General features: G+C 36.2%; 35 protein-coding genes, 1 long non-coding RNA gene and 1 other non-coding gene across 91 annotated transcripts; 21 read left to right on the top strand and 16 right to left on the bottom strand.

Annotated features, from left to right (window-relative positions):
* Positions 1-382: 382 nt before the first annotated feature.
* Positions 383-37865, top strand: LOC105196036 (voltage-dependent calcium channel type A subunit alpha-1). Of its 9 annotated transcripts, none has more exons than XM_039455482.1 (31): positions 383-561; positions 7757-7917; positions 9641-9760; positions 10212-10609; positions 11701-11813; positions 13088-13243; positions 13488-13708; positions 15138-15241; positions 15425-15540; positions 15968-16027; positions 16701-16802; positions 17370-17582; positions 17811-18238; positions 18455-18741; positions 19298-19402; positions 19669-20226; positions 21116-21461; positions 21874-22038; positions 22257-22367; positions 23044-23127; positions 26501-26617; positions 26811-26876; positions 27452-27543; positions 28558-29036; positions 29379-29483; positions 29561-29667; positions 29931-30061; positions 30241-30422; positions 31001-31033; positions 32640-33387; positions 33723-37865. In XM_039455482.1, the coding sequence occupies exons 4-31, from the start codon at positions 10230-10232 to the stop codon at positions 33760-33762; spliced, it is 5649 nt and encodes a 1882-aa protein (XP_039311416.1). In that variant the 5' UTR covers positions 383-561; positions 7757-7917; positions 9641-9760; positions 10212-10229; the 3' UTR covers positions 33763-37865. The 9 variants fall into 9 exon arrangements, with proteins under 9 accessions (XP_039311416.1, XP_039311419.1, XP_039311414.1 ...); XM_039455480.1 differs by lacking the exon at positions 383-561 and adding an exon at positions 2991-3772; XM_039455479.1 differs by lacking the exon at positions 383-561 and adding an exon at positions 4337-6911.
* Positions 37866-38888: 1023 nt separating this feature from the next.
* Positions 38889-41467, top strand: LOC105195980 (thymidylate kinase). The gene is made up of 2 exons (XM_011161669.3): positions 38889-39135; positions 39566-41467. The coding sequence occupies exons 1-2, from the start codon at positions 39009-39011 to the stop codon at positions 40063-40065; spliced, it is 627 nt and encodes a 208-aa protein (XP_011159971.1). The 5' UTR covers positions 38889-39008; the 3' UTR covers positions 40066-41467.
* Positions 41468-44079: 2612 nt separating this feature from the next.
* On the bottom strand, positions 44080-47856 carry LOC120359110. The gene is made up of 2 exons (XM_039455486.1): positions 46212-47856; positions 44080-45671 (listed from the first exon to the last, which is right to left on the bottom strand). The coding sequence occupies exons 1-2, from the start codon at positions 46709-46711 to the stop codon at positions 44462-44464; spliced, it is 1710 nt and encodes a 569-aa protein (XP_039311420.1). The 5' UTR covers positions 46712-47856; the 3' UTR covers positions 44080-44461.
* A 4714-nt stretch (positions 47857-52570) lies between these two features.
* Positions 52571-59841, top strand: LOC105196034. Its single transcript, XM_039455488.1, has 8 exons — positions 52571-52667; positions 54660-55085; positions 55353-55751; positions 55879-56136; positions 56399-56461; positions 57372-57464; positions 59541-59609; positions 59821-59841. Exons 2-8 carry the CDS (start codon positions 54768-54770, stop codon positions 59821-59823), a joined length of 1203 nt encoding a protein of 400 aa, XP_039311422.1. The 5' UTR covers positions 52571-52667; positions 54660-54767; the 3' UTR covers positions 59824-59841.
* Positions 59842-70236: 10395 nt separating this feature from the next.
* LOC105195978 lies at positions 70237-78023 on the bottom strand. The gene is made up of 3 exons (XR_003268550.2): positions 77416-78023; positions 70932-72659; positions 70237-70605 (listed from the first exon to the last, which is right to left on the bottom strand). It is a non-coding gene; the product is annotated as an uncharacterized LOC105195978 (transcript).
* Positions 78024-109291: 31268 nt separating this feature from the next.
* Positions 109292-170177, top strand: LOC105195979 (FMRFamide receptor). Of its 4 annotated transcripts, none has more exons than XM_011161664.3 (6): positions 109292-111256; positions 151663-151930; positions 153754-154248; positions 157707-157975; positions 158261-158450; positions 168937-170177. In XM_011161664.3, exons 3-6 carry the CDS (start codon positions 153925-153927, stop codon positions 169540-169542), a joined length of 1389 nt encoding a protein of 462 aa, XP_011159966.1. In that variant the 5' UTR covers positions 109292-111256; positions 151663-151930; positions 153754-153924; the 3' UTR covers positions 169543-170177. The 4 variants fall into 4 exon arrangements, with proteins under 4 accessions (XP_011159966.1, XP_011159968.1, XP_011159970.1 ...); XM_011161666.3 differs by having other exon boundaries at positions 151663-151898; positions 168937-169542; XM_011161668.3 differs by having other exon boundaries at positions 109296-111256; positions 168955-170177.
* Positions 170178-175406: 5229 nt separating this feature from the next.
* On the bottom strand, positions 175407-190091 carry LOC105195977. Of its 2 annotated transcripts, none has more exons than XM_011161660.3 (10): positions 189882-190090; positions 184266-185579; positions 183120-183319; positions 182894-183032; positions 182536-182760; positions 182129-182230; positions 177488-179318; positions 177212-177407; positions 176698-176872; positions 175407-176530 (listed from the first exon to the last, which is right to left on the bottom strand). In XM_011161660.3, exons 2-10 carry the CDS (start codon positions 185568-185570, stop codon positions 176462-176464), a joined length of 4242 nt encoding a protein of 1413 aa, XP_011159962.2. In that variant the 5' UTR covers positions 185571-185579; positions 189882-190090; the 3' UTR covers positions 175407-176461. The 2 variants fall into 2 exon arrangements, with proteins under 2 accessions (XP_011159962.2, XP_039311424.1); XM_039455490.1 differs by having other exon boundaries at positions 176425-176530; positions 176638-176872; positions 189882-190091.
* A 5824-nt stretch (positions 190092-195915) lies between these two features.
* On the top strand, positions 195916-204871 carry LOC105195976 (1-acyl-sn-glycerol-3-phosphate acyltransferase alpha). Its single transcript, XM_011161659.3, has 4 exons — positions 195916-196615; positions 199596-199911; positions 199994-200159; positions 200456-204871. The coding sequence occupies exons 1-4, from the start codon at positions 196431-196433 to the stop codon at positions 200605-200607; spliced, it is 819 nt and encodes a 272-aa protein (XP_011159961.1). The 5' UTR covers positions 195916-196430; the 3' UTR covers positions 200608-204871.
* Positions 204868-206843, bottom strand: LOC105195975 (calcyclin-binding protein). Of its 2 annotated transcripts, none has more exons than XM_011161657.3 (2): positions 206473-206843; positions 204868-206146 (listed from the first exon to the last, which is right to left on the bottom strand). In XM_011161657.3, exons 1-2 carry the CDS (start codon positions 206491-206493, stop codon positions 205484-205486), a joined length of 684 nt encoding a protein of 227 aa, XP_011159959.2. In that variant the 5' UTR covers positions 206494-206843; the 3' UTR covers positions 204868-205483. The 2 variants fall into 2 exon arrangements, with proteins under 2 accessions (XP_011159959.2, XP_039311436.1); XM_039455502.1 differs by lacking the exon at positions 206473-206843 and adding an exon at positions 206369-206448.
* A 693-nt stretch (positions 206844-207536) lies between these two features.
* Positions 207537-211345, bottom strand: LOC105195969 (ATP-binding cassette sub-family F member 1). Its single transcript, XM_011161644.3, has 5 exons — positions 210814-211345; positions 209536-209761; positions 208715-209360; positions 208388-208566; positions 207537-208313 (listed from the first exon to the last, which is right to left on the bottom strand). Exons 1-5 carry the CDS (start codon positions 211209-211211, stop codon positions 207819-207821), a joined length of 1944 nt encoding a protein of 647 aa, XP_011159946.1. The 5' UTR covers positions 211212-211345; the 3' UTR covers positions 207537-207818.
* A 469-nt stretch (positions 211346-211814) lies between these two features.
* On the top strand, positions 211815-215106 carry LOC105195971 (dual specificity protein phosphatase MPK-4). Its single transcript, XM_039455499.1, has one exon. The coding sequence runs from the start codon at positions 213235-213237 to the stop codon at positions 214270-214272; it is 1038 nt and encodes a 345-aa protein (XP_039311433.1). The 5' UTR covers positions 211815-213234; the 3' UTR covers positions 214273-215106.
* A 203-nt stretch (positions 215107-215309) lies between these two features.
* LOC105195972 (paired mesoderm homeobox protein 1) lies at positions 215310-286571 on the bottom strand. Of its 6 annotated transcripts, XM_011161648.3 has the most exons (5): positions 285493-285606; positions 232225-232693; positions 222561-222883; positions 219416-219591; positions 215310-216595 (listed from the first exon to the last, which is right to left on the bottom strand). In XM_011161648.3, the coding sequence occupies exons 3-5, from the start codon at positions 222685-222687 to the stop codon at positions 216146-216148; spliced, it is 753 nt and encodes a 250-aa protein (XP_011159950.1). In that variant the 5' UTR covers positions 222688-222883; positions 232225-232693; positions 285493-285606; the 3' UTR covers positions 215310-216145. The 6 variants fall into 6 exon arrangements, with proteins under 6 accessions (XP_011159950.1, XP_011159949.1, XP_011159952.1 ...); XM_011161647.3 differs by lacking the exon at positions 232225-232693 and having other exon boundaries at positions 285493-285594; XM_011161650.3 differs by lacking the exons at positions 232225-232693; positions 285493-285606 and adding an exon at positions 226980-227912.
* Positions 216491-219206, top strand: LOC120359115. The gene is made up of 2 exons (XR_005575936.1): positions 216491-216628; positions 217740-219206. It is a non-coding gene; the product is annotated as an uncharacterized LOC120359115 (long non-coding RNA).
* On the top strand, positions 249013-279540 carry LOC105195973. 3 transcript variants are annotated; one of them, XM_026133436.2, is made up of 16 exons: positions 249013-249156; positions 261189-261434; positions 262099-262718; positions 263442-264202; positions 267566-267806; positions 270119-270173; positions 271215-271496; positions 271660-271977; positions 273873-274288; positions 275015-275227; positions 275650-276012; positions 276151-276265; positions 276446-276852; positions 277075-277296; positions 277615-277927; positions 279210-279540. In XM_026133436.2, the coding sequence occupies exons 2-16, from the start codon at positions 261198-261200 to the stop codon at positions 279483-279485; spliced, it is 4839 nt and encodes a 1612-aa protein (XP_025989221.1). In that variant the 5' UTR covers positions 249013-249156; positions 261189-261197; the 3' UTR covers positions 279486-279540. The 3 variants fall into 3 exon arrangements, with proteins under 3 accessions (XP_025989221.1, XP_011159956.1, XP_011159957.1); XM_011161654.3 differs by having other exon boundaries at positions 249015-249156; positions 277585-277927; XM_011161655.3 differs by having other exon boundaries at positions 249015-249156; positions 277585-277927; positions 279176-279404.
* LOC105195974 (39S ribosomal protein L30, mitochondrial) lies at positions 282055-283401 on the bottom strand. Its single transcript, XM_011161656.3, has 4 exons — positions 283261-283401; positions 282954-283100; positions 282477-282603; positions 282055-282402 (listed from the first exon to the last, which is right to left on the bottom strand). The coding sequence occupies exons 1-4, from the start codon at positions 283272-283274 to the stop codon at positions 282109-282111; spliced, it is 582 nt and encodes a 193-aa protein (XP_011159958.2). The 5' UTR covers positions 283275-283401; the 3' UTR covers positions 282055-282108.
* Positions 286572-287434: 863 nt separating the features above from the next.
* On the top strand, positions 287435-375616 carry LOC105195968 (low density lipoprotein receptor adapter protein 1). Of its 3 annotated transcripts, XM_011161641.3 has the most exons (7): positions 287435-287550; positions 288106-288246; positions 361064-361260; positions 366215-366327; positions 369415-369656; positions 371773-371927; positions 372717-375616. In XM_011161641.3, exons 1-7 carry the CDS (start codon positions 287523-287525, stop codon positions 372915-372917), a joined length of 1077 nt encoding a protein of 358 aa, XP_011159943.2. In that variant the 5' UTR covers positions 287435-287522; the 3' UTR covers positions 372918-375616. The 3 variants fall into 3 exon arrangements, with proteins under 3 accessions (XP_011159943.2, XP_011159945.1, XP_011159944.1); XM_011161643.3 differs by lacking the exons at positions 287435-287550; positions 288106-288246 and adding an exon at positions 303039-303289; XM_011161642.3 differs by lacking the exons at positions 287435-287550; positions 288106-288246 and adding an exon at positions 326462-326893.
* A 269-nt stretch (positions 375617-375885) lies between these two features.
* LOC105195967 (beta-1,4-N-acetylgalactosaminyltransferase bre-4) lies at positions 375886-519092 on the bottom strand. 4 transcript variants are annotated; one of them, XM_039455492.1, is made up of 9 exons: positions 490012-490355; positions 486675-486934; positions 469511-469562; positions 410730-411154; positions 395976-396244; positions 394945-395181; positions 381811-381994; positions 381336-381554; positions 375886-381246 (listed from the first exon to the last, which is right to left on the bottom strand). In XM_039455492.1, exons 4-9 carry the CDS (start codon positions 410885-410887, stop codon positions 381108-381110), a joined length of 1206 nt encoding a protein of 401 aa, XP_039311426.1. In that variant the 5' UTR covers positions 410888-411154; positions 469511-469562; positions 486675-486934; positions 490012-490355; the 3' UTR covers positions 375886-381107. The 4 variants fall into 4 exon arrangements, with proteins under 4 accessions (XP_039311426.1, XP_011159941.2, XP_011159942.2 ...); XM_011161639.3 differs by lacking the exons at positions 486675-486934; positions 490012-490355 and adding an exon at positions 518050-519092; XM_011161640.3 differs by lacking the exons at positions 486675-486934; positions 490012-490355 and adding an exon at positions 516170-516802.
* Positions 519093-519134: 42 nt separating this feature from the next.
* LOC105196033 (sperm flagellar protein 2) lies at positions 519135-531870 on the bottom strand. Its single transcript, XM_039455428.1, has 10 exons — positions 529610-531870; positions 528454-529329; positions 527080-528043; positions 526435-526805; positions 525530-526318; positions 524225-525003; positions 523087-523803; positions 522566-522833; positions 521825-522124; positions 519135-521276 (listed from the first exon to the last, which is right to left on the bottom strand). The coding sequence occupies exons 1-10, from the start codon at positions 529880-529882 to the stop codon at positions 521010-521012; spliced, it is 5604 nt and encodes a 1867-aa protein (XP_039311362.1). The 5' UTR covers positions 529883-531870; the 3' UTR covers positions 519135-521009.
* Positions 531871-535061: 3191 nt separating this feature from the next.
* Positions 535062-694499, bottom strand: LOC105195964 (stress-activated protein kinase JNK). Of its 3 annotated transcripts, XM_039455493.1 has the most exons (11): positions 694268-694499; positions 674875-674920; positions 610698-610738; positions 550377-550801; positions 544572-544701; positions 542762-542959; positions 542180-542314; positions 541960-542089; positions 541239-541397; positions 540969-541093; positions 535062-540634 (listed from the first exon to the last, which is right to left on the bottom strand). In XM_039455493.1, the coding sequence occupies exons 4-11, from the start codon at positions 550514-550516 to the stop codon at positions 540482-540484; spliced, it is 1170 nt and encodes a 389-aa protein (XP_039311427.1). In that variant the 5' UTR covers positions 550517-550801; positions 610698-610738; positions 674875-674920; positions 694268-694499; the 3' UTR covers positions 535062-540481. The 3 variants fall into 3 exon arrangements, with proteins under 3 accessions (XP_039311427.1, XP_011159935.1, XP_039311428.1); XM_011161633.3 differs by lacking the exons at positions 610698-610738; positions 674875-674920; positions 694268-694499 and adding an exon at positions 545325-545591 and having other exon boundaries at positions 550377-550515; XM_039455494.1 differs by lacking the exons at positions 550377-550801; positions 610698-610738; positions 674875-674920; positions 694268-694499 and adding an exon at positions 545325-546371.
* LOC105195966 lies at positions 629034-631073 on the top strand. The gene is made up of 2 exons (XM_039455503.1): positions 629034-629187; positions 629680-631073. The coding sequence occupies exons 1-2, from the start codon at positions 629074-629076 to the stop codon at positions 629968-629970; spliced, it is 405 nt and encodes a 134-aa protein (XP_039311437.1). The 5' UTR covers positions 629034-629073; the 3' UTR covers positions 629971-631073.
* A 225-nt stretch (positions 694500-694724) lies between the features above and the next one.
* LOC105195963 (peroxisome biogenesis factor 2) lies at positions 694725-697798 on the top strand. 9 transcript variants are annotated; one of them, XM_011161630.3, is made up of 3 exons: positions 695218-695415; positions 695504-695574; positions 696021-697798. In XM_011161630.3, exon 3 carries the CDS (start codon positions 696042-696044, stop codon positions 696945-696947), a length of 906 nt encoding a protein of 301 aa, XP_011159932.1. In that variant the 5' UTR covers positions 695218-695415; positions 695504-695574; positions 696021-696041; the 3' UTR covers positions 696948-697798. The 9 variants fall into 9 exon arrangements, with proteins under 9 accessions (XP_011159929.1, XP_039311432.1, XP_025989161.1 ...); XM_011161631.3 differs by having other exon boundaries at positions 695504-695530; XM_011161627.3 differs by lacking the exons at positions 695218-695415; positions 695504-695574 and adding an exon at positions 694725-694920.
* Positions 697427-740793, bottom strand: LOC105195962 (protein bicaudal C homolog 1-B). Of its 4 annotated transcripts, XM_011161622.3 has the most exons (16): positions 740452-740793; positions 738278-738445; positions 736363-736649; positions 734414-734448; positions 721432-721501; positions 714847-714926; positions 709948-710163; positions 707931-708170; positions 707411-707629; positions 706686-706986; positions 705931-706305; positions 705012-705113; positions 704671-704921; positions 704177-704408; positions 703906-704025; positions 703648-703769 (listed from the first exon to the last, which is right to left on the bottom strand). In XM_011161622.3, the coding sequence occupies exons 3-16, from the start codon at positions 736586-736588 to the stop codon at positions 703648-703650; spliced, it is 2589 nt and encodes an 862-aa protein (XP_011159924.1). In that variant the 5' UTR covers positions 736589-736649; positions 738278-738445; positions 740452-740793. The 4 variants fall into 4 exon arrangements, with proteins under 4 accessions (XP_011159927.1, XP_011159926.2, XP_011159924.1 ...); XM_011161625.3 differs by lacking the exons at positions 703906-704025; positions 740452-740793 and having other exon boundaries at positions 697427-703769; positions 738278-738468; XM_011161624.3 differs by lacking the exons at positions 738278-738445; positions 740452-740793 and having other exon boundaries at positions 697427-703769; positions 736363-736580.
* Positions 740794-743046: 2253 nt separating this feature from the next.
* On the top strand, positions 743047-746382 carry LOC105195961 (N6-adenosine-methyltransferase non-catalytic subunit). Its single transcript, XM_011161621.3, has 5 exons — positions 743047-743147; positions 743245-743421; positions 743496-743813; positions 744755-745137; positions 746046-746382. Exons 1-5 carry the CDS (start codon positions 743082-743084, stop codon positions 746281-746283), a joined length of 1182 nt encoding a protein of 393 aa, XP_011159923.1. The 5' UTR covers positions 743047-743081; the 3' UTR covers positions 746284-746382.
* Positions 746383-746767: 385 nt separating this feature from the next.
* On the bottom strand, positions 746768-767746 carry LOC105195960 (phosphatidylinositol 3,4,5-trisphosphate 3-phosphatase and dual-specificity protein phosphatase PTEN). 9 transcript variants are annotated; one of them, XM_026133444.2, is made up of 10 exons: positions 767336-767740; positions 765681-766222; positions 765344-765560; positions 765024-765153; positions 764663-764941; positions 764431-764576; positions 764044-764207; positions 763685-763966; positions 763208-763385; positions 746768-757197 (listed from the first exon to the last, which is right to left on the bottom strand). In XM_026133444.2, the coding sequence occupies exons 2-10, from the start codon at positions 765855-765857 to the stop codon at positions 757130-757132; spliced, it is 1641 nt and encodes a 546-aa protein (XP_025989229.1). In that variant the 5' UTR covers positions 765858-766222; positions 767336-767740; the 3' UTR covers positions 746768-757129. The 9 variants fall into 9 exon arrangements, with proteins under 9 accessions (XP_025989229.1, XP_025989230.1, XP_011159913.1 ...); XM_026133445.2 differs by having other exon boundaries at positions 746768-750036; positions 767336-767738; XM_011161611.3 differs by having other exon boundaries at positions 746768-763385; positions 767336-767746.
* Positions 767747-770685: 2939 nt separating this feature from the next.
* LOC105195959 (ATPase family AAA domain-containing protein 1-B) lies at positions 770686-773533 on the bottom strand. The gene is made up of 7 exons (XM_011161608.3): positions 773376-773533; positions 772909-773109; positions 772564-772806; positions 772298-772499; positions 771860-772056; positions 771608-771780; positions 770686-771463 (listed from the first exon to the last, which is right to left on the bottom strand). The coding sequence occupies exons 2-7, from the start codon at positions 773062-773064 to the stop codon at positions 771298-771300; spliced, it is 1137 nt and encodes a 378-aa protein (XP_011159910.1). The 5' UTR covers positions 773065-773109; positions 773376-773533; the 3' UTR covers positions 770686-771297.
* Positions 773534-776761: 3228 nt separating this feature from the next.
* Positions 776762-779663, top strand: LOC105196032 (speckle-type POZ protein B). The gene is made up of 2 exons (XM_026133391.2): positions 776762-777006; positions 778316-779663. The coding sequence occupies exons 1-2, from the start codon at positions 776992-776994 to the stop codon at positions 779423-779425; spliced, it is 1125 nt and encodes a 374-aa protein (XP_025989176.2). The 5' UTR covers positions 776762-776991; the 3' UTR covers positions 779426-779663.
* Positions 779664-785037: 5374 nt separating this feature from the next.
* LOC105195957 lies at positions 785038-788132 on the bottom strand. Its single transcript, XM_011161607.3, has 3 exons — positions 787976-788132; positions 787161-787346; positions 785038-786522 (listed from the first exon to the last, which is right to left on the bottom strand). Exons 1-3 carry the CDS (start codon positions 788031-788033, stop codon positions 786305-786307), a joined length of 462 nt encoding a protein of 153 aa, XP_011159909.1. The 5' UTR covers positions 788034-788132; the 3' UTR covers positions 785038-786304.
* A 5720-nt stretch (positions 788133-793852) lies between these two features.
* On the top strand, positions 793853-801098 carry LOC105196031 (luciferin 4-monooxygenase). The gene is made up of 9 exons (XM_026133373.2): positions 793853-794059; positions 797389-797568; positions 797697-797825; positions 797986-798193; positions 798286-798791; positions 798851-799034; positions 799142-799348; positions 799527-799759; positions 799832-801098. The coding sequence occupies exons 2-9, from the start codon at positions 797566-797568 to the stop codon at positions 800015-800017; spliced, it is 1656 nt and encodes a 551-aa protein (XP_025989158.2). The 5' UTR covers positions 793853-794059; positions 797389-797565; the 3' UTR covers positions 800018-801098.
* Positions 801099-802341: 1243 nt separating this feature from the next.
* On the top strand, positions 802342-805132 carry LOC120359181 (luciferin 4-monooxygenase-like). The gene is made up of 8 exons (XM_039455887.1): positions 802342-802502; positions 802594-802716; positions 802873-803080; positions 803179-803687; positions 803764-803938; positions 804023-804265; positions 804371-804609; positions 804684-805132. Exons 1-8 carry the CDS (start codon positions 802491-802493, stop codon positions 804843-804845), a joined length of 1671 nt encoding a protein of 556 aa, XP_039311821.1. The 5' UTR covers positions 802342-802490; the 3' UTR covers positions 804846-805132.
* A 45906-nt stretch (positions 805133-851038) lies between these two features.
* LOC105195956 lies at positions 851039-900207 on the top strand. 2 transcript variants are annotated; one of them, XM_026133407.2, is made up of 5 exons: positions 851054-851791; positions 858163-858778; positions 881140-881258; positions 886742-886835; positions 890158-900207. In XM_026133407.2, the coding sequence occupies exons 2-5, from the start codon at positions 858569-858571 to the stop codon at positions 890323-890325; spliced, it is 591 nt and encodes a 196-aa protein (XP_025989192.1). In that variant the 5' UTR covers positions 851054-851791; positions 858163-858568; the 3' UTR covers positions 890326-900207. The 2 variants fall into 2 exon arrangements, with proteins under 2 accessions (XP_039311676.1, XP_025989192.1); XM_039455742.1 differs by lacking the exons at positions 881140-881258; positions 886742-886835; positions 890158-900207 and adding an exon at positions 868176-868720 and having other exon boundaries at positions 851039-851791.
* Positions 900208-931766: 31559 nt separating this feature from the next.
* On the top strand, positions 931767-941265 carry LOC105195955. 3 transcript variants are annotated; one of them, XM_011161604.3, is made up of 13 exons: positions 931767-931816; positions 934295-934529; positions 935189-935236; positions 935572-935736; positions 936105-936267; positions 936568-936689; positions 937447-937685; positions 938587-938756; positions 938851-939028; positions 939254-939371; positions 939682-939841; positions 940138-940265; positions 941006-941265. In XM_011161604.3, the coding sequence occupies exons 2-13, from the start codon at positions 934478-934480 to the stop codon at positions 941089-941091; spliced, it is 1629 nt and encodes a 542-aa protein (XP_011159906.1). In that variant the 5' UTR covers positions 931767-931816; positions 934295-934477; the 3' UTR covers positions 941092-941265. The 3 variants fall into 3 exon arrangements, with proteins under 3 accessions (XP_011159906.1, XP_039311886.1, XP_039311887.1); XM_039455952.1 differs by lacking the exon at positions 931767-931816 and adding an exon at positions 934960-935079 and having other exon boundaries at positions 934169-934684; XM_039455953.1 differs by lacking the exon at positions 931767-931816 and having other exon boundaries at positions 934173-934684.
* Positions 941266-955017: 13752 nt separating this feature from the next.
* LOC105196030 (proto-oncogene tyrosine-protein kinase receptor Ret) lies at positions 955018-1016815 on the top strand. 2 transcript variants are annotated; one of them, XM_026133408.2, is made up of 20 exons: positions 955018-955236; positions 955916-956135; positions 992518-992727; positions 992841-992959; positions 993282-993417; positions 994621-994871; positions 996201-996381; positions 996512-996609; positions 1000768-1001036; positions 1001896-1002084; positions 1003826-1003992; positions 1004468-1004671; positions 1004971-1005073; positions 1006665-1006833; positions 1011145-1011452; positions 1012335-1012530; positions 1012863-1012992; positions 1013414-1013615; positions 1014518-1014696; positions 1014925-1016815. In XM_026133408.2, the coding sequence occupies exons 2-20, from the start codon at positions 956060-956062 to the stop codon at positions 1015329-1015331; spliced, it is 3594 nt and encodes a 1197-aa protein (XP_025989193.1). In that variant the 5' UTR covers positions 955018-955236; positions 955916-956059; the 3' UTR covers positions 1015332-1016815. The 2 variants fall into 2 exon arrangements, with proteins under 2 accessions (XP_025989193.1, XP_039312246.1); XM_039456312.1 differs by having other exon boundaries at positions 1004468-1004659.
* Positions 1016816-1017214: 399 nt separating this feature from the next.
* Positions 1017215-1021710, bottom strand: LOC105195954. The gene is made up of 9 exons (XM_011161602.3): positions 1021317-1021710; positions 1020284-1020344; positions 1019768-1019914; positions 1019431-1019661; positions 1018750-1019061; positions 1018542-1018646; positions 1018292-1018449; positions 1017734-1018136; positions 1017215-1017550 (listed from the first exon to the last, which is right to left on the bottom strand). The coding sequence occupies exons 1-9, from the start codon at positions 1021422-1021424 to the stop codon at positions 1017324-1017326; spliced, it is 1752 nt and encodes a 583-aa protein (XP_011159904.2). The 5' UTR covers positions 1021425-1021710; the 3' UTR covers positions 1017215-1017323.
* Positions 1021711-1022055: 345 nt separating this feature from the next.
* On the bottom strand, positions 1022056-1032573 carry LOC105195952 (homogentisate 1,2-dioxygenase). The gene is made up of 9 exons (XM_011161601.3): positions 1030779-1032573; positions 1029538-1029982; positions 1029077-1029212; positions 1028420-1028565; positions 1028029-1028215; positions 1027782-1027961; positions 1027277-1027500; positions 1027001-1027127; positions 1022056-1024184 (listed from the first exon to the last, which is right to left on the bottom strand). Exons 2-9 carry the CDS (start codon positions 1029553-1029555, stop codon positions 1023874-1023876), a joined length of 1329 nt encoding a protein of 442 aa, XP_011159903.2. The 5' UTR covers positions 1029556-1029982; positions 1030779-1032573; the 3' UTR covers positions 1022056-1023873.
* Positions 1032574-1033978: 1405 nt separating this feature from the next.
* Positions 1033979-1050427, top strand: LOC105195951 (espin). Of its 2 annotated transcripts, none has more exons than XM_011161599.3 (12): positions 1033979-1035446; positions 1039983-1040111; positions 1041046-1041322; positions 1043024-1043219; positions 1043949-1044127; positions 1044652-1044724; positions 1045677-1045825; positions 1047091-1047343; positions 1048344-1048726; positions 1049002-1049177; positions 1049334-1049524; positions 1050102-1050427. In XM_011161599.3, exons 1-12 carry the CDS (start codon positions 1035435-1035437, stop codon positions 1050340-1050342), a joined length of 2259 nt encoding a protein of 752 aa, XP_011159901.2. In that variant the 5' UTR covers positions 1033979-1035434; the 3' UTR covers positions 1050343-1050427. The 2 variants fall into 2 exon arrangements, with proteins under 2 accessions (XP_011159901.2, XP_039312247.1); XM_039456313.1 differs by having other exon boundaries at positions 1043970-1044127.
* Positions 1050428-1051119: 692 nt separating this feature from the next.
* LOC105195950 (sialin) lies at positions 1051120-1063507 on the top strand. Of its 3 annotated transcripts, none has more exons than XM_039456315.1 (8): positions 1051120-1051248; positions 1059605-1059930; positions 1060460-1060705; positions 1060959-1061043; positions 1061215-1061432; positions 1061838-1061987; positions 1062124-1062256; positions 1062488-1063507. In XM_039456315.1, the coding sequence occupies exons 1-8, from the start codon at positions 1051242-1051244 to the stop codon at positions 1062931-1062933; spliced, it is 1611 nt and encodes a 536-aa protein (XP_039312249.1). In that variant the 5' UTR covers positions 1051120-1051241; the 3' UTR covers positions 1062934-1063507. The 3 variants fall into 3 exon arrangements, with proteins under 3 accessions (XP_039312249.1, XP_025989174.1, XP_011159900.1); XM_026133389.2 differs by lacking the exon at positions 1051120-1051248 and adding an exon at positions 1051951-1052676 and having other exon boundaries at positions 1060460-1060501; XM_011161598.3 differs by lacking the exon at positions 1051120-1051248 and adding an exon at positions 1051953-1052676.
* A 50428-nt stretch (positions 1063508-1113935) lies between these two features.
* On the top strand, positions 1113936-1132892 carry LOC105195949 (activating signal cointegrator 1 complex subunit 2 homolog). 2 transcript variants are annotated; one of them, XM_011161596.3, is made up of 2 exons: positions 1113936-1114365; positions 1131256-1132892. In XM_011161596.3, the coding sequence occupies exons 1-2, from the start codon at positions 1114314-1114316 to the stop codon at positions 1132449-1132451; spliced, it is 1248 nt and encodes a 415-aa protein (XP_011159898.2). In that variant the 5' UTR covers positions 1113936-1114313; the 3' UTR covers positions 1132452-1132892. The 2 variants fall into 2 exon arrangements, with proteins under 2 accessions (XP_011159898.2, XP_011159899.2); XM_011161597.3 differs by having other exon boundaries at positions 1113936-1114335.
* Positions 1132893-1137098: the final 4206 nt, after the last annotated feature.

Below are 1137098 nucleotides of genomic sequence, written 5' to 3' on the forward strand. Positions count from 1 at the left end.
CATGTGCCAGCCGTTCATTGATACCTATCATCATGGGGTGTACACTGCTAAATTTGTAGAACAACTAGTACGTTTTAATTGATATTCTGATGTTGTGCAAACATTTTTTCTACGTGGAGCAATATAATACGCCAATTATAACGCACCGATTGATATAATGACACGCAATTCTTGATTTACGAGAGTTCGTCCCCTTCAACATATTATATGAATTAAAATCAATCATTACTCTAGGCATGAGATTCTTTATAGAAGAAAGGAGTATCTATTTCTGGTCTTTGATTCAGTAGAAAATCCCGGTTCGTGATTCACGAGATGTGCTCGAGATGTAGTTGAAACGGATAGCCGCATCTACTGCTTGCGGGTGCGGTCCAGTGGTAGCATCAGTGTCGAGTCAGACGTCGCGGATGTCGGATCTCTCGCTGCTATACCTTTGTTCACTCTTTTTATTCTTTCTTTTCAAGAAAACTGATATTTAGTGTTTAATTTATCATCATTTAAGGACATCTCTGACCATGCCGAACTACCGAAGGATTAAATTGTTTTTCGGCATATTTAAAGGTATTTATATATTATTTTTGGAACCCTGGCGGGCTGATATTTTTTGCAATCAGTTCTTTTGAGATACTTGTAGTATCAGTATCAGATCTAATAATTAAAATTAATTTAAAATAATACTTTTTAACTTCAGTTTATAGTTAAGTTTTAAGTCCAACGACCATATCGACAGTTATAAAACTGTCGATGTGGTTGTTGAACTTAGAACGCAGTTATAAAACTGAAAAGTATATTTCATAATTGGTATAAATATATTATTAAGCACCAAAATCTGCTTCGAGTAAAAAATAGCACTTTTTTATTTATTTATTGTATTCATATCATTTCAATCTCTCTGTTCGATACTCAATTTTATTATTTTATATATTTTCTCTTCTATCGTGATATTCTATCGAAATGATTGTAAATAAAATAATTTTATGTTTCTATTATTTCCTTCAGGGCTCCAAGGTTAAAATCATCAAGTGTTTCATAGAGACGCTCATGTAGGCGCCAGGCATTCGCATACATTTATGGCATGTTCCCCTCTCCGTTTATATCTCCTCCATCAGACATGCGCCTTCAACCCCTCAATGCCGGTGTTGCGACTCCCTCACACATACTCTCACTGTCACGCAACTTCTTCGTGTACTTTAAGGAAGGATCACGATTTGAGAACTTGCCAACGCGACACTGAGTTTATTCTTACGTGAGTCGCGCCGCCGTGTTTTCCTCGATTTCCACGTCGTTGTCTTTGACTAATTTTCGCAGGAATAAATCTCGTTCCAAATAAATTTTCTCCGGGTTTTCTCGTTCAATGTTCTTGTATATTAGCGCCATTTTTTATAGATGCTACTACATCCTGTTTTTCGATGTTTGAATCTTTTCTTTACAAAGAAAATAAAAATTCATAATTTTATCATAAATTGTTGACCCTTTTGCTAAATTTTTAAAATAATTATTTATATAACAATCATTTAGAAATTTCTATCAAAGTATTTTTGTTATAATATTCGTATTGTATTATACATAAATCGTATTTATATTTATTGTATAAATCAACGATATGCAACCTGCAGCTCTATGGATTTTTTACGGCCCATCGACAGTGTTAAAAATATAAAATCACAATATTTATTTTATGTAACCTACAAAAATAAAAGAAAAGTGTATTTTTTCAAACTTATTGAGAATTTTAAAAAATCATTTAAAAATCTTTGCACACATTTACTACTTACATATAATTCTGTAATTTCTAATTAATTTTTCATTAAAAAAATTAAGTAAAACTTTGGCAATGCTGAAACGCATTCCATAATTGTAAAAATGTTGCTCAATATCGCGATTTGATCATTGGCTTTGATGTGATTGTGGTGAATCTTCGAATCGTCCGTTTGTGACATGGCAACCGATTAATCAAAAAAACGATCTAAGCGCGACTGGCTGCGATTTTTCTGATCGTCGCAATTTACGATCAGAATTGACGCAAATATTTGCTCGGCCGTTGCTCACGAAAACATCGAAGCTCTTTCTTTTGCTGCCAAATTGCCCGTGAGTTTTTTCATATTCTCTTTCGTGCAGCTGCAAGAAGTGCATTACTTTGCGAAATGTTGAAGTCTCAATCGAAAAATACTTTTCCGAAGTTGTCAGAAAGTTCATTATTTGATGAGTGACAAAACGGCTTGTTCCATTTAAAAAGATTTGAAAAAATTTAAGATCAGAAAAATTTAAGTAAATAAATGAAGTGAAACTTATGCTTAACGTTATTATAAATTATATTTAAATTTAATCTTCTATTTTATTATGTTTGTTAATAAGTACCCACACAGCACGAATGACTGTTTGTCGACCAATAGTCGATTTTTTTCACTCAACTCTTAAAGTCGACTATTCTCGGGAGAGAAAAAAATGTCGGCTAATACTCGCCATAAAGTCGACTTAAAATCGACTGTTATAGGTTGACTTTTAGCCAACTATTGTCGGGTCATTTGTCGACTTTTAGTCGACAATAAGTTGGCATTTAGTCGACTTTGAAGTCGACTTTATACTCCTTCTGCCGGCCGACAGCCAACTAACAGTCGACTCGGTGTTGTTTGGGTAATTATGTTAGAATTAAAATTCAAATAAGTTAATTATTTATTTTATTAAATTTTTCCAAGTATTTACGTCGGATTTACCAATACGTAGTTTCGTTAAAATATACAATATATAATTTAATTAAAATATATCTATTCGTGTAAATTTCATTTGGTTATTAGCAAATAATTTGGACTACATTATGCAACTCATTAATCGTAATTTATTTTCATTAATTTGAAATATTTGAATGCACAAATTTACATACAAACTTATGCGTCAAAACTGAATTTATTAAAAAATCGATGGTTTCTCCAAAGATTTATTCTTTCTTTTTTTTTTAATCAACAACAAATTTTGATCGCAGATGCCCGAATTTTGACTCTGAAATTAGCTGCAAAGACAAAACTAAAAAATTGGATTTATAATGATTTTTGCAACAAAAATTACTATCTTTTGCTGCTATATTAAATAAATAACGAGTAGAAGGAAGCAAACGGTGTTTAGTGTCGCGCGAGACGTCGTAAAAGGTAAAGAGTTAATTTATCTACGTTTGCGGATGGCAACATTCAGTGGTGGACAGAATACTTGCAACAGTTTTTCTCAATTGGTTTTGGAACGCAGCCTTGCTCATCGAGCGGTGGACCTAATTCTCTGGATCCACAAGTAAGAACCAATTATGTTCAATCGCTCGGTGAACTGGCTACATTCCGAAACCCATCGAAAAAAAAGCGTTGCAACTATTCTGTCCAGCACTGTACCTCCTTGAAGCCACAATGCAAACGCCCACGACGTGGCGACACATCGGTCACACGTGCGCCATACAAGTACGAGGTGAGGAGAGCCAAAGATGGCTACGTAGACGGTAGTTATCATCGTCGTTGTCGTCGTCCTCGTGGTCGTCGTCGTCATCGGCGTCGTCATCGGCGTCGTCATCGTCGTCGTCGTCGTCGTCGTCGTCGTTGACGTCACTGGATAAAATGACGCTGACGTGACGTCACTGGGGACGCCTGCTTCCCGCTGTAACGTTCCCTTGACGCCGTTCCGCAACGTTCTGACGCCATCCTCCCCCGCGTGTCGGGGGATGCCCGGGTCTCGCTGCTGCGGGGTGGAGGCGCCGACGACGCCGGCTGGGCGCCGCGACGGCGGCCATCATGGGGTTGGTAGCTAGGATTTTAGTTGTTGTCGTCGCAGAGGAGCCGGTTCTCGCGTAACGATCACCCTCGTAACGTGTCATCTTCTGCAATTTTCTACGCGAGTAGATAAATAGCATCACAAATACCTCAATTAATAATTGCACGGCAGTAACATTGTGACCAATTTGGGAATAGACATTGCAGCGTTTATGTCATTAATTTATCGAATGTAAGCTTTGTACTTAAAGCTATATTTAATGCTTCCTCTTATTAGACTTTTGATTAGATCTTTTTTTTCTGCTACTATTGTGATCAGAGATGTATGGGTCACATCTCAAAACATAACCAAGAATATATCAATTTCGTAGAACATTCTAGTACTCCGTTTGAGTATGCGTAAAATTGGAGCACACTTCGCTTATTGATTTAAAAGTCATTTAATTATTTGTTTACTCTTGATTCTTATGTCCTATAAAATCGCGTTTTGTAGCTAGTACTTATACTAATGTTGTGTTTCATATATACCAATATATTAATAATATAATTATATGGTATATATATTCATGTGCTAATATAACAATAATTTATATATTTATATACTAACATTATATTATACTTATTTGTCAAATTTGATGAGGAAATAGCATTACTAATCAAATCGAAATTTTTACACATAATAAGTATAATAAATATTCGTGCAAAAATCATTACAAATCACATTTTTCATTGTTTTCTTCTTTGAAATTAGTTTGTGGACCAAAATTCGGGTATTTGCGACCAAAACATTCTTAAGGATCATATTTCTTATTCGATCTATCATTTCAGTTTAACACACTTGGTGCTATCTCTTATGCATAAATTCATATTACTGTACCGACGTCCGCTAAAGATATTCACCTCTCATTAGAAATGTGCATAATTAACGGAGCGGATTACTGACGAATAATATAACAAATCGATAAGCTCTCTTACTCTGCGCAATCCTCGACGAGTAGGGTCAAGATAAAATTAGTATTCTTTCATAAATCTTCTCTTAGAGAAACTCTTAAAGAATAAATTTATTTTGCTCCAGGTATATTCCACGGGAACAGATACTTTCTGTCATGCCACTTGCCTGAAATGCTCGACTAACTGCAGCTGCTTTCCTTTTAGTGAACACATTCGACACGAGCATCATACTATCCTTTTCTGGTATTCAATAAGTAACGAAGGTAGAACGACGTGTCGACTGTGTTCATTAAAAGGAAAGCAGCCTATGTTTTGTAGCTCGTGCTCGTTACTTCAATTAGAAAGCATCAGGATCACTCTCCTCTCCGCAAGCTCCATTGCGTCAAAGCAATCTTTATCATTAGACCTCTTCATAGATGTTCATTAGACGTTATGTGAATCATTGATAAAGGGTTCGTGGAGCCTTAGTGGATGACAAACCGACGTCACATGGATAGTTAATAGAGGATTTATGAAGCCTCTATTGATGGTGTTGGATTATTAATAGAGGGTTCAAATAACTTCCAGTGGACGTCCATTTGATCTTCAATGGATGTCTGCTAGTATGTCATTATAAAGCAAAAATTTTTTTGTTTCAGATTATTTTTTGTTATAGCACATTTTAATAAATTTACGACACATTTTTAATAATTAATCCTTATTTATTACATTTTTATTATATTGTTTACTTGCTTTGCCAGCTGTCTTACTACTTATAAGTTTTGAACCTGGAATTTCAGGATCATAAGTCTTGTGCCTTATTCGCTGCGCTTTGGTTTACTAGTATTATACTGGATAGACAAAAATTGACGTCCACTGGATGTCAATTTCTATGTGAAAGGAGTATGTGTAAATATATACATTTTACAATATCTTATTTTTTTCCATAGTTAAAAGTTCAAAAGTCTAGACGGTTTTTGTGTAAAAACTGTTCTTCTGGCAGTTTGTGATCTATCTTCTAATTGAAGTAAGTCAGCATTTACTTTTGCAGGTCTTTCCAACAATTTCTCTTAACAAAATGTAGTTTTGTAACAAAATACTATGTATATTTTAAACAAAATCAATTTTTTTTTATTTATTTTTGGTGGTGGCTCGTATTGACCTGTTTCTCTTTATTACGCAGTGTAGTCGCATTTTTTTTCTTTTTTTATAAATCACGTCCTAAGTAATAAATATTTCTCCCGATAGCAAAATGCGCGCAAAGTGGCAGCAAATTCAATCGGATGACAACAGATCCATAGCCGTGTCCGCATTAAGCTCAGGATTTGTCAGCAAAACCTGCTGACATGTTATGATTGGCGATAGAAACTGAGCAGGACCTGCCGACATAACTTCCCAAGGAGCACAGTCTAGTGGCACAGTTATAGAAATGTTTATACAACTTTCTTTAAAACTTTGTAACTTTTCTTATAATTGTACTGCAACTCAAAAGTGCAAATAGTAAGGTCGATAAAACGTTTATATAAAACGGCTAACACATAATAAGTGTCATACAGACGTTACAAAATCTTAAAATAAATATAATCACTTAATTTTTATGTATAATTTTTATAGCCGTGTAAGCATTATAAAAACTACAAATAGTTATATAATCGACATTAACATTTTAGTCATATAATTTTTCAATATGTAAAATGTACGAACGTTTTATGGAGTTGTAAAAACTTTCTTGTAATTTTGTGCTCCTTGGGTCGACAACAAATCGAGAGCAGAAATCGAGCAGACCCTGCGAACATTACCTGATGACAGATTTGCAGCAGAAATCGAACAGAGCTTGCAAACATAATTTGATGACACATTGGCAGCAGAAATCGCGCACTGCGTGCTATTACGTAGCCATTTGAATGCCCATTTAAATCGTGCACGGACCTCTATAGGTTTGTTCGCGTCTCATGCTCCAACACACTCCAATTCACTTTAATGCGCTCCAATACGTTCAAGGCAAATGTATTGTAATGTAAATATTTAATTAATATAAAATAAATATTGTTTTTACGAAAAATAAACATTCAGAAGAAACATTAAAAAGGTATTATCTTCTCAATGGGATTCAACATGAAAAATGCTGAATAAAGATATTTTCAAATTTCAACATAATTTGTATTGTAATAAAAATCTTACAGGTATTCCAGCTCAGCGAAATGAACTCCCTGGGAGATTATTTTACCGAATTTTGTAAGTTTCTCAAGAGTTCAGCAATATTTATGAACTCTCTGGGAGTCAAATTTTATAAGCTTCCTGAAAACTCTATCTGCACCTAAATAAATTATCATCTTATCATCTCTTGCTGCAGTTCCTTCAGTTTATTTTCATGCTCGTTTTGCTTTTCTTCCTCATAATTATCACGTGTAATCTTTTTCGGTTTCGGATCATTTTTCTCAAGTCTTCCTTCTTACGTTCTCGCACCATTTCTCTCTCTCTCTCTCTCTCTCTCTCTCTCTTCTCTTTCTTTCTTTTGTTCAGCAAGCAGGAACAATTTTAATTCTTTTTTGATACAATTAACTTGGTACAATTACCCCAACAATTGCAAAAGATAGGTTTCATGTAATCTCAAACGAAGCGCTGGTTCAAAATTTCTATAACCAATAACAAACAATATTTTTTATATAGAAAATATATTAACCCATTCTTTTCCACTTATTTATAAATATCTTTCTAATTTTTTGATCCATTTGTATCTAACATTTTTTCAAAATATTTCTTTAAAGTCTTTATAAAAATTTAAAGAAAAAAAGTGGAAAACTAATTATTAATAAATTACGCATACCCTTTTGAGAAAATCGCAATTTCGAAGCGGCTTCGCTTATACGTCCTTCAAATCTCACTCAGGGTTACATGATTCAATGTAAGTTCCGATAATTTACATCCCTGATAAATTGAGCACTATCTAGCGTAACGAGTTTAATAGTTTTTGCCATTGACGATGCGTCTTCATAGCACTAGTGTTGTTTAATAAAGTAGTAGGCGCCTGCGCATCAATTTCATTCCTCTCCAGCTTGATATTTAAATATATTTGACAGTGAAAGATCACTCCAGGGACCGAACGCTTCTTTGGTCAATAATGCCTTCTCCACGAATTCCAAATTAAAACCACCCGGAAAGTAGACGGACACCCCCAGTTCTTCGTTGAAAAATTCAAGGAATTCCGTTATCAAGGCGAAGTCCCCGAACTTTTCATTTGGTATGTTATATTTAATAATGATAGCTTCAGGAATGGGCTTGAGATCTTCGCACTCAAGATTTCACGATTTGTTCCATTATTTCATATTATGTAGCTAAAGCGACTAAATTCTTGTTTCTTCTCTTTCTTACGCTCGCTTTTTAGTGCCCTCTCCTCTTTACACTTTGCTTTCTCTTCTAAAGCTTTCGCTTTAAGTTCTTTTTTTGAATTTATTCTATTGATAAGATAGATTTCGGAGATATTAGTAAGATTATAATAGACATCTCGTCTTGACGAAGCCTTAACAAATTAACTTTTACCTTGCTTTCCGATATTTCTTCACCACGACGGTATCGTTCACTTTTTTCAGAAATTCCACTGCTTTATCTGGTAATTTCTATTTTTTTTCTTTTCTTTTTTTCATGTTTTCAGGAAAAAAATATAATAAAATCTGAAGAATTTCTCATAATTTCTCAAAATTATTTTAAGAAATTATGAGTTTTTTTTCATTCCTTGTTATTCCGGGAAAAATATGAGAAAGTATTAGAAAATCTGTAAAATTTTTTTCATATAATTTCTCATAGTGTCGTTCTGAGATATTATCAGATATGTTTTATGTTTCAGAGAAAAATATGAGAAAATATTAAAAAATCTAAAGAACTTTTCATAATTCATATTATTACTTACAAATTGTTAATATGAGAAATTATAAGAAATTTCATGACAAAAAATTTTACCAGGGCTATTTTAAATATAAATAATTATCTAACTTTCTCTTTTTGATCCCTATAACATATATATGACATATATGGGTCATACTCTACCCAACCAGCAGACAATGTTTTTAAATGTTTTTTTAAATGTTTAAAAAACATTGTCTGCTGATTAGATATTCAACGGATATTTAAGTGCATGTCAATTTAAATGATTACAATGATATACTGCTCAATTTCGGCTGCCAATTTGTTATCAAATTATGTTTATAAGCTTTGCTCGATTTCTGCCGCCACTCTGCCATCAGATTAAGTCAGCAGACAGTTTGATTTCTTCCGCCAATTTGCTGGCATAGCGTGTTAGCAGGCTTTGTCATATTTTTTATGTCAGTTTATCGGCAGCATCTGATAGTACAGACACTGTATGCAATTTGTTGCCATTCTATTATCAAAAGTTGATAGCACGCTCTGCGCGAAATCTGCTTCTGCAGGCTTGGCTATCTGAATTCATGATAAATCTAGAATCTATTAAATAACACTTTAACAAATATAGTAGTTAAAGTTTAAATATAAAATATTCATTACTAATAAAGTTACTGAATAAAATATAAATGTATGCCCATAATACCATCTTCTTCACTAATAATGTTTTAATCTTACCTTAAATAGAGCACTTTGCAATTATATTTTAGTGGACATGCCAGTTTATTAAAAATATGATTTTAAACGAATAATTAACATTTTTCCATTTATCCACTTTTTTAGATATAGACACTTTTAAATTATATTTAGCTTATCGATAAACCGTAGATCGCATACTTTCATCCCTCTATCTCAGATTAAAGCGTCATTAGATTATTCTCATCCGAGGTAGAATCAATCCGCAGGCAATTGTTTCGCTTGTAGAAAACCTGGTACGATTTACGGTTAATCATCGTTATTTGACCTGTGTCACGCGAGTAATCCCGATCAGGAGATTGCTGCGATGTGCAGCCAGCCACTGACCCCTTTCATCCCTCTGTCTGTTTCAGGTTGGCAGCGCAAGAGGCGGCACAAAAGGACCCTGGATACGCGAGCCGCATTACGGGAGAAGGTCGAGATTGGCCGGATTGAGGAGTGGCCTCGGTGACTAAACCAGTTTCGAAGAGGAGGTAAGTGACAATTGTCGATTTATTAATTCTCGTCTCTGTTAGCCTCGATACAAAATATCGTGATTTTCGTTATTGATTCTTACTTGGAAGAACAATTTATTTCGATGGCTTTGGTCGAGTTTAGAAGTTTTGTCGCCAATTAAAAAATTATATAAAATCTCGGAAATACATATTAAATAAACGTGAATTATTGAAAACTCGACTAAAGATAAAAACTATCAAATATAAAGCTAAATTGATTAAAAAGTGTGTTGTCAAGCGTTAATGTTTAGTAAATTGTATTATATATCACTTATTTAAATCTCAGTTTATTTTACGTTCTCACACGAATAATTTTCCAATCAAATTTTTCAGTACTTCAGTAAAATCGTTTTTTCTATGCATTAGCCAGCTATTCCGTTACGTTTTCAAGATGCAAACAGGTTTTTGAATAGAATATTGACGCTTTCAGGTACTTGGTTTGGTGGACATGGCGCCAGGCCGGGATAAGGGTAAAAAGGGAAAAAAGGGTGATAAGGGAGTCGACAAAGACACCAAAGCATTATTTATCCTCTCAGAGGATAATTGCATACGGAGGTACACGCGCTTCATCATCGAGTGGCCACCTTTCGAATATACCATTTTGCTCACTATCATCGCCAATTGCGTGGTCCTCGCCCTCGACGAGCACCTGCCGAAGCAGGACAAGACCGTACTCGCACTGAAGCTCGAGGATACCGAGTTCTACTTCCTCGGGATCTTCTGCGTCGAGGCGAGTCTCAAGATCCTCACCCTCGGCTTCATTCTTCACCGCGGTGCCTACCTGCGCAACATCTGGAACATCATGGACTTCTTCGTCGTAGTGATCGGGTGAGAATCGAACGTTCACTTGTGAGTAAAGTCTTCCCCTTTGTCTTCACTTCTCCTTGTCCTTTCTTCTCGTTTCTTCCCGAATTTTCTATCAGCGATCTTGATACATTTTATGTGTTCTCGAAAACACACACACACACAGACGTAATCGGCCCACAATGTAATGCCTATATTTAGCGATTAACTATCTTTAGTTACTTCTTGTTTTAATAGCGTTACCCGCGAGTTTAGATGTGATTATAATATAGCCATTATTACTATCGTTCCGACGTTTCACATTCTTCTAGATATACAGTATTTTTCATAGTCTAGAGAGTGTACGTACGTACATAGATACCTAGATTACACACCTATACGACGATCCTACTCCTTCGTGGCGCTCTTTTCACTAAAACATTACCTTATTCTGTCAGATCGTTTATTTTTGAGCATTAAGATCGATAAAGTAGAGAAAAGTACATTCCTTTAGATATAGTATATATCTTGAATATCTACTATTCACAATATTAATAATTTGTATAATTTAAAATTATTATTGCAAACCAATATTTATGGCATAAAATTGTTTTTGCATATCGATATTTTAATAACGTTTCTTTACAATTAATTATATTAAAATAAAGAAATGAGGAGTCGCAAATTTTATAATTTCTTTTTAAATTGAAATTTATATGTTGAAGAATCTACAAAATCTAAAAAAATAGGTATATTAATTTACTTAATTACAGTACAAAAAATAAAACTCTTCATTTTTCTTAATCTCTTGCCAATTTAAAAAAAATGTTTTTTTACACATTTTAAATTAAATATTAAACTTTCTTGTTAAATTATAAGATCCATTTGGAATTCATCATGAACAGAGATACTGTTACAGTCATTTATATCCATTTTGCGGTCTTTCGAGATTTAATTCTAGGGTTTTTTAATCTTCTACGTACAAAAATTCCATCTGATCGTCTCTATAGCATTATCTCCTTGAATTAGAAAGAACGATAATTAACCATCTAGTGGACGTAGTACTTAAGAGTAGCATGAGTCTAATAGAGTAGTAAGTAGTAAAGTGTGGCGGGGTATATGTATTTTTGGGACAGGGTCATCACGGCGCTCTCGGATTACATCCCGGATTACACCCCGAATATGGATCTGCGCACGTTGCGTGCGATACGCGTGTTGCGACCGCTCAAACTTGTCTCCGGCATACCGAGTGAGTAGCGCATCAGAGTACAAATTGGAAAGCGATTAGATTTCTGGGACTCGAGGCTATGCCCGGCTCGAGAAAATCCAAAAGAGTCTCGCGTTGCCAAAAGAGCCCCGATGTAAGCGAGGTCTCGCAAGACCGTCGTAAATAGCGCACGAAATATTGATGAGCGCGTGTTTTACACCTCGAATCTAACGTGGATAATTGTTTCTTATCTAAAATTATCTCTAAAAAGTTATTTAAAATTTAAATAAATCGTACATTTTTTGAATTGCACTCGATTGATTAAATTATTGTTGAGTATGTACATATTAAGCAGTACTAGGCAAAGACGTGAGTGCGAGCTAAGAGCACACTTAACATTGTTCCATTTTATCTTTTCTTTTATTCTTTTACTGTTACGTATGCGCACTGAATAATAGAAATATTAGTCAAAAAAATATTTTAAATATGAGATGTTTCTTTCAGATGATTATTTAGCGTTAAATGTGCGATAAAAACGCAATCTCGTTGCTCGAAAAAATTTACTCAATAATAAATAATGGATGCTTACAACTCAAAACTTTATTATGTCTGATCTGAAATTTGGGTGCCTCGAAGATCGAATACGATGTGCCGTCAAGAATATATCTTATTTTTCGAATAATAGTTATATAGATTTGACAAGGAGTAAATTGATAGATATATGAAGTCAAGTAGATCAGAATTAGTCGCAAATATATTTATTTGTCGCTTGTAGAACGCTTTCTTCGAATTAGATCAATCGTTTTTATCGTTAGCAGTATTGCCCAGATAGGTACTACTCAGAACTCAATGTTTTGTATTTAGATGCAAGGGTATCCTAAATCCTTAGGCGTAGAATCACTTCGAATTAAATGTACATGTTATTTAAATTAATTATTTTTTAAATAATTAAAAATTTTCAATTTAAGATTTTAAATTAATTTCGAGTTGATATGTTTATAAAATCTAAAATAACTTCTGTAAGAGTATTTATAAAATCAGATGGTGACCTGTTAGTACTTGTTGTAAAATACTAAATTGTTATTATAACTGCTATAACAAGAGACAGATTATGTTATTGTATTATTTTTTTTTTACGAGAAATTAGTCTCTTCACAAATATTGATTTTACACTTAATAAAAGAATCACGTGTAATTTTTCGGGCAATTTTTCGAGCAACAATAATAAGCACAAGATTGGAGCATAAAATTCCATGTCAATCCGTAGGAATGGTAGTTGGGCCTAATTACTTTTCGCTGATTTTTTTTGCGAACAGGTCTTCAGGTGGTACTCATGTCTATCATCAAGGCGATGGCACCGCTTCTGCAGATCGGCTTGCTGGTACTCTTTGCCATAGTAATATTCGCCATCATTGGCCTCGAGTTTTATTCAGGAGTCCTGCATAAAGCGTGTTACATGATAGAAGACACCAGTAAGTGTATTAGAAGGTTCAGACAATCTTCTAGAAATTATCGTCCAACAAATTGCTTACAATATTATTTGTCTTATTTTATTTACACTTTACTTATAAAGAAAAACCTGCAAAAACCTTAAAATGTACGACAATATAATTTACATTAATAATTACTTTAAAAATACATATTTCTAACTTTGGGCGCCTCAGGCACCCCTGACATTAACGTTTCTGAGATGTTTTACAATGTTGGACGTTGCAGGTGTGATCGAAAAGGAGGGCGAGCTGGCGAGACCTTGTACCTTCGGCATGAAAAATAATACCTTAGGCGAGGCTCATACGTGCACTCCGAACAAATCGATATGCATGGATCACTGGGAGGGACCAAACTCGGGCATCACCAGCTTCGATAATATCGGATTAGCCATGCTCACCGTTTTCCAATGTATCACTATGGAGGGCTGGACTGCCATATTGTACTGGGTAAAGCAAGAAATATGTTCTTCAGTGTTAAAAAGTTCTTTCCTCTCGTTCTCATCCTGTCTTTTATCGTATATCTTTTTCTATCTTTGCTTCTCTCTTTTTTTCACTCGTTCTCTTTCCTTTTTCTCTCTGTTAAAATATCGCTCTCTTGTTATCGCGCATGATTTGCCCTATACGCAATATCGTTTTACGAAAGGTACGATAGCGAACATTCTCAAATCTCTGGGTTCCGCAAATATTTCGTCAATCCCTTATCACCCACTTCATGATTTTAGTATTTCATTTTTGTACAAAACTATAATTCATTTTCTCGTCAAATCATCCCCTTCTGGAAGAGAAAGGATATCGTGTTACCAAACACAGCACGTGTATTTTCTTCCAGCCGCTTCTAAGTGTCTCTTGCTCTTTCGCAATTAATGTTGACTAATCTTTACTTCGATATACTTATTGTATGTTCGCATTTTTTCTGCGTTCAGCTTTAGCCGAATATGTCGGCTTTCGGATTAAAGAATGCCTTGCGGATACAGCTAACACTGACGTATATGTTTACCTTGCTCAGTATAACACTGTCAATACCGGCCCTCTTTTTTGATGTTTCAATATTTGATGTTAATTGCATTTTTTGTGCTTGACCCTTTCATGACAGAATTAAATTCTCAAAAATAGAACTGAGTAAATGTTTTTTTTTTGTCTTTTAGCGCTAAATGAAGCTAAATGCGTTTTGAAGAATTACTAATAAACTTATTTTTCTCGCTGATCACGAAAGAGTTAATATTCAGTCGATGGATCACGAAGGAGAGGTATTTTCAAATATTTTACTGTTATATTTCAATATATAAGCAATAGATGACCTCGAAATCCTTTGATATAACTCCATCGGCTGTAACATGATCACTAATTGTTATTTGTTTATTGAGATCTCAAAAAAATCTTCGATCTTTGCAACAGTGTGGAGTTAAGTATTTGAAAACCTGTAGGTTCTTCTCTGAAACAGTAAGTAGTAAATAGAAGGATGTAACGAGTAGTCTGAGATCAATTTAAACAAAAATGATATGTTTCTCTCATTTTATTCTCTTTCTTTCAGCAATACTAAAGTTCTGCAAAGTCAATGTTGCTTTGTAAATGTGATCGTCGAGTTTCCAATTTGTTATATTTTTTTAGATAAAATCTTTCCTTCATGTCAATAAACTTCTTTGCGAAGAAAAATGAATATTATCGAATAAATAAATAAAAACGATAAATAAATTCGACCCTTCGGCAGATCACATTTATTGCGTTGTGTTTGGCAAATCGAGATTTCCAGTGCCAGTGCCTCTGTGTCGCATATAACGTTCCTTTGCCATTAATTAATAAACACGCTGTATAACCGGTGCATATGTTCCACGCAACGTTGCTTCGCTCATATTGATTCTGATCTGAATATTTGCAGATGAATGACGCTCTTGGCAGTGCATTTAACTGGATGTACTTTATACCATTGATCATTATCGGGTCATTCTTCATGCTGAACTTAGTTCTCGGTGTCTTGAGCGGGTGAGTATATCGCTTCTGAGAGAATCGCGCGGCCTTTCCACCCAGAGATAATTTCTGGGGCGACAATTGTGTCTCCAATTCGGTCAAGATCGCGAGGTCTATTTCTTCAGAATAAAATTCTTCACTAAACTCAGCTTTTATGCTCCTGAGTGAGCTACTATTTCATTTGTATCACGCTTGTAGAGAGTTTGCGAGGGAGAAAGAGAAGGTGGAGAACCGGCAGACCTTCCTAAAGTTACGAAGGCAGCAACAGCTTGAACGCGAACTGAATTGTTACCTCAATTGGATATGCAAAGCAGGTTAGACCAATTATCATGGAAGAAACACGTAAATTAAAAAGGATTAAATAGAAATGCGGTTTACGAAAACTGAAAAAAAATCTCGTTTTCAAAAACAATATTATAAAAAAAAATAATAGAGCCATTGTGTGTGGAACAATGTCTCAAAAGTAAATTAAAAATTGGCAGAAAAGAAACTGTTTAATAACTATATTGTATATTCTATACAACTTCTATCTAATTTGGTGATGTCAGCAATTAAATATTAAATCTCTCAAACATATCTATATTCGATCTATTTTAATTCACTTATTTTGTGTAACACTGTGCAAAAGTGACGACTCACTGCGTAAGCTAAACTCTGCATGAACTGCTTCTTCTACGTGTATATTATATAAAAATATAACGTAATATCAATTATTGTTAGTACATAATGTTTACTTTTCAGAGGAGATGATTCTCACCGAAGAGAGAACTACAGAAGAGGAAAAAATGCACATATTAAAAGGTCCATATAACGTAACACATATCGATGTCATGAATATTCACTTTCATAAAGTTAAAAAGATTTTTGAAGCGAGCTGTATCTCCAAAACGTGCTCGTACATATTTATACAGAGTGCTTCGAATACTCAGAGTGCACTTTCACTCGCGTTTCTTTCAATGCAGTTAAATGGATTTTAATTTTTTTCTTCGTCAGAAATGCATTAGATGCCGTATTCTGAGACAAAGCATTCTCAAGTTTCGTAATTTTATTTAACTTTATGTAATAACGCGCTGGTTTCGTGGCATTGGCAATTATTAATTTAAATTTCGCTTTTGACACATGACAAGCTACCTCTTTCTCTGTGCAATACACGCATACAAATTTTAAGTATTAGTATTTTATGGAATTCTAAAAAGTTTCGTGATCTATAATCAATATTTACATGCAATTTTATTCAGATTAAAGAAATATAATTCATAATAATAATAATAATAATAATAATAGAATTCATGAGCAAATTAGTTCACAAAATAAAATACATCGCAATGTATAATCCATTTCGTAAATACGATTCTTTCATATTTCTATCTACTTTTCAGTCTGACGTGAAATTTACATGTTTAATAAATAATTAATTAGGTCGTTACTTATAAAGAAGGTTGGCTAATTTAATCTGTCTCTTTGTTGTACGTAGTAAGAAAAAAAGCAGCGGCAAAAAAGAAAAAACTAAAGGATCTCGGCAAGAGCAAGAGTACCGATACCGAAGAGGAAGAAGGCGAGGACAGCCAAGACGATGGTGAGTTGTATTTTGCCAATTCGATGTCCAGTTGTGCCAAGTATTCTCTTTTTCTTGTTCCCCTCTTTTATATTTCAAGTTGATAATTCTTCTTCAGAATATTCGAACGAACTTGTGAAATCGAGACCGAGTACAAGTAGTAAGGGTTTACACAATTTCTTAGTAGTCAGAACCTATGTTATATCAACCAACGATTTAATCTAAAGCGATAAAAAACAGTAAAAAGTAAATTCAGTGATATTTAAAAAATTATATTTACGAAAATTAAAGTTGTTAAATTAGTTAATATTACATTCTTGTTAGTCATGAAATATGAAATTTATATAATTTAGATCCTTGAAATCTTAATCGCAAAAGTAGCTTAGCAAATTTCATTTCTTAGCAAGTAGCACGACACGTACTGTAAACATAGTATAAAAAAAATTCTATAGTCAAACAAAAATTTATGTAATTTACGTTAAAATAAAATTACATACAATACTGTTCAATTAATAATCGACTAGCTTGTAATATGTTCTGAATAGCCCGATTGTATTTTATGCTAAAGAAGTATTTTATACTTTGCAGGGTCCTCAAGATTCTTTTCCTTCAAGTCAAGGTTGAAGAAGAAGGGCACGTGCCTACAGTTCTGGCGAGTCGAAAAAAGATTCAGGTTTTGGATACGTAGTGTCGTCAAGTCGCAGGCGTTTTATTGGTTTGTCATCATTCTTGTGTTCTTTAACACCGCCTTCGCGGCCGTTGAGCATCACGGCCAACCAATATGGCTCGACAATTTCCTCAGTGAGTTTCGTAGAATTTAAATATAAATTTAATTGCTACTCCATTTAAAAACTTACGTAACATGTAAAAATTTTGTTAATCAAACTAAAGAATTTACTAAAGGACACCTCAACAGTTAACCCGTTAAAATCTGAAAAATTTTGATTGATAACAAAAACTGATTGTTGATTGTCTGAGAAGATCAAATCTCTTTGAGTCCTATTTTAAATATTTTTTTTTTATTCACAGGCTACGGAGATTATGTGTTCCTAGCTCTCTTCATACTGGAGATGTTCATAAAAATCTACGCGATCAGTCCTCGCACGTACTTTGAATCAAGCTTTAATCGCTTTGATTGCATCGTCATCTCAGCCTCGATCTTCGAGGAGATCTGGTCCTACTTTTACGATGAATCTTTCGGCCTCTCCGTCCTACGTGCTCTTAGACTTTTAAGAATTTTTAAAGTCACCAAATACTGGAAGAGTCTGAGGAACCTCGTGATATCGCTGCTAAGCTCGATGCGCAGCATCATTTCCCTTCTCTTCTTGCTCTTCCTCTTCATCCTCATATTCGCGCTGCTCGGTATGCAGCTATTCGGCGGCCAGTTCAATTTCGAGGGGGGCACGCCAGCCACTAATTTCAACACCTTCCCCATCGCGCTAATCACTGTTTTCCAAGTGAGTACAGCCGATTATTATTACTATACGATTCTAATATATAAATATTCAATCTGGATCTTAAAACTGGAAATATCGTAAGAGAAGATGAATCTTTTGCTATATTATATAAATTGTGCTGGATTCTTTGACCAATTTTATATTGTATCGTATATACTTCCTTTGAGAATGAAGAATATTCGTTGATATAATAATTGATAATAATGATATTGACAGATCCTGACTGGAGAAGACTGGAACGAAGTCATGTACAAGGGTATCGAATCGCAGGGCATAATCTATTCGCTCTACTTCATTATACTCACGCTTTTCGGTAACTACACCCTGCTGAACGTCTTCTTGGCTATCGCCGTCGACAATCTCGCGAATGCGCAAGAGTTGAGCGCCGCCGAGGAGGAACAGCAGGAGGAGGACAGGGAGAAGCAGTTGCAGGAGCTCGAGAAGGAGATCGAGTCGCTGCAGGCGCCCGGTGGCGCGCCGAAGGATGAAACCAGTTCAAATCTGTAGGTTTTTCTTCCCTTTTATCATATTACCATAGGAAATTTTCATCTCTTCTTAACGTTTTGTACTTGTAGCAAATAATATGTAAATCACAGCGAATCATTATTTTTTTATGTTAAATATGCATTTGTATGCAGAAAAATGTCCTTTTTTTGTGGAAGATTTTCTATATTGTAATCGAAATAATATTTTCACGTATTCTGAGTAACAGAAAAAAATTTTCGACATTCTGCAGCTAAGAATAATTTAGGAGACGCGCTGATAAAATTTGCAAGAAGTCGGCTCTTTTAAATTTCTAGAGTTTCTGGTCGCGATCTGTGTAAGATAAAATCGGACCTTTCGCAGGAACTTTGATATAAATTTTGTGATTTTATACAAATCTTGAATTTTCACAGGATTAATCAAGCCAATGATCAAAACGGAATGATTATTGATTATTAGTAATTATTCGTAATTATTTAATGAAAGCTCAATAATACCCAGATGTAGATTAAAAAATATAAAAAGCATTGTCGACGGAGAGATGCAAAGTGGGGAACGACATCTCGTCTTTTTCAGAGATGAAACCCAGACATCCGAAGAGAAGAGGAAGGATGAAGACGATACGGGACCAAAACCAATGCTGCCATACTCCTCCATGTTTATACTGTCCTCTACAAATCCGTAAGTAATAATAATCTAATCGCTCTGCAATTCTCCAAGAATATTGAACACCTCAATGAATATTATCATATAATACTTGCACATGAATCAAAAAGCGCAGCAGACATCTGATTTATTTTTATATTAGCGATCGTATGGTCTATTTATTATCTCTTTACTTTGATATTTTCTGAATTGTATTTTAATATTCTATGACGTGTATTATGTTTTTTTATCTCAACAAGATTGTTTCTCATGAGAATAATAACGAGACTTTCTAATTGCAGCATAAGAAGAGCCGCCCATTGGGTCGTAAACCTTCGGTACTTCGACTTCTTCATAATGGTGGTGATAACGTTGTCGAGCATCGCGTTGGCCGCCGAGGATCCCGTTGACGAGAATGCGGATAGAAACAAGATCCTCGACAGCCTCGATCACGTGTTTACTGGTGTCTTCACCGTCGAGATGGTGCTGAAGATTATCGACCTTGGCATCATACTGCACCCGGGCTCGTATTTGCGCGAGTTTTGGAACGTTATGGACGCGGTCGTAGTGATATGCGCCCTAGTGTCATTTGCCATGTCCGGCACCGCAGCTGGCGACAATCTCTCGACTATGAAGTCACTGCGAGTGCTGCGAGTGCTCAGGCCTCTTAAAACAATAAAGCGTGTGCCGAAGCTTAAGGCGGTGTTCGATTGCGTGGTGAACAGTCTCAAAAATGTCATTAACATTTTGGTAGTGTACTTACTATTTCAATTCATATTCGCTGTGATCGGAGTGCAACTGTTCAGCGGCAAGTTCTGCTACTGCACCGACGAGAGCAAGTATACGGATAACGATTGCAAGTGAGTATATCATTTAATTTAGTCTTTTTGATTCTACATACTTCGAAAAAGAAAATATTTCAAAGAAAACATACATAAATATATTAAAGCAGGGATTTCCAAAGCATAGGATGCAACAAATTTTTCACGACAGTGGTAAAAATCAAAATTTCGAAATAAATTATAATCATCAAATTCTTTGCGCACGAAAATGATTTTGATGTTGTCAAAACTGTCACCAAAAAGAAATGAGAAATAAGAAATTATTGTGGAAAATGGAAAATGGAAAGAATCATTGAGCCAATTATTAAGTACTCATAAATTATCGGAATAATTACCAGAATAAATAATGAAGCAGTGATGTAGCACGCTAAGTGCTAAAAGTGAGACAAAAGAATTTTCAATTTAAATCTCAGTCAGTTTCGTTAATTTTTGTTTATTCCTACATTATGTATAAAAGAAATTGTATATTTTAAATTAAAAAGTAAGAAGATTAAAGTAATACAGATAAATAGTAACACAAACAATAAATTTACACAACATCTTATCATATTCACTAAAACTAAACGAATCGTGAATATTTTAATAAATGGGTCACGATTCATACAAATTTGGAAAACTTTATATTAGAGGGAAACGCTACATTTAATCAAAGTGAACAATGATCTCGATAATCCCAGACAGCATACGAGCCAAAGGTTCTTTTAGGAATCCTTAGAACATCCTTAGAATATTCTATAGTGTAGGATGTCTACAGGAGATCTTTATTATATAAGCGGAAACAAGCGATATAAATAAAAATTAAAAAAAGCAAACAAAGCAAAAGCTAAAAAAAAATTCTTTGTTGCATATCTATTCTCAAATTATACTTTTACAAATGGAATGGAGACCAAATTCATTTTTGCGACAGGGGTAATTACATGATTTTCGACAAGGATAAACTGTTACCAAAGTTCGAAAAACGGGAATGGAAACAGCAAGACTTTCATTACGACAACGTGTTGATGGCCATGCTGACGCTGTTCGCCGTCCAAACCGGCGAAGGCTGGCCGCTGATCCTGCAGAACTCAATGGCAGCCACGACCAGGAATCATGGCCCCATCCGGAACTTTCGTATCGAAACGTCCATTTTCTACATCGTCTACTTCATCGTATTCCCATTCTTCTTCGTCAATATCTTCGTGGCCTTGATCATCATCACGTTTCAGGACCAAGGAGAAGCTGAACTACAGGATGGTGGAATTGATAAGAATCAGGTAATGTCCCTTATTTTTCCACTCGAATTAATTTTATATTAGCTTCATATTTCACTGTAGTTGTTTTAAAATCCTTGCATAAGAAGAATATGAAGTAACTATATGTATTAAAATTTTAACCGTTTTAACAATGAAGATCATATTACTTAAATTTCTGAAATCAATGTGCATTAATAAAATAATTATTTCTAAGTGTAAACAAATTTTTTTAATCGTAAATTCCTCCAAGTGTGTATATAAATTTTTGTTGTGTCGAGAATGATAAAATCATTTTACTAATTAACTTTTTTCGATTGTCTTCTTAGTTTTAATTTTTTTCTTTCCCACATTTTGGAAAACGCATACAATTGTATAAAATTTTACTAACAATAAGTATCATTGACAGATATTAATAATCGTGTTAATCTTTCAGAAATCATGTATCGACTTTACGATACAAGCTCGTCCGCTTGAGAGGTATATACCGAAGAAACGAAATACCGTAAAATATAGAATTTGGAACATAGTCGTATCTCCGATATTCGAATATTTTATCATGCTACTCATCGTATTGAACACATTATTGCTTATGATGAAGGTAAGTGTCACGATCTTACTTTTACCTTACGATTTCTTTAGAGAGACTCGTTAATCAGATTATCAATTTTTCTCCTCGATCAGCTCCGATGTAGGAAACACGAATAATAAAAACTGACGAAATTAAATGTAGATTAGCACACAAAAACACGCAACTTAGACTTGTACGTATATATGTTTGTTTGTTCGACTGTATGTTTGTTAGTATATGCATTACAGTACCATGGACAAAGCGATCCGTACAAGAAAACACTGAACTACCTAAACATCGGCTTCACGGGGCTGTTCTCTGTCGAGTGCATACTGAAGATCGCAGCATTTGGCGTGAAGGTAGGCTCCACATACCGCTAAACATCCCTTTTCATCAAGCTCTCAATATATTCTGAATAAAATATTCTAAAATTTAATTCGAGACTCTCGCCAAATCGAATCGTGAAAAACATGACCCCTCACGTATTAATATCTACTAGTACACAGGTCAAGACGCGATGAGGGATAAGAAAATTACAAAATATCAAAAAGACGACAATAAGTAAAACAATAAATTTATATATGTTAATATATATGTTGATAAAAAATATCAGAAGAGTTTAAAAAAAAAATTATATTTGAACATATCTTTTATATAAATTTTCGTTTACATTCACGAAACAGAAATATGAAATCTAAGAGATGTTTATTAATAATTTTGTATAAGAGATTATGAGAACATTAAAAATTAATAAACATCTGTTTTATCCATCAAATATACATACTTTTTAAATTAATTATTTAAATTAAATTCTTTTTCGCAGCTTTTCTTACGCTTCATGGTATCTTGACCTCGATTCTGACACTGTTCATGTACAAAATCGTGTAACGATAATTAGAGATTTGATTTGTATCTGTTGCGACAGAAAATGTCTCGAAGCCATTTAGCGAGCTTCGACTAGTAGAAGTGCATACCAAATCGGGAATGATAAAATCATTTTACTAATCAACTTTTTTCGACTGTTCCCGCGAGTAGAACTACTACAAGGACGCTTGGAACACCTTCGATTTCATCACGGTGATCGGCAGCATCATAGACGCTCTCGCAAATGCATACGATGTACGTAAAGCACCGGAAAGTAATGAAAAAGATAATGTAAGCGTGTTAATTGCGTTTTAGCTACTAAAATTTGTAATAGAAATCTTCCAGATATATGCACATGCAATCGGGAACCTTCCAAGAAATCTGAGACTAGTCTGTGATTATGATAGTTGCTTGTTCTGATGAGAAATCATTCCAATAAAATCTCGCCAAATGTCAGAATTAATCTTGTATGTTGACGCAAATGAAGGTTCATAGTGTAAACGACCCTGATAAAATATTTTATATTTTGATGCATATGTATGAGAGATCTACCGATACTAACTAGAAAAATACTAACTGCAAACATTTTTACTGAAAAAATTTTATTTTAGTTATATTTATAATAGATCTTTAATTATTTCCAAAACAGAATTAATGTATTAATGTATTGAGAGGTGATGATACCGAAGATTAAGAGTTGAAGATTTATATACGCTAGAATTTATTATATCAAAATTTTTTTTTTATGTACTATTCATTGCAAGACAAGATTTTTTATTCTTGGCAATATAGGGCTGGAAATTCATCATATCACTGCAACTGTTTCAACATGCCAGATTAATTATCATTTGTCGATCGTTTGAAACGAATTTGTCGGAATGTGCTTTTCGTTAGAACATGCATCTTTAGTGATCCTTAATTGCCGTGGCAGTACTGCTTGATGCGTTTTTGTCTTTCGTTTAACTCTTTTGCTGCTTACTTGATTCGCCATGCAAAGCCCGTATAATGAGCTAGCAGATAAATTACGACAACCGAAGTACCTTGAACACCTCTGCATTTTCTACTATTATAGCTTCATACTGTGCATTCATACGCTACATATATCACACTGTACCTCGCTACATTTGCACAACATTTTACACAGATATAGAGTTAAAACAACTACATGTAGATAAACAACTACATGTACGTTTACATGAACACGTTCCTGACACCAATCCTATCCATTCTTTGTATTATCATAGAAATATTTCTTTCTGTATCGACATTCTTGTGACTTAGATTAACTAATGTCAGCTGTAGTTTGGAGATAGAAAAAAGAAGCAAATACCATATAGGGTATTGCTCAAAAGTTTCTTCCAAATCACATAGTGATATTGGTTATTTTTTTATTCCACTGATGTAGCGATTTAGCCGATAATATGTGTAGGATACGAATAGTGTTGATTTGTAAATCTCAGAGAAATATTCAGTAAAAGTTTGTGCCGGAATCTGAATATTTGTTGCCTGCGCTTACAAAATATTTTTCATAAAAATGTCTTAGAAGGTAAGAAAATAGCTAGAATTATCGTGAAGTGAGTATTGATCCTGACATTAAAAAGAGCTGCTTACGAAGTTACTCATCGCCAGTGTTGATTGCAAGTCATTAGTATTTCTTTTTTTTTTTAATTGTAATTGTCAAAAGTTGAACAATCAGAAGTTCAATATTGAGAATGGAATAATCTCGCAATCTCACATATTTCTGTAATAGGTGTTGTCGAGTGAGCCCAGTGGCCAGCTAAAAAAGGTATCCAATTACTATCTAGTTTTTACATTGACAACATAAGTCGAAAGAAGTTACGACGTTGCAAGTACAGAATTAAGCACCGTAAAAATACCGTAACTCTAAATTTTTTTTGTTTAAAATCCGCAATAAGTTATTCTTTGTAACTCCTTTCTGAAAAAACTGCAATTATTATTTCAGATATAGATATCTTTATATATTATTATCGTTTTCGGTATTTACTTTAGCAAATATGTATGTGTATACATTAGCAACAACTGTAAAATGATGATGACGATCAACATGATTTTATTTGCAATTATTTGCAAGAGAAAAAGAGAGAGAACTGGGCATCAGAAATAATATTTTACATTCTCGAGGCCCTTCCTAAGTCATGTTTAGATCAAGTCACTTTTATCTTATTTATTTATCCTATATGCATCCTATGTGTTTTTCAGAATACATAAACTATTCATACATTACACTAACAGTCTCGAATATTTTACAACACTCCAAACAGTTATTATACACTGTAGTAACATTATCAGACAATATTTTTATAACGCATATGGATGTGGTGTCTAATATATCTTGATGTCTCACGACTTTATTTATCATCTTTGTGACGTAATTCAAACATAATTTAAATGTTACAGCAAAAGGGTTAATGTAATTATGTTTCTATTATGTAATTGCACTGCAATTGAATAATTAAATTAGTTCAATCATTTATAGTAAAAGACAATTCTTTGTTAATGCAATGAAACTCTCGAGAGTCATCAATGAATTAATTTAAAACTAGTTTATTAAATTAAATAAAGTGTAAGATTGTCATAAGAGCCTCTCGCATAATTATTGCGGAACAAATTTATTATAAAATAATTATATTTTTTTAAAACGTTGTTGTTACATGTGTCACCCTCGCAGAACAATAATGTGACATAAACGGAAAAATGATGACGAACCGCGAACGTTTCGACCCTCGGTTTGGGTCCTCCTCAGTGCGAAAATATTCTTATTCTCCAACCTCTCCATTAGCTATAGGACTTCGTGTTCTGCAGCTCGTTCATTCGCTCCACAATCGTAAGTCATTTGGTGTGAAAAATGTTTTTGAGTCATCGCGTCTTTACCGTTAATAATTAAAAAGTTTTTGGTGTGTAGAAAAACAGCTGTAAACCCGAATGAATACTTAAGACAAAATGATAATTGACTAAATAAGTAAATAAAAATTTTCCTCGGTAACTGAAAAATTTGCACTTACGCAAAGTGTAGTAGTGAAGTACGTAGCTTATTAGACTTATATTGATATAAGAAATATTTAAATAAGTAAATCGCATCAACGCATCAATTTAGAAATAGTTCACTCAAATTTGTAATTTGTATTCATATACAAATTAAATCCGTGTAATGATAAAAAAGACTTTCAGTGAAGAAAAAAAAAACTAATCACTACTATTGCTTAATCCATTGAAATATGATACAACAGAAAGACAATTGGTCACTTGTTAAAAAATATATTGTCTATTTATTTCTATGATAATACTAATAATTAGTAGTTGTTATTAATATTAATGCAATTAGTTCCATCCTTTTTTCGGCGATAATTTTGCTTTCCTAGAGAAGATCTTAAATTTCATCGAAGTTTTAAGTGCTGCTCTCATTTTTATGTCCCCTAAGAAAATGTCAGTTCACTCCACAGCTTCGTTCGTGCATCGCCGAGAATAGGGAAGCGCGGCCGAAAGGATTGAAGTCCTTTGACGCGTGGCACGCAATACCGAAACGCTGCACGCACGAAGCTCCGTTCTGGCGTGTAATAAGGAGTCGGTATTTTGTAGGGTTAAGTGCAATTTTCTTTGTCTTCTGCAGTTGAAAAGCGTCAACGTCAGCTTTCTGAAGCTCTGTCGCGCCGCCAGGCTGATTAAACTACTCAGACAGGGAGACAGCATACGAATTTTACTTTGGACCTTCGTACAGTCCTTCAAAGTAAGCATATTTCACTAATTTTGAATTTCAATTGGTTTTTTTTTATTATTGATTCGCTTCAATTCACACGTGCCAGCAACATTTATTATTTCTCATCTTCCAATATTCTTATTGTTGCAAAGCTTTATTCACCATCAATTTCTACAGGCATAAATTATCGAGATAACAATAATAAAAATCTGTTTTCTTCCAGGCCCTGCCTTACGTTTGTCTTCTCATAGCAATGCTGTTTTTCATCTACGCTATCATCGGTATGCAGGTATGAATCCTTTTCCATTTCTTTGATTTCTCGGAAAACTCATCCATTAAATGCGCTTTTGGGGGTGCAATGCGTAAAAGGGTGCAGAATTATAGTACCATCATTTAAGAATCTAGCTGATTTACAAAATCTCTTAAAAGTTTAATAAAGTTTAACATATTTTAGGAGATGAAAAATTTATTATATAAAAATAAATATAAACCGAGTAATCTTACATTATTTTAATCTACGTAAAGGAGACAGATACAGAATTGTTTGGTCTTACGTAGAAAAGACTTTTGAATCCTCGTAGATAATTGATTTTACACGGAAAAAATGGTAGGTTCTTTAATTGAATAAAAATAGAATTAGCCAATGATCTTTAAGATCGATGCCTATCTACAAAATCAAAGAATCACTATCACTCGCCTACAATGTCATTAGTAATTATCTCAGCTTCTCAAATTGGTTGAAAAATGGCGAGGTGATCTCGAGATAGTTTTTGGCACACGCAACCTTGCAGATTAGGAATTTTAAGTGACAGATCTCAGATCCCCCGGTGGCCATTAAGTGACCCTGAAATTATCCGTTGTCAGGTCTTTGGCAATATAAAGAACGATCCGGAAACATCGATCGATGAGCACAACAACTTTCAGACCTTCATCAACAGTCTTATGTTGCTTTTTCGGTAAGAAAAATTGGGCTAAACGATACGGCATATTTAGAGCAAACAGAATAATACGCAACAGTATCATGTATAGAATTGAGTTTGCCATATTAAGTTTGCAGTACCCAGATCGCCTTTGACGTAAAATCAAGCCTTATGCATGTTTAGCTTGCAAAGGTGCTGGGGTCAGTTATTTGTTCTCCTCACTCATCCCGAAGCAAAACATGTGAAAATACTGTCTGTCAAAAAAACTATTGAATCAATAAAATTAATAATTCTAATAATAGATTTTTTATTCCTACAAAATTTTTCTATGGAAGTATGTGCATTTAAGATTTTATTAAAAAGGACTGAGGAGATTATAGAAATTGAACTTGATATATACGCTGCAAAAGAGGCAGAATATCGCATGAATTTTTGCAATTTTTCAGTTCAAATTTTTTTGTGACTGCAAAAGGATACTGCTTAAAAATACTAACTTGAGAATTATGCTTGTAGTACAGAGAAGAATTATACCTGAGAATAAATAATCACGACATAAATCCACTCGCAATAAAATTGATTTATTTTCTGACTTTTTAACTAGACGAAACAAGATAAACGTTTCTCGGTAATAGTAAGTTTTATTTAAAATTAAAATCTCGAAATATTTTGCGTATATATAAGATGACTTGTTTTAATAAAACTGTAATCAAGTCCCTGACGTATTAAATTAATTAAAATAAAGAATTTCGATTTTTTCGACGTAATCATATACAAAAAATAAATTTGTATATTTTTGTATCAGATCTCCGTATCTATTCTCAGGTACAAGTCGCTAATTTTTTGCAGTAATCTCATGACAACTTCGTGGAACGTTTAACATCGGTTAAGTTAGAATTGAAAGGTCTGCATGTGATTGGGAATATTAGCATAATAGTCGCGGTTTTTTTGGCACACGATCGCTGCACTAGGTCGCTGAAGTTCTTGCAATTCTCGTTTCAACCGATGCAACATGAAAAACTCGAGAAACCCTCAGGATACTGATTTTCTCAGGTGTGCTACGGGTGAGAGCTGGCCGAGCATCATGCTGGCCTGCGTAAACCGTACCTGTGACCCGAGAGCCGAGAAAGAAGAGGAAAAATGCGGCTCTGAAATCGCCTACGCCTATTTCGTGTCGTTCATCTTCTTGTGCTCGTTCCTCATGCTAAATCTCTTCGTCGCCGTCATTATGGACAACTTCGATTACCTCACGCGGGACTCGTCGATCCTGGGCGCGCACCATCTCGACGAGTTCGTGCGGATCTGGGCCGAGTACGATCCGAGTGCCATCGGAAAGATCCATTACACGGAGATGTTCGACATGCTGAAGAATATAAACCCACCGTTGGGGTTTGGTAAACAGTGTCCGAATTGGCTCGCGTACAAGAAGCTCATTAGGATGAATATGCCGATGGACGATGACGGAAGAGTAAACTTCACTACGACGCTGTTCGCCCTCATTCGCGAGAATCTCAGCATAAAAATGCGACGCGGTGAGTACAGGGGGTCGATCATGAAACTTTTTCCCTAGGGCGGAAACGTGAAAAGTGAAAATCTTTACCGTTGAAGTTAATGGAGAAATTTTTCACTTTTCACGTTTCCGCCTTAGGGAAAAAGTTTCATGATCGACCCCCTGAAGATGAAAATGGCCATTACCGCAGATAACAGTTGTCAACAAAATGGAAAAATCGATTTTTTTTTTTTAGAATTATATCATCACATAAATATTACAAGATATTAATATATTTTCTTAAAAATGTTATTATACATTTATTTCTTTTTTTTATAGCAACTGATTATGCGATATGTAAATAATTCCAATTCTTCGTTTCCAGCCGATGAAATGAATCAAGCCAATAACGAACTGCGGGACACAATCAGAAATATCTGGCCTTTACAAGCAGGAAAAATGGTGGATCTTTTGGTACCTAGGAACGAAGGTAAAATTCACTTTTTTCTATCTAATGAGATGCATTTTGCAACATCTGGTTATTGCGCGATGGTTTTTCCCTTCCAGATTTGGGCAAAGGCAAGCTCACCGTAGGTAAGTTATACGTCTGCCTTCTGCTACTTGAAAGTTGGAGGGCGACAAAGTTTGCTCAGCTAAAGTTACTCAATAAACAGGTGAGCCTATCTCTTTAATACTTCTAGTAAACTAAAGCTATATATTTTTCGCAAGATTGTTCTAAAGATACATTCCTAGTACCAAGTTTCATTTATGACCCTAAAATTACGATTTTTTTGTTTGACTTTTGGTAAAAAAAAGTTCTTTAAATAGTGCGATATTGCTAAAGACAAAAAACCGGCAACACTCCAACTTTGATTCCCGATCCGATTTTGAATTACGCAAGCAAGACCATTAAAGTCGCAAATTTGTTCTCGTTTAGGAGCTACAAGATGCCATACTGTCCGACTCACGTGCCGGTAGTCTTGAGAGTCTCGCACATCCTGCTGACGAAAGACTTCGTCCACATCATCTCTCGGTGCCTTCTAGACGTTCACGATCGCCAAGTATAAGGTATATAAAGTATTGGGCATATTATCTAAGCAAGAGAGAATCATCAGTGGTGACGTTGAAAGACATTAACATCTCCGACCTTTCAGTACTTGGTTGTTACAGACATGGCTAACGTATTAGCAGGATTATATAATTTTACACGACGCGTTGTGACTTTTTTCATTTCACATAATTTGCAGAAGACAGTCGCCAATAATGCCTAGATCTCCATCGCCAAGGCGGCACAGTCGATACGACCATTACCATCATGATCATTACCACGAAGGACCAGGGTTTAGCGACACCGTTATCAACGTCGTCGAGATGCAGAAGCACACTCATCCTCCCCACGCGTCACAATATCATCGACATAGGATACAAGGTACGACCGATAATTCAGCGAAAACGACGACGATGTAACGATGTGTTTATCATTTTCACGAAACCACGACAGCAAACTCTGTTTCGTATTAATCTTCCCTAACTGGTTTTTCTATTTCGTTGTCTTTTATCAGCTTGGATTAAATTACGAACACAGCATCCTTATTTACTTTATCACCGTATCACTTCATTCGCTTAATGTTATTTCTATCATATAATAATTACTAATTATCATTTTTGATTAAATATTATTGATCATTATCGATTGTGACTGTGATTATCTCCAACCGACTTGGTGATATATTTTACTCATCATTTCAAAAGTCACTAAGAAAATAGCGCCATTGTATATAACATTCTATTGCACTCTCTAAAAATTGTCAATCGTAAACAATTTTATAGATTTCAATCTGTTTAGCGATCAATAGAAGCAACGAAAGAGAGTTTGTGGTCACACAATTTTTATAAAAAAAAAAAAAAACATGAATGTTGCTATAATGTTGATTTTACTCGAGACAGAAAAGCTCTGTGTGATACTCGATGTAATACGTTTCTTCATTCTGTTATGCGCCTGCACAGACTATTACGACTACTACGATCATTACAACGATGGTAATTTCTTGTACAACTCTCCAATCAGATTTTTAGATCTAGAAGAATACACCAATAACAGCGAGCGTTTATTCAATTGTTGAGTTCGCCGAATGTAGCGAATGTTTGATACATTTACTTGACTTCTTTACATTTACTTCACTTCTTGTTGCTACTTTTTTTACATTAGAGATGTCGAGATTGTCGAGTACCTTTATCTATCAAGGATTCATTAATCGATCATTACAAATTATATTAGATATATAGATTATATAATCCATTGATGTTTTCATAGTTTTCATTTCACATGTTTCATTAATATTCATTAATATGGCATTAATATGTTTAGTCCATATGAGTTTTATTTTATAAATAATTGATGCAATATGTCATTTAAAAGATGTAACGTGCACGTTTCAATTGTATTTTTACACTAGCGTGTTTAATTAATGTGACATCCTAGTTTTAAAATAGTTATATTGTTACGTTTACGTCTCTTACAATTTACGTATATCAGGTAATTGACACAAAGCAAAAAAAATCGTCTCTAGAATTGATAAGTAAATGATAGACAAGAGAACGGAGAGTGGGTTTCATGCTCGTTGCAAACGTTTGCTCTCACAATTTAATGATTAATCTTTGCATTTAAATTATGTTTTGTTATATTAGATAAAATTCCACATGAAATTTTCTAAATTCCAAGTTTCCCTTATTCTTGCCAGTGTTTCGCGAGTGAATTGGTAAACAGCGTTCGGGCGTAATGATATAAATTACAGAATGCAATATTGAGCATAATTTAGTTTGTCTGCAAGAGAGAATTAGAGAGTATGAGGATTTGACAATGAACGTTGATATTATCACGATTATTGATGCACTCATAATTTAATAATTTAGTATCGTAGAACGTACACGCATGTTATAATACATTAGATGCTTCATAGAATTTCCACACAATTCAGGGCATCGGCACCGACACATATGTTTGCATTACTGATTCGAATGATCTCACAGCATTATGAATACAAAACCCTGCACGCATGTTACATTCCACCTTCGGACTTGACAATTTCAAGATAATTAGCCCATATTTGGTATCTTTTTCCATTAGTTCCCAAAAATCATATTACGAAACATAATAATTCATTTCATAAAACATAGAAATCAGGAAAATTGCATAAATAAATTCCATTATTAAGTTAAGTTTTTATTTTTACACATTTAATAAATATAGCCGGCATTCTTAAGAGAGAAAGAATAATTGGCACTAAATCACAATTAATAGAGCTACATATTGTACGTTATAATGGTAATTCAATCTTGAGCCCTTTCTAACAAATCGAGCTCTTCGACTTTCGCACAGAAACCGAGTGATTGAATCTAGATTAACTTTGTTCCATTGTAAGCCTTTTAATCAGATAATCGAGCGACTAGTAATATTAAAAAAATTGCTATTCAAAAATTGTCCAGTCCCCAACATTCATATCAAATTTCCTAACTACTTCTCAACATGCATATGATTTACTTGTCAAACAACTCTTACACCGTATGCCGAAACACTGCCACAACGATTGAGCCACATACGTATATACGTACAATGACGGAAGATTTTAACAAGCGTGTTCGTTAGGAGGTCCATGGAGCGCCTTAACAAGTCCGGTCAGATCACCGAGCTCGGTTCACGGGATCGAGCGCAGCGGTAGTTACGGCACGACAAATCTGGAGGAGCGTTCGAGGAGCCCGAGCCCAATAGGCGACGGTCGTTCACATCGTCACCATCGTCATCGTCCGCCTCAACACATTGAACGCAGTAGCCGTTACGGCACGACGAATTTAGAGCAGCGTTCAAAGAGCCCGAGCCCGATAGACGGTGATCATCTGCATCAATACCCTCGCTATCATCCGCCTCTACACATCGAGCGCAGTGGCCGTTACAGCACAACGAATTTGGAGCAGCGTTCGAGGAGTCCGAGCCCAACTGGCAGCGGTCGTCCGTATCATCACCGTCGCCGTCATCTGCATCAACACAGCTACCCGGTGCTGGTCACGAGGAGAGGCCAGGGTCGCCGGTTGCCGCCGACGCCGGACAAACCGTCGACCCTGCAACTGAAACTGGCCAATATCAATTTCCCCAAGCTGAACGCCTCGCCTACCCATGGATCGCACGGCATGACGCCGAGTGAACCAGCTTACATGGGATCTGGGCGTGTGCTGCAGCATCCGCATCTGCCGTTGCACATGCCTTTATCTAGCATGCAGCCGAATCATCCATTGAGTTTCGAGCAGGCTCTCGCGATAGGCCGCAGCGGTCGTATGATGTCCAACCCGGTGCTCAATGGTTACAAGCCACAACCGCAGTCCAAACAGAGAGCGCCCAGGTAAGAGGTGCTTGTCGCCACTATTTCATTTCCATTATATATTATATAATTTCATTTTCCATTATTAAAACTAGTTACCTTACAATTAGTCTTCCTTTGCTTTTTCCAACAATAATCCAAATAACAAATCGTGTCTCAGCAAAGTCGCTCAAATCTGTGATTGCTTATGATGTTGTCAACTTGCTAGATATTTTCTTAAACAAATTAAAATTCAATCAACAATGTACATTGCCAGCAGTTAATTGGCAAGATAGCAGCATCATAATTACCTCATGCTGTTGGCAATAGTACGAATTTTGATGATGACAATTTTAAATAAGTATGTTTTTGAGCAGTTCGTGGCACTCGGACAGTGACGAGGACGATTGGTGCTAGCCAAAGTGGGATCCTGGACGGTGGCGTGAACGCTCCCAGGCGTCTCAGGATTTACGCGTGATAATCATTCACGTGGGACGCGCGTTGATTTCAATGTGAAGATAACGGAAGTGCCCCGGTTGGCGAGCCTAATATTCTTGAAGGTTTCCTCCAACGCGAAGAACGATTTTATGAAGGAGTCGTTTCAATCACGACATTGCGATGACCGAAGAAGGTCTAAGAAAATCGAACCGGAAAAACGATTCCAGGTGGATAATATTTGGAGCGATCTCCGATGGCTGAACACGGCGACCGGAATAAGATCAGCGAATACACCAGAGAAGTCGATTTCTCGCAAACGCAAAAGAGAAATCGGCTGAGCTATCATTCGTATGTCGATGTCGCACGAATCCGCGAACGAGGAGGAACGCGACTCACGCGGTTCTACGAATCGATCCAAGTGCAATCAAACGAACGAGCTTGGCGAATCTCGGAGATTCAATCTTGAGACCTGAGTCAGATGAATGGAGAACGATCGCTCTCAGAGCGAGATTAAATAATTGTACGGACGTTCCGGGAAAGAGCTCGAGAACCCTCCGATTAATATCGGGAGTATAATTACGCGAGTTAATATTTCAATCTTACCTCGGTCCGATCGAGCGAAGATCGTCTCGAGGAAAAACTTACTTTTTATACGATTTTCCGGAGGAAAAACTCATCGAACAATCGAATTGCGCTGTGATCACCACGAAACGTCCTCTTATATGCGTGTATGCTTATGTATGTATGCATGATCGTATGACTTTGTGCGTGCGTGCGCTAGAAAATCCCCTTTCCCCACGATTCGTCGGAAATCGCGACTGATGTATCGAATCGTTCCACTGCCACTCGTGAAAGCATCGATTAGGTGATGTTAATTGTTCAACGATAATACGAGTATTATATTGAAGGATGATCGAGGAAGACTGAAGCTAGGAAGTAGAAAAATGAGGTAGCAGTTGGTTTCAGAGTTTAATAGGGCTTAGATATAGTTATTTTTAGTTTTGGAAGCTAAAGATTTCGAAATAAACAAAATTAACCCGAAACGACGATGCTTTATTTCGAAATCTAACAACGTTTCGTGTTCTTTCGCTGTTAGTATAGTCGGACAATTTGTCGGGAAATTAAGCTTCGCGAACAGAACAAACTGGCATGCGAATTTCCCGATGAATCAAATACGAAACCAATGAAGAAAGAATTAATAGAATTAGAAATTAGATTAAAGATCGAAATAGAGTTCTAGTAATTTTGCCGAAATTCAGATCAGCTCCATTTTGCTATTAGTAAAGTCGCGCGAAAGCGATGCCTTAATCAAATAACGAATAATCAGAAGTCGCTTCGCTGAAAGAGAGAGAGAGAGAGAGAGAGAGAGACACGCAAGAACCGTCGAGCAGAGAGGAGAAGCGAACGCGAACGTCGTCGTTAATTCGCGCGAATTTTGCCTCGCGATTCATGCCAACCAAGAGTGATTAAAAGAAAGTTCAGAAAATAAAAGAACCACAATCGAGGAATAAAGCATTCGAAAATACGAAGTAAGAAGATCGAACACTTTTCACGAGATATCCCGAGGGAGAAGGCGCGCAAAGAAAAAAGAAAGAAAGGGAATGGACGACATAACCAGTTCTTACTATACAATTTCCAAAAGTAAATTACTGCGTATAATTGAATTACAATACTTATCACTGCCAATACTATTAGTAAATTAACACCCGCAGAAAGAAATGAAAAACAGCTACTTCACTCAACTAATTACATTATTAACTATTAACTACTGCTATTACCATTACTACTATATTACATTTTACTACCGCTACTACCACTACTATTGTTACAATTACTATTGCTGCTACTACTATCACTACTACTATTACTCTATTATTACTATTACTGAATTATTCTACCGTCGTCGCTACTAACGCTATTTACAATCATTACTGTAATACTAACAATAAGCGTGCTAATTACCAAAGCACGCGCGATCCGTGAGAAATAAACGAGAAACATAACTTTACGTAATAAATTTGTTTTCAAACTGAATTTTGCTGTCTATCGTGCGTTTATACGACGGACGATAAAACAAAGAAGAGGAAAAATAATAGAGGGAGATCGAGAGAATTTTTCGTAAAATAATAGCATGCTAAATAAACGCAAGTATCCGAAACAAGATTATTGATAAAACAAAAAGAACAAGAATCATTATATTATACAAAAAAAACTTTTAACATACTGCCAATCGAACGGAGTGTTTTAAGTAAAAACGCGAGAATACGTAGGTGTACATAAACGTACGTTTCTTTTTTTCCTGCGATACGTATAAATATTATGATAAATCTATACGTAAGTGTACATAGCCAATGAGCGAAAAAAATAAAGAGAGAGAGAAAAAGCGAGAAAATGAAGAAACGAGTGAATGAAATAATTGAATCGATAAATTTGAGAAGCGAGGTAATTCGGTCAATACGATAAGTCGCTAGACAATCCTTCTTCGTGAAGTATTTCATTCACGTTTCGCTACTTTTATATTTATTTGTGTTTAACTGTCAAAAATGGCTATGTGGCGTTTTAAAAGAAAATTGGAAAAAAAAACAGGACTGACTTACTTCATTTCTTAAATGATTCGATCGATTTCCGTCGCGTACTACTTCGTGCTTGTTTGCGTAAATTTTCGTATCGGCTAAGTCTAAATGAACAAGAATACTGCCATTATGTAATGACATTAATTAACGTAAGTAGCTAATTCGAAAAAAAATGTGTGTACGTAAATGAGAAATTTACGTGGGAGAAAGAATGAGGAGAAGTGAAAAGAGAAGAAGAACATGACTGATTTTCCAGCGTGATCGGCATATAAAGATCCTTGGCGAATGGACGGGCGTTAATCATCGAACTTGTTTGTATTATTCAGCGATTAAAAATTCAACAATATATAATAATAAGATCAACTTTTCCGAAGAGAAGACTACAGACTTATCCAATCGCTTCATTATATTGTCTAATATACGTATACAGAGTGTCCCACAACCACCAAACAATAATAACGTATTCTGGAGGTAAAGTAGAGTAAAAAAATTCTGATACAAAAATGTCGAGACTAGAATAGTTTTTAAATTATAACAAATCAGAGATAACCAGTAATATCGCAAAGAACTCAGTAGCTCAGACCCGTAGCTGTACAGCACGCTGATCGATTTATCATTTGTTGATTTTACTACACTGCTGATTCCTAAGAACATAATAAATTTCTCTTCAGAGATCGCAGATTCTTTGATAAATTTAAAATTCACCTTTAAAAAATTTTATGATGTATCTAGTCGCAAAATAATTTAATGTGAAAAATTCATTTAATAATTAAAATGCGAGAGGATAAGTATACAACATTAAGTTACTTATACATTTTAAAGATCCTGAATTTGAACTCAACAAAATTTGTGTTCCGCACTGAATTAACTGAGCTGCTGAAAATTTTTATATCCAAAAATCGAAACGCACGCGTGCCACGATTGTATGTTTCATTTTTCTTCTTCAAAAAGTTAAATACACGTTGTACACGTGGGAACGTACATCTGCCAACGATAAATTATATGATGTGCTGAGAAAATAAGAGAAAAGGAGAAAACGAGAAGAGAGAGAGAGAGAGAGAGAGAGAGAGAGAGAAATATGTGTGTTAATGTATTATAGAAAGAAAAAAATATTTATCATAATTCTTTAAAGCTCTTGAAAATATCGTTATTTGGAAAAATGTGTGTAAATGAGAGAGAAAGAGAAAGAATAAGTGTACATGCAAAAATATGAAAACAAGAAAGAAAGAAAAGGAAAAATAGATAGCAACAGGGAGAATGTAAAAAACATAAATACGCATCATTATTGATGTACTATGCGCGAGAAGCGGAAAGCCTATCTTATATATAAATATTATACATATATACACACATATAGCCAGTTCGATTTGCAAACTTAATATATATCGGTGCTTCGAAAATGCTCATTACTCGCCAGAATCCAAGTGAAGAAACCTAACAACCGATATTTCAAGTTGTCTTTTTTTAAGGAAAAAACTAAATAAAATAATAAAATAATGTGTTAAAATATTTCGCACGAACGACTTTTCACTTATTGTTAATTGCAATCCCAATTTTCTACCAAAAATAATAACAATTAAAAAATCATTATAAAGAAAATGGTGAAAATAATAAGAGTAATCGCTATACATTACACAAACCTATAAATATATAAACTTTTTATAAGATAATCCTGTAAGACTCTAATAATCCTACAAAGATTAATAATTCTATGTATAATTAGTGGATTAAATCTAATTATAAATCAAATATAAATCGTGAATATTTTCAACGTAATAATATTGTTTTTGAAATTAGCGATGGAAAAATTTTTAATAGAATTGAGTAATATACTTTTTTAACTAAATTAAGTTAAAGTTAATATTTATAAAATTAATTACATTAAAAATTACAAAGAACAAAACACTAACTTAATTAAAAATCAGATTAAGATTAAATATGTTAAGATTAATTTAAAATATTAAAAGTTATTAAATGTAAAATTTTTTAAAGTTAAATTATTCAAAACAATTATAAGATAAATCATCGAACAAATTTTTAATATTTTATTTATGAATTAAGTTTATATAAAATAACAAAGAAATATTTTAATTGTATTATACGTATACAAAACAATTTTTTATGTAGCAATGTACTTTTTTTTATCATTCTTTCTTTTGTATAGATGCATTTTTAAGTTAAGAAAAGGGTTAATAAATTAAAGTTTATGTTTCAAGAATAACTAGTTAAAGTTAAAAATTAAATCATTTAAAATTGACTAAATTAAAGTTAAAAATTATTAGCTTTTTAACTAATTACTACTCTGATTTTTAGCTACATTAAAAAATAGAATTTTAGCTAATCACAAGAATAAGCTTTGCTATTTCTTCTCACATAGCAAGTTACATCTTCCACATGATTTCTTGAACTTTTGTGGGCCAATGAACTCTAGGATGTAAAGTAGTTATCATTCGACAAAAATTTTCGTTCTCGGCCGCTAGATGGACGTAGCGTGCAGTTATCCGAATCACTGAGGAAGACTCATTCAAAGTGGGGACGATCATTCTGTATTCTTTATAGCGTCATCCGTCAGCTCAGCTGACGCCATCCAATCCTACTATTGCCTACTGTTGCCTACTACGCAGTACTACGTTCGTAGTGTGATATTCGAACATGCTTAAACGTGGCGCGTTTATAGTTTTGGAGGGTTGCGATCGAGCCGGCAAGTCGACCCAAGTGAAGATGCTGATAAACGCATTAAACGACCTACAGATCCCAGCGAAGGCCCGAGGATTTCCAAGTAAGTCACGGTAAACCGAAGGCGTGTTGCGAAATGAGGTTATTTTGCGCGGGAAAAGATCTGTCTATCGTGAATTCGAGCATATTCACTGAAACGTGTCGAAAAATCATGATTGATGAAGTTTTAGTATGTATTCCGGAATGTTACTGTTTGTCATGTCACATTTATTACATTGTCGTTTTGTTGTTACATTTTCTGCGTATCTGAAGTGACGACTGGCGCATGCGTAAACTTGACGGATTGTATAGTGTCATTTGAAAAGATAATTGACAACAAAAGAACTAATTTTGAATAGAATTAACAACTAGTCAAAGAATAAATGATTTGTTTATAATTAAAAAGAAAAAATTGTTATCTGGCAAAAATTATATTAAGCTTGAATATTGTGTAATTACAATATTTTGTATAATTAGAAACATTTCTTTTGCAGACAGGAAGACTCCTGTTGGAACTATTCTAAATAGCTTCTTATCGAAAGAGATAAATGTGCCACCGGAAACAGCTCATTTGTTGTTCTCTGCCAATCGATGGGAGTGCAAGGAGGACATGGAAAAAACACTTCTGTCCGGTGTTTCGCTGGTGATGGACAGATACGCGGCTTCTGGTGCAGTGTACACAGCAGCTAACACCGGCAGAAGTCTAAACTGGTGTCAGCAGCCCGATCTTGGTCTTCTAAAGCCAGACTGCGTGATGTTTCTCAAAGTATCCAAGCGGCAGCAGGAGCTGCGCAGCGATTGGGGAAAGGAGAGGTTCGAGCATGACGAATTTCAGCAACGCGTTGACGCCAATTATGAGGAGTTAAAGGACGACTCTTGGTTCGTTATAAATGCCGATCAAGACGAATCGACAGTGCATGCCGAAATATTGCAGAAAACACTGTCTGTTATTCAGGAAGTTCAGTATCGTGATATAGAATTTCTTGGTGAATGATAATTTGTTGGCAATTCTTTTTCTACGTACCTCTACCTCGGCAAAGAATTACTACACTAATTCTACACTAGTAATTCTATGTGGTATTTGCTATTATCTTTGATAAAAAAAAAAGTGATGAAATATCAATCTTTCAAATAAGTATTTCTCTATTTTCATACCTTTTTATGTAAACTTTGCACTTATAAGATCAATGAAATTGTAAATCATTGTTAATTGTTATTTGATAGACATAATATTGATTAATACAAATAAATTATATTGTTGAAATTTAAAAAAAGTTGGATATAAATTGAATAAATTATTATTCTTTTTTTTTTTAATTGCTAAATGAGTTCATTTATGTTTGCTTGAAAGCTACTTTATAGACATGCACATATCAAATTTTTTAATAGTGAAAATCTCGCGTAATGTTATCTATAATTTATGCGAGCTTATATAAATTCTTATATAAAACATTTGACATAATAGTAGTTATTATTATTTACTTAAGTAAACGGAACTTCCTCTTTTTCCGTTTTACTTTGAATAATATAATCTGACTTTTATCGAGAAAACTGAGGGTTGCAGGTGTCTCTCAGATAAAGTCAAATGTTAGAGTAGGAAGACGTAGTTCTATCGTATGTTTCGACTCGATCTTGGCGAAATGCTCGCCGGATATTTCCGCCGGAATACGCGTGTGTGTATACACACGAATGTATTCGAGATACATGTGCGAGATATGTTACGTCCTCGAGGCATGATTGATGTTCCCGCACGTTAGTATTGTATCATAAATAAAACTATAGGAAATACAAAAGTACTTAGAATGTAAAAATATGAATATATACATGCGTACTATTTGTAACAATACCAATAGTAAAAATATTTGTACAATATGTAAACAAGTTTTGTAATTTCGAAATCTTTTTATATTACATATTATATCTTTGATATGATATAAGTTATGTTTATATGTCGTATTCTAAGAAAAAGAAAAATATATCGAGAGATAAAAAAGGGCTACAGCCCGTATCGCATTAGAAATTGAAGAGTAGCGCATTGGAGATTAGAATTCAATCACTCAAAACGAAACGGATTAATTAAAATTGAAATTATCTGACTGGTTGAATTCCAATCTTCAATTCGCAATCCTCAATCTCCAATGCGTAGTCGATATCTCAATGGACTTAATTTCTCTCAAGAGCGAAACCAATTATTGATTCCTGAAAATCAATAATTGATTTCTTTTTTCTTTAAGAACATAATGCACCTGCATCGTTACGCTTGTAACTATAACGATCATTTATAAAGATCTGAACTTAATTATAGCAATAATCAACTAATCCTACTTCTTTGTGCATCATAATTATAATAATAACGAAAAAAAAAGAAAATAAAATTGACGTTTTTAAAATCTCAATGTTTTTATGTTCTTTTCTGATTACATTTATCTGTTTTATTGATTTTTTGAAAAAATTAGATTGCGTATTTGTGAATCGTTAAATTAAAAATTTTGAAATTACTTGAAACCATAATTTTAAGTGTATGCGTGTATATGCATAGTCTAATTTTAAAATTGTTTATCGCGTTTTGTTATATCACACAAAATCATAAAAATTATATTTTGTTATAAATTATATAAATCGTCTAAAGTGCATCTTATTCTGAGACTACTCGAGATCTACGGTGCCCACATTTCCGAATGAGTACGGCAACGGAAATCGATTATGTTGAGTACAACGACGACGGTTGCTAAGTTGCACGATGATAAATTGCATCTCGCCCATGCACTGTGTGTAATGATGTCTTTCGTGTAGCTAAAAGCAAGCGCATTAAATGTCTTCATGCAGGCGTACTCTTGAAGAGGATATATACGCGTGGCGTACAAAGCACTGAAGTGTGTATATATACACACACACACACATACATACACAATCTGATAACAATGTTACAAAAAATCCGAGTAGCCAATGATGGATTTACATCGTTTTTTATGTCGGCTCAAAAGGTCAGTTTTAATTAACGCATTTTAGAGCGTCCTTTTCTGTAGAATCTTTTATCCTTTTAAATAAAAGTTGGGGAAACCTCGCTGTTTAAAAATTGTACAAAATATTTTATAAATTTAATAGATAATGGTTCTATTAATTTTGTGTTAATTTTTTATATTATTATTAAGTACAGGTAATCATTTAATAATAAATAATAACTACTTAATAATATTGCATCTATTAATAATTTAACTCGTCTAATAATTTGCATAATCTAGAGGGTAATAGTTTAATTATTTGGCAACTAATGTAATTAATAATTGAAATTAAATATCGATATGTTAAAAACAAGAGAATGAAAAATTTGTTGTTGCTGTACGCATGTGTTTTTCTTTTTAATTAAGTCAATTTTTTGTATCTAATAATATGAAAATGTTTTTTTTGCAGGATCAACTAATTGCTTTTTTAACTGCAAAATCGAAGAATTTTAAATTTAAAATCATCTTTTTCTCTCATCCGAAGTAATCCATCTATCAGTTTTATCATAATATCCCTCTGCCTCATTTCTGACTGTGAATTATTGCGGCGCTCCGTGACGACACACCATTAATCCTTCAGCATCGCTCACGTGCAGCGATGTACGCCGGATGTACAAGTCCGTATTATTCAAGGGTTGGGGGAAGGGGGTTGTCCCTGAGAATCGCTCGTCTTTCCCAAGCTTGTTACGAATCCTTGGACAGCAGCGCAACTTTGTTTCGCACGGAAACGCGACCGAGGGGGAAAATTGTACCCGGCGAAGAAATCCGGCGGAAGTGCACAATGGAGTCTCGAGTATGAATTGATGTTTCCGAGGCGATGTAATTTTCCACGTGGGCGGGAGACGCGATTTCGCGAATTACCGGGAAAACTATTAACTTTCGCTCGAACTGTAAGTTCTATATTGCTCGCTCGATTGCGTATCGCAAGAAAATGCGACTTTGTACTAAGAGAATTCTCTCTTCATCTATATAGCGCACTGTACTATGTTCTGCAATAATACTTTGTAAAACGTTTCTTTTGTTCAAGCATTTATTTTGTGATAATTGTGATTAACTGGTGTGTTATCGATCGTAATAAATTGTCTACGTGAGTGCGTTTATCGATGAAAATCATGTGGAAGATTTATATAGCGTTATTAACTTTTGCCATTTTCGAAACTTGTTTACTGTGTGTGTATATATATATATATTGAATATTTGATGGCACGCAATCCTACGTCGATCTTTAGATTTCCCCAAGATCCGCCATCTCTCTAAATTGAAGGAAATTAAATTACTTTTTGTATTTATTTCTTTTAAAACAGGAAAGATGAAAATATTGATCAATAAGCTATTATCTATCGTCTTTTCATTATATTTTTATCATATAAAACTTGAAAACACGTACGTAAGAAAGTTATAAGGTTCACGATTATTAAGGGAAAGTTGCTAAATGCGTATTAGTCTCTCAAAGCATATCTATTCAATATTGTACATTTTTACTTTATTTAATGGCAAAATTAAACAGTAAATAAATAATAAGTAATATATAGACAAAAATTTGACAAATTTTATTTTGTTTTATGCATGCTATCAATATTTTAGAAAATCAGACACATCTGATGTAAATTTTTTATCAACTTATACAACTGGTAATAATGTAATTATGCAATTTTATTTTGAATTGTTATATTTTCATAACAGAAGGCTTGTTGTAGAATATTTTATATTCATTGTATATACGTATTTAAATTTATTATATAAATTTATATATGTGTATACGATGAATATAAAAATTAAATCGATATTCTTATAAAATCTATCAAGTTTCCTAATTCATACCACCACACATTTAACTACAACGAAATGATACTTATGTAAAATTGATAAGTGATAATAGTAATTGTTATCAATAAAAATATATCAATACAAAAATAAATTTAAGCCAGTTTTATTTTGGAGTCCTCACCTTTTCATTATTTATTAAAATTATTAATTATTGAATATTTGATCGCTTTTTCGTTGAATTATTAATAAAATAAATATTAGTTAATGGTTCTTTATATTTTTAATTGTTTTAATTCATAAATACGACATTTTCGAAGACGATATGATTTAAGAAACTATACGTTTTAAGATATCCGGTTTTCTAAATGACACTTTTCGCGATATGTTACAGAAAGGCTTGTAATAAATTAATTCGCTATTACTGAAAGGTTTAACATGTAATAATAGATAACTAAAACATCAAACTATAATATTTCGAATTTTGATTTGCATCCAAAACAGTAGCAAATGCGAAATATAATAAAAAAATAGTTTAAGTGGTACGCATTTGACAACCCTCCCTATCTTGCTACGTTTTTAGAATAAATCTTTATAAATACTTCAATTCACTGTAAGCTGCTGTTAAAGTTGTCTCCAATTCCTCCTGGGACATATGGTGAAGATACTCCTATTCTTCTCGCATGAGCGCCTCGGTCTCGGTTGCGGTACGCCATTATCACTGAGTGCGTTGGCGGAAACAGTAGTTACAGTCCGCGCTAAGTCAAACGAGCCGAAGACGAATGTCGCCTCGTACTGCTTCGTCCAATCGGAATCGGATCTCAATCTCTTCCGTTCCGGTTCATCGTCATTGGAACTGTTCCAAGTTGCCTCGGCGTTGACGCAACGCCTTTTCAGCGACTTCCGCGAAAAACACTCGACCTTTCCATCGGCCAGATTGGCCGGCTCGATCTCGCCTCTCGGGCTGTCGCAGGAAACTACCTTCGTGCCCGGTTCCTTTGTGTTCGAATAGACGGCAGACGTATTGTCAAACACTTGTTGCAACGCGATATCGCCGCCGTTCGCGTCGTCGACATCCGGAGATCCAATCGATGGCTCGTTGCTCAATACTCGACTATTTTTACGGCTCTCCTCGTTGCGGGCCGTTTTATCAGTTTTACAATCGTATTCCGTATCTGTTCCCGATTCGTTCACGCTCGCTCGCGTCGTCGAGTGGACGCTATCGGATTTAGAGCTCCCAGCTATACTTTCGATCGTCTGGACGTCGATGACCTTCGGAGGCCTCGGCGACGCTGGAACAACGGCGATGACTTCATTTCTCTTCGACGTTGATTCATCGCCCGGCTCAGCCCCTTCATAAAGGTCTCTGTCTAATTGAGCCTTGTCATGCGATCTCTTCAGCGGGTTCTTTCTCTTCCAATCGACGTCCTTTTCCACACGGATCTCGTTTAAATTTCCATTCGCCCGCGCGGGAGCAACGATCGGGTCACTTTCTTCAGAAGTGGTCGTGGAATTGAACCAATCATTGAATCTGACTGTTTCTCTGGTTCTAGGATTATTGCTGTGACTTCTGCCGGTAGATTCGCGCTCTCTATGCGACACATCCGTCATGAAATGATCGTCAAACGTGACGAACTTCCTAAAAGATATTCCCGTCTCTAGATTCTCCCATGTATCACAGCGCATCTTCGAGAAGCAATCATCGATTCGAAAACCCGTTCGCTGAAAACTGGCAATAATGAGATCGCGCGTGACTTCCTGCCACGCTTCCACCAAGCTTCTCATTACGTTATCAACGTTCCATCGTCTCCTGCCTCTGATTCCTTCCACATACCTACGATGAATATTTCCGATAATTCCTCGCAAGCAGGCGAGATAATTAAGCCTTTGAAAGCGCGAGTTTCTATTTACAGAAGATATTTCTAATTTTCCAAAAATCGTCTCTATCGCTATGACAGAAATTCTGACAATTTTGGTGGCATTTTAGTTAATAGCTTAATTTTACATTCCATCAATTTTATAATTTGAAATCAAAGTTATTGTGGTCCCACGATTTTGATTGATTAGTAACCCTTTTACATCTTTCGCGTGAAATGCGTAAGAATCTTTACTATACTATTGTCAACTTTAAAGTCTCAAAAATACAAAACGCCTATATTTTAGACACACAGCAAAGGTAACGAAAAAGGAGCGATTGAAAAAATCCAAAATTGCCGATTAAAAAATATTCTGCAAAATTTCAACAATTTTTAGTATAATAATAATTACTCCTAAATTATAAATTAAATTATGACAAATTTTAGTGCATAATAAATTTATAATTTCTTGTAGATTAAATTAGAAACAATTCCTCTAGATCGTCTCGTGAACGTACTTGTTTCTGTAGGCCATTTTGACGAAATGGAAGACGTCTCTTTCCAGAGGCCTCAGCAACGGCGAGATAGAGAGATCGTCGGGGAAGAAGACGTGCCTAATGTTGCTTAGTTCGAGATCTCGAAAAGCGCCGATGCGGTTTCCGTGTAGCAGCAGTAGGATTCTGCGATCGTTACTCATCATACGGTGGTTCAATTGGGTCAACCACTCCCCGAAGAGACCATCGTTTATCGAAGCGTCCTCACTGTGACTATACATGTGATCCTTGCCCATAATCCCGGCGAGATAAGAGCCGCAGATCAATAATGGCAGCTTCTCGGTGCCGGAGACGTTGCAGCACAACAGTACTGTCATCTTCTTCAGACTCGTATCGGACTGCTCGTCCTGTCGTGCTGTCGACTCCGATATCCCGTAGGTAGGCGAAATGTCCGAGTACATCGTCAACTCGTCCACGTGAAAGACGTCTTTATGCGCGTACTGAGCGATAACGGATCGCGTCATGTCGATCCAGAGCCGGTAATTGTTGAAGATCGGTCCGGTAGATTCTTCCGGGTTTAGCGAGAAGCCATATTTCTTCAGGAAAGATGTCAGCCATTGCTTGGAACATTTGAAGTCTAATCACAAAAGGCGAGAACGGAAAACTTATAAAATGTGATATGGCACATTGACACAAGCTTTTTATTATATTCGAATGTTGCTCCATACGAGGTATTTGAAACATCCAAAATACCCACAACGGAGTTAATTCCGTAACAAATTAGAGGACAAATGTTATTTATCCAAGAGGGGAACAAAACGAGAGTATCCAAGGGAAAAAGATATCGTTCCTCCTCTAAGTGAGCTAAATGGAACATTCAATACTGCCACTGCGGGCAGCAGTCTGTTAGCCCTTCGATTATCGCGAAACAGAAATAGCCCTTGTAGACCAACAGATTAACTCCGTTAATCATGGCTCGAACCCCTCAAGCAACATGAGAATTCTAAGAAAACGTGCCGGCTAATCCATGTTCGCCGGCCAATTCGAGGGCCTTGCCACGTAGAAGATGCTTGTCGAGAGGGGAGCCGGTAGCGCGTCTCTCACGGGACCATCTCAACAGATCGTTCTTGATCACTCTCATGATGGCTGCGTCGCAATTAGTATGTGACTTCCAGGACATTTCGGCTGACACGAGCGATCTTTTACCGCCTCGAGCGCTGTCAGACTTGATGTTTCGGGGAATTTTTTGTCGGATTGCGGTTGGAACGGGACATGTTGGGTCTATTGAGAATAAAAGTTTTTGACGGACAGGCGCAACCGGCGATTCGCGCTTGTCCCGCGAGAGACCGCGTTGACAGATAAATTGCGCCTCGAGCGCGCTCGTTCCGTTTTGTTGAGATTCTCCAGAGATATGTGTGAGTTAAACGTGCTTCGTGTGTGAATTAAACATGCACGCATACGCATATACAGTGACGTACGTCAAGTATACAAATCATTTGTGTTAAGATAGACATTTCCTTGAAATAAAATACAAAGCTGATGTCTTGTTGCTTCTTCGCATCAAAGTTTGAATTTAAACTCAATATAATTTAATGTGATTTAAATGACAATTAATAATTATATAATTCTTGTTATTTTAAATTGTTGCATATTGTTTCATCATAATATTTTATAAAAATATATGATATTTTTTATTCGTGAAGTTATATAATACATATATTAATCTTTAGAGAACGTGTTGTAATTATTCAAAATGTTTCATACTTCGCAGTGTTATACATCAAACATATTATTTCTTAGAATAAAATTATTACAATTTCTCAAAAAGAAAAATCTATGGTACACTTTGAATCAAAATTACTTCATATGCATATTATAAAAAAAATGTATTTAACAAAAACAGTTTATATGTATCACTGTGAAATAGAGCAATACAAAGAAGTAAAATAGAATATTTTCACGGAGAAATTATTTTTACTTATATTTCCTTTTGAAAACGCGAATCAGTTAATTTCTGAAATAAAAGCGAAATTAATGATGTGCACTCTAAAAAGCAAAAATTTCTAAGCGAAAATCTCTGCAAAGATATTACTTTTTTAAAGCCATAATTATTTTTTGCGAAAATACCGTAAAAGTTACAAATAACGGCAAGAAAATAAAAGAGTCGGAAAACGATTTTAAGAAACGAGAAGGCATTTATTCTCCGAATAAGATTTCAGCCGAAAATCACACCATTTCATTATCTGGATTCGGCGGATGTAATCGCTCGTGCCAGTCGGAATAATTAATTAGCTCTCTCTCTCTCTCTCTCTCTCTCTCTCTCTCTCAAGAAAGAGAGAGAGGGTGACTTCGGCAGTACTAAAGCGTATATCTTGAGACGTTTAAATAATGTGGAACATGAACAGTTTTCCTCTTCGATTCACGGAGGCTCAGTTTAAGTCCCACTCAATTAAAATCGAGCTGATTAAATCAACATTAAATTGAAGTTACAAAAGAACGTGCGTCGTGAATTCTATTTAATTTATGTATTACGTCTAGATAGAATCCAACTTATTCGAGGACTTATATCTGAAATAAATTTTACGAGAGATAAAAACGCGAAACGACTCACTAGCTTTTTTTTCCTCTAGATTTATATTAAATTTTAGCTCAGGAGAAGTTATGACGTGGATGGCCCGTGACGTGAATACTTTTCTCGCATTTCATTCCGAGATCATCACTGACCCAGCGCTTTAATGTTCGTGACATATCGCTCTTAATACACATCCCTTTCATGACACATGTGTACTCTCTTAATATGCAGACTATTCCTGGCTGGCATTCAGTCGCCTCGTCGCCAAGCTTTTTCGTCGTTTCCATCTAATTGCACGGGAAACGAGAACACCGTCGCGACGGGTAGTATTTGTCGCCAGCATTCACGGCATTGTCTTTAAAAGCACTTTTTTCAAGCACTTCATTCGGCTACCGACAGTTAATTCTTTTCCTTTTCGTCTCCACGAAGCTTTCCTGTAGAAGGCAAACAGCGACAAAGTATCTACTCTGGCACAGTTCTATTTAAATTAAACTCAGCTTAATGTTCTCGTAATATCGTGTCCTACTAATTACATTGTGTAACACGAAATTTGCCTTGAAATTTAACAAGTTTCTTATGTATGTTCACTTCTTATGTACTTTTGGCTACTGTACATGAATCTCTATTCGTGTCTTCATCGTAATAGGATTTTAGGAAGACTGCTGTGAAAGTTGCCAAATTTAACATTTTCCGATAATTAATAATTTATACTACAAATATAGAAGTTTGATGATAGAAATATTTCACAATATTCAAATTTTTAATAGTCAAAAATCTACAGAAAATCTTTTATAAATTTTAATTAATATCACGCTCAATTAAACTAAAAATTAATTTGTAAAGATTAGCAAAGCCTTCAACGCAAGGTAAGAATTATATAAACATGCTCAAATCTTTTGCCTTTGTACAATAATGAATCTATCAGATGAGAAAAATAAACTTGTAAAAGTTAGCAAAGGTCCCAACACAAAGTGAAAACTTTACAAAATTATAAAGTAATTTTTCCGTAAAAATTATTAATCAAGCAACAAATAATTAAAAAATGTTAAATTTTACCTCTTTTTGTTATTTAAATGCTGATAATATGATCAAATCCAAAAATAATTTTTTTATTTTGTTTTTATTAGAATAATACTTCATCAATATTTATATACGTACAATTTTTTTATATACTAATAATATAAAACGTTAATTAAACCAGAGAAATCAAATTTAAAAATTTTGAAAACGTATTTCCATAGTTCCACATTTATTCCACATTATGAATTCAACTATATTTTAATATCGTGCAACTGTAAAAATTCACCGAAATTGGACATGGGTAACTTTTTGAATTTGTTTCTCTTGTCAAGAGGAATTATTTCTGTTAATTCTCGCACTGTGTATTTATCGCAAACATTTATCGCAATCGGTCGTTAGCTATTCGAACGTCAACAGCTAACGACAATTGATGAAGTAAATATAAATATTTCTGTTATTTGGTTATTTACTTAATCAATACCGTTATCATTTTTTCTAAACAGTTATAGAAAAAAAATTGCCACTAATGCTCCCAGTCGACGTATGAAATTTATCTATGTCGTTTGCATTACGTTTGGGGTTGGTATGTGGTCTCATTACTTTCTAACCGAGGAAATATATATGAAAATACGTTTCACCAGTTGTTTCAAGCACTCGTCCGCATATCGTCCGTCCGTGTTAAATTACATTTCTCGAGAACGTTACCCGAATGAAACGGTACAGTACCCTAGATTTCCTCTGTCTAATATCACACAATTCATATATATGTATACGTGTCTGCCTATATTTGACATTTCTTCACGTTCAGGTTAGAAATGTTTATACAAACACTCATATACACAAATACATATAATTTATTAAAATTGTTTTATATGAAAATATATAGTATAAAATAGTTTGTTGGATTATAAATATTTCTGAATAATAATATTATAAAGTTTTGTTTCTTTTAAAATATTTGTTATCATTTGTCTATTATTTTATATTCTGTTTCTAATTATTATCAATAAGTAGGCGTTTAAAAGAAAAGACAGCTAATAAGCGTTTTGCATTAATTAGATATTTATATTTTTAGACGTAGAGAAATAGTTTAATTTTAATTTTCAGAGTTAAAAGTTTATTTCGAAGCACTCATTAAGCTATTTTTTTCTGTTGGGCGCACGTATTGCTAAAGGAATAAACATGTTATTTTCAAAAAATGCAAATAACGTACTCTATATAACTCAAGCTTTACAATTTTTTCTAATATTTGCAAAGCTCAAAATTGAAAACTGGCCAGATTCAATATAGGAAACATTTCTAAATATTATGTTAAAGTATGGAACAATTTCATATATTTCCATGGATGCAGTCAAGATTTTTAGGAAAAGTACAATTTAAGTCATATTGGATACATATGTACTTAATATGGCCTAATTGCGTTTTCTTCTTGTTTACAAAAAGTGTTAGAGAAATAGATAATAAAATAAACCAACAGTTACCTCTCTAAATTTATAAGCTTATTGACTTATTTGTTGACATATTGACATAAGAGTACATAAAGAACTATTTTCATCAATTAATCAAACAATTGACTTTTTTAACTTTTTACCCCTAAGACCAATGGCTTGTGCTAAATCACAGTTTAATAAGTGAATTAGAATTTATGATCTGGAGTGTACCAAAAAAATATTGCAATCGATGTGTGTACTCATTATTGATCTAGGTTCGCCATATTAGTTTTGCTTTACAAGGAGTTTACTGTCTTTGGTTATAAACAAAGTAACGAAAATATAAATTTAAAACGTACGTGCGTTGTAAAGTATAAATATAGATCTGCAGTGACGTGAATTGAGAAAATTGATAGCCATCACTTGATAGTTATCGAAAATCGAAAGCAGTAACTTATCCATGAAACATTAGAAAACGTAATCATGAAAATTAAATTTGTGACCTCACTATGAACAACAAAATATAAATATTTAGAAACAGCAAATATCCATTTAACATTTTGTCAAAATATTATTGACAACTTGTAAAAAAATGCTACAAGCAAGTTGCCAGCAAGATAAATCTTCATTTGATACAATATTGCAAGCAAAAAAAAACACACAAACTGAGTACCGTCACTTTACAATAAATTTACGGCAAATAAAAAATGCATGATTATGCCAATATTTTGGTAAAATTGCTCAATATTAAAAGTAAAAAAGCATTTCGGCAACACATGCAAGCAAAAGTTTAAGTCATTAAATAACTCTGGCAGTATCGTGGCAACCTGACGACAATTGCTAGCAAGTCAAATAAATTACACTGCTTTCGCACGATATGTAATTTAGGTAGGCCATAATGAGTCGAAACTATATTGGGTTACCTTATTCGTCCTTCCGTTTTTGAAAGATTTTTTATTCTTGCATTTTTTTTTTTTATCATAAATGGTACTGCAAACTACATTTGTACCCGAAAGTACGGAATGTGCATATATTCATACCTCCTCCGTTTTACAAAAGTTCCACAGGAGAATCAGAGGAAAATGGGGTGTATCTCGTGCAATAAAACCGACGACGGCGGCGCGGCGTGGCCTTGAATACAAACAGGCCGGTCTCTCTTCGCGCAATACAATTGTAGCTATCTGCGGGCGCACCCGCTTCGACCGGTTGTCTCCACCTGTTATTCTCTTCTCCGCTGTTCAATTATTCATTCGGGGCCGACGTGGAATAATATTTAACGGTGGCGTTCGCGCGCGTGCATTGCGTCGCCTGTCTCACGGGTATGTTTACGCGGGAGGCTCTAATCCCCGCTTTATCGCGCTTGCGACGGAAGTGCCATGAAGCGCCGAGTCCTCGTAGTCTTCACGACGTCGAGCGCGGCACGATCGATGCGCCCTTCAGGAGTCGGCCTGTCATAATGTGAGTGCACGTGGGTCCGACGGAAAAACGGACTCGAAGTTCCCGAAAGTTTTTTTTTTTTTTCTCAATTTACGCAACACAGTGAATTATGACGGACACAGTAGTCGCGAAGGATAAATCCCGGTAAACATACGGGACTCGCTCGGCGCAATGGCCATCTATTTTGCGGAACGCTGAACTTGTGTGAATATTTACCATTTCCGAGATTTACATAAATCCTTTTATTTCTATTTACATGTCTACATCTCGCTCTTCCGAGTTATATATTTTTGGGGATTTACAACGTTTCCGTCGCGCCCGACGGAAAGTTGATGTCGAGCTCGCGGAAAAAAGTTTGAGCTTTACGACGGACTCCGGAATAGCCCTAGGGCCGCCTTAAAATTCGCTTAACTTTTGAAATAAAGAGCGGGGAGATACTCGACATTTTTGAATGTCATACGTAGTTGGTTTTATCGCCGTTTGATCGAACTGTGTTTTAAGAGAAACTGCAGTTAGAATAAAGTTGTCGTTTTCGTTCTCCCTCGCTAAGATTTATGCCGGTCCCTTCGTAATTCTTCTTTGTGATCCTGAAGTTCATGCGTACTTCTTACTTTCTTCCTACAGTTTTATTTATCGCAGCTCGACATTGCTCCTCGACGTGACGTTTTCTAGGACAATGCAATTGATCGATGAACGTGATGATTTCCGGGATACCAAGCAAAAGCGAGCAGACTTTTCAGGACTTCCTTGATTCAATATTTACTCGCGAAATTGAAGATGGACCTGATTGGAAGTTACATTATCGACCTCCCTGCGATTGTAAACCTTTACTTTCGCGCTGCGTTTGTCATACTAATTGACTTTAACAAATAATTAACTTCGACAAATTTATATTTGCGAAGAAACAACATTGCAGTAAAATCCTCAATGAGAAGAAAAGAGCGTCTGAGTATTTAACTTGTAGAAAATTTTAGATTTTACATTTCTAATGTGATCACACGTAAAAAATTTACAGTTAATATGTTAAATCATATTTCAACTGAGTATACAAATTTTCATCATATTTTTCTAACACATTTATCTTTTCAAAATAGTAGCTCGATGTTTCAGTTTATTATTGCGTGTTAAACCTTCAGTAATTATAAATTAATTTGTTATAAATTTTTCAGTAACATGTTGCGAAAGATGTGACTTAGAAAACCGGTCGCCTGAAGCGTGGTCTCTTTAATCATATTTTGTTTTCAAAAATATCGACTTTATAAATTAAAGTACATAATTAAAAATATAAAAGACCATTGACAAATATTTATTTTAATAATTTATCGAAAAAAACGATAATATTCAATGATTAATAATTAACAATAACGAAAAGATAAGAACACAAAAATATCAATGACTTAAATTTATTTTTTTATTAACATATTCTCCTTCATAGCAATTTCTTGTTTTATTATTATCACTTATCAATCTTACAATAGTATTATTTCTTTATAATAAAATTTGTGGTGGTACGAGTTAGGAAATTTAACAGAGTTTATAAAAATATCGATTTAATTTTCATAATAATTTGAAATATGTACATATAATGAATGTAAAATATTCCACAACAAATCTTCTTTTATGACAATATAACAAGTCCAAATAAAATTGCGTAATTGCGATATTATCAGCAGTACAAGTTGATGAAAAATTTACATCAAATGTACCCAATTTTAAAACATGCTGATAGCATGCACAAAACAAAATAAAACTAGTGCAATTTTTGTCTATATTACTTATTTCTTTTTTACTTTCTATTCTTGTTAATAATGTTGCTTGTACAAAGTAAAAATGTAAAATATTAAATAGATAAGCTTCAGGAGACTGGTTCAGTAACTTTTCCCTATATTATTGTGTTAATTTAACAATTAAGCTCGAAAATATTGTTATAAGATGCGTCCTTATTTTTTTATTATATCTAAATTTTTCAAAGATAAATAATTGTTGTAATTGATAATTATCTATTCCTCGTAGACAGGTGCTTTGTAAACAAGTTCCACCTCATTAGTGAAGATAGCATCGAGGAACTCATGCTTGTTAGATCGTATCAATTCAAAGCTGTTGATCGATTTTCTCTTGACTATGGAATTACAACCTGTTCCTTTTAATATGGAGGCCGTATTCGCCAAGAGAAAGAAGAAGAAGAGAAAGAAGCAAATAAAGAAGCTATACGGTCAAAATTCGCCTCTTTATAAAGCCACGTGGCCGATGATTTACGTCATTCAAGTATTTGGCTACGCTCCTTACAATCTCTCGCAGGATCGTCTGATGCCGTCGAACAACATGCTCTTCACGGTGATCGCCATTATTCTCTACACCTACATATTTTGCGTGGTGTTTGTCAGTTACCTAAATATTAAGAGAGAATCCAGGACTCTTGACGGAACCGAGACCACAAAGGTCAGTAACAAACTAGTTGAAATAGAGCAAAATATTATTTGCACGATAGAGATACATATTATCAAAAATAGATAAAGCAAGAATTTATTCATTTCATTTAAATTCTTTGAATAGAAAATCTGTTCTGAAGTCTCAATGCTATAAATTGTTATTTTCAACATTTATTTTCAATTTCATTGATTTTTTCAATAAATTTAATTAAGCATCTAAATCGTAAGTTGCCAAATCGACAAGAGTTCAAAACAGTGATAAAATCAAATTGGTCAGGTGGTCATGAACTACAGCATATTGTTGTACGAGCTTGGTTTGGCAGTGTTCACGAGACGCAGCTTCGTTAGAATCTGGAATGCGCTGCAAGATTACGACGAGGAGATCAGGCAATTGGGTTATCCTCGTAAAGAGACGCGGACTGCGATCGGCGCGTGGATCGTCGTAATTGTGTGCACGGTCACCTGGATCGCTATTAATCATACCGGAATGTACGCCTTTACAGAGAATTGGACTTATAACGTAGGGTACATGCTACTCTACATCAGTACGTCAATGGCTCTCTACAAGTTCGTGGCGGTGGCTATTTTTCTAGGCCAACGGTTTCAGCACCTTAACACGATTGCAAAAAAAAATCTACCGTCGGTGGAGGGCAGAGAATCAGCCATTAGCAAGAAGGTTCTATTTAATCTTCTTAAAAATTATATAATTATATGACACAATTTGCTTTTATTTAAATTAAATGCAGAGTTTTGTACCAAAGTTAAATTGGCGATAAACAGGCAGTTCTGTTTGTTTGCAAAAGACGATCCTAGATCTGCATAACGATTTGATGATCACCGCGGAGAACTTGGAGTCGCTGTACTCGTGGTCGTTGCTCTTCTGGCTCGGCAATTTGACGTTGCACACCATCAGCAACATATATTTTATAATTCAATGGATAATTATAAAGCAATGGAACGTGATATCATGGGGGCTTGTCAGCTGCTTAAGCCTCTGGTCACTAGCGTTTTTCATCCAGTTATTACTACTCCATGTCGCCTGTGACTTCGCCTCTTTTCAAGTAAAATTTTCAACTTTTCTGCTGATGCGAAGTAGAATAGTTACCTTACATAGCGATAAAGGGTGTCGAGATAACAACGCGAGAGCGCTGAGAATTTATAATCAGCACGTGCAGATTATGGATAATACTGCATGAAATAATGGTTGATATATTATAAGCATTAAAAAAAAATATTATTTAAATCTTAAAAAATATTGAAGTTTAAATATAAATAAAGCAGCATATTTTTAATACGGAGTGTAAGAAATGTGATTTATTTTAGGCTAATTGCTTCGGCGCGATTATGGTTGAATGGCAAGCAAGACAGATGAAGAAAACTGATCAAGTAAGATAAAGCCTGCATGACATGCTTTATTTTCTTCATTTCTATCAACAGAGATCAATCTTCAATCTTTTTTCCAGAAATCTAATACTCTTTGTTCTAATTGTGATGGATTATAATAAGCCGCAATAAACGAACGAGAAAAGTGTACAAATTAATAAACTGTGTATAATATTTGTACAATTGAAACACGCGAAACGTTTCGATTTTACAAAGTTCTCTTTAATCGCCAATACAATTAAATTAAACATGCGTTAACCGATCTTAATATCATATTTGTTAGAAGACCAGATTTTGCTAAAGTCAATTTGCAAATAAATGTGTGTGTGCGCGCGCGTGCGTGCGTGCGTGTGTGTGTGTCTGTCAATATATACAATTGCGTCCATAATTGCGCAAAAATTAATAACTTTATAGTAGAATCAAAGCATACATATTTACACTGATAAACAATAATTTGGCCATCACCAGACTTAATTAATTCTTGCAGAGAAAACAAAGAATCAATTATGGACGCAATCGCGCATATTAAAAGACACATAGATTTATTTGTAAATTACCTTTGATAAAATCCGAGTTTCAGGAAATGCGACATTAAGATATGATAAGACGGGTTAATGTATCGCTTAATAGAATTTTAACGGCGACTAAAGAGGACTTTGTAAAGTCAAAACGTTTCGTGTGCTTCAATTGTACAAACATACTCGTATAGATAGTTCATTAATATTAATATCCTTCTCGCTCGTTCATTTTATCCTACTGTAACCCGCGTGTATTGTTATTTTAGTACGAGTTAACATGCACATTTAATTCATCTGTTTCCTTAATGCCTCTTTTGAGGCTGTGTCTTAGTTACATTTATACACAGCATTTTAACACGACTGCAACCTGCATAAAGACTTCTTTCTGACCACAGGAGTCCGTCGAGTTGCTGTTGCAATTTCTAAACCGAAGACTCAAGTTCTCCGCTGGCGGATGCTTTTACGTGAACTTGTCCTTATTACGTTCAGTACGTAAGAAACTAAAGCAATGCAAAGTACATTTTAATTATGTAACAAATATGTTTTACGAGATATAATTAATTAAATAAGCCTTATTAATCAAACAATGTTTATACTTAAAATAACTCTTGTTGGAAATTAGGAATTAGGAATTTTAATTAAACCGCATTATATCGCGAATACTCTGTCTTCCCTGTACGTGCGAGAACAGTTGCAAGTGCATACGCAGCAATTAATCTTGTGAGCCTTAAATTTCAACTCAGCTAAAAGTTTGATGTCGGAGTGACGTTACGTGCGTACACAAAACACCTACGTCGAAAGATTAAAATGAAATGGTAATAACGAACGCTTCGCGGTATTAAGATTTTTTCGTTTTTCTCATCTAAGCATTACGAGTGAGCGTAAATCATCGCGTTTCAGATTTCAAAATTGTTGAATTATCCAGGTAATTTCGTGGAAAATTAAACACGTTTCTCATTGCGATGTTATCTCACGGCAATTGTACTACTTAAAGAAGAACGTGCATTCCCGTATTCTCCACGTCTCGCGGTCGCGTTGGAGGTTCAATCGAGATAATTAAAGCGTCACGTTTATCAGACGTAATATTTCCCTGCAAAAATAGATGCATAACGGCAAAGATAGCCGTTACAACCAAACGCGGAATGAAAATAAACGCGCGCGTATATAAGCGCACATCGAAATATAAATTAAATAAATGTAATGCGGTTTTAAATTGAAATACCGCGTCCATATATATAAAATAATAACCATATCTCACCGCTGATATAAACATTTTCATTAATCGCGGTGTACGGTGCTTGCAGAAATGATCGCGTGGAATATTTATCAACGTGCGTTTTAATAATAAATAGTAGTACTTTATATTCAGAATCAATAAACATATGCCAAAACAAACGTCACCGTCAGAGTGAGCGTGCTCGTTTCAAATATTGTGACAACGTGATGAAGGTAAAGCTTAATTAACTTCAGCCTAATATCCCAAAAGGGTTCCGGAGCGCTGCGCCGTAAACACTAAGCGCAAATGTGGTTGTAAACTGCGTAGCCGGAACACGCCCTTCGATTTCACGATTCCCGTAAACTAAACGAGGATCGTGTATACTCGAATCGGTACGATGCTGTTTGGAATTGGTACTCGTGTGAAATTTTACAGTTAGTAGAGCAATTGTACGAGCACATAACTTCGGAGGCAGCTGATCCACAAAGCTGCCACGATAGTGGTTTGTTTCTGCTCAGCACAAAGCTGCAATTTTTCTCGAAGAAAATTGTCTCTGAATTATCTCTAATACGCTCGGTATTTAGATCACAATAATTGTAGAGCGTATTCTTAGAGGTTCTACACGTATTTAAAGAATGTTTAATGAATGATAATTAACAACTAGTGTTTTATATTTTATTAAGTATTGTTATTTTTATTGCAAGATTTTAAAAGAAAATGAGAGAAAGAGATAGCACACGCGCACGGAAAAAAATTTTGTTTTGTTAAAGTACACTGTTAAAAATACCCAGTAAAATTAATATAATGCACGGAAGTAAATTTCAAGTAGATATACATTAAATATATATTTAATGTTGTCGAAAGTGCATTAAATTTCATGCACATATTTTTCAGCTGTAGACACATTTTTAATGAACTTAAAATAACTTGAAAATATTGAATTTCATAACGTTGTTTTAACGCTACCTAAAAATATAGCTGAATACAGATCTGAAAATAATATTGGATTATTAAAATAATTATGTAGGATGGTCAAATCGATGGCTAGAATGTCAAAACATTTTGCTGCATTGCACATTATGCTTGAGCGTTCTTCATAATTAATTCGATATCCAATAAAATAATTTTCAGATCTGTATCTAGCTAAATTTTTAGATAATGCAGCAAAACCGTTCTTTCCGCGTAGCTTTCAAATATTTGTAATCGCGAAATGACCTTGCATTAATTCATAAATAACATCATAGCAGTAATATAATTTATAAGATTCTGTTATTTGTTTAGGTACATCGAATATTCCGGAGTTTATTCGGATATTGGAAAATCATTATGTGATCGATACTGCTTTCAGATCGCCTCACTGACGACCACATATCTGGTTATACTGCTGCAATTCAATGAGAGAACGCCGACGATAAAAGTGAGAGAAATCGCAAGATCTCCGTATTTCAACCATAAATTTCTAACGCGTGTTCTATCGAGTCGATGCATGTGAAAAATAAGACGGCTTTGAATCAACAATCTTCAAATAATATCAAATTAGATAAATATATATATAAACATAAGTTGAATTTCATCCTTTGTATCAAATGATATTACCAATAACAATATTTATTTGTTTAATTTTACAGTGAAATGGATTCTGGATGCAAGAACGATCAGACGTGTTATACTTTTTTCCGTGCGATAGTTGGAAACTGGATATCTCTTTGTGCAATAATATAACATTTACCTCGTTTGATAAACTTTAAAAATTGACATTTGGTTAAGCCTCGTCAAATTTCTTCTTCGTTTCCGATAAAATCTCCGGAGCTCGCCTCTTCCGTTCGACTACATCCGCTTTAAACTACTTTCGCTTTACTCAGTGGTAGCATGAACGTGCGCTGCGACAGCGAGGCTGCGCGAAACAGCATTTGCATACGAATTGTTCCCATCACTGATTACGGCAGCTTCTTTCGGATTTAATGCTCAAAAGAAGCCGCGTTTTCCGAAACATGTGCAAAATAAATTTAAAACGAACGCATTAAGATTACACGAAATCGTAATTGAATAGTTGGATCTAGAAAAAGCTATCGATTGCATTACGATATGAAAAGATTTCCATTGATAATGTAAAAATATGCAATTTTATATGTGAGTAACATAAATGATTTGTAAATTAGTACAATTCAATAAATAATGTTATTTTTATAAATTGTTTTTTAATGCTGGCAATCTTCCTCTTTATATTAAACTTATAAAAATTTTCGATTGCATTGTATACAGTTGTTATATGTACAAAGCTTTATTATCGGTTACTTGCATGTTGCAGCACCATGTTCCAAGCTGACGCGAAGAAAATTAACAATTTCATAAATTGCAAAGTACTGTTGCGAGGAATCGACTTGCGAGGAATTTGCCTTGAGCAAATTGTTAATTTTGCGCGTGCAATTTACGGTCGTTTTAGCCATCGATCAGGAAAATTGTTTAATGTAACTACGTAATACAGTTATCCGAGGTATCAAAATACGAACATGTGTATAGAATTATCTATCTATCACCAAATTATCTCTTCTGAATTATAGACCTGAGAGGAACGAAAAGTGAAACAAAAGGTCAAAAATGTGGAATAAAAAATAGAATTAAAATAATAATTATACATTACATTTAAAATATAATTATATTATTTAATAGCTAATGCTATTCTATATTACTTTATACAGTTTCATGTAAAAAAAAAATAAATGTTTTCCATTTCATAAAAGTTTTTGTTAAACAGAAGCTATCGAACTTTGTACCATTCTGAAGTACAATTATCATAATCACAGTCGTTCACGCGATTAACAAAGTTTTTGCTAAATGGAAAGTTTAGCCATACTGTAAAAACACTGTATCTGTATTCCGTAAAACTTTTTTGCAGTAATCAAGGATCGTTCATAACGCTTGAAGAATTTCCAGAAGTAGCTCGAGCATGCTAGAGTTTCTGCATATCAGAATGCTACGAAGGAAGTCCTAGAAAAATATCATTGATACTTTCTTAGTTGTATATTGTTTATAAATATCTCAATAATAATTTTTTTATAAATTCGATTTTTTAATAAAAAAGGAATGTTAAAATAGTTTTCCGCGATTTCTTCAATTAAATAAATAATATTGAATCGATAAATAGAGAACATTTTTCTTACAAAAAAATGTTGCATGAAAAATTTATTTATACCTTTTGTTTTATATATTTCGCATATTTATACGTATATTTTATTTTATGAAATTAATCCAATTAAAATATCTGCTTAGTCATTTCGTCAAAAAAAACAGAATCGTTCACCTTTACTTTCTTGCTTACAGTATAATCGAAGAGGACTGACACACTACAACTTCGAGTATATCGCCATTAAGTATCGTATTATTCAGTTAATGAAAGCGTGTCACATCAATCGCTTTTATATCACTTTGTATGACGACGCGCAAAATTCATATCTGCGGGCAGCAAATGTGGATCACGGGAGAGAACTTTACGTTACGATGGACCGTTTATAAAACCGACAAACTGAATTTTACCGTCAAAGCATCTTGGTGTCGTTGATATCGACATATTTTATTAGTTTACGTCAAAACCAACGCGAAGCGAAACAACCTCGCTGCCGTCGTACATGAGGGGTTTAAACGACCGTCGATCGCTGTTGTTTACGAGTGGCAAAGGTTTGGACATTGACAAATAACGACCGGATAACTCGGTCATTAAAAAAGAGGACGGAGGAAACTGCAATATCACTCATTCCCCAGATTTCAACAACGTTTCGTCTCTCTCTTCGTCTCGATTTTGTCTCTCTCTCTCTCTCTCTCTCTCTCTCTCTCTCTCTCTCTCTCTCTCTTCCGTATTGTTGTATTCGCTAATAACGAATATCTCCTCTTCCTTTCCTTCTTCATTTTTCGAATAATTCTTGCTTGAACAAACACACTTCTATTCTGAAGAAACAGATGTTAGCTCGCGAAAGAGGCAGGTGAAGAAAATGAGAGATGTTGAAATATTAAAATCGAGGAAAAATATAAAGCCCGGCAATCTCACATTTCTGACATATTTTCCTTCATATATTTCATATTTCTCAGTGCCACGCTTTCGCAAAATTTGATAAGTTTGCATCAACGCGTGAGAAGTAGAGGGAATTCGATATACATCGATGAGATCTAAAGTTTTCATAGGAAGAAAAATTTAAAAGAAATTCAAAAAGGAGGTAAGCTCCCTTCCATCCCCCCGTCGTAAAGTCCACTTTTCTTTTACTCTGACGCAATTTCGGAATATGAATCTTAATGATTTATCGAAATATCACAGACAACGTTGAAAAAATTTAATTTAATTTAATCCACTCTGGTAGCGCAGTAGAATAATTTCGTACTGCATTAAATTAGAAATGACAGAATTGTCAAAGGACACAAAGCAAAAGTATATTACTTTCTTCTTGGAGAAAGGGGTTTTGTTGATGAGAGGTAATTCTAATCTAATTCTAAATCAAAAACACACCGAGGAGAAGGTTCCAAACAACTGTTTCAAACAATATTCTCATCATCTAAATTCTAGCTTTGATGTAAATTTTAGTAGATTACGTCAAAAGCTACGGAATAACGAAGAAGTGCGCTTACGTGGCTCTGCAAAGGAAAGTCAAACGATATCTTGAGTTAACTTGTATCAGAATATGTGTGTACGTGTGTGTGTGTGCAATCTTGTGTTGTCAAGATTCGATATGATCAAAGAGATCATCCTTCGCTAAATCAAAAGTGCTTGATTAGATTTTTTTAAGCAATACTAGAAGCTTTGAGTGTTTTCCTTTCGAAGTACACTACTCTTTCTTATTTTCCAATAAAATGCACCACAAAGTAAAGTGCTGCAACATTACACTCCTTCTTAGTAAAGTAATTTATTATTTTTTTAATAAATGTTTCTTAAACGATTAAGAGAATTTTATCATAAAGAAAACGTTGTTTAAAAAGATAAAAATATTACAAAAAATTTGAAGTATTTCAAGAACATTGCTGAGAAAAAGTATTCATAACAATATATATTTAATATCCTTGACAATATCCTTGGACGTTAAAAGATATTATCTCAGAGTGATATGATAGCTCGTGAAAGTTGCAAGATGCAAACGAAGTGTTTTGCTTACGGTTTAGATGCAGCCTCTAACCGGCGTTTCGTGTCAATTTGGCATCATTGAATTTGCATAGTATTACTTCATCTTGCTTGCGGCGCGGCGGAATAATCAGAGGCTCCAAAGTGAGCGATGCGGAAACTTTAAAAAAGATTGTCCACACGTGGCTGTAATAAAAAAGCGATCTGTCTTCTCTAACACAATTTCAAAGTTTTAAAAGATACTAAATTTTCAAATTTATATATTATTATATTATATAGAATTTTAATGTAGCGCGATCAAATCAAACCGAATATTAGATCAGATGCCTTCGTAAGTTCTTGAATTTTTAAGTTAAAACAGAATTTATTTATTCCCATTTTGCCTAACGATGAAAATATGTGGTAATTAGAAACGAGTAATTTTATCTCGGAGGTAAAAATAACCTCAAATGTAATAGCCGGTGCGCGTAATTTCCTTCACATCACATATAAAAAAAAATGCACACGGAAAAAATGTTTTTCTATTTTAATAAGAATTAATCACAAAATGATATTTTAACGTTTAATTAGCGCCTACTAAAAAGCGAACCGCTTCAATAGTCTCAGTGCTCTTCACTCTTTTTAAAAGATATATTTTTCTTTTTTTTTTACATTACACATTATACTGTAGGAACAACGCATTATATTTTGCATGCGCATGATTCTCATATAATCTGGATTATTATTGCTTCCGAGTAGGTCATTATTTTGACAACAGTCGGCAAAGTTTTTGACGTTATTGACAATGCCTCAATTTTCTCTTTTTGTGGCAACGTTCGGCATGAAAAGCGAGGTAAAAAAGGATACGAGGAGCAATGATAAAATGCAGGAACCGTAATATTAAAGAGTATGCATGCGTACGTTTTTTCTTTTAAAGAGAGAAAAGAGAAGTGTGTTTTCACCTCTTGTAACAGTGCATTTTCACAAGGAAGCGGGTACGTACAACCGCGCGAAAAATGAACCTTAATAATTCACGTCCTCGGAGGATTACATTTTTCACCGAACAACTGAAAATTCTTTAAGTATCTTTCCTATCATTCCTATTGTTCTCAGGACGTTTTTGAAGATGTAAAAAATAATTCTTTTTCTAACATTATAATATATCTCAACTACATATTTTTAACGAGCAGTAACTTTCCATTCCGGCGGCTTCTCGGAAGGACGTGACACGCTCGTCGTTCATGGACGACGACATTACAATGTGCGAGCAACGACCGTCTGTTGAGGAAAAATGGAAGAAAGTGGGAAAATCGCCGTCATCGGCAGTCGGCAATGTTACCGCGACGGCGATGCATCTATTTTCCACGTCATCGCTCCGGAAAATTGCTCTTTTCGCCTGCTTCAGCCGGCGTTATTCTCTCCCAAGCAGATGCACGCGATTTCCTTCCGCTGCACGCAATAGTTCAAACTGATAGCGCAATAGAATAAAAAGAATCGTTAAGCAATAGCGGAGTGGTTACCGCCGTCTTACGACATCTGTATCGAAAGAAATAAAAATTCTGACTTGTAAAAAGAAAAGCCATAAAGATTTCTATGCGAAAATCGAGTAAGATAAGTTATCTGTAAAGTTGTACTGCGTAAAGCTTCGAATGCCCTTTAAAAATCTGATTTTTATTATTATTTAAGAATATTTTTATCAAATTTATAATTTTCATTGACTTAAATATTTTATATTTTATCATAGATTATCTTAAACGTTTTAATAGAATGTAAACTTAAAATAATAAACTTTGCAAAGAGCAAATTTGAAGAAGCAGTTGATATACGTCGAGAGATTTCTGCAACAGCGCGATTATATTACATTCAATTAATTAAAATGCAGTACAGAGACATCCACGATTTCGTCAACATACCAGGGACTATATTACGTGCTGCCTCGCCGTATTAATTTGCAATAGTTTACGGTTACGGAGGTACAGAGTTTGATGTTAATTCGGTTAAACGAGTTTGTTAACTCGCCTCCTAGATAATGAGAATCGTCGCCGTCGGGATCCGAGTAGCATGAACGGTAGAATCCTAAATCCTGAGAAGATTTACGGCTCGGTGAACCGTAAATCTTGTTCAATCTTTTCTCTAAATGCTTTAAGTAATGGGATTTTTCCCGACGAAGTTTAAATACGGCTTATCGAAGATATTTCACATATAATACGAACTTTCTGTCAAACGCTTACCCGAATCTCGAATCAAGATATTTTCTTAACATTGATAAATCCCGCGGAACATAAAAATAATGCAGCCGATATTTTTCTCTTTTGAATTCGTTGAGTAAACTGATTCATTGAATTAATCTGTCTTAATAATCTTATTACTAAAATATATGCTAAAGTGTTGCGGGAAGTATTGCTCTCGAGAAAACGAAAATATTGTTTTCCTCTTTTTCTGTGCGATGAAAAGATTGGCTGGAGAGAGAAATTGGTCGTGGAATCTATAGAAGAGAATGTCCCCGGAGATCACCCTGTACACGCGTGGGCGAGAATTCAATGGATATACTTACGTCATTGCCCATTTTTAACCGTGGGCGGAAAACTGCAAACGCTACTATCTACGTCATTGAGCCACCGTATGTACGTGATATCTCGCCTCGACGTTCCAAGAGTGAATCTAGTAAACATTCAAGAGCACGAAGCACGAGTATAAAAATTTGCATTTCACAGGAGAAGGATAGTGTTACGATGTAAATGAATATCTTCTAACAATTAATATTGGCATTTTTTTTCACTTTATGTTCTTTGTAAAATAACGTTTTAGATTTCTACGTTTAGATTTCTACGAGACATATCGAAACATGTGCTGCGAGATTTTTAAAAATTTAATTAATTTCTTGTGAACAGCACGACCGTCGTGTCCATCATTTATTTTGTAATCCGTGATTGAATCCCGAATTAGAGTATGCAGATGCATGGAAATATAAAGAATAGGAATGTAAGAGCTTTCAAGCTAAATTCTGATTTCAGAGATCGAAAATGTAAAACAAACAAAATTCCTATCAATCCTTTTCAACTCATCAATTTTTTTACGGCCGATAGTTCTGCGATAGTTATGGTACGTATAGCGAAGGATTTAACGAATTCGACGCGCGGGAATCAAACTGGATGTAGAGGATGAAGAACGAAGTCGACAAATTTGGTGACGGTTTTGAGGATTAATTGAATTTCACGAAACGAAATAGATAGACAATAATGAAATTCCGGAGTTTGTCGCTCGTCATACTGATGTCACTCGACAGCAGCTGTCACTAACGACATGTTACAATTATCGAGCAATTATAAAGTCCCAGAATTCCTCGATAAAGCACATAAATGAAGAGATATCAAATTAATCTCAGATGTTAAATTTTTAACAAACACTGATTTCTAAAAAAAATTGTTCTCAAGATTTTATTTAATAATTATCATTATTAATAAGATTGATATTAAGACAATTAAAATGATTCGAGTAAAAAATTTTTCATATAGAAACAAATATGTTTTCGTTCTCTTGTATAATCTCTATTTGAACATACAGGAAGTATAATAAAAACAAATTTTTTTAAATAATAGCATTGCTTATTTTATAAAAATAAAATTAGAGAAAATCAGAAAAAATGCATGTATAAATCATATATAATTAAATATAATAATATATATAATGATTATACATTAGAAAACATTTCGGATTCTATTTAATTTTACTTTTTGTAAAAAGAATCAATATAAAAATTATTTTTCTAATTATTTTTTAATTGTTCTTATTATTTTTCCTTTATACAATATACTGACAGAGATTATGCACGAGAGAAAACATGAGCATGTGAAAACGGCTGCAGGAGCTTTAATAATTCCGCGGAACAAATGTATTGTCATCGTTGAAAGATTAAGAGAGCGGCAATATGTTTCGCACAAGTTTCTCTCCGTGATGGAGCTTAAATGGGCAATCACTCTTGGAAACGAATAGCTTCTGCCGGGAAAATTTCATGTGTTTCTGTATAGCAACAATAAGATCTCTCGGTACGTCGTTACGTGCAGTTTCCACTATATTATAGAGCACCTCCACAAAACAAACATGTCCCGACTTTGCCATCTCCGCGCCAAATAATTGTTGTCGAACGCTATAGCGCGCCCGAGTGCGAATTTCATGCAAATTGATCTGACATCAACCGTAAGGATCAAATAAATTTCATCACGTTGCTCGCCATTGCCTAAATTTCCATTTTACCGTTATTATTGTGTCGAAAATGTGTCCCTCATGCATATCATTAATCTTAAATTCGCAAACATCTTTGACAAACGTCTAACTGCGAAAGAAACCTGAGAATTTAAAGTTTTACAAGTCAACAACAATTTTCTCCGGATATTCCTCAAAAGTGTAGCGTAGGCAGTATTTTTAAATAAAATTCATATAATTTGTGTACATAATCTGTCAAAATGTTCACAATATACATTTAGACTCAGTTTTTCGTTATCTAATCTGCTTACAGTTAAATTTAACCTGATGTTTTACCCAATGAGCTTTATTTATGATAATGCCATAACTGAAGCTTATTGGCTAAAACATCAAGTTAACCAGATAATGAAAAATTGAAGCTTAGAAGAATATTTATACCTCGCACTAACTGAGTGTAACAATAATAACATGATCAAAGGATCAGATAAATAATTCTTTATATCAAAACATAAATATGCACCATGTGTACTTTTCATATAAAAATATATATGAAATATGTCCTTATTTATATTTTCGTACTCTTGTATAATTTCCGTTTGAGTATATAAGAAAAATAATAAGAAAATTAACAAATAATTTAAATGGTAATATTAGTATTGTTTATTTTATAAAAAGTGAAATTTAAGAAATTGAGCAACACTTGTGTTTATGTAATCATATATAAATATAATAATTAATCTTATAAAATATAAATATAAAATTATATATATAATTATATATAGAACATGGTAGAATCAATCGGGATTTTACTTTTTGTAAACAAAAACAATATAGAAAAGTTGTTTTTTAAATTATTTTAAAATTATTCTATCATTTTTCTTCTATATACAAGTACATGAAAAAAAATGTGATCATACACTGAGGGAAAAATTACTAAATTTTAATAAATATTTATTAAAATATTTATTTAGGAATTTCTTCTCAGTGTATTGTATACATAATTATATATATTTTTATATAAAAAAAACTGTTTTACTGAAAACTTACTTATTAAAGGATATTTAATTCTAAAGTTAAATGAGACTTCTTGTACATATTAATCTCTCGAGCATAATATGTGCAATCAATTGTGTACAATATCATATCAAAACGCCATTTATCTCTACTTATATAACTATAGTTAACTACAATATAAGTTTCTACATTAAGAGCTGCAAAATTGCTATTCTACGATAATCCGTTTACTGCTACTCGAGATCTTCAAACATTTTCGAAGGAAATACAGGAGACTCGAGAAGAGTACCTTTGTCAGGATAAAGATTACATGATATCGCTCCTCGTACGGCCTTATCTTCGTCGTATCATTTCATGAGAAATGAATAAGAATCTGCACGATATCACTTGTCGCAATGGAGCCTACCGATTTTGACGAAAAAAAAACAGTAAAGAGAACAGTTTGCAAATGCCAAATTTCTTTCACTTTTTACACAAAACGACAGACAAAAAAATTAATTAAATAAAATATTTAAAAGGTAGATCAAAAATGCGATGTCGTGTATAATGTTAATTTGCAAAATTTATGACAAACGCGCAAATTATTATATTACATTTTTCGATAGAAAATCTTTTTACGAAAAATTAAATTTAAAATGTTACATTTTTATTTGGTTTCTGTTTGGTGGAAATCTCTTCAAGTGCTCGTGCTAATGTTTTTTGAAAAAAAAAAGACAAACGAGACGCGTACTTGCAAGTGAAATTTTTAATTTTTCAAATCACATTTTTAATCGGTACGTTCTCTAAACCGCGTTTCAACCGTATAAGTGTAGAACTTAATATAAATTATAAAAGATAATTTAGAAATAAAAATTATAAACCTATAAAAGATTATTATAAGATTCAACTTTGCTAAGCATCGTCGTAGAAAAATGTATAACTAGATAACTAAATAGATAAATAAGTTAAATTATCAGTCAAAATTCTCATTGAATCGGAATCCTATTGAGTATCGTGATTATTAACAATAGTATCTGCAGTATCAATTAATATCAATATGTTAGAGCGACATGGCTAATTTGTCTGCCAATCTCGTCGACTCTTTTGGCGTAAACAGCGAATGCTGCAAGTTTCTCTCGTCCTGATGGAATTGAATTGATCCTAGATCTAACGAGGAACGTTTGGCACCTGCATATTGAAAAAAATTTTGAAACAGTGTACAAATAGAGATGTTCTTCCGTTACACAAAAAACTTTTTTGTTTGTGCCCGTTTTCAGGGGATAAAATCCTTTTGGGTTTTTTTCTTTCTAACCGAATGTTGTCAAAAATATAACAGAGATAGAAAAAATGTTCTGACTGAAAGTTGAATGGCTCGAGGAGTACTTTATAACAATAATTTTAAAAATTTTGTTTTCCAATTAATAATATTTAATAATAATTAATAATTAAAAAAAATTTTTTTCAATTATTGTTATAGAGTACTCTTCGAGTCACTCAACTTTCATTCAAAACATTTTTTTTCTATCTCTTATAGTTTCGACGATATTTTCTTGGAAAGAAAAAAAAATGATTTTTGTCAAAAGGATTCTTTTACCCCCTAAAACTGAAAACGGGCACAAACAAAAAAAATTTTTTTGTTACAGAAGAACACTATTTATACACAAAATTTCAGAATTGTTTAAATATGCGGATTGCCAAACGTTCCTCTTAAATGTACAATTTGAACCATAAAATAATTGTAAATTAATTTGCACAGACCAACATTCGATTGTGAGAGGCTTGATCGTGATTTATATTGGTATCCAGCATGATGTATTACAGCGAAGAAGTTTAATTAAATCACGCGATCTAGAAAATTCCTCTCAGCCGAAAGCTCTTTCCGAGCAAAAGAGTCGCTGGTGCCTTCTCGAGCGTCGAGACTCCTCCTTTCGATCGCTCGTGATTTCTTCCGCGACATGGAAATCGCAAGTTCTTCGGGTTCACAGTGGCGTAGCGCTGAGGCTTTCCCTGCATGTATGGGTTATTGTGCACAGTAGATAAGAAATCCGTGCTGAAGTTGCACGACATGGAAACATGGATCGGTGTTTGCTGAGGAACAAACCCATCGAGCGCCGATGTTGACTTGCACGGACGTGATCTAAATATGTACACATATTTGTATGGTATTTTACATCGATCGATTGTATTTCAACAAATCAAATATGTAAACTATTAGTTTTATCATCTTTATAAGAATGAAGAACGAAGAAAAAAAAGCAAAATGTGAAAGATTTTATCTTTCTCCGTTATCGTATAGATATTTATATGCGTTATTCTATATTAATATATATAATAAATTCTATATTAATAAACGTATATCATTAGTATTTTATATATGTAATATTATTCTATTATCATATTTTTATTTTTCTATATATGATTATATATGATTATATTATTACTAAAAAACGGTATTATAATTACTTCAACAGATCGCAGTTTCTGTTTGTAGTTGAAAACAACGATTTTTCCTCGGAATTGGAATACAAGAGATCTAATTCAACTTGAGACACAGGCAACGCATCCAAAGGCTTCAACTCAGATTCCTTCGCGTCGCATCTCATCTCTTCCTCCCCTATCGACTTCTCCTCCGCCTCTTGATCCAGCTTTGTCTTTGCGACGAAGGGGTGTTTGCGGATCCGGTTTCGGGTCAGATAAGGGTGCTTAGCAAGCGGCGGGTATCCACAGGAGGCTTCCAACTTTGAAGAACTCGGTAGCATCGTGCTCTTCGACGAAGATTCAACGCGACTCTCTTTGCGGAAGGTGGTTGAGCTAGGTACCCAGAGGGTCGAATCGGAAGGCTTAGAATCGCTCGTGAATTCTTCGCGAGGCACTTCAGTCAAAACCATGCGAGAACTCTTCGACCAGATCTTGTCGCTGACGCAAGCGTTCCCCGCGTGGCTGAAAGTTGTGGAAGTTGGCGGTACCGACGGTTTCTCATCGAGATCGGAGCGCCGAGAGAGCAGAAGCTGTTCGATAAATCCCGAGCCGGAGGTACGCTCCTTCGGCTGCTTCTCCGCCGATTTTTTCCAGACTTTCTTATAGTTCAATAGTTTAGTGTTGAATGCCGACTTCAATAACTCTTTCAGCGGTCTCTTTCGCGATAGCTTCTCGCCCAGAGCTGACATCCACGTCACGCAGGTATCGTTGTCGATCTTGATCGGTTGATCATTCAGCGAAGCGACGGTTGCTTGCGACGACTTCCGATCGAAATTAGATGACGGATTCGGTTTAGAATCTTGAAGATTCTTTCGGCTCTTCGGAGTATCTTTGGAAGATATAACGTTTACATTTTGGAAGGATGAGTTCAGACTACCATCATCACTGTTTATGTTATTGAGCGATAATCCCCAGGAGGACTTCAGCGATGAGGAGCATACGGATTGCCATTGTTTGTCTTCAAAGTCATATAGGTTGGCTTTTAAGTTTCTGTAGCTGTTATTGCTGCTCGAGTCGCAAGAACTCGTCAAGATATCATCAAGAAGATCATCACGGTCTAAATCGTTGTCTTCAGAATTCTCCAAAGGACTTGAGCAAATCATTAATTTGTTCTTCGTTTTATCATCCAATTGTTGGTTTCTCTTGTTAATCTTAGAAGGAGATTCCATCTCTGAAACTGTTTTTTCATCGCTCTCTGAATGATAGCGATTAAAAATCACGAAATCATCTTCGACGTTGTGCGCCTCGAACGGAGTCGAAAAGATCTCGGATTTTCCGTTTAAGTTTTTCCAACAGTGCGAGCTGGGCGCATTATATGTCGCGAGACTCAAGCCACTCTTCTCTGCGTTCTTTCGATTCTGGGCGAAATTAAGAGTATTAAAGAAATTGGAATTTTCTTTAGATTGCTGACTATTCTCGTTAGGCGCCCTTACGTTTGACTCGTAAGCTTCGACGATCTTCTTGACGAAGTTGCGGTTGCTCGAAGTTGACGCTTTCGTTGCGGTATCTCGACAGCAGTTGGTCGGCATTGAGGAGTCAGTCTCGAATTCCTGGATCAAAAGCCTATTCGGCATATTCTTTGGTATGTCCGGCAGCACACGAACTCCGTTAAAGGGCAGCATGTTGATTAAAGGTTCACTAGGGCACGTTTCCAAGACAGAACAGTCTACGTATCCAGTTCAATTTCCGACTTCTCGATTTATCAATGTGGTACTGTCAAGACAGGCATGAATACTTTATATAAATTTTAATTAATTTGAGTTATATAACTAACAAGAATATTTAATGCCAAATTTTACAAGCATCTAAAGCACATCTAGAAGTATATGCCTTGAACATTGTTTCTTCTCATTATTTTTTATTAAAATACATTAATAAATGCATTTTCCTACATTACATCTCTCTCAGAAACTGATGAAAATTATTATTTAATTATTTTATCATTTGCTTCTTCAAATTAAATTTTTCTTATATTGTTGTGGCACTAAATACGGTTATTTGTGTACTAACAACTAAAATTCACACACTTTGCTTTTTCGAGAAATAAGAATAAATATATACTGATAAAATTTGAATTTCCTACCATTCGAATAAACTTCAACAGAATTTTAAGAGATGATTAAGTTTTTGAACAATGATGCAATTGACAAGCTAATGATAAAATTAACTCTTATTTACATACTAATACTTCTTTTACGGAATGATATTCCAGTTGCATAAATGTGAAATTGATATTTTGAATTCATAATTCACAGGGATTTGCGATATTTAAATCCAATTTTTAATAGAGTAAAAAGCATAATATTTTTTTTTTAATGGCATAATGAGACAATATATTTACATTTAATTAAAATAATTACTTAAAAGATTAAATATTCCGTTTTATTATATCATTATATTCTTGCTTATACACTTATACAATAGGTATCTTTGATAAATATAAAATATTATCTATTTGTAATAGAGAGTCTTTTCCTATAAAGATTCCATTTTTTACGTTATCTGCAAATGTTAATCATGTGCATTGTATCTCTCTCTCCCCTCTCTCTCTCTCCCTCTCTCTCCTTCTCTCTCTTTCTGTTAAAATATAAAAATAGTATGCAATGATGACTCTACGTCGAAATCTATTATCTTTTGGATATTTGTCAATGTTAAATAACTAATTAGAACGATTATTCATGCTAATCAGAAGCATCTGTTTTTCTGTGAAGCGTATAACCCCGTTTTGCCCATCAATTCGCTCGATTCCAATCTGTCGCAGCGGTGATTACGCGATCCGGTGTACTTATTTTCAAAGCGGCTGAACTTTCGTAACGACAATCAGCTGCATGGTATTCTATTCTTCATGGATGTAATAGTATAAGACATAAGAGAGGCACAAGTTTGGAAATTTCCAAATATATAGATAATGGAAAATAATAGCAGCCAATCATATTGATATTAAAGATATTGAAGATATACAGTCATTTTTTTTATCTCATATTATACTCTATCACTCTATTTTATTTTCGTATTAATATATTAATGATAACAATATTTATAATACATAAATGTTGTAACTACAGCAATTTTCATTAATTAGGTTTTCAAATTTACTTTTTGTAACGATTTTATATTAAATCCTGCTTTCAAATTCTGTATTTTTATCTTTATATTCTCTGACCTTCTTTCTATGTCGGCCAGTGTGACAAAAATGCTTATTTCGACGTTATAGTGATAAAAGTTGAGCGATAAATCGACAAATGACTTCCGGCGCCCGTTGAAAAGGTGAAAAAGAATTAAAGAACAAAATGAGAATGTAAATCGTCGCTAAACGATCGATCTTACACGCATTTCTGCGTGAAATTAATTGTAATATTTCAGTATACAATATAATTGTCATCTAACTTTGATGTATGTATCTTTTCATAATAAATTTCAACAAAGAGCGTTTGCAACATAAAAACATTCTTTTCAGCGTTTTATACTAATTGTTAAATAATATTTATCTCTCGGAATTGATATTTCTTTCAAAATTGAGTCTAATAATAAATCACAAAATCAATTTAAAAGCATATAATAGATAGTACGATATACGAGACATTTCATCCTAAATATATTCGGATTGAATTCAAGTCTGACAGTGTAGATGCCACAAAGTAGATGTAGGATCTATTGCTTGCGGGAAACGTGATGTGAAATCGGAGAACAAAATCTTGTCGAAAGCCTCTCGCGGTTATGACGAACAAGAGCAAATAGAAGAATTCCTCAACAAATTCCATGCTGGAGGACAGGAGGTGGAAGTTCTTCCAAAAAGAAAATAGAAGAATAAAAAAGTTTAAAAAATATGAGAGAACGAGGGGTGTTAGGGAACTTTCTTGGAGTGTTGGGTTTGTGGAATGTGTTCCGATGAGAGCGTGAGAAAAAGATTGTTATGGGAAGAAATAGTGTGAAATCGAATAAGGGGACAAACCTGACAAAATTCGGAAGAAATCACAATCCATTAAACGGAGAAAGGGAAAACAGAGAAAGCGACGAAAGAACGCGATTTTCTTAAATTGTCTATTCCATCTAAAAAGCTAAACTTATTCCCCTTTGCGAACTAACTTGTGAATTATTTGGAGCATGGAAACTCTGATAGATTTAATTCAGATTGATTTTCTAGTAACATTGTTTAAAAATAATTTTATTGATTTATGATGCAATAAATGTAACAAGACTGATCTTGAAAATGTATTGATTGAAACATACACAGTGCACTTATCTAAACATGATATACATATTTCATGTAGCACTGTAAAATACCTTGCTTACTGAAAAAATATTGCGCAGTTTTAGAATAACAAATAAAATAATATGTAATTATTATTATTATTATTATAAAATATTTAACAAAATTGTGGGAATTATATGAGTCAAAGCTCACAAAATAATACTAGAATCTGAACAGGCAAAATTAAAAAGTAAACAAACAAAATGTAATAGAAACTTTATCAAGCAAATATAATAGTAAGCAAAGTAGATAGGTCCAAAAGAATAAATCGCATCAAATGACTATTGTATAAAAAAAGAAAGTAACCAAAGAAAATTGAAAAAAAAAATAAGAATCTTAAGAAACTACCTAATGACGATCAAATTGATGCTTTCGATAAACGGGTGAATGAGATTGCAAGTGGCCTACAACGGGGAGAACTCTTCGAGTAGAATTTTTATGTGGTAGTAACGGTTACAAAGAGTTATTAAATTCTTTCTGGCATTTTTTTGTCAGAAGAACCTACATTTATTGTCAGAGAAGGTTTAAAGCCAGAGTTAAAATTCCCGATTTTTAAAATAAGGTTCATGCCAGTGGAAAAAATTAGATTTTATCACAATACTTTAAAAAAAAATTGACGTTTGTCTTCGTTATTAATAAAAATAAAATATGTAGAAAATATAGAAACCTCTTTATATTGCCTTACACTATTTGAATATAGTTGACAAAAAATTTTCAAAATGAAAAACATCAGATCACTGATAGATGTAAAAGTGAAATCTTAGCATTTACGTGTTAATTTTGTTAATTTATATTTATTTGTAACGGCTGAAGAATACTTTAAAAGTCAAAACTGCTTTCCGTAATTGTTCACACAGTATATAGTTATAGAAATTAAAAGAAAGACCTTATTCGTTTGTTGATCGGAAGTTAAATCTTTTATATTATTAAAAACATCAGAGACTTAACAAATATTTGAATTCAGAAGTATACTAGAAATAAGAATATAAGTATGTAAATCATATTTATATATAACCAATGAGAAGAGTATGAAGAATAAAGCACAATAGGCATAATAAATACGATCTTCTAAGAAGATTTCTATACGGACAATATTAAACGAATTTATTCAGATTTCTTGACTCTGTACAAGTAATGCATCAATGCAGTAATAAATAATTAATTTATACACACAGTAAAAATAAATTATACCCAAGTCCGGCACAAGCCGGATAGATAATTAGGCGTGATGTAACTCTATTTAATGAGAAATTTTAATTGTTCTCGAAACGAACGTGACTAGAGCCTAGCAACGGATAAGCCGCGTGACCGTTTGCAACGAAAAGATAAGCAATTCGACTGACAAACAGACCGAAGCGACAGATTTTGTAATAAATTAAATCTGACAAATTTTCTCGCTTTCGTTATCACGTTTTTCAATAATCAAAGAATGATTTCCATAAAGCCGAAGACTGGAAACCAGAATTTAAAAAGAAACATGTAGAAAAAATTTTTTAAATATTTCCATTCATTTCCAATCGCAAAAAGATACATTAACTAATGTTCACTAATTACTTTTAGCTCAATTAATAAATGTAGAGAAAAAAACAAGAATATCCAACTATTATGAAAAATAAGATTAACGTACATGAAAATTGTACATGATTCTATGTAGTTGTATGATTCTATGTAGTAAATAGCTGATGAAGTAAATATGTCAAGTGACTACTGACCCGACGTTCTTCAGAGTAAAACGCTTCTCTCAAGAATTCCTTCATACAGGTCACTCCTTCACGTAATCGTCTCTCAAGTTACCGGTTCTTAGTTACTTTGAAATATTGCGCGAATTGTGGCAAAAACGCGAGCCACTAGAAATTTTCAAATTAGTCCTCAATAATAGTTATTCTTCTTTTTAGACATTTAAATGTTGAAAAAGTCAATAATGAGAAATGTAACAAAATTTACAAGCAACGTTACGATTTAAGTAGGCATATAACAGATAACTATTTACAGAGAAGAAAAATTTACACAAAGAAACAATACGCTCATTGCTAATTTATAGAATAATGGAAATAACTTTGAAATTCTGGATACTTTGTATATTTACGAAATTCGCTATCATGTTTCATTCAGAATCTAGTCAAGAAATAAAAATTTAATCGATTTCACTCTTTAAACATGTTTGTTTGCCAATAAAAAGTTAAGTATCAAATATTTTTACTCTCTCTACAAACTTACCAAGTTTCATTAAAATCGGAACACACTGGAAGTTTCTTTTCTTGTGAATCCACAATCTTAGAAAACGGATTTCTTGCGATCTCTCGCTGTGCCACGGAGAAAGAGACACTTCACACTGCTTTCTTGGAACCCAAATAAAGTATTTAATAGCAAATAGCAGATCCAAGTGTCAATCGGATAAAATTGACCAAATAGAAGAGAAAAAGATTATAGGTAAATCTCAAAAGAAGAAAGCCACGAATTAGAGACGAATCGACGTACGGGAAATTTGAACGGTACTAATATATCTTGTCAGGACAAACTCTAGATCAAGAGTGTGTGAAATGGACAGCTGCTCGAAATAAATAAGCTTCGCCTGTACACGTACGTTTGTTATTGTTTCCTTTCAGAATGTAACGAATATTCGAGAGCTCGTGTACACATACACATTTCTTGTGTAGCTACGGGAATTTGTAATCTCTCTAGGATATCGAATATTCCGGAACAGTACACGTTTACAAATATGGATATGTATTTCTTAGATTTTGTGTATCTAGATTTCTTACGTCGCATATCGTTCTCCAATATTGATATCCTCAATAGAAAACAAAGTTTAAATCTTGCAAAACGGTTATTCGAAAGTCAATTGTTAGATATAAACATATATATAAAAAAAACTGTATCAAATACTAATTAAATTATTTATAATCAATTATAAAAAAAAAACCTCTCTTCTCCTCTTTTAATAATAATACTGTTTAAAAATAACAATGGCTCGTAAAATTTCAGTAATTTATTAAAATTTTCCAACCGTTTGTCTTTTTTTTAGCAAAGAAACTATTCCTCAAGATCTCTCTCGCTAGACTTTTCAAAGGGCCCCGATTCTTTCTTTCTTTCCCAAGCGAGGATTTGCCTTGCTGTTTTCTCGCCACGTAATTTCCCTTGGCGCGTTTCTTTTACTGAAAAGGAACACTATCGGCTCGATAAGTACGTGATTTATTTTATACGATCCAATTGATTCATGTGTTATCACGTGATTTGGGTATTCTTTCTCTCTTTTTTTTATTTTCTTTAGTTATTGTTACTTAAAAAGTTATTTATTCAACGCTGTGAGATTAATCTCTGATGCAATATCATTAAGTGACCGATGACCCGAGGGTCGTCGTCGTCTTTCTTTTTTAGAGCGCAGCCGAAGGCATCCCTTTTCATCTAGGTCAGACAGCCCGGAGCCAAGCTACTACCGCAAAACTACTGCTTTTGTTACTAATCCCGAGTGAAATTCCCTTATGGCAGGATTTAGAATGTGAATAAATCTTCTTTTTGAAAAGGGGAAACAGTTAACTACGGAAACAGGACGCTGAAAGAGTGACAATTTGATATGGCGCAGCTTTCATCCATAAGTTATTATACCGCATAACGCAAAACATATACGTTTTTAAATTCTGCATGTAAATACAGCAATCTCTTTTCTTCCCCGAGAGAGCAAAAGGTACTTGCCGCATTTTAAACTATGACAGCGAGTTTCATTTCTTTTTAATTTGCGCGAAACAAAAAAGAGTGAAACCGATATGAAAACGGGGAAGATCGTTGTGTCATTTATTTCTGCAAAATAGATACTTCTCCTCGTGTCACAATCTCTCTTTTCTGTTTGCGAGAATTGCAATATGCCGAGAAATGTAAAAGAGCGTATGCAAAATTTTGAAAAAGTGCATTAGATAAAAGTAATATTTCCATCGCGTAACAGTCTTGTCCGAGTTTCCAAGATACACTACTAACATTAGACTGCAGTTTGCATAGACGATGGTGCCGTGGCATGAAAAGAACATGGCGCGAAATAATACAAAACTCCTGGTACAATGTCGCCGTCAAGTTTTCCGCAGCGACGGAATAAATCTCAGTGAAATATGCAAAACGGGAGCGTCTCCGCCCCCGACGTTGCGGCGTAAAAATAACGCACGATAATTACGCAAAGACACACTGCCCGCTCTCTTACAGTTAGTAAACCGCAAAGTTTCACGTCACACCAAATAGACAAACTTTCAACGATTAATCTTCATGAAAGTTTCAAAGCGTGGCTCGCGCTACAAGCAGATCTGTTATTTATAAAATCCCGTTTGCGCAAAGATATAACATAAAATTAATACGCTCAAATTTCATATTGAGTATAATTACATAAGCGTTTTGCGATTTCGTTCAAGCAATAATACGCATACGTACAGTGAGAGAAATGCTTGGTAAAATCAACTAACGTTTGGTTGAACAGTGATCAAATGAGTTTTATAGTTATAATTACTCGATATATATTATAGTTGCTTTGACCAAATAATTATTTTCATACAACAAATTGCAAAAAGTTTTGTTAAATGTAACTAAGTTTTTGGTACCAAACATTAGTTGATCTTACCAAACAATTTCTCTCATTGTCAGTGTATGTACACGCCTATCTTCAGGATTAGGAAGTTACGTGTTACCTCAAAAAAGTAGCGCGTTATCATTACCAATACTTAAAAAGTAACGATTAGTTTTGTGCAATGTTACTGTAAGTCATTAGATCTTTAAATTATTTAATAAACAAAATCGATTTTAAATGTAACAAAAAATATTAGAAATTGAAAATTTCTAAGCTACTCTGCATATGCAGCAAGCTTTCCTTTATATTAAATTTAACTAACAATTTTTCTAAATCTTTATTTTTTATTATATTCATTTTTACATAAATTTAAACTTTTAAAATAAATTAATGTCATTAGTAAGAATGCATTTCAATAACGCCCGTATTGAAAATCTATGCATATAAAATAAATTATTCGATAGCGTCTATGGAAATGCAGTCCAAGATATAAGTACTGTATCGGAATATTTCTATTTCCAATCACACGAATCAACACAAGATCTATTGAATAGGTATGAGAATAATGGAGAATTAAAATAACAATAAAAGTAATTTCGTGATCGTTATTGTACAAATGTAACGATGTTACTATTACCGTTACAGACAAAAAAAAAGTAACGATCCTTACCGAAAAATGTAAGGAAAACGGTAACAGTGTTTCAAGTAAGTAATTTGAAAGACGTGCAATAATTACATATCAATTTATTTTCCTCTAAATTCTATTCTAATAGACCTTTATTTTCACTATTGTTAGAAAAATTATTGCAAAATTCGTTTTAAATTGCTGAAATAACTTTACTTGGTAGGTATTTCTCGATCCATATTAAATAATTCATTATTTTTATAAAAACAAAACTCACTCGTGAAAAAAAAATATATTCTCGTATATCGAAAAAAAATTATAAATAGAGAAAATTTATATTAACATTAATTTGAATGAATATTAACTAGCAAGCTTGAAATCACATGTCATAAAGAACGTAGTGGGACTTGACACTGTTTACAACTACAGAGAGTGACATATACTAAAGAGGAGAATTATGTAGAACAGCTGGTTACCCCTGCTATTTAATATAAGCAAATATTTGAACTAGTTTGTGGATGAAAATTCACCCACGGTAACATTCTAAAGTTAATAAAATATACATCTATATATATCAATGTATGTTTAATGTTCATTTATAACACGTAGCTCTTCAAAGTTCGTCATATTATCACAATACAGAATTTTTATTTCCATTTAATAAAATATAATTAAATATATGATTAAATAACATTACTCATAGATATTGTGTTATAACGTATTTTTTAGTTTCATATTTAGTTGTCATCTATTTACGTCATTAACTATTTTTTATTAGACAGTATTCGTATTAGCGTTTTTAAAGAATTTGATAAATAGCGGTTATTGACAATCAGGGTATTGTTAAAAGCATAGTTGTCATATGATCATATTTAATGTGTTAAAGCTTTGTGAGACAAGATCGAGAGATGTTGGAAAATTATTCTATAAAAAATCGATGTATTATTTTTCTCTTAGCAATCGTCTAATTCAAGCAACGTAATTCTGCGCAAGGTTAAATCCATCGATTAGTAATCACTATTCGAGGTGCAAAAGACAATAAATTGCACACGACTGGTTTTCATTTATGATTTACTCAGCGGTAATGGAACACAGACGCGTGGTGAGAGCAATCTTTTGTAGTAATATATCGATCGTTCGAAACGGAGGTCGCGGAAAGCCGAAAGAATGAATCGCGGTATAACAATGTCTGTTCAGAGAATTCGTGCGGTCAGAATCGGGGGTTTCCCTTTCTTTCCTGTGTTTTTTCTCCGTTTATTTTGGTTTTGCATGAACGATGTCGATGCACACGGAAGATTAATTACTTTTCGGTGTAGCAGATGATCCATCTTTTGTTCGGTTTCCGCTTTCATGATAAAAGAGACTTCATTGTGACGCATCGTCGACTTATATACATTATTATAGCAAAATTATTAAAACAGCCTCGGAAAAATCCATTTAAAAGTTATTTAAAGAATTTGCAACTTTAAAAGACTTTTAATAACACATTACGTGCGAAGAATGGAACGTTCTTTGATATTTACAATTAATTACAATGCATTATTATTTGTAAATTTCAAAAGAAAATTGTTTTCCTCTAAAAGTGGAGATTATTTAATGTCAGTAAAATTTCTTTTTTAACATATTAATTGGAGAATAAACAAAGAACTTAAGATTTAACTAAAAATAAATAAAGTTGGAACAAGAAAAATCTTAAGTGAAAAAATCTTAAGAAAGTTTTGTTTCAGAAAAAAATTTTATTACATTATATTGTAACTATATATGTCCAATATATGTATACAATATATTTATTTTTCTATAAGGCTTTTGTAATCTATTTCATTTCTAGAATATACTAATAATATTAGAAACCCAATACCGTTTGATTTGCCAGTTATGGTATTACAGTTACGAAATTTAATATTGAAATAATGGAATATTGTAATCAGCTATATCAAAATAATTTCAATACTCATATATTGTTACAGGCATTAATGACGTAGCGTAGCCGATGTATCCGATTTTATTCCTTCACGTCTGTTTTACAAACTGAGCATTTGGACGTTCTCGCGGTCCTGTTAAAACAAAATAACCGTGGACGCATCTTTTTGTCATACCAGTATGAAAAAAAAACCGAAAAAATATTGATATTTTATTTCGGTAATTCGTTACCGGTATAGGTCCCTGAATAAAAAATTGTACGATAATTACAAAACACCTTGTATATATATAAAGTAATATATATTTACGTCTCGTGCCTGAAATTTGTACCACATCCGCATTTTTTATCGCCATTGAGAGAGGCATTTAGGAAACATCCCAATCGCATCTTCATCCAATTATTGGACGAGAGCTAATTGAGATCTCGCGGATAAAATTGCTTCGAACGATCTGTAGCGATCTCCCGAAGGTCAATAAGAAGAGAGAAAGGAACTCGTAGTAATGTGTTTCACGTTGCTCAAGCTTAATTCGAACGATAGCTGTAAATGAAAAAAAAATTGCAGTACTATAACTATAGAAGAGAATTGCTTGATCTAAAAAAATTTCAAAAATCACAAGTTTAACTATACTTTTGATCATTCGTCGTAAAAAAATTACATAACTGAAAAATTATTAATATATTATAAATCCGAATTAAAAAAATTAAATTATATTGCTCAATAACTTTTAAAATATTGGTAAAAAGTATCATTCGGAATTGTATAGAGTAAAATTCGAAATATTACTTCCAAACAACGCTTTTACCATTTTATTCAATATACGGTGAGCTTCAATACAGGAATTGTTACAGATACACGCAAACAAGTCTCTTCGATTTCTCGTGTCGCGCCGGCTGCATGCAAATGCAGTTTAAAGTGCTAATGGCTTAAAATCTCGACAGAAATTTATACGTAATACTTTTTAATCCTCGGATATTATAGAATATTTATTATAAAAAAATAATTAATATTAATAAATCTATCAATTACATTCTAACTATACTTTTTGTGTAATATTGCAAATATAATATTATTTCCTTCGTCCTATGTAATTTAATAACTTTTTTATATATTTTTTTTACTAGGGCTTTTGACACACATACACACAAACACACGGAATTTGTCCCCAAGGCATACTAGCTTAATAGTCGATTCACGGTGAGTTCGTTTACTGAAAAATCATTACAGATACACAGTCTTTCTTTTCTATTTCCCATGGCACACCAATTGCATACAAATGCAGTTTAAAGCGCTAACGGCACTAAAAAGTCAATAGTAGATACTGCGCTATCGTCTTTCTGCACCGAAATGACATCCGGGCACGTACGTTGAATATACAATAGACTAAAAACGCCCCAAAAGAAATTTATCGCAACGGCAAGGAACGGTCATCGCTACGCTAGTTATTTTGTTACTTCCAAGTCGAAAGTAACGGAAATGGGTAAGTAGAAAGTCTATAAATTCCATCCCGACCATCTTGCAAGCGCATAAACGTCCGAGCTGGTTATTTATGATCGTCACGCATCGCGAATTTTATATTTTCACGCGAGTTATAACGTCCGATTTATACATAGCGCGATGGTGGAAGAATATTGACGCACTTGCAATGATAAAATGTAACATCACTTAAGAAAGAGCCTCAGCTTATATATGTATATCAATAAAATTCCGTGAACTGAGATTCCATTCGGAAGATTTTTATATTCCGAAAATCAGAGTACTAATATTGTTAGATCGGGGAAAAATTATAAATTCCAAAATTATGAGAAATGATGAAGCTTCTCCGAATTTTGATTCAGAAAATGTTAACCAAAAATTCAACGTGCGGAACACCGTATGTTATCACTTGGCTTAAAAAATTATTCCACGTTAATTGAATCAACATTCTCCGAAGCTTTCAAACCTGTCGATGAAAAAAAATCGACGTTATGTGACGTCAATCTCAACCTCTTCCAAAAAGATGGAACAACATAATTTTGCGTAGCGACGTCGACGTAGAAATTCCCTTTCTGCGTCGCGGTTATTTTTTTCCGACGCTACAAATTGACGAACGCTGTGCATACCGGCGCCAGCATGTAAAATTAGCGAACGTCGTCGCGGGGATCGCACTCGCGATTTATTTTTTCGTCGCATCCAGCGGTCGACTCTCGCTGAATTTATGCTCGTTTATTGGCCGCCACCCAGATCTCAGTCCATTCTTCTGTTACCGTCGCGCTTTTTAACAAGCACAACGTGGATACAATGTAAATTGGCGTCATTTTGTGACTGCAGTATTCCACTAATGACGTCCGAGGGAGGACAAATTCGGATTCAAAGCGCGATAAATATAGCCCCGTATTAAAGCAAGCGACCGATGGTATTATATCTGTAGGCACTTCGATTGATTTTGATGCGCATTCATCAAAATTCCACTTGAATTTTTCATAAAATTTATCGTTCCATCTACTCTCAAGCGCGGCGTTTCTCAGAAATCAGTTTCTGAAGAGTCCTAGAATTGTTCGAAATCAATTCTCCCCTTGAAAATTTCTTCCAAATTTTATCGCATCATGTGATAACATCTTCAAGAGACGCGACGGCATTTTGTGATTTTGCCTCTGACATAATTTGTTCGTTACTAAAAAAATGATTATTCCTTTACTCATTTAATAGATATTAACAAGTAGATGTATCTAATATACTTGGTCTTTTTTCATCTCATTTCATTTATTTTTCATGTTATTATAAATTTTGCTCGTTTTTTAATTATTTTAACAAAATTCAATTATTTTTATAAAATATTATTTTCTTGAGTAGAGAAAAATTGAAATTTTTATAGGCAATCAATTCTATTCTATTTCATTTCAGGATAGTTATTGTAAAATATAAATTGCAAATAATTAAAATAATAAGCCTTTACGAAAAAATAGTTCAAATAAAATATTTAAAAAAAATATTTCAAATAAAAGTTTTGTGTAGAAAGTTTTATAATCAGAGTATTCTCTTTCATATCCTCTGGCGTTTTACGTTCAAGTATTTGTCTTTACTTTCGCGTGCAGTGCGCGCGCGTATAATAAGCCAATTTTATGGTAAATGCTAAAAACAGGAAATATAATATTTCCCAGAGGAAATCGCTCAAGACGCCCCTTTTTTATCCAAGAAAAGTTTTCCGCGAGACTCGTATAATAAACGCAATCGAGAAACTAATTTCTCGAAAATTGTGAAGTGCCTCGGCAAAACTTTGCACAACTGCACGTAAAGGCGGCAAGTTAGCGACATTGCTATGGACACGGGAGGAACTTGAAGTTAGCATCGGCAGGCGCTATTTGAGAAATAAACCATCTTGCAAATTATCTCTGTTGAATTTGCAAATTAATGAAAAAACGGCGCGGTATATGAAATGACGAATGATAATACCGTATTTTATATAAATACTAATAAATGCATTTAATGCGACATTAAAGTGGGTTTTATTATTGTTTGTATGAAACAATCATAATTATTGTAGCTCAAATTTTCATGTTTGCTTGAGGATTTTTGAGTATTTAGATGATTACGACAAATGACAAATGTTATAATGTAGCAGAATCTCTGCGGATCCTGTTACATTTACTATGTAAAATGCAATATTGATTCCATGCATACTAATTCGGGGATTGTATACACGGTGTACCGATTATGTAACGTGATTACCTGCACGAAGCTTTACCAAGATAACTAAATGTGATTACGACGGAAGTGTGATATTTGGTGAAATTCAATTGGAGAGATGAGAAATGCATTACGCGCCCAGTACTGCCTCGGAGATAATCCGTTGCATGAGCGACTTGTTATTGAACTTACTTGCTGACAGAAGCTAAAATCCAGACGGAAGGACATTTATATTCAATGACTGATTTGTGCCAGACGCGATTTGACGGCACATCATATATGTGGAAGAAGCTTTTATGTATTATTGTAGTAAACTGAGAACATAAAATATTTTAAAAATATAAACTTGACATAGTATAAAAAGATAATTTTTACCCTTTGTGTAAATTAAGAACGCATTACACATCCAAAAAACATGATAAAGTTAGATTAAAAATATAATCATGCTTAATCATTTTCAGATGGATTTCAATTAGAAAAAGGCTTCAATTATTTCAAAGATATGTACATTTTTAATTACGTATTCAGGATAATTTTCGTAAAATACGAATTGCAAAAAATTAAAGAAATAAGCCTTTACAAAAAAATAGTTAAAATAAAATATTTAAAAAAAATATTTCAAATAAAGTTGTATGTGGAAAGTTTTGTAGAGAAAGTAAGATAAGCGAAGCATGTTTGACATTAAGAGATCATGTCGATGTCAACTTTTTTTAACAGTAACTGCTATTTACAGATTCTTAAAACTAAGTTTATAGCGTTTTCAAAAATGGTTTTGAGTTAATGACATTATTATGCTGACATTATTATTTATTTAACTTTTCCATCTGCCGGTGATTATTAATCGTAAAGCTTTTCAAACAAGCAAATGACAAAATGTGCGGATAAAAGTTATTTACAACGATTAATCTATAAATAACTGATGTAAATCATATTTTATCGTTAAGTTGCTTGTTTCAAAAGACTTTCGGTTAATACTCACGAAAATATAAAAGCTAATAAATAAATAATAACATCATCAAAATCAACTCAAAACTCGAATCAACATCCTACGCTTATTTTATTTTCTTCATAAAATCACACAACTTTATTTAAAACATTTTTTTCGTAGAGGGTTTATTTTTTTAGTTATTTACGCAATTTTAAAGGAGCATGAATCAGTTTTTATAGATTATACACATAAAGCGTTAATAATTACGAATTTATTATAAATTATTTATAAATATTTACTTTAATCTATTCATTAAAAAAATTGTAGAGTACATCCACAGAACATTTTAATTGGCTGACATTTTATTTAAAAAAAAAATTCAATTAATTTAAAACAACGTAAATTAATGACAATTAAAATAATTATTGTTAATTTAAAAACATCTTGTATAAAAGCAGCTGGCATTTGTTAGGCGAAAGATTCATTACGGAATGTACCATTGTACAATAAGCTAATTAGACATTGTATTGTCGACTTCCAAACAGAGACTACTTGCCAAGCAACTAAACTTTGAAATCAACATGCGGAGAATTTACCCGAAATAAGCAGAATTTCATAAATGGTGCGCATATGAACCTCTCATCAGAGATAGAATTCCGTATCCATCAGTAAAATCGTATTAACAAATTAAACATCTTATTTCACACGTACACTGACTTTAAAAAAATGTAATTCCGAAAAATGTAATTGAAAAATATCATGTCATTATTCTGCAAAAGTTTTAAAACATTTTAAGAGAAAATTTGACTGTTAATAATTATAAAAGTTCGACCATTAATAATTATAAAAAAAACAAGATAAAATTTAATATAATTTTCCAATTCTATATTTTTAAATAGATATTTTTAAATTGACAAAACAATGTGTTCACATTGTTACAACTAACTTTGGACTTTTCTATTCCGAAATTAACTTGTACCAATTCATTATCTTGAGAACACGCGATGAATATTAACAGTCATTTTGTAAATGAATTAACGTTGGACTAGCGATTATCATATATCAGTTATTCGTCGCGTGACGTCGACTAATTCTCGTCGAACCACAAATTGAAAAACAAATTACATCGCGCGTGCAAACATGGTAAACTTTAATCTAATCAGAGTGAGCTCGACGTAATATTCAACTTGGCGAATTTAACTACAGTTTCGTGGTAATTATTTCAAATACGCTGTCCGTCTCGATGTTACTTACATGTGCTGAGAAAGTTAGTTTAATCTGACATTCGGCAGCAGTTCTGTTTCAATGTGAATTGAATGGTATTGCCTAATTTACTCTCTGTACTAAAATTCCACTTTATATTATCAGCTGCTTGATTTCTTTTTCGATAAAATTACATCGCAAAACTCAAAAAAAAAAAATGAACAAAGTAAATTAAAATAAAGTAAAATTTCACTTTGAAATAATAATTCTGTAAACAAACAATTACATCCACGCAATTTTTTAATTGATACAAGAAGTACAAAAATATATATACGATGAGAGAATTTTAACTAAAGTGAAATGTAAACATCAATAATCACATAATTACGTTGAATTTAATGCAAACAAACGTGAGTAGTTCTACTTTAAGCTTTAAATAATAAATAACAAGAATGACTCTATCAGTTAAAAGCAAGTCTTAGTGCAATGCTCAGTAACAATTTTCTAGGTGAATTTACAAACATTTACAAGATCTTCCCCTATTTACAAGATAGCAATTTAATTTTCGTAATATTACATTTCTGAGTTCTTCTTAAAAGTTGTATTTTAAGTTAGCCGTAAGTACGCGGCACGTAATTTGGAGGATCTTGTAAATGTTTGTTTTACCTGGAAAATTATTATTAATCTGCTAAGATCTGCTTTCGACCAATATAACAATTCTTGTTATTTAAATATGTTGATATAACTTCTCAATCAAATTAGGATTTTGTTTATATTTAAATAATGACTTTACACTACTTTTTCTGGCAATCAATTGTTGTGTAACAAAAATTAAAATTCTCCTACTTTCCAAATCTTTCAGTTCAAGCAAAGCTTTTTAATAAAAAAATTCTAACTATTTTATTAATAAGATTTGAAAAAGATATTTAATAGAAAAAGTATATACTTTTGCTTAAAGATTTCTTTTACATTTACGAGTTAATTTATAATGATTACAAATTAAAACAATTCTTCATTTAATTATAGGTAGATTAAAATATACTCAATTAAAAAAAATGTTAATAAAAATGCATTTTTAAATTGTTTAATTGGTTTTTTTTTTCTAAATATCATTATTCGATAAAGAATGTCTTTAATCAAAGGATGCTCGCTTTTGAATTACTCCACGTTACATTATTCGCGTTGCAATGCGACTAGCATCGTAGTAAACAAACATAAATTGATTGCGAAGTTTCACTGGTGGTCTCCCGGTTGTAATGCACCATCTATTTTGTACGGAAACGCGCTCACAGCAGGCACAGTGGTCTCACTTTAATTGTATCTATCAAGTCCGGCTTTAAACAGATCTACTCTACTGACAGTAGAAAATTACGCACACGAAGGACAAGGTAGACGAAATTTTTATTCGCACTTTCTATACGCACACGACACATTCCGATGCGCTAGTCACGACAAATGCCATAAAAGAAAAAGTTAATAAAATAGTCGCCGCCAAACACGTATTTCGGTGTTGCATATTTATGAGTTAAATAATTTCAATAATTTTTTCATTAATATGCCTTTGCACCTAAAACGCTCATGATTGTCGTATATAATTACGTGCATTATTTTGCACACATTATAACTTTTTATTCCACGTATAAATTTATATTTGCGCACCGGCAATTTTGCATCTGCGATATTAATTCATATATTTGATGTATTGTACTTGGGGATTCCACTAAAGGCTCTTGAAATTCTTAGTTAGAAAATACTTTAATTAGCGTTTACATTAGTGTGCTGACGACTTGTGCAAATTAACCTTTACGCCAAGATTTAATTAATGCATCCTCGTAGCAACGTACGACGCGATTATACAGTATGCATGCCCGTTTACAAAGTTCACAACGGATATAAGGGAATTAATTTAATCCCGGCTAATGAAATTAACAACTACAGTAATCAAATCGCATCGATTACAGAATTTAATTTACTAGCAATCAGATTTAATTAATGTAACGTCGAAACTGCGAGTATTAATTGTTACGATGAATTACGATTTAAGTTAATTAATGACCAGCCGATTATTCGCATTTATCTACGAATCCACAGGCAATTCAAGAAAGCTTTAATCAGATAATTTGCAGCCTCCCAATTCTGTTTACTGCCTCTCGGTTATCTAGGCCAAGTAATTGCGGGAATGCAATTTCTCCTTGCAATCGTATTCATATCATAGAATCTCTTTGAATCTCTTTCTGCAAAAATAGATTTATAGATAATCTCCAATGAAAATTAATTGCTTCGCCGATCAAAATGGCGCAAACAACTTGGATCGCAAATTTTACGAAATTCGCCATACGTTTACGCACAAAATAGAATTTCAAATGAGATTTAAATCCAATATATTATATCTCTGACATATATATGACAATTTACAATTTCTCGTTAACGGTGTTTTTGAGTGAAAATGAATTTATAAACAAGGCAATTAAGCGCCGCTTAATATTAGCCGGAGAAAACAAACATTTCTCGTAATTTATAGCATACTTATTCTGCGATAAGTGTTACGAGGTAAATAATGAGAGGGGATCAGAGAGATCGACCGAGTTAATACTACAAGGATCACGATTTCGTCGTGAAGGTATTTCGACTTCCCCTTCGCACACAATCGAATCCATTACATCCTACTACTAACTCTGGACTGATCGAGAGGCGAAAGAATTTGTGATAAAACTCGTGCGGGCATGCTAATCGATTGCATGCTTGCTTGCCGAATGCTTGCACTCGATTTAAACCTGATCGATTTCTGATAATACTTAATTTATTTGGAACATTCGTCACATATTCTGCTGAATCTGTTTCGTTTTTTGACCAAACGATAGCTTTTTCATCGTTGTTATCAAAAAATTTCTCCTTTAAATATGAACAAAACAAGTAAAAAACGTTAATAATCTCAATTCATAAACTTGTGATTAATACTATTAAGAAATTCCAAGAGAAATTCTCAAGATTTTTCCAATATTTCTTGATATTATTATGTTATTATATTTAATCGCAATATCTTAATTGATAATAACAAATACTGTTAGTATTATCAATATTTATTATAGGTAAATGTCAGTGTAAAACTGTAAATCGTTAATTTATTACCGTAATTACAACACCATTTCAAAAGCTATTTAGAAGGTAGATGATTTTTATTACTCTAAATTATTTTCTTCATAAACTTGCTGCTTTCATTAAAATTTGTTGAAAGGTTTTCGTGTCCAAGTAAACAGAACAGCAAGGCGAATATAATTTTCGTGCATAATTAATAGCCGTGAACTTGTGTAAAAGGAGTTAATTTTCTTCACCTTCCAGGACTTGACGAAATACAAGCGTTCCTCGATTCACTGGTTTCATTAGTATAAATTTTAAACGTTGTATCTTAAAGTGCTATGTCTTAAATAAAGTTTTACATCTTAAAGTATAAAACTTAAGATATAAAACTTAAAAATGTCAAAAGTTTTATATCTCAAAGTATAAAATCGATTTATCAAATAAATCGATTTTATTTGAGTATCAATAAAGCAATTAAAACATGCGTACTATTTGTCTATTTTTCTATTAATTAAAGAAAATGATCAATCCTACATTAGCAAGCATTATAGTGCCTGGAAAAAGAAAACAGAGTTGAGAGAAAATTTCAGGCTAAATGAGATTTCTTTTAAAACATAAAATCCGTTTATAAATGATCCACAATTTCCAATAAAATTCTATTAACAATTTTATGAGTTTCCTCTTTATATGCATATTTTAATGCATATTTAATATACATTTATACGCGTGTATGTTCTAATTCTCCGCATGTTTTATTGTACCAGAAAAAGATATATGTAGTATTTTGTTCGAAACTCGCGGATAGAATCGTTCAAAATGAGATTAAGCTAACAAAAAGCCTGTGGAAATTCCTGGACGAGAGCAATTAGAGAACTTGCGTCGAGACATAACTCAGTCGAGTCAAGTGTTCGTAACGAGTATTTCGCGATGCTCATATTTAGTTCGTTATTACCGGGAAAACCGATGGGACAAAAGGGGCCGAAGTAGTAAAAGCGTTATACCATACACTGATCAAGTATTTAACGATGGAACTAACGAACTCATGGCCAGCTAACTCGTCGTAGAAGCCATTGATATTAAAACCGAGCATCGGATCTCGATCGCGGCTTCAACGTTACAGAATTTACAGAAACTATTCGCGAGCGAGTTGGGAAATTGGGTATTGGTTTCACTTCGTTATACGTTTTGCGAGTCTATGGTTGTCTATCGTATCCAGTCGCGTTATCGCGTTACCTCATCGCCACATGAAGACCACGAGTGAGAAAGAACGAAGGACTCGCGGGAGCGGAGAAAGTCCTCGTTAGCACATCAGAGAAATTGGGATCGATATTCCGTGGCCGAGAATACATGGCACTTCGGAGACGCATCTGTCGCGATAGTCAGTTTTAATACGTTCTATTTCTCAGTTTATTCTCTTTATCTGTCTTATGAGGATACAGCTCATCAAATTTTTACGCGAGACCGCACAAATACTCTTCGAATTAAATCTTGAAAGAATATTCAACGGAAGATGAATGACAAGACATCGAATCTTATTCTTTTAATTATCTCTCTCTCTCTCTCTCTCTCTCTCTCTCTCTCTCTCTCTCTCTCTCTTCGTTACCAATGCGACATAATGTAAAATGGGATATCGATTTAATGCAAATGTGTTATTTATCATTTTTAATACCCCGAACACAAATTACGTTTAATAAATTTAAAAAATACAATAACAAATAGAAGAGCATGTATTTTACTAATGTATTATAATAAAAGTTCTCATCAATATGAGAACATAATTACGAGTATAACAATATTATATTTTTTATACAATATATTATTTAAATTGAAAAAAAAAAGTTCAAATCTAAAGGGATGGAATTAAGTAATAAGACTTCGCTTCTTACTATTTATACGAAGTGATCCAGAAAGACATTGGAACAATCACATAATTGTAATAATTTTAGAGCAACGATTAATTGATGTAGTGCATTTTGAAGTCCGTATTATATGCTCTTCTCCTTGACATCAAAAGCCTTGACACCAAAAAATAAGTTACATCCTCTGGTTACGCTATCGAAATGTAATTGATATCACTTTGCCGAGAACGCAATAGTGCTATTAAGCTAGCTTTTATCCCTCCTCTCTCCATTGTTCACTTTCTGGATATGGATAGAAGCCAGGGTTGGCTCTAAAGCTTTCTATCGACCCAAAGCAAACAAAATTTCTGATGTACCCTTTCACGTACGTATCATCCCTAACCTCTCTATAAATTTGGTTTTCTATGTATATTAATATTTATATTACATCAGTTTCTTTCAGCTTTCAGATGAAGCGATTGAAAAACGAAAATTCGTAAAATAAAAGGTAAAATAAAAATGCTTTTTAATGGCGTTTAAGCATTTAATTCCATTCTAAATAAACTAATTATTTTTTTTCTGAAAAGTATTTTATACTTCTTAGTAATATTAAAAAATATAATCTCGTTAAAGCGTTTTAAAGGATTATATTTTAGAGAAGAAAAGAAAAATATTCAAGAAAATTAATGTTTCTTGTTTGCAAGCCATTTTCACTTTACTAAAGCCAGCCCTGAACAAAAGCGATACGACGGCCGTTTCGATTTCACATGGATGCACATCCATATACGTTCGATCGTGCTGTTCTGTCTAACTGCAGATGGCACGGCATTGATGACCCTCATCTGAATAAAATATGACTTAATATCTCTCCATTCTCATCCCCGTCTCTCTACGAGCGGACGTGAAAGACATATGCAAAAAATTTCACTTCGATACCTAACATCCATCGTACCCATATTTTCCCCTCGAAGAAAATAAATCAAACAAGAAAAAAAAACATTAGCTTAGTCGTAAGATATTCTTAAGATTAATGTGAAAAAACAATTTTCCAATATGTATCCTCTATCTATAACAATTTGAGCTACGATCTGCTTGACGCTACAAATGCTTCGGAGCGTTTGATTGATCAATTGAAACAAAGAATTTCACGAATTGACCAATCAAAGAATGCTTCAAAGCGTTTGTAGCGACAAGTGGACCGTAATCTCAGTCGTCCGTATTGAATTAACTTGTGTTCTACATTTATGCAACATGGAAGTATTACGGAATATCTTGTGTGTATATATATATATATATATATAAAATATCCGTATGTAATTTTACACACACACACACGTATACGGATAATAATAACATATAATCTATCAATGTGCATATACGTGTAAAGATATAAAATTATTTGCATATGTGCCTTTTGTATGCCTGTTGATTTGCATGTTTTACATGAAAAATGTAAATTCGTAATTTAAATGTATACAAGCCACTGTAAAAGCTTTGCATTTTTATATTCTTCGAGGACAAAATGAGACATAACATTCTTCCTGTACAATAAACCGTTCCCTTTGACACACTCACGAACATTCATATTCGCTAAGCCTTTATGCGGTAATAAAGAGAAAAAGAAGAAAATTACTTGCGACTCTTTCTTAGATGAAGAAAACTTTATGGAGCAGAAGCATACGTGTGCTGGAAAAAGTGTTTAATAATTAATTTTATTATACTAAATATTTAATAAGTATAATCAAATTTGATAATACTTACTAAATATTTATAAAATTATTTTTGAAAATATCAACCAAATAATTGGCATTATTGCATTCAACAATTGATAGCTATGACCAAACTCTTTTTTCAGTGAATGAAACGCAGATATTAGAGGACTATATTATATCTAAAAAAAAAAAGATTTATCTGTTCAAAAAAAGAATATAATGTACACAAAAATACTTCAACAAAAAATACTTAAAAATGTCTTGTCTCGTATAAAATTTTCTTTGCCAGGTGTTCTTCTTTTGTTTAGAAAAAAGTCGGTTATTAAATTTTGTTTATTTAAAAAAAATTTTTTTAAATTTTATTTCGCCCTTTATCTGTCCCTCTATTTCGCGATTATTATTTTATAATAACATTATTAAAACGTTATTATAAAGTAATAATCGTAAATAGAAAGACAAACAAAAAGCGAAACAAAATAATACAGTTTTTAATGTCAAAATTTTCAACTTGATATTTTTTTCTATTAATAAAAATAATCTGAACAATATAATTCTCTTTGATCCTTATATCTTTACATGTCAATGCAATTTATGTATAGCAGTGTTCAAAAAGGACATACTTATAATACTTCCTTCGGAAGATGGAACAGCAGTAGACGAAAGACGTACGACACGTATGGAAATCGCGCGGATGAAGAATACCGTTCTCACCTCGGAGAAAAATGTGAATGAGCCGAGTGGAAAAATGCGGAGCTCCATCGAGAAGAAAACATTGAGATACGATCGGTATTCGAAGAGGCACACGTTGCGAATATATATGCCGCGAAAGAAACGCATAAAATCTCGAACGTAATTTTTTTTTTTTTATTAAACCTGGAAAGGGAATTTCTGTAAAAAATGATAGAGGAATTTGTTCTCTTTTAAGAACTCGTTATGAATTCGGGTCAAAGATCTCGGAAGACGATGACATTACCGCTATTTATACAGATATATAATTACACAATCTGTCTATAATTTCTCAAACACAAATTCTCAGCGTTATTAATATTTAGTAATATCAACTTCTTCAATCTACTTCTTCAATACTTTTTTTTTGTTAATTCAGAAACACCTTGCTAAACTTCAATTTTGTTTGAGATGATGAAATATTAAAATTAAACGTTAGACGCTTAAACGCTTGACATTTAAATACCTACTCACATAAAAATAGACTTGTTCAATAAATCTGCCACTGCTCGCGGGATTAAACGTTAGTTCGCTCTCCCGTTCCCACCCTTATCCCGCTTTATAGTTTTCCATGTGCCGGATTAAAATTCCCTGCGGCTGGAGAAAAAGGTCGGATACGCTGGTACTACTTATGGATTTTGCCGTTGGCACCCGAATGTCTGGCTTCTGGCTCCGCTTTGGCTGGTCGAGTCGATGATTCACGAAGAAGCAGCTTGCTGTGAGTACCATTCTACGTGTGCACAATCATGTACACAGGATGTTCCAGAAGCCACATGCATAAAGAACTTTTCATGAATTATTTTAACAATCATATATAAAAATATTAAAAAATAAGCGGCTCAGTTAATAAAGCTTATTTCTTGCCCGCAAAAAAGTTCATCATAATGAATTTAATCATAGTAAATAAATTTGTATATAATCTAAGAATCAAAGAGAATTATATTGTGCAGATTATTTTTATTAATACAGAAAAATATTAAATTAAAAATTTTGACATTAAAAGCTGCATTATTTTATTGCATCTTAGCTTCTTACTTAATTAAATTAAGCGAATAATTTAATCTTAACAAAATTTTCATTCAATCATAAAAATTTAACGTGGAAATTTAAAAAAATCGTAATTGATAATTTGCGCACGATATGACGACAACAATAAAGCACAATATTTTTATAAAATTGACTTCAATATCTAGTCTCAAAATTAATATCACTCAGATACAATATACATAGATATATGTAACGAACGGCAATCAAATACGTCAAAGTTCACGACTAGAAAAACATTTGCGATTTATTGCGCGAGAAAATTGCATGCAACTTCGGCCGCCAAGTATTTTCGAGTTCCCGTTGTCGTCGATAGACAAAGTTAAACTCTCGCGTAAATAATGCACTGCGGTGGCTGAAATATTGCGTCATGTTCTCAACCATGTACATATAAATTATCGCTGCCTTTGGAAAATTAAATTGCTTATCATCTAAAACTTTCGATTAGTCAACGCTTTTTTGAGCAAAATTCTCAACTATTTAAACTATCGTCGGTAACGCTTAGTAGTAACTGATAGTAATAGTAAACTGATTTAAAGTGTAGTAAATTTAAAAACTCTTATCTTTCGCGAATTAATTTTATACAAACTGAAATTTTAGATTTTAAATATCGGCGAGATATTTTATAATAAAAATAAAAAAATTGCAACAAATAGAAACTGTGTTATCAAACAACGAAAATAAAATTTGTTTGAATAAAGATATCCTGCGGTTCTATTGATTCCTCTCGTTCGACTTTACAGAGGACGCGAATTTATTTCCTTGGATTTCTGTACTATTTCCTACCTACGAAATTCTCAAAAAGCAAATAAGAAAAATCGAGATTCTTGTCAAACACTCGACGAAAAACTTTTACACTATACGATAGACAGTTTTTCAATTATTCGCTATCGATTCAAGTTTTTTCTTACGTGCACATTCAAAAGCTGCCTTAAATTACAAAGTTTGTCATTGGCGGAGCTTGAAAGCCTTGTCCCGCATGATGGACGAGTATCAGACTTTTACCTGTCACCGGTGCTCCAATATTATCCTATAAGGAATAAGTCGCCCTCTATGCAGGACACGTTCAAAGCTTCTTAATTTCCTTAATAACGTATACCTTGACTTATTACTTTTTATGACTTACGACGCAATTACTTTTCATGCGGAAGCAATGCCGCTAAACTGTGATAAGCAAAACTTTCTCTAAAAGTTCACTGGCTATCAGCAGATTCTCTAGCGGTTATTTTAAGCTATGAGAAAATCTCCGTTAAGTTCAGATAATTTAAATGATTAAAGGTCAGGTAATTTAAACGATTTAAAGCTATAATCGGATGAGTTTTCATACGGTAGTAATATATTATTTTATCACTCTATATAGTGTTAAAATATGAGCAGTATTAGAATATAAATAAATTGAAAAATGAAGAATATTATCGCAGTCAAGAAAATATAAAAAATATAGTTTTGTATCAGTTACATTTGTGTCGTGTAAAAAGTTAATAATTTAATGAGAAATCTCAGAAATCTTATTTAAAAAATTATAAAGGATAAATTAAAAATAATTTGGTTTAGATTTCTTTCACTAAGGAAGAAGTTACTAAATTTTAATAAATATTTATTCAAATAGTACTGATGAAATATTACTAAATGTAAATACATATTTATTTAATACAAGAACCATTAATTTAAGTATTATTTTTTCTTATAAATTAAATATTTATGTTTCTCTCTCTCTTCTGTAAGTAAATATTTCATTAGTACTATTCAAATAAATATTTATTAAAATTTAGGAATTTTTCTCTCAGTGCATGTTAGAAAATAAATTATAGCGGCATTTGCTTGTTTCGTAATTTTAAAGAAATAGATTTCACGCATATCATACAATTTCCTGCGCTGTACGTAATATAGTAAATCTTTATGTGGCAGTGTTTTTCGAAAGACATCACAAAGCGACCAATTTACCAATGTCATTCCACTTGTAGAATAATACAAAGTAAATTCTCTCCCATGTTACACAACTCATGAAATTTAATATCTTTATATTAGCGTCTCTTCTAACATGATATATATTCACATGTCATTTAAGAAAGGCAATTATTTATCCTACGCCCCGAATCTATCGCTGTCGCTGACAGCTCTGAACTGAAGAGATTGGAAGCTGAGAGAAATAACAGACAATACGAAAATCTTTTTAAAGATTTAGATATAAATTATTATATAAATAAAAGCTTCCTTGCGATAAGAAATAAAAATAAAATAAATTGTTATAAAATTAAGATTATAAAATTAATAAAATACTTAAAAATATTTGTTGGTATTTAAAAACACAAAGAAAAAAAGATAAAAAACGTTGATCATTTACGTATATCGATTGTTTCAGCACATTTCTCAATCCATGTATATACATATATTATACGTATACAAATATGAAATACATCAATATGGTTTTGATGGCTCAACGTAAAATTATTTTTTGATCTGTATCTAGCTAAATTTTTAGATGCTGCAATAAAATTGTCCATATTATGGACAGACAGAAAGAACAATTTTATCGCAGCATCTAAAAATTTAGCTAGATACAGATCAAAAAATAATTTTACGTAGAGCCATCAAAATAATTATGTAGGAAGTCCAAGCATTGACAATGTTGCTACAAACAACTTTGGCACTCTAGCAATCAAGTTAAATATCCGATTTTAAATGATACAACATAATAATTATTTTCAGATCTGTATTTCAGCACAATTGTTCTTTCCGTATATTCATCTCATGTACACATAGTAAAGACATTGAAAATCGTTGATCCTTCATATCAATTGCTTTAACAATGTGTCAATTTATTTTGGCTAACAATAAAAAACTAATTTTTTTTATTATGTACTAGATTTTGTAAAAAAATATTTCGACATTTTACTTTGTCATTTTAACTAAATCATTAATTTCAATGTATTAAAAGTTTCATGAGCTTTCGGATAATGTTCTATTTGAGAGCAATCAAATTCTTCTACGAGTTTTTATTTAATCGCTTGAAAACGTTGAAACGACCGAGTACATATTGCATTGAGATAACAGTCAAACAAACCAGAGGTCGAGATAAATATTGTCACTGGCGTTTCACAGACGAGCCGTATAAAAAAAAAAATTGCGTAAACACCAGCGATGTGATCGCATTGGAGGGCTTACGTTCAAAAACGATCCACAAAGGTAGCAACGTGGCTGAAATTTTAAAATTTTGCATTCAGCGAGTGATTGAAACGAGTGATCACTGATTCGCGCGCTCGCCACAAAACAAAATGTAATTAACGCGTTCACGGTGCTTTAACAAGCTTCACTTCACCGCAGATTGCCTTTGCTTCATTGAAAGGCTGATCACCACGCACGTGTGACGCAAATTATCCATAGAACTTCAGTGCTATTATCGACTGATTGATTTTTACGCTAATATCGAGAAATTCAATTTCTCGATATTCCTTCGGCTGAAGCTTTACAATCTCTCTCTATTTCTTTTTAAATACGTGGATTCAAAATTTAGAAATAAATTGAAATTTTAATAATAAACTTTTCAATCAAGCAATAGGAAGAGCTTATCGGAAAAAGGATTACATTTGCAAATAATCGATAACACATAATTTAGAATCTATTTAGCGAATCAGGAAATATTTCTTTCAAATCATTCTCTAAGTCACAGCGTGATTATTTCCTGTCTTCCTGTCGTCGATTTAAGGCACGATACTCAGACATCGTTAAAGTAATACTCTGCATCCGCCTCCGGTGGCGACATCGTTCTTCATCGTCTTGTTTAGCGTGCGAATGGGCGCGATCGCGATCGTCTGGCCGCATATTTATAGCCAATTCTCGAAGAAAAACTGCTGAATTTTAAAAAAACAAACGAGATTTACGGGTCCCGAGAAATCGCGAGCACCGACCAACAACCGGTGACTTGATCATTTAAGAAACGATGCGGGGAAAATTTGATTTTGACAAATCCGAGAGAGAGAGAAATTCCTGGAATTCTGGCTCGTGTAAAGGATCAGTCTTACGACTGTGAGAAATTATTCGGAGATCTTGCCGTTTTAACATGCACCTCGTAAAATCGATTAATGGCATGCCTAAGCGCGCACGATATCTATGCAAACACTTCGTCATGCTGCAATCGCGTCCACGCGTTGACACGTGTAGCATGCATGTACAGTGATGTGCAGAAGTTGAAACTAATTTATAGAGGATCGTACGTTCACATGTCAAAAAGATCCAACTGTTATTTCCGGTAAAGAACTTGTTATTTAATAATCTTTTTTTAACAATTATTTGAAATAATAGTGAGCTATACAGAGCATAAATTTATTTATTTTCTCTAGATGTACGTTATTTCTGTATGCGCAATAAATTTCATTTTTATTTCATGAATGTAACAAATTGAAGCTAAAGTTTCCAATGTAAACAGAGTGTAATTCAAAACTGGAATTTATTTATTTATCTATTTATTTTAGCGCGATTACTAAAATATAGAAATTTTAAATGTATATTAAAAATGACAAATATTAAAGATAAAAACAACTGAAATCAGATTTTGCCAGATATAAATAAATGTAAAAGTACCAAGTTCTTTCTGACACTATTCGTATGGTAATCATGAAAATGTACGAGTGAACGATGAATATCGTCTGTCTTCCCATATTGCGGCGTAACCCTTTCGGAATTACCCCACACGACGTAAATCTCCTAACTTGTATACGGTATTTTGTTCTGTGTGAGAGAAAATACAATTCTTCCGAGCTATTCCGAGGAATTCGATTCAATCGCGCAACGATGCGAATGGCATCACGCGATTTCGAGCTAGAAAGTCTCTTCTCCCAACACATTTGAGAACGAAAGGGGAACATGTCTCTTCAACGAAAAACACTCAGCTTCTTCCCTCTTTATGTATGCGTTATCCAGCACTTTCAATCGAACGTTTGGAAATAAATGTTCTGGCATCAATTACAATTCTCAAATCAGAATATAGGAATATAGATTGTAATGGATTTCAATTAAAACATATTCGATTGCGGAATAGATTCAATAAAAATTGAAATTAAAAATTTGATCATTCGAGAAATCGTGAAAAATTCAATCAAGATTAAATCGAACCTTTTCTCCTTCAATTTTATGCCCGCATTTCAATTTTCTATCCGCATTCCGTGTTTGACATTTCTATTCATTTCTTATTTATATTAAAATAAATATTATAGTGACACTATCTTTCATAGAGCAAATGATTTGTGCACTACGGTTGACAGAGTATTTTGATCATTCGGGAATCGGCTATCCACTGAACTCCCTGGCAATACATTACATCAAACGGCGAGTTTTCATCCGTATTGTGATTACACGAACTGGACCGGGACGGGCTGTGTGAATTATAGCCGTCGCTTATTCTTCCGTTGCGATGCGTGGTGCGCAAATACCGAGAGAAATCGCAATGATATTTCTTCTTTTCCTCGCGCTCGAGGACGAACTTCTTTGCGTTTTTGAATTCCGGCCAAATATTGACGGTCCATTGATTAGTTAAGACAATTTTTGAGACCTTTAAGAAGTAAATTTTCTCGAAATTTCCAAATGTCTCGGTAACTATTGATCAAACTGTTACAATGAGAAATGGAATGTAATCAAGCAAAGACTAATAGCTACAAATGTCCCTGCACTGTTACACAAGATATATTTTACTTTTAATATTAAATCCAAAAAATATACAAGGCAAAAAATGAAAATTATTTCTTATCTTCTTGTTTAATATAATTTGTTTCATATAATTCGTAAATTTTTATATTTCATACGTTTCTATATTTTTTATCTCAATTTTATCTTATTTTTTGCTATTGCAGCAAGTTATGAGAAAATAAAATATCGAAGTCACAGTATTACGTACTAAAAATTTTTCTCACGTTAGAGACCGAAAACCATAATTCTGTAACTAACAGATAATTTCAGACATTTTCTTTTTTTTTTATTCGAATTACCTCTAAAGATCTCTAAATACAGATCTTGCTATTATGTATGTAGAAAGGTTAATTTAATCTAGTATTAAGTAATCATCTGAATGGAAAAACTAATAATAACTAAAATTCCATAATTTGATTGCTTTGATTAAATTTAATGTTTTCTATTATTACCGAAAATAGCAACGTGTACAGTACGGTCTAATACAGTCTACAGCTCCCGCCGTTAACCCATTTACATCCACAATCATTCTCATAAATAACCGCACATCCGTATACCCTACAAGTGTGTCGCCTACTGGACGACAACGTAGATGATTACTAATAGCACTTCAAATATATTTACAAGGACATAAAATTATCTTGTTTTGCAATAGCTGTCCGGTAGTGTGAAACATTGTATTGTGAAACATCTGCACGTGTCTCTCAAACCATTAAAAAAAATATCAAGACACTTAAGGGCTCAATATAAAATTGTGATTTGCGTATATGATAAAACTATAAAAACAGCAAAACTGCTTGTAAAGATTCAAGGATGTGCTTTGCGAGGGAATCTTTTTTCGCTTTCGCAGCTTGACCCTCTCGAAGACGAGGGATACACACCCTAAGCGATACACGAGTCGCCCGAGACCTTTTCGTAAGTCGCCGAAAAATTTTCGAAGCTCTTGTTGCGTTCCTCGTAAATGGGAATTCGATGTCGATACAGCAATGAAAAAGGGTCACACTTAAGAAATTCGGCCTGTCCGTTGTCAACCAATGTCACGTTAATCTTTAGATGCTCTCACTATAAAAGTTACTTTTTTTTCGATGTCTAGTAATAAAATTTGGTAAAATAATTTTATTTCTTCCTTATTATAACTATGAAAATAGAAAAGAGTATTTCAGAAGCGCATGACACTGTGTATTGGTAAACAGAATTTAATAACGTAAAATTTTTTGCGCATTCCCAAAAGTTTGACATCCTCGTAAAATAATAAAATATAAATGAATATCTATGGCAATTTTAGAAGTTTGGCAATTTTAAAAATATCTAAAAAGTAAGGCGAGTTTTCAGGCCATCCTGCGACGATCGGATGATTCATACGAGTAGAAGAGAAAATCGTACTGTTGGCGACACGTTGCGCGCGCGTGCAACTTTCTTGCGATTTCCACTCGGCAGCCAACAAACGCGATAGTTGCAAGTACTTTTAATAACTTTTGGCGCACAAATCGCAGCCACAACTGCAATTACAGCTGTTGCATAAACATCGTTTGTATACACAAAAGCCCTACAGTGGCAGCGAGTAACTTGGAGGATGATTAATGCACTCTGATAGACAAATATATACGTGCAAACTTCATTAAAGCAATATAACCAATCGCAAAATGTTATTTCATGATAACAATTGAACAAATCGAAAAAAAAAATGACAACGAGCATTTGAGCCAATTAAAGTCAGTTATATCTCCACAGTGCAATAAATCGATTGCTAAAACTAATCGTAGGTGCAATTCCAGTACTGCATTGTGCAATATTCGCTATACAGTTTTAACACTATGCATACTAAAATTGCTCAATAAAACGTAGTAAGTGGTTAAAGTACAAAGTACAAGATATGTTCTAAGAAATTTATAAACAAAATTAGCTCTGTTGCAATGTTTACAAACCAAGAATAGCAATTTTTTAATTCTCCGCCCGTATCAAGAGAAATGAAATTAATCAAATTTATCACTTTTATTATTATTTTAAATATATTGTTTACTATTATTAAAGTACCGTACCTTCTAATTTGAAAATGTTAACTAATCTAACTGCGTTGTTTCTGTGACAATACATTTAATTAGCTTATCCATTAGACGTTTCAACTGGGATAATCACTAAGTACGAGCCGTGTAATTTCGTCGTATTGTGCGACATCTGAGTTCTGAGGACTAGAAAACCATAGCCCATCCGTTGACGCCGATCAAGGACGTAACGCAATTAATCTAGTTTCTTAATCTCGTTAGTAAACAATACAACATCATCTTCACGCGAGATTCATCGGTAATCGCTATCTAACCGACGTTTATTCATAACATAATTAATGTTACTGTGGTATGATAATTAATGATCATTCTCTTGAACTGAAAGAAAACTGCATGATGGATCGCGACAAAAACATTGCAATTGCAACATTTCATTTATTAAGCTTGATAAAACAAAAGGAATGTAAGAGCAATTAATTTACGTAAAGTATATTTAAATAAACAATTAAATAAACATAATGTAAAAAAATGTTTTGCCTTGTTAATTTTATATATTTAATTAAATTATATCTTGAAGTTTGAATTGTAAACACAAGATTCAATTTAAATTCTATTAGAAAAGTGCATTTCTACACTGTGAAAAAAATTTTCGTGTTTCAAGTAAATATGTTATTAGGATCATTCAAGCAAATTATTTACTTTACATAAATAAATATCACTTGTTTATAGAAAATATTATTTCTTTAAAGTATTATTTATTTCTTTGAAGTAAATAATTTGCTTGAATGGTTCTAATAACATATTTGCTTAAATCACGAAAATTTTTTTCACAGTGTAATAAAAAAAAACCAAAAAATTTTTTCCTCTAACATGTCAAATTCTGGTTTTACTACAACTTTGTATTTATTTATATAGATTACATATAGATAAATTTAGAAAATATCAGTTCAGGCAGAAAAACGATTTTAAGTGAAATCATCCCTTGTAAGTAAAGGTTTTTAGCTTTTTTGTTATATTTCAAAAACTATTCAAGATGCTTTACTTAAAAAATATTTAATTAAAAATTTTTTTTAATTAAATATTTTTCAAATTTTAAATAGTATTCTTTTAATTTATCTATTACCTACATGAATACAAAATTTCATTACAATCAAAATTTGACACTTTGCAAAGTTGCCTTCTAAATCACGTTTTTTGTTTTCTATGAAATTTATTTTCTCATTTCTAAATCTCAAGCGAATTCCAATAGTTTCAAAATTCTCTTATGCATTTATCGGTAACTTTACTTCGTTACCTATGCACGACTACGTACTTTCTCGTCCTTATTCAAACAGTGTCGGTTAAACTTTTACAGATATGGATCAACGATGCCAAGGAAACGCGTTCGCTATTGAATCGCATATCGATACTCCGCTAATCTATAACCATGAGTGACAGCGTTACATCGCTATCTGCCCTTCGCTGAAACGAACAGTTCTGGAATCGATATTACAAGCGTAATTTCGAGTACGAAAAGCCAGATAAAAGCGAAGGGTCGTATTAATCGACGGTTGTATATCATATCCACTTCCGAAATTTATGTAAATCTATGCTCGCGTATACTTCCCGCTCTTTATATTTTTCTCACTCTTACGGCGCCGGTACCGTAAAATAATACGCGATAAACACTGGAACGGGACCCGTAATCCAACCAAAGCCTTATCGTACGTACACGATTGTAAGGTTTATTGCGATCATTCAAAAGATACACCACGATAAATCACAGCCGGAATTAACTACATAGAGATCACGATGGCTTTTCCCAGCCCAAGGTTCAAACTTTATTTTGATTTACGCGCGGATAAATCTGCAGTTACTAACGTCGGGTAAAGGTATTGTCTCATACTCTCGTATAGATTGGCTATCATATTGATGAGCACAAAAAAGAGCAAGGGGAAGGAAGAGATTCCTATTTATTGTTTTGGGTCAAACTCCGTAAGAATAAGTATAAGCGAACGTGTTCAGCGAGTCTAAATCACTACTTTATCATTACTTTATCAGTTTGGATCAAACAGTATGTAGTAAAAAAACACGTATAGAGTTACCTTCTGCAAGAATTTCAGGAAAATTCTACGAGCAAACTATGTTTAAAGCAATTTTATTTCATCACTTTTAGCTCAACTATAATAATAAAAATAAATAATGCAAATAATAATAAAAATAAAATATTATAGAATACTATCTTATTTATTTTCGCGTAATTTTTTAAATAAGAAAAAAATTAGAGTTAATCGATAAAGATTTTCGTCTACGCAATCCTGAAATCTGAAAAGAAAGAAAATATCAAAATTAGATTGAGGAAAGAGATAATCGTTTCGATACGTCTTCATCTGACATATAAATAAAGAAAGAGTAGACAAGGACAACGAAATTGGCTTAATCATAAAAGGGATACGTTGAAACGAGATATATCTTGGAGCTATAATAAACTCCCGCAAGTGGAAATACGTGCGAGTCAAAATACGAGCGCATGACGCCGAAAAAAATGCCGAAGAGGAAAATACGAGAGCGCATGATACCATAAAAAAAAAGGAAGGGCGAGCGAACAAAAATTCAAGTAGGAAATAGTATCGCTTTAGTACAAAGAGCCGGAGCGAGTATAAACGATGATGGAAACTTTTTTTTTTTCAAAATATCGGATGTTTGCGAATAAACAATGTTACGATTTCCGTTCATAGAATTTATTGAACTTTTTATAATTTTTACTTCGCAAACTTATTGATATTATAAGATTTTACGCAAATGTATTTTTCTCATATTTTTACCTAAACACATGCCAATTTACATCATAAGTACTATCAATAACCTTTAATTGATTTAAATAAATAAATTACCATTATAGAATACCGACGCATAATTCGGTGAATACTAATAATAACTAATAATTATTGATATTACGCAATTGAAAGTAATTTAACTTATGGATTGTAAAATGTAAATTGTGCATTCGTTTACGTAATTAAAAATTGCGCGATTAAAATTTTTAAGTAAAATATATTAACTTTACGAGATACTCGAAGATTTATGGATTCATATTATAATATAAACGAACTCACTTTTCCGTAAAGCAGATTCGACATAAAATAGCGAGGGGATCAGCAAAAGAAGTATAATCCACGCAATACATGAATGGTAGAGATCAGGTTCACGTCAAATCGTTAATGTCAAATCAGATACATGATGGACATGACATCCGACAGACTTCTGAAGCGCGGTTTCACTGGGTTCAGCAATTTTCTTGTTCCGAATCGCTGTGAGATATTTCTCACATCTCTCTTCGTTTCAAGAACATTAAAATTGGAATGGAATAGTGAAGTTAAAGTTAAAAATTTACAGACAAAATTAAATTTCACCCTATATCTTTTCATTAAGCAACTCTTTCTCACATATACACATTTCGTAACACGCATATGCGAAATAGTGGGCCGGAATCTGAACAACATGTGTTTGATTTTTCAACCAATAACTATTAAAAAAAACGACACAGACAACATTAACTTCTACATATTTCTGCAACTTTTTTTATGGAATGTGTGCAACATTCCACTGTTTTATTTTTATCATATCTCTCGTTTAATTTTTGCTAGTATCAATCTAACGTATGCTAGAAGAGAGAGGGAGGGAATTTAAACGAGAAAAATGAGATAAAGATAAAAGAGTGAAATGCACATTGAGAAAAAAGTCGAAATACATGTTCAGATCAAGCAAATATTACTCGTGACGTTTTCTTCAATATTTATTAGTTAAAAATTTAACTGTAATGATAGACATTTCTATATCTCATTGTTCTTATTAGATGATTTATTTATGCTAAAAATAAAATTTTATTTCGTTATATTTAAATAAGTTTATTTCAGTGAAACAAACATTATATTGCGATCTTTTAAATCAGATACAACATACTGACAATGAGAGAAAAAATGTCTTACAACAACAAAATTTTATTTATTATAAAAAAATTATTTACTCTGTGGGTCCCAATAGCTTGCAGACAAATTATGAATTTCTTAATTGAAATATTTATGTAATTAAAATAAAGAAATAACTTTTATTCGGGTAATTTTTTCTTGCAGTTATAGAAAATATTTACTGTTAAACTATTTTTATACTTAAAATAATCATATTTTTTTAATCTAAGAAAACAATTTAATTAAGTTTAATAATATTATTAGTTTATTCGTAAAATCATTATTTAAATGTTAAAAATGTAGAAATACAAAATTATATACTTAAGATAATACGTTTATTACTTAAAAGTGAAAATTTTTGCTTAAACGAAACCAACCTCTCTAAATTTTTTAGAGTGGAATTTCATCTAAAAGAGTGGAATTCCACTCTAAGAGTATGAAAATCTTGCCACTCTTTATCAAGATTTTCACACTTTTAGAATAGGATTCCACTCCAAAGATTTTAGAGAGACGCTTGCATAAAAAAAAAGGTTTCAAGAAAATGTATTTTTTTTTATTTTTTATTTAAAACAATTTTTCTCCCAATGCAATCGTTACCACTTTAGAGATTTTCAAAAGTAGCAGCTCTCTTTTTGCAGATTGCGTCTAATTAAAATATTATCAAAATATAATATCCTATCTCAATCTAATTCGTATCATTTTTTACATCGACGTCTCACTTGATTCTCGCGCGAAAAGAATCGGAGAGATACGTATTGTACCTCGAATTTAGACGCACAAATACGATCAACAGAGAATATAGCCTCTGTTTACGTTCTTCAAGTTTAGACGTATATCGTACGTATATCGTCCAGTTTGAAAGCTCTCGGTGGCGCGTATGAATGGCGCAGGGAACGAGCGGGACGAACGGGCCGGCGGCGGACGCGCGGCCACACAGAAAGAAAGAAGTGTGCGCGCGTGATAGGAGAACGGAAATGGCTTACGAAAGCCAAGTCGGAGCTAAGTCGCGTGATTCTGAAAGGGTTGAAAGAGGCGTGGAGAAGCACTAAGCCGAAGATCAAGAGGGAAAGAACCGGTGAGGAGAAGAGGACAACGGTACGACGGGGGGCGAGAGTGCGCAGGCGGCACTCACTGCCAGGGTCACTCTCGTCGCACTCGCGACCATTCCGTAGCGGCGCGACGCGAGGCGACGCGACGCGCCGCGACGCTGCCGGTCCTCTTCTCCAAGCTAGACGCACTTCAGTGCGCCGCGAGAGCGCTCCGAAACCGCTTGTTGATCTTACGCCTCCCGGCTCGCAGCGAGCAAGGCCGCGTCGCCCGTGGTAAAAAGCTTTAAGGAAAAGTGCGAAATCAGCCTGCCGAGAGTTGCGAATAAACGTCAGAAAGTAAAACGTGCTATGGAATGAAAGAAATAATATTTAACGATCAGCGAAGAGTGGTGCATCGTTGAGACTCTTCGGCTTCAAATCACCAGTGTTCATCGTGTAAACTAAAAAACTGGTCACCGATAAACTTACTAATGAGTGCGCAGTCGATAAATAACGACGATAAATAATGAATAAATAGTACACTGAATAAGAAATAAATATAAATGGTTAAAAAAAAGACTGTTAACTTCTAGCAGAATTATTAAGAAACGGTTGCCAATAAAATTATTAATAAATGATTGGAGAGAGGGAAAGAGTACAGGATGCTCCTAAAAGAAGTGATCATGTTCAAGATTGTTGATGGATTTAATGTGACTTAATATTAACAGTCAGTATGGTAAACATTATCTGGATAGTTAATTACCCGTGTTTGCCAGCAAGATTAATGTCAGCAAGACTAATAGTGGTCCGAGACTGTTAATGATCGGTAACCATAACTCGAGCTTATACATGTGCGCTTATCGAATTAGCAGTAAATGAAAATCAATATTCCAATCAAATTCAATCTTATTAATATATCAATATTCGTTATTCGAATTATTAATAAAATAAGTAAAGTCTGATGTGCAGCTAACGTGAAAAGTAAGTGCTATTAATAAAATCTAGAAGAAATTTTATTAGATTTTATTAGAGACAATATGAAGTCGCGCGCAACTCCACTGGATGCGGATTTCAACAGTAATCCTAGTTGTTAACGAGTGAGAGTGAAGGAAAGCGTGAATCAGTGATTACGAGTAACGTGAATCGACACTTCGCATATTTGCTTGTTTCGCGGTAAAGCTATTTTCTCTTTTTTCTCGACGAAGAAGCGAAAAAGAGTTAATGGACAACGAGACTCCCGGGATCAAAAAAATCATTAATCTAAAACTTTTTCAAAAGAAAAACCAGAACTTATTCGAGCCGATCAAAGAAGCTGATTTCGCGAATATAATCCATCGGGGACGTAGAGGGACTTCTCTTCTTTTTTTTTGAGTGACAAAGTGATCCATTTACGAGGAAACAAGTGTATTAATGAACGGATATCGTAAAGATATACCAAGTCGCACAAAAGACGATCAACCGAGAACTTTTTCAGGAATTAAAACTAATCTTACTTAAGACTCCGAGAATCCTCGGTTTGTTAAGACTTTTCCTTTTTCTTCATTAAAATAGATTACGGTACACTGAACAATGAAGAAACAAATTGATGAAAAAGTTCTCTATGAAAAATAGAGGATTTCACTTAAAAAAACAGGCACTTCGGAGCTTGTTTCGTGAATCCATTAGCTCTTCGATTCAAAGTAGAATCGCAAATTTACAAATTGATTCGGCACAAATTCCAAAAATGTGTGACTCATTGTAATGCGATGAATAACCGAGGAGCGGAATTAAGTGATACAAATCCGTGATTTGCGTGTTTGTGAACAGTAAAGGAGCGCTGAGAAACCCTCTTCGAGGAAAGCAGAGTGACTCACCGATGAGCAAGGACCAGCAATATCTTCGAGCGCGGAATTTTCAACACGTTTCACGAATTTTCGAAGGAAGTGCATTAGCAGGAGCAAGGAGTTCGTCGATGCATCTTCCCTGCTCCCGATGGACAAAGTTATGATTAAGTTCGATATCGCGGAAGTGACATATAATTCCACATGCTCACGCAACTTACCGTGGTGAGAATGCCAGGTGACACAATGATAAAGTTCAAGTGTCGCATGATCGACGAGGAGACTAACGACAGGTGATTATATGCAGATGAAATCCTCCCTTCCTCCCCTCTTCCCCCCCCCTCCCAATCGAGATTTGCGAGATCTCATCGTGTTCGCCACGGACGTGACACTCTTCTATTAATAGTTTCGCGAACAAAATTTCACGATAATCTGTGCGAACAGCAATTTTACACACGAGTAGTAACGCGACGGCGTCAAAGAGAGTCGTAAATTAACATTTTTCACGAGCAAAATTTTGCGTACTAATTGACGTGCAGTGACATTCTTTATTGTATAAAATCTTTATAATTAGATATTCTCTGTTTCGTATCGAAAACTTAGATTTGCCACAGTGCAATCTTGTCGATATAAAAAATAGATCAAGAATCATTTATCAAAATTATTACAAAAATTTAAATTCTATGCATTCATACTATGTAATTAATCAATTAAATAGAATTGTTTACTATCAATTAGAGGAATTTAAATTTCATAGTACGGACAAATGCAAAAAAAGTGTTCAAACGGCAAAACTCGAATTTATTTATACGAAAAAAATATATAGGTGAGCAAATAGATGAAAAAAATGAAATAATACATTTATTCAAAGAAACTCAAATAAAATATTATGAACGTTTCAATTTTACTTGTAAGTCTTCTTCAGTACGAAAAAAGATTAATATAAACAATAAAAATTAAAAACTAAAAAATATTGTCCTACAAATTAATTGTAAACTCATTATAGATTAAACGTACATAAATTTTACATAATCGAAATGAGTTACTGTCATCTTTAATTACAAAATTCACAACAGTTAAATAATCGCTAAAATATTTTTTTTTACTCATTGCTAAATGTCCATTTATTTCACCTAATTATTTATTTGTTGCTGATCTTGGATTCAGAAAAGTCTACTTCTCTGGAAAGTGTGGAATCTGTTCTATCTTTCATAGTACAGTAAAAAAAGTAACTTCAATATACAAAGATCACATAAATATTCAATACACGAATATTATAAATATTAATCTTGAAATTCATAAGTCACACAATGAAAATTTAAGTCTGACCTTATTCCTTTTATATGTATATAATTCAGTTTGATAAATTCGTTTTTCATTGAAACAAAGTATACTTTTTGTGATGAAGTAATATCAATCACAGTGTTGTGACAATATATGTATATTACAACTAGCGAGAAATTTTAAAAGACAGAAACTTCAAAATACATTATACATCATCGCCGTAAGCCAGATATTCCCTTAATTGCGTAATGCATTAGCTCATTGAGACGGAAAATGGCTTCTTCTTATCCAGATGCTTCGCAACAATGCATTATGACTTTCGTACATTATTGCGCTTGGCATCACAATTCTTCTCATGCATTTTATATATTTATACATTTTACATTTTATAATTCGTTATCTAATGTAACTTACGAAGAAAATACCTACGAGTTTTATGAAAAATCAGAATTTACTAAAGCAAGCGGTTTATCTCGGATCTCCATTTCCTTCACGTCACTTTTCTCGACATAACGAGGCTGTTCGGCCATCAACTTAACCGTCGAATTAACCCTTAGAGCGCTTGTCTGGTTGTCAATCCAAAAAGACGCTCTTTTTCTTCTTCTTCAAGAGCATCTTGGCACATATCGAAAAAAAAACGTATCTTCGTAATATTATATGACGTCGTATTAAAATGCTATACTAAATAGAAATCAAAATTATATTGAACTCGTATTATCGATTACAAAAAAAAAAAAATTATCACATTGTGATACTAAAAAAAGTGATGTGATAGACAAACCATAAAGTTTTATTTGAAAAATTGTATAAGTGCAACTGTGCTCTTTTATTGCGATCTCCCACATTCGCGTAACATATCGAAACGAAATATAGAAACTAAATATAGCGAAAGTCATCACACGGTACATAACGAGAAAAGTGACACGGATAAAATGTAACGCTTTCTTCAAATAAATTTTTTTCCCATAAAAACACTGGATCGCAGGAATCTATGACCTTTGGCGAGATTTATTGCGATCTGAAATTGCGCAACGTAATGAGGAAGCATTCGAGAAATAAACGTCGCGAGCGAGATTAAATCATGATGCAGCGGGAAAAGCGACAAAAACAAACGGAGTGACAAATTATGAATACGATAAAGAGAATCGAGAATTCTCATATATGGGTTTTAAAACTCTCGATCGCATCTATGCGTAATAAAGCAACGAAAGACAATTAAGAGGCAAACGTTGAAAGAGGAAAAGAAATATACGACGGAGAATTACAAAAGTAACAAAACATTTGTACAAATGGTACAGCTGTGAATTCATTATCAAAGATTCAGCTGCAATCGCCAAAAGGAAACTGTATGTTCTATTCCAAATGTGTAATTAATTGTTAATAATATATGTATATTAATATCACAAATATTAACTGAATCTAATTTCTTTATCTAAACATTTGATATTTGATTTTAATTTATGAGTTTGATAATGATATTGTAAAATTTAAAATTTTATTTAAAAAAGACAGATTACTAAAATAATAGAGAAATAAAGAAACAAAGAAGTAAAAAATAAATTGATTTTGATAAAATTAATAAAAATTGTGATTATAAAAAGTACTCTGAATTATTATATTTTTTATCATCAGATCTTTAAATGTGTAATTAATGTCTTTCTTTAGCAAAGTTTTTAATTTTTAAGACATGAAAAGTATCACATTTTCTATTAAAATACAATCAATTTCATAATAGACAAATTTTTCTGAACAAATCATTTTTCATTGTTGATTTCATATTTTTATTTTGTCAGCGGTTGCTACAATCTTTATTAAACTACGGTTCGCCCGAAACTTTTTGCAGAAGTTATAAAAAAACGAGAGTTTAATGCATTACCGCCATGAATAATCGACAACGGTACAACCGACCTTTAAAGGCAGTAATAAAGCAAGATCTCTAAGGATTCATAGCTCATAATGTCTATATCTGCATACGCTCTTTTAGATTATTAACCGTCAGAGAAAGACTAGTTATCATATAAATAGCCAGCTATAATACAAATATAAGACCAGAAAATTTATGCATCCAATATTTACGAGCAGATCGATAGGTGCAAGTGCATCGAGAGATGCACTCAATTAATGATTTGAATTATGGTTCGATCCTGGTCAGATAAAATTACACGTGCAGAAGATTATTCCGTAATATCTACAACATCTAGATTATCGAATTTCCAAATCCTAAAATGTTATTAAGACAAATTTATTTAAAGCCATATAAAACTTTTGCATCATCTAATTATACATTTAAAGTTTATTAAAAATTTTTGAATTTTTAATATACCATTTTTTAAATTTCTTCAAAATAAAGAAGGATGTATGAAAATAGTCAAAATTGCCATCAAGTAAAAACTTAAAAAATTAATTCCACAGTGTTCCTTGATATATATAAAAGAGAAAAATAATATTTATCATGTAATGCCGGAAAATGCATTAAAATTGCTGATAACAATAAAATATACAAAATACGTAATGCAAACATGACATTAGGTTTCAATTTTCTTTATTTTTAAATAATCAGATTTGTACATATTTTAATGTATATTTACGCTCATTTTCAACATACAAAACAACAATTTCTAATAAAGTAAAAGAAAACATACTATTGTGTATAAGTCTGTATGCAACATGCATCTAAAAATGAATGTAAATGTATGTATTAAAATATAAACAAGACTAATCAAATAAAAATAAAGGAAAATTGAAACATAATCTCACGTACACTTTACGTATTTTTGCATTTTATTATTATCAATAATGTTTTCCCTGCACTTTTCGGTACTATAAATATTATTTTTCTCTTTCATATGCATCTCTCAAGAAACAATTACATAAACACAATTACATAAACACATCAAAAAATAATTGTGGAATTGGTTTAAATTTCTGCTCGGGACCAAGCAGACTTTTAGCTATTTTCTTATCACTTTAATTCCAATTTTAAGAAAAAATTTACAAAGTTCTATTCGGTGGAATAAATAAAACACATAATCTAAAAAATTATTACGCATCATAATAATCATACATTAATTATTTAATCCCTTACTGTCTCTGTAGGCTTTTTCATTCAACATATTTTTTAATAAAATTCTCGTTAAAAACAGCTTGAAATTCGTCAGAAGAAATATTCTCTTTCATTTCAATGCAGTAAAAATAATATAATTATTCTCTTGTATATAATTAATTATAATATAATTAATTTATAACAATACATGGTTTCTGTATATACTAATTACTAATGTAAAAAGAAATTAATTTATGAAATTAATTTACAAACTTTTGTGTTGTGCTATGAAAAAGGACGTTTTACACGAGAAACGGAGAGAAAAAGGAAACATTGTTTCATCACGCGTTAATCCACATTGTTACCGCCATGGTCATTCCGCGCGTCGCGTTTCTCCAAAATTTCATTAGCAACCTAAACGAAAACTGGATCCGTTTTAAACTCCGTAATGGCTAATTATAGAAGACATGATCGTCACGCTTTTGTTAAACTGTTGTAATTGCATCTGCGATGACGAAATAAAACTGTTTAAAACTGGAGCGAACAAGCTTTAATAAATTATCGAGCGAAAATTTAACAACTTTATCGATACAACTTCCGTTTCTGCCTGACAGGATTAACGCAATAACGAAGGCACGTAATGGCTAATGGCAACGGGGGCTCAACAAAAGTATCGTCATTATTTTATTTTCTTTTCATTATTTATTATTCCGATTACGCGAAATAAGACGAAAATTATGTAAATCATCGGATTGGCAGAATAATTATTTGACTGATTGCTGCGCCAATTATTTTGATCGTTTATCACCGAGTATTTTCTGATCGCATTAAATTTTAATGACGTGCTTTTTTCGCGAACTTTGAAATCAAATTTACATCTGCGCGAGAATCAGCTGTTGTGCCTAATTTCTCTTATAAAATATCTTCTAATCTTTTAAGATATAAAATTTTTATATCGTAATAAAATATTCAGTTAACTATGTTTCTTACATTATAATAAAAAAATTTTATGTTATATTAAAATAATGTTTAGTTAACTGTCTTTTATAAATATTAAATTATAAATAATAATCTCTATAATAAATTTAATACAATTTAGCAAAATTTAACGTACACGCCAGAGGAGTAACATTTTCCTCTCGAATTATATAAGAACAAAAGAATCAATTCACGGAGAAGTTGATTATTGCAACTGAACGACCACAGGTCGACCTTCGGCCTTCAGTCTGACCCGGAAAATTGATATGAAGCCGGATCGCATCCTGCGAAGAAATTCGATCGCGTTTTACTCTTCCAGGATTCAGTTTTTAAATCCGCTTTTTTCAGCTCGCGATGGCACGGGCTTCACAAAATTATTTTTGTGATATCCTTTTGTCGTGCGAGGGGCGCGCTATATAGCATAGATAAATTCACTCACAAGTGATCGGGGCATCCTTCGCCGTTGCATTCCCGCTGCCGTTGCAACCGCCATTGTACGCACGCCGTTGCATCTCCGCCGAATTGTTCCATTGTTCCGAAAACAACGCTCACTCGCGCTGACGCATCGATCGGCAAGGCGCCGTTAATTACAATCGTACGCTAATTAGCATTACAATCGCGGCGTTCTCGCCGTGATTCGGACAAGCGAGTAACAAGAGACGAAACCCATCGTCGTTCCGTTTGTTCAGACGCGGAAAAATTCGGCCGGCACAGCGATCCGCGCGGTAATGCGATCTCGTCGCTTCTCCGCGACGGCACTCCTAATTAAAGTCACGATCAAATTCGCGCTCAAGTCTTTGGCTTCATTCCATTCTTGTTTATGCCTGCAACGAACAATAAAGAATGACGCCAGTAGCGCTTTGAACGTGAATCGGACCGCGGCTTTGGTCAGGAGAACGGATATCTTAACCTCTAAACTTTAACGCGCTTTACGTTACATAATCGCAATAACCGTTTTGATCAGGTTGAAGACGTGTGTCCATAGTGAAACACAAAAGGCACTTTAACACTCAATACCTCGCTTCGCGAGGCAGACGGTCACGTTTTGATACGAGCGAGAAAAATACGACGACGATCGCGCGCGCGATACGCCTCGACGGAAGACGTCGCGCGACCAACTTCATGCCGTACGTAGCGCGGCTCCGCGAGAATCGCGAAATCGAGTGGAAAATCGAGAGATATTAATCGATCCGTCTCGCGTCACTCGATCCGCAGTATCCGCATATCTGCATATCGCGCGGTCCACGGACGGAATTCACCGGCGGGAACAGATGGGGGATAAAACGCGATCGGCGCCGCGATGCGTATGCATACGCGGGCGACAACGCACGTTTGGAACGCGACGCTCCGTGACGTCGTGACCGTGACCGTGTGAGTCAAAACAAGTGACGGGCCGGGGGCGGAGAGAGTGGCTTCGTAAATAACCTCATCCGGCGGCTCGCGCGTACGCGAGGAAGCACGAAAGGCTTCGACTAGTTTACGTGGTAATCTAATCTCGCTTTTGCTTCGCCCCGATGATCTCGCGGAGGATCAGCTCGCGATATATCTGAAGCTCGCCTCACTTCACGCCGGCCTCTTCCTTCTTTCGTTTGACTGTCTTCGATACTTCGCGTCGTTCGGAATCCCTCGCCCAGGTAGAGCACAAAATCATAGTAATAAGATCGACATCAAGTAGAAGTTATTTTAGAAAGGTTATTTTAGGAGTTATTTAGGAAAAGCGTTATGCTCTCAATCATCTTACTTTAGTTGCGTTCGGAAACATCACCCGAGTTATTTTATCCTTGTTATTTTATTCTTGCTCGAACGTTACACAAAGATAAAATGATACCTGATGACACTCGAGTGATGTTTCGGAACGTAGTTTTTGTATTTTTCAGATAGGTTTTGCAGCAGCAATATCACTGATCCTTTGCCTTCTGTGTATTTGTACACGGTTGGCAAATTTGTGTTAAATTTAACATGCCACATGTCCACTTGTGAAAAGAGAAGATAATTTTATAGCTATTTGTAATATCTCTGTTACTAGATGACAGAAAGGGAGTTTTTAAATTTATCAACTGTTCATCAGTCGCGTTACGTGCAAATACAGCTTCGCTTTGTAAAAGCTGCATTTGCATATAATGTGGTCAGTCAATGATCAATGGTGAATGGTCAATGAGGAAACCCATTTGAATTCTAGTACTTTATATAGAGTTATTTGCTAAATCCCAATACACAATAGCTGACATTTATTATAATGCGTTTTTACTTTTGTGCATTTTTAAACTTTTTCAAGAAATACATTTTAACACATATTACCTCATTCTCTTTTTAAACTTAAATGTATTATCACACGAATATTTGTGCACTTGGTTTGTTTTTCAACAATTTATTCGGCCGTACACATTTTGAGTTATCTGCAAAATTAAACAGTAGCACAGAATTTTGCTAACGTAGCCCTCAAATGTGCTGATGCCTCAACAGGCCTAACACAGACATTTTTTTGAAGTTTTCAAATTAAAGTAGTTAGTTTCATTACTAATCTATAGTTTACATGTATTATAGATTTTCTGTATGTGGAAAAGTTACGTGTACGTACATTTGATGTACGTTTATATTTTGACGTTGGCGTATGTATATTTTGCAATATTTTTTCTTTACTTTGAATTCTTATAATTTTATAACAAAACACTGTGTGTTTTTCAACTTCACTATTGAATAATATACAACATTTGGTATTGATATGTAAATTAAAAAAAAAAAAGTAAACCACTGTTAATTAATGTAACGCAAAATTTTTATACAGTTTTATACACTTGGTTCATTAATGAAAATAATTATAATCTGGACCTTTACAAACACAATTAACCTAATTAGCTTAAATATAGCAGGGTTAAACTTCCTGCTGATCAATGGCATGGCTAAGCATAGCTTAGCGTTCAGGAATGGCGCTTACAAGGATGAGTTAGGATAGATGAAAGGAATAAAATATGTATATGCGAAAATTATACATAAAATTTACGTACATTACTACATTGTAAGGCAAACAAATCCAGCTTTTTAATTCTATTTTTTTGTGGAAAACCTCATTTATCTCTGTTTTTCTTCGATTTATTATGCAGTATTGTCATATTTTTGTAAATAACAGTTTTATGCAGTACCGTCATATTTTTGTAAATAACATTCTAAATAATAAATAGTAACAAGAGAATGTAGACTAATATGTGAAAACAAAAATTAAATGGAGATGAGCCTTGTTTGGTCATTTAGTTTCTTGCTGATGTACTATTTTTCACAACAAATTCTGTATTTGAAGTGATAAAAAAATAACACACTTTTATTAGCATCATTATTATTAAATATCCATTTAATATTGTAATATTATTAATTATTATTATTGTTCAATATAAAACTGTTTTACACCGGAAATTTATTTGGTGCACAATTGAATGAATTTGAAAAGGTATATAAAATAAAATCATACAAGAAATATCAGCAAAAAGATTCAGCTGATCAAACAACACACAAAATAATAAATTTTTTGTAATTTTAAGTCTGCAATTCAACAACACATTGTCGAATGTAAACATTAAGTTTCCAATTTAAAATATTACTTATTAATCAAATTATTGTACAAAATGTACATAAGGAGCTATATAATGTCATGCTGTCTCTTCTATACAATAAAATCAAGTTAAATCTCAATTGATACATTTTGAACAATGATTTTGTAAAGAATTCTGATAGTGTAACAATAACATGAATTTTAAAATGACTTTTTAACTAGAAAAATTACACTTTACTAAAATCATTGCGATATTAAGAATTTATCACAAATTTATTCTCAGAAGAATATCAAATAAGATCATACATGTAGAAAAAAAAATTTGTGGAAGAACTAAAATATTCAGTCCAACGCGTTTAACTAAATATTGAGTTGATTCAATTAACTCTTGGTAAAAAATTTGAATAGTTGACATGAATGAAGTATATCTTTTTTCGTGCCACTAAAACGTCATTGTTAAACCGACTCAATGTTTAGTTGATCATATCGGGCTGAATATTTTAATTTTTTAACAAATTTTTTTACATTGCAATAATTTTTCTTAAAATATAGCTTCTATCTGATGTTATCTCGATCTTATTATGATTTTATGTTTTACCCGTTTTCTCTCACATTTTTCTCTCCGTCAAACGCGCAAAATTCACGCGTGATGAAGCGCCAGGTAGAGCGATCGTTCTCAATATCCATTAATTGGCGCGCGCAATCGTGTTTAGCGATGCTTTTATTTCGCTTTTTTTTCCTGGCGAACGTGAGTGGCAATGGAACAATGGTACAAGCGGCAGCATCAGGAAGCAACGAAGCGGTAGATAGCGATATCAGCGTACAACAGAGCAGAAGTACATCGTACAGTGAGTAATCTCAATCGCCACATTTACGGCAGTCTACGTCCTAATGATCATTTATGCAACTATTTATCTTGTTCGCAGTAATGCGAGCTTTCATCGTATTATAAACGCTCATGCGCGCGCTTGATATACGCTGATGCGAATTTATTTATTTGTCCGTCCTGCCACATACGATTGTTTTTATTTTTCCTCGCGCGGGTAGCTCCAGGATAAACGATCAAATAATCAAAAGCTGTGAGAGCATAACGTGTCGGAACATAAAAATGTTATTTATCACGAGTACGTTAGATGCATGAAATAGCGAAACAACACTAACGCGCGCGCACGTAACACAATAAAGCGATGTTTATTCGACCATTGATTTGCAGTGTTTCCACAAGTTCCGTTACATTTTGAACCGTGAAAAATGCAAATCCAAGAAAGACATCTCTCTCTCTAATCTCAGTCCGTTTGTATTACGTTTCAATATGTAAACGCTGCAATTTCGAAACGCAATAGATACGCTTTTGACGCGTCAATTTGAAAGTAAAACGCGCAGCGTGCATCGCATTTTTTTTTACCCCGGTTTATTCATGTAGATACGTGAGGCGGGATAATTTATGGGTAACAAATCGATCGCTCAATAAAAATTGTTTCACCATCGTCCCCCGGAGCAGCATCCATGATTATAAATTCTACCTGTTATAAGACACAAGGGAGATATCTTTTCGTCTTCCTCCTTTCTTCCCTCCGTCTTTTCCTTTCTCCTCCATTCTCCCCTCGTTCTCTCGTACGGCTGAAAACCACTCTGCTCCGTTCTTTGCAACATCTCAAAGTCAAAAGGGAAATGTAAACTGGAGCAAACCCCTTGATCTAACTTCAGCGGTTTGTAACCATCCGCGAGAACGCTGAAAAGATTGTTGAACTACACAAAAGATAGTTAGTCACGAACCCTTTTGAGAAACTTGAGTCCTTGCTCGAAATTACCCGTCTATCTGACCTTTATATCCCTTTTCTAATTAGTACGAACGTTATAAGGAAGAAAAGGAAGATTGGCGACAGTCACAGGCTTTCCGAATATATTGTACTGAATCGCAATGCCGAAGAGTTGTTTGAACGTAAAATTTAGTAGCACACGTTTAGTGGTGTAAGTCTCTTAGATTCTTTGTAGAACAGGATAAAGAGCAAGAATTAATTCAAAAATTTTTTTTCTACTTCCAATACGAAAATATTAAAATATAATTTTTGTCACATAAGGACGTTATTAAAGCTAAAAAAAAATATATATATATATTTATATATGCGTAATAGTACAGAAGACTAGTTTGTTCATTTTCTTATAAAAAAAAATACTCATAGAATTAGCTATTCCTTACGGCTACTTCATCAAACTTAGGTGATAAGGATGATAATGTTCGATCACGGCGGACGAGAATTGCTTTCGAAATGTTGTTCAATCAGGAAAACTTTCGACTGCACTATTCACCACTGTTGAAGAGCTTTCACCGCAATCGCGCTCAAGTTATTCATTGCGCGTTTACGTAATTTGGCCAAATTGCTCAGTGAATATCTTTAGCGCGCGTTTCAAATAGTTGGAAGGAACACTTCCTCGCGAGTCTAAAACCGCAATTTCCTGCCGGCAAATTGAAGCAACGTACATATACTTCAGCTAATTATAGCCAATTCAATTAAATGCAGGGATAATAAAATTAAGTTTAGAATTATCGTAGTTTCGTAAAAACGTTCGGTTTGAGCGAAAAAATTACAAAAAATGGTGTACTTTACAATAAGGATATTATTAATGAAACTTAAGAAAAATATAAAAAAATTCAAAAATATTTATATTAAAAAGTTTAATTAAATCATGTAGATTTTGTGTAAAATTTATAAAACATTTTATTTTTGTAATTTGGAGCTCCACTAATAAACTAACATTAAACAATTAAGAATTAAATAAGAATGGCTCCAAAAATAAATCAAAAATTAAATAATTGTCAATATGAGCCTGACGCTGTTACTCAAGTGACTGATATTAAAGAAAAATATAATATTCATTTAACTCATTATCCATATTCATATAATTACATAGATCGACTACGTTTAAATTATAATATTAAATATTTGTATTCAAATTTTATCAACATAATTTAATAGTCAATTAATTGAAGGCTAACATGAATATTTCAGAAATATAAAATTTGCTATTTATAAATGCGTTATGTCAAATATTTTGGGAGATATGTGAAAGACACATATCACTCAAAATTTTTGCATTATAATTACGTCATAATTTATATTAATTCTTCGCTATATTCTACATCGAATCTATCTACATACAAATTACAAATATAAAATGCTGCAATAGTTTTGAAATATTTTTTCACTCCTGAAATTAATTTATAATTTTTCTTTTTGAAGCAAGACACTTTGTTTATTAGCAGAGAAAATAAAATCGTAGTTCTAATATAGATGGTAGGATTTGCTTATTATTCGATTAAAATCGTATTTTGCCTGGAGACAAATTGTCAAACATTGCCGTGTAATGTCCCACTTATCACTAGTAATTTCTCATGCATGTTACATTTATTTTTATATACGTATATGATGAGCATATTCTGTCAACGCGAAATAATTGAATTTCATCGTATACATCTTGATAGTGTTTAATTTTTTATGTCGCCACTTGCATCCGACAATAAGTCTCTTAATCCCTATTTTATCCGTAATAAAAGACACAGTAGGTAATTATTTCGATTATATTATTTATAATAAAAAGAATGAATAAAAGAACAAAAGCCATTTTACCTTTCATCGCCATTTTATGTTTTGCTGACAATGCAATTAACGATTCCGTCAGGAATGCTTTTAAATACGTCATTATCAATTTTATCATTAATTTATACTCGTTCAATAATATTTCATTATTAACAAAACCTGTTACTATATCAAATATAAAAAAGATGCAGATATTTTCGAGAAAGATAAATAAATTTTTAATTTACAAAATAGTTTCTGCAAAAAAAATATTAATTCTACTGGTAAGAAAAACGATTACTTAATTTACTTTTTTTCTTTTCGAAAGTAACAATTATCTTAAACAAAGAATATTTTCTTGACTTATACTTCTCTTAAAATATACTCATTACAAACTTTAAAAAATTTTGTTATTTTATACAAAAAAAAAGAATTTATATTCTTTCAAAGAATAAAATTTTATTGAAAAAAGCCGAAATAATAAGTAAATTAAATTTTTGTTTTAACTTAATACTTATTCTTGATTGATGTAGTAAATCACTAGAATTCAGAATTTATTTTGAATAAAGATGCTTATGACGCATTTATGGTAGCTTTCCGGATATAATTATGTAAATTTATAAAATATTTGAAATAAAAGTAATATTTATTTAATTCAAATAATTTTTCAGCTTGCATTTTTCTGTATACATACAGATTTTTAAGTAAATATTTGTTTTAAGTAAATAATAAATATATTTTAAAACTCTGTTATCAAGAAAATACCGTTTGTAGAGATTATTGATAAAAAAAGAAAGCAAAAAGAAAGTAATCATTTTGCTTAGCACGAAAATAATATTTTTCTGCACAAGCGAACATTATGGAACAGTGTACATACAATGTTACTATCGCGAGATCGTGAGAAAGATCTTTGTTATTTAAATAAGCATTAGTTAGATGAATGGGCCCGTTAATAACTGCGTTCTGACCATTGTCGACCCTCTTTTATCTTTATTGAGATTTATCGAAGAGCCTCGTGTCATCCACTTTAATCTAATGTCGCTTCGTCGGTCAAAATAAGCAATAGCGTATATGGCATTCCGCGATGTGATTTCATTTCCGTGATGTCATTTCTGGGATTTGCGCATTAACTGATTCGAGATACCGTCGTTGCAGCGAAATATATTCGTTCTCTGGGTAATTGATAAAGTTGATCGAATCGCATGGAATTAATTGTGTGCTCCTGATTCAATCAATGTGATACCAGAGAGATCCAATATATATACTTGGTAATAATAATTCGTATTTGTCGACAGATAAGCGTGTTCGTTTCTAATACATATATCCCTACTCCGGAACGCTTGAATTAACATCTTTTAAACTAACGAAGTTACGCAGATGTCAATCATGAATAAATATGTAAATGCATCACGTACACGAAGGACAATATGCATTGTTGCAAACGCGTCACGTAGTTCGATTATCTTTAAACAATAGCTTATATTTCAAAACGGAATAACAATGTCGGATAAAATATTGTTTTTTTTCTGTCTTATTCTGACGGGTCTTATAAAATAGCATATTAAAAAATTTGATGAATTGGAAACGTCAAGTTACAAATAAGCAACAAGATTTAATCTCTAATTAATTGCTGGCGAATTCCAACAATACCATCCCCGAAACTTGATCGAAACGCTCAACTTGAAAAACAAACGCGATATGATTTATATTCAAAGGATGATATTTGCAACTGAAATATCGAGAACTGGAATTACGGAAATATTTATCAAAGTACGCGCGTGTTCTGCAGAAGTAACGTTCTCGCTCCTCGACATTATCCGAGAAACTAATATATATTACACACATATTTCTATAAATTCAATGTACAATTTTCATAATTCAACCGGCAGTCTCTTTGACTCGCGATAAACGAGCTTTTATGAGAAACTGTGATAATTACAATGAAATAATGCCGGCTAAGCGCCGCGGAGTGTAGTATCTGCGTACGTTAATGCAAACGCATTGTAATGCGTACTGCTAAATTCCGATTATCTCGATCGTCCACCGTATTACGGAATAACCAACATCGACTACGTAACTCGCTGTGCTGGATATATGCAAGATCTACGTTGGTATACGTTAGTATACATGTCAATAAGGCAGCATCTCTTGACGCGAAATAGGATAATCCTGTTGCAGCGGTCCTATTAAAAGTGTCGGCGTATATTATGTTTCATGATTATACTCATCGAGGTTCTCTCACGAGTGAGTTTCATGGAAATTTAAACTCCGTTTCTCTCGTAAAAATGGAAATACGCGGATTAAAGTAAATTCCTGTGAAAATAACAGCAAACTCTGCGTGACGACGTGCACCTTCTTCAAATTCGTTTCGTTGAGCATCGTACGGGAATTAAAAAATATTTTAACATTAAGTTTTTGCCGTTTTTAATTAGATATATTATGCTTATGTCGCTCACTAAACGTAATCCGCGTATTGTTTGTCAAAGGGAAAAAACATTTTCGTACAAATAGAAAAATATAAATGTACACGTACGCTCGATAAACGCGTGACGTCAACAATTGTGTCGCAATTCAAACGAATACTCGCGTTTCGTTTATTAACATTGTCAACTGAAGTTTATTAAATCTGACTTTTATCCGGAACATCATTGTGGAACAATTAATTCATAGAAGTAATCAAATATTCGTATGGATAAAATTTTTATGGTCACATTTTCACAATTTCTTTCCATTACTGTTTTTCTGCGGCATGATTTTTAAACAATATTTAATATGCAATCTGTAAACAGCATTTGTCGCAGATATACAACAAATTTGTAACGACATATATCCGAAATTCGTTATTGTTACAAAAAAATGAAAAGAAAATGTTACTTTTTTTTTCTTTTAGTGCTATTTTTGCCGCTCATGTAGCACGTGTCACGCTTTTACACTTTTCATTATTTTTACGTCGAGTTTTCATCTGCATCTAAATTAAAGGAAAACACGTGAACGCTTATGTCAAAGCTTCTAGGTACTCATTAATCACAGAGACGCGATATCGTTTTGTATTTCCTACTTCCTAAACAATACTAATTACAATTGACCACTATATATCATTGTTTTTTCCTACCGAACTATTGCGTAAGTAGTGCAGTGCGCCATCGGCTAAATGACCATTGTGCAAAAAGGGGCTGTTAATAGGGCACGAAAATGGATGTGTCTGAACACTGTATACGAATGTCCGAAATAGGTTTACTCCGAAAACAATGAACGTGGTCTTTCCTGCGATCCACTTAGCTATTTCCGACAATAGCTTTTTTAAAGAGATTTACGATATGTACACAGAATGTCCTAAGAAAATCGTGTTTCTTCCGTACAAGATAAGATTGCATCACGACTGTATTCTTTTTAACAGATTCGTGAAATCCGTTAGTAAAGATTGCTTTTGGTGTTATTAGGATTGAAAAATAATGTAAATTTGTAGTTTTGTTATAATTTATTATTTATTTAATAATACAATCGTCATTGTTTTCTATGATGGTCAGCTACCACTTAATAATTTTTTAATTAAATTTTTAATTTCTTTCTTGAAGAAGCTAAGACTTTAATTCTGTAACACGCTGCTCAACCGCATAACAAAACAAAAAAATTAGAGAATTAGAATGGTAAATACATTGAAAAAAGAATTTGGTAACAGCTACCAAATATTGAGTGAAATAATGCCAATTAAATATTTAGTTAATATAACCAAAAATAATTTTATTTTTCTAAATAATTGGTAAGTTTAATCGAGTTTAATAATATTTACAAAATATTTAAAAAATTATTTTTAGTTATATAAACCAAATATTTAATCGACATTATTTCACTCAACATTTAATAGCTATTATCAAACTCTTTTTTTCAGTGTACTCCCTCATCTATTCGTATTACTCCCGTTAGACTATCATCTTTCCTGAAATCAGAAGTATAATGCTCTTACTGGAGCACTTTTCATGAAGAAAAAACTTTATAAAAGGGATATTTAAAACGCTTTATTCTACTTTTGTCGAACAAAAGTCGAAAGTTAGCTTCTCCGAAAAAAGAATTAAAATTTAATTAAGTACACAACAATCATAGAAAATAATGGCGATTATATTATTGAATTAGTAATAAATTATATTAACAAAATTATATACATAATGTTTAATTAGTTATAAAATGTTTTTATAAAATATATATTTATTAAAATAACATCACTTTCCAATTCTCCTAGCATTACGCGATCTTATCAAATCTTTTAATTAAAAACTCAAAGAATCCTCTTTTCTTTAATAAGTTTGAGATAATGTTGCAGTATAGTTCAGAGAAATAAAAGACACGTATTTTTTTTTAAATACACGTTGGGGGTGTGAAACATCTTTAATAAAAACTTTCTATGCTTTCTACATCGTGGTAAAGCAATAAGAGATATGGGAAAAATGTTTTAAACAAAGGTTTTATGACGTCAAGAGCCTTTTTTAAAGCTGTAAACTGCGTGCAAAGAGGATATTAGAATTACAAAAAGCTGCTCGATATGCAAAATTTTATATTCTGCATCTGGAATTCCGATCTCATGGTCACCATGTGTACGTAAATCGAGAGAAAACTTTCGTAGTTGAATGCTCGTCGAGGTCGTTTTAAGCTTTCCAGCTACTATTCATAATGATATACGAGCGATTTAAAAAATTACCGCTTCGCGGAAAAATCCGCACGCAGAAGAGAGCGAAAATTGCTGTTGCAAAAAAAATATGGAGAGAGTAAAAAATACGTCACCGACACTGACAAATGATTTCCGTCAAACTTCTAAATTTATATGGAGAGAACATGAGTACGCGAATTTACGATTATAGTCGCGGACACGGCGATTTAAACGCAAAGCGAAAAATACCATTCAATCTGGTATTTTTTACACGGACCTTCTAGCGACTGACTTATTTTTTTTTCGTTCATTTCATGGGATCTATTGAGCATCCGTTTTCATTTTTAGAAAAGCGGCAGATAAAAGGATCAGATACCGACAAGGGTGTACATGAATTCAGAGCTACGATGTACATGCATGCTTTCCACAACTGATGAATTGTTATCTAGCGGTGAACTTTTTCGCAAAAATTTTATAACTTCAAGTTAATATAAAGTATATTTTATTTGAGAAGAATTTTTTTATTCATATTTTCAGTGTAATGAAAAACCATTCGGTACAAACGAAAAAATTTATAGTCAAGTAAACTATACAAACCATTTAATTTAACATTTAATTTAATTAATTGATGGAATGAAAGAGCACGAACAAATGTTCTAAATATAGTGCGTTTAAAAATATATTTACTGATGTTTATATTTATTCGGGATATTTTAAAAAAAGTAACACTTGTGAGAAATACACTGTGCACATTTGCAGTGCTTAATAAATTTTAGACTGTTAATTATTCATTTAAATTATTCTGAGGCAATAAAAGTTCTCAGTCAAAAAGATGACTAGGGTTAGGGTCAAGATGAAGTTAAAGATAACGATGGCTTTAGGGGTTATCGAAGGCAAATGCAAATGAACGCCGCGTACATAATTTAATGGAGCTTACACTGAACGCGGGGAAATCGTACGAGAAATCTTTCCCAAAAGAAACTTTTTTATGTTAGGAAGAATAAGAATCTGAGCGCGATATTTTTTTCTTAAAAAATATTTAATTCTTTATCGCGCTTATGGGATTTAAGGACACTTTTGAATTACAACTATTTTTGCAAAACTGAAAAAATGCTTGCAAAGTAATCAACTTGTGTGATAACATAATGATCTTTTCTATGCAGTCTTTAGATTATCGTTATTTAACAGATTCTTACATTGTTACAATTCAATCTTTAAATCACTTTGCATTTTGATTAATATTTTAATTAATATATAACAATTTTAAAACATATAATATATAAAAAAAAACCTATAAATGACTGTAATATGATAGGCAGACTGAAACCATATGATAGACTGTGATACAATTTGCGTAACACGTAATGCGATCGCTTATACCAGAAATTAAACTTTGAAAAAGTCGCGTGTCCATTTTTTTGTAAAATCTTCCTTTCATCAACATTATAGGAAAAAATTCAATAAAGGCTCAACATTTTCCATGTCAAGGCAATATGAAACAGTGTAGGAAATATAGTTTACAATCGATTACCTTCGTTTTCTGCAGAAAGCTCAATCCTCCCTCTATCACTTTCGTAAAATTCGCTATGTTGTAAGAATATAATCCTTTTCCATCAAATCGACTGATGTACAAAATGAATATCGATTGATATGCAAAATTATTTTATCGCTTTTTAATTAATTCCTAATGAAAATATTCTACCTCTCGTTATCCGAATATTGAAATTTTCGGGAACGCGCATGAACGTTCGGTCGTGGCCGCTTAATAATTTCGCGCTTTGTTATTTCGTACGATGCGTATTCGTGATTCGACGAGGCGAACGAAAGGCGAATCGCCGGAAAAATCATTGTACGTCAGAGATGCGATTTAAAAATAATGCAAACGCATTTTCCGCCCACGTATTTCTACGGCGAACTTTTACGGCGGAGGAAATGTCTGGTCCATAGGGGAAAATGGGGTGCAATCAGACGTCTTATCATTTATATTGTGAGAACAATTTTACACACTATTGCTCCGAGAACGGTACTTAAGAATTGCTATCTTTCGGATACGGGAAAATGTTCTCCGCTATAAAGTAAAAACATGGTGACAAAAAATCGTGAATAACAGAACGCTAACGCGTCTAATAAGTGCGCGCGACGGATAAAATGCAACTGGAACCGGATTGTTCCGTCTCTTGACACTATTCCTGCAAAAATATTTCGATAAAAAGAGTTAATCTCGAAATGCATTGCTTTTATCTCCGAATAAGATAGACGTGGAGTTTTACAGCTAAAACCACGTCAGATTATATTCCGCTTTTTTCACGGGAAAATAAACTTCCGGAAGAATAGATAAGTCTCCCTCACGCAAATTTGAGCAAAGAAATGAATTGTAGTTCTCAGGTGGCTGTATGCAGCTGAAACGAATGAAAAAAGTCATGTGGTCAACAGAAACACCTGATGACTGGGAACTGTGGAATTTGTAGTTCTGTCACATGTTTTAGTAGCATTTGCTCCATCCAGACTTTTTATTTTATGACGAAGCGATGTGAATCGTAAATGACTAATGAAATAAAAATTGTTTTACACTCGATAGCTTATACAATTATAAATTTTTTTCTATTATATAAAATTGTAAAATTATATATTATATAATATTGATTAAATTACAATATTATATGTAATTTAAATTAGATAGTAATGTCACAGTTTTGTTTACAAAATAAGATTACATTACGACTTGGATTGCGTTTAAATGATTAATGCGAGTTTTCAGTTCAATCAGGAAATTTTCAATGAAGCCCTGGAGCTTGTTAGATTACGCCAAATAAATCGGATTACTGAATCAGGCTAAATTTACGTTATTAAACCGGAGTTATTGCACTTTCTGGTCAATTTACGGTTTATGTACCAAATAGCAGTTTACTGATTCTCGCTTGCACCAGCAAGTAGCGCATGTATCCTAATTTCAATCAAAGTTTCGCTCTGAGTTTATGAGAAATACGCAAATTTACGCTAAAATTTCTTAATTTGATCTTACAGGCAAGTAAATATCATACGTGTTCGCAAATTGAAAAAGAAAAGAACATTTATATACACCGTGTGAAAAATTATAGAGAAAAAAGACCTACTAATTATAAATAAGAAAAATAATGACATATAAAGAAAAAAACAATTATATCTTCAAATTGAGATAAAATCATTTAAACTTTTGTAAAAACTTTTTTAAGGGTGTTTTAGCTGTACAACACCAACTAAAAGTTATCAAAGTTCAAAAACTGCAACTTCTTAGATTAGGTTTATTCTTTTTTCCTAATCAACGTTAAAAAAGTTTTGTCGTAAGCATTTGTACTTTGGTTCTAAAGCCAGTTGCAAAGAACAATACGACAAATAATTTGACTTATGTAGCAAAAATAATTATACTTTATTGCAGTTTTAAATAAATCACTTTTAAACGAATAAGTAGATTGAAATAAATTTTTGCATGAATATTTATTAAAGTTTTATTGTATGCAAAAATTTTGATTTAATTTGTTATGCTATTTTATATATATATATATATATATATATATATACTTAATTTACAAATAAGTGATTTCACATAAGAATCAATAAGAGTAAACAAAAAATATAGCTTTTAAACCATTAAGAGAATTTGGCTCAAATTTTACACAGATACTTAAACGTAATAATAAATTTATCAAATTTTTATAGATTTAGTTTTTTAATGTTTTGAAATGTAACACACGTGTACATCCTTAAAACAAAATTTATTCAATGAAATTCTCAAACATAAATTTACATATTTTAAATTCTGAAACGAAAAAATAAAATTAGCATAATTTTGCATTATTGTAGAGATAACTCGATGCAGCGATGCAATAAATGACGTTAATAAACGGCCACTACTTTAATACAATAGAAAGTTCTTTAAATCATAACAATAGCGTGCTTCAGATCTTTTAATTCCAGCAACTTTTTCTATTTCTGGAGATGTGAAAAATCGTGCTTCTTTAAATATGCTTAAGTAGAATTAAATGGAGATTAAGACGATTTGGAAGAACGTCGCAAGGGTATTCTGCGGAAAATCGGCGATTTAACTAGAAGAAGCGAATTTCTCAGAAAGTTATTTTGCATAAAAGAAGATTAAAAAGAATTAGAGAAGATTAAAAAGAATTTTTATTTGTTTTTTTACTTATAACTTAAAATATATTTCTAACGAATTTTGAAGACAAAGATATTGAGAATTAAAATAATACCGCTACAAAACTAGTGTCAAAATTATATCTTAAATATAAAAAAAAAGATATGATCCAATACTATAAACTTTGATGACATTATATATATATATATATATATTGTTTTTAACTTAGAAAAAAAATTTGTTTAATATATCGTCTTACGATAGACACATAGAGTCGTAAAAAAGAAGTATATAATTTTGAGTATAAAAGAACCCTCGTTCGAACGAACGATACGACTTTGAAAACTTGTAAAAGGTACCGTGTTTTCCACGCTTGAAATTTTCTCAGTTATAAACACGCATCGTTAAACTGTGACGAAAATTTTCCTCTGCTTGTGCGTCAACATGTTAACAATTCAGGAGAAAAGAATTGCTTCCCCCACCCTCAATATTAATGCACTGGAAAAAAACCTACGCAAGAATTATTCCAGACATTTAAACAACGGATGTTTTTTTTAGCTATTTTAAGAATTGGATAGAGTAAAAGAAGATTTAAGAGTCACTTGTTAAAAGAAAAAACTAAATTCATAGTGAAATTGTTGCAGATTATATGATTATATATGCATTTATTTATATATGCAGCATAAAGCGGTGTTTAAGAGAATTTTGCAGAAAAGAAAAGCATTGTTGCACACAAAGCAGTCTTTTCAAAATACATTTATTTTTATTATCTCGTAGAATAGAATAAAATATTATACAGAATAAAATAATTTTCAACTTTTTTCTCACACACTGAAAAACATAAAGCATTGTGCATAGCATTGTGTACTACGGTGAGAAAAAAGTTATTAATTTGACTAAATTTTTCAACTTGTTAAATAGACTTCAGTTTAAGAAAGTATTTATGTATTTAAATTAAATACATAAATATTTAACTTAAAGATAAAATATTTTATATATTTAAGTTAAATACATGAATACTTAAAAAAAAAATTTAATTAATTCGAAAAATTTAGTCAAGTTAACAACTTTTTTCTCAATGTGTGTATATATTTTAAATAATTTAATGGCTATATATAAATTAAAAAAGGAAAGGATAGTTGACATATTAACTACGACTACAACTTTTGTATTAACTATTCCAGAATTATTTTAGCATCTTCCAAGTTTACCGAATGAAAGGGCTAAAGTAATCGCGTAATTCCGTTCCGAGAATATCAGCATTTCATCGGATTTATGCAGTCCTGATTGCAGTGAACTGCCGTGGTCGGTGCTCGTAAATTTCGAGGTGAATATGCTACCGTTGTAAACCAGACTGCACTTGTGTACTATCTCGCGCTTACCGAACGCGCCCGACACACCTCCAGTCGTTCTCTATGAATGGCTCTCGCGATGTTAACGGTCTGATCCCCACGTACGTCATACCGAAGTGTGGTTTACGCTGTGGTTTCTCGTAACGTACCAGTTAAAGCCTCACCTACGATCTGTTCGCGAGATATTCTAACGAAATAACGATCGGATCGCATTTCTGCTGACTGAAAGGCACTTTTGTTCTCCCGTCGTCATAGACAGAAACGTTATTTTCTAGATTCGAGTTTTCATGCCAATTGTAGATCGAGATTCGCGAACGCAAGTTATCTGTATTATATTTATCAAAAGCTGGTACAGATATTAAAGTCGATTAAATTCGATTAAGTTTGAGGCACAATTTTAAAACATTTCAAAACAATTTTAAAACATTTATAATTATAAAAGCCGGTTTTTGTTCAAAGATACTTATTTATCCAAAATTTATGAATTTTAATAATAATAAGTCTCTGACTAATATTTTTTGTGATAAAAAATAAGAAGCAAATGAATGAGAAATGCTAATGTATGGTAATACTAACATTACTAACATTTTTATGTTTCATTACCAAAACGAACTTTTATGTTTCATTACTTTATAACGCGGGATAACTCTGGAAAGCTCTAGCGCATTTACTCCTTGTGTCCTATGCTGCTTTTATCGCGAAGAATAAGACGGTATTGTACGTGTAGAAGTCTGACGCGCGTCGTGTACATACCCATCACAGAAGGTAGAGATAAGTAGAACGGTGTCTTCTGTTGATTAAACGAAGCACAAAACGACCCGGCGTACAATGTTGGAGAAGCGTTGATAAAATGCGCTTTCTCATCTGATTAAATGCTGAAATTGGCCGCAGTCGAAAACACAAACGCGGATACGCGTCTCACCAAGTGAATTATTCATTGTCACATCAGGCAAAATTGCGGCCGTTAATTCGGTCGTTTCTATACTTTTACGGCATCATTGTGTTACAAGAATTTAGAACAGTAATTTGGATAGAAGGGAATAATTTGTATCTCAAGAAATCAGAAAAAAAGCTTACTGCACACATGATTGAACGCAATAAATATATTTATTATTTGCCTATTGCAAAATAATTATCAAAAAATGTCAACAGATTTTTATTATTTTTCTTAAAGTTACAAAAATGTATCTAGATTTTAAATAGTCAAATTAAAATAGAAAAAAGCTTTGTACATTGTTAAAATCTTTTATTTCTTTCTCTCTCTCTCTCTCTCTCTCTCTCTCTCTCTCTCTCTCTCTCTCTCTTTCTTAATATAACAATCGCTTAAAGTAACATTTCCTGAGTAAAAATAGTATAATAATATTAATAATACACTAATTAATGTATTAATATTACCTAATTATAAAATCTACTGTTCTAACTAAAATTTTATTTTATATAAATATGAAGTTATAGTTTTAAATTAAAATGTGAAAATAACGATATTATAAAAGAATTAAAAAGAATAAAAGAATATAAAGTAATAAAAAAAAATTTGAACAGATTTATGCAAAGTATTATTTGAGCGTTTCCATTAGTCTTCAATCCGATTTGCTTTATATCGTGTAAAATGCATAAGATAAAGAAATATTATCTATCGCGCATTTCTTTCGTTTGAGATTTCACTCGCCTTTACGGCAATGCAAACAAATTGTCACTATATAATGTTACGACTTTTCAAATGTGAATTCTACATTGCGAGTGCTCATCATCTGGAAAATGTGGTCATCAAATACAGACGCAGCAATCCTTCGCAGTAAATTCCATTCCTAAGTTAGATGAGACTATAAATATGAGAGTAGAAAGAATATAAATAGATAACAAGAGGGATTATCTTTTACATCGCTCCGAGTAAGCTTCATAAACGAACGTTCAGTTTGGGATTTAACAAGGAACAGTTGAGAATTGAGAAATTTTTATTTCGCTTGTATTAAAATTCTGCTAAACTGAATCTCCCCTTCTTAAATCCAAGATCAAATTATCTATAATTATTTAATTTTTTATTTATTTATTCGTGATTTTAAAACTCAAATTTGTAAACTCATACTTGTATCTCACAACTTGTAAACAAGATGTGTTTGCAAATTCTCCTTAGGTTAACCACATTTCTGTTTATAGATGAGAGGAAAACGGTGCGCGTGTGCGAAATACTGTACGAGAGATAACTGAGAAGATCCTGATTGATCCTGAATTTTTAATTTTTACTGTCAATGTTTGGACAACTCGCCTGTTTGCAAACATCGCAAATATCGAGGTCACGCATTATGCAAACCAGCTATTATAATGGTCGCACACTCGTTTCAGAATTTTTCTGATTAACGAGTAGCGGATTAACGAGTAACGCTGCTATTAGCGCAATGTCGCCGATCTGGAATTTATTCCGAATTCCTCGAAAATTTAATTATTCGAGCACGCGGCATTCTTCTGCAAAATGACACCTAAATTAATTATCAATTCTATTGATGTTAATGACATTGATCTTATTAATTATTCTGTTAAATAATATACATTTATATGTATTATTACGCTGACGTATTTATGAAGAGAAAATGCGTCAAAATTCAAATTGTTTAACGATTCGGACAGCGAGCTAATCATGGTGAAACCTAGAGATAGCGTACATTTCCAGATGATGCTTTGAATCTCGATTCAAAGTACTACCCACATCCGGACAAGCTCAATTCAGAGAGATTCCGTGATGACGATATGGACAACTTAATTTATATTCCATTCGCATCGGATTCAGAACTTGCATAGATAATAGAAGTGAAAATTATGTTGTTCTATCTGCTTTGGAGTCACGATTTTGAACTCGATGTTAAAACAAAAGTTCTTACGGTGTTGAATGAGAAAACATTCTCCATGATGGCAGAGGGAGGTTTTTGGTTAAAGTTGTGAGCCCAGAAGTCTAAGACTCTTGTGTACAATGTTTATCGAACGACATAAAGCTATAGAACAGTGTGCTGAAACGCATTTACAATTCATTTCAAGTGAGGAATTGTATACACAAACTTTTAAATTACATCAATGTCAGTTCAATTTTTTTCTTAATTAAGACGTTATAGAAAACTATAGAAAACAATGTAGAGGATAAAAATTAAAAGCTTTAGAAAAGTTATTTTACAAATGATGTGAAACAAAAATGTATCAATATTAAAAATATTATTATAAAACGTGTAATATTACAAATTTTAATGTACAATATTTTATTACTGCTTTCATTTATATTTAAATTAAATAAATTCTCTACGTAATAATACATGTCGACTACTTAGCTTCTAAAAAATCGGTTAAAAAAATTTTTTTTTTTTTTTTTGTAAATCGTACCTATACTTTAAAGTCATAATTCTGAGGTTTTAAATCATTATGTCGGTAAAATTACACAAAATTGCTTTGATAATTGAAAGAAATAAATTAGAGTCAAAGAAATGAATAATGGTAATTTCCAAAAATGTAATCGAAATGTCACGGTATGTTCTCTCGACGCGGAAAACTGCGGAGTCACATGCGGTAAAGTCGCGATCGTAACTTCAATTAAGTTCCAAAGTCGCAAAACGATAAATTATACGGACGCGTCGTCGAAAACTTAAATTACTCTACCTCCAATCTGCCGACGAAAATCTCGGGAAATCCTAACTATGAGGACGAACGATAGAAGTGGCACTTTCACTCCGACTCGGAACTTGGTTATATCGAGATCATTGTTATTTCATCTGTAACATCCGAGAAAAAGATCCGTTTGGATAATAATACTCGTTGCGAACCCACGTGCGGAAACAAGAAAGGACGCATACAAAAGGGCTCATGCAAATGCGGAAACCGAGACAAGTCAGATTTACAAAGCAGGGAAAAGTACATTTTCCGGATGAAAGAGGAATATCGGCATTCTGAGAAAGTGCATTTGTTTCGCAAGAAAAAATGCCTGGTGCAATCATAAATAATAGAAAAAATTAATATTATATTCTTATAGTTTTACGTTGACGGAGTTTATGTGTGTACCAACGATACTTTAAAATGTCATTATGAAATCATTCTATGGTCAATGAAAAGGAAAATTGTACTCGCATTTTCTTCGTTATTGACGCAATTTAAAACGGCTGGTGCGATCATCGAGAGGCCGGTCCTTGAGTTTTAATATACGCTTCGAAAGGTCCCCCAAGGTCAACACGAAAATCCCCTGGGAATTGATTTTCCCGGATGAATGCTGAAGAGCGTAAACGCGTAAAGGAAAGCTTCACCCTGCGGTACTCCTTACGCATCATCTACGGGAAACTCATCTTGGCGTGCTCTCGCCATCGAGATAGATAAACAAAATGAGGGAGAAATGTAAGTAGGCGTAGAAAGAGAAGACTTCAAAAACGAAAGAGATTAGCGGGATAAGTACGCCCCTCTTTATCGTCCGGATAATTCTTTGCCGTCATAAAATTATCTGGTTTGGTAATCCCAGTCATGAAAGCACTGAAGAAAAGATCGGAATAATCTGAATCTCTTAAAGATGATCCTTATATCGTTCCTTTTCAAAGATCTCGGGGATATACCAACCGTTCCGCTATTGTTATAATTATTAAAAGCATTTAAGAAGATCCGAAAAAAGAACGCCAATAATTTGTTTCAACGATGCGGTAATAATTTTCGGCTTAAAATTAGTTGTAAGAAATAAATGTTTTAAATATAAACAAACTTATTTTATCTTATTTGAACTTGTTTAATTTAAACTTACAAATTGAATGTTTCCTGCACTGATTGTGAGAAAAGAAGTTGTTAACTAGGTTAAATTTTTCAACTCAATTAAATTTTTTTTCAGTTTAAGTATTTATTTGACTCGAGTACATAAAATAATTGAGTTTCAGCATTTATATATTTAACTTAACTCGTATACATAAATACTCAACTGAAGAAATTTAATCAAGTTGAGAAAAGTCAACAACTTTGTTTTCTCAGTGTGCTTAATAGCAAAGACGCGTTCGGAGATATTTCGACATTAAAAGTTAGCAGCGTCGTTGAATTTTTAATATTGGTCCCGGATAAATATATAATTTGTCTTGCGACGTTCCACAAATCTTTTGCTCCAAAGGAGGGGGGGAGGAATCATTTATTTATTAAAAACGTATACGTTTCGCCTCCTTACAACAAAATCCGTTAATATTATCCTAAAGTCGCGTTTCTCCCGTGAAATTGCATTTGCGAACCGGCCTCGATGATCGCATTAAGGAGAGTACACAATTTTAATTCGTCGTAAAAATACCATTATCCAAATTACACGTCTGTAGCGTGCAAAGGTGGCACAGGCACGGGGCAATGAGAGGAAAAGCAACAGAATAATTTCGGAACAAACTACCATAATTTTTAGGACAGATGGCCTTAATAAAAAGTACGTTAAACCGATCGCTAAATGCACCGATGTTTTTATGAGAATGCAGCGACCAGCAATCAAGATCTAAATAAGAGTCGCAATTTCTGTGATGTTTTGGCAAAAAAAGGGGTGTGTTCGTGGAAACGACATGTCAGCCGTGACATCTCTTAAATAAAGAGACGAATTATTTTTCTGTCCGATATCGTTGATTGAGTTAGACAAACCAGATCTCTAGCGATAGCTTGCACCTGCGAGAACCATTAATCGTTAATTCAGTGAATATCGGAAGTACATTATAATTCAGATCCTTCGAATGGTATTCGCACTAATCGCCGATTGGTTTCACGGATCGATTTCCATTTCGTATTCCTTGTCACGAATTGTGCCGCAAGTCTATCGACGAGCTACAAGAGTTTTCTAAAGAGGTAAATACTCGTATGCTAAATTGTATATGTAAAACACAATCCTGCATAATGGGACTTTTGGAGTTTAAGATTTTGAACTTTGGAGTTAGGATCTAAATAAAAGAACAAAATTGGCTTCTAATGTGATTAACAGCTAAATTATACAAAGCGTTCTAAGAGTGAAAACGTCAAATTAATCGGCATTGAAGACATTGATTAGAATTTCTTAATCGCGTTCATTGTAACGCAAAATTGTGTTCAAATTATATTTAAAACGTTAAAGGTCAGAAATATTAAAAGAGTTATTGAAAAATCATGATTATTGAATTGCAAACAGCAATTTCAACTGAGATTGTTACAAAGATTCGTCGCATTCGTCTTGCTCCATAGAATTTTTATTACGTACTAAATGCAATAATCAACAGACTCCCCCCCCCCCACACACACACACAACGACGATTTAAAATTTGATAAAAACTTCAAAGCATTATCTATAAAATAAATAAATTTAACTTGGCTAATTAAATTTTGCATTTATCTCGATCGCTTTGCTTGCTTAGTTCTCCCCTTAATTACTCGGACTGATTAATTAAAATCTTGTCAAGCTATTTAAAAAGTAGATTAAATTATTGTCGTGCAGAACTCTTCCGTTGCCAGATCTATCACATGCGCGATACTGATCGTCTACGACGCAACGTTACGAAATAAACGGCGGTCGTTTCGCCGGCTGACGTCACGCGGGCCCGTTCTAGAGCTGTTTGTATGGCTGGTAATCTCTCGTGCTATAATCCCATTATCTGTCCCGAGTGGTACGGGGTGGCGATAGCTATCCAGCGGCGTGGCTCTTATTTAGAGAAGACGGGATGGGAGGAAAATCTGCGAGGAAAAATTGGTGCTTGTCGCCGAGATGCAATCACTTGGAACAAACACACCTACCCCATCCCGTCTGATGCATGCTCGCGATAATGGATTCCGCTTTACTAAACGAATAGAAAGAAAACCATTTTTCTTGCGAGAGCTTTCGATACTCGTGGCAAAAAAAAAAATTATAGATTTCACAGTGTTTGCCCATTCTTCATTTATTCTTAACGTAACGTTGTTGTAATCTATATAATTTTAAGAATACAACGTAAATTTGTTCACGCTTTATGTTTTTACATATTTTCTTTTTTCTGTCGGGGCGAAAGAACGTGACGTGAATAGTTTTTAAATTGCGCATTGGAACAGAAAATGGAATGTCTACTTTCATCTTTGTCGGGAGAATTGCAAGACATTCTCTGTGTTTACTCCGTACGACCTATATATCTCCTTCTTAAGATTTATTAAGAAATAACTTCCGCGGCGCCGAGACACTTGATTTTCCGTTCGGTAAACATTCGTACCTCGCGCAGACTTTATCTGCTTAAAAAGAATTTATATCGCGGGCAAACACTTGGCAAATACCTCGCGCAACTAATGGGATGGAGAGGCCGTGCTGAAGCCAGAAAAAAAGGACCCTTAATCTCTTCGCGCATTAATTTCGCGCCAGGAAACTTCGCACGAGCGAGGGGGCTGAAGGGGAGCGTAAGGGAGTAAATCGCGCTATTAACTACTATTTAATTTCTCTTCTCCATATTTAATATCCATATTCTAGTTTCGTCGTTCAATCAAACTGTGAAAATCGATATGGCGTTCGTTAAGTGAACCATCCCTTTCTCTTCTCTCGACAGGAGTTTACCACTGAAATTGGAATAAGTTAAGACTAGATCGACTTTATTTCTCCTATATTTCGCGTCGTCCATTCTTCCGTGCATGGCACGGCAAAATTGAGTATGTAGAGAAAATCTTGGTTAAATTCCAAATTACAATTTATTTTTTTAAATTAAGGTTTTTTTCCCGACAAGTAGAATTTCTTCGCGCCTATGCGCCTGCACCAGCGGTGTTTTCGCCATTGCGAGCGTTCTTGAAAATTCTTCAATTGAAATGTCAGTCAACGTATTGAACTAAACTTTCCTCGGTGTTTTACGTAAATACGAGAGCAAATAATAAACTGTTTTTTTTTTCTTTTGTGCGCCAAGCCCGGGTCGCTTAATTCAAACTTAATTTCGCTACGACCGAACTTGCGTTTTCTTCAAGGAAGAAACGGCGCGATGCGAATTACGAACTTTCGTGAGAGTGTCCATCCGCGTTTCGCGAAGGCTGCGCGCGGTCTCGCGGCAGATTCTCGGCGAACAGTGTACAGCGGACAGTGTGTTCGGCGGTTAAAATTAGCCGAGGAGTTCCTATAGTTGACTCAGAGCTCCGCGGCAGAGGAAGAGAGGCTACTTGTATTTTTAGAGGATTGGCAGTAACGAAAGCGACAGCTGACCATTTTACCGAGCCGACGATAGGCCCTTTCTGCTTGACGCTTAGAGCGAATCCTCATCAGTCTTTACGCTCGTATCTATAGAGTCTAAACGTCTAAACAAATATCATTAAGTTATTGGCTTCTTTAATTGGAATTTATAAACGAATATCATGAAGTTACTAGCTTCTTTATGTACACATATATATACACACACGCAGTAGAAAACATTTTGTATTTATGTTAAAATCGGTTCTCATCAAAATTTGTAACGTATCCAAGTATTAATTTAACATAACGATTATATGTTACTTGAACATTTTGTGTTGAATTGATATTTAATATTTCTTAGCGTTAAAATAACACAATTTATGAATGAATAAACAAACAACATAAAAATAATTGAGTTATAAAACTTAAAGTTTTAAATAGATGAATAAGATACACGTGTCTACATATTATAAATATTAATTTTACTGAAGAAAATTTAAATTCAACATGTATCTGAAACAGTCGACTCAAATTTTTAGACTAATTTAACACAAAATGAATATGTTAGAAAATAACATACATATTATGTGAAAAATGAATACAAAAAATATAGCACTTCGACATAGTTTGGAAACAAAATGTGGAAATATATTTCTTCAGTAAAATTAATACATGTATATACACAGCTGGAAAATTTGTATTATAATATAAATTTGAATTTTATATATGATATTAGAATTAATGCAAATCTCTAATCTTCTTTTCAGAGATTTATCTCGGAAATAGATTATTCAAAGCTTATTGCGTTGCATTTAGCATCAAATTGTAAATTTTGTTTTAATATCTACAATAATTATTCAAATTTTGTAAAAATGTTAATGTCATTTTTTATTAAAAAAAAATATAGCAATATTGAGATCACAAGTTTGATAAGACAATAAATCGTAATTTTCTCAAAAAATGATCGAATAAAAATGATCAAAAGATTGTGAAATGGTCATTGTTCGGAGCCGAGTACGAAATTTCAATCTAAAGTAATGAATAAATGAAATTTTTTCTGTACGTTCATTTTTCTATCCGACCAAAATGGGATAACAAGTTGGTGCGAGCCACGAAAGGTTGTCCTGAAATATTGCTGGCACCTCTGGCGAACATAATATTAAATTATCGAACCGCAGTTACGCTCGAGCGAATGCTTTCAATAGTTGCGCCAATATTCTAGTTCAATAGTTGAGAACATCGATCTCAAAGAGTGAACGCACGCGTCGCTGATACAAAATAGTCTTTCGGTATAAAAGGAATTTTCTATTGCAAAGCGATAATAATATTACGAGAGGAATTTCGTACCATTTTTTCGTGCACTGAATATTTTTCACTCGATAATTTTTCGCGAAAAACTTTGGAATTCGCAGACGTTTTATCTTATTAAATTTAATATCTTGATATTTTTTTAAACAAAGGTAATATTTTTTAAAAACTTTTTTGTATATTCTAAAGTACACAAAACTTTAACAACTTTCTCTGTAGTAAAAGAAAGTTATGTTATTTTTCACTAATATACTTTTTTTTATACAAAAATGTTTAAAAATTGATGTGCTAATAAAAGTTTACATTCTTTCCAAATTATTTATAATTATTTGTCCAAATTGTATATTATTATTAGATATTATAAATTTATTTTCTTTCTCGTATTTTCTATAAGTGTGTAGCTACAAATTATATATAATTTTGTATGATTTATAGTTTAGTTTTATTAGTTTGGCCGCGCGTACCCAAAATTTGAGAGAGCAGAACTACTAATGATTCTAAAAACAGATTTTATCAAACTGTACGTCTACGTGACAGTGTGCACAAGGCTTCTAATGAATCCTAATGAATTCATTTAATTGGCATCAGTATGAATAAAGTAATCAGGAAGTATTAATGAAAGCAACCCTCAGTAGAACTACCGCAATCTTCGATTGTGTTCCTCGTGTGAGCGACCTACTAATTTCGCGACAGATGATATCTTATAAAGACAGTGATGATCAATTTGGAACGTATAGTTCGCGATAATTTCTGTGCGAGATCACAAGGGTACGTTGACACATTTGTTTCGAGCATGAAAGCATTTAACACTTGTTAAAACGATCAAGACGCCAGACGATCGTCGCAATGAAACGTTTGGCGATTGGAAATTTGAATCTCGTCTGTGCTTTATCCAAGAAATAAATTCTGACATCACTGAAAGTTATTTCGCCCTTCAATTGAAGTTATTCGAGCTTCCTAGCTCGATAATGTAAAAATGATGTTTCACATGTAGCAACGGAATAATAATTTCAACAAGAAAGAATAGTTTACAGCAAGAGAAGTGAATCGTCCGAGAAATAAAGATATTCGAAAAAGTGCACCTGGAAAGGTAATGACGCGTGGACTCTTCTGAAAAATGATCATCCAGCTATCACGAAATAGGTCATTCGTAAGAATCCCGAAACGCGATAAGTATAGAATGCGAAAATAATTGCGCCGTTTATATGGTTGCGATCGAGACGTCTGGTTTGTATGTAGTTATAACAAACGGTAAAATGATTTCACGCGCCGGCAACTCGGTATCGCGGGCAATGGTTTTTATCGTAAGAACATTCATTCGTCATCCCTCTAGCCGATTAAAACAGCAGAAAATAATAAAAATAATAAAAGAATAAAAAATATATAGTTTTATCAATTTTGAAAATATTTTTGTTTATTTTCGGAAATGAAATTTTTTAAAAATATAAAAAAAATTGATGCATTGAAAATATATTAAATATATAGAAATTATTGCAGATCTGCGACGATTGGATTAAAGGATAAGCTTTCGTAAGACACGTAGAAATTATAGAGGATAAATAAAACTGTGAATGCAAAAAGAGGAGGGAATTTAAAACGGTCTCCAAAAAAGATTGTTCGGCCAGCAAATTATATCAAGTATAATTAGCGTCCGCCACGGTTACTTCTCGTGCAAACGGTTAGAGAATCTGCGCGTGGGGACGCAGGTATTAATCCTATATTATTCTCTCGGTAAATTTTTTTCACGTTATTTTCCAACGCGCGGAAAAAGATTTACCGCGCGCGAAGGAAGCGAGATAATAGGTTTGATTGGTTTATTGTACAAAAAATTACGAATGGTTCTCTCATTTTTCCTACGTTTTTACGTCATTCCTCAAAACTGCTGTTCTTGAGGGCATCCCTTCCCGTTCCTGCCGAATAACGAGGCGGAGAAACACGTTCCCATTTCAGAGACGATCGCAGCCCCGACAGCAAGATTGATACCGTTTCGGCTCGGGCACAGAGCGAACGGAGTCACGTAATTATGCAAATACGCAGCAGCCGAATAGGATTCCTAGCGGAGCTTGCCTGCGCTTTCTTCCGTAATGTCCGCGGTGGAAGCGATACCGCGGTACCAGCTGCTGCGTTCACGCTTCGGCGTTATTACCTACAACTGACACTAATCCCATCTCATTTCCTGACCGCTCCACTTCGCAGGGGCAAGGCACGAAACTAAGCGTAACACCGGCGCGACCCACTTGGTAAATAAAAGTTTCGGCGACGAATGTATGTACGTGCCAATCCTTAACGACGCGGCGACGGTCTCCGACGGTCGGTTTAGCACTTTGCCGGCGAGATAACGTGTAATATCATCGTTGGAGACAAATATATTAATTTGTTAAAGTGGTTGAGTCTTTTGAATTAAATTACAACTTTTCAATGTACATGTCATTTTCCGCAGCTTTTTAGAAATGCATTTTCCTCGGGGTTGGAAACACATTATTTTAGAAAAGTATTGTTGTCATTACTTTTTTTGTAAAAATGTATTTTATGAATATGAAATCTATAATGATTTTGATTAGAACATAACAGCGATTCTTTTATAAATTTAATAAATATTTATAATAATTAATCAATTATACAATCTTTATATTTTATATTTATAAATATAAAGCAATTATTATATTTATATTAATTAAACTATTATTAAATTAACAAATTTCAAATTATAATAGAAGCTTCAAATTAGATAACACGCCAATTTTTTTACTAGGATAAAGTCAAGGTAACAATAAAATTTGTTAGCATTAAAACGTAACGACGGTACAGATAAAAAAAGATTATAATAATCGTTACAAAAAAAAGTAACGGTAACAATGTAATTACAGGTAATGTATCACTTTCCAACTTTTTCTTCATTTTAAAACAAAGGTGCTTAATTTCAAAAATAACCAACCGGAGCTAACCCTCAAGAGACTTAAATATAACTCTTTTATTTTTTAACGATACGCCGCTGTTGTTGAAACATATTGGCAATAGTCCGAATTCCATTACAGCGGCGAAAAAAATTCTACTCACTCTCGGAGTGTTAACGTCTCGACGGTGAGACGAGCAGCCTTTTTTTTTAGCTTCTGGTAACTATCATTAATGCACGTGTTACCGCAGTGTGGTTTTTGAGTATTCTATATATATCTAGGCTATCGTTTCGCACATCGATATAAATACTGTTCTTCGGTCCTCCCTATATAGTCGAACTCAGATGACTATGCCATTTTCGTGCAACACCTACGGCGATGTCACGTACAAATACACAGCGCCCCGGAATAAACTCGCGAAAAAAGATTTATCGACGTCTGACGAAGGTAGAAGCGAAGCTCTTGTTCGCGAACAAATCCGCTTGGCCTTCGGTAATTTCGTTTTTTTTTTTTTTTTTGTTAACACAAGCGCGGCTGCAGATAGACGTACATATATAAAAAGTAAGTTGGAAACAATTAAAATGAGACGCGAGCCTTTCTTTAAAGCCGATTACATTTTTCTCTAATAAAGTGTGCTGTAATTAATGACTGCCTTTACATGCGATCTGTGGCGCTTCGTATAGCGTTTCGAGGAGATCTGTACTTTTAATTGAAATAAAAAAGGAAAGACGAAAAACGAGAATAGTCCATTACATTGTACGGTGAAATGAAAGAAATGCATCGTCGGTCATTGTTCACAGAGACATGTTTTCTCGTCCGAAAAATCGCGATTGCCAGCTGCAAGCGTAGAGATCGTGCTTAACGAGGCGAACCGAAAGAGAAGGATATGCCACTGCAATAATAAAGCCTCGAATTAATCTGCGGCGTACCCGAAACAAAAATGCATCTCTTGCGAGCCGCAAATTGCGGTCGGATGCATTTCGCTTTAAGCTGCGCTTCCCGTAAATCACCCCTGGAATCCATTCAAGATGCGCTGCCACGTTTCTTGGCATTTTTCCTCATAGTTTTATCCACTGTCCGTTTGGGAAAAATTTATTTAAAAACGTGCATTTTAATGCGCTCGTAATGCAATTGGCGACAATAATATTTTTGACACGGGCAATATTGGAAGGAAATTAATTAGCAAAATTGCTTCACGCTATACGCGACGATTATTTGCATAATAGAGTTAACAGTTTCTTTCTCCACGGTGTGTAAATTTTATTGTCCTTCCCAGTGATAAGTTTCGTCGCGGAAGAAAATTTTGTTATCGCGCGCGTCTGTGCAATTGACTTTCATTTTGCAATGCGACTTCACTCTTGGCTGGATAATTTTATTTTGGGGAAAAAAATCCTCCGAGGAAGCACTTTATAACATTCTAAAAATACCTGAAATACGAAAGTGTATAAAAATGCTTGAAGAAGAAAACTATATGAAATTCTGTGATTTAGAGAGAGAGAGAGAGGGAGAGAAATAAAGAGGGAGAGAGAGAAAAATGTAATATAAAAAGTTTTCTAATACAGAAATGTTATTTCGGTTCTTGCTGTGTATGTATAAATCATCGTTCCAATACTATCGCATGAAAAACATTTTCGTTCGAAAAAGAGTAGCTTCACGAAAAGACGAAATGCCATTTCCAACAACGCAATACAGCTCAAGGGAAACGGAATAAAAAAAAAATTCAGGGTAAAAATGTGACTCCGAGAAGTTGCTCGAGCGGGCACAATAGAAGAGTCCGCCTGAATACATCTATGCGGAAAGCGAGGAAATATTGTGTTTTTTCCTTCTGGCCTCTTGAAATACCGATCTTCCGAATTGAGCGAAAGGGATACGGTGCGGCATATTTTGTACGAGAAACAGGCACACACCACGGCATTAGTCTGAAGGGACAAATGTCGAAGATTAAGGTAATCCCGAATACCGAAGATTATCTCATCTCGTCGCGTAGGCACGTAAAATATGAGAAATGTATCCGACATGTATAATTAACATGTAATAAATCTTTTCTAGAAATAACATAAATATTTAATTTTCGCTAATGTAAGAAGAATATTATACAAACGTACAAAGTAACGATAAAATGATGGTACGGGTATATTTATTTCATAGCTGTGATACTTATAGAAAGCCACTTCTTTTTCTGTAAATTAGCATTAACACATACGTTACAATTCATGATGCGCTAATTGCGCGCGCGATGCACACTCGATTATCGCGAATTAATTTTGGCATACACGTATACGCCGCATGCTGTTTCGTGCGAAGTGCGAATTACGTGCATTTCTGTTCGGACGTGCGCAAATATCGCTGTTACGCAACATTATCAAAAAGGTGGCCAGCCATCTCGCCGTTCCTAGACGTCGACACGTGCCAAGACTGAAAAGCAGAGAGGCTGGTCGTCCGATTTCCTCCGATGTGAGAAACGCCGACTCGCAAAACTTTCTACGCGCGTTTAACAACGCGTATGTACGAAGGGGGTAGGGGTAAAAGAGTTTAAAAATAAATTGATCGACGAGTATTTCGTCGACCACCCGGCGTGAATAGATCAGCCGGAGCAAATTGGTTTTTGTCTTTAAGTGACGCGCGAATAGCGGAGTAATTTGCAGTTGGGTATTTGTTTGGACCCCCGTGGTGAATCCCGAAGTCGGCGTGATCCCCTGGACGCCGAAGAGGCGAGAAGCATCATTGTAATAGACAATATCTGCGACAAGATTAATCTCCGCACTTCCAATTTGCTCCAAACGTCAAAAAATATTTATGGGACTTTCCGAAGTAAGCGGATTGCGTAACGATTGCGAGGATTTCGTAAACGAATACATGAGAGATTTCATCTGTTTTTACGAGGGGGAAAAAAGCTCTTCACCAATACGTTACAGTCGTATGAGAGAAATCAAAGTTTCGCGTAAGATTTATTTACTTTAAGATTTAGGAGTTTATTAACTTGGGAACTACCAAAAATATAAGTCATCGATATTACAGAAAATAATGAAAAAAAAAGATTGTTTTAAACAAATATTAAATATATTGGAAGTAAGGAATAAATATTTTCTTAGATTGACTGCAGAATTACTAAAAATTTCTTATAATATATTATTTGAGACAATATAAACATGATTGTCTTAAACAAATAAATACATTGGAAGAAAACAAGAAATATGCTTTTAGACTACATGTTTTGTATCACTTACATGGTATAAATAACACATTTTTACGTTTATATATGTATAAGCATATATAATATTATGCAATATATATTATTATGTATATTGCATATATTAATTATTCCAATCCGCATACCAGCTGTAACCGTCCTTCATTTTTACTATTACTTACCGTTTTTTTCTACAGTTATGGCATTGCTCTCAATAAAACTATTATTTTATATAAAATACTAACTGGAGATGAAAATTAAATCAGAAGACAATAATCCGAAATTAATTTTACGTCCTGCTGTAGATATTTCGACATACTATGCAAAAAGAAATTAGTATCGAATTAACAGTTCATTGTTTCGTATATAGACAAGAATATAAAATCTTGAAAGAATTTGATAATTTTAAACAGACATAATTTGCTTACATGAAGAAACAAAATTTCTTCGTGTTAATAAATTATGTCTATATAAGATTATCAAATTGTTCATACACACAAGCAAGTATACAAAATCTTCTTGAATGTTATGTCTAGTTAAGATTAATAAATTATAAATTCTTTCAAGAAGATTTTTCTACTTTTGCTGTGAATTGATTTGATACTTGAATTTTTTCTATGTATTAAGACAAGAGGTTTTTTCGTTTACAGTTTTAGACGCTAGCAATAGAAAAGATAGTTTACAGCAATTTCTATCAGTCTGCGGGACAAACGGCTGGGTACTGTTGCAAATTGAAACGGAGATGATCGAAAACGCGGAAAACCGTAACCGTGCGCAACATCGGTGATGTGGAAATCGAGTAGGTATACTGCAATTGTCGATATGCAGCTGCGTTGCGCACACCATAGGATCGCTTAGAACGGACGTGAACGTCGCCGATGCGATCAACCGTGCTGACAATACAATCGGTATTGCACGGAAGATGCACCTTTATGCCCTTACGCGTGTATGCTCGCGATACGTACCCAAGTGTAAATGTACGCATCGCAAACCACGTAATCGCATCCTTATCGAGAATTCGTCACGGTCGTCGTAAACGAGATTCCCGTCCGGCGATTTTATCCCCGAGATTTTTAAACGTGACGTAATAAATTAATACAAAACAAGAAGCTGAAAAAAGTTACATTTAGTTACGTCGATAACCCGCACTATGTGACCGCGTTACGATCGTTAGGCTCAGAAAAAGCGATCAGTTTTTATTTACACGGCAATCCGTCCGATAAATAGTCGTACGTCAGCGGCTTTATCTATTTATTTCCGCGATCCGCCAGATAATTCAGAATATTTATGTGTAATCTCTGAATGTATCTACCAAAATGCAGTTCCAAAATTTTATAAGCGAGTATAGAGAAAAAAATTATTACTTTTATGCTTTTTGTATTGTACGTTAATTAACGCCAAAACGATTTATTCATTCTTGGGAAAAAAATTTATACATAATTATATTTAAATTATAAAGTATGTATTATTATATATTTTTTAATGTATATGATAATATATACAATTATATATATATATATATATATATATAATGATTGTACAAAATTTCATGTGATCATTATATGTAATTATTATATATAATTATATGTAATTAAAATATATATAAAAAAATTTTTCCGAATTAGTCTGTTCAATAATATATCCTCACGTTCGCCTTCTGATCAGGAAAACAATTAAAAGTTATTGGTTGAAACCTCGAAACGAAATATTACAAGCAAATCTGCAAAAGAATTATAATTTCAAACATAAATAATATAATATAACTCAGAAAAAGCTTCTGAGATATTAGTAAGAAAATGAAAACGGCTTTGAATGAAATATAAGTGCGAGCAGAACAGCAGAGTTAAACAAATATAATATTCCCATACCGATTTTACGTATCCAATATCCAATTAAGCACGGAGCCTGGGAAATCTCCCGTGCGAAAAATTACGAGAACCGCTCGATCAGAGTGAATCCAATTGCTATTACTCGCCAATATCCCGCCGTACAAAATGTACGTCTTCTCGGCTTTAAATTGACGAACTCACGCGACTTGCTCGGTCGAGATTTCCAATACACACTGAACGTGAGAAAGCTCTAACGACGTTCCGTGTCTACTTTCTATAACGTCCGCTATCTATACAGCTAGACAGACGCGACCGTGTCTGTTTGCAAAGACACGCCAGGTCCGGTACCCACGAAAGCTCGGATGTAAACGTTGCGGCGTACGATTAATAATCATGTAACTACGCGGTTTACCTGCCGTAATACTCGATAAACTAGTGGCCATGACTCCCGTGTTCGTTGAAGTGAAACTTTAAATTACAACCTTTAAATGAAACGCAACTTATTATACAACTCCTTTCATAAAATTATTGTAATAGTATAAAGAACATTAATAGGTTTTCAACATTATTATAAAATAATATAAAGTCGATAGAATAATAATGCAAGTGAAATTAATAAAATTAATATTGAAAATTTATTTATTTTAATAGTGTTATTAAAATCCTCGCTCATGATTCCACGATATTACGTGCACATATTTCTCCGTTTCAACGACGATTCGAATAATACTGGCTTCTTTTGCGTAGCTTCGTCAAAAAGTGCATATAAAAGCACAAATCTACTTTAAAAAATATATAACTGTATTTTCTTCCTTTTACAGTTCACGGACTATTGCCGTTCAAGTTACTGCGACACGGGATTCGAATGGCAAAGCGGCTCGCAGTTCGTAAAACAGCAATACATCGTAAAAGTATTTACGCAGAACTCTCTACGCGGAGACGATCTTATTCTTCCCGCGAAACACGATCGAGGCTAATATACAAAACAAGAGATAAATCGGACAGAGGATCGACGTAATGTTACCCGGACTCACTTTGAAATCTTCCGAAAGGCAACGTGAGTCGTCAAATCGACATTTGATAGCAAAGGTGAAAGCTAGTTTCTTTTTTTTTTTTGTGATGAAACATCTCAAGATTTTTCCTCACGGAGGAAAGTTTGGCGATTTCGAACTTTTAGACGAGAAAATCACTTAAGTGAGATCAGCCAACTTTTTACTCGACTTTTTTTCTAATAAAAATTAAACTAATTGGAAGGAACGTTAATTTAATGGATGTAGATAAATAAAGAATGTAACCACGGAAATATCCATCATACTTTATCAGGATGTTTACTACTGAGAAAAACTGGGGAAATTTGAAAGTTTCCAAGAATTTATTTTAGTATTCTCATACCGGTTAATTATCAATACCGCTGTATAAAATATTTTTGAAAAGTTATTTGAAATTTAAATTCTATTTCCCTTTTTCCGACAAAAAATTGTTTCATTTTTTCTCGATAATGCAAAATCGATTGGTAATAAATATACCACACACATCCACGTATATATTTCCTTGTGATTTGCGAGATTTTATAAAAAAAAAATATTGACAAGACAACACATCGTCCTAAGTTGGCTTTGCGCGTTTAATCACTTTTAAAATGTACTTCCAATGAAATATCTGTGATTTTTCTTTTAGTGTAAAGCGGCATTCCTTTACTTCTCATTAAACGTTACACTTTATTAATGCTGATAAAAACATGATCTGCTTAGATGTTAACAAAGTAAAATCTATAATTATCTGTGCTAAAATCTAATAAAAATGAATTTTTTTAATTTTTTAAATTTAAAAGCAAAATTTTTACACACTGAGAAAAAAATGCTGATAAATTAAAACGTAGTTTAATTTAATTAAACGTTGAATCATGGGCTATATGTCATTAATATATGTAATTGATTAAACTAAATTTTATTTATTCAACTGCATTTGTTATTACTTTTACTTTTAATCTTTTTCTTTTAATTAATATTGCTATTGGATCAACGAAATATTTCCAATTAGACTGATTCTGTTGATTCAACAACGTATTTTTACGTAATTTAAACGATAGTGAGTATATTATTAATAATATCACGTCATTTTATATATTTTTAACGTCCTAAAACTGTTTTATTTAAATTTTTCTCTTTCTTATTTTTCTCATAATGCGATTTTAAACATAAAATCGGGTGCAGCGTAAACTAGCACATTTGTCGATAAGAAAAAATATAGGACAGTAAAAACCGTATACGACAGAATAAACAGCACAGCATTATCTATTTATTAAGTTAGTTACTTGTTCTATATACATATTCCAGCGTATAACAATATTATAACGCTATACGTTGCACCTTGGGAAATAACATGAGATGTTTGTATAAATCTGCAAAAATGTTTTACATCAAAATGAAAGGCTTTTAAGAATCTTTTTATACTTTAATTTGTAAGTGTTTTGTAATTCATGTGAAAGGAAAACTGCTACGTTCGTTTTAAGGCTCATTGTTGCTTATTTTATAAAAAATTTAATGACTGCAAAATTAAAATTGATATAAAAACTGCTATAGCATTTGTTAGAAAACACTTCCTAATCTTTCTTTGTATTTAATTCCAATATTTTATATGAGATAAAGATTTATTTAAGATATGTAACTTAAAAACGAAGTTATATGTCAGCGGTCTTTTTCTATCTTATATTTTTTTGATCAAATAATTTTTTATTTATAAATTTATAACGTTTCTTTAATAATTGCATCCATTCTAATCTATTTATTAGTCTTTATTATCAACTAATAATACTAAAAATGACAAAAAGTTGACAAAGTTGAGAGAGCAAGTTGACTTGTAACTACGCACCAATAAAAAAACTTGTCAAACATTACATAAATGATTTGCAGTTGACAAACTTGAAAAGCACGAAGATTCGATCAGGGCTGAAGGCAAGCAAACGAAAAGGATTGGCAGAGAGAACAAGGAGCTCGCGGCAGTGAAGATGGTAACGTAAAGAGGCGAGATCGAAGGGCAATGCAAAATCGCGGGAAGTGATAGAAAATTTCTACCGAAACGAAATGGAAATAAGCTCGATGACGACGACGACGACGACGGTCGCTTCCAGTTATTACGACGTTGAGAGGTTCGCGCAAAACTTCAATAATAGTAACAACAGCAACCATTACTATTACGAAGGGCCGCTCGAATGTATGCAGGAAGTCAATATCGATAGCCTGGCTGATTTTATTATTTACGGCATATTTGTCAATCTGATCGGACTGTTCGGGATCCTTGGCAACACAATTTCGATGATCATCCTGTCGCGTCCGCAGATGAAATCGTCTATCAATTATCTGCTGATTGGACTGGCCAGATGCGACACAGTACTGATCATCATCGCGGTAAGTGCATCGTTCTTAGTATTTCACAATTTGCACTTTGTAAGAGAAAAAAATGTATTTAAACTTTAGAGGAAGAAACGAGTAGGACGAAATAAGAACCGCTGAAAAAGCGTAAAAGGCGCAAGTAAAATATAATCTTTAATGTGCGAATGATTAATCCACGCGAAAAATTGTAGTTCGCTCGTGTAGCGCTTTATTTCTAGGCACTTTGAAAAAAATTGGAAATTACGGCTGAAAGAAACATGCTGATATCTCGTTTAACTTCGTGAACATTTTTTATAAATTCGCATTAATGTAAAGTTAAATTTTATACGATAAAATTATTGTGCAAGATCGTAAAATGTTACAGAATATGCACGCTTAATGTAAAAGAAACGGTCAAAGTGAATAGCCACTTGAGCGAGGTGGTCGAGGTACTTTTCGTCCCTATTACGAAGGAAAAAAAAATATGAAAGAGTTTTTATTACACCAAAATTAACGTTCATTTTAAAAGCCTTTGAAGAGCACTTTATTATTAAACAGAATAGTAGATTTCATATCGAATTAATATTAATTCATGTCATTTATATATTGGATGTTAGAAAAACACATTTTACACATTAGTATAAACATTTTTAATTATTTGTCTGAAAAGCACCGCTCGTATTCTTCGAAGAGATAACAGATCAAATTTAAATATCTTTCACTTGTTATGTGATGCCAGAACAGATTTGCTTACATGACATTCAATAATAAATACAGTGATGAATATTTCATGTGTATCCGCACGATTTAGTTCTTGAATTCAACTAAGCACATAATACGTATGCAAACATTTCCATTAGCTGTGTATTTTACAAAGCTTGTTTATGAAAGTTAAAGACATGTTTCTCTCTCCTTAAATGTAGCTTCTCTCTCCGCGACCCCAATTGCGACACGTGATGAATCGCGACTCGCAGAACGAAAAATCAATGTTCAATTGGCACACATGACCAGAAAACGATTTTCAATAGGATCGTAGAACGCCTCGTAATTGCCATCGGATGACCCAGCGTTTACCACCGTCGCGTCTGGCCGCTGCCAATCAATCATGTGCACCAGATAAAATTTAAAAAAAAAAAATATCTCATCGTTCCTGAACCATTGAGTAGCATTTCGAAGGGCTTATCACGACGCCTTGTTACCTTTATCTTTTATTAACAATGGCTCTTGAAACAACCGAGCTCACTCATGTCGAAAGCGATACGAGTTAACGTTTTAGATACAACATGTTATTAATTCTCTTTGTCGAATATACGGGATGCTCAGAGAGCTATCGCGCGTTGATAAAATGTAGAACAAAACCGTTTATTAAATCTATTTCAATTGATGCATTAGTAGGTCGCCGAATCCAAACAAAGCCCAAAAAATTCAATATATCACGTAAGACTCTTTTATCTTTCTTTTAGTTTTAGACAGATCTTATTTAATGAAATTTTAATCCAAATATCACTTTTTGGATATATTAATTTTTTGGGTTTGTTAATATTAAATATTAATACTTTGTAAAGTTGAATAAAAATGAAATCCAGTAATTAACTTTGTCAAACTTAAAATAAATTGAAATTAAAAAATGAAAGTTAAAAAATATAAACAGAACGCGAATTAATATGATAGAGTTAATTAAAGAAGCGCAATTCTTAGTAGTTTTATACTGCGCATAGATTGATTTATTCATTATTAAAGCTTATTGCTAAGTTTAATCTCGTAACTTCAATTAATATCTTGCATATATACCTTTTCTTAATCAAGTTATTATTCCAACTGGTTTTGAGACATTCTTTGTACAAGTACCTTTCACTAATGAGTTAACGCAAGATTCTCGCGTATTTACCTTCATTATATGAACCTGACAATTAATTAATCTTTGCCGTGCTAAACGAAGTTAAGGGTGTGAAAAGATTAATGATAACGAGTGTTAAATATCGAAATATATTTTTCGTAAAACATACCCACCATAGTCCACAATACTTTATCGTAGAAATCAGCTGCAGACCTCTCGTTTAATTTTACCCTTAATCCTTTGTTTCACGCAGTCGTAAATTTCCTTCGTGGCTAAGCTTTTCATTAAAATAAATTCTCTTTAATATAGCTCAGTACGGTAGTTTTGGTTTAGCTCATATAATTTCAGTTATTTCTCTAAACAAGCAATTTATACCATTATTTCTGTTCTCGCATTTTTGCCTTGGATGTTGTACGTACGTTTATATGATTCTTCGAATTTCAGAGAAATTTAAAATGAGAGAAAAACAATATAAGAAAAGCTTGTTACGAAAAATATTGGAAAAATAGTCGCAGTTAATTTTGTAATTTGCATTATCAAATTTTTGAAAAATGTTAATTTTAAAATCCTCTTCTTGAAAAGTGTACATTTATTCAGCGGCAAGGCAATAAGACAAAAAAAATTATTTTATGTGTTCAATTATGGTTATATATTATACAATGTATAAATGTAAATTTTTAAAATATTATGTTATTTTTAAAAATTATTTGAAATATGTAACCAAATTTTGAAAAAAAATTCATAAAAAGATGAACCAAAAAAAATTTGTTTTTTTAATATTTTACGTTGAGATAGAAAATAATTTTTACTGAAAATTCTAGTTTCTCATAAGTAATAGGAGATGTAACAAGAAGCAGATGTCACATGGATCAAGTTTTATGTAGTGCAGTTGTACGTCATCCTCGTAGCCCAATCCTTGCCAATATAAATTTACGACGCGGAGGAAAAGAACTTTACCAAAAATATGTATGCCCTGTCAGAATATCGTAGAATAATATGGATCACATGTCAAGCTTATGTAAATAAGTCGTCACGTGTTACGCGGTTTTGCAGTTTCCTGGATAAAGTCAGGACTAACGAGACTGCCACAGCATGGTAAACAGGATCTTCCGGTTTAAAAGAGATGAGCCAAGATCCCGTGAACCCTCTCGAGGCCACACCAGCCTCTGGTTATTAATTAATTATTCGAAGCAAACTCTCCCTCGACTTCGCGCTCCCTCTTCCTAACGAACTATTTATGTACTTATCGATCGCACATTACGAACACAAATGCGCTACGCGTTTATAAATACTTTACAATAAATTCGCAGATATAATCTAAAAATACTACACAATTTAATTCTAATTTAAAAATAACACAGTTTAAACCACAATAATTAGAATAAAATAAATTTTGACAAAATATTTGACGAAAAGCAATTGTTTAAAATCGTAGGGATATTTATAATAATTTACAACTTGCAAATAAATGCAAGTGAACAAATTAATTTTATTTTTAATTATAGAAACAATTTTATTTTATTAATTTATATTTTAACTACTGCCTATTAAAAACTGCAAGCGCTGAATCTGAACGAAGCCCATGACAAAAAAAGTTCAATGTATTACATAAGAATCTCTTATCTTAATCATCTCCATAAATTATGATTATTTATAGGTATTAATCTATGGATTACCGGCAATCTACACGTATACGGGCGCGCTGTTCGACTATAAGTTCATCATCTACCCGAAGACCATCCGGTATTTGTATCCGCTGGCTTGCATAGCGCAATTTGTAACGGTGTATCTGACGTTAACGGTGACTTTAGAGAGATACATCGCGGTCTGCCATCCACTGAAAGCCAGATCCTTCTGCACTTACGGGCGAGCCCAAGTGGCAGTGCTAGTCATAGTGATAGTCGCCTTTATTTACAATCTACCTAAGTAAGTAATCAGGCTAACATTTATCGTGCTTCCTCTCAGTCTGTAATTATTGGATGACACTATAAACTTGTATACGCTAGAAAAAGGAAAAGTTTTAATTAAAATAATTGTGATTGCATTTTTAATCTTTTGTATTGTTTGAAACGATTTAATGTAAAATGTTCATAGTGAGAAAAGTATTAAAAAGAGAAGGGAATTTGTGTGGAAAAACTTGTTGCTCTCAAGACTGCAACGGGACCTGAAATTATTGTGCAAATTAATAAAATTAACTTTTATTTTACTTAGATTCTGGGAAATCGAAGTGTACAACGAGAGACATTGGAAGTACAATATCACGGCGTACTGCGTTAAACCAACTGAATTAAGGAACAACGAGTACTATATCACCCTGTACGTCCATTGGATGTATTTCTTCGTTTACTACATGTTCCCATTCATCGCACTGGTGATTTTTAACACGGCCATATACCTACGGGTGAGTAGCGTGAGCGAAGCTCAATGTTGTCATAAATCTGAATTATTTCGCTAAAATAATGTTGTATGATAGAATTTTATGAAAAAATAATGTACCTCGTAAAAAAAATATTTTATTCTGCACGCATACGAATATATTTTAATCTAAAATTTTTTCCGAATATAAAGTTACAAAATCAAGAAATACGATAAAAGTTAACGAAACAGTTTTATTGTATAACATTGGGTGAACGATAATCAAGTTTCGAACTGGAAAAACATGGCGAAAAACATTAACAACCCGAAATGGAAAAAAAAAGCGCGAGACAGATTAAACGTGAGATATCGAACAGCTTGTCAGCGGCAGCGCGAGCTTTCCCGATAGAACTAACATTTCCCAGAGAACTACCGCTCGATTTTATTAAAACTTCTTTTTAGAATTTGCAATAAGTCATGACAAAGGAAGGGGAAAGGTCCGGACCGATATCGCAATAAGTTCGAGTGACGGGTCGCATAAAAATACGAATGATAAGATGAGGCGACGAAACCAATAAAGTTACTCAAAGCGTATAAGTCTCTTTGATACACGTGCACACGCTTAAAATTCGCGAGCACGTATAAGGACAACGAAATTCACAGACGGCTGCTCTCTCATACGTGCTACTTGTGCAGACCGCACGAACTGCAGCTGCAAACACAAGGAATATTATCCTTTTCCTCCTTTTCCGCCTCCTCTCCTTTGTTTTTCAATGAAATACGTGAAATATTTGCAGCCGCAAGTTAACATGTATTTATTGCAAAAGTTATTTCTGCAATCTAATTTTATAGATAACAATACATAATATAATGCAATATTATAAAATTAAAAAAGGAACTAAATCTCAATACGAAAATTAAAGTAATTTCATATCTCAGTATACTTTTCTTTGCTATAATTAATCAGGTAGAAAAGTAAATATGAAGAGAGTTATAAATTAATGTAACTATTCAATGTAAATTAATGAAGACTTTTGTGACTGTTAATCCTACAAGATAAACGTAGTTTTTTTTTATGTGAGATGTCTTTTCTTTGTACGGTTTAATCAAAGAGAGATAAGCAAAATAGGGACGATAAAAGCTAAAATTTAAATAATTTCTAAGTAAGATAATTACATACGTTGATCTGTGACATATACGTGGTATGCATTTTCAAATAACACTAACGCACTTAATATCTTCACGATAAGACTTAGTCGCAGGGTCGAATTGGACTCCGTGTGACCTCGGGGATTTGAAATTACAAAGCGCCGGTTGTCGAAGGACAACTATTTTCCTCAGCTTTCTCTTATCGTAAAACTTTAGCGTCTGCAAACTTCATCCTTAATTCCGGGATCAGAATGAAATTTTCACTGACATACTCTGCGCGACAACTTTACGTGGGCGAAAGCGCGTTTTCGATGAGAAAGCTCATGCGGCAAATGAAGGAAGTCATTTAATCTCGTCTTGGAATTCTTACTTCCTCGCAGGAAGTTGCTGTCTCTTGACGTTTCTCTTCCCAGCGGGAAACCACGACGAGAGAACGCGATCGGAAAAAGCAGGGAATGTTTCCGCTTTTGTCAATCAAAGAAAAAGTCTCAACAATATAACGGTCTTCATAAATAAATAAAAATAACGCGTCCACTTGTTTAAATTTATATAATTATATATTCACATATAATTCGTATAATTATATATATTTATATATGGATACACTTGATAATTATATGTATATAAAAAATTTTTTTCCGGGTGCGAGATTTCAGACGGTAGTTCAAAAATTTCTGATAAATATAATTTGTCGTACCATTAAATTGTGCGTTCTCTATACTTCTTCGCAATGTTCCAAAATTCTCTGCGAGATCAAAATAACCCATAGGCATCCGTTTCATAAATGATGAGATGACAGGTGTAACTCAACGCCGTGGCAAGGAATAAACGCTTACATTCGCGCCAGCTAAGGGCGTTCGCCCCGCTTTAATTTTCACGACCACGCGTCTGCAAGGTGCTATATAACGCGGTTCATCTCCGGAATACATACGCCACTACACTCTCGTGGATAATAATTTCATTAATAATTTAACGCGGGCACACAAACGCACGGAGAACGAGAAGTGAACTGAATACGCGCGCGGTAATCCGAGGCAATTCGGCGACACGCGACACGCATAATAATCCGCCGGAGCGACGCAAAGTCTTAACGATAATTAGCAGCCCGCCACTTCGCCGTCGTAATTGTCTCAGCAGGCAAGCACGTAACTTGCTTTCGTTATCCAAAAGCGAAACCCGCAAAATCCAGGAGGACGCAAGAAACAGGCAAAAATTTATAACACGAAATTCAGGGGAAAAAAATTTTCATATTTAATTATATGTATTTTAATATATGTGAACATATTTGATATATTAATTATATTAATTTATAAAATAATTATATATAATTACAGGGATGCTAGCGAGTTCTTTTTTTCACTTTTTGTAATTGTAATTATAATTTGGAGGATTAAACTCAGATGAGCTGAAAGAATTTGCAAAAATACTTTGACGTGGCAAAATGTTTCTTGCTAAAATTATACATAAAAGTTTTTTCTTTTTTTTTAAGAAATATTATACAAAATATTTTGTATCATAGTCCGAGTGTTATATATTTATTTTAGACTCCAGAAAGGAATACTTTTTTACATATAATATTTGACAAATATTCTATTTTTAATATAAAATAGTATTGAATTTTATTCATCAAATTTAATTTGAGATTTAATTAAAAAATATTTACACCAAAAATTCTATTGTTTCCATCTTAATAACCAATTGAATTTATATAAATCAGACAAAAATAAAAAAATTCTTAAGACGCAAAACGAATTATGTTAATGTTAAAATCATTATCTTCAAAGACTTGTTGTCTTGGTACGCAGCTTGCCTGTAAGCAGACTTCCCTGTATTTTCCCCTATCGCCCTATATACCGGTTATTGTACCTGTACCGTATATTTTTGCATTCTTCTGATTTATTGTCACATTTGATATGTTACCTATTATTTGCGTTTTGTATTGGTTTAATTCATGCATGATGACCGATGATACGTACGGGTACGGGAACGATAATATGTCTATTATACCTACCCCTTAATCTATAGTCGACATCTTTCTGTTTGATTTGGTGTGACTGTTCAGAATATGGAAATTGTCTTGACAATATATATACTAAATTGGACAACCAATTCAAAATCATTTGCTTTTGGTAATTATCGTAAAAGAACCGTACATCTTGGTCTTTTTTACAATAGTCGTCATTATTGTTCGACACTGGTTTCTCCAGATTCGAAGGATTCATTCTTATAGAAGGTTCATTTGGAAGACTACGTGAATAAACTGGTCTATTATAAACCGGTGTTAAATCCTCGGGAATATATGTGTTTGTCAAATGCTCATTCATTGTGACGATTTTTCGATTATCCACATGTTTATCTACAATTGAACGTTCATATTCTAAGCGACTTTTATATTAATATTGATACATTGATTTACGTTCGCGCTTGAACTCATATACGCCCAAGTCGAAATTTTACTTTTACTTTCGACCTCAATTCGATCTCTTTTGAACCTCTTTGATTGATAATGGTCTTTGTGGAAAGTTTTAAAAGATTTTAAGAAGTCGAAAAAATTTCTCAAAGTGTAAAATTTCTCGATAATTATCATTCTTAAATACAAAGTAAAAACTCAAAAGGTCTAATTAAGATTGAAAAATAGAAGTAAAATTTCGACTCGGGCTGCTACGTGATTTTCAAAGTAAGTACATTAGATTGTACCAATGAGATGTCAAACATTATTTTTATTTTTTCTGACAGGGCCAGTATGAATTACACATTTCGATCAATCTTTAGCTAGCGATATTTCCTTTACTAACTCGCGCGCAGTCCAAATATCAATTGACATATAAAATACACGCGGAATAGTGAGGTAAGGGAAAAGCAAGCTAAAAATTAATCGAAATGTGCCCAACCTTTGTTATGATATTTACCGTTGGTATCGGTAGGCTCATGTTCTGGAAGTAAGTCGATGGTTGAAGGATGCTTGGTATCGAGCAAGGGCAACTTCGCACCATTAGCATGTGCAGATTTACTGGATTCCATGCTCTTAGAATCGGACCCAAGCGATCTTCTATCCCGGTGATATACCTAAGGACATAATGTTCTTAAGAAATTTTTGATAAGTTGAAGGATCAATTAGCGCGTAGGTCAATTGCAAGAACATGACAAATTTTAGCATTCGCGTTATCAAGTCGACCGCTTCGACAGATATATTTCAAAGAAAAACCCTTTACGTACGAATAACCTTTGTTGTTCGAGTGCATTGTTGTTTTCATCTTCTATTTTTCTTAATTCTTTGATAAATGGTATTGTGACATGTGGAGCGATGAAAACTGAAGAAGGAATGCTGGGTATAAACGGGTTTTTAATTTTCCTGTCTATACTCACGATTGGATAAATTCCTTTGCGAGGCTGTTCTTTCAAGTGGTTGGAGACATATTGATAAACTGGGTTTCTTAGAGAAAAACCTATATTACATATCTGTATTAATTTTATATTAATAATAGTCATTTTTTTTAATGAAAAACGGAATTTATTGCACAACCCTCTGTATTAAGTTCTTAAAGGTATTTCTGTATTTTTAGCGGATATTCTCATCTTTATCAGTACAGTCGCGAGAATTAATTATATTCATATGCGTAATGGATCATTTATCTGTTGGCGTTTTTTTCAACTGGTCAAAAATACATATGCATTCTACGTTTTACATTCTGTTTGTAATATTATGTGATTTATACAGTACTCATTCATTAAAAGAATATGTCATTTGATATAAGAATATTCTTGATTCTTGATCCCGTAAGTACACGCATAAATTTAAACAAAGTTTCTTTTGACGTAAATTATCTTGTTTAGAATATTTTGCTTTTATACATTAATGGACAAATGTTTGAATTTTTGACCGTTTAAAAAAACCTCTTTAAACAGATATATAAATTTCAAAGTGTTTCACTGTTTCATAACGGTGGACAATTAATTTGCCTTGCATATTTTTAGCAATAGAATTTTAAATAATTTATATTATTATATAAAAAAATATTTAATATAGTATACTGATTTAATATTTTATAGTACGATATATTTATGTGAAAAATACAACAAAATGCATTGTTGTTACCTGTTACCCCTTGATACACAATGGTGAATATCAATAATAATACGTGGTATTTCATGATTTCACTCGATGAACTTTTCATATTACAAAAACTAACTGATGATGGACCGACAAAGGCGGCGCGAGAAATTCGCTGGCGACGTCGAAATTACTCGAGGTTTGGAAAAAATGATGTAAGATAAAACTTGTATTGTGAATCTCGATTTATCCTGTTTCAAGGCTTAAAGCAGCTTAAAGACGACTGACTGTTTTACAGATAGCAGCGACTTAGGAAAAGTCGGGAGGGGGTACAAAAAGAGGAGGTACAATGCAAATTTTCAAACATTTTGTGGATACATGTTAAGATTTATGAGTCATAAACAAAAACAAAATGTATAGAAAAAGAGACAAAGGGAAGATTGGAACGAATTAGCCGAAAGCTGGTATTGGTAGATATTGAACATGTGTATGGAGAACATTCGAGATCGCACGGTTTGACTTGAAATTATATACAGAAAATATTCTAGATCCAACGAGAAATAACTACATTATTAATTACAGGGATGCTAACGAGTCCCTTTTTTCACTTTTTGTCCCTTTTTTTGTAAGTAGTTACTTTTAGTCCCTTTTTCAAACTTAATCACTTTTTCTCTTATTTTTACCATTTAGAAACTGAAAATGTGTCAAATAATTTACCTACAGGTACGAATTAAAAATCAAATATGCAACATATAAATGCGTTTGAAAAGGAGCTTTCTAAATTTGGCAAAAAAGTTGAAGATGTAGTTATAATTTATATTATTATTTTAATGATTATCCCAGTCGAAAAGATGATTACCGAAAAAGTCAAGAATGTTCCGACACATGCACTTATCAAGCATATGTCGTCTCGTTGGTTAACTTTGGGACCAACCGCAGAAAGAGTGGCCGAACTGTACCCAGCTTTATTGTATTATTTTGAAACAATAACAAAAAGTCCTCGAGGAATTTAAACAAAAACGACAGAGTTGTAAAAATCTTAAATCATTTGGAATATCCTTCTACTACAGCCATTGACAAAATTATTAGACACCCTTGCTTTTTTTAAATTTTTTTATAACTAAATTGCAAAAAAGCTAAAAAATAAGTTATAAAAAAACAATGGTGGACCAGACAAACATTAGTTTATGTGGTTATTTAAGAAATAAATGATAACATTTATAAAGATAGTGTTATGTATTTCTTTATAAATTGAAAAAATTGTTAAATAAATAGGGTGCCTAATCATTTTGTCAATGGCTGTAGGAGCAGAAGTTTTATTTATATTTGAAAGTAAAAATTAAGGATGGTCTGAAAAAATATAATAACAAGCCCCATCGAGTTCTCATCACAAAACAATTTATTACGATGGGACCTCTAGCACACAGTAAGTATATAAAGCCTATTTAGAAGAACAAAAAACTGAAAAAGAAAAAGAATAAAAGCAGAAAGAGAAAGAAAATAAAATGCCGGAACAGTTTATGAAAGACCAGATAAAAAGGAGAAATGACATTTCTGTACTTGAGGCTCAATTTAAAGAAGTGAAACAAAAAAATAATAACAACATAAAAGCTATAGAGAAAAACTACTCGAAAAGATGATTAATAGACTTAAAAGATCTAAAAGAGAAACATTTTCAAAAATTAAAAATTGTGCACGAATTACTTGAAGGGGCTCAAGTAATAAAATCAAATTTAGATAATTCTCAGTTTGAGCCACTACATAAAAGATTAGAGACGTGTAAAACTATTCTTATAACTATTTTTTTAAGAAAGCTCTAATTGAAAATTTTACCGTAACTAACAATGATATGGATGTACCTGATAATTCTGCCTAGTGAAAATAACGTAAATATGGTATTTATTTTTGTAATATATAACAAGAGTTATTTTATTTTGTTAAAATATAATTTCATTAAATTTTATTTTGTTTTTTGAGATGAAATATGACACCAAAGAACTGTATTCTAGAATGTGTATGAGATTTTCGTGTCTAGTACATAAAATGCATATTACATTGTATTTATTCTCAAGGTATTTTAGGTAAAAACTTCCTTTGTACTTTAGTACATTTATGTGATACCAAAAAAACAAGTTATGCATGAAGATTTTTCTTCTCGTAGAAATAAATTGTGAAAAAGATCCCCTTTTCTCTCTTTTTTTCTCTTGGACATCGCTAGCACTCCTGTAATTATATGCAATGATTATATACTTCATATAATTATTTAATTATATATAAAAAAATGTTTTTCCTAGTAATTTTTGAAATCTTTTGAAAATTGATTTATAATATTAAAATTGTTTCGTATTATAATTTTTATTTTTTTCTTTTCCTACATATTTATTTTAATTCTATCAACATGGTTAAATTAATTTATTTAATAAGAATCGGAACATGTTACGGTGAATATGTACGTATTTCAGATAAATTCAGTGGATTTTATGTCGTTTAAAATTTATTTCTATCTACTGCTATTACGTAAATCATTATTAAATTATTTCTGATGTCCGAGATAATGTTATTATTACGCCCTCATGCACAGCTTTCCGCTTAATTTAAACCGTGCTTGATGTATTGGAATACACATTGTGTGAAAATGATTAATATATTGAGATCGTTCAACAAGCTGTATATTCACTCTATAAATACGTCATATACAACATGCACTGGTTGATTTCGCATCAATTGCCGTACGAGCTGTGAGCTCCGTTGAAACACCCCGTAAATGTAGTTCTATTTTTTCTTAAGCTTGCAACCACCCTCGATTCGTTTCGTAATTATTTCAGATAAGCCACGTCGTTATGTGTCGTCCTTCCGGAAGCTACCGCAATCCCGAAGATCCGCGACCGAAATCCCGAGATTAATCATTCTCGCGCACGAGATCCCGGGCGTTCCTCTTTTACCGTTCCGCCCCGTTTGGTCGGTAGTAAAATATCGCGGCCCGTCTGGCATCTATTCAGCGCTTTCTTACACCGCGTTCCCGAACACGCGGCGTGGGCGAATTTGGAAGCCGCGGAACAAGCACTGGGTACGACGACTACGACGTGGTGGGATGCGAAACGTGAAATATACGCGAAGAGCGCGAAGCTCGGAATTTTGTGCGCGAATCGAACGTTTTCGTTCACGCCTCGCTCTCTTTCTCTTTCGCCTCTATCTTCCACAAAGATCAAATATTATCGCATGAGGATATCCCGTATAGAGGAACACTCCACAAGCGACAAGAGACGCACGGGCAATCACGAGTATATTGACAGTTCTTATGGCGAGAGATGTCGGATTCTCATCGTGTCAAAGCTGTAAAGCAAGTTCTAAGGTTTCTTTCTAAATAAAACGGTATAGCAATATTTTATGCCACAGCACGAGGATATCTTTCACACGTAATAATGTAGATTTGATCAAAGAATTAAAATTATCCAATATATTTAATATTTTGCAAATATTTTTTTAAATATTTTCATTAATTTTAATTATCAATAAATTAACTCTTTTCTCTCTATATATGTCGAAGTAGAAAGCGCACGTTCAGAAACGCGTTTTTAAAAATGTTAATACACTTTTTTGTCATTTTATTCTTGTTTCACATCTAATTTAAAAAAAGCGGGTTAAGCATGTTCTGAATATGGGCTTAAATATAAATAGACTACTGAATGTTAAATATTATCAGTTACTAATGTGTTTCGAAAGCAATCTTGATGCTGTTACAAAAAAATTGACGTTGGCTCGATATTAGAATCAATGATTAAAATTCTCAACACTCCGGATATAAGTATACGAATTAATTAATATCTAACTGTTTAACTGAAAGCCAGGCAATCATTCTCCGTGATGTTCTTTCAAAGTATCGCTTCTAACTTATTGACGTCTAATTTCGCAACTAAATGCCTTGAACTTGCTGCATTAAAATTAAGATATAACAAAAATCTTTAAAGTCTCACGGTATTTTTCACATTGAAACCTTCACGGTGATTTTTCGGAGGACAGAGTCGAAAACAAAAAAAAATCAATTTCTCACAAATTTCGTCGCCGGATATTTTTCTTTGTTGAAGAATGATCGTAAATTTCGAAAAAAGTGGGTCAGACGCAGTTAAAGATACGTCACGCCGGGGACCACTGAGAATACAACGTGTTTCACATAACTTGCCACCGAAATAATATGTGATGCGCTACAAAGTGAATAGCGACACATGTCGAGGGTACTATTATCGTTTTTTACATTGCGCCGCGAGGGAGTCGTTAGAACTATAATTTCAATATGCCAAACATTTCGCCAACTCTTTACTTTGTTTCCAAAAACTGTGAAAGATTAACTGATCTGAAAGATGATTTTGTATCGGTAGAATCTGATAAGAAACTTCAATCTAAAAGTTGCAATCGTATCTTACAAGAAGGCTTTCTTAAAGTTCAGAAAAATTCTTTTCGAAGTTTATAGTAAGTTTATAAATCAATTAATTTGCTAGGAATAAAATGAAATTTTTATTCAATTGACATATAATAAATATATTTACCACACGGTATCCAAATTTTTTTTATTGTTCTCCAATTTTGTCTTCAATATCGAGATATATTGATATATTTAATGCAAATTTAATTCTGCTATTTGGCGAATAACTATCGTTTTTGCTTATCTCAATTCTCTAAAGGTTCCTCGTTCGCGCAGGAAATTGCGTTGCTTGTTTCACCGTATCCCAACAAAACAAGAACCCGCTCATTAACTCTTTGTCGACCCTGTAATTAGTCGCGTTCCTTCAAAGGCGCCAATCGATCTTCTTTTTTTGCGCTATTTGCAAGTCAGTCTCTGCACTTATCACCATGTATTACACCATCGAACAACATTTCAGAAATTTAACGTCAGAAAACTGCGTGTCCCGAAAGTCTCGCCTCCTAATGCGGCAATTCCGTATTATTAATCTCCCAGAGACAAATAAATAACACTAATCTTCGTTAAAAGAAATGGCGTTCTTATTTAATACATATTTCTTTCTTAAAGCTTTTATCATATCCAAAACGAGAAAATATTTATCATTGAAACAAAATAAATGTTATAAAAAGATGATCTTTTTATAGCAGTAGTAAATAAATATTACGTCACCTGATAAGATATTAGATTTCCAGATAAAAATAAAATATAATTATTAACTAATTCAATTTAATTGTCTATTATATAAATAAAAAAAGAAATTATTCAAATCGGCCTATATGTCATAACTCATGAAATCTGAAGATAGAAAAGAGAAATAAAAAAAAATTTGTTTTTCCAACATAACAAGATTTATTTCTCATAATATATCTTTAGGCACGTGTCGTTTTCCAGGTCAGGAAGGCGAACAGAGACTTGCAGCAGCTGTCGCGTCACCAGCGCCGTGAAATCGGTCTAGCGACGATGTTGATGTGCGTGGTGGTCGTGTTCTTGATCTGCAACATTTTGCCCATGGTCTCGAACGCGCACGAGACGTTCATCGCGGATCCGCCGCAGTGGATGGTGCAGATCGGCAATCTGCTGGTGACCATCAACAGCAGCATCAACTTCATCATCTACGTGATCTTCGGCCGGAAGTTCAAGAGGATATTCCTCAAGCTCTTTTGCTCGTCCAGGTTATTCGTGCCCGGTCGAGACAGTCCAGAGTTCCAGACATACGACGAGTCGGTCGTCACCACCAACACGACGAATATCGAGCTGAGAAACTCTATCAGGCATGGCCATCTTCATCGCGCCAACACCATCAGCTGGAACAACAATATTCACGTGTCCAACGGCAGCACCAGGCAGAGCTTGAAAAGCGGCAGACCAGCTAGTCCCGGTTCTTGCCCGGTTTATTATCCGGGTAAAAATTCAACTACGAAAATGACGAACAGTCGCAACAGTTGGAACAGGAGGGAAAACGGCGATGCCACCCTGTAATGGACAATGGCAACAACTGTTCTTTGCGTTCATTATTAGAAGACTACTGAGTATTTTAAACGTCAAGAACTTCCACTGATTAGAAGTAGTAAAAAAAAAGTAGAATAGATCATTTTAGCGCCAATGGACAACAAACGTCAGTCTTTTTATATCTGTTATCTTGTCAGAAATCAACTGTATCTCAATTGCTTGCAGAGATCTTGGTTGGTCACAACCGATGGGACAAAAGAATTATAGCTCCACGTTGTAATCTATGATACATAATCACTCTCGCTGGTTTATTATTTGATGAATGGTCCAAGTAAGGGCGCTGTTAAAAAATATCAAAAAGGACCAAAGCGATGTAAAAGATAATCAATATTCTTATCTAATATTTTTCATGAATTATTTAGGATATTATCTAGACGAAATTGGAGCAAGAACACATTCGGAAGAAACAAAATGAATAATAAATAGACCGTTTCATGCTGCAATAGATGACAAATGCTAATATTTTTTTTATCTTTATTATTTAATCAAGAATAGAGAGAGAGAGAGAGAGAGAGAGAAACTATATTGAAAACCTAGAGTATTAAGACAATCTGTAGAAAAAATAGAATAAGAATGAAGATAAAAGTAAAATAATTAGCGAACGACGCGAATAACCGATATTAACGTTTTTCACGTGTACGTTCCCACAATTATTTTAACAGTTTCGGCATTCAGGATGTTAGAATGGATAGAGAGATATAAGGATAAGATGAGGCGATTCAGCGTTGCAGTGGACAATCGATATTATTGTACCCTTGGGAAGAGCTCGGTCCAATCCTCATGCTCGAACGCTGTAATCCTGCGAGATGGCACGGCTTCCGATATAAAGGAAAAGGATCGTTAAAGATAACAGTTCTCGCATTTCCTGCCGCGAAAGAGTTCGAAAAGACCAAGTCTGTTGCAACGATGACCTTTCAAGCAATTCTTCGAAAGTTCCATCTTGCTTCGAAACGATCTAGTCGATTAAAAAGAAAATTTATGCTAAGTTCTGATACCGCCGTTTTGAATGCTTTAAACAATTGCTTGACTTCGTTGATACGCTCGTGTGTAGTACTTTCGTCATCTCCGAACATGAGTTTTCTCATTGTCTGTCTAAGCGATATATAGCGACATTGACTTGATGGATTAATATAAATTATTAGATTAAGTATATGATAGATTGAGCAGTAAAAAATTTTCTTTTTTTCTATCAAAATTGAATTTTTGAAAACAAATTCGCAACAGAAATAATAATAATAATAATAATAATAATAATAATAATATAGATATACGTACCACAGTTTTTAATTTTAATAAAATAATGTGAGGGAAATTTGAAAAATATTTTTTTCAAAAAGTTCAGATTTTATCTTTCATCAAAAGTTCTTAATTTTTAGCACTAAATATCTTTATAATTAAAGCAGTGTATTAAATATCTAATAAATTGTAAAAAACCTCCGTATGTATAGACATATGTATATATGTATATTAGAATAAGGACAAAAGCAAAAATCTCTATCAAATTATACAGAATTATAATTCCATGGTAGTATACACACAAACACACACACACACAAATCTTATTTTGCTTTAATATTATTCTTGAAACAAAAGAAGCAAAGAGAAATAATATGAGAAATTTATGTAGCTATACATATATATTTCCAATCAAATCTAATACAAATAAACTATTTATACTTTTGATAAGAATTTAATCAGAAGCATCTGTAATGTATTTTCTTGAAGTTCATATATTTGTCCTCTTTGAGCCATATAAACAAAATTTATTTGAAAAAAAGATACAAAAATTTCATAAAAATGCAAAATTTTATTTTTTTCATGTAATTTTAATTTAGTAAAATCCTTTAATGTTTAGTCATGAAATATTCTTAAATTTTGACTCGCCACAGTTCCACTTCTATTTAATTTAATTCTTACGCCATCCAAGGCTTAAAAGCACGTCTCCTTTTCAAACATCCTTTGTATTTTATGCAAAAATTCAAAACTTAAATGAATGATAAAAAATTTTATAAGCGAAATAGGCTAACAAAAAGCTTTCAGGACCGGAAGTCCTAAACTCTTCACTGAAGAAATGTTACAGTCCTGCGGTGTAACCTTGAAAAAAAAATTTTAAAGTAATCCGCTAACTCAGATCTCAAGAAGGTTTCGCGAACTTCAGGCATGTCAGTCACGTACTAAGCTCTCCGGAGAAAATAAATTGAATTTCAAAGTCAGAAGTACATAAGCCAATAGCGTGACATTCCCATGGGGAGGACTTTCGTCCTGGCTGTAGAGAATCCTGTATCTTGCATTCTTGAAATACCACTTTTGGAAACAGGCAGTCTGATCAATCTTAAACGTCAACTGACAAAGAAAATTTCTTGTCCCTGTTATTAAGATCACAAGATAAAGAAAATTGCTGCTTTTAGTGCCACTTTAAAGAGAAAACCTAATTTGATTTTTAAAATATTTAAAAGATTTCATAATTTTTATGAATTAGATATTTCTCAAATAATTTGAAATTTCTTAAGCAAAGTTTGAAATTCAGAGTGATTTAGAGATGGCTATATACTCTATCAAAAATTAAAACAATTCAATAATAATGAAAGATTAAATCAATTCTCTATATTTTTCTCACAACTACAGTATTTTTTAAAAATTTATTTTCACAAATGAAATATTGAAGTACATACATACACTGTATATATTTCCTTTTATTCATGTGCATAAATTTAAAACAAAAAACGATATATTACGATATAAAATAAAAAATATATATTCACTAAAAAACGCCAGAACTGTAGAGTATAATCAAACCAAAAAAATATACTGTTAGTCAAATATAAGTGTTAACCTTTTTAATTGTGAATAGGGTGCAATATAATATTCGCACTAAAGAAATAACGTTCACGTTTCGCTTAAGCGTGAACAAACACATTATAGATATATTTTAGAAAAAAAAATCATTAAAAACTAGACACTATATAAGGATTGTAAATATATTTCTATCTACGAATTTATCAATACTTATATTTTGACTTTAAGTACCTCTCTCTTCTCCTGCTGCAAAAATTATTTATTTACAGCTTGTATATTCTTTATTTAATAAGAGTATACCAATAAATGTCAGCTAGTGACAGACTGTCCAATTTGTAATTTAGTTTTTCGGATAATTATGTAAAATAAGATACTGGTTAAGATACTGTAAGTTTAAATTAATCTTAAAGGAAGGGAAAGGGGAAGAAATTAGATTTTAAGTATAGAGGGAAACAAAACGCTCTCGTAACTATACGACAAAAGAGATTTGCCATTCTAGTCATGGAATTTCTATCAAACCCATTATAAATATATATTCTCATATACTTAATATACACAATGACGATCTGTACATATATTATCCATCTTGCTGTCTATCATGTCCTCATTCTTGTAAATATAATGTAGGATCACCGAATAATAATGAACAATGGCTGGAAAAAACTGCACTGATTTGTGTTGTCTATTTTTAATTAAATAAATTAAAAAACATCAATGTAAAATTTATTTCACAAAATTTAATTTAAAAACTTTTTTTAATTATTAAATACCTCTGTATTTTTCCCCCTTATACATTTAATAATACTTGATAAAAATTGAAATATTTAACACTTAAATGAAAACATATTTATGAATGCTAAATATAATTTTTTATCGCAAAAAAATGTAAATCTTGAATTACTTCTATTCCAGCCAATAATTCTATTCCATTGCTGCCAAAGCATATCGTACAAATGTTTTCACGTAGCTCTCTATAGTCTAACACGGCTAGAAATACATTTCGCCACTCGTGTAAACTACATATGTCCACTTTACCACTCAAATGTGCTTTAAATCAATTTTATTGTACATAAAATAAATTCGCACAATCAATGCATGAGTTACAATTATTCAATCCCTTGTAACAAGATGTTAATCCATGTAAGGACTGTTCTACAATAGCATAATCATAGTTTTAAGTGATTGTACCACAAAGTTGTCCATTTTTACCAAAGCTAATTAGTTTTAATCTCAGTTTAATTTCTTTTTATCTTCTTTTTAGTTCTATGAGTAAGTAAAACAGAGCTTAAAGTTAATTTACATTAATAGAAATGGACAAATGACTGCACCTTACAACACTTTACAACCACTTATATAACTACATTTACGCTATTCTACAATAGTAGAATGGCCTCAAGACAGATCTTAGTATGAACAAAGATTATTACAAAATTAAATAATCTTACAACCATACTATCAATTAACTATAATTACATCTAAAAACATTAAATGAGACATGATGTGGGAAATTAAAGGATTAGATTACAGTTTCTCTAAAATATTGACAAGAGCAGGGTGAATGTATTGTAAAATACAAGTATGCAATAGAAATTAAATATCTCTGTTTAATCATCTCTTCTTCAACAACTTGTTTTGATACTCTTTTTTTGTTACAATCTCAGCAAAATAAGCAACGAATATGAAACCATTTTCTTGATTAAATGTGACTGTTCGATGTCGCATGTTACATCTTTAGCAAATGGTTATCTGTTATTGTTAGACAGTTACAGACTAATTAGAACGAGTACCAAGAACGAGATAGATTTACAAAAAAAAAAGATCTTTCGACTACATTTATTTGAAGAATATTATGATACGGCATATGTATCGTTATTACATAACGCAACTGCGGTCCCGTCCAAGAGCTACGTCTTTTTGCTCTTCCTCAAGTAGAAGTACAAGACAATCAATCCTATACCAGCGTACGTAGCCTTCGTTACCTGAAAAATAAATCGGGCACTCGCATATCTATTCATGGATAAATAGACTCGTGGAGACAAACGTCGTACAAACGTCGATAATTTTGAAGGTTAAGTTCACTTACGTTAGCTCGACCGTACGCGGTTTGGCTGTTGAAGTGTTTCGCCAAACCCGTGAGCTTTTCTTCACCCTCGGCCATTTTTCCACGCGATGAAAAATTTGATTTCGAATCAAAAAGTTCTACAGAAAGACTGCAGAATGTTGTCGAGCTATGAACAGCTATGAATTCTCGATCACGACTAATCACGATTGTCTGCTAGACGCCATGTTAAAAATATCGAGAATCTCGGACTCGAGGACGTGATATATCGATATTTCAAATTTCTGTCTGATACAAAACTTTCACCAAGAATTTTTATCTAGAAATATTGCTCATAAAAAATCCAATTTTCAAATATCTTGGAATTTTATTCAACGATGTTCCGAGCTTCTTGAAATTTCTCATAAATTTATCTCCTCCACGAGGTGTAAATATGAAATAAAGATTTACTGCAGTCTAATAATAGCACAAAATTTCATCTTATTTATTTTATAATTTATTTTGTTATTTACAATAATTTATTTTTTAATATTTAATGTAAAATTTTATGTTTGCTTCCTTCATATTTCCTGATAGCTATCTTCAAACAAAGATATTCATCAATTAACTTGTTTTCTTCACTGAAACCTCTGATTATGCATGTAACAAATAGCTATTCTTCATATTATTAACTTTTGATACAAAATATACTATTTTTTTATTAAAAATTATTATTATTTTCTGGAAGATATCTCATGGATAAAATTATCTAAAAGTAAAGTGAAGCACTAATGTAAATTTAACGTAAAATTTAATTACTCATATAAAAAAGATAGAGATAATACTATTACATGCAACAGCATTCATTTTCTTAAGTTACAAGAAAACAGCTTAGATAATACAAATCTTGATTCAATTTTAACATTTCTTCCATTTCAAAAAAGATTTGATAAAAACCTTCTTGACACTGGGGATATAAGTGAGCACAATCACCATCGCAGATTTTTTAAACGAGATATATTTTAATAATTCTTTGTCAACATCAAATATATCGGTTATTCTTACATATATCGCGTCATCAGATAAAAATTACAAAAATCTCTTAATCGTTATTGCAGCTATACTTAATCAGATATTATTATAATAATAATGACTTATATATCTAAATAAAAAAAATGTAGGTATATACTTAACTACAAAAATAATAGAGTAAATGAGAATATTATTATCTAGGTATAATCGAAAACAATATCAATTCTGATATAGTAAAATTGAACTGCTTTGATGAACCAATTACTGAGAAGGGAGAAAGGGGACTAATTACGAAAAAAAAGGTATAGCAAAACTCAAAAAAAAATTCTCTTATTTCTTACAATCTAAATCAGTCTTCATCATTGGTACACATTTTATTTTTTCATATCTTATTAGAAGCAATGTCAAGCTTTGTATCCACGATTCTACAAATCGGTCCGATCTTGGACAGAGAAAAGAGAGAGAGAGAGGGGAAGGGGGAGAGAGAGAGAGAGGGGGGAAGAGAGAGAATTGGTCAATCATATTTGTACAATTCCGCCTGATTAATGATTAGTTCTCTCTCCATTCGAGATCGATTTTTAGTACATTGTAAACACAAAGCCTTATAAGTATAGCGCCCATGGTAACTTGGAGATGTAATGTAAATTTATGATTACATTTAAAAGTAAAAAAATAAAACTTATACACAATGTCCTATATTGTAATTACTATAATACATTAAGAGAAAAAATTTAATTAAATATGTTATTAGTAGTAACTACTCATTCAAATAACTATTTTATATCAAACTAATAACGTTTACTTCAAAGATATTTACTACAAATAAGTAATATTTACATTCGTAATGTAAATAAGTTATTTGAATAGTACTACTATCATTTACTTAAATTTCATAAGTTTATCTTCCGTTAATTTCTTATTAAAGAAAATACTAGCAGTTACATTACTTTAACATCAACACATTAAATGTCAGTCAGATTATAAATCACGCGATTCATTTGCTCATAACAGCATAAATTTGCCTCAAACATTCATATAATTTGAACAAAGTTCAATACGTCGTTTCAAATCGCGATAATTGACGATTAAAGTCTGGAATAAAAAGATTAATCAATTATTCCATATTTTGAGCAGAAAGTATTTTACAGAACATAAAATGTAAAATAAAAACAATATTCATGCAAATAATATGTATTCACCTTAATATCAAACATTCAGATGTTTTAAGACACACCACATTCATTTTAATAGTCACTCACCCACAAAGTAGGTAGAACGGAACCTTCCAGGAATTCATTCCTTTTAAAAGCCTTGTCTATTTCATCACGCGAAATAATCTTCAGCTTATGCAATAATGTCAAAGCATTTTGTAACGAAATTAAATTAATGGAAATTATGCGCTTTTCAGAATCACGAGGAACTTTCAGAGGATACCTAAAATAATAAAAGTATACTCTTTCATAAAAACTTTATTCCAAAGATTACGCATTAAATCATAATAATGTAAAATGTACTATCATATATTTAATACAATGTTTAATATACAGTGAAGATATGTATTTGTAACTATTATATGATTGCAAATACTATGCTACGATGCTACCCTAGAATTACTAGGGTAATTCTGATCATAATTCTCTTTTATACAGAGTTAAGTGTGTTGAAAATGAAGTGAGAAAGAATGAGAAATATAACCCGTTTCGAGAATTCATATCTTATAAAAATTAAAAATTTTACTTGTACACATTGCAAATTAAAATATTGCAAATTTACCTGTCTAACTGTGAAAATTGTATCGGATAGTCGGATCTCTGGATTTCTTTGAAAACAATTTTTATATTCAATGTTTCTATTGTTGCCAACAATTGAGAATGCAATTTAAGATTTGTAAAGGTTTCTACAAACTCATCTGTAAGTATCCAACCGTCCTGTTCGATGTTAAATAAAAACGTTATCCCCTTAACTGAGTCTACGAAAAAATTACTAATTAGTTCCATACACAACATCGAAAGAAAACAACTCAAGCTAATATTTAATGCTTAATCGTACCAATTTGTTGAAACAGGAAATTATTATTAGAAGCCACATTCTTGTGCTGAATGGATTCAGTGTTAGGCCAGGAACTCGTATAAGAGTCGGTCGCTTCTTTCTCTATGGAATTTCTTCTGTTGTAATAACTCCAATCTTGAGGTAAAGTAACTGATGATGCGTATGAAGTATTCTCGTTGCAATTCGATAACGGAACACTATTTTGGAACTTTGAATTGACCAAATATTCTGAATTCCAACTTTGCGTCGACGAAGGCAAATTATTCGCATTACCATATTGCTGATAATAAGGTTCGTGATTTGTTACTGACTGAGAGTTTTGCATATAATATGTTGATGGTTGAGTGACATAGCCGTTAACTTGCTCTCTCGTCATCTGGTCATTTATTGTTTTATGTTGAGTGTGCAAAGTATTCGCAGGTTGCGATGTCGATTTCATATTATATTGTCCTAATTCGAGAAACTGAGCGTTCTGAACGTTATCGTAATTACATGCACTTAGTCTTGCATCTACGCCTGCTCGCTTGCTCTGCGTATTGTACATTACTGGACCGGATTCATAGACGATTTTCGAAGTGTAATTTTCACTAGCATGCCCTGCAGGCATAAAGCAATTGTTCCTCGGGTGAATGTTCGCAGTTTCCGTTTTTGAAGGGTGGCTTTGCGAATTTGAAGCAGAGAGATACGATGCGAGTTTCGCATCGTAATTATGATCTCTTCGCTCATTTTGCGTCTCCGGTATATGTATTCCAGTCATCGAAACTTTAAAGGGATTCGTATCTTTGAGCATATTAGTGAACTGGACATTTACATTATCCAGAATTTCTGAGACATTAGTGGGAGCACCAACACTCGTTGGAGCCGCTGGAGGTACTGACGTCACCAAAGGAACGTTTTCTTGACTGACTTTTGGAGAAAAGATATTGGTCGGTGGTACATGATTGACGAACATTGAAGGTGTGGGACTTGGAGTTGTCGAAGGAGGCATTTGCATACATGGACTCACGTCGCCGGATTGGCTCCAATTGGTTTTAAAAGCAAAACCGTCTTTATCATAAGTAAAACATGTGGCGTTATTCTGCGGTCTATCATTGCCATTCATACCGAACGGATTCGACATCGAAAAAGTATTTGAATTCAACTCCTGACGCGCGAATGTGTCGCTGCTTAAATTATACGAGGTCTTCTGAGCCAAATTAGCAGAAACGTTTGACGTCGTTCCACTCGTAAAATTGGACGCTGACGAAGTTTTCACGACAGCTTTATTTTTTTGTCTTGATAAAGAATCCTCAATAATCTGTAACATCTTATTCAACTGAACATGATCATCGAATGAGAGCGACGAACGTTCTAGCAGATCGTGAAGGATTTCGTTCACCTTGAGCTGTAACTTTTTATTATTATCTATGACCGACATGTAGTGTTTGTACATGTCGCCAGGAACAAATTGTTGTTCAGCCAGGAACGGATTTTTCGTCGGTGTTGGCTCCGTGTTGCCAAAGATCGGAGTATTTGCATTCAACATATTTGTGAAAGAATAATCATTGTGGAAATCTCTCGGCGATGCGTTAGACAGAATACGTTGGTCACTAAGAGGGAGAAAACCTGGTGGCGGTCTCACCGGTTGTTGTGGATGATTGTCATGAAGTGGAAGCGTCGGTCCAGGCGAAACCGGAGGTACCACATGTTTCTCGGTCGGTGTTACCTTGCACTCAGACTGTCGGATCAGACTGTCGGACATCGGGTTCTCCTCCGCAAAGCAATACGTCGGCAATTGGTTCAAATTGTTTAGCACATACTTCATTAGACTCGCCATGTCGACGGCATCGGCCTGAGTGACGAAAGCAAAAGGGAAAAATAAAGATCAAATAAAGTGATACATTTCATAAAATTAGAAGAATATTTTTAAAACTATGAATGTTCGAATATCAATCAATATTCAAATGTCTGAAGAAATTTGGAATAATACAATTAGAGAATAGATCGTAAGAATTCGGGAAAAATTATCACTTTATGAGATCGTAGCGTGACTGTGTCAACTATAATATAATAATTTCACACGCATACTTTTGCACATCCAATTTCTTTATTATGTGGTAAATAACAACCACAATAACAAGCAGGTATGACACCAGACATAAGGATCAAATTTTTCCCAGAATTAATATCCTAATATATATTATATAATCAATCCTAATATATATTATATAATCGCAAAATGATTACATAGACATCTATCAGTTACAATTCCATTTCATAAAAAGAAATATACAATTATTAATAACTATAATTTTAATATTAAATAAAAAATTATACTAGAATTATATTAGAATATAATTCAATATCATAGAATAAAATTTATTAACAATTATATAATTATTAATAATTGTAAGACTTAAATGTTACAAAATGATTACATATATCATAATATATAATTATAATTAAGATATAAATTTATGTATAACGCATTTTTAGAAAATAGTAAATTTAAACTGTTACAAATTTGTAAATTTATAGTTCGGAATTTCAGTAATTTGCGTTACTTCATTAGTCACTAATGTCAGAAATTTGCGATTGTGCGATAGAAAAAGGAGAAAAGTCTTCTAAAACAGGAGATCCCATCCCATAATCCCAATCACTCTCATCAGATTGTATATCGCAATCGTTCAAAACTGGCGGAGCAAGTGTTTTCTCGGTCACATTCGCATCACCATTCATCAATTCGCATTGTTTGGATATGCTATCAAATTTAAGCAATTTACTGTCCCCCTTACTTTCGTCACTTTTGTCATTGATACTTTCTTGACTAGAAGTCAAATCGTCAGAATCTAATTCAGTGTTGTTACCCTCTATTTTTTGCACCATCTTCAGCGTCTGTTGTTTTATTGTTGACATATTCAATGTCTGATTTATCACAGTTTGATACGCTGAATCATCAACGCTATGAGATGAAGTGATAGAATCAATGGACTGATTCAATTCACAATGCTTTGCATCATCAAGATTAGAAGAAACAATAAAGTCTGTTTCTAAAGACAGATTTTTTGATCCCTTGGAACTACTATGCAATTCATCGGATATTGGGTTTTTAGATAATCTTTCAGGTGTTGATGTAGCTTTCCTAACTGAATCATTTGTTTTGATGAGAGTACTCGCATCCATTTGATTAGATTGCTCATCATTTGATGAAATAATAGTATCTTGGGAGGTATTGCAACTGTAAGACGACGATCGAATTTGCTCACTATCGGAAGATTCGTTTGTGACAAAACTGGAATTCGTTAAATTCGCCTGTTTGTGTATTTTCTCTAGTACTAGTTTGTATGCAGAATGATACGTTTTGTTACTAATATTGGATTCAAAAGAATTATTTTCACAGCGTTCAGACATTTCTCTATTTATGTTATTTTTATTATTAGATATATTAAAGATAGTTGACTCCGAATCTGTACTGGAATTTTTGTTCTCCAATTTCCGATTAGCTCTTGTTTGGCACACTTTATCATTTCTGTCTATTTCCTGATCCGTTCCATTTGAAGAAGTTACGTCATTGTGCTCAACATTTGTATTTAGATTCGATACATTTTCAGACTGAACGCTATTAAGCAATTCTTTAAGTTTGTTATTTGGTTTAAGCATTACCGTGACCAAGTTGTTGGCTACTGTTTTGTTTTTCAGTGTTTCTATGAAGTCAGACTTATTTTCAGCATCAGAATAACCGATATTATTCTCGGGCAAAAAAATTTCATCTTCCATACGGGTCATAGTTAGAAAAAATTGTTTGCCAGCTATACTATTTGCCATTTCATTTCTCTGCTCACAAGGTCCTGAATTATTTTTTATGTCCTGCTTACAATCTTTAATTGACTTGTCCAAATTATCAGGCAATTTAGCCTTTGTTTTGACATGATCATTTTCCATTATTGCTGACCAATCAACAGGCTCCATTAAACCACGACCACCATACAAACTCCTAAACGATCCAAAATCATTAGTTTCCTCTTGATCGGAATCTCTCGTATCGAAGTTCATATAACCGTAACAGTTATTGTCTCCGTTGTTCTGCGATTCTATTTTCATACTTGAATGTGTTTGTCTTGCATCATCTTCATTCTCTGTATTTATCTCAGGTATAGAGGTATTCAAATTGGATTTCTGATTAAAATTCAATGTTTTGAATTTTTCTAACAAAATTTTTTTAGGTCTTAATTTCCCATTTTGCGGATAATTTCTTGGCTGCGAATTAGTATCCGAAGACTCAGTATCCAGCTCTGATCTAGTATTCGCAGACTTGGTATCTAACGATATAGTATCCGAAGATTTAGCGTTTAACGATGTAGTAGAATTCGAAGAATTAGCATTTACAGACTTAGCAGATGGAGATTTCGCATCCGGTGATTTATTTAATTGATTATGCTCCTCTTGGTATCTTCGTTTGTAAGCCAAGAATTTATCCAAATTGGTTTTCCCTTTGTCTTCGCTTTTTACATTGAATAATCTAAACGTTTTCTTATCACACGATATCGATTTATCTATACAATGTCGCGATTCATCTACATCGTTTCTGAATTTACATGTCCTAATCGACGTAGAAGATTCTATTTCGGTTGACAAATACATAGATACATCAGATATACGCACCGTTTTACCAATTAGCGCTAGTTTCTCATACACTAACCAATTGGTTATATTTACATCCTCTTCTTCACTCGTATCATACAAATTAACCAACATGGAATTTTCCTGACAAAATAAAATCAAAATAAATAATTTTAGAATAATTTTACAATTCTATTGTATTCTATAATATCAAGCTATATAATTTAATAATTTAATAATGTTAAAAATTTAAAAATAAGATGCAATGCAATTAATTTTTAATTGTTCCTTTAATGTGAAACTTAAAAAAAATAAAACAATATAAACAAAAATGATTACAAAGACAATTATGAAGACAGCAATAATAAAAACGCAAATCTATCAAAAATATTTAATTAAGAATAAAAAATTGACATATTAACTTTTAGAAATACAGAAAGTAATCTCACCTTCTCATCAACAGACATTATGGTTGCAGCTAGAAGAGTTTCTTCAATTTTGTCGATGAATTGTGCGACCACGCTCTTCTTCCAGCGTTCACCAATAGTTGTTGGTTTTACATTATATAAACCACAAGGTATTGCTTGAGCAGATAGAGTAGAAAATTGTTTGTGTAAATAGTATATATCTTCTGCTACATATGTCTTCAGAGTACCATAGTCATAAAAAAATATCTGTTTTGGAAAATAATTATATCAAAATATAATTCTTATATTAAATTTAAAAAATTCTGTTTGAAATTCATTGTTTTATTATTGTTTTGTTTTGCCATTGTTGCAATTTATATTATACTATACTTGTACTAACCGTTACTCTGTAATCTGGTTTTACACTCTTAATGAGACCCCGATGCCACTTATTCATATAAATGCATGCGCAATTCAAATCCTTTTTTAATGCTACTTTTGGTATAGCATATGAATCTTTATTGTGCTCGTAGAATTTACTGAAAACAAAACAGATTTAAAATGTTATACTGCCAGCATTAACAAAAAAATTCTGAAAAGATTGGTTAACTGCTTTATATACTTACGATAGTTCATCCATCATTTTAAAAAAACGCTTTCGGTTTTCTCGAAGATGTATCCAGAAAAAGCTTGGATGAAATACTTCTATAACGTATACCTCTAAGTGCGTTTTAGTTTTTTTTAATTCCACCACCGATATTTTTTCTACATTATCGTTGTAGCTCATTGCGTCATCGGGAGCGAATCTCTTGACAACATCAGGAGACTGTAAAATTATATAAGATCATCTTAGTCAATAAATTATGTTGCATCAAAAACAGCAAGTATCCCTTTACCATTCATTATAATAAATATTAAGAAAAAAAAAAATTATTTAACTAAACTAACAACACATAAAGAAAAAAAAACAGAATAAATAAAATAAAATGTAGATGCATTTTTATAAATCATAATAAAAATTGTTGCTCGTGAATTTATTCTTGCTCTTCTAATTAGAATGAGAAACAAGATTTCTATTTGAAATCAAAATTGGATACTAAAAAGATCATTATTAGCTTGTATTTTTTTTCAGAGATGTTAATAGTAATATTCATGAACATTAACTGTTTCAGCATTATTAATTAACACAGTATGTAAACAATCAAAATGCCTAATCAATCATAACATCTTAGTGCTGATATTTACTGTGTGATTTTATATACCTTTTTCAAGTTCACAAAACTGCATGCCAAATAATTTTAATCAGGAAATTTCAGGTTTGATCCCTGACTGAGGTGTTACTTTTCGCAACAAATTCTTTTCAGTTTTTTAGGGAAAGAGTTTTCATTGGCATCACTGCCACATTAGATGCTCGTTAGCATTATTTATTATTAAATTAACTTTCAATTTAATATCATATTGTTATTTCTTGTTAGAACCATGTTTTAAGACTGAAAAGTTATTCGGCACACAGTGCTTTCATAAACTTGGAAAAGGTATACAAAATCACACAATAAATATCAACATGAAGATCTAGCTATAACCGGTTAGGCTTTTCAATTGTTTATACTGTGTTTTCACATCGATAGAAGTTTTCTATTAAATATGATGTAATACAGTATACTGTACAAGAAAATATACTTTGCCTACAAATTCTAGAGGAAATTCTAAATGAAAAATATCACTATAAGCAAAGATATTATACATGTTACTGAGAATAAATTATTACGTACGATATCTGATGGAATTGGCTCTTCATTATTATTATTGTATTCTTGCACTTTATTGTGCTTGTCATATCGTTTATTCGAAGATTGTGTCATATCAGTAGACTCCGTCTTTGGAACAACTGGTCTCTTATCTGCATTGAATAATAGGAAATCGTCAGTTTTATTAACTTGTGTCATGTAAAAGATTTTCGGCAGGTAAAAAGTGAATTCGCGCACACTGGCGAAGCCCAGCACAGTATAATTCAAGGGCACGTTATATTCGTTATAATATAAGTCAGGCAATTCGGCACACCAGATACCTTCCGGATGCTTTTGCAGTAATTTCTCCAATCGAGAAATTGTTCTGTTACTTATTATGTTATAAACGTCCTGAGTTTTCAGTGTTATGTTATTCTTGCTATCTGTACTAGCAAAGCACTCATCTTCACTGATTTCCGAATCATTCTGAACTTTGTAACTAAATTTATCAGTTTGTTCACTTTGCGCATAATAAGCAACATTCGTTGCAAGGTGTTCACTCGTTTTAGTACGTTTTTGGGTACGCGTTATCCTACAGCCAGCTGGTACAAAATCATTTTCTTCACTACAATACAAATCATCCTCCTGTCCGGCGGCACATTCGGTCTGCTTGGTCGGAGGCGATGCTGAATCGTTCCGTAGCTCTGATGGGTCCCACGATTGTGATAACGAAGGCTTTTCCATAAAAGATTGTGAATGAGACGATGTTGATGGCAAATCGTTGCTCAGGATCGGATAGATCATGTTCCCATCCAGGTTCAACAGATGCGTTAGCTCGCGTAGTTGTTCTCTCAAATCTTCTTTATTGACTTCAACGTATGGCACTAAACATTGTACATAGGTGCTAGCAACATTTAGACTCACACCCGTTGGACTCTTCTGGATATATGATATTAGATCAGACAACTTCTCATGTGAGATTCTGACTCGTTGAGACTTGTGCTGACGACGATTGTGCGATGGATAAAATTGACGCGAATGGGATGAAACGTATCTTTTATTGTCCGCCTTCTGACGATCCACCAGAGATTTTATGTGCTGAGTTTTTTCCGATGCGATTCCACGTACGCAGGTATTGCCACGGTACAATTCGATACTGAAATGATCCGGCATACTTTGGATAAACGATGCTAGATCACTGTAACCGAACTGACGGTACGGTATACGTTTCTTCTCTAGATCATAGAAGTCCCTCTCGAGAACAGGTAACGGTGTGAGACCTTTTCGCGCCAGTAGGCAGGATAGGAGAACCGTGCGAACATCGTCAAGTGCTGCCTGGTTTATCGGCATCGTTGTAATCTGTTTGTCATAAAAAAAACTTTATTGTTATCTCCATCGTAAAATTAAAGCATTTATAAAAAAATGTTATATTTAATCAAATTTAAAAAATTTGGAAAGTACATTGGTATTGTCAAAGTATTTATTAAAATTTTGTGAAAAATTTTTTGGATTTTTCAGGAATTTTATTCAAAATTCCAAGGGTGAGATTAAAGAATTTTTAAATGATTTAAAATATTTCTATTTTATATCTTTTTTTAAATATTCCTTAATTATGCAATCACAAAAAGCCACTTGAGTTTTGAATACTTGAAAAAATACTGAAAATAAATAATATGAACTAAATAACATATAATAATTTGCCCACAGTACACTGATCTCACTCACTGGGAAGATAGAATTCGAAATGTGATTAAACATACACAACGGCAATTTAGAATGATGCATTGTTGCTAATTTTTTTATAAAGACTCGCGAGTCACAAGAAAATATACGTGGATGTACCTATATGCTATATTTATTGCTATCAATTTGACATTGTTGAGAAAAAATTACTAAAGGAATAATTTTGACAAAAAAAGATAAAATTGGAATTTAAAAATAAAATTCTAAAAATTCATCTGAATATCAATAAACTTCATGAAAATCTATGATTTTTAAGAATAAAAAAAAAAAAATCCCTGAAAATTCCAGTTTTCGTAATTTTTCCAGATAATAACTTTAATTATCAATTACAAAAAATAAAAAACCGGGACTAATATACTTTTTTAGTTATATAAAATTATGTGTTTTTTTTTTAAAAGTAATTTTGTCCTGTACTATGTATAGACGGTCAGTCCCAAACCCGACTCGCAAACTAAAATGCTTCTACCTCCCCGTGTCCTCGATAAAGCGAAACAGAGAGTAAACAAAAAATTGATAATTATCAGCTCTGCCCGAGACGCGTTCACAGATTCTCTCCCGAGTATCCCCCAAGTATCATTTTATCCTTGTCTAATTGCATAAACGACAAGGATAAAATAATATTTGGAAGAATTTAAGAGAAAATCTGAACGCATCACTGGATTTGAATAGAGTCCGTTTTTATTTACTCTGTGGCCATTCTATCGACGGAGAAGTGCTTTAGTTTACGAGTAGAGTTTTAGATAGGCCCAAGGCTTGTTTGCGTTGCATGCTTCAATATATTCCTATTCACTCCAATACATTCAAATACATTTCAAGTAATCCAACTGTTTTTGGAGCATGCTATGTAAACAAATCTCCAGATAAGCTTATTAACACATGTATACGATAAGATTAAAATGAATACAATAAGAGTTAAAAAAAATAAGTTAAGAGTTAAAAATGTCTCCTTAGAAAAAAGAGACATTTTTAAATCTCATTCCTGGACGTTTATATGTATGTACTCATGTTAGTAATACAATTTAGCGTTTTTTATCAAACAAAAATCAAGTTGACGCTACAAATGCTACGAAGTATCCTTTGATTGATCAATTCTTTGTTCTGATTGCTTAATCAAATACTTCGAAGCATGTTTAATTGACCGTAACCAAAGAGAAACATAAAAAGTTCCAACGTTTAATTTGTTTATTTAGTTTTTATTTTTCCAACGTTTAATTTTTATTTTTCTTTTTTAAAGTACTCTTGTTTATGTCAATTTATGTAATGTATTATCATAAATAAAGTGAAATAAACAGTTTGCTATTATTCTTTTCTAATCTTTATATTTTATAACAACAACCACACTGTGGCAATACTTGATATCAGCACTACATTCATTATCTGATCCTATCTATTGGAAATAAATTTTATGTTCTTTCAAATGATATATTACAATATAGAGTTCTATTTGTGTTCCCTAGGTCACCCCTTGAGAGGGCAATCTCCACAATCCCCTTAAAAGAGAGCCTCTCAAAATGATCCGAGAAACGTTTCACTCTGCAAATCAACTCGCGAGTCAGTGCGAATCGGATAAGCATAATAAAAAAAGAAATAAACAGCGCATTGAGGAAGATGACTCAGGCATAAGTCAACTGATATGAATAACTCAAGCGTTATTCAAGCCGGTTTTATTTTAACGCTTGGAATCACTTAAAATTGATTGCTAATGTTTGTTTGACTTGAAAGTGACAAGCTCCTCAAAATTATCAAAATACGTATTTCGCGGTTTTTCATAATTTTGAACCGTTTCCAAAATACAGCGGATAAAGTTCTACAGACTTTAGATACACTTTGTACATGAGATTATTTTGTTAATTCTCACATTAAAACATTTTTCTCCGCCTCCCCTATTTACAAGTATTGAGAAAAATTGAAAATATAATTTTTCATTACAAGGAACTTATAAAATTAGTGGAAACATGATAACGGTCTGTCAGATCACTATTTATCAATTGTGTGATTTTTTAAAAATGTCACAGTTTAAAGATTAATTTTAACCTGTTTTATTCTGATTGAGATAATTATAATCTCCAGTTCATAATCATTAATCTTTACTACGTAATCTGATATAAATTTTAATACATACTCTCAGAACATAAATTTTAGATCTATAGCTCACGAAAAAGAAATCAAAATTTTATTCTATAAATTTCTATATATTTTTCTATAAATTTTATATATAAATCATGTAATCCAGAAAAAATTAAAGTAGCACATAAGTTATAAATTAAAATACACATGAAAGTTATACTACACAATATGTTCTACATGGAAAAACATCATAAGAAACTATAAATATAAATGTATTAAATTTTTATTATAAGGTCCAATACATGTTATCAATTTAACATTTTTTACAAATAAAATTTTGTGAGTTGACTCAATAATCTATTTTTATATAAAAAATATTTTATTAATAAATCTGTTATTTTAACTTTGCAATTTAATTTTTGTCCAGCCCATAAATCTTTTTAGTGTTCTAGGCTTTCAAAAAATCTGAAAAAAATTTAGTATTATTTTTCAACATCTTTATTACATTATCAAATAACTTTTTTACTCAATAATAACTCAAATAAAAAATCTAGAAAAAAATGACTGATAATACAAGCAATTCTAGATAATGACATTTTTAACAATAGTAATTTATTAATTTAAATGATATTAAACAAGAACATTTCAATTTTGCTTAAATTTAATTAAAATTCAGGTTAAATTGTCATATAATTTGATTTAATTCATTATTTAATGTATGGTAATAAATTAATACTAATTTTACTCTAGCCAATAAAGACTAAGTAAAATTAAAATGTTCTTATATGTATATAACATTTAGGAAAATTTAACTCAAATGTTAAAACTTCTAATTGAAATTTATACAATAATATTGATTCGCTTAAATTGAAAAAGACCCTGATTGCAAATAGAGGGTTAATATCATTTTAATATTTAATGCTATTATTAAAACACCTTTTGCATAAAAAAAATTGAGGTTAATTTACATAGTCTCTTTTACTAGTAAGTAGCATGTTAGACTTCTAGCGAACTAGAAAACTAGCAACTAAAAAACTATAATTTGATGGTAGAAATAAATCATCTGTAATTCTATGCATATGTAAAAATATATTTGTTAATTTTCTAGAAGACTAGCTACAAGATTGCTAGTTTACTAAAAGATTAGCATATCAATTAAAAAAAACCATTGTGTAATTAACCTTTAAAGTTTGAAATTCATATAGAACATTTTTCCAGTAAAGATACATTGGCACAATGAATCATTTCATTTTTGTTTAATATTGGCAAACAAGGATAAAACGATTTACTATGTCAGTCATCTCTGTTGGAAAACGTTCATAATTTCAGAATATAAACATTCATTTATTTTCAACTTAAAAATTTTTGCGAGAGACAGTATAATTAATTAAAATGAAGCAAAAAAATAATCTAACCTCAAAAAAGGAAGAGTAAGAATTGAAGTGCGAATAGATAATAGATCGAAGATATACATATTGAAAAAACTTTGTTAAGTTGAAAAAATGATCAATGCTTAAAAACGTCTTTTCAATGATACGAGAAAATTCCTCGCGACATAGAAAAAGATTCATTCGGCTTTTACACGCAAAGGCTCACCTACAAAAACGAAACGACATTCAAGAAATAAAAGTGCTGTTATCATAAATTCTGCAGGTTTCAGTAATTGCAAACATCGAGGCTCGTGGATCACATGCAAATCGCGTTCATCCCGTTCCGGAAAAAAAAAAACGTGACGAGGTTAGAAGAAAATAGAAAGCCCGATCAGACGCCAAGTACGCAAAAGATCTCAATTACGAGCAACGCGAAAAGATGTTTTCAGTCATCTGCGAAGTTCCATTTGTTCTGTCTTACCTGGCAACGTCCCTTTCCGTGAAAACGAATACGACGCGCCGAAATCCCAAAATCCTCGTCTCTTCCGACCTCACGTGTGCCTATGTATACTTCTGTATCCTCTTATCTCAATTGATCACGACTCGAGGCAAGTTAGAAATGGCGTTTCGCGCCAATACCACTAACCCATTTATCCTTTCTTTTAATAAAAAGAGACCAACCTTATCGAGACAGATACTAAATAAAATTCTTCATAAAAAACGCAAAACCACGTTTTAAGCTGACGCTAAAATAAGTCAGCATCAAAGTGCATACTTATTAATTCAAACAGAAATAAGAGCAGAAATAATTCAAAAATTTCTGAATTTCATATCTTTTTTTTAGTGCCAGCAATATCAGCACGCAATGAAACCATAGCATAAAGCCCATTCTACATGTAATGCATAACGCAAGATCGCAGGACCAATGAGCATCTAGCGTCAAGTTGCCATATTGATTTACATAGGATTCTGATTGGTTCAACGGTCTTATGCTATACTCATAGACATAAGATTAAAGAGAAAAAGCTGACCAATCGCATTTGAGCAATGTGGCTAACTGATTAATGCGATTGGTCAATTTTCTCTTTGTCCGAGATTTTGGACCGCGATTTCTAGCATCTCGTAGACACAAGGCTTTAAGCTAGATCCTCATGCAAACATTGGCACTTTAATACCGAGTGCTGATTGATGAAAAAAAAATGAGTGGTGGGAACAATGTGGCGCTTTTTTTATTTTTTACTCTCACCAGAGAGGTTCCTCACTAGTTCCTCAAGATTCCTCTCTGTTTCGATACATGAGGCTTGTTCTTTGTAGCTGGTTGCACTAGTTCAGAGTTTATCTTTCTTCTTTTAACGTAAAGGAAAAAAGATTTCATTCCATTGCTTTGGTTAAGGTACCGTTTATTTGAGAATGAAATGAAATAACGCCTTTCGAAAATTCTTTAGTTTTAGAAGGGCATTGTAGCAATTAATGCGATTCATCTACTAAATAATCGATGGCTAGGAACGATCTCACTGGGTAGGTGTAAAGAATTTATTTTTATACAAACTATATATTTTCCATTTCTACAGAACATGCAAGGTTTCATCAGAGACATTCTGAAGTTTATTGGGCTTCTTGTGTATTGATTTTTACAAACTTATAACGTCATAGATGTTTGTGTGTAGCTGAATGTATTTGCATTATAAAATATTTCTGAACTGTATCTTCGGATTTCCTACAGAGCGAATCAATATAATTGCCTAAATTATTAATAGAGAAGTTTGCTCTCTATCATACTGGATTTTCCACCAAATAAATGATCTTACTTTCCGTAATAAAAAATTTTTTTAAATAATCGACAAAAATAATCATTTTTTCCCATAATAGGTTAATTTCCTAATTGTTCAAATTTGTTTTTAAATATTGATTTCTAATAGCGAATGAATAGTCGTGATGACGATTTGAATGCGATCAGTTTTAGTTCATATAATTATCTATACATAAAATTATTTAGACTATATACTATATACATGAGTCAAATAAATATGCGATATAAAACGATGAGCTATTATTGTTGCTATTAATATGTTATTAAATCAATATCAAGTTTATACGACGCAAAGTTAACAACTTCGAAACGAATTAAAAGTAAGGCGCGATCATATACGAGATTTTAATATCCGACAAATCACTTAAATTCAAAATAGCAGCTAGCATTTTGGTTAGTGAATAAGCTTGTAGATTACTAGACTTCTAGGCAAATATTCTATTATTTTAATCAATATATACTGAACTTGAAAACAATTCATTGACTCTCTTCAAGATTGTGTTTTTATCTGATAAACTGATTCTATCTTCAATCTTTAAAACTCATTGTAAATTGAAAATGTCTAAGATATATGTACCTTAGACATTGTATTATATAATACAATCAGTCTAATTTTTCTAAAGCCCGTATCAGACTACGCATTGAAGATTGAGATTGAAGATTAAAGATTAAAATTTTACCAAACAAAACAAGGAAATTTTAACTCCTTTTATTTTGATTGGCCAAAGCTCAATCTTTAATCTTCAATCTTCAATTTTCAATGCGTAGTCTGATACGGGCTTTAAACATTAAAATCAGTATTAGACGTTGATTTGCAGTACTATACTTATGTATAACTGTTATCATCGATGATTCATCATCTTTCAGTGATTAAGAGGGAGATATTAATCGGAACTAGCTTATCACTAAAAAAAACAATGCACATATCGCTGGTTAATAGTTATAAATTATAAATCTATTAATGAGATCTCTTTCAGTGAATAATACACTGATTCTGGTTTAGGGAATAGAGAGCAAATTCAGACAATACAAAAATTATAAATATGTTTAAGAATGTCTAAATGATTTTTTTTAAGAATGTCTTTTAAATATCTTTATATTATATTACTTAAATATTTTTCAATTATGCTAGAAACAATTCTTCACTAGGATAACATTTATTAAATAACAAAATCTTACATAAAAATTATAATTTGTAATTATGTAGATATATTTTTAAAAATAGATATAGATCTTGATCTTTTATAAAATATTAATAACTGTTTGCGCAAATAGCTTCAAAAAAGTAGTTCAGCAAAATTATGGCAAATCATCTTAATGATATATTTGCAAAGTTAAATGTAGAAATTGATTAATAATTAAAAAAATATATTTTAGCTGCATTATGTATAAAACATTTAGAAATATTGCAGCATGAAATATTACATATTCAGCAATTTAAATAAAGAATCAAATGGTTGTTAAAATTATTGTAAAATATTTATACCTCAAACTTAAATTTGTTTAATTTTTGACAAATATCATTTGGAAATTTTATTGCGATAAAACTGACGTATCATCTTAACACAATTATTCATTTTTCGTTAATTTATGATGACATTATTATGCAATATTTGCATAATGTGCCTATCGGGTTATTAATATTTCTTAAATTACTGCTGTTGCGGAATGCGGAATAGCATTATATTTTTAACAATAATTTGCAAATTATAGCAATAGATAGTCCAATAAAGATTGACGTTTGTCGGGGGATCACAAATAACATAAATCGTTAGCTCGGATAATAAACGCTCAGCTACGAACGTTCGTATACTTGAAACTGAGTACAAAACTGAATACGGAATTTTACTATAAAATAACTCTTAAAAGATAAAGGTATAAAAATAAATAATTATTTTATCAAAATTATTGATATTGCCAAATAAAACAAAAGTACTTATGATTAAAGATGCGAAACCGAAAGAAAAATTTAAAAGTCACAAAATTAGATTTTGAGGCTTTAAAGTCTCTTTTCCACATCGTATTGTATATTTACTATTACAACGAAATCGTGAAGTATTTTTCTATGTGATATCTTACGTTATCGTATGTGAATTATTATATTTTCGAAATATCTGGATTAGTGACTTCATGGATAATCAGATAATGTCTATATCTACTTGTCTCTCAAATTAAACTATTTACTTAAGATAAAAAAAGAATATGGTCTATTTTCATGTCACCTTGTTTACGTCAGTCGTACGCGAGACAAAGACTCGCGACTAAGAGAGGGCTTCGTGATATTTTATGTGCACTTGTGACTGCGATTGATCATTCCGGATGCGTACACGTGCATGAAAAATATTTGTACAGTGAACAATCGATATTCCCTACGCTTCGTCTGATCATTAAGTACGAACGAAATGTTGCTTTTTTAATCGCGGATCACAATCAATATTTGACAGTTAATGTTCAATTAAAAATAATAATTACTCATATGGATAAATAAATTTAATTATTAAATATAATAACAGATTAACGTAAACTTTGCGTAAATAAGAAGAGAGAAAAATATTACAATTAAAAGAGATATCAATCAAAAGAGAATAGACTTTGATCACATACATCTCTTAGTAATAATGATTTGTACAGTTAACAAGTGATGTCATTATTTGCATTAACGTCACGTTATGTTTTCGTAGTAAATCCAATGAGACTAATAAGATTAAAAAATAATTATAAGGACAAAGAGTAGCTAAGAACGTTAAAATCATTTGCTTTATAAATATTGTTTTTGCAAAGATGTCTTTCATTAATCTGCTTAAGCTTATTTGTGTTAATATTATGTAAATATACGTTGAAATTATTATCTGTTTTATCAGAAAACAAAGATGTTACGTTATCTTCATTTTCTATTTTATTTAAAAATGGCACAATTATATTATTTATGCATGAATGCTAAAAGGATTAAAGAGAAAAGTCAGTTTGTGTCTGTGCTGCTACTTCTACAGATAATACTTAGTTTTCTCTTTCCGAGAAAATAGGCCGAGAATTGAAGCGCGAATAATATACATTTCGTTTTTAATGTATGGTAGGAAGCGCATTTGAAAGAACGTAGCGAACTCTATTTACGGCTCTGCTCCAGCAAAGCAAGGATAAACATTTTAATATCATTGATGTTATCACATAACTATACTGACTAACACAAGAACGTTAAAGCCTAAAACAATTTAATTTTTTTCACGTTTTGTTTGCTTCAATTTTTCATATTTTTTATTCTTATTTTTAATGTTTTAACCTAATTAGGTAAGATAATATATTTTTGTAAAACTAAATTAGACTAAAGTTAATGTCTAATAAAATTAATTTTGTTAAAAGTTAAATGAACAAAAAACTATTATAATTAAAAGTTATATTAAGTTTAAGTTAAACAAAAAGTTAATTTTAAAAAGAATTATCCATATTTAATTAGAAATTTGTGAATTTTTAAAGTTACATTACTTAAAACTATTATAATATGGATTATAAAACAAATTTAATATTTCATTTGTAAATTAAGTTTATGAAATAATGAAGAAATGTTCCCGGGAAAAAATTTTTTATATATTGTATAAAATTAAAAACTATAATACTTTCAGCTTTGAAGATTCAAAATCAAGTTTCAAGATAAACAGAACAAAACAACGCTGACAATGAGTTACAGTGCAATTTAATTTTTAATGTTTATCTTGAAATTTGATTTTTATATATAATTATATGTATATTGATTATACATAATTTTATGTAATCATTATATACAGGATGATTATTAATAACTGTTTTCACTTTTTATCATAGGAGCACGCATTTGTAATTTCTAATATAATAATATGTTAGAAATACGTATCCGTCGATAAATCATGCTCCTAGGGTAAAACATGAAAGCAGTCATTAATAATCAGCCTGTATAATTATAAATATAAAAATTTTTCCCTGGATTACTTATGTACAAATGTATTTTTCATTTCTTTGTTTCACATAAATTTTTAATTAAGAAAAAGTTAATAAATTAAAGTTTGTGTTTTAAAAATAACTAATTAAAATTAAAAATTAAAATTCATTAAAAATTAACTAATTTTACCAAGTTAACAATAACTTTAACTTAGTTAATTTTAAATGATATTAAATTAATATAATTTCTAATTAACTAAGTTAAGTTAAAAGTTATTAACTTTTTACCTTTATTATTTAATTTATATAACTTTTAACTTTTTTACTAATTACACCCAGAGAAAAATTATGTTTAAATTAATGAAATTGTTTCTTTAATCTGGTTTTTCTAAGTTGAAGTAAAAATATCTTTACAAAAAATAAAAATTTGATTTTAATAAATGATATTAGCCTTTATAAAAGTAAATAAATTATTTGTTTAGACTATTTGTTTAATTTAAATAAATAATTATTTAATTCAAAGAAAGTAACAGAAATGTAAGAAATAATTTAGTAGTGTCTAATTTTAAAAACATATCTTTTTCATTTAAAGTAAGATTTGCTTTGCACAATGTTTCTTTGATCGTATAGCAATGCACAAAATTTTTAACTCCAAAAAATCTTTCTCTGAGTATACTACCCAATCTTGAAAAAGTTAAATCGTTTTAGGTTTTAACATTCTTGTGTTAATGATGTTACAACTAAAACAATTTTAATATAACACATTTCTTTTCATCGCGTTCGTAATGTTCAAAGTAATATTAAATGTTTTTTTTTCGGACATATGAGACTTTAACACACATTTCGCGACAACCGTGCCCTCGAACAGCGAAAATTGGCGTCCTCGCTCCCATGTCCAGCCGTGCGGAGCCGAGGCCGGGGATCGCAGTCGGGACTAGTAGGGGGTAGAACGCGCGCCGAGGGTCTCTCTCTCCCCCTTGCAAACGGCGCGGCTGCGTTTAATATTCGTCGTCGCCAAACGACGGCAGTGTTCGCTTTGCGCAGCAGCGTGTCACGTCGCGGCAGCTCCAGTTGAGACCCCATCGTCGGTGGCATCGTGTCGTCGGAAGCCCCGCCGAGTCTCGGGCGAGGGAGCGGCGATCGAACAGCCCGTTCGTCGTCACAATAAAGTCGCGTGAGTGTAATTGTTCGCGGAAGAAGGAAAGAGGTGAAAGAAGAAACGGGAAAGAGTGTGCGAGGGGAAAAAGAAAAAAAGTTTGCGTGTCGAATTCGCGTGCCGCGTTGTCCGTCGTCTTCACACAGCCGCAGAAGATGGCTCCGTCGTGCTTCGAGGTGATCCTCGTCGGTTTCATCCTCGTACTGCCGTTCCTGTACGAGACCAGCCGCACCTTCCGCTACTACTTCAAGTTCCTCATCTACTATGGCGTCGTGATGGTGAACGCGGTCCTACTTATGCCCATCTTCTCGCTGCGACCCGGCAACGTCAGGAATTTCGTGTCAGTAGCTCCCTGTAATCGATCGATATTATTATGTTGCCACACACACTCACTCTGCGCCCCGCGTTCCCACCCCATTCGGCGGCACCACCTACGACGCTTTCTCTTCTCGCGCGCGCGTTTTGTTTTCCTTCGTACCTGGGTGGCTTTGACAGACGTCGCGGCGAAGATCGCCGCGACGGCTACGGGAATTTATTGACCAGCTCTCGCCGCTGTTCAGTGGGTGGCGGTGGTGGTGCCGGAAGGTATTTGTGGTTGTTGCTGCGAGCACTCTGTCACGATCAGCGATGACGATGCTCGCGATGCTAGTCAATGCTGCTGCCGGTTGAGGGAGGGGAGGATTTAAACTTGTTGTGCCCCTATGGGAGAAAATGAGCCGCTTCCCATAACGGCAGTTCTCTTTCGCTTTCTCTCTCTCTCTCTCTCTATCATAAATAAAATGATGAATGTCCAATGATACTTACGTTGCTTCGGCGTTCACGATAGAGACAGCCGTTGCGAGGAAAACCTCCCAAGTGCGTGGGAGTAATTATAGAGGGATGGCTGAGCGGAGATCAGCGATACTCTGAGCAGCAATGATGGCTATATTTAGCTTGTTGACATTGAACACTTTTGCCAGGTGTCGATATCCTCGGTTGTGCCCAGACATTTTGAGTTCTGTATTAATTATCAACCTAGTCGATAATTATGTTTTCACTATACAATAGCTATAAGTTTCAGTATCATTTCATATAGCGTGAAACTTCCTGCAACATGTAGTTATAATTTTTTAACCCTCCGCAAACATGGTGGGGTTTTCAGGACCCAGGCGATCTTGAATAACTATTCACTTTCATGATTTAGAATATACTAATTATTTATAATATGAAACGAAAATCGTACCGTAATAAATATAAGTTATTATTGGATAAAAGATAGCACTTTAAAATAATATAAATAATATTGAAAAAAGTAATTTATTTTGGTCACAAAAGAATGGTAAAACTGGTCAAAAACTTCTAGTAAGTAACGATTATATATCTCTAACAAAAAATATTTTCTTGGTAATTGTCTTAAAATATATATACTCGTCACATAAATTGTAGGAAAACTCACTATCATATATTAAAAAAAAGAAGCGATAATTTTGTATAATTATATATAACCATTTATACATAATTAAATATGTAACACTTTTCATCGCTCCTTTATTAGTATGGACATACTCAATATGTAATTATCGAGGTAATTATACATATTAGTATGGAAATTAAAAAAAATTCATGTTCTTCCAAACGATTACTTCTTTCTAGCGTTGTTTAATTTCTGACATCACCCTGCAAGGCGCGATCATCCAAGCCAGAGTAACACTTGGGATTGTTTAACTTCTGCGATTACAAAAACGGTCACCCATCCAATTCGTTATCAGTCGTCAACGTTGCTTAATTTCGAAGAACATATAGGAACTGAAACTTTGTAATGATCCATGGACATTTCTTAATCAGGAGACAATGTTTTGTAAATATTTTAAAAACGTTATATAATGAAAAATAAATATTTAAAAAGCATTGCTGAATAAGTTAATGTTTATGAATAAACATAGATTAGTTTAGTAGATGTTGTCAGAAAGATAAAATATGTATAATTAAAATACATTTTTTTAAGTACTTAAATATAAAGTTACAGTTTTTATTGATTTTCGCATGTGCGGAATACCATGTGAAATAACTTACGAAAGGTTTTTGCTATATTCAGAAAAAAGTAAAACAGATGTTACTTGCTATAGTTTTTGAGACGAGAAGATGCTAGTTAAAATTACGTCACATAATGACAACATGTAAAAAGAGAAAACGCGTGATGTCGCACTCAATACAGATCTTTGATAGAATTGTGTCGATCTATTTTAATTTAATGTTAATTTTGTCGAAATAATTTTTTTCTAAACTTTTCTTGCGTATACTACATTTTATCAAACTGTTTCGTATTCATGTCTAATTAAAATGACGAAAAGAAAGCAAGTAAATAGCAATCCATTGCAAAGATGAAGTTGAATAAGTCTTAAATAGTTTATTTTTTATCTCTTTCCTTAAATTAAATGTAACGATCAAAGACCTTGGTAAAGAACATGTACATAGTTACATATACATACATTCAATTCTTATATTTAAATATCTTAAGATGATATCGACCATTAAAAAAGCCATATTAGCAATTTAGATTCTTGAAATAAGAATCAACTATGAATACTAGTCATAGTACAAGATTCTACAGATTGTTTTAGTTTAAACGCTTGAAGATAATTCTAAAGAGCTCGACATATACTGTTCAAAGTTCTCGATAAGTATTGTTTTGCATTGTCTTTGAGATTAATTTAAAAAGGAAGAGAGAGAGAAACGGAGTATAGTATTGCAAATCCATTAAATTAAATAATTTTCCACGTGTGTTAACTTATTCATATATTAGCTTATCTTAAGTATTTGATTATGAAATATAGATGCTTAAGCGGCATTTTTTAGAAATGCTGATGTAATTTCGTTTAAAAACATGATAAAAATATGTTCTAAACAAGAAGCAGAAAAATTATATTATGCAAGAAAAAAAATTTTAATTTACATTCTAGATTATCTAATTTTAATTATTTATTAATGCTAATAGCATTTTTTCACCATATTGTGTTGGGTAACTTTATTTTTTAAAAGCAAATTACGTGCGAAAAATAAAATATTTTTCTTGTAGCACATACAAGATGAAATTATTTGAAAAATAAATCTATCAAGCACATGTTATCTTCAGACAGTTAATGTTAATAAAATTATACATAGGAGAGAGTTAATTGTAATATTTTTTAAATGGCATTTGTATTTCAACTTGATGAAAATTAAAAAGATTTTTTTGTTTATATTTTCTTATCTGCGTCACAAAGTTCATTTATAAAGAAAATGTCTGGTTATTTCCATTAAGACGCATTTGTACTATGATAAAGATGTTTATTTTCTTGCAGGCTGGCATCGTCAGTATGTCATCACATCAGTACTCTGCTGGGTCTACGATGGGAGCTGCGGGGCAGGGAGCACTTAGAAAAGAATAGAGCGTGTATAATTGTGGCAAATCATCAGAGCTCACTGGACATACTGGGAATGTTTGATCTTTGGCCGGTGATGGACAAATGCACCGTCGTCGCCAAGAAGGAAATCTTTTATGCGTGGCCGGTTGGTTTGGCCGCGTGGTTGTGCGGTCTGATTTTCATCGATAGAATGAACTCCGAGAAAGCGCGATCCGCTCTCAACACCGCTACAAAGGAGATCACGGATAAGAAGGTAAAGAAAAAGTCGCACGCGTGAATCGTGTTTATCGCCACCATTCGCTTTTTACTATATTTTGTGTCGCTACGCTTTGCAGATTAAGCTGTGGATATTCCCCGAGGGCACTAGGCATAACACCGGTGAGATACATCCGTTCAAGAAGGGTGCCTTCCACGTGGCGATTAGGTCGCAGTTACCCATACTACCAGTCGTATTTTCCTCTTATTATTTCTTATCCGCGGAAGAGAAGAGATTTGATTCCGGTAAGTAACTATAGGACTGCAAGAGATGCACAGAAAATATGAAAAATAAAAAGATTTCTTAGAAATTAAATCTTATATACAAATCAGCAACAACTTCCTTAATTTTATGAGTTTTCAATAAAGATTTTATTTGCCTGATTTTATTTAAGTAATATATTATGTAAAAAATTAGAATTTAGATGATTTATTGAATAATAGAAATTCTCTAGAAGGAACAACGTATGAAAATAATTTCTTTAATTACTCGGGAATTCCACGAGATTATCAAAAGAAGTTTAAAATGAACTTAATTAAAGGACGCATTCTCGTGACGACATTGCCACCAATCTCAACCGAAGGACTCGGCACGAACGACATAGAAGAGTTAATGGAAAAGACACGAACCGCCATGAGCGAGGTATTTCATGCAACGAATCACGAGATTCAGCTGTCCCTTCCTGTCCGGTAAGACGTACATCGAACGATCATTATTGGGCTGTAACGAACGAGCTCGTTTTACAGAAATGAGCGAGTAAACTTACTTCTTTACAAGAGTACTAGTGAATAAGTCTCCACGCGGGAACCAAAGACTAAGCGTCCAAATTAGCTAATGTTATTTTATTGCATTACTATGGTATGTTATTACGGTATACTATAATTTTATATTTTAATGTCTCTCCAACTCATAGAAAGTGGATAGCATCAGATTTTATATTCTACTCATCTACTACATACTTCGCATTTTTTTATTTTATCATTATTTTATAAATCGCGCGAGAATTTAGGCGGTTCTTCAATATTTATGACTAAGTTGTCGAATAATCTTTATTGATATATAAATATGTCTTCATAACGCAGAATATTGTAACAATTTACAGCAAAATTGCAAATGTTGCTGTAACATTGCTGGAACATTCTGTATTGTATAAGGTCATTTGTGATAAACGAGTTTATGGACGATTTGGTTACTGCACATAATGAACTTTTTCGTTTAGAGATATAAACATTTTGAAACGAAAGAAAAAAATGCGCCTGGTAAAATAAGTATATAGCTGGAAGAGAGTTATATATGTCGCTGAAAAATTATAAATATCGTTCTTAATCAATTAGACATAATTTGAAGAAACTGCATATATAAAGTATCTATGGTATACTCTTTACCGTAGACGTGCGAAAAGAGTGAAAGAGAAAAAAAGAATTTTCGATATATCATGATTTTTCGTAGAAGTTACGGGTTGTAAATATGATTCGTTAGAATACATTTTTGCATAAATTGTGGAAACATTGTTAACGTTTATACTTAACGGTTTGTACTAAATTCCATTAGATATATTTTGCTATGTATAAGATATGTTTGTATATTTCCACTTGTCTGTTTTATGCTTCCACTTGTTTCTATATTATTCTATAAAGAGATTAAGGTACATATAATTGTAGAAAAGATGCACTTTAACAATGAATTCAAAGTAAAGCTCGTTTAATTACTAAACAAAGAAATAAATAGTAACGTAGGGCCCAAACGAGCAAATTAAAAAGATATTAGATAAATAAATATAAATAAAAACTTTATTAATCTAAACTGGAACAGTTTCGACTCACCGAGTCTTTTTCAGCCAATGATAAATATAAATAAATATTAAATAAATATGTATTATATATAATAAAATTATACAAGTGTGTGTCATACGATACATGTATATAGTTACTGTATATAAAGACTTGACAGGAAGAATGAAGAATTACAAGCTTCATATTAAGATCATATGTACTACAGGATTTTCTTTTATTCTTTTATTATTGGACAATTTGTGTTTATTATGTATTTGTTATGAGCCTGACTTTTATGACTTATTTTTTTCTTATTTATATCTGTCTTAATCATTATATAATTTGTAAGTATGACTTGTATAATTTTATTATAATGAACTATTTATTTAGTAATTTTTTTAACATTTTTAGTATTATTTCTCATTGGCTGAAGAAGACCGAATCGAAACTGTTCCAGTTTAGATTAATAAACTTTTTATTTATATTCATCTATCCCCTTTTTAATTTGTTCGTCTGGACCCTACTATTCATTTCTATTTATTTCTATTGTTAGTTTAATTTTAAATATCTAAAAGAAAAAAGAAGTTTTCAGCAAGTTTTTCGGTCTTTTAAACAATTTTTCCAATATTTCGTATTTCTTTTGTGAAATATGAAATCGAATTTAACTTTAGTTATCGATTGATTCGTCACTGTAAATCAAGATAAGAGAAATAATATTTTAATCAAAAGATAATATATTAAATCTGAGGCACATTATAATCACATTGTGCTGCAATGTATATACGTTTCCACCTACGATTAGTCATGATTGCGATGTTGCGATAAAACGGTCGTGATTGTAATCTTTTCGACGTTAACTTTACTCCTTGGGCATTCCTCGGATGATCTATCGCACTTTTAATTGCATAATACCTCTCTATTCTCTATAATACTCGTAACAATTGACGAAATGCCACATTCTACATATATAAGGGAATATCTTTTTTTACATTAAATTTTTCAAATGGCGATTGTGTTCAGTTTAGCGCGGTTAACATAATGTTTTTCTACTGATGACTTATCTAATTTTAATGCAATTATAGCATCAGTGGTAGAGCTGATAAAAAATGTAGTTGTTGGTAAGAAAATATTATGCAAATTGCGCTGTAATTTTTTTCTTCCAAGAATCATTGTTAAAATTCAAAATGCAATGTTTATTCATTGGCATGCGACTCATTTGTTTCAACATTATAGAAAAATGCATTTGTTGCGGAATCATAAACGCTCGCTCGCAGTCACAAACTCTAGCTATAGTGCGTATGTAATGTATCAACACGATCATTCAATCGTTCGCGCGACTTCCGCACTGCGGTACCGTTTATATTCTGCATCAGATATCAATTTTCTTGTAAACTGTAACGATCATACGGTAGCAGTAAAGCACAATCCGAACAATGCTAAAGCCGTTTTCGTTCGACCGTTAGGGTGAGAGTAGTGCATCGCGACTTTGAACAGCTTCCCTTGTAATTCTTAAATGGATACATTTAAGTAGAAGATTTCTGCTTAAATGTATCGTACAAATATAGTATTTAGAGATTTCGATTACCTGATCGGTTGAATGTTCTACGCCGTTCAATTAACTACGCAAGTTATTACGTGATTTTAAAAACGTCACGCACGATTAACGATTTACATGTAAAAGTAGATCAAATTTCGCAATTCAGGTTAATTAATTTATTTATTTATGAAGTGCTACATTTCCACATTATATGTATATTAATCTATTCGAAAAACTGTAATCTTACTTTCGAAATTCTTTGAGTTTTCGCATTACGGTTCCTGTTAATGTGATCTCGGACAGCTCATTATTCTCAGCGTCGAATGCATACGAATTGAGTTTTAGAGTTTGTTTATTTAGAGTTTAATTTTATTACTTTAGGAATGGGAATGGCATATATGATAAAACATGTATTTTTTTAAGTTAAGACCTTTTAGACTGCGTAAGAGACTCTGCGTACACTCTTCTCGTTGCGGCTGTTATATGTTATTGTGTTATAATTGTTATGTAATAATTCGTCATGATAAGCTGCAGGAATATTTTTATATTATGACCAAAATCGAGATATGTAGTCAATATAAAATATGTATCTTGTTTACCGGATGTATTTCTTATTCGAAGAGTGTGTTTCGATAATAATGTATTAATACACGAAAAGCATTGCGTCATCAGATGAAGGAACGTAATTTACGAAGGATTTGGCATTTTGAAACCTCCGTGTTAATCGATTATATTATAGATACAATCAATTAAATATTCAGAACACTTTCGAACGAATCGGTCGCGTTAGTGTTATCTTCCTGATGAATATAAAGAAAACGCACAATTTTCAATCGTACGCTGTTAACGCTGCGTTTACTATACGATTTCTAGCGTAATCGAATAATATATTTCGTGCATAAATAAATAGACAGTTTGGAGTCAAGTTTTTGCCATTTAGAAATCCGAATAAAAAAAATTTTGTTTTTCGAATTTACAAGTATTGCCAACGTCTATCTTTCTTCTTGAGAATAGTATAAGTTTCATTATCGATTTATGCTGCTTAATTATGTAAACGATTGAACTATAGATATGTAAAGAATATCTGAAAATTATTTAAAAATATCTTAATGATGCTGCAGTTACCGAGAACATAAGTTCACCAAAGATTTATCATCATCAGTGCCAACTTGCAAAACAAAATAAAAAAACAGCTGTTACCACACAATAGTTGCAGACGACGCATCATTCCGTTCTTATCTTATTAGACGCGGAATTTATAAATTTGATTTTTTTTAACTACAAGCGTTGATTGATTGTTTTATGAGAGTACGTTACGTAAAGCTAGCGCGTAGCTTATTATTCCAAAGAGTTTTGTACTTGGGCTGTGCATTTGTCATGGTGTAATGTTAATATAAATCAATTGACTATCGTACTCGATTGAACACTTAACGAACGTTAAACGACGATCGCAAACGGGATTTAATGAACTGTTGTATCTATGTCATTACAAATCCTTTATTTGTCTGCGAAGCGAGATCCACAACTGATCGAGCTTGTCAAGAAAATGTTTTTGTATATTATATCGATTACAAATAATCAAGATGTAAATTAAAAAATGGTTTGCAGAGTGCAAGAGCAGATAATAAAGATATCTGATTTTAGTTAATTGGGGCATGTTGTTTTATTAACTCCTCCAATGATACAATGAATGTATAATAATCCGAAAATGCAAATGCGCTTATCATTTTTTTCCTAATAGTTCAATATCAATAATAACAGTGGTAATAATTATTTCTGAATATAAAAATAATGTTTATTCAAATTTAGTTTTTCACATAACTAAAAATATTCCAAAAAACTTTCAATATTTTCCAATTAAAATTAAAATGTTTTAATTGTTTATTTTATAATTGTTTCCAAAATAAAAATAGATTTTCTTAGCTAAATTTAATGCAAAGTTTATCTTTTCTCTTTCTGTCTTCTCAATGTAAAAAGAAAGTTATAAAGAACAGGCGTATAATCTAAATTTTTATATTATTTTCTGCAATCAGATTAGAAGGGGAAAACTTCCTTTTAATCTTAAAAGGCTTAAAACTTACATAATTATACCAACGCGATTTATTCACTCTCTTTACAGCAAAGAACGAATAAACATGTTATGGCTTTCTACACTCCTGCTTCCTAAGCATTACTCCATAAAATTTTATATTATATTTTTTAACATATAAAAAAAGAAATATGCAAAACACACCTAGATTAGACCTAGATCATCATGAAATTACATGTCCAAGGTCGTGCTGTTCCTCTGTTTCTCCTGGCTCTCAGTCCATGCCTTTGCTATCGTTTTCTTCATCTCGTCGTCGCCGTCCTGATACATCTTCTTCATTAGATTCATCAGGCTAGCATTAGGATCATTGTCCTCACCCAGCTCAGGCATGGATGGTGTTTTTGCATCCTTGATTCTCTTCTCCACCAATGTGACATGCGACCAGTCCTTGGCAACTTTTTTCGCGAGCGACACGACAATCATATCAGTCTTTACTTTGAAGTTACTCTTCTCAGTGTCGATCTCCGCACACAGATTATTAATTGGCAAGTGATAATTCTTATTGTTCAGTCCAAGTATGCGCAGATCTAGAGATTTCTCTGTAAAATTGCAAACGACGGCTTCCTTGGGTAGCTGATGAACGTCGTTCAACGTTATATAGATCTTCATCGTCGTGTTCGTCTGATCCCACCCATAATTGTTCAATTTCACTTCATAGCACCTTTGGGCAGTGTTGAGCGAGGAGGTTGTTGTAGTCTTAACGGATGTATCTTTTTGTTCCAATTTTGCCATCTCCGTCTGCAGCTTCCTGATTTCCAGCGTTAATACATCTTTGTTATGTTGTCTGTTAGCCTGCTTGAGTAAGCTGTTGAGTTCCTCGATATCTAACCTCATCTGTGAAAAAGTGTTGCATCAATTATTATTTCATAAAATATTAAATTTAAAGAAATTTAATTAATCAATTTAATTAATCTGCAAAAATCTCTTCAAAATTTTTAATTATAATAGCAAATTTTTGAAAAAATTTTTATATTATTGATATAAATTAATCTAAAAAAACTTTGTGTCAAAAAGCATATAATTCCACATTGTAACATTATTTTCTCTGATAATCACCCCTCTCATTTTTTCCCTCTAAAATAGTAGCATAAATCACATTTTATATATACGTAAAGTGCAGAAAAGTGTAGCTGAAAATTGACAATAACGATAATACTCACCTCTTCGGTTTTTGTTGCCATTATTGTCTTTGGAGTTTCAATGAATTTTATGCAACAACACGAATTTTACACAAAGCGAAATGCAATCGGTATTCCCCGACCGATACCTGGAGATCACACTTCTGACAAATGCAAGTCACTTGCTGTTCGAACCCTCCAAAATTTTCTGTGGTGGTTATCGTTGAGAAGAAGTATAATACTTGGAGTCAGAATCGCGTCTGTTCTCTGTAGCTGCACTATTCGACACTCTTTACGCTTGATATAAGATAGATATATAATTATACGTTCGAAAGAAAAGGAGAGGTGCAGAGAGAACAGTCTAGAAGCAGCCCTCTATCTTGAATATGGCACCGCTTTTGCGCGCTCCAAACATATTCTGGAATGTTCTCTGTACAAACATTTGTTACATACATATATATAGGCCTATAGTTGCAGCTTTACTGTTATCTTTTTTTTTGCCTTAAAAAATTCCATTTTTTGTACTAAAAATGGAATAGACATGTAATTAGACATTAAAGAGAAAAAGAGTCAAAAGTACAAAAAATTCAATTACAAAGAGCAAGTCTGTTGAGTCTGTATCAGACAAAGGTAATCTTTAATTTTCAATACATAGGCTACATTCCGATCGATATATATTGCCATTACTAAATATCAATAAATAAAATAAATTAAAAATTATTAAAAATCAATAGTTCATGTTAAGTATATTACAGATTTTCAATACTTAATGAATTTCTAAATGCAGCCTATGGAAGATTAAATATTATGAATTGAAAGATTGTTTGAAGAATAGAATTCAAAGAATCAGAATCAAATAATTTTAATTTTAATCAGTCTGCTTTTTTCTAATCGTTTAAATTCTAATCTCCAATTTGCAATACTCAATTTCGAAGACACAGTCTGATATTGGCTTTATGATTATTAATAATTTCAGGAAATCTTGTAAACATTGCAAAGCGGCTAGTTATCAGATAGTAATCTTACGTTTGATGAAGTTAAAAGAGAAATAATAAATAAATTGACAGAGAAAAGTAATTTTAATCTGTTTCAAAATTAAGCCAAACTCTATGTTGTTAACAATTTATTCTTTCTTTTTTACACTCAGTTGCACGATATTTATAATACAAAATTCGGTTCCGGCGCTTTTAGGACAAACAGATGTCCATACGAAGGCTTCAATTGCAATCTAGTATGATCGCTTTTACATTAGGTCTGTCCGTTTTAGCGGAACTTCTTGCACAATTCATTTCTTCTCTTTTTTTCTCCGACTTGCAAGTTCAGCTAAAAAGAACAAGCCTGTTATTACAGGCCACAAAAATGTGTCAATTACGCTAATTGGTCGACAATTATTGTAGAACGGCAGCGTTCGCGGCTATGCTAGGGTTGTTGATGACTTCTCCCAGACTCTCGAGCAATTCTTTTCTATAATCATCGAAATCGCCGTCGATAGCGTTGATCTGCTGATTCTCAATCACATAGAGACAGCACTCTGTGTCCCGAATCAGCCGTTCGTCGTGCGAGACGATGATAACACCGCCCTTATATTCATTGATGGCGTCTGCTAATGCGTCGATGGATTCTATGTCGAGATTGTTAGTTGGCTCGTCCAAGATTAGTACATCCGGCGCGTTTAAACAGAGTTCGGCCAACGCGACGCGCGCCTTTTGACCGCCCGATAAGTCCTTCATCTTGATAGTATGTGCGTGAGAGCTGAGGCCAAAAGTGCCTAGCTGCTTGCGCGCCTTTTCGTATGGTAGATCGAATAGTCGCATCAAGTATTCCGCCGGAGTCTCTTCGGCAGTCAAGTGCTCGCCAGAATGCTGATCAAACCTTCCTATCCTCTGTAAGATGTAAATTAACTTAGAATTATATGCGATATACTTTGCGAACCAAAGATATACAAATAAGAAAATACCAATCGGTGATTCTTTGTGATTTCTCCCTTCTGAGGTGTTATATCGCTCATCAGTAATTTCAGGAAAGTAGATTTACCGACACCGTTGGGGCCTAGTATTGCTACTCGGGAACTTAAGTCTATACCAAAGTCCGCGTCGATGAACAATGGCTTCTGTCCTTCGTACCCAAATGTTACATCTGCAAAAAATTAAATATACATAAATTGAACTTGTATTTCAGTAATTAAACTGAACTTGTTATTTTTGTTACATTGCTTCGTATTGATTTTTCTTTCTTAAGTTGTTACAAATGTAATTTAATAGATAATAAGACAAGAATTACATACTTTGAAGACCAAGAATTGGAGGTTGTAATGGCGGAGGATCTGGAAAAGTAAATTTCACCACATATTCCCTTGGTCTCTGCAATAGTTCCGTAGGTCCAGTATCTTCCTCTTGTTTCTGCATTTTTGTTCGATTCTTTTCTTGTTTCCTCGTGAGCGCCTCCTTTTGCTTCTTCTCGGCCTGTTTTTTACTTTGTCCAGCCGCTTTAAGATCCTTCAGGCGCTTTTCCTGCTTCTCGTATGCCTTTACCATTTCCTTTCTTTTCTGCACGTACATCTTTTTAAACATGCTGTAATTTCCCTTGTAATAATACAGTTTTTGCTGATCCAGATGTATCACGTCCGTGCACACATTGTCCAAGAAACTCTGGTCATGAGATACGACCAGCAGAGTCTTTTTCCAGCCTTGTAAGTAGTTGTCCAGCCAGATCACCGCATTCAAATCTAAATGATTAGTAGGTTCGTCCAATAGTAACAACGTGGGTTCTAAGAAAAGTGCTCTCGCAAGCGAAACACGCATTCGCCAACCACCAGAGAAATTCTTCGTTGCGCGATTCTGCATTGCACGATTGAATCCCAAACCGGCAAGAATCCGCCTGGCACGCGGCTCCGCCGAGTCTGCTCCAATGGCCTTTAATTCATCGTATACCTGAAAATAACATATATTAATCATATTATGTACAAGTTTTCAACAGTCGCAATCCTCTTCAAAAAAAGATGGAGTTCAAAGCGCAAAAAGGGAAGAATTAATGAACTACAAATTATATTGTCTTATAAATTTTTCAATTATTTTCTAACAATTTAAAGGTCATAAAAATCATTACCTCTTGCAATCTGTTCTGCACAGTCGTATCCCCCTGCTCTGTCAACTCCTCCAACTTCTTGCATTCTGCCTGAAGCTCTTTGCACTTGACATCAGCATTGAGCACCACTTCTACAGCCGGAGTGTCATCCGCTATAACTTCTTGTTCACAATACAGGACATCTATCGTGGGTGGAATATTGAAGGCTCTTTTGGCTATATGGCGGAGCAAAGTAGTTTTACCATGGCTGTGATAAAAAAGAATATCAAACAATTTATTATAAAATATTGATAATATAAAAATTAATTCAAAGACTATATACTATATTTGCAATCCATATATTGCGTTTTTCATATTTAATTCTGGAATGCTGCGGATATATGTATATCAATATTCATCAAAATGTTATTTCAAAATTCAAGTTTCATATAATTTTTGTTATTTCAATTTTCATAGATTAAAATAAGATTAGATTTGTTAACATTAAAATAGCGTTGAGTTATTCTAATCTTATAATTTATAGACCTGTACTCAAAACGCCCTTATAAAGATGTTAGCACGCTTGTTCATCATTTTATCTTTATCGTTCAACAAGGATAGAATAATAAAAACGTTTACTGACATCTGTATAAACTCATTTAATGTCTATAGACTGCATGATTAAATAATTAAACTAATACTAAAATAATTGACAAACCTTTTAATAATCATAGCTAAATTTTAGCTGAAATCATGTTTCTTATGTAATTTTTACATACAATTTCTAATTCTCTGTGTGCTATTACTTTCAGTTTAAAACACAATATTGTATTAACATTATTTTATGTTAAAAAATCTTACCCAATGTTATTTTAAATTTTAATATTAAAAACTATATTAGAATTAACATTTAGGTAAAAATTCATTTACAGTAACATTTGATGAACAAATCAGTACAGATGTTAGACACTAACAAAAAAGTGTAAAAAAATTCTTAATTTCATGGATGAATTTTTTAAGTAAAATGTGTTAATGTAAAAAAAAACATATGAGTAATATTCTAGGATTAATTAAATCTTCATTAATTAAATATTTGATATAACTTTGATAAATAAAAATACATATTTCAACAAATTTATATCTAGAACAATCAAGATGTCAAAATTGATTACAAAATCAAAATCCTCTTAATAAATTGCAAAATACAAATATTTGAATAAGAAAAGATTTTCAAGTTTCATAATATTATTCATGTGACGTGTTTTACAATAGCAGCTTGGATTTCCAAAGCCTGTTGGATAGAGAAAAGTGAAAGCATACCCGTTCGGTCCCACAAGGCCGTATCGCCTGCCCTGCGCTATGAGCAGACTGGCGTTGGTGAAGAGCTCCTTGCCCTTGGCCGCTATGCTAAAGTTCTCTACCTTGATGTCGACCGCGTTATCCAGCTGCTGATTGCCGCGCTGCTGTGTCTGGCTCTGCGAGATCGTGAAGTTGGTCTCGAGCTCGCTGTGACCCTGCCCACCCGCCTTCGTCAGCATCTCCATCGTTCGCTCATACTCCTGCTGCTTCTTCAGTTTTTTCTTCTCCTTGTGCGTGAGCTTCTTGCTTGGCACCTCCTCGTTGAGCTCCACGTCTGCGATCTTCGTCGCGACATCGTCAGCCGTCCCGTTCTCGATCGCATCGCTGCTCTTGCTCTTGCCCCTGGTCTTGCCCGACATCGCTCGCAATCGCTGGTGCGATCGTCCGTCAATGCCAGCTGGGTCGCACGCCTTAACCTAACCTAACCTCACTTTTTCCGCGTGCGCACAGCACGAAGAGCGCGGAGCGGCAGCAAAGAGGCAAGAGAGGCAAGGAAAATGGCTCTAGCGAGCCCCGGAGACCGCTCTATTCGGCACGTGACGTCATTTTCACATGGAAACGCAGCAGCAGCTTACCTCCCAATGCTGCCAACTTTCCGTGCCGGCGCGTATGGCCGGGCCTATTTTCGTGAACACGCCGCGTCGAGCGAATCAAGCGGTGCGACTGGGTGCGACCAGGTGCGACGTGCGACGAATCGCGACGTGACGTGGTGCGTGGGTGCACAGCTGATTCGGAAAATTGTTGTTTTCGCATTTTCGCTGACAATAACAATGTTGGGTAGTAGCGACGTACATTTTGCGATCGAGTGTCACCGACTCGCGCGGATCCAAAGTCCTCGAAGATGATTTGATCGAGACTCGTCCTCTACTCGACGTCCAAACAAGTCGTGCCGCAGCAGGTGGAATATCGCGTGTGTGTCATTTTGTCGTTCAGGACACTCGAGTTGAAATCGCGATCATCCAAGTGAGTCACTAAATCAAACGACGTTAATCCTTCCGTACGCAAAGGCATGCCTCCAAAGTAGATTGGCCGTTTATACCATATATTTTTATCGGCAAGGATAATCTTTTCTTTGCCCAGGCAAGTTCATTTTATTTATACTTTACACATATTGATTTTGCGACAGCCAATTATTGTGCACCCGTCCGTATCGTCCTTACACATTTAATGCTGCTCGCAATCTCACACGACGTATCCTAAATAGTAAAATCTGTTAGAAATAGATTTTGCAAAGTGTCTGTGTTAATCTCGCCAGCGAAATGCAAACAGAAATATTACAGAATCTGCAAGCGTGTTATGCCAACAGATTGATTGAAGAAATATTTCATTTAAGTGGTTATGAAATGACGTATTCTGCTTAGTTTCTATCTGGTAGAACAATGCATTCAAATCCTGGAATGCTACTGTGGATAAATTTTCACCCAAGTGTTAATTCAAGTTTAGTACAGTTATTACTATTAAAATTTTAATTTTAAAATTTAATAAGATTTTTTAAATTAAAAAATAATGCTGGTTTAATTATTCTAACATCTTACATCCTAGACATAAAAGAGAGTATAAAAAAATATTCTTAATTATAAGTAAATATTTTTATCCAAAGCAGTGTTAATACAAAAAAATATGAATAGTATTTCAGGATCAATGCAGACACAGTTGATACCTATCTACTGCAACCGTTCTGTTCACATCTGTTTACAAACTGCTGAAATTTCACTTACTAGATGAATATTTAGCTTGAACGATTTAAGTTACACCCTGCTAATGTTTTATTTAGCATTGTATAATTTATTTATCTTTTCAACAATTGTATTTATAAAACTTAAATAAACCCTTTACAACGGAAGTAGTGCAATGACGAAAAATCTCTCTAATTGGAAAAATGTTAGTAAAAAGTTTTTTTACTTTGATTTTTTACAACTCCTTTACAACTGATTTGATTCATATCTTGCCTCACTGGAGCTAAAGCAACAGCCTTACATATCTATTGGCGAAAATAAAGTTTGAAAAAGTTAAATTATTTCTGGGAAACTTTACAAGCAGACAGACAAATGATGGATGGCCAGACCAATACTGTAAAATTATAAAGTAGTAAAAAACTATAAAGTAGTTTGCTACATTGTGCTATTTAATAACTGTAATTAGAGCTAAACATATAATAAAAATTTATTTACTTCCTAGTTTCTCCTTAGTTCCTGTTACAAGTGTTGTAAATATTATTTGTCAATGTGGAATGCATTTAATATTGTAATTTAATCTACAATTTGTTTTGGATGTTTAATAACGGAAATAACGAACGACGGAGTAGATAGCAATCTTAATCGTAAGATTAGGTTCAGAAATACCCTCCTCCGCAGCTTCGCTCATGATTACAGAATTCTGAGCATGGCGCAAGAAGATACGAATAAGCTAACAAGAGAAGATTTTGACGCTGGCCCATGCAGCTTTGATGAGATCGAGCCGGGTTTGTTCCTGGGTAATCTCACGGCCGCCACAGATGTCGACTGGCTGAAGGAAGCTGGAATAACTCATATACTAACAATAGACTCTTGTCCGTTGCCAAGAAAGATCCAGGAACGTCTTCCCAATTTAATCATAAAGTACATTCAAATGACGGATATGCCACGAGAGGATCTGCTAACGCACTTTGAAGATTCTTACGAATTCATCGACCGTGCCCTCGACTCCGAAGGCAGGGTGCTGGTTCACTGTTACTTTGGCGTGTCACGATCCGCCACTGTTATCATTGCGTATACCATGAAGAAGCACGAACTGAGTTTTGCCGATGCGCTCGAAATGGTGAAGTCAAAGCGCCGCTTTGTCGCGCCGAACCCTGGCTTTATGGCGCAGTTGCGGCTCTACGAGGATATGGACTGTGGCGTTGACAGTACCCATGTACAGTTCAAGATGTATCGGTTGCAGATCGCCGCCGACAAGGTGCGCAAGGCTCGTATTCTTCCCCAGAGCTGTATCGACTTGGTGAAGCCAGATCCTGCGCTGACAACCGTGCGTCCTGAGCCGTCGGTCTATCGTTGTAAGAAGTGCCGTCGCATCGTGGCGAGTGCCAGCAACATCTTGCCTCATGCGCCGCGTGAGAAACAGATCTGGCGACATATCAGTGCCAAGAGCGTCTCGAAGGACGGCGAGAACTGTGATAAATTAATCCAGCGGAAAGACGAGTCGGCGCGAGTCGAGCTCTGCGACAAAATCTACTTCATAGAACCCTTGGCCTGGATGCCTGACATTACACACAATGTCGAAGGCAAATTGAATTGCCCTAAATGTAACACGAAACTCGGTTCGTACAGCTGGATTGCCGGCAGCCAGTGTCCCTGCGGGAGTAAGATTGCACCGGCTTTTTACCTGGTGCCGTCCAAGCTCGACTGGAGCAACGTTGTGCAGAACGTTCAAGTAACGGTATAGTATTAAGGCGTTTAATAAGAAATATATTAGAAATATAAAAAAAAAAGCAATCAACCTTGGATAAATTTAGAAGAAATTTTCCAAGGATTTTAAGGTTTTCGAGATATCAAGGCAATACAGATCAGGAAGTACATTGTGAAGATGTTGAAAAAGCGTTGAATACTTTTAGACGCTATAACGTTTTGGATGCCTCGCAGGTATCCTTTTGATGTTTTTTAAATGTTTGTCTTGTTAAATTATAATATCATTATGGTCCAAATGGTTGACGTAGATATTGATATTTAACCCTCGGCAGGTAATATACATACATCTTTTCACGCTGCTAAATTTTAGGTTTAAATCATTCCATGTAAAATATCGTCCAAATTAAAAAAATTTATTAAAAAAAGAATTTTAATCGTATTACTTTATGAATGTGAGACTTTGCATTATTTTCACTTCACCTGATTCCACCCAAATTTTGTAGCACGAAATTCGAAAAATGCGAACTACTTGCCGAGAGTTGAGAAAATGCATTTTAAGAGTGAGACAAATATGATCAATATGTACGTCAGCCGACTATATATTCTAATCCTGTGCCAATATATATTTCGATATGTGTACATATATACATGTATTTGTTACATATATCTGTATGTTGTGTACTTTTCTGATTATATATATATCAATGAGAAAACATATTCGAAGACATTCTCCGATCTCAATGTTTTTATTGCACACGACGTTGTCTTCGTCAATACCGTCTACATATATCTATGTAAGGCCGTAACTCCCTGTAGAATATCGTTTTCTGTATATCCTGTACTTAAAAATTAAAATATTGCGATGTTCCAATATACTTCCTCATATATATAACTTAATATGCTATTCTATCGACGCGAAAAAGAAGCGCTATGACTTATTTACCCTGTGTGTTCAGAACTTACTTAAACCTAATCTAGTCAGTTAATCATTATCATTGGTTATAAGGCACACGTTGGACATTTACAGCCTACAATAATCTGTATAAATATCCGAATTATCCCTTTTTGCACATAGCCCCAGGGATGCCAGATGCTGCGCGAGATCATCTTGAATCGACTGTGGTTTCAAATTTATACTTAACAGCCAACAGTTATCTTTGGTTTGGATGATTGAACAAGCGAATTCTAATCACTTTTATAAAGATTCCGCTAATTGATTCTTTATGTGTTTGCGTCACATATCGCATCTCCAGAATGTTGCAACACATTGAGAGAAATATTTGGTGAGATTAAACGTTTAATTAAATAAAGATCAAATAAATTTTGTAATTACTGGTACCAAGAATTTAGTAACATTTAACGAACCATTTGGTTATACATAGTTGTATAAAAATTGTTTGGTTAAGGCTATAGATTGTTTAGTCAAAAAAACTACATATTTAATAATTATAACTATGAAATTTATTTGATCGCTATTCAACTAAACGTTTGATTTATCTCAGCAAATATTTCTCTCAGCGCAACCCGAATGGCATGTTACGCGAGTAAAGAAAGTCATTAATAAAATCGTAATAAATATTCCAGTCTTCGATGTATGAATTTATAAACGGAGAGTCAGTTACCGAGAAAGAGACTCGTGGCGACTCACGCGGAGACTCGTAAAGAACCTAGAGATATAATTTCTAAGAAATAGTTTCGCCGCGCACGTGTCTCAAGTTCTACAATTTCTAAAGAAAAGATAATTTTTTTATGCGTATTTTTTCATTTCTTTCTTCGGATAAAAATATCACATTTTGTGATTTAAGTGCGATCTCGATCTCAGAAGCTTAAATTCTCTCGATCTAAATTACACTTTCAGAGGCCTAACGTTACGTTCTCGCGTACTGAAGATTCGATTTCCGGGGACAGTGTCACATGCTCGCGTGCATCGCCGGATACGTCGAGCCATAAGGATGCGCTCGCAGCCTCAGGGCGCTCAGACCGTTGACGGCGGTTCCATCGAGGGTGCCGTGGTGAATGTCGGCCTGATGATGATGGTACGGCGGTAAGCCCACGTTCGCCAGACCGCCGTTCGTGGCGAAGCCGTGGCAGCCGGCGGTCGCAGCAGTTTGCACCGCGTAATGCTGCGGCGTCGTTCGCCAATAGTCGCCGTAGGAGTACTGCGCCGTCACCTGGGTGGTAGCAACTGCGCCCTGTGACGATTCCGCATTGCTCTCTACCGAGTGCTGCGGAGGGTGCGACACCCTGATAGGACGCAGCGGTAGCGCGGCCTCCATCTCCCTGCCTGCGGAGACGCCCCGGCTCATCGCCGAGCTCCGCTCGTTCCGCCGGAACTTCGCCCGCCTGTTCTGAAACCACACCTGCACAGAAGAGATGACATGCTTTTGCTGACGGTACTTTTGTCTTTGTTGTTTTGCTGATTCTTTAAGGATGTTTTGGCTATACAATACGAACTAAAAATTATTGAAACTTAAAAACCGAAGGATTCTTCAGGTTTAATCTTTTTTTCCAAATCAACAACGAAAAGACTTAGTCGCGAATGCTGGAATTTATGCTGAAACTAGCTTAAATGAAAAATTTGATTTATAATGTCTTTTGCAGCAAAAATTATTATATTTTGCTGCAGTTAAATAAATAATTTTTAAAGTAACTAAAGTAACGAGTAAGTGGATCTAAATAAATTTTTGCATAAATATTTAAAATTTTATTATAGTATATGTAAAAATTTTGATTTAATTGCTATTGCTACTTCTCCATCAAATTTCCAAATGAGCATAATAAAATATTAGTGCATAAACATATAAATTATTATTGTCTTAGTGTATAAATGTATTATTAATGTATTAATATGTAAATAATATAATATTAGTATAAATGTATAAAACATGATTTTATAAGAGTAAACAAAAAATTAAATAATTTTTAAAGCAATAAGTGAATTGTGCTCAAATTTTACATAGATATTCAAACATAATACTAAAGTATTCTATGAAATATCTATATTTTTGGTAATGTTTTGAGATATATTTTTAAGGATAAAATTCTTTGAGATTTTGATAGGAACGGAAAATAATAAAATAAAGTCTTCAAATAAAAACAGAATGATCGCGTTTTAATGCGCAACTAAAATAATAAATAATAAAAGAAAAAATTAGAATGTCTGCTATTTGTAAGAATAAATCTTAGCAAAGATTAAAAATTTATAAATAAATAAAGATTAGAATATTGCGATTTTATTTCTACTAAAAATCAAGATATTTGTGCGACGATTACAAAAATAATTTTTGAAATCATAAGATTGGAGTAGTATTAGTAGTGATTACCGAAAATGTGTCCGATGCACGTTACTGCATTTAAGTAAATTTATAATAAATTTAACTGACACAAAGGATTAACTTTTTAAACTAAAAATCATGCGTGCACGTTTCGGCATCTCTTTGGAACGGTAGTTTACTCCTTTCTTAATTTTAGTCACTTAACGTGTACGTATATTTATTAATTTAGATTCACTGATTAGCGCTCCATTGAGTTCCTTCCGATCTCTCAAAAGAGAGTACGCCTGTCTCTCAAATGAATTCTACGAATTGAAGAGTAGAGTATAACTCAAATAAATCCGACTCAAAGGGGCACGCCGCCTTTTAGGAATATCTTCGACGAAAATCTAATGGATCCGACATGTCCGACTATCACAAATGCTCCTCGTCCGACATCAGTCGAGGAAGACCATAGCCGCAAGACAAATAAATTCGATTTGAAGCACATCACGCGTCTCTCCGTCAAAGAATCACTTCTTCCAAGGAAAAACCTTCGCTATTGACGCTCTTCGCCTCGCGTCACTCCGAAAATCTCGCGTCTCCGACCTCCGGGTCCCGGAGCGGCGAGGGAACGGAGGAACGGAAGGACGAAACGGCGCGGCGCGCCGACCGAAGACGGGACAGCGTGACGGCTCCTGGCAGGCGTACCGACGACGACGCAGACAGACGCGTGTACGCGGCATGGACCGCTGGCGACGGCGACGGCGACGCGAACACGTGCTCGACGCACGACGCCGGAGCGCGCAGATGCTGGAGCGCGCGTCGCCGTCCGGCTAATCATAGCTCTCTGTCTTTCTCTCTCTTCCCCCTTACTCTCTCTCTCTCTCTCTTTCTCTCTTTCTCTCTTTGCTCTGACAACCTGTCTCCTCCGATTTTCTGCCTAGCTGTCCGCGACCTCCACCTTCCGCCGCCTCTTCCTCCTCCTTCTCCTCCTTTTCCTTCATCTTTCTTTTCCTCGTGCTACCGACGACGCATTGCGTTCGGTATACAAGAGCCTAACACATGTGCACGTCGTGATACTTTCTCGGACAGCTAGTCTTCTCGGTTACCGAGTGGAAGACAGCTTCAAAGAGCGGTCCGCTCGTTCTGTAGGTCGGTCGGTTGCTCGGTTGGTTGGCTAGCCGGTTGGAGCATCTCGAGACGGCGGTTTATCGTTCCGCTACGTTCCATCATCCTCGTGCAGGGTAAAACGACATCGAACGTCATTAGGAATGTTGCCCCGTCGGTGTATCCGAATTCGACCTCCTCTCTTTCTTTTTATCTAATACTATTTGGATTTCAGTTCAATTGTACGTTCCTCAATAATTTAAGCTTGTTTCACTTTTTCGCTTTTATTATATATTTAGGTTTATAAGTCAGCAAATGAATGAGAATGGCATAAATGTAGATATTTATTAATCCTAACTGTGCACCAAGAGAAATTGTCAATGCACTAAATATTTGTCGGACGATTTGAAAGAAACGATTCTCTAATTGTTCCCTAATTATTATCTAGCAATCAACCAATAATGTTTTCATTATTTGTATGTACCATAAATATAATAGAAATGTAATTTAGTAGGATCAATCCACAAGCAATGCAAGTCATGCAAGATTATTTATTATACGATTCATTTTCTGCATTGTTAGAAATATAAAAATAAAATGGGACAAAAAAGTCATATTTTTTTATTAGATCTTAAATATATATTAAATAAACAAATAAATATAAAGACAAAAAAATAATTATTTTTTTACAAATTTCTGAGCAGTTTTTCGGTATACCTGATATATGTCGAAAATTTATAATTGAATTTATTGAAAGAAAAATTCATTTTTACACCTGTCCCGATCTACTGTATTGGGGCAACAGATCGATTGCATTACCTGCACTCTGGCTTCCGACAAAGACACCCTAGTTGCCAGTTCTTCACGAACATAGGCGTCTGGATAATGCGTCTTCTCAAAGACCCTCTCTAACGCGGCCAACTGTTGCGCCGAGAAGGTTGTCCTGCTTCTCCTGGGTCTCCTGTTTCCAGTAGCAGAAGAGGTCTCGCTGCAATCTGTGGATCGTGTAATCAGCAATTATCGGTGACACCTCGCTCTCCACACTCAGCTTCCAAAATAATCATAAATTTGTTTTCAATTTTTTTCTTAATTCAGCGGCGTATTTTTTTATTAGACATTTTTAAATATTTCTACTCTCTTTAATATGATATTTACTATATTAAATTTCTGTTGATATATGGAAAGAATGGTTTTGCTGAGGTACCTAAAAATTTATCTAGATGCGAATCTGAAAATAATTTTGTTAGGCCATCAAAATAATTATGTTGGATCATTCAAACTAGTTGGTGGAATGTCAACTTTTTGCAACATTGCTCATCATGCTTAAATATCCGTCATAGTTATTTTAATAATTATTTTGATCCAACAATATTATTTTCATTTTGTATCCAACTAAATTTTTACATACTTCACCGAAATTGTTCTTTCTACACACACACACACACACATACTGAGAAAAAATTTGACTAAATTTTGCAAATTAATTGAATTTATTCAGTTCAAGTATTTATTTAAGTTAAACCTTAAACACGTAAGTGGGTCTGAGACCCCATATGAAGTTTTGAACGCTTGCTATGTGAAGACGGAATGAGATAGGAAGTTCGGACCAAGACGTAAAAAAAGTTTGAAATCTCCTCTTTCGATTGATATGGTTGATCAACTTTTTTGGTCAACTAGAATTCGAACGGCACGGCAGCAAAGTTTTGTTAGGGTCAATGCGACCCATATAGGGTGTAAATGAAACTTTTTTTGTGAGTATTTTACATAAAAAAGCTGGACAAAATACGTTCGAACAGGTCGTTTTGCGAATGTTACTCGCATATACTTTGTTTAAAGTTGAAATACTATAAAATGCTGTAGAAAAGGGAGTTTTTCCGAAATATATCATGAAACATCAATTTTCAATTTTAGACACGATTTAATCAAAAATACCTCATATTTGCCTTGTTACATAAGTACATTTTTTAATAGAAATGACAATGATATAATTTTTTTTTGAAAGTATGAATCTTTAGCTTTAACACATCGTTCAATAAGTCCCGAGACTAACCCAGAGATAACGCTAGTAGTACCAAGCTGGCCACGTTTCCCTAGAATGCGAACCTTCACATGAAACGTGTACAAATTTCACGTCGATCGGACCACAAACAGCTGAGTTATTGAGGTTAGAGCAAAGTCACTTTGTAATTTGTAAACGGCTTCCAATGGCCTACCCGAACGTTCCGCATCGTTTGTGTCCGTACGACCACGTTTAAACTCAGCATACCAACGACAAATCGTTGATTTAGATGGAATTTACCCATTAAAAAACAATGCTTTATCAACACGCGAAATTAAATTTTTTTCCATTTTTCAAACAAATTACAAAGTGACTTTGCTCTAACCTCAATAACTCAGCTGTTTGTGGTCCGATCGACGTGAAATTTGTACACGTTTCATGTGAAGGTTCGCATTCTAGGGAAACGTGGCCAGCTTGGTACTACTAGCGTTATCTCTGGGTTAGTCTCGGGACTTATTGAACGATGTGTTAAAACGTCGTATTATAAAGTTCTTCAAAATTTTTTGTTGCAAAGATATGATTTTTTTTTTAAAAGTAGATTTTTAGATGCCCAAAAATACCTCATATTCTCCATGTTACATAATTATACTTTTTAAAAGGAATGACTTTGCCAAATTTTATTTTGAAAGTGTGACTCTTTAGCTTTAAAACGCCGTATTTGAAAGTCCTTAAATGTTTTTTTTTGCGAAGATATGATTTTTTGAAGGAAAAGTGGATTCTTGACCAATTCCTCATTTTTGCTTAATGGTTTTTCTTTTATAACTTCACAATAAATTATTTTTCGCCAATGCCGATTGTGCAGCCACACTCCTGAGATTTCGAACTTTTGTTTAAAAAAAAAAAAAAAAAATCGTAGAAAAATATTGATTGTAATCAAAGATATAGCTTCTCAAAGTTGAAAAAGTCTCCCAGACCCAAAAATGTGTTTCCGTATTTTACAGGATCGGTGTGTTTAAGGGTTAAATACATAAATACTTGAATTGAAAAAATGTAATCAAGTTTTTTTTCTCATTATATTGAATGATTGAATAACTGACCTTATTTTCCGAGACAGGTTTCTCACTTTTCGCTACAATTACATTCAATGAAAGGTATCGGAACCTGTCGTTTTTATTGGCATAATAGAAATATCGCGAAATGAATGTCAATTCTATTCAGAAATCACATGTGTATTTTCGCGCGCGTAAAAACATTGTTGCGTGAGAAGAATGCGAAATTATTTTTCTCGGTGGTCTCTATCGCACAGCGAAACGCGCGCGGTTTCGAAGATGCCGCTTGCGATACCGACGGACGGCCTGTACCAAAAAAAGAAAAAAGAGAAAAAAAAGGAACGTACGCGCGGGTCGAGTAACAGCCGCGGCCATTCTTTGAATGACTCCACTATACTTGGGCATTCATCAAAGCGGCATAATGCGAGCAGCATGACTGGAAATGCGCGATTTCGATGAAATCAAGTGCGTCGTGAGCCGCGGATTAAATGCAAAGGGACGCGATTAAATCATTCGCAATGGACGCTGCGTTCTCATGGCAGTGATGCGTTGCATTTTCCACATTTCATAAAATTCCATTCAAATTCATTGTAAGTGTAACATACGTGCAACTTCATAAAATTCTAATTATAATGAAATTGTCCAGTTACAAAGTGATGAAACGCAGTACCGTCTTCGAATAATTCGTGATGGAAAAATACAAGTGAGAGAGAAGAATAACTCGCGGTTTCTCGTTCGTAATTTTTCTTACTATCTTATATCTTTCTTATTAAGTATTTTTCTTATTAATATCAAAAAGGCTTCCATAAAAGTCATTCCAATCATTAATTATGGGGGCGTTTAATTTATAGTAATTAATCAGATAATATAACGTACCATTTTACTTGACATAAAATAATACTTTCATATTCCTTACCCAAGGAGTGCGTCGGCGTGGACAGCAGGCGTGAGACCGTGAAATCCTGCGGTGTGTGCGAATTCGTGAGTTGCGACACTATTACGCCGTTGTTCGCGCTTTGTTCCGCGTCCGTCGCGGATAACATTTTTTTTCTCCCGCGCTCTCTTCCGGCGCACTTTCCCTTACGTCGGCATGACGATCAATACGATTTCATTGCCAAGTTCTCCGCTTTTCTCGCGGGGTCTTCAATTTTTTAACACACCCTTCGCTTCCCGCGTATTTATATCGTCGGCCGCGTCGACGCGAGCATCGTCTCAATTTCGCGAGATAGTATCTCTCACCTGCGAGGAAAAATGAGTTCGTGAAATGCGTGGAGTACATTTGCATAATTATATATTGAAATGAACGATGTAAAGTACATATTTATTATTGTTATTTTATTATTAATAACAAATTGCACTGTGTGTGTGTGTGTGTTGCACCGTTGAAATGCGATGTAATCCGTCCCGAAACGTAGTCGCGACCGGACTCGCAGTTTAATTTCACGCGACATGATTATTCAGCCGAGATCTCAAAATATCAGCCAGAAACTTAATATTAGCGAGGCTCGGAATTGTAGTGGAAATTCAAAATGCGCGAGAGAAGATTATCTGGACGAGCCAATTCGCGAGTGCGTGCGAGATGTGTGCGAGATGAAATCGAGATGTGTGTCGAGACGCACGTTTGTATTGTTCTATTTTGAATGATATTCAAGTAAAACGCTAGGTTTACAGTGTAAATATTGTGAGAGGCGCGAAATTGTGTGTCCACGTGCCTGGCGTCTAGCACGATATCAAACGAATTTTCGACAGAGGTATAATAATAAAACTAAAGAGCGGATCTCTCGCGGCATTGCGAGGGACCTTTTTAAGTCTACGTGAGTCCGAAAAGGCTGTAATATTTTTCTATATGATGACTTTCAAATTTCTATTATCCCATTCTCTTATCCTATCAATTTTATTCATTAAGCATGTTTGCATTTATTTTATATAAAATAAGGAAAGAAAAAGAAGAAAAAGAAATATTACAATTGTGTTAATTAATTTCTTATAATTAATTTAACTTTTGTAATAAATTCTTTTTGTAGAAATGCTAATAATGTGAAGCTTGCTTCCTTCCAAATATATTTTTCTGCACGCATTAAATACAAATTAATAATATTAACTTATTAATGTATTAATAATAATAACGTATTAATTTATGTTAAGCTCCCGTGATATAAGTGTTTGATTGTATCTTAAAAAAATCAGTACGATATAATAATTTTTCCTCCTTTTTTTCTCTCCTTTATTTCTGACGAGCTAATATGCAGCATTTATCCTTTTCCAGCCGAGGGGTTATATAAAATGTAATATTGAAATTATAGCGATCGGCGTTATGAATTATAGTCGCATTTTATTGTAACATTATTCGCGGAATGGCTTGATTGTGCGGCACGTATTTTTGTCACACGTTAATGTTAAATCGAGTAATGCTATTTATCTCACGTTGACCCTGAACGCAATCTTCGTATCGGGCGATTAAAATTTGGAATTGGGTGTCCGCATTTAGCACTAAGTGTGGCGCTAAATAGAGATGTAACATTAGAATCTAGGTCTATTCATGATTTGAACGAGTTAGAAATTCAGCAGAAGAGAATTGATAATAATTTAATGCAGACCAATCCAATTCAATAAAATTAATTTAATTTATTGAAATCACTTTTTTTTAATAATTTAATAAAATGAATGTAAACCCTTCTCTAATGAAGTAAATTATAATTTCTCTTCAACTGTAATTAATTGCTTTAGATTAAAATTTTGACAAATGCATATACAAACGTTGAGTCAGTAATGAATTGAATTATTCTTTGGTGAAGGGTAAAAGATTTCATCAATTTATATAACATATACGCGATCGTTAAAGGATGAATATTTACGATAGTGTGGGATGTACGGGATGGGACCGGCACGTTTATGCGTAATTTGTCTCGGGAAATGTTAATTAAAGCATTTTCGAGCTCGAGCGTGACGGTGCAATTAGGGCCACGTGCCAGCAGTTGCAAAGTGTTCGCAGACCGTTCGAAGCTCGTTCATACTTCACAACCGTATATAAATAATTCACTCTTAGTATATTCGTCTTGCAAAATTTAACCGACTACAGACGCAAATACCGTAGGCGAAGTTCAATAATTTAATATCGTTCTCACGATGAAATATGTTCTTGGCAGTTTAAGCACACTTTCTATGTAAAAATAACTGAAAAACTGTGTGTAACGGATACCGGAAAGTTGCGAGTAAACAAACGTGAGTATATTTCAAGAGAACGAATTTTTATTTAATTATTATCTAAAATAAAACCAGAGTAAATATAATGAAGAAAAATTGACTTTTATCGACAGTTTTCTACTTTAAAAAATCTAACGAGAGAAGTGGTTAATAATTAATAATTTCCAGATTAAAAAAATTAATCGCAATTAGTTGCAGCAGCAAAAACCCGTGGTAACTAAATTCTGGCTATAAACAACTGAAATTTAATTATCTCGTACAGATTCTTGCTGCTGTAACTTATCTTTTTTTCCATGCTTCTTTCTAAAAGAAATATGCAATTTATATAAGAATTCAATGTGTAGTAAACAATAGAAAAAAATAAAAATGCTCCAACGTTACAGTTAATAAATTATACTTTTATGTACATATACATTTTTATTTTTTATTTGGTATTTATTATAAATTGTTGTTAATTAATTGTAACCGATGATTCTAAAACTATCTCTAAAATCTCAACCGCAAGAGTACGGCAATATAAATTGAATTATCTGCTTGTAAATTATCCTTGTCACATATGCATATTTTATTGCACTTATCGCGGTAATTCTGCAAAGTACACATGTTAATACACGTCCGTCGGTTAATTTCCGATTCGTCACGTGCATCCTACTGTATATCCAAGTGAAATTTGTCTGATTTTCTCGCTGTCGGAAAATATGCTAATTTTGATATATACGAGCGTAATCAGGCAGCTAAAATTCGCGCACGCGTTCCGATTCAATTACGATTCGTTGCGGGTTTCTGGTCGTCGTCGGGCACGCATCCCAGATCCCGAAATTTTTCGCCGCTTGAATAATAATTAGAGCGGTGATTTTTCTGGCTGAAAAAGTTTTTCTCGCTATTCCGATTATTATTAGAACATAGATCTTTAATCTTTGAACTTTTTCCAAATTGATAAATTTTATGATTGTCTTTTTATTTTTTTGCCATTTATATTGTTGATCAAATAATTAGAAATGTTGTTTATATTAATTAATACATATATACATATATAATAATAAGACGATCATAGAACTTTATCAATAACATATAAATATACGAGTATGTTAAATATATATACTAGTATATTATTATATTTAAATATTTTATTTCATTAAAAAATTAAAAATTAAATGTATGTATGTGTGCAACTTGATTTTTCTCGAGCAACAAACGACTTTTGAAAAATCTCGTGACATACTTGAATTTTGTGTTAGGCCACCAATGGCCTAGCTGAGGCGATTCTTATCGAGTGTCGATTAAACTTGTTAACCCTTAAACTGCGGTACCCGCCAATTGGCATTTTATCGCGCGACGACGATCACGATTTGACCTCAGCTTTGATCACCGGTTACGGATTCAGTTATTCTAGATGTTTTTTTTTTTTCTTTTCAGTCACCAATTTTCATGTCTGTAAAATATTGACGTAATTGAGCGAGTAAATTGATAAGAATTGAAACAACTTTTTTACCTAAAGATGAAAGCCGCACTCCTGCGCATTTTGTAAATACTGTTGTAATTAATATCAAATTGCAGTGTATTTACAGAAATTCGCAAGTTTAATAATTAGAAATTAATCCTCCTTTTTCGCTGTTGCGCAACATCACGAGGCTCCCGAATCCCGAAGCTCTATACGATACATCTGAAGTTTCAAAGATTGACGTTTTTCGATCAATGTAAATTTACTCTCGCAATTTCCGCCGGGGTTCGGCCCCGTTCGTTAATATCTTACGCCTCCCAACTTCGATCATAAAGTTTTCTGACATACCTAAAGTACACGCCGACTACCCCACTTTCGCTCACGCTCTCTCACCAACTTCCGTTGGACCAACTTTTATCTCATAAAGCGAACTTGCGCGAAAGTTCCCTATTCACTTCCGAGCATACACCGATCGATACACGTCCGTCAGAGATCCCAATTCGCGTTAGGCACGACGTGACTGCGGAGCCCGCAGCAATTTCCGCTAACGTCGAAGCTGCAGCGGCGCGGCGCGCGGCGGCGTTATTACAACGTGGGGTCGTCTGATCGCGAGATCGCGCTCGAAAACGAAGGCGTCATTTTGCTCTCGGGCAGCGAGATGCCAACTGACTTGGCCGAGTTAAGACGTACTTAAAGGTCCTCATCGGCTCTCCACCACCGTCTCTGTCTTCCTCTCTCGTTCTCTCGCGTTCTCCGCTCCGAGATCTTCTCCCGGCTCGCGCTGTGTCGCCCGTCGTCGACGAGCGGAGGGAAATAGAGCGTTTTAAAAGTAGGTGGAGATTTCCGTCGCAAGCTCCACCTTCATTAGAAGCTCATTGGTTTCTAAATGGCCACCGGCGGCTTTTAGAGGCGGAAGGACGTATGTGCACGCGCTTTTATTAAGATGCGCCGCAACGCACAGAGCGCGGTGAGGCAATCGATTTATTTTTGTCGATGTCACTCTAATGCAATATGTTCTCGGCAGGTTCGTATGACGATTGGATAGAGTGCAAAAGATCCTTAAAAAAAAAAAAAAAATTAGGAAACGTCATTCTTGCACATATGTACATTTAAGAATGTTTGGCTATATAATACGAACTAAAAGTTATCGAGATTGAAAAATTGAAGGCTTCTCTACGTTTATCCTTTTTTTCCTAATCGACAAAAAATTTTGATCGCGACCGTCCGAATTTTGGTACCGAAACTAAATGAATTTTTGCACGAATATTAGTGTTTTATTAAATATGTAAAAATTTTGATTTAATCGGTAGTGCTACTTTTCCATCAAGTTTCCAAATAAATGCTGCAAAATCCGATGTTACATGAGATTCAAGAGTTAACAAAAAATTAAATAACTTTTAAACCAATAAGTGAATTGAACTGAAATTTTACACAGATACTCAAACATAATACTAGAATATTCTATGAAATTTTTCTATTTTTGGTGATATTTTGAAATATAACCCATACCCACATACATCCTTAAATCTTTCAGAATTAAATCTAATAATATTTAGAATAATAATTACTTATGTAAGAGTTAATACTTTTATACGATTTCGATTAAACTCTAAGATCTAAAGTTTGTCATGCAAATTCGGTATTTCAAAAAGTCAATTATTGCTCAACGGAAATTTGGCAAAAGAAAATAATAAAAGAACGAATAAATCGTTTGTCGCATTGTGTTCTTGTTAACGTGTTAACGAAACATTGGCATGTCAGCGCTGACGTCTGGGCGCCGGCGTCCCTGTGGCTTCGGCTTTCAAGGATATGTTCCAGCAACAATTTTTATAAACCAGAACACAGATCTTCTTCATCAACTTCCTCCTCCTCATCCTTCTCCTCGCACCGGCGGCTGGTATCTCGTTACACAGGGGTGTCGTGTATCCTTCACAATGTTCGATATACAGGGTCGAGCCATTCAGAACGCTCCGGAAAGAATAAACGCTGAGTAGAGGATCTTGTTATCCATTTTTCTTACTAGTTTCTGTCCCCAACCTAACATTTTGACAAAGGATATTCCAATTAAAAATAATTAACGGCTTTCTATATTTTGACCAAAAATGTTATTTATCACTGTATGTCGCTTTGTATCTTTAAATAGATTTTTTTTAACACTAGAACGAGAAAAATTCTACATATTAGGCACTCTTTCTTAACTTAAAAATTTTTTTATTTAAAATTTTACTTTGATCCCCTCGCTGTCATAACATTTGCTTATTTGCACGCCTCCAAATAATTGTAATTTATTATTGAGATACTGATGTTAGATAGGAAGGGGAGTAGTTAATTTTTTTGAAAATCTCTTAGCCTCTTTCCATAGTGAAACTACATTAAAAACCCAGTTTTTTTACGACTTTGTTTAGCAGGTCAATAAAATATCTCGTGATTCTTTTGTGAAAAAAGACTGGATGGGAAAACGACTTATACAAGTATCAGAGTCGCGAGAGAAAATGTGTGCCCTTCGGGGGAAAAAAATGAAACCCACCCTTGGATTGCAAACTGGATAAAGGTCGTTTCTGATCCCTTATAATCCATCGTTACAGTTCAGATATTATTTACCCCATCGACTATCTTTTTCTTTCTCTCTTTTATCCGGTTTTCAATACGAGATCGATATCGAATATCAAATAGTACGAGCCCTGAGAAATTTTATTCCCTCTTCCAGATGATTAATACGACAACTCGGGAACTACTTTTCAAAAGTATAATGCCGTGGAGTTGCGGTGAGATTGCGCCAGCGGGAGCAGCTTTACGGCACAATAAAAATATTTTTAGGATCTTCTAATGCAGTGTTTCGAAATCCACTTTTCCCAGGAGCGAAACATTTTTAAATAGAAACAATATTAACCAATAAACGGATTTACATCTTTATATATTTTATTTAACTTTTAATCAATTTGTATTTCAATGTGATTTTCATACCTATTCTTTTTCTAGCAACCGATAGATCTCACATGGTTATTGCGTTTATCAACTTTGGCGACGTGAGGGAAAGATCGGAAAATAATTCAACGCAGCTTTTAATTACGTCAGATTGACGCCTTTGCTTATAAAATTAGAATTAGAACGCGCAAATGCGATCCCGTCGGATCGTAAGCAAATCGCGCGCAGCAAACTCGTTTCGCCGTTACCGTCGCTCGTTACGTTTCCATCGCGACGCGGCGTCGGGATGCAGAAGAAATAGGAAGAAGAAAAGAGACGGTAACTTTACGGCGCAAAACGGTCGAAAGTGCGTTAAAAGCCGGACGACTGAGTGCCGACAGCTGACCGCGCTATACGAAACGTCGCAAAGTTACGCGCTCTTCCTCTCGACGTTAACGTATAAAAGAAGAAGAGTAAATGCCAAACGTTAAGCACGTAATGCAGTGCGACGGCATTGGAATTATTCAGTATCAAGAATTAAATTAAAATCTTTTGTTGAAATTTTTATTAGATTTCGCACGGAAATGAACAAGTAACGAAATTTTGCAATTCAGATAAATTGTAGCGAAATTTAATTTAACTGCAATTTAAGGATGTATCGGGCATACAATCTCTGCAAATAACATTTGGAAATGTGTTAATATTAACACTTCAAATAAACTATATATATGTGAAAGTTGTGTAAATAAGATTTTTATTTAGTAACATATTTTTATATGTTACTATAGTTTATTTCCTCTATTGTTATTAAGAATTAAGTTATTTTTTATAACATTAGAAAATTCAATTTTTTATGTACTTTTAGTATATATTCAAGATGATTTATCCAAAACTACACTGTGACTATCTGTTCACTTATTTTGTAAATAAATAAATAAATAAACTTTGTTTATTTTACAAAACTGATCTCTGCATCGTAATGAAACTTTACATAAATCATCTTGAATGTTTAAAGTACTTACTTAAATAAAAAAGTTCAGATTTTTTTCATTATTTCTTATTTCATCATTTCATTATTAATTATATTCTTATTAGAGCATCTATCTATTTTTTATTGAAATATTTTTTTATTCAGATAGAAAATCATTACCAAATTTTGTCTACTACTTTCAAATGCAACATAATTATTATTTTAAAATAATTTATAATTTTTTCATAATTTTCTTAATATCTTGAGAAATATCCTGTACATCTTAATGTATATTTTATTTTATATGTATTATACAATAAAATATAATTTGAGGCATTAATTATGCAAACTTAATATTAATGCAAGAAGGTACAGACATTTTTTTTAAATGTCAACATTGTTAATTCACGTTCGAATTTATTTTCTTCGGAACACATATGGTTTCGAAATTCTGTGTACTTTAAGAGATAGGAATAATGTCACGCGTGGCTACACACGAAACAATTATATCATTCTACAATTTTATTCACACGAGGCTTTTACGAGCTCAGAGTCACTCTCGCTGCGCGGTCCAATAAAACGTCCGTCGGCCACTTTTGAGACTCGTTTAGAGCGGAATTATTTCGGTGATAATAAACCGCGACGTCGTACGAGTCGATTTCGCGACACTTAATGAACACTTAATGTCACCATCGGTCAGAACAATTGCGCTATTCGCACTTCCGCCGCGAAATTCGTCGGACTCGTAATTCTGCGGTAATTGGTAGCAGTTTAAGAGTTGCGATTATCTATTTTTCACGGAAAGCGCAAATAATCTTAGTAAGTTGAAGACAGCATTTTACGTTAATTTTCTCGGAACAGGTGTTCTGATAAATTCGAAGTTTGTATTCATAAATATCGCTATTGTATATCGGAGATTTTGCTGATTGAGATCTGATCGCTAAGCACGTAATATTATTTAATATTAAATATTCCTAAAATATTAATAAAAATGGTTACATGTAGATTCCTGATTATATGAATAGTAGATGAAGAAGTAAATAATATTATTTACTTCAATATTTTAAATTATTAGGAATATTATAACTTTTGGATGCAATAATTATAAAGTTTATGAATAAATATATATTTTATGCATAACAATTTATATTAATTTTTGACCAATAATATTCATAGAACATTTTCATAATATTCCACGGATATTGAAGTAATATATGTACTATAAACATTATGTAAAAACGGACATATAACATTAACAAAAAATATTATCATAATATTAAAAAATATTGAATAACAATCTTGGAATATTGATAGTAATATTATTTTAAGTTTAATAATATTCGTATATTATTCTAGGAATAATATTGTGTGTTTATAAAGGAGTAGAGGGAATTTAAATCTGTAATATCTAACACAAAACTTCTCTCTATAATAAAGATACATTAAATAATTGTTATAATTGATTATTTGTATCTAATCGTAATTAAAAGTAATCGATCTCTACGAGGCTGTTCTTTTTTTTAGAAATGTGCTCCAAAAATAAAGTAGCAAGTCAACAATCTGTCCACAACTTTCATCTTAGCATTCTTGTTTATTTCTACATTATTCCTTGTACTTTTGAACGTTTTGCATGTTTTCTACATGTCTTTACGTTAAAATAATCTCTCTGTGCGTTTTCACATCCGACCTAAAGATACTGAAAAGGCCTTTGAAAAAGCTTGAAAGAAAAACTCTAGTGAAAATTTTTCTCAGAATTTTATGCAAATTGGAACATTTTTCAGAAATAATGAGAAAATCTACATCTTTTCTTAGAATTTTTCGTGTAATTTTTCAGAATTTTCATATAAAGTTTTCAAAATTCTATAGAATTTTATAACTTTTTAGAAAATGTCTCAGCTTTTTTATACGAATCTCTTCAAATATTCAAAATTCATATGTATGAAAAATTCCAAGAGAAGATGCAGACTTTCACAGTGTTTCTGAAAAGTGTTCCGATTCATATAAAATTCTGAGAAAAATTGTCACCAGTGAAGCGTGCATCTTTACGATCGTGGCTCGTACCTCGTCGTATCTTCTTCGAGATTCCCGACATTCACAGTGCGAAACCTCTCGAGACTCCTCCCGGTCGTGCGGGATCTCTCCCAGTTTCGGCATTCGGGGTATCGTCTTGTTTTCTCGTGATGAAAAAAGGAGGAGGAGGTATAAACCCGCGGAGCTCTCGCCGTTCCAGTAGCAGCGAGACGGACGCGCGCGTCGCGACGCCGTGACACGTACACGTCGCGCGTCGCGTCCGCGGAGAATTATTAGGCGGGCCTGAAGCGCTTTCTCGCGGGCCGTGTCGTTTCCGCGCGATGACGCCCGTCGCCGTTGTCGCCGTCCGGTACTTTTGTTCTCCCCGCGGCTTCGCTTTTCTTGTTGGTCGCTCGCTCTTTCTTCCTTTCTCTTTCTCTCGCGTTCCTTGTTCGAACTTCTTATTCGATCGCCAAGGAACTCGAAATCCTCTCGAAATCTCAACGTTCAGTGGCGCACGCTGAGTCAGGACGCACATGCGAGAATAAATATATGGGGGCATGCATAAATCTGTCACAATGTTCGCGGACGGATTAGGAGGAGAATTGATAGAGGTCCATTCTGCAAATTTGTTATCTCCAATAAATCGCGATCAAAATTTATTTTAACTCGGCTTAAAGTTTGCGAGTTTTGTACGTACACAATTTTCACACCGGATTTATCAATGTTGTCTACGAAAAAATCCAATTTTAAATTCCTTTAGAAATGGATGTCCACTTCCTTCAAATTCTGAACGTAATTTCTCGTCTTTCAAGCAAAGTTAATCTTACTTTTCCAATAACAGAACGTACAATAACAGAAAAACAGATCAATGATACGCGTGCCGTCAAAGAAAAATTTTTTTTATTATATAAACTATTTTTATACTAACGTCCCTTTTCGCTCAGCAAGATTTAAGGATTTTGACTATACAATACGAGCTAAAAGTTATCGAAATTTAAAAACTTTACGTATTTAATAAATACGTGCAAATTGCATTACTTTAACTTATTTTTTAAATCATTTTTATAATTTTACATTTTGTAGCTGTTAAAATTTACAAAAAAAGAGTGTTGATGTTACACTATAACAGGAGTGGGATCAACTGTGTGTCATACCTTTTTACTATTCTTCTGTTAATTTTATCCAAAAAATTATGTTAATTGTACGCACAAGTAACTTCAAATTACGATCAAGATTACATTTCTTTTTTGTTAAAATATTAACGCGGTATTAATGTTATATATTATCATTTAACACATCCAGATTATGTTAAATTAACACAAAATTTTGAATGGACCGTTTGGGACATGTGATTTATGTTAAGTTTAACACAATTTTTCCAACTGTATAGATACTCAAACATAATACTAGACTATTCTATGAAATTTTTATATTTTTGATAACGTTTTGAGATATGTCCCCCAGACATCCTTGCAGAGCGTGCCTGCTGCGTTCATTTCTTCAATTACCGCAATTTCGGGAGAGTTTCGAGCAGGCCAAGGCGACGAGAACCCGTGAGGTCTCGGGGGCCGTGTTGCCCGCGGGGCCCTGGTGAATGTCCAACGTTCTGTAACGCGAGGAGGGGTCGCGTGAAACCGCATCTGCGGTTTTCTTCACCACCATGACGCGACGATCGTGGGCCTGATGCAGTCGCCTGCACATGTGCGAGAGCACGACGCGCACGTGGAAATGCCGTTTAGGTTATTTTCCATAACATTTCCATATCCTCCGGTTGGTTACTTCGATTTCATCGGCTACTTACGGTAACCACCTTGCGCCATCCGTCAGTAACGCGTAAAGTCTGTCGCGTTTTATTACGATACGGAGCGTCTGCTGTTACATAGCGATGCACCGGGTGCATATTACGATACAGGCCTTTGCTCGCGAGCTGCAAGTAATTCTGGAAGTTGCAAGCAAGTTCAATATCGACGATTTTTGTTCGATCTATACCAAGTTCAGCATAAATCCATTCTTTAACGAACCCTTAACGAATGGATTATTTTAATAAATCACACTGAATACCTCAATCAAAAGTTTTGAATGTTTTGTAAATTACTTTTTATAACTCGGCGTATTCTCCTGGCTGCGATCAAACATGACGTTGACGCTGGGAAAAATCGTTGCAAATCGATAGAGGCTCCAGACTGACTTATTGTCGCATGTCTTTTTTCGAATTTATCTTTCCTCGCGAGCCCGCGAGGGGAATGTCGACGCGTAAATGCACCGTGACGCCTTAAATTTCGACGAAGAACGACGAATTCAGCATGGAAAGCCACGGTGACCATTGCGCGACCACCGTGAAGCCATCACGTTAAGGACGATCAAAGGGACAAGGGGGCCTGAGAGCGTTGACGATAATTTCGGCAGATCACTAACGGTCAGTTCGTCGTTACAGTTGCAGTAAGACTCTCACTGCAAATAAGCGAAAACGCAAATCTGTTTGATGTAAAACTTAATTAATATAAAATTTAATTAACATAAAAATAGTTTTAATATCTATTTTTTTTATATGTAGATTGCTAAATAAAGTAAATGACATATTAAAAATTTTGATATGTCATTTACTTTATTTACTTCCCCAAAATTATCATCTTTATATTTGAAATAAAATATAGTTACAATATATAAAAAAAGGAAGAAAAATAAAAAAAGTGCAATTTTTCGATCAATTTTATATATCAAATGATGAGTGCTTTGCATTATTTATTAATTCATATAAAAATAAGAAAAAAGTGTCAAAATTTTTTCTCAAACAAGATTGCTTTCGTATTACGCCTGTATAAATGAAGCAATTTGAGTCGCTCTAAATCTGACGATGGGGAAGGGCGAGGATGGTAAGGATTCTATAAGGATTATTATAGACGATCACGGTCGAGGACGAGCACCGGTTCTTGAAGTAAACGAGAGGTCAACCGCAAATGCGGCCATGCACCACCGTGACGCCATCGAATTAAAACACCCAAAGGATCCCGTGTGGATCTCATTGCGATCGCAAGTTCTCGTTCAAAGAAATCGAAAATAATACTTGAACCATAAATTAAGAAAAAACCGGACGCGCGGCTGCTTCCCCCTTCCTCCCCCCAACACCTTGCGAAGAAGCATTAGGCATAAAAATTCAAATCGTGAATTTGTACGTGCGCTTGATAAAAAATATTAATAATTTTTTTAATTTTATTAAAAATAAGAAAATTAATGTAATAAAAATAATATTTCTAACATAACATATATTGAGATTTAATGATGAAAATTCTTCGAAATTAGCAGGAAATTGTAGGGTTTTTCATTAATGTGTAATAAAAAGTGAAGAAATCTTTTTTTTAAAAACTAATTTCTTAGTTTTAAAGTAAAGAAATTGGAGACTTTTGCAGAAGAACCACAACAAAATCGAGGATAAGGCTAATACACGGCTAACGTTCCAGTTACTGTTTTTCTTGAGAAGAAAAAGCGAGGAAAGCTGAAAAATCTCTTCAGTGCAGAATGAAAAATGAGGTTCTATCTTACGGTCCACCCCTCGTTCGGTCAATTAGAAAGCTCATACGTCATTCCCGCCAATTAGTGGTGAAGCAAGCGGCGTCTCGCCCGGAGAGGTGCGCAACTGCCGCTTCAAACTTTCTTCTCTTCAGCATTTCGTTTCTTTCGCATACATACGAGATGACAGAACGAGAGTAATTTTGTATCGTCCTATGCCTAATAAAAATTCTGTCGTCACGTGCTTTTTGCCAGCAAATTTACCCATAAAAATTGACAAATGTGTTGCCAATGTTAAAAATTAATATTATTGAGAGAAATCCTACAAATTGTTAGATAATGATATAATCATTATACACAATTTTTATATACTACTTTATGTACTATATACTAGTATTAAATAAAATATATAAGATCTGTACTCAACGACTATAGAAAAATACCAAATCTATTTCTATTGTTATCAGTTTCAGAATTTATTATAATTTTCACGAAAATTGTTAAATTTGGGAAATAATAGAAAAGTCTTTAATTTATGACAAAGCACATTTGAAAAAAAAAAGATAAGACGCAAAGAAAAAAGAGATTTATTTTTGCTCTTTATCCGTACTAATTTATCATCAATAAACGCATGCATCGCGATAAGAATTATCCAGTGTTTCTAAAGCGTCAAGCCAGATAGTATCAACAGCAAATTTTTGTACCGCGAAGTACAATGATAGTATCATTGAGAGAGGGTCTCTAGAAAAATTACAACACGTGGCGCAATTTCGTGGCCGTACATTCGGGTAAGTACACACGGGGGTACGTAGCACTTCCCTTTCGATTTAACAGAGCGTGAACTCCGTTATACCCGTCGACCACCACGCACCGACCCCCCCTTGATCGTAGGGGGCGGCGACGGTGGGTCCCACACGGTCAGCGGTTAAAAGTAAATTACGCATTCATGGTATTCCGCGTAGTGTTGCGTAGTCCACGTAATATATGTCAAAAGGGTTGTGACCACCTCGGCACAAAGGGAGGGGGCGTGCATACGCGTGCATAATGCGAGCGGAATAAACGCGCGGCGGCACATTCGGCGGTCCCGGACCCCTTCGAATCGTACGGGAGGAGGTGGACATTGGCCACGGTAATGTCGAGGAGCTAATTACGGGCCACCTTATCGTCCACGCTTCTCCCACCGGCGTCATTTTTTTAACGTGCACCGGCGGAATATTAACGGCGCGCGACGACATACGCGCGGCCGGCATGCGGCGTTTTTCGGCAAATGTGCAGTAAAAACAGTGGTCAGCGCATATAAATGTACCAGGAAAATCGACCCTTCCCCCCCACGTTAACTTTTTCCGTTAATCGAGATGACAAACCGCTAATTTGCTTCAATATGTTTTAAAATGTACATGTATAGAATTAACATTCATTAAGTGTCCGTTTGCAGAAAATTACATATATATTTCCTTTGGAAGAAATATAACAAAGAACCGTTATCCACAGGAATATTTACGACGTGTAAAAATATTAAGTTATTCAAATTAAAAGTAGGCTCGATGCAGCAAATTGACGACCCTTCATAATCTCTCTCGACATTTCTCTTGGAAAAATTTTATTTCAAATTGGTCGAAAGATACTCGTAGACAACTCCTGCATCACGTAATAGTATTGCTTGTTCAGGGAAAAGTTGATAGACTTGTCCCGAAAGCATTTTTTTTTTTTTTTTTTTTTTTGTAATAAAACATCAATATAGCTCGGCAATACCGGAACTGACAGTTGCTGGTGGTCTTTATTAAGTTTTGCCATATGGCGACTCGAAGAAATGTTGCTCGTTCATTGCCCTTAATATATCGATCACTCGTCGCGATTCACTTTACGGAGACCCGTAGGGTGCACCCCGATTCGCGATCGGCGCTCCACAATGGAGCCGCGCATTCTCGATCATCCAACGTAACAAATAACTGTCCGGTGACTAATGAACTTCTTTTCCGATCTACGCAAAAAATTTCTCGATCCCGCATGCTGGCAATATGGATCAGACCTTTACACGGAAACCCTTTTTCCCCTTAATAGGAAAACCCTAGATTACGCAGCAATATTTTTGTCATGTATCAAAATGTACGACATATGTATGTCAGACAATATCCCGCAAGAAAAAAAATATTATCTCTCTGTTAAAATGTTCAAGAATCTCAAAAATCTGTCTATAAAGATAATAATAATAAAAAATGTAAAAAAATGTATTATAGATTACATGATTTTTTTCCATTATTTCATTATTATCAGCTTCTTGTTATTATAAAATAAATTATTATTTTTCTTTAAGTATTATCACACAAATATGGTTAAAAGAATTGGTTTATATATATATATATATATATATAAAATGTGCGAATCGATTATAAGATTGTTTGCATACAGCACAAAAGCTCTGGTAATTTTAGTAAAGGCAACTACCGGCGCGTTAACTTTTAATGAGGCTGCATTCTCCAGGCGTTCTGCAAGATCACATAGAAACTTCAAGTGCATCCTTTTTAAAAGCAGCGCTTTTGTTTCAGCTATCTCAGTGGTTAGCTGTATATATACAACTTCTTTCAGCTATCGTTCCAATTACGACTCGGTCCTGTTTTCCCCCAGAGCACACTCTGTACCAAGTCCAGATGCTTTCATTTACTCGAGCGAAAGAGGCGCGGATGGCAAAAAAGAGAAGGGCAGGGGAGGAAGATATAGGCAGGAAGAAAGGATAAACGTAGGCAGGATCGTGCGGCGGATTCGCACAGCGGCATAATACGGCGGGAATAATGCGATACACTGGCGATGAATGCACGCCGATGTATCGTATTATGATACACGATGAATACGGGATGACAATGCGGGACTTGATTCGAGAATGCATGCTCGTTATCGGGCCCAATACGGCGGACCTCCCGTGGCGATACTGGACCGTTCTGGGACCTGCTCCCTTTCACACACTTCCTCCCGTCATCCTGTCGTCCTTCCGCCGAGGGCCACCCTTGGCTGCCGTTGCGAGGGAATGATGCGACGGGACGATGAGGGGGCGGTTTTATCAGTGTCTCCTTCAATTTCCTCTCCAATCTCGAGAGTACTATCATTTTAAATGGAATTTTCGCACACGTGCCGTCATCGATCTTCTTTCGCACCAGTTAGTTTTTTCTGCGTGTTTTGTGCTGCATGAATTTGCAAATTGTTATTCCTTAATTAAAATCTTGATTCTTAATTTAGACGCTACCGCGATGATCAGAGATATTTGGCATTTTAAATAGTTCGAGAGAACTATTCCATTCGTGCGCATTTCATTCATTTCGTTCGTAATCGACGAGAGTTAGCATTCTTCGCCAAGAAATAAAGACTTAATCGTGCAAGGCTGGTTAATTTTTTAGGTAAGGTTATCATTAAAAAATACTATATTTAATATTGTGCGTATTTATAAAATTCTTTAAATAAAAAGTGCATTTTAAATTCAAAGCTTTTAAATTCAAATTTAAAATATGTGTCAATATTTTAATGTTCAGAAAGCATTTGAATAAAGTCTTCATTCACTGTCAGTAGTTAATATCTTTGGCTGTTCCACTAAAAAGAAGTAGTGCGTACAAATTTTCAAATTTTCCCACTTATCAAAAACCCACTTGTCAAAAACAGTTTTTAGTTTTCGAACGATTAAGGACGTCATAGCTCAAGAGTGGGACCAACAATCGGGTTTCGCGAATAATATCCGTTGTATTCTTTCGAGCGAGATAATCCTGAAAAATAAATTCTTTCTGCGCAGAAAATGACAGTATCCTCGAATCTCACGTACAATTCTCACGATTTCCCAGATGGCAAATAGCATAAATATCGGGAGCCCAGGAAATAAACGTCACATTGAATTAAACCTAAATAGCGGGACGTGATATAGAACATATGAGACCACAGATAAGAGCGAAGCCAAAGTTTCCTCTCAGAATAGAATTCGTAAAACTTGCGTGTACCTCAAGGCAAAAATAAACATTTGAATTTTACATTTAAGATAAAAAATGATAAGCATATTATGTAAAAAAAAAGGGGGAACAAAAGTGGGACAGTCTGCAGATTACTATATGTTAAAGCATTAATCGTTTCATTTTTTACTTAAGAAATTATATAAATATTAAATGCAATATTTTTTTTTAATGATACCTCACCTAATAAACTATCTTGAAACTATCCTTGCACGATTTTATTAAGATTCTTCGTTTCGTGACAAAGTATACTAGCTTTCGTCGATTATAAAGAAAATGAATAGAATTTTATTGACGTTATTTTAACATCCGATGAAAATATTCCGTAAGTCAACGTGAATATTTAAGGATTAAATGGTAGATCCCGGCTGCTTTTATTAATAGCATAATCAAACGTTTCCTCTCTCTCTCTCTCTTTCTCTGGTCGTGCGGTCCCGTCAACTCGCACGCTCCGTCGCTCTCGTCCGACTCGTACTTTATTTTCGTAACGGAAGCTGGATCCTCATACGCGTAGCGTACAACCGTACTCCCATGAGAGGCAGCGTCGCTATCCGTCTCCTTCAATATTCATGCCGCCATGGAAGAGAGAACCGCGTTACGGAAAAAAAAGAAAGAAAAAGAAAGAGAGAGAGAGACAGATCGCAAAAGCAGACGGAACAGACGTGACATTATTCTTAATCGTAAAAACAAAATCTAGTCTCGAAAAAGAATCAATGTCACCGCGCATATATTAAATCATTTCATTTCTTACGATGAATAACTTTTTTAAATTACATCAAATATGCAGCGCTACATGAATTGAGGATAAAGAATAGTACGGATATATGATAAGATTGTCGACTTTTCGGCAAAAAATAGATTGGAATGCACTATTTATAATAGCGGTGTAAGCAAATGACAGGATATTATTTTTTAATTATCTGTGAAGACAGTAGATTTAAAAAGTAGAGTTTGCACGAGAGATTAAGCTCTCTGAAGCTTAAAAGTTCCAAGTAAAATATTTTTAATTAATTTCATATTCAATGTAAAGCTTTCTTTTATAAATCAAGTTGTACAATTTTGCGACGATATAAATGATTAAAATACGTTAGTATTAATAAGTAGTTACCGATATCAAACACACAAATCAAACTCGCACACCTTTATTATAGATTATCGCACGGACGGATCTCATTGCTATTCCCCAAGTGGTCAAACCGATTTCTCACACATGTTTCTATGTTACGCATCCTGTCGCTAATGTCACAAAGGTTTGCTACCTGCAAGTTTAAGAGGGAGGTTTCATTGGAGGTGAAGCTGAACGGCAAACTAACGTTCATTCTTGCCTAGTCATGCGTGGTGCGAAAATATATTTGTACATCAGAGGACGATCGCATCTCTGCGCGCGAATCGTTATAGAAAATTAGTCCTTCGAATCGACTTTGGGGGAAGGGAGATGACCCCTTTATGCCCTCGAGCTTGGTCCACGGGCCCTTCGGACTTCCGAGGAACGTGAAAAGCTCGTGCGAAGGGGTCGATGGTATCTCTAAGGCCAGGACAGTATTTGAAAACAAGCCCCATGCGAATGATGCTCTTTCCTCTTCAGATTCATTCTCGCTTTCTTTTTCTCTCCCTTGCGGCAGCGGCACAAAACCGTTTCGGGCCCTGTTTAGACGATGGCGGAACCCTTTTCCGAAATTAGGCTTTGCGGACAACGGAGGGGCCGCGGAGAGGAGACACGTCTTCTCTTCCCTGGTTCCCCACTCGAGTGTCTAGACGACGAAGAATGGAGATGAGAAGCGAGTTTCTCGACGTTGCGAGACGCTGTTACGGCTAATGACCGTGTAACATTACATTTACTGTTGGAAATCTATGACAGTGTATAATGAAACGTGGCATTCTTGTAAATTGCGTTATTCGTATACACATCCACGAAGAATCGTTTTGCTGAAATATCTCAAAAATTTAGCTAGCTACAAATCTCAAAATAATCTTATTGGATCCTCAAAATAATTGTGCTTAGACTGGATGTCAAAACTTTTTGCAATATTTGTCATCATTGTTGAGCGTCCTGCACAATTATTTTCATAGTCTGAGAAAATTATTTTCAGATCGTTCTCTCTCTGCACGTAAATAACAAGTAAATAATGTAATAATTCTTATTTCGCGACAAAAATGTACGACTGTATTGTTTTAATATTCATCTTTGAGTATCTATCTCGCTATTTTTTTTTTTTACGTATTTTCTTATTGCCAATTTCATGCAAATCGAAGAAAAATATTTGGACAAACTGTAGAAGGTTGAGAATTGAATATGAAATATATTTCAGTTGTCAGTAACATAATAAGGCGCAACCCCATTAAAAGAGATGACGAAACTATCGTCGATCATTATTCACCCATTTTATTATGGTCGGAAAGAGTATGCATGATTGATGCACAAATCTCGACGTGCCACAGAACCTGTTGACGAATAGATCCGTGTTTCTTATTAAGGGATCAATCTGCCACGGGCAGAAGGGTTACCGATGAGACTTTTTTCAGGAGGCTCTTAACCCAAATTAGAGTTCGCAATCACAGTCGTCGGATGATCCTCTATTCGTCGGGAGCGCGCAATGAAAAATCTCTTGAGGGGATAAAGAAGAGGGAAGGCTCTACGGTGTTTATATTTCGGGACGGGAATAAAAAGAAGGCTACTAGATACGTTAAAATACATCACTGTTTATGTTAAGTATTTTCCAAAAGTAAGCCGTTCCGCACGTCGCCCGACACGTTGCGGCAATTGAATGGGCACACAATGTGGTCACGCTAAGCATGATGGGGGTTCGATAAGGAAATTCAGACAGCGCTCGTATCTATTCTAATCTATCGATCGCACCCGATCCGTGATTCGCCCAAAGTTCCCTAATTTGTCAGTTATACTTTATTGCCGTTAAGTTGATGAAATTAACGCTCAAAGGAACAGTTTTTCGCAACACGTGTAAGATTATTGCGATAAATAAATAAACAGTCGAGTGTGAACTGTGATAAATATAAACAAACTTATAATCTAGTCACATGAATTTTTCAATTAATTATGTAATCTAAATAAATGAACACACAACTCCGTAATATGGTTTTATTTTTGAAGGTATGAAGTTAACTCTTCTTGATGCAATTTTTATATTAAATCAATTATTTGTAAAAAAATAAATAATAATAATAAATTTTTCCAAATTTACTATTTTAATTTATGGTCAAGCAGAAAACTTTAATTAACCTAATCTAATTTAACTTGAGTCAAGTGTCTTGAATCAAGAAAACTGAAGAAAGAAGTTGCCTCTTGATTTTTTTCGATAGTATAATTCTCTAATAATTAAAGCAGAGATTAAATCTTTATTCGAGTAGACCGCCGTGATCTTTAATTTGTAGTTGTCAGTGAATTTTAGGCGATAGTTCGTTTAGATTGCGACCGGCCGGTATTGGCCTGGGGCACCCTTGGCCAATTAATGCGGTTAATACAGTGGCAGCGGGGTATGAATCAGGACCAACACCTGTCAAGGATTTACGGAAATGCTCTCTCTCTCTCTCTCTCTCTCTCTCTCTCTCTCTCTCTCTCTCTGTCATTGTATTATTTCCGAAATAAAAGGAACAGGAATCGTATATACGCGCATGAATATGCAATTTCGGTCGACGGGTGGTCGCGTGTACAGTCACCCTGTGTGTCCCAGCCCTCTCTCCCGCTCCTCCCACCGTGTATCCGGTAAAAAAAAATTCATCTACTATAATAGGCGTTATAATGCAATTTCCGGAAGTTATATAGAATATTCTATTATCGGAGGAAATTGTATTGTACAAACCACATTCTACATGCTGATATTAATATATATCTAAATTGAAATGATTTATCTAATTATTAGATTAAATTTTATTATTATTTAATAAGATTCAATCGAATCTATCAAATGTTTGTGCGTTATGTGTACCTGTTAAATTGTGTACTATATATTATGTGCATCGTACGCATAAATGTTGAGTGTTTAATAGCAACACTTTTATTATACAACGACGCGGCATTAGAAATATTCACAATATCGCACCAACCACTAAATCCAACCACTAAATCATTACATCCATTATTTTGGAGCATCTTTCGAATACCTCTTGTGTTATTCGTTAAAATATGAGCTCTGATAGAAATGCGACACATGCACCAATGCGACTGTTATAGCTCTTACATCATTTTTTTAAACACACGCTTTTCTCCTCGCGTGGATGTGAGAGATGCCGGAGGGAGAAAAATCACACGGTCTATGCGTTTTGGCGAAAAAAGAATGAACGAATTTAACGACTTAGAAGTAAAGCGGCCATAAACGATTAAAGCCGCAACCGGATGAAGCATCTTGCGAGCTACATTGGGGTGCGAATAAATGCTGTCGTGCCCCACGATTATCGATGCCTCGTTGTCAAAGTGACATGTTCATCATCCGCTGCCAGCGATCGTCTTTATACCTTTTCACTACCTGATGACATGTTGTTTCCGCCCATTTTTTTAGAAGCCTTTTCTTTGTTAAGGACGTTACGCATTTAATAAATAAAATTTTTGATACAAGCTTTTTCATTCAAATTGTTCGTCAGATTTGAATTTTTTTCAAGTAAAATAAAAAATATTTAGAAATCTAGACTTTTAGAATTGCTAGAAGTTTAACTAAAATATTGAGATGTAAAAATATAGATGTTAATGTGTTCTCTCGTTAATTAAATAACGAAGCATGCATGCTTTCTCGGCAGCTGTAACAGAGTGCCTACTCGAGCGCGCGATCAGTTAAATTGATTTTCATACAATTAAAATTTTAAAATTCCGCAGCAAAAACACACCGTCACCTGCCGTCGTGGAAGACCTTCATCGTGCACCTGCCTTGATCGCAAAATATTATTCAGAAGGTGGGTCTTATTTACTCTGAGCGGATCGATGTCAATCGTTTGCAATGAAAACACAAGTGCAGCTGTCCTTGCCTCGAACGATGCAGGGTGCATTACTTACGCGAGATCGCGGCGTGCGTATTTAATGAATGATAATTCATGGCAACGTGCAGGTATTGTTTTAAAAAAACAACTTTTTAGGAGAATTTATTTTTGCTATAAATATAAATTCTAAGTATCTATCTATAAGGATACATTCCACGAATATTATAACTTGGTTGGAGGGACAACTTATGATTCATGAGTTAAATGAAAATTTGGAACGTTTTCAACTACGACTATTATATTTGGCAATTCGAATGAAAGTATCACCAGCATCGTTGCGTTTTAAATGTTACCTGTGATAATACGGGAAATTGTACGAAGGGCTCAAGATCGGCGAACTCAACCCGTCGACAAGAATAACAAAGGGTAGCAAACTAGCGAAGGAGAAGACGGAAAGAAACCATCGTGCAGATGTTACGCAGACTCTTCTCTATTCTTGAAATGATTTTTTTCCCTCGAATTACTTCCAGTCGCGCGATTTCCGAACAATCGTGCTATAATTTGCAGATCAGGTAGAAGAAGCGAAAAAAAACTGGGGATTCAACATTTTGTATCCCGAAAAAGAAGAATATTTTCGCGCAAATAAGATCCACCCTCCGCATTGTACAAAGAATAAAATTTTTTTGCGGAGAAGTCTGTAATCTTTTTATTACTACTAAATATTAAACAAAGCTGTCAATCAGTTAGGTACATCAATTTAATCACAAATAGAAATTCAGCAATATTGTCGTTTCAAAATAGAAATAATTTCAATCACAGAATGAAAACTTCGATAAACTTCGAAGAATAATCTTTTAATTATTTCTCTATGATCTCATTAATTTTGTTTTTAATTTTATATTAATAACATATACAATAAATTGTAATAGTGTGAATTTCATGTTAAGTTAAAAGTTGTATAAAGAGAAAAAGATGAGATTATTTTTTGCTCTTTAAAAAATATAAAATTAAAATTAAAAATTAGTTTTAGAAAAGATCATTTTTCACTGAGTTACTTTTAAAACAAATACATATTTTTGTTCAATTCAGCTGCAAATAATTAAGATTTAGACTACGTGCTTTTCTGCAGGAGACTTTTGTTACCACGTCGCGGTTTAGCTTCTGGTCAAAGACGAGCGTAACAGTCGATCGCGTGTTAGATGAACGGGTTCTTTGTGTTCATAAACGTTGATGCGGCAAACCGTTTCTAATTACGCGCCTCAACGACATGCGGGGCCTTGTGGTCGCATCGTAATGCAGCAGCGGCCCGTTCCTGAATAGCAGGATCGTATTAGCTACCATGATCCCTCATTGATTTACGTCTCGCACTGTATGCGTACAGCTTTGTACATGCACGCTACGTACGTAGCGCATTTATGGCTATTGCGTCTTCAAATTCAACGAGATGTAGTTATTATACTGGTAATCGAGGTATGCATATGTATATATTATTCATAAAAGAAAATTAATATTTAATTATTTATTTTTACAAAACTAACAAGATTCACAAATAGTTATATATATATAAACAATTGCAGACAACTATTATATTTATATTTAACTTTATATTTATCCTATTATATATTGTATATAATTAAAATTTGATATTTTTATAATTGTAAATCTGTCTTAGGCTCCGGAAAAATTTGACACGTGATACTTATAATAATTTAAATAATTAAACTAATCCAGAATGAAATAAATATTCATTTGCAACTCGATTACAAAAAAAAAAATAATAATAATACAACAAATATATGATATCCTGTGCGTGCAGGTATGTGGTTATTGGCGTCTTAGAATACAGCTGTCCCGCATCAATCGCCAAATGATCCGATGCGGTTTTCCTACGGTTCCGTGTCATTTTTCACGTCACGATACTTTTGCAAAGTTTCAAACGTTTCGAATCGATCGACTGGGTTGGAGGAAGAATAATATTTGCTCACCCTGCTTGTATAAACAGATCGGGTATCTGAGGAACATTCTGATGCAACTTCGATGTATGCAGCTTGCTACATACGAAGTTCCGTCAGCTCGAGGTGTATCTTTTTTTTATAGATAAGAGAATATCTCCGCCGCAGCTGCTCAGTTGCAGAAAATAACAAAAAGAAATAAATATTTATTATTATTAAAACTGAAGCGGCATATAGATCTTGAATGACTAAATATTTACTTGGAGTAACTTAAAATTAATTATATTCTATTATATTCCGGAATAAAATTGTATTCGACTTTTTAGAAAGATACAGCCATTGACGAAATTAGGCACCCTATTTATTTTACAATTTTTTCAAATAAAGGAAATAAATAACATTGTTTTTATAAATGTTATCAAAAAGCAAGGGTGCCTAATAATTTTGTCAATGGTTGTAGTTTCGGCAGAGTGAGCTTTAAATTATTTTTTATGGAATGACAAAAAACGATGGCGAAACGGATGTGCAAAAATATATGAATGTTATTGTATCTGACAGATTAAATCAACGATCACTTTTGTATCAATTTTTTTTGACGAAAGTTCAGACATGTTGCGGAAAAGGACGGAAAAGGAAGGACGAAAGAATTTACCGGCATGTCATCGATTTTCGGTCGGAATAAAACCACCAGCTGTCACATCGGACCTCAATGGATCGTGATGGATCTGTCAAGAGTCCTGGACAAAAGGACCCAGATCGCCATCGAGAATGAATCTGTCCGAGTAATTGGAGCTTCGGAATGGAAGATGAAGAAAGGAAGCGACGGGTGTCCTTGGCACGTGCCAAGCGCGGGAGTTCACAAAGGAGGAGTCCTCGTGTCGTCCCGGGATTCGTCTTACCGTATGATTTTCGTATCTTTTCGGAGCAACGGCCGTGATATTAGAGGTCCGATGACTTTCGGGCTTTTGCTTATTTGTAGTCATCTGAGTCAAATATTGTATTTTAGTGCGACAGAAACGAGTGGCTAATGGTTTTAATGAAATTTTATTCTGTTGATATATTCTCTCAGAAATTTTGAGGATATCTAATAAATAATATATTTTCTATTAATCGATAAGACAAATATGTTCTTTAAAAAATATTACCGCAATATTCTTTCCTAAAAATAAAATTCCCACGAAAATTTACAAAATATAAGAATTTTGAGATTCTTAAAAATTTTGTTCAAAATTACACTGTGTGACAAATCCAAACTTTTTTTAAGAATACAAAGTAGACAAAGTGATTCTCAAGAGATTTTTTGTTACTGAAAACAAATGTGCAAACGAAATTGCTGTATCAACATCACATATTTGAAAAAATTGGATGTACATAAAGTTGCCAAAAATGGTATTTTTGAGCTGAAATAGCTAACAAATGTGACATGAAAGAGCAATTTTATTTACAGATTCACTTTAAACAATCTAAAATCTATGAAATTCACATATTAACTGCTTTATGCAAATCAAAATTTATAATTATAGTTAGAAAAAAGGAAAAATAATCTGCTTACGCAATTTAAATACTCACTTGCACATAACAATTTCTGGAGCCGCCGATTATGGATGTATAGTAAAAATTGTCAAATATTTGTTTGAACAATGATTATTTAAACAATATATCAAAAATTTTATATATAAAAAGCTTGAATAAAATCTAGTACCATCATTGAATTTTACGAGAATAAATACTGCATTATTTTTCTGCCATTCTATTTGTAAAACAATGATTGTTTATATTTGACATTATTATATTACATTTAACAATTTAGACTATATAGATTTATATTATATAATTGACGAATTGTGCAGGTAATTAAGCAAGAGGATCATACAGTACATGAGTTGTATAAATTCTAGATCGCTGAAAACAAATCTGTAATTGAAACTATTCTATTGTGTCACATTTTTGAGCTATTTTGACTCAAAAGTATCCAAAAATGTCGTTTTTTGATATTTTTAAGTCCAAGTTTCTCTAAAATGTGACGCAGTAGAGCAATTTCATTAGCGGATTCATTTTCAGCGATAAAAAAATCTATAAGAATCATTTTGTCTGGATTGTGATCTAAAATTCGTATCACACAGTATTATTAGTTCAATAGTCACTCATCTCACAAGAAGCTAAAGGGCACGAAATACAATTAGATCGAGACACCCACCAACACGATTATTGGACCTACAGTGCTCACCTGGGGTGATTGGAGTGGTCGACGTGGTCAAGTCAGGTTTATGGAAGGGGAATCGAGTATGAGGAGAACAGAGAGGAACTTCAATCGGCAGGAGGAACAGAGACGGTAAGCTGGTCTCTCCTGTTCTGTGGGTTCACCTACGGACCCTTTCTACATAAGGCCCCGGTTTTCACCCCACCTCGTCAGTGTAGAGGCGGCCGTTGAAGTGCCACGTTGCGTTACCTCGAGGACACCTTAGTGCCTCACGATACCTCGAACGTGATTCGAACAGTGTGGACAATCGAAAAATCGTGTTATGTGGGACATCGTGCTCTCGAAAAAGTGATTCGTTCTTGGTTGCTGTGTTTGATGTTTAGCTGAACTTCCTAATGCCAAGGACGCAGTGAGTAGCCTGTCTCGTTCATTCTTTTTCTTTTTCGTCGTGTAGCGGGAGAGATCGTGGGTGCTGACCGGTTTCGTAGAGGTTGAAGTGTGATACTCAGAATTAGTGAGAGAAAGAAACGTATCCTCGATGGAATGCGAAGAGAACACGAATTTGAAAATTTCGCGCTTCTTTTTACTCCGCAAAATATTTTTTGAGTATCATTGAGTATCATTGAATATTTTAATTAATAATAATTTAGAGCTTAAAACAATTAATGGATAATGTCATTGCTTCATTATATTTTTATTAAATTTCAAGTATTAATAATATATCATGTTTGTAATAACATTTATTGATAAATTTATCAAATATTTTATAAGCAAAAGTTCAAACAACATTTTGAGATGTCTAAAATTCTGAATTAACAAATGTCAGAGAATTAAAACTTAAATATAAAAATTCTGTCGACAAATTAATTATGCATCTTTATTCTGATCGAGGATTTATTTTATAATTATTAAAGTACAACGTAATTTTAAAAATAGTTAAAAAAAATTTATTTTTAATTAAAATTTTCTAATTTTAACGTCAAGCAATATTGTAATGTGATAAATCGATAAACTCGTTATCAAAAAATGTTAAATAAATCAAGTTTAACATGTACGCTACTTTTCTAAATCTAACTTATATGTATGGTTTATCTCTTAATTTCTCAAATCGACACACATGTATACGATCGTTTAATTACATTTTAATTACTGTCAAAAAAATTTCGAATAGACTCAAAGGATGCATTTTGACGTTTAACGTGGCTTTGACGAAGTCCGAGCTGCTTCGTATAATGTCAGAAAATCGCACCTCGATTCCACGTTTACACCAGAAATCTCACGACCCTTCTGTTCGAGGGAGTAAACGATCACTTAATTGCTCGACGGTTGTGCCTTGCTCATGTCAGACCTGGAAGTTACCGGCGAAACAATGGCGCCTGCCTGCTTGCACATTGCTGCTATTATGCATGGTTGAGAGGGGTGCGCTCGTTTCTTTTTTTTTCTTTTTTCTTCGCACACTCCCTCTTTCCTTCGGGAGTCTCTCTAGTCCTTTCCGGACTATGCCTTCTTTTTATCTGTCACATTAATCCGTCTCGGTGCGCGATTGTTTCCCACTTTCCCAGGCGAAATACCGAGGGATTCCCTTTTATGTAAATCACTCTTCCTTTTCTTTTGGATTTTCACGGATCACTGATCGGACGTATATTTCTGTTATTGAGATTCGTTTCTCGAGAAGCAAAGCAATAAATTATTAATGAGCTAAAAGCGATATTGATTTTCCCATTGACATGACTATTATCAATTGGAATTCGCATGATTTATCCAAGGCGTGACTGATTTATTCTCGTCTTTATGTATATGTACATGACTACCATATGCGTATATAAAAAATAAGATATACAACCCCGTTATTAAATTCCGAGAAAGAAAAAAAGAAATTCTACCTCTATCTTATTTAAATAAGCGTTTTATTACATTGTTAGAGAGATTATATGATTTCTGAAAACATTTATTCAAAGAAAAATTATTCATAGAGAAAGAGCTTGATAAAATTTTTCGAATCAATTTGCAACTTTCGCAGAATTTTTGCGATAAAAATCATTGATTAGAAAAAAATTAGTAAAGCAATTACGATTAATTAACTCATGCAGATATTTAAAGAAGATACCTCCGCTTATTTAAGTTGATTAAACTGTTTACTTGGAATTGTTACTTTCGAGCAATATATTTGCATCTAAATTATTTATATTACAACGTTTCGGTATTAATAAAGAAATTAATTCGAGGTATCAAATTTACTCTTTATAATTTTTGCGCACAAATTACCTTCCCTCCTATTCATGCCGGTCAGTGCAAAATTTTGCGGACAGAATAATTTCATATTATATCCTTACGTATATTATCATATTATAATAAGCCCCCTTCAGCTGAGAGGGTTAATATGGAGATCCGCCGGACATGAGCTTACGGTCGTTCTTATTCACGGCAAAATCGTGGACACCATGCGAAAACGTGGTCGGCCTCGCGAACGAAATCGCGGTAACGGAGGGAAAGGGAGAGGGAGGGAGGGAGGGAGAGAGGAGGGTTCCTAGAGGGGTGAGATCGGTGAGTCGTTGAGGAGTGTCCGGAAAGTAAGAGCGGGCTTCCTCGCCGGTCGACCGGTCGAACAAAGGACAAGTGCGTCCTCGAGAGCGATGTTAGAACCTCGTCTAATTGTAAGACAGTCCTTTTTGATCCGAGCGACACGCGGGCCCACGGGATTCAAAGGGAGAAAAGGGCAAGCACGCGTGCGCCTCGCACGTACATCTGCCGGCGAGGTGGGGAGATTTCGCAAGACGACGAAGGCGAAGAAGGGAAGGGCAGAAGAAGGAGAGATGGTGGCGGCTGAGAAAAGGGGGCCCCAGTCTCGTGGGTCCTATACAAACTTTCCTGCGCCGAGGACCCCGGTAGGTCCACCTCGTGGAGCCCTTCTTTTCTCTCTCTCTCTCTCTCTCTCTCTTTCTTGGATTTGGCGTTTCGCCATTTAAATGCCCCTCGGATGCCGTTGCCAGGACTCGTTTCCCCCGTCATTGTTCCTACCTTATTTTCGAGTCTCGTCTTGAATATCTCGCCAAAGTCTTCTGAAGGTTACGGGTGTATGTGCATGAGCGACGTCACACACTCGCGATTCGCGAGTTTCCAGTTTATTCCCGATCGACCTCCGCATTTGTTCTCTTTTCGGCCATGGGTCATTCTTCTTGTTTGATGGGTCGGCCAGCCGCCTTCCTCATGCGCACTCTCGCATCCTCGAGTGGATCGTATCTTGAAAATTAAATTCCACTTTGGCTCCTCCCGGCCGGTATATCACGGCATATCCGAGATCGACGTTCATAATGGAATACAGTGAGCAGAATACATAATGGACCATGAATTCAAGTCTGAATAATTCAAGGTATATCAAAATGATTTATAATCTCGCGAGAGAAGACACTTTGGTGAGTTATGTACGCCTAAATGAGGATTCCGATATAACAAATTAATCATCGGAATATCATTGAATTTGTGTTTTAAAACAAATAAAGTATGAACTTCCATGTATTAATGTAAATAGATTAGAATGCGGTGGATTACTGTTTATATTTTACAAATAAAAAAAAAAACGGCAGGCTCGATGCTCGAAAAATCTAAAGAAAGATAATTTACATTTCACGTTGCTCTTCATCTTTTAACTTTTTAAATCGAATTTTAAGATTGATACTATCAATCACGTTCTGCGATGCTTCGGGGAAGGAATTATTTTCTTTAGAAACAGCATAGAAATTTGAAACCCCCAAAATTACGCATCCTCGTGGATCGGAAAAGCCTGCTAACACTCGTGGGGAAGTGGGGAAGTTCCACCTTCACGGGGAACGCGCGTAGATCAGACTCGGATAGTGGGGAGGCGCGCGACATGGGAACACGCGCGATCACCGGGGGGACAGGTGTGCTCTAAATAACGCGCGGGCCCAAGGCCCGTCTTCTCTCTCTCCTCTGTCGCACGACATGTTTTCTCTCTAGACGCGCGTCTCCGTCCTTTTCGCGTTGCCAAACTCCGCTCCCCTAATCTCTCACTGTCGCTGAGCGGTGCGAGCAGTAGCCTCTAGCGAGTGAATGCGGCTTTGATTGTCGTCGGTTGGGTCCCCAAAAACCACCCTCCCCCTTCACGGGGAACATTTCGAGAAAATGGCGCTAGCAAAAGGTGCGCCTGGGGTCAATCCAATATAAATCAGAACCGAGTCTTGAGGCTTAGTCAAGGAGAGAGGAAGAAAGCGAGAGAGAGAGAGAGAAAGAGAGTACACGTATGTGTGTGCGTGGAATCAAAGTGGGGAGGGGGAGGCCCAGAAGAAAGGGGGCGATGTGGTGAATAGAGTATTTTCGGAACCGCTCGCGGACCTACACATCGAGACGTTCGCGTACGTGCACGTACGTCCGTGTGTTCGTGATAACGTGAAAGAGAATCAGGTACGAGACCTCCACCTGCCTCCACCTCCCCGCTTCTCTTAGCGGGTCCCGAGAATCTTCTCCGGTAGGAATTTGGAGTTTCTCCCGCGTGTTTGAAACGCCGATGGCCGTTATTCTTCTTTCTTATACACTGAGGATGACGTTGAATTGATACCGGGTCCTTTTTCGGGAAGAGTTAAGGGAATTCCTTATCAGCTTCTCGATAAGTCTTAGACAGACAAACTCCTTTTAAAGGCTCGGGAACCTTCGTGTTCAATTTTCAAGGGTTTAAAAGTGACATCTGTGTTCTTTGCACTTTCAATCTTGATGTTTGAGGGCTACTTCACAAATGGCTATTGTGAGATATCGAAGCAGATGATACGGATAAGAGACATGTACTCGTATTTATATTCTTTATCACTAAAGGTGCACTGCATGCATTTATTTTCGCTTCTTATATGATATGCATTATGGTAAACATTTTTTTCTTGTTTTTTTTTTTTATCGGATGCAGTATTTGATGTTCGAAAATATATTTTACAAATAGTCCCTATCAGATATCTCTCGATACAGATGGCAGAACGACTTGGAGTGCTTTTTCATATCACATCATATATTGCGTGTACATACACAGAAAAAAATTATAAATTAAGTATCAAATCAACAATCGTATTGTCAATGAGCAAGATTATAAAATCTTCTTGAAAGAATTTGATTTAATCTTAAACAGACATAACTTGTTTACATGAAGGAATAAAATATTTCATGTAAAAAATTTTTTTGTGTAAGCGAATTATGTCTGTTTAAGATCAATTCTTTTTGATAAAATTTTATATTCTTGCTTGAGAGATGAGAATATGATGATTTAATAACGATTTTTTTCTATGTATAAATCGAATCATTTTTTATTATTGAGGAACAATGGTAAATTAAATTTCGTTCTGTTTTATACGTTAAATTACTCCAAAATCTCTAATTCAAAGATAAATATCAAAAGTGTAACATTATGCATTTTGCAATATTATGATACATTAATTTGCAAAAGATATTCGTAGAATCAAGATTGTATCAGCAATTTTATCTTGATAATGAAAATCAAGGCGATGAGAAAAATCTGTAGCTTTAGAAAGACACTTTTGAAGTAACCAAATAAATCGTCGAAAGAGGGAGAAAGGTAATATGTCTCCGAGGCACCTCAAATAGGTACTTCAAATCTCCGTGTGAGCCGACGGAGACACTATTTGTTAAGCGACATTCGGCGGGCGTGTTTGCATATGTAAGATCGCGCGTGATTGTTTGCGCGGTCCTGAAAAGAAATCGGGTAACGCACGAGTCTCTCTCAGCTGTCCTCCCCCTTTCCTGTCAGGATGTTCTGGAGAATGAGAGAGAAAGAGAGAGAGAGAGAGAGAGAGAGAGAGAGAGAGAGAGATTGAGACAGAAAGGGAGACTTCGGGGTTTTTTAAGAGTTAACATCTTCCTAAGACATCTTTTTTATAAATGTAATACGATATCTGTTTTAATAGAATATATCGATTTAGATAAAATATTTATTGAATAAATATCAACAATAAGGAAAGTCAAGTTTCAATAATAAATTAATTTATGCTCATAATTGGTACATATTTTATATAAAAAACTATGTAAGATATTATTGTGATTATTCGGAATTAATCTTTTAAATTCTACTTAAAAATTTATTTAGTATTATTCTATTTAGCATTTTTCAATCTGCTTAAAATGTTAGTAAATTACATTTATAAATATTAAAATGTATTTTAAAACATATTAAAATTACTTGGAGCACTTACAAGAAAAACATTTCTTTAAGAACGTTTTAGAACTCTACAATACTACCTAAAAGTTATCAAAATTTAAAAACTTTCCCGAAAGTTTAATCTTCTTTGTTCTAATTAATCTAATCTGAATAATCTGAAACAAACCTAATAATAGAACAATTTAAGAAATCTACAGATGAAGTCTGTATGCAATTTTCTAATGCACGTTGTGATTGTAATTTAACATGTTAAAAATTGATTTAATTTAAATTAAATGAAAATTAATCAAACTTTATTACTGGCAAATTATCTTCAAATTAATTAAAAAAATCTATAGATGAAATATTGCTTAGTTTTTTTTAGTACACGCTATGAAGTGTATCAAATATATCATACGACCCTAAATTGAAGAGCTATGTAGGGGTCTTTTCTCGATGTCGGCTACAGTCTTGACGACACGCGCTACTTTTTGGAGTATTTCTTACTTTCCCTGTACCGCACCCTAAGATGAAAGGCGCATCAAGACCGTTAATGGCAACCTCTTTCTTGTTTTGGGCCCGTGAATAATCCGCATTGTGATGGCGGTTTTCGCGTCGCAGCCGCCATTAGTCTCACGCGGCCTTGACAAGTGATTATTAACGCCACGAAGAAGAAACGACCGAAAACGTTTCTCATCCGTTCCCTCACATTTTTTATTTCCGCTCACTTAGGACTGACAGCGGTATCATGTACAGGATGTCCTAGATGTCTATCGATTTATTGATGACAGAGAGAAACGAGTTTTTCAAGAGAAAATTTGCAGAAAAGATACAATCGTTAAATATCGAAATTGTTTTAAATAAACTGAAATTTTATTTCAAAGTATGATAATTAGAGATTTGAAAACGTATATATATTTTATTTTAGCGCACTTCGGACTTGGCAGATGGAGAATTTGCAAATAAGTTTTTCCAAAGGCTGGGAAGGGCCCCCTAGAAAAACACAAGCAAGATCCGACCCTTAATCAATCTCGTTTACTTCTTTGAATCTGCCTACTTCTTTCTTATTAAAAACAGTTTTTATAGTATACATTATGGACGAGGGTCCTTGTCGACCATGCTTGCAAGCATGTCAAGGTTTCAACCGTCGTTCTATTTTATTCATTTTCCGTGGCATACAGGAACGAGGTCGATCCTGCCTTGCGTCTTGCGGGGATAGAGAAGCGGGGTCGGGACTTATATATACGGGACGACGGGTGTAAGGCCCCGATGTTGTTATTCCGGGCCGCTCGTCGTGGGGACCATTCTTGCATTTGCAACGTGACCTCAAACGACGCGACTCACCTCGTGCGAACACCTTATAGGCCCATAAAAGGGGCGCATATGGGGAATTGAGAAGCCGCGGAACAATTCAGTGTCTTTAGCGCATTGTACACTTGTCTCTGTTTCTCGACGTTGAAATATATGACATATACTCTAATTGATGAAAAAAGGAACGGAGCTCACCCTTCTTCGGTAATCCGAATCCAATTTTGTTGATGGAATTGTGCTAATTTAATGTTCGAGGTATAAGCCGGATAAGAGATTATCTTGTTCATTTTTTTGTAAGATAAGTATTTTTACTTTTTTAAGAAATGTCTTATTTGTTGAACAATACATTAGCAATATTGATACATACACTAAGAAAAAAAGTTGTTAACTTGACTAAATTTTTCAACTCGATTAAATTTTTTCATTTCAAGTATTTATGCATTTGACGTGAAATATTTGAATTTTAGTTATATATTTAATCTAAATGCAAAAATTCTTGAACTGAATAAATTCAATAAAGTAGAAAAATTTAGTCAAATTAATAACTTTCTTCTCAGTGTATAAAAAAAGAATTAATAATTTCTTAAAAACAATGGCAAAAATTTTATTTAAAAAATACTGCTTTACTACTCTTCTAAAATATTGTAAATTTATTTAAAATTATACACTTTTTTATATTCTTATTATAATATAATAAGCAAATACAAGTCAAAGAATATTAAACGTGTGTATACTTCTTCGACTTCTTTATAAAAAAAAACATTATTATAATTATTTGCTAAATTACTAAAATTGTCTTGGAATATTTCAACACATCTTTAAAATCACGTTTTTGCATCTTGCACTTGACTTCTCTCCGTTACCGAAGCAAAAATGCAAAAAATATTCGTCCTTTATAGTGATCATTTACTCGTGAGGCATATCAAAGATTAGATGAAGCGATAATATCCACAGGTGGACCACATACAGTGGTTCCCCTTTCTATATTTATATCGTATATACAACACACATCAGTGGGCCCTTAAGATTTATTACGCACTCGTAATTACGACGACGGACCCCTGGGCTTCGCTTAATAGAACTCCATGAGCATTCTAATCGATGGGCATTCTAATCTATCGCAGTCACGGCGTGAATCTCGAAGAGGATTTTGTATGCAGGTTGCGCGTGATTGAGTTAAGTAGATCCCAATCTCCTACGATCATTCTTCGGTAATTATCATGGTAAAATAATAATTTATGGATATTATAAATATCATTATCTTTTAATAAAAGTTTCATATTTTCGCAATATTTCTCATTATCTTTTAATGTAAAATATTATGGGATTTTATTTTTTAAATATACATTTGCATAAAATATTGTAAAAAAAATAGATATATAATAGTCTCGTTTTAGATAAATATAACTTTTAAAATAATTGCTTAATTTCTCTTTTCGTAATAATTCACGACGCCAACGGAAGCCCATTCCAATGAAAATTTCCGTTGTCAACTTTTATGAAAATTTACAGTTCTCTTCTCTAGTCAAGTTCGCAATTTGTATATTCACGTTACCGTCTTTGTATTCCGCTCGTGGAGTAAAACGGCACACATATATATATATATATATATATATATATATACGCGCGAAGTCTTCCATTCAAACGAACGCTAGGTATACAATTTGGTGTGTACTATAATATATCGTAGTTGCCGGAAACAGACGGAAACAATATCTTATCGCAGGTGCAGACTGACTGTATACCCCATTTATTTCGAATGACGAACTAGTGTCTAATTATGCAGACGAATGCCTTTTGTCGCTGCTACTTGTACTCACTCATCCGAGAGAAACTCGTCGTTGACAAACATTCTGAATGTTTCAGGTATTCCGCTTGTCATTTGCCTAGCATGACTCGACACTTATAGATATTCAAAGAGACTACGCTATTGCTTAGAATCTCCGAAAATTCGTTGGAAAATGATTTTGCTTCAGCAAAACAAAAATTTTAACGATTTAAATGTGTCAAAACAAAAGATCTTTTTGATGTAAGGAGAAATTGAATTTTTTTTATAATCAAAATAAATGACGTCATAAATCTAGCAAAACAATTGCTTACTAGATGTTTATGATGTTACACATTTTGATTATAAAAAATCCAATTTCTTTTTTAACACATTTAAATCGTTAAATCTTTTGTTTTGTTGAAGCAAAATTATTTTTTAACAAATTTTCGGCATGATGTAATGTGTTCAGTTTCATGTTATTGAAAAAATAAAAAAAAATATATATTTTTGATACTAAAAAAAAAGAAAACAAAAACGTCATCTTTTTCAAGAGAATACAAAATGCGTACTTGTTATTTGTATCCGACTTTGTATTCCAACCCAGTGAATAATAAAAATACACGCGCATGAAACTTTTATAACGCAACGAGTCAAATTTCTAAGCCATAACGGGTATTTCCATATTCTTCTGTACGAGGGATTCGCCCCGTCTCGACGGCACGTGCTCTTCGCGAGGCTTCGCGCGAGGAAAAAATACGTTGAGGAAATTCTTCTCATAGATGTCAGATAGCCATCATCTTCGCCATGTATCGACATCGGGGTTCCACCTAACGCTGAGTCGAACGATACCAGATGGGGCCCACACTGCGCGTTTCACCACCATATGGGCAGGTGCCAAGACCGTTTTTACATGCGCGTAGGCCGGTGGTAATGGTAGTGGTAATGTCGCGACAGACAGACAGACAGACATTCGAATACGAGAGATACACGAGAGACATGTGCACGCGAGCGCACGCGAAAAAGTACAGGACAGGAGAGCTCGCGCGCTCGCGCGCGCGCGTGCAGCATGGCAACAGCCTGTATGCAAATGAATGCATTTTTATACCTAGCTAGTACAATGCGCCGCACCCCCCCTCGGCGAACCGTTAAAAGTAAAAACCTGCTGCCGCTGCTACTGCTAGTGCTGCTGGTAAATCGCTTTTACACATTGCCCCAGACGCGATTTTGACCGCGGGACTTTTCAGGAAGTTTCGTTCAGGGTCAAGATCAAGATCGGGAGACATGCGTACATCTACGTTGCGCTTTCCCCCGAGATTTAAATAGAGCATCTATTTAAAATATATTTTATATTTAAATCCAGCCATAAATATTTACGTAACTAATAAAGGTTTTTGAAAGAAAATTTCTTTTTACGCAACGCGACGTAGCAATACGCGAATTATGAAAGATCAAGAATATGGATTTGTTTAATTAATGTTCTTTTATTTTATTTTCAATATTAAAGCTTTTATTAATTTTAATATTGACACTACTTTTTAATATTGAAATCTGATTTTAATACTCTGTTGTAACACGATATTGTACTAAAGTAATAATACTGAATCTGATATTTGTTGCAAACTCTATAAAAAATAAAAAATTGTATCATTTCTGGAATATCCTGTGCAAACAAGAGAAATTAATAACGTAAAGATATCCGAATCGGATTAAACAAAAATGTGAATAAAGTGTGTTCTCGTTATTTTTTATCTGCAAAACTAATAAAGGCTTCTGTTCGAAGGAAGAGAGATCGATTAGTGAGAAATATAGTTTTAATATTTTTACAAGAACCGACCTGGAGATCAAACGAATCTCAATGTTCGAAAGTATTGGCTACCGCCAATCCGGAATACCCAATTTATGGGAATAATATCATGTTCAAAAGAAGGACCTAGATTCGACCCGGCGGCAATCGTGCGATGAAGCTGCACTCATGCGAGCTAATCGAATCAGCAATTTCGCGAGTCAGCGGCTGCATGCGCAGCGACCAACAGCCACAGAGCTAAAACGAAACAATAATTCAGTCCGTACGCTCGACCACGTCCTTTTTTTTTCTCCTTAACCGTCGTGTTCACGCTCGATTCTTCTCGCCTACGAAATTACGCTCCGGGAAGCGAGTGAGAGAGGTACCTCGGTTTTAGGGGCCGTTTAAAGGATCGTTAAGCACGCGGTGCCTAGGCAAGTGCTAACTCGTGAAACCGTCTCTCAGGTGTACGGCGTCTTTCACCTGTTTCACTATTTCCCGTATGTCGCGACAGGTGCACACCTCGCTATCTCTCTTTCTTCCTCTCGATTTCGTCGCGAGGTTTTCTGTCGTGTATCGTGTCGTGTACGCGTTTCTCCTTACATAATTAGGCGCAAGCGATCACGCCGCTTTCGGCCGGAAGGCCGATAGGCGGACCCGAGATGTCGACCTTATCGAGACTTAGCGAGACCCAACGACTTTCCCATTCACGTGTATTCCTGTATACGTTTTACGTACTATATACCGTACGCGCGCGTCGTGGATTAATGACAGGCCGGTCCGGCCCTCTCACTTCCTCCGCACGAAGGAAATAGTTAAATTGGATGTGAAGGACTCTTTAATGAAATGTTATTACCGCAGAACACGCGGGGGGAAAGTGACGTGTTGAGGTGAAAATAATCGTTTCGTGGCTTTGCGGTTTCCGGGACACTTGACATGTATTAGAGTTAAAAAGGCTGGCAATTCACACATAAACAGAATAATCTAGGAAATTAATCGTGCTCAACGTTGGAAACACGCTGTTTTGCTCCAATGAAAAGTTCAACGAATATATAAGTCGCGCTTAAAAATATAAGTCACGCAATTTTACGAGACACACGAAGAGAATAATTTATCTAGATACGGATCAGAACATAATTTAACGTTGGACTACTAAAATAATTATGTTCAAGACGTTCAAGCATGATAACACTGCTACAAAGAGTCTCAACGTTCTAGCAGTCAGCTTAAACGTCCGGTATAAATTTTTGGTTGGTTCAACATAATTATTTTCAGATCTGTATTTCAGCAAAATTGTCCTTTCCACAGGATCTATACTTTATATCAACTTACGTTGATTTTGAAATTTCCTGAGGCACCAATTACAAAACTTTCCAATTGTTTTTAAAATCGTCCGTTATCATTTTCTTTCTCTCTTTTCTCGTTTAGCATCTAGAGATGCTGAAGTGGACGGTTTCGAGATCATTGTCGACAACCAGTTCGACACCCCACGGTCCGCCCACCTTGAACAAGCCTCCCCGCCGACCTTTCCGAGACTTGTCCAACACACCGCCGACTTCTGCTAGCTGCCGTACTAGGCAGGTATCTACTCAGAATGCATCGAACACGTCCAGAACGCCGGCTCGGAGGAGAAGGTGTAGGAGCAGCGGAACTGACTTGAGAACGTATTTTCAGGTAACATAAAGTTCAGCTCTTCTTTGTCTTATAATAAATCATTAAATCGTGTATAAAAGAAAGGACTATCTGCAGGACAAAAAGATATTCTCGTTTTAAGAATAGCTATGTTTTCGAAATGTTAAATATTCAAATGAGATTACATAGCATTTAACAGAAATATAAATTGTTTGGACGAAAAATTTTGTATAGCGTTTCACCAAGCAAAACACATTTTCATTATTCAATAACAATTTTTATAGATCGAGAGGAAAAAATATCGGATAGAAAAAAATAACATCTTCAAACATCAAAATTTTTTGATACTATTATTAAATATATTAGCTCTATCGCTATTATAATATTGAAATAAAACTATAATATGTATATAAAGAAAATATTTTAATACGTTGCTGTAATTTAAGAATTTAATAAATTTTTTGAAAAAGATTTAATTATGGATAAGTAAAATTATCAAAAGTTTTAATTTGATACTAATGTTTGAGATGCTGTTTTTTCTGGAATAGCAAAGATATATAACACTTAAAGAAATGCGATAGCTTTAATATTAAAATACAATAGTAACGTTAGAGCTTTAAAAAACGCTAAATTCCTCATTTTTCGTTAATTGATATAGCGTCGATGTTTTTTAATAAGAAAAGTGTTCTCTTAATACGTTTCGCAGGCAACGAAACCACATTTGAGGTCAAGTAAACGTCAGTCCGTGTCACAAGAAACGGAGAATTCTCCGGTATCCGAGAGCTTCTACCAAAGTACACCGAGAGTAGACACTGACATCGGACCGCTCACGTATTATCCACCCGGTAGCAAGTGCTCCACCGCCCTGACCCTACCGACGGACCCTACGCTCTTCATGAACAGTCGCACCAACTTCCAGAGCGACAACGAGCTACCGCAGAATGTTGTCAACGAGGCGCGAGCGAATCTGCAATCACATGTTTCCGACTTCTTTCAGCAGATTTCGATGGCGACCAGTCCCGAGGACGTGATGGAGGCGGGCTCGATGCCCCTAGGTACAAAGACCAAAGTATACTCCCAGAACGTCGAGCAGAAGGCGCGACTTGTGAGGACGCCGTATTTACCAAAGTTGGCGAAGATTACGAAGATTCATGCTCGATGTCGGACACCGTATCATACTAAACTCGTTCAAGCAATCAGTCCCTTCAAGTCGAAAGCAACTCAAGGACAGACGCCGCTCGTCGGAAAGCTGTCAAGTCTCACCATAGATCAAGACTTACCGAAATACGAGAATATGGACAACACCGTCACGGAGGTGCTTCACAGGTGAGATGATAATGTATATAGTTAAAGAAGTAATAATATTGATATACTCGTAATAGATAAAGTAAATATTGATTTAAATTTTTGATTTGCTATTTTTTTTTGTTATACAATTTTGATTAAACTGAATTTGGCATAAAAGGATGTCACAGTGTTAAAAGAGATACACACATACACTGTTAAAAATGCCATAAAATTCAATGCATTTTAAGTACATTTAATGCACATTAAATTAAATGCACCTATATAAAGCTGAAAAGCATGTGCATGAAATTTAATGCACTTTTGACAACATTAAATTTACATTAAATGTATATCAAACGTTTTTAATGTACCTGCGTGAAATTTCCTTCCGTTACATTACGTTCAATTCTGCTGCCGATTATTAACGGTGTTTTACACACACGGAAAAGAACGGTTTTACTGAAGTATCTAAAAGTTTATCTAGAAAGAAATTTTGTTGGACTCTAAAATTAATTATAAAAGACGTGATAAGAAATGCGCATGATAAGAAATCCTGCAAAAAGTTTTCACATTCTAGCAATCAACTTGAGCGTTGGACATAAAATTATTTTAATGGTCTAACAAAATTATTGTTAGATTCGCATCCAGCTAAATTTTTAGATACTTAGCAAAACGAGAACCGTTCTTTCCATGTATGAAAGTAATAAGAAAATATTATAACGTAATGCTTCAAATGAAAAAAAAATTGTCTATAATATGCAGAGAGCAAGAGGTCAACTTTGGAAGCAAGACCGTAGCTGAAATTCTCCTGGGCGACGCCGAGGAAAGGAACAAGATTCTAGAGGCGGCATGTGAAAAACGACCGGATTCGAAGATGACGGATCATACGTACGAAACTATCGCGGAGATAATAGAAGAAGAATCGCCGGCGCGCAATGACAGCTCTATATCGTCGGTTAGTCAACTCCTGGAGGACCCTTCACCGGTATCCTGGGCCTTCACGTCGCCTTTGAACGACCTCGATGGTGAGTTCACATTAAAGAGGCAACGTGGAATTCGCCGGAAACGTCCGCGAAAAGACGGTGACAAAGAGGTGGACGGCAAACGAGCCAAGAGAACGTGCAGTCCTTCGATAAAGGAGAATCAGGTCACGCTAGTCGAAGCCATCAATCCGAATGTGAAGAAGCTCGTGTTAGAGACGGATCTCGATTCGACCTTGGACGAGAAGCATGTGCCGGCCACGAAAACGTCCTTCTACAGCGTTGAAGACCGTAAGGAGGACGACATTAGCAGGAAGACCAGTTCCTGGGACCTTGACAGCCCGAAGTCGTCCATGATGGATGATCTGCATAGCTCGAAATCATTCGTCACTTCTGTGTCGACAACTCCGGAGGTCCCCTTGGTCGCGACTGTCAGAAGATGTTTGAAGTTCAGTCCCGAGGGCGAACTACCGACGAGATCCAATTGTTGCGGATCAATCGAAATTGAGTGCTCCCTCGTGGCGGAGCATATACATGTCCGAGGTGAGTTTGTATTTATTTTATAAATATATATATTAATTGCAGCTGATGGGGATGTAGAGGAGAATGCGAATATATTCACCAAATGAAGGGAGGGAAATTTTAAAAACACTGAGTTTAAATAAAATATTGTAAATTTATCTTTTAAACTAATGGACAATGATATAAATTATATTAATACTAAATTCATAAATATTAAAGTATTTTTAACATTGAAAAAAGTAATAATTTTACACAGTATTTGTCTAAAAACATTTACGATATAAAGCTCTTAATGTGGAAATGCAATCGAAGATTAACAATAACGATCCAATAACAAACTACTTTTTATATGAAAAAAAGAAAAAGAATTTATTAATTATCGATTAAATAATCACTTTACTAGCCGAATCGGATTTTATTAGTAATCTCAAAGTTACAAAACTCATTAAAATAATTATAGACGTTAATAAAGAAAATTGATCTTGAAAAGTACAGATTCAAATTCTAGACTGTCCTTTATTTTTTCAAGAGAAATATTCGTTATTCTCCAATCGTGTCTAACCAGGGGGTAGCTCGCCACCCTCGCACACCCCTGAAATTTCGCTGCCACGAGACATGCGCCAGTTGCGTGTCGCGAGAGGAGGTGCTTCGAGGGCGCTCGGCACTCCGCACTCGGCATAATACTGTGCCAGTAACCCACAGGCCCTCCCGGCGACTCAATTCCGGTTAGTAAGCCCATCGACATTGATCAACGTTGCGTTGTCCTTGCGTAAACAGTCACGAGCCCGTCCTGGTTTCTCGACTACGAGACTCGACCGCCGTTGATTCCGCACTCTTTGCCGAATCGTTCTTTCCCCCGTTTACAGTGAAACGCGTCGCATTCGGTCGATGCGCCGCTCTCGCTGACGCGTCTAGCGATTGTCTCACGTAGAATCGGTTAATCGAGTCTTCTTCGAGACTGGTCCGGCGGGATTTGCTTCTCGTGACGTCATAAACTTCCTTCGTCATCCTCGGAAATCCCCGTTTTATTTTTCGTGTACGAGGGTGAGTGGGCAAACGGGGTGAATCGGTGCACGAAAGTAACGTCGACACGATTCACTCTCCTGGAAATCTCGCTCGCATTACGTATGCCGCGGTGCTTTTCGGAGTAAACATTTCCCGTACGGATTTATCTGCTTCAGCAAAAGGGATTTATTAGCAGCGATGATTATGGTGATGTGTGCGCGTGTATGTGTGCGTACGTGCGCGTATTTTTCTTGCAAATTAATCCTACTCGTCGACTTAGCGCCGAGTTACGGCATTGCTCGAGGCATGATGCGACGGTGCGTGGTAATCGCCGAAAAGTGGATCGCGCAATGCGAATCCTCGGCACGGATGGAGCCAGTGGCGAATGCCGCATCGGTCAGACGTACTCGGACGCAAGTAGTGAGTGCCGCGGTACAGTCGGCCGTAAGAGAGAGCCCGGAGCGTCGATTCTCCGGGATCCTTCCTGTCCGCAGTGCCGTCGCACAATGCAAAGCTTGACAAATATATTTTACTCGATTGCAAATATTTTGCTTCCCTTCAAGACGGTTTAGTCCAATTAGATTGAAGTCTAACGTTCAGTTTTAAAAGGTTTTAAGGCAATTCATATGTATTCACATGGGAATTCTGCTGTATAAATTAGATCTAATTGGTGATTAAAGCAGAAAAAAAAGTAGTCTCAACCTTTCCAAGTTACTGAAATAATGACGGAATATAATTATCTCTGTATACTATTTGCATGCATTAAAATAAAAATCAACATTAAATAACGAAGTAAATGTTAAAGATCGGGATTATGTTGTCTATCCTTTTATCTAAAATGTACGATATATACGCGCGTTATTTAAAGTTTTCTTCTAAAGATTTAAAAATAATAGTTATTAAGTTAACGTCCAAAAATGCAAAGCTAGACATTGTATCCTATATTTTTACACTAAAGAAAAAATTACTAAATTTTGATAAATATTTATATTCGAATAATATTAATAAAATTTATTACTAAATGTAAATTATATATTTAATACAAAAATCACTATTTTAAGTTTCTCTTATAGAGAAAATATTTACGTACAGTACATAAATATTTCATTACTAGTACTGTTCGAATAAATATTTATAAATATTTAAAATTAGAGATTTTTTTCTCAGTGTAATTAAAGAAAATACCTTTTCTTTTACGAGTAATGTTACTTCAAATTAGGCAATTAAAACACTGTTGTAGCATTACTGCTAATTTCTGTAAAGTCGCGGAAACGACAATGATAAGATCTGTAAATGTTGAATAATTGCAAAGCAGAGTAATTGGGGTAAATTAAAATGAGCATACATCCAAATTAAATGTAGCGGAACTTGCGACAAGCAAAGGAAACTTGTAAAATATGCTTTACTGCAGAGAGTTTATTACTACACACATTTGAATGCTATATATATTACGAAGATCCTTGACATCTTCTTGATCTTTCTAAAAGTTTTTATATATAAAGAGAAACATAGTTATAGCTGTTGCGTAGTCGCTTTTACAGCCATAATTAAAAACCAGACGTTGTTATGTCGTAATGAGTTATAATGAGCTTTGACCTTAATTACTGATAACGAAAGTATCAGATGGAATTAAGAGAACTTTAATTATTCTCGATATTTTTATTCCTCACTTTCTCATTCATTATGCTTTCGCCTTTATTATTCTATTTTATCACCGATAAAACCTGAAGTGAGTAAATGGAATGCGAGGGGTGAGGTGAAAATGAAGTAGGGCAAAGGTCATAACAGCCTACCGATCTTTTTCATCACATTATCGGACAATCCTTCTTTTTATACCGTGCGAACATAAATCAAAAGAACCTCTAAAAGCTACCAAGGTGATTACATCTATATGAAGTCTTCAATCACACATTCAACATCTTACGTCGTTCGTTATTAAAAATGCTGTTCTATTGTCATATTATATATATGCATTCTACGTTAAAAATTGATCTAATGATTATTCTCTTCATTACATTTGTTACAAGCTTGGATTCGATTAAGAGTGAGAGTGAAAGTGAGAGTGAGAGAGAGAGAGAGAGAGAGAAGAAAAAAATGTTATTTCAAGTTCCTTATTTTTTGAAAACCACATAAATATAGTCTTATTAATTTTCATAATCATTACCGTTCTATTTTATTTGTATATCACTGACAGCAGTGGAGACTCTCTTAAACAAAAATGCACGTGTGCTTTTACACACCAGTCACTTATATTCTTGCTAATACTTGTAATCTACTTTAAAATAAAATAAAACTTCTGAAACTTTTGTATAATACAATACAACGAAGCATGTATGTTTTTCATTTTTTTTTATTCACAAAATTTGATCATTCTCGCAGTGATAAGGTGCAAGGACCTGAGGCGGGCGTACGAAGGGCCGGTGCATGCGTACGTTAAAGCAAGTCTGAAGAACACCAGCGGCGAGGGAGTTGTCAAGAGGACCGCAGTTCACCGCGCTACGCCGAATCCGGTGTTCCGTGAGACCCTCATTCTTCCGTGCCCGGCATATAATAGTCACTGTACCGGTCACAGGCCCACGTCCCTGGACATCGCCGTCTGGCACCGGGATCGTCGTGCGAGGTGAGCATGCTCCGCAGAAATGAGAGAGAGAAAAAGAGTGGAGGGGAAGGAGGTTTACGATGCCTAGGGTGCAAGAGGATACTGACGCAGATTAAGTCCGTAAATCTCGCGAGGCCGCGGCGAACGCGCTAAAGTTTCATGCGAATCTGACGTCTCGTTCCCTGGAAATTTATTTATTAACACAAGTATCTCGGCTTTGTTACGAGAAGATTAATTGTAATTTTCTCAGGAAATCCGTAGGTGAGAGATAGTTGGTGGCATGCTGATTAATTAAAAATTATCAAAGGAGTTGGGAAAATTAGATAACAATGAACTAATATTTTTTTAAATAAGGAAACAAATTTAGAGAAAATTTAACTATAAAATGAATTTTGTCCTCAATTTTCTTAAAAAAAAAAACCCCTAATTATTCAATGCGATAAGCAAGTGAGGAAGATTGATTTCAATGCAAGTAATTAATAGAATGATTAACTACCACGATTCTCTCTCTCTCTCTCTCTCTCTCTATTTCTCTTATCAGGCGAGACTCCATTAATTATTATGTTCATTAGTCCGATTAATTGACTTCGTTCTTATTTTATTATATTTCTGCGTTAAATAATTTATACGCAACTGAAAGACTACACGAAAAGCACAATTTTACTAAAATACAATTATAAAAGTAATTATGTTAAATCATTAAAAAAATTTTATGCTTGTTTTTTACCCATCTCATAGTTAGCGATTAATTTTTAAATAACGAACAGCATATTTAACTTGATTTGCAATATTCTTGTGTAATATTAATTTCTCTGGAAAAAATAAAGTACGAAGAACAACAGAATAAACTCAGCGCGAATTCTGGAAGAGTTTACAATTGGAAAACAGGTTGCCGCGATAAGGCTTGAGCTGTTTCACTCGTTCCGAATGGACAGAGCGAGGGAGATAGAAATTAACTTCGGTCAGCGAGTCGGCCACGATTTAAATGGTCCCGATAAAGTCTCGTAAACGATACGTCGTTAACTTATGTGGCTTAACAAGCACGTGATGCCTCGTACCGTGTACGAGATAGCGATCTCTCGAGGTATTGCCGCGGCGGTACGGCGTGGGAAATCCCGTGAAATTCGGTAAAGCGGGCACGAACCGCACGACAGCCACAACTAGTCCGTAGAATTTATGTCAGTGGAGCAACGAATTTATCTGTCTCGTATCCTCCTTCATCTTTTCTTCATATTATTTATGCGCCTGTATAAATCCGCTTATTTACTTATACCCATCGGCCGATCATTTACCTACGATTATAATATCTTTGCAGAAAAGGAAAATGGGTTTCTCCCTCTATGATATTCGATCGACGATTGATCCCTTTTCTTTTTACTGTCTCTCGACCTTGGCTTGTTTGTTCTTCGGATTGTCCAATCGAAGCAGTCAACCTAATTTTAAGCTGCTCCGAGAATTTTTCATATTGGAAAAATCCATCCCGACGAAGCATCGTTTTCGCTAAAACACGTTCCTCAAACATGAATATTTGAATCATTTTAGCTTGAATTAATCACAATTGTGTAAACATTTATTTTACAACAGTTTTTTTTGCAGTCAAGATTTTTCGTATATTTATTTGAAATGTTTTCGTACATGTGGAGACTCGTTTTTTTTTTCTTTAGGGAAGTGTTTGCGTTACATATAAATTAAATTAAATTCTTTCGTCACAACTTGACAGTTTTACATTTTATTAAGTTACTTTAATACAAAATTGCTCTGGCTACAAAATTAGAAATGTCTCATTTAGCATATTTTTAATATCTCTGAAATATTACAGATGTAAATTATTATCGTTAAGCAAACTGTCTTGTTTATAAAGTCTCCTTCGTAAAATGCGCCGCTGCACAATATTTGATTTGCTCGGCTTATAATTTCATATACTTGGTTTAGATTAAAGGCTTAGATAGATTTTCAGCAATGCAGGAAATTACGCAATTCCGAACCGCGTGTGTCTCCTCGGTCGATGGTCCGTCCGAATATCTAAACTATTGTAATTTCTGGGGGTATCGCGAGGGTTTCCCCTTTTGCGGTAGGAGGGGAATCGATTCCCTCGGATCATGCGCACCGCGTCCACCACGTGTATTTCTCACCCTCTTTCCTCCTTTCCTCGTTTTCGCATGCAGTACGTATATACGCGAGACATTACGGTCACGCTGCTATGTACACCGCTCGCGGACTGACAACACTTGTATACGGCATATGTATCTACATAAACGTATTTCCACGTATTTTGCGGCCTTACTTCGAACAGAAGAGAAATTTATACGTGCTTCCGTTTCCGCCTGTTTCAGACGTAGCGAGTTGCTAGGCTGCATGACTCTTCCTCTGCCTCTGTCCCAGGATAAGGTAAATATCACGAAACTTCGAGTATATATTCGAAATGTTCGATCGAGAGACATCCGCTCTCAATTCACTTCGAGTACACCATACATCGAGAAGTATATCTAGACGTCCACTAAAGTTTGCTGCTATATTAATTCTCCAAGTGTCTCCAAAAAGTTTCTTGCTATATATTATTAAAAAGTTCACGTTTTCTTCGAGGGGGAGAGTAAGTATATCGAAACATTAAGTATTCACTTGATTCTCGATTGGAAACGTCTCCTGCTGATTTATTTTAAGTGTATTGTATCGCCGAATGCGTCTAGACGTCTACTGAAGTTTTCTGCTATATTGATCTTTGAATATTGCAGTGACGTCTGGAAAGTTTTTTCTTCTTTTTTGTTATAAATTATTGAAATCTTACAAAGAGAATGTGAGTGCATAAGAAACTTGAAATGGTTATTTAAGATGTTCGGAATATTCTGTAGATGTTAAATACTAATATTAATTCTCAAAAGCATAATATTAATACATATATTATGCAATAGCATGATACAAAATTTTTAGATAATTAAACAGATTCTTTCATATTAAGTGGATTATTGGCTTTGAGTACAAGCATTATCTAATGATATCCTAAATACGTTCACTTTAAAACAAATACGTTTAATTACGTACAAGCATTTTAACTACAATATTACAGACTTTTCTATTTTGACATAACGATAAGAATCATTACCAAGTTATCATTACGCAAGTTCTGTGGCAATTACGTTTTAAAAAAAGCGACCGTCTCAATACATTAATTTAAATTAAATTGATTTTTCGCTAAACCTTGAATCTATTTCTTAATCTATCGATCTGTCAATTATTTCGTGAAATCAATTTTTGTAACGAAAATTTAACGGAGCACAATTTCCAATTACTAATTACTGCGATGCTTTAGTTTCTTTAATTTTTATATTTCTTTATTAAAATCTCTAAATTCAGAGATAGAATAAAAAATATATCTAACAAGCGTTCGCATTTTTTGACCGGGAGAATTAAGAGAAAAGGAACGATTTGCAGGAAGCGACATGGCACCCTCTCGAAGCCGGATCCGTCCGAAATACGAGCACCCCTTTCGCGGGTGTATCTCAAGACTGCGTCGTGTCGCCACCGTTATCCAAGGATGGCGAGTCAGATAATAACAACTCAGGCACGGATGATTTAATGTATCTGAGGCATCTGGAGCTAGAACCACTTGATCCTCTGACAGGTCTGCCTCTGCACCCGGGTTTCGCCGCGAAAGGTGGCAGAACGCCTTGTACTATCACGAGAAGGCTGATTAGGCAAACTTCAGTCAACCAGGTGCGTAGACAAAAAATTACACACTTTTCTTTTTTTTCTCATTCACGCGCAATTAGAAGAAAGATTAAAGATAATTTAATTAATATTTGCCCTACTAATATGTTTATCAGTAAGTTTGCTTAATTAACTTCCCTGACCAAATGTTTTATCATTCATCTGTCAGATTCCATGGGGATTTTCGCTATCGTGGGGCAGGCCACCGCGAGTGGAGCGCGTGGACCCTGGAAGTCCGGCGGAACGTTCCGGCTTACGGCCGGGTGATCACGTGGTGTTCGTTGAGACGATGAACGTCGTAACGAGACCACGAGACGAAATTCTGGGCCTAATCCAGGCCGCCACGAATCAACTGGTGCTGGAGGTGTATCGTAAAGGAGGTGTCTCGTCCGGTGCCCAGCACAGGCCCAGCTCGGTGAACGCTACTCTTGAGCCACCGGTCCCCGCCGCCGCTCCCAACGTCCAGCACGTCACGTTCACCGCCGAGGTCGGTACCGGCGTCCTCGTGTGAACGTACCCAAGTAGCGGTATTAATAGTATATTCATCGGTACCTTGATTACGAAGAAGCATCACGTCGAATAACGATGACGACATGAAAATTGACGTGTGACGCTATATCTACCTGTCAATTATTTGAGACAGAAAACGATTCATTCTCCTGTATTCAATGTATGTCTTGATTTTTCTTCCGACAAAGTATTTGCACCTTTGAAGTTTAATTTCTGAGAATATTGTTAATTTTAATTACTTATAATTTGAATACGTTTCGTAAGAAATAACTTCAGTTAAAATACCTATAAGCAAAAAGTGAACCGCTAGATTCAAAATACTCGTATAAAACTTTTCAATTGCTACGATTCTGTCTAACGATTCAAGATACCGACAAATATAGTTAGTACAATATGACGAGTACCGCTATTAACGTCACTGAAATTTACGTTCGTCATTAAAGCACAATTACGTGGATCGTAAATTAATCGAAGATTGAAAGTGTGGTAAAAAGAAAAGCTCCCATTCTAACCAAATCGGTCGAGCAGAAAAATGCGTCGAACGTTTAATTGCAACATGAAAAAGATGATATCGTAGGAGGAATACGTAACTTTTCAATTATTTTCAACGTAGAAAAATATAGATATATATATATTTTTGTAATTGCTATCAATATGCTGAATTGCGTCGTCTCTAAGTGTTAATGCTACTTTACAAAACTATGAACTTGCAGATGAGTTTGATAGTACATTTTTGTTCAGTATCGTTGCAGTTTTGTAAATCTTATTTCAAATAATCGGGAAGATGTGTGATAATTGACATAAGAGCTCGAATGATACAACACTGCAAGATCTAATTCTGCAAACTCGCTTCTATGATTGCTATTAATACTCTGGAGAACGCGGTAAATGTCTGGCACGAGTGTATAGTCGGCCGTTTTGTAAAATTTCGAATCGTCTATTATTACTTTCTTTTTTGGACACGCCTGTGAATCGAAAAGACGTTGCAAAATTTAACGTTAAATTAGAGTCATGTTTAGGATCGTCGAAAAATTTTATATTTTTATAAGAAACTATCATTATAGCGGGAATATACGAATTTATTAGATGCGTTATCAGCGTGCGTTAAGAGCTTATTTTTTCGTTTTCGTCACAAGAAGAGTGCGAAGAGCGTCACACACCTGTGAATATTGTTTTTTTTTCTTCTTTTAACTTTCTTTGTACTTTACTTGTAGCGGAGCGTGTAGTGTATAGCGCGCGCGTTTCTCACGTGAGAGATGCCGTTTAAGTTATGATACGGTTATGTTTTGTACCTTGATCAGGTTGCTCTTTTTTGTTGCCAACAAGTTTTGTTTCCAACCATGCATTATGTTTTTTTATTGTATCCCTATCGCCTCCTTATCCTGAAGATTTTGAATCATCACACGTTATCTTATAAGTTCGATCACCGAATTATTTTGACTTAATTATCAGTCATGTAAAAATTAATTTCTTTAATTGTCCATGCAAAATGTTTCTCGTCTCGTTATCGACAGATAGACATTCTTAAGGTCTGTCCATATTATTTCATGTCAAATTAAAAAACTAGATATTGTTCGAAATTATTTCAAGTACTTCAATATCTTCAAAAGTTATTTTTACTTTCATTTAATTATCATTGTCTGTATAATACAGACCATTGATCAAAGAATACTTTCACAACACAAATTATTAATGAAAGTTATAGTCTTCTATATATAAACAAAAATTACGGGTTTCGTCTCAGAATGTAAAATTCAGACAAAATGCGAAAATTGCTGAAATCTACTTAAAAAAAATATATAAAAAATAAGCATCTATTTTGATTCGTTGTAAAAAGTCGTCCAAAATTTTTTCGCGATTCGGTTCAAATAGGTCTTTCCGAGCCTAGCACCTGACGCGCCACCCGAAGAGGAATTAACCGTACGTGAGACCAGGTACTGGGGTGTTCTGAAGAGCGGTCACACGCGCTTTATGATCCCGCTGTGCGAGCGACGCGACGTCCTGTCGGCGACGGACTATCTGATCCTATTTCAAAATTTGGATGAGCTGCTCAAATTGTCCGAAGAAATCAGGGACGAGGGCGGCGGTGTCGACAGCTATCTCTGTAGAGTTCCTAAAATCACAGCTGCCTACCGAAGATACCTCAGTGGCCTACAACGTGCCTGCTGTCTGCTGGTTGCTCTCAGACGAAACTCGGCCTTCGCCAAGTTGGTCTGCGAGCCCGCGGTGCCGCAAAAACGACGCCCTGATCTCACCGGGGTGTTGCTTCTACCCTTAGAACACTACAGGTTGGCACGCTAATTTGTGTTCCCTTTATAAGGAGATGTTATCCGCTTGTTCGTCACTTTAATTTAATAAAAACCATATTCTGGTACGAAACGAGCTCGATTAAGTTAAAGCGCACTGAAAGTGCAATTTTGTTAAAAATATAGAATACAGATATAGAAATAATTATGTTGGATCGTTAAAATAATTACGTTGGACTGAACAAATTTGATAAATATTACTAATAATTGATAAATATTACTAATAATTGATAACTTTATCAAATCCTTTTTTTAGTGCGATGTAATTATTTTAATAATGATTATTTTAATGGTGTTTCGATTAAAAGACAAACGATTAATAGAATTTTATACATTGCGGTATAGATTTTTAATTTTGTTATTTTGTTAAAAACTTTTCATATTTTCAATAATTCTATTATAGATTTTTAAATATATCCTTGCAATAAAAATGTATTTATCAAGAAAAGTTTCAGTAATAAATATTACTAAAAGATTTATGAAAATAATTTATATTTTAATATTTTGTAAATATTTCATTTCAACAAAATCTTATTATATTGTGTACGATTTAATTTAGAAACTTAAATTAAAACTTGAATAATCATTACTAATGGTCAAAACTGTAGTTACAGTGAATTTCTAATATAAAGTGTAATCTCTATCGGCATTTTATAGTATCGAAAAAGAGAAAACCGTACCGTTTTCGTAGTAAATTCGTGCTTGCAGAGAGATGACGAGATTGTTGGGTCAGGCGTCCCCGCGAAATTGCCAGCAAGCAAGAGATTTGGCCCAGGGCTACAGAGAAGCTACGGCTAACGCGGGTGTTATGGAACCGCCACGGGACACCGGAAGGCCCCTGTTAAGTTTACAGGAAGTAGAATCTCGATTGGTATTTGCGAGATGCAAGCCGTTTACCTTAGCGATGCCGGGAAGACGATGGTGAGCTTTAGTGCTTTTTTTTTAACTTCTTGACACTTTCACGAATAACTTTATACATGACTTTACTTTACAAATAAAAAATAAAATTTTATAGTAAATACTTTGTTTATATTTCAGGAATCAAAATTCATGATAAATACACAGAAAAAAAATAGTATCAAATTAATAATTCATTGTTTCATATATAAGCAAAAATATAAAATTTTCCTGGTAGAATTTATAACCTTACACAGACATAACTTGCTTACACAAAGAAAAGAATTTTCTTTATTTAAGCAAAATTATGTCTGTTTAAGATTATAAATTCTTCCAAGAAGATTTTATATTCTTGCTTATATGTGAAACAATGAATTGTTGATTTAATAATAATTTTTTTCTGTGTAGTGACTTGTCAATTATTAATGAATCTATGCTTTATGTAGGCTTTTCGGCGGAGCTCTCGCTAAGGTTGAAGGTCGAGCGCGTCTACAACCGTCCTGGGCACTGCTCTTGACTGATCTTCTAGTGTTCGCGCGGGTATCGCGGGACCGCGTACTCTTTGTAACCGAAGAACCTCTACGATTGTCCAGCATCGCTGAGGCGTGCTTCACCGTGCGAAAGAGACCGACGGAGTTTCGGTTACAGGTCGCCATACATCCAAACGGCAACGTGGACAACGGTCACGCCGGAACGATAAACAGCGGGGGTTGCAGCCCACACAGTCGACCCCGAAGACGCGTTCTCATCCTTCGAGCGCCCACCGCGGAGCTCAAGGCCGTCTGGCACAACCTTCTTCAACGGCAAATGTGAGTGGTGGACTCGGCGCGAAAGCACGTCTCGTGTGTGTCTCGCGGAATATTTTGTCGGCAAGCGAGGTGTAAGCGGAGAGCTGCGTAGAATGGACCAAGTAGAATTCATGAGCACCAATTTTCGTTGCGTTTTAGCATCTATGTGAATACAAACTGTGGCTTGGGCTCGTTGGATCAAGATAGTCCCGAGGAGAGTCCGGTTGCCGGCAATAATTTCGCCGCGACCAGAGCACCCATGGAAAGTTCGCAGGTCAGTGAAAAATGGCGACAGTTATGACATTACTCGAATGTTTTTTGAAAAAGATTATTATCCATCTAATATTGCAAAGCAAAATGAAAAAATGAGAGATTAAGTTAAAAACTTAAATTATCTTCTGGATTCAAACGTCTACTTTTTTTTAATTCGAAAATCAATGTCTGAATGTAATAGATCGCAAGGGAACCTCGGCAACCTAACGAAGAGGAAAAGGAATTGCAGTCCGGCGAGAGCCTGGAAACGATTCTGAAAAACTCTCGGGAGAACAATCACCTGGCGCAATGGGTGCGCAATTCGCATCAGATCCCTCCTCCGGATCACGAGGGTTCTTTCGAGGAATGGACGGCCGAGGAATTGGCAGCCAGAACTCCCGCGAGAGAGAGCAATAGCCGATCGACCAGCCAGGACACTGCAACGGAGGAGATTACCACGGCGAATTCCGACGTGGAGCAACAGAGCACCGCATCGAGCGCGAGTCTGAGTACCGTGAAATCGAACAGTATGACGCGGAAGAACGGCAGTCACGTGTCCACGAAGGAGAACCTCACAAGCTCCATCAGCATTTGCCGAAGATGTCATAGGTATTAATTTTGACGCGCAATCAAGTAATCAAATATTATATTTAAATCTTCTTGATCTTCCGAAAAGTTTTTCGTTTTTAATTAATTCCACGACTATCCATATTTGTTGTTAACAATGCAAATGAGGCTGAAAATATTTTGCAAAATACAGAAAAATCTAAAAATTGCTGTTAATTTTCTTAAGCGATTGCAATAATAGGCTATTATAATCGCGCGTTACAGATCGGGTTGTCCTACGCCGCCGTTGCAAAGGGATCCGTTTTCCCCGTTGCCACCAAAGATTTCGGTTCTTCCACCGACCCCCGATTTCTGTACGAGGCACAGACTGCGAAATGGGCTGCACGATAGCCCAGGGCGTAACAGTCCTAGTTATACGCCTGCGGATGGTAATACCGAGGACGGCAGCGAGGATGACCTCGATTGTGATGGGGAACCCCCTTACAGGTATAATCATTTAGAATTAATTTGTTGTTATTTGTAATTATCAAATTAAATCGCATAAAATTATCAGACGCATCAATGTCAAGTTCTGCCTCATTAGTTGTTAAAAACAAAAAGAAAGAGAATAAAAAAATAAATTTGTTAAATTCGTTTAATCTCAAATATCCAGTCAACGTTTAAATTGGATGAAATCTGTCCGTTATAATGATCAATATTTTTTAATCGGTCCTTTAACAAGATTTAATTAAGCGATTTTTCGATCTCCCACGTTTAATGATCGTTCTCATGCAGAGCTTTGAGACGGTTTGGTACAATGAGCAGTCTAGATCAGGATGACGAATTAGATGAGCAAGGGGACGATGACAATCGAGACACGGAGTCGCCGCCATCCGGCTTGAGAGCGTGGACTGCCCGAGCGAGCAGCTACGTCGTCAGCAAGATGGTTCTGCTGGAGCAGCTCAGCGAAGGTGTCGGCGGCTACCTTCTTCAACCGCCGGTACCCCCGGAGCGAACCGAGTTCTCGTTAGACCCAAACGACGAGGAAGGTACCACGTCCGGGGCGACTTCCGGCGACGATATATGGGGCACGCCAACCTCCGGCGGACCAGATGACGAAAGTTTCACCGCAAATTCGGTAATAATGTTTGCGACTATATAATACACGATATTAATATCCAAAAGCACAGTAAACCAAGCCCCAATATTGAGAAAGAATTTCATTGCGTATCAAGTGATCACGATTGACAAACTTATTTCTAAACATTTTAAAATATTCATGACATGTTTCATGAAATGGAGATGTGCGAGTCTCTGCACACAGAGAAAAGTTTCTTCAAGTCAAAAAATTTGTTTGAATCAAAAAAATTTGTGTATTTCCAAATGATTAAAAAAAAGATTTTTTGATTTAAAGAAATTTTTGGTTGTTCCTTTTATTGGAATTAAAGAAATTGATCGTGAGACGCAAATCTTTTTTTTTTTTTAATGAAAACAATATATTTTTAAAACCAGAACAACAAAATCATTTCTCACATTTCTGTCGGTACTTTCTTTGAAGTAAAAACTCATTTGTTTAGATTAAATAAATAATTTAAACAAATAATTTATGCACTTTAAAAAAGGCTAAAATAACGTCATTTTTTTAAATCAAATAAATTTTATTGTCCTCAAAGGTATTAAAAAAAATCAAGTTAAAGAAATAATTTTATCAATTTAAACTTTTCTCTGCATGGGTGTGTAACAAGCCATCCGTTTAAAAATAAATTCTTTAATTCATAGAAAGAGAAGAGAGAAAATGATTTTAGTTTTAAAAATAATTTTGTGCAATATAATTTATAAAAATTTCTATAAACTATATTCTTCGTGGATTTATAATAAAAGCTATTCGTTACAGTATGCAGTAGAAATTATAAGTAGTGTATATTGTATTGCGAACAAATAATGATCGCTTAATACGTATAATTATTTTCATATAAGCTTGCTTGAAAAAATCTCTAGTTTTGGAGTATTGAGTTGCACTATGTATTAATTTGTAAGTAAAAATTGCAATCGCATTTATTTTGAAAATGATTTCTAACGGAATTTAATGTATAATACACGACAAAGTCTTTGCGGCAGTATTGTTCCGAGATCGTATACTTGTTGCCCAGATTTTTCGCTAAATGCGACTGTTTCACTTGAGGTAGATAAACCACAGAATTAAATAGACGCACCTAGCACTGAAATATGGGATATACGAATCACGGACGTCAATAGCTAATCAGGGGCTTCTTCCTTGGTATAGGAGTAATGTGACGTGGGAATGCAGCGATATAAAGAGGATAGAATAAGCTTCGCACGCTTGCCTGCATGACAACGCTTGCCTTCTGTTTTTCTTTTTGCAAAGAATCACTAGCCCGAGCTGTACCTGACTTCCCTAGCCGCCACCGAACGGCTGCAGCAGCAGCGGTGGCGCGATGGGCGCCGGTGCCATCGGTGAGGACAATTACGGCCTAAATCTGTCGGTGGACGACGACGCCGATCAGGATTCGGACAATGAGGATTGCTCGTTGCCGGAGCTGAATATGGATCAGCTGCTAGGTGGCAGCGCTAGTCTGGGTTCGCTACGCTGCTTCCTAGGCAGGAGGCGGTTGGAGCCGCTGCCGGAGGAGGAGGATTCGCCTGGCAGCGGAAAGCACCAGGTCGGATGGTGGTGACAGAGGTTTCAAACGACGTCCAAGTCGGGCTACGGTGCGAACATGGAGGAACGCGACCGTGTATTCGCCAAGCTGAATCAGGAGGACGAAGAGTTCCGCCGGAAGATCGTCGATTTGCACCGCAAGCTGTCGGACGTGGACGCTGCACCGGAGACGACCGGTTCGCCTAATTCCAGGAGTTCTAAGGCAGCTGAACGTTTGAGGGAGTTGGAAGCCGTCGCGAGAAGAGCGGAGGAGAATAATTCTCGCAACGCCGAGGAGATGAACGCCGAGAGGAGGCGAGAGGCGATGCGCCGAGAAGACTCCGTCGAGGGGAATGACAGAAGAAGATACAGAGGTAGAAGACAGGATCAGCTGAGAAGATCGAGGAGATTCGACGAGGATTGCGACGATCAGAACGGGAGAGCGGATCCGTCCAGCACCAGCGAGACGAACTTTCTGAACAGACTGAGGCTAAAGAGACGGAGCATGAAGCTATTGAGTTTCCTGAGCGGTAAAGCAGCGGATAGATCACAGGAAGAGAGGGCGGCGCGATTGCTGAGGATGTACATGCCGGAGAGGGGTGGCGCCAGGTCGACGCAGAACACGATCTCGATTCATCATACGTCGAGGGACAGGCGCTTCTGGAAACTGCGCAATCGGAGACGAACCAGTTCCGCGTAAAATCATAATAAGAATCACCGTGGGTGATGCTTTACTCGTGGGTCACACTCGTTGCCGGCGAGTGTACGACGGCGATTGTATCGCTGTACGCGAAATACACCGTATCGTATTTTGCAACAAGATCGTTACGCGAGAACTATTTATTGTCAAAATTGCAAATAAAACGTGACACTAACGGTCATCTTCATCGCTAAAATCGCGCGTTAGTTTGAAGAAAAAAAAAAAACATTAATAAATTAAAATGTATTAGTAATATTAATACCGAGAAAAACTATAAAATAATATAAAGATTACTGTGATAGCATAGAGGATGATTAGAACTGATTACAAATACATTTGTAAAAAATAAATGCGAGGAAGTAATAAGATTTGACGCACGAGTAAACCGTCGCTCAGAAAAAAAACCGTATATATTAAAAAGAGGAAGAATGGGAAACCGAAAAGAGAACGTCAATCACACTGTCTCTCCGTCACTAGGACTTCCAAATTACATTCGCGTTTACCGAGACTTTTCGAATTCCGCTCGAGCATGTACGAGACCGAAGTTGATTTCATAGAATGGTAGTAGTGAATACGAATAGCTGACATTAGGTTTAACTGCAGTTCCAATCTAGTTCACTTCTTAGTACCGCAAGGGAGTAAAAGTCGCAGTTGGCCCTTAATCGGTTGGCGACGGAACCGCAACCTTCAATAAGGTCGGTCGAGTACAGTTCCAGAACCGCGCTATTAGTATGCTTGCTAAGCCTCGGGAGGACACAAACGTCCTCTGGGCACGGCCTAGCGAATCGTTTCGAGATGATCAGCGGCGAGTTTCGCTCGCAAAGTGTAGACTTCTTCTGAATTTCGACTAATTTTTTTTGGAACACTGTATCTAAGTAGGTCCGCACGACTGACCCAAAGCGGCATTTATCTTCCAACTTATACTGGGTGTCCCGCAACAAGCTGCTGATATCTTATCTGATATCAGGAAGATTGAGGCCATTTTATGTCAAGGAGATAAATAAATACGAATCAGTCTGAGAGAGAGAGAGAGAGAGAGAGAGAGAGGCTGTGGTACAATAATAATATTGAATTTAATTAAATCAATTAAAGTAATATAAAATATCAAATTAAATTTAAGTTTATATGTTATTATTACACTACAGCCGTTATTACTACGCAATAAGCATCTAATGATGTGTAAGTCCTAAATTTAATCCTAATTTAATTCAATGTAAGATTATATATTACAAATCGGAACCTAACATTTATATTTGAACTTTTTGACTAAAAGCGAATCAGAAACCCCACTATTGATATAAAATCTTATTGCAGGGCATCTTATAGATCTTGCTCCCGTCTACGAAGGGTCCCAAATCCACTGGGTCTGCTAGAATCTACTATCATTGGTCACATGTACTTTAACTCGTGTTTAAAATCGCAAAGAGATATAATCTTAATTGGTCATTAATTTTCATTAAATATATATTTCATGAATTAAGCTTTAATAAATTTGATAAAAGAAACGTAAGTTTGGAATCAATTAAAAAAATTGTACGCAACCTGGGGATGTGGGACGCTTCAAACAGATTAAGAATTAAATGAAATACTAAAATTTTAACATTATTGTTAGTAGGTTGTAAACTGGTCAATTGACCAAATATACAAAATATAAATAAATCTATATTATTTGTTCAACCGTTTCCTTCGTGTCTCTTAAAACACAAAATGACTGTCTTTCATGAATATTATTTTTAAATAATATTTTTCATACACACGGACTGCCTCTAATTGCCCGTCAATTTCTCCTTACTATACTGTACAGGGTATCTTGAAAGTTTTTTCTCAGGAGAGGAATTTCATCCAAAAGGATAACTAAAGGATAACTAAATCCCACCAAGGATTATTTTAAAAGTTCCTCCATTGATAAATTTATATAAATGACTCATTAACAAGTATTTAATTTTACTATCAAATTCTATTACATAGAAAGTCCTTTTAACCACTTAAGTCTCAGTTTGTCTTGTATAACATCGCGATTCAGCTTCTTTGGATCATTTACAAACTGTTCTACGGCTTCTTCGCGAGCAGGATCTATTCTCGGTATAACATAAAACGTGCCATTCTCGTGTAAATATGTGCCATTTAGATCGTCCATGGTTGGCAGTTTATCGGGTAACTTTATGGGAACGATCTTTACCAGATGCTTTACCTTCCAGAGCATGGCACATACCTCTGGCGTGTTTTTTACAATCACTGGAGCATTTCCGTGTTTCTGTAAGACAATTAAGCGAATAAAGAATTTGTCAAACACTAGCCGTCGCTTTATGCCTACAACTTTTTGGCTACCTCATCTTTGAAACCTAAGTCTTCGAGCACCTCTTTTTCCCACCAAGGATTACCCGCAAACTCCTTTACCCGGGTTACTAATAGTAACTTGCTTGGCTCAAATGGTGGATCAACATGATCTGGTTGTCTACAATATGTTTATAATGTTTTTTAAATATCCAAGTAGCAACTGTGAGTTCACAAATTATGAATTGTCTTAATCCTTTCGGAATTCAAAATACGTTTTGTATTAAAATTTGACTATTGTCAAAATTTAAATTTCAAGGATTTTTTTCTATTTATCTCAGTTGTATAAAAAGTTGTTCAGAAATCATTTTAAATTTAAAAAAGTCAACTATAAAAACTTTTTCAAGCTTGACATGCAAACAAATTATTTCAAAGGCTTTATAATTTATTCATTAGAAATACAATTTTTTAACGTGAACGATTGATTCTTTCGAAGACAGCACATCGATGCGACGTAATATAACTTCATACCTTGGAAAATACGTAACGTTTGCATATTTTTTTCCCTCGAAATTACCCTCCGCGTCCTTCCATTTAGGTTTCCGTTTTCTAAACATATTATGACGTACGAAATTCAAGAGAATGGGGGCGCGAGTCAATTTAGTTGTCACGTTGAAACTAAAAATTGAAACACAAATTTTGAGTATTGAATGAGTATGCAATCCGTATAGGTTAGAACTTGTAACTCTTAAAGTAAAAGTCAATAACGTTGCATCATACAGCGTTTGTGTTATAGCTTAAATAATTGCATTAATCTTAGATTTATACGATTACTTACGTAAACATTGCCATTTTGCGCGCACGTTTATTTATTAGAAATAATTAGAAATCACATCACGCCACTTACAATCAATTACGATTACATTAGTGTTTGGTAGTTGGTAGTTCGCGCATGACTGCTGTGTGGCGCCAGCTATCGTGTACGCCAGCTACCAAGAAAGTTGGAGTAACATTATGTGATAAAGCAGCAGAAGCTCATACCAAGTGTATCAAGTTCAGCTTTGCCAACAAGAGAATTGCAGAAAATTCCGATAATTATGAATAATTTGAAGGGAAACAATAGATGTGTACGCAGAATTCAATGATTAATCTCAAAATGATGCCAAAGTCTTTTATTCCGTTTGTTTTAAATCATTTTTTCTTTTTATAGAAGCAAAGGTATTTAATTTTAAATTTTTCACTCTCTTTTTCTCTCTAATTTGTCAGAACATTCAAATGAAAAACTATATACGTTAAAAGACAATCAATTAAAAAATCAAACCGGGCAGAGAACGCCTTCTTTAACGATTCTATAATCAAATGAACGCAAGTCCACTTCAAGAAAGAACCATGACCTGAAATTCAATTTGACTCACAATTTATCGAGGACGAACGTTATCGGATATGATGCGAAAAGATCACGAGCTGAATTTTCGTCATGAATTATATTACTTTCCTACTATTGTGTGATGTGATACTTAATTCCGTCTTGTTAGGTTTAGATTCTTATTTGAAGATTATAAAGGAAAGAAATAAATGTACCATATTTTGTTTTAAGATTTTGTAGAACAAAATATGATAGGAGCATATGATAGGAGCATAGAGTAAAATGCTTAAAATATGATTAGATAATGCTAATATAATAAGAGAAATATAAATATATAATAAGAGAACAAATTTAACATTTAACTTCTTTTAAAAAGATAAAATTTCACATTTAATTTTTATTAAAATCCGTAATCACTTAAAATTATTGAACTCTCGTAATCATTGTAATTAGCATATTGTTATCACACTGTAAAATCCCCCCTGCTCTTCTTTCTCTGTGTTATATGTTTATATATTTATTAAATTTCCTTTCCAAATAAAAAGAAAAGTTTCCTTGTTTTAAATGGTTAGTTTTTCAGTTATTAGGAGGAAATTTGCAAAATAATAAATGTAATAAACACAGTTAATCTAATAACCAAAGTTGAATCGTATTCTCGCTCGATTAAACTATTTTCCAAATTTTACCTCATTTTCATCCCGTTCCGCCTCATTGTGCAATGTAATATGCACTCTATTAATAAATCGAATGAATCGTCGGTCATGCATTGATAACGACAAATAATGGAAGCAGCCGCGTGCAATTTTATTCCAACTAAATTTACTAACAGCGCACAAAGAGAGAGGAGGAACGATTTGTCGGCTAAAATTTATTAAAAACGTTGGAAAATTTGTCATGGCACAAGATCAATATTGACGCCGAATCAATGGTTTTAGTATTTATATTCCTGTCAAACAAGCACCCACATTGCCGCGCCGAACGATATTCAGCTGTGCTTTGTCGATTTTTAGGCAATTTATGAGTTTAAAGAATAATATTACAATGAAAAACCTGATCGTATTTACAGCAATTTAAATCGTCGTGAAAAACAACGGTTTATAAAATAACAGCAAAATGTACATACGTATACAATTGGAAAATTTGTGTTAAATTTAACTATATGTTGTATGTTTCAAACAGTCCAGTCAAATTCTTGTGTTACTTTAATATAGCATAAATGTGTTGGAAAATAACAAAATTATGATGTACAAATTTAATACAAAAAAGCAGGATGGAGCAAGTTATTTTTTTTTTAACTAAATTAAATTGAAGTTAGTGGCTTATAAAATTAATCAAGTTAAAAGTTACCAACTTTTTTTTTAATTTTTCAACCATGGCAGTCACTACCCAATTTTGTAAAAAAAAAAAAACATTGATACAATTTGGACATATTTCTCCAGTAAAATTAACATTTAATATGTTGTTACGTACATTTATTCATTTATTTTAAAATTATTTCAAAATATATATTATTTGTATGCTACTTGTTTATTTACTAAAAAATTATTTTGTGCCACTGAGAAATATTGAATATCAATTTAACACGAAATATCTCAGTGACATAAACACATTGCGTTAAATTAACACTCGGATGCGTTAAAAGTTCAACACAAAAATTTTAACAAGGACCGTTTTTAACGTAAATACAAAAATACGTGTGCTCACCCTCAAGTCGCGATGTAAGCGAGCCGTTGTTATCCCTGCGACTCGATCTCCTTGCATCCTGATCCTGCGTTCCTCTCTTCCTGCCGTCGCTTTTCACTCTGGATACTCGAAAAATCATTGTTTGCTCGTGCAAATTGCGGAGAGTCTCGCTGCTAACTACAACACTCGCGAGCGCGTCGTTCGTCACTTTGCACAGCGCTACCGTTTGACTATCAGAGCTGTACGAATTATTTGACGGCAACTTCACAACGGTACACGAGACACAACCGCGCCGCGCGCCGTGAGTTGGTTAAGTTCGCGAGAGGACGAAGCGGAGGATCACGACGACCGAGACGACAACCAATTAATCTCCGGCATCTCGACAAGCCGCAAGTATTCGTCGCGAAGGCGAACGAAGCGACGACGCTTCTTGTCGAAGTCGAAACGCCTCGATCGCCTCGACAAACGTCGCGTCAGCACGCGGCGTATCACAAGTATCACTGTCGATCGTTCGATCATTCGCGACGACGATTAACATTAGTTCGCGGCAACGATCGATCACTCTCGTTGCCGTACTCTTGGTGCTCGCACCAGGCTCGCGAGAAAAGAAAAACGCGACGCGGTAGCCGCGGTGCTTAACTCCGAGTCTCGCGGACAACGCGGAATTAGCTGACTACGCGAGTCAAGTGGAAGATAGACGGGCCCCCGGCACTGCGTGAAAAAAGCCGCCTGTCCACGATGTTAGAAATCGATTCCAACCTCGAAAGGAGAGAGAACGGACCGATCGCATTAGTCGGCTGACGAAATTGTACACATGCAATTAGCTAATTCTCTTCGTTCGAGGTCTCGGACCGATGTCCAGAATCGTGGACACAAGGGTTTAGGTCGGCCACGTACGTTTAAGCAAACTCGTCAAGTCAACCGGAACGTGTGTATTTACGATCACTGCGCAGTTTGGTCGTCCAGACGTTCAGACAGACGGATCGGAATCGACAACGATCACGCTTGTTTACCGCGTCGCGCTCGACTCGTCGCCCGCTTTCTGTTTACGTTTTGACTCCGGCGGTGTTAGCTAACGGTCGGCCGCGCCCCCTCTCCCCGCGGCGCACGTAGGGACAAGCTCGTCGCTCCCTCTCCCCTGCCCCCCTGCCGCAGGGTGACCAACGCACTTTTTCGCGAATGTCGCGCGCGAGCGGGAGAACGCGTCGCGACGTGCCGAGAAAATCGAGAGTCGCGGAGAATCGCGGATTCACGTTTCAATATAATTGGCCGGCCGCGATCGTATTTGCTCGCCGACGGATACTCGGGATCAGTCAGGCGAGTACGCGCGCGGCGGACGGGCGCGAGAAGTCGACGCTTCGAATTCCTCGTCCGGGCGGACGAACCGTTTCGCTGTTTGTCTCCGGTACCGACGGCGCGCGCGCTACGCGCGTATTTCGGGAGTGATCGACGCGTTTTGATCGACGCGAGATCTTCGATCGGCTCGCGTCCGCGTGTGCGTCCGTGTCACGTTTATTTACCGCCTCGCGCTCGACTCGTCGGCCATCCCGCTTTCTGTTTAGGTTTTGACTCCGTCGGTGTCGCCTAACGTCGGTCGCGCCCCCTCTTCCCGCGTCGCACGTACCGACGAGCTCGTCGCTCTCTCTCCCCTCCCCCTTCGCCCCTGCACCGTTGCGGGCGACGCATTTTTTGCACGAATGTCGCGCGCGAGCGGGAAAATGCGTCGCGACGTGCCGAGAAAATCGAGAGTCGCGGAGAATCGTGGATTCACGCTCCAATATAATTAGGCGACCGCGATTTGTGTGCTCGCACTGCTCGCCAACGGATCTTCGAGATCAACTAGGCGAGTTCGCGCGTGGTGGACCGGCGTGAAGTCGACGCCGCGCGCCGGCCGCTTCGAATTCCTTGTCGTTCGGGCGGAGCGTTTTCCGTTTCGTCGTTACTTCTTTCTCGTACGGACGGCGCGTGTATTTCGGGAGTGATCAACGTTGATCGACGCGAGATCTTAGATCCCGGCTCGTGTGTGTATGTGTGTGTGAGTGCCTCGAAGGATGGAACGACGAGGAACAGCGTCGTCTGGTAAATCCATTTGTGTATTAAAGGTTAGCGCGATTGTTCGGTCATTCGTTTTGTTTGCCAGCGACGACTCTCACTTGTACGGAAAAACATTGCTCTAATAAAAAATCTATTATTTCAATTATTTTTGCCTCTTGCGCTCCGTTCGTTCAAAAAATTGATTTGCTGATGTAGGCTGCGTTCAGATTCCTCACTCGGGTGCACCATGATATCGTTTTATCTTTGTTGTTTACCAAATGTTAAACAAGGATAGAATGATGTCTGGGTGCACCCTGGTGGGGAATCTGAACGCAGCCATAGATAGTAAAAACAAAAAAAAAATTTGCGGAAAAATTGAAAAAAAAAATCGATATTTTCCCTTTCAAAACTACAATTATATGTGATTGTCCTCTTTTTGTTGTTATATTAACATGACGTAAAAGTTACAACCACGTTGTTTACATTGCTATTATTCTACGTAAAAAAAATGTAACGATTATCGTTACAATTTTATTCACGAGGGTACTAAAAGTACTCGATGTTTTATCGTTCTTATCGTACATGATGGCGTATTTTCAGGCAGGCTTCGTGCAATTTCAATCGGATGGAAACTCGCGGAGGAGTGCTGCAGCGAGGATCGTCCTGTGCCTGCCCACCCCCTCGCGAAGGAAAAAACAACTTCGGTCGTTGGGGAACGGAGATGCGAAATATCCCGCGGCGGTAAGTCCGACTTGAGTTCGAAAGTTTCTCGTGAAAACTCATTTCCGCTGAGGCGATAGGACGCCTAGGGGGTTCGCGGCCCTTACGAAAAATAGGAGCAAAGAAGAAAGAGGAGAGTAGGAGTGCGGGGGAAAGAAACTCTTTTGCGTCCGTGAGAAACGAGCACATCTGCATTTCGCAACATCCTTTAACGGATTATGCGCGCGAGAGAGTCGCAAGTGCGAATTTCTCGTTTCACTCTCAATCCTCTTTGTGACATCTATTTAAAAAAATATTATTTTTGTTTGTAGAATAATTTAGACGCAATTGTTGTCGCATCTGGGCTCGAATAAGCGATTCGGGTAAAAAAAAATCCTGATGTATTTTACCGCTGCCGTGCGTACGCTGAAAGAAATTGATTGTCGATTTGATATTAATTTTTTTTGTGCAGTTAAATCTAGAGACTTTACAATCACAGTTTGACCATAAGACAAGTATGGGCAAGATCCTGCGAGAGAGAGAGAGAGAGAGAGAGAGGGGCGGAGGGGAATACACATACAATCACTAGCTCTTCATTTTCTTATATCTTTTTCTTCTCTCTCTCTCTCTCTCGGAAGCAAGAAAAACTGGACAAAACTCAGGGTTGCCACAGACTCAGAAAACCAAGAAAATCGGGGAAAGTAATGGAATTTTAAATTGGTCAGGGAAATCTTAGAGAAGTAAAGACTCAGAGGGAGTAACAAAGTTTGGAATTTGAGCTGGGCTCACAATTTTCTTAATGCTCTTATTTTAAAGGGTACTTATATTTTTTTTCAATGTTATATCAAATATTTCTTTATTGTCAAATGTGTTAAAACTTGCGCACTTTCAAAATTATTTTTTATATGTTAGAGCCGTGGAGTATGGAAAAAGCTTAAACAATGAGAAAAGTGACAAATCACAGATTGTTCCTCGATATAAGAAAATAGAAAATACGTGTTTATTTTATTGTAACGATTATACTTTTCTCTATTTGACATTTAAGTTTCATTAAAAAAATTATACGTAACAACATCAGTCAAATCATATTTTCAAAATGTGATATCTTTAAAACAGCTTGATAATCGATTTGCAATTTTACATACTTTTTTTTTTATGTTAAGTGCTTGATGTTGAATTTTTTTGTGATGTTTAGTTTTTTGTTGGAGTCAAACAATGAGTAAAATCTATAGTGAAAAACTGCTACTGTTGGCTTTGACTTTGACAGCTGCCATTTTATTTAAATGCAAAATATTATGAAATATAAAACGACTACGTTAACTACTAGATCTATGTTTCAGGTTTTTATAAAGCTTACGTCAGTTTCAGTGATCACTGTAAGTGCCGTTTTTAAAAACATGATTTACAAAAAATTGAATGGCATTTAATATTATTTTTTAATAAAATTGAAACGTCGAATAGAAAAAAGTATAATCTTTAGAATAAAGAAACGATTTCTCTATCTTTTTCCGCTCCTTTACAAACATTTCGAAGTTAGACCTTGTTTTAATCCATTTAGGTGTACATACTCTCTTAAGATTACATATTAATCATGAAAAATTCTCTACTCGTTTAGAAAACGTAAAAAAGTCAGGAAATTTTTAAATTTATTTTCTAGCTGAAACTAATTATTTTATGGATTTCTAATCAAATGTAGCAGCAAGCAGCCTATCCCGGCTATATTATTTATATACCGGAATCACTTTACTTTCACTTTTCACGAAAATTATAAATTAAAATTCTGTATATGGGATGAGAATTTGAGAACCAATTATAAATCTACCATATTCATATGGAGCGTGCCTTATTGTCTCGTCTTTGTACATCAATTAATTTTTAGAAGAAGCAATGTTTTTTGTCTTTTATTTAAAGTCGAGATAAAGAATCTTGAGAATGAAATAAAAATTCTAAAGCAAATAAAATGATATAATGATTCGAAGTCACATCACAGGAAATCTATATGAAGCTATTTTTCTCTTTTCGTTATACATCACAGAAAATATATTAACATATATGTATAAGTCTGGATGCTTTTATTATATATATCTTGTTTTATTTGTTTCAGAATATTTTTAACATAAGTATGACATACAAATAAAATAATAAACATAAGAGTCTCGACATCATAGGACTACGATAATACTACTTTAAAAATGTTCAGTTGTTTCTTAAAACTCTTTAGTTCATGTACAACAGTATAAAGAATTTCTCATCACATCTTTTTCTGTTTCTTTCTCTTTCTCTTCTGAAAAAGTAACCTTTTTTTATGTTCTCCTGCATATGCAAGGCAAATGAAAAGCTTTGTCATTACAAGTTATGAAAATTGCTGTAAAACTTCCTAATTTGTGACTGTTGAGCTATGTATTTTAACTCAAATATACGAGAGAATGTAAAATATTCCTCATTTCTGACAAAACGCGCAACTTATTTTTATTTATATTTTTCCTGTATTGGAAATGCGATATTACAGTCTCTTGTACAACTCCTCGAAGGATCACACCTTTCTCTGCCTATCTTTTCCTCTATCGATGGGGGAGTTTCAACATTATAAGTGTATGACACTGTCGTTATTACCGTTTTACTATCGTAATAACGTGGCCAACACGTTGATAATATTACAATGATCGTTCGGAAATAATTCGGCCTTTTTTCCGTTTCTACTTTTTAACAATTTGAACAATGGAACGATATAAATGCTTTGTAAAAACTGATTTTTGTTACGCACAGGTGAATTAATTTAATGTCAGTGCGTTAACAGGCAAAACAGCACTTTGTTTTTATTAAAAATTTGTTGGTTGCCTTCTGGCTGGACGTGTAATAAATGTTATATTAAATAATTGTACAAGCCAAAGTTATTTTAAAAATAAATTGAAATAATGTATATCTTCTCTGTTAAATATCAATACACTTTTAATTAAAAGTTATATTTATATCTCAAAAATATCACAGAATACATTGCAAGCTTTTCGAAACAATTTAAAAACATTTTCATAAAATGTCTAATATAAATGTTTAAAAATATCAATTAAAATAAATAGAGAATACAAAAATCTTTTACAAAGAAATATGCTCAGACTTTTTTTCCGATACTCGAGTTTTCGTTACTCATATATTTTGTTACTGAAAACTGCAAGAACTCGATATTTCAGTCAAATTCTAAAAACTCTCTCCGAACGTAGGTGTCTGCGTTTATTTTGATGTGAAGAATATCAGAGCCATGGAAGGTTTAGAGACGCGTTCACGCGTCGCATAAAAATATCGGCTTTGCAAAACTAAAGACGGATTAAAAATATTTCGTCGAGAAACGCTCAGCCCTTGTTCACGCGCTTGAATACATGGGATGCGCCGCTTCCACGAGTTTTAACGGGGGATATTTAGTCGGTGCATCGATTTTTGCCTTCGGTTCTAACGATGTGGTCGACAACATCGAGCATTTTAAAGCACCCATAAATCTCCCGTGGTGGCCGGTAGAAACCTGCAATCCATTTCGTGCCGTTTGCGACGGTATTCCGTGTAATACATCGCTTATTCATGGCGAATACAACAATTTCCATCTTAGTGCACTTATTGAAAATCGCAAATATCCCATTCATTTTGCTAGGTATTTATATTTAAAAAATTGAGTACACCGTCCAATTCGAAACTTTTACATATCTTAAAAATATTTTGTTGAGAAATATTCCGATATATTAAGGATATTGAAAAATTAATAATAATAAAAGCGTTTAAATAAAAAAGTTTGTATTAAATTATTTGTTAATCAAAGTGTGGAAATATCTTGGGTATTTGACAGTACAACATTTCTCACGTACATAATATTTCAGTTTCTTAATTACTACGTAAATTTTCTTACAATATCTGTACAAAATAAAACGTATTATTGTACATTGTGCTTGACAATTGTTTAGGCAATTCTGAATAAAAATGATGCTTGTTTTTATTCATAGTTTTTCAAGCGTTTAAAGTTTAAATGACTTAAATATAATTATTTCATTAAATTATCTCTTTTAAATTTATTTTGTAGAGTTTATTTATTCGCCAGTTGGCTTCTAAATTCAAACGTCAGAGCGCGATATTCGAATATTCGAAATACATTGGAGATTCGCTTCAGTAATCCCACTTTAGTAACAACAACGAAATTATTCACCGAAACGCCGCGCGTTATACATGGCTGCTGTACTCGTGGTTAAAACGTCGATCACATCGTGATTTATGGAAACGTGTGCATGTTCCCGTAATCACATGGACAGAGCAAGTTTTAATCAATGAGTCAAAGCCGGTCAAAGCTCAATGTAACATCATGATGTTTTAAGACTGTTGACACTTATCATTGTTTTTTTGTTTTTTTTTTGTTTTTTTGTTTTTAATTAAAACGAAGAGCTTTGCTCTGATCCTATAAACACTAATATTATTATAAAATATATATAATTTTTTTTGTAGAAAATACACACACATACCTATTAACAATATAAACATTAAAAAATCTTAAAGAATTCTGTCTGATATTAAGTCACAATTGCGTTTATTCGCGGTAAATTTGAATTGGACTCTTAGATTGCATAGGTACTTGCGAAAGGAGCAGACGTAAACGGAGGAAAGAAAACTTGTTAATGGAGTTTCATTAAAATCCTACTTTTATCGAAATCCCGTGGAAAGCCGTGGAACTCGGCGGGGGAGAATAAATACAGAACAAATCGTCGATCATAAAGATCGAGTCCCGAATGGCTCCCTCGATTACCATGAAGGACCCGAACTCGTTGAATCGGCAAAAGCAACGACTTTTCCTTTCCCTCGGTGGGAAATTACAGCGAGTGGCGAGCGCAAAACGCCCGGTCGACCTTTCGACCATCTTTCATCTCCGATTACAACCTCTCCTTCGCGCTGGCCCTCTCCGTGCACTTCTCGTTTCTCTTCCGGTCCATTCCGAAAAGTAATCCTGTCGAAGATTTATCGTCGCATTTCTTTCGGCATAATTTCGCGGCATTTCTTATTCTCAATGGCGACCCGGTTTGTTAACGGCTTACCAGGCGTAATTTAATCGCGACTGTTAATGCGGCTTGCATGCAGCGCAATAATCTCATCCCGATGTCTATTGTGGACAATATCACATAATATAGAGCATCCCCAAGTGGCACGATATTCGCATTCCCCCCGTTAATTAATACTGTAATATCATCATTGAAATTGCATCGGCATTACCGTTGCAATATTAAATCTACTTCATGTATGAATCATGGGTTATCTAAATCTATTACCGTCGGCAAATAATCATTAAACATTTGTAATTGTAATCTTTTACAGTTAACGGATTTTCATGTGATTATAAATTGCATAATTATACACGCACATAACCTATGTAAATTAATTTAGGAATTATATAATTACGCGCATTCCGTGCTCGTTTATTTATATGCTTTATGCATTTGCGCATTTAAATCGCATATTATGGCAGTCGTTTGCTCCGTGGAAAATTCCAAACCGATTGTCGTTGTTGTTGCACGGGAACATGAAATAAAAAAAAAAAAAAGAATTACGTGGGTATCTTTACGTGCCATTGTGCGAAATACTGTTACTTGGCCACCGTCTGCACGAAGCGAATGCACGTTTTTACAGCGCGTCGCGAATACGAGCGGGAGTTATTTATGATATTGCGCCGCCGACTGTAAAAGGACACGTTGATTAAACAGCCTGATTAAATACACTCATTACATCCACCTCCATTATATGTCATGTACGCGTGCGCGTGAGGACAATTTAATTAACGTCATGCGAAAACATGGTGTCAGGTTTTGTTGTTTGTATTCATTTCCTTGTCTGTTCGTTCGCTAAATTTAAGTAATTTCGTAGATTTATTTCGTAAGAGAGAAACCGCCATTTGAGATAAGAACATGCTATTATCCCCTTATCCCTTTTAATGTCATGTTACATTAATTGTTTTGAGTATGTTGTGGATTTTTCTTTTTAGTATGAAAATGAAAAAAATTAAGCGTAACATTCCATTTATTAATCAATAGAAACTGTATAATTTGTTATTTCTACATTAATATTTAAATATATGTGCATATTCTACTAAAAATACAGGTGTACACTTGTATTTTTTTACAATCGCATTTCTGCTGAGAAAATTAACTAAAGTCATGAGATATAATATATATGTATATAAAAAATTATATAAATAGACACACACACACACATGCATAATTTTTTATTTATACATATAACATATGTTTTTTTGGGTATTTAAGAAGAGAATGATTACTTACGTAAAAAAATTTTAATTTTAATGCAATAAATTTTTAAAATAATTAAAATTTTTTAATGAAAAAAATTAAAATTAAATATTCTTCTTCAAATCATTTAATCTAATTAAGGATTTAATAATTTTTCTAAAAATAAACTAATCTATTCAATTTGCTATTAACAACAAGACTTAAATTATTTGATTGTAATAATGAAAACTCTCTGTTAGTAGCATTATTAATTTGCTATTATGTAGTATCTATACATTACTAATGTCCACATTCACATTAATTGACTTGAAGTAAAATCTTTCATTGATTAGAATTCAAATAACATAGTTTCCATTCCAAACATCTCTCGTTTGAACGAAATTAATTATAGATTACGTCAGTCAATCAATTTAGAAAACAAAGCGCGCAATAACAGAAATGCAAAGAAGATAGCTTCATTTAATAAAACATTACGTAATACATATCGTGACGTACTTAGCAACATTTGAATTTGAATAAACTCCGTATCCTATAAACTTGCAGTTTAAATACAATTTGTCTCTTGTTTTACATTGAATTATGCTAAATAAAATACAATTCGGCAAATCGAATCGTTGGAAACACGAAAGAGAGAGGGAGAAAGACGAAGTTTCGAGGAACTGTATTTTGCATACATTTATTTCTTAGAATTTTTAAGAATTAAATATTTCGTCGAAACGAGACTGATTTGCATTTAGTTACGGTATTTGTTTGGTATTTGGATACGGTAATAGCGCTGAGACGCTGTCATTCACGCTGCGAGACAAGACGAGCGTACAACAACGGGCGTGTGTCGCTTCACGTAACATCACATTACCTATCGAAATATCAAACATGATCATACCAAGTACGCATTAGGAGATATCGAACGCGATTATTTCGAATAATTATCGGCGTGTGCAATTAACTCCCGCAATCAACGATTGTAAATGCATTAACTGTTCATTCGAAGCAAATGTCTCGCGTAATTTATTTCACGTAATCGAATTGATATTCCAATTATGTAAATCATTGTTTTCTTACTGACAATAATTTTTTTTATGATTAGATTCAAATGAATCTCGCGATGAGCTTTGAAAATTTCGCTGATCGAAATGTAATTTCCTTTCGGATTAAAAGCACGGAATTATCCATGAATCGTCGAATTTAATTAATTTTAACTAATACTAAAGATAAAAATAAGAAAGTTAATATTGGTCTGAAGCAGATCTCGATGCCTAATAATAATTTTTGAATTTTTCCAATCTCCATCCTGTGCAAGCTGCGCGCCACATATTCGTCGGATTTAAAACACAGTCATTGAGATCTCCCCTTCCCGAAAAAAAAACTGTAACGAATTAAAATTATAACGACCTTATATTTTTTTTATGTTTTTAAGTGGGAGGATTTAAACAGAAATTCAAATGTGAATTATCCTTTGTTCCAAGAATCTTTTAAATCTGTGTATAATGCCAGTAATCAATTTGAAATAATACAGTTAAAAAAAGTTTCAGATAAATGAAAAAGGCATAGGTGCCTTATAATTTCGACCAAGGTTGTAACAACTATAAATACGAACTATTAATTCTATAATTTACTCGTAGAAGGGAGAAAAGAATGTTGAGAGCGAGGGCGAAAATAGAATTTTATCGATTGCATCATTCTACCGAGATACGTAACGTGTAATTTCGCATGCATGTGTTCCTCGTGCCAAGGAATTGATCGAGCGTGTACCTATCAATTAGTTTAACTGCACTTTGCGATTTCTATTCTGATGCTGTCAACGCGTCATAAAGCACCTTTTTTTTATCATGAATGGAAAGAATCGCACTTGTCGCTTGTCCATAGAAAACAGATCGTCGACAATAGGCTCGATAGTATGTACGTCCTATCGAACATTGAATACGCTCTCGATCGTGATTATAGGATAAGTCGAGAATGATTGTGATTGTGCCGCGAAATTATATAATGTTAAAAGAATGACGTGTATTCTCGACTTTTTGGGGATTTCTAATACTATCTTTAACTATGCTATGATTATTTAATTATGCTAATACTGTCTTTAATTATGCTTGAGAATTATTAAAAATTATTAAAATTGAAATTCAGTTTTTAAACATAATCAAACAATAAATATTTTAAAAGCAATTTATAAAATATACACACTTTTGCAAATATTACAGAAATAAACGGTAGTTGCAAATCCTTCCATATGCAATTTTTTTAAAATAATATGTTTAAAAAATTAACTTGCGCGTTCCGAGATACTGACTAATCGATAGACAAATTCTTTCGTCACAAGATGTTTAAGAACAAAAAAAAAAAAATTCTTGCGGAGACGTGGTAAACGTTAGATAAAGTTTGGGATGCGAATAACTTCCGAACTGGAAAGTTTACGCGAGCAGTAGACTGTCGCAGACGCTTTCAAGAGTACTCTGTGGCTTCCGATCGACGACAGGAAATATTAGTATCGCGAGCTCGTATCGAATTTTCGCGCGGTAACTCCTCGTATTCGGATATTAAAGTTGGCGGCGCCGCGTGAATTGAGGTAAAAGTTCCGCTATTGAATATACCGCGTGAATAAAATGACGAAAGGGATTTTGACGCCTACTAAATCGATTTTACTATGTTACTTCACATATATTTCACATGATATTCACAGGGCAAACAAAAATTGGTATTTATATGGAAATATGATACAGAATTGCTGGTACAGAATTCATAGTCTGCCTATAAAGCTTTATAGAATTCGTGTAAATTAGATGTGATAACTTTAAGAAAAAAATTTTTAAGTATTAGGACGCATGAGAGAAAATCTACATTGAGAGAAAATTACTAAATTTTAATAAATATTTAATAAGTATTTAGAAATTTCAAGAAGAAAGGATTTAAAAATGCTAACTACAGGAATGCAAATTATACAAATTGTTAAGCCATTTAAAAAGTATTTCTTTTTTTAAGAATAGAATATAGCATATTTATATTTAAAAAATGACAATTCTCTTACAATACTCTTGAAAATTTGGAGAAAGATTTGGAAGAAACGGAGAATAAAAATAAAAATTTTATCACACGTGCAGTTAACTAATTGTGAATATTCTGTCAGTTTTATTTTTCTATTCTGGAAAATAATTGGCATGTTGTAAATGTTCCGATGAATAAACTTCAAAATAAATGATTCAGCTCTGAGCAGCTCTGATTGCTCTGAAGAAAATGGGCGATGGTGATCGTAAGATCGGGAATCCATGTTCTTTCAGTTAATAGTTAATTATGATTCTTGCTTAGCTCATGTAGAAAGAAAATTAATGCGAAGGTAGCGGCGTGTAACGAGCAAGTCGACGAAGCCGAACGCGCGCGAGTTAAAGCACTCCCGGATTCATAAAAGTCCGACCTCCGTATATCCTTCCTCCTCTCTTTTCTCTCGTTGAGAACGTGCCGAGCGTTTCTAGGCGAAGCTTTTTTTGCGAAAGCTCATTTTGCTTCGCAGTTTGAACTTTCCTCGTGTTGAAATTACGATAAATGTGTTTTCGCGTCGTATATTGGTACGTACGTACGATATTTCAGAATACATCAATAATGAATATAGGCTTTCAATAAAACAGACATTTATTTTCAACACGAATTTAGCACTAATGTACATATATGCCATTTAAATATAAAGATTCTATGAAAGCACTGTTTAATCTTATCTAATTTTTTATTAGTTAATATTGTTTTCTCTTTATTTATATTATTGAAAAAGGGACAAGTACAGTTGTCGTTATTAAAATAATTTCATAATTATTAAAATAATACCTTTTTTTTTCAATAAGTATGTATCCAGTATTAGAGTAAAATCGATTTCAATGTAGCGCCGATAGAATGGACTTTAACTAGAACCATAACTTGTTGAACAACAAGATATTTCAATTAAAATGTAACAATTTTAATTAATTCATTTATTAATTTTGAATTTAATTGTTTTGGATTTGATGATTATTTGAACTGATTTTACGTATTAATTTTGGAATATTCATCGCCATAAAATACAGTATCTATCGTTTTTACGTCTCTTCATCTGCGCTCGTTATCGGCAATTTTAATTCTTAGTAATTTTGTGAAAATCCGATTGCTAAATTAAATCGTGACAATTAACTAATTGTATAGAGTACCAAGTTACCGAGGACACCGAATACGAATATCGAAAAATATCCTATATATATATCTGTAGAAGCTTGTCAACTGCAAAAGTCTCTTTTGTATTCATTTTATTACAAAAATGATCGTTTGACATTAATAGTGTGTTTCTCTTCATATGCAGTCAAGTTTTTTTTTGTAAAAAATAAAAATTTTTTGTAAAAAATTTATTGCAGTCAAATTTTTTTTTTTTGTAAAAAATTGTGTCGAATATGATGCGTGTAAAATTGATTCGATATTGATTATACAAAAATATTTTTGTTTAGCGATTTTTGGATTAACGAATTAGCGTTTAAATAAAAAATAATGAGTTTGATTAATAATATTGGAAAACAATTCTTTTAAAATTTTGTCATATTATAAATAACAAAGTTAATTATTTATTAAAGATAACTTTAAAGAAACTTATTTTAAAGAATAAACTTCGTGAAATTGTAAGCAGCTGTTAATTATCTAATTTTCTAATTAATAATTGATACATAGAAAATACTTTTTTCTTTTCGTTTTTCAACCTTTTTATTAATGAAGGTTGATGAATATCACGGGTACGGAGAGCAAGATATATAATAACGACATGATGACGACACTTGATCGTGTTATATCATTCCGTTTTGCTAAATGAATAAGTGCGACGCGAGACTCGCTTTTCAGCCGGGCAATATTCAAATTTCCCTTGACGAGGGTTTTAATGAAATCCGCGAGAACCGTGCACATGATCCTTCCCCTCGGCTCGGTGGAATAATCGCCGGCTTAACGCGCGCACAGTCGACTCGCCTCCGGGTCTGGATGTTAGTTCTTGCCCATGCTGCCGCTCGCGAATTTTAATCGAGAATCGTAGCAGCTCGAACGCGTACCAGAAGTTACGAATAAAAGCGAAGAAGAGAGCTTTAACTTCTCTCCGAAACTGGATTTCCTCGAGAAACTCGGACTCATTTTCTACAAGCGATTTGTCGAAAAGTCGCTGCCGGAGTTGCTTATTTTAAAAGCGTCAGCAGAGCGCTTCGACGATTATAGGGAGAAATCTTGCTCTTATTACAGACGTTTGAAGAGAGCGCGCTTTGTCGTTGGATTTTATATAGGTAATATCGTGTTTCCAAAATAAATCAAAATACCGCGTCCTGTAAATAAATATTGAACGCTTGTAATTTTGAAACAAGATAAGATTATCATACTTTGAATACGAATTGTAATTATTATATATAACTACATCTAAAATAGTAATACACTTGTATTTACACGCATGAAAAATAATAGATTATATTTATTTTACGTATAATCTTGCCTTTTTTGCAATTGTAACTTAATTGTAACCTAATTAGTTCATGCAGAGGATTGTATCATATCAACTTGTTAAATTCATATTATAATTATACTGAGAGAATATTTTTTTAATGAGAAAAATTATAATTTTTTAAAACGTGTATTTTGATGCAAATATTTGCTTGTTTTATTTAAGTAAAGAGATTTTGTTTTAGGTAAATACATATGTTACCTTAAGTATATAATTTTTACATTTTTTACATTTAAATAATGATTTTATAAGCTCACAATATTATTACACTTGATTAAATTGTTTTTTTTATATTTAAAAAAATTTGATTATCTGAAATTTAAAAATTATTTAGCAGTAAATATTTTCTAGAACTGCAATAAAAAATTATTTAATTAAAAATTATTTCATTTTACTTACATAAATATTTCAATTAAGAACTTTTTAACTAGATTGCAAGTAAATAAGCAATCAGGACCTACCGAGTAAATAATTCTTTTGTGTTAAGTAAATTAAAAAAATTTTTCTCTTTCTCTCTGTGTATGCAAATAGTTATGATTATCATAAATCAAGTGTTATAATATTTCATTTTTTTATTACTAATATGTTCTTATTTTTAAGTATTTCGAAATTTTCTATTTTAATTAATAAAAGAAGTTCGACAAAAGGTAAAAGATGAACGAAGGTGATATTCAATAATAAATGAGATTAGATCGAAGTATGAATAATATAAATACAGAAGTACGCTCTAAATGGTCAGAGTTGGTAGGAGACATTTTTGTCCATTGAGCAATGCAAAATTATCTTAACGTTATTCAATATTAATCTAGAGCGACATGAAACTTTAATGAAAAGCGCATTACGCAGAAAGTCCCGCGTGGTAAGCTCGACAAGCTCAAACTCTGGCTCCTGTTTCCAACTACATAGATCGGCTTCGCTGAGGTGTGACATCTGCGCATCGCGTGTCCTCCCCCTTTACTAAGTTAATTATACTTCCAAATTGCACTTTATGCCTATTTACAAGCACTTTGCCAAGTTTCATACAATCCGCAACGATGCGCCATTACATACAAAATTGTGAGGAAGTTTGCTTATAAAATAAATATATTGTCCAGTCAATGCCGGGAGCCAGCCACAGGTTCATCGCATTATACATACGTCAGATATAACTTTCCGAATTAGATTAGAATTTTTATTAATTTAAAAAATGGTTTAAATATATGTTTATAAAAAAATATTAATAATAATTCTATCTTTATAATTGCAAGTTTTTATGGATTTCTTAAAAATCTAAGAAACATTATTAAAGTTTTAGTTGGAATTTCATTTGATACATATATACTTTTTATATGTTTATCTTTCGCATGCACATTTATTACATGTAATTTTTATATTTATCCGTTATTGTCGAATAGTATATTTGATAGATAACACTGTGATTTATTTTTTAAAGGCAGATTCCTCCTCTACTTTTTTATAAGAAATTAAATCGCGAATAATCTTAGAACCTCGTCATCACGCGCTTATGATAACGCGAGCTCAAACTCGGGAAAAGCTGCGCTTTTGCAGTTAAGCTGTGCTCGAACTGCTCAACCAGGGCCGCCTCTTTTCCGTTTCAATGCGACCTTTCCGAGCTTGAACTTTCCGACAATTAACAAAGTCTCGCTCGGCAAGCTAATTGAGTTTTCCCGCCAATTATCCGCGGCCCCACCCGACAATTACTTTTATTTCCGTCTCTTTCTCTCTCTCTCTCTCTCTCTCTCTCTTTCGCATACGAAATGTAGCTCCCTGTCGACTTCGTATTTTTCAATCGCCTCAAAGTCCGTCGTAAAGTAAACGGATCTGCGAATATCCGAAGGATGGTGGCCTAAGCTAACCTGGCCGAGGCTAACTTCTTCACCGAGGTCAGATAAGAGGAATTGGGGTAGAAGTCGCGACTGCCGTCAGGGCTGTTCAATTTCTGCTCTTTTCCTCCTTGCCTTTCTATTTGCGGTCGTAAAGACGATTGCGCGGTTCTTGCCGAATCCTTCAGCGAAGATAGCAGGACGACGCGGACGAGAACAATTCTCAAGACGTGAGAGCTCGATAGATCCTATCGGCGATAAGACATTTCCGATAGTCAGTGTACATATATACTACAAAGTCGGAGAATCGTCCTGAAAGAGAGACTAAAGGGTGGTAGAATCTCTGATAGAATTGTTAATATAAGTGAGCTGACTCAGACGGCTTTTGAATAATGATATAAAAGAAAGAAGTGGAAATGGCGAAATAAATTTATTTGAATAATTAATTATTAAAGTGAAATTTATTATATTTGGCACGCTTAAAATTCAAACGTATGACTGGTTATAATTTCTGACTATTTCAGAATTTACAAACTCCTTCTCTCCGTAGAATTTTACGGAATTTTTAATTTCAATTTAATTCTAAAGTTAACACTTTTAATTTGAATTTGATTGCGCAAAACTTGAGCACGTTACTAACGAATGGCGCCCGCCCGAATAATTTCTCGCTCGGCTTAACTGTAGCGAATATCGTTCAAGAATTCGCAGAGCATTAACATTTACATTAACTTTTCCAATATCAAAATTTTTACATTAACAAGAAACTTATTAATTTTATAATTAATTATTAAACCGTACGTTAAATAATAGCGGAATTGTTTTGAAATCGGAACGCGCCACAAAAGATACGCTATTACATATAATTATTGTAAAGAATAATTATTACTTGCCTCGATCATGATTACATGAATAATTAATTTCGAATATTGTGCATTCACGTGATCCTGTTATACTGTAAAAATATAATTAGAATATTGATAGAAAAAAAATCAAATAATGAGTTTCGCTCTTTTCGAAAACTTATTTCTCAAAATCACTTTATTCCCGTAAATAGGCCACGCAAATAATTACGTCGGGAAATGTTCGATTACAGCAGTGTCAGCATCAGTCCGGATCACGCACGTAGTGACCACGTAGATCGTGATCGCGGCGCGATGGAGGGAGCAGAAGAATTAAGTGGGAAAGTGACGTAACGCATGCTAGTCCCCGCCGCGGGGGAGAAGTAGTAAACTTCGTGAGAGTGTGCGACGTACATACGCGTGTGCTGTGCGCGCCGAGAATCACGAGGCAGAGTCACGAAACACTTTGAGTCGGCACGCTCGCGAGCGAGGACCGTCCTCCTTCATTCACTTCTCGCGATCGCGATCTCGGTCGGTGAACGTGGCTCGTGGATCGCGATCGATTGGGCACATTGGGTCAATATCTCGGCGACGCAGTGCTCCATCGCAGGGAAGAGCGAGGCAGCATGCCGTTCTTTAAGAAACTTCGCAGATTTTCCCGCCATAAAAGTGAGTCCTTTTTTTTGGGGATTTTTTTTTTCATTCAATTAATGCAGGATAAAAGTACGACGTTCGCTTTTCTCAATTTCTTATGTTAGTATGAATATAATCCTTAGTTATGCAAGAAACGTCCAACCCACAAAATTATAATCCGTACATTTGTCTACATCAAACAAAAAAAATCTGAACCTAATATGTGTCTAAAATTGATTTAAAAAAAAAAAAAAAACAGTTTTTACTTACATTTTTAAGTCACATCAAATATCATATAATGTAGGTCAATGAATGCATTAGTTTGAAAGCCCGATTGGCATTAATATTGCACAATAATGGCATCGCGAAACGATGAAAATTTTGCAATAATTGCTCTAAAGGCTAAAGTGATACATCATAACGCAAAAGTTTCAAAATAAAATTTCTACTAATATTTATCTCTATCTCTAATATTTATCAAAAGTTAGACAAATCTAAGTTTAAGGTGTAAATATTTTATAATTATTTAAGAAATCATTTAACTCTTTGTTTAAAATGTCATACTGAATGTGTAATATTTCATGCTGCAATATTTTTATAATTATGCATTTATATAAAAAACATGTACGTATATTAATTATATTTCTTAATGTTCCATAATACAGCTAAAATATTGTTTAATTATTAAACAATTTTTTTTAAATTTAATTTTGCAAATATACCATTAAGATGAATCGACATCATTATTTTGCTGAAATACTATTTCAAGATTATATGCGAATGATAAACAGTTATCAATATTTTATAAAAGATCAACACTTTTACATCTATTTTTATAAATATATTTACATAATTGAAAATTATTTATTTTTTATATAAGATTTTGTCGATATAATTTAATAAATGTTATATCGAGGAATTAATTATCTCACGCAAGTTACTCAATAGAATATACAATATAATAATTCTTAATAATTCTCTTTTGACATAAAGTTCATTCTTATCACTTATGTGACATTCTATGTGATAAGAGGAACTTAAGAATTGTTATCATCTCTTTGACATATAAATTCTTATTATTTTCTATTCACTTTTATATTTTGGATTTGCAGAGCAATTTTAAATTCGTTATTTTAATATATCACGCGAGCTTATTTTCATTGGATTAATAAAAATTTTTAACCCGAAGGCCGTTTATTCGCCGCTCGGTATTCTCGATACAACGCGCGACGTTATTTCCTCTCGGTTCCCATCTCGCTAAGTAGCACATCTCTTCGACTAAAGTCGTTCGTAATCGAATTCCGTCCCGGGGACGAGAGGAGAGATTCTCGAAGCGCATCTCGACGGTGCGCTCCCTTTAAGGACTCGCGCCACGATTCGAGGGCCATCGCCTTCGTCTTAATGCAGTTTCGAATTGATCGGGACATGCCGTTCCCTGGGGAGACTGCGAATCAGCATTCGCGGTGTAATTCGCGCGACAACGCGCTCAGCTGCCGCCAAATGAAACAGTTTGCGAGCGGCGCGATTTCCCCAGCTGATTGTCGCACACCGATCGTCGTAATCGATGTAACGGTGCTATCGAAAACCTGTGTTGATGCGGAACATGGTTGGAAATGTAATCAAACTACGGCAAATAAATACGATCGAGTAGCAGAATAATTATAATTATTGGGCAAATAGTAATTGATACGTACTGCAACTAATTAGAACTGAATTTGATCATCATGTGCAAATTTCAATTATTTGAGCGATTAATTTATGATAAACAAGATGATTTTTACATTTGACCGATCAACGTGATGTTAGATAATACTTTATTAAGTATGGGTCGTATTTCAAAACATTACCAGAAATTTAAAAATTATATATCGTAGAACATCCTAATATTATTATACGTTTGAGTATCTGCGTAAAAATTGAGCACAATTTACAACATATTAGTTTAAAAGTTACTCAAGTTTTTCTATTGATTCTTATGTAAAATCGGATTTTGCAACACGTATTTGGAAATTTGATGGAAAAGTAGCATTACCGATTGAATCAAAATTTTTATGTACACTAATCAAACTCTAATAAATATTTGTATAAATAACAAAAATTCACTTTAGATCCACTTATTTGTTTAAAATTTATTTATTTAAAACTGCGGCAAAATTATAGTAATTTTCACTGCAAGAAATTATTTTCCAAACCAAAATGAAATTTTTCATTGTTTTCTTCTTTGCTGCCAGTTTCAGGGTCAAAATTCGCAATCAAAATTTTTTATTGTTGATTAGGAAAAAAAGAAGCTTTTTGTTTTTAAATTAATTTGGCTCATATTGTATAACCAAAATATCTTCAAAGTGACGCCAATATTTTAAAAATAAAACGTTTGATTTGTTCAGAAATTATTCGTACACAATCGAACGTTCTTTGTTTGAAATGTCACTTCGTCATTCAGAAAAACAATGCAGAATAGGTTAAAATTTCAATGTGTCTTGAATTTTATTTTGTACGTTATACGTGTCAACGCGTTTGGAACAATGAAATTTCCAGATTTTTATTTGCAGATATTCAACTTTAGTTTCTAAAAACACAAATAAAGGATAAATTTTGTAAGCGTAATTTTCATGCGTAAGTTAAAAAATTGTCTCATACAATCGGTCGTTGCACTGATGTCTCAATACATTGCGGCCGTAATTTTTATTCAAATATAAAAGTCGCACACAAGTTTTATTTTGATTTCACTGCGAAATTGCGTACCGCCCTGCCTTACTGTGGAACAAGCGACGCGTATATCGAATACGATGAAATATTGAAGTCGCGTATACGCTCGTTTGTGAAGATACGAGTGCGACGTACATTGTGCGTTGTCGCGCATTCTATTTTACGGCGACAACGTCATGTTTACAGTTGTCAAGCGATTCGCGTATATCGATCCTGAACGCGTCGCGTTTTCGCGCTCGGAATAAATATCAGTCAATATTTATTGCGGGCCGTTTGAATTCATCAAAAACACGCGCTCCGCTGCGACTCTCGGAAAATAATAACGCGAACGCGAATTGCGCAATTATGAACGGCGAAATCAAAATAATGGCGGGAAATTATTGATTGTTCGAAGAAAAACTGTTGCCGATAGATTTTTTTTATCAAAATAACAGTATTGTTCTTCTTAATAAACCTCATCGTTTTAGTTCCATATTCGGATCTGTATTTTTACAACTTGGAGGAAATTGTGGAGGATGAAAGAAAAATTGCGATAGTAGATTGAGAATTCTAATTCATCACTGTACAGAGATAAATTCAACGAGAAAATATAATACAAACGTATCTCTCATTTTGAATGAAAGATAATTTGTTATATTGGAGAAATTCAATAACTCGCGCTATAAAGAGTTAATCGAGCGATACTCATACAAGATCAATAAGATCGGACCGCTGGAAACAACTGGTGTCAGCGTTTTCTCGACGGAATCGTTTCTCTTTTTCTTTATTTGCATCCATTACACATTGCAACGTCTTAATTATACGCCTTTATCGTGCGTGCGTCATTTCCTTTCACTCTTGATTTTTTAACGAATTTTTTAAATAGTGCTTCTTTTAATTTTTTTTTTTGCGTTGTGCTTTACGACGATAATTCGGTATTTTCTTGTACAGTTTCCTTGCAACGTATAATTTCCGTTTCTCCGCAGTGGCTTTACATAATAAAGCGGTGCAGTTTTCACTTTTCGCCAATCGTGAATTCTGTCAGAAATCGGTCGATGCCGTAATTCGTCGATTCGTAATCTCGCTCGCTCAAATTCGATAGCAAGAGTCGTTTACGAATTCGCAATAGCCACAAGTATTGCATCAGTTTTGGAAATTCTTTTAAAGAAACTGTCGTTGATTTCAACATTATTATAAGAATTTCTCGGAAAATTTAGAAAGACGAGATATTTTTTTTCCAGACAATATATGTTTTCTCTCTTGCAGAAATTAACATACAAAAAAAGGTTTACTTATCTATTATACACAGAGAAGAATTAGTATCAAATCAACAATTCATTGTTTCATCTATAAGCAAGAATATCAAATCTTTTTGAAAGAAGAATTTACAATTTTAAATATTTCATATTTATAATTTTAATTTGCAAGAATTTATAATCTTATAATTTGGTTACATAAAGAAACAAAATTTGTTCATGTAAGCAAATTATGTTTGTTTAAGATTATACATTCTTTGAAGAAAATTTGGTATTCTTACTTACTAGGAAACAATGAATTGTTGATTTGATAATAATTTTTTTTGTGTATGTTTTTTTCTTTGTGATATTTTGTGTATCTTTTGACCGGCAATTTATATAAAAATTTGTCAGATAATCAAATTGTTATCAATTTTTATTATTATTACGTAATATTAATACTGCTCGTTTATGATTATAGTTTAGTTATTAATGTATGAAATGTATATATGTGGTAGTACATTTTTCTCAGATAAGTAATGAGTTTTTAAAAATAGAGAAACGTAAAGAAAAGCATATAATAAGTATACGTAAATCTTTTGTAAAAGTTTTGCCAATTCAACTGCACTTTTCCTCGGGAAAAACCTACTTCGTCTCTCAGTCATTTATATTTGAAGGTCTTCTCTTCCTTCTTTCAGTTTTTAAATTACTCGAGTTTCGTTCTGCTTGTAGGATAGCTCGCTTCCATTTTTCCGGGGACACGATGCGCCATAGTGCATACTCTGTGCGCCAGTCGACAAATTTACAGTTTGCGCATATGCTTGTATATGCTCGCGAGTTTACATCATCTGGCGTCGTCGTTTATTCAAATACATGCGAGCGTGCGCGTCCATCATTTCGGTGACTGAATTTCTGTCCTTTTCGGCGAACCGCGACATTAGAGGGTCGCCTGTGTTGCGTGTCTATGTGCCTCGACGGAAAATTCATTTCCCATCTCAAAACGTCGCCGTTGACCTTTATGGTCTTGAAGCAGTAGCAAAGTAATAGCTCTCGCAAGAAGTAGATTAATCAATGTAGCGCGCGCCTTTGTGCAGCTGCACGAGAGTCGATGTTATAAAGCGCCCGAAAATGTTGCGAGTAAAGTGAGAGCGGAACAATTAATACTTTCAAAAATTGATTTTACGCCATGTTGATTATAAACGTCAATGTATATGTACGTGTTGATGGGATTGAAATTGAAATAAATAATAACGCGATCAGTATTCGTGCTTAATTAAACAATTAATTTTGATGGTTAAATAAAGGTACGATAAATAAAGGATATTTTGAAGTGTCAATTTTAATGGAAACTCTATTAATTGTGTTTCAGAGATTAATTAAATTTAATATTATATAATATTTTAATAATTTACAAAGAAATAGATAACTGTATATCAGCAACAGAAAGAAAGAAACAAACATGGACATATAAAAAAGTTTATATTGAAAATGACGTAAAATAAATTTTTAATGTGCTGAATTTGAGTGAAAATCTAATAAAAGTTTGGATAAGAATATATAAATTAGCGTTGCGTATCGAGTTTATATAAAAAAATTTTTCAATATTTTTTTTCTTTTGAATTATCAAGCATATATTTATTATTGAAAGTTCAAATTGTAATAGGTTGAACTTATTTTTAATATTTTGAGTTATGAATTTTAATTTTAGAAATCCCGGATTATCGATGACTTGAATTAAAAAAAAAAAGAGAGAGAGAGAGAGATTTAAGCAGAACCTAAGATTGTTGATTAGTTTACACAATCAATACATTTTCTTGTTCACTGAAATCTTAAATCCTGAGGCCTCTTTAACTTCTCCGTCCTGAAAATAGCATCGCGTATAGCAGTTGAAATCCGGCGATGAAATCCAGAGTCACGTTCGTGGAAAAGTTTTGCGCAGACAGCTTAGGGGTTGTAAATGTTTAGGGGTGCAGCCCCTTCGTGGCTGAAAATTTCAAATCCCTTATCGTACATTTTGCTCGATTTTTCGGGTAGCAGCCGAGAGCTTTCTTCGGTTTCTCGCCGCGAAGAAGGATTTGCCGGCGAGATTGTGATTTTATACACATCTCAGTGTCGTTAACCTTAATCCATTTATTTTTCGCCGTTAAAGTGTGCAGAAGTACATCATTATTTATTCTGCATTCTATGGTCCAAATATAATCTTATCAAAGTTAAAATGTTTTTGTGGCGAACGTCTCTCTTTTCTAGATAACTGTTTTTTTTTTTTTTAAGTCATTTTGTTAATTTTCTTATAAAACTCTCCCTCTCTCTCTGATATATATAAAGTCGAATCGATTGTCTTATTTCTTTATGAACTTTAGTACGAGATACAATTTTAACTCATTCATTGCATAAAATTGACATAAGTCTTCCTTTATTAATCGTTTAAATATTAATTTTTTATTAAAGTATTTTTTTCATGATCTAAAACGTTTACTACAATAAAGTTCGTAGCTCCTTTGGCTTGAAAAAATTTTTAATTTTAGCACGTATAAAAAGACTAATATATGCTGCTTAAAAAAGTCTAAATTAAGAACGTCGTCTAAAATAGATGTACTTTTGTCGGAAGACTAATTTTCTCACTAAATCTCGTTAATTTTTCCCGACACGTGGGCCGATCGATTTTTCACATTTTTCTAGAGAAGGCAATAGCGCAAATGCGTTCGCGACAGGCTTTTCTTCATCGAGGTGAGAAAGATTAATATCGCTCTTCTTGCGCTCTCCGGAGAAAGGCAGAAGCGAGTTTATTCGTTCGCGCGCATTTCGCGCGTTACAGACGACGAGACAATTTTATTTCGCTTTAACGATAAATAATGGCATACTTTATATTGCCGTCGCGAAATTGTGTAATTTACATCCGCCTTTTGCATGTCTATTGCAATATTTGCGCGCCGATTATACTGTACTCAGTGCAAAATATTATTGCGCTCCAGGCGACTTTTAAATCTGACAAGCGATATGCACCGTTGCATATTAGATAACACACGAGAATATGTGTTTCAGTTTTGTATTAACGCAATTAGGATGTCGTAATAGATAATGATAACGGGTGATTAACCCTTCATTTGTACTAGATTCTACAAGTTACGCAGATAATCATATTTTACTGATGCGTATATTATTAATTTGCTTTGCGTATAAATTAATTTTCAAGTTTTTCTTGCGATCAATGGATTATCTTGCGAAAAATATATATTATCACGAATTAAGGATTAAAAATGTTTTAGAATTGCATGGTATAAATTATATATACATTTGAGATTTTAATTTTTTGTGAAGTTCTGTGAAGGATTAAAAAAGTTCATCATTGAATTAAATTAATTAAACAGTTAACTAATGAAATATAAACGTAATTGACAGACATACGTTTAAATTATTTAAATTGTATAAAACTTAGTTTTGTATAAAGGATTCATGTGACTGTTTCGATCGTATATCTAACTGTAAATCACACAATTAGCTTGACATGATAACAATTGAATGATAACAATTTATCGCTATCGCGACATTATGCAATTTACATGCACATGCCAATAATGCATGCGCAATAAAGAATCACAATTGATCTTTGTTCGACTAGAAGTGAATTCTCAATCTCGGGATTCATCGACATAGCCGCATAAATCGCGCGTTGTCAAGTTCAATACGCGCAATTTCGTATTACAGAATCAATCTTGAAGTTTCGACAGATATGCGCCGTACAATATTTACGTTTTTATCATGCTGAATTGCGTAAAACTCTTGCACGATATACGCGTCTATACGAGCGGGTCGCGAGATTGACCTAGAGGAATTAGCGCAGGCGATTATGATCGCGAAATACGCAATATACTTTATCAATATCTAGTTCAATCCGTCGCTGCGAATTTCCGCTAGTCATCGTGCAGTCAGTTAAATCTTCATTTAATTTCGTTTTACCTCGTAAAGTATACTCCATTCTAACATATATCCAAAGCGTAAGAGAATGTTTAAAATATCGCTACGATGCGCACTTTTATTACGATAAAAAAAAGAATGAAATTTCGAATGACACTGCAATATTGGAGCAGGTTTCTCACAGATACTTTGGATATCTGCGCGAGAGGAAAAGTTATTAATACGATTAATCAAATTTATCTCCATTTTTATCTCATGTGTAATGTTAATTTAAATAATGACTGCTGAGGTCGAGATGATATTCGTTAGCCTACAGATATTCTGCTCGACATGTGTAACGACCGGCACTAATAAAACGCGAGTTCCCGGTAATTTTCGTTAACGCGCGAGATTGGCGATTATTCAGCACATGCGATCTACCCGTCTCATCTACCCGTCAGTTTTAACGGCGACACGAGGCAGCAAAGGGATAACGGAGGGGAAATTAGTATGTTTGAGAAACTCGTTGGCTGTAGATAATGTAGATACATTCGGACGTCGACAAGGATGCGAAATATCGTTGCTGGCAATCGTGCCGCGTCGTCGAATTTAATCTAACGTTAGCACGTCTGGCGGTGCACAAACGGCGGTCTTCGAACTGCAGAAAAGAAATTGGATCGGCATTTCTTCAAGGTGAGGTACGAGTTAGAAAATGAAGGAAGGACGTATAGAAAGAGAAAAGCGAGAGAAAGGAGATAGGACTGAATCAGCAGCGGGGACAAAAGCTCTAGAGAATTCGAAGATAATTCTTTCTTGGCAAATATTTAGATGGAAATCTAATTGTGAAGAGGTACGAAGTTAGAGGATTATACTGATTTAAAGTTCATGGTTGCCGAATGAAATCAAAATCAGTAAATGAATAAGTAAGAGCTAGCGGACGATTTTAGGACAATAGATTTTAATTAGTAAAAATAAAATATACATATATTAAAAATTATTAAAAGATTTATATATAATAAAAAAAAATATATATATATATGAAAATCTTAATATATCTTATTTTTATTAATTAAATCAAATTAATTCTACACCATATATATACGATATATAAAATTTCTATAGAATTCGTCGCTTACGTCTGCATCTCACACATTTCAGTATTTAATACGATTTAATTTCGCACTATTGTTCTATTTTTAACTGAATGTCGGGCGCGAAGGCCGAACTTGAAAAGGAGCTGCCTCCGAACTCGCATCGCACAAATTCATCCTTGGGCCATGACGTTTTGAAATTTTGTCATGTCTCTCGCACACATCCCCCGTGCGGTATTACTTTGCCTCTTTGTTCTAGCTTTTACGCGAATTGTCCGGCGTTACAGTTGACGACGTATTTCTGCTCGTTCGCTCCGACGAGTGAAAAAGGAAACGAGGATTACGAATCGATTGTGAATCGCGCGCTGCCGAGCTTTTGTACTTCTCGCGAGATTCTCTGCGAGAGAGATCAAGCACCGGATTACTACATTCGCCATGTTCTCGTTTTTTTTTCCTTTTACTCCCGCACCTGTCGTAATTCCATTATTCCAGAATTGCTACAATCCGCGACCGGGATGTATAATTTTTCATGCGCTCATACTATGGAAAATTCTCGAGCTTTTCCCGCGGTATATTATTCTCTCGCGAATACTCTGTCCGCGATATTCACGAATAACAACCGTTCGTGGTTCCATCCTCGTTCTCCGCGCGGCACGGTGGCGAACGAGCGATTGTACGCCGTAAATTATATTTATTGTATATTCGCGGCGTATACTTCCGCGGCATATTTATTTTCAAACTGCGCCCTTTGAATTTTTATCAAACAGCTTTTATCAAAAGTTAAACAGTGAAAAGCGAATAAATAATTTTAAATGGAAGTGAGAGTATTTTATATTGGCCCTATACGTTCACATCAAAAATAAAGTTGACTGCGCGAAAGGCTTGAAGAGAAAATAACGCTGCATGCTGCGCGCGACGCGCGCCGGACGCGCCATTTGTTTGTTAGCGTTGAAATATCGCGCTGAAAGTTTTTGCGAGCATAAATCCGCATTAGTTTTTACTTTCATCAGCTTTGTGTACATGAATGCATAACGATATCTGAGACTTAAATAGTCGACGAAGAATGACGAATGCGAATGCTTTTAATGCGGACTTTGATCGATGACTTCTTGTCGATTTTCACGGAGAACGGGTAAGCATGAGTTGACCTCGTTCCTGCTACATTTTCCGATAGGAAAATAAAGGAACTTTCTCGGTGCGATTTCGTGCCTGGAATTATAAAGAGCGCCTCTCGGACTGTCACTGAACTCGGTTATAAACGGCTTTTACGATAATGACGCTACGGCATCGTGAAAAATATTTTAATACGTTACACTTTTATATCGACAATATATAGTAATAAATAAATTTATGTACACTGAGAGAAGAAATTTCTAAATTTTAATCAATATTTATTCGAATAATACCAATGAATATTTACTTACGGTGCATAAACATTTATTCTATAATAAAAAATGATATTTAAATTAAATTATTGGTTCTGGTACTAAATAAATATATATTTACATTTAATAAAGGTTTCATAAATAATTTAAAATTTATTAATTTTTCCCTCCGTGTGTGTAGTAACGTATACAATATAAATGGCAATGTATTATGGTAACATACGTCAGTGGTCAATATTTGATCAAGCATTTTAATTTTAATTCTAAACTATCTGAAAAAAATGTAGAATTGAAAAGAGAGAGAAAAAAACTTCTCTCAGTGGAAAAATTTATTTTTCCTTGTATTTCTTCTTGTTTACACAAAATAAAATTACATGGATCGATGTTACATCTTGCTTCTATATTAGCTCGATCCTATATTAGCTTTTCTGACAATCCTATCGCAGCATCAAGCTCTTCCTTAGTCATAGGATAATCATATTTTTTCCGACCAACGGTGAACAGAACAGTGGCGAGAGAGAGTGAATCGTGGGTGTCCCCCGAGAAATTATTATACTTGATTTCTGCGAGAGAATTTGCACAAGAGTTCGCCCTTTTTCCAGCCATTTTTTCTTCCATCCGATTTTTGCTTGCCGTTTTTTTGTCTTCTCTCCTTTTCTTTCTCTCACCTTTCCCGGCAGAAAAAGTGTTCTCGAACCCTCCGCTACCGCGAGATTTACGGTTCTTGCGTGGCTCTTCTTCGAGAATACGGGCATCACCGCATCCACCTTGTGAAAACAAAGGCGGCAGGGACGCACGCAGGAATTTCGGATGACTATACATATCGGATAAAATTATATTACGTGCACAATCTTAAGAAATCCTTAAAGCAAAAAGTTAATTTAAAATCGCATTGTTTTGAAACGATATAATCTCGAAATGAAACAAATGAAATGATATCCTGAGGTCGAAAATAATTTCGACAGTTTCTACATGTTTTTTTAGATCTTATTATAAATATTATTTTTATTTCTAAATCGAAATATGTTTTCTTTTACTAAATTTTATGCAAAACGAACTTGTTAAAATTTGTAATATACATCAATTAAAGAGAGATAATATATAATTTATTAATCGCAACATAATAATTATTCTATAACGGTTTCACTTTATGTCTTTATCATATTCTATTTGAAAAATGTCAAGTTACATTTATCAAATAATAGGGACGGTCCAGATTTCTTTGTATGCGCCCCTGAAAAGCAGACCTGTTCGCTTCAGCGTCGTATCTTTTCTTCAGCGTGCTCGCTTCTACATCCTAACGAAGAAGAATGGGTGTACGCTTTTCTGTTTCCAATCGCGAATGGCGGAAACTTCGCGCTATATTAAATGATAAAAAGACAATAATACGTTCACAAAAAAGTCGGATATTAATTTTCCATATGGTAAAACTGTGAAATAAGAATTTCTTCCATTTAGCTATATTACACTTTTTTTGTTGATCTTCTTTAATGGCATGCATAAAATTCTTTATTATCAAAAATATAAAAAAAAATATGATACTTTACTACTTGCGGACGCTTGTGTGAGAAACTATCAAAGAAAATTTAAAAAGTTTTCTTTTATCACTTTACTATTACGATTTACTCATTTTAGAGGGAAAGCATTTTAGAAGTTGGAAGGAAAGCAGAAATTGGAGCTGTCACACACGAGCGAAGACTTTGCAATGCGTAAAGAGATACTTAGCAGCGTGACAAAATGGCTCCATTTAACCGCATGGACTAATTAGCGAAATGTGGGGAAAGTTTAATGGCCTTCAAGATCTCGAAATCAAGGAGGAAGAGACAGAGAGAGTGAGAAAGACGATCGTCTCAACCGTCTGCACTTCCTTCCGCAGTAAGGAAATGCTGACCAGAGGCCCGATTGTTGCATCAGCCGGCGTGCAACATGCACTGCCGTTGGGCCCAATTATCCCTTCTCCACCCGCGACCACTCTTTTCTTTTTTTCCTCCTCGTGACTGTAATCGGCCTTCCTCTCGAACTTGCGAGACGATGACGACGACGACGACGACGACGACGACGACGACGACTCGTTATACTTACACACTTTAAACCCTGAATTCTTTCGCATGTCTGGCCTTTCCATCGCGAGAGTCTGCGCCGGACTTGCATCAGCCGATCTCGAGCATGCATCCGACTCGTCTTTCTCATGTGCACGTAAGCGCACGCAGTTGCCTGCAGCTGGTTAACGGTCACGAAATTTTTCTTATTCTCTCGACGGATCTCTTGTCCTCTCTTCCTTTCTTCTTTTCTTGTTTGAGAAACATTTTTCTTTGCTGAACATCTCCAGTTTCATACGTACGTACCTGGACGACATGCGAATCCGCTTTGTCCATTTAATAGTGTTTGGTAACAACCTGATGTCAGTTCATAGAATTTATTCAGAAGAAAGAAAGAAGGGAATATTCAGAAATAATGAAATGGAAAGAAAACTCGCTGAAAATTTATTGTTTTATTTCTTTTGTAATTACGCCGTGTCTTATGAATTTGATATAATATTTAATAATGTAATATATAATATTTAAAATAATTGTTTAATTAATAACAATGAAAAAGAAGTAATTGTAGAGTCATAACACTAGCAATTTTTAATAAACGCTTCTCTTATAAGAAATGTTTATCACATGTATAATTCATGCAAGAACTGAATTTGTTTTATTCAGTTTATTTTGTAACTTCAGTTATTTTAGCAATTAGCCGAGGTAAAGAGAGAGAGAATAGCATTTTTGCCTGAAGATTGTCTTTAATTTACTGTTGCCGTTTGAATCTCCAAAAACAGACAAACCAGCTGAGTTAGGAAAAAGCATGTGTATTACAGTACATTGGTCCGCGAAATGCAAGTTTCTGACGTGTGCGAACGCGAAACCTGCGGCTGCGATCTCCTTGATTTCAGATGTGCTATTCGGGGCAAAACTTAACAGCAAGTGCTACCTCGACGGAGAGTGGAGACGTCACACATATCTCGCTCTTGTTCTCGTTTGCGAGCAGAATTCCCCTAATTGCGTCGTTGATGGGACACCGAGCAACCCGGTCGATGTTTTTCCAGGCATTAAATGGGATTATTACGGAAGCGACGACAATCTGCCGTTTGGCAAAAGCTGCGAGCGCAATCTTAAGAGGAACCGTTCAAGCCTGGGGTTTCCAATAATTCTAATGTTAAATTATTTATCGGCTTAACAGGAGAACAGTCAACACTTTATTAACCGTTTAAGTATTTGATAGTGGAATAATTAATATCACTGATGACGAAAAAAAATACGACGTGGCGAGATGAGAAAGAGGCGAAGTTAACAGCAGATAAAGTTCTATCGGAATTGATTAACCAAAAACTCTTGACATAGGTTTCTTGTGCATGTAGCACAATAAATAGTTGCTGTAGCGTCACTGTAAAATGTCGACGTTGCCGCGGATTAACTTCTATTGCAAGGCGATCGATGGCCGGGTTATCCTCCTTGATTGGAAGTTCTAAAAACCCAAAGAAAATGTCGAAGAGTCTTTTTCTCGAAGCTTGGAGGTATCTCGTAAAGTCGCCAACTGGCTTGACTAGATCAAGTCTAGTCGAAATTGGTCAGTTATGGAGAAGAGAGAAAAAGCTTGCGAAATATGGAGAGAAAAGACGGTCGTCAGGTGAAGACGAGAAAGACGGCGGGAAAGTGGCAGCAAAGAAAGAAGGTGCGCATGCATGAATTGAAAAATATAATCGTTGATCGGATTGGAAAGGGAGGGGCACCTGCAGCAGTGGTACTGCCAGACAGAGAAGCGGGAGAGAAAGAGAAAGAGGATAAAAGGAGATGATGAAAGTCGATGAGAGGATCCGTCACGATAGATCCTTCTCGATCTTTTTAGATCTTACAGTTAAAAACGTCTCACGCAAATGCGTCACTATATTTGCACATGTACGTATATGTTTCCTTGAATATTTATTACTTCGATATGCTTTTCTATATTCAGAGAAATAGACAGTAAGAAAGAAGAAAGAAAGAAAATTAATAATTTCTTTTCTATTTTTTTTGTGAAAGAAGATATGACAGGCTACGCAACAAGAGCTTGTTATCTCATTATTTTAACTTGAAATTAATTATCCTAAAGGCTGAGCTTTGTAATAGAAGGTGTTTGGTGTCTTTTAAGAAAATTCAGTTTTTTATTCTTTAACGCGTTATATCAAATTAAAATAAATTTAAGAGAATATACTTTTACAAATAGTAAATTTTATTAACATCTCTAATAATCTCTAAACACGCTACTTAAACGAAAGAAAAATACTTATACAATTTTTCACTATTATCTTGTCTCAGAAAAATCCTTCTTTAATTATTTTTTTATTGTTATTTTATCGTATTAATTGAGTATTTATGATTTGTAATTTCAAATGTGAAATAACGTACGAGTACATCTCTATCTATAATAGCTTGAACCGAGTAATCAGTCTCCTGTATCAGGCTGCTTGCCTTTGAAGATACACGAAGTTCATACACACAAAACGAGAACATGCTGGTCGTGGCGTGTGCGAGGCTGATGCAAGTCCTCTTGAGACTTTCGTCTTGCGTTCCTCGTCCTTCTGTTACGTGAAGTCTTCACTTAGCTGCCGACACCTTAGATTATGGTCCGTGTTACCAATGCATATACGGGTTAAAGTCCTTCGGCAATCTAGGATTTAGGACGCCTGACATATTCAGTAGTTTTGTACGTTATATTTTTTTTGTAAAGTAAAATTCGCACTTACAGATATTCGTCGTACGTAGATTTTCGTGCGCAGTCTATCATAAAAATGTAAATATATAGAAAAAATTGGTATAGGGAGATTGAAAGATTAAATATATCCTATCTTGGGTAGAAAATAAATGTAAACCGTTTTGACGAAGGGCGAAGGTATAGAAATTTTTATGAGCGGAGATACATGAAATCAATAAAGTCTACAGAAATTTTGATTAAAAGTTGGAATCATCGAGATAATATTATTTAAGAGATGAAAGATATTAAGTAGTACCATAGAAATATTTCGCATTTATTGTTTTACTATGATATAGTTTCTTAAATTAAAAAAAGAAATTACTTTGATTTAACAAATCATTGAATTTTTTCCATTATCACGCACATATACAAGTACATGTACTCATAATTTTCCGAATATTAAATGTTAATTTTAACAAACATGCGTAATTACTAGTGGCTACAGAAGCCACACCGCGAACACAGCGTATTTATATGTTCAACGAAATCGTACAGTTTGCGATAATTACGAAATAGCTTGAATATCCTACGTACACGCGATAACTGCGAAATTCTGAGGCACTCATGTAGCATAATAGCAAGCCATAGGCATGCTCGGCTTACATTGCCTTAACGAATGAAGCCGAATATCGTACAGCAATGAAGGAGTTTACTGCATTACGCATTTATTCAAAGAGAAGAGAATTAGAGGTGAAGTCGGTACGCGTGGGCGATTTCGATGTAAATATTGTAGTAGTCGGGATAAAATTTTCCGAACATTTGAAAATCCGCTCTCTTAAGATATTTAACGTCAAAAATCTTACGACAGTAAAGAAAGACGACAACCAATCGAATTTTTGACGAGGAAAAATCAGCTTCAAATTCCTTAAAGAATTCATGGGGGTGAAGTCGGAAACGAACGTCGTGGACAAATATCTTGCAGAAAATTTATTTTGCCCTAGGTAAAATTGGTCAATATCTATGCACTATACGAATATTTTTCGAGAAGAAGGGTGGGACAAAAGTAGCAGAGTCGATCGCAAAGATCGTGTCATGAAGCCGCACTGTGTCTCCGGTGGAGTTCAGAAATAGCTGGCATAGTTCGCATACACGGCGATACCCAAGAGTCCGAGTTATTCAGAGAGACGGTAGCGCGTCATCTTCCTCCACGTCGGATTTCCCTTTTCTGCTCCAATCTAGATTACTTCGACGAATAGAGAATTGGATTTCATCTCACCTGTAGGAATCGCGAAAGAGGATCCATTTCTTCGCTCGCGCGCGCTCGTCAAAGGCAAGTAATCGGATGGAATTCATTTGCGATGACCTGGAATCTGTTTCGCGGCCAATATCCATCGGATTTTACGGTCGTACGACTTTTGTCTTATCGTCGGTAAGAAAAACGAAAATCGTACGGATATTAAGAATGTGATTGCAAATGTGATGCCGTACTTTGATCGTTTCACAAATTCTTGAGAAATCTTTATTTTGCACTGAGAAAAAATAAAATTAAACTGATGCTGTTGCTTTAATAGCATTTTTTTCTCTGTGATAAATGTGCGTTCGCATAATATTTAGAGAGATAGCACTTAAGCAAATACATTTTTTATATCTTGCATTTTTATTATTTTTTATTAATGCTATTTATAAAAGATGCAGTATAATTTAATTCCTTTTAAATTGACTTTATAAATAACATACATGTGTTACATGTGAAATGCGAATATTTCTTTAATTGAATGCTTTTCAATTAAACACAACTCTCTGGAAGCACTAGGCTTTTTTTATATTAAAATTGTAAATATAAAATAACCACAGAAAGTGACTTTTTATAGCTACACTAACAATTATTTGAATAATATTATCGCATGGTTACTCTGCTACTGAGCCATAACTGCTCTTGATCTTTTGAATGAAAATTTATAGATTTATGCGTATATAACTATCCAAAGTAGAGTTAAGTGTGTATATATTTTTGTATATGCCACACAGATTATTATCACACGATTGCATTATTGTTGAGAATTAATCAAACAATGATATCGAATTTACATCATTGATCGCCGTCCTTCGACTTCGCGCTGTATCAGTTTATATTTGATAGAGAGTAATTTATTATGATTTCTTACGCAATGACGATGCTCGATTTACGCTAACGGAATCGCTCTCGTGAGATAATATCCAACATCGTGTTGATCATAATCGACAGTCTGTCGATATAGTTTCAAAAAGAAACGATTACGAGATGTGAATTTAATTATGTTAATTTTTTTTACAATAACTGCAATTTTAATAAAAACTCACGTATTGTCCAAGCCAATACGCTTACTGTGCGAAAACGAAGTTTATTAAAATACCGCGCTCTCCGATAAAGGCGAGTCACGCTTTCTCCTGATTATACTTTCTTTTTTCATTTTTTTTTAAATTGCATTTTTACTCGCAGCTGTTATTACTCGAGCGACTGCACGTAACATCTTGCATCCAAGTGCTACAACTTTCTTTCAGCACAAGGAGTTAAAATGAATCTGCAGATTTTTAGAGATTTAAAGACTCATTGTTAATACTACAATCTTTCACCGCACTTATTGGCTGAAATAATTAAACATTTCTTACATTAATAAAAAAAAAAGTTAAAACGTCTATTTAATATTGATTATTTTAAATAATTCTATAAACATATCTCTATGGTATATTGCGGATGCGATATCGAGAGTGTACAAGCATCATATTATATCATAGACACATCTTGGATTAATATCTTGGATCAAAGTGGCCAATGTTTTTGTGAGTAAAAGGTAGAGAATGATAAATGAAGCGTTCGAGATTAGAGTAGGTTGCATCCATAATTCGTGAAATCCTCTTTCGGCGCTGTCATTTTAGATACTACTTTATATTTTCATTTTAGATGTCGTTCCACATTTAAATTGAATTTTATAAATTTAACATAACTTAATGTATAACGAGACGATTTTAATTTACTACGTTTCTAAGTTAAATGCAGGTGGAAAACATTTTATGAGATGCGTGTCAAAGTTCAGAATCCCAATATCAGAAATGTATATCTGATGATTATAGCAGTTTCCTTTTATATATAGACACACCGTATATACAGAATATATGTCTATATATATCTCCAAATTAAACGTCAAAACTTTGGGATCACGTAGGGAATCAATAAAATAAGAAAAAAGTTCTTTAGAGATTTGCTCGTTTTTGTTTTGCTTTGAAAAAAATTGCAATTTTTTTCTTAAAAGTCTTTATTCGAATTCTTTTTGCATTTTTTACGCGAAAGTCGGATCGAGTGACCAAAGTGGCCAAGGTACTGCTCCTCTACGTTCAATCCATCGTCATGAATAATTTTTGTCTAACCAAACTCAAGACAATACTGCCTTGTCGAGGTATTGTTCAAAATGTTAGCCTGTTGCAGTATTGATTTGTCGATCCGACACTCCTTTGTTTGGAACATGTCTAGCTATGATACAAGCTATCAGTGTTAGATGCAGTGCTTACGAGAGGCTAACGTTTTGAACATTACCTTCATTAAGGAAATGGCATCATAAAAGAAAATAAGAAAATAAGTAATAAATATGTGATAAAATAAAAACTTTTTTGATTGTTTTTTACGACTTTTTTTCATAAAAAAATATGATCCCGACCAAAAATTTGGGTAAAAAAAGGTTTAAAAAAATGTTTTGCAATATTCTCTAAAACGAAGTAAAAACAAGTGAATCTCCAAAAATTTTTGTTTCTCTACGCTCCCGAAGTTTTGACATTTAATTCGGGAACTCTGTATTTACGTACCCAAAGTTTAATGAATATTTTGCCATATCATATGTATCCCATTTGAGCTGTATTAATGCATTTCTTGTCACTGCTGTCTGTGCATGGGATTGCATAACAATGCTTTGTTTGTATTTTGTGAGAAGAAATTTGAAATTATGGACAAATCGGAGTCGCGCATAATACCGCATAATCATGTGGATTAATGGAATTTGTACTGCGACCGATGACCGTACACGACGACCGTATCGAACCGCGTGCGCGCACATAATACGCACGCGTGTATCGCGCGTGTGCTTGACGAGCGTGCCAAACTTGGGATTGACTCGATGTCGACGATGTCAGTTGTGTGGTGGCAGAGCAATATAACGGCCAAAGGGAAAGACATTGCGATCAATAATTATCCTAAAATACATGGACGTGAAATTGTTTAACGAAATGCAATGAAATGCACTGTTTGACATTTTACAATTGGACAGTATTGTATGTTATATGAATTACTTGAAACAACAAGATAGAAAAGTGAAAATGGTAGAATAAAAAGGAAAATTAGAAATTGTAAAATTTTGTTTAAATTAAGAGATTTTTTTGACAAAATGTACAATATGACGAATGAATATAAATTATCTGTAGATAGAAAGAATTTACTTTAACAGTATATTAATAGAACAATATTAAGCTTACACACACACACAAACCAATTTTATAACTTTTAAACTTTAAATAATAATTCAGTATTATGTTATGATATTTTAGTTATTTAATTAGATGATTTTGTAGTTTTGAACGTATCGTTTTATTTTTAATATTACGGTTATATATTTAATTAATTCGTATTGAATAATTAAATGTATTAATTTAATCTATTACATCAAAGGGATAACATTATTTCAGAATTAACGGAACCAAAAGTATATTTATTTTAAGTCGCCGAGAAAATATATTGAAGTATTGAAAAATTTTCTAGAAAGGTTTCATATTTTCTGTGCCGTCTAGACAGAATAAAAATATTGAAAATTGTATGTATGAGAGGTTCGGTTAAGCAACCGTTCAATTATATATCGCCATACGAATTTACGACATGTCACGAGAAACGTCATTCGATTCCGCCAAACATACTCGACAAGCATTGTCAAACACAGAATTCCTGTCGATCCCAGCTGCATCGGGAAAAGAGCGAAAGGATGGAGTACCGATCGATGAACGGAATGACGAAGAAGAAATGTGGAAGGTGTGAAGACAGCAGCTGTGACGTTCGATGCTGGCTTTTTGCGGTGGTCTTTGTAAACCGTCCGCTATCCCGAAAATATCGTGCGCCGCGTTTTAATGAAAAATATTCTCTATCGCTCGATTTCAGGATCGTTCTCGCAATTTCTGCATTTCGATATTTTCTATATTGCCTGAAAAAACGTCGGTCGAATAAATCACGCATCCCGTTTGCATTTTAACCCGTTTCAACGGTATAATTTCAGCGAGATTTATTTTCTCTTTTATATACGGGTTATTCTAAATGGAGTAATAAAGTAATTACGCGTGAAACATTTTTGATCAGTTTGAAATCGATTATTTCTCAATGAAAAAAACGTACATAAAAAAACAATTTTGAAATAAAATAATTAAGCGGAAAAAATTGTATCGAATGAATTTAACTTGCTTGGTATAATTGTTAGTGTCAAAATTGTTTGTATAGCAACAATATTACGCTTGGGTCTCCTATATAATTATTTTGATGACCCAACATACAATTATTTTCTTATCTGTACCTAACTAAATTTTTAGATGTTGTAAAATTGTTCTTTTCGCGGTGGAAACGATCTGTCGCAAAGTTTTTCACTTGAAACCGGCTGCGGAGATCAGTAGTATCTGGATACGTCGAAAATTATACCGTTTTCAATTGCTGATTTATGCCACGATGACGGCGAAAAAGGACCGACTGAATCACAATGTGAAAGAGAAAAGGGACGTGAGCGAGGCCGAACATAGTTTTGCGACATGTCCGTTAAGCCGGAAGCACAAAAAACTCGCAACTCGACTAAGCCCGTCTCCCGAAGAACGATCGTGTCGGTTTCTCTCGTCAATCATCTTACGCGGGTCACCACAGCCAGCTTATATTCTCGCTCCGAAATTTCTTTCACGTCGCGAATTTTTATACCATTGGCTGCCACTTCAATTGATTTAATAGCCGATTACCGTCTGAGAGGAAGTCTAAAAAGACTTGGTGACTTTTTTAATATGTACATAACAGAGTCCTACATTAAGTGTACACACGTGTATTTTATTTATTTATGCATTTTTATTCCGGTGAAATTTTCTATTTCTAGATTTCTAAAATTAATGATATTTTTTTCTTATTCAATAACATTCTTTTTATTTTTACATTTATAACGTAATCCTTTATTTTTTAATGTTATCTTTGAAAAATATTAATTACTACATTAATTTACTGTTTTCTTCGCACATATATCTATTACATATCTTTATTATTCTTTCATTACTTAATCACGCTGATTTTGCAGCAATGAGTAAAACTTTTCGTTCGTTCTCTCTCTTCTTTTTCTTGGCTTTTAAATTGCCGTTTTATTCAGTGCACGCTTATCTCATGGCGATCTATTTTCGCTGGTGCGTTAGTTCAATTCGTAATCCGATGCGGCCGATAGATACGGGTAATTTACCAAGCCGGAGGACAGTTGTTTTCCCCGATTCTCCTCGATTGATTGGCAATTTCGTCGAGCGTACGTGAAATCGATTCGAGCCGCCGTCGTCTAAAGTCAATCGCGCGCTAACGAACGCATAACGACTCCCGATAATCGAATGGATCTCTCGCGTTCTCGTATTTTCCAACCATAGTGGTACGCGAACACCTGATAAATTTTGCCGGGTTGGCCGGGAATTTCGGACTCGACATTTCGATTCGAAACCGCCTATACTCGATAACTTTGGGTTAACTGAAGGTTTTCGATTACGGGTAAATTCGCGAAATCAGTTTCCCTGATTAATTTCGATTTCCCGACAATTCCAGCATTATTCAAGCTTAATCGCACTCGACGCGAAATCGACAAGAAACCCCGATCTCAGCTGACCTCGCATTTTGCACTTTATGAGTTGGAAAAAGAATCATTATTGACTTTTCATTATTGTTACCATTTTTAATTTTCTTAAACTCACCGTGCAGTATATTGTTACAATCTTACGAAATATCTTAGAACGTTTCAAAGTGTGCGTGCGCGCGCGCGTGTGTGTGTATGTGTGTGTGTGTATTATGACGTCAATTAGCTGTAGTTTTGCGCCAAAGTGCGTTTCTTTTCTTCCAAAAACGATGACTTTCCGTTGCTCGCTTTAATCCGCGGAAATGCAAAAACGGCAAGCGCATGCTAAATTGACTGGGCGGGGTCGTTACTTGCCGCTAGATTATCGGACGAAGTTCGGTTCCTGTAAGTTTAGGGCGGGCGTCTCCCATGAAATTAGGTGGCGAGACCCTCGTCCCGTGTTACTAGAGCGTGCCCGAGCAACGCATCAATTTCTTGGCAACTATGTCGTCGGCGGAGATGAATACCAAATTGCTCCGCAAGCTCGACGACAGTCACTTCAAGGATCTGATATTAAGTTTGCCCTTTACATTTGATATTGCCTGAAGTTTCATATTGTTTAAAAAATTGTTTAATACATCAGTTTTGTTTCAATTTCTATTCACTTCCGTGATGTTGGAGTATTTCTTTTTTATTTTTTATTTTAATAAAATAAAGCAAGAATAAAAACACATTGACGTGAGTGAGTGCGTTTATGTGTATTTTACAAATTGTAAAAATCTTACAGTGTGTGTTATTTGGGCGCGTACACACACATCAACACAAACAAACTTTATACTTTTCTCAATTGAAAAACAAATATTATTCTTCATGTTTTTTCCCCGTCAATTCAAAAAATTTATCTCAACGCGAAGTTTATCGAACTATCGAGGATTTTTTCGTTCTTATTTTCATCACGTGCGCAATTCAACATTTTTATCTCAGAGTAAAATTTACGTAAGTCTTGGAATTTTCTTATTTTCATCTTTATTCATAGGATACACTCATTTTATTCATTTTAAAAGTTTCCCGACTTTTCATAATTCCTCTCTTTATTGGATCAAAATTTCTTCCCTCACGCGAAATTCCCGAATCCATGATATTTCCGCTTTTACTTCTAAATTGATCCGAAATGCCGATATTGTCGTCACGGATTCGCGTCGCGGAACGCGTGAAATAATCTTTATACTTTTGGCGTTGGATCCGGTTCGGAAGCGGAACCGGAATCCGGGCTGCCGATGGGAGAGAGGGAGAGAGAAAGAGGCGGAGAGAGGACGACGGGACAAGGATCTGGGATGCGCATGTTCGCTCGCAAGGGCGAAGCGGCGCTATGAACCATTCCGGACGGTTCACATCGCGGCGCGCTGCCACCGCGGCAACACGTTTTCGCGAGTGTGCTCCCGGGGAGATCCCGTGCCGAACGAACAGCTGTTGTTCCTCCACCGTTTCTTCTCGATCTACATTTTATAACTTCCTGAGAGAAGTTACGGAGATATTACGGTGCCGATGAAAAGGCTGGTTGTCCGTAACTTGTAGAACGATCGAATCGCTCAATTTCGGATTCATATGCTCCGGACGTGGCGCAAAACACACTGGCATCGAGGTTTGTGAGTGAGAGACGAGCCGTGAAACGGAGGAAAGCTGGCGAGGCAGATTGTGACGAGGGGGAAGATTTCGGAGCTGCTGGAATTGTTGGTGCTGCGCTGGGCCAGGATGTCGTTCTTCAGGGGTTTGTGGAAGAGCAGCTCGAAGCACAAGAGTGAGTTGAGTTTAGTTTGAGTTTTGAGGTCGCAAGAGACAAGTTTTGAGAGTGAAGGGTTGTGTCAGGCAAATCTTGGAAGACTCGTATTCCAAATAGATAAACAGACGAGCTTTTTCAAGACGGTTAGTCTAATCAAACAAATAGGGTATAAAATGAAATTTTGAAAAAGGGAGGGATGGTCAAGCGCATCTTTCGAAAATTCTCAGCAATATTTTTATACTTTGTAATGCATGTCTACTATCAGCACTCTCACGTTATTTTCGCAGGACAAATTCAACATCCAAGTGATTTGTCGGAAAAAGCTTTCAGATTATTACTTTCCATTTCGTCATTTTTAGCGATCGGATAATTTTTAATCGGAGAATTTTAACGTTAAGGGGAATAATTAAAAAGTTTTAATTTTAAAGCTGATACTCTTAAAAGCAAAATTAAACGTAACGCTATTTGCGTCGCTTATTTGCGATTGAACATGATCGTTAATCGCGAAGCCTGAAGTTTGTCGTATATCTAACAATAAAAACGAAATGCGAAACGCAAGTTGATTGATTTAAGCGGAATATGGCTATCAATTGGAGCAATGCGTTTATAGTGCGATAAAATTTTTGCAATAATTTTTAACCACTTTTGAAATACACTTTTGATTCGATACGCTTTTAGCTAATACTTACAGCTAATCGTTTACCTTACGAAAGATTAGATTGTATATATGCGCGCCACTTATGTTCAATTGTTTATCTGTCTAAACTTTTTTTATGTCTATTTATAGAAGTGACATGTTTACTATGTTTATATTTTATTATTCCATTACTTGCAAATAAAAATTTAAAAATTTAAATGTTGATACTTTTCAGTATTTTTTTTCCTTTATATTGTAAACTTTAAAAAATTGCAAAAGAGAAATTTATCTGAAAATTGTGAACATTGAATTGTAGGATATAAAATAATTATTTCGCAACATCATAATTTATTGAGATATTGATCATATATTTTTGCACGTTGATGAATTGTTTCATATATTTTGTATTGATGAATTAAGCTCTGTGTAAACTCCTGAGAGTAAATTCTTGACAGTAAACTCTTGAGTATATTTATTCTCTTTTATAACGGATAAAAGTATCCATGGAGTTCTAAATAAATAGAAATAAGGTACGATAGAAGTAAAGCTTATCATACTGTAAATATATCGCGCAAATCTTTATTATATAAAAATATATTTCCTACAAATATTAAATATTGTATATTAAATCTCAAAATGATAGTAATAATAAAATAATTTCTTACATGATAAGCATATTAAATTTAAAAAGCAAGTAAAATTTTCCGCAGGCGAATCATACTGTCTACATACATTGGCTTATACTTAACCTTTGGATTCCATTGATTTTAGATGAAGAGAAATCATTTCATATTCATCGTTTGGATTTGCACACGTCGCGTCGTTGTCATACTCATAAACTTTTATGTTTTACATATCTTTTTTGTCAATTTAAAATTATGTATGTTGAAAAAACATTGTTTGAATTATTAAAATTATCTGTAAATAATACTTTTTTATAATTTGTAATTATGAAGTAATTAAAGTCTGATATTGTATTCTAATTTGCAAAATTATAATAATAAAATTATGATACAAATAATAATAGTAATATAATTATATTATAGCCATGCATAAGTATAGACAAAAAAATCACACAGAGAAAAATAATGAGAAGGAAATATACCAATTTAAGCGATAAGGCCATCAAAAGCCTATTGAAAGTGTTAATGACACTATTAAGCTTTTGTTTAGCCGTCACATCCGCGTTTGCGACCTGTGACCCATGTTTTTATGTAAAATCGCCTACTTCTTTAATTTTGATTGCGAGAAACGTAAGCAAGAGCTGTCAGAAAGTACAGTTAAAATGATAAATTTGGCAATAATGGAATATATGATCGTTGCGGCTTTGCTCATTTCGTTGGAGATTTAATTTATTAGCATTTCGCTAGTCTTTTAGAGTAGAGACCTCGCAATAAAGATTTCACGAATGCCATCCTTCTTCGCGGTGGATCCACGTAGTATTCCACTCTCCTGAAACAAAAATTAAACGAGATCGCGTTATACGCTGTCACGGCGATATTGGTAACGTGACTGGCTGGTCCCTCTGCAAGTGATGCTTTCAGCCGGGAAAACTTCCAAAATGACGGATGAAGTATGAATATTGTAGCGTATCGTGTGCCGCGCGCACAAAGAGAGCCGGCTTGATTAATTGAAGGGATCCCCGGGAAAATATTTTACGTGACGCAGATGTCGCGTTTTAATGAAAAAACACATAAAAGGTAGAAGCAGCGATTGATATTGAAATTTACAAAATGAATATTGAAGTATACGCGTGCATGTAATATGTCATATTTAGCGTAATAAAAATTTTACTTGAAACACAAATTGTGTCACACAAATAATTTTTCAGAGAGCTTGTATAAAATTTCTTTAACGCATTTATGTCTTTTTCTCATTGTAACAGAAATATACCTGTCATTTTTTTGCGAGATGCGTCGTTCGTTCAATTTGCCAAAAATTTACATTAATAAAAACGTGGAACGAGACGCTCGCATATGAATACTGCAACCCAATCGCGTTATTTGCGATTACGTATTAAATATACATAATTATGAATTAGAAATTTCCAACCTATATTTTGTTTTCATTATTTATTACAATGTGCCGCTTTTGATGAAAAGATATTAAATTCTGTCCAACAAATCCATAGGACTTAAAAAACGCGAATGAGATATCCGTACGAATATTATAGTATATCGTATTTCCAAGCATACACTTTGTTAATTATGAAATAGATATGTACGAATATTTACCGCTGATTATTTTTTGGTAAAGCGTATCGTATATATTGCTTTACAAAAGCTCGGCTTATTTATCGCTAACAACAAAATTTCACATTTTCCGTAACAAGAAACAAGATGCAAATAACAGTATTGTATTAAATTTGTATTGATATACATTAATAAATGTAAACAAGTTATAATGTTATAATGTTACAAAAGATAAAAAGACAACAGATAAAAGGATGCACAAATAACTCGTAGAATACAAGTCAGCAATTTTTGTTTTCTTATTAATTATTTTAAAAAAATATATAAAAGAGGCAAAATCTAGGTAGATTTACTTACGTACGCGCGCGAATGTATTTTTTGCTCATCTTTGCTTATATGATTTCTTTCTTAATCTAAAATAGCCGCTTCTTCTTATTTCGGTATTTTTGCTAACTTTATTATCGAGATGGACCCATATAGAATTCACGTTTATTAAGATAGCAATAACCGCGCGTTTATCGAGACGATCGAACGCACGGCAATTTTGCAATTTCCCGAGAGCTCGCTCGGCAAGATTAACGGCGACTGTGCGCGGCTGCGAAATGTCGGGAAGTGATAACAGAGAGCCCGCTGTAACAGCAGCAACAGAGCTCGCTGCAGCAACGCAGCGGCGTAGTTAACGCGATTATTCGCAATAAGCGCCGTAATAGAGCCACCTTCAAGATTATGGTAATGCATGCGCCGACTCGCGTTATATAGCCGTAATGTAACCGTCCCTTTACCCGCTGATTATTGATCACATATAATCTGCATAAATCCGACGGGGGTCGTGACTCAATACTGTTGGACCGAAAAGAATGCAGTGCAAATGTCAGATCCGGTTGAGTTTCGCTCAATGAGATTATACGATTATGTCACTGCGTCCAGTCGCTGCCATTTGAGATTACGTTCATGCAAAACACTTCAATTTCGAAAATGATTGGTGATTATTATCCATTATAATTTAGTTGCATTACATGCGAACTATATTCACGCTTTTTATAAGTAGAACGATTTGCTGATGGATGCATCGGACATACGGTACTTGCAAAGTAAAGAAAATTTGGAAAGAGTTAATATTAACATTTCAAATTATGTACATATGAACGTTGAATGAATCAGATTATATTTTTATTTAACAGCGCACATTTATTTACTCTATTAAAAATTAAATTACTTTTTATAACATTAAGAAAAATCTCAATTTTTGTGGAAGTACTTTAAGTATTCAAGATGATTCATACAAAGTTTTATTGTGATTGTTTGGTTATTTTGGGAATAAATAAATAAATTTTATTTATTTTACGGAAGTGGTTTCTGCATCGCAGTGAACCTTTATATAAATCATGTTAAATATTTAAAGTACTTAAATAAAAAATTTACATTTTTTTGTTATTTGTATTTTATTATTAATTTTATTTTTAGTAGAATACATGTTCAAATGCAATATAAAATAATCTGTAATTTTTTCATAATTTTCTTAATATTTTGAGAAATGTACATTCTTAAACTAAAATTGCTAATATATTTTTTGCTTAGCTGTCAGTTCTTACGACAATTATTTAGATAATTATGTGTATAAATTAATTTTTTAAACTACTTTTAATTTTCTTCTCTTAAAATTATGACCGTATATAGTATGTTGGTGCACTATTAAGTGAGTCTTGTTTTTAAATATTTTTGCAATTGCTACAAATGCAATTGTTTTATCAACTTTTACAACATAATGGATATAGTGATTTTAGTTTCTTGTTATAATATTACTGCGAGATTTCCTTAGGGATATGAGGGATCGCCCCGTCGCGCCCCATAAAGCAGTTGCGTCTTCGAAGCTGTTTCTATAGAATATCATGGTAGTAGTCGGTGTTAGTAAATTGCATTGTGTTAGTAAATATGCTCATTTGCAGTTGCTCCATTTAACCGTGAAACATTTTCATGCATTAAATTAGCGTCAGAAAAGAATTTTGACAAATTGTATTTTCTATTCTATTAATTAGAAATTTACACACACACACACACACACACACACACACACAGCCTCAACTAAAAATATTAGGCACCTATACTTCTTTTTCTTGCTCTGGAATTCTTCTAGTTGTATTATTTTTTATTGATTACCGCCATTATATATAAATTATGTATAAAAAAGGATTTTTGAAACAAAAGGTAATTTTCATTTTAATTTCTGTGTTTAAATTTCCCTCTAATTAAAAAAATATATAAAAATATAAATGCGTATAACACATTTGATGAAGGTTGTATATAGTTTTTGAGATGTGTTAGACGAATTATTTTACTTTTCTGTCACATTTTATAGTACTTTACCAAATTATACATGTATATGTACAAAAATACTGTAGGAATATATACATCGCAGATAAAAATTTATTTCGAAAAATCAACGACGCTTTTGGTGCAAATATATTAAATATGGCATTTTGAACATGCGAGAAAAATAGAAATACTCTACAATTTTCGTGTAATAATTTTTCTACACATAACATATACGCTTGTTTCAAATTGTATAAAATTGTATAACTTCCAGTTATAAATTCTAACGTAAAAAGAACATATCTCTTCTCCCCCTACTAAATGCATACAACGTAGTTTTCTCTTTGGTAACTTCTGAAGTTTACCGCTAGGCTTTGGTCCCATTCCGTACAATTTAATGTCAACGTCACCTGCATTCTGGATAATCAAATGTCAGCACGATGAACGATGCATGAATATTCCTTCCGCCGCATTCAATTGCCTCATCAGATTGGCAAGTGCTTTGTAAACGGACTGTTAATGTTCTCGTGAATATCGCTGTGTAATCAGATGCTCTCCGAGTCACGTATTAATGCATTGACAATGTAACGGTTCATTTTCAAAGAGAATACGCGATTATCGCGAAGAAACGTGATTCTGGTAGAGGAGATGCGTCGGAAACAATGTGTGGCGCAAATGAACGCAATTAAATGCAAGTTTTTTTTTATTGAACGCCTCTGAAGAACGATGGTGATCAAACTTTGTCGCGGCCTAGTTACTACAGTTCAAACTGTAACGTTGCTTTTAAAAATGGTAATATAATACATTTTATTGTTCGTTTCGATTACTTTTTGTTAAAATAAGTTACCATTCTGCATATCGCACATCTGTATCAATGTGTAACGCGATATATACAAGTGGAGAGCAGCGCGGACCAGCAATTATAATGAACTTGCTGCAGCAGCTCTATTCCGCGCCGTGTTATCTCAAGGATCGTTCACGGAACGAAAAACACGCGCCACCGCTCGTTCCGATCTAACGATGAATATCCCGGAGAAATGGCTAATAATACACCGAGTGCCCGTATTCGCGGCACGTACTTAATGCTAAACGCGCTCGTTTGATTCTCTCCTTATTCGTTCTCCAGGATCGCGACGTTATCGTGGATCTTTTATCTCCGTCGGGATAGTGAAAATATATTTCACGTTAAACGCGTAGTTTGGATATTTATAGGATCGGAAAGAGTTGGTAGTCACAAATGGGAAGTTTCCGCTTTTTGGCGCGTGTGCTGGATAGTAAAAGATTATTTGCAGAGTAATAAAAAAGGGAGGTACCTTTCTCTGCCCCTCGAAGGTGTATGATTTTTAAACGTTTTATCGCGCACATCGCTCTGCACGTATTTTACAAATGTGCGAAATAAATTGTTAAAAATTTGCGAAAAGTATCAATTAAAATTGTGATACAGTTCCAGACGTTAAACATGCATGTAAATGTATCGTAATTCTATGATAATAATGATTGCTGAGAGAAAGCGAAGAAGATACGGAATGTTGCGCCTTTATGCCATAATTCCACTGTGAAAGGAGAATAAAGCGCAGTTCACGTTTCACTACATTCACAATAAAACTGAGAGCGCCGCTTTTATTACTACCTCTTTATGACAATTGCATTCACACAATTCTTCTTTCAAGAATGTTTATTAATTCGAAAATAAGAGCGAGAGGAAGGGGGAGGGGAGCTATTGTTCAAACTGTAAAGTTGCTTTTAAAAATGGTAATATAATACATTTTATTGTTCGTTTCGATTACTTTTTGTTAAAATAACAGTATACATAATTACCAATATATAATTCGTATGTAATTAGCAATAATTATTGGAAAGAGGGTAAAATGTTTTGCGACATTAATCAATGTCATTTAATCGCGTGGATTTATAGAATGTCAAAAAATTGTGAACAAGATATGACAGAAAAGGAAAGAAAGAGAGAGAAATCGCGGAAATGAGGAAAATGGTTTATAGATACACATGTGTTACGCTCATATATCACATCTCAAATGATAAAACATGTTCCGGAGAAACATTACATGAGCGTGACGTTGTGTTTCGCATTAGCCTAAAAAAAAAAGTGATGCGACGGAGGACGCGTATTCTGTTTTAAATTTCACGCGTTGTTGTTGCTGACACGCAGATGGACAAAGTATACTTTTCAGATCTTGTTATACTGTTGTTTTATTGCATCTTGTATAAAGGTTAGTTGTTATCCGTGTAACCGTTCAAAATTGTATATTTTGTATTTAATATTGTCTCTCTTTGTATGTCAATTAATGCACTGACTCGTAGTGAATTTTGATGAAGTTTTTAACCGGAATTTTTGATGATCGATATAACGGTCGTTAAAAATTTTCAGGTTAGTCTTTCAACGTTGAAAACTCATTACTTTCTGAATTACGTATTACATCAAAATGTGAGAGTGAAAGAGGGCGAAAGAAAGAAGATTATTTAATATTAAACGTTTTGCTGGAGTTAAATTGAAATTTTTTACAGATATTTTAATTTTGTTCATTGGCAATATTAATGGAATTTTACGGCTTAGTTAGCGAAACATTAAAAAAAAATTTAGAATGATCGATATATTTTGAGAACGTCACATACCGACATTCAATGTATTTTGTAACGAATAACATTGCAAAATGCTTGCGTGCGTTTTGAGAGAGTTTTGCACATTTTCCTGCGGAAATTAACCGGCGCGTTTTTCGCGTCTCAGTAATCCATCGGGATTCCCGGTAATGCTGCAGCAGATGCTTTCCGATGTCGAATCTATATCGAGATTATCGAGTGCACGTCCGTTTCCATTTTGGTGATATATAATTTGTTTCATTGGACGTAACCGTATTTCGTGTTACGTCACAGCGTTAAAAGCCGATATTTAATGCGATCGGAAGAATGCGTGCGTGGTTAGTATGAAAGGAATAGGTACATGTGTGATGCGTATCACGGTATCGAAGGTATTAAAATTGCTAGCTAGGACAAAAAATTAATAAAGAATATCATCTGTGCCAAATCAAAGTTGTGCAATGTTTTAAATAAAATATATTATTATAAAACGAATGATTATTTTTATATTGAATCAGTTAATTTTTAATTTAATATTTGTCTTGGGAAACGAAAAGACAAGGGTAGGAATGACTCAGATTATTGAGTAATTCAGAAATAATTATTGAAATTTACGCAAATTATATTAAAAATTTGCAAACAAAAATGTAATCATAATCGGCGACAATTTCTGATTCGTTCCGTGCATTTCGCGAGGAATATAATAACAGCGTGGACCGTCGTGGAATAAACTCGTAGCCGGTTTCGACCGCCCCGTTACGTGTAAAGTATCACTCGATAACTATAAACGGAGAACTGACGTTAACAGTCTCACTCTTTTTCTCTCTCTTTCTCTCTCTCTCTCCCTTTTTCATTTGCGTCGCAGTAAAATTGCCGTGTACCAGTCGCGCGCTTTTTGCGACGATGTTTTACGACCGCGGTAGCCTGCCAATAGAGCATGGTAATAGAGACACGTTGTACAGTGCAGCAGGTGCTCTTCGATGTTGCGAGATGATATCGAGGGGAACCTGTCTGTCTCCCTTCACAATGGGACGCATTAATCTACCACACTGTCAGTTCTACATATTTTGCTAGCCTAACGCGCACGTAGAATATTGTTTTTCACAATCCGCGCACCACAAGCACAAAGATTTTATAATGAAAACGAAAATAATTAAAGTAATAGCATTTTTTAATAACGCATTAATTATCGCTTTTTTTATTATCGATATAAAGCTACTTTATACTTATATTTATTCTTTGTCTTGATATATCATTTATGAAGTTGGTTTTAACTGCAAAGTAAATTAAATTTTGAGTATGCACACTTACATGTTTGTATTAATAAATATCAAGTATTAATTTATAATAAATCGTGAAATTATTGATGAGGCACCTCTCGACATAGATTTATTAAAATGTACGAGACCGCCGATTTGTGAATATTGCTACATTGATCTGAGCAGAATAGCAGTCTCGTAATCTACTTGACAGGAATATCGGTAAGTGATATTAATCATTGTTATTAACGTATGATCTATTACAGAATTTACTATTAGTGATCGCCTGTCACTGTGAATATTGAATTAATTGTCAGCAATTAGCATTGCGACGAGAGCCCGGTGATAAATGAATTAAAAGTGATGTAAATAAAAACTTCAATAAAAATTGACTTAACATTAAATATCATTTTGTCGTTACGTTTCTTTAGGTGCTTAAAATATACAACGAGTATAACTTATTTTTCATACGTGTCCAGTGTGATGGATGAACGCTACTGATAAATTCGTGCTCACGTTGCAAAGCTTTCACACGCCATATTCCAAAGCTTTTAGATACTGTATTAATTATTAATATTAACGGTCAAGCAAGTGAAATTAATCATTTAGATAAAAAAATAATTTTTTTATAGACATACGTATGTGTACAAGAACATTTTATTTTTTTATCTTTTCATCCTACAGTATAACTTACTACAATTTTATTAATTAAATTTATATAAAAGAAATATGTAACCTTGTTATTCGTATATTATTTAAGGTTTTTCAGTATTATTAATATTACTAAATATAATAAGGAAATAGAAACAATGTAATATTACTTGTTAATAGTATTACACACACACACTATCAGATAAAATAATCTAATATTGTTTTATGTAGCATAGATTAATGCTATATACATGTACACATTGTAGATATTGTAATTATATGACATTATATGACATTATACTTACAATATGTTCTATGGACGGGGGAGAGGAAAATATTTATGTTGTTCGATAACGATGCGTCGCCAATGGAGTGTATTAAACGCAGCTGCGATGTATAGAACGCGATCATTTGTCGTGCAAACACGAGGCATATTATTTGGCAAATTCAGTAGCCCGCTAATCAAAGCGCCATGTTCAGCGCGAATAACGCGCAAATTCAATTGGACAACGACAAACAGTTCGGTCTATGTGCGGAGAATCATCAACTTCTGGTTACAGCGCGTCTGCTCCATGAATTAACATCTTTATTGACGTCGCGTTCCATTTTTATTGGCATTAATGCAATAGCACATAGGCGTATCGACGTGAGAGGACAATTGGCGATATTGTCAGATAATCTCAGATTATAATTACTGTCATTGTTTACCATTATACATTGACATTACAGATTTTTGGTTAGTGATGAAAATTCGGTAGAAAGCCACTTTGAGCCAATTAATTTATCAAACTACCTCGTGTAAAATTTAATAAGTCAACAATAAGTTTATAATTGTATAATATTTATTAATGTTTTATATTTTAATGTAAAAAAAAAATTGTTTGTACAAATTATTAATTATGTTTTATTCGCGAGTCTAAATAATTTTTCTCCTTTTTTAAATTTTACACGGGAGAAGAGATTGAGAAATTAACTCGCATTACATTTTTCAAAAAAAAAAAATTTTTTAGTGAATTATTTTATTCTATTCCATTTTATTTTATTCCAAGTCGTCGCACATGAGACGTGTGCGCTGTGAAACACGTGTAAATAAACGAGAATTACATTCCGCGAGGTGCGTTAAGCGTCGCTTAATTAACGCTCTCTCGAGATGAAATTTAATCGTGTCCTTGCGGCTGTTTTAGCTACTCGCGAACAATATCGACGTATGCGCGTGCCGGTTTACTGTTTTGCGGGAAACGGGCACGCATTGAGCGACGAAGGGATTCATGAGAGAGTCAAGCTTTTGGAGAGTCGAATCACCATCCCCTTTCGCTTTTAGTGCTCATACATCGCAAAATACGTTGCTGCTTGCGCGTTTGTTCCGCATCGTAAACGCCTTTAGCAACGTGTGTTAGTGTTTCGCCAATATTTGGCAACGGAGAAGTGATTAATTAACGCGGCAACCGTAAATCGTGACTGGTTTGATCGTCAAGTGAAGACGCAATGCAAATATGGCGATTGCTTTGCACGTTTGCGGATCGTCTACGCTCTGTCTCTGTCTTTCTGCTGTAACACATAGAGCAGGAGTTGTCAAATGCGTACTATTTAAGCTATTTTTTTATTGTATTTTGCACTTGGTGCTATTTTTAATGCAAATTTAAGTACAAAATTATAGCTCGATGTTTCACTCATCTATTAAACTTTTCAGTAATAACAAATTAATTGTTATATTTTCTGTAACATGCTTGCGAAAGATGTAATTTAAAACTGATCACCTGTGATCTCTTAAATCGTAATATTGTCTTCGAAAATATCGAATTTATAAATTAATTTAATTATAAATATAGGGAACAGTTAACTAATATTTATTTTATTAATAATTATATAATTTAATGAGAAAGCGATCAAATATTTAATAAACAACAATAATGAAAAGGTAAAAACACTGAAATAAAACTAGCTTGAATGTATTTTTGTAACTGACATATTCTTATTTATAGCAAATACTAGTTTTACTATTGTCACTTATCAATCTTACGTTAATATCATTTCTTTACAGTGAAATTTGTGATGATACGAATTAGGAAACTTGATAAAGTTTATAAAAATATCGATTTAGTTTTTATAATAATTTTAAAGATGTATATACAATACATGTAAAATATTCTGCAAGTCTTCTATTATGAAAATATAACAATTCAAAATAAAATTGCATAATTACGTTATTATAATTTATATAAGACGATGAAAAATTTATATTAGATGTACCTGATTTTTAAAAATACGCTGATAATACAGGTACACAAAACGAAATAAAACTTATTAAATTTTTGTCTATATTAAATATTTATTTCTTGGTTTTTATTTTTGTCATTAAACATTGCTTACAAGGAGTAAAAATGTAAAGTATTGAATAAGTACGCTCTTTAGGAGTACGCGTTCAGCAACTTTTCTGTATTATGCGTAATAGCTTCGTTATTCTCAGTGATCTTTTCCTAATACAATTTATGTTTAATTTTAATGTACGCTATCTAACTTTGTTCTTATTTTTTAATTTCTGACTTACCGAAGAAATGGTCACCGAAGCCAATTGTTGATCATAATTAATTAATGCAAAATTGCCAGTACTAATAAATTCTGTCCAAGAGCTTTCTCGTCGCGTTACAAATTTGCAACGACATCGCCACAACACCCAGCAGCAATTTATTACGTCGCTAGGTGCACCCCGGAAAGCTAAATTACAACCGACGACGGTTCATTAATTATCGACAGCGCGGTCGTTCTCAAGGTCGACATAATTGATCGCGACTGTCTCGGAGAGTTTATTAAATCGCTTCTGAGAAGTGGAGAAGCTGCGCCAGCATATCGAAAACGTCTTCTCCCATTATTCAGCTACACCGATCTCGACTCCCTTTTTTCCCTTCTCCACGCGGCGCGGCGGTCCCCGCCCCTTCTTTCCCCCAATCTCGTCCGATTAACGTCATCGTAATTGACTTAAGTCTGCAACGTCGAAACTCAGCGACGGCAAATAAAAACGAATCCTCTTACGCGCGAGTGTGACTTTATTCTGGTCGCGTCCGTTGGAGAACCACGAGAGAGGGAGGACGAGGGTGAGGGGGTGGCTCGGCACTCAATTTAAATACAAATTAAATGACAGCCCCGGCTGCCTCTCGGCTACCCGCTTTGTCGAGATTTCTAGCATGGAAATTCGATTTGCCTGAACTAATTGCCGCGCGGCGCGACGCGGTATGGCTCGGCGCTCGTCGCGTGGCTATTTTTTATGTCGCGCATCGCGGATATCGTTGCGCGGAAACGGCGCGGCGTGGAGATTTTGAAACCTTTTTTTTTCCGATACGAGAGACCGTCTTCTTTATATTCTGATGCACGGCGAACGTCTTGTGGAGACGTGAATAACATGCGGACTCGTTCAGTTTGTGAAAAGAATTATTTTTCAAAGAGAAAAGACGAAAAATTATGTGGATATTAAAATTATATATTAAAAATGTAGGTTAAAGTGATGTATTTAACGAAACGGGAATTTTTATAATGAGAATATTCAAAATGGAAGTAATTAAACAAAATTACGCTGTAGCGGTCAGAGTGTGAATATACAGGGTGTAATTAAAATAAGATAAGCAACTTTGAGGCCGAAGTTTTTGTTTTCCTCTATTAATAAACATTTTGAGCTGTAACAGTGAGTTTGCAAATATAAGTTCACATGAACTTTTTTTCACGTTTTAATGTGAGGAGCTGGGCTCCGAAGTTCGTTACTTTATTTTAATTATATCCTGCGTAGTAATGAACGTTATTTAAAATTTATCAAGTTATTGTATTTTCTTCTTCTTTTTCTTCTTCGGGCATCGAGTACCGCGCGAGATGCAGGATTTCATAACATGCTTTTTCTCATTATATGCTTTCTGAAATTCGATTAGCTGATCCATATGTATGCAGGAGGAGAGCATCGAACTCGACGAGGGTCAAAGTAGATCAGACTCGGCTACAGGGGTCGGGAAACTGCATTGCATTCATTAGTCGATACCGTTATTGTTGGGAAAGCGGACGCACGTTCGGGTACCGGGTGTCTGGCCATTCGCCAAACTGGTCGGCTCCGCCGTCAGCTCGTCGAATTTCCAATGCAAACGTGCAGCACCCGCGGCCCGTCGCAATCACACGCGCTTTCTTCCTCTTACAAACTCCTACCTCTTTCTCCCTTTTTGTCCTTCCCTCCTCGTTTTCTTGTTCTTCCGCTTCTCTCGCTCCTCCGTTCCTTTTCTTTCCGATACGCTCACCCTCGGGAAAGGAAGTCGAGACATTCCCAACATTTTCGCTTTCCTCGACTCGACCGCGGGCTCAATTTTGCCGGAAAATTCCTCTCCGTGATCTTTTGTGGCGAACATAGGCGAGATCGAGGAACGCGAATAAAACTACCGTGGGAGATCAGGCCAGTTTGGTATGTCCCGAAAGATTCTATCGATTTCGCCAACCTCACTGGGGATGTTTTTTTTTCTGTTAGCACGTTTTCTTTTCTTTCAAACGTACACGAGAAAAAGTAAGTTCCGCGTTCTTCAATTTTTGCTAAGCGAATTTTGTGCAGTTTTATAGCCTAACATTATTTTCTTAACGTCATAAAAATTAGGTAATATGTCCTCCAAAATGCTTTATCGTAACTATGTGTAATTGAAAATACACGTACACTGACAGAAAAATTTCCCAAGTTTTAATAAATATTTATTTCGAATAGTACTAACAAAATATTTACTCTACGAGAAAAAGTGATACTTGAATTAGTGGTTCTTGTAATAAATAAATATATATTTACATTTGGCAAATATTTTATTAGTACTGTTCAAATAAATATTTATTAAAATTTAGAAATTTTTTCATCAGTGTGGGATATCTCTTCAATAAGGTGAATAAGAGAAGATTGCTTTTAACTAGGGTTAATGGCTTTGATTCCGTTTTTTCGATCTCTTTATTAAATAATACAAAATAATTAAGAATTTAAAGAAGTAATAAACCCAATACGAAATGGCTGTGCAAAATTCATTTAAGATGTACGTGCTATCCTCATCGAAAATTTACACGAGCCACAATAGGCTCCATCAATCGCAGCAATATTCCATCGCGGGCTTTTCAGTCTCAAAGTCTCTTTACTTCAAAATCGTTACCTCTTCTTCCGTTGAAACGGGAGATTACCGGGCAAATTTACCGTATATTACGGGGGTTGCGCGTTAATCCCGCGGGAACGCAGAGACGGAGGGCCCGAGTTCTGGGGCTTTTACTCCGTCGCTTTGTAATCCCATTACAACACGGCGAGTTGCGGTAGTTCCGGCTGGAAATAACTGGAACAAATGTTAGCTCATAATGCCGCGAGTAACCGGAAATGGCGCGGTAGTACTACCGCCCGGATATATCGGGAAGATCTTTTGACAGCGCATGGAGAGGTACCTGTGTTTCACTCTCGGTGCAACACTCCGGTGTCTTATCCGTCTTCGGTATATGCTGGTATTACATCTGAGAACACACATTCATGGTTTCCCAGAAACTTGCGCTCTGTAACATTGAGAAACCCACAACAAACCTGAAGTACAATTTTCCATTTTAGCGACGTACATTTTAATGGACACGGATTCCGAAGTATCTAATGAATTTTTACTACCACTTTAATATTTTAATGTTATTGATTATTTTTTTCTTATCTCCTTTTAATATAAAATAATCTGGCGATTAAACGCGTCAGAATAAAATTTGACGGACGTAGAATTAACATCAAAAATAAGTTATCGAGAATTAAAATAAAATGATAACCAAGATTTCTCTATGTGATAAATTTGACTCATACAATTTTATTCTTAATTTGAAGGAGCTTTTTAATTTTATGTTCTCGAAACTTTTTTTTTTCCTCCAATGTTCGATTCTTTTTCTACTACCTGCGTCTCGTGCAAACTTGCAACTTAATCGGATTTTTGTCTGCGGACTAACCAATGACGGAAATTAGCCGAGAGACTTTGATGCATCGTTAGAACGCTCAGGATCAATACCTCGCAGAAGTAATCTTTTCCTCGTAATAGGATTTCGTCGCGAGTCCTTGCTACCCCGCGTTTTCCTCTAGGATTAATTCGCTGGAGTTGCATTCGACTTTCATGCGTTCTTTCCTGTATGTTTAATAAAAGAGCGCTGGGTCAAAACGAAAAAACAATATTTTGCGAAAGGTCTTGCGATAGCATCGGTCAAGAACGAAATTCCTTGTAGGTATGTCTTCGAGGCTAAAGGTACAATGAATCGAATACGGCAAATATATTTGGAAAGCAGATCGAATGTAAAAAGGCAAATTTTGATGTCTTTATATAAATTTCGATAAGGCAACGGAAAAATGAAAGCATTGGAAAGAACAGATATTCTTTCCTTTAAACATTTTTTTTTCATTTTTTTAAAATTATGCTTATAGGAAATCACTAGAAACATTTAAAAATTGTATTTCTTTATATCGAGGAATGAATTAACGCGATTTTGTGTTTAGAAAACATCTTTATTAATCGAATTGGCTTTGAGGTTGATTTTTTTGTTAGACCATTTTTGATATTACGACTAACTAATTGCCGAGCTTACGATGAAAGATAAAATGGTGCAATCAGGGCGAATGCGCTTTCGCGCTTACAGGAAGAGACGGGTGTAATTTAGGAGCGTTTATTAACCCGCGCAGCGAAGCCATAAACATAAAAGGGAGCGACGAGTTACCGTGAACGGTTGGAAGGGTTAAGGGCGAAAGGGTGGAAGGAAGGTCCGGGTTGCCCGAGCACATATTTCGCCCACAAAGCCCGGGTGTGCGTCATCCTCCGTGGCCTTTTCGTCGGAACACACTTGCGGATTTAACTCCGGCGCTTTAGAGAGCCTCTCTCCGCTTCCACATGTGTTATACGAATAATATCGCAGAGAGGGCGAGCACGTCTCTCTCTCTCTCTCTCTCTCTCTCTCTCTCTCTCTCTCTCTCTCTCTCTTTCTCGAGTGAGAGGAAGAATCTACCTCGACAAAGCGACGGAATTGTGCGCGCCGTTTTAGAAATCACGTTTCGAGGTGTTGGAGTGTCATGACGATTGGGACGAATAGATAGGTATTCGAGAAATGCTCAGTCGCTTGTGATAACAATAGCTAGATTATCGAACAATGACAGAAAAGTATCTTAAATATAATTTTTAATTGCTTTCCGTTTGATATTATATATTTTTTCAAAATTATGGAATTAAAGAAGAAAATACTAAAAAAATATTAAATAATTTGCAAATAAAACAATGAACAGAATATATACATACATATATAAATACATAAAATTAGATCTTAAATACCAATTAATGTACTTTATTATTTTTAAATATTATTTTTATATATATATATATATTTTTTTTTTAACAATTATAGTGATTATTCAGCGACTAATGCCGTAATCTCATGTCAGTATAGACATGTCATATTGATCTCAAAATTGTTGTAAAATTATACAGTTTTAATTGAATTAATTAAAAATTAAATATATTATAGAAAAAATTATAAACATTTGATATAAATTTTCATCAAAGCGTTTGGATAACATTCGTTTCGAGTTTATTGAAAATTGTCATGAATAATATATTTTCTATTAGCATCAATGCTAATGTACTTTCACACAAAGAGCTATGACTCTCGTTACGGTTCTTTTACGGCGAAGCGAAATAAAAAATAGTCGGGGCTCCGACCGGGAGATAGAGCGATTTAACGGATCTCGCGCAGCCTCGAGCTGAAAAGAGCGAGACAAAAGCGGGCTCAGTCGTTTAGAAAAGCCTGGCGGCAGCAGGTAGAGCGGGGTAAGAGGCACGAGGGAGAGGAGAGAGGGTTTAAAGTGCATCCGAGTTAAAGCGAGTTCGCGCAGGCACGGGGGTGGGTTTTTTGCCACTTAAGCCGCTCGACGGAACCGGGAGAACGACGAATACACGGCGAATAAACGGAAAATGTTTCGGAAAACTGACTCCGACTTTCCGTCGAGGCGAAGCCTCGCTTCGGAGACTTCTATTTTCGATCGGCGGCTTATCGATGAATATGCCGGCGCGAGGCGTTTTAATTGAGTTTCATCACGGCTCACGGAGCAAATTTTATCCCGCGAGCGATTAGATTGCGAGCGGACACATTCGGCAGATGGGCAGTTTCTCATTCGCGCGCACATCCCGACCTCGTTTCGCCAATATGGAATCGATCAGCATGATTTCGTGACAGTCTAGTTGACACATATATTTCTACAATAAATAGTCGCGCTGAAGAGATTTTGCTTGATGCTGTTAAAACGATGAATTTTGTTAATCGGTAGAACTTGGATGAAAAATATTTTTTGAATGAAAAATATCGGAACTCTTTTACTAAAACGGATAAAAAAAATATTTAACGCGGCATTGTATTTATTATTTCTTCCTTACGCGTGTAACATTTCTTTTTTCATTTTTTGATTATCCATCAAATAATAAATGCTTTCTTTTGAAAGTACACCGGAGATTTGATTATCTTTGTAATTGTTAAAAAATTATTCTTGATTTAATAGGGCCAATATTTCTGGAGATAATTTTTATTTTCAAAATACGCTTAATATACGAGCAAATTAATTTTTAGACAAAAGCTTGATTTAATCTTTATATTTATTTTGACAAAAAAACAAAACAATTCTTTTTTTTATTAATTAAGTAAACGTTATTAATTACATCTATCATTATGCATTTATCGCACTTTCAACAATATGTTTTATATATATATATATTCTGATTTAATGATCTTTATACCCAAATGTGTATTTCGTTGATTATTGATTGGATAAATTATTATATGCACTGCTCGAGGCTGCCAATTACGTAAATCGAGTACTAGATGCAGAAGTTCATTTGCTCATATATGCGCATGATCGATTACCCAAATGATCGTAATTTGTAATTTCGGTCCGCAATGACGATAATGCGCTACGAAAAACACAAAAGCACCGTCCGATCAGCTGAAAGGAGAGCTCAAAGAGGAAAATAGCTGCACAACGGAAGGAAAATCCTTTTCTTTGCACAAGAGGCGAAGTAGAAATTACTTCTCGCGACCCGACATTGTCGGGGATCTTTTATTGTCCCCGGGGGAGGACAGTCTTTTCTTTTTAGAATCCTTTATTACTATCGATAGATGAAGTAATTGACACTTCCTTTCGTGAGATTTTTCGTTCCGGGAGAACAACGTGATTTCACAAACGTGATCGGAGGACAAGTTTCCCGCTCGCGCGAATTCTACCCTCGGGTTTGCTTTTTCGGCTGTCTAGAAATATCTTATCTTCCTCTCGGACTTCAAACGTCGTTCTGATATCTTCCTGACCTCTTCGGTGGCTGCGGCAATTGACGTTTTCATCTAGGAGAGCTCTGTCGCGTAGCAACGGCTAAACTTCGCCGTACCATCAATGAGATTGCGTCGGCTTCGGCCACGAACTCGTGAAAAATTCTATTATCCTTTAAGCGAAAAAGAGTCACGTATCCGATACAGCAATGCCTGATAATCACGTTATCCGTAAGCGAAGATAAGTTATTAAATATATTTTTTATAACCACATGTTAAGAGAGAGAAAGTATTAAAAAACTTTAGAGAAGAGTGTAAATTCGCATTTTTTTATTTTACTTAGAAAAACTTGAAAGTCCACATAAATATTCAATAATTCTCCTAATTATAAACTTTATATTATTTTTATATATTTATATTTTAAAATAAAAATAAAAAAAAATATATATATATACATACATGTATAATTTTACGCGAAAACGTACATATAAAATATACACGACGAAATGCTGATTGTAAAAAAAAAACGATAAAAAGGATTGATTTTAATTCTTTCTTCGACCGTAGTCGCCACAATATTTCAAATTTTTCTGTCTCTCCACATTTTTGCATATTTCACATATTTCGATGAAAATTCCCGGGCATACAGCTCGATCATAAAAACCAAATGCGACATATCTCCCGCGCCGTTGTATATTTCAGGGACAATTTTCGCGAAAATAGGGTCGCTTCTTCAGAAAGGCCGATACACACTAGCAGATATTTCTACGTTTTCATGAAATAAGGTCGAGGCCCTCCTGTATATCTCTCGCATCTCACGTTCTGCATCTTTCATACCCTTAAATCGAGCACGGTCGAACGTGCTCCGGGGAACAGGATTAATTATCCAGTTGCGAGATGCTGCCTGGGGATACCGCCATTCACCCTCCCATCTGCTCTTTATTCGCGGATCGTTGAATCTACGGGAATAGATGTGCGGGAGAACCGAGTCCGTCTCGGTTCTCTCAGAATCGGCACGCGAACTTTCGTAAAATAGGTACGACAAAACTTGATTCTATTCAGCGTACGACGCAAGTTCAATCCAATTATCTGCCGTACTACTTATCTAGAGTATTCGTCATAATAACGTCGATTCCTTCTTCTTATCGTATGTTTTATACATAAAATAGTGGGAGAGTACATTGTGAATATTTCGTATTCCTATTTATATATCATTTGTACATCTCAAATTTATATATTAGTCAATAGAAATTTTAAATCGATAATTTTAATGTTTCATAAGAAGTATGGAGTGTTATTTATGAATTGCAATAAGTTTAATTAAGTTAAAATTTCGATTACTTCATTAAACTATTAACCCTATTACTAACTATAAACCCTATTAACAATCGGTCGCTTAAAACGTACTTGTGATCTCTTAAACCGTATGTACATACATGATGTGTATGCGCGCGCACGTATATGCAAATTATATTATTACATATTATATTGCATAATAGGGGGGAGTTGCTAAATGCATTATTTCGCATTTGGTGTTGTTTAGGATGCAAATCAAAAATCGAAATATTATAATTTGATGTTTTAGTTATTTATTATTATACATGTTAAATCTTTCAGCAATGACAAATTAATTTGTTATAAGCTTTTCTATAATATGCTGTATGATTTAAAAAAGCGGTCGCCTAAAGCGTACCTGTGATCTCTTAAACCGTATCATTTTTGAAAATATCGAATTTATGAATTAAAGTAATTGAAAATATAAGGAATCATTAACCAATATTTATTTTATTAATAATTTATCGAAAAAGCGGTCGAATATTTAATAATTAATAAATAACAATAATGAAAAGAACACTGTAAGATCACTGAAATAAAACCAGTTTAAATTTATTTTTGTAATTGACATATTTTTACTCATAACAATTACTAGTGTTATTATTATCATTTATCAATCAAAGAATTGATAAATGATTTATTTATCAGTCATAACAATTACTAGTGTTATTATTATCATTTATCAATCATACATTAGTACCATTACTTTACAGTAAACATTGTGATGGTACGAATGAAGAAACTTGATGCAGTTAATAAAAATGTCGATTTAATTTTTATAATGATTTTAAATGTGTATATACAATAAATGTAAAATATTCTACAAGTCTTCTCTCTATTTTAAAAATATAATAATTAAAAATAAAATTGCAAAATTACATTATTATTATTTATATAAACTGATGAAAAATTTATATCAGATGTACCTTATTTTTCAAAATGTTGACAGCATGAAGAAAACAAAATGAAACTTGTTATAATTTTGTCTTCATTACTTATTTCTTATTTACCTTTTATTTTTGTTGTTAAATATTGCTCATATGAAGTGCAAATATAAAATATGGAATAGTTACGCTTTAGGAGACCGGTGAGCATTAAGCAACCTTCCTTTATTTGTAATCACTATTTTATATTGGATAATTTATTATGGCACTTTTATTATATTATATATATTTTTTTATGAAATGGTGACTTTTTCTCAGTTCTTATTTTGCTTATTTCAAAAGAATCGCAAAAGATTCTTCCTGCTCGACACGGCTAAGCCATTTAGAAAAAGAAGAGTGCATATTTTTTTTATTATTTGCAAAAGAACGGCTCGCTTTCACTGTAAAAGTGCAATTAGATGGGCGGCTAACGCGCCTTTGAAAAGTTCATTGCGCTAACCCTGTACTGCCGACAACGTTCTTTTGTTTTTGCGCTACGCCAGGCGAGTAATAAAACTGGCAATCAGTTTATAGCCCTTGCGATCCATTTTCTAAGAGAGTAAAATATTTTTTGGAACTTGAAGAAAGCTTTGCGACGAGGAAAAAAACATTTAATTAGCGTGAACGTAGGATGGCTAATAATTATAATTCAATTTCCTTTGATCATTTTTTCCTTAGCGTAAATTCAATTAAGCCCTGTTTCCATTTATCTATCTCTAATATCAATGCGCCTCCTTTGAGATCGAATTTACTTGAGAAAATAAATATAGAGCGATTGATCTGATTATCTCTAACTTTATGAGATACGAATCGCCAAGAAGATTTTCCCAATTCCCAATAATTTGATCAAATAAAATGAAAATCATTAATTTAAATTAATCTTTTTTTTATGATATTGAGAAGTTATAATAGAATGTTTAGCTATATGCATGAGCAGTAAAAATGTGTTATTAAAAATTTATGGCTGTATTAAAAAAATATATTGCTAAAGTTTGACGGAAAGAAGGGAAAAAAGTCATTTACATGAAAAAATTCAGCTTTCTTTTTCTAATGAGAAGAAAAAACTCGGATACCAGTCGGATGGACCAAGAATTTCCGCACTGTCTTTGTTTTTCATTGCGTAAAAGCCCGTCAGTTTCTCGTTTTGCATTTTTTAATTAGTTAGAAAGAACGCAGCTCGTTTTCTCGCCAACGCGAATGTCGGAATTAGCCGATAACGCGACTTTAAAAAGTTTACGTTCGCGAGAGCAAGTGGGAACGGCGTGGCGGAAGCGTTTCTCTTTACAGCTCGCGCGGGTGGTGCGCGCTTGCTTTTGTTACGCTCGCATAATCAAGGGTAGTGCTGGGGCGCCGCTGCCGCCTCGGAGAGATGCTATTGCGGGAATGCCGAGTGCACCACATCGATGTTTCCTTATCTCGCTGCAGCACACTGTGAGAGTGAACAATGTCTCGGCGATCGATTTCGTACGGCACTCTGTTTACAAGTGGAACGTTTATATAACGGATAGATCGCCAGGACGTATTTCACACAGAATTGCAGCTTCTTTAATATTGCATAGTTAAAAGATTAGTGTTAAATTTAACACACGTCGCTACGCTCTCGACGATCTAATCAAATTTTCGTTTTAATTTATAATACGAGACAGATATGGTAGAAAGTAATTCAAATATTATATGAAAGATTAACACGAAAATATAATACTCGGGCACAATTTAAAAAGAAATGTGAAGCATATTTCTTCAGTAAAATTAACATTTGTAATATGTCGAACATGTACATTTATTCGTTTATCTCGGAATTTACGTTAGCTACATTATTTTTATGCTGTTGGTTCACTCACTCATAAATTATGTTATTTTAACATTTAAGAAATATTGAATTAATTATACATTACCAGTTAACACAAAATATTTAAATAACACAATCACCTTGTGTTAAATAGCATTGTTAAAAATTTTCAATTTTAACAAAGATCGATTTTGACATAAATTCACGATACTTTTTACTGTGTATACTATATACTAAATGGGAATACTTATAAATTATTTATCTTTTAAAATTAATTCTTTCTTGAAAGAAAAATCGTTTCACGCGCTCGCAGATATTTATTTTCCTTTATCCTAACGATCGGACAATATTTCAATGGCGAAATATGGTTACGGAAAATTCAAACTCGTCTTGAGTGAGTGAAGACTTGAAAGAGCTGACAAGATTAACTGTACTTTGCCCATCGTCACACCAGTTATCTCGTGAGTGACGTTTAATGGGACAAGGGATTTTCTCCGATAACTCTCGTGTCTTGTAAATGAAATTGAGGCGTAGGATGACTCATTGGAATTCATCATGTCTGAGGATCGATCCATATTTGCATATACACGAACGACAGAACCCTCTCTCTCTCTCTCTCTCTCTCTCTCTCTCTCTCTCTTTCTCTCGTTTGATTTAGTACGCGCCGAGTGGGCCAACGTGCTTTGCTGTGTGCTCACAGCAAAGTCAGTGCCTCATAGCGAAGTGTGCAGCCCCTTACGCGCGACCAAGGCGTCTATTATTCTTCCTTGTATAATAACCTCGTAAAGCGAAACTGCGAGAAGCCGCTAAAAGTGAGGCGAATAATGATGGCGGCACTCTGTGCGGCAAATCAAGAGGTGCAGCTTCCGTCGTGTCAAATTTATCTCTCGCAAAGTAGAAAGAGAAAGAGAGAAAGCGAGCTGATTTCGCTACTAGTAGTTGCCACTAGTAGTTTACTTTGCATTCCGCTTTGTCGCATCGCCCCGGTGAAATTGCACCACTTAAAACATTAAGCCGCTCGCTGTCACACGAAAACACTATCTTTTTTCTTTTCCACGTAGGATGAAAAATAAAAAGAAGAAAAACAGCTATTGGAGAGAAGAAATATTTATCGATCAATAGTTAGTTTCATCAGCAGAGCACTTATGTTGCTTTTACGCTGTTACATAAAACTCTGCATTTTCTCAGTTACTCATGTATTTCACCGTTTTCAAACAGTGGCAGGAAATAAGCAATTCACTTGGCTTCTATTCGGCCGTATAATTTAACAATGACCTCCTTGCTTATTTTTCAAATTAATGAAAACACGAGCAGTGGCCGGCAGGACGTAAACGCAAAGTTTCACAATTAAAAGTTTCTCGGGCGCAAAGCGTGTACCATATTACGCCCGAATAATTTATGCGCAGAAATCCGGTTCGATCCCCGCGGATATGCGCGAACCGCAAGGTTTACGAGGCGGAAAAAGCTATGAATATTTTATGCCGGTCCGGCAAAATGGCGCTACCGGTGCGCAAATGAATCGGCCGGCTGTTGCTTTGAGATTACTCGCGGACGATTGGCTTTGCCGCTTTAGTTTTGTATTTCCATTCATCGCGACATTTTACGCTTACTGTAAAAAATTCTCAGCCGAGATTATTTCCATTTCAGCTAAATATGTTTCCATTATTTTGTTACTTATAATTAACTACAGCTTTACCGTTACGTGGCACGGTATTTCTCGGTTGCAGAAATTAACGACTGTAAATTACGAAGTTTCTGGACCTCCGTCCGGAAACGCAATAGTTTTCAAGCGGAGTGATATATCGATAACCTATAAGAAAGATTTGGAATAAAAGTTGGGTTCGTTCCTTTCCGCAAATGTAATTCGCCGCGTTACCCAATCCGAGCCCACGAGGATTCATCTTGTTGCTCCTTTTTTCTTGGATATCGATGGATTCGTATGAGTAAAGGTACATTGATGTACCTTTACGCGATGCTCGGCTGCGCGTGCAATCGATGAAAAAAAATTGCGTATTTTGCCATGCAACCGTAACGTGTAAATATGCAAACGCGATTACAGCCTCCGTGCGCGCGCGATTGTTTTATAAAGTGCAAAAAACCTACGAATGTCTTATAATGGAAAATGCTATTGTTATTCGAACAAATCCGAACGAGCGTGAAGATGGAAAGTAATTTTATTAAAAAAGAAAATAGATCAAATTATACATCTCTCTCTTATTCTATTTTAATTCCATTTTATATTGAATACTTGATCCAATTATTTAGTAAAGCACATTGTTATCTTTACAAATAATTTTCTCGTTACCTATGTTGATAATTACATTTACATACATTTAGTTAAATTTTTTTATTTATAAGAATATGTTGCTGTATTCTTTATTAATTTTATATTGTCGTAATTAAGTTAATTTAATCATTTTTATATTTTTAAGTTTTGATACGCTGCGCATTTTAATTTGCAATTTATCTGGATTTTTATATTTCTTCTTACACTTGTGCTAACATAATTTATAATTACGAGAGAGAAACATTTTATTGCTTGGCAATTTGGGAAAAGGCACATCTCGCGCGAAGCGCGAGTCACTTTTGCTAGTAGATAAATAAAATGCGACATCTACCAGCATCACCTCTTTCAAGGAAAGTGCGGTTTACTGCTATGCGCCAGTTAAATGTATCTCACGGGTTCATCCCCCTGTTTCGCCGGAAATAAAGATCCCGAGTTCACTGAGCTCCGTGCTAGAAGCGACGTGGTTGTAGCTTCCGTAGCTTTATGTCGATCCTGAGAATTTCTGTTCGCGTTTCGATTAGGGCAAAACATTGCGATTTGCTGTGCGCGCAAATGTGAAAAATCACGAAGGAAAATTCTAGAATTCTGCCTGACAATGAGATATTTTCCAAAAGAAGAAAGTGGGCTCTGAAGACTCTACTGATTCATGGATTGCCTTTCTAGCAACAAAAAGAAAAAAATATTAAAGTATTTTGTAGTATACATTGTATATAAACGTAATATTTGGAATAGGGTAGATCAGAAAATAATAATAATTAAAAATGAATGAATATTCGCAATTTCGAGCAAAAGATAAGCGATTATATTCTTGTACAATTTCCTCTTGAATAACGCTTCTCTTGTCTATTTGTCTATCTCTCTTTGTAAAGGAAAATGCCTTCGGGGTGTATATCGGACTGGGCTATATTTTGCCCATGAAGTAAAGATTTTCCTCCTTTCTTCTCTCTTTTGACAGACAGTTATACTCCATTTAATTTATTAATTAGCGTAAAGTTCGTAAATCAAATCAATTTGAAAATCTGAACTTTCTCTGTGCCAATTCTTGCCACTTGATAGAATGAAATCGCTGTCCGACATGATTGTTTAGGAATATGAAATCACGAAATATATATTTTGAGAATAATTTTCAAATAATTCATAAATAAACATATCCCGCAATAAATCTAAATATCCAAATATATAAAAAAATCATTGATTTTGAATTCGAAGAATCTACACGGAGAAAAAAAAACTTTACTGAAATACTGATCTGAAAATAATTATATTGAACCATTTCAAAAATCGTATGTAATACTTAACTAGAATGTCAAAATTATTTACAGCAACGTTCTCATGTTAGGACGTCCTATATAATTATTTTTATGGCCCAACATAAGTTATTTTCTGATTTATATCTAAATAAATTTTTAGATGCTGCAGTAAAATTGTTCTTTCCATGTACGCGCAAGATAAAATATAAGACTTCTCAGATGTTCCGATTAGCACTTCTGTCTGCTCATAAAAATCTGTTTAACAAGGTGGATCTCTTTTTCGCACGAATTAATTACTATAAATAATCCTGTTAAGAAACGAAATATTTGGCACGTAGGCAAGAGACAATTTTCGTCGATCCAATTTCGTCGATTGCACCATGCGATCGTATTGTTTACGCTTGGACATTTGTATGCGATTACCGTGCGGCTCGTTACTGTCGTCAGTTAGCACCTTGAAATACACTTGGTCGCCTGCGAAATGCTTCCGCTTTTATTTATCGAGACAGATGATATGAATGCTAACGCTGTTAATAAGTTTTATTTTAAACGTAGCGATTGCTTACGTCTAAAATAAAGCATTTACCTCGACAAGTAAGAGCCGATATTGAAAACAGGTGAAAATCGTAAGCAAGATGTTTGATGATGTTTCTTATTGGAAAGGCTAAGACAGTTTTTTTTAAATATATCACGTATAATTAAATGAGATAAAATATTGAATAATTTATTTATTTATTGTATTTTTTCGCAAGTTTTTTTTAGAACTGCTGCTTTAAAATATTTTGACATGTCACGATTGAAAATTTGGCTCAGGGGTCGAACCTTAATGATATCGTTACAGTATTGTTGCGCAGGTTTCTTGTATCATGTAGCTGTGCAATGATACCGTAACGACATCGTTAAGGTTACAGAATCGACCTCTAAAGTAGGAATATCTGAAATTATTCTTAAGAAGCATTGCGTCGTTATCTGTGTTTGCTGTGGCAGTTATATATAGCATTTTATTATCTATTCTTACGTCTACAGTGATTAAAATAATTGAAATTAATCGAGAAATTGACTAAAGAACAGTGTTTTTACTTTTAAATAATTTTTTTTATAATTTTTTCAATTGAATTTTTGTGCAAGATGTACCACGCATTTTCCTTTCTTTTTTTTTTTTTTATTTGAGTCTTCACGTAACGGAAAATGTACGCCAGAGAAATGAACGGCCTGCTCGCGTTACTCATCAATAATTTTACATTCGTCGAGCTTTACGGTGGCAGCAACGGAATTTAGTTGCGATTTTACACGGAGGAACGTTCGGCGTGCACGTATACGAGGATGGAAAGAAATATCCCGGTAACAGTGACGTGTCGCGGATCGGAGGAACGAATGAAAGCGTGTAGCTCGGGTGGAAAGCCGTATTCAATAGAAATCCTATGGCGGATCGTTGTAGCGAGACGCGAGCGCGACGGAAAACCGCTCGCTCGTTCGTCGCAGCGACTGCGGCGTCCGCCACGTTAGCTTTCCTTTTCGTTTTTCCGCCTTGTGCCGCAGCGCACACGGTACCCGATCGATCTACGCGCCGCGCCGCTCGATATTACGAGCGCAGTAAAATCGCCGGACACTTCACTCTCTCTTTTTTTTTTAGCGAGCGTGCAACGACGGAAGGCATTTAATCCCGATAATCCTCGCGCGGGATGCGCTCGTATCAAAAAAGAAACACACGCGCAGCTCTCTCCGGAGGTGCAGTTTTTAAAATATTTTAAAGCAAATATCGCGTTCTTTTTCTCGCCAAGTCTTTGAAACGTGGGAAAAATTATATTTTCAATTTATTTAACAAAATTGTTCCCTCCTGCGTTTCGAGAACAATTTTTGAAAGCGAAATTAATTTTTAAAATTTTTACAGTCAAAGTTAATTTTTAAGGATTCTATTTCGTTCCGGCGAGAAATCGAATTAGATCAACGTTTCAGAGAATCGAGGATATATCGAGCATACAAAACAGTCATATCTTGTACCTAATATCATCGGACGTCATAGATCATTTTCCACTTTAAATTTAACTTTCTTGGGAAGAGAACACCCATATATAGCACCCACATGTGCGCACGTCGAGAAACGCAACGGTCTTCCTCGCCGGTAAAATTGCGTTCACGAACGGATCCGCAAGAGAACTCGATGAGACAGCGGGAGGGAAGGAAGGGAAGCATCAATTCCATTCCTATCATTCTGCAGCGCGGTATCTATTGAACGTGGAGGAGGAAAATCTCGTTGGCGCACAAGAAGCCTGAAGAACGAGACTCTCTCTCCTTTCGGTTAACCTTCGCGTACATACCGAACGAATCAGACCGGAAGTGAAAAAGAAATAAAGTCAAAACGGGCGGTTGCGATCCGCGCTGAAAAGCCACCGCTGAAAAACCGACCAGGGACTTTGTTCGCAGCCACTCCGCGGCCGAATCGAGACCTTCCATCGGTCTCTTTGAACCATTTCAAAAGATTTACTCTACACTGGAAAAAAGTTTGGTAATAGCTACCAAATATTGAGTGAAATAATGCCAATTGAATATTTGGTTGATATAACCAGAAATAATTTCACTTTTTCTGAATGTTTAGCAAGCACCATCAAATTTAGTAACATTGATGTAGTGTTTAGAAAAATGGAATTGTGTTTGGTTGTGTTTTAAAAATATTTAAAAATATTCAATATTTAATTGGCGTTATTTCACTCAATGTTTACCAAATTCTTTATGCGTTTCACCGACATTATACAGGGGAGAGTTGCCAAAAATTATATTTCACATTTGGTGTTATTTTGGATATAAATCAAAGTCCGAAATTATAACTCGACGTTTCAGTCATCTATTATCACGTATTAAACCTTTCAGCAATGACAAATTAATTTGTTATAAACTTCTCTGTAACATGCTGCGAAAGGTGTGGTTTAGAAAATTGTTTATTAATTGTTAAGCATTTGATCGCTTTTTCGATAAATTCTTAATAAAATAAATATTAATCAATGGTATACCCAATGGTTATCCTATTTTCAATTATTTTAATTCATAAATTCGACATTCGAAAATGATACGATTTAAGAGACCACATTAAGTATGCTTTAGACCGGCATCCAGCAGCTTTTCATTAATGAGATTAACAACGCGAGTAAGCTTGCCGTGTTAAAAAATTGAAATTCCCAAATAAACCCGGCGTTCGCGAGCACACGATTCTCCCGATTTTTCAAATGGTTAATTTCTTTCGGCGGTTTACATCCCGTGGTCGTTACACTAATCACTGAAAAACTCTTGTAATTGGCCCAATTTCGCGCAGTCCGCGTTCGAAATGGGAAAAGCACCCCGCAAATTGCTTTCGCCTGCCAGAGAAAGAAAGAGCGACGACTTTCTGCCGCGAGCTACGATAGAAAATTTCCTTGGCCGGAGGAAGCCGAGATAAAACGGATCGTGAGAGCCTTCCTATCGTCAGCCGCGGAAGTTGTACACATCTCTCAGCGGATATTCTTTGCGATATTAAGGAACGCGAAGGAACGTAAGGTTCGTTCGATCGACCGGACGCTTTTCCGTCGAGACACTCGTGAAATTCACGTTACAACCGTAACTTTGTCAATGTTACGGCCCGCAAATAGGAGCTTGTGCGGGATATCAAAGAGAAGAGGGAAAGTTCGAACGCGCTGAGTCAAATTTAATTGCCACAAATTTCCACCAGAAAGTCGATCGATAGTTCGCGCCGCTCTACGATTTAGGAATTTCGGGGAGGAGGCAGATGGAGTTTCCCTTAGCGTTTGAGGGAGTTTTCACGGCATTGCCGGCGCCCGTCGCGTTCGCCCCTCGCGGCCGCCTTTTCCTTCAATGGAATTTTAGGGGCGCGCGCTACGCTATATCGGTTTTCCACATCGCCTCGCGCCGGATGGAGGTGGTTCGCATAAATTTTCAACCGGATGGCACTGCGTTTCCGTTAGCGTCGCACGCGGAATGGCTTTCACGTAGCGCCCTGTCAACGCGGCCGTTGAAATATTAAAATACTCGTCGATCGGGCGCCGCAGTCAATTCTTCTTATTCCGTCGAAGGGAACATCCGAGGAATATATATTCACATCACGGTTAAATTCATCGCGTCGTCATTTGAATTCTACCATGTCAACGTCGAAGATAACGGCCGTACCTTTCCGAGAACGGGATATAAGAATAATAGACACTGTGATATGAAAGCACAAGTATACGTTTTTTGTTATTAAAATGTGCACGCGACGTTAACACATAGTCCGCAATAATCGGGAGTGGTATAGCTTTTTTTTTTTTTTAAAGAGATTTATGTTATAGAAAAAATTTATTTTTTTATATTTTTTATTATATCGAATGTAATACGCATATTAAAAGCGTAGCAAATTTATTATATAATTTGCAATTAATTAATATAAGATTACAAAGTGCATTGTATAAAATTCGATCCCTTTTTTTTATCGCCGTCTCCTTGACGAATCCGGAGATAATTCTTTCATAGCGAAAAATTTGTAGAGGAAAGACCGTTCTATCATAATGTTTAATATAAAATCTTTTGACACTTGTATCTTCGTACAACACGTTCGTAATCATGATGTCACGTCGAGATGCATTTACAGGATATTTATCGCAGAAATGCATCGCTCGCAGCCGTCACCTTTATTGCGAAATCGAGTCAGGATCTCTCTTTGGACGTTAGAAGGTCGTCAGAGATTGATGGTCGGCAATACGAAAGGGAAAAAATTGCGCAGGAAGTGCTCATTGACAAATTGATACAAATGGAACCGGCGGCGATCGCGTTTCCTGCACTTTCGTGTCTTCCCACGTGCTTCGATTTACGAAAACTCCTGCCTTCTATATTTTTATCCGACGATGATCGCGAGTGTATCCTGCGCCAAGTATTTCAAAAGCATTATTATTTTATTATTTCGACCTAGTTTTTTGAAAGTAATTTCAGAATTTACATTTTACTGAATTTATTTCGAATAAATTTTGTTGTAACACAAGAAACTGTAGCTACAAAGACTTTGAGGCATTTAAAATTAAATGAAAAATTTTATTATAAAATTGTGCAAAATTTATTAATAAATTTCCGTAATTAAAAAAAACAGACGACTTTAACGCGGAAGTATAATTGGATAATGGGATTATTTTTTGTATAAACGATTACCTATGATTTTTACATTTTAATTAAAAGTTATTATTATTAACTACATATTATACATGTATTATTGATTGCTATAGAATTTAATAATCTTACAGATTTAATCAATATTTTCTATAAAAAGTAAGAAGCAAGAAAATAACAAATGGAAGAACCTTATTAAGCAACTTATTATGTATATTTTATTTGTTCTTGCAGAATTTTTAAACAATGTTTTATTTTTATTATATTAATTTATTATGTATTTTAAGAATATAAATATAATAAAGTATAAATAACAATATGAATATATAAACATTTTATAAAATATTTTACAATAAAAAACAAAGTACACATTTATAAAAGCATGATATAAATTTTCTGTATTGTATAAACATAAAAATATCAATAGTTTATAGTTCCTTTTAATTTCATTCACATTCATATTGTTATTTTGAATTTATAATATAAACTTTTACCACATTTTTGCAATTGATTTTATAACGAAAGAACCGTTTCGTTCAAAAAATTTAGCTAGATGTACACAGAGTTGAAAATAATTTCATTAAATTATCAAAATAATTTAATGAAAGACGATGAAAAATGCTGCAAAATGTTTTGATATTTTAATCGGTTTGAGCGCATCTTGCATAATTATTTTCATATCTACGCCTAGTTAAATTTGTAAACGTTTCAGCTAGACCGTTCAGCTAGACCGTGGACGATTTGTGTCAGAACGTGAACGGTAGTAGGACGCGTATTGCGCTGTGCCGTGGGAACACGAAAACTTTGATGTGTCGTAGCGAGACCGCTAACATCCCTAAAAGAACACGTTCGTCGGGGCTGTGCTCGTGGGACCTCTCGCGAGTTCTCTTCTTTTCTCGATCGGAGACGTCACAACGTGCCGCGTCGCGTCACGAGTGGTAACGAGTTTTCGCCGCTTTTACAAAATTGTTCTGCGCGAGCAAAGTTTCGCGCTCGACAATAACGGCACACGAAGAGACCCGCCGCGCGAACTTTCAGACTTTCCGCAAAGCGAGCAATAGCGGACAACTATTGATATCGTTTCGTGAAACTTGCAACGTGGACGAATTGCGGTGGATAAAGCGGTTTCGCAAATTTTTTTGATTAAACTTGCGCACTGTGAAAAATCAAGCGCAGTTATGTTGAACAGAGAAACGAGAGAGCTGTGATATTTGAAGTATTATTTATTTGATGTACATTGAAATTATATCTGATATAAATACACACATAGAATGTGTGTATTTGTATTACACGGAAAAAAAGCAATTTTGTTGAAATACAGACCTGAAAGTTATGTTGAACCATTGAAAATTTTATATCGGACGTTTAAGCTGGTTACTAGAATGTTGAAATTTTTGGCAGCGGTATCGTCATGCTTGAACATTTTACCTAATTATTTTGATAGTCTAATATAAAATTATCGTCTGATCAGTATCTATAATAGCTAAATTTTTATATTACGATAAAATTGTTCTTTCCGTGTATCTTGTACGAGCTGTAATATTTTTTAAGAACGAAACGATTAACGTTCATCGACTTGCTCTGACAGAAATAATTTCCTGTACATTCTAAAACTTGTTTTATCACACGACGAGTCAGGAACAAATCATTTTTTGCTTCTTTTTTTTACTTTATAACGCTTACAATTTCTTGTCGCACGATACGATCGATCTCCATCAACTTTCTTCAAGGCGAATAATTATCTGCAATTTTTTAAAACTTTTCACTTTTCATCGAAGATTCATACAAGCAGCGCGCACACCCTTTATTTTACTTTATAATTATAACTTACATCGAGAATGATATAACTGATTTCCATGAACTTTCCTCCTAGTTTACCGGTAACTTTTAAACATCTCTTGCCTGATTATCGAGTCGAATTTTATTAAATAATGCACCGATGCGCTTGCATCGTAATTTTCGACTTACGGAGTGGTATGAACTCGACAAATTTTGAAATGAGAATCGCAGCAGTGTATATGTATATGTAATATATACAGTGTACATATATATATACGATATATATAAACCCGGATATCCATTATTGCGATACACGTGCGGCCATTCCTGTCACGAAGTGGACAGACAACGAGGCCGGCTTATGTGGTTTCACGAAACTGGACTAATGTTACATTGGTCATTCCGTCTACCGTAGCATTTATCACCGTCAGGTTTGTATCTGCAAACAGCAAAGCCAGGATCCCCCAAACTTTAGCCCCTTCTCACCATTAACCCGAAAACTCTTGCGTTATTTCTACCTCTAAATTATACGCAACAGATTTAACATTTAGATTTTGCGACATATCGAAACTGATCTTCGAAGCCAATTCTTTTTTCGTAAAATTTGTACAGCGAAATATTTCACGAGAAGTTTTGTGCTAACTTGAACTGAAGTGTGCATTTCTTTTTTACTCCGATGCGATGCAATCGATCTTCGCGAAATAGGATTTCGTTCACCCATCGATTTCGTCTCAATATCCCGCTTGGCATTAACTTTCAGAGCTATGCGAGGAATGGGCGCTGGCGAATAGCCGCGAGTGCGTTGAGGGTGGCGGTTCGACGAGCACGACGCACGGGGAGGAATCTGAGGATGCATCTGAGGCGAGGTTCACCCTCAAATATTTGGGCAGCACTCTCGTCGAAACGCCTTCGAGCGAGGAAGCTACGGCGGAAGCCATCAAGACCGTTATCACCATGGTGCGTACTATTTCAAACATTTTTCATAACTTAATCCCCAAAACTTATACTTTGAAAGAGCATTAACTAAATTTCTAAAATTTGAATTATATTTTTTTGTACAACTCTACCGATTATTGTTATTATTTTTTATGATTTATTTATAAAAATTGAAAAGAAAGGGTTGAATTATATCATATTTGTGAATTCGACACTGGTATATTTAAATATAATACAATATAATTCTTGTAATTTATATCTCTAATTTTAGTCTTTTGAAAAGTAAAGTGTCAGAGAGCACGCAATCAATCACGTTTACTCAAGAGAAAACGTAAAATAAGTATACTTTTTTTTATGGAAAACATAGAAAACCTTGTTTAGAAATATTTTTAATTTTTTATATGCAACTTATGAAACATATGCACATGTTTACGTTGCATTTATAACGAGTGCATATAATAGAATATTTTGCGCAGAATTTTTAATTATTTCAAATCTAGCATTTACCGAGGGAGAGAGAGAGAGGGGGGGGGGAGAAGGGCGGAAGGGAGCAGGTTTACCGCTTGCGTTGGAGATTGCCACTGTATTATTTATCGTTGGAATTGTATCGCAGCGTGTAATTTACTTTCCACCATTTTCCGACGCGGCCGCCGTGAAGAGAATTTAATTGAAATTGCAAGGTACTAATTTCTCGCGCATAGCCGCGGGTCCGTTAATAGAGCTAATGAAAATGAAGCGTGATTACTTTGCGCCACGTTTATTCGCTACTTTGTCTTTGTCGCGGCTGACGACGTCCTAATTATTTCTTCTTCCCTTCTTTTTTTTTTCGCTCACTGTTTTAACGCCGTCCAGATTTTGCAGATTTGACTCTCGATAAATATTTCGTCGAAAGTTGAATCGCATGTTTTGCAATCGCGTCTGCCAATGTTCGGGAATACAAGGAACGAAAAATAAAATGCACAAAAAGCAGCGAGTACGGACAAGCACAAAAAGCAGCGCTTTTAATGAGAAATGGCTTATTTGAGCCAACTCCCGTTCATTCGTTAATTACTTTTGACTTTGTATGTAATATTGCATGCAAACGTGATATTTTGCAGCCGATGAAACTAGTATTGCTTTTTTCGTTACACAAAAATACCACAGAGTTCGCAATTTTTTGGCATTTTATTTTGGTTATCTGCTAAGAAAAAATTACTCTGACAAATTTTCAATTTATTTTAATGGAATTTTGTAAACTTTGAATACAGTACGTAGTCTGGTATCTCAATAATTAATAAAAGATCGATATTATTGAATATCGTTTATTTATCAAAAAAATCACACGCGGATTAGATTGGTAATAATTAAAGTATTATGACAAAAACTATTTTATAAATGATTTTGTTGCGACGACGAGTGAGAGAAGTGATCGTTACGTTCAGAAATTATTAAGTTCTACCAGTTTCTAAATTTAGTTTAGCAACGATATCCTTGTTGAATAGCGTAATCGAGGAAAACAAATTTATGCGATTTAGCAGCGATCCGTGGAGCATGATTGATTAATAACGAAACTTCGTCCGAGTCTCATATAATTCCAATTTCGAAGCGATTACAACTCGTACCGCGAAATTGCACGGACAGAATTGCAGAAAGCGGTAATGTATGTATTTCGGCAATTTCCTTCTGATGCAGATATTAATGAGGGGGAATTCAATGAACACATGAAAGGTATACGACGGAGAACTTCACTCATTCCACAATAAATATAATTTACAATATTTGTAAACATTTGTGCACATATACCCGATAAAAATAAAACTTGCAACGTCAATCATGTATTTATGTTAAAAATGGAATATCCACTGTACGTATTTATAATACATACGTATGCATATACAGTGAGAAAAAAATTAGTTGAAAAATTAAAATGTTTAATCCGGTACGTTCAAATAAACATTGGATTGATTCAATTATTTATTTCTACAAAAAGTATATTTTATTCATAATAACTATTAATATTTTTTAATGAAGAATTAACTGAACCAACTCAATATTTATTGAATGTATCGAATTAAATGTTTCAGTTTCTCAAAAAATTTTTTTTCTCAGTGTATGTATACATATGTAGTTTCTGAAATTAATAACAAATTTACATATAATTTTTCAAATTTTTTTAAATATCTATGATAAATCTTATTTATACAAGAATGTCTCGTGATTTGTAATTATCTCTTCTTTCGCGGGGACCATATATAAGAATTTTAAAAATGCAATCTGTAAATATGAAACTGCAGGGCATGACAATGAAAAATACGAGTGTACCTTGCGGTGTGTGCGTTGCGTCGCTCAGTTTGGTATTCCACTAAGCTGCTTTTGTTCAGCCATTTTTTTTTATTGCAACTCGAACAGATCAAACGGCCTATGAATTTTTGTGAACTACCACGATTCGAATCGAATCAAAAGTTTCTCGACGCGCGCAATCGTATTCCGCGTCAGTAACGTTCCCGATCGAAGTCTGCATTCCGTCTTTACGCTAATTGCCCCGCCGGATTCGTCTGCTTCGATTGATCCTCTCTCGCTATTTTTTGTATCTGCGTAATTGCGTCTATTATTGTTAGTTCCTGTTTGCAGCGTTGCATTCATCTGCCGGATTGGAGAGGCATCCTCCTTTCCGTCTCTATGGCAGCCTCTGTCTCACGTTGAAACAATAAATCTTGTTTATTTACGTCTCTTCCGCTACAGAAACGAATTCGCGCAATAATCTGCCGTGAAATTTGTATAATTTTTATTTCTCAACATTCCCAGATGTATTGCAAACGTTAACGGACTCTTGAAAGCTTTTCGAGCATTTACACGCCGTGGTTTCACCCGAGTGTTAAACAGAGAAGCGGTTCCATTTTTGAGATAATGTCGAGATAATTTGCTCTAAGTCACTGATTAAGATGTTTCTGTTGCGAGGCAAGGGTTGTTCGCGCGCTTAACAGCATTTTGCCATGTCACGACCGTAAAGGTAATTCCGCATTTCCTACCTGCAAGTTCTCGCTGATAATGCTATTCAGTGTTTGCGAGCAAGAAGCTACTGCTACAAGACGCCTCAAATTACTACGTGTATGTAATCCGGATTATTAATAGATATACGTTACTGCTAATAAACGGAAGTCGCTGCTTTCATCGAGATGCGCGGTAAAATAAAAAGGTCTTCATTATTTATTAAAAAATAAGCGAAGAAGGGGCTTGAGTGAAATTCGAGTCTCGTTATCGTTGTGAGGTTACTCTTTCCTCGCGAAAGGTTTCGTTAATCCGCTGCGCAACTTGCGAAACTTTTTTTGCGTGCCATTATTTCTACAGATTTTACTCGAAATAACGCGAATATCAATCCTCGTTTCGCTTAATTCCGTTAATTTATTTAAGTCAAAGCGAGCAAAGAATTTAATTAAAAGCTCGAATGCCCGACGAAATAATTTTACAAATATTGACATTGTTAATGTATCGTTGTTATTATAAATATGAAATCATAAATATGAAATTTAAAACCAAGTTTGCTTTCATGTAATTAGCTTCTTGCGTTTGATTATTTTGACATCAATTGCGTGAATTTTAATGAAAAGAAGGATGCAATTTTTGGAAATATTTTCAGATACATATTGTCAGGCAATGCTAATTCGAAATAAGTAGGCTGATACATTTGTTAAATTTGTTTTCTTCGCGTAAATACAAGAGCCCATTTTGCCCACGTCTTGTATATTTCTCTTGCATCATTAATTCTTTCTACGAGAGATCAAAATTTAATTTGCAATTTAAATCAAATTGAGTTTCTAAAATTTAACTTATGCTACATGTTCTGCGCTTATTTCGTTAATAGTGATACTTGTAAACGCAATGGATGCGTGGTATTCTGAAATCCGTCTAATCAGATTGCAGAGACATTGAGCGAACCTGTATGCTTCCACAATGACGCGTTCGCGACAGAGAAACCCGAATCCGCTTGAGAATCACTGGATTAGAGAACGTTCCGGAATCTCCTCCGTGCAACATTCGCGATTAAGGTGGCGGAATCTCCATGCGCGAGTTAAATCGTTAAATGGACCGCTTAATCCGCGCGAAGACCCGTAATTGCGTTGCAATGGAGCGACGTGAGAGATCTCACGGTTTAGCGACGAGATATTTGATTTCCGAAAAAGGTAATCGAACTGTTGCTTCACTTCACTCGGGCTTACACCGCGGATTTACTCCCCGGCGCGGCGCACATCTCGAACTATTCCAGGTACCTTCGGTAAACACTACTTTCTGCTTGAGCAAACGGCGAAATTGTTGTCGACGCAATGCTGCAATGGAACGAAATCAATAGAAATTCGCTGTTCAATCGGATGATCTATCGGATAATCCTCTTGAGACTCGAGTTTTCACAAGGCTGGGAAAAAGAACGTTCTGTCAGCCGCAGATATCAGAAAACGAATTGAAGAAAATATTGTTGCTTTAATACAGAGTTAATTAAAGTGTTTGTACTGGTCCCTTTTCTTCTCTTTTCCATTTTATAAGTATACACATCAATAATATAAAGATTGTTATGTAACTCTGAAGTAGGTTAAATTTATTAGAATTAGAAATTAAAGTAATTACAAGTTCTAATTAAAGTACAAAATGATTAAAATTAGTACACATCATATTTCATTATTACAAATATTTTTCTTTATTAAATTTTATATAGACATTTAATGCTAAAGTGTTTCCTAGTACAGAGAAATCTGCAAATCGAAGATTTGATTTTTTGAAATTTATTTATGATATTCTATTTTTATATATATATATATAAAACACATACACACACATATATTATAAATTCTCTTTTTTTTATATTTTTATATTATATTATAGAGCTTTATAAAAAAATGATACAGAGAAAATAAATACATTTTTATAATATCCTCTCGTTAAATGTTATAAATATGTTGGCACATTATTGTATTTTTCATCTTGTTTGTTTTAAATATTACAGGCAAAAGCAAGCGGGAAAAAATTGCAAAGGGTCTCTTTGGCTGTGAGCTTGAGAGGAATTAGAATGACGGACCTGGCCACTGAAGAGGATCAACTTCAGGTGTCGATATACAGGTAGAAGCATTTTATTAACCTTTAAGTAAGTAGGTGGAATGGCCACAGCATCTCAGGCAACAAAAAAATGCAGAATTAGAAACCTTGTTCTAGAAAAGATAAAAGATAAAAAAGTATTGTTCACAAGTGTTAAAGTTCATTTTTTTTAAATATTTCTCTATCTTCTGAGGGTTTAACTAATGTAAATTTAAATATAACATAATATACTAATCAAAAATATAAAAATTATAATAATATTTCTTTAAGGTGTCGTCAGCACCCCACTTGCCCATTTTTCAATTCAATTATAGTAAATGTTAAATATAATTAGCATTTTATTTTCTCTCATTAATTTAAAAAGTCTGATAACATGCAGCACTAAATTACAGCACAATTAAACCTTTATTTAACATTTACGTAAAGAAAATAGTGTTAGAAACTAATAGCATAATATTTTTGCGTAATTAAAAATTAGAATATATAACTCTAGAAACAAGAGAATACTATATACTATATATGTTTTATAAGGGAAACATTTTTTTTACGAACGAGACGCGATAATAAATAATTGTTTTCTGCGAAACACGCGTCAGCCGGCTCGACTAAAATTTTAATTGCACCGAGTGAAACTCGCTGATTTACTGCATGTTTTATCAAACTGGCGGCGAATTATATTCGTTGTACATACGCCTGAGAGTGCATCAACAATCCCACGTAATGACGACGTGATGATGGTGTAACGAGCGATGCGATATATGCGACAAACTTGATTTCAATTATTTGCTACGGGAAATTACAAGCGCGAAATTTATTTCCGATCCATGAAGCCTCTTTCCATCTCTCGTCATCGTCCCTCGATTTACAGATTGTACGATATTTGCAGTCTTTTTAATAGCCGAGAAGATTATAAAGTATATACGTTCGATAAAGATGATTTCGTTAGTCTCGATTTGCAGCATTTTACACAATGAAAACGGTGAAACAAAAATTTCCAATTATCATAAAGAATATTGTTTTAATTACTAAAATTGACTAAAATTTAAGTAAACATGTTTAATTTAATATGAATTTAATTATGTGTATTGTTATAAATTCATATATGTATATTTATTTTGTTATATGAAATTTTTCGGGTAGCCGAACTTTACAAACTTTCGGGTTCCGACCCGATCCCGAAGAAAACATCCCGACCCGATCCGAAGCTCGGGTACTCGCACACCCCTAGATTTTGCATTAGTGCATTAGTCTTATACAGAATTAGTTTTAATTTTTTATAAGAAGTAAAAGAATTCAAGCTGGATTTCGCACTTAAGGCCTTACGAATTATGTAGTTATTAGTTTTGCTACTCTTTACATAAAAAATTATTGACGCGCAATTTTAATTCTCCATGATATCTATGCTCTTCTTTGTTTTTTTAAAAAGATTCACGTTTAATAAATCGCTAAATTAATGCATATTATACGATTAACGAGGTGAATTTGCGAGTGAAATAAATATAAAGAATTAAGCATCAGTCGCCTGGATCGATCTTACACGAGAACATTAAGAATCGTGTAACGAAGTGAAAGTCAATGATCGCAGCAATGAAAAGGAGTGCAGCGATATAAAAGAGGTCAAGAGACGCGTTCTGAAAGAGTCTCGCCGAATTTCCGCGCGGCGCGAACGTACAAATGAAACGGACGAACAAAACGAACTTTTCTCGCGATAATGATCCCGCGGGCTCGTTAGACTGGCCAGCGAAATACCAGGCGGTGATTTCCATTGTTACGGTGAAAGCCCCGCTGGTGGGCTTTGTTCCTCTGGCGCATAATGCGTCCGGAGGTGCACTAAAGTGGCGAACGAGAAATTTCATAGGACGCGTAAAAAAAAAAAGAATCACGACGGCGAGAGAGAAAGAGAAAGAGAAAAAGAGAGAGAGAGAACGCGACGAGGGTTGACGTGCCGGTTATAAATTCCCTTAATCTCGCTGCTCGGCACCGTTAATGGCGAGTTAATTAACCGGCGTGCAAAGACGCGCGGCTGAATAAAATTAAGCCGCGGGATTAAGAGCGTTAAAGAACATTATTTCGGGGCTGATGGCGTTATCGGCTCTCGTCCGCAATAGCATAACTTAAAAACTCCGCGATACTAAAAAAAAAGGAGGGAAAGGGAAGGGAGATTAGAAAAGAGATGAGGAACAGGAGGAAGGAAAAAAAAAACAAGGGAGAAGAGAAAAATTGAGAGAAAGTGAGAAGAGGAAGAGAAAAATAGAAATGAAGAGAGGAGAAGCCGGTATATATTTACGAAAAAGAAACTTCGTGCGAAGAAACAGAGAGAGAGAAATCATTTTGTTAATTTTACATAAGGGATCACTTCATATGCATTAAGAGTCGTTATATTTGTATTATTACTCATCACTTTGTGTAGTACAACATGCACCTATCTTTCGTCGTACGTAACATTAAACATTTGTAAATTTATCGATTTAATTTCATTTATTGTATTACACATTTCGCGCGCACTGCACACTTATTATTAATAAGTTATAACTCGATTCGATTATAAAATAATTATTAGTAGTTATTAAAGTAGCTGAAGCTCGTTAGCTAAGAGATGGAAGTTCTACCTTTACAAGGAGCGCCCATAAAACGCCAGCCTCATTGTATCCGTTCTTTTGTAACCGCCGACAGTGCATTTCGCTCACGCCCGCCCTTTGCATATTACTCTCGTTTCCCTAAGGGAATTTAGGATTCGCTTAAGTGCCCTCCAGCAAATTTTCGACTACTATACACGGCGAGCGAATACCGTTATGCGACATAAACGGAAGTGGCTGCCGCGTTGCGAGCGATGGGCGTGGATTTGCATATCGCAGTTGCGTCGCGCTGGATGTGCGTGCAGAGATGCGCTAAAATTATCGGCGTTGCTAAGAATAACATTATTAGAGCAGCTAAAGACGATTAATATACATAACAAAGTGCTATTTTTTTTTCTAATGGAAGATAAACGATTAATTTCTTATAGAAAAGATCATTTTTCTTTTTTAACACAGAAAAAATAAATTACTATTAAAAAAAAAAACGTGTATTTCTAATAATACTGATTTTTGTTCTATTATTCTTTTGCTTCAGGATTTCGTATTGCTCGGCGGACGCGACGCACGATCACGTGTTCGCGTTCATTGCGACGAATCTCAACGAGACGATGGAGTGCCACGCATTTCTCTGCCCGAAGAGAAAAATGGCGCAGACAGTGACGCTGACTGTGGCGCAGGCCTTCAACACGGCTTATCAGGCGTGGCAGTTGTCGCAGTCCGATCCTAGGATCCATCACGCACAGGATAAGAGCCCTCCCTTGACGGGTGACAGGATCGGTGAGGAAGTTTTTCTTATTGGCGTACCTTCCTGATGGTTCCGTCGCGCGTCGTAACGTCTCGAAATGACAAAGAGGATCCTTCCATAAAACATGCGAGACCAAGAAGTTGAAGAAAATCAATGGAATGTAGCGAAGATTCAACGATCTTGTTGCGCTTTATAAATCGAGTTATATATAAATAGTCTAGATCGATCTTTACAATATAGAATTACAGTCAGTTTTGTACTCCTTGATAAAAAGTTAACAGTTGACGGAGCATCTTTCACCATAATAAAGTTGGAAATTCTAAATTAGAAATTCGGAAAAAATAAAATCTTTCAAGACGTGTAAATTTTTCATGTAACGACACAATTTAATTAACACGCCTTCAAAGATTATATTTTTATCTGAATTTCTGATTTAGAATTTCTAATTTTATGCTATAAACTGCTAATAACAATTATGATGTAAATTAGAAGTTCAGATGAAGTTTAACATGATTATTAATGTTAATTGAGCGGAATTGAAATTTTTGAAGAGTCGCGCGAATTACGCGATCACAGCTCATGGAAAAATGAAATGCCCTCGTATCGTTACATAAAATTAGAAATGTAGCTGTGGTTCTCGTTTTTGTACTTTGGAAAGCTTGCCACTTGCTTTAATCTCGAGCGAGTTCGTGCAAGTGCTGTATAAAGAGGTGGCTGCCGCGTTGATCGTAAAGTGCAGTGCCTATATGGACGTTGCACTTAACTCGCCGAGAGTACGGATATTGCGGAATGCCTCCTGGCACCGGTGGCGAGAGAATCAGGAAATTGTACGTTAATATCAGGATAACATACACATCGCACTGTGTCACAGATGCGCACACGTGTTATTTTGATAAATATTAGCGGAGAATATTATAGCCCCTCTCTCTCTCTCTCTCTCTCTCTCTCTCTCTCTCTCTCTCTTTTTGACATTTTGATTATAATAGTCACTTATTTATCACCTGCATTATTATTTTATATCCAAATAAAAAGTAACACAGTGTTGTTCAGAACTCATTCCAGATGATCTATAATTGATGTTGAAATTCAGAACAGATTTCGGTTTATAATTCATCTATAATTTTATGCGATGTAATATAAAAGCGTTTAAAAACAGAGAGTTGGAATATATAATACATATATAAAAAATATATTAAAATACATGCAAATATGGAAATATGCAGCGCTAAAATTATAAATAGCATTTTAAATTTCTGAAATTATTTAACATGATATTTTTCTTTTTATGATTAAACGAAAGGCTTTTGCGATATGAAAACCGCATAAATAATTCTCTTTAGAAAAGTTAGAATCTCTTACTTTCATTCAATACTCTTCGTGGTGTTGCCGATTTCTTATCACTTGCAAAATATTACAATTCGCACGAAAATAGATCCGTTAGATTGAACGGATATTTTTATAATTGATTGATTCGTTTCTCGTACATTGCGAAACTGGTTTATAGAATTTTAAGTAACTTTTTTTAAGAATTTTATTTTATGGATATTACATGGAAATGTTTCTCTTTTGAATATTGCATCGAATATTTGGATGCAGCGCTTTAGGAAAATTCACGTGCATTTCGTTTTGGAAATAAATATTTTTTTTATATCACCCAGTAAAATTAAATTCATATTTTCAATCGTTTTTATCGCAATATTTCATGAAAACAAGATTTTAATATCTTTATAACCTATATAAAGTGCGTCAAAATTGCCATATGAATTTAAATTTCTTAGCCTCTTTATCTTTTCCATTTAAAAAAACTTTTTTCGTAATATAAACTTTAAGAGATTTTATACAATTTTGATTAGAATTTTAAATTAATGCAAAATAATTCAAATGTATTGGATTTTTATAAATTACAATTTACGAGAGAGAGAGAGAGAGAGAGAGAGAGAGAGAGAGAGAGAGATGCAGATAGATAATAACCATAATTTATTTAATATAGTTCAATTCTCTACGTGACTTCGTGATAAAGTTTGTATTTTTACGTTTATTGGCAATTTATTTTCCTGTTCATATTACCACATTTATATGGAAGGTATATATATTTCATTTCACGTTTCCGGTTAATATTATCTAATTATTCTGTACCTCTAATTGCAGATAACAATGAGAAGAAAAGTGCCAGCGAAACAAAGACTACTACTGGCAAGATCAATGAGCAAAACAAGCAGAACGGTCAACAGCGGCGTAACGACAGTCAGAAAAATCTTTTAATTGATTTGTCAAACGATCCCAAACCAGCGGGAAATTCATGGGTGAGTGATGAAACGCCGAGAATTTCTCTTTGACGCATCGTCATCGTTGTCGATCAGCAAAAACCGACCGATAAGTAAAGCTGTACCATAATCCTACGGCGTTTGATCTCTCGCCGGTTTGCTACGTCGATAGATACTCCAAGCCGCGTTGCTATGTACGCCATTGATCTGCGTAGGAGGCTGCTCCTTCATAGAAGGAGAACATTCGATGTGATACAAAAATATCTGAAATAGCAGAATAATTTTTGTCTATTCTTTGAGAAGAATATTTTCAATCCTGCATATGTTTTATTTTCTTTGTTTCAAAAATTGAAACGCTTCAAAAAATTTTTGTTTGCTATTTCTCAAATGGTACAGTTGGCACAAAGGATTTTATTCAACATAATTAAAATATTTAGAATATGTATTTATTATGTTTACTTTCCTATTTTTATTTCTTCATAAATTAATCAGATCCTCATAAATTAATTTCTGTTCGTTTTTCTTATTCCTAAAGAGATTAAAAAAATTTTTTGAAATAATTTTATATTTAAAAAATGAAAATATAAAGAAATAATAATCAAATTTACTTTTAATTTCTTATAATCGAATATATACAGAAAAAGATAAAAATTTGTGGGGATGCCGACGCAACGGTGTCTATTTTTGTAATCTTAATGACACTACATTAAGTCCGATAAGGTTTTTTCGTTCGAGGGGAGTACGAAAGATTGCGGGTGATTCCTATCAACATACGATGACGCACGATGGTAATTTCTTTCGTTGGGTAACGTAAGCCGTTCTTTTCAGGTATGCTTTGAGGAGGATTCAGACGTGAAGAAGAACCAGAAGAAAAGCGCGGCAAGTAACAACAGTATTCCTATGACAACGCTTAGGCATCACACGGCGTCGTCTACCCCGGCTCATCACGTGGTGCCCCGACCAAGCGCCGGTTTCAAGGTACAAAACGCCTGGGGCGAGTCCAGGTCGGTCGATCTGATGTGCTCGTAGCAGGCAGGATAGCCGGCGGCCGATAGCTTCAGGGACGTGCCGTTGATCACAGGTCTTTGGAAACACCTCTCGGACAACGGCCAATCCAAAAAGACCAACGGCAACCATTAGAATCCTCGCCCAACTGTCCCGGTAGCTTCCGATTGCGAGTTTAAAATTCGGAGAGGCGACGATCTTCGCCGATTATTCGTATTTTTATCAAACGCTGAGGAGAGACAGCGGGGATGCCGACGCAGCGGTGTCTATTTTTGTGTGATCTTAATGAGACTACATTAGGTCCGATGGAATTTCTTGTATTTGTTGGAAAGGCATACGAAAGATTGTGGATGATTCCAACATATGATGACATACGATGGTGATTTCTTTTTAAAGAGGGCCAACCTACAGAGAAGATCGCGGTAATCCAGGTGGGATCAATTTCTAATGGATTTTGTATAATGCGTATAATATACACATATACCTGTGCCAATTACTTTACATACATATCGCATAAAAATTACTAAACGTGAGTTCGAGACACTCACTTTCTATCGTTTTTAATGGTATTAACTCTGGAAATTAGATTAAAATTAGTGTCGTACAATTCGCGTTTTTTAGAGAGTATGAATAAAGATTAAGATCAATTTTCGCTTCAAGATTTATTGGAGAATCGAAAGTCTCGATGCGATGACAGGTGACTCTACTAAACCAAATCAAATTTTTTTTAAATTAACTTGATTAACATGTATAGTATAATAAACATGTGTATTAAAAGTCTCGTTTAGGCTCGTTTAACTAATACTTTTTTGTTTATTATTTAAAATGGATATTCGATAATTATTGATAAAATGTTTAGTCAATAATTATCAGACATCCTGCATTCTGTATGTTACAAACTTTTTATAATTTTTTCCTAGATAGTCATATGAGTATCAAATTGGTTTTCGCATCAACATTTTCAATAGTAAACTTAAGGATTACAATAATTCGAAATTGTACAATTTCGGTGAGTAAAAAATACGCGAGCATACAACGAACCTTGTACTAAATACGTATCCCGTCCAAATTGGAAACTATTGCTGCCATTTTAATCTCATATACGATTCAAATGTTTTATACGCGTGTATCTACACGATACAATGCGCGACTAAATCGTTTTAAAGCAATTTTCGAGTGAATTCTGGTCACGTAAAAATGCGTATTCCAGAGTTAATACACATGTGTTAGTTTTGTTGAAAACGTACAATACGTTATGATAAAGGAGAAACGCGAACAAAAAAAAAAGAGATTTGAGAAAAACGCCAGGTTTCGTAGATCGATTCCCTACTATGGTGCTGGATAGAGAGACGGACTTTTACGTAATTGTTAATAGTCAAGCCCTTGATTAAATAGCTGGACTATTACTTAGTTGAAATTAATTGAGAAATTTTTCGTAAAAATAACGTTCAACGTAAATAAATATCGTGGAGGCCGCGTTATATACGTGCGTTATTAGATGTGATTTGCAATTAGCTCATATATACGTTATATAGAAATTTTATATTCCCGAGGGGAATTTTTATATTCCGAAGGGATCAAATTTTCCAGATGGGCTTCGTTGCGCCGATTTCATTGATAATATCGGCGTTTAACGTCGAAATATCGCAATATTGCGTATTACATATTAAATATTAATGTGTTGATGTACACGAATAAATACATGCGCGTAATAGCTGATAGAGCGTAATTATTGCCACTAATAATCGAAGAGCGTTAACATGATTTAGCGTTAACTATATTGACATTTAATTTATCGATTGTTAAACCATAAATATATTGTATTCTGGTTTTAGATATCGTATCTGCGCGCGAAATTATCGCGATAGCATCATATCTTGGATAGCATTAAGGTTTTTATTTCCGCGTGACGACGATTGTCTCGATTCAATCATTCTTTTATGAATAAAAAAACTAAGTTGCGGAGGGCTGCGTTCGATACGAAGAAGATATAGCAGGTGTAATACATTATATGATAACTGTCCGTTAGTCAATGTTATATTGTCGAGGAACAGCGTTTTTAGCGTTTTATCGAATGAAATTATATCGATTCTAAGGTAGCTATTCTGGTGGCGAGTTTTCGTAGGTTTGCAGAATTTATCGCGAGACGATCTATGAAGCAGTCAAAACGCTCTCATTCTTTCGTACATTAATACCTTTTTGACCAGGATCGTCAAATGAGAAGTTTTCTTTATTATTTTCGTAACATAAGGAAAACTGAATTTGTAGATAAAATAATTGTGCTCATTTTCACATGGAAACTTTTATAAATTATTACTAATTAAGATACATTATGCAAACGTGCAAGTAGTTTTTATAATAAAATATTGAAATGCGATCTTTTATTAACATTAAAATCTCACGATTCTTTCTATTCATCCATAATTCATTTATAATTAAAATCAGATGCTTCAGTTTATAAATGACATATTTATGGTCAATAAGGAGATTAAAGAGACGTTTTTGACTGCAATATTTTATCACGTATGAACCGGAGGCGACGTAAATCTTAAACCGGATGTCTCCAAATACGTGTGCTGAAAAATAATCATCTCGAAATGACGATAATTTTATATAGCTGCGTATTAATCGCAACGTATTACCACGGGAATGTTGTGTAAATTTTTTGCGCTAAATGTTCGTAGTTCATAAGCAGCACGAAAAATATACATATGTACATCTGACATGTGTGTGCGTGTCTTCTGACGATTTATTATCTCTTTGCGAAAAAAATCCCTCTTCGTGTTCTTTAAAACGAATCTGGATGTAGATTTATTGCATTTGTTTTACGATTAATCAATCCCAATATTTATTTTATTTTACATTCAGAATCATAAAGAAGTATATTGATAAGTTTCATTTTATTGTCACAAGGTAAACAGGTCATCGAAACTGTTTGTTAAAAAAGAATAAGATGAAATGGTATGAAAGGTAGACAGAAAGAAAACTTTGCTTTAACAGAAATTTATTGTTTCAGTACATCACGAATGTAACTTGTGAAAAGGAATAGTTTCCTAGACGTTCTGGTAAATCGAGAAGAAGCAAATATTACGTACACGAGGATAGTCCCTAATTTGTGTATTAGCTTTAGATTAATTTACCCTTGGCCGATTTACGTAGATATCGTTCATCGATCTTCGTAACTTTTTCCTTCTAATGGACTTTTATAAAAATCAGATACAGTTGCTTTCAAATGACAGATTCTGTGATGATTACTTTAGTTGTCCCTTTTGGGAAGTGTCAATCAAACCAGTGACGCGAGATGAGCACACAGTCGAGAAGATATTGTATTTTCTTTCGAGACGAAAAGTATCCTGAAAATCTTTTCAGAATATTTTGACAATTTTTATGCAGTAATATTGTAAGAATTCAAAAGAGATATCTGAGAATATTATGTGAATTCTCGAAACGCACATTTCGATGGTACAATCTTAAAAGCTCGGAAAATATTCCGAGAAGTTTCGGTATATTATATTGGATTTAAGGTACATGTATAAGTTTAAATTCGACTTATCTCTCGCTAGTTACAGAAATGCTCTTAGAAAATTCGTAATTGTGTACGTCTTACGCTCCTTTCTCGGAATATTTGTAGAATATTTTCTCCTCTCGCGTTCGACACAGTTCGATATTAACAACGTGAAAAGTCCTCGTGTCCGCGCTTTGAAAATTCCCTGACGCTTTCTAATTAGCGACGGAATATATGGCGTATATATTTAATATACATATTACACATCGTAATTATTTTACGCCTGGGTACCTTGTCGTTTCTCTCTTTCTCTGTCGCCTATCTTCTCATATAAATACTTAGCGATTATTGGTTTTTTTTTCATTTACGGGGTGCTTACGTTTAATCACTATTTCGTTTTTTCTGTAATCGGCGTTTAACAATCGCGCACGCCGCACGAGAACCGCATTTCGCGATGGATGTATTAAAAAATAACTGCACTCCACGCTGCAAACGATTTCTTATAAATCTATCGTAACAATACCTACAGCAATCATAAATTGACCGTAAAACTACATAACTCCTGCGGTCGTGATGATACCGCGAAATACCCTCTTTCTTCTTTCTCGATATATAAATAAATTTCTTAAATTACATTCCGTGTGCGCAAAAATCCGTGTGCATGATATACAGTGGTACGTATAAAAGTCGCGTTTCCTCGACGGAAGCTCTCTTAGTCACAGAAATACAAGAAATAGGTTGACTACATCCTGCGAAGTTCTCGTACGGCATTTCGAGCACACCAAATTTGTCATATCGGTATATCCATGTTACACAAAATGTCCCGCGTAAATAAACTCAACCATATTTTCAAAATACAAGAAAAAAGAAAGAATTCGATTATACGCAATATTCCGGGAAAAACAAAATATTTTTTATGTTACATTTGAACATCGCGACTGGATCACTTTACGCGACGCACTTTGCATACAGCGTGCTCCAGAAAAATATGAGTTAGAAATTTAATAATGAATGTCCGGTTCTTATACATCTATCTGACAGCTATGTCAAATTAGTTATTTTTGTTATAATTTCATCGAGCATGTTCGATACAATGGATATAAAAATAGAATATTCTGAATTGTAGATAAAAGAATTTAGATGAAATGAAAAATTGACATATATCGTTAACGATAGTTTACAGTTTTGATTACGGTTAACATTGATGCAATTTAATAATCCTTGGAAATTGTGACTTATACTTCTTCTGCAGCGCACGTTGAATATTTTCTTTCACCCCTATCCTAGCTTATAGATTATTTCGATAACGATAGTAATATGATACAACGGTTTCTCTTAAGCTATATTGAAATATTACTCCTGTTTTTTTTTCCTCGCACGTTCGTATCGCTTTCCGTTCAATGGCTGCAAATTAATTAATAATCCGCGTAACAAAAAATATTCGAAGCAATTCTTACACATCTCAATAAAATTACATTTTAATTACGAATTTTGTAATCTTCTGGTGAATTATCTTCCTCAGATCTTCAGTTCTGCGTTATATAAACTAATAAGTTAATTTTTGTAATTTTAATTAAATTATGTTACTCTGAATTATCAATTTTTTTCTCTAAATAGAAAAAAATTTTTAATTTGTTTTAACATTTCTGTCCTACGTTTGTAGAATTTTCATACGAGAAGGCAAAAATTCTTATATGTGATTTTTGTTCGACATATTTATGTTGCAATTAAAGTCTCGGATCTGAGGAGATCAAGTTTTAGATTATACAAAAATGATAACGGAACGTACGAATTGATAATCTATATTCAGATAACAATATCGGAATGTTGAATCACAGGAACGGCAATAAGAACGCACCAAACGCACACCCAATACATTTTTTCACATACCTCATACATTTTTCAGTCAGAATCTTCGTATATGCCACCTTGTATAACGCGAATCAATTGATGTCTACTTTCACTAAATAATTATGGCGTTTATCACTTCGCATTTGTGATTCCTCTACTCACAAATAAAAAAAAACAAGTAAATTAAAAATTAGATTAATCAAATAACACAACTTGTCGATATTTTTTAATTGGATTTTAGTTCATAAATAAATAAATAAATAAATAAATAAATGATGACAATAATGTAGAATTCCTTTAGTTATTATTAAATTGATGATATTAAGCATTTACTGGAAGATTTCAAGAAAAGCTTTATAAAAACGCAAAGTGATAAGCCAAAAAAACTTCGAAAAGTCGCTGAATGGGTTCAGAGAGCCTGAAATAAAAAAGAGACAAAGTATCGATCGGCTGCTAATTACGCGATACGGAAGGAAAAGGATGTTAATTATGTCACTCGTCGCCGCAACGAGCCTGATTACTGTCCTACTCTTTCTTATGATTCGTACGACTGCAAAAAGATGCATTATTCACAGCCCGTGCTCTTGCTTGCGCCTAACGCTTAAGTATGCTCGTCCAACACAGCACAGTAAAGTTTCACTCATGTGTCTATGACAAGACGTGATATGTTAATGTATCCTAAGTCTTGACTGCGCTTGCTATCGTTCTGCATATAAATTTTCACGCTCGCGTATATTGAAATAGACTTTTTGATCCATACATTAAGTAGGTGTATTGTGCAAATAATCATATAATTAAGAACCGGTTCTGGTAACAAATCGAACAATTCATTTATTATTACATAATATGTTAATTAAAAGTTTCTCCTTTCGTTTGTGATTTTTCATTAAGATTTTCCAAGCTTCTTGCTTTTCTTAAATTGAATTTTATTTTAAGTAATTCTTTGTAATTTTAGTTCTCTGAAGAAAAATACGACAATAGCTAAACTAAAGTTAAACTTCAGCCGACATCAGTTAGAAACTGTCTGTTCTTGGAAAAGAAACTTTTCCAATTTTCATTGATAGTGGTGCAACTAAACTTGGAAATATTAAGCCTATGGTAGGAGCTTGCAGTTCTTATTTCGCAAATATATGAAACGAACGATATGGAAGCGTCTTTCATGTTGAAACGAACAGTCTCTCTCGTACCTAAATATACACGGGCGAACGTAAGCGCGTACGTACACTCGAAGCTCGTTCACCAAATGACAAACAACAATTAAGTACCGTTTCTCCATTTCACACAGCCGCTCGCGCTGATATCGATCCGAGAAATCAATCCCCTCGCAACGAAGTCAACCGATAATTTAGCAACCTTGTAAAAAAATAAGCTTCAATCCCGCCACAAGTACTCGAGTTACAAACTTACAGTACACACGGGATCAAGGCTCGAGATAACGAGCGATATGCGACCTTGAAAAGCGATTCCAAACGTCTCGCATTACATTTTGAGTGTATATAATTAATCCTATAAGAAACTTTACCCGCGACATTATTCGCCCTTCTCTCTGTCCCTTCATTACGCACTCTAATCCAGTCTCTATCTTTAGCACCGTTTAGAATGGTTCCTCGTTAGCGGAAAGGTTGGAAGGTTAGAAGGTCGGAAGTTAATTCCGCTAACTGTCGAGTCGTGCTAAAACCTAAGAGGATTACCGACTGACTTATTTATTATTAACAGATCATCATACGATCTCTCAGATCTTCATTGTCCGATTATTTTGTTCGCTAATGAGGCTTTATCGTGCACGGTGATCGCTTTTTGATGGATACGATATTTCAAGTCATAACAGCGGAAGCTCTCTAAAGTCCCCTCGAGCGACGACAGCTTGCTTTGCGTTCATAATATCGTGGCTCAGCTCTAAGAAGGATATTGAAGCTTCTTCCTTTTCGTTCTCTTGGCTCTTCTTGTTCTCTCTCCTCCCTCTTTCTTCCGCACAGTAACACGCACGCATGTACACACATACACTCACGTACACTCTCCTTTGGCACGTCAGCTCGTATGCTACTCTCTACTTGTTCTTTAACCTATCATCGCGATAAAAAAATATGAGGAATAAAAATATATCACGTAACAACGTCCTCTCCATTAGAGGAGCGGAAAACTGAAGACGAGACCCTCACGCAGCGGCGAGATACTCGACAAACTTCCTCGACATGACAGCATCTTTCTACTCCCTATCACTGACGCTGCATCCAATCTCTCGTTGATCCTGTGCGCCAAACTTTCAGTAATTTTTCATCTTGGAATTTCTTCCGAATAATACAGTATGCAAATGTCATTTAAATTTAGTCCTTCGGCTTTATTAATTTTTTGATTGGAAGAAAAAAGAACATTGAGAGCAATCTTTGGCGAAACGATGGAAGAACGACAGGATCAATCGACAATCCTGAATACAGGCCGTGTCAGTAGAGATAACTTTTAAGGATAATAAAATCTTACAAAGCGTTTTTTTTTATTATTATTCTCATCTTCCTCATTATTCACCACTCTGACTCGAGCTTTTTAATTCCCTCCAATGGGCCATATTATACATATTTATTGGATGGCCAGAGGTGTCCGTAATTAGATTAATGAAGGATAAAAAGTGGCCGGTGCATTCAGGATCTCGTCTATTTGTCGATGAATCGGAATTCCAGCATTTCCAGGAGTGTCTTTAGAGAACGTCCACGCGTTTCTTTTCGCAGAAATGTCTTTCGTCTTTAGTTTTGCTTCTTTGACGAACGGCGAGCCCCAGGGTCACGTTTTCGCGACACAATCGCATTGACCTCGCTAGAAATAAGCTTGGCGTGCTGGAGCCTTTAGCCGAGCCATGGTAGCCATCAGCTAGGCTGCGGCGGCGTCAGTCTCACTAAGAGCCACGTGTACAGCTTCGGCTTCCGCTTGTCGCTCAGCTCGTATTGCAGATTAGCTAACCCGTCAGTGGAGAATCTTTTCTTGCCTGTCTTCAGGAACTCGTACCTGTCGTCAAAAATTAAGCATTCAAGTACTCAATCCAAAAAAAACCAGAGACTAGTTATTCTGAATAAAAAACAACTATCTCGATTTACCTCTTCGGATTAGCTTTCTCCTTTTTGTGCGTGAGCATCTTGTAACGCGCGACGTTTGCCGGATATCGCGAGATATGCAGACCGTGGGCCTTGATGCGATTCGCCATATCATCGTCCTCGCCGCCCCAACCCCAGAAGACGTTGCTGAAGCCGTTAACAAGTTGGAAGTGTTCGCGTGACATCGCAGACACGCCGCCGAAGAGATCGGCGTAAGGTAGCCTGAAGATATAGAAACAAATAAATAAATTTTCTCTAGATAAAAATAAGCTAGATTTATCTCACGCAAAATGTTGAGAATGACATGGAGTTATGAATTATTTATAAAGATTGAATTAATTCCTCTTTCATTTATAATTCAAACCACGACTTGGTTATACACGTTTAAATTTAATATGATTATAATTACATTTTATATTTGCACGTATATATTTAGAATCTATTCTTGTGCAAACATGCGAGAAAATTGCGTTTTTACCTGTACTTGAATTTGTCCACAGCGACTGACATATGCCTGGGTTGTTCGGGACAAGTGTACAGATTTCTATCGTCCTCCGGAAGTAGGTCAACATCGTGAAAAATGAAGCAGTCGAAGGTTCTTTCCTTTAGAGCCTCTACGTAGCCGACGTTCATGAGCATTGCTCGATTAAAGGCCCCGGTACCTGAGAACCGAATGACTTGGATAAATATCGCGGTATATACCACTCGAAAGAAATGCCTAAATCTTTCCAAACAAAAATAATAAATAAAATTAATTCGATATAAATTGACGATTTCCATTAAAAAATTTTTAATTTTTTTTTTGCCGAGAACAATTGGCAATTCTAATTTTTCAGAACTTATTAAATATTGCAATTACAATTGAATAGACTTTAAATTTCTTAATAATTATATCATACGTATGTGAGCACGATATTTAACAATTTGTAATTTATTAATTTCTTTAATTTTCACGTCAGAAACAGAGTAGATAGACATAAATCTCGACTAGAACGTTAGAACTTCTTTAATAAATTCGCAGCAGGTCGAAGCGAAGTCGGTATGTTCGCGAATGAAAATCCACTAAATCTTTGAAATACTTCGTTGTTAATCAAGTTTCAAATATTTAACGTGATCCGGATATGAAATCTTAATTCCCTCTTCCAAATTTATGCGCGCCTCTTGATTTATGAATGCTGATTAGTTCGACCTACTACAAGCTATCAAAGTTGCTCCATACTCTCGACCCGAGGCTGTAGCAAATAATCCGCTCTCCAGCGTGTTTTAAAGGAACTTTCTTGGCAAAGTTGCTATAACAGACTTGTATAAAAGCCGAAGGGAAGTCTTGATCTCCTCCAGAAAGGACGAGGAAGCAGCCGCGTACAAATTGCCGCTGGTTTGACGAGCGGAGCTGCCGCCTCGCAAGGATTGATGGAAAGGGGGGTTGGTGCAGGAACCACGGAGACGTTTGCCAAGTCGTCTGGTGCAATTAAAAGTTTCGCGTCTTATTCTCTGTCATCGCGGTTACTCAAATACCACGACGAAAGTGGGTCATACGTAGAGAACTTCGGTGAATTTTTCTCATATTTCTTGGCATCCATTCGTCGTCCTCTTGTCTTTCATCCTCTCGAGCTGGCATTCATAGTCAACACTATTAGAACGAATCCGATTAACAAAGACGTTTTTATTTTTCAATTTGTTATCATTTCTGTTTAAACCAAACAAAAATAATAATATAAAATATTTCTTTTTAAAGATGAGCCTTATTCGGCCATAGTTGAATCTTAATGGTGATAATTATTGTATGATTTTATATACATTTTAAAGTTCACCAAACTGCGACGAAATTTTCAATCTCAAAACACGATTCTAAGTTGAATGAGAATTTGATAATATCACAATATTAAATAATTTAATAATAAGTGGCCGAATTGTCTGAAATAAAGACACCTTCCTGGAAAATAGGTCTAAAATTCTTTACAGTATTAGGTGGTGGAGATTTTTTTATTGTCGTAATAGAATGCTTGTTAATATCATTATTATTAAAATAATTATACATATAATATTGTGTAATATTATTATTCTGTGTTAAAATTATATTTTCAAGACTAAAAATTTATTCGGCGCGCAATTTAGTGAAACTGAACTTGAAAAATCAGCTATGAGCCGAATAAGGCCCATGTTGAATTATTTGAGTATTTACGGTTTATATTCTCTTTTTTAATAACTTAAAATATCAGTTGAATAAATTAGTTGATATTTTTCCTCGCTATTACTGATTCTCTAAACAGAGAAGAGCATGAAGAGAATTTCATAAGTAAAATTTATCAAATACGTCGTGAAGCACTTTGTGCTGCCCGTGGCGAAAGACGGAAGCGAAAGAGAGCGGAAAGTGTGTGAGGCTAAAAGGAATCTAACTGGAACCTAACGTCCTCCGTCGCGTTCGATTATTCGAGAATGATTACGAAGCCCGGCGAACTGGCAGGTTCTTTCTCAAAGAACGACGAGGAAAGGCAAAGGCTAACGCTCTCAAAGCCGCTGACTGCATCTCGTCCCGTCCGTCGTCGATTATTATTGGCTGAATACACTTCGCGCTCGATCGAATCTCCCGCACTGCCGTCGACCATCGTACACGGAAGACACACGCGAAAAGATAGACAGGGTTATGAGGAGGACCCCTCTATCGGAGAAGCGTTCGTTAAACGCGCGCGCGACGGGATGTAGACGGTCTTGTTCCTCCCGGTCTCTCGAGACGAAAGGCGTCTTGGCGGAAGTGCATTCTGAGTATTTCAGATATTTCTTTATGCCGTCAACGGCGGCGAGTAAAAAGGGATGCGATAAAGCGGAGGCAGAGGCGGGGGCGCTCGAGGACGCGGAACACAGTGGTTGACGATAAAGAGACGCAGGTGCAGCGCCGCGACTACGCTGAACAATTTCACGGGTTGGAGGAAAGGGGGAATGGGAAACTCTCGAGGAAGGCGATGTTGACCCAAAAGATGTAAATGTCGAGCGATCTAATGGCGTTGCATTAAGGAGCTGTTCTGCGTTATTTGCGACGCATCACATTGACACTCGCATTCCGGAGCGTGCTGTGCAATTACGCTCTTTGACGGATTAGAATTGCAAACGGACGGGAAGCGAAACGTCGTTTGGGTGAAAAAGTAGACGAGCGGCTCTCTCTAAAATTTCTCAAGCGCACAAGGCATCTCGGTGTCTCTTCAAGAATGAGAATCACAATCGCTTCCGAAGGATTGTTGATAAATCTAATTACGTGAAAATGCAATATCAGGAAAGATTCTCAAGAATCTTATTTTAAATGGTATGTTATTTAATTTGAAGACTCCAAGTTAAAGATTGTTTTCCGCCTTTTCCATCGGTTATAAATTTGTTAATTTAATAATTGTTTAATTAATATAAATATGATAATTGGATAAATAGTTAATTAACATAATTATATATCTGTTTGATTCAAATAAATATTGATTAAATTTGCAAAAGAAGGCGCGCTGTATTGTTTTAGTAATATAAATTACAAAATATCGAATATATAAGACAATCGCTTCATTAACTCTCCGAACAAGTGGGCTTGTCTCGTCCGACGCTATAATATTCCTTATCAAAGTATTCCAAAAAATATAAAAAGAATCATGCCACATCAACATTATAGTTGAATGTTTTATAATTATCTTGGTAAACATTGTTTATTGAATATTTTATTTTTAATGAATTTTAAAAGAAGTAACAAACTTTATCATAGTCCGGTACCCATTCCATTATTTTGGCAACAACTAAATAGGAAAGCGACGATTTTTCAACACTTTTTAAGATGTTTCGACCAAACATATTTTTCATTAATATAATTAATATCATTAATATAATTAGTAAAATTGTTATAGGTGAAATATTCGAGCGAGACTTTACATCAGCGTTCAATTCTTTTGTAATGGAACCTCGAGTCCCTTTTATTATTTCCCTTTTTTCAGAGAGGGAAGTTAGATAAACAGATTTAATTGTTTTACAGTTACAAGTAGTAGCTGTTCCTCTGCGTCGGACTTCGTAAATCCGTGTGCTCAGCTGGAGTATAGAAAGAGAATCATGCAAAGGCGAAGGAGCACTGACCCTCGTGAAAAACAGAGTCAAAAGTCAATCGATTTACGCCCCTCGCCTCTAGGAACATAAATCGCCTGCATCGTCGTTCAAAGTCAAGTTTTATAGCGATCGTTCGTAAAGATTGAGACCAAATTGTAGCAACACTTAACTTTTATATCCTCTCGCACCTTTTTAGATAATAGTTTTTTCTAGTAATATAAAATGACAGGGAAAAGAAATGGCACAGGAGTTTTTGATTTGCGTCGCTCCCTCCTCATTTAATTCCATTTTCTCGATACTTCAGGTCTATGTACAAAATTGGTCTCAGTTAGTCTTTAATCGGATCGCGACTGTATTGAACTGTCTGTGTCTCGAATAATGAAATTCCATTCGTCGCGGTTATCTCTCACTTCCATCAATTTTCCTTCGTTCCGTCGCGCAATTATTAATGTAATAGAGAAGCCGGAAAGAGAAATGCGCGGCGCGACGATGAAAAAAATAGGCCGATTAAATGTTTATCAACATCTTCCGCTCGCGATGCTGGTAAATTAAGAGCGCGTCAGAATCGGTTGTTGTCCCGGTGCGGACAGCGTTTCGAACTGGCGACGAGCTCGATTCATTTCCATATCCGGTTTGACGAAGGAACGCCGCTTATTTATTCATCTGAAAGAATTGCGTCTGCAATATCAAGTTATGCGCTGCCGCATTTGTTCGGAGAGCGCAAAAGGGCGCGCGCCCGTCATCCGCACATCTCCCCGGCTGTACGTAGATTTAAATTCCCAGAATATTCTCCGTTGTTCTCTTTCCGCGTTCAACGTGTCTCGGCTTACTTTCATCGCTGGAAAAGTAATTTCTCACAATTTTTGCAACAGCGGAACGCTGGAACTGCGCGCGTGATGTTTCCGCGCACGCGTTTCGAGGTTTACGTCCTGCAAAGGCGTCGTTCGTTGAAATTATTAGAATCCACGATACGACGAAATATTTTTGCGAAATAGTGAAATTAAGGCTCCCAAGTAGTCGCCGTTACAAGCGAGAAATCGCACGTAAAGGTTTCTCGCATGCCATTTGCAAATAAAGAGAATTTAATGAGATCGCTTTAAAACACTTCTAAAAATGGACCTCAACTATACTTTTATCTCTTGACAGTCAGTAAAAGGCACGCGAAGTGAAACCTATTCAGACAGGAAAACGCACGGATAGCTGTTGAAGGGAGTGAAAAATATGCTTTTACGTATGAAATTCAAAAATAACTTGACTTACGACCCATTTTTACGAATTTGGTACGAGTCACGTTTTCACAATGAAACACATAATAACGAACTGACATACAAGACAAAATTTCATTGTCAACGCGTCACTTTTCTCGCCTATTAGTTTTAATTTTTTTCGCAATCGTACACTGAGAGAAAAAATTGTAATGGTGACAACTATAAGGGAACAACCATACAATGCTTGTTAATAGAATTATAATGTATAGTTAAGTGAACTATATTATAGTTATTGCAACTAAGTCAATGGTTAAGAGAACTAATAAAAAATAGTTGTAATATACTATATATAAAATATAATATTATTAGTTCCTTTAACCATTAATTTAGTTGCAATAATTATAATGTAGTTCACTTAACTATAATTCTTTTAACAAAATTTGTATGGTCCCCTTATAGTTACTACCACAACAATTTTTTCTGTTAATGTAGTCACTGTTAACGTGGCGACTACTCAGGAGATTTGATTATCGCTTATTGCAATTGTGAAAAATCGTTCTTAATAAATTAAGTTTCTACATATAAACGCAACGAAAATTGCAATTCCTCGAATTCAAGAAGCTTTTGTTTGACAGTCGTCTCACTGTTTTTTTTCGTAATCTCACCAACGCAGGAAAAACTCAATCGCATTTCCCATTACAATTATTGAGCTAACGACGACGAGGCAGCGGATTTCCTTGGTATCGATGATCGGACGGTCGCTGTTAACGATTGTATACAGTTACGATAATAAGAGTCTATCCCGTGCGGATGCACGCCGGTGCTTCCGACAGTTCTATCCAGCGCGATATTAATGGGCGGATTTCTGTATCACGAGAGTACCCGAAGAGCCGCAGCGGCCGGCGACAGGTGCGACTAATTGTCCGCGAGAGTTGCCCGCCTCGATAATCTTGCCCCTCTTCCGGTAGTAGACACTCACGGAGAAACGTCCGCTAACTCTCCTGCGCTTCTATTTCACGAAACCAATATTAGACAATGACTAAAATGAATATTGATCAGACGGTGAATATTTAAATGACCTATGTTGCTCTGATGCCCGTTTAGCTCTACACCATTTGCCTATATCTGTTTATCCAATTAATATTCACATAATTTATACAGGGTGACAAATTGCTGATACTGTGATATATAATGGATGCTTTGTAAATGAATAAATGTATGTCTATCCATTCTCATATTCATGTCGATATTTATTTCAATGCGTGCATTTGGTATCTATAGTATCAATCTATAACTGTAATATTAGATATTACTCAGATTCTAGTACTGTCGTACATCAATAGCGTTACTGTCGTTATAAATTATTATCCTCTTCTATATATTGCGAGAAGGATAAACAGGTATTTTCTTCTCTCTATATTTTCTTGTCAAATTTAGTTTCCGTGCAAAAATTCGATCGTACAACGGAACGTACGAAATATGAAGAAAATTCGCGAGATTAGCACCCCCGAGATAGAAACTCCTCTCTCCTTCTCCTCTCCGACATATCACCGAGCTCTTATCCCGTATCGAGAAATTGATTTTGTTCGAGCCAAAGGGAAGTACGCCATGAATCTAATTTCCTGATCCGCGCGGCACAGTCGATCGGCCGGGCTTACTGCAAACGAAGTCGCGACTTCGTTGCCGATCCTCTCGTAGTCGATCCGATAAATATTCAGCGCGGCACTAATTATGCAAAAGCGAAGTATTCGGTGGCTGACTCCGCTTTAATCCCAAACCGAGGCATAGTTCTAGGAAACGGAGTGAGAGAGGCCGAGGGAAAGAGAGAGCACTCGGAATTTGAATTTCAAAATTGCGGCCGAGCGCGACCATGTCCGAGCCATTTGGGACAATTAAATCCACGTTAATTTGTAAGTGCATGCACACGTATACTACGCGCACGTACGTGCACACGCCAACCGTATCATTCAATGTTTTCAAGATCTGCGCAAATAAATTTATTAAAAATTGTTGTGACCATGCTACAGAATCATTCATTCTCTTCATAAAAATATTGCGTATGAAAGCAACATCAATTTCGAGTACATATACATATACATACATACATACGTACATACATATATATATATATATATATATATATATATATATATATATATGCATGTCGAGTACATATGTGTCCTAAATCACTCGTAATACCCTTATAAAATGAAGAGAATATGATACTTTTTTTTGCAGATTTGGATTATACGTAAAAAAATAAAAAAAAGCTTTTATTTAAAACAGTTTTTCTAAAAATACTTTCATTAACTTTTTATTTATTTTTCATTACATTGAATTTTAAAATCATTTTAAGTTTAATGAAGGAACTTGCAGGAAAAAATAGACATTTGAGACAACAGTTTCTCGATTTTTTTTGCGTGTAATCTGAATCTGCAATAAAAAGTACATATTATTTTAAAAATTCAACATTCGGTCTGGATAGTCTATTTCCGGTCAAAACGCGAAAGTTGGAAATATCGCCATTTGAAATTGATGCTGTTTTTATACGCAATACAGAGTACCAATTTATTTATCAAAACTTTTAGGATTTTTAACAAATTACTTCCCTTCATTAAAAAAAAAGTATACAGATAGTCCTGGACACCCTGTATATATGTACAGATGTATTGCCCACATAAAGTGTAGGTTGATAACTTCGATGTGTATATTTAACGTACATATTACTGGTATTTCATTTCATGTGTTATTTTCACATATTTATTTTTTACACGTAAAATCCATTTCGTTTTATTGATTCGTTAGTTAATCCTTTCACGCGCAGGTGCATCGTCTTGACGAACGACTGGTTGGATTAAGCGTCTCTAAGCTCGACTTGACGATAAATGGTCGTGACTTTGCACGTACGTGGATCGTAACGGTATCCATGCCGCATGGCGGACATGCGGGTTGCACTTGCGATAATCACCCACCGTTCAGTTCATTTTTTTTTTTTTTATACGGTTACACAATCGTGAGAAAACATTAGAACAATATAAATCGACAGCGTACTTCTCTAGGGCATTATCGTGATAAGTTTTACCAGCTTATGCTACAAAAGTTTCACTGGCTGAAATTTTAAAAAATTATACGAATAAACTTAAATTCGTGTTTGTTGTTGTGGTACTTCAGCATAAATGGCTCAATAAATTCTTACACAACGTTCCTCGGTAAATTCGAGATAATTTGACTTAAAATACTGCATCTGTGTCTACATGGTGTAAATGATATTCATTCTGAGGAGAAGAAAGAGTTGGTAACAACGCTTTATATTCGCTGCCATTTTTACGCTAAACATGTGATATATTTCTTCGTTATCAACAAAATTTGCACAACATGTTTCTCTTCCGTCTCGCTTATCAAAAATTTCGCTTCAATTTAAATAAAAATCCCCTCACGTTCATGACAAATGAATTAGATCCACTCTTGCGTCGAATCCTTTAATTGAACACGGCAAAAATATCCATACGATATAACAACATGAATTTTTAAATTTTAATCAAACACTATTTTTGGGGGAAAATATACGCACCTGCAACTTTTGCAGCGTGTATACACAGAAAAATATCAATTTCTACTGCAAAAAAAAAGCAATTAATCAATTTATTTTTCTTCTTTTGAGTAACGACTTTTGAGTAACGACTCTTTAATAATATTTTCCTGACAATCTTAAAATATACTAATTACATATTTTAGAAAAAAACTTATTTCTACGTATTAACAAAAAATTTATACCGTTTCAAAATGTAAAATTTTAACTGGAAGAAAAGTCAGAGTAACAAGCAATTTAAATTTCTGTTTTAATATTTTTAATTAAAGTATTAAATTACTGGGATTCAAAATATGTTTTGAACAAATTTAATGCTGATGATGAACTTACGATAGATTTGAGGATACGAACTTGTGTGAAATATTTGAAGTAATTAAATTTTTTACTTATAACTCAAGTAATTTACGGTATGTATTTTTCTGCGTGTACGAATATGTAATCGTGACTCATGGTGTCGTCGGTATACCGCACTGCGGGAATCACGGGGAAAATGTTAGCGTTAGTCCCTCAGGCTTACAGGATTAGATAGCGCTTAAGCCTGACTTACGCGGGGTCTTCGAGAGCAGCCTGACAGTGAGTAACAGTTCGGCGCATTTTCTAAGGAATCGCGCGCAGTGCACAACGGCGAGAATAAATCGTTGCTGTTTCGCCGTAATTAATCGCGCCGGCTCCAGTGAAATATCGTCTTCGTTAAATTATCGCGAGAATTCATTGCCCGGCGATCTGCCGTAAATTAACGTCATTACGATATAATAGCGATCCGATTGAAATAATTCCACGACGACGAAGAATCCTTCTTCTTTATTCGTTTCGGAAGGATTGCAAGAGGAGAGCAAACGACATTGTATGATCTTTATTAAATTATCGCGAGAGGATTCATTCCTCCGACGATTTGTCGCAAATTAACGCAAATCGAGATGTAATAGCAATCGATTTCAAATATTTCTGCAGTGAAAAATCTTTTCCACGATCTTTGAATTAAATCTTAAATTGTCTCGAAAATTATTTCCCATCTTGGCAACGTAAATGAGGCAAAAAACTAAAGACTGTTGAGTATCTCTGTAATATACAATTGATTTAGAAAAAATACAAGATACAAATACAATTGAAGTTGCAAAAAAAAATAAATGATTATACCGTTACATTAATATTATTTTTTGCATCTGATAAATCCTTACTCATTAAAATTTAATTAATTCTTATTTATTTAATGTAACCTGATTAATGTAATATCTAGCCTTCCTTTATAAACATCGATGTGAGAACGTTTTCATTCAGTGCTTTTCGCTACGAAACGTGTGACCGCGACGAAAAAATTGTATAACAACCATCTTTTTTTTGTACATTCATTTGCATACCGAGCGGAGAAACGCGAATGAAATCGGATTTAGGATTCCATCAGGAATTCCACACTCGAAACTTTCCAACGAAAACCATATTAAATTGCACCGACATTTTCGAGAGACGTTCCGAATGTATGATAAAATGGATGCGCGTCGGAGGTAATATTGCTCTGTTAAACCGATTTGCGGCAAAGGAGGGGCAAACGAAGATATCAAACGAAACGGCAGGATATGAATTTTAAATGTAATATTTGATTCGCTAAATGCAAATAAGAACGTGGAACGTTCCCTCTCTAATCTCGATTCAGTATCAACAAAGGTAATATTAGTTTTACTCGAATTTACGTTAACTATATCCGGCTTTTCACAAAGGGATTGCTCGTTTTCGAGCTTTCTGTCGACATGCGACAGAAATTCGCGAGGTACGCAACGTAGTAAAATCAACTTCAATGACGAATCGGACATTATCCGGCGACAAATTTGCTCACATTGTTACGTAACTTCCTTCGTATGTTATTTCATTGTGCATCATACACACACCGGAAGTGTGTACAGAAGCGTTGCGTGGAATAACAAGAGAATTAATCACAGTCATATTTTGACGTCTCGCATACGCGGCAAGTAAACAAACTTAGTCGAGCAATTTTAATGAAGATAAATTGCGAGACCTTCGCAGCTCTTCAATAGCCAAGATAAATCGCATTTTCTTGGGCAACTGAATAGAATGATAGATTCTGCATTCCGCGGCCGAAGTAAACGTATTATCTTCCTGTAAGATAATTTTCTTTAAATTTCTTTTTTTTCGTACTAAAAAAAAAATAACTTTGGTTGCATTCAATCAATTGCCTAGGTTCAACTAATCTCATTTCCATAAATTTTAAAGAACTATTTGTGAAATTAAGAATTTATAATTTATTAATCAAATCTTCTATTTTATTCATATTAAAATATATATATATATATATATATATATATATATATATATAATTGAAAATTAAAAATAATATCAATTACAGGTACGTAGATTTAATAGATTTAAAAATCAATAACAATGCTAATAAGTTACGCAAAATAATCGTTGCTGATATAAATAAACTAAATTTACAAAAACAAAGTCAGTGCGTTTCAAGATGATCATCTTCAGTGAACATAACACGAGACATAATCAATCTAAACGGTAAAAGTTTTTAACGATTATAATGAATTAGTGTTCAGTACTCAACGTTCCCATGAATGATTGTCCTCATACATAGATGAAATAGTGCATAGAGACAGGAAATCATTCTTCATGGAATGTCATTAACATCCAGCGTTCTCAATAACGTTATAATTTTGAGAGTTAAAATATATAATTGAAATTCATTACATATACTATTTCTATATTAATTATCACTGTATTTATTGGTTGTAAAGATACTTATTATTTATAATGAAAATAAGTAAATATATCATCTATAATTATACGTGACTGAAGAAAGAATTCTAAACGATCTTAATTTAAGGATTTGTCACGAGTTCGAGATACTCGTAACGTTTATCATCCTCATTCCTCATCTCTTTTGCTGTTACTGCGGGAGTTGCGATCTATAATCATCAACTTCACAGAGCGTGCCATAAAAGCAGCCCATAAAATAATTCATAACCCGGTGATTAAGATTTAAGAGATGTAATTACGATGTAAAGTCAATGTTGGGGCGGTCGACAGAGGGAGGACACTTTTGCGAAAACATATCTTCGCACCGTGGCCGTTAAATAAACCAACAGAAACAACTGCATCCGCGCGAGTTATAAATTCAGGGGATTTTAAAAAATTTGATTAAAATATAATCGGCGCGCCATGTCGGTGAAATTATCTCGCGTCGTTTCTCTCGAGACTCCACAGTCCCACACGTTACTGCTACGGTCGGTCGATTACTCAAGTCGCAAGGAGTCGGTGAAAGAGCGAGAAATATAGAGGACGTACACAAATTTAATTAAAAATTAAGTTGGAGAGCTTAGAGGCTACGACGGAAACTTTGTAACGGCCTCTTTCGTCCGAACGCCCCGGACTCTTGCTCCGCCGAGCATTTTCCCTCTCGGTAGGAGGATCTCCGCCTCTCTCTCTGAGAGACAAGCAGGAAAATACGTGAGCAAGAGGAACGTTCGCTAGACGGCAATAAATCGTAGCGAAGTATCGGCTTACACGCACCAACGAGGAGAAGAGGCTACAGAGAAGATCGTACGTTTATATTCGCTCTGCGGAAACAAACCGTGTGCTCCGGAAAATGTTATCGAAACATCGGAATGCACACGTCAGTCGCGTATATTCGGGGTGTCCAGGACGAATAAGAATTTACGATTCCGAAAAATCGAAATATTGTTCAAACGGCGATTTCAGATTAATCCATTTTTTAACGGAAATTTATTAAGACCAAAGAACGTAACTTACGTACGCTAAAAAGAAAAGAATGTTTTGCTGATGTAGATAGATTTCTAGGTGTCACAACCAAAATTTATCGCTATTTTTTGTATCTGCTAAAATATCGGTTGTCAGATGTAGAATTTATAGCAGCTACGTTTTAGTTTAATCCTTCTAGAAAATTTAGATCTCATTGCTAATTATATACAGTCAAATTTTATAACAAATACGATTAGTTTTAACATGAAGAGACGCCGTAGAAGAATTTTCTTTCTGTATTTCACAAACAGTTCAGATATAAATTCTGTTATTTATATTGCTAAGTTCCAAATATATGCGATATTTGCCAATCATTTATCTACTTTAATTTTTTGCAGCCAAAAAATTGTAGCCGTTTGCAAGACCATTTTCTTAGTGCATGGAAAAATCAGTTTTGCTAAAGTATCTAAATATTTAGCTGAATATAGATCTGAAAATAATTTGGTGAAAATATCAAATTAATTATGTAGGATGTACATTGAAAAAAAAATTTTCGTTTTGCAAGATATTCTGGCAACCAGCTAAGCTGGTTGCCAGAATATCAAAACTTTTTGTGGCATTGCTCATACTGGAACGTCTAACAAACTTATTTTCAGATCTGTATTCGGTTAAATTTTTAGATACTTCAGTAATCGTTCTTTCGATACACTAATTTCGGAATTATTTATGCTTAAATATCCAAGAAAATTATTTTCAGATCTGTATTCAGCTAAACTTTTAGATACTTTAATTAATCGTTCTTTTGATGCACGAATTTCTAATTTGATCAATCGTCAATGTGTTAAGATTAACGTCCGTTTATCTGACGAGAACTGCGGTCATTCAACCGCAAAGGGATCAAACTTTCGCGATGAGTAGTGGAAACTGCGATTGCGCTGAAACTTTCTGTGTACGAAAACGCATCTGCGGAAGACGAAGAAACGGTCGACTGACCAATTTGGCTGCGACGCCCACAAGTCTCACTCACCTTCCTGCTCGATCACGAAGATCTGATAGTCGATCTGCTGGCGCAGCAGGATCGGATGCAGATTGTAGAGAAGGGTCTGCAGATGCTGCGGTCGATCGCGAAATGGAATGATTATGGCGACGCGATGCCTGGCCACGCAGTCCGAGGGCCGGCCTGTACCGCCCGCCTTCACCTCCATGAACGACCTCTCCAACTCGGACAGCGGTGGCGGTGACTTACTGACGACCACCGGTCCAACTAAAAACAGAGAAGAGGATTGAGCAGACGAAATTAATCTTTCCGGGAATAACGCCAAGAGAAACAAATATAGAAATTTATATTTCTAATAGAATTTAAGGTTTCCATTGTCTCTACAATAAAAATAGAACAATAACAGATTCTAAGATCGGGAGATTACTCAGACAAAAAAAAACTCGATGATTGATTCGGAGATTAGACCATGGTATTCTTATGTATTCTGATCCTCTGAAACCGAATCCGATATTCAAACTGCTCCATCATATCGTAATTTTTTTTATCGGCAAAAAATAGCTCGTTTTTTGATCTGGTTTTCAATATGCAAGCTGATAGATGAAAAATGATGGTATTACGTACATCAATATTTTTTTACAATTGAAGTATTGTATATTACGATCTTACAGTCATTTTAATTTACCAGTTTACATATAAAAAGCTGACCGTAAATAGCTTCAAAATTACTGAAAAATCGATCTATTTTTCGATAAAAAAATGTAACGTGATAAAGCAATTTGACATCAGATTTGGTTTCAGAGTGTCAAAATAAATAAAAACATCGTAATATAGTCTCTCCGAAATAAACATTAAATTCGTTTGTGTACCTGTATTATTAATAAATTTTCTATATTTTTATATTTACATTTCAATCTGTTTACAGAATATTTCTGAATATTCAAACGCAGCAAAGTAAATTCGTAAAATAAAGTTTTAGAATGGTTTTGCGATACGCGGATTATTTTGATAAAAAATCATTCCGACTGATTGCAGATCAATATCTCTGCCAAATTCCTCACCCAAATTCGGTGGGATGAGGGGACACCGTGGCATCGTCGCGTTGCTGGTCGCGTTCGCCACCGGAAGCTCTCTTGTGGTTCCACTGACGGCGACCAAGTTTCTGATCGGCACCGGTTCGGATTTGGACGAGTTTGAGAGGCCTTTGCCCAGTATCGAAAGTATTGTCGTCGAGGATACATTGCCACCCGCGGCTAAACTTGGCACAACGGTTGGCTGACCGTATATGATCAAGCCACGCGGGTGGGTTCTGTACGAGCGATCCGCGTATCTGTAATGCAAAAAAAAGAAATAAGAAACATCAGGTACAGGCACACATAAACGCATTAAAAAATAAATTAAAAGAGATCTGTGCAACAAACACAGTCAGGCATTTGATTAATGATGGCATTTCGAGCGAAAGTGATTGATCATCGATGCAACTTCGTAAGTACGTTGATAAACATTTGCATGATTAACTCGAGATCATAGTCTTCGCTTCCTTTCGTGCGCCTTTCGCATCACATATAATCTGATATTAAACCGTAGTAGCATTAATGCTACGTAGAACCATATTAATGCTAATGAGCGATCGATTTACATTAGCGATTCCAAAGTTAATGACGAGCTCGCGAGTATATCGCTTCCCGCATAACACGTATGCATCCGGGAGCCAATTATTATCTATTGATTGCACATCGTGGTAACTATACACGGCTATTACAGGACTGACTGTGCAACGCCTCCGTAATCCAGGGAGAGCAATGTCCAGCGATTAGAGGGCCGATCAACCGTCTAATCGCGATAGAGATTCGTGCTTCGAGGAACAGAACTCCCTAACTCAATCGAGTACGGCAATAGTGTCATTTACATTCAAACTCCTTCCGGAACGCATTACATTTGTTTCTGAGGAGACTGCTGAATATATGGATGCTTCTAGTTGTGCTTCTTGCGATCCTACAGTGAATTCGATTAGACACACTACTAGTGCGCACTAATGCACATTAAAGCCGTCGTACACAAATCGACGTAAAGATATGTGTTTAATTTAATATAAACAGTTAATACAAACAGGTTAAACCGCAAAATGCACAACATGCTCTATTGTGTTTGGAAATTGCGCATTTTATCATTCAAGATATTTGCATTCTTTTCATTTACATTAGATCAACGTACAACAGTTTTGATTTAAGCAGAGCACACTAGTGTAAATCAAATTCGTTGAGAAGGAACGCTCTTTAAAAATCATCTGTCATCCCAACCTTTATTATTTATAACAATAATGAAGCATATTCTATCAATTTGTATTATCAAACATGAATAGTAACGTACGAATAACATATCAATTTATTTCAATGTAAATAAATTGATATGTTATTCGTAAGTTATTATTCATTTTCGATAATACAAATTGATAAAATATACTTTATTGTTCTTATAAATAATAAAGTTAGGGATAACCGGGAAATTACGAATTGTTAAATTCGTAATGTAAAAAAAAACAAATTTATTTCAACATGATTTCTTGCTCCTAAAATTATAATGCATTACCGTCGCAATAAAATACATATATAAAGGTTTCAATTTAATCTGTTAAAATATTAAATATGACGGATATTATTTTAAATTGTTCTAAAAAATCTCAAAAAATTAAAAATAACAAATATTCCTTCATTAAAAAAAGCTAACTGAAATATATTTAATAATGATTTTGAGTACATAATTTATAATTACAAAATTTTTGATAAAATCTCGACCTCACCGTGGAACATTTGAGTTACATCTTCAAAAATAAATACAGACTTGTAAAGATAAAAAAAAAATATTTGCTCAGTTAAAAAAAATTCAATAAAAGATATGCAGTTAAGATGATCTCGGAAACTGAATTCAATAAAGTTAGTACCGTTAAAACTGTATTAAACTGTGGAAAGTCAAAAAGACGACGATACATCCTGTGTAACGACTTGCTTGAAGTTCTCTGAGAATTAAACCGGATGTCGACCCATCCGGCGACGCTTCCCTTACTCATCTCGCAAAAATTTCCCGACTTTTCTACCTCGCTCTAAAAACCCCCTTCCCCCTCCCCGGAAATTTGATGCGGCGGCACGGTTTCAAACTTTAAAAGCGATTTTCTCGTGCCGCGAGCATTTACTGCATCTTTGCACCAGTTTTTTTCCTTAAATTCTGGGTCTAGGACGGAGCTATATATCTTCTAACTCAATTGCAACAGCAGTTTGCTTGAGTGTCACATAAATATTCAAAAGTATTCGAGAGCTGAATATCCTTAAAAAAAAAAATAAAAAAAAGAATTTAAAATTTTGTGCCACTGTACCATGAAATTCGTTAAAATTATATAAAGTAAATTAACAAAGCTTAAAGATAGTCAAAACTATATACAAAATTTTCCCATTTTTACGGTAATTGTATGCCTGAAGAAAAGTAATGTTGCTATGTAATTGTATACTTTTGTTTAAAACTACATATTTTAATTTAATTTAAAGTTAATTATAAAGATAACAAGAAATCCATGTTAGTAAAATGCATATTAATATACATACACACCTGACTTCAACTAAATTATTCCAACAAGATATTTTATTTTTCTTCGTTTATTTTTACGCTCTGAGAAGGCAGACTAATTCTTTTAGGAAACGGTTTCAATTCTTTTACGACGGATCTTAAAATCGAAAATCAAACGGAACTCTAGACATTTCCCGGACCCATTACCGCTTTCGAGTTCTAATTTACTTAAGGTTTACTACGGAACCGAAGGGCATGGCAAGAAATTACGACGGACTTGATCCACGCACAAGACGACCTCTTCTCTCAGTTTCCTCGTCCCCTGATGCGCTTCGTTTATACTCTCCTCTCTCCTCCCCTCTGCAACGAGAGCGTCAGCGAATTTCCCAAGTTTACGAGTCTCGGCCCGCTTGCAGTTGCAATTTCCGGGACTGCCGCCGGCCATCGCTGCGACTGCAATCCGCAATCTAACGTCCTACCCTTCCTCTTTCGAGCACATGCAACGAATAGGTCACTACGTGCAAAATCAGCGCGCTGCTCATGGTATTCGTAATGTACGTGACAAAGACCCGCGGATAAGCTAAGTAGGAAATCAAGCGAGCGACACCATGGCTTTAGTACATTAAAGCTCACCATTCGCCACGGCGCACGGCGTCACGACCGTGAAAGGAAGCTATGTAAAATTTAAAAGGGATTAAATTTTCTGTTTGCAAACTCTGGATGCATTTGTAAATTTGCAAGCGTTGGAATTTCCAGTATAACAAAGTTTATCTAAAAATAAAGTACAATTTTTTAAAAAGAATGATCAGTTTTATATGTATATTGAAATAAGAAGAAAAAGAATAAAACGAAATCGAGGAGAACAAAACAAGAACATAATGACAAATACAATTAGGTAAATAGCTCAGTTATTAATAGTTTCTGAAACACTGGAAATCGGATCTTAAATATTCTTTTCAATATATAAACCAAATGTAAGTTATATTTATATATAATTGTATTTAATTTTGCTTGAATTCTTAAAGAGAGTCTACTTATTATAATATTTCGCTAAAAAGGAAATTTCGTACTTTCAATTAAAAAAAAAAATTTTTAATTAAATTTCGAGTTATAACTAAAAATTTAGCTAACTATAAATTTAAAAAATAATTTTGTTGGACCATCGAAATTATTATGAAAAACGCTCAAACGTGATGAGCAATGCTACAAAAATGTTTTACACTGTAGCTAGCGACCCATTTAAGCTACGTAATTATTTTGAAAATCCAACAAAATTATTTTCAGATTCTGTTCCGAATTCAATTTTTAAATACATTTTCAAATACATTTCAACTCTTTCTTCCATGGATTTACGCGATAATAGCATCCTCGTAATCCCAAATAGATCATTGACGTGGTAAACGATGGTTGTTTCCGTTTACTGCGCGGTACTTATTTTCATTATTTTCACCGCGGCGTAACTTCGGTCTTGAGCGAACAAAGTTTAGACTGCGGTTTGCTTGCGGAACGATTACATGAAAACCGACAAAGTTACGGGCCGCAATGTAGATCGGTTCTCACGAGAAGGCATCTCGCGATAAGGGCCGATGCGAAAGTTGCGGCAGGTGTGTGCAGGTGGATTCTATTTGCATGCCACGTTTTCTCGACGTTACGCCGACGGCGAGCCTGTTTACGAAGATTTTTGAAGCCAAGATAGAATCACCTCCGCAATCTCGCGTGACGAGAAAATTTACAATCTAATAGAACCTGATACGAAACAGAACAGACTGCATCGCGGTCTACGAATAATCATTCAAAGAGAATTTTAATTAAAGCGTTAAGTTGGAGTAAAAATTGTATAAATAATACTCTGTTGCAAACACATTAATTATAAAACAAAATAAATTTATATAATATTAAAAATTTTAGAAAAAAAAAACGTTAGTCTCTCCCGCTAAATAGAAATGCTATTCTTGAAATAACTGAAAGTATAAACGAAAGTCAAACAAATCTTTAAATCTGTATGTATAAAGTTTATATATTAATTATAAAAAATAAAACATAATGTATATTAGGTCGAAAGGTTCTCTGACATTTTTATAATAGTTATTTTAAAAATAACATGTTTATTAGAGAGAGGCAGAAGAAACTTAAACTTCTTTTTTCTAAAATTTTTGATATTGTAAATTTTATTTTTGATATTGTAAATGTTTGTTATTGTAAATTTTATTTTTTATAATCAATAAAATATTTGCAATAGATTATAATAGATTACAATAGATCACTTATACAATTTTTATTCTACTTATAGTTTTCTAATTAATACTTTTTCATTTATTTTACGCAGAAATACATATAAACTATCTAACATTCGCGATCGTTTCCTCCTCTTAATTACAACCAATAACTATGTTACAAATTCTAGACCAGGAGCGAGTCTGTAATGATTCCATAACTCAGATATGCCTCTATCCTCTATCTCAATTGCGAAATAGTTTCAATGCCTCGTGATATTTCGGGAAGGTGGAGCACGCCAGTGGTATCGAGCGTCGTCTCAAATTTAATTAAATCCTCCTCGCGTACCGCCTTGCACATCCGTTTGGATCGGACGGGTTAGAGGCGCACATCCAGAGAAACGCAAGAGCGGACTAACGATTCACTTGATTGCGAGTCTTAAGAGAACTCGACGACGCTCATGATGATGATGAAACTCGTGTCGACGACAAATAATCCGGACGATCAAACGAACGAACAGTTTAAACCGTATGGCAGGATTCGAAATGCGTGTTCAATGCTGAGATTAATTCGCGTCTAGAGTTTAATGAATCTGCTGACAAAAGGTGTGTATAAGTCATAGAGTTCCTCTTAAATCCATTTATCAGCAATTTGTAGGATAAAGGGATTTAAGAGAGGCTCTATTGTATCTAAAAGAAACTTTTAAAGAGAATCTAAAAGTTCTGCAATTAAGTATGTTGATATATATTATAAATAATAAAGTACAATATAATTTTCAAATGTCTAGAATATATCGAAAACTGTTAATAGATGCATTTAAATAAATTTTTATTTATTAAAGTTTGTTAATTTAATAATGAGCAAAATTAAAGCATTTAAAATGGCGATTTTATAAAACTTTTATGAGACATAAAATAATTAAATACTAAATATCTTAAATATATCATAAATAATAGAATACAATATAATATTAAAATGTCTAGATTCACATATCGGCAAGTGATAAATAGATGCAATTTAAATAAGCTTTTATTTATTAAAGCTAATTAATTCAATAATAAACAAAATTAAAGCACCTAAAATGGCGATTTTGTAAAACTCTTATGAAACATAAAAAAATTAAAACAAATATGTCTTATAAGAGATAATAATAATAGATACAGTTATTATGCATTATAATATTTATTAATATCTATGGAATTTATGAAAAAAATAATCACTGTAATTATTTATGTATCGATGAGATTCAACATAAAAATCACAGGAATTAAACTAAAGAACAGGATAAGGACAGGTCGCGAAAGTATCTTCTTTGTAATCTTTGTGTGTGTGTGCCCGAGTTGATCCCGATTCGCGGGAGTTCGGCGAAATTCCCGCCACGTTCGAAACGGCATAAATCTGACATGACTCATCTCGGCCGTCGATACGGGATCGGAACCGCGTGCACCACCTGGCGCAGAAATACTTTGCCGGTTATGCAGCAGACGAATCAGAATCCACGGAAATCTTTCCCCTCTCGCTGTAGAACTTGCGCGGAGGATATCCTCGCAATGAAGCGGACGCGGAAAACGGCGCGGAAAGCTCGGCGAGACTCGCCGATACGTAAAGATATATTTCCCGATATACGTGACAGGGGTTTTTAAAAGCAACGCACGATCGACGCGACTGGTTATCGCCATGACGAAATCGCGAGGAAATCATGGGTATTTCTCGACTGCTTTGATCTGAAGATGAACGGAAAACATCAAAATAATGAAAATAAAGCTTTCTCCTATCGATTATATTGTCATAGATTTTGCGAGAGGGATGCAGTATAAATCTAATTTAAATCGACGAGAGTAATTTATTTTAATATTTTATTTAATAATTATACAGTCAAGTACAAGTTATAATTATCTGTCTTCATATATTACAATTTAATAATTATTTAATAATAATAATACATAAAGACAGAATTCATTTTGTGGTTTTAATTAACATGTATTATTAATTCATCAGAGACGCGGCATGTTATTAACTGAGTATTTGGTTTCGATCTCGAACTAGATTTTTATTTTAACAAAAATGAAAAGTTCCCGTAAATAATCCCTCATAAAATCTTTAATGGCGAAGTTAAGAAGATTATTTCGACAGATGGCGATTTCCCACCGAACTTTCCTCAGGGATAAATCGCCGATCGACTGTGTCGAGGGACGCTTATGGTTGACAAGATATCCGATAACGATGAGAGTCTCGATAAAATCTCCAGCACTCGTATCAGACAAAGTTTTCCGTACTTTTATATCGGTCTCGATAATTTTAATTTTTTTTTTTTTTCAAATTTAGACGGACGTCGAGGCGGAACGCTCAGAGGTTTGACGATAGTGCATCTTTAACGGGACAACGCGCCGGCTCACGTTTTTTGCAGGAAGCAACGGAAAAGAAAGGAAGGAAGGAAGGAAGGAATGACGTCCTGGAGAGTCCTCGGAAATGCCGAGGTCGTCAAAGCGCGAGAAAAGTCTACATCGATCGGCAATGTCGCAGACGGAAACGTCCGTTAAAAGTTTGACAAGAACTCATACCCGAAGTCTCGCCACAAAGTGGAGTTTCAAAAGGCAGCCAGGAATGCAACAATGGAGTAGAAAAGAAAAACAATAACGCACCGAGTAAAATTTAAATACATGCCACAACTTTTTTGCGCATCATAATCTTTTCATTTTAAAAATTACGAAGATACAAGTAGATAATATTAGGAACACTCTTATTCCCCAGAGCTTGTTGTATAAATGTTGCTTCTGGGATAGAAAAAGTTCCAGATGTCTTGAGTTTAGGGTGGAAGTCGAGTACCGCTCAAAAAAAAAAAAGTAGAAAAAGGATTTATTGATCCTGCCGGCCTGGCGCCGGGTCAATGTTCGACAAATGATCAAACAAGTAATTTACGACGTAATAGGATTAATAGAATGTGATAGCACGCAAGACTCTTTAGAGAGAAAAAAGATCAAGAAAAAAAAGGAACACGTTTTCACACAGAGAAAAGTTATTTTGTTTCTGATATTTTATGCATTAAATTTAAATTCTGCAAATAGCTTATCCTCTTCGTTCTAAATTATAGTTAAATTAATTAATATATAATTAAATTGGTTTTTATTTTCCTCTCTTTATTATTTACAACTTCGAAATTTAAATTTGGCAGAGAAAATCTCTTCATTTTTATTAGTATATACGAAAAGCTAAATTTTAACTTTAAAAGCTCAAACTCTATCGAAAGTTCTGTCAATAAAAAGAACGTTGACAGTACATCGGTACAAATGTTAACATATTTGCAGTTTTAATTTAAATCCGCGTGTGACGGGATTTGGAAATTTCACGTCTCGAAGGAAAGTCACGTAGCGGAACATGTCTGATCCGATGTCTGATATTCTCCAATAGCGATATAACATAGACGATCAAGACAGCTAAATCCGACGGCGTGACGAGACTGCACGCTCGCATAGCTCGGTGAGGAATTTACCAAAGAATATTCTTGACTTCCGGTAACCCTGGAGCATTCGTCCAATGAGACAGTATGCTATAAAGATGTACTATGTAATAGTATATCTCTAGAATATAATTACTTTGAGACTTTCAAGAATATCAAGAATATCAAGAATATCAAGAATACCAAAAATATCAAATCGATTTCATGTACAAAAAAAACCATGCAAAATGGTTAAGGAATAATAAAGATGAATGATTAATGGAAACTCGGTAATTGAAACTTTGTAATAATTCATGTGAGAACCAATCTATACGCGAGCATAAACACTTCACTAATAATTTACAGTACTCCAACGCTTTGAGCTCACTGGAATGACGAGACGGGCATTCATATTGTTAGAGTATCTGAAGCAGCGGTTCTCAAATTCGCAGAGAATATTTACATTAAAATGAAGATAGAACGTTCCAAAAGTATCAAGTTATTGTAATTAGAAAACTTTGAAAAAACTTTTGTCGGAAAATGAGAGAGAGTGTTAAAAATCCATTTCTGTTTAAAATATTCTTCAATTCGATAATTGTGATAAACTGCGAATGACGAAAACGTCATAAAAAATTTAAGGATATTAGTGTGTCATAAATTATTTTGTCAAGAAAAAAAAACAGATTTTTAATCGATAAAAAACATGTTGAAAATATCGTAAGAGCGTTTTGTATATTTTTTTAGTTAGCTTCGAATTATTGTGCAATAGAACCTAGATGTTATCTTTTTTAATACACGCTTGCTTTAGAATTACTATTTTTTAGAAATCAAAATTGTTTTCTTGATAAATGGAAAACTCTTTCGTAGAAAAAGAAAATAGTGATCAGTTTTATTTAAGTATAAATAAATATTCCCGTTATTTTCATTAAATGTATAAATTTTAAATAAATGAATTTTCAACACTGAATCGCAAATACATAAAGTGCATAAAAATCATTATTTTGTTAACTATACAGCGCTACCATTTTAATGCGAGAACCTCTGATAAAACGCCTAGGCCATTAACGCTATCCGATAAGATAGATTGCATCGGACAGTGGCATCACAACGTAATGATATAGCCCGCTAATGCGACGTGGCACCGGAACAATATCTAACAGCTTGATTTGTAGCAACGATCGTGACAGTGTACCGCGTTCGATCGCATATGCTCGCGAGAATCGCGATCCAATCTATAATTTATCCTCGTAACCACGTATCGCCAATACGCGTCGCGTCGCAAAATAAACGAGTCAATCATGGCTCGGCGTTTCAATCCTGCGATGCACACCCGAGATTTAGAAGATTCTAGCGCTATTTCTCCTCGCTCATTCGAATATCATGAAAAATGTATTTCAATTTTTCTAGAATTTTTCTAAAATGTCCCGGTAACCGGATATATAATGATACAGAGCCGAGATTGTTGAATTTTTATAAGAAATTTAAATTTTTGTAAGGAGAGAGAGAGAGATTGCGAATTTTTTCACAATATAAAATGATCTAATCATATAATTAACTAAAACATACAACGTTACTATTAAGAAAAATACAAATATTTTTACATTATTCCGAAAATAAACTTGTAAAGTATCTGACTAAGCCGATGTACAGATAATCTAAAACGTATATCCTTATTCTAAATACTTAATTTATTTTTTAACTTGTTATAATTTTATTATATATAAAATATAAAAGATATTATTGTAACAAATATATAAATTTTCTTAAAACATTTTAAGAACATTATCAATATAAACTCTAACTTTAGTTGCGTAACAAATTAATTTTCTTTGTGTTTATTTTTAAAATATTCAAAATAACCTACTTTATGCGAACTTTCACGTTCTAGTTACAAATAGTTGAAGTTTTTATAAAAATTACAATTAAATTTTAATATTATACAAAAAACACATTTAAGATTAATAACAAGTTTCCGTCCGGGTATAGGGACATGTTCGGTCACTGGAACATTTATCTTACTGTTGTAAGGGATTCTCGTAACTTCCGAAAACAAAGTTTCTTTATCTTTTTTATTTAAAAAAATAAAAAGAGCAAAAAATTCGCAATAAAAGATAAACAAACGATATCATTATGTTTACATTATACACATATAACGAGATGTTACGAAATAAATTCGCACAATTTGTGCTGTTATTCGATAATTACAAATGTCATGGCAATTGCGCGACGCAATCATCTCGGTTAACAGCTAAAATTGTCAATCCCCCCTTTTCCTTCGGTGACACTTTAATTACTGCCAGTGTTATCGATAGCGTAAGTATCGTTAAATGTGACCAGAGCGTGAGATAATCGGTGAAACTGTCACGCGTCATTATTATTACTTACCGTTTTGTTGCATAATGCATACAAACCACATCATTGTAACTGCAGTTTCGTGCAACTGAGCGAGCTGCGACAAAGGGTGACAAATTATTGTGGCCAGAGCAGCGACGAAATTTTAAACTAATAGCCCAGCTCTTGTGCATTGTGCGCAGAATACAATCATAATGTTACAAGGGGTACACCATCGTCAGTTTCGCGTTAATTGAATGCAATTTTCAACGATGATGTACGACAATGTCCAAAGCCGTCCGTCGCCATGTTGCTCGCCATTTTCACAAAGGGGACTACAAATCTAAATCTGTCATAAATTCTTACCACCCAGTTCGAGAAATATTATCGATTATAATAAAATAAAACGGATTATAAATTTTCTTCTTATCGCGAATTCATTACTTCATAATAAAATATCATGCAATATCGAGAAAATTTTGATAATTCTGCAAACAAATCGTGTGTCAAATTTTTATTAAAAAAAGATGTTGATCTCGAATTTTCAATTTGGAGACACTGTACGCAAGATCAATTATACATAAATGAAAGCATAAGCGAGTTAAAAGCAACAGGAATAAAGATAGCCACTATTAAATGTAACTACAAGTTATTAAACATTTTGAGCAGCAGCGATGTACTTTTCATGTAATTCGTCTTTTTTTTTAGTGCTAATCTCATAAAAAAAGCTTCCGGGTGAAATGGATTAACGGACGTTTGGTGCATACCGCAACAACATCGTTATAAACATTATGCGAAAGTAAGGAGCGCGAGTTTTCCTTTTGAAGAGCCGGACCTCACAGTCTTGATTTGTTAAAAGGTCGCGTAATGCCAGCGGAATGTGAGCAAAAGCCACCTTCGCATTTTCTCGCCGCACGTTCGTTGGCGTGCAGCTTTGTAATAATAACGGCGCGGGTGCCGCAACACGAAAGCAAGACGCGCCTTTCATTACGCTTGTAGCAACGCGCGCGCGCGCGCGCGCGCCAAAAGCGCCTAATTGCAGAGATTAGAAACGACGGCAAAAAGAAAGACTCACGAGAAAAGTCGCATGAAATTCCTCGACGTGAAATTCTTCACGTGCGACAACTTTGGACGAATATTTATTGCTCCCAGAAAAGCAGAAACATTTAAATACCAGACGGTCGAAAAAAGTGTTAAACTTACGATTAATTCAAATTTTGAATAAACCCATAAATAAAATTACTCTGTAATTGTAGAGTCGCGAGACAATTATTTCCGCGTTACAGAGAATTAAAAGCGAAAGGTTTTCACAAAATAAACTTTTTCACTGCGACATAAGACTGTACTTTGGTTCCCGAAGAAATTTCCCGAAATTTCTCCAAAAAATTATATATATATTTTTTTTTAAATTTTAAGCTCGAAATTTCGCGCGGTCTCGTTTGTGAAATCACTGTTGAATTTCAACGTCTTGGCGCGTACTCGATCGATACCCATGGCGGTGCGAACGACCGATTATTTCCCATTACGGGGGCTCCGTAAATCGCGCGTGCACCGGCATCCTCGTTAAGCAGCCACTTTACCTCGTTACATAGCCAGATAATGAGATTTCCTGTGTATCTGCTGTGAGCTCCAAAGGATAAGAGCCGATCCTAAGCTATACGTTTACTCAAATACATGTGCGGAATACAAAACGTGGCTGCATGAAGATTTGTATGAAGAGCATGCTATCTCTCACTCATGCAAAACGCCAATTTACAATACAATAGATCAATGTCCTGCGAAGCGTGGAATACAAAAAAAAATCCGCGTCGAACAATCGTTAAAATTTAGTGATGCATTCCTTGTCAAGAGAAATATTTTCGGGAAATGAAAAAAAAAAATAATTAATAGAAAATAAAAAATAAATAAATAAGAGAATGATGAAATATATTTATAATTTAAAATTTATTACTTCTTACCAAATATAAAACTCGTAACTTCGATCAAATTTAATAAGTATCCGGTTTTTCGCGATAGAATAAGTGTTTTTTAGTGAAGCGAGTTTACAAATTTTAGGAACTTGGTAAAAATCAGAGCGACTAGCGAATGAGGCGATATAGATGATAGCTACGAATTATTGACGTGGCTTCAAAGGGAAGAGGAGAAAGGGTCACGGACAATTTTGCAGCGAGCCGAATGTGATTACGCGGTTCGTTACGCGTATCTGGCATCAATGTTACTTAAACGCGATTGGCTGCACACGCTCAAAGTATTCATCGCAACGCTGAAAATCACGTTAAAGCCGGTTTTTGCAGTAATAACAATAATAAACGATACGCACCGTAAGCCGTATGTAAAATACGAAAAAACATTTCTGCACAATTCGATCATGATCCACATTTTGTATTCATTCTTCAATCATTGGTCGGCTAAACAATCCGGCGGGGAGGCAATTATTGCATTGGCGGACGATTCGACGATTAAATTTCGCTGCGGATGAATGGAACCGATTGAACATAACGAGAGAGCGATTCGATCCACTCTTTTAATCGGCCGCTTTGGGAAGCGGATGTATTTTCGCTTCATGTCATTATTCAATTTCATTCGAAACGCCATCCTCTCCAAAGCGCTGCGAAAAACGCCGCGTAATTATCGAGTCGCTGAAAATGCGAAACTCCTTTTAACAGGGACCGATTTTTCAACATTTCTTTTCTATCAGTCACAACATATTTAATGCTTCTTCTTAATTTTGAAAATTTTGTAATTTAAAAAATGACTGATGAGAGAGATTGTGCATATTACTTGAGCAAGGGCACTCTGCGTGCAATAAAACCACAATAAAACCATAAGAAGTTATCGAGTTATACCACATAAAATTAATGATCGTGTAATCGGGTTAAGCGCGTATTAATTTTTTTTTATAGCTCGTATAATACAAGAATTTCGTTGGTAAATGGTAGCAATTATTTCAGCCCCGATAATGAGAGGGTAATAATAAATTTAATCGATATTAAGTGGATGTGTTCGAATTGCATTAAATTAATTATACTGCGCCTCCTTAAAAATTCTATTCCGTCGCATCGTTCAACTTTAATAAATGCGGTGCGTTCATTTTAGCGGCATTTATCAGTCGTCTAAGTACGTCGCCTTCATATTATTTTAATACGCTTTCAACTTCACCGAGCATTAAATATTGCCAGTCACAAATATAAAGGAAAAGGGGGATGCATTCGCTGAGGAGGGATAAATTAAGTTAACAGCTTTCCGTACAATTATTCGGGAACAATCCGTCTAAAATTGTTAGCAGTGCAACAGTACCATGAAGTACTGCGAATCCAGCTCAATTATCGCAAACGAGGGATCCTCCGTGAAATCTCTCGCGGAACTTCCTCCGAGGAAAGTTCACGTCAACAGTGCACAGTGCAGAGGGGAAGGCAGCGGTCTGTCGTTCGCTCGTAGATTCGCAGCCCTATTAATAATTCGTGACAATATGCTAAACGCAAACTCGCGCGAGTGAGGCGACGAATGACGACGAGTCGGTCGATTATTAAGCCGGGAATCCAACATCTGCGATTAACGCGGAATTACAGGAACGCGTTGCATCCCAACTTGTCGCGATAATGCATGCGCGCGATGACGACGCGCGAGGCTTGGGGTACGCGCCGAGTAACTTCCAAGACGCGCGCCGCCCCCGCGAGATTCGCATGGAGCTGGAATTGGTACTTAACGCTTCGCCGGAGACGTAGACGATTTATTGCGAGAGATATAGCAAGTCGGAAACTCGATATGTCCGCCAAACGTTCCAAGTGGCTTAACTTGCCAATTTGAGTTAGCGAATTAATAATCGAAAATGATTTTCGTATAAATGGCGAAGCTTTCGAATTACAGATGATTTCAAATATAGTATTATGAAATTCGTAAGCAGCAACTCAACGTAAAGTGTAATTATCAAAGTCCTTTGAAAAATTAACGTCTAAAACTCAATATTTAACATTCAAATATCGATGTCGGCGTGGAAAAAAAATTTTACTAAAATGTTTAAAAATTTAGCGACATATATTTCGTAAATCGTATATGTAAAGGTCGCTATCAATCAATAAAGTTCACTTCAGCATCTCCTAAATGTGAAAAGCCTTAACTTCAAAATCATTAATGCGGAAGATAAGGTGACGTTATCTCAAAAGAAAATAACCGAGAAAAATAGGAGAAAAAAAATCGAAAAAAACTGTAGTTTAAAAAAGAAATTTTCACGAATTTTTCCTGACTAAGAACACCAGAGCGGGTAAACGGCACTTACCTGGTCGCGTTGATCGTGAAAATAGTCTCGATGGAACGACGATCGAGCACGCCGCCGCTAAGCAAATACTGGACGGCGATCAGAGCGAGAACGACGCAGGCGAGCGCCTTGAGATGGGCACGTTGCCACAGTGCCACGGCTGCGGCGGCCACAGGCATTGCATGTGCGAGACACCATAACTCCCTTCTAGCCGCCGTTAGAGGAGCACCGCCGTGCACCACGAGGCACTCCTCCCTGCTGGCCGCTTCCAGTTTCAGCTGCACCTGCAGCCCGCAGGCCAGGGACCGACCCTGCTGCGATCCTTCTTCTCCTCCCTCGAGGGGCACGAAGGGAGAAAAGCCGCCTGGGGCTCCTCACTTCCGCTCGCCAAGAGCATCACCCTCGCCGACCCTCGCGACCGTCCCCTCGGACGAAGATGATAATGTCTGGAAAGAAAATTTATTGTTCTGAGAGATTTATTCCTTTTTAATTCCTTTTAATAATTTGTTAACAATCTTTATTAATATCGTTATCGATCTTTAATCTATACAAAACTTTATATAAGTAAACAATAAAGTCATATAATTTTATTATACCGTTAATTATTTTATCTCTAAATATAGAATATATTTATCATTAAAATGTATTTTGATATTTTAACTCATTATGCTTAATTGTATTGCATTTTGTAATTTAACATAATATCGATTTAATAGATTATTCCCAATTTTGATTCGCTGAGAGAGAATATGTATTTCCGTGATATGATATGATGTGATATTTGAACCACGAGAGACGTGCTTAAAATTTCTATAAAAAGGAATAGCAAAATCAGTTAATAAAATGTTATTCTTCGGACACTTAGAATTAGATTTAATTACATTGTCACTAAAATGTAAAAAAAAATTTTTTTGGTCGATTCTGCAAAGTGACGAGAAAAAAAATAGATTAAAATAAAAAATTAATACCTTCTTGCGAGAGAAGAAAAATACTTTTGGCGCAACGTGTATAAAGACGGAGAAAATTTTTCACAAGATCTTTCGCTCGCCTTCAAGTTCCTAGCTAATATCACGCGCGGCCATTAACACCGTAAACTGTAAAATTTATCGCAAGGCAGCCTGGAAAAATGTAATAATACCGGCGGTATCGTATACCTTCCGAAAGTTACGACCCGTGCTCAACGAAATAAAAAGGAAGTTCTCGAAGATACGGTGTGAATTAAAAATGCCGTATACGAGAGTACTAAAAATTTACCCGAGAGCATTATAATTACATTGCCAATGTTCACCGGGAATACCACTATTTTTGCGCGATAATTTCATGACAATTCAATTTCGTTTCATAATCTGGTTTTAGCTTCCATCGTCCATTTGTGCAAAAATAACATTGAGACATTATCCAATTTTGAAACAAAATTGATAAACATATTTTTATTGTAAATAATGTAAAATGTAATAAAAGCAAATTAAGATATTTTTTAAAAATTAAAAAGAGACAGAAACGGAAAATGAGTTTTTTTTAATGAAAAGTAACGCTTTACCATTTTTTAAATAATGTATAAAAAAATCACATTTCTTCAACGCAATGTTATAACCTGAGATGTTCGTTTGTCAAAGAGGCGATGGTAATATAATAACATTAGCGAGGCGCAACCGATACGTTCTCGGGAAAATCACTACATTATCGGAACTTCATCGGATCAAACTACGCCAGTTACTCTACGCGGACCGAAACTAATCTGAGTTTATGCGCCGGGAAGCTTCTCAATAGCCGTGTTTAACGAGTTGGCAGACTTATCGATTCGCGATGGTAACTCACTCGATTGTTTCGGCGCAATCTTTATTATAGCATCTCGATCGCCTATTAAAAAGTGATTATCGGCATCCATTATCGACAATTCGGCAGCGATTTCGAAACCTCCAGTATCGCCGGGAGGTAGTTGATAGTCTAGTTTGATTAATCTGTTGATTAATTAACTGGTAAATTTGCCAGACTACATGAATAAACACGTGTAGGTTTCTGCACGAATGCAGATTCGATCGCGCGACTCTCGCCAAAGCCAGAGTTCTCGCCAGAATTCATTACGATGTAGCGAGAGCGAGATCAAGGAAGAAAACTGCAATTGCAAATTTGGAAAGTGGAACAAGAAAGAAAAAGAATCAAGTTGACACTGCTTCATTGTACGGTCGGTTAAATGTAATTTACAGAGTAAAAAAGCTAAATCCTAATTATTTGCGAGCTTTATTTCCATTTTTCATTCCTCATGTAAAATCGGAAACAAAAATTACAATAACATAAGTATTCATGTATTATTTTTAATTATCTTTGCGTAATTATCTTTGCGTAACATACATTAAACATGTTTTTAATGAAAAATGCAAGTGGATTAATGAAACAAATACTTTTGCCTTTAATATTATTTTACATTTAATATTATTTAATATGATTTATTAAAAAATATATAATTTGCATTATAAAATTATTCATTTTAAATATAATATAATTCATAGCTTGTCATCGTTATTCACTGACCCGTGCACTTTCATATATCGCGAAGCATACTTATTATTTTCTCAAATACGTATATTCCACTCGTAATGCATCCACTCGATTCGTTCTTATCATAAAGCTCTCTTTTATTCCTTTCCTACATTAACATACACAAAGGACGAATATTCATGTATTCCGCACTAAGAAGAGACCTGGAGAATATTGCTTCCGTCGTCTCCTTCTTGTCTTTCTCGTGCTTTGACGTTCAACAATGCTAAGGTAGGTCGTACTCTCAGTCTATTCATACCGTGCGCGCCTATGTTTAATATGCAGTCGTAATTCCAACTCCTTCCTCGTAATTCCCTCTTTCTCTCCCTCTCTCTCTCTCTCTCTCGTCCTCTCTTGTTGTTACTAGCCACTCGCCGCGTTATCGTCCGGCTCCACTCTATCGTACGATATAGCGTGCCCTGATTTCTCTTTGAAAATGAACGACGGGATATTACGGTGACACTGATATGAAGGATAAGATACGATCTCATGATATCAGAAAAAAATGCGAACGACGCAACGGTGAACTCTCGCGACGGAGAAAAATTACGTCAGGTATGTATTTTGATGTAAATATACAAAATAGAGACCGTCTCGTTGCTTATCATTAATCAACGTCAATTGATATCATATTACGTATGATGTTACGTTACAGATATTACGTTACATTATTACGTATCAACTGTTCCATTAATATTTCATGAAACAACAAAATGTCATTTCTTTAACAAAACGGCGAAACACAAAGGGGAAAAGAATTTTTCTCCATGCTATTATTTTTTAATCGAATTCCAACTGGTTCTTTTTATTTTAATAGAATCTTGATATTAAATACATTATCGTTACATATTTAATTAAATACAATTATTATCGATATTATTTCAGTTAATTTGAGTATTATGGGCTTTTTTTTAACATTATGTCATATAAATATTTAATTTTGAAAGTTTTTCCACTTTACGAGAAAAGATACAGCATCCAATTCAATATCGGTAAAAGCATTAAAATCATTTCGTACTGGGAATTGACCTCTAATAAATTGGCATGATATCGACGGTGGCTATGGCTGAGATTAAAAATCCCGATCGATCAATCTCGTTCGATAACAATGCTCTTTCTCCTCGTCACAGCGACGATACCCTTTTCCCGGGGGCGGGCGCGAAATGCGACACGGTGCTCCATCACCCGGAGTGGAAAACATCATTCGAAGGCGAAAAACTGCGGCTTTTCCACTTTCCGAGCTATCGGATTTTCTCGCCCGGCACTCGCCGGGATTTCCGTACTTTTCGCGACCAAGTTGACGCGCAAGAAAGTCCCTCGCGACCCATCCCCATCTTTCTCTCACGCGAGAGAGGAGTTCATGATTGCACGCGGCGTGATAAAAAGGGGATCGATAATTTCGAAATGTACATAACAAAGGGCAAGAAAGTGTATCTCTGACGTTGCAGTTTCGGATAATTTCACTACCATCCCACAATTCTCGTTCTTCTGATCATTAGAGGTACAAGCTTCATTTTAGTTCAGTATTTCGAGAGGAATTGCAGAAATACGTAACCACGCGGAAAGGACAATTTTACTGAAATACAGATATAAAAGTAATTACGTTGAAGCATTAAAAAGTTTATATTGGACATTTAAGCTGACTACTGTAACGTCAAAATTTTTTGCAGCGGTGTCATCATACGTCTTGCATAATATTTGATAGTATAACATAAAATTTTCTGATCTGCATCTAATTAAATTTTTAGATTGTACGATAAATTTGTTCCTTCCGTGTGACGCCGCTTCGTGATTACTTAGCGTCCAACAAAGTGATAAAAAAGAAAAAAAAAACTAGCGTTGAACGCGACTACTTTCGTATGCGTTTTGCCGCGCGCGCCCGCGTCGTACCTTATTTACGGCCGTATGAAAATTCAAAGATCGACGATATGCACGGCTGTGAATTCTGCAAGAATACGAAAATGCGCCGGGCGGGGCGCCAGCGAAAAACGCGTAAAAGACAGATCGTAAATTTTACTTGGCTGCTCGGGATTCGTCGTCACGCCTGACCGTCATTGGTCACCGCGCGATAGTACGGAAGGCATCCCCCGAGTTGTATCCTGCCTGATGTTGCATGCAGCTACGAGCATATTATATAATCTATGTGTATCCTCTATTTTGATGTCAGCTTCAGGATATTAGACTGAACGTCGGCGGGGCGTGCGTTCGCGAAGGGAGTTCACCAAACGCACTCGCGCACGATATCATCCGTTTGTCGTCGCGGTCGACCCGTTTCGATATAAAAAGCGCATTTTCCGCCGTCGCGGTATTTCATTTCCTCTACGCGAAACCTGCGGTTCGTCGTACGAGCGATCTCCCCTCTCTATCGACGGGGCAAAAACCTCTCTCTCGACGACGACGACGACGTCGCCAATCCGTCTCACCGCAAAATGCGCGACCGCGGAAAGAGGAAGAGGGAGGCAGATACAAATAATAGCTCTCTCTCGCCTCGCATTTATCCCTGTCACTCGGTGACAAAACAAGTAAGCCCCCGGAGAAGCCGGTCACGACGAGACGAGTCATTCGCCCCGTGCGGCAAGTATTACCGCGCTCCCCCCATTATCTCATGGCATTATGGGAGGGTGTTATAGATACCTCTCTCTCTCTCTCTCTCTCTCGACGTCATTCATAACTCGTTACAACTTGCCCGAAATTACGTTCACCCTAGTTCCTCGCGCCCCTATCGACCTGAAGGGACCTGAGTCCTGAACGGACTCCTCTCATAACGCCTCCTCTCTTTCCGTGAGTCACGTCGCAACGCATCACGTCGGATCATATCGGGTTACTAAAATGGTAGTCGGCGAACAATATCCCAAGGCATCTGATGCAAATTTCCCGAGTATGCTGCGTCAGTTTTTGCCGGAGATAACGCGTGTAATTAAGAAAGATGCAAATCGAAACTGCTGCTTTCTGCTGGAGATGGAGCATGCAATTTTTGCCGGAGATAATGCATGTAATTAAGGGGGACGCGAGTCGGAACTGCTCTGGTTCTGCGCGAACAATTTTAAGAACAGGTTAGATTACAACGTTTTATATTTGAACGAATTCGAGGATACATTGTGTTAGCTCTGCAAGAACGCCGTTATTTTTCGCTGCTTTCCTAGACACAAGGAATCTGGCGGCACCTGATAGTGTTTTTTGAAAAGATTTTTGGATTGTAAAAAATCTGAAAAAATTCTGGTGCACTCTCTTCCAACGTTCCAGAATACGATTTCACAGTTGTTTGAAATCCGAAACGTTTTTTTTTCCACTTTTTCTGTACGTGTACGCATTTATGGTAGAATAGTTTAAAATTAAAAATTCGTTAGGCTCTTCAAATCCCTCATGACCTCGGAGGGTTAAGTTTAAGAGAGACATTAATTTCATTTTGACCCTCCTCCGTTTCAACTGTATCGCGTTTCAGAGGGGAAAGTTGCTGAATGCATACCGCCCTCTTAAAGCGTACCTTTTCAATATTTTACATTGTTACTTCATATAAGCAATGTTTAATGACAAAAATAAAAAGTAAATAAGTAATAAGACAAAAATTTAACAAATCTCATTGTTTCGTTCATGTTAGCAGCAGTTAGAAAATCAGGTATACTTCATGTAAATTTTTCGTTAACTTGTATAACTTATGATAACTAATTATGCAATTTTCTTTTAAATTGTTATATTTTCATAAAAGAGGATTCGTGTAAAATACTTTACATTGATATACATATTGACAATTATTATAAATCGATATTTTTATAAACTCTATCAAGTTTCTTAATTCATACCACTATAAATTTTACTATAAAAAAATGACACTAATGTAAAATTGACACGTGAAATAGCAGTAAAACTAATAATTGTTATGAATACAAGTATATCAATTAGAAAAATAAATTCAAGCGCGTTTTATTTCTTACCTTTTCATTCGTTATTTATTAATTATCGAATATTTGATCGCTTTTTCGCTAAATTATTAATAAAATAAATAACAGTGATTTCTTATATTTCTAATTATTTTAATTCATAAATTAGAAGATATTTTCGAAGACGAGATTCGATTTGAGAGATTACAGGTACGCTTCAGGCGGCCGGTTTTCAGAGTCACACTTTTCGCAGCATTTTGCAGAAAAACTCACAAAAAATTAATTTATTGTTATGGAAAAATGTAATAATAAATAACATGTAATAATAGGTGACTGAAACATTGATGCTACAATTTCAAACTTTGATTTGCAGTTACAACACCAAATGCAAAATATAATAAAAAATAACTTATATGCACGATATAAAACGTACAAAGCATACAACCTATTTAATTGATAATTCATTATTACATTCGACTATGGAATCTTCAGAGATAACAGAGATAACAGCGATAAAACACAAGCAATTACGTAAATTGTGAGATTAGTGCCTCGTAATCTCGCGACAGATATCGTAACAGTTAGTAGTACAAGAAAATTTTTAATTAACTCAACTACCGCCTGTGACGCGAGCGAGATATAACCCGATAAAACTTGCGAATAACACGATAAATAGAGCGCTGCTCGTTGCCATCCTTATTAGACCGAAACCTCCTTCCGCGCGCTATTCTCTATCGTTGCATTTGAACGCCAGTTCCATCTCTTTTTCTCGTACGCGGCCGTTCGTTTATTTGATTAAAAACGCGACCACGCGTACGTTTACGCACTTCCGCGCAATGAAGTCTCCGCGCGACACGCAAAGAGCGCGCGCGGCGGCGCCGTTGGTAATTGCATTCTGCGCCAATGCGCGGGGCTGCTGCATTGTCGCAAATATTGTCAACGGGAATGGCGAAACGGTGGGGGGTCGTTAAACACGACAGCTGGATCCGTTTCGTGACGAAACGATCGGCCGCGAATTAGCACGCGCGCGCACGTGTAATCGCCGCTTCGCATTCCGCGCGCGAGCCGCGAGGTCCCCAATTTGCATGCGAACGCGGAGAGAGGTAAAACTGACGTGACGATGCGGCTGCCTGCCTGCCTACCTGCGTAGGCTACATCCCGCGGGATGCTTCCCGCAGAATCGGCTGCGATATTTCAATCCCTTCTACCGTAAAGTTCGTCGCGCGGAAATTTACGTGAGAACGCGAGCGTATATAATTTTTCACTAAAGACAGGCGGAGCTTTAATTGTCAGCGCGCGGTCGCGCGGCACTTTTCGCGACAATCCGTATTGTATTTTCATTTTATATTTCCGCGACATTACTATTCGTTTATTCGTCGCGCGCTGCATAAATTTACGCGGCAACAAAGCTGCGACCGCAAGTCTGTTCGAAATAACAGGTGAGGTTTTCCCTAACGGGAAATATTTTTTCCTCGATTAAAATATTTTCCTTGCGTAGAAAAAAAATCAATACTAAAAATAGATCCAACGTAAACGCGAATAGGAAGCAGCGAACAGCCTCGGGAATAGCCTTGCTTTACGTATTTCATTATCTCTTAATAACTCGTGTTAATAATTTTTTCTTTTATCTATCTTCATTAGTGATATGCAGCAGGAAGGAAAAAAATGAATAATTCGTTACCTTCCCTTCAGGTAAATATCTGCGCCTACGGTACGAATGCGTTTTGATGAAACGAACAAATACCCAGCAAAACATTTAACACGCATTTGTGCATCATTGGACCAAGTTATTAAGGACATGATCGGATTACTTTTTCATAGACGTAACTCCAAGCTGACTGTCGAATAATTTCCACGTTGTGAATACATATCGACCGCACCGTCATTGCATGGATTACGTCGCGTGGGCGGAATATTTAAAGAGGACATCACGCTGCCGGGGAAGAGTCCTGAGGCCGGAGGTATTATCGTATTCACTCCTCGTGGTGCATGTTCCTGCGCGCAGATGCGCGCACACATATTCGCGCTGTGTAAAAGATGTTGCGAAGCAACGAGAAAGGACGCGCGTGCAAAAAAGAGAGAGAAATATGGAATAAAAAGGAGAGAAAAAGAAAGCAACGAAGGAAGGAAAACAAAGTTCAAGTTTAATTTATTAATTTCACTCTCGCCAAAATTGCAGAAATGTGATTAAAATTATTTTGTTAGCTAAAGGAAAAAAACTTTTAAAAAATATGTTTAAAAAACACATTGGTTGTATCTACGGGAAACGCAACTTTGAATATTTATAAATAAACATCAAGAAGTATCGTATTATAAAAATGTATAAATTCAAATAAAAAAAAAGTAACAACATTGATATAATAAGATTTATAAATCCAACAAGAAAACCTTGTATTAAACTAAACAGAATCTATGAATAATTAATCGCGCAGATCAAGAATCAAGAATAATTTTACGTAAATACCGCCCGTACATCGATAATGGTTAATGATTGATATCGCGGAAACGGGGATGCATAATGAGACAGGGAGAAACACGACTGCTTGGTCAAAGCAAGGCTCCGTTTGTACGCGGAGATAGCCATTCCAACAGGAGTCGGGAGGGAGGATAAAGCAACCCTTCGCATTGTACGCCCCATTCGCTTGTTCCTCCACATCCTGGATTCTCGGCTCTGTTGAAGCCGAGTGCGGCTGCACTCTGGCATGCATCGCACGTCGCAATGCAGCAGCCAGAGTTGCGCCAGAATGATACGCGTGTGCCCGATTTTGACAGAATGAGAGAGAGAGAGAGAGAGAGAGAGAGAGAGAGAGAAAGGGAGAGAAAGCAAAATAACATGATGAAACGTTTGCCAAGAATGATAGCGGTCAAGGTCTACGATATCGCCAAAGTTGGTTCGCTTCAATTCTTTTTCCGTTCCAAAAAGCAAAACTTGAAATTTGATTGGGAAAATCTCGTTTTCCAGATACATATTAAATGACATTTAGCAAGAGAGTTCTGTATTTTTTATTGTAACCGTGAATACATTTGATCGTACTTAATTCATGCGTATAAAAATAAAATTCGTATAAAAATTAGGTCCTGAATTTTATTGATTACAATTAAAAACTTGTGACAAAATCCGATAAACATTCCTCTTCAAATATACCAGTAAGCTTTAAATTTACAATCGAAAAAAAAAACGGAATTTATCCATTTGTTATCATCGTAATCCAATTTTATGCAGTATATATTTGGCATTAGATACATAAAAATGTATTGTATAAATATTCACAATTCTAATCAGATTACGTCAGTTATGCAAGATAGTGATCTAGAGTTGGTAAAAATAAATAGCTGCATAGAAAGAACAATTTTATTATAGTATCTAAAACTGAGCTGGATACAGATCAGAAAGTAATTTAATATTGAACCATCAAAATAATTATGTAAAATGTTCAAGGATGACACTGCTGCCAAAAGTTTTAACGTTCCAGCAAGCAGCTTAAACATTCAACATAAATTTTTTAACGCTTCAACATAATTATTTTCAGATCTGTATTTCAACTGTAATTGTTCTGTTCGTGTGTTATTTTGTGTAATGGGTGAACAAAGTGAAATGACTTTAGACTCTGTAAAAGAAAGGCACATCCTTTTTGCACCGTGCATTAACAAAAATGATGGGTCTCTTCTGCAGAGAGTAGCACTTATCTCATTTCATTCTATCCACTCATTATAAGATAATAACTGTTTAATTTCAGTGACTTCCCGATTAGCGACCGACATATATAAAATTATTGCCCGAATAAAGAATTAACTGCGATATGATTCGTCATACCTCACTCCAAGAAAATCCTCCGGAAAGAAAGAAGCTTAAGGAAGACAGCGCGCGCATTATTTTTAAGTGCAACGCGCAACGGTAAGTACTGTCGTAAAGTAACGCCACGCCGGTAATTTGGCGGACTTATCAGGGACTATAAAGAGGATTTCCTACCATTATCCCGGTAGCTTAGTTACAGTTTCGTTACGTCAATTGCCCCTGCAATGTAACTTCTGGTAGTCCTTCCTACCGTTCGCCAGCACGGCGCGGCGTTTCGCCGGAGGACGCAGTAATTGCGTTAACGTCATCATTACGTTACATCGCCGCCTTGATAGCGCGCGATTTGATTATCGCAGTTACAAGTTAATCGAGCAATCGCGAGTCGACCTAACGATCCTGCCTCGTTAACGATGTTTACAGCTACAAAGGATACCTTTGAACTATAAGCTCTCAGGATGCTGGCAAATAGTAACGACAAAGGAAACAGAAATTGTTGGAAAAGATATGAGGAATCTATAGAGGATATAAACTGGGGATGAAGTATTTAGAGGAAATTCGATGTTTTAATATCAGATAAATGTAAGTATTTAGATTTAAACGCAACAATGCTGAATTATAAATTAAAAGGAGGAAGGTCTATAAGGGCTGATTTTGGTCCCCTACAAATTTTGTTCAAACATATGAGAATCTATATCTTGAGATCAATTATATTCAATTTGAGCGATTCCAGTTCAAAGATATTTGGGGCAGTGGTGTTACCACATTTACTCCGGAAATTGATTTTTTAAATACCTAATGTATGTGAAAAAAATCCTGGCAGTCGTATTGGAAAATGATCTGAATCATTCCGGAATGGCAGAGTTTTCTCAAAATTTTTTTTTATTTATTAACGCTTTTATATTTTAGAATCAAACAATATTCAAACAATACGTAACAATAAATCCAACAGAAAATCATCGCATTAAATATCATCTTCGTTTGAGCTAGAATTACTTGAATATAATTGAATATAATTCTTTATAGTTTTTTGGGAACAAGGAAAGATAATAAAAATTATAAGCTTAAAATATTATTTAAATTAATTAATAAACAATTTAATTTTCGTCTCATTACATTTCTGGGTTTTTCTTCAAAAGATGTGTTTTGAATCCGGCGTTTTAAGTATGCGGCGCATAGTTTGGCGAATCTTATTAAATTCACTTACAAAACTATTGAGCACGAGAATCTTTCGACCGATAGCCTTTCTTCTTATTTAAATATGTTGGATATAATTGATATATCTCAAGACATAGATTTTTATGAGTTTGGATAAATGCTGCAGGGGGCCGGAATCGGCCCTTATAGATCCATCCCCTTTGTCACGTTGTTTGAATTAAATATTTATTATTCGAGAGGAATGCACGTGCGGTAGAAAAGTATGAAAATTAAACCGGACTAAATTATAAATTTAATTAAAGTTTAAAATTCTGCTTGGAAATGATATACAAGTCTAATTTGGCAAATAACCCCGAGATCGATAAAGCGTATCTGGTTTATATCCGCTGCCCCCGCTCGTAGAAATTCTTAATGCTTCAGAAACCGAACTTACGTTGCTTCCAAAATAAGAGTCTCATACATCATTCTGCCGTGCAGCAGAACGCGATTTTATTCCCGTAGCACTCCTCGAGAACGCGATATAGCTATCAAATCGATGACGCGGTGCAGTATATGCACCACGATCTATTAAAATCCAGAACTCACTATAAGTCGGGCAATCTAAATGTTTTATTTACATATAAAAATTCAAGAGATACATAAAACAGTTTAAAAAATATTTATTTATATACGATTATTATTATTATATTATAAAAAATATGAGTATTAATAATCCGTGTAATATTGCCCACTATCTAATATTGCATTAATAGTTAAAAATACTTTGCGCAAAAATCAATATCGCAAAAAGATTAAGAAAATTTGAACATTATTTCTTATCCATTGTCATCATATGGTTATCGATTTTATGATACTTCACTGAACAGTCTAATATTTGGTGTTATTATCGTTAAAAACTCGTCGACCTCGATCTTAACGTCCCATAAAAATTCAATAAGGAATGCCGGATATCTTTTGTAAATAAAGTATCGCGCGGTGGAGTTTATAATCTGCTCTGATTAACTTTTGAAAACATTTTTTACTTTTTTTTCCTTTGTTTTCGTTATCTTTATTCTCGATGCACCTGTATAGTTTTCGTTTATCTTGGTTCTCGACGTGATCTCAACGTTAATATATTATTATTTCCCGTTTGTGCATGCATTTCAAAGAATAAAACTTTAAAAAATGCATTATATCCACTTCAAAATCTCCATTAGTTGATTGTCTGCTAAGTCGCAAAGATTACTTTCAATCCGCTCGTGACGTAATGTCACGCCCTAGTTGTTTCCTGCTTAGAAGCCACTGCAAATCGACAGTTTCTGTGCCAATTAGCATTTCGAAATTATATTCGCTGAGCACTCGTTCGCATTTGCGCGATTTTCAAACACACATATGTACAAAATTTTGCTTTAAAATTGCAGGGTATTTTATTACGTGTGGAAAATATCAGTGTCCAAATTCCGTTAAAAAAAATTATGTAATACAAATTTAAACAAATTTGATATGTGAAATTCTTCGCACAATGAAATTAAAAAATAAATCAGTTTTCACAAAAATTTACATCTCATTCCCGCAACATATCGCGTTGTTATTCATAATTACGCATCCGCTATAATGTACTTTAATACGGATTATATGTATATGTACAATTAAATTTGTTTAATGAATACAAATAACGTTTCCATAAAATAAGGATTATATAAAAGATTTTTTTAATTTATCAAGAATGCGAAAATTTTATGTTTTAGAAAAGATGAGCGAGGAAGAAAACCTAACAATGTAACTCGACTTAATTGTGCTGGAATTGCGTGCGATAAGTGTAATTCTATCGGGAATGGAGAAGGGGTTATGGAAAGTACGCCATCAGATAGATAGCAAGGTGTGGCCGCTCTTACGTAAGCAGCCTTTTAATCTCTTCATAAATTCCTTCCGCCTCTCCAGGGAAGACCAAACATAAATTTGATGTCGCTTTAACGTTAATGGATGCAACTAATCCAATACCTTAAACCGTTTTTGTCAAGAAAAATATATCGTTTTTTAAACCGAAGCGTTTCTTTTATTGATAAAAATTATAAATTGAAGAAAGTCCTCTCTCTAAAGTCTCTGTTAATCAATTAAACTAAAAGCAATATTTCATATGCTCGTACGACGATTAACATTCTTCAGTTAATAAAATAAAAATAAATTATGAAATACTTCGTGCGTATAACGAAAAGGTTGAAAGCCATTTTTACTTTGACTTTACTTCACCTGAGAATCTTTTACTTTGATCTACTTTGAAAAATTTTACCTCGTCTAAAGACGCTCTTACTTCCTTATTTACATATTATATTTATTTATTATGATATACATTTTGCATAAAACGTTCCAAAATTAACGATGCTCGATAAAGCCGCCATAAAAAGCTCCATTGGCAAAATATCTCGCATCTTTTCTTCGAGCATGTAAAATGATCGAGTAGATGGAACGACCGAAATTTACGTTCAAGTTTATGGGTGTTAACGCTTTCCGGGCGCGCGTCGAGCGAAATATAATTCAATAAATCAATGAACGGCGGGCAAGATCTAATAAAAGGAACGCAAAGCCGACGAATCGCAAGCAGGTTCTGATTAAAACGCGAACCAATTCGAAATATCTCGGCCGCCATTAATGAGTCAATCAATTTCTGTCATTGCGTTCGCTTTGGCGGTGCGAGCCTGAATACGTGCATTATCAACGAAACGTTTCAGCACAATACCAATGAAAAACACATTCCCGCAACAGAGCAGCAAAATTTCACGCTTATTCGCTGGCGATTGGTGCGGAAAAACGTGAGTATATAGAAATTGTCACGAAATGTTCGTTATCGGAAAAATGTTTTTGAGATAAAATTTTCTTTAAGCTACTAACAATAAGTGTTTCGAATAATTTGCCAAACAAATCTGAATCTATACACGCTGATATGTAACTATGTTAATAAATAAATTGATAAACCAGTTAATTGAAAAATATTAATACACACAGCAAACGTATATTTTATTATATTAAATACCTCCATCGCGACGACCAACCAAGATAATTTCAAAATTAATTTATAACTAGCTAAGTGATGGGTCCCCACTACGCGGTGATTCATGCCGCTCTTATCGGGTATCTCGGGCACACAAATTTCCATCTGAGTGGGCTCGCTATTCGCAGGAAGCGCCGTTCAGAAGACATACCGGCGATCTATCCTCTTATGGAAATGCGCCCGCGGTTTTTTTCCGTACGCGCTTTTAATACCGGGGAGGAATTTTCACGGGCATTCACATGGAAATTTGCAACGTGATCTTTTTTTTCTGGCCACCCCCACGCTACGTAGTCGCAGCGCTCCCTCCGAGCGCTCGAGCGCAGCAATTTTCGCAAAACTGCCACTCCGCCGTACGCGACGGCTCTTTCTCGCTTCAAGCGTTGATTTATTTGACAAAGAAAAAAATACTTTAACGCGTTTTATATGCCGTTCCCGTAAAGCGAACGCAGGAAAATTACGCGAGCTGCCGCCGTCATGTTATACTTTCCGCTTAACGATAAATTACTCTCGATCTCTGGTTAGGAAGTTTGATGAGAAATTTAATTAAAATTAAGAAGCTCCCAATTTTAATGTAAATTGACTTTTAAGGATAATAAATTTCCATGCTTACAACTACTAACGTGGCTTGTTCCATCATAATGATATTATTTTACAAACTAATGCTTCTTTCCGAGAAGAAAATGCCCAGCAAAATTCTAAGGATATTATAAGAAAAAAAAAAAAAAAAAAAATCAGAAATTATTTTCTTAAAAATTTTCTATATATTAATAATATAGCAAAATTCATATTCGTTATTTATTTTCTATGTTTTTTTGTTTCTTCTTTTATTATTACATAATTATGTAAACCATGTTTACATTTGTCAAAATTTATATCTTAGTCACCAAGATATCAAAAGTTAAAAGAATACAAAAGCTACTTTTCTTTTCATTATTATTCCGCACGTAAATTCATTCCTATAAAAAAAAAGAGGTGACATTCGGGAGCTTTCCCAGACGGACGTACCCCTTCGGGAATAGTTAAAAAAAAAGGCATTAGACGAGCGAGAAAAACGTTCCGGGTGTCCCGTAAAAGTGTAAAGCGCTCGTAACACGTGTTCCGTCTACGAAGCTGACGTTGTACAAAAACAATGAAAAAGGAAAGCGCGTGATATTCAAACGAACGGACGAGAACGAATGAGAAAAAGAAACGTTCGAACAAACGGCAGGATGCGTGTCCACTCTACCGGGTGGACGATGCGCGTGATTTATACATCCGAGATTGGGGAGCAACGTTTGCCGATAATCCCAGAGCCCCGATATCTCTGTCGAATCGCGCGAATTCGGCTTTCGGTGTTTACCGGTCCGGTATCGCGCTCAACCGACAGGCGTTCGTTTGATATATTAGAACATCGTCCGTTTTATACACCGCGATGCTCGTTTTGCTTTGTAGTCCTGTGCACGAACTATTGATTCGAATGACGATCGTCACTGACTAGCCTATGGGTTTTCACTGTTAAACCTCCGATTCCAAAAATTTTACAAAATAGTTTTACACGCGAGACTAACTGGAAGAGACAAGTGAAACTGAAATGCGCGCTATGAAAATTACGATATTGCGTTAACGTACATTTTCATGTTTAAAACTTTTATTTCCAAATTTCTAAAAAGTGGAATATTTTGTGAAGTATGCTAGATATTCATTTTTTAACTTTAGTTTAGCTTGAATTATTTTACTTTAACTAATGTAATTAAATTTAATGTGTCGTAATGTGTGTATAAATTTGGCATGTAAATTTAAAATTTATGTAGTGAAAGGAGTCGCGAGCCATTTGCGAGCATAAAACCGCTCTTGCGATCTTTACAGTCTCAGTGGACGTTGCAAAATGTTTACTAGCAGCAAAGAAATTATTTTAAAAAAATATTTTTGAAGCTAAAGAAAGTAAAAATAATTTTTTTTTTTTTCATATAAAATATATTTTATAAAAGATTTATAAAACGTTGTTTCGTAGCATTAATTAGTGTGTAAGATCTACAAAGAATTATTAAACAAAGAAGTTGAAAGCAAAGAAGCTAAAAAATAAAAAAGAATAAAATATGTAAAGAAGGCAGAAAGAAACAGAAGAGTGAAGAAGATAAAAGAAGAGAAGGACGGAGGGATACGAGAACGAAGAAATCGATAGCTATCGTCATGGCGACCATATCATCAAGCAGTCCTTTTTCCAACAAGTATTCTCTTTCTTTCTCTATGATTTTTCATGAATTTCTTTTTTTCATCTCTGCACATGAAATGTCACATGGGACCTTCCAGTGCAACGATGTCTCAGTGAATGCTGAGTCCCATGTGGTTCCTTCGAAACAAATGCTTCGATTCTTCGATCACGAAAAGTCTTTCCATAGCTCACATACAGGGTGTACATTAAAATAAAAATTTCTTCTGGGATCAAAGAATCGAAATATTTATTCCACGAATAAACTATCGTGGCAGCTAGTATTCGCATCGTTGTTGCGAGTGCACTGAATCCCGTCTGTGACATTTCATGTGAAGAGAAATAAAGAAGACAAGTCAACAACAATCATAGCAAATTTTATTGTTAGTAATCAAATAATTTTTCATAAGTATGTGAATTTATATATTATATTTTCTAGTTCTTCGAACTGCGTGTTGTTACTTTCAATTTTGAAACGCATCTCTTAAATCGAACCAGAATAGTAGTATCACAATTATTGAATCGATAATCAATTTAATAATACTGACATTACAAATATCTATAAGATCTCCCGAAAAACTGTAAAATTAAAAAAAAAAATTATAAAAATCATAAAAAGAATTAGCCTAATGGAAAAAAGGCTGATTGATGGCACAATCGCCATAACGATAGCTAACAATTTTCTGACACAGGATACGAGGAAGATATGAGGAAGAAAAAAAAAGAGATGTTAGAAACGCGGGTACTGTATTCGGGTGCTACAATGGTTTGTCTCGCTTAAAAAAACAGATTTTTCGCGAGGAAACCTTGACACATGGCGTGCAATGAGTCAGGACAAATCGCGTGCACTCGAGACACGAAACGCTCTAATTAACGTTCGCAATAGTATGTAAAGCTCGAACTGGCGAGCTATCTTGCTCAACCAGTGTTTTCTTCCATTGAAGTTATTACTTGTAAGCGGAATTACAACTCTGCAAACAGTCGCGTGATTTATATATTTTCTTAATGCGCCTCTGAATCTTTTCCTTTAAAGATAAAACTTTAAGCACAAAAATGCTGAAAAGCATTTCTTATAATACACACTTTTCTTTGACACAGTTTCAACTTGAAATCTCGAAAATTGTCGATTACCAAAAATGAAGGAGAATTATGATATCGTGTAAATCATAATAAAACTAAAAATACCTTACGTGACATTTTTCCTCGATAACAATCTAAGATTAAGAGATTATATTCGCCTCGTAATCGGCCTCGGATGCAAAGAGAAAAAAAATGTCCTTCGTACATTTAATTCTGCATCAAGTGCTTTATATTTGACTTCCGCGATATATTATTCAAACAATCACAGAATCATAACGTACACGATTGAATTAATTGTTGTTACTACACAAAGCAATGTTATTCGTTTTATAAAAAAGCTTTTCACCGCACCGTATCAATATTTATGAAACTCTTGTACACCCCGTATATGTAATTCAGCCAAATGACGCACCACTCGGGGGAATCGGAGATCAGAGCGAAGCGCACGTTGAAGCGCGCTATATCGGCCGGAAGTGATTTTTATTGTTTTCCTAAACAACATGCAGCGGGGAGAGCTTTATGCGGGATATTTCGCGAGATTTTGGCGTCAAACTTCAGAAACGCATTTGTTGGTCAATTCGCCAATGGCTTTTTCCCCGAAATTTTTGATATTGTTTTTCCGACACTTTGTTTCTCCTTGAGATTCATTATTACGAAACATATATTTTTTTATGCCCCACATATCAAGCTTAAAGTGGATTTTAAGTGCAAAATATTTCTTAAAAGTTTTACGATCAAAATCTTCGGCAATAACTACCTATTTAAAAAAAAAATGTTTCAGTTAATTCGGTTTTTATTATATAGAATTAAATAACAAAAATGATGAAACTTTCATTACTTCTATTATTGCTATATTATATTCTTTAGCAAACTAAATTTCGAACTTTACGTCAACTGTTAGTCACCAATTTATTCTGATTATTCTTCAACTTATTTAAAATTCTTCACTTTTCGATAAACGTTTTCACAACCTACTTTTGGTGGTGTGAACGAAAATACTTTATCTCTCGACGATTACAGACGAAATGAGGAAGACAGCAGAGGTGAATAGCGAGGCAGCACTCCTCCACTCGTCTGGAGCCGTTAACTATTGCGGGTTTTCTCGGTGATGGTACCAAAGTTAGTGTCGAAGTAATTTACGTGGTCTTAGTCACGGTGAATATGTCCTCTCCACGACGCGATGGAACTCACTCTGCTGGTGGTTGGACGGTTTACGGGGGTGACTGATTCGAATGGAATGACACAGTACTTTCTGACAGGCTCTGTGAGAACCGCCGCCACCTCTCATGAACAAATAGACTTCGTTCGTCCCTTTGTCTCCGTGTCATGCGACACGTAACATCAACCTGGTTTCTTGCCGCTGATGCCGTGCAGACAATCGAATAGGAAGAGAGAGAAGAAGAATAAGAGAAGACAGAGGGAAGGAACGACAAATAGCTAGAAGGAAAGTTATTACGTCTTGAAATTGAATCCTTTACAGACTTTTAAAAGCGACATTAAAAGTAACCTATATAATAAATTGATATAGCGCTGCAGACATGCGGAATAATTCATAAAGAAAGATGATTTTTTTAATAAGAAAAATTTGTTGAAAAGACTCACAAATATTTAATTGTAAGTAAGGAGCAAATTTATATTTAGCCGGTATTCTCTCGTAGCCGATTCTTATTTCAAGAAGTCATAAGTAATGTCTTAAAATGCTAATACAGCTCTGTGATTGATTTATTTATGGCATGTTAAAACAGTACTTAAGACGGTATTAAACATAAGAATTGACTACGGACATCGACTTTAACATCTCTAATGATAAAGTATGACTAATGTCACGCGGAAGATTATCAAAGAAAATGATAAATGCTTTCGATTAAAAAAAAAAGATATAATGTCTCAGCATCCGTATTTCTTGTGAAAAAGAAATCTGATTGCCAATTCGATAAGCTCAAAGCTGAGAAAGCATAAAGAAGAACGTACAGAAGTTTCAAATGCTCGCAGAGACTCGAGAAAACTTAACGCAACATGTGCCATTTTTGCTCGTTAGAGATGGCATTAGATAATTTACCTTATATACGCGTATCCATTTTCCACACAATTACACAAGCAACACAGAGTCAAGTGCTTATATTGTTCTTCGAAATCTACATTGTTATCGGCTCGGATGCCTAAGAGTTCTCGAGCATCACAAAGAGTCATCCAAACCGGTTGTCACATCTTATTCCTTTCTGCTGACTCACGCATGCACGCCAGGCGATTATCTTCTCGGGACGACATTCGAGGAGATGGCATTAGGAAAGACAGGGGAGCAAACTACCTTGTTTTGGTATACAGGGAACGGCTAATAGCAATGCCCGAGTGTCGCACGCGGCAGAACGGCAAGCCTATCTAGCCCCCAGGAGTTGCCAAGTGTTTCCGCATTGGTGGCGAAGTAATCGCGAAGTTCGAGCTGTGTTGCAGCTGTAGAGCAAAGCTGCCGGAACTTTCCATAACGTTTCGTCGACTCGAGTGTCTCGCCAAACGCACTTCCACTGTGCTCCCGACCGCTGTCAATATACGTGTACACTAATGGGCGATGGTTTGCTCGCGTTCTGACTTGCAAGTCTCGAGTTTCGTGCTATTGTTAACCGTAAATGTATCGTCTCCCAGAGCACGAGAATGCTGCAGTCCAACCTAACCCGGACTAATTCAGATCTAGCTTAGATTAGAATCACTAACATATCTAGTCGTCGCGTTTCGACGCCTTTTGAAAAGAGAAATAAAAAAATAGACCTTTCAATTGTAGTTGATTCAGAATTATGAGAAAAAGTCAATTTTTATTTTCAAAAACTTTACGAACGAATTTATCTCGATGCAAGCTAAAATTAAAAAGAAACTAAAACTATTAATTCTTAGATTATTAGAAGATATGCATATATTAAATTTAAGCGTGTTCCGTCCATATTTCCCGACGAATTTCCAATTTCATTACACAGTAACGTGACAATCGTGATATGGCTCTGTCGCGGCAAAATGACAATGTCATTCGGGTCGAAGCTGTCCTTTCGACTGGTGTATAACGCGTGTGTGTAACACGCGATCGTAACTGATCCCTATGCACCGGGATATTCAATCGAAACGTCCGACGCGAGCGACGCAGCATCGAGATCTGTTCATTAACGAGATCGGTCTACCGCATAATTGAAGAGTTCGTTAAGTGAGCAACGCGTTGGCGGACGCGAGAACAATAGCCGCGATTTTCCTCGTAAATCGATTTTCCTGGATTGCCCCTCGATATTGGTGTGCTCGCCCACCAGGGTTAATAATCAATCCAATCGATCACGAGAGGTACACACAATAGGAACATAAAGCATTGCCGGATGCCAGCGCAGCGACTCCTTATTTCTCTCGTTCCCCGTTAGTTCTCCTTTTCATTTCCTCAGCGAACGTACGTGTGCAGTTGTGCACGATCGTTTTACTCTTCTCGCCTCCACCGAATGAAAATGCCTAATGACTACCGACGAATTCGGTTGCAATTAAAATAACTCGCATGCCCGGGTTAAAATTACTCGCGCACCAAGTATACGAGATGAGGACTATGTTCGAGTATTCCTCCGCTGCTACGAGTTTCATACATGTGCAACATATTTTGCACTTGCAACGTATAAATGTCTTGTATAATTATCATACTTAACCCTTATGATACAATATGAAGAAGGTTACTTTATTGATCCAATCTCACGTCCAATTACTTCTTCATTAAAAAAGCCTCTAAAAATTCTTGAACGTAGTTTTAAGTTTCTAAACAATCTGTACTTCTTTTGGAAAAAATAGAATCTAGTAGACATAATTTAATTACATTATCTAGATAATAAATAAAATAATTTTAATACGCAACTGTCGAAGTATAATAGAGAATATGAACTCAATGTTCATATTTTCAACTTACTTCGTAGAAATCCTCCATCGCCATTGTTCCTATGTTTTTGCAACATAAAGCGAGATTCTACATGGGTTTGTAATTTTCTCACAACAAAAATGATTAAATGTTGTTGTGCTCTGAATAATTACTTTTATTTGTTAACTTTTTAACCAAGTTGAGATTGTGAAAAACAGACTGCCTTATTTTTATGTGTAAAGATATTTTTAGGCCCTTCAATCTTATTAATCACATCGCCCTCTTGTCCGTGGCCATGATACATAATAACCTATCATTTTGATTAATTTGAATATTGTGGCCTTTATTATTCAAATATCCTAAAACTAGTAGGCATTGTCTATATTGGCCGATCATTATATATAATTTCCGAATTAATCAAATTGTGCTCGTAATACGTACGTACAAGTTTAGCGCGAACAAGCTGCTCTAATGAAGTCGCGATAATCTATTACGGGAAGAAGACACAGATTCGTCTTATTTCGTGCCCAAAATATATTTGTCGCAGAAGAGCGTTTCCCTCAGCGTTTCTACGGACACGGGAAAGCACGTTGCGAAGCAATGATCCGACGTCGAGATACATTCGAGCGCGAATCGACCGTTCATTCACGAATCCCGCCGGCGCGGCGCGTCGAATGAATGAAAGCGAGTTGCCGGCTGTTAGAAGGTATTCCATTCAGAGTACGCGAGACGACGATCGGCTGTCTGGGAAGTCGAAATAAAACGGGCTACGAAAGGAACAACGGCGCGAGCGAGCGAATTCACGGGAGGACATTCATTTACCTCATCATGAATAGGCGAACTGTACGCGCGTACTCTTCTGAAAGAACAGGGAGGTCTAGAACAGTCTCTAAAGTGAAATGCGTAATGGCATTTGAAAATGAGGAAGAGAGACGCGTGAGAAGCGACAGAAATGTCGTGCAAAAATTAGTGTTATTAATGTTTGAATTAAAATACATGCATTAATTATGACAATTACATTTGATTGAAATGTGACGATTATAACGGTTCCAAATTACAATATTTAAATAACATGACGAACAGCTGTGTACATACATATTTTATAAATAATGTTAATCATTTGTTTTATAAATGTTGTAATATTAACTGTAAAATTAAAAAAAAACGTTGATAATAAATAAATATGTCAATTCTTTACAGGACGTAATTTTTAATTCAAATTTTAAAACAATCCGATTTGATCTCACGTGAAAATTGCGTGCTTAGCAGCAAGAAGCCCTGCGCTTGAAACGCTGCACCCTCCTGATATACTGGAATTGGAATTTCGATACGGAAACTATCACAGCTCAACGCGAGAAAATGTAACCGCGGTAAAGTGCATCGCGCGAAAGAGTTCCGCGTTTCTCCCCAAGAATAAAGCGCAACGAAATGTGATTCGTGAGAAGCACTTCGAAGACTATAACCGTTCGATGGTCATAATGCACCATCGATGAAAGCTCTGGGATGTTCTGACGGCTCTCCACGATAGCAGAAATTTAATATATCAAAAATATCCCGTGAGCACCAACTTCAAACTTCACGCTCGCGAATCCGATTGTTACTTTCCTGCATTTCGCCAAGTTATCCGGAGAGAAGTTTTTCCGAAATGTTCAACAGCTCTGCGATGAAATCTCTCACTCATTTTTCGAGCGTATCAAATATCCTCGACATGTATAAAATAAATTTATGGTTTTGTCACTTTCTTTCTTGTGGATAATAAAAATTTTCACTTTGTAGAAAGGACAAATAAAATTCACACTTTACTATTTCAAATGAAATTTATGATTTGCGCGATTTTTTCGCACGTAAGTCCGATCATCGTTCAATAATTTATGCTTCAAATAATAAATTAGATCGAGAACTATCTAACAATAAATTTATTTGAAATATACTGAGCTTCAATACCAAGTTAAAATATCACATTTCTCAGGAAAGAAATTTGCTTTTCTACACCTACAATCTAATTTATAATTTAAAACCCACAACTATTTTAATCCCGTCTCCATGGTAATATCGTATTCTATCTTCGGCACTAAAATTAAATCGTGAATTTAGTTCCAATTTTGTCACAAAAGTATTAAGTTCGAAATAAATACTGAGAATATCGAGATTGCCGAGTTTCAAGCGTTTAAAAATGACCTGCGTCAGAATAGAAAAAGAGCTTAGTTTTGCATGGCATAAGTTTCAGCACTGAAACTGATCGAATTATTCTGTCGACAAATACTTTCGAGTTTGGAGGCGATATACATATCCGCTAGCGGACATTACAAACGGCTTTTACATCAAGCTCGCTTTTTACGGGCGTCTTTTGTGTGTCGCGGGACACATTAAAGCATTGTCCTGCGGTTATCGTCGAGCGTTAACGGGCCATCATTGTACGTGATGCAATTGCGCCGATCGTAATTGGCGATCGTGCAAAACGACTCGTACCGATCATAATGGCCTTGCGATAACGCGAGAGAAAAAAAAACTCTCGATTCTCCTAACGAAATCAAGAACGACGCGTGATACGTGAATTTTGAGAACAGCTCACCGTCATAAGCTGAGAATTTTATAGAATAATTAAATAATTTAAAATAATTAAATGCGAACATTTACTAAAGCTGTTATACTGTAGACTGATGACGCATGTTTGAAATCGATATGTGATTTTGAGAAAATTACTCCGGTTTCATGTTACGTTTGAAATAACATACAGAATTTAATACGTGTAAATATGGATATTAATTAAGGAGTTAAAATATAGATTGACATTAATGCGACACGTCCAAAATCAATACATAAATGCAAGAAATTCAATGTTTAACAAGATTATTTTAGTTTCGTGTCATCTCCGAAATAACCGACTAAAATGTGTACGTAATCATTCTGCGAATTTATTAGCAGATTAACTGAAATTGTAACTGAAATTATACGCGAGCTAATTCTATGATTGAAGTATACTGCGCTCTTCCGAGCGCTCGCGGCAAATGTATGTAGAATCATTTGCATAATTAAGTCGGTAAGCATCGTGGGAGCGTTTAACGACAATTAGAGGCCTGCTCTTGGATAACAGAGGGGAGAACTGTTTCGCGTGATTCGTTACAATGTTTCTTCACATTACGAAGTCCGACTTCCTTTCTGCAAACCGGTTTCGGGCTGCACACTGCGCAACGATCTCGGCTTGTAAAGAACTGTAAATCAAGGATACAATAAAAAAATTTGGAAGTAAAAGCTGATAGATGAAATACGTTAGAAGAACTTGCTTCTGTTTCGCGCGTGTAAGACGTAAAAATGGTAGAAAGAGAAGTATCCCACAAAACAGGCGCGTCATGATTACATAACTAGAAGTCGCAGAAGTTATGAGAATGTAAATCAAGTGGGATTCGTGGTATCAATTCACGGTTTATCTCTATGCGACACACTTTGTGGAAAATATATTATATATGTATTAATGCAAATTCATTACTATATATATATATATATATATATATATATATATATATATTTACATTTTGTTCCGTTATTACGCAGTATTATTATCGTCGTGTATTATTGCACATGTATTATCTTTTATTCCACCGCGCGAAAATAGAAGGTCGAATGTAAGCGTTTCCTTTTTGTTTTCATTCCCATTAATCTGGCTTGCTAAGTAGCGAAATAATTAAATGAATAATATAAACACACGATTAAAAAAAACCAATGTAATTCAAGTTTATCCCAACGATGTAAATTTTTGGCGCAAAATAAAATTTCTGAATAAAATTGCAGCGAAACAAAAATTTTTCGTATTTATGCTACCGTTGGAAATGTCCGCGTGAAAATGTAAACGTCACGTTACAAATGCTATCGATGCGGAGAATTTTTACTGTTCCGGTTTGCTAGATAGTGAAACAGATTTAAATAAGGAAGCATATACTGTAAAAGCGTTAACAGAATGAACTGCTTTGACAATGTGAATATCTCGCAGAAAATTTGTAAATAAAATATTGCACAGTGCATATTTCATTATCCGCATATGTGGAAAATATTAAAGTTGGAAAAGCATGACAAATTAAATTGTGAAAAATAACGAGTACATTGTAAAAATTTGTATAACTCACGAGTTCAACCATGAAGAATTTCTTCCGCAAAACTCAGGCAAAACAAAAACTTTACCTCTTAACGACTCAGCGTTAAGCTATCTTTTATACTTACAGCTTTGAAATATTTTTAATTTATATGTATTCATGGATAGACTTACATAAGCGGCAAATGATATCTACCAGATAATCGTTGTTACAAAAATATATGGAAAATTTATTGAATAACTGATCGTAACAAGGCGGAATACTTCATTTCGAAAAATCACTCGCTCGCTCGAAAATTTCTCGCAAAGTTAAAAGCTGGCATCGAAACTTGGTCGGAAAATATTGGCACGAATGCGGACGTTAAATTGCAAATGCCAATTAACGCCGTGTGGCTGGTGTAATTGGGTTTGAGTAACACCGTTAGCTAGCGAATTTAACGTCAGGCGTTAACGGGAAATCTCACTCATTTCCGTCGCGCCACCGTATATATCGTTGTATCTCGTGAAATTAACTCTCACGACCGGCACCGTGAAAACCGACGCAGCAAGAAAGAAAAAGACAGAAACCTGCTAAGAGCTGAAGATAACCCCCTGGCCAAATTCGCCAGTGCAAAGCGGCTATTTTGGCGCCGAAGTCTCGATAAGAGCTCGAAAAAAAAGGCGTAAGGAGGGGAAGAGAGAATTCTCGCTCTTCGAGAGCTTTTCTCGCTCGCGGAGATTAAACACCGCCGGTGCGAAAAACTTTCCCGAAGAATACGCGGAAATGGAGGATCGAGATGGAGAGAAAAAAAAAAGAACAAAGAGTACGAGACGGAGAGAAGTTTGAGGATGGGGGCCAAATTAGAACGAACGCCGGTAGCGGAAAGTACCGTACGTTCCAGGGCAAATCCCGCGGCGGAATTAAGCTTAAAGAGTTAAAGTAAAATGTATTAGGAGGCTGGGGCGGTTTACGCGAGACAGAAACCGACGTAGTAAAAAATTTTGCCTTTAACACATTTCACATGTTTAAAACGGTCCACCTACAATTTTCGGTTAATTTATATTACCCTCTGACATAATTTGGAAACGAATTATGAAAGCATATTTCATTTGTAAATTAACATTTACTTAACACGTACACATTTTATTCATTTATTTAAATATTTATGTTTCAAAACTACATTATTTTTATGTCATACTCGTAAATAGTGTTAACACTTAAAAAAAGTTCAATATCAATTTAATACAAAATATTCAAATAACAAAATCACTATGTTAAAATGACACTTTAACGTGTTGAAAATTCGACACAAAAATTTTTACAAGGATTAATTTTAACACAAACATTATAAAATGTTTTTTTTTTACTGTGTAGGAGGATACTCAAACATGGAGGATACTCAAATATCGAAAAAAAGAAGCGTCAGTTTGAGGATAACGTTAAAATAATAATTGCTCACATTATCAAATTACTCTTTAACGAATAAAATTGAAATTTATTTTTAAAAAATATGGAGATCTCAAAGATCCATATTGTCTTAAGTAACACAAGGAAGCCAAACATCGACATTATTACTAAATTCCTCGTATTAAATCTTACTTTATTAAAAATTACATTTAAAAAAAGAGAGAAAATTATTTTTTAATAAGAGACTTTGTACAGACAATCTCGATTTCTCAAATACAAAAATGAGACCTTTTTATTATGTCAAAAAGAAAAAAAAACATTTCACAGAAAAGAAAAATTTTTTTTATCGTTTTATTTTTACTCCCCTTTGTTCCCTGTTTCGGGAAGCTACCTTTTTTAAAATTTAATTATTTCCAACATACTCAGAATATTCATCCACTAGCACGTGCATTCGAGTGCTGTTTCGAAACCCGTTTCGTAAACTTCCATCCGAAGGGCAGAAATGAGACTGGAAGGGACAAGGGCCATGAGGTTTGAAGAGTCTCGAATTAAAATGCACGACGTCCCCTTTCCAACGTAGAGCGCACGACCTTTTCCTGCGTGGGTCGTTATCAGACGCTTGCCTAGAATCTCGAAGCTCGCGTTCTCGAAGCTGGAGAGAATTCACGAGTCGGATCTAAGAAAAGTCTTCGAGTTACCCCAGTGTTTCGACTTAATTGAGGTTACCGAGGTTGCCTGCATTAAATCTAGGACGTTGTACAAAGAGGAAGATAATGTAATTTCAGGTTACAAAAAATTCCCAAAGTATTCGTGGGTAAATCGCGCCAAGTTAGAATCTTGTTTTCGGAATTTTTATGCAATTGCTGGAATACCAGCTGGTCTCCGTAAAATTCCAGAGTTTCTAATTTAGTAACATATTTTCGGATAGTCGGAAACATATTATATATATTAAATAAAATACTACATATTATTACTGCAATAATGATTGTTTCAGAAAATGTAATATATGTATTTAAAACACTAGATATTGCTATTGCCATCGTCACGTGTTCGTTACAAAGGAAATTCACAGGTTGCTTACTAAGCAGAAGTGCCTCGATCGTTTTGACATCGGTTATGCGCGAGACAGGCTGATAAGGTAAATACTCGGTGAGCTTCGAGCGAAATTTGCGTCGTTTATTTCGACGTAATCGAGGCGCGTTTCACCATTCGCATAGCTATTAAAAACCAAAATGATAAAGCGCGATAGTGGGAAGCGTTCTGAAAGCATGGAAACGGCTTCTCGCCGCGAACGAAAGCATCGCGTGCGCGAGCTGTCATCGGCCGCCCTTTTTTACACGCCCAACTTTACCGGCTTACTAGCCATTTCCGATGATTAATGTCGGCCGCGACAGCCCACGCTATCATCTATTATTAGCCGCGAGATTTACGCGGATCGATCACGGCAGTGAATCCTATATAGGGTATCCGTTCCTTCCCCTTCCCCCCCTCTGTTTGCCGCAAGTTCGATGACAGGATTGATTAATTTGAAATCGATTTCTCCGTATCAGAAACTAAGTTTAAAGTTAAGTTAAAAGTTAAGTTTGATTTTATATAAAATCTCGGGTAGAAAACAAAGAAAAACGCCGAGAAAACTGATTCTCATCGATTCGCATCGAGAATAACCAAGAATAAAAAAAATTTTTTTTAAATCTTTTTTATTCAAAATTTCAAAAGTCGATTCTATTATGTTGACTTTGATGTTTAATTATCAACGTACTTGTTACACGTTAAAATTAAAGTCGGCGCTCGTGGAGCACCCTGTGTCAAAGGGAATGAGCATTCTAAAAAGATTTTAATAACGGTCCTGCTCGTCGGAATGTCCGCTAAATTGGATTTAAGATGTGCACTCAGCGATAGATTTATCTTCTTCGCGCGTGTCGACCCTAAGTGAGCAATTAATCTCAATCTTCACTAATGATAATAATTGAATAAAATCTGCGGCCGGCTCTCGTTATAATCATCATATCGACCTTTCGTACGTCCCGACCTTTACATTACATTCGCTTTGTGCTCGGAGAGTTGCAATTTCTACGAATCGATAATACATCAAAGCATCTCTCTACCGTTGAACATATCTCTCTCCTAGTTACAGTAAAACAATTTTTTCAAATATTTATACGAAAAATTAGGTGAAATAAAATTACGGAAAATTATATTATAAAATTTGACATTAATACGACATTTATTCTATCTTTTTTCCACTTAAAATTTAATCTTCGTTTTACATCTTTACTGAAAAGGTTTTCGCGTTTACGGTAATCAATTTGATAAAATTGATTTCATTACTGTGTTTGTAAACAAAGAAAAAGTAGTAATCGATTTTAATTCACGCATTTGCTATTTTACTTTATATCGTCTACGTTGAAACTACGATGCAGTTTCTGGAAATCGCAGAATAGGTGACTAAATCGCGACGTGCCGTGGAGGAAAGGCCAATCAGAGCATAGCCGATGAAAATTGGAAACTGTATGTTGGAAATTGTTGCCGCATCAGTATTCTGAGAACAAAGTTTCGCGTTGTCGTATCTCACGAACACGTTGCAACCAATTCACGCGGACAGCGTCGCGTCGGGCGCCGCTATTAATAATCTTTCGCGCTTAGGTAATTCTCGCATGAAAACCACCTCTCCGCGTCACGCACATTCGCGCAGCGTTACCATCCTGTAGCACAATCACTAATTGCAATGGGTGCGAGATCGACCTTCCGCGCGATGAAAATTTCGTAGATAAAATCGGGTATTTCGAGAAAACCGAAGATCTTGACAAATCACGATATCGAAATGAACTCCCGACTTTCCGTTGCTTTAAACAGTTTTTAACATTACATTAATAATTAGTTTAATACATCTTCATTAAAAAGATTACTTTGCATTGTTTCCGTACACAAAGAGTTGCTCTAAATGTTAAAATATTATAAATAATAATTACTCTCCCCACGAAACACGTAAAATTTTTATGATTATGAATATTTCGCTCATTGTTCTTTTGAATAACGCATTATCTCAAATTATTAAAAAAAAACACCAAATATAAAATTTAATTCTAAAAATGCGTGCAAATATTTACAAAAGCAAGATCGCTTTATCATTCGTTTTTACTTCCTCTATTTCTCTTTTCGTATCAATGGTCATGAGAGCCGTCCTCCTGTTCACCAGGCATTCATGAGGCAGAACCCGCTCGAACGCGACGGACCCAACAATATTTCCATGGAAGATAACGCCGGCTCATTCAAATTTCAAATTTTCCAAATGACGTCGCCGTTGGCGGCGCAACGCCGGCTGGAATCACAATACTTCATCGTTCGGACAAAGCCGCAGAACGAGCCGATACACCCGTTGTTGACGAAAGCAACGAGCAGATAGCAGGTATATGTATATCATGAATATTCAGCTGTACATATATTGCGCTATTGAGGACACATCGACGAGACTAATATAGAGTCGCGTTTACGCGACTTCTGCCATGAAGAATTACTCTAGCGCCCCGAGGGAATTATCAGCGTGACTTCTACGTTTTTACATGCCTTTCCATCTTTTATCTTCTTAACGTTCTACATACATGAGTGAACAAAAAATATCTAACGCATTCCTTTTGTTTAAAATACTATGAATACCGGTATAAACAATAGTCCTTATTCATCTCCTCAAAAAAAAAGACGATATCTACAAAATATGCCTAGTGTTATTGGCTTCAGTTCGTGCACATCCTTTGTTCAAAACATTTTAAAAAACTACCTTAGCACACAAATGATTATTATACGCAGAATGATTACTTCTTTTGTTGTAATTTTTATTTTTTTTTATCTTCGATAAATTCTCGTTTATAATGAAGAAATTTCACGAAATAATTGAAAAAAAATTTCATTTAATTTAAGTTTAACATCATTTCTTGAAACCAAATAAATTTTTATTTTTGTTTCGAAGAAATATTTTCACTCCAATTTAAAAAAAAAAACAATTTCAAGAAACGATTTCATTAATTTAAACATAACTTTTCTTTAAGTGGTCATATTTATAGAAAATATTTTTCACAAATAATTTTTTTTAGCTTTTTATCTTTTGTAAAAGAAAAATATCTCTTTTGCTATCAAATAACGAATATATATACATAAAATAGGATTAAAAGAAAACAAAATAACGAAAATAAAAATACTGAAAAAATAAATAAATGTGATTTTTGCAAGACAATATCTTTCGGACCTGAGACAGTCTTCCCAATTGTTTCACGGTATTTGCCTTCGGCTAAATGAATTCTGTCGTTTTCGAAAAGTTATAATAAGCATGCTTGACATGACCTCGGCACTTTCTACTTAATCGAAAGTCTTTTCGTCCCAACAAAATTGGCGGAGTCGAGTTTCCGCGGGTGCAGAAATTGCGAAAATCGCAATAAAGCTCCTTGCCGAAGTTCGTTCCGACTGTAACGTGTTTGGGACTATTGCAATTAGACGTCGGCAAAATCCTAATTGCGCCCGGAGTTCGCGAGTACATCGTGAAGTTTAATGTATTGACCTAAAGTCTATCACAGAATGCATTACCAATTGAACATAAATTTCACCTCAGATACTGGAAATGACGCTCAGAAAGTAAAGTATTGAAGAGTAAAATATCAAAGTGTAACATGCTTGCATAAAATTAAATCTTAAATAATAAAATTGTTTACAATAATACTTTATAAAAGTGTGAGCTTTTTTTAAAAAATTTTTGTATAACATATTTAACGGCAATGAGTGAACACGCGAGGGATATTACATTCTATAGAAGATGATGCGATAATAACGCTTTTGTACCTTCACAAGAACACTATTCGTTCAAACTTAGAATTGGGTGACACATTGCAGCCACAGGACAACCCGATCGCTCACAACTGTCACGCGAAAAAAAAAGTGGTTTCCGTTATAAAATGTCTCGCGATAGGTATCAAAAAAGCGTCATTGATAAATCACTCAAGATTTATGAACTGACATCGCAATAAACGCTTACGCGACGGCGAGCCCGAGAATTTCAAACGCGTCACGAAACACGTTTCGAATCAAAACATACAAGATGTCACCCTAGCCACACATTTTACATTGCGTACAGGATCAATATTTTCGTAAAAGAACTAGATAGAGAATCCGGAAGCCATAATTTATCTTTTTGCAAAAGTTTACAAGAGTCTTAATAAGATAAATCTCAAATTCGAGCCGAGAGATAAAATAAAATGTGACTCTCTAAAATTATTCTAAATAATTAAAAATTAGAATTTATTTTCTCAGATTTTAAATAATTAAATTAAATTCTCAGCTACATCAAAATTGTACATGTTACATAATTTTAAGATCACGCGTTGGATAAAAGAATATTTTTTTTTTATGTGAGCGCGAATCTTATGGCGCAAACGTGCGCGACGTCGAATCAACAAATCTTTCTGGCTGTACCAGACTTTCCGTAACACAATGCTCGATCGTAAAACACACGCTCCACCATAAAACATAGCGAATTCCAATAATTCCTGCGATAATAATCACGAATAAGAACCCCCTTCACGTGGAACGCCGCAATTTCAAACATCGCCGTTTCCCGGTTGAAGTATTTCGATGTAATTGAAAATTTCATGCTATTAACTCTCCAACGATAATTGGTCACACATACGCGTTTATTGCGAGATTGCTTTCCAACACAACAAGCGCAGCTTCAAACGAGCGTACTTCGATTTCGCATTTATTTCAATATTTCTCCGTACACTTATTGTAATTAATTTCAGTGGGTGATTGTATTATATCCGTGTTTATATTCTGACCGTGTAATTTCCTGTTCCATTGACCATTATATTTGCTCAAATTAAATATAAACTAGACGTACATATATTATGCATAAGCATATTTTAAATTTAATTCTTTCTCTTTTCTTTTGTAATGTAAAAATAAATTTCATAATTATTTACTCATATTATCTTCTATTCTTTTATTCTTAAATGTCGTTTTCCATTCCTCTCTATTTTTATAATTATAAAATACTGAATTATATAATACTATAAAATATATATATATAATTATTAAATATTGTACAGATTTTTCTCTTCAGTTCACACAAAAAGTATCTTTTGAACACATATTGGTTTACGCAATTTGTAAACATGTACTCTTCGTTTCTTCTTTCGTTTAAAAGCTCTTTAAGTTCGATCTACAATCTCGTATTTTTAAGCTGAAAAAGATATTGGAATTTATTTAGAGAAAGAAACAAAAATAAAAGCATTATATCTCGAGCACAGGAAAGAACGCGTCATATCACTCGATTTACCGCAATGACGGATGTCTATGCATACGCCTGTGCCGAACGCGCATTACGAGACATCGATAGTGATAAGATAAAAGTTGGAAAGAAATCGCGAGAAAAGTCAGGACGGATGAACCTTGCACTTTGCAGACAAGAAATGTGCCGTGAAACGAACGTCAATTCGGTCGGATCTTGATTGCTACGATATATTCGCTCGCTTGCCGTCAGAAGAAACGTGATAGTTCGCTGCACTAGGTCAAATATTTTTGCTGTTCCTCGCATTCGACGGTATATACTTCAAAAGATAATCGTTCCGATAAGTATATATAGATTCGCTGTGCTAGATTCATTGAAGATAATTTCGGATTTCTATTTTGATTAATCTGTTTATGTAATCTAATTAAATTTATACGTCAAATTCAATCAAATTCATATCGTCATGTATAGATGCTAGGATAATATTGTATAATAGATCCCGAATGTACATGCGTATCTATATGCGTTTCGTAAAAGTATATGCGTAGCAACCAATGAAAAGGCAGAATAAAAATAAATTGCACCATTGATCGCGCAAGTCTAACAGTTATTAGGGCGTAAGCTAACATCCTACGTTTTCCGGATGAGATTGTTTCCTGCATATTACAGTAATTATATTTTCTACATATTTTTTTAATTTAAAATTAAACAAAAATGTGAATTATGAAGATAATTGTTTGTCAAGTTTGAATAACTAATTCAAATAAATAAAATTCAAAATTGAACAATAAAAATCACAATTGTGTAGATTCAGTATTTCAAAATTAATACAATACGTCAACGAGCACCTCTATTAAGCTGGACCCCCCACCAGCGAAAATCAAGTTCGCACTAGGTCAAAAATTTAGTGCTATTTATGTGCTAATTTGTTACTCTAGTCCGGATTTTTTTGCTCAAGCCGTTTAGCAACATTTAAAAAAAAAAATGGGGGGGTCCAGCTTAATGGCAAGCTGGACCCCCCCATAAAAAAAAAATATATATACAGTAGCCCCTAGGCAAAAACAACTACGCTAGAATTTGTTGCTAATTTGTTACTCTCATATAAGACCAAAATAAATATAAAATTGTTTATTAAATATCATTATGCGTGGAGCTTGCGCGCCGCGCTGTATCATCCGTCACCTTATCTCGAAATAAATTGCTGCTTGCATAGTATTATATTAAATGATAGAAATCCAACTAATAAAATAAATGCAACTTCGGAATTAGTTGCTAGATATAACTTGTAAAAAATATATTTGTTCGCGCAAGGCGCGTGCTTTCCACGCACAAAGTAATTATTTTCAACAAGTTACAGCTAGCAATAAAATCTTAATCTTATACCAAAATGTTCGTTAGACATCCTACTACTAAAAAAAATTGATTTTGGATTTAGTTACTAATTATAACTTGTAAAAAATATATTTGTTCGTGCGAGGCGCGTGCTTTCCACGCACAAAGTAATTATTTTCAACAAGTTACAGCCAGCAAAAAAATCTTAATCTTATACCAAAATGTTCGTTAGACATCCTACTACTAAAAAAAATTGATTTTGGATTTAGTTACTAATTATAACTTGTAAAAAATATATTTATTTATGCGAGGCGCGTGCTTTCCACGCACAAAGTAATTATTTTCAACAAGTTACAGCTAGCAATAAAATCTTAATCTTATACCAAAATGTTCGTTAGACATCCTACTACTAAAAAAAATTGATTTTGGATTTAGTTACTAATTATAACTTGTAAAAAATATATTTGTTCGTGCGAGGCGCGTGCTTTCCACGCACAAAGTAATTATTTTCAACAAGTTACAGCCAGCAAAAAAATCTTAATCTTATACCAAAATGTTCGTTAGACATCCTACTACTAAAAAAAATTGATTTTGGATTTAGTTACTAATTATAACTTGTAAAAAATATATTTATTTATGCGAGGCGCTTGCTTTCCACGCACAAAGTAATTATTTTCAACAAGTTACAGCTAGCAATAAAATCTTAATCTTATACCAAAATGTTCGTTAGACATCCAACTACTAAAAAAAATTGAGTTTGGATTTAGTTACTCATTATAACTTGTAAAAAATATATTCGTTCGTGCGAGGCGCGTGCTTTCCACGCACAAAGTAATTATTTTCAACAAGTTACAGCCAGCAAAAAAATCTTAATCTTATACCAAAATGTTCATTAGACATCCTACTACTAAAAAAAATTGATTCTGGATTTAGTTACTAATTATAACTTGTAAAAAATATATTTATTTCTGCGAGGCGCGTGCTTTCCACGCACAAAGTAATTATTTTCAACAAGTTACAGCTAGCAAAAAAATCAAAATCATATACTAAATGATTGTTAGACATCCTACTATTAAAAAAAATTGATTTTGGATTTAGTTACTAATTATAACTTGTAAAAAATATATTTATTTATGCGAGGCGCGTGCTTTCCACGCACAAAGTAATTATTTTCAACAAGTTACAGCTAGCAAAAAAATCTTAATCTTATACCAAAATGTTCGTTAGACATCCCACTACTAAAAAAAATTGATTTTGGATTTAGTTACTAATTATAACTTGTAAAAAATATATTTATTTCTGCGAGGCGCGTGCTTTCCACGCACAAAGTAATTATTTTCAACAAGTTACAGCCAGCAAAAAAATCTTAATCTTATACCAAAATGTTCGTTAGACATCCCACTACTAAAAAAAATTGATTTTGGATTTAGTTACTAATTATAACTTGTAAAAAATATATTTATTTCTGCGAGGCGCGTGCTTTCCACGCACAAAGTAATTATTTTCAACAAGTTACAGCTAGCAAAAAAATCAAAATCATATACTAAATGATTGTTAGACATCCTACTATTAAAAAAAATTGATTTTGGATTTAGTTACTAATTATAACTTGTAAAAAATATATTTATTTATGCGAGGCGCTTGCTTTCCACGCACAAAGTAATTATTTTCAACAAGTTACAGCTAGCAATAAAATCTTAATCTTATACCAAAATGTTCGTTAGACATCCAACTACTAAAAAAAATTGAGTTTGGATTTAGTTACTCATTATAACTTGTAAAAAATATATTCGTTCGTGCGAGGCGCGTGCTTTCCACGCACAAAGTAATTATTTTCAACAAGTTACAGCCAGCAAAAAAATCTTAATCTTATACCAAAATGTTCATTAGACATCCTACTACTAAAAAAAATTGATTCTGGATTTAGTTACTAATTATAACTTGTAAAAAATATATTTATTTCTGCGAGGCGCGTGCTTTCCACGCACAAAGTAATTATTTTCAACAAGTTACAGCTAGCAAAAAAATCAAAATCATATACTAAATGATTGTTAGACATCCTACTATTAAAAAAAATTGATTTTGGATTTAGTTACTAATTATAACTTGTAAAAAATATATTTATTTATGCGAGGCGCGTGCTTTCCACGCACAAAGTAATTATTTTCAACAAGTTACAGCTAGCAAAAAAATCTTAATCTTATACCAAAATGTTCGTTAGACATCCCACTACTAAAAAAAATTGATTTTGGATTTAGTTACTAATTATAACTTGTAAAAAATATATTTATTTCTGCGAGGCGCGTGCTTTCCACGCACAAAGTAATTATTTTCAACAAGTTACAGCCAGCAAAAAAATCTTAATCTTATACCAAAATGTTCGTTAGACATCCCACTACTAAAAAAAATTGATTTTGGATTTAGTTACTAATTATAACTTGTAAAAAATATATTTATTTCTGCGAGGCGCGTGCTTTCCACGCACAAAGTAATTATTTCCAACAAGTTACAGCTAGCAAAAAAATCAAAATCATATACTAAATGATTGTTAGACATCCTACTATTAAAAAAAATTGATTTTGGATTTAGTTACTAATTATAACTTGTAAAAAATATATTTATTTATGCGAGGCGCGTGCTTTCCACGCACAAAGTAATTATTTTCAACAAGTTACAGCTAGCAATAAAATCTTAATCTTATACCAAAATGTTCGTTAGACATCCTACTACTAAAAAAAATTGATTTTGGATTTAGTTACTAATTATAACTTGTAAAAAATATATTTGTTCGTGCGAGGCGCGTGCTTTCCACGCACAAAGTAATTATTTTCAACAAGTTACAGCCAGCAAAAAAATCTTAATCTTATACCAAATGTTCGTTAGACATCCTACTACTAAAAAAAATTGATTTTGGATTTAGTTACTAATTATAACTTGTAAAAAATATATTTATTTATGCGAGGCGCGTGCTTTCCACGCACAAAGTAATTATTTTCAACAAGTTACAGCTAGCAATAAAATCTTAATCTTATACCAAAATGTTCGTTAGACATCCTACTACTAAAAAAAATTGATTTTGGATTTAGTTACTAATTATAACTTGTAAAAAATATATTTATTTCTGCGAGGCGCGTGCTTTCCACGCACAAAGTAATTATTTCCAACAAGTTACAGCTAGCAAAAAAATCAAAATCATATACTAAATGATTGTTAGACATCCTACTATTAAAAAAAATTGATTTTGGATTTAGTTACTAATTATAACTTGTAAAAAATATATTTATTTCTGCGAGGCGCGTGCTTTCCACGCACAAAGTAATTATTTTCAACAAGTTACAGCTAGCAAAAAAATCAAAATCATATACTAAATGATTGTTAGACATCCTACTACTAAAAAAAATTGATTTTGGATTTAGTTACTAATTATAACTTGTAAAAAATATATTTATTTATGCGAGGCGCGTGCTTTCCACGCACAAAGTAATTATTTTCAACAAGTTACAGCCAGCAAAAAAATCTTAATCTTATACCAAAATGTTCATTAGACATCCTACTACTAAAAAAAATTGATTCTGGATTTAGTTACTAATTATAACTTGTAAAAAATATATTTATTTCTGCGAGGCGCGTGCTTTCCACGCACAAAGTAATTATTTTCAACAAGTTACAGCTAGCAAAAAAATCAAAATCATATACTAAATGATTGTTAGACATCCTACTATTAAAAAAAATTGATTTTGGATTTAGTTACTAATTATAACTTGTAAAAAATATATTTATTTATGCGAGGCGCGTGCTTTCCACGCACAAAGTAATTATTTTCAACAAGTTACAGCTAGCAAAAAAATCTTAATCTTATACCAAAATGTTCGTTAGACATCCCACTACTAAAAAAAATTGATTTTGGATTTAGTTACTAATTATAACTTGTAAAAAATATATTTATTTCTGCGAGGCGCGTGCTTTCCACGCACAAAGTAATTATTTTCAACAAGTTACAGCTAGCAAAAAAATCAAAATCATATACTAAATGATTGTTAGACATCCTACTATTAAAAAAAATTGATTTTGGATTTAGTTACTAATTATAACTTGTAAAAAATATATTTATTTATGCGAGGCGCGTGCTTTCCACGCACAAAGTAATTATTTTCAACAAGTTACAGCCAGCAAAAAAATCTTAATCTTATACCAAAATGTTCGTTAGACATCCCACTACTAAAAAAAATTGATTTTGGATTTAGTTACTAATTATAACTTGTAAAAAATATATTTATTTCTGCGAGGCGCGTGCTTTCCACGCACAAAGTAATTATTTTCAACAAGTTACAGCTAGCAAAAAAATCAAAATCATATACTAAATGATTGTTAGACATCCTACTATTAAAAAAAATTGATTTTGGATTTAGTTACTAATTATAACTTGTAAAAAATATATTTATTTATGCGAGGCGCGTGCTTTCCACGCACAAAGTAATTATTTTCAACAAGTTACAGCTAGCAATAAAATCTTAATCTTATACCAAAATGTTCGTTAGACATCCTACTACTAAAAAAAATTGATTTTGGATTTAGTTACTAATTATAACTTGTAAAAAATATATTTGTTCGTGCGAGGCGCGTGCTTTCCACGCACAAAGTAATTATTTTCAACAAGTTACAGCCAGCAAAAAAATCTTAATCTTATACCAAAATGTTCGTTAGACATCCTACTACTAAAAAAAATTGATTTTGGATTTAGTTACTAATTATAACTTGTAAAAAATATATTTATTTATGCGAGGCGCGTGCTTTCCACGCACAAAGTAATTATTTTCAACAAGTTACAGCTAGCAATAAAATCTTAATCTTATACCAAAATGTTCGTTAGACATCCTACTACTAAAAAAAATTGATTTTGGATTTAGTTACTAATTATAACTTGTAAAAAATATATTTGTTCGTGCGAGGCGCGTGCTTTCCACGCACAAAGTAATTATTTTCAACAAGTTACAGCTAGCAAAAAAATCAAAATCATATACTAAATGATTGTTAGACATCCTACTATTAAAAAAAATTGATTTTGGATTTAGTTACTAATTATAACTTGTAAAAAATATATTTATTTCTGCGAGGCGCGTGCTTTCCACGCACAAAGTAATTATTTTCAACAAGTTACAGCTAGCAAAAAAATCAAAATCATATACTAAATGATTCGTTAGACATCCTACTACTAAAAAAAATTGATTTTGGATTTAGTTACTAATTATAACTTGTAAAAAATATATTTATTTATGCGAGGCGCGTGCTTTCCACGCACAAAGTAATTATTTTCAACAAGTTACAGCCAGCAAAAAAATCTTAATCTTATACCAAAATGTTCGTTAGACATCCCACTACTAAAAAAAATTGATTTTGGATTTAGTTACTAATTATAACTTGTAAAAAATATATTTATTTCTGCGAGGCGCGTGCTTTCCACGCACAAAGTAATTATTTTCAACAAGTTACAGCTAGCAAAAAAATCAAAATCATATACTAAATGATTGTTAGACATCCTACTATTAAAAAAAATTGATTTTGGATTTAGTTACTAATTATAACTTGTAAAAAATATATTTATTTATGCGAGGCGCTTGCTTTCCACGCACAAAGTAATTATTTTCAACAAGTTACAGCTAGCAATAAAATCTTAATCTTATACCAAAATGTTCGTTAGACATCCAACTACTAAAAAAAATTGAGTTTGGATTTAGTTACTCATTATAACTTGTAAAAAATATATTCGTTCGTGCGAGGCGCGTGCTTTCCACGCACAAAGTAATTATTTTCAACAAGTTACAGCCAGCAAAAAAATCTTAATCTTATACCAAAATGTTCATTAGACATCCTACTACTAAAAAAAATTGATTCTGGATTTAGTTACTAATTATAACTTGTAAAAAATATATTTATTTCTGCGAGGCGCGTGCTTTCCACGCACAAAGTAATTATTTTCAACAAGTTACAGCTAGCAAAAAAATCAAAATCATATACTAAATGATTGTTAGACATCCTACTATTAAAAAAAATTGATTTTGGATTTAGTTACTAATTATAACTTGTAAAAAATATATTTATTTATGCGAGGCGCGTGCTTTCCACGCACAAAGTAATTATTTTCAACAAGTTACAGCTAGCAAAAAAATCTTAATCTTATACCAAAATGTTCGTTAGACATCCCACTACTAAAAAAAATTGATTTTGGATTTAGTTACTAATTATAACTTGTAAAAAATATATTTATTTCTGCGAGGCGCGTGCTTTCCACGCACAAAGTAATTATTTTCAACAAGTTACAGCCAGCAAAAAAATCTTAATCTTATACCAAAATGTTCGTTAGACATCCCACTACTAAAAAAAATTGATTTTGGATTTAGTTACTAATTATAACTTGTAAAAAATATATTTATTTCTGCGAGGCGCGTGCTTTCCACGCACAAAGTAATTATTTTCAACAAGTTACAGCTAGCAAAAAAATCAAAATCATATACTAAATGATTGTTAGACATCCTACTATTAAAAAAAATTGATTTTGGATTTAGTTACTAATTATAACTTGTAAAAAATATATTTATTTATGCGAGGCGCGTGCTTTCCACGCACAAAGTAATTATTTTCAACAAGTTACAGCTAGCAATAAAATCTTAATCTTATACCAAAATGTTCGTTAGACATCCTACTACTAAAAAAAATTGATTTTGGATTTAGTTACTAATTATAACTTGTAAAAAATATATTTGTTCGTGCGAGGCGCGTGCTTTCCACGCACAAAGTAATTATTTTCAACAAGTTACAGCCAGCAAAAAAATCTTAATCTTATACCAAAATGTTCGTTAGACATCCTACTACTAAAAAAAATTGATTTTGGATTTAGTTACTAATTATAACTTGTAAAAAATATATTTATTTATGCGAGGCGCGTGCTTTCCACGCACAAAGTAATTATTTTCAACAAGTTACAGCTAGCAATAAAATCTTAATCTTATACCAAAATGTTCGTTAGACATCCTACTACTAAAAAAAATTGATTTTGGATTTAGTTACTAATTATAACTTGTAAAAAATATATTTGTTCGTGCGAGGCGCGTGCTTTCCACGCACAAAGTAATTATTTTCAACAAGTTACAGCTAGCAAAAAAATCAAAATCATATACTAAATGATTGTTAGACATCCTACTACTAAAAAAAATTGATTTTGGATTTAGTTACTAATTATAACTTGTAAAAAATATATTTATTTCTGCGAGGCGCGTGCTTTCCACGCACAAAGTAATTATTTTCAACAAGTTACAGCTAGCAAAAAAATCAAAATCATATACTAAATGATTGTTAGACATCCTACTACTAAAAAAAATTGATTTTGGATTTAGTTACTAATTATAACTTGTAAAAAATATATTTATTTATGCGAGGCGCGTGCTTTCCACGCACAAAGTAATTATTTTCAACAAGTTACAGCCAGCAAAAAAATCTTAATCTTATACCAAAATGTTCATTAGACATCCTACTACTAAAAAAAATTGATTCTGGATTTAGTTACTAATTATAACTTGTAAAAAATATATTTATTTCTGCGAGGCGCGTGCTTTCCACGCACAAAGTAATTATTTTCAACAAGTTACAGCTAGCAAAAAAATCAAAATCATATACTAAATGATTGTTAGACATCCTACTATTAAAAAAAATTGATTTTGGATTTAGTTACTAATTATAACTTGTAAAAAATATATTTATTTATGCGAGGCGCGTGCTTTCCACGCACAAAGTAATTATTTTCAACAAGTTACAGCTAGCAAAAAAATCTTAATCTTATACCAAAATGTTCGTTAGACATCCCACTACTAAAAAAAATTGATTTTGGATTTAGTTACTAATTATAACTTGTAAAAAATATATTTATTTCTGCGAGGCGCGTGCTTTCCACGCACAAAGTAATTATTTTCAACAAGTTACAGCTAGCAAAAAAATCAAAATCATATACTAAATGATTGTTAGACATCCTACTATTAAAAAAAATTGATTTTGGATTTAGTTACTAATTATAACTTGTAAAAAATATATTTATTTATGCGAGGCGCGTGCTTTCCACGCACAAAGTAATTATTTTCAACAAGTTACAGCCAGCAAAAAAATCTTAATCTTATACCAAAATGTTCGTTAGACATCCCACTACTAAAAAAAATTGATTTTGGATTTAGTTACTAATTATAACTTGTAAAAAATATATTTATTTCTGCGAGGCGCGTGCTTTCCACGCACAAAGTAATTATTTTCAACAAGTTACAGCTAGCAAAAAAATCAAAATCATATACTAAATGATTGTTAGACATCCTACTATTAAAAAAAATTGATTTTGGATTTAGTTACTAATTATAACTTGTAAAAAATATATTTATTTATGCGAGGCGCGTGCTTTCCACGCACAAAGTAATTATTTTCAACAAGTTACAGCTAGCAATAAAATCTTAATCTTATACCAAAATGTTCGTTAGACATCCTACTACTAAAAAAAATTGATTTTGGATTTAGTTACTAATTATAACTTGTAAAAAATATATTTGTTCGTGCGAGGCGCGTGCTTTCCACGCACAAAGTAATTATTTTCAACAAGTTACAGCCAGCAAAAAAATCTTAATCTTATACCAAAATGTTCGTTAGACATCCTACTACTAAAAAAAATTGATTTTGGATTTAGTTACTAATTATAACTTGTAAAAAATATATTTATTTATGCGAGGCGCGTGCTTTCCACGCACAAAGTAATTATTTTCAACAAGTTACAGCTAGCAATAAAATCTTAATCTTATACCAAAATGTTCGTTAGACATCCTACTACTAAAAAAATTGATTTTGGATTTAGTTACTAATTATAACTTGTAAAAAATATATTTGTTTCTGCGAGGCGCGTGCTTTCCACGCACAAAGTAATTATTTTCAACAAGTTACAGCTAGCAAAAAAATCAAAATCATATACTAAATGATTGTTAGACATCCTACTATTAAAAAAAATTGATTTTGGATTTAGTTACTAATTATAACTTGTAAAAAATATATTTATTTCTGCGAGGCGCGTGCTTTCCACGCACAAAGTAATTATTTTCAACAAGTTACAGCTAGCAAAAAAATCAAAATCATATACTAAATGATTGTTAGACATCCTACTACTAAAAAAAATTGATTTTGGATTTAGTTACTAATTATAACTTGTAAAAAATATATTTATTTATGCGAGGCGCGTGCTTTCCACGCACAAAGTAATTATTTTCAACAAGTTACAGCCAGCAAAAAAATCTTAATCTTATACCAAAATGTTCATTAGACATCCTACTACTAAAAAAAATTGATTCTGGATTTAGTTACTAATTATAACTTGTAAAAAATATATTTATTTCTGCGAGGCGCGTGCTTTCCACGCACAAAGTAATTATTTTCAACAAGTTACAGCTAGCAAAAAAATCAAAATCATATACTAAATGATTGTTAGACATCCTACTATTAAAAAAAATTGATTTTGGATTTAGTTACTAATTATAACTTGTAAAAAATATATTTATTTATGCGAGGCGCGTGCTTTCCACGCACAAAGTAATTATTTTCAACAAGTTACAGCTAGCAAAAAAATCTTAATCTTATACCAAAATGTTCGTTAGACATCCCACTACTAAAAAAAATTGATTTTGGATTTAGTTACTAATTATAACTTGTAAAAAATATATTTATTTCTGCGAGGCGCGTGCTTTCCACGCACAAAGTAATTATTTTCAACAAGTTACAGCCAGCAAAAAAATCTTAATCTTATACCAAAATGTTCGTTAGACATCCTACTACTAAAAAAAATTGATTTTGGATTTAGTTACTAATTATAACTTGTAAAAAATATATTTATTTCTGCGAGGCGCGTGCTTTCCACGCACAAAGTAATTATTTTCAACAAGTTACAGCCAGCAAAAAAATCTTAATCTTATACCAAAATGTTCGTTAGACATCCTACTACTAAAAAAAATTGATTTTGGATTTAGTTACTAATTATAACTTGTAAAAAATATATTTATTTATGCGAGGCGCGTGCTTTCCACGCACAAAGTAATTATTTTCAACAAGTTACAGCTAGCAAAAAAATCAAAATCATATACTAAATGATTGTTAGACATCCTACTACTAAAAAAAATTGATTTTGGATTTAGTTACTAATTATAACTTGTAAAAAATATATTTATTTATGCGAGGCGCGTGCTTTCCACGCACAAAGTAATTATTTTCAACAAGTTACAGCCAGCAAAAAAATCTTAATCTTATACCAAAATGTTCGTTAGACATCCTACTACTAAAAAAAATAGATTTTGGATTTAGTTACTAATTATAACTTGTAAAAAATATATTTGTTCGTGCGAGGCGCGTGCTTTCCACGCACAAAGTAATTATTTTCAACAAGTTACAGCTAGCAATAAAATCTTAATCTTATACCAAAATGTTCGTTAGACATCCTACTACTAAAAAAAATTGATTTTGGATTTAGTTACTAATTATAACTTGTAAAAAATATATTTATTTCTGCGAGGCGCGTGCTTTCCACGCACAAAGTAATTATTTTCAACAAGTTACAGCCAGCAAAAAAATCTTAATCTTATACCAAAATGTTCGTTAGACATCCTACTACTAAAAAAAATTGATTTTGGATTTAGTTACTAATTATAACTTGTAAAAAATATATTTATTTCTGCGAGGCGCGTGCTTTCCACGCACAAAGTAATTATTTTCAACAAGTTACAGCTAGCAATAAAATCTTAATCTTATACCAAAATGTTCGTTAGACATCCTACTACTAAAAAAAATTGATTTTGGATTTAGTTACTAATTATAACTTGTAAAAAATATATTTGTTCGTGCGAGGCGCGTGCTTTCCACGCACAAAGTAATTATTTTCAACAAGTTACAGCCAGCAAAAAAATCTTAATCTTATACGAAAATATTCGTTAGACATCCTACTATTAAAAAAAATTGATTTTGCATTTAGTTACTAATTATAACTTGTAAAAAATATATTTATTTCTGCGAGGCGCGTGCTTTCCACGCACAAAGTAATTATTTTCAACAAGTTACAGCTAGCAATAAAATCTTAATCTTATACCAAAATGTTCGTTAGACATCCTACTACTAAAAAAAATTGATTTTGGATTTAGTTACTAATTATAACTTGTAAAAAATATATTTGTTTGTGCGAGGCGCGTGCTTTCCACGCACAAAGTAATTATTTTCAACAAGTTACAGCCAGCAAAAAAATCTTAATCTTATACGAAAATATTCGTTAGATAAGAAAAATATTTTTTACAAGTTATAATTAGTAACTAAATGCAAAATCAATTTTTTTTAGTAGTAGGATGTCTAACGAACATTTTGGTATAAGATTAAGATTTTTTTGCTGGCTGTAACTTGTTGAAAATAATTACTTTGTGCGTGGAAAGCACGCGCCTCGCATAAATAAATATATTTTTTACAAGTTATAATTAGTAACTAAATCCAAAATCAATTTTTTTTAGTAGTAGGATGTCTAACGAACATTTTGGTATAAGATTAAGATTTTTTTGCTGGCTGTAACTTGTTGAAAATAATTACTTTGTGCGTGGAAAGCACGCGCCTCGCATAAATAAATATATTTTTTACAAGTTATAATTAGTAACTAAATCCAAAATCAATTTTTTTTAGTAGTAGGATGTCTAACGAACATTTTGGTATAAGATTAAGATTTTTTTGCTGGCTGTAACTTGTTGAAAATAATTACTTTGTGCGTGGAAAGCACGCGCCTCGCACGAACAAATATATTTTTTACAAGTTATAATTAGTAACTAAATCCAAAATCTATTTTTTTTAGTAGTAGGATGTCTAACGAACATTTTGGTATAAGATTAAGATTTTTTTGCTGGCTGTAACTTGTTGAAAATAATTACTTTGTGCGTGGAAAGCACGCGCCTCGCATAAATAAATATATTTTTTACAAGTTATAATTAGTAACTAAATCCAAAATCAATTTTTTTTAATAGTAGGATGTCTAACAATCATTTAGTATATGATTTTGATTTTTTTGCTAGCTGTAACTTGTTGAAAATAATTACTTTGTGCGTGGAAAGCACGCGCCTCGCAGAAATAAATATATTTTTTACAAGTTATAATTAGTAACTAAATCCAAAATCAATTTTTTTTAGTAGTAGGATGTCTAACGAATCATTTTCGTATAAGATTAAGATTTTTTTGCTAGCTGTAACTTGTTGAAAATAATTACTTTGTGCGTGGAAAGCACGCGCCTCGCAGAAATAAATATATTTTTTACAAGTTATAATTAGTAACTAAATCCAAAATCAATTTTTTTTAGTAGTAGGATGTCTAACGAACATTTTGGTATAAGATTAAGATTTTTTTGCTGGCTGTAACTTGTTGAAAATAATTACTTTGTGCGTGGAAAGCACGCGCCTCGCATAAATAAATATATTTTTTACAAGTTATAATTAGTAACTAAATCCAAAATCAATTTTTTTTAGTAGTAGGATGTCTAACGAACATTTTGGTATAAGATTAAGATTTTTTTGCTGGCTGTAACTTGTTGAAAATAATTACTTTGTGCGTGGAAAGCACGCGCCTCGCACGAACAAATATATTTTTTACAAGTTATAATTAGTAACTAAATCCAAAATTTATTTTTTTTAGTAGTAGGATGTCTAACGAACATTTTGGTATAAGATTAAGATTTTTTTGCTGGCTGTAACTTGTTGAAAATAATTACTTTGTGCGTGGAAAGCACGCGCCTCGCATAAATAAATATATTTTTTACAAGTTATAATTAGTAACTAAATCCAAAATCAATTTTTTTTAATAGTAGGATGTCTAACAATCATTTAGTATATGATTTTGATTTTTTTGCTAGCTGTAACTTGTTGAAAATAATTACTTTGTGCGTGGAAAGCACGCGCCTCGCAGAAATAAATATATTTTTTACAAGTTATAATTAGTAACTAAATCCAAAATCAATTTTTTTTAGTAGTAGGATGTCTAACGAACATTTTGGTATAAGATTAAGATTTTATTGCTAGCTGTAACTTGTTGAAAATAATTACTTTGTGCGTGGAAAGCACGCGCCTCGCAGAAATAAATATATTTTTTACAAGTTATAATTAGTAACTAAATCCAAAATCAATTTTTTTTAGTAGTAGGATGTCTAACGAACATTTTGGTATAAGATTAAGATTTTATTGCTAGCTGTAACTTGTTGAAAATAATTACTTTGTGCGTGGATGGCACGCGCCTCGCGCGAACAAATATATTTTTTACAAGTTATATCTAGCAACTAATTCCGAAGTTGCATTTATTTTAGTAGTTGGATTTCTATCATTTAATATAATACTATGCAAGCAGCAATTTATTTCGAGATAAGGTGACGGATGATACAGCGCGGCGCGCAAGCTCCACGCATAATGATATTTAATAAACAATTTTATATTTATTTTGGTCTTATATGAGAGTAACAAATTAGCAACAAATTCTAGCGTAGTTGTTTTTGCCTAGGGGCTACTGTATATATATTTTTTTTTATGGGGGGGTCCAGCTTGCCATTAAGCTGGACCCCCCCATTTTTTTTTTTAAATGTTGCTAAACGGCTTGAGCAAAAAAATCCGGACTAGAGTAACAAATTAGCACATAAATAGCACTAAATTTTTGACCTAGTGCGAACTTGATTTTCGCTGGTGGGGGGTCCAGCTTAATAGAGGTTCAACGAGCCACATTAAATCGTCATGTTAAATCGTCATATAAATGAAACTGTAAACCTATATAATCAAAACAAAGAGCCATTTCAAAATTAAAGTTCAAACAATTAAAGAGATTTTTGAATTAAAATTTCGTTGTTACAGTATTTAATGTTATTTAATTAAAAGATATATCACTTTTCATCACATGTTTTTCAAAAGAAATAAGTTTTAACGACTCAAATTCACCCAAACAGAAAAATCAACTTGAAATGGACTATAAAACACACGCACCATCAATATTATTTCTGAAAGCTCGCATATCCGAGCTATGCAGATGTTACGAGGTAAGAGAATCGAACGAGAGAAACGATAAAACGATACGTCGTATATACGTCGTAACGATACTTCCTTCACCGCCAATGGAGGAACAGTATTTCTCCAGGGAAGCGAAATTGGATCCGGCGTTAACCTCAATGGAAGACTCTCCGAGCTTCTTTGAGACGATGACAAGGTTGAAGATAATGCAGAGAAACTTGCAGTTATTCAGATGCTCGCATACAAGCCCGGAATATATAATCCCATTACGGACAAGGTGCTTCAAGAGTTCCCTCGGGATTCTTCAAAGAATCGGAACCAATGAGAAGCTGTATTATTCCTTACGAGAGAGCTAGCTATCCCCTATTGCGATATAACACAATCGCTCAAGCCACAATTGTGGAATTATTACGGCGAGAGTGATACAACCCCGTAATTTGCTTCCAAGACTTTGAATATAAAGTTGTATTTTAAGTATCTTACAAATTATGAATCCATTCCGTTTTTGTTTTCAATTGTGTCAGTTATTTAATTCTAAAATAAACTGCTAATTTTTACACTAAAATATATATACACAGGGTATTTTTTTTATATACATAGAAAAAACAATTCAATATCTAAAACTTTAGAGCTAGATACAGATCGCAAGATAATTTTATGTTGGACCATTAAAATAATTATATAGGACGCAAATGTTCCTGCAGTTTTGAAATTCTAGTAACCAAGTTAAACATCCGATGAAATTTTTTTTAAATAATTCAACATAATTACCTTTAGATCTGATTTCAGCAAAATTGTTCTTTCCGCGTACACAAAATACGTTACATAAAGAAATAATAATAAATATATGTATATTTTTATTACATATTTCTTTATATAACTTATATTTACTTCTTTTTTTATATATTTCTTCATATAATAAATATATTTTGATAGCTTTATAAGATTATAAATTTCAAATCTCAATACAAATACTTTTTCAAAAGTTTATAATACTGTTAACATTGAGGATGCCAGTGTAACTGTATCGAACGTAATGCTTTGAGAATACGATATCGTTGTCCTCTCCTTTCCAAGCTCGTATACCTTCGGAAAGAATCCTGTCAGCTCTAATGGTAGAAGAGGAATACTTGAAAGTATTTTATTTCTATCCGAAAGAACTTAATCGATTTCAGTTGTAAATTGTCTCGAAATAGAAAACATAGTGAGACATGAGTTAAAAAAGGTGCATTATCGTAGTTTATCAATACACATTTTCATCAAACTGAATTATTCGTTTATATTTGTTCTACATTTTCCGATACTTTTAGAAAATTGATTGAAACAACGTGTAATCAAATTTCGCGCTGTGCAATAATTTTTTTCATATAATACACGACATAATTTAGACATTGTAGACTGTTGTGATAAAAAACTGGAAAAAGGTTAAATATTCTATGCGTTATAAAACATGTTCAACATCAACATGGAGTGCCATCGACGTTCCATACCGTTATTACACTAAATATCTAATTAACCTTCTGATGCGCTTTATGAACTTCGTACCATTGTAACATCAAAGTGAATAACCTGTGGGCGGATTATAATTGTCATTTAAAAACTTAATCGATTCTCCCAACCTAGCGATTCTAATATTTATACCTTAATGACAAACTTTGAAATTAAAAAATCTCGTTGAAGTTTGTTTAAAATAAATTAAGGAAAAACTGTTAATCTAATTTTCCCTCCCAAATTTTAATTTGTGTTAAACTCACTGCGCTTTCCATCCAGCGAAATAAAACTCGGCTTAATTCACGGTCTCATGAGAATTAAATTACCGCAGCAAAAAAGTTTTAAAGTTCAACTTACTCAAGTCTATCTAAAGATTTCGAAAAGGATGGGCACTGGGATAAAATTTTCGATCGTTTCTCAGTATTGTTTATATGAATAACACCGAATACCTTCCACAGTCGTGGAGGAATGGTGACAATTCCGAAGCAATTTCCAACATTGTCGGCCATCTCCCCAGGCACATAAAGCAACTCAATCTTCGATTTTTCCGCGCCGTCTGACGACAATCCGCGAAGCGCCAGTCAATTCGTCGCCGTCGCTGCCATCGCTGCCGTCGCCATCGTCGTCGTCGTCTACGGGACACAGGTGCGCGCAATGAACCCGAAATTACGGTACGGCGACGACAGCTATCGTTTCGTCGTCGTATTCTTCTTTCCCCCTCCGTATCGGATTCCGACTGGTGGAATTCGCCAACTTTAACGAGGCAACTTGGAAAGTGCTACGAGCGCAAAGCGCGGCGCTCTCTCTCTCTCTCTCTCTCTCTCTCTCTCTATCTCCGTCTCCCTCTCCCTCTCTATTGGATTTCAGTTATCGAGCGCTTCGTGTGGCTTCCTTTATCCGGCTTTTACGAGTAAAACGTAACCTCAGATCGTGCGTTCGAAATGCTCCCTCCTGAGACGCATATTGCCAGCCATAAAAAGTCCGTCTTCCCTCCCCCCTCCTCATATAGAAATTCAATTTCTCAATTGAAAGAGGATTTTTATCATTCGTCCACTAGATCGTTTATCTGGAACGCGGGGCAATTGAAAAAATTCGCCGTGCGTCTGCATTCGTCGCGTTAAATCCATGTCCGAACAGCGACAACAGAGACGTAAATTAAAAAATTTATATACGGAAGAAGTTTGCAAAATTCACGTGGCCTTGCGGCCATGAATAAATTAATAGAGTATAAAGTGGAGAGACGAAGTATATTTTTGCGCGTTTTTTATCGAGGCAAAACAAAGCAGAGTGGAGTGCTTTTATCGGATAACGCTTTTGCAAAGTGCTATTATTAATTGGAGGAAGCCCGGGGAAGAGGCCATCCAGAGCCATCAGCGCGCCTCCTTTTTGTCATTTCGGCCTAGTCTCGGGCTCCTAAGGGAAATTAATCGGCGCGACGGAAGAGTTCAAGGAAGTCGACTTTTAACGACTGTCTTCGTTAATAATCCCCGCGAAGAGTGCCCTTTAGAAGCAAACTTTAATCCCCCCAACCCCACCTTCCTGTACAGCCATCGCGTCTCGCACCGGACGTCGTATGAACCCGAAAGACAAGACGAAGACTCTCTTGAGCGCCGCTTATCTCCGCGAGAAAAAAAAAACTTCCGCGTCGCGTTATCAGCATGAGGAATCAAATTTAAATTATATCTCGTCTCGCATCTCCTCTCACGTGCTCCGCCGTTAATGATGAGAATCGCAAGAAGGACAGGAGTGTCGTACCGTTTCTTTTTCCTCAGAGCTGTCTCTCTCGCTCTCTCTGCTTCGGGTTATCTTCGAATGGATCGTTTATGCGCAAAAATATTTCTCTTCCAAATAAAAACGCCGACTCCGTACGTATATCGAAATCCGATATGTGTATGAAAGGTAACGTAGGTATGCTTTTATTTTTCCAGTTTTCATCCTCTGAAAATATTTTAACATATTTCCGCAAAAGTGAAATTTCATTTTCGAATTGAGACACGAGTAGCGAGCGAGCAAATATAACGTGTACTTTTAAATTCTTTTCATCCGATAAGAGAAAAAAGAAAAAAAAAGTATAAACGAGCCCCGCAACAGCAAGTCTAATATTTACGTCTGACATCCTCAAACGTATACATAGTATTTAGCTAGAGATTATTATGCACGTGTAATCGTATGCTAATAATGCAGACTGTTATCCAGTGATACATAGTCCTTGTCAGGAACGCATTAATGCGCATAGATAATAACCTTGCTAGCATTAAACTACCACTTTGGATCGATTAGCATACAAATGATCGATATTTACCAAACAAATAAAACGCGTGCATGACAAAGAGAAGCGAGATAAATTACAAACAAATACAAAGCGATTGCAAATAGCTAAACACAGAGTATATACATGAAACGAAACCAGCACAGACAATATTTAGATAAGTATAATGTACGCACAGTGTCGACCTGACAATGAGAGGAATATTTGATGAAATGGACCAAACGTTTAGTTAAATAGTGATCAAATGAATTTTGCAGTAAAAATTAACAAATGTGTAATTGTTTTGACCAAACAATTGTTTTTATACAACTATAATCAAATGTTGTTAAATATAACCTAGTTTCTGGTATCAGTAACTACAATATTCATTTCACTGTTTAATTAAACGGTTTTAATATCTCTCGCGGTGTATGAGGAAACTTGAACGCTTCTCCGTAGTAGAATTATTTTTCAACTGTAAAAGTTCATCGTTTCTCATTAATAAGAATGAGCTCGAATTTCACATTTAAATTTTCGCCGACGATAGACTTGGTCACATCCGCTGGCATAATCCAAGACCTCTAACATGCATCGAGCTACTGAAACGCGACATTTTTAGTGGCATGTCGTATCTTAATTAACCGGCAAAACTCTTATCTCGAATACGAAACTGCGGTCGGTTTACGAGGACTCAAACGATAACGTGTTATCCCGCAAAAGCCGCTTCTCGCGTTTTGCCACCGACGACATAAACCACCGCATAAACGGCGGCTCGATGACGATCCGCAATTTGGCCTGCGCCATTTGAAACGTGAAACGCGCCGCTGTCGGTATTTTTTCTTTTCATTTTTTCCCCGAGGCGCGTGCAACCGCAATCGAAAGTGAACTCTCAAACGAATGAGTGTCGATACGAAATACCGGCTCGTCGTATTTCGACGGTCAATCGTCCAACGCGAGTGTCCCGATGTGAGTTAGCACGGCGGGAAATTCGTCGTGAAAGATCGAAATTGTTCAACCCGCGGTCGGTCTAGTGTCCAAACAGAATGGAGTGTCATTTTGGTTAATACGTTAATACTGAAATAATATGATGTGAAGTACATATCGGAAAAGTTGAAGTGGCTCGGCTTCGGCCGGTATTAAAAGCTTTGCAAATAATGTTATTCCAGTTAATACCTTCTGCTCAAAAAGTACTAGAAACTGTTAAGTTAAATACACATTGAGAGATATTTAATCCAATTAATTTATCAAATTAAATATATTGTAGGACATCCTGTACACGAAAACATTAAACGATACGCCATATAGATCTTAATATTGATATTTATGCATTTTTGTATATATTTTCACGAAACTGCGCGCCGAATAACTTTCGGTCTTTAAAACACAGTTCTAATTGTAAGTTAAACAAAAATTATATCACGTTATTATTATAAATCAATTTAATAATAACTAATACTAACAAGCATCTAAATGTGAGAAAACCCTTTTTTCCCTTAAAATAAAATTTATTTTGTCCCCTTCAAAATAGATTCTTTCATACATTCTTTCACGAAAAAAAAAAAAAAAGAAAAACGGTTTTGCTAAAGTATTTAAAAATTTAGTTGAAAGTAATTTTGTTAGACCATTAAAATAATTAGGTTAGACTTTCAAACTGAACTGTTAGAACGACAAAATTTTTTGCAGGATTGTTCATCATGCTTGAATGTCCGTCACAATTATTTTAATGATCCAACAAAATTATTTGCAGATCTATACCCAGCTAAACATTTAGATATTTCGTAGCGATCGTGACACAGAGAGTCATGTGTCTGCCAAACATCCGGGTTCAAATCCGACTGATAAGAAACATCTGATTTTATTTCGACCACTATCTCTCTGAAGGCAATGGCCAAACCACCGAGAGTAAATTGCCAAGAGAACCCCTCTAAATTAGACCGTTCTGAACCGGCGTTTAAACTGTAGGTTCCGTATATCTGTGTAGATTGTAAAAAAGCGCACACCACAGAAATACGTTGAGGGTTTTCCGACTACGCTTTGACAAGAGTGAAAGAGAGAGAAAGAGAGAAAGAAAGAGAGATTTATAGATGCTTCAACAAAATCGTTCTTTCCGTGTTGTGCTACGTACAAAAGTATTACGTAGTAATAAGATAAAATTAAATCGGAGCTTCTTCTGTGAAAAACTCTTTTATTGGATACGTATTACGGCACGTAAGAGTTGCAACGCACATGCACCAATGCTTTACTCATTTTTTTTTAATACTTTTCGTAAGCCGATGAAGATGAATCTTATTAGTGCATATAAAAATTTTGATTCAATTACTACTTTCCCATCAAATTTGCAAATAAGCGCTGCAAAACGTGATTTTATATAAGAATTAAGAGTAAACAAAGAATTAAATAACTTTTACAATAAGTGAATTGTGTTCAAATTTTGTACAGATACTAAAACATATAATACTAGAATATTATAATAGTCTATAAAATTTTTTGTTTTTAGTAACGTTTTAAAATATTGACTCACGCATACATCTTTAAATAGTATATCTTGTGACTGTTTCACTGAACGGTAAAAAGAAATTTTAATTTCGATTTAACTGCTTCGTTTAAGTAGACAATTCCGTCCTTTTTGAGCAGAAGATACACATTTTCTATGAATATCCTATTAATATATTTCAAATATTTAAAACTTTATATATTTATAATTATTATACAATTAGATATTAAATGACCAGTTGTTACTTACTAATGTAATTTATATTAAAAACTTATTAAATTAATTAGAGAAAACGAGCGTGCGTGCGTTATAATTAATTAAAAGATTAAATGTCCATCTTTAAAAAAGGCGGAAATAAAGAGATAACGTATATCATATATCCTAAATGTAAACGTAATTTTAGTTCGCCAATTAATACGAGGACGTCGTCTTAATCCTGCATATTCTAAAAGGATCAAGGCTATTCGCTACTGATCCCATCGGATTCTCCAAAGGGCTCTGCGGTTCCGATATCGGTCATCGTATTTTGATACACAGTGACCGTAATCCGGTAAGTGTAAATCAGCAATGACCGAGATAGCACTCCCGATAGATTTGAAACGAGGACGGTAGATAGAACACAGAGGTCGCGGTAAAATGTTTCGTGGCAAAAAGCGGATGACACGATCGAGATCGCGTGACCGTCGCGCAATGTCGACATAAATTATTTATGAATTACAGAGCACAGTCATCGGGGTGCAAGAGTGTGCGTGTGGGTGTGCGGGATCTGAGGAATCGTGCGCGCATGCATGTGAGTGTGCTTGCGTTCATGCGGTGCGGCCAGTAGAGGCCACATTCTTGAAGGTAATATTTGTCATCGAGTACTCGAGCAAGGAAAGGGAGGAGGAAAAAGACAGGGCGAGGAGAAAGCTTTTCTCGGAAGGATGTTGCGAGAATCTGTGAAACGACCACGAAGTTTCTCCGTGGGCGCGTTCAGTAACATACCCAAGTAACTAAAACTCTATAATTTACGTCACGTATACTATAGATGAGGTGCCCGCAAGAGTTGGGCGTGATTCCTGAACGTACCCCATAAATTAATCTCCCGAGTGTGTGGTTACGTTCGCGACTGCACAGAGAAGCTAAAACTTTGCATGTTTTCCATCAATTGCGATCGACCCTGGATTCTTCAATGAATATTGCGATAATAGTATATGGAGAAAAGATTTCATTAGATTCAGTATCCCTATTTATTTGACTGAAGGTTGTTTCATTGAAACAACGTTTGCTTGAATTAAAATGTTGTTTTATTCAAACGTCTATTATTTGACGAAACTAACACTATTATTAGTCGTACTTGTTGATTCAAACATTGGTTTAGACTATTCCAAATAAAATTGTTTGGATGCAATAAACCCATTAAGTCCAGAGAAATCGTTTTCTCTGTGCAGCAGCGAAATCGGACAGTTAATATACGAAGCGATTCAGAATTAATTAATCACTTTACAGTCAGAAAAAAAAGGAAAGTTGTATAAAGCATGTGTGTTAGTTAATCATAGTTGCAATTCAATCTTGTGCAAAACAAAAATAGGTTTGAGAGTTTATAATTAAAGTTTTGACACCTGTCTCTGATAAGAATCGCCCGTCAAAACCTGACTCGGCTATTAATTCATAAATAACGTATAAGTGAAAAACGCAGATGTGACCTTTTAAGAATCAAGATAACGTGAAGTGCAATTTCATAAATGCATAACAATTGTTATTTGAATAATTGTGACAGCAGCGTACGCAGAGAAGATAGTTATGGTAACGCGATGCGATTTATCGCAAATTGCGCGTATCGCAAATTGCACCGAATGCAGACACGAAATCGCATTTAAGAGGCGTGGAGTCCGCGCGCGATTACGGCACGGCAATAATGCTGCTTATAAGTATATTATAAAAATACTCATTGTTGACCGCGATAGAGATAAAGCATCTCTGCGAACCGACCGTGCACGCAAATTTTTTCACGCTCGGAGGAACACGTCGCGATTGTCTCGGAAGAAACGACCGTGTAACTTTTACTTTGCGATGAAATTAAAAGTCATAGCTCGAAAAGATGGAGATCTAAAGCACATTACATGATATATATATATATATATATATATATATATATACATATATATATCTTATATGCTTTTCCGGTCTTTATTTAATGCGGAGTTTGCCGTATCGCTGCGTACAGCGTAACAACGTTGTTCTCTTGCGGAATGTTTCACCGCAAAAGATTTATCGATACCGCTCTCTTCGGCTGTGTCGCGAGAAAAGAGAAGATTTTAAAGCAGCTTACGCGATGTTAAAAAATTTTATCTAGAGAGGCTAGGTCCTAAAACCCGCTGGAGCGAGCGACGCGACGGATGCCGGGACATTATTTTGTTTGCGCTTTAATCTCCTGATCTGTGCTTCCGGATTCGCGCTGAAAAGCTGTAAAGTCCCCGTGAAATGTAAACGCAACGCGGTGAGAAAAGAAATATTCCGCTCGTTGCGCGCGATACAATGGCGTATTTTGTCGAGCGACGCTTCGACGCGCGTTTCAATTTGTTACGACACGCGCAACAAGGAACGTCTGTTTCGCACGTCGGGCACTAATTACGACTTAAATCCGAAGGATTCCTTGGCAATGAATGCAAGAATGCGTGCGAAACGTCGCATGCAACATTCTCGCTTCATGAAATCACGTGTAAAATGTAATGTAAAATGAATCAAGCAATTACATAATAATTATTCTGGCACAATAATTATTATTATTATATCTTTTACGTATAGCCTGAATCTAACTCTAGCATGAATTTTTAAATGTCTGTGTTAAACGGCGTTAAATCCATAAAATGTTTATCGCATATTTTCGAATAACAAATAAAGATAACGTTGTCAGTAGACTCGTCTTGTAAGCCAGCGAATAAAAATGGTCAATATATATTATTTATAGCATAGATAATGAAGAAAACAACATGAACTCTGCGAATTCACTCAGATTCCCAGAAGAATTAACTACTCGTTATCAGCAGTTTGCAATGCCGGTGTGGCTATTTTTTCGCCCGACGACATATACGAGGTGATTTCTATCAGAACGAAGTCGGACTATTACGCGCGAGAGAGCAGAATGGGGAATTGGAACGAGCAGATTCGTTCGAATGGACCAACCGTGCTACAATCGGACCTGGATTTTCTCCAGGACGAGGACTTTCGTCGGTCGCGCAAAGGAGAAGAGAGAAGGGAGGAGGGAAAAAACGAAAAAACGGAAGAAAAGTTTCTCGTCCCGGACGAAAACCGTCGGACAGGTATTAAGAAAGTACTCGTCGCGACCGTACGAACTTTGCCGTGCCATTTCGGAGATTGGATTCTTATTGAGGATTTCGTCGTATCAATCGTTTCCTGGCGACAACGAGTCCTTTCGTAATCCCAAATGCTGGGGGGACGCTTGTCGGTCCAATATAAGCATAACATGAAACGGATGAAAAATGAACCATGTTCGAATCCATAGATGCCTGACCGACAATGTCCAATATTCGCGAGAAACTCAATACACCTTCAAAGAAAACTAAGTTCACCAAAATTTTTCATTCTTAACTGTCAATTTTACCGCTGCACGATTCATTTCCCTTTTTAAACTTTTCACTCAGTAGGTACCACAAATATGTACTTTTTTCCTTTCCGTGTAAATACTTAAAATAAAATTGTGTTTATGTATAGCAAGTATAGCTGTGTTAATTAAAATTGTGAAATAATCATGGAACTATTTAATTGCAATTTATTTTTCTCTGACAAAATAATATTTGATACATTTCTCGAGTTTTCATTTGAATTTTGTAAACGAGAATCTTAGTAAAAGTTCGTAGTAAAAATAACATAAAGAAATTGTACTTACTTTAATGAAGAAGGAAAACGTTCACGTGCCTCAGATGCGATCTTTCTTCTATCTGAAACAGAAAAAAAAAACGCAAAATAAAGAAAATGCAAATAATGAAAAAAGTTCGCAACTATAAAATATCTTTATAACATTATCCAGATGTAATATTTACAAAACGCTAAAAAAAGACGCATATTTTCTGTTATTCAATTATATTAATCACATTTTACTGATTATCGATGAATTTATCACCAAATATATACAAGTGTTGTTACATAATTTAAAGAAGCAATTATTTTCACTATTATTATTATTATTAATCATATTATTTTATCACCACAAGATGTTTTGATCTAAATTTCATTATAAAAATGCGATAAAAAATCCCGCGATAAAATATAATACTTTTGTACAAAATATTTCATTATCTACCTAATTAAATTAGAAAAACATATAAGATGGAATCATGTTTATTGATACCTTAAAAATTAAGATTGACAAAACAAGAATTAGTTTTTTTATGAGGAAAAATAGGCTACGTCATTCGATGTATTTTAGATTCGATTTATGATTCAATGGTTAAATTGCGTAATATAACCTGGTTGAGAGACGTTCTTTTCTTTATATACCGTTGCATCGCTGATTAAGACTAAATGCAAAACCACGGATTAAAATAGTATAATACAAACGGGCAATGTCCGAAGGACGAGGTGGTTCCACCGGCGGGAAAAAAATTGCGAATAAATAGCAGTTATAAATGCGCGCTATCGTCGCATTATTATGCCACTTTCGCATGGCATGACTCGCGTGAAATAATGCCACGTAATACAGTAGCGAGATAGCACGTGTGTATGGGAGAAAAAGATTTTAATAAAGCACGAGTTCAAGACTCGCGATGTAAAAATGGCTTGTAATGACGAACTCAAACGTGATGTTGAAACGATGAGGGAGAATTCGTGAAAATTATATGTCCCACGAAATTATTTCGAAAAGAGAAAAATTTAACTGAATTGCACATTCGGATATACGTAAAAATTCTTTTATGACTAAATTCGAATTGAAATTGAATTTCTTATCTTTCGAATTAATATAAAGTAGAAATTGATATAAAATTTCTTATTTGTATATCGGTTCGAATAGAGCGGTGACTCGTTTAAAAGCCAAAGGAAACAAATTGTAGCTGTAACGCGAGCGATATGATAATGGTCGGGGATTAAAGCGCAACGAGGGTTGCACGCAAAAAACCGACCGAAAGGGCCATAATGACAATGAAGGCGTGCTATTTTTTCCTCAGCACCGCCTACACGATGACCTGTATTTTAAACAAGAAAAAGGTAAACGCGCGATATATTCCACGAATTTATACGCGAAAGACAAGTTACACAGAGTTATCTATTGAGTCAATAAAATTTATTTGTCAAACGAATGGCCTTTACCTCCTCTCCTACATTTGATAGATTACATGAAGCCTCACATACGTATCTCCAATAAATTTATAAAGTCAAAAAAAAAAAAAAAAATACAAATATTCGTACTCTTGCATCAGCTGAATACATAAATTCTTAATATTGCGGATATTAGAATTGTTCATGGTGCCGGCTTCCGAACACTTTTTACGGAAAAAATAAATAAATAAATAAACGGACGAGTGTAAAAAAATCTGAAATTTCTACGTTATGATTGTGAAAATGAGAAATTCTAAATTTCAAATATTTAACTGGTACACTTACAGAGATTTAAATTTATTTCGGCATATTTTTAATACTGTGAGAGCAACCATTGAATAAATAACTGAAATACAAAGTTCGATTTATTTCCCTTTAAAAAGGAACGTTCCCGTTTCTCGAGGTACACTCAAAACCCGGGCTAATGCGATTCTCTCGCAAAACATGAACGCGTCCTATTGGGCGATGCGATCGCGTCCCTTGTCGCAGGCAGATTCAATTAAACGTCGGGCATCACAGACAACCCGGTACGAGGGTATCGAGTAGGAACCGACTTCGATTTTCGGCGCCGGTACATTACCGAACAAAAGTCCGAGTTACGTTCAATTTAGAGCGTTGTTCGAAAATCCTTCGAAATGGACAATAATAGTCGAATCTCCCAAACTTAATTCATGCAATTTCAGTCACAAATTTTCAAGAGGTTTTAAAAGTAGGAAAAAAAGAAGCGAGAACAGATTTTTTTTTAATTTTCCCTGGACGAAAAACCAATTATTTAATAATGCATTTTAATACTTAGTAATAATAGAGAGCGAACCAATTAGAGTGAAAAATCAAAATAGAACATTGACAACGACAGTTTTCAGATAACCAATACTTCTTGCTCACAATAATGTATCAATTTTTAACCAAATAAATTCGCTTCTCAGTTTTGACGCATTCTTTCTTTTATGTTCCCGATGAACGATTCACAGTCATTTCAATTTGGCGATATTGCACAAATAGAGAAAAAGAGGATGGACGAGAAAACGAATATACCTTTTTATTGTGACTTTGTTTTAATGGACGAATCGACGGCGTGGTACGTGATAAACAAACGGATCTTGGACAGGAAATTCGATTCGAAAAGTCGTTCCGACACGTTTTATTCATGGCGCTCGACTCGAACGTCGAGGAGATATTCCCTTCGTTCACGGCGTGTTTTATCGCGTAATCAAGCCAAAAGCGAAATCTACGATCTTCGAGCTTCCCCCTCCCCTCCCTCATTCTTCTTCTCACTCTTTCTCTCAAAGAAAAGAAAGAGATAGAGTCTGGCTAAACGAGGAGTGATCTCTGCTACACGTTTCAGGCCACTTCTAATCCTCAATCTTTAGGTAATAATACGAGAAACACGAACCGCCCTTAGGAATTATTTTATACGTGCAGCACTGCAATCGAAAAATATATTCAGCATAAGAATTTTCAGAAAAATCCCCATTTTCGTATTACTCATTAATCTGTCGATTGGGTTTAGTAAAAATTTGTTATAAAGATAAAAAGACAAAGTCGTGTAATTATCAATAATATATCTTCAGTATTGTATTAAACCATTACCTGCACTGGGACCGTATTCTGTAACTCTTAACGACTAGGGATATCGCTAGGGTGTCGTTGCGCAGCTTTACTACCATGTATTATATAATATCTGCGCAACGACGCTGTAACGATACCGAATTGTCGCTAAGGAGTTATAGAATCCCACTACTGGCGAAGTACAAACATACCCTGCAACAATTACAAATATTTCTTAGGTGGCACAAGATTACTTTTACATATTTAGAAAAAAAAATACCCTGAAGTTAAAATGCCGAAAAATAAAATAAAATATTTTTGTTACTTAGAGTTGTTACTACAAACTTTTTTCTGTTATATATTCTGCTTCTTGTTATTTGTAATTAATGATTACTTTTTAGCTTCAGAATGTTTGACTATTACACCAAACAAAAAAAAACACAAACTTTAAATTTCTTTTCAGTTGAAACTCTTACTAAAAGAGTACAAAATTACGCCTGCGAATGTAGTTGTATTAGGCTCAATTTGATCAGCGTAGTTCAGGATTGATTTAAGAATTGTGTATAATAACATAAGACTACTAAATTAATAATAGTAGCTTTTATCGTGAAGGAATTTTAATAATACAAATATAATTTGTATTATTTCTAGATTTTAATATTTTTGACTTAACGTTTTAATGTTGCATTAATAAAGTGCTCTAGCAAATTTACTCGTATATTTATTTATATACCGTTCTGTCTCTGTTCTTTTTATATAAGTACATTTCTGCACGTCACATTTTTAGACAAAGTCTTTTATATTTAGTTCGTTCGGTTCTCTTATGAACACCGTATATGTGGAGAACCGCCCTTGGGCACGACTCAACGAAATCGAGTTTTCGTTCGCTTTATCCGCAGCTTCCGCCGTTCGCTCGATGGAACGGCCGAAAACCCGCGAGAGGCATCGGTTATACAGAAGAACTGCTTCCGCCATGTCACGAAGGTTGGACCGGTTCCAAGTCGCGAATCGATTGACCCCTAAAACCGATCGAATGCACAGGGTGTGCGGAACTTCGCTCACGACTTCTCCGATCAAAAAATTCACAAAAGTATTTGTTCTTTCCTCAATAAAATTGCCAAGAAGTAAATAACATTTCAAGTATGAGTAAAAATAGATCAGAATGCAAAGAGATAATAAAATTAAATTGAGTTTTATTTAAATAGAAAAATATGTATTTTATGGCATTATTAAAATACTAATTGCCAATTAACATTTGACATTAATAGTTGTTAAAAAATAATGTACCGTAAAATTTCGATTAAAGATTAAATCAAGAAGTAATTTGGTAGATCTGGATCACCCTATATATCTTGCACCCTCCACAGATAACGGAACGAAGAAGCGATAGAAGAGATAACTGGAATCGCGAAGCAGCGACCTGTCAGATGGTAGCATCGCCTGACATTTACATGCAATGGAACAATCGTACGTCATCTCCATAAGTTGTAAAGTAAAAGTTAGCTTTGTAACACGCGCACCGACAATTCTCAATTATATGTGTCTAAATATCAATGCAAACACAGTCTTCAATTTCGTGATTTTTTTTTCCAATTAAGTTGAAAACTACAAAATCACATTTATTCATCCAATTTGTTCTACAGATAGAAATGGATCGGAATTTTTAAAAAATTTTTCTCGGAAAAAAGAAACGACCTTTTGTTGCGCATCTAACAATAGGTATCTTGGAAACAAAATAAACTGAAAGTCAGCTGATACATTTGTATATTTTAGACGTGTCTACGTGTAATAAAATAGATGACTATCTGGCGGACCCTGATATGTCGCGACCATTTGTAGGCGTTTAATGGCGATTACGGACGAACGCGAATTATCGCGTTACGTGCTAGCAAACGCGGTGACAGACGGCACGAAATCGTGCCAGGTATATCGCGCAGGGTATAATCGTGCATTGTAAATAACGCCTTTTAAACACACTGGATATAGACGACGACGAGACGACGACGGAATTATTTCGCGGACGCACGGATCGCGTGTGCGTTTACGATGCCTACGGAGTCCAGATAACAAAGTCCTTAATATTAATCGGAAACACCGTGTTCGTAGTCGTAAAAGTCGTTGTATCATTAACACTCCAAGAATCGTTACGCCCGTCTCTAATAACGATCGCTTTTATCGACTTGAGAAAATCGAACATTAGGATAGTATATGAAAACGCATTAACTTCTTGTTTAAACTATCTATCATGGAAAAAGCTACAGTGTAAAAATATACATAGACATAACGTATAAAAAAACATCGCTAAAGAGAACTTTTCAATTACACGTTCCGTATCCTCGAGAATTATCTAGCAGTCTAAAAAAGTCATTTCATATACAACGCGCGTCAATATTTTTATATATTGCGGTCTATTTGTCGCAACTCCTTGAAATTTTCAATACTGTTTTTCCTGAAATCTAAAATTGAAATTATATAAGTACGTTGCACGCGCAAAAGAAATCGTTCAACGGGAACGAATCGCGCTGCTTTCGAATTTATCGGATAGATTATTGTGGAATTATTGCGCGACACGAGAAGAATGCGGTTCACGCCTGTTAAGTACCCGGACGCGGCAAGTATGTAAAAAGTGCATTCGCGTTGCAACATGCGTTGCAGCTGACTGAACAGTGTACGATGAGTGTACCGACGATACGTATGGCACGAGACGTATGTACGTCGCATCCAGTTTCCTTTGGCGAACCGATATTCGCACAATGCGAGATTAAACTCGGATCAATTCTCCAACTTGTCCACCTCCGGCACGTGTCAGCCTCACGTTGCGCAATTCGCGACCATGCTCGCTTTGCGCAACAGAGGCGGCGCGTATGTCTCGCATTGAGAATCTGAATTATCGAATCAGCGCGATATACGAGATATATACGATACCGAGTAGCGGCACAGGTACAATATCTGGCACAAGCGCGCGGATACGATTGAATCGTTCTATAAAATCATACGTATAGTATTATGTATAGCACGAACGTTATCTCGGAACTCTTATTTTCTTAGAAGACACGACAATTTTATAGCAATATAAAATTTTATTGTTATTGTCTTGACTTTTAAGAGGCTATATTTTCTGTATAAATGAATGAAACATGCGATTATAAAAGCAGTTTAAATAAACGGTAATGAAAAAAAAACCTGGTTATTTATAGGCAATTTTTTTTCAAAAGACGGCTATCGATCGTATTACATAAGAGATGCAAGATATCAAGATTATCCCGTTAAATTTCTGACAAAACGTAAAAATGTGAGGCTTAGCTGTCAAATTATCTCTGCAAGTACAAAATACATTTAGAAGCTCTTTATGTCTATTATTACAAACGCTATAATTAAAATCAGTGACAAAAATATTTTAAGAAATAACACGTCTCCGTAATTAGAAGTTTTTCATTAACAATAAAAAGTTCTTTCATTTAGCAAAGCTTTTCTTTGGATAAGTGACGGTAATTTTTCATGCGGAAAGAACAACTTTACTGTAGTATATAAAAATTTAACTAAATACAGAACAGAATATAATTTTATATTGATCAAAAATTATTATGTGAGACATTCAAGCATGATGACGCTGCTGCAAAAAGTTTTAACAATTAGCTTAAATGTCCAATATAAATCTTTTAATGGTTCAATAAAATTATTTTCAGATCTGTATTTCAGCAAAATTGTTTTTTCCGTGGAAACTTGGATAAAAACATTAGCAGAGAGAAACGCATTTGTATAGCAACGTATTTGCATTTAAGTATAGATACAATTTAATGAATTTTGCAAAGCCATACAAAAAATGTGTGCGTTGCAGAATTCTATGCTTCAATGATTTGAACTTGAATGTGTGAATGTTTCAACGCGAATAGAAACATCGCAAACGTGTTTTTATTTTATTAATTTTTGTATTTAACAAGTTTTATAATTGCGCGAGCCATGAATATCCAGTTTTAACAACAAGTTTTAAACTCAAACACGCCGTGCCCTTTCCGATTGCTTTATGCATTTTCAACTGCTATACATTCCTGTAAAAATTAAAGCAGCACGTGTGTGGATGTACGTGTATTTGCGATACAATGACTCATTAAAATATCAAATGCCATGATACCGGCTAGTGATAATCAATCGCGAACATATACATATGCGCGCGATTAATGGACGATATCGATCGGCAAACGTTTTTAGAAAATGTTACACAATACCGCAAGGTTTCGAAACGTAATTAAGCGAGACAGTAAAGGCATGGTTTTTTTTTTTACCACAGTATTCGCATGTTTCATATTTCGTGATATCGAGCAGAAGAAAATAAAAAAAAAAGAGTGTACAGTAAAAACAATAAGAAAATACACTGACGCGTTTCAAAACATTTAAAAAATATTTGCAAACATAAATATTTGTATTTCTTGTATTCCTATATATTTTTTATCAACAAGTTTGAATATAAACTTTGGTAAGTTTTAAAGAAAACTTCTACATTATGTTTTACTATTAATTTTATTACCTTCATATTCTTGATTGTAGTATTAATATTAATAATAATAATTTTTATCTCGTTTCATATTATTAAAACGAAATAAAAATTATTAAAAAAATATCTATGATAATTTTGCAATTAATTTCTTTAATAATATAATACTTAAAACTGTCTTCCTACATATTTATACATAACTTTTTACTTATCGGTCAAAGATGTAATGAGCACTAACAAGCTAAATTAATATGTAAATTTTTAAATAAATATGTAAAAAACTTCATATAAAATGTATAATGTACAATCTATGTACATATATCACACATCCTTTCATCAATAATTATATAAGAATTAATGATTTTTTTTTAGATTTATTGTCATACATCTGACAGCGTTTGGCAAAACTATGAGAATTCAAATCTTTCACACACATACATACACATAGATCCGATTTTTATTCTTTATCAGGCTTACGTTAATCCTCTGTGCAGTGTCACGTTGCGCTGTTAGAAAAATGGACTTAAATTACGCTCTTTTTCGTGTAAAATAGAAAAAAGTGGATTATGTGTAAAAAAACCGCAAAACAAACACGGAATGAACAGATTGCGCCAATTTTTCAAATTTCTTTATCTATTTTCAATGAAAACTGAAAAATACCCTTCACAAATATTGGAGAAATATTATCTGACATAATATTTCTCTATTATAATTTCAAAATGATCCATTTTAGTATTCAATTACTATTTTACCGTACACCTTAATTATTCCATTTATTACATATTCGTCGAAGAATGTATTTTTAAAATTAACATCCGATTTTCTGAGAAATATTGTATACCGAGTGTAGTAAATGCTGTGCCACTCGGGAGTATCAAATATGACATTTTTTCAAGTACGCTTCTTCCGAGATATTTACGTAGTATTCATAGTCGGAGAAGGTATGTCATGCATATTTATACCGCATGAATTACACCGGAAGATGTACTCACTCTTCTTGCTACATCCCCTTAAAAGTACACGTTGTACGCATATCGAAATATTAATTCTCAATATTACTGAACCATCGTATATCACTAATCACAAGTTACTCGTTGTTAGCATGTGCGTACCAGAAATGTGTCAACATCGAATAAATGAATAATTTCATCATGAATTTCATACGGAGTAAATCCATTTGATACATCCATTTTGTTTAATCAATGAATTTTTAATTGTCATCGACACGAAATTACTTCAGGGTTACGCCACGCGATATGCAAAGCTTGAGAACAATCTGCCGCCGGTTGCAAATCACAATGATTAATTCAGTAGCTACAAAATACGTTGTCAAGACGACATATACAATATATTATATGTATATGAATGAAGTCTAAGAAAGTTGAAGATTCTGGACCTAATAGAGGAATATTAAATATTAGGAACAGGAATCAAAACTTTAGAATCAGTTTTCTCAATGAAACACTATAGATAAATAATAAGTCATGTTGTACCTTGTACGACACATTTATGTTTTGCGTCTTATTCGTATCCATTGTGCGTTTCGTTTAATATTCATTATGAAAACTAATTCTAAAACTTTAATTCCTATTTCTAATAACTAATATTTTTTTAATAAGCGCAGAGCCTAATGCATAGAAATTCTGAAACTAGAAACTTTAATATCTTATTTAATACAAGTGTCCAAAAAAAGAGTGTAAAAAGTATTTTTAAAAAATACTTTAAATATACTTTAAAAATAACTTAAACATAATTCTTTAAAAGATTTTGTTAGGTAACTAATAGAAAATAAATATGAATGAAGAGCTCATGAAAGAGTTTCTTATCCTTAATGATTTAAAAGTCAAATTAGTAGCATTGTTACGATCAGTAGTATTTTTTACCGACTCACTGTCAGGAGATTCTAAGGCGATGTGTCCCTCGAGAACTCCTATAAAATAAACGGTAATTATAAGACCGCGTAATAAATAGACGAGTTAGTTATTTATTCCCGTCTACAAACTCTCTAAGGGCACATAGGGCACGTAAATAAAGTGTACGTACGTGGAATATAAAGTGTACGTGCCGGCTTATATCGTCGCGTCGGCTGGAAAGTTCGGGCATATTTTAACCACGAGACGTACCGGAACTCCCGACTGAAATACGCGCTTTATTTTCAATATGATTCTCTCGTTTCACTTAATCAACGCCCCGGAAAGTCGAAAGAGAAACGCTCATCCAATGCAAAGTTCGAATAATGAATAAGAATGAACAAAAGCAGGTATAATTTAATCTTTCACAACGACTAAAGCGAGGTACTTAATATGCAGACTATATTAAAATTGGAATCGTGATTTGTTTAAATTACAGACGCGAAATGGCAAAAGATTTTTAAGTTTAACTCTTCTTTAGTAGAGGCTCAATTGGAAAATAACATTGGCAGCACATTTTCTATTTTCGACTCGATTACTTTCATTATCAGTCATTGTGCGCGTAATTAAGTCTAAATAACGTCAAAGATATGTTAATGTGTTTCCTGCGTCGACCGATCTGCGTCGTGCGATATGTGTGCCATTGGCGTGGGAGTGCACGTAAACAATGCGGTCGTATAAGTGCGAAGCAGGTGCCGCTACCGCAAATGCCAACGTCGTCTTCATCGTCGTCGTCAATTTAAAGCGACCGTCGACGGCTCGTAATTGGCCCCGATAACAATCCGCGATCCGTGAGGCCGGCGGATGCGATTAAACGCGCGCCTGCCATCGTAAGCGAGCAGTGATAAAGTGGACTCGTATACGGAATAACGATTGCGATCGTGCCATACCAAAGCCCAAACTCGTGCCATTCTGCAGATCGCTAGGTGCTGAGACTAATACTTGAGGCTGTACGACCGAGAATGATATCGGATTTGATTGTAAGGGGAAATATTCGCAGAGAGACAGTGTAACCTAATTCAATCTTTTATAATATCCATCCTCTGAGAATATGTAAAAAATTGTATTAATAAATTAAATAATTTTTATTTTACAAAACCGTGATTGATATTAAAAATTAATTATGACAAAATGACAGAATAAAAGTAAAATTAAGCAATTTTGGAATAAATTAAATTTTAAAGCTGAATATCTAAAATTTGTTCAGTATATCATTATAATTTAATTCTATATAAAATGTTTTTTTTTAACAAAATTTTAATTTAAGAATATATAAGACATTTTTCAAAATATTAAGAAAATTATGAAATAATTACTAATTGTTTTATATTGCATTTGAAAGTAGTAGAAAAAATTTTGCGGCGATTTTCTATCTGGATAAAAAATTATTTCAATAAGAAGTAAACAATGTGCTCTAATAAAAATCTAATTAATAACAAAATAAAAAATAATAATAAAAATCTTTTTAAATTTAAGTGCTTTAAATATTCAAGATGATTTGTGTAAAGTTTTATTGCAATGCAAAGATCAGTTTTGTAAAAGAAAACAAAATTTATTTGCTTACAAAGTAATTAAACAAACAATCACAACAAAACTTTGTAAAAATCATCTTGAGTACTTAAAGTGCTTACACAAAAAAAATTGAGATTTGTCTTAATGTTGTAAAAATAATTTAATTTTTAATAACAAAGCCAATAAACTATAAAAATGTTACTAAATAAAAATATAATTTTATTCGCACAACTTTAATATGCATACAGTTTATTTAAAGTGTCGATATTAAATAAATTTCTAAATTTTTTTTATTTTGCAGGGACTATATATTTGATACATTCTTAAAATTTGAAAATGAATACTAATATCTCTCTTTAAAATGAAGAATTTAATAACAATCAAATTTTACTGACAAATTGTTAATTGATGTATAAACAATGATTAAAAGTATCGTATTCTATAATAAGCAATTCTATAATATTGACTTCCCGATAAATTTCCCAATAGAACGTCCGTAATAATTAAAGTTTCTAACAAATCGGAAGAACGTCAGTCGCGTTCAATATCGTCTCCTGAAACTTCAATACGTTGTGAGAATTAGAACCGCGCTGAAACGACAAACACACGTAAAGAGTGTAATCTATTTATCCGGGCAAACTAATAAAACGACACAATGCGCAATTTGGTCATCGTCGATGAATGGACGTAAACCCCACAAGATATTTTCCACGACGTGCTCATGATATAATGGGGAAGCAGAAAGTGGCTGAATGGTAACGACGAATCGTTCGACGTTAGCTCGGATTATGCGAGCGCTATGAAAGGCGTGAATCGCTATCGTTTGAGCGCGAGCGCGTGACTTTCATACGCGTAAAACGCAACGATAGCAAAGAAATACCGTCCATCGCGATCATAAAATACACTTCACATTTCCCCTATTTCACTCGCATCGTCAATATCCGTTGCAAAATAATTGCTACTCGTGGAAACCGTTTTGTTTGAAGAATGATTGATGAGAACAAGTACTTCTCTCCCTTTCCCCTCATCCTTGTTACGCAATCGTTCTTCCCATTAATCTATTAAAAACTTTCTGCCGTGTATGAAACTGCGTCACAGGTTACTGTTTCAATATTATGATGGAAAGTTCATTATCATTGAAAAAATGAAAGCGTAACGTAGAAAATCGTGGAAAAAACATGTTTGTCTGTACACCGTTGAATTCGTACAGTGTCGAATTCTATTCAATTTAAGTTACTTTTAATCCGAGGGGAAATTCACAGCCGGCATTGGTGTACAAAATTTCGGCAGTGGACTGCCGAAAAAAGTAAGCAGTGACCTATAATATTGACGGCATTGTCGTCAGTGGTTGGGGAGTGGTGAGCTCACTTCAGAGTCGGTTTTTCGATCATGGGGTTGAGCACAAAAATTTTTGAATACTTCGGGAAAGCTTTAGAATTCTTGTGCAGGCATTGGCGTATGATAATGGGCACGCGGTAGTGTTCATAATTGCATGGCATTGCCTTAATTTTAATATAGGATTGACGGCATTGTAGGCATTGACTAACAATAAGCATTGTCGGCAGTGTACAAAAATGTCGGCAGTGTTTTACAGCAATGCCAAAAATCGGCATTGGTGTACAAAATTTTGGGTTGTGAATTCCCCCTCGTTTTAATCATATTCATAGGTCGCCGTTGCTCCTGCATAATATGCCGTCAATTTAAACTACAACAATCAAGTTAAACAAATTAATTGTAAAAATGTCAAATACGACTTCAATTTGTTATTTACTAGATGCATAAAATAAAGACACTGCTTAATGAGATTGTTCTTTTAACTACAATATTTTGTATTAAACTAATAAATTGCGACGCATCCAGAAGTTAAAAATAACAAAATGTTATTCAACTCAAGGAATTGGTTCAAATTTCGCTCTTTAATATTTAACAGCGCAATTGAAAGTATGCGAAATGTTACTTCGAGAAATGCCGCTATGAACAAGACCTTTGTAATACATCTATATATAATGTACTCAAGGGCGGTGATTTCGTTAAAAATTCCACGTTAATTTAATTTGACTTTCCCGCGTCCTCGACAATTCAATAAAGGATCCTTTAATATCGCAAAACAATCACTTCGCAGACGCGTTTTTGACGGGTCGCGTCGAAATGAAATTTGCACGTTACCCGGTGAACCGGGAAACAAAGAAGCGATCGAAACTCAGCGCAAATGCGCGCGCGCGCGAGCCAACGAGCGTTACCGAAAACCAGCGTTACCGATACGCGGCTCGTATATTTCGGGTGATAACGCACGCATGGGATAGCCCGTGGTTCTCGCGAAGCACCGAAGAGCGTATATACGCCCGGTAATATCCCCGGGGAAACAACACGCGCTGTGATAAAAAATAATTTACAGGCAAAGTGATGACTTTGCGCGCCGCGCGTTCAATTATCGCGCAGCAGCGTGTGTGCAGTGTGACGACAGTTTCACGCTGACGTTAGTTAGGGGCGTCACGATTTATGACAGGCGCGATGAGTGGCCTGTGTTGTGGTCCATTTACACGGAACAATTATACCGACACACACACACACACACACACACACACACACACACACACACACACACATATACGGTGTATCGTTATTATTTCGACACGTCTCATTAGGGGGAGAAGGCCAGTTTTCGTAATTATTTAGTTGCTTCAAGTAAACACTTTATCTTACCCGGAGGCTCATATTTCATGTAGACAGGAGGATGGATACGCTCTCTCGATTTACGAGTGAAATTAATGAAAACAACGGAGATCTGACAAAAAAATTTCAAGTGATCGGACAGTTCAATTTCCAATCGAACAATACTAAATAGTCCGCAAAATAAAAAACTCCATGTTAAAAAGATACTCTATTTTACTGCTATACATTTACAAATAAAATAATTGGAAGGAGCAAAAAATAAAATATTTCGAAACAAAATTCTAACAGTATTTTAAGTACTCAACAAAAAATTAAAATCTATGCAAAATAGTTTCTTAAATTAAACTAAATAAATATCTCTCTTGTAACTTTCTCTTTTGCCTCTTTTGTGTCTATTTGTCTTGCGATAAAACTATCTATAAAAAAAGCAAAATTGCAATATTGATAATATTGTGTACAGATACTTATTGAAAGACTTGACGGCAGGTATATTGTGTAGATAAGTCAAGTACGACAAGTATCAAGATAAACGCGACAAATGTCATCCTACTAATCAGTGCGACAGGTCAATGGCAGCGCTACATAATCCGTCAGCTTTTATCCTAATAGCCGACTTCTCGCCCTCGACGATAGTGTTATCTGTCAATTAAGCAAGCGCAGTGCAAGTCAAGCAGACACCGCACACACACCGCCAGTAACGAGAATGAATCCGATCGTGTGTCATTTCATTTATGCATGGTATTCATAATGCCCCCCGCCCGTTAATAATTTTTATTAAATTTTTTTTCCCGATCGATATTCGCGCACGGTATATAAATTAGAAAGGGGAAGAGCGGGAAAGAGCATGTAGAGAAAAAACGATGAGATATCGATAGGTCGAGCAAGAAGTTACGCGGAAAACTGCCGCGATTTTACGCGAATTTCTACGTGATAAGGCGTGAAGCGCGTTGAAACGGAAGTGTAGTTATCGCAGACACTTCAGAGACTACTCGTCAATACGATAAGCGTAATAAATAGTCGATATTTCCGATTAGAGCTATTTAAACCGTTAACGGCGATGTTTATGACATGTGATATTATATTAATCGCGAATCCGGGAATACCACACTTCTCTGACGAATAAATATTGGATACGAATTTTGCAAATGCCATTCTCTTTTATATTCTCTCGCAGTTTCATGTCTTGTCTAAGGAATGTCTGCATTCCTTGCACCCATCATCATCTTCTAATAACTTTGACGACTATCGATAGAAATTTTAAAATGTTACTTTCCATAACACTGCAAATAACCAGATAATGAAAAATCATTTTGAAAAAACAAAGGTCTTAATACGTTTGTGTAAGCGACTTTACCATGGTCATACGTTTGTTGGTTTTCTTCCATCGTTAATAAACAAGCTTTCTGTATATTTGACTTCTGTTAATTTTTAGAAAGATATATTGTATCATTTACGTTGTTTTTTCAGGATGAATTGATCACATTTATGTAACAAGAAACGTCCAACCCACGTGTAATGATCTTCCGTTTCAAGAAAATTTCAAATAATCTTTGATGTGATTTAAAAATGTAGATATAGTAAAAATTGATTTATTGGTTTTGGACACATATTAGGCTTGGATCATTTTGTTTAATGTAAAAAAATATACGGATTATTTAATGATTACAATAATTCAAAAATTATAATTTCATGGATTGGACGTTTCTTGCATAACTATGGCCAATTTTAAGATGCTGGAAAAAGTCAAGTAAAACCGAAACGTCCATCTCAAGTTAATCTTATAGTATTAAATGTAAATTCTAATTGATTATAATAATTTACATCAATTATATTATATTGCTCACTTTTTAGCTGTTTCTTATAATACGAATTGCGATTGCATTGATTGAGCCACTTCTTTTCATTTCTCTCTCTTTCCGATTGCCTCTCTCTTTTTCTCTCTGGCTCTCTCGCCGTATATGCAAGCCGTAGGAAATGAACCGTAATACACGGAGGCGTATAATTCGTGCGCCACGTCGCCGCGGCTTCGCAATCGCGAGCCGACAGACTTTCAGATATATCAAGCGGATCTCGCGTCCTCCTCTCGCAATCCACGAAATTACCAATGCGACACCGTATAACGAAACGGACATCTGGCACGTTAAGTAACAGGCGACTACCACGCTTGCACGATTGGGTACACGCTCGCACAACCTCCGCAAGCAAATCTCTCGAGAGTACGTTATTTTTGGCACGCGTAAATGGATACATGGCGAAACTATCGAGTCATTTTCGATTGACGATACGAAAAACTAAGAAGTACATGGTTCAATACATCGAGAAATTTTCCATTTGAAAGTGTACAGAAATAAAGGAATTTTCACGAACGAGATTTCGAAGAAGAAATTAATGGTATCATATATTGTTAAAGTTTCATGATGTCGAATTCTACCTAATTTAAATTATTTTTAATTATTTTTATATCAATTGTCAATTTAACTAAAAAAAAAAAAAAACAATAAAATTAAACAAGTTAATATTAAAATGTTAAATTTGACTCAAATTTATTATTTAAAAGGTGCATACTACGTTAATACGAACACTATTTTGGAACTAATTTAATCACAAAAATAGGTTGATTAGATAAAGTTCTTTTGACTACATATTTTGTGTGAGAATAATGAACTTCGACCCACATAAAAGTTAACAAAAATAAAATGTTATTTAACTAAAAGGAATTGATTTAAATTTGATACTTTCATATTTAACAGAAAGAAAAATAATAAAATATAACAAAGTTGAGAGATTTATTTAAAAAAAAATTAAACTTTTTAATAACAGTTAATAATTTAATAACCGTTTGGAATAAAATGTTTTGAAAATCAAAAGATTTGACGAATCTCTACGGTTAACGCAATACCACTGAATTTAAATCAGTGAATATATTACTTGAATCAGTACACTAATTAAATGATGGCCCATTTAACCAATATTCGCTAATTATAGTTCCTAGTTCCTCGTCCCAGTATACCTAGAGACTTTCCAACCGTCGATGGAAGATTAATACTGTCTATTTAAGCTAGTTTACGTCGACTGTATATTAACTAATCCTAGATTAGCAATTCGCTCTCCTTTACTGCAACGTTGTGCGCAACATGGCAAAACCAGATTCAATTAGGATTAGCGACGGTTATTGCTAAAGCAGCTGATAGTTTGCTAGTAAAGAGACATTTTCACGTAGAGATATTATACAGAATATAATATATTCTGTATTTTACTCATACAATATATTATATTGTATAAATAATATATAGAGGAAAAAATTATAATACATCAAATAATTTAATAATAACCCCTTAAAAAAATTTAATATTAAATTAAGTGTCACGATAAAAAATGCCTCGAGACTATTCGTGCCGGAGGTAAATAACAATTTCCAAAAATATTTTTAATAAAAAAAAAAACTCGCGCATTGAAAAAAGATAGCACACCGAAAAGATTAAAGGTCGAGCGTCACGGACGCGCTCTGGCTATGTAATCATTACAAATCTGCAAACTGCATTCCAAAGCGGCAGTTCTCCTTCAATTCTCGTTCTCGCACGAGACCTTACGTAATCCCTTACCTTCTTCGCTTTCTCGCCTGTCTTTCTCCTTCTCTCTTTCAGCAACGCTCAAGCTTGTGAGTCTTCAGAGCTCGCCCACGTCAGATAGCTCATCTCTCTCTCTTTATTCCGGTTTCTGTCTTACTCAGCCCCCCCCCCCTCTCTCTCTCTCCTGAGCAGTTCGGCGTAAGCGGCAGCCTTGGCCTTCGAGGTTTCAAACGAGATCCATCGAAGCCCTCCTTTAGGTCGACTCGTCCTCATCTTTTCTTTCTCTATTGATCCTAGAATACCACATATGTCTTGCCCTCACACGAAAGCGCTTTTATACTGATGGGTCTCGCGCACCCCACGTCGATTTAATGCATGTAATAGAATGATTCTAATAGAATAACGCTTTCTTTTATTGATTTTTTTTTAGTATAATGTTTCTCATTACTTTTTATTCTTATTATTCTTTTTTCATCGTTAACCTTTTCATTTCTACCTCTATTACAATGATTATTATTCGATCAAGCATACGCGCCGCTTCAAACGCGGTCAGCAAAAGTAAAATTGGCCAAAATCCTCATCGACGTTATTAAAATTTTATTCGCTCTAACTTACGTATGTAAAATACGTAATTAATATCTGAGAATGTATAAGTCTCGAGTTTTATGTAAATGATTAAGGCATGAACACAATGAAGGGATATTAGATCTTAGCAATAGAAATTGAAATTTTAGAATCAGTTTTCTCAGTAAACATTAAATACACAACAGATATGAGTAAAATGTGAGGCATAAATGTGCCATACAAGACACAACATATAATTTATCTACGGTATTTATTGCGGAAACTGATTCTCTAATTCCTATTCATAATATTCCTCCATTGTGAGCAGGGTCTAAGTCACCGCGAGTAAACGCGCTCAGAAAGAAACCAGCCTTCAAAACTCTCAATCAATGGCTCGTGTTAAAAATTCGTGTTGTTCGATTCCGGTCGAGGTTCTACGAACCTCGGAGCCTGCGGGGTTATAGAATTAGGACGGTAATCTAAGACCTTCCAAGGAAACACGTGGCCGAAATAAAGATCACCTCGTGTGAACGAACGTGGCGCCGATGCAGTAACTGACCTTCTCAATGCAACCGGTTTTGCATTCACAGATTTTCCTCTGCCCCTCCGTGCGTCGCTCCCTAGAGCTGGGTTATACATCTGCGAACGAACAGCGAACGAACACGCACGTTCGAGTTTTCGCACGTTCGTGTTCTGAGGTCATACGTTCCTTTTCTCAGTTGTAACGAACACCAGCATTCGGCCAGATTCGCTGTATGTAATAATTTGAGACTTTTGTGACACTTGTATATACAACACGTACAAAAAAAAATTAAAATAAATAGCTGATAAAGTCGATAAAATCAAAGAACTTTTTTAAATCTCTTCTCTTCAATATTTATACGCTTTCACAACTCGGAATGCGATTACGATGGTACAGAAGAAAAGCAGCAAATGCGCGTCCACATCGAACACGAATTGTCTCTGATTTACCGCGTCGTGAGGAAATCGAGCCAAACGCGAATCGTTCTATTCGCATTTGCTTTGACATATACATCTGCTAAATAATGATAATGAAAGTTCATGTTTGCCCTCTTTCGTTCCCTAAGTATACCCAGCTCGGATAATCGGAATTCCTTCGCTGGATATGTCGCTCATTTACTACAGAAACGACGCAATTGACATTTAGTCGTTTGCAAAAAAAAAAAGAAAATTCTCATAAGTCAATATACTAAATAATAGAGGAGAAGATAATATTATGGGCTGATAAATTAAGTAAATATGTCTTATAACAAATGTCAGCTATTGCATATTGGCATATTAGTGCCATAACGACAGGCCATTAAACAAATAATTCCATAAGTAATTACTTGAATTCGTCATCTAATAATGGAAATAATTACTCGTTATGTGTCCATTATATATTAAATGACAAATTCTAGTAATTATTTACGGAATCATTTGTTTAATAGCATCCCGTCATAGCACTAATATGTCAATACGCAACCGACACATTTGTTATAAAGCATTTTTATACCTTCGAGCATTTCGAAATCTTTTCAAAATATATTTTAATATTTAATTACACATACTTTCTCATTTTTACATACTTCCTCGTTTTTCTTAAGCGTTATTCACTTGAATGTTTTTTGTTATTTAATTATTTATTCGGTATACATTTCGAGTCATGCAAAGTTAAATCATAACAGAATTTTTCAAAATTTTGATACATAGAAGTAATTATTCGATAAGGTGACTGTTTACTGCTAATCTATAGCTTACATTACATAGATTATAGATTTTCAGTATTGCAGTTTATATGCGGAAGGCTCATGTGCGTACCTACGTTTGCGCCCAATCTGCAAAATTCTCTTTTTATTTTGAATAAATATATAATTTTATAAAAACTGTTTTTTTTAATTAAAACTAATTTTTGTTAATTTATTCTCGTGATTTATATTACTATTACTGTTCCTCTTCGATCCATTACGCAGTATCGCTACATGTTTTTATAAATACCATTCAATATAATATGTTATAACTTTGAATCTAAAAACTATCAAAGAACAGTTTGATAAATATAATCATCAAGTTTCCATCAATTAAAAATATTAATTATTAACAAAGTTATATTGTATGTAAACGGGTGGCCACAGTACTATTTTCTCCTCTACTCTAATTCCTTAACAATCAATTACTCCGAAATCTCGAATTAAAAATGACACTGTACAATTTTAATGATTCAAAATATTCGAACTGGTGAACTTTGTTTTTTGAATTACGTCGATGTAAATAAGCGATATAGAAACAGCAACAATTCAATGTCCTTTCTTACGGACTACACGGTCCGTTCACGGATTATTCGTGTCTCTTGTGAAAACGTAAATGCTCCTTTATGTTTTGAAGTGGGGAATAAGAGAGAACCGTTGCCGTGCCGTTGATGATCGTGAATCATCAGCGTGTAAAAGACGATGTCGTGTAACTAGCATCATTCAAGGCTTCTTTCATGAACGACAAATGTTTTTCTAAAAGATCCAAAAGTCATTTATTTAGAATTTAAATAACCTGTCAGCCCCCCCCCCCTATTTTACGTATACTCATATTTAAAATGAGATTTATGTGATAATGAGATTGCTGTGAATTGGAAAACGACTGAGAAAATGCACAATACTTTTGTTCTTTTTTCGCAGTTTGGAACCGAACTACATGCAGTTTCTTTTTGTTCAGCGTGAACGAAAAACAAGGAGAGATGAAACGTGCAAGTTCAATCTTGAGGTGCGAGAAAAGAACAGATACAATTAGAGTATCAGCAATCCGTCCGTCTTACCCTTCTCTCCTTGCCAGCAATCAATGTCAAGATGTTTCTCACCGCTCAAGAGTCACTTCATTCCTTTTTTTCCCTCCTTCCAGTGTCACTTTCGCAAACGTCAATTTACAAATCGCGTCACGTACGCGCGACGTAGAGTATCCGGGAACCGTCTCGGCTACCGGGCGAGACGTGACTCGCTTGGCTTTGACGGAAAACGGGGAAAATCCGAAGCGAGACGAAACTGGAAACGCGCGAGAATCACCGAGGACAGGGAAGGAAAAACCCGGCGGAGTGCGCAAACCGCGCGAGACACTCCTCACCGTACGGAACGACGGCGTGGACTGACGGACGCGCTCGTACTCTCGTACAGCGCGGCTCGCCTAGCTGGCCTCGTCGTCGTCTAGGAGCCGACGAGGAGACACGCGCGCGTACGATTGGCCGCTGGCGCGCCGGCCGCGGGTCGCCGCGCGCCGATTGGCCCGCGCGCGCGCGGCCGCGAACTTCGGTGTATAAATCGAACCGTTGTGACCGCGAACGTGGAGATGACAACAAGATTGCGCCGCGAGACATCGGACCGATTTACGGAGAACTTATTTATGCAGGTCGGGTCAGTTCAACGAACATCCGGCGCGCTCCGGATTATCGCTCCCCCCCCCCCATCCACCGCTCCGACAAAAGCGACGATTTTTATGACTGTGAGATCGACGATTTGGAATACGATTACCTGGAATATGTAGACGGAGATCGCGGTGATTCTCCAGGAGCGATAGAAGTCTAGACGAGATTCATAAAAGTTTTGCGAGAGTCTAGTCGAGATTTTCATTATAGCTTTGCGTAATTCTATTCTGGTTAGCGACCGACTTATAATACATCGATCGCATTTCTGTGCCGAATAGACGTGAAGTTGATAAAACTTTCGCAGATTAAACATCCTTTTGTTTTTTTATTTCAAGGTGTTCTATTCATTGATCCTACATCCCGTTGTAGAGCATTGACCTTTCCATTGAGGATTTCTCAATATTTTTTTTTATTTTTTTTTTTTTACGAAAATGAGTTTTCTAGCTCACTGTCCAACCCTTCTCCTGCAGTAGCAAGATTATCCTAGTTCACAAGATTTTGTGGAAGTACATATGAAGATTATTTGATTGTTTTCGACGAGTCTAAATCTGCCATTGGACTATATCACACATTAAAAAATTTTTTTTTAATAAAAAAAGTATATTTTCTTAAAACTATATATTTTGATGCAAGCATATGTTTGTTCTGTTTAAATAAAAATATTTATTTTCAAGTAGACATATTACGTTAAATATATAATATTGTATTTTTATATTTTTTATATTTAACGATTTTACAAATATATAAGCTAGTAACATTGTTTCCTTACATTAAAAAATCTGATTATCTTGAATATAGAAATAGTTTAATACTGAATGTTTAGAACTGCAAAAAAATAACTTGATTAAAAATTATTTCTTCGTTTTATTTACATAAATATTTCAATTAAGAAATTTTAATTTAACTATAAGTAAGCTATTAGAAACAACAATTTTCTGTTTTGCACTAAAAATAACTGTTAATGTAAAGTATTGTAAACTAATTCTACTAAAGGTACTAAAAATGGAAAAATAACACGTGACTTCTTAGAAAGTCTCATTCGTTTCTGTCCTCAAAGTTAAGGTCCGAATAAAATGATCTATTTTGAAAAGCAATGTTTCACAAAAAGATGTGTGTCAGTGGGTAGACAGAATGCGAAGAAGCAGTTTCAATAATTCAGGAGCCTTCATTGTTCTCCCAAAGGTACAAAGAGATAACGACAAAAAGGGTTCGTTGCACATTAAATTAGAGTGGGTGGCATTGTTGCACATCCGCGACTTTGAATGCGATGTGGCAGCCTTAGCGAATGCAAAACGCGACAGTGCACGAAATCCTCGGTCTGCTGCGTTTGACTACGTTTCCTGCATGAAATTAAAATATGAAAGGGCATACGTATGAAAAATACGACCTTCGTCGCCAAAGGCGAACCGATAAAAATCAATGTCGCCGTCTTTTTTTATCGTTACGTTACGGTGCGCGGCGCGATGCATTTTGTTACTTTTCCTCTTTGCTTTTATTACGTTAATCGTAGCGCGACCAGGTCACGTATCGTTCGGCGAGTGGAGCTCACTTAAATTCTTACTTATTCGCTATTGGATATCTTTTCGTATCGTGGAAGCGTGCAGCGTACCTAGATATCCGAGAATTTTCAGCAAATATGAATAGCGGAGTTAACCTGAATAGCGCTCTGAGCTCTTGAATGTGCTTCGCGATATTGCGCAAACGTGTCTACCCACCCTCACTCGGGAAACAATGCGTATACGTGCACAAAACGCCAGAACTCGGTTGATTAAGAAAAACATATTACGCGTGCGCGCGCGTTTACTCGCGTTGCACTACAGACGCATAAAAGCGCTTGTCTTTCGCTCAAATCCCCGGGAACTCCTACCTTCCAAATCCTATTTTGCGGCAGTTTTCCCATTCGACTCGTCTCTCTTTCTCTCTCTTTCGCGGCGTTAAAAACTTTCGAGACTGCCGAGGCGGACAGTTTGTCGGTTTTAGCCCGAGTCACTGTAGGAAAAGCAGACAGCGGAGAATCCAGTCGGACCTAATAAAAAAAGCATGGATGCGTCCGAATGTAGCAGAAAATCTCACAAATTGCTCTCGGTAGACCTATTGTGCATCTTTTCGCTTGTTGAAAGTCCCTAACGAACCGTCCGCGCCATTGTTTATTTCAGAGTTAGCTGAACGTCACGACAATTTTCTCTTCTATTAAACAAACTTCTATGAAATTTTCTTGAAAAGATCAATAAATATAAAATTATTAGCAAGTATTCGAAATTTCCTAATATCATGTACATATATGTTGATAATTATTACAATCCATAAAATTTAAACTTTATTTAGAATTAAACAGAGAAATGAATGAATTTTTCATGAGAGAGACTCCGCTGAAAATTTAATTAGCGAGAGATTAAGTACTTTCAGTGAGTTACAATTTAAAGGCTATTGACATTCTGGTACCTCTGGCAAAGAGAACGCAACGACGGCGACGCACTGATTGACGTATCCGCAAATAAATTTTTATGAAGAGATTTTGCAGGCGACAAAATTTTCACATATTCTCTTGAATATTCAGTTGTAGCCGCGCGAGAGTAGTCATATATTTCAATTTTCATTCTGACGCATTCCCATCCCCAATGTGAAAAAAAGTCCGTAGGACATCCCAATTTCCCAACTCGTCGTTAGTCACAGTACGGTCAAAACTGGCATTTTCAAGGCGGACAAAACGCGATTGTACGTTCACTTGTACACGCCACCGCGCTATCGCGCGCCGCAGCGTCAACTTCCCATTCGTCGGCATCACGCAACTGTAACCGCGCTAATATCAAACGTGCGGTGCAGTTTCGAACGCAAATCTGCGCGGCCTCCGACCTCTTTTTTCCCCCTGTCATTTATTGTTGTTTGCGCCACTATTCTGGTTTCTGCTTGACTGATTAATAACGAGCGAAGTCTTCTTCCGCTCGACGTTCCTGAAATTTTTCGTCATTGTGGCGAATTGCCTGTCACGTCGGCAGACTGTCATTAGTCTTACAATACTTTCGGAATTGTTTCCAAATAAGCGAGAAAGTGTTAAAAAGAAATTACGTCATAAAAATTCAAGATATTAAAATATACTAGGAGTAATAATATAAATAAAAAATGTGATAAAACGTTAAAAAGGTTGACGTGAAAATTTATTAAGGATGTATAGGACATTTTTCAAAACATTAAGAAAATTTATGAAAAAATTAGAGTTCTATAATGCATTTGAAAGTAAGAAAAATTTGAATTTGTGATTTTTTATCTTGATAATAAGTTAATTCAATAAGAAAAGTACTCTAATGAAAATATAATTATTAATGAAATAATGAAAAATAAATCTGAAATTTTTTATTCAAATACAATATTTTAAATATTCAAGATGATTTATGTAAAGTTTCATTGCGATGCAGAGACCAGTTTCGTAAAATAAACAAAATTTATTTGCTTACAAAGTAATTAAACAGACAATCACAATAAAACTTTGAATAAATTATCTTGAATATTTAAAGTGCTTACACAAAAATTGTAAGAATTTTCTTAATGTTGTAAAGAAATAATTCAATTTTTTATAACAAATAAAGTAAATAAACTATAAAAATATAATATCATTTGTATAATTTTCATAGTTTATTTAAAATGTTAATATTAACACATTTTCAAATTTTATTTATTTTGTAGAGATCGATTTCCGATACATCCTTTAAATTAGAATACTTGAAAACTATAAAAGAAAGACAAAATGGAAAGAAGATAAAAAAAATTTGCGTCAAAGTCCCAGATTTACGAGAGAATTTAATGACTTCATAGATATATAGATAGATATACGTCGAACTTGTACACAGGAACTAGTGCTTTATTTCTCGCGCAAAGGTGCGAGTACACCCGTGACTTATCGCGATCGTCGCGTCCGCGTTTAGCGACGAAGCTGACAGGTAAATCCTGTTCCACGCTTCGCGAAAAGTACGCTTGACGTATCTCTGCGAAATCTTGCGCGGTTAGAGGCCGGCGTGCCGGACGTCATTTCCAACCAGCCGGGCGTAATTAAACGGCGAGTACTGCCGAGTACAGTAAAAAAAAAAAAGTTCATTCGCTCCGGCAAAAACTCCATTCGCGCGACTAATTGTGAAAGTGAACGCGAATTGAAAATGTGAGAAGATTGGCTTAATCGTGCATTTATATCATTCTACTGTTTCATACTATTCTAGCAGAGCATTTGTATAATCGTTACAAAATGAGTTGAAGAACAATGAGTTATGGAAGAGAACGCATTTTAAACGTATTTCCTGTTAAATTATCAAACAATATTTTTATGTGCAAAAAATAAAAGCTTAACAGAAGAAAAATATATGCCCGGACTGAGTTTATTATATACAGTAAAAACATTTTGTATTTATGCTAAAACCGCTCCTTTTTAAAATTGTGTTGAATTTTTATTACACACCCGACTATTACTTTAACATAATGTGACTGTATTATTCAAATATTTTGTTAAATTGATATTCAACACTTCTTATTGTTAAAACAACAAAACATAATTTACAGTAAATAAACAAAATAATAATGTAGTTTTGAAACGTAAATTCTAAGATAAATGAATAAAATGTAAGTTTCAACATATTATAAATATTAATTTTACTGCAGAAATATGCTTTCACAATTTATTTTCAAATTGTATCAGTGTTATATTCTCTTCGTGTTAACTTTTTACATTTTGTGTTACTTTCTAACATATTCATCTTATGTTAAATTTAACACCAAATGTTTTACTACGTGAAAGATTCCTGTAATTGCTAAAATTTTAAAGAATAATAGAACAATGTATCATCTTCGGAATTTTAAATTACTTCGTAAATCAGTCACATTATAATTCTAAACAAAATTAATAATGCAATACAGTATTCTACAACTTCAGACTTTTTCGATTCGACGCGAGCATTTGATTTATCACTCGGACATTATGATGCTCGCAGTTTCATCGACAAAGACATCTTCGTCCAGCTTATCATCGTAACCGTACGTATGGCATCATCGCTCTTGCTTCTAAGTGAATACCGTTCGATCCGTTCGTGGATGCACACTGTTCCATGTGCCAATTAATGTAACCGTCGGAGCTATTCGCGCAGTGCATCTCCGCAATGAGCGCACACGTCGCGCAATGTCGACGATGCGATGCGATGCGACGCGACGCGACTAGACGCCGCCCGGTGAAGTTCTCACGGGAATATTCACGTGCGCGCGACTTTCGCGTCCGGTGCACCATCTCCAGGCCCGTACATCGGCCCCATTCGCTTCGCACACCTCTGAATCAAATCCTTTAATCCCATCAGTACCGAATTTTCATTAATCCTTCTCTCGAACGGCCGAGAAATATGAGCGTAAAGTTAAGCCCTTTCTGAAAAGAGAGCTAAAGAAAGCACTGATTTTTAATCTGAAACTCGACTATAATTCGGAACGTTTTTCATTCTATTTTCACGATATAATTACTTGTTATGCGAAAACAATCCTCTATATGTTTCAGCTGAATATTTTAAAAAGTTCGCAATTGTAAGAAATTCACGCGTCATTCAAATGCACAAATATTACAAATATGTAAAAAGCATTAAAATATATTGAGGCGGATTCTTTTCTCATTACTCAATTAATATGCTGAAGAAATCAGCACAGATTTATTTTATTCCTTTTCTGAGATGCCTTGTTTTTAAATGCTGTATAACATGTTACATAACCATATTCGCGAAAGTTGACATTTGTCAATGTTTTACAAAAACACACTGCGAACGTATACACAAAAAGAGTTTGTTATAATTTTCGAGTATAGATATAATTTTTAACGTGATAATAAAAAGAAATAGTGAAAAAGGGACAAGGGACCCCGTTCTAAAAGGTAACGATACGGTATTGCTAGGTGCGCATTGTATTATGCATGACCGGGGTGTTAAGTATGAAGAGCCGAGACGCGGAATGCACCTTGGGGCGCGGAATGCACGAGACCGTGCTAGCACCTCTGTTGTGCAGCCCCTTGGAAGAGACAATGCAACCTGACATCCGCCACTTTAAATCAAACTCCGTACAGAGCTGACTGCTTCCACTTTTAACAGAAGCTCGTTTGCCGTCTAAGGTGACCCAATAGACTCGTAGGGTTCGGTTTAACGATTTTCTCAGAGAATTTGCGTTTAACTTGACTCAGATGAAGCTCCCTCGGGAATAGCATGTATAATATAGTTATAATCCACATGTTATATTCATATATTTTTCAAATTATACACTAGAAAAAATATTTTATTGTAACAACAAATAATTTGGCTAAAATGTAGCGAACAAAATTATCCAGTTGATATAAACAAATACTTAGTTGGTATAAATATTTTTTATTTACATGTACATTTCGCAAAAGCAATTAAATTGTTTTGTTATATAAAACAAAATAAAAAATTAAATGTCTTCAGCAAAATTTGTTTAAGCATTTTTTAACAGCAACCAAATATTTGTTTATATTCATTAGTTTTGTTCGGTACATTTTAACTAAATTTGTTACAACAAAATGTTTTTCTTATTATATATATATACTTTACTGTTATTAGATATTAATCTTTTATATGTTGCATGATTGGATTTTTAATTTATTGTTAAATTCAATGTTAAAATTTGCTTATTTTTAGAATAAAATATATTTTACAAAAGTACAAATATATTAAATATAAATACATTATTTTATATATTATATAACATTTTATTTCTATCTGTCGCAACAATTTTCCTGATGGATGAGATTTATATTCAACAACATGAATATGTATTCTTAAACACAATTGCATCATTGTGGTAATGGAATGAAAGCCGTTTCCGTTTTCTAATAGCTCCGTTGAAGCCACGCGTCCAACATTACCAATTAATGTCACAGGAAAGAACAACTTGGTGTGGAATTAAACCGCGTGTCGGCTCGTACATTTTTTCATTCTCGTATCAGCAAACATCTACCCGTGGTAACGAACTTCACGATTCAGAATATTACTCATTGTATTAGCCTGGTCTGTAATTTCAACCTCTGCGAGACGAAACAAGAAGCGAGTTTGTGTACTGCACGCATAATTCCCATGGCTACAATTACCGTTGTAATTAGCGCGAGTGCTTTCGTTAATTTCGACAATTATTTAGAGCGAACGCCGTTAAAGTAACGTTTTCGAGGATCGTAAAGATGTAATGAAACTTCCTTTCAAACTCGTACGCCAGTACTTAGTTCAACAGATCGAGAATATCGAAATCTTTAAACAATCTCTATTTGGAAACTACGTGAGATGTTTCCGCGAAGTTCCGATCTTAATTTATAACAAAAATAAAAAAAAAACATTTTCTTTGCATTTTTAGCGGTAATTTATTATCCAGCGATTTCTCGAAAGAGTTCAAAAGCTTTGTTTGCTCGAGCATAAACTAAAACTTTTAGAAAATTATAATAGTAATATTTCAAATGAAACAGTTTCGTGTTCGTAACATGAAAAATGAAGCGTCGCGAAATGTTCATGATAACGTGATAACGTCAATGATAACGTGAGACAAATAAATAATACTTCGATGTCTGAAAATAAGAGTGCAACACAGCCATTGGGTACGACTCGGCTTTTTAGCTCTTTCCTTATCTCGTCGCGATTATACATATACGTACGTATGACCGTCTAGACGGCGGTGTTCTTTGGTCTTGTCCTATAAAATATCTCGCTGATCCGCGTAATACGGGCTTTAAATTTGGCCGTCGACCCGGCGGCCGGTCGTCTGTGTGTGTGTGTGTGTGTGTGTGTGTATGTGCGGGCGTTCGAGCTCTCTCCGTGCAAAAACTGATAAGGAAAATATATATTCCCACTCGACTACGCTTTCACACCACCCACCAGTCGCCCTCTCGTCGCCACCCTTTCTCCAAGTCCCCCGGCTGCTGACGAGGTATCTTGGAGAAGAGCCAATTTACACCCAAGGCCTTTTTCGAGATATCAGATGATACCGGAAACCAAAACAATCTCTTCATTTCGTCGTTCCGGAGTATCGCACAACAGTAATCTCTTGGTTGGAAAGGATGTCCTGATAATGGGAATTTTCATCCTCTTGGATCAAGGAAACTTTGTGTCTCTTGTTCCAGTAAAAAGCTTTTACTATAAGAGATTCGTAAAGAATTGTATTACACGTAAATAAAAGAATTTTTTATTTTGTCGTTGGCTTTCTCAACAGCGGGTAACATTTATTCGAATTTATATTTATTTCACAATTTAATAAATCTTTTGTCCTCATATCGATCTTTATTTATTATTAAAGAATTAATTAAAAAATTTATTACACAAAGAGAAATCTACATGTTAATTTGTTTTTTTAAATCGCTGATCAATTAATTTTAATTCCAAATTAATAAGTTTCTTTAAATAAAAGAGTTTCAATCGTTATCGGAAAATTAAAAATGAAGAGACTTATAATATTGCAAAATGTTAAAGCAAAATTCACATCGATAAAATCTAATATTATCGCGAGCGCAAAATTTTCTTCATTAAATTCGTTATGATACTCTATATCTGTGGAACCAGAACTAGAGAAAAGTAGTTAAACTGTGATTAATCGTGTTAATCAACCGAAACGAGTCACTTGTTCCATGGATTCGGATGTCGGGTGGAAACACTTATCGGAGTCTCACATCGGCAAACGCCGAGTCGCGAAATGCGGAAGAATGGGCGGTCACGAAAAGTCAATCGGTAATGTAATTAAGTGCTTCTAGCTGCAATCAATTCTCCTCGAAAAGTACTTAAGTGCCGTTCGATGTATTTTGCTAATGGACGACTCCAATGGTTTTCAGCGACAAGGCGAAATTGGTAATTTATTAAAAGAAAGAAGAGGCAACCGGTTCAGAGAAAAGTCAACGTTATTTAATAGTAAACGTTTAAATTAATTGCACCTCTCCAGCTTTTAACACTAAAAATATTTCTCGGCAAGAGTAAACTTGCAGTGCAAATATTGAAACCAGACTTTCAAGATTTTAATTAAAACAAATCTCTCAATTAAAAGAAATCAATTTTTATTAATCTTTAATAGTAATAATTAAATTTAGAGACAACAGACATTTTCTTAGTTTTCAAGTTTCTTTCAGATCAAATAATATCCGGTAGAAAATTTAGCTCGGCCGGAATCAACAGATAACTCTATTTTAAATATTTGCTGTGATTTCGCAAACATTTGCAAGATTTTAGTATGCCTCAAAATATAATTTAACGTGCAAAATTTTAGAAAATATACTTGCATAATACATGTCCGCTCTATCAACCTGTCTGTAGGTGTGTGATGCCATATTTTCCGCTTCTATAGTAAACAATATTAATTTGCATTGACGCCGATGCGTCCCACGCCATGCGCGTCTCATTATGCAACTAAAAGCGGATTCGCGATGATCATCCCGGATCAATTATCTCGAGCGAAATAGATCGATTATGCATTGATTATTAAGTCCGCTTCTGTTGATCATTCGCTACCTCGTCATTTCAGAAAAATTATTTTTGCATAAATATCGCCTGCATAATTAATTTTTTTCCCTCCGGTTAGTTTACTCTCGAAAATCCAGCCATTTAAAATACACATCGTGCAAATTCATTTAAAAAATAAAACATTTAAAAATTATGCGATTTCTTGTTTATTCTCGTGTATTTTCGATTAATTAGTAAACGCTGTTCTAATATTTATTTTACGAATTGATTTACAAATATCTGCAACATTATTAATATTAATGTTTTTTCACATTGTTTTCGCAATATCAACGTAATTTTATTTAATAATTTTGCTGTCTCGTCGCCGTATTTATTCAAAGAAACTGTATATTAAATTCTAAAAATGATATTAAAAATGTTTTTATTAATATTACTCGTACATATTGAAATTCACGTAGGCAATCGAGGACAACGGTAAAAGACTGCGTTATGACGAGAAGTATCGCGGTTACACGACATTGCGCAATATCTTACACACGTGGGATATTTACGATCGAAAATAGCGGCTGTTGCCGCAAGCCCGCGGTCGTTACGAGGCCCCGGTGTATCGATGATTATGACCGCGCAATCCAGGGAAAAGAGCAACCGCCTGCCGGCGAACGCAAGCTCGACGGGATCAACGATCGTTTGACATCGTACCTGCCGTAGCGCATAATTTACGTTGTAACGCACCGCTTGGCCACGATGGGGTCATTATCTGTAAGACGGAACACCGCCGTACCTCCCACGAAGCCGCCGTTATCATTATTTCCGCGCAACGGGTCATTACGGGTGCGGAATGACGGCCGTCACGTTGCTAATTAGGCGGCCGATTGTCGAATAACGTGCGCGTGTTTATAATAGCACGTAATTCAAACGTCCGGGCACATCAGTCCCTCATCGATATTAATGGCATTCGTATTTATTGTATCAATGGGATATTAATGAGCGAGGAATCGATCGGGGCGGAGTGCACATTGAGCGGCATGAACGGCGTAAATCAAACAGCACGTACACACACACACACACACACACACACACACACACACACACACACACGCGCGCGCGCACGCACACGGAGGTGTTATTATTTAGAGATCATCCGGTCAGCAATAATTTGTTCTTTCCATCGATCGACAAATTTGTTTGGCTCGCGAATTTACATAAATTTATGGCGTCAAATAATTTCTCGTCTGGAAGCTGTTAATCACCTAGACAGCGCTATATGTAGATAAGAAATATAATCTGATACAGAAAATTCATAGCGATAATTAATATTTATAATAAATTACTCTTTAATACGGTAACGTCAAGGCAAATATAATGAATATGTATCACTCGCGGCTGCACTTTTAATCACAGCTGCAAATTAGTTATTAGTTGTTTGATAACTTATGCAATAACGGAAAAACGCGATACATATCTTATTTTATGTGCAGCAACGTCAGTGAGTAAACCGTAAAACGGCACGGCTCTGTAAATGATATTTGCGTTTCCTCCGGGGCAACCGTTTCCAAGATCCTTATTGCTCGCTCTGTTTCTTGCGCACAGGAAGTCTCGTTAGACGCGATATGTATACGCGTAAATACATCGCGCTTTCGAATTTCTACACGTAATTCCCTCCCGTACGAGCATGATAACTAACGCTGTGCCCTCGCTCCGCGCGTCCTTGTTAGCAAAATGCAAGCCCGCATACCGCCTTACCGCATATAAGATGGAGATTAGTGCGCGGAAATACGTTTCCGAACGAAGTCGCCCCCGTAGGTAAACTTCCCATCCCATTACCGTGGCAGTAATAATAATTCACCAGGACGAGACCTTGTTATTTCGCTATCCGATTTATTTGCCCCCCCCCCTTCTCCCACTGCACCCTCCCTGTCAAAAGAGCGGATGGATGATAATTGAAATCTGATATTTTAATGGCACGTTGTGTACCTTGTTATGTATGCATATTCGCGACGACGAAATTGTGTGACTCGTCGAAAAAATTGCTCGCACGTTGGAAAAATCGTAGAACGTAACTAGAAACGAGATACCTTGATGAAAATTTCATAGTTCAAATTCCCATTTGCAGATATGTTTAACTTGAAGTATTACATATTGTAATATTCTAGATGGATTTTCTCTGTATGGAAAGACTCGACTTCGATCTCTTCGAGAAATCCGCAAATACAAAAAGAATGGAAAATTCTGTATTTCGTGGATACCACCCCGAGATGTTCGGTGTAATATGTAAAAATGTAATATTTATCTCCGCTGGCTGGCTGATACCGGAATTTCCAGTGATACAATGGGAGTAGTCTAGCTTATATGCGGACCATACCGGCCTCGGTTCTCTGTGTGGGTAGTCGGTGTGAGCGAATAAGAAGGCTCCCACCATTCAGAACGAGCGAATGGAAAAGCGGCTTTCGGACGGCTGTACACGTCCTGGAAAATATAAAGGGAGGCCGGGAAATGTTACGTGGGTTTTCGTTTAAACGCATACAGCATACAGCATCGCACACAGCGCACCGTTCTGTCTCGCGGAGTCTGTTGCGCCTCAATAAGTTCGCTCTGCAATCCAGTGGAGTCGGGCAAGACCCGCTTGCATTTTGCTCAATATTAATTTCGCCCGACGACGTACAGCAGCGTGTTTCGGATCTGGCATAAATTCGCTTCAGCTACGATCTTTCGGCAACATTAATTCTTTTTTTTTTCTCTCTTTTTTAAACCGCTTAATCTCTGGCGAAGTTACCGCGGTGCGATCGAGTTTTGAATTAAAATTGTAGAGGTAAATTTGTTGCCAGCAGATGAATTAATTCAAAGTATCTTTCGTTTAGATATAAGATTTTAACTGAAATCGATACTAAATGACTGGTGAACGTTGAATAATGTGAAATAATGTTCTGTTAATAACTTGAAACCTACCATCGCACGTTGAAATTTTCAATTAAAGTAAGAAGAATACGGCACATTAAAATATAAAAGATATTAAAATTTAAAATGTATTTTAAGTATACATGGATAGACATCATTTATCGATTTAAACATTTTAAAGATTAAATGCAAAATTTCAAAATTAGACTTCACTTCTCGGATCAAATAACGAAAATATGCTTAAGCGGTATTAAACGTTTAAGGCACTCGCGCCGAGATAAACCGAGAAAATGATTTTACGAAGAGCTTTGCTACCTCTGAGTGAAATCTTTCGGTTCGAAAATTATTTTGCTTCCGACATAAAGCGGCGAGTTTGTTCATGAAGAGGCTGGAGAATGGGCTCTTTCCGGGGAAACCCGCGCGCTCGGTTCGAATATAATCCGAGTTTGTGTCCCCGGAGGAAAAGAGCGGCCCGGAATTATATTGTTATCAGGAACATTCGAGACGAAACGATACTCGCGCGCAGGATTATACTCTCGTGTATGCGGCAAAAGAGATAACGCGGTGCACAGCCACTTTTCCGCGTTTCGCGGAGTCATCTCTGCTCCGCAGAACGCGAAATCCTGTTGAAATTAATCCCACGTCAGTCTGAACGCCGTCTAAAATACGCCTCCCGCATTTACATTAGATCTCTAACTATCGCGACTGGTATTGAAAGATAGAGGAAAAATGATGTTTCTGCGACGAAATGCAAACATTTCGAAACGATCCATAAACGTGAGAGTGGAAGTGTCAATTCGATAAATTCGAATGGAGAGAGCCTTCTAGAAATATTCATGTCGCGAAGTATTTCGAAGATAGTTACGTGAAGTAAATTTCGAAGGTTTCATAAAATATGTATTATTAAAAAATTGAGTTCTTTAAAGCTACAAAATAATACAAGCAAAAAATTTTATAGAATTTTATATAAAACAGACATTTTATAATATATAAGACAGCGGATAAACGGCTATTAGAATTTATCAATGGAGAAGTCACTTCACAATTGATCAGTGGAGAAATCACTAATTTATGTTATAATGTGATAAACAAGTATTGTGTTACACGTAACGAGCACACTTGGTTTACTGGCATAGGCACGTCCATTAACCCACGCTTTACGAAACAGTCTGAGGCCGCTAATAAACACTGGCCGATGTTACGCGGTTTTGTAAGCACTAAATCTAAGTTAACCGTTAATTGTTATCAAGAGAAACAGATGGTACAGGAATCTAAATGTTCGGAGGATACGGAGTAGCTCCTGCCGTATAAATACGTAGGCTATTGTGCAGTAGAACGTTAAATCGAAAATATATCACTTCGCGCTGGGAAAATATCCCTTAACCCTAACTTTCGAGAGATCGCGTTCTACTTTCTCGCGTCGTTGCTCCTAACTTATGTTAACTCACCAGAAATAAGTGTCGGTATAAATTTTTTTTGATTGTCGAATTTTATTTTACCGCACGGTCAAATTAATTTTATTTCCACGCAAACTTCACTTTACTTTTAAATTATGTTTAAATAAGTTGGTAATAATAATTTTACATTTTAATAAATTATTTCTATATTTCTATATTTTTAATTTTTTTTTAATGCAAATATAAATGGAGAGAACAATACTGCAGCATTTAAAATTTAGCTACAGTTCAGAAACTTATTTTATGTCGGACCGTCAAAATAATTATGCAGGAAGTTAACATATTGATATTGCTGCAAAACGTTTCAACATTCGAGCAACTAGTTTAAGCGTCTAATGTAATAATTTTGCTGGTCCAACATAATTATTTTCAGATCTGTATTTCATCAAAAATTGCTCGCTCTCAATAAAATATATATTTTATTGGGAAATCCAATTCTATATCGACAATTAAAATATTAAAATATTGAAAAAGTTTCTGATTTACACATTTAAAAATCAAAATCAATTTATTTGATTTAAAGCAATAAATAGATTACTTGTTTTATTTAATTGCCTCAGTGGCCCGAGTATCCACAGAGTTGTATGTGTGTGTACATTTCGCACATTTGTACCAGTGCCAGTGTACGTGACATATATTACATTGCCAGGTAAAATTATTCTTCCCCGGGGAAAGAACCCTCCTAGAAACCACGCTGTTTCCTGAATGACCAATTACCGGGGATGACCGAACGTAGATTCGGGAGGAATGTTGGGGCGGAAAGGGCAGTTGCGATAGCTAGGTAATTAGGCAAACGGACCCCTGATTAAATGGCACATTCGCAACGAATTATCGGGCCAGGTAACCGGAATATACATATGTACATGCATGTATATATATGTAGTATGCATGTATGCAGTGGTCGCACCGACGGCGGAAGAGGGTGGTCAGAAAGAGAGGAAAGGGGGTAGGAGAGAGATAATTGCAACGGCGGAACAATGGGGAATTCGGCGGTATTTCCGTCTCCGGCCCGGAACTAATAACGTCCGTCGCGCTTACCGCCGCACAAATGAGCGAAAGATTGTAAACTGATCCCTACCTTATATAATCTTCGCGTGTGTACAGATATCTCCACATGGGTCAGCGGATATCATTGTATCGCCAAATATGCACTTCCGACGCGAGCGAAACTTTTTTTTTCCTTTTTAATTGCCGCGCCGGAATAATTTACTGCTTTTAACACGAAGAGAATATTGTATAACATATACTTCCGACATAAATTCCGTGCTTATTTCCAATTGGTGGCAAAAAATGTTTAAAAATATATTTGAAATAATTAAAATTAAATAATATAAAATAACAGAAATATAAAAAAATAAAAAACACATAAAAAAATGAACGATTCAATAATACTCAAAAGAATTTCACATTAAATTTATATCAACAAACATTTGAAAATATATCGAAAAATATGTTATTATTATCATGTCGTTTAATACGCCTCGTATAATATCTAAAGTATTTTAGAATAATAACTTCACGTCGGGAAACAATTTGAAGGCGCTCATGCAAAATTCAACATACGTTGGGGAGCGATTCCTAAAATAAAAACGATTCCGGGGTTTCATCGCCGGGGACATTACAGACGAACGAACCGAACGTTTCTATCGAAAAACTATGCATGTTCGCCATCGCCATCGCCGCCGCCGAAGTAATATTTCGCGAGTACTTTCGCGAGTTTCGTCTCTCGTAATGCCGAACACGTATTGCGTATCCATCAACCGCACAAGCGGAATGCGCCTCTTTTCCCTCCCTAATGGTCCACGTACTTTCTGTGTAGAGCGTTTCATGGTTGCCGTTCGTTTCTTCGAACTTTCAGGAACGCACAAACAAATGATTGAAAGCCAACGGATATATATGTCCCTCGATAAAAAATAGACCTCTTCTTCTCTTTTTATCCTCTGACGCAGGGCTCTCCATCTTCCTCTATTAATACACTTTTATTCATTTTTACTTTTTGTCTCTTATTTATTGCTCTATCCTATTAACAAAGTCTCTTGTAATTTTCTGTTAATGGCCCTTATGAAACTTTCCGCGCGCTCAATCTAAATCTTCTATCTAACTACCTGTCTGTCTTTTCTAAAAGAACGGCGAACTCTCAAGTTTTCCGAGAATATATTGACGAACTTGCGGAGGAGTACTGCGGCAAATTGGATGGAATTTTCTATGTTAATTATCTTCCCGTTTTGCTAAAGGCGCGATATCGATTTTCCCGGAGGAAAACGTTCATTCGCGGTATTCGTTCTCATCTTCCACTTTATCAATTTTTGATATAGCAAACCGACCTTTGTGTTCGGCTTTGTCGACAACGATCTCGGTCTCTCTTTGCGGTTAACCTTTAATTTCCCATGGAAAAATAAGGATAATAGGGCAGTGAATTATATACACGGCGAATTGTACTATGCGCGGAGGTAAATAAAAATTACGATATAACGAACAAAATGAAATTCTGTTCTCGAAAATAAACAGAATTATAATTACTTCGATATCATTTCGTAATTATTTCAATATTTGCGAATCAAATATATTTAATTATCAATATTAATTTCAAAAATATATTAATTGTTTACTTCACTAATATGGCTCTGTAATCAATTGTTATAAATATAATATAAGCGTTCGCAAACGAAATACATCGAGATATTTCTTCCGGTATCATTTCAATAATTTTCCCATACAATTTGATAATTTACCTTTGCAGTCATTCTAGTCTGTCTTTCCATTTAGCTCTGGTTGTACAGTTTTATTTTAAAAATGTACAAATCTGTGCAGGTATTTATAAATTAATACCTTCTCGAGAAGCTATTCGCGCTAAGCTCATAATCACGCGAGAGACGGCAGAACATGTATAGCCGGAAGTTTAAAGCTCGATGGAGTTCTGCCCAGCACCTCATTCGGTCATCAAGAAAAAGGGAAGTTAAGACTAATACGGGAAATGCTGGAAACGCGATCCCGACAGTGAAAGAATCCCAACGTAATCTCTCTCGCTCTCGCGAGTGGTAAAGTTTTTCGTAACAACAGTCGCGCAATAAACTTCTAATTACTTTCCGTCGACCGTACAGACTACTTGCGCGATCGATATACTTTGCGCTCTTCACGGAGTATCTCTCCGTATCGCGCGAAACTCCACGGGCAAGCGAAGGGTATCCCATTCGCGTTAATACCCCGTCGTGTTTTACCGGAAGGAGATGCCGAGTTAGAGATTCCATTTACCAACTAGACGTCGCGATCATCCATATTTTATACAAACTTAAAACGGCATTTTAGTAATAATTAGAGGAAAAAAGGATACTGCGGCTACTGTGGACATAGCAATCTCTATTAACATCGTCATTAGGCGATGAATTCTAATGATTGTTTATGGAATCATTTTTTTAGTAGCCCACCGCCCTTATGTAAGCGCTAATATGTCAATACGCAATAGCTGATAATTATTATAAGAAATTTTTACTTTTGAGTTCTTCAAAACTTTTACATTTTAACATTTAATTATGCATAGTCCCTCATTATTTTTAAACATGAATATGAATATTATCACATGTATTATAACATGTGTGTGTATACTCGAGGGTTTTTGCTATTTAAATTTTTATTCGGTTATACACGTTTCGAGTTATGCAAAATTATTCAATGACATTTTATTAATATGACTTTTTAGGCAAAATTTTCGTATCGAAATATTTCTTTGATAAATCAATTGTCACTTTAAACGACTGCATTTAAAAACATTAAAATATCATTTTATATTTGTTGTTGTTTAATGTTAAACAAGGATAAAATAATATTTCTAATTTTTTCCAAAAACAAGAAAATTCTAAACAAAAATTTCAAAATATATAATTTTGTAACAATTAAAATACTATCTTTTTTCAATAAAATTAATTTTTTACAATTTATTTTTGTAATAGCCACATTACTACCACTTTTTCTCGTTGACCCATTATGCAGTGTTGTCAATAAGTCATATACTAAATAATTATTATTTCATAACTTTAAATCTAGAATTTGTTAAACAACACACATATAATTAATCAAGTTTCAATATAAAATATTGATTATTAAGTTATTCAATAAAAATGAATGCTACATTACTCCCTTTTTCTCTACTAATTTTTAAAGACCAAATTCTACATATAAGATAAATCGGAAAATGTGTAAATACTCACATCGTCACGTAAAAAATTAAATAAGAAAAAAATATTTATATAATCTACGAGTCTTTTGAGAATTATAAATTTAAATTCAATGAAAGCCCTTGTCGTCTCTGTATAAATCGGCAAAATTGAACAATACGAGACGAAGAGCGTATCTTACACAAATATCTAGAACTTGATTAGGGGCTCTGGCTACGTTTTGAAATCGATGTAACTCTATATAAGCGTACGGCGGCGGTTCGAACATATAAAGGCGAACATATTTCTAACAATGTACCGCTTCCTCTTTACATATTTAAACGTTCGAATAGCCCGAGGGGCAGCGACAGCAATCGGAAGGGTAGTCGACCAAAATTGAAATCGCTAAAGGAGAAAAGCTCCTCTATATATCGATTGCACGTGAAGGCAGCCAGACCGATACCGGTAAAGTCAACTGTGATTGAATGAAGGAACTCTCAAATCCCTCGGTGCGGAGAATAAAAGTTGGAAAAGTCTCGAAGGTCAAGGCTGTTTAAAGTCTTTCCGGGTATTCGCGAGAGAAAATAAATTGAAGGAAATTGAAAAAAAAAAACACCTTTCAATAAAAAATAGTTATTTTTGACATGCTTCGTCGATATAACATAACGCACAGTAATAACGTAATAATTTTTTTAGTTCCTTCTTTTTATACTATTTCATTTTATGTACTATATTTTTATTTTTACAAAATTTTTAACCGTGCGTTAAAGGGATAAGGAGAAACGAGCGAAATTTCTTACTCGCGGTAATCAAATTTCATTTCCTGAATCTTGTACTGTACGACTGTAGAAGTTACAACCATCCTCGCTGAAAATCTTGTCGCCGACTAGTGTTATCCGTGAGATTAATTCACCTTTCGCAAGAACATGACACAGCTCCCTCAATCGCGACGTCGTAATGGCCCGCGAGAGTTATGGCATCAATTATACTAAAACGATAAAGTGTCAAGTGCTACATCTGCGAGGAATAACAACGACGAATCGCGGCAGCCCGTCTGTTCTTGTCATACTCGCGCAAACCATGTGCCGCGCGCTGGCGATAGCTTCCGGTCGCGAGAGCATCGTCGTTAGCAAATGATTCGGCGAGATTTCTTGCGCATACTTAATAAATGACGAAGAAAGCTGAGAGACAGAGAGAGAGAGAGAGAGAGAGAGGGGGGGCTATCCCGGAAAAGTGGAGGGGAAGAGCTCGGTTCCGTTTCGTAATTAAGTAATTCTCCGTCGAGGCAAACTTTCCTTGTCTGTCGGTTCTCTTCGACGGAATTGCATCCCTGATTAAATTACGTTGAAGCAGCCGCGGAAGCGAGTTCGTTGTCGACAACGGAAACAAGAAAACAATATTGATCCACTTTTCCTACGCAGCGTTTTGCTGTACATCGCAAAAAAACAGACGCAAGAAAAAAAAGACCAAACTGGTTTAAACACTCCTGTACGTTAATAACACTGTTTATCGCATTATATTAGTAATTAATATTTAAATACATTTCTCGTAAAAAACATTAATTATAGAAAAATATGTGTGCGTCCAAATGACGTAATTGGTTTATAGATTATGCCGAACATTAATTAACACGTGTATGTGATTATACTTTTTACAATACATGCTTTATAATATGCTTGTGAATAGATAAAATTTACTCTTCTCCTGAGCGTAACGTAAATTTACGTATAATTCACTGGAAAAGTAATTAAAAGATCATCTTGCAGGTAAAGTTTGTGTCATATGATACACTAGGGAAGCCAAGTCTGCGTGAATAAAATAACGCGATGCTGATAACACTCTTGCAAAGACCAACAAGCCTCTAATTAGTTGAAAACATAAATTCTCAAGAGGATGCTATCATAAAATATTCCGGTGTTACATATTGCATGGTACGTTTAATTCTTTCGGTCGAGCAATTTTCTCGAGTTCTATTCTTAAACCGTTCGTTTTCCCGTAAAAGAAAACGCTAATACAGTATTCAGAGAAGTAAAAAACGAACTTCGTACGTTTTATACATTGTTAGAAAACGTCTCACTACTTTTACATTATATATCTACTTGGAAAAAAATAATAATAAAATAGTTTTTCTATTATCTTTCTAACTAAAAAAAATATATGATTTAATAACACATAAATGTACGATAGAAATCACTTCAGTATCGTTATACGATAATACACCATTTTCTTGCAATTCTGAAAAATTTTGTTTATAGAAAATACAGGCAATTGGAGTTTCTATCGCGTTTCCATGTTACTTGAACCGCGCAGTGAAATTCAATGTTGCAATCATATCGGGTGTATAAAAACAATATGGAAAAATTGAAAAAGGGAGAGATGTGGTTACAGGAACTGGTTTACACACAAACGAGGATTCCCAGTCGCACAATGATCCCCCCCCCACAATACACTAATGGATGAATATCGTACAATTCGCAGTCGTAACGGAATCGAGGAACCGACTCGTAATTGTATTATATTTCGGAATAATCGAAGAGATCGATGGAACATTGGAGAGGCGGTCGGACATACACAATACCGAACGTGGGGCACAGTAGTCCGTTCCATTCGGACGGACAGCTTCCATGTATAATCGAGCAGGAGCAAGAGACAAACGATTAATCACAGCCACGTGCCCGATAGTGATCGTCGTTGCGACGATCTTACCGGCGATTTCAATGCATTACGAATGACCGGCGGGTGGGCGGACGGCCATAACCGTGACGTTGTCACGGTCACTTGTCACGAAAGCGATCGCTCGCCATTGTTCCGGTAGTAGACACTTAGTGCTCTTGCACACGAGCAATCTAACAATTATATCGCGAATGGTATGAGCAAATCTGTACTTCGATCGTCTAGGAAAAACTCGATGTATATTGTATGGGATACGACTGATCCCAACACTCGCAAAATTCCATTAAAATGTTATTTACGTAAACAACCAGGCATGTAAATTAAAATTTCGAACGGGGCAATGCACGTGCTAATATGAGAAGAGTAAACACGAATATATAGAAATCCACTAGCACTGTAATTCCTCTTTTTTTCCTCATTCCATCTGTAAAATACCGTATTTTATTGTAACGATGGTCCACGCGAAATAATCTGGTCTCTTGAAAAAACTGTGGAAAATACTATTAAAGTTATTTCAAATAAATTTTCATTCGTTTTTAATTAAATTTCATTTATATTTAATTTTCCGGGTATTACTCTCAGCGCTACTCTCTTAACGTAAAATTTATAAGAGGCACAAAATTACAAAATGTACATTTCGCTTCGTTTGCGCGACGGTATTCGCGTTTCGGAATTTATCGAAATTCTCTGTTTACCCGCCATGCGAAAGCCACAATCGAATAATGCTGGCATTAATTACCACTCCACGTAGGATGTAACTAATGACTCGTAGCATAATAAAGTACGATTTGCTGCAAAATTCAAATTGCCGCCAGCCGGCATGATAGAGAATCGAATTTGTCGTAATGTATCGAATCGGTGGCGCACAATGGTAACGCTGGCAACGCACCAGCGTTATAATCGCGAAGATTTACAGCGCCCCATTAGTACAGAGAACTCATCTCGTTTTATGCAAATACGCAAAAAGCGTGTGGCGTTGCGTGTAATACACACGCATGCGTAAGCACACGTGCCGGTCATTTTCACGCTTTGTTCACCGTCATGGTTGAATATCGAGTTCAAAACGTGCACGATTATCTCTCTAATCATTTATCTATTGACCGGTTGATTATCTTCCTTTGATACCGAGTATACTGTGAAACAATATCTTTCAACAAAAAAATTTTATTTAGCAGAAAAAAATTATTTACTCGACAAGTCCCAATAGCTTATCTTATAACACTTGCAGTGAAGTAAAAAATTTGTAATTAAAATATTTATGTAAATAGAAAAATAAAGAAATAATTCTTATTTAAGTATCTTTTACTTGGAGTTCTAGAAAATATTTACTGTTAGACTACTTTTATAGTTTAGTATGTACTAAGTATACTAATTTAGTATACTTTTTTTTAAAGATTTTTCTTATAATTTTCGACAATGTTAACTTTAGGATATTTTTTTGAAATAACAAGTTAAATAAATAAATGTGCCACACGAGAAATATTTGTATGCGATCGGATACATATGTACTCTAGTGTAGTTGAAAGTTAAAGGGAAAATACTTTATATTTCAAAAAATCAATTTTTGAATTTTTATTGTAATAGATATAGTATACACATTTTAAAAATGTTCTTTATGATGGATCAGAAATCGCTGAATAAACGTAAGTCAAAAATATTTCATCTACATATTATCCTGTACAGAAACGTTAATTGCTTTTTTCTTAAAATCACTTTTTTTCAGCCTGATTGACAGCCTGATTGACATCTTCAACAATTTTCAATCAAGGTTCAAAAAAATTCAAAATACATGTAAAATGAATATCTATCGTCTCATCGTGGAATTTTTGTAAATCCAAAATTGGACGTAAAGAATAAAACGTAAAAAGCATCAAAATGTGACTTTTTTTTAATTCAATGATTTCTTTAATTTTTCAAAATTTAAAATTTCCGATAATGAGACTGAAGAAAATATTTTATATTTTAACAATCGTTTTGAATTTTAGATTTTAGATCAACCATTTTGCAGGAATTGTGTCAACCAATCCATCCCTCTTTTTTTAGAAGCCTTTTTGCGTCAGTTTTAAAAGGTACAAAAATGGAGATATCGAGGTCATTTTTTTCCACATACACATTAAAACATGGACTTCGTACTACAAAACAAACCAAATTTCATTTACGAGTTATTGCATTCTTTTAAAAAATTTCTAAAATTTTCCTCTCTCCTTAATGCAGTTTAATATATTTTTAATTATATTTAGATTTTTATCATATAAAGATTTAAATCAACTTTTATTAATTAATAATCTATTTAATTTCGTAGACGCAAATGAATGAAAGACAGAATTCTGTCGTAAAAGTAGAAAGAAAAGAAATGTATCATTATAATTTTGTGTACTTTTAAGTTAAAAATAACGTTTTTTTTCACAAAAAACACATATTTATCTCGTAGGAGCTTGTGTTTTATATGCTTAAACTTTCTCGTTGAGTGCTTCTAGAGGAGCGAAGTTCCGCACGCTGTCGGACATTATTTCGAGTCTGCGAGTCTCTCTCTCTCTCTCTCTCGAATAAACAAGGGAAACTACTCGCGGAATGAATAAGGAGGGTAAGACCCACTCTCTTAGCGATGAAGCGAGAATAATTTTTTTTCGCAGGGAAGAAAAAAAGGCGTGCGGAGCACGCTATTCGTCCCCGTTCTGTTCCCGCACCCTTTATCGATGCGCACGCTTCGTCTCCGCGGATTAAAAGCGTACCGTCGCGCATTTAGGTCACCGTGCACACAGGGGTTTCTGCATTGTTTTTTTGCACAATAGCATCACGGCGATTTCGTTTCGAATTTCAGATTTTATACGACCGATAGACCCCGTGACTGTTAAAAATTCAGATCGCCGCTGTCATCAAGAGTTATTTGCCTCCGTTAAATTTTCCGTTTGCTGCGGGTGACTTTCTATTACTGCAACAACTCGCAAATTAATTTCACGATGACTTTTAAATATTCTGTGTCGCGCGTAAAAAATTACAGCTGCACTTTTAGCTTCTTTTCAAAACGACGATATAATTTTCTATCTTAAATAAGAATCGGGTTTACAAACTTTCAACTCGGTTTAAGAGCTTTTAACCTTTTCAGTTTATTCCCCGAGTTTGAGAAAAAGATTAATGTGATAAATATGAATTTCAAACTTTTTACTGCCGATAGACGCGTAATTTAAGAATCCGAATGCCGCTTTCATTAAAAGTCATCTCACTGCGTCATTCAAGTTTTTCTTTTGTCATCCCCATTTGTTGCAGTAACTCGCAATTAAATTGATAAAGTTTATGCAGTTTAACGAAGTTAATTTGCAATTTAATCCGGAATATCATTTTCTTAAAAAGACAAGTTTCTGTTTTAAATAGAGATCGATGTGCGTACTTTTAACCAACAACTTATCTCTCAAATTTAACAAAAGCTTTTTTAATATTTAAAAAAACTTAAAAATATTTTTGTAAAAAACGTTCTTATGAAACTCTTGTCGCAATGTTTTTTCTTATTTACTTAAAAAAAACAAAAAAAAAAACAAAAAAACCAGCGATATCAAATAATTTGAAAGCAGAATAAGCTCCCGTTTGAAATTTCATGCTAAAACTTCTAATTAAGCAACAATTTAATTTATCGTTGTGCATAAAATAGCTATTATAATAATAATATTAATACGCAACAAATTGGCTATTAAACATGTAATAGTAATAGTGTCAACTTCAAAATGCAGCTCGCGCTCGTTAAAGTTGACCGTGCAAATTCAAAATTAACAAATTGCAAAATGCACGGCGATTTTGCGCGTTTGCGTGAACGCGCAAAGTTTGACATGGGAAAAGTAATCCGTGTCCGGATGCGCTTGCACGGACGAAAACGTGGCAAATTACAACCTTGGAATTTCGGAGCGGTAGTGCTCCACGCGGGTTTTAATAAGCGACGAATTGCAACATATTCGCGAACTTATTCCTACAATCTCATTTAGCCGGCGCGCTGCGCATTAGTGCAAAATGCGCGAGGTAGTTTTCGCGTGTGCGTCTCACTAAGCGAAATGAATCGTGTAATTTCGGCGTATTAACTTTCCTACAGTATCATAATCCGAGGAAACAATACGGTACAGCCGAGAGTGCACGCGAGCGTTTAATACCAGTTTAAAATCTTCATGAAAAAGAGGTGGAGAGAGAGAGAGGGAAAGATATAGCTCAATTGCTTGTCACTGCGCACGCAAGCTAAAATTGGCCAGTAAAGATGAAATAATTGAGATATTACTCTCTCATTGCGATCTACACACCATGTCGTCCTACGACATCTTTATTCGTGCAGTGTACACACACGCTCTGTTCACAAATTCAATATTCAGGATTAGGTTGACATCATCGGTGTCAAGTCCACTTCAGACGAACTGCAATTCGCATCAGAATTCAAAGACAGAAATTCCTATTTGCAATTTGTGCGGCGAGTACACGTACGTAAAAAAATATGTTAAATTACCAGAATTATTTGTCATCAAATGTACACATTTATATATCATACATATTATGTATTATCAAAATGTGAACACAAAAAATACATACACGATACAAAAAAATTTGTTTAGCTATTACGTACGGATTATTTATTATCGGAATGCATATACACGTAAAAAAATGTGCGTTAAAATAAATATGGTATATATATATATATATATATAAAAACAAGTAGACTTTTATCAGACGCGAATCATAAATCGTTTATTAAAGTAAACCTCATATGAGTGCAACTGGACATTTAGCTTCGACGAAAAATAGGTCTCGATAATTCTCGAACCTTTCTCTCTCGCTCGCTCTCTCTCTCTCGAACGCGGCAATTTCTCGCCATCAGCTGTCACGTGAGCCAACCTGACGTAATCTCAGCCGCGTGAGATAAACAATATGTGTCGACACAACGCTGTGTGACACTCACCTTTGTCGCAGCGGACCGTCGTCGATCGGCGATAACCGCGTCGCACCGTATCTACCTGCCTTCTCGACGTGGACACGCAGCATCCGGGTTCCAAGGAGACACACCACTGCGGCGTCGCATCCCGAGCGCGCGAGATGAGCGCGCCGACGTCGTCGTCGTCGTCGTCGTCGTCGTGTCGCACTGTTCGTCAATTCGGCGTTCGCGACAAGGCGCATACGAGAGGATCGAACGTTACGAAAGTAAACACGGCCGGTCGGAGGGACGAACGGACGGCCACGTGATCGCGTCGCGTCGGATCGGGTTGCGTCGTGTCTGTTCGTGCAGCACAGCTTCCACACAGCTCCACAGCTGCCGACCTTGTCGGGGAGGACGGCCGAGGCCGCGTTAATTCGGGCGCGCCGCTCCCGCGTTGCTGGCGTGCAGCAGTCTTTCCCTCCCCTTTCACGCCGTTTTCGCTCTTATCGAATTATGAGCGCGGCCAGCGACCCATCGGCGAATCGCGCGGACGCCGCGGCGAGGCGGGCGCGTGCCGACGACGGTGCGCTCGCCAGACGACGACGACGACGACAGTCCCTTGTCGCGGGGCAAGAGGGGCGCGGAGCTGCTCCGGCGATCTCCACCGCGGAGGACATCTCGTCGCGAGACTGTCGCGGCGCGGCCGCGAGCAAGCGCCAGCGTGCGCGGTCGGCGCCGACGGAAACGCGGCAAGCCGATTGGCGCAGCCGACGACCGCGGTTACTCCGGCGCGCGCGCTGGTCGCGTGGCGGCATCTCGCGGCAAAAGGCGCGTCAAGAGGTTCGCGGTATGATAAATTCGATTTCGCAATTCGCGGGGACGCTTTTATTTCCCTCGGATAGGAAGGTATTTCTCAAAGCGACATCAACCTTCGAATATTCGCGAATCGTAATCGTCTTGGGCGACCTGTAATTCGCGGCACGAAGCGAAATTTGAAAGAAATAGAGAATGAATAAATGTTGTAAACCGATTTATATTTTGCAGCGGTGAATTCATTTAAAGAAATGATGTATGGCATATAAATTCAAAGGAGAGCAAAGAGAAATTAATTAACTAAATCTCAAATATTGTCGAGATTTAATACTAGATTGTTCAGAAAATAATGATCAAATTTTATCTAGGTAATTTTAAACTCATTGCATTATCTATCGGTTTATTGTATTATTTACTTATAAATTAAATATTAAATTCATGAATCAATTTTTAGTAATGTTCGAAAAACATTTCTTCCGATTTCTCATAATTTCTTTGAAGAATATGTGTGATTCGTACACTTTTAATTATTAATTTTATTAATTTAATTTTTTTCTTCTCTAAACCTTTTAAAAATATTTTTATTCATTGAGAATAAAATAATTCTAATTTGCACACGTAGAAAAATATCAATTCTACTGCTAACAACAGAATTACTTAATTCGTTCTTTTTCTTTTAGCAATTATCTTTAATAAAAAATATTTTCTTGTTAATTATTTTAAAATATAATCATCACAAATTTAAAAAAAAAACTCGTCATCATATACTTAGAACAAGAGAATTTATATTCTTTCGAAAAATATTATCGAAGAAAAATCAGAACAAGCAAATCGAATTTTTTATTTAACTTAATATTCTCTTAATTAAAATAATAAATTATTAGAATTCAGAATATATTTTTTAAATAAATTTGAAAATGCTCACGGTGGACTTATGATACATTTTGTTATTTTATCAACTTCGCTTTATACTTTATTTCTACTTAATAATCTGGCAATATTTCTAACACGCATTCACGTATATAAATAACACATCTTTTTATACATTATTTTCCTAAAAATAATAGTTGACCATTATTTTCAGAGGAACCTACGAAAATAAATAAACTTACCAGTCGATGCGCCGCAACTGTTTTTCCACTGAACCTCGGATCCGTCCTGCACCTGGCTGCCGCTTTGTTTCTTTTTCTTGCTAATCCACAATTGATCACGATCACACACAAATGCTCGCACAAACATTAGTCACTTTCGCGACGATCACCCGGTTATTTTACAGTGTCTCATACGATACTCTCCGCAATTGTTTATCGTATTCCAATGCAACGAGATATTCGAACCAATGTCACTTTGGTAACTTCAATTTCCACTTGAGACACGATCTTATGCTAAATGTCATCTTTCAGTCATTCGCGAGTGGACGTACAGAGCGCGATCGACACCTCAAAATGCGAAATTATGCCGACGTTATCCCACCGTGATCCAACCGAGGATTTGAAGACTCAGACGAATATCCAATTTTGCATTATTCTGCCTTAAATTGGAATGCGCACAAAGAAAATGACAAACGTTTCGGGACAAACGATTGTGAAATCGTATTCTGGAATGTTGTAAGAACGTACCAGAATTTTTTCAGATTTTTTAGAGCACCAGAAACCCTTTCAAAAACACTGTCGGATACCAGCGACGGTTAGACTAGAAAAGTTACGAAAACAACATTGGACCACAGAGGTTTAACCTTCACTTCGAGCGAAAGCACAGCGCGAATCACTCGTCACGATCATCCGCGGATTCGCCATCACAATACCATCACGCACTTTCAACCGGCGTCATAAAAGGTCATAGCGGACGTGCGTACCGTTCGCAATGCAAATAGTACGTCGCATAACCTGCCTCGACGAGCCGCGGCAATCCGTCGGCACTTTCATCGATGCCGATGACACTCACGAGCGATCAACGCGAAATATATATATATGCGAGAGAAGCGAAACACGAATCGGAGGCTGGCGACAAAATCCGCTTTCGCGAAATTTCCATCGTGTCGACACGAACGGTGGTATACGAGTCCGTTTCCGACGGCCGACGGCCGACGGCATCCAGTGGATTAATGCGTCGAAACATCGGCTCGCCGTAGAGGTAGAATTCGGACACTTCTGCCACTCACCCGCACGATATCCGTACGAGAACATTCGATGGGCATTCAACAAAGTCGCGGGGGCGCGGAGCATCAGCGACTCGACCGCTCCAGGGGAACACTCGACGCCTACTGAGCAGCCGTGTGACGTCACGCTTGTGTACCTAATTTCACACTGTCTCGACGAGTCCGTTGCGGTAATCCGCTGGCACTTTTATTGAAATGACACTCGCGAGCGATCAACCCGAAACATATATGCGAGAGAGGTGAAATACGTATCGGAAGCCGGCAACAGAATTCATTTTCAAGGAAATTTCCATCGTGTCGATGCGAAGGTGGACACTCGGGGGACACGAGTCCGTTTGCCGACGGCGGACGGCATCGGACGGATTAATGCGTCGAAACAACGGCTCGCCGTGAAATTCGGACACTTCTGCCACTCACCCGCACACGAAATCCGTACAAGAGCATTCGACAAAGTCGCGGGGGCGCAGAGCGTCAGCGACTCGACCGCTCCAGGGGAACGCTCGACGCCTACTGACCGGCCGTGTGACGTCACGCTTGTGTACCTAATTTCACACTGTCGCGACGAGTCCGTTGCGGCAATCCGCCGGCACTTTTATCGAAGCCGACGACACTCGCGAGCGATCAACGCGAAATATATATGCGAGAGAGGTGAAATACGTATCGGAAGCCGGCAACAGAATCCATTTTCAAGGAAATTTCCATCGTGCCGATGCGAAGGTGGACACTCGGGGGACACGAGTCCGTTTGCCGGCGGCGGACGGCATCGGACGGATTAATGCGTCGAAACGATAGTTCGCCGTGGAATTCGGACACTTCTGACACTCACCCAGATACGATATCCGGCCAAGGGCATTCAACAAAGTCGCGGGGGCGCGGAGCATCAGCGACTCGACCGCTCCAGGGGAACACTCGACGCCTACTGAGCAGCCGTGTGACGTCACGCTTGTGTACCTAATTTCACACTGTCTCGACGAGTCCGTTGCGGTAATCCGCTGGCACTTTTATCAAAGCCGACGACACTCGCGAGCGATCAACGCGAAATATATATGCGAGAGAGGTGAAATATGTATCGGAAGCCGGCGACGGAATCCGTTTCAAGCAAATTTCCATCGTATCGACGCGAATGTGGTACACTCGGGGGGCACGAGTCCGCTTGCCGACAGCCGACGGCCGACGGCATCGGGAGGATTAATGGCTCGAAATAACGGCTCGCCCTGGAATTCGGACACTTTTGACGCTCATTCGCACACGATTATCCGTATTATCCGTACGAGAGCATTCGATGAAGCCGCGGGGGCGCGGAGCATCAGCAACCCGACCGCTCCGGGGGGACGCTCGACGCCAACTGACCAGCCGTGTGACGTCACGCTAATGCGCCTAATTTCGTACTGCTAAGTGAAGGATATCTCCAGCGCGCGGGAAATGAATTCCTTTAACAATTTTATGTTTTATCGATAGAAGAGACAATTTTACTTCAATTATGAACTTCGGGCGAATATGATATTCGGTTTCGGCACAGCAGAAGAATGCTTTAGCCAGGAATGACGATACAATAATTTCAATGCACGATTAATCCTAACAGCACATATTATCAAATGAATATCGTAATATCATGTAAATAATGTACGATATCATGATGTTGCAGGAATATATGTTGTACGATATCTAGAATATTTTAGAATATTCATACATCTTCCTAGGTGACAAGCTGTAATTTCTGATGAAATATTATAAATTCTCAAAGGATTTAAAATATTTTTATAGGATAAAATGTAAAAAAATCTTGGAAATTTTAAAATTCACATATGGAAAATTCTAGGAAAAGAATGTAGATTTTCTCGGTGTCCCAATTTGTATAAAAATTCTGAGAAAAATTTTCACTAAAAATTTAACGCAAATTTTCATTATCATTATTTACGTCGTTCTTTTATCTTTGTCCTTCAAAATTCTACGGAGCAAATCTGCCATGTTTTTCGAGGTGAATTTATGGGAAGTATGCAGTAATTCGCAGATGAAAGCATGGCTCACCAGACGGTGAGCTAAAACGAGGTCTTTCTCGTCATTCAGCTTCTCATCCCTCAACTCGTCGTACACGCGCGCTATTCCGTCGCGAAGGCTGAGAGTGGTTTGGAAAAGTTCTGTTTGCGACGCAAGCCATGGCAAACACGTGGACAAAACCGTCTGAAAAGAAAATGACGAACGGCCATGTTTAAGTGATCTCGTCTAGCAAATTCGATAAAAATCAGAAAAGAGTAATAATCACATCAAGACATTGTCGGGTAGATTCGTTTTCCAACTAAAACTTTGTGTTTCTAACTCATTTTCACCTTCCTAACTTAAATTCTACATTAAAAAAAGAATTTGGTAATATTAATTAAGTCTAGATGATACTAAGTTTTGGTGAAATAATTTCAATTAAATGTTCAGTTAATATAATATCTAAATATTTAATAATTATTAATAACTGTTTAATAACCATTTAGTAACTGATTATTATGACTATGGTCATTATTAATGCAATTACTAAATATTATTAAATGTATGATTAGATTAATCAAACTTTTAATTGAAACTATTTCACCAAAGCTTGATTATTATTACTAAATTCTTTTTTTCAGTGTACTTCAATCTTTAAAATAAGTTTTATTTTTGCAATGAAAAATCTACTTTTCTATTTAAAGAAAAACCTTCACTCGCAATTACTCGTGAAGGTAATCAAAGAGATTTACCAAGCAAACGTTCCGTGGCAGCCAAAAGATCACTCTTTCGTCTTGCTGGGGCATCTCGTCATCTTCGAGGGTTGCATCTTCGGTTGACACGAGAGACTGCTTGAATTCGTTACTGTCCGTCGATAGATTTTCTATAAGTAAATGTTTCGCTTCCGGTGACAAGAGCTCAACCGGGTCAATCTCGCCCGGTCCATTCAGCTGCTGAATCCTCATCTGACGTTTCGGATCTAAGTCACGATTGCGAGACTTCTCCATCTCTGCCGTTTTATTTATTATATAATTCATAATTTTCCGAACGACCTGGAACCAAATATGTCGTTATTTGTATTTAAGAATAATTATCATCACTTCCTTTTTTTGATTTTCTAAAAAAGAATTTATATTTTTATAAAACATTTTCTTTATTACACATCTATAAATACTCTTTTATAAAATTTATTTAAAGATATTTAAATTATACTAACAATAAGTATCTACTCTGTTTTCGTTCAAAATAAGTTTCAAATATTTTTAAGTATGTCCCATCATTTTTAGCAAAAAGTATCTATTTTATTTAACTTTAATATAAAAATACTAATGTGAAGTCATTATTCTCTTTTTTTCTCCTCTTGTTCATAATTTATTTTATTTATATGTCTATTTATTATTTTATCTCACGTTATCCTTCGTTTACTTCGTAAACGCCATAAGTTGTAACTAACAGTGATTGTGTGAATCAGTTTTAACGTAGTTACAAGTTACCTCGTTGGCTTCCCCTCGAGGATAATCCCAGCTCACTTTCAGCTTCTCAGACCAGCGCTTCTGTTCGACAAGCTCTTTGACGTATTTCTCACCTTCTGTTTCATCAGTACAAACTCTAGCGCCCATGGCAAGACTAAACGCTTTTCCCAAGCCTTCACTGGGATTATCATCTTTGCAGAAGGCCAGTAACATGGCGCTATAATGCACCGTGTCTTGATTTACCAGATACATTCGGCAGAGAAGTTCCTTTGCCAGCATCAGTATTGCGCTGTCAGAACAATTTGCGAAAAAAAACAATGAAAATTTATTTAAAAAAAAACTGTTTGGAAAATTTTAATCGAAAACGCTTAATCGAATGAACGATAATCAAAAATGATTGATAAATGGATAAACAAATGGAAAATCAGAAAGAAAAATTGAAATAAAAACATTTTAATGAATTGTTTTCAAACGGATTCAATCCGCTTTAATTTTCCATTTTACGAAATTTTTATTTTTTTTTCAACGTGTTTTGCACATACCCAGAATCATCCTCGCTTTCTATAAAATTGCTTCCCAAACTCGAAACACGCTCGCCTAATTCTGCTTCCTCACGCAACATTATGTTTTCTACCGTATCTGAATTGTCGTGGTCAAGTTTTTCAGCCGAGGAGTTCTTGCGAACGGTGGAGACTTTGAGAAACCACAAAGGTGTCGAATGGAATTGCTCGCACGTGACCATCTCCCTCGAGTCAGGATCCTGCATCCTGAAGGCTGCACGCGCTTTCAAAATATCCTGATGCGACGGCACAGGAAGATCCATCGCGTACAGGACGAATTCTCGCCACTCAATGTGCTCGGCGGTGCCGAACAGTCGTTCTATCAGCGTTTCGATATCCGGCGGTCGCAATTGTCGCCAGGCGCACGGCACGAAGGACGGACGGCAATCCTCCTCGCCGCAGGATACCAGGTCCTGGAGGACGTAAATCAGGACGCGTTCGCTCACAATTCCACGCGGAGCGATTCGTTGGAAAATGTCGATCAACCGACCGAGCTGAACCATGCGGAATCGCAGAGGTGAAGACGCTTCCTTCATCGGGACGAATCGTTCATGATCTTCGGGAAACATTAAGACGTTTGCTCTTACGACGAATTGATCGCCGTCTAATATTAGTTCCTGCTGAACTGGTCTCTGTTCCTCGATGGCGAAGCAAAAGACGTTCGCCATTTCACTGATGCTTTCGATTTCACGTTTGTATCTTAAAATATATATATCATACTGTACATTAGTTTCTAAGTAATGATTTTTAAAAGGTGATTTACAGAGTTGTACAATGTTAATTAGAAATAATTAGATATAAGTAGTCATTTTTTTAATCTAGTTGCCGTTGTAAATCACAGAAAGCTTCGTAAAGTATTTTTCAATTCGTGACAAGATGCTTTTTATTTAAAATGCTAAAAAAAAATGAATTAAATTACTCTACAATTTGCAATCAAAATAAAGTATTAAATTTTTCAAGTTCATGGAAAATTGTTATATTAAAAACAAATAATTGTTTTTAATATAACAATTTACATTTTTTATATAAAGCATCTCCACTAAAGTGCATTTGTTTTGCAGTCTCGTTAACTCGCCAAATAAAGAATTAAAAGTTTAAAACGATAATTTTGTAAATCAACCTGTCGACAATACAATCGTGAATGCGATGGAAGGTCTGTCTCATGATATCCAGAAGAAAGGTCACGTCTGATCGAGCAGCCGCGTTCAGCACATCCAATCTCTGACATACACGATCGATCTCGAACAAAACGGCGTACCGCCATTCCTCGATGAGATCACGATTTCTCCTCGCTAGTTTGACGATCGTCGTATCAGGCGAAGTGTTTCTCTTGCCTTTAACTTCGGTTTTTGGAATCGCGGCTTTCTCCTCCTTCTTCAACGTCTCCAGCATCATGGACGAGATGGAATCCACGATTTCTCGCACTCGTCGAACATTATCCTTAATAATATTATAAACAGTACTTTGATCAGGATCGAAAGTCTTTGATACGTCGATCAACAAAGTTTCGATCTCGGTCTTGAACTGATTATAATCTAGGACTCGAGCGGAAGATTTGATCGATTCAGTCTTCATCGCCTTTGACGCCGTTTGTTTTTTGTCTTTAATCAACGAGGTTTCCTGAAGAACGTCCTCCAACTCGATATTGTCCAGAACGATTTTGGAGAATTGCAATTCCTCCAGTGGTTTCTGCGACATGGAGGTGTAATAGTCCTGAAGGAGCTGCATGGTATCGACGAATCTGTCGATTTCGGTTTGCAGAATTTCAATATACACATTGACGAGGACTATCGCTTCCGTCAAAGTCCACTGATTGCGCAACGTGCGTCTTCGCTCTTCTTCGGCCTCGTGCCTTCGCGCGTCACACAGTTCCCACAATTCCGTTCGAAAGTCATCGACCTAGAGCGAAAATTGTGGAATTCTTAACAATGAAAATATGAATATGTATATGATGTAAACTTCGGTGAATCTTATCGAGTAAGAAAATCTCAAAGTTCAACTGGGATTTTAATTGATTTGAATATAAACTTGAGATTTTAATAGCAAATGCTAAGACATCTTCTCCCCTCACTTCTTTAGTACATTATTATTTTCTGCTTAAATACAGCATTAAATAATCTTATTAATGATGAAGAAATATAAAAAACAAAATTTCTTTATTAAAATTAAAAAATTATGTTCTTTAATATATACACTAAGAAAAAAATTTATTATATTTGAATACTTACAATGAAATATTTACTTACAATACACAAATATTGATTTCATGAAAAAAATGGTAGTTAAATTACATTAATGATTTTTGTACTAAAAAAATATGTATTTACATTAGTAAATATTTCATTGCAAGCATATACATATTAAAATTTAGTAATTTTTTCTCACAATGTATCTTTCTAATAATGAAACTTTTGTATATATTTACTCGGCAGTGCAACTCGCATTTCATGTCCGAATCTTCCCTGAGGTCTTCATCGATTTCATTAAAGGCACGATGAAAATCTTGCAGCAAAATTTGCCGCTTGTCAGGTCGATTGACGAACTTCATCAAATTCTTAAAGATGAGATTTCTGTAAGGTATAACGGCTGATATATGCATTCTCTTTAAGGAGAGAATGTCTTTCAAATTTTCAATGTAGGCCCGTTCAATGCTCTGCCAAAGTGTAGCCAAAATTTCAAGTAAAGCTGGATGCTGAAAGAGATCTAGCCATTGCCAGTTGCTTTCTCCAGGTTTAGCGTAATCATTTGCTAACCGCGTTTGAGGTTGTAAGTCGCGTCTTTCAGCTTCGATATCATTCTTCTCTTCGTGTTCTGATTGTTTCCACTTGGATTTAGATATCAAGCGTTTAATTATAGGCGCTTGCGGATCAATAAGAACTTTTTCAAAGAGTTCCGAGAACGATTTCTTTTCGTGGAAATCCGTAATAAGTTTAGCCAATTGTTTCAAGGTTGAAAGATCGAGAATATTATAAAAGAATCCATATGCGATATTTTGATTAGCATAATATTTGTCCATCGAAGTAGCATTGTCGGGTAGTGGTATGCAAGGCTGTTCTTGGTCTATTGCTTCTGGTTTCAGCATTGCCTTAACATAGATTGTCATAAATGTTGTAGGGAATGCACTATAATCTTTTGCTCTGGAAATCGGGTTCGGCAATAACTTCGATTGCCTATTGAAATTACAGTAATTTTTAGAAAACCCATATGACGTAATAATTAATAAAAATTTAAATCAGTTTCAACTTAAGATTTAAAGCAACAAGCGAAATCGAATTGACTCTCCAATGTTGTTAAAATCTACTAACAATTATTTTAAATATGAATATATAAATAATTAATATTAAATGTGTCTTTGGAATCAATATTATTTATAAAATCGTAAGTTAATTTGAAAAAATGAAATGATCGAACGTGCCTGCATATCGCAAATCTGTCGATCTCATCATCATCTAACATGATCTTAGATGAGGAAGAATCAATGTCCTCGATGTTAACATCAGTAAGGTTGACGGGCTCGGGAGGTATCTCGCATCCTGTTAGCGCCTCTTCCAACATCGCCATCTGCTCGTACGTATTAGGATAATTTATTAATGCCCATCCCTCGACGTCTCCGATTCCTTTTAAGTACTCAATCAATATCTTCGTATTTAGCTCGTTCGAGATCGGTTGACCCAACGTAAGAAACTCATAAGTCCATTTGCCTAAACATTGCAGATAACAAGTAGCAGTCACTGTTATTTCTGTTTATAATAAATAAATATCCTCAACAATTCAATTTTTAAAACTCCAATTACTATCATATTTATGTCCCCATACAACTCTACTTTCTTTATCTTATTATATTTGTATTATTCATTGAAATCGTTAATGTCGTAAACCTTATTCAAAATTGATTTGATAATAAAATTATTTTAATAAAATTATTTTAATTATGTCACTAATTAATTTAACTCTCATTTTTAAACTTTTCTCTACCTACACACGCGGTGTCGCTTAAAATCGGGTGCACATCATCATAGGGTATCTGTCTAGGTGTTTGAGTTTGTTTCTCCCCAGTTGCGTACTGTTGGAATGTTACAAACTTCACTGGCCGTTCGATCTTATTCGGGTGACGCTTCCTAGAGTCGTCCGTCTTGTTTTTAGCTTCCAATCTCTTGATGTCTCTCGTCCTTGCCGAGATAATATTCAGATCGATGTACTCCACGTCGATCATTTCCCGCTTGTAACTCTTCAGACAATGATTGATCGCATCCTCCATCGTCAGCAAACGAATTCCGGCATTCTTCAGCAACTCTCGCAGCTGTTCGTGCAAGGTTGCATTTGTCACTCCCAAGATAATGGCCGCGACCTTGACTTTAGGTACCGGACAACTTATTACTTTGGCCGGATAAGGATACAACGTCTCCAGCAAACGATGAACGATGTAACCAAGCACGACGCAGCCTAATCTGTAAACTTCTTCATCTTCCTTCTCTCTCTTCGGTACGAATTGATCCCATGGCGAAGCCAGATCCAGGTAACTTTCGAAATCTGCATCAGCCAGAGATCGCCGACGTTTCAGTTCTAGCTGAACCAATATCTGCTTTTCTTCAGTTTTTAATCCTTTTCCAACATTTATTCCCTCTTCATTTATTAATCCTTCTCCGCTATTCTGTCTTGCACCGTTCTCTAATCTTGCCTCGTCATCTTCATTTATCTTAATCTCTTCTTTGTTTTTTATTTTTTCTACAATTTTTGCTTCCTCGACATTGTCAAAGTAATTTGTAAATTCAAATATCGGTTGATTTTTCAGAAACAACGTTCTCCATTCGCTCCAAATGGAATTTGGGATATGAATATCATTTCCTTGACGATAATCAGAAATTTTCACTGCAATGTCTGCGAAATCGTTTATAATCTCTGAACAGATAGCTTCATGTTTTTCCTTCATCCTACGAATCTAAAATATAAACATCTTAAACTTATATTTCCATTTATAAAAAAATCATTGTTTTTTACATATATTAATAATTAAAATTTATTTTGAGTGTGTGTGTGTGTACAATTTCTTTTATTTATTCGTTTCTTAAATTAACATATATGTAGATGTAAATATTTTTTCTAATGCACAAAGTATTCAATTTTTATACGTCACTTTTTATATTTTTAATATTATCAATAATTTTTTCCAATATTTCCTGCTTCTTTGCATTCTCAAATTTAAATATTTTTCTATATCTTGTCTAATTTTATTTTATTTACATTCGTCGTCAATATTTTGTAAATATTTTCTGTCGCTTGCTATTTGTCTTTCCATACTTGGCAGAAGAGATTTCGTCCTAGGGCATAATAAAATAATTACTTACTCACCTTTTCCTCGCAAATTCTTTGACGAAGCTCGCGCATTCTGCAGGCCTCCATTTCCACCTTTTGCTGCTCTTCCTTTAGTTTTTTTTCACGATGATCCTCCTTGAGTCGCAGTTTGCTTTCTCTAGCCATTTGCAACATTCCTTCAACTATCCTACGATTCTCCACGATTCTATTCCTAAAATCTCGCACCTCGCACAGCTTTCTCAACATTTGTTTCTCATAGCGTGACTGATCCAGCACCTGTCTACCGAGAGCCTCGTCGAAGGATTTGTCCTGTTTTCTCAGCAATCGTTCCCAGGCTTCCGCCATCATCGTTGTTTGCGTCTTCAGCTTTAGTTCGTGAGATTTAGCCGCTTTTCCACTGCGTTTCTTTAGAAAGTCGACATATTCCGTAGCAGCTGCAGGATCCTCGACGTAGGACACGTCCAAAGTTCTCTTAGAGGGACAACACTCAACCACTTTGTATCTCTTCATCGTCTTGCGGGCCGGATGCTTGCGAGTGAATTTGTCCAGTTCCTCGCTCTCCTCCTGCTTCTTGTCCGGCAACTCTTCCGGAACAAAGTACTCGATCGGCTGTACCACAGGATATTCCATGAGAGCCTCGAATCTCTGTCGTTCTTGTCTGCAGGCTTCCGTGATCGCCCAAAATTTATTTCTGTGCCAAAGAACGGTATCGGCTCTTTCGATTAACGATGTCGAGAGAGCGTGTTCGGGTGGCAGATAAGGGACTGAATCATGGTTCACTATGGAGACGCTGAATCTACTGGGCTGAATGCTCTTTCGCTCTTTCTGAAGAACGATAAAATGCAACCGGTCTTTGCCCTCGAGGCTCAAGTAAACCTTGTAGAAGAGCTGGAGAGACGCGGCACCTTTACCCTATAGCGTCGTTCTTATAAAAATCACCTTACAACATAAAGTTTATATCTTTATAAAAATATATGTTACTTGATAGAAATTGATAAAACAGAAATTGACAAAAATTGATAAAAATAATATTTCTAAACCAGCGATATTTTATAATATAGCTTTCCAAATACTAATATTTATTTTAGGAAACTTGAAACTGATTAAAAAATGTTCTGAATGCTTTTGTCTAGTCAGTTTAATTTTTTAAATTTATCTATCAAGCGCTGCTTCTTCTGATAAGCGTAACTACTTTAGAGATCTCCTCGATGCACTTGTCGCTCAGCGTGACGTTAATGAGCTTGAGCCAGATTTGCAGGGTCCTCAGGTTCACCCTCGACAAGGCAGGATCCCGCGTACAAATGATGGTGTTTAGTTGATTGCTGCTGATTATATCGTAGCTGTGCAGGATCTGAGCCAGCAGGACGCCGTCTCTCGTGTAATGACCGAACGTCTCCCGCGTGAGATCCATAATCGCACCTAGTCTCGTACTCAGCCATGTCTTCAACGTTTCGTACGCAGCCATTTGCGGAAAGTTGGCGATTTCGCGAAATTTCGAACGTCGCGGACCGACGAGTCGCGAGACACGCGTCGTTTCCAACGTTGACGATGTGATCCGGACATCGCGACTTGACAACTGTGATCGTACGAAATTAGCATCGTATACACAACCGACGTTTGAAAGTCGAACGTCGAGCTTTTCAGAAAAAATGAAAAGTGAATAATATGAAATAATAGTAATAGTAATAATAGTAATGACAATAATATAAAACAATAATGTAATATTAATTAATACGTTCGTATTTTTTATGCATTTACCCTTTCCAATTTTCTGCTCAAAATATTCGAAAATATAAATTTAATACTTTTTCATTTGTTGTACATTTATGCCCAATAATTCTGTATTTCTAAAAATATTGTGCTTTTATTTATATTACAGATTTATATATTGTTAAATTTCAATAAGTGAAATTTTATATTGCTGGTCTAATCGAAATCTGAAATTTTTGAGCCTTGTATCGATCGTTTGTAGATAAATTAAAAAAAAAAATATTGATAGAGAAAAAACAAAACGTAAAATACGCCGCAAAGGTGGGGAAATAGTCACAGAGAAATGAGAAAAGCCCAGGTTTGATATTTTAAAACATCAATTTAAATAACCAATAATTCTTTCACACATACAACATGTGATATATATCTCCTTTAATATTAAAAATTAAACTTATAAATCATGCATATAAAAAGTGTGTATCCTTGTTTTGTTTGCTTCTGCTTTTCTTTTTTTTTTATTATTCCCTTATACTCCGCTGAATATACACGTTACAGGCCTATAGGTACAGACGGTACAGGTAAAGAGAATCGTGATTCATCAGCTTTTCTTTATTATCGACTTCAGACTAACAACGGCGTCGCATTGAGCATTGGTTCAGCTCGACAAGAAATAATACGGATATTTCGATTCTTCTTGTGCGAATCGAAAAACGTAAGATCTTGAGTCGAGACTCTCATGGGACAAGTACACGCGCGAGAGGATCGTTCTCGTGCAGCATCATCTCGTCTTACGTAGGAAGAAAAAGAACGCGCGTCCGGCTCCTCATTCGTGTTTTCTTCCCAGGAGAAAGAATGGATAAATCGAAATAAACTCAGTCCTATAAATAAAATAAATTGAAATAGAATAGAATGATCTTTTCTTTTTAATAACTCATATTGTTTTTTCAACTATTTTATTACAAAAATATTGAAAGAATCAAATGAAATATCTAACCAATTATTTAAATAATCTGATAATTAAATAAGGAACAAATTATGATCAAAATTTAATAATAAAAATTGTAGTTGCCCCTTTTAAAATAATTTTCTAATCAACTTTATTTGTACAAAATTTTAATAATTTTACTATTAAATACTAATATTTGTCATTTTGTAATATTTTCATATTTAATCTTAATTCTAAATAAAGATACAACTCTTTTAATGTATTATTTACTTAAATAAATTGATAAAAATATAAAACAAGGTATTTATATAGTTTCCTAAAATAAATCTTTTAATCAAATTTTTTTCGGTTTGCCCATTTCTCGCAGAGACGCTTCTGACGGGCTTTGTGTACGTATCTCCCTAGAAAAATTCAAAACGACAACAAAAGAGCTATCGGCCGATGTGACACGACTTGACATATTGGCATATACGCAACAGACTAACGACATGCAATAATGACTTTCGTTACTAAAAATATTTCCAACCTATCGACACGTAAGGATGCTTCAGATTAATTCGATATCCGAGATAGTCGGGTCAATAGTCATTAATAAAAAAGCAGCAAAAAAAAAAAAAAAATCGTAAAATATTTCATATTTTCACAAAATGCAAATATTGATTTATATTACATATAGATATCATTCGTATCAGAATTAAAAGAATCCTGGTGATAATTTTGTTACTTGCCATAAAAAGAAGATTAAGTATTGAGTTTCTAGTTATACGTTTGCAGACTGTTGCGTCTGCAAAAGTTTCCGCGGTTTCCGCGAATGACGAAATTTATCTTCTCTTAACTTTTTCGAAGTGCGAAGTGAGAGAGAAAAAAAAAAGAAGAAAACGCCGTTCTGAGGATTCATTATCGAGCGATACTTCAACGGAGTGCCAATGGAAGTGGAAAGAAAGAAACACGGTGGAATCTCTGACGAGACTCGACCGTGCGGCCTGGTCCATAACTAGGTGGTATAATTAAGTACAAATGACACGACGCCCCTTTGGATTTATTCTTCGTTTACTCGATACTGTTGCACTCACTCACGTCTAATTGGACTCTCATCATTCTTGTCTCAGTATATATTCCTCGGTACAATATAATACAACCATAATAGCAATGATCGCAATAATAATGGTAATAATTATCAATTAATAATATTAATAATAATAATAGTAATATAATAAAAATCACCATTGTCTCCACCATCGTCGTCGTCATCGTCGTTTCACTATATTGTATTTATAATATTTATACCGTGTGGTGTGTGTGTGGATCCATACAATTACATCATCGTATCGCCGCGAGTATAAGTATATAATTACAATCACTTATTAATATTCACAACTTAATAATCGTTCATCACTGCTCTTCTCTCTCTCTTTTCTCCTTTTGCTCTAGAAACAATGCGCAATTATTGTGTTTGCCCCGTTCTGCCGTTCGTCTATCGTTCACGATCAATTATTAATCATTATTATTGTTGCTGCTTAATTGTATATACAGAAGAGGTATATATTCAATAATATTAATTAGTATTAGTATTTATAATAATTTAAGTTTACGCTTCACACGTGACTACTGTGTGTGTCTGTTGTGTGTACATGTGTGTTGGTGTTTCTAGAAAAAAACCTCATCTTGCTTCCATTATCTTTTCCCTCTTTTCGCTTTAATCCTCCGTTTATTCTTACATGAGGTCAGATATATTTTTTGAGAGTTTTATTACGAATAAAATTCTCTACGAATAAAAAAGCAAGTTATTACGCATTACGCATTATTACATACAATTATCACAACAAATAATATAATTTATAAATAAATTCCTAGCTAAGCTCACTTATGGTAAACTCGGTCACTCGCGCTACATTGGTTTTAATGCATGTTAAAGGCTGCTACATATAAAATATCAAAATACAATATAATCAACTTTGACAATGACATAATACACGTATATTCTGTTAAATATGACAGCACCATTCGATATTTAATTAAAAATATTTATCAGCTTTTACATTTTACTTTACTAACTTCATGCATAATAACTTTTAACATGCATTAATCTGATGTAAGGTAAGTGACCGAATTCGTTATTAAACTCTCTAGATTTGTAAGAGAGCTTTATTCAAAAATCAAGATTTTCTGAAAGAATAAAATTATCGATTTCGAAGAGGTAAAATACTCCAAGAACTCTCGAAGAATAAAACTCTCGCAAATACATCAAACCCGATAAAGTCTACAAGAACGAGTCCGGTACCTGCCGGATCATCGATGCTCCGATGGGAGATCGTCAGCGAGGACACAGGCAAACATCGACGTCGGGATTTCTAGGCATCGATCGCTTCGATCTATTTTCGTAGACAATCCGACGTCGATTTTCGCCGCGGGTGAGGCCGGAATCGAGTAAGAGACTTCAAGAGTCACATAGAGATCGAAAGAAATACATTATTGCTCGAGCAATTGGTTCTCTCCCCTATCGGTAGGGGAAAATCATCAAGAGCATCGATCGGCAGGCGTCTGGATCGTTTGGCCAAAATCAAAATCGATTAATGACCAATTAACTTGCTGTAGAGCTCGAAATCCGACGCCAGTAAGAATAAAGAATAATAGTAATAATTCGTGCGCCGTACGCGACGCACTTTAATAATATTTCAATTCAACACAAATTTGCCGCAAACTGTCGGAATCTTCGGTTAGAAAAAATCTAAAAAAATTTCCCATCCCACGTGGCATCAAAGGATCAACGCTCGTCGGCCGATTTTAGATCCTCCGCGTTTCGCATTCTTGTACGCGTGAAACAGAAGGATCGCTCTTCGAAGGAAGAGCACTCCTGTTTTCTACAGCGTCACCGAAAGTGCCGGAATCTCATTGCCGTATTCGGCGCTATATTTTTTTTTCTACGTACGAAGGAACAGACTCTCAATAATTACCTAGAGATAGCCTAAGATGACAACGTAGAACACTACTACTCTGTTCGGTGTATCCCTGTTTCTGTGTTTGTATGTTTCCTTTCTGTCTCTTTCGCTCTCACTCGCTCGTGCGCTCTCTCTCTCTCTCTCTCTCTCTCTCTCTTCAACTTTCTCTCTCTTTCACTTTCGCTTGTGATCTAAGGACTAATTTACTTTATAAACTAAGACGTCGCCTATGCGCGATATCTACCTCATCGCTAAGTTGCAACATGGACATTGTTATTTTGTTTCTCTTCATCAATCTCTCCCTCTTTCCCTTGCCGTCCCACCCACCCTTTGCCCACCCAAGCTCCTCTTCGTCGTTCAAAATATTCCATTTTTATTACATATTAATCGTCCTCTTTATCGCGCTAAAAAAAAGGATTATCATTTGTATCACACGCACGCACACAGATACACACTCGCATGCTGTCACGTGCACACTCACGTACATACATACATACATACACATACAAACATTTTTTCTCTTGTTTTCATCCGACTTATTAATTAATCGTTAATTATCGTCGCCCTTGTGTTGATCACGGTGTTTCAGCCTGGTTTCTCCTCTCTTTCTCTCTTTTCTCATTTATACTCTAGATCCTATATGTATGTATATAATGTATGGGTCGAGATTTTCCCTGGTTTCGGAAGCGATTTCGGCGACTGCCAAGATGTCAACGGGATCGTTGCGAGTCGACTACTCGATCCTGCCTCACGAACGCGCAACACGATCGCGTTATTCTTGAATGACGTAAAAACGTCGAACGAGCGAGCCCGAAATGCGAAAAGCGACAAGAATTGGGAATAAAATCGCGCTCAGCGAAGAAATAGTTACGAGGAGCAATCGATCAAAGAACGGGATAAAATTAATCCTCCGTTCAATCGAGGATTTGATGACCCAGGCGAATTTTCTTTTTGAATTATTCTGCCTCAAATTTGGAAACGTACGAAAAAAAGTGAAAAATGTTTTAAGTCAAACAATTTTATTGTGAAATTGTATTCTAGAATGTTGAAGATTTTTTTAGGGCCCAAAATTTTTTTCATAAACACTGTCATATATCAGTGATTCGATTGGATTAGGAGAAAGCAGCGAAAATAACGTTGAAGAGATAAAAGATGAAAGAAAAATCGAATAATTGACTAAAATTAAATGAGCGAGGAATGTTGTCATAGATTTAAGCACTCTAATCGGTCAAGAATTGAATGAAGGGTTTAGGGCAACACACAAACGATGAGTTCGCGTAAAGCAGAATAGAAATGAGAAGAGAGAATGTCACGATTTATTAATTATATTCCGTAATTATTAAGAATGTTGACTCTTAATGTCTGATTCTACGTTCCTCCGTGAATTGGGAGATCGTTTATTGCTTAGAATTAAATTCCGTTCTTCGAAGACGTTACTTTAACAGAGCGACAATGCTCCAGAAAGCTTTCATACAAAATGTTGGGAATAAAATAGGAGAAATTCAATGTCGTGCTGAGAGAACAGAATTACTGTCTCATTTGCCATTAAACTAACGCCTTCGTTCTCTGTCTGTCCCCATTCTTGTTCCCTGTCGACTCTCGGTCTCGAGCGTTCTAACAAATGTGGTTTCTCTTCCAAGGGTGTCAAGAAGGCACGTGACTGAAAGATATTCACTATTCTCTACAGTCGTCTCCTCTAGCTCTTTCTTCTTCTTCTTCTATTTCTCTTTGCCACCGATATTGCGCGTTCCGAGTGCATTCGCCGGATTATAACAATCGTCGTATACAGTCATGTTCTACGTATTGAGAAGAGTGAGTTAAAATGAGTTCAGAGCCGATCGCGATTGAGTGCGATTACCTGAAGAGACGCGCCGGGGAATTGTCGTAGCGCGGCATTACACGAGACGCACACCGGGCGGATACATCCCTCCCTCCCTTTCTTCCTCTTTCCTCCTCTCTACACGACTCTGCGAATAGTATTTTTTACTCCTCTTTTTATTTTTATTATTATCCTTTACTATTTATTATGTTTACTTTACTCATTATATCGTTACTCGCTATCGTTTATTATCCTTGCTACTACGCTTGCTTTAACTATGGAAACGAGAAGAACGTGGTACGAGCTGCCACAACTACGGTATGTACGTATGTGTATCTATATCTGTGTGTGTGCGCCCGCGTGTGTATGTGTGTGTGTATATTTCATGTGTCTGACTACCTACGTGTGTACATACACACACACACACAGAATGCTGATTGAGGACGATGTCCTCCGGTGTGATCCGGGTCGCGCCACCCCTATCCCCCCTTGCCGTCGCTCGCTCTGATAAAAGTTTCCGAAACCGGGCAAATATAATTGTCACTTCGCTCTTGCGCTCGCTCTCATTCTCTCTCTCTCTCTCTTTTTACGGCGTATATCCAAAAATCTTTAGAAATTCTTGCGGTATATGTATATAGGTACAAATATCGCAGGGAGAGATTATCGTAGCGAATATTACAAAATTCTTGATTTTTCTCCCGCTCTTTCTCTTTCTCTCCCTATCTCTTTCTCGTATCGCAGACGGGAAAGAAACGTCGCAAGCGATTTAGCGATTCTCGAAAGTGATTTAAAAGATTGTGCTGGCTCACAAGAAGGAGCTGGACGAAATTTCATCAGGAATCACATAGTTTTCCTTCAGCGCGCTCACTGTGCGAAGAAAAAGGCTTTTTGCAATTTGTAAAATGGAAAAATAGTTGTATCTCTTTCTCTCTCTCTCTCTCTCTCTCTTTCTTGCGTGCTAGCGTTTTCTCTCCCTTTCTCTCATCTCACATTCTCACCCTCCCAACCGCGACTCGTCTCTGCCTTTTGGAACAGCTACAACTTTTTTTCTGGGTTTTTTCTTGCATTTTTCTCTTTCTTGTGTTTTTCTTTTTCGCTTAAGTTCGACGAGAGTCACCCTGTGAGTACACGCACGAAGGGCCGAAGAAGTTACCCTGTGTGCAGGTGCAAATGCCCAAGAGATATAATTTGGGTACGTTTTTCTTTTTAACTGCTAAGTATCGTCCGCTGATTAAATATAATTGACTTTACTTAACGTGCATGGTGGCGAGGGTCGTAAAATATATCTCTTATGCGTTACGCGTTCGTTCTCGGGATGACACGTGCGCAATGAAGTGGCAGGGCGGAAAAGATATAGCTAGTCCACGCTAAACATCGAAATGCCACTCCGAAAAAAGAGGAGGAAATTGGCGAATCGAAGACAGACTAGATAGAAATTTTTACCCTAAGAGATTGCTTCAAGAAAAAAATCTGTTATTCAAAAATGTGAGAGATATTACGACAAATATGATTTCTTCCTGAAAGACCGTCTTTAATAAACAAAAAATTTTGAATTTATTGTCTAATTAGAATTCTGTGTCCAATCCCCAAATATGAAGATTAAAGAAATATAATTACAGACCACGATCCTTTTAATTAACTTATCTTTTACGAGATTAATGCCTAGAACGCCGGGAAGGTGTGTTGCGTTCATTTTAATCTTAGTCACATTACTTTCGATGAAGTGTTATTGCAAAATACCACAATCTGTATATATATGTATGTATATATACGTTTCTGATGACGAATTAGGCGCGTAGGGTAAAAAATAGCGCGGCAAAAGGATGCCAAAGGTGTTCTCTAATGTTTCTCCTTAGATTCGTAATGAAGAAGCTCGTTCGTAATATGTGTATGGAACATGTATACAGTGTTGACATGCGAAAAAAATGTGTTGATGAAAAGGGACGTTCGTCACGGGTCTACAGCGCGACGAGCAACTAGCTGAATTTGTAAAGATTTTTGGCGCACTACTCTCTGCTTTCGTACATGCGACAAAATTCGAGACCGCTTATTTGTAGCTTCATACTTCATAATTTTAACCGTGTGTGTGCGATACAATTACGTGTAATTAGCAGTATCATCATTAGATTTTTTTATTATAATTAGTGTTACAAAAGCTTGATTATATTTGGATCGGACTGTAGCAATATATTCACATAACTATCGTCGTGGAAAATAAAAATTTAACGTTTACATTATACAATTATTCTTCATCATCATTCATTGATTCGCTATTTATTTGTAGGTTCTCCTCGTCGATTCACGTAATAAATACAATTATTTCATAGTTATCATCATCATCATCATCATTATCATCATCATCGGCTCTCCTAACCCAGTTACCTTGTCCATTATTATGTACCGTATCGCGATATTTTATAGTCAAGAAAAATGTTTCTTTCTTTTATATTCCCCTATATATAATACGAATCACACGATCTATAAAAAATAAAAATAAAAAATCAATAAACGTTCGGCAAAGATTCACATCTTCGCAAAACAAATCAAGGGAACACCGTCCCTTTTCGCCGCTTTCTCTGCGTGATCGAATTATAGTTTTTATTCTACCGATTATTGCGTCGATTCAAAATCGAATTCTCTCGATCATTTCGCCGATTGCAAAATATTAAGCACCGTGAGTTCATCGCGCAATACGTTGTACGCGAGATTGCACGAGGAGAGAGTAGTATCGTTTATCGCGCTACTACTCGGGCTACTAAAGATAATAATCGGTAATCGCGGGACCGCAGTGTCCCCGATGCCAGAGATCGATCGTTGTGACATTGCACTACCTCGTACTCTTTCCCTTTCTCCCTGTCGACGTGATAAAATTAATCAGCATTCGCCAATTGTTCTTACGACTACAAAACTACGAATATGAAGGATCTTGATAATTGCGTATCTACTGGCACTGATAACGACCGAGACGAAAGCACACAGAGCGGAGATGCGAAGTATCCGAACAAAAGGTACACGCTTACGAAAGAAATCAGTATCGCGCGAGATCGTGCGGACACTCTCGTTCACACACAGCACTAAATTCACAATAATCAATTATTATGTACAAAAAATCCTATACCTTATCGATCGCGTTCCTTTTTCCTTCGCGATACGATCGGTTTCGAGACTCAGCGTGTATAACGCATCATTTCTCCCATTTTCCTCGCGCCTCTCACACGCTGCATTGCATTACGCGGCATGCATATGTCGTACGGAGCCACATGAATTAAATATTAACAAATATACCTAACTTATATTTTCCCTCGCGCCTTCCAGCAACTTAATAAAACGAAATCCTAAGGATAGCCTCGTTCTGGTAATCGCCCGCTACCCCCGCAACACGATGATCGAGCGACTATAAGCTCTGTGATAAATTTTCCCTTACTTTCTTAATCTGATATCTCTGATATCCCTTACTCGGAAGGAGCGTCGGGTGGTCGCATTAAAAAGTTTTAATGCAATGATTCAGAATTGTGTTCCCGTATGTGCTTAACAATGGTACAAATGGAAAAATATATAGTATATGTTGTCCGCGCGCAAACGATAAATGCGCTCGATCGGTCCTTTTGGAAGCTGTAACGGGCGATTGATCACTTATAATCCTCCGGAAGTTAAAAGAATGATCATCCAATTTCCGACAATTGTAAAACCTTAAAATCACAGAAACGATATTTCTATGCCATTTATCTGTCGCGTCAACTTTATTGCTATGAAATGCACGGCTCTAAACATTGTCCATGATTACAGGACAATCAGAAAGTGACAAATGAAGTTCGCTTTCAGGTTGTAAAGCGAATAAATTTGTAAAAGAAAAGTCAAGTGGATGCGACGAGAAATCGAAATAGAAATACCGTACTGTAACAAGGACTTAAGAGTTCTCGGAGGAGATGTTTGGAGAGTTCGCGTTGTAGATCAAGGAAACGAATAAACTGAGGAGAAGAAGCTCGTCCAACAACTCAAGCTGGCAGTAGTTGAGAAGACGATAACGCGCGACGCGGAAATTTCTTCTTCATCCAGGCAATTCCATCCGTTTGCTCTCTGATCCTCTTCTCCGCGAACTTGTCCTCTGATCCTGGAGATCTCTCGCGATCCTTACCGACCTCCATTGCTTTACTAAAGCGCAAAGAAAGCGACGAAGGTGTCTTGAGTGTTCGGTGGCACCTGTCAAAGGTGACGCATGGCGATCGCGAGTCTCTCACCCTCCCCCCCTCCCCCCGAAGGAGCGTTTATCCAAATCATATCGTTCCAGGAGAGAGAAGATCAACCGGGGGAAGATCATCTTCGTTAACTGATCATCTTCGAGACTAATTTCGTCACTTGATCACACATGCTGCCAAAAGACTGATTTGTCCCCCTACGATACTCGATAGAGTAAGCTTCTCCCCTATCCATGTGTTTCCCCATTTGCTTTCTCGACGGAGAGAGAGATAGGCTTGTGGACGTCGATTCTTTCTTCTTTCCTTTTTTCATCGTTCTTTCCACTCTTTTTTTCTCCGGTTTCTCCTACCTCCTTCGCTACGACGCTCCGGCGATGTCCAGACGATAGGTCAGACTATCCGGATGCTTCCTCGACGAGAAGGGGACTGTGGATGGGCTGCTGTTCCGCGGTATCTACCGGCTCCCAGCACTCTCTGACGACTGAGCAACCGCCGCGGGATTGTGGCTTGTCTCATACTCCATCACTTCCTGATAGATCAACTCCTTCCATTGATCCACCGTGTGTTCCCTCTCGTCTACGCTATGGTCATACGGACCTGGTGCAGGCTGCAAAACAAATCAGAATCCCTTGTAATTCATTAAACAAAAGGAAAACCAATCAAATTTGTATTTCATTAAAGAAAATAAAAAGTGTATTAGAAAGAATTATCAAAATTTTTTCATCATATAAAAAGCAACTATTTTACAACATTATCATATTATTAAAATTGTTTTTATGATTAATTTTTAATTATACATTTTTTGAAAATGTGCAAGAAGATTTTAATGTAGTTTCTCAAATTAAATGAATAAACCTTGCGATTTTCAAAGAGGATGGTAGAGGATAGTAAGGATGGTAGTGACCATCCATTCACGAGATCAATCGATAGAGCATACTTACAGCATTGACTTCCCCCTCGTCGTACCAGACGTTTATGTAATTGTGCAGCAACGCCTCGTCTACGGAGATGCGTCGCTCCGGGTCGATCACGAGCATGCGCGACAATAGATCCCTGGCTTGGCTCGCTAGAAGAGGAAGTAAAAACCGTGAAAGGAAGAGCCAGGGGGGCGGTGACGAGAATGCGGATAATCTCCGTCGTCCGCGCGCCAGAACGCGCGCGTCTCGCGATCAATCTCGCGACGCGGGGCGTCGACTTGCTGACCTACTCACCTTTTAATCTATTGTGTTCCGAGGAGTCCGAAGGGAATAGGACGTCCGGAAATAGCCTCTCGAAGGGATAGCCTGGATATCGCGGCCTATTCTCCACGTAATTCCTGACGGTCGGCTGCAGTCGTTGCATGAATTCCTGCGCCGGTGTGCCAAGTTGTTCTGAAAATAAGAGTGATTATTTTATTTTTGCAATAGAGTAGAGAGTTTGCAAAATAATTACAATTGTCTCTTTTTTGTAATAAAAAAAAAAACACTGAAATATTTGTAAGAATATCGCGCGATTCTTCGATAAAAATTATTAGGAAAGTAAGGTAATTATGATTATTTGCTTATAATAAAAAAAAAGTATCATAGAATCAGTCAAGTATTCATAGTTATTCTTGTGAGAAAAAATCATATAATCAAAATTATCAATTAAACACACACATGACCGATGTACAAAAATAAGGATAATGCGGATAACTTTATACAATTCTATAATAAAATCATTTGCCATTTTATATTTTATTTGACTTCACAGATAACGATTTAATGAGTAGATTATAATAGCAACGTTGTAAAATTTCATTTTATCCAAAATTTAATTCTATTCTCCACAGAAATTAAAAGCCAATTTTTAAGGTCGGATTTTAGATCGTCGATTTTATAACGTCGAGTTGTGACCAACTTATTAATTAGTATTATATAGTTACTACCATTGTCATGAAAAATGTCGCCTTACCGATTATTTTGTTCCACTGATCGATGTGATCCGTACCAGGGAACAGTACACCACCGCGTATCATCTCGCCCATAATGCATCCTACCGACCAGATATCCACGTTCTCCTTGTACCCCATGCCCAGAATCACCTGGTAAAAAAAAGCGGACGTCCCGAGTGAGCATAAGGATCGAACTAACCAAAAACCAATTGTGAAAAATTACCGGAGGGTCTAACTCACCTCCGGCGCCCGGTAATACCGCGTGACGACGTAGGGCGTCATCATAAATGTGGTACCAGCGGTCCTCGCCAAGCCAAAGTCGAGAATCTTCAGCGTGCAGTCGGATTTTACGACGATGTTGCTTGGCTTTAAATCCTGCGCAGGTAACAAAATTGAATTTTAGAGATTTACCTCGAAAGAGGATAATGATTAAAGCGTCAATAATAAAAGTTAATACCGTGAAATTTCGAGCGTTTAACATTAACGGCGAAGTAGCGCGTAGCGAATTAATCGCGAGCGCGCCGTTTCGGATGTATGAATTTTAATTTCAGGCACGTTAATTACGCAGACAGTTCCGCAATCGTTGCGCCGCGTTCTCATTTTTAATGAGCGCGACGCCGGTTTAGCTATTCTATTATAACGCGCGGCACGCCGGGAAATTAATCGGAACGACGGCAGTTATTTCTTTCGCCGTGGGACCACCGGGGTGACGGTATGCAGGAATGGCCGTCGCTAATGAATCTCGTTACGGTGGATTAAATGGCCTCGCCCGTTATGCAATTTTCATCGGGGAGCAACGCGCGAATAGGGGACATCACCCACCCTGTGAATAATGCCGGCGGAGTGCAGGTGCTTGATGCCGCACAGCATCTGATAGAGGAGGTACGACATGCGCTCGTGGTCCAGATCCATCTGGATCACCTGGCACAGGTTCGCGTCCATGAGCTCCATCACCAGATACACGTCTTGAAACTCGTCCAGCGACCGTTGTGGCGTGAACGCGTTCAGGAGACCGATTATCTGCAAAGCGATAGACTCGTAAATTGACGAGTTTACTTCAAAATCTTTGAACAATATTCTTTAAATTGGAATCAATCGTAATAAAATCCTAATAAAATCCTAATTTCTCTGCTATAAATCAATCAGTGACATACTGTCTTTCAGTGATAATATACACTAATTTCGATCAGTAAGAGTCTTAATCGAAATCACTGAAAAAACAGTGAATAGTCGCTAATGATCACAATTATAAATATAGCTACAAATCTCATTGATTCCAATTTAGAGAGATATTGTGGGTAACTATGAATAAAATTTGCTCTGCTGTGCTCCTTCCTCTTCGGATTATTTCAGAATCTCGAGTTCATCTCTCTCTCTTTCTCAGAATTACGTGGAATTATTTACGTTATTATTCCAACACCTGAATTATGTTCATAGCAGCAAATTAAAAAGAATTGAAATCAATTTCAATCAAAATCGAAACTGCTGACTCGGTTAATAAATTTATTGTACGAATTTACTTTACTTATATTGTATTGATTTATTTTCCTGTTATAATCTCTCAGCTCCTTAACGACCTCCCACAGAGAAAAGCAATGCTACAAGAAATTGTTTGATGACAAGAGTAAAGTACAATTGTGAATACAAAAAAAAAGTAATAGCTAGAAGCTTTACTCGTGACTTACTATTACTCTTCGCTGCAACATCTTTTCATTTAACTTTGTGCAGCTTTTTTCCATGCATTCTTACTTAATTTAATTAGAGGAAGTAACAATGAAAGAATTTTTACATACATTTGTATACTTAACAACAGACATGGTACAAAGCGCACAATTAAAATTTTTGTAAGATAATGCACGTCAAGACGCATGCTGCAAATGTATATAATTTAGCGTCAAGACTTGAATAACATTACACATTTGTACTTTATCGCGATTTAAGAAAAAGATATTTGTTGCACATATGCAACAAGAAATATATACGCCCAAAGCGTATATGCGATACACTGTGTAAAAAAAATATATGTAAAAATTACATTAGTCCCGTAAATATAAAAAAATCATGTAATTTTATAGAAATTATGTAATTCCACCAAAAAATGTAGATTTGCTTTTATTGAGTAAATATACCTATTTTATACGAAAAATTACGCAAATAACAGGATATTTGAATATTATAATTATCTAAATTTTTGTAACATTACGTAATACAACCACATTCCATTATATTGCTGTGAAATATAATGTGATTAACGTTCACTGTGCATGGGTGAAAACTCTGCCCACCTAGCATCACTATGTACGGGCATAGTAAGTAGTCATTCTATTGTAATATGTATGATAAAGAGACAATATTTGAATGTATAATATGTAATACAATTGCAAAACGTATTGACCTTATCATTTCTGTAACTTTCCATACATGTTGAAAATTTACTTCTGCAATCTGCTCAATTACAAATTAGAAAATTAATTTTACCCTAGAATATTGCATATTTACAAATGCGTGGTAATTTACAACTATTTAAGTAACTTTACACCTATTATAGTGGGTAACTTTGAGAAAATTTTTTTACAGTGTACGTACTGATTCGAAAACGAAGGAACGAGAAGAACTGGAAGTAAGGACTTACGTTTTTATGATTGACCAGCTTCATGAGCTTGAACTCTCTGTAGGCCCTCTTCGCGTGCGTCACGTTTTGAAAAGGTCTGGACAGCTTCTTGATCGCCACATTTTGCGCAGTGACGGTGTCGTACGCCGCGCTGCAACAGAGATGGACAAGATCGTTCGATCATGCACGCTTGACCGCGCAATTTCATCAAGTTAAGTATATATAAAATAAATAATTAAAACTGAATAAATGCTCCATCGATAAAAAAATCGTTATATCTAAATTTATGTTATTTTCAGTTATAATAAGTCTCAGCGTGCCTATATATTCCGCCCGTGTGACACAATTTAATAAGATTTGATAAGATTTCTAATTTAATAAAAAATATTAATTCATATCGATCTGATAAAAACGTTTATTTTAATAAAAGCATTTGTTTTAATAAAAACCAAGCACACGGATCTTATCAGAAATTTAATAAAAAAATTTTACATATTAATGTATAAAATAATAAACTCGCGGAAATTAATTCAAAATAAAATGTTGCAAAAAATAGCTACTGAAATATGAGGGAATATTACTGCGAGAAAACAAAAGTCAAAAGGTATACAGTAAACTTTCAGCGATGGCTGCAACGAATTTAATGCACCTGGACGTGATATAAGCGCTCTTTGACATAAAATAAATGACTATTATATTAAGGTCAGTGGAAGAGACGGAAAAATAGACACTCGCAGCGTATGATCCATCATACGGGTCGTGGATTTTACTCACCAGACGATACCCTGAGCGCCGACGCCACGCGGTACGACGTCGACGTATCTCTCGGGTATGCAAAGTTCTGTGTCGCCGAAAACGTGACGACGATAGCCGCTCCGAATGTTGATCGATTCCGTCGCGTTCGTCGCCATCGCATTACCTCTTTCTTTAATTTTCTCTTTCCGTCTCTCCTCTCTCTTTCTCTTTGTCTGTTTCTCCCTAGCTCTCAGACTCGTGGCGGTTCTCGTGCCTTAACTTAGGTAGTGTATATCACGGCTCTAGCTACCAAACCAACGACACAAGGACTACAGGATACAGGAAACGAAAACGATCAAGGCGATCGCGGCAACGGAGAAAATTTATTGTCGCCAGGTTTCGACGACACTCGCTCGTTTTCAGCTATTAAACGGCGCGAGTTACGAGCCCGTAATAGAACTCTCATTTATTTTTCTTACTATCGCAATTTATTAAAAAAGAAAAAAAGTATAGCCATCAATTTCAATAAAACTGTTATTAATTTACGTTAAACTATTAAAGTTTATATGTATCTAGTTTATTTTCAAACTTGTGTTTAACGAAATTTCTTACAACTGATATAAAAAGCTTTTCATTCTTCCAAATCCATTTATATTGCGAGATAAGTCGTCTAGAAACGTAAATTAAATCTGCGGCGGCAGATAGCGAATTTAATTTTATTATTCATCGCGAAAATGCAGAAACTTGTCGAAAGATATTAAATTGTATTTTGCGCCTCGCGTTGCAAAACCGTTTCGCGGAACGTAATTTTTCTCCGTCGACCGCCGCAACAACGTCACCGACAGCAGTCTCAAAGGACAAACGAGCGTGATGTATAACTCTTGGAACGAGTTCGAGTTAGGCCCGCCGTTCCACCTGGCAATCCTTCAAAGATTTCTCTTCTCTCTCTCTCTCTCTCTCTCTCTTTCTTACTCGATTTTCCTTCGAGAACAGCGTCGCGCGTGTTCGCGCTTGATTGTCGGAACCATCCATACAATCCAATACGCTTTTCTTTAGCGTACGGCTCTTGCGAGATCACTCCGTAGCCTGTATGTTTTGCGCCAAAGTCAATCACGAGTCAATTGGTGGTGCGAGAGTGGTGGATGGATCCAAAAACCATGCGAGGATAAGCAAAATCGGCAAAATAAAAAAGTAGAAAAATTAAGTAAAATTAAAATTGCTGATAGAATTGCTGCGATACAGTCGAGGAGGAAGTTCTGCACTGTATAGCTATTATTCCGAATTATACCTTATAGACGTACATAAAATATAATTCAGACTATTATACATACCAAAGTTTTACAGAGATAAAATAAAAAAACAAAAACAGAATGTGCATAAAAAGAATTGAAATAAATGTCGGTGCTTATCGAGCCACAAGTACTTCATACTTCTTGTAAGAAATAATAATTGTTAGATTTCTATGAAATTTTATTTTTAATAAATCATTGATTTTTAAATCAGCAGCGCGCACGACATTGAACATAAAATGAGACAGTCGAACATCGACAAAACGACTTACTAATTTTCAAGGCAATATTTTACGATAGCTTCGGATCTCGAATTACATCGTAAAATATCGCGACCTAAAAATACTCCGCAGGTTGTGGCTCGTTAAGCAAACTCGATATGCGTGAACGGGTACAATTATCACACAGTCCAAACCGGAAAAATAACGAGTGGCGCCAGAAATATATGCTTGCTGGGAAGCGCGTGAAAGGCATGCGGATCTTACATCAAACGTGTACATCAATCGTAAGTATGGATGGTTCTTCACAGAACAGAACATTACTTTCGTCCTACCTTACGAAATGTCGCGATCGTCGAGACCATTTCCTCGCGAGAGAAATCGCATTCGACGGCCGGTTAAACGCGGCCAAGCCAAACGTGCTTAGACATCCCTCTCCCTCCTCCCCAAGCATTTCTGTGTGCGTTGCAGCATTAGGATAATGGTAAAAGCCACCGAGTATATTCATAGAGATTTCAAGAAATCATTAATTCTATCTCTCCGGGAAACTCTACCGACTTCAAAGAGATTGTAGCGTATATCTGGGCTTTTTACAGTAAGCTTCCGTAATATGAACTGTGACACTTCTGCAAATCGCGAGTGCAGTAAGAATTGCAACGCTATAAATTCGAGACGACCCTTTGTTAAAAGATTGATAAAAAAAGGACGTGATAAAAGATAAATGCGTCGATAAAAGACTAGCTTGACACATTTTTTTTTAAAGAAATTAAGAAGAGAGATCTGAAGGTGTTCTGAGAACGGACCTTTTAAATTTTTCAAAATGCTGCGTTATATTTTAAATATGATTATTTTAAATTCATAGGTAAAAATATCTGGAATATATTAACGTTTCTACAAATAATTTAATAATATATTTTAGTAGATCGTAAGGAAATATAAAAGAGTTTGTAAATCATCCCCTTTTGCTACCGTTGAAATAATTTCGGAATGCGCATTCCTCTCGATACGTAAAACTTTCAGAATATATTTAATCTCCGAGGAACGCTCGAAATACTCTTCGGTGGCATTTTACAGCATCATCTCGATGCCAGCAGTACCAAGATACCTTTCGTAACTAAATTTCAATTGGATATTTTACGCTTTCACGAGATCTTCGCTGTAACATGCTTCTTCTTTTAAGCCACCAACATTTTATCATATTAAAATAAAAAGGGCAATGCCTGATTATAATAGGTATTCCTTTTCTTTTTTACAGAACATTTTATAATGGAATTTTTTAACGCTAGCAAAAATTATCTCCGGTATTCGTGATAATGCCAAGATTAACGTGCAGTTCACAGAATCCGCCGTGAATAATATCCGGCCGTCGTTAGCCGATTTCCTTTCGCATCCTGACCTACCTTCCATGCACACGAAGTCAACCGTCCTTTTCGAGAGCAGCTTGCTCCTCGAGGGGCGAGACAAAACGAAAAGGCGCCACGCATATTTCCCGTAATGGACCGCGCTATGGCAGAATTTTTATCGAAAACCGATATCCGCATTCCCTTTGACCGTTCATTCGTCCGTCCGTTCGTTCGTTCGACTTACCTGCATCGTGTATTGTTCGGGATTACGCTTTCTCGAATAATGCAGTATTTCAGTTCCTATTGGACGTCAAAGGGGAGACACGTGCGAGGCACCGAGCAAGACGATCCCGGGAAACGATCATCGCGATGAAACCTCGCTTACCCGTACGATCCATAATATTCGCCGTGAATTTCAACAATCTGAGAGTTCGAGGCATAAAGCAGACCATTATCCTAACGCCAGATTGATAGTTGGAACAAGAACGAAGAGTAGCAATAATGGCTAGTCGTGAAAGCATCAGAACTACTAGAAGAACAGAGATAAGAGATATAATAATATGCTATTTTAAAAGTTTACCTCCTATTCTACTAAAAACTTGAGAAAATCGATATATTACAGTTGAGAAAGTCAAGTTTAGACAAGTTTCCCTCAAGTTATTAAAAAAAAATATATGACAGAATGCAGAGAATGATTCAATTGTACTATTTTTCCATGCTCTAATTCTTTTGAAATGTTAAAAAAGAGTCGTAATTCCAGCGAATGTTCGCAGTGGGATATCACGAGGGACAAATCATATTTAATCCAATGTTTCAAAAATTAATCCGTAGTATTAAAAAACGAAACATACCTATAAAACAGTAGTAAAATAAAACTATGCTATTCTTTTTAATTTTGATTCAATTGTTAGTCACAGTTTCCCTTTTCTGTTTGTATCTTCTTTTCCCTATCACACAATTTATTATTATCGAATCTTTAATGCAATCTCTTTATGCTTTCACATTACATCGTACATCTAGAGAAAAATCATTTATAATTAATTATAATTGTTTTTACGAAACGACATTATTAGCATTTTTGTTGGCAAATAAAATAAATTATTTATACAAATTATTTGTTTCATTTAAACACATAATTATTTAATTCGAAGAAAATACTGACAAAAATGTAAGAAATAATTTGGTTGTTCTGATTCTAAAAATATATTTCTTTCATTTAAAAAAAGACTTGCATTGCACACGTATTTATTTAATTTATTTAAATTCTAATAAGAGAAATCACCAACAAATTTCTTAAATTAAAGAAACCTTCCTCTGAGTGTACGTGTTACCTCCCATCGATTGTTGTAATATCTAAATACTGATCCTCCAGATATGAATAAGACCATGAGAAGATTTATTCAACATTCGGATATTCATGAGAAAGAGATCGATTTAATTCGCCTCGTCCAAAGATTGCGTATCGATGACAAAGCACAACGACAAAGACGACGACGACGACGGCGACAACGACGACGTCGAGAAACGTCGTGAAACTGTCGTCGGAGACGATTTTTCCAACATCACACCGCCGGCTTACAAGGAAGGGGCGTTCTGCCTCTCGTCGCCGGAAACCCGCGTACTCTCACGAAATTCCGACAGTCCCCCTCGTTCCGAATTGAATTGCCCGATTTACTCTGCCTCCCTCGTCGCACGCCGAACGGTGTCTTCCGTTCCGTTGCCGTCAATCTTGGTCGGTCCCCGAGCGCGAATAAGAGAAATCGTAGTTAGCTCTTTTTCCACCCTTATATAAATCGACGTAGCGATACAACGCCCGACTTCAAATCCACCTCGAAACTTTCACGTCTGATGGATGCCGCCATTGTATCGTTATCAATTGTATGAATAGCTTGAGCGAAGGTGGATGACGTTATTTCATCCAGAAAAAGCGAATGCATTGCGAAACGTATCAAAGCGAAACGTAATAAACATTGCGCGCGATAGATAAAACTTTTCGTACCGCTGTGTATTCGACATTCGTTCAATCGGACGCGTTGAAACTGGATCAGTATACTTTTCGAGATTTCAGTTATTTTTCATCCTTGTACAGAATCGTTAGAATTGCATGGAGTTTTACTACGATCTCGCTGGGATTTTCAGGGGAAAATTCGACGCCTCGCGCGTGTCTCTCCCTCAATTCTGGTAGCTTGATAATTAAAAAAAAAAAAATAGTTGAATTGTTATGGCTGCTGAATCACTCACCAGACTATCCCCTGCGCGCCCGATCCGATAGGCTTGAGGTTTTGGTAGCGCTTCAGGATGGTGAACTTGGTGTCCCCGACCTCGACCGTGTAGAACATGGCGGACAGCCGGGTTGTCATGTCAGGCCCCAGGTAAGGCATGCGCCTCGGTGTTCGTCTCTCCTGCTGCTGCTGCTGCACCTGCGTCGCCGCCTGCACCTGCACACCGTCCACCCCGCTGGAGCACTCCTGGTGCACTCGACGGGGACTTACGCTCTTAGCCACTTTGGACGCGAGATTTTCAGTACACCCACGGAATAGTAGCAGTGACAATTCAGGCGGTTACTTCCGGGGCGCGCTGCACCTGCGAGTGCCAGGTCAGACCGCTCCTGCCGCAGATCGCGCCACAGCACGCTGCCGATGTGTCCCTACCTTCCCCAGAATTGTCTGCAACGAGAAAAGAATCGGGGCGAAAGTTCGCATAAATTCGTTACTTTCGACTGCCGTTTTATTAAATCGATATTATCTGCCATAGTAGAAAATTGTGCGAATGTCCAAAATATAATTCGCGACAGACGGAAGTTGTTACCGTTAGATTTCATGGTGGTAACCTTGGTAGTGAAATAAATCGGAATTTTGCTGTCAAGAAATTAAGAATAAGAAAAGAAAAAAGGGATCTGAACAAGTGCGACATTTCACGTGAGGATTTTGCAATAACCCAGTAATAACTTCTCTCAAGGACGCGCCAGCAAAATGCACGCGACATATGACACGATATTTACAGCGTGGATAATCAAAACTGTATCATTCGTGCAAATTCAAACAACGTCATTTATGTGGATCTGTGCATGACTGGTTTATGCGTAAACTAAACAATCATTAATCAACGTCAAGGAAATGCGATGTTATAAAGTCAAAGGTCGAAAATGAGTTCGTTATAGCTTCCATCGCCGATCACAAAAGTGAATTATCCTGACGGGAAACGAGAAATCGGGATTCCAATTCAAATCAAATTATCATATTTCGATAAAAAAAAAAGAGAGAGAAAATTGGAATATCAGATGTATTCAAATTTCACGTTCCAACATAGATTAATGCCGAAATTTGGAGTAAGTCGTAATGTTTTAACGCCCTCGTGCATTCGAATATATTCAAGTACTCGATGGAACCATTTTAACATTTCCATAGCTTCTGCATAAAGCCAGTTGAACCCGCTTATTCTCTGGATCAAGCCTCAACCAAGATCCAGCGAAGATCCACTTAGGATCTAGCTAAGATGCCAGGGTTCAGCATAAATCTAAAATTGGATCCAACTTGAATCAATTTTGCATTAGATAGCTAGGAAGAATAGTCTACTTTACAATTTGCATTTTGCAAAAGATATTTAATATTTTTTAACCATAGTTGCACGATTAGTATTGAGTTTTACAATTAGTAATTTTGAAAAAAATATTTGAGAAAAAAAATTTACGGCCATAATTTATAATTTTATTTATAACTTTATAGTTTATAAAATTAACCTTATTTATTAATATGTTTTTGTATTTTAAATTTTACATTAGTATCTTATATACCAAAACAAGCGGTTTACAATTTTTTATTTTTAAAATATTTGTCAAAAAAATATTATCAATGAAAACGTAGGAGAACATTTTATATTCGTTGGTTTTAATTCACTTTACATATTTTACACTTAATATATGCATAAATTGTAAATACAGCTATTAATGATCATCACGTATCATACTATCAATCATAATAATAGGCTATAATTTATTCGACAAGATCGTTCTCGTTTATCGGGGAAAATTGATGCAGAGCTGACAAATCTGTACAAAGAGCATTGTTTGCGAATATTTTTGCTTAAAATTTGAACCTCGTTTATCACGTCAGCGACGCAGATGAGGGAAGAAACAAGAGCTTCTGTTATCTTTCAAAGTTGAAAGTCATCCACTCGTCCATTATCGTTCTTGATCGAAAATATACGCAAAAACCGCTACCGAAACAAAATGTGTATTTCAGAAATTACGCTGTAAGAGCAACAAGACGCAATGCAATTGCACAAATGGAATCGTATCTTATCTCGGCTTCCTACATTTTTTTCCGGATGGAAAGAAAAGAACGACTTGAAGAGCAGCCATAGTCAGTATAATCAATTTCACAGAATAGTTGTTTTGCTTTGTTCTAAAAGAAAAAGTACAAGTTCTCTAGTATTCTCTGTTAGTGTATTATCTGTTACGAATTTGCCAGATTTTTTTTTTGAGAATTTAACAAATAAATAATTCAAATTCGTTATAAATAAAACTAATAAGAATAAGGTTTATACTAAGCAAGAGTATAAAGAGCAATCCAGCCAGTATAAGTAGTAAAATAAAGAACTGCAAAGAAGCAGATACAATGAGATTTAACGAATAAGTACGTAAGATTAAATAAATAAGTAAAAAGAGGAGACAGAGAAGGACGCAGGCATATTTTTATGATAAAGAGATTTTGTGAGAAAATATCATGGAACAAGAGATTAAAAAAGTAACGGGAAAAGAAGGTATTTTACTTTCCTAGAAATCTCGGAATAAATATTACATCAAAGAGATAATTTCTCTAATAACTAAGAGGAAAATGTTTATAATGTTTATAATAACTAGAGATAATAACTAACAAGAAATATAATAACTAACAAGAAATTCAAAGCAGATTCAAACTTTTAAATTGATCAAAAGTACACTTATTGATTTTTACGTAATTAATAGCAAATAAGATACTATTATAATGTAAAACTTAATGTGTAACAAATAGTAAAATAAAATACTTATTATAATTTTTTTCATTTATTAAAAAGATAAATATTTTATAAATAATAAATTGTCATTAATAATAAAAACTTTTTGTTAAATATATTGAATCAAGATTTTTTAAACGAATAAAAGCAAACGATCAATAAACTTTAAAATGTGACAAAAATTAATTAAATAATAAAATAAAGATTCAATACCTTATAATACAAAAGCTGAAACAGAAGAAAAGTTTCAAACGCAAAGGCTAAACAAGAACTAGACTAGGGCACTGAAGACAGAGCGTCAAAGAGAAAATTCCTAACTAAAGGAGAGCAGGACAAGTAAAGATGTTTTCGTCAGTTTGCAGAAACTAGCGCTCCATCAGCGAAAACCGCAGCGAAAGGGAGATGAAGAGAGACGCGAACTCGAGGAATCTCATCAACGGGCGCAGTAGCGGCAGCTGTATAAATCGTTAAAGATAATAGTGCCTGTCGCACTAAGACATGTGATAGAGAAGAAGGGTGGCATCTTACTCCGAGTGATCTGGGTCGTCTTGCCTCTGCACATCATTGTCGATGATTACAACCGTAGAAAAACTAGCATTGCCTATAACTACAACGATACGTCCGTCACCGTGCCACTCTTCGATCGATCGATAGAGCGGATATCCCCGTGAGCGAGTAACCGATCGAACCTTCAAACTTTGTGTGTCGACTAACCCAATTGCATCTCGATTCAAGGTTTGGATAATAAGAGAGCTGAGTCCTGTCAACTGCGAGATATCGACCGATAGAGAAAGAGAGAGAGAGAGAGAGAGAGAGAGAATGGACAGAAATGTGTATGCGGCTTACTACAATGTACTACAAGGAAAATCAATTAAGTCCATTTTCGCTTAAAAAAGAGCAACAGCCGGGAGACTATTAATCATTAACTATATGACAAAAGAAGTCCTCCAAGTTGCTAGTCATTTATAAATTAATAAATATCTTCGTTTTTCGGAATCAAAAACGCAACAATTTTTCCTACTATTTAAATTATTTTAATATGACTTTTAGCTATATATTTCAATATATAAAATATATAATTCTTTCTACTTATGATCACTTCGGTATTGAAATGGCAAATCATTAGATTGCAATATAATGTTACCATGTCGCAATCCGGTTGACGACATGACATCTCCGTCGCAGCGGCGAATACTTTCGCGGGCGTGCCTTTCGTGCGCGCCGATATCTCTTCTAGCACCTCGGGATTCCCCCGATTATTTATAGCGACTGTCGCAGACGTAGACCGACAACAACGACGACGACCACGACGACGGCGACGACGCCGACGCCGACGCCGACGCCGCAGTCGTGCTCTTCGTAGTTGTCTGCATGGGCCAACCACCTTCGCCACCTGCTATCAATTACGTAAACACGCCGATGAACATAAACACGTTCGAACACAGAGGTTCTAAAATCATCTTGTAAAGACCCAAAAATTATCGAAACACTCGGCCGTCGCTGTGTAAGATGTAAAAAAAAAAAGAATATTTAAATGAGATCTATAACCTGCAGAGACGTTCGGAATTCGAAAGTTACGAAAATTACTTTAACGCTTGTCTGAACTTCCGAAAGCTCGACGGAAACACTTGAGAATCGCAAAGTTACGGAGACATTCAATCACAAGGATGATCGAGATAGAATCGACACTATTTGATTAAGAGAAGAAGGTGATGAATCGCTAAACTTTTAGCACCTCGGGTCTTACCGATGTTCGCAGTTCTTAAGATGTAAAGTTATGTTTGAAGTAGCGATCTCGAATTGACTTTTAAGATTTTTAAGGGATGAAGGCTCAGACGGGCGCGTTCAACCTAGAAGCGCTTCGCGAATCTAAATATGCTTCGATAAAATTTTGTATTATAAATGTAATGTAAACATAAAACTAATCACAATGCTTTTTTTTTCTAATAAAAATATTGTGACAAAATGTTTTAATTTTTCATTTGCAACCGTTCTCTCGCGCGGGTAAACTTATCGCGTTTTGTATTTTTCTCTATGGCGATGAAACTTGATGGATATTAAAACGCAAAAAGCACATGAAAAGCAACACGCAGCTAAAAAAAGGGATACAGTGTTATTTTCGTCGATTCTGAAAACCACTTGGAACCCTTTATGAAAATATAACAAACTCTAGCGAGAATAGACATAGAAGGCTATGAAGTTTTTATTACATATACTTTTCAGCTCGGTGCTCTGTTGAAATAAAACACCGTGAATTGAATAAAGATACCGAATATATGGAGCATCGTGCTTCTACAAAGTTAACATTTTATGACGGGTACTAACAAATTCGAGAAACGTCAAATTTTCCTCGAAATATAAAATATTAAAAGAATTTACTTCTTCATTATTGATTTTTTAGTTAAAATTATACAAAAAATAAAATTCTGTCTCTCGAGCACATTTTCGAAAAATCAATTGTTAATGCGGCCTCTAACGCGAAAATTGTTATTGTTTCCATCCGAGAAAAATCGATTTAAGAAAGACTTTATTATTAAATCAATGGTTGATCCAGCAGGAGGAAAGACACCTCTTATAAAGATTACTATACGATCTGCGCTTCATTTTTCGTCTCGACGCTTTCAGGTTTAAGTTGGGCGTGCTTCGAAAAAAACTCACGCGATGGTCATTGTCGCGCGACCATAATTCACCAGATAAGAGGGATTTAAGAGAGTTCACTTTTGCGACGTCTCTTACGTTGGAGATGATTTAACGCGGAGAGCCGAATCTATCGCATTTAGAGCGTACGAGAATGTACATGTTCGTTCGAGCAAAATTTATGTTGAGATTTGGAGAAACTCCTAGTACCGTGTCATCGCCAGCAACGTAGTGTTTGACAAATACGGCATGAAAATCTGTGAGGGTGTTTCGAAATGTATACGTGTAACAAGAATATCATTTCCCTCTCGAATGTCTATAGTCGCTGTAAAAAGTATTCGTACAGTGGTTTTTTAAATCTCATTTTTAACAAGTATCAGCAATTTTAGATTAATTAGTAATTTATTAATGAGAAACATAGACAGCACGCATAAACATGGATATATTCATTAATAAACTGCTAATGCTTACTTTCTAAAAATAAGATTTAAAAAAATATTCTCCGCAAGGGTACTTTTTATAATTTGTAAGCGTTTTTTAATATGTTTAAAAACCAAAAGAGAAGTATTACATGATACGTAACATTCTATTAAAAAAAATTTAATATATGTAAAAAACGTATACTATTAAAAAAAAAGAAATATAAACGTGCACTAGAAATTACAAAACTTTACAAGTCCATATTTCAGACTTGATTTATATAAATCCTATTTTTTTTCCATCTGTAACCAAACTGCGCAAGCAACCGAGCTCGCAAAAGTTATTTGCAAGTATCGCAAATATTTGAGCAGCATAAAAATATCGGCAGATTCTTCGTTGCGAACATTTGACATTTCGATCGAAATCTATTTTGAGGGTGCGAAAGAAAATTGATCGTCCGTCAGAGATGTCGCGCAAATTAATACCACCGTATTAACGTACACACTCACCATAAACAGGCGGCCATTGTGGATGTGACGGCGAAACGCTGATACGCCCGTGCGGGACGGATGCGGAAGCAGGGATCTGCAAGCAGACAGAACAGAGACGTCCTTCAGAGAGCGTGGTCGACAGGAATTTGCATGCGTCCGTGGATGCGTTAATGCTGCACGCGCCCAGGCTCGCGTATGTATTTGTACGTACATACGCGAACGATGCACCGAGTCCATCGATTCGCACGGGTGCCACTGTGCCATCATGTAGCCTTTCTCGCTCGATACCGTTGCACCCCGGTGCACCGCTATGCAAATCAATGGCGCACGTGCGGTGGCACGAGCCCCCGACACAAAAACGCATTCAGCGGAGATCAAACGACTTCGATATCGTAAAATAATTCCATAATTCCATTTCATAAATCGGTACGGGGATCAAAGCGCATGATGTCTCTCGCAATGTAGCCTTTACAAATTTACTATTATGTTATTGTTAATAAAGACGCTGAGTTATCAATGGAGAAATGTAAAATTTTTTTTTTATTTAATTCTTTTGATCACTGATGCACCGATGATTGATGACAAAGCATCCTTTTTCTCTGTCAACAGCAGAGAGAGCGAGCGAGCGAGAGAGAGAGAGAGAGAATTAAATTTATTTCTATTAGTTGATTTCTATTCTTTTGTTTCAATCAAGAAATACGCAACAGAAGTATTGAATAATTCTGAATTAACCAATTGCCGACATACACGATCTTGGTTTTTACAGAAACGTTTATCCGCTCAACGCAATCCGTTGGCTCAATTACAGCGCGAATAATAGGGATTAATTACCGTTCTCGAGGCAGCTCGCTTCTCGCTCGCTTCTTGTTTCGCAGAATATTTAACGAAATCCTTTAGGAAACGATGCGAATCTCTGTGCTACATAATTAAATTGGGATCGATCGAGCCCGGGAAAATCGCGACTCGGGCTACGATCAGCGCGTCGTGAAAAATATACCCGATGCTCGATAATTCACGTAACTCGATTATTCCTGTCCCGAATTCTTCAGCTTCCGAGATACACTGTACGCGGGAAAATAAATTAATTGCGAGTGACGTGCATTAATAAAATACATAAGTACATTTGTGTTTAATTTCGCGAGTCGCGTCTCCCTTTGACGGGGATGTTCTCGTCGATTTATTTCTGCGGGCGGTCTCGCCTAATACACATCCCATGAATTTCGGCGTTGAGAGAGCCCGGAGAGAGCTCCGCCGTCCGTCCCGCGCAGGAATGCTGAAAAAGCAGCACGAGAGCGCTCTGGCCGGTGCGCGATAATTCGAATATATACCGTGTCTAAAATTAATATAAATTAGCGCCGCCGTGTGTCGACCCGCTGGAATGTCAGCGTCGTTCCTGTAAATTGAGACAAGTCGCGCGTGGTCCGCGACCACCGCGCGCGAAATGGTCCAACTACTCTTAAAGCACCTTATAATGGACCCGTTGTTCTCGCCATCGTGTTCGCCAGATAGATACGTTCGCACACGACGGACAAACGCGCAATGCGAGCAACGATGTTTAAAAATTAAAAACCTAATGGCCAGTTTTCTTTTTTTTCTTTAAGTATCGTTCATAAATCGAAGAACGTCGCGTGAGATCCTCGAGTTCAATGTCAAAAAAGCGGCGCAACAAATTCGATAATTAGAGACAGAAAGAGATTATGTGTCAAATAAAAAAATTTATTACGACACATGAATTTAAATTATAATAATTTCGCGTCATAATTGTTCCTTTCGAAATGCGCGTGAAATTTGCAATGCATTATTTGGCCGGATGTGTACGTTGAATTCCGCATCAGAGCCATCGAGGTGAACGTTAATTTCGCGTCAATCGCCGCGTCCGCACATACACACACACAAAAAAAATGTAATCTGCGAGCCGCAATTTCGTTCCAACGCGATATATAGTTCGCGTTACACAGAGCAACTCTAACCAGGATTGTTTCGTTAACCGAGTTACAACGCAAAGCGTTACAACCCGTCGGTTTTGTGGAACACATAGCAAACCGATGTATGAGTTTAGCGTTGCAAAATAAAAAGAGAAGTGACGGCATAAAGGGAATAAAACTCGCAAACTCCGTTATATCAACGAAGAGGATTTCGCGCTGTAATTGAGGATTACTCGCACGATAGAAATCGTTTCGTCGAAGAAGTAAGGCCGAGAGATCGGCTTCTCGAGTTACAAGCGCGAGTCGCAAAATTCACGACTAGTCGCTTTCGATCGGTTTTAATCTGCAACGAACGAGCCAGGAAAGCGGCGGCGGCGACTCGTGAAAAAGCGTCCCTAAAGTGTCGTCGAGGGCGAGCGCAGGGCGAATCCGTTCCGAAGGGTCCCAGAAGGTCGTTCCGAATCGGCAGGGACATCTGCCGCCTCCGGCTACTGGAAGAAACGATAAATAACGTCGGAAACCTACGAAGCTAGTCTTCTCAATTAACGACGATCGACGTGAATTGGGCACAAACTGCTCTTCTTCCCCTTCCCGATAGCGACACGATAAATATTTTCTCGAGAAAATTGTCGCGGGAGGAGGGTAGATCGGAAATTTCAAATTGGATGCAACATTGAACGGCCATAATTTTTGCGGGGGAGCGAGAATCCTTATTCGAGATACTTAGACGCGTAAGTATACGCGTCATAATAAAAAATCAGATGAAATATTCATAATTCCATTACTACTTGGCGGGAAAATTGCAAAAGTACGGGAACTCTAGAAATACACTTCCATTTCTGGAATTGCGTGTCTAAGGTTAAACGTCGGAAGTTATTTGCGAGTTGAGACACGATTCACTTTGTCACTTGCCGTTTTCTTTCCTCATCAGACAATAGTTACTCATTTCGACGGAAACGCAACTGAACTTGCGGAATATCGACAGATCCAAGATGATCCAAGATGGTTGAAACTCCATTTCGTCTGGATAATCTCCGAAACGGAATATCACAATCTCGCGAAACCATAGTCTAAAATGAGATCGGCTCAATTTACCGGACAGAGACAAAAATACGAGTGCGTCAAGTTGCGTAAAAACGTCCTGCATATTTCTTTCGGCTTTTGAATTATTTATCAAACGGATTAAATTCTAACTCGAAGAATTTTAGAAAAATTCTTAGCAGACCGATTTATTTTACAAGAGAAATATAATTTTTTACCACCTCAAAGTTATAACGAAGTATAGTATTAATTAATACCGACGAAATAATATTAGCGAATAAAGGATTAAAAAAAAGTCTATTTGTACGTCATCGTGTACAGTATATTTTCAACCTCTCACGTAGGACAGATTTCGTTCTATGGACAGAAGTAAACGAGATAGCAAACGTATCAATGTCTCAGGAGCCGAACCGATAATACACAGCGATGCTGTTCGGTCGAATCAACGCGGGCTGTCTGTTACGAAAGGGGGACGCGGAATGTCGATTCAGATATTAAATTTCCTTGCACCCGATGTTTCCTGCAGCGCGAGGCTCGTCTCTATTTCCCACAGGACTGCGCTGGCTGCTGTCGAGATGCATTGCTAACCCCGTTCGCTTTTACGGTGTCCGCTTTTATCCGACCGTGTTACAAGACTCGTAATGGCCGATCTGTCTCAGGACGGCGATGAGTGGTCCAGCTTCGACCACGTCGTCGAAATGAAACACTGTACGTTTTTATTACGACTAGAGAGGCAGTATGTTGAACGTAAAATTTATAGTTCGCAAATGGATTAAAAAAAATATACTGAGCTCTAATTCCATTAAATTTATAATTTAATAATTTATAGTTTGAAAAACGCGTTGATTATAAATCGTTGATTAATTTGTAATTAAATCATCGATTTTCATTGAGATGCAAATTAGAAGTTATGCATTATGAAATTATGTATCATTTATTAACGTGTACATATATGTATACACATTTTATATTTTGTAATATTTATTTCTGTTTATAAAAAATCGTAGTATTTTTTAACCAAGATATAAAATTCCGATGTGATCATTTATAGCCGATAAAATTGATTTTAGATTAAAATTATTTTTGTTCTTTTTTACGAACCAAAAAATCTTTTAATAAAGATGTCCGTTTTGGATCTATATATTTAAATACTTTACAAATAGACAAGTTTGTGCAATCAAATTAATCTAAAAGAAAATATAACTTCATATTTAGTATAATGTAAATCATTTCTTTTTTATATTTTTGTAGTTTAATATTTTAGGGTAATTTATCTTTACGTTAATTAGGAGAAAATTAAATTTCAAAGTTTTACATTAAATTTAAACAAAAGGGCAAAATCCAATCGGACGTTCGAGCTAATGTATTTTCAAATAAAGGAAAAAATTTTGGTTAAGAAAGTAACTTTGACATCTACATAAATTTTTTTTAATTTTGACCCGTCACTCGTCTTTATAAAACATTTATTTTTGAAAACTCTTTCAAATTAAGTTTTCATTAAAACTGTTGCCGCTTTTCGGCAGCGACAGTTATATAGACGAATTATACTTATTTTAGATTTATTTGAATTAGTTCTAAAAAAAAAAACAATCAACCAAGAATCACAAATCGATTCAAATCAAATTAAAGAATAAAAAATCAAATTTACCTGTGCTAATTCAATTGATATGTAGCGGAATAATTTACTGTTTCGACCGTTCCGATTGTTTAGGCAATAAATTACTGTTTCAACTGTTTAGGTAACTGCAGATTCGTTTGATTAAACATACAGTATGAACATGTGCAGTACACACAAATACATAAACTGACTTATTTGGCTGACACTTTTTTTTTTATTCGATTGCAGACCGATTTGAAGAGAAGTTAAATTAAACTGATATTAATTCTTCGGTCCTTTAACATATAAAAGAAATATGAACCTCCTGCGCGAGCTTCTCATCACTTCCTATCTACTTTGAAATGTCTTTTAAAAGGGGGAAGAATTTTACTTATGTGAAATCAAATTCCACATTATGATAGCTCGGATGACAGTTCACTGCCGCTATCGTTAATTATCAGTTAATATTATGACTCCTTTACCTCATATCCATTTCCTGCATCAATATAGATTATCTTTAATCTCAGTTTAACTTACTCTTTATCCGTTTTCAATTCTTAGAACTAAAATAAGATAACAAGCTAAGTCGAGATGAAGATTAATCAATATTCGTAGAATGGGCATTAAACTTTTAATTAAGCTCTTTAATTTGTGAAACAAAACTTTATTATATTTACACCCAATTAGTAATAAAAAAATCCCTACTCAAGACATTTAGAAGAGCTGTTGTATTACTGCTGACCCGTGACATTAAAAGTTGCAGAGAATGACAAAGAGATAAAAGTTGCCATTTGAAAAACCACGAAATAGCATCTCCAGCTCGATTCTCATCCAGCCAGAGATAAAGAACTGGTATTCGTAACCGATCAGGCGACTAATTTTCTTGCGTGTCCGAGACGCCTCGGAATCCCAAAGAAAATCGAATTTGCCCCCTCGACGAAGCGTAGAAAGTCGGAGAATTCTGACATTCGACTTCAAAGCGTTCTTTCGAAGCGTACATCCTCCGTGCATCTACGAGCTTTTCGATTCTCCCTTTCGGTCATTAGACACGCGTCTCGGTTCCGATAAGGAATCATATTTTCCGCCCCTCGAGAGTCAGAGGGGTCACTTTTCCTTCCTACTAAAAGATGAAAGGTTACGCGGTTTATATTACTACGTGACCCGTGACATTGCTGTATTGCACTCGATATAAAGAAAATATAATCATTAAAAATTTATTTAATTCCACGCAATTAATTCTATTGCAATCGAAAAATTATGTCGAGAGAACTGATATTAAAACATATTTCGAGTGTGTTATATAGAGCTAGATAATACACAGAGAAAAAGATTTCATTAGAATTAGTATTCCTATTTATTTCACTGAAAGTTGTTTCATTGAAACAAAATATGTTTATACGAAACATTATTTGTTTAAATAAAAGTGCTATTGTTTCGTTCAAACAACATCAATTATTTGACGAAAATAATAGAACACTATTATCAGCCGTACTTATTGATTCAAACACTGGTTCGTTTGGACCACACCAAATAAATTTGTTCGGATACAATAAAATTTATTAAGTCCAAAGAAATCAGTTTTTTCTGTGTAATATGTCTCGGGTTACAATAATTATAATTTTGAATAAATAACAAAAATTAAAAGGTATTTCCAAATTTCATATTGAAGATTTAATCGTGCGCTTTAATCAGATTCCGGGATATTAGAAGACTCTGTCTCGTTGCATCGGAAGAGGGAGGAATTAAAGGTGGGTGAATAGCGAGGGAGATGCAAGAAAATCATTAAGCGAATCCGTCGATAGCGAGGAACGTCGATAATTCCATGCTACGGCTTCGCCCAACGAGAGGGAGATTCATCCCTCAATCAGACCCCGCCCCAGAGATTTGTCAGATAAGAAGTTGTCCGCAATAAATTTCGCTTTCTCCCTACCGTCTATTACTTTGCCGTTTTTCCCTTTTCCTCTACTTACCACTCGCATCGACCGTCTCTCGTAACTCTAATTTTGTTCAACGCCATACAAAATAATCTTAAAAAAAAGCGGATTAAAAAGAATTAATGGGAAGTTGCGCTGAAAACCTTAATCCGCAACGTAAGATTTAACCGAAATCCTAAAGAACGTTTGAATTCTTTTCTGTTCTTTTGTTCGGTTTTTTTTTTCATAATTCTCTTTTACAAAATAAAAAATTGCAACCAGAAGAATCAAGATGGAATATTACGTTTTATATTACGTTTTGTCATTAAGATTTATTCAACAAGTTATAAAACAATTAAACCAAAAAGGCTTTACTTATCAATTAAATTGTGAGAGATATAAAATATTCTTAATAAAAAAAAGTAAAATCACGATTATATCAATTTAATGCAAACGATTTGTTACATTTATTAAATAAAATTAAAAATACTTTAAGTTAAAATTCAATTAGAAAATAGAAGTAAAATTACCACTATTAATATATTTTTTCAACCTTTTTGGACATTTAAATTTAGAGAAAATTTTTCAATTCGCTTTATAAAAGACATCTTCTGAAAGAATGACGAACTTTTTGCGTCAAAGTAAAATCGAGCTCCATTTTCGGATATTAAAAATTCAATTTCACACATTAAATTTCTATAAAAACCTTTTTCAGGCTCACCGTCGTCTCGTAAAAAAGCATGCATTACATATTCATGACACTCACGACACTTTGACTCATGACATTCACGACACTTATCTTTATTATTTTCTTGAAATAATAATTGCGTAGAAACAGAAGAGACGATGCGCAATTCGCTTTAGCTGATGCTTGCAGCTGATTTAAAAGAGCGACAAATTTACATAGCCTCCTCACATAAAATTTTTAAATATAATTATGAACTTCCTAAGTGAGAGTCTCTAATATTAGCAAGTTTGGCCTAACAATTGTTGCTCGCGTATAGAGCAAGTTTTAAACTCATTTACGAAGGGTCAACATTAACCCTTTAAAACTTCCGAGGGAGGGATGAATAAGACGAGCTACTTTTTTTCGCATATCTTTTTTAAAGCTAGTGAATTATTATACGGATTTGATTTATAACGACTAGAATAGAAACATATCATTTCACGATAAATCCGCACGAAAGTTTTTCCCTATCGCAGAAAATTCCGGAGTTTCGTAAAACGAACGGAGAAGACGAATTGACAAATTGAAGTTATCCGGTTGAAATGGCTACTTCGTGCCATTGGATAATTCCGAGTTCCTGTGTTTACCATTAACAAAGGAATCAACCGGGTTCACGAACTAATTGACGTAGTCCAATGGGAAGCGCCGCACCGAGGCGCCGATTCGCGAGATCGCCCCCGCAAGCTCGAATTTCAAAAGCTACCCGGTGATTTAACGGTATCGCATCGCCTCTTGGCAATGTCCTCGGTAATTCGAAACCACTGTTTTGGCGCCGACGGCAACCGGCCGACTTGTATAAGATCGTAATAATGGCGCTAACGAGCTGACGCCACCGCGACCGCGACGACGACAATGACGACGACTACGACGACGATGTTGCAGCAGACCAATGGTCATAACTTCGCCATTCCGCCGCCGGGAGAACCTCGCGAGTCAATTAACGCGAGGAGGGAGCACGAGAGAAGATCCATTTAACCCCTTAACGCGATTTAAATGCACCAACCGAGTCGTAAATGAGTCTACGGCTACAGTCGTGGACGATCTTCTGGACGCAAATAAGACTCGCAATGTGCATACTAATCGGTTCGTAAAACTGTGCCTACATTTATGTGCTAAATGAAGTATATTTAAATCTAAACTTTATTGCGATAAAATAATTCAGTAAAATAATGATTTCGGAAATAATAACGCACAGCTGGAATTTTGTTGTTGTTCGTTCAAATCGTGTTATTCTTTCAGCGCTAAAAAAATGTTGATTATCAATTTTCAAATAACATAAATATGTTATGTTAAATTGACACGTGGGCATATTAAAAATTCAATATGAAAAATTTTTATAAGAAATGGTTTTAACATAAAACGCAAAATGCTTTCCCCACTGTGTATAATTTTAAGAATCTTACACAGTTAAATTTTGTTCAATTAATACATGGAAAAACTTTTTCATAAAATATAACAATTATAAAGTAATCTTCAAGTATGAGATATATTTAGAGATTCAAACGTCATTTAAATTCCTACGAGAAATCCAGCTGAATTTTTTCAAATGACAGATTACAATATAAATTTAGACTGGTGCAGGCGTGTTGTGCGCAAAGCGCTCTAACGAGAACGCATTAACGACGAATCCTTCTCTTTCCCTTTTCTCGCTTTAGCATTTTGCTCTTCAAGTATATCGCAGCAGGCCGAAGTGACGCGCACGAGCGTTTCGTTATTGAATGTTAAATTCGTCGGCGTTCTCTCTACCGTCACGGTAATTACTCCCAATCAGTATTCCGCGGACGGCTGCCAGAGAGGAACGTCCCGCCTCATCTCACCTCACCTCGCCTCACCCTCTTCGGACGACACCGGTAATTACCCAACGATTCGCCGAGGCAAGAAGACGAGATCAGTTGCGGGTTCATCGACCGAATTTTCCAAAGGGGGCAGGGAGGGAGGGAGCCCAGGCGGGTGGGCAACCGGAAGCGACTGGGAAACCGCGAATAATTGCGGCCTCGCGAAATGGACAGGCGAAGAAACGGGCGGACGAAGCGCCTTGAATAAATCGCGACGATAATTGGCGGAGAACGAAGAGCGACGGTTTCACCGCGGTTCGCCACGGTGGTTCGCCCGCGAGATATCTGGTTGAACTGGCCACCCAGGCGACGCGACGCGAAGCGAAGCGACGCGACGCTCGGCGTCCGTCGTCAGCGTCGCGCTGATCGACGTCGCGAGACGCCGCCGTGCCGCCTAATCGTTTAGCGGCTCTCTTGGCCTGAACGGGCCTGTGTGTCAGGAATGTTGGCGTCGATCACTCGCTGCGCTAACTCCAAACGATAGTTGTCGTGGGATCAAGAGGGTAGTCAAAGAAGAAAAAGAGACGCGAGCGAAAGTACTATTTCGAGAGAGACGCGAGTTTAAAGTTAATCGCAAATCTCGTAAACGGCGCATTGACGTTCTCTCTGCGAGCAAGGCAAAAATCTCAATCTACATTTAGCGACGTCCAACGACGGTTAAATGATTAATTGCGACTGTTCCAATTGCTTCAGCTGGTTCAAAAGGGTTACAATCGGATCGCGCATAAAATTGTATTTTTGTATTCCCTTGATATTTTTTTTCTATTCTCTCGATATTTTCGAAAGAAAGATAAAAAAGAAACGGAGAGTCACATTTCCTCGGGACGTCGCGCGTCAGCGGTAACGATTTATTAGCAACAGCGATCACTGTTACGAGAGCAAACGGCTGCCGGCCGGTCGAGTATAAGCGGGAGTACGATCCTCGCGGTCGTAAAAGCCGCGTCTACAAGATCGTAAGCCTTTGGCCATTACTCGTCGCGAGAGAAAGAGAAAGAGAGGAAGAGAGGATAGGGCTGCTTAATTCTGCAACTGTAATGGCCGCCAGAGGAGGCAAAAGGAAAAAGACGAGAAAAAGGCTCGTTAGCAAATCGTTAGTTGCGCATTCCCGCCAATCCGCTATTCGTTATCCGTTGGTTACCGCGGGAAAAGTCGGGGATATCTCGATCGAAGGAACGTCGGACGACACGGAGGCGACAGCTGCCGCCTGTCCGGGACGTGTTCGGATAAGCCGCAAACCGATTTCCTAGGCAGGTGTCTGGGGACCGGCAGAAATTTTGTCGACGACCTTTTTATTCTGCGAATTTAGAAGGATAGGTAAGTAGGTAGAGAGAGAGAGAGAGAGGGAGGGGAGATTTATTCAGATTGCAGAGGATGTTCCACGAGGCTCATCAATTTCTCGAGTAATCTTAATGCAATCTTGTAACAAAATGATCCTCTAATTTATATCTATCAACTCTAAGAATAATAATATTATCAATTAATCTAATAATACTAATATTACTATTAATCTTTAAAGAAATATTCGTATACGACAAAAGAAAATTAGAATTATTTCGTAGAATCTTTAATCGATAATCTCCAAAATTAAACTAAAAAAAGAAATTCAGTTAGAGTTTCTTCTGCCGTAGAACAAAAACAAATTAAAAGATTCTAAATTATACTTGAAGTATTATACATATAATATTTTACATCACGTTTAATTTCTACATAAGTCAACTTTAACAATTTTAAATACAAGATGTAAATCAGTCTTTCGTGTGCTGAAAACAAGTGGTGACAGAAAAAGGGGACAAGACAGCGGGGAGGGAGCCAGACGAGGGGGAATTTCGTGAATTTCAAAAATGCCACCAATGTCAGCGCGGCAGACAGTGTTGCACGCGGTGCGTCTATTTATATGCAGCCGCGCGCGAAATTGGGCGATCGCGTCGCGAAAGAGAGAAGTCGGGATGAGCGCGAGCGGGCGTTCGATTGAATTCTCGCTGTGGGGGGGGAAAAAAAAGTTCCAATTTCGTCGCGGGGCTCGTCTTCGGGATGCGACGCGACGGCACACGTGGCGGCCGCATCCCGCATTGAAGTGAAATATTGGACGACATCGCGCCGGACACAAATCAGCGTCGGGAGTTGGCGCGAATTACGGCAGCTTCCGCCGCGGGGAAGAAGCGGTCATACGTTCGAAGGCGTGAACAAGCGCGACGGATACTTTGAATTAACTTGAGACCGTGCGCGAGAAAGATACGTCTGTTTGGTCTGTGAAGATAATGGAATACCGCTCGCATGAGAGAATTTCGGCGCGAGTCCAATCTCGCGCGCTAAGCACAAGTCCCGTCGCAAAATGAGCTATTCTTAAAATCCATAGACAGATACTCGCGCACAGAGAAGAGAAGACTCAATCCGTTATTTGTACAAAGCGTCGTTCGCATGTCTTTCTTATTTCGTTTACGTTAGATTTAAAAGCTTTTTGTCTCAATCGGTTATTTACAGACTTAAATTTTTTTTAATCAGTTACTTAGGAATTTAATATAGGCGTCCTGTATTTAAAATTATTAAATCTCATGCCATTGTTTGGTATAAAATATTAGATGTATTGTAAGAGTAAAATTTAAAATCTTTCAACTTATTCTTGTTCGACAGAGCATTCAATTGACATTTTAATTGAAATTTTGTTATAGAAATATTTTTTTTTTAATAATTAAGTTATTAGGTTTATCAAACTAATTAGTAATATCAGTATTTTTAGATTCTCTGTAGGTATATGTAAGTGAACAAGATCATTTTGTTACAAAATTGCGTTAAGATTGCTCGAGAAATTTTGAGAAATTTCGAGAAATCTTCATGGAACGTCCTTTGTAATTTGAATAAATTTCTCTACCTGCACTGAGAGAAAAAAAAATGATTGCAATTATCATAATTTATGTATAATTCATAGTTATTTTGAGCGCCAACTGTATATTTACAATTGTATATTTACAATCTCAACTATGCAAATTATAATTATTATTACTACGTAAATAGAAGGAGATATTCATTATAATTGCAATTGCATTTATCATATAAAAATATTTATTTTGCTTTTACCATCCATATCTTAATACTTTACTATATTTAATATTTAAACTTGTTACATAGTTTATAGTAAAATTTTTTCGTAATTGGTAGACCAATAAACATAAAATTATTATTAGTAATTTCATAGCAGTAATAACTATAACAAGAAAAATTCCTACCTGTAATCATTTTACCATACAATTATCGTTACAAATATCAAATCTTTTTCTCTCGGTGTACTTATCTATATACACCAGAAACAACTTCCACAATTTTACAAGTTCCGTCCTCGCATCATTTCGCTAAGAGTGAACTCTCTCTTTAGCAACTCGAAATCGCTGAAAGCGCGGACTATGCGCTTTTTCACGTTCGAAACGATTCCTCTCCGTCGGATTTGCTTGCGTATAGACGGAGGGAGACCGAAGGATAGGAAAGCAATCTCGTTAGGCGAACGCGAATCCCGTTCCTCCGCGATCCACCGTTTCACTCGAAAACTTCGGATATAAATTAAAGGCTATATATTTTACGACTACGGCGTACTGCCGACCAGTCGGAGGCAGGAATCCGTCTGCAGATCCCGTCCGCGCTTCCGTCCGATTCCGAAGCAGTAACCCAGTTCGTCCGGGAATATACACGAAATGCGATATATCTTACGAGCGGCACGAAGAACGATTAAAGTCGCGTTTTACAGCCGCGCGACTGCGCGTCGACGGGCTCTCAAGCTAGAGATTATCGCTCCATATTGCATCCGATCGACAAACGGGGGGAGGACTTTTATTCATTTCTAAGAACCGCTGTTCGGTCATATTTTACTCTTGATGCTAAATCCCCGTCTCGATAAAGAGGAATAGGGCAATGAATAAAATATCACAGATCAAATCAATCTTTCAAATAAATTGATATAGTCAATAAAAATGACCAATGGTGCACCAGCTAAGGTCATCGAGATCAGCTTCGATAGTTGCATCCGTCAGTGCTCTGATTCGCCGGTCAAAGGTGGACGAGTTTGGGGAATTAGAGGAACTGCGATAAACGTGATACTTTCTCGCGTACGTCATGCGCGTCTCGCGCGTCTTTTGAGAGTAGACAGAGGAGCAAAAGACAAACATCAAGATGAAGGGTGTCGCGTGCCGACGTGTCTTCGCTCGACGAGCCTCCTCTCTCGTTCTCTCCTTCTCGGCTTCTCCCTTTCGCTTTTGGAAAGCTCCCCTTTCTTTCATTCCTTGTCTCGCCTTCACACACGCACACTTCTAATTTCTTTTTCTCTCTATTTCCGTTCTTCTCATTCCCCGCCGGGTTATGCAATCCGCGAACGAGCGAGGGGGATATTTGCGTCGTGGAATGCCGCTAATTGGCCGAAAATAAATACCCATGTCGAAGAATGTTACCCCTTTTCTCTCTCTTTCGCTCTTCTTCCTCGCCCCGAATCGCACACTATTATTGTCACTCTCTCGCGCCGTCGGTCGTGATTGATCGACATGCAGCGTAGACACTTTCATCTGACGCATCTCGCAATATCCGTAAATGTCAAACAAAATAACTAAACATTTAAATTAAAATTATTTCTTTAGATAAATGTTAAGTTTGAAAAATCTCTGATCTCTTTAATTGTACAACTAATATATTTACGCACAAGTCTACATAACATGTGTAAAGTGCAACGCATGTAATGTTCTATACGTACATTGTTAAAAATGTCAGGAAATTTAATGCATTTTTAAGTTACAGATTAAATTTAATGTATCTGTAATTGAGAAGCATGCGCATAAAGTTTATAATGTACCTGCTTGAAATTTGCTTCCGTTACATTACATTAAATTCTGCTATCAATTTTTAACAATGTACATACGTATAAAAAAATATTTTTTACGTACGTAGTGTAATGTTTAATTTTTCAATAGATTAAAAACATTTGTCTGTTGTCGAGAAGATAGATTACCCGAGTAAGAGAGTGAAGTAGTGCTGCTCTGGGGACTATTTAATAAATAACTCATACTGTTGTTGCGAAAATTATGCGCGTTCCAAGGATCATTTAGAGCCTGCGAAGTGAATCGGTGGATTAAGTGCGACTTCGCCGTTAATTCCGTTGAAGTTATATCTTCCCATCCTTTTCCACCCTCCCTTCCCTGTTCTTTAAGTAACCGCGGATTACCTCATGTAAAACGCCCCGAAAGATCTATGACGCGACGCACAAGGTGGTAGGACGAGCAACGTGGAGAGTTCTATTTGTAACGCGTAGAAGTGGCCACAACCTGTCCGAAACAAGATGAATCTCGGGGCGACGCCCACGCGATCTCCGAACCGTCGTTCGTAAATTTTCATCCGCGAAACGTCCCGTCGTCTCGTTTCGACCGTAAGCGCACACGAGCGTTACGGCCCCGCTCGCTCGCTTTTCCACGCCGGAAAAGCGTGTTTCTCCACCGTGACAAGAATTACGAGATCGCTGCCCTCCGAGCGAGGTGAACAGTCGCGTTTCGAAGCTTTCAATCGCCAGTAAATTGTGCACCGCTGGTCTCGCTCCGCGATCTCTCTATAGACCTTAGAGAAAAGGACTCGGGCTCTAAAAATCTTCTCTCGGTGCTCTTCGGCGGATCAATTTAAAATTTTTACCGGATCATAAAACACTGACACGTATATAAAATTTTATGGCCCCGGCCTTCGAATCACTTAAAAAGAAATCACGTTTGAAAAAGTTTAGTTAACATCTTAAAATATATAGTTCGCACCGCAAACTGCTAGAAATTTTAGCGGCTTATCTAAAGATTAAATAAATATTTATTTTAGTCCTTAAAAAAATAGAGGTGTAATTATTAAATCACATAAATCAATCATCGCGTGTTTTGGAAATTCTTAAAAAGAGAAAGTAAAGTTTTCTTATTCTCATTTTTAAATAAAAGATAACCTTTACTAACGTTTCGCTTTTAAGTAAGATAGAGTCTACAACGCAAGTCCTACTTGTGGAATAGGTACAAAAGACACTAATAGATGTCTTTGAGAGATTCTGCTTAAGTGACCATAAAACCCGTTATTCTTTCTAAAAAGGGTAGAGAGAGATTAGCGTAAAAATAGAAGTAAAATAGGAGTAGCAACACGGTATTAGGTTGGCGCCTTTGGCATTAAACGTACGCCGACAGCGCGTCGTCTGAGTACACTTTATCTCTTTACGTAATCCGCTCCATGCTTATCCTTATCACTCTCGATCTTGCAACAGTTCGTCCTAAACCAAGACAAACGCCCGGCTTCTGATTCGCGAAATAAGGCGGATAGCTGGAAATTCAGCGGATCATGGACGAAGGAGAGGAAAAAGTCTCAGTCGGGGAGAAAACAGAAAGGATGCAAGCCCGCTTGCTGATATCCGCTTCCGAAGGATCTGAGAAAAGAAAAAAAAGATAGGAGAACGAAGGCGAAGGACTGCGCCCGATAGCAATGGGATAAGGCAATAGGACGTGCAGAGGATTCCGGTGTCGCCTCTTTGTGTCTGGGCAATCAGAAAAAAAGGGGCACGTGATGGTCAAATCGACGTCACGCCAGATTCACCTGAATCCTCCGGGGGATCGTTGGCGTATATATCCTCGCGTATGCGCCTCTGGATGTGCGAGTTAATGGCCGTTACACGGCCTCTTCATTGCACTGCTCTTTTTTCGGTTTTTCAGGTGGAATCGAAGAAGAGAAATAAAAATCCCAAAGCCTTCGCTCGTTCATCTTCTTTACGTCTCAAACCTTTAAGCTCTTACTTTTTTTCCGTTGTTAACGTTAAGAAATAAAAAAGATATTTTGCAATTCTTTCATTATTTGATACCACAGAATTCATATATTCTACAATATACTACAATATATAATCAGAGATATATTATTTTTTCAATTTTATATTCGTAAGAAAGAGAAATCTGACTTGCAGAGAATTGTAGCATTAAAATGTATTTTATTATACAATACATTATTATATCATTATCGCCATATTTGTAATTATTCTGTTATTTATGTTACGTATTTCTTATTTTTAATTTTGCACACACATACAAAGATATTATACTTCATTGATAGTATAACATTATACAAATAAACTGCTAGATTTGTGTTACTAGATCTGCAGACGAGGCCAAGACTTTACCTAGGAGAAATTTAATATGCTTCTAAAATATGAAAGGTCTAATTGAAATTCCTTAACGACGACAACGATGTGCTCCGCTCCTCCACCGCGAACAATAACGTGCGTAACAGTTGCTACGAATCTCTGGACTGCGGCGTCAGATTCGCACGGAGCGTGCACTTGTTACCGGCACGAGAAACTACAAACACAAGCGCCGGCGACGGAGGGTTTTGGCGTCGCGTCGCCATTCTCCGTCATTCGTCTTGAACAAGTATACGGAGGAGCGAGTTGAGCTCACGTTCCTGCCATAATTGGCGGCGGAGAGAACGGCGTTCCTGCCGTTTCTCCGTCTATTTTGCAAATATCACACGCGCGCCGTACGCTCGCAAATCTCGTGGCAAATTCTGGGATACTCTCGCGGAAAATGTCACGAGACTGGCGGAAGGAAATAAACTTTCTTTCCTTCTTTTATTTTTGCGTAAAATATGCTAGGATTGACGCTCGTTTCACGAATTTCAAACGCGTGTAAAACAAATTGAGTCCTCGCCCAAAGAAAATCCAAGCTTTTTTTAAAAGCTTGTATTAAGTTTCGGATCTGTCGTTAAAATAAATGTCGCTTTATATCTAAAAAAATGTAATTCAATTTATATTTTAAGTTATGTGCATTCACGAAAAGAATAATTTTTTTACTGCAGTATCTAAAAATTTTGCTGGATACAGATCAAAATAATTATGTAACCAACTTAAACAAACCAATAATTATTTTAATAATTCAATATAATTATTTGCAGATCTGTATTTCAAAATCGTTCTTTTCGTGTAAAATTATTAAAAAAGAAATTCTTTCTTCAATAAATGGTTTTTTTTTTATAGATTAAAAGAAGTATACAACTTCACTTCTCTATTCGTATTTCTCTAAACAACCTCACAAACTTGCAAGGATATGGAAAAAGATCGTTATCGTGAAAGTTTAGATGACAAGTAAAAGACGTGTCGTGCGAAACGGTCTATTCGTCCGTCGTCTGAAGTTGTATGGTGCTCACGGATGAAGAGCTCGTATACTTGGAACGAACATTGTTTCGCGAGTAGCTCCCGACTTAATCGGACTATAAACTTCTGTCGGTTTCAACTCGGGCGGTTTTATCGCCTCGTGATGTGGCCATCTCGGCGATAGACGTGCATCAACTGTAACGTTTTAATTACGTGTAAATAGCCCCGAGAAAATGATGCACTTGGAATCAATAACTCTCTTCTCTATTGTCCTTTTATTGAACACCAATAGGTGTATTTAAGATACAATATTGAGACAAAAAAAATAGAATTTTATAATTTTCACAAAATGTGACGCATTTAAATAATTTTTTTTTCTTTCTCATTAACATAAATATCGCGGCAATTGAATTTCAAGCTAAATTTCTCGAAACAAATGTATATAAAAAGTAAAATGTCACTTTACTTTAAACGGATTGTCTGTAAAATACCTTGTAACTACACATATTCTGAGCAACGAGAATGGAAATGAGCGAGGACAGGGTGTTCGAAATTCCTACGCATAGTTTGCATAAAATATGCTAGTGAGCGTTAATAAACCCACGGTGGAAATGTGCACGTAAACTTTCCCACGTCTCATTCTCATTTTTCGACGTTAAAAGTTAAAAACGAGGAAAATTTTAAGGATTAAAAAATTTAAATAGCAGTAGTGGCGAATTAATTCCAATTAAAATTGTAATTGGAATTAATTCATTCAAGAACAAAAATCAGTCGTGAAAGGGAACAGCATCAAGCAGCTACCGGCTAATCATGTTAACAATGTGTCGATAATTGTTTCTTATGGAACAATTGAAATCATAGGCTTATGTAAAGGGTCGTTCAAGATACGCAGGAGACATCGGGGACCAGATTTCGTCTCATCGACGATAGAGATACGATAGTCCTCGTTGGGCCATCGCAAACGTTGAGGAAAAGAGAAGACGTGTCGGAAACGTGAATCGAAGGGAGCTTGGCAACGGGTGCAATTGTCGAGCGCGTTTGTATAACGGTAATGCTCGCGAGAAACGGCTTGTTAACGGCGCTCGACTGAAATGGCATGAACGAGGTGAGAATAGCGATCGAATCGGGCAGAGAGCTCGTTATTTCGCATACAAGTACCCCCGCGCAGCTGTGCCTCTTATTACACGTATATTTATGAAGTCTAGCCTGGAAACGTCCCCAGTTGTACCAGCGATAAAATTCTATAAAATGCCCTCGAATTATTCTCATTGATAACACTTTTAAACCTAAAAGTTCCATCATATTTTACAACAGTGAGACGCATAATTTAGAAAATTGTATCTCTAGAATGGGCAACCGCTCAAGCGGAAGAAAGTGGAAGATACCTCACTTGGGGTTCAGCTTAAATATGTATGAGAGTGTAAAGAACCATGTACTATGTTACATAACTACATATTTACATCGATAACAGATCTCCGTCGATCTATTAAGGTCTTGATACCGATATCTTTTAAGCCACGTGCGCGCGATAGGGAAATCGCCACGCGACGCAAAGGCGGTCGGAGGACCGAGGAGACAACGAAATTATCGGGATCTGGGGTCGTAGACCGATAAAATATCTAATACAGATAATCCCTGCGCCGAGCCGGTACCGCGCGCGTAAAGAATGGCGGCGGGACGAACTTCGACGCCTATAGCCCGCGGTCTGATTTATTTCCGGATTTATCCCTTGGCCGGCCCCTTCCTTCGTCCCCTTCGTACTCCGGGGCGCGACGTTCCGTTTTTATTTTATTGCGCCGCTTTGCGGAACACATAAGCCGCTCTACGAACGACTCTCTGACGCCGTAAAGATGGAGGACTCGTCGCTGGACAAAGACGACCACCTTTGCGCTTCTCGCCGTTTTGGAGAAAGATCTACACCCCCTCAATTTTTGCTCTGTTTCTTTGGTAAGGAGCCTCGATTCAAAAGCTCCCTCGCATATTCGTGCGGAAGTTCAATAGTGATATAACCGAGGGATGTGTGTAGAATGTGACTGTATTGAATCTGACAGGAAATAACACAGAAGAAAAATAACACAGAAATATCGATTGAAGTGCGATAAGTATAATGTCACTGTTACATTTGATAAAAAATGATGATTCCGCTGTAAAATCTGTATCATGAGTATTCGACAAATAACAAGTTTTAGTAGACTCAGTTAAACAGGCTAAACTTTCTTCAATGTTATATTGACTTAAAATGTATAATAACATAATAACGATTTTCTGAGAAGATTTATTAATACCACGATAAAAATGTGTCAATAAAATTCGCGATCTATAGTAATTTATAAAATAATTTAATACCAATTGATGCAATAATTGTTAATTATAATTTCTAGACCATCATATACAGAAAATTCTCATTTTTAAATCAAATAAAGAAAATAAAAGATTTATTTGATATGTCAATAGTTTCGATTCTTAAGCCGTTAATAGTAACGGCTGATGAATTATAGCTCTATCTCAGACATTCGGACCACGAATTGGACGATCGAAAGCATAGATTGTTATATCTCTCGGTAGAGACGTCTCGACGATTTTGCTCTCTTTGATTTCCGATGGGGAAACATTGGGCGAGATAATATAGCACAGCGAAATGTAAATATCGCCGACACAAATGCCCCTAGGAGAAACACCCCCTAGGTAGGTTGGGAGAATAGCTTGTTTGCTAGATCGAACAAACGCTCCCTTTTGCCCGCGGGCTCCCCGCGGACTGTCACCCTTGTTACTTATTTGTATCCGCCATCACCCCTGCAACGCCGATTTGCCCATTGAATCGCTAAAGCGTGTTTCCTAGCATCGCCGCCGAGCGGTATACCACTAACAAGTGCATTCGGACGATTTATCGACCTATATGAAGCTAGAAATTAAGTCGGTAGATTTTAATAACAGATACAGACATAAATTCGTATTATATATCAGCATGCCCTTTATACCGAGAATTTTTGTGACCGCAGATGCCTATCGATCTGATATATCACGATCGCACAGGAATTTTTAAAATGGAAGAAAGATGAGAATTTGCATCACTAAATCTTTTATTTTTTATGTGTTATTTTATTTTTATTTTCACTTATTTATTTATAATAATTTCGATTTTACTTTTTTTACGTGACTCTTAACATGGATGTGGACTCGGAATATTTTAGTGAATTATACGTACATTGTAATTATTTGGAATTCTTAATATAACCGCCCTTAATTAGTTTTCAAACATTTTTTATATAAATATTGTTATATCATTAAATTTTCTCTCATTAATAAAAGCTCTGTGAGCCGAAACGTTCGAAGTTTTTATCATAATTTCGATTGTAATTTGAATCTAATTGTTGCAAAATACGCTTAGAGTAGTCTAATAATCTATATAATATGCATTTAAATGTTCAATATAATCTAAAAGTTTTTATTCTGCAAAAATAAAAATGTTTGATAATTAAAAAATAATGGTTGAAATAAAAATTTTTTATTATTACAATCTCGGTTCATAATTCTCTTTCACAAAATAATCATAATTTCCCTCATTATTTCGCGCCGCGAAATAGATAGTGAAGGTGATAGGAGGAGATAGCGTTTCACGTCGGTGTCGTAAAGCATAATTGCATTTCACGACGCAGTTGGACAATAAAATCATGGCGTAGGACGAAGCGACGATACACCGGTTGCACCGTCGATTAAGTTTAACGACCGACAAGCTCTCGCCCGAACGGCGCGGGCCGTTTCGAGAGCTCAGGAATATATCGGTAGACCGCAGGATTTCCGGACGAGTTTGCGCAACGCAAAATGCGCGCGCCTCGATATCGCGCGCAAATATTAATCTGCCGCTTTAACGATCGGTATTAATTATTACGAGCGCAACAGCGCGTCTCGCGGAAGTCGCTCGACGATGTGGCGGACGGGGTTCGTCATTAACACGTAGGCGGTAATTAATTGAGGCGAATAATGGTGAGGGATGGTCGCGGACCGTGTTGCTCGACGTTGTTTCGGTACAGTTGCCGTGAGAAATTGCTACTCCAAGAACTCTATCGCGACAAAGTACCCGAGGAGTTTAAAAAGGAAGCTGAAACAGTCATTTTATTTAATTTTGTTTAACATGGTGTCTGGCGATGTCTGGTTAGTTAATTCTCGAGGATATTTCCAGGACATTCTAGGATAAAAATCTGTTTTTTTCCACGTGTTCTATTTTATAACTTAAGACATTAAATTTAAGTTTTTTTTATCAACAATTTGTCTTATTACACTTTTCAAATTTAAACTTATTGCCGTTTCATTAAATTATCAATCTGATTTTCAACGTTCGCACTTGCTTTTAAAGTTTCATCTAAAATGACTTTTTTCTTATTTTGTTAATTCTTTTACAAGTTTCTTTGACTTTTCAATATCACTCATTCTTTCGCTTGGTTCTCTCTTTCTTTTGCAATTACTTTCTTATACCGGACATGTGCAATGCGAACAAAATGGATCATTAATTCGATTTTTTTAGAATAAGAAAAAAAATTCCAGGTTAATCCTAAAATTCCAGGACCTTTTCCAAGACACATTAAATTTTTAGACAATTCAAAGATATTCAATAATCGATAGACACCGTGATTAAGTACAATATTCAGTTAAAATAGATATAACAGGAATTCGGCATAGTTGTAATAGAATTCATGACTTTAAGGTATCGCGAGCTGCCACGCCGAGCTCCAAAATCTCGAGATTCGACCTCGAAGGGAAACAACACCACTCCCTCGGTGTTTCTCAAGTAATCGCAAGCGCGTAAGCACGTCGTTGTTTTAAGAGTAGCCGATGTCGAGGTGCACGCACCTCGATCGTTATTTCAAGGGATCAGCCGCCGCCGCGCCGCGCCGAAGAGGGAAGCTGCAGACGCTGTATAGTCAGTAATATATTCATTTTTACGGCCCCGCCTTATGAAAACGACGCGAGAAATGAGAGATAATAACGGACGCGGTGTGTCTCTCCTCGCGGCTGTTTCGCGTTTATCGTGGGGCGCGACGGACTTGATGAGCTACGAAAGGGAAAGCCGCGCCGCATTATCCGGGCGCGCCTGGCACTGGCGGATCTTTGCGCTCTTTTTATACGCCGGGGCGATAAATCAATGCGCTTCGGTATGGTTACCGAGTTGCGCGCTGGCCGGGACATGGCGAGACGAGACCGACGGACAGCTATAGCTCCGGGCAGCGATAGCTAGAAATGGGCGCGGAGTAGAAACTGACTCGGGTCACAAAGTCTGGTCAACCTGCTTCGCGGAAGCAACGATCTGTTATTATTCTAGGGCAAAGAGCGTCGAATCGGTAGAATAATGTGCAAAGGAAAAATAATATAATAAGTAATAAATAATAAATAATAGAATAATGAAGAGGAAAGGCAACAAAGATATTTAAAAAATGCGCAGAATAAATTAATTGTAAACTGATTGAAAGATTATTTACAAAATATTAAAATATATGGAAAGCTGTACATGTAAGGGATTAACGGGATTTATTCACGATCAATTACGATTATTAATAATAGTAATCGATGAATGATAATAATGAAATGGCTTAATTGTTTATACAGGAATTTAGATTGTAGGTTAGAATTGAGAGATTATCGCTCCTCCCGCTTTTATAGAGTAAACCATCAGAATATTAAAAAGATAACATACAGTATTGTCATGTATTTACCGAAAATCATATTTGAGTACAAATTTTTCAAATATCAAACATTTATTGGAGCTATTTCCTCGAAACAAGCGATGTAATATTCGAACAATTTTCCCCCTTTCAATGAACGTCGAAATTATCATCCTCTTATTATATCATCAATTATATACAGTAACGACATTTTAATTAACATGATCGTCATAAAGTGAAATAATTAACGCAATTTGTCCCTGGTCAATATTTTTTTTTTTTTTTGTAGATTCAAGCCTGCCAATGTCAGGCATAAAATAAGAGAGCGTAATACGTCAGAAATGCCTCGTTAATGGAAATGTGCCGAAACCATTTCTAGTCGCTCTTCTCCGCTTCGCAGCGACGACGAGCCAAGAATCTGCGGAGCCGTCACGAATCATCGGTCGCGATTCGATGCGTGGAAACGAGCTGCGGCAGCGTCGCGATGATGCACGTAATCGTTACGTGCTGATTATACGACGACGTCTAAGAATACGACGCTTTGACCAGCTCTTGTCAGATCGAGAACTTAAACTTGCAGACTGAGATAATACATCACGCCAGCTTGGCTCTAAACATCGGCTTTCAGCGCGATTCGCTAATTGAAGATTGAGATTAAAATAAAGCAAAAAAATTAACAAACAGTAGGCACTTTCAATTAATTAGCCGATAAATCTAAACTTTTTTTTTCAGACCACAAACCGCACCACATTATTAAATCGTAATAAAGTAGTTACTCGACACTTTTATTAATATGAAAATATATTACGGAATCAAACAAATATTTTTATACAGCTTCTAATAATAATAAATTTTCTTTTCTAACACAATACTTTTCAGAATTGCATACAACGTCCAGGCGCGAGTGAGGCTCCAACGGATATCCAATGATCCATACTTGCATTGGATATCCTCGTAACACGACGATACGGTGCGACAATAATCGCGAGCGACGCAGGATTGCATCACGACGCATTTGTGCATGCAACGCGTTAAGCCGCGAGGGAACATGCGAGAAAAGAGAGAGAGAGAGAGAGAGAGAAAGGGGAGGAATCGCGACCCGTTGCATAAATATCACCCGGCTCATCTACCAGCCGTATTCGTCTCCCTTCCTGGACGGGGACAAGCGCATTGATTTATCGCAACGGCGTAAAATACGCGCGGAACAGACGTCGCCACCGCCCTTCGCGCGTAACACGCGAAAAACTGAGTGCACCGAGGCGTATAAACGTTTTTTTTTTTTTTTACAACGTCGTATTGAAATCATGATTTATGCAGCTGCATTGTGCTGCATCGGTAATGCAAGGCGATCGAGATGGCAAAACACAGACTGTGTTTGTTTGTTATTTACAGTGGACGACCTGCTTTAATTACAGGACAAGAAAAACAAGCTCATAACAAGCTGAAATAAATTGTTAAATCAAGCCTAAACACGCTAACAATAAATTTAATAAATCACCGCTTTTTAAAATGTCAATAATTAAAATTAAAAATTTCCCCAATAACAATTAGAGAAGACTGGAATCGAGATTGACAAGAGGGCTGCCTTTAAAATGTCGAGCAAGATATCCTGCAAAAGACGTAATCTAAGATTACGAAGTGCAATTAAAAGATTACATAATGGAGTTCGCACGTAACGAAGTAATATTTCATCGGCGCTTCCCAATCACTGATCATTAAAAAAGATTTTAAAAATGAGAGTCCTCGCGGAGACTTTGCGCCTCGCGAAGGTATTGAAACGAGATTCTTCATTAATTCAACGATTCATCGTTAAGCTGCCACCTGCGCGGAAATTGCGAGGGGGCAAAGGAGAATTTTTGATTATACCGGCGTGCACCTAAGCTTTCAGTTATTCCATTAAGTCCCTTTGCCTACGCGTTACGGAATTCATTTATAACCTTTTCAAGTGCGAAAGGTTTCACGTCGCGACATAAAATTACTTAGACGAAAGTACCGTTATCCATCATAAAATTATTACTATTTTTCATTTTTTAAATATTACATAGCTTTAATATTTGATAATTATTATATTTGGGAAAACAAGATGCATGCATTACATGGGCGAAGCTGAACTTATAATGAAGAATAACGTCGCTAAGAGTGTTAGGACATTAACCGTGGACTAAATTATACAGGAAAAAGGTAAAAGCCACTGGAGCCTTCTACCGCGCAAAATTTCCTTGAACTAATTGGATGAAAGCGGCGAGCGATATTGTACAACGGCGTGGTTGGCGATGTTTCGCTGCTCTCTGACAGGTAAATAACTGCAGAACGGCAAAATCGTATACGCGGAAGCGAAATTTCTCTAATCCAGCAGAATTTCTCTGTATGACACTCGCTGACAGCCCGAGCTTTCTCGCTGCGGCAACTTAATTTATCCTGGTATTATTTATATATAATCATATAAAAAGTGTGAAATACCGACGTAAATATATGCCCTCCAATTGTCTTAATCTCATCCAATTGTCTTAACAGGAAGCAAGAATTCGCAAATTCACGTGAGAAGAGTCTTTACGTTTCCGAGCAGCATATCTCGTGCTACAAATAACAAACTTTTGAAAATAACTATTTCAGCACTTTTATTTAGCAAACTAAGAGAATAAAATATTAAAAACATTCTTCTCTTTTGCGCATTTAATTATGCGAAAAACTTATTACATGCCGTTTTCCCCGAGTATTTTAATTTTCAGCATTTTATAATGTGAACCTCCAATTAAAATTCCTTTGCAGTCAAATCCACGTTCAAAATTATCCAAGCTTTGATATTTATACAAGCCTATTTATACTGAAATTCAAGCGATTTCGCTATAAAAGAGACGTATGTATGCTTTTGATATTGTAATCAGTATTTTCCTCCGATTTACGAATCGCTCCTTTGTAAAGGTAAACACTCTGCGTACGTCAAACAGCCGGCGGACACGCGATGCATCACGACGCTTATCCGGCATCGATTTTTCGCCAGACGACTTTCAAAGAAAGTCCGCCTTATGACACACGCACGCTTTCCCGTCGCACGCGAGACACTTTCCGCTTCCATGAAAACATTTACAGCGTCAGCTGATCCGAGAGTTTTCAGAAAAATCGATCGTCGCACGTGACCCAATCCACTTAAGCCGGCTTGCAAGAGCCGGGAGCATTCCCGCAGACTCTTACTTTCTTTCTTAAATTTTTTTCGATATTCCAAATACCCAATATTATAATAAAAGTTGAAAAGTGAAGTTCGTTGTTTTCTTCCCCACTCTCTTACTCCAAAAATCCTAAAAAAGATAAAAATTAAAAATCTGCGTATTAAATCAAGTTTAGCATTGAATCAAATTTAAATGGAAAAAGTTAAATTTCTCAACGATTTATGGCATGGATTTGTGACCAATAAATCATGCATTTTAAAAATAAAGTGAAATTGCTACATTTGTTTCATAAAAAATCAAACTGCAATTTTAAGCTTTTTTAATAATCGAGAAATACATTGGAATTTAAAAATATTATAGGAACAAAAAAGAAAAAAATTTTTAGAGAACAGAATTTAACAAAATAACCTTTTCGAATTTAATTTTAAATGTGTTTACGCGTTCCACTTGACAAATTTCGCAACACGATCGGTAGAGCAAATTAAGATAAAATTTCACAGACACGCTTCGAAAAGTCAAGTGAGTTCCTTCAAGGGGTAACGAATAGCTCGCAATGAGAACGAGGAGCGTTCGCTCTCGTATGTTTCGTAGGATATCTCGAAAAGCGTAAATTATGCTCGCAGCTCGTTAAACGCACGCGAATATCTAGTAGTAGTTACGTGCAGATACAAAATGGGCAGAACAGCCGTACAATTCGATGAGAGATATCACAGAATGGTCGATAAAAATAACAGGAGAAAATAAGAAAAAAATAGCGACATGGGAAGATTTGCAGACACGCTGCTGCAATGTCGGTCGGCTGTTTTTCACCGCTTGTTTTCTTAACGAGTTTACAAAGCGTAGACATTCAGACATTGATGTTAACGTTAATATTTCAAAAAGAGTAATGTATTCGAGGAACAACATTCTGCCTGTCGTCGTAATTTTCAATGAATATCTACACTGTGAAAACATTCAGTAAATTTACATATAATAGATGTAAAAATTATACGATTAATCCCGCAAATATTAAAAAATCATGTAATTTTATAGAAATTACGTAATTCCACAAAAAATATGTAGATTTGCTTTTATTGAGTAAATATATCTCATTTTATACGGAAAATTACGTATATAACAGGATATTTAAATAATGAAAATTTTTATAACATTATATAATACAACAATATTCCATTTATCGCTGTGAAATTAATGCGATTGACGTTCATTGTGTATGCATGAAAACTCTGCCAACATCACTACGTGCAAGCATAATAAGTAGTTTTATTGTTTACAACATGTATGATAGAGAGACAAAATTGGAATGTATAATATGTAATATAATTGCAAAAAACGTATTGATCATTTCTATAACTTTCCAAACATATTGTAAATTTACTTCTGCAATATGTTTAATTACAAATTAGAAAATTAATCTTGCCCTTGTATATTGCAAATGTACAACTATTTAGTAACTTTACATCTATTATAGTAGGTGATTTTAAGAAAATTTTTTACAATATACGTCAGACACTAAAATTCTGACGCAATTATTACTTTTTTTCATCACTTGTCGAAATTTGTGGTTTACTATATTATATTTTAAATTTTCCTTAAATCTCTCTGATTATTATTATTATTATTTATAAGCTGTCATTTATCTTACAATTGTTTTCTGATGTTATAACAAAAATATTTTATAATCATAAAAATATGATTTAATAGAAAGAAAAATAAAAAAGCGTAGAGTAAATTTATAAATAAGCAGCGCTAATTCATAACACGTGTTCTTAACAATAACATCGTTACAAAAATGCTTCCGCAAAGAAAAAAAGTTTCTCTCTCACCGGAAAGAATGTCTTGAAAAAATAGTCGGCGCGATAAGACAAAGCGATCTGTCGCAGAAGTCAGGATATATAGAGCTGGTGAGATAACTGTAAGGAATCCTTTAAGAAACGCGCGGGCAGTTTTCGAGCGGATACTCCGTAGAAGCATCGTCTCCTTTAATTTTAAATGCAAATTTTTCCGGTACAAGCGTAAGATAGAAGAATTCTCTCTCTTTCTCTCTCTTTGCCACAAGATCCTTCGGGGTTATTTTTGTTTATCGTCCTCTGGCTTGCGACCAGATTGCAACATCACTACTGCAACCCTCTCATCATCCCCCCAACTTGTAATCGAAACTTGATACCCGAGCTTACTCCACTCAGACTGCATTGCACAACAGTAGATTTATTTTAGCGTGTCGCGTTGTTTCCTGTGATGTCTCGCGTTATTTCGCATTTATTTCGTACCAGAAGCTTCCTTTTATTATCAATTATTTTCTTGTTGTAACTCGTTCTAGTTTTGTCAAGTGTAATTATTCAAATCTTGGTAATCGATATAACGCATGTACAATTTATATCTTTTCCCTGTCATCAAATAAATGTATTTATTTGTTTATCTAAAAGTTCTTTAGATTTTTAACTTTTCCTTTGCCAACTTAATTTAAGCGGACATCATAACTCGAGGGCGCGCAGATAACGGGCCAAACTCTCGCAAAAGTCGATTCTTCTTCGCATTTAGATTTGCATATCGGAACCATTCGTGACCGCGTGCGGCAAATCCACGATTAGAATGGCGGCGGTGGAAGGGAACGAAGGATTGCCCGAAAAGAGATATCGAACAACCGATAAGCTCGCAAGATTCATGATAATGGATTGCCAGAGGGAAATCTTGTCAGTGGAAAAAGCCTCGCCGCGGTCAGCCACGTTATAGTTGAAACTTGGTTGTAATACTATCGTATTTATAACAATCACGCGTAAAGGGGTTATGCAATTCGCGGTTAGCGCGAGTTGCATTCAATTTCATAACGATGCCAAATAGCAGTTTCGCATTTCGATAATAACTATCAAATTGATCGTGCTAAGATCATAACTGCTTTTTTTACGGCATTTTTCTATAATATTCATCTATTATTCTATATTTTTTAACGGAAGTTTTAAAAAAACTTTTTCGGATTAATCAAATAAGGCAAAAGATCAATGAATATTATTCAATTGATTAATATGCCAATTAAACAATCTCACATAAGCGATATTCTCTAATTACTATTATCTAATAACCGAAACACCAAATTATTTCCTCTATTAATAATTATCACAATTATAAATATTATAATTAATAAATGTGTACCATATACATAATTCGTTAAATACCGCGTTATTGCCATCGATCATCCGTTATACGAACTTTGCGAAGCTAGTGACAATCAAAGGCGTTAATCAATCGAGATTGCATGAGAGAACTAGAGTCTACGTTCTATATGGGCTGCACTTCCTGCAATGAGACCCGAACACATTAGATCGTCGCAACTGCGAGCCAACATATGCGACGGATACGACGGAATTTCGCGTCCCTTGCCAGCCACACGCGCTACGGAGTAGCCAAACTACTGCCGGTGTGCTTAAAAGTCAACTCGATTATACGGCTTCCTCTCTAATTCGCCACCTGGCTAACTCTCGGCCGCCGGCAATCGCCGTGATCCGTATTCAAGTTCCAACGTTTACCGTTTAAATTTAGTCCTATCTGACTTTCAGATGTATTTTCTCGTAGGTGTTACATTTTATTAATAATTATACTGATCACATTATCATTTACTTTAATTGCACGATTATCTATTAGTAAATATAAACGTAGTAATACCAAATCACTTCTTGCACGTATTATTGGCGCGATATCGTAATTTATAATTATAAACGTGCGATGTTCAAATTACATATATTACGAATGCATATTTCACGCTCGATTTATTTATAAATAAATCATCTAGTTTTTAATAAAATCGGGTGTATAAGTTTAGTATGTAATTTAGTGTATAATAAATTATCCTAAAAAAATTAATAAAGCCCCTTTACATTTGATTGTTATAAATACAACAACATTATAACAGAGTTTCAACCATGGCCGTCCTGTACAACTAAACGTGCAAAAAAAGAAGACAAATTGACCATAACAACGCTTTTGAGGTACCTAAAAGTGTAATTAAGTCAGAGCGACGTGGCGTAAAAGCGTGGCGATATTGCTTCCGATAGGACACCGTTATTGTTCCCATTGGGTTTTAGTGCGCGTAACGAACGAAGCGCGATATGTTGCACCTGAACGATGGCAAATTGACTATCTAGCGTCGGCCGTACGGTGTTACGGACTGGTTTACGCTGCGATTCTGGCAAACAGAAAAAAGAAAAGTTGTCGCGCGACGCGGTCGCGCAACGAGCGTCTCGCTCCAGTTGGAATAAAATCGATCTTGGTCAGCTTCAGTGATCCCGACGCATTTCGTTGGGAATGCGTGTGGAATACCTCACGCCCCGCGCGATCGAGTGACCCTAACGAACCGCCGCGAGTTAATGGCGCTTAATAATATAGATTGCGTCGAGGAATCTCGAGCATTCGCGAGCGAGTTTATGACCAGCGGCGTGGAGCACATCCCTGGCACCCGAGTGCCTAGAAGCATTCACTTTTTGAAAGACTAACAAAAATTCATAAAAGCTTTTAGATTTAACAAGTGTTTATATATACACGATAACGCTTTTCTTCTTTCTCATAAACGTACTATTTGAGCATGTATACACTGAGAAAGAAAAATTGTTCGATTTTTCTCAATTAAATTTTTTCAGTTCAAGTATTTGTGTATTTGACTCAGCTACATATATATTTAACTTGAATACGTAAGTAAAAACTAAAGAAATTTAAGTTGAAAAATTTAATCAAGTTAACAACTTCTTTTTCTCGATATAGATATGTTGAAATGTAAGAGGGATTTAGCTCATACTTCGTTTTTTATTCATTTTTAAAAATAATAATTTACTTTAAAATTATAAATAAAATTATAAATAAAAAATAAAATAATATTTATTTAACGTAAACAATTTTTAAAAGCTGTAAAAGCGTATCAAAACTTAAATAAATTTTTTTAAATTTACTTTCAAAAACTGAAAGATACAGACGTTATTTCGCCGTTTACATTGATACAACAAAAATTGTTTCAAACTTTCATTACCTGTATACAGGTACTTATTATCCATTTTCATTTTTGTTCACTACGCTGCAAAAAAAAATCAAACCAAGTATCAAGTCCAGATTTATAAGAAAATATTTTGTAAATGTGTAAACGTGTATTGTGCCGTTACAAAAATCACATTTCAAAGTCTGAAAAGAGTCGGAAATTGAAAATAACGGGATGAGAAGCATTGCGATTCGATGTATCACTGCCAGTGTTTGATAGCTGGTAGATCCGCGGAAAGGACCAGCACCTGGGATGACGGGTTACAATCGCTCCCAAGGGCGTCGTGACGAGACGACAGGATCTCTCTCGTGATCACCTAGCGTCTCGGGGTCCGTCATAGTGCACAGCCATCTACATAGTCTCCCGAAATTGATGTATCGACCCCGATGGATATTTGCGTTAGCAGGCTTCGATAAATATTATATTTAAAATTTCGAACAAAGTTTTTGAACTCGCAGCACGATGATGCAGCGATATCGGAATTTTTGTCTCTGTCGGATAGATAAATTGCAGTCTAATTTACATCGTGATTCGCCGAGATTGCGAATCTTGACATTCAAAGTTGAAATTAGTTTTCCCATTCCTAGATATTACCTACATTTCAATAAATTAAAAATTTTTTAAATTGTAATTTTTTATAATGAAAATATTCTAAACGCTAAAATAAGATTGTTCATCGATTTAATACATTTAAAAATTAATCATAGCGAACAATCTTTCAGTCGTAATTTTCATATTATGAATTTTCAAGCCTTAATATTTTTTATCCAAGAGAACGTTACATTAAATGCCAAATATTAAATTAAAAAAAGTTATTAATTAAATAATATTAATTGAATAACAATGTGACTGTTGGTCCCAAATATTTTATATGTGCGTAATATCTGTTAAATACTCGGCTGCACGATCTTCCTGCATTATACGAGAATGGCAATGCGAACACTAGAGACTCTCGGCCGGCAAAGTTTTATGGCCGGACCACCGTCAAAGTAACTGGGGTTCTCATTAGCTGCCCAGCCTAAACGGGCCCGATGAGTATCCCGAACTTCCATCTAATATCAAGTTACGAGTTGCGTCCTAAAACCAGCCGTCGCTTAAATGGCTGGGATAAAATAGGAAGCCATTTCGCTTCGGAACAACAATTACGAAAGGACAATAGACGCTACTTAGTGCGAAGAGGACATGTTTTAGTACCCGGATTAGTAGTTAAATGATGGACCAGTGATCGATAAGATGACGATTGTCAACTAAACGTTTTTTATTTTTCAATTCTGTAATTCTACAGTTCCCAATTTTATTGTAATTTTAATTTTTTCTAATGATATTTCTTAGAATTTCATGTGTTAAATATCTGTCTATAAAATAATCCAAAAATCAATAGGTATTTCGTTTTCAAATACGTAAACATCATATTTAAAAAAGATTTTTTATGTTGTGTGTATGGCATATTTGCATTACGTTGGTAAGAAAAAATTAATTTTTTGATATAACGCAATCCATTGTTAAATGCAAATTTAAATTTTCATCAAAACGCCAATATAAAATTCGCGGAGGCATACGTTCCTGAGATTTCTCTCATGATTTATGGGAGCGCTCCTGTACATCCAAGCACTACACTATATTGCAGAAGTTTGCATAACTACTTTATTTTCAAGATATATCGCGCGCCTTCGGCGCTTTTTACTTGGCACATCTCGCAGCCATATCTTTCTCGAATTTCCACCGCCCGATTCTTCGGACGGTTACCAAAGCTAAGTAAAGGACGATAAATCCTTCTCGAAGACTGAAAATTTCAACGGAAAACATCAATATAAAATGCTATCAATTTAAAAACCATCGTAAAAATATATTTAAAAATCATACGTATATAAAATTTATTGCAATAATAAATAACTGCACTTATTTCGTTGTCATTTGCCGCAATTTTACAAATCGTTTACATTTCGTTGTAAATTTAAGTATGAACATTATAGCGACTGAAAAAAAAATATCTTCGCAAGAATTTTTAGAAATGTAATTGCTCAAAATAAAAATTAAAATCTACGTAATATGTCGACGAGAGATAATTTCTATTTTCAATACAAACAAAATTCGAAATTCCTTAACGGTCACAGTTAACTCTTAATTCTAATATTTGTGTGATTTTTATATGCTAATAAAAAAAAATCTGTTTAAAATTTTTGTGTTGAGTAATGAACATTCATGTGTAAATAACACATGTCTGCTATGTTAACAAAACTAAAGTTAACAGATATAAAATGTAGAATTGTGAAAGTGATTTAAAAAATATGTTGAAGTAACACAATTTGCACGTATTGTATTACTTTAACCTATTTTTAAAATCATTTTTATAATTTTACATTTTGTATCTGTTCAAATGTATGGAAAGAAAAAATGTTGATGTTACACTACAACAGGAGTGGAGACAACTGTGCCATACTTTTTTACTATTCTTCTGTTAATTTTATCAGAAAAATTATGTTAATTGCACACACAAATAAATTCAAATTACGTCCAAGATTACATTTCTTTTTTGTTCAAATATTAACGTGGTATTAATGTTATCATTTAACATATCCAGATTATGTTAAATTAACACAAAATTTTGTGTGGACCGTTCGAAATATGTGATTTATGTTAAATTTAACACAATTTTTCCAACTGTGTATAAATTCATTTATAATGCTGCAACTATACATTATTCGGTTTAAATTATCACAAGTACGAGAAATATCTCATCTAATATTCGCGTTTTCGTTGTGTAAACGCGGAGAGAGCTTTCTCGCGTTGACATCATTAAAACTTGAACCAAGAGAGAGAAAGAGAGAGAGGGGGGCACGTTACGGTTTCAAATTTTCCTTTGACTACAAAGGCGACGAGAGAAACGATGACAAAACGTCGAGACGAAAGAAAGGCCGGAATAATTCTGGTTGACGCATTGGCAGGAAACGAGAATTATCCGCATCGGGCTGATGCACCAGGCTGCGGAGTCACGGATTCGCTACATAAATCGCATGTTGCGTCGCGTCGCATCGCGCCAGCCGGCCGAGTGCAACCGCGTGAGAGACACTTTCAAATTATGCACGATGTTACGGCAAGAGTAGCGACGCGGGATATAGCGGCATTACGCTACGTAATCCACCCGCCAGTCTTGTCGCGATCGCGACTCAAAGTCGCGGCTTAAACCCGCGACGACGCCTGAAGAGGACAGATGCAACTGTGTTGCGCGAGATTTGCGAGACGCCCGTGGCATTTTAATTAAGACGTCCGGGCCCATAAACTTTGTAGGCCTTAGCGAGTACTTTATCTTCGGAAACGGCCATTAAGCCATTAAGCTACTTGCGAACGGGTTTTTCATCTCCACTCTAAATTATGTAATTTCTGCATATATTATTTATAACTTTACATAGTTTTCTTACAATGCAGATTTTCAATTGAATGCGAAAACCTTTGAAAAATTTTTGTTTCTCAAAAATTTGATTTAATTTCCTGTCTTCATTAGCCGTAGAGATCGTGGCGCAGAGTTGTGCGTCTACACTCTGTTTTTTGTGCCGAAGACGCGGGGTTCAAATTTCACAAAATCCGAAACATCTGATTTTATTCGATCACTACTTTTGGAAAGCAATGGCAAATCACCGAGAATATCTTTCCTTGAGAATCCCTCTAAAGGCCGTTCAGAACTGGCATTTAAACTGTGTACATCTGTGTAAATTATAAAAAGCGCATCTCACAGAAATACATTGAGATTGAGATGAAAATAAACAGATATGATTTCTTGGTTTCGTGGACAAATTCATAAACTTCTTGATACATCTTCGCTGCCATTGAGCACGTTTCGCATTTGCAGTCGTGCAGATCGTGTTTAATGGCAAAAATGAAAGAAGTTTTATAAATTATACAAAGTAAAATTAAGAATTTACGTTTTTAATTTTTTCTTGTTTTTTTTAATTTAATTTAATAATGTATACACTGAGGATAGAAGTTGTTAAATTGACAAAGTTTTTCAACTTGAAATTTCTTCTATTTAATTTATGTATTTGACTCAAATACATAAAATACTTAAACTTTAACTTAAATACATAAATATAGTACTTCAATTAGCTTTAGCTTGCCATTTTACTTCGTTAATATTAAATATGAAGATCCAGTTCTTATTCCTATTATTCTCATTATTTTCAGATAAAACTATATCTCGCTTTTACTTTTTCTCAAATGTTTATCGCATTATCATTCACAGAATTATGTGAACTGCGAGTAAGCGACATGCAAATGAGAATCTCTAATACATAAAATTCAAATCTGTGGGCGCGCTAAGCCCAAATGACAGTGAGGATCAATCATCCTTGCGGGGAAACTTCTGGTCCTGCGCATAAATCTCCCTGGCGCAACTTTGCAGTAAGCAAACAATATTCATATCTAGTCTCTCTCCTCCCGTTCGACATCGGATTACCGCTTGCATTTAGGTAAACGCGCGCGCGATGATTTACTGACGACGCCTGCGACGATAAATCACCGTGCGCGCGACCCGTGCACCACTCCCTCGCAGAATGAGAGAAAATGCACTTGCGAGGATCAGGATTTCGACTGCGCGCGTACAAAGCGCGCAGCCGCCCGCGCGTTTCGCGCAATTTAATTCCGGAATGCGTGACGCCAGTCGATTTGACCTGGCTACAAATCTAAACGCGGATTCCAGATTTTGGCTGCACTCCCTGTGAAAACAACCGCGAAAAGTGTGACCGAAAATGTAAGGATTCCTCGTGGAAGCCGTCAAGTTTGACAATTTTGCTAAATTAGTATTATAATTGATTTCGTGCACAACTGTAATGGTTGAAAGCAATTTTGGGTCGAAACTAGGTGTCTTCATTATTCATTTTGCTATCTTGATGCGCACGCGAATGTAAAATTATCAACGTCGAACGATATATCTACCGAAAATAAGAAGAGCTATAAATATTAACTCCATTGGAGATAGTTACTTAACTCGAATTTGTTTTTGAGCACGATTTTCGATTCAAAATATACACTATTAGTTTGCCAGTGTTTTAAACACTAGATTAAATAACGGCTGTTCAATGCAAAACAAAATATAGATCGAGCGGCTCAGTTCAATCTCTCTGCAAATTTCAAAATCTCGATTTAAAGTAGCTTAATAATCTAGTGATTTCTAATTTAATTTCTCATCCAATATGCTAAGAGATTCACTTTAATTCCATAACAATGTGAAGGATGAGACAATTTGAATTGAAGATACTGATTCGATTCTCCGGAAATATCATGTTCAACGAGGTTCGGATTCAGTCGCTACCGCGACCTAATTCTGAGAGCTAAACGCTCTCTGCCATTTTCTAAATTCCAACATTACCGCAAACGTTTTTATTTATAAAATGACTAATTCCTGCTCCGTTCCTAAATTTATATTTTTATCACACGAATTAAAAAAAAAATTCAAGGAACCTTAACAGAAACGTCGTGCATTTTTTGAATAGCAGCTGCGAATTCAATAGCAGCAATACGTCCGAAGTGCCAGAAGAGGCCGTGGCCAGCCAGCGACTTCAATCATCATTTCATCCTCGCGAGCGCGACGCGTGCCACGGGAAGCGTGGGCGCGTTCGCGTTCGTTCGCGCGTAGCCGCAGTTGCATCGAGCCGCGTCGAGGATTGGCGAACGGGAGGAGAAGAGAGCCCGGGATGAAGCGACTCGGACGGCGAGCGCCGGCGCGACGGACGTTCCTCTCGTCGTCGCGATAAAAGGTCCGCGCCGCTGCCGCCGCCGCCGTCGCCGCGCTGCCGAGACTTCAAAGGGACGATAGAGCGCTGGTATAGAGCCGGTTCGCGTTTCTCGGAACCTCGTAACGCCGCCGGGAGAACGTCCGCCGGATTTAGAATGAATTATCGAGGTATTAACGTTGCGCGCGCGCGCGTATACGGATAACGCGCGATAAATATGACGGGATATCGTCGCCGTTCGTTCATTGCTACCGACGAGTGACAGACGTGTCCTTCTTCGACGACGACGACGACCGAGACTTTGATTCGGCGAAAAGTTTACGAGGGAAGGAAACGGTTGTGTTCCTTTAAGAACGTTGGACTCATTAACTTGAAATTAAAAAAAGGCGTTTTAAATTTAAATTTCATTAATATATGTGTAGAAATGTATGCATTTTTCCTGGACACCCATCCAGTTATTATTTAACATTACTGTATTCTGATTAGTGTTGTAATAACATTGCGAAATCGATAAGAACTTGATAGAGTTTTATTCGGTGGCTGAAGCGGTTTTCCTGATAAAAATGTTCATAGACACCTGTCCAGATACTGTCTAGTATTAATAGATAAGTTTCAGGCTTGTTTGTGAAACAATTGAATTCATTTATTGGAAAGTCCATTTATTATCCTTTTTCTTCAGTAAATGAATTCAGACTGCAGGCAAGGCGTTACGTCTCGATTGGAATTCTCAGTAGTTTTACTTTTCAGTCACTAGACGGAAGTGATAAAACTGTCTGGTAATTATTCAAAAGATGCATGAAATTTTTATTAGGGTAGAAATTTGTTTTAATTGTGTGATAAAAGTATAAATTTAGGAAAAGAGCAGCGACCGGTCGCTTTATAAATAAAAACGCAATTGCGGAGAAAAGCAGCTTTGCGAGAATCGGTCGGTCGTAGATGCGAAAATTAGCCGAGACTTATGACAACGATGAGATTATCATGAGATCGAGACACGTGTGATCGTAATTTTAGGCCCTCTCGGAAACACATCGCATAGATTCGTCTCTCAACAATACGGTAATTATGTAGATGCGACGTGTAACTCGTTATTCTAATTTAATCCGCGGCTGCCGACTTTCAGCGAGTTGGCATTCCGGTCGACATCCGGCAACTCCCTTTTATAAAAGTCTTCAGTAATTGTAACAAACTCTTTGTTTTTGTTTATCGTAAAACAAAAAAAATTGTATCTCATAATTAAATCTAAATGCAATGATCCCCACAATAAGGAAATAAAAATAAAAAATTTTAGTAGGTACAACAGCGTATTAATCTCGAACGATTACGCACAATAATTAGTATAATTGATCCGTATTAATCTGTTATAATTGATAATAATGGTGTGAGACCAGAAATTCACGTGTCATTAGTACTAATTGTAATTGTAAAGAAAAGAAATCGATTGAAATGGACATGTTGAATTTATTAAGATTTTATGGGCCCAAAGCAAGTTGGTTGCGTTAAATTACGTGCGTTCCTCGCTCAGTTTTATTGTGCGTCGCGCAAAGATCTAATTTGCGCATTGTGCCAAGGTTTAATTTGCACCATCCGCGAAATAGAGCCGCGTAAGAGAGCGGTATCCCGAGGGCAACGACGCGAATAATTTATGGAAACAGGCAGACGAGACAAATGGACGAATCGAGACCGCAGGCGATGTGTACAGTTCAAATCGTTCGACAAAGTGCATACACCTCCTAAGGTACACGCGAGCAAGACGCGTTGCACCTTGGGCTATAAATCGATTGCTGCCATCTCGTTTTCTCGTTCTCTCGTACGAATGCATAAAGCACGTTTAAACCCGATATACAGAGTGATTCCTAAGCACGTACAAAAAATTATTCATGTATAATATGTGTGCGTATGAAAAGGATAGAGGAAAAGGTTCTGTAAACACGTATGCCCATTCCCACATTAAAAATACAGTACAGTAGTCTCCCTAATTTTTACCCTTGTGCGGCAAATTGTCGAAATTATAACGCACACAAGTGACTACCCAGCAAATATTCATAACAATAATATAACCTTAACATTGTAATATTACATGAAGTTGTATTACCGTAGAGAGATGTTCCTATCTTACTATGCACATATATTATGCATTTGCATTGTTGTACTAAGTACAATTGAGTACAGACGCATGCGTTACCTAACGAACCATATCCCGCCAGAATTATTATGATAGAAGAGACATTAGATTCTGCGAAAGCACATGTCTGACGGAATGCAAAGAAGGCCAAGTTTAACGAGATTCTACTGTATGATTATGCCTGTCCCTGACGATGTAACGATGTTTCATCAGTAGCAAAAAATGATTGCACCACAAATTTGAATAAAATATCTCTAAACAGCTTTCCCAGCTTTTCAAAATTTTCCTTTTTTTTTCCTCAATTTTGACGCCCTGTATTTTGAAAATGAAGCAGTTTAGGACGTATGTTTATAGGATCTTTTCTTCATCTAAAATCAATCGAGGCATGTGCTCCTAAATTTTTGTATTTACCTAGGAATCACCCTGTACGTACGGCACGCAAAATATGTGCGTACAAAAACAGTCGGTGTGCTCTCCAGCGGTTCTCTCGCGTGTCAGCTCTCGTGTTGATAAAGCGGTCGCACCGATAAAGACTTTCGAGACGACAAGAAATCCACGTCGACAAGCCTCAAGAAAAACTTCGTCCCCGAACTCGTGAGATATTTACGGGTGCGTCCACGCTCGGCTATCTCGCGCGCAAGTCGCGGGACAACAGTGATTCTTTTCCCAACAACTTATCGAAACGCTCTAATAGTTCCTCGGATTTCTCGCGAAAGGGGAAATTCGGGGATCATCCCTGCGTGCTCCCAGAGGAACGGTAGCCCCCGGTCAGGCGTGGATTTCAAGTTTTCCGGACGGTCGGATTCGAGGGATGACATTGGCAGTCGCGGCGCCGAGTATCCCTTTGTGGTTATGCTGTCTGCATAAAATTATTACCGTACCCCAAACTGTCCAAAGTTTCCTTGGCGACCGCAGGGTCCGTTATTTATGCAACTCAATCAAACATAGTGGCGGTGAACCCTCTCATGCAGGCCAGATTTACTGTGATAACGGCCACCGGTTGCTGAGCGCCTAACCAACTATAGACGTCCATTAATAATTTTGATGTCTTTCTTGCCACTGTCTCTTCATTCTTTTAGGTTTCCTTATAATATTTTATTACAACGAAAAAATATATATGTCAAAATATTTACCATATAATTAATTATGATACTTTTGTACTTTGTGCGACTACTTTGAATCTTTACTATACTTGGTTTTTAATGTATTTGCATTAAACCACAAAATTAAAAAAAATTTTGCAAGATTAAATATATGTAAATCAAAAAATTAAATATTTTAATTTGATAATTTGTTAATTATTATAATAATGTTACAAAATTTCTTATAATATTTATTGCAATCTTGTTTACATATTAATAAATAAATAAAAAATTGATTTCTATAAGCAAAACATTTCCACAATATTTACTAGAGATAAAAGAAACATCGATTCATTGAAGCATTAAAACAACAGAAAATAAAACCAGATTAAGTCAGACAGGAAAGCAGTACAAGATCCTTTCCGAGGGTTGTCGGACAAAATACGGCGCTACTTTTGTTGCGCGCGTGTTTTTTCGTGTAAGAGTGAACAAACGGCACGTCGCTGTAACATTACGATTGTGCGTTATACACACATGTCACGCACAATCCGCTTAAGGAAACCCTCAATGCTGCCGCCGTTACGTAACGCAAACGCGGATCGTTTCTCAGAATTTTCGAGGTGGGCTTAAGCGTCCCTTTGATGGTTCTCTTAATTGCAAATCTCGATTTATGCTAATTGCTCGGCTGGATTAACCTCACCGGCAGATAGCTTGTCTTACTTACTTTAACGTACGTATTATGATGGCATTACTGCCGATAAAAAACTATTTTTTGTTAAATTGGATACGTATTCCTGTAGACCCGACTTCTTCAAAGAAATTATAAATCTTTCTTGAAAGAATTGTGAATCAAATTTTCAAGAAATCTTTATCTATGGCAGGTGCGATAAAATAGATATCTAATTTTTCACATCTTTGAATTACACTTTCATGTCATAACAAATTGTACTTTATCAGTTTTTACAAGTATGAGAGAATATTCGACAGATTATGCATTGGCTAAAGAATAATTTTTAAAAAAAGCTACACGCGCGAGTACTTTATTTGATACAATATTAATATTAAAAACAATATAAAATTATAAAAATCTTGTAAAAAAAAATTTATGAATAATAACATAAGTATTGCTGATCAAGAATTATTCGTTTCCCCCTATAAATTATTCCCTATGATATAAATTTTCCTCAAGAATTATTCATTTCTTCCTATAAATTTTCCCAAATATCGGGAGAGCAAGCTGCGTTTAAGGAAAACGTACGGTTATTTATCCGTAAACGTGATAAAGCAATCCTTTCGAAAGTGTTAACGTTCTGCCCTTAACCGCGCGTTTGATGTGTACGTCATTCAGTGTGCGGGGGAGGCCAGACAATGTCGTTGTCACGACGTAAATTGAATTCTTGTCTGGTCTCACTCGCGTCGTCGTCGTCGTCTTTCCGTTTCCAGACGGTCATGCAATCGTCGCCACAACAACATAGGGCGGAAATTGCGCTTTATGAGACATAGTAGATGTTCGGGCCGACCTCCTCAGCGACACTCGACAAACATATACGCGCAGAAATCGAATTAATTCATCCACGTGGCGGCCCGGCCACCCGTATCTCGCGCGCGAAAAGTATCATCCCCTGTCGCCGCCGTAGCAATTCTAATTCTGGTGATTTGTAATGAAATGAAATATGAGGGTCTCTATTTTGGAAACGCGCAGACAGATAATTCAGGGAAAAGTGGTAGCCATCCTCAGGAGATTAAACGGGCTAGAGAGAGAGGGACTTAAGTCAAAAGCGATAAAATAAGGTGCTTCCGTCAGTGACAAGTTGCTAGCTGCCCTGCAGAAACGATACGGAAATACCGATATTTTCCACTTTACTAAACTGAAATACTACGCTTGGGTTTGGCAACGTGAATTAAATGACTCGAAGTATAAATAAAGTATCGCAATAAAACAGGTATAACAAAAACATTGTATTTCTCCTTTTCTTTCCGTCTCTCTCGAAAAAGCGAAAGAATTATTCTAGAAGATAAAAGCAATCCAGTAATAACGTACAATGGATACATTTCAGATTAGATTAGATAAACAATCCGATAAGATGTATTTTCATTAATGACGATGGAAGATATCACAGATATCAAGAAGAGCCGATATTTTGCCGATAAACTCGTCAGTGTCAGATTTGACTAAAAATAGTAATGTTTGCGTCTGCGTAAAGAGATTCTACAGATATTATTAGATAATATCGTCTAGTATTAATCAGTGTATTCCCATCGTCTCGAAACTGTTAAATCGTCCCTGACTACTTTCCGTCCTCGATCTCATCCTTCCCGAATAAAAGACATCAACGGCACCGCGATAAGAACGATACACGCGCCTCGTTAAATTCCAAGTTAAAATCCCAGGGCTGTGCTTCTCGCGACAGTCCCGACGCCCGCCATTTCCGGCCGTCACTAAATTCCCGCGACGATACCGTCGCAGAAAATACGCCACACCGCGCAACTGTACGCCTCGTTATATACCCAAACGAATCGGCTGTACGCCTAAAAACACACGTATGCGCGCACACGAGAGCATCGAGCCCGCAGCAAGAGCGCGTTCTTTAATGAGAACGATGTCGACGTGCGCGAGTCTCGAACCCCTCCCGAAGGACCCGAGGGTGAAACCGACTGTCTCCCTTAACGGGGGGATGGAGGGATATCGTTATATTAACCCGCGGCGGTGAAAAGCTCGTGGCGGCAAGTGGGCCAGTCGCTGTCGACGCGCGATTTTTTGCAAGGGAGAGAAAGAGAAGGAGAACCTGGCTCGATGAAATTAACTTCTCCCCCCTTGGCTCTTTTTTTATTTTATTTCGGCGAAAGGGGCAGTCGGAACCTGGCAAATCGTGCGCTAAAGCGATCTCGCATGATCCTCCTCGCGGGCAATCGGACTAAAACCGCTTTCCCTTTTCATATTTTTCGACGGAACTGATCAGGACACACAACCGGATAATAGAGACTGAAATAACAAAAAGGCTATTCCCAGAAATTGCGATCAATCTCTTTCCAAAAGAAGCCGCGAAATTAATCGGAATAAATTAAGAAGTGAAAGAGAAATTGATCCGAAATAAAGTAAGATGAAATATAATTGTAGGATTTCAGAGAATCATTATTTTATCTCCGTCGTGTAACTCAATTAACACGTAATTTCGTACTGAGCTTATTAAAGTTGAATCTATATAAGATTCGCGGAATACAAAAATCCAGGAAAATGAAAGGCCACCATATTTATACTCGTACTTAAAAAAAAGAACAGATTAGAATGATAAATCAAATTATTTTATTAAAAATGGATTCTGACGTGGGAATGCGATAAAACATACTACATACAATTATCGTCCAGCGAATTTTACAAACACTTCATCGCTATTAATAGCGAATTATACTCATATTTGTAGTAAATTCATCCCAAAGCCACGCGTAATAAATACACAACGCAATTGAATGTACTTTACGAATGTACATCAGTTTCATCCGTAACGCGTTTATGCGATTATTAATTATTCGCCGACGAATATGCGGATAATAAGCGCGAATCACAAATAAATGCAAAGCTTAAACGTTAATCCCGGCGTGCGAATGTAAAGTTGATTAGCAGCTTACGGCTGCTTTTGCGCGGCGTGCAAATTTGCGCCTCATCGACCGACCGTCTCGCCGTGATTACATCGGACGACAAAAACACAAGGGACATATGCGGCTTTATGAATGAGATGTCCCAGACTCTCTCTCGGATACGAGCGCGTCAAACGGCTAAAAACTTTTGGCCGCGACACGTGTTTCGCATGTACTTACAGGTCCAATTTGTGCGCGACTCGATTCGAGCAACCAGAAGAAGAAAGTCTCATCTAACGCGCGTTGCCTATTATTAGCTCACTGCGAGAAAATCGCGCGAACTACCAACGTTGTGAAATAAGCAGAAAGGTGACGACTACCACGAGTTCCTTGTACTCCTTTTTTTTTCAAGTTTGGTAAAATTTCTAGCCTCGTCAATGAAGATCTGACCAAAACTCTAATTACAGATCTTTTAATACTAGAGATTGAAAAATTCCAGGGGACTGAGTACACGTTGAAAACAATCGACGAAAATAATTCAAAGTCAACAATAATTAATTTTTAAATAATTATTTAAATAAATATAAATTTCTATACAAAAAAAATAGTATCAAATTAATAATTTATTATTTCATATATAAAATCTTAAAAAAATTTATAATTTTACACAGATAATTTAATTAAAACTTTTTAAAATTTTTTAGTTAAGATTATAAATTTTTTCAAGAAGATAATTTTTTATTCTTGCTTATATGTGAAACCATGAATTGTTGATTTGATACTAATTTTTTTCTGTGTACAAAGCTCAGCACAATTTTAAATTCGATAAAGAATCTCTAGAAGCAACAGCTTTTCTGCGAGTGCGGGGTGTTTCCGGTGTATTCGGGATGTTTCAGAATAGCTTCATTTTGGTGTTTACGAGTGCCGTTATTTTAATCAACATATTTTAATCAATCTCGCGCGAGTTTTGCATGATATATGGGGCGTCGTATAAACGGCGCGCTCCAAGCACGCGGTAAGTCGCATGAGCCTTGGATATTAAATCATTTCTTGCGCTTAAACCACGTGCCACCGAGCGTATTACCACGGGTATGAGAATCCGCCTGCAACATGTATGACGTGGTTACGCAACGGAGTCCGTGTTTAAATAACATCATGCGAGCGCATCGCTGACGTCTCGCCGAGATTGATTACGCGATCACGGAACATTGTGTATAGCACGAACGAATTGCAGATATGGAACTCGATTTTCGTCGAACAAAATTGCCAGTGCAGTCGAAATACTCTTCACAGTTTTCGTCGGCTATTTCGGTACTCTGTTTGCGCGTATCGCCGAAAGGTAGTTAACCCATACGGCATTAAAAGAAAAAATAAAAGCATTCGTGTTTGCGCGTGTTAGAGAGACACACAAAACTCAACGGGCTTAACAGTGTTTTTAAAATTCAACAAGGTCAGTTTAAAATTTTATTCAAACCAAGTTGAACAAATGTTGATATGTTATAATTATTGTGCTGAAATTTAATTTGCGTTCGTACGAAGAATAAAATGAAAATGATTCGCGAGTAATTCAGGTCGTTAAAAATCGCAGATTCACATTTTAATAGCATGCCCCGCGAAATTAATCAGCGAGATAAATAATTGAATGAAGATTGCACGTACGCGGAAAGAATAGTTTTGCTAAAGTATCTAAAAATTTAGCTAGATACATATCTGAAAATAATTTTGTTAGGCCACCAAAATAATTATTGCTGGACTCTCAAACATATTTTTAGAATATCAAAATGTCGCAGCATTGCTCATCACGTTTGGACATCAGTCACAATTATTTTGATGGTCCAGTAAAATTATTTCCAGACCTGTATCCGGCTAAATATTTAGATACTTCAGCAAAATCATTCCTTCTGTGCACAAACAAACACACAAACAAAAATGCAAATCAGCACAGAGTGAAGGATCGCATAAAGTTTCGACGTATCTTTGCTAAGTAGTTTTGCCGTACTTTTCGCTGACTAATAGCGCCGGTCGGCACGATAGGCGTCCATTAGGAAGTTATTATGGGGCTTTCCATAAATCATAGACTCTCTCGTCAAATCCCTCAGCACGAGCATACAAACGAGACTACAAATAAGTATGTTCGGGTGCGCCATGTGCGCGACCCCTCCTACGCCATAATTCAGGAAGACGCCGCGGTTCGTAAGACGCAGACCGGCAACCCTCGGCACACCCATACGCACACGCAAACCCCTTACTTCTCTCTTCCTACGTTCCATTGTTTTCTTTCGAATTCTCCGCGTTGCGCGATTGACTAAATCTTTTTCTCCCGAGAACAACTTGGCTGTTAAAAGGTTCCACATTTTCAAGAATCGAGAATAACGAAATAATATTTGTTTATCCGATCGAAATCAATTTTTTTCGACTTCTTTCAACATTCGCTCGCGATATCTGCGAAAGTCGGTTTATTAAGTCGGAGAACCGCAGTCTTAAAGTACGCTTCAGGTCGACAAAAGACACAAGTGTCGTCTCGCAATTAAAGATAGCAGCAGAATTTTAAATTACTCGATATCTCACGTTGCATCTCATCTTACTTTCCTGTTACGGCTGTCCTAGCCGCGATCGCGCGATCGATGAAATTTCTTTTCTCCGAGGATTATGATAATCTCGAGATTATCATGTTAAAGTTTTATCATCTGAGACCGCGTAGCCTGCTCCTCCCGAGTGAGCGGAGTTTCTGAATTTTTATAACTAAAAATTGCATTTCAAATCAGCTGTCGGCCGACGAATTTCGCATCAATTTACAATCCTCTGTGGGATTACGGCAAACGGTACTAACAAATATCCCGACGAAGCACGGTTAAACATTTAACTTTCGCCTCTGCTGGCTTCACGAGTGCCTCATTACTGCCTTTGCGAGGCGCCGCGCCGCGCCGCGCAGCACCGCCGCGAGCCCTTCTTATCGGGCCACCTCGAAGAAGCAAACGCCCATTTTCGTTTTGCGTTTAACGCTTAATTATCGTACCTCAGGCTTTTACACGCCGGCGCGCATTGTCGGGTCGTTAAAAGCGGGATCCGATCCTTTGGGATGCCAACATCAAAGACCGCTAAAGACGACGTCGTTCGCTTCCGAAACCGCTGGCTCGTACTGAGAAAACGGACGAGGAAAACTGGTGAAACGCGCGCAGACGGACGCGCTTAACAATATCGTCGTCTCGTAACATACACCTCGTAACTTACTGCAATTTCGCGCGGAAGCGACTAATTAGATATCACTCGCAGGTGAGTCGAGTGAATCATGGCATTGTCACCCGTATTACTCATCGATCGTTTTTCCTATTTTTAAACTACTGATAAAGCGCGAGCAATAAATTAAAAAAAAAGGTGAAAATGAGATCTTTCAAACTTCTCGACTCTCTATATTAATATAAATGTAGGTAGAAAAAGGGATGTTCAATGCTTCTGTGAGAGCGTACTACGCGAAACAACGATAAATTTTTCGTAATTTTATTAAAACCGGAGTGCAGATGAGAATGATAAAAAGAGGTAAACGAGATAGAACACGAGAAACAGACACGAAGGAAAGTTTTTACAGGCGTGTGTACAAAAAGTAGCAATGGGCAAGCAACATTCTTGTCGTTTCCACAATTTTTATAATTTCTTTTACAATTTAAACTACTTTTATAATTTCTCCTGCAATTATAAATATTAATTCCAAAACAGTAAAAGTAAATTGTTTTCGAAAATAATTCCCCCATGCTGTAAATGCGTTAACTTTCCCTGTTATATTGAAAGCTTAAAAGCCACAATTAATTATATGTATCTAATGAATTACTGAGTCTGATTACGCAAGAATTTATCTTGACAATCTTCAGTCTGAGACTATCTTATCAAGCATGCACTTCAAGGACGTGCTGTAAAATGTGAAATATACAGGCGGATTCGACCAACCTTTAGAGCGCTTGTGCGAGAAATGAAGGTGCGAAACGACGATAGCAAAAGGCCGGAAACGCGCAGTCCGGACAGTTTGTGCGTATTCGGCCTGTCATAAAACTGTCTTACGTACTTTTATCGCGAACATAAAGACGGATAAGGGACGAGTACCTTTAGTTATCTTTCTCTTTGTCTCTATCCTTCCCTCCTTCTCCTTCTCTTTCTCTCCCGCATATTTGTTTCGAGGAACCGATAAAGTGGCAGACATTGAGACGGATCGATTTTAAGACGTTTCGAGAGCAGGTAACGAATGACGGAGAAACGAAAGGTGGAGATATAAAGCGAAAGACAATGCCTCGTATTTTCACCCTCATTTAGCTGCTCCATTTAACGCTTAAGTATCGTCTGATCCCAGTTTCATGCGATACAGCAGCATCGATGTTACACAAGGCTCAGGAAGATGTATTTTATGCAAAATGTAAAAATATACGAAAAAGATACGATGCAATATAAGCGTAGAAAAGAGTAGGGGGGAATTTGTAATTTAATATTTGAAATCGGATATAACAATTTTTAAAAAATACGTTTTGAAATTTATGTGTAGCATATTTTTGAATGAAATATAGAAAACCATACAAATAAAAACATATTAAAATATATAACTGAGAGAGAGAGAGAGAGAGAGAGAGAGGAAAAGCTAATTAAAATTAATTAAATCTATTGTATCCGTGTGCGCGTATTCGATTACGCATTGGTTTCAACTACGAGTAATTTTACAGAGTTATATAAATGAGGCTTTGACAATTCATTTAGTTTGATCTTCCCTAAGCCAAATGCATTCATTTCAAATGTATAATACGTAATCCTGCGCTTAATATGATTTTGTAAGTAATAGGATTATCGCAAAATGGCGACGATTCAAACGATCCCGTCGCCAATTACGTCACATGAGTATTTCGACTCGCGTCGCATGTCGTAGATTTACTCGGCTGCCTTCGCCAGTTCCGGCAGGGAAAATAACGACTCGAACAGGGAGGAAGAGAAACAACGAGGTAGATATTCTCCGTGAGAAGGATACAGAATGAGTGAGGAAAGGATAAATGGATGTACGAACGATCTACCGAAATTACCTAAGAGCATCTTTCTCCTCGTGTCTATTTCGCTGTCTGGTTCTCATTCTCTTCCCTTCTCTCTCTCGCATACGAAAGTGGCATTCCACGTGGGATATCTTGCTAAATCATTCCGAGAGACCCTCTAACCGTAGTCCTTTCCACTTCGTAGCAAAATAACTGGGAGTCATTTACAATTATTGTTACGAGGGTAGCAAATATCATAAAAAGAGGCAGAAATGAACGCAAATGAAAAAAAAGATGTAGAACGATGTTCCTTTTTCTCCGAGGAAATTCAGCTAAAACTTATCATGTAAAATCTATTGAAAGTTTTCATTAGTTCATGTTCTAACTAATGTATGTAAGTTTATTTGCATTTCTTCAAAATTTTTCTAAAAAAGAAATTGACCTCATATCGTTGACGAAAACCAGAAGGAAATGCAATAATTCCGCAGGACGAATGTTTCACGCGGAATACGATCAAAACATTTTCACCATTGTTCCACTTAACAATTTCAAGATTGCGCACCTCACGTTCGTCAAGTCTCATGCGTCTTTTGTGTTCCCCTATCCTCGAAATAGCGTCCCTACGTAACGTACGTAAGAGCAGCCATTTTGGTTATCACCGCTTTTGTCGACGTTTTCCCCAAGAAATCGTCCTCGTGGAAAGTTTGCCGCACCGGAAATGAAACCATCGCGATTCTCCATCCCTCCTCTTTTACCCTTCAAGAAACGTACGCTCCACGCAGTCGTTTCGTTGACTTTCTCTTCCTTTTCGCGCGTTTTATTTCGTCCGGTATTTGTTTCGCGTCCTCTTTCCAGTATCAAATAATTTTATCGAAAATGTAGACGAGAAATCGTTCCAATAAAAACCCCGTGTGAAATATCGATTACAATGGCGTTATCACTCGACCAAATGAAGTACATCGAGAGTAACCAGGCCGAGAGACAACACAAAATTTTATATCGCGAAACGAGGCGAAGGCAATATAAAAAAAGCCAATAGTTCAATGTTTCGAGGTAACCCATTTAAAGAGAGGAGAAAAAAGAGCCCACATTAAAAGAATATCAGTCGAATAAATTTTACAAATATTAACTGTTTGAGAATCACAAAATGTTGTTAAAATAAATATTTTTTTTTTTTTTTTAGAGAATTCCTAAACTGCGAAATCGTTTTTCACACAAAACAAAATGAGACTCTTTTTGTGCAATTTTATTAAAACAGAAATCAATATGAAATACATCGTATAATAAATATCATAATAATAATTGATATATTTGCACGATCAACAGATTTAAATTGAAACTAAATGGATTTTAAAATTGTGTAGTGTTTTTTTTTTCTAGTTAGTTTCTGCGTTTGACACGACCGCGTCAAACGGATGACAGATTGGAGCCATGCTCGGCACTGTAAAATCGTGCATGTAGATTGTATACGCATATTGAACACGTGCCCATTGGTACGAGCCGGAAAGAGAGAGTGGAGGCCGGCAAAAGCAGGACGGGAAACCGTGGATGGATATTGATTTGTTGTAGCGACCAGAAGAGCAAAGAGAGTGATCAGTCGTGAAAGTCGATGAACCGTGCAGGCCTAACGACGGAACGCTTTTTATGGCCGGAACTTTCATAACTTGTTACATTCGGAAAGCGTATGCCTACGCCGAAGAACGCGCTACGTAGCACCGGAAACTTGAACGAATCGTTCAGAAAGAGATTCTTCGTCAACTCGATTCGCAAGTCTCGCTGTACATTTCCTTCGTACTTTACTTCGTAAACTTCGCTTTCTCGTTTCGCCCCTACCTTCGGCCAACGTAAAATTAAAGAGTTTCCTCTCAATTTATATTTTTCAATTTATTCTCAAACCATCCACTTATAATCATGATCTGTTCTCTTCTATAAAAAAAGGAATGACTGTGTAAAATATCGAATGTAAATTTGATCCAAGTTTACGACGGTCCTCGATGCACCTCGCGACACTCTGTTGCAGCGACATGAATATTCCTGAGAAAGTTTCGCGTATCAATCGCGCACTTCCATTTTTATTCCACCTTCGCGACTCTCCTTTTACGCGAAAATATATACCGCCGTATATACACTTTCCAGAGAATCAATATAATAAGCGCGATACACTTTCCCGAGTATCGACAGGTCTGCGACGTGTAACGATAAATCCCGTCGCGGTATCGAAGTACGAAACTTGAGGAAGAAACTCAAGGAGTAGTTCGGCTAGAGCAGGGATTTCTCAAGAAAATTGTGGCGGATGCCTGACAATGGCGACAGAGGAGAGACGAGAGAGAGAGAGAGAGAGAGACGACATTTCGGAAAAGGGTCAGCAATTTACGGGCATCCATCGTCGTCGAGGGTTGCGGCATAGCGAGGGATCTTACTGCACGGTATCCTAACCGTCGTCGGGGTAGTTCCTACACGTATCACAGCTATGCGGAATTCTAGTCCCCGGTGACCCCTTCATCCCCGCTTTCCCTCCCCCCGCCCTGTCTTGCCCATTCTTCTTCTTCCTGATTCTAGTCCCTATTTTGACAACGGCGGCGATGAAACTCATCGCGATCGTTCACCAGGAAGTATCAAGGAGCTCTTTCTCTCCTTCCCTCTCCCATTCTTGCCCCGTCCGCTCCTTCATCTCGTTTCTGCAAAACACATCTCCATTTCCGCGAGATGAATGGAGATTCTTGGTCGGGGAGTAGGAGGACAGATGATAAAACAATTCCCGGCGGCCCGCGATTCGATTTATCGAACAGTTATGGCGAGCGAGGAAAATCCGACGGCGATAAAATGATCGGTGACGGAAGTGTTTTATGGATGAGAGGCGGACATCGTAATGTCGATCTCGAACTCGATTTGCTTCGATTATTAATTTCGCACGTTGCGAAGCCGAATCACGATCCATCTATTACGCGCCGAGTTACATCTTGTAATCAGTTTATTAAATAAGCAATCACTGAATGAATTTTCGTAATCAAAAGATAGTTTCTTTTTTAATAAAGTGTATATTTCTTTAAAAATTAATAAATTTAAATTAAACGCGAATATCAAAAGATAAACTTTGATTTTTGTCTGCGACAGTCGAAAGAAGAGAAAGATTTCGAGCAAAGATAGCGGAAAGATAATAAGAGGACTTACTACAAGGTCTAAAGGATCACAAACAGCTCGTTTCTTTAATAACACTATACGCAGTCTACAAACCGCATGCGAATACAGTTAATTCTCCGAGCTAAAGTCTCGCGAAACTGTTGATTCTCGAGAGGGTTATTGCTTATAATTACGCCTCGCCGTTAGACATTATCCAACGCAGCACTCGCTCTTTCTATCCCTTCCGAAGGAGTCGCTGAGCCTTAACGGAGGATAATGTCAACCGGTAGGGAACATCGGCAATTATCCAGGGTCTACGCAAACCTATCATTTACCTGTACGCCACGTTGACCCTTTCAAAACGATAATTTTCACGGTTTAATTCCATAGGTAGCGATTTGTTTCTTTGAGCGATGAACCCGTAATTAATTACGATATATTTTCGCTGAGTTCCAGTAATTTGCGCGCATAATGAGATATTACAAATGTCACGGCATTGCGAATAAATCGCGAGTATATACGAATAATTAATTTATAATCAATTAACTGCGAATTAGTTGCATGTTATGATTTACTTCATTATCAATTATTAATTCATTAAACGGTGGGGGATAATTTCCAAGAGGAGCGCTAAATATATGCTTTAGGGCATGTTCCTTAGAATCTTTAAAAGGTTAAGCTCGCGTTCGACCGTGATAAGCCGAGGAAAGTTGAATAGAACAAAAGTGTACAAATAATAAAATGCAAAATAAACTCGCTGGATCGATCATGCCGATGGCCTACTTTAATAATCGTCACGCTGCCCCTGGCGCAACACGCAAAGTCGTAATTCGATCTCTCGCCGTACCTGCCAAACGGCTAAGGAGTCTAAGTAATTATTAGGATTTCAAAGGCACCCTGGTTCTATTAGTCCAGTCAAGTCGCGCGATAATTAATTTACGTCGGAGAAATAAATCTACGCCCCGTCTCAAACGTAATCTTTTGAGATTTCACACAGCTTTACTTATGAAAAATGATCTCCTTTGTAACTTTAGCTATAATAAAAATTTTAATTATATTTTTTAATTGGATCGGTCTATTTATGTAACGGCTCAAAAACAAATGTATATAGCGCATGAAGTTATTGGTATTCCTTGGTAATATTCTCTTAGGCTTTCAAAGCGCTCAATCACTCAAGGAAGATTAAGAAACCGGGAGAAACTGAAGTGCAATGCATTATCCGTGTAGAAAAAAAAATTTGGCAACGACCATCGTGTATCTCCTGCGCTTGGCAATTAATCAAGCTCGCAAGTCAAACAGTCTAATGAACCGGGTGCGTGCGTGATCGAACTACCAGACTGCCATTCCTCTCTTCATCTAGTCGACGAAAAAACAAGATTTCGGCTCTACTGCGATGTGATTAATTAACGCGATTGCATTGCGAACCGTAAAAAGGAAAACTGTGTACCCCGTACAGATATTCTAATAAATCATAAGCAAGAAAATAGCAAGTTCATTCATTCATTATTATCGCTTTAATCATTTAATATGGAATACTTAAAATATTTTAATATGATTCTTTTCTTGCTTCAGTATATTAAAATACTGTACTAGAAAAAGTAGTTCTGTCGAGATGTTTTGTAAACAAAATTATTTCCAATATTTATATGTAAATCTGTTTTACTTGAAAAATGGATATTTTTATTGATTTAAAAATCGCAATGTCTTTCACGATATATAGTAAAAGCATTTTATGTAAGTGTCAAATGTAGAACTTTAATGTTGCCTTCCTACCCTCGGATATCGCTTGATGCATTCAAATGTATTTGGATCAATTGTTCGTAGTATCGATCGCGAAATCTCATTGCATCGGATGATTGACCTGTCACTTCAGACTGATGCAAGAGAATCGATCGGTCCTTTCACCCGCGAAGCCGGTACTCGTCCTCCGAGAGGAGGACCCGTCAAGGAGCATCTCGACCGCACCGTACATGCGATCGATAAGCCATTGCGTATGTACCCACGCACGTACGCCTCGTTCATCACGTTCTGACAGATGTAGGTTCGCGGTTATTAATTTCGGTCGAAACTCACAACACCGATTTGGGCATGTACGAGAGTGAAGGGAAATACAATGGCGAAATTCACGATCGCAAATCTCTTCCCTGTCTTGGTCGACAGGTAAAACTAAACTTCTAAACGTTTCACGAACATTCTAACGTTAATTCTGATTATATTAACAACAGATTAGCTTGATATATTTCAAATGCCATATTGAATGAGTGACTACCTGTTACTTATTGCTTCATACGTGAAACTTGTAACTAGAATCATGTTAGAATGTTCCCTGTAACATCCGGTACTAACTTCAGACGAGAATTGACTAAGGAAGCGTTTGGAGACTTACCCAACAAGGAAGAAGACAGCCGCGGCGTGGGTCAGAGATCCCTGAAACAAAAGAAAACAAGATTAGAGAAGTTTTTAGAACGTACACTACCACTAGTCGCAATATTACGGTATTCCACCGTTCTTAATCCTTAAATGTGCAAGTTTCTTTGCCACTGATTTAAACTGCTCCGTAAAGTTACGTGGCAAGTTTTACAACGCGTGGGAAAAAGGATATCCCACGCGGTTGAGATAAATCGTCTTTGGTCGTTTCCTAGTGTATAATTGGTGAAGGCTTATTTCTGAAGCGTCTTTGATCGGTATTTTTGAGAAATGGAGATTAAGCGATTTACATCTTTAAAAAAACTTATGATATCACAAGAAAGTAATTTTCTTCTTTAAAAAGACGATTTGAAAACAGGCTCTTTAATTATGTGAATAATCTGCCTTAGACTTTATTTTATAAGATATTAGTCAGATCAAAAGTTCATATGTTTTACTTAATTACTATGTGTATGGGATAAAAAGATTCAAAAGGATAAAGTCTCTTTTTACTTCAGGTCATATTTAAGTGATCCCTTGGAAGGGTCGAAAAAATCAATTTCTATTTAATGTTCTTAATATTTGATGTCTTTAAACTACACACCCCAAGTATTTTGTCCATATTTGATGATTTCACCATTTAACAAATTTATGAGCAAAAAAGCAAACAGATCAAGAGGGAATCGTTTAATGTGGTTTTTACTATTGGATATCCTTGAATAAAAAAGAAGTTTATAAATTCATAAGTCATGTTAAATGCTCTGTTTATAATTATATTGTACTGTTCATACTTGTTTTTTTTTCTTTATTCACATATAATCATGAAATAAGATTCGAAACGCACGGTTTTAAGTTGATTCGTCGCTGAACATTCGACAACATATATGTATATGTATTGCTGGCATTGCAATCTTGAAAATGTTTCAAAAATGATGTAATAGAGGTCAAAATTGGATCGCAACCAAAGATTCATTGACGGAAAAAAAGTACGTCTGCAAGCAGCAGCGCAACGCGCGTTGCAGGCAACAAAGGGGGCCAGACCAATGAGAATACTTGAAGAACAAGAAGTAATCGAGGAAACGGAGGATTTATTACGTGACCTGGAATTGCTGATTCAGCTACAATGAAAATCGCACGCTACGAACACAAAAAAAGTACTCGAAACTTTAAAATCGTTTTTCTCGTAACCGCGTGTTTCTGTACTGTGGAACAAATTTCTTGGAAGCTGTTAGGAATACCAATAATTGAATTTTGTTTTGCAAATTCATCATATGTCTCTCTTTCGTTAAAACTAGAATCATTATTATGCATTTATTATTTCTGTTTATGAAAACAAGATTTTCACGATAAATAAAAAAAATTCTTATAAAGGCGTATCTTTCTGAATAATCTAAGTTAAAATGTTTAAACCAAAATAAAATCAAGCAAAGAACAAAATTTCATTATCTGTTCATAGTCTACTGCACTCACGTCGACGAAAAAGGTAAATTAAATATATTAATAAAATCAAGATTAATAGAAAATATTCGTACATGCGAATAATGAGTTTGTAATATCCCTATTAACGTCCGAACGTTTCACACGGCATTCCTTTCTAAAATCATATCACGCAAACTAGTCGTATGTCCCAAATGCCTCCCTTTGATGACACCCGCATTAATTAAGTTCACTCGGTGTTGCAGGTGATGTCAGTGCTACACAGTCGGCGGTAGAAAGGCCGCGCCGCCGGTTCAACAAGATATCCTCGTTTCTAACTGCGGAAATGTTTCATCGACTTCGTGCCCCGCGTGAATTCTCCGAGAACTTTCTTCGACTTTGATGTACATCCACTCACATTATATCCCGTCGCCCGACCCGATTCATAATGAATCCCTAACGAACCAAAGTGAATTAGGAACACAGATTCATCCCCATGAAGACGTACGCAAGTTACTCCTCGAGGATATCAGCCGATTTTATTCGTACTATACAAACGTAGCCCTCCTCATTGCCCAAAATTGTTCGGGCTGCCCGTAATTTATTCCCATTTACTTAAATTTACTTGTATTATCCCGAGAAGCAACTTCAAACGTTTGCGCTTCGCTCGAACACGTTACCGAGGACCGTAAAACTTGAGAACCGACAATATTCCGCGGAAAGTTCACGCACTTTCCTCGAGCAGTTTTTAAACGGCTATTGAAAGTCCAAACGTTATTTTCCAACGAAACTTCTCGATGGGAATCCTCTTTAGTAGCCTGGTGGAAAAATCTCATTTAAGCCGAATTCTCTGTCGCTAAAAACTTACTATTCTAAACAGGTTCTAGGAAGTTTTACCATTCCTTGGTGTGGCCATGTCCTAAATTTGTCTTTAATAAAATATATCGAGCAAAAGTTTACACATTCAATCTCCTAAATTAAATAAAACCATAAAAAAATATCTCAATCGAATAAAATTATTAGACACTTAATAAAATAAAAAAAAGACAATCGCTGATATAACAGTCAATTCATATGAAAAGAGCGAGACTAAAGAAACTTCAACAAAAAGTCTAAACATATTTCTACGCGCGTAATATCGGCAAGAGCCAATTCCATAAAATTTTTGTTATGACAAAAAGCTACTTCACTCGAGAGCTCTTTCTGCTTTCTCGCAGTCCCCGAAAGGTTGGTAAATGCGTCGCTTTGCATTCACGAGGAGGTTTTGCCGGCTTTATTGCGATAAGATGCAAATGTCGGTGGCTATTCATAAGTCATCTCGCATGTATTAGGAAATCGAAGTGCGGCAATGCTAACGGCGCCATTCGGTGACGCAACGCCGGTCATTAGCGTATGCACCGCGCGATGCATCGTTCGCGAGCGGCACGATACAGCCGTCGATGTAGTAAAAGCCGACACATTAAGGTCGGCGAAAAGCGCAAGCTCGTCAACACGTGCGGTTACTACATGCCTCGCGTCGTAACATAAATATCCGACCGGCCACGTGGTCGTAGGGTGGCCGAGTTCTCTCGCGAGGACGAGTCTCGCCTTCTCTCTCTAGCTTTTTCGCGACGATAGCGATCAGAAATTAACGGCGACGAAAACGCAGTGTCATGAAATTCGCGTTCGAGCTCGCTCGGTTCGCTCTGCGTTTTCGCGATACTCATATTTTTGGAGCGTTGCTAACTCGCTTTTTTTTGCGCAAGATATAAACGTTTCATCCGATTATTTCGATGTAGATACGCTTTTTAATATCACTTTCGTTCTATATCACTTTTAACATTAAATATTTCGATGTTCAAATATCAAATAAAAAAAAATTGTTTTAAAAGGTCGGACAAAATAAACGGATTCGGACGTCCAATGCGCTTGCATTGAAAAACTGCGTTAAAATTTCCAATGTGATTACAGTTAATTGCTATACTTATCACAGTATCAATTTAATTAGAAGAGAAAGTTTAATTCAAATTTATGTAATCCTAGGTGAAATTCCGCGTAAACTATTTTGTAGAATAATTTCTGAAATAGAGAATAACATTCCAAAAATGTGACAATTTAGTTTCACTAATAAATAATTAATGTTAACTAGATAATATTGAACTTTTAGTTGACCGAATAACATTAAAAGCCTGCAAATAGTACTTCGAAAGTTCTCGCACTAACGAGATAATCAAACGTGTGGTTGATCACTTACCGAGCGCGACACCAAACCGATAACTTCGAAATCATCGTTAAACCCAACTGATTATCGTTCGATCGCTCTTTGAACGTTTCCGTTAGAAATTGAAAGGAAAACGAGAAATCTTTCGCTTAATCACAAATAAAATATTTCTGCATTATAGCGCTCCTTTTCTAGAATAATTGATTTTTTTTTTATTATTAGAAACAAATAAATGCTTCGATCTAAAATTTTAACATTCGTACTCTTAACAATTAAAAATTCGAAGACCTTAATGGCGATCGTGATGCAACATATGCAGATAATGGATCGCATTGTGCCAGTAGGCAAAATGAGGAAAAAGTAGAATGGGATTCTATTGATACTGACAGAGTTCAGAATTTTATAAGGTTCTTTAGACGTCTCTTTTGCAGATCCCATCCATATAGAGATCTACAACTACATTTTTCGTCGAGTCTCATATTTCTCCACTGCCGACATAGCATTCCCGCTATACGTACATACATAACGTTGTAGTCTTTCTTCTTCGAAGCACCAAAGAAATGGACGACTGCATCTTTCAGACTACCTTACAGCATCGAATAATCTTTCTGGAAAAATCTCTTTAATAATTTCACAATTTAGTAAAAAAAAATTTCGAATAATAATTATATGAATTCTCCATCAGATAAACCTCGTGTTACGAATTTTTTATGATAACGTTGTAATTCTCATAGTAATATTACATTCTCCCTGCATCTGTCCGTATGCCTACCTATTATCATGGAGAAAATCTTGTAGCTAGTTGAATCCTCACAGATATTGAGTTTTTTCGTCGGAGATGTCTTTTCGAACTCTTTAACGCGTCTTTCTTCGGCAAATAAGACGTTTTGGCTTCGAAAATTGTGTAAAAGTTGCATCGAAGGGAAAAAACAAAATAGTTACTTTTCCTTCGCTTGTAACAGGATAATATCCTTCTCCCGAGAAAAGGATCAGGACACCGAACTTCTCACATTATCGACACGCGGCGTCGCAGCCGATAGTCTCTTTCATCCGTCGCGATTCGCTTTTCCGAGGAAATAGGATGCGTCCTGAAGTATAAAAGAAAAAAACAACTTTCCCGTCCTAATCTAAATTTGGCACTCGCCAATTTAACTTCGTTCGACCGGCGGATTACTGGGCCGAGTCTGCAACATGGGACGAAAACGATTCTCGGAGCCTTTAACCAGTATGTCGTTTTCCCAAGAGTCTTTTTCCGACAGCAGGTGCGGCCTTTATTTTCTTTCAAGAGTCTACAGTTAGTCAAGAAGTTCTTGATATAGAGTATTGTTACCATTGATTGTGTTTAGCCTGATGTATATACATTTAAATAAGATCAAGAGACTCCTTAATAAAAGCAAACAAAATTTTAGATAAGTAATCACTCAAACTTCTTCACACTCCGCTATTTTGATTTATATTGTATTTCGTGTTAATTAATATGAAAATATCAATTTAAAAAAATAATTTCATGAATTTTAATCAACTTTCCCATTACTTTGTGCATTGCTAATTGCAGATAGTTAATTTGCGGACAGTAGTATCTCAACGAATCGTAATTGCAAAAATTTTTCGCAGATATTTCCTTAACTTCCTTGCGTGTCAATAACCGAGCGATAAGCGCAATATATCTCACGTGTTCTAAGAACGTTAAATCGGTTGTAAGCAGCGTCAAGATACTCGGCTGTGCACCTGATACGGTGCCTGATTACGGATCGAAATTCTAAGTGGATCGTAAGGTAGAGATAAGATAAAGACGGTGTCGGCACGACGTTGGTACAGTTACTTAATTACACCGATTACACCGATGGGTAGTAGTTCGTCGCATCGATAAGTGCGCGACGTAGACAGTGTCGTTTATTTTTTTATCGCGGATCTCCCTCGATCGGAGAACGACAGGGATTTCTTGTTGAGCGACTTCGCCGAACTTTCGCTGGTTATCCCGCTGCTCGATAACGCAGTTAACGTGCAAAATGATACGCATTAACCGTGTTATCGGATAGCCCCGGGGTGTCTCGAAAGTCACGCACTTTCCTGGAGCTACAGATAATGGAGGCTGAACTCCAAAGAGGATTATGAATATATTTCGTCATAAAGATATCGACTTTTCAATGCGAATATCAACAATTCAAGTCAGGGATCACAAGTCTTGATCTTGTATAATGGTTACCTAAAAAGAACAATTTTGCTGAAATATAGATTTAAAAATAATTATGTTAAGCCATTAAACAAATTTATTTTTGGATGTTTAAACTGGCTGCTGAAACGTCAAAACTTTTTGCAGCAGTGTCGTGCTCGTCTTACATAATTATTTTGAGAGTCTAACGTAAAATTATTTTCTCATCTGTACCTAGCTAAATTTTTTAGATACTGGAGTAAAATTGTTCTTTCCATGTACATGACATTTGAATTGATAATAAAGAGTCCTCTTAATGCAATTTTAATTTAAAAAGACTTGACTATACACATCAGATTTATTCAAAACTGAAAAGTGCTGAAAAATGGTAGAGAATCAAATTTATATTAAAAATAAAGCGCATGCCAGATATTTCACGAAATTTGTGGGAATCTTAAGAATTTTTGCGACTTGCATAACGCGTGCTCTGTAGTTACATACACATTCACAACGCTTTCGTGAGTTTGCAAATTTTTTTTTACAGAGGCGTACTTTTCGCCGCTTTACTTAGTATATCGTATCGATCTTGTTTGATATCGAACTTGGCTTTATCCGTCGAGTATGAAGACCGGATGCGTCTCGCTCCGCGACAACAGCAAGCGATCTATCAATGTCTCGCCGTCCCGCCAGGGAGTCTCAACGAATTCTCGTTGCGTCGCTCGTGTTTGCCTGCCTGAACTTCAATAATATGCGAGAGCTGTACTCAACTTTGCTCTCGAACATACGAATCTGTACGATCTTTTGAGGATACCCATATTCTCTTTCCTATCTCTCGTGTTTTGTTTGTACATCTAATTTCGTCTTTCCCGAGACACCTGATGCAGCTAAAGATGTCTTTGCAAATTTCGAGAGTGGCGGAGAGCAGAAGAACGACAAGGGGAAGATTTTAGGCTGGTGTAAGAATTGAGAGGACTAGGAGTGTCAAAAGGGGGAGAAATCGGAACGACGACGGCGCCAGAGGTATTTATACCGTGGCGACCTTTGACGGCCGCGCCGACGTCTACGTTGACGTCGACGACGACGACGACGACGACGACGACCACGACAACGACGACGACAACGACGACGACGAAGCAACTTTCAATGAAGAACCATCCGTCCAAGCAAACGTGGAAGCAGCAGAGCAGAGAGCGGGAATTCGCTCAACGTTCTAAATGTCATCGTAATATTGGCGCCACAAAGCAGTCAAACAATCTTTTACGTTTCAACGCTAAAAAATCAATGCTATAAAAGATATGTTACTGGATTGAGCAATGTTTCTTTTTGATATTATCTTCAACACGATTTCATTAATTTATGTAAAAAAAAAAAAAAATTCTTACAAAAAGATTAAAGAATTTGAAATAATAAATGAAATACTTTGATACAACTTTAATAATTGCTTTGTTATGACTTTTACGAGAAAAAGATTTAATAATCGGGCGTTAAGCGATTTTGAGGCACGATGAGAGATACGTCGATAAAAATAATCTCGAGAACTAAAATTCTATCACGTACTCGTTAATATGTTGCCTGTGTCCTCCCTCTTTTTCGAAAAAAAGCAATATTCTCACTATGAAGAATACGTAAGTACTCGAACATGAAACTCGCTATGAAACTTTCGTAATTTCAGACTGAACTTGACTTTCTTAGCGCTCACAGCGTCGCAATCTTCGGCTTATCTCATTACGTCTTTATCTTGATAAGGAGCTGTTTAAGAAATTATTTATGAGTTATCGTCTTTAAATTACCGCTAATACAAGACTGATATTAAACAAAGAAACGATCAAAGCTTATCAATAAAATTGCACTGACACGCGAGGGAATTATTAAACGTTGTTTTTCAAAACTAAATAATTGCAATACTGCGAATAACATTTATAATACAATATTTATAACAACTCGCACACAAATGTGCGATAAATACAGTTCTATATCTTTCTGTCGTTATTTATTCATCTTATTTTCATGTTATTTTGATCACTTGTTTCATATTTATCGGAATTACATATTTGAACAAACCATGATTGCTCAACAGTAAAACTATTTGATGCGGGCACGCGACGCGTTTACCCTGCGATAAACTGATATTGAAAATTTGTCGATGTCAAACTAACGAAGCTCAACTTGATCGTCTTTGATCGCGATAAACTGTTAATCGATCTTAATTAACAACCGCTCGACGTCTTGTAAAATTTTACCCGATCTCTAGACCCTTTTCCTTAAATCTCACGGATAAACTGGCTGCAAGGGAAAGACGGACGACTGCCGAAGGGAAGGTGAGATTGCGTGCTTTTCCGGCGAAAGCTTCGATGTTTAATTGAAACAACCGAGCAAGCGAAGCTCATCACTTTTGCTTTCAAGCTCGTAACCTTGCCCTCGGCCAAAGACGCAACTTCCGGCGGTGACTACACTCTCAAGGCGGCCGACGACATGCTCTTGACATCTCTCTTCAATGTAAATAAACGCGGAGGAGAAAATTATTCACTTGCATAAATAATCTTTTATGTTCATTTTACTTTCTACGGAATGCCGTCTTCGATGATTTTTCAGTAAATATAGTTGCGTCGCGCCAAAATTTTCTTTTCAATCGACTTCGAACGAGCTTCGTTTATTAATAAAATTTAATATTCACGAGAATATTTAGTGCTAATAAAAAAAAAAAGATAAAAGTTTACGACACGATATTTCGATTTTTTATTGAAGAGAAACCTCTTCCAACTTGATTAAAGAAGATATCAAGAGAAACGATCTTATTTTCAAGACAACCGTACAATATCCTTACGATACATTATTGACAGCTTCCCACTGGAGGAACAAAAAAACTCGACTCCCCCACGATTGACTTGTAACTTACGGGATTCTTCAAGTTTCGTCGCAGAGCGCGAGAGCGAACGGTGTAAGCACGAAACTGGGAAAGTTATTGACGCTTTATGAAAACGCCGACTGTATCGCGCGATGGAGAGAAGTTTACGATGACTAACTTTCCTAACACGGTGTAACAGGTGCTTCGGACTGACGTCGTAAAAGCGCATCCGCGACCACGTTCGGTCGATCCGCCGACCTGCTAACTTTTATCCAGCCCACGAACCTTCCAAGCCGATCAAATAAATAAAAAATGTAGCAGACGTAAGTATGTATATTTGATGCGTCAAAAATCTGCGGAACTTTGCTCTCTTCTCCGGTCATTGATCTTTACAATTATCGTTTGTTCCACGATATACCGAAACGTCCCAAAATATCGTTGAAAGAGATTTAAAAAGTTTAGCACAATAAAAAATAAAATCTACAATATTATATACTATAATAAGTGTTTGTTAAATTGAATAATGAATTTTTATCTGTGTTATAATAGTCTTATCTTTGATATAAATACATATTCAGTATTTGATATTTACATATTGCGATTTTGTATTAGTCTCTGACTTCTCTAACTATTTCATTTAATATTTAATATTTCATACAGTTTAAATATTTAATGTTATCTTTTAATACCTATTCATAAAAAAATATTAAATTTTTACAATATTGCTCGTAATATTTCAAAATCTGGATTTTACATTTTGCTAATTTAAGTGCACGACAATGTACTTAAAACATTTCTAAAATTGTTATTTTTGTTACTCCTTTTTTTTTAAAGCTATAATTCGATTTGACGAGAAACGAATCCAGCGCAAAATGCCACCAACTCAAACTTTTATCATACGTATCGAATAGATGGTTAACGAATAAAGATCCAAGTAGTTTAGACGTTTCACCGTTTCCCAGCGATCGTTATTCAGCTCGAGGATAATCGAATAATTCGAGCGAGCTATTCTCGGTATACGTATATACCGATGCCATTTCTCGGTGCTGCCGGTGTTATACTGCCCGTTCTCTTGCCCGGCCATCCCGCACATTTCGCCCCTTTCGGTCCAAGCTCATAAATTTTGTAACATTTTCTAGTTGGCGGCTACCGCCGCGCTGGAGTTCGACAAATGGCATTATATCCCACCGACTGGAAACACCGCGCGTCCATCTCCAGGACAAAATCTGGTGAAAATGATCGAACGTCCAATACCTCGGGGTACCGTATATTTAGAGAACATCGAGAGAAAATCTATATCTACTAAACCTCTCAAATGTACGTGCGCAAAGAAATACAAGCATGCTCCAGAATAGTCTTTTCTTTTGAAAAGGAAACGCGGGTCTCATTTCTTTCACTTTTACCTTTCCCATTTCCTTTTAAAAACGAAGTCATGCTATTCTATAAAATAAATAATCTTTTAATTTACAGAAGTATAATACGTCGAGCGGGAAATTTTTTCAAGCTCGACTTATTACAGTTTGCCAAGTTCTAAGAATAATTCGGAGCTGTCGCTATATTATTTGTTGCTTTAATTTTCACTACACTTTACGCACCGTCACCCCGATTTCTCACTCGCGATGTCAAATCGCAAAGAATTTCTTATGATTCGTTGGTGCGAACGCGTATAGAAACCCCGTCCAGGGGGAGATCTTTTCGTAAGAAAGCCGTGTCATCCCCGGGGACATCGGCCCTCTCGGATTTCAAAAGAGCTTTCCTCGAGGCTCTCAGCGCGAGTCAGAGGGGAGTAACGTTTTACAAGAAATAAATATTCTCTGTTTCACCGTTCCTCGCCTTCCCTCTCGCTTTTTGCGATTGGTGACGCGACGTCGTTGCGAGCGTACACACCTCTGAGAGGTCGCGCGCTTCAACCGACGAATCGCGCGGCTTCCATCCGCCAAGGAAATTATTTTTGGACATGTTGAATCGATGCCGACATATTTCGCGGTCCGCCGAAAATCCCGATGCCGTTTTTCGAAGAAGACGAGGGTGTTTTGAGATGTGTCCGATAACGTCAGCGCGCCTCCCCCGTCTTCTATAATTGTTCGATGATTCCATCAGATTTGAGTGTTTGAGATTTCTACGGCCCGTGAATACGAATCTATTATTCATCGTGTGTGCGTCTATCCAATTATTTTCACGAGAAAAATAATTAAATACTAACAATTAAATAATTAAATAAGTGAATATCAAAGCAAAATTTTTATGAACAAATTAAATACTTGTGTATGTACAAACTATTTATTTTTTGTTTTATATATTTTTGCTATCCTAATAATTTACTTGAAATTTAATTACTTCCAACAATTATTTTTTGTCTTCAAAAATTATTAATTCACAATATAAGACTTAAGGCACTTAATTAGTAGCGTCGAAAAATCGTAAAATACATAAAAGAAATAAAAAATCAATTTTAAGATTTATCTTTTAACGTGTTGAAATGTTGAGCAGACGGTATTGAGACAAAATTCTTACTGTAACTAGTGAAAGAACCCGATCCTCGCGCAGTTAACGGAAGTCTTGAGAATTTGAGATTAATACCCAGCTGCAACAAATCGCATATCGCAACGAGCTTGTGTCACGACTGTCAACGCTTTTAGCACAGCTTATCAAGCTGTATGTTGACCGGATGATTTATCTACCGCAACAGAATCTCTCTTACGAGTGCTTATCTCATTCCACGTCGTTCACTCATCCCCTTCAGAACAACGTTCGGTCGCCGACCGAAACGGCAAGGGCGAACGAAAGGTAGAAAACGTGGCGCGGCTTGAAACGAGGAAACGTGGGAGGAAGAGTAGGAGGCGGCGGAAGGAAACGGGGGATGAGGTGCCGCGGTACATTGTTCCCCTCATGGAATCCGGAGGTTCGCACAATTATTTTCGAGCGGCCATCCGACGAACGGAAATCCACTCCGTCGCCGTGAAACAAAGTCTCCCCCTTTCTCCCTCGAGGGGCTCGAGGGGTGAGCAGAGGGAGGGCACACACGCGAGAGAGGACCCTCTCGAGGCACGCAGTTTCCGGCGTTATCGATCCCTCCGCTCACCCGACCTCTGTCCTCCGCACTCACGTCGGCAGGCGAGACCCTCCCTCTCTGCCCTCGGAGGGAAGCGAAGAGATAGGGTTTCGCTTCTACTCGCGAAACCTTAAGCCGCATTATTACGACTTTCACTTAACGCTGTGCAATTTTCTGTCTTTTACTCTTTATCGTCGTATTAGGCAATCGGATACTCTCCTTTACTCTTCTCGTAGTTGTGTAACCACTCCGTTTTCTAGCCTAAAGAGATCTTTCAGATTGTTTTAACGAGACCAACAAAGTGTTCTCAGATCACTAGGATTTATTTCATAGATCTCTCAAACGGAGATATTTCTAGAGAAATCGGCGAAGAATCAAAGCTTTCAAATTGAACGGAGTTACTGCTGAAACGAAGGTAACTTGCGTGTGTGAAACGTGTTAAAATACAAGATGTCGATATCGTCTTTCATTCCATTCATATAATTAGCTTAGCTTGTTAAAATTTAATTTCTTGTCATCATTACTTCAAGCTATAAATAATTATCTTACATAAATCCAATTATCAATGTAATTTAATTAATTACCATTTAATGTAGAATACTCTCCATTTGCATTTCTAATGCTTAGTTGTCGTTAAGAGAAAATTGACTCTGTGTGAATTGACCGAAGAAAAATCCATCGATAAAAAGGGACATCTCGCTTAATACTCGATAGTCAATTGTCCTTTATCCTACCGTTTACTTGAGACAATGGAATATCGATGCTTCTATTCCGAGATACTCGTTCGCTTATCTAGAATGAATTTAAAGTTGTCTCCCGAGCGAAAATCGATCCATTCGCGATGATCCGATTCCAATTGTGATTGGGAGTCCAATACCGATAGCAGCAGTCGACTAACCAAGGGATCAACGCCGTTCGACTTCCCATTTGATCGGGAGAAAGCTATTGCGGATTCCGCCAGCGCGAATATGCACGGAAATCGAATATCGGTCACGTCCGTCGTCATCGTTGGCAATAAGTTGACTTTCGACATTTATTTAAAAAAAACTCAGCTCGGACGAATCATTTCAATCTGACTGCGTGATTTGTTCGACGTTTCTCATTGAAGATAATTCCCGATCATCTAAAGAAGTTGCAATTCTAAAATTTTTCGTCAAACTTATCCAACATAAATTCGCAATTTAAAAAATAGTTTAGTAGCATTATCGGTATGTTTGTTTTATAACTTTCGATAGTATTTTAAAAAAAGTTTTGAAAGTAAATCGTACATTATGACAGCTTCCGTTGTGCATCTTAATATTTGCTACGACGTTACATGTATCAACGTTATTATATTTACAGCTTTGTGTTATAAAATATGTTATGAAATACGTTTTAACATTAAAGAAATATATTTTCTTAAAACGAATAATATACTGCGTCCAAGCAATTAGTATTTACTTGAAGGAAAAAATACGTCACGCTTAGAACTGTACGATTTACTTCAAAAATAATCAATGGATCAAAATCCTTTAAAGGCGCGCATCATTTGATTACTAGCATAAAGCCGTCACGATTTTTTTTTCGCGCGTAAAAAAGGCATGTAGAGAACAAAATTGAGGCGTACTGGCGCGCAGTACAAGGTAATAGGTATCAGAATGGACTGCTTTCAGACTCTTCTTGCATTTTACGCTCGTCTGAAAGTACAAAAAACGAAGCGCAACGACTTTGCAAAAACGGACAAAAGGAAAGAGCCACTCGTAGAGGATCGACGTGCGTCGACTGCTACTAGTTGAAAGAGAAGAAAAAAGTAAGTGACAAACGCGAGGCGAAGGGATAAAGTGACAGCAGCGACAGAGAGAAGCGAAGAGATCCGAATATAAGATAAATGGGTGATGCGAAAAAGAGACACGAATAATGCAGCAATGATTCGTGTTGTGAAACAAATTTGAAAATAACAAGGGATCTTAAGAATTGAAATAATGTCACAAGACGATCATTTGAAAATTGTATATTAAAAAAAAAAACGACCAAAACAGGAAAAGATATTAACATACATTGAAAGATAGTAATGATACTAATTTTTTGTTATTACATCTCCTACGTTATTGTTATTAATATTACGTTTATATTATGTTAATATGTTTCAATTTTTCGCAAACATTTAATATATTTGTTAATAATTTCCTAATAACTTCTTTCGTTCGCGTTCTTTTGTGATTTTAAAAATACCCTAACATCCCCCAACATCTTCGCGGTTCCCCGTCCGGCACATCGTGCACATTCGTCCGGCGAAACACATACGCGCCTGCATCGGAAGTTTACACGAGCTGTGTTGTAACGAGTATGACATTGCCGACAGCAGACAGCGCGTATAGCAGCAGTATTACGTATACTGGTTGCGACGACACGGCATCAGGGACACCGAGCTGCTTACGGGGCCGAGTCGCTACCGGAATTACAAACGGAGAAGAGAGACTGGAGAAGAACGGAGCAGCGATGGAGTCGGAAAATGACGGATGTCGCCTAGGCAATTACGAGAGCTTTTTCATCACGAGAGACCGGAAGAAAAGGAAAAAAAAAGAAAGTAAACTTAAGCATCGTAGGTTTCTTTGCGTCTTACAAAATTTATCCTGAGAATAAAAAAATTTGAAGAAGAGTAAATACCTCCCTCAAACAATTTTTCAAAAGATTAAATTCTTTAATTTGTCATCTCAGAAGAAAATTCTCTTTCGGAAGCTAAAAGAAACATTTGCTAGTACTAAATTATGTTCTATTGCCATTCGTTTTATTATGCTGTAAATAAGTAAGTCTCTCTTGACATTTTTTATGCGTAAGTCTTTTTCAAAATAATTCATTTGATAATAAACGTTTTATTATTTTGTCAATCCTATTATAAAAAAAGTCGGCAAAGAGTTTTCCTTCTTCAAATTCAGTGTTATGCGTGACGAAAAAATAGAATGCAATTACGGTATCATTTCTCCATCCCTAAAGTGGATCGTAGAGAAGGGGGGGGGGGGTTAAATCGATACTTCAGGTGCAGAAATCTTTTCGCATCGGGGAAAAACGCGAGAGATTCTTTGCTCATCCCGGCAAACGAAATGGCGCAGGTTTACGTTCGTTTTAGAGACCTTTTTATCTTCGGTTTACGGAGCGAGCTCGTCGAATAGCCAATCACGAGAGTCCTGTGGGAAAAAAGCAAGATAACTGGCACAATCGACGGATTTTCCTCTCCAACTGAAATCGTCGTTTCACGTGCATGGATAAAGAAGTCATTTTTACCGCATATGAGTTTGTATATAAATTATTATAATTTATTATAATAAATTTATTATATCAATTTAATATAATTTATTATATAATTTAATAATAATTATTAATTCTATTATATTATTAATGTATTTTTTAGATACAATATAGTTCTAATTTATTATTATCAATTTTATAAAAGTTTTTAGATTTATCAGTTACGTCTATGAAAATGTTATAAAATAAAAAAAATAATTAAGATATTTTTTTATAAATTCAGCTACACTTTCTGTTTCTGAGTGTATGTAAAATTTTTTTTTATTTTCCTATGTTATTCGTGAAAATGATTAAAATCAGCTATTGATTTGATTTCATTTTGATAGCAAACTTAGAAGAATCAAACAGCTCTTACATATATTTGCTGCTCAATTTCATTTCACAAATATTTCTCAGTGTTGTCGTTATATCGTAGAAAAGGAGCAAGTAGAGAAAATAGAATTCTAAGTAGTAAATATAAAAAAAAAATTGCCATAATTTTGTCGTTGCCGATGGCGAATATTCCGACGAAGATTATTCTTCTTAGCATCCGGCTCGACGATGCGCGACTCGGTATGCTAATATGTCGACGCGACGCGGATAAAAATGCGGCTAGCAATCAGCGTTTATATGAAAAACACTCCTCCGACACCCTCTTCCCCCCGACATCCATCCTGACAAACAGCCCCCTCTCCGACCGACGTCACCGCTTTTGCGATGCCGCGATATTACTCGAATCTTGCCTTCGCGAGCCAACAAGTCGCTCTCTTCTCTTGGCTTTTTTTCATCGTCGACTCAAGAGCGGAAAATAACTGGAACTTTGGACGGATAATGCGACACTACCGCATCCTCTGCCACCCTTTTGTGCCGTCCTTCGTGGACTCCGCGACTTTTCTACAGATTTTCGTCAGAAATCTTCTTTATTCGTCGCTCTGCGAGCGTCAGCTTTCTCAAAATGAGGGAGATAACAGAAGTAATGGCTTGTGCTAAAACGCTATCCGGATGGAACAGCCATTATATTTCATACCTCGTTAGATGACGGTTGACTGTTATTTGAATAAATCTAATTTTAGATATTTTTCGAAAATCGTATTAAATAGCATTATAAAATCAAAGTTTTCTGTACTAAACAATTCATCATTGCCAATATTAAATATAATATTACATCAACTCAAATATTCAATTTTTTGTTATCAAAATAAAATCAATAGCTAATTTTAATTTTACATCAATTATAAAAAGAAAACAGAAAATATTACATTTAATATTACATTTTTAACCCTAGCTCGCCACTCTTTTTAGTTACCTTCCCCACCCATGAGTCTGTGAAATCCTGCAACTTTGTCACGCTGTATCTCCGAACAGAAATTATATTTTTTAGCTCATGATATATGAAATTGATACCTCAGTCAGATAAAAACAATAAACGAAACTTGAATATAGTAATTAGTAGCGATAAAATAAAATACTTTTCATAAGAAATAAAAACGCGCCACACGTTCCATGGATTCCAGAACGTTATCTTGTAAATGTTCCTGTTACAACGAGACGACATCGTCGCGGTGTGAAACGTCGGAAGGAGATTATCGATAATGATGCACAATTTCAGCGTTGCGACATCACGGTGTTGTTTCGCGTAAGACACAATGCAACCGGCTGCAGCGGCATAGCCTCATGAAAAATTGACCTCCGCTACTGAAAAGAGCGTAACACCGTGTTTCCAGCGCGATAAGTGGACCTGAATAAAATATGATTAACGACGGACCGTTACTCTTGTGCCAAGTTACTGCAGCTACTCTACGAGTATGTCGGGAGAGGCATGTATCGCGTGTGCTTTTCGTCTCTCGCTTTAACATTGTCGTCGTACGAAACAATTTCGGACGCTAAATCATGCCAAGAATTCCGCGGAATTCATACGTCCGCAACCGCGCGCTAACGGATTATATTTTAATGACAAATTCTTTGCGGAACTCGAAGGTGGCCCTCGTTGAATATTTAATACAGATTTACCAAACCGCTATTATTTTCCCCTTACTTTCGGTGTTGCATATTCTAGCAATTGAATTTGAAACATCTGTTACGAAAAATTTGCATAGATTTTAATTCCGATTTATTTTCAAGTTATTTGCATGAACAGGAAGGTTAAAGTACCTAAAAATTTAGCTGAACAGAGATCTGAAAATAATTTTATTAAACCGTCAAAATAATTATGTAGGTTTCTAGATTGTCAAAATTCTTTGCAACATTGTTCAAGCAATCCTTCACAATTATTTTGACGGTCAACAAAATTATTTTTAGATCTAGCTAAACTTTTAGATACTTCAGCAAAACCGTTCTTCCCACGTGGATCGAATTTCGCGTTAAAAAAAAAGATGCGTTTTAAATTAATCCAATCCGAACGAATCTGTCGTCGAGATATCGTTCCTGCGAGTTCTAGAGCATGTGGGGAATTCTACCTTCGATCGCGGGATAACGCGATTAGCGCGCCGTAGGAGCCAAGCCGAGAGATCCTGGCTGGCAAATTGGATTCTATTGGGCGCTCGCGATTTTCAGGCGCCATTAACGACGCTCGGCCCTGCGGGAGACTGCACTCGGCTTGCTCAATGGCGCGGGGACCATTTGGGCTCCCGTGGCCGCGAACGGGGTCCAATCGGGTACAAGGCTAGAATAGCTAAAACGTGAAAATTGCCGTGACGGCCGTGATCGCACGGAATATAAATCAACGGTATCGACAGTTTTATATCGACGAATATCGACGTTATTATTCGCCGAAAATTTACAATCGTTATTAATTGTAAATTTCACATTTCTCCGCTTCAAATATTAATGACCGTTTAGCTTAGCGTATTTCGCGTAGAATCGAAAACATTTTCAGTTAAAGAGAGACACGAGAGAAAATTTCCGAAGCTTGGGAGAATCTTACTTGAGCATTGCAGAAGCCGGATCGACCCCCATTTTTTGTAAATTCTTTTTTATCAAATTTTGATATCAAAACACACACATACACACACATCATGTAAGTTTACAATTTTATAAACTGTTTCTACTTTTTATTCCACGCGGAACTGATCGCAAGTTTCAGCTTTTGCGAGAAATCTCATTTTTCCCCTTGTCATATTATTTATATTTTGATTCGTACTGAAACGTCAACAACTCGCTGTTATTCAAGCGCGAAATGGTACAGAGGTATCGCGGGAATTCCTAAACGCAACGATATCGGCGGAGGCATCGCAAAAATTCTTACGTCTCCGTTTGGACAGCGGCCAAGGACGGATTGCTCAACTTCGATGCTCGCATCTACATTCCCGATGGTGCGCTCGCCGCCTCCCTCCGACCGACGTGCGTACAATGTCACCAGAACAATAATTGCTATGCGCGATTACGCCAGTTGAAAACGACAATCGCGAGTCGGTGCACGTATACTTGAATGCGTATAAAAGCGCGCCACTCCGAGAGCACGAGCATCAATCGATCTTCGATCTTCGAGCTCTCCAAAGCTTTCTCGATCCTTTCTCAACACCCAGCAGACATGAAATACTTCGTGAGTAGAACAATCATATTTCTTTTCGTAATGTCGAGGCTGTGTGATAAAAACGCTAATGATTAACCAAAAAATTTTCGGGTAACTCTGAAAAAAAAAGTGTTTCAATAAACTAATTACTACGTGAGTAACTGATGATATTTCATCAGTTAATTAAATAGTAATCATCAATCTATTGAAACACTATTAATTCCTTTTCTTTCTTTTGCACAGTAACATTTTGCGATATTATTCGTTATAATTTTAGCATGGAAAATATCGAATCAAGATATTAAAAAAAAAACCTCGTAATTACTTTGCATCCTCACAATCGATAACAAAGTAGAACAAGATATTTCCTTAATTTTCCGCTGTCCTCAAATATCAATAAAAAAATATTAGAACTGTCACGATTCCAGGTCCCTTTTATCTTCGTGTCCTTTTAAAGAGCGCATCGCAAAAGCTTTCGAGTGCAGTGACACACCTTTAATACTTCTCTTTGACGTTCCACAGGCTATCGCCCTGTTCGCCCTGGTGGCCGTCGCGGCCGTCGCGGAGGCGAAACCCACCGGGGAGGTGGAGTCCATCGAACCGGCGGCGCGGGCCGAGTCCACCTCGCCGGAAGCGGCCAGGAACAAGCGAGGGTTGCTGCTGAGCGCGGCGTACACGGCGCCGCTCGCTTACAGTGCATACACCGCGCCGGCCGTGGCGTACTCCGCATACAGCTACCCCTATGCGTACACGGCCTATTCGAGTTATCCCTATTACGCCGGCGCCTACAGCGCGCCCTATTACTTGGCCTAGATACGTGATCACACACGAGCCCGAGGGAACACGCCAAATTACCGGCCAGCCTCTCTGATTTTGACGACGACGACAACCGCCGACCCAACCGGACACGAGGAGGGACACTCGCGACGTGATCACGTAAGACAGTTCATCGAACAAGTATCTCGAGCGGAATACATTCGCTGCGTCAAATGAATTCCGCTTTCGACGAGAGGAGTGTTCGGTTCGTTCACAAGTGTAATGGATTATCTATTATTCGCTCGGATTCGATTTTCTCGAGAGGGATTTTGTTCTACGGGGATACCTCACTGGAGTTGCGCCGGTTCTACGCGAAATTATTCAACAGTCAGGCAGGCACGCGAAATGACACTGGGCATGATAAAAATAGCCATTTGTATGCGCGATAAAGATTCTATGAAAAGACCGCAAATAAACAGGAAACGAGCCATATTAAGAACCAGGCCTTATTCGAGTGAGGTACCTTCACTTTCGTTGCCGATAATACCTCTTGCAGTTGTGTCCGTGGATCGTGTCATTCATTCGCTAAGGAAAATACTCGTACGTTTACATGATCTATTTCAGAAACACTTATTACACTATCATATATATATATGCACACATATACAGCGTTTTACTCCTATCAAATAGGCTACGTATTTACATGAAAATGAATGAAACGGACCGTATCCACCATCTGGATTTGTACAAAGAGAATTATTCTCGCAACGTGATACATATACGTATTATATTACATTTCGTTGTGTAAACTGTGAAAAAAAATCATTGATCAAGCGTTGTCGGGAATGTCTCTTTGTACGCACAATGCATTATAGACCATATAATTCAGTGACTATATACCTCAATGATATAATCGAATGCAGTGTATTCGCCTATTTCGCTTAAATGCCTGTACAAATTTAAATTTTCACGAGAAGAATATCCGCAGCGTGATTCTGTACATTTCTTATTGCACAAAATATTAACAAAAACAAAAAAAAAAATTTGACGAAACGTTGCTAATTCTTCTTCACGCTTGTATCTTTCGTAAGATGTATGCTGTGTAAATCATGTAAGCCACTAAAAGCACAAATATATACGCACAATCCAGTAAAATAATATTTTAAATGTCTTTTTCTCTCTCCTATTATTTTGTAAAATTTATTTGCAAGACCGAGACGTCGTATTTTTTCGACAAACGTAGACCCGATACTCTCCCTCCGATACAAAAATCTGGGATAAGAGATGTGATTAATATTTTATACTCAAGGGTCTTGATATATTTTTAGCTTTATCCCTCTTAAGAGAAATTAATTTCCAGCCACTTTATACAAACAGAATTTTAAACCGGGCATACTTATAAAAGCGGAAAATTTAATGTTAAGTAGTTATTAAAGTTAGGCAAGCTGTGAAATTTCAAGGTGCGGAAGTAAGTATAAACGTCGAAAAAATATCTCGCTTGACCCAGATATCATGGAATGTTACTCTTATAGGCAGATAGAACTGTACCCTCGCCGACGACGAATGCATTTTTAAACCCACGCCTTTAGCAAGAGTTTAGAGGCACTTGCGAGAAGAATGGTGACGCAATGTGTCCCGGAAAATTCCTACGAGAGATCTCAAAAATGGAGTTTAATACCGTTTTACAAAGTACGAAAATATCTCAAACTTTTTAACTTATTTAAATGATCTCATCTTTGTTAAGTATAAAAGATATTCAGTCATAAGTTTCCTGAACTTCTTATTACTCCATTTTTATCATTTATCATTTCTCTCGTATTCAAAAATTTTGCAAATCTACAAGTTTCCTTACGTCTTACCATTTACCCATTACTTGATTTTCTTGCATTTTTGCACATTTTATCATTTTTAAATATATGCTTTAATGCGTTTAGTAAAAAAAAAAAAATAAAAAAAAATAAACATTTCTCAAATTAACCGACGACTGCGTTAATAGACATAAAAATGTATCGTAACTTTTTTAATCAAGTAAACAATAAAGTATTTTAAAGAAGCCAATTTTTTTAGCCGTAGCTAAATAATGGAAATCTTAAAATTTAATAGCCTAAAAAGATATAGCCTTCTAGGCTATTAGGATATAGCTTTTTAGGCTATTAAATTTTAAGATTGGCTTCTTTAAAATACTTTACCGTTTACTTTATTAAAAGGATACATTTTTTATGATTATTAATGCGGTCGGCGGTTGATTTAAGAAATGTTTATTTATTATTCCGACGCTAAAGCCTATTTAACTTAACGATGGAAAAGAATCTTCGATGAAATTGCTTCACAACGAATCAACGAATAACAAATAGTCACGACGCTCGGAAAATCTAAACGACTTCAGCGGAGGAGGGAGATCGACCGAAGCTTTTATTTGATAAAATTGACGTGCGTTGTACAACGAATAAAATATATCGGTCGGAAGTGCACTCCGCAGCCTGTCAGGAAAACGAGGAAAAGGGCTTGCAACCACAGCCTGGATAACTCGAGCGTGGAAAAACTTTTAATTGCTTCGTTTAATTGCCACCGTTAACCGTCTCGCGTGGTAATTAAGTTGAGTCGCGCGACACGTCTGTCGTCGTCCCCGGTGCGCTAAATTATACCGGGATTATTTCGCGCGGCGAGAAATGAAGAATTCCAAGATTTCACGCCGGCCTTATCCACGGAAAAAAATAAATTCAAGATATTTCAAGAAGTTAGACGTTCCGATGTTTCATGTACTTTTGAATCTCTGCGAAATACATTACGCACTAATTAAAAAAAAAAGTAGTAGAAAGAGATATTTTGACCGTTGCTGTATCAATACAAATTGAACAAGAATGCCTTCTACGGACTTCGTGCTTGTATTGTTTGTGTAATTTTATATACTTTCCTCAAGTTCAATGAACTGCGCGCCGAATTAATTTTCAGTCATTAAAAAAAAAATTAATTTTAAATACGCTACGTGTCACAGATAAATTCTATTAATACAGAATAAAAAAAATAGAAGTGAGAAATAATAAAAAATTCCATTCAATTAAAACTGAAATAAAATTCTGAAAGACATCCTGAGCAAAGTATGAATGAAATTGACATTATTCGCACGTATAATCTTCCAACTTTACCAGTTTATTTACAAAGTCAATTTAATTCGTTCTCATAAATTGATCAGTTGCATTCGCACCTCGCGGAAATGTCTAATCAAGCCTGAAATAAATCAAATAAGCGTCGAAATAATTTCATCGGGCGAATCTCGTTAAAATCCCAGTAACTGCATTCGCAAATACATTCGCCGCACTCGCAGTGAAATGTGAATTTCGCATGCAACGTGTCGCATATGTCAATGCAACTGCCAAAAAGTTCGTGTGTGTGTGTGTGTGTTTCGAACGAATTTTCATGGCGATTGCCCCGTTGACCCTTCTATTTCCGGCCATGTTGCGAAGTGTTCATCAATACACGCGCATTTCTACGAACAAAACGATATCCGACATCGTTATTCAGCAAAAAATTTAGAACGGTCTCTTTTTAACTGGGGTCTTAATAAAACTCTTATCGAGCGCCAACGTCTTTCCGTAGTTTGATCGTAAAAGCTTCGGCATATTAAATATCTCAGAAGCCATCCCCCGCCAGAAATATTCTGTTAAAATTAAAATTCACCTGACGTTAATCGAAGAGTAAGATTTTATTATCTACTTGCATTTCCGAGGCTTGCATTTCCGAGGCGACTTCAAGAATCCCTCGTCTTTCGATCAGAGCGCCGAGATGCTGTATAACGTCCCGCGACATTTTCGTTCGGCAAATATTATTTCAGGATTCGCGAGAGAATACCGCCACGTGCATCGAACGCGCCTATTTTATCGAACGCCTCGTATATGTATAGCCGGTGCAGGCAGCGAACGCACGCGCGTAATCCCGGGATTTGAAGCCCCGTACCGGCGCGGTTACCGAACCGAAACGGCCGGCGCATACTAATGGGCCCTCTCCCGAAACGTCGGGCACACGTCTCGCGTTGTCTCGCGCGGTCGTAGTTTCCAGTCTGGTAGCGGTATTAATTGCCGCACCATCGAGCCGCTAGAAAATTGGCTGGGAGTTTCCAATCGCGAAACGGCCGGCCGGCGACGCAACGACGCCGAGCGACGACGCTCCGTGCTTTGTCTCTTGTTGCAAAAGTAATCGATTTTAATTCTTACCTCCGCACCGCACAAGCCGCTATATTGTGATAAATATTTTAGGTCTAGTAGGATTACTAAAAGGTTGGAAAGGAAAAATCGGATTGCTCGCGCGTTGGAAACAGACGCAATTTTACATTCTTTCTTGCGCTTAATTCTTTGACGGATAGTTCAATCGACTAGCTGTTTGCAGATCGCTACGCGAGATACGCGCGTGTATTCGCTTTTCGAATTTTTGCATGAAATATGGAGACCCGAAAGAATCTCTTGATATATCGAAACGTTTTGAATATATAGCCGTTATATTTCCTACGAAATGGGGTGCATAAATCATCTTCCTTCTGTACCATACTACTAAATTTTCTCTCGAAAATGCGTTAATCTCGATATTTATCTGCCGTTAGTTATTTCACTTCATGAAAAGTCAGGGAAACTTCATTTCATACTTTCTTTATGTACACATTTTCGTAAAAAAAAAAGAAAAGAAAAAGGCAATGCCGTTTTAGGTATCTCTGCAAAAGACGCGATACATGCGGACCGGCAATGCAAGCAAAGTATGCAATATTCCGCGCAATATGCAATCCGTATAATCACCGCATTGGCAACTCATGTGCATAGAATGTCTCTGATATTGCGTACTTTCTCTCGAAAAAAAAAAGGCGCGTGTTCTTGCCAAAATATCAGTAGAATCTCGAGGTCTCGAAAATAAAAATCACATGTAAGCGAATTGTATGAGCTTTAATAACGCAAGTAGACAATGAAAATTTTTTAATTCCAGATAATATTAATAAAATAATTTGCAGAAGCTTAATATAAAACGGAAAAAAGTTAAATAGGAATTTTTTGCATGGAAAAAGTCGTTTCAAGATTTCTACGGAATAATCTCTGCAAAAAAAAAAAAAAACGTATGACCCGGCTGTCCGGGACACTCTGTATGTAGATGCAATATTACTAGATGATCACTCTCGCAATGGCTACACAGGCGATGTACCAACGTCCCCGGTCACATTTATCGAATTAATTTTCCAGAAAAGTACACGCGGGACGCCACTCGCCACTGTCACCCTTGCCTTCAGATCATTTATTAAACGTGACATTAAATGACGTGAACACGCCCTCTTAATGTCTATTCTGTGCTAGACGTATTTTTATATTTTTAAATTAATTATCTTTTACAAACACGCTTTTCAATTCAAATTATGCACTAATTCCATTATACAGAGTGCCCTAAATTCGCTTTTTATTCCTTTTCATTTGTATGAATTTTAAAACCTTTTGTTTTACGAAAAATCAACAAAAGAGTTTATCACATTTAAGCCTTTTAATATTAATTTTAACTGGTTAAATTACTTTTTCGTCTTTTATGAATTATTGTGAGTTATCTAAATTAAATTAACATAAAACATACGTGATGAACTAATAATTAGCATTAATAATTTTCGCCAAGTCGCACGAGCACACGCATACACATTTGCATCGATCGCTCTTCGCAGGGAAACAGTGTGTTAATAATTAATTAATTTTTTTGCACGAATAATCAACTAATGACAAAGATTAGTACTCAACCATGAAATAATAATAGTGTGTTAAATATCTCAGCGAGTCTTTAATGTAAATTCGAAATCGTCCTTACGAGATACTAATAAATTCGTCGGGTTTTTCTTAATTAAATACGAGTTCGCGGGAGAACAATATCCCTCGACTACGCTCGAGTTTTGCATTGCAAATCGCGACCACCGACAAATCTCGAGATCTGCATAAGTATAAAAATAACGAGGGGCAACGGCGACCGGGCTCACATGAATGCCGAGATGCTCCGCGCGGAAAGGGGTCGATAATACTCACCCCAAAATTTAGATTCGCAAGGATAAACTCGCCCACATTTCCAACCCTTTACACAAGCTACTTCAACGTTAATTAAATCCCTGTAAAAGTGGAGTGCTCACTCGTCGCCGATATTTACTACAGTTTCATTTACTATCTGTGGCGATTAATGACTCTCGAAGCAACCTGCCCCTTCATGCAAAACTTATTCTAAAGAAAGGGAATTAATAAGAGATAGTACATCTATCATTTTATATATGTACACACTGACTGCATCAATGACGGGAGTTGTACATTTCCTAAATTCTCGATATAAATACTCTAAGGATTAGATGTTCGTAAGAATACTTTTAGAGTAATTTTTAGAATACATTTACTTATTTGTAAAAAAAAAATAGAAACAGTTTTTCAAAACAAAATATTTTCTGCGCAACGTTTTTTCCCCAATTATTGCTTTGATTTTAAGCAGAGACTTAACCAGAGCATTATCGATATATGAGAGAAGGTTATCGACACGGATTTATAAACAGTCGTAAAAGGGTAACACACGTTGCGGAAATAAAGCCCGCGGATACAATGAAATGCGGGTGCAATTATTTCTCGGCCATGAAGAGAATTACGGCCGCAACTGGCGCGCTGCATATTGCCAAAGGGACGGAAAGGGGTGAGGGAGCCGGCGAAAATATAACCGGCGTCCGATGGTAAAAAGGGGAGACGATCGCATCTCGTCCGATGAAGAGCCTGCTTAATTCTCGTGTAATAGAAGAAATTAATTCTTTTACTCGAAATGAAAAGCGACACCTCGAAATACACACGAGCGACGCTCGGAAGCATTCAGTGGAAAATTAAAAATGTATTAAATTTAACGGCATATCGATGCTTTGATCTCTGCGCATGTACATCAAAAGAAAAAAAAGCAACGAACAATACAATGTAATGTATATATACGTAAAAAAATTGGAATAATTTACATACATTGCAAAGTTTCATTTATGCTGCTTAATATCTTTACAGAAATATCATCTCAATACTTGCTTCGAATACTTCCTGCCGATATCGCTCGACTTTTCTCAGAGGTTTTTTTTTTTTCTTTCGAGAGACACACCTCGGAAGAACTCTTTGATCGCGCATAAATTACACAAATTCACCGAGAAGTTACTTTAAAGTTACACGTCTCTCGCTGAAGTTTCCTTTCACGGAGGGAGTCACGACACGGGTGCGAAAATGCGTGGAAATTTTTCCTAGTCAATTACGGGTCGACATCCGAAATAGGGCATCGCGCTCGCAACGGTGAAGTGACAGCTGTCGAAGTCGTCGTTGCGATTTAACCGTAATGGAACGTCTCTCTCGTCGAGAAGCGACGGGTAAAACCACCCCCGTCCCCCGCTACACGAGGCACGCTCTACGATTCTCGTGGAAAAAGTCCGCGTGATAATAGCAACCGAGCGATCGATTTTGTGACGGAAATAAGCGCGCGGCGCGGCTCGATACCGACGACGACGATTTAGCACGAATTTATTTTCGTACGGGGACGCAACGTCGATCGAATCAATAAGGAAGCACACGATGCGCGGAGGCCCCACGACCTATTCCGGATAGACGTGAACCAATTTCTGCGGGAGGCGCGAACTCGAACGGAAATAGAGGATACGGCTTGCTTAGTTAGCATCCCGACGAACTAATTAAAGAAGCCAGTAAAGTCCGTGAAAAACTGGCTTGTTTTTCAATTACCGTGGCTTAATAATTATTAATTTTTCTAAGCGGTAAGAACAATTTTACTGCAGTATCTGAAAATTTAACTAGATATAGATCAAAAAATAATTTTACGTTAAACTGTCGAAATAATTATGTAAAATATTTAAGCATGATGATACTGCTGGAAAAAACTTTGACATTCTAGCAATCAACTTAAACATTCAATATAAATTAACGATTCAACATAATTATTTTTATTATAGATATGTACTTCAGCAAGATTGTTCTTTCCGTGTATACTTTGATTGAAAAAAAAAAAATCAAATTCATAAAAAAAATTGCGATTAAAATTGATACAGTTTGTTAGACTTTTTTAACATGGTAATTCAAACTCTAAGAGTTCAATCACCTCAATCGATCAAGGATCATATGTTATCATTACTTTTGTAAAAAATAGAAACGTTCTGATTTTTACATTCTTGTCGGAAATATATTAAAAAAAGATCTATCGCGGACATAAACTATTGACAAAAAATAAAAGTGCATTACCTCTCACAATCAGTGGCTTAATCCAATAACAGTCGAATTGTCGATATTTGCAGAACGTGGTCAGATACATACCTGAAACAAAATAAAATATTCTTCTTAATTATAGAAGCTTCGAAACAACAATTTCACGTCAATCGAAGCATGTGGAATAACCGCTCTTCAATGCAATCAGCGCTAATGTAGTTCACATACGTAGTCAAGTATTGATTACACAGTAGACGGATTATTTAGAGACTATTATTGAAATGTAATTTGCTTAAAGATAATTATTTACATTCAGTACAATAAAATATTATGCAGTAAATTGATTTAATCCCATTTTCAGTTTAAAATATTTTAAATTTTATTTTTAGTCTAGTATAAATGGGATTATTAACTGAAATTCAAGAACGGTAATCGTCAATAATTGACAAGTGGCAGCTAACATATCAAAAATCTCTCTTTTAGACGAATTTATTCAACAAATATTAAAATCTCGATACTCCACAATACTTTCTCTCGCAAAAATTAAAGCACTTCCGCTACTTTAAAACAAAAAAACTGACAAATACTGCAAAATGCAAAAGTCAAAATCTCCTGCATCAAATTAATTTAAATCACACATTTAATTTTCCCTCTTCAATCATCCCCCGTATTTTCCAGAAGAGTGTAACGGGTCGGCACGGGGATTGTGATTAACACCATGACGCTTCCATCATGTTTCATCGACGGACACATAACCGTTATTGGCGTATTCGATCGTAAAGGGGGCAATTTTCGGAGTCGAAAGGCGCGGTCGGAGGAAATCGATCAGACCGGTCGACCGCCGGTGTCAAAACGCGAGACCGCCTGCAATTTCTCACCCCGAAGGAGCGCGGGATCGAACGAAGGGTTAAGGGTGAAAAAAGCGGAAGAGGGGCGAAGGAGAAAGAGCAGAAACGGCTTTCGCCGGTGCGCGAGGGGGAAAAGGTACCCCGAGAAAGGTGCGATGGAGAAGGGATCGAGAAAAGGGCGAGCAGAGCGGCGGCAGCTTCACGAAATTCAGCGGAGGAGAGCGGCGACGAGGAACTTCCGCCATAAATCAAACGACCCTCCTGCGAATTTCGCGGGGATGGCCCTTCCCCCTTGGCTTTCAGGAGGGAGGGAGAGAGAAAGAAAGAGAGTGTTTCTCTCGCTTTTTCCCGGGCGCGCAAATCGGCGCCGCGTTACGAGCCAGCAAGGGCAGATCGATAAAGGCCCACGCCAGACATTGCCCGAATTCCACAAATATCGCGTTTTCAGGCGCGTGACGTGAAGTTCGGAGTCAATTAAATGGAACACCCGGTACACATAACTCGACCGTATCGAGCGGTGCAACGATGAAACTTCGCCCACGCAGGAGAATTTTATCTCGAATTCTCTCCTGCGCGATTGAAGTTTGCGCGTACACGTCGCGTGATGGAAGCAACATTGAGCGCAACGAAAACATTTCCAAAGTTAATTAAGGATTAAAAGTTATTACTCAAATCTTTTACGTAGATCGTAGGGTCCTGATTATCGGGTCTTTTAAAAACAACTTGAAACATTTCTAAAGTTAAACGTCGGATCGCGCGTAAAAAAATCGGAGCACGATTTTGATGCGAGATACAGACCTTGATCCGTGAAACTATAGACGCAAAATGAAATTTTGCGAATACGCCCACGGCGGAAGTGTCATGAATATGAAAACCTACGTTTCCTACGTGCACGAAGAAATATTCATCGCGCAACTCCGCACTAGAACACAGTTCGATCCGCACGGAGCAAATCGAATGCGATGGGAAAACTAGAGAAATACGCTCGTCGCACTATCCAGTCGTATCGCGTAAGAGGTCGTTAAAGTTTAGCGATTTAGCGCATATTTAGCTAGGCCGGTTGTACTAACACAACACACAGGCCAGCGCAGGGCACACGTCTCGAGCGCGGGATATGCTCGGCCACGGGGATATCTTAATGCCGATCTGCCGAGTGTTTGCGGAGAATGAGGAAAATTAATGTAATAATATGGGGCAACGGTGCGAGACCGGCACCCGGGTCGTTTATGTCCCCGTTGCACGTGATCCCGCGGTGATCCCGCGCCGAGAACCAGACTGTTCAGCTCGTGCCTTTATGACTTCGGGGGCCCTGACTACCCAAATTACCCGGGAACCCCCCCGCTATATATTAACTAATTTTCAGAAAATATATTGTGTTTGCTTTTATGAAGATATAAAGTGAACATATACGTACGGGATTTATTTACGGCTTATGCTAAATAATCCTTTCATTTAAAAAAAAGAAGAAAAATAATAAATCATTATTGCTTTAAAAATGTAAATTTAAATGTTCTACGAAACTACGGAGAACGCGTGTTTCATTTATAATTCACTATCAATTTCGTACGGTAATCCCTTCGCAAATGTGGCAAAAATGAGATTTTCGTGTCACCGCTGTGTAAAAAGTATTTTTTTTAATTTTTCATTTTCATTACGACTTTAATATTAAAATTTTTGAAATCGCTGAATCTGAATATATTAGAACTTCAAAATTAAAAATTATTCAATATGACGTATCTAAATTTAGAAAAATAATTGGATTCTTTTAAAAATGATTATCTTAAAGCGAGGTTCAATCTGACATTTAAAGTAAAAAAATTCTTGTATCTTTTGATTCAGCAACGTTATAATTTTGGAGTACTCATTTTCATAAAAATGTAATTACTTTTTCAAATTAAATCTGCCATTTTAAATTCTGATATTGTATTAGGATTCAGCAACCTCAAAAGCCGCAGGATACCAAATTTCGTACAAATCGCAAAAGGGTAAATCAGTTTCTTTTAGATTTGCCTGTAACCTACATTATGTATCGGTGTCACGTCTTCTTTCTGTGCGCATATGCTATGTACACTGTGGGTTAAATAAATATAAAAACAAATTGAGTTCCTAGTTATTTCGTATTCTGAATCGTTTGGAACTTTAGTCGTTGTTAAATACTTTAGCTATGTTTACTTTAGCTATGTTCATATAGATATAACTCTAAACTTTTCCTGATTGCACAAACTCTGTAATTAATTAATTACTTATTGTTTCTGTATAATTTTTTTCATATCAAAATAGAAGAACTCACGCAACTTCTGGTATCTGAGAATTTAAACTATTTACCTCGGATATTATCGACGTTCGCGGTCGCTACCGAACAATCACCTAACTCGCGGCTTTCGCATAATAACGCCGTTAAGCTTCATTAAATTACCTTGTTAACCTCGTTCACACTGGGAAAACGCTCTCGTTATAAGGCGCATCTCGAGAATTAATCTCAAATTAAACGCAGCCTCGCCCTCCGTCTGCCTGAGATGAGATACGCAGTTCGGACGTTGGCCACCGTCGAGAGAAAGAGAGAGAGAGAGAGAGAGAGAGAGAGAGAGAGAGAGAGAGAGAGAGAGAGAGCTCACGTAATCCGCTTTCGGTGGAGAAACTAATGTCGCGCAAGGGTAATGCCACGCCGATATTATTAACCACCTTGCGCGCAAGGGGGTGGACAAAACGATCTTCCCCCACACGCATAATTTTCTCGTCGCACGTGCCGACTTTAGAGATGTCGACTGAACTACCGAGACTCTTGGATTATTCCGGATTTGGCATCAGATTACGTAACGCGACTGATGTACAATTTAGCTGCCGTTCTGAGTTCTGCGTTGCGGTACGCAGTAAACAGTAGATCTGTAAAACGTAACCCTGAGATTAATTTAGATTACCCCGCGTTTGCAGGTGACTTATGTCAGAAGATGCATTCTGACTCGAGATACGTCCTACAGATACTGTATTGTATTACATTAGGTATATTTAATGAGACGGAAGTGTGAAACAATGCATCAGCGAGTGAATTTCAATGACGTAAATAATTTCGAGAGGGCCGTCGAACATTCTCAATCTAAAAATAAAAAGTCCGCATCTCCGTTAAGAGAAAATCGAATGCAGCTTCGTCTCGAGGAAGATTTCTGTAATTTTTTACGTAACGCGAAATAGAGGCTCTCATTGGAGTCATCAAAGTTCACAGTTACAGAAAACAACGCCGATGTTGGAAAACACAAGACGCGAGAGATAAAACGCTCACCGTAGCCAAAACAATCTTATTTTTACCCTCGACGGTCGTCGTTTAATTAAGCAAACGGCCCGAGACGTCTGCGACGCGACGGTCTGATACGCGAGGTGTTATCTCCAGAAGAGGAAATTAATTAACCGTCGATGTAACGCGAACAAATACGCACGTAGCGCCGTTCTATCGGTTGCGAGATCGAATCCGTGAGAACGAACGAATCCCCACCACGAAAGACGCGAGGCGAATCGGCATTTTAATCGGTTACACCAGCTCGAGCTAAAATTTTCATCTCGCGGTTCTCGAAACTAAATTAACAGCCGATCGATACGTCTCGACGAGTGCGCTCATAATTCCAATCGGGAAATTCCCAGCCGCTGATGTAAATCTATCTCATCGGTGTTATTACGATGTGTGCAATCATCGATGCAATGATCCATGCTTATGCCATTCTATTCATCGTACTTAATAATCTTGAAAACTATTAAACTAATATTATTTAAATGCGGCAATATCTTTTTAAATTATTGTCATAATTAGACTTCGGAAGAGATTGAAAGTTATCAGCCAAGGATGAGATTGACACAATCGAACAATAGCAAATCTAAAGAATATGCCCAATACACGAACTACTCGTTAAAAAATCATCAGTATGTCACAATTTAATAAATTAAGGATGTATAGGACATTTCTCAAAATATTAAGAAAATTATAAAAAAATAACAGATTGTTTCATATTTTATTTGAAAGTAGCAGAAAAAATTTGGCGGCGATTTTTTATCTAGATAAAAAATTATTTCAATAAGAAATAAACCTGTGCTCTAATAAAAATATAATTAATAATGAAATAATAAAATAAGAAATATTGAACAAAATCTGAATTTTTTTATCTAAGTTTTTAACGTGATTTATATAAATTTTCATTGCGATACAGAGAATCACTTCTGAAAAACAAACAAAATGTATTTATTTACAAAATAAATAAACGGACAATCACAAAAAAACAACTTTGTACAAATCATCTTGGAAACTTAAAGTACTTACACAAAAGCATTGAGATTATTCTTAATGTTGTAAAAAATAATTCAATTTTTAATAGAGTAAATAAACTGTAAAAATATGTGATTAAATAAAAATCTAATAATCTTATTCACGAAACTTTCATACGATTTCATTCACTATTCAACTAAACGTTTGGTCTATCTCACCAAATATTTCTTTCAATGTGGTAACAGAGCTCTGATCAGTAAGTATTAACTGATCAACGTTAATCAACATCAGGATGCAACTGAGCCTCACGATCTCTCGTGAGACACTCAAGTGACGTAGAGTAATACACTGCGGGATGAAGGCGAACGTGTTGACTGTACATCCGGACGTGCGCGCATAATTCTCGAGCGTGTTACGTGACCAGGCTGTAACCGCGCGTGTCCGCGCCGGCGGCGCGCGGCGCGGCGAAATCACGCGCAATTAGGCGCGAGCTATTGCGGGAGCGACGCGGGACGCGATGTGCGCGATTTAACAATTCCGTACGAGCGCGCCGTCAAATTAATCAACGTCAGATACGGCGGCGACCGATTACGCCCCCCGATATGAATCGCGAATATCCTCTGTTGTTGTAAGCGCTGCTTATAGTATATCCACGGATTTCCGGTAGATCTCTCGATCTACCGGAGAACCCCCCGAAACACAGCCGACCATCTTTTTGTACGCAAGCACGGCGGTATCGCGCACGCGACATTGACATTACAATTGAAGTCGTGCATTTCGCATACGACATAAAAATTTACGAACCGGCAGACATCTCATGTATCGTGATCTTTATTTATGTACGTCGCGTGAGGCAAGCTCAGTTTCGGAGAGAGATATAAATTTAAAATTCTGTTATTATTCGTAAACACATTTAATTTTTTATGAAAGGCTACGTTAATGCTATGTTAATATTAAATTCATTTTGGACTCCAAAATTTCGTACAATACGCGTTTGGTGGAAATTACAATTCCACGCCAAATGGAAATTTTTAGAAATTACAATTTAAAAAATTTACATACGACAAATGCTCTACGTATGATATGAAGCAGAAAACAGTTTATTCTTGGAACTCTGAAATTTTATATAATAAGAATTATTCTCAAACGAGTGCGCTTTTCTTTTTACGAGATAATGCATAATATCATGTTTCTGCATATCGCATTTTCATCCTACTTTTTCCAACTCCACCCTGACGATCTCTTGCATGCGTTTAATTGGGGGATTACATTTCCGCGTTAAAAATTCAAATACGGAAAATGTGGCATCCGTTTACATCGTTTATAGGATAGACGGGGCACGGAGAGATGACGTCTCTAAAACGGATTCGCATATTACCTCTTGAACTTCAAAATGGGCTCCCTAATCCTCCCTGATTTCTCGCATCTCGTCTTCAGTCGAGAGATGGGGAAACTTCACGCTCACCGTGAATTATACTCGCTTACTTGGAATGCCCGCCTAACCGATTACCAGAGCGCGAAATAGGAAGCGGTTAGGCTCGCCTAGCGGCCGGCGGATTATTAAATTTAATACGGCCAATTACTCGAGGAGAGCGGCGAAAGCTAATAGCCGTGGACGATGGCGTCGCGGTCCTTAAGGCCCACCGAGGAAAACTTGACGATACATGGAAGGAGAAAGAGAGAGACAAGCGAGAGAGAGAGAGAGAGAGAGGCGCGGTCCCTAATGACGCCGTTAAATCAAACAGTCGTGCCATTATTAACTGCGGACAGATCTAACGGCGGACGAGCGCGAGAAATACCACCTCGAGTGGTGACCGAGAATAAGCACTCTCGCAGAACGCGGCGGTTAGGCAGTTGCGAAATTGTTCGGCTGCCACGAAGAAAGCGCTCGCCTTTGCTCGAAAGATCGTGCGGTATACGTGAAATTTCGTGAAGGTATTCGTAATTGCTGCAGACGTGTAGGAGGGGATGAAGCAACCGTGTAGATGCAGGAAGCAGTATGGTTTCCAGTAAGATATGAGAGTAATACAGAGCTCGTTGTATTATATAACTTATTTTTAGTTTGAAATATCTAATTTGCAAGTGTCTGTGAAAACCATTATTTTTGTAAATTTACTTCGCGAGCAAATTCAAATAATTCAAGGCTAGGATCTTTAAGAGCAAATAATTAAGAAAAACATTTCAAGATAATATTGTTAACTTCTTATTTTTGATCATCTGTAATAGCTCTTATTCGATTATGTTTGAGATTGTAGTATCTTAAAGCAATTAAACGACAGTTAACTCTGATAATCTTTCTAGGTTTGTACAACCATCTGTATAAATATTTTCGTAATGGCAGATAGGAACACTGGAAAAAAAAATGTTTAATGTTCAAGTAAATATATTTATTTTAACATCATTTTCTCTCTTGATTTAAAAAATATTTTCTGAGTTAAAAAATAAATTATTTTATGCTAGCTAATATTTATTTAAATCAAGAAAATGATGTTAAAATAAATATATTTAAACATAAAAAAACATTTTTTTTTTCAGTGCGCTTCTAACTTTAATAATAATTTTAAAATCATTTCCAATTAAAATATAAAAGCAACCAATTCAGAACTAAAGCAATCAATTGGTGATTATAATTAATAACTTACGCTATTCGAAGTTGACATTTAATGGGAAAATTTCGATAGAATAGCACTTTGTATTGAAATTTTAGCACGTGTTCATCCTTTTCAACACAAAAATTATTCTGGACAGGCAAACTCCGACCGTTCTCGGACACCCTCGGTCCATCCAAATGGCGCCAAAAGCGCCGCTGATATTTCGATCACGTGACATTTTATTGGAACGAAGGGCTGACACAGCGTTGACAAACTTTTAGGGTGTCGACATAGTCGAGGGGAGAAGTCAATATGTAACCATACAAGGAAAAAAAGTGCGTTAATTTTAGATTGGATCGAGAAATGAAAAGCACGATAAATTTTGATTACGCGCACACGTGTAATCGAAATTGACTGGCAAAAACATGTCAAAGAATTTCTACTAAAAATTCCGCATTTTTTAATGTGTAACTACTTTTTTTTTTTTTTAAATTAAATACCTTCGTTTAAATTTTCCAAACGACGTAAAATATACATTTCTTTTCTTACTACGTGTTCTAAACGCTGCGCTGGTTTAAAGTTCTCAGTTTAAACTTCAGTGGTTTGCGGTAAAAATATCCAGTCGAAAACGCTCGAGGGATGTTTGAGAATTGCTGGTTTAGAAGTAGTTTTCGTTTCCATAGCGTACTCCTTAACTCGTGAACGAGAGTTCGAGAGGGCTTCCTAGTGTGTTACGCAAGTGTGAAATAAAGAAAGGGAGAACTCGTTTGGACCTGCTTTCAAAGTAAACACATTAACGCAATCGCCTTTTTCGCGCACGCACGGGGGTGCCTCGAAAGTCGTGCATTTTCTCTCAAAACGAAACTAACCGAGAAGAACGGTGATTATACTTTCGTACGAAAGCAAGAACGATTCCGAACTTAGAGCCATATATATTCACCCACACGTAGCTCCGTTATTTTCCTTTGGGATACGCGTATAAGTGAGGCCAACGAGGTACCCTTATTCCTCGAGAAACAAAATAAATACGGCAAGTCTCATTTTACATCGGAAGCAAACACTCGTCTCGCGAGTGCCTGAAATTTGAGGACAATGGGGAGAATTTAAACAAGATCGAGATTAAACGGAGTATCGGCGAGCTAACTCTCGACGGATCAAGACAGATCTGTCGGCGTTTCTCGCATGACAAGTGACGTATGCGTTATATTGTCGCGCGAGCACACGCTGCACACATAGCGTCGGAATGTCGGGAATGCGACTAACGACCCAAGCTGGTGCACTCGCTGGTCAAGTAATTACCTGTATTACGCTTTGCGAAATGACTGCTCGTTACTGACCCGAGAATAGCTAATAACTCGCGTCGATTAGATCTCGCATGGGAGTGGCGCGAAACGTTAAATTATGTTATTCTCGTACTTGACGGAAACGTCATTTTCGGTATATAATTAGCCGATCCGTCTCGATAGATACTTAACTGGATAATTAAATTGTACTTGATTAACAAAGTTACTAATGAAATATATATTATTCAACCTTTCAATCAGATGTTTCCTTTTCATTTTTACAAAATTCTTTCTTCCAATTTAAAAATAATTTTTAGAATTTATATAGAAAAATAGATCTGATAAGCTAGTAAAGCCATTTTCTTTCATTATTCTCAATGTTAGAATGCACGAAAGCAAAGTTCAAAAAAGCACCCAGTACTCCCATGTGTCTAACTTGTAAGTTTTCGGCATGTAAAATCGTAATTTGCTGATTTTTCAAAACATCTACTTTTGATAGTTTAAATAATTAAATTTTTTGGACATATATTATTGTACTATTTTTTTTTGTTAGTCCAAAGGGTCAACTAAAAAACTCAACCGTAATTTTTTTGCTTCAAGTTTAAGTTTAAAAATTTGAGATTTTTTTATTCGAGTAGTCATTTTTTGCGAATTTTGGTAATACAATTTTTTAAACTTTAATATTGATTCTCGTCGGTTTTCTAAAAAAGTATAATAAATTCGTGCGTCGGTTGTATTTAATTCTTCAATTTAATAACGCTAATGCACTGCTACTATTTGGGGATTACCAATACAGCGATATTGCGTGTGCTTGTACTGTGCCGATATCTATTCAAATATTCATCGCAAATTTCTCCTTTCATCGGTAAAACCGCAATTTCATCTCGCGATTCGCGCTGCCATTATCGTGAATTCGCAAGAGGATTCACTGGCTCGGCACGCGGCCGGCGGTTTCTGGTCAAATTCCAGAACTGTTTATGCGTCTTTACGATTAAATACGTAAACTCCGCGTAAACCGCTGCCAAAAGAGCGCGGTTACCACGCGCGGGCTCGTTCGCAATGGTACGCTTTTGCATTAGTAGGTATATTTACAGCGCGAGCGGTATACTCTCGAGAGAGCCGGCCTCGCTCGCGAACACGACGAAATTACGTAACACCCTTTATTTACGTATTCGCATTTTCACTTTGTAACTAAATAAGTTTTTGCGTTTATGTCACTGCTCGTCGCGCCGACGACCGTAAAGGCCTCAAATTTTACTCTGCAAAATAAAATGCAGCGGCAAAACGAAAGAGAGGGGGGATGATGGTTACTTTCAATGACGGAATACGTTTTAATTGATAATGTTGAAATCGCCTCCGCTAAAATATCGAGGAATCAGCAGAAGTAATGTTAAATTTTATTTCTGCATATTTGTTAATTAAGCGCAATTTCGCATACAGAGCTATTTATTTATACTTGTTATTTACGCTGATGCCCAGTGTTTGTTATTAATTATTTAAATTAAATTAATGTAGGTATTACTTGTTGGAACTCAATCAATTGATACATTGTACGTTCGTGTACGATCTCCGAATAAATGGAATTTTTAATAATAGCGTAATTTTTTTTTTAATTACAAATACAAAACAGTTTTATCCTTTGCAATTTCTCTTGACATTTTTTTTGTAATATCCAAAGATGATGAAGAACTTGTTATTTTAAGAATGAAAGTGGTTGAAGCAAACCAATGAATTCTCTCTCTCCGGTCACTGCAATCGATTATTGCGAATGTCTATTATTAGAAAAAATACGTAGAGAATCGTTATGCGAGCTTTGCGGTAGTACTTGTTTTCACTGTGTACTTGGGTTTTCGCGCTAAAAAAATAAAATTAAGGATGTAACAGAAGATTTCTCAAAACATTAGAAAAATTATTGAAAAATTAGAGATTGTTTTATATTGCATTCGAAGGTAATTTGGCAGCAATTTTCTAACTAAAAGTTATTTCAATAAGAAGTAGCTCTAACAAAAACATAATTAATAATGAAATAATGAAAAAATCTAAATTCTCTATTTGAGTATTTTAAATATTCAAGATGATTTATGAAGAGTTTCATTGCAATGCAGAGATCAGTTCTGTAAAATAAACCAAATTTATTTATTTACAAAAGAACAGACAGATAATCGCAATAAAACTTTGTATAAATCATTTTGAACTTACACAAAAAAATTGAGATTTTTCTTAAGATTGTAAAAAATAACTTAATTTTTAATAACAGAGTAAATAAATTATAAAAATGTGTTATTAAATAGAAATATAATCTTATTCACAGAACTTTCATATGTCTATAATTTATTTGAATTTAATATTAATATTAATATTAATTTCCAAATTTTGTTTACTTTGCAAGACCTGTACGTCCGATACATCCTTAAATAAAACTGTAAAGAAGCGCGCTTTTCGTCGTCAATTAAAAGAAAGAACAAATACAACGGAGTCCACAAATACAATATGGATTGTAAAACAAATTACGTTATTTATAAAAATAATACATCTGAAAAAGTGCGATGAAAGCATCAACGTTTCGCGTTATGCTGTTTGAAATGCGTTTGCATTCCGAAGGCGAGCGAAAAAGTGCAAATATAATATTCGTCACAATTTCCGCACGAATTCAACGTAATCGCAGTCGCGAACAACGAAAATAACGTGACTCGATTTAACGATATTCAAGTGGTATTACGAACTAAGTATGCATAACGCATACTTATGTAATTCACCGACAGTTACATAATCGTAATCTCGAGCGAGAACACTAATAATAAAACTCTGAAACGCCCGCATTTTCCCGGGAGGAAAAATTCATAAAATAGATTTCACACCTTTTCACTCCTCTCTTCAGAAGATCGAAAGATCAGTCGAGGAAAAGGATACGCGCGGACAAAGACGAACGGAGACGGTACGCTACAATTCTATCTTATAGATAATATTTCGCGCGAAGAAGAACAACATCGCGCCATAGGGGGATCAGTTTGAGGAATGAAGATTGCGAGTCCGAGCACGGCGACGCTCTCGTCGTACCGGCGTGGCCGAAAGTCGCGTAGGGAGAAGCGTCGAGCTATCTTACCTCGTAAATATCGATCCCGCGACGGCCTCTCGCGGGGGTGGCGGCGGATGGCGGCGCGAGTCGGCAGGGGTTGCAGGACGGGCAAACGAGGCAGGCAGGCAGGTGCGACGCGAGCGGCGAGCGCGGTCCGCGGCGCAGTAGTAGAGGGCTTGCACTCGTCGGGCCTCGCGGCCGAAGGAGAAACGGAGAGAAAGAGAATGAAAGAGAGAGAGAGAGAGAGAGAGAGAGGGACACAGAGACACGGACGCGGGGAAGAAGAGAATCCGCGAGAAGAAAACACGACGGATACACACGCGCGCACACACAAACACACACACGATGGGGGAATCCGTTCACGTCAGAAAAACGCGTTCCTCTCTTGCGCGATCACTCTGCGTATAATTTTTTTTTTTTTTTTGCTTAAATACACGCACTGAACTTATCACTCACAATCTTATCTTCACCGGGAACAATTACTTTAATATGTAGTAGGACGCACCTTAGACGTAAGGGAATTCGATAGCCTACTTAGCACCCTGTGATTGTCGATCCGAGTTCGCGACGTTCAGATTTCATTGAGTATTCTTAAAAAGTCGTAGAAATGTATGGAGCTTCAACGCTGACACTCAGAGATTTTTTAGATATCCCGCGAGAGGGGATCGAGTCCCTTAGATCATCCAACGTAGCCACGCCGTGTATAAAAATTTTGCGCAATTACAAAGCGCATGTAATGTTTCCGAGCGAGAGTCCCAGCGCTATCGGAACCGGAGCGTCGCAATGCGAACCGCCAAAGAGCGGGAAATTCTCACCGGCCGTACCACGTGGTTCAGGGAACACGCAATTCGCTCGCTTCATCCGCGTGTGACGTACACATACACACACACACACACACACACACATACACACATACACACATACACACTCGTACGCACGTGATTCGCGCGACCGCGGGACAACACGCTCCCTCCGCTCCGCTTCGCTTCGCTCCGGACTGGAGAACTGGAGTGCACGGTCGCCGGGCGGAAAATTGGCGGCTGGACGAAGGGAAGAGAGGCGCGGGCGGCAAGATCTGACACTGATACGAACGGAGGGAGCGACACGACACACGTGAAGGGCCGCGCAAGACTGAACGGAACGGGGTAGTCGGAGCATCGGAGGCTGACGCGTGCGCGCGCGGGCCGGTTCCCTCTCCTCTTGCCACTCCTACGCGAGTGATAGTCACCACCACCACCACCACCATCGTCGTCACCACCGCCGCTGCTACCACCACCAGCTGCCCCTTCGATGAGGAAAGCAACCTCGGGAACAAGCCGCGATATCCTCCGGAGCACGTTAACTCCGTTTTCTATGATTTCCACTTCCGCGTCGGCTTAGACCTGGATTTCGTTACGCGCATTTCGCTTCGCCTTTCTTTCGTATGATTTCGTTATGCAAGATAGTTTCCGGATAATTGTTTCTGTACAACGCGTAACGGCAATGCAATTGTATAATAATAATTATTATAATTGAATTGTCTTTTGTGTCTTGTTGCGGAAGCACGTCGTTCGAGATCTAATTTACAGACTGAGAACTTTAATAGTGATTAAAGTTCAATGTTGAATAACTGTTTTACTAGTTTTCTCTACCAATTTGATGTAATGGGTGCGTTCACCTATCAATGACACTTTGTCATATGAGACTAATCAAAGAAGGGGAAACACGACCACTAGGAAAAATTAATGAGGTTACATTTCACATTTCAGTTTTTTATCACTATTCGAGATGTAATCCACCAAAGTCTATACAGAATTGCTTCGATTATGTGCTAAAAAAAATCAGAGCTTACGAAAACGACTCGACTATAGTCAAAAAATAATTTGTTCGATATAATGAAAAGTGTTCGGCATACTTTCTTTGTTATACTAATTAATAATATTATTTTAATTATTTAAGACCAAGCGAGCCCGAAATGTACATCCATATCTTCGTGTTCTTATATTTCATGTACGTTTAAAAGGAGATTAAAGTTCAATTATATTTAGACATTTTTGCTCTTCACTGACCTTTTCTTAACAATTTAAATTATTAAAATTGCAAAATATAGAATAATCATTTAATTAATAATTTCAAAACCACAGAAAGAACAAGTGTATTAAAATATTTAAAAATTCAATTATTTGCAATTCTGAAAATAACTTTATTGGACCCTCAACATAATTATAAAAAACATTCAAGCATGATGCAAACATTCTAGCAATCAATGAGTCCTATAAATTATATTGATATCTCAATATATTTTCAGATCTGTATCTCGCTAAATTTCTAGATACTTCAGCAAAATCGTTCTTTCCGTTAAAATCATTAAAAATTAACTGCGAGAAATAAATAACAAATCCCGATTTCGACTAGCTGATCTTTTCTATTATCACAAATTTATCCCAGCGAAACGGAATGTGCAAATACCTTCTCCATTCATTGTGTATCTTTCTTCCATTAATTTTTCATTCCGCTAAAAGAAAACGTGCAAAATAAATTGCGCAAATTTAACGTTTATTTGAAAAAGTTTGCATTCCGTTATCTTTACATTTCGAGTTATCGACGAAGTTTCTTTTTCCCATCCTTTCCCTCTGTTTTTTTTAGTCCCGACAAACTCTATACACGTTATCCTAAACGCGATAAGGAATCGATAACGAATGAATGCCCGATGCTCCCGTTGTTCGTTGCCAGCCTCGTCGCCAATACGTCGTCGTCGGCGGCGATGCGACAATGGGAAATGACAACAGAGTACGTCTGCTAAAAATAAACGTGCGTCGCGTTATCACGCATCGCGCAGCGCGCCCGATGCGATTCACGGCGCGATCGCATTCCTGCCGAATTACAGCTTGATAAAAATATCGCGAAGACGCCGACGTGTGTAACGCGACGCACACACGCACGCGTCGGCGCTTTTATTTATTTATCTCGCCGACACGCGCGCACACACGCGTGCATACGCACTCGTTCGATGCATGTATGTATCGGCTGATCCCGTAAATATTTTATGCAAATATTTGCGTGCGCCTCGGCGAAGAATAAAAATCGACTTCCGAACCTTTCACCGTCACCTTATCGAGTTTGCCGGAAAACTCTGTGGGGAAAATAGTGCGCATGGTTTCCCTCGCATCGCAACGAAGAACATGTTTCACGTGGTAAGTAAAGGAGTGCCAGACCACTTGTGTAGTAGGCTTTTCGAATTCGAAGACTCTATAATATTTAGACAATTCTGATTATCATATAATACTAGAAATTAATAAATTAACAAAGTTGATGATGATATTACTTCGTTCAGTTTAATTCTTAAACCTTTTGAGACAGACATTTTTTATCTTGCCTCAATTCAATGTGTTTTAAATAAAATATATACATTTATAAAATATAGAAAATTGAATATTCTAAGGGCAAGATTTCATCTACCTTTTTGCATTGAGCAAAGAATCGTATCTTACGACACAAGAGAAAGAGAAAGGATGTACTTTTTCCCTTAAAAGAACTTGAGAAAAACTTAGAAATAACTTTAGAAATATAGAAGTAAATGTAACAGAATATAAACTTTTTCGAATAAAAAGGAAGAATTTATATGAAATGTTTGTATTTTTCTTTTTAACAAAATAAAAGAACGCCTTGTGAGCGCATTTCACAATTTAACTTTCTAAATAAAGTATCTAAACATGAGATATCAAATAATCCAAATATAAAATTAGAATTTCTTATCTGTATTTGCATAATGTACGTTTTATACGTATGTACATTATGACGTATGCTTTAGACCTGAGAATACAGAGCTAGAACTTTTCATTTCAAGTTTTTCGTATTGTCTGATTTTCCCCAATATGCAGACAATTGTCTCTATACAAGGCGAAGTGAAAGGCTGGAAGAGCAAAGAAAATATCTTTTCTGAAATCTCCTAATAGACTTGCAAAGCAAAGTATCGGTCATAAACCGCACCCTTGAAAAACCGTTCTCGAAGAGAGTGTAAGCCTATGTTTGGCACAATAAAATGATAAAATAAAACAACGAACTATAAAAGCAAGAACCTCCCGACGTCTCTGAACCCTCGGGGAAAAGATCATCCCTCTCGAATCTACATTGGTTATTCCACTTTTATTACATAAAAATAAAAAATTTCAAACATTTATTATTGATATACATACAATATAATGTAAATAAGAGATTCTAACGCGTATGCGTTGAATGTAAGTATGTAATGATCTAAAGTTTAATTTTGATTTTTTAAATTTTTCATTTAAAACATTTCAGACCGGTTTTTCTCCGAGATTCGTGATCGAAACGAATTTCAGCGCTGTTGAGACGTCCAACAACTATACACGCAATGCAGCGCAGGTGCATTTCTCATATTGCAGAATTCTCGCACGATCAGTGAATACGACATATGCGAGACTTGCGTATATTCCGGAAAAGGAATACACAAAGCCCCTCTCCGATTGCGACGAGATAAAAATAACGATTTGAATACGTTTCCCTTTCTCTCGTTTCTTTCTCGTCCTCCCTTCGTCGGTGCGTTGAAAGTTTAGCATATGATTTTTCCGCCGTTTTCTCGCACGTGCAGATAAAACAAATACGCCTGCGGGGCACCGAGCCGTGTCAATTTCGTCTGATCGAATATGTTGATATTTCTTGCTTCTTTTTCAATAAACGTAGTTGACAATATATTTATTGATTATGGATAAATTATGGATTAATTTATTACGAAAGAAGGTAAAAATATTTTAGATGATTTTAGATGCGATAGAATAATCGTGAAGCGACTATGCGTTTTTAAATTACTTTTCCTTTGTAAAAATCTCCGCTCGTCGTGCTTTAGACAGTAAAATTATAAGTTGAAAGTAAAGAACAATTATTGGAATGTCAACAATCGCGTTCCTCATCTCGATGGGCCGTGAGCTGCCACAAGACCCAGGCTTACATGTGCAATTCTCGCAAATTGGAGCATGTTCTACATCCGTGCAATCGATTGCCGCAACTCGTTGCACGTGCGATTTACACTTTACGTCGGACTTGCCTGGCAGCAATCCCTCGCGGCTTGCAAATGCGGCTGTGAGAATGGTTCTTCGTTCAGACGAAATGCCGTTTCAAGAGTAACACAAAGTCAAAATTGAAAGCGTATAAGGACGTTCATGGTACCAACAATCCTTGAATTTATCATAGTCGAATTTATACGTATTAAGTATCCGAAAGCGCAAAATGCCTCGACTTAAAAAAAAAATTAAATAACTTAACCCTTTCCCTATTATCCTACACTGAGAAAAAAAGTTGTTAACTTGAATAAAATTTTCTTGATTAAATTTCTTCTATTGAAATATTTAGGTCTTTAAATTAAATATATAAATGCTTAAATTAAAATTCAAGTATTTCATATATTTGAATTAAATACATAAATATTTGAACTGAAAAAATTTTATCATGTTGAAAATTTTAGTCAAATTAACAACTTTTTTTCTCAGGGTAGGTATTTCGTATCCAACCGAGTCTTGTTCACTGAAAAAAAAATGATCTGATTATATTAACAAAACTTGTATGATTGAGTGTTTCTAGTGAAACCAAGCAGAATTTCTGGTTAATATAACCAGAATGTTTGATTTTTACTAGAATCTGATAATTCCTACAAGATTTCTGATTCGTCCGTTTTCGAACAGACGTATTAGCTAAATCTACTAGATTTCTAAATGATGCAAAGACTCTTTTTCTAATGTTCGTTTTAACAAGTTTTAATTAACAAGTTTTTTGATCGCTCACTTATTAAAATTATATACTACATTTCATTATTCTCTAAAGTAAAGTTTCAACGTTTCTAGAAAGCTAAAAGCACGTTCGTGAATTTTTAGACATTTTTTTTTAACCATTTTAAATGGATAAAAATATAAACGGATTTTAGATACCCAGGGTGATAGGGATGAAGTTTTGAGCATGGTATCGCAAGAGTTAACTAAACTAAAATGATATGTGCCACGTGTACACACATTTATCGCATTACAGTTTCGGACCACAATAAACTTAAATCTGCTCGCTGTCTATCGATCGACAACACTATTGCTTGTTAGCAATTTCTACGCGACAGTATTTTCAGAAGCAAATCTTCAACGAAGCGGCAAATGAAGAACCAAGATCGACGCGAAGGAGCTCGTAAGACGACCGGCTCAACCGAGAGGAAGGAGTATCGAACCAGAAAATCGACCGGCTACACCGATGATATATCCTCATAATCGGCTTACGAGACCTGCTGCGAATACAAACACGCGTGCGTACGCACACACGCGCTAACTCGCGTTATGCGTAAACGCGCGTGACGCGAGGTTACGAATTTAACGGCGATCTAGCTATTTACTTACTACGCCATAATTAGATTGTCTGCGGTTGCAAATATACAGAATTGCTAACGATTATATACAGTAGAGTTACTTTTATACAGCACGGTATTAGAAGTACAAAGAAGATGGATACAAAATTAATTATAAATCTGCATCACGTTTTTTTTTCTCAACGTGAAAGAAAGAGAGAAAGAAAGTGATCAGATATAACTTTGCGTTAAAATTTATCCAATTTCTTTCTTATCCTTGATTGAAATTTATATTCATGTTACTATTTTTATTCAGAGATGTATTAATTTATTAAGTGTACGATTATTTCGATAACATGGTTAAATAACATTGCAAATATATATTACTCAAATTTTAGTATGCATTCCAACGATTCTCGCCTCCCCGAACGTATCCTCGGAAAGTCATTTCTCCAAGCACAAGTTTTACATACACGTGCACACATACTTGCTCATGAGAAACATACGCCGGAATGCTAAGCCGTCGGTATGTTAATCTCGCTGCTCTTAATCTCGGCGAGATGCGAAATCACCGGGCGGCATGGATTAATTAAAGTTAATTAAGCGGCAGACGCGATGCATTTTGCGTGGATCATCTTAGGCAGGCCCACCATTGTCGTCTTTGAGCTCGCCGACGATGAGCTCGCGCTTTTCCAACACGTAAACGTCAATTTGCCAACAGACGGAAAAGAGAGACGAAGAGAAGGAAGGAGAGACAGAGAGAGAAGGTTGGGATTTAATCCTCCAGATGTTCGTCCCATCCTTCTTCCCTGTAGCTAAATCCCGTGTGCTCGTGTTTGAAAACAGCTTCCCTGCATCCTGAAAGTATCCTCGACGAATCAGAAATGCAATTTCGGTTATCATCCTTCGCGGAAATTCCTTCGCGTGTGCGAGCGATCTTTATGAAATGCGATCTTTATGAAATTTCTTCGATGGAGAAGCGATGATGCTTACACAGAATTACGGCGGCTGGCTTACCGAGGAAACATAAAAGTAAATAACGATCAAGCTCTGTTTGCTTGGATATACTGAAATTCGAACGAAAGAAAATACATTGCGTTTGTGTTCGTTTATTGGAAATTTAATAAGTACAATTTTTATGAAACTCTCATCAATCTGTTATATTAATACTTTCATATAAATTCCTTAAGATCTATTTGCGATAAGTAACTGATAAAATTTAATGGAACAAATTTCCTTATCGGTTATATCTGATTTGTATCATGGGTACAACCGATTCATTAATTGCTCAAAAATTTCAATTATCAATCTACAATTATCAATCTACACAAAATTAAATCTCTTTAGAAGAATCAAAAATTACCGTCAAGCAAAAGTTCTCAATAACCGTCAGCGATAAGCGTTTGCGCTTGGGAAATTGTGAAAATGCAGACAGTGTGTGCAAACATAAAACGTCGGATGGAACGATTTACGACAGTTGATTGTATCGCTGGCACTTTCTACGTGTTACATATCGTATTTTTCTCTGCATTTATACCTATGTGTGTATCTCCTAGATGTATCGCGGATACGACTTTATGGGGATCGTTTATGGCACCACAGCGAATCTGGAGACGTAGAGCGTCGTCACTGTCCTCGCTCAGAGGATATAATTCTTGCAAGCTTCAAATAAACACGAATCGCGACAAAATTCGCTTAAACGTTTGCTCTGTTCTTATCGATTACTTCTTTTCGTCTCAAACATTTCCGAAAAACCTTTCACAAACTATCATTATTCCATCATTGGACGTATTATTTATCTTATTTAACAAAATTTCAATTAACTTAACAGAAATGATGATGCCTGTTTAATAAATTTTATTTAAAAGAATATTACATTATAATATATGATTTGTAATCATCTGTTAATAAAATGATATTTCGAGTAATGAAGAAATTAGAATCTAGTCTGTGTTTTAAATCTCTGAAACAAATCGTAACATTTAAAAATATGTTTCAATCAATGTTTCGCGCGGTTCGATACATCGCTGTTCTGTTTCGAATGCACAGTAATATTAGCCCAATGACCGAAAAATGTCCGATCTATTTACTCGACGAACTGCTTCAGGATTCCACGTATGTCAACCTAGTGACACCCGCGACACAGAGTGGCGGGAGTTTCAGCGCGAAGAATGGAAACGGGTCGTCGAGGGGTAGAAAGAGAGAGAGAGAGAGAGAGAGAGAGAAAGAGAGAAGCGTGGGGCATCCCATCGGACGGCCACCTTCCAGCTCCTAAAATAACCCCTTTGAGCCGCGCTTCCACCCTTTCCAACAGCCAGCCGAAGTAGCTATACCGCGTTGCCGGGAACGGTAATGGTGATAGCGGTGGTGGGGTGACCCCGTGCACAATTACACGTAATTGAGTTAGGCATTATGAATGCCCTCGAACGAGATCGTATCAGCAGAACAGAGCAATCGCCGGATAAACTTCCGAAAAGTTACCACCTCCGGATAGCTCGGAATATTTCTCGAAAAAAGACAAAATTTCTTGGATGGAGGAAAGATCTTAGAATTAAAATGTTCCTTTTGTTACATTTTAATTCTTGAAAATTAACAAAACTGCAAAAATCTGTAATTGCTATTTACAAAAAATTTTTTTACGTAAATAAAATAAACATAAGCACATCCTTGTTCTGTCCCTCCGCGAAGTGAATTTGTTAAAAGCGAGTCTAATTCTCACTCGAGATTTCTCAATTTTGGCATCCTCTTTCCTTTATATCAAACATTTAAACGTATCTGTAGGACCGCCACGTAAAATGCAGTCAACACGCCAAATATTTGTAATCATCCCACGCTCGCATCGAGATGTTCCCGCAGCATATTTCCTCGCGTATCCGCGGTCATCGTCCGTGCCTAACCGTGAAACAGACCACTCGCTCGCTGAGAATCCCAGCTGCGCGAGGAACCAATTACACGTTGTACGGTCAGGACTCGCAGTCCCTGCCGTAGAATTTACGGGATTAATGTCGATTGGAAACCCCGCCTCTCGATATATCGCGGTCCTTTGTACGCTTCGCCCAATAATGTTTCGCAAATTTTTAATGACCTCGATTCGTACGGTACTAGCATGAATAAATTTCAATCGACATCGCTTTTCATTTGTACTCATGTCCTCGCCAAAAAAAAATGCATATTAGCTTTTATCTTAATTCCTCAAAGATCAATAAATTAATTAACTGGTCATAGCGTTGTCAATTTATTCAAAATAATTTATGCTCAATTAATAAATTTGTATTAGTTTTTAGCATAAAAATATATTGAATAAAAGGTTGTATGTGAAAAGATTTTTACTTCAGAACATTACGTAATCTTTATATAATTAGCAATTTACACATATGTCATACATAATTTACATATAAGTGTTAATAAAATAAAAAAAAGTGTAACATTCATAGATTAGTATAAAATGAGATACTCAGAACTCTAATATTTATTTATTGCAAAATATATGTATCACCCCACCCCATGCTCGTAAAGAGACTTTCTGAAAGAGTTAGCGATCACTGCCGGCGTTCCGCGCTATTAACGGATTACGTCTAATAATGGCACGGAGGTTCCGTGTCATTAGACGGGTGAATTAACGAGACACGCGTACGGGTAGGCCCACGAGGAACGCCTACGGGTCGTTCTCACGATCCACGTTGGACCACGCGAGATTTCCTACTTTAACGAAAGGAAACGCTCCTCTGCTCCACCCACCTTGTTATTTCATGCTCGTTCGTGTGTCCCACGATACTACGGGTAAATACAGGACGACCGGAAATACGGCGAGATTAGAATCCACGATATGATTCATAAAATCGATATCCCGTGAAACGAGGTATCTACTTTACAAGGATACTCCAAAACGCAAGTTCGCGATGCTTTTTTAATTTTAGAAAGAGGATGAATTTTTCTGGGATCCTGCGAAGACAGGATTCACTAACGATAACAAATGTAAAAGCTAATTAATATCAATACTTTCCATTAGTTATTAAAAGAAGATAAAAAGAGAAGTAAAAATCTTGTTACATCTATTCTTCGATAAACGATTTGGAATTCATATTCTAGATACAATCGTCATCGTTATTTTATGTCAATTTAAACTCTATTCAATGAAAAGTTAAAATTGCGCAATAACATTTTCTCTTTTTCTTTATCCTCTACCGTTTCTTACTTTCTTCTGCATATCCTACTGTCAAATCATAAAATCACGAGGACCAGAAATACCTTCATCGATTGCCTATCCCGTGCGACATCCGCTTTAATTCTTCAAACGTAGCGCCGACACTTTGCGCTTCGCTGAGCGTGCGTCAGGGATATATGACGTCAAGTCGCGTATGTATATATATGTATAAAGAGAGAATATATATATATATATATACACTCTCTTTCTCTCTTTCTCCACAAATATGTTTAACATAAAGTAAATCTGGTGAGAAAGAGAGAGAGAGAATCAGACCGGCAAGAAATGCCGTGGGCAGAACGATGACACGGCTCGCACAAGTGACGAACGTGAGCGTACAAACGAGATTACGGGGACAATAGATGGAATATTTCAGTGGCTAGTCTCAGTAGAATAGCTACAGAAATCCCCCTAAATGAACAGTTGTCTTCACGGAAGTTTCCGCGCGAAATAAGCAACCGTTTCGAAATCCATTCGGTACCGTTAATCCTCAGAATTTCCATGATCTGAAATTTTTTACACAAATTCGATTTCTACAACACGGAAAATCATGTTTATGAAAGACATTCGTCTCAAATGCTTTACATCAAACGAATCTGTACTGCGTCGTTACGTAAATCTCAATAACGTTAGTTAAGATATCAATTGATATATTTAAAATAAAATTTTCTATCTTGCAATACACAATTAATAGTTACATTTTCAACAGAGATTAACTAGGAAAATGTATCAGCAGTTTGTAAACAGCGATAAGATTACTCCTACAAAATCTGATACTATTAAATTTTGCACGATGCTGTGGAACACTCTATAATATTACATCCGCGATGAGATATTTACTGGATCTCAAGCTACCAATAAATAAGAATAAATAGACTATAAAAGATTAGAATAAAACTAGCACAGTTATTATAAGAATAGAAAATATAAAAAGAATATATAGCAAGTACAATATTAAATTAATTCTTAAATTCTGTTAAATCGTATCTTTCAAGATTGATTCTTTTTCAAAGTTCGGTAAAAAGACGGATGCGAATACGGGTTCACGTGACATAAAATTTAAGTAAACTCCCTTAAACTTATACTTTAACAATAAACTCATAGCTTTAGAAAAACTTTCCAGCAAAATTGGACTGGGTCGTTGCTTAATAATGTAACAGATCTGATCGATCATATTTTGCGTTAAGAATAGGATTTATGTAAGGATTTCAACTTTGATATTTAATGTAAGTATATCGAAACCCTTCTGGACCTACTGTCTTTAGCAAATTGTCTTTCATCTGCCAAATTAGCAGATTAAACGCCCGTCAAGGTGGAAATTATACCTGACAGTTATGACGTTTATGTTACCATCTTGATCTGGTAGTTGGCGCGAATGAAACATTCACGACTCGCCACAGCAATCCGTGCCACGAGAAATCAAAATGCACGTTTTGCAACAATCTTTTATATTATGAGTATTTCATTGATATATCTTATCGATCGGAAATATATCAATAATTGAAATTGTAACGTTTAAAAGATTTACACTGATAAAACGTTTGTAGTATATACAGAAAAAAATAGAACAATAATGTTTAAATTATTACCCTTTTTAGGAATAAAGATCACTTAAATTATTATCAATATTATAACATTTAAACATTTTAAACAAACCTGACTGTAATGTAGTTTAAATGAACAAAATGAGAGTTAATTGTTGAAAACTCATCAATTTACGGATTATTGTTGTCATCCATCAGGTGATTATCCAATTAGCAACACGTCACCATTGATTTAATTTTAACTTATCCAATTAATCCTCTCTTTTCGTTAACAAATTCAATTTATTGACATCATTTTAAACTAAATTGTTAATGCACCTTTTTATTTTTGTCAGAAGTCGCACAGCATTTATCGTAAAAAGAAAATGTAGTAGTCATTCGGAGACATTCTATACGCTTGTTACAATCGACAGGTAGTCTTGCAGGTAATCCGATCAAGCGGCGAACCGACAAGCTGCGGCTAAACAGACGCGAGGTATCCCAAATTACTGCGATCCCGATTATACGAGAAGCGATTACCGCGTTGATCGGTAACACCCGTTCCCCAATTAAATTACTTATTACGGGGAGCACCAGGGAAACATTGGGAAACGCAGGAAATTGGACCATCCTGAATTACCTACCATACGCACGACTTGTAACCCTCCTCTGTATATATCTTAAAAAATATTAAAAATCGCGAATAGAAAGAGAATAAAAAATAGTGCAAATCATTTATGTATTATATTTCTAAAAGAAAATTATAATCTATAATCGATTAAAGTAAATTAAGTTGTAATTTACAATTTGCACTTAGTTAATTGTACATTTGTCACCAATCTTAAAAATTAAATTTTCACGTTTTCATAATAATAATTTAATTTAACTTGATTTCAGTTATCCGTGAAGAAAATTCGCTTATTTCATTAAACGATGTTCAGAGGATTACAATAAAAACAGAAGCGACTCTCGTTTATGAAAATTCTTCAAAAGTCTCAATCTGCGAAAGACAGTTAACACGCAGACACACACGTCGCCGTTATCCCAATCTCTCCAATTATCCCGAATATGAGAGCAGGGGAGATTTTTGTTATTACGCTCGTCGGCCAACTGCAATTTTCGCTTGTTTTTCGGCGCAAAGAGCGAACGTCGCGATTACACGGGCCACCTGCCAGTTATTATGGTGATACCAACATTCAGCCATGACAGCGGCGGTGGCAAGCTACTGTTTATTATTGTCTGGCATACTGTGGCTAACGATCCCCTGTCGCGTCGACACGCGTTAACCGTGAGATGTGGTGGATGCCATGGCGGATTCCTCACGCAGGGTCCTCTCTCTCTCCCCCTGCCCCTCTGTCGGACGACTACACCTTAGTATTCTCCCTCTTGGTAATCCTCGGGGGCCTACCAATTTGACCAGTCTAGACTACGGTAAGCAAGTTTCTCGCCCGGCAGAGACACGCACTCTCTGGAAACTGAACGGCAGACACCCGGCAAAATCGACTCGATCGTACGTCGCGATTGTGAATGATACTTGACATGAAACCCTTCAGGCATGACGATCTATCGGGGAGATAAATGCCAAAGGAACTTTGTGAAAAGCGTGGTTTTTGAGAAAATAATGTAGAAAATTTCATACAATTTTATATGATTTCACTGTTATAGTTATTGTAATTTCTTAATAATATTATTGTATAAAATCATTTATATAATATTTACTGCAATTTAGTACGAAATAACTAAAATATAAATCTATCTATCCATCAAAGATAAAAAATATGATTTTTCAAACATTTCTTCCATGTAGCAAACTCAAACGCAATAAGTCGAAAGAAGAAAGTACAAAAAATAAATTCAAAGTAATATTAAAATACATTTTTTTTTAAATAAATTTAAGGTATCACAATTAAAACTTATCGCAGAATTTTCTCAAGCGTTTGTATCAAATAAAATGTTTTTTTTTCTTCGCATGTTCATAGCACACTTGACTCTTAATGTTGCAGTACTTGGAAACTATAATTGTCAAATGGGAAATTCCGATAGTAGATATGGAAGTGTCTGTCGTAAGAATCTTTACGCATCTTACGCTTGGTTGATTTAGAGCCCACCCAGGCAAAACCAGACCAGACGAGACCAAACCAGAACTAAACCCAAGCGTCGAATCGAATCGTCGGATGTCGACAATAAGAAGCTTACCGAGTTACACGGAGGAGCCTAGGCGAAACGCGCCCGGGCCTCTCGGTCGAGCTCTCGTTTTATGCCACGTTTACCAAGCGTGAAACTCTCTTCAGACATGTGTCCTCTTCCGATTTTCCCGGGAATCTAAATCAGCGTTTAAATCAGCGACCTGCTAAGCTGGTACGTCTGGGTCACCTTCTCACGAACAGAGAAACCCAAACTCATAATAAAAACGCGGAAGAAGCAAAGCGATGAATTTTTATGCGATTATTCTATAAAATTATCAATAAAAAATATAACGTAAATTAAAATATAATAACAATTATACGTGATTAGATCACATTTGATTAGGAAGAGAGATTAAAATTTTAAAATCAGTTTTCTCAATAAAGCACTATATTTTTCGCCTTATTCGCATTCGTTGAGAGTTACGTTCAACATTCATCAAGAAAACTGATATTCTATAATTTCAATTCCTAATATTTAATATTCCTCTATTGTGCGCAGGGCCTTGCGTTTCCAGTCAAGTGCACTATTTGCCCTTGAGTCAAAATTTCCATTGAACAACAGGTCGTAAGATGTAACGCACTTAACATGCCCTATACATCAGTGTAATCTGCCAATTAGATATATCCATCGCTCACGATTACGGAAACTACACGGGTTTGATTCTCTAGACCATTTGTATTGAGCTTCACGCTCGTAGCTGTCCGCGTAATTGCGCGGACACTTCGAAACGCACAGTCGTTATCGTGTTACGAATGCCAGTCACTCGTCATCGTTATTACAATCCCCCCCGCAGTTGCGGCCCTCAAGAAAGGGTCCCTGCGCTATCTCAGGGAATCCTTCTCATCCATTCCACCTCCGGGAGAAATCCGTCCGTGACAGAGTTTACCTCGTAATTTTCATCACCGTGATAATCGTGTTACGAGTAAATTGTGAAATATTGACGGAAAAGCAGTAAGCTCCTTAACTTTGTTAAGAATGTTTGTCTTAACACGTAGTACCAAACACAAAGTTAAGGTAGGTAATCAAATTTTTCATTTGTTTATTTCAGAGGCTCACACGATAAAGTTACTAAAATTGTATTATCAAGTTCTTTTTCGCACGATCTTTTTCAGCTTCCTAACCGCAAAAAGCCGCGATGCGGCCCTTCAAGACCGGTCTCGTCCTATTTGTTTTTACACCATGAGAAAAGCACAAATTTGTTTGACTGGTCGCTTGTTCTTGCCGCGTTTTCTGAACGAGGACCGTGAACCGGGGGACCGGCGTGACTTTATTATTAAGTTTCGCGTTCACTTGCGGTGCACCGCCGCGACAATTAACTGCAAACGAGTGCACGCGAGAGGGTATTGTCGGCCGAGCGGCTCTTCCGGGGTGCGCTCTGCGCCGACGAGGGGGTGTTTATTAATTAATGAAGCGCGCGCGCGCGCGATGTGCATGACTTGAATCGCAAACAACGTTGGAAAGACGAGCCTTTGCGCAAAGGGACCAGAACTGTTGTCCTCGCTTTATGAAAGCTGATGATATGGAATACTGATACGGGGAGAAATGTGCAAAATGGCAGTCTAAAACTGGATGAGATTATGTTGGAAATTACTGGAACTAGAGTATGTACAACTTGAGGGATTAGAAATTCAGAATTAGAGAGCACAATCAAGAATTTCATTGTACTGAGAACCTATTTATAAATTTTTAATTTAATTTATTTTTTTCAATACTTAATTTCTTCATAATTCGCAAATTAAAAATAAAATAGTGAAATCGTGAAATAAGATAAAGATGAATTGCTTTTATCGCTTAACTTTAAATCTCTCGTTACGACTTTAATAGCTATTGATACTAAGAGAAAAGAATATTAATACGTTTCTGTCAATTCAATCTTTAAACAGCATAACTCGAAAGTACATTTCTTTCTAAAACAACAAGAATGATCATTGTTTCGAAGTAGAGACGCGAATGGTTTTTAAGTAACGAGCAACTGACAATTACAAAGGTTTTTAACGAATTGATTTTTAAGAAATGTAAGTAATGGAATTTTTATAACTTTAAGACTTCTTATATTTTTATCGTTTGAGAATGTTAGTAATGGAATTCTTGCAACTTTTACGCTTCTTACACTTTTATTGCTAGGTACTCAAGTGATGGATCAAAAATTAAAAAGCCACGCGTAATTTCTTCGAGCAAACTCTCAACAATCTCATACATTTTTAATATAAAAAAACAACAGTCAATCTTCTTCCCACTCGAATAGTATTGTATTCTCCTTCTTCTAGTACTCTTGAATACCGAATGCACGTAGAATTTTCAATTCAGACAAGAATTTGACGAATATGGCGCGAAAGAAGACGTTAACGATGCTCATCCGCGCGTACGCGAGCTTACGCGAGGACAAAAAGTCGGGCGGAACAAAAGCGGAAGAGAGAGAGCGCGCGCGCGCGGGGTCGAGCGGACACAGAGAGAAGGAAGAGAGCAGAAAAGAAAGAGGATTGCACGGAAGGAAGAGAGGGTGAACGAACAACGGTGGAGGATCGGGGAGGCGGCTGAAGAGGACGAGGGCGAAGGGTAGGCAACAAGATCGATAAACCAAGATGGCGACGCGTATTGCCGCAGAGTACCGCAGCCCGGCTCTCGACCGTCAGATCATCCTCGGCGTGTGTAGCTTTTACACGCACGCACACACCAACGTCCATTAACGGGATACATACACCGGTGTGCAGCATCATCGTAATCGTAACAGAGCGCTTCCTCCCACGGTATGCTCGTAAATATCGCGCGAACACGCGTATTCGAGTATCCGGTTCGATCATACTTACATCACCGTCGGATGTTTATACCGTTCGTTGCACTAAAACGTAAAACTCGTTCTCGCAAAAGCGGAGGAAAACAATCGTGAGAACCAGCTGAACGCATCAGTGATCAAGACACGTTCATGGTCAGACACGAGTCTGTTCCTCGCATTCCGTTTCTACTCGATTTATTATAATCGCGGATTACTTTCCGCAAAGTTCTTCTTTTTTATAAAAACTCTGATACATTAAGATTTTACTTCTGTAATAATCTTTAAAATATGCAATTATTTCTTGTTTCTTATTTTTAATTTATTCTGATCTCTCATCTTGTTTTACGGTTGTGAGAACTTTACTTCGCAAGAATTTCACAAAAATATTTAAAAAATAATTACTTTTAATTGCACAGATTGTTACTGAAAAATGTGCGTATTAATAAACATTGTACGGGAAAATATTTAAAAGTGTTAAATTTCTTAAATCATGTTGACAATGATAATTTTAATTAACAGCTCTTTTATTAATTAAATGGTCATTTTAACAAATTAATAAATTCTAATTTTAATAAATTAACATCCAGCGCATGTATTTTCATCATAAAAGCTGATAAGTACTTATATATTTAATTATAACCAACAAGTATTTTAGTCTCCATATTATACTGCACATTAATTATAAATTGCATCATGTATTATTACGTAATAAATCATAAACAAATAAATAAATAAATTTCTCGATTTCAATAAATTACACATTTGCATTTTAATAACAGCAAACACCAAACTACACATTTCTTATCTCCTCGCAAATGGTGAGGAACGATTGCAACAATCAAAGCACGCTTCACACTACAGTTTTCCGTTTCACGCCAAGCCCGATGAATGGCGATTGTGCGACCGAGATGGGACTCGATTCGCCACGGGCAACGCGCACGTCGGATGTGCATTGCACTCGCGGAAAATTGAAAGGCCGATGTAAGCCGCGAGGAGAGTGCGCGCGAGATTATTTCGCCCGGTGTACTCTCTCGACCCCGCGTCGCGTCTGCTACTCGACGCGAATGCACTCCGTGAATACCTGCAGACATCTTCGATCCGCACGCTCGACTGCTCTTTCGCGCTCCCGAGAAAAATTTCCGACGAGATAACCCGCCACTGGTATCTCGCCACGACACGGCTCTATGTTTCAGCACGGGAAAAAATTACGGTGGTAGATAAAGAAATGAAGCACAGAGTTGTGTTCAATCCCTTCACAATTACGTACACTGTTAAATTCGTAGTGTCGAATTCTACCCAATTTGATTTATTATTAATCATTCTTATAAGTCGCCGTTGCTTCTACTTAATATGACGTCAATTTAAACTAAAACAACGAAGCTGAACAAGTTAACTATAGAAATGTTAAATTTGACTGAAATTTAATTTATTATTTACTAGGTGCTTACATTAAAACGGACACCATTGACTTGGAAACTAAACAATTTAACCACAGAAATGGATCGATTAATAAATGAAGCTGCTTTTTTACATATTTTGTGTTAAAATAATAAATTTCGCCACTCATAGAAGTTTGTTAAAAATAACAAAAATATTATTTAACTCAAGGAATTTGTTTAAATTTGATCTTTAATATTTAACAGTGTAAGAGAACATATACATGTTATACATTCTCTTTTGGTCAATTGTAAAACTGTTCTATTCTATAATTAGAGGAATTCATCGATCAAAGCCTTTAACTGCCGTGCATTTTCGACCATGCGAATGCGATCCTATCTCATTTGTGATACGGACGGTGCGAATCGATTCAAAGCCCTTTAATTTTAGAACGGTTACAGCATATCATGAATGGAAACGGACGCGGACGCGGACGTGTGCAACAGAATCCTCAATGGACAAGTGCCGTCCGCAACGGACATTTTTCTCACCAGGCTTGTATCCTATCCTCTCGCATTCGCCATCCCCTCGTGAATCCCTCCCGACTATTTCGGTATCTTTGCTTTCGCGTTCATCCATATTCATCCCCTCTGCATCGCGTATCGCCAACAAGCCTTCGTAATTTCAGAAGTGCTTGGCGGCGATCGTCTATTTCACTATTGATTCGTATCATGTTCGATCTTGCCCAACTCGCAAATCAAAAGGCCCTCCTTTCAGGAACTCCAGAGAGAGGACAAGCTGATTCGTCGTCGTCGTCGTCGTCGCGCAAACGGAGTCATTACGATCGTGAGGCTTCAAGAGATGCGACCCCGGAGGGTATTTACGGGCGATAGCTGTTCGAGAGTGCCCAAAGCGTTTATAAAGTCCCATCAAACCCTCCGAAGGAAACCGTGGCCCGACCGCCACGTCAATCACAATCGCGGAAGAGCTGTAAGAACGAATCCACGCTAGGCACGTGTCCGTGCAACTTCCGCTGCAAGATAAGGGTTGAGTAGTGTGTACACTGGGAGAACTGTTCTCAATACATAACGTCGTCTTCGTGGGGAATTCTAAGTGTCGATTTTTTCTTTGACGGAAATTTAATTACGTGTAAGCTTCTGTCATACCGAGTTTCGACGTTAAATTTTTTTATAATTATGTATTTTGGAAAAAAAACAATAAACTTTCAAAGTGAATAATTTTATTAAAAACAACTAAAATGTATATAAATTTACTTAGAAAATATTATTAAAAATTAAAGTCTGCTTTTATTTTGGTTTTTTACGATCAGAAAAAAGTTATGTTTAAATTAATGAAAGCGTTTCTTTAACTTGATTTTCTTTTAGTTCAAGTAAAAATATCTTTGAGGAAAATAAAAATTAATTTAATTTCAAGAAATGACATTATTGGTCCTTTTCAAAGTAAATAAATTATTTGCTCAAATTATTTGTAGAACTTTAAACAAATAACTTTTTAATTCCAAGAATTACTGACAGACGTGTAAGAAATAATTTATTTATTTTAGTTCTAAAAATATATTTCTTTAATTAAAAAAAAAAAATTCGTGTTGCACGATCAAAGTATTTCTTTAATTCTAACAAAAAAAGCAACCAAAAAATTTCTTCAAATTAAAGAAACTTTTTCTAGGTGTAGTTGTGTCTTTCTAAAAAAAAATTAAAATTTATTGTTTTCTCAACAAAGTTTTAAGAACAAAAAATCTCTCCGATATGTTTACACGTTAAATATCTATATCGCTAATTATGCTACCGAATAAATATAAATTTCATACATTATAAACTTCATGTTTTATGATCTATCGGTAGATAGGAATAACTTAGAGATCACTATAAATCTCAATTACTTCTCTCCGATTACAGCTCGCCGAAGAGCATCGTCCTGAACAAGAAAGAACGCTCGGCTTTAACACTCACTTTGTGTCGCGTGACTAACTATATCCGCGACATGCGATTCCGCGGCTGTTTGCAAGAGGGAAGCGGTCGACTTCCGAGCTCTGCTTTTACTCGTGAAAAAAGAAGAGCAGAGTAACATGTGGACTTAATGCGCCACTGTATTTGTTGAACGTGGGACGAGATAATAAAACAGTCTTTTATATTCCACCACAATCTAAAGCATCCTCAATAAAGGCGGAACTATGAATATTTATATGGTACGTCATAAAAATATTCAGCGTGATTTAATAAGGATATTAACAAGTCCAAAAAATAGAGGAAAGACTATCTTTCCTCTCTTATTTTCTTATTTAACAAATAGGGCAAAACAATCACAAAGACACTAAAAGAAAAACAACTAAAAACAAGCTCACTTCTTCGTGAAACTTGCTGAATCAACGGTGTTGGGCTTAAATCGTCCCAGATCCTTAATAGTTACTTAATACTTTCCAATTTGATTTCCTGACTGCGATTGCGTCATTTATCAAGCCATTCTTTAAATCCGAATCAATGAAATCTTATTGATTTGCAGAGTTATACTGTGATCGTCAGTGACTATACACCGCCTACCAATGAATCCGATTAAAAGAGAGATATGCTCACTGATCGGAATTAATGTGTTCTCATTGAAAGACAGTGCACATACCACTGATTGATATAAGTATAGCAGTGACATCAGACTGCTGTCTTTCAGCGAATAATACATTTATTCCGATTTAAAGCATAAGTACTTCGTCTTATCTCCAGACGGGTATGAGATAGTATCAATAATGCGATGATATGAACGAGTGAAATATTCGGCATAAAGGGGAACAACGTATTGATGAAAACAGATCAAACATTGAATCGCAAAGCAGAACAAAGGGCGAGTGAGAGAGAGAGAGCGAGAGTAGGGACGATGTAAACCCACGAGTAAACACGTTTCCTAACATCGCTCGTGCTGTTCGAGCTCTTCGAAGTGGACACAGATATAAAGCAGGACACGTGATTGTGTGAGGAGAGACGACTCGATTTCAATAGCTCACGCGCGCGAGGAGAGCCATTTCTATAAAACAGTACGTTCAGTATGAACATCCGCCTTCGCATTTTTGCCTCCACCAAGTCTATTCACCAGCGCTTTTTTGACGTTCGCGGAATTAGCAGATTCTTAGCGAGTTGGCTATTTAAGTTAATAAGGGATTACGCGTACAATCTCTTTGTATAATAAAAAAAGAGTCTGCCATTTGCAGAGATAAGCGGCATGGGTAACGGCTCCTCATCATGTAAAGAAGTATCTACACGATTTTGTGGAAGAACTAAAAAATTTAGCTAAATAGATTCAAAAATGACTTTTTGGATCAAACAAAATAATTATGTGAGACACTCAAGCATGATGAGCGAAGTGCAAAAAGTTTTGACACTCTAGCGAACAATTTGAGTGACATAATTGTTCTAATGGTCCAACAAAATTATTTTCAGATCTTCATGTAACTAAATGTTTAGATATTTCGACAAAACTGTTGTTTCTGTGTATTTTCTTCTTTTCGGCAGAGAATAAATGTGCAATTAAAAATATAATACTAAATACACTTTTTAAAAAATAATATCAAATATAGTAAAATTTAGATTGTTAAAAAATTTGCTTTACAAAAATATCAAAATCAGTTTTTATTTTTTGCAAATTTTCTTTATTTAAATAAATTAACATTTATGAAATCTTAATTTAAAATTTCACTTTAATTTGAATCCATTTCAAATTGTCTAAAACATGTGATTTTATTATCTACTTTTTTGACACCTGTAAAGTCTGTAAATTGTAAGATTCTTTCTTCCCAAACGCTTTATAGTTCGCAAAACTCTATTGGTAACTCCCTCCAGATTTTACATACACATCAGAAAAAACGCGGTTATATTTAAATTCGTCATCAGTCCTAAGTGACGTATCCAGCATACGAGATGTACCGCAAAGATGATCTGAATGGATAAAATTGGAATGTCCGATCAATGGCAAAATATGAGAGCAGCCCACGCGGGTGGCTGGTAGCGTACGACGGCAACTACGGCAAGAGAGAGCTCGTTCATCCGAGCGGAAGCGTGCGCCGGGTTCTTCGCGAGGTGGTATCCCGGCGATACGAGCAACGTCAGTTGACAATATGCAGAGCGCAAGGAGGAGCGTGGGTCGACACGCGAAGGTCGCGATGCCCGAAAATCCATAACCATTCCCATTACGGGGTTGCGCTTGCGCGAGAACCGCTTTTCTCGGTCCTGAAGAAGCGCAGGCTAATAGCCTGTCCGTGTCGCGCTGCATTTTTGGACGATTAGAAAGCGTATCTATGTGACTTGCAGAAGTGTAACGATTTTCGATAATTAATTAGTACTTCAAAGGCGTCAATCAGAGTCGAAAAGTACATTGCATATATCACAGATATAACTTCGAAATGTTTTAACAATTAGCGATCTAAAAATAAGAATGTAGAATCGATAATGATAGAGATGCTTATAAGATTGCAATACTATCCAGAAAAATATTTTCATATAATTCCTTAATATAGTCGTAATGATAAATCTGAGAAGATTCATTGCATTATTAAAATCATAATCATTTAAATTATTGTATCATTATTGAAAACTCCCATGTCAAACAAGATCCGAGTAAAATAAAGATAATTATAGAAATAAAATAGGTGTAATTGTTATAGTCATGTAATCCTTCAAGAATATCTTGATAAAATATTTTTCAAAAATGTTCTCAACATTTAACAATAAAAAAGGACTTAATCTGCGTGATTTTTTAATACAAAGATTTTTTTGTGAAATATATAGAATTAATATGGAAGTAATGATATTATACACTGTGAAATTTTCAAAGCTGTTTTTTTAATAGTAATAGAAATATTAAATTAATCATTATCATCGGAACGTCTCTATCTAATTATTGGAGAACGTTCCAATGTTATAATTACTCTCTAATTTAATTCCTAACAGTCTTCCGATACTATCTCTCTACGAACCTCTTATAATAATTAATTAATAAAAAGCGTTCGAAAAAGTTGTAATGGAATTTATTATCGACATAGAGAGAGAGCGATATCGACGTGGAAAAATAAACGTCGCAGTCGGCGATTCGATCAACGCTATTGTGTTACCTAATTAGGAACGACCGCGTGTGACAAAGGCCAAGTTCCACTCGACACAGTATAAAAAAGTGAAAAGTGGGATATGAAGAGAAATAGGTAATCCAATTAAAAGATAGAGGAACACGCCGTTTTACGGAACCCTGAGTCGTCTTTCGCTTTTACACACGAGCGCTTGATTAGTTCTATTAATTAAGAAACGGCTTGAGATGCTTCAATCTCGCTGAACAAGATTTCGTTAATTAATTAAACCAACGCATCAAATTAATTCATTATAAAAATTTTGCAATAGCAACTATTTAAAAATATATTTCAACGTTTGAAGACGATGCGGAGTTATGTTGCAAAAAATGGAAGTTTAATTTAATTTTAGCTATACTAAGATGTGAGTTCAATATACTTTTTCATTATTGGAAAAAATCTAATAAAAGAATTCATAAATCAGAAAATAAATAAAAGTTAAAAGGAAAAAATTTAGTACAAATACGAACTTATATCCGTTGTTCAGAGAATTGTTATTTACAGCAAAGATTGAAAACTGAGAAAGAAATAAAAGTTATAAAGTTGAAGAGATTTAAGCGAAATACCTACTTGAAAACAACGATCGATTTTAACTTTTCCGAGGTCCTCTCTCTCTCCCCGAGAAGTTTGCGCTCGCGCGATAACGATCGATGACGTCAAGATGCATGTACCGTTGTTCATTAGTAGGAGATGCAAACCCGGGCTTTAATTACAGGCTCGATGAGCACGTCCGAAGTGTCACCGCGAGATCTTTCGCTTCTAATAATCCCTGTCAGTCGGCAATTAATTACTTGCAAAATGATAACATCGCATCTCCAGGCATTGTCCGCAGCTTTGATAATAATCTATTCGCTAACATACTCGAGATTGGTTTTTACATTGACCGACAACCCTTTAATAAAGATAATAATTTTCGAGCTTACAAAATTTTAATCATTCTTATCTCTATCCATAAAAGCGTGTCATGTCAAATTTATGTCATTGTTAGATCAAGAAAACTTGTGTATATCCTTCGAATTTTTTAAAATTAGGTTTATATACTATATTTATTATACGCTTTATTAATTTTACTATCGCAAATCGTAATTCACTCTCTGTTCGAATTCGAGCATACTTTTTTTCCCTAACACAATTTTACGATACGATTGCTGATAAGTTTACGAGGAAGGATAAAAATAAAGACTCACCGATTCAGAACGCCACGAAGAATCCCATGTTTCTCGCCGCTGATCCCTGCAACAGATATTCAGACGTCAATCATTGAAATTAACAAGACACTCGAGGCGAACAAATGCCGAAATCGAATAATTACAACAGAGCTGAGGAGAAACGAAAGAGAATCTGCTCCTTTGTTCTCTGGTGAAGGATCACAATCAAACGAGAGGATGAACGAGGAAAAGCTCTAATGAGAATTATTCAAGGACAACGTAATCCTTTCACAGGGCCGAACCTGCATACTTTATGATATAAAATACTATAATGTTAAAATACCTTTATCTCAAAGTACAGATACTTTTAAATTACCATTTTATAAAAATATTAAGAATTAATACACAAAATATATTTTGGAGCTATTAAAATTTTTTTTAGCTATTTTAATGTGAATTACATTTATTTGTGTTTTACAGGTCGACATTGAAAACTCCGCTGCTGCGCATCGTGTGTCGGTAAGTGACAAATTATATTTTAATCTTATAGTAATGAATCTCTGTTGAATATATTGATAAAGATCCATTGCTCTAGATATTGATTTATTGATAGAGATCCATTTAAAATGGGTGCGCTACACTAGATTAATAACAATATTTAATCTTGGAAAGTATTTCCATCCAACATTTTATACGCACTTCAGTACGTAAAATAAAACTTGTTATATTAATCTGATAGTGCATATTTTGATGAACGTTACGGGAAAACATAGAGTTCTCTTGCCATATTTCACTCGTCTGAAATTTGCAAAATAAACATGTGCTGATAACGATTGCTGACAGATTTTTCTCAAAACTGCTCAAAAAATTAAACATTTTAACACAAGTATAATTTTACTCTATTTTTAATGCAATCGACTATAAGTTTTATCTCTATTTAATAGTGTCCAAAAAATGGTGTATAATTCAAATTTATCTTTAAATTAAAAATTAATCCACCGGACTATAAAAATAAGATGTATATACGGATTCGTGACGGAGTCCGACCCTGTCCCGTTTCCGCTTCGACTTTCGCAAATCCGCGGGGACGTGGTTATTTTCACGGGCGCGGTTCTTCCCCCCCGCGTTTCCGATTCCACGAATGAACGAATGACTCCATCGGGAGAAGCGGAGTGGCCCCGAAGAGCCCTTCTTCGCCCTATGGCCGTTCGTGGTCCCCGAACGACGTCGATGTCACGATGCGTCGCGTCGTCTAATTGAAAACGACGTCCCGAGATGCGTAGGAACGAGGGTGAAAGCGTGAACGCGCGAAGAATGCCGACGTTCTGGCTGGAAGGACGTAGGTCTCCGAATAAAAAGGGTGTATATCTCTCGATAAAACGATATATCGAGCAAATTGAGTTCGACGCTACTCATTCCTTTTTTTCCCTCTCGTATCGCCGCTTTCTCTTATTTGATATTTGATCAATTATGAAAATTAAAACGTACACAGCTCTGTCAAATGTTTTCAACGATCCGGGGAATATTACCTTCGTTACGTTAACGAAATAAGAGATGCCGATTTTCTCGCGAGCCACGATTAATGAACGTAGTTAGCAATAGTAACGTTCATAGTAACGTTCTCGTCCTTTTTTTTTCAAACGGATTTCTGTCCAAAGAAATCCTATTAAAAAATAATATAAAGGTAATTCTTTTCTCGTTATAATTTCTAAAAGAGATGGAACGTAGAAGGATTATACTTCAATTTTTCAAACGAGCGCGTTATTTTTTATATATTCCATTTTTCCTATACTTTTATAAATATATATTATTATATACGTATAATTACATTTTACAAAAAGTACATAAGCAAATTACTTCCATTTTACACGCAAGGTTTCCACTATTTTAACATGTTATTACTTAAAAGTCAAATTATTTTGAAGAAATTTCGTAATATAATTTAACGCCATAGTAAAACTTAAATTCGTTCAGTTATCAGTAGTTCCGGTTTGTAGCAAATTTAACGTAAATTAGCTATGCAGACGATAACGACGTTTAGATAAGATGGCGCAGCGGTAATTAATGGTAAGCTGCGGTGAGGACGTGATTCACGCCCTTGCTAATTGCTATTAGGATCTTACGCGTCTGATGGAGATAACGGTTGCCGATCAATAGTTTCTTGACTTTCAATTTTTTATACTAATTGTATCGATGTATCAAATGCGGTCACGACGAAAATACGCTCAGCCTCGTAAAGATATAGAACGTATCTCAAAACATTTAAGAGAATTATGAAAAAATTACCGATTGTTTTATAATGCATTTGAAAATAACAGAAAAAATTTGGTGGCGATTTTCTATCTGGATAAAAAGTTACTTCAATAAAAAGTAAACATGTGCTCTTATGAAAATATAATTAATAATAAAATAAGAAATAATTAAAAAAATCTAAATTTAAGTATTTTAAATATTCAAGATAATTTATGAAGAGTTTCAATCCAATGCAAAAGTCAGTTCTGTAAAACAAATAAAATTTATTTATTCATTTACAAAATAACAAACAATCGCAGTAAAACTTTGTATGAATCACCTTAAAGTACTTACACAAAGATATTGAGATTTTTTTTAAAAGTTGTAAAAAATAATTTAATTTTTAATAAAGTAAATAAATTATAAAAATACGTTGTTAAATAAAAATGTAATCTTATTCGCACAACTTCCACATATAGTTTACTTAAAGTGTTAATATTAAACACATTTTCAAATTTTATTTACTTTGCCGGAACTATATATCCGATACATCCTTAATCGTAAAAGCGACAAGCAAACAATTTTAACGCCTGCCGTAAATGCTTTCAATATTCACATATTTATAGCAAAAAAAGTCTCTTGCATATTTTAAAGTTAACCAAGTGCTGCATGTTTTGTGCCGCAAATTTATATACAATATTTATATTATAATACACGCGAACACACATCTAGACACACGTAACGTTATATATTCGGTTATTTTTAGTTAATTTTCTTATTCAAAACTGTAATCCCCTTTCCCTCCCCTCTGAACCTGCGTAATTGCACGTGTTCGTATCTCCGTCGATTGTTGACGACGCGTGTCGACGAATCGGTGCAATCTGCCGCCACAACAAAACATCGACGCGAGAGCCATTGTCCAATTTAACCGAGAGCTAGTACGAAGGGGTTGCGGGAGAATCAGACATCTACCCTTTCGCAGGGGAGTCGGATACGGAACGTCGCGGTAATTATTTGGATTGGTGTTCGTCAAGTGCTCTCTCCTGACAGATGCGTTTACGAGAAGTATATACTATATAAAATAATGATATTTATGTATAATAAATAAGAAACAAAGCGCTTCATGCTGGAGAATTCTACTCAACAATTTCGAGCGAAATAGTAATAAATCATTCCTTAAAAAAACTGTCAAAGCCTTGATTAAGAATAGTTAACTTCTGGATAAATGTTATTAGACACGAAAGACTCATTTGCGTAAGAAGTAAGTTTTAAAGATGGAAATAGATAGCAAAGTCTTGATAGATGAAGTTTGCTTCAAACTTTGTACTTCAATATAAGCTTGGTTGGCAAAATATTTAATTGCAAGTCTTTAAAACAGTCGTCGTTTCTAATTTAATTTTCTGTCATTTGCTCATTGTTTACTGCACTAGTCTCCCGCTCCTACCTCTCGCCGTGCATACGCTCATAATGAGAAACGCTGTAAACTTCGGTTAATATCCGCGGTGGCTGGTATACAATGACGATGCTAATCCGTCGTAAACGACTGTCTCGGTTATTTAGCTCAATTCGATCAAATTAACAATTAAGGACGCGCGCATCAGTTGCATAATCCCTTTCTAAGGGATTATGCAACTGATGCGCGCGTCCTTAATTAAAATACTGCAAATCATTCCAATTTCAAAGTGGCGAATGAAAATAAATTCGAAAGATAAATTCAAAATAAAAAGTAAGCAAACGGAATAACATCTGTTAATAACAAAAAAAAACTCCGGACAAAAAACCGAACAATAACATTTATAATATGATCGACAGGTGAGAAGAGACAGCCGAAATGGAGAGAGAAGAAGGAGGCAAAGAGAAGAGGCAAAGAGAAACCAAATCGTTTCTAGCAAAGATATTAGGTGTGATCATGTGCGAAAGACGATGTTGACAGAATCGTGGGTGTTCGATCGAATGCTATCGCAAATGTGCGAAAAGGTGGAAAGCCGATTTCGATAACCTTTCGACCAAACTTTGATAAAAGATTCATTTACTATATCATATGGAATAGGTCAAATGTAAATAAGAAAGTTTATAACAAAATAATACAAATATACTTTCACAAAAATTATTTAAATGTTTGTAGATTACAATATTAAATAATTTCATAATAAATTGCCTTTCAACTTGTAATTGACAAAAATTATTATATCATAATAAAATCGCATATTAAAATAAACATAAAAAATTTAAATTATTAATAAAATTTGTAAAAAGAAATATATTGTGAAGATAATAAAATAGCGTATTAAACAAAATATTTTCAATCGGCATAATAACAATTATTATTAAAAGTTTAATTGCTGTGACTTTTTTTGACATTAAAAACTCAAAATAAATGTCACGCCCATCGCAACAATTTTCTCGGTTGTTACTCGCGTTTGATGACCACGCGTTTATGCTCACGCGAAATTTCGGATCGATAGCGTGTCGTATCCAGGTACAATAACCGCGACATGTGAAACGGGACAGAAATAAAACGGGACGCAGCGTACGCGACAGAAATCCTATAAAATCCCAGAAGCGCGATTACTCGCTGGGAAAGCTCAGTGGAGTGATACGAGCGAGGGAGCGAAAGGTATTTAAATATGGATAACCAAGCCTATGGGCTCAACCCCTTCGTAACCGAGGGAGACGGGTATCCGTAAATAGACTGTGGACCCGTGAAACACAAACAGCATCCGACATACGCTTAGAAAACCCACACTGGATCAGGAAAAACGCGAAACAGAAATCATTTCCATAGATCAAACTGCTTTCGAGTTGCAAGACTAAGTATATATTTAGTCTTCTTGAGCTATACTTTAGTTCAAAAATACCTAAGAATGCCATTTTCGAATCTTTTAAGTCCAACCTTCCAAAAATTTAATTAATGAATTTATTTTCAGCAATAAAAAAAATTTTAAAGAATTACCTTGTCTGGTTCGTGACAGTGTCGGCAGTGATATCAAATATCAATTAAGATAATTAATATTCACAAATTAAATTTCAAAAATGTAAACGATAAAAACATGATGAAAATGTTATTTTTCTCATAATTTCCTTTAATAAATATTTAATTGAAAGATTAATATCTCACGGCAATAATTTAATTGTAAAAACCAAAATATCTCGACTTGAGACGTTTCAATATGTTGAAAATTAAGATTACTAAAAAAAAATGCTAAATATGTCAAATTTTCTCCAAGAAAAAACAACATGCGAAATCTGTTCTAAGAGAACAAGATGAGAGATTCAAGATATTCCACAGAATAATATTGTCGAATACTATTTTAAACACGTCGAATAACTAGTGGAGTAAAATAGAATATTTTTCCAAAGAAAGCGTGAAATTTACTACGATCGCAAGCTTTCACGCCGCACGAAATCTCTTAGTTTATTCTATGGCGCAGTATTTCCCAACTTGTAAAAGATACGGATATATTGCAAAAATATTAGCACTGCATAAAATCGTTCCTTAATCGTCCATCAAATGTTTACACTTTAAAGCAAACTTTTTATTTTTTTAATTGATTTAAGCTGACAATAAATATCATATAAGTAATTTTTAATACTTATCGCATTGTATACACTTAGTACAGAATATGAAGAGAGTTGGAAAATACTGGTCCAAAAGGTTTTTCAATTTTTTTACCGTATTTGTTGATTAAATACGCGGAGCGACACGGCTCGTTCGTTCTCGGCTTGTTTTATGACTGTTTTGACTTCGAGAAGATGATTTACTCGCTACCGCCGGCGCTCCGGGATTTTCATAAAATGGCACGCGAGAATCTCGGCACCCTTGTTCGTACAGCCAGATGGAACCGTCGCGTCGCCATCATTTTTAATCCACTTCTTAAAGAAGGATGCGTCAAATAAAAATGCAATAAATAATAGCAGACGACGAGAATAAGAGAAATTTGTTTTCATCCGAAATAATACCTCGAAAAACAATTAGACAATGGAGCAGGACATTTTCTTCTTGTTTCAAATATTATTTATACGTAAGATATCTGCACATAATATTTTACGTCGTTTCGTTATCGTTATGATACTGAGCATATCTTATACATGAATGTGATATTTCGATATACTTTTCAGTAGACAATTCATGCATAAGATATAAAGGTAACACCAGACTGGTTGAATAACGCGCGCAAAACTAGTCTCGTGAAAATAACCAAAGAACGTTCCAACGAAATGGTGTAGAAGATTTTACGGGAGAAACGACAGAACTTCCGTCGAGCCACGAAATTCAAAACCACGCGTAAACTTCGAAGCGGTGTAACGCGAGCCACACCACTTTTGCATAGTTTAAACCACCTTCGCCTAGCAAACGAATTGCAAGCTAATATTCGCTAACAGAAAAGTTAATCAATAAAGTTGGTGGATTATTCTGAATAATGCTTTTGGTCTTCAAATAATTCTCGAGGCAAAATGTAAGATGCAACAACTTTTGGAAGATGCTTTACGATTCTCTAGATCTTATTTAAACTCGTTGAATTAATATAAATTAATAAATATAAACAATATTTAAATTCTATTTTCTCCAAATATATTATAATTTGAATTTTAATTCTTCTTCGTTTAAATAAATACAAAATAATTATATAAAAAAAACTAAAAAAAATTCAATCTTTCAAGTAAAATAAAATTTCAAAATTAACAGTTTTTATGAACAAAAGTACATGATAAAATTCTCTAGAAATTATTCTCATATATTATTAATATAAAAGAGGGAGAAAAAAAATTTTTATTCTCATGTAATTAATAACAACGATATTTTAGTAATACATAAAATATGTATTAATAAGCTTGCGTATGCATATCGTTCTCAAAGAATCAGTTTCCATTTCAATGAACTCTTTTTTTCAGCTTGAAAGGTCGTTAACGTAAAACCGACAACGAGCAACCTGTCCCAAACCTGTTTCGAATTCGTGACAGTCGTCTCTGCTATCGTCGACAGGTCCGCAACAGTCACAACGACAAGTTCTTTTTTCTTCCTCTTCCTCCCTTTCTCTCTCTCTCTTTCTTCAGTGTTTACGGCAATCTAAAATTGAACTGCCAACCATGATAATGCAACGCGCGTATCGCCACGATCTTCCCGCTTTTTTCCACGCCCGCCGACTACTTATCTGCAACCGCGCGCCTTCTCTCGTTTATCCGATCTTTGATGCATTGCACCCCCGGGAACTACCAACAATGTCCGGACTATCCGCTGCTTTATATCCCGTTGCTTTGTCTCACGCAACGACACACCCGTTACAATCTACCTTTGTTCGCGCTTTTCCGCGCGGAATCGCGAATTGCCCTCGCTTATATTGCAAGAATAATATACAGAAATTTCTCGGCTTTATGGCAATCCTCGATTCTCGTCAGTTTCACTCGAAATTAACCGGAATTAATTAAAAGATCTTGAACGGATTGGATACGAGATGATAACACACCTGGGTCCCACGTATCGCGACAGCCTAAGAGGCAATAAAGCAAAGGACTTTGGCTTCCGGCAGTTCCAGCAACATAATTACGGGGCTTCAAGCCGTAGTCGTCTCAGCTTGACACTGTTCGAGTACTCTCCGGGCAAATTCGCCTCCCAATAAAGCGGCAGGAGTATAGGTCAATGTGTGGGGCGACCTACTCGCGGAATGCCGGCGAATAGCCACTCAATCGATGTGGTTAAGCCAAGGATCGCTGAGCGCTCTAAGCATATTGTGTGATATTCTAAGAATTGTTTAGTATTCTAAAAATTTATCTCAATGAGAGAACGAAACAAATTCTATTTCTAATATTTCAAAGGTGCGTCCTATAATGTTCCAAGATGCACGACGTTCTAAATTTCCCAGTTCTAAGGGTTGAAAGCATTTTATTCTCTCTAAACTAAGATCTGGAAAAAATCTACAAAATCATATTAAAATTCAAGCTCTATTGTTATTAACATAAATATCTCACTTGGTATAAATGTAAAGTTGATTAATTAAACAATTAAAACATACGGCAATGGAAGATAAAATAAAGAAAATGTCAAAAAATTTTAGTTTTAGATTTCTTTAATTTCTTTAATTTTAGATTTCTTTAATTTTCTTTAATTAAAACTTCAATCGTTTGATTTTTGTAAATTAAAGTAAGATTTTTGTCTAATAACTTTCTACATATTATTTTATCCTTCTACGCAAAAAGATAAAGGCAAATAAAGCAGTTCGGTGGTGCGCTCCTAATTAATTGTTTAAACATAATTAACCGCGTTGATCACAATATTATGTACACACGAAAGGCATACGCTCGAATGCGTAGCAATTATCCGGCCTCTGTAATGCCACTGATCTAACATACACGAAATCAATGTTTCTGCGAGTAAACCGCAGTATCGAGAGAGAAATTCGCACACGTCGCGATCTCGTCGCGAGACGCATAAACGACAAAGATTTCTCTTGGAAAGAGAAAAGCAGAAAGGAGAAGAGAACGCCGCGGTAGCGAGGGGAAAAAAAGCTGTGAAAATCTTTCGGAGGCGGCGAGCGTGAAATTCTTATGGGAACTTCCGTTTCGTTCGTGGACGGAATTTCTAAGTAGCGAAGGTGTGCGAAGGTGTCCGCGGAGCGCAAATTTAATAGGCGAAACCTGACAGAAGACGCTCTGGTCCGCGAGGATAAAACCCGATGAAAGCGAAGAACGAGATGGAGAGGAGGGAGAAGAGAGGTCCCTGGGAGGAATTTATAAGCTGAGACGGCACATAAACGACCGAGAGGAGGAGCGGTGTCACGTTCTTTTCGCTTCCGTTTGCACGCCCTTCGTTATCTGTCGCGAAATTTACAGAAATAGATTCTTTCTCCCCGCCGATGATAATCGCGCGACCACATTGGCTTATTCGACGTGCAATATACGCGTCCAAAAAGTATCGGGATTGGATGAAGAGAGCGAGAGAGAGAGAGAGAGACCACAGCGCAAATAATATCGATGCAAAGTGACACGTGTCGAGTTTAATAATTTTTAATACGATACTATGCGGAAGAGTGTCTGAATATTCCTGATTCTCTCCTTGTAATAAAATTAATTATAATAAATAACATTACTAGATATTAATATGCATTAAGTCACAGTCACGTAAAAATATACATTGAATTATTAATGAAATGTTGATGCATTACATATTTATTTATATATAAATATTTATTGTATAATTTATTGTATAAATTATATAATAAATATTTATATATAAAAAAGAAAGAGGATTTCCTACCTATTTGTTGCTCATATATTATTTAAATACATTATAGAATCTATAAATTATTAAGTTATTTACATAAATTAAATTTGTTTCCTTTTAGGCTGTTAGTAATTCTTCCTTATTTTTTTAAATATTTTTTTATAAGAATTCAATTATTAATTTTTTAAAATACTACTGTGCCGTTCATGAAAAATAAAAAGAAACAGAAGAAACGCGTTGGCATTTTTTTTATCTCATCGTATTCTAAAAATTCCACAAAAGCTAATTACAAAATTAATCCAACTTTTTCATAAGGTCAAACGTTCGGCTTCTACATTTTTTATTTTTATTTGTGATATAAAAGTATATTGGCAGGACGTCGACTACAAGATTAACGCGCGGTCCAGAAGGAAGAAGATCCAGGAGATCGCATAAAAGGCGGAAGCTCATAAAAAGCGATCCGGTGATCCCCCAGATACCGAGCGTCATCGGATTACTTAATGCAGTTCTACGTATGCATGTGCATTAAAGTCTAGATGGACGCGCAAAATGAAAGATCGCCCTCTCTTTCACTCTTTCTCGCTCTTGCGAGCAAAATCGCACGCGATGGAAACATAATTTGATTATTACCGCGAATGTGAGACGGCAGTGGTGCGTAACAAGGTGGTCGAGTGTCAATTAGTCGGCTGCACTACTGGTGATTTCAGTCCCGTCATCATTCACCTTCCATTTCTACCCCTTGACCCTTCTTTTTCATATCAAATACTCACGGAGAATTAAAATTCTTGCGCGAAACGGAGAGATGCGTGAGTCGCGTGTATAGCGGTCTGAGGTCTTTCATCGCGTGACCTTTCCATTTCGAAATGATTACGAGCATAGCAAGGCGAGGATTAATACGATTGCATGTCAGAAAAGAATCCTGAAAAAGAGTCTCGACTCTTATTCAACGTGACTATTTCGTATCGTTGCGGAATACGTAACCACACTACAAATCCAAGTGTGTAAAACGTGTAGCCACTTTTTACATTTGTATTTTTTATGCCTTAAATTCAATTTATGCGTACGATTTTTGTACTTTTTACACGCTTAGATGTGCATGTCGACGCTCTTTTCCGTCAACGGAACGCTACAACGACGCAGCGTAGCGAAGCGCTCTCGAATCGCGTTTAATCGGAAATTACTTACGGCTTGCGCAATTGGTCCAGTATTCGTTGCGTTTCGGTAATAAGTACACGCGTGTGAAATCGTGTGTAAGAGCTGGAGAAGCACTGCGAAGGATTCCGAGAGGAGCAGTGAGGCTTGGTCGGCGTCGGGCAACGCGACCGGAAAGAGGAATGAGCGACCTATCACTTGTTTGTTGTTTACTCGCGCGGTACTAATCGGTCGCGACGCACTCGCGTCGCGTGTCTCGTCGATCAGTTTACATCACCGCTGTCCGAAATTTGGGTTTCAATTGAAATGTATCGATGTTCATGCCTACTACCGCTTTCTCACCATATCATAACCGTTGTCTCGTAGCGCGCGACTCAGAGACAATACTACATTGAAAATCTAAGTGTGTGTTTGATGTATAAAATAATATAGTTACTTTTTACGTATTTATGTGCGTGTAATTTTTTTTCATGTGCTTAGACGTGTAATTTAACATTGATACACGTCTAAGCGTTTAACAAGTACAAAAATTATACGCATAAATTTAAATTGATGCATCAAAAATGCAAATGCGTAAAAAGTGACTACAAATTTTACACACTTGGATTTGCAGTGTAATTAAACAATTTTTTATCTGTCAACAATGTGCAGAGTTTATAAAAATAAAATCTGACAGTTATTATTATTAAAAAATTGAAAACTGTCATCTTTAAAGAAATAAAAAAATTGTACATAACTATTTAAAAAATATATATATGCACATGATTTTCAATTTGATATTTGTATTCTATTCATATAAATCTATAAATATAAAAAAATACTCGGTTTATATTATCAGTTGAATTATAATTATAATTATATTGTAAAACATCAAAACCGCTAATTTCTCTTATAAAATTATTTATATGTCTGAATATAAAATATAGAATATTTTTTAAAAGGCTTGAAACAATAATAAATTTTTATCAATAATCGAAACAGTACATATTGATAAAAAGATTCGTATTTTAAATTCAATAGAAAAACAAGTATTAAAAATTATATTCAAAGAAATAAAACCAAAAATTAAAAATCTTGTATAGTTGATATGGATTATTCGCGAGATGATCTGCATAGTTCTAATCTCAATGCAATACATTGAGAACTAATGCTTATAATGGAATATGTAGGTAATAAGAGCGGGCTCTTAATAAGCACATGCATCGCATGGCTATTGATCTGTTAGAATTCTAATTTAGTACAAGCTCTTTTGGAACAGATATAGCTTTCGATGTCAAGCAGGTTAGGCTTAATCTCTAGACGGCACTTCCTGCACGACAGTAACGAGATTTCGGTTGTTGGCCGATCACGATATAATATTATTACGAGTCACTGACTTTATAACTAATTTAACGATAACTCCTTGGCAAACATTTACACACCTCGTCACTTACATACATGCTTATAGGTATAATAACATCGCTGATTTATAATTATATATCAAAATCGCATCTAGAGTCTCGTGACATAAATTTTTTTTTCTGTTGGTCATTAAGAAAATAATTACGTGATAATACGAAAAGGTACATATTTAAATGATTTGACAGATTTGTGTATAAATCATTAGTTCCTTAGTTATGTTGCAAAATCTTTTAATTCAATTCTTGTTACAGATTCATAAGAAAATAATATTTCTTTATAATTCAGATCTCTTTTAATGAAACAAATTTTAATTGTTTAATTATTTCTTTATAACAAATTATAAATTTTATTTTATCAGTCGAAAATGTATTAAATGTTTAATTACATTTAGTAACAACGTTAATTCGTAAGTTTTAAACAAAATGACCAAATAAAAGTTTAAGACATAAGTCATGAGATTGCTCGATCAACTTTGTAAAATGCATAAAAAAATCAAGATTTCAATAAGTAGTACAGAAGCGATCATAAAAGTGCTACAGTAACGAATAAGCCGCGGAGAAAAATATTTGATTAATTCATCTCTTATCGAAGAATACTCTCGTTCAACGCTACTTGTCATAAAATTCTCAGAATTTCTGAAATCTAGTCGAGTGCAAGCCACTCTCGTTGAAAAAAAAAACCAGATCGCTGTTTCAATAAATAAAGATTGTTAAAGGGGTTAATGTAACGACACACACGAGCAGCCAGCAGGTAACGTTCGTTTCGTCGTCCCAGCATCGAATGCCGTCGACTACGGTGAAGATGAAGAGAACGCAAATACGAGGGAGAAAAAGACAGAGATAAAGAGGGTTTGGTAGGGGTTGGCGGCGTTGAGGGGAGAACAGGTGGGGCAGCGCCGGGGATGGCGAGGGGTTTAAACGGCGGATGACGTCGGTCGGTCGTTCGGTCGAGAGCTGCAGGGGGTGGTCAGGGGGAAATCGCGCCACGCTCGTGGTAGCGATCAATACTTCGCCACCACGCCTCGCCTTCGCCACCACCTCTACCTCTCGCGTCGCGTTGCGAGAGAGCAAAACTTGACTCTCTCCCTACGTCACGAGCCAGAGGGTGGAATCGTCGAGCCGGAGGACGCCGATCACCTTGGACTTGGACGGGTCCGAGCTTTAACCCCCTCCCCCCTCCCTTCACTCTCTTCGCAAGAATCGCCCTCTTCGAGGAGAAAAAAAATACGCCGTCGTGAAAAGAAGGCATGCAACGTGCGTGTCTCGATTTACCGCAGTAAAAATTAATCTAAGAATGAGTTATTTCAGTAAGCAGCAATTTTAGACAGGTTTTATATAAAACGCAAAAATTTTTAGGATTATTGATTTACTAATTATATGTGGGTCTCGTTTTTCACTCGAGATTATCACCTTGAATTATTTTAGATGTAAATCATTTTGAATATAAAATTTAATTATCTTTCTCTCATAAATTATTTCCTCTTTTTTTTTACCTTTTCAACGAAAAAATAATGTATAATATTGTGAAACATTTATATCATCTGTGTAATAAGTTTTTTTTATTAAGATCGGATTTGCAAAAATTAATTCAAAACAGTTCCGAGTATTCTACAAATGCAGAGTTCATCGTGCAACGTAATTGTATATTTAATTCATTTCTCTCAATGCTGCAAGTTATTTACGTAATAATTTCATCTACAAACAAATCATACAGATGCATTTCAATTTATACTTTACAACTGTATAATTATTTGAAAGTAGGCCAATGAACTGCATACAGAAAAATACTATTACTCTTTAAAGAGAATCAAAGTTCGTAAGATTTGCTTTGGCGATTAGATTCTTAAATTCCCGCGGCTACAGATAAAGGGAATCTTTTCGAAGACCAGCAAGATAGAATCTCTTGCGGCCTAATGCAAAAGAGAGGCGTTCCTCCAATAAGCGAATGCTCGAACACGCGCGTGACCTCGTTCGATGGGGTCACGATACGGGGATGGAAACGCGGAAAACATGAGATGGCAGCACGTTGCAACCGGGAAAAATTTTTGGCACGTTGCTTCGCGTATGCAAACATTTCATTCGATAAAAGAAATTACAAATCGCGATACGTTACAAAATAATTTGAAAAAATGCCACACCTAAAATATATAATTATATAAATAAAAATGTTAATTTTACTTAACACATATTTATTTACTAAACTATTATCTCAAAATGAGATTAATTTTTCATGATTAATATCATGTTCTTAATTAATGTGACTCGATCCATTATAATAAGTAGTAAAAGTATAAGACCTGATCGTGCGTGCTCACCATTTGCATCTCTATTTATTGCAAGGCATTATTAAATTAAAAAGAACAGTCTCGATGCGAACAAATAAAGCGCGATTAATTTGGAGTAATTGATAAGCGAAAGCTCAGGGATATATGTGTGAGCTAAAACACGCGTTATCATGGCGGTAAACACGACGGGTAAACCACTAACCAGTCTAACCAGCGATTGTCCGATTGCTGCTGAACATCCGTCGTTTCGCAGCCAAGAATAACGACACGCGCATGTATTATCACTGAACACAATTTTAATAAAATGATGATATCGCACGTGTAGCCTTCCTACATAGGTCAGCTGATAATGAAAATTCCTCACGCTCTTTCTCAAAATAGACTGCTCTAATTAGCAACAATTAGAATCAAAACGATTTCTTTTTTCATTATTAATATTGTGAAGGGATGTGGGATATTTTTGTATAAAAATCAATTTTATATATATTGAAAATTTTAAGATGTATACTATATCAAACCAACCAAATAAAAAAAAAACCAAATAAGATAAAAAGTATTTTTATTTATTTAAACGTATTTACTTCAATTGGATTTAATTGGATTTATTTAAACTGAATTCTTCAATATAATAATTCTAAAGCCTAAATCAATTAGCCTAAAGCCTAATATCCATATATGTTACATGTTATACACTTTTCGTACACATATTATATGAAAAAATTATCATATTTATATAATATATAAACAGAAATATAAAAGAATGTTTTTGTAAGAGTAACTTGTAAAATTAAAAAGAAATTATTACTTTATATTTAAAATAATATTTTCTTCTCCATTTTTCATTATTATTAACATTATAAAAAAAATAAATGTAAAATATTATAGAATAAATGGATAATAACTATATAGTTTTCATAAGAACTAAATAAATACAGATAATTTTTTTTTCTTTTAAACGAGTTTTCCAAATGTTAATTAAAACCTACTACTTTATTCTTATACATCCAAAATAATATTATCATATTTATGCAATAAACGGTTTAAAGATTAGAAATCTTTGTTTTTTGAAAATTTAACTTTCTGAACTTGCTTGATTAACAAATTAAATCTTTCGGGCCAATCCTTTTCATCAAAATTTTACGAAAAATCTCTATTGGATCGACAAATTGAGATTTGCTTATATAGATGTCAGAGAAAAATTGAAATGTTTTCGCTCTCTGTGATTAATTTCATCCAGCTGTAAAAGTCGGAGCAATTAACGTGTCATATTTCAGCCGTATTGGAACGATTGAAACAAAAGTTTCAATCGCTTGTACATTTGATTAATTTTTTCTGAATTATCGCTCCCTTGCGACAGTCGCGAATGATAGATCGATACTACGCCTTGCTTGAGTATGCAATTCAATGAATTATTCCTTCTCGTCAAATAAACTAGAGCTATACTGTTCACATAAAGTTATTCCGCGATTCCTTTGGTCTATCGATGTGGCATGTACAAACTTTTTCCCTCATAGATCACAGATATCGAATGCATTTGCAAAAAAACGTTCAACTTCTTTCAAAATCTTTATCGTTGCATGCGCAGCAGAGAACGCATCATTAAACCTAACATAATTGAAGTTCTTTTGATAGCACGTCTAAAAATTAAAAGTTAGACGTCATAAATCAAATTTCCGTTAAAATAGATTCCCCACTTATGATAAAAAAAAGAGACACAGTTATCTTCAATTTATTTTCCAAATACTTGATCCTTATTCATTCATTTTTATATTGCGAATATTGCAAATCTTATAAAATCTTTATTAAGCATATTTGCATACAGAAAAAATTAGTAACAAATCAACAATTCATTGTTTCACGTATAAGCAAGAATACAAAATCTTAAAGGAATTTATAATTTTAAACCGACATAATTTACTTACGCAAACAAAATTTCTTCATATTAGCAAACTGTGTCTGCAAGATTATAAATTCTTCCAAGAAGATTTTCTATTCTTGCTCACATATGAAATAATAAATTGTTAATTTGATACTAATTTTTCTCCTGTGAACATTTGATATTTTATTAGTTTTATCAGGCTGCCTGCAATAATAGCAATGTGTGTGCGCGTGTGAATAGAAAAAGTTCGATATATCTCTCTATAAAAATATTTCATACACGATGAGTAGCGATGAAAGCCGATTTCCAATTTCCAGAATAGGTGGAATTTCGGCGTGTGGAGCACGTAACAAAAGGCGCCAATAATTTCCGATAGCCAACGTAAATAGGAGCCCCGAATAACGCCGCGTGCGCGGACTAATGCAAAGAGTGTGTAGCAGCCGGGTCCGATTTATCGGCGATATCGACAAGCCGTCGAGCCTTACCTCGGCGATAATAGGCACCGAATGCGACGTAACGCGGTACACGTCGACATGCGGCGCGACGGCGACGCGACGGATTTAGGCGCGTCGATAAATAACGTCGCCAGGTGCGCGAGCACGCCGAAAAGCTTGCTCGTTCGCACGAATGAGTCTTCCACGTCAGCGGCCACAGGCCGTAAATTAAGGTCAGAGCCAAGAGCGATGTAAGCAGCAAACCGCATGCGAGATAGAGAGGAGAGGAAAGGGAGGGGGTGGGGGAAGATGCGAATAGATATGCAAATTGCGTGCACGCTCGGCTGTTTACGTCTGTCGATTTGCTGTCAAAGTCGCCGATACAGCGTAAACCCTTCGGCAAAGCGCGAATTCGATTGATAGATGAACTTCGGTCGCGAATAAGCTTCGATAAAAGAAACTCTTACTTTATTTCCTGTACCTTAATCTGGATTAATCCAATCGAGTAATATACCGTGTTGAAAGATGTAACGAAACTATTGTTTTGTAGTTGAACGAAGAATCGTTAAATGAAACAAAGTGTCGAACGACGGATAATATCACTTCACGACGGTGAACTCGCGTTCAGATAACGCAGTTACAAGTTTGAGGATATTCGACGTTAAAGACCGAAGATGGTGTGTCGTAAACGTTTCGGGGAGGAAAAGTCGTGCGAGAATCGAGCTTATAAAAAAGCTCCCAGACGAAAGGCGACGTGAAAGGAAATTAGGACGTCTTTATATCGTAGATGGGAGACGATAATTTGTTTTGGTAATTTGTAAAATTAATGATTAGGTTCTTTACTATTTAAATAGTAATTTTCTTCGGACCTGAAAAGAAATAATGTGTTTACTTATCTTATTAATCGCGACTTTTACGTACTTTTACGTATACTATTTTTACACTGGGAGAAGAAAAATATTTACTCGACGAGTCCTAATAAGCTTGTTTACCTGCAGTCAAGTGAGAACGTTTCTTAATTAAAATATTTATGTAAATAAATAAAGAAATAAATTTTAATAAAGTATTTTTTTCTTTCAGTTCTAGAAAATATTTACTGTTGGAACATTTTAGATTATTTTGTTAGAATATTCAGAGGTATTTTTTAATTTAGAAAATTTAATTAAGTTCAATAATATTATTAACTTATTTGTAAAATTGTTATTTAAACGTAAAAATACAAAATTATATACTCAAGGTAACGTGTCCATTTACTTGAAAGTAAATATTTTTACTTAAACAGAATAAACAGATGCTTGCATCGAAATATACGGTTTTAAAAAAATGTAGTTTTTCATTTAAAAAAATGTTTCTCTCAGCGCACGTAATAAAAAGACGCAGTGCACTGAAAAAAGTCTAGTTGCATTAATTAGAAATTTAATAGATTCGACCAGTACGTCTTTTCTTCAAAAACGAATGAATCAGAATCTCGTAGGAATTATCGGATTATAGTAAAGCCTATCAAACGTTTTAATTACTCAAATCCTATTAAAATAACCAGAAATTCTGCTTCACCAAAACGTAATTAATCATGTCTCTCGTCGATACAATAAAATCATTTTTCTCGGTGTAGCGGCTCGCAAATACTTTTCGTCCTTTCGTCCTAAAGATTACCATTACTCCCTCGTAATCAGGATCTATGATCTTACATAAGACAGACGAAACAATCAAGGAGAAAAATAATGCATCCCGACACATGCAACGTATGTACGTTTTGCATATGTTTTGTAATGTGCTCGCGCTTTAAACGCGATTACACTGCAGTTTCCCTTTAACACCTGGACAACGGCCTGTGTGTGAAACTTTAATCCGCGCCGGACTCTTTAATCTGTATCCCCCGATTAAAAACATTTACCCTGAGATAATTTCAGAGCTGTCTCTCGCTTTAATACGCAGCGATCGAAAGGATAAAAAGTCCTTTTAATCGACGGTTTTAACGACAATTTAACGACGGATGTAGCGTAAGTAACGACTGTAATCGCGACGATAAGAATAATTCTCCCCGTAGGGAATAATAGATAGCAGCGTCGTATTAGAGCCGCGGTAATAACGCTATGACGTTAATGACAATGATAATCATTAAACGACAGTGATGAGGTAACATCAGATAATAATCACGCTAATATTGTCAAGGGTTTGGAATCCGCATTTTCTTTTTCTTTTTTTTTTTTGCCGAGCATCCCTCGTGAATATGTCGACATAACGATCGCGAGCGACACGACAGATAAAAGACCGGCCCGGAGGGTAACGCGCATACCACTTGAAAACGATACGCTCGCACACGCCTCCGTTATTGTCGGGTTTTCCCTTTGATCTGCATAATACACAATCCGGACTCGCGAACTGTTCTGGAACAATCGCGGCTGCGAGAGTTCCACTCGCTGCGTGGCGAAACTGTTTCGGAGCAGGACAATTCCGTGAGGAAGAAAAAGCTCGTTGAAAAGAGATGAAAGAGAGAGAGAGAGAGAGAGAGGAAGAGCACTCACGTCTACATACACGATAGAAAGCGCGCTGTGCGCGGGCGGAAAGGTCGCGAGCGCGGAAAAGCAGGAACGACGACGACGACGACGACAACGACAACGAACCGACGGCCGAGAGACGACGACGCTTCGTCCCCGGTGCTCTCTTCGCCTGGCCGAATTGGAGGTTAACCTGTCACTCGATAGCGGATCGATTTTACGGCGCGCGCGGGAGGGAGAACGGGAGGAGGAGGCGTGCCGTCGTCGTCGTCGTCCGCGCAGCGCATTCGACACCGCGCGTAGAGGTGATATTATGTAATTTCTGGCACTCACCTGGTTCGCAGAGCCGTGCGGACGTTCCGCGGGCGACTGGTGCGGCTCCCGATGCGGCCGTCCTGTCTGTCCGTCCGTAGGAAACGGAGGTAGCGAAGGAGAGACGTTGATTACAGATGGAGAGAGAGAGGGAGAACGTGCGGGAGAAGCGGCGAGGTCACATACACACGCCGTGGCAGCCGCCGATGCGATTCGGCGGCGGTGGTGGTGGCGGCGGCGGCGGCGACGACGACGGCGACGACGACGACGACAACGGCGGCGGCGGCGGTTGCACACTCCGTGAGATAAGAGAAAGAGAAAACGAGATAGAGAGAAAGAGAGAGAGAAGGGGAGGAAAACCGTCAAACTTTATCACGAGACCAGCATGACGCGCGACGGGGCTGCAGGCAGCGTGCGACAACGACGGGTGAGAGGAACGACGACGACGACGAAAACGGATACACACGCGCGACACCACCGACACTCGATGACGTCATACCACCGGCGGCAACATGGAGCCGACGTACGCGCGAACGACGCGCGGACACGAACACCACGACGCGAACTACGCGCGACGACTACGACGGCAGCCTACGACCGCTCGCTCCGCTAGCCGGAGAGCCGTGTCCGTGCGCCGTCTAACCTCAAAAACGTGTCTGCGCCCGAGGAGAGCGGTAAGAGAGAAAGAGAGAGGGGAGAGAGAGAGAGAGAGAGAGAGAGAGAGAGAAAGAGCGCGCGCGTGAGAGAGCGTAGTGTCAGTCGCGGCAACGGACGCGCCCCGTGCGCAACAGCGACGAGACACGGACCCGAACTGAGACGAAGTCCCGGCCGAGTCGACCCGAACGCGCCCGCGAAGCCGCGAACGCCTCGCGCTCCCATTGGTCGTGCGCTCGCCCTCTCCATACGCCGTTCGCGAACGTTCGGCTGCTCTCGAGTCTCGCCGGAGCGGCGGAGTCATTCCGATGGTGCGTACGATGCGATGCGGGCGTGAGTATGTTCGATCGTGCGGTATCACCATAACCTCTTTGCAGGCGCGCGCGAGTTTATCGACCGAAAGTTTTGTTTGATCGTTCGTAAATGATAAGCTGTCGATCGTGGCGCGGTGTACGTGTTCGAATGGACGTATTTTTGCATGATCGCTCGATCGTACCTAACTTCGTTCGCTTCAAGTGAGTTGATACCGAAAGTGAACCCTTTATCCGCGTCACCGCAAGTTTTCAGTAATTGTTCGTATATTCTGTCTGTTATTGTCAATAGGAAAGATTACGCCGCTCACGCGACTAGGTACGGGAAATAATGAGCGATAATTAGATTCTGTGAATGACGAGGTAACTTCGATGTACTTTGAACATTGCTCAGAGTGTATTCCAAGGCCGCCATGCGATTTGTTAGCCGTTCTTGGCGCGAACTTGTGTCATCGTTTTTTTTATTTAGTAATTGTTATCAAAATAAAAGCTTTCAACGCAGAAATGTTATATTTTCACTCATGATACTTAAATTCTAGGAAATTTTTATATTTTTGGTAATGTTTTGAAACATGACCCATCCTTAATGTAAAAAACATATTTTCATTTGAATTCACGCATAATTAAAAAAATATAAAAATTTATGGCATTAGTTTCACTGAACAAAAATCAAATCTAAATTGATCGAAAAATTCGTGTGCCTGAGATGTTCATATTTGAAAAAGAACATAATTTTTGTAGTACATACTGTTAATTTAAGAAATATCGCTTTTCCATATCGCAGTGCGTAAAATCAAAATTCTTTCCAGAATCTCCCCGAGTCGATCAAGATGACGCAGTCACTTTACGTCTCTCGAATAAATCAGATCGACGCCGCTGAATTGGACACAGAGATCTATAAGGTGCTGAAGAATCAAGCTAGGGAGATCGCCAGATACTGCGCACCCGGCAAAATCGACAAATGGCAACCGGAAGTGGACGCCATCCTGAAATTCTTCATCTGGAAGTTCTCGCTGCATCGAGGATCCTCCACGTTCGGCCAGCGGCTTCTCAATCTACACTACTGCAATATTAATCAAAAAAAAGCTGTATTATATTTGATTCTAAGCATTCTACCTCAGTATTTGAAGAACAAATTGACCAATGAGAATCTATCCGAACGTGGCGTGGTCGCACACATATTAAAGTCGCTCGTCGACTGGACGACGAACGCGATCACTCTCTTGGAGCTCGTCAATCTGCTCTTCTTCCTCCATCGGGGCGTACAGCCGCGCGTGATCGAGTTTCTGCTGGGTCTGTCCAGCCAGTCGATAACGACGCACCGACCTAGAATCATCGGTTACTCGTACATGACGAGAGAGTTGCTCTGGCACGGTCTAATGGAGCTCTTCACGATCGGCATACCCATGATAAACTTCCACTACCTGAAGCACACGATGATGAGGTTGTGGCGACGTGCGGAACCGTCGTGCAGGCTGTTCCCGGTGATGAACGCCGCTACCAAGTGCGCCTACTGCTACGAGGACCCGATTCTGCCATCGCACGCCGGTTGCGAGCATCTATTCTGTTACTACTGCCTGCAGGCGCACTTCACCGCGATGAGCGTGTTCCAGTGTCCCACCTGCGATGCGCAGCTCCATGCCGAAGATATGAAAAGGTACACCGTCGCGTGTGCACCGACTTGCAGCGATGACGAGGAGTCGGACGATAGCTTTGAGAAAGTGGACGATGGATAATATGAACGTATGTATCTCTTATAGTTTTATCAGAGCTAAAAGTGACTCGATGCTCGAGGTGATGTGATTGTGATAAAGTTATGTGCCTGAACTTTTGATTTATTAACCTCGCCGCCAAGTACTGCATTTACAAGTGAAGATGATTTTTATTATTATGTGATGTGTTAATTCTACATGGTGATTTGCAGCAATGACCAATTATTTAAAAACATATATATTTAAAGAAATAGTGATTCGTTGCAAAATGCGGTTAATAGAAAAAGTACAAAAATATAATTTTATTATGTCGGAATTAACTAAACCTCCTAGAAGCAAATTTTATTATTTTATTATCGCATTGCAATAAATTGCAATATGATGGCATTAAATCTATGAAACGAATAATATATAAATGAAGAAAGATTTAACGTATTGATTTATCGTGAGACACGACGAAGGGGTGTGTACGTGTGATATTAATATTTTGTTTTTATTAAAAATAGCAATATACAAAATCATCTTTATTCTTCATTTCAATACAACAAATCCCGATTTCGGGCGACATTCTCGTTTCTTTTTTCCGAAACAAACAATAAATGATCGATATATACTCTCTTGGCTCTTATATCAAAATTAGATTACATTATATCATATAAAAATATTATGCCGCGCTGTATATTATAAAACGCTTCATCTGCCGCCGCGCAGGTCGATGGATCGATTGTTTACATGCAATAATGACATATTCATCGATTAATTTATCATTCGGTTGCTGCACCTGCGCTCGATGGGCGGGCACGTCCCTAGATTTATTTTACACGAGAAACAATATCATAAACACTATAGCACAGAAAGAAAAAAAAAACGCGAAACACATACACATAAATTAACACTTTCCATCCGCCTCTCCTACGACACTACAAATTTCATTTGAATCCAAACTCTTTTATCATCTTTCCCTGGAATGTATCATTTATACACTGAGAAAAAGAATTTGTTAAAGAATTAAAATATTTAGTCCGATACGATCAACCAAACATTGGGTTGATTCAATAGTTATTTAGTTGCACAAAAAAAAGATCTAGTTAATATTCTTTGAAATTTTTTAATCGAGACTTAAATCAACTCAAATTTTCATTCAAATTTTTTAATCAAAACTTCAATCAGCTCAATACTTACAGTTGTACGTATCGAATTAAATATTTTAGTTTTTCAACAAATTTTTTTTCCTCAGTGTAGTACAGTTGTATAGTGCGGGTTCTTTCATCGTTTCATGAGAAGTCCCTTCTCAAAAGATCGGGCTGTTATTTACTTCCTGAGGTATTCGCGTTTACATTTGCGCTCTCTACTCTAACAATTAAATCTTATTAATCGCGACGTAAACGGAGTTCACCCGAAAAATAATAAGACACATTGGAAGCAACTTTTACGCAGTTCTATTTTTCTTTTTTTCCAATTCTACCTTTTCTGAATCGTACGTATATATATCCTTAATATTCATTCAAATTTCGAACCTGAAAGTGTTTGTTTCTTTCACAAAATATTGTTTATTTTATCGTTTGTACGTTCTTTTCCTCGGGCGAACTCCTCCGATTATTCTCCACATTTCTCACAGGCACTTTAGCGACGATACTACGGTATTCTAAGAGAGTGTCCCTTCTGTGCCGAAAAGAGATCACGATTTTGTATTGATCTCGCTAAGCGAAAAATACAATTTTCTGACATCTTTCGAGTTTGAAAGAGAGAACACAATAGTGCGAGGCATTTATACTTATCGATATATGAAAACGGTTTACGCATGGTGTCATTATAGCTGCTTAATTAAGGCGACATTATGTCTCGGACGGGATCGCGATGTATTTCCCAAATCGCTTGCGCGTTTCACGCTAGTTTATCGTTCAGGCAAGATGAGGTGTGACATATTATGTATAAAATTAAAAGATTCAATGTACTATACGCGGTATCTTTCTCGTCTTTTTAAAAACTCGAAGAAATGAGGAAAGTTGAGAAAAATCAATTGATACTACAAATTAGTTGGAATAAAATTAACAAAAAGTTTCATTCCATTCCAACGAAATTAGATTGACTTAATTCCAATAATATGGGATATAAGTTGAAATTAAATCAGATTTCGTTTAAATTTTAATTTTCGCAACTTTGAAATTAATTTTCCGAAGTTTTTAAAAAATCGAGTGGATCATTAAATTCTCTCTGATCGAAGAATATCTTCGAATTTTATAAGTAATCGCAAATCTACCGTCGAGAAAAATCTTTGCGCAACGATATGGCCTGTGGACTTTAAATCTTCCTGAGATTCTCAGAGAAGATCCATTACTTTTTTCTAAATCCATTTTTCATGGAAATTTCAAAACCAAGAAAACGAAAGTCACTAGACATCGAAAGTTAAAACGGATTAATCCTTAAACTTGCGTAAGATTTTCAAGTATCAAGCAAATTATAAGCTTAATCTATTTTAATTTTTTAAACGAAGAAAGTATTACGATATTATTAGTATTGTTTTATTGTAGCAAACTGTGGACTCGCTTTTTCCTCCCATTATATATAAATCGTATTAAATTAAGTCTGAATGAGTTTGGTAGGAAAGAGCGAGCCCACAGTTTGCTACAATGAAACGATACTAACGATATCGTAATATTTTCTGTTCCGTTTTTTCGACGCAAAGACAGTGAAAAAAAAATATGCTTACGATACGCAATTTCGAAGATTTACAGCGCATTCTCGTAAACGCAACAGAACTCAAGTTGCGTAAGTTTCGCGAGCGAGATCAAGCGTAATTGATACGATCGAAAGAGAAAAGGTAAACGAAGATAAGATCAGTCTAACGGTAAGCTTTTAGGCTGATCTTGTCTTCGTTTTCCTTTTCTTTTTCGAGAGAGAAAAGGGAGAGAGAGAGTGAGAGAGAGAGAGAGAGAAGTGTGTCATGTTATTTGCTGAATGCAAAAAATGTCAAGTGAGTAGGGACTAGAGAAAAGTAGTGAAAAACTAATTTTACCGTTTGAAGGTGTATATCTTCTCTCTTTCCGACGTAAATCGATTCTTGTTAACCGAAACGCTCGAGAACGCTAACTAGAAACTCTTTGTCGTCGTCGTCGTTTCATCTCGCACGCGCATTTCCCTCTCTTTTTAACGCTAATATTTCCGCGACTATACCTATATATTACCCGTATACGTTAACACTTTGCACGGGATCAGTGCGTATTCACGTAGGAACATTGACAGATTTCTTCTCAGGACTAGGCAAAGAAACCGTCGATTATATCGGTCGGCAAAGGCAAAGGGGATCTCGCCGTACGGGTGTATGCAGGGTATGTTTCCATCTCGAATTCCGCTGGTCGCGTTATTTTCAAAAATCGCAAGTACAGAGAATAGGCTTTGGGAAAAAGAGGCTGAAAGATCTTTCCTCGAAATCAGAACGCTTCCTTTTCTCCGTTACTTTCTATTACAAAATAGATTTAATTGAATTCTTTTCCTCGCGCGACAAGCCTTTTACTCTTTACATAGCACCTGGATTTCGAGTTACCCTACGTAAGAAAGTGTCGACGATTTTCGAACGAATGCATTTTGAGCTCGAGGACACTTGCGCTGCTTCGTTGATTCACGATTATGCGTACGTGTACATTTGATCCGCAGCGACAATATATATTATACATGATATATTACACATGATATTCGTTCAGTCGCGCACACTTCATGCTTACACTTCATTTCCCTTGGCGATTATCATTTCGAAACCCTTTACCAATCAGAACTTTTCTGTGGATCATCGCTGCCACAAAAAAAACTTGATTTTTTGCCCCTTGTGGGAACGCAAGGTGGCCCCTAGAGCAACATGATTGCAGGCGCAATTGGATATAGATGATATGCGGCGTTTAGATAACATAAAAATTTAAAGAACCTTGTAGAAATGGCTCAGAGAGGTCCTAATTTTTTCAAATGGAAAAAATTTATCTTATCCTTTAAAGTTTCCAAGTCTTTCCAAGTGTCTCTCAAACTCTTCTGAAATTGTTAAGATCGTAATCAGTTGTCGTTATCAATGAGATTTTTAACAAATGAAATTCTTAAAAAATTATGCCGTCACTAATATAATAACAAGTATTCTGATGCTATCGTAACAAAATACAATATTCGTAACTTCTAACGAAGTGTTGTTGGACTGTAGAATTTTGTTACTAAAAATTGTTAGAATTTTTCTGCTAAAGTAATTAACGAGAATTCTAATATCTATATATTGAGACTAAAGTTCACAAATTATTCTCTTAGCGATAAAATTATCAAAAATCTGTAGATTATTTTGTCTATTATTTTGTACATTTAACCAGTTTCGCGGCATATCATCTTTATCTACTTGTTCTTGCAATTTTTTATCGTGTAGCCCTTATGTGTAGACCGGATTGTACGATCGCCCCAAAGAATCTTGGGAGCTTTCTGTTTTTAGATCATCATCATTATCACCATTGAGCGAACAAAAAAAAAAAAAAGAAAACGGACAATAGAACCAGATACAGTCCAATATTATATCACACGTATTTGCGAAATATTCTTATTCTCATTAATTTATTCCCCTTAGTTCCGATTTATCTCGCGAGCGCATAAATAATTTACGCTTAAAAAGATTTCGCAAAAGACTTAGTCAAGAACTCTTCGCAGTAAAATCTTTCGTTAGGCATGTTCGATCAGCTCGATCGTGCGATTCTCGGCCCTCTTTGTTTTCACTTTTTACGCAGGCATCAGATTCTCGAGATTGATGATCGTAAATATATGATCGCGCGATTCAAGAATTTCATCATTATGGGAGAATCGACTTTCTTTCCTCTGCAAAAGTAATAATCGTCCCTTCTTCGTTCGATTTTAATTTGATATGCATAATACGCGTTACATTGACATCTAAATAATAATGCACGCGACTCAAGAGCTAATTTACCTAACGCTTTCATTCCTTTGTTCCAAAAAAAAATAAACAAAAATAACGCTTAAAAATTCGAATAAATTATTACCGAGAACGAGATATATCTTATGTTTATAAAACAATCGTTTTGCGAAATCGACTGCGGCCAATGGAGCTCTCTGCGTGCGAGGAATCAGAAGAATCTAAACTTGGCAATGTGTCGCTTTTAAATTCGTAGATTCTATATAAATCATACTTGCATACGTCGTCCAAATTATCGTAATCACATATGTCACAAGTAAATCTCGAAGAACACAATTGCATTGAAAAAAAGATAACAGTTCTGCATATCTGAATATCATTTTTACGAATTCATCATTTTTATGTGATTTTTTACATATATATAATTTTTACATATATTATATATATAGTTCTTGTATTTATCGCTATAATACAATTTCACATTCGTTTCTTAGACTCTGCCAAGTTTAGAGTTAATTTAATAACGAAGGCTTCCTACGATTAACGCGACGATCGTCGTCGCAAATTGTAGTTTGGTATCGATACTCGATTCAACTGGCTCCTCGAAAAAGCATCGGTTGCGCGGAGAGTGACATATATGGAGTATTTGCGCTATAGAATTCGTTTAACACCGTTCTGTCTTCAACACATGCTTTACACGAAAAGTTCTTGCGGTCTATTGTTTGACGTGCGTCCAGCGTCTTTCGCGAAATAATTAATAAATACTTTGCAACTTATACTTACTTTGTAAAACTCGAGATCGCAACCTCACGGGAGAGCTGCCGCACAAACTGTATTTTGTTTACGCGCGACGTCAAATCACTGATTAACATCGATCATTTATAACGGTGGTTTCAATTTTAAGAGTACAGTTTCGGCCGACCCGTGATCGCATTCGAGCTTAGTCTGAATTAAATATATGTGAATTTTTGCTAGGACGAAAGGCCGCTGAACACACGGGACATCCCTCGCCCATCGCATTCTAAATTTCTAATAATTGATGTAAACTCCTTTTTGATTTTTTTTTTTTTTGTTTGTTTTAGACTTTTACTCGAAACATTTATGCCCGATCATGCACACACATACGCACATTCACTCATACGTACCGATCATCATTCGGTCATCAAGCGAACCACCACACGATGTAACGAACAAGACATGCACGTCGACGTTTCGTAACAATTTCAAACATGATTCTACACGATTCTTTTAGCTTCATACAACTGACGACGCGCTCTTTGCTTCGTAAACGTTAATCGAATCGCAGAATCGATCGGATTGCCAGGTTTCATGTAAAAAAATTTATTAACAAGAAGGAAACGATAACGACGTGAATGTCTATCTTGGATAACAAACAAAGATTGCGACAATATTAACGATTATCCTAAATTCTAAGGCACCTTTAGGCCTCGTGCCGAGAACAGCGAAAAAAAAATAAGGAAAAAAATAATACAGCCAGTTCTCGGTCACAAAAATAATGTTCTCTTGATACTTAAGTAACTTCAAATCATCACATGCAAACTGTTTGGCTATTCGTACCGCGTCTGCCGAATTCTCACGGGATGAATAGTCGAATAGTCCTCTTGGTTTCCCGTAAATCCGCGTTTATTCCGTCCGAACGACCGATGTAATAACGTAGTGTGGTCCCCGCAGTTACACATTCGATCAACATTATTAAGTACGTATCTGTTTCCGTAATCGATGTGCGACGGATCTCCGAGATCGGCTTCGACAGCGCTGATACGCTATTGCGCTCGGAACGGATAACATACACGCGATCATTTTTTTTTTCTTTTACCATTTGGTGTCTAAATTACATTTGCCCATCGACGACGTTGACGCCGATGACGAGGATGCCTTCCGTTCAGCGCCGGGCGCAGCGCTTCCAGAGAACGGACTAGTTCGTTTGTTCATTTCTAAAAGAGAAACGAATTATCGGGATTAGCAGAGGTATAGAAAGAAAATAGGGTACTTTATCTTGTCGTTGGATTATTAAAAATCCATTTAATTAAGCTGGTGTTAATTAAGCTGTCCAGACAAAATCTCACATACCAGATATTAATAGCATTATTTTGCGCCTTGCACCCCAAGCGGTAATTCCAATTTCGCAAAGGTCCTTCTCGGTCAGGGAAGGAAATGTGGCCATGTCCACCTCGTGTGACGTGAACAGGCCTAGCGAGTAAAAAGAAAGAAAAACAAAAGCGGTGCAGCGTTTCGATTTTTTTTTAAACAAAAGCAACAAATAGAAACAAAAGCATAGCAAAATCGCTCAATCGAAGGTGTGCCATTGTTAGACGATTGTAATTCGCGCGTTTATACTCACGTATATATTTCTCCAAACCGATGCTGGTCAACATGCTGCCCAAATCATCGAAACGATGGGACGATGTAATTGTGTTCAAATGGGAGGTCGGCGTATGGTCCATATAATTGGAGGCCGCCATTCCGATCTGTCCGACGCGATCCTTGCTTGAAATAATACTACTGAAATCCATTTCGGTACTGAACACCGGCGTGGTTGGTTCTTTCCACAAGTCTGAAGGATGTGGAAGATCCTGCCAAATTTTTTTATATCAATTTTGTTTTCTCAATATAATAAATATTAATTTGCTAAGAAATTAGATATTATTAAGTAATTATCGCCAAATGAATAGCTACGCGTTTTAAGTACTTCAAGAAAATGTTATATACTTTCTTTGATATCATTCTACAATCCGTGAGGAACATTTTAAATTCTTGATAGATTTTGATTTCGTAAGTTTTGATGATTTCAAATTTGATTATCTTTTATATAGCCAAGAAATCCGATATAATTACCTTGCTTAAGTCACTCGTATTTATGGGCGGAATACTTTGGCTCAGGCCGTAACCGGACCAAGCAGACGTTGGTACGCGAAAATCAGTGTTGTTCGATTTATTCTGCATCGCCTTTGTAGCCAGCAACTTTTTCTGTTCGTAATCGAAGGGCGTGAGATTCTGCTGCGCAGCCATCTCGAGTGATTTTTTCTCGCAACCAGGTGCACGTCGATCGGTGACTGGTAAATCAGACAACATACTCGATAGATCCGCTGAAAGAAAAGCGAACATTTATTTGTAATTTGTAAATAGCAATAACCGATGGTTAACAATAGATCTTTAATTTTTCAATGTTGACTTACGCAAGTTGGTATTAGAATCCGCAGGATTGACCGGTGAAATATTACGAGGGCTGATGGCAGGACTAGATAAAGAGCTAGAAACGCTACTTAACGAAGAATAAGCTGCAAATAAATTTGTCACATAAGAATCAAAATCACTTTCGATACATCTTAAAATATTAGGCGTTTAAGGCAAGAATAGCGTTGGAACGAGGGGGAATTCACAACCCAAAATTTTGTACACCAATGCCGATTTTTGGCATTGCTGTAAAACACTGCCGACATTTTTGTACACTGCCGACAATGCTTATTGTTAGTCAATGCCTACAATGCCGTCGATCCTGTATTAAAATTAAGGCAATGCCATGCAATTATGAACACTACCGCGTGCCCATTATCATACGCCAATGCCTGCACAAGAATTCTAAAGCTTTCCCGAAGTATTCAAAAATTTTTGTGCTCAACCCCATGATCGACTCTGAAGTGAGCTCACCACTCCCCAACCACTGACGACAATGCCGTCAATATTATAGGTCACTGCTTACTTTTTTCGGCAGTCCACTGCCGAAATTTTGTACACCAATGCCGGCTGTGAATTTCCCCTCGCGTTGGAAAAATTTGAAGTACTAATGATAAATCTCAGGATATTAAAATTTGACTGTCAATCCTATTGATTTTTTTTACTTCAAATTTTTTTTTGCTTTGATACTTCCTAATTTGTTTTTATGAAGCATTTTCAAAGTTAAGTTGAAACTTTATTAAAACACATTTCTTTATCTTAATCTAGATCGAATAATGTTACGACATCTTACAAAAGTTTTTATACTTTTGTTGCGAAAATAATGCAAAAAGCGTGGCAATGGAAGAATTAAGTATACAATTATTCGTAAAGAAATTGAAAAACGTGTAAAAATATAGAATAAGTTGGGGGATTACTTACCACTATTACCATCTTTGCTATCGATCAATGAATTGGCATTCAAACCATGGATACCAGAAAAGTTGGTCGGTACATTAGAGTGAAACGCTCCAATACCGGGAGGCATTACGTGGTTCGATAATGCATGGGGTCCGTGGGAAGTTCCCATTATGTTGTTGTGCATCATGTGTTGTGTCGTCAGCAGGGCGTTCAAATGAGAGTAAGGATACGGGCACATCGACGGAATATAATGATGAGGGAGGCCCCAGTGTGACGACAGTCCTAGAGAATTTGGTGAGTGCGAGATCGGCGATACGCAGTACGGCGAATTTTGCGTATTTACATTTAACATGCTGGAGAAATTATCCGATATGCCGCTGATCAGATTGTTGGAGCCTAATTAAATATTAAAGAATGTATATTAATATTAAAAAATAAAATAATATACGGAAAGAACGGTTTTGCTAAAGTATCTCGAAATTTAGCTGGATATAATCTAAAAATAGTCTTGTTGGACAATCGAAATAATTATGTGGGACACAATGAAATTGTAAAGTGCTTTGACATTCTAGCAGCTAATTTCACTATCCTACCACATTTATTTTAATGGCCTAACAAAATTATTTTCCGATCTACATCTAGCTAAATTTGTTAACATTTCATGTAAATTTTAAACATTTCAGTAAAACCGTCTTTTTCGTGTGATAAAGAAACATATCAATCGACGATATCGTATTTCTTTTCTATTATGATCGATTCCAATGAGCAGCACTCACCATCGTTATTGGAATTGCCTTGGAAGATATTGCCAGCATTCGGAATGTGATAAGTAACTGGTATATCGGCAACAACCGAGGGCTCATCCAGTCCCAGCAATTGCTTCCGTGCTTTGTAAATATTACTGGCCTTCCTCTCGATTCCTTTGATAATCACGGAAAGCGTACTCTGTTTCGGTTTGTGACGAACGTTGATAAACACGTCCAGAGATTGCATGAGTTGGGAGATCTTATCAGTATCCACGGAAGTGGTCATGGAATCTTCCGGCAGGTCGAACATAAGTACCAGTGGCAACGAGCCCTAAACATACGATCATCATCAATGGTTACACAGAGTAATTATTATTAATGAAAAATATTCTTCGAAAACCAAATTTAAAAGAAAACACGTAACTTGTTTGCAATTATTTCATAATCAAGCGTAAAATAAAGTATATTTTAAGACTATCATATGTCTCAATTATTTTATATATTACAAGACATAAAAGTTAAAAATGATTATTTGTATAAAAATCATGAAAACTGCTCGATTGAAAGAAGTCATAAAAATTGAAAAACTAGTGTGAAAGAAATTTTAAATAGAGAAAGAATGGCTTTGAAAAATAAAAATGTTCACATAAAGAAAAAGATATGAAAATGTATAATACGGAGCAATATTTAGAAAGAGAAAAGATAAAATTTGGAATTAATTACAGAGAACCGGATATATAAACGTATCGACTTACCACTAATTGTTGTCTGGCCAAGTAAACATTGTGTATTTCGCCAGTAATAGTGACGTTGCTTTTTTTGAGGCTAGGTATATTCGGATCGCCAGCATCGGGGAACATAATTTGCGTGGCGGTACGTTGCATAATCATCTTCAGATTGCTACTCTGTTTCCCTAGCACGATGCTATGATGTTGGGGTGAAATCTCCATTGACATTTGTACTTGGATTTGACTCTGAGAAGAAACGCGCGAAAACATATTAATTCTTTTAATAAGAACAGGAATTTTTGAAAAATATGATAAAAGTACTATTTGCCTTTATCGCGTCGATTTTTTGATAAAAGCTAAAAAAAACGCTAAATTGATACATATTAAGAAACACTTAGAAAAAATTAAGACTGTAAGATACACATAGCAGAACAAAACCATTTTTATAAGAAACTGAGAAAAATGTCAGATTTAATTTTCTTACTTTTAAAATTAATTTGTTCAAACTCTTGGAGGAACATATATTTCGATTATTTTTGTCACTTACAGCTAGATTTTTGCACATATAACGGATCAGCAGACACGTCGCATTTTTGACTTGGGAAACCTCCCATTCGCATCCCTTGACAACCACCAGGGTGGCGTGCAATTTCGGTCTTGTGCGAAACATCACTTGCACATTGAACTTCTCTTGTATCCGTACTACGTACGGCGAGGTGCAGTCTGGCATGGTCTGCGAAGTGCCCATTATAGGCAGCTCGAAGGAAAAGATCAGAGGCGTCAGATTCTAAAAAAAAAAAAAACAGTATAAGTCGATATGTTTTTCGAACATTTCTTGGAATATTAAGGTGAATATGCATGAACGAACGAACATGCAAATTTTTACTAATGAAAATTCAATAGAGACGTATAATCAATGAAAAAACTTATACCAAACAACAAAAAACTGTTATACCAAAAAACCTAAGTGGTAATATTTTTGATTTTTCTTAACAAATTGATATCACAAATTTATGTAATCTAATTTTTAACTAATGTGTATTTAAAACAAAAAAAATATATATATATATGAAATTTTTAAATTGCAATTAGAAACAAAATATATATATTTTCTCGAAATATAACTGTACACAACTACTTTTAAAAAATAATACTCAAGTGCCATGTATATATTTGCAGTCCCATTTAAAAGTGTTTCTATTCCAATCCAAGTGATATATTTTAATGAAATATAAAATTTAATCTAAAGAATTTGAGGTAAATTTAATTTAAAGAAATGAAAGTAACAATACAAAGCTTATAAAATTTAAATAAAATTTTAATGTCAAGAACTTAGCACTGCTAGACCTTCAAATATAATAAAGTAGTAACGTTCACATATACAGATTAAATTTATTATTTCTTGTAAATTGTTTTCCTTATTTGATTTAGCAGCGCCAAGTTTTTATATAAAAATTGTTTTAGTCTTAAAACACTTATCATTTACTTAAAGTAAATATTATTGCAACAAATTATCTCAAGAATAAACTGTGTACACAGAAAAATACATATTGTTATCTTTGAATATTAAGTGGAAACAAAAATTGCTTATTGCTCTGATTTAACTTCAATACAATTTTATAATATTCTTCAAAAAAATATAAATTCTTATTTTTTGTATGAGTTTTTTTTTTTAATTTGTGATGAGTATATTTTACGATAATTATCAAAAAAATATTCTTTATTAAAGATAAGATAACTGATATTTACTTGAAGAAAGTACATTGAGTAATCGTTGCTCAGAGTTGGGCATATTCGTTATTTTTTGAACATTTTTTTATTTAGATGATTATTTAATTAAAATTTTATTCGTTATTCATATTATTGGCTATTATTCGTTATACGCGTTGTTTGTATTATAGATATTATTTATTATTCATATTATGGGCTGTTATTTATTATTCTCGTTATTCATTATTCGCATTATTCTTTATTTGCATTATTTTTTATTCACATTATTTTTTCTTTTATCATTATCTACATATTAATTTCTTTTCTTATTGTTACTATATATCCAAAAGACTAAAAAAAAAAATAAAACTTTGATAATAGCTACATATTCTCACCTCATTTTTACCGTCTTTATACGGCCGATTTGAAGAGTGCGAATAAATTTATAGAAACGCCACAAAAATCACGTTTATTTTCACTTTTAATTTAGAGATACTTTTATGGTTGTAGTTATTGAAAACAATAAAATAATTATTGAAAATAAAATAAAGTAAAAAGTTAATAAATAAAGTAGTAAAATAAGTAAAAAAAAATAAGTTAAGTAATAAACGAATAAGATTTTATTTACAAATAATAAATTTTTATTCGACTAAAAATTTTATTCGTAAATATAGTATTCGAAATAGACGAATAAATTGTTATTCGAATAAAAAATTATTCGTTATTCCTAAATAAAACTTTATTCGTTATTCTTTATTCGAAACATTGTCCATCTCGGTACTCACACAAGGTGATTACCGAGCGTTAAAATTATACTTCTGAGATATTCAGGACGCATTTGTAAAAAATCTTACCCTGACACGAGCACGGGCGCGTTCGACGCTTTCCATTTCGCCAGCGATGGAAACCTGATTGCTCTTGTCTTGATGATTGCTGCGATTGCTGTCTGGAAAATGAATGTGACAGCCAGTTTCCTCCATCACTCGTTTAATTGTCAGGCCACCCTTACCGATGATGTGCGAATGGTCGGTGTAGCTAACGTCTAACTTCATGGTCACTCTATTACTTTGCTAAAAATTAAATTATGAAATTGGCCGTTTGTGGAATTGACATATTATATTTGTAACTTTATTTAATCTTTATCATTGATCATATAGTCAGCTTTGTTTTATTATTTTGATCAATTTCTAAATATTCTCTACTCTGTTTCTTTACTCTGAAAAATTAAACATTGGCTATTTAGAAAACACAATTTGTATCCTGATAAATTAAAATTAATAGTCTCAAAAAAATAGAACTCCTCTCGAGATGTCCGTAATTAAAAATATATTTACCGGAAATAAAAATTTGACATTAAATTAAAAAATTAATACAAAATTTGATATTCGAGAAATATCGAAAATTAGAATGACATCAATGATTATGAATCTCTGTTGAAATTATCGCTGAAGGTAATCTAGATAAGGCTTTACTTTTATTGAAATTAAAATTACGATTTTATCGATATAGTTAATAAGAATAAAAAAAAACTCAAAGTTTTCATTAAAATATTAATATACTTAGATGAAATCTTTACATACAAAAGATTATTTCCATATAATATCATCAAGTAATTAACTGCTGAAAAAAAAATGAGAATCTTCCGATAACATCTCCTGCATATTTATTCATCCGGCATATTTACGTTTGCATTATATATTCCGCACAAATGTAACTTCTTCCCCGATAATTTACATTAACATTTATACTTGATATTTCCACCAACTTCATCGATTTATGTGCATGAGCTTTTCGAACCATATCGCCAATCCGTTGCGGAACGACTCGTGCGCGCAGCTCGAGATATCGCGTGGCTGAACGTTACATAAAGTCACGCGATAACGTCGCACGATCCGCCCGCCGTCGTGCGACTTCAGGAACTCCTTCCTGACCGAGTATAGCGAGTCGTTGTTGTGGTTGTACCGTTCGCTCGCGAACGAGGCCGAATATCCAAAAGTTTCAAAACGCTCACTTTGTAAGATAAAATCGGTGATAGTTACGGCGCAATGTTTAACTTTCGAAAAAATATTTTAAAGTTAAATACTAGGCGAACTTTTCGCAGTAAAGAAAGAAACGAGACAGCACTAACAAATTCGACGAAAATTTTCAATTCTTATATTGAGTCAATGCAAAGGTCTTGATCCTTTTTTTTGCGTTGCCTTTTTTATAATGCGTCAAACAAATGTCACGTGATAAAAATTGTATATTAGAAAATTAACGTCAAGAGTTGACGTCAAGAGTTGTCTATAACAAAAAATTAATTTCATTTGAATTATTTATATCGTTATCTTGTATCGAAAATGAAGCTGAAGAAAAAATATTTGCGTGTGATTATATAATGTATGAGTTTCGGAAAGGAACAAAAATGAAGAATGCTGCAAAAAACAATTGTAAAAATGTTTTTTTGAAAAATTTCCGATGTTTTCTACAGCATTTACCTCTTTTTTTTACTCCTTTCCGAAATTCGTATATCATAATCGCATGCAAATAATCGTTTTTTGTTAGTCTCATCTTTGCTTATACAAAATAGCTGTAAACAACTCAACTGGCGTCAACTTTTTTTATAAATAGCTCTTGAAATCATCTTTTCATCAATATATAATTCACCGTAGTATCTGCCAGCGTTTTCATAATGCAACAAGAGTGTAACACCATCGCTTACAAAAGAACCAAGGCTCTTGTCCTCATCTAACACTTTAAATTCCTTTGAACAAAATATCGGATATAATTTATCGAGGTCCCATGCAAATAAGAACATTTCATATTTATATAAAAAAAAATGTGCAAACGTGACGATGATTAAAAAAACTTCTTTATTAATCTTATTTATTAAAGTTTTAAAATCGGAAGGCAGAAGGAGAAGATCACGATACTCCGCCTGTATCAATTTTATTCCGCCAATTTAGATGTTCAGATATGATTTCGAAAACATAACTAGACAGATGCGACTGCGATTGCGAAAATCAGGACGTCGACATCCTGGCGTCTGCTCGAAAAGATATTGGATATCCACGCACGTGTCCGACTGAGCTCTATAAATATCTTCGCGCTATTTACGCGCCATTCGCGGTCCGTAATTAGCGCTATATATACAAATGTCGCGCTGTCGCGCCACTTTTGCATGCTTGACGCAAAGCGTGACGTCTATTTTAAAGTGTCCGTGCACTTGCCGCGATTGCAATTGCGAGAGTAGATCACGCGAATCACGAAAAAAGAGAGAGAGAGAGAGAAGAGGGGAAAGACAGCGGATTCTCGTGCCCGAGAAAACCGAGCGCAGAATTTTATCCACGTTTCTGCCGGCGCGAGGGTATACGTGTTCCTTTCACACGTCCTTCCTCACCCCGCTTCTGTCTCCGTGTATTCGTGTCTCTGGAATGCGCGCACGTCGGAATGTACATTCGACAAAGTAACAGGAATCGATCGGTACGCCCGGTATGGCTGGTATAAAGCGACAAGTCCGACTCGCCTGTCGTCTCGCGATTTAACAGTAACGGGACCGACCGACGACATCACGCCGTGTCGGCATGATTTTTTTCTTTTTTTTTTTTAACTAGGGGATGTTCGCGACAATACGAAAATACGAACGAGAGGTACGGTGTAGCAATCTAAATTCGAAATTGAAATTTGATCAAAATTTGATCTAGTTTTTCCAATTATTTATTAACATAAATTTCCCATCCACAGTTTAATTCCAAGTTTAATTTGATTTCCTCCTCTTCAAGATTCGTTTCCTCTTTTAAGAAAGCGAGCAAACTTGTCTAATTGATTAAGATACTTGGATTCTCATGTTCGTTTCGCAATGATTTATATCTTCTCACTTCCCCTCTCTCTCTCTTATTTTTTTATTCTTTTCTGTTCACGTTATATTATTTTTTGCTATTACTTTGTATTGTTTTTTATGATTTTTCTACTATTTCTGATTATTTTTTATTACTTCCTACTATCTAACGTTATTTTCTTTTTATGTTATTTCATTAATGTACATTTCTATTTTCTTCAACAGATTTGTTTTTTGCAAATTTATTCACTTTTCTGTATCAACTTGTTTAATCTTAAAGGGCTCGCTCTAAAACATCAATAAACGCTCTATCTGTCTATCTATTTATCCATCTATCTATTTATCTATTTCTGTAATGCAATTTGCTGCTTACTCAAACAATTCGCTTTCTCGCATTCGAGAATTCGTGACCGCGAACGGCGACGTATAAATAGAATACGTTCTTTCCGCATGATCTTTTGCCTCCTCCTTCACTGCTTATTTCCCCCGACCTTCCTTACTTACGATACGCGTCTGGTAATCGCGTAGAAACATGCACGAGCCGAAGAAAAAAGGCGTCGCATAAGCAGTCTGAAAGAGCGGTCTGAAAGTCTAACAACCCGCCAGCTAAAACAGCCGTCGAGCTAAATGTCGGTATTTAAATATTTATCTACAATATTAATCATATTATTACTTTAACTTTAAACCTATACGTGAAAGTATCTTATAAAACGTCTACTTTACATTCTGTACATCTTAATCTGTATTTTATATTTTGATAGTTACGACTTTATCTTTACTTTCGCGAGCGCTTATGTAAGTTACACAATATTCAATATGATGATTGATAACGTCTCCGAGTCGATATAAATTCCATGCTTAATTAATTTTTATCGCTCGTGGATGACGTAACACTTGAAAGAGAAGGAGCATATGGCCGCTCTCTCGGCTCATGTATTAATCGAATTCGGTAATCGTCCGTACCAGAATTACCGATACTAATAAGCACGTGTGTCCTTGCGTTCGCTCGTTCCGCAAGTCGGCATCGTTTCCTCTATCGCAAGACGACTGGTAATTGCGCCAACTAAGGTAACGTTGCGGCATAATAGAAAAGAAGGCCTTTACGATCGTCCGATATTTGCAGTTTCAATTATTCGATAGACTCCCGTTACTGACATACTTCTTCGTGAGAATTTCGCTCGTTGACAAAACGGTAGCCCCTTCCCCGTCTCCGCTCCATAAAAAGAAACATTATTCGCCCACCTTACTTGCATTTGTTTCCGTTTCGATTGCTGATATGATCAATTGCGTGCAAATAACGATTCATCATGTTCTTCTTGATTCACCCACAGACACTAAACTTTTAAATACTAACCGGGTCGTTTCCTATATCTTTGTAATTTCACAAGACTAATTGCGAAACGATATCGCAAGCTACGTAGGTCTTATCGGCGTATCGGGAATATATAGGGTGTACCAAACAACCCGTTCACTCTTTTAAATGAAAAGAAGTGGTTTTTTTTTTGTTCAAAATCCAAAATTTTGATAAGTAAGTCGTGCATTTCGTACATTTTCAAATGATGATATTTTTTCTAATTTCAATTGAAAATAAATTACATAGACAAAATGTTACATTTAAGTATTTAAAATGTAACAAAATAATCTTTATTGCAGATTTGGATTACACGTCAAAAAATAAGAAACTTTCGTCTAGACAGTTTCTCTGAAAATGTCTCTCTTAATCTTAAAATGATCTTAAAAAGTAGGAATAACAGAGAAAAAAACTTTAAATAAGAGAGATTAATAGAGGTTTTTGCAAAAGAATTCAAGACAAACGTTTCTTATTATTTCTTTTGCGTGTAATCCGAAACTACAATAAAAAGCACCGCTTTTTTCATTTTAAAAGATGATCGATAGCACTCTGTATATAAATACATATGACAATATATATACTCACCCGTGTGTCCAAAATTTCCATTATCTTCTCCTTTGCTGACCGTACATCGTCTAATCGTCCCGCGACTTTGATGTGCGGATCTGCGAAAAGAAGATAGAAAACTGAATTACGGTGACGATCGTTTGTTAGATAGAGTATAATAAGGGCGCATAAAAGGCGACAGCGAGTCGCGCCTTTATTACATCGAGCGATCAATTATAATTGACCTCGTTAATTACACGTTACGCGAATAAACTTCGTTCCTGGCAAAATAAGGTGATTAACCCAAAATAATAGCTACCTCTTTAGAGCCATCAAATGTCTCTCTCGGGGAAAACAAAAATAGATTCTACCTAAAAGGATATTTTTAGATATTTTCCACGTACATGTATGTTGTGCCTACACTTTTTTAAATTGACAAATAACAAAGGCCTCGGGCAAATTGGGTTACGTTAAAACCGTCGACAAAGATTTCGTCGACAAAGCTTTCACCGGCGCTATTTCATCGATACCTAGTTCGACATCGGCACCGAATATGCGTCCACCGGCGTAAACATTCATCGACTTTTGTGTAGCGTCAGAAATTATTGGTTTGTTATGACTTGAAAGCGAAATGTCCGCGAGCCTGGGCGAAATTGTTCCCCTGCAAAGGTCGACGAACTCTACGCGTTTTAGACTCGTGTAACAAAGCGAGTGTTGCTAAAGTAAAGTAACAGTTACATCGATTCGATGAAAATAAATCGAAGCCACGTATCGTGTGAACGAAACACAAAACGTACGTTTGTGCGTTGGCTAAATATTATCGGTCGATCTCATATCGATATCGACGAGAACATTATCAGCGACGGGTTTGTCGGTGATTCTAATGTGATCCCGAAGGAAATTACGACGCGCGCACAGGGCACCCGAAAGTAGAAAGACGCCGCTGGCAAGAGAATTGGCAACTGCAGAAAACTCGGTGTCAATCGATAGCTATTTTGAAGTCAATCTTAGTATTCGCGAAGCGCACACTTGCCTCTTCCTGAACGAAAGGCCTTCGACTGTATAGCGTGTTCCAAAGTCGAGTACGATGAAGCGTCATTGACGCTGCATAATGATCGCACGTGCACGTTCCGATCCTTGTCACGCGCGAATGAGACTCAATAATTCACCTACTTACGATAATTATTAAGAATTAGGAACCAATCATTGAATAAATAGATAATACGCGCGAAATGGAAACCATGATTCATCGGTGCGCTTTGTATGTATGAAGTGTTTAACTGAAATGTGAGTTTTAATAGAAGGCGTCGGCATTATTTCTCGATGAAAAGTTCGTAATTCTTCTTTTTCAATTTTTTTTTCTTTTTTAATATTAAGGAGTTCTGGCACGCAAATAGAGATCTCAATTTTAAATTAATCTCAAGTGGATTAACCAAAATAGAAATTTGATCGAGCACTCGATCATTGAAATATCGTTATTTAGTGATATTTTTCACAAAATAGATTTGAGAATTCAATAAAATTAATAATTATTTTCAAGCTGGAAATATTTAACAACCAAATATAAACGGTGACAAAACAAGGTCGAGTCGAGCGAAATGAAGATCTGCCAATAATAAATTGAAATTTAATACAGCGTTTATCTAAAAGCGAATTTCATATAAAATTACATAACCGCGGCCAGTCACATTGAGCCTCTACGATTAAGAACCGAATGATACGAGAGCGTAGATCGAGAATTGAGAATTATTTTGGAATTTTGGCAGTGTCGACAGTGTCGTATTCTATTCCTGAACAAAGAACTCTCTGCGTAAAGAAAGAAAAACATGCTTTCAAAACTTTGCAATCAAAACAACGATACCATATCGTCTGCGTCACGGAGTTGGTGCTTCTTATCTCTCTCTCTCTCTCTCGCCTAATTATGTAAGAGATACCGTGGAAAATAACGCGATATCAAATAATAAACTTTTGAGAATTGGAGTCTCCGATCAAATTCTCCCACGATCAATAGGCGCTCAGATAGCTCCTAGAGAATGCCGCGTTAGTGCGGCACTTATCAGTCCTCGCGGCACAATCCGCGATTATTTTTAGAATCGACGCGATGGTAGAGCATGCGGACTCCTCGGTGCAAGACTTTGAGGCCTGACCTGACCTCTTTAGCCGCGCCGAGCATAGAAAGTAGATGAATCCTGTTTGCACGAAGCGATAAGGAGTGTCGGCTGCGATTAAACAAGAGGGGCAGGTGTCGGAGGCTCGGCTGATTATCTGAATGATACAAGGCGTCCCTTAATAAAATGTATATAAAGCTATGCTGCGCGATAAATCGCGCAGGGGGAGAACGCATACAAAGGAAAACGATGATAATGATGAAACATATACACGAGAATGAACTGCGATAATAACGACACATGCGAAGAAAGCTACAGCTGTCATTTAAAAATTATATTTGTGTATCTGAATGCAACTGAAATTTAATAATAATGTTTTAAAATTACTTTTAGTCATGGATCTTTTTAGTAATCTTCTTGGTAATCATATTTAATTTAAAAAAATTTGCGTTTTTAATAAAGGATAATCTTGAAATTTTGTCTTGTTATATTTGAGATACATATTTACATGTTTTTGATTTTATATCTAAAAAGAGTCTATGCTGTCTGAAGTTGTAACAAAATTTCTCTCGCGATCTGACAATCTCATTTTCCTGGATTGAAAATAAAACCAGATAATTTGATAAAGTAGCGACGCTGTGAAGTCACGCGATATCTATAGTCTCCGAATTTTGTTGTTTACTCACAAACATCGTTTCAATATCTGTTGACTAATTATAAATGCAACTGCAATGTGACGGACAAACAGAAAATTGGCAATTTATTGAAAGATAATTATAGCTCCAACTTTGAAATAAACTCAAAATTTTTATCTCTTCACTTATTTTATTTTCCATTTCAGATTTTTTGATGTAAAACTAAGTTTACTGTAAAACTAAGCTGTAAAATTAAGATACAAAATGTACTGCATTGTTTAGTTTAATTGCATATTCTTTTAATTTAATTTATAATTAAATTCATTTAAATTAATAGTTTCTGTTTTAACCATCTCTTTCTATTGTTCGCAAAATACATTATATTTTTTTACTTTTATTGATCATACATACGCTGTGCAAATTGCATTGTCGTATTTATAAATTGATCATATTATTATCGAATTTCAGTGTCCAGGCACAAATTAAAGAGACAATTATCGTAGTCCTCTCTTCCTCATGAACAACCGCAAACACCCGTAAAAAAAAATAAAGCTACGTGTAGTCTTATCACTCTCGAAGAGGCTTACGTGACTCGCGGCACATCGACATCTTCACGCGACGAAGAATTAGAGCGGCTGCATGATACTGATTGACGCTTAATTCGATCACGGACAATTATCCGGCTGGTTAGGCTGGACTAGAGTCCCGCTGATCTCGCTGCGCAAAATTCATAACTGCAGCTTCAAGAGCAGGTCAAATCGCAAGGTGATATCCTATCGCGACACGGGGGAGATAACTTGATAATATCTATTAACCCTGAAGAGCGCATGATGTGAGTCAATTTGCTGCTCATTCACTGCCTCGAATGCAAATTTCATTTCGTGTTATATCTTGATATTACCTCTATGCAAGAGTACTTATTGTCAATCTGTGATATTCGGTGATTTTTTTTTTTTATATAAACTGCAAATTGAGACATATAAGTTTATAGAATAACTATCAACATTTTTTCTAATTAAAGATTGTTTGACCAATCTTTGGAATTACTCGTAAATAAATTGATTGGGCTTGCTTTCGATATTAAAATTACGTTAATTTGGTTATTAATTAAAATTTTGTTATAATAAAATTCACTCGAGAATGTGACAACTTAAGGAACGGAATAATATAAAAAAAGTTTTTGATGTATATTTGCACGTATGACGCGTGAGTCATAAACATGCTTTTAATTTTATCTACTTTATTCAGATGATGTAAATATATAAATATATATCAAATAATATTATTAATTTATCATATTAAAAAAATTTTAATTCAAGTCGGCTAAAGCCTCATATACAAAAGCAATTATTCTAGGGCATTCTGTGTGACTCAGAAAAATATATGTAAGCATGTTTAAGCATGACATACTTAATATGTACAAAATGCATCAAACAGATCCAAGTAACGTTTCGCAAGGGATTTTCTACGGAATTTAGATTTGCGACAGACTCTTGCGTTATCGTTTGGCGTCATCATTTCCGCGATTACATACAAGAAATTATTAGAAAGAATGACTGTGAAACTGAAACTTGTGAATGGCTCACAATAATCCGTATCATGCATCGCTTGAGCGTTTCTGTATATTTGCGTGCGTGAGATAATGCATACATTTTAATGATAATCTAGTCATAGCGAGCAACAAGTTACGTGAGTTTATTTATATCAGGTTACATAGGCCACCACGCGCGATTGGGTTCGTAAAATAAAGAAAAAGAAAGCGAAAAGAAAGAGAGAGAGAGAGAGAGAGAGAGAGAGAGAGAGGAGAGACAGATGCAACAGCTGTCATGAGGGAGGGATGAATCACCGAAAAATTTCCACAAGGTCTGGCCGTTCGAGGCGACGGCGCGCCGCTTCAAATAAACGAGCATTTAATCGATCCACGTATCTTAATTTAATTATTGAGAAATGGATGCAACAATCTCGCAACAGACATGAAAAATACTGAGTGAGGATAAATAATTAGTCTATCTGGAAGTCTGCTATTTTTAGTATACCTTTTTAAAAATCATATTTTGGCGTTTCTTGAATCACAATTTTTTTTCAGGATGCATTAATAATTTTTTAATAACTAGATCGTCAAATGAATGTTTCATGTAATCGGGAGAGATTTTGTGTGTATATATATATATATATTACAAAATATGCAAAATATTTCATGTATAATAGGGAGAGATAATATATATGTAATTACAAAATAAACAAAAGAGGCACTGTCCCTTGTTTTTAACTGTGCTTTTTATTAATTATGCTCATCTTATTATATCTATCAGAATTCCGCGAAAAATCTATGGATTGGGACTTTTATGAAAATTTTCGAACATCAAATCCACAATCTCAATTACAAATCGAAAATTTCTCCACAATTTTCAACATCAGTTAAATCTCAAGTTAATCTCAAGACTTCCGCGACATGTGCAAATTTTTTTTTCTGCATAATTCTTCGGCGCCAGCGATGAAACTTTAAATAGCAATCGTAAAGCAACGTGTGCAAGACGTCAGCTGACGAAGAGGCACGACTACTCGATTGACGCAATCCGCGAACAACGCGTGTTCGCACGACTACGCACGAGTCCGAATGCGAGGAACGTGCAGCGGATTGTGAAAGATGATTTTTGCGTCTCCTATGAGTATAATGTATAATATATTCCAAGGACGCGCGACGCACCGAAATCGAATTCCGCTTTGCCTTGAACGGCCTATCGATAGCTTCCGCTCGCTCACATTCATTTCACGTTATCCACAGTTTGTCACGAAAAAAACACAGTTATCATCAGATTCGTGAAATATATTTTTAAATGGATCTTGAATGTCAAACAAAAAAAGTGTTCAGAGATATATTGTTGTTTTTCATTCGCTATTCTTTCAATATTCATTATTTTAGAAATAATTCTGTTATTTTTAATTCAGAAAATGCAATTCATAAGGAATTTTTATTCACGTTACCTCGAGGTTAAATGAAAAACAGAGTATCACTGCATAATCATATTTTATGCGTGCGTTTGCATTTGTTAATGGATTTTGCCGATGTCAGATGACGATGACGCTATCGTATCGAGTGTATTAAAATGTTAAAAAAAAACTCAGTTAATTTAGTAAGCGGGCGTACTTGAAATTTTTTCGAGGAAAGGGGGGTTTATCAATTATTCTGATAAATAGCACGTTTTTGCATTAATGAATTGCTTTTTGGATATTTTAAAGCTTAAAATTTTAGAGCTCATTTTTGATCTTTAATGGGAAAAATATTAAGTTTTGTAAATAATATTCTTTGACTTTTTTCCTGAAGAAAATTAAGCAAATACAATTATTTAAGACAAAATAGGTAGTTCTTTAATACTATTATTGTTACTATTACCTATAAAATATTCATGATTATTTTCCTACGAAAAGAAGTTACAAAAAATTCCGAAGAGAACATAGAAAAGCCTCCTCCGTATGAGAAATATTACTAAATATTATTAAAAACATTGCATTGAAGTTTAAAAAGGAAAGAAAGAGGAATAAGGCAAAGAAGATTGTTCAATAAAAGCAAAATTAAAGAATTATACGACTTTGTTTCCAAAGCGCTTTAACATATCTTCAGAATTCACAGTAATGTCTCGGTTTGACATAAGAGGGTCATGCCATTTAATCTTCTGCCATTGTATTACGCAAATAATTTTTAAATTTCAAAGGAGGGTACGCCTATGAATTCTGTTATACCTATTGTGATCTATTGACACTTTGTCTGTATTATTAACATTGTTATCTTTTATTGACACTTTTATCGCATGACCTTTTCCAAAGTAAGCAATGCAGGTAACAGTGTGTTTTTAAAATGATTCAGCCGATCGAATTCTTACCTTTCTTCGACTTTGCTCCAATCTTCAATCTTGATGGCCACGTAACCAAGGTGTTTGTTCTGTTCATAACCTGCAACAATGCAAATTCGCTATCGTTATGCATCGCCACGATCGTCGCTTTTCAGATTCTCTCAAGATATTTAAGAATGCAAATACTGGCTACTAAATTATTACAAAGTTTTCGAGATATTTTCCATTTGTTTTTTCTGCGCATTTTTAGACAACTACTGAACTTTATGAACATTCAGATATAAATTATTTATTCATTCAAAATGAACGATGTGATGTCTATAGTATTTTCTTAAAATTAGGTTTATTTCTTGTATATTCGCCCGATGATTAAAGAGCTAATAACTGAATGTTTCTTATCATTTTTCAGATTATCTCGTTTTTCACATGACCTTCGTGAATATTTAATCTCCCCGACACGTAGCATTTACTTATCGAAGTTTATACATTGACTGTTATTCTCTTTCTGGAACAATCATTCTTATCACTTCTACATTGTTATCAATTTTCTAGCTGCCGTATTTTTTTTTTTACACATTTTCGAATACTGTTGATGTATGCATAAATAGTGCTCAGGAAAAATAATTTAATATATTTAAATATGCGCTCGAAGAAAATCATAAATGTAGCATCGCGTAATATAAAAAAGCTATTATTATATTTTTTTAATCCATGCGGAATTAATTTAGAATTTATCTACGGCTAAGTGGATTTAATTAATTAAAAACTTTTAGTAATTAAGATTACAAAATTTTCTCTTTCTTCCTGATGTGTCAAGAAATCTTTATTTTAATTGCAATTGCACGATACTTAATAATTATTACTGTCAATATTAGACTTTCTAAAAAAATTGCAACAATATACGATCGAATTTTCGTATTTGAAAAATTCGTTCTAAAATTATCGAAGATTTCGTTCAACATGAAAGAATATCGCGTTTTTTTCTACAGTGTCTATTTTTAACTTTAGTATCTTCAACTCTTTGGATTATTGAATGTCCAGATGTAATTTCTAAGTTTAGATAAAAGATAACTATTTTTAGATATGAACTGCACGTAGCTTCAAAGAAGAGAAACTCGACTGTCCTAAACTATGAATTAGAATAAACGATAGAACTTAAAATAATTTCTGTTCTTCACCTCTAAGTATAACTTGAACTGAAAAATTTTAAATCCAGTATATTACTAACTAGAATTTAATATTATTATTTATTATATTATTATTCTCTAAAATAATATAATAAACAAATATTCGAACCTTTCAACGTTTAGCGTTAAATTTTCAATATCAAGAAATGCTGCGTGCAATCCTTTTATTATGTATAAGAGGACTAAAACTTAAAATCGAACGAGCACGTTGCGAGCTATGAAAAAATTCCTTTTCAAAAACACATTTATCATTACCACGGTCATTTTCGTTGAAAAATGCGAGTCCTTCAATTGTCGACGTCCAGCTGCGAAAAAGTTTTTGACTTTCGCAGCGAAGAACGGAAAAGAACCAGACAGTCAAAAATAAATTCCCAAAAGATGAGAGCGCGTTTTTCACAGTTATTGCTTATTAATTCCTAATAACATTCGAACGATCTCGAGAGTGGGAGGTGAATGGATCACTTTCACGATAACGATAACGGGTCACTCGGCTGGATTCGTAGGCACTGAAGCTAATCACACTGGGTGCTGGTGCCGGTGGATGAATCGAAACGCCGGATTTACTTTCACTGCAGCCACCGCCGATCGCGGTAAGACATCCCGGAAGATCACGCGACCGCTAATTAACTGTTCGAGATTCCACGTCTCGCGACGTGGAGTAAGAGATTGTCCCCACGAGTTTGTCGACCTCGCAATCAATCTCGCCAAAGATCCGCCGGATCTTCGATTACGCGAGGATCCGACGTCGCGCACTGCCTTGTAATTGCTTCGCTCGTCGGCCGATCGATCGATTCCCAATCCCAATTGCGACTATCAAGTGGTATATTCCTATATCATTCTACTTCACCTCGCTGCGCGATTCGATGCACGTGGATCACTTTGAAAATATCACTTTAGTCGTCTCTCGAATCTTTCCCACCCGAACTCTTGTCGTCACAACCGGCACGGGATCCACCCGCCAAGCGCGTGCAGTTTCGAGCCAGGATTTTTTTTTTTCACGACAGCTCTCGTCGTAGTCGTCGTCGTCGTCGTCGTCGTCGTCGTCGTCGAATCGCAGGATTGCCGCGGGATCACTGGCACGAAAGGAAACTGACTAACTGACTAACGCGAGATAATATAACGGGTCGGTCCGGTCGAATCGCCTCCCACTACGTTCTACAACTCCCGCCACTAGACGCGACTTCACTTCACTGCGCACCACGTCGGCCTCTCGTCATTGCGACCCTGCCTCCGCGAACCCCCTTTCTTCGCTTCCTCACCTGGGAGTCTCACGAGCCTCCGTCGCCTTACAAAGACAAATTAAGACTGAAACAATTAAAGAACATGCTATTCCAGTCTGACAAGCATTTCAAATTTCTTCCCATTGTTAGAGTTGAGTTTCTTTCGTTGGAATCGCATGGAATAATTCAGGAAAAAAAAAATTGATATTTTAACATATTTTTTCATGGAATGAACGTAAAGCTTCGATGACTTCCAAAATTTCCAGGCAATCGAAATTTTTAAGAAACGGATTTTTCGAAACTTGTCGAAATAAATGTGGCAATATTTCTATTTGCCATACACAAAATATAATCTGCATTCTAAGCATATTTGTCGACTATAGCGAATATTCTGGCATTCTAAAATAACAGAGTGAATCATATAATCCTCTTATTCCATTAAGATGCATGCGTGTCGCACATATGTACTTCATGATACGCGACAACCTTTAGACTTTGTTGCAATAATAACATGGACCGTCCGAAGTACTCTATGCACTTTTTACTCGTCTTAAATTACTGTATTTAAATATTAAAATTTAAATACCAAACTTACCGAGCTGCAAATCGTCATGTTTCTAAGATAAAAATTGTCTCGTAGAAAAATTTGAATCACAATAGAGACTGTTTTAGATAACGTTCCACAGTTCTTCCTCGAATTCTCTTCAAAGTATAGGTTATATACCGGAGATAATGTTGTAATACAAACAGACACTGTGATACTATATCAGCACAAATATCTGTGATTATATCGACTCGTATATCAGATCGTCTATCTTTATGAAAAAAAAATCTTATAATTACAGCACGTTAAATTTTACTAATAACCACAAAAAAATATAAAATGATGTAACTTGTTATAATTTGCATCATGTATACTTTGCCTCGTGTGTTAAGTGAAAAGGAACCAGAGACAACCTTCGACTCTCCTCTTAACTTGCCGATACTGAAATGAACATTCCTCTCTAAGTCACTTAGAACCTCAGCTGCATTTCGTTGCCAGGTTGTTTTTCATTGTTTGAATTTTAAGAGGACGCTTCTTTAGAAACTAACAGAATTGAAAACGAAAGAAAGGGATGCTTTTAGCCCCCTCACACACACGCGCACACACACACACACACACACACACACACACACACAACACACACACACACACACACACACACACACACACAAACGTACACACATACACTGCACGATATTGCGCAGTTAGTCATTGGCTAAATCCGAAAATTGTTCGATAGACGTTGTGTATAAGTCTACATAGTGGAGCATAGTTCTAGTGGAGCATACAACTGCCATAGATCTATAAATATTAAGTTTAGCGAACAAAAATGATTTTGAGGATGACAAATAATGTGATATCAATTTTCAAAAGAAGCAGTTTTTCAAGGGATTTTATTCAAAGAATACAAGTCATTGTCATTACTTTAAATAAAGTTCTATGATTTTGTTTACATAATATGATTGATCTGCTTTTATTTTGTATGTAAAAGTAAATTTATCAAAAATCAATAGTTTACGAAGTACTCAATATTTTATTTGGGCATATTTAAAATAAAAAATTTTGTAAATTGATTTTTAATATTACTTGATTATTTTTATATGCAGACTATAAATTAGAATCATATTACGTAAAAATAATTATATAAATCCATTAAAAAAAAAATGATAATGATTTTTGCGTGACCTTGAAAAATCGATTTTTTCCGAAAATTTATTTTACAATTATTTTACATTTATTTCCCTCTAGACTATACAACTTTTATCTGAAACATTTATTGCTAAACTTAATATTCTATTCGAAGTAATTCCATTTGCATGTTCAACCTTGTACATGGACACTAACGCTCTCACGTAATCATATTTACATGATGTAAGAGTAGTTTCTACTGCAATATCTTCAACAGCGACTATAGCAACAATTACAAATGCAGCGATAACAACAAATTATACATATAGAAAGATATCTTGGTACCCAACATAGAATGCTTGAGATCTACAACTTTGTAAATCTCCGCATATATACAGTCATAAATTCTTTATAGGTTTTTTATTACTGAAATGTACTGCACTAGAATTTCCCTTCTCACTTTCGCGAAATGTCAAACATGCACTTATTTCATTTTAAGCGCAAAAGGTGACTAGTTCAGCTATAAAAAACAGACTTTATAATTCCATTCTCATAAATCAAAGACACTCGGAAGATAAGAGACACTTTCAGTTGTTCATAAAAGCAATGATTTTCTCTATATAAAGCTTTTAACAATCATTTTCTCCATATAAAGCTAATATCATTTAATTAACATCATTATTAAAGTAATGGTTTTTTTTCGCAACGACATGTCTTTTCTTTTAACGTAAAACATTCAGGAAAATTTATATTTCTATGAATCTAAAAATCTTTTTCCTTCCGGTTTTAGTTACTGTGCCTGTATTTTCAGTCACAAAAATTTTCCTAGTATAATAAGAATGACAAACGCGCAAAAAATTTCTTTTCCTCACATCCGGATACCTTTGTGACAGCTATATACAGGGTGTCCTAGAATTAGCGAAGGTTTTTTTTATGAGCGAATTCTTTGGAATATTCTGAAACGAAAATCCTAATACGAAAATGTCGAGGCTATAATATTTTTTTGAATTTTTTACTTAGAATATTCCGAAGAATTCGCTCATCTAAAAAACCTCTGCTAATTCTGAGACACCCTGTATATGACAGCTAAATATTAATGCCCAAGTTTAGTTAGCCTAAAGATTAACAATGCATGCATAATATAAGAAAAAGAATGATCAAAGACGTCCGAAAACATTTCCTAAAGATTTCCACTACATGTTTGTATTGAGATCTTTGTCACGTATTTTTTTATGAATAACTTTAGTTAGTTTTGGCTATTTTTGATCTTTGTGTCTCTACTTTCACTCACCAATTGTCAGGACTTTCAATATAACAGAAAATATACAATTACTTTCGATTGTGTCACCCTTTTCAAACTAAATATCTAAAAATTAATTATGTCGAAATTATAAGAACCTTAAATTGAATATTTTAGATATTAGATATTAGAATAATTTAGATATCAAATTTAAAAAAATTAAAATTAAAACTAGATATATAATATGGCTTGGTTTCGAAAGAATATCAGGAAATATAGTAATTATGTCAAATAATCTTTTTCATAATTATGAAGATTTTATAAAATTATGAAATGTTTTACTTTTTTTAATCATTTTATTTATCATCAATTTTCATTTTGTCTATATATCTGCAAACCCTACGCAAAATAGGAAAATTTATCTCAAATAGGAAAAAAATCGAAAAAGAAGTTTTGTTTAAAAATATACAAACATTATGATTTGTTTATTGCTATCACGTCCACACTGTCTGCGTTATGCTGTTTTGTTCGCGGAATTGGTAGTGAAATTGTACGAGTGTGTGTTTCTGCTAATAAAATTGGCGAGATCGAAAAACTGTGCAGTCGAGCAACACAAACGAAGTTATCGCGAAGACATGCGGGTCTTTATCTTCAACATGCACGAGCTGCTGATTATAGAAACCAGATAAATGTATGTGAGGGCCGACTCGATATGAAAATACTTTCAATCGCATACATCAATTGCGCAACGAGTTGACAAAGAATATTATGGACATTCAAAATATCGTGACATACTTGATAACTTTATTCGATTTTTATTCAAATGCATTAGTCATACTTGAACGAGTGCTTGAATGGTGGTTTTAATTTAATTTATTTCGTATTGCAAATACAGAAATTCTAAAGAGGATTGAAATTCGTAGAATTTTATCTCTTTCCATTTCGAAGATGATTCAGCAATATTTTTCCAGCTATATTAATCGATGAAAAAAAAATGAAGCGACAATACTTGATTTACATTTCAACAAACAATTTGAAAAGAGGCTACTGATATTATTTAATTGATAAGGGTTTAATCTATCGAAGTGATATGTACGTAAGGTATGTTATTAGTGCATAAAATGCTGACTTATCACATATCAATTCACAAAAACTCGCGAACGTAAGAAACTCGACCACACAAATTTTCGCCGATCCGATGAAAAAATTCCGAAGATTAAAATACGTATACGTGTTTACTTGCTCAATAACTGTTATAAAATAATTATTATGAGATAACGCATTGTGTATACAAATAAGAACTATATAAAAAAGTTTAAAACGTTACTTTTGACATACGTTCCTCATTCTCCTCCTCGACGATTCCATTTAGATATAGAATTACAATTCAATGGAAATTACAAATCTCGAAACAATTAATAAAAATATAAATATATCGATATGTAAAGATATTGCAATTAATTAAAGCCTCGATGTGCATTCCTGTTGCGATTAAAATTAATCTCCGACTCAAAATACTAGGAGCGTTCTCTGGTCACGTGCATTGCTATTACTATCATCACATACAACGTGTTATCTTCATTTCGAATCTCTTCAGCCGCAATGCCGCGGCAGATTACGTGTACAATTTCAGCGAATCGCGAATCTAGTTCGACGAATCAGCAGCGGATGTGTCTCGCGGTCTGTTTGACTGTAGATCATGTATTATGCAATATATGTTTGTCTCTACCTACATAAACGCACGCGCAAAATTAAACTTTGTTTGAAAATACGATAAATAGAGCGTATGGGACATGTTTATTTGAATAATTATCACTTGAAAAAATAAGCTATATGAAATTAATAAACAAATCATGAGTTGTATCATCAAGATTCAATTCTCCGCGAATATTGCGAGGGATGTGTAAAAGTAACCATTTTTATGTAATTCATCTATATTCATAAAAATTTCTAAAAAAAATTTCTCTTATTAATTCATGTCAATATATCTTTTTTAGTTTGAATTTATTGTACCCATATATAATTGTTATGTAATACAGCGAGAAATGAGGTTGTTGGACATGGCACATTCAAACGCTAGAGTTTAGAATTAATTATGAAAATATTGGAAAGCAAATAACGAAGTCACGAATAGAATCTAAAATTTAGAACCTTTTTGTCAGGCGATTTCTCAATTCCTATCTCAAAGATGTTACAAGTAATTTATTTTATCTTTCGACACTACAGTTTTATATTCTAAAAAAGACATCAATAAAAAAGTTTAATACTTCAACAGGATTTGCTGATCATTGTGGTATAGTTAATCAATATGGAATTATGGTAATCAAAAGAATAATCAGACACATAGTTCTCATCGATTTAACATGCATGCAAATCGCAAGAGAAAAAAACATTCGAGCAAAACATCTTTGCTGGTCGAGTTAACAAATATTATTGACGTGAAAAATACCATTCAAGTATCCTTGAGAATCGCGAAAAATCATGCTTAATTTTAAGCAAAGAATGCAAAGATGCTCAAAACGGTAAATATCGGTGATTGTAGAAGAGAGGAAAAATTGACACTAAATTTTTGCAGAAGATACAATAAAAATATCTGTAGCAAAAGTTCTCAATAATGGGATAAATAGATTTGCCAAATTATAATGAGAACCTAGAATACATTATTAACATTAGAACCGCCAGTGCGCCATTTTGGCTCCGCTAATCATTTTAATTTTTTAATTTTTTTGTATTATACAGCACAGAATATTTTGAAAATTTGTGAACATGATATAAATCATTTTAATGATACAAAAAATATCAAAATAATTTCTAACTAATCGAAAGCGGGAATAGGAAATTATCAAATTGGCCTGCGGCGGTTTTACTGTTGAATGTGCGCTATGTTCCTATCATATATATGTATTAGTCTACATGTAGTGTTACACAAGTGTTCAAACATCGATATTAAACATTGATTAATGAATGTCGATAATAACAGATTACTTAACAAGTATTGAAAGAAAAGAAGTGACATTTGTAAAATGGATGAGTATACAAATGGTTAATAATAAAAAGATAATATAAAAGTGTCAAGTACATCCCTAATTGTGAGTCAACGATGCCGAAGAGCAGTTGCAAATTTTTCAAAGAAGAAATTAAAACACAACATTTCTAAAGCGTGACACACAGCTGCGCCTCGTACCAAAGGCGGAATAATATTTACGTAACACGAGATATTGCATTTCTTTGGGTAGATTAAAAGATAACTGCGAAGAGAGGAGAAACGTGATCATGTAAACCGCAAAGAAGCGTCTTTTCTAAATAACTTAGCGCAACGGATAAAAGAATTGTTGGCAACTACAAGAAATTACAGCAAGTTAATATGATGCATTTAAATATGTGATGTTTTAAAAAGTATGTATTGAGTGTGTATTGATTAAAACCAATTATAATATATAAGTCCCCCCCCCCCTCTTTCTTTCTCTTCCTTTACATACATATATATAAATTTATTATTGTTAAGTGACATCACAATTGACATCTTAGTGCAATATTATAATTTATAATGTATTTATCAATATTATACTGAAATAACATCACTAATTAATTATTGTAATTTAATTTAATTAAGTAAGAAAACATCGATTATTCTTCTCGAATCTTTATATTCAAGATAAGTGATTTGAATTAAAAATAATCGAAGCAAGAACTGACCCTGTGAATCCCAGTTTCAGTAGCTACATTATTCATACTAATTTAGGAGTTTCAAGCTATCTCCAAAATCAATATACCTCACCGAAGGGGCAATACGCACGCGGACATTAATTAATGAAGTGCCGACTAGCAGCGTGCGATATCTCATTCGTTATCGGCATCGAAAAGCCAACAGCGGTCAAGGATTACGCCATGGCGCTATAATTAACGTGGCGTCATTGGTAAGAAACGAGAAACGGAGGAGGGGAGAGGGGGCGAAAGACCGATGTTTGAAGTGTGTTATGCTTTTCAGTCCGAATTTGGCAAATTTTGTCACATACAACATACATCGGCGATAATACCGGGTACACTTATTGCACCGTGAAATTTCTTAGAGGCGAGTGGGAGGAGTGCGATGCTGTTAAAGCCACTCTATAAATAAGCGGCCGGTGTATTTCCAGAACCTCCCTTCCCTCCATCTTCGTTTACGCAACGTGCAAAGGCGCGATAAGGATAAGCACGAATGTTACCTTCGAACTTGCTTGGCGAACGACGGTTCTTATGAGGGTCCCGCGGGTCGTATGTGGTTATCGGTCTTCTCGCGACATTTTAATTCATCTCTTTAATTCACACACACACTTACACACACACACACACATATACACTCGTCTCTCATTCATCTGTTCAATTTTCCTGATAGGCGGAATTTCTTCTTCTCGCCGATTACTTCTTATTTGAATTAAATATAATTGATAAATGATTGATCATTAAATGTGTTTTCTCTGAGAGGTTAATATTAAAATAGAACTTGATTATCAAATTATTAGAAAAGTCAAATGTGTACGTTGTAAAACACAGAAAAATAAAATATTATCTTTAGAGAGAGAGAGAGAATCATAAAATATAATATTAACTAGTTGAAATGTAGAGTAATATAGACGGAATTTCTTCTCTTCGTCGATTAACTTTCTATTTGAATATTAAACTGATAAGTTGTTGATAATTAAATGTGTTTCCTGAGAGATTAATAAAAAAAAAACATTCTATTCGTAAGTTGATGGAAATGTTAGGTGCGTTGTAAAATAAAAAAAAATAATTATTTTTAGAAAAAATTTAAATGTAAAATTTAAAGTATCGTATTATAAATATCGATTTTATTTTGTCGAAGTTATCCGGGATTTACGGTAATTGCGATTGGATTATTGAACACCGTCGCGATATCTAAATCTCACAGTTTTATCATTATTATTTTAGCTTGGAATTCTCTTTTCTCTCTCTCTCCCTCTCTCTTTGGAAATTTGATTCGAACCGAATTTAATGGGAGAGAAGCACGTGTTCGGTGTTACCCGATTCACGTTATCTGAGTATACGTGCTTCCTCAATTAACCCTCTCATCGCCGCGATCCCGACGGCCGTAATTCGTCGATCGGTTTTCTCTGTCGAGTTGCCGGGCGAGCGGAATGAACGGGAAGAGAGGACGGAGAAAGTATTGCGGTGTTACGTCCGAATCGTAAGCTTCCTGCTGCGGGCTCATTTCGCTCTACGATTGTAATTTCGAGTTACGTTATCGTGACGAGAGGGAAGACGAAGGAAAGAGAACGAGTTTCTTTACGCGTTCATTCGGATTTCTCCGCGCCGTAATCCAGATTTTCCATGCGTCGTCGCCGTCGTCGTCGTCGTCGCCGTCGTCGTCGCCGATACGCTCGAGAAATCGTTTGCTATTCATTCTCCCACAAAAACACGCGAATAAAGCAGTTGCTTGTTTTGGTGACCGCACCATGTTTTGATTGAAATATCAAGTGATTCGGTATCTCCGTCGATTGCGATTAGACAGATTTAATTTGATCTGCAATTCTAAAATCTTTCTCTTGGCATTTCGCGTGACTTGCAGGCTTTTACGTTTTATAAGATATTTCATATCTTTTATCTTTTATCATTTATATTATATTTATATAAAATTTTCCTCTCCCCAACAATTTCTTCTCATCTAGATCATTTTCGAAGAAGATTACGCGAAGGGAAATCAAATGGATTAAATAAAATCATATAAGATTAGATAAAGCCTCAGTTATGAAACACCCTATATAAAAGTTGCACTCGACAAGTGCAATTGAGTTGGCGCAAAATCTCGAAAGAAAGGGGGAGAAGCTCACGTATCGTCGCCGTTATCAACGAAGAAATCGTATTGCGCGAACAGTCGCAGTTCACTCGACGTAACGCGAGTTATCGCGAAAAGAAGAGAGGAGGTTGCGGTGGAAGAGGCAAAAATACTTAAAAATAGCCTCTTTCGTTTTCGCATAATCGCAAGGTCAGTTCGACGGTGCTTCGACGAGGAGACGACTCGCCTATGTCAGCAATCCTCTAAGGCTAAAATCAGCCAAGTCAGTCGAGTTACTACTTCCATTGACCTTCTTTTGGCGTATCAACGACAAATATGTGTTTTGTGAATTTCAAATAAATTGTAAATATTACAAATTATAAAGTACAATATAACAATGTGTATTGTACGGACATCCGCGCTTGCCGACTCATTAGTCACACTCTATAAATATCCTTATTTATATTTCATGTATTCCATTCCTCTTCCTTCTTTTGCCAGAGAAATTGGTTTGTCCTTTCGTGTAAACATGGTATAAAAAAAAAAGGAGAAATTTAATTTCGTTGTCTGGTAGCCGGCATGAGATCCGACTTTGTGTCGAAAATGATTATTATGGCAATTAAATGAAGAAGTTCATAATTGTACGTTTGTACGTTTCCTACTCACAGAGTGAAAGTTACAGAAATTCTGTGCGAGCACAGATATACATATATAAAATTGATTTTTTGGTCATTTCAAAAGTCTCACTTTATAATGGGAAAATAAGGATTTTTTTTAAAACCATTTGCTTAATACTATTACAGAGATGTGCGAACTATGTGAACGCAAATCGAATCCTACCTTTCGATTTGATTGGATTTGATTTAAATTTCTATGTTCGAATTCAAAAATTTCGAATCCAAGAATTTCAAATGCGAGTTACATGTATTGACGATCTTGTAAAATGATATTTAAAGTGAATTCATATCATATAAATAATATTACTCTTCTCTCTCTCTCTCTGTTATATAGAAATTTTTTATTATTTATATAGTAAATATTATATGTTATATATTATATACATTTTAACAGTTTAATTCGATTTGATGCGGATAAAACTTGGTTAATTCGGTTCGATTCGAATTCGCATAAAGAAGTGAAATTCGATTCGATTCGATGTCAAAAAACCTTGATTCGCATCTGTACTTATTACATACTTATTATCGTATTTATTACAATAATTTATAGGAAATTAACAAAAGAAACTTATTATCTAAAATCGTTTCAACACTGTTTTATCGAATTCAGAACGATGTTGTAAAAAAAAAGATTTCTAAAATCCTATTTCAATAATTAATTTTGATTAACTTGATTTATGAATTATGAATATTTAATTATACCGAAATGCAATGTCTTAAGAAATCACTTTAATGATATAAAAATAAGCCGGCACAATTGGCAAGAACTTTTACTGATCTTGCACCAAGAAAGATCTTTTGTGGTCGAGAGAAAGGAGTTGCATCATGAAATATCCCGATCTATCTTACGTGTCGCTTGTCAGCAGTCGTTGGATAGAAAGTTCTCACTAATCGATCAATGAAATCTTTGCGATGAGACTTCATCTTTCATATTAGATTATTTAGATTTATAAGCAAGTAAACATGTTTATAAAATCAACAAGATATTAATATTCATCGCTACTACTTCATTATATTAAATATAGTGCTGAATCCTTTTTCTTTTTTTTTTATTTTTAAGTATATTTGTTACATAAAAATTAGAAAAAGGATCGAGAATTCGAATGAATAATTTAAAAAAATTTAGAATCCAATAAAATATATTAATTATGAAAACATTTCACTTGTGGTTGTTTTCGCAGTGCACTTGCAGCGCTTATAGAGTTAATCGCATAAAAAAAAAAAAATTTGAAAAGAGACTTACGGCTTTGAAGAAGGTTTCCGCTGGTTTGGTATCACCTGTAAACACAATGATTAAATTAAAACACAGTAAGGTCTTCGAAGCGATTATCTTTCTTCCTGTCTTATCTATCGATTTATCTTGATTTTATTATATCCCCATGTATGATGTAATTCTTGCTCTCGCTTTCGCGATAAGTTAAATCGATCGACATAATCTTGTACTTCCGTTCCGCGATATCGATATAAAATCACGAAAATTGAAATAAATACGCTTAAGCAACATAGATTTGTGTACGTCGCATCGCGATAAGTTAAACAATATTACAAGGTATGAAAAATACTGGGGCTTTACCGCTGCTATATAATTCCGTTTACAAATAAGAGCTGTCTATTTAAATCGTAGTTCCAGATATATCGTTCGCGAATGCAAATACAGGAAAACGAACGAGATACTATTGCGATATTTCCTCGATCAATTTCATCACGTTAATAGATTCAACGTTCAAATAAAAAAAAAAATCAACGTTAAAATAACAACGTTTAAGAGGCAATGCAAAAGACATCCAGAAGACATTATAATAATATATAATAATATATAATAAGTAAATATAGGTGATAACGATAAACAACTTTCTAATAAAAATTTAAAAAAATTTTTTTATTTTTAAAACGGTGGAAATGTTTTATTGTTTGGTTGATTTTTCGCGGACCGCAAATGCTTTCGCCACCGCGGAAAGACAGCGAAAAGGAATCGAGTCTACGACGGGAAAGCGAAAGTAGACACTGCGGTGACTCGTTTCGTTCCTCGAGCGTTATAGACACTCCAGAAGCAATGAAAGCGATAAAGGACACCGGAGAACTTAGTGTGTCTGTGTCGAGAGAGAACAAGAGAGAGAGAGAGAGAGAGAGAGAGAACGAAGAGGGGGAATTAAGCGCGAAATACATAACGGCTGAGTTATTGTCGCGGCCCGTTCTTAGCGCGTGATTTAACGCTGTATACGTGGCGATGATCGCGCGAGGTGGCGGACTTTCGTCAGAAAACTGGAAGTCGCGAAAAATAGCTAGTGGCATTTAGAGCAAAACTAAGTGCACGGACTGAATTTATAAACTTGAGACTTAGCCCCTTCCCTCCCGCCGAAAGGTTGCGTATTCGTGAACTCATTTTATCGCTCCTTAATTGGCGCTAAAATCTTCTAGCGGTTGATAACTCAGAAACGAGCTGTTCTATTCGGCTATTATAGTCCATTTAATATACTGACTTTCTTTGATAAACGCCTACTCTCAGAATCTGATATTGGCGGTCGGGAGAAAGTGCGACAGTCATGAAGACTTTGTCACGTCGCGACAGATTGGATCGGTCCTTGATATACTTGCCATTTAAATCAGTTCAATTTTTTGCGACTGTCTTTTCAACTCGGTTTGCTTTCTATTAATGTTACATACTACTTCGTGAACATAATCGATTTCTCATTCTCATTCCATCTTGAGACTAAATTTTCTTACTTTAGAATTTATATTAAAAAAAAGAATAAAGGAATATAATCTACTTAAGGATTCAATTTTATATTTATTATTTAACGATCGACATCTGTTTTGATATCAATTCCGAATCAGCGTTATTAATAAAAGAAATTATGAATAAATATAAACGTATTATATCTGAAAAAAATATTTCATCGAACAATGATGATTAAATTGATGTAACAATACAATAAGTAAAACGGTTCTCTCTCTTTCTCTTTAATATAGAATTATAAGTAAAATTGATACGAAACGGTATCAGTATAACAAAATTTTTTCTCTTTTATTTCTTCATTAGTCTTTTAGATTCTTTCTAATCCAACTCTTGATAAAATTAAATTTAATGCTAAAAATGATTCCAACTGGCCTTCGTGCGTGCCTTATATACGACATCAACGCATTCACCGGATTCCGATAAATAGCACGTGCGAGGATCTCGCGCTTACTCACCGAGAAGCATCTGCTCCAACTTGCGGCGATCCACGCGGAAGCGCTCCTGATGAAGATCCTCGGGATCAATGTTGAGTTCAGCCGCGAGGTCACGGAGCTCCTCGCGGCTCTCGAAGCCGGACCTGCCGGACACGCTGGTGGTCGCGGTGCCCTCCGATGTTTCCGACATCGTCTCCGCCGCCCGCCGTGGTTCGCTGTTGTTCACCACCATGTCATCGGGTCTCATCCTGCCGTCCGACGAGTGACGTGTCCGCCGCGACCTCCGCCTACCTCACCACGTCGCGACGCTGCCGGGACAGGAAATGGAAAAGCTCAAAATGGAAATTAGGCATTATTTATTTGTTACGCGCATACCTCCGGAAAGAATCGAAAATTCGATCGGCAAAAGCGAGACGACATTGTTAGATAACATCTTTGGTGAGCCTGGGACGTGGGGAAGGGAGAAGGCGAGGGCCAGGCACATTCCATCCCAATGAAACTATAGCACGAAACGTTCCCATCTGAAGATTAATACCGCGCAGGATGGCTCTTGAAGGACGCGGAGATTTCCAATTCTCGTTTCCCGCACGTTTTGAATTTCATTAATACCAGAACGCGTTTTAACCCGTTCCCCCGATTGATGATTCTCATTTTTTTGAGGTGATCTTCGTGGTTCGCGATGGCCCGCGAAAAAAATGCGACCACGTAGCGGGATCAGCAGATCGACGGGTGTCGTCCACTACGTACACCACGTGCACGCCACGATGGTTTAATCATGTGAATTAACGATAATTGGGATCACGCGAAGCGACTTTTTGGCGCGTAATTTGCGTCTTTTATAAGCGGATGTAACAACCCCCTACCTGTCCGAGTGGACGACTCCGTTCGCGGGTACGCTAACCGAATTTCGAATTATTGTTTAATAGGCTCGCGTTCGTTTATATGTAAAATTTAACGTTTTCTTCCGCGTGCAGCAAATTCGCCGAAATTCCTTCATAATTCCGGGCAAGAAACGGCTTGTTTGCTTCTGCATGGCTCATATAGTCTATGCAGAAAAAAAAGGTAAACATCACGTAGGCAATACCAATCGCGAAGAGTCACGTAGACGTAATTTTATACTCTACGGACAGTCGGCTCGGCGAGTTCGACGACCATCAGAACGAACCATTACGTCCAACTAAATTATTAATCGCATGCGCGGACGTAATAATAATGAAAACAATGTAATGTTTAAATAATAATTTCTGTTACTCGCGAGAAGTTGCGTGCTCCAGTTTACTCGAGTTACGAAACTGCGGAGAAAAATAAGAATGCAAAATCTTCGAATTCGAAAAGTTATTTAGCGGATAATGTCGCGAAAAGTTATTTAGCGGATAATATCGCTCAATTATCACGTTTGATTTTCGATTCTTTCCTTCGGGAGTCTTCAGCTTCAGGAAATTCAAAGGGGGAACCGTTTAATTCTTTTATTCATCGAGGGTATTGCCCTCGATGAATAAAAAATTAAAACGCGCACGGGAGCCGCGATATTGGAAGATATCTTATTTTCGAATCGGACGCTTTATTCCCGCGTTAATTTTGGCGAACGTTTATCTCGGCGACACTTGGTATCATCAAATATAAACTATCCGGCGTTAGGTCAAACGTGGCAAGTGCTGGCGGCTCTTCAATAACATCACCTCGCCACGCGGAACTGACGATTTGAAATACCGAAGAGTATATCGTCTAAAACGAACGTCTGAAAGTAGGCGCACAAATTACTCCGAAACGAAATAGACAATGATGCCCGTAGCTGAAGATAGAGCTGGAGACGCAAGTATTCCGGATTCCATCCTAGAGGATGCAAAATCTAAATACGAGAGGGACATAATTGATATCCGGGAATAGTGGTATCCGATACACTTCACATCACTGTTACCCGAAGACGCGAACTGACCTGCACGACGACGATGGCACTGTGTCGATCTACCGAGTTTAACGAGGCGGTGCTGTGATCTCCGCGCGGGGCCTGGGTCCTGGTCCCGCCGGTGGGTCTCTGTCTCTTCGTCCCGGGTCTGGTCCTCGTCCTCGCCGCTGCTGCCGTCCAACTCGATCGGCGGCAGCGCTGTAACCTGTCGTTGTAATCGGCGCGAGCGAACGAGCGAGCGATCGGGCGATCGACCGACGGTGTGTGCGGCGCGGTGTGCGCGGTGTAAACAAAATATGGCGCTGGTAGCGAGTAAAAGGGGAGTCACCCCGGAGGGGTTTGCGAGACGCGAGAGGCTCCGGCATTCGTTTCCCGGAATTCGGGCCAATTTTCGGGGTAAGACGTACCCCACCGCGGCGACGACCAATCGCGACGCGCGCTGCCGGGACCGATTCACCCGGTTTTTGTCGCCGTGCTAGCCTCGGCTCTCGAGGAACGTTCCTCACCGCTTCGCCCCGACACCATCGGTATGTCACACCCGCTCGCTACCGAACGACGGGTTGGTGTATGATGTTATACGTGTATACATGTACGCGCGTATCGGGGACCTTGGCCCGCGAGAGAACGTTGGCAAAAAATTGTTTTCTTGAACACGTGTTGAAGAGCGGCGTGTATTACACGTCCGGAGCGTCGAATTCATTTTCAAAACGATTTCGCGCTTAGGACGATATGGGAAATCAGAGGCAAAATCGCGGAAGTAATGGAAGAATAGTAAGCGCGCGTGTGAAATTTTACAACGGTACGTCGCGCGATCGTCCGTAAAGAATAACGTGAGAAAACACTTCTCATTAGAGTACAATGAGAATTATGTAAACTTAATATTTCCGTAATAGTAAAATATGAAGTTTAACTATTTACCATGTAAATTCCTTGACGAAAGGAGAAATAACATTTCAGGCTTCTTTGACGGAACTTTGGGTACTATTGGATACGCGAGAGATATTTCTGTTTTTTTCCCTTCGTCAATCCCTAAATTCAGGATGGAACTTTATTTGTAGCAATTTTACACTTCGTATAATCACAAAATATATAAATCTAGGATTCAAAATAAGTATTAGTATAATTCCTTTATAGTCCTCGGTAATAGAAAAATTAAATTAAATTTCCTCAACAAGGTTGACGCATTTTAATTTTTTTATAAGTAATTAACTGAGACATGTTTTAAAGATATAATTTTCAAACATTGAAAATTAGAGAAAGCCCATATTTTCAAAAATATTTTGTTAAATTATGTATTTAATAAAATAATAATATAACAATAAAAATATACAAACTCATTAATATACAATAAAAACAAACGAAAATTCGACATCGACCACAACGAGCAATAGAGCGAGGATGGCGGTGCTTAATTAAACATTAATTTAAATATTAAGTATATGTTAAACAGAGAATACATCTAAATCACGATACATGTTTCAACCTTACTTGGTCTTCTTCAATCGTAAATATAAAAATTAAGTAACGTAAAATTTCAATCGTAAAAACATACTTAATTAGGTAGACCAGTTAAGTAGAGGTAATAAAAAACATTAAAGTCAAGTTTCCGTGAATTAATTATTTTCTATGTTATGAATCGCAAACGGGTTGGTAATATACATATTGGTCAACGTAATCCTTCTAATAAAACAATTTCGAGTTCGAGTAACTCTGGAATATTACAGTGAATTTTCATTCAGGTGCTAATTCAAGTTTAACATAATTTTTGTTATTAACATTTTGATAGCTCAAAATTACATTTAATAAGATTTTACATTAAAGTGGCGTCAGTTCAATTATTCCAACGCCTTGCAATCTATTAATATATTCCTAGCGGTAAAGTAGGCATAAAAAAGTATTAAAAAAAATTCTTAACTGTATGAATATTCAGAGTAACATTAATGTAAAAAAATATGAGTAGGACACAAATATCTATAATCTAGGATTGATAAGGAGAACTCCAGAATCGAGTTTTTCGATGCCAATGATTCGAACTAAAAAAAAAATGTGTCACGATGCTTATCAACGGTTTTATTTTCGAGTTATAAATTTTTGAAAATCTGAAAAAATTGGTATCGAAAAAAAGATTAACATTTCTAGGATTCCCCTTATAAATCAATATAATTTGGATTGAAATATGCACAACGTCGGAATTCGGTACATACCTCTCTTTTTTGTCTTCGGTGTAATCCATGTGCATCGATCAGTTGCTGGTAGAAGAATTACGTAAACCCCGATCGCGTGCCACTTTAAAAGCGGATTAATGCACGCGGGTGCGGAGAGTCAGCGTCGTGCTACGCTGCAGCGATAACATGCGGCGATCCTCGCTCATTCTCTGGGAGAATGAGCGAGGATATTTGTGTCCGTCATTATTTCATCGGTGGCGCCGTCCATTAGCCAATGCGACCCTCCTCCACTGCGCGTCGCCGATTCCTCTAGCTGACTATAGCCCCCTTCTTTTCCACTAGCCATCAGCGATTCATAGACGGAAACTTCCTTGTAGAGGATATGGAGCTTTCCACACTTGGTGTGGAATTCTACACTCAGAGAGAGAGAGAGAGAGAGAGAGAGAGAGAGAGATCAAAGTATTTAAAAAAATATTTTTATTTTTGACAAATTAAAAATAATTTTAAGTGATTTGACAAAAAAATAATATCTGATTAGGGCTCACGTTGCACGCTATAATACCTTCAACAAAAAAGATAAAATACTTGAATGTTATTGAAATAATCCCCTTCCCTTCCGCTTGAATGAGGTACTCCACATCCAGAAAAGTTTTCATCCCTACGGCGATTCCTTTCCTGGAACTTCTACTGTATGTCGCTGGTTCCTTGTCTTTTCTTTTCTTGCTTTTTTCCTTTCTTCTTCTCTAATAATGTATTGGAATCATCTGTTCAATTCATTTTACATATATGACTTATTTTCCAGTTTCCTTCTCTATCTTTCCCGTTATGTCAGTTTTTTCACACTATGCGTCAAAAGTTTTTTTTCTCATTTAATATATGTAATTAAGTGAGAAAAAAGCTCGTGACACATCTTTTTCTTCGACTGCGCGTCAGTTTTTTTTTCGTCTGATTCTGCATTTCTTTTTCTACTGAGCGTTGCATCAGCTGTTTGCGTTTCTTATTCACTAAGCGCGCATTTCCTCTGTCTGGTCCAAGAGAGAGTATAACATCTTCCTCATTCTTTCTCTCAATTCCTCTTTCTTTATCTCTGACTACATTACGCGATGGGTTTTTGCAACAGAAAATCAAGACGATGCATTCATTTCTCAAATATTTGCTAGGCCACGTGGCGCGACATACTTACGAAGTGATATATATTATAACGAGGCGATAATATTGTAATTATTTGTATGCATTGAAGCAGTAAAATGTCTTTCGTAAAATGTAAATGAAATAGAATGAGGTACAAGTAGAATGAGGAAATAATGAGTCTTTTTTACTTGAATAATTCACAGCACTTAATGATAGCTGAGAAATGACTAGTAAAGCTTGAGGTTGTTATAATTCTCTCGTCTTTTACCCTTTTCGCTTGTGTGTACGATTTGAAGTTTCTATAATGTAAGAAAGAAATAATTCTTCCCTCAAATTGTAACTTATAAATTTTATATAATATTCGTTGTATGATCTTTCCCAGCAACCTAACAAACGAAAATGAATTGAAATGGATAGAAATAAATTTCGATATTTTTGAATTCATGCTTCTTATTTTTCGAGTCCATTTGAATCCGAAAAGTATAATATAATTTGGACATAAATACATCCGTATTCAACATGTTGAATAGCTCATTTTGTATTTCAGTTTATTTGAAGCCAAAAATAGTATAATGGGACCATAAATCCACCCAAATTTAAAATAAATAGAAGCGTACTATTAGGTAGTCCGATAACGTCGTAAATATAACACTCTCGCCAATGTGCTCCCGGGACGAATTCTTCATGCTGATGATCCATTTTTAATATAAAGATCGAGTTAATTTTATATATGCCCCAAAAGTGGATATTTATACAATTGTTTACTTATTTTTAAATACGAGAAAGTATTTATGTCTGACTCCATCTAGGGTACGATGACGAAAATTCAATGTTTACATCTTTGAAAGTGCCTTAAAAGTGAATATTTTAAGGCATGGTTTTAAATGCTTATATTTATGTAAGCGTTGAATTTCCGCCATCGTACCCTAGATGGAGTCAGACATAAATAATTTCTCGATTTCAAAAATACGCAAACAATTATATAAATATGGCTATATTCACATAATAAAGCTTACAGCGTGTGAGCATTCAAACGCCATAACGTTATCGGATGTGGTTTGATACAGTGAACGTCATTACCGACGCGATCAGCGACAAATGGCCAATAGTTTCCAATTACATCGCCTGATGTCGGGCCGATCGATCTTGTTTGTTAATTATCGGCATATGTCGCGCTCGGTTGCTGATAGAAAGTTAGGTTAGGAATATCACGGCACTGGCAATTTTTTAACGTTTCCGAAATCGGGTAAAACATCAGAGGAACGAAGGAAGACGCGTTACCGTGTTGAAAGAACGATTAAAAGAAGAAGAATATATCGAGAATGTGATTTCTCTTGTTGATCCTAGACGAGGCTATCCCGTCTAAGTAACAGTCCAGTTCACGTCAAGATAAGCTTTCTCTTCACAAATTACGCTTTGTCCGACACTCTTTGGTTTCTTTTCTTGGCACCAATTATGTAAATTCTGCGAGGGTAGGCGCGAAAACTTGCTGGACATGTTCGCACTGGACATGTTCGCACTCGTGACATGAACGAGGGATGCAAACGATGCTACAAGCTCGTTGGGAACGCTCTCAGAAACGCAAGAAACTCTTGGCTCAAACGGTGAGCATCGAAATTTACCCTGGAAGAAAAAGCGGTGATTTTTTTAAAGTTCAGGCAAAGTGTCGATATCCTTATACATTTACCCTTTCGTTTGCAGCTGGGAGTTTCAAGCGTGGATGAACTGCGACAGATTCTGGGAACGGACGTGGAGGACACGCAGAAGAAGAGAGGCAGACTGTCCAACGATAAGTCCGACAGTGCAGTCAAGGATGTGAAGGACGACGTTGCTCCAACAGACGAAATTGTATATAAGGATTCTTCAACGTTCTTGAAGGTATCTTGGTAGCACTTTGTACATTTCCATGATGAGGTATTGCATATTTCAAACAAAATCTTATTTGTGTAAAGGGAACACAATCGTCGAATCCGCACAATGATTATTGTCAACACTTCATTGACACTGGCCAACGGCCACAGAATTTTATCAGAGATGTGGGTCTAGCAGACAGATTCGAAGAGTATCCGAAATTACGTGAGCTGATCAAACTGAAGGATGACCTAATCGCGGAAACCGCGACCCCACCAATGTATCTAAAAACAGATCTGCTGTCGTACAATATGAAAGAGCTCAATTGTAAATTTGATGTCATTCTTATAGAGCCACCTCTGGAAGAATATCAGAGAACGTGTGGTGCAACCAATGTACAACTTTGGAACTGGGACCAAGTTAGTCTCGCACATTACTTTCACTTTTGAGTTACTCTAAATTTTTATTTAAAAAAACAAAATTTCTTTGAAAAAAATTAATGTATTTTTGGAAAATATTCAGTTTTTCTATTCATAACGAGAAAAAATAATGAGTAATACATTTCACTCGTGATAATTTTTATTGAATAAATTACAGATGTTAAGAAAGAAAAATGTTATGAAAAGACCTGTTTTTGCTCAGGGAAGATAAAACAGACATTTCTTGTAATTTTTGAGATAGAAAAGCTGATGTTACTAGTTAAAATTACGTCACATGACAAAAACATAAAAATGAGTAAAATAATAGAGGAGAACGCGTAGCCATGCAGTTATTTGTGAGACAGGTCACTATGCTATACATATTGATGACACATTGTATGATACATATATTTTCATAATAAAAAATGTAGAATATCTTTAAAAAAGGCTATATTTAATAGCGAAAATATCAAGCGCAACGGAAAATTTTCAAGCACTTGCGTGGCAGTTCGCTGGAAGGGGAAAGCCGTCTCAACATGTTTATGCAAACGCCTGCCTGCGACCGTTGCGTCTGACATTTTCGCTATTAAATATAGCATTTTTATGAGATATTCTATGTTTTTAATGTCAAAACATGATCTATTACACTACCATTAATATACATGTATAGTGTGGCGACCCACAGTCTCGTGAATGACTGCGACGCCACGCGTTTTTTCAATTTAAACTTGATTTTTTTTTTACATTCTCATCGTATGATGTATTTTAACTAGCGTTAACGATTACTTTTCCCAAGTAAAATAAAAACAAGCCTTTTTGTAACATCCTTCTTTAAATCTCAGTTTGGTATTATTTTTATAATTTTTACTTTTCCATTTTGAGTTAACTTTTAGATGAAAATTAATAGTTGTTATTGATGCAATTCTCGTTTTTTTGCGCAGATAATGGAGTTGGATATCGGTGAGGTAGCTGCCAATCGCAGCTTCGTATTTTTATGGTGTGGTAGCAGCGACGGATTGGATATGGGACGATTTTGTCTGCGTAAATGGGGCTTCCGCCGTTGTGAGGATATCTGTTGGATTCGTACGAATATCAACAATCCGGGTCACAGCAAGAACCTGGATAGTAAAGCGGTGCTTCAGAGAACGAAAGAACACTGTCTGATGGGTATCAAGGGAACAGTGCGACGCTCCACTGACGGTGACTTTATTCACGCCAACGTCGATATCGACCTCATTATATCCGAGGAGCCTGATTATGGATCCATCGAGAAACCCGTAGAGATTTTTCACATCATCGAGCACTTCTGCCTCGGCCGAAGAAGGTAACAAAATTAATACAAGTACAAAATTATGCTTCAGTAACAAATCAAATCATTTTGTGACAGATATTGTGGAATTTTTGCAATATAATTATGTATATTTTCATATGAAAATCAAGTTGTCTTTATGCAAATTTTGAAATATTAATAAATTATAAACCTTTATTATTTTTTTTAAGAGGATGCTATACTGACGGAAATTACCGACCATTACAGTGTTCATTAATTTTTGAATTGGCTTTACAGATCACAAAATCCTTTTGCAAAATAAAAGTACGCACCAAAACAAAGTCTGCTCTGGTAAATTTTATGAGAAAATCGATCAAAAAGTTAAAAATTCATTTATTTTCGTTTCGTGGATCTGTCAACCAAGGTTAATTTTTGTTATTTACTGACGTTCTGTAGCTCGTATGTATAAAATGAGACCAGGGCGAACTTCAGAAAACTCTAACACACAACACTGACTGTGTATCGTTTCAGTCAACAACCTAACAAAAAAGTTTAATAGGTGAACAGCTGTACGTGTCCAAATTTCGCTTAGCGCACGTAAATGATGGCAAGAAGAGCAGTGGCTGTAATTGATAGGTCTTTTCGCAGATGGCGAAATAATCGAAAAACAAAGACAGATCTATGCGTTGGACAAAGAGCGATAGCCTGGTCTCCCTCGAAAAATAATCTGCAATGCCGACGTCGAGGAAGTTCTTCGGTCACTATAGCATCCTCTTAAACATATAATGAATACAATAAGGAATATAAGACTTCTTAGTCACTAAAAGTTATTTGATAGAAGAAAATACAAGGAATAATTTTTCATAAAAATGATATTTAAACTTATAAAAAGATAACTTTGAACTTTTTCTAGCATTCATTTTTTTTATAGAAATATGCTTAATTATTCTGTTCTCATTCAGGTTGCACCTCTTTGGTCGTGATAGTACCATTAGACCTGGTTGGCTAACCGTCGGTCCGGAATTAACAAACACTAATTTCAATACGGACCTCTATCAAAGTTACTTCGCTAATGGCCAGATTACTACTGGCTGCACCGAAAGGATAGAAGCGCTCAGACCAAAGTCGCCGCCGCCGAAAGGGAAGGTACCCGGCCGAGGAAGAGGAGGCTTTAATCGTGGCAGAGGCAGAGGGAGATAAGTAAATCTTGCACTATGTCTTTCAATCATTATTGTAATAGACGTAAGAAATCTGATAATAAATAAGTACATAAATAATTACGGAGGTATCAGGAGGTACGCACGAAATGTTATCCTTTCTTACTCCGTAGAATATTTCATTCCTTAACAAAATTCTTCCAGAAATTCGAAATCAATCATTCAACTTGATAAATTCAATGTAATAATTATTAAACTTGTTTATCTGTCAATATAAAATATTTATTTTTCGCTTAAAGAATAAGAGATTTTTTAAATCTATTTAAAATCATTCACGAAATTTTCCATTTATTCTGGAATATACTCTATAAGTAACATTCGACTAAAAATTTTAATTTCCAATTTAATTAAATTGAAGCTAAAAGTAATTAAAAATTGCATAATGGAAATAATGAATGGAAATAATGATCATGTAGGTTCTTGATATTGATACAGGGAGTGGGATAAAAAAATAAGAATAAAGCATATTGTTTTAATATCAAACTTACTGTTATTGCAAGGTACATTGTAAAAAACGCAATTTGTCATTTGAACGCATTATTACATGTAACTTAACTATCTGCGGATAGTATATATAGTATTGCCTCTATCTTTAAATCATTAACGATAAATCGGACTGCCAGAGTCGCAGCTTAAGAGAAGAGGGGGAACTGTTAAAATAAGACGCTAAAAAGATTGCGTAAAATCCAGATTTGATGAAATTTGAACTAGACCGCATCTAACTGCGTTATAAATCGCACTAGGAACAAACAAATACATATATATATAAAAAAATAAAACATATATTTCGTTGTTGTGTTGCGAAAGCGAGAAATTCCAATCGGATCTTACGAGTAGGGTAGATTAATGGATTAAATAATAGCAAAGAATTCAATCCTCGAGAGAGTAAAGAAAAGCGCGCGCTCCTCGTCAGTCGTTCAGAATATCACCGAGTTACGCGTTACAAAAGTAGAAAAGTTCTAAACAAAGAAATGAATATTATGACGTTCGTAATTATTATGGCATGCTTTCGAAGACTTTATCCTCTCATGTATTTTTATCTGTTTAAAATGTTTAAATTCTTCTGTCGTAGCTCGGGTGAAATAAATGCTTTCCGCATAAAGCAACACTTCATATTGGACATGATTTATTCCAAAGATACGAATCGCTGCTACCCACACAGATGATAACGGAAATTTTCAGGCGTCACTGCCGCGTGCGTATGTTTAACGAGAAAGTCAAAATGATTCGTACTTAGATCGATATGCGATAAACTTCTAATTTCTTTTTCTTTTTTAAACATAAAACCTGTCCTTTGTTAACATGATTCATCAAACGTACACTCTCTGATAGTCGTCCATCAAAAAATTAACGCCGCGCTCGTTCAGAAAGGCAGAGAAAGGTAATTAATTTTCTATTTAAATCTGAGATCAAGTCACGCATTTTGTACTCTATAGGCTGAGTCAAGTAATTAATTTATAACATATACCATAAATATATAAAGCTCTTAAAATTAAGATCGCCGTCGCGGCAAAGAAGAAAGAAATACGCAAACTTACAAAGTAGTTTTATTGGTCCCAGTAAAGCTTCCGGTAAGTGAAAAATGAAATCTATCTGAGGAGACAAAGAATTCCGCAACGTCCGTACAAATGTATTGTTTTTTTTCGCGTTAAGCGCGTGTATAGCAAATATAAATATACTTCTTTTTTTAATTTAATATAAAGAGCGGATTCTATTGACAATGTCACAAAGAACGTATCTGCGTGCCGGGGGTACACGATGTACTCGTAAAATTGTTAGCGACAAAACTTAAGCTCCTATTGCGGAATATATGCGAGATATCGATTTATTCTACTACAACAGAAGGTATCGCTTTTTTCTTTTTCTTTTCCATTTTTTCCCTTTTTTATTTAATTAAATGCTAAATGCGCGCGAAAGTAAATCAAAACGACGTTTACTTGTTTATTGCTTATCCTTAGCAATCTAAATGTAAAAAATCGTTTATTCGTAACTTCTCAGCTATGGTGGATCTTACGTACCTATTCTCTCGTAACGCGTCCTTAAACGCAACGCTTTATTCTCTAACTTTCTCGTCGTGAATCCTCCTTCTAACCGATGGCATAATACAAAAGATCGGAATAGAGTATTAAAAACCCTGGTACAACATGATCATAAATAAAATACATAAACGATCCAATTAATAATAATAATAATAATAATAGATAACAAACTCTATTTTTTACTTAGAAACGATTGTATTTCGATGCTAAACACCAATTGCATACGTCAACAATCAGTCATTATATTTTTTTCTCTCATTTTCTCATCACTTCAACACGATTAAATTAAAAATAGATGACCACAATAGACAATTGAACGAATTAACTGTAGCGTGCATTTTCATCGAACAATTATCGAAACATCATATTGATAATTGATATCCTGCTTTATCGGCAATAAAAAAAAAGAACGAAAGTTATTGTACAGGTTAAATCAACGAATTTCGTAACAAAAAAAAATAAGGCGAACTTAAAGTAGTAATAATATCAGCGCGCGAATACACAATGTTTGCGACAAATCGGATATCTACGTCGTCGAAATGAATCGTCCATCACGTCGAAGAGACACCAGAAAAGAAAAGAAACGCTTGCGTACGTATATCATAACGAATAAAATACATCGGGAAAGATAATAAATAAATTATTCGCGTAAGAGTTGCGAACATCGTTATTGCTCTCCTCGGAGAATGAATAAATAAATAAAAAAAAAGAGAGAAATTCTCGATTTACATCTCATGTATGCGCGTCACACACGACAGCGCGTATTTTAGGGATTCTTCGTACTTGAGCGTACGCGGGGAAGTACTTCGTACCCGGGACTCTCAATCGACTTGTATGCGAAATCGATCCATTTCCGACAGCAAAACGCGAGACCGAAACGAAAATGTTTACGAATATTCTTTTTTTTTTTTTAATAAAAAAATCTCGTTAGCACTATGTGAACACATACACAGCTTTTGTACAGAAGAAACTAAGCGCCTCTCTATGTAGCAAATTCAAAATACGTTCTTAAAAGTTACTTCCTTTTAAAACTGTTATTTTGGATTTATTACTTCATCTTAATTTTGTTTTCACACATGATAATAAAAACTTTTCCAGAAGATAATTTTTATAATTTTCGTAAAAGGATCTCGATTTACTTGCAGCCAAAATAAGGATTCCTCTACTTGATGCAGCGACCATTGGACTTCGATCCGAATAATATCGCGATTCGATGATAATTCATAAATACATTTGCATTTATACAAAATCATTTATGCGCTATCTAATAATAGATCGTCGCGATTCATACTGGAGAATCTCTCGGCGACAATGGAAATTGAAAAAAGAACTGGCGCTTTATTTCTTTTATATAAAAGCCGTGTATTGATGACGCGCACGATGCGACACACGACAATGCGTTAAATTAATTAATTCTAAATGATAACGTAACTCTTTTCTTTCGTGAAGCATCAGCGTGTGTGTACCAAGAAGTTTTTGTGGGGCGGGGGATGGCGGGCAGGGTGTGTATGCATGCGTGGTGTGGCAGGCACGGGATGGCGATGGTGGTCGTTTCATCTATTCGCACACACAATTCGATTCGGTAATCAAGCGGTGCGAGGTTTTCAGCGGTCAGAGGTTGATCGTCACAGGGTTTAGCCCCAATCGGCCCCGCCATCATCAGTCAAGTCTCAACAGTCACAAATATGTCGACTCCCCTGCAAGCAGACCTATCGTCAGTCGTGGAGAAAGGCGCGGTGTCGAGAAGAGATATTCGTAAAATTTCTGGGTCAACCAACAGCTACAGGTATTTGGGCGGGTGGGCAGGAGGGAACCGTGCGAACTAATGCCGATTATGAAGAAGCGAGGACAAGCGAAAAAAAAGAGAGAAAAAAGATAAACGGATCTTTTTACACGCATATTTATGTTCGAGGATGTAAAAAAAAAGCTCGTATTATATTTCTCCGTTTCCCAAATCTCAACGCATTTTTCCAAATTCACCTCGTACTTTGTTTCGCTTAACAGATATTTAAATTGCAATGACGCTCCATTGGATAAAAATATTATTTCGGTAACTTTTAACATGTGAAAATGACAAGTAGTAATATATTGCGCACACGTCGCTTTGTTCCCTTTTTGCATCGAAAATCACAAGTCTAAAATACATATTCAATTCCAGAAATAAGTAAATGTCAAAGGCCAATAAAACGTGCAAAATTAGATTATATTTGATATTTGATAATTTAATAAAATTGTGTATTTAACACAACATCAAATTTATGGAATGACGTTTCGATTTTAACAGTTCTCCTTAGTCAATGCAAAAATATAATATAAAATTATCGTGCACTTCTTATTAAATGAACGTTTTAATAAAATAATTTTACATTATATTTATGTATTGACTAAGGAAAAATATGAAAATCGAAACGTTTCATATGTTTTATTCGAACTTTGCGCGATATCTCCGCTCGTAGGGCACGTAGAGGAAATATGAGACACTTTTATCATAATGCAAATCCAAACTATCGATCGATCCTACTCTAACTTGATCGGTTCAGTCGTTATTGAGATCCGATAAACTCAGGTGCGTGTACGGCGCGTTTACTTAACGTGACACTACCGTGTCTCTTGTATCAAACGTATAATTTTATTAAAATAACTTTTAATTTTTGCTCGTTACATTGGCCTTTTGCAGTCACTTACATGTTAATTTTCATAAAAGCTACTTAATATTTTTATCCAAGTTCAAAGTGGGTTGTACGGATAAAATCTTGTCAATTACAAATCCAGTGCTCTCGCACAGTAGCCACACGATATTCCATCTTACCAGATAAAACGAATAGAGTAAAATGCGTCGAGTTCGAGGAAAATTTACGAAAAAAAAAAAAAACAAAGATTTCATTATGCATTTTATCCGTATAAAATATGAATTTTTCGATGGAACTTGTTTGCTCTTGAACTTACCCTGGCGAACGCAACACGAAGCTGATTGCGAAAAGAAAATGTAACAAGATCTTACATTACTCACTCTTAGACTCGTAAGTTCGAGAGACACGCTCTTGAAGTGGATTATACAATTAGTTTATTTCGCAATAATGATAAGAGGTTTAATCAGATGCCTTTATTACATTCATTGCAGTGTTCGATCCGACAACTAATAAATATTAGTGTCAATGCTTGCGGTCGCAATGGGGTTGTTAAGGCAGGAATATCAATACAAGTTATATCGAACATGTTTTCTCGGACAAAGGACAGGCTTATATAGACGCAGACAGACATATACATATATCCGTAAACATGATAAAATATAACTCTAGAGTTTTGTGCGCGCGCTTTAATCTCTTTATAAATTCTGGAAATGATCAACGGTATAAATTTGCAGCTTTCGATTACAAGTATTCCTTCGTAATTGTATTGTACAATATCTACTTGTCGGAGAAAGTAAAGTCGGAGGAGAGATGCGGCTCGTTTCGAAAGAACACGAACAGGGGATATTCTTACACAAACTGCATCGTGTAACATTTATTTGTCAGTAACTAACGTATGTATATATTCACAATTTTATGACAAAATTTTACTCTCGTCGACACCGAGACTGGTGCGATATAAAAAATCGGCGAAGTAAACGTACTTTATTATCGGATCGCTCCGCGCGCTCTAAATCGATCTCTAATCCATATTTTGTTTCATTCTAAATGATAAGTGACGAGTAATCGCGCGTAATCGTTAATCAATATTTCGTATATAATATAATATGAGATCCTATATTTATACGCATCGAGAGAGGTACGGCATACATACCTGCATCCAATTTAACAATAAGGAGAAAGTACAAAAATACGTTTATCGCGTAGATGTAAAAGACGACCGAATGTCGATTATACGCGTTCGTGTAACAAAATGTACGAAAAAGATTTCGTCCGTCGCGTTTGTTAACTGTTATCCGGGGCGATCCAGAAAAATGGGAGATTAGGAAAATAAATGTGTTCTCTAAAAAAAGAGCGACCATTTCAAATGTGAATAAACAGATTCTCATAAAAAAAAAAATTCCATAAAGAAACATTAATATTTTTCATATAGTTTCTAAAATTATATGACGCTGCATAAATTAGTGTTTTAATGAATAAAAAATTCACACGAACATTTTTTCTAGAATTCTGAAAATTAAATTTGTTCATCTACGCTAACAAGTTGCAATAGGAAATCTCCGATCAAATTTTCAAACTGATTCGCTCAAAAATATATCTCTATTATATTATCCATTTTCTGGATCGTCTTAATGTAGGTCGTGAATCGATAATAAAGGTAACTTTATGGTAATAATAAAGTTCTACGCGCAATAGAATAACAGAAACCGATCGTTGATACGCGGCCGCGTATGAAATTCATGTACACACTGTTTTAGATAAAATCGGCCCTAAAATCGTCGATGTTAAAAATAAGCTTTTCGCGTCGCTTTTATCGCGACTCGCACGTGTATACCGATCAGCGGGAGGAAAAATTCGGTTCGGGGATTTTCCTCGCTTTCCGCGAGAGTTTTCGAGTTCGCTCTTTAGATTCACTTAAACGCAACAATCACTGATACGCAGGCATATAGCAAGGTAATCGGAACGCTCATTTCTCATTTTTTTTCTCACACGCACTTTTGTACAACGAAATTTATTTGTTATGGCGAAAGAACGGCTTCGTTGATTCTCTCCTCGTCGGCTTCGCTACAGATGGCAAACAGGGGAGATGTTCCAATTCTCATTTACTCCCTCCTTGTGTTTCGCATGAAAGTGTGTGTGTGTGTGTGTGTGTGTGTGTATGTGAATCCTTTTCAAATCCAAATGTCTCTTTTTCGATTAATAAATGATAATGATCGATCGGTGTGGGTGGTTTCTTAGAAGCTATATTTGAGTATTTCTGAACGTGTTGAAAGAATGTCGAGGACAAAACTCGAACGGTTTTAAGAAGACAAGAAAATTTTTTCGAAATTTTTTTCGTCCGAATAATATCAGAAATATGAGTTTGACTTAGATAAGATTATAGGCGTTTATGAGACAATATAAAAAGAAAAAAAAATTAATATTTGCGACAATATTCTATTACTGTCGCAAATATTAATTTTTATTCTGATGGTTATGCAAAAAAAAAACTTTTGCCCTGGATATTTCCCTTCGTATCTTCAAAAGCAAAGTATGCGTGTATTACGTTTCTGATGGACTACTTTGTTATAATTGTACTCGGCTAAATCGAAGCTTTTGATTTACAGCTTTTATGCTACGTGTAGGAACATTGACGTCATCATTTTACGGAAGTGGCTGCTTCAAGGAAAAGGCCGAAAACCTTTGAAATTAATTAGCGAAAGATCCAGGTCAGTGGAAGTTTGCTGATACTTATCGGGTGTATGTTATTATATGATTATCAATACCCTTATAAAGTCCAGTAACATTTTGATGAATTGATCAATGCAAATATTGATCAATTAATTAATCATCGCTCGACAATGAAAACAGAATGATCAATATCACGATTATTTAGATGCAGAAGAAATATAATCTGTTTAAGAATACATTTCCAAGTTGCGATAACACTGGCTATCCCAGTTTTCAAATATCGCTGCAGTCAAAATTTGAAATCGTATAAATAATTTTGAAACATGATCGATCTACCACCATAAATCTAACAGATTAACATAACAAGAAAAAAGTTAAATTCCGCCGTAATCACTTTTCTGTCAATTCACATATTTATAAAAGAAGAAGAGTATAAAATATCTTATGACAAAACTTTCACTAAGTTAATTATTTAAAGAGCATCTTCCCTGACGATAGCAACGAGATTTATTAATCGAAAAAGTCAACTGTTGCCGAGCATTTGCCGATTGCGTTCGCCCGCGAACGATGTGTCTCTCGGAGATTATGCAACTCGCGGCTTCTAAATGTATACGAAGCTGGAGAGAGATGTGTGTGTGTGTGTGTGTGTGTGTGTGCGTGTGCGTGTGTGTGTGTGTGTTTGTGTGTATATATAAATGAGAGATGCCAGATATATCTCACACACACGCACACACACACGCACACACACACACACACACAATTCTCAGAAGACTTTATTAAAGTCAGCATTCGTAAAGAGATGCAGTGACATATTTTTTTTTTTCTGAGACATGGCAGGTGGTTTCGCAGTATTTCGTAGTACGTTAGAACGTAGTCCTAACTACACGCGCGTTACTAGAGTGCTCTATCGATGCAACACAAGATTAATGCAACAGACCAAGGACAACGAATCGCACCGGAAAGAAGTTCAGGATGTCGAGTCGGCGTAAGCTCTCTGTATGAACATATTATACGCGCAAGGACGTCCACGAAGGATCCAACGATGGGAAGTCCTTGCACGTATCTACATACTTATCAAGCACTTTCGTATGCTGAAATAGTGCTGAATATTAAGTGGAAAGAATATTTGAAGGATAATGAATATATATATATATATATTTTTTTTTCTTTTTGTACACTCTTGCGCACGACGAATCCGTGCTATAAATTTACGTCGAAAGGATATCGCACACAAGATGAGGAATTTGAAAATCGATCACCTTTTATCCTTCTATACAACAGTCGAAAGGTATCAAGTAAAATAATGTGCCTTTTTATCATTTCGTGAAATATTAGATAGATCAGGATAATCTTAAAAATATCGCGATCTCTTTCAACTACAAGTTTCTTGGCAAACTTAGAACGTCTTGTTTAGCATGAATCAAAATATTATTGAGATGTTAAAAAAGAGAACCAATCGCGACCAATTGATCCAACGATAAAATTATTTCTCGGCTGATTTTGAAGGAACATCATTTTACTTTATTCTTAAACATTTTTATTGAACAAAGAACTCTCTCTCTCTCGAGCCTAAATTCGCCGGAGCGGATCACAAACGAAGTGCGACGAATCTGGAGCGTCCAGCGTCAACGAAAATCAAAGAAGATTCTCGATCTCCTAAACGCGCGTTATATACCAGTCAATATTGAGCTCTATCAGCACAACAAATCCCCTGCGAATCTTGCTCGATTGTTGCAAGCGTACGAACCGCGAGAGACTCGCAAGGATATATAATACGGATGAGAATCTCTCTCAGCGAAGAAATCACGATGGCGATTTGCATTCCATACAATATTCTCTCTAGACGTTATTATTATTGACTTACGATATTTATATTCTTATGAAAATATTCGTTTTTTTACAGCATTATTTTCTCATTTTCTTTTCTTCCATCTCAGTCCATATATAGTTCATTATAAACATGGATTTCCGCTACGCCATATATGTATATATAGCCCGTTCATTTGTTTTCGACCGTACTTCCTCTACCTAACAGACACAATGTTTCTATTTCTGTCGTCGTTTTGAAATTTGGCTGTATACTTGTTCTTTTGTTTTCTTTTTACCTAAGAAAAATCATTATTAATCACAGGTTCGCAAGCGGAAAAAGTGAAGGATAAATTAGAAAGTACGTATAAAGTTAAATGTATTGAGCTTGGAAGTTCTCTATTCTCGCAGTTTTTGCTTCGTTCGACAAGTGATATACGAAGTAGGGCAGCTTCGCGAAGTATTCCTTCGAATATTTCAACGCTTAGAGAAGTCCATAGTATTCTTTTTTCGTTTCGCATTCGGACGAAAATAGAACGAATACGCGTCCGTCACCGAATTAGTCCAAGAATTTACAAGCTCACTTGTGACAAATGTAAGAATCGCATGTTTAGCGTTGAAAGCTCCATTTCAGACAAGTTTCGCCAATTTCCTAAGCTTTTGCATGCATAGACAATTTTCGACACAATTCGGCGAGTCTACCGCGTCGTTCTCCAAGTTCTCTAAAATTTGTAATCGGATTAGTTAGAAAATAAAACGTTGTCGAAGAAAATTAATTAAAATATTCAAGAGTGCAAATTATATGTAGAAATAATTGAAATTAATCCATCAAAATTAACAAAAGAGCTGTGCATGTTTACGCATATTTTTAAAATAAATATTTGAGATAAACAATATATGTAAAATACTTTGTTTTTCTTACGTGAGACGTTTTATAATTTTATTATAATATATTTTCCTACTTTTTTTTTCATCAGAAATTTTCCGGATAAACGAGAACGGATGCTCGTTCGAACATGACAAAAATTCTCTATGTGTCCAATTGCCATATGAAAAAAAAATAAATAAATATGCCATGCAGAATGAAGTGAACTCAACGGTAACGCTTACGAGAAAACAAAAAGAGAGATGGAAAGAGTCCAAGTAAAATGTGCTTAATATAAACAGTACATTGTTAGTAAATCTGTGAATACGTTAATTTTGATTAGGTTCTTACGGATAATAAATACTTTCGTCCCAATCACTCGACCCTCTTCTCGCGCTCATTTTCTCTCCCATTCTCTCTCTCTATTCCTCACATCCATTCATAACAATAATCATTCGCAAACCTAATCTCTACGCTTCTCTGTCGCGTGTGTAAATGGTGTAAAATCATCATCGTCGACGTCGAATCGTAACGGCAAGAAAGCGATTAGTCTCGATATATATCTTTTTTTTTTCTTTTCCTTCTTTATGTAGAAAAAAATCACATTGGCTTGTTCTGTCTGGCCCTAGAAAGGATACTAACTCAAGTACAAAAGCTTAAACGTAAACGTGGAGTTCTTCCGACGCGGTAAAATGTTTCGTTAAACGCGTCCGCGTCCGTGTGTGAATGTACGTGTCTGTGTGTTATGTATGTGTATGTCTGAAAATTTATTAAATATTAATGAAGTCGAAGGATGATTAGGGGTGATTGGCGATGGGCTCACAAAAGATCTATCATCCCTCCATCCGACAGAAGACGGTACCGGCCGACGCGCTGGTCCAAGTCCACTAAGGGTGAACAGACACAGAGACACAATCGGTCAGTCAATGATCACAATGGCTTATTTTAGCGATTTTTACATATAAAGAACGATGGTAGAGGGCAAAGTGCTTCTTCCACTCTGATCTCATCTGATTCTTTCACTCAGATTGGAAAGCGAGACACATCGAAATTCTGTTATTAAAAAAAACTCGAGATTTATCTCTCGGATACACGAGAGTATACTGAAAAAACTGAACGGTGCGATAATTCTGTGAATTATGTGCGGATTGACAAAGAAAAATTATGTCCGTCAAATTGACTCGTCACTCCTACCCTCACCTTCACTTTGAGAAATATTATCTTGTCCTTAAAAAAAAAAAAAAAATCATGAACGACATGATAATACACTGATAATACGTAACAAAGACTGATGATGTACATTCCGACGGCATGCAATAAACATATGCAGAGCAACAATGATGCAAAAATCGAGAACAATGCAGTGTTGAGACACAAAATATTTCTGTTTTACGAAAAAAACATTTGTTTTGTACAATATGATAATGATTGTGTTCTAATTACTAATATAAGATGTAAACGATATAAGAATACGTGAGCATGTATAGAGCACTTGAAAGAAGACTGCCACGATTTTAGATAAACAAATTTTCTAGAGAATTGGAGAGAATTTATGAAATAGCACACACAATGCAATTTCTTGTCATGTTAAATTTTTCAATTCGATGTGAAAACTTTTAAATCGTAATAATCCGTAGAAAAATAAAAATTTTTCGAAGTTATGTTTAAAAACCGAGTCTTCCCTACAGCAGTCTTCTTTCAGGATTGCGGCATGGATCGAGATATCTTTCTACTAGATATAAAAGCGGATGAACATTTAGTGCAATAAATGGAACGCAAGCCTTTATGGGTTTTAATCTAATGTATCCGACTTCAAATAATATATTGTAATACACTTCGGTCTTCTCAACAGGGGCGCCAGGGATTGGAGGGCATCAAGCATTGAGAATATAATTGCAATTACGGATGTCGCAAACGCTACACGATCCTTTCGAAGAAGAAAGAGAAAGAGAAATGGTTGAAAATGTAAAGAAAAAACATTGGAGATAGGATTGAAAAAAGTAACATGTATGTTTCTCTACAGAAATAGGCGCTGCAAATAGAAAATGTTACAAAATGTATAGTACTACGTACTCGTGTATATATATATATATATATATATATATATATATATATATATATATATATATATATATATATATATATATATATCTTATCCTTAAAAATATCGAATTACAGAAGTACATTCGTAAACATAGTAGTACATTCGTAAACATAATAGTACTTTGAAAAATCGTTAACATCTCAATTATGTTAAGTAATAATTATAAAGACGTTCTCGCGAAACGTGATTGATTGGAGAATAGCAACATATGTATATGTATATGTATCAAGTGTGTGTGTTTGTGTATCTGTAGTAGCAATAGCGTTCTAGTATAATAACACATTAATAGTACTAATAATAATGATATAACAACGATACTAATAATGATAATATATAAGTATACGAATAGTATCACAAAATAATTATTATACAATTAAAACAGACGTATCTTGCTTATACAGATCTTACACATGTCTCAAACATTGTAACAATATTTTCAAATAGTCGCAATTATATAAATTATTTACATGCAACGAGAATGATACGAGAAAACGGAGTTTAAAACAAAATTAAAAAAAAAACGAAGAAAGGGGGCGGGAAAACGTACGAGGTTTCAGTGTACGTTTATTCGTTCGCGATATCGAAAGAAGGTATGAAAGAATGAGGAAATGAATTGCTTCTTCGTCAACGTCATAATACATTCGACATCCCATGCTTTTCAGAAGGTCCAAATACAAATCTCAATGCTACGACTACAAAATGTTGAGAAAAATCAAAGAGGGACTCGTCAAAGCTGTTTACGCGTTTAAAGGCCTTGTAAAAAATGTTTCAGACCTAGCTAAACAACGTTCACCTACGAAGTCTTCGTGTAATTTGAAATCAGTTTTTCCTCGCCCAAGATTTAAAAAAATGCGACATCATTTTTTGTCACGCAAGTTTTAAATTTCCAATATTAAATATATTTGTAACTGGTCCCCAACTTACAAATCTGGTTAAAGTCTATTTAAAAATAATAAATAAAGTTTTACGATTCGTATACACCTTTGAAGTTTGACTCCGAGTGGATCTCCATCTTTTTTTTTTGTAGAGGAAAAATTGACTTCAAATTAATGACGTGAAAGAAACTATAGACAGGAAATGAACTTGCTAAGTCTAGCACACTCAGTATGCTACACTGAATTAATTTGTCAAAATTATAGTCCTTAGAAGAATAACATCGATATAGTTAATCGGCTACGTATTTACAAAATTGTGCGATGAACACTTAATTCTAGCTTCGGGGGGTGTGGGGGGGGGGGAAGATACACCTCTCCGAAAAATTTACTCGCGATCACACCTCGCGAATTTCTGGCCGTTTGACAAACTAATTCACCTATTTTTCACGAGCACGGACACAGAAAACACCCGTGAAAATCTTTATCGTTATTTATATCGTACTTTTATTTAAACGAACGATTTTATATGTAATATTATGTAATAAATATAATTCTGTTTACTATACATTTAGAGACACAGCGGAGCGCGTATCCACGGGGGTATATGGAACGCGTTCCATTTTTTTTTACTAACTATTAGAAATAATCATCTTATTAAAATCATGAAAAAAACATGTTAAGCCCTTCTCACTCTTTTTTTTATTTCTCACTTTTTTTCTTTCTTTTCCTTTGAGACTTGTAATAAAGCGTATTTCAAGTATCATTAAATAATTCCGACTCCGTGCGAAAGGTAAAACACGCGATTACTATGTCGTATCGTAAGGCCTAGCCTTGTATAAAAAAAAAAGAATAATCTGCTAACGTAATACTAACAATGCTAGAGCATATTACCGCGATGATCGAATTACAATTACCAATATCTACAATGATTCCATCTAGTTGATATAACGAAAGAAGAATCGTAGATCTCGATAGTTAATTACGTAATAACTACACGTACGACCCCGAAGCTAGTTGTATGTTTGTGTATGTATATGTGTGTGTATGTATGTATGTACTCAATCGTCTAATAATTTACGTTTCTTCATATTTTATACATATATTCTACGCAACGATAGTCACGTACGTATCTTAATCTAAGATCGTAATCATCTTTCTATGCAATAAAAAAAGAGCAATAACCGACAGAAAGACAATCGCGATTTTAAATCTACACTTTCAGATTCTCCTTTTTTTTCTCTCTTTTTTTTCCACGCTGCCTGCAATTCCGTCCCGTGTTTTTCTTCCTCGCATCTACAGTCCGAGCTCTCGTCTGAGAGTCATATTGTTGCGAACCGAGTACAAAAATCGCCATTTAATAATCAGCAGCACCCGCGGCTTACTTTAATCCCTCACGACGTATATAAAGGCTGATTTCTACATATTTGTACTTCCACGACGTCGATAAACGGATAAACGAAAGTTTCCCTGCGGATGCTAGCTATGCCCGCGTGTCGAAAGAAACTCTCGGTGAAATATCAGTTTTAACACCGCTTCTTAAAACTGTATTTTACCGTCGTTCTCTCACCGCTACCTCGCTCCTCTCTGTTTTTTCATCCCGCAATCATCCCAACGGCAAATAAATTGTACGTACTACGATTACTTCGATGGAATAACTGTCTTTCAGATTGTACATAAACCCGACGAATTTTCTATTACATTGGTCAAATGTAGTTACATTTGTAAATCTTTCTGTAACAAACTCACGATATCTTCCTACATATCTTCTTCGTACATTATACATACATACATACAGGATATATATATACATATATACGCACATATGTGTATGTATTTATGCATGTATGAATGCATTCATATATGTATGTACATGTGTATATATGTTCGTATATGTGCATCGTGTATAGATACATGTATGTATGTATATGTGTATTATGTTATAAAATCACAAGACGAACGAGCAACATTATTTCTTACGAAGAATGAAAATTAGAGTGCTTCGACGCGCGAATGAGATGTGTACGGAAACGCGAGCTCAAAATTGTTCGTGTTCAGAAGATATCCAAAAATTTCAGATACCGCACAGCCTAACCATCTACCGCGTTCTTCTATGTTTTTCTTCTTTTTCCTTTCTATGCCTGTTCACACATTTTGTGGAAAGTTCAATGTAAACTCGCGATTGTTCTTTATTTATTCAACTCTGCAACTCGACGCGCTCACGAGGTTCCTTCTAATAATTGTATCTATTTCATATTTCTGATTTTCCTTTTTCCGTCCGACTTACCGCAAAAGAGAAATACAATTGAAATTTCGAGCTTTAAACCGGAAAAAAACGCCGCCAATTAAATCCGTTAAATTGTACAGATATTTCCGCTCTTAATTAAAATGTGGATGTATTAAACAAATATTAAAGAAAAGGACAAGAGAAAACGTAATCTCCGTCAAGTGCCACGCTGCTTCGCGATTTCATACGTAAAAAATAGAAAAAATTATACCTTTCCCTTTTTATTATCGCGTAATAGGCACTAATATTGGCTATTCTGCGATTACTGGATATATCACTGGTTTATTCGAAAGAATTTTGTTGGACGGATAAAATCGATTGTGCGCAAATATACGCGTGATTTCAATAAAAATACATGGATTGTTTAAAAATAAATAAATAAATAAAACCTTTGTTTGAACAGAGTAAATTTCACGTAGACGCATTTTAAATTGCAGAATGTTATTGAAATTTAATTTGTGCGTGATTCTGTATCAATTTTTCTCGTTTCTGGTATTTGAAATAATACGCGAGTTGAGGTACAATTTTGTTTGAAAGAAGAAAAACTGGAAGAGAAAGATCCACCGTCAGTTTTCGCGGTACAAAGTTTTTTTTATTGATCGACCTATATCGATATTTGGATTACAACTGTCAATACCAATTCACTTCGGTTTTCTTTACTCATGGTAATTGTCCTATGCTATTTTAAGAGCCTTTTAACACAGGTAAGTGCCTATCCCATTTGCAAACATTTTAATGGTATGAAAAACTTCGAAAAAAAATGACACGAATCGTAGCAGAAGCAGAATACGCTTCTTTTCAGATTGCGTTAAAATTTTTTCATATTGAAGTAACGAAGGTTGGGCTGTTGTCATAAATATCCGAAAGTGCATCTTGTTAAAATCATATTACACCGGTGTTACTTCTCGGTCTCTATGTAGCGAACCAATTAATTTACTCAAATGATTTAATTCAAAACTCTTGGTGCATTTTTACGATAATAACTACTTCGCTATCGAGCATTATATGTGAAGAATCGATCAACAGTAAACAGTATTGTAATTAGTAAGACATGACTTGTCAATACGGAAAAAATAAAGCTCATGGTCCCACGACATAATAAAGAAAAAGTAAAAGAAAGAGAAAAAGAGAAAGAGAGAAAACGGAACGACTGTGCAAAAACGAAAGCAACGTAACGAGCGGAGGTTACTGCAAAAATGTCGTACAACGGATTACTCCGGATTCTAATCGTCGCTTTACGCGTATTAAGCCGTCCAATGCGCGTCCGCAAAGGAAAAAAAAACAAAAAAAGAAAAAAAGCAGGACGCGCACGTTACGACTTCGCGAAATGTGCGATTTCGTGAGAACGCGAAACGCGTTACAGTGCGAGGCCGACCGTTCTTAAGTACCGAAAGCTCGTTCGTTAAGCTACTACGTGTCGAGAGTGGCCGAGCGCGCGAACGGAGCGGAGGAACGTTTCGCGTTCGCACCGGAGACACCCTGCCTGTTACTGTTCCGGTTCTTGTCGCCACGCGACAGCAGACCCTTGGCGGTCTCCTTGAGACTGCATCGCGGACGCAGACTGCTAACGTGTGTACGGCTACTGCTGTGTGTAAGAGGGTGGTGGTTCACCACCAGGGATGCAGAGGACTCACCGGATTCCCAACCGTCCTCGTCACCAGTGGTGTCACACTCGCTGCTGTCCGCCTCGCTCGACTCGCTTGGCGTCTCCTGCCCGCCCATCCCCAGCTGCACACCATCACCACTTCTGTTCGTCGTCGCTGGCACAGCTGGCGATATGTTCCCGCTCACGCTATGCATAAATAGGCTCACCTACAATTAAAAAATAATTGCGTATAATCGAACATGTTTCAGGCTTGAAATCTTATTCGAATTTAAGACTGCGGTATCTGTTTTGATACAAATACGAAGAATTTCAATATTCGAAATTGAGACATTTATTGTATATGCTGTTGTATGCTTGCTGCTAGAACTTTTGATTCAAGTTATAATTGAAAAAATACTTGGTGCTAATCGTGTAATACTAGACGACATCCGGTGCATACACGTACTACGTTTGCTACATTTCTTTTTACAATTACATTTTGTATGCAAACATAAAGAAAACTAACTTTAAAATCCGGACTATATAGTTTATGATTTTTATCCTTGTGTGCATTGTCCAATCCCGATTTGTCTATCCGTAAAACCAGAGTAGGCGGCATGGGACCGAGGCTCGCCAACGATCCAGTTCTAGGTTTCACATGTGACATAACCATCGGCAATTCCATGGCCGTGCCGTCGCAACTAAATGCCCTCGCCGATCTTTCAACATGTAATTCACCATTGTCACACTCGGAATTCGTTTTCTCACGGACGAAAAATGTGTTGAACCAAAAATGAAACATCTTCTCCTGGAAATTGCAATAAAATACGATTCGTTAGTCTATCATGCCAAATAAATTGATACAAATATCGCACAGATATGTACCTTTCGTTTCATTTTTGGCCTGTAGTTGTAGAACTCCACCCGTATATCTCCCGTTATAGCGACGGTGTGTTGTAATGGGATGCATATAGTAGACGTACCTTTCCGAACTTCATAATCGTCAGAAAATATCCTTTTGTTTGATTCCGAGATTACAAAATGCAGACCTGAAAACACAATATACAAAGCACGCATTTTACATAAGCTATAAAACAAACGATCAGAAATAGCTACATTTATAGTGCAAATGGAAATCGCAAAGAAGAATATTACGAAATCAAAGAAAATCAAGAAAGATGCGTTTTATTTCTTGCATTAATAAAAAAATATAAATATCAAATGTCAATAATCTGTATAATAATCTATATAACTTTTACACAAGTTACTTACAGCCTTGACCTCCATTGAAAATAGGAGCCGGATCCAGTTGTATTTTACGTAGTAATAGTGTCACTGGTGCATAACTGACACCCTGTTGGAGAAGGGTAGCATAATAGTCCACATATCTTCTCTGCGATGGTATCGTTACGCCTTTCCTGAATTACAATACCAAATATGCATATAATTCTCAGCCATCGAGACATTGTTATGCGATAAATCCTCAAGATCTTATAGTACTTACCTATCGTGAGTCCGTTTAGTTCCATAATAATTAAGGGCTTCCGTGGCAGTGGGAAACTGTTTGCTGTGAAGTAGATAGCAGCATACCATCACACCCGTTCGACCTTTGCCCGCCTTGCAGTGAACTGCTGCAACGTTTTCCTTATCTTGGGACAGCCACGACTGCACGTCCTCGCAGAAAGGCTTAATCTGCTCCAACTTTGGTGGATTATGATCATCAAATGCGTAAGTAGCCACCCTTTGTTTAAATTTTTTGCAGTCGTACGATCTTTCGGAACACCTAAAACGTTATCGTAATATTGTGCCATTTGTCGCGAAAGAAATATTTTAATGACATTAGTTAATCTTTCTAAAGAACTTACAAATTGTAAATTTTATAATGGTCTTTATGTTTCGATTCCAGCAGCTTAACAACGTCATCAATGTGATTTCTATACACTCCTTCCAGCTTCTCAGCAGGAAAACCCATAGCTATTAGATTCGTTTTTATATCTAATGACACTCATTAAGGAATTTATTTCAGCATTAGTTTTTTATCATATTAGAATACTAGAATGTGTTGTGCATACTTTGTAAAACATTAATAAATATAAATACCAAGTATTCACAATGTATAGTGTTCTAATATTGAATTATTTCTAATTATTTAGTGTGCATATGCAAAATAATCAGACAAGGATACATGTGAGATCAAGATTAAAACCATCTTCGGTGAAACGTTTACGGCGTTTGCTAACAAGCCCCTTTATGGGATTAGTCATTTTCATGTTGCTGATAGTATTGGCCATACTCGGCTGGCTTTGTCTTAACTCTCCTGCCTCAATTTCAATCGAATCACCCTCCGCCACCTCCTCAGGAATCTCTTCTTCTGTCTTTTGATTCTCAAAGGTTCTTTTAACCTGTTACAAAGATTACAAATAAAAGAACATATCAGTAAATCATAAACTCAATTATAATTCATCTTAATAGCATGCATTTATCTGACAAATTTAAACACAAATGTGAGATCTGTCTCTTACCTGAGGCTTGTGAGCTTGTGAAGCGTCACATGAGCCCAGTTCTGGTCTTCTTTGTTCCTCCAGACAAACATGGAGAGGGGTTACGGAGGCCGAGATATGCTCAGAGATTTTACTGTTCAACCTGCCGCTGGTGGGTCTCCTGCAGGAAAAGCATATACCCATCAATTCCCAGAACATGTGTTCCTCTACTTAGGCATTGTTTTCATCGAGCATGTCCTATTTCTCCACCGTGAAGCTCGGTGCTGGTTCTTGATCGGACACGGACAGTCATTTTATGATGACATATTATCACCATCACCTTCACAGTCCGGTGTAATATCACGGAACACACACAGGGAAACTCCACAGAAAGCGATGGTACGGCCTTTGAGGAGAAGCTGTCCACGCGGTTGTGATGGCAGAGGACATAGAATATAAGGAATGCACACCATACACTCTTTCACAGGCGTAACTGCACAACTACCACTAAAGACACTGGCCTCCAGATTGTTGCATTGTCCACCGCGGATTTCCTTATCTCTGGTCCGCTCAGACAGACATCCCTGCTTCAAAAATCACAAAGATCACGATCATCATCGTCAACTCATTAAGCAGAGAAGAGAGAGAGAAAGAGAGACATTTTACAAGAGAGTTCTACCTATGTCTCGAAGAAGATTAAAAGGTTCGGCGAAAACGGGAAGGATCACGGAAGTAGCGAGTGGATCGTTCGGGGGTGTAGGTCGCGACTCGCATCGCCCTCGTCGCCTCGTTACCTTATCGCGCGATGCGAGCCCGCTGCCGCCCCCCTCTCGTCGCGATTCCAGTGTCCGCGTTCGACCTAAACGTGCGCGAATGTAGATCGTGCCGATAGACCCTCTCTGCCGAGAGGGGATCTATCGGCACAATCCGCGTTCGACCTAAACGTGCCTCTGCCGAGAGGGGATCTATCGGCACAATCTGCATTCGCGCGCGTTTAGGTCGAACGCGGACACTGGAATCGCGACGAGGGGGGGAGGCGACAGAGGGCTCGCATCGCGCGATAAGGTAACGGGGCGACGAGGGCGATGCGAGTCGCGCGCGCGACTCGGTGGCTCCTCGGGGTCTCCGTCGCGTTCGCGATCGAGCCGATCGATGCGATGCTGTACGACGGGGATGCCGATGGGGCATGACGATGCGACGACGAGGACGTCACGTCGCATCTTCCGCGTTCACTTCGTCGTGTCACTTACCCAGACTGTGGACGACGACGGAGGCTCGCGAGGAGCCGCGGATGAGACGGTAACGAGACGAACAGCGAGACAGAGTTTTGGAGGTTAAGCGCGCTCGCACTCTACGAAAGAGAGAGAGGCAGAGAGAGGAGCGGTCCTCTCGCTCCCTCTTGCGTGCGCTCGGCGGCGGCGACGGCGGCGCGTTCGTCTCTCGCGATTGATGGAAACTGAAGTTTCATAGCTTGGAGTCGTTCGCGACCTCGTGCACCGTCTCGCGGACACGTTGCACGTTACCTGTGCCGCGGATGAGGCAGATCGAGAGATGAAGGATCCGCGCACGATGACGGACTCGGCGCCGAATTGAAGCCGAGTCGAGCGGCTGACACAACGCTCGCACTGCTCGCTCTCTTTCTATCTCTTTCTCTCTCTCTTCCCCTTCCTCCCTCGCTCGCTCACTCACTCACTCACTCTTTCTTTCCCCCGTGCGGACGGTCGGACGACGACGATCGCCGTCACTCTCGAGTACGTTACCCGGGGGTTGCACCGCGGCGGAACGGCGGTGTATTACCGGCACCTCGCTTCGCGGCAGCGTCGCCGACGGCACGTAGTACGCTCGACACGCGTCGTTAACGTTAACGCCATGACAGCGTGTGTGCGTATGTGTGTATGTGTGTGTGTGTGTGCGCCTTTTCTCCACTCTCTCGCCTCTCGACCCCCGCAGGCGTCCACGATCTCCTCTCCCGTTTCGTTTCGTTCCGTTTCGTTTCGTTTCGTTCCGTGGCGCACGCATGCACGCACGCACGGTCGCACGCACCGCGCAAGTACGTATGACTATGTATGTGTGTATGTATATGTGTCGTACGCTCTCGCTCACGACTCAACTCGCTTCGCCGCGCCGTCGCGGCTCGTTCTCGTTCGCGTTTCTCGTTCGGCGCGCGCGCTCCGGTCGCGTCACCGAGAGCGAATCGCGGGATCTTTCAGCATTGGGTGGAGGAGAGCAGGAGGCGCACAGGAGAAGCCGAACGCGTCGCTCGTGCGTCCTCGGTTCTCCTCATCCCGCTGCCGCCGCGAGCGCACTTTGCAGCGGGTCGTTCTCTTTCTTTATCCGAACCTCGTCAACCTCGTCGCGAGAAGCGAGTCTGTCCAGGCAGCATCCGGGATGATTTCTTATTTACACGTGTACAAATGTTTCTATATTCTATCTAATAAAATAAATAAAAATTAAAAAAAATTATAAACTATGATCTCGATTCAATTTACTCCTTGTCCTAAAAATTAGATTAAAGGTAAATCAAATTTAACCCTGAAGTATTATTCATATTTTTTTTTTATATTACTCGCTCTTATCTCTAAGTGAAAATTCAAAATCAAGAATTTTTTGCACTTTTTTTCAATTTTACAAGTTTTAAGATGTTAAAATAATTAACGCTTTTAATGTAAACAAAATCTTATTAAATGTTATATTTTAAACTATTAAAATTTCAGTTTTGATAGTTATAAAACTAACAAAAACTGCACTAAACTTATATTAACACTTGGGTGAAAATTCACCCACAGTAGCTACTACAGTGTTAAAGTTAATTTATATCAGAACAGACAATGACATATGACCTAGGTGAAAAATTTTCTCAGAATTTTTTATATAATTTTTCGCAATTTGACGCAAAGGTATTCTCGTACTTTCATTTCTGCAATTTTTTTAATTTTTATCATTTATTTATTATTATTTTGTTGGTTTTGTTTTCAAATTACAGTTCAATATACTTGGGAGATATTAGGAAATCACAAAGTTTAAAGCGTCCCGCTGTGATCCTTTATTGTGCGGCGTCTCCTAAGTGAGACATGCTTTAGCTACTTACCTACCTACCTATCAGTAGGTATTTATTAATGTGGTCACACTTAACTAAAAGAAACGTTCTAAGTGACAGGGTTCTTTTCTTTGTATGAAATCGGATAATTATCCCTTTTTGAGACAGGACATCATCCTCTCACCTTTCTTGCCTTTTTCTACCTGAACCGAACGACTTTCAATGTACAGAATGAATCGTTTTATTCTTTCCTTCAGTCCTCTCTTGCGTGTTTGCGGATGTTTTCAGAATCAAGAACTCGAGCAATGAGGCGAATGGAAGCTTGTTCTCTCTCACGTCCTTGTACAATTTGATCATAGAAGACATCTCTTACTTGTTGAATCAACTTTTTATATTTCTTCTATTTTTTTTTCCTTAAAAGGACGAAAAAAGACCGTTCTCCTTTTAGGTGCATCTCTTATATATATTTTTTCTTTTTTTTTCTCCTTGTTTTTATTCTCAAGGCTGAAAGTTCAAAAATATCTTAATTGCTTTTTCAGTTTCCCTATAATTTTGAAGAATAAGGGAAAGAAAATGATGATCTGCATGATCACATTCTTTCCAAAAAAAAAACGCTTGAAAGAAGGTGTTTCGTCCTTTGACCACACATCTATAATCCCTTTCCTACTCTCGACCTTTTATACCCTATACTTTTTTATACCCTATACTTTTTTTACATTTTTTAATGCAATTTGTGATGTTGGATGTAATATGCAACATTTCTATATTTCTTTATTTTTTCAATCGTGCGGATTTGATCTAGTTCTCGAAAAGTTCATCAGGAAATAGATATTAAAGCGTTTTCCTTAAATCGAATTTATTTTTTAGTATAACGTACATGTGTTACATTTCTTTAAATTGTGCGCAATCTGATTTTTGTTGTATTTGGTTTCAGAAGATTTTTGCAAAAGTGTAAATGTTCTTTGCATTTACAATGTTTATTTCTTTTTTTAACGTTTCAGTTTCTTTCCTATATAATATTTTATAATCTCTCTAAAATAAAATCAGGAGATCAATTATGTATCACATAAAATGAGTGAAAATTACAAAAGTAAGCAAATCACTAGATTTTGATCAATGAAGTTATAAATATTTTAATAAATTTACTCATTTCCGTAATTTTCATCAAGTCATAATACACATAACTTCCTGATCTTATTTCAAAGTGAGGCAATATACTAGCATTGAATATTGAGTTAAATTTGAAATTTTCATATCTTATCAAGATCCATATTACATTCTATAATGCATTCTATTATATATACCTTTCTTTACATATATTTACAAGTGTGGAATTAAATAGCACATAAACATTGCCACGGATATTAGAATTTGCATTTTGTAATCGGTTAAAGGTTCATTTCTGTTAATTTGAGATTGGAAGGCAAAGTAAAAATATATATTGTATGTATATATGTATATACATATTATATACATATATGTAATATATACATATACAATATAATACTGAAACGTAATTGTAGTTATCATAAAATTATAATATATTGAAATTTTTGATATTTCAGTAAAAATTGTCAGTAAAAAAAAAAAACAAATTATATTTGTGTATGTTGTGTATATGTGAATTTGTATGTATGAGTATATATGTATATACATACACTTGTAAAATTTCCTAATTTTCTTTTTAACATTTTTCTATAAAATATAAAACTCATTAATAATATCAATCTATTCAAATAACTAAATACTATAAATGTAAACAATAATTTAATATCCATAATTCGCAAAATTATACCTTTTTACATTTTTTAGTTACATAAAAAAATAACTGACAATAGAACTAAAAAAATTAAATTAATTTGTTATATAACAGAATATACAGAAAAAAATGCATATTTGTATGTGCCATTTAAAAAGCGTAATATATATAATAATAACACATGTAAAAGCGTATTGTATGAAAAAACCTCATGTAATTAAGGTTCATCAAAATTTGTTTCAAAATCAATATTTTTGCAACGCTGCGATTATGAATCGGAAATTCTTTTTCACTTTTTTGCATAATTTAATACTTTGTTATACATTTAATTACATACACAAATTTTGGACATGCCTATTAGCTTTAATTATATTTTTATATTTGTTATAAAAAAATTATATTTTAAAGTTTTTTAATTTTTAATTTTGAAAAAACTATGTTATTTAGGCGACAACAAATTATACTTTCTGCAAAAAGAATTAAATGAGATCAAATAAAAATTTTTATGTAATAGAATTAAATGACACTCATGCCATTGGTTTTATCATCAAACGCGTGATACATGTCTAGAAGGAAACTCTTATTTCGCCTTATTGTAAAATTTTCTTCTATGTCTTTTACTATGGAATTATAAACTTCGCTCGCGATGATTCTATTTGCCCTATTTCAACATTATATATCTTCATACAAATTTTAAACGTTCACGACAAGGAAACCACTTTCAACAGTATTGAAGATTATAGTTTCATGATGAAGCAGAATATCACTGTCATCGTTGCCGTAACATCTATGTAACACACAAAGAATTGTCAAAAAAAAAACAGTCACACAGACAGCGACTAACACATGATAAATTTCTTTCCTTAATCTAGATCCAGCTGTCTTGTGCTAAGCGTTCCCGTGTGTAGTTTCGATGTTCTCATCTTTCTGAACGATTTGAGTAAGTCCTCCATCGTGATGGGCCGCACGGTATCGTGAAATTCTTCGTCATATTCATCGTCTGTGTTATTTTCGTATTTGAGACCGTCGCTATGAATTAAACAGATATTATAGAAACTGCTACAACTTCAACTTTGGAATTTACAAAGCTCTGGACTGTGCAGTATACAATGCAATACTCAATTTTCTTATTATGAAGCGTTTCATTATGCTCAATAAGCGATGCATACGTACTGTGAATATAAATAATCTCTAATACGATATATAGATGCGTTCCGACAGAGTTCTTGTAAATCAGATCCAGAGAAGCCTTCCGTATGCTTTGCTAATGTTGCAATTTCTACATTGTCTGCGGTTGGCTCGTTTTTTAGTATTAACTGCAAAACTTTTAATCGCTGCTGCTCATTCTAGAATGAGATATATTGACATTATATTCCATTATGTATTAATAATTATGTACAATTTAAAATCGCATAATGTATTTACTGGCAATCCAACATGGAATGTCGCTGGCATACGACGTAGAATTGCTTTATCTAAATCTTGTGGCCTGTTAGTGGCTCCCATTATAATCACAGTACAATCAGGATCGGTTATCAAACCGTCCCATAGCGACATAAATTGGGCCTTCATCATTGCCGTGGCTTCGTGATCCTGTGAATTACGCGATCTCAAAAACGAATCTGTTAAAATTAACAAAACATGTTAGGACAAAAAATTTTATTTATTACAAATAAATTTATTGTATTAAATTGTATATATTAATGGTATATGATAAATTATATTATAAATTACATCAAAAATATTAAGCTGTAGATAAAATTCTTTCCAAAAAAATAGAAAAAATAAAGGTTTCTCCCCAAAGTGATACAAAAATTCTAAAATAAAAAACTAAATGCAGAAAACTTATTCTTAGTGATATACCTATTTCATCAATGAAAATAATGCAGGGCTGCAGTTTCACTGCCAATGAGAAAACAGCGGCGGCCAGCTTTTGACTTTCCCCATACCATTTGTCAGTCAAGATGCTCACATCTAGATTTATGAAGCGAGTCTTCGCTTCCCGAGCGGTGGCCTTGGCGATCATGGTCTTGCCGCAACCTGGTGGACCATATAGTAATACTCCCTAAAAGTAACAAGCACAAGGCACATTTAAAATATGATTTCTCACCAAGAAACTTGTATAGTACCTTGGGTGCTTGAGTTAATTGCGAATCTTCAAATAATTCCTTTTTCTGTATAGGCAGAATAACTGTCTCCTTGAGTTCTTGAATGACATTGTCCAGACCAGCAATGCTGCTCCATGATACTTTGATATCATTTGGATCTACTAGATGATTAGCTATTATCATTTCATAATCTGTCAATTGGTTCATGTCAAAGGATCGTGCATATCTGTCACTTTCTGCCAATTTACGTAATTGCTCCTGAGCCTAAAATTTGTACAAATCATCAGTTAGATTTAAAGCTTTATTTGCAAAACAAAAACAATTCATGACTTCAAAATTTGTTTAAAAAGATGTATGACTTCATACTTTCTTTTTGGCTCTTTGCTTGGTACTCCTAGTAGGATCGAGCTGACTGATTAGCCATCTCATACTGAAAAAGCCGATTGCTGCAACGCACGTTAATCTTGCTAATAGCATCAGCACCTCTTGCCGTGTGAGGCCAGCGCTCGCTGCCATGTTCATAGTTTCACTATGAAACTCTGGTTGTAAAACTCAATGCTATTTGTGCTGAAACGTTCAACATGGTTACCCTTGGCAAAAAGGCACAAATAAATATAGGAAATACAACAGTTATAAGATTGTTAGTAAAAACTGAGACTGCGTACTAGAATAAACAATTTTAAAAAAAGCAGCTTTATAAAAATAAGCTTGAAACTTGAAGTCTGAAAGAAGCTAAAGCTTAGTCAGTGACTATTCATAATCTCATCACATTAGGGAGAGATCACAAAAGTCTAAAGCTGATGTAACAGCAGTGATTTACCCACAATAATTACCGAATAGTTATTGGCCTGCCACGCGCCGAGGATCACTTCGCTGTGTATTCCAAAGCAACTTAACCTATTCGGGACTCACGATTTCGCTGAGCGAAGAAAGTGGACAGCTTGTAGGTTAGAGCGGAACGCGAGAAAGGAGGGAACATGCGCGGTGATGCGCGGTGCGATGCATTGCACACAAAATGTTCGTGTAGTTAGGATGAAAAGTAGAGCATCCGCAGGAAAATGCAAACAAAACCAATAGAAAGATAAACCAGAGACTTCGACTAAACTTGATTAATATTAATTAATTCTATCGGTATAATTATTGCTTACACTCTCACAATTTTCAGATATAAACGAGCGACAAATATAAACGACGAAAAGTTTTTGTAATTTGATGGAAAAAAGTAAAATTAGGTATTAAAATTATTTTATCGGAATTTTCATTTTCCACTCAACAACGTAATTATTATATAACATTCGTTATATAACAATTACATTGAGTGGAAAATTTATAACTATTATAACATCTGTATTACATGTAATTTAAGGTGTTTGTTGGGATACTTTGACAAAATTTTTAAATATTTATGAAATCGATCATGATCAATAAAAATATTTGTATTTAATTCTTTTCTACAAATAAGATATTCATTCAATTCCATTTTTTGATTGTTATATGTTAAATATCATTCTACTTAAAAAATACATATTAAATATAAAATGTTTTAAAAATTTATATGTGCTCTTTGTGAAATCAGAGGTTTCAAGTAGCTCATATATCAAAAATTTCATATAATTTGCAAAAACGTCCTTTTAGAAGTGTTGTACACGCAATGTGAAAGATAGAAACCTTTTCGAAAATTTTCTGCAGCAATTAGTATTGTAGAATTAAATGTAAACTATAATAAAAAAAAGAATTTAAACTATAAAAAAATTATGCTCATATTTTACAAAGATACTCGAACATCATAATAAAACAATCTATAAAATTAAAAAATTTTTGATAATACTTTGTGACACATATACATCCCCTAATAGCACAGAGACGTCCTCAGGACGACCTGTGGGGACGAGCGAGATATCCTGTGGACCACCTGTTATAGTCCCGAAACATCCTGTGGACGTCCCGTGGACTGCCAAATAAGCGCCTTATTTTTGCCGATGGACATCCTGTGGACGTCCCGTCGGGAGTCCTGTCTATTCGCAATCCTCGGGATATACATACGCATTTCAGGACCATTTTAAGATATTTAAGGAATATCCGCATAAATATATTATATTATTACACTACATAATTCCAATGAGCAAAACAATATTTTAATAACATTTTAAAAAACATTTTTTGCAGAAAAAAAATCGGAAATTTTTTCTCGGAAATTTCCAAACGGTCACCCAAGTCGCGCCTCCGGTGAACGTTGCTTGACCTCCGTGATCGCTGCGAACTGGATCCCTCGTGATGATCTATGAACACTTTATGCCAATACGTGTATATGTATAACTGATAGATTAAGTAAATTTATATTATTGAAAAGATGAACTATGTATAATTAAACCATATTATTTATATAAACATATATAAAATTATAGTTTTTCTACTGATTTTTACAAATGCGGATTAGCAACTGAAATAACGTTTCTGTTATTATTTGTTTAAAAATGCAACTAGAAAATGTGTCAATATAATACAATAATTAAATTAAGATAAAAAAATTTTATTAAAAGAACATTTAAAAAACATTAAAAAAATATTGTCTACTCATTGGGATGTAGATTGAGATTTCTTCATTCATAGATCTATTTTGTCTATTGATACCGTTGTAAAATTCTTTGATACAATTAATATTTGTCCTTACTTTTCTTATTTGAATGTATAACCATTTATATTAAAGAATTTTATAACAATTGCAAATGTATTTTCCGCTAAACGCAGCCAATTTTTGATGATATATAAACAGCGGCTCTAAATCTTTATATATTTGAAATTGTGAAATTAACGTTTAATTATTATATGTCAAAGAAGTTTTCTATTTTATTTTTATTCGTAAGGAATTAAATATGTGATTAATTATTTAAAAATAATGTATAATTTTAAGTTAATCTTTATGATTCAGAGTAGCTGTTATATGTACTCGTATTATAGACCTGCTTTTTATTGCTGAAGTAGTGCACATTCTGCGTTAAAAATAATATTTAGATATATATGTTTGAAATTTGATAAAAGCAAAAAAAAGCTAGTGCAGTCCAATGCAGCAATAAACAAATCCTACATATACTTAATTTTCTGATACAATACAAACATTTTTTTTGTTATTAGAATAATTTTATATGTTTAAGTGTGATTTATAATAAAAACTTTCTTAAATTCTTTATATGTATACTTAAATATTATATATATTCTAGATTAACCCTCCGTAGGCAGGTCTTTTTTGTTTAAAGCGAAATTCTTAATCTCAAATTTCTTTGCTCAAATTCAAATCTTTATTAAATAAAAGTTTTAACATTAAAGGAGTTGTTATTTGATAATTTAGGAATGTGGAAAAATATTATAACCGTGAATTTTTCTATTTTCTCTTAGCTTTCCTAGTTTGTGCCATATGACACAGAGAGATGATCAAAGGACGTCCTTAGAATCGACTTAGGATTTGGACGATTTAAGGACGTCCTTTGAATACAGTGTACTGTGTGGGCGACTTAAAATTATGTCCAGTGAGTATAATGTAGGTTGTATATAGAATTCCTTTAGTTTATTTAACATTTCTCGGGAAGTCCTGAAATTTTCATCCTAGTATAATATCTTAAGTCCGTCCCATTGTTGTCCCGGGACATTCAGGACAAATTCAGGATCATCCCGAGGACGTCTTGTGCTATTAAGGGATTATTATAAAAAAAAGAATTTATTTCTTTTTTCTTTTACAATATTTTCTTAATTGTAGTTTACAATTAAAGATACAGAGTTTTCACTTTGACGAATAATGAGGAACTGCGCCTGCGGTTCTTGATGCCTCTATTTATATGGCAATGCTAATACGCATTTCCCTCTTTCGTTGCATTCCTTCGAACGATATCTTTTTTTATTAAAAGCAAAATTTTGAAAATGGAAGGTTCGATTATCTAAATGGAAGTTTCCTTAGTAATCCTTAGGAAAATCCGATCATTAGTCATATAACGAAGAAATCTTTTAATACCTATCTAATAAAAAAAAAAAAAATGGTATCTAATCATTAGTAGTATACATTCCAAAAAGGGATACGTGGTCGCTGCCCACAAGCTAAAACGCACTGCACATGCTCAATCGGATAAACGCATGTGCCAATCAGCTCTCTAATTTCCCCACCATTCGCGCCAGGCATCAGTATAAGTGTTCTGGAGGCACCGTAAAATTTTCAAATGTGTGACAAAAGAACATCAACAACCACCGTATTGTATTTGTTGCTTGGTCATTGTTTCTGACTGTTTCTGCAATCGCCGTACTCAGCATCTTTAATACGTTAAGAAGTTATTTAATACGTATAGCACCCTTGGCCTGCTCTATCATCATTTGAGCAGTGCAGATATCTCATCAAAGTATATCTTGAACAGAACTTAAAATCTAAAGTTTAATCAAGATATTAGCGGAAAACAAACACATGTGATGGCAGAAAAAGAAGTAAGTTGTTAATGTCTTTTATCAACTATGTTGAATGTGCATTAATGAAACATTAAAAAATAAGATTGTATAAAAACAAATCAATACATTTGTGACATTCAATACATTTATATAACGAAAAAAATTCATATACATACTCCATATCAAATCTGTTTCTTTTTACTAGCATATTTGAATATTATTAAAAATTATTACTGCAAAAAGTCTACTTCAAACAAGTCTTTTATTCACACCAAAATTCAAAATACAACTCAATTTATAATAAATTTATGATTACTTTCATTTACTGTATAATACAAAAAACATAAAATTGCATCCATAAAACATCAGAGTACATACATTTATTAAAATAAAGTAAAAAATATGAATAAGAAGAGCATTGTAAGAGTTATCATCTTTAATCTTTCAATTGTGTACGTGTGTTTTGGTACTTCATTAATGTACATGTGAATCTATTACATCTGATGCTATTTTCTTTATCTTAAAATATTTCTAAAAATTTATAACAATTATAAAATATCTGTCAATATTGTAATTAAAGAATTTATAGTTATTTTGATAAATAATTATTGAATACTTTTAATGAATTGAATAGAAATGAAGGAAAGAGTTGAATTTCTTTAAATATTAATAATTTTTTTTATTAGAGAAGAAAACATACTGCTAAAGTTTTTCATTTCAAAGGTTCAAAAAAGTAAGTGAAAAGAAAAAATACATATTGTTATCTGCAGAAAAAGTGGAATTATTTAAGAGGGTCAAAGTCACAAATTTTTTAGTACAGAAAATTGTTAATCAATCAGAAATTAAAAATAAAATTTTAATATATCTGATTTTTTTTATATGATGATAGGAGAATAAAGATAATATGTGAAATCGTAACTAATTATAGTTGAATGTTAGTTGATTATAGCTGGATTTTTGTGCTTATATTTCTTGTGTGATTTTATATACCTTTTAACTTCATTAAATTTCATGCTAAATAAATTTTTTATTTTGAAACATTTTTAAGTTGTACGAAGATATCACAATATTAAATTGATAATCAATTTAATGGTAATGATGCCTATAAGTATCAATTACTTTCTCTCCCCAAATACTAAAGAATTTGTTATGAAAGATAACACTCCCTGACTGAAATGTCATTTTGTTAGCATTATTATTATTTATCGTTTACTCATACGCCCATGCTATTAAACGTCCAAATGTTTGTTTGATATTCAAACTATCTTATTTAAAAAGAAATAGAAACTTTTATGCTATTCTGATCCATTTTCATTATTCATAATGTAATAATTCATATTATTTCCAGATTTCTGACGAAAAAAAAATTGAAGATAATGTGAGTCTTCTACAAAAGAAGCTGAATAAGTTTTCATTTTTATCATCGCATTCTAATAGCTATTGTGAAACAACCTTGGAGATGATTACATTTGACTACACATGGAGAATTTATCATTTTAAAGATATTTCTGAAACCCTGACAACATTAATGTCTTCATCGTTCCCTGAAAATAATCAATATATGATTAAAATGGAGCGAATTTTTCTCCCAGAGGGACAATTCTTTAGAAACAAGTATAACATAAAATTATATTTATGTACTACTGCACCATTTTTCGGTTCATGTAAGACTACTATAATATGCAATACATCATCAGTAAAATTGATTCAGGGTCATATATTACATATGACAATGTTGTATGAAGGTAACTTTTATTACTTCGACGATCCATTAACAATATACTGCGAATTTAAAATTTTCTGTGATCTGGAAAATACCAGTATAAATGTATGTGACTTACCATCTTCAACAGTATCGAAAGACTTAAAATCTTTTGAAGACTCCACCCTTGACAAGTCTAAAAATGAAGAATCTATCACATTTATTGTATCAAATACAAAACGCTATGATATATCAAAAAAAATATTGTGGGCTAGCAACAGTAATTACTTTAAAAATATCTGTCTTACATGTGAGGCAAAAGAAAAAGATTTAACAGAATTAGAAAAGTATGAATTGGAAGCTTTTGAACAGATATTATTATTTATTGTAACTGGTTCAGAAACTGTAGAAACATATGATTATAACATGCTTACAAATGTATTATTAGCAGCTGATAAATATGATGTACAAACTTTAAAACCAACATGCGAATATTATTTACTACAGCATATTACGATTGAAAATGCCTTAAAACTTATAAATCTTGCGATTTCGTCTAATGCAAAATTGTTAGAAATGCATTTGGCCATTTTTATTAAGATTCATGTAAAAGAAATTTTTAATTCTGAAAAATTACATAGTGATTTAAAACATCTAAACGATGTAAATTTAAATAAGATAGTGGAATTAATAGATAAATATGATACATATAAAATGCAAGAAACCATTACTCCAATTCAACATCGTAATGAATAAGAAATTTATATTGGTTAATATTTGATTCATATAATACTGTAGTCTTAGATGTAAATTAACATGATAAAAGTATTTTTCTCATTTAATTAACAAACATGTTTTCTTTTACAAATATATTATGATTTTTAATTGTTATGCAATAATTTGTATGCTAATAAGTATTGAGTATTAATACATATTAAAAGTAATTTGTTATTTGAACCTATATATACGAATAAAACTTATTATTTATGATTGACATGATTTAAATATGTGTACAAGTTGATCTAAAATTAAAGAATTCTTACAAACATATATTAATTATAGGTATTTTTATTTCTATCAGTACTATGCTAGTAAAAATGTCCAATTGTTCTTTTTTTAGATCATCTTGTGTACATATAGTGTTAAAATCTTTAGCAACTAAGACAGTGAGTTGTTTTATTACCAAATTGATTTTTGTGTTGTATGTTCATTTTAATTAGTAATAAGTTTTTTCATATTGTGATTAATTGGTTGTCAATAAAATTAAATTAATTTGAAAGAAAAGTAAAATTATATTTTATACCAAAATTAATGGACTCTTGCACCATGGTCTGTTATTTTCTGTTAATATTTATTATGAGTATATAAAAATTTATTGAATGTATTAATGTCTCTAAAAAATATTTTTTTAATTTAAAAAAAATTGTGTTTTAGCTTATTATAGCCGTCAAAATTAGAGAAATGCACGTTTTCAAATAAAAATTCATATCTTTAAAACAAAAGTGATTTAAGTAAAAATATTTTTATATCTTGATGATAATACCCTTGAAAAAAAAGTTGATAAACTTGTTTCAATAAACTGATTACTGATCAGTAACTGATGATATTTTATCAGTTAACTGGCAAAATATAATCAGTTATTTATCAGTAATCAGTTTATTGAAACAAGTTTATCAACTTTTTTTTCAAGGGATAAATTGATTACAAGAAATGAATAGTTTAAAAATGTATGGATTACATTTCAAAACACTAACAAAAGTATAAAAATTTTATATTCTAGTATTATGTTTGAGTATCTGTAAAATTTGAAAATTTACTTACTGGTTTAAAAATTATTTTGTCGATTTGTTATTCTAAATTCTTATGTATAATCGAGTTTTGCAGAACTTATTTGCAAAGGTAAGGAAATGCATTATCGATAAATTAAATCAAAATGTTTACATATACTAATAAAATTTAAAATATTCCTGCAAAAATTCATTTAGATCTAACGCAGAACATTCAAATAATGTTGCAGCAACAATATTTGTTTTAATATTGCTGCAATATTGCTGAAATGTTATGTTGTATTCTGTGCTATATGGGACTTTATTTAACATAATATTTCAATTAGAAATATAATAAGCTTAGATTGAAAAATAAATAACGAAATGATCTACAAGTCTCTTTATTTACTAATTAATATAAAATTATAAATTTTACTTTATTTCAATTGGATCTTTGTTCGTAATATATACATCAGCTTTCGATTTTTCTGCAAATTCTGTAAATTTTCAAGTATACTTAAATTTTATTTTAAATTTACAAAATTTCTTCATGTTCCGCAGCTCTTTTTATGAAAATATCTAGGTTTTTTTTAATCTAATTCTTATTATATGAAGTATAGGCAAGTGTTGAATTTTCTTGTACCAAACACAACATATTTGTTAGCTCGACGAAATCAAATAATTTATCATAAGGCATGATTGGAACATTTGGATTTTGTTTCTTTAGATGCTCTTCGTAGAATTTACAAATACCTGTAATAAACAAATGATATATTACAAATGATTGATATAAACAAATGATATACAACAAATGAAACAAATATTAAACAAATGATTATGACTCATATCTCATAAAAATTGATAAATTAAATAAAATTCATAATTTAATATTATAAATTACAATATATTACCTTCTATGCATTATAAAAGCATCACTGATGCTTTTATAATTGAACGCTGTTTCTTTTTTAAATCTGACGTCAGAATGTATTAGAAATATTTTAAACTAAAATAAAATAAAAAAATATAAATTAAAATATAAACTTAATAACTATTAGAGATTACAACTTTGTCCTCTAAAGTTAATAGTTTTTACGTTATTGGATTCTTTTCGAGATACTATATATTTCTATACATTTTTTATGTTTAAGCTAAAATTTCATCACAAAGAGGACAAAACAATTAATTTTTTACATGAATAATAGGGTGCCAGATAAGTATAATAATAACACATTTAAGGTGATGTAATTCTAGCTCTACATGTGTAATAATGCTAAGTAATAAGCAAAGGTTAATAAAGAGCATTTACATATGAGTGTACATATTCAAGATGTAAGTATAATTTCAACTTCATATCTAATAATGAACATTTCACATATTGGAAAAGGACAAGTGAGCTCAAAACGTTCATTAGATGAAAAGTTGAATTAATTATATTTTGAATATGTATACCTACATATTTATCTGTTTTATTACTTAAATATGAGATATTCTGTTCATTTTTTACAAGCTTTCAAAGATGAGAAAATTGTAAAAAACTTCAATATTTGAGTAACTATAACTAAAATGGAGGACCTAGAAAAAATATAAAATTTGCTCCTCCGCAAGATCTTTTTATGTACAACATTATACTAAAAATTAGTCGAGGTAATTTGCAGAATAAGAAATGTTTTAATTTAAATTTTATAAAAAGTTATACGTTTTACTTGTACTCGGTAATATATGTGAGGGAATAAGTAACACTAAAATAATTGAGCTAAATTATTTATTTAAGGCTCCTCAGTCGAAAACTCCGCGTTGACGGTGACAACGTAATATCGCGGAAAAAATTAATAAAATTAAGAAAGAATTAATAGACGTAAAACGTGACATGTTGACTATAAAATTTTGTCTTACACGTTAATATTTCGTTATTATGTATTTTATTGTAAAAATGTAACTTAATTGTACTACCAAATTTATAAAAATGGACCGCAAATAAAGTTTTTTTTGAATTTTATACGTAAAAGCATATTTTTCACTTCTTTCAACAGCAGTGTGTTTTCCAGTTTGAATAGACTTCACTTTACATGCTTTTTACAACTATTTGTTGATTGTTAGGCAAAAAAAGAATAACCCATTTTTACAAGCGTTTTAAAGTGATCTCATTATTCTATTTTATTTAAATAATAATTATTTATTTAGTTTTTATAACAAGATTTGTGAGACGTAACAAAGAAATATAATTTTGTTCTTTCAGAGTGTTCTCAAATTTATATAATATTTACATCTTATCCACATAACAGTGATATAACATTGTTCTTTTCATGTGCTCCTTCAGTTATGTAACAGTTATGTGTTGGTTTACTAATCATGCTTGTGATTAATATCGGTATCCAATTTGATGAATCAGAAAAGAGAAAATTTAGAAATTATTTTTTACATGCAAAAATTCTCTTATTTGCATTAATACAAAATTCCGTTAGTAATCCGTGCAACTTAATTAAGCTTTTACTTAAATTTTGTTTCTTCTTTCATATAAGATGGCAAACGCGTTATGAAAATAAGAAGTGTCGTTACAGGAGCGGCTAAGGTCGCGCACTTTCCACCCTTGCGGCGGCTAATTAAGCACGTTGATGTAATAACAACCAGAAATCGTCGGGACACCTGTGCCGGAAAATAAAGTGCTCGATCATGAAAATCTAATATACTGCACTTTTCTACGAAATCTTGGTGGTCACAGACTTACATCTTTAATGACATAGAAGAGTGCAAATGTGAAAACCTGATATAGACTTTAAATTTAATAATCTCGCTTTATCATGAAATTAGACTATAATTTACAAATTATTATCCGCATACAAGTAATTTCGCATTATTAAAAATTCCTTAATACCAAAGTATTAAGGAATTTTTCATTTACGTAATTTTTTAAATTTTCGGAATAAAAAGAACTTTAGGACTTAAACCAACATAAAAATTAAACAGAATCCACTTGATATCAATTTAGAAACAAAGTATTAGTAGTCACATGTTAAAAATTTTATTCGCAAAAAAATCTCGTCACTTATTTTAATTCATTAGAAACTTTCGCTTCAAGTATCAATAGATTTTGATATCTAAGCGTATTTATATATTATTTGCGAGACATCCGATACGCACAAGTAAGATCTGAGTTCATTTCGGAAGGCAAGTATCGTTCTTCCGTGTAAACCTTCGTAGAAACCTTCCGGTGTTATATTAGAGCTGGAAAAGAGGGTTGCGTTGATAAGACCTTTCCAAAGTATTATCAACCACCAGCAATGCTGCTGCTGCTTTAACGCTCCGACGACGACGATCTTAATTATCGCACAGCGTCCCGAGTAACGAGGGTTGGCACGTGGTGACGTAATGTACGAGAAGGGCCTAAATAGCCGAGACCATTGTTGTACATACAACGCGTACGTCGGATCTGTTGAGGCATTAATAGTCTCGCGTGACGTAATTAACTCGCGGTCGACGAATTTCCGGCATTACGGGGTGACGTACGTTCAAAAGGGTGTCCTCAGGCTTATGCTTGATACCGGAAGTGGGTCGCGGCGGCATACACCCGCGTTGAGCCTGAGGCGGGCGCAACCCTTCCTCGCAAAAGTTCGGCTCGGGAATCATCATTTATTTACGCACAATGCGCGTGTCGCTGACGTGTGATGGATAAGATGTATAATATACGGCGTGTTCCTATGTGTGCGTTGCTATGTGTGCGGGATATTACAAAAAGAAATCTTTTACTTAGCTATATATATTATAACAAATTATTTTATTTATATTTTATAAAATTATTATATTAATTTCATATCGTAGAAACAAATTAATTTTTATTACTTTAAAGAAATGTAAGAATTATTGCGTATTACACAATTCGTCAATTATTTTATTTCTTTATGAATTTCCGGATATTTTAAAAGAGAGATATTCTTCAAAAGTCATTAATTATGAGGCTATGAATCGAGTAAGATAAAGCGTATAAAAATATAAGCATCAGATAAGCATACACCATAAATCTGGATAAGAAAAGACGGTTTAATCAGTCATGGCGTTAAACGCGGCTGAAATAGCGTAAATTGCACTTAAGCAGGCGTAAACAGTTAGCAAATGAGAATTTCGCGCAGATGCGATCAGCACCGCCGCGGAAAACATTAATCTCCCCGGCTTGCGAGGCGTGTTTTCTCCTCGGGGCCGCCACAAAAAGTCAGTCAAGTCGAGAGACAAAAGTAGGTTTCATTTTCGCCGCGTTTTTCCGCCCCGTTAATGTTACCGCATGCGACGGGCGAGCACATCTAATGGTTTCTCAAAGATTCACGATCGTACAAAAAGTGGCAAAAAGAATCTGAGAGCGCCAAAAAAAGAATGAAATGAAACGTACAACTCCAAGTGTGTTCAGACGCAAAAATGTGTGACTGAGTTTTCTTGTTAACTAAGTACGTTTTAAATACTGAGACTTGGATATACTTTCTTTCGTTCACCGACGTCGGTTCTTATTTAACGAGTTTCATTATAAGAATATATATTTCTAATACGTAGACTTAGTTACGTGTTTATTTATATTTATTTATTTATAATATAATAAAGATGTATACAATTAAATTAAATAGTAAATCTGTTCTTTAATTATACAATACATATATTATGCTTGCATTATATGTATATATATTTATATATATAGAAAAATATAAAACGCTTTAAAAGTTTAAAAATAAACGCATCACAGAATTTAAGGCAATGATGTGCTAAGTAACACATAAGAAAAGGTTTCTTGAGATTCTTTATTTGTTAGATAGATTAATTTAGCTGCATGGCCGAGAATTGTAACATCTCAATAGAAATTGTGGATTCTTTAAAGATTTTTTTTTAAGTTATTTAAAAGATGGTTTTTTATAAAATTGACGTATTTCATAAAATACTTGCGATTTAAGTCATCGTTGCCTTAAATCCAATATTTTATATAATTGGCATACTATTCTACATTGATTATTAAAAGCGATTGAACACTATCTTTGTATATAAAAAGGCACTTTTAATAAAATTTATTTTATTAAAATTCATTTTAATAGAATTTAAAAAAGTATTTTTAAATTTTTCGAGTATAAAAACATGTGTCATCTCGACGAGACAGTCAGACATTAAAAGCAACAAGTTTGTCTCACTGTTGTCCTGAACATTTTTAACTTATTTCACACTTATCTCGAGATGTAATAAACGGATATCTATTGTCTTAAAATTTAATTAGCTTTTGTTAGATTAGTTATCGTTTTACAGTTCATTTGGAGTTTCACTGAATAATACTTCGTAATATTTCTTAGCAATACTAAGTGGACGGATAGACAGATAAATACTATTTACAAAAACGAGAATTCTGGAGATCTGCTCTTTTTAGATTAACTACGCACATGGACGGATATATAATTTAACATATTTACAAGCTGATGATTCACTTAAGTAGAAAAGTATATTCATTAGAGTATACTCTTTGACCATTTTAGAATTAATTTTTTTCTAACAATAATTTGACGACCATCTATATAAATATTAAATAAAAAATTCTAGAAAGCATAGGTTCTTTAAAATATACAGTTCTCGTTTTAATATTGTAATTGTTTTCATGAAATTTAAATACAAAATGAATAGAGAGACATGAAATGTATATGACGGTTTCTTAAAATCAAAATTTTGCTAAGAAGAAAACCAATTCCAAAATTTTTCAAAAAAGTCTGTGCCATTCTTTACGCATTCACGTTAGCTATAAATCTGAACTTCTCATTTTCTACAATAAAATATCGATCAACTTTCTGGTCCAGTATTTATCTTACCATTTTCGTTTTTTGCAAAAACTCGAGAACTCTGAAAATTCTTTTTACTTAAGACAAAATAGCGTAACGATGGCACCGCACACCGTGAGGAGCAGTGTAGTAAGAGACACCAGGTTGGATGCTGTGTTGCATGCATCCTCGGAGCAATAACACTCTTGCCAGTAAACGCCGTTCTCATGAACGCCCCAGTTGCAAACCCCTGTGACCCCGGTACTAGCGACAGAAGCGCATCGCCGGATCACCTGTCGCCACCTACCATCCCCTTGAACATTGCCGATTAATTAATTAATTACGTGCTCCTCACAAAGTATATGCAGCATGTAGCTCAAAATTCGACGCTATAGAGATGTGTATGTGTATACGTATGCATATCAGCTAACGCATGCAACCGGTCATGATTTTTTACAAAATGCTTTTTATCACAAAAGTTTTTGAATTAAAAACTATATTTCTAATACAAGATTTCTCTCAATTCAAAAATAAATTTGTGGGTATTAGATTCAATTTCTCGACAATTACTCGAGATAAAATGATCATCTCTGTCATTTGTATTGCAGTTTGCATTTCATCAAATACGCACGATTAAAATTTAGTACAAAAGAATACTTTTTCTATATACATATATATTTTAAAGAAATATTTTAGTTATTGTAATTCCTATTTTTATTATATGTATAAATATAGACGAAAGCAAGATCATTACTTAATATTTTTCAAAATCGTCACATGGCATCAAAAAGTAAAAGTTTTATTTTAAATTTTGGTACTCTGCAAATGATATTTAGTTAGATACAATTTTAAGCAGGAGAGGTGGTCGAGTTGATGTGGAATGACCATATATATTTCTTCAGATTTTTTACTGTTTAATGATATATCATTTTTTAATAGGCATGTACTTACAGATGAAACCACGTGGACTTTGCTCCGTGTATTTAACACAAAATGTGCCAGGCATGTGCGATTCCTCGCTGTTGCACTCGATAGGCACATTTCTCTCTTTATCGAATTTCGTGTAAGCGCCGCAAAGGTCCTCTTTGTCTGGATCAGTGTCAGAGCTGCACTGGTAACAGCGTATCGCTTTAGTACCTGTATGTACAAATAAACGTTCCAAATTAAACACAACAGTGTTAATCACACGTTCGAGTCAACCTGAAGTATCCAGTTAGAGCAAAAAATAGAATTGATGACTAATCCGAAGAGTTTCTAGTTCGCAGTAAATGAATCATATTTGGAGTATTATGATAGGAATAATAGATGGAAACCTTAATTCCTAACCTAAAAATTAAGAATGCAGAGAAAATACTTCTACATCGTGGTTTTTAATCTGTTTCCCATAGTTTTGCTCAGAAATGCTGGATTTCCTTTATCGTTACTCCGTTTTTACTTTTAACTACAATTGTTATAAAATATATTCCTATCAGAAAGTACATATACTTTATATTTATTCATGTCCCTCTTGATGTATTATTTATTATTTAATTATATTCTCTAAAATATGTGACATCTGAATATTCTTGGACAAGCCAGTTACAGACGATTAAAGTAATTAAAGGGCTACATCAGCCGTTGAAAAATTTTCACGCCCATCCGTAAACAACCAAGAGTGGATCATAGGTTTGTTTCCAAAATGGCGATCGCAAGTGTATTCACCGAGAAACTTTTAGACATGCTTTTCTTTCGACGTATACCCTGGGTCTTCGCCTGGGAAGTCTCACCTGTGGTGGCGAACAACATCAGCACGCACAGCACAATGACATGGTCGCTCTTCTTCATTGTGTCGCTCTCTCGGTTTTTCTAGTCGGAGCGAGCGTATAACGCGCGTACTCCGCCGCACTGCACGTACGCACCTGACGTCATTCATTGGGCGTAACTGCTATGAAGTGAGCCGACGATCGCCCCTCTCTCGATTCACAATCCCCCCCTCCCTTGACACCCATCCTTCTGCCAGGGGTGGATCGTGATGCACGAAGGCCCTGGGCGCGACATAATTCGAGTGCTCTTTCTCGAATTAATGTAATCTCCAAAGTTTCAAGAGACTTTTAATAAGAGAAGAAGTTCAACTCCGATTAATATGAGATTTACTTCCAGTTATTTTCGATCTTGCACAAGTACTAATTTCGTCTCTAAATTGAATCAATCTCGAATTGTATAATCGATTGTAACAAAGCTATGGAAAAATTACCTTCTGGTCTTTATTAAAAAAAAAAAAAGAAAATGCGTTGAGAAAAGAGGAAGATATTTTATAGAAGATCGCAACTAACGAAGCTCGTTAAGCAAGTGAGCCAGCAATGTCGCCATTCGCTAGGCCAAAGTTTTCGAATTAAGATAAGAGCACTGAGAGCTTCGCGGCTTCTTCAGATGGAGGCCGGGGAGCCGTTGCTCGTATTCTCTCCTCCATCTCTTCCCCTTTCTGAACAAGAACACAAATGAAACGACAATAAGAGCGGACAAAAGGTGTGCACGATATCATTGTAGATCGCTGCACAAAAATCACTGTCTCGAGGGAGTGCTCTAGAGTACGTCTCTTATCTGCCTCGCACGGATCTCGGGACGTTTCAATTTGTTCGCGTTTAACTCGCGAGGTGTCACGCTAATAACGTAACGGCATGAATGAATGTGCATGCGAAAGCGATAGATATCTAATAAAAGATGAATACGATGAATAGGAAAGAAATATTAATATTTTCGAACTATTCCGACAGAATTTTAGGATTTTTAATGAAAATGTAATTTAAAAAGAACACGCAAAAAAATTACATTTTCCGGTATAAAATAACATATTCCCTCCGAGCTTTGAAACAGCACTTTTCCTTTTTATGTAAAATTATCCTGAAAGGACGAAGTATGTAAATAATTTTTTTTTTTAATTATGAATGTGAATATGTATAGTACGCGCTATTTTTTTAGATGCGTCCGATGTTGAATTTTTAAAGATAGAGTTACATTATTTACAGAATTAAAAGTGGATACATAAAGCATCTGTAATAAATTGTAATGTATTCTTGGTCACAAAAATTTCAATATTATAACAAAATGATACTACAGACGCGATCTATAAATTTAATTTTATTTAATACATTTTAATAAACACTGGGACAAATGATTACCAATAAAAAAATTCAGTATAAATCAACGTATCAAAGTATTATTTATACACTTCAAAGATTTTAATTTTTGTAGCTTTACACTTTTTACTCTTCGTATTCTTTGTAGAAACTTATGCAATAGCTCGTTCTCGATAAATTGATTTCTCTGTTTCCAATCAAGATTACGCATCGCCCCTCGTACGTATTTCCTTTAAGTCCCCGATATCTTTAATCGCGTAAGAAACTCCACAGATCATTTCTTCTCAATCGCGCTACCAATCTGCACCACCCCTATTGCGGAAAGATGCGTTCCGGGCCGTTGATCGGCATTTTCCCGTGATTGGAAGTAAACTCAATTCCATCGCAACCTTGACACCTTCTTTGGCGCCTCTTGCTTCGCCGCGCAAAACAGATAGCCACGGTAAATTATTCAAAACGTACCCTCTATGATCTATGGAGGCGCCTCTAAGCCTGGCACCGGCAATCCATCCTCCCTGCTTCCCTCTTCCTTCTCTCCCACCCATCCCACCAGCTGGTCTGTCCGTTCGTACCCACCGCAAAACTCACCTCTTCTCACCCTCTCTTGTCTCTCCTTCTGGATCTTGCCGATTCTCTGTCCCCTCATCGCCCTGTTCTCTTGCTTTTCTCTCCGTCTCTCCCAACCCCGACTCGCTCGCCGCTTCTTCTCAACCGCGCGCACTATCCCCGGGGTATTCCGACTTTTCTGACAGCCGCCACCGCATTTATCCCATCCAACGTCTTTGGACGACGAGCTTACAAAGACGACCCGGAATTCAATAAGTCCGATAATGTGTGAGTCTTTTGCGAGTGTACATGGATAAGTCTGCTAGCTGTTCCCGATAATCGCCAACATATTGATCGTCAACGCGAACACATTTTAGACTCTGGTCGATTGACCAATCTATAATCGCCCAGCGTCCTCAGATTTCTTAACGTTCTGAGTTCGAAATGAAGAAATTATTATTAATGTGGTAACACAAAATATTAAATAATATTAATGTTATTGCGCTAATAGTCTTATATATTTGTGTGAATCGTATTATATCTTATAAAACTGTTCCCATTATTATATTACAAAATTGTACTGACGCAAAATGTGCTAATATGATTGTATCATATTTTAGAGAACATATTAATTATATATCGTTCTTGTAATACTATCGTTTTATTGTAAAATTTGTTTAATGTAATGCTATTAATTTTAGACTCTTTGAGTAATTTTATGACGAAGTGATAATCATATTAAAGGAAGAACGTAGTAGATATCCATCACGTTTTGGCACAAATATAATATTAAACAACGTTGTAATATGTACTATACACGTTACCGCATTTACAGAATGATTAACAATGAACCAGCGCTCTCTTTCATCAGCGACAAAGAACGCGAAACGCTTTTGTAAAATGACTACATTGTGTATGCGTAGCGAAAGGAAAATTGGCGAAGCAAAGGCGGAGCTCGATAACACACTGCGTCGTATATTCGTAGGGCGGGAAAAACGTATCTCGCGCGTGCTGCGCGTTAAATTCTTTTCCACGGCAAACTGCCGCACCGGCTGCCACTCGCCCTCGACGTTGTTCCACAGTCGAGTGTTTTCGCGGATAATATTGTATCGAGCAGCGCGCACCGCGATGCACGCGTCAGATGCCGACAAGTATCGGTTTCGCCTTGTGAGCGTATCCTAACCGCCGCCGCTCTAACCGCCGCCGCTCACTGATTTGCACGAGTTCACTCGATCGTTTCGTTTTTATTACAATGCGAGACGGATGGATAAAAAAAAATCAAGTAATAAAATAGAGTGAATTAGATGATGCGAGACACGGCGTAACAAGAAATATGTATCAAACGTATTGTTTTTCACCAGATGTTCCTGAAACTAAAGGCAGAACGGAATATAACGCCAAGGATGCACTCGCGTTTACAACAGCGTCTAACTTTTGTAAAATTAAATTTGTTTCACAGCCAAATGAAATAAATTTTAGGAACTACACGGTTTAATTATCTCGTCAACACGATTCGCCGTTCGTTTCGTATGACTTTGCCGTTCGCCATCCGTCCGCCAGCGGCATCCACTTATCCGTGAATGAATATGACGCGAATATTACCGCGTGACGTTTGCGTTTACGCGAGGAACACATCGATCCGGGTTGTCGCGTTCCGCCAAATACGATGCCATCGGAAAACGATAAAGAGGAGCCTCCGCATGCACTCCCGTCCCCGCTGTCCGTCAGGGAAGCTGCAAATCGATGGGGTGCGTATTTTATTTAAATTTGCGCGACAGAGCGAGGGCGAGAGAGAGAGAGAGAACGGGGAGGAAGAGAGACGAAACGCGACGCAAATTTGCAATTTCAAAATATTCCGGTGAAAAAGGGAACGGCCGGTGGGAGGAGAAGGAGAAGGAGGAGGACGAGAATTGGAGGGATTTAAATCCCCCTCGCGTCGTCCTCTCGTCCTGGCGCAATTGTTATTTTAATTCGACTTTTTGTCATTAGCCCGCCGCTAATTCGGCCGAACTCGTTGTGCCTCCATAATGCTTCCTTACCGTCGTTCCCTTTTCTCTCTTTTCTGTCCGTCTCGATCGCTCTCACTTACTCACGGTCTCATTAAAACGATGTCAGATTGGCGACAGAGTGCTCAGACGTCTGGAGTACATACAACTCTCCTGCTGGTTTAAGAGAAAAAAAAATTACTTTGTACCCCATCGGGCGAGTGAGAGTTCTTCTTGTCCTCTCGCTTCGTCGGAGAATGTGCATTTTCCCGATTTGGCGAATTAATTCGCGTCGCAAAGCGGCTTTTCAGCGTTGCTATTGGGCGTCTTGTGCAAACAAGAGCTACGGTACACAGAGTATTCAGTACCAGTTCTCAATTATGTAGAAAGTTAGAAGGATAAATTAAAAAAAAAAAAGATAAAGTTTAATTTAATTAAAAATGTAACTTTAAAAATTATTTTAAGATAATTTGTAATACTGAACTATTTTATTAGCAATAACAATGGTAATAAATAATTAACGCAAATTGTCTAAACTCATCAATTTTGAAATTGCTAATAATCTTTTAGAAACATTTTTGCATCTAGAATTTTTAAAATATATAAAAATAAATTGAAATAAATGAAGTTATTTATATAAATAAAGATCAAACTGGCTAAGCCTATTGATTCACCTTATTTTGAAGTTTGAATGTATACGCAATCATGGACAAAAAGTCATACGACAATCTTTTACCGATCAGTTTTAGAAACGCATTCGAAAACATGGGAGATCGCGATTTTTTTATGCTCCAAAACTCAAAGAGACAAGCGTTGCGCTCCTTTTACCATGCAACAGCTATTCAATGCAGAAAGGATATGGAAGTTGCAAATGTGTAAGCCGTGAATGCGACGGTCCGTGTATCTGTGCTATCGGCAATCGGCACCTAGGTCTCGAGCTGAACGCGAACGTGTGGACAGACGAGATCGTGATAGCTGGGGAAATGAAGAAAAATAACGCATCCGGCCGACAAACGCGGACAACGACGCCGGCTCGTCGCGACGGGACGGCGACGGCGACGGTTGCGTTCCTACAAAAGCAATGACGACGTGGCCCGTGGGCGCGTTGAATATTTCATAGGGTAACCACTACGGAGAGAACTGCGTTATTCGACCCATTCCTCTGTCTAAGCGAACCCCCGCCGTCGTTCACCTTTAAGCCCGTAGCATACGCAGTGCCAAAGGGCATGAGCCCCTTTTGTTGTGGCCTGGTGTCTGCGTTTGAGAAAAATTACAAAATATATAGCTACATCCATACCAGAATTTAGTAAATTTTTATAGCAATATATTATAATTAATGAATGAAAAAAATATATGAACGTAATAAAATGTATAGCGCAAATCAAATATTTCAATTTGTAAAAACAAATGTTGTTACAAATCTTGTTATTCTTTATCAATTGCAATTGAGTAATTTGTTAATTGTTAGATGAAATGAGAGAGACTATGGATTGATCTCAATAACTCTGATTATCTTGATGGCCGATTAAATTTAGGAATAGCAACTGCACTTAAAAATGATAGTATTGTTTTTCTTGTCCATTTTCTGCAAATTATAATTTATTTATGTAAAATATTATATTTTAAATAACTAAATAATTATTTAATTAAAATAATTAAAAAAATAGGTTACCAATAGGCAGACAAAGTTTTTTAAATGTTTTTTTAAACATTTATTTTTTATTATAATGTTTCTTAAATATTTAAAAAACATTTAAAAAATATTGTTTCCTGATTGGGTTATGGTTGATCACTTTTAATTTTTGCAGTTGGCAATTTGTAAATTTAATCGACCGACCAATCGGAGTTGGTGAGACCAGCTCTATGAGATGTATTACGCGCATTGATTGGAACGTGAGTAGTGATTTTTGTGAAACTACTAAATATATCACTATAGTGTAGTGATTTTAACTTAGCTTCGGAAATGAGATCCCTAGACATTCAGAATATTTCTCCACGTGGTGTGTAATGAAGTTCTCATCGCGTGGTACAGTAATAAAGTTCCACGCTCTTTTTAGTTAAAATTTTATTAAAGAAACATTGATTTAAAACGTGTAGTGACGTTAACAGTTTTACCTAAAATATTTATTGCAAATAAAGGATTATTAGTACAATCGACAATGTGGAAAAGTTCGAGAATCCATCGAAAATCTACGCAGCTAATGTAAGTAATCTGGTGCGTTCTCATCACATGAGACAAAATATAATGTCTCGTTTTCATGATACATTATAAGTTGTTATGAAATATTTATTATGTTGTCTCTACCTTTTTACAAATACTTCTTGGTGATCATGAGCAAAATTTTTCTGAAATACGTTGTGCCATAGTGTTGTGCCGTAAAGAATTTCTCTTATCAACATACATATCCCCAAAATCTTTTTTATAATATTTAATAATGGTTGATGAACGATTATTATTTCTTCGGTAAATACTTGTATTTTTAAGAACAATGCCCCGTCATTTCATAGGAAAATTTATGTTTTTTACGCGTTCGAATATGTGATATGTAATTATGCTTTTTTCTGCTAAAGATGATTATAAATATTTAAACAATTATTTTTTAAATTTGTTTCAAGTAATTTAAATTTCAGAATGTCTCATTTCTAACTAAATAAAATTAATTCAGTTTTATTCGAACGCGTTTTCAAAAGAATTAAATAGAATTTAATTCCATTAAATTTTATTAATAATTATTATTTTGATACAGCTGTTTTTGATAATTTCTAATTTAAAAAATTCATCTATGACTGAAATTTATTGTAAAAATCTGTTTTCTAATTCAAATAACTTTAACACCGTTTTATTACAAAAGATTTATAAATAATAATAAATACGTATTTTATTGAATATTATTAACAAGTAACGCTACGCGTCTGTAATTTTATTTTATAAGAAAAAGATGACTGATATCTTTCTGTATAAGTTTTAATATCTAGAAGGTTTGGCGATCGATCTTTCTTTATCTGGCTGTTACAAGCAATTTTAGATCAGTATCACACAGTAATCCAGTAACTTCAAACATAAAGCAAGAGCTATTCTAGAGTATTCTAGACCATGCAAGATAGCACGCGTTGCAACTTGCAACTGTGTAGCGTGTTGTGAGATATCCTCTGTGTGTGCCGTGGGCTTTATTCCGCTTCTAGTACCGAGCCACGTGTATACCAGTAAAAGGGTGGCACACGTACGAAGCAAAGCTTATACAGAACGGAGGCGAGCGGAAACGCCCGCTCGTAACGGAACCGAAGTGGTTGTCGGGGAATTTGCAATTCCCATCGGGCATTCGGCCGCTCTCTCGAATTTTGGAAAATTCCATCGCGAAACCCCCGGCGGGCCGGTTAAATCGCGCTACTTACATCGATCGATCGCGCAACGAAGCAGCTAACCCCCTGCAGACGTTCAAGACACGCTTCATTGTGATTTCGATCTAAACGATCCGCGAGATCGCGATGCATCGTTTAGTACTATCGCGTAATTTAAACAAAATTAAGTAAAGCGATATTGAGATTCTTGAACCAACACGCGTATACATAATATAATTAATGTAAAATAAATAAACGATGTATATATATATATATATTAAATTTAATTAAATTATATTTAATTATATATATACTCAAACAAAAAATAAGAAATTGGATTTATAAAACAATCATTCTGCAATTATTTTTATAAAACCAATGATGAATATTATCAATGATGAATATTCTCCTCTTTCCATCCACTTTAAGAATATCATTTAGTTGTTCTGTCGAAGCAAAACTTTTGGCTAATCCTGGAATATCCTATTTTTCGGAAACATCACGCTTCTTGAGTCTACTATTACACCCAACCTTCGACAGTACAATATAATCTCGATATACCTGAAACGGATTTCTCTCCGGAAGGAAAAAGAGAAAGAGAGAGTAAAAAAGAGAAAGAAACAAAAAGGTTCCAGGCCTCTATGAATAATATTTTTGTTCGACATTGAATAAAAGTGATGGTATGTTTAGCATTGGGTTAAAAAAGTCATCATAAATTATAAGTTCAAAGGAAATTATTGAGGAATCTTCTATTTTCTCCGAACTGTTTTCTTTTTTAAGCTTCGTCATCGACAACTTTTGGGTAATTTCGTTCTCCATCATTTCTTTCTCGTTTTCTTGGCAAAGAATGTCGTAGCCAATGGCAGTTAATAAAAGCAAGTCGGATAATTAATTTATTATCTTGACTCGTGCGATCGTTCGATCCCTTCGTATTTCTGACGTCAGACCGCGATCATTAGTTAGTTGGCGCTTAAACACCTCCTACACGACTCCTCCGACTTGTCGGCGGAAGGGTCAGGTGGTTGTGAGATTTTGGCGAACTTATGGTTGATTGTTATAAACAGCGCAGCCAACCAACATTGAGTGAATGCTCTTCTTCTCCGTATATAGTTCTGAACAAATAATTTAGGAATTTAGCGAGCAGAACGTGGAACAGATTGATTCGCGTTTTGTGACAATCAAGAACTTGCGCTTACACTTGTCTAATTTTGATTTGCCATCGAGTTGTAACAGATATAACTTTTCGGAAAAAATACTGTTGTATTAATTATTTTGCCTCTTTCAATACACATGCATTTTATATTTTGCAAATGAGTAAATTAAACAAGTCATAATACAGAGAAAAAAATTAAAAAGTATTTATCCATTTCGTATAAATAATATTTTTGTAAATAAATCAATCTTATTAAAAACTCTGTCGCACTTCACACAAATGCCTAATAAAATGAAAATATAGTGATAGCGCATCTATTACTTATCAATACGTAAAAAATATTATTACATTTTTTCATCCATTTATTCATATATTGATTTTCTTTAATGCTTCTGTGCCTACTAATTGAAAATTAGTTTTGCGAGAGTACGTTAATTCTATAAATGCATTCGAGGATCAAGACGTATCTCAAACGTATTGCAGGTAGGAACACGAGAAGAAGAATTCGATCATCGCTAACCGAGTTTCCGGCTACGGAATATCAGATGCACGCGAAAGCGTGTAGGTATAATTCATTCCAATTGCGACGCACGATTTGTCATTCACTTGGAATAGAATTCGTGTAGTTCACGCTGTCGCAACTGCTATCGAAGAATTTTTAGATTAGATTACTTTACAAGTTTCTTAGATAATTCTCTTTCTAATAAATAATGTCTTTCAGCACTTTATCTTTATTACCAATATAATTGTTTTTATTGCGGCAACCGTGTTACAAAGATAATAAAAAAAAAAGAAAATCGTCTTAGTAAGCGAAGATCCTTCTTAAACTCGAGGTCCGTTTTTGTCAGTAACTCGTAGCAAACAAATGCAGCATCAAGATTGGCCAAAAAATAGTGTTCTACTAGGTATTTTAAAATATTAATCTGCGTTTGCGCGAAACGAGTTGTCGCTGACGATACATATTTTCCCTATTGAAAGTCGTTTGTGATCGACGGTACGATCGCAATAGCTTTGAAAATAAGATTTCTCTCGCAACATAGGTCACTGAGAAGACATCGGAATATAAACAAAAATAGTAATGAAACATTTGGCAAGTTGAGTGGTCGACAGAGGCATAGGGCTTGAAACGAAAGTAAGAATAATGCGAAGATAATACTGGAGGACAGAAATCGAGCACAAGTATCAGTTGAATTTAATGCCGCATCTCTGAGTCAAATATGGTATGTACAAAAGATATAAAAAAATAATACACATATAACACATATGGCATAAGGTTTCATGCCATATCAAATTCTACAAAAATATATGATAGGAACATTATTACTAACATTACCGAATATCTCTTTAGAATGACTGTGATTTACATGACGACAAAATAAAAGGAACTTTTATTGCCGATAAAGATTCAATTCCTCGAGAAAATATTGGAGATTTAATTTTAAATGCATTCAAATCTAAACCGCATTTCATCGGACAGGTAACATTTTCTAACAATAAAAATTACTTTCTGCTACGTGGGCAAACATTAGAGAAAGAGAAACATTCATTAAAAAACCAATTACATGAAAATATACTCGTAAGATACTTTTAAATAAAATATGTAACATTAATTAATAACAAATTAATGCGACTCGCAGGTGGATGCGGACAAGGAAGAGGTAATTACATTCGAGCAAATGAGAGAAAATAGCGTAAAGTGTGCACTGTGGCTGAAAAAAGCAGGTATAAAGAAAGGTGACGTAATAGCAATATGCACGCGTAATCCGTCAATCGTCTACGTGCCATTTCTAGCGAGCATATATATCGGTGCTACTGTAACTCCGTGGGAGCCAAAGTATTTCGAAGGTAAATTTATCGTTTTCTGAAAGTCATCGTAACACGTTTTCCAGCCAATGCTTATTTATTTACGCGCTTCCTATTTGTTCAAATACTTTTAGATATAATTCGAGTTATGTATTTCCTACTGATAAATGAGCCAGATGTAGTCTTTGTCGATGCCGACAACTTTTACGACCTCCTCGCAAGTATCGTAATCTTAAAAGATATTGAAAAAATAATTAAAATCGTAACCATCGATGAGATGAAATATTCAATTAAGTTTAACTCGCTGGAAAGTATTCTAAACGACAACTTCGATAAAGCCGAAATCGATAATTTTTCCTGCGAGAAGATCAATGCGATCCATAATGTCGCAATTAGTACGTTTTCTTCTAGTGAGCAAACATATCCCGGTCAAGCGCACGTTCCTTACATAGCGTTCACATCTCCGTCAAACAAGCAGACACCTGTTATGTTTCCCGGTGATGTTGGCTTGTGGTACGAGTCTCTATGCTGGACTCACGGTCCGCTTTTGACCGTCCATGCTATACTTTCATATGCGACGGTGATAAAAACTACAGTACTTAGCGAAAGAAATTTGTACGAGACAATACAAAAGTATAAGGTAATATACAAAAGCATTCGAATTGTTTCAAGCAAATGAAATATCTACATGTGCTTCAGGTAACGTGGGTATTTCTAACAAGTAATATGTGCAATCAATTGTTTCAATCTGACGATGACTTTGCTTCGGAGTACGATATATTTTCCTTGAAGACACTATTATTCGATAATTGGGACATACGCTTTGATATTTACAAAAAACTTCGTTCAAAACTACCGTACACATCCATCGTTCAAGTATACAGTGCGTAAATTATTATATTTTTAATCAGCGATTAATGAAATTGCGAATCTAAAATCTAAAATCAATAATTGATGAATTATGGGCTATGTAATAATGGGCTGTTTCAGGTAAACCAGAAACTGGCGTGCTCACTTATCACACAGACGCTGATAAATTAACCGGATTTATGATAAACTGTTTAGGTCGTTTAGCTAAAAATGTTGAATTAGCGTTCCTTACTAAAGAGATAAAAGAAGAGGGTCCAGGCTGTGCTTCCTTCATCTATTGCAAAACTCCGTATGCAAGACGCTGTTACAAACATAAAAAAAAAGAGCGTATGTGTTGTGACATAAATTGTTGGCTTCATAATGCGTAACAGCTTTGGTTTATAATTAATCTTGCAACTTCAATTTGTTTAAGATAGCTTTAATTTAAAAAAAAAAAAAGGATTTATAAATGATTAAAAACCATCAATGGAGAGGCATTAATACAACAATATTGCATATTTTACAGTGTGGCAAGATACCGGAGATAGAGGTTGTTATACTAAAGATTTGCAAGCCTTCTTCTTCAATAATGAACACGACAGTGTTATTAAATATAAAGGAAATTATATCCTGTCACGAATTATCGAAGACATAATAAAATCTCATCCGGCTGTGTCTGAGGCCATCGTAATAGCTGTGCCACATCCTATTGATAATCAGCATCCGTTAGCTTTCGTTCAGAAAAAGCCCGGAGCAAAGGTTTACAGTTGACTTTTTTTTTGCCATAAACTCAAATAAAAATGTTTATAAAAAATTTACGTTGTATCTTAGGTGACGAAAAGAGAACTACTAGAATTTGTGGAAAAATTATGTAAAAAGGAGAACATTGATGACTATAATCTTCACGGAGGTTTGCATTTTATTACGCATAAGCTTCCACGGCTTCCCAATGGAAAAATTGATCGACGATTAGTTCGAAATACCCCGATTATTAGAATTGGAAGAATTAATGACTAATTATTACTTTATGACAATTTCTTTTGAATAATATTCTTATGAATTTTAATCAGAAATTTAATTTTTTAATTCTGAAATATATATGTAAATATCTAATATGCTACGTAATAATGCTATAATAATGTGCTATACTATTATACGATCATCTATATTAGATTGTATAATAGTGAAAATAGAAAGCTCCAATATATACTTGTGTTATTTGTAATGAAAGACGCAATAAAAAAAAGCGATATGCTTTCTTGTGATTGGATTTCATTAAAGACTCAAAAATTACGTTTCTTAAACGATGATATTCTAATAGAAAAATCAATCGAGAAATAATTCAACCGAGAAATAAAATATCGCGAAACATCGATTGAATTTTAATTTAAATTTTTTTCATAAACAATAACAGTATTTATTCAGAATAAATAATCCTTAAGTACATTCGTAAATAGTTGACGTCATTTTAACAACACTCTTTAATTAAATTGCGCTTTTCTTTATCAAGTGGAATTATCATTAATTGCAATTTTAATTTATTCGTACTTGTAATTTTATAAGCCTTAATTAAAAATCCGTTAATTGCAATTTGTTATACATAATTTTAAAACCTTAAATTAAAATTCTGAAGATGACTAACGATTATAATTAGCTACAAATTATTTGAAAAGTAAAAAAATCTAAAGTTTAAAAAAATCTGCTTTTTTACGTATAACTCAAAATTTATTGATATCTAAACTTTCAATTTAAGGAAAAGTTGACTAAAAATATTGGTCAAAGAATTTGTTATAAACAACTTACACTTAATTCTGAAGACTTGAATAAAATATATAAAAATGATAATTCATTTTTTATTACATTTTTTATTAAGCATTCTTATATAAAATATGACAAATAACACATTTAAAGTTAGAAGCTTTTAATTTGTAAATACTACTAAATGTATCTTACTAAATAGATAATATTTTTTGCATTGTATTAAGCAGTAGGACATCGTATTTAAATAATAAATATTTGTGTTTAAGTAATAAATATTATAAAACTCTGTTATGTCATGTAACTGATTAAAGAGCAACTTTCGAAAATAAAGCATGCAGCAATATAAAAAAATTACGTATTTTTATTTTTATTACAAATATTCTTTCCTACATTTCTGGTTTCTATAAAAAATCGGGTGATTTAGCATTTTTATATACATAAAAAAAAATCATTTTACTCTTAAATTGCGATATTAAATATATTCCATTTAATAAAAAACATTGCATTCTTCTTGCAACTGAGAAAAAATGTAAAAGTGATAAATATTGTATATTGCATGATTACATCACGAAAATAAATATTAAAATATCATTATACAGCATCATATAATAAAATTAATAGATACTGCATTTATTAGGTAATTATAATAATAAAATAAAACAAAATTGACATAAAATAAGCTTTTTCGCATGATCACTATGTTCTTAGATAAACAATTTGTGCTTCGAAACTGATGAATATGAATTACTTACTATCAAATCCCCAAAAAGAATCTTTACGGTAAACACAAAAGGCATGAGAAAAACAAAAGATAGAAAAAATGAAAAAAAATAATCAATGATGATATGTAATAATCTAAATAGTATAATACCCGCTATATGTAATAAAATAAACTTTATATATCGTTTTATTAACACGTTCCGCACCAATTTTAGGTGACTTGTTATGTTATCGATAATCCATTTGTTTATTACACATATTTGTTAAGTAAAACATATTTCAATGATTATTATGATTACTATGATTATTATAAAGAAGGACTGTGTACCAATATTAATCATATGCTATAATCTACGCGTGATATTAGAAATAATGTTATAATTATATTTCTTTTTATAGTTAAATGTCAAATGGCTTGAATGGAAAGTATAACGTTCACAAATCCCAAATAAATCCCTGACGATTTCCGCGACACGGAATCTGTTGATGGCAAAAAATCACAGTTGTCATAACAAATCGTTGATAAAGATTCGAATTAGTAATTCTGAAGGTACATAATCCTGCATCTTTTATATTTACAAATAATTTTACGTCACTTAATATTCTATTTTATTCGGTTAATAAATTAAGAAATGAGAAAATATTTTTGTTTTTCAGCAAAATAAAAATTTCAAAGCTGTATAAAATTACTGAAACAAATTTCAAATCTGCAGAGATCTGTAGAAAACTGGAAGGTTAAAGATACAGAATATACAAATAAAGCAGAGGTGAAAACATGTAACATCAACTAGAAGCAGCTTGACTAAGAATATTTCTAGCAAAACAAATTCGTTTGACTTTTAGCCGTTAATGTTTCGCACAGACACATAAGTAAATATCAGTACAAGGTAAAACTTGTAGTGTCCGTTGCGATACAGGCAGAATTGTTGAACGCTCCTGTGATTTTAATAAAAGTGTTATCAATATATTTACTTTAAGCAATTATTAATTTAAACAATTAAATAGCGATATGGCGTGTAAGGTAACAGATACATACATAATAGGCCTCATTCTATCACGTTAGTGAAAAAATAAAAGTCTCATTATACTAAAATTTATCGTGCATCTTTTAGAATGCACTTCCATCGATGGAAAAAGATCGTATATTGGCTGGAGAAGAAGAACCAGTTCACGATGTAAATATTGGAAACATGATTTTGAACGCGCTTAAATCTAGGCCGGATTTTATCGGCCAGGTAACAATAAAATTTCTTTTAATAATAAATCATTACATAGAGTAAATATTCTAATAAACGTAAAAGAGTGTAACATTTTATTTGGCGTTAATACTAAGACGCGTTAATACTAATCTATTAGTGTCTTTAATACCATGCGATTGATACGTCTTATAGATAGATGCGGAAACGGATGAACAAACTACGTATCGGCAGATGCTAGAAAACAGCGTAAAGTGTGCGTTATGGTTAAAAAAAGAAATACTTCATAAAAATATCGTAATATCAATATGCACATGTCATCAAATGCTCAGCTACATACCATTTCTAGCGGGTTTATATATCGGTGCTATTATCAATCCATGGGATCCCAAGTATTTTGAAGGTATTTATTGATCTTTCTCTGAGATTCAGCATAATTTACTTTCACGTTCATATATGTATATATACATCTTTTATTTATTTTATAATAAATATTTTTAGACGAAACGCGAGTCATGTACTTCCTAGTGGAATATGAACCAGAAGTAATCTTCATCGATAAAAACAATTACCTGACACTCGTGCGAGTTATCCAACATTTAAATATTAGTTCGCAAACGATAATTCCTCCAAAAATCATAACTTTCGGCAAGGTTGAAGGTATCGAAGATACTTCTCTCGAATTAATTCTAAAAGGTAGATTTGACAAGAGCAAAATCAATAAGTTTTATTGCAAGGATTACAATCCGATGGAAATCATGGCGACAATGTTTTCTGCCACTGCAACAAATTATCCTGGTAAAACGCATATTCGTTACTATGCGTTTACGTATCCATCGAATCAGGAAGTACCCGCGATGTCTTCCGGTGACATTGGTCTATGGTATGGATCTTTAAGTTGGCCTTACAGTCTGATCTTGACCGTTCGTAGTATAGTTTCGCATGTCACAGTGATCAAGTGCTTGAAATTCTACGATGAAAACATGTACAACGCGATAGAGAAGTACAAGGTAACATGTAAAAACAATCAAATTTTGTTTTGAAAATGATTCAAGTATAAGATATTCACGTGCACTTTGTGTTCAGGTGAAGTGGGTGTTTCTTCAAAGCGAAATGTGCAACCAACTGTTTCGAACTGATATTCGTATGTACAATGTCTCTTCCTTGAAGCAACTGGTATTCGGTGACTCAGCCATCGATTGCAATATTTATAAAAAACTCATCGAACACTTTACAAACGCTTCTATCGTTCAAGTATATAGTATGTACAGTATACAATTTTAATCAATTATCAATAATAGAAACATGTTGTCTCTCTGAAATTGATAATTATTGGGTTTTTCAGGTATATCAGAAGCAGGCATAATTGTCGCTTACCAACGGAACAGTAATCGGATTGGATCTAGTGGTCACTTGGCTAAAAATGTTAATTTAATAATTATTAATGATAAGAAGACTGTGGGTCCAAACGTACTAGGTGAAATTTGGTACAAACTCGTGTGCAAGTGGTGCGATGCTAAGACGTGCAAATTGCCATATTGCAACAGTAGAAGAAGGAAAGATAATAACATGCCGATATCAACTCCAAGTCAGTATATAACTTCTCCTAATTAATACAGTATTGTATATTGACTTAGAAAAAGTCATAAAAATGTATTAATAAAAAAATAAATTAATGTTACATGTTTTTCAGTTACCGCTACGTGGCACTGTACCGGAGATTACGGTTACTACGAAGAAGATAGAGAAATCTTTATCATCGATAAAACGAAGCATCTCATCAATTATAGAATGTTTCGTATTTCACCCATAAGAATTGAAAATGTGTTGCGAAGTCACCCGGCTGTGTCGGAAGTCATTGTAAAAGCTGTACCAGATAGCAAACATGGTCAAGTTCCGATGGCTTATGTTACGATAAGAGGACGTATAAAGGTTTAAATCTGATTCTTTTTTTCCGTAAAGTCAAATAAAACTGTTTATGAAAAGTTCACGTTGTTGTGTCTTAGGTGACGGAACTTTTAAAAGAGAAACTTGCAAAAGAACTGATGAAACTTATAACAGAAAGTTTGCCTGACATGTGTAAACTGCGCGGAGGCCTGTACTTCAAGAAGGATATGCCATATCTCCCCAATGGAAAGATCGATCGAGAACTAGTTCAGAGTTATTAACGTAGAATTACACAAATTTAAATTTTTTTGCTGCAATCTGGAAAAAAGAGTGATTTCTTTTAGTCTGATATGCTGGATCCAAAAACATTCACGTTGAATTTTTTGAGAAAAATAAGATTGAAATAAAAAATGCTTTTTTTATCGCGTTTAAAAATTCGTATGGTAATCTGATGTGCTAATTAAAATATATTTTTACAACAGTATTATACTTTTATAATCAGTAAAAATATTCAAAAGAATTTTATAAATAATTTATTCAAAAATTAAGTATCCAAATGTTATTTTAACGACAGATTCTTTGGACAAATAATCAAATGATTTAAATAACTATAAAATAATTTTTAAATTTTTATAAAATAATTTTTAAATAATTCTAAAATTTTTGTCTTATTAAATAAAAATTATGTACAAAAAATTATCATTTATTATATTGTAATTGATTGCTATACGTACATACATTTCTATAACTAAAAAATTGAAATAAAAAATTGAACAATTCTATAACTAAAATATTGAAACAAATTCATCTAAAAGTAATTTAGTTAAGAGTTATTCAGTTTCCTAAAGTTTCTTTTGCGAACAAATTGTATGTTCTTTTTTTATTCATTACTTTTAAGTTACTCGGAAATTGTATGTACTTCGACTCAATTAAAAATTGTGTAAAAAAATCTCTTAGAAATATATTAAACAATTTTAGAATAAAGCCGAATTAAATAGCAAAGAAATTACGAAATTTTTAAATAAGCAGTTATGATTTTACTAAAGCTATTTGTTAGTAAAATGTATTAATTTGTAATGTGATATAGTCTATTTAATTTAAAATGATAATTCTTTTTGTATAGAAATATATTAATAAAAGAAAATAGTAAAATTAATTAGAAAAATTTGTACTATAAATATATTTAGTAAAATCTTTTATATAAATAAGTTGAAAAGTGAAATCATGTCCCAAATTTAATTGCTAATAAAAATATTTTTTTATGTATACTATATAAATCAACAATGTAAAAAATAAAAAAAATAAAAATGTAGAATAAAGAAATAAAAAATTTATTATATGTAAAACAATTATTGTAAATTCTGTTTTTTATTTTCACCGCAATTCTCCGTTCTTTAAAAATGATGCAATAGTCAAAATAATATTTCAAAAATATTTATCTACTATATCATTATGAGTTTTTCTATGTTCTGGACTTATAAAGTTTGTTAATATCAATTTAGCATTAGGAAAATCGGAGACAAGAAGACTTTAAAAGTAAAAATTCAAAGTTATTTGTAATAAAATTAGACAAAGATAAGAACAGGTAAATAGATAAAATCGAATAAAATGATTTAGAATTTTTACTTTCAAAGACTTCTCGTCTTAGATTTTCCTATTGCAAAATTGCAATATTAACAAACTTTGTAAGTTCATCGAAAAGAAAAACTTGTGATATAGTAGCTAAATATTTTTGAAATATTATTTTGACTGTGGCATCATTCTTAAAAAATGGATGGAGAGAGAATCGCGGTGGAAATACATATGTCAGCGGCAACGAATCTTTTCACTTCGACGAATATGAGAGGATGGCGGATATTTGCGCAATGTCACCGCGACGAGACTATTAATGGCAATCTATCGTCGATCGCAACGTCTCGCATTCACGCCAGTTAAACGCAAATAGAAGATGAAAGGCACCGTTCAGACGAACGCGCGCGCGCGCGATAGTAATCACTTCCTATAAATTGCATTTGCTTCGGCGTGCGCGTCCGAGAGACGTCATAAAAAAACATCATCAATCTGCGCTAAGCAGATTTAAATTTACCAAGTTTTTCAAAATCTCTCTCGGATATTAAAATTCCAAAAGATATAAATAAAAGGCAACATTTTCATATTGTAAAAAATATTAATAAATGAGTATAATTCCTTTCATCCTGGCTTTCCATCGAAGTGTCGAAAGAGGAATCGCAATATTCCTCCTGTACGTATTACCTCGACTGTTATTAAACTGTTTTACGCGAACCACATATACGAAGTGAGATTTATGCGAGCTACATGGATGCGATCTACGCCGATATTAAGGAAATAAGTCAGCGGATCGTCCATTTATATCGGGCGTACGCGCATTGAAAAGGTTTACATTGATTCCGGCTGAAATTTCGGCCGCCCCTGGGAAAGTTAAATGCCATCTCGAAGTGACGACCGGTAATGGGGGAGGATTACAATTTTCTTGTGCCTCGAAATTTTATTGAATATGAAACTCGCCCTCCGGCCATCCGAACGATAGCCCTCCCGCATGAGATTCGGCTATGTAAAATAGCGGTCATATACGGGGTGTTCTGCTTCTCTCTTTAAATATAACGAGAGATTCCCAAACGTGACTTGGCCCGTATTTGTCTTTTAATTCCGTTTACGTAATAAAAGAAAAAATAGATTCTCATTTAAAAGTTTACAGTTTAAATAAAATATAAAATATTCTAATATAATGTAAACTTCTGTGTTTAATATATGATTTAAAAACAGATATTTCTAATCAAGAGAGAGATTTTTGTTTGACATCTTAGTATTTATCACAATTAAAAATTTTTTTAACGGACTAAACAATCATATATTAAATAAATTTCATAATAAATTAAAAATTATATATAAAATAAAAGAATTATCTGAAAGACAAGTTTTTATCTCTTTAAATTATCAAAGACATTTAATCCTCTTTATTAAAGACTTAAATTTTATAAGACTGTTCCAAACGCAGGATATTTTATATTCGCGATTGATAAAATTATTGTAAAAGCTTGAAATACATCTCGAGAAAATATTGGTTTCACATCGATTACAGAATCAACAAAGTGGCGACTTCGCGACACCTCGTATATAAACGACACACATTTCCCAAACCGGCGATAACAGTCGCGTCCCTTAAAAGTCGGCATGGCGACGCCGAATCCACTCGATCGACGCGAGCTTCCGCTATAATGCGACTTGTAAAACGCATGAGAGAAGGCGCGGTGTCGTTTAAAGTTTAAGCGCGCCATCGCAAGTTCTCAAGCGAACGCGGATTCAGCGAGCTCGCCATTTTCCGCCAAGTTTCTGGCTCGATCCGATGTCCTCGAGCGGATTTACACCCCGTGAGCAATTCGTTCGCGTGCATCTAAAAACAACAGCCGGCTCTGCGTCGGTCGGTTCTAAAAGCTAACGGTTGATACAAGAGAGGAGACGTGTATGCGATGACGACGGTCACAAAGCCGGACGACAGCTTTGGTGTTAACGCGCGAGTTTCGCGGGAAAACGAAGCGAACTTTCGCGACTGGTCGACCGGTCATAAATATTCCTGGACAAGATTGAAGCGATAAATTCGCAAACTTTCTCGATCGCCAGTGTTTTAATGGCGGCGACGAGTCTTTGGCGACGCTCGCCGCCGAATTGCATGCGGGACCTCTGACCAAAAGCTGCAGCAAAGGTGACGAGAAGCGTATACTCGTATATATCTTGATTGCTATAATAAATTGAACAAATCTGTCAAGTACTAGCAAAAGATCAAGATAAACAAAATGTAATATATGATTTTAATAAATTGAAATTTTGATTTGGCTTGTTGATTTAGTATTTCATAACTAGCTAATTAAAAACTATTTTACCCTTGATCTTTTATTATTTTAATTAAAGGAAATAAGATTTTTATACACAATTGTTTTTGAAATTTAATTGTAATATAGTAACTGTATGCAATCTCAACATTTTAATTAAAAAACATGTTTATTCCAGATTCGTTAAAATATCTGTTATCAAAAAGTTAGAGAAGCTTTTTCGCCGATAAATTATTTTGATAAAGTAATCTCGGTGAAATGTGCTATGTATTGTCCGAAGATTCAATTCTTTGGGTATAAGAGACCTAAGATGCACTCCAAAACACTCGCCATCAGTACCATATCGATACAAAAGGATCTTGATGTTCTATTTTGTGGATAACAGATTTCCACGAGTTAAGACACGAGAAGGCTTTTTAGAAGTAAGATTTCAAAGTGCTGGATATCTGAAGCGATTGGGTATCTGAGGGTAAAAGTGGCATCGATAGTCGATTCGAGTCTTCGAAGGGGGACTCGAGCGGAGTCTCGACTAAATCGTCGAGAAGGCGCGCGACTTCCACTAGCGCTTATCTACAACGAGGCGCAATTCCCGTGCAATTCCGATACGTGCTCCAATCGTGAGCTTTGATATAGGGCGAATCGATAGGTCACGAGTCGCTTGGTAGCCGGTTGCTCACAGGGGATTCAACAAGAAGAAATCTTCTGGTTGGCACAACCTCGCACTCTGCCTCTATGGCCGGAAGATTAAATTGAACGACTTTTCCATGATAACGGACAAGAATTAATTTTTTTCAGACTTTTCAAGCCAAAGATATTTTTGGGGATCCTTATTTTTCGAATGCTTCTAAATGAGAAGTATGTTCCATGCCTATATCATTTATTCTACTCGTGTAGAAATGTAATATGAAATATAAGATACCCAATTAAAAATAAAATTTAGAAACCAAAATAAAAATTCCTATGCTAATAATGTTGTGAATAATTTTTATATAAAGAGAGATATAAGATATTTGTGCGTTGATGAAAATATCCATTTCAGAGTATTTCTGAAAGAGATTAGGTTTGTGAAAAGTTTTTTACTTTCAAGTGTTAATTCAATCATCTCCGAAGTCTTTTATTTAAACAAATCCCAAGGATCATCCGAGTGATTTTGGGACACCCCGTGCACACGATAAATCCGAAATCCGGTGAAAATTCATTATAATCGTATTATATATTGTAATGATAAGCAGGCGAGAGGACAACTGGGAATACCGTGGCATCGATTTCCATTTTATTAATAATAAATGAAAGAGCAAAAGCCGGAACGAAAGGGGGTTTCGGTCATGATAATGATAAAGACATACGAGAGTGCAATCGATGGTGCAACTGGGTACAAGCGAGCTAATTTCGACCGGTCGATCGATAGCCCTCGAAAATGCCGATCCAATTAAGCCGGCGCATCGCGTTCATTCATCGCCAATTTCCACGGGTTAGACTACAGACCGCGATATAATAGCTCTCGTTTTGCGATCATTTAGACGCGCATCGAGTACAAAGTATTTTCATTGAAAATGCAAGATGTATTTGCAACGCTTGGCAATGTCCGAGAACCTGTTCCGCGAGAAAACTCTTCGAGATAAAAGTTGAAAAATTGTTTATCAATGTATAAATTAAAAAAATGCAGTTTATTAAAAAAAAATGTATTATTAAACTGAAATTAAAATAGATGTGACACATGCAGTTGTTTGATACGTAATAAAACGTATAATTAAAAAAAGATCAGTAAAATTTTCTTCTTCAGTTATTTTCAAGCAAGAAGCTCTGCCGTATTTAAAATTCTCTTTAAAATACATATTACTCTTACGTAAGTATTTTTATTAATAGAATTTTGAATTTTGTTACTTTATTACTTAGATGTAATAAATATATAACGTCGACAGCGAGAAATAATGTCATTTTATTAAATTTTTGTTTAGAAGAAAATTCTCCCATTTCAAAATTTATCTGAGACCTTTTAGTCGAGCAAGCAGCTTTCAAACACTCGGTACAATGTAACGCTGCCGCACTTCGCAAGCGCGTTCAGCATTAATAATTCTTATCTTTTCATCCGATACCGTCCGAGAGAAGCTCGCCTCGAGCTGCAAGAACGGCGACGCTGGAGAATATTTCGCAGTCTTTCCTCTCGACAATCCCCCATCTCCCTATCTCGATCTCGAGCTCCTTTTCCTTGGAATGCATTCGAGGATGCAGCGTGACTTCCGGCGGACGAGCGGAAGTTGCGGAGAAAACAGAGCGGAATATTTAAGGCGATGCTCAACGAAGAAATAGAGAGAGAGAGAGAGAGAGAGAGAGAGAGAGAGAGACATGCGAACGAAATTTCTTCGCGACAAAACGCGAAGATGAGAAGACAATGCAAGAAAGGTGTATCAGGTGGAAGGAGGGAAGAAAGCGAAGGGTCATCGGTAGATCGATGGCGAAGGCAGAGACAGAAGGTAGCCCAAAGAAAATTCGGTCTTATTTCCCGTTCCTCAGATGGTCTCTTTCTTTCGGCGAAATAAGATTGACCCACACCTCGTTAGAGAATCATTAACAACGCTTGCATTGCCACTTCCGACAGGGGGAATTCTCCGTTTCCTTCGCAGTTCTTTCTTCACCTCTCCGTCATTTCCGCCGCGATCGATATAAGTTCCCAGATCTTTATCTTTATAAGGATAAGTAAGTGATATAACGAAGGAAATAAATTTTAAATCGTCTCTCAAATTTTGAATCCTCTCGCTCGTCAAATTTAAAGAAAGCAAAGAAATAACATCATTATCCTCTTATAAGTAAACGCTCACAGTTTCTCCGCTCACAGTTTGTTTAACGGGCGAATTTAAATATTCTTTTAACAATCATTGCGAACAATTAAAGAGAAATTCATAAATTCTTTGACAGTTTCGTATCGTACTTTTTTTTGGGAGATCATTATTTCTTCTTCTATTTGTCATTAGATACCTTTTTCAAATATTTGACAGAATATCTCTTCGCACTTGTATTTTTCTCGATATCGCCTTTTCTGGCTAAAGCCCTGAATTTTCTTTGCTTTTACATTATTGAGCAATTTCACGTCTATTAGGAAATTCCCTCGTGCGTCTCTTGAACATTTTGGCACGCAACGTGATCCAGACAAATGCATCACCGGTTCTTGTCACGGTGACTTGTCCGTTTAACTGCTACGATACGATATATCGCTATGACGGCGATATGTTTGCGTCCGCGTCTCCAGGAGGACTTCGAACGCGGTCTCGCCTAATTACGGTCTAGACGAATCCCTCATTGTACCTGGCGTCTCTCTTGCTGTTCTCTCGATGATTAGCGCGCTCGTGACGACGACGAAGAGATATGTACATGACGCGTCACGTAATTCTAGCTGCGAACGCAGCCGGCAAGCTTATTGCTCCGGGATGCTAAGCTCGAACGAAATATCGTTGCAAAGCACCTTTGGGATAATCTTGACTTTCAATCATGTTTAACATGAGTCGTGTCTTTGTTGCTACAAGATGCGAGAGTTAATGCCCAGTGTGCAAGCGTTAATGTCCATTGCTTTGATCTCTCGGATGCATTGATAATTGTGACAAATGTGTGCATCAAGTGAAGAAAATATACACAGAAAACAAATTAATATCAAATCGACAATCTTTGTTTCACATATATAAACAAGAATATAAAATCTTTTTGGAAGAATTTATAATCTTAAACAGACATAATTTGCTTATACGAAGAAAATTTTTCTTTTCGTGTAAGCAAATCATGTCTGTTTAAGGCTATAAATTCTTTCAAGAAGATTTTATATTCTTGCTTATATATGAAACATTGTTGATTTGATACAAAATTTTTTTCTGTGTAATAAAATAAAATAAAATAATAATTCTTTAATAGAGACATTTTTTCCAATATTTTTTTTATAGATACTTTATTTAATAGAAAACATACGATAATGGTAAACTATGCTGTATAAATTATATCTTTCACAAAGTTCGAAACTTTAAAAGCATATTTTGTCGAAAATGTGAGGAAAATATTCATATCAGGTTCAGAAATAACTTTCATGAATATTACATATAGTTGAAGTTTGTAACAAGAATTTTTTCTTAAAAGAAATATATGCAAATCTGTTGTCAAATAGATAACATAGAAAGAGAATGCAATAAAGAAATTTTCAACAGTAAGAAATAAATTAACGTAATAATAAGCCGATATCACGAACGATCGATCACTCGATACAATCTTTTCGCAACACCAGCCAGATCTCGGCAAACGTTTCCTTTTATCCCGCACTTCAGAGTTTGCTCACTTTCGTCATTGGTCGTCCCTCGCGTGGATTTAACGCGAGCAGAACGATGCTCAGGCGAGACCACTCTTGTTTAGTGTAACGTTTATGACGAGAGGTATTTTCCAGGGTTTTTTTTTTGCCGGCAGAGAACTTAGCGGGAAAGGAAGTCTTATCAGCAGTGTGTGCGTCGGACAGTGCCACAATGTCGGCGCTAGATCGCAGTCTCTCGGTTTGCTTCCGAAAGGTTTCCGAGAGTATCAGCCACCGCATTGTGGTAGAATACTCTCTCTCTTGGAGAATTACTTGGGACCTCTTCTTCTCGGTTACCCTCGATACAGCTCCGACAGCGTTTCTAGACGCTCCACTTCTATTTCTAGAACGAAAATAAGAGCCTTTTTGGTGAGACAAGAAGAACTAATTTAACGGTTGATAAGGGTGGGTTTGATAGTGTAATTCTTGCCATTGCTATGAATAAGTTGGAGATTGTTTTGATCTTAAAATTGTATAATTTTTAAGCGGTGATTATAATACTTTTAAAAATGCAATTATATATTTTAAAAATTAGAAATAATTTAATTATATTAAGATTTGTCTAATTCGTCTGTTTTTATTTCAAGTAATATATGCAGAGTCTAAACGAATAAGAGATCAAATTTGAAAAACGTATTTTCATCAATCAAACATTTAAAAAAATTTATATAAATATATTTAGAAGTGTTTAGTTTTTCAAGTAAGAGAAGTTTTATTGTGAAATAATTGAATATCTTGAAACCGAAGCAGTTGACAAAAAATAATTTCAAAAAATTGTATGGTCTGAAGGAAGACAAATAATAGTAAAATTAATTTTTGAAAAAAATCGATTTTTCAAAGTTATATTAAGGTTTTATTTCAAAAAAAAAAGAATCATATGATTTTTTAAATATAAATCCTCTATTTATTTTTTATATAAAAATACTAAAATAAAGTTATAAAAAAACCAATTTTTTGCGAAATATTTTATATTTTATTCTGCCATATTTCGACATAAAACCAATTATTTTGTTTTTATTTTTTACTGTTTCATAATAAAATCTTTCTTATTTTAGAAAATAAGCCATGTTTATGTAAACTTTTTCAATATTTCATCGATGGGAATACATTCCTATAATATTTGACATTTATTCGTTCATACCCTGTATACATTGCATAAATGCATGTAAAAATTTTAATTCTATATTTTTGATTCAACATTGACGCGTCACGGATATTTTTACATTATCATTATACACGTCGTGCAGTAGCCTATCACCCTAAATTATTCTAGGACGACGTTACTAGTGTGATTCATCTCACGTTGATGCTCTCACGTCCGATCCACAAGCTAGTTTACGAAACTTGGCAAAAGTGGGTACACGACCGGAGTAAAGAGAGAGAGGGGGGGAGAGGGAGAGAAAGAAGGGGGAGAGAGGATCCTGTGGCGGAACTTACTAATAAAACTTTATACGTCGCTCCTGGGTAAGTAGCGCCATTTCAGACGTTGATGCTCGCATGAAATATTCCAACGAATTCACTTCCACCTACCACCTCCCATCGCTCGCCGTCGTGCTGACAAAATTCGAATGATATACAAATCGCTCCGCGCATTTCTCTCTTTCCCTCGGAACAATTTCCCGAGTACGATATAAATACTTCAGATTCTTTTCCATTATTTCCTGTCATTTTTCGTTTATCCTCTCTATGTATCAGTACGTACATTATTAACGTTCATTTCCGGTATATATGCGCATTCTCTCTTGCCGCTTTCATCTTCCAGCCTCCAGAAAAACTACGTACCACAAATTACATTAATACATTTTCAATTCCTCTCGTCGCAATGCCAACTCCGATATTCTCTCAATAAAGACACGCAAGCTCTCAGGTCGTTTCCGCTTCTCGGGAGCGCAGCCGATTATGTCGCAGCAGTTAGGCGAATATCGATCGTGCCATTTACAAGCGACCGACTACCGATCCGCGTAAGGCGAGGACCAAGAGCAAATAGAATTTACGAAGCTGCGGCATTAGAGCGAACGAGCGAGCGACTTCGACTCGTATAATGCGATGCCCGCCCCCCCTCGAGAGCGACGGGTCTCGCGAGGAACTTCAAGAGGACGGATCGAGCGAAATTTGAATAAAAATACCGTCTCGCGACCGGCCGAGGGAGATCCCATGGGAGGCAAAATAAAACTCGATGTTAGGGGCACGGGCGAGGGAAGGGAAGGGAAGGGTCGCGATGGTAAAAGGAGGGCAGAGAACCGAACGACGGGAATACGCGTCGAGTAATAGCTAGATTTTCCGATACACGATACTAGATTCCGGATCACGTATTTTCTACCTACTTGGCTATTCCCTCCGAACATCGGCCGATACACTTCAACTTCGCCTCCTCGTCCCTCTTCTCCGCCTTCTCCTCCTCTACCACCTCCAAGTGAGACCGTACGAATTTTTCGCTGCTGTTCCCACCCCCCCTCCTGCCGCGTTTTTATTTAGATCGCTAAATGCTCCTAACAGATTTCACCGCGAGGAAAATTCGTGAATTTTGTACCACAATAGAGAAACCTCGTACGAATACAGAACGGTATAATTTGACGATAACGTCTGCGTTACCCGTTGCCTTTTATTTCACGATCGTTTTATCGACTTGAAAAATTCTTATTAATTTCAGCTTAATAAATATTTAATTTGAAATTTGCAATAATATACAGACGTGCAGAGAGTGTATCCTACGGAATTCTAAGAATTCTCGAATACGAAATAGCTAGTCGACGTCGCGAGTGCTCGTCGACGTCCCGAGCCCGTCGATAAGCGGTGTCGAGTGCAACTATCGAGGGATTTATTAGACGTCGAGACTACGCGCGAACGTCCAATTTCGTCGACGGATGTCACGATGCTTCGTCTCGAGCCCGGCGTCGTAATACAGTCTTAACGAGCTATATAGCTAGCTTTAACACGTCGCTCCGATGCGGTCCTGTACGTTTCCTGCATCCTCGTAAATAACGGGGACCGTCTTCCGTCCGTCCGTCCGCGACGCGACTAAACGCCCGTTAACTCGCCGCCGCGCCGCCGGTCCCGCACTCCTACCTCGTCGCCGGATACTTGGATATAAACAGAGGGTCTTTATACTAAACTGCAGCCATTTAGGGGCTGCAATTGTCCCATTCTGCAACTTGCTTTGTTACAAAATTGAGGTAATAATGATTGCGTTACGTGCAGAGTCTATTTTGTGTCCAGCTTTTCGTGAATTTCTTTCAGTCAAAAAAATTGAGACAAACAATTATTTTCTCTTGAAATACATTTGGTGAAGTTCTAATGTGCGATAAAAATTGTATACAATTATCAAGATTCATTTTTTTTTTGTTTTTTTTAGTAAACAGTTAATCTAATATGTATAATTACTAGAATATACAATTTGGAATTTAAAAAATTTTTAAATAAATTGTTATTTAATAAATATTTCTTTAAAGCATAATCACCAAATTTTGTAAATCGAAAAGTTACGAAAGTTCGCTCTATCTTCTCTTAGTAATAAAATTTTTTTTATTATAAACAAGAAATGTGTAAGAAAAAAATTTACATTTGTAAAAAGAGTTAGCTGTGGCATTCCACATTTTATCTAGAAAAAGCATTCGCGTGGATGTCTCTTTTCGGAGCAACTTCCTTTCGCACGCAATTTCCAAAAGTCCCAACGAGACAACGAGGGGCTGACGCGACAGCTCGAGAACATCCCGTATCTCTTTCGGCCAAGGCATCCCTCTCGAGAACGAGTACGAATCATCGCCGGCGATCGTTGTCTTTCAGCGTTCGCTGCTCGTTCCCGAGGAGGGTTGAAAGCACAATGACGGTCGAACGACGCTTTATCGCGAGCTCGAGCGGGACCGTCGGCGTTTATATCCCGATCGCGTCGAGAAAGGAATCCACGTAGCGGACATAACGACGGGCGGTATTACAATCGGGACGAGGAGTATCACCTGCAGGGTAGCGAACGCGGCAGGGGGAGAGAGGAGGATCTTTCGCCTCCCCTCGTGTGCAGCGTGGAAGAAACGAAATGACCAGGCGAGAGGAGAAACGGCCGTTCGCGCAGCCTTATCACGTGCGAAATCCCTCTACCGGACTCATCTCACGTGTCTGACTGTGCAGCTACCTGCTCTACTGCGCGCCCACCACACGGTGCGCCGATGGTTTATCTCCGGAGTGACGTAAATCCGAATTTCTCAGATGTTCGTGTAACACGATAATGTGAGACGGTAGGACCCTATTTTCGAGGGTCCTAAATAAAATATCACTCGAGACTCCTCCATGGTGGAAAATTAACGATAGAATTGTTAAGACTTCAGGATCAATAAGATATGAGTAATTAAATCAGTAAATCAAGAGTAATCATGCTATTAATAGCAATTGGATAGAATTTTATGCAATTATTAAAATATTTAAGATCAGAATAGACAATGAAAATGATCCAAACAAAAGATGGAAATGTACGTCTGTTATTAGTAAAAACTGTAAATGTTAAATATTGACAAATATTTAACATAATTATAACATAAATAATAATTTAATCTATATTATTATATTATTAGACAAAAATATCCAGTCAGGCTTAATCGATCACGTCATCTTATTGTTTTTAAGTAAGTAAATCTTCAACTTGATAATGTGGTGGTAATGTACAATTTAATTATTTGTTATAATTATATTACTTTAAAGAGTGTTTCATATTGTTTTTAATATAACATTTAACTTTATTTTTATTAAAAAAAAATTGATATTCTGTAACGATTATACATTCAATATGATTGCTACGAGTATTCTACTAGGTAATTAATACAAGTAACTTTTACATCAGCAATAATATTAATAAAATAAATTTACAGTTATTAAAATAAAAACAAAAAACGTTATTCGATTCAATGTGTCAGCTTCTCAAATACGAGAAATGTTACATTTATTAAATTGCGTTGACATTTGACGGAAAAGTGAAAATTATTTGCGGCATTTTACGTGTTGCGGCAATTAGCACGATTGCGACGAATTTGCGGTAATTACAGGCAATTCGGTGACAAGATACCGCATACGAGGGCGAGCTGTGTGATATATGCGTATTATCGACACGCACGGAAGAAATGTACGAGCGCGAGCGATAAAATTGCGGGAGTAAACAACATTTGGAGGGCGTTTTTACGCGACCTAATTTCGCAACTGAATTTCGCCGACGTAGTCGCTGCGAGTGCAATCGCAACGCGATTCGCGTGTCGATAAACAAAATTAATGACGCAATAAATCGGACCCGTTTATCGGCCCGACTTATCTCTCTTTTTCCCCCACTCCCCTTTCCTCCCTCGATACCGCCGGGTCCCGGCGGTAATAAAAAAAATCACTGATCGTCCATATAAAAAATGGCTGCGGAGGATGGTGGTGGTTGCGATCCAACGAAAAACGGCGCCGTGTACATTATTCCGTCCGTATCGACGTAACGCAAAGATGCTGAAGAATAAAATATCAAAGTTCTCAATTGAATTTCGTAAGACCTCGCGTTCACGCTCAAACATCTCAATAGAACGATATCCCGGACAAGGACAATTATCACAATTTATTTTACGCAACAGTTCTAAGGAAACTTCTGGAAAGTGAAAATGAAAGATTTACGAAGGAGAGAAACGTTGCGAGAATGTCATAAATCCGAAAGTACCGAACGTTTTAATATCGAGAGGATCAAACATTTATTCCTCATCGAGTTTCGACGTTTGATCTACTTTCTGTCGTTTCCCTACTCTAAAACAATGCTACGGCTTGAAACCATGGCGGAAATCCATCGCCGGCAGGAGAGAGAGAGAGAGAGAGAGAAAGAAAGAATTAGTGATCACAGTCGCCAATCTTATCGAGAACCGCGTGATCGATTAATATTCCGCGATTGCATCGCCTCTATCGTTCCACTCGAGATAGCTCCTCGAAGCGTTTTTCTTTTTTTCCGCTCTTTCTCGCGGGAAAGAAAAGTTTCCGCCGCGATTACGCGACAGACACACAGGCGGGCCGTGGAAGAGGAGCGAGTTGTGGGATGGCGAGAAAAGAGAGGGCGGGAGGGAAGAGGCGAGGAAATTGGTTTTGCATTACAAAGCCGGTGGTCCGTGACAATGGGGCACTCCGCGAGCGCAAGTACGCGAGCGCTTATTCGCTATGAATTATCCAATTACACGATTATCCGAGGCCCGCTTTCGATCGAGGCGCGATGCACTCGGCGACTCGTTAAATTCGATATCCCGCCGATTTTCGTGCCCAAAATGAATTTTCCTCCCTCATCCCCCCCCCTCTCCTCTGTCGTCGTGACGCGATTCCGTTTCGTTACGCGGCCGTTCCGCGATAAAGCGCGGTGGACAATGGGTATTTGGAAATATGATCTCGCAAAAGAATAATCTCACGCGCGAATATACAGGCGCGGAAAATAAAAGCCCGCGGGATATGGGAACGGCCGACAATGAAGAATTGGATTATTCAGCCGGCAATTTGGGAACGTGTGATTAAGGATGCGATAATAATGCCGGTCCAAAATTATCCACATAGAATTTCCACATATTCTCCGCAAGGATAGGAGTTTTATATATTTATTACAGTTACAATTATATTACGATAATCGTATTGCAAATTTATGTTTCTATGCATTGTCGTTTTTAACAGTAATTCGATAATTTTCTCGGCTATTATTGTCCATGTTTATTATACGTTATTTTTGCGTTAGGAGATGTTTTCTGAGGTGAATTCGAGTTACGATTATTTGCACTTTTATTATTACATATCCAATAGAAAAAGGAATAAGAAGACCTAATTCAGAAATTTGTTCGCGATATTAAAGTATCTTTTTATCGAATATGTATGCGATTTGCGAATGCTATTCCAAGTACATACATCTTCATATTTCCCTCTAAATTCGACCTATCGCACGGAAGAGTCTTCGCCGTGGGCCACAAGATTTCCCTTTGCTCACATAATCCACTCCGGTCTTCCCTCCGCACGATCGGAAAATGCAACACGCTCGCGTCTCGCTATATAGCCTTAGGACTTCGATATGTACGCCCTATAAAACGTGGAGCGCCTTGCTGAGGTCCTGGAAGGCGGAACGTGGAAGCGGAACGGCACGGCGGAAACGGCGCGGAGACGGGAAGTGGAAAGAAGCGATCCAGACTTTTCAATATCGAGCAAAGACGCGCGCGCTCGCTGGACCGTGACAAGCATCGCGGACATAATAAAGTCTGGATAAACGAGCGGGGCATCTTGCCGCGACGATCAAGCCCGAAAGTTCGCGCACGCGATTTTTCTTTGCTCGATCGCTGATATAAATTTCTGAATGTCGATTCAGCAATAAACGTATTGTGAAACGTGAACGATCGAAGGTAGTTGCAACAAAATCTCTGAAGACAATTTTAAATGGGTTATCACTTCAGTTTGAGAGATCTTTGACCAAAATTTCGCTAGATGAACGTTGTATATATAATAATAATAATAATAATAATAATATCATCACAATATTATTGATGCAGTGTTATTAAATTTCAGCGCGTGCATATCGAGAAAAATAAGGCAGAAAAGTAAGAAACGAGAGCAATTCGTTCCATCGGCCGTTTCCTTTGAAAAATCATACTCTGTATAGCCGTGTCGTCCTTTCCGCGGGATTTGTCGCTTCGTTGGTTCCGTTTGATGAACGGATTCCCGGGTGGATGCCGGCGGAGAATATATACAGGGAGGAAAAATAATAAAAATAGCGATCTCGGAGGTTTTTCGACGTGAATTCGTCTGGAATCTCGCACGGGCTACCCCTACTCTATGTCAGCGCTCGAAACCGGAAACAAACGAACGAGTATGCGGTTATCGTTATGGCTCGCCTGCCATTATGCGGTATCACGCGGTATGCGGAGGATATTCGCGGGATATATTCGAGATCTCGAAACACGAGATAAGAAACGCTGTCAGTAATAGCCATTTCAGGTATTAGATCCCATGTTGGGAATTAACACGAACATAACGATGGATACCTAGAGAGACGTGATAATAGCTCTAATTTCAACATATCCCTTCGATTATGTAATTTCAGTTACATTCAGTTCATGAAAGCGATAATTGGTAATAGCTGCGATAACAAGAATTTAATTACTACCTCCCTTAAAGCTATTATTAATTGGATTTTGAATTAGCAAGCAGTAAATCATCAGTCACGTATTACACGCGACATCCCGTGCATGCAGCTGCCGTATACCGCGGCTTTCCTAGTGTTTGTTGCACGGCAGCTCTTTACGATGTAACGTTATTCCGGAGGTAGCAGACAGTTATGCATAAGGCAGGTCGAAGCGATACTACTAACATGCGATTCGAAGCGTAGTGCAACATGCATCAAATGCAGTGTTGCACACGAATCGCGCGCGCATCGATTTTGACAAAGATTCATGTTCGATACGTGTTGCAACTCGAAGCGCATCGCGGATTTCACACCGTGCTTGCTTTGACGTTTGTATGTCGCGTTTCGATTATCAGATGACGCGCAGCTTTGATATAAGACGTTCCAATCTTTCATTGAAAAAATATTCTCGTCTCCCCGAATGCATATTTAATTCGGCAATAATCGCGCGGGGCAGAATTTGCATTTTGAGTTAAGAGGGATTTAAAAAAGATTATTATTAAATTAATCGCGTAACCAATAATTACAAATAACTCAAACAACTATTTATCACCAAGGTATTTTTTTCTCTTTTTTCTATTAAAATGCTGGGTGAAGGGCAACACATCGAACCTTCCCTATTAAGGGCGATAAACACGTTTACGGTGTTCGCTTTCACCGATAAACCATTTTTAGCCGGCTAATGGCTATATTTACTAAGCGTGTGAATCGTGATGCTGCAACCGCGGCAGACATGTATTATTCCACGGTGGGGCTCGACGATACCCCAGAGTGGCCACTGAGTGTCGAGGCGTGTTTACGGCGAAATCGGTTCCCGTCGCCGCTAATGCCGTCGCCACCAGTTTTAGCATAAATATCACTATCGTCCTGGGAGTATCACCATGAGCGACAGGGCGATCCGGCTTTTGATCGAGCTACACATCGCTTTCTTCCGCTCCATTTGGATCCGCTTCCCAAAATAAGATCACTTTTTCAAGCTTTATTTTAGATTGAAGAAAAAAAAGATGAATAATGGAACGCTGAGGAACTTTTTTAGACAGAATGAATAACGCGGGAGTGAAAAAGAATTTACTCTTCAAGCTCGGAACAGATTTAAGGCTCATCGTTTAAACTTTGAACTAAAGTAAGATACACGAAACTATTTTTGTTTTATTGTAGATATACAAGTTGTGCTGTAGTGACATAAAAAAAAATGGATTTTTTAAAGAAATTGATTGATTTATAAATATGGCGGTAGTTTAATAGAGGGTGTATGAACTACCAATTTTATCAAGTCAAATGTGCTATATAAAAGGATGCAGCTTGGTTATCGCAGTGCAACCGCGATTACTCGTCGGAGGGGTGTACGATGCTCCTATTACTACCTTATATCTAAATTAAGGAAGCGTTAAGGAAGCCGCATGCTCGCCGCGGCTGCACGAATGCCGCGGGACGTAAGTTCGAGGCCGAAAGAGTCGTCGCTCCGCGAATACGCGACGATAAATAAATTAGCTAGGCACTAATTGACAAATTGCTAATCCTCCGGGCCATTACACGCGCCCGCAATGGTAACAAATGCGGGCAATAACGTCGGCGGACCGACACTGTGTACGAAATACGGAGATCCCTCGTCGTATTACATTAACCTGCGGAAACCGAGACCAGGAGACCATCAGCGCTAACAAAATTGATATATAATAATTTGATAAAAAAAAAAAAAATAAAGAAAAAAATACAATATAAGAGTTCTCGTTGTACTACGCGATCAATTATTCTCAGATATTAGGTCAGAAAGAGGTCGCATATATTCGAATCTTATCTTTTAATAAAACATCGCGATAAAACACCATTATTTATTATATCAAAGTCTCTTTGTATTTTTTTTTAATTTTTGACAGCGCGATTCATAGGCCCATATACTCAACTTTTATCGATTAAAGTGAGTTGAAAATATGAGCCTTAATCTTTACGCTCTCTGACAATATATTGGAACCATAGAGTCGCTCGTTCGATTGCAAGCGCGTTGCGACAAATTAGATCTACGTATAACAAAGTGCGGAAGATTACTCTTTCCTATGGACTTCGTTATACTGAATAAGCGTAATGGAGCTTCGCGAAACTTTCCCGACGATGCGCACTCGCTGCAGGCGGAATCGTCCAATAAGTCGACTGTTTTTTTTCACTTGGGTCTTCGTTTTTCCGACTGTGAGCCGGCGGGTGGTTTATTGGCCCCTTCTCGACGAGGAGGCTAATGTAGCGCCGCTGACAAATCAGTGCTCCGCCAAGAACCCTAAGCAAGAACAACACTCCTTCGTCTCGCTTTCCCCACCCATCGAAAGCGTGTTTATGGACCCTGACGTGATGGGGGTCCATAAAACACCATTCTTCTATGTAATTCGGAAAATCAGTGAATGAAGAAATGTGCAACGAATGTCAATTACGTCAATGAGTAATGAAATTTCTCAATTATTTTCTGATAACAGAAACTTCTCTTCAATCTTAAAATTTATTTATGTTTTACAGAAAAAAAGTAATGCAGAGTTTTAAATACGGAAATTGAAATATTAACGTAAAAAAAATACGTGACATCTATTGAGTCTAATTCTTTCCCGAGAAAGTTGCAGAGCTACATAATTCATTAGATACATAAATATTAAATAAATGCTGAAAAATACATTCAATATAATTGTAATTGCAATTATTACATATTAGAATGTTTATCTGTACCATTCAGATTTTAATATTTTATTATAGTAATATTTGAAATTATCATAATTTTGTCATTCGTTAATAAAATTATAATTACCATTACTAACATTATAGCAATAATAACATAAGAAAAATCAAACTAATCCAATTATTTTACCATACAATTATACAAATATCACAAATACCAAATACTATTTTTTTCGGTATGATATAAAAAGTTTTGCAAATAGTTGGAATTTATTCTTAATCTTTACAGCAATTTTAAAAAATGACGTGTGTGGTTTTGACATAGTATCGTGTATGCAACGTATATACGTTGTGACTACAATCTGCTTACTCCTACTTCCTATATCGCACATGGCTACCCCGTACCGTCAGTATTTCACTAGTTCAACGATCCCCGGTGTATATCGCGGAAGCGCGGCGCAGACAGTTCATCGATGCCGTCGTGTTTTGAGAAAGGTGCGAGGAAAGGAATCGCGACTCGCAGAGAATCGTAAAACGCGTCTGAAAGAACGCGTTTTGCACGCGTTTCTCAGTACTCATACCTTTTCTCGCCAAATCGAGAGAATGAAGATGAAGTCGACGTCAAAATTCGATTGGCGAAAGCCCGCTTTCGCGAAATTGAACTTGGAAGGTAGGGGCGAATCCTTTGAAACGATTCATTCTTTCGAAGACGTATCTGTTTTAAAACGAGCAGTTTTAAACTCTGCAGTTATCAAAGTATTTCATTTAAATGTAAATGTGAAAAAGTTTATGCGAGAGAATTGTGATTTCGGCAAGTGCAATCATTCATTAGAAACCGTAAGTTAAGCGCAAAATTTGATGTTCAAATATAAATTAGATATTTGAACTACAAGAAGTCATATTTAATATAAATTAATATGTATTATAATAATATAATAATAAAGTTTAGAAAACGACAAAAGTATTTCTTTGTTAGTGAATATCATTGAACAGAAATATAAACGAAGAAGAAGAAGTTGCATCTTTTTTGTTGTACATATTCGACTATTGCTAATTTAAAATTGATGATAATATGAATGTGTGTATAATATGTCTTCTTAAATTTCAAAGGTTATAAAGTTGAAACAATATTTTCACTCGACATTTAGATTAGAATCAGGGAAAGAGAAGATTGATTCTGAAAGCCGTACTCTCTAGAGATCTTATGGATCCATCTCTATGTTCGGTTAGCGAACTTTCCATTCGCGACACTCTAGGGAGGAGTGTCGGACCGCTGATAACGATAAGAACAACCGCGCGCTACGTTTACAGTTGTATTTGTGAGAAACATGTAGGTCTAGCGGACTAGCAAAAAAAAGGAACGTGAGTGAGTGTCTGAAAGTTATTCTCATGCGGTTCAATCTATTATTTCTATTAATTCAATTTCAACGTCAGTATGGAATTTAAAACTGGCCCGATTCAAAGCCGGTTAGTAAATAACCGGCAATTTCGAATAAATTTAGAAGCGTCAATCTACAATATTATTTTTAATTATATCAAAAAGTATCAAATTTTATTTATGTTTACTTCTTTAAATTGTTTGTTAATATTTCCTGAGAATAAAAAGATTATATTAGCATAATATTTTATATGAGAAAAATTTCACACGGAAGCAAACATCATTTAAATATGAATCTATTGAACGTCCGTACTGCAATTATATTATTTTCCATTTTATTTTCCACATGAACTTACATTTGTCATACATTCATACATCTCTTTATTTTTAAAAAACGTAATTTTCCTTTCCCGAATATTCTATTTTTCATTTAGGTTATTAAATTTTCTCAGTGTAGGTGAGTATAATAGTGCAATTTACTTGTTTCAAATTAATTTTAACTTTTACGTTATAATTGTGAAATTTACGGGTGCAAATTTATATTACAGCAACAGGAGGTTTTGCGGCTCTGACGAGCGATTCAATGGCAAATACTACGAAATAGAAACGTGTGTTTACCGTATAAAGCACTGTGCTCATTTATAAGGATACTGATACCATCATCGCGAACTTTCGTTATGATATTTTCCAGGTTATCTTTATTGTGTTTACTGATGGACTCAATGCAATGTGTAATGGCACGACACGATCACAATACTCTCTTTTTCCTTCGTCTCTTCTTTCTCAAAAATATATTGAAGAGTTTAGAAAAGTGTTTATTCATTGTTGATAACTTTTACTACCACTTTTATCTTATACAATCCATCCCTTATTTTGCAATTATTATTTATTTATTCCGAGTTGTTTAAAAACAATCTATTGTTTCTACAAGAAAAAAAAAATTTTCTGTCATCGTTCTATTTTAGAAAAATCAAATATTTAAACAACAATGTAGAAAACTAAGCAGGACACAAACTTTTTGCTTTCTATCCTTTGATTCTTTGATCGCCGAATGGCGACGTTGTTGTGCGATTAGCAAGTTTCGCATACGTTCTCGGACCCGGCTTTACTCGCTAGCTTTCTGTCATGAATCACGCAACAAGCTTCAGGATCGAGAGGAAACTTTTCGATCCTACGGAATATACAACGTTACCGGGATGCGACCCTATGACCCTTCGGGACTTGCCTCCCTGACTGCCTGCCGAGGTGTACTGAGTTTTGGAGGATTACCAAAGCTGCGAAGGATTACCTAGGCACCTGAGAAATGGCTGATGTGACTTAACGCGACACCGAACCTTTCACCTTAGCCTTCAGGAAAGGATGAGACAAATTTCAATATTTGATCATCGAACTTTCCTTTTCGAAAAGTTTTTTTCCTGCATCATTCATATATTTGCTTTTTTTCGCAGAAACAACGTTTATATTTGTACAAAATAAAAACGCTCTCATAAACGTTTTTAAAAATCATTCTATTTTTAATATTCGCTGTATAATATGCGCGTTCTTTTCAAATTATCGCCAGAAAAATTTTAAACGCTTATTAATAATTAAACAGCAAACTAAGCAGAGTTACAGTACATCAAATCGATATTTATTTTCAAATGAACATTTCAAAGGAAAGTTTTAAATTTAATTTTCTCTTTTGCTCTATTGTATCGCTCTATTGTACGTATTAAATGCATTGTTCATCGGTTATTCATCGAGTACACTATCCCGTGAACATCCCCGTTCAATTCACAAAAAGACAACTCGAAAACAAAATCGCCATACCGATTTTCCCAACACGCGTCACGTAATCCTGCATCCTGACGGGGCAAGCGCGTTCGACCGCTTCTCGGGAAAAGAGACGCGAATCGAAATCGACAAATATTGTCGTCACGTACTGCGTCGGCGATAAGTCGCGCTCGTTCGATCTGTCCCTCCCTCTCTCTCTCTCGCGGTGGTGATGTCCAGGATGCAGAGCTCGCGAGAAATAGCCGAAAGAATGATGAGATTTCGTTGAGAAACGTCAGTGGATCTGCCCGTTTTCACAGTCATTCGTCGAGAACGTGAGTAAATATCGATGCGCGTGATCCGATCGTGCGTTCGAGATAGACGAACTGCGGATGCCGATTGCATCCGCCGTGTATATGCCACGGTGGTTTTATGACCACGATGTGTTACCATATGTATATACATAGTATACCATTAATCGTTTAAAAAAGAGTTTTAAAGTTGTCTAATAATAAAAATGTCATATAAACAATCGCAGACCTAATCTTTATTAGAATGCAGATTTTAGATGAAAAATTGAGTTTAATTGGATTTTAATTCGTTTTCTATAAACTTGAGCTTTTATCAATAACAAAAAGTTCTTACTCATTTTAATTTGAATCCAATTAGATTTTCGCCTAGAAATTTTTTATATATTTTAATTATGTAATAAAATATTTAAAAATAAATATTAAAAATATTGTAGTTATCTCGAAATATTTCCTAAGGACAGTATGAATGAAAGCTTGCTAAAAGATATTTCTGTTATTAAAATTAAATTCACGAAGTCTTTGAACAGTTTAGTACTGTTGTAGAATTATTTCATAATTATTCTATAATTAATTATAGAATATACTTATGAAACAAAACTTTTCTTTCTTTCTTTTTAATATTATATCAATTTAGGTAATAAAGTAAGAAATGCATTCAAATAATAAAAAATATTTGAGCAATTTGAGAATCCGTCGACAATCGTTTTCTACGTTTATTATATTTATCGAGAACGACATATTTGCATTTTTGAAGGATTCAAAAAGCGTTGAAAATTTTATTGTATAGTATATTAAAATTATTCAAATTTTGTTCTCTAAAGATGAATATTTTCCGCGACGCTTGGGGCGAAAACCAATGGCAATGACGGCTGACTGATGGAAAGCGTCAGTCTCGTCCTTTCTCTATCTCTCTTTCTCTCTCTTGTTCAACCTGAATATTGGATATCAATAACAACAGGCGAGGCTGATATCGAGGGCTTTTGTTCGTCCACTTCATTCACGAATAGGTATGACCGCGGTGGTTCTGTTCTTTGCTGGAGGACAATAACGTCAGATATAACACGCGCTTTTTCTATATCACAGATGTTCCAGATTAAACAGAGGAAAATGTCATTTGTATCAATGTGTCTCGATAGTTTATCTATTATCGGAAAAGCTTTTATTGTTAAAAGGTAAAAAGAAAACTTTGTTGCCCAATTATAATAGCAGAACATTCGAAACTTGATTATTTGTTAACAAGAATTAAGGAGAGAAAGAGAGAGAGAAAGAGAGAGAAAAGTCAGAAAAAGAACTATTCAACAAAATTCAATTTATCGAAGTTACTGCCGAGAAAATATCGCGCTTCGTCTTCGATTAATTTATTGCGTCAGCAGTTCTTTCGTTAATCCAATGATTACGTCACGAACGCGATAACTGGAACACTCTGTTCATTCGAACGGTAATAGAGGATGTAACTTGCTTACGGAAATAGAAGAGGAATAGTCGTCGGATGAGAGCAATCGGAGGAAGCGGGGAATTCGGAGCGTCAGCTTGGAAAGAGCTATGGTGGCCCGAGTAAGTTTGTAATAACCTTGCCAAATAATGAACGGCCGAGTGGAGATGAAGGCGGAATGCAGCATTTATAGTGTTTCGGAGTTATCGCCTCCGAAGTGGAATGGATGCAGCGGCAGCAGCAGCGGCAGCAACGCGCGATTCGATTCATTTAATATTGCGCTTCGCGAGATAACTTTATTAAACGATATCGCCCGCCCAACTCGTTTGACGGTGCAAAGAGCCTCCCGGGGAAGAAATCTGTCTTTGAAATAAATATGTAATTCGTACGATTTCAAGTAGAATAAACCAACTCACCGAGTTACGGCGATTTTGATCAAACGGAATGCGACGTTTCAAGAAGCTAAACGAAGTATGCGCGATAAAGCGGACTCTTCTCATTCATTATTATCATCAATTCGCCTTATCGTGTCACTGTTGTTATTATCACGATGTAAAGTATTAACGTAGTAATAATTTTTTTAAGTTAGTCTTTTTTTTTTTAATTTTTACGATTTCTTTCACGCAAAAGTATCTGAAGAAATTTCCAACTTGAAGTAGCTTCGCTTAAAATTCTCAGATTTCAACTCGTCAAACGATGCAAATTTTCCAAGAACGTAACACATTTCGCGCGTTCATTCAGCCATTCAATTGGCGAGTGAACTTCACGCAGTGTCGCAAGAGACAGACTACTCCGTAGACAAACAAGCGGCAGCCCTCGAGCAATATATCACGACTCGGTCGCGAGTCGTAAACGCGGAATTTTCGCAAAAACGGCAAACGCTCGCAAAATGTCTCGGAACTGCGACGGTTACAGCCGGTCGCTATACCACGTTATACGCTATACGTAATGTCGTTCGAATCCGTAATAAATCGCGGTGGACGGTGGGCCGACATATAGCCCGCTCTCGCGAGTTAACTCAGTTAACTGGGAACTTTGATCTGCGATTCCGAATGGCCGGCAAGCGCTTCGATTTCTGCACGGTCGGGCTTTCGGAGATTCCATTACAATCACGCGCGCGATGGCAGGGATCAATATTTAAATTCCTAATGGCAACGATCTCGATGAACGCAATCGCGAAACGCGGAGTGTATCCTGATGAAGCGCGTCGAGAGCTTCGAGGCTCATCTTCGGAGTGCTCGCTTTGGGAGGAAGCGGATGAGGCGAATGCACTTACTTGATACACACGGAAGTGCGTTATCACGGGCGACGAGACCGTGGAGTCCCAGCGGTGGCGCGTAACATGTCTGAAAAAGAGAAAACCAATTAATTAAAATGGATTAAAAAATCAAAAAAGACACAAAGAGGAAAATAGAAGATGGATTCTCTAAATCTCGTAGAGAGTGAAAAATTACTTCAACAATTGCACAGACTCTACAAAAGTGAGTTTTTACTCTTATTAGAGTGACGAGCCATTCGAAAAATTGCAGATGCTCAATTTGCACTGTTTTAGAGTGACATTTCACTCTACGAGATTTAGAAAGTACATGTCAAAAAATAATAAGAGAAAGCAGCGTGCGCGAATTAAAGGAAAATAAGGAAAGATGGAAATTACGTTAGATAGAAAACCTGCCTTTTGCTCTATTATTATTATTATTGTTATATTAACGTAAGAACTGCGTGGATAAGGAAGCAAACTAACATTTTACAGTCCCGATGATAACTGCATACAGATAGAGTTCTCTCTGATCAAAAAGTGAAAGCGTGAAGAGAAAGGAAAGTGTGAAGAAGAAGGGTTTTTAAATTCGAGAAGATGCACCGCGTTCGAATGAAAATCAGTTCGAGCTCACGGCAGGTTTCTCGCCATCAATCACCCTCGTCCCTCCCTCTCTCTCCCGCTCTGGGATAAAAAATTTTAGATTACTGATGGAGACACGCCGTAAAGCCGGAGGGATGATATTGCAACGACAAAGGCCGCATCGCGTCGACTCGGTAATAAAGACGGCGAATTAAGGATCCCGGGCATGTAAATTGCCGCTGATATGATTTACCGGCAATTTGAATGAAGAGCGCGCGCACGGGCTGTAATGTCGGTTAGCATAGATTTGAATAAATTGCGAGTTACTACGACGTCATTAAGCACGGCGAATCTTTTTACAGACTACTTGTACGCGCGAACACTCCGTAGCTATTATCGAGCCGCTCTCTCTCTCTCTCTCTCTCTCTTGTTTCCGAGGCTTCGATTAGAAACGAAATGGAAACCAGACACGATTCCGGTGAATGCGCGATACTTTATTATCACTATTAACGCGGATTTTAATGTTCTCCCGACGAGACCGATTTTATCGGCGACAAAATCTATAGATTACGTGAATTATGCGCGCTCGTTTTGTGTTATTTATGTCGCATACATGTTTTATGTATATGCTGCATGTAAATCTGGGGAATAGTAATAATCAGATTACATGTAGTAATTGCATATTATTCCAGATCCCGAGATGCACCAGGAATAATTCGAACGCGAATAATTATCAGGAGTTCATTACCCTGATTATCTTGTTTACAATTTACATATACTATATAAATCCTGAGGTAGCAACGACGTGAATATAATCTACCGATATAATTTTCGCTATTTTTTTCCTTTTTACATTTATACCGTATTTCACATTTTTTAAACTGTAATAATATTTGTAATAGTTTTTCCAGTACCTTTTACATCTTTTGCATTTTGTTTAAAAAAATTAACGCGTATATGCAAATCCATTTTTATCTTACAAAATTGCATCTTTGTAAACCGCGGCCTTCTAGAAGTCTACTGTTGTTGGCATTGCTCGAGGGTTAAGAGCCATCACGGTTACGTAGCACGCGTCGCCGCTGTCGGGGGATTGGACCGGACAGACGGAAGCTGGAGTTGGACGTGGTAGAATTGTGCGTGGATCAATAAATTGCGCGTGGAACGACGGAGACGTCGAATGGCGAATAAAGGGAGCCCTCGCGAACGACTGTTTACAACGACGATTTCGGTGACCGAAATGTATCGGCGACGACTCCGATCGGGACGACGCGCTTCAATCGGCGATTTGCGCAATGATCTGTTTTAAGCTCGGGCCCAGTTTAATCCTTCTTACGACTCCGTCCCGTAAATCGATTAATTCGCGAACGCCATTACGAAACTCGGGATTGGAATTCTTCGAGTAATACCAATTATCGTCTGATCGGCTCTCTCCTGCGCGCGCGCGTAACAATCGGATTAAATTAAGGCGCGGATCGATCGGCGGAATATCGAGATGGGAAATAAAGATTTTAACCGCGTCCGGATCTACCGTGAAGGCACATTAAAGAGGCGGCAAAAAAAATGCGGGATAAATAAAATTTCTCTACATGAGACTCTCACAATCATGGTTGGCAATTAATCTACAATTCCTTGATTACTGTACGTGTGACAAAGAAATTTTCTGCACACTCGTATGTGGAGAAAATCTCCGTCATACGAACGATAATCAAAGAGGACTCGAAAGAGAGAAATAAAATTGTAGAAAAAAGGGTGATCAATATTTTTCTCAGAAGAAAAAATACAAGCCTTTTTCGATAAGTAAAATGCACATTTTTATAACGGAAATATTCCGATAACTTTGCGTATATAGCTCCTAAGATCTGCGATAGTGCAATTTTCCCCGCGAGGCGCTTTGAAGAGAAATATCGCTGCAATTTTCATACGCTCGTGTATTACAACACGATGCGGTCGCCGCATTGTGGAGACACGCCGCAAACCATCTTACCCGCGATTGTCCCGTGAAAATCGTAACGAGTGCTCGCGGTTATTTTGCGGAGCTTAAAAACCAATTAGCTGTAATCCACCGTGTTTTCACGTGAGCTCGGCGCCACGCGAAAGGCGCGCCTTAATGAGTGCAGGATACATATTTGCGCCCCCGACGATAGTTAGAGGGATAAAGTTCGGCGCGCACTCGTTTTACAAACGTACGCTAGTAAATATCGGTAAACTCAGGGTTGAAAAAATTTGACTCTAAAAATTCAAGCTGTAGAGATATTTAAAAAAACATTCGAGCGTTTAATACTTTGTACTTTTTTTAATTATTGTTTTTAAATAGAACTTTTCTGCGTGTGCAAAAGAGAAAAAATGCCAGAAATAAAAACGAGATATTGAAATGTAAAACGTCTATTATATTGCGAGCATGAAGAACAAATGCAGAATATAATAGGATACGGTAGTATAATTTCAAATATGGTACAGTATTCTGAATAAAATAAAATTTTCAAAGTCCAAGTTTGCTTCCAATCTCATTGTGTAAATTTATCATTTGTTTGTTAGTTTCATTGCGTGAAAAGGTTTTTTTTTTTTTATTAAAAAAACTCTTCTTTTTGTTCAAAGGTACAATTTTAAATACAAACGTGTAAACGTTTAAGCACAGATCTGAACAAAAGTACAATTTCGAATAGTGTTTAGTAATAATATCCTTTCTCTTTTTGTCAATTTATCTTCTGCCACCGCAAAATGTAGGCGCTATAAAAAAAAACAGCTTATTTGTGGGAAATACAAATTGTACCGTGCTATATTCAGAATTACTTACGGTACTTTTTCAAAACTTTTCTAGAATAAAATAAATCGCAACTTTGATCATATCAACAATTTCTTTTTTATATCCACATATTGTGTTAATTAATTTAGATTATAAATTTGATAATTACAATAGTTTAAATGATTATATTTCGTAAAATAAAAATATATGTTAAAAATTTGAAATTACACCATCTTACCCTATAATTTATGTATTATATATACACGTTCATACATAAATATATATGTATAACATAAATATATTATATATTATACATATGTATTATATTCTCTGTACGTCGTCTTTCGGGTCAACTCCTCTCAATTGCAGTTTCCGCCTGTATCCTTCCCGGATCCCCGCGGAATAGCGTGCGCGGAGCTACATCGCGTTGCATTATTCGCTTTTGCAGTCAACACAGCTCCACTCAGCTTCGTCCAACCTCGCCGACGTGCGACATAACGGATGTTTCGACCCTCGTCAGAAGCATTACGTTATTCGTGTACGTATTTATCACTGTATTCCGACGGGAAGCTGCAACTCTTCCTTCGACGATTACACATAGCAGTACAATGCGAACTCGATATATATATATATATATATATATATATATATATTTAATTCTCGTTGAAACACTAGACAGAGTCTCCCGAAACACAGTTTTTTTTTTTTTTTTTTTTTTTTTTTTTTTGTAAACGTACGTGATTGATATGTGGTTGAAACGAGCGATGGAATGTCAATTCAAATGGACAGTGGTGTAATATTTATCATTGAAAGAACAACAAAACGTACGGAAAAATAAAAATAATTTCTTTTTACAACCAAAAGTTTGTTTTGTATCTTTGTATTTCTCTGGTAAAACACAATTTGGAACGAGGAAACAATTTTACCCAACTGTAAACAGTTAAATTTATGAACAACATTAATAAAATTTAAAATTTGATCTCTGGAATTCGACTTGAAAATTACGTTGCATTTAAATTTAATGTCTTATGTAAAGAGGGTATCTGTGTTGCGTGTGTGTTGTGTGTGTGCTTGTAAGACAGATAGACGGCAGACAGATCAGGATTAATCCCGAGAGACTACGTGGCGAAATAGGTCGTAAGCGAGGTGTTACATTCGATGCGAATAATAACGGCGTGAAAGTGAGCATAGCTGATGAGGCGGAACATGATGAGAAGAACGTTAACTTCATCCGTCTCATCTCTACTTCATTTGCATGGAAAAGGGGGTATGGGTCTTGGTGTAGAAACCGCCACGCCTGACTCAATACTACGCAACTGGTCAACCAAACGGCCGGAATTCAATTACGCGAATGTAGTCGAACGCGACCGCTAACTCGAACCCGGAGACAAGCGAAACCTAATAACCAAACAATAGAACGCTCCTATTGCGCGCGGAACCTCAAGGTGGCCTCCGGGATATTAATAAATGTATCTCTACTAGAGAGGATCCGCTGGACGGCGGATCCTCTCTCTATACAATATGCGATAATTACAGTATTGCAACGGTTATTGAGACTCTAAATCTTATACATTACTATAATCTTACATGCAACGTTGACCTTAAAATTATCTAAATAATTATCTAGATAAAAAATGGCTTTACCTCTACTCTCTAAATAAGAAATCTTTTATAATACTAATTTGCAGTGTTATAGTTGTCATCGATGACTATTCACTGTTCTTCAATAAGTCTGATTAAGAGAATTCTCATTAATCAGAATCAATGCTAATATTGCAAAACAGTGCATATATCACTGATTAATGTAATTATAAGTATAGCACTGAAATTGGATTTATTCACTGTCATTCAATAAATAGTACAATTTTTTTATCTCTACGACATAAAATCGTATCCTATAATTGATTTATGATTACAAAAAAATATTTTTGTACTGCGTGTATGCCAGAGAAATAAACGGCTCATTAAATCACTTAAATAATAATGCGTATTGCGCTCACATAATTAATAGAATGCATACACATGCAGCAAGGAAATTTCACAAATAAAGTCCAAATTCGGGTGTAGAGCTATTTCAACTGCAACTATAGACGGATGAACGAAAGTACTCAATTAATCCGTCGACGTAGGCAGTGCAAACCGGCCCGGGCTATTATGCGGGGGTTAAATTGCTTTCGTGCGCAGTGCGCTTATGTAGGAAATTGAAACAATGTTCGAAATTGCGCGGCCCACCATTATGGTATCCGGTTAACTATTAATGCGCTCTGATGGGCTAAGTGCTCGCGAAAAATCCGGACAGCGAGGAGAAGAATAACCGCGGAACGGGAAAAGAGAGCACGTGGAGAAAGGAGGAGCACAGGGAGGGTGAGAAGGGAAAAAAAACAGCAATACGCTTCAATTATCGCGCGGGAGAGAAAATCCATTTTTATCCTCTACAAAATTGAGTATCGGCCATCGCGTTACAACGTTGACTCCGTATACAGAGAATAGTCGACCCCGCGGGAATTTTCGGAAAATCTGGAACACAGCCAATGGCGCAGCTTAGCGTTGTCGTTGTTCCGAGGGATGGTATTCCGCCGAGCACTCGCCATCCGCCGAGTTTATATGGTCTACAAGCGAATTTTTCCATCCTGCTCCTCTCCGTGGAAAATTAACCGCGATGGCTGTCTGTCGAGGATTACCGTCGTTGCACCGCGAATGTAACAGGTTAATCCGTCTGTCAGAAAATGTTAGAATATTCGGTATTATCCCCGTTATTTCGTCAAAGCCGTAACATTTTACATTTTCAAGTTGTTTAAAAAAAAATATTAATTTTTGAAAAAAGAGACATTAATTTTAATTCTTTCTTTTTAAAATTTAAAATGTATAATATAAAAATAAGGTAAATAAATGGGCTTTATGAAAAATGACAGATTCCTACAAAATTTTACTATGAAGTAAAATAAAAAGTTTCCGAATTAGTTCACGTGTAAACAAATTCCATATTTATTATTTCGTCCCGTTTTATTAATTCACGTTTCCGTGCACGTATCCGTCATCGACAGGTATTTTTTTCATACACAGCGGGGGTCGTATTTTGCTAACATAAGTCGAGTGGTGTTTTCCTAGCGATATGAATGTTATTTCGTCAGATAGGACGCGCGCGCGGTCGCGGGAAATTGAAAATATCTGGGGAACGCGGGTTATATTATTCGGAAAAAATATCGGGAAGAGTGGACTATCGCGATGGTGTTGGAAACGCTGTATCGAATCGCCCTACTTTCGAACGAGTCGCGGCAGCGAGTCCGAGGTACGCGGGATTCGGTCCGAGTGACGTTTACATTACAGAGGTGTTATCGGATTTCTCGCCGCCGATGTAATCGTCGCTGTAATCTCTGCCTCGTACGCCGCGCATACGGCTTAAGATATACATACATACGTACATTTTACATTGATAACGCTTGATAAACCTTTTTCAATTGAATCCAATTTCCATCACGGATCTGTAGAGGTGATTTGGATTCGTACTCGTTGCACGATCGTTTCGATAAATACTGCAGGCAACAGGGAAAAAGCATTAAAACACACATAAAAGCTTGGACCAAAGTAATTCTGCTACTCTTTGAGAAACTTCAAGATATAAAATTTTACGATATTTTAATTTTATATTTAAAATGGCGCGTAGATCTGCGCGATTTAATTAACAAAACTTTTTTAACTTACTATCAAAAATAAAAAAATATATATATACAATAAAGATTTCACATTTCTATTTATTTCTCTATTTGTATCCATCACTGAAGATCGATTTCAACCTTATTGCGGGAGATACAGTTCGCCAATAATATATTGTTACGTAATTTAAGTTTATTTTCGAACAGTTCGCGTTTGGTTTCCACGGTAAAAGAGAGACGGAATAATCCATCGTAAGACAATGACGAGTCGGCCGGTATTAAAGTTGAATTATTAATCGGGTGGAGGGAATGGATAAAGAGCGGTGAAACCCTTTAACGGGGGTCGTGGCGTAGATACGCACGCTCGTCCGCTCGTTTCATTATTGAATGCAAATAGGTTCGTTAGGGCTCGTCGTTTTTAAGTGCTCGTCGAGTCACGACCCTCTGTCTAACTGAGCCTCCAGAAACAATACCACTCCCGCCCCCGAGAGAGAGCGAGGAAAATTACTCCGCGGAAAGTTTAACGTGTCGTGCCGCGACAACCGACCGTTGAGATCGGCGAGAGAACCCCATAAATGTACAGAGTGTCCCAGTTCTAGCAAATTATATTTCATGGACGTTGTAAAACTCTTTATATTTCATTTGAGAAATTACTGCTAAATTGGGCCGCGCAAAAGTACAAATTAATATTTGACCTTACAGGTTAATATAAAGTTGAAAGAGAAAAGTTTATTATGACAAAATCGATTAATTTGAATTTTTGCACATTTTTGTCGAGTGGTGAAAAGTGAATAACGAAGCTAGGGGATTTGCTAAAGACCATTCGTTAGAGTTTAGGAATGTTTGGCTTTCGAATACCGAAATTGTGCGCAAGCCAAATCGACAAGTGTTATATTCCGACTGCATCAGAATTTAGGGATGTCGAACGCATCGTCCCCGTTATTCGAATTACGATTAGAAACGTGCCGGTCGCGCCCGAAACAATTGTCCCATAACACCTCGATCGTGGCACAAATGGGACCTCTATCGGCGTTTCTCGTCCCTCTCTATACGCGATGCTAAAGCGCTGCCCATTGACCAATTGAACGTGGAAACAGGGACGTGATCGGCGCGAGCAAAAATCGAATACACAGCGCACATTCAGCAAAAAATAATTATGGAAAACTGACAGTACAAAAAAAGCTATACACTGCAAAAATTTTGCAAGTTTCTATTTTTTTAAGAAACTTTTTTTACTAAAAAAATACGAAAAAAAATGTTTGATAAAATATCCCAAGCAAAAAAAAAAAAAATTGAAAGCCGATTGAAAAGAAAACAAAAAAATTGAAAAAAGTAAGATATCTGTGTAAAGGAGTGAAAAACCAAAGAATAAAAATATAAAAATAGATAATAACGGTGGTGGAAATAAAAATCAAATTAAATTATTTTGTGAAAAATTCAATTGTACAATCTTTTCCACAAATTTATTGCTTAAGGATTGAAAAGAAGCCGATTCAACTCTGGTATAATGTAATGGCTGGCGTATCTATCAATGTGTCAGACATTACGTCGCTATCAATTATCGTAAAACGAGCAGGGGACTGGAATAACGAGCGTCTCCAAAAATCGCTGACGCCGCGACGGATTTTATGGCCTAATGCCATTCGCTATCGCGCAACTTGTCGCTCGTATGTAATTGATCCAGGCTGCGGCAACAGGTGATTTACGACGATAATTTGGTAAATATGACGACGATTCGTCGTGTCATTTGCCAATATCGTGATAAACGTGTTGTATTAATACCCCGTATTTAGTATCAAACACGACAGTTCAACTTTTTTTTTTGTTACAAAAATAATTCTACATAGAAAGAACGATTTTATTGAAGTATCTAAATATTTAGTTGGATACAGATCTGAAAATAATTTTAATAGACCATTAAAATAATATATGATCAGATTGGTATCTAACTTTTAGAAAAATTGTAGCAAAACCTCCGTTCTTTTCGTGCACGAATGAAAAAAATAAATATTGTCAGAATAGAAGTTCTAATCTTATTTAAAATAATGTGACTTTGATAAATAAAGAAATATAAATGTAAATATATACACATACATATACATGAGTGTTACGATAAGCTGAGAATGCGATAGTAATTACAGACATTGAGAAGGAGTTAGTTGATGGTCTCATTCATTAGATTCATCCTTGAAGAACGCGATGAGTGACGCAAGGTAAACGAGGAACAGTGGAAACGGGCGACAATAGCGTCCGCGACGGGTTAGTAGGTTCATTTCAATTAAGAGCAAGCGACAATGGATAGACGGAGAGTGACAGCTTTAGCGATAGAACAATGGGAGGCCGGGTATTTGTCATTGACAACGGATCGGATTGTTGCGGGGCGAAATTCAATCGAGCATGGTGAACGTTCAGCGCAACTGCGCTGGTTCAGGAGAGTTTAGGGTTTCTACCATTCAACCATGTTCAATCGCACTAAATTCCATCTATGACTAACTACAATGTACTAAACTACAATATACTAAAACAGCTTTATGGGTATTAAATCGAGTGAGGAAAGTAATGAATAATATTTACGAATAACCTATAATATCTTCAAATTTGTCCTTTATCTTTTAATTTGAAAACACACGCAGTTTAGTACTTTTGATAAAACAAAATTGGTATAAGAATCGAAAATTAATTATCCTTCTATAGAAAAAGTTTAATATTCATCAAAAAATTTAACGAATCGATTTTCAATTAGCGAAAATAGGATTTGACATTTTGACAGAAGATGATTAAAAAGGCCACAGGGACCTTCGATTTCGAAGCGCGTCACTGGTCGTTCAATGATCCCGTCGAGCTCTGCGCGGTATGCTGTTTCAAATGATCAAGGGAGAGTATATATCCGAGGCACCCTCCTTCCTGTACGTACTGCCGGACGATCGAGATGATAGCAATTTGCACTGCTCGGCCTCGGAAGGACCCGGATCGCGTCGGAGGGCCCACATGAATGAAGCGGGGACGGCGCGGGCGTGCCCGGGCTCGTATGCGTGCCGAAGGGAGAATGGACCTAATGCTCCTTACACCAGCGGCATAGTATCCATCGTTAATGGCCACGAAAGCGCGGTCGTAGTGCGGTTACGTGTTTACGGGGCTCGTTGGTTACGAGAGGATTGTCGGTAGTTACACCGAAAAAGGAATAAAAATGGACCATGAACTACAAATCATCCAAAACGAAAGAAACTCGCCCGATATTCTTTCGCATATGAAAGTGCTTATTCTCTTATAACAAAATATGTATATGGAATGAATGTGTGATACTATTTATTAAAGAAAATGTGAAATAGTTCGTTTCGACACATTTACAGATTGATTAAAAAAGTGCACTATGTAATGTGCCAAGGCGGTTCTCCAGTCTTTCCACGTAATATAAAAACTTGATCAAATTTTGAGAATAAGTTTAGGCATTTCTAATTTTTTTTACATTTTTTTACAGTAAAGTTTTCTTTAAGTAACTTTTTTAAAATAACATTGACGAAAAGAAAAGTTTTAAATAATTTAATCTGTAGCAAATAAAATACCAGAATTATAAGAACTTAGATGTGTAAAAAAAATGGAGTTTATAGAAAATTTTGGAATTAAAAAAATAAAGTTTTACTGTATCATTTTTGTGTAAGAGTAGGAAATGTTCATGAATTATGCAATTCTCTTTAAATATGACGTCGTGCTAATAAAAATGTATCAACAACGCTTGTCACTACACTAAATTATTATTATAAATTTTTTAAAAATTCTTTATACATCAATATTTATCAGTATTACAAAGAAAATATTTTCAAATAAATTATTATTTTTATTATTTAAATTTTATTCATTATTTATTATTCATTATTTGTTTTGAAGATAGCAGTGTCAAAAACTTTGTTAAAAGATACGTATTATAAATGAAAAGTTATGTGACTCAACTCCATTTTTGTAAACTGGAGAAAGCATAAAAGCATTAAATTATATTGAATATAATTAAATGCGATATGTGTGTTGGTAACAATAATTACTACACGTGAATTTCAATTGAGATGAAATGAACTAATCTATTACATAATATATTGTAATGTTTCGATCCAGTCGTTCCGGAACATTAAGCTATAATAGATATTCTCGCTCTAATGCAAGTATGAATTTTAATATGCTATAAATCAAGAAGTCTTAAGAAACTGTAAGTCCTCCAACGTAATATATAAAACAGCGTAATTACTCCGAGATTAATGATTCCAACAAGTTTGATATACTTTCTAAAAGTTAGCGTCATCTAATAGATACATTATTATACAAGTGGAACGTTCTGGCTATCATCCGCTTGTTTGTACTCGAAATATTGGGACGCGTATAAAATCGATACTCACGTAAGTACGTGAAAACGTTTCCTTTATGAAATTCGCGTCTTACGGGATACCCTTTTCCTTCACCGAAAATATCGAGATAAACAAACTCCTACGTGTCGACATCGGGTTTCGACGTATTGTACGAAAGCCATCTGGTTTCCCGGTTTCGACGGGTGATCCTTCAACGGAAGGGGAGGCAAGATCACCCCTTTAAAGGAAGTAACCTAAGCAAGTCTAGTGGAAGACAGAGAGAGAGAGAGAGAGAGAGAGAGAGAGAGAGAGAGAGTAATAGCTTGGTCGGAACGTAGACGGTTGGCGATCATAAATAACGTATACTGTACACACAGGCACTGCGTAGACGGCTTATTTACATTCATGTGTACGTATACACGTGTACTTGCGAACAGACGTCAGCGGAGAGAAAGGGAATTGCGGACGGATGGGTAGAAAAGTGCGAGACAGTTCGTTGCTTTTGGTAGCGTAACCCGAATTCATTCCCTACTCCTCCCTTTGTTCCTCTCTTTCCGTCCTTTGCATTTGTACTTTCGGTTATATTCGATCACCTTCGACAAAGTCTGTAGTTATTTTTTTCACAAGATTCACAGACTTATTTTCAATTACTCTGATCTCTACATTTTTTAAATTGCTGTTTATCTGCGAGAAACGATGAGATAAAAAAAAAGATTAATCGTGTAGAGTTGTCATTTGAGGAAAACCAAAAAAACCCTCATAACTTTTTCATGTAATTGTGCTTTTCTCGATCTTCCGCGGATTCTCTTCTAATTGAACGAAGAAAAATTGCTCGGTTCGCCTGCAGTCTCAATTTATTATGTTTTTAACATGATTGCTACGGAATCGTTTAATAATTTTCATTTTAATAAACAATATATACCTATTAAATTAATTGACAATTAATTTCGCTTAAAATAGAGTTAACTCGATTTATTACGCTTCAAAATGGCTAACAATCTCCTTTTTGGCCAAGTAAAATCAAATACAGAACTCATATATGAATTAAACAGATATGATAAGTGGCGCGCAAAAGGCACGTATAGACATTCATTAATTACTCAAATTGAAATATGTATGTTGTTTTAGCTCTTCCTTTCGAGCCCCCTCGCCTCCCATCTTCAATCCCTTCAATTTCCAAATTATTGCTAATGATCATTTTGATTGCGTCGCATTCATCCTCATTGCACGTAAGTTTCGTAGCGAGAGACTACAAATGGGCGAACCGTGTCGATACGACGTATTTATTAGAGATTTCGACGTATTGAGAAAAATGTCGGATGTCTGGAGACGCGTATGATCGGACACGAAAGTCGGGAGCGCGCGGGAGACGTGTACTTTTATTCCGGAAGATATTTCGCGCGAGCTGAGGGAGCAGCACACGACTGCGACTTCGGACAAGCGGAACGTCTAGAGTCTATGTACCGTGGGAAATATCGTGAGAGCTACATGCTCCTTGCATTGAGTTCCCATCGATCACGCGCGACAACTTTCGTTACGCGGACCGTCGAAGTTCGTGATTGGGGTGATTAAGATGACATCGCGCACCCCGATTCGACTAATCCATAAGGCAAACGTTAATGGAAGCTTTAATTAAACTGATCAATGCACAGAATGTACAGATAGTACGCTGAGCTAATCGCAATTTATCATGTGACGAGAACTTTGTAATTTTTAGGATAAAGAATTTTTTATTTTTTTCATTACTTATGTCATCGGTTCCATAATTTTCTCTTCAAGAGAAAAAAAAGAAAAAAAGAGACGTGGATATTTTAAATGTATGTAATAATAGGGTATGTTTACTCAAATTTTGTAAAAAAAATTCTCTGAAAATTCCCGGATTTTTTGGATATTTTTATTAAAAATTCCAGATGTAATTAAAGAATGTTTTAACGTAACTTTGAAATAAAAATAGAATAAAGTAAAATGCAAGCAACGCGAATAAAATAGTAATATCGCGCTACATGTAGTAAGTTAACAGAAGACAGGAATTCAATGAGATTATATCTATCCTTTTCTATATAATTCAAGCTGTGAAATTTATGAGATAAAATAGGAAAAGCGTATCAACAAAAGTTTGCTCTCTTCTACTGCATATTATTTTGTATTGTTATCTTATTTTTTTTAATAAAAACCCACATATCACATGAAAATTTATGTAAATGTATATACAATCATATTAATTGTTAACCGATTAACAACATTTGTTTGCATTAAAAAGTGATCAAAAATACATTTTTTTCAGAGAGAGATATAATTTAAATTTAAAATTAAACTAAAAATTTCAATAGTGTTTCTGAGTACTAATCAAATTCAACAAAAATCTCTGTGATTTCTAAAGATAAAAAAAATAAATTCTCTAAAAATTCTAGATTTTTCAGGTTTTGTCAAACACTGAATGAAAATGTGGACAAATAAAAGATAAAAGTACAGAGATCAATATACTAGTATCCCTGAAATTTTTTAATATTTTAGTTTCAACTTTTATTTAAAGTAAAAATTTTTGTTTAAAAATATTCGCAAAATAACGTGATCATCGCTCTCGAAATTTCGGAATAATTCTGAAGTTTGGTTCAATCTTCATTGCAAAATACTCGATGATATTTTTTCAGATTATATTAGATTTAGTCCTTTATTGTCTGATAGACTCAAATTGAGTCGCAGTCACCCGAGAAGTGTAAGACTCGCAAAATGATTGCGCGAGATCGCGAAAAGAGAGAAAGAAAACTGATAAAACTTAAATTCTTGCAGATGGTTCCGAGTGCGCGCTACGCGCGTCAATAAAAAGTTCGACGCTTTACGTTCGCGAATCGCGCTTGCGTAACGAGTCATCGAAACTTTGTGCAACAATAGTACGTTTTTTTTTAATTAGCGCTCGAACCGAAGGAAACGGGAGAATGAGAACTCATTCGTTGATTCCGTTTGAGAATAAATTAACTAAAGAGGAAAAAAAGGGGGAGAGAGAACGGTAATGTCGATCGACAAATTCGAGCGGATCAGTTAAATTGCACGAAATCACTTTCATAAATCAAAGGAAACAACGCTGATCTCCGTTGAAAGAGGCTTCACGAGCGTTACAAAACATCGCTTTGAAGCACGGCGCTCGTTGCAATTAACCTTGCAGTGGCCGTGCCATTTCGCGTTTTACAAGCGGTCGTCCGGTGCACAAAGTACACTGAAGGTAACTTTGGGCATATATATATACATATATACATATATACATATATATATATACATATATATATATATATATATATATATATATATATATATATATATAAAATACATATGAATTTTATTTGACAAATAAGCATATATTTTAATTACGAATTCAAAAGATATGTGTACAAAATGTGTTCTGAATTTTCTAAATAAAAAAATATATTTTACTTTATTGCAATGCAAAATAGTATTATGACATACAATATAATTCTTTTTTCTTTCCTTATTGCTTTTCAATATATTTATATCGTCTGTCCTTTTAACATATCTCCTCGTTGTAACATATCTCCCCTTGTTTTAGAGTAACATTAATGTAACAGAAGAAAATTTTTTTCTAAGAAGCACTAATCGATAAATGGTTTTAGTTGATTCCGAAGAACGCTTTCGTGTTCCGTGCGCGACCGCTGGAAGATTAATACTTTTCCGGTTCCACGTGCGGCGAGCGACTGACGTTTAACCGGTACGTGAGAAAGCTTCGTGCAACGTTGATACGCATAGTTTTTTTCTTTCCTACTGGAAACATCGCAGCCGTGCATCCATTTGACGCAAGTGGCATCGCGCATTATACATTCAAGGCGTAACGCAACGTGTGCTGCAAGAATCGTTTTGATTCTTGTTTTCGCGCAGCCACGCGTACCTGCTTTTATACTGGGAATAGCCGCGTTTACGTATCCCACCTTTGTCTTTTTATCGCGATTGTAGCTTTTGACAGTACGATTTCCCCTCAGTTTGTTACGAAACATCATCCGAATGCACCCACTAAAATTACAAAAGTACATTACACCGCTCACACAAACAATCAAAGGTCTGACGCAAAATTGACAGTATCTTTAATTACTATACAAGGTGTCCGTCCATAAATGTCCGAGCAAATATCTCGTAACTGGTTGAAGTTAGAAGAAAGTTTAATAAGGAAAATTTACATGGTTTTTAGTCGGCTACAAAATGCACGTAAAGAAATTTTTTTTACTCGTCACCTTTTTGAGTTATGAAGGTCAATGTAGGTTTTTTAAATGGGTACCTATAATTTTTTTTGCATATTTACATAGTAGAGGTAATTTTCAATCAAAATTATATTAAGAAAAAAATTGCTACGACGCATCGTTTACGAGATAATCGGCATGCAAAGTATTAAAGTAATAATTTGGATCGAGTATTGTTGAACAAATTTGGAATATCAAATAGGTTGAGAAAGTAAACATTGTTTTTTCATGAAATATTTATTAACAAATTAATTAAGAAATGGTTCGAAATTGTTACCATCATGATCGATACAGCATTCAACGCGTTTTATAATGTTTCTTATTGTTAACTGCAGCATTTCTGTTGTAATACTTTCAACAGCTCTAGTGATTTTTTGCGATACGTAATTTTCATTGAATCAAATCTTAAATCTTCTAGATAATAATATTTATTAATTTATCTCAATAATTTAATTAATTTTTAACTTATTAAAATAGTAAAAAAAAAGAAGTCTTTATTGCATAAAACATTTTCCGTCAAACAGCGTGACTATGTACAAGCTTGCTCGAAGAAAATCTTTACCAAGCTTTATTTTTAGGGGGCAATGCTCCCCGAGCGTACCGGGAGTCGTCCGGATATATACCGAGACGTTAACGAATCTTCTCCTTTGCGAACGAAATTGAAGAGTACGAGTATGCGACATCGTTAGCCGCGGGTATGCGATACATTCGTATGCAAACGTAACTGTGCACACGCGCGTCAGTCCGATGTCCCCGAGAGTTCTAAAGTTAGAAACATGCGACGGGAATACACACTCACTCGCTCGCAGGCGCGTCTGAACCCTTATATCGCAAATGTAGTAATTCTGCTTATTTTATGTTAACTTTAACGCGCTTTTGAGTTATACGAGCATTGCTTTAATAACGAAATTTTAATTGGACAAATTACGTTTCGTAGAATGAATCTGGCGTACGTATAAACCATGCCTACCACGGATGTGAATCTTCAGCAAAATCTAACGATCGACTGCTGTAACTTGATTGCAATTAGTTAATCGTGCGAGCAGTTCGGTCTAGAAAGAAAACTTGTACTCCGTACAAAAGAGACGAGGCAAGGAAATTACTAAACCTTGATTAAATCTAAAAGAAAGAAAAAACTATTTTTGTTGATTAATAATTGCACATAATGGTTTCATGCAATAATGAAAAAAACCGGTTGTACGTGTGTGTTTAAATTAAATAAATTGTTTTTTTTACTAGACTGAACTTTTGTGCGAACATTTTAAAAGCCAATGTCGAATGGCTCTAGGCCATTTAATTTCAAATGGTTGAGGTAACTTTGTGTTCGCTCAGCCGTTGCACCTCGCAAACTCGAAACGCACTAATAACGTTAACAGGGAGGAAAAAAATCTCGCGACGACGAGGAGTTTTGTTCGCAAACGTTGCAGACAAAAGGTCAAATCCTCCTGCGTCTGATGAATACGTACGTAAGTAGAGGAGGATACACGAAGAAGTAGCCTGTAATAAAAATGACGGACGGTGTATGCGGTGTGCTTATACGCGCCGAGAATTTGCAGTGTCGAGTGCATAAGGATGAAAAAACATCGCCTGAGAATTAACAGTCGCATCATTTATTGGCTTTCATGAACGCTCAATCGTCCAACTTTTCGTAATTCTAAATAAGTTTAAATATCGCGCGTGTTTTGCGTAAAATTATCAATTAAAAGGGAACAAATTAATTCAAACTAATTGATTAAACTATAATAGTTTCATTGATGATAATTAATTAAATAATTTAAACATATATGTATGTTCTTATAAAAATCTATTGGCTATTTTGTAAATTTTCATGTAAACTACTTTCCTTCTTTTCTTTTTTTTCGCGCAATAATATTTTTATAATAAATAAATATTATCAAGATAAGACAGTTAGTATAATAAATTGTCGGACTGCAGGTAACAGCATGTATCTACTTCCTTTTTACATCACGCTATTAACTTTGCATCATTAATTGAATGATCATTCACTAAGCAATCTCGCAATATATCATTCTTTCGTAGTTGTAGTAATAGTCATTGTAAATAATGTTTACACCATTAACTAACGATCAATATTACATCGTGTTCTATTTGCTTCTGCGCACTCGCTTCTACCCGGCATTATACGTAAAGTCATGTTAATGTCAACTGATAAATATGTTACGTTAATTAAATTTAATGAGCTGTTATTTGAGCACATTATTGTTATTCGCATCTGTCTTGTTTTTTTCGAAGTTTCTATAATCAAAAACAAGTTAAATGGATCTCTCTTCTATAAAATTTTAGTCGCACTTATCCGTTTGACAATGATGTACATGCTTTTAACTAGTGCTGAAGTTCTCTGTAATTTTTAATACCTTGACAAAGTTTAATTGTTTTACACACATTTGACAATGGAAACATCACCGAATTTTTTTTTCATTTTATTTAGATATTTTAATATCTATGTTGCAATCGACTTACTCGAAAAGGACCTAAATCTGAGGTCGAAACGTGACGGATTCATCTTATAAACGCATTTTGCCAGTAAGTTGACTGAATTTTGGATTATTTTTTATTCTTTAGAAATGAAACCGCGCCAGAAGAGCGAAAATCGCGCTAAGATTCAACAACTCGCAAAAATGAGAAATTTTATAAAATAAAATTCGACGGAGTAAGATCGAATGGTGAAAACTATTCGTTTGCCGAGCGAGAGTATCAAAGTTTATGGTTGCTGCTGATTCAACTTTTATATTTACTTCCTCAACCGCGCCGTGCACAGATCGACGGTAATTTTTGAGTAACAATAACGATCACGCGGTATGGCTGGAAATGCAATTCGAGCACTTACTCCGGACACCCTAATCCACTCCGTAGCGCGGGGAACGAAAATAAAAGCGGACAAAAAGGACGAAAGGCACGAGGCTGCAGAGTGCGTGGCATTGTGTGAGTATACGTGCGAGTCGACGTGCACGCGCGGAGCTCTATATCCGGTCTAGCTTCCGTTTCTCTGTCGGCCCCCGACATTATCGTCCCTCAGATCTTTTCCGAGTTCCCCCTAATCCGATTCACGGACTCGTGGCAGGACGAAGAAGGCACGCACCGACCTTGTCCTTAAGTCGGAATCGCGCGCGACTCTGTCGTGACTCGAAAGCGCGATGTGATTTTCGGAGAAAGAGAAAGAGAGGAGGATTGAGCACAATTTTCCACGTATGTTATATTAAACAACACCGATTTCTTGTTTCGTGGGAGTTTCGCGTGTTCCATCAGTAGGGAATACATCGCTCGTCGGGTCAACCTCAAAGATGTCGATCGCCGGCGCAGGACGATCAATTCTTAAAACAAATGGCCCGGTCGTTCCAGTTCGCGTCTCGCGGCCGCGCGAAAAAATGAGATACTCGCGCCTCACGGCTCGTCTCCTGAAATATTCATTCTTCCGGTTACTCGAAGGCCCCTTGGCATCTCCACCCGGCTCACGTATCGCGTTTCCGTGAATAAGACATACGCGTGCCCAGCGGTCGAAACGATCCGCCAGGGCTCGATACGTGTCCATGTCGTAGGCAATAATTGTCGTCGGCCAAGATTTCCTGCGTTTAATCGGCACTCACGTCACACAGGTCGTAATACAAAATCGTCGCTATCAGAAGAAATATGATAGAAAAGGAGCAACGTACGTAACTTTCATTCTTTTTACCGTGCATTTGATTTTTCGTTCGGAACCTCTGTTCCCGTTCGATTTACGATCGGAAACAAGAAAGTCTCATCATTTTCCGCCATGTAAAAATTTCTCGTACTTTTTTAGCTTCGCTCTTTATAAGGACATTTTTGCGCCTTATGGAGAAAATATAGAGTGACGTCGTTCCCAGACACGTTTGGATATTTCAAATGGGTTACGAGATCGTGATGGACGTAAAAATGACCGGACGTGTTTTCCGACGTCTTCGGCGACTCGAAGTTAGATGTCCGTTTTAACGTCGAGCATCCAAGAGCAAAATATAAGATATAAACGAGAGCACTGCGCGGTAGCGGTGGACGGCCGCGAGAGAGATATAGAGAGACAAAAAGGTGAAAAAGACGAACGAACGACAGATAGATATCAAAGGAGCGACTCGTGGAGACACGATGCTCGCAGACACGAAGTGGCCAACTCTCGTGCTCGTTTTCCTTTCCAGAAAATAAGAGAGAAGTCGGGAAGAATTGAGGAAGCGAGAGAAATAGTGATATTCTGGGTCCCAGAGATGTACCGTCAAGGCACGTACACACGCGCGTGTACACAGTACACGGAAACGCACGCCGTATACCCCCCAAAGGGAGGGTAGAAGCGGTGGTGAGGTAGAAGCACAAAGAGTGGAAAGTGGAAAGTGGAAAGTGGAGGAGTGGAAAGTGGAGGAGAACGTTGCTTCCTGTCCTGGGTACCGCTTATTAATATACTTTTCGAGCCACGCGAATTGTGGTTGGTATCTTGGCAATTGCGGCATCGTGAACCTGTAGGATCTTGTGAATTGCCATTCTTACCGTGAAGTATGATACGGTAGTTATGCGACGGCCGGCGTGACGCGGCGCGGCGGTGGTTATGCGACGTTATAATAACGGCGGGTAAATGGGATTTTAAATTAGACGCTCGCGTTCGTCCCTTTCGCATTGCTTCGCGGTAAATCTTCTGATTGTCTAATTAATTTCTGTTCGCGATTAAGAGCGGAGGATTTTGAATACATAGATTTCAAAAGGAGGGTATTTCTTTGTCGCAAAGTACTAAAAGAAAAAAACCCGCAAAGAGGTACGCATTTTTCAAAGCTTATTGTTAACCAAAGAATATTTTAAAAAATGCATATCTACGTCTACACTTGCAATACTAGGATTCGTAGATTAAAAAGTTGTACAAAGCTTGAAATATGCATTCTTATCATCAAAAGATTCTTTTTTTCTTATACAGCTAATGAAAACGGTCTCTATTATAAAATATTAAATTAATATTAAAACATAATACTAAATTGATAAAATCAGCAACAAATAATTACAAGCCGAAATCAGCAATCCCTTTATGAATTGTTACTACACGACAGTTAATTATTAAAAGCAGATATAATAATACAATACAAATTAATTAAAAATTTAATTAAAAATGACGAGAGAGAATGTTACGTTCTCGTAAAAAATAAAAAGTATAATTATATTATTATGCATGACTAAACGTACATAATATCTACAGTGTGTATCCATTTATTATCTATATTTTCATTACATGAAGTGTTTTATAAATTTCAAAGGTAATATTAAAACACTGCAATACAACAAATAATTAAAACCACTATGGTTACTGTCTTTTCAAATTTTTTTCAAAATATGTACGCACAAATTGCATATAATTGGCCACAATTATACAAGAAATGTCCAACCCACGTGAAATTTATTTCAAGAAAAATGCAAATAATATTTAATGTAATTTAAAAATGTAGGTAAGAGTTGTTTGTTCATTAATTTTAGACACGGATTAATTAAGGGATTAATGTTATAATTTTTAAATAATATAATTCAAAAATTATAATTTTAATTGTAACATTATAAAATAAATATTAAAATATCATATCAAAATAGGTTGGACGTTCTTACATAACCATGGGCAACTAAAGAATTCAAATGTATGTACTTTTCACGATTTTATTATGAAGCACTGGTTAAACATTCTTCACTCGGTTATCGTAATTGGCGTAATTTTGAGACACAATATTCCAGGACAGCAATTTTGGATAAACGCAAGTCGATTCTTCCCCAACGAAACGATTATCCTTAACGGACGAAAATTCTTCGGCGAGAGGGTGCGAGATCGGCGCAGCTCGGGCACACGCGAACGAACGCAGGCCCGAGGGTCGGCTCCGGCGGCGCGACGCGTCGCGTCGCGACGCTCGGCGCCGCGGCCTCCTCAGTCAGCCCTGCGCCGTACGGGCGACGACCACGAGGAAGAGGAAGCGCCGCCGCTTCTCGCCGTCGCGCGAGCCGACGCGACGCGACGACGAGCGCCCGTCCGTCCGTCGAGAGCTTTAGTCCGCGTCCGCACGTCGACTGAAACACGCGACCCACGTCCACCCGGCGTAGTTGTGCGCGGCTTCCCTCCTTCCTCCTGTCACTCAAGCTCGTCCTGAAGGAACGACCAATCCTACCGGATCGGATAACAAAGTCTCTTTGTTCCCCTGCTGTACCTCTCTTTTTTGCCTCTCTTTCTCTTTCTTTCTTTCTCTCTCTCCCTTTCTCTTTCTCTCTCTTTCTTTTTTTGTCTCTCCCTTTATCTCTTCGTCGTTCTACTCGCGCGCCGGTTATCTGATAGTTCTTCTCGTTTCCAACTCCTACGACAGATGCTTCGCGATCCTTTCTGAAATAGATGGAGGAGAGGATGTTTCGGGCGCATGGAAGGAAGATTAAGACCGCCGGAAATTCGGGATGCAATATCCGGCGGCCCTAGTTACACGTACGGTGTGTGCGCGCCAGTCAGCTTTCCTTCCTCCGAAGTTGGAGCAGCTTCGATATAAGCCGGAGAACGCTCGCGAAATTTTGGATCGGAGGATCTGCTCAACGAAGGTTCGTGTTCGAGCAATTTTTCATTTTCGTTTTATTATTCGGGTTAAAAGACGAAAGTATCGCTGTACCGGGCAACAATTGTACAAGTCATTTAGGAACTCCTTTGAATAGTCTAAATTGGCGCAGTATTAATAATTTGTAACAGAAATTCTAAGATTAAGTTCCTTATGGCTTTTTGATTTATTTATTTTTTGTTAAACTGTAAAAAAAAGTTGTCAAATAATCTAAATTTGTCAACTTGATTAAATTTCTTTAGTTAGATATTTATTCAAGTTAAACATATAAACGCTTAAATTGAAGTATTTTATGTAGTTAATTTTGTGTACTTAAGTACTTAAATCTTCGAACGGAAGAAATTTAATTAAGTTAAAAAATTTAATCAAATTAACAACTTTTTTTTCTCAGTGTAGAATTACTTACTTTACTTACTTTTAGCGAGATCATTGGGTAAATGGACAAACGTTCATGAACAAACAACACTTTTGCACAATTTAAGTACTTTTGATTTATATCAACTTTCTCGATAAAGAGAAAAGAACCTTTAGTCATATAACATCATTATTTGAGGCTGTGAAAAGTTTTAATGCACCGATGTCTCTCAAACATCGCGAAAAGTTACCTTCGCCATGGTAGAAAATTATACGGAGTCTCACATTACGAGAAAAAAGTCTCTTATTATAAAAAAAAAAAAAAAAAAAAATACTTATGAATGAATCATACTACCAATTCAAGAATTTTAAATTTAATAAGGAAAGAGTCTCTCTCGCGTTGTTGTGAGGGCCGCAACAAGTTTAAATTCACCACGGCATCTCGTTGAAGAGATATCGCGGAAGTTATCTGCCCGACAATGGTTACAAGAATATTCTTTCTCATTCTCTCCTTCCGCGCTCGCTGTTCTCACGCACTCCCGTAGACACGACCTCCCCGTACGTCGAGGGGGGTGATTCTCCATCCACCCGTGCGACACGACGCGACGCGACGCGACGCAACGCGGAGAGCCTCGTCTCAAACTTTTCCGTAATGAGATTTCCCGGGGAACGAAGAGGGATTACGGCGCGGAGAGACTTTTTGCTCGTGTCGCCCGCGCGCGCATCGCCGCGGTCCCATACATCAAACTGTCGGCTGGGGATGTTGCAGGTGCATATGATACGTTCGGCTCCGTTAAGCGCCCTTATTACCCGCGGCGAGGCCGCGGAAATGCGTATGGGTGAACGAAAAATTTTTTTTCCGCAAACTTCCCGCGTTCAGCGAATTAATCAACGTTGCTGCAACCTTCAATTAGCCGAAACTGACAACTTAACTCGACTGATCAAGTATCGCACCGAGAAATTAGCATCTTGATCCTTAAACACGTTAACCAAGTTGACATTGCTAGCCGCTACTGGCTGCGTTTGAAATCAATGTTTAAAATCATGATTTCGCAAGCGCTTATTTCCACTTCTTTTTCAGTTCTCTCGCTTCTTTTTCCCATTCAGAGAAAGCCTATATAGTTCGCCGAGGTTGCCGAGACTTACGAGCGCACGTGCTCACGCCCGCTCCTTGCTCGTCGCTTGGACGCGAGTGTGCGTTACACATCGCACATGTGCGATCGTCCCTCGTGAGTTTACATTAACCTCCGTACGCCAGACATGCCGACTCGCGACTGTTTATTTGTCGCGATAATTATCGCGGGAGTTTTATAAAGTCCGGAAACGAGCTAGCACGCACGTGACTGCGCTCGCGACGGCGGCGCGGCTTGTTACAAAACTGCTCGTCGAACTTACAAAAGGGGAACGCGCGCGTCCCGTCCGGAGCAACGACAACGGGATTTAACGAGCGCACTTTCTATACCATATAAACGTGCGCGGAAAAAGCGTGCTTGCAACAACGAGTCACACTTGCGAAATATTCCGGGCAAACTTTTCCGCGCGCGCGAAAACTCATACGATGCGCGAATATCATAACTTGCTCCGTTTTTGTCGTGTTTTTATTTCTCGCGCGCCGCGCGCCGTGTCACCGCCGCTATAATTCCGAAATTAAATATGGAGAACCTAGAATTTGCTTCCTCGTTAGTTGCAATTTATTGAGCTGTTAAGCGATTAAACATCACGATATTCTGTCAGTTTTAATGTTTACGCCCGCGATTTCGGTACTACTATTGTCGCGTTTGTCATTCTCCCTCTTCAAAAAGTTGCACAGTACCGAATTAAATATCTCCACTGTAACGTTTCACCGCAATTTCAGCGAAAACATTTCCAAGGACTAAGTTTTAAAATAATCTTCCCTGCATAAATTCCTTTTCCGTTCATTTTAATTTATTTCGTCTTTCGACTCATCAAAATTACATTTCCAACGCTTACGTTTATACAACCGTTTTGCAAAACTATCTAAAAATTTAGTTGGCTACAGATCTGAAAATAATTATGTTGGATCCTCAAACTGAATCACTACAGAAAAAGAACTGTCAAAATTTTTTTGCTGCTTGAACACCCGCCACAATTATTCTGATGGCCCAATAAAATTATTTTCAAATCTGTGTCTCCAGCTAAATGTTTAGGTAACTCGAACAAAATCGTTCTCTTCGTGTATTTTCGTCGCTTAACTGGGTCATTGCCAAATCGTCTCCGTGAGTAATTGTCTCTCAGAACCTTCGTTATTCGATAATAATGAGTCCTACGAAGTTCTTTTTCTTGCGAGAACTACATCAATGATCGGTCTCCACGATGCGCCGGTACTGAAGGGGTTAATCTACGTTTTTACGGATTCGACGTTACTTCGATGTCGCGCAAGTTCCACGCGCCGCGATTTAATTAAACTCTCTCCGACCTACCGTCGAAAAATCGATGCTGTCGCCGTTGATTTTACTAGCGGTTCCGCGAGACTCCGAACGAAGCAATTCCGGCGAGACCGGTCGAGAGTCGTTTTAGCTCGTTCGTGCAGAAATCCGCACCCCGAACTAGTCAGCCGGCCCCGAAAAGTTGCGGATCGCAGGGAAAATTCACAGTGACGGCAACGACAGCGACAAGGAATTGCTCCGAACTTATTCAATCGAACTAGTTCACGGGAGAACAAAGTGCTTCGTCTGTGGCAGCGATCGGTATTAACTTCTTAAACACTCGAATAAATATGAAAGCACCTCCGAAAGAGAAAAATTGCCGAGCGAATACGTATCTATAAAATAGACATCGAAAAACGAAGAACGAAAAACGCTAAAAGAGAATTAAATAGCTACGTAATTATTCAATTTCATGCAATAATTGTTTCGCTTAAATTTTTTTCGCACTCATACGAAACAATTATAGCGACATAATAATTAATTCTCAGCAGCTATTATTATTATCTTAAAAACATATGACTGCTGTAAAGGCATTTAGTGTCTCAAAATAATCTATCACTCGTGTCCCCCGCTGCATGATCCGCTGCATTTCGCATAGCACGTTATGTCAGAATAACGAGAACTCGGGATTACACTATGCTTTAGTGAGTAATCTATGACCACTCGGCCAAGAACGAAACGAGAGCAGGTTAAACTCTCGAGGGATAGCTCTAAGCCGGGAATGTCACGGTGAAAAATTGTTACATCAACGGACGAATGGGCCCTGAGAGAGAAAAAGAGGGGAAAGAGAATGGGGAGGGAGGAGGGAGAGAACGCGAAGTCAAAAGTTGTACAAAGAAACGCGCTCGTATACATCCGTCGAATTTCATTCTTCATGAACCCGCGCACTCTCACTGCTTGATTTTACCTAAGTTCTCTCGCGAGAGCGTAGATGTTGCACGGTTTTTGCGATAAACGTTTGTTTAATAGATTTATTTAAACCTTATGACGCGGGGATCCGTAGATTTCCATGAATATAGAAGCTCGTTTTCGCTTCATCCATCGGGAGCCGTGAAATGTTTATCACCTGGAAATTCCCACACCCCGACTGATACTGGTTAACGATTCAACGCTCTCTCCCGAATTCGAAAAATCCACCGATCCTTTGTTCGTCCCGCTTGTACTCGATAGTAACGAGGACTTCGATCCACAGTGTTACAACAGTTATTTTTAATTTTGCAATTATCACTCTTTCTCTCAGATGTATAATACAACAGATGTAGAATGAAATAAAGAGCGAGCAACATTAATTGTAATTAATGCCAATTGACATGGACGTAACCGAGAAATTTTCATTTCCCACGTTTTAAGCCCGTTCGTTCCGCTCATCCCGCACGTTTGACCGATTACACCTCTTTACGACGCGTACCGGATGACTTGAAAGTCTCTGCGGGAGGCAGATCTCGGGCTACTCACGGGCTGCGCTTTATTAAACGGGGCTCGAGTCGACGTCATCTGGCACAACCGTAAAGCAAACTTATCGCGCGTCCTCTCGGCACCTCGGCGACCCGTATTACGAGGTCGGACAGAAATTAGATTCGAAATTCGAGGGAACTGCGGAGAGCCCAAACGTGTCTGTGCGTTCGGCTTTGTCTTGGAAAACGCGAAAGGGGCGTCTTCGCACCTTCGCCGAGAATACATATAAATCGCGGCACAATTAATCTTCCGGGCTAATGCCTGTACAGAGTGACTCGGAGGTTATCACTGTATTTTTCTTCGCCAGATCCCTTCGCCGAGTACATCTTTTCCTAATGAATATTCTTTTTTTAACTCTTTCATTTTCATCTTTGAATTCCAAGGCATTCTTAGGTGTCCCAACCTTATAACGCAAACCTTATATCTATCTCTGTTTACGTAATATTAAATGTAACATTTGAAAAACAGTATACATTTGTCGATCGAGGCTCCGCTAAAATGGAAAATGCGAATTCTTTGATGGAGCTATTGTCGATCTTTTGTCGGAGGAAATGGAAGGTGGAAATTCTTCTCGCTATTTTCTGTAAGTCGAATGATGTTTGCACAGTATGCGACGCGTTTATTACCCAGGAGTAGGGGAGACACGGCGCAAATTTTCCATTCTTAAATTAGGTCGCGCATTCTGTGACTAACGCACGGCCGACGACGGCGACGACGACGTTTCTCATGAATTGCAAATTCTTGTGTTGTTTTTCTCATCTTTACGGCTTCACCAGGCTCTCTCCCCTCGCTCTGCCGTCTACCCTTAGTCAGTTTGCATTGCGCCCGTTTTGTTTTGTCAGGAAATAAAAGGTACGTCTCGCACTGACAATTTCTCGGATGGTTCCGCGATGTAATCGAATTATTTGCATACCATTACACGTGCAACATATTATTCCATTTTTTAAAAATTGCTTTTTAGAAAATGGCCTTTCTATTTATCTTTTTCGTAATTTAAGATTACGACTGGATTAATCTTCATTTGTATATCTTACAGAAAGAATTCTAAATGTAATAAAAGGGCATTATTTAATTAAAGTTAATGATGTTGCTGTTGCCACTCTTATCGTATAATTTCTCGGCATTATTTTTCTCAAGAGAAAGAGATCAGTTGCAATGCAAAATATATTTATTTGCAAATACTGTAACTGCAAAATTGAAATTCACTCAATTAATGTGACTGCGTTATTCATCCTATCGCCAATCTTAAGTATCTCGTTCCAGTTTCCTTTCCTCATATCTTACGAAACCCGTCCCGAGGATCTAAATAAATTATATCTATTTATCTCAGGTCGTCCTTAGAGAATCTATAGCGGGAGGAAATTCATCCGTCTACGGCGCCTATCCATCTATTCGCCAATTTATCAACCTGCCGCGCTTTTTGCAGCAGTCGTTAATTTAAGCCACGAGATCGAACGGCAAATCTAACGGCCGTTGATTTACGGGGAGCACGCTTTTTTGGAGCGGTAATGGATCCGGCCGTAATTCGAAGCGACATGCACTCGGATTTAATCGGACAGATTTCTTCGAAAGTCTGAAAAGCACGAACGACATTCGGCGAAACGAGCGGCAGCTTCGCACAGATATTCTGGCGGGATTCGCTCCTTCCTTGACATCCGCCACGTTTCGCAATTTTGTCCTGATGTTTGAATGAGCTCGAAGAGAAAGAGAGAGAGAGAGAGAAAGCACGGATTTAATCGACCCACCTCAGAATTAAGCCTCGCTGTGCCTCGTGAATGCACTTTGTTCGTTCGTTCGTAACAAAAGACAGTTACTTCCAATTTCGAAGAAGCATAAATGTTAGTTTCTTTCTTATGGAAAACGGGGATTCAGTATTCAGCGCGAGCACTAAGTCCGTTTAATCTTCGGGATTCATTGCTGATGATTAATATTCCTCTTCTGTTTATCTTCAGTTTGTTACACTTTTTGTGCGCAATGTAAGATAAATATATGTGTTAGCGCTTCTTTGGAGAAAGAAATAAGAACACGTAGTTAAGAAGGATTAATCCATTCGCGCGCACATATCTAGCACAGTTATCATCCCCGTTTCTTTTATTTTCAGATCTCCAGTGAGATCTCCAGTCGCCGCCAAACGCACCGACACATAGTACAAGATTCGTTGCCAAATTCGCGTCACGTGATAACCATCGCCACTTCAGAGATTTCTTCCCTCTTTAAAACATCATACTCTAAAAGCTTTAGCATGTGCTAACGGAGTCACGACGCAATTTCACCGTTGGAAATTACGTTAGATTTATAACGAGATCTCCGTTAGAAGGATCTCGCGAGAGGTTGGAAAAACAGTACAGATTTACTTGGCGAGGAGACGAAGAGTTGGCGACAGAGGGACACCATGAAGAGACTTGTCTTCAGCGGGACGAAGTGATCTTCGAAGACGCGAGGAAGCGAAGAGGGAGTCGAAGCGTCGGGTCGGGTGAATCGGGCCGGCAACGGGCCCGATCGGTGTGATGGTCTCGGGGTGGTGCCCGTGCGTGCCACTGGGGCGTCGGCAATCGTCGGCCCAGCAGCAACAGCAGCAACAACCGCAGTCATCGTCCAGGGCGCCGTTCACCGTCAGCGGCACGACCGATCGCGCGGATATGGTGCAGATGTTCTACTACGAGAACCGCGGCAAGTGTTGCAAGAAGCTTCTCAGATACAATGGATACCCGAATAAGGTGAGACAATTTGCCCTTGCAATCTTATTTCGCGATACAGAGACGTTCTGCTTAACCGCATTTACATCTCTCTGAAAACTTGACGTTGAATTTGTTTGAAACAAAATTCGCAAGTCTCAATAAATAAAAAAGAGCGCATGAAGATATACTATTGAAAAAACAATTTTGTAAAATCCTTTCGTTCAATTAATTTCAATTATATTGAAATTTTTCTGATAATTTTGGTATTATAATATTTCTTTAACGATTATCTGTTTTTTGGAACACAACTGGCAATGTTTCGTGTCACACGTCAGTTAATCAAAAGATTTTGTGAATATTGACGAGTAGTCACGAATATTCTTCGAAGACACGTCGAAGTGAATCTTAAAGTACTCCATCTCCCTTCGAGGAGAGCATTAATTATTTGACGAGCGTCTTGATGAGCTTTCTCTAGAAAGGCACTTAAACTATTCTCCCGAGTAGTTCCTCGCGAAGACTTAATGTGCATGTCCCAGTATCCCGTCCATTTTGCTATATATGGAAGAATCCAGATAAGCACAGTTATCAAGTTTCCCCTTTCCCCATCAAAATTTAATCTCAAGAGAATACGATTGATTTACATCTACAAAAAAAAGTGATAACAAAATCTCCAAGCTAATGATGTGACGATCATTTTTAATTCTTAATTATAATAATTTTTTTAAGCTTTTAAATGAAATTGCTTAAGCGAAAGAATATTGCTATGTGCAAAAAATGCACGTTTAAAACTTTTGGTATTACTTTTTACGTGGAGCATTCTTCGTATGTATTACATTAGCATGTAAGAAGATACAACTTCCGTGAAAATGTGATACCATTCATTCAACCTCTCGGTCTTTCCATTAACGGTTATCGACTTTTCCGTTTCGCTTTTCTTAATTGGATGTGATTTTAATCACATTTGTAGAGAAGCAATCGTCCTGATAGTATTATATCGGAATCTCTTCGATAATTGACCTAACTAGGTATAAATCTACCCACGTATCCATTTATCTATCTAATGAAACTAACTCTCCATCCATCTATCCATTTATCCGTATAATTAAACCGTCTATCTATCGCTCGATTACATCGAATTTCCTGACTAAGGAGATACTTTTAAAGTGTTTGATTGTTATGTTCAAACTGAATTTTCCAATGGATTAACATAATATTAATTGCCAAGCTATAGCTTACATCGTATTGATACTCAATATCATTTTATTAAATTTTAATAATAGAATATAGTTGTTATGTATTTACAAAATGTATTAACCCGTATAATAATTTATAAAATAATTTTAATCTATATTCTTTCTTAAATTAAAAATGTATTTATAAAATGTACGTTTTTGATTTGAGAAAGGAACCATCGGATACTCGAATATGCAAATGAAATCTTAACTCGTCGGACTTGAATTGCAATTTATCTCGAATGTTTCCTTTAACGATCGATTTAGAAGATTTAGATAAAATGTAGGGATAAAAGTTTCGCGAAACGAATGTGACCCAATGAACATTTCACGCTCTATATTATGGTAAGTCCAGGTTCTCGGGGAGCAGAGTGCACCGCTAAAGCGAGATAAATAGAGGAAGGAAGGAAAGAAAGACAGAGAGAGAGAGAGAGAGAAAGAGAGAGATAGCTATTCCAAGTTCACCGCAGAGATGGGCAAAGTTTCCGAAAGCCCCCTGGGAAATAAATCGATTCGATATCTGAATAGCCATTACGCGGACGTGGCTTCGCGGAATAAAGAAAGCATAGCAAAGTGGTCGGCGAGAAGAAAGAGAGGAGGCGAATCTCCTCGTTGGAGAAGAAGCGGAGGAAGGGTCCTTATCTGAGAACTAGGCTAATGCTGCGAGTTGGAAAACTCCGTCTCGTATCGGCTGGAATTTTCTTTCAATAACCGAGTTATTATTCATCGCGGTCATTTATTACTCGACTCGAAGTCGGCTTGCTCGTGTCATCTTTCCACTTCCGCGTCTTCGTGTCATTTTTTTCGCGGATTCTTTGCGGCTACGCGCAAAGAGCGATCTCCCTTCTCTTTGAACAGTGTGGATAAATCGAGTTTCTTGCCGCCTCGGAGAGAAAATAATGCCAGGCAGTCTGAAAGACGGAATTTCGACGCGACCGTCTGCCGGTCGTTGGTCTGTCGATTACAGGAAACGAGTCGCGATGTTTATCTCGCGTCGGAAATTTCAATTGTCTGATAACGGAAGCGCCGCGCGGCGCCAGCTCTTCGCGCGGCTTCTCGGACGGATTTCCTATTTTCTTCGCTCGCTCGTTTCCTGCGAAATATGCTTTCTCCTCCCGGTATATCTTACGCATCAATCTTAGACATTACGCGGATGCTCGGATACGGAGAATCTAAGAGTTATCCCAGAGCCAGAAATATGAGCGCGGTAAGTTTCCATTCCGTGAAGATATTCTTCCTAAATTCCGAATACCATTCTTCCAGTACTTCGAAGACGAAGTATAAGTGGATTCCTGAGATATCACCTTGTAGTTGCATTTGACAACGTCACACGTACAATCGTTCTCGACGATTATTTATTACGTCCCTATATCAGAGATGTTATTAATTAATTTAGCATTTTTTTTAAAGAATCAATAGATAAGTATAATAATTTTGATAACGGGTGATTTACGTCGTTTATCGAATATATACAATTATGAATATGTGAGAGTCATCTCACCGAAATAACACGTAGTTAAGTGTTACTTCGACCCACGCAAATATTATCTCATATCTCAACAAACGATTCGCTAACTTCGTTATTCGGTTTTACGCGATCATAATGTAAAAACAATGTGATTCTAACAATAGTTGTCGGGCTAATAATAATTTTAAACTCGTGTCGTGTACTTTTCCTCGTCAATATGTCATTGACGATAATATCGCAGTTATTTTTACGCGCCCTTCGATACTTTAATGCGAGCTAAATGGTAAACGTAAGAGGTGCCTTTGTGAGAAGAAAATGTTAGGGATAATTTATGAGAATAGAGAATAAAATTTCTTAGAAAGTTGCTGAATAAAAGCAGATTGTAGGAGCCTGTAAAATAATCTTCTTTCGAAATAATATTTTAATTAATAAATTGGATATAATATTGATGATAAAATATTAAATGACTGTATAAAAGTATAAAGCAAGGTTACATCGTGGGTATAAATATATCTTAAATGTATCTTTAGCAGAAAATTTTCAAACATAAATATTACTCAGCACTAAGAATTGCTGTAACTAACATAAGCTCATTATGTTTTTATTGTACGATAATATCGTTAAATTGACGAGCAATTTAATAGTTTTGATACTCAGAAGCATCTAATAGGATTCCTTTTCTCGAAAAACTGTAAAGATCCAAGATCCGCTGTGATCAATTGGTCTGTCTCACACTTTTGTTTGACATTTTCATCGGTTCGAACTTCAAATTGTTGATAAAATTTTATCTTTACATATTTTTATACTACATTTTTTTTCATTAAATTTTGGAGTTGACAACATTCTTTTATGTGAAGCGACGTTTCTTCTAAGGCTAAATAAAATTCCTGTTTTAGCAGCTTCGGAATGTTATCGTAACTTATACCCGCAAAAAGTTGAGAGAAGAACAACGTTTGAGAAACGTCTGATCGAAGGGGGAAATGATTCGCGAAGAAAGAAAATGGCACATAGGGATGCGCCGCTGATTTTAATCCATCACGCCTGACGTGCTGGTGATTAACGAGCGTGTCGCACTGGTTCTCTGGGGTTTGCGACTTAACGCGCGCTGACACGTGTTTCGTTAGCGGCGATGGCTGCGGTATCGACTTCACCGAGAAGGTATCCTCGCGACGTCTATCGCGCTCTGATTAATCGCCTCACCTCACCCGTTACGCGAATGATCAATGTATACTTCGCGGGCAAAAGGCGAAAGTACAATCGTGTTCTCGCACTGTCTGACATTTAAGCAACTGTAAATAACAACTATTCGTTAGATTGTGATCACCATTTTGCTCCTAATAACGTTGTTTATCTAATATATTACACATTATTCTATATAAAGATGGACGAGCGAGTGAGTGAGTGAGAGAGAGAGAGAGAGAGAGAAAGAGAGAGACTAAAACTAGTAAATAAAAAAGTTTCTAAGAAAATTATCATAATAAATTCGCAAAAATTGCATTTTTTTAATTGAATAATTAATTTATATATCTATAGGACGTTAATCATAAATTTATTTTAAAACATTGATAAAGTTGTATAATATACACCTATTAATTATTCACGTAGAATAAAAAAGAGAAACAAAAATTAAGAGTTAATACATATTTACGTATTCTTCTTTGAGCATCTCCTCTTGGATAGAAAAATAATTCTTCATACGTTTCCGGGAGAAACGAGGTCGCTTAGCTTATAACTCGACTGAGCGTTATCTATTTGTTCCTGTTAAAAGTTAATTAGCGAACCCGGCGAAATTGCCCGGAGAGATCCGACGGGAAAAACAGCGAGGGATCCAGGAAAATATATCTTTCCGCGAGAAATCTCTCTACTGCACGAGATTGAATGAATCGCTATTAAAAAAAAAAAGAGAGAGAGAGAGAGAACGCGTTCGCGTTTATGAAATTATCCGTAAATACGAGCGATATACCGGGGACGGGATAAAGAGCCCGAATAGATTGTATGAGCGTTGCTATTAAAGGCGCTTTTCGCGGCGAATAAAATTATCCGCGAGTGCACACTCTTTCATGAGCGCGCATGCACACGCGAGTATCGGAGGGGCACTTTGTCACGAATGCACGATACGGTTGCAGTCATGCATGTGCACTCGGAAGAAGCGGCGCGATTACAATTTACTCGCGGCAGAGCGCCGTCGTCGTATATCTTCAGCGACGCTTTTCTTCTCGCGGCATCGCTTTCTTCTTCCTTTTCTTCTTTCTACTTCTTCTCCTCTTCGCACTTTCTTCTTTTTTTCTTCCCTCTTCTCTCACCCACGGGAAATTTACGCGACTCGGGAATAAACGCGAAACGCACGCGGCAAACGCGTTTCCCGCGACCTTTGAGAATCGACCGAGCGGCAATGAATGATTCAAATTAGCAAAGTGAGGACGCAAAGCGAGTGATTTTCAAGTGAAGTAGTCTCTTCGCGAACAGCTCTTGGTACGACGAAAGTAATTGCTTTTTAACAAGGGCGTCCGGGATTCCGGCACGCTCATTATGACCGGGATTTCCTTTATCTCCCTTCGGCGCGTGGATATGCGATTATATGGATTATATAATGACGGAAAATACCGATATTCAATAAAACACTGATTGGTCACTGATTCCGGAAAAACGGAACTCTTCGAGCAATGATCAAAAAGCGTCGGCGAGAAGTTTAAATATATTAATTAAATACATTTTTTAATTATAATATTAAGTTGAACGTACAACTCGCGTGTGTATGCGTATGCATTATCAAATATGTCATATAATAATATGACGTGTTTTTCAACCAAATAATTAACCAACTTATTATGTTAATTTTTCCATCTCTCTCTGTCTCTCTCGAATATTATAAACGCAATTTCAGATTTTTAATATTTATAGCAAAATTTATTTTGGTTACGAATACCCATACCTATTGATATATCGATAACGCCGATTGTTTGGATATTACAATCGATGAAGAGCAATTATTACTAAACTACGAAATCACTTGTTTAAGCTTGCGAATCGTGATTAGTCGCGACGGACATGTTTGACTCTCGTGAAATTCGTCGACGCGATAGTCACGTTTTCGCGGACCGTTATTACGCATTATCGATCGTTATCGCGCAACAATACCGCGTGAGCGAAGCGAGGTGTAACGCAGCGTAACGCAGCACGTACAACGCAATACCAGAATTAAGCTCGTCGCGACGAAATAAAATCGCACGGTGGACGATGCGCGATTAGATGTCGGAGAAGGAAGGAAAAGAAGAGAGGCCAAAGCCAAAGCCAGCCACCGTTGCCTCCGTTGAAAGGGAGTCAGCCTGGGAACAAAAGAGGCAAAAGGGCCGGCAAGGGTGATGAGGAGGGTAGTCGGGCGGATGGCAGGGAGGGCGGCCGAGTGAATACGTATGTATACGGGGGAGAAAAACGCAAACGGTGAGAGCGGTGGCAACGATAGAGGAGGGAGATACGTAGAGGGAGAGGAGGAAAGAAAGAGAGAGAAGGCGATAGGGAGGGAAGAGATGGTCGAGGGAGGGAAGAAGGGAGAAGAGGGAATCGCGGAAAAGAGGCAGGAGGGTGGATATTCCAGGCTGCACCCCCGTGGCAGCGGTCCCAGCGTATCGCCATGGCAACCGACCCTGAAACACCCTCCGGCCGTCGCACTACCATCGCATCGGAGAGAGCTTCGCTTTCCGATGGCAGTAATAATGTATCCTCGCTCTCGCTGTACTCGCGCCCGTTGTTGATGTAGGTCGCAGGACGCGGTGCATACCGCGCGCGCGGGGGCGCGATGCACGCAGCCGTTTCCTCCCCCGAGACGCTTGCAGGAGGGAGCGAGAGCTTTTCGTGCTGTTCCTGGACCCGATATCGCGTGCGCCGCGAGATAAAAGCGCGCTGTACGACCGTTGTATCTTCGTATCACACGACGAGACGTGTGTTCCGCGCAGGGTATCTACCGGGTGTCCAGCACCAGCGTCCCTTATCTCTGTGACTTATTATTCGATCGATTTGGTATCAATCGACATTTTTTTTTACACTTCAGAATAATTTTGTTAAACTCAAACAGGTCAGGGAGAAACAAACGATAGATTTATTTAATGGAATTTCCATTTGCCCTTCGATTATTAAGATATTTAATATCGATCACCGAAATCCAACATCGATATTAAAATTACGCGATAATCTCTTTCGCCAAGGAAAAATCGACTTTGAACAATCTGATTTCAAAATGTGATCGCATAAGTTTTTTTTTCCTCGCTAGACAAACTGCAAGTTCGACGTTTTAACGGACTGAAACGAAAGACGATTCTTCTAATAATCTTCGAAGTTAGATTAACCGATTTGAGAGGGTGCTTCGTTCCCTCGTGTCTCGTTCGAAAATGTACTACATAAACATGCGTTACGATACTCGGTAATTCTTGCGTTTACGGTATCGCATAGACACCGGTACCCTTTCACGTTTCGCCATATGGGACACCGAGTCCCAAGCAGGAAGAGATACGATTGCCACGCTGCCATTAAGGTAATACGGACAAACTGCCGCGCGGCGTTGTAATAATAACGTAATGGCTCGTGACGATACGATCTTGTGTGAATTTACCGTGTGCCGCCTAAGTCCCGTAATCGCGGGATCCGCCATTGTCTTCGCGATCGGGAGACCGAGAACGACAATAAGCTTTCATGCTGATTGCTTGCACTCGGGGAATTCGCGTATTTCATCGTATCGAATTATTTTTAGTTTCTTTGTTTCTCCCCCCCCCCGGCTCTCCGGAATTCTGCATAATTTCGGCCGTGGGAAAGCGCATTCCCATAACCTTAATTAAAAAGCGCTGTTCTCCTTTCCCCTCTTAAACGAAGCTTTAGGGAATTTGGTTCTGTCAACGTTGAAAAATGCTTATTTCGCCGGTATTCTTCTGAAGAAATAAGTAGTGAAATAAAGCAAGTCTGCGCGCGTTTTTAGCAGCGCGATGCAGCGGTGGTTTGTCCTCCATCCGTTCTCTCGGTACGCAACAATAACGTTTTATTGCGATTGCACCGCTGATCGATCCCCAAGGATGGATTTACTGCCGGCGGGTGTAGGTCGGAATTTATGTCGGTGTAACATTCGAGAAACCGCGGACGGAGTCACTGGTCTCTAAAGATTTGCAGCTCGCTGCAGCACGTTATTTCACTTCGAACGGTCGAGAAGAAAATCTAGACGATTATAACAATCATTTTTCAAGCTGCTGTAAATAAGAATTATACATCGTAATTCACCTACAGCCGTTTAACTCGCGTATAATTTTCTTATCGCAGATTTCTTAAATTTATAAATTTATAGTAGATATTTATTGAGTTTACTTCGTTTAAAAAAAAATTTTTTTATTAAAAAAAATATATTTATTTTTATATTATTTCTTTGATTAAAAAAAAATAATTTTTTATGCTTATAAATAAATTATATTTTATACTAGTTAATATTTATTTAAATCAAGAAAATTATGTACAAATAAATATATTTACTTGAACATAAAACAATTTTTTTAGTATATTCATTGTAAAATTGTTATAGAAATTTGTACTTTCGAGTACAATATTTATAGACAAGTAGGAAATATAGCAGGGATGAAAAGTAACAAATTTCGAGTACGCTGTTACTGTTACATTTTTATAACGATTTAATAATTTGACGTTACAATTGTCCATAACAGTGATTGGAATAGTTATCTTTGGTAATTCACTCGTTACGCGTTACTCATTGGAAAATAGTAGCTTTTCTCGCTACGTAACGAGTCAAAGTAGTGCATTATTAATGCGTTACTTTTTTCAATGAATAACGATTTACTTGTCGAAAGTGACTATTCCAACCCCCTGGCGTTATCATTAATTAATGTCATGAAAAGTTGTAACGTCATTACCAAATCGTTATTAAAAGAAATTAAGAGTAACTCGTTAAGGTGTGACTCGTTACTTTCAATCCCTAGTTATATTTAGAAGCATCCAATAAATTAAAAAAGTCTAACAATGTATCTTAAAAAATTCCTCTCTCTCTCTCGTAGTATTTTCTCTTGTCGAGAGAAAATTAGTGCATTTAGCGGAACGAGGTTAATATAGGTCAAATGCTGCAAAGATCTAATATTACGGGATTGTGGCGCGAGTCGCTTATCGCGGGGAGGGTAACCTACCGTACCTCATACCATTTCCCGAGGGTAAAGTGCGAGATACCAGGCAATCTCGCGCAACGTACGCTTTAAATATTATTGTATATTACGTTATTATGACTCTGATGGACGTATCGTTAGTCTTAAACAGAACGTTCTATATGCCGCGCGCTTTTCCGGCATGCCGCGAATTCCATTTCTCCGCTCGAATTATGCAAAACGCGCCGCGGGAAAGTAGACGCGCGTGTATTCAGCTCCGCCGCACGCGAGTGACTGTGTGATATTACGAGATATTACTAGGCAACGGGCAAGGCCGGCGGTGTGCGAGCCGCTTAGGGTGAGTTGGCACACGACGTCTTTATAGCTTCGAAACCCGTGAAATCATAATTATTCATCGTGCCTTTACTCGATGAATTAGGTTAAGGGAAATACGATTTTTTTTTCTTTTGCAAATAAAACTTATTTCTCTCCATTGGAATAAACATTCATTAATAAAAATATATTCCACATTTTTTCGCACGTTTCTTTCGGATAAACTCTCCTCGGTTTAATAATCTAAATCTTATTATCTTCTTCCGCGATTATTTTAGAGTTTCTTGAATATGAACCGCTTCATAAAGAGAAAACAATCGCTCCACGGCGAACGAGTCTTTTCACCTAAAAATCTGAGCATTATGGTAGAAGACTGCAACGTTACACGGATAAGAAAACTGAGTAAAAGGCGGGAGAAGGATACAAGAAACGATGAACGGAGAAGAGAGCAAAAAATGCAGCTTCAAGAAAAGCACCTCCGCGTATTTGCCGATGTATCATACAGCGAGAGCGGGGTCGATGTTTTTAATCGACGCCACTTGTTTCTAACGAGCCTCCCTTGTTTAAGCCTCTTACCTGCACTCAAACGACTGCTCTTCTTTCGCGAGCAACGTACTGTAGATTCAAATGAATAAAAAGCGAACGTTTAATGCTTAAATGTTAACATCAAGCGTACCATCGAACTGTCTAACGCATTGACAATTTATTATTATAACAACGTTAATAAATGAGTTATTCCCCACTTAGAGTTAAATTATTTGAATTTATGTGTAATACATTTATTATTACATTTTATTGTAATTTCTATATAATATGTACATATTTTAGTGTGATGCTTATACTTTATTTGTAATATTACCTTTTATATTATTTCATGTTACGATATCGTATTTTGTATTGTTACAAAATAAAAAAAGTATTATATCATATATTAAATACTTTCGAGAGGAATGTTTTACGAGTTAACGTCGGATAATATTTTCAATTTATCGCGTAGAGAAATATCTCATAGATGCCGATCTATCTTCCTTTGTTTTCCGCTATTTCTCGTTGGCTATCCTCTCGATCATCCTCACGTTTTATCCTCAGGTTTCCAGTTTGAAGAGGGGCTACGACGTTTCCACATCGACCATTGTGCCCTTTAATTTACGAGGCACCATCGAGTGTGCCTCGTATGCAGAAAGCGAGCATGCGAAGGCGTCGTATGACAGCGAGTTAGGCTGACAATTTATGTCTATTATCTTATGAAGCCTCATGAAAAGTAAGAGATAAACCCCCGGAAAGTCTAGCGCGTTACCGTCGATGTTTTTCAGACGTTGACATTTTTCGACGTCTCAGAATTCTATTTGCACAGAGGATTTTGGATTCTATCGAATTTATCAAATCGAATTTTATATGATTCATTTGACGCGAGTATGTATCGATAAAATATCAATAGAACTTTTTCAATATACTTGAATCGAATCCGTGGCAATAACAAACAATGCGTTCTTTGTTCTCGGTTTTTTTTTATCTGGTGCGAGGAGGTGCGCAAGGGGTTGATGCCCGACGTGGTCAGTACGTATCGAGACGGAAGCCCCGGTAAAACTCGATTGTTACGGTTTTAATAGATCATTAAACTCGACCGAGCGAAGTGCGAATTTCATGGATAACAACTGGATGTAGTAGGTACACTGCGCGCCGCGCTTAATTGTTCCGTGATGTGCTTTTTCGATTAACAGAACGTGTTTTGCTGCTTTCGCAGAAAAATTGCGTTGCAACAACAATAAAAAGACCCGGGGAGCATTATTCTTGTTTTCAGAGAGAATTACTCTTTCTCTCTTATTATCTTACTTTCAAATTATTCTCGGATTTAAAAATTCACCCACTGAAGTTTATTAAATATGATATATTACAAATATAAAACTAAAAAGTATATCGCTTATAAATATGCAATAAATATTATTACAGCGTATAATTTAATTTCAATTACATAATTTGAACTATGTCAAGATTTCAGGATATTTAATAAATTTTTAATTGCATGTAAAAGGAACACAAATGAATATTACGAGTAAATAAAGGTTGCATTAATATCAATGCGGACTAATTAGCAAAGACCTCTACAAAGTGTTTCATTAAAGGAACGCTGTTGTTGATTTCATAGTGTTAACCGTGTGTCAGCCGTATCTGGGATAAGTACCGGCGAGAGGATAAATTCGCCCAGTGCAAATGAATGCCCGAGAAACAGCAATTTCTCAAGACGTAAATGGGAAACTTCGCGAGAAGGACTGGAAAAGGAAAAGGGAGGACGAGGCAAGGTGGTGGCAACAGGATTGATTGAAATCGATGCCGTGGAAATCTTCGGATTTCTGTCAGGAAGCTACTCTCCATTGAAAGAGAGAAAGAGAGAGAGAGAGAGAGGGCAAAGGAGGGAGCTGGAGGAGAGTAGAAGTGAGACAGAATTACTCGTGAAAGTAACTTGCTGGGGTGTCTATAGCTCGGAGAGTGCATTAAATCGAGGGAGACTGATTCGAAAAGCGGATAAAGCATAGCAAGATGCGGACTACGTTTCGCTTGTCATTCCGGTAAACTGTCGATGAGAAATCAATTTAGGGTCAGCGATTCAGTGGCTGTTCGATGTTTATATTTTCTAAATTCCTAGAGGTGCATTGAAAGGTGTGACTTCTTTACTTCTTAATGATTTAAGGGATTATTATAAAACAAAATTTTTCAACGTCGTCAAAATTATGACAGTATGTCGTAATGGTTCGCAAAAAATAAACGCTTCTTTCGAGATAAAAATCCCGAACAAGATTCGTCTGTCTAATTACGTGTTCGTCAAGAAACGGGCAAAGGAAGCGAAGTCCGGATTGACATAGTGCAATTTCTGGTATTTCAACGGGAAAAAAGCCGGATTTAATCCTGATATATATTTATCGGCCGGTACCGCACATCGTTCGCCCGCACCGTGTCGTTTCGCTGGTCTTTTTCCGGAATGAGGCTAACCCGGAAAATTCTCTCGGCACTTTGTCTTCGAGGCGCGAGTCACCAGCCCGCACACACGAGAGAGAGAACAAAACGAAGCGACCGATAAAACCCCGAAGAGCGCGAAGGATAACGCCGAAGCGGTGTAATCCGCACTGAGACCGCCATAAGAAACACGAAAATGTGACTGCTGTCCCTACTAAAAAGCCCTTTTCATATGCCAATTTATTATCTTTTCCAGTATCTACCTACATTTCTCCTCATTTAGAATTTACTTATTAATGCCGATGGAGGACAATCAATAATTTAGCGTCGTTTGTTTTTTATGTCTACTTGATTACGTAATCAGATATTCCAATTTTAAAATGTCCCAGAAATTCAAGAATCCCTTAAATAAAAGATAAATGTTTACGAAGAGAACGGAATATCTAAGATTATTCTGCTGGAAAATTTTTCGTTATGAAACGTAACGCTTATAAATTATATATATCGAAATTACCACAAGCTAGTGCAATACATGTCTTTTGACTTGCGGCGCGATATTAGTCGCCCATATTTTCAAATATGCTCCGTATATCGTCTATGGTGTATACATGAACTCGCGCGTAGTGTACCAAAGTTCCCATTGTTGCTTCGCACTTTGGCTAATTCCTTGGCCAAACTCGAATTACAATGTACGTGCGTGTCGCGAGAAAGCTCGGTACAGGTGCTTGGCTGGTGCTTAGTTGCTACAGGCGGAATATCATATTCTCCTTTGTCGAGGGGTGCAACAACGTTATTTGCATGCATTCGACGGCGTCGGCGCCGGCCCAGCACGTCCTCGACGAAACTTGCCGGAGTCGTCGTCGCATGATCTCGCTAAGTGACGCGACGATCTTTGCATGTCTACTGCGACATGCTTGCAGACACCGGTAATTCGAACCACCGACACACAGCGCGAACTACAAACTCGACACGACATTGGTAATCATGGTTGCATGGCATTTGTCTCTCTCTCTCTCTCTCTCTCTTTAGATTATCTTGCGGATTATCGTTTTCCCCAGAGACAGCGTCCCTCGACGAACGGACCTCTTATTCTCAATCCTATGTAATATTGACAGGCGAGACTGTTCAAACTTGATGAAAGACGTCAAAGAACGGACGTTATCACATTTCAGATTGAAGCTGATACTGACGTTTGCAAATAATTCATTTGTGGATTTTGTAGCAATTAAATGTTGTAATTAAAAGTCATTTCTTGCAAAGCAATCGTTTATAATGAATGTTTATTGACATTAACAACTACTTTAAGTCGGAACATCAACTTATTTATGCCCGTGTCTAAAAAAGTCTTGCTATTATTTACTTGCGATTAAACACTTATTTTATTTTGCTCACGTTCAGATCATAGAGATATGTTTGTTCTCAATTTCGATGCTTTATTTTCAAATTATTTTCAAAAGTTAATCGATAGAATCGCCCAAACTTCGCTTAAAAGCGCTGAAAAATAAAGTGTTTCTTGTTGTTTCTATTTCAATACATATTTAATGTATTATTTGGCAAGTTTTGAAATGTAACTAAAGTTTACTACATGAATTTTGCTGTTTTCGCTTAAAATTTCTTACTGCTTCCAAACTTTTGGACGGTAGTATATGTAATACGCAATATTATATACCTTATTGTACGGTATTAGCGTGTTTACCATAAAGATAAGGTTCTTCGTGATTCACCGATGTTCTAAATCAATACGGTTCTACACAGGCATAGCGCACGTTTGTAATGGGTAAGGAGGGAAACGGTACGTTGGTCGTCCGCCTCGAATTACGAGGCGAGCGAATCACGGCAAGTGCGATATCGGGTGTCCTACGGATGCTTGGACATTGTACGGACGATGTATCGATGCGAGGTTTCACCGGTCCCTCGGCATTCACATTCGCGATTCGAGATCGCGATTCGACCGCATTCACGTTAGGGGTTTTAGAGGCGCCGTGGGTTTTCCGTAATTCACTTCCGCATCCGTTAATCCCTTTTGCAACTTAATAGCTCCGTTTCTTTAGATAATCACGTGAAATTGTATCGTCGCGGAAATATTGCAATCTACTTTTTAAAAATCGTTTATTTTTAAGTATTCCTAGACTGTTTCAAGTTTCCATTAAAGTGTTTTGAAAATTTTTGAATAAAAATCTAATCTTTATCATTAGTTTGACTTCGTTAAATTGCACATCTGTGTAACGATTGGACAAAAATGCGAGATAACAAAAGTAAGAAAGATGTGGTTTACCCCAATTTAAATTCACTAGCTTTTCGAATCTGCTACGTACAGTTATGACGAATCTCTGAATATTTAGTAACACCTAGGTACAAAAATGCAAATGAGGTTACCCGAGCCGAGCTGGGCACTGCCGATAATAGCACGGAGTGGTCCTATAATAACTGAAATGAATAAATGATATCGTGCGTACGGCATACGTAATAACTCGCTAATACACGTCGCTGAGTTTCGACGAGAACGCGGAAATAGGTTGAACAAATTTGACGACGTGAACGGCGACGCGTATATGGCGGCGTAACGAACCGAGTAATCACGTTAATACGTTAATCGTGCCCTCTAATTAATGGGACTCGATGCAAAAGCTACATGTTATTCGCAAAATACACTATTCTCCGCTGTGGATTAAACAATCGCTCGAATCACTGAGAAATTATGAAGCTCCGGTATTGAAATATATACCTGTCCCTCTCGTCATTAGTAAGAAAATATAAACACGAATAAGTAAACAAATAAATAACTATCACTAATAACCGTGAAGAATTAAATACAGGAAAACGTGAAAGTTCTCTGTACGCGCGTCTGTACCTCTCGTGACGCTGTGAAATGAAAAATTTCGAGATTGGAGATGAAAAAAAAAAATAAAAATAAATAAAAATAAAAATAAATAAAAGCATAAAATATTCAAAATGCTCATTTCGATATTACGTCTGATATCTCCGTTTTTAGTGCATACACGAATGAAAATTGCATATTCAACGCAGCGTATGTAATCCGGAGAGTCACGTTTATACGATTATATCGTAAAGGAAGATCGTAAATGTACATCTTCACGTGTGGCCGATTTCTCCTGACGGATTACCGGATTAATCATCAGGCTCCAGTTGCTCGCGCGACTTGATGCAGATGTACGATGCAATAGCAAGCGCACGTCCCACGATCGCAATTCGCAATCAGCTAATCCCAGACGGAATTTAGGTGCCGGGCGCAATTCGCCCGGTCACGGAGAAAGCTGTCCGATACTTCATTCTGACAAGCAGATGGACCGAATCAGCGAGACGCGGCGCAGCACGGCGGCGCGGCGGTCGAATCACGATACGTCGAACAACGATGCCATCCCGTCGAATCGCTCCTCGAAGGACAATGACGTTTATCGTCAGTCTATCGATTTTATGTCCGCAGTCCATTAACTCGGGATTGGATTCTCGCGATCGCTATGCGCGTTCGCTCGCTCCCTCGCTCGGTACGAACTACGAACGTATAATCGGCGGAAACTTCTTGCCTCCGTGTTATCGTATTATACTCGGCTGCTCAATGTTCGGTGATAATGAAGAATGTAAACTTGATCAAGTTTTCGGTAACGACCAAACATCAAACTGCTGCGACGGATTGCGCGTATTAATAAAAGAATTTGGAAATGCACGGTTTTTTTTTCCTTTTCAATTATGATACCCACGTTTTTTAAATCGCTCGCAATCCGAAATTGATCGCGGTCAGTACGCTCTGAGAGACACCAAAGTCGCAAAGAAATGCCTATGGAGCTATTGTCGCGAACGAAGGGGATGCCGCGCGTGGGGAATGGGATTATGGCGGGGCAATGGACCGAACTACCGGATTATCGGGTAAACCGGCATCCCCTATGCGCAACGTGCGGCCAACACGGTCGCACGAATGGCGAAACGCGGGCTATCGTTCACCGATGGCGATACCCTCACTTCGCTTGCGAAACTGCAACCACGCTTCAGCGGTTGCGCCGTCGCTTCGCGCCGCGCTGCGCTGCGCCGCGCCGCGCCGCTTGTGCGTCCGAACCGGATTTTCCGAAATTAAGGTGAGCATGATACGACGGCAGTGAGCCGTGTACGATAAAGCTGCCGTGGCTGCATTCGCGCGATACCTTTGACACTTGACAACCCCGGTACAAATTGATATTAGGTCGACAATATCTGGTACCAATAATGGATACCAGGTCGGCAATATCTAGTATCAATAACGGCAACTGCTTGGATTTTGTTGCCCAAGGGTGCTTGTTTCGCAAACACCCTGCCCGAGGAAATGCGCCATCAATAACGAAATAACACAATGAATAAATTAATATAGTATGTAAAAAGTATTCAAAACAAAACGAAAAAAAAAAAAAGAATATAGCAGGAGGGCAGCAATATGGAATAAATTTTCAGGATGAACAAGTCAAAAAACAAAATTTTAATTTGAAATCGTTATTGATTTAAGATCACCCTCAAACATGATTCACCGTTCATGCATTATTTATTTTGAGAGATATTTCGGATTCGACCGTGCCACATTTGTGATACAGTGTACAATACATTCTAGTATTGTTCTCTCCACTTCCTTATTTTTTTCACGTTGTTAAGACGTTGTAATGCTTCAATTTATTATTCAACGTAAATTAAAAGATCTCTTCTCTCGAGGAAAAGTTTGCAATGAAAAAAAGTATTGTTCTTCATTACAATCGTTTCTGATTAACTCTCTTTCCACACTCGTCCGATTTTGTCGTTAATGAGACCTGCCCGATAATGAGACTTCAAAAAAAAAAAAATGACCTAATTACGTCAAATATTTCTCCAATTGTCCGCGCGGTACACACTCGTACTCTGATGAGCTTCTGGTAACTTCAGTATAAAACGCCCGGAAAATCGATCGAGCAATTATAACGAGCGCTAATGTCGTTTCCGACGATAATTAAGCATGCTTCGTGACACGCGGAAGTGGAGCAGGGAAATGGATGACGGGCGCGAACCGAGGAAGGAACCGTGGCAAAATTCTGGTTTGCTCCCTGCGATTTGAGGGATGGTAAATTACCGAGGAGAGGAGAACTCGCGCGCGTGCTGCAGACGGAGAAGAAGGAAGTCGTGGCAACGACGCCAGCCGCGCGTGAGATCCACTTATTCAATCAACGGCATTCAGGCCCGATATAAACGCGAGTCGCAGTGGATCCTCGCGCGCACAGTATCAACGGGCGGGCGCATTTGTCGACGGCTACGGCTGTTTTCCGTTTCTCGTTATCGCGGCGCGTAAACCGCGACAGTAACGATCGCTGAACGCGAGACACCGCGCGCGAACAAGGTCAACGGAACGAATCCTGCCGGCATGCAGCAACAGCGGGTGCAACCCACTTTTTCGATGGCTCGACTCGAAAATTAATCTTAAAGCCCAAGAAAATTAAATTCGTGAAACTTAATTTTGCCCCAACTTTAATTGCGGCAGCATTAATTGCAGGAGAATTGCGATGCCGTGCGCGAAAGAATTTTAATATCTAGGATCCGGGTTACGAATAGACAAATGGAACAGGGCAGGGTTTACGGGTTTATTTTACCTCTGAGTTCCGCGATTGATGGTTAATTCCGCTTTTAATGATTCAAATTTATTTCTTTCGTTATTTCGCGCGCTGAAGGTAATTGTCGCGCGACAGAGTTGAGTTTCCGATAAAAGCGACGTAAACAGAACGGGGAAAGGTTTCTGTTCCGTAAAAAAAAAGGGGGAAACCATAACTACGACAGGCAATTGGAATCGTTAATGGACAAATTGTCCGCCTCCGGGCGTTTCGGTGTTTGAACACCGATAAATTTGCATGTTCGACAGGAAAGGGGTAGCCATTACACAAACCCGCGACCGTTTTCTGATCGTTTCCGATCCGCGAGAATTGATTCAATTTGTTCGATTGTTCTTCTGCAGATGAGAAAGGACGTCTGTAATTGCGGTTGACGTGTTCCCATAATCGCGACACCCAGCGGCGTACAAAATGTCACTATTATCTCGTAAATTCAAATTAACTTGCTTGAAAACACTTCCTTTGTCACGCCGAAGCTTTTACTAATTCCTCCATTACATTTTGTTCAACAGTTTTTGAATTTATTTATTCGTTCGTGAAGTAAAAAAAAATTGTCTTAATGTCCTAATAAACAATAAAGTCTTTCTGAGGTTAGATATGCGTCGTCGCTGTGAAATTACAAAATATACGGGCGAAAATTACGGAGACGGAAAAAAAAGAGGTCGGAAAGAAAAATAGACGGGAGGAAAGAGCGCGGAAACTTTGGCCGAGAAATTCCGTCCTTCGTCCCTTCGACTGTTTGTATTCCGCCCTTACTCGCAGCCCTTAGCAGCCGCGCGGTCGTTTCTTTTTGCTCCACTTCTCTCTTCCTCTCCCTCTCTCGCGCGCGCGTGCACGGTCGTTTGCTTTTATTTTACTTTGCTCGAACTTCGTCCTTACGATCCGCCCGCGCTAGAACTGAAATCGAAAACGGAAATTGCGAGATTCGTGCGTGATCCTTGCTTATTAAAAGCAGCAAAAAAGCGGATATTGGCGCGTCATTGACTCGATTCGGTATTCCCCGAACGCAATATACCGGTAATTGCTGACTCGAAACATTCTGGGTTCAAAATCGAAGCCGAACTTCAATCAGCTTCCGTTTGATACCTCGATATATACGTTTGACTTGGGGGGGGGGGGGGGGGAACCCGAGATTTCGTAAGCATTGATCTTGCATCTTTGCTGTCTCTGAAGCTTTCAATTGCTGCCCAACTACATTAAGAAGTTTCTTTTGTGAGGTAAATTATAAATCTTCTTCAAAAACAAGTTAAGGGGATACTAAAGTCGTGCGTTTTATTGACCGAACAACGACTTACACACGCACACATACGTTTTAAAATACATACGTACGGTTTACGAAATATCAATACGTCATAATATTTCGTGTAAACTCGAATTAGGTGTCTAAGTTTAATTCTATGAGCTCAGCGTTGTTTTTTTTTGTGTAATTTACATGTCTGGAAACTTTAATTTTGTAAGTACAGAGCTTTTATTGTCACGATTTGATAGCTCTGGACGCCATCTAGAAATGATAAACAAAATCTGAATTTAAAAAATTCTTTGTTCTCTGCATAAAATCCATAAATGTAAATATGTATTAACGCGTACTTCTGAAATAAAATTTTTAAGTCTGTAAAAGTAATACATACATACAAAAAGTTGTTACAAAATTATTGCGTTTTATCGACAAAACAGGACAGACTTTTTAACCCCTTAAATTAACTTCAAAACTAATTTCAATACGTAAGTTGCCCTTATTTGCATTTTGATAATAATAATAACGATAAAGAAAGTGGAAGAGCTAATTAAAATAAATAATTATAGCCAACCAGAATTAATTGATCATATATAAAATAGCGGGATTTTATATAATATATGGTATGTTTTAAAAGACTGCACTATAACGGCCGGGGCAAAGATAATTACTGTGATATAACACTTGTCACGCACTATAATATACCACAGCATAAAATACTAAATAACATGGATTTTGCCGAATGAATGCAAAAACGGATCTCGCTATTCCGACTAATGCGACTCGATGATTCGCGAAACATTATTAAAGACCAGTAAACTCGTTCGTGAAGCACGTTCGATTGGTTCCTGCGGTATCAAATCGAGAGAAAGGGAACGAGAGAACTGTGCAATACCGATACTGCGAACGTAATCACGCGAGTTTGATCGGCGCGCAAGCGAATAATTACGCCAGTCTATAGTGAATTGTATTTCCACCTTTATAAATACCTTATGGCCGCGAGATAGATGTTCCGCGTTGCAGAGATGGGGATTTGGTTTTGTCGTGTAGTCATTATAATGCTACGCAAAAGTTGGAAAAATTAACGCAGAAAACTTCGGGATACGAAGCTAACTCAGTAATATGGAACTTTGAATTTTTAATATATTAAAGTCCAACGTAGAACACACTGCGTTACCATCATTTATTTCAGCTGAGCCAGAGGTAGAAATATGTTACCTTTGAGCATTTATACGTAGGAAAAAAAAGTGGTTTCGCGAATCGATTTAGAATTATGTACCTAACCTGGATCGGTAAAATAAAAAAAATTCAACATTTTAATCTCTTGAACTACGACACGTTATATCATTTATTTAAATTAAGTCAACAACGCCGCAAATCCACTTGTGTAAAACATGGAGTCACTTTTTACGCATTAATTTAAATTAATTTTACGCGTGTAATTTTTGGACTTTTTACACCCTGACGCGTGTATCGATATTAAATTACACGTCTAAGAGTGTAAAAAGTACAAAAACTACGCGCATAGAAATTACACACTTGGATTTAGAGTATACTGCATAAATATAAATAATGTTAAAGATTTTTGTAAAGTAACGTATTTAAAATTAATACTTGGAAAGCACTTAGTTTTTTGCATAACGTTGTTTATAGATTGGCGCATTCGGGACAATCAAAATCTAATATAATTCTGAGGACCGTTAGATTATCGCGCGTCGATTTGGCTACTATTGGAAACGAGGATGAAAATAAAAAGGAAAAAGCGGGGAACGGACGTTAATCGTGAATTTGTTGCACCACTCTCGACTCGTATCGGAACGGAGGATGGAGGGATGAGGTTCATCTGAATCTCGATATTCCCGTTTACGTGGCTGGAATGCAATTTCAGAGATCCGATAAAATCGCGCTTTCTCCCCACCCCTGTGTCTCTCTCTCTCTCTCTCTTTCAGAGATTGTCCCCGCTGACTGTTCTGCTGTTCCGGAACAGCGAATCAAGAAATTTTGGCAACGGACTATCTCGCGGTAACCCGAAAAAGAGAGAGAGGAGGTGGAAGGATCCGATCGTCGAGAACTCTTCCAACCCTTCGTCTTTTCGACTTCGCCGTGTGCTCCTCTTCTTGCATCCCGCTACCCTCGCTCTAATAGCTCGAAGGAAGAAAGCGCATTCTTGCTGACAGACGGCAATTTACGACGTATCGTAATTTCGACGGAAATGCACGGTTATCGCGGAATATCCGGGGTGCCAGCAAAATTGTTGCCAAGGGAGCTCTGGAGATGCCGGGTAATAGTAATGAAGAAGCGAAATGGTTTGTGTTGATAAAGCGAAATATTTGCCTTGGTACGTGATTCAGTTGAATTTGTAGCAAATAGCGATTATTTTGTAGGAACGGCGGAATTTCGCATAGCTTCCGGGATAACACGAGTTATTTTATGAATTTTCTATCGAGCTATTATTACAAATGATAAAAGATGAATATTAATAGTTAAGACTAGTAATAATAGTAGAGGGTGCATAATAATTATAGATATTTAAAAAAATTTAGATTTCAGGATTACGACGCTTCAAAAATAGAAATCGGATCGATGTAAATCTAAAACAAACCAAGTTTCACGGAACCCCACCCGCTTCTGCCAAACTGTCAAGCGAAAGAAGAACAACAACCTTACGTGTTTCTCATGAGATATGTGTACCGATTAAAGTGCGATTTATCCACGTTCGCGGTATAGAAAATCCTCGAGATGACGGATGTCTGAATCGCGTGCGATCCGTAGAAGGAGAGAGAAACACGGTGGTTCTCCTTCCTCTCCGTCGCGTGCGTAAGAGTTGAAACGGCGCTCGTTGTGTGTGTGTGTGGTTTCAATATTTCGGTCACATAGTTCGAGGTTCGGGAAAGCCGAAGAACGGAAACCAGATCATCGGGGTGGGACGCGTGGGGTGGAAAGAAGGTCGAGGAGTTTTTTTTTCTTTCCCTCGCGCAGGATACGAGGCCCCCCCTCTCTTTCCGCGCAGGAACTCGCTCCAACAAATCTTCCCCGGGAAGCCTCGAACTCGTCGAAGACGCCGCGAAGAAGTCCCGACGAAGCCTTTTTCCCAATCCCGTCTACTTTATTTGAGAGTGCTATAGCTTCTCCAGCGAGCTTACTATCGACGTTCTATTATCCTACACTAAGAGGAAAGAATTGCTCAATGGAACAAAATATGAGAATAAAATCAACAAAGCAAGTCATATAATTACAGTTTATCGATGAAGACGTTATAATTACAGTGCATTGATGAAATTGCGTCAACGCACAGTTCTTTGAATCACTCAAAATTCCTTAGATAACAAAGTGATAATTTCGTTTTCATCTAACAAGAAGCAAACTTTTTTTCTTAGCGCAGTGTTTTCGACGTTCGAAATCAAGTAGAAGATAAGATATTCAAAAGACGATCGTTTGTCGCAGGTCCTTTTGTTCCCCGAGGAGGGCTGGGCGAGAAGCGCGAGTAGTTCCTATTGGACCCTGACGCCGTTCTGGTGGAGCCGGAGTCGGTGCAAGGTCGTCGAAGTTGCAGGAACAAGAAGGTGAGAGTTAATATTAAATCAAAGTTGCATCACGGATGCAATTTCGATAGTGAAGAGGCAACATTGGAAAATTTTCGCTTAAGCATCTTGTGTCTCAACCGAGAATTCCGTAACGGTGCTTCGATAGTCGTTTTTTATTCGTTTGTTGCACTAAAAAAAATTTTTTTAGTGCAAAGGCCTTTGGCAAAAGCCGAGGCATTTGTCGAGGCATTTTTTAACAACCAAATATTTTGTTTCGTATAACACAAAATTTAATTGCTTTTGCGAAATACACGTTAATAAAACAATCTTTGTTTATATTAACTAAATAATTTTGTTGAAACAAACAGCTAAACTTTTTATTATGTAAAACAAAATATTTGGTTACTGTAGTTAAAACATTCTGAAATAAACAGCTTTTGTTGAAGACACTGCATTTTTTCCTAGAGTAATTAATGTTTAATACCGTGTTTACAGCGCTCGAATCTTGATGGTTCGGGATGCGCATCGCGTTACACTAGTCGAGATAACGAGCTCATGGGAGCACACCGTATACGTAAAGTGGATAGAGGTGGATAACGCGAACGGAGACAGAATACCGTATAACCGGGGTGAAGGGTGAGATCTCTCTCCTCTCGGCGGTCGTACCACTTTGGGAAACTGGGGCCCGTCTAACTTTCCGGCGTCCATAGATTTCGGCGCCGTTAAGGTCGCCGGTCGGCACGGCGGCACGGCGGTCGAAGCCGATAAGGGGCACGCGATTTATAGCGATTCGTTCGATCGCGCGCGGACGCGCGCGCAGGAGAAAAGACGCCCTCATTGTCTTCCTCCGAATGCTGAGAGCCATGATAAATCTCGAGGAGGTAGAGACGAGCCGGCAAAGCAGGCTTTGGACTGCGCGATAAAATCGCGACGTTTTACGACGCCCGAGATCAAATGTTGTACCTCGGATTCTCGGGAAAATTGTCTCGCTTTTCTTCTTTATAAAAAATCGCTTGCAAAAATATTACGCGCGCTCGTTTGTTTCAATAACTGAAAGTATATACTGAGAGAAGATATTTTGAAACATTTTACTTATGTGGAGGAAGCTCAAATTATTGGCAATATAGAAGGCATTATAAATAATATTTTCTTTAACTCTTTAATTTTACGCACAATCAGTTTCTTTAATATAACTTATTATTTCGAATAAGAAGACGTCTGCGTAGAGTATTTCTGAGAAATGTTAAGTACTCGGACAAAAATATATCTATTAGTATTATTTAAAAAAAGATTATACAGCTTGATCTGTTTCAAAGACGAAACATCAAGAGAATTCGCGAGTTAAAGGCTTCCGTACAGCCATATACAGGCTATACAGGCGATTAATATATGGTCAAAATTGACTCTGGAGGCATCCTTGGGGCGGCGCACCGGGCACGTCTCCGTAGGATCGAACGGAGTTTGCGAAGACGACCGAACTTGCCTAAATATCCCTTGGCTCTGCTCAGCAGAGCCTGTATCCCCGTCTTCGTACCAATAGCCGAGTTATGAGAACCAAGCTGCCCATCTTAGTAAACACGTGGTATAATGGCTCTTGGTAGTACGAATCAATTCCCACGTCCCTATCCATGGACACGTGTACAATCCGCGTTATTCTCTGACAAGCATATCGAATACAAACGCTATTATTTCATGTGTTTTGACAGACTGTTCAATTTACTTCCGTCTCGGCTCGATTCTCAAAGAGAAACACTCCATTCCGATTCCGATAGTTTCTTGGCCAACAAAAATGTTCAAGATTGGAATACCAAGATAAGGACCATTTGAAATCTCGAAGATCCTTACTTGAATTTTCAATTGTTGCTTGGTCAACATAATTTTCTCACGCTTAAAGGACTAAGATATCTGTACCTGACCCGATTCGAAGATCGTTGATTCATTCTAATCTTCGATCGCTGCTCGGTCAACAAAACTTTACCAATCTCACGTTGGAACATTGAGATAGTTACATCAAAGTCCAATTGATCCCCAAAAATTACTATTTTATACCGATCCCCATCATTGCTCGGTCAACAAAAGCTTTTACGACGGGTTGAAACGCGACGACAGTTCGATCGGCTCGTTGGCCGAGGAAATCTCGCCCATTTATCTTCATCGAGGATTTCGACCTCTCACACGGTGCAATCGACTGCAACCAAATCCAAACCGATTGGGGATACTCGACAAATATGTCGCAATGAGCTCGTCAATTTATCGATAATGAGCCAATACATGCTCTAGAAAGTAAACAATATCTCGAGGGTATCGGTAATACAACCACTAACGCACATTAATTATCAATGTAATTATCGTTGCTAATTGGAGTTCGTCATTTTGCTAATTGGCATTCGATATCATTCAGTTCATTTTTTTTCAAGCTAATTAGCGTTTACCTCTCAAAAAATGTTCTTATTATAACCTTATCGCAATATAATGCAAATAATTTATTTCTTGTCTCAACTGACAGACACTCATTATATATTTAGATGTATAGTCCAGATATAGAGTCTGTCAGTTTATTATAGATATTTGTGATATTTCGCACAAACTTGTCAAAAAGTACGTGATTATTATAAATAAATCACATTCAATCCCACGCGGTTCACTTTTCCTTTCAACTGATAGACATTTAAAATGATGGTTTCAATTATGGATCAAGTCCTAATATTATGGGATAAATTTAAAAAATTAAATATTTTATAGATGTACGTTATTAATAAAATTAAATTTTTTTACGTTTTTTAATTGTTTTTGTACTTATTGTAATATAAAATCACTCTAATAACCTCTTTAAATAAGCTTTCTATTATAAATACCTCTTTAATAATTCCTTGAAATTCTGTGATACTCTTACAAAGTAAAATGTATTTAGTACACTAAACATACAATAACACCAGGATTGGATGAGTTAATATTTTCTTAACTAAATTAAGTTAAAGTTAATGATTTATAAAATTTAGTTACGTTACGAGTTACATGAATAAAAAAACTAACAAGTTAAAACTTACATTCAGATTAAATTAATCTAAGTTAAATTAAAAGTTAACTTCGAAAAGTTTTATTCATATCAAATTAGAAATTTGTAACTTTTTAAAATTACATTTTAAAGTTAGATTATTCAAAGCAATTGTAACATGGATTATCAAACAAATTTTATTACTTTATTCGTAAATTATCTTTATATGAAATAACACAGAAATATTGTTTTTATATGTATTTTTTCTTTCACATATTTTCTTTTACATAGATAAATTTTTAACTTAGGAAAAAAGTTAATATATTAAAATTTATATGTTTAAAAAATAATTAATTAAAGTTACAAATTAAATTATTTAAAAATAACTAAATTAAGTTAAAAGTTATTAATTTTTAACTTTATTATTTAACTTTTAACTTTTTAACTAGTTACTATGTAACCCTGAATAATATATATCAAAATAATATAATATCATACATTAACGTACGTACATAAATGTACGTACATTTAATTATGCTGAACCATAAACGAAATTTGTATATAAACAGTTTTAAATATTTTTTTCAAAATTTAATCGGTTTATTGAATATGTAATAATTTTTCTTTGAAATTATAACATATACTTATTGACATTAATGATCTTTTTAAATGTTCGATTAAATTTTTTAAATGTTAAATTCACACGTATTAATGGAAATTATTTTAACTTTAAATGACCTATAATTGGCAAACGGTCACCTTATTATAAATATTCAATCGTATTCACTCCCAGCTGTTACGCATATTGAAGTACTTCGTCCGAGATCGTCGATAACGTCAAAGCCAAGAGGTCGAGGGTCGAAAAACGTTCTCAAAGTGTGTTTACGTCACGGACACACGCGAAATCTCTATCTACTGTACCCGCATTGTTGCGTAAACGTTAGAAAGTGACGTCTACGTGCCTTTCTTCGATGGTTCGGATTTTCCCTTGCGCACCCTTTCACTCCGAGGCCAGGGAAATCAAAGCGACCGGCGCGGCGGACTTCGAGCAGAGTGTCGGATCCGCCGTCGTTCGCCTCAATGGAGACCGTTTAAACTTTTAATGATCGTCGCCGGTTCTCGAGAAGTATCTTCACCGGAATAAGCTCCTCGAGTTGTCCGTGCGGGTGGTGAACTCCACTGCCTGCGCCCCGCTCTCTTTTATATTTCCCATTTACTTTCTTTATGCAGGAAAAAGAATTTCCTTTCCCTTAAAAACCCTCAGACGGAATCTTTTTAATTTGATTTATTATATTTATTTTTGTACGTATGTATATATTATTTAGTTTTTATTTAAAAAAGAGAAAAAAGAGAGAAGTATTTTCTAACATTAAAATATATATTTTAGTTTTAAAATTTTTAAAAGATAAAAGATAAAACGTGGCTTTTATTTTTTAATACATGAAATTATTTATGTATTAAGTTAAAATTGTAAAATATTTCTTCTAAAAAAGAGTTTAAAAAATAACATATTTTTCCATAAATAAATATATTTATGAAAAAATTTATTACGTATTTACTTTCCAATATTACTAATGCAATATAGAGTCCCTCCCTTTATAACTTTTTGTAATAATTATTATACAAAAATTTAATAAATGTATTAGAGTTTGAAATCAATACTTCATTGCACTCTTTTCCTTTCCTTTGTCATTTACAAAGAACCTCTTGTCACCAGTCAAGAGAAATTTTCCCTCGTCTTCTCAATCACTCACCCTCACGATTTCCCCTTCGTTCATCGCTTCGATGGAGATCACAATGTGCCCTAAAGACACGGCACGTAACTAACGACGATCGTCAATTAACTTAACAATGCGCACTTCAGGTGGTCAGAAGTCCCAAATCGGTATCCAAAGTTCAAAAACGTTCAATAATAATTTTATATATTAACATAGTAGTGGATTATAGAATTAATGAACTATACACAGAAATAGAAATTCTTCAATAATTATAATTAGTGTGAAACTATAAAGAAGAGTAGGATGATGAAGAAATGCCGAATATCTTCAGACTTGTTGCTGCCGAAATATAAGATGTTTTCGCAAGTTTTTAAAGTAAGAATAACAATCACACTAGGCTCATCTCCTTAGGAACGCCTTTTGTAAGCATACAATGCCTCGCCACCCTTGCACACTTTACAATTCGGAACAGAGGATGAGAATATCGAGGGTGTGCTCGAAGGTCGATATCCTTCTCAAGGATTACGTCAAAGACGCTAGAACGAAAAGCGGACGAGCTAAAGACGACGGATTGATAGCTCTCTGCTAAAACACGGTGTATCAAAATTGATTGCGCGTTTTCTTCTTTGACGTTTCTTTCTTCGATACTATACTCGTATGTAATACATATAGATTCTGGATTTCTATAGTTCTTTCTATATCTGTGGATACATCCATGGATTTTTCTATCAACGAGAAGTCGATTGCTTCGTACAAAAAATATTATTGGCCATAAGGTTTCAATTCGAAAAATCGTGATTGTGTTTCAGGTATAGTACTCAGGCGAAGATGGTGGACACGGGTACGGGCACGCTTTATATTATCGGCTCGTTCAAGAGGATGACTACCGATCCCGATTTCAAGGTGTGAATTTATACAATTAGATTTATTAAATAGATTCTTAAAAATTTCAAGTTTAAATTCAAATTTTTCTTATTTATTAATAAAAGTAATCTATCGGTATGAAATATGCCACTTTGTAATTTATAAAATCTAATAATTGCTGCAGTGCTATTAATGAAATGCGTTGCCAGAGTTTCTCAGTTTTGTAATTTGTAAATTGAATATGTGTTTTATCAACTAACTCACGCTAGTTGTTGAAATTCATCGCTTGTTGCGCGCCTGCGGTAGAAGAATAACCTTAATCCTTTTGAAAGCAACATTGCACTTTCTACCTTTATTTTACCTTAACCCAAAATTATTTCTCAATTATAAAGTACTAATACATGTAAATGTATATTGCATAAACATATTGTAAATAAGTAAGTAAATTATAAACTATTTATTCTATTAAGGAAATAAGAATTCTATTTTTTTAAATATAGACCTTATAATTTTCTTTTTTCTCCATTCTCTTGAATGAACCTTTTTAATACGACTATGTTTATTTGCGAGAAATATTTAATTCATTCAATTAACATAAAATTGAATTTATATAAACGTATTTGAATTATACTTCACATTACACAAACTGTTTTTCGGCGAAAGAACGTCAGGCGAAGCTCGACGTTCGCAATTCTTCTAAACGATGCACCAGGCGTTATATCGGAAGCTCGCAGTCTGCTCCGGCTAATCTGCAGATTGTCGGATTACGAGAAATTTTGTCTCTGTGATATTTCCGCTCGCGCAGGCAACGTATTCACTGGCACCCCTCCGCTGCGCGATCAACGTATATATATATCTTCGTTTCGTCTCTCCGCGTAAAATAATACGCCTCTCCCGGTAAATGCGCGCCTGCAATTTTTAGATGCCTGCTATCTCGAGAGCCGAAGGTTCTCGGAACGCAGCGGAATGATAATGAAATAAATTAAATAGATATACGGCAACACGCGGAAAACACGCTACTCCCGTGCGTTGTAACGCTACGCGGGCTCCGGCCGTTCGTTTCCGCAATTACAGAAACAGGTCGGGCGCGTTTTTTGCAAACGAATTAAACGAATTGAAGAATCGCATTCCCGCGGCTCACGGATGTCCGTCCCGGTGTGTGTCGCGACCACGTGAATTAACAAGCTTGGCGCTCGATGGAAAAAAAAAACGCAATCCCGGCGGAGGTTCGGCCGGGACGCGCGCGAAACAGCCGAGGAAACCCGCGGGGGCGTGACGTTGCGGTATTTCCCGATGATAAATTTCATATTCGTCAAACATGCGAAATAACGGTTATGGAATTTATCACTGGGCATTATTACGTCGCGCTCGCTTATCGTCATAATCACGCACGGTGGATACCGTAAGCGGAAAAATACGATTTTACGGCGTTAATCTCTTCGCCGGGAGTACACGCCGTGTCCGCGCGCTCATCGTCACCGATTACACCGACGGCTACGTCCTTCTACGCGTTGTTATTGTTTACCAACTTTCAATTTCCTCCTTTTTCAACGAGCCAGATTTTGAAATTCGCGATACGAACCTGCTGCGGAGTTTTGAAGGGAAATAACTGTCGGGCAACAAAAGGCGACGACGCGTCTCGCGTAGCACACACGTTGGCACGCCTCGGGGCCACAACGCGTTTTCGCGACGTTTATCGAGCTGCTTGGAGAGAGGCAGTCGAGAGTCGTGTCGAGAGCAGACTTTTTCCACGAAGGGAAGACCCGGGCAACTACGCACATATTCCCCAAATGCCTAAAGTAGATGCCATTGCGGGCAAACGACGGAGGAGTCGCATAGCTACCGCGGGGGTTTTACGACGACACTGAAAACGCGAAAGCCCGCACGAGCTTCTTATATACGTGTCGTCAAACCTACTGGAATGTAGTGCGGCCGCTGCCGCTGTCGGAAAGTAACACGTGTCCGCGCGCCAACAGTCAGCCATAACTGTCGCGTATGCAATTTTGATGGAGAGCCGGCCTGCATAAAGGACAAGCATGCTCCGCAGCGCCATGAATCGGCAGACGCGCAGCTTCCCTGTGTTCTAATGATCTGCTATTGAAGTTCGTCGGACTGCGTCCGAAATATCATTACCCGCGGTAATAGCGAAAGCATGAGAGGCAGAGAGTTGCATTTTTAAATGTAAATTATCCAAAGAGCGCTGGGACGTTTTAATTAACACAGATACGCTTTACGGCGATTTTTCCCCAACTGGTTAACTTTTAATTACAAGCAGTCTGACCAAGGGATTTGGACGAATGGTTTTAGCCGCGTCTTTTTGCGTGGAAAATGAAGTTGCGCGCTATGCAACGGATATATTAGCGTTAAAGAAATACTGGCACAAACATAGAAAAACACGGTTACAAATATTTTTGTCATGTATGCCGTTGTTATAGGAAAGGGCTCGTTTGTCGATTCTAGTTTCCGAGATATTCATCACTGTTCTGTCGGTTTCGATCATTATTGTCGAAAAAAAAATTGTTTGCGATTCGCGTGCATGAAGCAACCCGAGATGTGACTCCTGACGTTAATCTTTCATACTAAATAATTTCCATTGTGAAAATAAACATTATTTACGGTCAAGCGAAAAAATTATGCTCATGATTTTCTCATTTCGTCGCTATTTTTTTTTATTATTAAACTTTTCTTTGATATTAATTACAAGTCGGTATTCATAATCTAATTTTTTTAAAAACAATTGTAAAATTCTAATTCTAATTTATATCTAGTATTCTATTGTGCATACTTCATTAACAGTTTCCAGTCTAAAAAAGTCATTAAATGAGAGTAAAAAAAGATTGGAGTGTGTTTCAAGATGTATTGCAAGAGATTTCAGCTTATTCAGAAGATTTGGTTTATGTTATGGCGATTTAAAGATCTTTGAACTTTGAAATAAATTTTTTCAAAAATACGGTGTTTGTAACTTTATTATGCAATTTAATTTTTTTTTTTTTATTAATTTTGAGATGGGAGGTTCAGTAACATTTTAAATGATATAGCCTCTAATTATATTATATTAATTATAGCCTCTAATTATATTATATTAATCTGGTGCTAACTCTAATTTGGACCGAATGGTTTTCTCCCACCTTTTTTTACAACACATTATTTAATATTATTATTAATGCAGTAGTATCATTAATTTTCTATTATGATTTATATATGTACCATTCATAGTACATTATTAACATATGATTATTATTATCAATATAACAATCGAGGGAGAATGTGGTAGAAAAAACTAGAGGAAATTCTCGAGTTTCGTGTGTGCGCGAGAGCAACGCAGTGATATCGTATCGATCTGCTTGCCGTCCTGTTACAGCTGTACCTGACGTCGAACGTCTCGTCGAGCGACTTCAACATGGGCTACAGTATGACGGGTACGCTGGAGCGCGGCTGCAAGAAGACCAACTCCTTCCAAATGACCCACTTCGCAGTGATACGGCGGCGGGACTACGAGAAGGCATACGAGGACCCGAATCCCACCTAGTGTCCGTCCACACCCACGCTCTCCGAGTGTGGGGACTGCGAGCATTACACGTAGCTGGGGGAGCAAAGGGCCGCCGGGGAGGAACGAGATGCACTTCCGCGTGCGTTTGCATTTACGCTGGGGGAAGTGCACTCGCTGCTCGATGGATCGTCGGGAAGGAGTCGCTCCTTAGCGCGAGATTGATCACGAAATCCCGAAGCTCCTGGCAGGTCGGCTTAACGAACGTATACTCGAGGCGCGGATCGCGAGGACGTTCGATCGCGAATCGCTCGTGATCGAGCAACTGTCGGAAAGATATCTGTGTACAACGTTAGATCGCTAAACCCGCCTGTGTTAGCCTTTCTTATTGATCGCTCGCTTCAAACAGGAGTGATCTCATCGCGCGTAGATAAAATCTGCAGGTAGAAACGTCATAGAGAAAAATGAAAAAGAAAATGAAACGAAGGAAAAGTGGAAGCAGATAAAGAGATATTAGAAGGATAAACACGGAAAAGAAAGGCAAACACCGCAATTCTTATTCTATATAAAGTTATCTACATTTCTCTTGAAAAACATCATAAGGCTGGGAGATAATCAAGGCAGAGTGTGAAGAAGGAAGCTTTAATTTGCGTAGAATCAACATTAGCTCGTGGTAATATAAGAGATCATGGAGATGAAAGAGCGCAGATCAAAGATAAAATGGATTATGAGGTAAAAAGAATGCCAAGAGTTTTAATTCTTGCAGGATAAATATTTTTTTACGAGATTCCTCGCAAAATAAATCCGTAATGTATCTCTCACTAGTAGCTTAATTCTTTTGACTTCTAGAATTACGGCATAATTTTTTTTTTTTATATCGGATCTTGTGTTACGGCTTAATTAGCGCCCTAATGAATTACACAGTGTCTTTCTATTTCCCCGTATCGTTAAGATACGTCATTCTCGCGCACAATCCAGTTCGAGATCGGACGAGAGCGACTGGCAGCGACCTGGAAACAACAGCGACGCTTCGTTTCTTCGAGGAGGTAAGAGCGTGGCCGAAGGATCGTTATTATCGCGAAATATCGAAATGAAACTCCAAAGTCGAGTGGCGGCCCTGCGCGACAGAGCCAAACGTCCAAAGATAGTCCTTAAATTAGATCGAATTAATTAGCTCTTAATGGAAGTCGTCGAGCGACGCGCGTACCTATAAGCGAGGAAGCGTATATACAGAGGGCGACGTTGATCGAGAGGATGCGAAAACTGTTTTACCAAAGTACTAGCACGTAAGTTACCTGCAACTTTCTGCCGGCGATAATGCAAGATCGCAACACACACATCTCCAACTCACCAAGGTACACTGCTTCTCATCGATCGACGTATCGATGGCTGCCGCCGCCTCGTCGTGATTACAATTAGTAAGTGATTAACGACTAAGGCTTTTTCTCGGTGAATCAGCTGCCTAGTGTTGTATGTGTGCCAATTCAAAGCCATCGTTGACGAGCACTGTACCTGACAATTACTACAGAGTCAGAGCGCGCGAATGCGCACGGTGAAAAGCCCTGGAACGGACGAAACGATGTTTCCAACTTCATTTCGCGGCCAGTCGAAAGTTTAAAAGGCGTTTAAGAGAGATCTACGGAACCATTGAAAGGGATTAACACATTAAAAAAAAGAAAGAGATTAAAACGTCTTTTAGCTTTGTACGACATTGCCAACTTCTTGAATCGAAATCGTTCAGTTTTTACGTTTCAACTCTTTTGCAATGTACTCGAACAAATGAAAAAAAAAAGAAAATTTAATCGACAGTAAATTCTTCATCAATCTTTTCTCTCGATATTTATTGCAATGCATAAAAATTTACGTCTTTCTTCAATTCTTAAAAATAGAATTTAATTTCCGAGTACAGTTACTCTAAAGTGGTGTAGAGTTCATCGATTTATACCTTCAATAACAAAGTTTTCTAATTTGACCGGTTTTGCCGAGGGATACGTATCGCGTTTCAAGTTTGACGGTTCGCTAGAATGGAAAATTTCATATGACGAGGCCCGTGTCAGGATGCCGGTTATAAATATCGTTTCGCTGGTCTAAGGCTTTATAGGCAGTATATAGCTGTAGCGTGTAGCCGGCTTACAAGGTATTTCAAAGCTTGTTACGCGCCCCTTTCTTTGAGCCACCGCCGACGGACGTCGCTCAAGGAAGGAAGAAAAGCCGCAAGAGAAAGAGAGCTTCGCTGCACTGACGCCGGACACACACGTGACACAAAGCGGGACATCTCTCTCGCCTTACCTTACGTACGGGATCGTCGTGAACCGGTGTTGTAAACGCGTAACACGATACTTATTTTTGCTAAAAGGTAGGAAGTCACTCACACCAGTCACGATGCATCCCGATGAGATCTAAGTCAACGATCGCCGATCGTTCGTTCCGGCGAGTCGGGAGAAAAGCCTCCGTTAGCGTGACGGTCGTGAAAGATTCGCGACGAGTCTTTCCCTATTATATTTTAACGTCAAATAATTGATCCGTATTTAGCGAGTAAAGTTACGTTTCGATGCCGCGTTAAAATTATTTAGTTAATTAACGATTATTGTTATTTGTCTCACTTTTCGTGACTGTTTGATAATATTATCGACGTTATCGATGTTGCGTTGCGATTATTAAATTATTTCTACGCAAAAGTATTATTAACGGCAGAGTGTACTCGTAGGAGGTTGACACTGCTGTCTTTAAAGCGAGAAAGCCGATGAACGGCGAGCGAACGCGATCGCAGAAATTTCTATTATAATAAACTCGTCGTGCGTAACTCCCCTTTATAGTCGTCGATGAAAATCTAGTACCTACCGCTTTTGCTCAAGGAATTACCTATAATGCCAAATAAATACTATAGTACGCAAGAAAGTTAAGTCCTTCGCATTTTTGATATAAAGATACGCATTGCGTTAAGAGCTTTTGTTTAATATCGAGATAAAGTAAGTACATTTTCGAGCGTTGGGACAAAATTCTAGAATGCTATTTTAGATTATTTCCCCTAGAGGCGCGTTATTGATAGTTACTAAACCTATGTCGGGAATTCAGTAAAGTAATCCTTTCAGTATTAAATTCAATACAAATATTTCATTAATTCTATTTTCGATTTTCCTGAGATTCTCATTAATGAACAGCAATTTTCTGAATGTAACAATGATTTTTTTTTAATAGCTGTCGAATCAAAAAGAAGATGATATTCAAATGAACTTATACGGTTCAATGGACGTCATCAGTGTTAAACTTCAAATTTTTAATAAACCACAATCCTAAATTATTAACCCTGCACATATGGGTTCGTATTTGTGCCATTTCCAATAGTTTCCTCTTTCCGACGCAGAAAGTAATTTTTATAATTCTTTCGAACTTTTTTGTTTCAATGTCTACACAGCAGAATAATTTAGTGGAGACTTTAGAGAACATGTGTGTATTTTAACAGAATTTCTCGAGAACTTTAGGAAACTTAAAATCGGGTTGGACACAAATGACCCATGCGTGCCACTGCAGGGTTAATAAAGTTTAAACTTTTGTGCATAGCGGATAATAAAAACTGCGATACATGACGCAGTCATACTGAAAGGGTTAAGAGAAGAAGCCTTTGTGGCTGACTGTCTTGATTGTTCTTTACTTTAACATTGCTGGATAATGCGCGCGTCGACGTTTTTCTCGAATTAACGTGGATGAGAGCAATCGAGTCCCATCAAATTCCTCGAGTCTCCCATCCGAGAGTGGAGTTACATGTTTACAGGGTTTAGAGTTGTTTCGCAATTCAAGAGGGTGAGAAAAAGTTTCCCGCTTTCGTCAGCAATTCTTATGATCCTAATCTGCGCTTCAATAGAAATTCCGATTGCCGGAGAAAGGAAATAATTCTGTAAGCCGATATTGCTCATGATACGGTAAGCTCTCGTTAACTCGAGTTGTCCGACGTCACGGATCTTTCACTAGCTACCACCCTTCACAAACTGTTCCTAGTTTCGAGTTTCTCCGAATTCGAGCTAACGAGGGTTCATTGTACGGGTATTTGCCATTGTGTGTGTGTCAGAATCAAGTTCGTTATCATTATCCACGTTACTTGGATTGCGAAAATCAAGTAAAGAATCGATAAGATAAGATAAATGTACCATTGCATGTATATAAGTATGTAGTTGTATAAAATCTATGCATTCACATACATACACACGTACACACACACGCACGCATACAGGAACACCCTCCGCGAGTAGATAAAATTTTAAGAGATCCTCGTTGATGTTGTAGATCAGTAGATTAGCGCTCGTCAGTCGCTTCTTTTAGACGATCTAGTCCTTAGATCTAGCACGGATCGCCCGTCGTAGTTAGATTGTTTTCAGTAGCGGCGGATTATATACCTAAGGAGGTTACACCGAGAACGCTCGCAATGTACGAATTACAAATTCAAAGTCTACGAGCCCAAGACTTGGATTGAACGATAAAAACAGTAGAATTTTTCATAGCTCGTTCTCTCTAGCTGAGGGTTATTTCTGTACGTAAAACGTGCCGCTTTGTTCGACACGATCCGCTTTACGTCTTAGTTGGCGAAAAGCCTCGCTTCCGTTTTACGACGTCGCGGCACCCAAGTTCAACAACGGAATTTCCGGCGGGCGAGCGAGTCCAGACGACGATGCGACGTCTCGCTCGCCTTCCTGACTTTTAAGATTCATGACCGCCAGTTTATGACGCTCTTGGTTGACGTGACTTGACAGGAAGCCGATTTATGAGAGCGAAACTTGTTAAGATCCTCGGCGAATCGCGAATATTCGATACCCATCGCTCTCTCCCTATCAATGCCATTTACGGCCGAAATTTCCGCTGGCTTTTAAAGCCCTCGCGAAACGCGACAAATATTTCTGGTTATATGGCAGTGAAGCGCAACGAGATGTCAATAATATTGGAAAATTTACTGGATAGTCAAACACGCGTCCATTATGCAATAAAAATCTCGAGTCGATTTTTTTGTAATTAAAATGTCGAAGTGCCATTTTTGTTCAAGTTATTAAAGATTCATCTTACGTTTCAATTTGAACGATTAACTTTTCAAGGGATGAATTTATGAGCGTGATAAATTTGAGAAATAAAATTTCATGTAAAGAGACTTGAGTGACACGATGATTGACTGATATACACTCGAGTTTTAGAAATCAAGAAAAATGTCCAATTATTATGTTCAAAATTAAATTTTCGCGCTATTTGGGACATTGATTGCAAATCGGAATACTCTGTACGACTTTTATTTTGGCGTATCATCAATGACACGCTGGTGCATCATTCAGTTCATGTTTCGCTGCGAGGGTTCTCGGTTTCGCCTCCGGTAGAATAATATTATCGTGTCGCCTAAAATGTTAGTGATCGTATCCTCACTTTTCGGGGTAGTCTTCTATAAGCCTTTTAGGATGATTTAAGTGAATACGTACGTCCGATATCACGGTCCCTCCTAACTACTTAGCCGTAGTCTAGACCCACTGATGCACGCTTCCTTCAAGTCTAAAGAGAGGTCACCTATCTTCGTCTTCAAGCTGCACAACGGGTCTCTAGTCTATCTTATCGCGTCGCGCTACCTAATCACATTCGAATCGCCCAGCGGATATTCAAGTTAATTTAACTTTTAGACGTATTCGAACAGCTACATTCATTTAATAATATCATTTTGTAAATGCAATTATATTGATTCTTGATAATGTTTAAAGTAATTTTTACATTAATAACTATAAACGAAATTTTCCTTAGAGTCGAGGTTGTGTTTTTCAAGAAATTTAATTTTAAATTAAATCATACCAAATAACGAAGCGTAATTATGAATACATTATGAAAATATTTGAAAAATTTGTACATCAACATCCTCACTTTGAACATATGAATTTATGTCAAGGGATACTTTAGAAGCCAAGTTGTAATATTTAAGAAATGTTTATTCTGTGTCAAATCGTTATAAAAATTAAAATGATTACAAACAAAATATAAAAAAAATTTATCTTATATTTGATTGTATTCAAATATTATGATTTTATTCGTATATTTTGCTCAACGATTCTTTGCGCGATATTGTTAAGATTTAACTTTCATTTCACCGATGAAACCCAAATAAAAATCGATCTCGGCGATCCGGATGCGACAGAGGAAGCGAGCCGTACCCTATCTTCGAGATATAACGAGAACGTAAATGTAGGGAGCGCCAAGTAGTAGTGATCGTAGCAGAATCGATGGTCGTCGTTGTCGTGCTCATCGTCGGGCGTCGCAACGCCGTCGACGCTCCGTTTCTCGTTTCTCTCCGAGTCGATCTCGATATTTCTCCTTCTGTTCTTTTCCCCCCTCGCGCCCTTCTCCCATTCTCCTTCTCGTTAGAACGCTAGTCGAATCTTCACCGCTCACGCGAACGTCGATCGGCAGATCTTATTTTTTCTAGGCGGCTAAGATCCTCGACTCGCGATCTCGCGGCTTTCGAATAAACACGCCGTGGGAGCGTCGACGACGGTCGCGACGAACCGGTGATAAATTTTTTAGGATACGACAGTCGGACTCGATATCAACAGGTAATGAGATTCGAACTCGGCGAGTAATAGAATGCGAAGCTGTAATATTTAAAGCGAACTTTGAGAATGTGAATTTCAAATTCTGTCTCCGAATCCTTCAACTGCCAATTTTTGAAAACCGTGAACGCCAAGTGTCACGCTGAAAACGCGTGACAAGTTAATTTTAATTCTAATTTCCTACGTAATTTATAGTTGGCTAAGTGTAACGTGAACATAATTATTTATCGTATATGGGCTACGGTATTTGAAAACTTTTCCAATAACGCCATGAGCCGATGTTGCTGAAATTTATTTTAAGGTAAATGGTGCATGTATATAATATTGTAATGTTGTTTGTGACTTTTACGTCGTGCTTACATCGCAAAAATACAATTTTCATATTAAAGTAATAATATGCAAAATTGAACCCCGTATTAGCGACGACGTTAAAAAAGACATACTATATATATACGAAATAGACGTGTATTTATTTGTTTGATAAACGTTCGCTTAATTGCGAGTTACGTCATATAATGTGATATAAAGAAGTTCGAGCAGAGAAGTGTGCTTTAAATTTCATTACGTTTCATTAATTTCACTTTGCTGTAAATGGTCGTGCGACTGTCGCATCCATATCTCGTTGTAATCGATGTGTAGTCACGTAGCAGGTAGCGAGAGAAGAATGTATCCTTGTAAGAAACTGTTAAACTGATTACGACGCTATACCGGTCTTAACAGGAAAAGATGAAAAAGAAGAAAAAAAAAAAATTACTAACGAAACATTCGTATTCAAAGCTATGGCTGTGATCCTCATTAATTAATCGGTAAAAATCGGTTCATACTGTGTATTCGACATTATATATACATAAAAAATAAATATATATAAATATTATATATATATATTATATATATTATATATACATACACGTAGGTTACGGCGATATATTTAGTGATAAAAGGAAATGATATTTTGCACACACATTATTACGTTTCGCGTTCACTTTTCTTCTTCCTTTCTTTTTTTTCGGCCGGTCGAAATTTACGGTTGCGCGCTCCTCCGCGACGCACGGCGGCGGCGGCGGTGGCGGCGGCGGCAGTAGCGGGGCAGCTTTATTTTTTTATCTGGTGCTAAATCCTCCCTCCCCTTCCCCCAGAGAGAGAGAGAGAGAAAGAGAGAGAGAGAGAGAGTACTAGCGTGCGATTTCGTTGATCGAGACATTGATCGGTCCCTAGGCGTTTTACCCGGTGGCGGGGAATTGAAACCGGTAGAAATTCGATGGCGTAGACACGCAAAAAATGATCTCGACAGCGCTGAAATACGGGGCGATATTTTACGCGTGATTCATGAATGAAAGCAAAGCGAAAAGCCGCGATACAAATGTGGCTTCTAAAAGCCCACGATTCTTTTTTTATTCGTTGTTACGCAAATAGGACAGCTCGCTCTCGTATGGCAAACGAGAATTAAAACGCTCGTTGAAATTGTCGAGCGTAACGCCAAAATCAATTGTTTTATAACGCAAGTTACAAATCCTCAATTGAAAATTGATGCCTAATTCTTTTTGGCTTTTGAACACTGGAACGACCGCGACGTGAAAGCTGACGATTCTATGATCGTTACGTGAAAATTTTTATCAATAAATTACATTATTAAAATATTGTCGCCCATTTCGCTGTGAATATTTATTCGCGGTAGACTTTGTGATTGTGTTTACAGTACGGAAAATCGAGATTACACGCCGGTTTCAATTCTCGCGCGTCGAACAAGAGTTCTGTGGTTTTTTTTTAAGAATAACTGATGTTCGCGTGTCGACGAATGATTGCTCACTGTATTCGCGTTTGATTGAGAATCAAATTTCGAAATCAAAGCCATTAGCGCGATAGCTCCTAAGGTCTCTCTGCGAAGTCACCATCAATGCGTAACGCACACACGATTCGTTTAACAACGTACGTCTAATTAATCGATTAGGCCGTAGGCTTAATGAGCGCGGTAACGCCGCGCGAAATTGCAGGTGGATACGCGCGATGAAAGGGCATTCAACAGTGGCTCTTTGGCCGACTGTACATTGATTGCACTACAAACACGAGTGAATAAAGAGGCTTTGTAACGTACGAGAATGATGCAGATTAAAGCAACGAAGAGTAAATTCGGAGTTCAAATAGATCATTTAACAAATAATTCCTCTGTGATATATTGTACAATTATACCTATTCTCTATTACTTTAATTGTAAGCAAGTTTGTAGCATGAAGTTTATCTATTTCGAGATTAAAATGTACTGACTTTATTGAAAATTAATAACGCGAGTAATTGATACTAATTTGTCCGTTGCACACATATACTTTTGTATTTTAATAATATCTATTCACGGAAGACAAATATTTAATAAAGACTTTTTCTGAACAAATTCGATTATTAAATTGACTTTTTTTTATGTACAGTATCTTAATGCTTGATACACGTTCTTTACTTACACATAACTTGAATTTTGCAAGACATTTTTACGCCAGCTGATATCAATTGTACTATTTTTATATTCTTGCATCTGACACGTATGTAATATTGGTCGTAAAGCCTTTTCGTTCGCATGATATTGAATGGAGCCGACATGAAAACGAAGTAACAGCAGAAAATGTTCCTGTCGTACGCGAAACCCGAGGCTATATATTTTCTACGAAATACGTATATTCTTCGCGCGTGAACGTGTAATAGTATATTGTATTTTATTTTCGCCACTGTTGTCACGTCGTTAATCGCGCGTTGCCACGAGCCCGAGAAGAGGCTCGATTTTCGAGCCTCCTCTCCGCGCCTGCATCTGTAAAATGAGCGACAGAGATAATCAGTTAATCGCGATTTCTTCGTTCCTCGTTGTCAGATTGAGATCGTCGGTGAATGAGAAGAGAATCAAATGAGTCATTTTTAATGCAGCAAAATCAAATGAGAATTATTCAAAATATTTTTCCCAGCCAGGAGGTAACTGGCCAACACAAGGCTAGATATTAACTAATAATATAATACTTTTTTCACCCTTTTTTGTATATTTTTGAATAATTAAAGCGTTAGTTCAGTGTGCGTGAATTCCTGTCGTTTTTAATCTATATAACCGCAATTGTACGTACAATCAAAAGACGTTTATTTGGAAAGCAGATAAACGTTAACGTACGCAAAACTGACGCCAACATTCATCGTAGGATCGGAAAGGTTTAAACGAGGGACACAGATAAATGTTTACTACTATAACTGCCGGAACGAAGAAAGCGCGAGCGTTCGATGTATTTTCACTACAGTCCTGTCTACAGTCAATTCATTTTGTATCTATACCTAATCTATGTATCTATCGTCATAATTTATGCTGAATAAATGTTACATTTACGCATAACAGGCTGGATTTTCATCTTTTCCCCTTTCAACGTCTCTTCGCAAGTGCAAGATCTATGCCGTGAAATGGAGGCACGTAATTCGAACGACACGGAGGTAATTAGGATAGCGTGGCGAATTATGTAGACAGTGAGAAATGGAAATAGCACGCTGAGAAGTTCGATGAAATTCGTTTAACTTTAATTGACTACTGTTTCAAAACACTCGCGAATAATGAAGGATAACTTCCCGGTTCCGATGGCAAGTTTGCCAACGATAAGTAACTCTCCGTCGAGAGAACTTTCCTAATGTAACCGACTTTATCTGTCAGAATCCACGGATCCTCGGGACCTCGGTGAATTAACACTTTGATCTATCTTTTCCTCCGATAAAACAAATCTTCTTTCCATAAATTACATGTAAACATTGCGAGTAACATAAGTTATAATCAAGGCTAAAGTACATTGCAACTCGATTCCGCGGTATTTATCAGATAATTGTAGCTTTAAAGAGATATAATTCCATTTTCTTCGAGTAGAATTTTTAAAGTTGCGGAAGAAATTATGAAGAATATTTAAAAAAACCGGCAAAACTTAAAAAAACCAAAAACATATTTTCACATTTTAATTTTTGAGATACGAGATTTGAAAATATTAATTTAAACAAATCATTTTTTTAATACAAAAAAAAATTGAAAGAAATGTAAGAAATTGAGTTGTCCTGGTTTTAAAAATATATTTCTTTTATTTTAAAAAACAATTTGTGTTATACAAACTATTTTTTTAATTTTAATAAAAAGAAAATAATCAAAACGTTTCTTCAAATTAAAGAAACTTTTCTTTAATCGTATAGCAATGCACAAATTTCTTTCACGTTTTTGATTTTTAATTAATGTAATACATTGCAAAATACGTAAAAAAGTATTTTGCAATGTATTACATTAATTGAAAATCGAAACGAAGCTTAAAAATGAGAAAGAAATATATAAGAAATAAATTCTGAATCAGAAAAGCAACGCAACAAAATTGGAAATTAATCAATCATAGATTAATTTCGCGCGAAGTGACATCGGTATCCATCACCACGAACGGATGAGTTGTCGCAGCTGCGGTGCAAAACTGCTTCTGGTGCTGAAAAGTTCCGTAAGTATTTCTTGAGCGTTTCGCTAACGGGTAACACATTTTCGATAGTAACATCGCGTCGAAGTTACTAAACTCGTCGAACTTTTCGATCAGTCGCCGCACAGTCGGTGTCCGACGACGACGTAAAATTCACCGGAAGTTATCGAGAGTGTGAAAGAACTCGCCGAAACGAGGGGAGAGATGTGGGGATCTTGCGATCGGAAATATAGGGCCGGCTTTATCCGGCAAACGTCCAATATTGACTTAATGAGCGGGGACGTTGCCGCTGCCCTTATTACCATAGCTTTCTCTTTCTCTTTAAAGCAGACCGAAATTAACTTGGTGCCAGAGGACTTATCTCGTGATTGGCAAATACGTTAGAAAGTTACCGAGACGTGCGGATAATGCATAAAATGAAGGAAGAGATCGACCGATGGTTCTCGCGAGATTAAGAACGTTTTATGAAAATAAAATGTTCTTCGTTAATGCAGCGGTGTAATGCGGAATACATTACATTAAAACGCGATTATATAATTAGTTTGCGCACGGAGGGAAAAAATCAATTTTAATACGCTCGTTTTCTAAATCGACTTGCGCATTACGCTAATTATTAACCTATATATATCGTTGCTAAGGTCATTTTAAAATGAAATCGATGGGAGTGGCGTTTAAAAACGCGCATAATATCCGGCGGAAAAATATTCCGATCACGTCGCGTCGCGCGCTTCTGATCGTTCGGACATTCCGTCGCGGTGACGAAAAGCAAATTGGATTATAGATTAAACGTACGTAATGGTGCCATATACGTCATAAATCAGCGATTCAGAGCGCAATACCAAAAACATAAATCCGTCCTATGAGTCATCAGAAAAGGGGGGGGGGAGAGATGGGTACGGTGAACGTGAAGTCTGTGTAACGGGGCCACCGAATTTCGTTGAGAAGCAACTACGAGGTCACTGTACGAAATTCCTTCGCGAGAAATCCGTAGCGATAATGGGAAACATTTCGCGTTAGTTGCGGAAAAAGTTGCCGTCGCACGAGCGTGTCTAATGTCGCAGCCGCGGCCGTTCTTTCGGATTCACGTAGACGTCGTAGACGAATAGCAGTGGTTACGACTCACGTCGGCAATAATGGATTACGACTCCGCGTACAACGCTGCCGAGTGAATCGGGGAGGACGGAGAAGAATGTCTGTTTCGGAAAGTATGATGTTATATCTGTTTCACATCGGGAATAATATTCCTCGGAATGAAATATACTGTGAGTAACTTCCGACCTTAAGAATTTTAAGTTTTAAAGAGAGAAGACAGACGACGTAAGCGTTAAAAGCAATGTAAAGTCGTATTAATCACAATTTAGTTGTCAAACTTTACGCTTTAACTGAATACTCATTTTATTCGTCAAAGTGAATAAGTAAATAAACTCAAGTTTATTGTGTATTTTGTATAAAAATATCTAAAATTGTTAGATCGCGTTTGTGCCATTGAAATTTTCGTGCGTAACGTCTCGAGAGATCCCAGGGGTGTCGCGAACGAAAATCGGGAGCGATTCGGCGAGGTAGATTTGCGGCTAAATTTCCTACCGCGTCGTCTAGTATACGATGCCGATAAGATCGTCGTTAAATCCGTAATGGGATCTTAACGCGAGGTGGGCCCCGTCGGTGTGAATTATAATTATTACTACGCAATCGTCCCGAGATAAGCCGCGATTTAAGACACGGAAGACCGTGCTCGCACTTTGTGCTAAGTTAAATGTCAGATGGATTCCATCCGCGGTGTGAAAGAATCTGAGTATAAAGTAATCTCTGGCTATTTAGCAAGTTAACTAAACTATTTACTTTATAATCTTATTCAGTATATTTATGGTTATTTTATTCGTATTATACGTACCCACCAAAGAATAGTTTTTTTTAATTAAAAAAATATTTGTTTGAATTAAAGAAATTTGTATATTGTTATACAATTAAAGAAACGGTTTTTGATTTAAAGAAATTTCTTGGTTCTTTTTATTAGAATTAAAGATTGGTTGTGCAACCCAAATTCTTTTTTGTAACGAAAGAAATATTTGAAAATAACCAGAGTAACTAAATTATTTCTTACATTTCTCAATACTTTTTTTGTATTAAAAAATTATGTTTAAATTAAATGTATTTACTTCAAAAAAGCTAATTTCTTAAAATAAATTTTTATTTTTCTTAAAAATTTACTTTAACTTAAAGAACTAATTGTAAATTAAAGAATCAATTTTTTTAATTTAAAAATAACTTTTTTGGATGTGCAATACAGAAATAAAACTGTGTACACAACTATCATTTTCATCAAAAATTATTACCAAATATGTTACTAAATATATTACCAAAAATTATCTTTATATAATTATAATAATTGCAATTTTCATAATTTCTTGAAACATTATTCAAATTTTGAAAATGATGCAATCTATTAATAAAAATTGTAATCACCATTATTAATCATGATAACTAGATTTATTTATTTTCTTAGACAATAATTAAATTATTTTTAATATAGTGTATAAATTTGTATAAATAAAAATATAAAGTGATTAAAAATATGAACATTATATCTTCATATTAAAAATATGAAGATATAACGTTCAATTAAATTCTGAAAAAACGCAAATTGTTGCATGAATCTGGAGGACGGAAGACAGTGCGGATAAGCTGGGAAGCACACCCTATGTTTATTATTGATATCTGTATATCTCGTCGCGGGATGAACGGAAGGGGTGATTACCTCGCGAATCTCTTCAGTATAGTTAGCACGAGGAAAATGTTCTCCGGGAAGCGAACGAGGGGGAGGTGGTTGTATAGCATCAGCTCGGTAATTGAACTGTCCAAGTACGAGATGGGAGCGCTTCGCAACACGGTAGCACGATAGGGATCAGTTAGTGAGATATTACGAAATTGCCCGCCATATTGCAATACTTATCGGCACGTCGCTCGCGCGCGCGGAAAGTCGCACCGCGCTCGATAAATCACGTTCAATCTCTTTTGTGCCGGGACTCACACGCGAATGGGAGACTCTTTCGATCAGGAGGATGGAATCTCCGTTTTGCAATTTAGATCGACGACACGGCGCGCGAACCTTATTTCGCTCGTACACAGGTCGTCAGACAAGCGGGGGGAGATTATTCAATGTCAACGTTTTTTCTAAATCGTTTCTCAGGAGTAGTCTAACACTCGATAAAAGTTAAAGTAACCTATGTTATTTGGAAAAAAAAACATCTGAAAAACATTTGGAAAACAAACTAAACGCGTTGTTTATCTACGTTTATCTATGTTTTCTATCCAAAGTAAATAAAGATATTACAGATAAATATCTTGTGACTATAAATTTTGAGCTGTCGAATATTTTAAATATCTATTAAGTGACTTATAGTTTAGGGAATGATTTACATTTATAACATTAATATTTTTATTTTAAATTGTGCATGCATTTTAAGTTGTCCACTAAATTGGAACTTGTTTAAAGTCTGCTTTACACGATCTATAAGTGGTGACAAAATTAAAAAAAAGAAACAATCAAATATTCTATACATAATTTTCATAATCAAATTATGATTCGTATAATACGACAATTTCCTTTCATCCATAATTTAATATATAAATTATAAATAAAAATATAAATAGAATTCTGTCGCAAATTATAAATTGTGTAAAATGAGCTTAATAATAATACTCTTAAAAGTTTATTATAAAATTACGAAGTTCGCTCTTGTGATTATATTTTCGTTAACTCTACGTCGACTTTACGCTTCTTCATCGAAGTCAATTGGATCGATAATAAAGTGTTCAAAGCCAACATAATCGTCTACGAAAATCATCTCTTTCGTACGCGTGCGCACTTCGAGATGACTTCGATCTAGTTAAAGGGTCGTCACATAATTATCGATCATCATAGGGTCCGCCATTTAATTAACACGGACGTCAATCGAACGCGTCGACGTCGTCTCCGAAATCTCGCCACTTTGTATGCGGTCGGCCGAACAGCACGCGGCTCTACATTGCCAGTTCGAAATAATTCAATTTCAATGGTGGTGGCTAATTTAATTGTCTCTCTCACGCGCGCGCACGCGATAATATCGCGCGCACTACGCGACGAATTCTAATCGCGCGCTTTCCGTGCGCGAAACCATGCGACGGCGAAGGGACGGCGGCGGCGCGTAATGTAACGCCATTACAATAACGTCATCCTTGTAATCTCGTACCATCCCGACACGTGCCAGAGTCCTGAGAGTCTCGGTATCCACTCGAATTTCTCAGGCGAATCCGGCGCAAATTGGACGATTAATTCTTTTTGAACCGCTTGATTATACCGTAGAACTTGAATATCTATTTTATCATGCAATTAAGGATGCAAAGAAAGGTTTGATTATTTTATATCGCATTCTTCTGATAAACGCCTTAGCACAGGGCTTACGATATTTTATATTTTATTGTTACACTTTTTTTTAATTTTTGCTAATAAATATAACATTTTTATAAGATATTTTTTTATATATTTTTAATGCCAAAACATAAAGAGTTACACAGTGGATTATCGATGCATGGTGGCGTAGTCACTGCGACTGCACGTGTTTTTCTGCTTTAAACTGAACTTTTTTTGTGCTCCTGTCAAGTAACGTAATTTTAATTAGCTCCATCATATTTCTCGCCTCAGAAACTATAAGAAATGATGTCCATTTTATTTTTCTCGGGCACACAGTAAAAACAAGCTTTTTTATAACGCTTCTCTATGGCTCATTATTTAATGTACCGCAAATTTGAATGAAAAACGTTGCTTAATCCAAGAAGAAAAAAATAATTTTTTGAATTAAAATACATTTTTTATTTAAAAATAACATTACCTCCAAAGATGGAAATGTTAAAAAAAGTTTGTACTTTTTTTAAATCTAATTTGCTATTGTTCTGTAGCACTTGTTCCACGCTACCGTGAGTCAGAATATTTACAAGCTATTTACATGAAGTACCACTTTCCTTTCTGTTTATTTCAAGAGAGATTAATTTTTTTCTTTTTGTTAAAAGATAGCGAAAATTTAATGTTTACATAAATGTAAGCATTTTAAATCATGCTTTAAAATATTTACTCTTAAGACACTTTCAAAAATGTAAGCATTTATGTAAACATTGAATTTCCGTTATCGTACCCTAGATGGAGTCAAACCTAAATAATTTCTCTTATTCAAAAATACGCAAACAATTATATAAATATGCATGGATTGTGAGGCACATCTTCAAAGGGCTCTATGTGAACGCTGTCACATACTAATAAATAGAAGAGAAGAAAAATTGGAAACAACACTCGACGTCGGGTATTATTTCCATCTCTTCTTCTCTTCTATTTATCAGTATGTGACATACTGATAAATAGAAGAGAAGAGGAGACGGAAATAATACCCGATGTCGAGTGTTGTTTCCATCATTTCGTCTCTTCTATTTATCAGTATGTGACAGCATTCAATTCACATAGAGCCTTTTGAAGATGTGCCCCACAATCCATGCATATTTATATAATTGTTTGCGTATTTTTGAATACGAGAAATTATTTATGTCCGACTCCATCTAGGGTACAATGACGGAAATTCAATATTTACATAAATGCTTAAAGCCGCGACACAGGCTTTTGCATAGCTGCATAACCGTACGCATAAAGAAATTGATTGGCCCATTTCCTTATCCATGTGCTAACGGACCAATCAATTTCCTTATGCATACGGTTATGCAGCTATGCAAAAGCCTGTGTCGCGGCCTTTATATCTTTGAAAGCCTTAACATATTACGTACCGCTCACGAGTTTTCTCGTGTTTCGCGCGCCATCTGTTAAGGACCGCGTATGTCTTAGAGATTTCTTTGCGGTACGCAATGTGTTAAGAATGAATATTTTAAAGCATGTTTTTAAATGCTTAAATTTATATATACATAGAATTTCCGCCATCTTTTAACAAAAAGAAAAAATTAATCTCTCTTGAAGTAAACAGAACGGAAAATGGTATTTCATCTAAATAGCATATAATAAATGAAAAATTTGCAAAATTTTGCAAATGCGAAATGAGAGAAACTAGGCATTCTCCAGTTTTGCGATAAGTGAAGTCACGAAGAACGCAAAAGCTGTCTCACAGTCGAGTTCCAGCGAATGTCCATTAGGCGTGTGCCGATTGCCATGAACGTTTAATTTAACGGCGTTCTTGCTCGCGAAACTTTTGCATCGCAAATTACGACCGGAAGTAAACGGAATGGATCGTAACCGGATGGCGAATCCCTTCGCTCAGCGATTTCGCTAATTATCACGGGACTCGCACTTACTTCTGCGTTTAGTTTGCTTATCATCGAAGTTTGGTGTAATTCGATGTAAGTCGGGATAACATTCCCATCGACAGTTCCATCAACTTAAGATATATCTATAATATTTTTATAATAATAAATATACACTGAAAGAAGAATTCATTAGAATCTACCAAACATCGAGTGAAATGCCAATTAAATATTATCTTTTAATATAACCAAAAGTAATTTTACTTTTCTAAATATTTAATAAGTATAATCAAATTTAGTAATATTAAGAAAATATTTAGAAAAGTAAAATTTTTTCTACTTATATTAATCAAATATTTAAATGGCGTTATTTCACTCAACGTTTGGTAGCTATTACCAAACTCTTTATTTAGTGTATTTTTATGAATATAAAAATCGCAATATGATCGAGCTTGAATATGCTAAATATACCTCCATTACTTTGATGATAAGAAAAATTCATTTTTGAGAAGGAAAACATCTAATATAAAGAATAATTCTTTTGAGAATTATTTTTTTTTAATAGAATCAAAACTATAAATATCTTAACGTCTTTTTCTCTTTAAACACAATTACATATTTATTTTTAATTTCATAGTGACATTATCTTCAGTTAAAAAAAATTTTCCCTTAAAATCATTTGTAGAGGTTTAATTCATGTATCGTTCATTAAAAAAGGTAACAAGAGTAACATACTCCCCAAGTCCAAACACTTATCGAAACTTTAACGAAACTTTATAACATTTCGGCTCCATCAGACAACAATGGTATCTCTTGAAGAACAACAATGAGAGCTCGGCAACCGCATGTTTTGACACGTTCTTCAAAAGTTTCGCCCTCTCTCCTTCGTTCCCAGTTAAAGACAGTGGGTCAAGCGCACGCGTTGTTACGCGGAACAATGAAGTGCTCAAAGATCCTGGTGAAGGAACGCGAATTGGATATCCCAAACGGTCGAGGAGTTAGTAAACTCTTCGCGCTACCTCCTTTCGCCGAGATTAAACGATTCTTGGTCTGGCAAGCAAACGGCGAAGTACGGATAGGGGATAGGGCGGTTGAAGGAGGTTCACGTGATGCCTTAACTGGTTTCGGCTTATCTTCGAGTTTCGTCGTATTTAGGGAAAACACGAGCGCGAGCCCGCAGGATCGTTAAGGAAAGTTACGCGGAGGGCACAATGCCGGGCGCGTCTTTGAAGTAACAATGGTAAATGCAGTTTGCTGACAGTTCTCCGTCTGCCTTTGCGGATCTTTCTCTCCTCTTCCCTCTCGTCCCTCTCTCACTTCATATCACCCCCGTACTTCGCTCTTTTCGCAGTCGAGTCTCTCGGCTCTTCAGTTGCAACCCTTCCTTTGCGTGATACGCGGTCACCACTCACGAACAACATCACCGTCTTGCTATATTGTCTTTAGTAGCAAATTACGCAGAGTGCAGTGGGGCCTTGCATTTGAAGAGTCAAATATACAAAAGAAATAAATTGTATGGATTGTAATACCCCCTATGCGTTTTGATTAATTTGATATTTCTGAAACTATTTAAGAAACTTCATGAGCTTACAGTGTAATAGATTTGAAAGATTTTAGAGATCAATTAATTTCAGTTACAATTTACTAATAATATAGTTTCACTTTTTGCCTACTTAATTCTAAAATTTCGTTGCTCCATTTACCGCATTTCGGAGGCTGAAGATGTCCCGCCGTTGTTATCGCGCTGTTCGTAATTCTACACGCACCGTGCCGTTGTATTATCGGACTGACTTAGTTACAGCCTCTGAGTGGAAGAACTTTTACACGCCAAAGTTTCCATGACGATACACCAATTCCGCGCACGACGCGCCGCCTTGCCTGTGTTGTACCGCGCCTCGGTACGCGCGGCTGTCGGAGACGCCGTTAATTATGAACTCGATAACTCGTATATCTGGAGCAACGACCGGAAATTTTGGGAGTTTCGGCGAAACGCGGGCAGAATCGATTACATCGGGTAATCGATGCTTAACGCGCCGACAAGTTGTTAATCTTGCGTAAGAAAACTGTTTTCATTGACGTCGTAATACGCTCCTCAGGACGCGTTCTAGAATATCGAGGAAACAAAAGCGCTAATTTAGCTCTCCCCCTCCCCCCCGCTTTGAAAGTTCGCTAATGATCGCGCGCATTTATAAACAGAGTATAAATCTTTCGCGGCAAAATGCGTGCAAAAAAGAACTGCTTAAACGTTCGCCGGTCAATTAATCGTATCGTGGTAATTTTATGCAAAGTTAAGTCAATGTTGGGCACCCAATGAGAGTCGTAACTCTCACGGGAAATCGCCTCGTGGCCGGCGAATTCCATTATAAGCACGCGGTGTAACGTTAATTTTTATGGCTAGTGAAACTTCCTCTTTACGTACCCCGATCGTTTTCCCGCCCTCCCCCTCCCTCCCCCCACCTGCCCGTTTTTTTCTTGTCTGATTTATTATTTTCTCCTAAGCACTTGGTATCGGTGGTGCTTAATTCTGTTTTACGGTGGCTCGGATATCTGTAAAATTTCCCCGGGGAATTGTTTGATTCGAATAAAAAATCGCATATATTAATCTCTCTCTCTCTCTCTCTCTCTCTCTCGCTTTTGTAGCAATTAAAGAAAAGACTATAAAAAACAATTCAGGAAACCTTACTGAAATCTTAGTTTCAGTAATTTTTAAGAAAATAAAGGAGTTGAAAATAAGAAGCTTTTTTATTAGAAAACGTAAAAAGGAGGAGTATAACATAATTCTGATAACATTCAGAAACCGAGCTTTTCTATTACCACTGTGTCGACATTAGAAAGTCTTTTTTCAATATTCTTTATTTATCCATGCTTTCACTCAGAGGATATAAGATACCGCTGCATAATATGTTATCTGTCGCAAACGTTATACACGATTTCTTTTAAATCCGCAAAAAATATCGCAGCATCCAGCATCACGTGAATATGTAAAGAATAGAAACGAAATTTGAGGGAATATTAAATGCGGCGGTCGGGCTATCGCATGCCGAGCGAAACGAGTCGGACGTCGAGTCGCAACTGCCTCAACTGCCTTAAATCTCACGCGTTCCTAACTCTCGCATTGCGCGCTGTCTCGTTGTTTTAATTTGTTGCCTCGGACAGCGCTTCGGAGCTGTGGTAATACCGCTTTCGACTTATTTGCATTATCCCGCGTCCGAGCGCGGCGTAATGAAACGCTCTTCTGAAACGGGAGAAGGGGAGAGAAGCAAGAATCTATAAGGCTTAATCGGATTCACCCAGCCCTGAATAACGTCGATCTCACGTATACTCGAAAAAAAATTTCAATCGGCTTAATTGCTTACGTATATTCTGCTTATATGCCCGACATCCTCGAAAGATGTTATAGTACAGATGCACGCTTCAATTGCGATTTGGACAATTTTTTTCCGATAAAAGTTTCGTTAGACATATTTATTTCAGACAAATTTTTGATCACTTACGGATTATCGGAACATTGAAAAAATCCACTGACTTTTCGTTTGAGTTATATTTCATTTTTTAAAAGTCACGTAATTAGCCATTAATTGCACAAAACTAGAGCGTTGTATAATTTTTTCCTTAATAAAGAAGATTAACGTTCTGCATTATAAATCTGATAAATACCTTTTAGAAGCATTAAGTAACATTTAATTCAATCTATGAAGATTGACAACTATTTTCTATTAAATTTAAAGCGGAGAACGTTGCTAGGACGAGACGATTAGAAAATTTCACTGTTTATCATCTTGAAACTTGATATGCATTAATTCATAATTCTGAAAATTAAAGACTTTATTTGCAAGTTATAAGAATTCCCCATTGTAATTCGTCGACTAAATCACTTCGTGAATAAAAGATTATCTTTTCAAGCCTGTCGAATCGTAAATTTCTAATATCGAACTCTTGCCACCCTTTTCAAAGTCACATCTTATGCCCTGCGATCGTTCGTCAAATGCGATGAATGTATATAGCGCGAACGTCCGAGTGAGTCTCGTCGCGCTTTCTAGGCCTTTGTTCCGCAGCTCGTCTTCCGCAATTTGCGTTCACAGCCATTCTCCGCACTCTCTTCTCTCCCTATCCGCTCTGACAACTCTCCCTCCCTCCCCATGCGAATATCGACGTCTAATGGAGATGTCTCGGCGCCGTATACTATTTATTCAAATTGCACAGTATCCAGTCACCCTTCCCCCCTCCCTACGAATGAAGCACTTGGCGACGCTAAGCCCTGGATCAATATCTCGAGTCTTAATGTTGAACTTTCGCATCGCATTTTCTTGAAAAAGTGCCGCTACGAGAAAAGCTGATTGAATCTAGAGATCTCGGCTAATAAAATTACAGGAAGCTTGAAACTGGCCAAGTTTATCCTTTCAATTAATAAGTTATAAGTAAGAGATGAATGGAGGATAAATTCACTAAAGTGCAACAACTTTATCACTTGTTTCCTTAATTAAAAAACGCGATTACAAATGAATCATACAGATACATTAAAATAGGAAAAATATAAAATAAAGAGATTGCATTGAGTTTTATTTAACGTTTCTGATAAAAATGGGCTGCCCTGATTTTTGCGGCGAGGTTTTTCCTCTTTCTCTTTCGGCTCAGTAATGAAACTCTCGGTATCCATCAGCCATAAGTTTCTCTCTTACCGTCATAACATGCATATAATTTTTTACCATTGAGCAAACATTCATTCTTTTTCCTTCTAGGAAATTTGAAATTGAACGAACAGTTTCCATTTTTCTCATTTCGAGAAGCAAAAGCGTATGTGAAAACATTGAATATGAAATCCAGCTCTGCACGATATCACGGTACAACGGGAGAAAAGAATCGCGATAGAGAAGATCAAAAATTTTCTCTTGCCAAAAGATAAGCAAATAGAATGCAATTAATCACGCTTGATTAAATTAAACATTGCGCTCTCGAAAATATGTGTAATTAATTGTAATACTAAAGGTTTCACACGCGGGATTAATTCGCGCCAGAAGCGTCGCGGAGAATCGTGATATAATTTCGGGAGCTGGTTAAACGCGATTGAGGCGACTGGAAAGTGATCTTCGATTGCGTTCACGCTTTACCGATGAGCCCACGGGAACAGTTGCCATCCCCTATGGTAGCAAGAGGGACGGGAAGGGCCGTTTATTCAGCTTTCACAGATCTTGCTGACCAGAACTGCGACTGTGCCGCGTGAGAGTCATCGAGTGTGTCCCGCCACGTTCGAGAGTCTATAGTGTATACACAGGGGTGATATGCGCATTTACACAGAACCGTAGATCGGATGACATTTCTGTCGAGCTCGGAATACGTTGTAAAGGCTCTATACCGTCAAAGGACATCGATACTAACGCGATGACGCTGTCCTCTGAGCCGGGATTTCTAATGTAATACGAGATGCTGGAGACGCAATCGGACACCGAATGCAAGTGTCACAATATTGACATAATATTCACCTGACTTAGAAAGCCACCCGATATCGAATTTATTTGTAAAGATTATACTTAACGCTCCAAGTTAATTAAAAAAAAAATAGTATACAGTTCAAAATGTAAATGACTGACTGATGTACTAGTCAACGAAGTTAATAGCTATCAAATATAAATTACGAAATAATGATTAATTACTTCATCATTTGAAACAAAAATTGTTTGTACATAATTGCAGAAAAATATACAATTATTTTGTTTCGCCGTCTCTCGTCTATCGATCTGTAAAAAATCTGTTTATATCGATGTTATGAGATATTCACAGTCGAAGGAATAAATCGCAAAAAAAAGAGCCGAGGAAGCATCGTAATGAGAAAACGCGGGAGATTTTCGCTCGAGGATAGGAGAAATTTAACTTTTTTTTTTCTTCACTTCCCTGGTCGCCGCAGGGCACGCGAGAGACGGAGTTCGCGCGGAAGAAGAGAGGAAGCGCGTTCGCTCAGACGGAAGAGGTAATGGAAAATCTGCGCGATATTACGCGCCTCTTACGCTTCCGGAAAAAGGATGCGAACGATATCGGGGAGAGGACGAACGTGAGCTGTTCATTCTCTTGCGCCGGCACTCCGCAAATCATATGCGCTAAGCGACACTCTAATGTTTCGGAAGTGTCGATACGCTTTTTAGGTATAAATAAAATTTTTACGAGGTGCTTTGTAAGATTTACAGAATGCTTTAACGATAAATCGCCGATATGTTACCTCAAAAATTAAATTTTGTGTTATCTAAGAAACAACGTTTTCCCTTTTGCCATTTTTTTCTATTTCAAACACCCAATTTATCCGTTTGTCCATTTATTAGATAATATGCACGCAAAAAAATACATGAATTGTGCAATTCATATAATTTTCATGCATTGCGTGCACTATTTTTGCAGAAATTTTCTAAATCTTATATTTATTCCGAGCGCATATCGCAACCGTTTATAAAACAGTTATAAAACCGATCTATCATTGTCTAAAATTGTATCTATTCTTTCTTCTGAACTGAAATTAATATCTCGCCTGCAGTTATTTTCAAACCAAATGCGCACACATGCACGCGTGCGTTTTTACATAAATTAATTTAAATATACATATTACAAGTAATAACAAGTAAATGATAGGTTACTCACTCCCCGCTGCCCTTCTTGGTCACCCGACACCACCCAGGCCGGCTTTTCCTCTCGAAATCCTACGTGGCTGGTTGAGCTGCTTCCCCATGGCACTCATTTACACACACACACGCGCGCGCGCGCGAGAACGCGATTTCACGAGCGAGCGCGCGCGCTAATTATCGAAACGCAACGAATGCAGAACTAATTACGCGAACGGATATTTCCCGATTAAACGTGTCGCGATCCAGGACCGCCTCGCTCGCATCGAGTCTCCGAGGCATTTCGTTGGCCATCGTCAAAAATTTCGATGGGAACAACACTCCGGTTTATCGCGCGCGGCACGCTAAGGTTAGGAATGCCGGAATCGAGGAATGCCCGTCGACTCTTGTTTTCCGTGCACGCGCTATTTAGCGCGAACGCGCGTCTCTACGGATTTACTCCAATCAAACGCGTGTTTTGTTCAAACGCGCCCGTGCAATGTAAACAGACCAGAGATTGAGATTCCTTTTTGCGCGCGTTGGATACGCGGCAACGCATGCCTGGAAAGCAAGGGTGACTGTACGACGCGACGTGACGCTACGCGACGATTCGTACGTAAATACAGACAGGCGGAAGAAAGTGATACAGGATTCAGCATCGGTACGATATAAACACAAGTTTCGATTGCGCGAATTCCGCAAAACGCACGTTTTACTAACAAAAGATCGCGACTTGTTGTTACTCGAGTGGTACGCGACTCGCGATACGCTCCGCGCTTTTCAACGATCTGAAGTTGGCGCACGAACTGCGGGCGCTTCAATCGGTGCGGGGGGGAAATTCAAATCGTTCAATGCGATATCGTACAAGCACGTAATAATTATATGCTTTCACTGAGAAAAATGATGTGATTATATTAATAAAACTTGTACGATTGAGTGTTTCTGGTAAAACCAAGCAAAATTTCTGTATTTTATAATAGGATTCTATTATAATCGGAATGTTTAATAGATTTTACTATAATCTGGTAATTCCTACAAGATTTCTGATTCGTCCGTTTTTGAAAAGACGTATCGGATTTCTAAATAATGCAACTAGATTTTTTCTAGTGTTAGATTGAGCTTGATTAATAAAAAGTTTGTTGCTAAAGTTGATAAGAGTATATATTTTGTAATTGCGGAGATTTTTGGTCACAAAAACCGATCTACTTCGGTGAAACGCATATTTCCTCCGTTGTAAAAACAGACTTTTTACAAGATATTCCGACACTTTGGATAACTCGTCCTATTTCTTTGATTATTCTTGTCCCGGAAAAAAATACTATAAAAAAGTTTATTTTTCTCTGTGTTAGATGTATTCGCCTTTTTTCAATCTACTTAAACAAAGATTTATCTACTATTAAACAAAGAAAAATACAGCACGAAATAGAACGGATTCTGGCTAAATTCCGCTGTATCCGAGAAAATTCGCTGAAACGTATATACCGAGAAAGACTTCAATTTCATGAAAGTGTATTTTGTACTTTCGCATTGTCCTTTCTCCATCCTAATTTTCGGAATATTTAAGTAATGAAGATCTTGAGATATCTTTCCTCCAAATTAATTAGAAAAATAACATACAATAAAAATGACTGTCTAAAAATGTAATAAAATTAATAATATGCCATCTTTTTCTACAAAGTTAATAATTACAAATACAAGTTACAAAATAATTAATTATTTCGGTATTTAAAATTATTAAAATATCAAAAATTTAATATTCGTATAACTTGAAAAATGTTAATTAAATGTAATAAAATTGTAAATTTTAAGTAATAGATATTAGGCTCCAATTCTTTTATTTTTTATGGGAAAAAGAAAAATACAGAAAGTACTATATGAGATTTAATTTGGATAGACAAGAACGATTAACAAGCAATCTATGCCAGATCTGGCACATCGGCTGGAACTGACGAGCCAAGTCGAATAAGCGAGCGAGCTTTTCAAAAACAATTGGCACTCAAGTGATATAGATACTCAAGTTGTCTGAAGGATCTCTCGTTCTGCGATACAGAATAGAAAGTATTTGAGGCAACACCTACTCGGACCGCAAAGAACCACAAAAAAATAACGATAAAACGACCGTAAAAACGCTGCCAAATTGAATTCGCAACTGCAATCGTTAGAGGTTGTTGTTGCGATAATTTGAGACGAAGTTAATGATTCCAACGAAACGCGAATGAATTCGTTATTTAACAAAATGTATATGCGCAGTGACTCGAATAATTTCGAATTGGTCATAATAATGACAGAAATGCAATGTATAATCCGCTCTAATTTACAAACATTTATTAATATTAATATTTTATTAAGTTATATTATTAATACGTTATTATATTGTTAATAAATAACACATCTTTTTCTTGATTAATGAAAAAACTGCTTGTATGATATTTCAGAATTTAAAAAACTAAAAATATCGACTTAAAATTTCAGGTGCACGCGCTTGCAAGGTTACGTGTATGTAACTTACAAGGGGTTTCCATTTTCACAAAATGCACTGAAAAAACGCATCGAAAGATACGCGCGACGGTCGTGTTACACAAAATAACGACTCCCCTAAAGTGTAACGCCGTCTCGTCATTTTCACACATGCCTGCCACTCCATTTCGCACGAGTTTTACACAACCGTCTGTTGAAACGTTTGTTTGCGGCACGCTGCGAACTGCGCTTCGATGACCTGCTTAATTCCGCCAGTGTAAGCACATTGTCGTATAACTTTGAATACGTCCACGAGCAGCAAGTCGTAAAGAGTTCGTAAAGTTTTCTCTTATACGCCTCGCATACAGAAGTAAATATCTCAATATTTAAAGCACAGAGTGTACGGCGCAGAGCCAAACCACAAGTAATCAACCGTGTCAAATCGAATTTCTAGTCGCTAAGTTATTCTATTATTTTTAATGTAGTATAAAGACTAAAGGGACGGTGTTCAAAGGAATATTTTAAAAATTTATGAATTTTACGACAGAAAGACAGAGAGAGAAGAAGGAAAGGCATTAAATAAGAAATGATAAAAGTCAGCTGAGACAAGATAAAATAAGTTGTAAAAGATATAATTACATGTATAATTAATGTAATAAGATATCAATAGTGTCTCGCAAAAGCATCATTCAAAAATTTGGAAAATATTGTAATCACAATTACGTCGATGGTCTGCCTAACAAAAAAAAAAAAAAAAAAAAAAAAATCATTTTTGTATACCGTAACATGTAAAGTGTAACTAGAGGATTAACTAAATAATTTCTTTTTGCAGTTGTGGTTATTGTGAGAGTTTCTCGCTATGTTACAGAGTAACCAAATAACACCGAATACGCTAACTTTCAGAGGCAGAGTCGTGACGAACGCGAACGCGAATGCGACGGCGTGCAATACTCGCGTTAGTGTACTCAAAGCGAGACTTACTCCAAGGAAGAGTCTGGGAGCCTACGTCGCGGAATATTCAGGAATCGCGTGATTCCACGAGAATTTCCATTCTCTCAGGAAGTTTCCGTTCGGCGAGAGGAGTTCTCTCGCCAAAAGGTGTGCTGGAATTCATTACCGCCCTCACTCGGTCTCTCTCGCTCTTTCCCTCTTTCTCTCTCTCTCTCGTCTGTTTCGTCGTCGAGCTAGCAGGCGGCCCTTCCAATTTCACGCTACCTTCTTCCGGTTTAAAACCCATCTCGTTCGCATTCCATCGCGACTTACAGCTGCGATTGGTTGAAAAGGCCGACGTAGCGATTTTCCGGATTGACGGAAAAAAAGCAACGTCCAAAGCTTCGTTTGGATCGTGCATACGCTTCGTTTCATAGTACTCCCCGAGAAATGGACGGTTCGACAGATTACGAGAACTCATTCGAGTCAATTCGACGATTCAACCAAAATATTTTGTCGAGATAAGCGGAAAATAACTTTTGATAACTTTATGCAGAGGGGATGTTTTTTTATACATATTATCCGTTACAACTTCTAAATGGGCAAATTATTGACGATGACAATATCTCGATTAATTATGATTGGAAAAATATTATTATACTGGAAAGCTTTGACATAACGTCTAGCCTGATAAATATTCTGACGAAGTCACAGCACGTCTTATACATGTATAAGCACTTTTCAATGAAGTTCAGAGAAGAACTCTTGGTATTAAGATTAAAATTAAGAATTCTGAGATGTCTCTGTACATCTTCGTTAATACGTGTTTCGATATACTAGTTTGAAAATTTCATCTTCTTTAAATAAACCCCTCATCATAGTGACTTTTTGTGCACTTTTTAAAAAAATTACTCTTATCTTTTCTCAAGTATATTTAAAAAATAAAATCAAATTACTTTTACGAAACGTAAACCGAAACATAATTGGATAATCCAATTTGTAACACTTCATTTAAACTTGCACACCTCATTAGTTTCAATAACCTGAGGTTAAAATCCTTAACTGCCACTAACAAACGAGGTATAAGTTGAAGGGAAAAGCTGATTTAATAAAGCGCAGTTTTACCTACAAGCCGCGAGCGAATGAAATTCAGAGGAAACTATACGCCTCACAAAATCATCTCAAAATGTGCACGCGCATTAATTCCGAGTCGTCGAGCGCACACGTTCTCTAAACTGACAAATCAAAGAGAAACACAAGTACGAGCCATCGAAGCGAATGGAGAATGTATCCTCAGTTGTGACAATGACAAGAGTCTAATAGAATTAGCGATTGTTAACGTGACGTAACTCCGCAAACTAAAATCTTGAAAAAAAGATTATTTAAACTAAATATTTCTAAGTTTATTAGGTATTTTTAAATAGTAAAATTACAATAAAAGTAATTTTAGAGTCTTATATACTCGATTTATAAATTCAACATAAAGTATAACGTTTTTTATGTTATCTCTGTTATTTAATATTTAATATTCACTATTATTAAGAGTACTAACATTTTAACAAATCTTATTTAAGTATTATTACATTTTTATTGATACTTATTTTGTACAAAATAATCCGTAAAAAATAATATTAGTAATTTATATATCGCGGAAAATTATTATTTGAATATGTTGCAAACAGTATTGGTTTCTTTTTCAAATAATATTTGGAAAAAGTTGATACGAACGTTAAATTACTGATTAAATTACTTTTCGTCTTGTCAAGACATTAACTCTAGGTGAAGTTATGAATCCTAACAAAGTTTGTGGATAAAGATGAAATAAATTTCGGTATCTCCTCTACGATGAAACAAACGACGATTCCTTCCCTTTAAGGGGGACATTAGCATTGTGTACCCCAGAGGCAATAGCAAACGGTGTGAACGTCGTTCCCAAGGGAGCGGCGCGCCCCCATCGAATTCTAGAAGGGACTGTTCTAGATTCTACGACTCGGTCTGGGAAAAAAGGGCTCTTGCGAGCCATGGATCGAGGAAGAATAGACGGGAGTCGCCGGTAGATAAAGAGAGTTACGGTAATTGCCGAGTAAAGACATAGAGGACCTATGGAAAAAGAAGGAATCCTGACGCGAAACGGGTTTTCCGAAGAGTAGTGCACAAGATGTTTCAGAAGTCGTTCGCTTTTGCCGAAGCATAAAGAGGTGAACTAAAAGTAATGACGACTCTTCTAACGTTGGTGGCTCAATAACATTTGAGCCATAAAAATGAAGATTACTTAAACGAAATTGAAATTTAAATTGAATATTTTGTTCAGTTTAAATAAATTAATAAGATTAATTAAACTTCAAAAAATGTTTTCTGAAAGTAAATGAATAACGAAGGAACTATTAAGTTACAAAATTTTCTTGACAATTAAAAATTACATTAAATTCTACCGGTTTTAATTAAATCTAATTAAAAATATGAAATAAACTAGAAATAAAATATTAAATATAAAAACTTAATTTAATTATATATATATATAAATATTCTATATCAGACGTTAAAAACTAGTAAAAACTGTAGTAATATCATCAAATTCTTCTGCTAAAAAAACATACGCTTTAAATTCTTCAAAAAATAAATCCATCGTCGAAAAAATTTGCAATGCCCGTGGTGTACTGGGTTTTATATCCCGATATTTTCACAAGACTTTGTACAAGCGTCTACCAGGTACACAACTGTTTTCGATGTACCGGCGCGGCGCGCGGGTATAAAATATGAACCGAAAATAACGGTAGAACGAAAGGGAGGTCTAGAAGGAAACAGACAGATGGACAAGCCGATGCTCGCCTGTATAAAGTATGAAAGAATTTTCCCGTCACGTGTTCGAAAGCGGCGATACACTCGGGAAGGCGCTACGTGCTCATCGATGATGGCGTATACCTTCTACCGCAAACGCGAAAAATTTTCTTTAACGGCACGCGATCTTCCCATCTCACCACCGTCATCGGTCAGAAACGTCTCGAGCTTTAAATATTAGAGAGGGTATCGGAAAAAAATTTCAACTTCTTAATTTAGAGCGTTCCCCTCCTCCCCACTTTTCCATCTCCTTTACTCGCGAGGAAATCGGCCCGTGGGGACATCAAACGAATTCTGTCAACTTTTCGCAAAACGACGGCCGACCAACTCCAACCGGCAAGTTTCAAAGAGAGCCTCTCTTCCTTCTTCTCACCCTCTTATTCTTTCTACGCGAACGTAATTTAATTAACGCTTTACGACGCGCCCATGGAAAACAAAGTAAGAGAGAGACTTTCCTCTCTTTCCTCGTTTTCTACCTTCAACTTGTTTCACAGCATCGATTCAGCACTCAGTTTTCATCTTTCCAGTAGTTCATCATGAAAGGAGGCATAGAGATAAGAAGCCTAACAAAGTCTAAGAACTGTTCCTGTGCGAGAAATAAATAGGAGAATTTACTTCTTGCACAGAGACACTGGTGTATGCTAGAAGGATATTCGGTCCCAATTATATAATTTTACACTCAGAAAAAAATTACTTAATAAACATTTGTTTGAATACTTGCAATGAAATATTTACTTACGATATATACACAAATACTTACTCAATAAAAAAATGATAGTTAATTTAAATTAGTGGTTGTTGTACTAAATAAATATTTATTTATATTTAGTAAATACTTCATTGTAAATATTCAAACAAATGTTTATTAAAATTTAGTAATTTTTTTCTCTTAGTGTATATTCTATCAAATTAATTATATTTTATTTAAAAAAACTCTATTTGAACAGAGTCCTCGTAAATTATTAAAATATGACGATGATTAATTCGATAGAAATTCACCGGAGAGAATATGTTGCGCGTATAAAATATTCATAGAGAAAAATAAAAATCGATTAAAAAATGTCGAGGATTATAATTAATTTGTATCTAGGACTTAATGTATTCAAAATAAGATGTTATTAATCGTAAGATATCCTCTGTGTAAAAGTAACATTTCAACTCGTTCAGAAATTTTTTCAAGTTTTCATCTCACGATGAATACTAGCGAACTACTTGACGAAAGGCGGTCGGCACCATTGGAATAACTCTTACACGGTTAGAATGGCGCGGCAAAGGAGGAGCCTGTATGTAAATTCGCGGGCGAAAGTCGACGGCTGAAACTCGGAGAGGAAAGATCGCACTCCTGAGGTCTTGTCAGGGTTCAGTTACTCCACCTCCGGCTTTGGCGCTGTCTCGTACTCCGCCACCTCACTCTCGCATAATGTCCCATTGAAGTTTTAGTCCTCGTCAGAATAACGGTATTACCGCGCTGATAGACTGTAAATTGCCCCGTCCTTTTGGGATTAGAGTGTACAGTGTACATGGTGTGTCAAGTCCACGGCCCTATCTTTGAATTCTAAATAGCAGAATATCCCTTTATCTTTTTTGTAAAGTTTAATTCAATGTTCTAATTTGATAATTTAAGAAATAACTAACAAGGAAACCCACGGAAGTATCCTCCTCCGATTTTGATGAGCTTTTATAGGATTAAAATAAGGGACACATATTTTTTTATAAGTGTCCTAACGCACTTTCAGAATGTGAATTATAAGACATAGAAAAAACTATTCTTAATGAAAATTAAATAACTTGAAGAGTTCTTTCTAATAATAATAAAAAAAATTTTTAATAGGTAAGTGGTAGAGGAACATTAAAAAAAAATAAAAATTATCACTATTTTTTATTACTAGTAACAATTATATACAATATATTAAAAGCTCATTAAAATCGGAGGGAAACATTTCCGTGAGTTTCATTCTAAGAAAAAAGAATTTTCTTTTAAGAAAATAAAATTCTGTAGTTCCTTATTTCTTATTTTATGTTGTCTGAAGTATCAAAGTTTTTATACAATTTACTTTGTACATACAAGTTAGAAGGAATTGAAGCACCATGTATCTCGCAATTATATCGCACTTTAAAAAGAATTTCAAGTTCTTTCGAGAGCCGTATTGTCTTAAGCGAATGCCGATGCTTCCGATAGGATTCAATTCTTATCGGAAGAGAAGAAAGGAAAAGCTGCACTACTGCATGAGAGGTACCTTTAAGGCGGAGACGCGTCAGGACTTCGTCGCGCGTCGTCCTGAAGAGCGACGACATACCAAGCGAAGGAAGTTTCTTTGAAGAATCAGCCGGGAAAATAAATTGGCTACCTCGAATATCTCTCGCTCCAACGAGTTTCCCGTGTAACGTTGCAAGTGTAGCGCGCGTGCTTACTGTGCGCGACGTATCTCGTACATACACGTCGCGTGCACGTTGGCGCAAACAAACGGAAGAATTCGAAGAACGGGCGGAAAAGGCGAGGAAGTGTAGCGCGAGATGACTCGTAAAGTGGGTTACCGTGATGTGGCATCGTTTTCGAGAGAGATCTTCGGGAATTTCTTTCGTCATGGACAACCCCTCGCCACACACTTGGTTTTCTTGTCGGCTTTTTCCCCGGATAATCGCTCGCTCGTCGTATCCGCCAAAGCCGCCCCGCGGTCGCATTACGATTTATGGGACTTTACAGGAAAAGGCGAGTAACCTCAAACACGCTAATTCGGCCGAGAGAATTGAATTAGAAACTCAATTCGTCTTCGAAATAACCTTATCTGAGGAGACTTTGCTTTTGGAAATTCGAAAATGAAAAAGATGAATGTATTCGTCAACAATAAACTATAAGTTTGCATTAGTTATTGCAATTAAATACACGTTTCAAAATATTGTGCTCATGCAAAGAGCATTTCAAAAGACGATTGAGAAAGGATTGATCTGTACGCGCGTAGTGTATGCGAAAAAAGATGTATGAAGCTCTAAGAAATACCGTGAGCATAATGGAAAAACGGAAATACAAGTTTTCAATGCGATGCGCGAGCATAATAGAAAGTGAAAATAAGGTTTCCACGCGCCGTTTCTGAAAGTAAAGCGTCTTCAATAAGGTAGGCAATAACAAATTCCATTAAAAGAGATTCACGAACAAACAAGTAGAATATTGCATTGTAAGAGCATCCTTTTAGACGTTGAATAGTAAAGATTGAAGATGAAAGGCAAAGAATAGAGCAAAATAAAAGAAAGAATTGTGAAGGATTTAGACAAGACCATTGATACAATAGAAAAAGCAACCTGCGTCATTTACCCTGTTTCAATAAGAATGAATGAAAAGTTTATTAAATTATTTCTATGCGAGGGAAAATGTGAAGAAAGATTTAAACGGATATTTAAAATGTAAACCAGTATTTTTCCCAATCCAAAAATCATGTCTTATCACATATTCACTGTATTCACTGTAGCGAGGAGAGACATGGCTCCCAAAATCTCTCTTAAATCGATTTAAGGCAGCGCCTGGAAAGCTCAATAAAGTGCGGAAGGAAAATCCTGCATATGTATTGACATAAATACAACTATGCATAATGGCCTGTGCGAGACCGGGTGTCAAACGTAATATATTTATAGCATTAGGTTTGGTATTGTTCCCTGCATGTATACATGGCCGCTTTTCGCAAATGTATCCCGCAGATTATCTTACGGCTAAAGGGAGAACTGAAACGCGGATAGCATCCGGGTTTGGAAATCCAGAGAGCCTTATGGCTCCGCGTGAATTACCGCGGGATCTGCTTGTCGAAAGGAAGAGGAGGAGCAAAAGGGGGAAGGGATGCGGAAGCGGATTAGCGCGCGACTAGTTTGTCTTTGTATCATTAGCTTTTGATGTTAACGCCGAAAGCCGACGTGTTTCCAATATTTGCTTACATCAATGGAGTCTGCGGATTTGCCGACGCAATGCTGCGCACGCCTGGCGCATCGCAATACGTACTACTTATCAGACTTTACAAATGTCACGGTATCTACGACGATAATGAATTCACGTACATACTAATCGTGTCCAGCAAGTCGTGTAACAATCGCGCATGAATTTCTAACGAATGCGTAGGTAATCGTTTTTTAAACAAACTTTTTATCGTATTGTATTTGCTTCGAAATGCATCATGTTAATTATATTACGTTATATTCATATATTCACTATATGATGTATCATAATATTAATAATTAGAATACCACACGTCGAACGAGCAACGATGCAAAACATCAATCACGAATTACTGTGCTATCAATTATTAAATTCTAATCCTGCAATTATGCAATATGATAACTGCAGTCCGTAACTTTTTGATTAATTTTAAAATATTGTTGTAACACGTACAAATTATGTGCTTTCGTAGAGAGCAATATACTAAATGTGTGAATTTAAAAGAAAGCCAATAGAGAATTCTTCAAATTTAAATGTCTTCGAAATATAAACAATAAAGAAAAAAAATAATAATTGTACGTTTATATTCTGTAATTACATTGATCGATCCGGCTCAGAGTCAACATACTCTGGCCGTACATGATTCAAAGACACTTCACTGTCGCAATTAGTGTGCGGGATTTATTATTTCACACGCAATCAATTTGAACACGAGGGGTGATTACGAGGTAGAACGCGTTGTATACCGAACAATTATCTTGGGAGAATCCCACGGAAGTCACGGCTAGGCTGGGATCCGAAAAAACGAAAATTCCGTTCGTGAAATTTTCGCTGATTGCTTTTCCCCTACTTTTCAAGCTGTCCTGATACGAACGTTCCACACTACATTCATCCTACGGTAACGTCAGACCATTAAGGCGCTTCATCACTGATTCGGACAGCTCGAAAAGGAAAATAAGCAAAAATTGAGAAACAATATAATACTCTGTCCAATATAATACAGAGTCCGCAGAATTATTGTCACAGATTTATGTAAAAAGATTTGGTAAGTTTGATGCAAACGATCATTTGATTTCTGATATGATTTTGTTTGAATAAAAGTTCAATACAAATCTTTTTCTTTGAATAAAAGTTTGTTATTGTTACATATAATTTTTTCCGCACGTCTATTAACCTTTCATATTTCGATGTTTTTTAAAATGATTCTAGCTTAATTACTGAGATACTTAATACAAATCTTTTTGAGAGAAAGAGATAGAGAGAGAGAGAGATGGAGAATTCTTTGAAATTAAATATTCAGCTCAAGTATTGCGTATTTGCATTTAATTTAATTTGTTATCACTGCTATTGTATCTTCAATTTTGAAGTGCTTTGACAATGAAACTTTAAATTAAATTGTAGTTAAAAGTCAAATTTGATTGAAATTTAAATAGAGTCTGAAGTCTACAATTTTTAATCGAAAGTTAAAAACGATGCAAAGAAAATAATTCGGTAATTCAAAAAAACATAAAGGTACATTGTTTTATCTGTAAACGTAAATACGTTTACTGCCATACTTCTCCATAATACAGTCTCTCGAAGATGTTCTATATAACTATATTTATTACTGACTACAGTCGCGCTCTGTCGTCAGCAATAGTGGATGGCAACGAAACACGTTTATCACTGGTGTAAACCAATTTCATCCGTAGATCCTTGCCGAAGATCTTTTCTATTCTCCTTGTTGTTCCTTCTTCCCTGCCATAATTCGATATCTACTGGTTCGTTAGCCTCATAAACTCGCCCGCGAGCTTCACGGCGAAATCGAATTTTCCGTAGCTCGACTTGAGATAGCAGTCAATGACTGAGCGCGAATAAGTCGGATATTCTGCCCTTTATATTCCTCTCTTATTTATATCAACTTAATCCTTCTCCGATTAATCCTCACGCGTCATGCGCATAACGGATCACCGTTAAATAATTTTCGAGAAAACTTTTCGGCCTCATTCGTCTTAATACTCGCCGCGAAATTGTGGGAACAAAATTTTGTCCATCTTTTATGAAAAATAAAAGTAAGAAACAATAAAGACTAAATTAGATCAAAAATACTAAAACGCATAGTAAAAAAAACTATTATTTTTTTACATATAATAACATTGAGACATACTAAATTCATAAATTTAAAGAATTTAATTTTCCTTTGTATTTAATCTTGTGTTTTGCGTATGGTATATTATTCAGAGTTAAAAGAGAAATAAAGAAATCATGCATGATTATATTCCAATATTAGGGGAACGTACTTAGGGGATGCGCAACTCATAACAGATACGAGACCGCAGTGATAAACTTGGATGGTATCCGTAATAGATGACTTAAGGACGGCACTTCGTACTTCCGCACCGTCACCCCGGTGGGCTTCCGAGAGTACCGAGTAACCGAAACGTGCGCGAGTTTCGTGGAAGATCGCGAGGAGGTATATCGTCATCCTGAAGAGCACGTACATGGCCTCCTTCGAACGTTTCCGCGTTTTTACGAGCATCGGCAAGCCCGGAGGCTCCTGACTTTTTCATCGTCGTCATACTTCTTTCACAACCCCGCGCTTGTAACCCACACTTTAGCAAGTTTCGATATCTCACGCCGTAAAATGTGTCAACGAAGAAATCATTAAGCAATCAATAAGTAGCTTTTTTTCTTAAATATTCTGACAATATGGTATTAAAATTATATGAAAAAAGTCTTCTCGAAACCAAACAAAAGCCTCCCTTTTTTTATTCGCTTCCAATCAAAGAGCTATTAAAATCTCTCACTTCTTCGTTAGAATTTCCCTCGTAAAAAATTTGAATCTGCTTCATCTTAATTGTATTCAATACTATCGGTTTATAGCTCCTGCTAGCGGCGAATGAAATTATGGATACAGTAGGATGCGCATTACACGGAGATGCAACATCGACGTATGCGAACGCATAGAAATTACAGACGGCACATGGCGACACCGTATGGTCTAGCCTCCATTAAGTCGTCGGTTAGTGCACGTGCCGCAAGGATCCAGGGATCTCACGCAAGACCCGTGGATATTGGACGGCATCCGCTGTGCCCTCCCGTGCACCTACCAAAGGCCGTCATTTAGCCGGATTGATGGACTAAGACCCGCGTCCAGTGTCCGTGAGGGTGCATATTATTGTACGAAATGAATCGAGGGGTTCAATGAAAACAATGGCAGCGCGTATATCAAATATGAAGTATAAAATAATTTAACGAAATAAACATTTTCATATACAATACGTTCTTTCACAAGTCTTTTACACATATAATATTTCGGATACTTTTAAAACAATGAAAAAATAATTTTAAAATTGCTGTAATACATCAAAGTATGTAACGAAATGTATGCAGATTCTTCTAAAATAAAATGTGGTATGTTAAAAAAATTAATTTCGTATTTAATACGTTTTTAATAAATGTAAAAAATATCAGTAAGAACTAATTAATAGATTTTATCCGTAACTCTATTTTCTCTTTAAAAAAATATTACATATTTGAACTTGTTTAGTATTTTATAATTCGTATCAAAATTATATTTCTAACTTTATTTATAAATTTATTATTACAAGGAAGCATTAAAAAAATCGGAACATGTACATATAAAATGTGTACATATTAAAATACATGATATAAAAAATTAAAATTAAAAAACAAAATTCAATTTTAAAATAACATGAAATATAAATCGTTTAAAATAGACTTTGTTCAATTCGCAATTATGTTAATTCAAAATACGTAAATAATATCCAACATTATTCTCAATAATATAAAGATTTAAGTCATTGCCATTATTGAATAAATGTAACCACTCCCCCTCACCATCAACTATAGCCTAATTCTGCAATGAAAAAATACCGAGTATTGGTTTATTAAAATAAAAATAAAAATTTAGTAATTTTTTTCTTAATATGCGAGTCAGAGATTTCTCTGAAAATCTTTAAAATGTTTCAGTAATAATTACACTAATTTTTCATAAAAAAGATTATTTTGCGGAATGTTATATTGAATTGGAACAAAAGTTTGCAGACGCACACATGCCATGTAATTGAATAAGTCTAATATCTAAAATATAAACAGGTTTAACTAACCTAAGAGATATCAAAACGCTACGAACTTTTGTTCCAACTCAATAGATTTTACTCGCGCGCGCTGATGCCATCGAAAGATACTGCTTCATATAATCCATTCGGAAATAACTTTCTCACGTGCGCGGCAACGGATTTTCTGAGTTCCATTCCATTCCATTCGCTAGCTTAAGTGCACACGCAAACTTTCCGTTTCCTTTCCTTATACCTTCGATGTTCGGCGCGCGTTACGGAGAAGGATCGTCGGCGCGAATTTACTCGCAAACACGGGATCACGGTTTCTGAGAGCTCGGTCCTCCAACTCGTCAATCTGAGATGGGAGTACTCATTGGAGGGATTTCAAACAAAGTTTGTCTTTCGCTTTCCCAAATCCAAAAAAAAAAAAAAAAATAATGTAATCATCTTTTAGCTTTTGATTTAATAGTCATTTCTCTCTGTCCTCTTTTCCTTCTTCGCTTCTTTCTACTTTTTTTCTAAAGTTAGAAAATTTGCATCAAGAATTCGTAATCTAAACAGTTTTATTTATAGAAAAGTGTGTTAGACCATTCTTTCCGTACAATTTCCTTGCTATGTGTTAAATGATCCAACATGTTAGAGTTTCGTGCGCAGCGAATGAGAAGTTAAGTGAATCCGACGTAAGTCACGAGTCGAGAGAGTTAAGTAGATGCTAGAGGAACGAGATATCGTTATCGCTCTTTCGGTGTAACAGTGCAGCATCCTTGCAAGAATCCGAGAGCGGGGCGTTACGAAAGCCAAACAAGTTTGAATAGAGCCCGCATTCCGCATCAAATATCTCGAGAAACTCATTAAGTGAGTTGCCCCATCGAGCGAGCGAGCGAGCAGGCAGAGGGCGGCATGAAGGCACGGAGGGTAAGGGATTGACGTGTGGATGGCAATGGCAGCTGTTTGTTCGACTTTAGATGGTTTGCAGTAAAAGTATCCGACTAGTTACGCGGCCGCTTCATTTACATCGCTCGCCGCGCGACGAAAGCGCTTAACAATAAGCGTGTTACGCTTGTCCGGTTAAACTGCGCTCGACTTCGAAATTACTCGAATTACCGTCCAACTTCAACGTTAAAATAATTTACATTGCTTCTCGCATCGTCTCGTCTCTCCGCTTTCCAATTATCCAGTTCTTTCAGTTTTAATCACTGAATGTGATAGATGCTTAGAAACAAATAATAGAATAGTAAAAATGTATATAATTAAAAAATATGTAGTGATAAATCAATAATATCGAGAAAAACCAATAAAAAAAACAAACAGAATGTAAGAAAGAAATATGAAAAATGAGACTGTATTTGCAATGTAACTGTAGCTTCAGACAAGATTAATATAGTTTTTTCATATTAACAATAATTCATCTAGATTTAAATCGCTCTATCAGAGCTTCGACTGTGGTATATTGTTTATTAGTTATTAGTTTATTGGAGAAGAAAATCCTCAATTTCCAAATTGGATTGCCAAATTGGAAATTGTGTGATGGTCCAAATGCTTCAAACGATTACAGTTCGTAAATGAAACCACAATGGCCAATAATAATAGCACGCAGTACATTGTTTCCACGGATGTCAATATCAGTAACAATTACTCTTTCCCGCTGATAATATTGCCAAATACTGTGACATCTTTTATTATTTTTTTTTTCATGCGTTATCAAAAAAAAATATACGTAGATATTCTGAAAAAATATATTTAACATTTTTTCATATTTAAATCAAAATTGAATTATATCACTTATGTTAATAGTTTTCTTTAATTTTTTTTCCCATCATGTAAATTAAAAATAAAAAATACAACATCCCTTTACGATAATCTCCCGAGAACAAGAAAAAAATTACTATCGCTCGCCGCGCTATCAAACGATATCGTTATTAATGTGCCGCATGCAAGTGCCCGATTTCTCATTATCACGTGAACGCGCATACGTACGGTGATTCCGGAACACACACGGGCGACGTGCATAAAGCCCAGTGATGCAGTTTTTGCGACAAATTAACCGCGTCATCGAAAGACCACTGTATTTTATTAGCTGTCAGAACTCGGCGTGCGATGTTTTTTATTGAAATCATTTTTGTCTCTATTTTCACTGAGTATTTTGCCGAATACCACAAACGTACTTTCGCGGTGGAAACAAGTTATCTAAATTGCGCACATTTAAAGTTATTAGCCGTACAATCCATAGATGCATGCTATACAATCAATTATCTGAATAACTATTCCCTCTTTTTTATTTCAATTTCATTAAGAACTTAAAGTGTAAAAATCTTTTTAAGAAATATACTAGAACATATTAAATTCATGTTTATTCAGAGGAATAACATAAAAATATAAAATGTTATTTCTTTTTAGTTATAATATAAATATAATAGAGCACAAAGTTACAAAATTAAAAGATCTGACAATTGAATTTAATAAAAAAGAAATAGATAAAGGTAAAATAATTGTGAATTAAGTATTTTTCTCACGATAAACAATTTTGTGTGTAAAATAGGATTTAGCGAGAGAGAATCTATTTAAAATTTAAAGTTAGTGGAAACATGCTGGGATTATACAAGAGCTTTAACACGTGCCAGCAATTTGTATTTGTACTACTCTTGCCATTAAACGAAAATCATCGGTGAGAGAGAAGGGGGGAAAACTGGTAGAATCCAATTTGAACTTGTTGTGGCACTCTTGTTTTCCTGTCAACTGGGTTGAACACCACTAAGAGTCAGTAACTAAAGATCAGAGCGGTACCACCGGATCAAATATCCATTTCCGTTTCTGCCGCTGTAAAACGTACGTCTGCATAGCCCGGAATCGGAAATGGCGAACCCCAGCCCTCGCGATGAAATGAACACAAAGGAATAAAAGTTTTTTCCCCTGGATTACTTTTTTACCAGATTAATAATATAACCATTCCTCTAAAGCGAATTTCATCAAGCGAAATAGATCATAATTACTTCAAAAAGCATTCTGTATCCCAAATTTTTATCGTTGATTTAATGCAAATTGATGCGTTAAAATATATAAATATATAGAAGTTCCTAATTATATGTTTCTTTAAGTCAATACCTTCTTAATATCCTCTTTGATACTTATCTTCGATTTTTATTATTACAATTATTTTTTTTTTATTTTACATATTGTATTGTTAAATAAATTTAAATTAAAGAGTGCAACGATAAATATTGGTGCAACATTGGAAAAGTTGTATTGTTTCATTTATGGCTATGAAACAAGTTTACAATGTGGTGTTCGTCTATATAGTGTTATCTCGTTATCTAATCGGCGGAACGCAAATTTCTTGCACAAATGCAAATAACAATTCAGACTACTTCCTTCGTTGTCAGTAGCATCTTGATAGTTAAGGTAGGAACAAAAAGTGCACATATCAACGCACGTGTATTAATTCATATCAGCGGTAAGCGAATGTATTTGTAAAATGAATGTGTAACATGTGATATGTTAATCGTGATAAGAGACGTACTGTCTTATACTTTTCCATGAGAAATCAAAAATAAGACTCGCATTACGATACCAGTCATCACTTGTTGATTTCCTTCATCATAAAATAACACTGAATTCCAAGTTATCATTTCTTTTTGTTTTTAAATAACTGTTTGTTTTCTGATAAGTAATTTCCATTTATTTTAACGTAAACTTGTACCATTTTTTAATAACATTTGAAGTAAATGAGATCTCAGAGAGTTGAAAAGTGTCAAAATGGAGTGAACATGAACACTGAACACTGAACAGTTTATAATACTTATAGTGCTTTATTCTTTTATAATATATGAATTGTTAGTAGGTTAATGAAAACTTTTTTGATTAATTACTTTTTTTATGAGCATGCTTTTTCTATAAAATAAAAATTTTATACTATCTTATCGTGAGATAATTTTTCTTCAAAGCCATGAAAATAGAGCCATATGTTCAATGATAGCTAGAAACAAATATTTCTAATCTTTTCTAACCATATCTAGAAATTCCTACATAATATTGCTAATTATTGATTCCGACCAATCTTGTGACGGTCTGCCTTTTCTTCGTTCAGAGTAACTCACTGAGGCAAGCTTCGAGAAAGAAGAGAAATGTACTATAATTTTTAAAAAATGAAGCGTGAAGCGCGTAACGCTTTAAGTTGCGTTCAGGGAGCTAACGCTATTGCATGATTCTATCCTTATTTTTCATTAGACGTAAAACAAAGATAGAATAATGTAACAACATTAATCAGAGCTGGCAAAAATCGGGTTTTTCATATTTAACCTAACTCAGTTATAATCAATTTTATCCAAATTTGCCCTGATTAAATTTGGTTATCCATTTTTAGTTTTTCACTTCAGGTTACTAATCGTGCAACTTTTTCCTAGGGGCAGAAACGTGAGAAATGATTTCTCTTTTAATTTTGATGGTAAAAATTTTTATTTTTCACGTTTTTTCCTCCATTTCGCGAGAAAAGAATAATATCTATAATTTATTTTATGATTAATTCATAATATGTATGTATCTAATTTCATGTTGAATGTTGATATTTTATTTTAAATTGTATTTTTAATATATTATATTAATTATATTTTTAATATGTATTTTTTAATATATATGGTATTATATACACAGTACAATAAAACAATTTATGTTTAGTCCACGTATCACGGTAATTTTATTTTGTTAATTAATTAAACTTTGAAAAATATTATTTTTATTTTATGCATATTAATAATATTATATAATTATTATATTTTTTTATTGAAAAATGTTGACTATAAATAATACAAGCAAACAACTTTCGTTTTTTATAATTGTACAATCACATTACTTACATTTAAGTTTTCTTCGAATAGTAAATTAAAATTTTTTTGTAAGTTTTAATATAGTTTTTCAATTCTTAGGTAAAACCGGTTTTAACCGGATGAGTCTAACTAGGGCAAATTTTACCAGCCCTGCTGATAATGCGCTCTCCAAACACAACCTTGGACTGTGTTCCGATATACACTGCCAATAAAAAAATATATAATATATGTACCGTGAACTATAGATTCTCAGTACTGACAGTATATATTGGAACATAGTTTTAGTCTTTCTCGCTATTTTATGGTTAAAAGTGCAATACGATAGATGAGTGAGAGAGTTCTGCATCATAAACGTTTTCACGGCATTTTCACGCCTTGCTCGTCTAGCTTAAAAAGGTAGCCTTTGTAGACTTTATAATGTGCATCGTTATAAATTAAAGTAGGAAAAACTATACATGGTCGTTTTATATTTTCCAATTTATATGTAATATAAATACCTAATATAAAAGATTTTTAGTATAAAACATTGTTAATTTTTTATTGTGACATTTTTAAGCAAATATTGTAAAAAAAACAAATAATAAAACGATTTAAATTATTAGTTTTATAAAAGCCATAATTATTTTAAAATAAATAAATAGATAAAACCCTTTTATCTGTTTATTTATTTAAACATTTATATTATACCTTTTATCTCAATATTTTAATTCATTTTTATAAAATAAAAAATAATACACAGAAACAAAAAATAAATTATTCAAATAACTGCTATTTTGCAAAATATTTCATTGTTTATAATGAAATATTTTGCATTTATAAATATGAACAAATTAAATTTAACAATCGTCATTTCATCTAAATTATAAATCGACTGACTTTGAAGACATATGATTCATTAATAAGAAACAGCTGACACGTTTCTGTCAACCAATTGGATCGTTTAACCCGTTTTTATTAGCGGGTTACGCGAGCGGGAAACTCGCCAGAATACATGATCGCGTTTTAAAGTCCGATCATACGCTTACTTAGTATCCCGGCGGATTGTATCGATAGAAAAAAATGCATATCTAAACACGTCCTCGCAAAGTAGTTTATTTTTCTATTCAAAGTGAACGAACGGATACTTGGCGCAATTGGTTCCAAGAGCAACAAGAAGTATCGGGCAAAGAACGACGAGACAAAGATTGCTACCTAAATCAACTGAGGCTTCTATTTTTGTTCCGAGAGAAGGAAGTCTTGGGCTGACTTCATCACGTCGAGCGCAGTCGTCTCTTCAGTTCGTCGCGTCGGATATGCTCGCGAATGACCGAGATCATGACAAGATCGCCACGATCGCCACAACCGGTGAGACCCGAAGCCCTTCTTGCGTAACAACCGCGTAGTGTTAACCTAATATACTCCGAAGTCAAAGTAATTCTACATAGTGAGTTAACGCAGTGGTGCACATACAGGAGCAAATGAGAAATCGTCCTACGAGTTCCTATCCAGATTACCGAACAGTGAGATATTAAAAGAAAATATAATTTTACTCATTAGTCCTTCTAACAGATCTCTTTCTGTATAGTTTACAAGCGTAAATTTCTGTTTAAATTTCTATGCTCATCTGTGATTAACATATCGCGTCGCAGAAACGATGTGCAGATACAGTTTTCACAAATTGTATGTATAATGAATTATGCATGAATTTCAGATGAGTTTTATATACATATTATGCGTGTCTGAGTACAAGCAAACACAATTTGTTTAATATCTATTTTTTCAATGTATCTACTAGATGAGTTACGTTCACGCTGACAATTCTATAGCAGCACGTAGTTATTTTCAAAGAAACTCCGACTGACTGTGTTTTGCTTGTGTCCTCGTCTTATCTGTAATTAGATGGTACCTTCTGCACGTAAATATCTATATTTAGACTCTTTCATATATTTTAACTGCGTCGTTTGTTATATAACTCACAATGTAGAATTTTTATTTCCTAAAATCACACGCTTTTCGTTTTTCAGACACTGCTAATGAACCCGCCGATTTCGATAGAGCCATATCCACGACCGGTAAGATCTCTTAATGTCATTTCAAATGCGTAATCAATTTCATCAATTTTTTTTACAGTTTTTTGGGGGATAAGGTTTTCATATTTAGATGCTTGTTAGCATCATTTATTATCAAATTGACTTTCAATTTAATAATGCAATATTACTAATTTTTATTCAACTTCATCTAAAACTGTGTTTCAAGACCGAAAATTTATTTCATGAACTTGAAAAGGTATACGAAATCACACAATAGATATTAGCACTAAGATCTAGGCATTTCGATTGTTTATATTGTGTTCTCTGTTTGTTTTCTCTAATATGTTTTGTCATTTTATTTTACTTTCCTGTCTCAGGCTATGGATTGTTTAATGTGCTGCTGCTACTGGCGGTACTGCCAATCGCATGGACCGCCGTTTTTGACACCACTTCCACCGCGTTTATCTTGGCATCGGCCGAATGCGATCTTGAACTCATTACATTCTTTCGCAAAGGCGTTCTCGTAGCATTCCCCTACATAGGTACGGAATTCTAATTGGGAAATAACTGCATGAATTAATAATTGTAACTTATTATAAATGTCATATTAACAGTCTAGAGAATGATAATAATTTTTAAAAAAATTATTTTACTAAAAAAATATACTGAAATATATTACAATAAGTTAGAGCATTAACAAATTTAACTTTTTTTATAAAAACTTTTTTAAAACTCTTAAATATTAATATTATCATCGGACATCATTGTTGTATTATAGATTGCAATTCGTCCAATTAATTTATAATCGTACACCTTTGTTAAAATATTATTTTATAAAATGTTTCTTTTATTTTTACAGAGTTTAATTTATACTAAATATTATACGTGATGTTACTGATATATTTTGTAGCTATGACAATGACTGCTTTTATATGGGACTACATAACACCCTATATAAGTAAGAAAACGCTGTTCATCTTCGCATTAATAGGCGATTCGATTCTGAACATTGTGAGCAGTGGTGTACAGTCGTATTACATATTTCTACTAATAAAATTCATCAGTGGGATTCTGTAAGTATATGATTCTAAGGAAAACGCCAGAACATTTTTTTTCAAAAATCTCTTGAAGCGTAAATAATTTATGATTATTTTACTTATTCCGATTTTTACTTCAATTAAAAAAAAACATTTAATTATCTAATCTTGATTATTAACAGAATAATATTTTCTAATGTTGATCGAACTTTGTTCTACTGAAGATCTCGAGTTCAAGTGCATCTTTTTTTAGACTCAAGGTTTATGGCGCAACCCTCTTCACCTCGCAATCTTACGCCCGATAAAATGTAACGCGCGCGCATCTATGATTTACAGCGTAGGCGGCCCGCTGGCGATGGTGATGACGTACCTGACGGAATTCCATTCGGCGAGGTATAAGCGCCGCTTCACCATATGGGCGGGATTTCTCTTCGCCCTAGCGAACATCGTGCCAGCAGGTAAACACGCGATCGCGCGATATATCGTTTAATGCAGCGTACTTATCAACAACGATTTGTTACTCGCGAGAGCAAATAAACGATGCATGTAAAGATATATTAAAAACCACATCTGAGTTGTGTGGAAGAAATCAGAAAGAAATATATAATTGTAAAATACAGAAAATTTATATATCTACGTGATAAGCGATATCTACATAATCATAACAATTTTCCTAATCTACATAATCAAATCTACAAATCTACATAATCATAACAAGAAGTTATTATCAGTACTGTGCAGTCTGCCGTTTATTTTGTTTGTATTGTTACTCTGTCTAAACGTAACTGAAATATTTTGAGGATGAATCATGTGAAAAGGATTCAGAAGCGATCTCATATAGCTCTTGTTTCGCCGAGGTTGGCGGAACTAGTTTGAAACTAGATTACGTGTCACTATCGCGACGTTCTGTGTGTAATAACCAGCAAACTTTACTTAACAACGCGTACGGTGAATCACATTGGCACCGAATAGTTCCGGCTGAATGCGCGAGCTATTGCGAAGCTTCGAGAAATAAATTAATTAATTTTGCCTGACAGACTGATTCGCTGTGTGATTAATACTATCCGGTTATTACCTGTCGCAAAGGAGACAACGCGCGGGATCGAAAACTCGGAAGATTGTTCGATACTTTCCGGGGAGGAAAAAAAAATTAATAAAGACGCAACACGTGCTTTTACGGATTTTGTCGCGGTAATTAAACGTACGACTCAACAGCTCTGGGCTTTTCGATACTACCGTTGGACTGGCACATCGACATCCTTGGCCAAGACTACGATGCTTGGCGCATATACCTACTGATCTGCTCGATACCACCCGTCCTCGGCCTCATCACGGCAACCATGTTGCCGGAAAGCCCTAAGTATCTCATGGCAATTGGCAGGTCAGATGCCGCCTTGAAATTGCTTAGGAGAATGTATTGTATGAACACTAGACAATCCGCAGATACGTTCCCGGTAAGTTAAATAACGCGTAAAACGACTTAAGTTTTATCTCCATACCTCTTACTTTTTTCCTCCGCTTTTGTCCTTTTTAGATTGGACTATTTATTTTTATTAACTCTTAAGCTCGAAACACGCTAAAACCTAATTTAAAAAGTTTGATCTCCGAAAACTTTTCGGTTTTTATCTTCAATATCTTTCAAGTGAACGTATATATATATATTGCTGCACTCGTTACTGACGGCCGTTTTTTTTTGTTTTTTTTTTTTGACGGGACACGGAGCAAGATACATTTTCGTTTCTGGCTCGAGCTACGACAATATTGCATTATTCGGGCGTTATTAACTTTTTACCGGCTTATCGAGCAAAACTCGTTGTTTCGGGCTCTAACAAATGACCGGGAGATATCCTCCGTGACTTCATAGCACCTCGGCTATGATACAAACGACACATTTTATTTACGGCACGTCCGCGGCGAAGGGAAAAAAAGAGCGAGAAAGCGAAGTAAAGCGGAAACGGAAGCAGAGAAAGGCGCAAATCGTATTTTCCAGGCGAATGAAAGCAGGGCCGGTACTGGGCGTTACTACACCCCTCCCCCTCCCCTCCCTCCCTCGCCCATTTCCAGTCGAATTTAAATTTTGCACCTCTTTTTTTTTATCGCGAAACCTTTGGACAATAAATCACCATTTCACAGATCTATTTATTCAGATCTTGATAATGAAAACAATGATAAATTTCATACCGTTCATGCTTTATGTATCATACTTTTTCCCTATCTTACACTATATGTCTATGCTTTCGTATTCTATGCCGCACCCGCCACTACATTTAGATAGCGGTGCACAAATCGGACGCATAATTCACTCGGTGAGCCGAGAAAAGGGCGTCTTTCATCGCCGTTCCCTTCTCGTTGCAGATAAAAGCGCTGTTCGTTCAGCAAAAGACGCAATTGGCGCGTCCCGTGCTCGAGGCGAGCCTCGAGAGGATGCGCATCTCGTTGTACAACACGAAGCTACTACTGACGACGGCGGCTTACCTGCCCGCCTTTTGCTTCGTAAATTTCCTCCAATTTGGAAGTATGCTCGGGTAAGTTTGGATAAGCCGCGGCGCTTCGAATGCGCTTTTCGACACGCGAAACACTCGAAAAGCGATGAAAGCGAGCACCGTTCGATTGATGTAGATTCAACACGATGAGACTGTGGGTGCCGCATCTCTTTATTATTCTCAACAACTTTGACGAGGAGAACTGGACGCCGAGGGACAGGCAGCCGACCTTCTGCGAAATGCTGGACCGTCAAATGACTTTACCGGGCAGACGATATTTGAATTGCTCCAACTTCGACGACGCGTGTCTCAAGGTTGGTAAAAATCGCCTGAGGCGCCAAGCTGCACTTTGTTGATAATATAATTATCGTTAAATCACTGTTGAACTATCAATCTCGAGATAAAGCCGCAGCGTTTCTGATTAACGAGTAATTAAAGCGATATCCGTCGATTAACCGCAAACTGCGAGCCTCATTAACAATTTCCTTCAATAGAATTTATGTAATAGCAATTGTATAACCGCCTTCATGCTTTTCCAGTGGACGATCAATCCCGTGATTTATCAAAATTCCACCATCATCGCATCGTCGGCCGTTGTATTCTCATTTCTCGTCGGATTCATAATGACTACCAAGCTTCGAAAGCAAATCATAATACGTAAGATATTACAGCGTTAAATTTATATTATTTATGTTGTGTGAACATCAAAAGTGTCATCTTCCCTATTGATATCTTGTTAAATTGACATGAATTATCTTGCACAGGAACAAACGCGATAAGTAATTTTATATAAAAATTCCTTTCCTTCTTTTCAAGCGAACGTCAATTTTTTTTCACGTATTTGTCTAAATTCTTGTTATTTTTATAAATCCTTCTCGCGGCGTAGAAGTTGGCTGAGCGTTGTCCGTGGAACGATTGTTTCGCGGGAATAATCCATAAATTAACGGGTACAACACCATTGTCGCAGTCATGGCCCTCCTGATATCGGTGGCAAGCAGTTTCGGAATAAATTGGGCGCAGTCTCCGCCGTATATGCTGACGCTGGCGTCGGCGGTTATCGTGACGACAAGAATAGCGGGTAATATCGTTACCGCGGTGAATGTCGACGTTATTCCCGTCCCATTAAGGTAATGCCGCGCGAATATATAAGCGCGTCTCTTTGACGCGCGCGACCGTATCCTCCGCACTCTCGTGCCCGCGCATTCCCGTATAGCTCTGGAGAAATTAATTGCGCCACGTGCAACCACGTGGCAGATGCTGGCGAGTTGCGCGCGAATGGTAGCAATCTCGGGACTTATCGAGCGCAATCCTCGATTCGCTGCTTATCATCGTTCGCGTCCGTTAACGCGAGAAACGGGGGATACGTCGTCACGGGGGAGAGATAGATACAATTGGTCGACAGAAATTGATCTTTTTGCTGTAGAGCCACGAGCATTGACATCCTCGTCACCACTGGTAACATTGGCGCTGTCATAGGAAATCTGATTTTCTCCGCGCTTCTGGACAACGAATGCATTAGCGCTTTCATGGGATTTGGCTGTTTTTTCTTCGGTACGTTTAGCACAATGCGAGCTAGATTAATCCTTCCGAATCGTGTCATTTCATAGATAACAAATAAGATTTAGCTATTGCACATACATATTTAAATTGTTTGCGTTACACCGACAAAAAACATATTGCAATTACAGTAATTAATTTGAATATAATCCATAGCCAACTATAAACTTATAGTTATTTTAATCATACAAGTTGCAACTACCAATTATTATTATTATATACATAAATAGTAGACAAATGTTTAAAAAATAGTTAAATTGACTATAAAAAATTGCCATTGCATTTACTATATAAAAATTTTTTTTTTTTGTTTATATTTTGATATTTTATTATATTATATAGAAAAGGTTATTATTACTAACATTACAGTTAATACTTTTTTTATAGAAATAAAGTACAGCTCGTAATTACAATTACTTTACAATATGCAATTATAGTCACAAGTACGAAACATTTTTCTTTTAGTATAAATATATCATCAAATTTATTGTGCTTGAAAACGTAAAGCTTATTGTACATGAAATGATATATTCGTAATATAGATAGAATTAATTTAATTGGTTAAATTATACATGTATATCAATTGTAACGTTGAAATGCAAAAATTGCTGTTACAAATGCTCAAACATTTCAGATTAATTAGCTTAATTGAATAACTAAAATTAATTCAAACTAAAATTATCTAAAAGAATTATTCTGTTTTCTTATCTAATGTATTTTTTTTTTTTTTACAGTTTGCTTCTGCGTGTCTCTACTTTTCCCGCAACCCACGAAAGAATCGCCGGCGAAACTTGCCGAGATTAACACATTAAAATCGTGAAGAAAGCAACACACAAACACTTCAAAATTATATTCACAGAGTTGTAAAGATTCAATTAAATGTGTAGTTGCTTGAAAAACTCGTGGCTGTTAGGCTGTGATATTTATCTAGGACAATTTATCGGAAAGAGAATTTATAGGAAAGAAATAAAAATTATAATAAGAAAAATTCAAATAAATCCGCCTCTCTTTCCTCCCATAACGCAAGTAGACGTAATATAGTTTTTTTATAGAGAGAAGTCTATGACTATCTCTTTTTTTATTCTTTCCCAATATTTCTCAACCAAACAATGCAACATTTAATGACCGACAATAAAACAAGCACTTTCAAGCTTTATGAAAACGTTTCGTGTGTTGTTTAAAAAAATTTTCCCGGTTATGAGAGTAATATACCTTCGTAAAAGTTTATAGCGTCAGAAACAAGAAACGCAGATGTGAATATAATGTTACTTTTTACGATTATGAAAATATCGCGTATTAAACAACCTCTTTAATTCTAACAACCATCTTGAACAGCCTTCGTTTATGAGTATATGCATATTTGTGATAATATGCTTTTTAAAACACCGTTATATTCCTTGACTTTAATAATACATGCAACAAAAAATAAAAGTAACTTTATTCTACCTTGCCACTTTATGTTTTAATTCTTTATTAAATTTTTAAAGTTTCAAGAACTGTAATTAACGTTTCGTTCTAGAGAAAATTGGGAATGATTTAACGTCTTGTTTATACTCACACATATTGTACATCTTCCTATTCACAAATATTATATATTTGAGTTAAATTGCTCTTTTAGTTTCGTTTGAGATTTAGGAAGTCACACTTGAATTGGAAAGTATTTTGCACTTGCGATTTGTTCGAAATTATTCAAAAATCTTCATCGTCGCTTAGTAACGAGAGACTTGTGTCAACCTGCGTGAACATCGCGTCACGGATAGCAACGACAGGTTGATTACGTGTAAGCTGCGAGACACCGTCGCGGATAGTAGCAGTTATCAAAAGTTATCCGGCGCGATAGTTAATTAGCTAGTTGTGCGCGAAACTGGCCGAGGGACAAATTCACCGTAAAGTTTACTTTTGCCGAATATGCATGAGGGAACCATATAGCGCGTGCTTATTGCCATAGCGGTGGCAAGGCGAGAGTTACTCCGCTGGAGCTGCACTTCTCGGTTTTGCCCGAAGCATAAACATCTGAACTTGTACGCGGTTTCCTCTGGTTTGGCGCAATCGTGCGATATATAGGGCAGGCCGCCGCCGCCACCGCGGAATTAACGTAAGCCGTACAGTTATTCGTCACTTAACCCTTTCGGGATAACTCCAAGGATAACGCGGTCCCAAAGAATGTTTAATGCTATCCAGGGATTAAGAGCTTTCCGTGCGTTTTGGGCTTATACGAATGTCGGGTCTAGTCTCAAGAACCAAAATTCAAATAAATATAATATTTCGAAGAAACAATGCGTAATCTATAAAAAAAAAGTTTAAATCTAACTTGTAAAACAGTAATTTTTTACCACTATAAAATTGTACACATAATACACGTATATAAATAAGATTTTACAATAATTAACAATAATAATTATAATTATGAAAGCTAAATTATCGGCTACTTCTGAAAATAACATATGTTTGACCCATTATATTCTGTTTAAAAATAAAATTAATGCGCGTTATTATTTGATCATACAAAATTGACATAAGCGCCAGAATTTCACGTTATTTGGAAATTCACAAATTTGTGGCGGTCTACGTGGTGGGCAATGATTTATTTTATAGGATTATATACCGAACGATACGTGTGTGAAGCGACTCATCCCGCATCATTATTTAAACAAGTCCACGCATCATCGATCACTTCGGCAATTTTATCTTCGATTTAATCTCTGTTGCATTTAATGTGCGTTATTCATTTTAGGTCATGTAATAATCATGATGTCTCATTAATATTTTATCGCGATAAATATCGCGGCAGCTTTATTAAATGCGTTAATTAAAGACAAATATATAGCGAATGAAGATGTTTGCACGAACGTATATTAACTGCGATACAAATTGGTTAGCCTGTGAAGTTATAAATTCCGTCAAATAAACATTTTATTTTTCGCAAATTAAACGATCTATGGAGTATAAATACCGAGAATAAAGGATTAAACAAAATATTAAAATATAATATGAAAATTGATGTTTGACTCACCGACCGATGCGCAACGAGCGGAGTTACTCAGCCACGAAGCTACGTTGATACTGTAACACACAAACATAAGATTTAAAAATTAAAACTGTGTTCAAAATAATCGATACTTCAAAAGTTACTTTTTATACACCCAGAGAAAGATTTCTTTGAGTCAAAAAATGTTTGTTTGACTCAATGAAATTTGTGCATTGGTATACGGCTAAAAAAATTTCTTTAATTCGAAGAACTTTTTTTATTGTTCCTTTTATTAGAATTAAAGAAATAGTTTGATTGTGAAACGCAAATCTTTTTTTAAATAAAAGAAATATATTTTTAAAACTAGAATAACTAAATTATGTCTTACATTTCTGCCAGTACTTTCTTTGAATTAAATAATTATTTATTAAAATTAAACCAATCATTTGAACAAATAATTTATTTACTTTAAGAAAGATTGATAATATTTGATAATATTTGATATTGATAAAATTGATTATTTTACCATGCAATTATAGTCAGACTTTTTTTCAACATAGCTAATTGTAAGCTTAAATGGATGTGTTCCACTTAACGCTCGTAACACTCCTGGAATCATTTCACCCTTGTTGTGTATCAAATATTTAACAAAGACAGATGATACTCATAAGTGCCTGTGCGCGCCAAAGCGAACGCAGCCTATGCAATCATCCCTGAGAGGTAGCATCAAAACGTACTCTTCGTGCCCTCTGATGTGGACCGAACAGGGATGTTGAAAATGAACAATTCTCGACACATTTTCCATGGACGATATAGCAGTATACCTCGAGTGTAGGTATTCGCTATTTTGGAACATTTCAGAGCTTTTAAATTATCGATTGAGTAAATTATTAATTATTTAAATTATTAGTTTTATTATATATTATATATTATATAATTATTTATACTAGATATTATGTATAATTATTTATATTAGATATTACGTATAATTATTTATATTATCGATTGAGTAAAAGTACCGAGTACTGATACCTTATCTACTCGTAGCTATTTTATCGGCCGCCATGCACGATATACTCATGTTTATTGACTGTAGATTCTCGTTTTCACATGGAAATGCAGTTTTTTTTTTGCAAACAGTTTGACCCTCAAATGCAAATGTAGAATTAATTTTTTCTCAGTGGGCAATAAATTAAAGTCATATAAAACTAAAATTAGAGATTCCAAATTAGAAATAAAATTAGGGATAATTAAAAAATATTCAATCAATTCTAATTCATTCTCATACAGCTACATAATCTAAATAATAAAAAAATGCAATCAGTACGTAATTATATAATATATTTTTGGAAAATATATTTTGTTTCTCTCAGCATAGGTGACCAAAATTCGCGAATCAAAATACTATAACAAAAATGTTCAAAAAAAATTAAGTCAAATAATCATTTATCAATTGTTTTACAAACAATTATTTTTGAGATATTATATATAAGAGTTTAAAGCTAATCACTTAAAGTTTATGTTTACGATCACCTTTCATGTGGTTCACACTTCGATCACACTTTAGTAAAGTATCATGACATGGGGTCAAATGACTCAAACAACTTTGACAACAGTCGCGCCCAAACTATTGATTGTTTTAAGTAAAAAAAATTACTAAACATTCTTTAAATAGTGTAAATTAAATCAATTTCTAGTTGTGTTAAATTTTAATTCAAACATAACAAAAAAATTACTAAATTAAAAGAAATTAAAGAAACGTAGAGAACATTCAATCGAATCTTTGATTGGAGTTGCACTCGGAGTTGCACAGACTCTCCATTGATCATTAAGGATTAATTATCGCACATATGACTCACGGACATACAACTGTCTTCTAAACGTAGTTCGTGATTGGCTTTAAACTCTTATATCTCAAAAAGTACAGTTTGAAATAAAAATTTATAAATAACTATTTTACTTAATTTTTCGAGAACTTTCAAGGTTATAATATTTTAATTTGTAAATTTTGAGAAATCCCATTTACACTGAAAAAAAGTCTTGTTAGATCAATTAGAAATCTTGCAGATTCAACTAGTATGTATGTTCAAAAACGGACGAATCAGAAACTTGTAGAAGTTACCGAGTTATTGTAAAGTCTATCAAACGTTTTAATTATGAAATCTCGATTCCTATTATAATAAGAAAATTCTGCTTGATTCAAAACGCATTTCAAAACGCAATCATATTAGTTTTGTTGATATAATAAAATTATTTTTCTCAATGTATAATACATTTCCAATAATAAATTTAATACATCAATTAATATAATTTATTACTCGCGTAAAAATTTTTCACTTGTTCTAAAAGTGAAAAGTGCATTTGTTGAGATAAAAGCAGGAACACGAGTATATCTTGATAACGAAACATTAAAAAGAAAGAGCAAAACGCACGCAAAGACTATAACTATAGAGGCGTTTTAATTTCCGTTGAAATATCTCCGCGAAACTAAGATGAACATACTATCTCATACTTCTATATGCACAGCTATCTCATCTCGAGACTTTTTTTATTCTCCTTTTTCCGCGACTTAAAATAAAGAGAGAAAAGTAGGAGAGAAAAAGAGAAAGACAATTGTAATATAATTATCATAGTAAAGTGCTGTTTAGCACCTGTATCAATGCCAAGTCGAGTGCAGTGCAAGGTAACCCTTTCACTACGGTCGACTCCCGCCGTAAACCGGGTATGCAGATGAAAAATAACACGAAGCTGACACGGCGATTTATCTCGTCAGAATTTTTCAGCGTAAAAAAAAAGTTTTCATAAAACGAGTAACTTCATACTTCCCGATCAAGCTTTCCGCAACTTGTCCGAGAGATGTTAGAGAATAAAAACTTTGAAACTGGTTATGTAGAAATTCTCTCATTCAATTTATCTCAGCTGTTCTTCTACAAACATAATTTATGCAGTTTGCAAAAACTGCGCGTCTTAACAAATCGCATTTCTGGAGCAACAAGTTCAGAAATTTTATAGTAAAAAAATTTTTTATCTTCTTTTCCCTCGTATCATTCTTAAGAAATAAATAATATTTGCAAAGATTTCAAAAATTCTCATTCGTAAATCAAAAATGTAACTTTTAAAATATTCAGATTTCAATTAATTCCTCAAAGAAATATTCAGACTGAAATATTCAGACTTTGAGAAATTAATTAAAATTATGGTAAATAGGAGCAAATTAATTCTTCAAAGTTCAACATATTTTACCATAATTTTATTTATCGTTTATTTAAAGTTCACGGTACTTTACTGTGAAATCGCATTATACAACAAGCAGGCAGAAATAACGAGAGTGAAATAATTTTCCTTTCGTTTCGCAAAAGTTTCAGCTTTAAGAACATAAGACGAATGTTCACGCACATTCTTAAAACACGCGGTCTTGCAATCTTTTCGATCATGAAATAAAGTCCGCGCTCTTATCTGCGGCAGAATCGAGCGGCATTAAGCTTGACCGCCCCCGTACATATTTCGCCATGAATAATTCATCGCGTGCAACGCGCTTGTCCGAAACAATGCACGCGGACGCGATCGACAAATCTCGTCATTCGGGGAATTAGCATTTTTATCCTATGGCGCGATGCTACGCAATCCCCCGCATTCACCTGTGTAATCAATCGATCCCCCGAGTTCCGCGCGATCTAATCACGATAATATGGTAAACTTGTCTTGCGACGAAGACGATCCATAGGGGATCATTTCCTGATAACATGGCATCGTGGCGCCTATGCTGACGTTTCGCGTTACTTATCACCGATCAATTCTGTACGTGTCGACGACTTCACCCCGTTTGCGTTTCCTTAAGCCTAAATTACATTCAATCCTGCCACGGCGTTTACGCTCGCTGGGACGACGTGCATCACGTTATAATCTAAAATGTGTAACAGATGAAATCATCAGATTTTTGTACAATCGCCAATTTCCCGGCACTGCAATTTAAATAGTGAAAAAGAATATTACGCAACGAATGCGTTTTCTGCAGGTGCAATGTTAACGATATTTTCTGATCCATCGTTAAAAATCAGATGATCGATTAATCCTCAATTTTCAATTTTAATAAATTAAATTCTAATAAATTTAATAAAATGCAGCTGCTGAAAGATATTAATAAATGTGTTGGCATAAAAGCGAAATATAATAAGGTCTGATAACAGTATCGGAATTATCTCGACTGCGAACGCAATTGAGCGTTTCCCGCTCGCACATTTACGAAATTCCGGGAACACCAAATGACATGAAAAATTAGATTACCAAAGTTCGTAACTTATGCGCGTGTCCGATTTGGAAATGCCTGCTGCGGGAAGCCCTGCTGATATCTAAAGTTTGCGAATTATATTTGCTGATGAATCAAATAATTTTTTACTATGGATTATCGATTAATATCGCTGAATGTTCAAATATTTTTCCTGATGCCGTAACAATAATTGAATTAAATTCGCGAAATTGAATTGCAAAATTAAATTGAGAGATCTGTTATTTTACAAACACAATGTTATAAATGTTACTACGTGTAATAGAAATATGTTACAAATTATAAATAAACCTCGCGATACAGCCGTGCGTTCGTTAAAAATGCAATATATCTTTAACTTATGTTAGTGTAAGCGGGACAGCTAATTCTGCTCGCGGCAAAGTAAAATAACGAAGTGTATAAAAAATATTTTGAAAAAGATTTTGATATCGAAAATGTAGTTCAATTATCAAGAATAAAAAATTGAAAATTCATCATCATATTACAAAATATTTTATTTTTTTTTTTTGTAATTAACGAGAGAATAAAAAACCACGGTGCTCACATCAAAAGAAAAAAAAACACAAAATTTCATTATGCGCTTTTCAAACTTGTATATTTATATCTCTTAGATTTATTCGCTCTTTCAAGACGTGATATTGTTTCTTTGCATAAAAGAACAATTTCTTAGGACCTCACATAGCTTGAGTAGCAAGGGGCAAGTGAATTCTGAGTGTATTACCTCATTTGTAATTTTAGGATTATAACTTTTCTTTCGGGTTTTATATATCAAGCTGATTTTACAAGAAAGATGCTTGATGTTTGATAAAACGGATTTAGCGCGCTTTTAACTCGATTCACTTTGAGATATAATTTAAACACCGAGAAAAAAGATATTTTCTGTTTCGTAATAATATGTTATGTCCTATTTTGCAAAAATATTAGATTATTATCATTTAATAATAATTTTGAAAATATTTAATCTAATGATTAGTTTAAATTAATGTTTAATTAATTAAATAAATAAAAATAGCACATATAATTATATAAAATATACATAATAAAATATATCAAACGTGGTAACTTTTGTCTTCTTTAAATAACATAATGTTCCGACTTATCTCCTTTATTCTGAGCATCAAAGGATTGATTTTGGTACTGTGGCTTGTGAAAAGGATGCAGTGAACTACTCTTTTCTCGGGGGATGATTCCGCCACTCTGTGTGAGTGTGACTCATCGGGATTTTCCCAGTCTAGACAACGAGAACGAGCATCTCTTCCGCTGGGACATTGTGTCGTACACAGCGGAGCAATAGTATGTGACATCATCAACATCCTTAAAGTCATATCGATAAATCACAGACTGCCAGTCACAGGCGCGAGGCAAGCACCGTTACTCATCTCATTTGCCTAATAATGCGTAGCGTACAATCAAGTCAAATTTTAATCAATAAACGTAATCCTTTCACTCAATATAGATCAACAAATTGTTTTACAAAACAGATATTTAGAAATCCAGCAAAAATAAAATTTTGCGAGACGAAAGTCATCAATGCAACACACATAGTATATTTGTAAAAAAGTAAAACAGAAAATAACAAAAGTTGTTTTTGTTCGTTGTGAAGTAACTAATGGTGAATTTTTTAGTTGTCGAAAGTAGTTGGACGACGAAATTCGTGGAAGAGTTAAAGCTTGATACATCGAGAAATGTCCTGTTTATCTTTCCAAGCTCGTCGCAAGGAATCGCGTAAAACACACTAATTAGTTTAATGTGGTAATTAACGTTCCTGAACAATAATTTGCGTCCACCCTATATATTCACAGCGATCGAGATTAGCGAGAGTAACAACCCGACTGCTTTTACCAATACAGAAAAAATTTCGTTCACCGTTTTTTGTTTTGTCAGTAGCATCGATTTATAATCGCATATTTTTTTGGCTCGTTAAACGAACGAGAAGTTCGAAAATGTCATAATACAAAAGTAAAAGATTCTACTAAAATTTCTGTTCATCAAAAACACCATTCAGTGCTGCGAACATCGCTGAAGGGAGCAATTAAAGCGTAGCAAGGGATGAGAAAAGGGAAAATCATTCCCTAGATATCGATTTTTGTACGAACAATCGAGAAGTTGAATGCATTTGCGGCATGAATCGCGAAAATAAACGAACAACCCTTCGGAAATTTCAGATCCATTAAGCACGAGAAATTCCTGCTTCGAGACAAAAGAGATGATAGAATATACATGGTCCCCATTACAATTTAATATACATGAGAGATGTTTGGCAAAAGTTAATAATCGTTCGAGTTTCAATATAAAATATTGATTATTAACAAAATTACTCAATAAAATAAAAATGGGTTCTATATCACTTCCTTCTCCCTCACAAAAACCTGTATAAATTATTTTTAATTAATTAAGATTTAAAAGCAACCAAAGAAGTTCGTTAACTTCTTTTCATTTAATCGCAGCAATTATAATCAAGCATATCCATACTAGAATTAATAATGGTGACCTTAATGGAGAAGCGATTGTTCTTCAAGGACATTTCAAGCAGACGCACACCGAGACTTTGCGTGCGTTTCGTTATACACGATAATGTTGGTCAACGAACCCTCCTCGCGATAACAGTGGATCAATTGAAATGCACCCCTCGCGCGCGCTATCCCAGACCGGCCATTACTACGATGCAAGGGGCGCTCCATTTTCTTGCTCGAAACGTGTCTCTCGGATACAAGATTCCTTCGAGTTGAAGTATTCTAGAATGTATGAACTTTTCGATACACGTAATCCGAGAATGACGCAAACGATTCTAAGAGGATTTTATGTCGTATCTATTGTAGTTATGTTACGAAAATAACCGAGTTGCTTGCTACAAATACCTCTTGTAGCTTTCTATGAAAAGAATGATGCAGTCCTTCTTACAGAAGATAGAAAAAAAGTTATTAAAAATTAAAATAAAATTTTCGTTGCTCGAGAAATTATCGAAACTGTAAAATTGTTAATTAGTCTAATTATTTAATAAACTTCCCAGTAAATGTTTTGGATATAAATATCCTATCTAAAGTGAAATTGAAAGCCCGGAAGATATAATGAGAAAGCTTGTGACTTGACCAACCGTAATGCCAGATGGCAAACAACGTTACTACGCTACAATCTATTTCACGGGGTGAGTTTTATCTTTAGTGCAGCGTGCATACAGATAAAAAATTTCACGATGCAATCGTCAGCGTACCACTCGCGGGAAGATAAAAATGCGATATATATATCGTTCGCACACTCATTGATGTCGCGACGAATTGAAATGTTATGATCGGTATCTTATCGATTAATAAGTGAGTGTCATGTTTTGCGTGGATGCTGGATACTAATCCCGAAATATGACATACAATGAATCAACACGAGGAAATTCTTAGAACCCATTTCTCGGTTGACATAGCAAGAGCACTAAAATGTCTGACTTTTAGCATAACAAAAAATGGGAAAAGATTTAATTAAACATTTTCAGATGATTACTTTAATTATTAGTCGTAAACTTTATATAATTAATATTAATATTAAAAATAGAATTATTAGAAATAGCGCGAGTATAAAAATTATAATAGATTATAAAAATTCAACATGAGCAAACACTTTGAGCAAAAAACAATTAAAATTAGAGATATATAAAAAAATGTATAAAAAAAAGTGTGTGTGAAGCTGGCATATTATTTGGTGGAAACTCACTAAACATTGACAGTTCTGGGTTTATTTTCAATAGTTCTACAGTTCCTGATAGATAAAACAAATAGTTTTAAGCCTGATCTACAATGTGCTCTTTGCGTTTTGTCTTGTCCTTTTTGCTTTTTGTTTTGTGCTTTCTGCTTTTTGTTTCCTTGCTTTGTGTATTTTTGTCACACGAAGTCGAGAGACATCGTCATGCACAAAAGGCAAGGATTTTTCTGCACAAAATTAGCAAACAATTCGCCAAAAGCTTCGTTTACTTGTATCTCAGCTTTATTTTCTTTATCAGACATATTTTTTATCAGACTATGTTCGATTCACCACGATACCGTGGTCGTATTTAACCTAACCAACATGTTTCTTTGTCTTTGTTGTCCGAGATAAAATTTGACGAACTTCAGAAAAGACAAGAAACACGTGACAAAAAACACGATTGTCGATAAAACAGTGCGCGAAGAGATAAGAAAGCAAGAGGCAAAAAGCAAGAAATAGGAAGCAAAAAGCATATTGTAGATCAGGCTTTAGCGTTTAAAGCGAAAAAAACGCATAAGACAAAGTGAGGCGCCAGGTTCACGCAGCGTCTCAGTTTGTCCTGTGTCATTTTCCAGACCTAATTCTTGTAGGATTTTAAAAGATCTATAGTTCTAGATGAGTTCTAGAAAGAGTTCTAGCGTTTAACATAGTTTATTTAATATAAAAAAAAATTATTATAATTATTTATTTTATAATATTACATAATAGAGTTCCGTGTACAAAAAAATATTTTTTCTTCAGTTCTGAACGTATCTAAACGCCATTTAAAGAGTTCCGGTCGATTCAATTATTTATTAATTAGAAAAAAATTATTATCTTCCGCGAAAGTCGTATATTCGCGCATATGAGTGAGACGCTAGTGTATATTCCAGAGTTCTGTGAATCAAAAAATATTTTTCCAATAGTTCTTAACGGATTAAAGCGCCTTCCAAAAAGTTGCGGTCGATTCCGATATTAGTTAATCAACAAAAAATTAATATGTTCCAAAAAAGCCGATTTTCCGCATATATAGGTGAGATGCTAGTCTTTTTCGAAGAGTTCTCTGTACGAAAAAATATTTTTCCTACAGTTCTCAACATATTAAAGCACCTTCCAAAGAGTTGCGGTCGATTCCGACATTAGTTAATTAACAAAAAATTGATAACTTCCGAAAAAGCTGATTTTTCATATATATGGGTGAGATGCTGCTCTTTTTCGAAGAGTTTTGTGTACGAAAAAATATTTTTCCTACAGTTCTCAACATATTAAAGCACCTTCTGAAGAGTTGCGGTCGATTCCGACATTAGTTAATCAACAAAAAATTGATAACTTCCGAAAAAGCTGATTTTTCATATATATGAGTGAGATGCTGCTCTTTTTCGAAGAGTTCTGTGTACGAAAGATATTTTTCCTACAGTTCTCAACATATTAAAGCGCTTTCCGAAAAGTTCCGATTGATTGCGTTATTTATTAGTTAATAATAAATTATTAACTTCCGCAACGTTATCTTCTTACGACGTTTTTCGATCTTTTTAACGTGCAATATTATCCTCATTGCTTTAATTGTATGTCATTTTACTGTACAATATACTATATAATGCAGTCACAGCACGCGCGTGGCAAGAATTATATAGAAACACAGATTACATAAAATGGAGACTCTAATCATCTGGCTATTCTAATGAGAGTCTCATAGCATCAAATATATAGAACCGATCACAACCATTTGGTCATTATGTTATTTTCCCTGTAGAAAATGAATACGCTTTACATACGGAAAATTGTTTCATCTTATATTTCTCGTTAATATCACAAATACTAGAAATTAAGAGATAAAAAGGATATTATTTTAATATGCTAAAATGATTTCAGAACTAAAATGTTTTAAAGATGATAAAAGAATTCTTTTTTTAAAGAATTGACTTAATAAATTAGTAAAAATTATTAAGATACAACTTTTATTTATCTAAAAATTTTGCACTATTGCGTCAAACAAATTTATTTTTTACTTTTTTTTTTAAGGAAAACATTAATATTTTTCCATTTTTATTCTTATTTTAAAAATAAAATACATTATTAAATCGCAGTAAAATTTCCACATTCGCAGTTTGCTGCAATATTCGATTTATCACTATTCGTAGCAAGATGCATATCGTAAGTGCAAAGCAAATGCATCATTCCCCAGAAGGTCACCAGCGAAGATTTGCGTAAATCATAAATCATATGTTGAACATTTGTTTTTGATGTCCCGATTTAACTTTTTACAAACTTTGTGAACAAGTAAAATAGCAACGCGCAATCTTCTCTAAAACACGCGAAAGAAACTACAGTGACGTCTTGATAAGAAAATAAGAGACAAGTATCGGTACCCTTGGTATCGATTACAAATGATATAAAGAAATTTTTTTCAAGCTTTTAAAACCAATAATATTGAGAGAAAATATTTAATAAGTTTAATTTTAATACTCTTAAAAAAATTCTTTATTTATTTTTACATTTAAACTTATTACTTATTATTTTCTTAGATATTTTAAAATAAATGGTCTTTAAAATAAAATAAAATCGTCTTTTTAATATAATAAAGGGAGCAATATCTCATATAATAACTTATATAATGAGTATTTCGTAAATCATTTTAATATCCAAGGGATCCTCAAAAGTATGGGGACGATACTGAGAGCAGGAAAAAGCATTTAGTTAAGTGTATTCCTCGTGGAGAAAGTCGCAAATCATAAAGACGCCTTCCATCGTGAATGAAATGTCCGCGGGACTGAAAAAACGCCGGCGTCTAACCGTCTTGCTCTAAATCAAACGCTTGTCACGCGCCTAAGCTCGTCCTAAGAAAAATAAGGGAAAAACGCGGCGACATTCCCCTAACTACATGCTCGGCATTAAGAGCGCACCAACATCTACGATTTCACGAATGTTCTGTTTACGGGAAGTTAGTGAGAAACAGAAACCGCCAAATCGATGTTCTAACTAAATTATGAGAAAAGCGATTAATGCGAATCATATAACCTGTCGCACATGGCGAAATAAAGTGCGATCAACACACAGGTGCGCTTTCAAAAATAAAAGTCAAAATAAACAAGATGAATACAAAATATGATTTGAATGTAACACATTCAGTGAAACCGTGATAGCTGTCATGAATTGGTAACACAATGCATATTCAAAAAACGGCGTACTCTTTTATGAAATGTTTCAATACATTTTTGCCTTGATAAATTGTATCTAAATTTAGTTTTCATCATTGTGCACGCTCCAATATTTATCAATATAAGAATTCATTTTATTTAATTATTTTAAATATACTTTTCATATTATCGTTATATAAAATTGCTTTTTGAAAATACAAAATTAATTATTCTATCAAATTAAAAATTCGTTCAACTTTCATTTTAACTCTTATTTAATTTATACTCAATTATTAAATTTCTTTAAGTTTAATTTGTTGAAATATATTCGCTAGAGTTTGCATTACTTTTCGTATCAATCGAAACGATTGAAATGCACTCGCACGTCGTAAAGTCAAAATCATTACTGCGTACCGAGGTGGTAATAATAATCGAAATACGAATGTAGTGTCCTGAGCCTACACGAACGACGTGCAAAGGAGGAGTCGCACCTATTCCCAGTGCGACTATAGAGGATTCCCTCGGCATTGTCGCCCCCCACGTCACCCCGCCCCGCTTCGGCAGCCCCCGTGGGTTCTTCGGGGGGCGCGTGCGCACGCGTGGAAAATTGTGTCTGATAACGGCGGGTGTCCCGACGTCGTTTTAGTATTGGCCGCAACGCCGTAACGTCGCGACGTCTGGATACCGCCTCTTTTGCCTACGATATTTACGTCTCCAACGAAAACCGTCAAGCGCGATATCGAAAAATGAGACACCGGTTTGAGCTAGTAAAAAGTCATTTCAGTCTTCCGAGATCGGCGCCGCTCCGTATTACTCCGGTTATCGCACGACCACGGCCGGAAGTATAGCGGATTTCGCGAAAAGGTATGATTGCGATTTAATGATAATCGCCATTGTTTTCATTAACGACATCATTGGCACTTTTTCTTTGACTTCGAAAGCACCATGGTAGCGCCCATTTTTCCAAACGCGCAAAAACTACAGATATTTAACGTACAGAAACTTTATTTTGAGATACCAATCACTTGGAGAGGAGCTAAAAGTATTTATAAGTAAAAGTGTTTATCCAATTATGAATGAACAAGTAAACGAAACTTTACGGTACAAAGTACGTACATTGACTTGAAACAGATCTCTTTCATCTGTGCAGCCTACAACAGAAATAATTGGCATAGTTAAAAGACTCGTGGCACATCTATGTACAATAGGATTTACATAGCAAACAATAATGTTTTGCCTTCTCTTTAATTCTACGTAGTAAGCGCTTGAAATCATACGCGGATTTGTACATCCCCTTTCTTCCCAAAACGGCCGCCATTATTATCTCCCAAAATATTGACATTCCTTGGCAGGGTACCTCGTATCTGCGTCAAAAACGCTCCATTCAGTCCTCGCGAAAATCAATCGCAGCTGCTTTACCTTTCTCGCAAATTTCTATGTCGTATTTTGCTTCGCAATAAAACAATTATTCGAACAATTCTCATTTGACGCGAATCATACTTCGTTACGCCAACTATAATTTTAATATCTTTCCACTTGACAGGAAGACAAATGTAACCCGACGCGGGGCGGTGCATTTTGGCGAGAGAATAACCTCGCCGAATCAGTGTGCAATCTCAAGTCATAGTGAATGCAATGTCAAAGTGATCTTTGCAATTGATCGAACGACAGACGTGTATCATCCATCATGCAGAGACCTGGATTGCAGTTCGTGACTTTACTGTTATCCTCGTTGACGGTGATAAGGATATCGGTGGTCTCAGGTACGTCCTAAAGAATTTTGTAAACGTTAAGATAGATTATTTCATCCTGTAACGCAAATATCATCTTTCATTATGACAAATTGAAGTAATCTTTTATTCGCGGTAATACGTTGAAGAGTGATAAATAGAGATCATAACGCAAGAGCGAGCTTCAAGATGATTTTACATCAATACGAATCTTCTTATTTCTTGTTTTCGACAATAGTTTATCGGTTTCAGAAAACTCTTCGTTTTATTTATATGTTGTTTCCATCAAATAACAAAAGATAACAAATCAATAATTTCCTGTGCAATTTAGGAAAACTTTAGAAACACATGTGTAATTTATGGTTTAATATCGTAAGCAATAAATCCAACATAACGAAAATGCCCATGCTGCTGACCGTCCCGTATTCATTACCGATATATCTCTTGGCTATTTAGACACTGTAACAATATCTATACATAAATACTATAGCATCTAATTAAAACGACAGAATATAAACAATCATTTACGATGTTGTAACTGAATCTTTAAGTCGCGCCAGATCCATAATTAATTAACTCGCGCAGCTATTGTATGCTAAACTGCCACAACTTATTTGCAATCCTATGCCAAAATATTGTCACGCAATATTTGTTGGCTAAAACGACTGGCGTATCAAAAATAATAAGCAGACGCGTCGTTATCGAATCTCGTTAGGTATAACTCGACCATTAAACGTTAACGGATATAGTAAAACTATCCGCGTTAAATTTTTTTATAGAACCATCCGCCCAATATTCCGTTGATAAATTCCTCGTGATAAACGCAACTTTGCCTGACGAGAAAATTTATTCGGACATGAATATAACGACTTCAATTCTCACAAAACCAATTTCTAATTATATCGCGATCTGAAAATAATACCATCGAAAAATCAGAAGTTCGAGGGACTGACGATAATTATGTCGCGTAAGGGGAGGCTCTAGATGACAGTTGAGTTGACCTAAGATCATCCTATATTAGACCCAATCCCTAATTGGTGGAGAGAGGGTGACTATGGGATTAACCTTTGCACTTGGAACGTAATTCTCCGCGTGGCAGATGCGCCGCGTTTTCCTAATGCATCAATGCTGCCGTGCTCATCCAATTATTCCCGACTCGCGCCGTTGGTAAACGTCGATGGTGGAGAAGCAAAAGGTTTAATCCGCAACCCCGTTGTTATAACATTACAGTTTTACGGCAACACTTTGTGACTTAATAACAATGTGATAACATTATGCGTGAATTATGATGATATAAGTTACCGTTCGAGCCGCGACTATCGTATTATAACGTTGCAATATCGCGCGACGTAATAGTTATAACATTGTAATTACAATGCGTAAACCACAAGATGATAATATTGCACTGACGTTTTCAGCGATGCGCAAAGCCGAGCTCGCGCTTAGTTATAAGCTTAGCAAGTCGCCGTTAAATTGCAATCTCTTTGCAACGCCGGGAACACATCTCTCCGAGAGACTCGCTCTAATTCAATTCTTACGCCGTACGCTTTACGGGATATAACATTGTGTGTAATTCCAAGGAGGCGGCATGAGACAATACGAGTTTCGTTAACGCGCGGGAGGCGGTAGACGTTTGTAAACGCCACTAGTTACGTTACGGACAGGCAGGGCCCGTCCGTCGGTCTTTGCTCGACTTCTCACGCACGCCTGCGGGACTATCGATTTCACGTACAGAGTTGCACGAGCGCGAAAAAGGGTCTCGGGCAAGGGTGCATTGATAGGGGCTGGCGATAACGCGTTCGCAGAACGCAACTCCAGGTGCAACGGCGGGGTCGTTTAGCCTTTCAAGCACTACAAGTTAGACGCGGTACCTAGGAGTCTACGAAACTGTTCAAGGTCTAAAAAACTAGCTAAAAACCTAGAAAGCTGAATTTGATTCATTAAATTAGATTATTAATCGTTACATGGAAAAAAAACAATTTTGATGAAATAATTACGTCTGAAAATAATTATGTTGAAAATAATTATGTTTAAAAAATTGTATGAGCTGCTGCAGCAACGTTATCATGTTTGAGCGTCCTACATAATTATTTTGATGACCCAACATAAAATTATTTTTTTATCTGTATCTAGCTAAATGTTTAGATGCTACAATAAAAATGTTCCTTCCATGCAGTTCAGAATTCTTAAACACTGTGCACCGAGGAAAAAATTTAATAAAATTTAAAAAATGCGTTCAGTCGTATGCAAACGCATAGTTTACTAGAATGAATCTTTTTTAATTTGAATTTTTTGTGACTTCCAATGTAATCTACATCGTACTGCTGAGATACGGTTACTATGCTGCCACTGGATTGTATCAATCTGAGCGTATTGCGGTTCACATTTCTTTTTATATTCCGTTTGTTGTAACTTTGACATCTATTTATTAAATTATTTACGTATATTTGATTTTACATTTTATTATTAGACGTTATGCATAATGTTAATTACGCTTCTCAAGAAGAACGACAAGTTAGTCAGAAACACATGTACATGTTTCTTATCTCATAACGTAACGAAAATCGAGGTTTAATACATATCATTATTATTTTGTTCTAACTTATTTATTTGCACGTTGATTGATCTTGCTTATTTACCGATTTGCATTTACATATATCGAGCGTGAGTTTAATTTTATTTTTTTATTCATTTAGAATCAAGAAAAATTTTGTTAAATATATTTTCTTTAATTTTAGTAAACCATATGTTTGCATGCGACCGTGAACGCATTTCTTTTACTTTTGATAAATTTTGTTCTCAATGTATATATAAATATAATAGACTTCAAATTACCATAATAAAACAATTTTTCTATGACTATCACTACTTATGAATTGCAAATGAATTTACATTTCAGTTGCATTATATTATTAGCATTATGTCACGGATAAAGTGTGTTTAAATATCTCTTTTGCATAACGACATTGCAAAAGCGGCAATACTAAAATCTCTTTAGACTTTTTCTTATGCACAATTTAATGTTTGATATGAAACAGAGTAGTTCTCTACAAAGCCTGTTGAAGTGCCAACGGCAATTCTAGATCGAGTCTGAGGACACCGGGGCAAAAGTCACGAACAGCAAATCTCTTTGAATTTCGTAACAATGCTACGTAAAAGTTGACAGTTCGTGTTTGATCATGCAACCAATCGCAGTGTCGCGTGCCGAACGCGTGTTCTCACGTGCATGGCTCCGATGAACTGCGAGAATCGATACCGGCCTTCCGCACACGACCGTATTTTTCTGCCAACCATTCAGGCTGATACGTCACTCGTGACAAGATCGAGTCGTGTGGCAGTTCTCGGTAACGGCCTATCGCAATTGTAATCTCTGAAGGACAATCATTTTTCAAACGTAACCTTGGCATAATCCCAAAAATAAAACAAACGGTATATCTGTATACGTATACTTCAACTCTGCGATACGTATTTCAAATCTCTACAAAAAATATAAAGTAGTTACAGCTCTTGAAATTCTTTTTAGAAACAAAATTTATGTCTCTAAAAAATATGGATAGATTAACTTTAGTATTTTAAATATCCGTGCTTAATTAGAAAGATTTTATTTGTATTGCTCAAAAAACAAAAAAAAAGCTCTGATGCCATCAAAAGCTACTATATGTAAAGTATCTGGAATAGGAAATATTATCCTGGAAACTGACGTCATAGTTTAAAGTTCAAAGCAATTAAACATTTCTCCATCGTCCATTAGCGGCATTGTTTGTACGACAATAAAAATACGATAACAATGACATCTCGATTGCGCGCAACGCAAGATGAACGGGAGCACCTTTTTTTCTTTTAATCAAGTTCAATTTTCGAGATACGAAATCTACGTAATTGCAGACACTATTTGATGCTATCGTACTATATCAAGGGTCTCCTGACGTTGTTTGGTATCGACGGTTCCCCGCAGATGCGGCTTTTTGCTCCTTTTCTTGCTGCGGCCCCGACGCATTAACGTAGAGGGAGGATACGAAGCGAGGGTGAATGCGACGGGGTTGGTCCCACCCCACGTAGCTCACAACGCTGTGCAGACCTCCGGCATGGCAAGACTGCGCCGGTTTATTGCTCGCGTCACGCTATCGCGTTCGCCGTCCGGTCAGCGAAATTCGACATCGATTTCGTCGAAAGAAAGTCGCGTCACTTGGCTTCATTGACATTGGAGCGCGCCATTCAATGGCGAGTCGCGACCTTGGTTGCGTTTCCGCGGTCGCATCGAGGTCACCATCGTGAGACTGTATCTCGCTCCTTTTTAATCGGCTATCACCGCCGTCACCCTGAATATACGTAACGAACGTCCTAAAGTAATGAAAAGTTTACGAGGCGACGCGTCAGAATTCTCGACGAGACACACCGACGTCATTTTAGGAAATTAATTATAAGATTAGCAAGGCTCATGCGAACGTGTAATTTAGCGACGCGAGCACACACGCGATCGAAATGTGCTGGACGACAGGAAGCTAAATGCGAGAGGGCTAATGATGTTTCGCGAGATAGGTGAAGAGGTATGCATTTTTTAACGCCAAGTGTGTGCGAGCCACGCTAGCTAGAGCGTATCGCAATTTGTAGTGGTGAACTAACGGCGGGCTACGAGAGTGAGAAAACTGTAAAATATGCAACGCTCCTCGACGTGCATACATACCTACACAGCGAGAAATGTAAAACCTTAGCGCGATATACGGAGGGCCACGAAATACGGGCAAGCGGATAAGTATACACAGTTTCCGACGCAGAAAGATAGGCGCGGAGTTTGATTGAGATAAGTTATCGCGAGGGGATAACGCGCCGTGTCGCGAAAGGAGATATTAGCATTTCGCACGTCTTTCGGCCAAAAATAGAGAGTGGCGTAAATTTCGTGCGACATTCTCCCGGTTTCTGCGAATTTTTCGAGTAACGTGACACGGGACACGGGCGGTATTCGCACCGAAACTAGAACGGCTAGATCGTAGCCCGCGCGCGTTCCCGTCGCACAATAGCGTCCACTGTTGATGGGATACTGAAAGGGAGCCCTTCATGATACTATCGATAAAGCACCGCGCGAAAGTTCGATAAGTACAAATCGTCGCGCGACGACATGAAACTTTTCGAAGCGCGCGCGTCATTCACGCCCGACGTTTATCGCCCTGCCGCAATAATGCTCTTTTATTTGCGGGGCTGGACTATATAGCGTTCCCGCGCGATGTCCTACCGCCGCTAGGTTGCCCAAGGATCGATAATCGAAACACCGCGTCGACGACGAAGGCTCGCGTATGAATGTTAATCCGACGCAAGCGACACCCACGCGCGCGCCGCTATTTATGCGAGTAATTAATGAACGCTATCACATGTGGCGGTGGGCGATTATAGAATAAAAAGGACACGCCGAAGGCAATGCGAGCGTGAATCGCAAAATGTCATTTTGAAAAATATATCCGCAACCTTTTTTTGTTGGTAAAAAACAATATGCGCGCGCGAATGTTAATTAAAATTAAATTTGCGTTATAAATCGTAATGATCCACCGAGATATAATCTGTCTTTTTTAGTATTTATTTATTTGTATGAATGTGATTTATATAGTAACGTTCGAGTAAAGTGCTTGATGACACTCTTCCGCACGATAATGCTTCAATGACCGAATATGCCCATAGCGACGAAGCTTTTTCCAAAATATTAATTGAACTTGAGAGCATGAAAAAAAAACATTTGATCGCTCGCTATTGTCGCGAGGCCACGATGCTTCACATTTGCGCGTCATTGTATATCATGAATAATAATGAGAATGGCGAGACTCCCTATTAATGACACAGCAGAACACGCAGCGGTGCAAAATGTTTGGCGTGGGTCTTCTCGACGTAAAGTTACGGACTCCGTCGCGGCAACATTTCACAGCAACATTAGCCAGTTGCCAGGTACCAGGCTCAAAAGGAAAACTGTTTTTACTCTCCCGAATTAACTTTCTGAAGCGTGGGATTTCCGAGAATTTGTTAAGATTATTCCACTATTAGACTTAGTAGCTGCACAATAATAAGCTGCTTTACATAAAACTTAAAAAGAACGAATTAATTATTTCATATAAGACTCACAAAGAACAAATTAATTCAAATGCGCGCATGCGTCAGTCAGAATAAAAAAATATCAAAAGTCGGTCGTATTTACAATAATTATTTACATTATTAAAAATTTGTATTTAATTTAGTTTAATTTAATTTAATTTAATTTAAATAAAACACTTATTTATTTTTTATTGTTTTAAACAACTTTTTATGACCAATTTTCTATTTGTTATTTTAGAAAGAAAAAAAAGAAAGAAATTATTTAATTTTAAATAAATATTTGACATAAGTTTTTATTTTAATACTGACTAATTTTAGACTTAGTTTTTTTTATTAAAATTAAAAAACCAGTGTGTAAAGTGGCGCGGTGCTACTCTATTTGATTTTTTTATGATTATTTTAAAGATTCTATTAAAGAGCTTCATGTATGTATAATACAGTTGTAGCTAAATACGTGAAAAACTTAATTACATTCAAATAACATAAAGAAAATCATAAAAAAACTGTTAAAAATTTTTTTTCTTATTTTATATTTTAAATAAGTTTCTGGAATCTATTTTATATTTATTATTTTAAATAAATTGTATCACTTATTTTACCAACCCTTAAAAAATATATTTCTTGTATTCCCTTAGAGAAATTAATTTATGTATTATTAATATAATTATTAATTTTATTAATATATTATTAATGTAATTAATATTATTAATTTTATCATTAATACAATACGTTGCCAAAAGTTGACAGTGTAATCTCTTTAATCTAACACCAAATTTCAAATTGAAAATCCCTTCACAAATGGTCAATAATAATAAAAAATTAATGCACATTACAATTATAGAAACAGCAAAAATAGAAAAATCAAACATCGCGTGCCGCATCGAAATCGTTAATCAAGACGAGTCCTAAAAGCAACCCTCACCCTCGCTGCAACCTAATCAAAGAGCGCGTGTGCATTATGTGCACGTAAGAATCGATTTCCAGCACCCGCCATTAGGCGGTGTAAGAAGGCATTACCGCGATCAAGTTGCTTGCTTAATGGAAACTGCAGGTAGAAGACATTTGGCAACCTAAAGTTGAAGATATTTTAAAAGATTTAACGTTAAAAGATATGTACAAGAAATAAATTTCAAAAAAAAGTTAATAACTTCTAAGATCGTTACAGTTCAGTATCCTTTCTCTATTGATTTGATCTCCGTAATTAGATCTGAATTATATATTAAGATTTATAGTTCAGCCAATTCTCTAAATTATGAGCTTCGATTGCTAGTCAACCAATCGATTTCCATCAACTGAGTTAATGGGATATTTCTTGTTTGCATTCTTAAGGATGACTGATACAAGCAAATAACATTTCTACAAGTAGGGAATTTCCTCGAAATGCGCATTATTCTACCGTCTCGACTGTTCTCGAGTGCTTTCTATGAATCATTGCTGACAACTGTGCCCTCCCAGTGAACTAATGGCCAAGAAACAACCTGAAAAGATTCGGGTCCTCGGAAGAAAATGCATCAGAGTGTCAAGTATTCTAAAACGCTCTTTTCTCCCCCGTAAAACGTGGTGTATCTCAACATGCTCCATTATCGTAGATAAATTGCCAGTACACCCATGTGCTGTTAACGGACGCGATTATTCTGCAGTCATTATCGCGATTTGTGTTTTGCGAGGCACGCAAAATAATAACGCGCATCAAAGTAACGCGCATTACGCGGTAATTTAATCAAATGCAAAAATTATAATTCCGATGTGTGTGCGACATTTAATCAAATTAATAACTTCATCACGAAATAAATGTTGAGGAAATGTCTGGCAAATTACATTTTCGAGCAGAAGTAGGTTAAGATTATTCATGTCACGAACGTGTTTCTAGAAATATACTTTATAATATTATTTTTTTATTTTACTATTTTTATATGATTTGGAGATATTACCAGGTTTTTTTTGGAATAGAGGTTATTGAAAATTTAAGTGAACAGAAGTTGAACAAGTTTGCCATTTTTAGTCCATTATTTTTTTTTAAATTAAGAAGAATTCATCACGTTGAAAATATGGAGACAGTAAAAAGATCTTAAACGAAGAGCTTAAAGAGGATAGCACCATTTTAATGTAAATACAATGATGTAAAATAGCACATTAAAAGTGGCTTTATAATTCCTACAATTTTCACAACTCAAGTTGCTTACAAATTATAGATTGCGTGTTACTGTGTTACACATTGAAAGGTATTTCGCGAAATTAATGAATAATTATTAATGATGCGGTCCCCAGAAAAGCTAAGGGTAGAGTGCTGGAAGAAGAATTGATGGTTTGGGTAAAGCAAATAATTGTTTTACGGGTATTATTCTCTGACCGCCGCGCGTATAATACGGATGTATATCGACCAGTATATCCTGCATTCGCGATGCATATACGCGGCGCACACATACGTATTTTATATTGCGGGTGTAGCAGAAAATAAAGCTCGAGCCATTGTTTCGAGGCATGCAAATGCCCCTGGCCTTAACCTCGGCGATCCTGCTTTCCGCGTATTTCTAATCTTTCCTTATCAAATTCGCATCAGGCTGTGCCGGATATTATTATTATTGTAATTCAACGGTACCCCGAATCGAACAACAACCACCACTTCATTCGTATGTACTCGTATGTTGCCGCGCGGCAGACACGGCACATCGAGTACTTGCAAATTGATCGCGGTGCTAAAGCACGAAGAATTCCGAAGAAGATTTCATCGTGCACCTTGGCTTTACCGTGACATTTCACGAAACATAAATTTGTGCCACCCGCAACTACACGTGTGTTCATTAAACGTAATCGCGAGCACTTATCTCTCGTGCATGACACGCAGTAGGTATGCTTATGAAATTGAAACATCCTTCGCGTTACGGCGACTAGAATATCGATTATCATCTCTTTCACAAACGCATCGTTTCTCTCAATGCCTGCCACATCGCACATCCGAGGAATATTAATGCCACGGTGCGTCGTGGTGCCGCGGTGGCACAAAGACAACGCGTTCATTAATTTAATAAAGCCCCCGCGAGTAACGAGCGAAGACGGGAGACACGCTCGATACAATGGCGTCAGTAACAAGGCCCTATGCTCAATCGCTATGTATACGTCTCGTATAATTTGGCGGTTAGGCGCAGTAATCTTGTATACCTTAACTGCACAATAAACTTCTGACTTTAGTGCTTCGCTATTCAACAGTATGTACGAGCAATTACGCAGAAGCGGATCGGAAATGCGGTCGATGTCCCGATGCGAAAATTAACAATTATAATAAGAGTATATAGAAATACGTCCAATCATTTATGTATTATAATATGATTTACACTGAGAAAAAAGTTTTTTATGTTCAAGTAAATATATTTATTTTAATAGATTATACTAGTGTAAACACCTAAAAATTAATATTTAATATAATTAATTTAAGAATAATTTTAAGAATTTTTTGTAGTTAAATAATAAAGTAAGTGGAAAAGTAAAAAGGACTTTAATGTGTACATCTTAAACTACACAAAACAATTTTTGTTTTTTTTGTGTCAAGATAATGATACTGAAATTATGCAAATGAGACTTTTTTTCTAATGGCCTTTGCGACTTGCAGCAAAAGTGCCGTATACTTTCACTAATTGTAAGGACAAAAAACAAAATTCTTTTATAATTTGTTAAAGAAGTACACACGTACGAGTATATGTTAAAATACTGATTTTTGTAGAAATGGTGAACATTTGAACAAAGTTTTCATCCAAAAATTTAATGAAAAAGTGTTTGCAACAAAATAAGTTTTTAAGCGATCGTAAAAATTATGTGTATTTCTCTAGAGAATTTAGTTTAACAGCTACTGTAAAAATTTCAAGTAAATCGGATGAAATTCGTTAAAGTTGTGCTGCAAGCCAATTAAAAACGAGTTAGTTTCTAGAAAAATGCGTTTAAAGTTTTTAAAATAAGCTGTAAAACCACTTTAAAATATTTTTCCACGTATGAGGCTAATGGCACATAATTTTTAAAATTCTGAAGTATTATCATCATTTAAGACAAAAAATATTTATTTTTAAACTTAGAAAAATATTTTTTTTAATCACAAGGAAAGAATGTTAGAATAAATACATTTACTGCAACATAAAAATATTTTTTTAAATGTATAACAATTAGCAGCGGAATTCTGTAACTCTTAATAATACTTCGTAGCATCGTTGTTATTTTACCATATTGAGAAAAAAACTTCCTAAATTTTAATAAATATTTATTCGAATAGTACTACTGAAATATTTACTTATAGTACATAAATATTTATTTCTATAAAAAAAAAAATAAAACTTAAAAATTATTGGTTCTTGTACTAAATAAATATATATTTGCATTTAGTAAATATTTTAATAGAATAAAATATTCGAATAAATATCTATAAAAATTCAGTAATTTTTCTCTCACAATCAGTGCATGTATAACATCCGTGCAACGATAACGTAACAACGTCGATGTACAAAATCCTGCTACTGAAGAAAAGTATATTAACTTGGAAACTATCGCGCTACTTTATTTGTCCCCTTGACTAACTCGTAAGGCATAGACATACTTTACTATAATTCGCGTAGTACAATTTGATAAGTGCAGGATAATACAAAGCCATCAATAAGTCGACATCTCAAAAGTTGCATCTACCGTAACGAAGTTACGCGCGTCGTGACTTTTATACGGACTTCTTTGATCTCTAAAGTGCATCGAGGGGGCGTCGAGACTCGATATTCTTGACGACAGTAATCATCGTATCGCCACCTCCTGCTCTTTCATACCGACATGGCGTGAGCGTATCGGTCCGATACGCGGTACGGACACGCTAAAGCTTTACGATATTGCTCTCGTCCGCGTAACCGCGAAACACCTACGATCGCGTCGGCGAAAACTGAAAGCGTTTTATAGGATCGTCAACGCACCGCCGTTATCAGGGCACCGCGCGCCGAATAGAACGTTTTCCGGAAAATAATGGCGGCTCTAGTGAAAACACGCCCGGCAGTCATAACGGCGATTACGTGACTCCAAGTGAGCATTGTTTGCGTCGCACCGCAGATAATGAATACGGTATTATTAACGCAATGTAATGGGACCGCGCGATAATGTAATCGAGGGACTCGCCTCCTCGACACGAATGCCCGTTACAACGCACCGTTGTAATTTAATCTGACTATATCGCCCCCTCTCCCCCTTTCTCCCCCGCGTGTGAAAAGAGTCAAAGACATGTATGTAGGTAAAAATCCATCCTGTCGGTCCCACAAGAGGGATGGCTGTCGCCACACCCCGTAACCCACATACCGAAAACGCACGTGTGACGCACGGTAAGCGCTAACCACATTGGCGACAACCGACCGCTGACATTTGTTGCTAATTAACTGTGCACAGTACGCAAGATGATTTGCGCGCGTGCAAAATCAAATGTCGAATTTCGAAATAGTATTACTAACGTCACTACATATTTATTACGCAAAGTGAAAATATGCTACCGTTTCAATTGTTCTCTATTAATCTTTTGTGTGGATTTGTGTAAAATTAAATTATATGCCTTAAATAAAAGAAATTGTTTTGTTGAAAACATTTTGCAAAATGCACTAAGTTCTTTAAAAAACAAAAATTTTAGAGTGCAAACATCAAGAGAGAGGAATATTTTCTAAATACCGTACACAGAGAAAAAAATGCTGTCGAATCAACAGCGTCAGTCTAATTGGAAATACCTTGTTAATTCAACAACAGCATTAATGAAACAAAAAAAAATGAAAAGTAAAGACAATAACAAATACACGAGGGGAAATTCACAGCCGGCATTGGTGTACAAAATTTCGGCAGTGGACTGCCGAAAAAAGTAAGCAGTGATCTATAATATTGACGGCATTGTCGTCAGTGGTTGGGGAGTGGTGAGCTCACTTCAGAGTCGGTTTTTCGATCATGGGGTTGAGCACAAAAATTTTTGAATACTTCGGGAAAGCTTTAGAATTCTTGTGCAGGCATTGGCGTATGATAATGGGCACGCGGTAGTGTTCATAATTGCATGGCATTGCCTTAATTTTAATATAGGATTGACGGCATTGTAGGCATTGACTAACAATAAGCATTGTCGGCAGTGTACAAAAATGTCGGCAGTGTTTTACAGCAATGCCAAAAATCGGCATTGGTGTACAAAATTTTGGGTTGTGAATTCCCCCTCGCAAATACAGTTAAATGAATAAAATTTAGTTGAACCAATTACATATATTAGTAACACCTCGTGATTTGTTTAATTGAATCAAACAATATTTTAGTTAATAGTATTTTTTTCAGTTTATAACGCAACATTTCATTTCAAATTTTGATATTTCGTAAAAATTATGCACATATTTGAGATATTGCATTAATTTATTACGTTAATGCATTAAAAAATGTTTATTATTTAATTATTTTATCTGCAACGTTTGCAATGCATTTTCTACATTAAAGTTTGTATAAGGCATATTTGTATACTTATGTGTACAGCGTGATATGATTACGATAATATATCTTCCGCTGGGATAAAATTCGGGTGTGGGCCCGATAAATGTATCACGCAGCAAATAAATTTCCTCGTAAAATTCCCCGTTATGCGAAATAATCGAGTCACGTACAGCTTCAAGCATGTAAATTTTTTCGACCCCGCCCCCACCCTCTTCCGGAATTCCGAAATTAAGCGAAATGAATGTTGCTAATGGTTGCAGATATCGCACGCGATATATCTTGTCTAGACATCATCGGTAGAAAATAACCTATATAACCTTTATATTGTCTCGTAACATCTAACCTTTAGCCGGACGTTTCCACTTTAAATGGAACGTTGCGGAATAGTAAAATGAGTTGACGGGTTAAGACGCGACGCGAATATTTACCACCGCGAAGCGGACGATCGAGTTTTTTGCAGACGATCAATAGTCTGCGCAAACGATATTTACATCAACAATTAATGAACGAAGATAATGGACAAATAATGGGAAATGTCCCTTCGTTATTTACGTCTGTTTAAATTGTGACAAACATTAAATAATCGAAGGATAATTAAATCTTTAATTAAACATAATGTTTAATTTATGTAAACGAATGTAACAGCTTGTTAATGCAACAGTTTATAACAAATGCAATGGGTTTTAACTGTTCAAACATGCGGGATGATCGACGACAATGAATGATAATTTAAATTCATCTCAATCTGAAAGTCTGATATGAATCGAGCCTGTAACAACGGGATGGTTTGGACGATATGCAAGGAAGTATGAAAATGTATTCGCAAATGTATTTTTCACGCGTTGGCATCTATGTAAATGGGCTGACTTAAGAAGCAAACAGAATTCTCTCAATGTTTCATCTGACGCTTCTGTACAAGGTAGTCAAAACGCAACTCATTTGAACACAGATTTTATTAATTTATGGCTAAATACTTTATCACAGATTTAAATCTTTTAGTTGCGCGGCGTTGATTTGGACGAAGAATATTAAGAAATTCAGTTTTATAAGTGATTGATATTCTTTTGTATAACGTTCGAATAATTTTTGTAAAGTAAAAAACTGCCTTTCGTCGCGATCACCCTGTATCTTGTCTGTCGCGGGCTCTATCTTCGAGAATTTCCACGCTAAATCCGCTTAAGCCTCAAATGTTCACGGCTGTCGCGTGCTTCATAATAGACCATTAATTTCTTCGTTAGGCTTCCTCGGTGTTTCGCTGTTGTCGCCCATATCACTCTTATTGCATAGTTTTCCCAACGGAAATCATCCATTTTCGTGCTACTCGACGCGGCGCAAGTCGTGTATCTCGGCCGACACATGCATGGTGATTAAAAAAGATACGACAACACTTCGGTGACCTGATACACGCCGCGAACAAAGTTTCGTGCAATCTGGGTTACCGGCAAGTACACGGCAAATTATAGCGGCGGCAGTAATGACGAAATAATAGCGATAACTTTAACGTAGAGATCGATCAAAATTAATTAATTGTGAACTCTTCATTCAAAATTAGATTAATATGAAGATTGAGATGTTCATTAATTTAATAATATCATTAGTAATATATAATTAATTCTATAATGGTTAATAAACATTATACTAATTATATTATTACAATATCGATGAATTCTTCGAGAAGCTAGCTTTTAAATGTGACGACAACGCAGAGAGAACTTCGGAAAATTTCGCCATTAAAATTTATTTCTCCGCTGGCGGGAGTAATTTCCACAATCATAATAGAAGATAACAATCACAATAACTGTTAAATCTCTTTCTTCTCAAAAGGAGGCTTTAGCATGCTAAGAGAGTCCTCAATAGAGCGACCGTTTTAGACATCTCTGAAGCGTTAAATCTCGTTCCTTTCAATGGAAGGATTTAGCGTGCTGGAAGAATCCGCGATAAGCCGCATACAGTCAATGTTGCGGCTATATACATACAGATATGGCGCGAACAATTCGCATCTTTCTAATATTTACGCAGGCAATATATCGGAGACGAGAACGGCACCGCACGTCCGATCGAAGATCGAGTCGCACCACTGGCGGCGAAGGGAAATAAATCCCGTAGCGCGGATGGCGAGAGGAGCCGCCGAGAATTAATCTCATTTGTAAACACGGATGCTCGTCCCCACGGGAACGAGCAGACATGAATCATGAAACTAGCAAAAATGTTCGCACCTTCGAATGTCGGTGGATATGGGAACTACTGCATTCCCTCCGTCCTTCGCATTTCGGTAAAAATAAAAGGGATATGAAATAAAATCTGAATATGAAGACAGCCGTGATTTTTTTAAGCACGGTTCCACGCGGAATATTTAATGTTTAAATGCTGAAACTTAAGCAAGCTCGCCGCATATGATATAACAATAATAAAGTCTGCATGGAATTATTTATCATCATGCATAAAAAACCTTTTATATCTTTTTTCGCTTTTGTTTCTATAAAATTTTTCGTTGCAACCTTTGCACGTGTTCAAAAATTTCAACTGAAAAATACGCTTCAATAAAAAGATCAAAAGTATAAAAGATTTTATGCTGCGTTATTAAATTGCGATTACGGGCACAATGGAAAAGTATCACAGATTTCGATCTCTGATACGTAATGGTTGACCGTTCCGATATCAGCTAATCGCCCTAAATATCAATTGTCGACGCAGATACACATTATTTTACTGATCGCGTCGATAAGCTATTGTTTACGATTCGATCGTGAGTAGAGTTGAAATGAAAGAGCAAAACACGCGCGTGCGCGGCCTGGGCACCTTTAATAAAAGAATAATATACTAAAAATATATGTATGCACAGAAAAAAAATAGTATCAAATCAATAATTCATTGTTTCATATGTGAACAAAAGTATAAAATCTTGAAAGAATTTATAATCTTAAACAGATATAATTTGCTAACGTGAAGAAATTTTGTCTCTTCATGTAAGCAAATTTTGTCTGTTTAAGATAATCGAATTCTTCTTCCAACAAGATTTCATATTTTTGCTTATGTTTGGAAGGTAAAAGTGTAAAATCACAAATAAAAATATTGTAAATCGTATCAAACATTTTGTTTGTGAATTTACAACAAATTTGTGCTACATAAAAATTTCCGTTTCTCGTAATTTCACAATAAAAAATTCTAATAATTTATAGAAAATAATAAATTGTTTAAATACTAATTTTTTTGTGTGTGCGCAAAAAAAGAAAGAGATATCGACGTTTATAATAAAAAATTGTTAGTTATCGTTATCAAATTTTATAAAAATAATGTGGTTTTAACTGTTTGACGAACACGCTGTCAGAGAATTTCTGTCGCCCACGAAAATATATAATTCGCATCGATCAGAGTCTCGAAATGCAGCACCAAAAGAGAGCAAGACTATTAAATGGATAAAGTTTTCGCTCGCGCGAACGTTGATTGATTAAACTCGTTCGATCTAAGCACGATCGAAGCTTGCGTTGACGCGAGCACGATGCCGGCGGAATTAGCATGATCGCGCGTTTCTTGTTGACCGTATCATTTTCACGGCGCATCCGCGACATTATCGTGTGTACGAAACGTATACGACCGAGCAAACAGAAAACTGTCTCGCGCATACGTTACCCCCGGGGTCAGTCAACATCGCTCCACGACGTATCCGTCCACTTCGATATAACCACGAAGAGGACGGGCCCGGACGCGTCCGGAAACTAAATTCCTCGAAACGACACGCTTGTCCACGTTAAAGTATACTCTGGTACGCGCGGTCCACATCCCGGAACGTTTTCTCCCGCAGATTAATGCATCTCTCGGCGTCGCGAACGTTCCAGCTACATGCGGAACTTCACGGCTCTTCCGATAGAAAGAGAAATAATAGAAAGCCCTCCCCATCTTTCCGGATAATCCTTCATTAATTATCAATTTTTTATTAAATCATTAATTTGAGGAAGGAGAAAATTATACACTGAGAGAAAAATTTTTTTTAATAAAAAAAGAAGTACAGTTTTTTGAAACCATATATTTTAATGCAAGCATTCGTTCTAAGTAAAAATATTTACTTTTAATTTTGTTTTTGTACATTTTTTACATAATGATTTTACAAGTAAGCTAATATTATTAAACTTAATTAATTTGTTTTCCGATTAAAAAATCTGATTATCCTGATTATGGAAATAATCTAACAATAAATATTTCCTAAAACTGAAAAAAAAAAAATTATTTGAATAAAAATTATTTCATTTTATTTACATAAATATTTTAATTAAAAACTTTTAAGCTTGAACTGCAAGTAAATAAGCTATTTACGGCGTAACAAATAAATAATTTTTTTGTGTTGAGTAAAATTTTTTTGTTTTAAGACATTTTTTCTCTCAGGCTAATAATTCTCAAAAAATAAGAAAATTTTCCTATTTTATAACTTGGCAATAATTTGATTTACGCAAGTGATTACATAGCTTTTATATATATTCGTATCATTAAAAAAATGCAATTCTATTTCTTATAATTAGACGGCATTAAAATGAGACATTTATTCTGTCCCTCAGATTAAAGGTTCAGTTGCATTCGCAAGATACTTAAAGTAATATAATACATTACAATAGAACTAAATATAAAATTCGCTTAATTTACCCTTGCTTAGCTTCCCTTGAATTTATGACACAATTTGTCATTCCGTGGATACAGGGGGATTAGGTCTTAACGCCACAACGAGCTAACGACTCCTAAAGCGTCGAGAAATTCAAACGACGTCGATTGTCTCCATTTGCTATTCTGAGAACGAACAGCGTTTTGTTTTCTCGACGCCTACGTCGCGTCGTGTCTCGGGCAAACACATCGAGATGTTAAAGATCGAAAGGCAGAAACATTTCGTAAGAAAGATCAATTAAAAAATACGTAAAAATATCTGAACACCATAAAAATACATTTAAAACATCTAGATTGGAAAATTTTTTGCAAAGTATATTTCAATGTTCTTCTATTTTTTTCTTCTTGTATCTTCTGTTTTTATAATACAGAAATTTTGTAATATTATATCTTTGAAATAGGAATTTTCCTATATACTTTTAAAGTACAGAATTGATATATTTATAAAATATTGTAAAATACAGGAGAGTGTTCGAAATGTCTCTAAAACATGATAAATATTAAAATATTACTTGATTAAAGCGCAAAATAAGAAATAGTATTTTCTACTTTGAATAATTATCACATATAAAATAACGTGGAAATCTGATTACGCATAACCTGCAGCAGTGAATTAATTTAGAGAAAAGATGTGTTGCATATAATGAAGAGACACGGGCTTTATAATTTAATGATCACGAAACGGGCATCGGTGGCATCTTCTGCTAAACTAAATCTGGAGCATCTATTTTCATTCGCGCTTCATATAAACAATATAGTCATATGTAAATACATTATATAAATTCAAGGGAGAGCATAAAGAAATAAATTAACCAAATCTCAAATATTGGCGAGATTTAATACTAGATTGTTCGGAAAATAACAATCAAATTTAATCTATGTAAGTTTAAACTCATTGTATTATCTATCAATTTATTGTATTATTTATCATCGTAAACTAAATATTAATTTCATAAATTAATTTTCAGTAATGTTTGAAAAATATTTGTCCAAATTTCTAACAATTAGAAAAATTTGTATAATAATTCAAAGAATTTATATAATTCATAAATATTTTATTTTTAATTATTAATTTTATTAATTTTACTTTTTTTACCTCTAAAATTTTCAAAAATATTTTTATTTATTAAGAATGAAATAATTCTATTTTACACACATAGAAAAATATCAATTCTACTGCTAAAAATGGAATTACTTAATTTACTTTTTTTCTTTTAGCAATTATCTTTAACAAAAAATATTTCTTTGTTAATTATTTTAAAATATATTCCTCGCAAATTTTAAGAAAACTCGTTATCATATACTCAAAAAAAATTGCAATATTTTTAAGACACACATAAAAAAACCGTGCAACATCTTTTCGTTATTTTATCAACTTTGCTTTATATTTTTATTTCTCCTTAATAATTTGGCAATATTTCCAAGTCGCACACATACCCACGTATATAAATAATATCTCTTTACACATTATTTTCTTAAAAATAATAGCTGACCATTATTCTCCGAGCAACCTAAACTACGACGATAAATAAACTTACCAGTCGATGCGCCCCCACTGCATTGCCGCTGGACCTCTGCTCCGTCCTGCACCTGGCTGCCGTTTTGTTTTTTTCTTCTTGCTAATCCACAATTGATTGCGATCACACACAAACATTATTCACTTCCGCGACACTCGCCCGGTTATCTTATACGACACTCCGCGATTATTTATCGTATTCCAATGCGACGAGATTACTCGAATCAATGTAAATTTGCTAGTTCAATTTCCACCTGAAACACGATCTTGTGCTGAACGTAATGAACATAGAGATGCGAAATTATGTCGACGTTAACCTTCCGTGGTCCAACCGGAGAGATTTGAAGATTTAAACAAATCTTCAATTTTAAATTATTTTACTTCAAATTTGGATACGTACAAAGAAAGTGGAAAACATTTCGGGTCAAACGATTGTGAAATTGTATTCTGGAATATTGGAAAAACGTGCCAGAATTTTTTCAAATTTTTCAGAGTCCAAAAACCCTTTCCAAAACACTGTCGGATACCAGTGACGGTTAAACTAGAAAAGTAATGGGAGAAACATTGGACCATAGAGGTTTAACTTTCGAGCAAACGTACAGCGCGATCACCCGTCACGATCATCCGCGAATTCGCACGATATCATCACGCACTTTCAACCGGCGTCATAAAGAATCGTAGCGGACGTTCGTATCGGCCGCGATGCAAACAGTGTGCGTGTGTGTATGTGTGTACGACACATAACCTGCCTCGGCGAGTCCGCTGCGGCAATCCGTCGGCACTTTCATCAATGCCAATGCCACTCCCGAGCGATCAACGCGAAATATATATGCGAGAGAGGCGAAATGTGTATCGGAAACCGGCGACAGAAGCCGTTTTCACGAAACTTCCATCGTGCAAACGCGAACGCGGCACACTCGGGGGATGCGAGTCCGCTTGCCGACGGCCGTCGGCATCGGGCGGATTAATGCGCCGATACAACGGCTCGCCCTGGAATTCGGACACTTCCGCCACTCACCCGCACGTGATATTCGTACGAGAACATTCGATGGAGCCGCGGGGAGTGCGGAGCATTCGCGACTTGCCTCTGCTCCGGAGCGCGACCAACGTTAACTGACCACCGTGTGACGTCACGCTAATGCGCCTAATTTCACACTGTCTCGACGAGTCCGTTGCGACGATCCGCCGGCACTTTCCGCGAAGCCGATGACACTCGCGAGCGATCAACGCGAACTATATATGCGAGGGAGGCGAAATATGTATCGGAAGCCGGCGACGGAATCCGTTTTCGCGAAACTTCCATCGTGCCGATGCAAACGTGGTACACTCGGGGGGACGCGAGTCCTCCTGCCGACGGCCGACGGCATCGGGCGGATTAATGCGTAGAAACAATTGTTCGCCGTGGAATTCGGACACTTCTGACACTCACCCGCACACGATATGCGTATGAAAACATTCGATAAGGTCGCGGGGGCGCGGAGTATACGTGACTCGACCGTTCCGGGGGGACGCTCGACGCCAACTGACCGACCGCGTGACGTCACGCTAATGCGCCTAATTTCACGCTGTCTCGACGAGTCCGTTGCGACGATCCGCCGGCACTTTCCGCGAAGCCGACGACACTCGCGAGCGAAATGTACATGCGAGGGAAGCAAAATATGTATCAGAAGCCGGCGATAGAATCCGAAGGAAAGTTCCATCGTGCCGTTGCGAATGTAGGACGTACACGTTCGGGGAGCACGAGTCCGCTTGGCGCTTGCCGACGGCCGTCGGCATCGGACGGATTAATGCGTCGAAATAATGGTTTGCCATGGAATTCGGACACTTCTGCTATTCACCCGCACACGATATCCGCACGTGAGCATTCCATGGAGCCGCGGGGGCGCGAAGCATTAGCGGCTCCGCTCGCTGGACTCGCTCCGGCGAGCGCTCGACGCGAACTGACTAGCCGTGTGACGTCACGCTAAATTGCGCCTAATTTCGCATTGCTACGCGAGGACATCTTTCGCGCGCAGGAAGTGAATTCCTTTGACGACTTTACGTTTTATCGATAGAAGAGACAATTTTACTTCAATTATGAGCTTCGGGTGGATATGATTTTCGGTTTCGACACAAAAGAATATGTAAGGTAAGAATGCTTTAGTCAGCAACGACGATACAACAATTTCACTGTACAATTTATCCTAACAGCACATGCTATCAAACGAATATCGCAATATCATACAAATAATGTACGATATCAATATTGTAGGAATATTTGTTCGATCTCGAATATTCTAGACTATTCATACGTCTTACCAGGTAGCAAGCTGATGTTATTGGCATTTTAACGTCAAAATAACGTCTTTCACGACATTTTGATGTTAAAATGACGACAAATAATATCAGCTTGCTACCTAGGTTAGGTTAGAGCAAATTTTACTCTAACAATAAGTAAAGATTCTTCTCGGCGATACGCAATATTGCTACAAGGATAAATAACCTTTGATGACGCGTTTCTCTCTCTTTTTGAGATATTAATAAAGATCCCAGCTGACACGATGACATATTAATGATGTACGTATTTTTATGACCACTGACGTCAAGTGACCCACGTTTTTTTCAATGTTGTCTTAATTACGCTCCATTATCACGTCTGTATTAATATTACATAGATTATTGGGGAGAGAGCATCTTATATATCTTTGAGTATCAGTATTATTAAATTGATTATCAATTTAATACTTGTAATATTACTCTTCTAGTCCTTTTGAAAAATCAGAAAATATTATATAAAGTCATATAAGAAACATTTGAGCACTAAAAGATCCTGCTATCATCTTTATCAGCCTTTATTCCATTTTAATTACTCAAATCGCGGTCTTATCCTAATCATCATCATTATTATCATTATTATTATATATTGTCTCAAACATGCCGTAGGCAAATTACCGTCAAAATTATAATAAAGTCTGTCGACGTGGCACGGCTTTGTTGATAGATTCTGAGCAAATTTATCGAACAAATAGCTATGAAATTTGTAGCTAAAATTTTATGGAATTTGTTATCCATCTGCCAGCAATCATCTAACATTTGCACATAACACATTTTGCAATACCGGACGCCGTTTCGTATATGTAAAAATCGATAATAACTGTACTTTATGTTCACATTTATAGAAAAGATATGTTTTAACTGCACACATTTTTTTTAACACCTACGTATTAAACCGATCTATCACGGATACGTAACTATCCATTAACATCAAATGTTCATGGATCATCGCGAAGCATCAATTTCCCGTATGCTTGGAGATCAAGCGACGTTGGTAGCGTTTCTGACTTGGATAGATTACAGTTAGACTCTAGTACAGCTTGAAAAAGGTAATCGCACTTGGAAACATCGTGAACTCCTTTTTCTAAGAATATTTTTATTTATAATTCATGTGCATCCCGAAATGCGATGTTAATCAATAAAATTTATTTACGTGTAGCGTATATATTTGATTGAAATGAACGTCTTTCGGACAAACTTCAATTGACGTCAATTGTATGTCCTATGCCGACGTTATTTTTACGTTTCATTAACAGTTTAATCATTAACGATGTAACTAATGACAAATCAATGCTGGAATATTAACTATTAGAATTTTAGTTATCCAATATTTGCTTTTAACGAATTAGGACATGTGGAAATTGGCAATCTCATTTACGATCGAACAAATATAACAAATTGAATAGCGCAGATGATTAATGCAAAACAACTTCGAACCACCGATATTCGTCTTCAACAAACTGCACGATTCGAAATGATAATATCGAACGTGTTTTCGTTCCGAAGAACAAATAGGTATAATAAATTACTCGAAATATGTGTATTGAGATAATAAATCCAATGTAACTTGCGGCACTTAATATTTCTTTGATAAGTCGTACCGAGAAAAGCTTTCAACGAAATTATCAGATTCAATAAATCGGACACGATCAAACGACTCGCGCGTTAAGACAGTAATATTTCGTCAAATTCGAAATTGTATCGTCTTTCGCGAGTTTTCACGACGTAAGTAAAATAATGGCCGGGCTTTGTTTTGTGTGACTTCGCGTTCAAGGTCGCCGTCCAACGCTCGAGACTCGGATTCTGGGAGTCGCGCGAGATAAACAAAGCGCTATAATCTTGCGCAACACCATAACATCACGTTCCGATGAGTGTTTTCAAGCATCTCGAGCTTGTCGCCATATTTTCGTGCTATGTACACTTTTTCTCGAAATCCTCAACGAGCGAAGCGCGTCTTCCCATTCCTCACGTGCGCCTTGCTCGTGCATCAGATACGGCACGTGGCAATATATTCGCCTACTCCTCGCGGTTTATCGTCTTAATCGTTTTCCACTTTACGCGAACGCGTAAACATATCAAATTCTTCGTTGTTAGTGTTGCACTTTGATAACTTGAAATTATCTAAATAAGAGCTAAGTAATAAAGATAAATTACATGTAAATGTATCGTAAGATAAAGACGATTTGATTTTAATTTATGTAGATAACGATAAAATTATTTATGATTTTATCTAGACAAATTTTTGGGTAATATTGCTATTGAGCAAAACAAGTGTATGTAAAAATAACATTCATATTTTTATTTTTAAATCTTTATTTCTCCAAAACAGTTCTCGAAATAATTTAATCTGACAAAAAATATTCCACTTAAAAATTCACACGCAAATAAAAATCAAAGTTAAACAATAGAAAGAATGTATGATGGATAATACTGTTATTGAGCAAAATAGGTGTATGTAAAAATGACGTTCATGTTTTTACTTTTAAATCTTTATTTCTTAAAAAGAAAAGTTCTTCAAATAATTTAATTTGACAAAAAATATTCCACTTTAAAATCCATACGCAAATAAAAATCGAAATTAAGCAATAGAAAAAATGTATAAGTCACGTACAATGGATAATATTGCTATTGAACAAAACAAGAAAATGACGTTCATATTTTTACTTTTAAATCTTTATTTCTTAAAAAGAAAAGTTCTTCAAATAATTTAATTTGACAAAACATATTCCACTTTAAAATCAATACGCAAATAAAATTTAAAGTTAAAACATGGAAAAAATGAGTCACATACAATGACTGACAAAATTCTTTGTAAAGAATTTTGTCTTTTGATTTTGTAGGGTAATTGTTATATTGTATTACTATTGATCTGTGTAATCTAGACTGTGTTTCGATATATACTGCCAGTATTAAAAATTTTCACGTTACATATATCTATTATAAATTTTCAATATTGACAGTGAATTTCGGAACGCAATTCTATTACTACTTTAAAAAATTCTCTTGTTAGGCTAAATGATAACTTAGAAATTGAGGCTATGTATAATGTATATGTATGTGTATGTGTAATAACAGGAATACTTTATTCCCGTTATTGTTACATTATCATAGATAATTTGAAAAAGATAACACTTCTTTTACCTAAGATAAAGATGAAGGTAGTATACATTATAATAACTTTGATAAAGATAAGAGAACTATTTTTTTTATCTAAACAGTTTTCGAGATAGTTTTATATAGATAACGGCAAACACTGTTTGTTGTATTTGCTAAAATTTACTGCACGGCTATGGCCTGTATTTTTTTCAAAATTAAATTTGCAATTATTAAGAGAAAAAAATGTAGGTATAAAAGTGTATAAATGTAATATGTGTAGAAGTGTTTATGAATATATGCTCGTTAAAATTTGCCAGGCTTTAAAACTACACTTTTGTTCGTTTATATAATATTTATTTTGTACGTCATCTGATTTTAACTGAAACTTTTTGCTTTAACAAAATGCATGTATGTGAAATAGCGCGTACGATGATGTATACGTGAAGAATATTGCATCTGTGCGGTTGCGAAGCATTACATTGCATCTCGCACGGGTGGCTTTTATGCACACTCGTTTCGATTCTGTAAGTATAACGCCGCATTCGGAAGAAGCAATGTTATTTTAGAGACATATACTAGTTCAAAGAGCTTTGCTCGAAAAGTCCGAGATTTCCCAACATGTAAATAACAAAAAATCAATTATGATCATAAGTTTTTACGAAGCGTTACACTCAATTATATTAAATTTGATGTAAAAATAAAAATATTCTTCTCACGAAAAATACACGCTTTCCACTGAAATTTATTTTACGTCTTTTTAATTTTCTTAATTTTTGCAATAAAAGTGGTATTATAAAAATGAAATATGTGAAAATGTGGTTAGTACAAAAATATATCAAATATATCCGTATTACGTTATACGAAAATATATACTGTTAAATGTAAGATTTATTAATTATCCTAAATAAGAGCATTTGCATAAAAAATTGCGATTTAGTAATGTTCTTACGCTCGTGTTGAAGTGTCGGTGTTAAAGTCAATGTAGTATTAATGACATTAAACATTAATTAACCATCGTCCATTGAGCCCATCGGGAGAAAGGAAAATTGAGGAAGCAGTCGCTTGGTCGTGGGGCGATCGCGATATGAAAACTGGGCCATGTTTACCGAGACTTTGATTAAGCCTTCGGCACCTTATTGCCGGTAAAAGCGCACCGGTGTACGCGGTCGGTCCTTGGGTAAACTTAGCTTAGCTGTGAGGCCAAGAATGGAACATAAAAGTCGAGTTAAAAGCAATTATATCCGTCGTTCGTTTAGAGGGATGGGCGAGGAAAAAAAATCGATGAAATCGCATCGACATCACTTGCGTATCGTACGCGAGAATTCTTGTTGCGACGGTTAATGTGCCGCAATTCCGATCGATCCGATACAAAAAAAACAGGCGTTTTCCGCAAGAACAGTATTCCTTCCTCGTGATTTATTTGCCTAATTTATTCTCCCTGGGAAAGGAACGCGAGAATTAGTTCCGCTACCGAGCGGTACCGAAATTGCGCCCGCCGCGTATTTAACGAAGAGCTGGAACTCGGCTGGCATACACGTTTAATCGCAAGCTCCTAAAGCTGACCTAATCAGCTTTACGACAAATTAGAAAATCGCGCGATCTAGATACCGCAGGAATCTTGTTGATTAGATAGTAAATGAGTTAATTAAAAGAAACGTTACTTTCAAATTTTTACTAATTGTACTTTGAAAAATGATGGTGTACAGGAGAATCATTTCCGCGGTGACTGCGCAATTTTAAATTACTTTGGTTCGCTTCACCGATCCTCTCATTCATTTCGAAAATATTTTTAACGCAATCATTTAATTCTATTTCCTCTCACTGTCAACAATGTGAAATAGATACGTTGAGCGTAAATCTCGAACGATATATCACGCAATACACGTTTTTAATCCAACTAAAATTGCACCATACACGCGAGTTTATCTCGTCAGTTGAAAATAAAACGTCCGCGAGGAGAGAGGTGGCGAAGAACGGTGAGATGAACATCGCGCCGCCGCCGGTGAGACAAAAGAGGAAAAATTTCGTTCCAATGAATGACCAACTCGCCGCGTGAACGAAATTCCGACGCGTGAGGAGAAAAAATGATACTGTATAGTCTCTACGTGTTCATGCTCCGTCAGCGGAGAATATCTCTCGAAGAAAGTTTTTATTTCCGGGGGTGATTTTGTTACACCGTAATGCACGGTTCCTGGAAAAGTTTGTTATTTCCCGCGAAATGCAGCCGGGTGCATTGTTGCTCGTCGCGCCATTAACACGGGCCTGCCGTATACCATAAAATTTAATGTACATCGCGTACACGCGGTAAGCGAATTACTTAAGCACGGCATTACGATATCGCCCGCAGTATTATTCACCACGGATGATAAGGCCGATTACCTGAGCAACGCGAATGTAAAATTAATAATATCCTTCCCCGCTCTATCCGGCGCAGTATCGTGATGGGAATTAGGAACTCTGAAATATAGCTTACTAATGTGATATTAATTACAAATATATCTACGTGTGTAAAATGTGCCTTTCTTATACGATTACTTTAATTAAAATAAAAATCTCAAAGTTGAATCTTAATTTCAATTTAGAATAAATGTGAAATGTGTTTTTGTGTAAACATTGTTATTTCTTAATTATTTACAAAAATATTTTATAAATCGCGGTTTAATTTATCTATAATTTTATTTGATGTTAGGTGAGTGACATTAATTATAAAGATTACACGATTTTCGTTGTTAAAATCTCAAGATAGCTATAAATTGCAAGTTTATGACGTTATTAATTATTAGTTATTTGTTAAGGATGTATGCAGCGGAGAAATGTATTGCGCCAAATTATTAGGATTAATGGATATATATGCAAAATTTATAGATTTCCCGCATCCGACTTCTCGTAAATTCGATAAACTCGTAATTATCGCTTTCCGCAACAGATACCACATACAATAGCGGATACATAATTAATCAAAGTTAATTATACGGGGAGCGACTTGCCACATATTTCTTTTATAATATATATTAAAAAATTCTTTAAATATTTGTAATAAAACGAGCGTTACGTTAAAATTGCAAAATTATTTAAAATTTCAGCGATCTATAAAGAGCTTATCGGCAAATTTTAGATTACATCCTTCTCAACCCCCTTCTCCATATAAAATCACGTCCGCGACCAAATGGAGTAAGGCCATTGCCGTAACGCAATAACGAGTCGCAAGTGTTTACGGTTTCGTTTCTCGCCACATACGTTACGGCACGTACCGCATTAACGTACCCACGCCGGATATTAACGTGTCGATGTTAACGAGGTCATAAGTTCGTCTCTTAAAAGGTGCGGATACTCGACGACCGCGGAGTTTTCCATAGTGCCCCGCGTTGTAAGTGTCCTAAATATAGTCGGGGCTATTTCGGAGCTTGGGATGGAGTGAGGTCGGATATCGGGATAAAAGCGGGAAAATGAGGGAAACGCAGGAGGGGGAAGAAGCAGCAGCAGCAGGGATAACAGGCGGCCCTCGTTATTTATCGGCGGTCGCATGCACGCAGGTGTCTCTGCTTCGGGATCTATAATACTCGTACGGTCGCGTGCACCGCGCCAGGACCATCTCCTTGCCAAGTGTCACGACAATGGCCAGCCGCTTTCTTCCCTCCCGCCTCGAGACCTATTGACACACGTGTTCCATATCGCATCGGCCTGTCGTCTGCGCATCAATACGTCAGCTTTAACGGATCGTCAGTATTAAATATCAGGTTATTCCCCGTGTGTTTCTTCATATACGCTCGAGGCGAACGGTGGCGCGTCTTTCACAGTTTGTGAGACGGAAAATACCGCGTGATAAATTCTTCAATAGTGCAACATATAAAAGCAATAAAATATATATATTTGTCTGTGTACAGAAAAAAATTAGTATCGAATCAACAATTTATTGTTTTATATATAAGTGAGAACGTAAAATCTTCCTGAAAGAATTTGATAATCTTAAACAAACAAAATTTCTTTGTGTCAGCAAATCACATCTGTTTAAGATTATAAATTCTTTCCAAAATTTAATATTCTTGCTCATATATGAAACAATGAATTATTGATTCGATACTAATTTTTTTTCTATGTGTAAATTAAAGTAGTACATTATTTAATTGCGAGAAAGGATTATGCGTAATTTAGCAGCGCAGATTCTTGATAATAAAAAAGAGCATGGACATTCTGTAATTCAGAAATTGAAGTGCGAATGGAAACGTTAATCCTCCTCCGATTGCGTATAGTTTGGGGCGAAAAAGGGCCTTCTCGAGATCGAAGAGAGACGGCCGCTGCTACGTTGTATGGCTGCTCGTATCGTGTTCGCGTTCTCTATTTTCGGGAATTGTAACTCGATGTGCAAATACGAGGTTTCTACGTATAACGATCCCGCGTGTGCCAGCGTTCGTGCGTACGTTAACATCATGAGCGTAACGCCCGCATGGACTGCATCGATCGGCCCGGACAGATTCTCGCACTTGTCTCTCCTATCTCTCCTGCATTATGCAAGAGGCTTAAGCCGCTTCGATGTCCAACTTCGACGCGCTATAATTATCCACCGCAATCGAACTTCACGAAGTCCGGCTTGCACGAGCCATTAGCCGGAGATTAACTGATAGTTTGCCACCGAAATTCGTACAGCAGCTTACACCGTTTGGTGTGTCAGTTCCTAGTTCCTAGTTCGATTACAGCATCAATTAGCGCTCTACTGAGCAAATCAATTTTCCTATGCTACGGCCAATTGTAAGATTAGTTACATTGCTCATACAATTTAATATCGTCACGTAATTGAATATTTATCTAAATAAACACTTATACTTAAATACTTTATTCAAATAAAGAATTTATAAATTCATCTTTAAATTAATAATTCTATGATTTCAGAAAAATTAAATCATTCCCATTACAATTTTAATAACATGTTTAATTCGAAGATAGTAGATTAATTTGTTTACGGTAGCAAAAAGTCTGTACATCGAGATTGAAATTCAGTGAGTACGTCGTCTTTAAATATCTGTATCACCCATTAAAATTAAGACGGTGATAATGCATCTTTATAGCTGGCCTTACTTCATTGTTGCGGCGTTTATTGTGACATCTTTATAGCGACACTAGACGAAATGTGATAAGAGCAACAGTAAAGAAGATGAAGTACGCGAACGTTAGGATGTTTCTCATGGGATATGTACAATGGAACGAGTGACGTGAAAGAGTGGATATTTGTACCTTACCGTATTTCTATGCGAAAGAGTTGAAAGATTTATTTAAAGAATATTCTCTTGTTATTTGAATACAATTTTAGGAAATAATATATATTCTTATTACGAATTGTATCAATATATCATATTTTATAATTTCATATGATATTATCAAATTTATAAATAATGTAAAACGTGAGATATTGGAAATAGTAGAGTTTAAAAAACTGCTTTACAAATAAAATGTTTATTTTAAAACAAAATATTCCAAACATTCCTTCCTTTTAATTTTTTAATAAACTTGAATGTAAACTCCAAAAGAATATGAATTAAGATGGGAAAAACACAATTTTCGTGTATTAATAGAATTTGAGACGGCTTGGGAATAAGCTCGTCAATCATGCCTCTCTGAAAGAAAAATCACCTAGAAAATTTTCTTTTCGCCAAGTCAATAATGATGTTTGCGCTGCAAACTCCAATGTAATATACATTTCATGAATCTATAGAGGTTCGTATAAAAATCATACGAACGAATTGATGCTTAATATACGTCCTTTTGATAAAGTGTCGCAGCGTAGAAAATGCTATAAGCGGCATAAGCCGAGCTCATCCGCCGCTTTCGCCGCTCGGTGTCGAAAGCCCTAAGCGCTCCCGTCTCGTAAGTCATATCGACAACTCAGCACTTAAGAATACGAGTGTTGCAATGTTCTTCTTTCTCGAGCGAAAACTCTTAAGTAGAAGAAGCCATCCATGAATATGATCGGTTTTTCTTTCACCGCGATAACATATCATCGCGAACGTTTAAAGCCTGTGCTTTAAGGCGTACGCATTATCTTGGCCCGTTATTAACGTGCGAAGTTTTATCATATAACTTTGATACCTTGAAAGTTCAACGATACAATCGCACTTGAATCTTACACTATAATGATATTATCATGTGAGAAAGATATTTAAAATAAAATAGTACGCTGAGAAAAAAAGTGTTTGGTACTTTTTATTATAATTGCATGGTAAAATAATTAGATTAAAGCTCTATTTTTATAGTTATTTACTATGATGATAGTAATAATAACCTTGTGTCTGCAGTTCTACCAACTGTGACAAAATTTTATTATAAATTGTGACAATTTTAAATATTAATAATAAAATATCAAAATGTGTTTATGAATTATAGTAAATCACAATTATACTTTTCTCCCAGTGTATGTTCTAAAAATTCATGTAATTTAAAAAAATGTATGTAACGTAATAATAAAAACCATATATTATTTGTTTCTATCTTTGGAACTAAAATTGTTACAAATTTTTCATCTTTCAATTTTCTTAATTTAAACGTGCAAACGTTTTTCTATTTTTCTTACTCTAGCATGCGCGAGAAAATAAAATTGCAATCTAGGACAGCTTGCACGGCGTTATACGTAATTCATTCCTAATCCACGACGAAAGTCAGGTGGATCTCGGTTTTCCGAAACGGGGACGAGCGTGCATCGAGAGACTGACGACGCCATGGACACGTCGGGTAAAATGGTTTAATAAACGACCCGCGATCTCGTTTGGTGGGCTCGGACAGTGGAACAAACGATTCCGGGCATCCGTGGAGAATCCCTGGGATTAACGTTCCGCCGCCGTACCAATAAAGCGGGGTTACAGAATGTCATTACGGTAGACAGGCGGCAGAAATACCGCGCACCTACTTCATCTGCTAGACGAAGCCCCCTTTTATTTTCATTGCCACCTCAAAAAATTACACTGCCGACCACGCTATTTTTACGGTTCTTCGAAACTACACTCGCCTTTACCTAAAAAATGCTGGAAGCCTTGAAGAAGGGCGGTGGTTCCGAATCAACAGAGTCGGAATTAAATTGAAATTCGTAAGCAAATATCACAATTCATGTAAGTAACGACAGCAGATAAAATTATTGTTGTAGTAAATTATTGTGTACAAAAATTACGCAGAAAAAATCATAAAATCCGAGGAAAAATCGTAGCAATATTATTTGTTCTGGATATGAAAATAAAGTAATATTCACAATAGAGGTTCGCTTTAAGGTAATATTTGTGTTGAATAAATTTTAACGGTTGCATTGAAATGCAAATTATCATCCTTAACTAGTTCAATATTGCCAGAAAATGTTGAACCTATCGATCGAAAGGGATAATGAGAAATGCAGCGGACGCGCGCAGAGTCCATTAGACATTGTTCCACGATTACACGGGAAACCTGTCACGTAATGAACACTGTTAAGACTAAATGCAATGCGCCGTTAATACTCACACCGGGGCAGCGTCCGGTTATTAGTGGGCATTTATCAAAAAAGCTTATTTCGTATAGTTGTTCCCCTAAGATCCGTAGCTGATTTACGGCTCACATAAGCGCAAATCGAATCCATCCATTGCCGAAATCGTACGCGGAATTGCAGCAGCATTCTCGGTAGAATCTACTTTACATACAAACTACATCTAAAATTCGCATATTTGATGGACTTTCCAATACTTATGAGAAAAGCCAATGCCAACAACAATAAGTCTCTCTGACAATTTTATTTTTATTTAGATAGGGATAATGCGGACTAAGAGAAACTCATATTGTTATTTTATAATTTATCTATTATTAAACTCATTTTTTTATACGCAGAAAGAACAATTTTGCTAAAATACCAATCTAAAAATAATTTTGTTGACCCACTTAAAATTATAGAATGTTTAATTTGATTGCTAAAATACCAAAACTGTTTGCAGCAACTTTATCATGCTTGAACGTTCTACATAACTATTTTGATGGCTCAACATAAAATTATTTTCTGATCTGTATTTAACTAAATTTTTACAGCTGTAGTAAAATTGTTCTTTCCGAGTATATAATAATAATAATAATAATTTTATTGATGTTTAAGTAACAAAAAAAGTATAAATTATAAAATATGAATTAGAATAGAGAAAGATGCATACCAAAAGATGAAACATAATGCTATCTTAGAGACTAAACCTATAATTTAATGATTTTATATTTTTAAAGAATATATATTATATAATAAGCTTAGAATATATATTATATAATGAGATTAAATATATGCACATATACATGTAACGTTTTATTATGTAATATATATTCTATTATATAAGGTAGGGTATCCTTCGAATATACAAATACGTTGTCTCCAAATATTCCAATGAAGTAGTCTGACATTCGGGGCGCCGAGAATTCAATTAAAGGAAAAGACACAGAAGGAGACGTCTGCGAGACATATCTATCTTAGCGGCTTTATCCACTCTTGAATATGCAAACGCTACTCCGTGTGACGTTTAACACGCCGAGAACTCCCCTACGGTCGATCGCACCTAGGATACAGACAGCTTGCACCGGGTGTACCTAAATGCATGTGCAACTTAGGTACGTGTTTCGTGATAGAGCGGGATTTATTCGGCGATAAAGCACCGTAATGTACTATCCAAGATCTGCGAGTATCTTGGAATGAAAGTGCTGGGAGAAGTAGTTCTATTTACCGAGTTTCTTTAGATTCTTCAGATCGTATCGTTTCTTACATATTATTATTTTATACTTTGCCTTTTCAAATTCTAGAATTTTATATAAAGTTTTAATATACTTTTTAATAATCAATTTTATTGAAATCTATCTACGTCTATATCTTGAAAGAAGGGCAATCAGTTTTATTCTACTCAAGAGTATAACGAGAAAACTGTTCTATATAGGGACAGAGGACATCTTTCTTTGCCTTCGTGTCATAGAATTAATTGTTCTCATTTCAACGCGAGAGAGATAGGAAATTGCTATTCAAATTAAGGACCATGTTGAATATGTCCTATCGACAATGTAGTGGGAGGAGAAGAGAATAGAGAAACATATGGTAATTTACACACTTGCTTACACAACAAATTAGCATCTTGATAAACGCGTAAAACCTGAGCAAAGAAATCAACTGTTACTTGAAATTTTTGGAAAGTGGCCATTACTTAATTGTCGCTGACTTTTAACATTTAATGAAACATAGTTTTTCAATAAAACCAATGTCTAAAAAATTAAATTAAAAGTTAAATTTTAAAGAAATTATGTTTTAAAGAAATCCCTATCATTAACAAATTTTAGAAAATTAAAAACCTTATCAAATCCTTTTTAACTTAAATTTCATCTAATTTCATTTGTAACAAACAAGATCTTACAATTAAGATGTTTCATGATAATTTAATTTACAAGAAAGTTTCCATTATAAAACTTGCAACTGGAAAACTATTAATTATTCAAATATTTTAATCACAAAAAATCTTTTCGAAGTTCTTAATAAATCTTTAATTAAAATTGATGATTTCCGAAGGCATCGTACTATGTTGTCTGAGAAATATCTTTAGAGGATGGTGTATGTCAAGGAACTGGCGTGGGAGGAAGGGTGGGTTGTAAAAGTGCTCGTAATCGTTCCGTCTGTATCTAACCGCACACGCGATCCACGGATTAAAATTAACAACCGCTCCGGCATATATTGATTACACGCTCACCTTGACACCGAGCGGGAGGTTCGTTCCTCCAAACCAACAACGATGGCCGCACGCGAAGATTCCGGTGTAGAGAACTACGGTAATGCCTCCCTCTACCTCGACATTGAACCTGTCCGCGTGAAATACCGAAATTAGATGCCGCCGTCCATCGGAAAATCGTTGGTTTAGTATTTAACACGATCTCGTAGCAATCTCTTTAAGAGAGCTTAAGCTAAGTGTCTAGTTCTCAGACTCGAATTATGCCAATTCTTCAATAACCCCTTAATTATCTTCGACTTTTGTGTTTGAAGTGTGTTTAAAATTATATTACACTAAAAAGAGAAAATAAAGAAAATATGATGATTCAATGCAAGTGTACTTAAAAAGTTTCAAATTTTATTCTTCTGTCAAAAGTTTTGCAGAGATGACGTCTAGAAAATAAAAAAAATATGATTTAACAAAGAATAAAAAATATACAAAGCATAGTTTAGGCATAATTTTAATAAATTAACTAAATAAATGTAATAAGAAAATTTACAAAAGAAAGTTCAGAGATTGAGAACATCCAACGATAAAATGAGAAAATAATATTGCTGTACGCAATATATGTTTTATCATGCCTACAATGTGTATATATCTCATATTTTGTTATACAAAAGATTGCATTACCCTGTCAATATAAAGTGTCGCTATAAATATGTAACGGTTATACTATCTTTTAAATCCCTCGATCCTCCTTGACAGTCGTACTTAGGGGAGCAATATCATCATTTCACAAGGGCGACAGAATATCCCCAGACCGCTCCTGGCACGATCGAGTCGATACAGACTCTTATCGTCGAATATATGGACTATCGTCGAATGTCCATTCCAGTAGAAATTGGAAATGCTCGCCGAATAAAGAGGAACCCACCCAGCCATAAGAAACAGACCCAGAACAACTTTCTTAGTTTCTCGCATGAATACTGACCAAATACTTTTCTATTTTCGGAATAACATGTTTGTGTTTCCAACATTTGTTTCTTTTGCGCAAAATATACATAAATATATCTAATTTCCTGACTGCAAATTTAGTGTTTTAATTTCGCTAAAATAAATGTATCGCGTTACATATCTTTACATATTTCTCTGAAAGTTATACGCTCTAAGATTACACGTACATTGCTTTTAAAGCAAACAGCCTCTATCACATTGTTATATTTTTCCATATCTCAGATCTGAAATTGTGTGCGGTAGAAAGAGTTTTTCCTGTCTCTCGCGGGCGCTTATCGCCATAATTTATAACGTATGACAGGAAGCATAAGAGGAAAAGTCGCCTCTCGTGACATAATTTATTCGCCGGACGTGGAGGCGACGATCTTGAGAGCGTTCTCGGACGCAAGCTCAAACGTAGAAACCGCCAGACGATCGGCTTCGACGTATACATACATCGTAACGTATGCCTTACGCCAGACGGCCTTTAGATCGTCTCGCGGCATATTTTATTCAGCGGAGCACATTTTTGCGGCTGAACACGTTTCAGCCGTTCAGAAACACAGGTCCCGCATGCACATACTTCGAGTCTTTATCCCGAGAAAGCTTGCAAAAAGAATCCTTGCGGCATCACAAATGGGAGAAGATACTCGGTCAGTCTCCTTTCTATTTCCAAGAAATTGGTTTTTAAATATATTTCGGATGAGGAGGACACGAAAAACTGTTGCTTAAATATTCTTTCGGTAAAAATGCAAAATTCTCTTGCTGCTATGAAATATACATCAGACTCCTATAATCAGACTCCTATAATACAATTTATTCTTCTCTCTCTCTCTTCCTCTTCTTTCTCTGTACAAAATAGCGAAATTGGATCCAGACTCTGATAAAAGATAGTTTTCATTTATTTAAGCATTAAGTTTTTACAACACTATTGAATTATCATTCGACGACAGATTTGATTCTCTCTTTTCTTTCCTAATCCAAATTTAAACATCCTCGATTGCGCACGTAGAAAACTTCTAACAAAAATATTTATATAATAGAGTTGCTTGGAAATATTCTTTTCGATTAACTGGTTTTTTTATAACAAAAAGAAATAGTACAAACCTTGTTATCGGAGAAACAGAATTAATTAACAAAATTATTATTAAACTGTTCTAAGTAAAAAAATAATTTAATTGGAGCCATCGTTCTTGTTTATTTTTTTTTTTTTTTTCTTTTCGTTTGTCGATATTTCTGTGCTACACCTGTCAACTTTTAACGCAGCAACGACGGCAAACAGCCGCAAGGTGTACGTGACGTTTCCGGACATCAAGTAACTGTGAGACGTGTGCGCGAAATCGTCAGCAAAATCGTCGAAACTGAAGTTAGTACACCGCTATGTAGTGTACGTACCATTACTACCACGCGCTTCCCGAAATTCGGCCGTACCGTCCTACGCTTCCGGCGAGCCATTGAGTTCATTTCGCGTAGGATTTACGAGTGAGAAACCCATTGTTCCCGGGCGTGACAACTTTCGGGAACGATATCCGATATAAGTCAGCCTAAGGAGCAATCTGAAAATTCTGTCCGGAAAAATTGCGGCGAAAGAGACTACCCCCGATAAGAAACGGGCAAACGTATTTTCTTCTTTTTGTTTCAGGACTTTACTTCCCGCAATCGGATCTCACTCTAAAGTTCCCGTACTCGGCTGAGCTCAACGAGGTCAAATTAATCGGCCTTAGGACCCTCCGGAACGATTCCGCTAAGCCGCAAAATGTGGAGTACCAGATCCTCATGCCGCGCGAAGAGCCGTCTCTGATTTACCTAGGAAATAAAAGCGACGTCATACTGCGGAACTTGCCGAGAAATGGTACGTACATTTTTATTCATTTATTTTCCAAGATAATTTTTATCTATCACATATGTTGTAGAAAAACAAAGTGTAATCTTAGCTACAATAGTTTCTATCTTTTACGTCGTAAGGTCCTCTCGACGTCATCATCAAAGCGACGGAAAAGAATTTTGGAGAAGCGGTGCTCGAAATAAAAGTACAGCCAGTACCGGTGACGGGAAAAACAATCAATTGCGCAGATTTCGTGCAGGTAAAATGTCGTAATAAATTTCTACTTTCTTCTGAATATTTGCGAGTGACTCGTTTAATCCATCGCAGGTGTTATTTTAAATTCATATTATGCGCATAAATAAAAAAAAAGAAACTGATTTAAATAATAAGAAAATTGAATAATAGTCCACTTATTATCCGCTGAATATGAAAAAAAACATCGCAAATAATCGTGGAAACTTGTTTCGTTTAATCTCTCTTCGTCATACGAGAAGATAAACGACTATTAACGGATTAATGCGTCGAGGAATGTATGTATGTTTTATCGGAGGCGTTGGTCCACATAGTTCCTCATGTTGCAGAACATGTGCTTCTGGAACACGTCGAGATACAAGATTTACGAGAATCAACCAGTCAACATGATTGGCATGTTCGGCCCGGAGGCATACAGCTACGTGTGTCCCGAATTTCGTGTCACCAGATATGAATTATTGAATGGCAAGTATCTTCAGTGACATCTCAATCCTTTCAGTTTCAAATGCTTTCGCATTCGATTTTGTATATTTCCATTCGATTACTTTATTTACAAATAGAAATATTTCAAATTTACAAATTTTCGAAGAATTTTAAGTGTCGTAAAATTAATTTAATTAATTAAGGAATTCAGAAACTTAATACCTCTTGCATATTAGAGATCTTATTTTCTTTAATTGAAGTGTTCTCGATAACTATCGTATCGTTGCACCAGCGATCCTCGTTGAACCGTCAGGTTCATATTTACGAGAGATAAATCCTCCATCAAGGAGGATCGAGCATTTTTCACTGACAAAGCCGGGAAAGCAGCGAAACGGTGATTGATTGGAGTCATTCGACGTAAAATACGAATAAATTCTGCCGCAACTGTTCGTGGCGGCGGCCGAGGCTAAAGCTGCCGTCAGATTAGCACAAAACCGTCATCATTAAAATTTGCTGAAGACGTCGTTACTATTATAGCGACATAATACGTAATAGCAGAAATCTGGTCGCTGCGGCGGCTGTGGCCCACTTTGTGTGTGTTGAATCATATATCAAAGCCCCAAATTTCCTCACCAACGGTTTAAATTTTATTTTTCGGCAGCTGAATACAATGGAAGTGGCTACCGGTAAAATGTTGCAAGCGCCATATTTCAAATGCAATTTTTTTAGGACGGAAAGAGCTTAATCTAACAATAGTGGGATATAAACATTAAACTTTTATACAAAACCGCGAAACAACATACATAGATATCAGTATATAACTTATATATACATATATTAAAATACTAACCAGTTTAAATATTTTGTTACGATTACATATTATTTGTAAATGCGTTAGTACTGCAAAAATAATAAAAATTTTGATATCAATATCGAAAAATGACGGAATATGAAAGTAATAGCTTATATATTTACTTGAATAATAATACATTAACGTGATATGTATTAGAGTTTTTTGTAATGTTAACAAACATTAAGACAATATTTTTTTTATTAGTTGATCAATTTGGCGCTCGCATTATTGTTCCTGGAACCTCTGGAACGATTATGTTAACTTATGCTAACGCTATAGGCGCTTTACTGACCACTTTTGAATAATGTACATGATATACTGCACTTGAAATTGAACTTGAAACGTGTCATTATAAAGGCAATGAGATAAGTTTTCTTTTTTTCTTTTTTCAGGAACAGACTATTTTCACGTAGACGACGGTAAATTGTTTGCAAACGCGTCCTTAGACCGAGACGTTATCGGACCTCCGGGGGGACCTGGACCTCACGTCAAGGTCCAGGTGAGATGCGTTGTTTGGGAGAAAACGGGGACGCAGTACGTACAAACGGAAGTCCTTACCATCGACGTTCTGGATGAGGACGACAATCCTCCGATAGCGCAAAGAGAAACTTCCATCGCTATAACGCTTAAGGATTTCTCCAAGGTAACTTTACAATATCAAAGCGCGAAATTGAGCCAATGTTCTAAATTAGTGGTTGTCGTTTGAGTAGCTTAGGACCAATTAACTAGTATTAAGGAAAGTCACTAATTTATCGTCATCGGAGCATAAGGGCGCCGTTGATCTATATCGAAATCCCGCCTATTCTGTGTTCTTGTTCTAATCTAACTTTATGAACCTAATATCCACTATTTGTTACCGTTTCAAAGAAAATTAAATTATCATTGAATCAAACTTGAAATGACGCTTTTATTTATAAATAAATATATAAAATTGAAAAGAATAGTGCAAGATATCGTACGTAAATTACCTTTCTATAACAACACAATAATAATAGAAATTGTCGAATAACTATTTATTTGTTTGCGTGAATAACTTCAAACGTCTTTATCTTTTCACACGTTTGTTACCTCGGGAGCATTTTATTCGGCAAACAGCATTTTCCAGCAAACGAATTACATTTCCCAACCACAACGTCACCACCACGTCGGATACGAGACTTAATCAAGCGCTCATTGTTCGTGTAATTACCGCGTTGTTTCCAACGTGACGTGCATAATAAAAAGGATGCCAAATGCGACGAGTATCACAAAAGACATGCGAGAGTGATGAAGCATACCTAGGGACGAGGGAGGAATAGCTTCTGGGATTGATCCTGATTAAACCTCTCTTCTCGGGATGCCCCTCTCCAACGCATCTCAAATCCTCTTTTTCCTTCTCCACATTTCACAACCCTTGGTAAACACCTTTTTTCCTTTCGTTCAGCTGTTACTTTTTATTGTTTATTTCACTTCGATGGAGGAGCAATTGTTCCGTTCGAATACCGAAATACCTGAAGACTTTCTACGAACCTAGTTGGAGACTTTAATGAGCGAAGTTCGATTGGTTAATCGAAAATCTCGTGTCGTTTCGCTAAGTGCAATGAAAATACTTAAAAATACAGTTAGTATTGGATACGGAGTAATTGGATGCTATTACAGATTGTAAAAAAATTAATCACGTTGGAAAATAGCTTCACATATTTTTTCTAAATATTATAAGAGTATTAAAAAGAACCGAAAATGTTCTATTATCGTAATTACAATGAATGAATCAATTGAAATAAAAAAAATCATTGAAATAATAAATTGTTTACATATAAAAGTGATAAATACCAATTATGTAGATATTAATTTAAAAATATACAATTGTTACAATACGAAATCCACATTCTTAATGTGAAACATCATGAAAAAAAATATTTATCCTCATATTCTAGATTGGTAGATGAGAACTTTACAGTAAATTAGGAAATCTATTTTTTTAATGTTACAGGATTCTGAATTGGTAGACCCCAATCTTTTGGTCGTGAAGGATGCGGATGCGGTGACCACCAACCAGTACAGCGTACGTCTGCTTGGCGATATCTCCAACGCGTTAAGCATGACTTACAATATTCTGCCGATCGAGCACCACACGCGCCCGGATCAAGTACCTTCCACCGGCATTTTTCCCAGTAAATATCGAGCACTCGTCCGAGCGCCGCCCTCATTTCGCATTTCATTTCATGTTTCATTTCATTTGACAAATGTTTGCGCGCATCCCCCGCGTAATTTCGTAATCAGTAGCTCGCGCGTGTTTTCCAGGGATCGTCGCCAACAGAACGCTGCTGCCGAAATCACCGTATCGCGTAGTCCTCCAGGTCACGGATGAGTCGCTCCTCGCGGGATACGAGCCGAATTTGGTGAGTCGGTATTGATTCTACGTCACCGACACTCATTGGCAAGCTACTTGAAACACTCGCTCCATTTGCAATGTGTCAAAGGACAGTGGCCAAGTAATTTAAGAGCCGATTCCGAGCATGGTCGCATGTGGCAGAGTAAAAGCCTAGTTTCTTAACTTTCCCCAATGCACTTTAAAGATCGAAACGCTGCAAAGTGCTCTGTGTCTATAATTTCTCTCGTCTCATATCTTAGAGGCTTAGAAGGACTTTTGATTTATTTCTTCGCGCGTATTCAAACAGTTAAAACAGGTTTAAAGATTACAAAGTTAAACTAATACAAGACAATTGTTATAAAATAAAACAAATCGTGTTATAATACTCAAATTTACAAAAAAAAAAGAATAAAAAGAACTCGGAATTTGATAAAACACGGCGATTTATAAAAAATTGACTGTTGTACCAGAGAATTAAATCAGAGCTCTTCGTAACGTATCGGCCATTCATCGAAATAAACGAAGGGCACACGCCGCGCAGCGTGCCGCGCTGGGAATCTGTTATTCGATTAAAAAAGTTCGCACCGATAAATTTCGCAATATCGGCGGAGGTCCCCCGATATCTCACCGCCGTGTGTCATTTGTGAACGCCACTGGCAAAACTCGAGGCGAAAGTGCACCATACTGATCTCATAACTCGCGGAGAGTCTGGTTTAATATACGAGAAGACCAAGACGCCCCCGTGATATCTCAGAGTTGGATCTATAATCGTACTCCACAGTGAAATGTATAGAACTTTCATCCATGAAAGATTATTCCCACTCATTTACATCAAGTACAAATCTCTCCGATGATCACGTAACGACTGCCGAAGTTTGAGTCCGATTACCGCGTGCAGCGAGATAAAATCGCAACACTAAAAATTTGTATATAATTAAATAACTTTAATCCCCGTTTAGAGAGCCAGAGCGCTCTCTTTTTTATTTCAGATAAAAAATTGATAATCTCTTCCTTGTTAATTTTTCGAAACTAAATTATTTTCGATGCACTCTCTTTCAAAGGCATATTCATTTTTTCATAAATGCAAACTCCATCCTTTAAACGCAAATTTCCTTTCTGTCGAGTTCACTCCCGGTTGGCACGAAACGATATCGATTCGAGTTTGTATCGAGAAAGTCGGAAGATAAGGACTCATTAATGGCCATTAGCCATATGCCTTGCATCCGTTAATCCTCGCTTCGCCGTATAATCGGAGGCCATTAAACAATTAGGTGGTGAAATCTCGCCTTGTTAGAGGTTCCTTAAGGGTGCGGCATTGATTTCGTGGAGGCGGCTAATCGCGGATTAAATACCCGCGTCCGCCGTCTGAAATTGACGTGTGGGTGTAAAGTCACTTATTGCCGAGCTTCGTTTCGAATAATACGATTGTCATTAACGCGACACCCCGAGCTGTTTCCTGATAAACGAATGAACGTATTTTCCGGAAATTTTTCCGTCCCCGGAAAAAAAACATTTGTTCGATCGAGACAATCTGACTGACCGCTCGGTGTGATGAAATTCGCAAAGAAGCTTCGGGAAATGCGAGACAAAGCGCAATATGCACGAACAGATGCATTGTTCCGCGTAGAGCGCAATTTTCAAATATTTTGCCAAGCATTTTCATGATGAGAATGTTTAATTATTCACTCCCGCTAGAATTGTAGTCGATTTCATACAGAAACGAGACAATAATGTCAAGCAAAACAGCTTAAATCTCCTTGAAATTTGATAAATTCAAAATTGCACAATGTACCAGAAATGTTTTTAACTTTTTGACATAATAAATTTAATTATAAAATTATTTAATATGCAAATTAATTGTATCATATCCAAAACGAGAATCTTATTTTTCAAATTTACACTAAATAAATTTTTACTTGAAAAATATGAACGTTCAATATTAAGAGAAAATTGCATTCATTTTTTCATTTTAAATCGATAGTTTCATCAAGAAATCTCTTTTCGGCTTGTTAATAATTAAGATGTGCCAAAGCAAAATTTATCAAATATTTATATCATTACTATAGATATTGTTAAATTCCGCTCGCGCGGTAGTGTCACACATGCGGAGCATACATTATCCTGAATATGTAATTGGAAAGAGGATAATAATTGTAGAACGGTATGTGAAAGCGATAATAATCGAATGGTATTCGTTCTAATTCGAGCCGCGCTCATCGTGCACCTTTAATGGATACCCTATATCATCCGCGCCGCGCACGATTAGCTGCTTAAATTGAAACCACGCGAGAAAATAAATCTCGACGCCGATATCCAAGCGACCTCGACGACCTGCTCTTGATATATATCCCGTGACCCTTAAATCAGGCCGTCTCTGAAGTATCGGCGGCGATCCTCTTGGGTAATCATAGCTTTCCTCGCGAAACGCGATATTCTAACGTTCCTGCAGTTGAATGTCGATTTTCATGGATACGCATCCTTTAAATCATTTCCATCAAATACACATATAGGAAACACACGTAACTGAGCTTTCTCTCATCCCTATTTCTTCTTAAACAAAAAATCGCAATGTAGGGAAAGCTGTTTTCACGTTGTTCAAGCTTAAATCGCACTTGAGTCTTCTAAAATAAATAATCTATCGCCTTTAAAAATATTGAATTTATAAATTAAAATTATAAAAAATATTAATAACTATTAACTAATACTTTTATTTCATTAATAATTTATCCAACAAAGAAATAAAATGTTAATAATTTAAAAAATAAATGAAATACAAGGACGTTGAAATAAAACTAGTTAGAATTTATTTCAGCAATTGATATATATTTTCACTCATATCAATTATTAGTTATTTTACATTAATATTATTTATTGTAATTAAATTTATGTTGGTTTAGCTAACTTGTTAAATTTTATAAATATATCCATTTAATCTTTATAATAATTGCAAGTATGCATATACAATGAATGTAAAATATTCTCTGATAAATCTTCTTTTATGAAAATATGAAAATTCAGAATAATGTTGCATAATTATTTTATTATCAACTATGTAAAATGATCAACATCAATTATATTTGATTTTTTAAAGTGTTGTTAACATTCACAACATTGTAATCTATTAAATTTTTATCTATATTACTCACTTTTCATTAATTTTATATTTTCATCACTAAATGTTGCTTCTATTAAGTAAAAATGTAAAATATTAATGAGATATGATTTACACAACCGACGTGCATTCAGCAAAATTTTGCCCTATTTTTTTATATTTATATCTTAAAATCAAAAATTTAATATATTTTAATATTTAAAAAATCTTTTTCTATCTGTGGAGAAAAATGACGTGATCATACTATCAAATAGTAAACGAACTGCTAAGGATTTATCGGCAATTTCTCCGCGCGGTTTAAAAAAATATTATTATGCGTTTGAGAGTCGAGGACTTTTCCTGCTATAACCATTCTCTGGAAATACCAAGAAATGTGGACGATAAATTCTAATAAAGAGCGTCACGTAGCAATCGCACCTGCGGTGGTCTTTAATATCGATCTTACACGGTAAAACATCGTTTGAGTTCTTTCGAAATCTTTTCTAGTCATGGCAAAGCTTCCCAATCTTTTTTTTTATGTAACAATTTATCGCATGCCTTAAACATCATTAAAATAATTTTTTAGGTGTTTTTAAAATAATTGCGGTTTATAATATTGTAAAAAAATTATTTAATCAGCATTTTAAAAAGTAATGAATATAAAAAATGTTGTATAAAAAAATTATATAGATAAAATCACATTGATAGGAATAAAATGGGGGGGTATTCAAAGCAATTCAAAGCATTTCTTCTCGTCCTTTTTTGAGATACTATATGAGCAAGCCAATCTTCTCGCATCATTAATCATTATGTAAGCTTCTACTACAAGAAAAGCTTCCAACTATACAAGAGTATTTTTACATCATTAAAAGAACGTCTCAAAAAATCAATACTTGTATAATAGCATCATATAAGCTGTTTGATAAAGAATGATATAATAATAAAGACAATTTAATTAGAAACGTAATAACTCTTAATAAAAAACAAAAATGGTTATAACGCATGGATAAGAATAATATAATAAGTGCATAATTTTTTCCTCTTAAAATTTCACTTCGATAGGATCAACAATAATTCGTATTTTCTTCTGTTTAGTTGAATATCACTATAACTCTTTCGGGACCGGTACACCAAGCTTTAACAACCGCAGTGCCGTCAGCTGTCCCGATATTTTCATATCCGACGAATGCGAAGATAGCCCGGATTTCGCCCAGATATCTACGCGTGGCGAAGCCTAGTGTGAAGCCGCATCCGTCAATAGCTTTCGTCCTGAACGGCTCGAGTGCCTTCAACGTCACCCAACGGGACGGCATCGTTTACGTGTCCAATGAAACTAAGCTACGATCCGAGCCCAGCAACGTTCAGTAAGTCCGTCTGTCTCTTATAAATGCTCGATGTCGTGCAAGAATGAACTATTTCCAGTAGTCAGATAGCCATATGTATAGAAAGACCGAAATGCTATTAGTGTTCCGTAGACGCTTCTGTATAACATAAATGAAATCCTCTTTCATCGATCGATTTTCTATATTCGAACATTACAATAATTGTTCACTAAAATTGCTATACTATTGAAACGTATTATATCTTTCGAAACAAATGTCGATAGATATTCAGATACTCAGTCAGGCACGAGCGCAACTTAAACGACTCATTTCTCGCACAATATATATAAATATATATATATATATATATATATATATATATATATATATATATATATATATATATGTCATATATTCATAGACAAAAAGCTTAAAAAATTTTTTTAATCTCATTTTTTTAGCAAAAAATATCTGAAAGATATAAGTATCTTTAGTTTAAATATTTACATATCTGATAAAGAATACGAATGTATATTATATACATAGGTATATATATATATAATACATTCGTATTCTTTATCAGATATGTAAATATTTAAACTAAAGATACTTATATCTTTCAGATATTTTTTGCTAAAAAAATGAGATTAAAAAAATTTTTTAATGCACATATTATGTTTGTATCGCTTTAAATAAAAATATATTTGTTGTCAGAATTTTTTTTAAATTTATTTAATTAAATGTAAAAATTATAAACGCGAAAAATGATAAGATTATTAGTGTCTCGAGAAGATTAGCGTCTTCATCATACTGGATCGATGAGTATTGGCACTTCGCTCTGCCCAGAGCGATTCTTCTTGTCACGCGAACATAATAAGGTATATCGATTTGTTCACCACAGACTGAAATTAAAATGGATCGGAGCAGATGGTACCGCGACGACCAAGACGCTGCGAGTGAATCTGGTTGATGTGTCGCAATCGAAGATCGTCACGTGCGGATCGGCTTCAGACGAAATGTACTCATGCGCGTTCGCATTATCTCGTGAGATGTGTGAAAAGTCCTGTGGAATTGGTAGCGGAGTTTTCAGGTGTGTACCATCTATTTTCCTTCACACTGAATGAGTCTTTTTGAACAATTACAATTTTCTTGAACGATAAATGCTATTATACAAGAAGCCTTAGCAAGAATTTCGTTTAAAGAGCCAATATCTTTTTAATAAACTTTCAAAATAATTAATAATTTTCTTTTATGAATATAGTAATACTCAATATTAAAGTGATTACATCGTGACTATGTGAGACAAAGAAACAATTAATATGCTCTATGATATTAATTATTATTACAACTACGATGATTTATTTATTTGTCATTTGTCATGAAAGATCACATCTGTAGGACTTTTATTAAGAGTTTTTTATTTTACGAGGCACGAATGTCTCCTTTAATTTCCGAGCGATATAAATCATTACTAGAGAGTTTAACAACAGAAGCGCATTCCACAGAGTGCTTGCATTCCCCAAATGTTGCATATCTTACTTTATAATTGTACCGCTGGAAAATTGCGCATAACTCCAGTTTCTACGTATCAAGAATTTTCAAAATACCTCTATATATTCAAATCAGCATTTTATATAAAATTTAAACACGTTTACATTGCTCGAGAAAAAATGCGAATCTTATTTAGGTCGTTACAAACTAACAAGTTGTCAAATAATAAATACAATTATAAATACAACTTTCATACTGCTATTATTTGAAAAATACTATTGACCGATGGCGACCTTTTATACCAAGCAAAATCTATTTTGTTATCAAACCCTCACTATCATTGTGTCTCGGAATTGACGATGATTTTGTACAATGAAATAAATGGGGAGACTGGGTCATTACTTTCGTTCTTTTCCCCGGAAGAATGTCACATCGCCACGAGGCACAATTTCATCGTAACGACTATTTCGGATAGTAGCGCGTCCAAGTTTATGGCTCCTCCATTAGGTTCCACTTGACTCGCTTTCTGTGTCCCTCATGACGATTATCGTTTTCTGATGTGATAAGGTGAAAGATGTTAATAGTTTACTTTTTCTATCCTTTACTTCTTTTATCTGCTTCGTTATAAAAAGTAACAATTATCGCTCTTTCTTCGCATTTTAATTCGACTGAAATAAAAATTAATAATACTTTAAAGAGTACCCTTAATTAGATAAAATCTGTGCATTTAATTTGAAGATGAAAGTTAATTAAGAAGAACGGATAATACAAAATACAAAATATAAATATAAAATGAAAAAAATTTTTCTGAATTAAAAGGTGCCAATCTAATATTATCTTAAACAATATAAATGCATTATTAAAAAACGTTTAAAAACAAGACATATTAATATTATAATCGAACAAAGTATTGCTAATTATTAAAACTGTTTACAAACGATGCTTATTAAAAAATTATCTACTATTATTTAATCCATTATCACAATTTTTCATTTTATATTTATATTTTGTATTTTGTATTATCCGTTCTTCTTAATTAACTTTCATCTTCAAATTAAATGCACAGATTTTATCTAATTAAGGGTACTCTTTAAAGTATTATTAATTTTTATTTCAGTCGAATCGATTTAAGGCTAAATTTATTATAAATTTATAATAAGATAATTTACGGCTAAGAATAAATGACTCGAAATCATTTCCTTATCGTTTAATATAGCATGATCTGCATAACGGAAGTTTTCCCTAGTAATTCTAGAGAAAATAGCTTGTAATACTTTACGCGAACCACTTTTAGTTATTACGCGTAATCATAAGAAGGCTTTAATAATGAATTCATACAGTAAGGGCAGTTTTAACGGTCGATGCGTTTGGAGGAGCAACAACGCTACTCAAATGTCGGAATATTATTCCACCTGTTCTCCGAATCTATCGTACTGTCCGGATAACGAATGCGACGAACTGGAGCGCAGCGTTCCGCACATGTGTCCGCAGGACTGCACCACCGAATGTGAGTCGCATGCATTGTTTCGCCGACCGAATTAGTATAGTAAAGCCGGCCGTGCTAAAATGTCACAACACCGGCACGTGGGAAATCACTTTCATTATATTGTTAATATCGTAAAAAAATAACGTAACAATTTATTTATGCCAATTATAGCGTTAAAAAAAAGATAAAATTTCTTCCTCAAGGGCCCTTAAAATTCAGAATCTCTAAAGTTCTAAATTTCTGAAACGATATTGAAGATTCTAGATGCACGTAGAAAAAATACAAAGACACAAAGTGTTTCAGACTTTAGTCTTTACACTCTAGATACTCCCCTTCGGTTTCTTTCGTGTTCAAAAGCTTTTCCATTTAAAAGGGTTTTGCGTTGTCGCAGTAACGTCTCGTCGAAAGGGCTTTAAGGGCTATTGAAGAAGGATTACTATACTCGTCCGCGAGAGGCATTTGATCGATCTGAGAGTGGTTGTATTCGCGTTTTTAGCTGACGCTCATTTCGCTCACATGAACAGCGACGGCCGCGGCATAAAAAGCGGCCTGCACACTTGCATCTGCGACGATCTACTGCAGTGCACCTGTGGGATCAACTCCTTTTTGCAAGTAGGAAATGACGTGTCCGGAACGACAAGGGAGGCCAGAGGAAAATTACGTAATCGAAATGACATTGTCGTGTCGGGTGCGCGTAAAGGTCTGCCATGGCATTTTCTTTTCCATATAAATCACGAGTACTAAACAATATTAAATTACATAAATATCATTGACAGTTTGAGCGTAAGTGTAATTATTTCTAGGAAATTGAATATTGGAAGTTTTGAAACGTAAAATATTTCAATGAAATACAACGACGTATTTCAATTCATTTTGACGTCTATTGGTTGTTAGAGAAATTTACATGATTTATTCTTTTTAATATTGCGATGTTACATCAAATAGCTTGTTTGTCACTCTATTAAACATTATTAACCTTTGTCCTTTACGCTTCCGCAGCGTCCAGTGGACCGTGTGGCCCCACGTGCATGATGGGTGTTATTGGGGCTAGTCTGTTTGTATTGATCGTGATTGTGGGGTCATTCGTTATGTGGAGATATAGGTAAGAAACCAAAAAAATTACTTATGAGCTGATAAAATTATCTTCATTGCAATTTTATGTAATAACATTATAAAAAAAGTTTTTATGCAAAACTTCTTCAGAAACACATCATTCCTGACATGCTTTTTCTTGCATAAACAAATACTAGTATATATAAATATAAATAAATGTAAATAATACATGTTAAAAAGGTTATGTAAGAGTAATATGCAAATAATGAATTTATTTATATTTATATTTTATTATTACTTATTTATTATAGACTTGTTGTTCGATTAAAATTAAAATAATGAAAAAATTAAGCGATATTAAAGCTTGTTTGAAAAAACAAAATATTATCACGTTAGATAGTGGAACGTGACAATATCTTATTAGAAATCTTTTGGTCTACGTGAGTCTTAAAAGGATTTTGTAAATCGCTTCTGGACCAGTGGCTTGTGCAAAGCTTATCGGCTTGAATCTTATGTTTACAAGGAATTAAGGGCATTGTAAAGCTTGTGGCAACTGGGATTTGAACATGGTTTATTTAACGTCGAACTTTACGATGTTATATAAAGAAAACATGGATATAAAACAAAAATATAAAATTGTAAAACTTAATGCATATTTATTAAGCACAGAAATACAGAGTGTCAAAACGTCGTAGAAGTAATGCGCCGATAGCACAAATTTATCGTCTAAAATTATCTGAGATATAAATTTATCTTATATCTTTCTTCGTGTAATATATATGTAACTAAATATATTTTCAAATTTTATAACTTTCTGGCACATATCAAAGAATTCATAGCAGGAATACAAATCGAAAGAATTTTTCACGAAAAGAAAGAATATATTTGTTTAACTTGTCCAGAAGTAAAGTCGAAAGTTCCTCGCAAAGAGTGGAATTGCAAAAGTTTTAAGGATATGCACGTTGCGATAGCACGTTTTTTTTTTTAACTCTCGTAGCTTGCAATTGGTTACCTTTGCTTACTATTCCTTCTGTGAATTTTAAACGTATTCTAGCCGGTTCTTTTTCAGTACGCGTTTTTATAATTATTTCGATTACAATTTAAAATTAAAAGGAACTAAAATTGAAGGTGTTTGAAAACTTGACATCAACTCCTGCCAATAAATTTCTGTCAAATTGCTGAGAGGTATTACGGGTGCTAGCATTCCTTGTATATGCAATTCAAACTCGCAAGCCTGCAAGCTATCTAAACTTTCAAATTTGGGTCAATGTCTGCCAGAATTTCTCTCTCCAAATAACTATAGTGACCACAATAGACTAACTTCCGCTAAGCTGCATTAATGCAACTTAAAATCGTTCGATTGGAACAACAGAAAAAATTAAACATGTTTTATGTCGTGATAAAATATTTACTTTAATAACTCTTTTAATTCTTCACTGTTTTATTAAGGAGAAATCGTACCATAATTATACGGTCTCGTGATAATTACTATCGTATAGAAAGTTAAAGTAATTTACACTGCCATAATTGATAATGACATAGTCAGCTCAACGCCAATTACCCTATTTCACTCCACAAACCAAAATAGCTTCATGAGCCAACATAGTTCGTCTTCCGCATCGCGATGCTCTGCGTTCCAGGATGGCGGCGAAGGGCGCTCGACGGGAATGCAAACACAGGGTGGACGATGCGGCAAATGGTATTGGTATTTTGCCGTCCGACTACATCGATCGTGGCGATGGTCTCCTGATCGGTCTGGATACGTTCACGGCGGCGAATCGTCACTTATTGTTACCGAAGACATGTCCGGTAAGAAATCACCTATGCATATCACCTCGTTCAAAATAGCTCTCCACGTTAGAAATGCAAAAATTTAGCATAAGAATTAGATAAACCTGAAAATTATTGGCTCACCTCATTCTTATACTAAAAAATTTTAAATTTAAATTAATATAATTTTCATGTCATTAAAAGTCCTTATGTTTGCGAAAAGTAATCAAATAATGTTTATTTGTGACGATAAAAGCATGACAATTGATACAACAGATAGATGCCTATACTTTTATGTTTACAAAAATTGAATTCACTAAAGTTGTAACAGTTTTGATCCTCGATATATTAGCCTTGAATAGACGTTGTCTAAGATACAGAGTCTGCAAAGTTGCAGAAACTTTCTTATTACTTTAACGCCGGTGTTATCTAGCCGCGGCAGACTTTTCAGTGAATAATGTGAAATAAAAAAGGCGTTATTTAATAGTTCTTGAATAGTAATAAAATTATTCTGTAAGCCGCTTATATTCAGATTATAGTGCCTTGTCTTCCGAGCTGAAATTAATTTTGCAAATCTATTTACAAGTAGGTTTTCGAATATAACTTAACGAGCTTTATTAAAATCAAAATTATCGTTTAATATATATATGAAGTGTTGAATATCTTATATTTTATTAATGTTAAAATATATTTCACTTTTTTCTAAATTTGTCTATGAGATGCACATTTGTATGCATTTGTGTACGTGTGTTACGTCTGCAATGAAGGAAGAACCACGCTAAAAATGAAATAAAACGAAAGGGTCATATATCAAATTCTTTCCACATATAAATTCAAGAGAAAAGTTTCTCTTTTGCATTTCTTTTATTAATTTTTTTTTTTCCTGAGTCTTTAGTCTCGTATAAAATTTAATAAAACTGAGCAGTTTGCTCGATGTCAATGCGCGAATGGAGCGATCACAGCTCCTACTTCTATCAAAAAGTTCCGTGTGAAAGAAAATATTATCGCGAAGAAATAAATTTCTCACTTTCATTTATTTCTTTAATAATTTCTCGCGAGGAGAGGAAGACTCATAAAAATCGCCCTCTTTCGACACATCTGTGCCTGCAACTGCGCAACACGATTTGCAGACCTCTCCGTGCGGTCGCCTTCTGCACGTGATACCTTTTGTACGTGCGTGCTCGCGTGTTAGCGTGCATCCATGTAATCCCGCAAGCACCGTGCTAAAGCGCGTAAGCTCCCTCAGCTTTCCGCACGGAGGAGCGCGAGACTTCGAGGGGACTGGTTCCTGGAATCTAAACGCGCCACAGAAACTCGGTCAAGCTCCGTAGTCTTCAAGTTCGTTTGGGATATTCGTTTAGTAATACCGTTGCTCGCGCTCGATCGCCCATCTCTTAGAAACACGCGGTTAAATCGCGGAAGACGCATTTCCGCAAAACAGTCGTTGCGTATTCTTAAGAGAATTGCTCCTGGATGCCGCATCCTCTTGGAAGGATGCGGCGCTCCAGCTGACTACTGATGAGGCAGTAAGAAATCAAGATTGCTTCAATTTAAGATTTAATCTGAAATTTTGAAAAGTCTTCTAAGAGCCTCGGGATGTCTTTTTCGACCCAGGTTCACAAGGCGATGAGGAATCTGGTGAATATCAATTGAAGTAAAGTTTAGATCGTATACAGATTAATAATTAATTCGATATTTTGAAAATTTTATCACGATATCTGGAAAATAATATGTAAATGTCAACGAACATCATTCAACTTACTGAATCATACCAAACTTGAATCAACTACATCTCCATATGTTGACTCGACATGAATATGATATCTACCAGATATCAACTAATAATTGGTCGATATTTATATCTTCAAATCGATATATATACATCTATAGATGTAAAGCGTCGATAAAATTATATCAATCTTTTTTCAAAAATTATTAAAGAATCTCGTCACATCGAACGTTCCAAAAAATCATGATCGATATATCAATTTGATCGTCGACTCGTGAATCCGGCGACACTTTGCGAAATTTATACAGATTATATCAAGGATCGTACGAAAAAAGAGATTCATCGGCATTTTATTATTTTCTCAGACGTAAAAGCCGATGGTCTCTCATCTTGTCATTCTTCGCATCGTTGCTTTCCGATATCTCGAACGGTCGCGTGTTTCGCTGCGCGCTTTTCGATCCTGAATACCGTCCGTGGCACGTAGAGGGCCTGTAATTTGCCTTGAACGAAATATGCAAAGGACTCTTATCTAACGTGCTAACGTACACACCTCACGATTTAGAGAAACTTTTTAGCACCACTCGTGTTTGCTCCGAGAGTTACAAGGAAATTAAGTTCGACTCGGCGTCTCCCGCATCTCGGCACAATTCCCAAAATTGTTTGGCCTAATTAGCGATGCTCGAGATTATGAGGGTCGCCAGAATTTTTCACGCAGAAACCGTCCTCTTCAAATACAGAATCTTTTACTTTACGCGGATTCCTTTTATTTTATAAGAAAAAAAATGGTTAATAAGAAAGAACTTTTCATCTGAATTCTTTCTCTCTTCCCTTAAAGCAGAATATGAATGCATTTCGCTGCATCTCCTTCAAATACCAGCAGCAGCTAGAAATATGCAAATGAAGGAATGCGGAGCACACATATCTCGTAAAAAATAAAATATAATGAAATATAACGTTTAGACGCGTAATTCAATTTATTTTCTTGCAACCTTTAAATTTCGAGTTAATAAAATAATATTTATTACGTAAAAGTTTCTTCTGTTCTTCTTCAAGCAAAAAAGAAACAGAGAGAGAGAGAGAGAGAGAGAGAGAGAAGATGCAAGCGCATTCCGCTCCTCGAAGCATCCACAATCGAATGAAAGATAAAAATATCGATGGAAAAAAGACAACTAAAGCCGCGAAATGTAGGTGGGAAGAATTCACGGTATTTCTATTCTTTGCGAGGCGTGTTCTTCAAGCGACACTAGTGAGATAAAGTCACTTTTATTCAATAAAGTCGAAACGAAGTCGGATCGGCTCCAACAGTGGCGTGTGCGGCTCAGTGAACAGTGGGCTTACGGGGTAAACCTTTTCGTGCATGGCGTACACGCGAATTCATCGCGAGCACCTTTACGTCACACAAATTTCGTTATCAAACTTTAGAATAGCGTGATTTTGTAATACGACTTTGATCGGCGAGCAAATTAATCTGCTTCAGTTAATAATTAATTCTCTGGTTCAAAATAGACTCTACGCAGCTGCGTCCGCTAAATTGCTCACTCGCAGCTTAGACGAGCGCTGATCACATTAGCTTCTTGTTTACGACAAACGTGATGCACTCAATAATCTCGCTTGAAATTTGTTAAATTGAACAGGCCAAAAATGCACTAAAGTCATATCGTTTTACAACATGTTCTTCATGAGCTTTCATCACTTCAGTAAAAGTAGATACCAATTCTTCGAAGAAAATTCTCAAGAATAACACAGAATATTATTTTGAAAGTCACGGAATTGACACGTTACAAAATTTATACGTCTAAGAATCCGGTAACATTCTGTTTCAAAAAAAGTTCTATTACGCTGTCAAGAGAAAAGTTTCCTGCGATCGATTTCTTTCTAAAATAAAGTAGAACGTAAAAAAAATATTTATTTCGCTAAAGTTTCTAGACTATGATTTCTAGATTTAACGATTTGTGTCGCGTTTACGTTAAGACTAATCCCTGTAATTAATGGGCGCGGGTCATGCCTAATCCGGAATTTTATAGCGAAAGTCTTAGTAACTCTAATACTAGAATAATTCAGAGTGCCTACTAATTCGCGGAGGTATTTCTCATTAGCTACGTGATCCTATTATCATTCTTGAACCGTCGTTTAATTGGGTATCCGCTCGTGTCCTTTACAAAGCAATTCGTGCGAAGTAATACCGAACAGATATCGTCTAACACGAACCTGGAAACATGTTCCAGCGAGGCGTAGCTCCGGATTAGAGGTAGTAGAGCTCTTATCGTAACAAGCTCGAAAGGATTTATTAATCGGTATACACGCATTCCCCATCTTCAAGATCTCCGTTCATGAACTCTGGAATTGTTCTACACACGTTTGCGAGGAAAACAAACGGGAATTAAAATAAGACTAATTGAAACAAGATAAGAAACTAGCGTCACGTAAATATAAATCGGTCAACTTATGAACGAGTATAAGCGCCCAAAGATAACGTTGAAATATTAGTTTGTCAACGACTAGAAATTTCTCAACGGCTCTAAAAGAAGAAATTAGAATCTGTGAATCGAAATGAGTTCGTGGTGAAATGTGAAATTGATCGCGAGCGTTTCTAACTTGCGGATTTTCGTGTGGAATTTCAGCCGGACCCAAAGTGGGAATTTCCACGATCGCTCCTGAAGATCGAGCAGGTGCTGGGCGAGGGCGAGTTCGGGCGCGTTTTGCGCGCCAAGGCCATGAACATCGGCGGAATTTCCGGCCCTACGACCGTCGCGGTGAAGACCCTGAAGGAGGACGCGTGTGCCTCCGAACTGGCGGATCTGCTGTCTGAATACCAGCTGCTGAAGGAGGCGCAACATCCGAACGTGATTCGGCTGCTAGGTGCTTGCACGACACCGCCGGGAGCGCCCGTCTACCTCATCATCGAATTCGCCGAATTCGGCTCCTTACGGTAAGTGCGCGCCCGTGATATATTCGACCGTCGCTGTCCTGACGCTATTTATGACCCTTCCGTTTCACGAGCTTCTGGGCTTATCGATAAAAGTCCTGCTACGTTGCCTGAAAGCGAATCGATGGGATATTCGTGCGTCACGCCTGTCGAAATCATGGCTTTAACTTTTACGTGCAGATAAAAAAAAACTCTATCTTATTTTCTTCGTGCGATGAATAACACGCATCTTACCGAGATTAGATTAGAGAATGTGTATTTACATTCCGCCATTTTTTATATTTACAAATTTTCTAGTTAAAAAATGTAATCAATACAAAATTATACATAATTTATATAAAATATTATGAATAAATGTGATAGATAGAAGAAACTTAAACAAATTTATTAAAAAGTTAGCGGGAAAATTTTCTCTATTGTTTAAGCGTGAAAAAAAATAAATAAGTAGCGGCCGGATATTAATGCTTGGTATTCACAGTATGTTCATTGTCTCGTTATAGCCGAGAGAGAGATAACATCAAAAAGTCGAGCAGTTTTTATCCTCTATTTATGCCAACAATGCTCCCCATATACATGACTAAATGAACGACATCTCGCAGCGAACGCGACCGACTTACAAACGCGGAAATAACTCCGGGAATTCGCCGCGATGCGGAATTCCGCCGCGTGGAATTCCGCTACCGTCATGAGGGACAACAACCTTTGCGAAACCAGTTGCTCTCGGTAATTAAATTTTTCCCCCCGAATGCGATGCACATGCCGGGGGATCCATCGTCGTCCTGGCAATCCAAGTTTCCCAGGCACGCCGAATGGACGGATTATATTGACCACCAATTTCCCGGCTAATGCTCGCGGTTTATAGGATAAATTCACGCGAAATTTCAGTAACTATCTGAGGCGCAGCCGGCACTTGGAGTCGGAGTGCAGGATACCCGCACCGACGTCTCTGCTTTCCACTTCGCCGATCAACGTCAGCGAGGAGTGTAGCGATAATGCATTGAACTATACTATAACGCCGCGCGATATTCTCTCGTTCGCCTGGCAAATAAGTAAAGGGATGGCGTATCTTGCCGATATTAAGGTACGATAATACATGTCAAAGTATCCGTAAAATTATCTAGAATTCCGTTTCTAAATTTTACTAAACTTATTAATTATGAAATATTTACACAAAAAATGTTTACAGTGTACAATAGAACTCTAAAGCGATAACAGAAAGAGAGAAAAAAGAGAGAGAGATAGAGAAAATCTTTAAATTGACTTTTGTTGTAAATTAGTTAATGAAATTTAAGAGCACGCGATTGCAATTTTCTCCACAATTCCTTTTGGGGGAGCAACACGAAAGTGGTGAAATATTTCATCTCAACTTGGTCAAGTCATTAGCAATTAATCAAAGTTTCCTTCGCGCTGCAGTTGGTGCATCGGGATCTTGCGGCGAGAAATGTTTTGCTTGCAACCGGGAAGGTTTGCAAGATCTCGGACTTTGGTCTAACTCGCGATGTATATGAGGACGATGCGTATTTGAAACGAAGCAAGGGACGAGGTAAGATCAATCCACTAATTAATAATCTGTACTCCAGTTCGAAACTTGCGGATTACCTGTTCTTTCAATGAAGCGCAAATTATTGCCATATATCTTGAGTCATTATTTAGATCAGCATTCGATAATGCAAACGCTGCTTACAAATGCAGTAGTACATACGAAAACGTTATATAAATATTTTACAAACTTATCTTACTACAAATCTAAATTATTAGACGAAAAGTATCGTAAATCAGCGTTGAAAAATGCAATGATACGAGTCGCAAGCTTAATAGCAACGTAAATGGTCCTAATTCAACCACGACGGAGTAATCCGATCGTAACTCTTTCGAACGGATTCGCGAGAAAAACAGCTTTAATGACTCGTGCGAGCCCGACTGTTACTTCGCGTTAGCCAAGGTTTTACGGTTCGTGCCCGCAGTGCCGGTAAAATGGATGGCACCGGAATCCCTGGCCGACCATGTGTACACCAGCAAATCGGACGTTTGGAGCTTTGGCGTTCTCCTGTGGGAGTTGGTCACGTTAGGAGCCTCCCCGTATCCTGGAGTGGACGTGCATAATCTCTACAATCTGCTGAAGGCCGGTTACCGTATGGAGAAGCCAACTAATTGCTCGCATCAGTTGTAAGTGGCTAACAATCGCCTCAACTTCGTCAGATTAGCGAAGAGCGGCTAAAGTTCATTAATCTTAAGGATCATCAATCTTAAAACTACTTTAGAAGTTTAGTCTCATTTATTATTATTCGTTTACTAATCGCTTATTAAACCAAATTTGCTTTTTACGATTATTTTTTTCACATAAAGGTCGCTTTTGCCTTCAACGGAACGATTACTATTTTTTCTTTGTATATGAAAATTATTCTTTATTAATATTTTCTTTCTCGCTCTTCTCCTACTTCCACCTACATTCTTCCTAATTATCTTTTTTAGAAAATTATAATTTACTTTCTTTGAAACTCAGCGTTTTCCGCAGTTCTAATTGAAAGTTAACTCAGCTGAGTAACCAACGTTGATAAAATCAAAGGACGTAGAGCTGTAATCGTAACTTATACGATATTCATAATTACGAGGGACTCGTGCGTAATTATCACGGGGAGTTCATGATTATAATAGCGTGACTTCATATCACATGTGAAACATCCATCTTCTGTGGAGATTAGATCGCTATACTACGAAGTCAACCTCAGTACATATGCTGCGTATATAAATGTATTACTAAATTAATGACACAGTAATAAAACGTGTAATATGAAGTAGTATCTGATAAACAGAAATAACTGAATCTTCGAACGTGACGCGAACTCTTTTCAATTAAACTATTGGCGAAGCTGTGCCCTTGGAAAAGCGCCAGTAGTTAAAAGTAGGTTAACTATTTCAGCGCGTCATAAAGCTCGCCGTAAAACTGCATTCTCTCTTTCGCGCGCAGGCGGAAAAATGACAGAGTGCTACAAAGTCCATTTCCTATCTTTTATAACTTTTCTGAGGAAACATCTTCGTTTCGATTGTAACGAGTGATATTTTGTCAGATACAAGTTAATGGTGTCGTGCTGGCATCAAGAGCCCAGTATGCGGCCGTCGTTCAAGGAACTAACCAGCCATTGGGAACGCATGCTGGAGGATGGTGTAGAGTATCTCGATCTTAATCCACGAACCGTCCATAATCAAGCCTACTTTGCGTCTCTGCAAGTCTTGGACGACGACAATGGTAAGTAAAATTAATCAATTTGAAGCATCGCCCTCTACAAATGTGATAGTTATCGTTGTTACTATTTTTAATAATCCAGAAGTGAGAAAAATTCCTAAATCCTGATATTTTTAAATTATTTCCAAACTCACTGCTTTAAACCTTGTAATTCAATCAACGCTCGTTTAACGATTTCGGATAATACGCGAATATCGAATTATCTTAAAGTTGTCGTGAAATCTTTCGCAGGTTCTAGTAACGATCAGGTGGACAACGGGATTGCCAACGGAACTCTAAAGACGGACACTGTCAACTACCTCGGCCGGATATCTTCCGAGCCTGTCACTAAGTGCGACAAAGTGGATAAGCTGCAGGCGCTCTGGCAGCCGTCCATAGCGTCCTTCCCCGAGGAGCCCATGAAGTCGCCTTACGTGAACGAACGACCTGCGAGCTTGAACGCCAATCATTATGAAAGCCCGATAAAGCTGAGGAATGTGAGCGTGGCCAGTAACAGCGAGAACGACCTAAGAACGCCTTCCAACGAACGTCCCCAGTCATATATCGATATGCAAGGGAAGAAGTCGACGGAGACGGAGGACCTTTTGGTATTTGGGAGCGTAGACGACGACAAGAACGACAATAACGTGACGAACTGATCTACGTAAATCTCACGTTGTACACTTGACAAATGAGAAAAACAAACCAAAACTGAGAAAACATGAGTTTTCTGAGTCTCGACGAGCTTTCGTTGTCTTGGAACGGACAGGCGATGAATGAAAGGAAATAAATGTAACCTGATTGAGGGAACAATTGTCGATCGCAAATTATGCGAGAAAGAGAGGATTATTTATTTAACGAGGGAGTATGAGAGAAATTTGTGTGCGAACAATTGGAAGCGAATGATTTGCGTGATACGAGAGCGCCATTGTTTGTGGCAATCTGCGAGAATTGCGAGGAACAACGATGACATAATAATGTGATGGATAAATAAAAATTTGCAATTTGTAAGAAAACAAATATCAACTCCGTGGAGTTGAATAAGTCGCGATTCAAATTATATCGCGCAGAAATAATTCCTGAATGATTTCTTAATCGAACGAAGCGCTCTATAGGAAGTTAGTGGTAAATTATAATACCAAGTGTAAATTAATGATTAATTTGCCATGTTTTTATGTACTTAAAAGTCGTACGGCTGTCTGTCGATCATCATTGGTAAAGCCGCTTTTAATACTATTGATAGTACTTAATAGTTACGTATTATAATCATTCGTGCAATTTCTTAAAAAGACGATCGTATTTTCAGCATTTTAAAATTGTTCTGTACGTCACGCTATGCAACTGTGATGCGGTTTGAGAATAGTTGCTCATCGAGAACAAGCTTTTCAAACTGAGGGCCATAAATTGTTTCCTAACTATCGTTAACAGTTTTTCTGTTACAAGTACAAGCTTTAATGGCGCAAACAAGTGAGAAAACATTTTCACAGTTAATTTTCAAAATTTCACCCGAGGCGCGTAATTTACGAGCGATATTATCGCTAACTCGTTTGAGGAAGTTTGCAGATTTGGTCTTCCATCAAATCTTTCTTGATAGATAGATTCGTGGTTGTGAAATTGTACGGCACCTCCTATTCAACTTGAAACTTAATCGTCACGCTTCCTTTCGAAACGAGATACTTTCTATTGTCGCACTAGCTTATGTGGCTTTCGTGTGTCCGACACAACGAAGCAGCGGATCGCACGCAGAACGAAGTGATACGACCGAAGCGTAAGAGGTATAGTATTTTTTACGAGACGTGTGTGCGCGGGCTCCGGTTGGGCGCGACGTCATATCCAAAGAAGACTGTGTTTCGCCGTACCTCACTGGGAACGGAATCGTCCCTTTTGTATTTATGTATAAGACGCAACATTCCACCCACGATTAGCTAGTTATTTATCGCATAGATTTTACAACACGGCTGCGTATGATTTCAGATTTTGACTCTTATCATGTTCAATGTTTCTTCCCCTTGCCTTTTTAAAATACTCCGGGGCGTTAACAACGATGTGGAGCACGCGCGTAACGAGCCGATTAATATTGTGCCATATTATTTTCTTGTAACTGATATATCACGAAAACATATAAAAGACGCTTTCAAACGAAGTATTTCCTTATATTACTCTTACCTGATTCCTAACAGTGCTTCCTTTTGTTGCAGTGGTGTGCTCAAAGTTAAAAAAAATATTGAAGGGAGATTAAAAAAAAAGAGTAGAAAATAGAAGAAAAGAAAATAAAGTGATTTCCTACATTATTATCATTAGATGTAAAAAAGATTTTTTTAAATATATTTCTGCTTTACTTAATATTGTTTTTAAAAATATTTTTACTTAATGATATTTAAAAAAATATTTTTAAGCAAAATCAGCATAAATCGTAATAATGCGATAATTATACGTAATAAAAATTTTTATATCATATTGCAATATAATTATATGTAAAGTTATATTTATATAATATAAATGATTTCAGGATGCAGGAGCACTGAAGACAAGAGGCAATGAATTTATGGAAAAGTTTTTTATTCCAATCAATTATAGTCAAATATAAAATCAATCGATAAAATGATACGAAAATAATCTTACGTACTATTCATATACAAATAAAAAAAAAATCACAAGTTCAACTTATCTATGCGAAATTCGCAATCGTTTCTCTTGGAATTATTGACAAAGGACTTCTCTTCGTCAATCTCTCCGAGTAAATTCAGTTCGTCGATACGTGTCGTGAAAGATTGAGGTATAACATCGCTGTCCGGCGTGCCGGGCCTACGAACCTCGGTGGGTCGATTGACATCGCAATTGGCAGTCTCTTGTACGACGATCGGTGGTAACAAATCGTCTAAAGAAAATTTAGAACTAGTATAAAATTGCTGATAATAAAATAATAGTCCTGTTGAGTACAAGGGAAAATAAAATAGAAAAAGATTAATCTCATCTGATATAGAAATCGAAAAAAATAATGCGATAGCAAGGTGTTGCTATGACAATAAAATCGAGTATCTACCGCGATAAAGCCACTCACCGGTCTCTTCGGTATTCTTCGTTGCGCTGGCGGCCTCGTCCTCGGATATCTTTGCCGTAGCGAATCTGATGCTCTCCAGCAGCTCGTCGCTCGACGACGCGAAGAATCGCAGACAGACGATACCGTGAATCGTCTTCACGAGCCTCGTCAGGTCCTCCGGTACGCGGAACTTCTTGAAGAGCCGCGCCTCTTCCGGTATATGATCCGACTTGCAGTACGGCAGATATACCGCGTAATATCTCTTGTTTCTCCGCGGATAGTTTTCTTTCAGCAATCGCAACAGGTGGTTGTCTACGTTTCGATAAACGATCGTCGCGTCGGATTTCGCGGACGTCGGCGGAGATGTCACGACCAACACAACGTCCGCGGTCTGAAACGCTGTATTGCACCAGAGCCCTGGATCCTGAGATCACGTTATACGATTATCTCACCGCTGAATTGTCGCGTTCGTAAAAACTTGCGCATTGTTAAATAAATCAAACTCCTGTTCTCAAAACGTGGATTTATTTTAAAAGCAACTGCGATAATATTGCATCGTCGATTTATTCGATTACTCACTTTGCTGGCAGTTTCTGCGATGTCGAGCATGTCGATCATAGCATTGATATTACAGTATCGCAGGTACTTAGTTAATTCCGCCATTACGTTCACGTGTGACGGATGCGTCGGTGAGTACACCAGCAAGCAGTTCGGTCTTATCGCCATTCTTTTTAAAACTATATTTAAAAAAAGAAGGAAAAATAATTTATTGAGCGAGTCAGAGAGTCACGTGTTCACAAGATGAATAAGAAATCGATAAAATTCTTACCCCACTTTCTGTACAGCTTGCACGCGTGGTACAGCGCGTACAATAGTACGGGTGGTATCCATATTAAGCTGATTATCATAATCAGCAGTCGATCGGACACGTGTTCTGTGAGAAAACGGGAAATTAGCGGTGCTGAGACGAATAATCGAAAGTGAGAAAAAAAAAGAAGAAAAAGGTGAAGTGACTTTTCGAACTAAATCGCAATTACTTATGTGTATGTAGGGCGACGTGCTGTTCGCGCATCCATATTCGCCGCACGCGGGATGCGACAATGCCGCAACATTGATGTAATAGATGCCGTCCGGCGCCGAGAAGTTGTGCCTTACGTGCTCGCTGTGTTTGTTCGCGAGAACGATCGTGCTGACGACGGTCGATCTCGTGTCGTTGTTAATCAGCCACACCTTGTACTCTGTCACGTTGTACGTTGGTGGGAGCGGTTGTATGTACAACGCCAGATTCGACGGATCCGACACGTCGATGTATATAAAGGGCGTGAACGTCTCGACCTGGGTGCCATCCTCTGGAAGAGATTCGCGGATAGTTATGAAAAAATAGTTACAAAGCCACGAGAGAGAGAGAAAATAGAGAGAGAGAAAGAGAAAATCATTTATTAATTATCCTAGAGCAAGCTTTCTAAAAACATACAAATCAAAGAAAAAAAAAACAAAATAAAAGAGATGAAAATTAAATGTACATACAGTGTTGAAAGAACAAAAAATAAAACGTGGCAAATGTAGACGCAAATAACAATTTGAAAATAAAATTAAAGTCTTGCCTATGATAAATGGACTGTAAATCCAAGAAAAAGAATGCAAAACAAAAAATACAAAAGAATAAAAGAAGATAAACTAACGAGACGGAAATGAAAAGAGATAAATGAGAAACCCACCGATAAGTTCATGCCGCGGTACGTGGAACACGTACTCTCTGCTGTACGCGTAATTTTTCCCGATTGCAAGGTACTCCAAGCGATACGAGGACCCCTCGTATCCAGCACCGCTGAACGGGCATGACACATACAAGTCTTTGGGCGCGGGGTAGCTGGCGTTCCCGTACAACTCTACGTGCCTGCACGCGTTCTCGTCGTTATCATCGATGTTTTGATAACGCGTGATTAATCCTGGTTTACACAAAGAAAACTTGAATGCACAGCAACGAGAGATATTAAAGGCACAGTTATTTCGTACGTGTGTTAAATATCTTGAGTACAATTGACGTTTCCTTACTATGAAAATTGATATCCGAAACCGATAAGTTGAACGCCGTCGTCTTCTCGGAACTACTAACGTTTGTCACATACGCATACAGTGTGAAAATTGCGACTTTGACTCGCTTGGATTTTCCGACATCCTCAAGTTTCAGCTTTGCGCAACCTAGAAAATCGTACGATATTTAAGAAATCTGAAAGATGGTCCTCCAAATTAATTCTTAGGAAAAAGTGCTCCAATAAACTGGTCAGCTATATCAGTAACTGATGATATTTCATATGTACTATCTGTATTATAATCACGGCCAACATATGCCGATGATAGCTCGAAGGATAAGCCGAAACGTACAATATATCTATATGTCATGATTCAACTTTGTCTTGTGTTATTTTTCGCGTACCATTTACCGCGTCTGATTCTACTTTTGATCTTTTTTCATGATAGTTTTATATAGATAACAGCAAACACTGGTTATTGATACATTTAATCAATTGATTGAAACACTTTTTCTTAAAGAAAATTATCGCTTCCTACCTTCCCCCCTTTGTACTGGCGTTAATATACAATGGAAACTCGGTGTTGGTACCAGGTGAGTCTAAAAAAAAAGAGAAATATAAATTGTGACTGTGGATACAAAGTCTCGCAATTGTATGTGATATGGATAATTAGTCAACTCGAAGTGAAGAAAAAGATTATACCAATCGAATGACACAATGCTAAAGATAAACTTTTATTTCAGCTTTTATCATCAGTCGCTTATATAATGCAAAAATGAGCATTTTATTTTTTTTATCGATTCTTATTATCTATCTACTCACGATCATCAGATTAAATAATAACTGAAATCGACATTAATCATATAAACAGTCATTTTCGCGGAAGTCATGCCAAATGTTCGCATGTTACTTTTTAATGGAGGAGACTGATTGATTTGGAATCGACTTTTCCTTTGTGAAAATATCACTGTTTACAACAATTTTTAAATTTTTAGCGTTGTATCTTTCTGTGATTAAGCATCAAATAAAAATTTTATTAGAAACTCTACTTAAAAATTAGCTAACAAATTTTGCAATTTATTTGGCTCCTTAAAATAATTTGTGAGAAGACTTTTAGTATTCATTTCTTATTCTTTGTTCTCTTATAATTCGAAAGTTATTGATACCTCGATATTTTCATGAAGGAAAAATCGTATCTAAATTTAAAAGATTATTTTTGAAAGATAATACGTGAGAAAAGAGACACCTTGTATATATAACTTATTGTTATTGTACACATAACGCGATACTCGAAGTTGCTTCAAAAGTAACAATCATCGACAATATCAGAAATTAAAGAAACCAATTCTTATAAAAATGATAAAAAAGAAGGATTGTGTCTTCGATTAAATTATCTAAAATTAATACAGTTAATAATCAAGATTAATATAATTATTAAAAAATAAATTCATCTGCGAATCTCGAAGAAAGCACCAGTGATCCCCGAGACGCCCTGTATACATGGGTCGATGTGACACTTCGGAGAAACCTACAGGCCGATGAACAGATGATCGGAGCAAAGCGATACTTACCAGGTTCTGGCAGTAGTCCGGATAACAATACGAGGCCGAGACGCGTCCGGTGAAGGAACACAGGACGGCCACGGCGACGAGGAAGCCGTTGCGTATTGTCTCTCGCATTCTTCTGGGTTATTGCCCGCTCACGCGACGATGCGAAACATATTCGGTGGGCAGCACGTGTCACCGACCTCGACCATGTCAACCGCGCGACGAAATTACGGCGGAATCGCGACGGTAATTCGGACGCTCGTCGCGATTACCATTCCACGCACTTCTGACTCGCACTCGAACGCGCTCCACGTTGAACGACGCAAAATATCGCACGCGACACAGCGAAACAGCGTCAAAAGCCACTTTGTTCGAGCGCGAGGTCGCGTCGCAAACTACGCGTCGACGCGAAGAAGACTCTGCTGGAAACGCCAAGCACTACTCGTTGCGTTGCTTGTCGTCGACAAGAACGGTCTCTACAAGATAGATCATCGATGAGTCATTCGAATCATCCAGCGATTCTCTGCGTTGATTATAATTCAAACGGAGAGAGATATAGAAGAAAACCAATGTACCAGTACTTCTTTTCGAGTATATTTTGGAGTATTTATTTTTTAGCACTTAAAATTTAGCGCATGTTGTACGTTACAAGCAGAAATCTAATTGAGGAAATATAAATTTCCTCGCATCTCGATAAGATAGCAAATAAATGTATGTAAAAGTGCGATATCGGTTTTCAAACCACGGAAATTAACAAGAGAAGAAGAAAGAAACATACTATTTTATTTTATTTTATGAACAATTTTATTACAGAAGTATAAAGCGTTTATTTAAAAGAATTATTATCGTAGACAATCAATTAGCGCAGTTGAGATACATTGGATACAATAATATGACGCTTTGTCTTGATCGGTAAAAGGATTTCACGAACGTTTATGCGGACGTTAGATCTTATAATCAGATAAGACGAGATTTGTAATCTCATCACGAATTACGTTGCTGTGAACGTAAATTATATATACAGCTGCAATATCATTTTAAATCGTAAACTTTTTACAAATTGATGTCAATCTTTTATCAGAAAAATTACATACTCTATTATTCTAACATTATTTTTCTATAGAACTAAGTATATATTTTATCGATTTAATAAAAATCTTTTATTTGTCAAAAAGATTACTCTGCTCTTTTCGAGTTAAAGTAAAAAGATTTAATTGTTTTATACAAATCTTTTTAATTTAGCTGAAAGAGAGAATCTTCGTAAAATACGAGTTCTTTATTAAAACAATAAAATATTTAATTCTACAAAAATAAATATAATAAAATTACTTGGAAGATTCTAAAAGTATTATTTAATTCATTGCTCGTGCAAAATTAATATAATAGATGTAGATACATTTAAATTATTTATAGATACAATATATTTAAAAAAGATTATCTAAATATTAGAGTTATTCAGAAAAACATACCTCATTTTGAAGAATTTGTATAGATTTTATGATAATAGTCGCGCAGTTATTAATATTCACAAAATGCAACAGTTGCTCATAATTCTCACGAATGTTACAGATAAGTTATTTTCTGATTATATAAAAATTAATTATTTAATTACTAAGTTAAATCTTATAAACTTACTAATTCAATACAATTCATTGATTAATTAAAGAAATATTTGTGCGTCTCAGAAGCCAAACTGACCAATTTTACTTTTATATTGGGAAACACTGATTTTTCAATCATTTTTCTCATTAATTTTGTCTAGTTTTTATCTCATGGATTTAATCATTTGTCTTTTAAAAAAATTGTTTTATAATTACATGGCACATTTTGAAAACATAATTAATAATTGAGTAATATATTTAATTAACTATCACTAATCGTAATATAAAGTATGATAGTTAATAAATTTTTATAAGTATATATCTAAGCGTTATAAGAAAGTAAAATTTAGTACTTTTTAACATCAAAATAAGTTTTAGTACCTTCCAATATCAGTTATGCATAGTTTAACATACTTTCGTCAAATTGCATATCGAGAACTCAGTAACCAGTAGATGCGATTAAAAGTTCTTTGCACCCGGTAACATTTCTCATACGAATGCAATGTTGGCGAATTTATAATCAGTCCCCGCTACACGCACCAGATAACTTTGCAGTATTACACGATATCTTTATGGATACGACATACCATGAAAAGGTGACCGAAGGAGAAAAAATCGCAACGCGTACTCCTTCAATAGCAAAAATATTAAGACTTGTTTGCCGGTAATATAATAATAGTTTAATAATAAAAAAATATTTAAAACACTCTTGAAAACGCCGCTATTGAAAGAGAAAACTCTTTGATGTCTGTTTTCTTCTTATCGTCAAATTAAATCAGCAAGATAATATTTTTTTCTCTTCTCAAAGATGACACAAAGTTTCTAAAATAAACTGTTCAAAAAGAATGGTCTTACGATTTTTTTTGCGGCAAGTAAAGTTGTGCCAAAAATTTATCTTGGAACTGATAACAGATCGTCTTTCTCGTAAACATGTTGAAAAAATGAAGACGGATTTGATCGTCCCATTGAGCATCTTTGATCTACTTATTGTTGGGATCAAAATGCTTCTGTAGAGTCTGCCAGCATTTGTAATATTCATTGTCCAGCTTGCAAAGCTTGTTAGCCCATTCTGTCACAGCCATGCTATATGAAGTTTCAAACATAAATGCCTGCGTGTCGTCAGCGATCCGTTCTGGCACTAGCTCGCTCTTGGACGCGGCATCGAAGCATTGCTTGTCGGGACCGTGTGGAGTCATGATAGAATGCAGCGATGCACCACCGGCAGAAAAACCATCTTCCTTTGCCTCGTAACGACCCTTTATCAATCCCATAAATTCGCTCATACAGTTTCCTAAGAAATCGACAGAGTAAAATGTCAAACTTAATTGCATCGATAGTGCAAATTAATTCGCGTTTTATTTAAAAAAAAAAAAAAAACAAATTTAAGAAAAATCACGCTAAAATGTATCAATTCAGACTCGTTTATATAAGTTCCAAGTCGCCGATAAAATTTTTTATAAATGACAGCTACATAGAAAAAAAAAAATTAAATCAACGATTTATATACATGTAAGCAAGAATATAAATCTTCTTAGAAGAATTTATAATCTTGAATAGACATAATTTGCTTACATGAAGAAAAATTTCTTTTTCACGTAAGCAAATTATGTCTGTTTTAGATTATGAATTCTTCCAAGAAAATTTTATATTCTTGCTTATATATGAAACAGTGAATTGTTAATTTAATACTAATTTTTATTCTGTGTACAATTTGATAAAGATAGTCGGAAAAATTTACCGCGAAATGGCATAATGCACCTCGCGTCTACCAACAATAAATTAGTCATTTAGTACTTGCAATAAACCGACTTGCCAACGTTAATCCTCATCGTTGGCGGATATCATCGACAAGTCGGTATGCGAAACGAGCGCGTATACATCACAAGCGATTCGTGATCGCGCAACGAGACGCAGCGGTCGGATCTGCAATGGAAATTACGCGTATTTTGCATATTATCGCTCTCCACGCGCCGCCGACTTATTCATTAACGTGGAGAATGGCCCGCATTGAATACGCCGCTATACTGGTTATCAAATCTCAGAGAAAGCAGCGAACGGCTACTCTTACTGGTGCTCAAAAGTATTCCGAGATACATATTGCTTGTAGCCTCGTATGTTGTTGCGCAGTTTCACATTAGTAAAATAAAATTGTATAAATGTAATGCATGTAAAGAAAAAGTGGGCAGAGAAGATTTAATTAATTAATTAAATTCCAATGTTCTAATATCCTAAATGCAGAAAAACATTGCCGAGAAAAACAATTTCTCAATTTACCATTTTTTCTTCTAATAAGCAACAGTCATCTTTAAAAAGAATATTTTCTTAATAATTGTTTTGAATAAAATATATTCAAATTTTAAAAAGATTTACTGTCACATATTTAAAAAAAAATAATATATACTTTTTCAAAGAATATTTGTATCGAAGAAAAATCAGAATGATAAGCAAATCAAAGTTTTGTTTTGACTTAATATTCTTAATTGAAGTATTAAATTGTCAGAATTCAGAATATACTTTGAATAAATTTCATGCTTATGATGAATTCATAGATTTGCAGATTAAGATTATTATCAAGAAAATATTATTTGCAAAATTAGTCGTTACTTAAAAGACAATTGAGTAATCGCTTTTTTTCTTAAAAATGATATTTTTCTATGTGTCGTATTCTAAGAATAACAAAAATAAGAAAAATAAAATTAAACTAAATACGAAGTAAAAAAAAATCTGAGTTAAAGAGTTAAAATTAAAACTATAAATAAATTAATAGAGAATTTATATTAAAAAAATCTTTACTTATAAAATTAAAATTATCATTAAAGAAACATTATCTTTAGAAGAATTATCATAAAATATTTGTATTCACAAAGCCTCTCGCAAATCTCTCTACAGTTTTTGTCGTCTTTTCGCGGCCATATCGATTTCACGATAATTACCGAATAAGTATGCATAATTTCTTTCATATATAAGCACATTTATATACGCTTTCGATATTCACCGATGACAAAAGCGGTAATTACTTTCTCCGCTTATTTATCATAGCTATTAAATGACGAGCCATCATCAGTTTTTAATAAGATCTTTGATAATCAGCACTAATTTTACGATCAAAAAATACCACCGCGTACTCAGTCCGTCACAATTATTCCAATCGATACTATAATTTCGCACAACTTCTGTATAACGAACAGAATGGACATTGGAGGATACCGATAACGACCTCTTCTCGTGGCTTTCAATTACTTAATGCATCGTAAAGATGCAACCTCGTTGTGATAGGCATTGTGCTTACGCGTCTTTCTCTTTGCACGCGATGGACTTTCTCGACAAGAGAGCGCGATAATGTAGCGAAATATGACAACAGCGACAAAGACAACCGCGACGTCGAACGAAAGTGGCCCGTCCCGTTCCGTCATAATCGATCGAATCGTGATCGCAACGATAGGAAATCGGTGAAACGACCTGTCGGAGAAAGAGACATTGTGCGATCGGCCGCCGGGAAAAATTTCGAGTTTTCTCTGAGCTAACTCGGTTGCACAATTTTCAGGAGCGCTCTTCTGGAACGAAGACACCGCCGACGGTGGAGTTCGACGGAGCACTCGCGCTCGAACTCTTGTCGCGCGTAATCGACCCCACGAGACCGATGACAGGGAAAAAAACCGCAGAATCCGCAATTTCTCGACGATCGTGGCTAGTAAACGCGTCACGGACCGACGAATCGACAGTTTGATCAAAGCGGTTACCAAGCAAACCAAAGCTTCAAAGAATGTCTGAAAAAGACTTAAAAGTCTCGAGCATTCAAGACGTCTCCTAAACATAATATCTATTTCTATAACTTTCGATTTTAATTCTTACAATTTTTAATTTTTATTTGTATAAAATTTCAAAACAATATTTATCAAATTTGCATTTTTTTCAGGGTTAATGCAAACAAACTACTTAAAATTGTAATGTAATAATTTAAGTCCAATAATCTTAAACGTTATTAATGTACACTTTAATTTCCCTTTCACGTTAAGTCGCGTTAAGAAAAGTTTGCGCAGACTAGTTTCATTTTTGCCTCGGTGCGTAAACAAATGCAAAAGATACATACTTTCTAAGAATACTTACGGTGATAGTAAGGGGGTCGGAAAGTGTGCTCTTGAACGGACCATCGGGGTGGAAAGATCACAAAATCGGCCGCGGCGGTTCCAGGCTTGTTAGTAGGACACGTCAGTACCGTGAAAATGGATGGATCCTGTGGAATTAAGAGCTATTTAACATTCCGAAAGTGACCATGATCAAATCTGCTGAATAAGTAAAAAGATTGAAGAAACTTCTTTTACTTCTTTATTTCTCTTTTCCTTTCTCAATGTGCAGTATCTTCGTATGATAATGTTTACTCACGCAGTGATCAAAAGAGACGGAATTAATGACCATAAACTTATTGAGATCGTATTTGTACGGCGCATAATTCCCATGCCACGCAACCACGTCGAAAGGACTGTGACCTTGATCGGCCACGAATAGTTTTCCCTGATATTTGCACACGATTTCGTAATCGATCTCGCGATCCTCGTACCAGGCCACTGGTGTCTGAAAGTCTCTCGGATTCGCCAGCCCATTCGCTCCTGCGTATTAATTTGCTCAAAGAAACATTAATTTGTTAAATTACCTTTTTTATTAATTTATTAAATTTTCCAAATAGAAAAAAATTAAATTGTTCAACGACGGCATAGTCACACATGTTACTTTATCTCAAAGATAAAGTACGAAAGTTTAGTCTGTCGTTAACGTTGAGTGAAGTCGGATTAATTTTTCCAAGTTTCAGAGGCATTAAACAACTTCCACAATTAATTTCTCCACGCGAGGAATTAATTGTGAAAGTTGTTTAACAGTTTGGTCGAATTACCTATTGGACCCAACTCTGGCAGCTGGAAGTGATTGTCGAAAACTTCGAGGATGTAACCCCTTGTCGGGCCGAAGACAGTTATAGAGAATCGCATTCCCTGCTGAAGGACGCATATTTCATTCGGCTCGCATCGTATCTTACCGAACTCGGTAGTAATCTGTAGTTCGCCCAACTGTGGCACTGCAACCAAACATTGAGACGCATTCCTTTTTCCTTGGGAAAAAGTCGCCTTTCCATTATCACTTACCGATAAGAAAATCACCATCAGCATTGTAGAAAGCTCTGTCTTTCATAGAAGCGTTGCACAGATACACGTGCACCGCAACGCCCTGGCGCATCTTAGGATCGCCGGCACCGCACAGAGTGTGAAGACCGTCAATAAAATCGACTTCGGGATCTCTTCGAGTCGGGACGTCAAAAGTCTTCCATCTTAGCTAAAGTGTGAACAATTAACTTTAGGGAAAGCCAGTCCTTTCGATAGTTCATAACTTATACAATTCAATGCAACAGAAACCTATTTATGTTAAGAAGCTCAATTTTTCAAGAATTTTCAATTTTCAAGAAGCAAAATTTGAAAACTATATTAATCATTTAGTTAGATCACTATTTTGACTCGATCCTTGAATTTAAAAATTTACCTGGTTGGGATTGGGATAAGTCTCGTTCCAATCGTTTCTTACATAAGATTCGGCACCGTGAGCTTTAGTGAAGGGTTTAAACGGTTTGTGCAGTACAGATGGTCTCATCCGATACAACCAAGATCTTTTGTTTTGACTTCGCGGAGCTAAAAAATAGAAATAATAACACTGTCGAGTGATAACGTCTAGTGTTAGGAATTATTGAACAACATTATTGATACAACATTGCGATGATAAGAAATCTAACTCAATTGACATTTATTATCACAGAAAATTTGTGCTATTTTAAGATTTCTTTTATCAAAATCTGATTAGACATAGATGACTCGGCGGGAATTTAATCGCACCTAAGCTAACAACAAATTTATCTCTTTCGAAACCAAAGCAAATCTTCCATTTACTTCAAAACAAACAAGATTTTCCATTTTACTTTATTACATAAATTTATACTCCCCGATTTACTAATTTTAAAACAAATTATATTTTTTTAGTTCAAAATTTAAACTAACTTTTCGTTTAATAAAACAAATTATCACGCATGAGTTAAAAGCATAGAGAAATCAAATGAAAATAAGTACAGTTAAAATTCAAAGTATATAAAATAAATTACTCCAAGAATGTTGAAAGAATTGAGCAAGCCAAGGTGATTTTACTCACCAGTGAACGCTGTGCCCGACAATTGTTCTGCATAAAGACCATATGGACATTTCTGCGGGTTGTTCTGCCCAATGGGCAGCGCTCCTGGACAACGCACATCCTCGCTGGAGAATTCGCAGCCAAATCCAGGGAGATACTAGAAAAATATTTTTCGATAGAATAAACACGCTAACTTTTTCTTGACACACAATGTCAAGTTTTATTTTAAATTTTAGCGATTTTTACATTAAAATACTCTTTCTCTTCATCTCTTACACTTATTTAAAGAGAGAAATGTTTTATTAAATATTATACTAAATTTTAAACAAAAATACATGGAAAAATTTGGTTTATCAATTAAAAATTATTTAGATCGGATAACTTTCTAGCTATTACTTCTGTGATAAAGAGACAGCTTTTACTGAATGTTGCACTGAATTTTTCTGAAAAGAAAATTTAGTATATCGAAACGTTTTCGCTACCTTGAGCTCGTCCTTCATGGTGCCAGTCCTTCTCTCTGGAAGACACGACGTCTCTTCTCTTGACGTGAAATACAGTGTTTCCGTAGCACTCTCCCGTTTTATATAAACGCAGTCGTCCTTAGACGACGATGACGATAAAAGATCGGTGTGGTACAAAAAAACATGTTTACTGACTCCCGGACCAATCGAGCGCGACTATCCGCGTAGGCACGGCCACATTAATAGGCATGGCTGCCACTGATAATCAGTCGAAGAGCCAGAAATTCCACCTCACGCTACGGCATTTATCGTCGAGCTGCTCGCAGCCGAGACGAGCCCCTCGCAACGTAGAGTTTATAATGATATTATCGAGCCGCGTGTGAATCGTATTCAAATTAGTCTCCAACAGCGCCAGGTATTTTCCATGAGAGCGTCCGGTGAATTTTAATTTCGTTATTTCAACATTCTGTAGCAGTTAGACTCATTAAATTATATATACCTAAGCAATAAGTATTTTTAATAATATTCTCTTTTGAGAATATTATTATATTTTCCTATATTGTCATATAGCTTTTAACATATCTCTATGTTGTATTTAAATTAGAATTAAAACTGAAATTATTAGTCGGATAATTGACCTGGCGATACACGATAACGTTTCTAATAACATAATAATTCTAGCATGTAAAAGCGATTAATGAACTTCTTGTGCAGATCTTCTTTCAGATTTCTTCACGATACGTCTGCGTACGTGTACTGATTAGAGGCTCGATTTCCATCGTATTTACTGGAAACGTTGTTTTATTTTTGAGAAAGAGTTATGAGCAGAAAAGGCGTGTACTAATGACGTGTGTCACATATTGTACATGTTTTGTTAGTTTTTTATATAGTTTCTTAACGTCATTAAAGATTTATAAACTCGACTTGTTATACATTCAATATGTTTGCGTTTTACATTTTACTACATTTATTTCATAATTTTGTGAAGTCATTGTGTTATTCTTTCTCAATGATCGCATTATATACAGATAAACCGCACTTTTGCAATAATCTTTACAATTTCAAGTTAATCAGCCTGAAATAGATCTCTTCTCTGTAAAATAGACTCTGTACAAATAGATCTTTTATATAATTAACTTTATGTAATTATAACATAATTATTTATTATTATACATAAGATTTACAAAAAAGAAATAATTTAGTGAAGTAAAAAATACTGACAGCAATAGCCGCACCAATTTCTTCATTTTATCGTAACATACCTTATCTCAAATTCGTGAGAATCATAATCTCAGTAATTTAGTTAGGAAATGCCAATGCTGTAAGCGTTTAAGAGGAATTCGTATTTCATCTTCCGTCGAAACTGAACGTCTTGCTGTCTCCGAAACGAACTCGCGCACATCTATGATCTACGCACGCTCGTCAGAAGAATTCTGCACACTTATCTAATCGTTTTCACCTTGATGACTACTTATCGGTTATCGCGAAAAGTTTGTTGACCGCGAGAAAGTTTTGCGTCACGCCGAACGCGTACGCCTCCTCGCACCTTTGGCGTAATTATACGCGAGTTTCCATCAATCATGATTGCAACAAAGACGTTGCGCCGCATTCTAAATGAAGCACCGGTAAAGAGAGTAATTTTTAATTCCGGATTGTTAACCGCTGTTATCAGAAATTTCGCAATACTTTCTTGCAATCAGCAGTTTGATAACGTAACATAATATACGTTATAGTAATTATTATAAGTAAGCTTTACGTGACATAATTTACATCTGTATCTCATATGGCATTAAATGAAAAATTCATTTTGTGTTCCGTGATATAAAGTAAATTTAATTTATGTCTACAAATGTCGTAATAGTCTATATAATAGCCAGTTATTATACAATTATATGTGCATTATTTGAAGTTGTTAGAGCTCCAGATCTAAGCTCGCTCGCGCAAAACGCGATTACAATGCAGAAAATAACACTTGCCATAAACAAGGCATTTGTCATAATTGCGCTCCATATTCTCGAACTTTCACCATGCGGGGAATCAGTCATTTACCGATGGCACGTAATAACATGTCGATCGCGTTCGCTTAGAAAAGCCTCCAGTCTTTTTTTTACACTGTAAACAGGATTGAATTATTGGAATGTTTTTGCCGTGTTGATTTCGATATTATCGTTATGAGCGAATGGAATCGCCATGCTATAATTAGGATACGCAACGGATTTGCATATGATCACGCGTTGTTTTCGTGAGCGACACGATGTTGCGGTGCAGAAAAAAAAAGAGAGGGTTCTAATTGCAGTTCTTGCCACAACTGCAAATGGCTTTACGTTTCGCGGTCGCGAATAAATCGGCAAAAGTGACAGAGCGTGACTCACGATCTCAGATCATGGCATGGCAAATAGAACAATTCACGAAAGTGCAACATTGTGGAGCAGGACAATTTTCTCGTTACAGCGATGTTCTATTTTCTCCTACGAGACAATAGATAAATACAAGTTAATGTAAAGAACAATTTTTTTTATATGTCCTGTTAACAACATTTCACGTTGAATTTATTTGCTATTTTTATCTTTCTATTACACGATATTAATACGTAATGCTTATATAATACTTAGACGCGTTTCAAGTTTATTATTAATTTGCGGCGCAATAAACGTTCGTTTGTTCATTTAACTGTATTCATGCACGTCAGTTTAATGAGGTTACTGTGCATTATACAAATGATATTTATGTAAATAATAATGGAAATATCTACTGCGCTCTGAACTATTGCGCAACGCCGATCCAACTGGTTCTCGGACTAAAAAATCCAAGTGACAGTATAAAGCTTTTTCGATAGGCTGTATGTCGAGATACGTCAAACTCTCGAATTGTCGCTGACGTCAATTTAGGGGACCGTTCGGGCTAGTTTTATTCCAGTCGCAAGAATTAAATATGTAGAATCAAGGAAAAATTAAAATATACCAAATTCATTTTCACACATGGTTAAACAACGCTGAACTGATAGATTTTAAACCGTTCGGCCTATTAATTCCTAAAAACTAGTAATCGTGACATTTTATTGGATTTCCAGTTCAATTAAAAATGTGAAACTCAAAAGGCTCTGTAGCGAAACGGTGAAAGAGTTTAATCAGTGATAATACCACGATTAAAGATTTTACATTTGATGGTGGATTCATTTTATACAATCAAATACCTAATAAAGAAAATGTTTAAAGATTCGTGTTAGCATCGAAGTATTATTAACTTGCTTATCATTACGTGCGTACTTCAGTTTGTTTGTAGTTGTGTGTCAAAGACCGACAAATATAATTAATCGGCGCACCGTTTGCATGAAGTGCTAATTGTAATTCACAAAAAATATTATCAGACATCATAATTGACTATTGATCGATATATAAAGGCGATTTCTCATCTTTATATTTGAAATTATAAGAACTGAATTGAATTAATCCGTATTATATCAATCTACATTTTACATAAAGAGTAATGACTTTGGCCTTTCTTTGCTATGCTCAGATTACTAATGTTGCTCAATTAATTGGTCACGAGAAGAGAAAATACTGAAATAATCCGTGTCATAAAAATAAGATAAAAAAGAGGAAGTGTAATTGAAAGACTAGCTTTCTTCGTATAGTACTTAAAATCGTTTGATCCTATGACGAATCATTTAGAAATATTCGCAGAAAGTTACACGGTAATTTCACGAATTATGAACCTCTATTCATGAACGCTTATGAATAGGACCCGCGATCATGCGGTGCGAGACTCGCAATAATACCTGAGAGAAGAAAGGCAACCCAGCACCGGCGGCAGAAAATCATTCTTTACAGTTAGATGTAGTGGGATCGAGCGAGAAGGAGGCAAGAAATCCTTTTCTCGCTGGGAGGCGATAAAGCCACCTCGAAAAGAGGAAAGAGCGGTGCCACCTCGCGGCGGCGACGACTGCTCTCTTCCATCTCCCCGTTCGAGAGGAGACTTCCTTTTGCATCTCGGGAGAGAGAACTAACGGGGAATGTACAGATGCACGCCTGAAGAAAAAGAACTCGATCCCGTGTGCGCTTTCTAGGTCGCGCTTACTTTTCAAGAAGGCGCGCGTCGTCTTTTCGTCGGACTTGTAACAATCGAAGATGGCTGTTAATTTTTATAGCTAATAACTACGTTATGCTTCGGTAAATATGTCATTTGTTTGAGATTGAAATAAAAATTTCAGATTTAAAGCGAATAGGAACAAAAAGATCATTTAAGACGAATTTACGTGTGTTTCTCCGTTATTTCTCGTTTGATATTCAGACATTAATAAGGGAGGAACACACATTGTTCCTATGTTTCCAGAAATTTTCGAGTTATCTATAAAAGTCATTTATTTAAAACTGCAGCAAAGTATAATAATTTTTCGCTGCAAAAATCATTGTAGATTAAATTTTTTAAATTGTTTTCTTTGCAGCTAGTTTCAGGACCAAAATTTGGGCATTCGTGACCAAAATGTTTTGTTGTTGATTAGGAAAAAAAAAGAAGAGTAAACCTAGAGAAGTCTTCAGTTTTTAAATTTCGATAACTTTTAGCTCGTGTTGCATAGCCAAAACATCGTCAATATCGAATCCTCCAAAGATCGAAGGATAAATCGGAATGTAACCGCAGGATCTGATGGGAGTAGGACAACCGCGAAGAAAGGCAAAAGGACGAGATGAGGTCTTCTCCGATGGACGGAATCGCAGAGTCTCGTATCCCTACCTCGAACGTCGGGCGAGAGCAGGTGGGCTCTCGACGATCTGCTCGAGAGCGGCGAGAGAGTCCCGGTCTGCCGCCTCCTGCGCTCGCACCGGTGGCACGCACCGGCCTCCGCGAGAGAGACTCGCGCGAGTTCGTTGGCCGACCGTCACCCGCGCGCCCGTTTTCCCGATCGCGCTCTCGCGTTGCTGTTCTCCATCTGGGCGGACACCAGAGTCTGGAAGTCGGATCGGAAAAGGGCACCCGGACCTGAACGGCGTGGGTGCGGTGCAACTCGCCGTTTCGTTCCCTTCCTCTCCCGGAGAGCAGAACTCGCGCGGGCATCGCGGGTTCCAGTCGAGAAATCGACCCGCGTCACCCAGCCTGCCGGCAGGTGCTAACTCGCGCGTGACTCCGGTGTTAGCTCGGAGTCATAGTCGCGCGCCCGTTCGCGCTAACCGGACGTGTTCGCCGAGCTGGGAGAGTCAGCGGAAAACAGCATCGCGTGATGGTAGAAATTTCGAGGACTCTGGGAAATTCTATCGATTCAACATTTTGAGCTATTGAAAATAATCGGAAGATTATATCTGAAATTGAACATCTTTTGCGTGGAGCGGTCTTAACGTTTGAACCTGCGGGAGATCCCGTTTTCTAGAGTGCAAAGATAGTCAGAAGTGGCCGTAAACACCTAGGAAAGTTTTGGATAGTCTTCGAAGGAATCAGTTCTAATGCTTGTGACACTTCGGAGGATCCTGGATATTCGTCGACGAGAGGGCAACCATATATGCTTGAAAAAAATTAGACACCTAGGCAAATCAGTTTCGAGGTCTGAATCAACTGAAACTTTCGTTTAAAATTTGAGGAAGGTCAAGAGTGGCTGGCAGAAAGATTTATGACGGCGATTTTGAAGAATCTGCGACTTGTCTGGAGTACGAGGTAGATCAGCCGTTCGACTGACGCGGAGCGGAAGTACCGTTGTCTCTGGTCGCTCTGGGGGACTCGCGGATGAACGGCCTTGACGGCGCAAGCCTCGGCGTGAGTCTCGGTCTGATCCGAACTAGGACAGCCAAGCGTGCGTCCCAATAGATGGACGGGAGGATCGAGCGAAATCTTCGTCTTCTTCTGGAACGGGGAAGACTCCTCTGAAACGGCGAGAGGGCGCGACCTGAGGCTTTTGATTTTACGGCGGCAGCGGCAAAATCCGGTTTTGCATGGGTGTATATGTAAGTGAACCGTAAGCCGTAAGTACCGTAATGTCGCGGGTTCTACTCCCGAGAGGCAACGTTCAAGCTCTTTTCGCAGTTCAACACGTAATTTCAAGATATCGCGTCCTACGCATGTAAATCTGCGTTTTGCATGATCAACAAGTTAAAACTAGAGCGGCTGTAGAGCAGCTTGCAAAAATCTCAGATAAAATGGTATCCGTCGTTCTTTTTCATACTGTTCATGCTGTTAGAAATTTGATTGGCAAAGATAAAGAGAGATAATTGAAGTTCAAAGATTGAGGGTCGACACCACGCCGACGTCGAACCGCCTTTCGACGATGACTCGAAAGTTAGTAAAATCGTCTGGCTGTAACGGAGAACCGTGGTTTCTATCGTACGATCCGGTTTTACGTGCAAATCTAATGGCTGCTACTTTTCACTCGTAATGAGCGGCGCGAACGTTCATGCGTGTAATGGGAAAATGCACTTACGTGCGTATTTCCGCGTCGAAGAGATCGAGGTAAAAAGATTCTAAAACTAATATCCGAAATACTTATCGCCCATATGACTCGCGGACTCCTCTCGCGTATTAATATAATCCACATCATTAACACCTATTCTCTAGCTCGTAAATTCAGCGCAACATATGGCCCCAAGTTTTTTTTTTTTTTAAGTATGATAAAAGACGTCACGTGCAATTTAACTTGAAATTATAGACCCACAATTATAGACGCGAAACGGGTCGCAATAAAAATATACTGGAAAACGGATCATACGTCTTCTACACTATTACCAATCGTTAAACATGGAATCAATTTTTGGGAAAGTTTCCTCGACTGCACGCAAATTTTCTTAATCGTTTGCCAATATAGATGTCCTCATAGCATAGACTTCGTTCGCGGTTTCGCAGCTACGCTCGGCCGATAGGCACTATGTCATCCGTTCGTCGTGAATGAAGTGGAATCACAGCGGTATCGCAAATCGCATTTTACAGCGTGGCGAGTCGCGCAAGTCGACCTTGCGCGGGTCAGTTCCACGCGTAAAGACTCGGATGATCTCTTTCCCGCGTGTCACCTTGAACAACGATCGTCTGCACTTGCGGAGATAAGACGGACGTTACGATGCGGTTCGTGGCCGATAACGAGACGAGGTTACAGCAGTTTTAAAGAGCGTTATCCGCAACAATGGAAGTATTGCGATGCCGAGAGAGCGCGAAATAAAAAAAAAAAAGAAATACCGCGGCGCGGAAAATTTGACGCAAAGAATCGATTTCTTAAATGAATAATTCCAGAAATCTGTTGGCTCTAACTCGGGCACTTTCTTATTTCATATGAATTTTCATTTTTCTTATTATTTTTATCTTACTTCTAATTTGTCTTAGGAGAAAGTGACGATTTGATCAATTAATTATAACATATTATTAAATTTCATTTTTATATTTTGAAAAGTTATCTTTTTGGGTATACCTTCAAATTTTTTTCGAGCAACTCATTTTCAAATGTTTATCCGCTGATTTTAATAGTAAGAATGGTAAAGGTTAAAATCCACGTTAAATCCATTTTCAAGTGAAATTAGAAGAAGGAAGTTCTTTGTCGACTTTCTCGAGTACCGATACATTTAACTTGATGCGTGTCTAAAATCACCGATCCGATAATAAAAATGTAACGGCTACAAATCCACGGCTTTCTAATGTTTGCTCGCACGAATTTGCTCACAACAATATTTCGATTTACGGTAAAAAAAAAAACATATGCGATATAGCGGGAGAGGAAGCTGCTTAGTCGGAAGCGAGATGCGTTATTCGTAATTACGGTGGGCAGTGAACCGGTTATTAAAAACAGTACGTCAGCGGCGATTTTGATCGACATCAAGGAGAGGAGATCCTCGCGTCATCGCACACCAATGCGCAGAGTTCATTGCCATAATTGCCCAACACTTCGTTAAAGCCTAAAGACGCCACTTACAAAGTTGAAGGCGCATCTATTATCTCGTTTCACTTACACGCGGAATTCTACTAAAAAAAATCTGAATAAAAACCCGCTTGACGCGTTGTAATAAATACATTTTCTTTCTCTCTCTCTCTCTCTCTCTCTCTCTCTCTCTGTCGCTTTTCGGCCTTCACCCGGTTGAGCGGAAAGCGTGTCGTTGGCGCGTATCGCAACGGAATACACGTCATGAGGAAAGGATTCGCGTGGACGGGCATTTTTTCCGGGGTGGTGCCCATCACGGACCAGTGACACCGCGCTGTCGCGACTATCTGTCATTTCTTTCTGTCACGATACATTTTCATACCTTCGTAATGATCCGAAATGCCACCCAGACTCACGCAACACTCCGATTGAGAGAAGTCAATAAGAATGCAGCAGACTGTGAAATCACGGTTGCGTTTTCTCCTGTCAATTTTGAGGGCAAGACGAAATGTGTATTTCTAATGAATAAAAAAATCTAAATGAAGAGGAAAGGATTCTTTAATAAAAAAAAGAAAAAAGAATTGGATAAATTTACAGTATAAATTGACGATTGGAGTAGGATGGAGATCGCGAGAGGTTGATCGATCCGCATTTAGACGCGAGGACGACGAGGAGAGATCTCGCGGCGCAAATTTCTCCTCTCGACCGGCACGGAAATTAAAATGCGTGTGGCCATCATCTAAAAACCACTTTCCCGCGTGGCTAAGCGACGTAGATTTGTCACTTTTATCGCTCCGCGGACACTAGATATCCTCTTACGCGATCGGGCGCTCTTCTCTCGCTTCCTTCTTTCATCATGCGACCCAATTACGCCACAGGCCAAGCACATCGCGTACGAATTTGCATAACAACTACGATACGACGTACAAGTGTATTTCCGCAACGCCAGGACTCTTGCTCGCTAAAGCAAGAAGAACTACTTTGCTGATCACTCGTCCATTTCTTTCTCTACTTAATGTCTCTCAAAATAAAATATTTCGGTATAATAAACCGTAGTAATTCTAGATCAATTATATCGTAAATGCAAACATCTTTAACTGTAATATTAATTAATTGACAGTAATTGAGCAAACGATGCGCGATGACACTAAATATCTAATTAAAAAATTATCATATTTAATAACTTCACTTTTAATCAACACATTGGTTTTATATCTTTCGATTTATGACGAACAAATTCGTCTTATTCGTTTCGCACGGAAGGATATTTCGAAACATATTCTCAGAAAAAAAACTCTCTTATTTGTCACTTACATTTTTTTGTCACGTATGTACGTCGGCTTAATCAGATGTCTGAATGTTGTATCTTGCGCCGTACTGACATGCAGTTTCACCTCAATGAAATGAGAACGACTGAGAAGCAGCGGCGCGCAATTTCCACGCGTACATGGAATTACGCAGAAAGGGAATTACGAGTCCGGTAGCGTATAACGGTACGGTATAATCTAATCAGCGTGTCAGCGGGTTACCAGTCTAAAAACACAAAATAATCCAGTTTTTCGACTGGCAACTGGCGAATTAAAGTTGCTTCGCCGCGCCGGTCCACTGCGTTTCGCATCGTTCGGACTCGATTTGCTTTTTCTTCGCCGATCGAGCGATCGGATAAGACGTCGACGTCCAGCCATCGCTTCGCACAAATCATAATAATTGACTTATTTTTTAATCGCGTTGAAACAGATTAATGCGGAATAATATATTTTATCGATGTTGCGCGAAACCGTCAATTAACTTTCCCTACACAATCTCTCCGTATCGCTTTATTTCTTAAATTGCAGAACATTTTGTTGTATTCATTTTGTTTAATTTATTTAGCTATATAAATTTAAGGTTTAACGACCAGTAACTGATAGGATAAATATGGTTTTTTCTTAAACTCAATGTAAAATTGAACATGTAAAAGATTTAACTTTTTCTCGGATTTAAGCAAAGATAAACGATAATATTGAATTTTTTTCATTTCTATCATCTTTCAGATGTCGTTCAAATCGTAAATTTTATTATCTACATGTATTCAGTATTTATTCGATAAAGAAAAATGTTCCTCCGCTTAACCTTCGTAAAAATGATATAGAAGCGTTAATCGCAATCTGCGCGCTTCCACTTTCCTCCGCCTTATTACGAGCCGCTTGCATATGCAAGGTTACACATCTAAATAACCGCATCCTCCCGCAACAATAGTAGCGTTCTTGCGATATTCGCTCAATCACATCGGCGTTTTTCTCCTTTCCCGCGAAACGAACTTTTCCGGTGAACGCCAACGAGGTCAATCCCAGACTTTTGCGCAATCGTGGGTAATCGCTATTAAGCAACGGGGATTATCGTAAATCCATGAACACACAACGTTCCATAAATGCAATCGATTGCGGTACATCGAGGAAACGAGCTAGAGATTGAGAGAGGAGTGAGGGAGAAAAAGAGAGAAAAAAAGAAAGAGAGAGAGAAAGGCGTTTCTATTGCTCAATAAGGAAGAGGCGATCGCTTCCGCGACAGGTTCTACGTTTAGAATCAGAATCATTTCGATCTAATGGATCTAAAGTTAAACGCCGAACGGTTCTAATCGCTCTTCGTTTGTCTGGATATGCAGCAGGAGACCGGCAAGCCTCCTCCTCCTAATGTCACCCCGAAGATGGCCAGGGATCGTGCCGGGTCGGACTACTCAGGCCACATGAGTGACACCACCACGTGCAGCTGCGTTGCGAGCTCCATCGACAAGGTAAGGGTAGATGTCACCCAAATGTTTGAACCATAGTCAGCAATTCATCAAGTTCGGAAAAAAGTGCAGAGATGTAAAGAATTCTCAAACTACCTTTTTCAAAAAAGAGCAGCTTCATAGATACCATCAAAGGTTCTTCTTAATTAATAGCTTTTGTTTCTATTTCTTAAAACGTTAAAACAGGTTTCGCTTCTAGATTTTAGCTCCTAGATGAACAAGATTCATTTGTGTTAATTATTTATTCTTGAAAAGTTATTGTAAAATGTACATGACATTTACAAGATGTTCCGTAATTGACGGTATAACTGCAAAGATTGCATCATCAATTAATGGTGATCAATTAATTAAGTGATTTAAAAAAAAACGTAGTTGAAAACGTAGAATAAAATATTTTCGTACGACGCATCATTTCGAGATAATCAAGAAATTAATATATATTTTTACTTGAAATATAAAATATTTCGTTGGCTTAAAAAAAGTATATATTTGTACATTATATATGTATAGTATAATTCTTTTAAAGCAATGCGTTTTTTACCTTGCATCATTTGATTTATTTCGATATATGCACAAAAGTATTAAGATGCAATTATCACGGAATGAATAATTTATGAAACATACTTTATATTTTATGTCAAAATATGTCAATTTCCAAAGTCCATAGTCTCAAAAATGACGCACAGAAATAATTTTATTCTACGTCTTCGACTCATTTTTTCATGTAGAATCACCCGCTTTTCGGTTGTATCATCAACTATACGGAAACTCTGCACACTCAATATCGTAACGCAAAGTCACTCCATAAAATTCTAGGTGACAAGAAATATTTCTTGCTATTGAGATAAATTTTAAAAGGGCAGTTTTCTTCTTGTTTCTCTCTTTGTGTATTTTCGAACGCTAAGAACGTCTGAAACGCAACTGAAACGTGTTGCAGTGCTCGTTACGCGGCTGCGGCATGTTCCAAGAGCCGTTCTTCCTGCATCCGCCGGGCTCTCGGCCGCGGGATGGTATCTACATAAATCCCATGAGTGCGTACATCGGCGATTCGCCGAAACCCAAAGACGCGGCCGAGTCCTTCTACCTGCACAGTCCGCACGATCTCGTCTACACCAGGATCACACGGCTGTTCGGCAGCGACGCCGAGAAGCCGCGGAACGGCGTCGCGGCGGAGCAGCGCCATGTGCCGGAGAGGAAAGACGAGACTCTGACTGGTAAGTAGCACGTCCCAGATACTTCATCGCTACATTATAATATGCGCTACACACGGTGTCCAGAAAGTATCCTGTCGATAATCGTCGAAAGTGAAGGGGCTTTAACCGAACGACAAATTATTCAAATTTATGACGAGTCATCGAGTTCACATTGTTTCGTAAATGAAACAAATGTTAATCAGACTTAATAGAATCTTAACTCAAAGTTTGGTTATTCAAAAGTACTAAATATAAAAGTAAAACCTCTCTATTAAATTAAAAAAAAAAACTAGTGTTACTCGAATTTAAAAAAGAATATTCCGTCAATCGAATTACTTTTCGTTGAAGCAAGTCGAAGCGATAATTCTGGGACACCCTGTTTACTCTGTCGGTTCTCAACAATCGCTGTGGCTCCAGGCCGGCCTCAATTCGCATCCGATATTCGATATCATCGTTTAGCTTTTCTGTCTCTTTTTCCATATTTACAGAGTTTCAAAAATCGAGCAAATAGAATCATCTGTTTTCGTTTGCATTTCATATATCATTAATATATCAATTAGCATCGAATTTCTAAGGGATCAAGGTATCTAAATTTTTCAGCAAACATTATTTATTGATTAATAATTAAAAATAAAAATCAAACGTAAATTGACGTCTTGTGGGACGCGTAAATAATAAATGCCCTTCTCATTTGTTTGATTTTGCAAGGAATAAGTTTCGTTCGTTTTACGACGTGAGTAATGTACGATAGAACGCTGCGAGACTACGATCTCGAAGAAAGAGAGATACTTGGGGTAATTGTCAGAGAAGCGAAAAAAGCCACACACGTTGCGAACACACGCGCTCCGCGAAACCGGGTTAAAGTCTCGCGCGCGATTTACCGCGGATACCGTTAAGCCGTTACAGTGCAGCGGCTCTTAATGAATAAAAGCAATAAAAACTACGATCAACGGATCGAACGAGATCCGGCGAAACGCATAAAAGTCGCCGATGGTACGCGAGAATTAAAATAATATCCAGCCTGTAATCGAATAAAATTCATCTTTAATTAATTGGGTTTTCACGAGTCTATGTTCTTCCATTATCATTATTTATTACACGCACACTTTTCTAAATATTACCAGCGGTTACAATAAATATCACGTATCTAATCGATTGGACGGGTCATTGGCCTCGGAAATCCGGGAGGTCCAACTTTGCTCCCCAGCTGAGATATTTTTCGTACAAATTCTGTACTGTATATGGAGGAAGAGGATCCTCATTAGCACCACTGCCATAATAGATGCCTGTTAGCATTATTATTAAATCAATTATCAACTTAATATTATGGTATTACTATTCTCGTTCAACTTAGAAACACACCGTGTGTTTCAAGACCGAAAATTTATTCGGCGTACAGTTTGATAAACTTGAAAACATTTATATAAAGTTATACAAGAAATGTCAACACAAAGATCCAATGGCTCATCTTTAATTAATTGTAAAATAGGAAAAACATTTTTATAATAATTTTATAATAATTTTAATTTTATAAAAATTTGAGATTGCTATCGAGATTGCAAGTTTCTGCCAAGCGATCGACCGCGACGACTTTTGCGAATCGTAGTTTTGAGCTTTGCTAAAATAATTTCTGGAAAACGTCTCCGTGCGTGATGTTTTCGCGTGGAAGGCAGTTTTCTCGTGTGCGATGCGTGATATTCCGAGCGAGGCTTTGGCTTTCAGTGAAAGTGGACGTGCACATCAACAACGGCGGATTCGTCGGCCGGCCGCATCCGGGCAACGGACATGCGGCGCGCTCCGAGATCGCGAGGGAGTCCTCGGATCATGCTTACGAGCAGATCTGCGTGAGGCAGGAGGAAACGAGCAGCGTGAGCTCGTCATCGCGTAAAAAGCCGGCGGACAATACCTCCGACAGCAGGTAACACGATTCGAGCAAATTCACCATAAGCGATATTATATCAAAGCGTTTAATCGAAAGCATTTGACCCGATCTCCTAAAATTGGAAGAGTTCATTTAAGTTTAACAGTCCCAATTATAAAAAATCAATTTTCTCAAGTTTTTCTTTAAAAAAAATGAACATCACTAATATTAAAAGTTTTAACTGAAGCGATCGCTTCGAAAAGGACATACATTAGAAATTGTAGAGTAACATTGAGATAATATAAAAATAATAATATAAAAGAAACTTTTCAAAGAAAATATGGTCCGCGTATTAATTTAGTAAACGTCTTATTTTATAAAAGTTAGCACGTGTCAAAAATTTGTCCGACGAAGCAAGTATATTTTATTAATTTGAGTAGAGATATCGTTGAAGTCGTTGACGCGCGAGATACCACGAATCGCGTGTCAAGCTTGTAAGAAAAGAACTTTGATGAGCGCAGCACAACACGGTATCGGGCACTATAAAAGCGTGCGCGAAGGTAAGCAATCTCGAACGGCGGGTAACCGTATTACGATCAAAATTGACTCTGCAATCATTAAGAGATGACTGTTCGCGAACGACGCGCTCGGAGAACGGCGTCGTATCGTTATTATCTCGAAGATAAGCGTGCGCGCATCGGGTATATTTAATCGCGAGTAGATTAAAAAGTTAATTCCCGATTCGTGGATCCGCGAAGCATCGATAGATCGTCTCTGACGTTTCAGTCGTTCTCAAAAACCTGACAGGCGATACAGTCGATCCAGCAGTGCCAGCGAATCCTCGAACATGAGCAGCGAGGTCCACGGCCTCTCCTCGACGACGTCCACTCCGTCCTTATCGCGACACAGCAGCAACGAACGGATCGGCAAGTCGGGGACTAAGACAAACGCGGAAACGCTACACGGTAGGTCGAATGTAACCGAAACTATCTGCAAGATGGCCACGGTGATTGTGATCAAAAAATGTATCGCGTATGAAGAAATTATGTATCGTGACGAGTCATCGTACAATTGTTATTCGCGACATTAAATAACCAGTAAAATATTCTTTCAATTTTTACGTATGAAACAATTCATCGTGTAAGAAAAGAAAAAAAAATCGTTTCGCTAAGAGGAGATAAAAAATTATGTACAATATGATATTCATAAAGACAGTTACATGAGGCAGAAAACAAAGAACGAGTGCCTCTGCCTAGTGTGCGTTCGTTTGTCTTTATTATCGCTACATTGTGTGCTCACATCTGATAAGTAATGGAGTTAGAGACAACTTGACTTTACTCGTCAAATTAACGTGATGCAAATCGACGCTGACAATTTTTCGCGAAGAGCGACAGAGCATTATGGCTATTCTACGAAATCTATTCTCGAATCAATTCAATGATGCAAACAGCTGCAATTGATCGACACACGATTCTGTTTCGGTTCGCAGAGAGGAAGGACTCGTCCGGCGTACAGGTGGAAAGTGAAAAGGAAATCCGTGCAAATGGCAACGGCGGACCTAGGTAAGTAGGGCGAATCGATACCGGATCGAGACTTAGGTTAAAGCCGCGCCAATAAAAGAAAGCTCGATCGAAAGTCGATCGAGCGGCGGAGCTGCTCGCTTACCTCGCGCGATTCGATTCGCTTTTTTCCTTTTGCCCGTCCGTTTTCCTTCGAGATATATCATGCAAATGACGTATGCCGTGCTGAAAAGACGTAGGATGGTCGGCAATCATCTTCACCCGTTAATATCTCGATAAAACGAACGTGAATAATCGTAACGATCATTCGAATCGTACGATTCGTTTAGAAGCGAGAGCGAGTGGATTATTAAGTCGCAAATCGCATTAACCATAAAAACATTAAATTTAGATTAAAAAAAGCTCTGAAAGTATCTTTAAATGAAGAAATTGCTTTTGAAATAAGATAGGCGTACCTTTAAGCAATTTTATTGCTCGCAACTGTTTAACTTTCCACATGTTTTCACTCGTTTTCATTTACTATCATTGTTTGCAATTAGATGAACGTATCTATTACTGCGATTGTTCTCCACGGTTCTTACCCTCACTTGTCTTCATAAAATTGACAAATGTTATCTAATCCCTTAATTATCTAATAGACGAGATTTTTTACTACTTGCTGTTATTTATTTTTATCAGATGCTGCAATCGGCTGTTATAATAACACTGCTTTCACTTGTCTTTACACGGAATGATAAAATTCACCTTCACCAGGTTTCTATAATTTTTCTTCGGAAGAAAAATCTTTCCGTTAAAAAGATCATTCATTTTTTTTACTAGAACATGAAAATTCGTGGATTGAAGTTTAACATTCGCGCTCAAATAATGAATACTCTTGAAAATATTCTAAAATCTCTTTCTGATATTAATTTATCAACAGCTTTTAAACATTTATATCGTTTTACACGATATTTTTCACAATGATCACATCGGAATCAAGATTTTTATTTTCCAGTCTTTCGAAACCACCGCCACCGCCACCGCCGCCACCGCCGGACGACGACGTGGTGGTCGTCCTGGTGAACCCGAAGCCAAACGCAGACGCAGGCGCCGACAAGAAAGATGCGCGAGGAAGCGGCCAGGACGGAAGGATCGAGTCCTTCGGTAAGAAATTGTCCATGACGTCCTCTCCGACGCCCTTTCGCTCCCTTGCAAAATTGACGCGAACGTGAAAGTTGCAGTTCGACTTTGAAACTGAAATTCGTGCACGCACATTCACCTGACATTTTCCGCACGTGTTGGTTGCGAAAAAGCGCAATCGGGCGTTTCTCCGTTATTTACAATGTCGAAAGATCTCGGGTCGAAGAAAAATCCGTTACTTCCGGAATGCGCACTAAAGGCGATCGCGTTCATTTAAATTATTATCTCTTTTAAATTACTCCGCGTCGGATATGAGAGGACATCCTCTTAATGTACGTAACAACCGTAATTTTTAACATTATTCACAACAATCGCGAAAAGAGATCGCGTTACGCATGAACGATTTTATGGCCGATCGATGTTTTATGACTACCGGTCAATACGGAGACCGTTGTACTCTCAATTACTTCCTCGACAGATTTTTTTTTTACCTTTAAAAAGTCGATCTTAATGACTATGCTTGCAAAACACCTCGCGAGATTCGGAGTTTGTCTCGGACGTTTAAATGCTTCCGTAATTTAATTATTTCCACTGTAATTAATTTTTGTCGGGGGAGAAGGATAAATTCCGAGTTGGTTGTGGTTCTTTACCGGGCTACCAGGAAATGCGATAACTCCTATTATATACAATTCATAGATCTGTTACTGTATTTTTTATCGCTGCAGTAATTGCCTCGGCGCTCGGACGGCCGCTCGGCCGATTGTTACGCTCGTGCGAATTACGCTTACATTTTCGGGACGCGTGCATCCCGAGTCTTCGATACGAAAACAATTAGCTGAATCGACCACGACGACCAGCGATTACAGTTAGAATCGTACGAAATTAATTCGCAGATGTTAATTAGCCGCGTTTAATTGGTCTGACTCGCGATCGCGCAGACGATGGCGCAGGGAGGGGAGAGGAAGGGAAGGTCCCCCGCCTCCCTCACACCGCGATCTCAATTTGGGCTGCACGCGCGTATACTTCGGCCGTTAATTAAACTGTTAGCGGATCATGCTCAGCGGAGGTGGCCTCACTTACTAGACCATGGCGCTCACCGGGCATATAATATACTTACCTAGATTTCACTTGCCCCTCGATAACAACCATCATCCAATGCTAGAGGATATAACGAGAAACCCTCTCCTCTCGGCTCCTACTTCCTTTACGTTTATTCCACCTTCTCTATCTCCCCCGTCCATCACCGTCTCTCTCTTTCTCTAACGCTGCTGATCTCGGTCTCGGAACAGCGACCAACAAGTCCGACGCATCATCCTCCGGCGAGCATCCGCAACAGCCGGAAGTGCCGGCTCCCGCCAGTGCGCCGGTGGACGCGGACGAAATTAAAGCGAGTCAGGCGTCCCACCTGGTAAACAGGCACATGGTGCTGCCGTTCATACCGCCAAAGTTCGCCAATGCGGACTCCAACACTCTGCTCAAGCCGTCCGAATACCTGAAGAGTATCTGCAAGGTGTCGGCTAAAAACAGCCTCTCGAAGGCGAGGTCAGTGATCCTTCCTGTTGCGCACAACGGTGTCTACTTCTATCGTGATCCCTCGTGTGTAGAGAGCCTATTGCCCACGACTGTCAATTGATCTTAGAAGTGGCAAATGCTCTTCGTTGTTCGTTTGATTAAAATAATTTTCAATTAACGATATAAATATTCGAAATACGCGTAGTGCATTTCGAGAACGTCTGGAATGGACGCATGGACTGAACGAGCGAACAACGAGAGATCAGGATTGCTCTGTGTGCTTCAACTATTTAGATTATTCGGAAAGTGATGATTTAGAGTCTACTTCAAGTGCTTCGTTAATAGTGTTCGTATGATTATTTGAACCGTGCGCGCATCATTTTATAGCATGTTACATGCAATTTAAAGAACGAAAAGTAGTTTGGTGAACATCTAACACTGTTATTTATCGTTAACATTTACGGCTATGACTTATCAATTCAATTCTCACGCACTTGAAATAATATCAACAATCTTCGCGATGATTATCTCTAAAGTTTGCTTTACGGCTGACATAACAGGTGCCGTCAGTTAAAGCCATTTTCAGCTATGCAGAGAAACGTAGACTCACGTGTGCACGTTTGATGACATTCCGATTACAGAAACGTGAGAAATCAATTTAACATGACTGACGTTCTTCTTCCGAGGTTAAGACACTTTTTACTTGTGACAAAGCATTTCTCTCTTTTGCATTAGCATGTTCCTTCGAAATAATTAAGATTTAATGAAAACCTTTCTCGAACAATTCAAGACATTGATATATCTTGAAACGTTGAAAATTTTTTGAAATGTTTATCAACGTATTCATATATAAACTTAATGTAGGCATCTAAAAAATATATTTATATGTACATAACAGATTCCAAACGAAATAAATTACATGAGTCTCTGCCAGATGAAACAAATCTCAATGAAATAAACAAATTTGTCTTCGAGTAGCGGCATTACGAAATTTTCTGCTCGCATGACAACGCGAAAATCACGCTCGCAGGTCAGTGGACAACTTGGACATCCAGAGCCGGAATACGGAGCAGGGTGAAGAGGAGGAGGAAGAGGAGGAGGAGGCGGAAGACGACGAAGAGGGGGCGCGAAGGAGAACCAACGAGGAGACCAAGGGATCTCCTACGGGCCCCCCGCCACCGCCCCTGTCACCCTTGCAGCAACGAGCGCGAAATCAGGCCGCGGGTATCGGCACCGCCACTGGCACCGGCACCGGCAACGAGACCGAAAGCTCCAAGAACTCCCCGATGCAGCCCTTAGCCACCATCAGCATCCAGGATCTCACGAGTATCCAGCTACGACGGACTAGCACGAAGATGAACGCCACCAAGACGTTCTCCGCTCCGCCTCCCCGCAGCGTGTCCATGACTAACGGTAAGCTGGTCCGCGACACACATACACGTATAATTTAACGCTTTTGCGCGAACTCGAGCGTAAGAATTCAGACTTCAACCTTACCCGTGGCCTTCAGTTCTTGTAATGCGTGATATTCTATGTTTTATTAGCAATCATATATTATCAGCGCCGTGAGATCGTTTCACTGTGTTTATTGCGCGCACTACGCGAAATTTGTACACGGCCGTACTTCGCTGTATAAAGTTTAAGAGTAGAAGCGCGGATAAATTCATATAAAATTGCATCGGTCCTAGTCTCGGAGCCGTTCTTCGTGCAAAAGACAGATCTAATCGCCGAACTGAAGCGCACCAAGGATATACCCGGTATCAAAAAGCTGAAGGTGGAGAGGGCGCAGGTCGAGAAGACTCAGGAGCAGAACCTCATGTCGGAAATTAGCAAGGCGTTCAACGTCACAAACTTCGTTGATCAAGTAAGAACAATTGATTTATTTTTCATTTCGTTGAAAAGTACAAAAGGAACCGTAAAAACGTCTACTCTTTTTAATGATTCATTAAAAAATCTTTTTTTGTATATATTTTTATGAAGCTTGGCTTTAAAATCTCGAATTGTGGACATTTTGTTCTAGATCCCCGAGAAGGATAGCTCGGGAAACGTAATACCAATCTGGAAGCGGCAGATGTTGGCGCGAAAAGCCGCCGAACGAGCGAAGAAAGAGCTCGAAGAGCAAATAGCGCGAGAGAACGAGGAGAGGCGGCAGAAGGCGATTCCGCCGTGGAAGCGACAGCTTCTCGCCAAGAAGGACAACGAGGAAAAGAGGTATGGAGATTAATGGATCCGTATCAATTAATCATCGATGCTCACTGAATAATATTTCTCGGCGATTGGAGAAAGCCAGAATTAATTAGAACGCGAATTTTGCAAGAGCGGAGAATGTTTTTTTAACTCGTCATAAAATCATACTTGAATTGTAACATTTTTCAAAAGAGATTTATTACGCGTCATTTTACAAGATTTAACTCAGCGTGTTTTTAATGCACACAGAGAGGGGAGGAAGAGCCGAGTGCTCCAATTGTTGTGAATATCACAATTGCTCCTCGTTACAATTGGCCTCAAGTTCCTCCGTTGGTTTCGCGTTACGTGAACAATTACACATGATACGTATTATGCATAATACTTATGGGTGTATTAAAAAATTATTAAATCGAACGACACTCTTTTCGGAGACATGACGCTGTTCAGAACGTCTCGAGTGCTCTCAAATTTTCAAATAAACCAAAAAGACACAATATCGAGAGCGAGAATAAAAGAATTAATTTTTTATTTATTAATTAAAAGTATTAGTGTAAAAATGTTTTCACCCACGTTATTCAAGCGATTGAATTATCGGTTGCAGACTGAATCAGACGCAGGTATCCGCGTCGACGAGCACATCGACGTCGAAATTCGAGGCAACGTCGGCAAATCCGAAGAGGGACGTCTCGCCGGCGACTGTGTGCGTCATCAAGAAGGAAGAAAAACCCGAGGTCGATGAGAAACGGGACGATCCTGCCAAGGACGACTCCGACGATGGTCAGATTATACCTTGGCGGGCGCAATTAAGGAAGACCAACAGCAAGCTTAATATCCTCGATTAACTATCGCGAACGCTTTATGTGTTATTTATATAAGAGATGCGTGATGTAGGTCGCGTTAAACGTGCTGATTAATGTACCATGAAAGCCTTCCCGAACTTAACGAAACTTGCGCAACAGGGAAAGAATGAATGCAAGAAAGAGATATCTTAGTTGAGATAATAAATGAACGTAATAAGATAGTTCACGGAATTACGCAACACGAAGACTAGCGTGGACTGATGGTGCAAGATGCTCCAAAAAGAAATCGGAAAAATACTTTTATACGTTTCAGCGCAGACATTGTCCTCGCAAACCTCTTTGATCGTTACTTGGCATTGTCAAATTAAATCTTTTTTTTTTCTTCACGGAATGGAGCGGAATTTAACATTTCAAGTAAGAACTTGGAGAAATAAGAGCTCGTCCCTTCTTTTCAAAAACGGAGGATGAGAAAACTTTCGAAAGTGCGATTACTATTGTTAGCAAAAATTTATTTGTTAATTGTTTTGTAAAATGCGCCGGAGAAACAGATATATGTTGGAACTACATAAAAAGTTAGTCATCGTGTCTTGAATACATAGTATGTTGCAATATATGTAAATACGAATAATTATAATTTCGTTTGCATTGTAAAGCTTGAGATAAACCTATTATCATTTGCCCATCAGTTTTAACTTTATAACTATAAAGCTAAAAAAAAATAGAGAGTCTATATATATCTAATTTTTTAGCGGAACAGTAGTCATTTGTCTTTAGCGAGCTCAGCGGAAAGTTTTCTTCAGTTTTTCGTTTACTTCAATTCGGTTGATTCAATGGTCATTTCATTCAGCGTTTTATTTAATCGCGCAAAGTGACCGAAGAGACAGTCGGTGATTCTAGGCCTAATTAATCGTGTCAGAGAGAACATCAGTAGCGTGGTGAATATGCTTGGTAACTACCAATTACAGTCATTAGAACGTTAAAGCGACAGATCAGCGAATTAATACTGACGTTGATTAATCACCACAACGTCACGATAACGCCTGGCGCGTTACAGCGTATCGTTCGGACAACGGTTATCTTCCGTCACTTCGTGGAGATTTATCTCTTCGTGAAATAACGGAGCAAGGAACGAATGCGAGATATTTTGAGCGTGGAATATTTTGAACGTATACTAACCCCTTAACTGCGATATCACACACCGAACACGAATCCACGATATAATATCTAAGGAAAACTTTATGTATATAATTGATATTTCTATATAATATTTGTATAATTAATAACATTATAAGATTGTATATTATGACCACCCGATTATTTTCTCACATTATTGTTGAAATTAAACGAAAGTTCGCGAAATCTGGAATTCAATAAGAAATAACTTCGATGAAGATCGAAAACTAGTTTATATGTTAGTTCATATAAAAGTTAAATAGAAGAAAGCATTTGAAACTGGTGAAAATATTATAAAAAAAAAGGAAAAACAAAACACTGTAGGGGGTTGAAATGCATCATGTAACGCACCCAGAAGTTAATCTTCCAATCCAAAAATCTTTTATATATATCTGAAATGCGTAGAAAAACGTTTCCTTTTTGGTCCGTATATTTCATCTCTCCCTCTAGGCGAACGTTAGACACGAGGGTAGGAAAAATCGCCCGCCCATTCGACAGGACACATTCATCTTCTCCTCGGCGCGACGAACAAAGCACGTCATTGTACACAATCGCGGATGCTCGTGACGTGCGTGGTCGTGCCCCTCTTCATCCTTCTCTTTCCCTCTACCTCTACCACCTCGTCGCTTCATCGCACACAGCCTTCGTTACGACATCGAGGAACGTTACGACGGAACGGAGCGAAACGCGATGCGGGAGAACGACGCAGCCCGTGGAAGACGCTGGTGTCGCAACGCTGACGCTATTGACGGGCCTCCTCTTCGCCGTCTTCGCCTTTCGTCTTCCGAGCAGCCAGCGCCGCGGTTTACAGCTGAGATTTTTGGCAGCGTTTAGAGCAGAGCAGAGCACAGTTAAAGCGCGACGAGCGAACGAGCCAGTTGCATCGCTGGGAAAAGCATTCGTATGAAAAGCAAGCTTTTCCAAAAGTTATCTTCTTGAGAGGGGTTAAAGATTCTCTCTCACGTGTCAAGTAACGTTTGTGTGACATGATGGTTTATCCGTGAAGAATCGCATTCAATTGGAGGAAACATAAGTCTACTCGTGTAGGAGTAATAACAAACGCTAAATTAAATCTAACTTTTGAAAACGTGCGCTGAAATTGAAAAATAATAAAGGCCGGAAAACCAGTGAGGGGCGTTTAAAACCTAACCATCGTTTCACATTATCCCACTGGCGAAATGGCATCCAATCGCAACGTGCGAGGTAAGTCGTGGTAGTTGACATGGGGTTATAAGCAAATGTAAATAAATTTGTTATCGTTTCAAGATCGCAAATAATTTTAACAAAAGTGAGTAGATTAGCAGATAAAAAAAATATATGAAATATATTAATACGGCTCCGTCACATTTACAAAGTAAATGTAAAGAATAAATATTGTAAGAAAAGATTGTGAATATTAGATTATCGTAAATATCATCGAACATCGACACAATTGTTTGAAATATTTATTACAGAATAAGCATAATTGACGCGACAAAAAAGGAAACGCAAGTATTAACTAATAACGAAGAATTGGAGCGGTTTTTGTAGTTTATCTTGTTTTAATATTTTATTGCATTGAAATAGAAATTTATGTTCCGTTATATCAGCATGTGAGAAAAGCAAATCGCTCGCTCGCAAGGTTAATATTTCTTGAATATGACGATAGTACGTATAACGGCATTTTATTTATATGTATTATTCCAAACATGTTACTTTAAACATATACTATTTTAAACATGTGAAATGATATATGATATTTGTGATTTATTTCACAGTAAATTTGTATTACTGATAAGATTCCGTAATTTAATTCCATTAAATTTTCCATCATTAGCACGATGATACAACACGAAGTCATAATTGGTTAAGGCGGCCGTGCTTGTTTTACACATCTGGTATTTTATTTGCACGCGTTGACTTTCCGATTTTAAACGAATAGCACTGAAAAATTAAATATCCAATAATTAAAAAATTATTAATTAACATATAATCTCTGATATAAATACTAGATAAAAACACTGATAAAAAACACTTAATGATAGATCAGATCATTTCTTTTCTAGACACAAACCGAGGTATCATTCAAGTTCAATTTTTAATATCATATTATTTTTTTTAATGATTATTGTTTTTAAAAAAGACTTATGCGAATGCATAACTTCGTCGAAAGGAAATGAACGGATTCATATGTAGACAAGCTTGAGTTGCGCGCGTGTCTCGCGACGGACGGCAACGAACGCGGCTTCCGCTTAGACGTTAATGTATTCTTTATTACGGGAAGGGATGATGATTTGTCAAGAAGCCAGCGCGTAATTCGACGAGGCGACGGTGAATTGAAGTCATAAAAACTTTAGCTTCCTGTATAACATATATATATATATATATATATAAAATTTTATATATTTAATACATATATATTTAATACAAAATTTTATTAAGTTATAATAAAATATATATTATCAAAACATAATATATATACACACATAATATATAGGTGACTACACCATTTTTTTTATAGCTTCCTTATCACAGAAACATACATAAATATAAAATAAGTCAACCTAAATGTAATATAGTCTTAAAGAATAATTAAAAAAATATACAAATGAATTCTCTATTTATACTCAAATAAACAATAAATATTAATTTTATATAACATATTCCAGATATAAAATAATATAAGATAGGATGTATGAAGCACAAAAGAAAAGATGTTAAAGAGTATTAGTGGATCGCTATATTTAATACATATGTATAGAGGAAATGATTGTTCGCATAATCTATGATCTCCCTCTGAATGAAGTTTACATGAAATATAAGTGCAGTCTATCGCGATTGAAAACTCACGATCGCTTTGCCCCGAACCCTCACCTCTACATTTCTGAGGTTAACACGTATTATTCGACGACATTCGTATATGACGTTCGACAGACGATCGCGTATTCATAGTTCAATGCTTATAGTCCACGCAACGATGCACCAGCCTCTAATCTTCGACCAATTAGACGCGAATGCGTATGATGAATCTCATAGATAATAATGCCGTCTGCGACGTTAAACTGGCGTCTTGACCCGAATCAGTATTCCCGACTCACGAAGCTGCAAGTCATCAAACTCGACTTTAAGAAAAACAGGTATACTATTTTGGGCGGCGAAACCGCTATGAATAGCTAACGGGAAAACGTGCACAGAGTTCTAGGTGAAGGTCGTGATAATGTCTAATCTACGACACAAACGATGGCGCACAAAATGTCAATGCATCTCAATGAGAGAGTATGTTTCCGCGAGATCCACGAGCTAGAGCCACGAACATGTTGCAATGTGCTAATGACAATTTTCCATACTTTGACGCTGTACGGTTCGAAATTTTATTAATAATTTGTATAAAAAAGAATCGCGCGTTTTTCGTGCGTTAGTCTACATTAATTTTTTTCTAAAAAAAAAAGGCGGGAATGTTCAATGTTTAAATATTCGTATTAAAGTGTATTTTTTGTACATCTCGTTGCTTACGAGATTTAAAAACTTATTAATGTCTCAATATCAAATAGAAAAATCAGAAGAGCGAAAAAATTCATTTGGTAAACAATTATGTTAGGCATAAAAATAAGTGAAGAAAATTCGGTATTTTTGGGAATGCAAGGGTTAAGCTGTGTCGATTATTGTATCGTGCCGCCAAGTTTTCCAGCTATTAAAACCAGTGTCACGTTATCGAGGTCATCGACGACACAACCCTGCGCTCAAGTGAAACCGGCTTGGTAATCAAGTGTAAAAGCAACTGTAAAAATTGTGATTAGCGATGTCGAGCACTGGTCAAGTTGACCCTGCGCTAACGTGAAGCGATGTGTAATTGACATTAACATGTTCTATATAAGTTTATGACAGAACTAAGTGTCGACCGTTGGTTGTATCGAAAAAGAAGACGCCTGCTATAATTTAAAAATCAAAAATATTAAAATTATTCGTTCCATCGATAATTAGTTAAAACAGTTGCCACTTTGAAGAATTTTAACTTTATCTATCTTCGTCTCAATTCAAAATTATTTCTCGTTACGTCAATAGTCGGCGTCGCTTGGGTTAATTTAATGCGGCGCTTATAATATTCATTAGAATTAAATACCAATATTGATGGGAGAGGAGGGGTCTACAAATTATGTCGAATTATAATCAGCTTCAACATTTCTTATCGATAATTTATGTATTTTGAATAGGGCGCAAACTCACTTGACAAGCTTCAATATTTTAGCTTCGATACCAGACTCGACTTACGATAACGTACATACATACATATATAATTGTACGTGCATTATCAGAATACCTCGTTATTATCGGCGCAGATCACAGTCCGACAAATTTGAAATACTAGAAATGCGTTATGTATCCCCTGCATTTAAAGTAACAAGTCTCATTGCCACATGATCGGGCAGCGTAATAGTCGCAATAGCGGTTAAGTGGATAGCACGACACACGTGGCGGGCGAGCTCTCGATTCAGAAACGTCGTTATTATATCGGTCAGATTGGACTCTTAAATAAGCAGTTCTCTCCAATCGCCCAAATTGCATTCACGGGGATCCCGTCCTCTCCAAAGCAATCTCATATACACGAATGACATACGGCTGATACGATAGATGTTAAAGTGAAAAGTACGACAGAGTAAAACGTCAAACATACAACTGTAACACTGTAATCTAATTATTTAGATCACAAGCAAAGTAAATAAAAATTTATGTAAAGTAAATAGAATAGGTGTGTCAGTGGACAAGCAGAGCGATTAAAAATAACGAGGCATAAAATGACCATTTTCATAATTGATTTCATTACTATCGTCACAAGTTATCGCGTATGAGGTAGCGGAAAGACGTTTATTCGAGTGATTATAAATGAAAAGAGACATTATAATCTATTAAATTTCATAAATCAAATTTCTTCATTTAAAAGAGCCGCAGGAAAACAAAGTCAACTGAAATTTAAGTCTATTAACTCATAATAAATAAAATTATACAAATAAAAAAATAAGATTAACGCTGATAACTAAAATTAAAATGACGCGTGTAATAAAGTTATATTCGCGTTAAATGTAGGTAAAAGAAATATCTTGTTTTTAATATAAAATGCATGTTTCATTAATCAATTAGAAAGCCAGATAAACAATAACAATAAAAATAATTATTGCATGTTAATATTAATACTTCCTTTAGATACCTTAACTTAGTTTTTGTTTCAAATAATTAATTTAAATTTGTTTTCGTCTTGCTTTAATTAATAGAAATATTTTGTAGTATTAATTTGATTTTTTCTACATACCTTTAAAATTAAGAACAACAGCTTCAGATCAAGCTACTTCTTTCAAGATATGTCTAATGTCAAGGTAAATTAAAGGTTAAATTAAAATTAAAATGAATTTTTTACATTACGCTACGTAATGTATAAATAAATATATATGTAAATTAGAAAAAGAAGAATGTGAGAAGCCGCGACGCACACGATTATGAATAATAAATAATATTAATACTAACTTGCTAGTTAAGTAATAGGCGATTTATATGTAAAAATATGGAAATCGATAAAATACAGAAACGGTTTTAACACTCAGGGAAAAAGATATTGATGGTGGTAACTGACAAAGGTTTTATGTATAGAATTAATATGTATAATTGAATAAAGTTTATAATTATTGCAACTAAAGCTTTAGCAATAACCAAACAATAGTTTATTCAACCATGTACATCAATTCCACGTATCGAAACTTATATAGTTCCCTTGTATAGTTGCTATCAATGTTTTTTTTCTGAATGCACGAAATCGCACTAAAATCTACTGGACGAGAAAGAATACTGCTTCCTCGAGATAAGAATGCACCTGCCTGCAATTTCATTAGACCTTACTCACGGTTTTGCGTCAAATACGATGGTTAAAGCACGATTTTGCATCGGCAACGCTAACATAAGTTAAATGTTCGCTTCGACGAACATTTAACTCACAAATTATCCATGCCAACACTCAGTTGCAACACCGCGGCGCGGCTGCGTGCCTTTACAATCCAGGAAATCCGTACACGTATCGATGATCATTCACTTTCGTCGTCAAAGTCCGACACGTACGTTGTGATTATGCAACGGGGCATAACTTATCTGTCATTCGATACATACCGTCTAATCGTTCTCGTCTTTGACTCATTTAGTTACAGCAGAGAAGCTGTAACTGAATGCGTCAAAGATGAGGACGGTTAGACGAAGTAAATTGACGTAGAATCTGCCGGCTAGTCCCGTCGCAGTAAATTTTTAAGCAATTTGTTGTTTTGCAGATAAGTGAAATAAAAAATTCTGCCAAAGTTATAAAGTCCACACGAGTCTATACATTAATTCGCTGCGATTAACGATCTTATCAGCTATTCATTTAAATCACAGAAAATGAGCTTCGTTTCCAATAATTCCCATTGTCGATAATTATTTCTTCTCAATAATAATATCTTCCCACACGTACGCGATAATTATGTGAAAATTGCGTAGCGCATTGCTTTTCGTTTCAATTCGTGTTTCCGTCGCTGCATCGGAGAAAAAAAAGAATCGGTGTTAAGCAGGCCAAGGGGATTTGTCATTAGATTCTGTATGGGCTGGAATTTGATACTTACGAGCATGATTCATTGCGTGTATACAGTAGCATCGAATGCTTCTGCGATAACCTCGGACGCAAATTCGCGATAAGCAAAGTTAAGTATTCGGCTTTGCGGATACGATCGCGTAGCGCATGCAAAGCGGACGATGCAAGGCGACCTAATGCCGACTATTAATATCGAGGACGAGGTACGCCTGTTTGCGCTCCGCGATTAAGTGCGGGCTTGCCCGCTCTTCTTCGCTCTGTAAAAGCTTCTTTCAACCCGCATGGTACATTGACGTAACGTCCCGCGAAATCTGGAGCTTTCGTTACCTCGAAACGCACGTGTCTCCGGACTTGCGAAATCGCGAGACGTGAGCGTAAACGAGGAAAGGGTAGAGAAAATAATTGGCCGGCTTGCGCCATTCTTGAAATAATTTCGGCGGTCTGCCAATGAACGAGGAAATCGTCGAGTGACGGTTATGACCGAGAAGTCCAATACTGTACCTCCGTGACGACTGACGACTCATTAAAGCGAAACAGACGCGAGTGGCCGAGTCTGCGTTGGCGTGAATTGGCACAATCGCGGCGCGCTTTTAATTAATCCATTCCCGCTTGATTCGCGCTACGAGCGGAAGACATTTGTGTAGCTGCATGATAATTCGGGATTCCGTTTATGATAAAATGCGGCGACGATTAGACACTGAGAGAAAGCGCGAGCTCGCACGTTGAAAACCTCCGGAATGACGATGGCCTCGAGATGAACCGCGGTCATTGTGCACAATAGCATCGAGATTGATAATGGACCGAAACTATACGTAGTCGCGTGGATTGCGTGCGGACGTTACGTAAAAATTGTTTACAGCGCTAGGAACATGTGACACAGGCGAAGCCAGGCGCATATACGTACGTCCTGTTTTCGACCACACTCTGTCGACACTAATTGTGTAAAAGAAATCCCGGAATCAATGTCAATGTAAATAAAACTAGCTAACGTCACTCGTGCGCACAAAACGCGCGGAACAACATAGTCTTTCTTAGATTTCAACAAACATATTCATTAAGATTTGCAAAACGTTTGTATGTTTTTATGGAAAACAACTTGGAAAATTAAAAGATTTTAAATCTTATACAGGACATTTATTTAGAAAGTACATCAAACTGCAAAACAAAATCGCAAATGATCGTAAAAATTTATTGTATTAATGTATAACCGTTTTTTTTCTATTTTCATAATAAAATATTTCAAAGAAACTAAACTAATATTAATTATCAAAGCCAGTAATAATTTTGAAGATTATTAGTATAAATCTCTCTCAAATTAAATTATTTTCTTATATATTTTTTTCTGTCTCTTGTACTTAAATAATGTACTTATATTTTACTACATGTCATAAAAATTACAAATATTTTAAGAAAGAAAGAAATAAAAATGTTATAACCACCTATTAATATGCATTAGTTGCATATTAATGCAACGACAGAACGTTTGCGGTCCATTTCAAGCCACAAATGGAACCGCACAAAATACGCAAATAACCACAAATGTTTTTTCAGATTGTCTGTCATGCAGGCAGGTACTAAATATCATGGTGATTCTCGGCTTCATGTTAAACTACATGCTGCGCATGAATCTAACGATAGCGATCGTCTCAATGGTGATACAGAGCAATAGTAGCGGTCAACATTCGCATTCCAATGGATCGGCGTCGATGCCGGATGAGTGCGGTGCTCAGGCGATGATGATGAACGATCTCACCCCGATCAACGACACCAGGACCCCGGTGATCGACGTTAACAGAGTCAACGAGATGAACAGCAGCAGCGGGTTCACAGCATCCCCATTCGTCCGCATCCGTACCGTTACTATGTATAACACACCGGTAAGGAATTGGTAACGTTATTTTTCTTCGTTTTGTAACGATAACATAGTTATATTTTTCAACAACGGTAAAGACTTTAACAATTACCTCCATCGTTTCTTTTTACATTTTAAATCTATTTGTAACAATTTTCGTTGAACATGTGTGTGTTTAGTCTTATCTTCAGCCAGTATTCTTAGTCTGTTATGTTTCAAACTGTTTTAACAGTATAATTTTAAGACGTCATAAGTGAATGATATTGCCGTATACATTTTAAGAACAATTTTGAATTGTATGCCATCATGTTAACATTTTTACACGCAAAATTAAAGGTGCAAAACAATTTTAATTTCGCTGTATTTGTAAATTTAATAAAAACCCAAATTTTTATTCTTTTATGATTTTGTTAATTTAAAATACGATATAATATCGATTTTATTAATACTTTAACTAAAAACCAAATAGAGAGGTTACTTTTTTGTTTAATCCTCTCCTTAATAATCTTTCTTCGCTCAATTTTCCTCAAGTCCAATTCGATTTTTAATCTTAGGGGGAACGAGTCCAGACCAAGTATTCATGGAACGAATATGAGGTGAATATGATTCTCGGTAGCTTCTTCTGGGGTTATATCTGCACGGAATTTCCCGGCGGCCGACTCGCGGAGATAGTCGGTACGAAACGAGTCTTTGGCTACAGCATGCTAGTGTCGAGCTTCATCACTCTGTTTGTACCGCTGTCGGCCACTTTGGGCTACACCATGGTCGTCGCGTTAAGGGTCGTATTAGGATTTATGTTGGTACGTCACTAATTTCATCTAGAAACCATTATTATTAAAATAAATGTACGCATCCGCTTCGTGAGAAACGATCTAACATATGACATCTGAATCTATCGAGTATGTCTCTGTCTTTCTTTTTCTCTCTCTCTCTCTCTTTCTATGTTTGTGCACGCAATCAAATTACGCTCATCAATCAGAGTTTCACGTGACTGCAAACGATCATGTAATCATTATTGACAATCTCTCAAAATTGGTTCGTCTCGCAAATCAGGGTGCCACCTGGCCTGCCATCCAGCCAATGACTGCTCGATGGATTCCACCGACGGAGCGTAGCAAGTTCGTCTCTCACATGATGGGTAAATGATCATGATCTAATTCACGATCGCGATATCCAGGCCAATCGATGCCATAATCGACTCCCGTCCTCGTTTTTGAGGCTTATGCGAGATAGATGCAGCCGTTTTATAAGCGCGACGAAGCATGGTTGCGTCAATCGTCGCGCCATAAACTTGCCTCGTTACTTACAGCCTCGTCCCTCGGCGCCGCGATAACTATGCTGATGTGCGGGTTCCTCATCGCCTCGCTAGGCTGGGAGTCGGTGTTCTACGTGACCGGCGTGATCGGGATTATCTGGAGCGTAGCGTGGTTCTTGCTGGTGTTTGACTCACCGTCGCAGCATCCGCGCATCAGTGCGGAGGAGCGGCACTTTATCGAGAGCGCGATTGGAACGACTACCACTGCTAAGGTTGTAGTAGTGGAAGGAAGCGTCTATTTTAGTCTTAGAATGCATTTTATTCTATTTTAGTTTCCTCTTCGCATTTCCAATCTATTTTAATCTTTCGAAAAATTTTGTCCTCTAAAATAAAATATCATACAATGTCTTCTGAAATTCATAATTTTGTTAATTTTAATCTGAAATCTTTAATTATTATTTTGGAGGTAAAGAATCTTTCTTACTTATTTAAATTTATTTGAACTCACTCTTTCTATTGTTTGAAAAATACGAGCGATCAACTTATTAACTTAATAATATAAATCGGAGCAAATTTAATTTTTGAAAAATCTCTCGGTTGAAAATCTTTGTTTTATGGTTAATCTCTGCAAGATTTTAATCGACGTTCAAAATACTAATGCAGTACTTTAACTGTAGCCTCTGCCGATACCGTGGCGCGCGCTTATCACTTCGGGGCCAGTTTGGGCTATCGTGATAACGCACGCGTGCAGCGTCTTCAGTTACCATACCATTGTCAATCAGCTTCCAACTTACATGAAGTACATCTTGCACTTCAACATTAAAGAGGTATGTGCCAATTATATTAGTGAGGCAACCCTTTTTATTTCGACGTTGTTTCAATGATACATTTCAATAGAAATGATATTCAATGGAAGCACTTACTATGGAATGGAATACATGTTAATGAAAATTGTATTTGCAGAACGGCCTGTTATCCTCGTTACCTTATTTAGGCAAATACATTTTTGCCTTAGCCACGTCCACCTTGGCCGATTACTTGCGCCGCAACAACAAGTTATCGGTGACGGCAATACGTAAAATTTTTACAACGTTAGGTGAGTAAAATATTTTTACAATTGTTTTTCAAATATTTTTATATCTCTTGTCTAAGTAATTCGTAAGACGCAATCAAACATTTTTTTTATTAATCAAGCATTTTTGAAAAATAAAATTAGAAAAGTTTCAATAGCGTCTACCATCAGTAGCAGTCAACGTGTTGATTAAGTATTAGCCGTTTGGATTAAAAACAGCTTATTTTCAACTAATAAAAAGACTTTGATTTCTAGCTGTGCTAACTCCCGGCATCCTCATGGTGATCCAAGCGTACTACGGTTGCAATCGCGTGGCGTCGGTAGCCGTATTCACCATCGCTCTAACAATAAATGGCGCCGTAACGGCCGGTTATCTCGGAAACGGTCTCGACATCGCGCCCAATTTCTCCGGGACTATATTTGGCCTCGCCAATACCTTCAGCTCGATAGGTGGTTTCCTTAGCACCTTCATGGTCGGTAACATCACGTATCAAAATCAGACCTACACACAGTGGACCATCATCTTTTGGATCCTAGCGGCCGTCTATTTCAGCGGCTCAGTGACATTCGTTATTTTCGGTACCGGCGAGTTACAGAGCTGGAACAATCCCGTCGAGATGCACAACCACAAAAAAGAGAATGGGACCACCGTGGAAGACGGCGCCGAATCGGTTCCACTCAAGAGCAAAATAATTTCGTAACGATTTGAGCGAATACGCTTAGACTCTGTTAGAAATTTGCGAATCAAATGCGGCGATAACGTCGATTTTTTTGTGACACGACATATTCCAAACGAAACAGTATTCGTTTTTATTATCTTCGAATTTTAGGACTGGTCGATGAGACCTATCAGCTTGGCAATAGTTCGCGAGACAGTTTTATTTCCTAAACGATGTTTCGGAAGTTGTAGCTTAGAGATTTGAAATATTGAGTAATTTTAATTTTTAAAACCAAATTGATCTATTATAGTTTAATATTTTTTTTTTTAAATAACATTAGAAAGAAATTTTTTGTAAAATCAAAGATTTTTTAAATAATTTTTATTTAATTATATTCAATTTTAAGAGATCGCTTTCTAGTTTTGCCAAGCTTAGGGTTGATTGATGTAGGATAATTGAGTGCGTTTTTACACTCATTTTCTATTGATAGTATATAAGTTTGCGCAGTTACCAAAAGAGAAAAAAAAGACACGCGGCTAGAAGTATCTAATAGGAAACTCAGTGTTCATTCGATATGACAAGTTTTTAAATAAATATACAATTTTTAGCAAATTTATATCAAATGTCTTTTAACAATAACGACTATGCTATCAGTCCAAAGATTCAAGTAAGAAAGAGCTTTACTATAAAATTAATAATTTTATTAAAATGTATACATTATTATAAATTAATAATACCATGACACAGCAAGTTAACAACTGATTTAATATAATTTTTATAAAAAAAAACGCGACTTTTGCAATAGCTTGTACATTTAGTCATCGACGTTAGTAAGAGTCTAGTCGAGGATACTAAAGACAAAAATAGAATCTCAAAATAATGATTGTCATTAATGATACCAGCGCAGTATCTAACTGATCAGTCAGTTAAAATTTTAGAACGCATGTTGGTAAAGAGACCCAACTTCATCAGTATTGCCATCTATCATGAAAACATCTTACTGATTGTTACGTCAGTATGTAAGCTACTGCCGAATGAAATAATACCCACCAAACACCAAGTATACATGTAATGCAAATGTTGATTGTAATTTCCCACTCAACAACGTAACTGTTACATACTCTCGTTACATAATATTGTAGTTACGTTGTTGAGTGCGAAATTACAACTGACATTTGTATCGCATGTAACTTGGTGTTTGGTGAGTTGTTGCTTCTTCGTATGTTTCTTGTCCAAGAGGTGGCGTCGAATGCCTGAATAACTACAGCAACGCAGCTGAACCAGTGCCTTTTAAATCATCGCATTATGTACCAAAAGTAGAACTTAACAATAAAACAAAAAGGATTTTTTTATTGATATTTATATTAAACTCGCATAGGCTTGACCCTTGGAATACACCCTTATTTAATTATCTCGCTAAGAATTCTACTGAATCTTACGAAATCTATCCAAATCGAGAATAAATTTATCTTGCAAACCCAAATTCTTTTCTAGCTCAAAAATGCTCAATTAGTGTTAAAAGTCAATAAAATTTTTATTTATCTATAATTTGTGTTAGATTTCAAGACGGAATTTTATTTATAACTTTACATGACATGTATTTCGATATATATTTTTTATGTACACATATATGTATTTTCTGATGATTCTTCAGATGTCTTCAAAGTATATGGTATATAAAATCATAAATAAAATTTTATCCTGAAATCTAACGCAAATTATAGATCATTCAAATATTGTCCTTTCAAAACCAATTGGGCATTTTTGAGCTAGGAAAGAAATAGCGTTCGTGAGATAAACTTATTCTTAATTTAAGTAGATTCGCGAGATAGACCTATTCTTGATTTAGCACATAAAATGGAACTCTATCTTGAGTTCCGAGACGAATTATTGTAGATTGTCTGGAGCAGGTGTCGAGTAACTCAAGCCCGCGGCTTTTGTTTCTCGTGCGTGAAGCTTTGAAATCAGCTCGCGTTGGCTTGAGGTGCTCGAGCTTCTTGGCACACTGCTGCTCGTCCCATCGTCATCCGCATGCCGGACGTTGCTAGACGCCTGCTGACGGCGGCGGCTCGAGCGGGAGCGGCGTCCGGCGTCAGCGCCGTCGCGGCATCGTGACGATGGTCACAGGAAGGAGTCAAAACGGCACGGCGTAGCCGCGTCGCGGTGGCCGGCGTAGGGGCGCCGCGCGTTGCGATGGTGCTCGCCGTGACGCGTGGCGCTGCGGCGCTGCGCCGATGTGCCAGGAGATCAGCTGTCTGAGAAGGTTCCCCCATGCTTCCGTCTCTGTCACTTCTTCGCCCGTACTCGCTCGGTCCTCGTCGAACCTCCGTTGCCCGCTCGCGTTCTTCCGCGTCCTCGCGCTGAGACGCGCGCACGAGGAGAACCACTCTCGTTCTCCGCCTCGCATGCATCGGTACGCATCCCGGCAATTCGCGCGTTTTAAAGTCAAAAGTGAGTCCTGTATCGGTATGATACAGGACGAGAGACAATCTTGAGGGATTTTTCCTTCGCCAGAGAGAGTGTAAAAGGAGTTTCGCGCGCATTTCCGAAGAATCAATTGCTCCATCAGAGTCGTTGAAATCTCGCAGTGACGAAGCTTCGCGCCGACGTTCGACATGCCTCTCCTCTCGTGGCTCCTCGCCCTTTGGGGCGGAAACAGTCAGAGGAGGGAAAAGCTCTGCGGTCGGAGGACGTCGCGAAAGAGAAGACGGAACAGTCAACCACACGCACGCACGCACGCACGCACGCACGCACGCACGCACGCAACAGCGGCAGAGAGCGCGGCCGTTAGGTATGACGGTAGAATCTCCGGAATTCGCGGACTGCAGCACCGAATTCAGTTGCTATGTCGCGCGCAGCGGGCGAACATGAGCAGCGCGGAGCGCGCGGAGCGCGCGCCGGTTTGCCGCGCGGGACCGCCCGCTCGCACGAGCCACTACCGGGGAACACGTGCTCGAAGAGCCCGTTCGGTCGGCGCCGCGCATAGACAGGGGAACGCCGCGCCGACGGAATCAGGGACATGCGCGCGCGTACGAGATTGAAGCCGTGGGGGAGAGAATAGAGAATGCCCGGAGCGGGAGGCGGTGAACGCCCCTATCGCCGAGAGCGGGAGCGGGACGACGCGGCTAGCTCGGGGCTCGGCGTACACCTCCAGCCACCTCATGCCGGCCTGCTCGGTTGTGATTAACTAAGGTTTAATCAGCTTTACAAGCTAAACTTCCTTTGTCGACATGCACGCGCATGATAATCCGCCGGACTATCTCGTCGGACCGGCCGGAGGCCGAAAACACCTCCGGCGCGTCGGGGGATCCTACTAATATGAATACGACGTCGTGCGCGTCAACGGGAGACGCGCGTTGTCCCGGTCGCCGGCTCCGGGGATGGGACCCGCGATCGTCGTCGCTCCCAAGTACACTCGTCGTGCACTCGATCGGGCTTCATACGGTCCTAATACCGAAATTCGCGGGATGTTAGATGCAGTCTTCGTGACGCGCTGAGATGTGCCAGAGCGCGATCGCGGATGGCCTAGTGGCAACGCGCCGTCTGAGGAAATCGTACCTCGCAACAGCGCACTCTTGTTCAATGCGAGAGCGAAAGACATCGCTCCTATTCGTTTTTCCTATGAATATCTTTGCGTTATTGCTGCGCGTAATGGAACTACGATCTTTATTTGCACCGCAAGCCTCTCTCTTTCGATGATAAACTCGGATGAGGTGGATGTGCATACGTCAAGTTTAATCGTCGACATCCAGCACTTGTTTTCAAATATCAGAAATTATAAAATTGTGTTATCTATTCGATGAGGGGAAGGGGGAAGTATTTAATTGTCGACAATTTATCAATAAAACAATTGTCACGGGATAACAATTTATCATTTCGAAAATAAGAGCTTCATCTCGCGGAAGCGTCACGAGTAACAAACGACGACCGCGCAATACCTTCTGTCGACATTGATCTGGCGACGCGAAGGCCAAGAACTTCTTGCCTCGCATCGCTTCCTGGTTCGTCCCATCGCGACATCGTCGCTCAATATTCGCCGAGACGAATCGTACGCGGTGGGATGCGCTCTTCAACGGTGAAATTATTCGCATTCTCTGTAATACCTTCCGTCTTGTGATCACGCAAAAAAAAGTTAATCCTCCAACGAATATCTTTCAAGAACCGAGGTCGTGGATTAAAAGCATTACGTGCGTCACGAATTACCTTCACGATTGTTAAAATCAATTTTTCACATTCATAAAAAAAAAACAGAATATCAAGTTTGAGGACTTGCAATCACACGTTTGTGACTTTCTATTTTAAGAAAATCTTTTTCTATATATTGCACTTGTTCAAAATAATATGTAATTGTTGAAACTCTTGCATTTTCCTTTTTTCCCAGTACGAATCAAGCTTCGTCACGATAATGATCGTCGATAAAGTCTCGAGATATGTCAAAGATTGCTGATGGCTCCAGATAACTGATGGCTACCGTGCACGTTGCTAAAAGTACAGCTAATCCGACAGTCGTGATCAAAGTGAGGAAGAAGAAGCGAAAGGAAGTGGAAATCTCGTCGGAGGAGAGAGAGAAAGGGAGAGTAAGAGAGAGAAAGAGAGGCAAAGGTTAACTCTCGCACTGGGTTATTAAGGGTTCGCATAATAACGTGTTTGCGAGAGCGCGCGGTTGCACGCACCGCTCACGAGGTGGAACATGGCATGGCCCCCGGGGTGCTCCCTCGGACCCAGCATCTTCCAGAGCCTACGAAAGCGTCGGCGTGGCCGCCCCCGACTCATGGGAACGTCCTCGGGGCAACATAGGATCGACGGGATCGCGCAGCCGTAGAACCGCCGTCGGAATTTTTCTTAGGAACTTATTAAAATCTAAAAATCCCTCATTAGAATTGCGTCGGAGTCGATTGGGACGATTGCGCGTCGTTTACAAACCCCAGATAGTTTCGACGAAGTCATTATAAATCGATCGCGATATAAAAAAATAATTGCAGGAACGATACTGTCATTAAAAGGTTGCAATTATTATTTCTTTTATCAAAATTTTGCAAAAAAAAAGGTGGATAATTTCTTTTCTCGAGAATAAAAATTTTTTTTCGCCTACGTTTTCGAAGAAAACTCTCGTTACTAATAATTGTACTGTCTCCATAATTTGAGCTATACTTATTGTAAAGAATAAACCATAAAATTTACTTTAAATAAATTAACGAAAAATCTTAATCAACGCTACTTTTTTATTTAAAGCTTTTCTGTTCACGGGTATATTATACCCAAAGGGGTACATTATGCCCTTCGTGTCTCTCACGGTGCATGCGAACAGTTTCTCAACACTTCTGTCGCTCACTATCCCAGAGGTTCTATCCCGCTTCTTCTCGAGGCCGCTTCTCTACGATTCTAATTCCGAGACACCCGGCCGGCGGAAGGTCCGAGAGTTTACCGGTAGGCAATAATTTCACGGGAATGCGGCGGCGCGGCGTCGGCGGCGGCGGAGGTGGCGGTACCGCGGCTTTCGTGTCTATGGAAAAGAATCTCGGACAGCTCGATAACGGATCTCACGCCGGATTCCGCGCCGTGAACAAATTGGACTCTCTCGGAGCGACCGAACTACGTTATTCCCGAATAGAACGACCGTTGCGAAAATTAACCCTCATCAGCGCGGTGGCTCGCGCTTATCTCGCTGGAATGCGCATAAAATACACGAGACACGAACACGAAAGTCAATTCACATAATTAAGTGTCTAATTTTATGAGTCGAGCGTAACAGTATTTCTATACGTACGCACAGAGCGCAGTAATTCATATATATTCCTACTTTCCCTCGTATATTATATTCCCGATACTCTCTAATCTCGTCTTAGAGAAGTAGAAATAAAAGGGTAAGCCGTCTATCATGAATTCTTATCTCGTACAAGCACGAGCGCGCTAAGTAATTCCTAAGGGAAAAGAAAGAGCGGATAATGATGACGATCCAAAAAGAAGATGAAGAGACGGAAGGAGCGGGAGGATCAAGAAGCCGAATGGTAATGTGGTGAGGACGAGAAGAGCAGAAGGAAGCGAAGCGGGAGAAAGGGGGGAGGAGGGGGGAGGGTGAGAAGGTGGCTGGGCACGTACGTCAGGTATGCGGGTGAGAAACACCCCGGGGGCGCCCCTGCCGTTCCGCCCACGTTTAAGGTGCCCGTTGCGAGCGGGCCCAGCGTGGCCCCCGGGGGCCCCCGCGATAAACTCCCGACTCTCGGCTTCTCTCTTCTCTCCAGCTGCGAGACTCGCACGCGATCCACGACTCTCGAAAAGAATCGAACGCCCCCGCGGGCACACGCCGTCATCACGCGAACCTGCAGGTAGAAAGAAAGAGGGGCACACAACTGGCCCTTCTCGCGCTCATTTCTGCGTTTCAGGCATCAGGAGTAATCTCCGTGCCCCGCCGTGGCCTTCTGTAATTTCCACGAGTCCGTTGCTTCTTTTTGTTTTTTTTTGTTTTTTTTTTTTTTAGCTCCCAGACATTCCTCAATTTACTATCCGGAAAATGAAAATGTGTTCCTGTGTATATCGTCATTTACGAGCAAACGGATGAATCGTTAGAAGCGTATCGCGTGTCGTAAATTCTTCATTCAACGAGTCATTAGCATCGTAATGACGAACAATCAAAACTCGATCGTAACTCAAGAGTCATTACTGATATTCCGGCACAAATGACATTCCATCTCTTAATTTATTTTTGAAAAAGCATCATTTCTCACATCCTTCACAAAACGTTTTTATCCTGGAACATAGCGTTACAGCGAAGAGGAGCAACGCCGTGTAACTAGCAACCCTATCGTCGCCCGTGTATTAGAGCTCCCATTACTTCCTCTAGAGCCAACAGATCTAATAATATAAACTATGATCGTAATTGCACATGAAAAGATTTCTTGCCACGATTTATGACGAAAAATAGTCCAGACTATTCGAAGACAGTGTCGAGAGAAATTATTAGGATAAGTACTATATTTTGCTGTTATTATACGTCTCGCGAAATAAGCCGGGATGATTCCTCTATGATTCCTCGCACCGGATGCAAAAAGTCCTCGTGCCGATCCCAAGAGGCGGCCCAATCATGCAGTAGCTCTACGCGCGATCTCATCCGCGAGGAAGAGCGCACTTTTCCCGCATAGCGGTCCCACGCTCTCCGGTGCATTACAGGTTCATCTCCGCCTACCGACCGCTCGCGGGGATACGGTGCATGTCGGCGATCGATATGCACGACCAAATCGAATCGATCGTGTATAACTTGTACTACCGAGCGATCGCGCCGCGAAAACGAAAAATTCTCGGTCAATTATAAGCGCTGCCCGCAGATATGATCGGCCGATCAAGCTGGGACGTGCGATGATTAAGGGATCGTGGAAAATTGAAAAGTAAAACGAGATATCGGGAAGCGTCCGTCGTTCAGAAATTAAATAACGTTCAACTCCCTTTTCCTCAATTTCTCTTCAATAAGGATTTAAAAAATGACAAAATTAAAAAAATTATATTGGCAATTGAAGGCCTAAGGTTTAAATAAGACCTTTTTAAATTCTCTCTCTCTCTCTCTCTCTCTCTCTCTCGTTTAATTTATACGCTTCAAAACTCTCTTATCTTCGATCTTTTAACTCGATTCAACTCGACGAGATTCACTTCGAGCTCAACCGGACACTGGACGCGAACGGGTGCGGCACGCTCGCGCGATTCTCATGTAAATGCGCGCGCGATGTAATCCTTACGCGCGGCACGCGTCTCCTTCTCTAGGGACGGCCAATTTGGCCGATATCTCGCAACATCACGGCGAGATCAATAAGCCGGACCCGGGCATTACCGGCTACGTGCATAGCCGGGCAAATTGCGCGCGTACGTATGAATAGAGGCGGCGATTCTCGCTCGCACACACGGCGATTGTCATTAATTAGACAGTTGGCACGCGCCAGGTGAAGCTCGCTCGTGTTCACCTGCGACGAGTCGCAGGCGTGTTCGTGTATATTATATACAATATATAACACGAGCGACACGGCTTTTCGGCTCGGCATGCCGCCGCATTGTGGCTTTTGTGCGACGGCCGGCGCCGTTTATAGGGGTCGCCCACATGACATCTGACCCACATCCGGCCGATGTTCAGCGGGCATCGATATCGTCCGGGCCGCGCCATTAAAACGTCGAATAATTTCGAGCCCGCGACGTATGCTAGGGGGATTTACGGCGGATCGATACACGCGATACCGCGGTATCGCCGCGAGTGTCGCGCAACCTGCTTCTGTATGATCGACGTAAAAGCGAGATTAGTCTCATTATTTCATACGTATGTGATGAGCACGAATACGGACAATGCGATTTGATTATTTTGTCTGTCAAAATTACAGCTAATTGCTTTTGTCACACGACTTTTAAATAATTTATGTTTATTCAAAACAGCCTATTCGCGTAAATTGCATCGCTTTAGCAAATTTTATGTTTTATTGCAATTTTTATCATCGTACACAATTGGAAAATTTGTGTTAAATTTAACATATACCGTAAACGGTCTACACAAATTTTAATTTAACACAAGATAAATATGTTAGAAAGTAACGATCATGTAAAAAGTTAACGCAAAAAATCTAACACTTTGACACAGTTTGGAAACGTATTTCTTCAGTAAAATTAACATTTATAATATGTTGACACATACATTTTATTTATCTAGCTTAGACTTTATATTTTAAAACATTATTTTTATGTTATTTGTTTATTTATAAGTTGTGTTATTTTAACACTAAAAAATGTTAAATATCAATTTAAAACAAAAATTTTAAAAGGATCGGTTTTATATTACATAAATACAAAAAATGTTTATAAAGCAATATATAAATTATAAATATTATCAAATTTCTAAACCAGCACCAGTCTTGATTTCACGCGAGATAATTATCGATATTTATATAATTTCAGTCACATTAAAAATATTCCCTTTTCCTTCACGTCTATATTTGTATCTTTGCGCAAAAAGAAAAACATTTTTGGAACGAAAACTACTTCCGTGTGAACGATACCTGCTTCTGTGCACCTTCTGGAAATTAAAAAGCAACACCTGTATCCCCGTAACACACTCGCGCGCTGCAAGATGCCGCTTTTGCGGACGATGTAACATAATGAGGCGAGACGAGAAGAGCGAGGTAGCGCGCAACGAAAGCGACCGAGGCCCGCCCGGCGTTCGATAATCGCCAGAAATTCCCGATTATTAAGCGTACAGGTGTTTACACCGGGAACCAATTCCGGATCTGACCGAGACGCCTCCGAGGAATACGTCCGCGCGCGTGAACGACCCGCGAGGAGCACCCAACAACACGCGCTGCAGTCGAGTGTGCGTTGCCGTTGCTTCTTGGCGGAAAGAAATTCGCTTACAGCTGCAGCTGGTTACTTTTTGCGCCGTACGAACCCGAGATGACTACGCGCGATAATTATGCAATGTTGACTTTATGACGAAGATGCATTGCGTTTACCTCGTTTATAAAATTAATATGTCAATTAATATGTAAAATATTATTATATATCAGTCTGAGAACTGTTGTCTGCTGATATTGAATATCAATCAAGATTTACATACAAATTAAGGCACGCGAATTGAACGATTCGATGATAATGAAACAAATCGTTCTTACAATTTAACATTGAGGCAAAACAAAAGTATATCTCAACTTTTATTCGGGGAGGGAAGGGAGTAATTTAATATCAACGTTATTTAAATTTCTAATATCGTAAAAAGTTGCGAAAAGGCTTTCAACCGGTTTTTGATAAATCAAAAATTGTATCTCAATTTTCCACGAGAAATACGTATATTCGGTTATCTATTTAAGGATATTAAGGAGTGCATAAATACAATTCGCCCCAATAACAGCTTATCGGGCTATAATTACGTGCACCTGAACGCGCGCGAAAGTCGCAACTTTCAAGATCGCGAATCGATTCGTTGCTGCGAGATAACGCGCGGTGTTACCCCGGCAGGCTTGTTAATGCAAATTTCGCTGTCGTGCCTCTGTTTCACTTTCCCCTCCCACCCTCCTCCTCCACGCCCTCCTCCATAGTGAAGCGTTTCACCCTAATTTCCTGCGCCGTAGCACCTGACGGTGCACGAAGTGCAGCGCTGCTCGCGTGCTCACCCAGCAGCTTCCGGTTCCGGCGCGTGCTTAAGCATTCCGGCTGTTTGCACTCGCGAGCGTGAACACGCTGAACGCGCACATAACACACACGTATCCACCTGCCCGAGCGTACAGACGTCCGCGATGTGCCGTTGCCACCCTGCCTAGTGCCCCACCTTCTCCCCACATTGTGCACCTGATGCATCGAGGAGCTGCGCTCGTAGATCGATAGATAGAGATGTTAATGATCGCGAATTGAGACAAGGAAAGGGCGCGCGGTTCGACAAATGGCCCGCTGAAAATAATTACCATCCGGCTATCCGAAAATACCCTCGCGCGTCGAATCGATTCGGGATAGACGCAATAGTATAATTAGCAAGCCGTATTTGAAGAGAGATAAGAAAGATCAATGCTAAACTTAGCGAAAGATTCGTAATTAAAGTTGACAGAAAAAATAGAATAAAATAACTCCTTGCAATTAAACAAATTAATTAATTTTCTTAAGAAATATCTCGTGTATCGAACATACAGTTTCTGTAAAGTAAATATAATTTGAAAATGTGTTTAATATTGACACTTCAAATAAACTATATACATACAAATTGTGTAAATAAGATTTTTTTTTAATAACATATCTTTATAATTTTTTCTTTTTATTATTAAGAATGAAATTATTTTTTCACAACATATTAAGAAAATCTCAATTTCTTATATAAGTACTTTAACTTCTTCGAGATAATTTATATAGTTTTATTATGATTGTCTGTTTAGTTATTTTGTAAATAAATACATAAATAAATTTTGTCTATTTTACAGAACTGATCTCTGCACTGCAATGAAACTTTACATAAGTCATCTTGAACGTTTAAAGTATTTAGATAAAAAAATTAAATTTTTTTTATTATTTCATTATTAACTATATTTTCATTAGAACACTTGCCTACTTCTTATTGAAATAAATTTCTATTCAGATAGAAAATCTCCGCAGAAATTTTTTTTTACTACTTTCAAATGCAATAACAAAACAATCTGTAATTTTGCTCATAATTTTCTTAACGTTTTGAGAAATGTCCTGTACATCCTTAAACGGCTCAAATAAAAAATATATAGGTTCTCGTTGGAGAGAAAAACAAAAAGTGTATAACAATGAAAGTGTATAACATGAAAGTGTATAACAATGAAAAACTTGCAAAAGATATATGAAGATACGCGATAAGAATCACGTACGTTCTATTATAGAAAGATATGAAGACTCCCTAAGATATAGTTTGACACTCGAGAACGAAGAGATAGGTCCTTTAATGGTCATGTCGCAGGTGCGGGATCAGGTCGGTCGGTCGTCCAATATTCACTTCGCGTTTCACGGGCAAGCGGTGACGCCGATTAACATCGCTGCGAGACGAGAAACGTGTTACACGACGTCGGTTTAACGCGTCGCATGCCAACCGATGGCGGTATTCGTCAACTTATACCGTAACGCGTATCTTGGAATTTAACAAAATATTTTCACTATTTAATCAAGATAATACCATTGTCGTAAATACTATAATTGCTTATACGAATTGTACAAATTCTGAATATTTTTCAAGGATATTCTACACGAAAAACTCTTGAGCGTAATATTTTCGTACAAACTACTCTCAATTTTTCTCGAACGCGTCATTTGTTCGCAAAATAATGTTGCTCTTCACAATTTTCGCACAACCAATTTCGCCCGAGTGTCCGCCGCTCCAAGAAATTGAGAAAGCGTTAATTGATAAATTGCTCTCGTAGCACAAAGCTGTTCGTCGTTCTTTCTTTGGAAGATCAACGGATCCCGCTAGACGGATTAAAGTATCGCGTAGTACGCTTAACAGCGTGGAGATCACAGGTGAGCATTCAGTGAGCAATCGGTGCGGAAACTACGCGCAAGCTGGTGTCGGACAAATATTATCGTCGAAACACATCGGGGCGGTCCGAATGCTGGCAATTAGCGGTGGCAGGTGGTGATTACCGAGGCCAGAATGATCCTCCTAAACACCGGAAACGTCCCTCTACGTCGGTCGGGCGTGATTCCACGGCCTAGCACTATTAAGACGGCCACGACGTAGGACCCGGGACTCTACGAAGGCGCAATAATTCACGGGCAATCGCGAAAGAAATTGCGGGTCTCGAATCTCGTACAAGCGCTAACGATCTCCCCGAGACCAATTACACGTCCCGCGGGGTCGATAATCAAAGTCCTCTCCGCGTGTGCGGCGATTAGCGTCGCGGAGCTCTCACTCCGCAAGAAATAGATGAATTAAGGCGAGAGAACTGCGAGAATTCATTTCGTGAGATTGAAATTTCTAATCTGCGAAATGGCCGATTGAATTCCTGCCTCCTTTCTTCTCTCGACGTTATAGCGCCATATGGTGTTTCACGTAAGAGACCGAGGTAGCGGCTTTCGCTAAATTTACTTGATATTAATTTGACCATAAGGTTATAAAAATCCACTTGGGTAAACTCACTTAAGCACTTGTTGACTAATGAAATTTGTTTTGATGTATTAAGTAATTAAATTAAGTTTTTAATTGAATTAATGTAAACGTTAATACACGCACCTACAAGATATTGATGCTCCAACGAAATGTTTTAAGTTCGCATCTCTGTGTACTTTAAGAGAAAAAATTTTATTAATTTAACAAATACCAGTACCTAAACTGGAAAAAAATTTCTATGTTCAAGTAAATATAATTATTCTAACATTATTGATTTAAAAAAATATTTTTCCTACGTTTACAAATAAATTATTTTATACTAGTTAACGTTTATTTAAACCAAGGAAATAATATTAAAATAAATAAATATATTTACTGAAACAAAAAATTTTTTTTATAGGTACTGATACATGTTGAATTAACAAAATCTTTTCTTATGGTGTACTAAACAACTGCGGCAAAGGTTTGATAATTAGAAACGAAGCGCGATCGCGCCACCAAAAGTTGCGTTCGCTCTCGAGTTTTATCACCCTTCTTCTAGTCGGTGCGGAAGAACAGCGGGAGAGGGACAGATGGAAAAAAGGAATCCGATGCAAAAAGGGCATCTTGTTTGCGGCCGACGAAGCACGGAGCAGGCCGTGATTCGCTGCCTGGCTGACGCCATATGGTGTGCAAACCGAGAGGCTACTAGTCGATCACCGTTTCGCATTACGCAAACGAATGAGCCGCCCGCGCCGCTCTGCCGGTCGTTCAGAACGAAAGTACCATAAATCCACATAAACAGAAAGGACGGCCGGAACGATTGCGCGAGTAACGGTTCAGCTTCTAATTAGATCACTTCTGCACTCGTTTAGCACGATTTTCTTTTTCACGTGGATTAGAAATAGAAATGTAATATTTTTTTATCAGACTATTCGATTATCTTTTTTTCATGTTTTTTTTTATATAAGTTTTTAATATTGTCGAATTTATGTAACACGGAAATTATCAAAATCGAAAATACAAAGTTTCATTGTAATCGTCTGTTTAGTTACTTTGTAAATAAATACATAAATAAATTTTGTTCAATTTACAGAACGGATCTCGCATCGCAATGAAACTTTGCATAAACCATCTTGAACATTTAAAGCACTTAAATAAAAAAAAATTAGATTTTTATTACTTCATATTTCATTATTAATTGGGTTTTCATTAGATCGCGTGTCTACTTCTTATTGAAATAATTTTTTATTCAGATAAAAAATTGCTGTATATTTTTCATAATTTTCTAAACGTTTTGAAGAATGTTTTGTACTTGAAATCATATACGTTCAAACGTGTTTGTTTCTAAATTCGGGAGGACTCCTAAAAGTCGCGTTTACCACAACATCGTATACGATTCTTTACTCTTCCATTAGCACGCGATTGTGTAATATTTGAGAGTTGATTGTGCTGAGTGGATTCTTTTGAAAATTCGGTCATCCATCACACTCTCCAGTGCTCGTTTCAAACTGTCCAAGGTGAATTTCATCTCATCGGTCATCCATGCATCGACGCACTTACATATCCAAAGAACATTCGCGTTCGCAAATTTTAACTATCTCGAATCGTGCAAGATATCAATTTCTTTCTGGGAATCCGATTTCTAAGATAAGATTAGAAACTGAATGATAAGGAAAGCGATAGGAAGACGATGGGAAAAAGAGAGCTTCTCTTTCCCATGGTCCATTCCGAGAAATGAAAGAAAGAGAGAGAGAGAGACAGGGGCCGTGTGCCTCTCAATGGCCATAAAAGCCGAATCATAATCGCGGTATCATTAACGACGTCGTGCGAAAGAAGTAATTAAAGCGCGCGGCTCGTGTTCCTCGTGAACTCGAACCCTGGGCTCGGCTCTTTCTCGGCTCGAGTTAACGGCTCCTTCTCTCCTACGGGGTTTTGCCGCACAGCTCCCGACTACGCCACGTCATTCCGCACGACGTCGTGACATCGGGCACTTGGTGCTCAGGAGAGACACGCCGCAGGAACGCCTCTACCTGCGCGCCGCAAAAAGTGGATCTGCCGCGCCGCACCGCGCCGGTGGAGAAGCCTCGTCGGCGCCTCTCTCTCACCCTCTCGTTTTTTGTATCATCGCTACTTACTTGTTAATCAAATCGCGGAGAGAATTTCAAGATTATTTCTGCGCGCTAAGAAGCGATAAGATTAATGTACGATCGTCAGCTTGCGACCGCGGCAAATTATAGTTTATGTCTTCTACAAGCGAGAAGCAATTTTCGAAACATGCATATTTAAACACTCATTATTTGCAATGGCAAAAAGTCAGCAGCAATTTTAATTATTGCTCCAGTTATTAAGATTAAATTGCTTCAATCATTGAGATTAAATTGTCAACAGGTCGACATTAAATTTTTTGCAGGTTCTTCGCCGCCGTAAAAAAAAATTTAATTTTTAATAAAAATTTTGTTTTATTCGTGCATCGATACTTTGATATTATCGCTTGCCTTCCGAGAGGTAACGATCGAATAAAATCAGATGTTGCTGATCGGTCGGATCTGAACCCACGTCTTTGACACAGAAGACAGACGTACAACTCTTCGCACCACGATCGCTACATCGATACTTTAATATTTACATTATGCATAATAATGAGTCGAATAAAAAGTTTTATTGGAAGTAATATCGAACAAATAAGATTGCGGGAATTCGTACAACTCTGCGTAAAAGAAAAACTACGTAATAAATCAACATGGCACAGCCAACAACATAAAGCACTTAAGCGTGACTTCTTTTTGCACCCTAGATACATTTTTAAGTATCCGAACGCACTTCGCGTCCCGGCCGTCTTTATTACCTAGATACCGAAAAATAGAAGGGCATCTTCTGCATCTCACAGCGCGCACCGACCGGCTGGAAGGCGGGATCGCATCTCCGACGCGGCGCGCTTCGACATCTCGTTTCGCATCCGCGATGATAAAGGACCCCGGGGGATTCACGAACGGGCCCCCGTTTCCTACCGACCCTCTCTCTACCTTTTTCCCTCTTCTCTCTTCATTCTTGTTTCTGCGCACAGTAGCCGAGAGACGAGAGGCTGCCTCTGAGTTTGGCTCGGGACTGCATTCCGCAGCCGGCTCCGCTCGAGCCGCGTTGCATTCACCGCCATTGGCGCCACACGCGCATTTCTCAGCGTCGCCCTTTTGCACACGCACATTTCTGCGTGTAGGTATACGCATCTCACGCGTGCACATCACCGGCCGCGTATGCATTCGCGGGCACCGCCGACTTGCGTTCTTCGCAATAAGCGAAGATACGCGAGAACATAAAATTACATCCTCGTGATTGTTCGCGCGTGTCATCGCGGCCACCAGGGTTCCGCATTATAATATGAGACGTGTCCCTAATTTCGTACCTCACCATTCTCTCTCTCTCTCTCTCTCTCTCTCTCTCTCTCTCTCTCTCTCTCTCTCTCTCTCTCTCTCTCTCTCTCTCTCTCTTCTATTTCGTAACATAATCGCGATTTAAAATGGATACGTAGTTATTTGTGGAGGTTCACCTATTTAGCAGACGAATATATTTCTTTCGGAACAGATGCGAAAAACTACTCGAGTAGCAGAGTGACGTTAAAAGACGATACCGTGATGTCTAATAGACTAAAATAGTCATCCCACATAATCTTTTGACGTCACTCAGCTATTTAAAAAGATTATTTAACGTTTAAAAATGCATACTTCCTCTATCGCACGAATTATTATTAGAGAATTAATTCCTCATTGTATTATTTAATTGTTACCTAACTAAATAATTATTAGCGTGTCATCGTATACGCTTGTTAACGTTATTTAATTTTTTAAATAAATACATGAAACAGTTACTTTTTTACATTTCATCCAAACATGGAAAGAGATCGAATTTCAATCTTTTTAGAATACTTTTTCGCAATTTTTTCGACGAAAATCGTGTTTCTTTGACTTCGCCGACAGTTTCGACAGCACGTGGCATACGGCTAGCGCGCGTACGTATTCCGGGTTTCGCGCTACCGGCTCATGAATAATAATGCCAGTCGTGCGCGTTGAGCGAGCGACCGCGAACTCGTGTCGATGACTCATTCGACACGAGGAGATGAAGGAAGTAAAGAGGAGGCGTACACCCACGCGGCGTTTGCTCACCCTCCTCGCCCTTGAAGAGAAAAAAAAAGAACTGTCCTCGCGCGCGGGTATGAAGATACACCGAATTAAGGTACGACTAACAATATAAGTTCCGCGGGGACAGGTGTCGCCTGGTGTGAGTGACCTCTTTCGAGGAATCGGGTCGTCGCACGCGGTACCTCGTGCGTGGGAGCACGACGTTGACGAAATGAAGAACGTTCGATCGCGAGGTCTGAGAGAGAGAGAGAGAGAGAAAGAGAGAACGAGAGAGAGAGAGAGAGAGAGTAAAATGCATTCTGTACTCCGCACACCGGGACGAGGATATGTCGCCGATGCTGTACTTCCTCCCTTCTAGGTAAGTCCGTGTTCCTAGGATCCATCCTGTTCTCCGATCCGCCTCGGACCGACCCGCGACAAACGTGCGCTGCGTTCACATGCGATGCATAATAATGCAACACGAGCGCGTCCGCCAGTGCGGTTTACACCGGGACTATCCACCTACCTACCTACCTACCTACCTACCTACCTACAAGTAACCAGCTATCTAACTATCTACTTATCTATCTACCAACTCCCACATTCCCGAGGCAGAGAATTCACCGCTCGTGTTTTAGGTAACGTTTCGCTTTGCCTGAACTTCTTAACAACAAGGCGCCTGTCTCTGTTTGCAAACAAGATTTCTAAAGGGGAAAATGCGGTTCACAAATAATTCAATCCCCGTGCAATTATATTCGCAAACGGTACTAATTGTTAACAATCCGATCATCGTGCTAGAAGACAGAAATCTTCCGTAGATAAGCTGAGAGATGTGTGAGCGGAACAGCAAGGATTAAATTATATATTTCGATCTCGGCTTCATTTAAGCGCAAATTTATTCTCAACCGAGAAAAAATCTGGGGATGGGACGCATAAAATGTATACAATATTTCTCTCTCTCTCTCTTTCCGTTATACAATTCTCTGTCATAAAACTGCGTCTGTACGTGACGCAAGATAGATCGCGGCTAATGGAGCCAAATTGGCCCACGGTTAAAATTAATTCGACACGTCGCGCGCATCGACCCATATTTTATCCCGGGCCATTGTTGTTGTTGTTTTCGCGCAGATGGCCGGGAAGAAATATTCGCGGCGTCAGATACGTGCTGCAGTGTCACTCCGGGGCGGCGGATACCGAGAATGTCCGGCCAGTGTGGCGCCAGCCACACGTCGGTAACTTTATATCGCACGTCTAAGTACGGCACTGGCGAGGGCCGACATACCCGGTCACGACTCAACGACTCAAACCCACCGAATATATTTATACGACGGGAGACGTGGCGGCACGGTGGGACACGGGGTAGGAACGGAGGAGTACATCTGTTTCCATCCGGGCACGTGTCTACGGAATTAGAACGTTTCGAAGGAGACGACGAATACGCGCGGGAGAAAAGACTCGCGGGGACGACAAGCCAGACTGAGAATACCCACTCGTGATCCCGCGGCCGCTGGACCGGACGGATTCTCTGGGACGGATTCTCTGGCCTCGCCTCGCGGTCAGCTGGCGCGAAATAACAACGCCGCGGGCAGAGCACACTTGTCTCGAGAATAGTGCTCGGAGCGGTATATATAAACGGAACGATTTGTTAATTTCTCGTTCCACTTCTTGGATATCTGGTGTTCTCTCTGGCAACAATATAATGAGACGTATACTTATCCCAACTGAAATGAATTCAAAAATTCTAATTCGAAATATTGGATTAATGACGCTAAGGAATTTTTTTTTCTTTTTTAGAATTACGAGTTACAATGTACGCATAGTTTGTACAAAATCTGATATAGAATCGCAAGTTCTAACGCTCGTGATTTATTTGATCAATTTAGACGTTTGGCTTTTCCCCTTTCGCGAAATATTAGATGACTAAACATCGCTGACATTAATTTCTCCCAAGTTAACAAAATTGTCACGAAGCGACGTCCTTTGGGAAAAGGCTGTTGCGCGTAACTCGAGACGAATGCGCTCGCTTTCATCGCGCTGCAGAGCCAACGGCAGAAAACGACGTCGACATCGCGGCGGAGCAACGCGATCGAGATAGCGCGGAATTCGCGACGCGACTCCGGTACGTGTCAAAGGGGTGACAGGGATGCCAGCTGGACGTCGGCGCCGTGGCGTCGTCGCGAGCCGACGTCCTTGTTTTGTTAGTCGCGGCGGGACGCGTCACACGACGACGCGTCGCCTCGTAGTCGTCGCCGTCGTCTCTCTGTGTGACACTTCGCGCATGACCACGCGAGCAGACGAATGCGCGCAGGTGTTCCGCGGGTGGAATAGAAATGGTCCGAGTTTCTAGCGTTGTGGATGTATAATTAGAGCATTTCGAAGCGCTCGGCGAAGACGCCAGCTTTGAGTTTCTGACAAATGTCCCGCAACTGACGCGGCGCTCCTCGACATCAAACTGGAATGTATTACAGAAACTGCGAGGAAAAGAGGCAAAAGAGAAGGAGTTTCGTGTTTACGCGATCCTACCTAATATTTTTACATGAATCTAAGGAAAATTTCCGCGCAATTGATGTAAGAGATTCGTTCTTTCAAATAAAATAAAAATTAAAAAAAAAACACTAATGAAAGATCGATAATTATGAACAGCTGATCAACGAAGAGCATATTTTTATTTTTTCTTTTTGTTATTTTTTAATAATGTTTAATATACCACTTCACTGAATCTCAAAGTATAATAATACTATTAAATTTGAAGAGAAAATATTTATTAGAAACCTAATATTATCAAAATGTTACAACATACGCATAGGCCATCTTATCAAATTTTTAGCAACTCTTAGAGGACACGTGCATAACACTTTGCAGTAAAAAATGTTCTACAATCTATTTCCCGATGCTTCAAATACTCTGCAGCATCCTCGATCGATTCATTAAAATAACTTTCTCATCACCTGTCGCCGCAGAGCCTACTCTCTCATTGCTATTGGTTACGCACGGCGTTCAGGCTTGTTTTAAGTATTCCGCTCGTACGTATGTACATACACCGCATTGTCCGCGCTTGGCACATACGGCAGGTCGTAAAGCATTCGCGAGGGCGAGTGCCGTTCGCCTTCGAGTGAGCGGATCTACGCGGCGACTCGCGCCTCGCCGGGCTACCGGGCGAAGCGAAGAGTGGGCGAGGACTCTGGAGCGGAGCCGCGATCTCCGCGAGAGCTCTCGGAGCTCGGAGCATAAAACACATGGCACGTACGTGTGCGCGTGTGTGCGTGGCGCCAGATGTCTCGCCTCGTAATCTTTACGTCGCGGCCGGTCGCGCGGTCCCCGCAACCCGTTCCCGCAACGTCGCCCGCGCAGCATCGACTTTTCTCTCGCTCTCCTCCCGTCCCGTCTCGTACCCACCGCCGTATCCTTTTATCGTTCTCGCAGCCGAGAGGTCTGCCTTTCGCGCGAAGAGACATTGGAACCGCGTATCGCGTTTCTATAGCCTCAACAATAACAGCGAGTTTATGCGCGACCGGTCGTTGGTGCCGACATCGGTAGTACGACGCCGACGGCGGGGAACAGACGGCCGGTTAAAAAATTGTCTTGACCCTAAAAACCGTGTGTTTTGGAGTTGGATAAATGGTTCGAGGGCATTTTGCGAGGGCCACGTCGCACGACGGGGGATCTCGCGTGCGCGATCTCCGTTTCCTTTAAATATCCGATCCCTTCGGAAGATAATACGAACAATCGGAGTGGCAACCGTGCACGTCGCGGGATTTGGATGTTCGGCGTGCGATCGATTGAATTTTTTATCGCGGCAGCAAAAAAACGTGACGACATTTCTGGAACACCCGGTATAATGCGGTGTAACGACTCAAAGGATACCGATTGCCAGAAAGCATGAAATTGCATTAGTCACCGCATTTAACGTTCACATCTGGCCGTGGCGCGATGAAAATAACAGCTCGCAGAGGCCTGGCGACAATATTAACGCGCGCATGAAACGCGTGAGTTATTATTTTGCTACCGATACACGAGGCTTGTGAAATTTTACGATTTACACGTTTGCACCTGGCACACTCGTTTGCACGTAGTAATGACCAATCAGTTTGGTCGTTACTGATCTTCGCTCCGCGAAGCGTCTCACTTGACTATAGTCGCGAAACATCGGCCATACGTGATATTGCGAAAATCCGACTGGTTTCTTCTCGACGAAAACATCGTCTAGGAATTTTTTTCACAAAAATTAATTTCTTTAAACACAAGCGAGAAAAAAAGTTAATATCGATCAAAGCGGATCTTGATGATTAACAATAATTTTATCGCTCGTCACGGAATGTAGGAAGGTTCAGACTCAAACCTTGGCTGAGGTGACATTTTTGCGCAATAAAAACTTTGCAATATAATCAATATCTTTTTCCGAAGATACCGATTAGTATTAATATTATTAAATTGTTTATCTCTCAATTTAACAAATCGCGCGAACGAACGTAAAGTTTAAAGGAATGAAAGGCCTCTAATACGATATTCGTCTTTTTATCTTAACCCAAGACAGAAATCGGTTGTTCTCCTTCCAAGGAGAATCGGCTATTCGCATCGATTCGTACAATCAGCAGGCGACCTCGCTCAGGCGCGACGGTTCGCCGGCTCCGATGAAGAGATTATGAGATCACGTATTATGAGATCACGTATATTCCATGTAAGACGCATCTGCCGCGCATTTTCCGCATCTGTGCCCCGCGCGATCTGCGACTCACGTCGAGAACGGCATCGATGAGGGAGCGTTCCGTGCTGATCGACACGCGAATGCCCCATAAACGTCTCGTTTCTCGTCAATGACACGAATCACACTCGCGGCGCAACAACGTTCACGTGCACGATGAAGGCATCGGCAAGAAGGTATCGGGACGCGAGGTATCTGTCGCCACGCCAGGATATCGGATCCGTAAATTAACATTTACGAGATATCCTTCCCGGAATCGATCGGGCCGCCGGCTACGAAGCCCGTTTCGAAGGCAGAGATCGAGATCGCATGCCGCCGACGAAGGTAACCGACGATCGCCGTCCGCACGCTAACGAGAAAACAGGACCATTAGGGCAATGAGCCATGGGAGATAACTCGATTATCGATTATCACGCTCGATGGAGAAACTGCGAGTCCTTGGGGAACCAAAAAGAAATCCTGCTTCCACATTTCATCCGTTCGGATTCAGAATACCGGAATAAGTAAAGAAAAAAAGGAAACGCGAACTTGGGGAACAAGAGTCTAGACTCTAGACTAAACTCTCTTAAATCGTGGTTTATATCTGTTTAAAGCATGAAATTCAAGCTGTGTGTGCGTCATCGGTAAGAAAAATTTCGAATGCAATTTTATAGGTAAAATTGAACTTTACATCTCTGTTCTTTAACGTTGTTGAACCGCGATTCTTTTCAAGGCGCGGTATGGAAGATTAGCCCGGGGGCACGTGGAACGACCGTCTTGAATGGCTTCCAGGCATCCGGTAGCATTGGCTACGACGTATTCATATGACGACGATAAACGCCTTCGCAAAGTCTTATTTTTTCGCTTCTTAAGTGCGCGCGTACCTGACGGCTCTTTCCCTCTCACCGGTGTCCTCGCCGTGTCGGTCCTGCTTCCAGGAACGATTCAGTGGGAGCGCCGCCGTGCCGCCGCGCCGCCGAGATTATCTTGTTTGCGCGAGGTTTTCTCGCTACAAACGCGAGGACCTACCGGCCGCGGAAGGGCCGAACTATCTTTCGCTGGATCGGCGGGCGAACTTAACGCGATAACCCAGTTAAGGGAACCGTGCGGGGGGAAACGTTGCGATCGGGCCGTGGAAACAAAGGGGGAATCGATCGTCAACTGTACCCAGCCGACGTGATTCGAAAAGCCGATAATAACATAATAATAATAACGACTAACGACTCGAACAAGCGCGATTCCATTAGGGATAATGACGCCCGGCGAGCGAGAGACGAACGACCGTGCAAGTGCCTATAATATTACGTTCCCCGGGATATTCCTCGGCGCGCATAAACATTCGAGCCAAAGACAAGCTCATCTCCCCACGAGCACGAGGGTCTAATGACGGCGGCGCGGCGGCGCGCAGCGCGCACTCGTCGGGATATACGCGCGTTATGATTTGTGGGACGAGGCTTGCCGCGGCGCGGGCGCTTTGTGCCTGTGCTCGGCCGGCGGCGTAGGAGAGCGATCTTCGCGGATGATGCATGCGGCCCGGTCTCTTTATGCGAAACGAGACGCGTGCCATCGCGCGGGAGTATCGGGTTGCGCCTTTCCTCATTTTATATTCCCGTTTACAGGCCCACGTTTTCTGGAATCGCTCGGACTCCTGGTCCCGTAAGAAGCGAATCTCATGTGCTTCGCGATAAAATCAAGCTGGGAGATTCCGCCTGCATACATATAATTTTTACGCGGAGAAAGAGAGCGAGAGAGAGAGAGAGAGAGAGAGAGAGAGAGAAAGGGAGAGCAAGAAAGTTGGGAACCAGTCTTTCCATGTACGCGTTCGTTGTGGATCCAGGAGGAGCGTAGCAGCGATCGTACGAAGGCACCGCTAATTAGGCGGTCGAGGCGGTCGAGGCGGTCGACGCAGGTAAAAATCCGTGGTCCACTCTCGCGTGGTCCACTCTCGCGCGCGAGTGTAACCCGAGACTATCGCTTACAATTTATAGCAACGAGGTAGGAAAGTATATTTGGAATACCCCGGTGACATCGATACACAACGACCGCCCACCTGGGTCACCGAGTCGTTGAGTTGCGGACCCGGTTTCCCTCTGACGCTCCCTTTAACACCTGTGTCTACTTGCCCGCAACGCACCCACTGCACACGCCCCTTCTTCTCTTTTCTCCCGTTGGAAGAGAATGAGAAAATGAACGATGCGATATTAACGGCCGAGGATCCCGACCGAAGTCGTTCTCGTGCTGGCTTTTTACCCGCGATACCTGAAGCTCTTGTGCCCTCGGCCCTACTCGAGCTCGTCTTTGTCTCGTCTATCTTGTAAAACGAGCAATGAAATATAATGGCTTATAATTTTAACTTTTACTCAAATGCGACTTTAACGAAAACTTGCGAGATTTTATTTGCGAAGTATTTAATTGAGCAATGTTCGAACATTTTGTTTCTCTTTAGATTATTACAATGAAGAAAAAAGGGAATTGAGCGCGCGCTTCAACAGAATTCACAAGAGACTTACTAAAAAAAAATATTAAAGCGTAGTCGAAAAAATATAATAAATATTTAAGTTAAATTCTCTTAATCTCGGTTTCCAGAAATTTATATATATAAGAAATATGAAAAAAATATTTTTATGGGAAAATAAATCACTAAGTACGGCAGCATAATTCTTATATCCAAAAAATCAACTACATCTTTGATAACTGTTAATGGAAATTTAACAAAATTGTAAAATGCGTTAATTATTCACTTTATCAGTATCGTCCAAAAGTTCCAATTTAAAAGGTGAAAAATCCATCTCTCTCTCTCTCTCCCTCTCTCTAACTATATATCGATGATATCATGTACGTTTCTCGAAGAGTCGTATTCAGCACCTGTCTCGAAAACTCTTTGTATAAACTTAACATAAATCAGGTAAAGCCTCGGTGAAAAAATTTCTTACGCAACGAGCGACCTAATCGGTGAAGATTCCCCGATCGTCCCGCCGAATGTAAGCGCAGCGATAGTAAATTCTTTCAGACGTACAATGGCGTCAGTCGACGTGACTAACTTTCATGGATGGCGGGGACCCTTGCTGCGTTTTGTAACTGATACCTACCTAGAACTGATCACCGTTCGATCGCACCTGTTCACCTTGCTAAGGCCAGGCCACTCGAGGCGCAACTAATCCGGCTACAGTTAAAAGCCGTTGAAAAGGGAAACATTTTTCTCTTGAGAAAGATAGAGCACCTCTTGTGCGCTATCGTAATTTCCTCTCGAAAACTGAATGTTCTTTCTAGAAAAAAACGTGAAAAAATTCCAGACTTCTGTTTCACGCATAACTGCGCAGTTTTCAAAGCTGCTTAGACAACATAGATAATATCTATCGTAAAACGGAGTGCTTGTTATAATAAATCTTGACCTCGTCGCCAAGCTCTTAGACATTTCTGTGAAGTTGACAAGATCTTTGAGTTGACCTCTGTCTGAGGAAGGACAACCTTAAGCATTTCTAATCATTTTTTTTTCTTTTATTCAGCATGAAATTTTGCACTTTGAAAAAGAAAAAAGAATGAATAGATTTTTATTCTATCCTATCAAATCTTTCTTTATCACGCGGTCGGATGTCATTGTGCGTTGGTGACTAAGATCCGACCCCACGTATTGATTAGACATAAATCTTATTTACATTCGTTACGTTTATGACAAGAAAAGGATTCAAGAAAGCAGGTAAGAGAAAATTTGTAAATTTTGTGACATACTAAGCAAAATGCTTCGCTTTGTTTTAAAGAAATTATACACAAAAAACAAATCTACTTTTTTCTCAATCAGTTCGAAATATATATATTTTTATATTTAATTAAAAGCTTGATTTATAGAATATTTGGTTGTCAAAAATTGAAAAACGTTACGTAAGGTCACTTATTCAACTTTTTTCTGAGATCAGCACTGAGTAATTTGAAAAATAATCGTATCACGAACGCTGTTCCTAACGTACGTATATCGTAAGAAGAAACTAACTAATCATCAAATCTTCATTTCGTACCAAAAAAATTTCCTTTCCTCCGAAAGTAACGCAAAATAAACAATCCGAAGAGTGTGCCGAGACTAACTCCGCGTAAAGATGAAGAAGAAGAGATACACGGATGAATTTCTATAGCTGTGGTAATAGGAGAGCAAGTAGAAGGAACAAGAGAGACGATGGCACGTTTGGAGCGACGTCGCCGAGGGCTCTTCTCAAGTGAGAGAAGCGAGAAAAGGGATGAAAGAAGGAGAGGAAACGAGATCGAGAAGCAGGGCTGAGCGAAGAAGAGCGACGGGGAAAGGCGAAGAGGGTGGGCGAGGGGAGCAGGAGGAAATAAAGGCAATGAATGATGCCGCAGCAGGTGCGTCGTGGCGTGTTTAACGAGTGATCCGGTCCCAGGCTCCGGCGCACCTGTAACACTCGCGTAGAACGAACCGGGTCGAAAGAGGTCCCACCATCACCAGCGAAACGTTTTCCCAACTCTCTCCGTCCTCCTCTCTCCTTCTCTCCCCGTCTCGCTCTCTTCCACTCACTCTCTTTCTTCCCTCATTTGATGGCCTTCTTAAAGATAAATTACGCGGCCACGAGTGCGTAATCGCAGCGCCGCTGATTTACGGCTTCGCGGAAACGCGTATCGAGGTAGCCGATGCGTGGTAGACACCTCCTCGAGGTGCTACGTTACCCCCTCTCTTCTTCCGTCTCGTGTAATCATTCTGCCGAATGGGCCGAACGGGATGCGTGGCATGATATACTTCTCGCAATCGAGACCTCTCGAGAAGATCTGTTCGAGCCGTCCGTGAGACATTTATCAATCGCGACGACGTCGCCGTCGATGGATACGGTTACTCGATTAAAAAAGTACTCAGAAGAAGATTAAATAAATTATCTTCATGCGTCCAGTGGCGTCGATAAATTGTATATACTTGTACACGGCGATCGCTTCCTCCCTTTACCCTTCTGTCAGAATGAAAAATTTATTTCAACAACTTTGGAATTCAATTTAAACTCGTCTTACGGCCGAATTAAAATAAATTTTATTTAAAAAAAAGTAATAAAAAAAACTTGAGAAAAAAGATATTTCTCACGACTCATTAACGCAGGTGATACGTTTAACTCTATAAATAATTAACGTCTCAAAAAATTAAAAATATGTTCTTCTTTCTAGAAAATTATTTTAAAACAGTGGTATATATCTACTCGTGATGCTGCGTAATCAAAAGTCTCTCTTGGTATCGCCGCAGTCGAGCGTTCCTATTTGCGACGCGCCTCATCGAGGTCCGTAAGTCAGGAAGCCGGATGGCCGGGCTTTAAGAACGTGAGAAATAAGCGGTATCGCGTATGTACGAGAGATGAAATACGATCGCTCCAGCCGCGCTCGGAGAAAAGCCATTTCAGACGCGCGGCTGTGTGAGTGCTTGCGTGCCCGTGCCCCGCCTCGCCTCACCTTGCTACGATTCGACTCTCATTCCGCCACCCGATACCCACCTGTTGATGCGCCAACGGTTGCTCCGACCTTTCTCGACGATACCACCTACCTACGAAAACCTTTTCCTCTTTTCTTTCATCTCTTACATTTCGGATTTAATAAGCAACGCGACTGATATTTTCTTCGGATTTAATAAGCAATGCGTAGCGGCAATTTCAAATGGTACAACTCTTTTTATTATCTATTATCTATTTCAGAGAATATCGTTGGAGTAAAGTGGAGTCTATTAAAATGTTCAAATCCAAGTTGCGTATATTTATATTTATATATGTCAACGAGTGAAAAAGATGGATTCAATATTTAAAAATAAATCAAAATATTAAAGAGTCAATAATATTTGTAAAGAAAAACAAATTTTCCTAAATAAATTTTCCTCCTGTTTAAAGTATTTTTTTCTTAAATAAATATCTTGCAAGTAGGATAGAAATATAAATGCATCAGATCATTGCGACATTTTTGCATTCTAGCAATATTTAAGGTCAAGAATGCGGACACCAATTCTTTCATAACAAAAATCGTATTTCGTTGATTCAATTTTAAAGCCGATTTACATAAAGAGGAAATGAGCGAGCGATCGAAAGCCGACGAGACTCAAACCTTGTCACGTAGCAATGTCAAATTGGCGCATTCCTTCTCCCTCTTTCTTTCTCAATCAGGTGGCAAATGCTTGGATAAAATCGTTAATACGGGATGCGATAATCCTGAAGAAATGGTCACGTAATGTTTCAAACTTGAAAGACGTAGAGCGCTTCAGGTGACTAAAACCCACTACAAACGAAGAAGTGGCTTTTGCGCCGGCCGGGCCCACCGATGAAGTAGATCGAAGAGATAGATAGAAGCTGGATCCGCTCTGAAGTCTACCGGAAAGATATAAAGACAGAGATGGCGTGTATACAAGGTGTTGGAAAATTACACGCACGAACGTCACTTAGGCTCTACGACCGATTCGATCGAAGTCGATAATTCAATCGAGAAAATTAAATTTAACTAGCGGTATCTTTCCTCGCATCTTTTTCTAATTTCAGCATTAAGTTGTTTCTTCATAATTAAAGTTTGCTTTAAAATTTTTTAACAAATATTTAAATTTTAACTTGAAATTACGTGAAGAATAACTTGTTTCCATCTATACGAAGAGGAACGCAGCATTTGTTTCAGCTCATTCTCTTCTTAATTAAAGATAAAAGATTTCTTCGGATCGATGTCCAACTCTCTCTTTCTCGCAACACTGAAGTTCGCCATGTATGATTCCTTGGCACCGTGTAGAGAAGACTCGATATAATGCGGCGCAGAGACAGAGAATAGAGAAGACGTGGTAGACTGCCGCGCCTGGGGCCGGGATAAAGAAAAAGGAAATAATAGGAGCGAAAGGTGAAAGAGAGGGAGGGAGAGACGGGCAAGCACAGGTGTGCCGGGCACCGTGTAGGCGCCAGGTCCCTCATCGGACAATCCCGCCACCTTTTGCTTGCTTTTTTCTCATCACCTCCGTTCGGGAAGGGCAGTACGAGGAATCTTGGATCGTGGAGAGTCGATCGCTACGCCGCGCTGCTGTGAAATCCTCTTGGAGGGACAATCGTTCCAAGTATTTTATTTTTGCTCCAATTCAATATCGAGATACCCCGTAAACTTTTTAGTAAGAGAGGAAGAGAGAGAACGCGCACAACTTATTAATGAAAAATTAATGTACATACGATAATGAAGGAAAAATATTTTGACTTGCTTTATGTACACGTTAATGTCTCGTGTCCTTGTTAACTGTTTAAGGCAAGAGCGCGTAGGTGGCGGAGGGAAAGGAAGGTTGCACCGTCACTTATATGTAAAACCGTAAAAAAGGAGAGCATATACGTCGTCCTTTACTGTCAATTACTTGTCGAAAAAAATCGGATCTTTGCGTACGCGCGAACAGCCTCCTCGAATATATCGCGCCTAGAAAACGCTCAAGCCACCTCTCGATTCATTGGAAACTCGAGTAAATAGAGACATAAAACATAGGCAGTAACGCTATAAATTGCCAATGCGAAACAAAAAATATGCAACTCGTTTCTCGCTATCGGTTATCGAAAAGATCGGCATCCCGCATGCGTGCACGATCGACGCGATTATAATATTGATATAACTATGAATAACACATAAGGTATGATGGATTGATTATTAATTACATAACGAATAGCCTTTTAATTAGAATCGATTATAGGAATCGAGATGTCTAATAACACGTAAGAAGGACGTAATGAGAAATAGCGGAACATTCTACTTCTCATATCGGGCATAAGGATGCTAGGGATATCCACTTGAGGGTCATCCTGGTCCATCTTTGTGTACTTTCGCGTAGGCAAACATATAGCGACATAATACTAGTTGGAGAACTTTTACAACATACGTGGGCGAACGTGTGTATTTTTCCCACGGATGAAACTCGTTTATTAAAATTTTCGGAAAGTCCGATTCTCGGAATCGAGCTCCCATCGGTAACGTGTCCGAAGCGAGCTCTACGATCGATTCAACTCTTCCGAAAAGTGTGGGAAAAAATGCGAGGTATAAAGATAAAGATATGGAGAACGATTTCCTCTCCTCGCATTAAATTGCAATATACTATACTTTATGCGTTCTTCTCGCATACATGCGATTGTGTTAAACATTTTGAAAATTCAACTATAAATACACCGTCGAGCGATTAATGGCGCATGCCTTTGCACAAGTCCGACTCAGCGGAAAAAAAGGTTGATCTTTGAAGGATTAACCGGCATACTAACTACGGGGTACCGGAATCCGTCCGTGATCCTGGACTTTAATCTCGAGATAGTCTCGCGGGCAGCACCTTGACACTGCACGAAAAGGACCACTCCTCAAGCCGGGCGAGCCGGTTCTCCTTGACGTGAGTGTGTTAGGTGCAAATGCCACTGCCACCGTGTGTGCATTCGACGACCGCTGGCTGTAACGGCCCCGAATTTTCGACGGGAGCTGGGCCACCGCGCGTCTCATCCCATCTTTTTATATTGATTAAATGCGCAACGATTACGGGCATTAAAGCTGCAGGATGCATCATCGAATTTGCATAAAATTTCAGGGGGCGTACGCGCTCTCCCTGAATGAATTCAAAGACGACTTTTCCTCGGCGACGGATTCAATTGAACGATTCTTGAATTCTCAATATGTTGAATATCTTAGTGACCGAGCTTCGAACTGAGACTTCGTTGAAACCGAGGACATTCGAAATTAATCACAGAGAATTTGAAAACGATCGATTTACGAGACATACGGATATCTAACGTAGATTATTTTTTTACAAACAATCAGATTACAATAAATGTATAATAAAAATATTATTATAAGTTGATTAAAAAATATATATATAATTTAATATAAAAACACAATATAAGTGAAGTGCCTTAACGGTCAATTGAAAATCTATTTAATAATAAATTAAATTACTGCAATATCAATTATAAATTTTAAATTTCAATTTGGTAATGTGATATTACTAATTCTTGTTCAAGTTGGAATTGTTTTATAACCGAAAAATTAATTCGACGTGCAATTAGAGAAAACTTGAAAAGACATAGAATCACATAATAAATATTAGCAATAAGATCTAGCTATGATCGTTAAGATACTTCGTTTATATTGCGTTTTCACTTTCAGTCGAAAGTTCTCTATTCTATAAAATTTATTTAAAAAGAATTGGACTTTCCGAAAATTTTAATAGACCCATGAGTTTCATTAATTTAATCCTACATCTGCAACAGCTTGCTAAAGCAATCAGTAATACAGCAATCTCGACACACTCTTCCGAGAGTATTGTCGAATTTTTTCGAAAATCCAGGCTACGTGATTAGAACAGTGCGCGCCAGAAAAGGTCGATGGATCAAGTCGCGTTTGCAGCGAGACGAGAAAGGAACAGCAGGAAGATTCTACTGGTCCATTATCACGTAACTGCAGCAAGCGTGAGAGACTTCGGAGGCATCCCTCATCTGACGGGGAGAGTCAGCCCGAAGGGATACAAATTACTAGTATAAACTTTTAATGCTAGTTCGCGCCGCCGGCTAAACCGATCCCGCACGCCCGCGAGATGCGTGTTGCGCGCGTCTTCGAATTCCAATAGGGTGAACGGAAACGTTCCCGCTACCGGAATGCGTTCTCGCCACGGGAGCCGAGTGAGATGTCGGTGGATTGGAACACGACCGAAGGGTAACCCGGTGGAATGAAATTCCACAGCGTGGGTAAACTGAAGGTATATTACGTGTTTTGTTAAAATAAAATTACATTCTCTCAAAAATGAGACAAAAAGGAAAGGATTTCGATTTAAAGTGACGAAAATTGCTTGAACGCGTTGCATTCGAAAATTAAAGATGCAACTATGCATTTATTCCATGCGGAAAGAATGGTTTTGCTAAAATATCGAAAAATTTATCTGCAAAAATTGAAATCGACCAAACAATTGTTTTTGTACAGCAATAACTAAATGGCTCGTTAAATGTAACTAAGTTTTTGGTATACCGGTAACTACACGATTTATTTGATCATTATTTAACTAAAAACGTCTGGTTGATATTTCTCTCAGTGTGGATACAGATCTGAAAATAATTTTATTAAATCATCGAAATAATTATGTAGATCCCTCATATTGCTAATTACGTAGGAATGTCAAAACTTTGAAGCATTGCTCGTCATGTACGAACCATCCTTCATAATTATTTTGATGATTTACAAAATTATTTTCAAAATCTGTATCCAGCTAAATTTTTAAATACCTTAGCAAAATTGTTCTCTCCGCGTGTACACTTAAAAAAAAAACTATCAATTCCAGTAACATCTCATTTTAGTAAATTTCTTATTTGTATATATTCGGATATTTTATTTCAGGAAGCGAAATCGCGCGCGCGCGCATCGAGCATATTGACAGACACAGGGTGAGGTGAGATAAAGGGAAACCTCTAACCATCCCATCGTTCGCGCGTTCACGCGTTTGTCTCCCATTCTCTCTCGTCCTTCCTGAAATCTCGCCTGCCTCTATTCAGAGGCGCGCGAGGCAGGGAACGGAGAGGAGGACGATCGCACAGGTGCGCCGGCTAAACCGCGATTTCGGAAATCCTAAAAGAGGGTGGAGAGCGAAGAACTGCTCCTCGCGACGGTAAACGCGGTCTGGCGAGTGCGGTTTCCAGCAATCGCGTCGACAATTTACAAGCGGCGTTAGAACCACACGATATACGGACAGGGTGGTATATCGAGCGTACGCACGCATACGTTGCCCGTACACACACACACGTACGTTTACAGACCCGAGACCGCGTACACGCGGCGGCGGTGCGCGGTTTCAGCTGTTGCTACTTTCTGGCGAGCAAATAAAAGCCCGAGCACCTGCGACCGCAACGAACGGCGACGGCAGGCGGCGCTAATTAGACGGGAAAATACGATTCGTGTAGCGTGTCCCGCTATCTCCGTGGTCCTCGGCTACCGATGTCGCCACGTCCCGTGGAAACTCGCACCTAAGCGACGTAGCACGCCCGCACCCGTGCGCCTCGAATTTCTCGTAACAATCTTCTTGTAAATTAAGAAAGTGCAACGAGACCGCTCGCTGTCAACCCGAATTAAAATGGAGCACGGGAAGAACGATTTTGCTCAAGTTTAGCTACACTGTTAAAAAAAATAGCTTTATTAAATTTAATCAACGCAAAAAAAGCAAATTTCAAACAGGTAACGACATTTAATATTATTTCTTTGCATTAAATTTCATGCATATGTATGTACGCATGTATACTTTTATAGTTAGAGAAGATACATTAAGTTTAAAGTACATTGAATTTCATGACATTTTTAACAATGTAGATACAGGTCTAGAAATTTCAGAATAGAATTTTATTGAACTATCAAAATAATTATGAAAGGCATTCAAGCATTACGAGCAGTTCTGCAAAAAAAATGTTGGCATTCTAGCAACCAGTTTAAGCGTAATTATTTTGATGGCCTAACAAAATAATTTTCGAATGTGTATCCAGATAAATTTTTAGATAATTCAGCGAAACTTTCCTTCCGTATATTTGAAATATGTAGTAATAAATATTAATTAATTATATATAAGAAAAATTGATTACATCGGATGATTTAAGTAACGTATACAGCCAAAATTGCATATGTTCAGATTAGTAAGGGATTATTAAAGGAATAAAAAGAAAGCGAGCTACGAACAGCTGATTGATCAAGAAAGAGTTTCGCCAGACGAAATTCGGATGCGGCGTGAATTTATTATACATTCGCTCAATCTCACCAATTATTCTTCGATCGAAAAGGATACACCTGACATCTCTGCCACGTTCGATCGAACGACAGATGGGACGAGCCACGCGATCTTCGACAGATAATTCGGACGCTTCGATGACACACGTACACGCGACACATACAGATGCACGTACACATAACAGGTCCCTCATTCGCGTCACTTTCGCGAGGAAACAACGAATTCGGTGTTTCTGATTCAAATTGCACCACCTGCCTCTGAATGGAAGAAGCCACTGCCGCCGACCAGAATGATTGGATTGGCCGAAACTTATTGCTTTAATTCGCCGGCACTTGATTAACCCTTGAGAAATGCGCCGCGCCGGGATTCCGAGTGCCGATTAATTACACGTAATTGGGCGTTCGTACTTTTGCTCGTTCCTTTAACTACTTTCTGAGAGTGAGTTTTTTTTTTAGCAGCGTACATTCCAAATCTTATTTCAAGTTAAATTCGAGCGGCTCAATCGCGACTCGGCGAGTTCGCGTACAACGGGACGGGTCTAATTTTTTTCAGATTGCGATTTTAATTGGAATCTCGTATAGATACGCAAATATTTAATGTACATATGGAAGAATCTCGAATTCTTTTAAATATAAAATATTTTTTAACAATAAAGACCAAGATGGGTTTGATCATTAAAAATATTTTATCGCAGAGCAATTTAAAATTACAATTTATTTCCTAACTTTCACGTTTACTTCTGTATTCTGTATAATTACAAGTTTTTTTCTGTGCATCCTAGAAATCCTCGGTGATAAATCAGAAATAACCATGTGCGTGAGTAAAACTTAACCTTTTCCAAAATATTTCACGCATGTGGTGACCAACAACACATTTCAACGCAGTTTGGTCTGGCAACTGAATGGTCCACCGGCAATCTTACATGCACATATCGAGGAAACTCTGCACATCGGTGAAACTCGACCACTTTTTACTGCAAGGACGTCGTCTGTTTTGGGCGTGGTGAGGGCAATCGTCGACGAAACGATGGAGTCTAACCGTGGAAAACCTGGATGAGAGAAAGAGAGAAAGAGAGTCCACGTAATTACTGTGTCGACTGTTCGGCGACACGTGTTTCCAACCTCGCTAGTGATCCAAGAATCAGGACGTCTCGGTCGTTTGCGCCGACTACTTGGGCGTTACATGAATCAGAGACAAATAACAGAAAAGCCGACGATGGAGTTCCAGGTGCGGCAGAAAAAAAATGACTCAATCGTTCTTACGTGTACGTAAGTATATACGGAAAGAACAATTTTACGGAAATATCTAAAAATTCAGCTAGATCTCAAAATAATTTTGTTGGACCATCAAAATAGTAATTATGAAGGAGTTTAAGCACGACTAGCAATGCTGCGAAAAGTTTTGATGTTCTAGCAATCAGCTTAAGCGTCCTACTAATTATTTCATGATTCAACAAAAGTTTCTTTTCAGATCTGTATCCAGCCAAACTTTTGGATACTTTAGCAAAATTGTTCTTTTCGCGTACGTGTCTTTTTATAATATATACTATACCGTGTGCGTATATTACGCAGGTCCGCATAATTTTTATTCGTATGCATCACTCTTGGACACGTCGAACACATGTTCGCGAGCAAGAAAGGCCGAAAGTGACCTGGCTCTTTGCGCCCTGGAATTTATTACACGCTCCGCGGCGAAAATATGCGCGCGTGCATCTGTATTCGATGACGTACGGTAGCTTGATTCGCGTCGTCGAGCATGCATTGCGTGCACACGGGGTGTCGATTATCTCTTAAAAAAAATTCGATCAAATGTCATTTCTCGCGATTTTTCACCCTCGATATTCACGCGAAAATTCATATATAAGTATAATTTTTTTTTAATTCTTAAAATTATGTGCAATTGTAAATCACGATTCTATCTATTTGTGACGCTCGAGAGAGTTTAATTGCGATGCGTCTTACACCTTGGTATATATTAAATAGTTTAATATAAATAATTTTCGAAATAAAAACTCTATCACAGCAAACAATTTGTATAATTGAATGAAGAGAAGAAGGTTATTAATAATTCTTTCGCAAGTTCGAGATTGAATTCAATAACATAGAGATTTGGTTCGCGAATCGTTATTGAAACGATCAACATTATCATCTTGCTTCCCATTATATATCTCTCTGGTATTGACGGACAGGATTCGCGGTACAATACTTTTCGGACACCGCGTGCATACCGGCGCGAACCCAACCAGCGCGAAGCGCGCGATCGCGTTAGTATTCACGGTGATTTGTCGTTCGTGCGACGGATAGCGTAAACAAAGGGGAATGTCATCGCGCCGCGCGTTGACAATGACGACCATCGTCAATGGGCGTCCCGACGTTTGTACGTGATTGCAAACAACCGCCGTTGCTGGCTTCGGAGGTAAATTTGATGTCTCGCGTGCGTGTGCGATGCGCCACCGAGCGCGCTTGCGACGCATACGGATGAGACTTCTTCCGATTAACCGACAAGCCCCGATGTATTTCCCGAACTCTTTCTCCCGGATCTGAAGGGCCGATAATTAGCATAGACAAATTAGGCGAACGTTGTAAAATGTACGCTAGTAAATTGGATAACAATTTCAACTAAGGATTTACGCCAGTTGTATGTATTGACAGTAAATTTAATTTCGACTTTCAGGAGCTAAGGATTTATGCCAACGTCCACGATAAAACGTCGAATTTCCAGTGCCTACACGTAAAGAACAATTTTGCTGAAGTACAGATCTAAAAATAATTGTATTAAATCATTTAGAAAATTGTATCGAATATTTAAATTATTCGTTGCTGGAATGTTAAAACTGTTTGCAGCAACATTATCATACTTGGGCTCCCTACATAATTATTTTGATGGCCCAGCATAAAATTAACATCTGATCTGTATCTAGCTAACTTTTTAGATGCCTGCAGTAAAATTGCTCTCACCGTGTATCTCATCAATTTAACAAAAAGCTTATCAAATATGAATGCGAATATATATTGGAGGTTTCAAGCTAAAAGCTAAAAATCTACGCCAGCTGTACGTTTATTACAGCAAAAGTTAATTGTAGCATAGGAATCAATTCGACTATTGATCCTTCAGGCTCAAGTAGCGCAAACAAGTTCGAGACAGCCCTCTTCTTCGGTTGTTTCAACGAGGCGAGGTCACCACGTGTCATTGTACTCGGCTGAAAAAGAGGGTTGAAACTGGCTCTCCCTGTTACTCTCTCAACAAATCCCGCCCTTACGGCACTGTAATTGAAACAGCACGTGTCTCCCGCGACATGCGGCGAACTAATGGCGACATCGTGAGCTATCAAGGGCGAAAGAGAGCAAGCGGGAAAGGGGGAAAAAAAAAACTAGAGCTCTCTCGTGGTTGCACGTTTTTGTTGCGCCCTTTTCTGCGGGTCAAGTCGATAATAATGACTGCTCATTTCGAAACCAAATTCCCTTCTTAAAAAGAAGGTAGAACACTATTTTTAGGAAAGTATTTAGGGGAAAGAAGAAGAAGTAAAAAGATTTGATTGTTTATATTTACAAGAGACCTCCTGTCACGCAGAAAATTAAATTATTAGCAGAACAGAAATTGTAGTCAAAATATAATACCTAGGTAAATAAAAATATAGAGAAGTTATTTAGGTCTTTATCTTAATTTCGAAAAGTCTCATGCCACGCGAAAAATAATAATAAAAAAAAATGCGACCAAAAATGTTACCAAGAAATCGGTAACTATGAAATTATTTTATTTATACAGCATTTAAAAAAATTAAACTAATTTAACATCGAGAGAACAAAAGGTGAATTAAAGGTCTCGTTTCTTAAGCAACTCGAAGTCTCATCTCACGCGATAAATAATACTGATTATGTGAAAATAAAGTCATTTTAAATGTAATTTTGTAGAATTTCAATATTTATTTCGAATAGTATTCGGGAAGAAACAAAATTCAATTTAGTTCACATTAAAGTGAAAAAAAAATCCTTGATTCGCACATCTCTTCAACAGCATGTAAAATGAAAACTGTTGTCGACGCCAAATGAACTTGTCAGCTGAGCATATATTTTCATATCATACGGTGACCTTGTCGCGAAAGACGCGCGGTAAACATTGTACTGGAGGCCGATGCCGCTCGTCGGCGAAATATCGGCTCCGCGAGGATTTGCAGCCGATACACGCAGCGGAATTCAGATCGCAGATAACGAACGGCGGCGGTGGTGTGGTCTCGCGTCGCGCGATCTCCCATCTCCTCGTCGCAATCGCACGATCGTATCGCGCGCGCGGATATCGCGTTACCCGAATTAAACGACGACCGCGTACATATAGCCGAGGATGTGAACACCATCCGATCCGACCGGCCGCGTCCGTTCATCTATCCATCAAATCCGATCATAATTACACGCCGTACAGCGATACAGTCGGGATCCGACCGGCCAAAGCGTATCCACTGTCACGCGAGCTGTCGGGCGCGTCCCTCGCCGCTCTTGATTTACGAAATTTCGTGTACACACCATGAATTTCCAACTGGTGCGCGTACGCGTGTATCGCGCCAATCGCGTCACGCCCTCAATCAAATGAGCATAATAAAGAGATCCCGACCCGCTGTGTAATCTTCCCCATTATTGCGAACGAAAACGTGGCGAGATGAACGACTGGATTCAGCATAAGAACAATTTACCAGGACAGATTAATACTCAATTTCGAATAACGAAATTGTTTACGGACAAACGCGGTCGCCGGAATTAAAATTTGAGAAGAGAATTAGATAGAATCGTTCTCCGTGCATAACGAAGAAGAGCGAGCATTAATAATTGTGAAAATTAATTAAAGTGACCTGTTTTATTTTTTATCAATAAATTTCTTATTTATAATTACGTACAATATATACATATGTACCAACTGTAGTATACTATACTATATATTAGTTTCTTAAGGGCTTACGCTATTGTGAACATCTGAAAACATAAGGTAACTTTAAGAATTTTTTGTAATTACATTAATAAAATAAGTGGAAATTCTGTTTAAAGTGTATATTTCTTAAACTGCACAAAATAATTTTTGTTCTATTTCTTTTTGATTTCTTCAAGATGGTAGCGCTGGAACTCTGCATATGAAACCGCGCATTATTTCTTCTGATGCGGTACCGTATACTTAAAACAAAATTTCATTTTTATTCAAAAACATAGTTTTGAGAAAGAGTTTTAAAGTTTTTAAAATTAGCTGTAAAACTATTAAAAAAAAATTTGTTCGCGTGTAAGACCAATTGCGCATTATTTCTAAGACATCATTTAAAAAAAAATATTTTTTTCGATTTTTTTTTTTTAAGTTTTACACCAGCGTAATCCCTTAAGCGACACTGCAGCGGGACGCTTTCCGAGATTGCGCCATGTATCTCAAGAGTTCCGGCACTTCTTCGATTTCCACGCGGGGTTCTCGCGAGAATCGCGAAGAAGGGGGTCAATGCAGGCAGCGAAGCGAGAAGGGGTTGGGTAGAGGACGGATTAGATACCCGGGAGAGGACATATGGCGGAGCTTTAATAATTGAAGCCGACACTGGCGCAGATGCGGCCACCATTCGCCGACGCTATCGCGCGCGCGACGCGCGCGGCGGCGGTCCGCCCATCAAATATTTAGAGATTATAAACTACACACGGCGCGGGGTGTGCACACACGCCGTGTGCACTGCCTGCGTTCGTCCTTTCCGCGTTTTTCTCGCGCGCATATGCGCGCATATGCGCGCCGCTCCTGCCAGTCGCATCGAAAACGCGCGCGACAATAATGCTGATGCGAGCGACGCGAACGACACGTTCTCGTTCTGCGGTGAAATTCGGCGGGCGAGTGACTCTATCTATTGAATTACTCCGATATAAAATATGTTAGACTGTAAGCTTGCTCCCGTTCAGACAAATGTTAAGAAACTCCGGTAGAGAATTCGGAGAGAGAAATAGAAAAAAGAAAGAAGAAGAATGCAAGCTGGAAAAAAGCTGTTTTCCCGTTTGAAATCTTAATTGAAGACAAGCTGGTTTCAATTCTGCTAAAATTAGTTTGGTAGGGTCCTGTGTACAAATTAATAAACTTGGACGAGCATGAATCTGTCACTACGCACGCACGTATACACGCGCGAAGATGCGGTGGAAATATATAATTCTCGGCGAATTATAGAGAGAGAGGCGTAGCACAATGCCTTCGAGAAATACATTAGAATGCCAATGTTACAAGAGCCACTAAGAGATTACGGTCGTTTCTCCGGGTCTGCGGGTAAGCGACAAAATTTATTAAGGTAACGTGCGGGCAGATGAGAGCAGCGAGCAGGTGTACCTTGGCCATAGCAACCAGCTACCAGACGAATCGCGACACATTGAAGACGCGAAACACAGTGGAATGGCATTGCGAGATCAGACGAATTCGTCATCGCGTAATTTTGGTAACCCGACTAGACAAATAAGCGGAAGATATATGCATCTGTGCGCGCGCATTTTATGCTATCAGGTTCGCGTTAGTCATCGCGCGCGGCCAAGCCTTTACGCATTTACCATTACACAATTTTATCGTAAAATTATACATGGTAAAAACTTATATAAGTTATATATTATATATTTAAAATGAACAGATAAGACAACGATAGCACGTTGGGATGGCCAGATTTAAACAGAGACGCTGAAAAAGATGTAATAAAATACTCTCAGATTGGAAATAATTTGCTCGAACGCATCAGTTCGCGAAAAAATAATAAATCTGATCGCTCGAGAGGCCTCATAATGAATAGGCGCCGAGCGCCTTTTCTCTCTTTGTTTATCTCGACGAAGGACCGTAAGCGAAGGAACAGGAAAGAACGAATCTGACTGACGCTGCTTGTCAGGTGGCGCAGGATTAGTCGAGGACCTGCCATCTGGTTACCCTCGAGGTCCCGCCGGATTAGCATGCCGTATCCTTCACGTGCCACTCGCAGGAGGGTCGTCCTGGCCGTCCGTCGGTCGATTGCAGGACGACGCCAGGATCGCGACGAGAATGGCGCAGAGGGTGGCGGCGGACGGCGGGATAATAGAATTTGAGTGCCCCAGCGGGCGGTCACCTCAGACTCAGACAGCCACGGAATGTCAACGCGATAGGACTTATTGTGGCACCGGTGTATATCTGACTGAAATGGCCAGTGTAGAAATTTGGCTTAGGCAAGAATTTTCCTATTCTTCGAAGAATGTCTCCACACCCTTTCCGAAATAAGTCACACTCATTCCAAGATTTGTAAGTCATAATAATCTCGATGTCTTTTCATTTTTTATTATTTTCTACGACGACGAAAATGTTTTTTTTTTATAGTGATAATGACAATTTATTATGTATACTGCGTGCGACTAGATTGCGTATTCTCTGTGAAAGCTAATATGCAAATGCGGCTTCATATAAACTGAATTGATATGCATTAATATAAACATAAACATGAATTGTTCGCAAAAGTGTAGCACATACAAAATATTAAATACATGTATTCAATTTAATACTTTTATGTAGTATTTTTTTGCGTTCTCTCCCAAATTATACAAACAAATGCAATATGATTTTAGATATAAAATACAATATTTAATAAAAAAGCTAATGTCAAATGCGGCTATTAATGCACAATTATTAATTCTCGCAACATTTATTGACAACATGAAATTGATGAAATTGAAACTACGAACGTTTGGAGTCATCCTCAGCGTAACAATATTATCGAAATGCATGTCGACGTTCACTCGTTCTTAGTCCACGAACGATTGAGTTACTAACGGACTACAATATTCGAAATTCTTAAAAGTTTAATTTCAGAAGGGGTGAAATACTTTCCCTTTGTAAGTGTATATAAGGAAGACAATTATATTACCAAATGTCATTAGAATAAAATTAAATCAGTAAATGTTCAATAAATGTTTCAAGAATTAATCATTGTAACTGTACATTACTAAGCGCACTTGACTCTCATTAATCTTTTTTGAATATCATATTGCTTAAATCTCGAGAATCCGTTAGATTTATATCATTTCGGATATAATCAATAATTATTCTTCCTCTATCGCTTCCTTTCTTTGTTCCTTTTTTCGCTTCAAGTTTCTTAAAGGATTATCTTAATAATACATTAAAAATCTGTTTCTGAGAAAAAATTCAGAGATACAGACTAATAATCTGAGATCCTTATTAACGTAAGTACTTGGAGTACTCGAAGCTGCCTAATGAATAGGATGAAACTTCGCAGTGATACGCTTAAGGAGTGTGCAAATGGTCCACGGGGCGAGGGTGGCCTCGGAAACCCTTGGGAATTTTCTTGGCCCTTTTAAGGGAACATCTGGCCAACACGCATCGGGCTGCGTGCGCGCGCCTTGTTCCCCCGATGGCTTCGATGCACCCCTATCGGTGCATATGTTTCGTAGATACCGCGCGTGATGTGCCCGGTGTGTAACCTATGCGCCGCGTCGCGGGGATTTCCCCGCGGGCCCGCCCGAGCCCACGCATTATTGCGCCAACTGTCATTCGCGCAGTCCGCAGAGAAAAAGCAGCCGCTCCATCTAATCGCGCCTGCGAAATTGGATCTTATTAAGTCAACCTAATTTCATTGGCGGCCGACATGCAATTTGGTTGTGCCGACGCGAACGCGCCTGTGATTGCACCTGGGGACTCTTTATGCGTTCCTTGTGAAACAAAATATCGTTTACGAGAGTATACTTTACGAACAATACCGTTCAATTCGGAAAAATTAGAAAAAAAAGCAAATCTTTTTCAAATTTCTGCAGTCAAAATTATCAAGGTGGTATAGGCACGATTAGAGACTAACGAATGATAAGACAATTAAAAAGATTCATCTTTCTCAGAAATGATATTCCAAATTATGATAGATATTATAGAACTTTTCATATATTGTTCTATTTTAAGCGAGCTTTATATATGACTTTACTGAAATATTTCCAGAGTTGCAAGAGCATTTTAATGCCGAAGATAAAAAAAAAAGATCGTGGTAAACGATAGCTTGGAATTTCTTCGGAGGAAATTGACTCCCGATCGCCCGTAAGATCTAGATCAGAAAACTTCCGGAAGTAGCCGGACTCTGTATAAATAAGCGATACGGGGCTGTTCCAAAAGGCAGCAGCGATAGCTGCCGAATAGGCAAATGCAGGAAGCGCGTGTCGCGCTCGCGCCACGATTACTTTCGCGGGGTGAACGCACGCACGCACGCACGCACGCACGCATGCATCGTTACGTTATCGTAAATATAGAACGACACCCCGCTACGGCTGCTGACTACGCCATAAGGCACCGCGACGTGACTCTATATGGGGCTGGGCCGGGGCTGGACTTCCTCGCCGCACGATGACGCGTTAACGACCCTCTGTCACGTCGAGTCGATCGGTCGATTGGCTCGTAGGTAGGTCATGTACAACCCCCATCATCGAAAAACTGTCACGGTCAATTAGTATCGGTACCGCTATCCGACCGACGGACGCCTAATTGCCAAGGATGTCATCAAAGAATTAAATGTTACAGATGGATAATTAGATATAAAAAGATTCACAAAGTCTTTCAGTAATGTTATTCAAGTAGTACGCAACAATACAATTTTCTTTTCAATTTAATAAAAAAATGTTTGCCTTAAAATTGTTGCATAAAGTAAAGTTCTAGTGACCCAACATGTACCTATTATTTGGACACTTACACGAAACTTATTATTTTTAATCTCAAAAGTTTTTTTTTATAATATTAAACTTTAAATATTTGAGATTGTAATTAAATTATAAATTATAATTAAATTATCTAATAAAATCGAGCTATAATTTTAGAATATGAACGTGCGATATATAGATATATTTATTACCTTTCAGCGAAAGGTAATAAAATTTTCAATATATGTAAATAAAGATTGAAGCATAAATATATATTACGAGATTTTCTTAAGAACTCATACATATATCGTGTCGCAATAAATAGATTATATATTTCATCTAATTTTAACGGAATAAAATAACACCGAGAACTATACGATAGCCACGAAGCCACGTGAATCAATGAACTGACGAGATAAGCGCGAATGCGTAAGAGATAACGCGTTAAATATTAGCGGATGTGTCACATGTGCTGTCTTGGTTTGTAAATCTGGAAAATCGATAAACCAAGGCTTTTCACACGTGACACGCTCCAATTGTCCTATTTTGCTCGAGCATTTGTCAGGGAACAATTACTGCATATCTACGTGTTCTGGTTAACGTTGGTAACTTTCTCAATTAGTCAGATAGTTCTCGTTTCCAAGGTGAAAAGTCTTGAAATACAATTTTATGCAATGTGCTACACAAAATTTAGATATAAATCATTTTTTCGAGAAATATACAATAAAATATTTATGTATCAATATTTTACATATATATTATCCTTTATCTATTTTTTTTAAATCTATAAATCTGGAACAGTCTAAAAATATTTAATTTTATAATAATTCATAATTTTAATTTTATAATAATAAAAAAACTATTTTCTAAAAATATAACAGTGACGAGGAAAAAACTTGCAAACGTTGCATAAAATTTTCCAAGTAATTTATAATTTATCTCGTGACGCGAGCATTAAAAAGTAGATCTTATCTCGAAAATCATTAAATAATTCTTTTATCTAAATCTCAAATAGAAATATTAAAGCAGCAGAATGTAAGGAACTCTAAACTATCAAGCTAATTCTCAAAGTTGTCAAATCTTTCCGATTTTTCCTAGAAGATCAGTGTGTTTATCAAGGTCTGAGAAAGAGAGTCGAGAACGGGACAGAGTCGAGTCGTGAGTTATCGAGTGCAAGCACATACCTCTAGAAACGACACAAACAGGCGCAGCGCGCTCCTTGTGCGTCCGTTAACAGTGATTTCTTTCATTTCGTCGCGCCACTCATAGTCATCTGGGAAAGAGAAAACCCCTTAAAACAAACCCCATGTTCTCGGACTGTATTTTTCTTCTTATAGAAAAAGACTTGACAGAGAGAAAGTAAAGTCGACAATTTTGTCTTGTAGCCTCTACAGGCTGTTGAAATGCGTTAATAGATTAAGCGAAGACTCTTGAAGAAACGCATGGAAACGCGCCTTTGCTCTTGCACTTTTTTTCTGAACTATTATGATGTTATCTGATTGTAAATGCTAATTGTGTTAGAATCGATGGAAATCTATTGTAAAAAAAACTATGCTTATAACTAAAATTTTTGTACGGTTATAAATCACTTCACAAGAGAAGATCATTTTAAGTACACAAAACTTTACAATATAATAATCAATTTTTTATGATTTTTATAACATTTTTGTCGGTACTATTGTAAAATTTCCAATAATGAGAACATATCTGTGTAAAGTAATAATTTAATAAAATATTGTCCAGCATTTGCTGCAGAAAATCAAATAGAGAAATTATTGAAAAAATTCTGCTTGCAACTAGAATTTGTTTTTTTAAATAACTTTGTAAAAGAGAAGATTTTAAGTATAAAATTTCAAGTACATAAAATTTTACAATATAATACAACAATCAATTTTGAATGATTTTTATAACATTTTTATCAGAGCTGCTGCAACATCTCCAATAATAAGAACACACTTGTGTAAAATAATAATGCAACACGAAATGTCCAACATTTATTGCAGAAAATCAAAACATCCTTCGCGAGCGACTCGCGGAGGCGATAATAGCGGAGAATAAACAATCTCACAACGATAACATTCGTCCGTAGAGAGCAGACCGGATCATTCTCGGCCTAAGGACAGATTAAGTCATATCGCGAGAGCGCGATGACGATGAGAAGATCGTTATCGGGTTCGCGTGCGTACGCGAGCACTCGTATTCCGAACTGATGCACGGCACGGCTCGGTTCGGTTCGGTTGTACGTCGGTTATCGCGTAATGCGTATCGGATGCGTTTAACGCGTCACGCGTCACGCGCGGTTTCGCGACGTACGCGCGATGTTAAGCTTTTATCGCGCGCGCGCTCGTATAAAAAGGAACTCGCGCGATAAGGAGCGAGACCAACGCTGATTCTGCGAAAATCGATCTCGCGCGATTCGCGAGTCGTCGCCGAGCGGCGGCGGCGGCGGCGGCGGCGGCGTGTGTGACTTTCCGATAGAAACGCGCGTATCTGACGGAGGGATTCGACGTGTCACTCGACTGTCACCGCGGCATTTTCGGAGCGAGAGCGTTTTCCTGCCATCATTCGAATATTACTGATCATTAATATGGAAATGTTTTACGTGGCGAGCGCGGTTTATTCTGCAAGAATAAATTCAAATCTGCCATATAAATATTCATCCCTCCATGTCGAATATTACGTTATTTTTATTTATGTATTTTATCAAATATTTTATATATTGAAATTTTTACCGATACGCGCGCGCGAGTATATTGAATAAAGTATTTGTTTATTGCGGCAAACTTTCACGTATGGCGAATAGAACACGCGCTAAAACGCGCAATATGGACTGATAAAAATATTACGGTCTCTCCCTCCGGGACCTATAGGATTAACACGGTATCATGTTCGACGCACCAAAAGTGACGTGTCGCGCGCGGAGAGAAAGATAAAGGCCCACCTCCTGTCGCGCGTTCGCATGTTAACGTAAATTATATGGCACTCCCTGAATTAGTACACCTTTCGCCTTTAACGCGACCATCTTCGCCGTCTCCTCTCTCTCTGTCATCCCCGCATCCTACCCCGCAATCGCCAGCTGTCATCTGACTTCCGTCCCCGCGAGTGGAGCGTTCTTCGTTACTATTATTACGAGGATGCTCGCGGTGCCGAGATTGAGGGAGCGAAAAAGCTGTCGTCCCCTTATCTTCCACAATGGTACGAGATCTTTTAAGAACGATAATTATCACACAATAATCTAAATCGTGTTTAAATAGCTCATTTCAGTCCTTCAAGTGTATTAGATACACGCTATCATCAGCCCATATTCAATCAATTATTGATAAAAATGATTAGAAAAAGTAGAATAATTAGTTAATGAAGAAAAATTAATTAATAATTAATTAACAAAACGCAAAATGTTATAAATCGTAAATGTTTCTCGCTATTCAAGGTTCCAGATATATAACTTTGAATTTTTAATTGAATTCTCGTAAAATTTCTTAAATTATTTTTTCGAAGAATTACGAATTCTTTCTATTGCAACCTAAGCACGTTGGGGGCAAAAGGAAATGAGAGATCGGCCGTGTCCGCTGAGGTTGCTTTTTGAATCCGACGCGAATTGAAAGGCGACCGCGGCGCGGCACGGGCGTGTCTGTTTCGCGAGTTGACTCGTGCAATTGCGCACGAATTTGCCGATCAGAATAACAGTCATTAATGCTCTCTTTTTCTCGCGCGCGCGACGAATATTTGCTGCGATCGAGACATTTTTACAACGCGCTATAAATACACCGCAAAGGAGTGAAATGTATCTGACAAATTCCTTCTGTTTGTTATGAAAAATATCAGGTCGCGAGATAAGAATGATTCGATCGGTAGATCAACCGATTTCTCGGTGCAAAAGATGAACAAAGAGAATTATCTCATCGGCTTACACATCTTTGTTCGAGATACAAACGTATAATTAAGAAAAAATAAAAGCTTAAAAATAATTTCAATTTTAAGAATAAATACCGTGATATGCAACTGGTGCTCAATAATATAACACTCTAGAACATATACGTGTTAGCGAAAATATTTAAGTGTATTCTTTATCGCTATCAAATCAGCCGTCCGTACTTTAAGATATACAGTTTAATCACTGATAGCGCGAAAGTAACTCGATAATGATAGAATTCCCGATACTTTAACAGACAGATGATACGAAGAGTTTTATCTCGATTAACATACTTTATTTTTAAAAAATTTTTCATTGAAATAATCAAATCCCGAGAATATGTATCACGCTAGATTGCGCAGTTGTCTTATAAAAGCCGAGCAATAAGTACAACTATTATCATTCTTAGTTTAATTGCAAGTCATGCTCCAGAGCGGCGAGAAACAAAACAATATTTTTTTATATTTAAATTTAGATTCACAACTAGAATTATATATTTTTTTATTTTTATTATTTCTGATGAAATTTAACTGCCCCTACAAAAATTCGACTTATATAATCAAGATTATACAAAGTTTTCTACGCGTGTTTTAAAATTCATAATGGTTTGAAAGTGGCTGCATAACTTAAGAGCTCCGATTCCAAAGCGTAGTAAAAAAAAAGGAATGCAGTGAATCATTCAAGATTGCCACCAGAAGCCATCCAAGTATCGTTTCAGGAAACTGCATTCTTTTGTTTCTTGATTTCCACGCCGACAAAACGTTGGCAAGGCATCCGTACAAAAGGAGTCGAGACCAGAAATCCCTCCGGTCAGTTCCGGAAACCGAAAGTGCGGTTATTTAAACCACTGAAAACTCCGTAGTGCGAAGAAAAGATCAACTTTGCAAGAACAATGTCTTAAAGTGGAGCAGTTCGTTTTAGGAGAATGCGTCAACTTGTGCTTCTTTCAAGAAATCGATGATGTTACTTTTGTTAGATTTTCCGCGAACATTGAACATTGTCGTACTCTCTCATAATAATAGAAAGACAACTGATATAAGTATAATAAATAAATTTTTTTTTCAATTATTTTATAATACAAATATAAATTTAACTTTAAAAATAGCTGCGTTATATAAAAATAACATATATATTAAGAATGTTGAAAATTATAAAAATTTGATAAATAATATTGAAAACGATTAGAACTTTAACATCTTACAAAATTTTAGGAAAGTTTATTCTTTCATAAGCCACTGAATCACACATAATTCGTACCTATATTTTACAAGCTTTACGCATCCAGAAATTTGCCGTAATATATTTTTTCTTCCCAAATTTTACGTATTATTAAATTATTTAGTAGAGGCACAATGGACTGCGTGCCACAGGCGGATCTTCAGCTATGAGGATCGCCCCCTCAGTTTCATTATTATTATTATTAAATTATTTAGTAATTATTTAATACATAGGAAAAAAATAAAGAAAGAGCGAATTACCTCGCTAATTATATATTTTGTTATAGAAAAACTCGCATTCTATTAAGCATATTCAATAAAAAATGTTACAAGCGCCGCGTGGGAAAATAATAATGCGATTAAATAAAAGTCCCGGACGGCCTTGATCGGTTACGCTTGTTGATGCGCGGCCAATTTCTGGTTTGACAAGTCCGACTACTGCCGAGACGAAACGCGAGACTCGTTGCAACCACGAAAATACGGCCCGCAACACGCGAACGCGCGTTCGAGATGCTATAGCAGCGCATTGCTCTAATTGTAAGAGAATGAAATTAAGAGATCGTAAACTATGTTTTCCCATTGACAAAACCTTTCTTCGTTCGTTCGACAAAAATTAAAACTATAAAATTGAAAATTAAATGAGCCAAGAAAAAATGGAGACCTAATAATTTCGTTTAACACAAGAGTTAACAATTAAATTAAACAAAAAAAAGCTCGTAGATAATAATTCTATCCCTTAGAACGCAAAATGCGCTAATCCGAGTGGATTGGCCATATGGATTTATAGATTCTCGAATGGAGAACATACAGCTGTGCCTACAGATGGTGACCACACGACTGCGTATCAAGTAAGGAGATATACCAAAATGGTATTTGAAATCGTAAAATCGGTGAAATAAATGGAAAGAATAGAATTAGCACAATTGTTTCGATTCACTTCTTAACCCATAGAATTCTGGAGTACACGTGATGAACATAGACATTCAATTGTACTTGCAATGCAGTAAAATCTCATATTTCGAAAAGATGAAAGAAAAATGTGTACACATATGTTGACAGCATGCAATTCTGTTGCATATGAACAAAAAATTTACAACGCTCACATGCGGAAACAATATCATAATTCTTAATTCTGAAACATTTAATAATTAAAATCGCTGAAACAAATGGAAAGAATAGAACTGGCACGATTGTTCCGATTCACTTCTTAATCCATAGAATCGTGAAGCACACGTGATGAACATAAACATTTAATTGTATTTGTAATGCAGTAAAATCCCATATTTCAAAAAGAGAAAAAAAAAATGTGTACACATATGTTGACAGTATGCAATTCTTTCTTTAAAAATAAAGTTATTGACAAGTATGAGTATCGATAACTCGGAAAATTGACGAAATAAAAAGTTAAACTTAAAGCTTTTAGGAAAAATTATAAATATATCGTTTGTATTTTTGTTTGATAACATACACATAATAAAAATAAATACAAATTTTTACTTTTACTGTGTGCGTTATCGAAGACAAATCTTCACATAACATGTTTTTTCTCTTATCTTTTTTATTAATCGCCCTTGCTATTTATCACGTCGATAAGTTATATAAAATTTAAAACTCTCATTAAATTGCAAATGTTCGCTAACTATTTCTGAATAAATACAGAGTCAAATGATCATTCCGTGATTTTGTTCCGCACCTTACTTCGCCACGACGGAGGATTGTCTTTGCGTTCACACGAATCCAAGCAAGTATTTATTACAATTCAGCGGAACGGCGATGGGTCCGGTGAACATTATAGCGGGTATGGTCGCTTCTTCACCGCCCCCGAGCAAAAGTGCCCCTAATACCCGCCCGTGCGCAATACGCCCGCGGGTATTTCCCATGGTTTTGGCGTAGCGAGAACATTCTTTCGGGAGGACAGGAGCGTTGCACCTTGGGTCCGCTCGCATCCGGCAAAGACAGAAGAGACGCCAAGGATAGCGAAGAACACGACGAGCGGAAAGGGAGCGGAAAGGGCGAGGATGGTCAGAAACGAGGGGGCGGTAAAAAGTACAAAAATTCAGAGGTCGAATCTCCCGGAGATCAACGCCGGTAAACGGCCTCCGTCTCGGGGAAAGACTCCTGCGGTGGTCAGTAAGTCCCATAAACTCGCGATTCCTGGTCGCCCGCGGCATCTCCGCACGCATACATGCGAACGCTCACTCGCACGTTCGAGAGTGCTACCACTGGTGGGTGGGCAGAGCGGCTATAAGGCACGACGAAAGAGAGACGAATGTAGAGAGGAAAGCCATAGGGTCAGCGGAGTGGAGATTGTGGAGGGAGAAGGAGCGAGGGAACAGAGGCGCAAGGAGAAAGAGAAAGAACAAGCGAGTGGTACAGAGAAACTGTGAGCTAAACTCTCAGCCTGCTGGCGCCGTTCTGTCGGCCCCCGCTGACTCCCGCCGCCAACAATGCGTGCACTTCTCCTCCTCTTTCTCCTCTTCTCTGTGGCCATCGCCACCACCGACGCCAACGCGTTGCGTCGTCTAACATCTCGGTGGTTACCAATACTAGTGGACGGCGACATCGCCACGATCAGCGGCGCCAACATCGGACACCAACGTCGCATCGAGAATCATTGAGTTATCAAGAATCAATAGGAATCATTTAGACTCGTTAAAACCATTATAACCGTCTTAACGTCGTTAGAAATCAAACGCAAGAGGCATCGGACTATCAGTCATTTACTATTATTATCATCCATTTAGAGTAACCTAGAACCTACGTCTAGAGAACCTACTACTAAAAAGACATTTATTATTATTGTCATAAACTGCGACGCACCTAGTATCAGAGTGGAGTGACATATACTACTATCACTGGCGCCAACGCCAACGCCGAACGCCAACGCCGTGCCGTTCTCTGTCACGGGATCTTTTCCGGCGCGATGGATCCCCCACCATCGTGGCATTCTCATATGCCGCGTTTCGAGTCGACAAAGCTTGTGGATGAGAGGGAGGCCGTATCCGCGGCGACGTCAGGTCGCCGGTGTTGCTGATAGTGGTAGTACTAGTACAGGCGGTAGTAGTTCAGTAGTACTACTAGTGTTGCTGGTGCTGATAGCGACAGTGTGGTGATGGTGATGGTGGTGGTGGTGGTGGTGATGGTGGTGGTAGTGGTGACGGAGTGGTAGTGGTAATGGCAGTAGTGGTGGTGGTAGCGCGACGACGTTACTAGTGGCGGCGGTAAAGCTGGTGATGGTGGTGGTGGAATGGAGCACGGACCAACCGAGCCTCCCTCGCACACGTAAGAGCGTGAAACGGAGTCGAGAGTACACGAGGCGAGCCAGTTCGCTGTCGACTGCATTCGGAGCAGGACGTGTGTCGTCCTACGTTCGAGTTCATTGCCTGAGCACTGACTCGCGAGAGAACTTCTCTGAACATCGCATTCGTTTCGGTGAAACGGAGTTTTTGGGATTACCAGGACCAAACCCAAGTTTGTTTTTACACGTGCCCGAGATTTGTGGATCTGTACGAGGGAAAAAGAAAAAGTGTATTTGTGCGTGAGGGTGCGTGAATCGGGGAAGGAAGTAACCGGTGAAGTGCCGGTGGTCCTTGAGAGGAAAATGACCGACCACGTGGTGGAAAGTACGTTCGAGCTTTCAGCTTTCATGAAAGGTGAATTTTAGATCGCAGTCCGTGGCGCGCGCTAACGGACTTAAACGTAGGGATGACACGAGATCGAAGCCAATGCGATCACTTTGATGAGTATTTCAACTCCAGTTTTCTAACTTTCTTATATCTTTAACGCGCTGAGGCTATGACATAGTAATTGACGTAATTAATTAAAGAGTAGAAAAATTTGATAACTTGAAAAAAGTAATTTGCGTTAATAATCATCTGTTTATCTATTTACTGCAAACTGTGAATAGCAGGTCTAAAAGCGAAGCACTATTCTACATCTGAAATACATCCAACCCACTTCACAGTCTGAGACAATAATAATTTTCCCACTTATACGTTCTAGATTTGATGCTTTAAAAGCCTTCGCTTTCGTACATTCTCGTGTCATCGCTCTAAATGCTTCAAGCGCTTCCAACTAGAAAATAAGGCTCGAAATTATGGAAAGACTGTAATCACTGTACAATTTATATCTCTGACCATCGTGCTCCAGATTGGTTTTGGCGATCGTCGATATGTACTGATTTGACATCTCAATGCGCGATAAAATCCGCTAAAGCAGTATTCTGCCGAATAATACCAATATGCCCCTAATGCATCGTAAATCATCGTGTCGATCGTCCGAATGCGGGCCGATCGATACGTTTCCCTTGGTGGGGACTGATAATTATCGTTATGAGCGGTGCCAACGCCGCGGAATGGAGAGATCGCGACTGGTGGATCGGGGCGGAGGGGTGGGAGGACCAAAGGGGAATTTCACCCTCTAGGCGATGATCGGAATGAACTTGTATACCGACATAAGGATCAGGCGAGCGGATACCCGCGCTAATGAACAAATATACGAGATGGAAAAGTACACAAACGCGGGGAAGATTATCCTTATTAGCTGCGCTCGTTGCATTTTCCCGTTTGCATTCTATTACTCTCGAAGCAGAGCAGAACAGATGCGACACTTGAATGCTAAATACCTTTGGCATTCATTCATTTCGGACATCTTTAACGGTGAATATCTTGACCTGACTCGAATTAAAAAAAATAAAAGAACTGGTCAAAGCTTAGGCGATTCTAAAGAATTTGATCAAAGTCGCAACGAAAAGGTTCTCACGAAATTATCGTTAAATGAAAACGATTTACATCAAATTATTGTGTCTGCGATAATGTAGTCTTTTCTTCTTTTCATCTCAGAAGCGTCGGCATCAAATTCATTAATTTTATTCATAACTGGTATTCCTGTTTACACGTAGATGCCGATGATATCATTTTTACTAGTCAACAAAAGCAGAATAACGATCTCAATCGAGAGAGAAAAAGAGAATGGAAACACGAGAGTGCAAGGCAGAAAACTGCAGTAGCGACGGCGACGGCGACTGTGGCTGCGACGGCGCCAGCGTGGGTCGTTACATACACGCACTGCTACAGATACGATTCCGGGTAACAGACGATCCCCTTTGACCGAGCTTGAAATCGGTGTTGAGCATCTACGCGTAAACAACGAACAGCGGAATCAACGCGATTCGCCGATTTAGCCTAACGCGCCGGCGGAAGATCGAAACTTGATATATATTTATACATATGTATATGTCGATCTAACAGTCGACGTGAAACGTCGAAAATGGAATGGCGTTTCATCGCCAGAATTTAACGATCGAAGACGATTATGTACTCTAGGGAGGTTTAGGCAAGTTACGAGTAGTTTATGATGTTTGGTATCATAGATAGCATTCTCGAAAAACGATAAGAGAAGTATGAAATCTTTGGGTGATAACAGAGAATGAAAAACTATCTAACCATTAAAAAAAAGCGACAGCTCATTGAACGTTTAATTTTTATGTTATACTTGTGAAGAATTAATTTTTAAAGCACCATGGATATTCCGTGTCCGAGCGATTTCTATACAAGGAAGTTTCTTGAAATCTCAACGGTAATTAAATTAGGCTACATTTTATTTTTTCCAAAATGAAGTAGACATCTGTTTAAGAATTTTTAAATATGATTACAAATTAAAAAAAAAAATTTTTAACCACGCTTTAAATACATGAAAAAAATAGACGGAATCGAGGGACCTGATGATACGAAGAAGGTCCCTTCATCGTAAAGTACCTGAAGTGTTAATTAGAATTTTGATCAGAATTATATATTGCTTGTTATATTACGAACTTTTTAAATTTATTAACATTACTTGGATCAAATTTATTATTAAAGTTTTCGCGATAGAGAATCAAATATATTATTTATCATTCCTACAACACAAGAATATTATTGTATGAAAATTGCCAACAATATTATTAGGGCTTTCTCAACGGAGAATATAAACGCGCTGAAGAATTAGTCCTTGTGTTGTGTTTCTTGGTTTCTTGTTTTGCTATTCACCGTGACGGACGGATTTCCGCATAGAAGAATGTTCGATCGTGTTCTACTTTCCACCTTTCGCGAGTTGAAAAAACAGATCGAAAAATCGTGTCGATAAACTGTTGCACTGCTGATCTCAATACGATTAATTGTACGTAGTTAACATCAATGCTCGCCGCTTAATCGTGACGTACTCGAATCCAATATTCGTCGCTAGTATTAAATGCATCGATCGCGATAACGCCGCGCGTGCATTTCGTGGGCAGTTGCGTAGGTCGTGAAAAAGAAAAGAAAAGAAAAAAGATAAATGAAAGACTAGATTGCGCGCGTGCCGTTCGATGTTTTCTCGCGCAAATCTACACCCTTGTTGGCATCAATAACGAGACGTAAAGTTAATTGAGATAACTGAAGTGCTATTAGCATAATACCGTGATATTATTCATCGATAAAATCAGTAGTCGGTGTTTTCCAATGATTTCATTACGGTTGGATGGTTAATACAATAATTAATAAGTGATCGATACAAGTGATAAAGTATATCAGGATATTTGCGAATAAATACATTTGTTTAAACACTCTGGATAAAATTTTATTATTTCGCTCGATATATTGTTTTTTTATTTACTTGAGTTTGATTTACCTTTATTACCTTCCATTATTTTCCAATATTCCAATTATCAAATTGGATTATCAAAAATATATTGCATAATAGAGATAATGCTTTATACCGATAGAAACATTACTGACCGTTTACAACCAACATCGCGTTTATTACAGACGGTAGCTCCGTAAATACCATATTTATTGATCTCGGGGAGCAATCATCAATCTTATCGTCGCATCACAGCTTCATTCCGCTATCATAAACGGTCGGACACGAAAGCGTGCAGAAAACGAGCGTTTTAATTAAATCGTGTCTGCCTTCCTCGCGATAACTATAATCGAGATAGCACCTATCGCCTGTTGCTACTTAAGTTCTACGCGCTCATTTACATATCTCATCTCCTCGGCCGACTACTTTTACTCTCAAACCTGCTGCCGCCGCCGGCAGCAAGCGTTTGCTGCTGCGTTACGCCTGATTTCGACTGCAGCGAGGCGCAGCGAAGAAATGACTTCTCGCAAGTTTTACGGGGTCAAGAAAAAGAGAGGAGCGAGAGCACGTTCCATTCGTTCGTTTATCATCGCATGCATATTGGTTACGCGCGGACGCGCGTACTTTTTATGCGTCGCATTCTGATTTTCACGATGTTGTTGCGACATATTTATTTTTCGCGTGATATCATCAAGCCACGAACGACTTTACCCGAAAGTTTATCCATTAACACAAGAAATTTATTAAAACAGGATACATTAATAATGCACGCATAATGGAAGATAGACGCCCGAAGCAAGTGACATAGAAATTTTAATGGTACACTGAAAAGAGTCTAGTAATAATAATCAAATCTAGTTGATAATCTGAGCCTTGGTGAAATAGTTTCAATATTTTTTAGTTAATATAACCAAATATTTGATAATCGTTTACTAAAACTAGATTATTATTACTACAAAAGAATTTGGCAATAGCTACCAAATGTTGAGTGAAATAATGCCAATTAAGCATTTAATTGATATGACGAATAATTTTACCTTTATGAATATTTAGCAACTATTATCAAATTTAATATTTACAAAATATTTAGAAAAATAAATTTATTTTTAGTTATATTACCCAAATATTTAATTATTTAATTTTCATTAATTTAGTTTGTTCAACGTTTGGCAGCTATTAACAAACTCTTTTTTTCAGTGTCGGTTTTTTGGATTTTCTCTGCGAGAAAATTGATTGCACCGCATTAAGATAAGAAAATTGATTCACTCACCTATCCGATGCGCAACGAGCGGAGTTAGTCAGCCACGAAGCTGCGGTGATACTGTAACATACAAATATAAGACTTAAAAATTAAAATTACGCTCCAAATAATCGATCTTTCAAAAGTTAATTCTTGTACGCACGTTCATCTTTCAAAATTGAACTTTCAATTAGATATTTAATAATAACCGAAAAATATCTTCACAAAATTCGATTTGTACAAAATTTTATATTAATTTTCTTTCTTTAAGTATTTTTTAAAAATTTATTTAGATGAAATCGGATAAAAGACTATTAATTTTATATAAATAAAAAGTTATATTTACCCCAAAGTTGCTCCGCTGAGGCCCGATGCCTCTCCCAGGCCTCCTCCTCTTCCTCTCAGATCCAGATTGTCAAGTCTCCTTCCGTTGCACTCATAAAACACTCGCGAATAATATATTAACGCCCGTGGACTAATTAAATCCATTAGTCCAGTTATTTTAAACGACACTCCCGAAACAAACGCGACGCGACGAACCGGCTGCGGTTCGTTTATTTTATAATAATTCGGCGACGATGGACGTTGCCTTCCTCTTGTCGATTTTCACACCAAGGAGTATCTGTAATATATCATTTAGATTGGTTAGATAGACGTACACCTTGTATATGTTGCAAATATTAGTTGCAAGGTTGCCTCGTAGACCTTTTCGTCGGCCGAAAAAAATTTAATAATAGCTACCAAATATTAATTGAAAAAAATACCAATTAATCGTTTAATTAATATGACCAGGAACAATTTTACTTTTCTGAATGTTTAACAAGTATATTATCAAATTTAGTAACATTTACAATATATTCAGAAAAGTAAAATTACTTTTAGTTATATTAACCAAATATTTAATTCGTATTATTTCACTCAACATTTGGTGGCTATTACCAAACTTGTTTTCCAGCGTAAACTCTTTTTTTTTCAGTGTACAGGACAGTGTATATGCGATACACTCGGGACATTTCACTTTTAGATATCTGAGAAAGCTTTGATCTTACTCTTGGCAAAGATTTGATTAAGCGCCAATTCTTTTCGCCGCTTCTCTCACGCTTCTTTACGCTGGACGGCTAAGCCTTAAATTAAAATTCTATTGAAGTAAACATCGTACGCGGCGGTACTGTATTACACAGTTAAATAGCATTGTACGAAGTGTCTATAGATCGGTCAACATCGTTCCGACACTCTGTAGATGCCTCGGGCAACGGCACAATACTCAATACAAATTTCGCTGAGGGTTTATTGCGCCGGCTTTGACCTCGCCTCGAGAGTGTAATCGATACCCTATCGAGTGAGTCCCGTCACAAATACAAAGGATGTCACGAGGCGAAGGGATTCCCCATCGCCACCCACTTATGCATTACAGTGCCTGCACCTGCTACCTGCTACCTGCGACGACACTAACTTCGATAATAGGCACTATCTTTCGCGGAAAGAAAAGATAAAGCCTTTTAACCCGCGTTCTTTTACGAAAACAAAGTGGTAGCTAAAGAAATCTTTAGTTGCCACATAAATTTACATAACATGCAATTATTAAAAACTCAAAAGCGAGTTTCTTAGTTTTGACTTATAAGCAGTGAAAAATAAAAAATTATTTTCCAAGAAATTTATCTTAAAAAAAATTGACATAAATATCTACGTAGTATAATTTTGAAACCATCCAATGTATGTACATAATCGATGATATGCGAGAGTGCATTGCAATGTACGCGACAGCGAGCCACTTGTTCTCGATTGTCGAGCGGTTGACGTGATTAAAATAAGCGGTACCCGGATCTCATTCGCGCTAGAAATAATCGTCGACGGAAATACCTCATTACAGGTAAAAACAAAAGATAATCGGGGGGGATGCTGTGAAGAAAAAAAAGAACGATCGTCTTTGGAGCCTTTTCACACTTACGAATCGATATACATACATTGACACGAGGCTTACGTAATATCACGACACGTGTGCGCATCTATTCGTATATTTTAATTCGTGATTTTATGTTGGTTTAAGCGCACATGAGTAAATACGAGCGATTCGCGCGGACTCGTGGCACGTGGCACATTTACACGTGCTCATTGCACGAATGATGTGCGCCACAGCGCACGCGTGTAATCCGAGAAAGATAAACATTTGATGGTTAAAATTCGTCAAAAATCTTACAGCTACTCCTCTAAAAACATACGTACATATTTTAACGAGCACATTGAAGATTCAAAGAAAAATAACGATAATTTTAAGATAAAATATGTTTTCGGAACATTCGTAAATTATGTTAATTAAAATTAAATTTTATTTATTGGAGGAAACTTTAATTTCTTAAATCAAATTTGCGACGAAGAAAAAAATCTTTTTAAACATTAATAAATAATGTCTTTATTTAATTTCAATTTATAATATCAATCTGAAAGTTTATATGTGGCAGATAATATATAAACTTAATGAGTAAGAAATTAAATATAAATTTAAATCTCAGTAAATATTTGCTACAAATGAGGAGCATGATAAGCAATTTAAAAGCTATTTTGTCGTACAAAACGTAAGACCGACACAGAATGACATCAGAAAAATTCATTCAGATTGGAGAAGTTAAAAAGTGCAGTTCTTTTTTTAACGATTTCTTGAAATTCACATTCCTCTTTCTTTATTAATTCTGGGCAAACGTATTTTTACTTCGTAGACATACTAAATCTATTTTGTTCAGCCCCACTTTTCTACTATTCTAGATTTTCAGAAAACCTAGAAACAATTCAAAGTTACTTTTTCAATATCTATTCTGCATTATTAAATAACTATTTAACTTGAACTTTAAAATCATTATTTAATAAAAATTGAAATTTGTTCGAGAAAATTTAAGAGTAAAATTTCGCCTAGGTAAGAAAAACATCCAGCGTGTCTACGGAAAGTTAAAATAATATTTTCTCTTTTTTTTTTAGAAATTTGATAAAACTTATTAATTAAATATATGTAATTATTTCCTATTGCTGGTGTCTCTTTTCGTGAATTTTATAATTATACTACTATCAAAATTATTTAGCGGTCAAAACTTGAGCGTGCTCGAAAACACGATACTTCGAAGGTTCGATATCGTTGCTGCGAGTTAAGCATGCTGGCAAAGGTCAAGACATAAGGTCAATAAGACAGAGAGAGAGATTCTCGTATCACATGTCTCCGATCGATATCTTCATTTGATGTTATTAGAGCCTGTGCATTCTCTCGTCTAAAGACACCTTGCAAGACATCCGTATAATTAATCTTTTATTGATAGTAAAAATATCATCTAATTAAAAGGAAAAAATAATATCTATAGGTCAGAAACATTTCTACGAATTACAAATAATTTTATAAACGTCGTGGACTTTCGAAAAATTTATTATTTCTATATAATAGATAAATTATATAGAGAGAGGAAAAAATTAAAACAAAATTTTATTATTGAACGAGTAAAATTGAAAATCATGTATTTCGCTTCTATTCTTCTTCGTAATTATGCCGAGTACAATTTAAAATTCGATTAGGCATCGTTTATGCAAACGAGGTATCGGAACAGATCGGATTTTTTTCTTTTTACGGAAAAAAAGGAGGAAGCACGAGCAAGAAAACAATTTGACTCCTAGATCACGTGCAGGAGGATATTGGCAAAAAATAAATTACACATTCAGCACGTACCGGCATTGTGTTTGCGCGAAGCCGCTCAATGCCAATCGGCCAGAATGCGATATAATGAACGGCCATGTGACCGCGCAATGTGAAGAAAGCGGCGGAGGAGGCAAAGAAGTAGAAACAGAGAACGAGAGAGACTGGGACGGACACACGAGCGTTCTCGCGATCGAGAGCCGGCCGGTCGCGCAAATGACCGGCACAGTACATCGAATCACGCTCGCTCTCACGACCATCTGGCTAGCACTGCCTCCTCATCTCTCCCTCTCTCTTTCTCGCTCTGCTGTTCTCTTCTAGGCAATCTCCTCCGATTCCTCTCCACGAGATGATACTTGTGAATGCGCACGTCCACACTTGGGGCTTTCTCTTATCATTCACGAAAGAGCACTCGGGAATGTCGCGAGAGACGTAAGAATAATTTCACGACGAGTTAGATCGTTTAGCGCGCGATGCATTAATTTACTTTCCTTCGGCGGCAAATCTTGCGAACAAATTCGCCGAGCGAAATTTTTCTACTTTGCATAACAAAACGTCGGGCGGCGCGGCGGTATCGGGCAGCTCCGCCGTTTATATCGAATTAATTGGTTAACCGATCGCGAAGGTCAGTCGCGTCGAATACGTAGAACGCGAAGTCAGCGGCTTTACGGTTTTGCTATGACAGCGAAATTCCGTGTCTCTCACGGACATTCCGAGGATCGAAACCGCGAAAGTATTGATGCCGCCTCGTTATCCGGATCGAATCGACCGGAATACGACATACGAGCGGTTTTTGATTTATTTACGTCGAGCGAGGAAACTGCCGCGGCTGGCTGACCCTCCGGTCGCGGAAGCAGCCGCCTCTCGCGCGTATTGGCAGCGCGATAAATGCCGCGCGGCGCTCTCGCGAGAATCGAGAACGGACAGGAAACGGCGCATCCACACGGCGACGGCGGTGGCGGTGGCGGTGGCGGTGGCGGCGGCGGCAGCGTCGCGTCGGCAAGATTTATCGGCGAGACTTGTTTTTTATTTCCTCCTCCCTTCCCTCTTTTCTTCCCTCTTCCGCGCGCTCTCTGGCTCGCCGCTCGCTTCGCGGAAAGCCTCCGGCGGAAATGCGACGCGCCGCCACACGAGAGTGGAATATAATAGCGCGAGAGCGAAGGATAGCTCTCCCGGTCCGTTGCGCACTCTTTGCCTACGGTTTCTTCTTTGGGCATTACCGAAATCCGCTAACATCTGGCTTAAGGATGTTTTGGCCATACAATACGAGCTAAAAGTAAACGAAATTTAAAAACCGACGATTTCTCTAGATTTATTTCGATTTTATGTAAAAACCAAGAGTAAGCAAAAAAAAAAAAACTTTTAAAGCAATAAGTAAATTCTATTCAAATTTTATTTTACAGATACTCAAACATAATACTAAAATGTTTTGTGAAATTTTGATATTTTTGGTAATGTTTTGAGATACGACCCATGCATCCTTAATTTAAAGAGGCATGACGAATGAGCAAAAGTAAAAAAAAAATATCTACCGACACTCAAAGAAAGTTTTTCTTCGAGTAAACAAAAATTTTTTTTTTAATTAAAGAAAATTTTGCATTTCTATAAGGTTAAAGAAAAATGTCTTCGCGTTGAAGAAATTTTTTGGTTGTTCCTTTCTTTTAGAATTAATAGTTTGGTGCAACGCAATTTCTTATCATTTCTGTCAACTTTTTTTGAATTAAAAAATTATTTGTTTGAATTAAATAGATAATTTAAACAAATAATTTATTTACTTTAAAGAAGGCTAATTATTTTTTTTAATCAAATAAATTTTTATTTTTCTTCATTAAAATCAACTGATTCAGAATATCACATTAACATTAATAAACATATTTTAATATTTCTCTCCGAATGAGAAACAAATAAAGTTTCCGGTAATTAAAGACCAATCATTATGTTTTCTCATTAATACAATGAATATATTATTTTCTATTACATTTAGTCCATGCGATAAATGTTACGCGTTGTAACTATCGTGTATTAATAAATGAATTTTGCACTCACATTCCCCCGAGCGTTTATTTCTTATCGAACATGTCTCGTTATAATTCAAGTCCGTACGGCTATGTCTTTTACAGCCCAGTTACATTTGCCCTGACGCCGGTTATTTTCGCAAGCGCGACGAACAGCGCGAGCGGGGCTCGGCGTGCCGCCCCTCGGCTCCCCAACAAAAAGAAAGAGAAGAGAATAATCAGACGCTTAATTCGGTCGGCGCGCACACTTTCGCGCCCACGCTCAACGTGCCGCGGTCTTAAATCAACGCTCGGGCCTGTCGCATAATTCTCTCAATAACGCCGGCGAAGGCGACTGCGCGCGGTAAACGCGCGCCCACGAGCAGGCGACTGCGAAACGCGTTGACACGCGTCGAAACGGTAATCGCTAACGGAGACCGCTCGTTAGGCAATCGTTAAGTATCACGGTATCGAGAGTCATTAAGGCGTGCGACACGTACCCGTATCGGCCGCGGCGATCTAAGTCATCGCGCGCGGCTTCGATCGCGCGCGGACTCTCGTATTACGTCGTCATTACTTCGCGGTAACAGGTGATTATTAGCGGCCCACGGCGTCGCTCGGCGCCGCCGGATGCAATTGGCGTCGCGTAATTACGCGAACTAGTCGACACCATGCGGCCGGCGCTTTATAATTCCGCAAAAGGCGGACGGCGCTCGGCGCTCGGCGAGCTGACAGACGGCCGTCCGCGGTACGGGCAGCACGATGACGGAAATCGCTCGGCGAATGATCTACGATCGAGAGCAACCTTATTTCCCTTATTTAGCTGCGTTCATTTCACCCCGAATGAATGACGGACCACTTATCGACGTGAAAGAGAAGCGGTATCCCGGTTCAATTTCAGCGTCTCGAGATGCATATTCTCCCCAGATGCGCCTCGATGATTATCCGCTGGCTTAGCAATGCGAAACTTGTAATACGAATATTATATCCTATACGAGATACGCGTAATTCAGATACAATCTTTTACGAATAATTTCATTCGGAAATAAAATTTCAAGATTGAGATTAGCATCGATGTACGAGCATTTTATTAATTTTCCTTTGTATCGCGCTTTACGCACTCGGACAAAGATAAAATGAGTATCGATATCAATATTATTACGCTCATTGATATTGTGAAATATCACATAGCGAATATTTTAGACGCATCAATCATCTTACGCGCACGTGCTCCTTTCCTCTGTTTTCATCGAATCTTTCGTAATCCAGGCCATAGATCACGCTCGAATCTCTTATCGCTCATAGAATTCATCCGCATTAAAATTATTGCGCAAAAGAAGCGTACTGCTTCCTAAACAAAATCACTCGTACTCATTATCCGACGCAGCGACGGACGACTTGAAAAGTTGTTGCGCGGATGATTAAATTTCGGATGATTAAATTTCGGCCGCGTGCGCGAGAACCGTCTGCGTACTTTATATTTAGCCACTTCGGTTCTATACAAAGCTCTCTCGAAAGCAGTTGGAAGTTTTCCGACACGTCCCACGTGTTCTCGCCTTCGCCGTCTCTTCAATCTTCCACGTGGGATGCGCCCTTAATGCTCCCGTCTCAATCAAAAAAGAAAAAAAAAGCGAGCGCGCGCGCGCGACCCTCGTTTTCGTTTCCCTCTTCTTTTTGTGAATAAAATGAAAAGTCGTATTTATTTTCGTTCGCTTTAAAATTTCCACGGATTTTCCAAATCTGTCCAATTTATCAGATTATTGATAAATGAGTTAATGAAATTTATTAATTGGCATTTTATTTCTTGTAGACATCCCGAATCAAAATTTTAGTCCTGAATTAGACCTATTGACCTTTTACTTAGGATCTCAAAATGACAGTTATAGAAAAATTTCCCACATTAAAATTTCAAAGAGGTTTATTTCTGACCTCTTAAAACCTCTTTAAACCATCCACAAAATAGATTCAATAGGTTCAAAAGAAGACCATTTGAGAGTTTAAGGTATCAAAAGAAGTCTATTTGAGGATTTAAAGTATCAACAATAAGCGTGAAAGGTCGAACTAGGAAGTCGAAAATAGGACTAAAATTTCGACTCGAGATTTATCAAACGATTATCTTAATAAAAATCAAATAATTATCTTGTTGCAAAGAATATCACCCCATGCTTTGCACTGGTCGAGTTGACTAACAAAAAGACGCCCGCCCCGAAAAGTCGAGAGGTTCCAAGTTCGATTCCCGGCTGAGGTGTTATTTTTCGCAACAAATTCTTTACGATTTTTAGAGGGAAAGGGTTCTTACATCCAAATGCTAATTGGCATAATTTATTATTAAATTAATTTTCAATCTAATAACGTGATGTTATTAATTTTCGTTCAGCTTGGAGCTGTGTTTTATGACTGAATTTCTTAAGACACTTCAGATTTATAAAATATTGTTCTTGGTAAAAGAGTCTATAATGATTAAGGAATCATTTGGGCAGCGATATCGAGGAAATGACACGGTCGCATGTAACAATGATTTCGATAGGCAAACACAGCTGTGTGGCAGACGCAGCATCAAATAAAAAGAACTTTTCCACGAAGGATGCTTCTACGAAGCGTCACGTGGAAGAAGCGCACCCGACGCGAGGGAAGAGACCCGCCGGAAGGTCGGGCGTTACAAGCCGTTACGTTCTCTGGCGCGAGAGTTTGCACAGATGTGCCCGGCGTGTTTGAACAAATGCGAACGAGACGGCGAAGGTACGTACAATACATACATCCCGAGACATTCGCGGGCCTGTTGTAAAATGGCACGCGCGCGAGTTCCAAGTGCGCGCGTTGAGAAGCCACGCGTTGAAGAAGAAGCATCCGCAGACAGATCTCCGTCGTTCTCTAAACAGGCGGCGCGGTCGTTTCCCAGCGGGGTATCGCCTTTCAATTAACCGTCTAAAAATTGCTAGATTGACTTTAAGTGAAAATTGCTCCACGTGGCTTAATCCGTGGCACTCGAACCTCAGGCGGTCTAATTTAGTGTTTCGCAAGGGAAAAAATGGCACGTGTCCGCCTCCGTCATTCACGTTCATTCGGTCACATTTCGTTCAATTACGGCTTAAACTGCGAGTATTATTCTACTGCGTCTATTTCTGGAAGGAAAATTTGGGGAAAAAGACTACGCATCCTGTTTAAGAGGATGCCATTGAGTGGCACGCGGTGAATCGTCAGCGCGTGACCTCCTTCGTCGATTTCGTTTCTTTCCATCCGCTCGATATATTTATGAATCGACCGATGATCGAGCATGTGTCTTGACCGGCGCCTACTGATGACCCCCGAGTGACCTAAAACTCTTTCCGACACCGTCGCGATAATTTCCTTTCCACGCACTCGCGACCTTTCGCTTTTTATTACGCGTGTGATAAGATACGCGGTGATGAAAACCTCTTTTTGTCGCATAAATTTAGCGGGACACTCGCTGCTTTAATTGGTGTCGTTTTTACGCAATATCGTCTTCGAAAATATTTACGATTTTCGCTCGATTCCGCATCGTTTATAGCAAAAGACTTTTGATAAATAATATGATATTACATTTCTACTTGAATGGTTCTACTTGAATGGCTGCGTTTAAAATCCAATAGCAAACGCGCAATTTGGGAGAACCTGTATATAAAATTCACCTAGGAAATTATTATTGAGCACCGAAAACCGGTTTCGATCGGTACGACCAATTTCTTAATTGAAATGTGTCGATCCATTTCGTGGCAGAATATCGATTATATCGATTGATAAATAAATTGCAGAAATCGATTAGCCGATACCAAAAACTCAGTATGGGTGCATCGGTAATAATCGAGCTCGAGTACTAAGAGGGAGGGGGGGGGAGGAGGAGGGGAGGAAAGAGACTTCTCCGTTCGTTAAACAATAATAACGATCGTGGCCAATGGCGGTAGCAGATGGCCGTTATCGAGAGTACGGCCTTGTTATCGGTACGATAACGCTTCTAAACTAACACGCGACGAGCAGAGATGCCAGGTGGTCTGTAATGTTATCTCACTCGCGCGTACAGTTTCGCTTCGTTTGCTCGCACACTCATTCTATTATAATTCATCCTCCTTTCTATCCAATTTGTTTGACGACGAAAGGAAGAGGAGCGGCGGGAGGCCGCTAAGATGTTTCGGCATCGAACAGACTGGAATCTCGTTCCAATTACTCCAACTTTAACCCGTGACCTGTCGCGGGTCGCGCGAAGTCAACGTTGTATGTACGTTGGCCGAGCGCTTGAGACGAAACGGCGCGGCGGGCAGGAAATCTATGTTTGGCTCCAATCGGCGGGCACTTACCGCACTCTCCGAGGAGGAGGAATTCTGTGCCTTTTCGGCTGTGAGATCCCTTCGGGGTTGGACGGTTTCCAAGATACGCGAAAGGTTTTCGGGAAAGCGTCGCGCCGAGGTCAGCGTAATCGCCAACCAGAAAGGAAAGATGATCCGGTTGCGATTCTCGTCGCCCATTCGCGTTACGATCGCGATGACTCCTCTCTCTCTCTCTCTCTCTCTCTCTCTCTCTCTTTCTTTCTTTCTCTCTCGGAAAGGCAATAAAAGGAGAGCAACGAGCAGACGAGATTGGCGCCAGCGCCATGTGGCGGCCGTGCTTTGCTCTTCCCGGCTTGTATCTCTCGAGAGGAGAGGACACGAGAAAAAGAAGGGGAGCGGCGGAGAGGAAAAGGGAGAGAAATGGCGTTTATTAATACCGCAGGATCAAAATTCAGCATACGCCATTCGACCCTTAGATTTCTAGTCGGAGAATTTCAAACAATTTACTATTATTTTCCAATTACATTTTAAATGTTACATAATCAAGTAAAAAATTTTCCCAATTTAATTTTCACATTTTCATTTACAAATTATTCTAATTAAAATTGGAGCATCATAGTAACTGGAGAAGCTAAGAAACGTAGTTAATAAAATAACAAGTCTTCTCAAGATCGGTCGACTTCGATTTCAAGTAAATAAAATCGACGCCAGACGCCTCTTAAGGATGTTAACTGATGCCGATTCACAGTAATCGCATTCGGGAGAAGAGACCGATAGTAGTAGGAGAAAGATCACCGCGAGAACGAGACGGAGAGAGAAAGAGCGAGATGAAAGAATCGCGCCGGCTGTGGCGCCGGCGGTCCGCGATCGAGAAATCCGATGCATCTGCAATGCTCAAGTCGCGCTCGATCAGTTGCCGCGTCAGTGATCGTCGCTATGAATTATTGCTTCGATCGATGATCGTCGAATGAAATCGATCGTTCGTTTTCACTGCCAGACAGTATATACCCGCGCATAGATTTGCCGAATAATTTACGTAATCAGGGGGGAAGAATGTCACGAGATCGCTCGTTGCTCGTGCGGCTCGCGGAATTTTACGTGTCTCGCGATCGAGAAATGTGAGAAAGGTCATGAAATCGCGATCTCCGCTCTATCGCCGGATAAAATTACGCATCGTCGTGTTTGCATACGCGTTTGTTACACAAACAAGACGGTTACGTCAGCTGGTTTGATAATTCGCACGTTGTATACAGTTCGCGATTCTTGACTCGTACACGTCGCCTTGCAAAATATGTATTGCTTCAACTTTCCCGAGAATATTAAAAAAAAAAAAAATATATATATATACACCATTGTCATTCCAAAAAAATAAAAACTTTTAATATATCTAAAATTTTTAAAATATAAGACAAGAAAATGATTAAGTGTGGAATCGTTATGGCCTCTAGAATGCATCGGATGCTGTAAACAGATGAAATGTTCGCGTAAGTCGAGCGATGACAAGCATCTTCGCCGACGATACTAAAATCAGCGAAATTAGTCTCCGCCTTGGAATCCGAGTCGGCTCGGGTCTGCGAAGCGGACGGGAGGAGAGGAGCAAGGACGGCGCGAGTATATTATAATCCTCTCTCGCTCTCGGGTCGGGTCCCTGTGCGCGCCAGATGGTACCAGCTGGATGACGCATCAAAGCAGAAAACCTCCCGCGTGTCCGAAGCGCGGTTCCGCCCACGGAATCGCGAGGGAAACACGTGCGCCTCCGCCTCCGTCGCCGTCGCCGTCGCCGTCGCCGCGTCCGTCCTCCGTCACATTGCGAATGCAATCTCGTAACGCGAGAATTCGGTAGAATCTCGTAACGCGCCCACGTTCCCGTTATTTACCTACGTGACATCCGCACGTGGTTACTGGCGCCACATTAAATTTCAATGGCGAATTCCTCGAGCGGATTTGTCTTACATTAATCATAATCTGATTGATTAGATCGGAAAACGACGCAGCTTCTGCGTAATAGAGATGAAGTGGGTACAAATCGAAATTTTATAAGAAAGGGGGGGGAGGTTTCGTGTTACAATGTGCCTTCTACATATAGTATTAAACACACAATGACATGCGCATAATAATCCAGGGGGGCTGATAGAAAAATTCCGATTATATTTCTAAATTCGATATGCAAAAAGAAAGATTAAATTGTATAGCTTAAATAATAATTTTTTTATTTCTGTATTATATACGAACTATTAATTAAACAAAAAGAAAACGGTTTTGCTGAAGCATCTAAAAATTTAGCTTGTCTGAAAATAATTTTGTTAGGTCATCAAAATAATTACGTGGATGCTTAAACTAGTTAGTAAAATGTCCGAACTTTTCGCAGCATCTCTGCTCATCATGCTTAAACATCCGTCATAATTATTTTCAGATCTACACACTGAGGAAAAAGTTACCAAATTTTAATAAATATTTATTCGATTAATGCTAATAAAATATTTGCTAAATATAAATATTTATTTAGTACAAGAACCACTAATTTAATTTAAGTATCATTTTTTCTTATATTGTAAAATATTTTATTAGCACTATTCGAATAAATATTTATTAAAATGTATCAATTCTTTCTCTCAGTGCATCCAACTAAATTTTTAGATGCTTTATCGTTCTCCTTGTACATATATGATCCTTTTATTATACATGTGATTTATTATCTATAATACTCCTAGTACACAATAGCCATAACTGACGCGTATCTTTCTCTATTTGGTTTATAGCCGGAGTCATGGCGGGTTCCGAGAGGGACACTGGCTCTTGCAGCAGTGCCGACGAGGACAGCAGATCGAGCCTGCATTCGCCCACATCGTCCGAAGACAGCGTCGAAGTGCAAGTGACACCGATTTCGTTGCGAAACAAGCGGAAACTGGCGGAGCCACGGAAGATCCAAGAAACAGCGGTCATCGCGCCGCCATTGAAGAAGAGACGTTTCGATCCTATTTCCGAGGAGACGACCGTGGCTCAAGAGGAGACCAGATCGCTGAACACGCCGAATCCATTCCGACCGTGGATTCCTACTTCTTACAAAAATGAATCCAAGACAACAACTACGGCCTCGACGACGACGTCGACGGACACGATCTCCAATACGACGACAACGACAACTACGACGACGACAACAACGTCATTGTCCAGCGAGAGGGAAGAAGAAGAAGAAGAAAGGAGGAAGCAGCAAAACGAGACAACGCAGAGGTTGCACGAATCGTTCAGGAGACTACAACATTCTACCGATCATAACCGATCGGCTGCTTCTTCTCGACGAGAGCCTCGTCGAGAGAGGTTGTTCGAGCCGACAGCGCCAACAGCAGCAGCTCCAACAGCAGCAGCTCCGACAACGTCTCCGTCGAGCGTGATCTCTCTTCCGCATCCAAGGCTGCAGGATGAACCGCTGTCCTTGGTAGTGCGAAACGAGGCGCCCAGGGTGCCGTCGCATCCCGCTGTAAGTGGCTCCTACGAGAAAACGCCGTCGTACATGATGGAACACTTGTTGGCCACTTCCTCCAGCCATAATCATCAAAATCATCAGATTCATCAGAGTCAGGGAAATCACCAGAGTCACCAACCGGCCCCCGCGACCTCGAGACACCACCATCAGGGTGGTCAGCAGAGAAATTACAAGAACATGACAAGGGAGAGACGGATAGAAGCGAACGCTCGAGAAAGAACCAGGGTACATACCATCAGCGCGGCCTTCGACACGTTGAGACGCGCTATACCTGCCTACTCGCATAACCAGAAGCTGTCGAAGCTATCGGTACTGAGGATCGCCTGCAGCTACATCATGACGCTCAGCAAGATACTCGAGAAGGACAACGAAGTAATGGCAACAAAAAGCAACGGCCTGAGTAGCTGCGTGGAGTTAGTCTCCAGAACCATTCAGACGGAGGGCAAGCTCCGGAAGAGGAAAGACGACTGAATGAATCGCGTTTCCACCTGTACGATAAGAAGAATATGGAAATGATCAGCAGTAGAGTCTATTGCAACGGAACAGGAGGTGTTTCGCTCCACATTGTCAAACGCTTATACGTCTTCTATTCTTGATGCCATTTAATTCGCGAGGGAGGGGAGGACGACCTAGGGTTAAGTAAGCCGTTAACCTAAGCAACTGATCGTCGTCGGTTGCTACGCTGCGCATATTAATTCGTGAAGTATCGAACAGGAATGCATTACAGTAACGATTTTCGAAAGAAATGACGATAAGATCAAATAAATTGAGTCTTATCGTCATTTCTCAAAAAAAAAAACCGTTATAGAATAACTACTTGTCGTTTTACAAAAAAATTGTATATTACGCTTTTTGAAATTATTGACATAGTAGGCTTTAAATTTTAATGGATACTATCAACAGAGAGATTTTCTCACGACACAATGGGAACTCGTCTTTCTAGCAACCAGACAATAAATCTTTAGAAAGTTCTCATACTTAGATCACGCTTAATTTACGATAGATATCGTTGCAGTCGTTGCACCGCGTCACAAAAAATACGATATAATAGAACGGCGAACGTTTATGTGTAGAATTTGACAATTCATGATAGAAGCTAGTCTCGAAGTTCTAACCCTGTTTCAACCCTTTTAAAACGGTAATGTTCATCACATCTAATTCACTAATCCCATAAAAATACATCCGTATTTTTATCTCAAAGCGCGAAATATTTCAGGAAGTAAAGTAGAAATTAAAATTTTTGTAAAGCAAAAATTAAAATTAAATCTATGCGTCAATTTAATTAGTGCACAATTTAGACAAATCAGTTTAAATTGAATTTTAATTAACAAATTTATTTATTTTTTTAATTAAAAAGTAGATTTAAGTTTAATTAAGGGAAAGTTTATAATAAAAAAAAAAAAATTAAGAAAATTAAATCTTATTAAATTCACACATATTTTCCCTGATTCATTAACATTTCAGAAAATTATAATCGCATCATGAAATCCGTATTTTCCATAATTTTAATAGCATGAATATAAAATCCAATTTTCTTGATTTTTCATCTTTAGAAAAACTTATTTTTCATACAACATTATAACTTTCTGAATTTCCGTTTTTTGCGACGATAGATTCATACAGAGTATTATAACGCACGATGTATTTTTCTGGCGAGATCTTAAATATTCATCGTGAAATTGAACGTTACCATTTGAAAGGGTTAAACATGAAGCATGCGAACGCGCCTTAGCTCGGCTGAACAAATTCGTAGGTCGCCGATGATGAGGTCGCCGATGATGAGCAATGATTTTCAAGCTAATGATTTTCAAGCTATGATCCATTGAGATATACACTTATTTCAACGGAAGGACTAAAGGATCAATCGGTCGTCTGCAGTTTGTTGCACCAACTTACGAAATGTCGATCTGAGGCATACGTGAAAAGAAAAAAAAAACGAGAGACAATAATATGTTACTTGTGGTGTGATAAAGTGGTGAATGTTACGCGTTTATATTATGAGAAAGCTACGAAGGCTCTTCTTCCTAGGATGTATGATATTCAGATATGATAATCAGGTAAAACACGCGTAATGAAAGTACCATGTCTATAATTAGATCTATTAGATGGTATCTATTAGATGGTATCTCGTCATCTCATTTTCAGGATTATTATTACTTTTCAATCTTTGAAACTCACTATTGATAATTCAAAATAAAATGTAAAATGGCATGAATGTAATTTGCTTTTTAAAAGAACTTTAATATTAATATCGAATACTATAATAGCGAAGATCTCAAAAAAAGTGTGTTAAATGATTTTCATTCCGAGATATGTGTTTAATTGTTAACAAAAAGGATCATTGTACAATTCGTTAAAAAAAATTTTTTTCGTTATCGATGCCGCGAGAAGAGGACGTTACCTGATCTTAAGACAATTAAAACTAAAAGAGCGATCAGAGAGGAGTCGAAGTATGTTCACAGTCTTTTCGCGCAGTGCCGTTGACTGCGTTTCGAATTTTGTAAATAGTTGAATGTCACGACTAACGATTTATGCCTAAGCGAGCGTAATCATGTTACGCGGTGCGAGAAAGGAGCGCATTTGCACGTTGGCCTTACGCGACGATCCGATGCGACATCCGATGTGTACCTTTCTATGTTATAAGATAAAAAAAACTTCGAAAAAAGTTCAAATGAAAGTGAAACTCAACAACGAAAATCGTGTCCTTTTTTTTGTGCTACAACCTTTTTCCTGTTTTTTTTTCTACGTCCCATCCCGTCCCTTATACATGTCCCTAAAAATAAACGTTACGCATTTGTAAATTTTACTCATGAAAAATAGAACAAAAATATATAGAAACTTTTAAAATTTAGACTGTCTAAATGTTATTGTGCCCAACATTTTTCGTTCGTCAGCTTAGAGTTATCAGAAAAATCTATTCCAATCTTCATTGAAATAATCCTAATTGAACGAGTCTAGAAACCGACGCGTTTAACGCCAGAGTAGGCCTATTCTCTAACTTCGTAACGACAATTCGGTATCGTTACAGCGTCGTTGCGCAGATATTATACATGGTAGAAAAGCTGCGCAATGACACGTAACGATATCCCTAGCTGTCGTTAAGAGTTACAGAATACGCCTACAGACGAGAATGCGAAACGAGAGGCGGAACGTGTCCGAACGTATATCGCGAATGCAACGTCGAACAAAAATCTGGTAAGTTCAAACTCAGCGCGCGGATATTGTTTGATCGGGCGTACGCGCATAACCAGTTATAGCCAGATTTCGCGAGTTTGTCTAAGCGCCTGAGATGAAATCACGACTGTTATCGCAGCGACGACGAGGTAAAAGCGGTTCATGGAAAATGTCTACGGTACACACGCGGACGCAAAATGTATTCAGGTGTAACGATACTGAACGCATCGTCGGCGCGACGAGGGGAAGGGGGGAGGATGCTCCCCAAGCGAGTGCGCACATCTGGCCTACAAAAGATAACGATATCGGCCAACAATCCAATTGTGTTGGACCTGCCACTACACGATACACTGCACACGATGAGCACGTTCGATACAGTCGCTAAACCGCGATAGTTTTGCACCGTTCTTCTTGTCTGCGACAATCATAACATTCTGCTAATTATAAGTTACACACGATATGCTTCCTTAATCTATTGAGCTTCAATATCTTTAGTCTCGATTCAATTCTTTTTTTGCGCTTTAATGGAACTTGAAAAAAAAAAAAAAATTATCAAGCTCGATCGAATCCAAATAACGTTCCATGTGCTTTAACGTTTCACAGAAAACATGTAGATTTCCTAAATTACTGCAAGGAATGGAACTCGAGGTATTAAAGTACGAAAGAATTTTATGTACGCAACTTTTTTGCGTCACATTTATAATTCTCAGATTTAATTATTCTTTTGTAATTCGATGTGATCGCCGGATTATTAGCGACGGATCGACGCGGGCCACGGTCGGGCCGTATCCGGTTTGGCAGCTGTTTAGCATAAGGGCAAATTGCTTAAGAAAATAATGATTCTCCTCTGCCGACACCGCCTCTCGCTCGTCTTTCGCGACCCGCGCCTCCTTCCACCATTATCCGGAGATGCGGCAGGTGGCGATGACGTTCTCGCGCTCGGCTACCTGCCTCGAAAACGAGCGCGCGGTTTTACTCGCCGCGCCACACCACGGGCGGCAGCATCACATACGCATGTAACACACGTGTGCATGCCCGCCCGAGATCGCCGCGAGTTGCACGTGTAACACAGGCGTTATTAGGGAAGTAACGCCGGGAAGGTTGACAAGGAAACAAGTGGCAGGGACGAGCGGACAAGCGCAGATTCACGTACAGAACGGAAAGAACAATTTTACTGTAGTAGTTGAATATTTGGTTGGATACAGATCAAAAATTAAGTTTCTATTGAACTACACTGATTGTGAGAGAAATGTTTGGTAAAATCAACCAACGTTTGATTAAATAGTGATCAGATGAGTTTTACAGTTATAATTACTAAATATGTAGTTGCTTTGACCAAATGATTTAAACTTAACGAAATAATTATTTTCATACAACTAAGTTTTTGGTACCAGTAACTACAAAATTCAATTGATCACTATTCAAGCAAACGTTAGTTGATTTTACCAAACGATTTCTCTTAGTGTATCAAAATAATTAGAGAGCATATGTGATGATACTGGTGCAAAAAGTTTTGACAGTCTAGCAATCAATTTAAACATCCAATATAAATTTTTTCACGATTCAACCTAATTATCTTCAGATCTGGATTTCAGCAAAATTGTCCTTTCCGTGTAAGAAAGATGTATGCGTAACGAGATACGCACGCAGGAATACTGAACAAGGAGCAACCGGATATGCAAATATTTAAATGATCGTATTATATGCGGGCGCAGATGAATTCCGACTTTCAAGAGTATTCGCATATTTGCACCTTGAAATGCACACAGAAAAAATTTTATATCAAATCAACAATTCATATATAAACAAGAATATAAAATCTTCTTGAAAGAATTTATAATCTTAAACAGACATAATTTGCTTACATGAAGAAAATTTTTCTCTTCATGTAAGAAAATTATGTCTGATTAAGATTATAAATTTTTCCAAAAAGATTTTATATTC

Source organism: Solenopsis invicta, chromosome 12, assembly GCF_016802725.1.
Source record: "Solenopsis invicta isolate M01_SB chromosome 12, UNIL_Sinv_3.0, whole genome shotgun sequence".
Lineage (NCBI taxonomy): Eukaryota > Metazoa > Arthropoda > Insecta > Hymenoptera > Formicidae > Solenopsis > Solenopsis invicta.

Coding starts and splice junctions, on each gene's coding strand:
- LOC105195972 (XM_011161648.3), bottom strand. CDS start 222,687: ATGTTATCCGCGACGGACGCGGAACAAAGCGCGAACAACGGCGTAATA. Junction 219,592..222,560: donor CACGCCGACGCACTCCTTGG/GTAAGGAATATG, acceptor CACGATCCACAG/ATTGCAGCGAGACCTCTTCT. Junction 216,596..219,415: donor TGTCGGAAGCCAGAGTGCAG/GTAATGCAATCG, acceptor TCTTCTGTGCAG/GTGTGGTTTCAGAACAGGCG.
- LOC120359181 (XM_039455887.1), top strand. Junction 803,081..803,178: donor GGATCCCAAGTATTTTGAAG/GTATTTATTGAT, acceptor AAATATTTTTAG/ACGAAACGCGAGTCATGTAC. Junction 803,939..804,022: donor TTCTATCGTTCAAGTATATA/GTATGTACAGTA, acceptor TGGGTTTTTCAG/GTATATCAGAAGCAGGCATA.
- LOC105195969 (XM_011161644.3), bottom strand. CDS start 211,211: ATGTCGGGCAAGACCAGGGGCAAGAGCAAGAGCAGCGATGCGATCGAG. Junction 209,361..209,535: donor TGCAGAACAGATTGCAAGAG/GTAATGATTTTT, acceptor TGTTATTTTCAG/GTATACGATGAATTAAAGGC. Junction 208,567..208,714: donor TCCAATTCTTGGTCTTCAAA/GTATGTAATTCT, acceptor AATTTTTTGCAG/ATGTAACATTTGGGTACGAA.
- LOC105196031 (XM_026133373.2), top strand. Junction 798,194..798,285: donor GGAGCCAAAGTATTTCGAAG/GTAAATTTATCG, acceptor AAATACTTTTAG/ATATAATTCGAGTTATGTAT. Junction 798,792..798,850: donor AGACAATACAAAAGTATAAG/GTAATATACAAA, acceptor CATGTGCTTCAG/GTAACGTGGGTATTTCTAAC.
- LOC105195966 (XM_039455503.1), top strand. CDS start 629,074: ATGCGTATAAAAGCGCGCCACTCCGAGAGCACGAGCATCAATCGATCT. Junction 629,188..629,679: donor CAGCAGACATGAAATACTTC/GTGAGTAGAACA, acceptor GACGTTCCACAG/GCTATCGCCCTGTTCGCCCT.
- LOC105195974 (XM_011161656.3), bottom strand. Junction 282,604..282,953: donor AACGTTACGTATTTTCCAAG/GTATGAAGTTAT, acceptor AACATATTGTAG/ACAACCAGATCATGTTGATC. Junction 282,403..282,476: donor ACTTAGGTTTCAAAGATGAG/GTAGCCAAAAAG, acceptor ATTGTCTTACAG/AAACACGGAAATGCTCCAGT.
- LOC105195963 (XM_011161627.3), top strand. CDS start 694,759: ATGGAGCCGACGTACGCGCGAACGACGCGCGGACACGAACACCACGAC. Junction 694,921..696,020: donor GTCTGCGCCCGAGGAGAGCG/GTAAGAGAGAAA, acceptor AATTCTTTCCAG/AATCTCCCCGAGTCGATCAA.
- LOC105195959 (XM_011161608.3), bottom strand. CDS start 773,064: ATGAACATGGCAGCGAGCGCTGGCCTCACACGGCAAGAGGTGCTGATG. Junction 772,500..772,563: donor AATTAACTCAAGCACCCAAG/GTACTATACAAG, acceptor TGTTACTTTTAG/GGAGTATTACTATATGGTCC. Junction 771,464..771,607: donor AGAGATTATTTATATTCACA/GTACGTATGCAT, acceptor TTTAATTCATAG/CGACGGTCTCAAATACGAAA.
- LOC105195979 (XM_011161664.3), top strand. CDS start 153,925: ATGGAAATAAGCTCGATGACGACGACGACGACGACGGTCGCTTCCAGT. Junction 154,249..157,706: donor CAGTACTGATCATCATCGCG/GTAAGTGCATCG, acceptor GATTATTTATAG/GTATTAATCTATGGATTACC. Junction 158,451..168,936: donor ACACGGCCATATACCTACGG/GTGAGTAGCGTG, acceptor ATATATCTTTAG/GCACGTGTCGTTTTCCAGGT.
- LOC105195950 (XM_011161598.3), top strand. CDS start 1,052,652: ATGGCATCCAATCGCAACGTGCGAG. Junction 1,061,988..1,062,123: donor TGCACTTCAACATTAAAGAG/GTATGTGCCAAT, acceptor TTGTATTTGCAG/AACGGCCTGTTATCCTCGTT. Junction 1,062,257..1,062,487: donor TAAAATTTTTACAACGTTAG/GTGAGTAAAATA, acceptor TTTGATTTCTAG/CTGTGCTAACTCCCGGCATC.
- LOC105195949 (XM_011161596.3), top strand. CDS start 1,114,314: ATGACCGACCACGTGGTGGAAAGTACGTTCGAGCTTTCAGCTTTCATG. Junction 1,114,366..1,131,255: donor GCTTTCAGCTTTCATGAAAG/GTGAATTTTAGA, acceptor TTTGGTTTATAG/CCGGAGTCATGGCGGGTTCC.
- LOC105195977 (XM_011161660.3), bottom strand. CDS start 185,570: ATGCCGATAAACCAGGCAGCACTTGACGATGTTCGCACGGTTCTCCTA. Junction 177,408..177,487: donor TTTCCTGTTTCAACAAATTG/GTACGATTAAGC, acceptor ATTTTTTCGTAG/ACTCAGTTAAGGGGATAACG. Junction 176,531..176,697: donor CCGTTCTACCTACTTTGTGG/GTGAGTGACTAT, acceptor TTTTTATTCCAG/ACTTTAATCGTCAATTATCG.
- LOC120359110 (XM_039455486.1), bottom strand. CDS start 46,711: ATGACGCGATCCGTTATCGCTCAGTACGCGCATAAAGACGTCTTTCAC. Junction 45,672..46,211: donor AAAATGGCCTACAGAAACAA/GTACGTTCACGA, acceptor TATTCATCGTAG/GTATGTGGAAGGAATCAGAG.
- LOC105195962 (XM_011161622.3), bottom strand. CDS start 736,588: ATGAGACCCGATGACATGGTGGTGAACAACAGCGAACCACGGCGGGCG. Junction 708,171..709,947: donor GCGCCCGTGCTCGTGTCAGG/GTAAGATTTTTT, acceptor TTTTTTTTTTAG/AATCTGACGCCTCTGATCTT. Junction 703,770..703,905: donor AATAATGCTATTAATATCTG/GTATGTGAGATT, acceptor TTTCTCTTTTAG/AAATGAACAAACGAACTAGT.
- LOC105196033 (XM_039455428.1), bottom strand. CDS start 529,882: ATGGCTGCGTACGAAACGTTGAAGACATGGCTGAGTACGAGACTAGGT. Junction 526,806..527,079: donor AAGCGACACCGCGTGTGTAG/GTAGAGAAAAGT, acceptor TGCAATGTTTAG/GCAAATGGACTTATGAGTTT. Junction 523,804..524,224: donor CACGATTGTATTGTCGACAG/GTTGATTTACAA, acceptor ATATATTTTAAG/ATACAAACGTGAAATCGAAA.
- LOC105195957 (XM_011161607.3), bottom strand. CDS start 788,033: ATGAAGAAGAGCGACCATGTCATTGTGCTGTGCGTGCTGATGTTGTTC. Junction 787,347..787,975: donor GATGTTGTTCGCCACCACAG/GTGAGACTTCCC, acceptor TTGTACATACAG/GTACTAAAGCGATACGCTGT. Junction 786,523..787,160: donor AAGTCCACGTGGTTTCATCT/GTAAGTACATGC, acceptor GCAATGTTCAAG/GGGATGGTAGGTGGCGACAG.
- LOC105195954 (XM_011161602.3), bottom strand. CDS start 1,021,424: ATGCGAGAGACAATACGCAACGGCTTCCTCGTCGCCGTGGCCGTCCTG. Junction 1,020,345..1,021,316: donor CGGACTACTGCCAGAACCTG/GTAAGTATCGCT, acceptor CTTTTTTTTTAG/ACTCACCTGGTACCAACACC. Junction 1,017,551..1,017,733: donor GAAGAATACCGAAGAGACCG/GTGAGTGGCTTT, acceptor AATTTTCTTTAG/ACGATTTGTTACCACCGATC.
- LOC105195967 (XM_011161639.3), bottom strand. CDS start 410,887: ATGCCTGTGGCCGCCGCAGCCGTGGCACTGTGGCAACGTGCCCATCTC. Junction 381,555..381,810: donor GTGGACAAATTCAAGTACAG/GTAAAAACGCAA, acceptor CTATATCTTCAG/GCTACCTTACGCCGATCTCT. Junction 381,247..381,335: donor GAGAAAGCTAATCCGAAGAG/GTAAATCGAGAT, acceptor TTTTGACGACAG/GTACGAGTTCCTGAAGACAG.
- LOC105195964 (XM_039455493.1), bottom strand. CDS start 550,516: ATGCCTTACCTGGGGCCTGACATGACAACCCGGCTGTCCGCCATGTTC. Junction 542,960..544,571: donor AGCTGGTCAATCATAAAAAC/GTAAGTCCTTAC, acceptor ATCGCTTTGCAG/ATAATCGGTCTCCTGAACGC. Junction 542,315..542,761: donor CCGCCGGCATTATTCACAGG/GTGGGTGATGTC, acceptor TTACCTGCGCAG/GATTTAAAGCCAAGCAACAT.
- LOC105195973 (XM_011161654.3), top strand. CDS start 261,198: ATGCTGAAGTGGACGGTTTCGAGATCATTGTCGACAACCAGTTCGACA. Junction 270,174..271,214: donor TGCCTCTGTCCCAGGATAAG/GTAAATATCACG, acceptor AACGATTTGCAG/GAAGCGACATGGCACCCTCT. Junction 277,297..277,584: donor GATGGGGAACCCCCTTACAG/GTATAATCATTT, acceptor GTTCTCATGCAG/AGCTTTGAGACGGTTTGGTA.
- LOC105196030 (XM_026133408.2), top strand. CDS start 956,060: ATGCAGAGACCTGGATTGCAGTTCGTGACTTTACTGTTATCCTCGTTG. Junction 996,382..996,511: donor TTCCACCGGCATTTTTCCCA/GTAAATATCGAG, acceptor CGTGTTTTCCAG/GGATCGTCGCCAACAGAACG. Junction 996,610..1,000,767: donor CGGGATACGAGCCGAATTTG/GTGAGTCGGTAT, acceptor TCTTCTGTTTAG/TTGAATATCACTATAACTCT.
- LOC105195975 (XM_011161657.3), bottom strand. CDS start 206,493: ATGGCAACAAAAACCGAAGAG. Junction 206,147..206,472: donor TGGCAACAAAAACCGAAGAG/GTGAGTATTATC, acceptor ACTTTTTCACAG/ATGAGGTTAGATATCGAGGA.
- LOC105195952 (XM_011161601.3), bottom strand. Junction 1,028,216..1,028,419: donor CTTATCCCAATCCCAACCAG/GTAAATTTTTAA, acceptor TTCACACTTTAG/CTAAGATGGAAGACTTTTGA. Junction 1,027,962..1,028,028: donor TGATGGTGATTTTCTTATCG/GTAAGTGATAAT, acceptor GTTTGGTTGCAG/TGCCACAGTTGGGCGAACTA.
- LOC105196034 (XM_039455488.1), top strand. CDS start 54,768: ATGGAATTACAACCTGTTCCTTTTAATATGGAGGCCGTATTCGCCAAG. Junction 55,752..55,878: donor AATCAGCCATTAGCAAGAAG/GTTCTATTTAAT, acceptor TGTTTGCAAAAG/ACGATCCTAGATCTGCATAA. Junction 57,465..59,540: donor ACTTGTCCTTATTACGTTCA/GTACGTAAGAAA, acceptor TACTGCTTTCAG/ATCGCCTCACTGACGACCAC.
- LOC105195980 (XM_011161669.3), top strand. CDS start 39,009: ATGCTTAAACGTGGCGCGTTTATAGTTTTGGAGGGTTGCGATCGAGCC. Junction 39,136..39,565: donor GAAGGCCCGAGGATTTCCAA/GTAAGTCACGGT, acceptor TTTCTTTTGCAG/ACAGGAAGACTCCTGTTGGA.
- LOC105195956 (XM_026133407.2), top strand. CDS start 858,569: ATGGTCTCGGGGTGGTGCCCGTGCGTGCCACTGGGGCGTCGGCAATCG. Junction 858,779..881,139: donor ACAATGGATACCCGAATAAG/GTGAGACAATTT, acceptor CGTTTGTCGCAG/GTCCTTTTGTTCCCCGAGGA. Junction 881,259..886,741: donor GAAGTTGCAGGAACAAGAAG/GTGAGAGTTAAT, acceptor ATTGTGTTTCAG/GTATAGTACTCAGGCGAAGA.
- LOC105195971 (XM_039455499.1), top strand. CDS start 213,235: ATGGCGCAAGAAGATACGAATAAGCTAACAAGAGAAGATTTTGACGCT.
- LOC105195961 (XM_011161621.3), top strand. CDS start 743,082: ATGCAAACGATGCTACAAGCTCGTTGGGAACGCTCTCAGAAACGCAAG. Junction 743,422..743,495: donor ATTCTTCAACGTTCTTGAAG/GTATCTTGGTAG, acceptor ATTTGTGTAAAG/GGAACACAATCGTCGAATCC. Junction 745,138..746,045: donor TTCTGCCTCGGCCGAAGAAG/GTAACAAAATTA, acceptor GTTCTCATTCAG/GTTGCACCTCTTTGGTCGTG.
- LOC105195951 (XM_011161599.3), top strand. Junction 1,043,220..1,043,948: donor GACAATACCTCCGACAGCAG/GTAACACGATTC, acceptor CTGACGTTTCAG/TCGTTCTCAAAAACCTGACA. Junction 1,047,344..1,048,343: donor AACAGCCTCTCGAAGGCGAG/GTCAGTGATCCT, acceptor TCACGCTCGCAG/GTCAGTGGACAACTTGGACA.
- LOC105195955 (XM_011161604.3), top strand. CDS start 934,478: ATGCTCGCGAATGACCGAGATCATGACAAGATCGCCACGATCGCCACA. Junction 935,737..936,104: donor CGTAGCATTCCCCTACATAG/GTACGGAATTCT, acceptor TATATTTTGTAG/CTATGACAATGACTGCTTTT. Junction 937,686..938,586: donor AATCCGCAGATACGTTCCCG/GTAAGTTAAATA, acceptor TTCTCGTTGCAG/ATAAAAGCGCTGTTCGTTCA.
- LOC105195968 (XM_011161641.3), top strand. CDS start 287,523: ATGGAACGACGAGGAACAGCGTCGTCTG. Junction 366,328..369,414: donor CTTCAGGTGTCGATATACAG/GTAGAAGCATTT, acceptor CTTTTGCTTCAG/GATTTCGTATTGCTCGGCGG. Junction 371,928..372,716: donor AACCAGCGGGAAATTCATGG/GTGAGTGATGAA, acceptor CGTTCTTTTCAG/GTATGCTTTGAGGAGGATTC.
- LOC105196036 (XM_039455482.1), top strand. CDS start 10,230: ATGGCGCCAGGCCGGGATAAGGGTAAAAAGGGAAAAAAGGGTGATAAG. Junction 16,028..16,700: donor AAAAATGCACATATTAAAAG/GTCCATATAACG, acceptor TGTTGTACGTAG/TAAGAAAAAAAGCAGCGGCA. Junction 29,668..29,930: donor TAAAGTTACTCAATAAACAG/GTGAGCCTATCT, acceptor GTTCTCGTTTAG/GAGCTACAAGATGCCATACT.
- LOC105195976 (XM_011161659.3), top strand. CDS start 196,431: ATGGCTCCGTCGTGCTTCGAGGTGATCCTCGTCGGTTTCATCCTCGTA. Junction 196,616..199,595: donor GGCAACGTCAGGAATTTCGT/GTCAGTAGCTCC, acceptor ATTTTCTTGCAG/GCTGGCATCGTCAGTATGTC. Junction 200,160..200,455: donor AGAGAAGAGATTTGATTCCG/GTAAGTAACTAT, acceptor ACTTAATTAAAG/GACGCATTCTCGTGACGACA.
- LOC105195960 (XM_011161611.3), bottom strand. CDS start 765,857: ATGTTCTGGGAATTGATGGGTATATGCTTTTCCTGCAGGAGACCCACC. Junction 765,154..765,343: donor TTTTAATCTTGATCTCACAT/GTATCCTTGTCT, acceptor GAGTGTCATTAG/ATATAAAAACGAATCTAATA. Junction 763,967..764,043: donor GGCCAAAAATGAAACGAAAG/GTACATATCTGT, acceptor TGCAATTTCCAG/GAGAAGATGTTTCATTTTTG.